Source organism: Callithrix jacchus, chromosome 4 (genome assembly GCF_049354715.1).
Source record: "Callithrix jacchus isolate 240 chromosome 4, calJac240_pri, whole genome shotgun sequence".
Lineage (NCBI taxonomy): Eukaryota > Metazoa > Chordata > Mammalia > Primates > Cebidae > Callithrix > Callithrix jacchus.
This window is the reverse complement of record NC_133505.1, coordinates 13,910,102-15,063,534: the sequence shown is the minus strand read 5'-3', so window position 1 is coordinate 15,063,534 and position 1,153,433 is coordinate 13,910,102. Positions and strand designations below refer to the sequence as shown.

The 1,153,433-nt window shown below is 42.9% G+C and overlaps 6 protein-coding genes, 5 long non-coding RNA genes, 2 other non-coding genes and 4 pseudogenes across 31 annotated transcripts in view; 7 read left to right on the top strand and 10 right to left on the bottom strand.

The window, feature by feature from the left end:
- Positions 1–19,403, bottom strand: part of DTNBP1 (dystrobrevin binding protein 1) — a 161,703-nt gene extending 142,300 nt beyond the window's left edge. For all 4 annotated transcript variants that reach the window (XM_035294859.3, XM_078368308.1, XM_035294853.3 and 1 more), the window contains exon 1: positions 19,326–19,403. The gene's annotated coding sequence lies outside the window, so the exon portion shown is untranslated. The remainder of the gene's footprint in view (positions 1–19,325) is intronic.
- A 353-nt stretch (positions 19,404–19,756) lies between these two features.
- LOC118152761 (uncharacterized) lies at positions 19,757–36,075 on the top strand. 7 transcript variants are annotated; one of them, XR_013533708.1, is made up of 6 exons: positions 19,757–19,867; positions 23,510–23,696; positions 30,886–31,105; positions 32,779–32,918; positions 33,035–33,335; positions 35,910–36,075. It is a non-coding gene; the product is annotated as an uncharacterized LOC118152761 (long non-coding RNA). The 7 variants fall into 7 exon arrangements; XR_013533705.1 differs by having other exon boundaries at positions 32,779–33,335; XR_013533709.1 differs by lacking the exon at positions 35,910–36,075 and having other exon boundaries at positions 23,510–23,627; positions 33,000–35,891.
- Positions 25,392–211,818, bottom strand: LOC128931700 (uncharacterized). The gene is made up of 10 exons (XR_013533710.1): positions 211,718–211,818; positions 209,011–209,095; positions 185,352–185,520; positions 145,654–145,761; positions 126,510–126,646; positions 124,557–124,667; positions 109,712–109,893; positions 104,569–104,652; positions 30,884–31,081; positions 25,392–27,489 (listed from the first exon to the last, which is right to left on the bottom strand). It is a non-coding gene; the product is annotated as an uncharacterized LOC128931700 (long non-coding RNA).
- On the top strand, positions 74,067–105,869 carry LOC144582026 (uncharacterized). The gene is made up of 3 exons (XR_013533716.1): positions 74,067–86,429; positions 104,505–104,712; positions 105,503–105,869. It is a non-coding gene; the product is annotated as an uncharacterized LOC144582026 (long non-coding RNA).
- A 40-nt stretch (positions 211,819–211,858) lies between the features above and the next one.
- Positions 211,859–270,560, top strand: LOC128931698 (uncharacterized). 2 transcript variants are annotated; one of them, XR_013533714.1, is made up of 3 exons: positions 211,859–212,144; positions 213,334–240,190; positions 243,120–270,560. It is a non-coding gene; the product is annotated as an uncharacterized LOC128931698 (long non-coding RNA). The 2 variants fall into 2 exon arrangements; XR_008480444.2 differs by having other exon boundaries at positions 213,334–270,560.
- Positions 270,561–272,684: 2,124 nt separating this feature from the next.
- On the top strand, positions 272,685–301,122 carry LOC128931697 (actin-related protein 2/3 complex subunit 3 pseudogene; annotated as a pseudogene). The gene has a single exon (XR_013534725.1). The product of XR_013534725.1 is annotated as an actin-related protein 2/3 complex subunit 3 pseudogene (transcript).
- Positions 301,123–317,826: 16,704 nt separating this feature from the next.
- Positions 317,827–318,329, bottom strand: LOC144582023 (ubiquitin-ribosomal protein eS31 fusion protein). The gene has a single exon (XM_078368310.1). The coding sequence runs from the start codon at positions 318,309–318,311 to the stop codon at positions 317,841–317,843; it is 471 nt and encodes a 156-aa protein (XP_078224436.1). The 5' UTR covers positions 318,312–318,329; the 3' UTR covers positions 317,827–317,840.
- Positions 318,330–331,711: 13,382 nt separating this feature from the next.
- LOC100394246 (regulator of nonsense transcripts 3A pseudogene) lies at positions 331,712–336,306 on the bottom strand (annotated as a pseudogene).
- A 33,285-nt stretch (positions 336,307–369,591) lies between these two features.
- On the bottom strand, positions 369,592–376,635 carry LOC118152756 (nucleolar and spindle-associated protein 1 pseudogene; annotated as a pseudogene). The gene has a single exon (XR_004741550.3). The product of XR_004741550.3 is annotated as a nucleolar and spindle-associated protein 1 pseudogene (transcript).
- Positions 376,636–487,984: 111,349 nt separating this feature from the next.
- Positions 487,985–508,237, top strand: MYLIP (myosin regulatory light chain interacting protein). Of its 2 annotated transcripts, none has more exons than XM_035294834.3 (7): positions 487,985–488,310; positions 489,420–489,610; positions 501,497–501,682; positions 502,901–503,098; positions 503,583–503,747; positions 504,771–505,191; positions 507,535–508,237. In XM_035294834.3, exons 1-7 carry the CDS (start codon positions 488,224–488,226, stop codon positions 507,586–507,588), a joined length of 1,302 nt encoding a protein of 433 aa, XP_035150725.1. In that variant the 5' UTR covers positions 487,985–488,223; the 3' UTR covers positions 507,589–508,237. The 2 variants fall into 2 exon arrangements, with proteins under 2 accessions (XP_035150725.1, XP_002746247.1); XM_002746201.7 differs by having other exon boundaries at positions 506,528–508,237.
- Positions 508,238–536,827: 28,590 nt separating this feature from the next.
- LOC100402925 (transcription initiation factor TFIID subunit 11 pseudogene) lies at positions 536,828–542,125 on the bottom strand (annotated as a pseudogene). The gene is made up of 4 exons (XR_013533692.1): positions 540,682–542,125; positions 540,328–540,432; positions 538,955–539,086; positions 536,828–537,870 (listed from the first exon to the last, which is right to left on the bottom strand). The product of XR_013533692.1 is annotated as a transcription initiation factor TFIID subunit 11 pseudogene (transcript).
- A 1,215-nt stretch (positions 542,126–543,340) lies between these two features.
- GMPR (guanosine monophosphate reductase) lies at positions 543,341–690,629 on the top strand. 3 transcript variants are annotated; one of them, XM_035294832.3, is made up of 11 exons: positions 543,341–543,485; positions 544,859–544,935; positions 614,306–614,447; positions 635,330–635,449; positions 639,096–639,179; positions 643,590–643,763; positions 656,127–656,208; positions 660,921–661,027; positions 671,331–671,373; positions 674,953–675,112; positions 679,698–680,198. In XM_035294832.3, the coding sequence occupies exons 3-11, from the start codon at positions 614,436–614,438 to the stop codon at positions 679,876–679,878; spliced, it is 963 nt and encodes a 320-aa protein (XP_035150723.1). In that variant the 5' UTR covers positions 543,341–543,485; positions 544,859–544,935; positions 614,306–614,435; the 3' UTR covers positions 679,879–680,198. The 3 variants fall into 3 exon arrangements, with proteins under 3 accessions (XP_035150723.1, XP_078224416.1, XP_002806725.2); XM_078368290.1 differs by lacking the exons at positions 543,341–543,485; positions 544,859–544,935; positions 614,306–614,447; positions 679,698–680,198 and adding exons at positions 616,307–616,494; positions 680,678–690,629; XM_002806679.6 differs by lacking the exons at positions 543,341–543,485; positions 544,859–544,935; positions 614,306–614,447 and adding an exon at positions 616,307–616,494.
- On the bottom strand, positions 558,333–558,438 carry LOC118153310 (U6 spliceosomal RNA). Its single transcript, XR_004742562.2, has one exon. It is a non-coding gene; the product is annotated as a U6 spliceosomal RNA (small nuclear RNA).
- On the top strand, positions 581,840–581,947 carry LOC118153297 (U6 spliceosomal RNA). The gene has a single exon (XR_004742552.1). It is a non-coding gene; the product is annotated as a U6 spliceosomal RNA (small nuclear RNA).
- ATXN1 (ataxin 1) lies at positions 685,321–1,148,497 on the bottom strand. Of its 3 annotated transcripts, XM_078368284.1 has the most exons (8): positions 1,148,317–1,148,497; positions 1,042,708–1,042,833; positions 970,542–970,671; positions 901,311–901,371; positions 863,273–863,410; positions 826,998–827,059; positions 712,642–714,664; positions 685,321–692,920 (listed from the first exon to the last, which is right to left on the bottom strand). In XM_078368284.1, exons 7-8 carry the CDS (start codon positions 714,502–714,504, stop codon positions 692,390–692,392), a joined length of 2,394 nt encoding a protein of 797 aa, XP_078224410.1. In that variant the 5' UTR covers positions 714,505–714,664; positions 826,998–827,059; positions 863,273–863,410; positions 901,311–901,371; positions 970,542–970,671; positions 1,042,708–1,042,833; positions 1,148,317–1,148,497; the 3' UTR covers positions 685,321–692,389. The 3 variants fall into 3 exon arrangements, with proteins under 3 accessions (XP_078224410.1, XP_078224409.1, XP_054110762.1); XM_078368283.1 differs by lacking the exon at positions 826,998–827,059; XM_054254787.2 differs by lacking the exons at positions 826,998–827,059; positions 901,311–901,371; positions 970,542–970,671; positions 1,042,708–1,042,833; positions 1,148,317–1,148,497 and adding an exon at positions 863,980–864,097.
- Positions 714,231–1,148,497, bottom strand: LOC144576580 (uncharacterized). Its single transcript, XR_013533693.1, has 8 exons — positions 1,148,317–1,148,497; positions 1,042,708–1,042,833; positions 1,040,886–1,041,091; positions 970,542–970,671; positions 901,311–901,371; positions 863,273–863,410; positions 826,998–827,059; positions 714,231–714,664 (listed from the first exon to the last, which is right to left on the bottom strand). It is a non-coding gene; the product is annotated as an uncharacterized LOC144576580 (long non-coding RNA).
- Positions 1,084,319–1,147,888, bottom strand: LOC128931873 (uncharacterized). Its single transcript, XM_054254650.2, has 4 exons — positions 1,147,075–1,147,888; positions 1,142,941–1,142,990; positions 1,142,142–1,142,256; positions 1,084,319–1,128,281 (listed from the first exon to the last, which is right to left on the bottom strand). The coding sequence occupies exons 1-4, from the start codon at positions 1,147,886–1,147,888 to the stop codon at positions 1,128,133–1,128,135; spliced, it is 1,128 nt and encodes a 375-aa protein (XP_054110625.1). The 3' UTR covers positions 1,084,319–1,128,132.
- Positions 1,148,498–1,153,433: the final 4,936 nt, after the last annotated feature.

The window sequence follows — 1,153,433 nt, the reverse complement described above, 5'->3', positions numbered from 1 at the left end:
CAAAAATTAACTGGGCTGGCACCGATGGTCCCAGCTACTAGGGAGGCTGAGGCAGAAGAATCACTCAAACTCAGGAGGCAGAGGTTGCAGTGAGCAAAGATTGCGCTACTGCACTCCAGCCTGGGCAACAGAGTGAGACTGACTGACTGACTAACTAAATAAATGAACACATTTATTAGGTCTGGATGCAGTGGCTCATGCCTGTAATCCCACAACTTTGGGAGGCCAAGGTGGGTGTTGATCACTTGAGGTCAGGAGTTAGACCAGCCTGGACAACATGTAAAACCCTGACCCTACCAAAAATACAAAAATTAGCCAGCTGTGGTGTTGCACACCTGTAATCCCAGCTACTCAGGAGGCTGAGGCAGGAGAATTGCCTGAACCCAGGAGGCAGAGGTTGCGGTGAGCCGAGGTCGCGCCATTGCACTCCTGCCTGGGTAACAAGAGTGAAACTCCGTCTCAAAAAAAAAAAAAAAAAATACATAAAATAACTTGCTTTAGTTTCAAGTAAATAAAATCTGCTATACAGAAAAATAAAAAGCTTCAATTTCATAATTGTTCAATCAGCCCAGCATAGTCTCCAAATACAGAGCTGATGAATAAAGACGGACATTTCTATGGAAGCAGGGAAGAAAGAGCTGAAGAGTATTATCTATTTTATAGGTGATGAGAGGCAAAAGACAAAGTTATTTATTACAAGCTATACACCATGTGTGGCTAAGCCAATGCGTTTGCCAAAATGTTGAGTCAAAATAAAGAAAATTATGTAAGTATAAGCTTCTGGCTCCCATTTTAAATTTGCATTGTGTCACACACAAACCTCTCCAGATTCTTCAATCGATATTGTTCTGAATCCTGCTAAATGAACACTTCTATGAAATACTACTATCCTTTTTCTTATCAACAAATCATTTCATCCAATGGCCTATAGTACTTTGTAATGTGAAATGTTCCTTCAGTAAATATAATCATTTTAATATTCCTATTAGGCCTCTAGACACCACTATTTTTTGTATTACAGCACAAAACTATGTACATATATTTTTCTAAGAACTTAGTATTACCGAATAAAATGATCTCCAAGGTCCCTTCTAGCTCTCAGTTTTAAAGAGACAATGTAATGAGTCCCTTTATTCTCCCACCATTCCTATTGTTTCCTCTCATGCTTTCTTCTACAATCTCGAAGCCAGTAGGCAGACTGCCAGATTCATACAAAAAGGAAGAACTGGCTCTAAAATATTGTTGACAATATTAGCAATCAGCAGACATAAAATTATCATGGATTTTGAAACAAAAAGTACAAATTTCTTAAAAGTAACCTTGACCTAAACTGGCTCTTTTGGAGAGCAAGTTGGTTAATTGAAGGAAAGGTATAGTGAGTTCATTCCTAACCTCAATGGACAAATTTGTTTGGATTTCCCACCTATACGTTTGTGAGAAACTGTTTCTGAATCTTTCTTCTGTATCTGACTCTCAGGAAACAGAGAGAAGGGACAGATTACCTCCTAACATACAATCTTGGAAACTAAAGATTTCAGTGGCCTTGTTCAAGTTAAGCAGAATTCGCGGTGTGCAATGGTAGCACAAAGCAATGTTTCTGTAGGGGCAACAGTGTAATCCCATTAATTCTAGCAGCCACAGACCTCTACCACCATACACTGGACAGAAAAATTCATATTTCCTCAATTTTCTTTAAAGTGCTACGTAATAGCAGATTCAAGCCCTCCCCTCTGGTTCCCACTCTCCAGCCCAGGTAACAGCCCTGACAGCCAGCCCATTCTTTGCCTATACGTGAATTTTAAAACCGCTACTAAAAGTAAGAATATAAAATAAACAAGCACAATAATATTTTTTAGCTTCATATCTGGCACCAATGTCTAAAGTATACAAAACGGATATATAATTTGGAAATGAACTGGAACAGACAGAACTGAAATCAGTAAAACTGAAATCTGAAGCCTTTTAATACTGAGTGATTTCTGCTTGGTAAGCTGAGTTACTTCAGGCATTTCACTCGTTCAACAATTTTTTTGTTCTAAAGTCTTCTTTTGAATGCTTTGCTTCAGTATAACTTCTAGCAGAAGTTTTAAGATGAAAAATGCCCATTTGAAACAATTATAAGTGTGTCATAAAATTAAAATGAAGTTAGAAAAGCACAGCCACTCAAAGCCATATAAATAATTTAAGAAATGACCAGATTCTTTTTTTTTCTTTTTTCAGATTTTCTTTAAAAAGTATACGGATCAATCTCTTCCCTTGTTTATCAGAAACTACTTGATTTCTATAAAATAAACACAAAAGTAGAGTAGTTATTTTTATGATTTAAAAAATATTTTCTCTGCAGAAGTCTTTACCCAGTTTTAGCCTCTCAGCTCTCAAAAATAATTTTTCTTTTTAGATAAGGCCTTTTAGAACTGTGTAATTATAGAGAATGTTAACTACTGTTATGAATGCAGCTATAAAAGATTTATAGCCTTTTTGCTTCCAACCTGTAAAAGAGAAAGGGTAAGTTCAGTAATACTAATGGGTAGTGACTCTGGGTAGCAAAGTGGAGTGGTGAGAAACATGCCCGAGTTTTCTAAGCAGATAAGCCATCGAGTTTTCAGGACAGTGAAGTATGCCTTCCACTTTGCCAGTGCTATCAGCCTGATCAGTGGTTCTGTTTCTCAAATGGCAGCCAAAATTAATCTCCAGAAAAGACTTAAAGCAAGTATCCTGGTCTGATTCTATAAGTGTGTGTTGGCTGGGTTTAGATGTATTAGAAAAATTAAAGAAGGAGATGTTAGATATGAATTTTCTGTCATTGTCTTTTAAAGGAGAAAGTCCCGACAATCACTTGCATAGCCTTAAAACAGCCACGGTTGAAAATGCAAATGGATCCTGTAACCAACAAACAGCAGTGCCTTTTCGATCAGGCTGTGCTAGGCTGCTACGATACAGGTGGGCAGCATGTGGCAGGCAATCCTTTCTGATCCTTCTGGGCTGTAACAGGAGAGGCAAGCAGACTCTTGCATGTTAATCCTGGACATGGGTGAAGTGTACTACAGACATCCAGGACAGCCACCAAGAAACTGATTCTTAGAGAGCCTCCTTTGTTTCACTCCACTAGCTAGGAGTTGGAGGGAAACTGAAGCTGTTTATTAGCACTTTTGTCATTTGCCATTTGCCATTTTCTTTGGCCACACTCTTACCTTGTACAAAAAGGCCTCTAGCTGTGTATGTACGCAGCATATGGAAAACAGAATAACAGGATTTACTGCCAGTCTGTGGATCATAGCCTGATTTCTTCATATAAACTTTACATAGCTATATGGAGTATTATTATTTATATCGAACAGATTAACTATCCTTACAGAGACTTCTATCTTTTAATATATTTAATCGACAAAGTCTATATATTTATGGTATACAACATGATGTGATGTGAAATATACATACAGTGTGAAATGGTGAAATCCAGTTAATTAACAACATCCATTACCTCACATTCTTACCATTTTTTGTGATGAGAACACTGAACTATAATCACCACGTTGTTGGATATATCTCTTAAACTTATTCTTCCTAATGGAAATTTTGTATCCTTTGAACAACAAGAGATTTGTATCTTTAATATTTTTAAAATTTTGGTGTAAATACTTCTCACTTCTTAAACTTATCCTTCTGTTTTATGAAAAATAACTTTAAAAGTATAGTATAAATCAGTATCAATTTTCACTACAGAAATTCACTTCTCATCACACAGCATTGTAAAGGCTCAAGAATGAGTGCTGCATGGTCCAGAGTCTTTGTTAGAAACAGAAATGAGCTCAGAAATGAGTGATTTTTTTAAACCTCAGACAACTAGGAGCAGCTTATTGGCTCTCGTCACATGGGAGAGTCACGGACTTTTCAACTTTCCACCCAAAGATGGAAAGAATTGCTTTCTATAATAATTCTGATAGAAATTTACCCACCTTACTGGAAAGATAGTGGTAAAGTTTTTTTTTTTTTTTTTTAACTACTTCGTAAGGTAGTACATTACATTTTTAAAACGTTTCTTGTTTTTAGAAAGTCCTACTTTATTTTGTGCTAAAAATCTTTCCCCATTCAACTGTTACCCATAAATCCTACTTCCTTCCTCTGGAGTTACAGAAAACTAGTATTAGTTTTCTTCCACACAAGAGCCCTTCAGATATTTGATTAGAAGTATTAATTCACCCCATGCTTTCCCCATTTCCAAGGCAAGCAGCCTCAGGAAATTTAACTTCTCGCATTCTGCTCTCCCTCACTCCCTGCCTTTCTCTGCTTTACTAAATCCTACTTTCCACAAGCATTAACTCAGTATCTGCTAGACAGTAGACCTTAGACACATGCCCATATAAATGACAAGAGCTCCAGACTCTCGCCTTCTTCAGCATTCTAAGTTGATTCGTTTGTCAACATTTCTTTCAATAGAGCCCTCAGAAGTGAACATTTTCAGAATGTGGTAGAACTATTATCTTTCTTACTCTGAACATCGCATTTCTCTTGGTACAGTCAATTCCTTTTGCCTGAGCCTTGCTATTTTCCCCAATGCAATTCCTCTGAATGGATCTAATTTGGACTTTTTGGGGGGGAAAAAACTACACACATGGGTTCCTCTTCTTTTCCAACAAGCCACTTATGACGACAGAGTTCCTCTGTAACTATGCATAAGCTGCTTTGGTTACAGGCTGTCTTGTCCTCTTTGAGATTTGACTTCTTTAGTTTGGATTTGTCATTTTAATGCCATCATAGATTAAGTCACCCCAGAACACTGCACGCCTCATTTGCTGTGGCTGTGAAGAAGCCATTGTTTGACTTACATCGATTTATCTGACTCTTCAGTTTGGCCACTTGATAGAGATTCTACCACTGACTAGAAGCAGATGTGGAGAAATAGGCTGATGTGTGACTGGATGGCTTCCATCCAGAAAAACTGTCTCCATCAGAAGAGGATATTGCCTCCACATTGGAATAATGGTTATGGGTTTTATCTTTTTTACCTATTGATTGGTTTATAAAGAAAATAATTAAATTCTCCCATATTAGCTACCTCACAGCAGCCATGAAGCTTGCTTTTTATGGTATTTTTTTCATTTTAAACTAATGTATCAAGAAGTTCCTGCCAGTTCAGAGTTGTCCCCTCTATAACTGATTTCTTCATTATAGTAACTACAGATTATAGTACAAATCATAATGTATTTATTATACATAGCTAGAATGTGTTTACTAGATACCAGCCATTGTACTGGGTACATTATATCCTATCACCTCACTATTACTTCCTTTAGTTCTCGCAACTACTCTATAAGGTAGGTATGTTCATTCCCCCCCTTGACAGATCAGAAAAGTGAGGCTTGAGAAGTAAAGGAACTTGCCTGATTTCATAAAGCTAGTAAATAAGACTGCAGCATCTTCTTGTCACTCATTAATAAGGTGATTATTTTTAATCAATCCTGAATATGGTTCTGGGTGGGGCGTGACTTATGGCTGTGGTTAAAGAGGTAGCATGAGCCTGGGCAACATGGCAAAACTTCATCTCCACCAAAAAAAAAAAAGCTGGGAGTGGTGGTACAGGCCTGTAGTTCTAGCTATCCACAACGATCACTTGAACCCGCAAGGCGGGAGTTGTAGTGAGCCAAGATCGCACAGCACTGCATTCCAGCCTGGCCAACAGAGGGAGAGCTCAAAAAAAAAAAAAAAAAAGGTGGCCTGGCATTCAGTGTAGTTCACTGCAAAGAACAGGAGTTTTACACAGGTTCTAGTCTTGGCTCTGACACTAAGTAGCTGCATAACTTTGGGCCAAAGGTTATTTTGAACAGTATCTTCATTCTCTATATAAGAATAATTATCCTAACTTCGCAGTGTGGTTGTGAAGACTCAGTGATTTCATATTTGTAAAAGCATCTATGACAGGCCTGTACACAGGGAAGAAGCTGAACAGACAGTCACTGATTCAGTGTTCTGCATTTTCAAATCCCAATGCAGGGGCATACTGTCATCGCCTCACAACTGGAATTGCATCACACTTGGATAATCTAAGGGGAGTGACATCGTACAGCAGAAACGTCCCTTCTTTAATCAGTGCTTGTCTCAAGAGTGTGTCTTTTTAAAGAAAAATCAGAAGAAAAAGTACAGTGATATAAAAGAGAGAATAACAAAATTCCAGTTTGGGATTTGCCATTGTTGACCGTTTGGTAGTCAACATAACTATTCTCAAAGGTCAATTCATTTTTGTGGGAAAGGAGAAAAACTGAGAGGGCACTGCATGCAGTGGGTTCGAACCCTTTCACAACGGACTTAAAAGTAGGAAACAAATATTTATGGTGTGCAATTTGTTTCAGTAAAAAATGCTCTTCTTATTCCTTTATGCTCACCACCCAGCTTGCCTCAGTTTCCCTATTTGTAAAAAGGGAATGGCAGTACCAACTCCCAGGGCTGCTGTGAGTAGGTGGGAATACAGTAAAGGTTTTTATGACAATGCTGGGACACAGTAAGAAGTTAATCAATGTAATTGGTTGCAGCGATTGGTATTTGGCTATTCTCTCTTTCCACACATGAGAAAATATGCTTATCCCTTTCACTGATGTTAAAAATGACAAATACAAGAAAAAAAAAGAATGACAAACACAACCTTCATTAATACAATTTGTCCTTTGGTTCTCTAAAACTGCATGGATGTGGAGTCTGACCTGGTAAGGCCTTTTAGATGCCAATTCCATCAGCCAAGAAGGAAGGATTAGAGTCTAAGAAAACAATAGAAGGCCCTCCTGGCCTGAAGCCCATCTGTCCTAGATGTGCTATTCTTAACAGACCTCTGATCTGGGACTCTAACACAGATCCCAGATCCAAACTTATTTTTTAACTTGGGGAAAAACTGTAAAGGTACGAAAATGTAGAGAACAGTAAAATAGACTGTCACTTATGAATGTTAAAATTGTGTCATATTGGCTTCAAATCTTTTTAAACTAATTAAATAAACATGTGCTAGGCACTGAGAAATAAAACACAACTGATAAAGTTCTCACTCCCTTTGTACATCTCCCCAATCCTGTGTCCCGTTCCTTCCTCAGATACAACTGCTGTAATAAATTTGACGTCAAGCCTTCCAGTCCATGGTTTTATATACTTACATGCAGATATTCACAAGCAAAAATCATTTTGTACATTTTAAGGATTTATGTGCACTATAACACAGTACACTTATCTTTCTGCAGCTTGATGTCATTCAACATTGTCTTTTGAGATCTCATGTTGACACAGCAGCTCTCATTCATTTACTGTAACTATTGTATAGTATTCCATCTTATGAATATTCCATATTGTCATTTATCCACTTCATTACCAATGGATATATTAGGTTATGTCCAATTTTCCTGCTATTACCAAAAAATGCTGCTTTATACAAATCTTATGTTTATTAATGAGAATTTCTTTGGGAATAAATCCCTGTGTAATTGCTACATTGCTTGGGGAATACACTTTTATTTGAAAATTCCCACATTGCTCTAAATATGTATGCAACATGCTACTGTCAGAATTCTTCAATTTTGCCAAGTTCATGAGTCTGACATGGTTTTAATTTGCAATTCCTTATTACTACTGAGGTTGTGTATGTCTTTAAATATTTACTGGCTATGCAGGTTTCCTCTTCAATGATCTGCCATTAAATAACCTTTACCCGTGTCTCTAATGGATTGCTTACCTTCTGTTTATTGATTTATAAAGGTTATTTGCACATTCCTGGGCTAATCTTTGGTTATATACACTGCAAATAACTTCCTCTCCTCTAAAAAAGAAACAAATTTGTCTAAGGTGTCTTCTGTCACCTCAAAATTTTCAAACTCTGATGTAGTCAAATGTCACTTTTTATGGTTTGTGTTTAGTCTTGCTTAAGAAATTATTCCTGCCATAACGTCTATTTTCTAACAATTTCAAAGCTTAATTTTTCTGTAGGTTTTTAATTGATCTGAATTTATTTTTGCATATTGTTATCAGGTAGAGATCTAATTTTATTTTGTCCCATATGGAAGGCCATTTGTCCCAACATCATTGCTCAAACAGTCCCTTCCACCTTCATTTGTAATGCTACACCTCTTACAGCAAGTTCCCATATCTGCACCAGACTTTCTCCTGTGGCGTCACTAATCTAGTTACCTATTCCAAACTTTCCGCATCACTACAGCACGACCACAGATGTTTTCCTCTTGTCTGTATCAATGAACTAAAAGTCAAAGACTTGGGCTGTGGTTTTAGTTTGCTGTAGACATGTAGAGAAGTTACTTTTTCTGTGCTTCAGTTCTGTCATCCATAACATGTACAGTTTATCCTATTTTTCCACCTGGCTCCTGCACAAGGTTAAGGTCTTACCTATGAAAGAAATTCAAGGTCATAAGAAAAATTTTTCCATCATATTAATAAATAGCAGAACATATTCTCCTAACGGCTGCCAAAATTAATTTTCATATCTTTTTACACAATTTGGATGTTTCCTATACAAAAGAAAAGTAGAGGAGACTAGGATAGGGCCTCTATAGGGCCATAAAACTTTAGGTTTAGTCCTTAGCGTTTTCTACTCTATGCAGGAAACCATGGACAAATTCTGGAAATTTACTTGCACATGCCACATATTTTCCAATGGAAAAAGGATAATCAAATACTCCTCAAACAATTACAAAATACAGTCAACCTCTGTATACATGAATTCTGCATCAATGGATTCAACCAATCACTTACTAGTTTATGAGTTTGAATAAAACAATGTCTCTCACTCTGTTTCTTCAGACATGGGAAAGTGACTTTACATGTCTGTTCACTTATCAAACAAGTCCTCTTTGAGCATCTACTGTATGCAAGTACCTTTCCAGTGCTGAAGTTACAGCAATAAAGAAGTTCTTGCCCCTATAGTGTTATATTGCAGTAAAGGAGACAGATAATACACAAGTAAACAAAGATAAACAAGCAACTAATAACATACAACTGAGATGACACTTTGAAAGTGTTCTATAAATGGAAACATACAAATATATGGTATTCTGACTTACTATCATTAGGGATATGGTGGAAAGTTCCTCTGAAGTTGATCACAAATTAGAGGTGTAATTGTTCTCTTTTATTTTAAGCAAGCTTGGTAGGGAATCAAGCCATACCAGAGACCCAGAAACTTCATTCCATTTGGTTCCTAGTACTCCTCTATTCTTTTCTTTGACCAGTCCCTTACACAGTAAACTTCACTCCAACCAGGCTGATCTGTCAACTGTTCTCAAATATCCACCTATCATAGCCTCTTCTAATATTCTCCCCTCCTAGAAGACATAAAGTCTATTCTCCACTTATTTTGTTTTTACTCATACACCACTTAAGTGTATTACGTTTAGGCAATTTTCACTATTTCCAAATCGGCTGAGAACAAGTTAAAAGAGAAGTGATGTGCATGTATGCACTTTTTCCTCATTATTTCCAATACAATAAACAACTCCAATGTATTTAGGATTTTTTGATGTATTTAGAATTTTCGTAACTGAAAAAAATGAGAATCCCGTGGGTAAGGCAGAGGATGAAAGGTGTATTTTCTTAAGGGTAAATTTTTAGGGGTTAAGACATTAAATTAAGCACTGTTAAGAAGCTCAAGACACGGGCAATTTGATGCAGGTGGTTGGGCGAATAGCTAAGGTTTAATCTGATTATGCAGAGCTCTTAAGATTTTCTAAAGTTGTGTTTAAAATCCATAAAACAATTTTCAAAAAAATTCAGTTTTACAAGTACATAGGTGAGAACTATTCTATAAAACACATTGCTTTGAAACAAACATATAGTTAAGATTTTCAAATTTCACTGACTAATAAAACTCATGTAACCCAAAGAGGAAGAAACAAAAATCACAGAATAAAACCTTTATCACTTTTTTATCCTTCCCAGAAGAAAAATCCATAATGTCAAAATTAAAACCCATCATGACAGAAATATGAGAATTTTTTTTTGAGATGGGGTCTCACTATGTTGCCCAGGCTGGAGTGCAGCGGCTATTCACAGGCGCAATCCCACTACTGGTCAGCAAATTAGTTTTGACCTGGGCCTGTTCACCCCTCCTTAGGCAATCTGGTGGTCCCCTGCTCCTGGGAGGTCACCATGTTGATACTGAACTTAGTGCAGACACCTGATCAGCATAGCACACTACAGCCCAGAACTCATGGGCTCAAACGATCCTCCCACCTCAGCCTCCCAGGTACAGGCATGCGCCACCATGCCTGGCAAAATACGAGAATTAAAAAAAATTTAAATACATGTAGATTAATCAAGATAGCTCTGCTCAGATGTGCTTTAAAAAGATTAATCAAGATTGGTTTATAAAAATATTCCAGGCACATAGAAAGAAGTTAGAATTGTAAAGATGAACATGATTAAGTTTCTGTGGGTAACAGCCACCAGTTCCAAGTGTTTATTCTCAGGGAATCTTCACTATGTGTGAGTACACATATTTTAGTGATGAGAACACTGATGTTCAAATGACTAACAATTAGTAAGACGTGGAGTAGGGAACTGAATCTAGGGAACTGAATCTAGGAGTGTATGATTAAGGAGAGAGATTTTCAGAAGCTGGTAATATGAAAAGTGGAAAGAAGTGACATATTAATTCGGTCCCTTTATAAACTCCCTGTCCAGGCTCTCCCAATCCCATATATTATGGAAACAAGATTTTCCTAAATGATGTTTTCATCATTTGACTCCCCATTTCAAAAGCCTAATTGTTCTCTATTACCTACAAAATCTAGAAGAAACTTCTTAGCCTCAAAATCAAGACTCTTCAAAATTTGACTTCTCTCTCCTAGCATAAATCCCATTATCCTGTTGGTCCACAGATTTCACACATTTAAAAAGCACTTATTGCTGGGTGTGGTGGCTCTCGCCTGTAATCCCAGCACTTTGGGAGGCTGAGGTAGGTGGATCACCTGAGGTCTGGAGTTTGAGACCTGCCTGGCCAGCATGGTGAAACCCCGTCTCTACTAAAAATACAAAAATTAGCTGGGCTTGGTGGTGAGCACCCATGGTCCCAGCTATTAGGGAGGCTGAGGCAGAAGAATCGCTCGAACTCAGGAGGCAGAGGTTGCAGTGAGCCAAGACTGCGCTACTGCACTCCAGCCTGAGCGATAGAGTGAGACTGACTGACTAAGTAACTAACTAACTAAATAAATAAATGTATTTATTAGGTCTGGATGCGGTGGCTCATGCCTGTAATCCCACAACTTTGGGAGGCCGAGGTGGGTGTTGATCACTTGAGGTCAGGAGTTTGACCAGCCTGGACAACATGTGAAACCCCGACCCTACCAAAAATACAAAAATTAGCCAACTGTGGTGTTGCACACCTGTAATCCCAGCTACTCTGGAGGCTGAGGCAAGAGAATCACTTGAATCCAGGAGGCAGAGGTTGCAGAGAGCTGAAATCATGTCACTGCACTACAGCCTGGGCGATGGGGCGAGATTCCATCTCAAAAATAAAATAAATTTAAATAAAATTAAATTAAAAGCACTTATTGCGCACCTAATTTGTGCTAGCCTCTGGGAAAACCAGCCTTGTCCATAAATTGCTCATAGTATCGTGTTATGTAAATATACTTGCGTTACTACTTTCTGGTGCTTTCCCCAGTTATTTCTCCTAAATGGACTGTTCTGTTCTATCCTATATTCCCTTCTTCCCACATACCAAAATCCAGCCCCTTCATAAAACATACACTAAACATTTTTGCCAGAAATTGTTCCCATTCATTTGGATCCCTAGAGCATAAGATTTCAAATTGGAGTGTAGCTGGTTCTTGGTATACAGATTCCTAGGCCCCTCCTCTGAGATTCTCATTCTGTAGGCATGCGTACTTAAACCTATCTGACAGATTCCTAGGTCCATGCTCTTTCTACCCATCCTTTCACACAGTCGGTTTCATCATTTTCTTCTCTCAGTGAATGACTGCTGAGTACAGTGGTGTCACACAGACACAGTCTTTATCTCAGCTTATTAATCCTTATGATGTTGGCTCTTTCGTTCCCAGTCACCTCTTGGACCTGAACAGATTTGTGACATGATAAAGAATAAGTTACCTATGCTGTAGGGTCTAGACTTTTTTGTCATATTACTAGTCACATTATTAGACTAAGTCTTTCTATTGCATGGAATGGCACATGGACATGGAGGCACATTTACTGGACGGGGTGATCCAAACACTCACTGCTGACTTGTGAAGTACGCTTGCACTGGAAGAGACAAAGGAATCTCTTTTGTACTACAGATTTTGTCCAGCAGGGGCTGTCTTTTATATTTAAATTGATAGTGCCTACACACTGCCTCTAATTGAGTGGTACTGAGCACGTGCTGAATGAACAATGAGTGTATCTAATGAAAAAATGGCTGAGGCAATGTATTTGCATGTCTCCTTGAGAGCAATTTTAAAGAATACATATTCAATGTAGAGAGCATATTTATTTCCTTCAAAAGGAGAATACAAAATATTCCAAAGTTTGCACTAAGAACTTTAAGACTGTTACACATGCTCTATCTTCTATCTTATATGAAGCAAGTACTGGTGAGATTAGTGTTAAGAAATGTATTAAAATAGGGTGTTTCTGCTTACTTTTAAAATTGTGAGCAGAAAATGATTTATGACAGTAAACCTAATTTACAAAAGGAACATGGTAGCGTTTTAGTAGCTGCGGCAGGACTTTAATGGGGTTGATGTCATAACCCTATTTTTTAACAGAAAAACATGGCTTCCAAAATATTGTGACACTAGCATGGTTGCTTTGTATTTATGAGTCTGATGCAGACTTCAGGCAGGAAATCTCAAAATTACTTGTGACGTGTGCCATTTTTTTAAGGAGTCTGAACACAAAAAAGGCCAAAGGAAAGGGGACACTCTCTTCCTTATGAAGGAAGCTATGTTTAGAAAGTGTTAATGTGTATTAAAATGCATTGAAAAACATTTAGCTGATTAATATAAAATAGTATCATTATACAGTACTGGCAGCATATTTAAGTTATACTAGGTAAAGGCTACATATATGTAAAGTAAAAATTATTCAGCAAATCAATATATCATAGCTTTATGTTACTATTAAGATGATCATTTTTAATTTCAGCAAGAATTTAATGCTATATAGATTTATGTAAATAACATAACCCATAAATATGAATTATAGAAATACATATGCATTTTAATTTCATTTAAAACTTATGATGAAACATGGATTTTATTTATAAATGATATAACCTGGCCCTTGCCACAAATAGGACTATGAAGTGTAAATACAGTTGTAGGAATACATATTATCATTTACTAAAAGGTAACACAAGCCTATGTGTATTGATGAAGCAGCTATACTACTGAAACATGCCCAAACTGAATTGTGATGATTTTAAATGCATCAAGAGAGATCAATGATTTAATGATTTCAATTACTATGTAAATTCGCAAACTGCTAGGTTATAAGTGCTGTGGGAAAAAAGCAGTGTAAGAGGATCAGGTGTGGTACATATCTAGCTGTGTGTGTGAATATAAGGCAGGTTCCAGTTTTACTAGAGTGATTAGGGTAGGCTGGGGGCACGGAGGGGAAGATCTACACAGCCAAAGGACAGCCAATGTAAAAATGGTGAGGCCCCATTTGATTCTAACAAAACAATCTCACCACAGATATAATACCCCATTGAGCAGGTGTGTAAACAGTGTCTCAAAGCAACTTAAGCAAGGGAATAGAGCTAGTAAATAATAAAGCCAGGGCTAGAACCCAGGTTTCTTGACTCTTCATCCAGTGCCTTTCTTTTGTTTTGTCCCTCTGTTCACCAGGCACAGAGGAAGGTGCCCTGTCTCTTAGAAAGCACTGTGTAAACATCATGGATGAATCTGGAAACCATCATTCTCAGCAAACTGACACAAGAAGAGAAAACCAAACACCACATGTTCTCACTCATAAGAGGGTGTTAAACAATGAGAACACATGGGCATAGGGAGGGGAACATCACACACTGGGGCAGGTTGGGGGTGGAGGGGGTTAGGGGAGGAACAGCGGGGGGCAGGGAGGCCGGGGAGGGAAAACAGTGGGAGAAATGCCTGATGTAGCCCACGGGGAACAGAGACTGCAAACCACCATGGCATGTGTGTACCTATGCAACAACCCTGCGAGATGTGCACATGTGTCCCAGAGCTTAAAGTACAATTTTAAAAAATCAAGTTTCATTGCTTTGGGGTGGTGATTGTGATTATTATTAATCAGTTCCATGATATTTCTTTGTATTTTTAAATTTATGCCTCATAGTTGTACATTTTCCCAGGGTACATGTGCCGTTTTGGTACATGTATACAATGTAATGATCGAGTTAGGGTAACTGGAATATCTATCACTTCAAACATTTATCTTTTCTTATGTTAGGAATATTACAATTCTCATCTAGCTTTCTTGAAATATACAATACATTGTTAACTAGAATTACTGTACTATAGACTACTAGAATCTATTCCTTCTGATATTTCCAGAAAGGCATATAAAGCTCAAAGAATGGTTTCATCTTCCCTTCCCACAGCTTTTCTCCTTCATTTGTGTTCTTCTCTTGAATAAATTATTTTAATGTCAGACTATCAGTTAAACTAATTATACTTTTCTGGATATTTGACAAAGGAAAGGTATTAAGGGTAGGAATAACCTATGTAATGGAAACCATTTCTGACGTTATAAAGGGCTGAGGAAAGAATGGAGAGAATGTGGAGCCCAGAGACTCAGAGAGCCTGTGTGTACCTAAGCAACAATCCTGCAAGATCTGCACGTGTACGCCAGAGCATAAAGTATAATAAGAAAAAAAAAAAAAGGGAATCTGTAGATAAGGCAAAAATGTGGGAAACAGGGCTCGAGGGGTGAGGGAAAGAGATTTTAAAATATTTTCAAATACATAGTAGGAAGAATGAAGTCAGACTAAAGAAAAAAATATTTTCTTTTTTTTTTTTTTGAGAGGAGTTTCGCTCTTGTTACCCAGGCTGGAGTGCAATGGTGTGATTTCGGCAACCTCTGCCTCCTGGGTTCAGGCAATTCTCCTGCCCCAGGCTCCCAAGTAGCTGGGATTACAGGCACGCGCCACCATGCCCAGCTAATTTTTTGTATCTTTAGTAGAGATGGGGTTTCACCATGTTGACCTAGATGGTCTCAATCTCTTGACCTTGTGATCCACCCGCCTCGGCCTCCCAAAGTGCTGGGATTACAGGCTTGAGCCACCGAGCCCGGCCAAAAATATTTTCAAATAAACATACGAGAATATTAGACAACAAACAACATACAAGAAAAGAGAGAATACAAATCCGATTTCAGACAGTAGACTGAAGAGCTGGTGGAATTACTAACAGCAAAAGGGAACAGAGTAGAGAGTCTGAAAGATGAGTACCTTTCTTTTTGTAATGCTGGGTTTAAGGTGGCAGTGAGGTTCTCACTAGTGGAAAGTGTCTAAGAGCTTTAAGAGGCAAACTTGGAAGCTCTGTGCAATCTAGAGCTGTTTGTCCAATACAGTCACCTCTAACCACAGGCAACCACTGAGCAACTGAAATATGGGTACCCTGAACTGAGATGGGCTCTAAGCATCAAATACACACTAGATTTTGAAGATTTTCTATGGGAAAAAAAAGATTTTAAAATCTCCTTTTTTCTGCATTGATTACATGATGAAATATATACATGGCCTGGGTTAAATAACATTATTAAAACTAATTTCACTTGTCTGTACTTTTTTAACGTGATTTGTAGAAAACTGAAAATTACATATGTGGTTTATGTTATATTTCTATTGGACAGCAATATTAGTTATATATTAAGATCACAAAAGGGATAGAGACATCATTCTGAAGTATCTCAACTAAACATAGATATGGAAGAAAAAAAGGACACACACATGATAATAGTTAATATTTACTAAGCACCCCAAGCACTATGCTAGACACATAAAGGGCACCGTCTTATTTGTTCCTCCCAAAAACCTTATTAAACATCTTTTATAGAATAAAATACTGAGGCCCAAGGTCACACAGTTAAATGTCGGTGTTAGGATTCAAGGCCATGATGACCCCAGATCTCAAGTTCTAAACGGTCACAGAAATTTCAGAACAAGTATGCTCTCTAATTATTAAATGGTTAGATTTTAAATGTCATATTTAAATTAACTGTTTATTAGAATGGTTCATTGTCAAAGTCAGTTATGTCCCAATTCAATTAAGAAGAAAAGCTACAAATGTGTGGATTTGTAACTTTAGAATTATGATGAGCTACTGATGCTGGCATATTTTCACCATATCCGGCCATTAAAGACGTTTCTGGTGCAACTTCTTTCCTTTCATCAATGTTTATTCCCAGAAATGCAAACCTGTCAAGTTAGATGGTTCCTACCCAGCTGTCCAACAGAGATGATCATCCACCTAATCCTAAACAGCAGGGCCTGTTTTCTGAGCATAACTAGACAGATAATACGGATCTACTTGACAAATTTTCAACATTCTCTTTTGGAGCACGAAAGCACCTGGACCTCTCAAAGTGACTAAAACGTTTTGAAGGAAGCTAAACTAAATGGAACCTTTGTTGAAGAACCAAAAATTAAGCTTTCCCAACTGGATACTTTAAAAATGGATTTTGTACTCCTTGAAAATGCTTACTTTCAAAGAACAGAAAGAAAAAAAGGCTGGATACTTTGAATCAGGAATCTTAACAGCAAAATCTCCTACAAATACAAATTGAAGTCAATAAAGTATCTGTCAATGACCTTTGGTTGGTTCATTGGTATTAATTTCAAAGACAAACTTTCTTTCCTTTTCACATTTAATTTCTGCTACCTATCTGGGAAAGATGGTAACCACAGAACTGCTGAACTTGTATAGTCAGCTCTAATTACATCTTTTTCAAAAACTTACTCAAGTAAATTTTATTAAACAATTTATTTACAATTAATACATTTCCCTAGACTAAGTCTTTTAAAACCACTGCCATAAATCCACATTATAGAAATGGAAAAACAAAAGGATATTTGAAAAAAAAATAATTATTTTGGAATAAGACTAACTAGCAGAGATATCTTACAAGACAGTTCATACTGGACATGTATCCAAAAGGGTGTCTCTCTGAACTGACCCAGTAATTTATTTATAAATTAAACCCCCTAACCTTCCTCCTCCCTGGCCCACTTCTTTTTTTATAAAGTAATATGATTTCAGCTGGGCACAGTGGCTCATGACTTGTAATCCCAGCACTTGGGAAGCCAAGGTGGGTGTTGATCACTTGAGGTCAGGAGTTCGACCAGCCTGGACAACATGTGAAACCCTGTCTCTACCAAAAATACACAAGTTGGCCTGGTGTGGTGGTGCACGCCTGTAATCCCAGCTACTCAGGAGGCTGAGGCATGAGAATCACTTGAGCCCTGGAGGTGGAGGGTGCAGTGAGCCTAGATTGCACCACTGCACTCTAGCCTGGGAGACAGAGTGAGACCCTGCCACAGAAAAAGAAGAAAAAAAAGGTAATACAATTTGGATTTGGGAATTAAAAAAAAAAATTCCTCTGAAGACCCAAAGTTTCTGAGAAATACTTATTGAAACAGGAAGCATCACACTTGTGCAGGATAAAGCTTTCAAGAGCTTGCCCTTGATTTTAGCTCTTTCAGGTTAAACATTCCCATGACTTTTCTATTCAGCTAACAAGTGAACTTATTCCCTTACTCAATACAATTCCTACCTACACATTGGGACAAAGCTTCAGAGCCCAAAGGAGAGAGCCAATTGGCCCTAAAAATGCCTTGTCCACTCTGATGCCAAGGTGCCAAGAGCATGAAGCGACAGACCAGCCATAAGAGATAGCCGCCTAGACTTTTGTCATTGAAGGCTGCCAAAATCGGGTCCCTCCTCTCGGGGAGTATCTCCCTCCTCCCAAACTTCACTTGAGACTCTCATCATTACAACTGTCAGCTGCAAAATGTTTGCAGTTGCTCTCCACTTGTGCATTAGCAGAAAGCAGCTTGCTTTATTGGGTTAATTCAAAAGAGTTATCAAGGACTTACTGTGCGGCTGTAGGCACTAGAAAGACAGTAAAGAACAAATGATAAAAATCTGTCTTCCTGAAACTTACATTCTGGTAGAGGAGACTTTCAAGAAACAAGCTAAAGAAACAAAATATGCAGTACACTAAACAATACATGCGCAAGAGAAGACAAAATGAAGCAGGCAAGGGGAATACACACTGTGGTGGGCTGGGTAGGAAAGGTTAGAATTTTAAGATTAAGTGGTCACACATAATCAGGCAGAGAATATGTGCCTAAAGGGGTAGCCAGGGCAAAATCAGATGGAGTAAGAGAAAGGTGGTTAGCATATTTCAATAAGCCCTGAAGTGGAGAGGAAACCCTACGGGAAGGGGGACAGACAAAGATTGAATATAGACCCCTGAAGACAAACGCAGATTTCACATTTTGCCAAGACCTGTCCTTTGAGTTGAGGATAGCACAACAGATGTTCTCCCTTGGTAGCCAAAGAACCAGGCTCTGCTGCTAAAACTCTCAGGCAGTTCATCGGACCCGAGGGCACACACACACACATCCCACACACACCGCTTAATGCCGAGATGAAGCGGTACTAATCCAGAGTGGAGGACTGGCCTGGGAAACCCGGCAGAGAGAGGAGTTGTCCTAAAGAACACACCAGAAGCCCCTCCAACCCCAGACACTGATAAAACCCAGCCTCCTGCCAAGCCAATCTGTAAACCCAGGATGCACCATCGAGCGCACAGACACATCCCCGGGGTGCAGGGAGGAGAGGGGCCGGAGCTTAACCGTTAGGGCCCGAACCCCAGGACTCCAGAGGCAGGGTGGGTGCAGCCCGCGAGAAACGCCGTTTTCCGCTCCAGGAGCCGGCGGGCGGTGGCGAGAGCAGGTTCCGGGGGCCGGAGGGTGGGCTGCGGGCTGGAATGGCCGCCGCGAAGGAGGGGCGGCTTCCTCGGGCATCCCGGGCGCCAGCCCAGTGCATGCAACAGGGGGCTGAGCGCGAGCGGGTACCTCGAGGTACTGGAGCGGGACCGGGGAGCAGGAACAGGAACAAAGTTTCGGAGACCAATGGGCCTCGGGCCGACCCGCGCGCCCCCCGCCCAAACGCTTAGCTCCCGCTCCCCAGACCCACGCGGACCCTGTCCCTCCGAAGGTAGCCGGTTCCAGCGGCGAACCCGCAACCTCCGCGCAGCCACCCGCTCGGCCCTTTCCCGCCAGGTGCCTGGGTCCAGGAGAGAAAGAAAGCGCGGCGGTGGCGGTGGCGGTGGCGGCGCGCAGTCCCACTCACCGTGATCCGCAGCGGCTGTGGCGCGGCAACCCAGGCGGGCGGCGATGCGCTGTCCAGGGTAGCCAGGTCCCTCTGCCCGGCGCTGTCTCGGCGCCCACACCGGTTACCCTCACCCACGCCCCCTCGGGCTCGCGCCGCCGCCGTGCAGCGCACGGATCCTCGGGCCGTTTCGTCCCCGCCCCCTCGCCCACAGAGGCCTCGCGGTCTGCCCCGCCTGGAGGGCGCGCGGGGGGAGGGGCGCAGGGCTAGCGAGGCGGCACCCTCTTTCCCTGCGGCGCCGCGCGCCCCCTCCTGGGCGACCCGCCTCGCTCTGGCGGCTGGGGCGCCCCTGGCGGCCGGGAGGTGATTTGCAGGCCCAGCCGGCGTCGGTTGCGCGTGGCGGCTCAACGTTCGCGGAACCCCACGAGGACCCACCACCTGCCCGGATCGGCGGCTGCTGCCGCGGGAGGAGTAGCGTGCAGGGCAGGCACGCTGGTCCTGCTTCCAGTTGGGTTTCGTGGGTTTGAAGCACACATTAGGAGGAAATGGCTCTGTTCGTGCAGGTTTGCGGGGTCTGGTTTTCTTAGGTTTAGGGGGTGGAGTGGGTTTCTCTGGGGGTGCGGTGGGGAGCGGATCAGTTTGGATACCGGCCCTGAGCAGGAGGCACTGTCCCCCTCCCGGTCCGACCCGGGGCTTCCAGCGGACGCCACCGACGGTGAGCGCACTGTGAACAGAACGGTGCACTTCTAGTTGCTTTATTTTTGCGTGGGGCCCAAGTGAAAGACGTGGGAAGAATTGGACTTCCCTGAGTATTACATGAACTTTCCTCCATTTCACCCTTAAACTTGGGAAGTTGGTGGCTCCCTTCTGTATCCACAGCATTTCGGGAGGCTGAGGCGGGCTGATCACTTGAGGTCAGGAGTTCGGGAGCAGCCTGGGCAACATGGCAAAACCCTATCTCTTAAATCAAAAATACAAAAAATTAGCCGCATGTGGTGGTGCGTGTGCCTGTGATCCCAGCCACTCGGGAGGCTGAGGTGGGAGGAGCGCCTGAGCCCAGGAGGTCGAGGCTGCTGTGAGCTGAGATCGTGCTACTGCACTCCAGCCTGGGCGACAGAATAAGACCGTCTAAAAAAAAGAAAAAAAGAGGTGATTATTGGGGTTGAGAACAGCATGTGTGGATGTGCACGGAGGTACCTGCCCCATGCACTTTGCATCCCACACCTTGGGTGGCATGGGCGCCCTTGCAGAGTTTTGTGCCGTAGCAGAGTGACATAGGTACCAGGGCTCAATCTTAACTGTGATACAATCACCTAATATATAGTTTCATAATGGAGAGTTTTTAAATGTTATATAGAAGTTCCCATAGCTGAAGTGGTCAGTGTTATGCACGTTTGTTTATAAAGGTAGGTGATTTTATGACCATGAACAGGTAGATTAACCTGGTCTGATAAAGCCTCGGGAGACAGCTCTGCCACATACTGGGTGTGTGGTATTGGGTTGGTTACCTAAACTCTCTGTGCTCCAGTGTCCTGATCTAAAAATTCAGAATAAAATAGCGCTTACATGACATGTGGCTGTTAGGGTTAAATTAATATCGCTAAAATGCTAGAAAAATATCTGATACCGAAGTACTAGTTATTGATTTGTTATCAATTTTGAGAATCAGAAAGTGATATTCTATTTAATGCTGGTATATTTTTATAAAAAGTGTGACCCAAATCAAAGATACAATTTGATTTCAGCTTCACTTACTTTGTTCACTCAGCAAAGCTTTCAGTACCTACTATGTGCTGGGCATTTTGGGAAGAGCTAGGGTTACAGTGATGGAGAAAAACAGTCCCTGCTGTTAGGAGTTTTCAGAACCTATGATGATCTATATTATGATATTTAGAGACTTGAAGGAAATTCACACAAATAGTCCTCAACTATTGTTTTTCCTTGGATAACAGTATTATGGAATGATTTTCTTCTTCTTCTTGCTCTTCTCTTTTTTGGGGGGGGTTCCACTCTGTCACAGAAGCTGGAGTGCAGTGGCTAGATCTTGGCTCACTGCAACCTCCGCCTCCTGGGTTCAAGAGATTCTCCTGCCTCAGCCTCCTGAGTACCTGGGATTGTAGGCGCCCATTACCATGCCTGGCTAATTTTTGTATTTTTAGTAGAGATAGGGTTCATCAGCCTGGTCTCAGACTTCTGACCTTGTGATCTGCCGGTCTCAGCCTCCCAAAGTGCTGGGATTGCAGGCATGAGTCACCGTACCCAACCTTTGGTTTTATTATTTTTTAAAGCTTGTTTTTATTGTCTATTTTACATGTGTTATACTTTGAAAGCTATATAAAAGTCACTTCCAAGTGTTTTGGATATTGAATGATTAAAAACTCTGGACCTGAATTTCATTGTATCACTAATCCAATGCAGTAGAATGTGAATTCTTAATTTAGACAGTGATTTTTTGACATTATTGTGTATAAATAGCACCAGAGGGTTTAATACAATACAAGCGTACCTGAGATCCATCAAGATGATCTCAGATACAGACCAAGAATATGAATTTTTTTTTCAGTTTTGCTTTTGGATTAATATTTGCTGTCAGTTTCACATCACAGGAATTCAAAAGGAGTATCTACTTCATTCTATAGGCATCTGTGACCCTGCATAAAGCATAATGGAGTCTTTGTGGGTCTTGAAGTGGTGAAACCTCCATTCCCCAGGAATATGGATTTTGAACAAGCACTGCAAATGATGCTGGTACAGACAGGCAGTCCATGGACCATTATTTTGAGAAACTTAATTCCATTATCCATTCAGGGAAATCTTCAGTCTCTTTAACAACACAAAAGGAAGAAAACAATTTTTAGGTGACAACGGACCTTCAAGAACCCTGCTGCTGTTGCTTGCAAGAATTGTATCATTGATGTCATCTAGACCTTGCAAAGCACACCAGTTAAACATGGGGAAGGAATTTTTTTTTTTTTTTTTTTTTTGAGACAGAGTCCCACTCTGTCACCAAGCTGGAGTGCAGTGACCTGATCTCGGCTCACTGCAACCTCCACCTCCCAGGTTCAAGCAATGCTCCTGCCTCAGCCTCTTGAGTAGCTAGGATTACAGGTGTGTGCTACCACACCCAGCTAATTTTTGTATTTTTAGTAGGGACAGGGTTTCACCATGTTGGCCAGGATGGTCTCAATCTATTGACCTCATGATCCACCCACCTTGGCCTCTCAAAGTGCTGGGATTACAGGCATGAGCCTCCATTCCCGGCTGGGAAGGAATTCTTAAACTTTGAATTATCCCTGTACTTCCACATTACCATTTAGCCTAATAATCATTACTTTACCTCTATTCTGTAAAAACACATGTAAATCCATGAGGCCAGAAGGAGATCTAAAAAGTCATCTATATCTCATCTGTTTCTTGAAATATTATTATTTTATGGCTTTCCCTATCACTACAACAAAGGAACAAATGAGACAGCAAATGCCAGAGGGTCTTTTCCCCACCAATATTTTATTAAATAGAAAAAGGAAGTGGTGCCCAGGCTTAGTGGCTCATGCCTGTAATCACAACATTTTGGGAGGCCAACGTGAGCGGATGACAAGGTGAGGAGTTTGAGACCAGCCTCATGGTGAAACCCCATCTCTACTGAAAATACAAAAATTAGCCTAGCTGGGCATGGTGGCAAGCACCTGTAATCCCAGCTATCAGGAGACTGAGGCAGGAGAATTGTTTGAACTTGGGAGGTGGAGGTTGCAGTGAGCTGAGATCACACCATTGCACTCCAGCCTAGGAGACAGGGTGAGATTCCATCTCAAGAAAAAAAAAGAAGAGGTTCTACCTGTATAAACACAGGACTGGAAAGGTACCTCAACCAAACATAACTGTGAAAGGGTCTTCACTCGCTATAACATGAATTCCCACTTATTCATCAGTGAAAAACTTAACATGCCATCACTTACATGATTTTATAGTATTTAATACCATTGTTCTCTTGTATGGATTACCCAAAAGCTTGAATCTGCTTATGTTTCTTTAGCTGTATTCAAGCCCATATGGAGCGTGTGTCCAATAACATAGACTAATTGTGTGTTTGGTACTTACGTGGAGGTGGTGCTATATAAAGTGATCATTAGCATAATCTAAGAATCTTAAACCTAAAAATAGACATCAAACTGACTCTCTTTCTTTCCCTCTGTCACATATCTTAGATTTTGTAGGTGAAGAAAGTGTGTCTCAGAGGAGTTAGAGAAGACCAGTTAATAGATGACAATGCTACGGCCTGGAACTCCTATTTGGATCCTGGGTCTCCTATCTCACTCAGCCTGGGTGAGTTTTCTGTGTCTCTACTGCCTCTCCAGTGCTAGTCTGCCAGCCCTCATCACAATTGTGAAGTAGGTAAGCTTTGTTTTGGGGAGTTTAATCTCCTTTTAGTGTGGTTCTCTTCTGAAGCATCCCTTTTGATATACCTAGCATCTTTCTGTTTTATCTTGAGAAAAATTCTCACTTATAATGTATTGTGACTTTAAATCAATCTACTACATTTCTTAAAGGATTTGTACTTTTAGGGCAGTTGTAGAAACAGACTCTGGAAATCACATCCTTTCCTTGGCCATGTGCTCTGCTTTGTGTAAAGAAAGGTCTGCACCTGTGTGAGTTTAGGAATGAAAAATAATAAGATAAAGAGTAAAGAGCAAGCCCAAACGAAGGCAGGTTGACTCTGGAAATCACATCCTCTCTCGCTAGAATGAGAGTAACGTAAACAAGAGACTAGACTAGCAACTCAGAATGAACCATTTTGAAGTCTATGATTTTCTTGCCTGTAGTTAAAAGTTGGTCAGAAATAGCTGATGTGTAGCAAATGATTTTTTACAACATTATGTAAAGTTGGGTTTTTTTTGAGATGAGATCTCTTTTTTTTTCTTTTTTGAGCTGGAGTCTTGCCCTGTCACCCATGCTAGAGTGTAGTGGCACAGTCTCAGCTCACTACATCCTCCCCCTCCCAGGTTCAAGCAATTCTCCTGCTTCAGCCTCCCAAATAGCTGGGATTACAGGTGCATGCCACCATGCCCAGCTAATTTTTGTATCTTAGTAGAGATGGGGTTTCACCATGTTAGCCAAGCTGGTCTCAAACTCCTGACCTCAAGGGATCCACCTGTTTTGACCTCCCAAAGTGCTGGGATTACAGGCGAGAGCCACCATGCCTGGCCAAGATGGGATTCCCTTATGTTGACCAGGTCGGGGGGCTCAAGGGATCCTCCTGCCTTAGCCTCATGAGAAGCCAGGATTATAGGTGTATGCTACCACAAATCATTTTCATTATTATAAGTTATGGAAGATGTTATTGTAAATGTAGTTGATGATAAAATTTACATGGATGCACAAAATTTAATAGTCTCTCCCTTGACTTTGTTTCACCTTAGACTGATTGGTCTTGCATTTTCTTTCTATTGCCATCAAGAACAGCAGCCTTCAATATGAAAACCCTATATGCCAACAAATAATCAACTCAAAAATTTTGTCAACTTCACCCCAAAGTTAGGAATTTAAATGTATTAAGAAGTCATCAGGTGGCTGGATGCAGTGGCTCATGCCTGTATTCCCAGCACTCTGGGAGGCTGAGGCAGGTGAATCACCTGAGATCAGGAGTTCGAGACCAGCCTGGCCAACATGGTAAAACCCCATCTCTACTAAAAATAGAAAAAAATTAGCTAGGCATGGTGGTGGGCACTATAATCCCAGCTACTCTGGAGGCTGAGGCAGGAGAATCACTTGAACCCGGGAGGTGGAGGTCACAGTGAGCCAAGATTGCGCCATTACACTCCAGCCTGGGCAACAAGAGACAAACTCTGTCTCAAAAAAAAAAAAAAGGAAAAAAATCTGGAGACAATAGATGCTGGAAAGGATGTAGAGAAATAGGAACTCTTTTACACTGTTGGTGGGAGTGTAAATTAGTTCAACCATTGTGGAAGACAGTGTGGTGATTCCTCAAGGATCTAAAAATAGAAATTCCATTTGACCCAGCAATCCCATTACTGGGTATATACCCAAAGGATTATAAATCATTCTATCATCAAGACACATGCACACGTATGTTCATTGTGGTGTTGTTTATGACTGGGAAGACCTGGAAACCAAACCAAATGCCCATCAATGATAGACTGGGCAAAAAAAAAAAAAAAAGTGGCACATATACACCATGAAATACTATGCAGCCATAAAAAACAATGAGTTCGTTTCCTTTGTACAGACATGGATGAACCTAGAAACCATAATTCTCAGCAAACTGGCAGAAGAACAGAAAACCAAACACCACGTTTTCATTCATAGTCGGGTGATGAACAATGAGAACACTTGGGCACAGGGAAGGGAACAACACTCACAGAGCCAGGTGTGGGGGAGGGGGGATGGCGGCGGGGAGGATGGGGAGGGATAACACTGGGAGAAATGCCTGATGGGGGGATGTAGGGGTGGGGGGGTGGAGGAGGTGGGGAATGGAGACAGCAGACCACCATGGCATGTAGGTACCTATGCAATAATCCTGCAGGATGCAGGATGTGCACATGTACTGCAGAGCCAAATACAATAAAAAAAAAAAAAGCTATGCTCTTCTATCATCCTAGCACAAATGGAAACTCAGGCCCATACTGACTGATGGCCTGTTTAAACTCTTCACAGTTTGAAGGGAAGGGGTTCAAAAGCAACCCATACTTGCCCTTGCTGATCTGGAAGGTGTGTAACCACGGGAAATTGCCATGCCTCTAAATCTCCCTCATTTCCCTCTTGTTGAATCCCAGCTTGGATAGAACTGGTTACCATAGATATAGGAGTACAAGCACCTGAACTGGTTACCATAGTTCTAGGAGCACACACGCCAACAGAAGCAGCAGTAGAAATATTGGGGAGGCTCTGACCATCTCTCTACAAGATACTGAGCAGGGCTGATGGGCACACCTTTTCCTCATTTGACTTTTCATCTTTTTGCTCCATGATTTCTTTACATACTTAATCACACTCCTTCTCTTCTCCTGAATTTTCTCCTGAATCCTTTTCCTCACCTTATGTCTGAAACAGCTCCAGGGCAAAACACACCAAAGTCCAAATGGACCACACAAAATAAGCCCTGTGTTTGCTTGATCTTTGGCTGATGTTACCCCAATATGACCGAGTTCCCCCAGCTGCCACCCTGGGAGATTTTTTTCAAATGTTCTTGCGCCAATTCCGAGCTCCCCCAACTAACCCTGGGAGATTTTTTCAAACATTCTTGGTCTACTTCAAGGTTCTCCCTAATTCACCCTGGGAGTCTCCCTTGGGCTCCTTCTGAGCTCCCCAACTTACCCCAGGGATTTTTTCCAGTAGTATTTGGGCCACTTCTGGGTTCTCCCTAATTCACCCAGGAGTCTCCCCCTGGGCTCCTTCTGGCTCCCCCTAACTCACCTGGGGGATTCTTTTCAAACATTGCAGAGATACCTTCAGCTTAGCCTCTTTTTCCATTGTTCAGGCAATCCTTCATCCTGGGTTTTAGTCTCCACATTTGGGCACCTCTTACCAAGAACCAGCTCAGTTGGGATACCCCCACCCAGATGGCGCTGAAGGCATTTGAGAGGCAGATACCGAAACAGCACAACAGAGTGAATCTATCCTGGGGACCAACAGCCTGAGAGCCTGTGGGGCTGACAGCTCTCCAGACTGAAAACCCCTGAGCAGAGAGTCATCCATGTGTTTATTTGCTCTTTGACACGTGATTCTTATTAATACACAGGTGATCTACATATACAAATATACTAGGTAGGCAGCTGTTACCCGCCTACCACTAATTACAAACTAAAAGTATCTTCCACAAGAGAACCATGGGGGCAGGGTAAACTTAATGTTTCTCAACAGTGGTCATGCCTGCTTGCTGTTGGGAATCGGGTTGTTTTGCTCACTCAAACTGGTAAACTTACTGAGGCTTGCTCTCGGCTTTGATGACAGGGCAGCATGAAAGACAGCTTTCATTTTATCCGCCTACGTTAGAGAAGACTTTCAACCTTTTTGCTGAGTTGTGGAGCTCTGGTTCAATCTTAGAGAAAGGCAGGATAGTGGAGTGGGGCTTGGAGCCAAGGTAACTCCAATTTCCAACAGGCTCCATCACCGATGAGCTGTGTAGCCTCAGGCAAGTCACTGAACCACTCTGAGCCTGTTGCTTCAACTGTAAAATAGAGATAATAACACAGCACCTTGCAGGAGTTGTGTGAAGATGAAAGCTTTAGGTACATAAAGATATAAAATATGGAAGAGTTTGGCACATAATAGACCCTCATAAATGTTCAGGAGTGCACAGAATAATTAATCATAAATATTGTTTATGAAATTAACAAACCAGAAGATAAATTATGCTCATGCTAACCCACCCACCTTATGGATGATTAGTTCGGATTCAGGATCAGATTTGAAATATCTTTTGAAACATATGTAGGGCAGAGAAATAAACATTCGAGTGCCTGGAGAACCTTAAATTTTCTCATTCCTGACTTCTGATATAAAATTTGCAATACAGCATAAGTTTTTGGTATGCTCCCTTTTCTTTCAGACTTATTTACTTTTAATGAACAAACAAACCCACGGTATCATCTACAGTAATGGCAATTACAGCGAGTAGGAGATAGAGCAATAAAAATGAACCATAAACTCTAGTTCATAAAGGGAAGCCCAAATCCAGGAGCTGACACAGTGAAGCTTCTAAAGACGTCATCGGTGACTGATGTTGCTGCAGTGTGACTGAATGGTTGTTTAGTCTGAAGGAAGTGGGCATCAGTCAAAAAGGAAGGATGGCATAGTTATCCCACCCATTTGCTAAATCGAAATTGGAGAAATTATCTAGGGCATTCAGCTATCCTCTTGAGAACATAACTATTTCTTAATTACCTAACTAGAAAACTCATGAGCCTCTGGAGAATTCTTAGGAAATGTTACAGAGAGTTTATGTGAACTGCAGCCTCTGGTGGCAAATGCCCCAGAGCAAATCTCTCACTTGAAATGAGTTCTCAGGGTCTGATGCAGCCAATCATCCCCTTGTCGCTGTTCCCTCCTTCCCATCCCTTTCTGCTACCACCAATCTAAGCGACTTCCCAGCTGACCCCCTGCCCCCAGCCTCTCCAGAGTTGCCTTCATGAAACACAGCTCTAATCACATCAATCTGGCTCAGACACTTTTAGTGGCCCCCCCATGTCCCACATGATGAAGTCCAAACTTTTTCAAATGATACTTAAGGTCTTCCATGATCTGGCTTCAACTTCTCCTAGGTCTCCTTTACCACAGCCCTTATTCTCATCCTCACTAGTAACCTCATGCATCCATTCAACAAACATTTTTAAAGTGCCACAAATCTAGCATTGTGATGGAGGGCGAGCAAGACACAGTCTCTGCTCTGGGGAGCTCAGAGCCTGGCGATGGGCTCAGAGTCTGGACAAGCCAAAGAGTGTTTTCCCCAGTTACTAACCCAGAGAGTTAGTCCCCAGTCATTTACCCTAAGAATGCCTTGTACTTTTTCTTTCAAACACAAATAACAAGTAAAGGATTATCTAGGTAATTATTTAATGCCTATCTCTCCTCCCCTCATCAGCCTATAAACTTTTAAGGGCAGAGAGGGCAGAATCATGTCTGATAAGTTCATCCTACATGTGCATTGACAGTTATATAGTAAATGACCTAAAATAAATATTTTTGAATGATGTCTATTTGTGGTCATTTTTTCTTTTTGGAGCTTTACCATATTACTCTTAGATTTTGTGCAAAACATTCCAGAATCTGGAATGTGTTCTCTAGTTCCATGGGGCTGTTTCTCACCTGGTCTGATGGCCAATAACATGCATAGGACTCCTTTATTCCTGCCTCAACAGAAGTGTCTGCACACACACACACTCACACACTTGCACACGGTCTCACACACTCCCATCCCTCTATTTATTTTTATATTTGCATCCAGAAGCCAATATGTTATCAAGGGGATGTTAACCTGGTTAGAAAATCCGACTCTGACAGAATCTTGAATATTTGCTCCATAAATTCATCAGTGCAAGGGCAGACTTTATACTTAGCAACATTCAGAATTGCCTTGGTTCCAAAATTTTAAAAAGGAATGCAAAATTTAAAAAAAATCAAAATGTCTTAAAATGCTAAATATAGAGAATAACTATGAATACCAAGCCCCTTGCTAATCTTATAGATAGCTCATCTAGACTTATGGCTTCAAATATTACTTACGTGTTGTCTTAGGGTGGGTGACCCAGAAGCAGAGCCTGATTTGTATGCACATAATTTCTTGAGGAAATACTCCCTGGACTGGTAAGGAAGAGGGAGATGTAAACAGAGGAGAGGAAGCCCAGCAAAGGCATAATCTCAGGCAGGCTTTGCAAAGGGTGGTGGTTTTAACCCAATCCTGGGTGTATAGAAACCCTGGGGCTTAAGATATGCTGAGAGTTTTTGGAATAAGAGAACTAGGCTTTCACACACCTTCTGCTCTGTACCCTGTGCCTGTGTGTCACTGGTCAAGGATTGTCCTAGAACAGGAGTCTCCAAACCCTGGGCCACGAACCGGTACCTGTCTGCGGCCTGTTAGGAACTGAGCTGTACAGCAGGAGGTGAGTGGTAGATGAGCAAGCAAGTGAAGCTTCATTTGTATTTACAGTCACTCCCTATCCCTCGCATTACTGCCTGAGCTCCACCTCCTGTCTTATAGCACAGGAATCCCCAACCTCTGGACCAGGGAATGGTACTGGTCCATGGCCTGTTAAGAGCTGAGCTGCACAGCAGAAGATGAACAGTGGGCCAGAGAGTGAAACTGAGCTTCACCTCCTGTCAGATCAGCAGTGGCATCAGATTCTCATAGAAGCAGGAACACTATTGTGAACTACATATGTGATGGATCTAGGTTACACACTCCTTATGGTAATCTAGTGCCTAATGATCCGTCACTGTCTCCCATCACCCTCAGATGGGACCATCTAGTTGCAGGAAAACAAGTTCAGGGCTCCCACTGATTCTACATTATGGTGAATTGTGTAATTATTTCATTGTAGATTTCAATGTAATAATAACAGAAATAAAGTACACAATAAATGCAACGTGCTCAAATCATCCCACAACCATCCCCTGCACTGCCCGGTCCATGAAAAAACTGTCTCCCACAAAACCGGTCCCTGGTGCCAAAAAGGCTGGGGACCACTGTCCTGGAGGGAAGTCAATTTCCAAGTATATCTTGTTTTCTGATTGTGGAGGGGAAAGCAGCTCTAAAAGCCTAAGGGAAGTCTCCGAAAAGACACAGGTGCTGGGTGTTAGAAGCAAAAGCAGGAGTGGGGCTCTCAAAAGAAAACAAGGTACCGCAGGGAGTCTAGGTGGAGCAGCTGTGTCCACTACGTTGCTGAATGCTCTCACAGTTTCCTCCAGCTTGGACTTCTCACCTGACCTTCAGACGCATGCATCCAACTGCCTGCTTGACATCTCTACTTGAACATATGTGTCGGTTACCCATTGCCACAATAATGTTGTATAACACAACCACAAAACATCAGTGCATATAATAACAAACTATTATTTTTGCTTACAGTATGTGGACCAGCTGGGCAGTTGAGCTGATTTGTGCTGGGCTTGGTGAAGCTCATTTATGCATCTATTGTCAGCTGTGGGTTTGCTGAATGGCTTGAGTAATCTTTTCTGGGCTTTCTCAAATGTATGAGGCCTCTGCTGGGAAAACTGAGCTGATTACACTCTGCTGCACATGTCTCATCCTTCAGCAGGATAGCCTGGGAGAGAGGGAGGATGAGAAGGTAAGAGGGAGAGAGGGAGGGAGGGTAGGAGGGAGAGAGGGAGGGTGGGAGGAAGAAGAAGAGAGAGAAAACACACGGGTGAGAGCGCCCTACTTTGCAACATAGGCAGGCAGCATTTATAGACAGAAAACAGAAATGAGGTTCAGAAACCTCATTTGTAACTTGATTAGTTACAGCTCGGTAACCAATCAGCAGACACTATATTTGAAGCTGGTCTGATCAGTTGGCCACCTGTAACTGACTGAAGCTCAGTTGCTGTGACTGGTTGGGACTCAGCTATTTGTTACCAAAGTCTGCTCATGAGTTTTGCTTTCATTTAATTTATGTCTAGGTTAGATTGCAGTTTGTTACTGCAATCTAACTTAGACACAAGTACGGAGGCAACCCCAGGTGGAATTTGGCTTCACTTAACAAGGCTTAGGCCCAGAACCAGCCACTGTTCCTATTACCACATTCTGTTACCAAAAGAAAGTCACTGGTCAATTCAAAGAGTGGGGAAATAGACTTCATCTTTGACGGGGGAGCTTTAGAGTTCATTTCTGTAATCAGCCTCCTAATGTCTAACTGGCATCTGCTTTATTGGTGGCAGCTGAGCAGAGTTTCATTGCTAAAGACTTAGAGGTCATCAAATGAACAGTGTTTACCAATCCACAGTTTTCTGCAGGAAGAGGATACGATATAGCAGCAGCATTGAAGTAGGGGCATGCATCACAACCAAGGGCTGTGTGGGAAGTAGAAAAGTTCCTTTTTAAAGTTTGGTTTCTTGTTAAAGAATAAATCATAAGTGTGCTAATAACTCTTCGTTAAGCCCTATCCTATGCAGCCATTAGACATGCCATGCTTACAGGCACATAGTACATTTTGTGTCCTTGTACTTTAACTGTGCTGGACGTGCTCACAGGCATTTCCCAGCTCTCCACTGCTTTTACCTGTTTAGAAAAGTCTTAAGTTGTTAGCCAATGGGGTTTTAGTTTAGATTGTGAGGTCTGGCTCCAGCCAACGGAGATCAGACACAGCAGTGACAACCCCAAATGTGTAAGAAATAAATTTGAGTGTTTACCTTTGTTCTTTGTACTCTCATGCACGATGACTAGCGAGGGTACCCTTTTTGCAGTCCAGGAGGCAAAAATTGCCTTGCTGAAAGATACGTTGTCTCAGTGCCAGTTTTTCTTTGCAGCACCAAACATCTATTTCCAACAGGCTGTGTCACACAGCAAGGGGTCCAGAGGGGCCAGGTGCAAGCTCCAATTATCCTCCCTCTGGAAGGGCCACACTTGACATGCCCTCTCCCAGATCAGGAACCACTGATATGTACACTTACACTTACAACTAGGGAGCCCCAAATGGAGTCTTGTCTTGGGTCTCAGGATTTTTTTTTTTGAGGAGTCTAGTTGTATCACCCAGGCTGCAGTGCAGTGGCATGATCTTGCCTCACCGCAACCTCCATCTCCTGGGTTTGAGTCCCAGCCTCCTGAGTAGCTGGGACTACAGGCGCCCACGGCCATGTCCAGCTAATTTTTGTATTTTTAGTAGAGATGGGTTTCACCAAATTGGTCAGGCTGGTCTCAAACTCCTGACCGCAGGTGATCCACCCACCTCAGCCTCCCAAAGTGTTGGGATTACAGGTGTGAACCACCATGACCATCTGATCTTGGGTTTCTTTTATCCCATAGGCATCACTTGGGCACTTGCTCCTGTGCAACTGGGCCCAATGGCAGAGCCTTCTAGGGGTGAGGGAGGAGACGGTCCTCACTGAAACCAGGTGCAAACCATCAATCTAACCTCACCATTACTAATCAACAATGCTGACAAGGTAGTATAAACCATCCAAAAACTCCACAGACCTATGGGTACAAAGTACCACTAGTAATCAATATGTTCTGTGTCTTCCCAGGGAACAATGCTATGCAGGTCTATTTCTCATTTCAGTAAAAGTTCAGGCCAATTCTAGACCTGCTGGAATCACTTCACAGAGCACAGCATCTCAAATGCAACATGCTCAAAACTGAGATCTTGATGGTGCTTCCTCGATTCTTCCTCATCCTGCTAATGACAACTTCATTATATTTGCTCAGACCAAAGACCATGGCATCATGTGACAACTCTCTGTATTTCATGCCCCACCTCCAATCTATCAACAAATCCTGTTGGTGCTACCTTCAAAATATGTTCAGAATTTGGCTGAGTGCAGTGGCTCACACCTATAATGCCAGCACTTTGGGAGGCCAAGGTGGGTAGATCACTTGAGGTCAGGAGTTCAAGACCAGCCTGCGAAACATGGGGAAAACCAGTCTCTACTAAAAATATGAAAAAAAATGAGTTGGGTGTGGGGGCATGCGCCTGTAGTCTCAGCTATTTGGAAAGCTGAGGTTTTCAATCACTTGAACTTGGGAGGTGGAGGTTGCAATGAGCTGAGATTGCATCACTGCACTCCAGCCTGGGAGAGTGAGACTTCATCTCAAATCTGTATATATATTCAGAGTTCTATCACTCTCACCTTCCTCACTCACACTACCATGATCCAAGGTGCCCTCATCTTTCACCTGCTGCTGTGGTTTAAATGTGTGTGTCCCTCTAAAATCCATATGTTGGAACTTAAACCCCAACCTGATGGTACTAGAAGGTGGGATCTCTGGGAGGTGATTCGGTCATGAGGATTCTACCCCCATGAATGGGATTAGTGCCCTCATGAAAGGGCTGCAGGGAACTAGCTAGGTCATTTTGTCTTCTGCCATGCGAGTACACAGAGGAGGCACCATCTCTGAGAAACAGGCCCTCACCAGACACAGAATATGCTGGTGCCTTGACCTTGGACTTCCCAGCCTCTGGAACTTTGAGAGTCAGTTTTGATTGTTTAGAAATTGTCCAGTCCCAGGTATTTTGTTACAGCAGCTGGGCCTCGACTAAGACACCTCCTAACTGGCTACCGGCTGTGCCCTGCCCCCTTTCAGTCTCCTCTCAACATAGCAGTCAAGGCAAACCATGAAAAGTGAGTCACTTCTCTGCTAAGACATCGCAAATGACTCTCATCCCACTCAGAAGAAAAGCAGAAGTCCTAACTCTGACCACGGGCTCAGTGTGACTTGGTTGCTCTTGACTTCTCTGATGCCATCACCTGCTACGCTCTTTTCTCCACTCTAGTTGGACTACCTTCCTTGTTCCTCAACATGCAGGCACACCTCCGCTTCTGGCCTTCCAGGTTCCCTCCACTGGAATGCTCTTTTCCCCTGCGATCTGTTTTGCCCCCTACTTCCTGCAGGTTTTCTAGTGGGGGCTTTCTAGATACTTACCTAAAACTTCAGTCTCCTTCCAACATTTACAGTCCTCTTCCAGTCTTCAGTTACTTTTGTTTCTTAGCCTTTATCACTGTCCAGCACTACACACATTTACTTATATATCCCTTTTACAGACTGTCTTCCTTCTAGAATGCAAGTTCAAGAAGGGTAGGAAGGTTGCTTTGTTTACTACTGTATTCCCAGTTCTCAGAACTGAACCCGATACATGGAAATTACTCAGTACGTGTTTTTTGAATGAATGTTACTCATAATCATAGATCAGTAATATCATGGATCTGTCAGACTGTAAATTGTTTTGGAGTATGAGCTATCATATATTTTAATATTCCACATTGTATGTGATATATATCTCTTTGTTTTTGCAGGTTTTCAGTAAACATTTATTGAAAGAGCTAAACTGAAATATGCTAACCTTTAAATTAAAAGTGTACCAGTTTTAATATTTGGAGCTGTGAATGACTTTCTAAAATAATACAAATGTTTAAGATTTTATACAAAAGAGTCGCTATGCTTGATTATATCGAAGATATCACTGAATATGTAACACCATTATTTTACGTTCTATGGAGACAAAAAATGCTGCCAATTAAATTATGATTAAATACTTTTTTATCATTTGATTTTTATTTGGCCCTCATTGAAATAGCTTCTTAAGGCTTATTTAGCAAAGACATTATATCATGTTTGTGTGTGTGTGTGTATATGTACACACACATATGAAAAGTCAAATGTAATTGAAACAAACTGTCTAAGCATTCCTGAGACTTCACATTCCGAATTCAACTCTTCACAACCATTTTTTGACACTGACTCATTAATGTCCATGTTTCAAAATCAAGAATGTTCTTTAAAGAGCACACTCTTGTCTCTGGAATTGTCCCCCAGGTCCCCGACATGATTTAGCACTTTTGGATGAACCAGAGCAGGCAATGACAGCTACAGCTACATTGTGACCGCTGCCTGGTCTCAGTGCCTGTCACAGGCACCCTGAGTTCAGCAATGTTAAAATAGGAAAAAAATTTGCATCTTAGAGTCAGTGACATCAGGAATACAGTGAGATACCCACTTCCAAAGGTCTTAATGGTCTTTTTAAAAAAATCAATTCTAACTTTTTCCTCTTTCTGTTTTAAAATAGGTGAATTTTATTAACCATAGCAATCATTTGCAGCACATGCAAAGAAAGCCTTTCATTAAAATTTATCCTAATTATTTGCACAATAGTAATCATAAGTCATTAAAGTGAATTGCAGGAGTCAGAAAATTATTAAAGATTGGTAATAGTTTTCATCCATCCAACTGAAGAAAAATAGTCCTTCAAACTCTGATTATAGTCAGTCTTTTATAGACTTGTTTGGAGGACATTTACACACAGCCTCTAGCGTACTTCAAGTCATATCTAGTCACTTGTAATACCAACTACAATGTAAATGCTATGTCAACAGTGGTTATGCTGTATTGTCTTAAAATTTGTATTTTTTTTTATTGTTGTATTGTGGTATTTTTTTCAGAATATTTTCAATCTACTGTTGGTTGAGTCTCTGGATGTGAAACTCCAAAAGAGAGAGGACTGGTTATAACCTTAATCCAAGAGAAACATATGATGATTGTTAAGATTGCAATATCTTTTTATTATCTCTGTAGTAACTGGTTAATAAAGTGACTAGTTATTAAATATATTTTTAAATATTAAACAGTTTTTCTTGGGGTAAAGCTCACAGAACATAAACTTCATTATTTAAGAATATATAGATCTGTTTCTACAAAAAATAAACAAATTAGTGGGTGTGGTGGCCCATGCTTGTCGTCCCAGCTACTTGGGAGGCTGAGGTGGGAGAGTGGTTTGAGCTTGGAGGGTCAAGGTTGCAGTGAGCCAAAATTGCACTGTAGTATTCCATCTTGGGTGACAGAGCAAGATCTTGCCTCAAAATAACAACAATAGTATCTAATTCACAATATTGTACAACCATCGCCTCTATCTAGTTCTAAAGCATCTTCATTGCCCCCCTGCAAAGGGAACCACTTACCCATTAAGCAGTCTACTCCCCTTCCCCCTGCTCCTAGTCCTTGGCAACCACCAACCTTTGTCTCTGTAGACTTACCTATTCTAGATAGTTCCTGTAAGTGGAATCATATATTACGTGACCTTTTAGACTGTGTGTGGTGGCTCATACCTGTAATCCCAGCACTCTGGGAGGCTGAGGTGGGCAGATCATGAGATCAGGAGTTCAAGACCAGCTTGACCAATGTGGTGAAACTCTGTCTCTAGTAAAAATACAAAAATAAGCTGGACGTGTTGGCATGTGTCTATAATCCAAGCTATTCAGAAGGCTGACTCAGGAGAATCATTTGAACCCGGGAGGTGGAGGTTGTAATGAGCTGAGATTGTGCCACTGCACTCCAGCCTGGGTGACAGAGCGAGACTTCATTAAAAAAAAAAAAAAAGTGACTTTTTTGTATGGCTTCTTTTACTAAGCAGGTTTTCAAGTTTCATCCACCTCATAGGACATGTCGGTACTTCATTCTTGTTTATGGCTCCGTAATATTCCACTGTCTGACTATACCACAGTTTCTTTAAGCACTTACCAGTCGATAGATGGGTTGTTTCCATGTTTGGCTATTGTAAATAGTGCTGCTATGAGCACGGATGCACAAGCCTTAGTTTGAATACCTCTTTTTCAGTTCTTTTAGGCATCTACCTAGGAGTGGAGTTGCTGGGTCATATGGTAATTTTATATTTAACTTTTTAAGGAACTGCCAAAGTGATTTCCGCAGAGATCGCATCATTTCATATTCCTACTGGCAATGCATGAGGGTTTCACTTTCTCTATGTCCTCATGAAACATTAAATAAATGATTAAAAACAGTTTTTTTCTGAAACTGTAATATAGAATTTACAAAAATATAAGATTACAGAACTGTTTGGAGGGCATTTTGGCACACAACTTGGCATTTTTAAACATTAACAGTGCAAAGTATTCGGCACTTCCCTGCACTCAGAGCCCCTGGTTATTCTGAAAGCCATGTGGCACTTGACCTCAAAGTTAGTTTTAAGGCTCTGTCCCCTTGCTCCCTCCATGGTATAGAACGTTCCCATTTCTCATAGGCCTTTATGTCTCCATTCTCTTTCTGCAGAACACAAAGTCTTCCTCTGTACTCCCTGCCAAGTAACTCCTTCCAACCCCTCAGTCTCATTAACATCGCAGCCCGTAGGGAAAACCATCAGAGGCGCTAACAGCTGCCCACACATCTCCCACTGCAGTATGATAATGTCTAATGAGACTTTCCAAGGCTCACCTTCAGCAAGACAAACCCCAATTCTCCCTGCTGGATTCCTGCTGTTCCTGTCCCCAGTCCAACACCTTCTTGTTAGGAAAACCTGGCAGTTTTTCAATTAAGCAGATTGCTCATGTCTTTCCAGATATCTCATGATCCTGGTGTGGTGAAAAGGACAGAATATCTGGGCTCTGGGCCCCATCTGCCACCCATGACCTTAATTCTTTACAGCATTTCCTATTGAGTTTCTGCCATCTGCAAAGTACTGAATTATATAGCAGACAGATCACTGGTCCTGCCTAGGTCTCAAATCTGTAACATGAAGAGGAGATATCTCATCTTCCCTGGATCTGATGATCCTGGACATCCATTCCAACCGAAAGTAATTCCATGCTTATGAATTGGAAAGACTGTTTTGATGGGAGGGAACAGCGGTTCTTAGAAATAGGTGTGTAACAAATGAGTAAATGTTCCCAAAATATTTGGGAGAGGAGATGAGACATGGAAAGAAAATTGCCAGTTGCCATCACTTTCACAAGACCCCCCGAATTCAGCAGAACGGAAATCTCAGTATGAAAGGCAATCCTCGAACTTAAATGCATTTTTGTGTATTAGTCTTATTTTTCCAATTTCTAGGGAACCACTGGCTGAGAGGAGAGAATCCAAAGAAGCAGAAACCCACTCTCCCATTGACGTCTCAATAATGTGCCATCTGAACGATTTCTCAGTTCTCTCTCTGGTTTCTTTCTCAAGTAACTCAAAAGTTCTCACTGACCCATTTGAGCATTTTCAAAGTGTAACTAGCGTCTACAGACACTAGAGGGCAGAGCGCAGCCTGAGGTCCGGTCCTGAGGCTGCAGAGCCATCACCTCATTTCATTTTCCCTGTGTGCCTCCGAACGGCGCTGCAGCTCGCGTCAGTCTTGTCCCCAGCTCGGATGCTCCTGGCACTGAGCTCCTTTCTGGAGAGGGTAGGGAGAGTCTATCCTATCTGAGACGCAAACTGAGGAAGGGGCACCCTGCCTTCCTGGAGATGCTGCCCTGCATCAGAAGCCCAGGAGGAGCTTTCCTCTTTGTATTTAAATTCTGTAACTTGCATTCATCATTGGCATAAAAAATATTTATAGAGCCTGGCGCGGTGGCTCATGCCTGTAATCCCAGCACTTTGGGAGGCCGAGGCGGGTGGATCATGAGGTCAAGAGATTGAGACCATCCTTGTCAACATGGTGAAACCCCGTCTCTACTAAAATACAAAAAGTTAGCTGGGCATCGTGGCGCGTTGCCCCGATAAATATAAATATAAATATAAATTTATATTTATATATAATATATAATAATATAAATATAAATTTATATTTATATATAATATATAATAATATATAATTATATATAAATATATATAATTATGTATAAATATATATAATATATATTATGTATAAATATATAATATATATAATTATGTATAAATATATATAATATATATAATTATATATATATAAATATATATATGTATATATATATTTATAAAGTCCTTTAGCAGCGTCATAAGCTACTGAGCGTGGACTCCACAGACGCTGCGCCGTCAGGGTTGAGTGACCCATCACACATGCTGAGGAACATTTTCCTGCCGTCAGTTTCTTCAGGGACAGCAGGACGACACTCTCCCTTCCCTCCCTCTAAAAAGGCAGGCAGGATAGCATCTTTGGTGTGTCTTAGCACTCGCACACAGTGTTCTCAGTTCATCCTGAACCTTGAGAGGGAGGTATTCTATTTATCCCTGTTTCATTATTCTTTTAAAACTCAGTCTCGGTTTTCAAAAATCAGGTCTAACAATTTTAAACTTTTCAAAGTGAAGTTGATGTTAAAAACATGAAATACCATGAAAGAGCTTGTCATGAGAAGGAACGTTCCCAGTCTACTCCTTCCCACACGCCACCCCTGGTTCTGCAGCTAAAGGCAGCCTTTAAGAACTCTTAACAGTTTCTATTTCAGGATTTCGTGGAGGTCACCTCCCTATCTCCAAGTGATGTGCCCATGATATTACTGCTTGTTTTATTGAGTCTAGATGATAAATGATCAATTGAGTTTCTCTTATAACAGACAAGGATTTATCCTTTTTTTTTTTTTTTTTTTAGATGGAGTCTTGCTCTGTTACCAGGCTGGAGTGCAGTGGTGAAATCTTGGCTCACTGCAATCTCCTCTCCACCCCCTGGATTCAAGTGATTCCCCTGCCTCAGCCTTCTGAGTAGCTGGGATTATAGGCACGTGCCACCACACCCGGCTAATTTTTTGCATTTTAGGAGAGACTGGGTTTCACCTTATTGGCCAGAATTGTCGGGATCGCTTGACTTTGTGATCCGCCCACCTCGGCCTCCCAAAGTGCTGGGATTACAAGTGTGAGCCACCGCACCTGGCTGTTTTTAGCTTTTTGATAAAGTCCCTTTGATCCCTGTTTTGAAGATGAGAAAACCGAAGCTCACAAGGTTCGAGTGATGTGTCCAAGGTCATATAAACAATAACTGATGGAGTGGCAATGAGGGAAAGAGGACTCAGTTTTCCTAATTTTAGGATTTTTGTAATTTCCACCCCACATTGTGAGGGACTGAATCTACCTTTGCAAATATTATAACCCAGAAAATGATGACAGTGAAAGAGATCTGACCTAGCCAACTCCATCTTGCTTCCAGCCTCCAAGCTGTCCTTGTTCATTCCTTGGTGTTGGCTCAACTAACTTTGGGAGGAACTTAGTTTATAGTTTAACTTTGAAACAAAGATGATGACAGCCCTTTCCCAAAACAAATCCCTTTCCCACTTGGGCACTAGACTGCCTTTACAGGACAAACAGATTAGCCACAAGATTAGAAATTATGGTTTAGGAGTTGTGCAGCTGGAGACTGTCAGGTTCTGAACCTCCTCAAATTACTCCTGGGGATAAATCACCACTGTAAAATCTAAGATCAGTGCTTGAGGTATTTTGCAGATGCTGTGCTGGATGTATCAGCTGGAAAAACCCAGATCAATAAACTGGCTCAGCTCGTCTTGTGGTTCCCACCCAGGGACTGACAGACGGCACAAGAGGACAGCTTCAACTCACTATGATTTCATCTCCAACCCAACAATCAGCACTCCTGACTCACTGGCCCCCTACCCATCAAATTATCCTTAAAACTCTGATCCCTGAATTCTCAGAGAGACTGATTTGAGTAATAATAAAATTCTGGTCTCCCATAGAGCCAGCTCTGCATGAACTAAATTCTTTCTCTGTTGCGATCCCCCCATCTTGATAAATCATCTCTGTCTAGGCAATGGGCAAGGAGAACCAACCGGGCAGTTACAGGACCACTTCAAGGCTTACCTGCCAGGGTAATTACCTTCTAGGCTTGTCTTCAGATGTCAAGACTGATGTAGGGGCTGGGCGCGGTGGCTGACACCTGTAATCTTAGCATTTTGGGAGGCCGAGGTGGGCGGATCACCTGAAGTCAGGGGTTCAAGACCTGCCTGGCCCGCATGGTGAAACCCCATCTCTACTAAAAATACAAAAATTAGCCAGGTGTGGTGGCGTATGCCTGCAATCCCAGCTACTTGAGAGGCTGAGCAAGAGAATCATTTGAACCCAGGAGGCAGAGGTTGCAGTGAGCCGAGACTGCACCATTGCACTTCAGCATGGGTGACAGAGTGAGACTCCATCTCAAAATAAATAAATAAATAAATAAATAAAGACTAATGTAGTAAGACTCCTCAAAATGGGTCTGACAGATAAAATACAGGATTCTCAGTTAGATTTGAATTTCAGACAAAGAACAAATACTTTTTAAGTATAAATACACCCTAAATATTGCACAGGACATACCCACTAGAACATGCATGGGACAGATTTGCCTTCATTTGCTAAATCTGGCAATTATAGCAGAGAAAAGATTTCTTTCCCCACCCATTGCCAGGTTCAAGGTTGAGACTCATGGTTGAGACTCCTATAACAAGAGAGAGCTTAACAAGAGAAGAGTTCAACAAATTTACTTCAAATAATTCTATGTGACAAGGGCTGGGCACAGTGGCTCATACCTGTAATCCCAGCACTTTTGGAGGCTGAAGTGGGATGATTGCCTAAGTTCAGGAGTTCAAGACTGGCCTGAGCAACATAGTGAGACCCCCATCCCGACAAAAAGTTTAAAAATGAGCTGGGTGTGGTGGCATGCACCTGTAGCTCCAGCTACTTGGGAGGCTAAGGTAGGAGGATCACTTGGGAGAATCCTCCGTGGGAGGAGGTCAAGGCAGCAGCAAGCCATGGTCATGCCCCTGCACTCTAGCCTGACTGACAGAGCAAGACCTTGTCTCAAACAAAACGAAAGAAGTTTTATGTGACTCAGAAACCTTCAGAAATAAAGATCCAAAGAAACAGGGAAAACTGTGTGTTTATGAACAGTCACGCAGAAGTCTGCTTGGATAAAGGGGTATAATCTAATGGTTATAAACAGGAGGGAGCTTAGCAAGTCCTGTTCGGATTCTTCTTCGTGTCTCTGTGTTTTCAGATGGGGACATTCCTTTCCTCCAGGTATATGGTGGGCCCCTGGAGTGAGAGATTTACAACCTACATCAGAGGAAAAGGAACCAGGGGAAGAAAGTGGGGGACACCTTCCAGCTTCTGTTGTCTTCTGAAATGCCAAGGTGCCCTATTTTGGGGTAGTATGTGCTGAACCCCATCACAATTCTTATTTATGACTATGAATCTAGGCTTATACTTAGGCTGCTTTTCCTTTTTCTTTTTTTTTTTTTTTTGAGACAGAGTCTTGCTCTTTCGCCGAGGCTGGAGTGCAGTGGCGCCATCTCGGCTTATCGCAGCCTCCGCCTCCCAGTTTCAAGCGATTCTCCTGCCTCAGCCTCCTGAGTAGCTGGGATTACAGGCACCCACCCCATGCCCAGCTAGTTTTTGTATCTTTTAGTAGAGATGGGATTTCACCATATTGGGCAGGCTGATCTTGAACTCCTGACCTTGTGATCCACTCACCTCGGCCTCCCAAAGGGCCGGGATTACAGTTGTGAGCCACTGTGCCCAGCCTAGGCTGGTTTTAAACCTCTAGAACTGTGGGTACAGTAACAGGTCTGTGGTTTATTAATGACAAAGAAATTTTTCTGAGAAAGACACTATGATTTTCATACAGATAAAAAACAGGCAAAGTTAAAATATATAATGTTTACAGATACAGACATAGAAAGTAAGATTACAAAGAAGAACAAGTCAATTGGTAACACAAAATCAGGAGAGGAGCTACCTGGTGTGTGTGGGGTATGTCATGAGAAGCATACTAGAGACCTCAAAGGTTTAGGGAAACGGTGTGCATTATTTCATTTTTTGATGTAGTATGTTTCTTTTATTTTGAGATGGAGTTTCACTTGTCACCCAGGCTGGAATGCAATGGCACAATCTTGGCTCACCGCAACCTTTTCTCCCGGGTTCAAGCAATTCTCCTACCTCAGCCTCCAGAGTAGCTGGGATTGCAGGCATGTGCCACTATACCCGGCTAATTTTGTATTTTTAGTAGAGAGGGGGTTTCTCCATGTTGGCCAAGCTGGTCTTGAACTCCTGACCTCAGAAGATCCACCTGCCTTGGCCTCCCAAAGTGCTGGGATTATAGGCGTGAGCCACCTCACCCAGCCTGATGTAGTATATTTCTATGCACTATTTGTGCATATATTAAAAAAAAAAAAAGGCTGGGTGCAATGGCTTGTGCCTGTAATCCCAGCACTTTGGGAGGCTTAGGTGGGCAGATCACTTGAGGTGAGGAGTTCAAGACCAGCCTGGCTAACAGGGTGAAACCCCATCTCTACTAAGAATACAGAAAAAAAAATTAGCTGGGTGTGGTGGTGCACGCCTGTAACCCCAGCTACTTGGGAGGCTGAGGCAGAGAATCACTTGAACCTGGGAGGCAGAGGTTGTAGTGAGCCGAGATCACACCACTGCACTCCAGCCTGGACAACAAAGTGAGACTCCATCTCAAAAAAAAAAAAAAGAAAATAAGCTTTCCTAGATTCTGAATGACACAGACCAAGGTTGTAAACCTAGCTGTAGCATCTCTAAGATTTGGTTTCTTTATAGAATGGGAATAATAACACATAGCTGACAGCACTGTTGTGTGGTCTAAAAATAATATATGTAAAGAGCAGCACAGGGTGTGTACCTAGCTAGCATGTCTTTAGGAAATGCTGCTGTCAAGCAAGTCTATGTAGGAGTGAAGCAGAGATTATGCCAGAATATCCGCATCCTACTAGGCAAAGCTGTGGTCAGATCCTGTCTTTGCTTCTGTTGGCTGTTGCCTTCTTATCTAAACTCTTTATTTTGCTAGCGTATATTGAAATTCTGAAGAAATCACCTGAAATTTCACATAATTTTGAATGTTGAACTACTTTAAAAATAAAATGCAGCCCTTTAAAAAATAGATTTGTGAATGAATGAGTGATGTTTGTAAAGAGAAGAGCCAAAAAGGAAAGTCAATTCCTTGTTAATGTTAAGTTCTAGCTTCAAAGCACAGGAGATATGTAGAGAAATCAATGAGGAAAAGTCTGTTGATTGGAACAGGCCATCATTTGCCACGGACATGCAAAAGGCAAATTATTTTCCTTAATTGTACACTCTCAGGCTCCCCACTGGATAAAGAGATTTTTAGCAAAATTCTAAAATGTGATTTTTTTTTTGCATTTTTCCATGTTCTATATACTTCCATATGGAATTACTAACATACTGAAGTCTTATGGCTTAAAAAAAATGACCCACTTCCCTTGACTGAAGAATTTGCTTTAAGCCATAATTGAATGTTAAACAAAGCCACTTAAAAAAATAAGGTAAAGAAAACCTTCAAATTATGAATGCTAATTGAAGAATTTTTCATTTAAGTGTTCAGAATTGGCAGAAAGGAGGATTCATCATGTCAATTTAGAAAGAATTATTCTATAAAAATTCATTTTTATACATTTGCATTGAGTTAAAATATCCTGAGAGTAAAACATCCAGACTCACCAGTAATACAATCACATTAGTCAAAATGATATTGAGAAATCATTTTACCCTCAAAAATATTAACAGTCACTGCTGCCACAGCTGTGGTGTACAGTGAAGTGGGTTTTCTTGCACTTTGCTAGTGGAGTGTAAACTGGGCAATCTGGAAAGCAGTTGGCTGGTATATATTAAGAGCTCAAAACGTGTCTATATTCTTTGACCTTGTAACTCTATAGACTGTTTCCCTAAAATCTCAGAGACACAGCTTTGGCCAATAAGACCTACCCTTCATCAGAGGTCTGGGTTCCGGTTCATGGAATAAAGGTGTGCGCATATTATCATTATATTTTCTGATGATGGTGGAAAAGTCGGCTATCTAAACTTGTTCATCGATAGGGAAATGTGAGGTAAATTAGTGTGCGCTCACATTACAAGTACATTTACCAAGATTTAAACGAAAAGATAAAATGCTCACAAGTTTATATTAAATGAAAAAAGCAGTAGGCAAATAACACACAGTTTTCTCGACTATGCAAAATACATACTTATAAAAATATTGGAATACGAGAAACCAAACTACTGGCAAGTAATAATTTTAGGATTGTGGGCTTGCAAGTGATTCTTATTTTCTTCTTTGTATGTTTTCCTGTTTTCCAAATCTTCTATAATAAGCACTATTACCATTATAATAAAGCCAAAAAAGATTCTTTAAAAACTTCTGAGTCAGTGGCATTTTTCTGTAATGGTTATACATGAATTGACTCATGTTCAGGGGAGAAAGGAAGCTAATGACACAGGTACAATATACCATTTCGTTTCCTCAAGGCAGGGTTAAAATGGGATTTCTCAACATGTGGTTACTTCAAAGGGTGCGTGCAGCATACATTACCAATTACCAGTAAGTTGCATGATTTCACTATATTTCTAGAACTCCAGTGCCTGAGTTAAACAGAAGTCATGTTTTCCATGTTGATATATGAAATGACATACGTCTCTAGTTCCTTGGGAGAGCATGCAATTTGTAAGGCCTATTATTTTTATGTTATGAAACCCATCTCTATAATTATTAGGCAGAAGGCGTAATGAAGTTGGCTGAATACAAAGGAAGGGGAAGCGAAGTGTTTCCAGCTCTCTGATGTTTTCTAGTGATAGCCATTGATTAGAACACTGTTATTTTAAAGCAATTCTACTGAAAACGGAATATGTTTACAGAACATTAAGTGATGACTTTATTGAGCTTTAAATTTCATGATTTGGGCATCAGTCTCTCCAGAATTTCAGGATATGTCTTAATATGTTTAGAGTTGTTGTAAAAAAACACCTGAGACTGGGTAATTTATAAAGATAAAAGGTTCTTTGACTCATAATTCTGGTGGCTGGAAGGTCCAAGATTGGGCATTGGCATCTTGTTGAAAGCCTTAGGTTGCTTCAACTCACAGTGGAATGCGAGCCAGTATGTGCAAAGAGATAGTGAGAGAGGAAGCAAGGGAGATGGGGTGGGGGTGGGGGGTGCCAGGCTCTTTCTAACAACCAGCTCTGATGGGACTTAATAGAATGACAATTCACTCGCCCTGAGGGAGGGCATTAATCTATCCACGAGGGATTTGCCTCCATGATCCAAACACCTTCCACCAGGCCCACCTCCAACACCACTACACAGATTTCAACATGAGTTTTAGAGGGGACAAACGTCCAAACCACAGCATAGCATGGTGGGAATAGGATAAAGCAGGGATCCATCGTTAGATTTTACTCACAAGTAAAATGTGTTGTTCTGAGTCTTCTTGGTCAGATCCTCCTTTCATATAATAATTCCTAGATTGAAAGGGTCAGTTCTAGAGTGACATTACATATACTGTTGTTTACAATGCAATGCTCTTTGCAAAAACAGGTTTAGGTTAAAGAATGGCCAGTGGTCAGGCTGACTGGCAACATACAAAGGAAAGGCTGTAAAAACTTTACAAAGTTGTTCTTCAGCATTTTGCTATGTGGCATTTACTATTTCAGAAACTAAAGAACGATATTAACTGAAATGTTCATAAAGTCATCAAGTTTATATACCTCCTTTTAAAAATATTATTTGAGAGGTGGGAGAATCATTTGAGCCCAGGAGTTCAAGACCATCCTGGGCAACATAGCAAGGCCCCATCTCTAAATTAAAAAAAATAAAAATTTAAATGTCATTTGATCCTGGAAGTCTCACACATTATAAAGGAAATATTTAAATAAGGCTCTTTAGGTTACTTGAAACACTCTTTGGCTTGGCTTAGCTTGGCTGAAATGAACATTGTATTATGTTGGAGAAGAGTACTTTGTTCTGCTAATATATAATATTATATATGTACTACTGCTTTATGAATTAATTGTTTCATGGATGTTGGCTTATATCCCCAACTAGGTTAAAAATAGCAGTGGGCAGGAGCTGTGTCTTATATTCCTTTTGTACTCTCCATGGTATCAAACGTAATGTGAAAATAAGGCTGCATTTGGAAAGAAGAGGAAAAACACAAGACCAGTGAGAGAGAAAGCACCAGAGAATGAAAATCTGAAAGGAGACTAGGGATGCTTCAGCCTAAAAGAAAAATCTAGGGCTGGACTTAAAGGTCTGAGGTCTGAAGACCCTGCAACATGTCCCCTTCCAAAAGAAGCTGTTACAGGTGGGGCTCTGTTTGACTTTCAGAAGGATTTTTGCTGGGCATGACTCCTCACATTAAGTGAGGAAATTTTTAGAACTTTTGTGCTGACGCATTCATATTTGAAATGCAGTCTAATGTTCTTATTGAGCACATCAAAGGAAATAGCCCTGTTTTGTAATCTATTGGAGCTTTAAGAAAATTTTAACTGGATCAAATCAACTATGTGCAGAGATGCTTTGAGTTGCTTTACGAAGCACTCATATGATTTATGGCATCGATTCCCAGGTATTTGTAAAGGATTATTTCAGAATTAATCAATTATATCTTACATCATCACCCACAACAATCATCATCTTTAGCTACCATTACATTTGGACCAAAAGAGTGAACATCTTAAAATTCCTCCGGAATAAATGATCCATGCTAATTCTCATCAATTCCTCAGACAAGGGTTCACTTGGCTAGATGTTAAAGTTTCAATCTGGCCAGGCACAGTGGCATATGCATGTAATCTCAGCACTTTGGGAGGCCAAGGCTGGTGGATTGCTTGAGCCCAGGAGTTTGAGACAAGCTGAGGCAACATGGTGAAACCCTGTCTCTGCAAAAAAATGCAAAAATTAGACAGGTGTGGTGGTACGTACCTGTAGTCCCAGCTACTTGGGAGGCTGAGCTGAGAGGAATCCTTGAGCTCAGAAAGTCAAGTCTGCAGTGAGGCATGGTCACACCACAGGGCAACTGAGCAAGATCTCGTGTCAAAAAAAAAGTTTGAACTAATAGCATGCAACTTCTTGCTGCTGTTATTTAATTAGTAGTTTATTTGATAAATATACTCCACGAGAGGCATTCCAAATGGATTTGGGGGATAAAGACAAACTTCTTCATGTTTGTGGAGATAAGCAGGAATAGAAGGAGGGAGACCATCAGGAATGATACACGTTACCATAATCATGTATGTGAACTACAACACATAAAACTAAGTCTTAGGTTGAGAAAAACAGTTGGAATTTAAGCACTGCTGGTGTGTTATTTGTTAAGCTAGTGTCTCTCGGCTTTGAACCCATGCTTCCATATCCTGTTTTGTTAGGCTGGCACTCTGCAAACCTTTCTCTGTGTTGGTTGCTCCCTTTAGGCTCTGCCAATTGGGCGCTAGAGAGAGACTGTGGGGCTGGAGGGGCAGACGGGGTGCTCTCTTTTCCGTCTGCTTCACAGTCACCTTAGCTGTATAGGCAGCAGCAGTTCCCTCCAGAAGCCGCATGATTCCCATTTGTAGAGAACCAGCCTTATCACGCATGCCCAGAGATGTGGCCTCACTGAACAGGGAACTCCCTCCCTTCCTCACAGGTCTGGGTCTCAGCTCCCGGGGACCCTCTCCCAGATTTCTGAGGCACCGGCATTATCCGAGCAACAGTCACTCCTCAGAGGTCTGAATTCCTGTCTATAGCGACCCACTCTTCAAGCCTGTGAGTTTCAGTCATTCCAACCTTTTTCTCTATTTCCTCAGCCCCGGGGGGACAGCGGCATCCTATGGGGGTGTGAGGCATCTCTGAGATACCTTACTGTTCCTTTTTGCCTTTTGAGTTGTTCCATATCTGGCTAGCAATTCTTGTTACTACATTCTCTCTATTAAACCAACTGGGGTGATTTCTGTCTTCCTACTGTATCCTGACCAACACAGCTTCCTCAAACAGTAAGACTGGGGTCAATGTTAATCTTCATAAAATGCACATGGCTGGTTGCTGAAAATTTTGGGCAGATAAGAGGGAAAAATGTGTTCAAGTTTTTGTGTGAACATATGTTTTCATTTCTGTTGGGTAAATACCGAGGAGTGGAATGGTTGGGTCACAAGGTATTGGTTGAACTGTTTATGAAGCTGTCAAAATATTTTCCGAAGTAGCTGCACCATTTAACATTCCTGCCAGCAACACATGAGGATCCCAATGCTTTACATACTCTCCAATACTTAGTATTGTCACTCTATTTAAGCCATCCTGGTGGATGTGTAGATGACATCTCATTGTGATTTTAAATTTCATTTCCCTAGCGACTACATTGAGCATCTTTTCATATACTAAATGCCTTTTGGAGGTGCATTTTGGTGAAATATCTGTGCAAAGCATTTGCCCACCTTTTATTAGATTACTTACTTCTTGTTGTAAGAACTATTTACATATTCAAGATATTCATCTGTGTTTGGCAAATATTTTCTCCCAGTTTGTGGCTTGCCTTTTAATTTTCTTAACATTTTGAAAAGCAAAAGTTCTACATTTTGATTATTATTATTATTTTTTGAGACAGAGTCTTGCTCTCGTTGATCATGCTGGAGTGCAGTGGTGCAATCTCAACTCACTGCAAACTCTGCCTCCTGGGTTCAAGTGATTCTCCTGCTTCAGCCTCCTGAGTAGCTGGGATTACAGGTGCCCACCACCACACCTGGCTAATTTTTGTACTTTTTAGTAGAGATGGGGTCTTGCCATGTTAACCAGGCTGGTCTCTAACTCCTGACCTCAGGTGATCTGCCCACCTTGGCCTCCCAAAGTGTGCCTGACCTTAATTAATTTATTTTAAAAAAACTCTTTTCAAAACTCAAGATCACTAAATTCTCCTATTGTAGAAATTTTATAGTTTTGGCTCGTATATTTAAGGATTCATTTTGAATTAAATTTAGTGGATATTGTGAGATAAAGATTCAGGTTTAGTGTTTTTGTTTTTTTTTTTGGAACTGACACTCCAGTTGTTTCAGAACCATTTCTTTAAATGATTATCTCTCTCTCTTTTTTTTTTTTTTTGAGATGGAGTTTCACTCTTGTTACCCAGGCTGGAGCGCAATGGTGCGATCTCAGCTCACCGCAACCTCCACCTCCTGGGTTCAAGCAATTCTCCCGCCTCAGCCTCCTGAGTAGCTGGGATTACAGGCACACGCCACCATGCCCAGCTAATTTTTTTTTTTTGTATTTTTAGTAGAGACGAGGTTTCACCATGTTGACCAGGATGGTCTCGATCTCTTGACCTCGTGATTCACCTGCCTCGGCCTCCCAAAGTGCTGGGATTACAGGCTTGAGCCACCGCACCCAGCCTTGAATGATTATCTCTACCCCATTGAATTGCCTTGGCATCTTTGTCAAAAATCTATTGGTTACACGTGTGTGTATTTTATTTCTAGAGTCTCTATTCTGTTCCGTTGATTTATATGTCCATCTTGATACTAATATGACACTATTTTGATTACTGTAGCATAACAGAAAGTCTTAAAATGAGTTAGTAAGTTCTTCAACTTCTTTTTCAACATTGCTTTGGCTACTCTAATTTCTTTGCATTTCCACATACATTTTAAAATTAGCTCGTCATGTTTATAAAAATAAAGTCTGTTGGGATTTTAATTGGGATGTCCTTAATTCTACAGACCAATCTGGGGTGATAGCAGTAAACATTTTATGATTTGTTACATTAAAATACCTAGGTCTATCTTGCACTTCGAATGAATTTTACCATACGTGATTTTGTGACATCATGCACTGCTCATTTGTGAAATATCAGATCACTGAGTCGTGCAGAACTTCCAAAAGTTTACAAATTATATTATATATTTAAAATTATATTGATTAATATCACTATCTCACTGAAAACGTCTTTAAGTATCAGGGAGCTTTTAAGCTCACAGTGGCACAAACATGTTTCTAAAAATTCTGACTTTTTCATGGAAAGCTCTAATTTTATCACTGGCAGCAAAGGCTTTCAGTTGTTTTCCTTGAAGTGTCAGCCTTACTTTTGGTTCTTTTTTCAGAAAACATCTGCTAAAAACTCAAGCCTGAATCTCAGTTGTCTGTCAGTTGCTCTTAAAAAAAACACAACAATGTTAAAAGACAGACTGTCAGAGTGGATCAAGAAACAAGACCCAATTATATGTTGCCAACAAGAAACTCCTTTTTACAATGGGGCCAATTTGAGGGTGGAGGGCGAGGACTGAAAAACTACCTATTGGGTATTATGCTGATTACCTGAGTGACAAAATTGTCTGTACACCAATTCCCCACAATATGCAAGTTGCCCACTTAACAAACCTGCACATGTACCCCTTGAAACTAAAAGTTGGAAAGGAAAAAAACTCATGTTAACTATAAAGGCATATAAAAGTAAAAGGATGGAGAAAGATATACCATGCTAACACTAATCAAAAGACAGCCAGAGTAGCTACATTAACTTTAGACAGAGCAGGCTTCAGGCAAAGGAAAGCTGGAGGGGATGAAGAGGAGTATTCCATAAAAATAAAAGGATGAATTCTCCAGGAATATGTAATAACCCTTAATTGTGAATGTCCCTTACAACAGAGTATGAAAATACATGACACAATAACTGATAGAACCGTAAGGAGAAACAGATGGAGCCACCATTATATTTGGAGACTTTAAACACCCCTTTATGGGTAATTAATAGATTCAGCTAGCAGAAAATCAAATAAAAATGGTGTTTTATGAAACAAAACCAAATAATGGTTAGGGCAGCGGCCAACTCAAACATAGAGGCTTTCTCTTGAGACAACCATTGTATAGCTGACCCAGGAACAACACGGGTTTGAACTGAGCAGGTCCACTTATACATAGATTTTTTTCCATAAATATAGTGAAAATGGTTTTGGAGATTTGCAATAACTTGAAAAAACTCACAGACAAACCAAGTAGCCTAGAAATATCAGAAAAATTAAGAAAAAGGTATGCCATAAATGCATGAAATATATGTAGATGCTAGTTTATAATTTACTATCATAAACATATACAAATCAGTGATAAAAGTTAAAATTTATCAAATCTTATAAACACAAACGCAGACCATATGTGTTTCCATTCCCAGTCAACAGAAATGTAAACAAAAGCAGTAAAGATGCAGTGTTAAATCATAACTACATAAAATTAACTGTAGTACATACTGAACTACTGTAATAATTTTGTAGCCACCTCTTACCGCTAGTTCAGTGCGCATAAGTGTATCCACTTAAAATGCCACATGAGCAGTTTGTCTCTCTAGTAAAATTCATATCACAGTAAAAAGTGATCTCTTGTTCTTACGTCATCATGTTTAGGGCAACACCATAAACCTTGAATAACATTATGGGACCCACATGAACTGCCACCAGTAATGCTGGAAGTGCTCCCAAGAAGCAGAGAAAAGTCATGATGAAGGCGTGTATTTTCTTTCTGGGTCCACAAGGGGGTGTAGTTTCAGGGGCAAGAACTACCTAATGCCCCTCTCTCCATCCAGGAGACTTAACTGTCTTTGTTTTAAACTTTCAGCGGGGAAAAGACCAAAGATCAATCACTCCAGTGGAAGTTTAGAGGAACTCTTTTCATTGGCCAGGGGGCTTGGAAAAGGTGGGAATTCCTCCCAGGTTAAAAGTCCCTGTCTCCCTCATCAGGGCAGATTTCCCCCTCTGGGGTCCCCTTCCACAATCCTCGTGAAAGCTGCATTTCCTCTCCTGGATTCCATACTTGGGTCCCTTCCACACTCTTCGTGGAAGCCTTTTTCTCTCTCCTTTTTCTCTGCCTAAATAAATCACTTTCTGCAAAAACTTTTTGGGGTCCGGTATTTACAAGCTGTGCCCAGCGTGGTCCCCTCTCCCATTCTCAGGTGAATGAAAAACCAAAAGCCTGGAAAAAAGTCCTCTCAGGGGAGCTAAGCGCTCCCCTGCACCCCAAAAACCTGCAAACATTTTGACGAGCCAGCCATGAGTGGGGTACACAGGAAAAAAAAAACCCTTCAAACTGTAAGTAAAACCGTTCCCATTCTGTCTGTCTCTTTAAAAACACCAAAGTAGCGGCGCCAAGCCTCGGGGACAAAAGCCAGCCTGTCTTTAAGCGGTGAGGGCCAGGTTTAAATAAAGGCGCAGTTTTTCCTCCAAACTCTCTACTTGCTTTCTGCTCCTCTGGGCCAAAAACCTGCAGGAGGCAGGGCAGGCAAACACTGTCTGCAGTTACCTGGTGTCCCCGGCCGTGTGTTCTTGCAGTAAACTAAACCTGCCGGGCAAAAAGGGCAAACACTCTCCCCGGGTCTTTCGCTCCTTGCCGTTTGGGAACTGAAACTGGAAAACCGTGGCTCAGCCCCGGGGATGGGCCCAGGCACGTGCTGCGGCCACTGTCACCGGCGCTGCAGGCTGGAAAAAAACAGCAGGGGCCGGGCGCGGTGGCTCACGCCTGTAATCCCAGCACTTTGGGAGGCCAAGGCTCGTGGATCATGAGGTCAAGAGATCGAGACCATCCTGGCAAACATGGTGAAACCCGGTCTCTACTAAAATACAAAAATTAGCTGGGCGTAGTGGTGCACACCTGTAGTCCCAGCTACTCTGGAGGCCGAGGCAGGGGAATTGCTTGAACCCGGAGGAAGAGGTTGCAGTAAGCCGAGATTGCACCACTGCACTCCAGCCTGGCGCTTGGCGACAGAGCAAGACTCGTCTAAAAAAAAAAAAAAAAAAAGAAAAAGGGCAGGGATGGGGCAAGGTATAGCCCAAGCCTGCATGGAACCAAAAGGCACGGTGGCCTGTACAACAGCCCGGCTAGCCTCGCCGGCGTACCCTAGTCAAAACAGCAGCAAGAAAGGGGCCCAGGGTGCGCACATGGTCCTGGCATCACGGCAACCACGGCAAAACAAGGCGCAAGGGGCGGGGCACGCCTTCTCCTCTGGCACATAGCAGTGTAAAAAGGCTGTCCTGGGCCTTCGCCTGCCAGCCGTGGGTCCCTGTGTGCCTGTGTGGGCGGGGCTGAAAAGGCAGCGACTAGGGAAGTAGCCTAAACGCACTCCCAGTTCTGGCAAGGTCAACACGTCAAACCGAAAGTCGCGGGGAGGGTGTCGGCAGGGGAGCGTGGTTCTCAGAACTCACAGCCGGCCCAGCAGCGGCTGCAAACAAAAGCCGTCTGTGTAACCCGTGCCCAATTTTTAAAATCACAGCGGCAAGCAGTTTTTTTTCTCTCGGCAGGATGGCAAAAAAACAAACAAAAAAAAAACAACCAACCGTGGCCTAATCAGGCCAGCCATACCATCTCAGGGTGCAGCATTCTCATTCAAATAAGGCGTAAAAGAGCTTTCTGCCTTCCTTTGCTGCAGGTGGCCAAGATGGTAAAGGAGTTAAGGTGCAGAGCTCGCAGCTCTAAGGTTACTGGTTTAAATCCCTGGTAAAGACAGTCTTAAATTGGGGGAATCTTTTTAAAAAAATTCAAAAGCTAAAGGCTATGGGACCTTGTTTTGTGTATAATTTGTCTTACTTGAGATTGGCTCTTGCTCTACGGCAAAACTTTTCCATCTAAAAAAGTATAGTTAAACCAGTTCCAGGGCACAAATAGTTAATGGCAGGCTTCACAACCATAAGGGCATTTTGCTATAGTGGAAAACGGGTTGGTAAAGAAGGCCCAGGTCCTAAGGGCATCGTTCTGGCCTCAGCCATGCGGCCCGCCTTCTTTAAACTGTGTGTTCTAATAGCCCCTCCCTAAAAGTTTACCCTTCTAGGGCAGTTTTCTAATTCGGCCTGTGTAAATTAAACTTTGGCTGGAAAATATTGATGCCCATCTTCTCAGCCTCACTGGCCTCGTCAAAAACTCGTTGGTACAAACCACTCAACCCAGCAGCCCTTCATGCCTCCACAGAGGTCACTAAAGGTCATGTAAACAGTAAACGGTTCCCATAACACTGGTAGGCGTAATTCAAATCCAGTACATGGAAGGCCCCCCCACAAAAATAATCATGCATCTTGGGCACACTAAAATTCAAGGTATTAATCGGAGAACACTCCAGTTTCCAGGACCTTACCTAAGGAAGGCCTCAGGTCGAGCGGCTATAATTAAATAACTGGGAATGCTGGCATTCCTTGTGTTCAATTTCAAATGGGTGCTTCTCTGCCCAAAGCAAGTCCCCATTAAAATGTATCCTAAAAAAATTAAAACCAATTTAACACACAATCTTAAGAGAAAAAAAAAAAGCGGCTCATTTTCCTCTGCCAAACAAAGTGGCCAAAATGTCCTTTGCTGAGTGAAAAAACCCGGCCTCCAAAAAAAAGTATGAATTATAACACTATTCTGCAATTAAACCTGGACTGTAAAAGTAAGGGCAAATGGTTTAAGGTGCCCTATGTGCAACTTTTCTTTTGCCTGAAAACTAAGCCTCAGCTCTGTGGGGCCTGTGCCCTATACCCTACTCAGCCCTCCTGAAACCTGCCTCCACATGTAAAACTCCTTGTGGCAATTGCCTCAGCTCCTGTACCCCAGCAAAAGCCAGAAAGGGCCAAAACAGCCAGGGCATCTCAGGCTACCAAAATGCCCCAGCTCTGCCCCCTGTAGGTGGTAGGAAAAAAAGTTGGCCCAACCAAAATAACTCTCAAACTCCGATTATCCTTTTCATAGTAAAAAGAAAACCTGTCTTTTTCTTAAAAAATGCTGCTACTTTGTAAACCAGTTAAGTGTTGTTTTAAACACGGTTAAAAACCCTCAAAAATCAATCAAACACAGGGCTAAAAATCCTTCAAAAACAGTATTGTAAAGCTTGTTTAACAACTAACTGTCCTGGCTGCATTCTTTCCTAAGATCATTTATAACCATTCTATAACTGTGGGCCTCTGGGCCTGTTATCTTTAACCTTTTTGTCACATTCGTTTCTTCTAAAGCCATAAGGTCACAAATAATCCTGCTGCTAAAACCCCAAATGTCCTTGGCTAATAAGCTCTGTCGTAAACCTCAGAATCAACCTGTACCCCTAAAAGGCTCCCCTCTAAAAAAAAAAAAAAACCCTCAACTGCAGGGCCCCTCCTATGCCCCATTTCAGCAAAAGTAGTTAAAAGGCAATCAATGCCCGGGGTTTCCTGTTCTGAATGGGGACTGAAGGAATGTATTATCTGTCCAGGTCCACAAGGGAGCATAGTTTCAAGGGCAAAAACTTCCCAATGCCCCACCCCTCTGTCTCCATCCGGGAGACTTAATCATCTTTGTTTTAAACTTTCGTGGGCATGGGAAAAGACCAAAGGTCAGTCACTCCAGTGGAAGTTGAAAGGAACCATTTTCACTGGCCAGGGGGCTTGGAAAAGGGGGGAATTCCTCCCAGGTTAAAAGTCCCTGTCTCCCTCAACCAGGCAGATTTTCCCCCTCTGGGGTCCCCTTCCACAATCCTTGTGAAATCTGCTTTTCCTCTCCTGGATTCCATACTTGTGTCCCTTCCACACTCTTTGTGGAAGACTTTTTCTCTTTCTCTGCCTAAATAAAACAAAGATATTACAAGAAAAAGTGGGATGTTTCATGTGTGCCATGGGCTGAAGTCTGCAGCTGTGACTGTCACCATTTCAAGATAAATGAATCCAGTGTTCATTGTAAAAAAAGAAAAGGAAATTTGTAACATTGTCACCACAGTTAAACACCAGCGGGCAAGAAAACATTGTACTTTTTGCAAATATCTTTTTTTGTGTAATAAAATGCAACTTTTATGTGATTTGCTATAAGAAACATGTACTTAAAGACTCTAATTTTAGAACAAGTGAAGTCATTATATAACAACTGAAAGCAAAAGGAAGATGAAAGATCTAAAGCTGAAGAATTTAATGCAGTAAAGGATAGTTTGATAATTTTAGAAAGAGGTCTAGCTTAAACAATGTCAAGATAACAGAGAGCCAGCTTTTGTCTATGAAGAAGAACACCAGATGAGTTCCCAGATGCCATTAAGAAAACCAGTGAAAAGATATCTGCCTCAACAGGTTTTTAGTGCAGACAAAGTACCCTATTATGGAAAAATATGCCACAGAGGACATTTATTAGTAGGAAGAGCAATGAGCACCAGGACTTAAGGCAGGAAGGGACAGGCTAACTCTAGTGTTCTGTGCAAGTTCAGAAGGGTTGATGAGTAGGACAGCCCTTATCCATAAATCTACCAACCCTGGAGTCTTCTAAGAAAAGGATAAGCACCAGCTGCCAGTCTTTTGGCCTCAAGAAGGCTTAGAGAGGAAGAACCCTTTTTCTGGATTGGTTCCATCAATAATGCTTTGTCCCTGAAGTCAGAAAGCAGCTTGCCAGGAAGAAACTGCCTTTTAACGTTCTTTTGATATTGGACAATGCTCTTGGCCACCCAGAACCCCAAGGGTTCAACACTGAAGGTGTCAAGGTGGTCTACTTGCCCCCAAACCCAGCGTCTCTGATTCAGTTTCTGGATCAGGGGTTCCTACGGACCTTTAAGCCTGGTTACACATTCTACTCTATGGAAAGGATGGTCAAATGCTATTGTAGAGAACTTCTACAGAAAGAACAGCATGAAAGTCCGAGAGGATTACACCACTGAAGACACCATTGTTGTTACAGAAAAATCCATGGAAGCCATCCAGCCCATAGTAGTAAACTCCTGGTGGAGAAAACTATATACAGCTTTTGCACATAACTTCACAGGCTTAACAACAGAGCTGATCAAGGAAATCATGAGAAAGATCGTGGATTTGGCAAAAAAGATGGGGGCTGGGGGCAGGACGGGTTTCAAGATACAGATCTTGGAGAAATTAAGAGCTAATAAACACTAGGCCAGAGGAATTAAAAGAAAATAAAGATGGAGATGAGTGCTTTTGAACCGGTGCCAGACAATGAGGAAGAGATTGCAGACTGTAGAGGAAGCAGTGCCAGGTAGCCAATTGGCAGAGGGTTCGAATTATTCAGGACATTTTTTAAATGAAATGGGCCCTTCTGTGATACATGCACTGAAACTAAAATAAATGGTGGAAGAATTGGTACCATAGAGAAACATTTTTAGAGAAATGAAAAAGTACAAAATCAGACATGATGGATGATGTAATTCTGTAAAGTTACACCAAGTGTGCCAGCCTCTCCTGCCTCTCCTTCCACCTCCTCCGCCCCTTTGCCTCTGCCACCCTCCTCTCCCTCCTCCTCCTCAGCCTACTCCACACGAAGGCCACAAGAATGGAGACCTCTGTAATGATCCACTTCCACTTAACAAACAGTAGATATATTTTTCTCTTCCTGATTTTCTTAATAATGTTTGCTTTTTCTCTAGCTTCACCTTATTGTGAGAAGACAGTATGTAATACACAAAACATAAAAAACAGTGTTAATCAACTATGTTCTTGGAAAGACTTCTAGTCAACTGTAGGCTATCAGTAGTTACGTTTTTGGGGAGTCAAACTTACATGTGGATTTTTGCTTGTCCCAGTGGCTCATACCTGTAATGACAGCACTTTGAGAGGCCGAGGCAGGAAGATGGCTTGAGTCCAGGAGTTCAAGACCAGCCTGGGCAATATAGTGAGACTCTGTCTCTACAAATGCAACAACAACCACCATTTTGAAACTATTAAAGCAGCAGGATCATTTCCCGCTAAAAGAAATCTTATCTACCCCAATGTATAAAACAACCTGTTTGAGTGAGAAAGCCATAGGAGTTTCTGCAGTGGTTCCTGACCTCTCCATGTGAAGTGAGAATACTAGAAACCTAACTCTTGATTTGTGGGTGCCTAGAGAGAAAAAGATGTTTTCTACATGATACATACTTCCCTCTGCATGTTTCCCTACTCATCGTGGCTTTCTGTCATCTGTTCCATGTGCCCTCAGTACCTTTTCTTTCCATCTCTACTTAGAAAGTTCCTAATCATGGCTGGATGTGTTGGTTCATTCCTATAATCCAAACAACTTGGGAGGCCAAGGTGAGCAGATCCTTTAAGCCCAGGAGGTTGAGACTAGCCTGCACACACACAAAAAAAATTAGCTGGGTATGGTGGCAGGAACCTGTAGTCCCAACTAAATGGGAGGCTGAGGTGGGAGGATCTTTTTTCATTTTTTTTTAAACAGACACTAGCTCTGGTTGCCCAGGCTGGAGTGCAATGGCAAGATCTTGACTCACTGCAACCTCTGGCTCCCAGGTTCAAGCAATTCTCCTGTCTCAGCCTCCCCAGTAGCTGGGATTACAGGTGCCTGTCATCACACTCAGCTAATTTTTGTATTTTTAGTAGAGACAGAGTTTTGCCATGTTGGCCAGGCTGGTCTCAAACTCCTGACCTCGTGATCCACCACCTCAGCCTCCCAAAGTGCTGGGATAACAGGTGTGAAGTGATGGGCTGCTTTTGGAACCAGAGCTTTAAAGAAAACTATTTAAAAGCTGCTGGCTTTTATTATTTATTTATTATTATTTTTTGAGATGGAGTCTTGCTCTGTCATCCAGGTTGGAGTGCAGTGCCGTGACCTTGACTCACCTCAACCTCCACCTCCCAGGTTCAAGTGATTCTCCTGCCTTGGCCTCCCAAGTAGCTGGGATTACAGGTGCCTGCCACCAAGCGTCGCTAATTTTTGTATTTTTAGTAGAGACAGGGGTTTCACCATGTTGGCCAGGGTGGTCTCGAACTCCTGACCTCGTGATCCGCCTGCCTCGGCCTCCCAAAGTGTTGGCATCACAGGCGTGAACCAGGGTGCCCGGTCTGGCTTTTACTCTTTTTAAGCAGATTTAGGTGGAAGCTGTGGGGGCTGTGAAAATGCCACAGTCAATTCTGCTGCAAGGAGCAGGAGTGGCAGATGGGAATCCCCTACAGCACTTGCCTGAGCCTACACTCCCCAGGGCCACCCAGCTAAGTGCCACAGGCTGCTAATGCAGGGCTTCTCTGGGGGACTTCTCTGGTGAATAACTTTGGCTCAAAGACTTCCTGGCTGGGAAGACCTGGCTGGGATTTTATTGGAACTGTGCTGCCATCTGAGACTGCCTATCCAGCACCCCTTATTACGTCCTTCTCATCCTTCCCAGCTCCCCTCACTTCCTGCAGCTCCCCTCACTTCCTGCAGTTCCCTTTCCTTTTTCCCTACTTGGCATTTCCCTCGATAAATCTCCTGTCTGTCTAATCCAGACTTGGCATCTGCAGAGGACCTGATCTAAGGAAATTAAGTAAGAGGTATTATCCCTACAATTGCGCATTTCCAGATTAGTTAACCTAAGAGTTCCAAAGTGCACTAATATTGATGCGATACCAATAAAACCCAATAGGGAGGAGAAGAGGATCGAGAAAGGGACACCTAGCCGTTCTGTTGTGTTCCCAAAGCTTGCAAATTGATCATGCGTGACACCCCAAATCTGAGACAGGGCAGATTGAAATACTTGAACAGATATTAAATAGCCAAAGTAGAATTAAAGAATAGTTACTGGAGGCTGTTTTTACACCCACACAACCTGGCAGATCACTGATGCGCAGTCTTTGTTGCAAAAAATACTACCAAAATATGGTTCTTTAAAAACATCTTCTGTGCCTGTATAAATGACATAGGATCCGGAGGCATTTCTGCAAATAATATGTTCTCCTATGCCAGTGTATAAATAGCTTTAGAGAACCGAGAGTAAGAGAAAGTTGCCAAGACTACTGCTCCACTGACAAGAGAAGCAGCTGACTTGGAGCTTGCTCCATTATTTGCTGCTAGTCCTGAAGTTTAAGGAGACTGAACACAAATGTTGTTTTCACATGACCAGTAAGAGGGCAGATGCTGCCATCTTTGACTACGTAGAAAAGGCCAGAATAGGGCCTCTCCTATGTACCTGCCCTTTTGATGAGTTTTCCTTTTCAGACAAGTGCTTTCCTTCTATAAGAAAAGATTGCCTTTTAAAATGGCGATCGGCCAGGCATGGTGGCTTACACCTGTAATCCCAGCATTTTGGGAGGCTGAGGCAGGTGAATCATGAGGTCAGGGGTTCGAGGCCAGCCTGGCCAAGATGATGAAACCAAAATTAGGCAGGTGTGGTGGTGGGTGCCTATAACCCCAGCTACTGGGGAGGCTGAGGCAGGAGAATGGCTTGAACCTGGCGGGGGCAGAGGTTACAGTGAGCTGAGATCACACCACAGCACTCTAGCCTGAGTGACAAAGTGAGACTCCATCTAAAAAATAAAAAAAATAAATAAATAATAAAGAACAAAAAATAAGATGATGAAATTCAGGCGTCTACAGCTTTTAATGCCCTAGTGTCCTGGTGATCTTCCTGGGCTGAATTATTCTCTCTTGGCCAAAGATACCTCTGTTTTTCCTTTCTACCTTCGAGCAAGACTTACAAAATGGAGAGAGGATGCTACAGAAAACAGGAAAATTTAGGATGTCCTAGCATACCCTGGAGATTTGCATCATTAAATATATAGATTCCCTGACATGCCCACAGTGGCCCTTGCTATCAGCTAGGACTTGGCCTGAGCCATTTACTATTGTGTGGATGTCTCCCCAAAGTCACGCGTTGACACTTATTCCTCATTGTGGTGATATTAAGAGGTGGGATGGTTTGGAAAGAGAGTATAAGTCATGAGGACTCTGCCTGCATGAATGGGATTAGGGACCTTATAAAAGGGGCTGGGGGGAACCAGTTGTGGTCCCTTTTTTGCCCTACCGTTCCTTCTATCATGTGAAGACACAGTGTTCAAGATGCCTTCTTGGAAGCACACACCAGGGTCCTCACAAGACACTGAAACTGCCTGTGCCTGGAACTTGTACTTCCCAGCCTCCCGAACTATGAAGAATGAAATTTCTGTTCTTTATATAACAAATTACCCAGTCTCGGGTATGTTGTTATAGCAGCACTAACAGATGGAGATACCATTCCTTCATTTATACTTTAATTCATATAACAAACATTTTTTGTCAGTTTTCTGTGTGCAGGCAAGGTGCAGAACACTGAGGACAGCAATGAACATACTGGCAAAGATCCTTGCTCTCTGGTAGCAGGTGCTCTTGGTGGGAAGGAAGGTGGTAAATATGATATAATGGAAATATCAGTGATGAGAGGGAGTGACTATGAGGAGAGGGGCTATTTTTGATAGAGTGGTCAGGGATGACCTGTCGGAGAAGCTGGTCATGGGAAGTCAATGGAGAACAGGTAAAATCAAGTGCAGACACTTAGGTGGACATGAACCTCATCTCTCCATTGAAGAGAAGGCTGACAGGGCTGGATCGCCATGAGCACAGGAGTGCAGTAGGAGATGAGGTCCGTGTGAAAGCCTGGGCCCTGTCAGCCTGGTTAGGAGTTTGGGCTTACTCTGAGTGTAAAGGGAGTTCACTGGAGTTGTTAGTTCTTTTGTTTGTTTTCAGGTACAGATATTTTAAATGTGAGATGTTTCTATCAAAGATCTGAGTACTTAATATTTTTTGAATTATCAATTGCCCTTGTTTGTTATGGGACTTCCTTCCTCTTAGAATGTGTCTTTGTGTGCTCAAAGTCTAGCACAACACCCACCCAGTGTAGGTGAATGCTCAATAAGCACTGATTAGATGAAATTGTTATTGAGTATGAGAAGGACAAGGCTTGTTTAAAAAAAAAAACCAAATCAGTGTGAAATACAAATATTTAATAGGGTAGCAGAGGATGGAACCTGAAAGGAAGAATGCAAAGAAGTTCTTGTGCTGTGACAAATTCCTAGTGAAGAGACATGAATTGAGTCTAAAGTTTATGGAGGAACTTCAGAATGCGGAATTCAAAGTGAGACCCAGGAATCAGAGTTGTAAAGTGTTTCAGTGACCTCCAGGACATGTGCCATATTTGTTTTCTCACTGGCTGTGATTTTGTCTCTGTATTGGGGAAGGCAAAGGAGCCTGAACCTCTCTCCCTGTTCTGGCTTATTAGACGGCAAGGTGAGCACTTGTCCTTCTTTATGGTTGTCCAGAATCTGAAGGCTTTTCCTGTGTTTGGATTTTCCCACCTTGTGTCAGTGAAGTACAGAATGTACCTTGCACTGTAAAAACAGAAGCCTCGGGTACTTGCTTACTCAGCCTCCTCTGCTTACAGGTGTGAGTCATGGACTCCACTCATGAGATGAAGCCATGCAGTCAGGGAACCATAAGAAACTCTCCGGTGTCTCTCAGGGTCAAAGGCAGCAGAATGATCAAGCTTTGGTAGTAGAAGTGCCAGAGGGTCTGGAAGAGCCCAGTGTCCAGTTAGATTGTCGCCTATGCAAATGTCTCTGAGTGTGTACTTTTCCTGGCTGCCTCGCCACACGCTTGACTCATCAGCCTTCTTAGAGATTCTGTGAGCCACGTGATACCCATTCATAAATTCATTTTCTGCTTCAAAGTTTTTCTAGTTCTTGAAATTAAGAACTCTAAATGATTCAGGAATTAGAATGAGAAATGGAATGGTTGCAGGCCATAGGGCCTTAGAGAAACATAGGATGTACATGGAAACTCGGGACTGTTGTTTTCTGGCCTGATTGAGGTTGAAGGCAAAGACAACCCAGCTGGTGTGATGAAGGGTTCTTGTCATGATATCTAGAGACGCAGTTAATCAAATTATCACCTGTGTGCACCTAGACTGAATTGCCCATTGAAGGCAAAGCTTTGGGGAACTTAGAGATCAATTCTATTGAATAATATGAAGGACACAGGGAATTCCATGACTCTGGGATGAGGCAGCTTCTTCTAATTGCAATGGATAGCTTAAATAAAAAGATGTACTCAAACTCCTAACTTCTCAGTTCAAAGTATGTGCTAAAATCCAGAGGCTTCCCTGGCATTATTATAAGAATAGCTTATCTTTTGCTGTTGGAATGTGGAGAAAGACAAATACCAAATGCACAGTTGGATCTCCAAAATTTCAGAGTTAAAACAAGTTGAATCCACATCCTCAGCTGGTCTCTTAGGAGAAAGTTGAAGCACTGATTGAGGGAAGAGTGGGCCTGGAGAATTTAAATGGGAAGATTTAGATGATTTATGTAGCCCGTGGCCAGGCACGCCTCAGTGAAACCTTGAGAAGAGTCTGTTACCTAATTCAAAAATAGAATGCAGCAGTGTGTAACTGTGGAACACAGGAATTCTCTTCTATAGTAATGAGATGGATGCTTGAATGCAAATGTATTTCTCCCTGCCTCCAAGAGAATAAGACAGTATAAATGGCAGATCAAAATCCTTACTTCATGAGGACTACTGAGACTACCAAACTTTTGGCAAATTTTAAAATGTAGTCCTTTTGCACTCCTGTTTGCTGGTTTAAAAATAAAACCAAGCGAAGATAACTTAAGGCAAATCTGAATAATAATTCTTACCAGTTTTCAAATCTATACCAGCCTTTGTGATCTATCCCCGTTTACTCAGAACATCCCGAATCTCGAATCCCCACTGAGTATCTTTGCTTTTTCTCTCTATCCCTGTAAGTGGGGGACATGGCGAGTTTGTTTTCATCTGGCAGAGTAAGCAATATACTTTCACCACAATGCCTTAGGGTTATGCCCATTTTCTGACTGTATCTCAAATTCAGTCCACAGAATGTGGAGCTGGTACACTGTACTCATCACATCGTACTGATAAATTGGAAACAGGAGGTAACGTGCAGACTAGGTGCCTTGGAAAACTTTGTGTCAGAAGGTGGTGAATAAATCTCATGAAATTATGGGGCCAGTTACCTTAGTAAAATTCTGTGTGTGTGTGTGCATGCGCACATGTGTGTGTGTAAGAGACAGAGCTGAGCATGCATGTGTGAGAGTGCCTGGGGAATGTCGGGACAGTTCCTACAAAATGAAGCAGGAGCTGTCCATTGCACTTCTTGACATTGATAAACAGAAAGACCATTTTTCATAGGACTTTTTGAATTCTGGAAATAATACATACCATGTTTGGATCCTATGGCAGACAACTACTGTCTTCCAATATGGATTTATCCTTCTTAACAGAACCTCGATTCTATCTGGGCAGCAGTGTGCCCAGTTAAAAATATTAAGACTCCCTTGTAGCAAGGAATCAACAAGCATCCAAGTCTGGCTGAGACATACTCTCTAGATTTCTGGAAAAGTTGCTGCCTCTTTCTGTTTTCCCCTTTCTCCTGTCTGGAGCTGGGATAGCCATCCTGTGACCATGAACATGAAGAAATCAGCTGAGCCCAAATCATAAGTGCAGGATGGTAGAGAAGAGGTAAAAGGATCCTGACACACTATTGATGTTAAGTAGCCATTGCACCAGCCCTGGGCAGTCTACCTCCAGACTACTTAGTATAGGACAAAAATCAACCGCTATTTGGTTAAACTATTGTGGCTGGATTTCTTGCTCCTTATACAAATATATTATACTGACTGATTTATTGGGTGACCAGCAAGGCTGTTAGCTTTGAGTGGGGCCCACAGCAAGTCTCTCTGACCTGTAAAGGCACTGATACAAGCAGTTTTGGCCCTTGCCCCTTATTACCAGAGGGTTCAGTGATGCTCAAAGTGCTTGTGGCAAAAAATATATCGTATGGACCCTTTGGAAAAAATCTGTTAGGAAAATTATGAGGAAGGTCTTTTGGGTTTTAAGGAAAGTCACATCCTGCTGGGCAAGTAATAATTCTTGAGAAAATGCTTGTAACTTCATAATGAAGATAATGAGCTCTATTTCTGGGCTCTGTTCATTAGTCTGTCAATCTCAAAGCCAATACTACACTCTCTTGGTTTTATACATTCATAAGTTCTTGCTATCTGGTGGAGCTATCCTTTCGCCTTGTTCTTCAAGAGGATTTTAACTATTCTTCGCCCTTTATGTTTTTATATACATTTTAGAATCAACTTGTCAAGTTTCATTAAAAAAATCTGTTGGAGTTTTGACTGAAATTGCACCAAATCTATTAAATGGAGTAGAACTGGCATGTGTATCCAATCCATGAGAACATCGTGTCTCCCTATTTGTGTAGTCTGTATGTTCTCTAAAACATGTTCTAGTTTTCTCCATAATGATCTTGCATCTTTTCTGGTAGACTGCTCCTTGACATCTAACATTTTTAATGCTACTACAAATAAGAAATTTTAAATTGTTTATTTTTAACTATTTGGTGGCTGGCATTTAGAAATAAGATGCATTATATAGACAGTAATTTTGTATAAAGCGAATTTGCTAAACTCTCTTATAATTTCTCTGTGGATTCTTTCAATTCCTCTAGACATAGTTTTCTTATCTGAAAAATAATAAAAGTCTTTTCTGACAGTTCTTAAAACTTTCCCTTATAAATTAGCTGGGCATGGTGGCAGTCATGTGTAGTCTTAGCTACTCAGGAGGCTGAGGCAGAATTGCTTAAACCGGGGAGGTGGAGGTTGCAGTGAGCTGAGATTGCGCCACTGCACTCCAGCCTGGGTGATAGAGTGAGACTCTGTCTCAAAAACAAAACAAACAAAAACAAAAAAAAACTTCCCTTTATTTAACCTGCTCTTACTAAGATCTAGATTAATGCTAATTAGAGAAGTGTTACCAAAAATCTTCGTTTTGTGATCTCAAAGGAAATGCTTTTGAAATTTTACCATTAAACATGAGGTTTTCTTCACTCCCCGACATACTCAAAAGAGGTGTGTGTGCGTGTGTCTGTCTGCATGCATGCACATGTATATTTAAATGTAATATATACTGCCTGGTTGCTTTCCCAAAAAGCTGAAATAATTTACATTTCTATTAATCAGCATTTTTGCCAGCAATAGGCATTATAATTCTTTAAAACATTTGCCCTTCCGTTGGGAATAAAATGGTATCACGTAATTTTATTTTATTTTGCATTTTCTCAACTGCAGGGAAGTTTGATCTTCTCATATGTTGCTGACCATTTGAATTTGGCCTCTTATGAATAGTCTCTTCCTGTCCTTTGCCTATTTTTTTGTTTGTTTATTCCTTACCTTTAATTTGAAAGAAATTTTTGCATGGTATAGCTAACCTTGTATGTCCTCCGAATTGCAAGTACTTGTCCAAGCTTATAAATATTTGTTATGGTTTTAAGCTATAAAATAGTTTCAAATTCATGAGAAAATCTCTATTTTTTTGTGTGTCATCTACTTTTCTAATCTTGTCCACATGTTGTCTCCTAAATTTTCTTGTACAATTTAAAGCTTTTAATATTCTACATTTAACTCTTTTAGACATCTGGAATTTATCTTCATATATGGGAAAATAAAGAGATCTAATTTAATTGTCTCCCACTTAGATTGTTTGTATTACCACCATTTACTAAATAATGCATTATTTTCCGACTTAGATGAAACAGCACCCTATCATATATTAAATTCTCATATGTAATTGGACTAAATTTCAGGTTGTCCTGTTAACTTTTGTCTGTTCAATGCCAATAACATGTTCTTATAGTTACTGAAGCATGTCCTCACCCTCTTCACTAACCTTTTTTCATATCTTTTCTTGGTTATTCTTAGATACTTATAAACTCTAAGATCATTTATTTAATTATAGTTTCCTCCTTTCTTCCCCTTTGCCAAGAAAGAACCCTGCTGGAATTCCAACTGAAATTTTATTAAATTTACATATTAATTTGAGAGACTGACATTTTTATATTAACATTTTTTCCATCCAAAGTCATAGTTTGCTTTTCCATTTGTGCATATCTTAGTTTATATGCTTAAGATTTTTATAATGTCCTATACTCTGATTTTTAAAAATTTATTCCTAAGCATTTTAAAGTTTTTATCTTCATTGTGAATAGAATAATTTCTCTCATATCCATATTTTTTCTTTTCTTTTCTTTTTTGAGACAGAGTTTCGCTTATCACCAGGAGCCAGGCTGCAGAGCAGTGGTGTGATCTTGGCTCACTGCAACCTCCGCCTCCTGGGTTCAAGCAATTCTCCTGCCTCAGCATCCTGAGTAGCTGAGACTGCAGGCATGTGCTACCACGCTCAGCTAATTTTTGTATTTTTAATAGAGATGGGGTTTCACCATGTTGGCCAGGATGGTCTCAACCTCTTGACCTCGTGATCCGCCTGCCTCGGCCTCCCAAAGTGCTGGGATTCTTTTCTTTTTTCTTTTTTTTTTTTTTGAGATGGAGTCTAGCTCTGTTGCCCAGGCTGGAGTCTAGTGGCGCAATCTTGGCTCACTGCAATCTCTGCCTCCTGGGCTCAAGTGATTCTCCTGTCTCAGCCTCCCAAGTAGCTGGGATTACAGGTGCCCTTCACCATGTCTGGCTAATTTTTGTGTATATATATATATATATATATATATATATATATATATATATATATATATTTTAGTAGGAATGGGGTTTCACCATGTTGACTGGGAAGATCTTGAACTTCTGACCTTGTGATCCACCAGCCTCAGCCTCCCAAAGTGCTGGGATTATAGGTGTGAGCCACCACATCTGGCCTCATATCCATTTTTAAATTTATTGCTAGGGCAGAGAAAGGTTACTAGTTTTTGTACATTTATCTTTTATCTAGCTACCTTACCTAGTTCTCTTGTTAAGTCCAGTAATATTTTTGTAATAGTGTCTCTTGGATTTTCTATTTCTACCTTTTTTTCTCCAACATTTACATTATTTCACTTTTTAATCTTTTTTCAATTGCTAAAATTTCCAAAACAATGTTAAATAATGCTAACCTAGTTTCTGACTTTAACAGAAATAGCTGTAGCCTTTTATCATTTAGTACAGTATTCAGTTTTTTTGGCAATTATTCTTTACTTGTTTCCTTCTATGTCTGTCTGGCTTTCGCTTTTTATAAAGATTAAGTGATACATTTTATCAAATGACATTTTCCATCTACTGACATAACCATCTGCCTCTTTCCCTTTAATTTACTCAAGGAATAATGTTAATAGACTTTTTGATACTCATTAACAGGTTAGTTTACACAATAAATCTTGTTTTATTAGTTTTAAAATATGCTGTTTTGTTTCTTTCAGTATGTTGCTGGATTTTATTTGTTAAGTTTCTTTTTTTTCCAGAGGTCTTTGCATATATATATTATTGCACTTTAGGTTCTAGGGTCCATGTGCAGAACATGCAGGATTGGTGCATAGGTATGCACATGGCAATGTGATTTGCTGCCTCCATCCCCATCATCTATATCTGGCATTTCTCCCCATGTTATCCCTCCCCAACTCCCTGCCCTCCACTGTCCCTCCCTTAGTATCCCCCAACAGAACCCAGTGTGTGATGCTCCCCTCATGTGTCCATATGTTCTCACAGTGCAACACCTGTCTATGAGTGAGAACATGCGGTGTTTGATTTTCTGTTCTTGTGTCAGTTGCTGAGAATGATGGTTTCCACATTCATCCATGTCCCTACAAAGGACATAAACTCATCATTTTTTATGGCTGCATAGTATTCTATGGTATATATGTGCCACATTTTCCTTGTCTAGTCTATCATCAATGGGCATTTGGATTGGTTCCAGGACTTTGCTATTGTAAACAATGCTACAATGAACATATGTGTGCATGTGTCTTTATAATAGAATAATTTACAATCCTTTGGATATATACCCAGTAATGGGATTGCTGGGTCAAATGGAATTTCTATTTCCAGATCCTTGAGGAATCGCCACACTGTCCTCCACAATGATTAAACTAATTTACACTCTCACCAACAGTGTAAAAGTGTTCCTATTTCTCTACATCCTCTCCAGCAACTGTTGCCTCCAGATCTTTTAATGATCGCCATTCTAACTGGCATGAGATGGTATTTCAATGTGGTTTTGATTTACAGCTCTCTAATGACCAGTGATGATGAGCATTTTTTCATATGTTTGTTGGCCTCATGTATGTCTTCTTTTGTAAAGTGTCTCTTCATATCCTTTGCCCATTTTTGAATGGGCTTGTTTTTTTTCTTGTAAATCTGTTTGAGTTCTTTGTAAATTCTGGATATCAGCCCTTTATGTGAGTTTTTATGCCGAGACCTGCTGTGCCAGCTGAAACAGCTATGCTGGAGTCTTGTGGCACTTTTCTGCCAGGGAATCTCCTGGTCTGTGGGCAGTAAAAACTCATTTGGAAATGCGGTGATCACTCGCCCTCTACGTTCTCGCTGGGAACTGGACTCCAGAGCTGTTCCTATTTGGCCATCTTGAATCATCCCCCCGTTAAGGTTTTATTTAGAATTCATAATTTCTGGATTCAGTCCTGTTACCCTGCTCCTTAAAAAATGACAGAATTAATAATTTCTATACACATGAGATTAATCCCAAATTTTATTGTTTTGTAATAATGTTCCTAGTTTAGTATTAAGGATATTTAGTCTTCATAATAAATTGGAGGAGTTTTCATCTGTCTCTAATGTCTCAGTTGCCTCACAGATACCTATTGTTTTCTCAGTTCTCCCACCATCTGTGTAACTGATTCCCTGTAATGACTATCCTGTTTGTAGATACTCAGAGCCTGACTAATAGAGCAACTAATTGGAAGACCCCAAATTTAGCATGGATGCATACTTTCATTTGCTCAATGAAAAAAGGGACAAAAGTGACTGTAATTATAGAAGTTTATTTCAGACTGCTTAGCTAGAGGGAGGGGACAGACAATAACTTCCCTTAGAAATCATAAGCAAGTGCATCCACAATACTTTGTTTATATCTTGGTGCTATGTTATCATGTGTATTATTAGTTTATATATTGGTTTCCTTAGTAGGCAATGAGGGTAGGTACAGGGTCGTATTCAACTCTCATATGCCAAGTACTAAGCACAATGCCTAGCAGTTACTAAGTGCTCATAAACGCATATAGAACAAATGAAAGATAATGCAGGTCTTAAATTATTTTTAAAATTCAGTCTCTTTATATGAGTTCCTAACCTGGGGTCCATAGAGAGATTTCAGGGAGCCCACAAACTAGGATGGAAATAAAATTACATTTTTTTAAATTGAGTCTCACTCTGTCACCCAGGCTGGAGTGCAATGGCATGATCTCAGCTCACTGCAACCTCTGCCTCCTGGGTTCAAGCTAAGTAGCTGGGACTACAGGTACACGCTACCACACTCAGCTAATTTTTGTATTTTTAGTGGAGACAGAGTTTCACCATGTTGGCCAGGCTTGTCTCAAACTCCCGACCTCAAGTGATCTGCCCACCTCGGCCTCCCAAAGTATTGAGATTACATGCATAAGCCACCAAACCCGGCCAGAAAAAATTACATCTTTATTTCTCCTAACTTCTAAGGAGAAAATTAGCATTTTCTTCGGATACAACCGCAGGAAACTATCCCCAGTAGCCTTTGGAGTACCCATCACCAATAGAATTCACTGATATTTTTTATCACTTTTTGTTGCAACTATCTGGAAATTTATTGTTTATACCCACAAACTGCCACCATAATGTGTTAAAAACATTACTATATCACACATTTGTTTTTTAAATTATTCTGACAACTGTATTTCAATATAATTGGTTTCCTTTGTAATTCCTCGCTGTTTTCTTTTTAATTTAAAAGCATTAATCTGAGAAGGAGAGCATGAGCTTCATGAGTTTACTAAAGAGTTCTATGAGGCTGGGCGCAGTGGCTCAAGCCTATAATCCCAGCACTTTGGGAGGCTGAGGCGGGTGGATCACGAGATCAAGAGATCGAGACCATCCTGGTCAACAAGGTGAAACCCCGTCTCTACTAAAAATACAAAAATTAGCTGGGCATGGTGGTGCACGCCTGTAGTCCCAGCTACTCGGGAGGCTGAGGCAGGAGAATTGCTTGAACCCTGGAGGCGGAGGCTGCGGTGAGCCGAGATTGCACCATTGCACTCCAGCCTGGGTAACAAGAGTGAAACTCCGTCTCAAAAAAAAAAAAAAGAGTTCTATGGCTCAAAACACTGTTGGAAAGCCCTGCAAACTTTATCAGTTGACCTCTGCTGTTAGATTCAAATCCCAATTCTGCTTCTTAGCAAGTTGCATCTGCTTGGCTTAACTAAGCACAAGTTCCTCATTTGTTAAGTGGGGTAACAACGGCAACTGACTGCTAGGAATGTTGCCTGTCATTAACATGTCATTAACATGGCATGTGTTTAGTTCCATACCTGGCACAATGAGTGTTAGCTGTCTAGGCATATAAACTGCAGGTCACACAAGACAAAAAGTAGCGTGTGTGGTGAAGAATGGCTTGTCAAGCTAGGCTCTTAATTTGAAGACTGTGATAGGATGCCTGATCTTACAGATCGGTTGACAAAACAGGCCAAGTCCGCCAGGCCACTTAAAACAATGGGTTTTCACATCCTTGCTGTTTGTCACTACATCTTTAGGGAACACCAATGAATGAACCAATTAATTACAAAAAGGATTTTACTTCTTTGTAAGAAACTTCTTTAGGGGCCCTTTTGGGAATCGGAAACTCGGGAGGCATTTAAAGCTTGCTGTTTCCTAGTCTGGTCCCAACACACACTGTTGACCAGTTGGGTCTGCCAGGTGCCCCCAGCTGGGAGTGACTTGCTGGAAATAAGCTGCTAGAACAAAACTTAAAGCAACCAAGTGACAAAAGGAAAACAACGAACAAATCCAAAAAGCTGAGTAATGAATCAGAAAAGCCTAAGGGTCTTCCAGGAGGAAATTTCAGCGCCAGGCTGCATTGTCCCAGGGCGCTTACACCTTTTCCAAAGGCTGAGAGCTCCTGGAGGTGTGGCAGGGTGTGGGGGAGGCAAGAGATATTTTATGTTGTAACACGGCCAGGGAGAGGACAGAGGTGACGTCTCTATTTGATCTACCGTTTCACTGTGGGTTAAGAACATAGCCTGGCCCCTAGGATTAGGAATAATATCGATTACAGCTGACCCTTAAACAACACAGATTTGAACTGCACAGGTCCACTTACATGTGGATTTTTTTTCTAGAAAAGTTACACCAAGGATGCCTGTCTCTCGCTTCCCCTTCTACCTCCTCTACCTCTTCCACCTCCGCCACCCCTGAAACAGCAACGCCAACCCTTCTCTTCCTCTTCTTCCTCTTCCTTAGCCTCCTCGACATGAAGACAATGAGGGCGAAGCACTTTACAATGATCCACTTCGACTTAATGAACAAATATATTTTCTCTTTCTTATGATTTTCTTAATGTTTTCTCCAGCTTACTTTATTGTGAGAATACAGTCTATAATACATGTAACATACAAAATATGTGTTAATCCAGTGTCTATGTTATCGGTGAGGCTTCCCAGTAACAATAGGCCATCGTAGTTAAGTCTGGGGGAAGTTAGAAATCATATAAGGATTTTCGACCACGCAAAGGGGTTGGCACACCTAACTCCTGCATTATTTGAGGGCCAACCTTAACACTTTTTCTAAATGTTTATATGCTAGATACTTTACATATTCCTCACAACACTAAGAGAGGGGTATTAGTGCCCCCACCCTCTTCCTTAACAGGTTAGAAAACCATCGATTAGAGAATGTGGTTAACCTGTCTGAAGTCATGCAGATTACAATAGACCCTGCAAGGATTTAAAAATTGCAAAATACAGAGAAATTGAGGGAATTGTAGATGGAATACCTAAAATTCATACCAAAAGCCTGCCTGACTCTTAGGTTTTTATATTTATACCACCTGACCAGAAGTTACCAGATTTACTAGTATAGGAATTTCACCAGGAGAAAACAGAAATCTGAAAACATTTGTGATTCTAGACTAATGAACAAAGTTCTTATCTTTTCATTAATCACCCTTGATGAAAAGGCCATCTCCTTTCATAGGAGCTTCCTAAGCTTCCTTCAGTGTTTTTTAGGTTTCTGTTGGACCAGCAAATTCAATCAGAATAATACATAATCTTGCCGGTATTAGGGCATTTGTCCCTTTCAAAGGTGCTATGACTGGGGATGGAGCTCTCTTGTTGCTGCCAGTGGTGATTCTTGGGAGTTTCCCTTCCCTCCCCGACAGAGCTCGGTGAGAGGCAGCCTTAGGCAAAGTTAAGCTCAGTACAAAGCCAACATCTGGTGAAGCAGAGAGAGAGACTGAGGGGAATGGGGGAGCGGGAGAGGATAGGAAGGAGGGGATGGGGGAGAGTAGGGGGAGATGGAAGGGGAGGGGGAGAAAATGGGGAGATGGAGGGGGAGGGGGAGAGTAGCGGGAGAGGGAGGAGGAGGGGGAGAGAATGGGGATATCTCCGATCTATCCTACCCATCTCTGGGACCAAACATTTGTCAGATCCCATAAAATCATCAACCTTAAACCTGGAAGGGAATCACAGAAATGATCCAGTCATACCTCATTTTACTTCTTAAGAAATAGTGGCCTAACAAGGCTTGCAACAGCCATATAACTGGCTAGTGGCAGAGCCCACAATCCATTGCTCTTCTCCCTGCACCACGTCATTCACAGCCATTCAGTGATGCATCATTACTTTAGAGTACACTTAATACTACCAGGCATGATTTGAGAGGCTGGAGTGGAATTGGCTCCTTCTCTGCCCATGAGGGGCTTAAAATCTAGTGAACATGATAAGCCCATTTATTGAACAACTTCCAGTGCCTCCAATACATAACTTACTCTACCCAAGCTTTCAAGTGGTGTTATATGTTCAGAGAGGTTAGTGTGTACAAAGGTTAATGTGCCCAAAGCCCCATCATTGGCAGGACTGGGATTCGAGCCCCTGTCCATTTGACTCTAAATCCTAGGCTTGTTCCACTGTATAACTCTGCCTCCTTAATATTAACACATGTGTGGGAGAAGCATAAATATCACTCCTCTACCATGCTGGCTCAGATACCTGTGTGGTTTCTAGAAGCTTAAGAAGTTATCACTCTGGTACCATTCTTATAGGGAAAAGATGGAGTGATGGAATGCAGAACATGCAAACGACCTTCTAAAAAGGATCTGAAATAGCTGAGAACATAAACAGCAGGTTAAAGGATGAAATAGATATTTAAGTAATGAAGGAAATGAGGGCAAAGCAACAACAAAGGATAAAGAGGAAGCCAGGGGTGAAGCAGGGACATAAAATGCTACCACAGGGTTCAGAAAACCTGCTAGCAGGAGTCTAACGATGGAACTGCATTTTGATGAACTAGTTTTCAAAACTGCAAATCTATCCTCATAATCAGGCTGTCTGTTAATACTAGAAAATAGGAGAAGCAGAGAGACAGAATACAAAGCTGTCAGAGCTTCAGCCTCTCTATTCAATGGATTGTACAGGACTCAACTTGATTCAAACTCCATGTTACACAGACCTTAATTAGATACTGTCTCAAACCACAAAATAAACTTTACAGGACTCCAGTAGAACATAGCTTTGTTAGAAAGCAGTATCCTTTGCAGGCAATGCCCGGTTTTCAAAAGGTACATGTGGAAGGCATTATTTCACTATGTGTTGAATACGGCAACTTTTAGCTGTGGTTTGGAGGCAGAAGGCTGAAGCTTAAATTCATTTTAGCCTTGGGGTCTCGTCAAGTTATTCTCCGCCTCCAGGTCAGTTTCCTAATTCACAGAATAAGGATGAGATGTGCTTTATCAAATGTTTGTGAAAGTTAATTGAAGCAATAGAGGCAAAATGCCTGGCAATTTCCTGTGGTTGATGCTGCTGATGAGGGAAACACTTCTGATTTTCCTCCTTTGCTGTGAGCTCCTTCTCAGCACAGTTTTGTTCTGGTGTTGTCTCCTTACCAGAGAGGTTGGTGTAATTATTGTTCGTGATAACAGACCAGCATCTGGAAATGATAAAGACGACAGTGGACCACGATAATGTCTTTTCTCTTTTCCAAATGAACACTCTGTCCCAGGGTGGGTGCCCCACAGTTCAGCGTGCAGGGTGTTGATTAGGGACCACCCTCATGATCAACATCTGTGAGAGGCGTGGGCAGAAGCAGCAGCTGAGCTGTCACGCAGGCCTCACAACACCCTGGCCAGTGGGGCGCCCTGGAGCGGAAATGGCCCTTCAGAAGTGTACCAAGGTGGGTGGAGATGGCCTGGCCTTTTCAACTCCATCCATCAGTCATAGCCTGTGGCCGCTCTGGGAAGGGGAGTGACCTTGGGTAAGGGGGTTCTCCACAGCTGAAAAATATGAAGAAGGGGGCTGGGGGTGGTATGGACTGCACCCCACTGCCTATGCTGCACGTCCTCATAGATTCTCTTTCTTTGGTGGCCCTCCTGCCTTTCCAGACACAGAAAATATTGTCATTCCTTCTAATTCTTTTATTAGACGTTCCTAGGGCAGATTAAGAGAGCGTGGAATCAAAAGTACACAGTGGTTTCCAAGAGAGAAGGACCTCTTTATGTTCCCAGCTGAAGAGCAACTCTGACTTCTTCTGAATGAATTAGGCAGGGGCGAAGGCAGAATGCTGACAGGCATCACACAGCCCTGTCAAAAGAACCTGAACCAAGGTTGAGGGAGGCTGATGGGGGACAACCTCTGAGACAACCTATGAGAGATCTAAAGCCCATCAGGTCCTACAGGCATGACTCTATCCCAACCTCCTTAAGATAACGAGGGCAAATGAAAGCATAGCAGGTGCATGGTAGCTTAGGAGTTCAGAGTCGAGCTTTGAATATAGAAATGAAGTACCTAGGCCAGGTGCGGTGCCTCACTCCTGTAATCCCAACACTTTGGGAGGCCGAGGTGAGCGGATCACAAGGTTGGGAGTTCGAGACATCCTGGCCAACATGGTGAAACCCTGTCTCTACTAAAAATACAAAAATTAGCCAGGCATGATGGTGCGTGCCTGTAATCCTGGTACTCGGGAGGCTGAGGAAAGAGAATTGCTTGAACCCAGGAGGCGGCGGTTGCAGTGAGCCAAAGTCGTGCCACTGCACCCCAACCTGGGTGACAAAGCGAGACTCCATCTCAAAAAACAAAACAAAACAAATAAACTAAGTACCTAAGTGGCATAATGCAAATGGCAGTACCTTTTTGCTGAGAAAGGCTTTTTTAAAAAGGTAGAGGAGGGGGTACTAGTTTCTCTAAACCTTCTCATAGGAAGGAAACTCAGAAAAGTTTAGTCTCCATAGATATTACTAATGGAATGTACCCATTTTCTTTGTCTTAAATCAAGTGAGGAGGCCAATAATTGTCCAAATAACTATAGTCTTTCATGAAACTCATCTCCTCATATCAATGGAAAGAAGGAAATAGAAATTTTCTGCAGGGTATTATAGTCAAAAAAAGAGTGTTGTGTTTCTCCAGAGAGGCTAATAAATAACACTTCAGTGAAGCCCACGGAGCGATTATAAAAAGGATGGAATCTCCATTTCAAGGTTGAGGGATCAATTATTCACCAGAGGAAAGAAAAAGAATTAATTAAACTACATTCAAACCACCTTATGAAATAAAATACCGTGAAATAGCTTATGCACACACTGCTAGGGTCTTTTCTAGAACTTGTAAATTCTGGCTTCTGACAATCGCCCCTACCTATTATACTAGCTTGGCATCTGTACCTTTGTAGAGGAAATTTAGAGAGGGCTGAAGAGAAAAACAGGGAAGTTCTGCCAACCACATAAAACGGCACCTGTCAAAACATCAATTTGTGTCAAATGGCAAAATAACAACTAATACATAGGGCTGGCCAATGAACATGTAAATAACAGTGTTTTTATCAGCAATGTCTCTGTGTGGGTTTACACTTAAAATCTACATGCCCAGGAACTCAGAAGTCATGCAGGTTGAGTTAGAGCTGCCCCTGATGTTTCATAGTTGAGCTCCCGCGCATGACAGGCTAATAGTATGCTTAATGCATTGTTTATCTTGAACAGACGGAAGAGAGAAAAGAGAAGGAGACCCTGCTTTGTAGACTACCTGTCATTATGGGTGTGCATTAAAAGCAAAGAACGGTCATGGCATTGATCCCATTTAGAAGCACAACAGTTTCAAAGCCTTTGAGAGTGAAAAGTGTACATCTGTGTGGGAGGGGATTTTCTTATAAAAAGTTAGCAAAGGCATTATTGTTGTGTTTCTATTTCCAAACTCATATGAACTCCTCGGAAGAAAAAGAAACCCTTCTCGGTGTGGTGGCTCTTGCCTGTAATCTCAGCCCTTTGGGAGACTGAGGTGGGTGGATCACTTGAAGTCAGGAGTTCAATACCAGCCTGGCCAATATGGTGAAACCCTGTCTCTACTAAAAATACATGTTGATAGAAGGAAAGGCTAAAAAATAAACAAATAAAAATAAAAATAAAAAAATCAGCCAGGCATGGTGGCAAGTGCCTGTAATCCCAGCTACTTGGGAGGCTGAGGTAGGAGGATCACTAGAACCCAGGAGGCGGAGTTTGCATGAGCCGAGATTGTGCCATTGCACTTTAGCCTGGGTGACACAGCAAGACTTTGTCTCAAAAGCAAAAATGAAACCAAAGCATGATGTGGACAGACCCTCAACTAAGTCAGTGACCTCTGCGAAGGCTTGTGACTTCAGCCAGACAGAAAGGCCCTAGAGTACAGAAGAATATGAGACCAGTGCTGAAACGGTGCCTACCTCGTGATCAAGTGGGTCAAACTGAAAGAAGATACAGGAATTAACACATCTTCCCTCTCAAGAGAAGGATGAGGGGTCACAGGAAGTGAAGCAAATCCTGGAAAATCTCACTGAGGTTTCCAGATTTGTAGAGATGAGCATTAGAGGCATGGGTGGGTTTTGGAAAGCATTACATGGTGGTTCACTTTTTTCTCCCACTCTTTCCACATAAAGCCCTTTGTAAATGCAATCTGTGGAATGGTTTCATCTCAATGCTAGCTCTTTCTCCATGTGGTATTTCTTTTTGAGAAACTATATTAAGGTAATCACCTTGTGACATTCAAGAGATTTGCCTGATAATGTCTCTGTTTTGCTTTCCTTCATTTTCATTCTGTTATACCCACCTCAGTTTCCTTAGACTACTCTAAATAAATCTCCCACTGTCAGGTTAGGGCTTTAATAATGTAAAATAATTGTAGAACCATTTGAATTATTGGTAAAAGAAAGAAGGTAGACAAGTCACACACACACACACACACACACACACACACACACACACACACACGCATGCTGCTTCCCTGCCATATCCAAGCAGCAGTTTTCATCTGTTGAGTCTCAGTCTGCCAGGATTGTCAACACCCCACATCCTCTCAACTGTGAGAATGTAGCAAAAACTCCCTCCCCCGTTTCCAAGGGAGGCTCCCAGACTCTTGTATTATTGTGCGTCTTTCAGCTTCACTGCTGCGTGCACTCTAAACATGACAGCCTCTTTCTTCACAGAACACACACACGGGCAGTGAGAGATCTAAGAAGAACTTACAAGTAGGGGGAGGTTGAACTGCACTCAGAAACGATCGCTTTTCAGAAACCATTATCGAAAAAGAACCAGCCCTGTTTGCTACTAAATAAATTCAAAGAACTAGAGGGGGACTGAGACAGGCTGGCTGGCTGCTTGAACCTGGTGTTTCTTTAGAGCTGGCCTTTCTTCCTAGAACTGTGACTTCATGCTTCAGTTTTTGATGAAAGGCAAAGGTGTAGGAGAGGCGCCTAGTAAAACTGAGCCTGCCAGAAGCACAGCACTGAATTGGTGCTTCCAAGGGGGTGACATGCTCCTGGCTCCAGCCCTCTGGATCCACAGAATAGTTTCTTTTTCCTTTGAAACAAGCCTACCATAAAGACTTTTCTATCTACGCCTACCTCTACAGTTGCAGACAGACATGTGGATCTTAGAGCAGGAAGTTCCCTTAAATATCAACGACTCAGTGGTTGGCCGTGGAAGCATTTCTTAAACTGGTGGAGAATATAGCAGATAGAACTGTTTGGCTGACATAGGGAAGGGCTGGCCACCCCACATCCCCACAGAGCCTTCACAAGAGCTCCATGGATCCTTTGCTAGACTGAGTTTGAAAACTCTTTCAGAGTGTCAAACTGCTGGGTTTTGGGCCGTGGCTCTGGCTCACAGAGATGTCTTTGGTTTAGTTCTCCCAATGTTTTAGACTTTGTTGTATTACTTTCAGTACTCAGAATCAGCAGATTTTTGCATCAAGACAAGGATGCCAGGATCCTGGTAGGAAATCAGAAGATAAAGAGCAAAAGGGCCTGCAGTGCCTCTTGGCCACAGCGTGTTGGGTCGAGTTGCTGCTCACTGCTGCTTTCAGCAGCTCTGGACACTGTTAGGACACGTGCCCACCCATTTGGGATTTGCAGCCTCCTGTGAGCTCTGATCTAGCCATCTCATTTTACAGATGAGGCAACAATAATGACCTAGCTGGGTAGTGGCAAAGGCAGGACAAGAATCGATTTGCTAAGTTCAGGTTTGGAGGTGCCTTTTCTACCACACATCAGCATTGCTTAAACTGGGGGTGCGTAGATGTGGTCTTCATAACCAACGAGAATATTTTTTCCTTAAAAACATGTCTCTACTTGACTCACATTTGAGAAATCCCATGCTATACCCAGCTACCAGTGAAACGCCCAAAGTTTCACAACTATATATTCACTTGTTTCTGCTTTGTTTTCTGTCTTGGAATAGCAAGACTCCCTGTGGCACAGCTTATTTTTATCCAAATTTGTATATGCTGCAAACCAGATATGTTCCATGAAACTGAAGTTAGATGAATACTTTTTTTTTTTTTTGAGACAGAGTTTTGCTCTGTAGCCCAGGCTGGAGTGCAGTGATGCAATCTTGGCTCACTGCAACCTCCACCTCCTGGGTTCAAGTGATTCTCCCTCCTCAGCCTCCCAAATAGCTGAGGCTACAGGCATGTCACTCAGCTAATTCTTTTGTAGAGATGGGGTTTCACCATGTTAGCCAGGCTGGTCTCAAACTCCTGACCTCAAGTGATCTGTCCACCTCAATTTCCTAAAGTGCTAGGATTACATGTGTGAGCCACTGTGCCCAGCCAGAAAAGACATCTTAAAGCAGTAAATAGTTCTGATTCCTCTAAACTAACCTCACAAAGGGATCCACAGTTAAAGATACAGAAAGAAAGAGGCACAGGAGAGAGCCCATGGCAACAGCACTGCCTTCTCTCTAACCCAGAGAGGCCAGAGCAAGAGCAGCTTCAGCCTCAGCTTCTAACAGTGATTTGAGTCTGCTGGATTAGGAAGTAGCACAGGGTAGTTGGTAAGTGAGTAGGCTCAGCTGCCAGAAGGTGTGGGTTCACATCCCAGGTCCACCATTTACTGCTGGTATGATGTTTAAGCGAGATATTTAGGTTCTCCGTGCTTCAGCATAGTCATCTGTAATGGGCATAATATTTACCTTGTGAGAATTCAGTGAGGTAAGTCACGTAGAGCTGAGCGCCTAGCACATAATGAATACTGCTAAATGCATGCTCTTATTAGCACAGCAGGTTTACAGTTTCTAAACCACACTGACATCATTTCCTCCCATTTTTTCCATGTAACAAATCTATGAGATAAGTAGGATGGATCAGATCCTGTTTTGACAGACAAAGAATCTGAAGAGGTTGAGTCATTCAAGATCACGTAACAAATACTCAAATCCAGGTTTTCTGCCTCAAGATCCTAGGTGGCTTCTCCTATCCACAATGTCTTTAGGGGCCTCTAAGCAATAGGAATGATTTTCCAAGACTACTCTGAGGCTTAGCTATCAACATGTGTTCATATTTAGTGGGACAAATCACTTAAGAGTTAGGGCTTTGAAGGCGAGTAGCAGAGGCGGGTGGAAGACCAGAGAGGGTTTATATAGAGAAATGAAAAACTGTAGCACACCAAGGAAATTTTTCACTCGAAATTTTGAAAACCCTGGAAGGAAATGGTGCTCAAATTACCTGCAGTTTTCAGTAGGCAGCAGGAGATTCCATGTGGTGCTCATGGGGCCTTCAAGGGCACTCTGGCCAATGTGGGGGCTTGATCTGCTGTTCTCATGGTGGGGGGTGGATGGAGTGCAGTATGGGGACTCAGAAGGAGACCAGGATGGGAGATGGGCAAGAGAAAGGTCCCAGCCGGGGAACGTGAGCGACTCTGCACATTGCTGGTGAGTTTACATGAGGCAGCAGTCAACATTTCGCAAGCAAAGGAAACCTGTCAGATTACAGGATTTTCACTGGGTGCTTTTTATGGTGTTTCCTAAATTACTGCTTTGGATTCCAGAAATTTTATATTAGAACTAGGCACCTCAGCAAGCTGGCTGGAAATCTTGAGTAGTCTGTTTAGGACTACTGCTTGGTCCTAGAGGCAGTAATAGAAAATGGGCTCTGGCCTGGACAGGTATGCTTTCAGTTTTTTTTTTTTTTTTTGAGACGGAGTTTCGCTCTTGTTACCCAGGCTGGAGTGCAATGGCACAATCTCGGCTCACCGCAACCTCCGCCTCCTGGGTTCAGGCAATTCTCCTGCCTCAGCCTCCTGAGTAGCTGGGATTACAGGCACGCGCCACCATGCCCAGCTAACTTTTTGTATTTTTAGTAGAGACGGGGTTTCACCATGTTGACCAGGATGGTCTCGATCTCTTGACCTCGTGATTCACCCGCCTCGGCCTCCCAAAGTGCTGGGATTACAGGCGTGAGCCACCGCGCCTGGCCATGTTTTCAGTTTTATAAGAATCCAAATGGGCCCACAATTTTATTTCCTTTAAGGCCAATGTGGAAGAACTGCGGTCTCTTTACCCTGCTATGGAACTGCGGGCACCATAAGATTATCAGATAAAATACAGAAAGCCGAGTTAAATGTAAATTTCAGGGAGGGGAAAACCAATTTTTTAATGTAAGCATGTCCCAAATACTGTGTGGAACATATTGCTAATAATACTAAAAAAAAAAAAAAAATGTGTTGCATATCTGAAATTCAAATTTGATCATGTGTCCTGTGTTATTTTCTGCCAAATTGGGCCACCCTATTTCCCTAGGAAAGTATCTACTTAAGCCTAGTGAGTAGAAAAGAAAAGCAAGCAGGTAACTTGAAAGACTTCTGAAAACCGAAGAACACAAGAAAAAGATTAAAGATAATGTTTTCAAAAAAAAGAAAAATCATTGCATAATACTAACCATTTCAAACAATCAAATAATTTTCATTTTGCATATTCTGTTCACATTTTTGTTCTTGAACATTTTTTGTGAAGGTAATGCTATATAATTTACATCCTGCTTCACTTTTTAAACACTGTCTCAAGTGCTTATAATTTTATACTGTTGTATAATTATTTTTAAGGGCAATATAATGTTCCATAGAACTGAATATAAATACCTATGTTTAAAAACATTTTTAAAGGATTTCCATAATGTTAGGCATTAAGTAGTTCTCAATGTTTGAATTTAGGGGATTATTAAGATTAATAAAGTAGCTGCATTTCTCTTAAAAATGTTATGCTTTTCCTGTCTTTCTTTCAAGAAAAAGTGAGTATTTAACAATTTTTTGGAACACAAAAGCAGTATTTGATTTGACAGAGAGCCTTTCCTTGATTAAACTTGAATCAGGCTTCTCTGCTTGTTCTTCTCAGCCAGTTCTCGACTTTTGGATTTCTGTGTCCATCTTTGTATTGCTTAATTTTAATTAGAGTCCTGTCATATCAGGTTAGCCGGAGTCCTCCATCCTTGATATCTGACCAATGTCTTCATTCCCCACATCCTGCAGGCAATGTGTGATCACCCTGGCCCACCCTAAGCAAGAATCCTATCAGGTCCATTTAGCAAAGACTTTCCCTACCCTCTCAGTAATTTTCTAACCATCTACCTCCCACCCTGCTCCACTTGACTATAAATCTCTCCTTTTCCTTGTTATATTTGGAGTTAAGCCCAGTCTCTCTCATCCATTGAAAAGCCCCAGGATCACAGTCCCCCTTAACAAAGTCTCCCTTATTGCTTTAACAACTGGTGTGAAGAATTTTATCTTTAACAGTTATGGTGCCACAACTTGGATAGGGCCAGATTCATCATTAGACCCCTCCGGACTTCTCACCCAGGACCTTAAGTGCCCACCTTTGAAGCCTGTGTCTTTACTCCTGACTGATTGTTCAGCGATCCACTGGTGAGTCAGAGTCTTGAACCACTGCTCATGACAAATGAAGCACGGTAAGGGCAAATTTTGATTCTTATGAGTCTGAGTATAGTCTAACAGCTGCGTTAGAGGCCCAGATGAACAGAAGTTGGGCTCAGGTGTGGTGGTGGCCCAAGCCTGTAATCCAAGCACTTTGGGAGGCCGAGGTTGGCAGATCTCTTGAGGCAAGGAGTATGAGACCAGCCTGGCCAAAATGGTGAAATGCCATCTCTACTAAAAATATAAAAATTAGCCAGGCGGGGTGGCACATGACTGTAATCTCAGCTACTTGGGAGGATGAGGCAGGAGAATGGCTTGAACCCGGGAGGCAGAGGTTGCAATGAGCTATAATCATGCCACTGCACTCCAGCCTGGGCAACAGAGTGAGACTCTGTCTCAAAAACAACAACAAAAACCCAGAGATCGGGTTAGAGGCCTAAGTAAGCAGAAGTTGGATTAGGAGCCTGGAACGCATGGGAGATGGAACTGCCCATTCAACTGAAAAAAAGGGGGCTGAAACAGGGAGCCAGGTGACCTGGCTCAGTGGGCCCCATACCCCACAAAGACCAGCAATCTGAAATGCTCTGGATTGACAGTTTCACAGCAAGCACAGCAGGACCCAGGACTGTCCAGTGCTGGTGAGGGGAAGGGTGTCCACCATTACCAAGGCAGTCCGCCATTACAGAGGCAATCCACCTTTACTGAGGAGGTCTGCCAATACCGAGACAGTCCACCATTACTGAGGCAGACCACCATTACTGAGGCAGTTCTAACTATAGCTCTGTAAACAAAACCACAAGGAAGTTCACACAGCAGCTGGGCAGAGACCATGGCAGCTCAGCAACGCCACTGCTGGCAGACTGTGACTAGATTACCTCCTTGCTGGGCAGGGCATCTCTGAAAAAAGGCAGAAGCATGTCAGGAACTTATAAATAAAGCTCCACTTTCCCAGGACAGAGCAACTGGGAAAAAAGGTAGTTATGAGTTCCACTGCAGCAGACTTAAACCAACCAGCCCAGACACTCTGAACAGAACAACAGAGCTCCCAGTTCAGCACTTGAGCTCCTATAAGGGACAGACTGCCTCCTCAAGCAGCTCCTTGACCCCTGTATCTCCAAAGAGACACTTCATAAAGGAGAGCTCAGGCTGACATCCGGTGGGTACCCTTCTGGAATGAAGATAACAGAAGAAGAAACCGGCAGCAACCCTTACTGTTCTGCAGCTGCATCAGGTGATCCCCAGGCAAGCAGGGTCTGGAGTGGACCTCCAGCAGTCCTACAGCAGAGGGGCCTGACTGTTAAAAGGAAAACTAAAAAACAGAAAGAAGTAACTTCAACATCAACAAAAAGTATATCTACTTAGAGATCCCATCACACCAACTACAAAGACCACAGGTAGATAATCCATGAAGATGGGAAGAAACCAGTGTAAAAAGGATGAAAACACCCAAAACCAGAACTCCTTTCCTCCTCCAAGGGATCACAATTCCTCATCAGCAAGGGAACAAAGGTAGATGGAGAATGAATCTGATAGATTGACAGAAACGGGCTTCAGAAGGTGAGAATAACAAACTTCTCTGAGCTAAAATAACATGTTCTAACCTAATGCAAAGAAACTAAGAACCTTGAAAAAAAGGTTAGACAAAATGCTAAGGAGGATAAATAGCTTAGAGAAGAATACAAATGACTTGATGGAGCTGAAAAACACAACATTAGAATTTCGCGAAGCATACACAAGTTTCAATAGCTGAATTGACCAAGCAGATCAAAGGATATCAGAGATTGAAGATCAATTTAATGAAATAAAACAAGAAGGTAAGATTACAGAAAAAAGAGTGAAAAGAAATGGACAAAGCCTCCAAGAAATATGGGATTATGTGAAAAGACCTAATCTATGTTTGATAGGTGTACCTGAATGTGACAGAGAGAATGAATCCAAGTTGGAAAACACTCTTCAGGATATTATCCAGGAGAACTTCCCCAATCTAGCAAGGCAGGCCACCATTCAAGTCCAGGAAATACAGAGACCACCATAAAGCTATTCCTCAAGAAGAGCAACCCCAAGGCACATAATCTTCGGATTCACCAGGGTTGAAAGAAAGGAGAAAATGCTAAGGGCAGCCAGAGAGAAAGGTTGGGATTCCCATGAAGGGAAGCCCATCAGACTCAAAGTGGATCTCTTGGCAGAAACCCTACATGCCAGAAGAGAGTGGGGGCCAATACTCAACATCCTTAAAGAAAAGAACTTTCAACCTAGAATTTCATATCTGGACAAACTAAGCTTCATAAGTGAAGAAGAAATAAAATCCTTTACAAACAAGCAATTGGTGAGAGATTTCATCATCCCTGGGCCTGCCTTACAAGAGCTCCTGAAAGAAGTGCTAAATATAGAAAGGAACAACCAGTACCAGCCACTCCAAAAACATACCAAATGGTAAAGAGCATCAACACAATGAAGAAATTGTGTCAACTAATGGGCAGAACAACTAGCTAGCATCAAAATGGCAAGATCAAATTCACACATAAAAATATTAACCTTGCTGAGGACTCAAGATGGCGCTGTGAGAACAACCCAGGATTGAAGCTCTCGCTGGACTCATGGAGAGGGTGAGTCGGGGAAGCATTTCCAGACGGATCTTAGTTGCCCACAGAACGGGGAAATTCCCAGGTATAAAAGAGACGCGGGACGCCAGGCAGAGGTCTCCGCTGTCGTAGCCGGCAGCCGGAGCGCAGAGGCGCTCCACCGCGCTCCATACAAAAGCGCACTGTTCCGGGTGCCCTGTTGAACCGGCAAACTAAGACCCGAGAGGGCTGAACTTGAGACTGAACGGGTCTTGAACTGTGACCCAGCCCAGGAAATCCCAGGGACTCAGCTTTTGGGGGAGCGCAGTGCGACAAACAAAACGGTGACTCCAAACGCTCCCGGTGAATAGGTTTTTTTTTAAAGTGCAGCTCCGCGGGGGAGGGGCGTCAGCCATTACCAAGGCAATAAGCCCCTACTGAGGTACACGCCCATTGCTGACGCAGCCTGCCGCTGCCGAGGCAACCCAGTACAACAGAGAGACTCCGCAGGGCGTAGCCCAAGGCAACAGGGTGGAGACCACAGCAGAAGGGCGGAGCCTGCAGGAAAAGGGCGAACCTCACACCAGCAGGGCGGAGCCTCGGCAGGCAAAAAGTGACTAGACTGCCTCCTAGCTGGGCAGGACAGTGAGGCGGACACTCACAAGGAAAGCCCCAACCCCCCCCCGACAGAGCATATGAGGGAAAAAAAGGGGTTTTCTTACGAGTTAGGTTGCAGCAGAACTAAACATAGCAGCCTAGCAGCCCTGAATGAACAACAGAGCTCACAGCTCAGCACTTGAGCTCCTACAGACTGTCTCCTCAAGCAACTCCCTGACCCCTCTATATCCATAAGACTGACATTCGGCAGACATCATCCTGGGACAAAGATAGCAGAAAAAGAAACAGGTAGCATCCCTCGCTGTTCCGCAGCCGCTACAGGTGCACCCCAGACAAGCAGGGCCTGGAGTGGACCTCAGCGGTCGTACAGCGAAGGGGCTAGACTGGTAGAAGGAAAACCAAGTAACAGAAATACTCCATCATCAACAATCTGGGTGTCCACTCAGAGATCCAATCAAAAAGTCAGTAACTACACAGATGACAGGTGGATAAATCCACAAAGATGGGAAGAAACCAGCGCAAAAAGGAGGAAAACACCCGAAACCAGAACACCTCGCCACCTAGAAAGGACCAAAACTCCTCACCAGCAAGGGAACAAAGCTGGACGGAGGATGACTGTGACGAAATGACGGAATTAGACTTCAGAAGGTGGATAATGAGAAACTTTTGTGAGCTAAAAGAACATGTTTTAAATCAACGTAAAGAAACTAAGAACCTTGAAAAAAGATTTGAAAAAAGATTTGAGGAAATGATAACAAGAATGGATACCTTAGAGAGGAATATGAATGAATTAAAGGAGCTGAAAAACACAATACGAGAACTTGGTGAAACATGCACAAGTTTCAATAGCCGAATTGACCAAGCAGAAGAAAGAATATCTGAAGTCGAGGATCAACTCAATGAAATAAAACGAGAAACCAAGATCAGAGAAAAAAGCGCAAAAAGGAATGAACAAAGTCTCCAAGAAATGTGGGACTATGTGAAGAGACCTAACCTACGTTTGATAGGCATACCAGAATGTGATGAAGAGAATGAATCCAAGCTGGAAAATACTCTGCAGGACATTATCCAGGAAAATTTCCCCCACCTAGCAAAACAGGCCAACACTCAAATGCAGGAAATACAGAGAACACCACAGAGATACTCCGCAAGAAGAGCAACCCCAAGGCACATAATCGTCAGATTCAACAAGGTTGAAATAAAGGAGAAAATACTAAGGGCAGCCAGAGAGAAAGGTCGGGTCACCCACAAAGGGAAGCCCATCAGACTCACAGCAGATCTCTCGGCAGAAACACTACAAGCCAGAAGAGAGTGGGGGCCAATATTCAACATCCTTAAAGAAAAGAACTTTCAACCCAGAATTTCATATCCAGCCAAACTGAGCTTCAGAAGTGAAGGAAAAATAAAATCCTTTGCGAACAAGCAAGCACTCAGAGATTTTGTCACCACCAGGCCTGCTTTACAAGAGCTCCTAAAAGAGGCACTACACATAGAAAGGAACAACCAGTACCAGCCATTCCAAAATCACACTAAATGCTAAAGAGCATCAACATAATGAAGAATCTACAACAACTAATGGGCAAAACAGCCAGCTAGCATCAAAATGGCAGTGTCAAACTCACACATAACAATATTAACCCTAAAAGTAAATGGACCAAATGCACCAATCAAAAGACACAGACTGGCAAATTGGATAAAAAGCCAAAACCCAGCAGTGTGCTGTATCCAGGAAACCCATCTCACATGCAAGGATACACAAAGGCTTAAAATAAAGGGATGGAGGAAGATTTACCAAGCAAATGGAGAGCAAAAGAAAGCAGGAGTTGCAATCCTCATCTCTGATAAAATAGACTTTAAAGCAACAAAGATCAAAAGAGACAAAGAAGGCCATTACATAATGGTAAAAGGATCGATACAACAAGAAGAGCTAACGATCCTAAACATATATGGACCCAATACAGGAGCACCCAGATACATAAGGCAAGTTCTTAACGACTTACAAAGAGACTTAGACTCCCACACAATAATAGTGGGAGACTTTAACACTCCACTGTCAATATTAGACAGATCAACCAGACAGAAAATCAACAAGGATATCCAGGGCTTGAACTCAGACCTGGAGCAAGCAAACCTGATAGACATTTACAGAACTCTCCACCCCAAATCCACAGAATATACATTCTTCTCAGCACCACATCATACCTACTCTAAAATTGACCACATTATTGGAAGTAAAGCACTGCTCAACAAATGCAAAACAACAGAAATCATAACAAACAGCCTCTCAGACCATAGTGCAATCAAGTTAGAACTCAGAATTCAGAAAGAGACCCAGAACCGCACAGCTTCATGGAAACTGAACAACTGGCTCCTGAATGTTGACTGGATAAACAACGAAATGAAGGCAGAAATAAAGAAGTTCTTCGAAACCAATGAGAACGAAGACAGAATCTCTGGGACACATTTAAAGCAGTCTCTAGAGGAAAGTATATAGCAATAAGTGCCCATATGAGAAGAATGGAGAGATCCAAAATTGACACCCTATCGTCAAAATTGAAAGAGCTAGAGGAGCAAGATCAAAAAAACTCAAAAGCCAGCAGAAGACAAGAAATAACTAAGATCAGAGCTGAACTGAAGGAGATTGAGACACGAAAAACCCTCCAAAAAATCAATAAATCCAAGAGCTGGTTTCTTGAAAAGATCAACAAAATAGACAGACCACTAGCCAGATTGATTAAAAATAAAAGAGAGAACAACCAAATAGATACAATAAAAAACAATAAAGGGGAAATCACCACAGATTCCACAGAAATTCAAACCATCATCAGAGAATATTACAAACAACTCTATGCGCATAAACTAGTAAACCTGGAAGAAATGGATAAATTCCTGGACACCTGTGTCCTCCCAAGCCTAAACCAGGAGGAAGCTGAAACTATGAATAGACCAATAACAAGGGCAGAAGTCGAGGCAGCAATTAAGAGCCTACCACACAAAAAAAGCCCAGGTCCAGACGGGTTCACAGCCGAATTCTACCAGACACACAAAGAGGAGCTGGTACCATTTCTTCTGAAACTATTCCAAATAATCCAAAAAGAAGGAATCCTACCCAAATCATTCTACGAGACCAATATCATCCTGATACCAAAACCCGGCAGAGACCCAACAAGAAAAGAAAACTTCAGGCCAATATCCATGATGAACATAGATGCAAAAATCTTCAATAAAATATTGGCAAGCCGATTGCAACAGCAAATCAAAAAACTTATTCATCATGATCAAGTAGGATTCATCCCAGAGATGCAAGGCTGGTTCAACATACGCAAGTCTATCAACGTAATTCACCACATAAACAGAACCAAAAACAAAAACCACATGATTATCTCAATTGACGCAGAGAAGGCATTTGACAAAATTCAACAGCCCTTTATGCTAAAAACCCTCAATAAACTCGGTATCGATGGAACGTATCTCAAAGTAATAAAAGCTATTTATGACAAACCAACAGCCAATATCATACTGAATGGGCAAAAACTGGAAGATTCCCTTTGAAATCCGGCACTAGACAAGGATGCCCTCTGTCACCACTCCTATTCAATATAGTACTGGAAGTTCTAGCCACAGCAATCAGGCAAGAAAAAGAAATAAAGGGTATTCAAATAGGAAAGGTGGAAGCCAAATTGTCTCTATTTGCAGACGACATGATAATATACCTAGAAGACCCCATCGCCTCAGCCCAAAAACTCCTGAAACTGATAAGCAACTTCAGCAAAGTCTCAGGATATAAAATCAATGTACAAAAATCACAAGCCTTCCTCTACACCAATAACAGACTTAAAGAGAGCCAAATCAAGAATGAACTGCCATTCACAATAGCTACAAAAAGAATAAAATACCTTGGAATACAACTCACAAGGAATGTAAGGGACCTCTTCAGGGAAAACTACAAAGCACTGCTCAACGAAATCAGAGAGGACACAAACAGATGGAGAAACATTCCATGTTCATGGTTAGGAAGAATTAATATTGTGAAAATGGCTATACTGCCCAAAGTAATTTACAGAATCAACGCTATCCCCATCAAGCTACCATTGACTTTCTTCACAGAACTGGAAAAAACCACCTTGAACTTCATATGGAACCAAAAGAGAGCCTGCATAGCCAAGTCAATTCTAAGCAAAAAGAACACAGCGGGAGGCATCACACTACCGGATTTCAAACTATACTATAAGGCTACAGTAATCAAAACAGCATGGTACTGGTACCAAAACAGAGATATAGATCAATGGAACAGAACAGAGGCATCAGAGGCAACACAACATAGCTACAACCATACAATCTTTGATAAACCTGACAAAAACAAGCAATGGGGAAAGGACTCCCTGTTCAACAAATGGTGTTGGGAAAACTGGCTAGCCATGTGTAGAAAGCAGAAACTGGACCCCTTCCTGACACCTTACACCAAAATTAACTCCAGATGGATTAAAGACTTAAACATAAGACCCGGCACCATAAAAACCCTAGAAGGAAATCTAGGCAAAACCATCCAGGACATAGGAGTAGGCAAGGACTTCATGAACAAAACACCAAAAGCATTGGCAACAAAAGCCAAAATAGACAAATGGGACCTAATGAAACTCCACAGCTTATGCACAGCAAAAGAAACAGTTTTTAGTGTGAATCGGCAACCAACAGAATGGGAAAAAATTTTTGCAGTTTACCCATCTGACAAAGGGCTGATATCCAGAATTTACAAAGAATTCAAACAGATTTACAGGAAAAAAACAAACAAGCCCATTCAAAAGTGGGCAAAGGATATGAACAGACACTTTACAAAAGAAGACATACATGAGGCCAACAAGCATATGAAAAAATGCTCATTGTCACTGGTCATCAGAGAGATGCAAATCAAAACCACATTGAGATACCATCTCACGCCAGTTAGAATGGCGATCATTAAAAAATCTGGAGACAACAGATTCTGGAGAGGATGTGGAGAAAAAGGAACACTTTTACACTGTTGGTGGGAGTGTAAATTAGTCCAACCATTGTGGAAGATGGTGTGGCGATTCCTCAAGGCCTTAGAAATAGAAATTCCATTTGACCCAGCAATCCCATTACTGGGTATATATCCAAAGGACTATAAATCGTTCTACTACAAGGACACGTGCACACGAATGTTCATTGCAGCACTGTTTACAATAGCAAAGACCTGGAATCAACCCAAATGCCCATTGATAATAGACTGGATTGGAAAAATGTGGCACATATACACCATGGAATATTATGCAGCAATCAGAAATGATGAGTTCGTGTCGTTTATAGGGACATGGATGAATCTGGAGAACATCATTCTCAGCAAACCGACACAAGAACAGAAAATGAAACACCACATATTCTCACTCATAGGCAGGTGATGAAAAATGAGAACACATGGACACAGAGAGGGGAGTACTAAACACTGGGGTCTATAGGGGGAAAAGGGGAGGGCCAGTGGGAGGGGGAGGTGGGGAGGGATTGCCAGGGGAGAAATACCAAATGTGGGTGAAGGGGAGAAAGCAAACAAAACACACTGCCCTGTGTGTACCTATGCAACTGTATTGCATGCTCTGCACATGTACCCCAAAACCTAAAATGCAATAAAAAAAAAAAATTAACCTTAAATGTGAATGGGCTAAATGCCCCAATCAAAAGACACAGACTGGCGAATTGGATAAAAAGTCAAAACCCATCAGTGTGATGTATCCAGGAAACCCATCTCATGTGCTCAAAACACATAGGCTCAAAACAAAAGGATGGAGGAAGATTTACCAAGCAAATGGAGAGCAAAAAAATAGCAGGAGTTGTAATCTTAGTCTCTGATAAAATAGACTTTAAACCAACAAAATCAAAAGAGACAAAGAAGGACATTGCATAATGGTAAAAGGATCAATGCAACAGGAAGAGCTAATGATCCTAAATAAATACGCACCCAATACAGGAGCACCCTGATATATAACGATACATAAAGCAAGTTCTTAATGACCTACAAAGAGACTTAGACTCCCACATAAGATAGTGAGAGACTTCAACACTCCACTGTCAATATTAGAAAGATCAACGAGACAGAAAATTAACAAGGATATCCAGGATTTGAACTCAGATCTGGAAGGAGCAAACCTAATAGACATCTACAGAACTCCCCATCCCAAATCTACAGAATATACATTCTTGTCCACACCACATCGCACCTACTCTAAATTGACCACATAACTGGAAGTAAATCACTCCTCAGCAAATGCAAAAGAATGGAAATCATAATAAAGAGTCTCTCAGAAACACTGCAATCAAATTAGAACTCAGAATTAAGAAATTAACTCAGAACCGCACAACTTCATGGAAACTGAACAACTGGCTCTTGAATGTTGACTGGATAAACAATGAAATGAAGGCAGAAATAAAGATGTTCTTTGAAACCAACAAGAATGAAGACACAACATACTAGATTCTATAGGACACATTTAAAGTAGTGTCTAAAGGAAAATTTATAGCAATAAATGCCCACATGACAAGCAAGGAAAGATATGAAATCGACACTCTCCATCAAAATCAAAAGAGCTAAAGAAGCAAGATCAAAAAAACTCAAAAGCTAGCAGAAGACAAGAAATAACTTAAGATCAGAGCAGAACTGAAGGAGATAGAGACACAAAAAAAACCTTCAAAAAATTCCTAAGTCCAGAAGCTGGTATTTTGAAAAGATCAACAAAATAGACCACTAGCCAGATCAATAAAAAAGAAAAGAGAATAATCAAATATATGTAATAAAAAATGATAAAGGGGATATCATCACAGATTTCACAGAAATAAAAACTACCATCAGAGAATACTACAAATAAATTTATAAACAAAAACCAGTAAACCTGGAAGAAATGGATAAATTACTGGACACTTGCACCCTCCCAAACCTAAACCAGGAAGAAGTTGAAACCCTGAATAGACCAATAATAAGGTCTGAAGTCGAGGCAGCAATTAATAGCCTACCAACCAAAAAAAGTCCAGGTCCAGACAGGTTCACAGCCGAATTCTACCAGATGTACAAAGAGGAGCTGGTATCACTCCTTCTGAAACTATTACAAACAATACAAAAAACAGGGAATCTTCATTAACTCTTTCTATGAGACCAACATCATCCTGATACCAAAACCTGGCAGAGACACAACTAAAAAAGAAAACTACAGGCCCATATCAATGATGAACATAGATGCAAAAATCTTCAATAAAATACTGGCAAACAATCCAACAGCACATCAAAAACCTTATCCACCACGATTGAGTTGGCTTCATTCTGGGGATGCAAGGCTGGTTCAACATATGCAAGTCAATAAATGTAACCCACTACATAAAGAGAACCAAAGACAAAAACCACATGATTATCTCAATAGATGCAGAGAAGGCCTTTGACAAAATTCAACAGCTTTTTATACTAAAAATTCTCAATAAACTAGGTATTGATAGAATGTATCTCAAAATAATAAAAGCTATTTATGACAAATGCACAGTGAATATCAGACTGAGGGGCAAAAACTAGAAGCATTCCCTTTAAAAACTGGCACTAGACAAGGATGCCCTCTCTCACCACTCCGATTCAATATGGCATTGGAATTTCTAGCCAGAGCAATTAGGCAAGAAAAAGAAATAATGGGCATTCAATTAGGAAGAGAAGATGTCAAACTGTCCCTATTTGCAGACAACACAATCCTATATTTAAAAGACCCCACTGTCTGAGACCAAAACTCCTTAAGCTGATAAATAAACTTTGGCAAAGTCTCAGGATACAAAATCAATGTGCAGAAATCACAAGCATTCCTATATATCAATAACAGACAAACAGAGAGCCAAATCATGAGCGAACTCCCATTTACAATTGCTACAAAGAGAATAAAATACCTAGGAACACAACTAACAAAGAATGTAAAAGATCTATTCAAGGAGTACTACAAACCACTGCTCAAGGAAATAAGAGGGGACACAAACAGATGGAATAACATTCCATGCTCATGGTTAGGAAGAATCAATATTGTGAAAATGGCCATACTGCCCAAAGTAATTTATAGATTCAATGCTATCCCAATCAAGCTACCATTGACCTTCACAGAACTGGAAAAAACCACCTTAAACTTCATATGGAACCGAAAGAGCCCATATAGCCAAGAGTATCCTAAGCAAAAAGAACAAAGCTGGAGGCAACACACTACCTGACTTCAAACTATACTAAAAGGCTACAGTAATCAAAACTTCATGGTACTGGTACCAAAACAGAGACATAGACCAATGGAACAGAACAGAGGCCTCAGAAGCAACACCACACATCTACAACCATCTGATCTTTGACAAACCTCACAAAAAGAAGCAATGGGGAAAGGATTCCCTGTTTAATAAATGGTGTTGGGAAAACTGGCTAGACATATGCAGGAAGCTGAAACTGGATGCCTTCCTTGCACCTTATACAAAAATAAACTCCAGATGCATTAATGGTTTAAACATAAGACCTAACACTATAAAGACTGTAGAAGAAAACCTAGGCAACACCATTAAGCACATAGGCATAGGCAAGGACTTCATGACTAAAACACCAAAAGCAATGGCAACAAAAGCCAAAATAGACAAATGGGATCTATTTAAATTTCAGAGCTTCTGCACAGCAAAAGAATCGTTCATTAGAGTGAACCAGAAGCCAACAAAATGGGAAAATTTTTTGCAATCTACCTATCTGAAAAAGGGCTGATATCCAGAATCTACAAAGAACTAAAACAGATACAAGAAACAAACAAACCCATTCAAAAGTGGGAGAAGGACATGAGCAGTAACTTTTCAAAAGAAGACACAAATGAGGCCAGCAAACACATGAAAAAATGTTCATCATCACCGGTCATTAGAGAAATGCAAATCAAAACTACATTGAGATACCATCTCACGCCAGTTAGAATGGTGAGCACTAAAAAATCTGGAGACAACAGATGAAGAGGATGTGGAGAAATAGGAACACTTTTACACTGTTGGTGGGAGTGTAAATTAGTTCAACCATTGTGGAAGACAGTGTGGTGCTTCCTCAGGGATCTAGAAATAGAAATTCCATTTGACCCAGCAATCCCATTACTGGGTACATATCCAAAGGATTATAAATCATTCTATTATAAAGACACATGCAAACATATGTTCATTGTGGAGCTGTTTACAATATCAAAGACCTGGAACGAACCCAAATACCTATCAATGATAGACTGGACAAAGAAAATGTGGCACATATACACCATGAAATACTATGCAGTCATAAAAAACAATGAGTTTGTGTCCTTTGTAGAGACATGGATGAATCTAGAAACCATCATTCTCAGCAAACTGACACAGGAACACAATACCAAACACCGCGTTTTCACTCATAGGTCGGATGAACAATGAGAACACTTGGGTCCAGGGAAGAGAACAACACTCACTGCACTAGGTGGTGGGGTGGAGAGGAGGGGAGGGACAGTGAGGGGGCGGGCAGGATGGGGAGGGATAACACCAGGAGAAATGCCTGATGTAGGCGATGGGCAGGGAATGGAGACAGCAAACCACCATGGCATGTATGTACCTATGCAACAATCCTGCAGGATACAGGATGTGCACATGTACCCCAGAGCCCAAAGTACAACAACAACAACAAAAAAGAAAGCAAAGAAGCAGCAAAGGCACATCTTACATGACAGCAGGCAAGAGAGCGTGTGCAGAACTGCCCTTTATAAAACCATCAGATCTTGTGAGACTTATTTACTACCATGAGAGCAGCATGGAAAAAACCTGCCCCCATGAATCAGTTACCTCCCACTAGGGCTCTCCCATGACATGTGGGAATTATTATAATAGTTCAAGGTAAGATTTGGGTGGGGACACAGATTCCGATTAGAAGTTCCAGCAAAGCAAACTCAAAAAGTTCTATGTGGCTGATTACCATTCTTGCTGTGCTTATATAAAAAATCAGGCCAAGTCTAATGAGACTAGACTTATTTTACAAACAAGAATCAAAGGAGTGGTGTAATTATAGAGAAAAATTTTGTTTCAATGGAAAATAATATTGCATCCTTGTGGGTTCTGTCTTGCACCTTTTGTCAGTCCTTAATAAATTCTCAATTCCTTTAATTTCCTCTTATCTGGCTACAACTCTTTATACTGACATTTCTAGTTTTCCTCCTCCTTTCCTGGCTTGACATCACGGGGAACTAAAACTGCCCTTTTCCCAAAGTCCTAAACGCTGAAGCTAGACAACTCTCTATATAAGCTTCAAATAAATCACAACAGATCATGTCTGGACAGTCTTTGCTGGCTGCTGTGAGGGCCATTCAGGAAGTCCAACTAAATCCCAAATGCCACTATCAAAGACACTCAAATTGCTAACCAGGAAACCTGTCAGATTGCTACTGCCATCCTCATTCTACCACCTAAAGGTGCTCCGAGCCCATTATCTAGAAATTTTCTTGACTGGTTGCCCTTCAGACTCAGAAGCTGCACTTAAAAGTTTTGGTTGGTTTTTCTTTTATTTCTGTAGATAGTGCCCTTATTTCATGCCTAAATGTTTGTGACAACATCAGTAAATACCCTCTAGTACCAAGTGGGAACAGCTGGTTCCACTGGTCTGTAAAGAACAAAAGGGGACTGCGGGAGAGATGGACTTACATTGCTGCTATGTTACATTCCTGCTGCGTCTCTTCTTTCCTTTGAACAAGGGGATGGACCGGCAAAGAATCTCTCCTTGAAAACAGTTAGGCTCCTTTGAATCCTCTTCTCAACTAGTCCTCGGCTTTCGGACTTCTGTGTCTATCTTTGCATCACCAAATTTTAGAAAAAATCCTGTCATCAGTTTAGCCAGAGTCCTCCACCCTTGAGATCTGACTAATTTCCTCCTTCTCCATATCCCCCAGAAATTGCTGATTACCCTGGTCTGCCTTCAGCAAAAATCCTATTAGGTAGGTTTAGCAAAGAATTACCCTACCCTCTTAGTAATTTTCTATCCATCTAGCTCCTGCCCCAGTCCTTGGCTACAAATCTCTCCTTTTCCTTGTATGTGGAATTGAGTCCAATCTCTTTCCCCCACTGCAAAACCCACTGTAGTATTCCCCTTTACCATTCAAGTAAGTAGGCTGCCTTACCATTATTCAACTGTCACAGATGGTTTTTTCCTTTAACATAATGTAGAAAAATCAGCAATACAGACAAATACAAAGGACATACTCCTCCCCATCCGACTCTGTGGGCTCCTTGGTCTGGAGCTTTTCTATTTCTTTTCTGTTTATGCTTCCAACAATGGGGTCATGCCATAGTTACCACATTGTAACAGGATTTTTCTTTTTCTTAAATTACACTTTAAGTTCGGGGATACGCATGCAGAACGTGCAGGTTTGTTACACAGGTATACGCGTGCCATGGTGGTTTGCCGCATCCATCACCCCGTCATCTACATTAGGTATTTCTCCTAATGCTGTCCCTCCCCTAGCCCCCCACCACCTGACAGGCCCTGGTGTGTGATGTTCCCCTCCCTGTGTATGAGCATTCAGGTTGTTTCCAGTATTTTATTGTCACAAATCATGCTGCAGTGCCTTACCTTGTACTTACATATTTTAATATGTTTGAAAGCAAATCATCAGGGTAGATTTTTAGAAGTGGAATTTCTGTGTCAAAAGGCAAATGCATATGTCGTTTTGTTAGATATTGAGGCAGTGACCCTGAAGTCAAGCTAACCTGAGTTTTCACACTGCTACTTCCTGGAAATATGGTTAATCTCTAAAGTGTTTCATCAGTCATCACCTGGCTGCTCAAAGTATGGCCCAAGGACCAGCAGCATCACCACCCCGTGGGAACTTGTTAGAAATGCAGAATCACAGGCAGCCTCAGTTCTACAGAATCAGAATCTGCATTTTAAAAGATCTCCAGGTGTTTCCTATGCAGATGAAAGTTTGAGATGCTCTGATCTATACAACAGGAGTGGTGTTAGTAGTAATAGTACGAGTATTAGTTATTGCTCTAGATATACGCACCTAGTACAAGAAAACATAAATAAGGTCTTAAGCCAACAAGCAAAATCTTAAGGGGGGAAAAAAAAACCAGCCACTTCACCCTTAACCACACCAATAACACATCCTCTGCTTCTTGCTTTGTCTAAGTACTTGTAACTTTGGAAAGTCACTATGAGAGGCAAATGAAGCCTGGTGGTAGGAAATATATGCCTCCTTCGTTGAAATATTAAACCTTGAAGAAACTGTATGTTATAACCTGTGATCGTTTTGCCACAACATTATGTTTTGTTTTTACAGGGCCACAGTTCAGAGACTGTATCTCTTACAATTTCTGTACCTTATTGACACCATGAGAAAAACTAGAGTTATCCTTGGTCCACTAGCTGCGATTAGAATCACCTGCAGAGCTTTATAAACACAATGTCAGGCCCCACCTCAAACCAATTAGAATCTTTTCAGTGTAGACCACAGACATCAGGACACCTGATGCTTTAACACATCTCAGGTGATTCTAAATTTAAGTTGCTCTTCGGAACTTGTATTAGTCGTTTTCACACTGTTGTAAAGAAATACCCGAGACTGGGTAATGTTAAAAAAAAAGGTTTAAACGGACTCACAGTTGCACATGGCAGGGGAGGCCAGGAAACTTAGAATCATGGTGGAAGGGGAAGCAGACACGCCTCACACAGCAGTAGGCGAGACAGTGTGTGAAGGAAGCAAAGGGGAAGTGCCTCTTATAAAACCTCAGATCTCGTGAGAACTCACTTACTATCATAGAACAGCATGCGGGAAACCACCCCCATGATCCAATCACCTTTCTCTCTCAACATGTGGGGATTACAATTCAAGATGAGATTTGGGCGAGGACACAGCTAAACCACACCAGAACTACTGGGTGAAATTAAGCAAAGATTGTTCCCCTTTTTCAATTATATGTTTTATGAAAAATATAATTCTCTACCAAAATAATTAGTATATAGCAATTACTAATTAATCCCTTTGAAAACTTCTGTACCTCAAAAAATTCACAATAAATGTCAAATGATAATCTAGGAAAGACATTTTCTACATACAAAAAAATCCAAAGGGTAATATTCTTAATATATGAAGAATATGTTAATATTCTTAATATAAATTACTGTTTTTAATATGTAAGAATATACATATTTTAATATATAAAATATAAATATTCTTAGTATAATATTCTCTTATGAATCAATGAGGAAAAAAAATTCCCCTGGGGAAAAAGTGCTAGGTAACAAAGAAAAAAGAATTGAAAGAAAAGCAAACAGCAAATAAGCATGAAAATATTTAATCTTTTTAGTAATCAAAGAAATGAACTTAAAATAACAACTAGATAAAATTTTCTACCACCGAAATGGAAAAATATGTATGTATAACAAGCAATATTTGTGAGATTTTTGAGAAATTGGTCATTTTTAACTGTGAATGGGAATGTCAATTGGAGCAAACTTTCTGTAAGGCAGTTCGGTCCTACTTATCAAAACCCTAAAATATTCATGACCTTGGATACAGCAATTTCACTTCTGGAAATTTGTTTGGGAAAATAATTAAAGATGTGTATGAAGATTTAGTTACAAGACTGTATTGATGTCAGTACTATCTTCAATAAAGAAAAGTTGAGATAATAAAGGAAAACATTCAACAATAGACCATGGTCTACATCAAACATGAAGCCTCCATTCTGTAGCTACTTGAAATGATGTTGCAGAAGTCTGCCTACTGATATGAAAAAAATTCATGACACGTGGTGCCATGAAGAATCATGTTATACAGATGCTGAGGAGGATGTGGAGAAATAGGAACGCTTTTACACCACTGGTGGGAGTGTAAATTGGTTCAGTCACTGTGGAAGACAATGTGGTGAATCCTTAAGGATCTAGAAATAGAAATTCCATTTGACCCAGTATATAACCAAAGGATTATAAATCATCCTACTATAAGGACACATGCACACATATGTTTATTGCAGCACTATTCAAAATAGCAAAGGCTTAGAACCAACCCAAATACCCATTAATGATAGACTGGATAAAGAAAATGTGGCACATATACACCATGAAATGCTATGCAATCATAAAAAAGGATGAGTTCATGTCCTTTGCAGGGACATGGATGAGAGTGATGAGGATAGAGCAACACTTTCTGAGTATACCATTTTGTATAGCTCTGGCTCTTAGAAATATAATGATATTTGGCCAGGCACAGTGGCTCATGCCTGTAATCCCAGCACTTTGGGAGGCCAAGGCAGGTGGACCACCTGAGATCAGGAGTTTGAGATCAGCCTGGCTAACATGGTGAAAACCTGTCTCTACTAAAAGAATACAAAAATTAACATACGCCTGTAATCCCAGCTACTGCTTGGGAGGCTGAGCTGGGAGAATTGCTTGAACCTAGGAGGCAGAGGTTTCAGTGAGCCGAGATTGTGTCACTGCACTCCAGCCTGGATGACAGTGTGAGACTCCATCTCGAAAAAAGAAAAAGAAGAAAGAAAGAAAGAAAGAAATGTAGTGACATTTTACATACTTTCTAAAATAAATAAGTAAATAAAGTTAACCAGGATGAGGAGGAGGCACAGAATAATATGAGGCCCAAAATGGAATACAAGCAATAACAAATGAACCTAACTGTATTACAAATGAATAATATAGCCTACAGAAGGGGAGGAAAAGGACCTAAGAAACTTGAGAAAATAGTGTCTTGACTGTGCATGTAAATACGCGAGGCTAAAGACAGAAAGAACTAGACAAATGTTATACTCTAGTTGGCAAATCTGTTTCCTATGGGGGTAACGGGTTAGCAATTCTGTAACCCTCCATGTATGGTTTGGACAAGTAAGTAGAGTGATCAACTCATCTTGATTTTCCTGGACTTCCCCAGGTTTAAAACAGAAATTCCCATATCTCAGGAGCCCTCCCAGTCCCAGAAAAATAAGAAAGGTTGGACACCCGATATACATGTGAATGTATTTTAGATCAGAAGGGTGAAATCTCATTGCTGGAGGGGGAAAAAAAAAGCTACCAATAAGAAAGGGAAAAGAATAAAATTAATCTTGGGGTATTGGATTGGAACTGGAGGTGTCAATATAAATTTGTGGTTTTTGATACAGAAATGAACAGCTGAGCATGTATGCGGGGGTTAGTACACACACACGTTTCCTAATTCTGCTTGCTTTGAGGCCTAAGGGCAATGACCAGGTAGCACAGGGATTTTGGTTTTGAAATACCATTCTCCAGTAAAAGAAACCAGGGCTCTTTGGAGAAGTTGATTCCAGACTGGGGTAGGGAAAAGGCAAGATAAGCCTGTGGTGCCAGATGTTAAGAAAGTGCTTGAAAAGAATGGGGTACATTAAAAGGACCCAGGAATCAACCTGAAGGAGCCCCCAGTTGCCAAAGCTGAAATAATTTAAGCAACAGGACCGGCATAGTGGCTCACGCCTGTAATCTCAGCACTTTGCGAGGTCGAGGTGAACAGATTGCTTGAGCCCAGGAGTTTGAGACCAGCCTGGGCAACATGGTGAAACCATGTTATTATAAATACAAAAAAACCCCATGCTATTAAAAATACAAAAATTAGCAGGGTGTGGCAGTGCATGCCTGTAAACCCAGCTACTCGGGAGGCTGAGATGGGAGGATCACTTCAGCCTGGGAGTTCCAGGCTGCTGTGAGCTGAGATCGCGCTACTGCACTCCAGCCTGGGTGACAGAATGAGACCCTGTCTTAAAAAACAAACAAACCTTAAGCAACAAAATAAATGATAGTATTGGATTATAACCCATAGAATAAAGTACATCACCATGAGTTCACACTGACAAATAAATAATTGGTAAATAAGTAAACAGGGAAGAAGGGACAGCTTTTCTTTACAAAAGAACTCAAATGTAGAAAGACTGAGTGAAGTGAAATCATCGTAAAAATTATTGTAGACAAAAATCCACTGATGGATGCTAAAATTAGTGGGCAAAAGTTTGAAGAGAAACAAAATGCTAGCCTTGTCTCAAGTATTTTCCCCAAGATATTTATCAATTACCAAGAAGAAAATGGTAACTTTACAGTAGAAAAACTTTGTACACACCACCTAGCCCAACTGATCAATGTTAATATCGCCCGTAATAAGACATTAATCTCAAGAAACCCCCGCTTTGATGCACTGGGAACAACAAAACACTGCTGTGGTGTTCTTGCCAAAAATTGTACAACCTCAATCTGAACATGAGAAAACATCAGACAAACCCAGACGGATATTTTGTGAAATACATCCCAGCCAGTGCTCATCGAAAGGGTCTAAAGCCTTGATGGATTAAGAAGGACCAAAAACTATCCCAGATTGGAGGACACTAAATGCCACGTGGAATCCTGGCTTGGATACCAGAACAGAAAAAGAATATTGGGGGAAAAATATGAAACTGGAATAAGGCCTATTCTTTAGTTAATAGTATAGACTGCGTACAGTGACTCACGCTTGTAATCCCAGCTCTTTGGGATTCTGAGGCTGAAGGACTGCTCTCTGAGGCCAAAAGTTTGAGACCAGCCTTGGCCACAAAGTGAGACCCCATCTCCACAGAATTTTTCAAATAGCCAGGCTTGGTGGCGCACGCCTGTAGTCCCAGCTACTCAGGAGGCTACGCTTGGAGAACCACTTAAACCCAGGAGTTTGAGGTTACAGTGAGTTATGCTTGCACCAGCCTCCGGCCTGGACAACAGAGTGAAACCTTGTTTCCAAAAAAGAAAAAAAAAAGTATAGTATCCACACTGACTTCATGGTTTTGATCATTATTGTATAATTTTATAATTTTTTAACATTAGAAGAAGCTGGGTCAATGGTATATGTAGGCTCTCTATACTATTTTTGCAGTTTTTGCACATAAAATTATGTCCAAATAAAACATAAAAATCTAAAAATAAAGATAAACTCACAGCCCTTCCCACTCTGAGGCCATTTCATAGTTGGTACCTGCTAACCAGCTGCCCCACCCCAAGCTCAGTGACAATAATAATCTCCCTGACCAGCCCTGTTACCCAGTACAACGCTGACACATCAAGGTGCTCAGGAAATTGTTGTTTTTTTCTGGCTTATCACTAGATAATAATATACCATTGTAAGTTACTTTGCTTGGTTAATGAATGCTTATTTGGTGACAAGCCGGTGGCAGGCTTTTCCCTCTTTTTTAAAGCTGGTCTAAGTCAGCATGAAATTTTCTCAGCCCGGGTATCTTGGCCTATAACCACAAGAACACTGTGAATTCTGGTTTTCTTTTCGTAATAAGATCCAACTCTATTATTAATTTTACAGTTGCAAGTAATGCTAGTCAGCATTTCTTATATGCCCACCCAGAATCATATTCAAAAAAAGGAAATCCACATTTGTTCCTGTAGGTATGGTTTTTAGATATCACCTTATAAAGCACTGAATTGTAAAATTCTGTTTTCTATGTCGCCCTTTTCATACACAGCAGAGACTTGTGATCCCCTAGAGGGCAGAAGGGCACAGCATGCATCCCTCAGTCACCTGCTTACCCTGTTTGCTCTCTGATCTTCCGTCCTCCACGGTCCAGTTCCTGGCTTCTGCTCTGCTGGAGTAACATAACTTGGCTCTCTCACCTGGAAAAAGGGAGAAGATAGTATCACAAAGCAGCATTGTGGCGAGGATTAGATCACAAGGTGCGTAGATAACCATTGTACAAAAGCATGCACAAGCACTTAGTAAATGCTCCTTTCCTTGTTTCCTTCAGTTTCTTCTGTGCCACTGGGCCTGCTTAAGCCATTAACATATAACAGCGTTTGGCATTAAATAAGGTTTGATGCAGGCCCCAAACTACAAATGAGAGGGACAACCTATAGGCTTACTGTTGCACGGTTTATAAACAATTGTAAGATTATATAAAGTGCCCTAACAAACTATAAGCTCAGCAAACACATCAACAATCTAAATATTCAGTATTAAAAATTCGATTGATAGGAAATATGCTGATGGCAGTACGCATCAAATTAAACATCTTCTGGGCAGTTGTATTCGTCTCTTATGGGAAATTTTCAAAGAGATGATTTGCATAATTCAGACCTCTTCTATTTGGGCTGATGACTTCTTCCTGATCAATTACTCAGTAGCACACAGAGACGTGTTCAGTGAAAATGTGTTATTAACCATGATAATTAAGATGGCAACGGTGTTTGATACTGATAAATTCATTTTAAAAGAATTAATCCTATTTTTGCCCTCTTTAACATCCACAATCTTCTTATTTAAAATTGTAATAGGTGTAGTAGCAAAAGTTTATTAAAAGCTTACTATATTATGGGCATTATTCTAAATCTTTCACATGTATTAACTCATTTGATTCTCCCCAAACCCTATTGTAATGATAACAGCTAGAGGTTCCATAGCATTTACTATGTGCCAGCAATTGTTCGAACACTTTATATGCATTAACTCGCTTACATCTCACAGCAGAACTGTGATGAAATTACAGTTGTTAACGCCTTTGTAAGAAGAAGAAAAGGAACTTCCTGAAGACTACAAGCTCAGCATCAGGCAAAATCAAAGTCCTGGGAAATAACAGATGCCATTCTGTCACTTTACTTTAGGCTGTCACAGGTCCTATTTAATTTTATGTCTGCCAACAAAAGAACACTTCACACTGTGTCCTAATAATGGATAAACTAGACCATTAAAGGGGACTTCAGATCCCCACCAGAGAATTGCTAAAATAAACATAATATCCTGAATATGCTTGATCTGTTTTCCTTTGTCATTTTTAACATTCTGCTGAATTTCTTGTCTCTGGATGTGTGTGTCTGTGTGTGTGTGTGTGTGCGCGCGCACGCGTGTGTACATATGTATGTGGGGGAGAAAGAGAGAGAGAGAGAGAGAGCACTCCCTTCGGTCTCCTGTCTTGACATCATGAAGAACTAAAACTGCTCTTTTCCCAAAGCCCTGAAAGCTGAAGCCAGACAACTCTCTCCATATATGCTTCTTATACTTCACAACAGATCATGTCTGGACAACCTTTGCTGGCTGCTGTGAGGGCCATTCAGAAAGTTCAACTAAACACCAAATGCCGCTACCAAAGATACTCAAATTGCAAACCAGGAAACCTATCAGATTGCCACATGCCTGCTACCTGATCCTGCTATAACCATCTCGCACCCAAAGGGGAGTTAGCACACTGAGGATGACAGAGGGGAAAGAGTCTGGGTCTTTGATGATACCATTAAGTAGGTGGACTAACAGATCCTAGAATTACTATATCTCTCTTATATAAGACAATAGTCTTATTGTGAAAGCTATTTTCAGCCTGGGTTTCTGTACTTGAAGCCAAAAACCTTCTGATACAGATCTATTAACTGTACTTATATTTCCCTCCATGTTTCATGTAATAGTTGTTTCATGGAGGGAAATATGAGTATAGTTAATATATAAGGTATATTATATATTATATGTTAAGGTATAAGTTAATATACCTTATCTTGGTATACTCTTCAGAGATATAAACATGCAAACCACACACACACACACACAAACACACCAGGAGGTCCCACTACAAATCAGTGCAGTAACAAACAATACCCAAATCTCAGTGACTTAAAACAACACATGTTTATTTCTTGCCATGCCTGTTGCTCATGTCTACTGTGAGTTGGCTCTGTGTCATCCTCTCTCTGGAACCGAGACTGATGGAGAGCACTAACTTGAAAAATTGCATCTCACTGCAGCAGAGGACAAAAGACATCCTACAGATCTCATGCTGGCAACTGGATGCTGTCGGCCAGAAGTGACACACATCATTTCCTCTTCCAACTCACTGGCCAGAACTAGTCACACAACCCTGCCCAACCACAGGATGAGGAAATACAATGGGACCATGTGCCTGGAGTGGGAGGAGACGTGGAACAGCACTAAAGACTACCAACATTTACTAAGTATTGAAGCTGCTAAATAGGGCTATTCAACAGAGGAGGAGAAATGAGGGGTGGCTGGTAAATAAGGGAAAGAGTTTGGTTGTTGTTAGCGTTTGTATTTTCTTAAACCTTGAAAGATTGAAGTATGACCATAGAGATAAGTGTACAAATTATAAATGTACAGCTCAATGAACTGTCGGAAAGTGAACTCTTTTGTAAAATTATCTCCTAGATCAAGAAATAAAATATTACCAGTTCCCTAGAAACCCACGTTGTGATCCCTCCAATTTCTACCTCTGTTCTTCCTCCCAGAGTTATCCTATAGACTGAAAATTTTAAAGAAATACACATTTTCACACACGTCATGAAGGAAGTAGAAAGTATCATTCCCCTGGGGTTTCTCTAAACCTTGGGGAGAGTGACTATATTGTTATTTTGGATAATTGAAACCTATAGAGGGTAAAGAATAGGTTTGAGTTTACTAGAAAGTAGCACAAACCAGGGAGAACAAGTGTAACGGGGGAGTGGAAGGGCCTCCTGAAGATGCTCCCAGTTCCCAGATCTGAAGTTCTTGGCCTCTCTTACCCCGAAGAATGAGGAAAGGGGTCCTGGAGGCCCGGTGAGTTTGCTGTTGGAATTAATATTGTGGACCCAATATTTGTGGAAAGTGATTTATTAGGCAGAAAGAGAGAGAGAGAGAGTGAGACAAAGAGAGAGAGAGATGGGAGAAAGAAGAGAGAGAGAGAGAGAGAGAAAGAAGAGAGGGGGGAGAGAGAGAGAGAGAGAAAGAGAGAGAGAGAGAGATGAGAGAAAGAAGAGAGAGAGAGAGATGAGAGAAAGAAGAGAGAGAGAGAGATGAGAGAAAGAAGAGAGAGATGAGAGAGGGAAGAGAGACAGAGAGAGAGATAGATGAGAGAAAGAAGAGGGGGGGGAGAGAGAGAGAGAGAGAGAGAGAGAGAGAGAGAGAGAGAGAGAGAGAGAGAGAGAGAGAGAGAGAGAGAGAGAGAGAGAGAGAAAGGAGAAACAGCTCCCATGCTGTCATGGGAGAGGATCCAGAGAAGGAAAGGAATCCTTATAGAGAAGGAGCAGCTGGAGTTTTAACCCTTGAGTTATTCCCGCCCCATTCATGTTCTTATCCAATGAGAGGAGTTCTTTCAAATTCCTCTGGAGTGATTGATCTTTGAATCTGACACCGGATTGGCTATTTAGTCCACAACAGAGCACCCCGCTCCCAGAGCTTTACGCAGGGTTTTTTTTTTTTTTTTTTTTTTTGAGGCGGAGTTTCGCTCTTGTTACCCAGGCTGGAATGCAATGGCGTGATCTCAGCTCATTGCAACTTCCGCCTCCTGGGTTCGGGCAATTCTCCTGCCTCAGCCTCCTGAGTAGCTGGGATTACAGGCACGTGCCACCATGCCCAGCTAATTTTTTGTATTTTTAGTAGAGACGGGGTTTCACCATGTTGACCAGGATGGTCTCGATCTCTAGACCTCATGATCCACCCGCCTCGGCCTCCCAAAGTGCTGGGATTACAGGCGTGAGCCACCGCGCCCAGTCCTGGGCAGGGTTTTTGGGCAAAGGAGCCCACCTGGATTTCTCTACCTAGCCCGCCGGGAAACCCAGACAAAGAACTTTACATTTCCGGATGGAGAGGTGGGGCCAGGAAACTTCTGCCTTTGAAAACCCGCCCCTTGCAGACTCGGGAAGAGTCCCTCACTAGGTTCACCATGTTCTGCAAGACTTGGAGGATGGACAGTTCTGCAAATGGAGATGATACAGATACTTGCTCCCCTGCACTCCTCGAGGTGTCAGGACCTGTGATGAAGCTGTATTTTGCTCCTTGGAAGTTAGCATTGACCATCTCGGCTTTGGAGTCTTGCAACCCAGGCTGAGGTAGTCTGAAATGCTGATGAGTTTCTCTGTGGCAGCTATGCCTGATGAACAACAGAGGGCCAGCCTCAACACTGGTACTGGGAAATGTAAGGAGAAAGGGAAATGATAGCAACCAAACTGGACTAAGACCAGGCCCTGCCCTATCTCCTGGTCAACACTCAGGATTCCCATTCTATACAATGGGGAGGTGCTGGTGGTGGTAGTTAAGTGTCCCAGTGATGACTGCTTTTGTATGTCCTCCCAGACAAGGAGGTGCGGGCACAAAGCCAGATATAATTTAGCTTAAAATGCAAAACAGGCCAGGCATGGTGGCTCATGCTTGTAATCCCAGTACTTTGGAAGGTAGAAGTGAATGGATCACTTGAGCTCAGGAGTTCAAGACCAGCCTGAGCAACATGGCGAAACCCTGCCCTCCTACAAAAAATACACAAATTAGTCAAGTGTGGTGATGCGTGCCTCTAGTTCCAGCTACTTAGGAGGCAGAGGTGGGAGGATCTCTTAGGCCTGGGAGGTCAAGGCTACAGTGAACCCTGATCTTGCCATTGCTCTCCACTCCAGCTTGGGCAACAGAGAAAGACCTTGTCTCAAAACAAACAAACAAACAAACAAACAAACCCCACCCTAATTAAACACTAAAAGACAACAATAACAAAATTATACTGTTTCTTGTCCCTGGATTTAAGGAGCAAATTTAAGTGGAGCCATGTCTGGACTCAGCAGAAAGTGCTGCAGTTTAATGTCGACCATGGTGCATCTAAAGCTATGCTGTCTGCCATCCTCGTTGTGGAGTTTGGCAAAATCATGTTCCTCTCCCTCCTCACTACCCAGATAGGAAAGGAGATACAGTGGTGGGTAAGGCTTCTTTCCTCACTTGTTATCTGAGCAGAGCAGAGTAATTCCATCTTCCTCCAATGCCAAGTGGACCGTGATTGTGAACTTGTTCTCAAAATGCAGTTTCACCTCCCTGTTGTTTTTGATGTCCAAGTCTGAGGTAAGGCAGCAGAGCAGAGGGTTGACACTGTGTGCGTTCTCTGTGAAGTACCCTGAAATAAACTGGGGAGGGGGCACACAATGAGTGCATCATCTGAGTCCAACCAGAGAAGCTGATGAATATGTAAATATAATTCATTTGAAACACAATTATAAGAGCTGGCTAGCAGCCTCCACAAGGCTATCTCCTTTACTAATGTTTGAGCCTGAAGTCCACGAGGAGGCAGGCAGAGGGAGGAGAGCTGATGAGAGCAGCCTAGAAACCCACCGGGCCAGACTGAAACCCATCCTTTTTTTTCCCTCTCACCTTGATGATGAGGGTATCCTGCAGAAGCTGAGGCCCTGTGCCATGTTGCTGAACAAGTAAACACCCAGCTCAGGGGTCAGAGAAGCTGTAGGAAGGTCTAGGGGGAAGGGAGGGCAGTGTCAGGCCCAACCACTGCTTCATGTCAATGGGGCGAGTCAGCAGATCAGCAAAACCTGTCCATGCGCTGCAAGATGGCTGCCCCCGCCATGCCGCCTTCCACTCTCATGAGAGAATAGCCCTCTAGCTCTTCCTAACTGGAAACATGGGAGAAAGAATTCTGGGAAATGTAGTCTAGCCTAGCCAAGTTAGCACATTCCAAAGCCACTGGACTGGGCATTGAGCCAAGCCTCACTAAGGCTACGTACGGCTCTGCCCACTTCTCAGGAAGTGAGTTTGGTCTTTAAACCAACACCATGTCCTCCCAGCCAAGTTTCCCCAGCTGTTTTCTGCTCCTGCTAGCAGAGCCGCTTATGTTAGTCCAGGCCAAGGAGCAGACACCCAGATGGAACACGTGCAAGATATTTACTAGCGGAAACACTATGAAAGAAAACAGGGAGAAAGCCGAGAGAGGCTCGGAGAGCTTTCGCACCATAATGAGAATCCAACCGCGGGGAAGGAAGAAAGGAAGGCTGGATAGAAGTGACAGACTTTGATGCAATTCTAAGGAAAGTTGGGCAAGACTGCCTGTCAGAGGCCCCTGCATTTCCCTGAGACACGTCTGCTTTAGTATCCCAGTGCACTTAGGAGCAGCATTTGGGAAGAGTGACCCGCAAAAAAGGCAGAGATGGATTTCAGAGCCCAGTGTTGGGGGCCCTCGATCAATTGCGCTCTCTGCAGGAGGAGGTCCAAGGGAGCCTTGTTCCGGCCATGCTGCCTCCTTCTCATTTCTTGCTTTGATCAAAACTCAGAGCCAGCCCACCTTCCTCTTTTGGAGCATCAGAAGTAACCAGCGAGGGCCAGGAGTCTTGCTGGCACCCTTTTGTCCAGTGCCTGATTTCTGTTCAGTCAGGAGAAGCCTTGTTAGGAGTACATGGTGGCCATACTTGGAGGTGAAGGGAGTTCCAGAGTATTCAAGGAAGATGGAATTGCCTTGATCATACAATGGGTCTAACCTAGGTCATTTCATGAAAGCGTTTGGCTAAATATTAAACTGATGCCCTGTGATTTATTACATGTTGCTTAAGGAAAAAAAAAAAACAAAACAGAACCAGTGAAGCTTTCTGCAATGAAGGGGGAAGTATGGGATTTGCTAGAGATAGGGATTTGGAAAATATAGGTCAAGGCATTTTCTGCAGTCTTTTATTTCTATTCTCTTGAGAAATCAAAGGTAAGCATCTGTAACAAATGAACGTAATGAAATGGAAATAATTTTTGCCTAGGCATCGGAAAGTGAAGGATTCATTAAAATGTTAACTCCTGGAAGGCAAGGATTGTTTTTCCAAAGCTGTGTGCCACCTAGCAGGTATCTGTACAGAACAGGACATAGTTGCTCTTGGGTGGTGAGTCTATCGAATTTTTGGCTTCTTTTCATAGCTGCATAACAGCAAAAATAATTTCACATTGTTCATGTGAAATGTGGGGTGGAATGCACCCCAGCCTTACCAAGACCTGCTATTAGTATCTTGTGTTCTTAGCAAACAAACTCCACTTTTGCAATAAGTGCACAATACACGTTTGCAGTTCTACTTTTTCTGTAATGCTCACTGACCAGCGATTTTTCCCATCAAGCATACAGTCCCCATCATGATTACTCATCTACGCAAAGATGGAGTGTGAGTTGCTCTATTGACCTTTGTTCTCAGTTTTCTGCCTGTAGGGTCAAATTATGCATTTTTAATGAGCATTCATCTCATTTTGTTCAATGAAAATATGAAAGGCTGATTTGCTAGATTGTTGAAGCCTGTACTGACAGCTAGCAAATGTAAGAGAATGATCATCGAGAAATCATCTCCCCTCCAGTGTCCCTGCCTAACAGGAAAAACACAGAGGAAAATTGTCTTTATTCCCTGTTAAGCCCTAAAAATGGGAACAACAGTTCCTTTGGATTCAGATTCCCTAGAGAGCATTTGTGTTTTCAAGTTTACAGATGAATAAGCCTCACATGCTCATTAGGACCCATCGACCTCCTAATCAGTGCAGGAGATACTGAAAAGCAACCCTCTGTTAGTAATTTCTGGCTAGGGCACTAACTGTCTCAAAAGAACTTGCTGTCTCCTGATTTAGAGCAGTCCCCTGGGTTTAGCAATGTTTGCAGAAGCTTGATAAACAGTCTGTTCTGACACACTGCAATTGCTGGCAGCTTCACACCAGGATCCTCATCAGGTTTAAAGACTGAGAAGTGAATTTACTAATATCTCCCAGTCAGGGCCCTGCACTGGTGCAACAGTTATCAAGAATCGGGATGAAGAATAAATTGGGGCTGGGCGCGGTGGCTCATGCCTGTAACCCCAGCGCTTTGGGAAGCAAAGGTGGGCAGATAACTTGAAGTCAGGAGTTCAAGACCAGCCTGGCCAACATGGCAAAACCCTGTCTCTACTAAAAATACAAAAAATTAGCTGGGTATAGTGGAGTACACCTGTAATCCCAGCTACAAAGGAGGTTGTGGTAGGAGAATCACTTGACCTGGAGAGGCAGAGTTGTACTGAGCCAAGATCGTGCCACTGCACTCCAGCCTGGGCAACAAAGCAAGACTCCGTCTCAAAAAAAAAAAAAAAAAAAAAAAAAAAAAGAATGAATTAGACACATGCTGAGAGCCCCAACCTTGGATTACTTAGAAAACAAGCCTGAATATCTTTCCCATTGATAACAGCATCTCTGTTTTCCCATTCTCTTGCACTTCATTCTTCATAGCTGGGCTGGTCAATTTTGCTGGAAAAAGTCTCTCATAGCTGTCTCTTTCTCTCCTTTTTTCTTCCACAATCAGGGCCTGTATTCAGCCATGTTGTAAGGTACAAGAAAAGCCATCATAGCTGGCAAATAGCCACTGGTGAGTGTTCCTCTCACCCCATATCAGCCCTGTGCCTCTCTCCTGAGACCCAGCCCACACTGGAGCCTCCAGCCTGGTTAGATGATCTGCTCTGCATAGGCCCTTACCACCTGTGATGGGCTGATAAAAGTCCCCCAGAGACAGCAGGTCTGTGGAAGCTTACTATAAAAGTCAAACACCTGTGAATATTATTTTACATGGTCAAAGATGTGATTAAGGGAGGGATTTTGAGATAAGGAGATTGTATTGGATTATTTGGATGGTCTCGAAATGCACTCACATGTAGCCCCCTAAAAAGGAGGCAGAGATTTGACAGCTGACACACAGAGAAGACCATGTGAGTATGAACAGGGAGAGATTTGAAGATATTGGCCTTGAGAATTGAAGCAATGTAGCCATAAACCCAAGAATATCAGAGCCACCAGAAAACTTTTTTTTTTTTTTGAAATGGAGTCTTGCTCTTGTCTCCCAGGCTGGAGTGCAATGGCACAATCTCAGCTCACTGCAACCTCTGCCTCCCAGTTCAAGCAATTCTGCCTTCCTCAGCCTCCCAAGTAGCTGGGATTCCACCTTGCTAATTTTTGTATTTTTAGTAGAGACGGGGTTTCACCATGTTGGCCAGACTGGTCTTGAACTCCTGACATTGTGATCTGCCTGCCTTGGTCTCTCAAGTGCTGGGATTACAGGCATGAGCCACCATGCCCGGCCCAGAAACTGTTAAGAGGCAAGTAACACATCTTAGCTTACAGTTATCGGAAGCATGTTCTTGTTAACAACACAGTTTGGCCGGGCACGGTGGCTCAAGCCTGTAATCCCAGCACTTTGGGAGGCCGAGGCGGGTGGATCACGAGGTCAAGAGATCGAGACCATCCTGGTCAACATGGTGAAACCCCGTCTCTACTAAAAATACAAAAAATTAGCTGGGTATGGTGGCGCGTGCCTGTAATCCCAGCTACTCAGGAGGCTGAGGCAGGAGAATTGCCTGAACCCAGGGGGCGGAGGTTGCGGTGAGCCGAGATTGCGCCATTGCACTCCAGCCTGGGTAACAAGAGCGAAACTCCGTCTCAAAAAAAAAAAAAAACAAAAAGAAAACAAAAAAAAAAACAAAAAAACAAAAAAAAACAAAACAACACAGTTTCCGTCTTCTGTGAAATCCAGAACTGTGAGAGAATAAGTTTCTGTTGCTGCAAGCCACCCAGTTTGTGGTAATTTGTTATAGCAGCCCCAAGAAACGAATATACCACCTTGCACCAGAATCATAGCAGCCTGTTGCCTTTTTTGTTTTTTTGTTTTTTCTTTTTGAGACAGAGTTTCACTCTTGTTACCCAGGCTGGAGTGCAATGGCCCGATCTTGGCTCACTGCAACCTCCACCTCCTGGGTTCAGGCAATTCTCCTGCTTCAGCCTCCTGAGTAGCTGGGACTACAGGCACGCGCCACCATGCCCAGCTAATTTTTTGTATTTTTAGTAGAGACGGGGTTTCACCATGTTGACCAGGATGGTCTCGATCTCTTGACCTTGTGATCCACCTGCCTCAGCCTCCCAAAGTGCTGGGATTACAGGCGTGAGCCTCCGCACCCGGCCTGTTTTTTTTTTTGTTTGTTTTTTTTGAGATGGAGTCTCACTCTGTTGCCCAAGCTGGAGTGCAGTGGTCCGATCTCAGCTTACTGCAACCTCTGCCTCCCAGGTTCAAGCTATTCTCTTGCCTTAGCTTCCTGAGTAGCTGGGATTACAGGCACCCGCCACCACACCCAGCTAATTTGTTTTGTTTTGTTTCGTTTTTAGTAGAGATGGGATTTCACCATGTTGGTTAGGCTGGTCTTGAACTCCTGACCTCAAGTGACCCACCCATTTCAGCCTCCCAAAGTGCTGGGATTACAGTTGTGAGCCACCATGCCCAGCTCCAGCTGACTTCCCGAAGGCCAGTTCTCTCCTCCCTAACTTGCCTTGTGAACTTAATTTTCCTGAGCTCCTCTGCGTGGTTTCCAAAACTCTTCTTCTGTCTTACTGGCACAGCTTTAGTTTCCAGGAATGGTAATGATAATGATAATAATAACTATTGAGTGCTTTCTGTGTGCTAAGCACTGTGCTGAAAGCTTTATTGCAAGTATGACATTTCATTCTGGCCACAACACACTGAGTTTAGCCTTATTGTGCTTACTTTACAGGAGAGGAAACGGATGCCCAAAGAAGTTAGGTCACTGCTCACATGAATGACAGAGCTGTGGGCACCCGTGTTCTCTGCCAGTGTACAGTGTGTGTTCTCCTCCCAACTGCTTGTGTAAAACCCTCATTCCAGACTCAGCGCATGTCCCACCTTCTCTACAAACCAATTTCTATTCTTTCATAAAATATCATCTTGAAATATAATAAAAAAAAATTTTTTAAACACGTTCAAAGTACTCTTTTTTTTTGAGACAGAGTTTTGCTTTTGTCACCCAGGCAGGAGTGCAATGCCACCACCTTGGCTCACTGCAACCTCTGCCTCCTGGGTTCAAGTGTTTCTCCTGCCTCAGTCTCCCGAGTAGCTGGGATTACAGGTGCCCGCCACCACATCTGGCTGATTTTTGTATTTCTAGTAGACATGGGGTTTCACCATGTTGGCCATGTTGAACTCCTGACCTCAGGTCATCCACCTGCCTCCACCTCCCAAAGTGCTGGGATTACATGTGTTGCGACACTGCGATTGTCTGAAAGTACTTTCTACTCACTATAGAAAATGTGGAAAATACAAAGAAGAAAATACAAATCCCTATTTGTATTTCAACCTTTGAGAGTTTTTTCCCTAAGTGTAATTAAAAATGTAGATTTAAAAAATTAAGATTATTTTTTTCATCCTATTTTGGAATATGGTTTTGGCTCAGAAACATAGCCCTTCCCCAAAGTTTTTGTGTTGTTCCATGCATGTTAGTTTTCTTTCTAGGTAGATTTTAAACCTAGAAGACAGAGGTCATGATTTGTACCATTTCTACAGTTCTAGATATCTCAGAGTATGTAATTGAGCACATGACACTCAATCAATAAACACTTGAATTGACCAAGAAAAATGTTTAATCAACAAATACTTAGTGTGTGGATGTGGGCTTCACTGACCTTTTAGTTAACAATAAACTTAATTTGTGAGTTGAAAGCCCAACTGAACAACTCACTTTAGGTTGAAATAACCTGCTGATCTTGGAGACAGAAGCTCGTGCCACTTATTAGTGTCCACACATAGGGTGAGCCATTAAAGCTCTCTCGGCCTCATTTCTCCAACTGTATAGGTGAGAAATGTGTGCTTGATTACCTTATCGACTCTCCCACCTCTTCCAGGATTACGTGAGAACCAAATGAGGTAATGTTCAGATGACATAATCCACAACAGCACTCTATAAAATAAGGAGGTATGTGATCATTCTTCTTTCTAACCTTGCTATAGTGGGTGAAATGTGTCCTGAATATGCTTACATTTTGTCTCCACGATTGATCACATCTACATCTTGGTAAAGTGATTAATATTATAGACCCCGAATTATCAGCATTTATATTAATTTTACATTATTACTTTTTTTTTGAGAGAGAGTCTTGTTCTACTGTCCAGGCTGAAGTGCAGTGGCGTGATCACAGCTCACTGCAGCCTCAACCTCCCAGGCTCAAGCGACCTCCCCATTTCAGCCTCCCAAGTATCTGGGACTACAGGCATACCATCAAGCATGCTAATTTTATTTTTGTAGAAATGAGGTCTCCCTATGTTGCTCAGCCTGGTCTGAAACTCCTGGGCTAAAGTGATCATCCTGCCTCAGACTCTCAAAGCACTGGGATTACAGGCATGAACCACCCTGCTTTTCCTAGGATTTTAATCATATTTACATCAATTTTTTTTTTTTGAGATAGTCTCGCTCTGTAGCCCAGGCTGGAGTGCAGTGGCCCAATCTTGGCTCACTGCAACCTCTGCCTCCTGGGTTCAAGCATTTCTCCTGCCTCAACCTCCTGAATATCTGGGACTATAGACGAAAGCTACCACGCCTGGTTAATTTTTGCATTTTTAGTAGAGATGGGGTTTTACCATGTTGGTCAGGCTTGTCTTGAACTCCTAACCTTGTGATCCACCTGCCTTGACCTCTCAAAGTGCTGGGATTACAGGCGTGAGCCACCGTGCCCGGCACATCAGTTTTTAAAACTTAGTTCTAGTGCTCACTGCTAGTTCCCCTCAGTCATGACTTTCTTATTCAATGTTTGAATTCTTTGTGAATATTTCCAAGTAATTGTTTTAGAAACAAGTGGTAAATCATCCAGTCCTCGAATGTCTGGACAATGTCTGAATATTCATCTGTTGTCTTTATATTAGAGTTGCCAGATATAGGACACCCAGTTACATTTGAATTTTCAGATCGTGAATGAAAAGATTTTAGTATAAGTCCATTCCATGTAGTATTTAGGACATACTTACCTTACAAGCATATTCATTGTTTATTTTAAATTTAAAGTCAACTGGGTGCTATGTTTGCATTTTTATTTTTTCAATCTGGTAACTCTAAAATATTTACAACAATTTGAGTATAGAATTTTGGGTTATAGCCTTTTCCTCTCACATATTCGAAAGTAATACACCATTACCCTCTAACCACCATTGTGGAGTCTGGTTTTTCATTCCTGTTTTGGCAACCTTCTTCTTTTTTTGTTCTTCTGCATGCTGTAGGGATATTTCTTTGTTTGTATGATATAAAGAATTTTTAAGGACATATAGGAATTTCAGGCCTTTAATCAAGGCTTATATGACTTTTGAGACTTTGGAAATTATGTGAAGTATCTGGTAACCAATCCTCATGATTTGCCTTAAACTTTTCTCCTCTGACCGTTTTTGTTTAAATAGGAACTTGTTGAGGATGTCAGTTGGCATTTGCATCTCTAACTCTGCAATCCACAGCACAGTGAGAGGGAGCTGAAGAAATGTTGGTTACAATATCAAACGAAGGAACAGGGGCTACACATTAGAATTAGCCGCACATTTCTCATGCATAGTGTAGTCAGGTGACCTCACTATGGTTAAGTTTAACAATATGAAGATAAACCCTGAGAAAAGTTCCCTGGCACAAGGAACCCTCAAGAATGAAGCAATGGGCATTGGTTTCAAGGAATGCAGAGATGAAAACAGGTCTCATTTTCTGGCATGAAGAATATGACGCAGAAAAAAAATTAATTACAAAAACATGGGCTATTAGGCTATTATTTTATTCAGAAAGCGGAGTGAAGTTCATGTTTCATTTTTTCACCCTTGCTGAGAGGCCCAGGAGCATGAGAAAATAATTTTTCCCACTTTGTAATGAATGACAACAGGGTACCCCCACTGTTTAGAAGAGCAGCATTCCAGCATTTTACAAAGCCAAGAGGCCAGGGAGAGCTCATTGGATTGGGTCCAGACAGACTGCCCCTGGAGAAGGGTGTGAAGGGTGAAGACTTCTGAGGCCGTCAACATGTTCCAAAGGGAGTGAAATACCCTTTGATGTGAGATGGCAGCCTTGAGTCAGAGACCTAATTTCCAGTCTCAAACTGTCTGTAAAATCAAATCACAGTTGGACTTTGCTGCGTAGCTCAGCTCTGAGGTCCTCACCCTCCAGAGAGCGAGGAGTTCATTTTCCTTTAGTTACCAATCTCTCCCAGCTCTTCCATGATTGGAGCAAATAATCCACATATGGCACGCGGTTCTGCAGGGTCTGTGAATAAGACTTCTCAACTGCTTGTACTTTAGCACAAATTCATTTTCTTTAGGGCAATAAAGGTAAATATTCTTTGAATTGTCAAATCCTACCTGTTAACCTCAGTGAGATTTAAGCTGATTTTAATTTGGATCCCATCTGCCTTGCCTTCTTTTATTGGCTTGTTGTTAATCCAGTTACATAAGCTTCCCATGACATCCAGTTTCCGATGAGATCCTCCTCTTTAAAAGTTAAGTAACAATAATAACAACAGTCAAGCTCCCCGTTTTCCAGACTTCTACCTGGAGCTTTTCTCTTGAGCTGAGCTTGATCTCAGCACCACCCTGTATGCTAACCCTTGGATAGTAGTGGCTACCTCAATAAGGTCCTGAGTCTCTCTCATAATTAAAAACATCATGTGACTTCAAGAGCCCAGAGGGAAAGTTTTCTTATTCCTAGAGCTGTATCACCACTGTACCCGATAAAGGATGAAAAAATCAAGTCGTGAGCAATGCCTTTGCCAGCTTGTAAACTTGAGTATTAGAATGTCACACTAGGAGTTTGCAAACAGCATGTGTGTGTTTGTGGGTATGCGTAGACCTACATATAGGTATAACATGATAACTATGAGTTACAAATGGGTTATGCAGCTGGAGAATGGATTAGACCCTGTATAGAATCTTTTCTATTGCCTCTAGTGATTTGTCTTGATTGGAATCAAAACCTCAGCTTTTTAAAACCATTTATTGAAACTCTATAGCTCTTTTCTTGAATTGAGAGGTTTGATTCTTATGATAATCTGGAAAGGACAACAAGGGAGGCACTGATCTCTGTCTGCTGGCAGATGTTTAAAAATGTTTAGGAGAATGTGCATATAGTGTTATCTAGGATGGGGCAATGAGGCTGTTTCTGAACCTTAGAACGAATTCTTGGAACATCATCATCTCAAGTATGCTATTTTACCACGCACTTCCAGGTCATGGTGGCCTCACTGTTCTACACCTGCTATTTTGAGGGCATGCCCAAACTGTTAATGAGGCAATGAATATGCATAAAGAGAAGTCAAGCAGATATCTCTATATTAAGAAGTGACAAAAATCATCTTTAGGTCGGGTGCAGTGGCTCATGCCTGCAATCCCAGCATTTTGGGAGTCCCAAGTGGGTGGATCACAAGGTCAGGAGTTTGAGACCAGCCTGACCAACATAGTGAAACCTCATCTCTACTAAAAATACAAAAATTAGCTGGGAGTGGTAGCAGGCACCTGTAATCTCAGCTACTCAGGAGGCTGAGGCAGGAGAATAGCTTGAACCCAGGAGGCGGAGGTTGCAGTGAGCCAAGATTGTGCCACTGCACTTCAGCCTAGACAACTGAGCAAGATTCTGTCTCAAAAAAATCATCTTTAATGGATTTAATATAGTATCTCTAAGCAGATATCCCAAAGTAACATAAATACACGGGATAAAATATGCATAGATGAGTTATATAATTCTTTTACCTTATTGAGTAGGATAAGTATTAAGTAATAAGTAATTTTCCACCCAGCTAGAACTGGGAGAGAATGTGTGCACTATTGGATGGCCCCAGACCACTTTGGCACTGACGGTTCTCTTTCTTCCCATTCCATTCCCCATGATTGATCCTGTTGGGTGTAAAATACATGAGGAACAAAAAACTGCTGAATCTGGGGGAAATGTCCTTTGTTTTTTTAACTCTAGGAATTATTTTATATGGTACTAAAGAATCTTTTCAAGGCCAATACTGTGGATGATTCTAGTGAAGTTCATTGTTGAATCCAGGACTTGAGCAGAGAAGAGACTGGATAGGCTAAGAGGAAGGAATGGGGCTTGGTATTATCCAGACACCAGTCATCAGCTACCAGAAAATCACAATGCGCCATACTTATTGTAAGGGAAGGGCTGATTAAAGGAATACGCTATGTGATGTCTGATGTCATACTGGGCGGGAGGACTCATATGCAAAAGCAAGTTCTGGATGTGCAGGTCAGATTTGGGGTTCTGAAATATGATCATGCACAATGGGGAAACCGTAACGCCTGGGAGTTGGTTCTGTAGCAGAGAATACCCACTGACCAAAGGGGAAGATCTGCTGGTAGAGAGCAAGGTCCTGCAAGCCATCTAGAGACATCTGCGTAAGAATCTAGCCATGCAAGGTGCATGTGAGGGACACAGACAAGAAATGCCTGGGCTGCAGAGTCAGAGCCCAGACAGAAAATGCTTGAGCTCCAGGAACAGTGCCCAGACATGGCATACCTAGGCAAGGGGACAGAGCCTCGTCACACAAAAACTGGGAAGGATCAGCAGCAAGGTGACAATGACACCAATAACGATTACAGTAATAAACATGAATCACTATAGCTAATATGTACTGAGTATTTGTTGTGTGCCAGGCTAAGTGCTTAACTCATACAAGCTTTTTATTTTCATTTAACAGGGGAGAAAACTGAGAACCAGAGGCATTAAGTACACAGTCAGAGTGAAACAGTGCTAAGTGGCAGAGCTGGGATTTGAACCCAGCTTTGTCTCACTCCCAAGCTCCTGAGCTTCCCTCTTTTCAGGACAGATCCTGATAGAGTTGCCTTCCCAATGTCGTGAGGAGGCCGGAGCCTATAGCGGGAATGGCACACAGGTACATGTCAAAAGCAGATCAGTGCTGCTTCCAAAATTAACATCAGTAAATATCAAGCCTGGTTATGCAAAAGGAATCCTAGCCTTCAAAACCCCTAAAAAGTAATCACCCCACCATGCTCAGCATTTATGAAGGTTTTAATGGAAATCTATTGTCTAATTTGAGGATACAAATGATGCAATTAAAATATGAAGTGATATTGCTGGGGACCAGCAATGATGGGGGGAACTCACATATATCATTTATTGTTTGTTGAATTATATACCCCAGAGAGTTATGTTGAAGCATAATCCCTGGTACCTGTAAATGTGGCCTTATTTGGAACTAGGGTCTTTGTGGATATGATTAACTTAAGATGAGATTGTATTATATTAGGGCAGGCCCTAAATTGAAAGATGGGTGTTCTTATAAGAAGAGAGAGATTTGGAGACGTACAGTCACATAAGGATGAAGGCCACGGAGGATGCAGGCAGAGATTGGAATTACCCTGTTAAAAGCCAAGGGAGAACAAGGATTGCCAGCAACTAACAAGCTCGAAGAGGCAAGGGACGGTTCTTCCCCCAAAGCCTTCAGAGAGAGTATGGCCCCACCAACACCTTGATTTCAGACTTTCAGCTTCTAGAACTGTGAGAGAATAGGTTTCTATTGTGTTAAGCCATTTAGTTTATGGGAATTTTTTTACTGCAGCCCTAGGAAACTAATATACCATTGGTGGGCTAGTTATACATTGATGAAATCTACTCCTCCTCCTCCTCCTCCTCCTCCTCCTCCTCCTCCTCCTCTTCTTCCTCTTCTCTCCTTCTCTCCCTTTCCCTCTTCTCCTTCTCCTTCTCCTTCTCCTCCTCCTCCTTCTTTTTTTTTTGAGATGGAGTCTTGCTCTGTCACTCAGGCTGGAGTGCAATGGCATGATCTTGGCTCCCTGCAACCTCTGTCTCCCGGGTTCAAGCAATTATTTTGCCTCAGCCTCCTAAGTAGCTGGGATTACAGGTGCCTGCCACCACACCTGGCTAATTTTTTGTACTTTTAGTAGAGATGGGGTTTCACCATGTTGGACAAGTTGATCTTGAACTCCTGGCCTCATGTGATCTGCCCACCTTGGCCTCCCAAAGCGCTGGGATTACAGGAGTAAGCCACCACGCCTGGCCATAGATTGATAAAATCTTCTTGAAAGCAATTCAACAAATGCATCAAAATCTTAACATTCGTATGTTCACGGTCTTATTGCTAGTTAACTATCCTTATATGTTCCTCATAAATTGAGATACAGAAAAGCTTTTCATTCACAGTTAGTTGTTGCCTTAGGCATAACTTTTTTTTTAAAGAAAACAACCTAATAGCTAAGAAGAAGAAATGATTAAATACTCTATGGTATAGCCATAGAATAAAATGTCATACAGTCATTAAAGCACTTAAAAAGAAGTTCTTAGTAATGTGGAAAAATATGTAAGTTATAATATAAATGAAAACTTGGGAAATAGAATATCCAATTTAACATGATCATAACTCTGATATATGTAGGAAAAAACTGGAAGGAAACACATCAAAAGATTGATCATGACGATCTTGGGGTTTGGGAACTATGGGAAACTTTTTTTTGTGTTTTGATATTTTAAAATGACCTATAATAAGCACATATTACTTTCTATAATGAGGGGGAAAGAGCTTATCAGGAAAACTTAGAGGAATTTTATTAGAGGGTTGAAAAGAAAATGTCTCCTGAAAAGTCATCTCTGAAGAATGTCAATCTGTCATTATCTTTTTATACTCATGATACATTAGGAGCAAATATGTTTTAATGTCAACAATGTTAATAATACTTATATTTGCATAGAGGTTTATAGTACCCGAAAGGGCTTACAGTTTGCAAAACATCTTCACCCCCTATCTATTGTCCCATTTGATTCTTAAGGCAAGTCTGTAAAAAGTAGGTGTTTGTTTTTGTCTTTTGTTTGTCTCGTTTTGTTTTTACTTTACTTTAAGTTCTGGGGTACGTGTGCAGAACGTGCAGGTTTGTTACATAACTATGTTCACCCCATCGTCTACATTAGGTGCTTCTTCTAATGCTACCCCTCCCCGATCCCCCTGCTATGCCTCCCCTAGCCCCAAGAAAATGTGGCACATATGTACCATGGAATATAAGAAAGGATGAGCTCATGTCCTTTACAGGGACATGGATAAAGCTGGAAACCAACATTCTCAGCACACTGACACAAGAACAGAAAACCAAACACTGCATGTTCTCACTCATAAGTGGATGTTGAACAAAGAATAGGTATTGTTGGGCCGGGTGTGGTGGCTCAAGCCTGCAATCCCAGCACTTTGGGAGGCGGAGGCGGGTGAATCACGGGGTCAAGAGATTGAGACCATCCTGGTCAACATGGTGAAACCCCGTCTCTACTAAAAATACAAAAAATTAGCTGGGCATGGTGGCACGTGCCTGTAATCCCAGCTACTCAGGAGGCTGAGGCAGAAGAATTGCCTGAACCCGGGAGGCGGAGGTTACAGTGAGCCGAGATTGCGCCATTGCACTCCAGCCTGGGTAACAAGAGCGAAACTCCAACTCAAAAAAAAAAAAAAAAAAAAAAAGAATAGGTATTGTTATCCTTATTTTACAGACACAGAATCCTGTGATGCTGGTAGGAATAAGAATAGAACGGGGTAGCGGTGAGCACTCCAGGAATTATAGGCTGTCCACTCCTCAGAGAGGCTTCAGCTCTGCTTCTCACTATTGCAAGCTTCTACCAGCCCTTCTGCCTGTGGGCTCCAGCTCTCTCAGCTACAAAATAAGGAAGATGCATTACTTCCCTTGGCTTTAAAAATCAAATCATCTTAAAGTCTGTGAGATCTTGAGAGATGATGAATTGCCTAGGAAGTCTTTAACTTTTTGATCCCCCTGATTTTTTCTGAGAGATAATAGTTTAAATTTCAAATGCATCCTCTCTTTCTTCATTTCTGCCCAAAGTACAAATCCCTGAAGTATCCTTATTCTCTCTTTGGAAATGGTAACATAAGCAGAGTTCCATGCACGTGGACTCCGTATTCTTCAGGCTCACCTCTCTTATGAACAGAGGCTGTGGAAACACTGACACTGTTACATGCAATGATTTATTACCGTATCTCAGGGACAGAATGCAGGGCTGTGATGAAATACACCCTCGTGGACCTGACAGCAGCTCACCAGACAGCCATTCTCCCAGCCTGGCAGCTTCTTCTCTTCCTCCTCCTGTTATCCAAATAATAGAATAGTAAAATCGAAAGACTGGAGGAGAGCTCAATAGGTCAGCTCATCTAGTGCTAGAACTTAGGTAAGGACGGTTCCTAAATCACCCAGCCCTCTCCCCTTATAGAGGTTCTGTTCAGTTGATAATCAGTTCCAGAGCCAGAGGAAAAGGCATCAGAATGTAAAGAAAGGTTTCCCTTTCCACATCCCACTTGCATTAGAGAATAAATTATAGGCCGGGCTTGGTGGCTCACGCCTATAATCCCAGCACTTTGGGAGGCCAAGGCGGGTGGATCATGAGGTCAAGAGATCGAGACCATCCTGGTCAACATGGTGAAACCACGTCTCTATTAAAAATATAAAAACTAGCTGGGCATGGTGGCGCGTGCCTGTAATCCCAGCTACTCAGGAGGCTGAGGCAGGAGAATTGCTTGAACCCCGGAGGCGGAGGTTGCGGTGAGCCAAGATTGCGCCATTGCACTCCAGCCTGGGTAACAAGAGCGAAACTCTGACTCAAAAAAAAAAAGAGGGAGAATAAATTATAAAGGGCACTTTAATTCCACATCCCAGTTTCCAGCAGTACAGAGACTCTATTGGTTTCATGTGAAATTACATTCACTCCAGCCCCATCATTTTTTCTCTGTCTCACAAGCTTGCCTGGAGGAGACTGATAAATGGCATCCTGCCAATCAGATCACTCAATGTCTTCAGAGGAAAGCTCCCAAGGCTTCTCTGAAACCTTGGTGTTCATTCATAAACATTTATTAAGCATTTACTAAGTGCAAAACAAAATCCAGGGTCTTTTGCTTTTCCTCCTTCCCTTCCTTCTTGAATGGAGAAATGTTGTTTGAGCTTCTACTTAGAGCGTGACAGATGCAGTGTGGATGTAATGATGAATTAGTCACTGCCAAGAACGAGCTCACGGTTAGTGGGAGGGAGGGGGACATATAAATAAATACGAGACGGTGAGTGGGACAGGAGAGAACACAGATGCCCAGATGTCGGAGTCAGACCAACTAGGTATGACTCCCTGCTTGGGTCCTCATTAGCTGCATGACCTTGTGACAGGGCATGTCATTTCTATGAGTTATGCCCTTTTGTGTGAACTAGAGATGATTATACTACTCCCAAAGGTTGGCATGCAGATGAAGTTATACAGCATATGTAAAACATCTAATACAAAACCTGGGTTATACTAGGTGATCAGTAAATACTAGTCTCCTTCCGTCTCAGCTAAATATGGTATATCATGGTAAGTGCTATGCCGTAATTACCCGAGTAATGCTACCCAGGGTTGTATATCCTCAGAGCAAGAGAGAAGACTCAGGCTCTGGACTTCCAACTTTTCAGGGGTGCAGAGAGAGTGGTGGTGGGGTAGGTGAACTGCAGGGCACTAATGTCATGGGCTTGGGGAGTTTGATGAGTTTTCTGGGGCAGACCATGACTCCATGGAGAAATTAGGCTGCGGCTTCAGCTTTTTTTTTTTTTTTTTGAGACTGAGTCTTGCTCCATTGCCAGGCTGGAGTACAGTGGCATGATCTTGGCTCACTGCAACCTCCACCTCTCAGGTTCAACTAATTCTCCTGGCTCAGCCTCCCGAGTAGCTGGGACTACAGGTGTGTGCCACCAAACCCAGCTAATTTTTTTTTGTATTTTCAGTAGAGATGGGGTTTCACCATGTTGATCAGGATACTCTTGATCTCCTGACCTCGTGACCCACCCACCTCGGCCTCCCAAAATGCTGGAATTATAGGCCTGAGCCACCAGCCTGGCCCTTCAGCTTTATGCTAAGACGTATAAGCAATTCGCTCACTAGGTGGTTTCCTTGAGGGACAAGGAACTTACCTTGAGGACAGACTCAAAATGTCCAATCTTGTTTGGGCTGCTGGTGGGGGACTGGCAAAGAGGGATGCTTTTGAAGGTAGTAGTCACAGTTCTGGTCTCGCCTCCTGAATTTGTTAGATTCCTCAAGAGGGGGTGAGCTATAAGGAAGCAAACAAACAAAGGATAAAGCCTGAATCACAAGAGATGTTACTAGAAACACCCTTTTATGGCCTAACAAAGTTTAAAGCCAGATTTGAGTCAGATGAGGACCTTGCATTCTGACACAAGTGTGGTTGCAGGCTAACACCAGTGAGGTTACGGGCTGCTTCCAGAAGCCATGGCCAGGCAGGCAGAGGCAGGAGCGCAGGGTCCCTGTCTGTATAAGGAAAGTGGAGTCTATGCAGTGCCCAGGGAGCCACAGAGCAAACATCCAGGTAACAGGGAACGAGAGCAAATGACACAAAGTGAGGAAGGTGACGACCGTCGTGGCTGCCTGGGGACACATTGTAAGCACATGAGGGATTTCTCCAGACAGAAAGAAGGTGCTTGAACCTGACAAGCCATTGTAATACTTGCCATGTCTCTGGCCACTGCCGATGACTCTGCTCTATAGCTTTTGCAACCCTTCTGACCATAACTGTTTGGAACACCTGGCCTAAGAGAGATATATTCAAGGTCTTCCTGGGGCCTCCAAGGTGGTCTGTTTATCAGAATCTCTGTTGTTGAGAGTATGAGAAAGAGACTTGGTGACTGGTAGAATGGCAGATACGGATAGACCCAGGGAGAAGCAGACATGGAAAGAACAGCTGAGCTCTAGAATGAGATTCATGAACTATGGCTGCTAGTGGGACCATAAGGCAACTCAGTTCCTCGGAGCTCCCTTTGATTCCAGAACAAATTCTCAGCCCCAGTCTCCTGATATTTTGCTATTCCCCTCTTCAGTCCTTCATGGGTTTGGTTCTTTGACCTAAATATGGCTAAGCATCATTGTCATCATTTTCTGACTTAGCCTTAAAAACACCTGCCTGCAGCGTGTTCATTCATTCTATGCAAACCCAAGTGCCTGAAACTTTTTTTTCCGAGGGACTGAGGAGAGGGGACTCTTACTCTGATGATCTATGTTATTCTATAGTATATCCAGGCTACCAATACCAAGGAAAGCCTGTGTTCCATATAAAGGTATTTAGTGGCCAGAGAGAAAGGGATCTGGCTGTTTGAGGGTTGGGAAGAAGACTCTGCAATGGAGGTTTCACTTGCGATAAAGCTGATAAGGGATGCTGGTGTGGATAGGGTCGGAGAGAGAGGGGATATGTTCTCAGCAAAGACAAGACTCCAGCATGTGCAGAGGCACGGAGGAATGAAAGTTTGAGTCATGGGGAGGAGTTGCTCTGTGTGTCTTGGAGGCATGGTGGGAAGTGAGGTAGGGAATACCAGTTGGGTCAGACTGTGAAAGGCACTGAAGCCACTGTAAGGCTTTCTTCTGGAGGTGAGGGTGGCTTCTAGTCAAAGGAGGTACACAGCCAGTTTCCTATTTGACATGGTAACTCTGGGTGGTAGGCAGGAAGACCATTTGGAATCTAATGGAACAATTCAGGTAGAAGAAAGTGAAGACCTGAACTGAGGTAATGACAGTGGAGGAGAAAGAGGAGCAAGACGGGGAGAGATTTAGAAAGTCACCATGGCTGGACTTGATGAATGACTGCATATCACTGATGAAGGAGATGAGGCAAGGCAGGGAGGATGACTCTGCTTCTGTTTGGGGCAACAAGAGCACGAAGGTGGTATACATTGAAACAGATAATCTCAGGAAGAAGAATACACTTTGGGGGAAAGGTTGATCTCTGTTCAGGAAACACTGAGTTTTAGATGCTTCCAGGACAGTGCAGTCCAGGTGCTGACAGTAGTTGGAAACAGCATCCCAGAGTTCAGAGCCAGAGTTGGGGGTGTGGATTCATGAGTATTTGGTGTATATGTGGTTATGTTATGGGCAAGCATGAGATCGCCAGGGAGGAGCACTGCGATGGTGATAGGACGAGAGGTCCAGGCTAAAACTGATGAAGATCAGTGTGAGAGATGGAGGCCTGAATCTAGGCGACCTATCGAGGTGAAGGAAAGTAATGAACGAAGGCAGGTAGTACCCTTCCAGCCCAGGCTTCCTGAGGTTGAGCCCTTTGCTCTGCAGATTTAGAAGTTCATCTTTATTAGTTCACCTAAGGGATGAACTGACCAAGGTCTTGACATCTGCTTCCTAAACTAGAGTGAGGTTCTATTAATTCACAGGTGGAACTACTCAGATACACAAAACTAATCAGGTCCTGAGGAAAGGACAGAAACTCCAAACTCATATTGCTTTGTGTGCTATCTCCTTCAAGGTGGAGACATTTCTATTAAAAAACGAATATTGGCTGTCATCAATAGTATTCAGATGTCCTGTGGAATGATACAGGCATATCTCATTTTATTGCGCTTCCTTTACTGTGCTCTGCAAATATTGCGTTTTTAACAATAACTTGAAGGTTTGTGGCGACCCTGAGTCAACCAAGTCCATCAGCACCAATTTCCCAACAACACGTGCTGATTTCGTGTCTCAGTTTCAGCATTTTTGAGCAGTACAGTATTTCTAAATTAAGGTACATACATTGTTTTTAAAGACATAATGCTATTGCACACATAGTAGACTGCCGTATCGTATAAACATAACTTTTATATGCACTAGGAAGTCAGAAAATATATGTGATTTGTTTTACCATAATACGTGCTTTATTACAATGGTGTGGAACCAAACCCACAATATCTCCAAGGTGTGCCTGTTATATGGCTAAAAGCCCCCAAACTGATTGTACCATAGTTAAACGAATTTGATAAAACTATTTGTAGTTTATCAGTGGCTCACACCTGTAACCCCAGCACTTTGGGAGGCCAAGGCAGGTAGATCACAAGGTCAGGAGCTAAAGACCAGCCTGGCCGATATGGTTAAACTCTGTCTCTATTAAAAATACAAAAATTAGCTGGGCGTGGTGGTGCATGCCTGTAATCCCAGCTACTTGGGAGGCTGAGACAGGAGAATCGCTTGACCCAGGAGGCAGAGGTTGTGGTGAGCTGAGATTGCGCCGTTGCACTCCAGCCTGGGCTGGAGTTTTTTGAGACTCTCTCTCAAAAAAACAAAAACAAAAATAAAAACAAAAAAAAACTTAAGTCCTTCTCTTGGATGATCACAAAGTACATATGAATTAAAGACTTTAAGGAGTTCCAGAGTAAAGCAACCTGTTATGCTTAACCCAGCATTTCCAAATCCCTTGATCATAGAACTCTCTCACCTATGATGCCAGCCTTCCTTTCTAGGCTGGCATAATCTGTCTAATCAATAGCTCCCCTTGGATGTATAACAGACATTTCAGCCTTAACATGTTCAGAACCAGATTCTTGAAATCTGCCTCTTCCAGCTAGTTCTTATTCCCCCATCTTAGTAAATGACACCTTCGCTTTCCAGCTGCTTGGTCCCAAAATCTTGGAGGCTTTCTTTTTCTAACACGCTGCATGTAAAAATCAGCAAATCCTATTGGCTCCATGAAAACATATCCCAAATCTGACTACTTCAGTTTCATTTTGACCATCTAGTCCAAACTGCTGCTGTCTGCCTCCTGGACTCTTACATTAGCTACCCAAGCGGTCTCCCTGCTTCCAAACTTTTTCCCATCATCTACTCTTCATACGGCAGCTTTTAAAACTCAAGTCAGATTGTGTCACCCTTCTGCTCAAAATCCTCCAATGGCTTTCCATCTCAGTCAAGTAAAAGTCAAAATTCTGACGGGTGGGCGATGATGCCCCCTATCTGATCTGGACTTCCATTACTTCTCTGATGTGACCTTCCAGCAGTTTGCCCTTGGCTCCCTCTGCTGCAGGCACACTGGCCTCCTTGCTAATCCTCCTGCCTCAGGACCTTTGCACTTGCTGTTTTCTCTGCCAGGAATGCTCTTCTCCAGACATCAGCATGGCTCGCTTCCTTATTTCGTTAGGGTCTCTGCTCAAATGACCACTCATTTTCTAACCATCTTGTTTAAAGTATATCTGTTTTGTGTTTCTTCATAGCGTCTATCAGCATATCAGGGGGTGTATATATGTGTGTGTGTGCATATTTTGTTACTATCTGCACCCCCTGCCTCCCCCACAACTAGGATATAAGCTCCATGAGAAGGACTTTGACTTATTCATTGCTGTATCCGTATTTCAACGAGTGTCTGACATGGCCTAAATATTTTGTTAAAGATCTGAATAAACGAATAACCCCATTACTAGATCTGCAGAACACACCTGAGAAACTGCTTTAGACTTTCCATGCCTGCTCTGAGCTGTGATATAGCTCCGCCCCTCCCCTCCCTTTTCCTCCCCTTCCCTTTGAGATGGAGTCTCACTCTCTTGCCCAGGCTGGAGTGCAATGGCGCGATCTTGGCTCACTGAAACCTCCGCCTCCTGGGTTAAAGCAATCATCCCTGCCTCAGCTTCCTGAGTAGCTGGGACTACAGGCACCCACTACCACACCTGGCTAATTTTTATATTTTTAGTAGAGATGGGGGTTTTGCCTTATTGGCTAGGCTGGTCTCACCCTCCTGACCTCAGGTGATCCACCCTCCTCGGCCTCCCAAAGTGCTGGGATTACAGGCATGAGCCACTGCGCCAGGCCCCTGTTCTTTTTCATATTCCTTATCAATCATGTTATCACAGAAGTACTTGGAGCTGCAACTTTTCCAGGCTGTATTTTATGCTGGTTTCATTTGAGATTGTTTGCATTATCAGATAGAAAACAATCTCCAAGTCACAGGGATGGATAGCCATTCCCGGGAGTCTGAGAGGTTCCTGGGAATGGCTAATCTCATCTATTTATATTGTTTTTAAGAATAACTCATGATTTTTGAAGTTCAGTTTGTTTACAAGGAGTACGGTTAGAAATTTGGAAAAGGCCTTCATAAACTGGAGGCTCTGAACATTGAAGACACGGGTGATTCTGTTTAAAGTATGCTGTGCTGTAAGAAGTCAGAATTTGGGGGTTTAAAACAGAATGACGAAAAGGACCAGAGTCAGCTGATCTAGAAGTCAATCAACACTTATGTTTGGTTTCAGGTCAATGTCTATATTCAGCTCAAGCAGAGCGCCCAGTTTTGCCTCATTCTTGTTTAACTGTTTATTGTTGATTTCCCTAGCTAGAGTGACAGTCCCATGAGAGGAGGGACTTTGTCTTGTCCACTGCATTTCCAGTGCTTCAATAGCACCTGACATGTAGCAGGTGCTGGTTAAATATGGTCATTCTAGCCTCTTCCTGCTGCTTTTACTGAAGACTTACTCTTTGCTTCTGGACCTACTCGTTTGGTGCATTTTACTTAGGATGCTTAACGTGCACTTTCATGCATATTAACTCGGGAGCCTGTTGAGATCTATCGAGTACCTACTATGTGCCTGGAACAAAGGTACAGGAATATGTGAGGTTGGTATTCTAACCCATAAAAAAGCTACTTAGTCTCCAGGGATAGTTTGTATTCTGAAGCAGGAAAAGCCTATATAAAACTTTCTCCTGAAAAAATAGAGTCAAAAATATCTAAAAGTGCTTTCTGATGCTTCCTTGCCATTTATGGAAGGGAGCAATGGAATGTATCACATAAGTGGAAGAAATGAAGACAGAGGGAGTATTGACTGAAGTAAAAGGTCACATACTTACTAAAGGAATTGGAACACAAGCCAAGGAACTCAGAGCATCACATAAAAGATGCTGGGTTGGGCTCGGTGTCTCCCACCTGTAGTCCCAGCACATCAGGAGGCCCAGGCGGGTAAATCACTTGAGGTCAGGAGTTCAAGACCAGCCTGGCCAACATGGTGAAACCCCATCTTTACTAAAAATACAAAAATAAGTCTGGTGTGGTGGTGGGCGCCTGTAATCCCAGCTACTCAGGAGGCTGAGACGGGAGAATCACTTGAACCCATGAGGCAGAGGTTGCAGTGAGCGGAGACCATGCCATTGCACTCCAGCCTGGGCCACAGAGAAAGACTCCATCTCAAAAAAAAAAAAAGATGCTGGATTCCACTTGCCCTCCCCTGGTGATGATTCAAAAGCCCATTAGCCTGTTTGAACTAAGATGTAAGACAGTGGCCGCAAACTCCCATCTTAATAATAGCACAAGTACCAAAGGCACCTACTCTTTCTCAAGAGTTCCAAACCCCTCTTAATACAGTTTTACATTCCATGCAATATTTTGTTCTTGATGTTTTCTGATCTTCCAATTGTACTACACCCCTAGGAAACAACAAAAAGATTTTCAATGAATAAAGAAGAAAATCTTAGAAACTTTCCTTCATAAGCATATAGCTATACCCTTGAAAGAACCTTAGCTCATCGTGTGCTCATGAAAATAACACATTATCCTGTATGAGTCAAACCTGAAGATGCCAAATGATGATACCTAAGCTTTTAAAGAAGGTCAGAGAACTGAGCCAACACTTCAGTTTTGTTCTTTAAGGATAAAACGCTGGAGGTTCTGGGTACTTAGTATTATGCAGGAGGGGTGAGGGATGATGTCCTTATTATCCTTGTTTGCTAGATTTGGGCTGGTTGCAAGGTGGGGCTGGAAAGTCCCCTGCTGATACTTGTGACTCAGAGGCACCTTAAAAGTTGATGTGTAAGTGTGAAGGTAAATGCTTTCTTTAAATATGGTTTCTCTTCTTATTTCTCCGTAACCCTCATGGGATGTTTTCCATGATTGAAAGCAGAATGATTTACTGTGACTTCAAAGTTCTGAGGAACTCTTCTATCTAAGCTTGACCTCATCTCTGCTGCCACTGTTTTAGCAAGGGTTCTGGTTAGAAATCTTTTCTACCAAGGGTAGGAAATTTTCCATTATAGGGGTTGGCCCTCTGAAGTTTCACTGAAAAATCAGCTCACAGAAGACAGATTAATTGGAGAAAAGGTGTACAAGTTTTATGTGTATACATGGAAGACTTCAGAATGAAAGCCTGAAGATACAGCGGAAGTTGTCCTTTTTTTTTTTTTAGATGGAGTCTCGCTCTGTAGCCCAGGCTGGAGTGCAGTGGTGCGATTTCAGCTCACTGCAACCTCTGCCTCCCGGGTCCTAGTTCAAGCAATTCTCCTACCTCAGCCTCTCAAGTAGCTGGGATTACAGGCACGAGCCACCATGCCCAGCTAATTTTTTTGTTTTTTAGTAGAGATGGGGTTTCACCATGTTGGCCAGTCTGGGTCTTGAACTCCTGACCTTGTGATCCGCCTGCCTCAGCCTCCTAAAGTGCTGGGATTACAGGCGTGAGCCACAAAATTGTCCATTTTTATGCTTACATTCAACAAAGTATGGGCAGCCATGTAAAAATGTATTGCAACCAGCCTGAGCAATGGAGTGAGACCCCATTTCCACTGGGAAAAAAAAATGTAGCTAGACAGGATGGTGTGTGCCTGTAGTCTCAGCCATTCAGGACGCTGAGGCAGGCTGTTATTGGCTGCTCCCAGTTTCCGGTGACGGTCAGCATTCCGTGACCCGGGGCAGCAACACTCCAGTCTTTTCTCTGTGGCCAAATTACCTTCTCCTGTAATGTCTGTGTAACCTCCTTCTTCCTCACTCGTATAAAAGCATCTGTTTAATGCCCTTAGGGCTCACCTGGATCATCCAGGGTGAACTCCTCATCTCAAGAACCTTAACTTCATAGCATCTGCAGACTCTTTTCCCACATAAGATCACATTCATAGATTCCAGGCATGAAGGCAAGGGCATGTTTTTGGGAAGGAACACCATTCAACCTGCTCTATACACCATATTTATTATTCTGCACATGTAGCTTAAGTTAGTCTTGACAGCAGCTACAAGGGTTTTTAAATTAGCATTCTGACCTGAACCTTCATAAATCATTATTCCTTGAGGACAGCAGCCAAGGACAAGACTAGATTAAGATTCTGAACAGGAGAATGGTTGATAGAGGGAGTTAGACACTCAGAACCAATCGCCAGAGACAAGGCAGGAAATTCACATGCATTAAATATCTTTTCCATTCGCTTTCAAATATGGCCTTGTGGCCAGGTGCTGTGGTTCAAACACAATTTAATAATCAGGCCTTTTATTTTTTCTGGAAAGCCTCAGACTGCTCCTAGAATCCTCAGTGTGGGCAAGTGAAGAATATGGGCATTCCTAGCACTTTGGGAGGCTAAGGCAGGAAGATGGCTTGAGGCCAGGAGTTCACGGCTGCAGCGAGCTATGATCTTGGTATGCAGCGAGCGCTGCTGCACTCCAGTCTGGGCATCAGAGAGTGACCCATCTCAAACAAAAGGGGGGCCTTGTTCGATTCTTATTACAAAATGGATGGACCTAGTCTAATCCATACTTCTGCAAATAGGGAAAGAGGTTCAAGAAGCTAGGTAGCAATGTTCTTAAGTCCCACCAACCAGTAAGGGCAGAGGCAAGATTCTGACCCAAATCTCAGTTCTTGTCTCCAAAGCATACATCCCCTGTCACAACAAGTGGGGATTTCCGGGTGTATCTGGGACCTCCAAGCCAGCTGTTACCACCATATGCCTATGTCCTCCCTCTGCTGGGGTTTCCAATAAGGAGAAGAGGACCGTGCTTCTTAAGGCTTTGACAAAAGTTGGATTCTTGGTCTAGGTCAATAGCTTCTGGATTTGATACACTGTATTAGGAAAGGAGTGGCAAGAAATAATTATGAACGGCGTTCCTGTCTGTTGTGATCATATACGATTACCATCATTGCATCTCCGCAGCTAGAAAACTGAACAGGTAGGACAGGCTTGAAAAATCCCAATGTGACTTTCAGGGTAGGGGATTGAGCAAGGATATATGAAGGTATCAGTGTGACAGTTTAGTAATCAGTTTCTTCTTTCTTCAATAAATTTAAAGAAAAAATCCCAGGGGCAATCAATTTTTTTGTGTGAAAACTAATTATGACACTTTGAATTTAAAAAACATATTTTGAGGAAAGGAAAGCAAATGCATGGAAGATAAAACAACTTGGTTTTCAATATTAACACTTAAGTATAAATTTTGAATGTCTCTTTGGTGGGTAAGGAAACTTTTTCATTCTAACTATGAAGAACTGAAGAGAGAATTTCTTCTCTGGTCATATGCACAAACTTGAGATGGGTTTTTGCTTCACCTTAAACATAGTTGAATAACATCGGCATACAAGAATTTGAGGAGACCATTGTTAATAGATGGATGATAATAGTTCCACCTGCCTGAGAGAAACTTTAAGGAGAAAGCTCCTGACAGCTCAGCCCTTGGTAAGAGTGTATTTCTGCTAAAGATGGAGGTTAAATGCTTAGAATTGCTGAACAGTTACCTCCTTTGCAAGGGTTATTAAGCAGGGTGGCCGATTTTTAATTAGATTTAAATGTGTGAATTATTAATGGTTTAATGACAAACACAATTTAATAATCAGGCCTTTTATTTTTTCTGGAAAGCCTCAGACTGCTCCTAGAATCCTCAATGTGGGCATGTGAAGAATATGGGCATTCATGGGTCTCAGAAGTTTTTCTGTTTTATCTTGTAGACAAGGGCACAAACAGTTAATTCGATTTTATTGACTGTCTCTTCATAGTCAAGATATAGTGTTAATGCCTCAGGCGGCTTGGAGAGCCACGCCAGGACACAGCCATATTGCTTGGCTTAATTGCCTGCTCTCTCATCCTCCTGGATCCAGTTCTTGGAAGTGTTTTACTTTTCACAGGAATACTTCCAGAGGATGTCAACTGATTAGCCAATCAAGCTGGGTGCTGATAAGATGTACAACCCTCCAGGCACATTTAAAACCTATTAGTGGATTCTTCCAGAGAGAAAGCCTTGTGAGGCATACAGAGATGAAGCTGTGATAGTGGAATAACAGATCTGGGGTTAATACTTCCTGGCGGGGGAGCCTGCCTTGAGTGTCTCATGTCTCTCCAATGATGGCAGATACCTCCTTTCTAACTAGGAGCTGACTGAACTGGCCATTCTGAAAGCAGTAGCTGTGGCTATAGCTGAAATGACAGGTGCACATGCTCAGTGTAAAAAGGACTCTGATCATTTAAGTCATCCTCACACTTGATCACCAGTGTCTGCAAATTCCAAAAGCCAAGTGCACTTGGTACCATGGACTCTCCATTCCCTGTGGCTTAAGGCTGTCTCTGGCCATCACTCACAAAGTCTGGGGCATGCTCAGTCTTCTGGAATTCATAGCTATCGGTCAGGATGATGGTGTCTTTCTACGTTGAAATAATGTCTTTCAGATGTTACTAAAATTTTAAGCAAACACTGTTTTGGCAAAGATGTCACCCAGAGGCTATTTGCATTTATGATAGCAGGTACATTTAGTAATAATAATCTGTAATATTTACAGAAAACTTATTGACCATTAACTTTTGTCTTCGAACAACTGTATGAGGGAGGTAATACTATCCTAATTTACAGATGAGAAAACAGACAGAGAGGTCAAGTAACTTGCAGAAGGTGATACAGCTGGTAAGTAGCAGAGCTGGTTCCAAAGCCCACACTCATAACTATAATGCTAAAAGTTGCATATGTAATCTATCTGATTCTTACTTCAGTTGTGTAAATGATTTTGCCACAAGGATGAAGACAACTTGAACAAGGGAAATATGGCACAGCAGGGAGGCACTAGAGCATGATAGTTTAAAGCATGGATTCCTGTGTCACCTAGTAATGAGTTGATCCCCCAGGTCTAGCACATACAGCTGTGAAAGCTTGGGCAAAATGTCTTAGGACCTCAATTTCCTCATCTGCAAAATGGGGACAACAAGGGTACATAACTCATAGGATTCTAACAGTTATATGTGACAATTGTGACAATACCTAACCTCAATTGAATGCTTCTTTTTGTGGCAATGATGAGAAAGATAGAAGTGATTAGCTTTGCCTTTGGCATGTAAATATTTACATTAGTTATTATTATTTTATCACTGCCTTGCAAACCCACTTTGATAAACTTCAAGAGATTATCAACTTCTTTTGCCATACCAGAATTCTGACCCCAGAGGTTCGATCCAATACAGCTGAATAGGAACAGCTCCAGAGTGCAGTTCCCAGCAAGCACAATGCAAAGGGTGACTGCTCACTGCATTTCCAAACAAGTTTTCACTGCCCACAGACCAGGAGATTCCTGGACTGAAAAGCACCATGAGTTTTCAGCATGGCTGGTGCCGTGGGTTGGCGCACAGAAACTCACACAAATCTGGACAGCCATTTCAACTGACACTTGGAATGCCTGGGAGACAGAGCCTCCAACTGAACTGAAAGGGAGGGGGCTGAGACAGGGAGCCAAGCGATCTGGCTCAGCAGGTACCGCCCCCATGAAACAAGCAATCTAAAATGCTCTGGATTGAGAGATTCGCAGAAAGCACAGCTGGATCCGGGATGGTCCAGCTCAGTGGAGGAAAGGGCATCTGCCACTACCAAGGCAGTCCGTCAATACTGAGGCAGTTCATACAGCAGCTGGGTGGAGCCTGTGGTAGCTCAGCAACACCTCTGCTGGCAGACTGTGACTAGACTACTCCATGCTGGGTAGGGCATCTCTGAAAAAAGGCAGAAGCACGTCAGGAACTTATAAATAAAGCCAACCTTCCTAGATCAGAGCAACTGGGAAAAGAGGAGGTTATGAGTTCCACTGCAGCAGACTTAAAGGTACCTCTGCCCAGCAGCTCTGCATGGAACAACAGAGCTCCCAGCACAGCACTTGAGCTCCTATAAGGGACAGACTGTCTCCTCAAGCAGCTCCCTAACCTCCTTATACCCAAAGAGATACCTCATAAAGGAGAGCTCAGGCTGACATCTGGCAGGTACCCTTCTGGGAAGAAGATAACAGAAGAAGAAACCAGCAGCAGCCCTTACCATTCTGCAATCCCTATGGGTGATCCCCAGGCAAGCAGGGTCTGGAGTGGACCTCCAGCAGTCCTGCAGCAAAGGGGCCTGACTGTTAGAAGGAAAACTAAGAAACAGAAAGAAATAGCTTCATCATCAACAAAAAGGATGTCCCTTCAGAGACCCCACTGGAAAGTCACCAACTACAAAGACCACAGGTAGATAGAGTCACTAAGACGGGAAGAAACCAGTGCAAAAAGGATGAAAACACCAAAACCAGAATGCCTCTCCTCCTCTAAGGGATCACAACTCCTCAACAGCTAGGGATCAGAGATGGATGGAGAATGAATCTGATGGATCGACAGAAACAGGCTTCAGAAGGTGGGTAATAACAAGCTTCTCAGAGCTAAAAGAACATGTGCTAACCCAATGCAAATAAACTAAGAACCTAGAAAAAAGGTTAGATGAGATGCTAACTAGAATAAACAGCTTAGAGAAGAATATAAACGACTTGATGGAGCTGAAAAAACACAGCATGAGAACTTCATGAAGCATATACAAGTTTCAATAGCCAAATTGACCAAGCAGAAGAAAGGATATCAGAGATTGAAAATCAACTCAATGAAATAAAATGAGAAGGCAAGAATAGAGAAAAAAGAGTGAAAATAAATGAACAAAGCCTCCAAGAAATATGGGATTATGTGAAAAGACCTAATCTATGTTTGATAGGTGTACCTGAATGTGATGGAGAGAATGAATCCAAGCTGGAAAACCCTCTTCAGGATATTATCCAGGAGAACTTCCCCAACCTAGCAAGGCAGGCCAATATTCAAGTCCAGGAAATATAGAGAACACTACAAAGATATTCCTCAAAAAGAGCAACCCCAAGGCACATAATTGTCAGGTTCGCCAGGGTTGAAATGAAGGAAAAAATGCTAAGGATAGCCAGAGAGAAAGTTCAGTTTACCCATAAAGGGAAGCCCATCCAAATCACAGTGGATCTCTTGGCAGAAACCCTACAAGTCAGAAGAGAGTGGGGGCCAATATTTAACATCCTTAAAGAAAAGAACTTTTAACCTAGAATTTTATATCCATCCAAACTAAGCTTCATAAGCAAAGGAGAAATGAAATCCTTTACGGACAAGCAATTGCTGAGAGACTTCATCACCACCAGCCCTGCATTACAAGAGCTCCTGAAAGAAGCACTAAACATAGAAAGGAACAACCAGTACCAGCCACTCCAAAAACATACCAAATGGCAAAGAACATCCACACAATGAAGAAAATGTGTCAACTAATGGGCAAAACAACCAGCTAGCATCAAAATGGCAGGATCAAATTCACACATAACAATATTAACCTTAAATGTAAATGGGCTAAAAGCCCCAATCAAAAGACACAAACTGGCAAATTGGATAAAAAGTCAAAACCCATCGGTGTACTGTATTAAGGAAACCCATCTCCCATGCTAGGGCACACATAGCCTAAAAATAAAGGGATGGAGGAAGATTTATCAAGCAAATAGAGAGAAAAAAAAAAAAAAAAAAAGCAGGAGTTACAATCCTAGCCTCTGATAAAATAGACTTTAAACCAACAAAGATCAAAAAAAGATGAAGGGCATTACATAATGGTAAAAGGATCAATGCAACAAGAAAAGCTAATGATCCTAAATTCATATGCACCCAATACAGGAGCACCCAGGTACATAAAGCAGGTTCTTAATGACCTGCAAAGAGACTTAGACTCCCACACAATGATATTGGGAGACTAACACTCTGCTGTCAATATTAGACAGATCAACGAGACAGAAAATTAACACGGATATCCAGGATTTGAACTCATTTCTGGACCAAAAAAACCTAATAGACATCTGCAGAAATATCCACCTCAAATCCACAGAATATGCATTCTTCTCAGCACCGCATTGCACCTATTCGAAAATTGACCACATAATTGGAAGTAAATCACTCCTTAGCAAATACAAAAGAATGGAAATCATAACAGTCTCTCAGACCATAGGGAAATCAAATTAGAACTCAGAACTAAGAAAATAACTCAGAATTGCACAACTTCATAGAAACTGAACAACTGGCTCTTGATGTTGACTGGATAAACAATAAAATGAAGGCAGAAATAAAGATGCTCTTCAAAACCAACAAGAATGAAGACACAATATACCAGAGTCTCTGGGACACATTTAAAGCAGTGTCTAGAGGGAAATTTAAAGGAATAAATCTCCACCAGAGAAGCGAGGAAAGATTAAAAATCGACACCCTATCATCAAAATTGAAAGAGCTAGAGGAGCAAGATAAAAATAACTCAAAAGCTAGCAGAAGACAAGAAGTAACTAAGATCAGAGCAGAACTGAAGGAGAAAGAGACACAAAAAAACCCTTCAAAAATTCGTAAGTCCAGGAGCTGGTTTTTTGAAAAGATCAACAAAATAGACAGACCACTAGCCAGATTAATAAAAAAGAAAAAGGAGAAGAATCAAATAGATGTAATAAAGAACAAAAAAGGGGATATCACCACCGATTCCACAGAAGTACAAACTACCAACAGAGATTACTACAAACAACTCTATGCCCATAAACCAGTAAACCTGGAAGAAATGGATACATTCCTGGACACTTACACCCTCCCAAGCCTAAACCAGGAAGAAGCTGAAACCTTGAACAGACCAATAACGAGGGCTGAAGTTGAGGCAGCAATTAATAGCCTACCAACCAAAAAAAGTCCAGGTTCAGATGGGTTCACAGCTGAATTCTACCAGATGTAGAAAGAGGAGCTGGTTCCATTCCTTCTGAAACTATTCCAAACAATTCAAAAGAGGGAATCCTTTCCAAATCATTTTATGAGACCAACATCATCCCGATACCAAAACCTGGCTAAGACTCAACAAGAAAAGAAAGCTTCAGGCCAATATTCATGATGAACATCAATGCAAAAATCTTCAATAAAATACCGGCAAACCAATTGCAACAGGACATCAAAAAGCTTATCCATCACAATTGAGTAGGTTTCATCCTACTCGATGCAAGTAGGGGATTCAAGGTTGGTTCAACATATGCAAGTCCATAAACGTAATTCACCACATAAACAGAACCAAAGACAAAAACCACATGATTATCTCAATAGATGCAGAGAAGGCCTTCAATAAAATTCAACAGCCCTTTATGCTAAAAACTCTCAATAAACTAGGTATTGACGGAATGTATATCAAAATAATAAAAGCTATTTATAACAAACCTACAACCAATATCATACTGAATGGGCAAAAACTGGAAGCATTCCCTTTGAAATACGGCACTAGAAAAGGATGCCCTCTCACCACTCCTGTTCAATATAGTGTTGGAAGTTCTAGCCAGAGCAATTAGGCAAGAAAAAAAAAAGGGTATTCAATTAGGAAAGGAGGAAGTCAAATTGTCACTATTTGCAGACAACATGATCGTATATTTAGAAGACCCTATCAACTCAGCCCCAAATCCTCTTAAACTGATAAGCAACTTCAGCAAAGTCTCAGGATACAAAATCAATGTGCAGAAATCACAAGCATTTCTATACACCAGTAGCAGACTAAGAGAGAGCCAAATCACAAGTGAACTCCCATTCACAATTGCTACAAAGAGAATAAAATATATAGGAATACAACTAACAAAGGATGTAAAGGACCTCTTCAAGGAGAACTACAAACCACTGCTCAAGGAAATCAGAGAGGACACAAACAGATGGAGAAACATTCCATGCTCATGGTTAGGAAGAATCAGTATCATGAAAATGGCCATACTGCCTAAAGTAATTTACAGATTCAAAGCTATCCCCATCAATCTACCAAAGACCTTCTTCATAGAACTGGAAAAAACCACCTTAAACTTCATATGGAACCAAAAGAGAGCCCACATAGCCAAGACAATCCTAAGCAAAAAGAACAAAGCTGGAGGCATCATGCTACCTGATTTCAAGCTGTACTACAAGGCTACAGTAATCAAAACAGCATGGTACTGGTACCAAAACAGAGATACAGACCAATGGAACAGAGCAGAGGCCTTGGAGGCAACACCACACATCTACAACCATCTCATCTTTGACAAACCTGACAAAAACAAGCAATGGGGAAAGGATTCCCTGTTGAATAAATGGTATTAGGGAAACTGGCTAGCAGTGTGCAGAAAGCAGAAACTGGACCCCTTCCTGACTCCTTACACTAAAATTAACTCCAGATGGATTAAAGACTTAAACGTAACACCTAACACCATAAAAACCCTAGAAGAAAACCTAGGCAAAACCATTTAGGACATAGGCATAGGCAAGGACTTCATGACTAAAACACCAAAACTATTGGCAGCAAAAGCCAAAATAGACAAATGGGACCTAATCAAACTCCACAGCTTCTTCACAGCAATAGAAACAATCATTAGAGTGAATGGGCAACCAACACAATGGGAAAAAATTTTTGCAATCTACCCATCTGACAACGGGCTAATATCCAGAATCTACAAAGAACTAAAACAGATTTACAAGAAAAAAACAAGCCCATTCAAAAGTGGGTGAAGGATATGAACAGACACTTTACAAAAGAAGACATATATGAGGCCAACAAACATATGAAATTTGCTCATCATCACTGATCATTAGAGAAATGCAAATCAAAACCACATTGAGATACCATCTCACGCCAGTTAGAATGGTGACATTAAAAAATCTGGAGACAACAGATGCTGGAGAGGATGTGGAGAAATAGGAACACTTTTACACTGTTGGTGGGAGTGTAAATTAGTTCAACCATTGTGGAAGACAGTGTGGCGATTCCTCAAGGACCTAGAAATAGAAATTCCATTCAACCCAGCAATCCCATTACTTGGTATATACCCAAAGGATTATAAATCATTCTATTGTAAAGACACATGTGCACATATATTCATAGCAGCACTGTATTCAATAGCAAAGACCTGGAATCAACCTAAATGTCCACTGATGATAGACTGGACAAGAAAAATGTGGCACAAACACACATGGAATATTATGCGGCCATAAAAACTGATAAGTTCATGTCCTTTGCAGGGACATGGATAAATCTGGAAACTATCATTCTCAGCAAACTGACACAATAACAGAAAATCAAACACTGCATGTTCTCACTCATAGGCTGGTGTTGAACAATGAAGACACAGGGACACAGGGAGGGGAGCATCACACACTGGGGTCTGTTGGGGGGGGCAAGTGAGGGACAGTGGGGGGGCTGAGGAGGTCGTGGAGGGATAACATGGGGAGAAATGCTAGATGTAGGTGACGGGGATGGAGGCAGGTAACCACATTGCACGTGTGCACCTTGCAACAATCCTGCATGATCTGCACATGTACCCCAGAACCTAAAGTACAATAAAAAAGAAAGAAAAAGAATTCTGACCCACCAAATATGGTTCTTTATAAGTGGGTCAGGAATGGAGCCTGGAAATCTTTTTTGTTATGTACAATTTCACCTATAATTTATTTTCCATTTTAATCCAATGCATAATTGAACACACTTTTAGAATATCACATTATGCATTGCTTCTGTTACTCTCAGAAACACTTCATCTTTGTCATAGGATATTACTAAATCTAGCTGAATTTCCAACTTCCCAAGAACCTGATAAACAGGTTCATTTTTCTTCACAGATTAATAAAAAGGAAATTAACTCCTGATTCTTATCTACAGTTTAAGGGGAAAAATACTGTTAAAATGACTTGAAAACATAGTCACAGTCAAAATGATGGGGTTATTCTGCATCTGTCAGAGGTACTCAGGAGCTGCAAACTAGCACCTGCAATAACAGCCTTGATTTTCTAATCCATTTCACAATCCACTCTTGGCAAGAAGCTCTTTCTACTTTTTGAACTGTCAGATTCTTGGGCTGAGCAAATTGGGTACAGCTTTTCGATTACACAATGAGTTCCTTCCCAGCTAAAAACTGATTTCACATTACCAGCATGATTTATCAAGGAGAGAGCCATCTTAAGGCACAAGTCTAAATTATAGAGGTGTCCTTGGGGTGTAAGCAAAAGCACTGCGGAATTTCAGATATAATAAAACAGAGTGAGCCTGCTATGACCTATGTCCTAGATCCAAAAGACGCTCATCTGATAGTCTGGGAGAGCTGGCACCAACTCCCCAGTTTATTAGGGGGCCACTGTTTCATATTTCCAGGCCAGGAAGCCCTATTTCTTGGTAGCTAGAAGTGTATTCATTAAAAAAAAACAAAACAAACTAAGTTTGGATCACTCTTACCAAGCAATCAAGCATAGTCTCTTGATTGGGGCCAGCTGGAAGCCAGCTAGTTGGGTCAAGATAGCTGACTTCTTTCCAATTAATGCTTTTTGCCCCTCCTCTATAGGCCTGCCCAAGGCGTTCAGTGCCTATGTTTCCCTCTTCCTTCAAGCAAAACCAGCTCTCACACCCTTTATATATATATTTTTGAGCTGGAGTCTCACACTGTTGTCCAGGCTGGAGTGCAGTGGCATGATCTTGGCTCACTGCAACTTCTGCCTCCCAGGTTCAAGTGATTCTCCTGCCTCAGCATCCCAAGTAGCTGGGACTACAGGTGCCCACCACCACACCCAGCTAATTTTTTGTATTTTTAGTGGAGACAGGGTTTCATCATGTTGGTCAGGCTGGTCTCAAACCCCTGACCTGGTGATGTGCCCACCTCAGCCTCCCAAAGTGCTAGGATTACAAGCCTGAGCCACCACACCCAGCTGCTCTCACACCCTTTAATCAAGCATCAGTACAGCTGACCCTCAACCAATGCAGGAATTAGAGGCACTGACCTAGTGCACAGTAAAAAACCTGCATAACTTGTGACTCCTCCAAAACTTTAATAATAGCCCCCTTGGACCAGAAGCCTCACCAAAAACATAAACCAATAATATATGTGATTAACACATATTTTATATAGATATTATATACTATATTTGTTGATAAAGTAAACTAGATAAGATGTTCTTAAGAAATTCATAAAGGGCCAAATGTGGTGGCTCATGCCTGTAATCCCAACACTTTGGGAGGCTGAGGGGGGTGAATTGCTTGAGCCCAGGAGTTTAAGACGAGCCTGAGAAACAGAGCAAATACAAAAAATACAAAAAGTCGCTGGGAATGATGGCACATGTCTGTTTTCAGCTACTTGGGAGGCTCAGCTGGGAGGATCACTTGGGATGGGAAGTCGAGGCTGCAGTGAGCTATGATTGTGCCACTGCACTCCACCTTGGGCAACAGAGCAAGACCCTGTATCAAAAAAAAAAAAAAAAATCATAAGGAAGAGAAAATATATTTACCATTTGTTAAAGGGAAGTGGACCATCATAAAGTCTTCATCCTCATCATCTTCATGTTAAATAGGCTGAGGAGGAGGAGGGAGAGGATGAGTTGGTCTTGCTGTCTCACCTGTGGCAGAGACAGAAAAAAATCCACAATTCACATATAAGTGGACTTGCACAGTACAAACCCATGTTGTTCAAGAGTCAACAGTACTGGGCCGGGCGCGGTGGCTCACGCCTGTAATCCCAGCACTTTGGGAGGCCGAGGCGGGTGGATCACGAGGTCAGGAGATCGAGACCATCCTTGTCACATGGTGAAACCCCATCTCTACTAAAAATACAAAAAAAAAAAAAAAATAAAAATAAGCTGGGCACGGTGGCGCGTGCCTGTAATCCCAGCTACTCAGGAGGCTGAGGCAGGAGAATTGCCTGAACCCAGGAGGCGGAGGTTGCGGTGAGCCGAGATCGCGCCATTGCACTCCAGCCTGGGTAACAAGAGCGAAACTCCGTCTCAAAAAAAAAAAGAGTCAACAGTACTGTAAAGTGCTTGTATCTTCTTAAGGCTTTTACTATTGCTCTTCCAACTCATTATACTGACAGGGGCTAAATCCCTAATTATAGGGTCAGGGGACAGTGTGATAGAGGAACAATTGAATGAGAAGACTGGATGTTCAAAGTCTGGGTTTTAGATCTGCTATCTAGCAGGCTTTTCAGCCACCCATTCATCTTGGCCCTCAGTTTCTTTATCTGTCAAATGGCTAGGTTGGAGAATCTGAATTTTTATAACTCATAGGGTCATGGATCATTTGCGATGCTCATTCTGGAGAAGAGGAAAGCAAAATACAGCGTTATTTCTTTTTTCTGCTCTGATCTGCAATTCTAGCAGAGTTAGAATCTAAACTCATAGAGGAACATTTTGAGGATTGTTCCTCAAAAAAAATAAGCTGGGCACGGTGGCGCGTGCCTGTAATCCCAGCTACTCAGGAGGCTGAGGCAGGAGAATTGCCTGAATCCAGGGGGCGGAGGTTGCGGCGAGCCGAGATCGTGCCATTGCACTCCAGCCTGGGTAATAAGCGAAACTCCGTCACAAAGAAAAGAAAAGAAAGTGGCAAGGTCTCTCAATTTTCCCAGTGTCTACCACAAGACTGGCCCCATGCATAATATCTGTCTTGAAAGACAATTCTGGGCAAATTCTTGTGATCCCGGATGGGAAGTCCCAGCGGCTCTGCTTCTTTGCCCATCCCCAACATGCTTGTGTTCAAAGAATCCGGATTTCTTTAGACTCAGGAATCCAGCATAAGATGTGTAGTTGTACCTGAGACAGTGCCAAAGAACACACTTTACCTGAGCCAGCTTCAACCATGGGTGGTGGGCAGATGACCAGCTAGTGTTCTTGGAAGAGGATCAAAGGTCTCATGTTACGCCTCATCGCTTATCTGTTAGGGTGGTCGACTTGTCTCAATCTCCCAGGGATGTTCTCAGTTTTAAAACTGAAACTCCCGGATCCACAGAATGCCCTCAGTCCCAAGAAAACAGAATTGTTGCTCATTCTGTAGTTTCCGGAGCTCTGAATGTCTGTAATTGGGAGAATATACCTTATACTCTACATTCAGTACAAATAATAACAAATTTCTGCCTGTTGGCACGTTACCTTATCAAACTTGGAGCTTTTGTTTGAGATGGCCTGCTGCAAATAGAGACTTCTATGGAGTATGTAAAGTTTATTTTGAGGCAGGGAGACTCTCAAATCAGCCAAAACCTGGATACAGTGAGAAACCTCGAGATTGTTGTTTGGGAAAGCAGTGTCACAGGTGTGTTCTCACGAGCACGAGCCATGCTCCAGATTGATGCTCCCAAATGCAGGGTTGATTTGCAATCAAGCTGCTTCCCACCTGAGTAAGTCTGTTGCTTAAGAAGCAGGTGAGTGGCCACAGAGAATTGTTTGTTTAACCAGGAACTACAGTTATTGGTTCTCTTCAGCCAGCGTGGGACAACTGGGTAATTACAATTGCAAGGGGCCGACTCTAACTTAAAGGTACATACACAGGCTCAAATGTGGATATTCTTAGTTTAAATGTGTGTCCCCACCCGAATCTCATATTGAAATGTAATTCCCAATGTTGGAGATGAGGCCTGGTGGGAGGTGATTGGATTGTGGAGCCAGATTTCTCACGAATGTACACAGAATGAGTTGCCCACCCTTGTTCTAATTGAAGGGAGAAAGCGATTCCCAAAATTCATGAAATGAATGAATTGGGGATGTTCCAGGGAGAAATGGGCACCTTCCAGGAAAAGAAAAGAGCATTGGCATTTGTTGAATACCGTGCCAGGCATTTAGCACATATCATTTCATTTGATTCTTTCGGTAACCTTCCGTGTACATCACCACCCCTCTACACTGGGTCCATTGCACAGATGAGGAAAAGGAGGCTCAGGCCCAGGGAGACAGTAAGGGCTTGCGCAAGTTTACGTGGCTGTCTGACCTCCATGCTTTATTCAGTCTACACAGTTAAACTATGAGAGTGTCCACATCTGAGCCTGCGTATGTACCTTTAAGTTAGAGTTTGCCCCTCACAATTGTAATTACCCAGTTTTCCCAGGTTGGCTGAAGAGAACCAGTAACTGTAGCTCCTGGTTAAACAAACAATTCTCTGTGGCCATCAAGGACATTAGATTCCATCAGCATAGTTTGGAAGCATCACACCTGCTTCTTAAGTAACAGCCTTACTCAGGTGGGACAGAGGACAGAGAATGGACTTCATCAGTTTGCCCCAGGAGGCCCTGTGTGCACAGGAATTATCTGCTAATTTTTGAGACTAGGGAAGTCCACAGTGGGACAGTTCTTTAGCACAGCTTCATGTGCCAGTGCCAGAAGGCAACAGAGGCTCAGATGTGGATGCTGACATAGTTTGGATGTGTGTTCCCACCCGAATCTCACACTGAAATGTAATCCCCAATGTTGGAGGTGGGGCCTGATGGGAAGTGATTGGATAATGGGGCCAGATTTCTCATGAATGATTCAGCACCGTTGCTCTTGGTGTTGTACTTGAGATAGTGAGTTCTTGTGAGAGCTGGTAGTTTAAAAGATTAAAAGATCTTTTAATTAAAAGTTTAAAAGATCACTCTCTTGATCCTGCTTTAGCTACGTGAAGTGCCTGCTCTCACTTCGCCTTCTGCCATGATTGTAAGCATCCCCAGAAGAGGCCTCCCCAGAAGCCAAGAGATGTTGGTGCCATGCTTGTAAAGCCTGCAGAATCATAAGCCAATTAAACCTCCTTTCTCATAAATTATACAGTCTCAGGTATTTCTTTATAGAAATGTAAGAATGGCCTAATACAGATACCAAAGACCAAATGTACCCAGACAGCAAACAGAACTACTGGAAGGCACAGGAACCAGTAGAGGTAGCCAAGCAAAATTCCCAGGTGGCCCACAGCTGAGGGCTGGAGAGTGGCGTCCCAAATATACACTTGAGCATCAGAGGGGGGCATGCAGCTCAACACCACCCTGGGCCCACTCCCTGGAGATTCTGATTCAGGGAATCTGACGCAGGATGGGAAGGTGCATTTTAAAGAAGCCGACTTAGGCACTGCCAATTTGGGAACTACTGATTTACAAGGTAGAACCCAGAACCCAGAAAACGAGGCCTATATCCTGTTCCTTTCTCAGCTACAGACTAACTTTGAAGAACAATTATAAATCTTAGGTGCCTTCTGTGATGGTGTGAATAAGTAAGTTGCCTTGTGGGTTGTCAAAACATGGTACAGCACTCATTTATCATCTTCATGCCTCAGCTTCCCTGAATGCATGATGAAGCAATATCTGAAAGCACTTTTCTGAAATCTTGTGAGGATAAGTTCAATGCAAACATAGAGTACTATGAGCTCTTTGGAGAGGAATTCCATGTCTATTACAATAGTACTTAACTGTAGTAGCCAAATGAAGTGCCATTTAAAAATTCTTGATCATCTTGAAGATACAGTTCTTGAGTCATGAAGCCCATAATAATCTCTTAATTATTCAGATGAAAATCAATTGGAACTACGTGCATCATCTTTCTGTACTTGGAGGGGAAAGCAGCTATCAAGAGTCCTTTTCTTCTTTTTCCTCCTGACCACAAGCACTTTATGTAAACTACCGGTCTGTGTTCATGGGTAGAGGGACCACTCCTCAACCAGTTCACTTGAGTTCCTATTTCACTGGGTAGCTAATACAGGAAACCTTAGCAGAGTCTCTGGTGTACAAATTGACTTTGTTTCAAAAGTTCATTTAGAACTTGGAAACCGACAATGTGTTTAAACTGCGGTTAGCTCACCTCCCTTCCCTCACATCCATAAAGGTATCATTTAACAGTTACCCGAAGTCCTGAATAAAGAAAGTGAGAGAACTTGGTGATTATATTTAGGACCGTGTTTATGGGGTAACACACAGAGCAAAGAAAAAACAGTTTCCTGACACAGTGACATCTGGGACTGGGGACACCTGTCTTCCCCTAGGAAAAAGGACAGTCTCCCTCTTCAGCTGGCCAAGGGGAGAACACTCGGCTGCATGTCAAAGTTGGTGGTGGCTCCTGTGACCTGGCTGGGCTAGGTTGGGTTTGGATTTTAAGGTGTAAGAATAAGATTGTTGGCTCTTCAGTTGTGGGATGGAGATATTCAGAATCAACCTGTGTCCATCAGTAGATGAATGGATAAAGAAACTGCGGCGTATGAATACAGTGGAATACTATGCAGCCTTTAAAAAGAAGAAAATTCTATCACGTGTGACACAAGGATGGAATTAGAGAACATTATGCTAAATGAAATGAGTCAGGCACAGAAAGATAAATACTGCATGTTCTCACTTTATGTGGGATCTAAAACAAACTCACAGAAGCAGAGAGTAGAATGGCAGTTACTAGAGGCGGGGGGTGGAGGGGAAAATGAGGAGATGATGGTTAAAAGGTACAAAGTCTCAGTTAAACAGAAGGAATATGGTTTTTTTCCTGAGTTCTGTTGAACAGCATGGTGAATAGAGTTAATAGAGCATTGTACATGTCAAATTGCTAAGAGAACACATTTCAAATGTTCTCACTACAAAAAGTGGTAAGCATTTGAGGTGATAGAGATGCTAATTAGCTTGATTTAATTATCCCACATTGTATTCATAAATCATGATAACCTCACCTTATACTCCATTATATATAAATAATGATAGTCAATTTACAGTAAAACAAAAAATCCCAAGTATTTGGGAAGTGCAGCAATTCACCTGTCAAACCACGTCTTCCAAAGTTCCTCACACCCGGAGTGGACAAAAAGACTTTAGCACGTTGCAAAACCCATGTTTATAGAAAATATGGGTGCAAAAGGCCAAGACTTGCCATCACTTGAAAGGTTAGTGCTTATCTGGCGGCAATTTTTACAAAACAAAACACCCACTCCAGCTTCTAAAGATGCTAGTTACCAGACATTTCAGAAGAGGGAGCCAGTGAGTTGCAGCAGCAAAGTTGTGCCTGCCTCTGAGGCAGCCTGGCCACTCACTGCAAACGAAAGGGCAGGGTTCCACGCCAGTGGCTCTGATGGACTCAGGGCCAAGGCCTTGTGTTCACTGTGTGCTGGTTTCTCTCCATTTGAGCCTCTCCCTCCCCCAAATCCATTCTCTGCCCTTTCCTGCTTTGCTCCAGGCCTGGGTAGGCTGAGCCCTGAGAATTGCCCCAGCTGGGCGGCTTTGCCCTCCAGCTTCCTGATGTGTTCAGCCAATGGAAAGCATGCAGGAGGAGAAGAGAGAAGGTGGGATGTTTCTTCTCTGTCCATCCTGCATTGGCACCACAATGGAAACACTGGCTGTGCTTCTTGGTGACAGCAGCCGTTCCTTCACTGTCCTGTCTTCAAGCCTGGAGACATTATGACGTCCTGTTGCTAGTCTCTGGGTGCCTCAACACCTCCTGTCGACTCCTTAGCTCCGCCCATTCCTTCTTTAAATGGAACCACCATTTATACGTTCTTCAATGGAAATGCCTGAAAGAAATTCTCTTTCCATGATCTCTACTGACACCACGGAAATATATTATGTTCAAAAGACTTTGATTCAATAGAATTGAATTCATAGCCATGGCACTTTGTTCCTTGCCACGTACTGTCCCCACCAAGATCACTTTGCTCATCTTTCCAGGCCAAGAGGCAGGAAACAGAGATTATCCTTTGAGACTGTTCTACCCCACCCCACCTCCAGTTCCTTCTTCTTCAGCTGCCTTTCCCTCCCAACCGCACCCGCTCCTCCTGCCCCACAGCCCACCCTAGCACGTGTTCCGTTTCTCATTCCTGCGGGGCTTTCCTCCCCCATTGAGCTCTCACCTTAGAAGGCAGATTTGTCAGTGAAAGCCCCAAAGTGTTTTGCCACCACACCTTTATTCTTTCTTGGTTCTGTTGTATGGGGTGGGGTCCAGTGTGGGCAGAATTCCATCACCCAAAAAGGTTTGATTTTTGTCTCCTGCACCTCTCCAGCTCCATGCTTTTTAACTAGAGCATTGAACTTGAGCAAATGTGCAACCTTTGTATACTTCAGTTTTTATCTACAAAATGGAGGTCATAACAACTACCCCAGAGGGCTGCTGACAGGTTAAGAAGATAATTCAATGAAGGTCTCATAATAAACAGTAAATAGGCGTATGAGTGGTGAAGACCCACCTTCTATCAAGACAGTGTGTGGGAGTTCACTTAACCAGGTCTGGGTCTCAGCCATGGATGCACATTAAAATCATCTGGGAAGTATTTTTTAAAAATACCATCACCTGGGCCCTCATCCAAGTTGAATCCGAATCTCTAGGGGTAGCACTCGGGCACTGGTATTGTTCAAGCAGCTCTCCAGGTTTTTCTAATTTACAGCCAAGTTTTTAAACCATCATTCTAATGATAATTTAATTGACCCCAAGTGAGGAAAATCCACATGTTGAATAACAAATTCCTAAGACACGCTTTAGAGAAGCTTGAGATCCGTGGGCAAAGAAAGGCCTGCTTTCCCAATGCAGGCGTCATGAAATTCTCTAAACTCATCTGTCTCCTGGACTCTCCCTGGCAGGCCTAGATAAAAAGCAACCTGCCTGAGCTAGGAATGGCACTTAGGAAATGTCTTGTGACTCTGGGTCCCAACATTTGAAGTCATTCTGGAGGCCTGCAAATCTCCCAACCCTTTAACTGATTATGTGGATTTAAAATTCAAAATCTCTAGTCAACTACTTTTTCCAGTTCCCTGTTCCAAATGTAACTTAATAGGCTGTCACCATGGAAACAGGTATTTCTCCCTGAGGAGCAATCCTTCCCTTGAAAAATCTGTCTCTTCTATCATTCGATTATAATCAAGGGGGGGGTCATGAAAAGTGAGATTTATATCCATGGAATATGTGTAAAGGATCTGGATTTAGACTCTTCTGAGGGATGGTGCAGCACTTTCTCTGAATCTGTTAAGGTTCCATTTTTGATAATAAGATACTCCTGCCCTTCTGGGAAGGAGGCAAAAAAAAAATCCTGTTTTAAGAATATCGCTCAGTGTTAGCTAGATGCGTTTCCAAATGCGAGAAAGTAAAATTATCATTTTAATCTGCCTCATTCTCACTTTTCGGGATCCAAAGGGTAGAATACAAAACCAGTTTCAGATGGGTGCCTGTTTGAGGCTGGTGCAGGGGGTGCCAGCAGCTCTGGGTGAGGGGTCTGTACCCCAGGTTTCCTCCATACCGAAGGGCAGTGATCCACACAGCCCTGCCCGGGCTCTGCAGGGCTCTTGCAGGCCCTTCTTAATCCTAACAGTTTCTCAAACATGCCCAGTCATTTGGCACTTTGGCCTTCACGGATAATGGAGAAAATGGGAAGGAAGTGAGGGGGGAACCAGGTGGGATGCAGAATGTGAGAAAAGGAAAGAGCAGGAGGGAGAGGCCTCTGGTGAAGAATCACGCAGGTCTGCGGGGAGGAGCAGCGCTCAGCCCGTGTGGTGCCTCATTGTTCATGGACCAGACTGAGGGTTGGGCTGCTATTTCTCGTGGCCCAATAATGCGATGCAGATGAACTGGGAAGGAAGAGAGTTTTTATTTCTGTAACCAGCTGTAGGGAGTAAGGCCTGGACATTATTGCCAGACCAACTTAAAACTACAAAGTTTTCCAGAGCTTACCTTCCAGCTATCTTTCTATGTATAAGTGCGCCTTCATCTAAAAACATCAGTGATTAACTGCTTTTTACCTATAACAAAGTCCTGTAGACCTTCCCCTGGCGCCTCAGTAAATTTACTTAATCTAAAATGGATACAGGTGCTGGGGTGATTACCCTTATCCCGTCTCCTGCTAAATCATGGAGATTTGGAGAGTTCCTTCAGACCCCCAGTAAACTGGTTTATGGAGGCCAGGTGAGTTTCTTCAGACCCACAGTGAAATTTGTTTAATCATAAATGGGTCCTGTTAAGAATTCCTTCGTTCTGTTGTCATGCTTCAAGGTTCAGGAACTGCCTAGGCAAAACTCTTGGTGGGCTTTTGTTACATTCCAGCCTTTGTATAAGGGTACTGGTTTTTTTTTTTTGTTTTAGCTTTTAATATTTAACTTAACCACTCGGTCAATACTGAAAGTTGTTATGGAGGCCTGTATTAGTGAGACCTGGCCTGCCACATTGTCACATGTCACCTGGCGAAGCCGAACTGTGCTTTCCAGAATTCCCTTTTCTGCATAATTCCAGTTAGGGTGGGCTGCAAGAGACATCTTGCTCAAGACCGGAGAGCATCATACTGTCTGTGCATTCTGTGCACTCGGCACCATGGCAGCCGTGCACATGTTGTCGTGTGTCTGCCGGCTCACGTTGCTGGTGTGAGACAGCAGCAGGCCTGCAGCTACTACACTTCTTCAGGATCCTCTCTCATCTTTTGCAAATCCTGGGCCAGATGGGTGTTTAGCTCCATAAAAAAGAGGCCTGGCTCTGAGTCCTGCTGGGCACCCTGTCCTGGAGGTTGGAGGCAGAGAGGGAATGACATGGTCAGTCCATCCTGCAGGTTTAGGCTTGTCTTTACTGTCCCCTCTGTCTTAATCAGCTTGGGCTGCTGTGACGGAATATGGAGTGGGTGGCTTAAACCACAGACATTTATTTCTCAGTGTTCTGGAGTCTGGAAGTCTGAGACCAGGATGCCAGCATGGTCACGTTCTCGGTGAGGGCCCTCTTCCTGGTTTACAGGTGCCTGCTTTTTTGCTTTTCCTTCCAGGATCATCTCTCCGTGTCTCTTTTTACAAGGACATTAATCCCATCCATGAGAGCTTCATGCTTATGACCGAATCATCTCCCAAATGCCCCTTTCAAATATCATTAAATGGAGGATTAGGCTTCAACATATGAATTTCAGAGAGTGCACAAAATGCAGCCACAGAATCCCCTTTGCATTCGTCTTTCCTTCTAGGCCATCTGACTTGCAAATTTCAGCTTCCAGCATTGGACACAGAGAAACAGCCTGGTAGAAATTAACTAGTGCCTACAATTGTATAAGGTGAAATCCTTATGCTAAATTCATACAGGTGTGTGCCTGTAAGGCTATCCTAACGGTTCTGTGTTTCTGATCAAATTCTGACTGCATCAGCAGGAACACATGGAGAGGAAGATGGCATGAAGGACTAGCACACTTGCTCTGTGTGTGCAGTCATGGGTTCTCCGCCATGTTCAAGGGTGGACCTGACTGAGACCGGCCAGTCCTCCCAGGGTACCTGAAGAACTAGAACTGAGAGAGTCACTCCTTTTCTGTGCAGAGGCTGTAAGTAGTAAAGTTGGGGTGCTGGGGGGAGCTGTATTAGTCTGTGATGGCTGCTGTAAGAAATACCAAAAGCTGGGAAGCTTAGACAACAGAAATTGTTTTTCTTGTAGTTCTGGAGGCCCTAAGTCCAAGATCAAGGTGCCAGCTGGGTTGCTTGCTCCTGAGGTCCTTCTCTTTTGCGTACAGATTGCCACCTTCTCCCTGTGTCCTCATGTGGCCTGTCCTCTGTGCACGCACATCCCTGGCGTCTCTTCCTCCTCTTATGAGGACACTAGTCATATTGGATTAGGATCACCGTAATAACCTCATTTCAACTGAATGGCCTCTTTAAAGGCCTTCTCTCCAAATGCAGTCACATTCTGAGATACGGGGGGCTAGAACTTCTATCATATGAATATTTGGGGACACAATTCAGCTCATAACACTGGCTATTTGTGGGTAAGTGTGGTGGATATGCTTTTTGTCATCTGGAGAAATCCTGATTGCAGAGAAAGAGAGGAAAGTAGCAGACACTCAGAGAACCATGGAACTGATATACTATACAGAGAAGACCACTGCCTTTGGGACGTAAGGAACCCAACTTTGTAAGGAGAGCCATTCACAAACTGCCTCTGCAGATGACTCATGACACAGCTTATAGGAATGTATCATTCCCAGCATACACAGTGTCTGATGGTTTGTCTTGTAGCCTGGTCAGGCCTCTAGGCTGTTTTTCCAGCTGCAGAGCTCTGCAGGTGTCTGTGCATGAGTCTATTGTAGCTAGAGCATCTCCCCAGCCATGAGATAGGGGCTGATGTTGGGATCAGTAAAAACGGCTCTACTAGCAACAGCAAAACACCCTTTTCCCTATTATTATTTAAAATTATCCATGACCTTTTCTCCCCTTTGGTGTTATAAACTGAAAAACAATTTTTTCTAGAAAGTTCTCTGTATGTTTTAGACATTCTTTTCATAACCTACAAGCTAACTGTATATTAATAAAATATTACCTCCATTCAATCACGTGCCAAACTCATAGAAGCCCAATTGCTTTTCAGTAACATGTGCCAATGAACCAATCCACGTTGACTGAGCTTGATTATAAATGAAGCTCAGCAGTAGGGAATGCAGGAGATTCAAAGATGATGAGGACAAGCACCTCACTCTCAACAATCTTACCATCTGGATGAGCTCAGGGCCCAGGGCACTGAACCACCCATGTACACCTCAGAGTCAAGGTCAAAGCATGATTTTAGTTTGATTTGGTCCCTTGGCCAGAGGAGCAGAAGTGCCGAATTATACCCATGAACAAGCACTGAAATAGCTGAGCTTTGTCTATAAGAGGATTTCTGGACAGGGGGGTAAATTCGTAGTCTTACTCTTCTAGTGTTTGCATCTTCCCTGCTTTTTCTTTTTTTAATGAATTCCAAAACAATGTGGCTATGTCACAGAAATGGAAGTCACAAGTCTTTGCTAATGTACTGCTTGTACACAAGTTGCTTTGGATTCTCTTTATGCCTGGGCCCTGGGTGGCCTCTCAGTTCTGCCCATGGCAGAGGCTGATACTGCTTTGCGGTTGTAGGAATGTTTAGGAGTCAAAAAGAGGTACAGATGCAATGAGTGGGACTTGTCTAGTGGGTTGACTGCCAACATAGTTCAGTGTCTGGTTCCTGCTTTGAACATTTAGGTAAAAAATATGCTGACCAGCACAGCCTGCTGTGTGAAGAACGCAGAGTAGTGAAGTACGCATGTGCAATTATATATCATAACACAGGCCCTATTGGTTCTGTTTCTATGAAGAACCTTAATACATCAGCTGAGGAACTTTCTCAAATGTCCCATCCGAGATGTCTTTCTAGATAAAATCTAGGATGCCCCGTTAAACTGAAATTGCAGATATGCCACAAATAATGTCTTATTAGAAATATGTCTCATGCAATATCTGGGACATATTTATAATAAAACATTGTTTATTTTTTTTATCTCAAATTCAAATTTAGCTGTGGGTCTTGAATTTGTATTTGCTAATCAGGCAACCCGACATCCAGGTACTGCTGTTTTTGTAACATCTGCCAGAGCTACATGCCACGGCCATCACTACCTGCAAGGGAGGCTGGGAAATGTAGTGCTGCTAACAAGAACATGGTTGCAGTCAAGAATGTAGGAGTTCTGGTAATAAGGAAGACGGAGGTGATGGATAATGGATATCAGGTGGGCAACCCCTATAAAGTCCAGGTGACCCTTTCACACATGTGAGATGGGTATAAGTCTATATTGATAATATTATTAGCAGCTACCACATATTAGGTTCTTTGCATCATGAACCATACTAAGATCTTTACATACATTTTCTCATTTAATCTCTGGTACACTATTGCCACCCCCAATTTGCAGATTAGAAGCCTTATCTCATGGCTCCAGCTAAGAGAAATGTAGTCGTTTGAAGTCACACAGCTAGTAAGTTGCTGAGTTAGAGCTAGAATCCACGTTGATGTGATTCCAAAGCTGATGCTTTTGATATTTTTTTCCCAACAACGATTCTGCGTGCCTACCATGTGCCAAGCACTAGAACAAAGCGTGGCATTGTTAGAGTAAACAAGAAGACAAAGTCTTCACCGTTGGGGAGCTTACTTCCCATTATCAGGGCCTTTGGGAGGAGATCATAAGGGTGGGGCCCTAATTCAATGAAGTAATATTTTTATAAAGAGGAGAAGAGACACCATAGACCTCCTTCTCTCTCTCTACATGTACAACTTACCTTTTCCTTCTAGGATCTGATACAGGGGGTGTCAGCAGCTCTGGGTGAGGGGTCTGTACTCCAGGTTTCCCACCTATCAAAGGGCAGTGAGTTGGATGGATAAGTTGCACAAGTAGAGAGAGAAAGGGAGGTCTCTGGTGTCTCTTCCTTTCTTTATAAAAATACTACTTCATTGAATTAGGGCCCCACCCTTAAACCTCCTCCCAAAGGCCATGGAGACATGGCAAGAAGACAACTGTCTACAAACCAGGAAAAAAGCCCTCATTAGGAAACAACCGTCAGAGTACCTTGATCACGGAATTTCAGTTTCTAGAACTGTGAGAAAATAAATGTCTCTTGTTGAAGCCACTCAGCCTATGGTATTTTGTTATGGGAGCCCAGAAGATTAATATACCCCTCTATTAATAGAGAGAAACATAAATAAAATCAGTAAATATAGAATAAATAGGTAGTGAAAATAATCAGAGGTCATGGGGTGCTAAGGATGATGTCAGCTCCTTAGAAAGGAATCTCAGCACACTGAGATGTGGCATTTGGGCAGAGACTTGAGGGGTGCAAGGGAATGAGACATGATGTCTGGGCAGGAATGCTCCAGGCACAGGGAGCTCAGAGTCCTCCAGCAGGAGCCTGCACTGTGCCTGGAGAGGGAGAGCATAGGACAGTGGTGGGAAGTGAGGATGGAGAGTCAGGGCCAGGTCACGTGTGAAAGCCCGGGGTTCTAAGTGTGATGGGAAGTCACAGGGGAATGACATGCTCCACACTTCATTTCTGTAAGATCAATAACTCTGGCTGCTACATAAAAAACTGAACCATAAGCAGAGGATAGTGGGAGTCGGGAGACCAGTCAGGAGGCCACTTCAGTAGTGCAGATGAGAGAGGATGTAGCTCAGAATAGCCTGATAGACATGGTGGTGGTGGAAAGTAGCCAGATTTCAGGATATATTTAGAGAAAGAACTGTCACTAATGAATCTGAGCAACTGGAAGGAATGAATTGTCATGTACTTAGATGGATTCACATTCAGTGATAGAAATCAAGGGCTCTGGGCATTGGTGGGGGACCTTAAAGGGACCCCTCAGTGTCACCCCTCTTCTCTGCCTGAGAAATAAAAGAAAGGCTAGAGGTAGAACTGAAATATTACTTTGACTACTGATAGAAAACAATTGGGGTTAGTGGCTTAGAGTAAGATAAAGAAAACCCCTAACCAAACTCCAGCATTAGGCAAACCTACCTCTCAGCACCAGGCAGTGCGGTGTAGGCCAAGCTCCTCAGTGAATCTTAGAGCAAAGAAGAGGACATGCATTCTCTGCTCTCAAGTGAGTATTCCCTGACTTTACTCATCAGAACCCCTGAGGCAGTGGAGTGAGTCAAGGGCAGAGTGAGGCCTAGAGTTCCATGAATTGAATTCCTTTCACAGAAGGAGAACACCAGGAATGGACATATCACATTTTCTGCTATTTGTGATAATTTGAGGCCCTTGAGATGTCCAGGTAGAGCAAGGAGTTGGATAGATAAGTCTGGTGCTCAGGGGAGTGACTGGATTGATAATAAAGATTTGGGGTCATCGGTGTACTTTTGTTGATTAAAAGCATGAGTCTGGGTGAAAGAACGTACAAAGAAGAGGCCTGGGCACTCTGAGACTTACAGACCAGACAGATGCTTAGGGAAGAATTTAGCAAAGGAGAAGACAAAGCCAGTGGGGTAGGAAGACAGCCAAGAACTTGGCGAAGAAACTTTCAAGAAACAGAAAGCAATTCACTGTGTTGAATCCTGCTGAGAGGTACAACTCTGGTCGTTGGATCTGCAAGAGGGGGTTGCTGCATAATAAAGAATTTGTCTGGTCATTATCCCTGTTCCTTGGAGGGAGATTCTAAATTTTTGGAATTTCCCAAGCAATAGGAGTGCCTTTGCTAGTCATGGTGGACCCTAATTGTTTTTGCTAATGAAATAACTCCAGATTACTAACAAGAGGAAGGGGGCCAGCATGGTGGCTCATGCCAACAATTCCAGCACCCTGGGAGGCCGAGGTGGGGATTGCTTTGAGTTCAGGAGTTTGAGACCAGCGGATCACTTTGAGTTTAGGAGTTGGAGACCAGCCTGGCAAATGTAGCAAAACCCTGTCTCTACTAAAAATACAAGAATTATCCAGGCGTCATGGCACACACCTATAATCCCAGCTACTCAGGAGGCTGAGGCTGGATAATCGCTTGAGCCTAGGGGGTGGAGGTTGCAGTGAGCTGAGATTGTACCACTGCACTCCAGCCTGAGTGACAGAGTGAAACTCTGTCTCAAAAAGAAGAAAAAGAGGGGGGATGGGGCTGATCATGCCAGGAAAACCAACCATGTGATTAGCAGTTTTGGGCTTTGAGCTACATGGTATCAGGCTGATCTCCTGACATTTGGAATGTGAAGAAGGGCTTGAGTTGAGATTGATTTCAATCATGTAACCAAGGATTCAATCAATCATGCCTCTGTAATAAAACCTCAATAAAAACTCTGGCCACTGAAGTGTGGTGGAGCTTCCTGGTTGGTAAACACATCTATGTGCTGGGAGAGTGGGGCACCCTGATTCCATGGGGATGATAGCTTGTGTCCAGGATTCTCCTGTATCTCACCCTATGTGTCTCTTCATTTGACTATCCCTGATTTGTATCCTTGATAACAAAACATACCCATAAATATACTGAATATATATTTATATAAAAATATAAAATATTTTTATAAAGTACCCATAAATATAGAACTTTGTGGAAATCTGTTGAGTTGTTCTAGTGAATTATCAAACCTGAGGGTCATGGGAATCTCTGAATTTGTGACCAGTTTGTCAGAAGTGTAGATGGCCTGGAGATCCCCAAACTTGCGCCCAGTGTTTGAAGAGAGGGCAGTCTTATGAAGGACTGAGCCCTTAACTTGTGGGGCATCAGTGCCAACTCTGGGTGGTCAGTGTCAGGATGCATTGTAAGGCCTTCCAGTATTTTAGGGGCCCACTAGTAGCATTGATGAGTGTGATTTCAGTGGTGTGGTAGAAATGGAAGCTTGATTACAGTTGCTTTAGAAGAGAATATGAGGAAGTAAGTAGAGCTGCAAGTATAGACAACTGCTTTGAGAGTTTTTCTGGAAAGGGGAACAGAAAAATACGATGATAGAATGACACCAAACTGCCCTCTAACGTTGATTATTGATTTGTAAGGGTGTAAGGCCCTAGAGGGGCATTTGTAAAAGTTTGAAAGAGCAGGTATGTATTATGTTGTATGGTTTGGATATGGTCCCTCCAAAATTCAGCTATTGCCAATGTATTAAGAGGTGGAGCCTTTCAGAGGTGATTAGGCCGTGAGGACTCTTCCCTTGCAAATGGGATTAAGGTCCTTATAAAAGAGGCTTCACACAGAATTCAGTCTCTTGCTTGTCTGACTTCTGCCACGTGAGGATACAGCATTTGTCCTTTCCAGAGGAGGCAGCTCTCACAAGACAACCGAACCTGTAGCACCTGTATCTTGGACTTTTCATCTTTCAGAACTATGGGAAATGAATTTCTGCTCTTTATTAATTACGTCATCTGCGGTATTCTGTTACAGCTGCACAAAATGCACTAAGATGTGGACACGACTAACAAGTTGTATGGAAAGGGTATCCCGCGGTAGGCAGGTAAGTCATGTTGAAATATTTGAATGGCACAGTTGATCTGAGGACAAAAAAAGCAAGGAACATGGCAGGGAAAGCAAAGGGAGGAAACTGAGCCAAAGCAGGGAGTGCCTAGAGGTGTGGGGGCCTGGATGACTAGCCAGTGGGGCCACCTCTGCCCTGATGGCTTTCAAGTATCACAAAGCCCCCAGCAAGAGAATCATTTGACAAACGGATTGACAGGGCTTCTTGGCAGTGACCACCTGTACAGTGACCAAGAACAGGCAATGTGTACTCTGTGAACTGTGAGTTTATGCCTTATTTTATTTTATTTTTTGAGACAGAGTCTCGCTCTGTCACCGAGGCTGGAGTACAATGGCATAATCACAACTCGTTGCAACCTCTGCCTCCTGGGTTCAAGCAATTGTCCTGCCTCAGCCTCCTGACTAGCTGGGACTACAGGCATGCACCACCGTGCCCCGGTAATTTTTGTATTTTTCATAGAGATGGGGTTTTGCCATGTTGGCCAGGCTGGTCTTGAACTCCTGACCTCAGGGTAATCCACCTGCCTTGGCCTCCCAAAGTGCTGGGATTACAGGCATGAGACACGGCACCCAGCCTGAGTTTATACCTTTCTACTTAGTATTCCCAGCACAATATTTGGCATAGAGTACATGTTCGATAAGTGTTTGCTGAACGAATGAAGCTTTCCTGTGATTACCCACTTTGTCTAGCTTGAACCCCAAATTCTTCCAAATTGTGCCTTCAGTTTGCCTAAATATCAACTGCGCAGGGAAAGTGCTGGTGAGCCAGAACTGGACAGACACATGCTGGGGACTTTTGAAAAGGAACTCCTGAACGTAGATGGCCTTGTCCTTATCGACGTAAGATTCTTTGGCTCCATGACCTCTAGAGAGGCTAAGAGAATAATAATGATGACAATAATTAGAATACCAATAATTAACACATAATTCTCACAGTGTCCTAGGCACTGAGGTAAACAACTGGCATCCTTATTTCATTTAAAATACCTATGAGGTGGGTGCCATTACTGTCTCCATTTAACAGATGAGGAAACTGAGGTATAGAAAGATGTGACTTGCTTAAGGTTGTCCATGTGTATGTGATTGTCTTGACATGTAGCTTGTCTTAGCCACTAAGTCAGTAGTTTCCCAGACTTGCCTGCAATATGGAATCACCTGGGGAGCTCTGAAACCTCTCCATACCCAGATTCTATCCAGGGTCAATTAATCAGAATGGCCAGGGTGGAGCGAGCATCAGTATTGTTTAGTGAAGGGGAGGAAGGCAGCAAATCACACTGCCACATGTGTACCTATGCAACTATCTTGCATGTTCTTCACATGTACCCCAAAACCTAAAATCCAATTTAAAAAAATTCCCAGCTGATTCCAATGGGCAGCAAAATTTTAGAACCGCTGATTAGGGTATGTTGCCTCTCAAAGGAAGGTAAAAGGGGCCAGTTGCTGAGCTGGGGTGCACGGGGGTGACCATTCATCCTTTCCTGCCCTAAGGCACCAGGGCAGAGTGTCTCAGTTGGCAGCCATGTGAACAGAGAGAATGGGATTCTTTACTCGTGACTTTTAATTACAAGTTCTCATTCCTACCCCACAGACTCAGGTGAGAGGGCAAGCTGAACTGTTAGAGAAAAAAAGGATTAAGTGGCTATAAGATTTATTATTGGTATTTTTGTCACCATTCTATAATTTAGATCGGGCAGAACAGTTGTGTTCATTTTAATAAGCTAATGAGTACCATGGGAGAGCCGCCTCCAATGATTCGTGATGATGTATTACTTTCAGTGTTAACTGCCTAGGCCCCCCAAGAAAAGGCACTGTCCTCACTTTCCTAGTCATCACCCCAACAGGGAAATTTCTCAGCCTTAAGCTCACTATTCCTGCTGAGTATTTAGCCTATAAACTCAAAAGGCTGGTAATTTACAGAGAGTCTAGCAGGAGAGATCATAAATGACTCTCCCTCGCCATCACGTGTGTGCGTGGAGGAATTTGAAGAATAGGGCCTGTCTTGATTTTGTGGTGTAGCAAGGCCAGGCCATCAATTACAGCCAATAAAACAAAGCAGACAGCCCAAGGGTTGTGGAAGGCACGAAGCAGTTGGCACCGTCTGCAATATTTCAGGGTGGGAGTACAGAAGGACTTTGGAGTGAGGGTGAGAGGTTGCATTCTAGATGATGGGGTGCATAGAAATAATGCATTGTTTGTAAAAAGCACATGACAGCCATGCTCAGGGGCAGGGCAGGGAATGAAGGCATGGCACAGCCTGTCACAGAACAGGGTGGCCTTTTCCTCTCCTGGCACCTGTGTCTGCCTTGTTTTGTAGTGTGGGGAGGGCACTGTCATGTTTCTGGAACTTTCTCTAGCAAAGTTAAGAATGGCAGCAGGGGCAAGGGAGAGGGTGGAGTATTTGGGGCATATATGTGGAGGGAAGACGTACCTTTTAGGATGAAGGTGGGGGGAAGTTACCTATTAGCATCTGCATTTGTTTCTAATTGCTGCCTGACAAATTATCACACATTTAGCAACTGACAACAACACCTGTTTATGAACTCACTGCTCTGAGGTCAAAAGGTTGAGGGCAGCATGTCTGGGTTCTCTATTCAGAATTTTGTAAGGCTGCAAATTGAGGTGTTGACCAGATACTGGTCTTGTTAGGAGGCATGACTGAAAAAGAATCTACTTCCAAAGCTCATTTGTGTTGTTGTCAGAATTCAGTTTCTTGTAGTTGTGGGACTGGGGTCCCATTTCCTGGTTGGCCATCAGCCAATGGCCACCTGCATTCCTCACCTGTAACCTCCTCATCTACAATGGCAGAAATGGGGAATGTCCCTCACAGTTCAATCTCTCTTGCTGAGAATGGTCCTGGATCTTAAGAATTCACTTGATTAGGTCAGATCCACTGACAGTGATCTCCTTTTCTTGAGGTCAACTGATTTGGAACATTGGTCACATTGACAAAATCCCATCGCAGCAGCATTTAGATTCATGTTTGATTAAATAACTGGGAGAAAGGGGGAGTACACCAGGGGACAGGGCAATCTTGGGCACCATCTTAAAATTCTAACCTCATCTCCACTAAAGATACAAAAATTGGCTGGGTGTGGTGGTGGGTGCCTGTAAGTACACCTACTTGGGAGGCTGAGGCAGGAGAATCACTTGAACCTGGGAGGCAGAGGTGCCATGAGCCAAAACTGTGCCATTGCCCTCCAGCCTGGGTGACAAGAGCGAAACTCCAACTCAAAAAAAAAATTCTGCCTACAGCAGCATCTTAAGCAATGTTCCTTAAAATATACAAGTGGGTATGAGCAGGGTATGTGCCCAGTTTCTGGGCATTTCCACAGCCCTAATTGTTCACTACAATGCTTGGTCTGTGAGGTTAGCCTTAGAATGGTAATAAAGGCTTCACACAGTGAATGTTTGTTTTATCAATGGCTAATGGAAATGGTAACATCAACTCATCAAGGAGACCTAAGGCTGAACTTTCCACCGATTTGCTGCAGGCTCAGTGAGAAAGGAGAGCTGGTGCTGTTGTAGGAGGGGAAATACAGGAGCATGTTGATGAAAGTAGCTTTATTATACTGTCCACTTAGATGCTGCACATCACATGTTAAAACAATGAGAAAAATATACCTGTCAGAGGACATTTTAAAAATACATCTTTGTAAAGGGAAATAACTATTAAGTCTTTCTCCGATGAGGTAAAGACAGAGCTGACTAAGAGATGCAGAGTGTAGACCCTGCTGAGGAATGTGGCTCAGGTGATATGAAAGGCCACAGCATAGAGTTTTGTGGGAAAGAAGCATAAAAACAAGTCAAGGGTGGCTGAGATGCTTAGAGAGGAGAAGGTAAGAACTGAAGAGGCTCCAAGGACACAACCCTGCCAAGGCCTATGGGATTTCTGAGCAGAGTGAAGATTATTGATACGAACATTTATGTATCTTTGAGTCACTCACATACTAAGTGCCAGTCACTTGGTTGGATGCTGGAATACAAGCATGTCTCCTTTGCTCCAAGAGCTCAGTGGGAGAGGCCAGAACAAGGGTGGATAGTGGTAACATCCAGGGCTGAGTGCAGGGAGGGCAATGCACTGGAGAGGTGGCATAGCCTGGAGCATGCACCCAACTCCACCAAGTTGGGTGTGTCAGAAAAGCCTGAGCCCAGTGTCACAAGGGGACCAGAACAATTTGATACTTGTCCACCTTCAAGTATGTGCATCTCCTAGATAACCAGAATGCTTGGCCTAGTGCCGGATTCTAGGGAGCACTCCGGAAACATTCATCATCATCAACATTAGCATCTCATACTGTGGCCCCTTCTCTCTCCTCCACATACCTTCATCAACATCTCATACTGTGGCCCCTTCTCTCTCCTCTACATACCTTCATCAGCATCTCATTCTGTGGCCCCTTCTCTCTCCTCCACATATCTTCTTAGAATTTTGGGTTTGGAAAGGGCTATAGGGATTATCAAGTCAGATCTGCTCATTTTCGAGTGTGAAAATTTGGCTGGGCTGCTGCAAGGTGGACAGCCCAACCAAAGGCACACAGTTTGCTCGTCATTGGGGCAGTTAGCACTCCTGTTTCCCACCCAGAGTGCTTTTTCAGTGGCTCTCAATTTTAAGCATGCATCAGAAGCACCTGGAGAGCTTGAGAAACCAGAGATTGCTGGGCCCTCCCCCCCAGAGATTCTGATTATTCATTTGGTCTGGGTGGGCCTGAGAATCTGCATTTCTTTTCTCCTTTTTCTTTTTTTGAGATGGGATCTTGCTCTGTTGTCCTGGTCAGAGTGCGGTGGTGCAGTCATGGCCCACTGCAACCTTAAACTCTTGGGCTCAAGCAATCCTCCTGACTCAGCTTCCTGAGTGGCCGGGACTACTGGGGTGCGCTGCCATGCCTGACTAATTACTTTTTTTTAAAAAATAGTGACTGGGTCTCATTATGTTGTCCAGGCTGTTCTCAACCTCCTGGTCTCAAGCAATCCTCCCTCCTATGGCTCCCAAAGTCCTGGGACTACTGGCATGAGCCACCATGTCCTGGCCAAGAATCTGCTCCAGGTGGTGCTGATGCTGCAGGTGCTTTGAAAGCAGCTGCTCTTTATTACGCTCTCCTGTGCACCACTGTACGAGGTGCTTGCAAAGGGTTAATACAACATCAAATGGTTGGTAATTTTACAATGGACATTGACAAATGTGGCCTTGAAGGAAACTCACTAGAGTGAGGAATGGCTCCCCAGAGGAAAGGGCCAGAAGGTTTTCACCAGGGTGGTGAGCAGCGAGGATTTCAGGAGGGATCGAGGACGAAGCAATTTGTCTGCCTTCACCCTCTTGTATCTTCATGTTGGTGACAGAACAAAAGATAAAGCACTCAGCACTACCCAAAGTGACTTGAAGGTGATTAATACTCAGAGTTCCTGGAGCAGAAAGGTGGGCATGCAAGTTGCAATTAAGATGATAAAGAATGCTGCTTAGCAGCGAGCTGGGGTGTGAGGCTGGTGGGTAGTAGGAGAGCTACTGCCTGTCTCTTGCTCTGCAGAAACCGCTTCTGAGATACAGGGATGGGGTTTATAATGCTGCCGGGCTCATCAGGAGAGAGAAGAAAGATAATTAGAAAGGTTATTTTTAAGATATGGGAGTTTTTCTGTCTCCCTCCCTGGAAGGAAGAACAGAGACTCCAGCAGTTACTGATAACCATGTTGATGAGGATTTCAATGGGTGGTGGGTGGAAAAACTGATCGTGATTTGGTTTAAATTCAGACTGTGTCTAGCCTGGCTAGTAATTGATGGCAGGAAGTAAATGACCCGAAGGAGGCTCTCAGTGTGATTCATAAGTCTTCTGTGCAATTCGAAGGCAGAACAGGTTACATACACAGGGCCAGCCCTACCATATGGGAGAAAATCATTTCCAGTGCCACTTTGCATCCTGTTTCTGTGCTCCTTCTGCTATTCTGAACACCTGACCTCTCTTCAGGGCTAGCCTCGGCTAAGCTCTGAGGCACCATACAAATTCTCATTCCTCAAGCAGACTGCTGTAGGATACATTAACTAAATTCACACCAAATCACCAAATGGTGACTTAATGCCTCTGTTTAGGTCACTGTCTAACTCCGATAAATAACCCTATAAAGGTGGAAGGGAGGCAGAGAGGGGCAGAGGTCAGCAGCAGACGTGTGTATCCACCTGCCCGCTCAACATTTCTGCTTGAATGTCTGATTCACAGCTCACCTGACATGGCCAAACCTGAACCCTACCTTTGCTTCCCCCCTTGCCCCAACATGCTCCTCTTATCCTTCTTCACTGCATGAAATGGTGCTGGGTTTCATCTTTGAATCCTCAGCCAAAGCCATCAGCAGATCTTTTTAGATGTACTTTCAAAATATACCTTGAATTCAACCTCCATGCTCCTACCTTAATTTAAGCCTAAGCCACCCGCCTCTCTTGCTTCAAATATGGCAGCCTTGACACCTTGTGTCCATACTCTCTCATTACAAGTAGTTGTACACAGAGCAGCTGGAATAATCTTTAAAACAAAAACAAGCAAAAGAAGGAAATCAGACTATGTTGCCTCCTCTGACCTCATCTTCCCGATGGCTTCCCCTAAGAATCAGCCTAAAATCCTCCATTCTTACTGTGCCTGTCTGGCCCTGCCTGACCTGACCCCACCCAGCCCCTTCATTTCATCTTCCTCTCCCTCTGACTCCCACACCCTGCCCTGGCCACATTCTTGCTCTCTTTGAACACCCCTCTCTAGTTTCTATCCCAGAGACTTGGCACTTGTTTTCCCCTCTAACTAGAATTCTCTTTCTTTGTACAGCCTCACTTCCCTGGGCCTCTGCTCAGATGTCACCTCCCCAAGGAGGACATCCCTGGCCACCCTACTCACCACTACCACCCTGAACTCCCAACTCCTTCACCCTGTTTAATTATTTTTTTTTATGGAGTTGTGTACTCTGTCTTGTCGATATATTTCTTGTCTATCTACCCCTGAGAGCATAAGCTCTTTGAGGGCAGGAACTTTGTCATGTTCATGACTGTACGGCACAGCGAGAATAGTGCCTGGCCTATGGTGGGTACCCAGAAGTATTTGTTGGAGAAGGGAGTTCCATTTATTCAGTGCCTCCTGGGTACTAGGGGTTGTGTGTGCACTGGCTCATTTATGCCAGCCACAACCCCTGAGTGGGGGCCATTGTCATTCTTTTACACATGAAGAAATGGGAACTCAGAGAGCCTATGTAATGCTTCCAGGATGACACAGTTGGGAAATGGTGGCACTGGAATCTAACTTTTGGGCCTTCTGAGGTCCCCTGGCAGATGAATGAATCTCATGTGTTAGGGATGACATGGTTTGACTCTTACCTGGTGGTAAGCCAGGTGGGAGGTGACTGGATAGTGAATGAGTTCTCATGAGAGCTGATGCTTTTAAAGTGTGGCACTTCCTCATTCTTGCTCACACTCTCTCCCTCCCCCTTGTGAAGAAAGTATTTGCTTCTCCTTTGCCTTCTGCTGCGACTGTAAGTTTCCTGAGGCCTCCACAGCTGTGTGGAGCTGTGAGTCAATTAAACCTCCTTTCTTTGTAAATTACCCAGTCTCAGATAGTATCTTTATAGCCGTGTGAGAAGACTCATACAGGACAAATGAGTCCTCCAAGCACATTTCTAATGATGATACTAACAAGAACCAGTACTTACCAAGTGCCTATACTGTGCCAAGGACTGTTTTATTTTCTTCTTAACCTTCTTCGTAATCCTTTGAATCTTTATTTTGTAAGAAGAGAAAACAGGAAGCATAGAAAAGTTTAGGAACTTTCCCAAGGTCATTTGGCGGTAAGTAATGGAGGCAGGATTTGAACCCAGGTGGCTGGACTCCAGAGCCTTCCCACACAAGCAGACAGACTCTGTCCTCGGTCTGTGCATCTAAACCATTCCCCATCCCTGATCCCTCTATCATTCTTACCACAAGGGCTGTGCCTCTCTGTCTTGTTCTTTTTATACCTGAAACATCCAGAAGAGTGTCTGGTGCTGAGTGGAAAATTACTTATGTTGAATAAATGAAAGAAGGAGTGAAAGTTTCGAGAGAGAATTTTTATATCATCTAATTAAAATTTCCCCTTTGAGCCAGTAAGTCGTTAACAAATGTTACCACCACAAATGTCTAATGTGAAAAAGAGTTGGCCTGTAAGTTTCTGACTGTATAGAAGCATGAAACGGATGCTTATATTTATACAAGGGAAAATTTGTTGCATCTAGAACTCTGTAATATTCTTCCTAATACATTTTAGAATCTGGAAAGGATAGAGCATTATTGAGGGCCAGTGGAGCAGATGCAGGGCTGAAACACACTGAGGAAAGTGCTCTGTATATTCATGTGTAACACACGTGTAAATGTTGGTGTGTGTACACAAGTGTCAATGTCCAGGTACACTGTACATAAGTGTGTGTATTATTCAGGGTCTAGTCAGGAAACAGCATCCATGCTAGTTACTTTAACAGGGAGAATTTACTATAGGCAATTTATTAAACAGCTGTTGAAAGGAGAAGCAAAAGTGTTAATGAATGAAAACAGAGATATTCACTGAAGGAAGCCACTGGAACATCTAGGACTGGAAGAATGAAGGGAAGAGTTTGGGTTTATTGGAAACTAAAAGCTTCGATGGAGGCTTCACATGAATGATAGATCTCCAGGGAGAGGACCCTGTCTAATTGCTGCTGGCATCCCAGAGCTTGGAGGAGGGGCCCCTGGAGCTGTGACTTAGAGAAGGCACTGCTACACATGTGCCTCCCAGGACAGTGGCGTGTACCAGGCTCCAGGACAGTGAAAAGCAGCTGAAAATCAGAGACACCTGTCACTGAAACCTACATGCAGGTGCCAGGATTGAGGGCTGTTCTTTGGGTGCTGCTGACAGGAACAGCAGTGAGTCCCTTGTTCTGCTACCACCTTCTAGTCCTCTTCCTGGGCCTGCTACTGGTTGCTTGAGAGGGAAACAGGGAGGCAGCTGGCAAAGGAAAGAAGGAGTTTGCCAAGTTCTGGCCCCAGGATCACTAAACAGATTGAGGAAGGAGAATTTAGAACTGAGAGACAACGTTTAGTAACAGACAGGCAAAGGTCCTTTTCCCATGCTGATTATCCTCACATAGGCTTTACAGCAGAGAGAACATTTATTTAGACCTAAATCATGCACCAAGCTGTTCGTCACCCATCTCACTGGAAGCTTCCATGTCATATAATAGCTTTTCCTACTCCAGTCCTCACAAAGGTGTGGCTATCTCTTCCCTATTTTCAACAACATAACAACTCTTAAATAACAGCAAAATAGCTAACATTTATTGTTTATTTACTGTGTGCTAGGTACATAATATTTATACACATTATCTCATATAATCCTCATTATAACCCTATCAGATAGGTATTATATTTATCTCCAGCTTACAGATGAGAAACTATAAGTTGGAGAAACACTTTAAAATTAAGCTATGGATCCAATTTTACAAGTTTACATGTGGCCAAGGCCCAGGACACATGTTCTTATCTTTTCCACGTTACTGCCTCCAGCCAGCTACTGAATAGCTCTGACCTCAGCTGACTTGGGCGCTGGAGTAGAGTTGTGGCTAGAATAAGTGCTTGAGAACCAGATAAAGCTGGTTTTAAGACTGAGCTACTGTTCTTGCTTGCTAAATGGCATTGGAGAAATTGGTTAAACTTACTAAGCCCCCACTCCCTTATCATGAACAAGGGAATAAAGACTGTGTCTGCCATAGAGATTATTTTTAAGAATTAAATGAGATAATTCTTATAAACCACCTAGTGTAATTCATTACACATAACAAACACTAATAACAGGTGGTTACTTATAATGGATAATTATCCATTATTTTGCAATGTAAAATGAGAAATTCTTTGTACTTCAGTTGTATTACCTGAGAAAGGTGGTAGTTTGTGGCCCACCTCTAAGGAGACCTCTTGACAATTTTTGGAGGGGATCATTCACCAGCTCCAGTCTAACAGGCTCCCCTGGGTGTAAAGGAGCTGGAGGCAGAAGCCACCTCCAAGGGAAAGAGAGAAGCAGTGTGGTGACAGCAGGTGGAGGGTGGCATCCATGGCAGGTCAGGTCTGCAAGATGCAGAGTGGCAAGAACTAGGGGGGACACAGCAGATGGCTATACTATGCTTTCTCACGGGGAAGAAGCTTCACAGAACTCCCCTCCACCATTCTGCAGTGGTAGGCTGAATGCTGAAGTCCGAATTCATAGAATCCTTGATGTGTTACCTTAGCTGGTGAAAGGGACTTTGAAGATATGATTAAGTCAAAGATCTTGAGATAAGGTGGTGATTCTGGATTATGTGGGTGGATTCAATGTCGTTACAGGCTATGCATAAGATGAGGCAGGAGACTGGAGGAAGAGAAGAGAATGTGATGATGGAATCATAAATTGGAGTGACGAGGTCACAGGCAAGGCCAGTAACACAGGGAGCCTCTAGAAGAGGCAAAGGAATGGGTATTCCCCTGGAATCCTCAGAAGGAATTAGCCCTGTCAATTATTATTATTATTATTTTTGAGACAGAGTCTTGCTCTGTCACCAGGCTGGAGTTCCGTGGTAACTATCTCAACTTGCTGCAACATCCACCTCCTGGGTTCAAGTGATTCTCCTGCCTCGGCCTCCCAAGTAGCTGGGACTACAGGTGCACACCACCGTGCTGAGCTAACTTTTGTATTTTTAGTAAAAACAGGGTTTCACTATGTTGGCCAGGATGGTCTCAATCTATTGACCTCGTGATCCGCCTGCTCAACCTCCCAAAGTACTGGGATTACAGGCATAAGCCACCGCGCCTGACCAATTCTTTTTTATTTGATGGTATCTCCCTATATTTCCCAGGCTGGCCTCAAATTTCTGGGCTCAAGGGATCCTCCTACCTCAGCCTCCCATATAGCTGGCACTACAGGCATGAATCACTGCCCCTGGCTCTCAACACTTTTATTTTAGCTCCATAAGACTCATTTTGGACCTCTAAGCTCTGGAATTGTGGAAGAATAAATTAGTGTTGTTTCAAGCCGCTAAGCTAGTGGCAGTTTATTACAGTAGCCATAAGAAACTGATACACTTCCCAACTGACTTAGTAACTCTCTCTTTGCTTCTTTCTGCCTCTGTGGTTTTTTCATACCTATATTACAGCACACATCACATCCAGTTGGTGTATTTGCCTGTTTCCCCTACTAGATAGACAGTGAAGAGGAGGGGCCTAAGAGCCTCAGAGCCTATCAGAGGACTTAGTTCATAACAGGCTAAATAACTGTGGGTGAACTGAATTAATGTACAGATGGAAAAGAGTATCTCAAATTGCCTTATATCTGTGACTGTCTTAACAGAGGCCTTCTTAAACTCCCTGCCTTTGTTTGAAAGAATTAAAGATGGTTTTAAAAAAGAAAAGCATACTCTAAACTTATAGTCACGGAAGGGGTCCCTGATTCCTCTGGTGTCTATCTATCTGACTCTGGTCAATGTTAAGATCAAAGCAATAATCTTCCACTGATGAGCTAAGACAACGGAGGGCAGGAAGGAGAGAGAAAACACACAAAGCTATTTACAAGAGGAAGGTTCGGTACAAATATAATTGAAGCAAGAAGTGATCAGAATATGCAGCAACTGTTATTTTAAGGAAAATGAATTCATGAGATTCAAACTTCAGCATGATGGAGAAAAAAAGCAATGTTTTTTACATTTTCCACAAGATGTTCAGCAAGATGAATCTGTCAAGAAAAGGGGGAAAAGGTCACACAGAAGCCAGTGGAAAGTTGTGGATGGAATTCATTCTGTCACATGGCATCATCTCAATTAAAATATAACTAGGAGATTGTCAATTAGGCTCACGTCTTTTCAGAATCTTCTATACAGAACATTGACCGGGTTGTTTATTTGATAGGAGAACATCTCAAGTCTTCCCATTAGGTTTGCAGTCTGAGATAATTAATGTGTGAAATGGTCGGTTGACTGTATTTTGACAGGAGCTGTCTCAGATATGTGGGAATTGGGTGGTAAACAAAGCATTGAGTTCCCTGGGGATGTCCAGGGTTTGTATTATTTTCTTGGAAGGTGTCAGATCTGGGGTGCTGTTCATGATACACTGCAGAACAAACACTAGGAGACCAGAGTCCTGTGGGAGGACTCACCAGGATGAGGGCTTAGTAATGGATGATGGGCAGGTGAGAGGAGCATGGTACGGGGAGTGGGACCCAGAAAAATTATGTTCAGGAGGAAGTGGTGGGTAAGGTGGTGAGCTAATAAATCAGCTAATAAATTTGTGGTGAGCTAATAAATTAGGTTGGTGCAAAAGTAAGTGTGTTTTTTGACATTGCTTTTTAATGGCAAAAACTGTAATTACTTTTGCACCAACCTATTCTTGAAGGGGTTGCCAATTTCTATGGTCTGAATACTTCTGTTGTGGCTGATTTCAGTTGATGAGAAAATTCTTAAAAATGAACAACCAGCTCTTGTTAGCCAGCACGAACCAGTTTCAGCATGCCACGGGATGAGTGTATGTTTCTTTAATTGATTTTTTAATTGAGATAAAATATGTATATATGAGTTATCATCTGTATTAGTCTGTTCTTGCAGTGCTCTAAAGAAATACCTGAGACTAGGTAAGATGTAAAGAAAAGAGGTTTAATTGGCTCGCAGTTCCACAGACTGCACAGGAAGCATGGTTGGGGAAGCCTCAGGAACGAGACAATCATGGTGGAAGGCAAAGGGAAGCAGCCTCGTCTTACTTGGCTGGAGCAGGAGGAAGAGAGAAAGGAGAGAGGTGCTACACACTTTTAAACAACTAGATCTTGTGAGAACGCTATTGCTAGAGTGGCACTAGGGGATGGTGCTGCACCGTTAGAAACTGCCCCCACGATCCAATCACCTCCCACCACACCCCACCTCCAACACTGGGAATTACAATTGAGTATGAGATTTGGGTGGGAAAACAGAACTAAACCATGTCACCATCTTTACCATTTTTAAGTGTGCAATTCAATAGTAATAAATATATTTATATTTTCCCCCCTTCAGCTCTCCCCTTTCTCTTCTCCCTCCTAGCCTCTGGTAACCACCAGTCTACTCTTTTGTCTTCATGAGAGCCACATTTTTAGCTCCCAGTGTGAATGAGAATATGCAATATTTGTCTTTCTGTGCTTGGCATATTTCACTTAGTAGAATGGTCTCCAGTTCCACCTATCTTTCTGTAAATGACAGAATTTGTCTTTTTATGGCTGAATAATATTTCATTGTGTGTATATGTACCATTTATCCATTCATCTATTCATGGGCACTTAGGTTGATTCTATTGTTTTGCTGTGTTTTTTTGAGACAGAGTCTCCCTCTGTCGCCCAGGCTGAAGCGCAGTGGTGCAATTTTCACTCATTGCAACCTCTGCCTCCCGGGAAGCGATTCTCCTGCCTCAGCCTGCTGAGTTGCTGGAATTACAGTCACCACCACCATGCCCGGCTAACGTTTGTATTTTTAGTAGAGATGGGGTTTCACCAGTTGGCTAGGCTGGTTTCTAACTGACCTAAAGTGATCTGCCTGCCTTGGCCTCTCAAAGTGCTGGGATTATAGGCATGAGTCACCATGCCCACACCGATTCCATATTTTGACTGCTGTAAATAGTACTACAATAAACATGGGAAGGTAGATATCTCTTTGATATATTGGTTTCTTTTCTTTTGGACAGCTATCTCAGTAGTGGAGTTGCTGGATCAAATGGTAGTTCTAATTTTAGTTTTTTGAGGAATGTCCATACCGTTCTCCATAGTGGCTGTACTAATTTACATTCCCATCAGCAGTGTATGAGAGTTCCCCTTTCTGCACATTGTTGCCACGAGATGCTATTGCCTGTATTTTTGATACAAGCCATTTTAACTGGGATGAGATGATACTGCAAACTTGTTTTGATTTGCATTTCTCCATGATTAGTGACATTGGACAATTTTCTCATAGACCTCTTGGCCATTTGTATGTCACTGTTGAGAAATGTCTGTTCACATCTTTTGCCCATTTTTAAATTAGATTTTGTTGTTGTTTTAAGTTGTTTGAGCTCCTTACTTATTCAGTTATTAATCACTTGTCAGATGGATGGTTTTCCAACATTTTCTTCCTTTCTATGGGTTGTCCCTTCAATGTGTTGATTATTCATTTGCAGAAGAAACCTTTTAGTTTGTTAAGATCCAAGCTCTATATTTTTGCTTTGGTTGCCTGTGCTTTCGAGGTCTTATTTAAAAAAATGTATTTGCCCAGACCAATGTCCTGGAGCATTTCCCCAATGTTTTCTTCTACTGTTTCATGTCTTAGATTCAAGTCTTTAATTCATTTTGATCTGATTTTTTTTGTGTATGGTGAGAGATTTGGGGTCTGCTTTCATTTTCGTGGATATAGTTCTCTAGTTTTTCTAGCACTGTTTCTTGAAAAGGTTGTCTTTGCCCCATTGTAAGTTATTGTATCTTTGTCAAAGACGAGTTGCTTGTAAATGCATGGATTTAAATCAGAGGTCTCTATTCTGTTCTATAGGTCTGTGTGTCTGTTTTTAATGCCAGTACCATACTGTTTTGGTTACTATGTCTTTGTAGTAAATTTTGAAGTCAGGTAAGTGTGATGCCTCCAGCTTTGTTCCTTTTGCTCAGGATTGCTTTGGTTATTTGAGTTTTTTTTGTGATTCCATATACATTTTAGAATTTTTTTCTATTTCTGTGAAGAATGTCATTGGTATTCTGATGAGGATTGCATTGAATCTGTAAAGTGCTTTGGGTAGTATTAATGGCTACATCCAGACCTATACTGGGTCCTTATGTCCAGGAAAGAGAAGGGAACGGAGAGGCTTTTGAACTGGAACATCTTACTCCAAAGGGATGTTTGCAAGCTTCAAGCTTAGCATGCTTTAATTATTCTCTGCTGGAGAGACATAGGCTTAGCTCAGCGGAAGGCAGTCTCAGGTAGGGAGGGGAGGGGCAGGGCACTTTCTGCAGCACTCAGCCCCTGCCCTCTGGGCTGCCACCCCACAGAGGTTGCCAGGCCCACTCCCCAGTGGATCTGGGGTTCTGGATGGGACAGTAGGCTCACTGCAAAGTACAACCAGCTGCATTCTTTACGCTGCACTGAAATTTTACCTAAACATTTTACTTGTTCTTCTGTGATGAGATTGAATGTAAAAAATGGAGGATAAATACACTTAAATTAATTTAGTTAAAAAAAGTTTTTTTAAGATTTTGTTTTAAATTCATTAAGCAAAAAATACATACTTAAATCCCCTGTTTACATGAATGCAGACAAATGACAGAGAAATAATATTTCAATTTTATGTTAAAACTGCATATCCCTTCAGAGGAAAATTTTGCAACAAATGAAGCCATTTAGCATGGAACTAATCATCTCTTTTAAATCCTAGAGAAATGTACCAAGTGCTTACAGAGAGATACAGCTTTGAAATAGCCCTTCAGAATGCAATCATCTTAGGTATTGTCTTGAAGATTGATTAACAGAGGAGAACCCGGTGGTGGTGAGTCTGTTCTCCCTCTGGACATAACCTCCACCACTCTTTGCTCTATTCTTCTTTCTCTTAAAATTATAGGCTTTGAAATACCAGATTTTGAACAGTTTCCAAATTCATTAGCATAGAGTTCTTATAACTTTATAAAAACTTGTTATTGCTTAAAAAAAGTCGCATTCATGGTAAAATAATTGCAAAGCATACAAAATAAAAAATCCCTCCCTGCCAAAATAATAAAAAGTAAAATCTTGCATCTAGAATTAGTGTGAAAAATTGGGGTACATAACCTAATCTTGCTTTTAAAAATTTTTTTTTGAGATGGAGTTTCACTCTTGTTGCCCATTCTGGAGTGCGATGGCACGATCTCTGCTCACTGCAGCCTCTGCCTTCTGGGTTCAAGCAATTCTCCTGCCTCAGTAGCTGGGATTACAGGTGACTGCCACCATAGCCAGCTAATTTTTTTTTTTTTTTTGTATTTTTAGTAAAGACGGGATTTTAACATGTTGGTCAGGCTAATCTTGAACTCTTGACTTCAGGTGATCCTCCCACCTGGGCTTCCCAAAGTGCTGGGATTACAGGCTTGAATCACTGCACCCAGCCCCAAACGTTCTTCTATACTTAAAAAGCAAAAGAAAATGAAGATAGGAACATGCTTTGAGTTTGTTCTTGTATTAGGTTTTTCCCTAGTTAATTTTGAACATGTTTCCACATTGCTAAGTACTTTTTCAGAAACATAATTTTTCGTAATTTTTAATGAGGATACCATCAAGTCCTTAGTCCTTCCCCCATTCTTGAACATTGTGGTTGTTCAGTATTTTGCTATTATAAAAATACTATGATGAATATTCTGTTCAAAGACTTTGAGTGAATCTTGATTATTTTCTTAGGCTAAGTTTCTAGAAGCAGAATTACTGGGTCAAATACTATGAAGAGATTTCAGTCTTCTGATGTAGCAAATGTTCCTGACATCTTTGCAGCATGTGGACACAATGAAGTCTCGGTGGAATGTGTGGCTTTGTTGTGGGGCTGGGGGTGTGTGATGGCTATGCGGGCTGGTGGTATGGGGTGAAAGAATTTACTTTTCTTTATAGGTAAAGAAAGTCACAGTTATTAGAGGAACTAGGAAAATAAGTTTGAAAGGGGGCAGTGGACAGCCTGGGTGAGAGAAGCAGACTACAAAGAAACAAAGGTTGCGGGACATTCTATAGGGTGTTGTTTGTGCTGTGTGCTGAAGAGGGCTTTGTGCAGTACTGATAACGCCAAGGTTGCAGGGAGCTAACTTGAAGGTGTCAGTGATAGTCAGTGTGGGAAGATTGTAAGTTATTGGTGCAGGAGGGCTGCGTGTCTGTCCTGGACCATGAAGACAGGCGGGCTGGTAGCTTATCTGCTTCCCTTTGGTCCCACCAGCTTGACTCCTTTTGCCTAATTAGGATGCTACAGTGTTTACTAGCTTGAGTGCCCCTCTTTTTAAATTTTTATTTTTTTTGAGACAGGGTCTTGCTCTGTCACCCAGGCTGGAGAGCAGTGACATGATCTCATCTCACTGCAAGCAGGCTCTGTCTCCTGGGTTAAAGCAATTCTCATGCCTCAGCCTCCCAAGTAGCTGGGATTACAGGCATGTGCCACCACATCTGGCTATTTTTAAAATTTTGTTTTATATTTTTTTGTAGAGACGGGGTTTCATCGTGTTGGCCAGGGTGGTCTCCAACTCCTGGCCTCAAGTGATCTGCCCTCCTTGGCCTCCCAAAGTGCTGAGATTACAGGCATGAGCCACCAAGCCTGGCCAAGTGCCCCTCTTTTGACCAGAGGAGAAAGAGTAGGAGAAAGAGTGACAGAAAGAAAGAGAGAGAGAATGAGAGAGGAGCAGTGAAACAGAGCTTGGCTGCTGGGCAATGTGGAAGCTACTTAAACCCCTTTTCTAGCTCCCCTTTCCTCTCTAGCATGCCAGGGAGCTCCCAGAGATGCCCCACATTATGTGGTGGTCCCTCAGGACACCCGGGTACCCTTCCTGCCGATGTGTACCTGAGCTGCTGCAGAACTGCTCCTCGCTGCCCTGGCCGCTGGTGCCAGCTCTCTCCTCTCCATTCTGCACCTTCAGAGGTTCCTATGACTCTGATTCTTGGTCTGTGAGGTGTGATGCATGCCCGTTATACTAATGCATCTCTGGTTTCAAGTGCAGTGTTTGCTCTCTAGAACATCCCAGGTGGCTGGAGCTAGGCAGGTCCAAGCACTAGCCAGTGGATCTGGCGCCATGGTGCCTCCTTCAGACCTGGTTGCCTGAGGAGGAGTCATACCTGCTTCTTCTTCCCCGAGGAAGAGTCCCTCCAGGGATACCATATTTCCTCCTGGAACTTAATATGAGGTAACCCTATCTAAGTTTACTAGACACATCTGAACTTCACATGGATACATGGTTCTGGATAGTTCCAAGACAGCTTCTAGCTCTCCAGCAAATAAGTGAATTTAAATAGGTAACAGAGGAGAAGGGTGTTGCCCGGACTATTCAAATCTCTGATCCAGCCAGCAGAGATCTCTATGATAGGCGTGACCGAACTGTCCTTCAGAAAGGTTGTGTCTATTTACCTTTCCAACAGAAAGTGTACACTTTGCTAAGCCACCAATGATATTAGATGGCATCTTTTTTAATAAAGGATTTTGTCCATTTAGAGGCCAAGAAGAGGGTCTGGTTATTTTTGCTGGCATTTGCTTACCTATTAGTAAATTTGGAGGCTTTTGCAAATGTTTACCATTTTTCTTCATTTGAGAAGGATCTGTTTTTTTTGCTTAATTTTTAAAAATCTTGAAATAGGCATCTTTTTCTCATTAACTTTTATGTTTTAAGGATGTTAATTAACCATCTGTTCATCAGGTGGGATACTTTTAGTTGCAACTAACAGAAAAGTCAAGGGATTTGTAGTGTCATAAATAAAAAGACCCAAGTAGGCAAGCTCTGGAATTGGTTAATTCAGGGGCCTTCTGGTGTCATTGGATGCCCGGTGCCTTTCCACTCTGCCATCCCTGACATATGGTCATACTCTCAGTCTCATGCCTTCATGTTTTGGAGATGGTGGCTCATAACTCCAGAAATCACTGCTCATCGCAGCAGCATTCACAGGCAGAAAGAGGCCATTCTCTTCCATGAGTTTCTTCACGTTTGAGGGAAACTTATCCCAGAAGCCCTCAAGCCAACTTCCCTTCAGAGCTCATTGGTCAGAACTGTATCTCACACCCATGGCAACACCAGTCACAGGCAAAGGCTGCTCGTGACTGGGGTGACTGGCTTAGATCAGTCTCCATGTGACCCTGAGTCTCATGGAGAAGTGTAGATACCTCAACAAAATAGATGCTCTCTTAGCAAAAAAAGTGGAGAATGACCTTTAACTGGCTACCAATAGTACCTGCTATACTATGACTTTCATATATGAAATTCTAGTTTTAAAACAAAATACAGGAGCCAGACACAGTGGCTTGTGCCTGTGGTCCCAGCTACTTGAGAGACTGAGGCAAGAGAATGGCCTGGGCCCCGGAGGTTGACGCTGCAGTGAGCCGTGATTGTACCGCTGCACTCCAACCTGGGCGACAGAGCAAGAGCTTGTCTCTAAAATAAAACAAACAAAAACAAAAATAGTAGCACATCTCAGATCTTTCTCTGAGCAGAGGCCTTGTGTGTTAGGGAAGTCTCTTGACTGCTAATACACAATCCTTAGCAGAGATGCTCGTGCGTCACTGGAGGTCAGAAGGTTTATTCCCCAGCTGCGTTAGAGTGCTCCCTCTGCATAGCAGAGGAGTTGAAAATCAATGAGTCTGAAAACATTTTCTTCTAAGAATTGCTTAGAATTTCTCAAAGATTCTGCATGTTTTCTGAGGAGAGCATGATACATACATCCAGTGCTCATCAAGACCAATTCAGACATCCATAATATTCCACTCCTAACTTGGTGGGTGTGTCAATTTCCCATTGCTACTAAAGCAAATTACATAACCACCATGGCATCAAACAGCACACGTTTATCATCTTACCATTTGGAAGGGTAGAAATGCATTTAACACGGCCCTCAGGGAGCTGACATCAAGTTATCCACCAGGCAGTGTTCCCTCTGGAGACTCAAGGGGAGAATCTGTTTCCTTTCCATTTCCAGCTGCTAGAGGCTGTCCATATTCCTCAGATTATGGCCCCTTCCTCTGCCAACCATGTTGCTTATTACATGATATCACTCTGACCTTCTCTTCTGCTTCCCTCCTGCACTTATTTTTTAAGAGATGAGGTCTTGCTGTGTTGCCCAAGCTGGAGTGCAGTGGTGCAATCATGGCTCACTGTAGTCTCGAACTCCTGGACTCAAGTAATTCTCCCATCTCAGCCTCCTGAGTATCTGGGACTGCAGTTCCATGCCACCATGCTCGGCTCCCTCTTACACTTCAAAAGACTTTTGTGATGACCTAGGGCCCACCCAGATAATAAGGACAGCCCCACCTCAAGGTCATCTGATTAGCAATCTGAGTTTCATCTGCATCTTTACTTTTCCTTTAACATGTAACCTAACTTAACATAATCATAGATTCTGTGCATGAGAACGCAGAAATCTTTGTGCAGATATTTTTCTATCTACCATATCCCATAGGAAAATAGTTCCCTTTTCCTTCTCTGTAATCTTTATTTCATGTCACCACAGTAGAGTATTTAGGATACTTCCAGCCTCAAAATACACTGCTTTGGTTTTCTAGAGTCCATTTCATTATTTCCCTTTGGGCCCATAAGGGTTCTGCCTCTGGCTTTTTGCTGAGGATACAACATTTGGCATTAGATCAAACAGCACAAGTATCTCTTTTTCCAAGCTTGCTAAGCTTCTCTGCTTGTTAGCATGGATGTTTCCATCTGGTTGCCCATAATAGACTCATCATTCCACTATACTTCTATTTAGGGTTGTACTATATGTATTCGTTCCTCTTTAGTATGGTTCCCTTGTCAGAGTAAGTCCATCTTGGAGCAGAGAGCTGCTTGCCCCGCTTTGACGTCTTTCTCATGAGTCCATGGAAGCCACACACTAGGATACATTTAGCTCAGCTCTTGACCCTGACAGGTCATGCAAGCTGTCCTTTATACTCCAAATTGCCTTAGGTCATTTCAATAGGTAAGAAATGATTTTTTTTAACCTTTTCCCCCTTTTCTTTTTGATCCCATTTGTTATACAACGTGCTTTCTTATTCTTCCATGATCAGAACTAATCACAATAGGAAAACAGAAGACTCGCCCCAGAAACACCAAGGCAGCTGAGAGCTCATAAGGAAATTGAAAACAGAATGAAATTGTGCATAGCCTGCCTTCCACACACAGACTTCGCATTTGGTAGATCATTGGTGATTCAGTAAATGAACTTAAACATGTAAGTTATTTCTCTGGGTTTGATTGGTTCCATAGTAGTATTTAGGTCTCAGTAACCTCAAAATGCCCAAATAGAAAGTTCAATGAACTCTGACCTCAAAAGTCAGTGTAAAAGTTCCAGATCTTGGCCGGGCATGGTGGCTCATGCCTGTAATCTCAGTACTTTGGGAGGCTGACGCTGGTAGATCTCCTGAGGTCAGGAGTTCGAGACCAGCCCAGCCAATATGGCAAAACCCCATCTCTACTAAAAATACAAAAATTTGCCAGGCATAGTGGTGGGTACCTGTAATCCTAGATACTTGGGAGTCTGAGGCAGGAGAATTACTTGAACCTGGGAGGTGGAGGTTGCAGTGAGCCAAGATTGTGCCACTGTACTCCTGCCTGGGTGACAGAGTAAGACTCTGTCTAAAAAAAAAAAAAATTCTGGATCTTTAAGTGATCTGTATTTAGCCAGATGTGGGTTTTTTGAGATTGAAAGTGTTGCCGGAAACCCTTATAACCCTTTGGCCATGTGTGAAACATTAAAGAGAATACAATTTTTAAATCATGCCGATTTAATTTTCTTTACAAAGCTGTCTGGAATCCTTGCAGCATAATCTGTTTGGGGTGTCTAGAACCCAGGGATGCCACTGAATAACCAGTTCCTGACTTCTGAGGATGCTCTGCATAGATGCTATGCGATGTGTTTAGTGAAACATAGCTAAACAACTTTCTTAGTCAGTCTCGGCTGCTGTAACAAAGTGCTATATACTGAGCGGATTATAAATGACAGAAACTTACCTCTCACACTTCTGGAGGCTGAAAGTCTGAGACTGGGGAACCATGTGGTCAAGTCTGGTAAGAGCTCTCTTCTGTGTTCCCTTCTCATATCCTCACGTGGTGGAGAGCAGAGACGGGAAGAAAACTCTCTCTTGACTTATGTAAGAACACTAATCCCATTCACGAGGGCTTTTTCCTATGGCCTCATCTAGTCCTAATTACCTCCCAAAGACCTACCTCCTAATACCATCCCATTATGGGATATGGTTTCAAGACATGAATTTTGAGGGCACACAGACACTCAGTCTGTAACAGGATCTATATAGTTTTTTTTTTCTTGAAAAGAGTCTTGCTCTGTCACCAGGCTGGAGTACAGTGGCACGATCTTGGCTCACTGCAACCTCTGCCTTCTGGGTTCAAGTGATTCTCCTGCCTCAGCCTCCTGAGTAGCTGGGGTTACAGGCACCAGACACCATGCCCAGCTAATTTTTACGTTTTTAGTAGAGACAGGATCTCACTGTGTTGGCCAGGAAGGATTTTTTTTTTAGGCATTTCTGCTTCCTAAACAACTCCTGGTTTTTACAAAACCCCAGGCCTCTAGGTCTTCTTTCCAGTTAAACACTAAAGACAGCACCTGAAGTTCCCTCCAAAACAGACGAAAATTTTGAATAAGGGCTTGAAAAGAAACGACTAGAAAAAACAGTGGTGGCGTTCCTTTGTTTTCTTCCCTTGTCGTGCGCAGGCATGAAGCTACAGCTCGCACTATCAACACTGTTAGCAGGCATCACGTCCTTATGGTTTACACGCCACTCTTCCCATCGTGTCACTTCTTAGAGCTCTGTAATCACACAGTCGTGTGCATCCATTCCCCACAGTCAACAGGATCATCTGAGAAAAACACAGCTAAATAAATTTCTGTAATGAGGAAGGACCACAATCACAGGTGGGTCTGTTCCAGTCTCTGCCAGGGTTCTGGTCTGCCTCACTCTCCCTATACTGTGTGCTTATTCACTGCAATGCTAATAAGACTTGCTTCTAACTGGGGGAGGCTCTCAACTTGCATTTCAAATGCAGCCTATACTCCTAGGAACCCCTGGGTTCACGTTATGTCCGGAAATCAGCATTGACAATTTGGAGGAGGCTCTCCTCTTCATCAGAGGCTTATTGGAGGCTTGTCTGTCATCTTGATTCCTTCCGATTTTCAAGCATTTAAAATGTGGGCAGTGCTTCTCTAGCTGATGTATCATTTGGTGGACGTCTGTGAAGGCTCAGTACTTTGCTGTTGTTTCCTTTTCTTTCCTGTTTTGTTTTTTTTGTTTGTTTGTTTGTTTGTTTTGTTTTGTTTTTGAGATAGCCTCCCTCTGTTAGCCAGGCTGGAGTGCGATGGCCTGATCTCAGCTCACAGCAACCTCCGCCTCCCGGGTTCAAGTGATTCTCTTGCCTTCCAAGTAGCTGGGACTATAGGTGCCTGTCATCATGCCAGGCTAATTTTTGTATTTTTAGTAAAGATGGGGTTTCACTATGTTGGCCAGGCTGGTCTCGAACTCCTGACCTTGTGATCCACCCACCGTAGCCTCCCAAAGTGCCAGGATTATAGGCATCAGCCACCGCACCTGGCCAGGAAGTGGCTTTTCTAAGCTGATAGTAAACCTCAATGTGGACACCTGAAGCTCCAAACCATCTGACCGTATGTGAACACAATTTCCTGCTTTCTTCCCATTCACTGTGGGACTGATGATCAGGTTTGCGTATTCCTCTCCCAGGGACTACAGATCTGACCTATTGGGTGGATGTCAGAGATCCACATGATTTAAAGCAGGAAACCATGCCTGATCTTTTCAAGGTCTTAGGTTCAGCAGGTGGGTGACTTCCACTCTATCTTTACAAGTGACAATTTCCCAAAAGGAATAAACTCACCACATACTGTCTCTCATTTTATTGCCCTGTTGACTTTCTTATGGCATTCTGTCAGTGTCCACAGCAATCTTCATAACAGGACCAACACTGACACTTGAGATACTATAGTCCAATAAGTTGAAGGTCTCCAACTCACAACTCCTTGTATCAAGTCCAAGGATACCATGTGCTGCAAGAGATAATAATGAATCAAAAATTGAGACTCATTAAGCTTAAACAATAAGAGATTTGTTATCGAAGAAATCAGAAGGTCTGGAAGAAGGGGCGTGCTGATGATGGTCAGCTATGTGGGTCTATGATATCTAGGACCTATGTTCTTTCCACCTTTCTGACCTGCCAACATCAGTTGTCACTTAGCTCCCTACAGGTTTCAAAATAGCTACAGTAGTTCCAGGCATCCCATCCTCATATCAGCCAATCCAGAGGCAGAACTAGAGACTCTCTCATCCCTGAGTAAAACCAAAGAAATCGTTCTGGCCAGCAGAAGGTCATATGTCATTTCCTAGGTCCATCACTAGCAAGGAAATATAATTTCTATGATTGGTTTAAACTAATTAAAATTTACCTCCATGGGGATAAGAGGGTTCTAGCCTTTCCAGAGGTCTTGTAGAGGAATGTGGATTCTTGAGAACTCAGAGGTTCTGATGGCAAGGAAGAAAGGGCATTTGGATATACTGTCATCCTAAAAGCATTTTTAAACTAAAAAGTCAAGCATCATCACATTATGACACTTGTCCTCTCTCCTTACTCAGTTACATTCAAAAACCTCTGTCAGGAAACTAAGACAATTTTGGCCAAGTTTGGTGGCTCACACCTGTAATCCTAGCAGTTTAGGAGGCCGAGGCAGGTAGATCACTTGAGCTCAAGAGTTCAAGATCAACCTGGGAAACATGGCGGAACCCCACCTCTACAAAAAATACAAAAATGAACTGGGTATGGGAAGACACACTGTAGTCCCACGTACTCGGGAGACAGAGGCATGATGACCACCTGACCCCAGGGAGACTGCGGTAAGCCCTGATCATACCCTTGAACTCCAGCCTGGGTGACAGATTGAGACCCTATTTTAAGAAAATAAAAGAAAATTAAGACAATTTTAATACTAAATTAGGAAAAATATGCTCAGTGTTGGTGGGGGTGTACTGATATAACCTTACTCATTGTTGAGAATATCACAAATGGCATTCAATCCTTTGGAAATCCACTAGACAATGCATATGGAGACACAGAAATATTCATGTGACCTAGTAATTTTACTTCTAAGAAAGCAGTCCAAAATAAGAGAAAAACTGTCAACACAAAGATTTTCTAGTATTATTCAAGGCAACACAGATTTGGCAACAACTAACGGGGTGGGTGGTGCCGTAGCATAGTCACTGGAAAAGGCAGTGACTTGGAGCACACTTGCACCCAGCTCTGACTTACACCTGCTGCTAGCAGGCCACTACACTTCCCTGAATTTGCAACAGCAGTCATTATATTCGAGTTACGAGATTGCTTGAGGGTTAAAGAAAATGCATACAGAGCCCTAATTACATAGTAGGCACACAAGGGGTACACCCACTATCTAAAACCAAGGAAATCAGCTGGGTATAGTGGCTCATGCCTGTAATCCCAGCACTTTGGGAGGCTGAGGTGGGTGGATCACCTAAGGTCAGGAGTTCAAGACCAGCCTGGCCAACATGGTGAAACCTTGTCTCTGCTAAAAATATATAAATCAGCAGGGTGTAGTGGCACATGCCTGTAATCCCAGCTACTTGGGAGGCTGAGGCAGGAGAATTTCTTGAACCCGGGAGGTGGAGGTTGCAGTGAGTCAAGATTGTGCCACTGTATTCCAGCTTGGGTGACAGAATGAGACTCCATCTCAAAAATTAAAAATAAAACCAAGGAACTCAAGTTTATTTCCTTTATAGACTTATGCAAGCATTAATATTTATATTAATCAAGACTTTGAACCAGCAGAAAAACCTTTTATTACAATAATAGTAAACAAAATATCAGGATAGGAAATTACTACCACCCTTAAACTAATTGTATGAAATGAAAGAAACCCTCACATGCCAACATGCTGATAGGGTTATGTTAGGCTTAATAGGATGATGGGTAATATCCCCTCTTTTTTTTTTTGTATTCTGACATTACATTTATGGTGAAAATAATTTTTAAAAATACAAACCTATAAAAGAGTCTAACTGAGACAGACTTTTAATATTTTCTTCGCCCTTTTCCTTCTCTGTGAACCCATCTGAGAAAAATCCTCCCATCTCTTTTTGGTGGTCTGATCTGGATTTATCCAAGATGGAGCTTTTTGTCCCATTTTCTGCATCAGTAGATACCTTTTCACATTTTTCTAGGGAAATTTTCTTCTGCCATTTCCCCCTTTCTAGCTTCCTTCGTGTACACTGGCTTCATTTTGTTAGTGTAATTTTCCCTCTGATATTCTCCTGTCAATATTCTCTGCGGGCCTCTCATTGGTTCTTCATTCCTATTTTGTCTCTTAAATTGCCTTGCATTGATTCTACTCCTCACCATCTTCTTCGTGTCTTTTTTCCTACAATTGCCCATCGATCCTGTCTATCTTGAAGGCTGAGAAGGACTTTCTGTTCATTAATTACTTGGCTTACTTTCACCTGTTCTCCTCCTGTCTAGAAAATGACTCATCTCCATAAACCCTTAGCAAGACTTCTGAGACGTACTCAAATTGCTGGAAAACGAAAGAACAAGGTCGGAAGGCAGGTAGGAGCCGAGGGAAGCTGGGTGGCTTTGAGGTCATGCCATAGAAACAGTCTTGCTAGGACACCGTCACAGGTGTAGCAGCTATTGTCACTGCTGGACATTGTCACTGAAAATGGATTTAAACTGCCCTCGTGCTTTCATGCTCAGCTGAGCATCAGAGTTGGGGCTGGAACACCTGACAGCTGGCTCTGAGTCAGGTGTCCATACCCTTCTGGCTGTGGGTGGGGAGACCAGTCTTCCCAGTTTGGGTTTCATGGTGGGAGATGGGACAGCCAAGCCTCATACAAAGAGGGCTCCCTTACCATGGGAAGAAAGTTCAGATCCTGATCGAGAATAAATAAATAAGTAAAAACAGAAAATCGGTGTCTTCTGCACTTTAAACAGCCTGGACTTTATACTGTTATTCTACAGTGCTACCTTCTGTTAAGTAGAAATCACCCATGCAGGATTTTCTTTCTGCCTTTTCTTGAGGAATTCTCTAGGTCTGGCGTTGTATTATATGTTAAGAGGATACCTTTCACTTTCCTCTTATTACTACAATGACCGTGCTTCATGAGGGGTTTTGCTTTTCTCTCTCCCCACAAAAGCAGCTTTTTCTGTAATGGCTTCACCCATTGCTGATGCCCAAGCATGTCTGTCTCTTCTCCCATTCTGACCCCTCCCTGGCACACATACCCTATGGCAGGATGTTAACTAACCCTATTTTTCCATTAATCTAAAAGCTCCTTGAGGACACATATTGCCTCTCATGACTTTGCCCTTAACACCTAGTCCAGGGCCTGGCACATATCACACACACACACACACACACACACACTCTCTCTCTCTGAATGAATGAATGAATGAATGAATACATATTGTTCTCTTCTGTACTTTTTTTTTCTTTGAGATGGAGTCTTGCTCTGTTGCCTAGGCTAGAGTGCAGTGGAAAAATCTTGGCTCACTGCAAACTTTGCCTCCTGGATTCAAGTGATTCTCCTGTCTCAGCCTCCTGAGTAGCTGGAATTACAGGCAACTGCCACTGTGCCCTGCTAATTTTTGTATTTTTAGTAGATATAGGGTTTCACCATCTTGGCCTGACTGGTCTTGAACTCCTGACCTCGAGATCCACCCACTTCAGCCTCCCAAAAGTGCTGGGATTACAGGCATGAGCCACCATGCCCAGCCCTTCTATATTTTTAGTTCAGTGTTTTACAGCAATGCTTGTCCTGTATTTCCTGGAACAAGTAGGTAGTGAAATTTTCTTCTTTTCAATAAAAAATACTCATTAATGGTCTAACTAGATATGCTTCATTTCTGTACTATTGTAAAGCTTTTTTAATTAATATCTTCTTAAGTCATAAATGATTCATTTTCAAGCCACATTTCAATTTTGGTTCAGAAAAAGGTAATTTCTGTAATTATTATCAGAGATAGCATACAATTCTTGAAATGCTATTAAAAAAAGGAAAAGCACCTTGTCCAATTTCTTCTCACAAAGGCCAAAAATCAAACCTCAAATGGAAATGTCTGGGACTTAAATATATGTCTCTCGTTGTCTTCTCTATTTTTTATGACAAACGTAAGGGAGTGGGGATGTTAGCTTGCATGCAAGCAACATCTATTGTTGGGGTCAGGCTTCTTTATAAACGGTTGGGCAGCTCCCTGAAGGATGTACCCTATATGGGGCTGCCGCTCAATGTCTGGCCTGTGTCCTTTGGCCTGAAGGATGTGTTTGGCAGCCATTCCTTGGGGAAATAATTCTCCACCCTATCTGAGCACCTTTTGATGCCAGTATTCTTTAATGACTTCTTTTACTGTTTGAAAATACAATTCAGGAGAAACATAATCTATCTACAAACACAATTTTTAAAAACACAAAAATAATACTCTAACTGGAATATAAAGAAGAGATAAAAGCTTAATTTATAATGCACTCTCATGCATTTCAGTAAGTATTAAAGGCTCAGCACAATCATTCTAGAAGACAAAAGAAAGTTGTCAGACTCTTCACCTGTCAGCATGAATGTGTGGCAGCTATGAACACAAGTGGGTAGACGTATGTATGTGGAATGGTGAATACTATTGGTTATATTCCAAACAAAACTGAATAAAAGCCTCCCTTAAATCATATAGTAGGTGGATTACTGGAAAATTCACTGATCAAAAACTATGCCAAAATTTTTTGGGCTTGTGTGCAAAAGAGAGTAAGGATCTATGTTCAAAAAAATTGGAAAACTTTTGATGTTTTTATTATGAAAATTTTCAGAACTACAGAAGAGTTGAAAGAATAGCACAATAAATACTGGTACATATCCAAAAAGGTTGAACACAAATTCAACCATTGTTTTTCCAGAATCCTTTGAAAATGATGAAAGATATCACAATTTATTTCACTGTGTAGCTTCTAAAAATGACATTGTCTACATATTTGTGATACCATTATAACATCTAAGAAAATTAACAATTTCCTAATACCACCTGATATCTAGTCCATGCACAAATTTCTCCAGTTGACTCAAGCTTTATTTTCATAGCTGTTTTTTAAAAATCAGAATCCAATTAGCATTCACCCATTATATTTATTATGTTTTACAAGTTTCTTTTAATTTAGAATAATCCCTTCACCTTTTTTCTCCTATGACATTGATCTTTTTTTTACACATCAGCCATTCCTTTTTGTAAACAAATTTGCTTTTCCTTTCTTATAATTGGAATCAATCATTTATCCAAGGATCTCTAATTCCATGGACAGAGCTAAGGCTGTATGTATTTTTTTTCTAATTGAGTTTATATGCTATTCCAATTCAAATGAAACATTGCAGAGATTTCTCCTTTATTATTTTGTAAGCCAACAATTTTGGTTCTTAATAACATATATTTACTTATTTTTCACCCTCAACATTAAAAAAATACTTTAAGAAACACCATACCTTAGATGTTATGTACCTCTTGAAGTCTGTCCATATGAATCTACCTAATTCTTTTCTTAATGGTGACATCCTATTGTATTGTGTAGATGCACTTTAGTTTATTCAACCAGTGACCCATTTATGGACATTTGTATTGCTTCCAGTCTTTTTACAATTACAACACATGCTGCCCTTAATAAGCCTGTATACATACTATTTTGTATTTGTGGAGGGGTAACGTAAGAGTGGATTCTAGAAGTGGGATCACTGGGCAAACATTTAGAAGTTGCACCATTTTGCCTCCCCACCAGCAGTGTATAATAATGTGTTATGAAAAGTTTTTGATCTACACTAACATCCAACATTGTATTTAAAAAGCCATGAAGGGCTGGGTGCAGTGGCTCATACCTGTAATCCCAACAGTTTAGGAGGCTGAGATGGGCGGATCACCTGAGGTCAGGAATTCAAGACCAGCCTAGCCAACATGGCAAAACCCTGTCTCTACTAAAAAGTACAAAAATAGCCCAGCACAGTGGTGGGCACCTGTAATCCCAGCTACTCAGGAGGTGAGGCAGGAGAATAGCTTGAGCCTGGTAGGCAGAGGTTTCAGTGAGCTGATGAGATTGCACCACTGCACTCTAGTCTGGGCAACAGCAGCAAGCCTCTGTCTCAAAAAAAAAAAAAAAAGGAAGCCATGAGGGATATGGAACAATCCTTCCTTGGACATGGGGCAGTTATGTATCATGTGCACTATCTGCCCTCTGCAGGGTGTTAATCGTCCCTGGGCTCTGCCCTCTAGCTGCCAGGGGAACCCTCCCATTAAGACAGCCCAAAACTACAGTGCAAATGTCCAAAATGCCCCATTAAGAACCTCTGCTGCAGATACTCTAAAATCTACTCTTGGGATGAAGAATCCCTTGGAAAGCGGTGTAGTCAGGCCAGTGGTTTTTTGCTTCCCATATAAGTGTTTTTGCTGACTTGCACTTGGCGTTATTGTATTTGCCAAGGACATGAGGTGAAGCGGCCCTGTGAAGCTGCTCCCTGGAACTTCGGTGGGAATGCTCTTGCTCATGACAGCCTACTGGGCTCTCTTTCCAAGGACACTTGGGAGAAATGCCTCTCTGGTATCAGTTCCGGGAGAGCTTTGTTTTCCTTGCCATTGTCCTCTGAACACGATACGTCACAAACTTGATCTTGCTCCCCTGTTTGTACTGGATGCTAGAACGTGACTAGCCACTCTGTGCTGTTTCTGGCTTGGGCACAGGATATTACAATTTGCATTTTGTAGACAAACTTCACCCCTAGATCCATCTTATTTTCTTGTAGTCTTAATTTCTCCTTGTCTTATTTTCCTGACTCACCTTTAAAAAGAAATCACTGTGATTATATGATTTTCTAGTGTCATTACATGACTTTCTAAGTTGCCCTAAAGAAATAAAAATTCAGCAGCAGCCTCACAGAATTGCTGTCAGGATTCTGCATGTCGAGGAGCTAGCCATGCCTGGCAGAGATGAGGGGTATGTGTCAGTCCTGCATTCCTCTCCCTCTGCCTCCTCCCCACGCCCCTCCCACCACAGCACACCTGCTCTCCATGGCTAATAACAATGTCCATGGATTCACTGTCCTAGTCCTCCCTTTCCAGTTAGGTGCCCAGATGAACTTGTGTTTTTGTTTGTTTGTTTGTTTGTTTTGAGACAGAGTCTCATAGCAACACCTAGGCTGGAGTGCAACAGCACAATCTTGGCTCACTGCAACCTCCACTTCCCAGGTTCGAGCAATTCTCTTGCCTCAGCCTCCCAGGTAGCTGTGACTACAGGCTCATGCCACCACACCTGGCTAATTTTTGTATTTTTAGTAGACACTAAAAATTTCACCATATTGGCCAGGCTGCTCTCGAGCTCCTGACCTTAAGTGATCTACTCCCCTTGGCTTCCCAAAGTGCTGGGATTACAGGTGTGAGCCACTGAGCCCAGTCAAGATGAGCTTTTGAATGTGAACAGATGTGTGTCTCTCTATGACACGGGCCACACAGTGGGTTACTTTCTTTTCAGTATATCAGTAAATGTTTTTCTCTGCCTTAAGGAATGGATAGCTCTTCTTGTATCTGAAGATACTTGAATATGAGTACATGAGTCAGCGTTCTCAGAGAAACAGAACTGACAAGAGATATTTGTATATATGTCTATGTAGAGAGCTACAGATAGATCATATAGGCATAGATATATAAAGAATTGAAAAAACAAACCGCTTTTCCTACCCTAGTGTCACAATACAGAATGCTCCTGTGACCAAATGCGTGTGGTTCCCCCCGCCCCCTTGGCTACACCCAACAAGTAAGTGTTTGGAAAACTCTGCCCCTACCGTGAAAGCTCTCTTTCCCTCCCCCACAAAGAGGCTCCCTTATCTCTCACTCTACATACCGCCCTAGCCCTCCCGCCACCGCAGCCACCTCCCGCCCGGCTTCTGCCTCATCAGCACTCCCCAGCTTCCCGCCGCCCAGCTTCCTGCCCAGCAGTTCAAACTGACCAAACGTTGCCCACCACCTTGGCTCTCTCAGTTTCCCCAGCCCTTCAGCCCCCCTATAAAAGAACCCTGCCCCTCTGAGCGGCGCGGCCATTTTCCTCTCCTTCCCAGCTGGTCCGCCTGGAGGCTCTTTCCTCTCAATATAGCCTGAACTTAAGGATTTTCTTCTAACCTGCGGTCCGGTTTTTTCCGAACGAGCTCAGTCCTCCCACAGAGGGTAGGTCAGACAAGTGGTGCCGAAACCCAGGAGGGAGGGGCCGTTGGCCCAGCCACGGCCCCCCTCCCAACCTACCCAACACTGGCCCTGCCACCTCCACACTCCGATTAAGGTAAGCCAAGTTTTTTTCGCTTTACCCACCCCTTCCTGTCTCCTCCTCCTACGGCAAGGGGCAGTTGCCTCCCTCCAGCGTTCCGCATGGACTCCTCACCTAGTCTCGGCTGAGCCGAGGAAGTCCTCCGTTGCGGCTCCAGGAGCCTTCCCAAGGGGTAGCTGCCAGACAGGGGACGCCCCTCTGGCCACTTCCCTAACCGTACTTAACTGTACTCCGGGGAATTTGCAACAAAAGGGGACGCCTTTTCTTTGCATCTGCCCATCCACGCCAGAGGGTCTGTAGCTGCGCCTGCCATGGGAAATTCGGAGTCCAAAATGCCTCCCAGCACCCCCCTTGGGTGCTTGCTGCGAAATTTTACCAAATTGGGATACTCCCAAACCCTCAGAAAGAAAAAGCTTGTCTTCCTGTCCCAGGTGGCTTGGCCCCAATACAAACTCAGTAACCAGTCACATTGGCCCCCGACTGGCACTTTCGATTTCAGTACTCTCTGAGATCTCGACGATTTTTGTCGCCGCACGGGCAAGGACAATGAAATTCCTTACATTCAGGCTTTTTGGGACCTCCGTACCCACCCCAACCTATGTTCTTCCTGCTCCACCTACCAAATCCTCTTAGCTTGTACCCCTCGTAAATCTTCCTCCACTACCTCTCCCCCTCCCTACTCCTCACTGGAGGATCTGCCTGAACATCTGTCCTCTCCTGCCAATCTCAGCAACCAGTCGCCATCAACAGCACGCTCTCCCCCCACTCCCTCTGCACCTCCTACCTCAGAGGCCATGCCTCGCTCTTCCTCTACTCCCTCCGAGCCCCCTCCCTCAGAGGCCGCACTTCCTCTTGCCTCTCCGGTGGCGGCCCACACCTGCTCTCACCAACCAGCTATCCTGGTCCCACTCCGAGAAGTAGCGGGTGCTGAAGGCTTAGTCAGGGTCCATGTTCCTTTCTCACTCCAAGACCTGTCCCAAAGTGAGAAACGTTTAGGATCCTTCTCAGCCAACCCATCCACCTATATTAAGGAATTCCAATACCTCACTCAAGCCTATAGCCTCACTTGGCATGATATTCACGTTATCTGCTCCTCTACCCTCACTGTAGAGGAGCACGAGCGCATCCTAGCTGCAGCCAGAAACCAAGCAGATAAAGATCATGCTATAGATAACCAGATCCCCTTAGGCCCCGAAGCAATCCCAGGTGAAGACCCCCAATGGGACTATCAGGCTAATCGAGGGTCTGACATACCCAAGAGGGACCGCATGATTAGATACCTCCTCAGGGGAATGGATGCTGTATCTAACAAAGTTGTAAACTATGATAAACTGAGAGAAATCACCCAACTACCTGATGAGAATCCCGCCCTCTTTCTCGCCCGCTTACAAGAAGCCCTAGTCCGGTACACTCGGTTAGATCCAGCCTCCCAAAACGGGGCCACTGTATTAGCCTCCCACTTTATCTCCCAATCAGCACCCGACATAAGAAAGAAACTAAAGAAAGCAGAAGAGGGGCCAGAGACTCCCATCCAAGACCTGGTAAAAATGGCCTTTAAAGTATTCAATGCCAGGGAAGATGCGGCTGAGGCTGCCCGCCAAACTCGCATGAAGCAGAAGGCTGCCCTCCAGACCCAAGCCCTAGTGGCTGCCCTAAGGCCGGCAGGGAACCAGAAGCCCAAGGCTGAAACCCATGCCCCTCCGGGGGCATGTTTCAAATGTGGAAAGAAAGGACACTGGTCCCGAGCCTGTCCACAACCACGGCCACCAACTAAGCCTTGCCCTATCTGCCACCTCCCGGGACACTGGAAGTCAGACTGCCCCTGCTTCCCCAGGGTGTCGGTTCCTCAAAACAGACACACTGGCGTTATGCAGCCGGCAGTCACCCTCGGTAGGGAGGAGCCTGCTTGCCAGGAACCGACCTCTGAGGGAGCTCCATTCCCCGGTCTACTAGGGCTGCTAGACGACTAGCGGGGCCCTGGCTTTCTGACTCTGGTTACCCTCGCCGAGCCAAGGGTCACTCTTCAGGTAGCAGGTAAAAGCATCTCCTTCTTGCTTGACACGAGGGCTACCTACTCCGCACTTCCTTCCTATTCTGGCCGTCTCACCCCTTCCCAGGTCTCGGTCATGGGAATAGATGGGACCCTGAGTATCCCCTACCAAACCCCACCACTCATGTGCTCATATAACTCCACTCCATTTACCCACTCTTTTTTAGTAATCCCCACCTGCCCAGTACCCCTCCTAGGACGAGACATCCTTTCAAAGTTAAAGGCCGTCATAACCTTCCCCATCGCCAGCCCACACAGCCTCTTTCTCCTAGCCCTCACCTCAGATACCGAACCCCAAAAAGCCTTATCCGAACTCCTCCCCGGAGTCCACCCTCAGGTCTGGGACATTAACAATCCGTCTGTAGCTACCCACGACCAGCCAGTTCAGGTCCGCCTTAAAGACTCCTTGCCTCGTTTTCTCTCCCGCCCTCAATTTCCCATCTCTAAAGCCCACCGTATGGGTATCCGACCCATCATAGAGAAACTAAAAGGTCAAGGCCTCCTAATTCCCATTAACTCCCCATGTAATACCCCCATCATCCCAGTACGAAAACCCTCAGGACAATATAGACTCGTCCAGGACTTGCGCTTAATCAATGAAGCCGTAATTCCCACACATCCAGTTGTCCCCAACCCATACACCATTCTCTCTAACATTCCCCCAGGGACCACCTGTTTCTCAGTCTTAGACCTAAAGGATGCCTTCTTTACTATACCTCTACACCCCAACTCCTACTTTATCTTTGCCTTCACTTGGGATGATCCCCTTACGAACATGTCCCTACAACTGGCCTGGACAGTCCTTCCACAGGGCTTCCGAGACAGCCCGCACCTATTCGGCCAGGCACTCGCCACTGACCTACTCCACTGCAACCTCAAGCCCTCTCACCTCCTCCAGTACGTAGATGACCTTCTTATCTGCTCTCCCACCCGCCAGGAGTGCATCCAGGCCACCACCACGCTACTCAATTTCCTAGGAGATAAAGGATACCAGGTGTCACCAACCAAAGCACAAATAGCCTCACCCACCATCACCTACCTAGGTATACAGCTCATGCCTGGGTGACGGTCCATCACAATCGACCGACTACAAGCCTTAAAGGTGCTCCAGGCCCCGGAGTCAGTGAAAGAAATCCTCTCCTTCCTAGGACTAGTAGGGTTTTTTCACCACTGGGTACCTAATTATGCTTTGCTAGCCAAACCCCTATACCATGCTGCTGCAGAAGCCCCCGAGGGACCACTCTCCTCACCAGGTTCTGTCAACCGGGCGTTCAAGTCACTGCTTAACGCCCTTTGTACCTCCACCAGCCTAGCCCTGCCTAATCCCAACTTACCCTTCCAATTCTATCTATCAAATTTACTAAGGCCTAACAGTCCCACTCCTTACGTTTGGAGATTCTACCTGACTGAAAACTATACAAAAACCACCTTCATCTGTAATACCCCCCCATACAGCCACAACCATCTTCTTACAACTTCCGACTGCCCTGCAGCCGGATGCAACAGTGCCATATATCTGAACTTCACCAAATTCCGCAACGTCCATACTAAACCTCTCATGTGCTTCAACCATGACCAACCATCAGGAGCATGCAATGATACTCCTTGGCGCTCCTGCATGGGATGTACTTGGATGGGCTGTCGACTACATTTAGCTATCAAGTTCACAGTACCTGCTCAATCTCAGCTCAAAATCATCCCAGACGTAGATGAAGAAGGAAACACCATTGTCGGTTCTACACGGTACTTCTTCTCATACTTGACCCCTGGGATAACCGGTGGAAAAGCCCCAAGAAAGCTGCCGTGTATGACCACATAGATACCAAATATCCCTCTTCCCACCTGTACATCTGGCGGGCATACGTACGTACAGCCCACCAAATCCACTCCACTATTAACCAACAAGAACAATCTCTAATCACCCAACTGCGACCACACTCGTCTCCCTTTTCCTGGCTAACCTTCCTCAAAGAAGGAATCAAATTAGCTAACATCTCAGGATTGACCGACCTAACCTCATGCCTCATGTGTGCCTCTTTGGGTCAGACCCCTTTTGTGGCAGTTCCCTTTCCTATCCCTCTCAATTCTTCACCCACAACTTCTCCCTTCTCCCCCATCAGGGAGGTAAATCTCTATACTCCACCTGACTTCACGCAGCTACCAATATGCTATTCCCTAGGCCGAAACTTCCCTAGCTGTAACAGAACCATACTAGTAACCACTAATATAACAGCCCCACGAGGAACGTTTTTTTGGTGTAACAGGACCTTAACAAAAACTCTCTACATTGGTCTTTCCTCATCTCTTTTATGCCTCCCAGTAACCCTAGTCCCTCGACTCACTATATATTCCCCAGCCGAATTCCAGATGCTGCAAACTCCCCATTGCCGCACCCAATGAGCTGCCTTCCTACCCATTGCCGTTGGGGTCTCCCTTGCTGGTTCAGCACTTGCAGCAGGATTAGGAGGAGGGGCACTAGTCCACTCTCACCTGGCCATAGCCCGACTGACCTCACAATTCCAAGCAGCTATTGATGACTCTACTGAGTCTTTAGCATCACTCCAACGACAGATCACCTCAGTTGCCCAAGTTGCCTTGCAGAACCAAAGAGCCCTAGACCTGCTCACTGCTGAACGAGGAGGGACCTGTATCTTCCTACAAGAAGAGTGCTGTTACTACATCAATGAATCCGGCCTAGTAGAAACCCGAATCGAGAGCCTCCAGAAACTCAAAACTAACCTGCAGAGTCAGAAGTTCTCGGCTGAAGCCACAGCGTGGTGGTCTTCCTCTATGTATACCCTCTTGTCCCCGTTGCTTGGGCCCCTAGTAGCCGTTTGCCTAATCTTACTTATCGCTCCTTGCTTTCTACAGTTCCTACAGCGGCGCTTTCAAGAACTAACTCGAGTCACCATCCACCAGATGCTGCTCCAACCCTACCCTGAACAAGTGCTGGAAGCAGACCTCTCCCCGAACACCCAGGCTCCTTAGGAAAAGAGACCTCTTCAGAACCCCCCATCGACCCTTGTCAGCAGGAAGTAGCCAGAGAGACAACCGACGCCCCTGACCCCTCTTTTTCTTTTCTTTTAAGGAGTTGGGAATGTTTGGAAAACTCTGCCCCTACCGTGAGAACTCTCTTTCCCTCCCCCACAAAGAGGCTCCCTTATCTCTCACTCTACATACCGCCCTAGCCTTCCCGCCCGGCTTCTGCCTCACCAGCTCTCCCCAGCTTCCCGCCGCCCGGCTTCTGCCTCACCAGCACTCCCCAGCTTCCCGCCGCCCGGCTTCTGCCTCACCAGCACTCCCCAGCTTCCCGCCGCCGGGCTTCTGCCTCACCAGCTCTCCCCAGCTTCCCGCCGCCCGGCTTCTGCCTCACCAGCACTCCCCAGCTTCCCGCCGCCCGGCTTCTGCCTCACCAGCACTCCCCAGCTTCCCGCCGCCCGGCTTCGGCCTCACCAGCACTCCCCAGCTTCCCGCCGCCCGGCTTCGGCCTCACCAGCTCTCCCCAGCTTCCCGCCGCCCGGCTTCTGCCTCACCAGCACTCCCCAGCTTCCCGCCGCCCGGCTTCTGCCTCACCAGCACTCCCCAGCTTCCCGCCGCCCGGCTTCTGCCTCACCAGCACTCCCCAGCTTCCCGCCGCCCGGCTTCTGCCTCACCAGCACTCCCCAGCTTCCCGCCGCCCGGCTTCTGCCTCATCAGCACTCCCCAGCTTCCCGCCGCCCGGCTTCTGCCTCACCAGCACTCCCCAGCTTCCCGCCGCCCGGCTTCTGCCTCATCAGCTCCCCCCAGCTTCCCGCCGCCCGGCTTCTTCCTCATCAGCACTCCCCAGCTTCCCGCCGCCCGGCTTCTGCCTCATCAGCACTCCCCAGCTTCCCGCCGCCCAGCTTCCTGCCCAGCGGTTCAAACTGACCAAACGTTGCCCACCACCTCGGCTCTCTCAGCTTCCTCAGCCCTTCAGCCCCCCTATAAAAGAACCCTGCCCCTCTGAGCGGCGCGGCCATTTTCCTCTCCTTCCCGGCTGGTCCGCCCGGAGGCTCTTTCCTCTCAATAAAGCCTGAACTTAAGGATTTTCTTCTAACCTGCGGTCTGGTTTTTTCCGAACGAGCTCAGTCCTCCCGCAGAGGGTAGGTCGGACAGTAAGCTAGCAGTTGTGCAGCAGGCACCAGCTGGGTTTGTTCCAGTTTAGTTCTGACACTCCCTGTCTACCTGCGAGGAGATCCCACAGGGCGAGAGCTCAGTCCCTTAGGACTGCTCTGTCCTTCAGGCTTCAGTCGTGAGTCCTGGACTTCCAGAACTTCTGACCAACAGGCTGTAAATTGGGGTGCCCATGACCCCTTCCTCAGGTGTAATTAATTTGTAGGGTGGTTCACAGAACACAGGAAGACATTCTAACCATTTCCTGTGTATTATAAAGGCTATTTTAAAGGATACAAAGGAGCAGCCAGATGAAGGGATAGAGAGAACATGATTTGGAAGGGTCCGTTCTTCTGTCCCCGTGCAGTAGTTGTGAGCCAACCTCCTGGTATGTGGATGAGTTTTCGTTCACCAACCTGGAAGACCCCCAAACTCAGTACTTCTGGGTTTTCATAGAAACTTTGTTATGTAGCATGACTGATTATATCATTGGCCACTGGTGATCAACTCAATCTTCAGCGCCTCTCCCCTTCCCAGAGGTGGAGTGAGGGACTGAAAGTCCCAAACTCTAACACTTGGCTGGTTCCCGTGGCAACCACCTCCCATCCTAATTCTCTCTGGAGTTCCCAGCTGACTACTTATCTCACTAACGCACACAAAATACTCTTATGACTCCAGAGATTCAAAGGATTTTAGGAGCTGTATGTCAGGAAACTGGGGAAAAGATCAGATATATATATTGCAACATCACATACACATATAAAAGATATTTGTTATAAGAAATCAGCTCACGTCTCACATGATTATGGAGGCTGAGAAGTCACAAGGTCTGCACTTGGCAAGCTGCAGATCCGGAAGAACAGATGGTGCAACTCCATTCTTGGTGTGAGAATCAGGAGAGCTGATGGTGTGAGCTCCAGCCTGAAGGCCAGCAGGCTTGAGACCCAGGAAATGCCGACGTTTCAGTTCAAGTTTAAAGGCAAGAAAAATCCAATGTCCCAGTTCACAGGCAGTCAGACAGGTGGAGTTCTTGTTGTCTCAGTCTTTTTATTCCATTCAGGTCTTCAGCCGATTGCATGAGGCCCATTCACATGAATCTGCTGTACTCAGGCTACTGATCCAAATGTTAATCTCATCACAGAAACACCCAGAAAAACGTTTGTCAAAATGTCTGGGCATGCTGTGGCCCAGTGAAGTTGACACATATAATTCACCATCACAGTGGGGATCTCTTCGGTGGGCCCTGAGTAGCAGGCCCTGGACCTTAGGAAGGAGCATGTGGCAGGTGATGACCCTTTCCCCTCATCCTTCTCTACGGTAACATTTCCATTCCAGCTGCTTCTGCCTTTCTGGGTTTCTTGCCTGAATGACTCAGAACACTGGCCCCTATTTACCCACATGGTATTTTTTTTTCTGGGAATGTATGCCCTTTTATTCTTCAGTCTGCTTGGTAATTTTCCTGCAAAATCAAGCCAGCAATTTCCCCTTATTTTTTTTCCCTAGAGATTTCTGTCCAAATACAACATTTATTACCTTGATTCCAAGATTCATTTGATACTCTTCAATCTCAGAAATCTGATATCCTGAAATATTTCTTGCAGAGAGCCCCAGGAGCTCTTGATGATGTTGCCACTGGATTTTTTTTTTCTCCCTGATAGCACTCTGAGTTAAAAAAGAAAAGAAAAGAAAAGAAAAAAACCCTTCCTGTCTTAAAGGAACATAGGATCTCACTGAGGGGGAATGGGGTGGGGAAAGGAAGGATCTTTTCATTCAAAAGCAAAGCAACTGAATAATTGTTTTCAACATGGTAAAATAGCAACTACTGTCACTGTTACCATTTCACTGTAAAAATGTCTTCTTGTCATAGATAAATTATGGTTGTGGTACATAAGTGACCTCTTTGATTTTTTTAAAAACCATTTTATGGTCATGCATTTGTTAAAGTCTATAGTTCCATTACCTAGAATTATTATGGGCAGAAAAGACGTTAGCATTTTTCTGGTAACGCAGGCACAGAGTCATGTGACTTCCCTAAAGCCACACAGCTAGTTATGGGCAAAGCCGGGAATACCACTCAGGTGTTCTTGTTTTCATCACTGCTCAGTATCTACAGATAATGCATCAATGGCTGGAAGTGTTCACAAGTGCAGACTTGTTTTGTTTTGGTGATCCTAAAGCAGCCAGATTGGCATTAATTTTTGCATTTTTAAAACCAAAAGAAGGGTTTAGATATACTGAAAACCAGAATATACGAGCTGTTTAAAGTCAAGGACTGTTTGCTGATGAGACAAGTGGTACTCGTGCAGCAAAAGGAAGTCCTTGAAATTGCACTGAAACCTGACGAAGAGATTGAGAAAACTAAGACCTGGTATTTGACTTCAATCCTGGAGACATTTTAGTTTAAATGGTGTCAAGAGATGGTTATCCAATTGATGATTTAACTGTCTCCTCTTCCTTGGATGCATGAAGAGGTTTGGGCTGCTTTTTTTTTTTTTGAGAGTGTGAGTTGCAGAACGTAGCAGAAGCTCAGAATACCTTTTCTTCCTCTTGTCTACACTGAAGGATGTCTCTTTCAACATTTATGTGGGTATCTCAAGAGAGACAGCACTTCACCTCCCAGAAGTCTTCCTGCCTATCCCACCACCACATCTCTCTAGGTACACTGTGGGCCTCCTAGGTGGCATTTGAACATATCTGCCCGTGGGTGGACTTTTTTGACAACCATACCGGTCTAAGAGTTGGATACCAAAAGCAAACCAGCTCTCCAGATCACACCCGCAGAGGAGAAGGTCAGAGACCCAGGCTTGGCACAGAATGTAGCTGACTGTCCTGAATCTCTAGTTTTCTTTTCGAACTTGAGAATTTATAATTTCCTTATAATGGTTTTCTCCCTGTGCTTTATTTTATTTTCAAAGAACATCCAATTCATTTATTTTCCAAAATAATGGGAGGAACTTGCCATGTAAGCAATACAAAAATGTTTTCTGAAAGTGAATAATTCCGGTACTGTTTCTAGGACAACGAGGGGGATAAAATAAAATGAAAAAACAGAAGCTGGGAAAATGGTATAAAAATCTGTGTGAATCTAGAAAGAACCATTATCTTTAAAACCTAAGTTAAAAACCTGATCTATGGCAATGGAGATTTTAATAATTCAGGTCACATTGAAATAAGTGCCCTGGGCAATTTATTTTTGCTAATGTCATGTTGATAGGTGTTATACAAGTGTAAAAGGGAATGTTACAGAAATAGAATATAATCGTTCTTTTTTCCCAAGGGTAACTCAGTGTCTTCTGAGATAACAGGTTATGTTAGGGTTTGTGTATAAGCTACTCTTTCTTTGGAAGTGTGTTAGAAAATTACCATATGAATAATAATTAAAATATTCTTCCTTAAGTGTTCTGAGAAACAAGAGTCAAATATCAGCCCCTGTGTCCCCCCCACCTCCAGGGACTGAGACAGCTCCCTGGGTGGCTCATCTGAAGCCCCTCTATCAGCAACTTACTCAAAAATGGCTTAGGATGAAAGGTCTTTGTACTATACTGGTAATTTTTCTAAACATTTGAAATTGTCTCAAAATTATAAAAGAAGCAGATTTTTATACACACACACACACACACACACAAACATGTAGATACGTATTTTAAAAACATAAATGTGGATGTGTGTCATACTATACAAAGCCTATAACCTGAGTTTTTCACTTAACAGTACGTCATAAACATCACTGTATTAATAATATATGCGATCTGTGTAACCATTTTAAAAAGCACATATGCTTCATTGTAGGTATATAATTTAATTAACTAAGCATCTCTTCTTGTACTTTTAAATCATTTCCATTATTTTAATGTAATAGATAGGGCTACAATGACCAAAATAGCTTTGGACAAAGATAGCATTGTTGCACATAATGAAATTCAAGGGTTTGGTTTATCTGCAAATTTGCTAAACTGTAAGGAAACCCTTAACCCATTATCTATTATAGACTATTATTCCATGAAAGCTAGAAAGTATTGATTTTTTACCCCCCCCACCCCCCGCCACTTAAGAGTTCTTTCTGACTAGGCTTACTAACTTTGGAAGTGACATCTTGACATTGTGAATTTTCTCCCACTTAAAAAAGCTAGCACGAAAGTCCTTTAAACATGACACAGTGCATTAAATCAAGAACACAACCATTGGCTTTATGATAAGAATGTTGCCAGTGCCACTGGGTTGTAACGAGAAGACAGAAGTGACAATAGACACAGCACCTGGCTGTGCATTCAGCTTTCTTCTGCTAGTGTGTTAAGGGGAAACATCCTGATTTGCCTGGCCTTTTAAAATATATTGTTTGGCCGGGCGGGGTGGCTCAAGCCTGTAATCCCAGCACTTTGGGAGGCCGAGGCGGGTGGATCACGAGGTCAAGAGATTGAGACCATTCTGGTCAACATGGTGAAACCCCGTCTCTGCTAAAGATACAAAAAATTAGCTGGGCATGGTAGCGCATGCCTGTAGTCCCAGCTACTCGGGAGGCTGAGGCAGGAGAATTGCCTGAACCCAGGAGGCGGAGGTTGCGGTGAGCCAAGATCGCGCCATTGCACTCCAGCGTGGGTAACAAGAGCGAAACTCCGTCTCAAAAAATAAATAAATAAAGTAAAATATATTAATATTTTTTTCAAATTCTATCAAACACCAGTATTTAGTCACTGAGATGTTGGACCTCACGCATGCTGAAAATTACAATAATGATACTACATTTATACAATGGCCTGTGTGTTTCAAATCCTTTTACTTTTATGATCTAATGTGATTCTTAAGAACTCCCTAAGAAGTAGGGTGGGCTCCGTGGCTCATGCCTGTAATCCCAGAACTTTGGGAGGCCAAGGTGGGCAGATCATGAGGTCAGGAGTTCGAGATCAGCCTGACCAACATGGTGAAACCCTGACTCTACTAAAAATACAAAAACAAATCAGCTGAGCATGGTGGCACATGCCTGTAACCCCAACTATTCAGGAGGCTGTGGCAGAAGAATCGCTTGAACCTGGGAGGCGGAGGTTGGAGTGAGCTGAGATCACACCACTGCACTCCAGCTTGGGTGACAGAGTGAGATGCCATCTCAAAAAAAAAGAAAAAAAAGAAGTAATGGGGGAAGATCCTACCATTCTCATTTTATTGATGGAAACTAGGATGAGAGTAGATTGTTGCTCAAAGTTGCAATGCAGGGAGAGGCACAGCTGGGACTGACGCTCAGGTTTTCTAGCCATTTGCTCAACATTCTTGGATGCCCAGTGTCTCCCCACTTTAATCTACCCCACTCTCATATTCACATCTGGTACAACCATCTCCCCCGTTCTTCAACCCACGTTTTTCTTTGCTTTCATCACTCTCACATCCTATATACCACTGTCTTGCCCATTCTACTCTCTTTTTTTTTTTTTTGAGACAGAGTCTCACTCCGTCACCAGGTGCCAGGCTGGAGTGCAGTGGTGCGACCTCAGCTCACTGCAACCTCCGCCTCCTAGGTTCAAGCAATTCTCCTGCCTCAGCCTCCCTAGTAGCTGGGACTACAGGCGTGCACCACCATGTCCGGCTAATTTTTTTGTATTTTTAGTAGAGACAGGGTTTCACCATGTTGGCCAGGATGGTCTCGATCTCTTGACCTCGTGATCTGCCCGCCTTGGCCCATTCTACTTTCAAACCACATCCCACATCTGTTCTGTTGGCTCCCTCTCTATCATATACATCCCTGTCCAAGCTAGCATCACTTCTCACCCGAGCAACAGTAATAGCTGCCTGTCTCGCCTCTGGCTCCCACTCTTACATCCCCATATCTATTCTCCACATAGTAGCCAAGTGACTTTCCTAAAACACACATCAAATTCTGTTCCTTCCCTGCTCAGAACCCTTGAATTGCCCTTTGAATGAATTTAAAATTCTTCATCCCAGCTACCATTACACAAAGCCCCATGTGACATGGCCTCTCCCTGTCTCTGATCTTATCCCTGCATCTCCCACCATCTCTTACATGCTCCATATGTCACAGCTAGGCTTAGCTGTCTGTTACTCTTAAGTTGGAGAAAAGTAATTGTGGTTTTGCTATTAAAAGTAGTGGCAAAACTTTCTGTCTGTTACTATTAGCTTTCTGTCTATTACTATTTCTGTCTGTTACTATTTCTGTTAAAAGTGATGGCAAAACCCACAATTACTTTTGCACCAACCTAATAGAGCATGCTTAGCCCTAGTCTCTTATGACCTGAAGCTCTCTGGCCCCAGTCCTTCCACCATCTGGTTCCTTCTTGTCATCCAGGTCTCTGCTTGATGACTGCCCTCCCTGAGTGCCCAAACTGAAGGGGACCCTGTCACCCTTTTCCACATTACCCTATTTTATCAAATTATATCACTACTTCATATTTTGATTTAATGTCTATGTTGACTTACTCAATACAGTCCATTTATTTAACAAGCATTTATATAGCATCACTGTGAGCCTGGCATTTTTCTAAATGTATTATCTATATTAACTCATTTCATCCTCATAACACTCCTAACCTTTTTTCAGATGAGAAAATGGGGAAACAGAAACTTCATCAAGGTCACCTAGCCCATAAGCGGCAACACCAAGATTTAAATCCAAGCAGTTTGGCTCGAAAGTCCTTGCTTTTGGGTGGGAGTCTTGCTTATCACATTCAACCCTAAACACCCATCATGTAGAACAGTGCCTGGCACAGAGTAGGCACTCATTAAATAATTGTTGAATGACTGAATAATGTAGTGGCGTCTAAGGAGACCCTAACCTTGGATGTCCATGAGCTTGCCCTGGGTATACCCTTTCACCTGTCTGATCCTTAGAACTTTGGTATTCAGAAACTGGTCTGACTAACATTTTCCGAGATATTTCAATATAACTTCATCTTCAGCCAGAGTAATGTTTGAAATTAAAGCTATCCCCTGCTTGAAATCTATAGTCATAACTAACACGTACATGACAATGTATATACATTTCTATGGTACTTTTCATATGCATCTTCTCACATAACAATAGTGCAAGGAAAGGATTCATTCCAAAACCTTTCAAGACAGTAGGGGAGACAGAATTGTCATTACCCTAGCAGATTAATATAGTAGCTCTTCACCCGCAGTTAAATCCAGAGGAGAGAAACCACATGATAGGCATTTGCCTGTGTCTGTAACATCCGCAGGGAACATTTACCTGTATTACTAAGGCTAATTTGGGGCTGATAGGGCTGGATATTACTGAGAATGTCTGGTTATGAAGTCTTTTTTTAAAAAAAAAAAGGTGGGAAAAGTTAAATCTTGGGGTAGGGCAAGGCTGAGCCAAGTTTAATTAATAATAGTGTGTTGTTTTAAAATATCAGGGCACAGTGGCTCATACCTGTAATCACATCTGCCAAGGTGGGCAGATCAGTTGAGATCAAGAGTTGGAGACCAGCCTGGGCAACATGGCTAAACGTGTCTCTACTGAAAATGCAAAAATTAGCTGAGCATGATGGTACATGCCTGTAATCCCAGCTTCTTGGGAGGCTGAGGCACCAGAACCACTTGAACCTGGGAGGTGGAGGTTGCAGTAAGCCAAGATGGAATGCACCACTACATTCCAGCCAGGGTGACAGAGTGAGACTCTGTCTCCAAAACCAAATAAATTAAAAAAATCATCTTCCACCTTTCTATACATTCCTCATTGTTTCACAGAGCACTCCTGCCATTCCACTGCCATCAGCCCACCCTGGAACGTTTCCCTTATTTCTCACAAGCCTGCCCTTTCCCAGTTAGCCTAGGCTTTAACAGTTCCAGGTATATTTTTCCCCTTAAACCTTACCTCTTGCGTGTCCTCTTATCTCATGGGGTCACTAGCGAATAGTTCTGATAACTAGTCATCACAAGCCTTATGCAAAAGCAGCTTTCTCCTTGATCCACTTTGGTCAGTTGTCTCCTGTTCTGCATTACTATTGCAGTCTGCCTCATTGGGTTACAAGCAGCATGGAGCTAGTTTTGTGTAGTCATTGACTCTGGGCTTTGATGGCAAACTGCCTTGGTTCGAATCTTTGCTCTGCCACTTACTGTAAGGGCAAACCTTGGCAACGTATTTCATCTTTCTGTGCAATTATTTCTTCTACAAACTGGGGATAATATAGCACCTGTCTCAGAGAATTGTTTTGCGTGTTGTAATACTGCATGTAAGGCACTCAGAATCCTGCCTGGCCTCTTGCAGTATTATATGTTAGCATCATTGTTGAAAACAGGGACAGTTTTTATACTCATCGCAGCTCTTGTATACATAATTGGCACTTGGTAAATGTGTGTTGGAAACAGTCTCATTGGTTTCCTTCATCACTGGTCTCAATGGCTTAAAGGATTATTCATCTCAAATAATACTATACCACAAATGACTTATCAGACATTTAATATAAATTTGCAAAAGAATAATAATTTTTGCAATCATAGAAGCAAAGCATGATGTTGTGAAATGAATACCTTTTTTTTCCAGTGTGAGAGATGAGATTGTTTGTAACCTTTTAATGAGATTGGCTCAGTCCAGCTGGGTAGAATTGTAAATCAGTGTCTGCATCTAGATGACCCATCACCTTGAAGGTCATCAGAAACGGTGACCTTTTAGCTGGTTTTAGGAGGTTCAGTTCGAAGATGAACCCAGAAATGATGGAGAATTGATGTTAATTATATAATCCAGCCTGGCTCAGTTAAATTCAGCTAATATTAGCCAAACCGCAGGTTACTTACAGATACGTGAGTGTAAAATTGAATGTTTGCTATTTTATCCACTGAGATCTTAGAAGTATTTGATATGCAGAACTGTCACAGTGAAAACCTTTCTAATCTGTGCATTGGTACTTAAAGCAGCGTTTTGCCTGTAATCTGTAGCCACGGCTTTGGGATCAGAGAGCAAGTGGCAAAACAATGACAGAGGTTGGAAGATGGTGACCTATGTTATGTGGTAGCAAAGCACCTGGTAAAACTGTCACCTGACAACATCGGGAAGGCAAGCAACATACCTCATGAAATGGTGAGAGAAGTGAGGAAGTCCCGAGGCAGAATGCTGGCAATGCGAGCTGGCTGTTACGCGTTGTACGTAATCCACTACAGAAAAGAAAGGAACAAGTTCAGAAAAGAACTGATTGGGTTCAAAGCAGAATAGAGAGGAAACAGAGAGAGGCCAGAGATTCTGGAACTCTCAGGGCTGAAAAATTAAATTGTTTCTCATCTCCAACCAGGAAGAGAAAGCTGAAAAGTTCTTTGGTTTAAAAGCTTACTAAGGTATAGCCTCTGGGAATGACTGAGTCAAACTTTTAAAAGATCATTACAAGGATTTAAGAGGTAGCTATAGATTTTTTTTTTCCCCAGTGGGACATAATGGATCTGACATATTGGAAGTCTGATATATCGAAGTAACTGTTAATAAGTATATTGGGTGCCTCAAAACAAATTGTGGGTATAACTTGTCACATAGAGTTGTTGAGAATAAAATGCAAAAAGTCAACAGTTTTTGAGTGAGGTGTCTTGCCCAAAGCACCCTTCGCTAGCATAAAAGAGATGTGGAAAAATGTGGCACATATATACCATGGAATATTATGCAGCAATCAGAAATGATGAGTTTGTGTCGTTTGTAGGGACATGGATGAATCTGGAGAACATCATCCTCAGCAAACTGACACAAGAACAGAAAATGAAACACCGCATATTCTCACTCATAGGCGGGTGATGAAAAATGAGAACACATGGACACAGAAAGGGGAGTACTAAACACTGGGGTCTATTGGGGGGAAAAGGGGAAGGCCAGTGGGAGGGGGAGGTGGGGAGGGATAGCCTGGGGAGAAATGCCAAATGTGGGTGAAGGGGAGAAGGAAAGAAAAGCACACTGCCATGTGTGTTCCTACGCAACTGTCTTACATGCTCTGCTCATGTACCCCAAAACCTAAAATCCAATAAAAATTAAAAAAAAAAAAAAAAAAGAGATGTGACTGTTAACTAGTTTAGAAGGTTCAGCTCAAAGATGAATCCAGAAAAAAATCACTTGATTCTCCAACTTTCTACCAGCAGGAAGCAGGCTAAGAAATCTCTGCAGCTGCCAAGAAGGTAATAGGGGAGTAGGGTGACCTGATTTGCCTGGAGTTTTCCTGGTTTAGTACAGATAGCCCTGCAACCAGGAAACTCTCAGTCCTGGACAAGTTGGGACAGTTAGTCACGCTTCTAAGAGGGTATATTCTACAATGCTATTTTTACATAGCCAAGAAAGACATTGAAAAAAGAAAGACATCCACAGAGTAGAGTCAAGAGTCATGGTGAACAATGGACTTGACACTTATTCCCAGGAAGCCGAACCGAGGCTTAATTAAGGAACATATCCTATCCCTTAGGTGGGAGGATCCTGATAAGATTTCAGAATTGCTATGGGCCCCTGACTACTCACATCTTCCTTGACCCACCTTGCTTAAGAGCTGCGGTTTCATTTGCCCCTCTGTGGCGTGCCAGGGAATTCTCAGGCCTCATTTGGAATTTCCCCAAAGATCTCTTATGAACTAAATGATTGGCTGAGATAACTTATAGAAATGGGGGCCAGGCTTGGTGGCTCACGCCTGTAATCCCAGCACTTTGGGAGGCCAAGGTGGGCACAGATCACGAGGTCATGAGTTCAAGAACAGCCTGGCCAATATGGTGAAACCTTTGTCTCTACTGAAAATACAAAAATAAATTAGCCAGGTGTGGTGACGTGCTGTAGTCCCAGCTACTCGGAGGCGAAGGCAGAAGAATAACTTGAACTTAGGAGGCAGAGGTTGCAGTGAGCTGAGATTGTGCCACTGTACTCCAGCCTGGGTGACACAGTGAGACTCCATTTCCTCCCCACAAAATGCAGTTTATTTTATGGCATGCTGTTACCAAAGGTGACCATGTTTTCTATGCAGCAATAGGGAAATTTGTCAGGGCATCTCAGGATAACAACTTAAAGCTGAAGGCCTGATCTCACTTTGTTCCCCTCACATTTTCTTTCTTTTTTTTTTTTTTGAAGACCATGAAATAATGTTTCCTAAGATGATTTAATGTCATGGAAAGATGCTCACCCTATATTATGTGAACAACCCAGACAGAAAAAAAATATGTGAGATAAAATAGCATTTTTTCTGATTGAGGTAAAACTCACATAAACACAAAATTCACCATTTCAAAGTGTTCAGTTCAATAGCATTTAGTGTACTCACAATGTCATGCTCCCTACATCACTATCTGGGTCTGGAACATTTTCACCGTCCCAGGAGGAAACTCTGCCCTGATTAGCACTGGCTCCTCAGTCCCACCTCCCTACAGCTCCTGAAAGCCACCAATCTGCTTTATATCTCTTCAGATTGGCCTGTTCTCGAAATTTCATATTAAAGAATCATACACTATGTGACCTTTCGTGTGATGTCTTTCATTAAGTATCATGTATTCAAGGTTCTTCCACAGTGTATGGATCAGTACTTCATTCCTTTTTATGGCTGTGTAATATTCCACTGTATGGATGGGCCACACTTTGTTTATGCCTTCATCTGGTAAATATTTACATTGGGGTTGTTTTCATCCCTTGGCTACTGTGAATAGGGCTGCCATGAGCATTCACGCACAGGCGTCTTTTTGTTTGAACACCTTTCTCAATTATTTTGAGTATATATCTAGGATGGAAAGCTTTACAGTGCAATAGAGTCATATGGTAATTCTATGGCTCACTTTTGATGAATCGGGGGTCATTTTCGGAAGGGTACAGTAGGTCTCTGCAGACCTCAGCTCAGGGGCTCCACACGCAGCCAAAGTCCGCCCTCCGCACGCATGACCAGCTCCGCCTTCATCCGGGGCTTCGTGTGGTCCGGCGGGACGCGGAAACGCAGCAGCGTGAGCGCCAGGACCACCTTCATCTCCGCCATAGCGAACGTCTGCCCGATGCAGTTCCTGGGCCCCTCTGCGCGTTCACTGAGAGCTGCAATCCTGAGTCGTTCTTACCGCGCCATCTTCGAGAAGCTTCTTTCCCCTCACATTTTCAATTCGTGAAAGAGAGCATTAGATGAAGCTGTTTGGAGTGATTTGGTGTGAGTCATCCCTTGGCCTTGTTTGCGTCAGCCAGCTCGGAGGTGTCTGGGCTGCCTCAGGGCCAGTCTGGGTAGGTTTCCTGTGCCCTGTGTACACCCCTGCTGTAATCTGGTGTGGTTATTGTGGGAAGCAGCTGACTCTGCCTTTCTAAGATGCCGAGAACAACTGAGACAGGAAAAAAGCATTCAGGATATAGGCATTCCTCAAAAGGTGACTCTTTTAATCCATTCTGCAAAGTCTTAAAGAAAGGAATACCTATGTGGACATTTCATGTATTCTGGTGAGACTGAGAAGTATAGAAAGAGGGGCTGAAAAGGTCTTTCAGCTGTTCAGATCATTATACGGGTAAAACTAACCAAGATATTGTACAAACCATGCTGTGTGGTCACAAATTCTCATTTCCTTTTCTTTCTCCTGGGCACAGAGGAATACACGCTTCTCAGCTTCTTTTTCTCCTCCTTCTCCTTCTTCCATCTTCCTTCTTCCTCCTTTTCCTCCTCCTTCCTTATTCTCCGTCTCCTTCCACCTTCCTCCTTCCTTCTTCCCCCTCCTTCTCGTTCTCCTTCTTCTTCTTTTTTGAGACACAGTCTCACTCTGTCACGCAGGCTGGATGCAGTAGCACTATCTTGGCTCACTGCAAACTCTTCCTTTCAGGTTCAAGTGATTCTCATGCACTTGCTACCACACCCGGCTAATTTTTGTATTTCTAGTAGAGACGGGGTTTCACCACGTTGGTCAGGCTGGTCTCAAACTCCAGACCTCAGGTGATCCACCCACTTCGGCCTCCCAGAGTGTTGGGATTACAGGGTAAACCACCACTCTGGGCCCTCAGCTACCTTTACAGTTAGTTTGGGGCCATGCTACCAGGTTTTATTTTATTGGTTTTTTTTTTTTTCTCTTTTTCTTTTGAGATGGGGTCTCACTCTTTTGCACAGGCTGGAGTCCAGTGGTTCAGTCATGGTTCACTGCAGCCTTGGCCTGCTGGGCTCAATCTGTCCTCCCACTTCAGCCTCCTCAGTAGCTAGGAGGTATGCACCACCACATCCAGCTAATTCTTTTTATTACTCTTTTGTAGAGATGGAATCTTGCCATCTTGCCAGGCTGGGCTCAAGTGATCCTCCTGCCTTGACCTCCGAAGGTGTTGGGATTACAGGCATAAACCACCATGCTTGGCCTTATGCTACCAGGATTTACACAATGGCTATAAAACCCCTGTGTCATTTTCCACCACCTCCATATTCTCTCTTTCTCTTTCACAGCTACCTTCCATTAGAGCTACCTGTCACATTTTGGATGGCAGCACCCCAAGATGGAAGGATCCCCAAGTCATCATATGGAGGAGAGCCTCTGCAGCAAGCTTCCTGCTGTGCATTGGACTGGGAGGTAAGAGGAATATAAACCTGTGTCTTATTAAACCATGGAGCTTTGGGGATTGTTACAGCAACCAGCTCTAAAAATGCTGACTAGTATGAAAGGCTAAGGGAATGAAAACAGAGACTTCACCAGACAGTTTTTCCTCTTACCTTAGACCAAGCAACTAGTTTTAAAATGCCATCATTTCACTGGCATTAGAATTTAGTATCCTTGTGTAATTGATTGGTCCCTCAGATCTTGATTTGAAGTTGGGCGGTAGAGAGAGGGAGGAGGCTCTAGGTTGAAGTTCATGTCATTGAAATCCTTATTCGAAGTACCAAAACTGCGCAGCAGAGGTCAAGAACATAAAGATATTCATGTGTAAGAACCAAAATGCAATAGTGACATGCCTAAGGTATTTTGCTTTTCTGGATTTCAAGACAACTATTCACATCTAGTCCCCAGGGGAACTCCCTCCTCATTCTAGTTACTGTTCTTCATTCATTCCCAGAGTGCCCATTTACCAAGAATGATGCATTGATTTCTCTTGTTGGAAATAAACATTAAACATGGCACTAACGCAGGACCTAAGAGCATGCTGGGAGTGTAAACAATCTCTAAAGTCTTGTTGAGGCAAAGATTTTGAATGTGTCTTAAAGCCCTAATATGGTCATTAGCAAGCAACGAAAATGAACCTGCTCTCAAAAGTGTTGACCTGGAAGTGTGTCTTTGTTGCTTAAGTTATGATTACAACTTCCTGAGCTGGTTTTATTAATGAGCTCTAAATGGAAGTGTTTTCTCTCAAGAGGAAGTGGCTGTTTCTTCCTCTTGTCCCTGGTGACATGCTAAACATACTAATTGATATGAAGTTCATTTTTAGGCGACAGGGAAGCCTTGAGGCTTTTGTGACATTGACAATCATGGTTAGACTCGTTACACGGCCTGTCAAATCAGGGCTGGAAAGAGGCTGCTGTTTTGAGGTGTCCCTGGAGTGGGCTTTGCTGTGCTTTGTCATTCAGCGTATGCTTGCAAAAGCGTTTCCCTCTTTTACTTGGCTGTATTACCTGCGTGGGAACCTTGCAAGGCTCTGGAAAGCACCTTTTCTTTCTGTTTTATGCACAATTTTATATCACTTTATTATACTGCCTTCAATTTCATCAGTCATTGGAATGAGGAGGATTAGGCCATGACTTCTTCAAAAGTGGGATCAATTGCAACATAGATAAACGACAAAGAGTCTAACCTTAGTGCATCAACACAGTACAAATCAAGGAGAAAGAAGCACATTGACTCTTTGAAAGACCAAGAAAGAGGAGTGTGAATAGATGAAATACCAATGGCTAATAAATACCTTTTATTAAACAAATTAACTTTACTGCCAAGTAAAGAAAATAAATGAGATATGTCATGAAGAGAAAGAGCTCCCTATCTCTAATCAAATTGGAAAATATTTTACTTTTTATAGTAATACCTAGTGATATCCAGAGTGCAGAAAACAGGCATTTCAGACACTGCTGGACACAGTGCAGAGTAAATAAGTGGACTATTTAGAAATATTTATCCAAAGTCTTAAAAATTTAACCATTCAATTTCACTCTTGGGAATTTAAGGAAATAAATATGATGTATCTAAAGAATACTTATTACAGAATTATCTAAAATAATAGAATTGGAAGACAATCAAAACCCAACAATTAAGAATTGGTGAAATATAGTTCTTCCATATGATAGAATGCAGTACAGCCATGAAGATCCTTGTTCCAGGGTACCCAATAATACAAGGAAATGTTTTAGACATAATGTTAAGTGAAAGTGGCATGTTACAAAAGACTATTACTCCAGTTTTGAAAAATACAAAGAATAAGTATATTTATTTACACAGAAAACATTTACATAGAAAAAATACACATCAAAATGTTTAACAATTATTATTTTAGTGTGATGGGATTTCTTTCTCTCTGTGTGTGTGTGTCTGTGTGTGCATGTGTGTGTGTGTGTGTGTATGTGTGTAATAATTTCTGTATTTTTCAGTGTTTCCACCGGGGACATATGTTTCTTTAATAATCAGACAAAAAGATGTGTGTATTTAAATTTATATAATATATATTCGTATGTATATAAAATAAATATAAATGCTGAGCTTATGCAATTTTCCTACCTCAGCCTCCTGAGTAGCTGGGACTACTGGTATGCACCACCACACCCAGCTAATTGTTGTATTTTTTTGTAGAGATGTGGTTTCATCAAGTTGCCCAGGCTTGTCCCAAACTCCTGGGTTCAGGTGATCCACCTGCCTTGGCCTCCCAATGTGTTGGGATTATAGGTGTAAGCCACCGTGCCTGGCCCTAGCAGAATTTCTTGTATATACATTTTTGGTAAGAGGGTAAATTATTATAACCACCTTTGAAAGCAGTTTGGCATTAAGTTGGACAATTAAATATTCACATACTCTATAATCCAAGTAGTTCTTCTTATAGATATACTTTTGTACATGTACAAGAATATACATAGATGCTCTATTTGTTCTAAAAAAATCCTCGAAACAATCCAAATGCCCACTGGCAGGAGAATAAACGAAGTAAGGCATGTGTACACAGTGGAATATTATATAGTAATAAAAATGAGTGGACTACTTGCAACAATACGAATGAGTCTGAACAATTTAATTCAGTGAAAAAATAAGTAGAATATTAATTACAGAATGTACCCTTTTTACAAAATTAAAAAGTAAAGCTAAACAATGTATTTTGGGAATGAACATATGTGATAAAACTAGAGATATGTAAAAAGAAAAGAATGATGAATACAGCAGTTATCCTGGGTGAGAGAAGGCTGAGAGATGGGAAGAATGACAACCATATGGGTAACATACATCAAGTTAATGTCAATATCTTAGTTTCTTTGTTGGGTGGCAGGCTCATAGTTGTTGTTGGAGAGTTTCAAGAAGAGTTCCCATCTGCAAGGAGTTGGTACTAGTCATTATCCCCCAACCATTTTTTTTTTTTTGAGGCAGGGTCTCCCTTTGTCGCCCAGGCCTGAGTGCAGTGGTGTGATCATGGCTCACTGCAGCCTTGACCTCCCAAGGCTTAGGTGATACTCCTGCCTCAGGCTATGAGAGTAGCTGGCACAAAAGGTGCATGCCGCTAATTATTTTCTTTTGCAACCCATACAGAAATAAAGCACACTGTTTACTCAACTTTGTGAATAGCTACTCCCTTCCCCCACATGCAGACTCCAGGACCTCAAAGACAACTTGGTTATCAGTTCATCTCTTCTAGTACAGAGCCAACCATTCTTCAAATCAGTCTCTTGTCCTTCAATGCATGATCTGTTCAGATGGCATTTTAGCTGTCTTTCAGAAGAAGACATGACTGTGTTTCGCTTATTCCCAGTGACCTCGCAAAAGCAACAGAAAGATCCCATGAAGGTTTTTATTATGGGAGAGTGTACTCTGCTGCCAAGAGTTTAATTCTAGGTAGAAGACCCACCTGGGTTGTGATTAGAAATCCCTGGGCCGTCAGAATGCCTTGAAAATGAAATAGGTGCTTTGGGAGGTGGAGAGTTCGCCAACACTAGAGGTATTCAAACAGAATCAAGGGGAGCATTTGGACTAGCTGACCTCTAAGGGCCCTTCTAACTCAGGATGTGAGTCCAGGTTTAATCCTCTTCCAGAGGGCCATCAGAGCAGAGCCTTCTGTATTTGGTAGAGTGGCATTTTTAATTGTATGCATTACCCCCCACCAGCAATTTTGTCACAAGTTAATAGCCTGTCCTATTAACTTAGATTATGACACTAATTAGGTACCTGGTGTATGGGTATTTATGAGACTTGAAAATAAGGGCCAAAACAAGGCCAAACACATTTTGATGAGCTGTTCTCCTTCTCTACAATGAATTCCCATATTCACAGAGATAATGATGAAATAAGAAATGTGCTTGGTATCCTTCATGTATGTGTATATTTCTTAAGATCACGAGTACCTTTAACCGATCTTGACAGCCAGAGAACAATTCATGCCGGCAATTTTTTTCCTCATAGGTTTTATTTGGCATCTTGTTCAGATTCCAGGCTTCTCTGGGTGACCTCGTGATTTGATTGTCTGATCAGGGAACATTACTCATTAAAAATAAATGTACAAAGAGGTTTGGAGATTGAAGTTTCATGTTTTATTTGTTGAAAAGAAAGAGGTCATGTCAACTAATCAAATTCAACATACATAAATGCAATTCCCAAGCCTCTGAATGCAGGGTATAAAGAAGAGATTACAAAACCAACTTGTTAACAAGTACTGAGGGAAGTTTCTTAAAGGGCTGGATTCTGCTAAACACAGACTGACCTCCGGCGTGGTCCCACTGTGTGTATTTGTCCACTTAGGATGGGTTCTGTCGGATACCTGATTTTAGGATATTTTACTCTAGGAGCTAAGATAGTTTGTGTTCATTTGAACATTCCATTTGTACAGCAAAAATGGGAAATGACTCCTCTTAGTGAAAATTGTGACTTTCGTTGTCCCCTTTAGTGTCTTTTTCTTCTTCAACGTGGTATTCAGGATGGGTGAAAAAGCATGGGGTTTTGAATTAAAACTAAAAAGAAATTGGGTTTTGGATTAGCTCTGTTACTAGTTTTGTTACTTTGATAAGGAATTGTATAACTTTGAGGTTTATTCATTTTTAAATTTGGATGTATAACTATATCCATTCTCACAACTACCCTACGAGATGGATATATGACTATATAACTATAACCATATAACTAAATCCATCTCATAGGGTGGCTGTGAGATCAAATAATTATGTGTTTAGAATTCGCTTTGCTCCAGAAAGGATTTAAGGCAGCTTTATAGATGAGGCTCTAGTAAACACACAACTTTATACCACACACAGGTGTGGTAACACAGACTCATATGACACATACACGCTATATACCAATGTAGCATAAATTTAAAATATGAATAAAAGATGAGAGGAAAACAAAAGTGGGAACATATAGTGAAGTCAGAAGTGAGAATAAAAATATGAATGAGATGCAAATTTGATTGTAATACTTGGAGCAAATAGCAAAAAATAAAAAAAGATAACCCAGTCTATAGAACACCTCACAGTATCCACAATGTAAAAGGAACAGTCACACTAGTTCCCAGAGAACTAGTCAATGTCATTGTTCCAGGACTAGGCAGGGAATTCTTCCGTTTCCAGAAGATACTATATGAGGCAATGGGCAAAGTCTTTGACAATGAATGATCTTACCGTAAACGCAATGATGCACTTCAGAAGGCTGTTTATTATATGGATTTTTTTAGGACATTACCCCAAAGTAAAATAGGACTAAAAAAGACTAGAACATGCGGAAGTTGCTTAGAATGTGATCCTAGGTATATTGCATCCTGATGACTTGGCTCGCCTGTCTGGGAGAATACATGGACCACGTGTGCTTCAGGCAGTTCTTCATGTATTAAGCAAGAGATGAACCTGTAAGCAACAAAGTGCTGTGGAACAATGGACAGTCACTCTTCCGGTGCCTCTAACCCAAGAAATATGACTTGTGTCTCTGTTTGTGAAACTGTCGTGATTACAAAGCAACCTGATGGACTTAACCCTGATAAAGTTAATTCCTGAAGACTTAAAGGATGATTCCTACTAGGAATATTTGCATTGTAATAAGTAACTCTTGAAGGTCCCAAACCCTGAAAGCCCTAAAGAAACGATCTTTAATGAAATGCTTTGTTCATGATGAAAAGACAGGTGCAGAAGGAGGTATTTTTTTGTGGCATTTTATTTTATTTTTTGAGACGGAGTTTCGCTGTTGTTACACAGACTGGAGTGCAATGGCATCATCTTGGCTCACCACAACCTCGCTTCCTGGGTTCAAGCAATTCTCCTGCCTCAGCCTCCCGAGTAGCTGGGACTACAGGCGTGTGCCACCATGCCCAGCTAATTTTTGTATTTTTAGTAGAGATGGGGTTTCACCATGTTGACCAGGATGGTCTCGATCTCTTGACCTCGTGATCCACCCGCCTCAGCCTCCCAAAGTGCTGGGATTATAGGCATGAGCCACTGCACCCGGCCCGGCATTTTATTTTCTATATAAGTAGCCATTACTTATAACACTATGTCTCTAGGGTGAGACTCCAAGTCTAAATCTAATACAGTTTTTCTTTTTAATTTTAAGATTTTTAGAGAAGACCATTTTGTAAGGAAGACACTTTCATTGATTGTGTCTTCCAAGACAACTGTTGCTGACAGTATGTGACTGAGGTGTCCTTCATAACTCTGGTGTGCTTGTCCCATGAATAGATCTTACGCTGTTCCCAATAGCAACAAAGCATTTACAAGACCTGATGAAAACGAGTTATTTTCAAATTGATTTTCCTTTCTGTAAAAAGCTCTTATCATCTAATTTACTAAAAAGTTTCTTCTAATTAAAAGCTCATTATTAAAAAAATACAGCTTCAATCTTTATGCCATTAGGTAAGAACATGTTCTGAAAATCAAGTTGCTTTCAGCAGCATGAAAGAAAATGAATTCTTCAAACTGGGAGTTGCTTTGGAAAGAGATCGCTACCTGGGAAACTGATCGATACCTTCTGTGTTTCAATCCATAAATGTATGATAATCAGTCAGGATTGGCAGCTGTCACACTCCTCGCACTCCCCAGTTTTATGGGAAGGATTTCAATAAGCAAGATAACAGAGTTACCATTTCATCTTTCAGCCTCTGTGCTTACAGTGCCTTCAGCTGATGGAGGCCAGAATTACTCACGTGCCATTCTCAAAACTCTTCTTATTAAAAGAATATACTGATCACTCAGTTACTTTAGACTGGTGGAGCCTGTGCGTTCAGCTGGAGTTCACGAATATTAACAATAGCAGAAAACAGCACCAATTGGCTCTCTATATCCTTCCAGATAAAGAAGAGTTTCTTAGGGGATGAACAGAGTCTCTTTTAAGGAAGGTTGGGTTTTTTTAAACCCATGTTATAATCCATTTTACCTGAAGAAATCATGATTTTCAAAGAGATATTGAGTACCACTGGGTGAAAGTTTGCAAAACCATTAAGCAGAAATGTTCATTGATCGACCAAACTGTTTCCAAAATTCACTGGAGGCTTGGTGAATACAGAGAGTCCAGGAAACAAAGAGGAGACTTCAGGTGGTGGTCAAATTAATGGTCAGCTGGGAGGCTGCTACATGCCCAAGTCACTCCCATATGGTCAGAGGGTGAACCCACAGGGGTCCCATCAAGAGACAGAAAATATGCAGCCATTTACACAGGGAAGTTTAATATAAAAAAATCACATTAAGTTATGATAGGACATTAACCTATCAAGATGTAAAGATAACTCTAAAGGATACCACAGGGCTGAGGAGAATATCTAAGGGGGTCAAACTTGGGAGGGCCCTCACCCACCAAGCCTGAGGTTCAGATCTTGCTGGAGAAGGTGTGGTTGCAGCCCAGTGGTAGCAGAAAATCCTGCTGGGCTTCCAGTTCTAGCTCATCCATTGGTGCCGAACAAATAGAGACAGCCCTCTGAGATGCAGGCGAGTGGACAGGTGGACAGGGGCACAGAGGGAGTCGGGGCTCCACAGTGGGTGGAAGGCCTGTATTGCTTGGTGTCTACATGGGAGGGCCATGGGAAAGTGGCCACCAGGCCCAGGCAGGACTACACTGGTCACTGAGGAACTGCAGATGAGCGGCTGGGGAAGAACACCACCAGGTGTCTCTGCTCCCATGCCCTATTGACAGACTGTGCGAGGGACAAGAAAAGCAAAATGCAAGTAGAACCAGGAAGAGAAGACCCCTTCTTCCTGAAACGTCTCTGCAGCACCCTCTACTGACCAAACTTCTGTCACTTTTACTCTAAAACGGAGAAATGCTTGAGTCCAGTGGATTATGGCAGAGCAGGTACAAAGGGTGACATTGGATCTGAGAGGAAATACGTTGATAACTGGCTCATATATAGTGATACAAAGCATATTCTAAAAGCAGTGAGAAGTAGGAAGGGGAATAGGCCTGACAGTCCCATCACTTTGTGTATCAAAGGAATGTGGTCTTTGTACTAATGTATGAGGACAGAGGTTTGTAGAACCCTGGTCTGTATGGATGATGGAAAGACAGTAACGATGTTCGGCTTGGGTGAAATTGTGCCGCCAATCCGTATGTTTAACTAATTGCTTATCAAACAATTAACTTTGTTCCCATTAGCATAAAGCAATAGGGTCTGCCATGTATGTTGTCAATGTCCCTGCCCCCTCCCCCAAAATAACAATCTGCCAAATCAGGTTGGTTGCTAGGGGTCAGTTAGAAGGAAGAATGGGTTGATCTTTTAGTTTTCAGACAGCTGATGGAGAATTGATCAGATAGCTAATATTTATCAACAGTTAAAAGGGCCTCTGTACTTTGGGAGGGCTATAAGGGAGGTAGAAGGAGACGTGGAGGTGGGTTTGACAATCAGTGCTAAAAAGACTTGTAAATCAAAAATGTCATCCTATAGGCCCCTCCCTGACTTTCTATTACCATGGAACATGAGCTCACTCCACATGCATTCCATTTGAGACTCTCCTTGACATTTGTCTTAGCCCAGTTTCATCCGGATGGTGATGCCAGAAGGGAGAGAGTGGCAGAGTGGAGGGCTCAGATCTGGGTCCTCAAGTTTCTTAGGAGTTGCTGGACCCCTCATACTCCTGTGTGTAGATTCCAGCTCTACATCTCTGGAGGCACTTTCTGTTCCCCAGGAGTACTTAGAGCTACATGTACCATCGAGCTAGGTTCTGAATTTTAAAATGCAGTTTTTAAAATAAAAAGGGACAACTACTGTGGGAGTCAACAGTGAGATGAGTGCATGGAAATCGCAGTGGCTTAGGCAGCAGCGGGACTGCCTTCGATTGGGAGCAGAAAAGAGCCAAATACGTTTTTCACTGATGATAATAAGGCCACAACTAATTTGTCAGAAAATAGCATAGCTCATGAGTGTGGATCTTTTCAACTTTATAGATACTAAAATTCATACCAAATTATTTTTATAAGGTGATAGACCCCAATAACAATAATGACTGAGGTTGGGCCTGTAAGCCATAAAGTAATGGGGAATTGTATAATTATTTAATATAATCAACTAAGGTAAATTATGTCACACTCCTAAATTGTATGTCTGTATGCATAGATAGACAGATAGATAGATAGATAGATAGAAATAGATATATCTAGATATCTACATAGCTACATATGTTGATATATATACACACATACATATATACATATACACTTATATATATCATATATATGGATATATAAATCTGTATTTTTATATACATTGCATAGCTCAGATTCCCCAAATACTTTCTGACTCTTCATGTTACTAAAATTTGGTTTTACCAGAGGTTATCTTGTGCAAGAAATGGTCAAGAATTTTAACAAGGAATTCATTATTCAGGCATTAATAGTTGCCATTAAGATGAAGAAAATGTGTGTGTGTGTGTGTGTGTGTGTGTGTGTGTGCAACATTCTATAAAATGACTTTTGCAGTGACGTTCCATTGAATAACAGAGTGACCTGAATCATAGCAGGACAGTGTGAACAAGAGGTTTCTTCATAAGTGAATTACATTTAGAAGATAATTATGTTTGGAAGCCTTTTCTATTTTCAGATCTTATTAAGCCCTGTGAGGTCTCTTAGACTTACTTGTCTGGAATCAACAATGAGTAAGAGCAAGTGCTAATTCAGTGAAAGGCCAGAGTATTTCTTTCCTGAGACAAGTGGCGCACACATGTGGGTTAGCAGTGCTGTGGAATGTGCTGGCTGTCAGTGCAGAACCAGCTGGAGAAGTCAGGAAGAGCTGAGGAGGGCTGGGAGAGCAAGTTTGAATGGACTAGAGTTCTCTTACATATACTTGAGCCTCACATCAACCCTGTGAAGAGGGGAAAAGCAAGAACTGTCATGTTCATTTCATGAATAAAAAAAACTCAGATCAGAGGGTTTGCGTGTCACACAGCTAATATATAACAGAGCTGGGATTGGAAACCAGGTCTTCTAACTACGAATGTCTTATTCTTTCCACTTCATCACACTGACTCATATCTGCCAAATTCCTTCCCACATTTTAATTTTTTTAAATCCATGGAGTAAAGGCATGGGAATTAATAGTGAATGGATGATGTGCTTCATTTTATAAGGATAAGTGTCTTTGGTTGCTAAATTACGGTAACAGACTCTAGCCATTTTCATCAAAAGTATTTAATAGAAACACCCAAAGAGTTTCTTATAAATGAAAGTTAAATGAACTAGATTAAATAACAATAAGAACAGCCTTTGATGGGGCATCATAGCTAACCAAGGTTTGGTAATATTTCTAAGGAAGTGCTAAGTAAATAAAGAGACTGTCTTGCTCTAGGAAGTCAACACACAATGTCCAAATTTAACCAAAATTGTTCCTGGAGGATAAAGTTTCCATGTCACATTCAAGTGATATATTTTGTTTGGGCTCTTATGGGATACAGAGGGGATGGAGAAATAGAAAGGCATTTGTGAATTCTTCTTGGCTTGTTTCCTTGTAAAGAAACAAGAGCTATTGGCTTTGGGAATCACAGTAGGAAACAGAGTCCTGGGTATAAATCAAAGATGCTGGGTTAGAACCTAACTGGTAACAATTCACCACATTGCTAGCTAGCAGTTTTTCAGCAATCTGGAGAAAAGTGATTGGATATCTGTTGTTATACTGGGTGAGCAGAAAACTCCAAGGCCTGGTCCCATTAACCAGCAACCAACAATATTCAGAACAAGATACGCTTTCTTAACTGCTTCCTATACATACAGCCTGTGCCAATCACTTTACATGACAGAGACCCACTTAAGACTCCAGAACAGGGGAGTAAGGTTATTTTCCCCATTCCACAGGGGAGCCAAATGAGGCTTAAAACTGAACTATAATTTTATTTTTGTAGTTGATTCCGTTTTTTTAACACATAACCTTAACAAGTCTCCGAGGACGTGACAAAAGATTTGTTCTCTACCTGAAAAGCTAATTTTAAAATAGAAGCTACCTGGATGAATTTCCTACCATGGGGTATAAGAATAATGATTGAATCTTAGGAAAGTAGTAAAATCTTCTCGAGAACTCACTTGTATATAGAGCCAAGATTTTGGGCAAGGGTAGGAATAGTCATGGATCCCTGGTTCCTTCATGTCCCTTCAAAGACCTGTTTTTCCATGATTCTAGAATTTACATTCAGATTAAAAAGAGTTGAAAGGTGTTTCCATTTTGGGTTAGTAATCCAAGTGAGCTCTTTTTTTTATGACCTCATATAGAATAAGGTTTTGAGAATTTAGGCTGGTTTTGAAGAGAGGTTGGCAAAAGGGATGTAGATGAGAGCAGCTAGGGAATCCAAGGACAGTGTGCGTAGCATGACCAGCACAGGCGGCCAGAGAGCCTGGGGCCGGCAATCTGCTACTGAGGTCAGACAAGACCAAGCCAACAGGTTCAACATGGCAAATGAGAGGCAGAAGCATCAAAAGAAAGGGAATAAGCCATTTTCAGAGTTTCTCTACCTTCACTAGAGGCCAAAGAAGGAGGAATTGTGGAACTCAGGCAGCTGAGCACATGGTTTTGAAATTGAATTCCTTATTACAGTGATGCCCAACTAACATAAAATCCTATTGCTTTTTATTTTTTGAACATTCTCATAGTTCTCCTACAATAGTAGGTTTTTGGTTAAAATAAAAAAGTTGAGGTGATTTAAACTCGCTTTGACCTGGCTTCAGAGAGTTTCAATAGACCTTACTGGGTATCTCGAGACCATTTAGACAGTAGCCTTAAAGCAATCGTTTCAGTCTTTTGCTGTTGATGGCTGTCGGCCAAATGTTATTAAGAATATCAACATCAAAACAGTTTTGCTGCTCTGAATGAGGAAAGTTGAAGGATTGAGCCTAGTGTCTACTCTTACCATCCCCAACGCCCTCTGAGGCTCCAGGGGCACCTCCTAGGAACCCTCACAACTCTGGGGAGAATAGTTTGGAAACTATTTCCTTAAAGAAAGAAAATCTATCCTGTTGATAAAAATGACTGGAAAATTGTCTGTTACCTTGCCCTTAGAAATTGTAGAAAATTGTTTCACATTTTATATGCCCAAAGGTATAATAAGTGCATAATTATGGATGAACGGTCTTTGCATAAATTTTAAACTATTAAAGCAATTAATGATTAATGACTAGATTAGGGAAGATGCTCAGGCTCTATCAAAATCTCAAGTCCACCAACCCCTCCTGAGAGCAGTATATTAAAGGGACATTCAGGGAGTATCTGGTTGAGGGTAGGGGACAGTTAGAATGAAGGATTTCTGGCCCTAATGATTTTATCGTAAGTTTAGGTGTATGACGTTAACTGAGTCAAGTTAAAATAAAAAGAGGAGAGATTCATAAATATTAACATTTAATATCAGGACAAAAAGAGTATCTTGGAAATGGCTATTCTGTATACCAGCTGCCTCTTAAACTAAATTTGCCTGGGCTCTGTATACAATCCTGAAATTGTAATTGGTAACTTTTTTCATAAACTGTATGTGTATACAGAGGGTGTATCCATATACAAGCTATTTAATTTAGCAGCCTATTCACTAAAATAAAAATCAAAATATTACAAAGTGCCTATGTACTTTTGAGACAAATAGTCCACAGATTGACCATAAATACAAATCTTTCTGTACTCCTTGTATCATAGCCAAATTGTGGGTATTCTGGGAACACTTAGGGAAACTCTCTTTTCCACTTATTTAACTTGAAAATGGTTGGTGGTTCACTTCACAATTTGCCGTCTTTTCTGTCTGGTTATGTCAGCCACATCAAAACTATTGGCAACACTTTTAAATCCATCAGTGTGACACCAGATGTGAATTTTCCTATTTTTAAATGTCTGCTTTCTTTCTCATATTGTAACCAATATGGCAATATGGTTGTGTGCAGTATTACTGCCAGTCAAGGGTCTTATTATATGCTATTATTACATATAGCAATCTTTTATTTATTTATTTATTTATTTTAATTTCTGTAGTTTTTGGGAAACAGGTGGTTTTGATTACATGGATAAGCTCTTTAGTGGCAATTTCTGAAATTTTGGTGTGCCTGTCATCTGAGCAGCATACACTCTACCCAATATGTAGTCTTTTATTCTTCAGACACATAACAATATTTTTAAATCTCTAATGATATCATCATCACAAAAAATATTTCTCAAATTGTACTTTAAAAGGGCTGCTCTCTAAATAACTTATAAACTCTCTGAGCTTCTGTTTCTTAATAACTATAAACCAGGGGCTAATACTATCTATCTTCTATAGTAATTATGAGGATCAAATGAAATAAGTCATGTACAAATGCAATAAACTCAAAGTACTATAAACATGAATCGTGGAAATATAAAAGCAGAAGCACAAGAGATAGCTTAGGTAGTAGCCACGTGAAAAATGCCCCTTTGACTCTTGCTGTCCTGAAGTCAGACTTTATGGCTCACATTTCTATTCTCTACTGAAAATGTGTGTGGGATAGATGTGGTTTCCATTTTTGTTAATGCATCTCCATGTCTGCTACATGCCCAGATGAGCAGCTTGGGGAAGCACCGCAAATGCCTAAAAACTAAAATCCAGTTCTACACAAAGCATCCAAAGATCTACACACTTTGTGCAATCAGCATGTTTCCTTCTGACACAAATAGAACCAGCCACCATCTAATTTGTTTTAACTCTTCCCCAAGGAAACACAAGTCATCTCATGAGATTTTTTATAAGTTTTCTCTTGGCCTTCCTGTCTCTCTCTCTCCTTTTGTCTGGCAAAAACAATGTCTTGGTTCACAAGGCAAAACTCTTATTGATTTAATGCCAATAATTCTGGCTTTTAATGATCAAGGTGTTTTCAAGGGATCATAGTAGACCATGCTGGGCTCTTCCTAGGAGGGTACAAAATGACATGGAGCAGAAATAGGATGAGCCCAGTGTAATATTATAGGTAAGAAGAATTTCCAGGCTTTTAAATATCCTTTAAACTTACTGAGGGTGACCTTGAAGACTGTTATGTAGGGCAACCACAGAAATTTTCAAAAGGAATAAATGGCTAGTTTGATACTTGCCATCTCTGAGCCTATGCTCCTGCCAGAAGAGCTTCCTTCTGTCCTTTCTACCTGACCAACTCCTACTCATACTTTAAGACCCAATTCCAATTTCACCTGCTAGAACCACATGAACCTAGCATGATCTCTCAATCATGGGCTACCTTTAATTGGGTATTTTACATTTCATGTGCACATATCTTAGCTGCTCATTAGGCTGCAAGCTTCTTGGATGCTAGAATAAACCATATTCTCCAAGGTTCTATATATAGTTGTTCCCCTCTGTGTCCACAGGTTCCACATCTATGGATTCAACCAACCCCAGATCAAAAATGTTCTACATCAAAAAAATTGGATGGTTGTACCTGTACTTCACAGACTGTTTTTCTTGTCATTATTCTCTAAACAATATGGTATAACAATTACTTTATATAACATTTACTTTGTATTAGGTATTATAAGTAATCTAGAGATAATTTAAATTAAATGGGGGATGTGCCTAAGTTATATGCAAATATTATACTATTTTATATAAGGGACTTGAGCAACCTGAAATTTGCCATCCTCAGGGGTCATGGGAGCAATCTCCCACAGATACTGAGGGACTATATATGGTATATGTACTGTAAATAGCTCTTAAATTAAAATAGATTGATTTCACAAAAAATTTCAACAGTTTGGATGTTTTCCCAGCAGCTAATGTAAAATTTCAATAAAAATTCTGCCATTTGGAATGTCAGAATATGATCTAAAAGCTTGACTTGATTGTTAGACTACTGGGCCCCCAAGGAGGATGAAAGCTGCTTTTGAATAACAGAAGGTCAAAGAACAAGATGGTTAATTTTCTTTGGTTTTAGAAAAGGAATTGAAAAAGCAGCCTGCTTTGCCTACATATTGAAGGAAGGTAGTTCTGACTTTCATGTGTATATCGAATCCTACCCTCAATTTGGGCATAAGTTGGATTTAGAAAACTCCAAGGCAAACTTTTAAAAATTACTCCCATTCTGGTTTACAAAGTCAGAAGAGTTAGGGGCTATACATTAAGCCTCACATTAGTTTTATTTTGTTTTTGAGACAGAGTCTCACTCTGTTTCCCAGGCTCAAGTGCAGTGGTACAATCACAGCTCACTGTAGTCTTGACCTCCTGAACTCAAGCAATCCTCCCATCGCAGCCTCCCAAGTACATGGGACTATAGGCACACACCATCATAGCCAGCTAATTTTTAAATTTTTTGTAGATCCTGGGTTTCACCATGTTGCCTAGGCTGCTCTCAAACTCCTGGGCTCAAGTGATCTCCTGGGCTCAAGTGCTGGGATTACAAGGCATGAGCCACTATGCCTGGCCCCCAAATTAGTTTTTATGGAAAAATTTAAAAGAGTAATGTTTTTATCAAGCAGCTTTGGAAGAGCTCCTAAATACCCATCAGAATATATAGACCTTTCAGTGGAGAAGAGTTCTGTTGTAGCGTGATCGAAGCAGCAGACCTGGATCCAGACAGCCTTTGGCTTTTCATAGCGTGAAGCTCGGATTACTCACTGTCCCTGTTATTTTCCAATCCTTTCCTACTTTCTGCTCTGTTTTCTAAAGATGTTCCAGTTTTCACTGTAATTCAGCTTACTTCTCTTTTGGGACAAGCATGACCATGTATTCAGTTCTCCAATTTGGGAGCATCAGTTAATTTTTAAAATGTGTGTCTTTAGTGCATGATTTGGGAAATTTCTTCTGTGGGCTATTCTTTTCCCTCTTTTATCAGAATCTGAGAGTTGGCAAGAGCGAGTTTTGTAACCAATCTTGCACGATCATGCAGCCCTCTGCCCATCAGATCTCTTAGCCCATGGAAAGAAACTAAATTCATTATAGTCAGAATTATAAGTCCCTCCATATCCAGAAAACTTCCCAATGAACACACGGCATTCCACAGTTTATAGCATGAGAGTCCTGGAAGGGTTTGAAGTTCTTCAAGGATTATTTTTTCTTGAACATCATTTTCTTCCTAACCCATTCCTAAAATGGGATGCTGTCTTTTATTCTTAAAAATATCCAGGGAAGAAAAATTAACTGCATGCTCTGACTTGGTTTTAATGCTTGACAGCCCTTGAAATCAGAAAGGGACATGAAACCTAGACTCTCGCTGCAGTCGACGCCTGACCTCAGTTGTTTTGTCTTAACGGGAGCCTGGAATATCAATTACCCATGCATTAGATACAGCCCATTTGTATGGAGCTCTAGGGGGTTAAAAATTCTGGCATGGGCCATTCTGTTTGACCTCCTCTCTGGGAATGGAAATGACCTTCTGCTCCTGTCTCCTGTGCTGCACCATACGGGCCACCTGCCCTGGTCTGTTTTGCATCCCTGGGTTCCCTGAACACTCACATCTTGCTCATTCCTCTCTCTGCTCTGTGCATGCTGTGTCCCCATCTGGCACACCCCACTCTTTCTCTCACTGCCAGAAGGTAAACTCCAGGAGCCAACAAGCAAGGACTTTCTCTCTTTTGCTCACAGCTGTGTCATGAGGCATGTCACAGCCATATCACTCAGATTGTATGCCTGGAACAGTGTCAGACACTCCACACCTACTGGATATGTGATCTTTAATAATTGATATTCAAATTTTACCTGACATCAAGGCCTTTGCCCAGGAAAATAGAACAGCATAAACCATAATTCATTCAACACAACTGCTGTCTTCACGACCAATGGGTGTCTACACCATACTGCTCCTATATTTGCAGTTACAAGTACATGGAGTTGATTCCTCATCACAGTACATGTTTTCGTTAGGTAAAGAAAGAGCTGCCTACAATTGTCAATGAGTGAATATATTGTGTCTCAGTAACACAAGAAGGTAATGTCCACTTCCAGACCCGGGTCAAGATCATAGATACCATTTATTGAGAGCTTAGTATAGTGTGTCAGGCACTATTCTAAGGGCTTTATAAATCTCAACTCAATAATTCTATTTACCATACCATGTGTTAGATATGGTCATTATCCCTATCTTACAAATAATGATGCAGAGGAACAGAGAGATTAGGTAACTTATACAAGGTCACACAGCTAGCAAAGCCAGAATTGAGACAGGTAGGTCTGGAGCTGGGGCTTTCATTTCTTCTCTTCTTTTATTTTGTTTGAGATGGTGTTTCACTCTGTTACCCAGGCTGGAGTCAGTGGTGCGATCTTGGCTCACTGCAACCTCCACCTTCCGACTTCAAGTGATTCTCCTGCCTCAGCCTCCCGAGTAGCTGGGATTACAGGCAAGCACCACCATACCCAGCTAATTTTTCTATTTTTAGTAGAGACGAGGTTTCACCATATTGGCCAGGATGATCTCAATCTCTTGACCTCGTGATCTGACCATGTCAGCCTCCCAATGTGTTGGGATTACAGGCGTGAGCCACTGCGTCTGAACGCTGGGGCTTTAATTCCTATACATGCTACTGTTCTCTTTGCCGCATTGCTTTACCTTAGGTCTTGTGTTCTTAATCTCTGCTTTCTCCTAATGGGGACCGTCTTCCTTACTACAGGAACACCCCTTCTACTGCCACACAAACACTGGCACTAAGATTGGGAAACTTAAAGTCGACTGTTTCCTGTCTCAGCCCACACTCAACCACCTCAAGGCTCACTTTCTTTGACTACTTTCTGTTACTTATGAACCCATCTGTCTCCCCATTAGACCAGAAGTGACTTCAAGGACAGCAAACGTGACTTACTCATCTCTCCCACTCCCTCCCTCCGCATTCCAGAACAGTCCAGTACTCTGGACATAGTAGGAATTTGGCAAGCATTTGTTCAACAAATATGTTTAGGGAAATGTTTCTGTTCTTTTCTTTTAAAGCCAAACTACTCATAAGGGTTAAAAATGTTAAACCTCATCTGTCACCTCTGAGATGGATGGCAGGGAAAATGAATAAACAGTCCACTCCAGCTGTGGAAACATAGGCCCTGGGGAGCACCCAGCGAGCCCTCAGACCTGGAGACTAAGCAATCTGTAACACATGAGGCCATTTTTTAAGTCAGCAGTGGCCAGTGAATGAAAGGTCGTATTTTCAGAGAAGAATGAACTGTAACTTTAGAGGACAGCTTCCTTTGTGGAGGTTTTAATAACATAGTAAGCAATATTTTATGGATTTTTTGGTAATAGCTCTTATCTGAGAATGTCTGTGGGAGATTAAAGATGGCCACAAAGGCTCTGCTGTTCTTTCCTTGAGCAGTAGAATCTAATTCCCCTCTTCTTGAATTGGGGCTGGGCTTAGCGACTTGCTTGACCAATCAAATGCTGAGCAAGTAACACTTATGGCTTCCAAGTCTAAATCCCAAGAAGCCATTGGCTTCCACCTTGACCTCTGGGCACACTCACTATTGGAACTCAGCCATTGTGCTGTGAGGAAGCCCAGGGAACTACGGAGAGGCCAACATGGAGAGGAATCATGGCCTCCTGGGGAGAGCTGCACCTGGGGCCCTGGTCCATAGCCAGCAGGGATTTGCCAGCCATGCGAGTAAATGGTCTTGGAGTGGATCCTTTAGCCCAGCCCAGCTCCCCAACCTGGTGCACATGGAGCAGAGAAGGGCCATTCCATCAAGGCTTTCCCTCGTTCCTGACTCAAAAAAAAAAAAAAGAAACTGTGAACAAAATGAAGACATTTTTAAGCCACAAGCTGAAAACAGCAGTAATATTAAAACCAGCACAGGAGAAACAGCTCCAAGTACAGCAGATCAAAAAGCTCTTCATTTTATACGTGATTTTTCCCGAACCCACTTGTATTACGTATTTGACCTGCTTTTACCTCTTGAGTCACAGTGTTTTAGAGAGAAACTGTTCACTTCATAGGTCAAAACTACGTCAGAGGAGGACAGAGGAGAAAAAACAAAACCCCATTGTTCTGTTATTCTAAACTGAAATTGTAAGCTAATTAAAGGGTGGCAGTCTGCTCTTAAAAAAGTCAACACATAATCCTATGATTGATTTAAATCCAGATTTATGATATTAAGAAAATCTAAGCCTTTAACTAGATCAAACAGTTACTAGATCAGTTATTTCAGAGAAATGTTAGACCACTGGTATAAGGCAACCCTGATGAAAAAATAGGCAGAATAAAAATATCTTCCCCCCTCTAACCCTCTAAGCCTAGCATTAACAGTTGATTCACTTATCTTTATAAGGTCCTGTTTTAAAATGCAAACATTCTGAAGGTTCGTGCATTTACAGTTAACACAGCCTTCAGTTACTCACAAGTTAGGCTGAGTTACAGATTCCAGTTCACTGTGTAGAGGTGGGGAAAATGGAGTGGTTCTCAGTGAGCAGCTGGTAGCCAGTAAGGGGACATGTCACATGGGAGAGAGGGAGAAAGCTTGGGAGGCAGCAAGTTGTGAAAAAAGTGAGGTTAGAAGCATCTAAAAATGTCTCTTACTTTGCTGGCTTCCTTTAGACTGACCAAGCTACAGGGACTTATGAGAACCTTTGAAAAATACAAGGGTAGAAAGGGTTAAACAAGACAGCCAGCAGTACTGAGCTGTTCCTTCCAATTAATAACTCTGTACGGTCTTATAGTATTTCACCTCTTTCCAATGCCACCTTCTTGCTGGCCCCTACAACTGGGAGGATCCCCCTGGCGCTCTTTGAAATTGAGTTTGCTTGACCTCTTGAGTGACTGTGATTCTCAGCTGAACGGGATATTCCTGTCTTTGCTCTCCCCATGTAGTCTCAAATGCTCCTGGCCTTATAACTTGTCAGCTCATTATCAAAGTGTTCATAGAACAGTTAGAAACCCCAAAGGAAGATAGTTAAACATGTATTTTTCTCAGGGCCCACAGAAGCTCTCTGCTGCACACTGACTAGGGAAGTCCCTATCACTGACCAGGTCCTTTGAGGACGGACATAAGAGGGGAAGTACCCAGTTACTTTCACATACTAGTTCATCTGAGATTAATATTTACCTGGTTCAAATACTTTCCTCATTACACTAAAGAGCTTCTGCACAAAGAAACAATCAACAGAGTAAACAGTCAACCTACACAATGGGAGAAAATATTCACGAACTATGCATCCAAAAAGAACTAATATCCAAAATCTATAAGGAACTTAGACAAATCAACAACAAAATAGCAAAGAACTCTATTAAAAAGTGGACAGCTGGGCTCGGTGACTCAAACCTGTAATCCCAGCATTTTGGGAGGCTGAGGTGGGCAAATCACCTGAAGTCTGGAGTTCAAGACCAGCCTGACCAACATGGAGAAACCCCGTCTGAACCAAAAAATGCAAAATTAGCTGAGCATGGTGATGGGCTCCTGTAATCCCAGCTACTCGAGAGGCTGAGGCAGGAGAATTGCTTGAACCATAGAGGTGGAGGTTGCAGGGAGCCGAGATCACACCATTGCACTCCAGCTGGGTAACAAGAGTAAAACTCCATCTCAAAAAGCAAACGAACAAACAAAAAAAACAGTGGGCAAAGAACATGAACAGACACTTCTCAAAAGAAGACATACACATGGCCAACAAACATATGAAAAAATGCTCCACATCACTAATCATCAGAGAAAGGCATATTAAAACCACAATGAGATACCATCTCACACTAATCAGAATGGCTATTATTAAAAAGTCAACAAATAACACATATTAGAGAGGATGCAGAGAAAAGAGAATGCTTATACACTGTTGGGAACTTAAGTTACTTCAGTCTTTATGGAAAACAGTAAGGAGGTTTCTCAAAGAACTAAACATAGGACTACCATTAGACCCAGCAATCCTACTACTGGGTATCTACCCAAAGGAAAAAAATCATTTTATCAAAAAGGCACCTACATTCACTGTTTATCACAGCACCATTCACAATACAAAGTCATGGAATCCACCTAAGTGTCCATCAGTGATTGATTGGATAAAGATAATATGGTGGCCTGGTGTGGTGGCTCGTACCTGTAATCCCAGCACTTTGGGAGGCCAAGGCAGGTGGATTATCTGAGGTCAGGAGTTTGAGACCAGCCTGGCCAACATGGTGAAACTCCGTCTCTACTAAAAATAAAAAAATTAGCTGGGTGTGGTGGCAGGTGCCTGTAGTCCCAGCTACTTGGGAGGCTGAGGTGAGAGAATCACTTGAACCTGGGAGGCGGAGGTTGCAGTGAACCAAGATCACACGTTTTCACTCCAGCCTGGGCAACAAGAGTGAAACTCCATCTCAAAAAGTATGTATATATATGGTACATATACACCATGGAATACTATGCAGTCATAAAACATGAAATCATGTCCTTTTTTAGCAACATGGATGCAACTGGAGGACATTATCCTAAGTGAAATAATTCAGAAACAGAAAATCAAATACTGCATATTTTCTCTTTTAAGTGGAAGCTAAATAATAGGTACATATTGTCACAAAGTTGGAAACAATAGACACTGGGGACTCCAAATGAGGGGAGGAAAGTTGGAAGCAAGGATCAAAAATCTACTTATCAAATACTATGTTCACTATTTCAGTGATGAGTTCACTAGAAGCCCAAACCTCATCCTTATACAATAGACCCATGTAATAGACATGCACATGAAACCCTGAACCTAAAATAAAAAAAAAAATACTTTGCCCATTGATTGTTTCATTTCCCTATATGGATAATTAGTCACAGAACAAAGACTATTCTGAGGAAAAACGGGCAACCCCATATACTGCTATGCCCAACCCCATATACTTTCTTGGAGGTCTTTCTTCAAATGGGGGACCATTATACTGGTGTTCATCTCTTTGAAGAAAAGGAGAGGGAAAATCTGAAGTTTGAGGCTCTCTTTTTTTTTAATCATAGTCTTTTCCATCTTTTAATTTTTTTTCAATCTTATCTACTGTAGCAGAAACTACCAATATCTGAGTTTTTCTTTTGGAGACACAAAATTACACCATATTTCCCATCCTGTGGCATCTATGTGAGACTATACAACTGATTCCTATCAATGTGACACATCTCAGAGAGGAGAGCTGTGTTACTTGGAGGCTCAGGCATATCTGATATGCTCTCAGTCTTTCTTTACACATCTCATAAATGTAGAGAACTCTAATATACAGTCACAAGCTGGCAGATACCTGGATCCCTGAATGATTGCATGGAGCAGAGCTCTCCATTGACCACACTGAAATGTGACTTGACTGGGAACTTTTTAATGTTATGTTACATTTTTGTCTTAGCAATCAAGTCTTCCCAGACTCATAATTGCCAGCTTTTTTCTCTTCTCTCTTATTCTCTCTGGCCAAATGTTTGTTGATACTCTGTTGCTGAGTCATTTCTTGAATCTTCACCTGACTAATTCACCAAAAGTTACTTATTAATGGCCCTAGCTCTTCGAAGATAGGGCAGGTATACTGTTCACCTTTGCACCTTTATTGTCATTCATGCAGTACATTCAGTAAGTAAAGGTGTTAGGTGCTATTAATAAGTTGTTGCTAAAATGGGTCCTTCTTCTTGAGGTGCTTACCTCAAATTGAGGAGACAAGATATATACCTATATAAGGTAGTATATGAAAAGTGCCAATGGTTTTTTCAGAAAATAAGTGCAGCAGCAGATCAGAAGAGGAAGCTAATATACAGCCTACTGTAATTAAGAAAGTGTTCATATCAGGGAGGAGAGGTGAGCTAAGCTTAAAGGGCAGGTAGGATTCTAAGAGGTGGAGGAGATGGGAGAAATCATAGGAAAAGAGAAAGAGGAGGCATCTCTAGAGGTGCCCAGTGACATAAGCACAATTAAAACTTGGTTGTGTACATCATTCTTCCAAAAGTGAGGACATAGCCCAGTTGACTAATCAATGAAATTATACCTCTCTGCTCCTGGCATATTATACTTTCATGTACATCTTTAAAACAATTCCCCTGATCTCTCCCTATATGAGATAAATAAATAAGTGCTCATTATTGATAGTGCTTCCTATACTCTATATGACATAGTCTTTCCAATCGATCAGAGAGTTTTATCTGGCTTTCTCCTCCATTCTGTCTATCAGTAACTTACGCTTGCACTCTCATTGAATATATGTTCCTCCATAATTTCTTCTCATGGCTTTAAACTAATTTTAACAATGCTTTGTGTGTATAGATACATTTATTGCAGAGCAAAGGGCTCTCATCCATCTTTCATCACAGAATATGGAGAAGACTGAGACTATCTCCTAGAGCAAAGAGTTTAAGTACAGATGATATTAGCTGTATATAACCAAGACAGGGCCGTTGGCGTATTATGACAGACAGGGTTGGCGGTTCATTGGTAGTTTTCAAATGAAGAATTCACTATAAATGCTAATAAAGCCAGGCCAAGCTGATCATTGTCCAGGAAGGAGAATAGACAAGGAGACAGCTCTCAAGAGGGTCAGTCATCAGGAAAGGAGTGGAGAGAAAAGTGTTCTGAGGTTGCAATACGGACTTAGGAGAAGTCATCTCTGAGAACTTTGTTTCATGATAATTTTCAGCTGGACCCATCCTTTTTCCATTCCTAGCATCCACGCTCCCATCTGAAGGGTTTCAGTTCTTGTTATAGGAACCTTAAAAAAAAAAGTGTTATTTTTTTGTTTGTTTTGTTTGTTTGTTTTGTTTTTTGAGACAGGATCCCACTCTGTCACCAAGGTTAGAGTGCCGTGGCACAGTCTCGGCTCACTGCAACTTCCACCTCCCAGGATCAAGTGATTCTCCCGTCTCAGCCCCCTGAGTAGCTGAAACTACAGAAGTGCAGCACCACACCCGGCTAATTCTTGTACTCTTTGTAGAGATGGGGATTCACTGCATTGCCCAGGCTGCTTTTGAACTCCTGAGCTGAAGTGATCCACCTGCCTCGACCTCTCAAAGTGCTGGGATTTTTGAACCTACCTCTCAAAGTGGGTTCATGGTGGCATGAACCACCATGCACAGTCTAGGGAACTGTATTTGATACATCATTGTGTATCAAATTGTGATAGTAGGGAAAAATGACAGAAATGGAATATTTACCCATAAAGCATAGTTATAAAATTCCTTTAAATGTTCTATTTTATTCTCCAATATATTTGGAAACCCAATACATTAATATTCTAGATGTGCTGAATCCCCACCTCTTCTGTCTCTGAGAACACTTTTGGTCCTCACCATTCATCTGGTCCTCCACAGAGTCTGCCTTAACACTGAGGTTGACTTTTATGCAGGTGCTTTTTCCTTCCTCGGTAGCTACTGACAGCCCTGGTTCTTGCTGGTCACCCATAGACTTAGTTCCGATGAAGCCGCATACTTGTGACCTGTTTTTCTTCCCAATAGACTCTGAGCCTCCTTGACGGGAGAGATTTTCCCTTTGGACCTCCATCTTCCTGGTGAAAGAAAGGTGCCTCATGGCAAATCTTCAACAAGTGTTGGCTGTTTGAATGGATCGGTGAAGGATGAATGGATGAAAGAAATGCAGCTCCCTTGCCAGTAGGGTTTGTGTTACACCTCCTGTGTCTGTGGTACCTGGCGCTGTCTCTTGAACAGAGTTTAAGCCCATGGTTGTTCTTTGAGCATGAAAATTATTAGAATCAGTATTTAGGGGAAGAGTTATGTGTTGTTCTTTATTTCTCTATTAGTTATAACCCAGCGTACTTCAAAAAGTACTTAAAGGAAATGAACATTAAGACTAGTACTTTTTCTCAAATATCTTACAGGTTACAGGATGGTTCTTTTGAACTCTGAAAAGCAAGCTGGTTTTGCGGTCACCTTCATGGTTAGGTCAGAAGTCACCAGTGCTTTAGCAACGGAGCCTTGGGTGTGGTGTCTGCATGACTTCACCCAAGCGTGTTCCCCAGCATGAACCGATAACTCACTTAAGGGAGGGAGCACGTGATTAAAGGATGGTTTTTAACATCCTGTCAAACTACATGTTCATCTGGACTCTCAATAAGAAATGAATGTGTCCTCAGAGTCGCTTGTCTGTTTTAGACACGTTTCTAGCAGCACTTTGAGCATTCTTTAACACATTGCACACCCCTTGAAAGCAGAGCCCGTGCTTTTGGGCTGTGTGTGCAGTGAGTGTCTGTAAATCAGCAATCGCTTTCAAATTTATGGGATTATAAGGCCAGGTCATCCCATGCCCTCAGAGGTGCAGTCCAAATTAACCTGAAACAGTTTTCTGACTTAAATCACAAGTGCCCTGACTGGTAAGCTCACAACTTTCTTTCCTAACGTCTAAATTTTTTTTTCTTCTTCCAATTTGGCTATTCCCCCTCTCCCCCTTGCCCCATCTTTCTCCTCATTTCAACAAAATCATCAATTTGCCAAGTAACCACTGTGGAAACTTCATGAGAGCTGCTGTATTTTACGGTAAATATCACCCACCCAGGGCATCCAGCTGCGCTGCACCAGATGTGCTTTCCTGGCCAATCGCCAGCCCCTGCTGAGCCATTGCTCCTAGGACATCTTTACCACTGTGAGCTGATCACAGCAAGAGTAGCTCCTTCCAGAGACTTCGGTTCATGACAGAGAAAGTCTGTCTTGCTTTGTGCTTTCAACTGTGTGCCCCATGTGCTGAAGCTGCGTCTGCACCATGGTCTAGAAGCAAACAATTAGTCTCTGCCATGTTCTGTGGTCTTTGAAGTGAGGTTCTCCTTCTGTCCTAATGAGATGAGTCCAGGCGACTCTGCATAGCACTGTAGGGTGAGTTGAAATGAGATCTGGCAGCCTCTCCATTCCCTTGGTGTCGGTCTTCCCACCTCTTTACCCACCAAGGTTTCTCCCAACCCAATCTTGGTACAAGTTGAAACTTCAACCCTCAGTATCTCAGCATGTGGCCTTATTTAGAGCTATGGTCTATGAGGACATGTAGGTGAGCCCTAATCCCATATGACTGGTGTTCTTTTCTTCTTTTTTATCTTTTAACTTTTACTTTACGTTTAGGGGTACACGTGCAGGTTTGTTTTATGGGTAAACTCATATCGTGGGTGTTTGGTGTACAGACTTATTCCATCACCCAAGTACTAAGCATAGTACCTGACTGTTCTTTTTCTTCTGAACCTCTACCTCCTGCTCCCCTCCTTCCTCAAGGAGGCCTCATTGTCTGTTGTTCCCCTCTTTGTATCTCTGTGTCCTCATTATTTAGCTCCCACTTGTAAGTGAGAACATGAAGTATTTGGTTTTCTGTTCCCACATTGGTTCCCTTAGGATAAGGCCTCCAGATCTATCCATGTTCCTGCAAAGGACTTGATCTCATTTTTTCCTTATGGCTGCATAATATTCCATGGTGCATATGTGCACATTGTATTTATTCAGTCTGCTGTTGATGGGCATTTAGGTTGATTCCATATCTTCACTATTGTAAATAGTGCTGCAGTGAACATACATGTGCATGTGTCTTTATGGTAGAATGATTTATATTTTGGGGGTATAGACCCAATAATGGGATTGCTGGATGAATTGGTAGTTCTGTTTTTAGTTCTTTGAGGAAGCACCACACTGCTTTCCGCAATGGTTGAACTAATTCAGACTGCTTTTCTTATAAGAGGAGAAAAGACACAGAGGCAGGTGTGCAGAGAAAAGAGGCTGTGATGACAGACAGGAAGAAGATGACCATGTGGCTGGGTGATGCCTCTACAAGCCCAGGAGCACCAAGCACAGCCAGCATGCACCGGGAACTGGCAGAACCGTCGGAGAGAGGATGGCTCTGCTGACACCTTGATTTTAGGCTTCCAGCCTCCAGGACTGTGAGGTAATGCATTTTGACATTTTAAGCTGCCTAGTTAGTTGTTGGTACCTTGCTGCAGCCCCCCAAAAGGAGCACTCCTCTTTTTTCTCCCCCTCTCCTCACAGCAGCTGCCTTAAAACTCAGGGTCATTCCACAATCATGCTCCATTCCAGCCGCATTCCAAGTGGCAAGTCTTTCTCTCCTTGCCCTCCAGCCCTCACAACTTCTCAGACTTTGTCCGCTTCTCCAATGCCTCAGTGTCTTTAGAGTTATTCAGTTACAGTGAAGTGACCGCCTAAGAACAATAGCACCTGAGTGCGTGGCTGCCGGGCTGACGAGTCAATGGCCTGGGTCCAGGTTGTACGTAACATCCGCCAGAGGTCTCCCATGAAAAATAGCTCCCACTGTTTCTCAAACTGGCATCTGGGGTTTCTCTAAGAGTTTTCTTTCTTGAGATAAGGTCTTGCTCTGTTGCCCAGGCTGACATGCAGTGATGCAATCACAGCTCACTGCAGCCTCGACCTCCTGGGCTCAAGCAATCCTCCTACCCCAGCCTCCTGAGTAGTGGGGACTACAGGTGCATGCTACCATGCCCAGCTAAGTTTCTAACTTTTTTCAGAAATGGGGTCTCACTACGTGGCCCAGGCTAGTCTTGAATTTCTGGACACAAGATCCTTTCACTCCAGCCACCCAAAGTCCTGGGATTATAGGGATGAGCCATTGTGCTCAGCCTCTCCTGTGTTTTCATTTTCAAAATCTAAAAAATTGTTTTATTAGTCTTCCAATCATGAAATCAAAACTTGTTTTGCAGTGGTTATTACAAGAAAATATAATTTTTAAATCCATTTTCCTCAAACACTTTTCCTCCTTAAAAAGGGGGATATTTATTTCTCAAAATTAAAAGATGATGCTGCAGTGGTCAGAGGGGAACCTGGGCTGAGAGGCCGTCGGTCTTACCACTTGCTTATTCTCATCCTGAGCTGGTTTTCATTGAATGCCAAGCCAAATTTGCCAGCTCATAATTAGCCATTTCATGTACAGATACATTTGCATGAGGTTTTTAGAACATAAAAAAATGGGCCAGGCGTGGTGGCTCACACCTGTAATCCCAGCACTTTGGGAGGCTGAGGCAGGTAGACCACAAGGTCAAGAGATAGAGACCATCCTGGCCAACCTGGTGAAACCCTGTCTCTACTAAAAATACAAAGATTAGCTGGCGTGGTGGCCCACACCTCTAGTCCCAGCTACTCGAGAAGCTGAAGCAGGAGAATCACTTGAACATGGGAGGTGGAGGTTGCAGTGAGCTGAGATCATGCCACTGTACTCCAGCCTGGCAACAGAGTGAGACTCTGCCTCAAACAAATAAACAAACAAACAAAAAACCTGCTCACCTATCTTTTTATCAACTGAAACAGCCTTTCCAAACAACACTCTCTTTTTCCCCTACCACACCTCATGGAGTAAATATGCTGTGAGCAACTTTTGAAATCAGTTATTTAGAATCTTGGAGGCTGGGAGATGGAGCAGTGGAGCAGAAGTCCCCTGGAGTATTTTGAAGTAAACACCAAATTATAAATGAAGAGCGCTTTATAAATAGGTTGTAGGGGCAGGAACAGGGATGGAGTGCATGGGCTGGATGCCAGCCCCTGGTTAACCTTCAGGAAAACAACTTCCCCAGCATGAGTCTCAGTTCACCTGCTGGAGGTCTTGAGGGCTCGTGCCCCTGTCTCTGAAGGTCTAGTGGAAAGGTTCTTTGATGAACTTCAGTGTGGATGTATGTGTGGGGAAGTGTTGTCTTCTCCAGGCCTGGTTTCCACCATCTGAGCATCATCAACACCTAATGAAGGTTTGCTGTCTCTGCTCAGGCTGCAGAGAGGGAGGGTGGGCCTGAGCAGGAGGGGAGAGTGGGAAGAGATGGCCTTGAGCGTGCAGAAAGCCCCCTCCAGGCCACCTTCCAAGGGCCTGGTATCCAGCTCTGCCATGGCCCATCCAGAGCAGAGGGCTTCAGCAGCTGCTTGGAACAAGGCTTAGGCCAGGAGACACTGACAAGGTATATGAGGTGGACCTGCTAGGCGCTGTGGCTCATGTCTATAATCCCAGCACTTTGGGAGGCTGGGGCAGGCAGATCACCTGAAGTCGGGAGTTGGAGACCAGCATGACCAATATGGAGAAAACCCGTCTCTACTAAATATACAAAATTAGCCGGGCAGGGTGGTGAATGCCTGTAATCCCAGCTACTCAGGAGGCTGAGGCAGAAGAATTGCTTGAACTTGGGAGGTGGCAGTTGCCGTGAGCTGAGATCATGCCACTGTACACCAGCCTGAGTCACAGAGTGAGACTGTGTCTCAAAAAAAAAGAAAAAAAAATTACATTCAGTGAAAAGTAAGCTTTCATTTCTTCCAGATCAGGCACTCTCTCTTCAGAGGCAACCAATAATACATTCTTCCACATATTTTCTATGCATCAACAACATATTCATATATCAGTAAACATATATGTTGATGTTTACATGGCAGAATACCATACCCAATATTTGTGATCTTACTTTAGTCACTCAACACGTCTCAGTGCTCTTTTCTTTTTCTTTTTTTTTTTTTTTGAGATGGAGTTTTGCTCTTGTCACCCAAGCTGGAGTGTGCAGTAGTGCGACCTTGGCTCACTGCAGCCTCTGCCTCCCGAGTAGCTGGGATTACAGGCATGCCCCACCATGCCCGGCTAATTTTTGTTTTTTTAGCAAAGACAGTTTCACTGTGTTGGCCAGGCTGGTCTCAAACTCCTGACCTCAAGTGATCTGCCCAGCTTGGCCTCCCAAAGTGCTGGGATTACAGGCATCAGCCACTGCACCCCGCCCTTCAGTGCTCTTTTGATCCCTTTATAGAATGATCCAACTTATTTAGAAAAATTTCATGCTACGAGTGCTGCAACGAACATTTCCACATGCATTTCTTATCAGGTGTGCAAGTGTATTTGCCGGATATATTCCTAACAGTAGCAGAACTGTCAGATCAAAGGTATATGAATTTTTTATTTTGATAGATATCGACAAATTGCCCTCTAAAAAGAGCATGTGGATTTATATTCCCTTCCTCTCTGTTCTCTTACCAGTGCTGTGCATTTTCAACTTTCTGATCTTTGCAAAATGTATAAGTAAACAAATGTGTCTTCCGTGATTTTCTTGCTTCCAGTCACGGTCCTTTTGATTCACTATTCACCTGCTGCTAGGGTGTGAATCCAATCCTGTAACTCAGCTGTAGAAGATGCTTCCATTGCTCTGCACTGTCCTTGGGATAGAGTTCCATTTCCTTGACTGGCTTGCAAGGCCTTTGTGTTTAGAGTCCTTTGTAGGTCTCTGTTGTCATCCCTCATCTCTTGCTGCTCACACTCCACATTTCAGCCATGCCGAATTACTCAGCCTGCTCTCCCTTACCTCCTTCCAGATCTCTTTCCTGTGGTCCTCCTGCCTAAGAATACTCTCCACTGCCTGTCTTCCCTGCTCTGCCTCACACTCATCGTTCTACTTTTGGCTTAGACGTGACACCTACTAGGTTATAGCAGGGATGCACTGGCTGCCTCCACAGCCCCCATACTTCACCTTTTAAATTATGCAACACTTGATACATCAAAATAGTGTGTAATATACATGCAAGTTATGATGGATAATCGTAAAAATAAACCTACGTGCCTACCAACTGCACCCCAAGAACCAGATGGCTGCCAACATTGTATCTGTGCTGCTTTCCTGTCCATCACTACTCTTCCCACACTGGGTGGTACAGCATCTATATTTGCCTCTATTTCCCACTGGCGTCTCAGTCCTGGGAAACAGGTCTGGTTTGTGCATAGTGGAATTCCAAGGCCAAGCATAGGGCCTGATAAGTTGCGGTCACTTAATAATATTTTCAAATTGGATGTAATAATAGAAAGGGGACTTTTTTTTAAATAGCTAGGCTCTCAGAAAGCAAGTCAATTATTAAGAACTTATCATCAGTTCATGCTGTATATTGGGTCATTTGTCCAAGGTCAGAGATCAAGATGTATAGCTTAAGCCTCCTACTCTGGCTCCTTTGGTGAGGCTAGTCTGCTGTGACTTTTCTTTTTTCTATTTTTTGATGGGTGGTATCATTGTTTATTTTAATTTTCCAGTTACACAACTGGAAGGCTGAACAGTTTCTGAATTACCAGGAATCTATCCTAATATTATAATTGCAAAGTAAATGAGCTTACTCTTCCATGGTAATAAGTAATTCAGTTCCTGTCCAAAGCTGGAAATGTCATTCATGACACTGATTTCACAAATTAAATGCTATCACCTACTTGAATTAAATAAGGAAACATGTCACTAATGGAATTTAGCTTGAGATAATAATAGTAACACTAGTTTAATAAGGGCAGACCTCATGCTAGGCACACTGTAGATTGTTTGTGCTGATCTTTACCATTATCCTTCAAAGATAAGAATGATTATTTCCATGTTGAGGTGAGGACATGGAGGTTTAAACGGCAAGGGTTGAACCAGTGCTACTAAGCTTGGACATCAGAGAGCCAGAGCGGGCATCAAAGTCTGTGTCTCCACAGACCCAAGCCCTTTCCCCCATATCACACGGCATCTGAACAGCATAACTAAAGAAATAGCACAATGCCTTTAAAAAGTGTTTTCCTGGGCCGGGCACAGTGGTTTACACCTGTAATCCCAGCACACTGGGAGGCCGTGGTGGGTGGATCATGAGGTCAGGAGTTCAAGACAAGCCTGGTCAAAATGGTGAAACCCCGTCTCTACTAAAAATACAAAAATTAGCCAGGTGTGGTGGTGAGTGCCTGTAATCCCACCTACTCGGGAGGCTGAGGCAGGAGAATCATTTGAACCCAGGAGGTGGAGGTTACAGTAAGCTGAGATTGTGCCACTGCACTCCAGCCTGGGCAACAGTATGAGACTATGTCTCAAAAAAAAAAAAAAAAAGCATTACTAAAAAGAGTAGAATAAAGTAGAATATTATTAATAATAAGTGCTGAAAGGAAAAATAAAGCAGTGTAAGGGAATGGGAGGGGACAAGTCTGGATGTTTCTTTAGAAGAGGAGTTCGGAGGAGCTTCCTTTGGTAAGATGATCTTTGAACAGAGACCTCAATGAAAGAAGGGAGGGAATCTGTGGAGGTACCGGGGGGTAGAAGGTGGAGAAAGAGGGTCCTGGGCAAGGTGCACCTGGCTTTGTGAAATTTGTAGCATATCCCAAGCTATAATATTGCTGTTTACATGTTAGAAGAGGTTCTCCTCCATTTTATGGAGCTTATGAATTGAAAAAGTTTTCTCAAGTCTTCCAAACAACTGATTTCTCTTGACTTTCAGACCCCTGTTAAACATAGTGAGCCCCAAGTTTCTCTTCAAAGAGTCAGTATGTCAGTATGTTCAGCTCTCTTATTCTTTAATTCTCTATTTTAAAGTTTAACTTTCTTGTAATTCTGGTAAGCAACCTTCTCCACCAGTTCTAATCAGTAGTTCACATCTGTTCCCCTGGCCCCCGGGTCTATCCTGACTCATCCTGGTCATCTGCTCTCCTCACCTGCTCCTGTCACCTTCTTTGACCTAGGTCACCTCTGGTTACATGCTCTGACCCACCCGTAAACATCCTTCCTGCCAAAACACCCAGCCTGCCACTTCAGCTCAGACCCCTGGTCTCTTTAAAAATAGCCATTCAGGATTAGTCTAGTTTGTGCAGTCTAATACTAGGCAATAGGGGAACAACACAGCAGCAAGGGTGACCCCCATCAGCCATAAATACCCCTTCCCCTCCTTGTCCAGGTGTGTGCTCCCCATTCTTCCATCTCTGAGCCACACCCTTCTATAGAAGTAAATTGCCTTGCTAAGGAAATTTATATTCGAGTGCTACTTCTTTCTCGGTATTGAAAATTCTACTTATAACACACCCAAGGGCAAGCTGCACCCTTGCCTGCTTCCTGTTGACTCTGAATGAGGAGAAGTTTGCTCAAGCACCCACTCCCACCCGTGAAGCTCAGCAGAGAGTGGGTGATAGGGGACTTAATGAGATGGCACCTGTGAAACCCAAGCACATGCATGAAAGCTTATTGGTTCATAAACTAGTTGGAGAAACCCCATCAGTTGTTTTTTTGTAAGATTGAAGGTCAGGGGCACTCAGCATGGTTATATTTATCAAGAGGAAAGATGTAATTCCCTTGTGTATTAGAAGTAAAGGTCCCATTCAAAGTGCATATGTATTTCTATCTCTCCAGGCCTGCTGGGGCCTGTTATACCAAACACCACGTGGATGGTCTCAGCAGACAGAAAAACTCCACGGAGTTCTATCTGGATAGCAGAAGGCCATCAAAGGCAGATGTCCAGGGCCTGAAAGTGGCACCAGAAAAAGAAAGGGTGGATCTTCACACAGGATGGGTGGAGGGGAAAGGAAGTAAGCTACTTAGTTGGAAACAAAACAAACCCATCCAGTATGAAATCGCACAATAGAAGGAGGAACTGAGAGTTCACAGTGCCAATTTGAGAATAAGTTAATGCATATTCTAGCAAATTAGCAAATAAAACAGGATGAGAATAGTGGGTCCAGAAGGGTTATTAATGAAAAGAACCATGACTTCGGGTTGCTAGGCTCCAGCTTGAGCGTCGCCAACAGGACTAGATATGTCTGGGTAGGGTGGGTGGATGCTGTCTCCATGTTCACAGTCATGTCTGCAAAAATAGAACTGGGATGATGAGAAAAGCCTGAAGGGAAATAAGCTGCTCCTCTACTCTCTCTTTCCTCGTGCATTGCTTCAATTTAGCCTTACTAACCAAGTACCGACCTGCAGAAAGATGAGTGGTGCTTTCTACTCATTAATCACTGAGGTGCTCTTCCAAAGAAACAGCCTGTCAACAAGATACATTTGGAATGATGACAGGAGACCACAGACTATTAATCAGGGGAATAATGTGGACTTTCAGCTGACTTTCAGGGTTTCAGAGGAGAGCACATACAACAAATACCTTTCTTCTAAAGACTCTGGGACCCCCACACTGTTGAATAAATGTCTCTCTGTGTGTGTGTCTCCATCTCTTTCTCTCCTGCTCTGCAACATTTATGAAAAACTTGTGAAAAAATGTGCATGGTTATGGATTCTCAAATCAAGTTTCCCCTGGGTTATTATTCAGATAAACTTAGCAAGAGAATCTTATTGGTGATAACAATTATGATAATGAAAGTAACTTCCAGGCTGAGTGTGGTGGCTCATACCTGTAATCTCAGCACTTTGGGAGGCCGAGGTGGGAGGATTGCTTGAGCCCAGGAGGTTAAGGCTGCAGTGAAACACGATTGCACCACTGCACTCCAGCCTGGGCAACAAGTGAGATTCTGTCTCCAAAAGGAAAGTAACCTCCAATATTTGCATAGGTCGTTATGATTCATACTTGGTTCCCACAAGAATGCTTAGGTACTACATATCCCCATTTTATATATGAGAAAGCTGGCTTAGGCACACGTTGCCAGAATTTGGTAGCAGTTAGCAGAGCCATCCTCAGGAGTGCTAGGTCTATGTGGGACCGGGTCCTTCATCTCCCTCTGCTTTCCTGTCTGCCCTGGCCAGGGAAGAGCATCAAACACAGGCTGTCCATCCTCACTTTGTCTTCACAGGGATGCCAAATGTCTTGTGCTACTAACATACTTTCCACATGTGGAACTCCTTATGGCTCACAGCAGTTGGGAGACAATGGCATTGTTGAGCAACCGGCCATTCTGCTGCTGGTTTCAATAAGCAATGATGAAAAAGGACCCAACAGCTTCTGAGGTCAGCCTCCCAGAAGACAAAGCCTTTGTTCCCAATGTGGAATCAAGTCCTTGAGGACACCAGCTCTGTGTCTGCGCTTCCTTCAGCACCCTGCTCTTTCCCTCTTGCCAAATAGAAACCTTTTGAACTAGTATTTTTCAAAGTACTCAGCAGAACGTTCCAGAAGATGTTAGGCAATGGAATGTGGAGAGGGGTGGTGGGAGGATTTGATGATCAAATGAACTTGAGAAATCCTCTTGAAGATTTATGTGCACACTAGTAGAATAAAGTTTCTGAGGAATTCCACAGTAAAGAACTATTTAATTTGATTTAATGGTTCAGATTGTCTTTTTTTCCCCTCTGAACCCTATCCATGTCTAGTGGAACATTACCCATTATTGAATTGTATAATTATGCAATCCTCCAAAATAATATCAGAGCAAGGCCAGGCACGGTGGCTCGTGCCTGTAATCCCAACACTCTGGAAGGCCAAGGCAGGCAGATAACCTGAGTCAGAAGTTCAAGACCAGCTTGACCAACATGGCAAAACCCAGTCTCTACTAAAAGTACAAAAATTAGCTAGGCATGGTGGTGTGCACCTGTAGTCCCAGCTACTCGGGAGGGTAAGCAGTAGAACTGCTTGAACTGGGAGGCAGAGGTTGCAATGAGCCAAGATTGTGGCATTGCATCCAGCCCGGGCAATAGAGTGAGACTCTGTCTCAAAAAAAAAAAAAAAAAAAAAAAAAAAAGGAAGACAACATTGATATATCAGAGCATAGAATGGTCTGGAAATGCCTAGGTTCCTGAACATGACCTGGCATACAGTAGGGCTTACAGTTGTTGAATTTTTTTTGGTATAAGTCAATGCACAGTATTTATATAAAAGAATGAAACTATAGTCAATTAAACAACCACGTGCATTTGGCACTGCTATTGCTCAGGGGTTCTCAAATTTTGTTGCAATTAGAATCACCAGAGGGAACTTTAAAATTTTTGATGCCCGTGCTGCACCCTAGACACATTAAATCAGAAATTGTGGGATTGTAGCCAAGGCATCAGTATTTTTAAAGTTCTCCAGGTGAGTTTAATGTGCAGCCAAAGTTGATAACAAAAGGTATGAATAATTACCCAATGGCAAAGAGCAGATATGAGACTGAGAAGAGTTTGGGGGGGCTGTGATATGCACCACTTCAAAACTGTCCATGAATTTATGAAATCCATCCCTGTTAAAACCAAGATAAATGCTAGAGACTTAGCCTATAGTTTTACCATTCTATGCACACGTGTTTCTAATATGCATGCAAATTGGTTTAATTATACACAAAAAGAGTCTGGTTTCTGTAGATTGCAGAAAGCTGAAGATTGGACATTTGTTGCATCATATGGCAATTTGGTTCTAGGTGGACACAACAGGTAACAGTGAAAGACACTGAAGCGTCAACTTGTAAAATGGGGTTTTGCCGATATGGAACACAACTGGTTTATGAACCACTTTCTATGCTGAATACTCTGTAAAATGTTCCCCTTCCAAACTACTAGCCGATCATGGATACATACTAATGGTGGTTGAATGCTAAAGCTCAGGTGATTTTGCTCATCAGGGAAGTCATGAGGAGAGAGGAGGCACTTAAGACGGCCGGGCGCGGTGGCTCAAGCCTGTAATCCCAGCACTTTGGGAGGCCGAGGCGGGTGGATCACGAGGTCAAGAGATCGAGACCATCCTGGTCAACATGGTGAAACCCCGCCTCTACTAAAAATACAAAAAAAATTAGCTGGGCGTTGTGGCGCGCGCCTGTAATCCCAGCTACTCGGGAGGCTGAGGCAGAAGAATTGCCTGAACCCAGGAGGCGGAGGTAGCGGTGAGCCGAGATTGCACCATTGCACTCCAGCCTGGGTAACTCCGTCTCAAAAAAAAAAAAAAAAAAGATGGTGTCATGTCCTGTAGTTTAACTGTGCCTGCAATTAACGCATTTTACCACCAGAGGAGATAAGGAATCAGTCACTTGGAAGCTCCTTAGCGTACAAGCGCCTAAGTACTTCAACTTTTTTGGTTCAAGATAATTCACTCTCCTTCTAAATAATAATCATACATTTTCAAATTTTGAATGAACTATATACTTCCTAAAATAGAAAAATAAGCTATTTTGAAGCAATCTATTTACTTAAAGACCATATCTTAGAAACAGGGGTCAACAAACTTTGTAAGGCAGATACTATATAAATACCTCAGGCTTTGTGAGTCAGATGATTTCTGTTGTAACCACTCAACTTTGCCACGTGGTTGAAAACAGCCGCAGGCAATATGTAAATGAATGAGTACCCTATTTCAAGAAATCTTTAATTATAAAATTAGGCAGTGGGCGGGGTTTGGCCCATGGGCCATCATTTGCTGATCGCTAACTCAAGATTAAGTATTACAGATTCAATTGCCTGCAGTAAAGAGGGCTCTGTAGAGGCCGCGACAAATTAGGGATTTGTCACATATTTTGTTAATAGCCAACTCAGCTCTAACCGATAGTGACCAGGCAGAATGTGAGCCTAGCATGGCCAGATCTTTCTATTTTTCAAAAACAGATGGAAATCTGAATTCTTACATATTTCCCTATTTTTAAATTTTGGCAATTAGTTCAGACACCACCACCACCACCACACACACGTTGGGTACCCAGCAGAACAACTGCACAGACCGCCTTTGCCCCACTGAGCAGCATCTGCTGCAGAGCAGCTTTTAAAAATTAAGCAGTGTGCTGAAGGTCGATGTGGAGATTTCTATCATTGTCTTTCACATAAGTAAAGGGAATCAAAATATTTTACCCCAAAATAGATCTCTTCAACATATTTCCAAATGGCTGCCTCAGAGCTGGCAAGCAAAATGACCTTGCAAAGTTGTCAAAAGAAAATTTGCATCTGTAGACAGTCTCCATTAACACAACCAGGCTCCCGTGCTCTAGCAGAGACTGGGAGTCTGACACCTTTAAGAGGCCGGGCGTGGTGGCTCAAGCCTGTAATCCCAGCACTTTAGGAGGCCCAGGCAGGTGGATCACAAGGTCAAGAGATCGAGACCATCCTGGTCAACATGGTGAAACCCCGTCTCTACTAAAAAATATATACAAAAAATTAGCTGGGCATGGTGGTGCGTGGCTGTAATCCCAGCTACTCGGGAGGCTGAGGCAGGAGAATTGCCTGAACCCAGGAGGCGGAGGTTGCCGTGAGCCGAGATCGCGCCATTGCACTCCAGCCTGGGTAACAAGCGTGTCTCAAAAAAAAAAAGTCTAAAAAGAAACATTGACCTTTGAGGGAGGCTTTATCTATATAACCAAGCCTATTCTTTTCTCCCTCCCTTAAACTGTCCGGCCACTAATCAGTTTTGGGGTGGGCACTGAGTTCTTATTCTTTATTTATTTCCAGATAGTAGATAATCTTCTGTTTTGTGGGGTGGGTCTTCATTCTGAAAGCTCCTGTATAGACACACTAAATTGTATGCCTTTTCTGTTATTAATCAACCTGCCTCATGTCGGTGATTTTTTTTTTAGTGAACCTTCAGAGGGCCAAGCGCCTCTGGCTCCCACATAAACGGTTACTTAGCACTGATTAAGTGGGAGGCACTATTCTAAGTGCCTTGTCTATATTAGCTCATGAATTATCCTCACAACAAACTTGTAAGGTGGGTGCTATTACTGTTTCATCCTGGGCAAAGAGAGGTTGAGTAACTTACCCAGGGTTACACAGCTGAGGTGTGGCAGAGCTGGGATTTGAACCTACGCAGCTCTAAGGTAGAGTCTCTACACATAACCCACTAGGCTGTAACTTATCGGAACGGGATCCAGGCCCCGAGAGAGGGTTCTTGGTTCTTGCACAAGAAAGAATTGAGGGTGAGTTCATGGAGTGAAGTGAAAGTAGGTTTATCAGGAAAGTTAAGGAATAAAGAACGGCTACTCCGCGGGCAGAGCAGAGGCACTGGCTGCTTGACTAAGGACACTTACAGTTATTATTTGATTATATGGTAAAAAGGGGCGGATTATTCATGAGTTTTCTGGGAAAGGGTTGGGCAATTCCCAGAACTGAGGGCTCCTCCCCTTTTTAGATCATATAGGGTAACTTCTGGATGTTGCCACAAAGTCTGTAGCCTGTCATGGTGCCGGTGAGAGTGTCTTTTAGCATGCTAATCATTATTAGTGAATAAGGAGCAGTGAGGACAACCAGAGGTCACCCTTTTTTTTTTTTTTTTTGAGTCTTGCCCTGTCACCAGGCTGGAGTGCTGGGCTCACTACAATCTCTGCCTCCTGGGTGTAAGTGATTCTCCTGCCTCAGCCTCCCAACTAGCTGGGATTACAGGCACATGCCACCCCCTAGTAGCTGGGATTACAGGTGCCCGCCACCATGCCCCGCTAGTTTTTTGTATCTTTAGTAGAGACGGGTTTCACCATATTGGTCAGGCTTGTCTCAAACTCCTGACCTCTGACCTCATGATCCACCCACCTCAGCCTCCTGAAGTGCTGGGGTTACAGGCCTGAGCCACCACACCCAGCCCAGGGGTCACTTTTATTGCCATCTTGGTTTTGGTGAGGTTTGGCCAGCTTCTTCACTGCCTGCTGCTTTATCAGGACCTGTACCTTGTGCTGACCTCCTGTCTCATCCTGTGACTTAGAATGCCTCACCTCCTGGGAATGCAGCCCAGTAGGTCTCAGCCTCATTATACCCAGCCCCTACTCAAGATGGAGTCGCTCTGGTTCCAACACCTCTGACATAATTGTCTCCCTTCCAGGGCTGCTGTCTACTCTTAATCTTGCACTAAACTATAGCGATAGAGAGAGAAAAGGAGACTCCTCTCTCGCTTGTAACTGGACTTGGGCCTCAGGGTCAAGGTTTCTTCCAAGTCAACTTATCTTCCCATCCCACGTGTGGACTTTGTGGCTTTGGGGAACGTCGTGTCTGAGATGACCACATCACCTATGGGAAGGCAAACCCCCAAGCAAACGTCAAGTTGAAGGTTTGCATCATCCCATCTCTTCTGTGTTTATATTTTATTGTAATTATTTTTCGGTAAAGCCTACTGCTCTGGAATTTGTATTAATTCTACATACAGTATTTAGTTTAATTATCCATCTTCCTTTTCTAATTTGTTCTAGCAAGCCCCAAGAAAATGACTTCGGGTATGTGTGGGAAGATTTCTTTCTTAAAGCTACAGTAACCGAATGTAGGGAAAGGCCATCAAACAAATTCAATTCCTTTCAAAGGACAGTAAGAATTCTTGTCTAAGTTTGCTCAGTTGAAATCACGGTTTTGAAAGAGAAGTGGACATTTTTTTCTCCAGCAAACTTAAAAGAAATGACAAATTAGGTACTTGTGTCACTGCTAAAATGCAGCTATGAGTTTTGCTGCTGATTCTGGAAGATATTCTGAAAAGTAATTTCAGCAGCAAAGGAAATGCAGGAGGCAAAACAAATGAGAGTCCCCTTTTTCCAAAACTGCGAACACCTCTGGGAGACCAGTGAAGCTCTCAGTCATCCGCAACTTAATATCCAGTACTTTAGGCAGCGCTGTTTTCCTTCTAATGCCTGCAGAAGCTAGACTCTGCCGGGAAAGGACAGTTTGAGAATTCTGGGGTCACGTGAGGCTTATGGTGATAATGGATGTAGTTTTGTAACAGAAACAGGGTTTGCCTGGAACTGTCCCAGTTTCAAAACTGAAAGTCTTGTATCCCAGGAATGCCCTCCGTTCCAGGCAAACCAGGACACTGAATGACCCTAAGGTCACAGGCAGCGTTTGTGATTGCCTGTCTAGTTCGTGCTCTGACTTCCCTCCCCGCTTCACTGTCTTCAATGCTACTTACAGGTGTGACCCCACAGGCTCTGAATACCCTCCTCAGTGTTTTCCAAACCTCCTTGATTGTAGGAATCACCCGAGGGCTTGCCAAACCTGGATTCCCAGGCTCCACTTTTGGTAATTCTCATCCAGAGGTCTCATTTGAAGTAGGTCCTGAGAGTCGGTAGATTCACCAAAGCCAGGGGAGTCTTATGATTGGAGAAGTTTGGGAAGCGCTGATTAACCTACGTTCAAGGGGTATGAAAGCAGCTCTAGTTCAAGAACCGGGAGACTCAGCACAATCCACACTCACCTGCCCCGTCTGGTTTGGCCCCTGGGACAGACAGAGGTGTTCAAACCAGAACAACTTCATCTGAATAGGGGCTGGGTCAAATGAGGATGAGACCTGCCAGGCTGCATTCCTAAGAGGTTAGACTTATTCACAGCATGAGTTAGAAGGTCAGCACAAGACACAGGACATAAAGACACCGCTGAGAAACAGGATGTGGTCAAGAAGCCAAACAAAACCCACCACAACCAAGATGGCAACAAAAGTGACCACTGGTCATTCTCTCTGCTCATTATAATGCATTAACATGATAAGAGACACACCCACCAGCACTGTAACAGTTTACAAACCCATGACAATGTCTGGAAGTTACCCTATATGGTCTAAAAAGGGGAGGAACCGGCCCAGGGAAGTGGTTCAGGCCCATAATCCCAGCACTTTGGGAGGCCAAGGTGAGAGGGTCACTTGAGATCAGGAGTTCGAGACCAGCCTGGCCAATATGGCAAAACTCTGTCTCTATTAAAAGTACAAAAAATAGCTGGAAGAATCGTCAGTTCCAGCAGAAACCCCTGCCCCTTTCCAGGAAAACTCATGAATAATCCACCCCTTGTATAACATATAATCAAGAAATAATTATAAATATTGCCAGTTAGCTCTCGGGGCCACTCTGGCTATGGAGTAGCCATTCTTTTATTCCTTTACTTTCTTAATCAACTTGCATTCACTTTATGAACTCCCCCTGAATTCTTTCTTGCACGAGATCCAAGAACCCTTTCTGGGATCTAGTGATTGGGACCCCTTCCCACTAAGAGCATTGCTAGCAACCAGGTTTCCAGGGGGGTCCCCACATGCTTAGGAACTGACCCCTGAATCTTTATCCACGGGCTGACCTTTCCTGCCTGTGGACAGAGGTCTCTGGTTCTTCCTCCTTTTCTGAATGTCTGGAAATAGTTTATTCTGAGAGTTGCCATGTTCTGTCCCTATACTCTAATGGAGCCTACCGCTCTCAAGGTCATTGCCCTGTGCATGTAACTGCCACATCTCACCTCTGCCAGCAGCTGGGGGTTGCTTCTCTGTGGGTCTTCACTGTTCCTGGCCTCTCCTAGCTTCTCCTGTAGACTGTGTTTAATGCTTTTCTATCCAAACGTTTTAAGAGATTCACCACAATGAGAAAGATGCAAAAGGCAGGGATACTGCCTAAGGGTGTGAGCCCCTGAGCTGACTACTGAGGTTGAACTCCAGTCATGTTATTTTGGGCCTCAGTTACTTAACCTGTAAAATGGGGATAATCACAGTATTGATTTAATTACATTGTTGGCAGGGTTAAATGAGAAGATATCTATCTGTAAAGCATTTAGCATGTGCCTGATGCCTCTGAAACTGTAAATGTTAGCTATCATTCTCATTCTTATTGTTACTAGTGCTCTTATCGTCATTAATTGTTATTATTATTTTTACTAGGAAGTAGGAGAAGGATATAGAAGATAGGGCAGGAGAAGATCCTTTATCTTTTTAAAAATTTTGCCATAGAGGCTGAGTGCAGTGGCTCATGCCTATAATCCCAGCACTTTGGGAAGTTGAGGCAGGAGGATCACCTAAGCCCAGGAGTTTGAGAACAGCCTAAGCAACATAGAGAGACCCCCATCTCTACAAAGAGTCAAAAAATTAGCCAGGCATGGTGGCATGTACCTGTAGTCCCAGCTACTTGGGAGGCCGAGGTGGGAGGATTGCTTGAGCCCAGGAAGTCAAGCCTGCAGTGAGCCATGACCACATCACTGCATTCCAGCCTGGGCCACAGAGTAAGACCCTGTCTCAAAAAACAAACAAATGGCCAGGTGCAGCGGCTCACACCTGTAATCTTACGTTGGAAATAGATGCTTGCTGCCGCAAAGAAAAATTAGCACTGAGACAAAGGATCTTTCGGCAACACGATTTTTACTTCCTGCATTGCAGGAAGGGTACTCTCATTAGCCATCTTGCCACAAGAATACAATGAACAAAGGAAAACACACACATTTGTTCTTTATGCATTTGGAGTCTTCCTTACTGCTGTGTCTGATCTCTGTTGGCTGGAGCAAGAACTCACAATCTAAACTAAAACCCGATTAGCTAACAACTTAAAACTTTTCTAAACAGGTAAAAGTAGTGGAGAGCTGAGACATGCCCGTGAGCACATCCAGCACAGATATCTTGGTTAAAGTACAAGGACACAGAACGTACTATGTGCCTGTAAGCATGGCATGTTTGACAGCTACATAGGATAGAGTGTCACAAAGTTATTAGCACACTTATGATGTATTCTTTAACAAGAAAGGAAATTTTAAAAAGGAATTTTTCTACTTCCCACATCTTAGCACTTTGGGAGACTGAGGCAGGCAGATCATTAAGATCAGAATTTCAAGACCAGCCTGGCCAACACGGTGAAACCTCATCTCTACTAAAATTACAAAAATTAGCTGGGCGTGTGGTGGCATATTCCCGTGGTTTCAGTTACTTGGGAGGCTGAGGCATGAGAATCGCTTAAACCTGGGAGGCGGAGGCTGCAGTGAGCCAAGATCACACCACTGCATTCTTGCCTAGGTGACAGAGTGAGACTCTGTCTTAAAAAAAGAAAAAAAGAAGCCAACAAAAATTTGCCAGGGGCTTTCTCTGTACCTTGGAATTTGAAAGAGACATCTGCTCTTCTTCATCTGCTCATCCTTCCTCACCATACCAAAAGATTACAGCAGCAGGAGTTTCAAAATGAACATCAGGATATGTGACATGACCATCGAGTGGGAAGAATTTAATTTCCAAACACTTCTAGAAAATTCCAGTGATACTCTCATGCATTTGATTTTTGCTTAGAGTTCGAAGAATGTAAGCTAAGATTACTTAGTATAGCTACATTGGAAGTATGGGCGTTTTGTGGGATGGTCTACAAATCCAGCCTCCCTATATGTTGTGAAATCCTAATAGCCAACTCACATCTGAATTTTAGGAATATAATCCATTGCTATGACAACCATTACTGATATCACGTTTGGCCCGACTCAGTGCATTGGAGTACTCTCCAAAGGGAAACACATTTACATGAATCAATTTATCTTTCATCTCATATCAAAGAAGCCAATCAGATGATTTTGCCCAGCAGATCTATTATTAAAGAAACAAGTTTGCCTTTTAGCTCCTACCTACAGATTTACAGGATTCATCTTATTTATAATACTAATATGAAAAGCAAGGTCTTCTGCAGATGAAAGAAGGCCAATTACTTCAGCAGTACACTTCAGACAGGTACATCCATAGGCCAGCAGTGACTAGTTTTCCAGAGTCCTCTCTGCATGGAAGGTTAGAACAGAGGAAATTCCAATTGCACTCTCAATTCAGTAGCCACGCAGTGCTCCAAAGCATGGTTTTCAGCAATGCACATTTTTGACTCTAGGACTTTTGCATGCAACATCTCGAGCTTTCCAGCAGAGGCCGTGTTACCAGTGGTGGAATTCATACAAATCTGCAGCAAACTCGATCCTTGTCTTCTTAGAGGAAAGAATTTGGCTGAGGGGCAGAAGTAGGTTTAAAGCAAAGGGAAAGACTGTGGCAAGTTTTAGAGCAGGAATGAGTTTATTAAAATGTTTTGCTGGGCGCAGTGAGTCACGCCTATAATCCCAGCACTTTGGGAGGCCGAGGCGGGTAGATCACAAGGTCAAGAGATCGAGACCATCCTGGTCAACATGGTGAAATCCTGTCTCTACTAAAAATACAAAAAAAATTAGCTGGGCATGGTGGTGTGTGCCTGTAATCCCAGCTACTCAGGAGGCTGAGGCAGGAGAATTGCCTGAACCCAGGAGGCAGAGGTTGCCGTGAGCCGAGATTGCGCCATTGCACTCCAGCCTGGGTAACATGAGCTAAACTCCGTCTCAAAAAATAAAAAAAGAAAATAAAATGTTTGAGAGAAGAAGCAAAAGGAAGCAAAGGACATTTGAAAGAGGGCCAAGCTGGCCACTTGAGAGGCCAGCTGCCCCATTCAGCCTTTGACCTGGGGATTTATACACTGGCATGATTTGGGGGTTTTCTTTTCTCCTCCCTTGATCCTCCCCTTGGGGCAGCCCGTTGCTCAACCACCACATGCACAGTGTTGCTCAGCACTTGGGAGGGTGACTGCATGCATAGTTTTTTTTACTGAGGTTGTACGCATGCTCTCTAGGGGCAATTTTCCCTTACTGGTCGACGGTCCCCAGATGAAGATCATATACCCACTACTTTGCCTCCTAGTGTGGATCCTTGAGCCCACTTGTCCTGAAATCTTGCTGAGAAGCTGCTGAGCATCAGCTCCAGGTATTTTCTACCTATGGGGAGCCTAGCTTTGCCTGGTGCTGGCAGCGACCAATTATCATTTCAGAGAGATAGTTTAACAACCGCCTAATCATCACCTGATGGTCTCCTGACACTCCTGGGGTGCCCTTTCCTGCCCTACTCACATCTGCCTACCTAAAAGTAGAAACGTTCTAACACCACATCGTGTAGTTTTCGCGTGGCAGCTAACTTTGCATAGGCATTACAGATTTAGATGGGCAGAGCTCCACCTATGATTTTTGTCTGAGACATTAAGGTTAGTAAAGGAGGTCAGATGTTTCCCCTCCCCTGGGACTCCCATGAACTCAAAATCTCACAGACGTTTCATCAAAATGACAGGCAATGTTATTTTGATTAGAGATGTGCTTCTTTAAGGAGAAGTGAAAGCATCTTAGCTTCAGGAGTGATATGACTGTGTGCCCTTGACCACGTTTCATGGCATGGAAACAAAGAGACCACTCGCTTCAAGGCAGTGAGACATAGCTCTGTTGGGGTCCGTGTTACTGCTGAGAATCCTTTAAAAGCTGAGCATGTTGGCTCACGCCTGTAATCCCAACAATTCAGGAGGGTGAGGTGGGAGGTTTGCTTGACTAGAGGAATTTGAGACCAGCCTGGGCATCTTAGTGAGAACCCCATCTCTCCAAGAGCTAAAAAATTAGCCCGACATGGGGACTCCCACCTGTTGTCCCAGCCACTTAAGACACTGAGTGGGAGATTGCTTGACCCCAGGAAATTGAGGCTCCAGTGAGCTGTGATTGTGCCACTGCACTCTAGCCTGGGTAACAGAGTGAGACTCTGGCTAAAACAAAACAAAACAAAACAAAACAAAAACTTGCTTGTTTGGGTGCCTTTTGTGCCGTTCACTCAGATGCTGTCCACCCTGGCCTCCTTCTCCTTGGCAGTCCTAACCAGTACCATAGCACTTTAGTATGGAAGGCATGTTCGTGCAGTGTCCACCGCTAAACCAGAACCTTCTTGAAAGACTGTGAGCTGTCCTTTTCATCTCTCATTGCTCCTATAATTCCAGTGGCTGGCCAGATGTGGTGTCTCACACCTGTAATCCCAGCACTTTGGGAGGCTGAGGTGGTCGGATCACCTGAGGTCAGGAGTTCGAGACCAGCCTGGCCAACATGGTGAAACCCCGTCTCTACCAAAAATACAAATATTAGCTGGGCATGGTGGTGCGTGCCTGTAATTCCAGCTACTTAGGAGTCTGAGGAAGGAGAATAGCTTGAACCCAGGAGGCAGAGGTTGTAGTCAGCCAAGATCATGCCACTGCACTCCAGTCTGGGCAACAAGAGAAAGACTCTGTCTCTAAAAATAAGAGTAATTATTCTAGTGGTGGATGAAGATGAAGATGAAGATGATGATGATGATGATGACAGGTTAGCAGCAATAGTAGCTAACATTCATGGGCTCCCAAAGCTGATGCTCAGCTGTTTTCACTGAATTTCTCACTTCATCCTCACAAGAATGCTTTGTGGTACAGAGGAAGAGGCTGAGGCTGAGAAAGGCTAAATGGCTTGTTAAGGTTGCTGTGGGGTTGAATAGTATCTCCCCAGTATTCATGTCTACCCAGAACCTGTGAATGTGACCTTATTTGGAAATAGGATCTTTATTAAATTTAAGATAAAGTCATACTAGGTTAGGTTGAGCCTGAGACCAATGACTGATGTCCTTAGAAAAAGAGGAAAATGTGGACACAGAGACACAGAAGATGCACATGGGTTAGGAGGCCATGTGAAGACAGAGGCGGAGATTGAAGTGATGTTGCCACAAGCCAGGGAATGTCAGGGATTGCTGGCAACCACCAGGAGCTAGAAGAAAGACGTGAAACAGATCCTTTCTCTAAACCCCCAGAAAGAACCAACCCCAAGGACACCTTGATTCTGGCCTTCTAACCTCCAGAACTGTTAGAGAATGAATTTCTGTTGTCTTAAGCCACTCAGTTTGTCACAACTTGTTACAGCAGTCCTACCTGACTGATAATAGTAGTTTCTTAGATACTTGATTGACTAAACTGACTTGGGTGGTGTATTAGTCCATTCTCAGGCTGCTAATAAAGACATACCCCAGACTGGGTAACTTATAAAGGAAAGAAGTTCAGGGCTGGGGAGACCTCAGGAAACTTTCAATGAAGGTAGAGGAGAAGCAAACACATCCTCCTTCACATGGTGGCAGCAAGGAGCAGTGCAGATTAAAGTCGGGGGAAAAGCTCCTTATGAAACCATCAGATCTTGTGAGAACACACTATCATGAGAACAGCATGAAATAACAGTCCCCGGCCGGGCGCGGTGGCTCACGCCTGTGATCCCAGCACTTTGGGAGGCCGAGGCGGGTGGATCACGAGGTCAACAGATCGAGACCATCCTGGTCAATATGGTGAAACCCCATCTCTACTAAATACACAAAAAATAAGCTGGGCATGGTGGCGCGTGCCTGTAATCCCAGCTACTCAGGAGGCTGAGGCAGGAGAATTGCCTGAACCCAGGAGGCGGAGGTTGCGGTGAGCCGAGATCGCGCCATTGCACTCCAGCCTGGGTAACAAAAGCGAAACTCCGTCTCAAAAAAAAAGAAATAACAGTCCCCATGATTCAAATATCTCCTCCCTCCCATGACACGTGGAAATTATGTGAACTACAGTTCAAGATGAGATTTGGGGCTGGGCACAGTGGCTCATTCCTGTAATCCCAGCACTTTGAGAGGCCAAGGCAGGCAAATCACTGGAGGTCAGGAGTTCAAGACCAGCCTGGCCAACATGGGGAAACCCCATCTTTTCTAAAAATATAAAAAATTGCTGGCTGTGGTGGCACAGGCCTATAGGTCCAGCTACTTGGGAAGCTGAGGCAGGAAAATTGCTTGAACCTGGTAAGTGGAGGTTGCAGGGAGCAGAGATTGTGCCATTGCACTCCAGCCTGGGTGACAGAGTGAGAGTTTGTCTCTAAAAAAAAAAAAAAAAGACAAGATTTGGGTGGGGACACAACCAAATCATATCAGGTAGTGACTTAAACCAACCTATGACTCAGTTCCCTCATCTGAGAGATCTAGATGGCACTGATTGCTATGAGAACCCAGTGTAATAATGTAACTGCTCAATGGGTTCTCCTTACCTACTGCCTTAGACAGAGCTGATTTATTAAGAGAGGGAATTGCAATAGAGAAAGATTTTAATTCATGCAGAGCTAGCTATGTGGAATTTTGTTATTTCGCAAATCGGTCTTCCTGCGAATTTGGGAACTGGAATTTTTAAGTATAATTTGGTGGGTAGGAGGCCAGTGATTGGGAGTGCTGATTATTTGGGTTGGAAATTAAATCAAAGGGAATTGAAGTGTCCTTTTGCACTGAGTCAGTTCCTGGCTGGGGGCCACAAGACCAGATGAGCCAGCTTATTGATCTGTTGGTGCCAGCTGACCCGTGGAGTACAGGATCTGCAAAATATTTCAAGCACTGATCTTGGGTTTTACAATAGTGACATTATACTCAGGAGCATTTTGGGAGGTTCAGAATTTTGCAGCCTCCAGCAGCATGACTCCTAACCCATAATTTCTAATCTTGTGGCTAATTTGCTTGTAAACGCAGTCTAGTCCCCAGGCAGGAAGGGGACTTATTTTGGGAAAGGGCTGTTACTGCTTTTGTTTTACAGTTAAACTATAAACTAAGTTCCTTCAAACTTAGTTTGGCCTGTGCCCAGGGATGAACAAGGACTGCTTGGGAGGCTAGAAGCAAGATGGAGTTGGTTAGGGCAGATCTCTTTCACTGTAATGATTTCGTCAGTTATAGTTTTTGCAAAGGTGTTTTCAGTAACACTTTCACCACAACATAATCTTTGGCCCTCGGTGCTTTGTTGTTTTAAAGGACTTCATAAAGTACAGCAATGCTTGCGTTTGAATATGCACAGAACCCTTCTGGAAGCATCATCCACAGGGAACTGGTAGAGGAGGCTGTCTGTGTAACTGCCCAGTGGATTCTTCCTGCCCACTGCACAGACAAAACCAACTCACTGAGACCAGGGGATTGGAATAAAGAGTTTAGTAGGCACGAGGCTGGCCATGCCATGTGGGAGACAGAGTTATTACTCAAGTTGATCTCTCAGAAGATTCAGAGGCTAGGATTCTTCAAGGAAGTTTGTCAGGCCAGGGAGTCTGCTTCTGGGTGAAATCATGACGGGTGGGCAGGGGCCTGTAGGTTTGGGTGGAGTTATTGCCAAACTGCAAAAACCTGAAAAGACATCTCAAAAGGCCAGTCTTAGGTTCCACAATAGAGATGTTATCTGCAGGAGTAATCCCGGAAGTTGCAAATCTTGTGATCACCAGAATAATGGCTGGTAATCATTTATGTCTGTACCTTAGCAGAATTCAGGCTCTTCACATCCTCCCAGTGGCATTTCATTCTCTTTACAAAGGCGATTAATTTTGGAGAAGGGCTATTACCATTTAAACTATAAACCAAATGTCTCCCAAAGTTAGCTCGGCACAAGCCCAGGAATAATGAAGCGCAATTTGGAGGTTAAAGCAAGATGGGGGTTGGTTAGATCAGATCTCTTTCACTGTCATAATTTTCTCACTGTTGTAATTTTTGCAAAGGCAGTTTCATCTGGGGATGGGAACTGGGGATGGGAGTCAGGTGTGGGCAAGGGTGTAGTCTTCACTGTTTACCTTTTGTATTATTGAGTTGGGTAACGTATTCATGCAGCACCTATTTTAAAAAGTAAAAATTTAAGTTATAAAGAGCTATGTGGCTCACTTTCCTCTTCCTCTTTCTGTTTCTCTGTGTTGCTGTGTCTTTGGTAAAGCAGAGGGTAGAGGACATCATGGGTGAATGAGCCGTGGGGTGGGGCCCAGGACAAGGATGAGCATTCCAGATCAAGAGTGGAGTGCCTGTCTCCCACACAGAACTCCCACTCCCTGCTCAGAGGCCACCTGCTGATACCTTCACTGTGCATGTCAGGCACAGTAAGTTCCCCCCCATGCCCCGATATAGTCAGACTAGTCAGACGGCCAATCATTTGTCAAGTAGTTCATACAGTATTATGTCAAGTGCCTGGGCCAGTTTCTGCCCACAGCAAGTGCTCAGCTGAAATGCACTGAGGTACACGGCTGGAGCCCTACCCAGATTCTTATTGGATGCAGGCTTCCTCCCTCCCCTTGTTAGGCTGAGCTCCAGGCAACTTTTCCAAGGGGGATACAGCTGTGGGGAGAGGCAGGCATGCCTACAGGTCCCAGAAATGATTCTGTCTTCTCTTCCATCCCTCTTAGGCCAATCTTTCAGAATCTATGAGATATCAAGCAATGTAATCAAATCAGGAATCAGTTATGTGCATTGTGGGCCTGAAATAACAAAGGCAGCTTAGTGAGGAACGGAAAGGAGGAATGGAATCTGATTCCAACAAGTTAAGGTGGAACTGAGCTTGCCTTGGCCTCGCCCACCTTCCCACCTTGCCTTTCACCAGAAAAATCATGCAATTTCCCCTTCTCTCTGATGTGTACTAATGTATGGTATTTGCATTGGATAAAATTGCCATGCAGGAATTTGGGATGCTGGTCTCTGAGGAGGCAGATGTCCTGTGAGGAGGTTAGCATGAACCTGTGCGGGGGGACGGCGCCCACTGCCAGGGATCTGCAGCTGAGACTGCTCTGGCGGTGTTTCCCTCATGCTGGCATCTGGATGGACTGGAACTGTCACCACCCAGTGGGTTCACCTTGCCCACTGCCTAGGCAGAGCCAATTTATCAAGATTGGAAATTGCAATAGAGAAAGAGTAATTCACACAGAGTCATCTGTGGGGAAGTCCAGGTTTTTTTATTATAACTCAAATCCGTCTTCCCCAGCATTCCGGGATCAGATTTTAAAGACATCTTGGTGGCTGGGTGAGGTGGCTCATGCCTGTAATCCTAGCTCTTTGGAAGGCCGAGGTAGGTACATTACCTGACGTCAGGACTTCAACACTAGTCTGGCCAACATGAAGAAGCCCTGTCTCTACTAAAGATACAAAAGTTAGCCAGGCATGGTGGCACGCGCCTGCAGTCCCAGCTACTTGGGAGGCTGAGACTGGAGAATTGCTGGATCCCTGGAAGGCAGAGGTTGCAGTGAGCAAGGTGGCACCACTGCACACCAGCCTGGGCTACAGAGCTAGGCTCTGTCTCAAAATAAATACATAAATAAAATAAAAACAACTTGGTGGGTGGGAGGGAACCAGTGAGATGGAAGTGCTAATTGGTCAGGTGAAATCATAGGGAACTGAAGTGGTCCTCTTAGCCTGAGTCAGTTCCTGGGAGGGGCCACATGATCACATGAGCTAGTTTATTGATCTGGGTGGGGCCAGCTGATCCATCGAGGGCAGGGTCTGCAAAATAGCTCAAGCACTGATCTTAGAAGCCGTTTGGAAAGGGTCAGGATCTTGTAGCCTCCAGCTGCATGACTCCTATGCTGTAATTTCTAATCTTGTGGCTAATGTTAGTCTTACAAAGGCAGTGTAAGGAGGCAACAGGAGGCTTGTTTGGGGAAAGGGCTGTTATCATCTTTGTTTTAAACTATAAACTAAGTTCCTCCCAAAATTAGTTGTGCCTGTGTCCAGGAATGAAAACGGACAGCTTAGAAGTTTAGAAGCGAGATGGAATTGGTTAGGTCAGATCTCTCTCACTGTTTAAGTCACAATTTTGCAATGGCAGTTTCAGAAGCACTAACCTTATTTTGACTCACAAATTTCTATCTGCTTTTCTGCTTTGCCCTCTCCCTTAGCTATCATTTTTTCCCAAGATACTCATTTTGACTCAGAAGAAAATTGCAATAGGGAAGAAATCAAATCTTCACCTTACTGAGAGGCAAACAGGAGTCGGAGAGGTTTGAAAGTGTTCTCAATTAGAGGACAGAAAAAAGTGTGACAGGCAGGCCATTGGGAAATGCTTTTCATTTGTTCAGTCACATCTGAAAGAACCAATCTGTAAGAAATACTAAACGGGTATTGGTATGGATTTAGACAAAGGCTACCGATATAAACATGAACACGCATGTGTCTGCAGTTCTGAGCTGGAAGACACAGCTGTTGATTAAGGGCTCAGTCCCCTAGGGCAGAGATGCCCAGTCCGGTTAGACTGGATTGAGAGTCCCTTATGGATTGAATCCACTGTGCTTGGGCCACCTGTCTGCTTGTGATAAGAGAGAAGCCCAGGAAGGCAGACGAATCGTCAAATCATTGGTTTGCCTGGTTAGACAAGCATCAGGAGTGGTTTTCCAAATGGAGCTGTATGGTTTTACTTCCCCCATGTAATGATGGAAAATCATGTTATTTGCTTCGTACTAATATATGTAGGTCTGCATATGTGTAAAACCTCATTGAATCTTCTCTGCCAGCTAACCAGGTGTTAATTACCATTGACATCATCCCCACTTCACAAATTAGCCCACCACAGTCTACAGAGATTTAGCATCAGGTTATAATGATTGGTTTTTTTGAACCGAGATAGTCTGGAGTCAGGAGGCTATGCAGATTAATCCAGTGGGCTATTTATCACTGAAATAGAACTCACTCGTACATTCCAGAAGTATTTGCTGAGATTCTGAGTGCTGGGTGTCATTCATGGTACAGGGTGTTGGGGAGGGAAGATGAGAGACCCAAGTGTGAATAATGCTCAGCTCTGGCCTCTGGGAGCCCACCTGCTGCTGGGGAAGACAGACAATGAAAAAATAATGGGTAGGGCAGGGAGAGCGGGGTGGGATCGCTGGATTCTCATCATTCACCTTTGGGGTAATGGTATCAAGGAAAGGCTTCCTGAAGGAGGTGGATCTCAAAGGATGAAGGGGGTACTGGTGGGCAAAGCACTGGGGATGAATATGCATGTGGTGGAAGGTATGTGCACATGCATGTGTGTACGTGTGTGGTGTGTGTGTATAGTATGTTAGGTATGTGGGTGTTTATGTGTATGTCTCTGCATGTGGGTGTTTGTGTATATGTATATGTGAGGTGTGAGAGAGGGTGTGTGTGTGTAGCTGTGGAAAAAGTCTACAAACAAATCTTTATGCCAGTAGAAAGAAGACTTAAAATGTATGAAATGTACCAAACACATAGACATGATAAATATTTGGGTGATGGAAACCCTAAATGCCCTGACTTGATCATTATCATCTATCCATGTAACAAATTTTCACATGTACCCTGTAAATACATTCAGATATAATGCATCTATCAACCAGTCAATAATAGAAGGGTTGTGGAGAAGCAGGAGTCCAGGAGCTTGATTGTGGAGAAGCAGGTTGTATTGGGATGTTAACTTTTGTGTGAAATTCGTATTAGGAAGATACAGACAGCGATTTTTCCATCTCTGATAATGACAGCTCTGAGCACCTGGAGGGAGGAAGGCCATAAAGTGATCTCTGAAAATGAGTAGAGGGCTGAGAAGACAAGCAGAATGAGATGGTTAAAGAGGACTATTTAGCCTTCATTGGGGCCCAAGGTTCTAAAGGGCTAGTTAGGGAGAATGTGCTGAGGCTCTCCTTGCAAACAGACCTGATTCAGGGGAAGCTCCCAGAGCCCCAGGGTTGGAGGCAGCAGGCAAGGTGGCCCTGGTGGCAGCAGTCTTGAGTTCCAATCCTGCTCTCTCCGCCTGTGTGACAATGTGATCTGGGGTAAGTCATTTACCATTTCTGAGCCTCACTTTGCTCACCTGTGAAGTGAAGGCAAAGGCCTGGCCTGCAGGAATGTTAGGAAGATAACAGGAACTAAAAATATGTGTACCTAGTAGTGCCTTGTGGGCACTCCACAGGGGAGCTCTCTTTAGGTTCTTAAGTCAGAGCCATAGGAGGGTGGTTTTTCCAGGCACAATCAAATACAGGGTCAAAGCATGAAATTCCGACACACTGAGCTTTAAAGATCAAACTTGCTGTGATTAGCAATTCATAAGCCAGGCGGTGTCCAGTCTCTAACATAGACTGTCAGGAATGGCAGAACAGTGGATGTTTGTAAGGCACCTGAGCAGGAACAAGGAAAATAGCACAGTGCAAAAGCAGACTGGGCAACATCAGGTGCCTTTGGGTTATTTTCCTTGTATGGGTAAAAGCAGGTGGGACTGCCTTAATACTGGCTTAGGTGACTGGGCTTCTTTTGACTAGTTGCTGTGAATCTCCTGGGGCTTTTTTTTTTTTTTTTTAACTGGCTTGTTTGGGGTTTTTCTGTTTTTTAAAATTTCAGCTTGATTATATGGCCCCTTTGAATGACTGAATTTTGCATTTTGGTTTGGTCTGTTGGGGCTTAGTGCAGGCAAACAGTGGCCCCTCATAGATTTCATTTAAGGATAGAATAATACAGAGGAAATCTGCCCCCCAGGCAAATGGAGACAGTATATGAATTGTTATTTAAAGGAGCACCTAAATATCTTAGTATGAATGCTTTCTGTTTAGAATACAATTTCAGAGAGAACCAAATCACACACTAGAGGCACCATAGGTGGTCTCCAGTGCTCTGTGGGTGTTAAGACATTCTTAAAAGAAATGAATTTTAATTAACTTTAACTTAAATATATCGAGAAATTTCAAAGGCTGGTAGGAACTTAAATATACCTAGAAATTTCAAAGGATGGTAGTAGTTCAGAGGCACATTGTAAATTTTAATACATTTAATTTTATTTATTTATTTTCTTTTTAAGATCAAGTCTCACTCTGCCGCCTGAGCTGGAGTATAGTGGTGCGATCTGGCTCATTGCAACCTCTGTCTCCCAAGTTCAAGTGATTCTCCCACATCAGCCTCCTGAGTAGCTGGGATTACAGGCACCCACCAACATGCCTATCTAATTTTTTCTATTTTTGTAGAGATGGGGTTTCACCATTTTGTCCAGGCTGGTCTTGAACTCCTGACCGCAGGTGATCCTCCTGCTTTGGCCTCCCAAAGTGCTGGGATTACAGGTGTGAGCCACTGTGCCCACTGTATATAAATTTTAATACATTTTATAGTAAAGATCGCACACTTGGACATAGAGTATGGAAAGACAGACATTGTGAACTTGGAAGGGAGGGAGAGTTGGAGCCCAGTGAGAGATGAAAAATTACTTAATGTACATTACTCAAATGATGGCTCCACTAAAAGCCCAGACTACACCACGAGGCCATATATCCATGTAACAATACAATAAAATAAAAAGTAAAGATCCACCATGTTCCCCTCCCCTATGTTTAAAAAATGTTAAATAGTTTAGGCATCATTATTCTTCAGTCTTAGGGTAATGCGATTTGAGATGTTTGATGCACAACATGAATGAGAATACCCCTCATTCACCTAAAATCTATTTAATACAGATTTCATGAGAAGAATGACATTTCTTCTAACCATTTCTTGATTTGTTACTTTGAAGTAAGACAGTAAACCCTACTTTCTGGGATGGGGTTGAAATTGGACAATACTGTGGGAAATTTGGTGTGTTTTAAAAGGCTGTTTGAAAATGATCTTCTCTCCCAGAGGAAGAATGGCTTGGAGCATCTTGTATGAATTGTAGCTTGTGCACTGTAATTGCAAGGGTCGTGCTAACTGGAAGAGTGACAGTGCTTTATGATAGGATGTGCATGACAATTCATTTCATAGAGAATCAGACTGAGGTATGCGAAACAGTTTGGTATTTCAGCATTCTTGGTTAAACATATTCCCTGGACAAAATGATTAATTAGGCCAAGAAGATCAAGAAACGGTATCAGTTATCTATTGCTACGTAACAATACGTCCCAATATTTAGCAGCTTAAGGTAACAGACGTTTATTATTTTGTGCAACTTTTGAAAGTCAGGTGTCTTTTTGGCTGGGTGGTTCTGGTCCAGTGTCTGTCATGAGATGTAGCTGAGATGTTGATGTCACCCGGAGCTACAGGCATCTGGGGGTGTGCCTGGGGCTGGAAGACCCACTTCCAAACTCATTCAGGTGTCTGTTGGCTGGATACCTCTCCCACCTTACCACATGGCCCTATCCATAGGACTGCTCGTAACATGACAAGTGGCTAATCCAAGAGCAAATGATTTGAGAGACAGTCACCAAGACAGAAGTCACAATGCCTTTATAAGCTAATCTTGGAAATGATACACCATCACCTCTGCTGTACTCTGCTGTCACACAGACCAACCCAACTACTGTGGTCAGGGACTGCCCAAGGGTATGAATACCAGAAGGTGGGGGGGGGGGGGCTTTGCTTCTGGGAAGCAAAAAGTATGGTGAATCACTCCGAAGTGTGGCTGAGTCACTTATGACTTGTGTAGCTTTAGTCAAGTTACTCAAACTCTTTGTGCCTCTGCTTTCTCATTATAAAATAGAAACCCTTGTCCTCATCTCTGAGTTAATACATGCAGAGCACCTAGAGCAATGCCTGATACATTGTAAGTATTCATACCATAGAAATGTCAGCTCTTACTATTAGCTCTCACCCTGCTGGCCTTATATTAGTCTTCCCCGCCTTGCTTGTTCCTGCCCTTCTTTCCTTTTCTCTTGCAAAAATACCTTATTTTCCTTTACAATGCTTCATCTGCACTGGCTGATGACAGAGTTTTAGGATTATTCTTTCTGAATATATTTTCATACTAACTGGGAGTAATATCTTGAACTTAAGGGTGAAGCTGCCAGCTGTATAGAGAAGGTCTTTGGGGGACATGGTTGGGTTTTTCTTAGTTCCCTGGAATTTGCTCTTTGAAAGCAATACACATATTTGCATATGTTCCATGATGAACATAGTCCTAGGATCTGATAGTTTGTAGTTAAAAGATATTTTAGAAGTGTCTTGGAAATACTAAGACTGAAGTATCTTAAGTCATTGTATACTAAACTACAATTGTGTGTGTGTGTGTGTGTGTGTGTGTGTGTATATATACTTAGTATATCTTATATATATCCCCCTTTAAAAGAAATAGATGCATATCAGGCCAGGTGCAGTGGCTCACACCTGTAATTCTAGCACTTTGGGAGGCCAATGCCAGTGGATTGCTTGAGGTCAGGAGTTTGTGACCAGCCTGGCCAACATAGTGAAACCCCGCCTTTACAAAAATACAAAAATTAGCAGGGCATGGTGGTGCATGCTTGTAATCCCAGCTACTTGGGAGACTGAAGCGGGAGGATTGCTTGGACCTGAGAGGTGGAGGTTGCAGTGAGCCAAGATGGTACCACTGTGCTCCAGCCTGGACAACAGAGTGAGACTCTGTCTCAAAAAAAAAAAAAAAAAAAAGAAGAAAAGAAAAGAAATACATGCACATCAAAATGAGTAACTTCTATGAACCAAAGGACCCAACCAACCAATAGCATGAAAAGAAAACCTGTGGAATTTGAGAAAATTTTTGCAAATCATGTTTCTGGCAAGCAGTTAATATCTAGAATATATGAAAACCTACAGGTCAACAACAAAAATCATCCTGATTAAAAATGAGCTAAGAGGCAGGATGCAGTGGCTCACATCTGTAATCCCAGCACTGTGGGAGGCTGAGGTCAGAGGATCACCAGAGCCTGGAGGTCAAGGCTGTGATGAGCCATAATTGTGCAACTGCAGTCCTCCAGCCTGAGTGACAGAGTGACACCCTGTCTCAAAAATATAAAAGAGGAAGGAAAGGAAGAAGGGAAGGGAAGGGAGGAAAAAAGGAAGGAAGGAAGGAAGGGAGGGAGGGAGGGGCAGGCAAAGGACTTTAGACTTTTGCCTGAAGATATACAAATGGCCAAAAAGCACATTGAAAGATGTTTAACATTACTAATCGTTACAGAAATTCAAAAAAGTCACAATTAAATACCACCTTACATCCATTAGGATGGCCACCGTGAAAAACAAAAACTCCAGACAGAGAACAAGTGCTTGTGACAATGTGGAGAATTGGAGCTCCTATACATGGTGGGGATGGCACGGCCTCTCCGGGAAACAGTGCGGCAGTTCCTCAAGAAGTTCCTCAAAAAGAGAAAAAATAGAATTACCATATGACCGAGCCATTCTGCTTCTGGGTGTGCACCCAAAAGAATTGAAAGTGGGGGTACGGTGGCTCATGCCTGTAATCCCAGCATTTTGGGAGGCTGAGGCAGGTGGATCACTTGAGATCAGGAGTTCAAGACCAGCCTGGCCAACATGGTGAAACCCCATCTCTACTAAAAACACAAAAATTAGTCAGACATGGTGGAGGGTGCCTTGTAGTCCCAGGTACTCAGGAGGCCGAGGCATGAGAATCACTTGAACCCAAGAGGTGGAAGTTGCAGTGAGCTGAGATCATGCCTACTGCACTCCAGCCTGGGTGATAGAGTCTCCAAAAAAAAGAACTGAAAGCAGGGTGTCAAAGAGATATTTGTGCATCCATGTTCATCATAGCAGAATCATTCACAATAGCCAAGTGGTAGAAGCAACACAAGTGTCTGTTGACGATAAATGGCTACTTAAAATGTGGTGGATACACTGAACTGTTATTCAATCTTAAAAAGAAAGGAAATTCTGACAATTTTGACACATGCTACAAAATGTAAAAATCATGAGGCCATCATGCTGAGTTAAGTAAGCCAGTCTTGAAAGGACAACTGCTGGATGATTCCACTTCTACGAGGTTTCTAGAATAGTCAAATTCATAGAGAAAGCAAGTAGAATGGTGCTTGGCAGGGGCTGGGGGAGGGCGAATGGAGAGTCATTAGAATTTCAGTTTTGTGAGATGAAAACAATTTTGGCGATTGTTTGCGTAACATTGCGAACATTCGTGACACTATTGAAATGTACACTTAAATGTTAAGATGGTAAATTTTGCAAGTGTTTTACCACAAGAAAAAAGAATTTTTTTTAAAAAAAACACATAGCTCAAATTAGACAAATTATCAGGAATTGAAGTTAATATTCATTTTCAAAAAATATGTATATGTAATCTAGATATTCTGTACATATTTTACACATATATGTAGAAATAAAAAGACAATTTCACAGAAAAGATCATTTTCTAAATTGTTCGTGATTCCCAAAGCAGAATTTAAAAAATAATTGTTATTGAAAGAGAAATGTGAAGATTTGAATTTGAATTATAAATAATAGCATGAAAAAGACAGGGGATTATTTTACTGAGGCCCTCAGACCCTTGGGGGAAAATGAAAACAGGTAAGGACCATTTAGACATAAAAATCAACCTGATTTTCTTAAGAAGAATTTTTTTTTAAGGGGAGCTATAAATGTTATTTCTTAGATTTTGTTTATTTGTTTGTTTTTAAGTTTATTATACTTTAAGTTCTAGGATACACGTGCAGAATGTGCAGGTTTGTTACATAAGTATATATGTGCCATGGTGGTTTGCTGCATCCATCACCCCATCATCTACATTAGATATTTCTCCTAATGCTATCCCACCCCACCCTCCCACCCCCTGCTATCCCTCTGCTAGTCCCGCATTCCCCAACGGGCCCTGGTGTGTGATGTTCCCCTCCCTGTGTCTGTGTGTTCTCATTGTTCAACTCCCACTTATGAGTGAGAACATGCCCTGTTTGGTTTTCTGTTCTTGTGTCAGTTTGCTGAGAATAATGGTTTCCAGCTTTATCCATGTCCCTGCGAAAGACATGAACTCATCCTTTTTTATGGCTACATAGCATTCCATGTGTATATGTGCCGCATTTTCTTTATCCAGTGTATCATCGATGGGCATAGTTTTAAATGTAGAATAAGAAACATAAGATTTCATAGAATGAGTGCAGATATATAAACGCATACTTTCTCCAGCTTACCATTATGAGTAAAGGTGAATAAAGAAAGAACAGCATGGAAGCCTCATGGAGGCCACGCTGAAGGTGAGCGACAGGGATGCAGAGGGCCGGGTAAGCCGCGCTGAAGGCGAGCGACGTGGATGCAGAGGGCTGGCTAAGTTCTGAAGGGCTGGTGGAGCTGTTCCTTAAACCTCTTTGCTGAGTTCAGAACTCAGCCAGCACCAGACTCCCAAATGATAAAGGAAGGTCACAGAAACCTCTGCATTCAAGTATCAGCTGGGAACATCTTATCTTTCCTGGCCTTCCTTCAGGTTCTTTGTGCAGAGGGAACATTTCTTATTTAAAACCTTTGAAGCAAGAATATGTCTCTTTCTTGCCCTCCCCCTCCTGTTTTAAGTGCTAAGGATCAAGATAATTTTCCTTTTTATTTCTTCCATAATATACTGTTTCCTGGCCTCAGACTGGGAAGCACTGATTTGATCAGTGGTTTGAAGAGTGACCTGGTTTCATTGCAGTGGCTGTAATTACTTCTAAATGCACTGTGTTCAGTGCAGTTTGGTGACTTCATAGCTCTTCCAGGGAGGATGGCAGCTGTCAGTCCCATGGCCATCTCAAAGGGTCGTTGTAGAGCGAACTCTGACAGCGCTTTGAGGTGGCCATGGGTTGTTGCTTCCGTGATATTGTGCTCTGCCTTGCCGGCTCTAAGACCTGTAAGTCCCAGGCTCCTGTTAGGAAGATTTGAATATTAAACTCAAGAGGCTTTTCTGTTCGGATAAACGGCTTGCCCCTGCCCTGCCCGCCGTGATCTTCCTTGTCACACACAGGACTGAACGACCCATGGAAATCACAGCAGTCAATAACGACAATACCATCTTGTGTTCAATGTTTGCACATAACGGTCACACCACCTTACTTCATATACAGTCTCATTTGAGAACAATAGCAACTCAAGTTTGATAGAACCAGTGTTATTCCCATTTTATGGATAAAGACTGGAAAGGGAGGCTCAACTAGGGCCGAAAAGATTCCGAATCGTATCTAGGCCCAGTCACTAAGTTACAGAGTAGGATCTACAACTCTGAACTCTTGACTCCAAAGCCAAAGAGAGGCAGGAGTCTAAGAGAATTTTGCATGATTTATCTTGCCAATAAAATAGGAGCATTCCCTAACTTTCCTTGCAGGACGTGCGACAGGAGTGTCACTCATCTGTTTTATTGCTGCCCCTGCTCAAACCCCTTACAGGAGGAGGAACATGCAGATGGGCAGGTGCAGGAGCTGGGGTGCTTGGCACCAGCCCCATGGCAGCATCCAGGGGTGGGAGCCTGTGACTCCCAAAGCCCAAATGGGCATGTGTTACAGTATGCTCCTTTAACCTTACTGTCCACAGACAGCTTAACTAGCTCAGTGGACCCTCTGCCTTTTTGCAAGGGCACAGGGCCAGTGTGACAGCTTTCTGTATCCCAAGCTCTTGTTCAGTGTTCCAGAAGAATCGGGTCACACATGGACTTGAAGGATGAATGCAGGGTTTTTTGTTTTTTGTTTTTTTTTTTGAGGCAGAGTCTTGCTCTGTTGCCCAGGCTGGAGAACAGTGGCACTCAGCTCACTGCAACCTCCGACTCCCTGGTTCAAGCGATTCTCCTGCCTCAGCCTCCCGAGTAGCTGGGCCTACAGGCACCTGCCACCATGTCCAGCTAATGTTTGTATTTTTAGTAGAGATGGGGTTTCACCATGTTAGCCAGGATCGTCTCAATCTCCTGACCTTGTGATCCTCCCACCTTGGCCTCCCAAAGTCCTGGGATTACAGGTGTGAGCCACCATGCCTGGCCTGAATGCAGGGGTTTTATTGAGTGGTGGAGGTGGCTCTTGGTGGGATGGATGGGGAGCTGGAAGGGGGATGGAGTGGGAAGATGATCTTCCCCTGGAGTTTGGCCATCCAGCAGCTGATCTCCTCTCCAACCATTCCCAGCTAAACTCCTCTTGGCCTTCAGACACATCTTTTCTTCTCTGTGCTGCACCATTCTCTCTTCTGTTCATTTGCTCATCTCCTTCTCTGTTTCTGGAGCCTGTGGTCTGGGGTTTATATAGATACAGGATAGGGTGTGTGGTGGGCCAAAAGGCAGCTTTTGGGCACAAAAATGGGCACACCTGCCCTCAGTTAGGGCCAGGGGTATCCAGGCTTGAGGGTGGGGCCTTTGCCAGAGAATTGCCCTCTTCTACCCAGTATTTCCCTGTCTCCTATTTATATCACTAAGATTAGAAGAGAGTGACAATATGCATCAGAAGACATTTCCATGTTCCATGTCATTAAAAGACTGCTTAGCCACTAGCCCTTAAGACTGCTAGGTTTGAGGTTGCAACTATTTTCCCCACTTTACGCTGCATGAAACTGGATATAGGGGCTTCAGTGGCTATGCCAAGTTTTAGGAGTCCTGAATTGTGCTGAGGAACCAGCTCCCAAGATCCGAGCTGGGCCTATTCAAGCCTCAGCAGACCCATTGGTTTCTGGCTGGCATCTCTCCTTTTTCTCCTGATACAGACTCCTAGGTGTTTCCTGGTAACTAGGAAAAATGTTGAATGGTTTATGAAGTATTTGGTAGTCAATCATGTCTCATATAATAGGGCTGGCACAGTGGCTTACACCTGTAATCTCAGCACTTTGGGAGGCCAAGGTGGGCGGATCATGAGGTCAAGATCATCCTTGCCAACATGTTGAAACCCCATCTCTACTAAAAATGTGAAAATCAGCTGGACATGGTGGTGTGCACCTATGGTCCCAGCTACTCTGGAGGCTGAGGCAGGAGAATTGCTTGAACCCAGGAGGTGGAGTTTGCAGTGAGCCAAGATCATGCTGGTGACAGAGCGAGACTCTGTCTCTAAATAAATAAATAAGGTTGCCAGGATTTCAAAAATAAAAATATGAGATGCTCAGTTAAATTTAAATTTCAGATAAACTGCAAATAATTTTATAGTAGAATATGTCCTCAATATTATATTTTATCTTGCAACCTTACTCAAAAATAAATTAGAACACTAACCAGTTTGAGTTGTTTGGTTATATTTAAGAGCTGCTATGAAAGCCATCTAATATTCTTGTGATCCTGTCCCCAGGGAATACCTCTTATTTTTAAATATATATATTTTTTGTCATCTTAACTCTAATAAGCCATTCTTAAGTTTCAGATAATTAAATTGAAATTGAAACTCTGATCTCCTTGTGAATTCGGGTTCCAACCTGTTAAAAGTGGTGTATTTTACATCTGAATTATTGAATATTGGACAAGAGGAGGCTGGTAAATTCATCAAGAGAAATTTAATTTCTTTGTTTACTTGAAACACCTGAGTCCTTAAGCATGGCGCTCTAAATTCACCTAAAGCAAGATAAAAACTTACAGCAGAAAAGGGGAAAAATGAAACTGTGTATTGATGAGTTTAAGATGGACAGAGCTGAATGCTGTTTACATAATTAAATGAGGTGTATGTGAACATCTCCATGGTAACAAGTCATATGGAGGCATTCAGAGTATGGCGAGATCAAAGGTTTGGTTTAATAGAAGGTTTGCATATGGAGATTTAAAAAAATTGAACAAAATCGTAATGTCTATGAGAGAAGGTATGCAGGCTAGTGTACACCCAGAGAAGTATACCACTTCACGTTTGCTGATCAATTGAAACCCACATTTTTCTAGAAATGCAAGGTTAAGCAAAGTACGGAAGGATCCTGGCAAGCTAAAAGAAGTACCCATAAGATTAGAGTTTGGCTTTAAAGCCTGGCGTTTTGTGTCAAGTGTGCCTGTCAACTCTGGCTCAATTGTACTCATCCCCCCTTCACTGGGATTCATATGGGCAGCCGTGTTTTCTTGCTTTGTGCCAAGCTCTAACCTTATACAGTATTGGAACTTTACATTCGGGCCCACCTTCACTCCAGGTTAGGAAAATGTAGTGGATATTTATTAACCACAGCAGAGCTCTACTTCTGAAAAGGGGATCAATGAATTACTATAGCCATGGAGATAAAATGATATGATTGGGCCATCTCCACAGCTGCAGGGAATCATTCATTCATTCATCAAAGTCAATAAATATTCATTGAGGGTTCTCTGGGTGCTGGGCGAGGCACTATTCTAGGCACTAGGGTGTATCCGTTGCCTAGAAATAAAACAAAAATCAAAATCCAGGCCGGCTTGGGGGCTCACGTCTGTAATCCCAGCACTTTGGGAGGCCAAGGTGGGTGGATAGCTTGACCCCAGGAGTTTGAGACCAGTCTGGGCAAACCTCATCACTACAAAAAAATACAAAAAATTAGCCAGGCCTGATGGCTTGTGCCTATAGTCTCATCTACTAGGGAGGCTGAGGTGGGAGGACTGCTTGAGCCTGGGAGGTTGAGGCTACAGTGAGCTGTGATTGCACCACTGCACTCCAGCCCGAGTGACAGAGACCCTGTCTCAACAAAAAGAAAAAAAAAATCAAAATCCCTGCTCTAATGGGAGGCTTATATTCTAGTGAGGAGAGACTGACCATCAAGACTGTTCATTTCTTCATTCCACTGCAAATATTTATTAAGCCGCTGTGTACCAGGCACAGTTGTAGACACTAGGGTGTGTGTGTGTCTGTGTATCTGTGTGTCTGTGTGTGTGTGTGTTTTCGAGACTGAGTCTTGCTCTGTTGCCCAGGCTGGAGTACAGTGGCACGATCTCAGCTCACTGCAACCTCTGCTTCCTGGGTTCAAGTGATTCTCATGCCTCAGCCTCCTGAGTAGCTGGGATTACAGGCATGTGCCACCATACCCGCTAATTTTTGTATTTTTAGTAGAGATAGTGTTTCACCATGTTGACCAGGCTGGTCTTGAACTGCTGACCTCAACTGATCTGCCTGCCCCAGTCTCCTAAAGTGCTGGGATTACAGGCGTGAGCCACCATGTCCGGGTGTATTAATAAGAAAAATAGACCACAATCCTTGCCTCCTGGAGCTTATATTATAGTGGGAGGAGCTACCCAGTACTCTTAGCAAATTAGTATGTTAGAAGATGATAAATGCTTTGGGAAAAAATAGAGTAGGATAAGGAGAGAGAGAGATTTCTTGGGGGTTGAGGGGTACAATTTAAGTGGAGTGGCCAGAGAAGACCTCACTGAGAAGAAGACATAAAGACCCTGGAGGACAGCAGGGGCATCAGACTATCTGGGCCACAGTCCAGGTAGTTCCTTTGGTTCAGGAACAGGTATATCATTCAAGCCAGGCCAACCAATGCCTCTCTTGGATTTTTCAACCAAAGCAGACTAGAACCCACCAGTTTTTCTCTCCCTGAAGGGAGGCGCAGGGAGGTAAGCCTGAGGCTGCTGCTAACAGCTGTGCCTCTGCTTCGGGAGAAAATGATGATGAAGGAGAGAAAGAACAGGAGACAGGAAATGGACACAGAGGTCCTGGGGGCCTGGAGAGATGGGTTCATGGGGGACCGGAGTCTGCTCTCTGTCTCTTCAGCAATTCGATTGTGTGAGCAATTTTCCTTCTTTTGCGTCAGCTAACTCCAGTTGGGTGTCTGTGACTTGCAGGCTAAAAAGGCGACCAAACAGAAGGGAAAGGGAATTTTCAGTCATTCTGTAGCAGCGCATTTGCTAGAGAAAAGTCACCTGAGACTTCCATTCTCAGGACTGGTGCCCCACACAGGAAAGGCTGTGCCCATGAGCTCTGCCGAGAGTCATGCTTCCCAGATGTTTGAATATGTAGGGCTTATACATTTTCAGAAGGAAAAACAAAAAGTAAGTCGGGCTGGTGACTTTCTAATTTGATCCAGTGAGGCTAAGAGAAAATAAAGAACCTGCAATCAACCACTTTCACCACCATTTCATGGGAGATGCAGCGTGCTCGAACTCTGAAGGTGGAAGGCATGGTTCAGAATAAAGGATAGCATTGCGAATGGAATAAAATAATGTGATGAAAGCCCCACTTTATTTTCCTGTTTCCCAAAGGTCTGGGGAAAGCACCTCTGAGAGCAGCCCTAATGCACCACCGCAAGGGCTCAGAACGATTGCCCTGGAGTGTGTGGGACTCAGAACTTTCAGGAAGACACAGGGCCCCAAGGGATGGCCTCTTCTTTCCAAATCTTGATTAGGCGAGTTGATTAGACACTAGATCCCACAGGCAAAGGATTTTGTAACTAGCAGAGAATTCCCTTGCCTTGGGGAAAAACAGACTATTGCTATACCTTCCAGGGCTGGAAAGAGGGAATCTATCCATAGGCAAAAGAATTTTGTAACTAGCAGAGAATTGCCTTGCCTTGGGAACAACAGACTGCTGCTATACTGTCCATGGCTGGAAAGAGAGTGAACCCCATGTCTGCTGACCTGGGATACTTGTTCCCCAAGAATTCGCTTCTGAAGAGCTTGCTCCTGTGCTTCTATCCAGCCTTTCCTGCCAGTCCCCAGGCCTCAGAGCCTTCCAATAGCCGTGCTGTGTTACCGCCTTCGAATTTCCCTTTTCTCTAGGACTGTTGTTTTTCTGAGCATTGCCTTGTGCTAGTCCAGATGTTGGTAAGGTTTTTCTGTAAAGGGCTGGATAGTAAATGCTTTAGGCTTTGTGGGCCACATGGTCTATGGAAACATCTCAGCTCTGCTGCTATTGTGCAGAAGCAGCCACAGACAACATGTAAACAAATGGGTGAGGCTGTGTTCCAATAAAACTTTATTTACAAAAACACATGGCGGGCCACATTTGGCCCATAGGCCACAGTTTGCTAACTCTTACAATTAGCCCCTATTTCAAAACATGCAGTTTAACCCTCCCTTTTTGTTAAAGACATTGATGACGTTTGTTACCTTTACCCAGTGGTGGAAGGAGGAGGGACTGGGTTGTACTTTTACTGATACCCTAGAGTCTGTGACTTTCTCGTATCTTTCTTATTACTAAGACCTTATGCCACATTTATTCTCTGTAAAACAGAACCCAATTTTTTCATTGTGGCGGGTTTATCTTTTTGTTCTTTGAGACGGATTCTTGCTCTGTCACCAGGCTGGAGTGCAGTGGTGCAATCTCAGCTCACTGCAACCTCCACCTCCTGGGTTCAAGCGATTCTTCCACCTCAGCCTCCCAAGTAGCTGGGACCACAGGTGTGGTGGGTTTATCTTAAGAATTTTAAATAATTTCTCAAACCAGGAAAGAAATTCAATGTTCTTATTAAGGGTTAAATTTATCTACCCCACCCCACCCCAAATTCATATGTTGAATTTTCAACCACAGCTGACTAAGCCCTAGTACTGCAGACTGCGACCTTATTTGGAAAAAGGGTCATTGCTGATGTCACTGGATAAGTTAGGATGAGGTCCTACTGGAGGAGTGGGATGGGCCCTAATCCAGTATAACTGGTGTCCTTATAGAAAGGGGAAATTTGAACAGAAATGCATACAAATGGGCACACCACGTGAAGATTGGAGTAATGCTCACAAACCCAGAGGACCTACTCAGAGCTCAGATTGTTCTGGAACAAATTCAGTCCTGTTCTGGCAACTTCAGAGGGGACAAAGTCCTGATAACACCTAGAGCTCAGACTTCCTAGAGCGGTGAGAGAATAAAGTTCTGTGACTTAAGCCACTCAGTATGCAGTACTTGGTTATGGAAGCGTTAGCAAACAAATACAGTTCTGTTAGGAAACGCGCTGACCCAACGTAGACCAGGGATGAATTGACTCATTCAATGGGGACATGTCGGTAACACCAAGATGGAAGGTTGGGCATTTGTGACCTGGGGTTGTAGATTGAAAAAGGGTTGTTCACATATTCCTCGCTTGTTCTCTCATCTCCCCCCCCTGCCGCCGTCTAATAAATCACTCTTCCGCAAAGCTCTTTGGGTCATGATTTTATTTGAATGGTAAACTCACCACGCCTCTGGAGCCCCTTTCCCCATTCTTTGGGACTGGCAAGGCCAAGAGCCCACATGGTCTAGTGGTTAGAACTCCTGGTTTTCACCCAGGCAGCCTGAGTTCGACCCCCAGTGTGAGAACCAGGCAATGTGGTTGAAGTTTTACTCCTCCGGTAACAGTTCCAGCTTTAAAGGAGTGCCATTTGGGCCTTCTTGAGAAGGAGACTTTCATTCCTGAGCTCAAGGACAGAGGCCAGGTCTCTTGCAAGGGCCTGCCAGCAACAGAGGTGAAGCTGTACTGGGTCTCCCTGAGAGAATGCTGGGCTGCAGACCAACTGGGGCCCCTTCTTTGTGTTCCGGTCATCTGGCTTCTGTAAGTTCCTCTGCCCTGCTGGCTCAGGCTTTCTTCTTTAATTCTTAAGGGTTTTTTTTTTTTTTTTTTTTTGGCATTATTTGTTTCTACTTCCTGTGGATACCAAGATACACAGAAGTTGCCCAAATTGTGGTGGCGTGAACTTAAATGTGAGTCATACAATCAAATCTATTTTTAAAATCAAACAGATTTTTGTCTCTTTCCACTGAATGCATGTGTTCCTTACACCAGCTTTCTGCCCATACTATGGGACGGAGAGACTCACTCAGAGGTGTCCTTCTCTGAAAACATGTACCAGGGACACACCTTTCAGGAACAAAATTCTTCCCTTTCTTTAAGTTTCACTGGATGATGTACTGGCAGCCAACAGAACTCCAAACACCATCGACTATTCCAAGATAAGAATACAAATGGCCCTCTGGATTGGTAAGCCTGGAGAACCGACGCCTCATTGTCATTCTTCCACTGCACAAATGTTGACTGGACTTCCAATACAGACCCAACCGTTGGCACCACGATTCTGTAAGCATCCAAAAGGGTATGAGAAAAAGGATGTGTTTGCCAACATTTGCATCCCCAGTTGTAGAAGAGGCCTGTAATCCCACAGATGCTCAGCATTGATTCTTTTAGACATCACCTCAACTTAGCACAGTCCCTAGGATCTTCATATAGGAAGTTTTGCTATGAGCTCAGCATCGTGGCTGCCATCCTATTTTGCTTTGTCAATTTTCCCACCTCCCGCTCCTGGCTTCACTAAGCTCCCTGGCTCTGAGATCCACTCATCTCAAGGCTTGCATGGGAGGTACGCACGGTTGCCCATTAGTGCTCTCTTGCCAATACATTTTCTATACCCTTGGGTCCAGCCCTGGGCACCTTCCCTTCACCAGCAACCTGCCTCAAGTTCACCGCACTTGAGCATCATTAATGGTATTTTATAATATGTTCTTATTCCTCCTTCCTCTTACCTTTGAAATGCTCCAATCCCATGACCCATTTCTGTAGATATCTGCTCCTCGGCAGCTGGGAGAAAGGAGGGGGTACTACGACAGGCAGATGGGAGCGGTTGCCGCTGGCTTGGCAGATGAACAGAGATGGCAGTTGGATCCTCTCTCTGTTTGTGTGACTTCGCTTGTTCTGTGAACTGAAAGGTCTGGCAGGGTTAGTGTTACCCACCAAGAGAATGTGAATCACTCCATCCTCTTGTGTTTCATACATGCTTTGATCAGTGTGTATATCACAATTAGACTAAACCAATTACTCACTGTCATGCCTGTCTTCCCTGTTAGGAAATGGCAACGACTTTCATTTCTCCATCGACCTAAATGTCTTTAAAGGTCTTTGTGCCTGCTAGGTGAAAACTAGAGCAATAGAATGTGAAAGCTTTGAGAACCTCTGATATAATCTTCTCCTGCTGTACAAGGAAACTGAGGCTCAGCAAGTTGGCTTGCTTAGCAGAGATGAGGGAATGTCTGCTGGCTTTGATATCATGTTCATGTGTGTTCAAGGCCTTCCTCTTCTGATAGCTGTATGACCTTGTTCAAGATATAGCTTTCTTTTTTTTTTTTTGTTTTTTGAGATGGAGTCTTGCTCTGTCGCTCAGGCTGGAGTGCAGTAGCATGATCTCAGCTCACTGCAACCTCAGCCCCCAGGTTTAAGTGATTCTCCTGCCTCAATCTCCCGAATGGCTGGGATTACAGGTATGCACTGCCATGCCCAGCTAATTTTTGTATTTTTAGGAGAGACAGGATTTCACCATGTTGACCAGGCTGGTCTTGAACTTCTGACCTCAGGTGATCTGCCCGCCTCATCCTCCCAAAGTGCTGGGATTACAGTCATGAGCCACCGAACCCAGCCAAGATACATCTTTCAACCTCTATTTTCTCATCTGTAGAAAGAGAACACTGCAGTGATAGTCACTTCAAAAGGTTGTTATAAGGAAGAAACAAAACAACATCTGTTAAATGCCTCACACAACCGTTGACACCTTAATCAATGGTAGTTCGCTCACTTCCTGTGAATCCTCTCCCAACTTGTGTCTATGCACTCCTCCATGAACGGTGAAGAGTTCTATGCTCGTCTCCCTATTTCATGTGGACTTGCTAATATTTAACTGTTTAAGCTAGTGGTGAGAGGTTTTGCTTTGCAGTCAGCATTTCCCAGATAGCACAGGGATTACCAAAAGAGCTCCCTCCAAGGAGGCAATGGTAGTTTCCCATGTGCTCTGTACTGAAAATGAAATAACATGTTTTAGGCTGTCAGGGAAAACTCAGAATCAAGTACTCCTTGCTGAGTGGCCTTTGAAAGTTTTTGTCCATTTGGACATATGTATGGGAAGCAGTACAGGGCAGTGGGTCAGAACATGGGCTTCAAGTCAGACAAATAGGGCCTCGAACCCCGTCTCTGCTTTTTGTTAATTACGTGGAGTTGGACATGTTACTTAACCCCTCTGTGCCTCAATTTATTCATCTGTAAAATGGGAATAACAATAATAGCTTCCTTAGAGGTTGTTGTAAACATTAAATGTGGTAGTATACACAAAGGACCTGGCATTTGGTGGGCACCCTCATGGTGGCTCTCACTGGTATTACTATCATCTCCTCTGTTAGAAGCTGGCTCAGAAATCAGTCACTTGTACTCTAAAACTCAGTGGGAAAAAGTACCTTTAGGAATGCTTACACATTGCTGGTGGGAATGTAAATTAGTTTAGCCAGTGTGGAAAGAAGTTTGACGATTTCTCAAGGAACTTAAAAGAGAACTGTCATTTGACCTAGCAATTCCATTACTGAACATACTCAAAGGAATATAAATCATCCCAGCTTAAATACACATTCTGTGTATGCTCATTGCAGTACTATTCGCAGTAGCAAAGACATAGAATCAACTTAAATGCCCATCAATGGTAGACTGGATAAAGAAAAATGTGATACATATACACCAAGGAATACTGTGTAGCCATAAAAAAGAATGAGATCATGTCCTTTGCAGTAACATGGATGCAGCTGGAGGCCATTATCTGAAGCAAACTTATGCAGGAAGAGAAAATCAAATTCTGCATGTTTTCACTTATTAGTGGGAGTTAAACATTAAGTACATGGGGTCATAAAGAAGGAAACAATAGACACCAGGGCCTACTTGAGGGTGGAAGAAAGGATGAGGCTGAGGATTGAAAAACTACTTATCAGCTACTGTGCTTATTACCTGGGTGATGAAATAATCTGTCTACCAAACTCCCGCAACATGCAATTTACCTATGAAACCAATCTGCGCAATCCCTGAACCTAAAATAGAAGTTAAGGAAACACAAGTTATTTTATAATACTCTTAACTATTTGGATTTGCCACTGGTTCATTGTCCCTGAAATTAATTAATTATTATGATTTTTTGAGTCTTATTTTGTCACCCAGGCTGGATGCACTGGCACAATCTCAGCTCACTGCGACCTCCACCTGCTGGGTTCAAGTGATTCTACTGCCTCAGCCTCCTGAGTAGCTGGGATTACAGGCATGGGCCACCATGCCTGGCTAATTTTTGTATTTTTTTTTTCTTTTTTGGTGCCATGACTCAGATACCTTTGTATTTTTCATAGAGACAGGGTTTCACTGTGTTGGCCAGGCTGGTCTTGAACTTCTGACCTCAGGTGATCCGCCTGCCTTGGCCTCCCAAAGTCCCGGGACTACTGGTGTGAGCCACTGTGCTTGGCCGAAATTAATATTTTAAATATCATCTATAATTACTTTGAACTATGCTGAGTATCATGATTAGAGAGAAATTTGAAACCATGTTTTATGTTCCACAAAGTTGTAATCCATTTGGCCAAAATATAGAGGATGTTTTACTTGATGGAAGGCTGGACTCTGAGTCAGGAAAACTGGGCTCCTCTCTCAATTCTGCCATTCGCAAATTATGTGATATTTTGCAAACTGTCATTGGCTTTGCCTCAGTTTTCTCTGCTGTAATGTGAGGTGGTTTAAAAAATTTCCAGCAGGAACAATCATTTGTATATTCATACAACAGATTAAATTGTTTTGGGTACTAGAGATGGAGAAGTGAGCAAAACAGACAAAGCCCTGCCCTCCTGGGGTTCCAGTGTTGAGACAGAGATAAACAGAACATGTAAGAAAACGTCTAGTGTGTCTAATGACAATCAAGGCCATAGAGAAAATGCAGCAGGGAAGGCGGACAGGAAATACTGGCACAGATTGGGAAGTTGGCTGTCGTTTTAAATAGCATGGCCAGAGAAAGCCATACAAAGAAGGTGACATTTCATGAAGGCCTTTAAAGGAGGTAAGGAAACCAGCCATGTGGCCCCCTGGGGAAAATGTCTTCCAGGTTGATAAGACAGTAAAGATATGAGAGTGGGGCATGCCTGGCATGGGTGGAGGAATAGCAAAAAGGTGAGTGTGACTAGAGTGAGTGAAGGAGGGGAGAGGAGGAGATGAAGTGAGAGGATGGAGGGAGGCCGAACCCTCCAGGGCCTGGAGGTCACTGGGCAGATTCTGGCTTCTGCTGTACCAGAAATGGCTGCCATTGATAGGTTGATAAGAGACGCAAGGTCTGATTATGATCTAAAGGAGCTCTTTGACTACTGTGTAGAGAATAGTCTAAGATGGAACAAAGGCAGAGGAATATTCAAGATGAAGGCTGAGGCAGGAGGGCCGCTCAAGCCCAGGAGTTTGAGGAGAGTGCAGTCTCAGGAGCCAAGTGTGGAAAGTATTCCAGGAAATCTGTAAATCTATGGCATAAAATAGTCTGAAGAAATGAAGAGATAGCCGCCAGAGATTCATGCCTACGCATGGATTAGAATCCATTGTTCCCGAGGTCCCTGAGAGCTTGGGGCAGGGCGGGTACTGGACTCGGAACAGGAGGAGGATCTAGGTGGAAGCTGTTTATGCAGTCACCCTTCGGCCTTTCTAGGCAGGTTGTACGCAGGACGGACAGACTTGTGCAATGAAGCAGGACTCAGCGAGTAGGAGAGAGTTTGTTGAAAGAAAAAAAAATTAACGTTTTAGATAAAAATTTATCTCAACTACAAGCTATTAAATGCCATTCCTGTGTTTCCATACACTTTCAATTATTTCTTGGTCAGAAACACGCTGCTGGTGAATGCCTAGAAGGGCCAGCCATTCCCCAAATTCTTTTGAAATGCTGAGTTCTAAGTTACGAAAGTTGTTTTTTTTAGAAGGGCATCTGAAGATGAAAGCCAGCCTCTCCCCCGCTCAGCAATGAATTACATTGGCTTCTCTTATTATTGCCTCATTTTTATGAAATGGAAACTCTTTCATGATGTTTAATGGGCTCTTCACATGTTATTTCATGGACCATTAACATAACTAGATAATAAAATTGATGTTTAAAATACCCTACTTATCCCATGTAAGGTGTGAATATGCCATGATTAACCCAAGTCAGAAGAGGACAAGAGTGAAGCCATCCGACCCAAAGCAACAGTGGCTCAGGAGCACAGGAAGTGGGTGCCCTGCTGCTCGTTTTGGAGAAATAATAATCATAAAGGCTATCATTTATGTCCTACACTCATCCCCTTTTCCAGTCTGCACATAAATTGTGTGAGGCAATATTTGTTCCCACTTTTAAAAATTGTAAATTACTGAGGTCCCCCTGTCAGAGGGGGTGTCCCATCAAAGGTGCTTGAATAACTGAGTCCTGCAGCCTAGCCCAGGTGGCACATCAAACTCACCATCGTAGGTGCCCCCCGAAACTCATGTATGGAAGCCCTGACTCCCCGTACCTTGGTGTGTGGCTGTATTTGGAGAGAAGGCTTTTAAAGAGGGAATGAAGATTAAAAGAGGCCATTAGAGTGAGGCCCTAATCCAGGATGTTCATGTCCTTATAAGGAGAGGAAGAGACCCCAGGGATGCCCATGCAGAGAAGAAAGGCCGTGTGAGGACACAGCAAGTGAGAAAGAAATTTCTGTTTAAGCCACCCCATCTGCGGTATTTGCTATGGCAGTCTTAGCGGACTAAGACAGGGTGGTTTCAGGTCTGCAGTAGGTGTGTTTTGGAGCACCCTTCTTGTGAAATGGGCACTCTTCCTCATCGTCTACTTAGTTAGGGGTGGTGGGGAACGTGGTCATGTTTGTGCCACATGACCCTTGGCTGCTCGTAGCTATGGACCAGGGGTGGATGACAGGCTCCTGGCAATCAGATCTCTGTCCTTGGAGTTTATAAATGGAGCACTGAGAAATGAAGATCAAGAGAGCTGTGATACCACAGAGTCCTGAGGCCATGTTGGTCTGTGGGTGGGCAGAAAAACTTCGCCTTCCATTGGAGAGAGCAAGGGACTTGTGGAAAGAGAGAGGGTATCTGTAGTTTCAGAACCAGATACATGAAAGAGAAGCTGCCTGGTGATGTCTGAGAGCCTGCTCCGCTTCCTGCCATTGGATTCTGGGAGCATCTCTGTGTCCTTCCAACAAGTCTTCAACTCTGCCTGGTCTGAGGGATCTCCCTTCCTTGTGATCAAACTGAATCAGACTCCAAACTCACAGTCATGTGTATAGTGTGCTAGGCTCATCTAAGGGAAGCCCTCACAGCCCAACCGCACTCCTGAACTTTCCGGATCTTTCTCCTTCACTGCAGCTTTATTAATTCCACAAAAGCATGTCAGATGCTGTGTCGGTCAGGCTTCTCCAGAGAAACAGAACCAGGAGATCACATATACAAAGAGATTGATTTCAAGGAATTGGCTTATGCAATTGTGGGGGCTGGCTGGTGGTTTGATGTAAATTAAGAATAGGAGCTGACAAATGTTTTCTGTAAGGGGCCAGATAGTAGTGATATTTGTCTCTGTGGGTCATTCAGTCTGTTGCAGCCACTCAAGTCTGCCATCATATTGTGAAAGCAGTCACACACGATATGTAAATCAATGGGCATGGCTGTGTTCCAATAAAACTTTATAAACACTGGATTTTGAATTTCACATAATTTTCTAGTGTGTTAGAATATTTTTAAAATCTTTTTGACCACTTAAAACTTAAGAAACTTAGTAGTTCAGAGGCAGAAGAAAAATAGGGTGGGTAGTTTGACTCCCAAGTCATAGTTCAGTGACCCCTAATTTAGAGCAATAATTGAAATATTTCAGTTGAAGAAGATTCACATCAAAACTTCTATGTTGGTCAAAAAGACAATGATTGAGTAGATTAAAATACAATCACTTCTGAAAATTTTTGCAATTGAAGTAATATAAAGACTATATAGCAACATTGAAATGCTACGATAAATCGCAAGTTGAAAAACCAGACTCCAAAATTACGTCTACTCTGATTTTAACTATGTTGAATGAATCTTGAATAAACTATGTGCAAATTATGTATGCACAAGGATTGAAAGGGAAAAATGAAAGTTGTTTGATTTCAGTGAAGTTGGGACTATGGGTAATTTGTTTTTGCTTAAATCATAGAACCTGAGAATTAGAAGGAAACTCAATAGGAAACTTAGTATCAAGTTTCCTTCTAATTCTCAGGTTCTGTGGTGCCATTATCATGGCCGTTTAGTTTAAATAATTCATCAGGCCATCCCTCTTTGCAGATAAGGAAGGAAGAGGACATTTAGATTGGTAAGAGGTCAGAGTTTTAAGGAGTGCTCTAGGTAACCATTGCTGAGTATCAAACAACCCTATGCTTAGTGGCCTCAAACAACCAGCATTTTATTAAGTTCATGGATTCTGTGGGTCAGAAATTCAATCAGGACACAGTAGCCATGGCTTGCCTTTGCCACATGATATGTGTGGCTTCAGCTGGGAAAACCTAAATGGCTTTAGGGAACTCAAATGTCTGAGTTCTGCAGCATCCTCTTCTGAGATACCACCTTCACTTGCACTGGAATCAGGGCAGAAACCACTCCTAGGACGGTGAGTTAGCGTCCTAAGGCTTTCATAATGGAGTACCACAACCTGGATGGCTTAAAACAACAGAAATTTATTGTCCACCGGCCTGGAGGCTGGAAGTCTCAGATTAAGGTGTTGGCAAAGTTGACTTCTTCTGAGGGCAGGGAGGAATAGTCTGCTTCATGCTTCTTGTCTATCTCCTGGTCATTGGCCAGCAACCTTTGGCATTCCTTGGCTTGTAGAGGAATCGCCCTGATCTTTGCCTTCATTTCCACATGATGTTCTCCGTGTGTGTGTGTGTGCACGTGTGTGTGTGTGATCTCTGTGCCACATCCTCCCTTTTCAGAAGGACACCAGTCATTTTGGATTTGGGCCCACCCTAGTGACCTTATCCTCACTTCATCATCTGCAAAGTTCCTGTTTCCCAATAAGATCACATTTATAGATACTGGAGATTAGGTGTTTAACATTTCTGTGGAGATGCAATTCAACCCATAGAAGCTGGGCTCAGCTGGGACTGCCTACTCAGTGCCTCCATGTGGCCTCTCCGTGTGGCATGGAGCTCAGTTCTCAGAGGGAGCATCCCCGAAACAAGCCTAAGTAAGTGAACCTGGTAGAAGCTCTGTGGGTTTTTATGAACTAGCTTTGGAAGCCATGGTCTATTGGTAGAAGCAGTCACAAGCTTGCCCAGACTCAAGATGAGGGGCATAGACTTTATCTTTGAATTTGCCACCACTTTTTTTAAAAAACGGACTTTGGCCAGGTACAGTGGCTCACCCTGTAATTCTAGCACTTTGGGAGGGTGAGGTGGGAGGATCTCTTGAGCCTATGAGTTCGAAACCAGCCTGGGCAAAAATAGTGAGGGCCCATCTCTAAAAATAAAAAATTAAAAAAAAAAACATAAAAAACAAACTTCATTATACATATACATACATAAATGTGTGTTTTTTTTTTTTTAGAGACAGGATCTTGCTCTGTCACCCAGGCTGGCGTACAGTGGTACCATTCACAACTCACTGCAGCCCTACACTCCTGAGCTTAAAAGAGCCTGATCCTCTTGCCCCAGCCTCCTAAGTAGCCGAGTCTATAGTATAGGTGTGGAGTACCACACCTGGCTAAGGTTTTAAACATTTTGTTTGTGGAGATGAAGTCTCACTTTCTCACTTTGTTGCCCAGGCTGGACTCAAACTCCTGAGCTCAAGTGATCTTCCCTCCTCAGTCTCCCAAAGTGCTGAGATTTACAGGTATGAACCACCATGTCACGCTGACTTCATTTTTTAGAGCAGTGTTAGGTGCATAGCAAAATTGAGAGGAAGGTACAGAGGTTTCCCATGTAATCCCTGTGCCCACCATGCACAGCCTCCCCTATTATTAACATCTCCCGCTGGAATGGTGCATTTGTTACCACTGATGAACCGACATTGATACATCATCCCCCAAAGTCTACAGTTGACATTAGGGTTCACTTAGATTCCATGGGAAGGCAAAATGACATGTATCCACCATTATAGTTTCACTGCCCTAAAAATTCCTCTATTTGCAGCCATTTTTAAAACCACCTTTTGTGGGGATGTTTAACCTAGGGTTTATGGACCCACTGGAAATCTCAGATGCCCAGAGCTTCTGAGAAACTACAGGAGTTCTGCAATGTGTTGTATAAGCCAGGTTCTTTTTTCTGCAGCATTCGTCCACAGTTCAAAAGGGGCTATGACCTACACATGATGAGGAAGTACAGGAATATTGAGCCAGTCTATTGCTTCCAAACAGATCAGGGCACGCTTCCCATTCTCTAACTCAGAGAAAATGTTTTATCTCTGGCTTGGCAACAGAGACAGCCTTTCTTTCCCCCCGAGGCAGCCTCTGCCATCTGCCAAATGGTGTTGTTCTGTGACCCCAGTGTCCTTGAAGCAATTCAGAAGCCTTACAGGGAGGCCCCTAGTGGTCCTAGCATGCTCTAGCTCCTCAGTGGACAGGAATGGAACTGGAAAGCAGCCTGGTTCCCAATCCTTAGACTGGGAGGCTCTGTGAGCCCAACCATCCCACAGAAGAACTAGAGCCCACGGAGGGGTGGGCTTGTCCCGCCACAGTCAGCCCTTCCCATCCCCCTTCCAACCTTATTTATGCTTCTGTCTTATTTGTATACCTGCCTGTCTCTTCTATTAGCTAATAAAATTTTGAGAGCAACAACCTGTCAATTCTCTGTATATTAAACAATATTTAGTACCTTGTTTTGCATATGACAATTCTCAAAATGGTTGGTAATTTGAAAACATCAAAGTTAAGTTGCAGAAAGTTAGAGCAGGTCTTCTGCGGGCTCTGATGGCAGCTTTGGTCACGAGGGTGTTGGTTATTCATGTGGTTAGAACCAGGACCTCAAGGGCTCACCGTGCCAGAAAGGTCTTACCTGGGGGAAGCCAGAGTGGGCCAAGATAAGAAGGGGATTTGAGAGGGGGATTGGAGGAGAGAAACTTAGAGCTAGCCTAGGTTCTAATCCCGGCTCTGCCACAACAGTCTGTGGGATAGGACACTGGTCCAGGCGTGTGTGTTTGGTGTGGTGGAGCTGGAGTCTGCCGTTCTGCTCTCCCGTGTATTAGCTGTGAGAGAGGCAGCAGCTTTGTGGCCTAGTTCCCTCCTCTTCTTATCGCCTGTGTGACCTTGGCATTAATAAGCCTCCAAAGCCTCAGCTACCTCTCCTAAAATACCTGTTCTAGCGATCCTGCTCCTCTGGGTTGAAACCCAGGCACCGCCAAAATGCTGGCTTACCACTCTTCTCTCATGGATCCTGACACCAAATTCACTGTAAACATGGCACTGTTACCCATCTGAAGTCAATTCAAGAGACCTGCCCCCAGAGAGACAAAGTTACAGATATTGTGGATAAAGCCATTTATTACTTCAAGTCCAATGTCTTCTTCAAAAACTGAAATTAAGAATGAAGCTACTAGGACCTCGATGTATATAACTCTCTACATTTCTGAGTGTTTGCAGAAACTCCAAAAGTGCAATTCCAAAATCCAAGGTAAGAAAGAAATCTGTACATTGGGAATCACTAATTTTCCCACTCCTGGAGAGCCTCGTTTTTCACTTAATGTAACTTATGCCAAATGTCCAAACAAGCAGGAAGATGAAGGGATGAGAGCTATTTACAACAGCTAAGGCAACAGACTGGACTGAGACTTGGTGAGAAGGTTTTTGACCCTCAGAATGATAAACCCAGCAAGTGGTGGACTTGCTTTATGAAGAGACAATTCATGAGCAAGAGTCTTTCAGCACCCGGACAGTGAAGGGGGTCCGGGAAGCCACCATTGCCAGAGCCCTGGGCAGCATTTTCCAGCAAGATGTACACAATCCTTTGCATTTATTTCATAAAGTTTTATACAGAAGAGAGAAGAACATGTCTTTACTTGAAAAACTCTTGATCAAGAATTCAGGTGGGGGAAAAGAAAGCGGGTTATTAAGGGCGAGCTGAAATTTTCTGCGGTATTAAGCTGGTGCTTAATAAGAATAAGTAATAATAAAGAAATTCCTAACATTGAAAACAAATACCTATTCCAGAGAGAACTAGTGTCTGCCAAGTGCCTTCCGTGGGATAGGTACAGTTTTAAGTGCTTTACAAGTACTCGCTCCTTTGTTCCTTTCAACAATCCTGCAAACTAGGCAGTGTTTGTATCCCGTTTTCAGTAATGCAATGGAAGCACACGGGTAACTCCCAGTTACCCACCGTCGAGGGGGTGCAGCTGGGATTTGAACCAGGCAGTCTAGCTCCCTGAGTCTGCTCCCTTTTGATCACTGCCTTACTGCACAGTGACCTGACATGATGCACTGGAATTGCTTAGCATTCAGTAAGAGCTCAACAAGTGTCAGTTGTTCGTGATGGTCGTTCTGAGTCTCCCTAGCCTCATTTATTTTGGGGGGGGTTGGAGTCTTGCTCTTGTCACCCAGGCTGGAGTGCAGTGCCACAATCTTGGCTCACTGCAACCTCCATCTCCCGGGTTCAAGCAATTCTCCTGCTTTAGCCTCCCAAGTAGCTGGGATTACAGGTGCCTGCCACCACGCCCACCCATTTTTTTTTTTTTTTGGTATTTTTAGTAGAGACAGGGTTTCACCCTGTTGATCAGGGTGGTCTTGAACTCCTGACCTTGTGATCCGCCTGCCTCAGCCTCCCAAAGTGCTGGGATTACATGCGTGAGCCACGGTGCCTAGCTTCTCAGCCTCATCTTTAAGATAGAGATGATACTACCTAATTCATGGCATGGGCAGCAATAATGCAGATGAAGCATTGAACATCACACATAAGACTGGATGCCCGTGTGTTTTTTGTTTGTTTGTTTGTGTTTTTGTTCTGGCCACATGGTAAAAAGATCAGCTATTTGCACCAATGACCCTGACTGAGGGGTCCACACATTCTTGTTGGTTGCTGAGTCTGTATTGTTTGGTGTTTTCTAGCTTGCCTAGTGCTTTGCTCATAACAGATGCTCAAAAATATGGTTCATTTATTTTCCCAAAATCTATAGAATTCCCACCATTCTCGTATAGGCTACTTTGGAAGGCAGTATGGTAGAAAGGGTACTGTGGTGCTGGGGCGGAAATAATAATTGATCCCACTGCTGATTTCAGTCCTATGCCAGGAAAAACCTCACTCCTCTCCTTCTGCAGTGTATAAGCCTCCCAGAAACTCACTTAAAGGCAGTTTCTACTCAGTCTGTGCTTTGGGTGTTACAAACACAAGCTTGTAACGGGTCTCCACTTGTTAATACACGACAGCTATTGCCCTGTTCTTACCATACCTGTGCAGATCAGCACTGTCTATCTTGGACTTCTGATTGCTGCAGGCTGGGGACCATGTCTATTAATGGCACCATTCCAAGTATCAGGCTCAAAAAATATTATTTGCTGATTCAGCAGTTGCTGATCCTGTTGTTTGGTAGATTCTAGCCTGGGTCATTCACCGCCTTGATTTCTGACTCTGGTAAGATTTGTGTATCATGCTATACTAGGTCTTCTCACCTCCATTTTTGGTATTTGGTGGGCAGAGCCTGTCTGAGTGATGGAGAAAGATGAGCTGGATCAGCATATTTTTAGGAATGGGCTTAGTCAGGGAGGGCACCTATTATTTACTAAGTACTTACTGTCAGACAACAGGTTAGGAGTTCTCCAAATGGATATGAATAAACAGAAAACTTGGTGCACCAATGGTTTGTGGGAGGCATTCAGGGGAGCGTTCACTGCCTGCTCCTCATATTCCCAGGACTACGACTAGATCAGAAAGTAAGCACAGCCCTCACCTCTTGTGTCTCTCCTTATCCACTTCTCCCCAGGAGGAGATACGAGTTGATGGCTCGTGTCCATGATTTTCAGTGTATGTTGAATAACAGCAGGTCAAACATATTAAGTCCTAATCCTTGGCACATGTTAATATTACCTTATTTGGGAAAGGGGTCTCTGCAGTGTGATTAAGAATTCTGAGATAAAGAGGTGTCATTTGTCTGTCATTAGGACTTCCGTAACAGACTGTGAGACTTAAACCACAGAAAGGTATTTTCTCACAGTTCCAGGCTGGGCGTTCAAGGTCAAGGTACTGACAAGGCTGGTTTCTCTGAAGACCTCTCTTTGACTTGCAGATGGCCGCATTCTTGCTGTGTCCTCACATGACCATTCCTCTGTCCCACAGAGATAGGGACTGAGGTGACGCAGCCATGATCCAAAAATGCTGACAGCCACTAGATGCCAAACACGGAAGTGTGGTCCTACTAACACCTTGATTTTGGACTTCTGGTTGTCAGAGCTATGAGGGAATAAGTTCCTGGTCCTATCAGGCACCTGTTGCAGCAGCCCCTGAAAATGAGCACAATTGGGTGGTGCTGTTGAAAGATCGAACCTAAAACCTGGAGCTTTCACTTTTTTCTGTTTCTCTCTGTCTCTGTCCAAGATGAAACTGTAATGCTGGGTAAATGTGCCAACTCTGTGGACCAGAGTTTTCTTTCATGTGGAGTGTACCAAAGACTAGACTGGAAAGCAGAGTCAGGGGGCAGTACAGCTGAGGTATTCACAGGCCCACTTGGTCATTTACACTATAACCACATCCTCGAACCTGGAATTCATCAGGATGAAGCTCAGATTTTATCTCCACCTGTCAGATCCTCTCTATCTCTCTATCACTTCTTGTTATGGTCCGAATGTTTGTGTCCCTCCCTTCCAAGTTCATAGGTCAAGTCCCAACCCCCAGTGTGTTGCTTTAGAAGGTGGGGGTCTTGGGAAGTGATTAGGTCAGGGAGGAAGAATCCTTATGAATGGGACTCATGCCCTTATAAAAAAAGGTGCCAGAGAGATCACTTGTCCCTTCTACCATGTTAGTTCATAGTGAGAAAATGGCCATCAATGAACCGAGAAGCGGCCCTCACCATGTAACAAATCTGCCTTGCTCTTGGACTTCCCAGCCTCCAAAACTGTGAGAAATAAATTTCTGTTATTTGCAAGCTACTTGGTGAGTAGCTTGTGAGGCCTTCCCAGCCACATGGAACTACAATTCCATGGTATTTTGTTATAGCAGTCCAGGCAGACTAAGACAGGTCTGAATTGGGATTCTGAAGAGAGGGATGTTATTTATTGATTTCCTTAAAACCCCAAGAGAATGCCTGGGAAATGTGTCTGTGGACTGGTTGGAGAGAAAAAAAAAATGTAAACAGGATGTGATCTGTCAGAATCCTCCTGAAAGAAAAGTCAGGGATGGAAATTAGTAAGGCGAACAAGGACAGAGCTGCCCAAGACCATGGGAACCTGCCTCTTGCATCAGCATGACCTGGATGCAAAACACGGAATCAAAGATCATTTTGGAGTTTTAAAATTTGACCACTCTGCTGTACTTTAGACTTACATGGGGCCTCTAGGCCCTTTGTTTTGGCCAAAGGGCCAAAACATGGAATGGCTCTCTCTACCTGATGCATTTACCCACATTGTATCTAGAAAGTAACTAACTTGCTTTTGATTCTACAGGTTCATAGGTGAAAGGGACTTGCCTTGTCTTAGATGAGGCTTTGAAGTGTGGACTTTAAGTTAATGCCAAAATTAGTTAAAACTTTGGGGGACTGTTGGGAAAGCATGATTGGTTTTGAAATGTGAGGACATGAGATTTGGGAGGGGTTGGGGTGGAATGATATGGCTTGGCTGTGTCCCCATCCAAATCTCACCTTGAATTCCCATGTGTTGTGGAAGGGACCAAGTGGGAGGTAACTGAATCATGGGGGAAGATCGTTCTTACGCTGTTCTCATGATAGTGAGTAAGAATCATGAGATCTGATGGCTATCATAAGGGGGAATTTTCCTTCACAAGCTTTCTTCTCTTGTTTGCCACCATGTGAGTTGTGCCTTTTCCCTTCTACCATGATTGTGAGGTCTTCCCATCCACAGGGAACTGCAATTCCAATAAACCTCTTTCTTTTGTTAAAAAAAAAAAAAAAAGAAAGAAAGAAAGAAATTAGTAAGGTGAGTTCTGACACAAGACTGGCTGGGTTCAGATCTGAGCTCAAACCGTCCCAGCTGCATGACTCTGAGTAAATCAATTTTTTCTCCCCTACTCAGTTTTCCCCTCTGTAAAATAGGGTCAAAGAGGATCCCCTCTCTCATAGATGTGAGGATTAAATAAACATATGTCTAAAAAGCACTTAGGACAGCTTATGCAGAGGCACATAGTAAGCCCCCAATATATGTGAGCTATTATTCTCTAGAGAAATAGTTGAGAGAAAGAGAGAAAAAGAAGTTGCCTGTAGATGCAGATGTAAACTCTGTTGAGAAAGATGACTGTGGGTAACATTCAGCAGCATTTAAATATCTGGTCTGACCCATTGTTGAGATAACCAGTAAAAACTGACGGTCTCAGGAGCGGGAGGGGAAAGGGAGTTGCAGGTGTTTGCAGGAGGAAGCCACTGTTTCAGCCAATAATAGACTTGGTGCAGCTCGGACATCTGGCGGCACAGCAAAGGTGGTTTGGAAGCTTCATACACGGTATGAGTGAATTACTGTTATGCTACTTAAACTTATTAATATAGCATCAGGAAAGAGTCAGATCCCTTCATTTCTAATATCTCGGAAGTGCAGGGAAGGAGGGGAGGGTCATTGATTCATTAATTCAACTCACATTCATTGAGTTCCTGCTGTATGCCAGGCACTGTTCCAGCCCCTGGAGATATGAGAGTAAATGAAGAAAAGTCCTGGATTCATGATTTCTATTATAGTGAAAGGAGAGAGGCAATAAACAAACACGTGAAATATAAAAATAACAGTCAGAGATGACATGAGCTGTGGAGATAAATGAAATAGGTAAATGAGGAGAGGGCAACAATGAGATGGTTTTAAATAGAATGGGAAGTTCTCCAGTGCTGCTGAAACAAATGACCATAAACATAGTCCTTAAATAACACAAATTTCTTTTTATCTTTCTGTTCTAGAGGTCAGAAATCCTAAAATCAAGATGGTGGCAGGATTGTGTTCCTTTTGGAAGGTTTAGGAAAGAATCCACTTCCTTGACGTTTTTAGCTTGTGAGGCTGCCCCCATCCCTTGGCTCATAGCCCCTTCCTCTATCTTCCAAGCCAGGAATGTGGCAGATTCAAGTTTCTCTCTGATGCTCTTTCCATCATCACATCTCCTTTTCTGACTCTGTCTCCTGCCTCCCTCCTGTAAAGACTCATGATCACAATGGGTACACCTGGATTATCCAGATATCTCTAGTTTAATGATGACTGCAAAGTGCCTCTGCCATGGTAGGTAGCAGGTTCTGGGAATTAGGACATGGACATCATTGGAAGGCCATTGTTCCACCTACCATGATGGTCAGAGAAGACCCCAGTGAGAAGGTGACATTGAGAGAAGCAAGGAGGTATGCCATGCAGCTAGCTAGGGAAGAGCACACCAAGCCAGAGAGACAAGAGGCAGGTCTAGAGTGTTTGAGAAAAAGAAAGGGCCTGATGAGCTGCAGAGGAGTGGGGAGGGGATGGTTGCAGGTTCTGAGGTCAGAGGTAAAGGGGGATCGAATTCCACAAGGCCTTATCGGTCATTTTGAGATCTTTTCTGCCAACCCCATCACATTTGTGAAAGATTGAAACAGACTATGGTCTTATTTGATTTTCACGGTGCTGTGATATCCTCAATTTATGCTTGCTGAGTAAGGCCTGAGGCCTTGCTTCATCCACCCAGGCATTAAGGGGTAGAGCTGGGTGTTTTAGGCTGTTCTTATGGTGCTATATAGAAATACCTGAGACTGGGAAATTTGTAAAAAAAAAAAAAAAGAGGTTTACATTGTGGAAGACAATGTGGTGATTCCTGAAGGATCTAGATTCAGAAATACCATTTGACCCAGCAATCCCATTATTGGATATCCCATTATTGGATATATACCCAAAGGACTATCATTTATAATTTATAAATCATTCTACTATAAAGACACATGCACATATATGTTTATTGCAGCACTCTTTACCATAGCAAAGACTTGGGACCAACCCAAATGCCCATCAGTGATAGACTGAATAAAGGAAATGTGGCACATTTACACCAGGGAATACTATAGAGCCACAAAAAAGGATGAGTTCACGTCCTTTGCAGGGACATGGATGAAGCTAGAAACCGTCATTCTCAGCAAACTGACACAGGAACAGAAAACCAAACACCACATGTTCTCACTCATAAGTGGGAGTTGAATAATGAGAACACAAGGCCACAGGAAGGGGAACATCACACACCGGGGCCTGTTGTGGGGTTGGGGGCAAGGGGAAGGAGAGCGTTAGGGCAAATACCTAATGCATTCACAGCTTAAAACAATGATGAGTTTGACCAGCATGGTACATGTAGAGCTAGGTAACAAACCTGCACGTTTAGCACATGTATCCCAGAAGTTAATGCAAAATTTAAAAAGAAAGGATGAAATTAAAAGAAAAAAAAGAGGTTGAACAGGCTTACAGTTCTGCAGGCTATACCAACATGGCTCCAGCATCTGCTTCTGGTGAGGGCCTCAGGAAGCTCGTAATTATGGCAGAAGGTAAAGCAGGAGCAGTCACACAGCAGGAGCAGGAGTGAGAGAGTGAGGGAGGAAGAACCACATGCATTTAAACAACCAGGTCTCGTGAGAACTCACTATTATGAAAATAGCAAGGGACAAATCTGCCCCCATGATCCAGTCACCTCCCACCAGGCCCCTCCTCCAACAGGAAATCACATTTCACCATGAGATTTGGATGGGACAAGCATCCAAACCATATAACTGCATTTCAAACCCAACGCCCATCGGATCCACACCTGCCCTGGACCTGTGAGTACGGTCTCTCTGATCAGGCGCTTTAGCTCACACCTTCTCTGACTCTGTCTCCTGCGTCCCTCCTGTAAAGACTCATGACTGCAATGGCTACACCTGGATTATCCGGATAATCTCTCATCTCAAGAGCCTTAGTTTAATTATGACTGCAAAGGGCCTCTGCCATGTAAGGTAGCAAGTTCTGGGAATTAGGACATGGACATCATTTGAAGGTTTCAAGGTCACATCCTCTCTGAAGCCTTCCCTTCCCTTCCCAGCACTAAGTTAGCTGTCCTGCCCTTGTGCACTTATGTTGATCACATCCCATGCTCATTCCAAGGGGACCCCTTTTTATACTGTATTATATAACTGCTGGATTTAGGGTCTGTATCTCCCCTTTAAGCCTAGGTCATGTTCTACTTACCAATGGATTCTTACAGTAGAGTGTAGAGTAAGTACTTAGTGTTTGTAAATGAATGGATGGAGTTAACAGTAAATGCATGAATAAATGACCTTACCTTAGCAAATTAATAGGTGAGACTCAGAAAACTAAAAGGTCATAAAATAGCATCTACCCTTAAAAGGGCACACCTTTTAACTCAAGCTGTTTAGAAAAAATGCATGACAGCTCTACCTCTGGCAAGAGGGTCCCTGCTATAAGAATTGGAGCAGGGAAGTCATTAAGGATCGAGAAGTCCCTTCCCAGCTGCAGGAAGCAGCCCTCTGAGCCATGAGGACCGTGCACCATGGATCGCCTCAATACATATAAAAGCAGGAGAGGAGCTCTGCTTCTTTGGGACCCTTTGGCATTCTTTAGCTCCTGTGTTGCTCTCACCTCCTGGAGCAACATCCAACCCAAGACATTGGATTAAGAAGAGATTAAGAAGCCACAGGTAGTGAGTGATTCCACGCAGGAGGCTGATGAACACCAGGAGGGCATCTCAGGATCCCTCCCTCCAGGCATCCCGTGACCCGCATGGCTGTGTGTGCCTGGTACTGATGAGGTACTTTTGATCATCATGTAAAATACGAATGCCTAGAACAAAGTTGCTGTTTTCTTCTGAAGCCTGTTCACAGCCTGTTTGTTCCTCCAGGGACATTCTGAGTCAGATTTCAATGATGTGCTTTGAGATTATTAAGACTTTCCAAAAAACACTGTCAGAGAGAAACTGCCACCATAGTACATAGCTTTCTGGGGCTGGAAGAATCCTGGCTCTAAGTGAAATCTTAGAATATGGAGCACAAGTTTCAGATGAAAACAGCTTCTGGGAGGAAGGAGAGCATTTTATAGAGAAAGCATTAAGTTAATCCTCACTCACACAGTGCAGGTTTTAACAAAAAAAATTCCTGCTTTCCAGGGGATCAGGGCCAATAGGAAGGCCCTGTAGGTTTCCACTAGGCTGCAAGGAAATGGATATTAAAAAAGAAGGGGTGGGAGTCAGGGAGAGAAAAGAGGCCAAGTAGAGTGGGAAAGGAAAGAGCATAAGGGCCAGGTGTGGTGACTCCTGCCTGTAATCCCAGCACTCTGGGAGGCTACGGCGGGTGGATTGCTTGAGCTCAGGAGTTTGGGACCAGCCTGGCCAACATGGCAAAACCTCTTCTCTATAAAAAATTAGGCAAGCATGGTACCACATGCCTGTGGTCCCAGCTACTCGAGAGGCTGAGATGGAGATGGGAGGATTGCTTGAGCCCAGGAAGTTGAGGCTGCAGTGAGCTGTGATCGTGCCACTGCACTCCAGCCTGAGTGAGAGAGTAAGACCTTGTCAGGAAAGAAAGAAAGAAAAGGGAAGGGAGGGAGGGAAAGAAAAAAGAAAAGAAAGAAAAAGAAAAAAGAAAGTTAAGAGAAGAAAGGAAGGAAGGAAGGAAAGAAGGAAGAAAAGGGGAGAAAGGAAAGGAAGGGGAGAAAGGAATGTTAGGAAAAGCCAGGGCAGAGAATGGCACATTTGCTCCTCTGTCTTCCTCAAACTTTTCTTCAGCATAAGATGTGCATCTCTAAGAGGCAACTTGATCTTGGGAAATTAACTTCACACAAGGATGCAGTCTGACTCGGTGTTAAACGCTGCACTTCTCTTGCTGAGCTACTGCTTACAACCACACAGAAAGAAAGCTTGCAGATTACCAGATGCAGAGGGAGTTATTTGGCTAGAAAAGGGCAAAACCTTTTGCCACAATAACAATCATGTTTACTCTGTGCCAGGCACCGCGATAGGCTCTGGGGTTGCATGTGGCTGTCAGTGAGGCTTAGTCCCTGCCTGTACAGAGGACACATGGTAAATATGCCCTTGAGGTTAATTACCTCAGAGAGGTGTTATGTTCACATTTATTTTGTACTAACATTTCTCTAGCTACATTGTGAAGAATGCATTAGAAAAGGGCAAAGATGGACGCAGAAAGACTGGTTAAGAGGCTGTTTTGTTCAGGCGAGAGACGATGGAGGTCTGGAAGAGATAAATGACAAGGAATCAAAAGATATGTAGGTGTGGAACTGGCATGACCTGGGTATGCATCTGAGGGGACTAGAGCAGGGGCGTGACTTCCAGTTTCAACTCGACCAGCTGGTGGAGGGGCACACTCTACAGAAATAGAGGATGTTAGGAGAGAAGGTTGTCTGTTAGAGAAATCAAGAGCTCTTAGATGCCGTGAGGGACACTGCAGATGGGCTCACTTGACCTCTACATTTATAAGAGACAACTGTAAGAGTGTGGGGATTGCCAAAACAACATTCACCACACTCTCTTCCAATTCAGGATTCAAATGTGGTTCAGGTCGTCAATCAGCTACACTCACATGAGTCTTGAATCCAGAAGTGAGTCAGGTGGAGAAAGAGGCAGCAGAGCCTGGAGCATCCATTCTCCTGATGCAAATCTAGCTGGTTAAATGACTCTGGATCCAACACTTCAGGCATAGCTGCCTGACTTCTGCATCAGAGCCAGGCCCACATTTGAAACAGCAGGTTTCAAATTTCTCAGCTTCCTGCCTGTGGCAAAGGTAGACGTTCCCCCAGAGGGTTAATTCTGCAGTGGCATTCTGGGTGACATTCCTGGAAGCCCAGGGCCTTCTTCAGTTCTTCCTACAACTTCTAAGCACACAATTTCCCGTAGAAGCCCCTTTCTGCTTACAATGTCTAGAATGTATGATGCGCTCAGCAACTGAAAATTAACCAACTGAAATTAACTAAAAATTAACCTAATTAGAGAAGTAGTGAGTTTGTAGAGCCTGCAAGAAAGCAGATGCAAATACATGCATGGCACTCAGATGATATAGGACTGGAGTGAAGGAGAGAGGACTGGGCTGGCAATTTATGAGTAATGTTAGCATGTGGATTGTAATGAATGAGATCATCCTGGGAGATATTGCCAAGAAAGAATTTGAAGGATGAGAGGAAAGGAGGGCCTGGGACAAAAGCTTTGGAAACACCGGTTTTTGAGAGGTGGTTAGAAATGCAAGCTGGCCGTCATAGGAAGATGGAGAAAATGTAGGAGGAAAACAGGAGGTGTTGGTTTTGGAGAAGCCAGAGGTAGAAAGTTGTTCTTCTTTCTACCTCTGGTAGAATGGATTAATGTGGCAGGTGCTGCCAGGAGGTCAGGAAGGCTGAGGACTGAATGTGCCTGTGGAGACTGGTCTTTGATAACCTTGGAAAGAGCAGGTTTGTTTGCAGTGATGACAACAGGTCCACATTAGGGAGATCCAGGAGTGATGGAGAGATATGAAAATAGATGCCACAAGAGGAGGTAGTCTCAAAGGAGGCTTAACCATCTCTGGAAGTGATGAAGGATTAAAGGAGAGTTTATTAAAAAAAACCTTTGGTCAAGCTAAGTCACTCCTCATCATGAATGATTAGTGAGATGTTATGTGAGGTAGTTTTACATATTTTATCTAAAAAATGAATTTTGTGTTTGTCTGTTTTGAGATGGAGTCTTGTTCTGTTACCCAGGCTGAAGTGCAGTGGTGCGATCTCAGCTCACCGCAACCTCCGCCTTCCAAGTTCAACTGATTCTCCTGCTTCAGTCTCCTGAGTAGCTGGGATTACAGTCATGTGCCACCACACCTGGCTAATGTTTTGTATTTTTAGTAGATATGGGTCTTCACTGTGTTAGCCAGGATGGTCTTGATCTCCTGACCTCATGACCTGCCCACCTTGGCCTCCCAAAGTGCTGGGATTACAGGTGTGAGCCACCTCGCCTGACCGAATTTTTGTGTTTTTTGATAGAGTCTGACTCTGTCATCCAGGCTGGAATGCAGTGCCACTACGCCCAGCTAACTTTTGTATTTTATGTAGAGATGGGGTTTCACTATGTTGCCCGGGCTTGTCTCAAACTCCTGGATTCAAGTGATCCACCTGCCTCAGCCTTCCAAAGTGCTGGGATGACAGGGGTGAGGCACCACGCTCGGTGAATTTTTTTTTATGTAGGAGAATGAAGCACATGTTTGAATGGTAAGGAGGTGAAATTATAAGACTTAGGGAAGAGGGAAGGTAGAGAGGGAATGCTTACACATTTCAATCGTTGTGCAAATGTGGGAGGGAGTGGCATCCAGATGGGGGAGATGGTTCTAGAGAGAAGAAAGAACACCTCTTCCACTGCCCTGAGAGGGAAGGATGAGGCAGAGAGAGCAGATGCATTAGGGATTAGCTGTTGTGGGCAGGAATGGGACAAATGGGCTGTGGTAGTCTGTGCAGTAACAAAATTCTTATTCTAGGTTTGTAGGGGGTGAGGCTTGGAGATTTTGGGAGGTGGAGAAGGTCTTAATGGTCATCCTGGAGAATGAAAGAGCAAGCTCACTAGATTGCCATCAGCACGGGGCCCTTGGGATCAGAGACTGGGAACTGTTGGTGGAATCAATCTGTATGACTGCAAGATTGTGCCTAGCAGTACTTGGACACTTGCTCACAGCCAGGGAGAAGGTGGTCAGCTCTAGTCATCCAGGCTTGGGGTGTTTTCAGGTTGCTATGATGGAAAGACAAGAGGCAAGGGGAATGGACAAGAGAATAAATCAGAGGTCCTCAGTGACAGAAGGGGTAGTAGCATCCTGCTGTGGTGTCTGGAAATAGGCAAGTCTGTTTTGGGTTCTCATAATGAAGAACTGTGTTTAATGGTCTAAACACAGTTATTATTTACATCATATTGGCAGAATAAAGATGAAACAAGGGGACAGTCACCCCGCAGACATCATTTAGTGGCCAGGAACCAGGGATGCTAAATGTCCTCAATGTGCAAGAGGGTACCTAACAACAAATAATCATCCCCCTGCAAAAACTGCCAGTTTTACCCAGTGATAAATGATGAAACTGAGGGACTGTGGGCTTAGCTAACTAAGCTAAACAGATAGGGCGGTAGAGACAGGTGGAGGCAGGTTAAGAGCAGGAAGACTTGAGCAGGTGAAGATCAGACCGAATCGCGAGAGGTTGAGTTTGCAAGCCGACAGGATTAGTAGCTGTGGTGAGACAGTGGGTGTCTGAATCCCTGATTTCAGAAGCAGGCAGTTTCCTGTGATGCAGCATGAAAGAAGACTCCAGTCTGAGACTTCTGAAAAGCAAATGTCAAGATGGAGTTTGATGTGCAAAAGATTTTTAGAGGGTAAAGGGGAGAGTAGCAGGAGTGGGTTGGAAAAGTCTTCAGACCAGGGTGCAGGGCTGACACCTATGATAGGAGAGGGGCAGGAAGGAAGGTTAGGGGGAAGAAGCTTCAGAGAGCAGCACCAGACTGATGGGGGAGCCCCAGAGGAAAGATGGCCCACCGGGGAGTCCCAAGGAGGGCAGCAATGGCCTGCCTCTGGTACCCTGCAGTGTCCACCATGGCTTGCACAGAACTGCAGCCAATCTGAAGATGCAGCTGATGGAGGCTGTCGCCAGCCCCCTCCACCAAGCACATTGTTCTAAAGTGAGACTGAACAATGCATCTCCAGGGCCACCACAGGGCTAGCAGAGTAGTGTGTGAGTAACGGAAGCTCCAAAAGAGCAGGATGATGATGAAGATGATGATGATGATTATTATTATTATTTTGAGACAGAATCGCATCTGTCACCCAGACTGGAGTGCAGTGGCACCATCGCAGCTCACTGCAACCTCTGCCTCTTAGGCTCAAGCGATTCTCTTGCTTCAGCCTCCTGAGTAGTTGGGATTACAGGCTTGTGTCACTACCACTGGGCTAATTTATATATTTTTAGTAGAAATGGTTTCACCGTGTTAGCCAGACTGGTTTTGAACTCCTGACCTCAAATGATTCACCCACCTTGGCCTCCCAAAGTGCTGAGATTACAGGCTGAGCTACCACACCCCACCTATTTTTAAAATTTTGCACTCCTTGTGTTTTATCCCTAATGCCTTGACACATTCAAACTTTGATTTAAAAGTTTGTCAAATGAACAAATGAATGTATGTCAAGAAACTGAGAGAGCAGCCCACAGAGATGGTCTTCCTGTCAGGGTTACATTCAGCCCCACCACTAAGTCACCCTAGGAAAACCATCCCTGATCGAGAATGGTGGTAAATAGTCCTACTTTACCCGTCTTTGTGAGGATTTAAAGAGACATTTAGGAAGAAGGCTCAGTGTCTGGCAAATGGTATACAATAAATGATACCAACTGGTAGTATGACTATTTCTGCCCCTTTCCATTGTTTTGCAGGAAAACTTTTTAACAACAAACAGAAACACATTCAGGCAGTTCGACTATGTTACTTCTTCCTATTAGACTTTTTGTTACTGTCTATATTAGAGCCAGTGCTCCTGTAAAGTGATGGATCCATGTTTCTCTTGCTTTATAATCTTCCTAGTGCCTCAAACAATGGTCTAAACACTGTTATTATTTACATCATATTGGCAGAATAAAGATGAAACAAGGGGACAGTCACCCCACAGACATCATCAGAGACTTAATGGGTTCTTGGGTGAGGAATAAGAAATGTGAGTGCTCTGTGAGCATGTCAGAGCTGGAGGAGGGTGGGTTTTACCAATCCTAGATAAATATCACCCTGGATCCATGTCTTCTCAGCCAGGAAAAGGAAGCAGCTTACTTTCTTTCCTTTTGAACATAGCCTGTGCCTGAATGAACATCTCTAGAGAGAAGTGTGTTTATACATTAGACTGGTAATTAAAGGTTCCCAAAAAACCAAGTCTCATTACTCAGCTTAGGAGCTGCCTAGATGGTGTCTGGCATGGTGTCAAGTGTCTGCTTGGTGCAAAACTGAGCCTGGAGTCCCATAGCCTGGGGGCCCTTGGATACCTACCTTCTGGGTCTCTCCTGCTCTGGACTCTTGTCTGTGTTGGGCTGATCAAAACCAAGGAGGTCCTCACACTTCTCAGATTTCATTGTTCTCTTTTCCACATATTTAAACAGGCTGTTAGGAAGAGGGCCATGTCAATTGCCTGATTCATGAACATTACAATGGCTCATTGTCGATCGCAACAGACAGCACAAACTCCATGCAGTTTAAAAATCTCTCAGCCTTGAGGAAAGCTGCTGCCAGTCATTCTTCTCTAGACTCCAAGAGTCTGTTAGCATCAAAGTTCAGATAAGGTAACACTGATCACGTCAGTTTCTTCTGCACAAAATAGAGCTCATGGTTTGTACTTTACAAATATTTGTCTAATTAATCACTTTCACTGAGGCAGGAAAATAATAATACCTTATCTTTGTAAAATGCTTCCTATTTGCAAAGCACTTTCACCCTTATCATCTAATTTGCTCTTTATTGTTGGGTGTTATTTCTTAGCCAGACTAGGGATTATCCTAGTTATTAATATTAAAAGCAACCACCACCACAACCATAGCAGCTGACTTTTACTGACAGCTATCTATGTTCCAGGCCTGTTTTTAGTACAAGTAGGATGTCTGGAAACAGACACCAAAAGAATAAAAAAGATGATGCATCTGCTTTGCAGATATTGAATTTTATGTGCTTTCTGGGAGGATGCTATTTTTGGAAAGTTTTTCTCCTCCAAACCTCATGTTGAAATTTGATCCCCAGTGTGGGAGGTGTGTGGGTCCTGGGGTGGATCCCTTAAGAATGACTTGGTGCTGTTCTCAAGGTAGTGAGTTCTTTATCTTTTTATTTTTTTATTGCATTTTAGGTTTTGGGGTACATGTGAAGAACATGCAAGATTGTTGCACAGGTACACACATGGCAGTGTGATTTGCTGCCTTCCTCCCCATCACCTATATCTGGCATTTCTCCCCATGCTATCTCTCCCCAACTCCTCATTTCCCACTGTCCCTTCCCTATATCCCCCCAACAGACCCTAGTGTATGTATAGTGCTCCCCTCCCTGTGTCCATGTGTGTACCTATGTGTTCTCATTGTTCAACACCCACCTAAGAGTGAGAACATGCGGTGTTTGATTTTCTGCTCTTGGGTCAGTTTGCTGAGAATGATGGTTTCCAGGTTCATCCATGTCCCTACAAATGACATAAACTCGTCATTTTTGATGGCTGCATAATATTCCATGGTGTATATGTGCCACATTTTCCCTGTTCAGTCTATCATCAGTGGGCATTTGGGTTGGTTCCAGGTCTTTGCTATTGTAAACTGTGCTGCAATGAACATTCATGTGCATGTGTCCTTATAGTAGAACGATTTATAATCCTTTGGATATATACCCAGTAATGGGATTGCTGGGTCAAATGGAATTTCTATTTCTAGGTCCTTGAGGAATCACCACTCTGTCTTCCACAATGGTTGAACTAATTTACACTCCCACCAACAGCGTAAAAGTGTTCCTATTTCTCCACATCCTCTCCAGCATCTGTTGTCTCCAGATTTTTTAATGATCGACATTCTAACTGGCGTGAGATGGTATCTCAATGTAGTTTTGATTTGCATTTCTCTAATGACCAGTGATGATGAGCATTTTTTCATGTTTGTTGGCCTAATGTATGTCTTCTTTTGTAAAGTGTCTCTTCATATCCTTTGCCCACTTTTGAATGGGCTTGTTCTTTTTTTCTTGTAAATCTGTTTTAGCTCTTTGTAAATTCTGGATATCAGCCCTTTGTCAGTTGGGTAAACTGCAAAAACTTTTTCCCATTCTGTTGGTTGCCTATTCATTCTAATGACTGTTTCTTTTGCTGTGCAGAAGCTGTGGAGTTTGATTAGGTCCCATTTGTCTATTTTGGCTTTTGTTGCCAGTGCTTTTGGTATTTTGGTCATGAAGTCCTTGCCTACTCCTATGTCCTGAATGGCTTTGCCTAGAAAAGTAATCTGTAAATTACTTTGGGCAGTATGGCCATTTTCACGATATTGATCATTCCTAACCATGAACATGGAATGTTTCTCCATCTGTTTGTGTCCTCTCTTATTTTGTTGAGCAGTGGTTTGTAGTTTTCCTTGAAGAGGTCCCTTATGTTCCTTGTAAGTTGTATTCCTAGGTATTTTATTCTCTTTGTAGCAATTGTGAATGGCAGTTCGTTCTTGATTTGGCTCTCTTTAAGTCTGTTATTGGTGTATAGGAATGCTTGTGATTTTTGCACATTGATTTTGTATCCTGAGACTTTGCTGAAGTTGCTTATCAGTTTCAGGAGATTTTGGGCTGAGACAATGGGGTCTTCTAGATATACAATCATGTCATCTGCAAATAGAGGCAATTTGACTTACTCAGTTTTTGCTCTATTAGTTCCCTCGACAGCTGGTTGTTAAAGAGCCTGCCCCCGCCCCAGCTCTCTCTTGCTTCCCCTCTCACCATCTGATCTCTGCACAAGCCAGCTCTGGCTCCCATTCACCTTCCCCAGGAACGAAGGCAGCCTGGGGCCTTCACCAGGAGCAGATGCTGGCACCAGTTTCCTGTGCAGCCTGCAGAACTGTGAACTAAGTCAATCTCTTTTTCACAAGTTTCCCCAGTCTCAGGTATTCCTTTATAGCAATATGAAACAGATTAAGACAGGGGTACTCAGGGTGGTACATTTTCAGACAGTTTCTCCTAGGAAAAACTTTGCTCCCTACAATTAACTTCAGTTTTCTCCATCATTCTTTCCATGGCTTCCAAGATGTCCCAGGATCTAGCTCCTTTTCTGTAGTATTCTGAATAAGCCAAATATCGATAATTAATGAGAACGCAACACGAATGGGACATGCCTGTATGCTAGGCTTTGTTGCAAGCAGTTTTGAGGCATTCTCTCATTTAATCCTCACAATAGCACCATGAGGTGGGTAGAGTTATTTTCGCTGTTTTCAGATGAGGAAACTGCGGCACAAACAAGTTAAGCAATGTACCTGAGGCCACACAGCTATTAATTGGTGGGCTGGGACTCTAGCTCAGGTGGCTGGCTCTAGTGTCTGTGTTCTTCATCACCACACTGTGTTTCATGGCTGGTGGACCCTGGCATCCCTTTCTGCCAAGCTTACACCTAACTTGAGAAACACGGGGTCAGTAAGCCCAGTTGATACCTCTTTGCTCTAGATGAAATGACGAAGACTCAAAGCGGTCAAGTGACCTTCCAAGGAAGTCCCTTCTCCATCCTCAATGTCCAAGTTCATTGCTGTTTTTACTACACCAGGCTGTCTCCCTGATATTTGGATTTGTGTTGCTGCCCAAATCTCATGTTGAATTAGAGGAGGGGCCTAGTAGGAGCTGACTGCATCATGAGGATGGATTTCCCTCTTTCTGTTCTCCTGGTAGTGAGTGAATTCTCATGAGATCTGATGGTTTAAAAGTGTGTGGCACTTCCCCTTGGCTGTCTCTCTCTTCTGCTGCCATGTGAAGAAGGCGCTTGCTTCCTCTTCACCCTCTGCTATGATTGTAATTTACCTGAGGCCTTCCAGTCATGCTTCCTGTTAAGTCTGTGGAACTGTGAGTCAGTTGAACCTTTTTTCTTCATAAATTACTCAGTTTCAGGTAGTTTCTTATAGCAGTGTGAGAACAGGCTAATACACCTGCCAAGCTGTAGCATCCCAAACTGAGGTACCAAAGAATAAGAGGCAGATGTCAACTCTTTTTTTTTTTTTAATTAATCTCTTGGGAGTTGGATAGCCACTAATTGAAATTCATTTTTCAACTTTGCTCCATAGAAATGCTCATTTTTGTAAATAATCAGAAAGGAAGAAACCATCAAAAGCCTTCATTTGCTCAGCCTTCCTGGTTGGCCAGGTGTTCTTTGGACGGTTGTGTGCTAAACTCCCGGGGGCAGAGCCTGCTTTCCCAAGCTCTGCTGTCTAGGTGCTGACGGCCTGCACTTTTGCTGCCCCCTGTTCCTGTTGGCTTGAGTTTCTAGAGGGGAGCTGATTTGAGATAGGTCCAGCCTATTCTGGAAAATAGAATGCAACACACTATTACACATGTTGTGCACACACCAATTAGATCAATAGTCTACTTCTGCAGGAATGAGACATTTCTTTTCTTTCTTTCTTTCTTTTTTTTTTTTGAAATGGAGTCTTGCCGTGTTGCCCAGGCTGGAGTGCAGTGGCAGGATCTTGGCTCATTGCAACCTCCGCCTTCCAGGTTCAAGCAATTCTCCTGCCTCAGCCCCCTGAGTAGCTAGGATTACAGGTTCCCTCCACCACGCCCAGATAATTTTTTGTATCTTTAGTAGAGTTGGGGTTTCTCCATGTTGGCCAGGCTGGTCTTGAACTCCTGACCTTGTGATCCACCCATCTTGGCCTCCCTGGATTACAGGCTTAAGCCACTGCACCTGGCCTAATTTTGTATTTTTAGTAGAGACGTGGTTTCTTCATGTTGGTCAGGCTGGTCTCGAACTCCTGACCTTGTGATCCACCCACCTCAGCCTCCCAAAGTGCCGGGATTGCAGGTGTGAGCCATTTTGCCCAGCCTTCCCTTCCACCTGAAAGCACTGCAGTGCACACATACACACACACAACCCTCCAACATACGCAGATGATATCAGTACTCCAGAAAGCACCGAAACACGGCACTGAACACCATTTCACTTAATTTAAAAACCATTAGTTCTCAACCTTGGCTGCATATTACAATCCCTTGGGGAACAGGGGTGTCTTTTGAACATTCTGATGTTCAGGACTGACCCCCAGAGGTTCTGATTTAATTGTTTTGGATAGGGCATGGTGACCAACTGTGATAACTGTCCCTATTCACCTGGGACTGAGGAGTTCCCAGGATGTAGGACTTTCAGTGCCAAAACACAGAAGATCCCAGGAATCTGGGACTAGCTAGTCACCCTGGTGGAGACAGGCTGTCTTTGTAAGTATCCCTGGTGATCCTATTCTGCAGTAAGGGTTGAGAACCATTGGGCTACACTTACATATTGAGGACAAGTAACTTAAGCCTTGAGAAAATATTAGGCTTTTGTAGAGGATTCCTTTTTACATAATAATAATAAAGAGGCCCTTTGTAAATGAGTTCTGGCCAAATGGTGCCTTGCCTTCCCTTCAAGGGCCCCAAAAGAGTTACTGTTCCTGGGAGCAGCTTGCTACTTTCTCCCCTCACTGGGCAGATATCCACACAATAAGCCCCTCTGTTGAAGTGAGGAGGGACTATGGAGTTGATTATTTTATAATTAAAGAAGACTCTGGGGGAGATGTTTTGCTCAGGAGCCCAGCATTCCAAACTGGGTCACTGTGAGCTGGAGTCGCCATCAACCCTAACAAGCAGGAAATACCAAGCAGAGCAGATATTCTTTCTTTACTTTCCAGTCGGCTTTCAAATGACTTGTTTACATCCAGGAAGGTTTGTAATAATGCCATGTTTATATCCATCCATCTTCCTCCTGAGTCGCCAAGCTGGGAATGGGAGAAGAGCATGTATACCTGGGAAACTTCTAGACACCTGTGGCTCCCAATCCTGGTATCAAATTAAACACCTGGGCCGGGCACGGTGGCTCACACCTGTAATCCCAGCACTTTGGGAGGCCGAGGTGGGCGGATCACGAAGTCAAGAGATTGAGACCATCCTGGCAAACATGGTGAAACCCCATCTCTACTAAAAATACAAAAATTAGCTGGCTGTGGTGGTGCACACCTGTAGTCCCAGCTACTTGGGAGGCTGAGGCAGGAGAATCACTTGAACCTGGGAGGTGAAGGTTGTGGTGAGCCAAGATCATGCCACTGCACTCCAGCCTGGCAATAGAGTGAGACTCTGTTTCAAAAAAAGAATACACACACACACACACACACACACACACATATATATATGTATATATACACACATACATATATATATGTGTATATATATAATGATTAGGTGATTACATATATGTAATCACCTAATCACCTGGGAATTTAAGACTTCAGATACCCAGGCCCATCCCTCATTCAATTAGGTCAGAATCTCTATGGGTGGGAACCAAGAAATCCTTTCTGAATGCTCCCTTGGGGGATTATATTATATAGCCAGGGCTGAGAATCACTGCTTTAGAGCGCTGGTTCTCAAAGTGTGGACTCAGAACTAGCTCCATCAGCATCACGTGGCAACTTGTTAGAAATGTACATTCTCAGGCCCCATCCTGGACCTACTGAATCAGAGACCTTGAGGAGGGGCCCCAGCAATTGATTTGAATAAGCCTTAGGTAATTCTCATGCATGATGAAGTTTAGAACCAGTCTAGATGACAAGGCTGTATTAGTATTTCTCTAATCTGCTGAGATACTTCCACTGTGAGCTGTTGCCTCTAATTTTCTTGTCTGCAGCAAAACCCAAATTTCCCTATTTGATGACTGTCAGCAATAACATGGTTAGTCCTGGCTCATGAGGGATGACAAAATGCAGACGACACAGCTGGGTCTCTATGCTTATTTCTAGTCTGGAAACCAACAAAGCAATCTTACAAATAATCGTATGAAGCAGTGGAGGCAAATTATTTGGCCTCTTGTAATTAAGTCATCCACTTTTGCATTGTTTTATAGGGTGAAACTTTCTAGTCCTCTGTTGTCTCTTCATCTATCAAGCTCAGTGTTGCCAGGAAAAAAAAAATTATGGCCCAAACAGGTTTAATTAGAAAGATACGGAGTTAAGGTTCCCTAGGGGAAATCTATGATACCGATACCATTAGGATGAGGTGTTTGTTGTGTATAACTGGGGGTTGAGAACCTAAATTTCCTCTAATTAACAGGGTTTATGTAAACACTGGAGGATGCGGAAGCCAGGCAGAGAGAAGAGAGTGATCAGCAGCAATCTGAGCCAAGAGAAGTAAAAGCAAAGATGACAGTTCTCCCGTCTGGAGAGTTACTTAAATTTGAGGATCTAAGATCTTTTGACCCAAGAGTTCACTGAGAGGCACACATGAGTATTTTTCTATTAGGGAAGCTCAAAGATTGTTGTCTCCTGTCCTTCTCTTCAATTTACAGGACCAAATCACAGGAAAAGACAGCTGACATTGTACACCTGTTTATAAGTCTCTTACAATTCAGGGATCAAAAATGTTATTTTTTATCTTATTTTTTGAGACAGAGTCCTGCTCTGTCACCCAGGCTGGAGTGCAGTGGCGTGATCTTGGTTCGCTGCAGCCTCCACCTCTCAGGTTTAAATGATTCTTGTGCTTCTTCAGCCTCCTGAGTAGCTGGGGCTGCAGGTGCACACCACCACATGCAGCTAATTCTTGTATATTTTGTAGAGACAGATTTTCATGATGTTGCCCAGGCTGGTCTTGAACTCCTGGCCTCAAGTGCTCTGCCTGCCTCAGCTTCCCAAAGTGCTGGGATTACAGGCATAAACCACCATGCCTGGCCCCAAAATGTTGTTTTTTAAAGTAAAAATCAAAGAATATTAGGTGGTGAACTCACACATATTCAGTTACACGTATACTGTGTTTTAATCCTTATGACAACACTATGAGGTATCATTGGCCTGATTTTACACATTAGAACACTGAGGATCAGAGACACTAAACAAATAACTTATCTGTTGTGCTCGCTTCGGCAGCACATATACCAGCAACTTACCTGTTAAACGACAGAGCTAACATTCTAATCCAGGACTGTCCAAACCTAAGGCCTTTGTCTGCTTCCTTGGTCCAAAAAATAGTAACTGGAGCTTAGACTTGTATAGTCAGCTGGCAGTTCTATTTCCAACCACAACACAAATAAATTCATCCAGAACTCCACCCATACAGGGAGACACTGTTGGGGGCAATTCTCTATGGTGCTTCTACATATCTTGTGATAGATTCTATCTTAGACTGTCTTTCCAAGGATGTTTATAGACCAAAGAGCCATAGAAGATAGAAATCTCTCCAGCGAAGAGGACAGATTTGTTTTCTAATTACAATAAAAAAGATAACATATCTCTCTGGGACAAAGGTTGGGTACATTTATTAAGACCCCTTATAAGTTTGGAGACTTCTGCTTGAGTTTTCTCAGACCCAAAATATGTACAACACCCATCCACCTGGGCCTGCCTCCACATTCCCCCAGTGGGATTTAGGGAGCAAGAGAAACCAGTGTGGCCATGAGTAATAAAGTCCTTTAACTCCAGCCTAGGAGTCTCAGGTCTTCTGCCAGCATCACTGAAACTGTGGCAAGGTCACTTGTTAGCCTGCAAACCGGGTAAAATCTCAGACCCTTCACAGTCCTTGAATGACATGGATTCCTCCTCCCTAGTGTACACAGCAGCACATGGAATTCCTTCACACTTCCTTGATTCTGGGTGAGAGCAACTAGCTGACTGGAATCTAAGTGTTAGTATGGTCTTCCCACGATTCCCTTTCTTCCTCCGTCTCTCTTGCCATGATTACTGAAGCTGAGCAGTCACTAGAATGGACAGTGGGGACTTAGGAAGATAGCGTTAGCAGATGTTAACATCAAAAAGACCTGAGGCTCATGTGTATACCAAGTTGAAACCCCACTGTTACTGAATCACAGGTTGGAAGTGACTTTAGTAGTTTAGGCCACTTTCTACTCAAGTGGCAAACTTAATAGAACCTCTTGTCATTAACCTCTCCATGATGGAAGCTCATACCTAAAAAGGAAAGTGAAATTGACTCAATATTCACCTCTGTATGATATCTTCTCTTTGTTTTTCATCCTGTTAGCAGCAGCAAATCATATGAGTCTGCAGCAACCTCAATTCTTGCCTCTTCAGAAGAAATAATTTAATGAGGGGCATAAGGCAGAGGGAGAGATGGAGGCAAGTTTCAGAGCAGGAGTGGAAGTTTATTAAAAAGTTTAGAGCAGGGGCTGGGCACGGTGGCTCATGCCTGCAATCTCAGCACTTTGGGAGGCCAAGGTGGACAGATCACGAGGTCAAGCGATTGAGACCATCTTGGCCAACATGGTGAAACCCTGTCTCTACTAAAAATACAAAAATTAGCTGGGCGTGGTGGCATGGGCCGGTAGTCCCAGCTACTCAGGAGGCTGAGGCAGGAGAATCACTTGAACTGCAGAGGTAGAGGTTGCAGTGAGCCAAGATCATGCCACTGCATTCCAGCCTGGGCAACAGAGCAAGACTCCATCTCAAAAAAAAAAAAAAAGTTTAGAGCAGAAATGAAAGGAAGTGAAGTGCACTTGGAAGAGGCCACGTGGATGACTCGAGAGATTCAAGTGCACGGCAATTTGACCTTTGACTTGGGGTCGTATATATTGGCATGCTTCCTGGGGGGTTGCATTACTTCTCTCCTGATTCTTCCCTTGGGGTGGGCTGTCCGCATGTGTGATGGCCTTCCAGCACCTGAGAGGGGCTGTATGTGCAGTGTGTTTACTGAAGCTGTGTTCATGCCACTTGAGGTTCTTCCCTTACCAGCAGAGTGCTCCTAGAGGAACACTAGAGGTCATACACCAGGTAGACTCCACCATTTTGCCTCTTAGTGTGCGTGCTTAAACTCGCTTGCTCAACTCCTGAGATCTTATTGGAAAGCTGCTGATCACCAGTTTTGGGTGTTTTCTGTGTATTGGGAGATTGCTTTTCCCTGGTGCTGGTTGCAATCCATTATTATTTTACAAAGGCCGTTTAACAACTCCTGACCATCACCTGATGGTCGCCTGACATTCCTGGTTCAGGGGACCCTCTCTTGTCCTGCTCATGTCTGCCTAACTACCTACTGGGTGACAGTCCTGTCTTCCAAATAAACATAGACTTAGGTGGATCTTCAAATACCCTCCATCTATCACCCATTGCTCCCATACCCACACCCCCAAGTCTAGGCTAACATTTTCCAATCTGTCAACCACCACTCTTAACATGAGGCTCAGACCCTGTGCCCTTCCAGCCTTTCTCCTCTGAAGATGCTCTATGTTGTCCATCTTTTTGTCTAAGTCCTTTAAAACAAAACATTTGGTTTTTGAATAGGCAACACCTGCATACAGTACAGAGTTCACAAGATACAAGGATGTTTCCTTCCCTCTCAGGCTCCAGTCACCCAGTCCCCTCCTCCAATCACTCTTACTGGTATATTATTTTCTTATTCTTCCTCCTACTCTGTTTAGAGTCAAGGTTCATTGAAAAGGCTGAACAAATAGGGCACAACCAGAAAACAGCTTTGGGTTGTTTTTTCTGCATTACTATCTTTAAACTCAGCAGATGGTTTTTGTTTTTTGTTTTGTTCTTTTTTCCAGCATATCAGCCAAAACCTTTTTAAGCGTTCAAAGGCTTGTTTTAGTATGAGATCTAGGTTTCAGTCTTATGTTTGAAACAATGCTTCTCTCTTCCCCCCAGTTCACACTGGACCTTCAGACCGGGGACCAGCAGCAGGGAAGTGGAATGTGGTTTGTTACTTCCACGTGCCTCTGTTTCCTCTCCACTGTTTCTGTTGTCTCCAGGATTAGGGTTGTAAGAGGGGTGATTAGAGGGGAAGGCAAGAGTCTTCCTTCATAAATACTATTGTTATTCATCTTTAATGTCCTCTGTGGCCTGTTGCTAATATTTCAATACAGACTCATGGCAGAGCACATAATAGGTGCTCAACAAGTGTTAAATGAATGAATGCATTTATGGGTACATGGATGACTGGAACTCAGCAAGTTAATAGGTGTGTCCCAAATTGACAAAGATCAGAAAACACCAGCATATACCATTAAAAAGGACAAACAAAAAAATACGCACACACGGCTCTGCTTGCTACAGCAAGGTCCAGGAGGGAGAAGAGAGAAACATGTGTGTTCAAATTATCACTCTGAACCAACAATGACCTTTTAGAAAACGTAACATCCAGGACTGTGTTAACAGAATGCTGGTACAGAGGAAAGTGGAACTCTGTATTCGCATTGCTTATTTTGAGTGTTAGGAGTTCTCAGGCAGGTTCTCTCAACTTGCAAACAAGCAGTAGTCATTTTTTAGCCCCAAGCCAGACTTCATATTTATCCTTCTGAAATATTATCTTTTTAGTTTTGACCCATGGTTCCCCTCTCTTGTGATGTCTTTTTAATACTTACCTATTATTTAAAACATAATTATGTTTTAAATAATAGGTAAGTATTTACCTGCATTACCTGATTATTTATCTGCAAATATAGCAAGATCTTTCATGTGTTTATTAAGTGAACTAATAAAAAAGACTGGACAAATGCACAGCCATTGGAAATCATCCTCTAGACCGAGACATACTTTTTTTTTTTTGTTTGTTAGTTCATGTCTTTTATTAACTCGGTTATTTGTCTTCTGGTTTGTTAAAGCAGTAAGTCAGACAACATTTGCCACAATAATGTCTGTCAAAGTGGCTTGCCATAAACACTCCAGCACCACATTCATCAGAAGGGCATTCTCGACGAAGGCGACTAATTTTGCCATTCTCATCCACCTTGTAATATTTCAGGACAGCCAGCTTAACCTTCTTTCTCTTGTGCTTATTCTTCTTGGGAGTGGTGTAAGACTTCTTCTTCCTTTTCTTCGCACCACCACGAAGTCTCAACACAAGATGAAGAGTAGACTCCTTCTGAATGTTGTAGTCAGACAAAGTACGTCCATCTTCCAGTTGCTTGCCAGCAAAGATCAGTCTTTGCTGATCAGGAGGAATTCCTTCCTTATCCTGGATCTTGGCCTTTACATTTTCTATCGTATCAGAGGGTTCAACCTCGAGGGTGATGGTTTTTCCCGTAAGGGTTTTCACGAAAATCTGCATTTTGGTGGCGGCCCCACGTGAGGCGCTGATGGCGGATCGAAAAGCGAGACATACTTTTTAAGACAATAGCACCATTTACATTCAGTATCATTTAGGGTTAAGTTCAGCTGCATGTAAAAGAAAATAAATAAGATAAAAGTTTAGTTCTTTCTCCCTTAAAGTAAACCTGCAAATCAGCAGTACGCAGCTGGTATAACAACCGTGACAGGTACTAAAGACCCAAGGGTTTATTTTCTTTCAGCTTCACGAAACGATCTTAAGACCACCCAATGGGTTAAGATAGCTGCTGGAGCTCCAGCCATTACATGCCTAATCTAACCAATAGGAAGAAGAAGGATAGAGGCAAAGGGTGTAACTACCCAATCAGTGTACGGATAAAATCAGACCACGGCCTTGCAATAAAGGAAGTGTTTAATAGACATGAAGCTGGCCACACTGCATAGGAGACAGAGTTATTACTCAAATCAATCTCTTTGAGAATTTAGGGGCCAGGGTTTTTTAAAGATAGTTTGGGCTAAGGGGTGGGGATGGCTAGGCAATGGGTGCTTGTTCTGATTGGTTGGGGGTGCAATCATAGGGGTGTAGGATATGGTCCTCCTGTGCACTCAGTCACTTCTGATGGGGCCACAGGAATGGTAGTGGATCTAGGGGGAGCTAACAATTGCCGCACGGACAAAAAACCTGAAACGATATCTCAAAGGGCCAGTCTTAGGTGCTACAATAGCCATGTTATCTCCAGGAATAATAGCGGAAGTTGCATAGCCTGTGACCTCCAGAACAATGGCTGGCAATCATTCATGTCTACCCCTTAGCAGAATTCAGGCTCCTCTATCCTCCTAGACTGGTGGTCTCTCACTAGCTTTACAAAGGCAGTTGAATTTTGGGGAAGGGATATTATCATTTAAACTGTAAACTAAATGTCTCCCACAGTTAGCTTGGCCTAAGCCCAGGAGTAACTAAGGGCAGCCTGAAGGCAAAAGGCAAGATGGGGGTTGGCTAGGTCAGACCTCCCTCCCCCACTGCCATAATTTTCTCACTGTTACAATTTTTGTAAAGGCGATTTCAGTGGAACCCCTTCCTTTTAGGAAGACTTAAAAACATTGGGATTCTGTTATGAAGGAAGTAGGAGATAACAGATGTCAGCCTGAGAAACTGGTATCTTGCTCTCACATCATGCTATATATTTTACTTAACTAGAATCCAGTCTATATTTAAGAAGGATGTGAGAAAATTTTTGTCAAATTCCTTGTGGGTATCATGGTTATAGTAATGACGATCTCATTCTTCTGCTATACTATCAACACTCTTAGCCCAAATCAAATGAGTTAGACAGACAAATTTTTTTTTTTTCTGAGATGGAGTCTCACTCTGTTGCTCAGGCTGGAGTGCAGTGGCATGATCTTGATTCCCTTCAACCTCTGTCTCCCAGGTTCAGGTGATCCTCCTGCCTCAGCCCCCCTAGTAGCTGGGATTACAGGCATGTGCCACCATGCCTGGCTAATTTGTGTATTTAAAGTAGAGATGGGTTTTGCACGTTTGCCGGTTTGGTCTCGAACTCCTGACCTCAGGTGATCCACCGCCTCGGCCTCCCAAAGTGCTGAGATTATAGGCATCAGCCACCGTGCCTGGGTGAGTTATACAAAGTTTATCTGTAATAAATCCATGTTTGTGTCTAATTATCATCATGTTCATTTTTTCCCTTGATCATAATTGATAAGTTTAAATTCTATTTGAGAATTTGGGGGGGACTAAAATCTGTAAAACAAAAATAAAATCCTAAGCCCCCTAACAGACTATGAATCCCCCTCTGGGCCAAAGGGATCCCAGAGAAGTCTGAAAATCGAGTTCCTGGCCATGATGGAAAAGGAGGTTGGACACGCCTCATCATACTCCCTCTTCTTAGGAGTTTAGGCAAACTGACGAGCATTAAAACAGACATCATAAGACTGACACAGCAGACTCTGCGGCAATACAATTCCAAATTGCAACCTGACTCTGGGGTAGCATCACGTGGCAGATAGCAGACACTGAAGGCAATAAAAATATTTTACTACTATTTATTTCTTTGACCTATTTTGAAACGATACTGTGAAGCCATCTTTTGTGGGGGAAATTTGCAACTGCAGAGAATCTTCCTTAATATAGTCCGGCCTTTCCCAGATCTAAAGGAGATTAAGAATCTGTCATCTTTAAAAGTCCAAAAGGAGACTTTACCTCTTATTCTCTCTGAAGGCAGTTACCTGGAGGCTTCACCTACATCAAGAACCTTTGTCTCCACGACTCCCCTTAGAACTCAATTCCCATATCCCTAAAACATAAAAAACCAAACTGTAACCTGACCACCTCAGGTATACTTTCTCAGAACCTGTTGATACTGTTCTTCATGCCATGGTTGCTCCCATTTGCTCAGAATAAACCTCTAAATAGTTGACAGACTTGTTGTTTTGTCACTGACCCATCAAAATAAGTAGTTTTCTGAATCCACTTCCAACATTTGGAAACTTGTACACATGCTCATCTCTTCTATGCTGAGCTCATTTCCAAAATAAAATCAAAAGAAATTCATCATTACAATTGCAACTTCTCTGGTTCCTTGGGTTATAATCTATATCCATTGGGGTTCAAACGGAAACAAATAAGGTGGAATCAAGAATTCATTTTAGGGATTCGACTTCAGGCCCTTGTGGACCCTGCCCTTCAGGTGTTGAATTCTGCAGGGCAGCAGGTCAGGGTGGCAAGGCAGATGCAGAGCAGGGAAGTGAGGACAGACTGGAGCCATGTTCCGTCCGCCTGGCACTGTCTTCAAATCTGGCCCCTTTGGCTCATGGACCTAACCATGCCCTGGCTGGGTCTGAGAGTTGGAGGAGTGGACGTCTGGCTGCTTCTGCAGGCCAACATCGTGATCCGGCAGACCAGTGACATGCCTCAGCTGCCCTGGTGACCCTGCTTCAGAGTGGGAAAAGAACCCAGCTGCTGCCTCCCTTTCCGCTGGTGTTGGGCGGGGGGGTGCGGGGGTGAGGCTTGCTCGGAACCATGCAGGGCAGGGGATTCTGGGAAATGTAGTTCCAGCTGAGTTAAGAGGCCCCACAAAGCTGACAATTTGAAGGCTTTAAGGCTGAAATCTTCCTACTATCTTGTGACCTATTTTTTTCTTAACAATGCTCATCTTATCCTTTCTACTTTGAAGTTTATTTCCCTTGGTAGAGAAAATAGAAAGTGAATATAGAGTAATCCTGCTTTCTCTCTGTTATTCACTGGCATTGTGCTGTATGCACCCAGCAGTTGGCTACACCCCTCTTGCTCCCTGTGATTCTGATGAGAGCTTAAATGTCCTCTGTGTCCTTGGTAGGTCCCATGAACCTCTGCTCTTCTGAAATGTTCCCTTCTCAAGCTACTGAATCAGATCCATTGTTCTGAATGAAATTCATTGTTTCCCTTTTTTTGTCTGAGATAAATAAAATCTAAGAAGGTGTGAGCTCATTGTCTCAAGGCTTATACATTCACACTTCTCTTGCTTAGGAGTCAAAAGTAAGTCTAATGTAGGAATTCCCCTTCTTTTTCAATAATGTGGCACAGTACCTCAAGGCCATGTAATAGGACACACATACCTTTCTGGCTACCTGCTGCCCTTCTGTGATCATTTTTCCCTTTGAGACTGCCCTTAATGGAATTAAAAAAATAATTGGGACAAAATTGTGTATTTGTATGCAAACACAGGATATAATTTGCCCTGGTAAGGCAGGTCCTACCCAGTAGTTTGACTTTACAAACACTGTATCTCCTAGGGGTGGCTCGGAGCAGTCGGTAGGTACAGGGAGTATGGAGGTGGAAAAGAGAATTGGCCAACACTTCTAAAAAGTATGGGTGGTCTGGAGCAAACCAAGGCTGGAATGAAGTCCTCATGAGATGCAGGAACCTACTCTCTGGGAGGTGGCCTCCTTGAGAACCCAAGTGCAGATCTCAATGTAGTCACAGGCAACATTCTATGGCAGGTGAATTTTGTCTTTGGGATCTTCTTGTCTCCCCACCTCCCACCCAGACCTTGTTTCAAGAAATCTGTCTACTGCCATACCAGCCTGAACACACCTGACCTCGTCTGATCTCAGAAGCAAAGTAGGGTTGTGCCTCATTAGCACTTGGATGGGAGACCACCTGGGAATACTGGGTACCGTAGGGGCTGGGCATGGTGGCTCACACCTGTAATCCCAGCACTTTGGGAGGCAGAGGCAAGCAGATCGCCTTGCAGTCAGGAGTTTGACATCAGCCTGGCCAACCTGGTGAAACCCCATCTCTACTAAAAATGCAAAAAAATTAAATGTACATGGTGGTATGTGCCTGTAATCCCAGCTACTTGGGAATCTGAGGCAGGAGACTCAATTGAACCCAGGAGGTGGAGGTCGCCATAAGCTGAGGTGACAGAGTGAGACTCCATTTCAAAAAAAAAAAAAATCCAAGTTGCTCCCATCCCTTTTTTCTGTCACAGAGGAAACAGCCTAAAATTTGTATTTCCCTTAAGGGATTCACCCTTCTCCACGCTTTTAAATTTCAAGGGAAGGAGAGGAGACTCTAATGGTAGGATTTGGGATATCCACTCTAGATGGATGACTTTTGGTGTATGAATGGGTCTTCCTGGGTTTCCCCCAAATGACATTAGTGTTAACTGTCCCGTCCTCTCCAAGCATTCGTTCCTGACAAACACTGAATTACTAAAGGGATTTAATCTGCTTGGCACCTGTACTGGGGCAATGGTTGTGACAGACAGGTGTGGAGGACTCCTTTGCTCCATTCTCCAGCAGGAGTACTGCTCACACCCACCTTCATTTGAAAAGCCTCACCCACCCCAGGACCCAGTGACTGTCTCCGTCACTGCGGTTTCATCCTTGGAGCATGCGGGGCTATGGGTACAACAGTTCCATCCTCATCTCCCTCTGCCCTTTCTGTGCCCTCTTGGGTCCTGAAAGGAAGGAGCCCCTAAGGTACCAGCCTGTTGCTCACCCAGTGGGAGTGGACTGAAAGGTAAGGTTTATCGGGAGTTCTTGCTGCAGCTAGCATGCATTCATTTCTGGAATGGGGTTAAGTCTTCTGGAGCTGTGCCACATTTTAATTCATATCCTGAGGAATATGAGAATTCCAACACCCATTGGTGATGAGCCTCCATTTACTTCTAGATTTAACTAGTAATATGCAACAATCTCAGATCCATGGTGCTTGAGCGAATCATACTGGACAAGGCAAGTGTGTGTCCAGGTGGTAAACATGGCAATGAGCTGCGTTAAAGATGCAACAAATACAAACATTTCTAATTCAGAGGTGCTTTATCTTACACATGGCGGGAATGGCAGTTGCATACCTAGCACGTGCTATATACATAACAGCCAACATTTAGCATATTGTACCCCTATTTAATTCTCACAGCAATCCTCTGAGGATACATATTATTCTATTAGTAGTTTCATCTGATAGATGAGAGAACTAGGTTCTGAGATATTAAGTAATTTTTTTGCCCAAGGTCTGGGCAGTCTTAAAACTGGGATTTTGATCTGGCCATTACACTCCACTGCTCCTCAGAAAGGTCTGAAGCATCTCCACTTTATGGGAGATGGAATTAGGCTCCAACCCTGGTTAACCTTCAGGCGGTTTCTGAACAGCAATAGTTCACAGCTTGCCCTGCCACCATCCTTTTCTCTGTGGTCTTTTTTTGCTGTGTTTTGGTTTTCTTTTCTTTTCTTTTCTTTTCTTTTGAGACGGAGTTCCGTTCATTACCCAGGCTGGAGTGCAATGACACGATCTCGGCTCACCGCAACCTCCGCCTCCTGGGTTCAGGCAATTCTCCTGCCTCAGCCTCCTGAGTAGCTGGGATTACAGGCACGCGCCACCATGCCCAGCTAATTTTTTGTAATTTTAGTAGAGACGGGGTTTCACCATGTTGACCAGGATGGTCTCGATCTCTTGACCTCGCGATCCACCCGCCTCGGCCTCCCAAAGTGCTGGGATTACAGGCGTGAGCCACCACGCCCGGCCTGTTTTGGTTTTCAAGACCATTATGAACCTCGCCACAACTGGAAGATATCTCATCTTCAGTGGGCTCTGACATGGCTGATGGGTTTGTTCCTGGACTCGCCATGGTTACTGCTGGGCTTCAGGCTAGAGCTCTTCTGTACTTTCATCTCTTTGAAAGCTTTACAGGCAGCAGTTAAGCAGGTCTGAAATTACATGTGAAATCCAATTTGAAACAAGTCATTTATTTTCTCTCCCTCAGTCTTTCATTCACGAAATATAAATGTGAGTTCTTTTGTTTTAGAACTAAACTACGGTCTGCTTGCCTGGTTCAGTAAGAGCAGATATCCACACCAAGTTTTGCAGTGGGAGGAAGAAAGGCGTTTGTTTATTGGGCACCATGCAAGAAGAACTGTGTGGCTATTGCTTAAATCCTGACCTCCCTGATGGTCTCCAGGTTAGGGGCACGTTTCAGGACAGCAGAAGTTACAGGCACAATTATAAATCAATACATGGAGCTTACTCCTTGGTTTCAGCCTAAAGGGGTGGGACATTTTGGGGGGTGGTTACATGTTATAGGCAGATTCAAGGTTTTCTGAGTTGTAAAAGCTTTGTGGAAAAATTTGGGGTCAGTGGAAAAGAATGCTGACTCTTGCTCATGGGTGTGACTTTCAGGAAGAAATTTAGAACAAAGAATGGGGCTCAGAGTTCAGTCCCTAGTTTCCCCTTATCTGAGGTCTACAGTGGGCAGATCCCTTTGGTGGGGTTCAAGTTTCTGAAAAGCAACTCTGGAGACGTGCTAAGATGTAGGAAAATCAAACATCCATGATTCTTCCTTGGCTTTGTTCTAGGCTCTGATTACCTTCTTGCTTATCAAGTTGCTTATTTACTTCTCTGGGCTAGCTAGGTACCTAGAATTTCACTTGAAGAAACTCAAGATTTTCCTTTATTTCCATGGTTGGGGGTGGACACAGATCCCTAAGAGGGGAGTCCCTGCTCTGTTTTACATTTTCATTTTTCTGAAATCGACAGCACCCCTCATGAACCTTGAGTGTCAGTCTCACAGTGGTTCTTATTAGGCATGGTTGGCTGGAGCAGCTCATCATCATTTCTATCTAAAAACATAAATATGTGACAATCTTAAAGTTAGACTGCTGAGGATAGGATGGGATCCTTTGTCCTATGGAGGCTGCTGTGACCTGATCTCATCAGAAGATCCATGGCTCGGTTGATTCAGTGGCCAGGATGGGTTTCGCACTGGCCTCTCTGAGTAGTTTCCTGTTTGTGACAAGGCCAGTGAGAGTTAGGCTTGTTGTCTAGGAATGGTAGTTCTGAATCAAGGTCAAATCTTGGTCTAATCTGTTCAACCAGTAAAATTAGTAAATGGAATTTGCCCAAGAACAGGTGAAGCTGCCACCTTTTATTGGAGAGACCCCACTGAGACCCCAGGTATCTCAAAATACCTTTGCTTTTGTTTCACCTTGGCTAATCTTGGCCCTATTACCTGTAAAAAGATTATTCCCAATGCCTATTTATACAACAGATCTCAGAAGCTGAGCCACAGGTTTTCAATTTTTTGCTAAAGTATTAAAATGAAGACATTCTGCTGAGAAGCTCTGAGGAAATTGCCAAGATTTCTCCTACTTGTTACTTAGGCCTACTTTCTCCTACTTAGGCCAATGCTCCTACATGTTAGTGAATTAGAGTAGTCATCACAGCCTTAGACAATGTATGAGTTAAGTTGTGTCCCCCCAAAAGATATGTTGAAGTCCTAATTCCTAGGACTTGTGAATGTGTCCATATTTGGAAATAGGACCTTTGCAGATATCACCAAGTTAAGACAAGGTCATACTGAAGTAGGGTGGGTCCTAAGTAATATAATCATTGTCCTTAAAAGTGGAGAAGGGACATGGAGTCAGGGAGAACACCTTGCAACGATGAAGGCAGGCATTGGAGTGGCACATTCACAAGCCAAGGAATGCTGAGGACTGCTACCAATGCCAGCAGCTAAAAGAAAGGCATGGAAAAGATTCGCCCTTAGAGTCTTTGAAAAGAGCATGGCCCTCTTGCCACCTTGATTTTGGACTTCTGGCCTCCAGGATTAGGAGAGAGTACACTTCTGTTGTTTGAAGCCATCTGGTTTGGAGTAATTTGTTATGACAGCTCTTGGAAGCTCCTCCAGACAGGAAGGAGAGGCTGGCCCTGGTGTAGGGCTTATGGGTTTCTGTGGAACTAGAAAGCAGGCACTGTCTTCCTTGATGGCTGTAAGTCAGAGACAGGAGCCACCAGCAGCTCTGTGTGGGTAACTCTTCAGGCCTGGGATTCAGGCCATGGGGGAGAAGCTCCTTCTGCCACAGCTCTGGGCTGTTACCTTCAGGAGGAACCCAGGTTCACTGAACAGCACAGCACAGTTTACAAAAGATCAAGTGCCTGGGTGGGTCCCAAAAGAAAGAGGAACTTGCCCAGCGATGTTGATTTCATGACTGTTCTCAGGGCCAGTTTTCCTGACAAAAGACAGAACACATCGACTTACTTCTGTGAAATCTAGGAGTTAATGCACCCAGTGCTTGTTCCTGGCCTATGTGATTCTGTGCCACCTTTCTTAGGGTTAATTGACATTCACAATTCTGATTTTTTCAGCCTAAGCATTGCCTATCTCTGTGTTTATGGCCTGCCAGTAACACAGTTCAGGGAGCTGATGTAGTTACCTTTAGTCTGCTAATTCCACTAGGCACTTAACAAATATTCACCAAATAGATGTTTGTTCTTGCATCCAGAAAAGGATGTCCTTTGACATGAATGCTGTGGCACATTATGCAGAATTCCACTCAGGACTGAAGCACTCACTTTTCCAGCTGCTGGGATGTTGGCTGCCGAGAGCTCATGGTGAGTCTCTCCTTAAGCTTGGCCTGAAGCAGACTGCCTGGCCCAAGCTGTGTCCTTTGCTGGGCACTTTCTCCGTTTAATGACTGGCCAATGCAGGGGTATAAAGACCCATCCCCTTGCCACAAGTCAAGACATCTCTCAAGGGTCGTCCCAGCCCCAGAGCTCCCCATGGGATGGGCTGGGAGCTGTGCTGTGGCTGCATCACAGTTCGGCTTCGGCCTGGTTCTCCCTCCCTTGCTTTCCTACAGGTCTTGTTCCCAAGAACATTCACTCCTCTGTGCGCACTCACTCCCTCACACAAATCTCAGTCTCGGGTCTGTTTTCCAGGGACACTGATCTACAAGTTTCTTCCACTTGATACTATGCAAGTGAGAAGTACATTAACCACATTTAGATACAGAATCTGAAATGTAAGCGCTACAGGAAATAACATAAAATGGCACCCTGGATTCTGGATTGTCTCTGGATTGTCTCTGTCTCCAAGCTAATGGCTGGGCATTTTAGGTTCTACGGCTCATCAGGGTTCTCACGGGTTCTGAGCGCTCAGTAGACACCTATTGAATAAGGTAATGAACGAGTGTTCACAGAATTTACTTTGGCCCTGGGATAAACTAAATGGGCTTTTTAAAAGGTTTTATATCCTTTCGAGGCTGGGCACAGTGGCTCACGCCTGTAATTCCAGCACTTTGGGAAGCTGAGGTGGGCAGATCATCTGATGTCAGGAGTTCAAGACCATTCTGGCCAACATGGTGAAACTTCGTCTCTACTTAAAAAGAATAAAAATAAAAATAAATAGTACAAAAAAATTAGTCAGGCGTGGTGGCATGTGCCTATAATACCAGCTACTCAGGAGGCTGGAGCACGAGAATCACTTCAACCCAGGAGGTGGAAGTTTGAGATTGCACCACTGCACTCCAGTCTGGGTGACAGAGCAAGACTCCATCTTAAAAACAAAAAGATTTTAGGGCTGGGCCCGGTGGCTCACGCCTGTGATCTCAGCACTTTGGGAGGCCGAGGCGGGTGGATCACGAGGTCAAGAGATCAAGACCATCCTGGTCAACATGGTGAAACCCCGTCTCTACTAAAAATACAAAAAATTAGCTGGCCATGGTGGCGCGTGCCTGTAATCCTAGCTACTCGGGAGGCTGAGGCAGGAGAATTGCCTGAACCCAGGAAGCGGAGGTTGCGGTGAGCCGAGATCGTGCCATTGCACTCCAGCCTGGGTAACAAGAGCGAAACTCCGTCTCAAAAAAAAAGATGTTATATCTCTTTGTAATGGGAGGAGGTCTTTGGAGTCAGTATTAGTCTCCTTTGGCTATATTATTAAGGCTAAAATAAAGACAGAGAAATTTATTATTGTCTCACAGCTCTGGAGGCCAGAGTCCAAAACCAGGGTGACACAGGCCACGCCCACCTGACAACTCCAGGGAAGGGTCTGTCCAGGCCTCTTCCTAGCTTCAGTGGTTTGCTGGCAATCTTTAGCATTCCTTAGCTTCTAGATACATCATGCTGAGCTCTGTCTTCATGTTCCCATGGCATTCTCCCTGTGTGTGTGTCTCTATGCCCGAATTTCCCCTTTTTATAAGGACACCGGTTATATTGGAATGAGGTCCCATTCTACTGCAGTATGTCCTCATCTTGACTAATTACACCATCAGCAACCCTACTTCCAAATAAGTTCGCATTCAGAGATATTGGGACCTAAAAACTTCAACACATGAATTCTGGTAAGGACATAATTGACCCCATGGCATGGTGCCTCCCACCATTGTCTACAGTGTTTTCATTTTTGGGTTCTGAATCCCAGATTCTCCTCCTTGCCCTGTGGTAGAAATGCTGGGGCTGCAGAAGGATGATAACAGAAAAAATAGGACCCGCAGCAGTGCGTCTGAGTCAGAGATAGTCAGGTTTTAGTTGTCAGAGGAGTGAGAATATTGAAAAGCCTGAGCTCAACCACGGGCCCTGGCTGGATTGGGAAAAGGTTCTGTGCATTTGGTTGGTGTCTACAAACAGAATTATGTATCATTCTTTAATTGATGTAGAGACTCCTCCCTCCTTAAGTGGAAGCTGTGCATACTACTTTCCTTCCAAAGTGTGGAAAGGGGGGAAAAGAGACATTTTGCAGTAGAGAAATGTGATAAACATCTCTCAGCCAGGAGATCAAGGTCAATGTCAACAGTGATAAGTCGTGTCGATAGTATGTAGCCTTGATATGATGCAATGAAAGTGGCACTTCACCTCTGTGGTCTTCCTCCCCAAAATTCATAACCACATATAACCATGAGAGGAAGGATCAGATATGCCCCAGCTGAGGGACATTCTACAAAATTCCTAGTCTGCACTCTTCAAAACCATCAAGGCTATTGAAAACAAGAATGGTAGGAGAAAGTGTCATAGGCATGAAGAGTCTAAGGAGACATGGTGAGTAAACATAAATGCGGCATTCTGGAGAGGATCCTGGCACAGAAAACAGACATTAATTATAAACTAAAGAAATCTAAATCAAGTATGGACTTCAGTTAATATGAATGCATCAATGTCGGTTCATGGAGTGTAGCAAATGGACCACACTGATATGTTAAGAACAGGAAACTGGGAAAGGAATATGTGCAAGCTCTATCTTACCAATTTTGTGGTAAATCTAAAACCCTTTTAAGATGAAAGCACTTTCGAGAATATAATTTGAAAACTACGCTTTGATTATTTTCTCTAAGCACTGATCATTCCACTTCGTGTTGAGAGGATTTATCTTTGCTTTCACTGGACTTCTCTTGGCTTCTTTTTATCTCAGCCTTAACCACAGACTGCAGTTCAATTGTTGAAAAAGCACCCATGTCCTTGTCATGAGTCTGTCTCTTAGGCACTGCTGCCTACATGTTTGAGATTTCTTCATAGAACTAGACGCGTCTTTATACATTTATTCTAATTTATGGCTCTCAACATTCCCTCTGACAAGATACCTCTGCAGAGTAGTTCTCCACCTGGGCAACACATGGAATCTCCTGGCAAGGTTTTACAAATCCTGTTGCCTGGGCCCCAGCCAGCTTCAGGTGATCCAAATCTGCAAGCCAGGTTGAGAACCACGGCTGTGTACTACGGCCCCGTGGCTGTCACCTGTGTTGCAGGGAGTTCCTACCAGCCCCACTCACTCCAAGTCTGCTTTATACCCCTACTTTGGTCAGCTAGGTAATTTTTTATTTCAAAAACTTTAGTAAAGAGCTCTCTCCTTTATTTCTTAGCAAACAGTTTTATCTCACAGAGACTCAAGAACAGAAGGCAGGCTGGGTGCAGTGGTGCATGCCTGTGATCCTAGCACTTTGGGAGGCAGAGGGAGGGATTGCTTGACCCCAGGAGTTTCAGACCAGCCAAGGCAATGTGGCAAAACCCTGTCTACATAAAGATGAAAAAGAAAAAAAAAAGCCCAGTGTGGTGGCAGGCACCTGTAGTCTCAGCTACCCAGGAGGCTGAGGTAGGAGGATCACTTGAGTCCAGGAGGTTGAAGCTATGGTGAGCTGTGACTGTTCCATTGCACTCCAGCATGGGCAACAGAGTGAGACCCTGTCTCAAAATAAAAGAAAACCAAAAACCAGAAGGCAGAGAAGCGTGGCCACTGTAAAAGGTTGTTTATTTCCTGGGATAATATTAAAAAATACATAACAAGCAGGGCATTATATGCTTAAGAAGCTCTTTTACTGTCCATTAATTTTGCTATAAAATATTCTTTACATTAAATATTATAACAAAGACAAAAGTTAGTTAGGTCTGCATAATACCTTCTCTCTCAACCTAAGTGTCCATCAACAGATGATTGGATAAAGAAAATGTGATATATGTATTTGACTTTCAATGTCCTACTTGTTTTGTATATATACACATACATATACCATGGAGTACTACACAGCCATCAAAAAGAATGAAATCATGTCTTTTGGAGTAACATGGCGGACATTATCTTAAGTGAAATGACTCAGAAACAAAGTCAAACACCATGTGTTCTTACTTAGAAGTAGGAGCTAAATAATGTTTACAGATGGACACAGTATGGAGTAACAGTCATTGGAGACTCTGAAAGGTGGGAGGGTGGGGAGTTGAGGATGAGAAATTACTTCATGGGTACAGTGTACATTATTCAGGTGAAGGTTATACTGAAAGCCTAGACTTCATCACTACATAATATATCCAGGTAATAAAATTACACTTGTACCCTTTTACATTTATACAGATTTTTAAAAAAATGATTCCAAATGATTTTTAAATGAATCACATGTATACCCAAACTTGTTTTGTTCATTTTTTTTCTTTACAATCTTTGAAAAAAAGTTTTGATATAATACAAACACATTTCCAACATTAAATACCCTTAAAACTTTAAAGTTGAAGATAAAAACATAATAATAGCAAAGACAATGTTAGATCCAAATAACACACCTTACATTTTTTTCTTTAACAAAATTATTTAATAAATGGTTAAAATCATAATGTGAAAAATACATTAACATTTAACAATTTCACTGAAAGGAAGAAACTATAGGATGCATAGTTTCAGAAAGCCATTTTAAGTTATTTACAAATAAAGTGTCTAACATTCATCTATGTGCTGTACCCACTTTATCCCTTCCCGAACAAAATTTCTGTTTTTTGGGCAAATCCTTAAACCATGGTTTAAACCATAATGGTTACAAACCACAAATGTATCCACCCAAGACTGTGAAACCACTTTCATTCAGTCAGTGACAAAACTGTTGAAATGGCCACAGGTGAAGCTGTTGGATTTATACAGTGTGAAGTCTGATATATATTCCTACCAGAAGGACTAAAACACAGCATGGGCGTGACTGACTCACAAAGGTTGTAACAAACAAGAACTGCTCTTTCCTCAGTACCATGGCTCAGAGGCCAGTGGGAAGCACAATGAGGCTCACAGCTCCTCTGCTTACACACGAAACCCAAAGTGGACGTCGTTCTCACGGCACTGACAGTGCTTCAGGATTCGTACTGATTCAATACTAATTTTCTCCCCTATTTTACACATACTTTTCTACTGTCCAATGAAAATCATTTGTGATTTGGCTAAACACCAACTACTAGTTTATACCAGAAATGGTAAAATCTATGAGAATTCTGCTCAATTTAAGACAAGATCACTACTTTCTTTAGAATGGCTTCTGTGTGTTTCCACGTCACCCTCTATTTTCAGCTTCCAGTTTCCTGGTAAGGAGTAAGTGCTCCTTTCCAGTAATACTTGGAGTCATGTACACGTTTCTGGGATGCCTTCACTCGTCCTTGGAGGCCAGGTGCACAGTGTGACTCACTGTGCCTCTTCCCTCTTCTCAGGACCAGTCCCCGAAGCTTCTGCCTTGCAGTTCCTCCCGCTTCCACCACACTCTCCAGCTCGGAAGCGAGCTCCCGGATCATACAGCTGCAAGGTGGGCCGGTCCTTGTTTGCCAGTCGCTCCTTTCTGGGTGCCAGACTGTCATCACACCTCTGTGCTCTTCCGAGTCTCTCCACGGCCCTTCCTGGGGGCCCCCTGCCCTGGCTCCTCTTCTTCCCAGGTCCTTTCCCCCATCTCCGCTCATCTTCACTCCTGGAAAGCAGGCCAGGCTCGTGGTAAACTCGGTGCCTTCTGCCATCAGCCACATGGGGTCTTTGTGCTTCAAGTTCTTTTTCTTGAGATCTCTCCATGTCCGTGTGCTCTTTGTCACTGCCATTGCGTGACATCTCCTGGGGCTCCTCCAGTGAGCCTTCCGCGGTCCTGACTTTTATGACTGTGCCAGGGGTACAGGATTCCTGCTTGCCACCTCCAGGATCAATCTCCTCTCCTCTTTCTTTTGGATTCTCTGTGGTTGGTTCCTCTCCCTTTTCTGGTTTCTTAAGAAGCTTAATCCTTACTTCTTTCTCTGCAGTTTTCTTCCGTTTATTTGTCTCCCTTTTTTTGCATCTTTCTTCTTCTCTTCTTCTTTTCTCCTCTTCCCGCAAGCGTTTCTTTTCTCTCTCCTCCTCTGTTCTTCTCGCTTCTCTTCCCGAATTCTCTGCTTTTCTAATTTTGTATTTTTAATATATTCCAAAAGAGGTGTGGTTCTTCTAGCAATGAGCTCTCTTGTCTTCGCCTCCACCTCCCCCAGGAGAACCTCAGGGTTGGTGCTGGTCTTCTCTTCCTCCACACAGTAGGTTTCTAAAAACTTCTTGTATTCTGGATCATCTTCGATGCTTCCAGTCTTGGCATCTTTTTTTTTTTTCAGCTTCTTTTTGGCTATATCTTCTGGAATGGAGCAAACTCTACCACTGCAGGATATTCTAGGCTTTTGCTGTCAAGGAAGATATATCCATCAAAACGATCTCTAAAAAGAAGGATGTCATCAGGATTCCTAAAATTAATGTATGCTCTTGAATAGAGATGAGGATAAAGACTCAGGTCGGCGGAGAAGAACTTGAAGTAGTCGTGCGTGGGCAGTGGGTGCAGCTGCTCCTCCAGCTGTTCTTTGGTGAGGCCCAGGGGCAGGCTGCGGATGACCACCTTGCTCAGGGCCGTCCTTTTCTCCTCGAGAGGTTTGCCCGCACCGTCCCCACAACCGGAGGACGGAGTTGGCTGCGTCTCCGGCTGTCGCTGCGCCAAGTCGCGGTAGAACTGCACCTCTATGGCCGACTGACGCTTCTCTATCCCGCTTGGGCCCCGCGCCGCAGCGGCTGACCGGCCTCTGGCCCCCTCCTTTTCTGAGCGCATCCCGCACCCGACGCCGAGTGGCAGCCGCCAGACCCCCGGCGAAACCTCGCAAGACATCTTACATTTTTTAAATGAAGGTGTTTTCCATTGTGATCTGTGCAACTGGTATCTTCCAGTATTTCTCCCACCTGACTATATCCGCTGACTGAAGTTAGTTCTGTTAACTGTTATCATCCTAAAGATTTTTTTTGTAGTTTCTAAATTGGTTTAATTTGGAGAAAGAACATTTGCTGTAGATAAAATGACAATGAAAGAACATATTTTAGTAAAACTTATGTGCATGCCACTCTGTTGTAATAAATGATTCATTAACCTTCAGATTGTTGTAATCTTTTGACTGTCACTTGTTCATGAGTTTATGCAAAGCAGTAATACTTTGCTAAATGATTCTTTATACACTTGAACATTTTTTGTGCCTTCTAAGTGTTTATCATAATGAAACTTTTAAATAACTGTTTCATTAAAGGCAGATTCAACTGAAGAATGGTTTTGCCTATGTTGAGTTGCATTTTACAATATTGTCATGACAATGACTTGATGAGGCTTTGCTTTTCTGAGTATTTCTTGAATTAGAAAAAGTAATATGTGTTCATGTTTTTAAAAAGGTTCAAACTATTCCTGAATCACTCTCATTTAATAAAGTTTTTAAAAACTTTTTATCAAAGTATGGCCCATACAGAAAATGCACAAGTCCTAAGAATTCAACTCAGTGAATTGTAACAAATTGAATGCCCCAGTGAACAACCATGAGGGTCAAGGTAAAAATATTACCAGCACATCTCTTTTTGCCCCTTCCAATGACTACATTCTCTTTCCTCAAAACTTCCCCTTCTCCTCAAAAAACGAAAACAAGAAAAACCCCACAACTATCCTGACTTCTAACGCTTTAGTTTTTTCTGTCTGTACTTTATATAAATGGAATCATACTATGTGATCTCTTTTATGTCTGGCTTCTTCATTGGACCTAATGTTTGTAAAATGCATTTGTATCACGTGTGCAGGTAATTGCATCCATTGTCTTTATTTCAATTTCATTGTGTGACTGTACCACAAGTATGCTCTCTATTCTATTGATAGACATTTTGGTTATTTTCAGGTTGAGGCTTGTGATGGTTAATTTTATGTGTCAACTTGACAGAGCCATGGGATGCCCAGATATTTTGTTAAACACTATTCTGGGCATTTCTGGATGAGATTGCCATTGCATCATTAGACTGAGTAAAGCAGATTACCCTGCCTAATGTGGGTGGTCCTCATGCAATCAGTTGAAGGCCTAAATAGAAAAAAAAAAAAAAAAAAAAAAAGGCTGATCCTTTCCTGGCTAAGTGATAATTCCTTCTGCCTACTGGCCTTCAAATTGAGCTATTGGCTTTTTCCTGCCTTTGGACTTGAAGTGAAACTAGTCCTGGCTCTTAAGCCTGCCAGCCCTTTAACTGGAAGCACCATTGGCTCTTTGAGTCTCAGGCCTTTAGACTCAGATTGCAACTTAACCAGTGGCTCTCCTGAGTCTCCAGCTTACCTAGAGCAGATTTGAGGCTTGTCAGCCTCCATAATTGCATGAGCCAATTCCTTATAATAAAACTCCTTCTATATATACAAATCCTATTGGTTCTGGTGCTCTGGAGAACTCTGACTAATTCAGGGCTCCTGTTAATAATAGTATTGTGAGCATTTTTTTTTCTTTTGAGATGCAGTCTCACTCTGTTGCACAGGCCAGAGTGCAATGGTGTGATCTTGGTTCACTGCAACTTCTGCTTCCCAGGTTTGAGCAATCCTCTCATCTCAGCCTCCTGAGTAGCTGGGACTACAGGTGTGTGCCATCATACCTGGCTAATTTATATATTTTTAGCAGAGATGGGTTTTCACCAGGTTGGCCAAGCTGGTCTCAAACTCCTGACTTCCGGTGATCCACCCACCTTGGGCTCCAGAAGTGCTGGGATTACAGCATGCAGCTTCAGTGTAGCCAGACATGGCTCAAGTCTACAAGAAAGAATCAGGCAGAAGCTATGTTGCCTGATATATCTGGACTAAGTCACAGAGCGTCACTGGACTTTATTAGGCCAGGTGGCCTAATATCTGAGTCACTGCACCCAGCCCTGTGACCATTTTGAACATGCCTTTTGGTATATTTGAGGCATTTCTCATATATACACACATATATAAAACACATGCTTACCTTTTAACCTAGAAATTCCCCTTCCTATACATAGGACTTTAGTAGATACTAACAGTTTTCCAAAGTGGTTATGCCAGCCCTTTACCGTCTCTACCTTGCTCACCAGGAGAGTATGAGTGTCTTCCTCACTCCACATTCAGACCAGCTTTGCGTTGGTTTGGTTTGTCAGTCTTTCAGGTTTTATCCATTCTGTTAGGTGTGTACAGATATTGCCTTTTTTTTTTTTTTTTTTTTTTTTTTTGAGACGGAGTTTCGCTTTTGTTACCCAGGCTGGAGTGCAATGGCGCGATCTCGGCTCACTGCAACCTCCGCCTCCTGGGTTCAGGCAATTCTCCTGCCTCAGCCTCCTGAGTAGCTGGGATTACAGCATTTTGGGTTTAATTTGCATTTCTCTGGTGACTAATGAGGTTGAGACATTCATCTATCTCCTGTGAAGTGTCTGTTCAAATCTCATTTTCTATTTGATTATCTATACCTTGATATATATAATACTTTAAAAAATCACTTACAGATTTCCTCTTCTCTAAATTATTTAAATTCTTCACTTGTTAAAGGTAGTGTTTTTGTCTACTCGTTATCAAAGATGAAAATTTTACCTCCCCTATTCTATCTCTAGAATTCTCTTCCTCTACCTCACAATTTTGTTAGTTATTACTCTTCTAGGTTTTGTCTTAAAATTTTATGTAGTACACTCAAACTTTTGTTTTGTGATAAAGTATAGAATCTATTGATTCTTCACTATATAAAATAAGTCTCTTAGAAAAGTCCTTGGCACATAGCAGGCCTTCAGCAAATACTTGTTAAAGAAAGGGAGGGAGGGAAAGGATAAGACAGTAGAAAGGAGGAGTACGTCCATGTTTTTCTCCCCCTTGCATTTATGTAAGTAATATAATTTTGTTTCTATTTTGAAGGTTTTATAAAATTTACATTTTGTTCTATATTATGGTTGCCTTCATGTTTTTTCTGGCTTTAAAAAAATTCAAATTAATAAACAGTATATGATCATGTCATCACAGTGACAGATTGTATCCCCCAAAATGACTACAGCAATATTTTCAGTCCCACATGATCTTCCAAAGCCTCGCCACTCTCCCATCAAGAGCAGGAATCTATCTCCTCTTCCTTTGAGCCTCAGCGGTTTTCTGTTGACTACCTGGACTAATAAAGTCCAGTGCCAATGATGCTCTGTGACTTAGTCCAGATGTAACAGGCAACATAGCTTCTGCCTGATTCTTCCTTGGAGACCTGAGCCATGTCTGGCTACATTGAAGCTGAATGCTGAAAAGACCACATGGTCACAGAGAGATGCCGAAGAATTCCCAGCTGTCCCAGCCCTCGGATGTCTAGCTCTCTTCTTCCCAGTCCACGCACCAGACATGTGCACACGGAAACCTTCAAGATGATTCTAGGCCCAGCCACCATTGAACTGCAACCTCACAAGTCACACTGAGTCAGAACCATCACCCAGTTGAGCTACTCCCAAAATTCTTGCTCACAGAAATCATGAAAGATAATAAACCATTGTTGTCTTAGGCTATTAAGTTCTGAGGCAATGTGTTATGTAGCCATAGAGAACTACAACAACCACCTGTTGTAAAACCAGCTAGCATGGTTGAACCCATAGAGAAAAATGAATATTTTTCTATTTTATTAAACTTGTGCCACTCACAGAAAAATATTTTAAACATCCAAATCAAATTAATGCTCTCTTATTATTCTAACTCCTCAAAACGATATCATATTTTCATTTACTTCACATCCTAAAACAACTGCTTTGTACAGCTTTAATTTTTTTTTCAGTTTTTATCCAGCTTTCTGTTGCTTTGTAAACAGAAAAGATAGTTGCTTTTTATTTTGTATGAGAGTCTGCCTTCTTCTTGAAGGCATTCTTCACAGAGTTCTCTGACCTATTCACACTGACTGCCACATAGCTGCTATCAAGCTGGGAATTCATTTCAGTCCTCTAGATTAGCACCTAGTGTTTTTTCTTGGATTCTGTTGTTCTGTTAGAACATACACTCAGGGCTGGGCTTGGTGGCTCATGCCTGTAATCTCAGCACCTTGGGAGGCTGAGGCTGGAGGATTTCTTGAGGCCAGGAGTTTGACACCAGCCTGGGCAATATAGCAAGACCCTGTCAGTACAAAAAAAACTTAGCTGGGAGTAGTGGTGCAAACTTGTAGTCCTAGCTACTCAGGAGGCTGAGGTGAGAGGATCACTTGAGCCCCAAAATTGGAGGCTTCAAGGAGCCATCATTGCACCACTGCACTCCAGCCTGAGCAACAGAGCAAGACCTTGATTTTAAAAATAATTTTTTAAATTTAAAAGTAAAAGAACTAAGTAATTTTTAAGGATGTGTGAATCATAAAGTTTCTGATTCATTGCATATCTTGTAATCTTCTCAATTTTGCCCTCACTCTTCATTGTCTAGCCTCCAGTCATCTAGTCCTTAGTCATTCTCCCTCAATATTTGAAAGACATGACTCCACTGTCTACTAGCTTTCAGTGTTGCAAGACGAGGTCTGTTGTCCATCTTATATTTGTTCTTTGGAGATAATCTATTTTTCTCTCTAAAAACTCTGGGATTTTCTCTTTAGCCTTAGTGTTCTAAAATTTATACAGATATGTCTAAGTATAGGTGACTGTCATTTTATTCACATGCTTGACATTTGTGGGACTTTTTCAATGTAAAGACCTGAATCTTTTTTCAGAGCGAAGCAAGCTTCTTTCTTTCTTTCTTTTTTATTATACTTTAGGTTCTGGGGTACGTGTGCAGATCATGCAGGATTGTTGCATAGGTACATACATGGCAAGTTTCTTTATTATGTCTTGGATTACATCCTCCTTTGCATTGTTTCCAGAACTCCCTTTGGATAAACACTTGGCCTCTGAATCTATTTTCAAGGACATAATTTTTCTTTTATATTTTTCATGTCTTTCTCTTTTTATATCTGGCCTTCTGGGAAATGCCCTTTATCAACCATGTTCCTAATTTGGTCTTCGACTTTCATTCTATTTAGATTTCTCATTGATTTTTTTAAAATTTGTTAATCATTTTAAATTTGCAATAATTTTTTCTTGTTTTCTAATCCTCGTTTGCCTCAAAGCAGCCAGTACTTGTTTTATGGATGCAATAGCCTCTCAAATCTCTCTGAGGACAGACATTTCATAAGTTTGATCTTATGTTTTTTCTGTTTCTTCAGAGATGATCTATATTCAGCTCCATATTTCTCTTGCCTCTCATTCATCAAATGCCTGGAGACCCTTTGTCAATCATTCATATATATAATCAAAAATTCTGTTGAATATATAGGTCATATAAGATATATTTTACTAATAGCTGTGTTTACTCAGAAGGCCATTTTCTGAATGGGAAGCCTTATCATGACTCTGTGTAAGTGGATGGCTCTGCCATAGTCAAGATTTATCTAGCCAGCAAGTTTAGTGCTATTACAATTGCACAAAGGGTAAGGACTTTATCTATATGTAGGGAGGAACTACACTTTGGACTGGAGCTGAATTTCTGTTTATTATAGAAGCTCTAAAGTTCTTCAGCCTGGACAATTCTTCTGCTGCCACCAAAGCCCTACATCTCTCCTACAGAAAGTCTAATTTCTACAGTATATACTCATTGGTGCTCCAGCTGGGGGTAAATAGCTTCTCTCTATAAGGAGTGGGGAGGGTGGGCCTGTCTGGCCCAGGTGTTCTGTGGTTAACTATCCTGATCACTGCTCCAGGCCCATGTTTGTTCTTTTTTACTCATTGACTCCAAGCTTGGAGCCTCTCTAGGTGAGGACTATGGGTGAAGCCATCTCACTTGCATGCTGATGGCTTGTATATTACTCTGCTTTGGTATATCAATATGGATCCTATGCTTTCTGACTCTCAAAAATTTATCCACGTCATTAAAATTTCTGATGACACACTTTCTGTCTCAGCATTCTACTAGACTTATTAATCCTATAGATATCTTTATACTTATTTCAGGAGGATCTTGGAAGAAAGAGTAGGCAAATACACATGCTCTATTTGCCTTCTTGAACTGAGATAGTCCAAAAAAATTCCTAATTTTTTTTTTTGAGATGGAGTTTCACTCTTTCATCTAGGTGGGAGCATAACGGCATGATCTTGGCTCATCACAACCTCAGCCTCATGGGCTCAAGGGTTTCTCCTACCTCAGGCCCCCAAGTAGCTAGGATTACAGGTGCCCACCATCATGCCTGGATAAATTTTTTGTAGTTTTAGTAGAGATGGGGTTTCACCATGTTGGTCAGGCTGGTCTCAAACTCCTGACCTCAGGTAATCCACCTGCCCCAGCCTCCCAAAGTGCTGGGATTGCAGGCATGAGCCACCGTGCCTGGCCTCCTAAATTTTTAATTGCCTAAAAATATTTTATTTAGGCAATAAAGCATTTCTACATTTTCCTAAAACAGAGATGATATAATTATATTAATATTTCTAATGGAAAAACTGTGGGTTCAAAGAGTCAGAAGAGTCATCTTGTCCACGATTGATATGACTTAGATTTGTGTTCCCGCCCAAATCTCATGTCGAATTGTAATTCCCCAGGGTTGCAGGAGGGGCCTGGTGGGAGGTGACTGGAGGAGGGAGGTGGATTTTCCCCTTGCTCTTCTCATGATAGTGAGTGAGTTCTTACAAAATCTGGTTGTTTAAATGTGTGTGAAACCTCCTCCTTTGCTCTCTTCCTCCTGCTTCAGACATGTGGGATGTGCCTGCTTCCCTTTCTCCTTCCACCATGATTGTAAGTTTCCTCCGGCCTCCCCGGCCATGCTTCCTGTACAGCCTGCAGAACTGTGAGTCAATTCAACCTCTTTTTTAAAAATATAAATTTACCAGTCTCAGTTCTTTATAGCAATGTAAGAATAAACTAATACAACTGTCATCTTCCTAACAATTAGAGTAGCATATTTATTTAAGGCTTGGTGTTTGAGTCAGACGACCTGGAATAGATTCTTGGTTACTTCACTTATTAGCTGCATGACAGTGGGCAATTACTTGAACTCTCTAGGCCTCAGTTTTCTTATCCATAGAATGGGGATTATGATACCTTCCTTGCAGGGTGTTATCAAGCTCAGAGTACTCAACAGAGTGCCTAGCAGGGAGTAAATCTAATGGTATCCAGTAGCAGCAGCAGCTGCAATACTAGCACTATCATCCCAGTTATGAGACATTCTCCCTGTTATTATTCTACCTCTCCTTGATGTTATTGTTCTAATTCATCAGAGCTATAAGACCTTTATGGGTTTCAGTTTTGTTTGGATGACCTTCAAGCCCAGCCTCTGCTTTAATTTCCAGATTGCAGAAAGCATGGCAAAGATAAGGGAGTACAAATTAAATACAGATGATGAAACAGCATGGATATAATAATAATGCCCTGTGTTTTACAGCAAAGATTTTCCAGCGTTTATCTCACTTATTCTTTCAAAACATTATGATGCATGTAGTTTAGGTATTTATTTGACAATTACCCAAAAAACTTCTTTGAGCAAGTTAACTTTCTGGGCATCTGTTGTGGGGGACACCAGTTGTTTTCCCAGTTAACAGGATTTTTAAAAGACGCATTTAAATCAAATATGTTTCTCACAATACAGGGGCCCATGTTCTAAATTATAGAGATACTGAGTTTTAATAACTGGCAGGCATGCCTTGGAAACTGGAGCATTGAAAAGCACTGTCCTACACTAAAAGTTTCTTTTAAAAAATCTCTTTCTTTTAAAAATGGGGCAGCCCAACACAGAATTTCAATATATAAAGTAGACAAAAGCGGGGCTCCTCTGGCTGAGAAGGGCTTGGGGACCTGGAACCCTGCCCACTGGGTATCCCCTTTCCCTTCAGGAGCTGCCAGTGGGAAGGCTGCGAACCACATCTTTATCTCTCTAGAGCAGGGGTTCCCAAATCCCGGCCATGGACCAGAACTGGGTTGTACCACAGGAGGTGAGTGGCATGGAAGTGAGCATTGCTGCCTGAGCTCCACCTCCTGTCAGATCAGCTGTGGCATTAGATTCCCATAGGAGCACAAACCTGATTGTGAACCAAGCACCCAAGGGATCTTGGTTGTGTGCTCCTTATGAGAATCTAACAATGGCTGACGATCGTAGGAGGAACAGTTTCATCCCCAAACCACCCCCTCATATGGAAAAACTGTCTTGCATGAAACTTGCCCCTAGGGATAAAAAGAATTCTAGACCAATGCTCTAGAATTCTAAGGAGCAGCATTTGAAAACCATTGATCTGACTTATTCCAAGGACGAGTTCTTCAGTTCCCATAAAAAACTACTAGATTTAAGTGTCTTCTTCATGTGCCAGACAAATGTCTATAATAGTTTTAATCTTCCTAGTTACCACTCCTGGGAGCCGTTACTATCCTATTATTATAGTAAGGAAACCATAGTTCAAAGAGGTGGGATCTTACCCAAAGCCCCCTAGCTAGCAAACAGAGGATTGGGATTTTCACTCAAAAATGTCTGACACCAAATTCTTTGTCTTTCTGTTGCCTCAGAATGAATGAGAAAAACTCTAAGCTCCTTTCTGGCAATATAATTCTATAATTTCAAAGTATTTTTTAAAGAGAGGAGTATAAAACATTGATCAAAACATATACACTGCTGGGTGCATTGACTCACACCTGTAATCCCAACACTTTGAGAGGCTCACTTGAGGTCAGGAGTTCAAGACCAGCCCAGCCAACATGGTAAAACCCCGTCTCTACTAAAAATACAAAAATTAGTTGAGGTGGTGGTAGGCTCCTGTAATTCCAGCTACTCAGGAGGTTGAGACAGGGAGAATCGCTTGAACCTGGGAGGTGGAGGTTGCAGTGAGTCAAGATCACACTGCTGCACTCCAGCCTGGGTGACAGAGTGAGATTCCATCTCAACAAAAGCCACAAACATACACACTGAGCCAAAACTGAGATAGACAAGGTAATCTACTAACAAAGAAAAAAAAAGAAAGAAAAGGAAAAAAAGAGAGAGAAAGAAAATTTGAGTGCAGCCAGAGATAGATTTTGACTAGTCCATTTTCTAAAGTCATTGGGTCTTTCTAAATTTATTTTAGAGAGAACTTTTTGTATTAGATGCTTCCCTAGGTAGTTTTGCTTGGTTCCATCATTCTCAATAGAAACTCTGGTTACTTACTTCGCTGTTCATGGCCACTGGGGTCTTGTTTAGTTTGTGGCGTCTCCTTCTGGACCTGATCTGTCAATGATTCTGTTGCTGAATTTCCTAGGCTTTTGCTATGTGCCCAGCACTGCACTAAGTGCCCAGAGGCAGAATCCCTTCCCTTAAGGCAGCTACACACAGGTCAGAACAAGAGAGGCATATTTGGGAGGATAGCAAGGAATCATACTCCACATGCCGCTGAGAAGCACAGAAAAGAGTGTTCTAGGAATGCAGAGGTGGGAGAGGTCACTGTGCTCTTGTCCAGTTAGGAAAGGCTTTGGGGAGGAAGAAGAGCTCGAACTGAGGTTCCAGGATAGATGGAACTTCAAGTAAGAGAAGAGAGGTGAGGTTAATTCCAGATGGAGAAACAGGCAATCGGTAGAACAGTGTGGCTGGAGAAGAGGGCTTGCGTCTGCCAGCACCGTTATCTACTGGCAAAACCAAAGACACTGTCTGTCCCCCACTTTCCCACAGGAATATAGGCCCACTAAAAGCAATTTATTCTGTATGAGCCAATCTTGAGTCTTTGAAAAAAATAGTGTCTCCCAAAAAGGGAGAAGAGATCACTTCCACATATGTCTTCCCTTGCGTCAGCACCTTGAGGCAGGACTTCTGTGGATCTAAATCCTTCTGAAATAAAACTCTGGGATTGTTTTCATTTTCTAGGGCTGTCATAATGTAGTACCACATACTGGGTGGTTTAAAACAACACACATTTCTTCTCTCACAGTCTGCAGTCCAGATGTCAGAAATCAGGTCATTAGCAGGGCCACACTCCCTGTGTCACCTGCAGGGGACAATCCTTCCTTGTGTCCTCTGGCTCTGGTGTCTTACCAGCAGTCCTTGGCATTCCATGTCTTTGCATCTGCAGCACTTCAGTTGCTGCCTCTGTGGACCCATGGCTGTCCTCTCCCTGTGGGTCTCTTTCTACATTTTTTTTTTTTTGAGACAGAGTCTCACTCTATCACCCAGGCCACTGCAACCTTGGTTCACTGCAACCTCCGCCTCCCGGGTTCAAGTGATTCTCATGCTTCAGCCTCCCAAGTAGTTGGGATTGCAGACAAGCACTACCACTCCCAGCTAAATTTTTTTTTTTTTTTTTTAAATAGAGATGGGGGTTTCTCCTTGTTGCCAAGGCTGGTCTCGAACTCCTGACCTCAGGTGATCTGCCCTCCTCAACCTCCCAAAGCGCTAGAATATCAGGCGTGAGCCATCATGCCCAGCAAGCCTCTCTCCAATTCTTATAAGAACACCAGTCCCATTAAATTCGGAGTCTATCCTGCTCCAGGATGGACTCCAGGTGATGAGGGTAGATCCATCGTGAATGGTTTGGTGTTGTTCTGGCAGGAAAACATGAGTTCTTCCTGTTAGTTCATGTGAGAGCAGGATGTTTAAAGGAACACACGGCACCTCTCTCTCTCGATCTCTCTGTCGTCATGTGACTGCCTGCTTCTCCTTCACCTTTTGCTACGATTGTAAGCTTCCTGAGGCCTCACCAGAAGCAAATCCTGGCACCATGCTTCCTGTACAGTCTGCAGAATCATTAGCCAAATAATCTGTTTTCTTTATAAATACCCAGGCTCAGGTGTTCCTTTATAGCAACACAAAATGGACTAACACGGGGGATGCAAGTCAACCCGTCACAAGAATGAACAGGAAGATTGCAGGACGTGAGGAGGGGGGTTTTGATTAAGGAGGACACGGCAGTGAGATTTTGAAGACCAGTTAGCATCTACCTTAGAGACTGGTCCTTGGATGCCCACTCTTTCCCTACTAACTGCTGTTTGGCCCCTTAAAGAGAGTTTTTCAAATGAAACTATGAGTGATTTCCTCCCAAATTTCTGTGAAACGTTGGGGCTGTGAGTCAATGAATGAAGCATAAAAGCTGGGAGAAGCAGAGGGAGAGAGAAGGGAGAGAGCAGGAGGGGAACAACTTCCAAGAAGCTAGGAGTGCTTGTTTGGAGGTACTCAAGTGTGTCATTAGAGGACTCTGACCTCAGGGCAGGAAGGATACTTTAGGCAGACTCCAATCCCACATCACTTGTAGCTTCATAAGATCTGGCCCAGGCAAATGGGAAGAAGCTGGACAGGGTACACAATTCAATTCGTAAGAAAGAGAATGTTTGAAAAAACATTTACAGCTGTCACTTGGGGTAAGAGTAACAGAATTCTGCCATGATATGAGATGACATTATCAGAAGCTGGCTCAACTTGAACTCAAAGGGAAAGTAGCAAAATCAGCCCTGACAGAAAGATGCCTTATTATCGGTGTCCATCAAAAGAACTTAGTAGGAAAATTATCCTGAACATCTGCAGATGTGTGTCCTGGTCAAGAATCTTTACTGGATAAAAGGCATCAACTCACTTAAGGCATACAGTAATAGCTTTCAGAAATATTAGAGGGTCTTTGTGGGAAGGTTCCATAATTGTTATGCAGAAATGGGCCTGTGAAAGACAACCTGTGTGTCTCAGCCCTTGGGCACAGACCTCCTCAAGCATCTCTGCTTTGCCTGCCATGGTATTTGGGGCATGATAGGTCCTTACTGCTTGCCAAATACGTGAAATCTAACTCAATACAAATAAAGCAGAGTGTATGCAGAAAGGCAACAAAAGAAGAAAAATTCGTAAAGACTGGCACTTCAGTCACAAATGTAGATAATTATTGACCTTACATTAAGAATGTCATAAGAATGAATAGGAAGACAAAAAGAACAAAATTAAAAGTCTGAAAAGTGACACAAGAACACATTTGCATAATAAAGATGATATCTTGACTAACTGGGGAAAGTTGGACTTCTTAATAAAATGGATTGGGACAACTGAAAAGTCATTTGGAAAAATATAAAATTGTATCCAAATTTCACACAGAGTACCAGGAAAAACCCCAAGTGGATTAACAATTGAACCTGTTCATTTTTCCAAGAAAACTTGGGTGAATTTTTAACCTAGCAGTTGGAAAGCCTTTCTGTGACTCAATGTTCAGAAGAAATAAAGAAAAAAATTAGTGTACCTGTCCAAGTATAAAATAAAACCTTTTTTGTGAAAAAAACAGACCACCAGCAGGGTCAAAAGACAAATGACAAACTGGGAGAAATTTTTGCAACTTTTGTCAGTAAGGACTAAGCTCTCTAATAGTCAAAGCACTCTAAAAAAATCAAGAAGAACAACAAAACTAATTTTTAAAAAATGGGTGAAATACATGAATAGACAATTCACAGGGTAAGAAAGGAAATGGCTTTTAAACATGAAAAAGATAATCAACCAGGCTTACAATAAACAGAGATTCAGACTAAAACATGCTGAGATATTATTCACCTACAGATTGGTGAAGACTTCAAGAGTTGACCAATGTGTTCTGCTGCTGGACTTGGAGCCTCAGGCATGTTACACGGTGCAGGTGGGAGAGCAAAATGCTGCAACCTCTGTGGAGGGAAATTTAACATTTAGCCGAATTACAGATTACATACGCGTTTATCCTTTGACCCAGCTTCTAGGAAGCCCCCTGGAATACACCTCTGCTGATACAAAACCAGTTCGCTCCACTCCATTAATTGCAGGATTATTTGAAATTGCAAAGGATTGGAAGTACAAATGCCCATCAGTGAGGATCTGGTTCACGAGCGAATACTAAGACACTAGTACACAGTGGAGTCAGCCACATGAAATCAGTGAAGCGTTGGGTAAACAGAGTGTCCTCCAGGATACACTGCTAAGTGGAGACAGGTGAGAAACAGTGGTGCGGTGTGCTGCATTTGCATGTGAAAGCAGAGAAAATAAGCCTATAAATATACATATAAATATATTACTTATGCATGCATGTATGTATATGTTTCGATGTATATGTTCTAGTTCTCTTGTAGAGGGAAACACTGGAAGAATAGACCAGAAACTACAGTCACCTATAGCAGAGGTGGGGAGAGATATGGGGCAGAGGCTATAGGAACAAGAGTGAGACATCTCTGAGAAAGCCTTTTTATATAGTTTTGATTTTGAACCACAAAAATGTTCTATACCTTAAAAAAATAATGAAGCAAAAAAGAAGAAGAAAATGACCATGCTAACTAGATCTTTAAACAATCATCTGAAATCAGGAAGATTTTTGAGTCAAACTTTTATCCAAAAATTTTTCACCACCACCCAACCCATCTGGCACCCAGGAAACTCTAGAAAGATTGATAAAAATGGAGAATGAGCACTAAGCCCAGGTGCCCAATGACGGCTCACAGGCAGCTCTGGGGATCACCTGGGAAGCAGGATGGTAAGGACTGCAGGGAGAGAGCTTAAGTAAGCTGGGCCTGTTTCCTCCTCTGTAAAGGAGCACAGGAACACCTTCCACACTAGGTACCATACAGCTGAAATGAAATAGTGCAGTCTAGTACCTGGCCTGTGGAAATTTAGTCTCATCCTTCCTTGTTGTAGAAGGACCTACCAATTCCATAAACAAGAGGCAACGATGAGGTCAGGTGACCTAGACTTCGGAAGGAGAGGGGTACAGGCAGGAAGCACACTTTTCTTTGTGGCATATCTAGCCCTTTAGGTTCTCCTAGACTTGAAAGCAGTAGAAACAGAGAGGTCTCAAAGAGGGCATGGACAGACATTTCCAAGGGGTTTGCTGTGCAGAGCAGGCCCCACAGACATTTGTCTAGGACCCAGAATTTAAACCACTATCTGCTTCCTTTTCCTATTCAGTGCAGTTTCCCTTCCTCTCTGGAATTCTCCAGAAACTGCTGTGAAGGAATTTAAATTACTTTGTTTTCTTTTTACCTTTGACAAAGAAAAATGATTCCATGAAGACATGAGCTTTGAAAAGTGCCTGCAGGAGATTGTTAAATCTTTGAGCTCAGTGTGGCTGTTATTGGGGACTCAGAACTAGAATTATTTTTTCAGTAATGTAATTTTGTCTCCGGAAAAAGCAGAGACACAGAGACACCTCTGGGTTCCTGGGACTGTCAAAGATGCCTGCAATTGAGGTACAACAAGGAATAGGCAGGCACGTGGGCAGGAAAGAAGAGGTGGCCCTTGGTTCTGGGTTCCAAACTCACTTCCAGTAGACACTGATTTGGGTCTGACAATCGATTTCTAAGTCTGACTGATTAAGGTGAAAAAACCACAAAACTATAACGTTTAGGTAAATCAGTCTTAAAATTAGATTCATTCATTCATTCATTCATTCAATTCATTATATAAGCATATATTGAGTACCTGTTACACCAGCATGCGTTCTAGCTGGGGAAGGTAGAGCCCAAGAAACCTGCTTAAAGTAGCTGCTGCAGTTGAGAGGAGAACTAAAACAAAATTCAGGATAGGATCTTTGCCTTGGAAGGAATCACAGAGATCCACACTTTGCCCTTCATGTTGCAGATCAAGAAACGGGGACCCAGGGCAGTCCCACCCAAAGCCATCCGGCTAATTAAGAGCAGACTCTCCTAACTCCACATGTGGCACAATCTTCATCACAACCTGCTGGTTCAGAGAACAACTCACAAGTGCATAAAAGAGAGAAAAAAGCCTAGAAAATAAAATATTTATTTATTTATTTATTTATTTATTTATTTATTAGGTGAGTTGATGACTTAATTTTTCCTCCTTAAAATTCTGGAAGAGAATTCATGGAGATCAGGTGCTGGGCAGGTAGGGAAAATGTATTTAATTAATCATTCCACAATTCACTCACAAATATGAGCTTCCTGGGATAACATCCATTAAGATCCTGAAGGACCGCCTTGCTGTGCTAATGAAGGATGAGTCACCTCACTATCTTACATACTGGTTTGCTCTTCAAAATATGTGCCTTTGAATAAAAAGGCCTCGCTGTCCGAGGCTGAACTTGGATTCACTTTGTCTCTATGGCAACCACAGCAAATCCCCACAAGTCACAGGAAAAGGGCACTTGACATCTTGAAGCACAATAGACAGACCCTTTATATCATAGCCATTCCTCTCACTGCCAGAAGGCAGAATAAAGGGAGAAGACACCATCAAACTCGCATTCCAGAGCTGCAGAATCAAAACCTTTCTGCACCTAGCCTGATTCTTTAAACTGTCGCTGAGTTCAAGAGTCATTCATGAATATTGCTACTTAACAAGTGACAACTTCAACTTGCTCTCTGACAGTCTCCTCAACTAACCTGACCCCAAACCCATGCACAGTTGGACCTAGTTATAATTTACACATATTGATTTGGCTACATAAGGCAGATGAGCCAAACGAAGAGTGGCTGAAACCTACAAGGTTGTATTCCTTGACACAGAAAGTATGGAGGCAGGTAGCTCAGTGAACCTATGGTTTTCAACATAGCCGTTAAGAAAACAAGATTCCTTCCCAAAATCCACTCCGCCCTCTTCTTCATGGTCCCAAAGCCATTACAGCCTCATTCCAGGTAGCAGAGAAGGGAGGAATGACGAAAAAGAAGCAATGCTCGTATGCTCTCTTTTAAAGAGGTTTTACTGAAGATACCGTACAGCTTATTGACAAGTACTTAATTACTTGGTTATACCTGGTTTCAGAAGAGGTAGGGGAACACAGTTGTTATTCCTGATAGTCTTGTGCTTCTTTAAAAAGCAGGGGTTCTATTGTAAGGATGGAAGGGAGCATAGATACTTAGGTAGCCCACAGTCCTAGCTCCCTCGAAGAGATGAACTAACCCCTTGATGCTCCTCGGTTCAACGTATAGCTCAGTTTTAGCTCCCAGCTCTGCTCCATAAGCCCAATGGTTAAAATGGTCTTGTTATAATTATGGGCCAATGATCCTAAGGTTGCAGTATTGGTGGAGGTATTACCCCTTGGTGTAGAAGAAGTTGTATAATGAAGTCATCAGGCAGAGGGATATGGGGACCTCAGTGGCGTGGCTTGGTGCTGGCTGGAACTTGTGGGGAGACAAGTTCCCCATTCCCTGGAGGATGTGGGTTCTGGTCTCAGCATCTTGAAGAGAAGCATGGTCAGACTGGAGCATACCTGGACATAATTTGGAGCAAAGAGATGTCATCTCCACCCCTGTGTGCACACTGACTGCTGAAAATCTAAGCTTGGCTGCCAGCTATGGGATTGTGGGGAGGCTGAGAAAGCTGGACCCAGCACCTGGGGGCCTCAGCAGCTCCAGAGGCTCAGGAGCATGAGAGGTTGGATTCAGGCACAGCATTTTCTGCTGAGTTATTTAGGGAAAAATCTCACTTGTCTCTTTCCAGGATTATAGAGGGTCACATTTTCAGGGAGTCTGGACTTACTGCTTCAAGGAAGGAAGGCCACAGCAGAACAACTTAGATTCAGAATATCACTTTTTTACTTCCAAGGTTCAAAAGAAACCTTCGAACTCCCAGAAGATATAATGAGTTGTCAGAAAGGGATTTTGTACCTGGCTCTTGGGTACTAAAAGCAAATATTTCTGCCGTTCATGACAGATATGGGGAAAATGTTTGATCCTAAGGATATTAGAGCCAATTTTCTCAGCCCATAAGTTTGGAGTCTATCTGGGGATGGGAAGAAGGGTCAGGGAGGCGAGCAATAGGGAAGGGCAGTGCTGGGGATCTGCATCCTGCTGGCTTGGGCTCAGTCTGGAAGGAAGTGTGTCAGGAAGGCCTCAGACTGATTTGGGGATTTTGTGCTCTAAATTTCCCCTGGGGCTCTGAGTGGAAGTAAGAACTCCTAATGTCTCCTGCTCCACTGTGACATAGGCGAGGAAAGAAGAGATGATGGCATGGGAGATGGGTCTGAGGTGGTGTCATATGAACCTATGCAGACCACCAGTTGTGCTGATGGAGATCAGAATATGCCACCCCAAAATATGCCATATTGGCATAAGGATTATTTTGAGCTGAAGGCAAATGAGAAACGGCAGATGCAGGAAAAGCTCCCTACCCTCCCCATTTTGCCTAAAAGCAGAGTATAAATTTCCCTTTGTCCACCAGGTGCAGTGGTGCATGCCTGTAATACCAGCATGTTGGGAGGCCGAGGCGGGTGGATCACAAGGTCAGGAGTTCACTATGTTGACCAGGCTGGTCAATATAGTGAAACTCTGTCTCTACTAAAGTACAAAAAAATTAGCCTGGTGTGGCATGTGCCTGTAATCCCAGCTATTTGGGAGGCTGAGGTAAGGAGAATCACTTGAACCTGGGAGGTGGGGGTTGCAGTGAGACAAGATTGCACCACTACACTGCACTCCAGCCTGGGCAACAATGTGATACTCCATCTTAAAATAAAATAAATAAATAAACATATAAATAAATTTCCCCTTGTCAATGTGTTGCCCCTCTTATCTACCATAAAGAAAGAGAACTTGTATCACTGGGGATGGTGCCAACTCAAATCTGCATAAACAAACCTTACTGAAATAACCCTGATCTTCCATTTATTTCCACTCCTATATTTACCTTCCCACAATTTGTCACCCCTAGAAGCCCAAAACCTCTCCCTTTGTCTCACCACTTCTCCGCAAATGTATTGCTCTTTGTTAAAATGGTCTATAGGCTCTGAGGCCTCACAGCTTCTTTGGGATTTTACTTTCTTTTCTGTAAGACTGTTACGTATGCATAAAAAATGAAAATAGTAGCATCAGATAAAATATGTGTGCTTTTTTCCTGTTAATCTGTCTTTCACCAGTTTAATTTGCAGGGCCCCAGTCACTGAACATAAGAGGGTAAAGGAAACAGGTTGCCCCGCCCCTTTAGGAATAAGGGCAGCAGCGTTTTCTCAAGGATCCTAGAGATGGGCAAAGGCAGGAGGTTGAGTGACAGAGGGTTTGAACACAGTACAGTGGGGCAAAGGGACATGTCATAGACAGCAAATGTGGGTGGACTGGCACATGATGGCATTTACACAAGCCCACAATGCCTTGATTTTTCGTAAACTTCTCAGAATTGCGATGGCACCCAGAGGAGTGAAAGGAACAAGTTCTGAATGGACAGAGTTTAAAGCTAAAAGGGCTGAGAATACTGAATTGATCAGATCAAGTCATTTCTGCCATCAGGAAACATACACACTCAAGATAAACACTAAATTCAGTCAGGACAGAACAAAGAATGCCCCATATTTGGCACTCCTGGGTTAAGATCATGAGAACTTTGAATTTGCTGCAGAATTGTGTATTATCCAGCTTATTTTTTCAAAAAATGGACTTCATATCTACCTGAATAAAACAGTAAAAGAAAGATGCTATTATTTCTGAAAGGGTCAAACACTATTTAATCAGGTATTATTCATATTTATAAATAAACAATTACATAAAATCCGAATGAAACAAGGATCCTCTAAGAAAGAAACAGTTGACTTATGAAGGACTGCCCAAAAGCAGAGGTCCCTCACTGCTAGGCCTTCACTATCTTCCAGCAAACCCTAACATCTCACTGCTTGTTCTCCAAGACAGGTTCTGCTACTCTGCTTCTCTGCTCAGCAGCTCCCACGGGCTCCCACAATGTTATTCTGCCTCCTCTGTCATGACATTCTCGGGGAAGCCGGGTGCCATTGCTCTAGGATAATTGCGGGCACAGCAGTGGCTGGAGAGTCTCAGCAGTGGTTCTTACATGTGTGTTTTGGCACCTCATACCTTCATTGAATTTTATTCTTTAGCCATGAAAAAGAAGCTATCTGTGAATGCCTTCAGTAGAAGCAACCAGATGGTCTCCCCTGAGTCTTTTGGGTTCCTGCCTCTGGTCACTTCACTGGGAATGATTCCCTCCATCTTCTGGCTGTGAAGTTTGGACTCATTATATCACCTCTTTTAACTTCGACATTCTCATGCATATAACTTGGATATTCACGCTTTCTATACAGAAATGTTTAGGAATCATACCAATCTCTGTGCCTGGCAGACAGTGGGTGCCATTAGTGTTTCTTCCCTTTCTTTCTTTTTTTCTGAAACAGGGTCTGACTCTGTCACCTAGGCTGGAGTGCAGTGGCATGATCATAGCTCACTGTAGTCTTAACTCTTGGCTTCAAGTGATCCTCCCGCCTCAGCCTCCTGAGTAGCTAGAATGACAGGTACTCACCTCTTTATGAGTCCCAGGTTTCTGTGGGTTTGTCTGCATCTTCTTTTTTATTTTTTTTGTAGAGACAGAGTCTTATTAGGTTGCCCAGGCTGATCTTGAACTCCTGGGCTCAAGCAATCCTCCCTCCTTGGCCTCTCAAAGTGCCAATTTTGGATTATAGGAGTGAGTCACCACACCCAGGTTCTTCCATTTCTTGATACCTTTTCTGCAGTGAAGAATGAGCATTTCTTCATACCCAGCTTGTATTGGAATGTTTGAATAGAATTTGCTGAAGGCCTTTTGCAATCAGTGGCACATTTTGAGGCCATCTACAAAACTGTGTTGCTCTCTAACAGATCTGAATATTTGACCTCTGTTTAGTAGGAATACTGGGAAAACTTGATTTTCTCAAAGGGAAAAGCAGTTTTGTCAGTTAGGTAAGTGTGTCCCAGCAATAGGAAATCTAACTGACATACAAGAGCCCATTCTTTCTATGGTAAGTATTGAATTATGTTAGACAAAGATCTGAGAACTGATACTAAGTTCCCAACGGATGCTAAAAATAGGTAGGGTACTGTGGTTTCATTATCTGGAACAGGGGTGAGGAGACTTTAAAAATATCTAGCTAAGGGCCATTCATAGTCAATCAAGGTTTATTTAAATAAATAGCAATTAAGAGTAGAACATTTATACAAAAGTAGAGAAAAAATAGAAATCATGTACTACGTTGCCTATTAAGATAAAGAACAGAACAGAAAACTCTACTAAACAGATACAGTGAAAAATAAAACCATATACTGCAAAATGTTGATTATCAGGAGCTCTTTGGAAAGAAGCTGATCGCTGACTTATCTATATGGTCAGGATTTAAATCTTCAAGAAATGATTTTTTAAAAGACTCTGAAAGGAAAGCTCTCTAAATGGATCCCATACTTCCAAGCATTCTTAAACACAGTCTGAAGAACACAACTGCACCTCTTCCTGACTTGAGGTCTGATATGGTTTGGATGTGTGCTCCTCTAAATCTCATGTTGAAATGTGACCTCCAATGTGAGAGATGGGCCTAGTGGGAGGTGTCTGAGTGAGAGGGGCAGATCCCTCATCAATAGCTTGGGGCTGTTCTTGCAATGATGAGTGAGTTCTCACGCTACTAATTCACCCCAGAGCTGGCTGTTTAAAAGAGCCCGGGACCTCCTCCCCTGTCTTTTGCTCCCTCTCTCGCCATGTGACCTGCTGGCTCCCCTTCACCTTCTACCAGGACAGCCTTCCTGAGGCCTTTGCCAGAAGCCCAGCAAGATGCTGGTACCGTGCTTGTACAGCCTGCAGAACTGTGGGCCGAATAAACCTCTTTCCTTTATAAATTACCCAGTCTCAGGTATTCCTTTGTAACATTGCAAAACAGACTACTGCAGGGTCTCAGTTAATTCTTGTTAATATCCATTACTCTAGAGTCCTGTGTTAATACAACAATATCCTCAATATCAGCTTAAGTATGTGGAGCCGTTTGTCTCTTTCTTTTCTTTTCTCTTTCTTTGGGAGATGGGGTCTCACTCTTTTGTCCAGGCTGGAGTGCAGTGGTGCCATCATAGCTCACTACAGCCTCTATCTCCTGGGCTCGAGAGATCCTCCTGCCTCAGCCTCACAAGTGACTGGGACCACAGGTGTTTGCCTCTTTTTGAGTCCCAGATTTCTGCATCTTCTCTCTTTGTCTGGCTGTGATGCTCACTGCAGCCACATGTCCATCCTTCATACCCCTTAAAGTCAGGTCCAAGTTTGTCAAAATTTTTTATCTGTTAACTGAAAATAAATTCATTCTGGTGAACATCTGACAGTTTAAGAAGAATGGATATGAGACTTTTTATTTTTTCTTTTTTGCTCTGCCAGTTCCAGACTCTATCTTGTTATCAGTTGATGTATAATACAATAAAAACTCTTTATAAACCATAAAGTGTTAATACAGCTATAAAGTAGTGTGAGTATCTTTAGGGATTTTTATGCAACCTGCATTTCCCAGCTAGCCAGCCATGCCCAGTCCTTCTAGGCCCTGAACTGAAGGCACTTGTCTACCTGCTGGTTATCTTTAAGTGACTGGGCAAATAGATTGAGATGGTGCCAGTAGTGTAGAAATAGATTGTACCAGGATCTTGGATTTCATGTTCAGGAGTCACAGTTGGCTTATTTTTCAGCAAGTTCGGCTGAGCATCCTGGCCACTATGCTGTTCCAGGCCCCAGGCTTGCTGGAAGCATTGTGGTGGGTGTCCTGGCAGAACGCTGTGATTTCCCTAGAGGGTGGTGGTGCCTGGGGCACCTGGAACCCTCAGGGCATCTCCTCCTGCTGAAAGCAGCTTTAGTGGTTTATCTCAGTTTGCTGTACTGATTTCATTTGCTGTGTACGTCATGGTGTGAAAAATGCTGAGAAGGCCTGATGTTAGGTGGTTATACTGAATTGCAAGTTGTTGGATTTAACGGTATGGATGGTATGTCCTCTCCCCTGCTTGGCAGGCTTTGCTGAGAATGCATTTTTTGTCCTTGTCACAGTAAACAGAGACATCTATATTTCAGAGTTCACTCTCACTAAGCTACAGATTCAGTTCTCTGTGAGACAATCAGGCTGGTTCTAATATATGAAAATGTTTTAAAAGTTAAATTCATTCAGGCTGGGTGTAGTGGCTCATGCCTATAATTCTAGCACTTTGGGAGGATGAGGTGGGTGGATAACCTGAAGTCAGAAGTTCAAGACCAGACTGGCCAACATGGTGAAACCCTGTCTTTACTAAAATATAACAATTAGCCAGGCATGGTGGCACACATCTGTAATCCCAGCTACTCAGGAGGCTGAGGCAGGAGGCTGGGCTTGAGCCCAGGAGGCAGAGGCTGCAGTGAGCCAAGACTGCACCACTGCACTCCAGCCTGAGTGACAGAGTGACACTCTACAAAAAAAAAAAAAAAAAAAAAAATTCATTCTTTGAACATGTATTTCTTGAGCACAGATACTATAATAAACTCTGGATAACATAAGACTCCTCCTCCAGTGGGCTCGGGAGGGGGATGGCTGGATACACAAATAATCACCATCTGATGTGATGAAAGCCCCACACAATTTTGGCCTTCATAAAGGGACATTTACCCTGCCCTTTCTCTACTGTTCCAAACACGACATGAACATAGCATGACAAGATTCTCAATCTTCCTGAACACCTCATGGTATGTTAGAACTCCTATGTCATAGTTCTTTGTGGTATAACACCTTATTGCATGATTGAAGATTCATGGGTTCATTATATTGCTTATGCTCACATCCTCATTGCACCCTCTAGTCCAAGGCTCCCAAGTGCCCTGACATCTGATGCATCTTAGCGCAGAGCAAGCTAACGAGGACTCATGCCACACCACGTTACACACAAGAGGTCAGAGAGGAAGCAGGGCATAGCAGTTTCCCTCTGAGCCAGACCTTGGAGGTGGGCATGGTATTTTTGTTTTTCCTTTCACCAAACAAAAGGTTTGTTAAGCCTGAAAATTTTCCACTGTGAATGAGGTCGAGACTTTTGTTGAGAAAGATCTGGAATGGAACAGATTAGGTTTTTAAAACCCAATTAAGCTGAAAAAAAAAAAAGTTTAGTCAACTATGATGATAATAGCATTTGACTGTAAGAATGAAAGGAAACCACACACGTAAACAAAGCCACATTTCATGATGGAGGCCTAATTGCTTTGTTTTGAAAATACAGGATTATTTTGAGATTCAAAAGGAAATGTGTTTGTGCACAATTTGAAGGTTGTAGTTTCCTTCTCAAAGAAAAATGACTGGAGATTTCACTTGGGTAAAACATAAGAGGGCTTTGTCCTCGGAGCACCTAAAATCTTGAGTTGAGTTGTCATTTGTCCTTTTTGTCTGATAATGACTACAGTAATGTTAACTGAGCATTTGCCAGGGACTATGTAGGTTGTTTACATGAATTATCTCTTACTAATCTGAAATACAAGACAGCAGTGGTAAGCCAAATTTTATGTTGCTTTTGTTGCATGATAAAAGATTTAAGAGAACAGAAGAAAGAAAAATAAGGTTATCTCTGAGTACAGCATTTGGCATCACTGTTGTACTAGTGATTATGTGAAGAGCAAGATCACTTTTGAGAACACGCTCATGACTCCTCCAAGACCACATTTAGAGTCCGCATGATCCAAGGACAGCAGCTGTGTTTGTTATCAATTCAGATTCTACTTTGTACTTCGTGGACTCCAGTAATGTACCAGCAAGAAACTCAAGTCTCCCATGTTGAGAAAATGTTACTTTGGCTGTTAGGAGGTTTCATGAGGCAAAGATTTTTAGTCTCTCTAAGCAAAATTTTGTATTTTTTCCAGGAGCGGCTCGTGTCAGTGCTTGGAATATCTGAAGTCCAGGCATTCTGGAATTAGTGATTCTACCACCCATTTAAGCAAGTCAGGGAGTTGTATTGAAAATAGGAAGGCTCCTCATAGGCCTGGAGACCAGGAGGCAATTGTAGAGCCTTTCCTCTTCACAGGACAGCCTGCTTACCAGGCTTCTGTCACACTGGCCTCTTTCTGTCCTTCCAACACATGAGCCATCTTTTGCCTTGGGGCCTTTGTATCTTCTGTACTTTCTCCCTGGAAGGCTCCTCAAACCCTGATCTTTTTTTTTTTCTTATCTCAAAAATCAAGACATTTTCCCTGACTGTCTTATCTAAAGTAGACTTCCTCAAGTTAGGGCATCTACTCTAGCCTGTAATTGTATGTTTATTGCAGGTAATTATTATCTGTCTCCCTTTACCTCCATGTAAGATCCATGTCAACAGGACTTGTGTCCCTCTTGTTCACCACTGGATCCCACTGTCCAGCACGGTGCTGGACATATAGTTGTTGCTCAATGCACATGTGTGTATGTATGTGTATGTGTGTATATACACACTGCAATTGCCTTCTGGTCTCCAGGCCCATGAGAAGCCTTCTTGTTTTCAACACAACTCCCTGACTTGCTTGAATGGGTGGCATATTCACACACACACACACACACACACACACACACACACACACACATATTTAGAGACAGGGTCTTACTCTGTTGACCTGGCTGGAGTGAAGTGGCACAATCATAGCTCACTGCAGCCTTGACCTCCTGGGCTTGAGAAATCCTCTTGCCTTGGCCTCCCAAGTCGCTGGGACTACAGAAATGCACTGCCACACCTGGCTTATTATTATTATTATTACTTTTGTAGAGACAGGGTCTCGCTATGTGGCCAGGCTACTCTTGATCTCCAGGCCTCAAGGGATCCTCCCACCTCAGCCTCCAAAAGTACATGGATTATAGAAATGAGCCACTGCATTGGCTTAATGCATATTTAGTAAGTGGATGGATGAATGAGTAGATGAATTAGTGAATAAATGAATAATATTGAATTTGACTGTATTAGCAAAATGAGATGTTACAGGATGGCACACAAACCTTATTACTGTCATTTCTCTGAAAAATGTGCCCCCTGAGAATGCAACCTGTGAGTGGGCAAGAGACCACATATAAGGGTAAAAATGGACTAGGGCATGAAAAGTAAAAATAACAAGATAGAGATAATAAATTTGCCTCTGAAGAAGCATAAAGGAAGTCTGCTTGCCCTGAATAATCTTTAAGTCTGAAAACATTTCATCTATCAAAATCTTGTCACTCATCACTGGTTCCCACTCCCAAAAACACTTTTCTTGAGAAGATAGAAATGTCCACCCACATTCTTTCTTTTTTCTTTTTATTGTACTTTAGGTTCTGGGATACATGTGCAGATCATGCAGGATTGTTGCATAGGTACACACATGGCAATGTGGTTTGCTGACTCCATCCCTCCGTCACCTACATCTGGCATTTCTCCTCATGTTATCCCTCCTGACTCTCTCACCTCCCCACTATCCCTCCTTTGGCCCCCTCAACAGACCCTAGTGTGTGATGCTCCCCTCCCTGGGTCCCTGTGTTCTAATTGTTCAGCATCCGCCTATGAGTGAGAACATGCGGTGTTTGATTTTCTGTTTCCACCCACATTCTTGACTGCATCACACTTCCTGCAAAAATTTTGGTGGAGAGGCAGGGGAGAAAAAGCATCAGAGAGTTGTTGAAATAACTCATATTAGAGATTCCTAATTCCACAGTCAGTTTTAAGTGTGTAAGTCCATCTTCAGCCTTAGGCTTCTGAATCTGTAGACATCTGCAGCTTATCTTAAGCTGTTGGCTACCAGGAAATGAAGTGATGAAATATCACACTAATTTGATGAGTAGAGGAGGGAGGATATTTGCTCATAGAGTTGTCTGCAGGCTGTGAGAGATTGCCAGAATTTGGGCTTCTGGAGGAGGGGGAGATGATTGGAGGAGTCTGAAAGAGGGAAACAAAGTCCTCTGGTCCTGAGAACTTCCTCCAGGGATTGAGAGCCTGGGGTAGAGGTTAGGGGCTGGAGGGAGAAGTGGAAGCTGCAGTTTTGGGAAGTTCTGGGATCTTTGGCTTCTATGCCCGCAGGTAGCAAGCCGTTCGGATTTTCCAAAGTTTCAGTATTGAAGAGACAGTGTGGCCCAGAGCCTGAAGTAGCCTCAGCTATGTAGGGGGAAAGATGTTGGTGACGCCTAAAAATTCTTGTGTGAGCACAAGAGTAAGATGCCAGCTAACTCCCTGCCACTGAGCCTGCCCCTTCTTGTCTTAGGGTTACAGTCTTGGGTTACAGTGTCACCGACATAATCTCCAAAGATCTGATCATGTCTTCTAATGTGTCCTAAGTACCACGAGAGGTACCAAGTCCTGTAGAGATTCAGAGAAGTGCACTTCTGGCTGTGGGTCAGGAATAGGCTCCAGGAAAGAGCTGGCTGGGAGGGATAGGAGGCTTTTAGTGGATGGGGAAAGAAAAGCATTCAAAGGTAATAGCAAGAGCAAAATACAGAGGGACCACAGAGGCACTGTCAAAGACTGACATGGGCACCTGTTATACGTGGTTGGGTGGAGAGAGTGGGGCTGACAGCCACTGGGAACTATGGATGGAGGCAGCAATCTCAGGAGGAGAAAACCAGTAAAAAACAGAGGCTGATGACAACGGAGACACTTGAAAAACATCACTTTGCAGAGATTATTGGCTTCACCTTCTCCTGAGTGAGGTAATTATTTCTTTGCCAATAGACATCTATTAAATTCCCACTGCATTGCCAGGTGCCATCCTGACTTTGGGGATAAAGCAAAGGCTAGTAAAGAGGAAAACAAAAGTCCCTTCCTTAGTGGAGTTTATATTCCAGTGGGGAAGATAGGAAGTAAACAGATAACAGTCAGCCAGCAGGTGTTAAGTCCTATGAAGAAGACAGCCCAGCCGGGGAGCAAGGGTACAGTCAGTGGCGTAGGAGCATGTTGTCTGGGTCCCACAAAAGCAGACACTCTACCTCCCAAGGTTTCGTGCACATGTTCATTCACTCATTCATTCATGCTCTTTGCTTATATTTTTTGCCAGGCACTATAGCAGAGCTATAAACAAGATGAGCAAAATCTATTCCTCATGGAGCTCAGGGTCTAGTAAGCAAGTAACAGATAAATAAATAATATCATGGTAAGTAGTGATAGTGGTCATTGTGATAGAGAAAAATAGCAGAGCAAGGGGATAAGGACGGATGGGGGCTGGTAAGGAGATGATACTTGAGCACAGAAGGAAGGAACGATGAGCGTCCCAGAAGAAAAGCGAGGACAAACCCCTGAGAGGAGGTGGGCTTTGAACATCACAGGATGGTACATTCATGCACTACAATGTCTTCTCCCTCCTCCTCCCTTCTGTTATATTAAACACGCCTGCCTCTCGGCAAAGGCTCTGTGTAAAGCAAGCCATCATCTTACTGCAAGAGGAGAGATCGCTGGGGTCTGGTTAGGAGACCCGGCTCTGCTTTCTCTAACCTTCGTTAGAGAAATTTCTGTATAAGAAATCTACATTAGTGCCTTGTCCGTGTTCACTGCCCCTCTGCTTCATGGTGGAAGGACACTGACTTGAAGGCCCCTAAGCAGGGAAGGAAGGTAAGCTTCTGTCCCCTCCCTCCCTGGCTGGTTTCCCTGGCACTTGCTGGTTTCTCTCTAATTCTCTGCTGCATGTTGAGACCAGGGGAGGAAAGAATTCAGCTGGACCATCTCAAGGCCCGTGTGATGGAGTTGAAAGTTTTGCTGATGTACATGTTGATGGTCAAGGAAGGCTTTCTGAACTCTTACCTGGTGCCCATAGAGGTGGGTCACAGAGGTTCTGAGAGCTGGAAACTGGAAAGAGTCAGTCTGGGGTCCTAAAAGCCATCTTCTCTTCAGTGCCGACATCAGGGGCATATCGGTGATGGAAGCAGGGTCTCCACGTGGCCACAGGCACATGAATTGGTTCAGTTTTCTTCCATTTCTTCTGAGCTCATCCTGACCCTACGCACTGCAGACCAGGGGTTCTAAGCTGCAGCATCATGGGTGGGGCCACCTTGCAGCCTCGTCCGGATTGTTTGTTGCTCTTATTAATGAAGAAACTGAGGCTCAGAAGGATAAAGGGCCTGGCCCAGGGTTACACAGTGGTGGGGCAAGGACATGAGCCCAGCTTCTCTCACTTATGAGGAAACCTGCAAGGACGATCATTATGCTGCCAGAGGAGGGGAGGGGGATCCGAGCTTTTGAGGCAGCCTCGCTTCTGCAACATCGCCTGTGGTAAGGACACACCACCCTGGCTGCACATTAGAATCACCTGGGCAGCTTTTAAAATTCCCGGGGCCCAAGTCTTACCTCGGGCCAATTAAAATAATCTCTGGAGGGGAGACCCAGGCATCAGGATTTTTTCAAAGCTGCCCAGATGGTTTCAATGTGCAGCCCAGGCTGAGAACCGCGGTCAAATGGCAAACTCAGTTGCAGCTGTTGAAAATTTTTTTAAATGCAGTAATTTTTTAATTCTCTTGTTTCAAAAAGGACTAATAGCTTGCTACTTCTTCCTTCTCTGGTCACTCCGGAGGAGTCATTTTGCAACATAAGGAGTTAAGTGAGCATAACAACATGAATAAAAATTAAAATAAATTACTAAGTGAGAAATAAAAGCCATGAATAATGTAACAAGGGGAAGAGCTGGAAGAACTAGGGCAGAAAGCAAAGCTGAGAAAATATAAGAAGAGGGTCACTGGGGAAACCTCTGTGGGGTCGGAATACAAATGGAGGGAGGAAAGCTGGTGTGCAAATCTTGTCTTTTTGATACATGGACCCCAGTAAGTACCTTGGATACCTGAGGGATTTCAGTTCTTTCAGATGATTGACAGGCCCCAGCCACGGACTACCAGCATCCTCCAGGAAGAGCAGCTACACCTAGGTCTGTGTAGCATGTTTAAGACTGAGGAGGGCCCCGTGAAGAGCAGTAGAATTGCAGTCACATAAGCCCCAGGCCTTTGTATTGGAATCCAGGGGGGATGAGGAGGAGGAAGGGGCCTTGTTTTGTTTGAAAAAGCCCCGTTCTCCTTCCGTTTTCTCCTCCATCACTACACTGAGAATTATTGTCCCTATAAGGACTCACCCATGTGACCAATTCTCCTGCAGGTCCAAAACAATCCCAAACTTTGTGACTAGCGTATCATTTACACTTTCCAGGCAGCTCCTGAAGGAACACACTCCCACGGGGAAGGGTGGCAGCTAATGATTCCCACAACCTGTCACTCAATGGTTGACATTAGTCTTAGTCATAGTTACCACCAAAACTTCCCCAAAGGAAAGATATCTGGGTCCTTTGATTGACCAATAGTATATTCTTTAGGAAAAATTGCTTCCAACCAATTCTCAGCAAACTCAAGCTATAGATGAGAAAATTTTATAAACCCAAATATTTTATCAAATGGTAACCAAGTTTTGGGTTTTAGGATAACACATTCTCCCTTAGACACAGTCCACTAAAGAGAGACCTCACCATGAATGATTTGTTTGAACTGGTGATTCACCAATTATGGTTGAAAGCTGAGATATACAATTACAGGTATTTGGGGGACAATTGGAAGGCAATGCATTTCCTAAATGACCTCTATGAAATTGTAGTTGAGCTGGGGCAAGACAGGAGTATATTTGGATGGATTTTGTTCTCAGGTATTATAAAGAGTTATGTATATTTTTACCCCAACCTATTTGGCCTGTAAAAACCTTCTTGAGGTATGGGAGTTTTTATTAACAAGTAATCATTACACTACCTGAAGACCTTGTCTCTAAGTCTAGAATATATAAACAGTTGCTAGGAACATAGCTGAAAAGGAAAAGTTGACCTTACAGGGCCTTCCCGCCTCCTGGATACACTCCCATTCATTTCCAAGTGGCTCCTTTCCCTGCTTTATAAAATGGCATATTCCATAATGTTATCAAAGTGTCTTAAAAGATATCAACACCGTCAATAATTTGCAGTGTCACTATGGTTTCTTGTAAAAAAGAAAAAAAACCAAATTGGCAAACTGATATAAATGGTGCATAATAATATCTTTTTGATTGTCTGGGACAGCCAATGGGTGCCTTTGTGTGAAGGGCTGCAAAGGTGCTTTGGATACCTATGTGTAAATGTAGAAAGCCAAAGCTGTGGTGTAGGCCCAGCAGAAGTGGCTGTAGACACAGAAACTCCCAAACAAACATGTAACCTAACAACTTTACCAAACAAATCAAAACGTTCCCACTGAGTCATCTAAAATAAGATGAGATCTCTCTTGCCTTCATGGAATTAGTCAAGTTCCTCTTCCATATGATTACATCTCTGGAAGAAGCTTCCTTTGGGCCTAACCCAGTTTTTAAAGCATGGCTGGTGTTGCCTATTTGTTAGTGGGAAAGGGACACCTCATAGCTCTTAGAAATACAAGCATCTTGTGAAAAGGAGGAATAGTCACAGACCATTTGGTGGCAGGAGAAGAACGAGCCACAGGCTCAGCATTTCGGTGTTTGACCAATCCCTGGGCTCAGCTAGAATAGCGCAGAGAGAAACATGCCTGTTGACCAGATATTCAGAATCCCCAAAACTACCCAACCCAAGGTCAAGCCATATTCTGGGAGTCTCACTGACATCTTTTAAATGTATTTCAGCTGGGAAAGATTATGGTTTACTGAGAAATAGTATGAGTTGGCAAAATTCTTGTAAATAAGGGCCAGATAGTAAACATTTTAGGCTTTGCAGGCCGCATGGTCTCTATCACAAATACTCAGTTCTACCATTGAAGTACAAAAGCAGCCACAGACTGTGTGGAAACAAGTGGACATGGCTGCAGTCTAACACAACTTCATTTGCAAAGACAGGCCATGTGCCAGGTTTGGCTGAGGGCCATAGTTTGCCAGATTCCTTTCCCCATTCATATTATTGAGAATGATCAGTGTAGGTGGAAGATGGATGTGTTACCAAATTACAGAGTTTGATATTTAGAGGCCAGTATAGGGTAGTGGTGAAGAACATGGACTCTGAAGCCTGAATTCAGATCCTTACTCCACGAGCTGGACAACCTTGAGCAAATTATTAAACCACTCTGTGCCTCAGTTTATTACCTATAAAATGAGGATAATAATAGAACATAGTATTGTAGTTTGGGTTCATCCCAAAGTAGACCCAGATAAAAGGACTTAGATAGAATTGATTTTTTGAAAGGTGATCCCAGGAAGTACATGTGAAGGAATAAGGGTTAGTGAGACAGTGCGGAGAGCGTAGCTCTTGAAGGGGGTGTAAAGGAACAGTCATTCCTGTGGGCATTGGGGGCGCCATCATGTTGAGGACCTTCGCAGTATTGTAGAGGACAGGAAGCTGGATGTTTGCCTGTACACACGTGGTCCTCACTCTCAGTTCACATGAAACTGTCCACTGTGACCGCAGATGTAATTGGGAAGTGGACCGAGGGCACATGGATGGGCAACAGTGTCTGCCATGCGATTTCACAAGGCTGATGTACAGATGACGTGAATTTGTATTTGCAAAGCACTTGGGGAAAAAAGTGCCTGGCGTTTTGGAAATGCCATTTAAATGATTGCCAAATAAAGAGTGGGCATCCTCTGAAGCAGTAGGAAAGGCTATTAGGCATAACAAAAATTAAATTATTGAAATTTCATACCTGTAAAGGCAACGTGGGTTGAACACTGAAACAAGTTTCACAGTGGATTATGAAGAAACACTAGAAATGCCAGGAATCCTGTAGGTAGATTATAGGCAGTGGCCTCTTCAACTCTGTAAAGTTGTGGGTCAATAGCCTGAACTACATTAGCTGATGACAGTGATCCAGAGTGACCCTGGGAAGGCTGGGACACAGGATAGCAAATAAATGGATGTCATATTTAACCTATGCCTAGCTATTACACTGTGGCACTGTAATTAGGCACAAATGACACTCTTTACATGAATTATTATAATTTGTATTTTATGCAACCCTATAAAAATTTTTCTTTTTTTTTTGAGACACAGTCTTGGCTAGGCTGGAGTGTGGTGGTGTGAACTCAGCTCACTGCAACCTCCACCTCCCAGGTTCAAGCAATTCTCCTGCCTCAGCCTCCCAAGTAGGTGGGATTACAGACATATGCCACCACCCCCAGCTTATTTTTGTAATTTTAGTAGTGACGAGGTTTAGCCATGTTGCCTGACTGGTCTCACAACAGGAGAACTCCTGACTAGGAGTTCGAGACCAGCCTGGGAAACATGGCAAAACCCACCATGACCTCCCAAAGTGCCAAAAATACAGGATCCCACCTTGGCCTCCCAGAGTGCTGAAAATACAGGCATGAGCCACTGCACCTGGCCCCACTAAAAGTTTTTCTCTTCTTATTTGGCTAATCCTTTAGTATTTAAAATTAGGAAAAGATTGACCATTTTTCCTAATACAGTTTAATTATTACAGCCACCTGTGTCTCCTGTGTGCATGAATGAAAGTGTAGAAATGTAACCCACACACTCTGGCCTTTTGCTTACAACCTTCCTGACTCAGTTCCATTCATTTTCACCCTGTTGGGTCTCTGTCCACGTGCCCCCATACCTCCCCTGTTTTTCATGTGATTTTTAGGCATGTGCACATGTTTCCTCTCCTCCTTCCCTGAGTGGTCTGGTTGCTGGTGGACTGTGTCTGGGAAAGGGTGCTCCTATGATCTTATTACCATATTCTAGCAGAGATGAGAGAGAGACAGAGAGATTCCTGACCCAGGAGGTGATAGTAGGAGCACAGTAGATGTAGCCCTGGCTCTTTTGTGCCTAGCAGTTCCAGGTAGATGGAAAGTAAACAGTTGGACTTACGGAGAAATAGACTGAGAAGAAAGAGCTCAAGAAAGTTGGTTCTTTTTTCCAGGATTTCACTGCCAAAGCCTAGATGACAATCTTCGGCATGGGTCAGTAGCTATAAGAATAAACCTACAACCACTTTCAAGAATCAGGGGAGAAATCTTGAGTGGAAAGAGGAGGAAGCAACCATGCCTCCTATCCAACCTCACCAGGCTCTTGCGTTACTGAAATAGAACCATCTTCAGAGACATTTCCAGCATGTGTCACAGTCAACTGCTTTTGGCTGCAAGAAACAGAAACAAAACCAACTGAAAGTGGCTTAAAGTATAAGGAAATTTAGTATTACACAAAAGAAAATGTCCAAGATTGCTAAATTCATTGGTTCAAAAAAATGTAATCCAGGATCCAGGCTCTATTCTGCCAACCTTCACATATCATCCTTGTCCTCGGGCTGGCTCTCCCCATGGTTGAAGGTGGCTACCACCTCTTTGTGTATCACAACAAACACAACCACATCCAGAGGAAGAAGAAACTGTCTTCATGTGTGTCTCTTTTAGGAGTGAGGAAACCTTTCTCAGGAGACCTTCTGCCACCACTGTTTGGTCACAATAGACTGCAGTGTCAGTCCTAAACAAACCACGGGCAAGAGCAGGACCATCATGGCTGTCTCAGATGGGTCAGGATTGACTGCTGAAGATAGGCTGTGGTTGGTGACTCCCTTGAGTCATATAAGGGAGGAATAGGCTCCAAAGCAACTTTGGAACAGAGTTCCAAAGTTCTCTACCAGCAGAGAAGCAGGTAGATTGAATGTGGACTGACAACCAACATTAGGGTTTTGATGATGTCCTGGAGACCCACTGAAACTCTTCTTTTTTCTCAGCCTTTTCTACTTACTAGCAGATGGCTAAAACTCCTTTGAAAAAACAAGAGCTCTTTGATTCTACAATTTCAAATGAAAAGCACTCAAGTATGAATGTGGCTAGGAAGAGTGTGAGTTGGATGAGTTTCCCTTTAATTGGAAAGGTCTAACATGCAGTCTTTTCTTCTTTGGAAAGAAATCAGAAAGGTACTTGGTATCTCAAGAGGTTGGCATAACCCTTTGTATACAAATTTATTGTAATATATACCATATATTCTGGTTAATTACATATCTATGTCACCCCTACCACTCTCTGAGCCCTTGATGGGCAAGGGACTTCAGTATTCTTCATCACATCCCAGAAACCAGTGCAGGCCAGCACCTATTTCCTATCCTGCCAAGCTTCACTCATGCTTACCTTGGTAGGACCTGTGATGAGAAACTCATGCTCACCTTGGTAGGACCTGTGATGAGAAACACTCAGCTCCTTTTGCAACCCAGATATGAGTTTGGCTCATGCTCGTCAGATGGTCCCACTCCTAGCTGACTAGGTACCTTTTCTTACTCCCAGTTCCTGTGACATTTTCTTGAAAGAATTTGTCCAAATCTAATGACCGTCTTCCCATACATATTCCTGTCCCTTAGGTCTTGAGTTCTGCTCCTCTCCTGCCTTTTTAATTATTGCCTCTCAATTTTTCTCCCTCTTAGGTCCCCAGCCAGCTTGAAGTTCCAGAAGACACTTCTGTGCTTTAACTAACCAGCCTAACGGTTATTTTAACATCTATTAACTACTGTAATACCACTATGGTTTTTGTCTTGGTTGAATTTGTCATTTCTGATACCTTTTTTCTTAGGTTCATGTTTTCCTATTTTCCCCATCCATCTTCTCCTCTCTTGAGACTCATAGTCCCCATTGTTCTATTTCCGCCAGTCATCATCTTATGTATTATACACGAGCAGCCACCAAACTCCCATTTCCATCAACATGCAAAAGATGAATTATGTGTCCACAAAAAGGGGAACAAACACAAAAGAGGCAGCCCTGGATTTCCAAATGCCTCATACAAATGGGCAGTTGTACACAATCCCCCTGCACCCGTCCCATCACCCTCTTCATTGCATGTAAACTAGGAGGCTGCAACATGCATAAATGCAATCACTGCTTTCAGAAGCCTACCAAGGAGAAATCCAATGTTCTTTCCCCTTCGACAGTTGATCCTAGTTTGTGCCCATGCAAATGATGCTGATATTTAGACAATTTTAAAAGGCTTATAAAGTCCACAAAGGACTCTGACACCCAAATTAAAGTTGTATCCTTAGTTCACCTCACTGTGCAAAAGTATTGCGAAATATTTGGCGAAGTAAATCCTCATCCGACCACCTCCATGATCGCTAACCACAACATGAGAAGTTAAAGAAACGATTTCCAGGCATGCCTTATGATTTATTTGCTGTGTGAGTTTTAAGCTACAGCCTTAACTTCTGATATATATTTGATTTTCAGAATAGGCTGCAGAAGAATAAACAGGATGTAACGGTTCCACTGCAGTGTGAAAGACTGTCTCAGCCTCCTCTGAATCTGCTGTCGTTTCTGTGGATTCATGAGGTTGGGTTATATTTTGCAAATTTTCTTTAATTAGTGTATATGTGTATTATGTGTATGTTGCGGATTCTTCTTTATTCCATTGTGGTGATGACCGTATAGGCTGTGAATGTCTGTTCCCAGTGGTATATGCTTTCTATTCTGCAGCCAAAGAGAGACCAAGTTGACCAGAGATGTCATGGTAATGCATGTCTAAGGGCCTGGAAATCAGTGGTAAGAACATGAGTTTATGGAAATGCTGCGTACCAGCCCCTAAGGGAGTAGTTACAGATAGACTTTGAAGCTGCTTAATGACTAGCAGCATCACAGATTTTTATACTCACCTGAGAAACTGCAGATTAGCCTAACACAGTTCTAAGTACACTGAGGATGTACAACAACCATTTGTTGAGCTGACTTGAAGCTTAAGAAGAAAGGCTGAAGGCTGTGCACGTGGGAGGGGAGGAGCACCTAACTCGTTCTCAGTAATGAATGAAATCTCAGCGCTCTGTCTTCTAGCCTTTTTTGAGTTTGAAGTCAATTTTCCTAAGGTCAGTGTTTGAAGAGGAAGGAGTAGATTGGGGAAAAAGATCAAGGATGAGGTTATAAAGCTAATAACTTGAATTTACTAGGAACTAACTATAGACCAAATACTATCATGATGAATAAAAGGAAACTCTGGACTCGGGAGCTTTTAACTAATTCTGTTATTTAATTACAAAATTAATTTATAATATGTCTTCATAGTATTCAGTCTACTCTGGCTTTTTAAAATAAAGTCAAGTCATTTTAATTTGCTCTTATACTCAAAAACTGACAATGAAACAATAGTAAAGGATTTCATTATGCCGACAAAATGAAGATCTATGTCTGTGGATATAATCAGAACTGATGTCGATTTATAAAGAAAAGAAAATTGACCAAAGTTTAGTACAGTTGTGGGCATCGATCACAATATTCTTGAAAATGACTTATTCCAACCAGACCATCCTCTTCTGCGACAGGAAGAAGCAGTGTGCTGTGGGCCTAACGGCAGGGAAGGATTTTCTCTTTCATGTATTTTTTCGACAAATATTTATTGGTTCTTATTAAGTGCCGTGCACTGTGCTAAGCATGGAGGATGTGGCAATGAGTAAAACCAACTCCCTGTGCCCAAGAAGGTCATTGTCTGGAAGAAAACAATGTAATGTCAATGCCAATAGAATATGAAAATTTTAAGATAGGGAAAGAATCGAGTGTAAGGAACACATAAAAGGAGCATCTAATCCCGTTTTAGGGGGGAAAGGAGAAGAAAAAGAGGGCCATCTGAAGCAAGACCTGGAAGACTAGCAGAAAGCCAAGATCAGGGCAGAAACATGTCAGAGAGAGAGAAAAGGAACCACTGTGCAAGGCCCCAAGTTCCGGGCCTATCCAGGAAGGAATGAAAACAATGGTGGAGTCACGCTAGGAAATAGGATGCTGATCTGGGCATTCAGACTCTTCCTAAGGGCAATAGGACAATAACCATTATTGTGAGTGGTGTAAATAATTGAAAAGACTGCCAAAAGAAGGAAGACACTGAGCGTGCAAAATGCTCTCTCATGTGCTTTGAGGCATTCTCACTACGCAAGGCTCATAACTTGCACTGGACATAGTTCACTGTGTGAATCAAATAAAATGTACACTAACATCTAATACTTAACAGTGTGTACACATGTATATAAGCATAAGCCTATTTACTGTTGAGTTGCATGGTAACTGAGCTCTGATAACCATAATCAATAGTACTATTTACAGAATTAAGCCAATTTTCTTTTCTCTTGTCACTCTGTTAGCCTCTAAATGTGTATTATTATTGAAATATCATCGACTGTTCCTCACCTCATGTTCAAGTGATTAAATGCAAATTAAAAGGCAAAAATCCACAATCGTATTTCCTGGGACATGGGGCATCTCCCATCACTCGACATACTCCATGTTGAAATAACTTACATGTGAATGAATCGGATAAGTGAAGTATCGTGTGCTCAAACAGCAATAGCCTAATAAGGTGCAAGCAGATAGATTCTGAAACTGTAATTGCCTTGTGAGAGGAGCCTTTTTATGATGAGGCATAAGAAACAATCACCAAATAAAAGGCTTCTAAGAAAAGTGCAGACACCATCCTAATTGCATAAAAACAGGAGGGCTTATATGGTCAACGATAGGGTTTTTATTGCAGTCATTTTCTATCAGGCTTATTCCTTTCTTTCTGTGAGTACTTTTATACTAAAGGAGAGGTGTATCTTTCTCAGTGGAATAAATTGTGCAGTGAACAATTATGTATAGAAATAGTAAGTCAATAAAGTTGTTGAAGCCTTTATTTCAGAAACTGCAATCTCAATGATTGCACAGATGAAAAGAGAAAGCTTTGTGACTCCTATATGGAGTCACGCAAGCATGATTAGGCTGACAGGAGCCACCATGAGCCACTCACTGGAGGGAATGCAGAAGCCCAGAACCCGGACCAAAGCTAGGATGAGCTTTTACCCGCCACTCCTAGGAATGGGTTACCCCATCATGCTGCTGGTTGGGGAGGGTCAGGGGCATATTCATCATGGTGGAACAACACAGTCATTGTACCTGAGCATTATTTCAAGTGTGCCATGTGTCTCCCTGTGCATGGCAGGATTATTCTCATCCTTCTTCCTTTCTTTTATTTCTTCCCATACCCTGGTGATCTAAAGTTATGCAATGAATGGCAATCAGTATCAGCCAGAGACAGATTCCCTTGTCTTTAATGACTTTTGCTCCAAGTATGGACAACAGACCAGCAGCTGGCATCATGTGAACTTGATAGAAATGTAGGGCCTTGGGCCCCACCCTAAACCTACCAAATCAATACATCTTAACAAGATCCCCAAGTGATTCCCATGCTGTGGATAAGCCACTCTAAAGAATATGAAGCACCTTTTGCAGCTCTAAGAAGCCACTATCATCTTCTAGGCTGGAGCCAGGAGTGACGTCTTCATAACCTTCATGACGTGAGGCAGCTGCAGGATGGAGCCAGGACACTGGGATGAGAGAAGAGGGAGGAAAGAGAAATGGAGGGAGACAAATGTAGATAGGCCTCTCAGGGGCACACTAAGGCTAGCTCTGAATGCACTGATGGGTGACTCATGAGTAAATAACACCATTCTCCGGACTTTTCTACAAGTGCGTTGACTCGGTGTGTGCTATTTTGTGTTGTTATGAGGCACAATGACTTCTTTTGAGTTTTCTGAGAGTAACTTAGCTTTGTTTAAAAATGGTAGTTTGGCACTAAGTCCTCATATTTTGCCAACTCTCACTGTGGCCTATAGGTGCAAGACCCTGGCAGTGGCTCCCCTAAGACTGTTTGTGGGGAGTTCTGCAAGGAACTTATACATGTGTTCTCAAACAATTACCATGTGGCATCTGGACGATGTCATGGCCTCTTCTAGGTAGAGCCATCATTGCTAGGGAGAGTTGCCCATGTTGGGCATGGCTGTCACTTTATTTTGGGTTCCACTGTGCCCAGAGGCCCTGTAGCCCTGATAACCAGATGCTCCACCACCAATGCTAGATCCCTGAGGGGACCAGAGCCAGGCAGAGAGGGCATACACTCTGTCAGAGAGATTCCAAAGCTTGGCTATGGCCAAGCCACTGATTGCTTTGAGATTTGCTTTCCCATTTATAGTAAGAGTGACTTCTACCTTGAACTTACATGGGTATATAGATAAGCAAAGGACCTGGCTCCAGGTGGGCACGTTAGCTTGTTAGTGTGGTCATGCTTCTACCTTGAGTACATTTTCAATGGACTTTATTTGACTAGGCTCTAGAAAGCTATTCCAGGGCCCCTTTTTTTTACTATAAAGAGCTTGTGGATTTCTGTGGGCTGCAGGTTGTAGGCTGTGAAGACAGTCCGAGAGTGACTTCTCGTAACCCCACTGATCACCAGCATTCATGGGGCTGATCCGGCTGGCTCCCTTCTCGTGCCCCCCCACCCTTGAGATTATTCCTACATGAGAAAAGAAGGCAATGAAGAAAATGAGGACCCTTGCTGAGGAGATCCCTCCTGACCTTGCCGTGCCCTCCCCATGCATGCCATCTGTCTTCCCTGATTCAATTTGAAAACTGGGGCTGCTACTGTTCACATCCAACAGGCATCATCTGACCACCTCCTCCCTTCCAGTGCAAGTGTTCCCAATACAACATCCTCATACAGAGACACGCGCTACCAAACACGCACCACCTTCACACACAGGCACACCCACACTATACTCACTCCACCCTCACCCGCAGATACACACATGCACTCATGCCCAGGCTGTGAAAGGAAAATAAATCTCTGGACCCCCAGTCACGAAGCCAAAGGGAAAAGTCAAGGTGGAAACTGCATGAGGCAAACTGCCTCTCATTTTACTCCTAAATAAGACACCTGCAAAGATAAAAAAAAAGTCACATACCTCTCTCGTGATTTCCCCAAAAGCAAATTCCTTGTGGACAAAGAACAGACAGAACTCATCCCTCTGCTCACCTGGGACAAACGCATACCCAATGCTTCCTCTGCCCTATCGTTTCACTAAGCCAGACCAAAGCATAAGTGACTATTCCTCTAAATTGTGTATTCAGTGAAAGTCTAATCAGACTCAAAAGAATGTAACCTTTGTCTCTTGTCTCCCTATGACCTGGAAGCTCCCTCCGCTGCCTCGAATTGTCCCACCTCTCTAGATCAAACCAATATACATCTTACACATATTGATTGATGTCTCATGTCTGTCTCCCTAAAATGTATAAAACCTTGGGCACACACATGTCGGCAGGACCTCCTGAGGCTGTGTCACCAGTGGGTCCTTAACCTCGGCAAAATAAACTTTCTAAATTGTTTGAGATCTGTCTCAGATACTTTTGGGTTCACAAGACACACACATACCACATCACATGTATACACATACCACCTTCACACATAGACACACATACATGCACATATGCACACACAAACACCACCCTCAAAAACAGACACATACACACACACACACACACACTCACACACACACACACGAATTACCTTTCATTGATATAGCTGACCTCCCTTTTATTATTACCAGTCAACCATGGAAATAGCTCTAGAAAGCTATTCCAGGGCCTCTTTTACTCCCAATCTCCACTCACTGCAACCTTTATTTCCCAGGTTCAAGCAATTCTCTTGCCACAGCTTCCAAGTAGCTGGGACTACAGGCACATACCACCACACCCAGCTAATATTTTTCGGGGAGGTATTTTTAGTAGAGACAGGGTTTCACCATGTTGGCCAGGATGGTCTCCATCTCTTGACCTCATGATCTGCCTTCCTTGGCTTCCCAAAGTGCTGGGATTACAGGTGTGAGCCACTGCACCCAACCTCAATACTTACATACAATAAAACCCTTAAAAAATTTTTTTTTGGCAAAAAAAGTGATTTTTTTTTTTAGGTAGAGAAAGAAAAAAAAGAAGAAAACTTCCACATAAGGGCGGGGGAGGGGATCCAAACATTGAGTCTGAAGGGGTCTGGAAGCAGGGGACTTTTTAACCTAGGAGGAACCCCCACCTTCTCCAAGACCTCTGGCCAATGAAAGGAGTTCTTTAGGACTTCACTGGAGTGACTGACTTGATTCTTCCCACAGCCATGAAAACTAAAACAGAGACCTTCAAATCTTCTGGATGGAGAGAGATGGGAGTGGGGCATGGCACTGGGAAGTTCTTGCCCCTAAAACTACACTCCCTTGTGGACCCGGAAAGAGAACACATTCCCTCAGGAGGAACCCTTGGGCCCCTAAGGAGTTACAGTGAGCTATGATCTTACCACTGTACTCCAGCCTGGGTGACGCAGCAACACTGTGTCTCTGAAAAAACAATAATTAGGCTGCGTGCCGTGGCTCACACCTGAAATCCCAGCACTTTGGGAGGCCCAGGTGGGTGGATCACTAGGTGAGATTGAGACCGTCCTGGCCAACTTGGTGAAACCCAGTCTCTAGCTGCCAACAGGTAAATGCTATTGCCTAGCAGAAGACTGCAGTTCTGTTCATACTAGAACCAGCAGGGGGAACTTGACATTAAAAATCTAGGACCAGAATCTCAGGATGGGTCTCATTAGAAAACTGAGTTGTATAGGGACTTAAACAAAATCCATCCCAAAGAATTTGAGCTTTAAGGTGATAATGTCTTTTCAGAGATTGTAGCACATGAAGAACCCATGGACATTACATAGAATATGAACAGTTAGCAGAAAAAGATCTCATGACTAAAGTGGGGAAGAAAGCAAAAAAAAAAAAAATTACAAAAGGAAAAATAGTTCAGAATACAGGAATATTTACAAGATGTTAAAAAATTACTTATCTTCAGCCAAAATGAGGCCCCTTGGCACTCCCAAAATCTTTGCTTCCTTCTCCTTTCGTTCTTGCTCATGTTTCTTCCGTTGCTCTTCCTTTGTCTGGAAACGGGGTTGTTTGTAAGTTTTCTTGTGGAAATTAATTCTGTTGACATGTCCATTCAGATAATTATTTTCTTCAGATTGCCCCCGTGGTTTAAGTTTTCCAGCAGAATTCCTCTTGGTGGTCTTTATTTTGTGTGTCCCAAGCATAGCCCTGTCTTTTGGGGTGTTCCCAGACATGGTCACATGTGCAGACCTTCTGGCTAGAGTCTTGGGCAGTGAACGCTCATGCTCATCATCTTTAGTAGCAGCTGAAAACCTGACACCTGTTTTAGCTGCAGAGATAGCAGAGTGCTTGAGTGACCCCTTCAGACCCAAGGTACTCTGACATGAAGGACCATAAGATTGACCTTGAGAGCGTCGTTGGCTAATGGGAGTAGAAGCCACAGAGAGTCTTCCTTTCGGAGGTACTGGAGTCGTGACTCCTCCCTTATTGATGAGCTGCTTCAGTTCACTGATGGAATTGTATTCTTCAAAATGTTTCTTTTTCCTCTTACTATATTGATCAATGGACTCCATTTTCTTAAAATGAGCTTCATGAATCTTCTTAAAGTTTGGAGCAGTCATTGCAGTTCTTTTATTTTTTCCAGGTTTGGATAACTCATCTGTGTAGAGAGACTTCTTTCTTTCTGAAGGTATCTTTGAGTCTTTGTTACCATTTATTCCACGTTTTCCTGAGGAAACAGCATTCTCAGCTCCTTGGTGCTCATCTGGAGAATAACCTTTTGCAGTAGCTCTGAAATCCTGGCTTTCCTGCTTTTCATGATTCTGAAATTTAGTGGGATCGCTTATTTTTATTTCTGAATGATCCTGCTGGGAGTCAGGGTCCACACCGACAGTCTGTGCCTTCTCCTTGTTTTGGTGACATGGCCAGTTGGCTCTCTCTATGCATGTTCCTGGCTGCTGATCTGTATCTCAGTCTCATCGCAAGAGGATGCAGAAGTTTGACTTTCATCTTGATTCTCATTTCCTTTTCTTGCCTCATGATTAATGTGGCCTTTCAAGGCTTTTTAGCAACTTGTCTGCCCTCAGGTTGGCCCAGAGACCCAGACTCTTGGCTAAGTTCTGCAGGTCGCTGTACTTGAAGGAGTCCAGCTCCTCTAGGGAGGGGACGACCATCGCGATTCGAAATTCTGGCGATACTCAGAAGACGGATCACACAACTCCAGTAGAGCAGTTGAAATCCCTGGCTCCACCAAAAACATTTTTTTTAAATGAATGCAACTGGCAAAATTCTGCAACTAAAAGTCATTCCTGCCCATGAATTTCTTCCAATCAGGTAAATGAACAGATTACTATTAAAGCAAACTTCATTCATTTAAATTTAAAATTGTAAAAAGATCAACATATCTTTTGGTTCATTTTTTTTGGTAATCACATTATATACTGAACTTCATTTATTCACAAGTCATTTTTTTTCTCAAAATTTAAGAGTGAGCACAGACATCTATTTTCTTTCATTTTGATTTTTTTCTTGAATATCCCGTGGAAGTAAAATCAATTTGATATAAAGTTCACCCTTTCTGCCACCTCTAGTTTTGTAGTCTGATGGACAAGTCATATGTTTATTCTCTCAGTTCCAAAAACATTGAACCCCAAGATCTGAGAGTTAATTCTACATATTTGATTAGAGTTCTCAGAGAAAGTATCTGAACTCAGAATTGGTGATTTGGCCATAAAATTAGGTGGAAGGAAAAAACATGCTCAGTGGCTCCATTTGGGTGGACTCTACCCACTCTCTCCCTTGCTCAGGTGTCTTTGGCATCCCAAGAGCAAAATACCCCTAGGTCCCTGGCCAGCTCATACCGGAGCATCCTCCCATGACCTTTTTCTAAGACATGCATCTGGAAGGCCAGGAGGATGGGTCCTTGAATCAGCAAGCCAACATGTGCGGGAGTGGAAATCCACAGTGTAGAGTTCCTTGGTCATCTCACAGCCTAAGGAGGGTTGTGTGGCCTTCTACCATCTTCTGCTAAGTGCAGAACTGTAACTCGATTAGCATTTTCATTTCAATTGAATTAGTGATCCTGTTTTTGACCTTGTGCTTGGATACCTGCATAATGAGGGGTTAATTTAGCTGCGATGTATAGATTTTTGCCAGACTCATAACTAATCTATTGGCAGTCTTGGGGGAAAACATTAAAAGCTGAAGGCATGTAGAATTCATGTTCAGGTAGATAGAGAAAGCTAGAATTAGAGATAATTTGGGGGAATGAGCTGAGTCTTATAAAATATATCTGATGTTTCTGAGGTGGAAGGTGAGTTGGAGGGTATGGTTTCAGGGGTCCTTCATTCTCACTGATCAGTGTGCTTAGGTTTCACTGAGCATGGACGTCTCCTGTCTTCACCGATCGGGACTACACATCCCATTATATAAAAGCCATCTATTGGGCCAGGCATGGTGGCTCATGCCTGTAATTCTAGCACTTTGGGAGGCCAAGGTGGGCCAATCACCTGAGGTTGGGAGTTTGAGACCAGCCTGGCCAGCATGGTGAAAACCCATCTTACTAAACATACAAAAATTAGCTGGGTGTGGTGGCGCATGTCTATAATCCCAGCAACTTGGGAGGCCGAGGCGCAAGAATTGCTTGAAGCTTGGAGGTGGAGGTTGCAGTAAGCCAAGATTGCACCACTGCACACCAGCCTGGGTGACAGAGCAAGACTCCATCTCAAAAAAAAAAAAAAAAAGCCATCCATTCAGAGTCAACATTATGCTACATTCACCATGATTTATAGTGTGTGGATTTTTCTATGCTGGTAAAAGCTCTTTTTGATGATCCCTTGCAGATTTTTTAAATATACAAAACATTGAAATTTTCTTGAAATAATAAAAAGTCAGAAGTTGAATGTGAAAAATACCAATGACATAATAATAGTGTTGCCGTATTTTGCACCATGAAGGGAAATGTGTGGTAGTAAGAACGTTGACTCTGGACCTCAGAGATCATCTCTGCCCTCACAATTGACGGGTAAGAAACTGAGTCCAGGAAAGTGTTCGTGACGTGCCAGAAGTACATCCTTGTCTCAAATTCTTTTGACAATTTAATAATTTCATGTGCCATAATTATATAATATGATAATTGATCATATAAACAACATTATTTTCATACATATAAACAAATTTACTATAAGTAATACTTATATGATGATATGTTTTGCCTTCTATACTTTTGACAGGGATAAAAACTGGAAAAATTTATTATTACACAAAGTGACTTTCCTCCACCCAGAAATCAGACTTAACTGAATGGGTCCTGAGTTGTTGGTTTTCTCCCCAGATTCAAAGCAATAGGAAATGTCCCACTGCTTAGAATAACAGAGCACCTTATTTTTAAAAAAAAATTATTTAAATAGCTTCCTAGAAACCTTTTCAAAACTAAGATATCATTGGTATAAATAGTTTGTTGAAGAACAAATATCTAAACTAAGAGATTGCTGAATTTTCATTTATCACTGCAGTATGGCTATCAGGACTCTGGAAAAGGAAAACATAACTTTCTCCCCAAATCTGGAGATAAAATTTCAGGTCCTTGAAAAGTTTTGATCAATCTCCCCACTTCCCCTCTTCTATGAGAGGCAATTTTATGAGAGACAAATAGAGGATGATACCCCTGGGGTGAGGGGAGGAAACAGATGAGCTGAACATGGAGCCTGGCTGGCATTAACTTGAGGAGCCACAGCCTGATCCCCTTTAGAGGAAGTAGGGTCAGGGGCTGCAGAGACAGGAAATGGAGGTTCCTTGCAGACGAGGGGCAGGACGCTCAAGTCTGTAGAGCTCAGTTCTGGTCCCAGTTCCACCCCCACCCATCTGCTGACCTTGGGTAAACACCCTCCAGGGACCATAGGCTGCAATGATCTACAGGAAAGGGCAGACTGAACCATCTGCCATTTGCCTCCCACCTCTCAAATTTTATGATTCGGTCTCCCCGTTGCCCATCTCTTTCAAGACTTGCTGTCTGAAAGTAAGTCTGTCTGAAGGCAGCTGGGAAATTGGAAGATAGAACAAAGATATTAATTCTATCTTTATTATTTAAAAAAAACAGGGGCTGCCAAGATTGCAGAAACTTCCAGAAGGACCTGCATACAGATTCCTGTCAAGCTCCCCATTGAGGAGGTCTGCCTAGCTTCATGGTCCTTATTTGTAAAATAGGAACCTGCACTAGATTTTTAAAGAGTCTTTCTGAGTTCTGTGGGTTTTTTCTTCTTCTTTTAAATAATTCTATGGCTATCCCTTGGCTAGAATTTCAAGGGGATGATGCATCAAGGGAAATGATTAAGTTGATTAAGTCTTGAATTTTAGAGCTGAAAGGGATCTTTATCTGATTTAACCTCTTTAACCTAAAGATGAACTAACAGGAGATCCCAAATCTGTGGTTCCTCCTAACCCAGTCTGCCGACTGCTTGTTCAAAGCTCTTTCTGATACACATCATTGCTTCATTAACCTCTAACTGCAGGATACTTAGAGCATTTTTGGGGTGAGCAGTTAGGATGTTGTCCTCCCACTACTCCACCACACTCTCTTTATATGTGTGTGTGTGTGTGTGTGTGTGTGTGTGTGTGTGTGTGTGTGTGTTCATACATACATATACATTATTGCTCTTCATATATATATATATATATATATATATATTTTGTTGCACTTTAGGTTCTGGGGTACATGTGCAGAACATGCTGTATTGTTGCATAGGTACATACATGGCAATGTGGTTTGCTACCTCCATCCCAGTCACCTATATCTGGCATTTCTCCCCGTGTTATCCCTCCCCAAATCCCTACCCCCAACCGTCCCTCCCCTAGTCCCCCACAACAGACCCCAGTGTGTGATGCTCCCTTCCCTGTGTCCATGTGTTCTTATTGTTCAATACCCACCTATGAGTGAAAACGTGGTGTTTGATTTTCTGTTCCTGTGTCAGTTTGCTGAGAATGATGGTTTCCAGGTTCATCCTTGTCCCTACAAAGGACATGAGCTCATCGTTTTTTATGGCTGCATAGTATTCCATGGTTTATATGTGCCACATTTTCCCTGTCCAGTCTATCATCGATGGGCATTTGGGTTGGTTCCAGGTCTTTGCTATTGTAAACAGTGCTGCAATGAACATTTGTGTGCATGTGTCTTTATAATAGAATTATTTATAATCCTTTGGATATATACCCAGTAATGGGGTTGCTGGGTCAAATGGAATTTCTCTTTCTAGATCCTTGAGGAATCGCCACACTGTCTTCCACATGGTTGAACTAATTTACACTCCCACCAACAGTGTAAAAGTGTTCCTATTTCTCCACATCCTCTCTAGCATCTGTTGTCTCCAGCTGTTTTAATGTCACCATTCTAACTGGCAGGAGGTGGTACTTCAATGTGGTTTTAATTTGCATTTCTCTAATGATCAGTGATGATGAGCATTTTTTCATATGTTTGTTGGCCTCATATATGTCTTCTTTTGAAAAGTGTCTATTCATATATGTTGCCCACTTTTGAATGGGTTTGTTTATTTTTTTCCTGTAAATCTGTTTTAGTTCTTTGTAGATTCTGGATATTAGCCCTGTGTCAGATGGGTAGATTGCAAAAATTTTTTCCCATTCTGCTGGTTACCAGTTCACTCTAATGATTGTTTCTTTTGCTGTACAGAAGCTCTGGAGCTTAATTAGATCCCATCTGTCTATTTTGGCTTTTTTTGCCAATACTTTTGGTGTTTTAGTCATGAAGTCCTTGCCTATGCCTAAGTCCTGAATGGTTTTACCTAGGTTTTCTTCTAGGGTCTTTATAGTGTTAGGTTTTATGTTGAAGCTTTAATCCATCTGGAGTTAATTTTAGGGTAAGGTGTCAGGAAGGGGTTCAGTTTCTGCTTTCTACACATAGCTAGCCAGTTTTCCCAACACCATTTATTAAATAGGGAATCCTTTGCCCGTTGCTTGTTTTTTTCAGGTTTGTCAAAGATCAGATAGTTGTAGATGTGTAATGTTGCCTCCAAGGCCTCTGTTCTGTTCCATTGGTCTACATCTCTGTTTTTGTACCAGTACCATGCTGTTTTAATTACTGTAGCCTTGTAGTATAGTTTGAAGTCAGGTAGCATGATGCCTCCAGCTTTGTTCTTTTTGCTTAGAATTCAGTGGCTATGCAGGCTCTCTTTTGGTTCCATATGAAGTTTAAGGTGTTTTTTTCCAGTTCTGGGAAGGGGGTCATAGGTAGCGTGATGCAGATAGCATTGAATCTTTACATTACTTTGGGTAGTATGGCCATTTTCACAATACTGATTCTTGCTAACCATGAGCATGAAATATTTTTTGATCTGTTTGTGTCCTCTCTTATTTCCTTGATCAGTGGTTTGTAGTTCTCCTTGAAGAGGTCCTTTACATCCTTTGTTAGCTGTAGTCCTAAGTATTTTATTCTCTTTGTAGTATTTGTGAATGGCAGTTTGTTCTTGATTTGGCACTCTTTACATTTGTTTTTGGTGTATAGGAATGCTTGTGATTTCTCCACATTGATTTTGTATCCTGAGACTTTGCCAGGGTTGCTTATCAGTTTCAGGGGATTTTGGGCTGAGATGATGGGGTCTTCTAAATATACAATCATGTCATCTGCAAATGGAGACAATTTGACTTCCTTTCCTAATTGAACACCCTTGCTGGGTGCAGTGGCTCAAGACTGTATTCTCAGCACTTTGGGAGGCCGAGGTGGGTGGATTACAAGGTCAAGAGATCGAGACCATCCTGGTCAACATGGTGAAACCCCGTCTCTACTAAAAATACAAAAAATTAGCTGGGCATGGTGGCGTGTGCCTGTAATCCCAGCTATTCGGGAGGCTGAGGCAGGAGAATTGCCTGAACCCAGGAGGCGGAGGTTGCGGTGAGCCGAGATCGCGCCATTGCACTCCAGCCTGGGTAACAAGAGCGAAACTCCATCTCAAAAAAAAAAAAAATTGAACACCCTTTATTTCTTTTTCTTGCCTGATTACTCTGGCTAGAACTTTCAATACTATATCGAGTAGGAGTGGTGAGAGAGGGCATCCTTGTCTAGTACCAGAATTCAAAGGGAATGCTTCCAGTTTTTGCCCATTCAGTATGATATTGACTGTGGGTCTGCCGTAAGTAGCTTTTATTATTTTGAGATACCTTCCGTCGATACCTACTTTATTGAGTTTTTTTAAGCATAAAGGGCTTTCAAATTTTGTCAAAGGCTTCTCTGCATCTATTGAGATAATCCTGTGGTTTTTGGCTTTGGTTCTGTTTCTATGGTGAATTACGTTTATAGACTTGCATATGTTGAACCAGCCTTGCATTCCCGGGATGAAGCCTACTTGATCATGATGGATAAGCTTGTTGATGTGCTGTTGCAATTGGTTTGCCAGTATTTTATTGAAGATTTTTGCATCTATGTTCATCATGGATATTAGCCAGAAGTTTTCTTTTCTTGTTGAGTCTCTGCTGGGTTTTGGTATCAGGATGTTGTTGGTCTCATAAAATGATTTGGGAAGGATTCCCTCTTTTTTGATTGCTTGGAATAGTTTCAGAATGAGTGCTACGAGCTCCTCTTTGTATGTCTGGTAGAATTCAGTTGTGAACCCACCTGGTCCTGGGCTTTTTTTGTGTGGTAGGCTCTTAATTGCTGCCTCAACTTTAGCCCTTGTTATTGGTCTATTCAGGGTTTCAACTTCTTCCTGGTTTAGTCTTGGAAGGATGCAAGTGTCCAGAAATTTATCCATTTCTTCCAGGTTTACTTGTTTATGTGCATAGAGCTGTTTGCAGTAATATCTGATGGTAGTTCATATTTTCTGTAGGATCTGTGGTGATATCCCCTTTATTGTTTTTTGTTGCATCTATTTGATTCTTCTCTCTTCTCTTTTTTATTAATCTGGTCTAGTGCTCTGTCTATTTTGTTGATCTTTTCAAAAACCCAGCTCCTGGATTTATTAATTTTTTTGAAGGGTTTTTTGTGTCTCTATCTCCTTCAGTTCTGCTCTGATCTTAGTTATTTCTTGACTTCTTCTAGCTTTTGAATTTTTTTGATCTTGCTTCTCTAGCTCTTTCAATTTTGATGATAGGGTGTTGATTTTAGATCTTTCCTTGCTTCTCATGTGGGCATTTATTGCTATATATTTTCCTCTAGACACTGCTTTAAATGTGTCCCAGAGATTCTGGTATGTTGTGTCTTCGTTCTTGTTGGTTTTGAAGAACATCTTTATTTCTGCCTTCATTTCATTGTTTATCCAGTCAACATTCCAGAGCTAGTTGTTCAGTTTGCATGAAGTTGTGCAGTTCTGAGTTTGTTTCTTAATTCTGAGTTCTAACTTGATTGCACTATGGTCTGAGAGACTTTTATGATTTCCGTTCTTTTGCATTTGCTGAGGAGTGATTTACTTCCAATCATGTGGTCAGTTTTACAGTAGGTGTGATGTGGTGCTGAGAAGAATATATATTCTGTGGATTTGGGGTGGAGAGTTCTGTAAATGTCTATTAGGTTTGCTTGGTCCAGATCTGAGTTCAAGTCCTGGATATCCTTGTTAATTTTCTGTCTCATTGATCTGTCTAATATTGACAGTGGAGTATTAAAGTCTCCCACTATTATTGTGTGGGAGTCTAAGTCTCTTTGTAAGACAATTAAGAACTTGCTTTATGTATCTGGGTGCTCCCGTATTGTGTGTATATATTTAGCTCTTCTTGTTGCACTGATCCTTTTACCATTATGTAATGCCCTTCTTTGTCTCTTTTGATCTTTGTTGGTTTAAAGTCTATTTTATCAGAGGCTAGGATTGCAACTCCTGCTTTTTTTTTTTTTTTTTTTTTGCTCTCCATTTGCTTGGTAAATCTTCCTCCATCCCTTTATTTTGAGCCTATGTGTATCCTGGCCTGTGAGATGGGTTTCCTGGATACAGCACACCGATGGGTTTTGACTTTTTATCCGATTTGCCTGTCTGTGTCTTTTGACTGGGGCATTTAGCCCTTTTACATTTAAGGTTAATATTATTATGTGTAAATAATAATATTGATCCTGCCATTTTGATTCTAGCTGCTTGTTTTACCCATTAGTTGACACAGTTTCTTCATTGTATCGATGGTCTGTACCATTTGGTATGTTTTTGGACTGGCTGGTACTCGTTGTTCCTTTCTATGTTTAGTGCTTCTTTCAGGAACTCTTGTAAGGCAGGCCTGGCCATCACACTTTCTTATTCCCATCATAATGTTCATCCTATTTGAGAACTTGAAGATGGTGGCATTGATTAATAGGGAGTCTTTGCCCAAGGTGTGGTATCATGAGAATTTCTGTGGGAATTCCAGTGCCTGAGGCATCATGGAAGGAGGTGTAAAAAATGGGACCAAAAGGCCCCAGACTCTAAAGCTGAGCATTTCTATACAGGTGCCTCAGATAAACTTAGGCTCATGTCCAAGGTGGAAAGTGCTCCCTAGAGAACATCAAAGGAAACAAAACAATTAATTGTTAAATCATCTTATTGTTAAACACAGATACAAACATCCTAAGCAATATATTAAAACATTAACATACAAAAGTAAAAAGCAATTATGACCAAAGTTGGAATGATTCCAGAAATGCATGTTTTGATTAACATCAATATTGATTGCCTAATGGACCTAGACTTTATCAGTGCTTGCCAACACCAAAAAAGAAAGAAAATTAGACATTGAGTGCTTCCCAATAGAAGAGCACCACACCATTGACACAGCCGTGTCAAAAAATTTTTAGAAATCAAAGCAAAATCCAATCAAGCCTCCAGATTCAGCTGCTAATGAAGAAATACAGAGGAACTGAGAGGCATGTTATATGACATGAAAAGGATACAATCAGAAAAATCCAGATTGTAGGTAATGCAAGAGGATATTTGGGGTTTTTTAAATGAATAAATTGCAAAAATGTTTCTTAAAAAGATAAAGAGTGATCTGTAGATTAAAAGAGATTTAAAAGGCGTATCAAGCAATTTCAATGTATAGACCTCATCTAAAACTCTGAATAAAAAAGACAGGCTGTACAAATTAAACAAAATGAAGAACATTTATAAATAACATAAGACAATTGAAAATTTCAATATATTTACTAGTTATTTGATATTAATGGGCCATTAAATATTTTTTTATGTACAAATGGTATTATAATTATGTTTTCAAAAATGATCATACATTTTAAAGATATGTATTGAAATGTTTATAGAAGAAATTATATGTTTCAGAAAAATAGGGAAAAGGATCAGATACAGATGTAGAAAGTTTAGCTGTGAGTTGATAACTTAAAATTAGACGATGACTATATGGTTCTCATTATATTATTGTGTCCACATTTGTATGTTTTTGAAATTCCCTAATTAGACTGCTTAGCTAAATTCATTATAATGTCTTTTGATTGAAGCAAAACTAATCTGGTAAACCTTTTAGAAGACGAAGTGCTGTATGGAGAGGTTTCTTACACAGAATGCAAATAGCATAACTGTAAACAAAAAGCTGGACAAGCTGGACTACAGCAGAAAGAGGAACTTACGTTCATGAATAGATACAGCTGAGAGCGGCAAGGCATGTGACAAAGCAGAAGGAAATGAGTGCTTGATTTAGAACAGGAACAGGATTTCTACAACTCAATAAGGAAAAAAGCAACAATTGTGCATCCATATTCAGCTAGCTGCATTTCATTTTGAGAATAAACCCCCACCTGCTCGGAATCATTTGAGCTTCCCAGTCAGTTTGTGTTTTTTACCCCAAGGATATTCCCTACACTTGAATTCTACCAGGAGCTTCAAAATACAGAATTTGATAGCACAGTGATGGTAAAGACAAAGAAACAGAAGCTCAAGTCACTTCTCCCCTGTTATCCCATGTGACCACTTAGTGTTACTCTTTGCGCTTAAAATTTTAAACAATGAAAGAGAGAGCCAACTGCGGAGTGTAATTTTGCTTGGTAAGTGTAAATTTGTACCTCTGCACAAATGATTTTCACTGAATTTTAATACTGTTTTAATTGTTAGTTTATTTTAAAACTAAAGGACAAATCAAGAAAATTATTTTTATTGATAATTATGCAATTACTTCTGAAACTCATTTTATCATGTAAAGTGTCATATAATCCTGAGTGTCAGATATTCTAGGTATTCCATTGCCTTGGTATCAAAAAACCTCTACTAAAAAAATTTGTAAAACGTTATTGAGATATTAAAGACCTAGCCAAGTGGAAGTTAAAGAAGTGAAAGGTAATTATTATAAATATGTTAATCCCCCCAAATCAATTTGTAAAGTCAAATAAAAATCCTCTCAAATTTTTAAATGAAACATAAAGGAATATAAATAAATTTCAGTACTTTAAAATTAAGAATACATGTTTACCAAAGGTCACTATTAAGAAATTTAAAAGATAAGCCATAGAATTAGAAAAGTATTTGAAACACGTATAATTGACAACTAACTCATGACCAGAATATAATAATAAATCAAGAGACAAAATGTCAAATAAAAGAATCCAAAAAGCTAAGCACAAAATAATGCATAGTGCATGATTCCATTTACATGAAGTATAAAACTAGACACAAATGTAAACTCTAGTTTTTTAGGGATGACTTCTTAAAGTGGTAAAACTAAAAACAAGGAAAGAAGCAGTTACTCTAGGAGTCAGAGAGCCGATGTCTTTGTTAGATCACAGTCTGGGCTTCCGGGAGCTGGCAATGGTCTATTCCTCCACCTCTGGGATGTGTGCTTTGTGATAATTTATTAGACTGCACATATGTATACACTCCTCTGGTTCTGTGCTCACAATCATAACTCTTTTTGCATTAATGGAAGATAATAAAGGGGTGAAAGTAAATCTATCCAAACTTCCCTTTCAAGAAACCTGGCTAAAGTGTCTGCCATAGCCCCTTGAATGAATCAACCACTCCACGGAAACTTATGCCAATTCCCTGCTGTAGGCCTGTTTGCTCACGTTTGGTTCTTTTGGTAGACATGGTAGCATGATAGTGAACAATATTACCCCTCCTGTGAGGATGTGTTTTCAGGTAAATTATCTATCCTGTAACCGCTAACACCACTCACCACCACCACATCCTCTCCAGAATTCTCCCAGACTTGTTCTCTCTCTGCTCCTCATTCCCCATCTCTCTTGGTTTCTCTGCCCATGTTGGACTTATACATTGGTTATTTTCTACGCAGACCTTTAGAGAAGTGATGGTTTTGAGCTAACTACTCTTTGGCTCTGAGTCCTCTCTCATATGACAATTCTGCTTGTCAACCCTCTTGGTGCTCTCTATCTCAGGTGGAAATGTTTATACTACCCACCAAAGAGAAGTGCGGAAATTGTGCTCAATGGAATTGAAAGCTTGCAACTGTACAGATGCTTTAGATGTATAGGTCCAACATTGTATATGAATCATGCACAAGATGGACATATTCTAGTCTAATGGACATTCTGGTCTTTTCTTGATACCCTTTACCTATTATCTCACAAATTTAAACAAAGCAAATATTTTATTTAAAAGTAGTCAAATCCCATTGCTAAAGGATTTTGGAGATTAATTCTCATTTCCAGCAGCTGGGTGTAAAAACAGGTTTCATTTAGTGTTCATTAAGTGTATGATCTACTGTTATTATTTATGTTCAAGAAGAAGTAGTGGAAGCGATAACTCTGTCTAAAAACGTGCATGTTTCCATAAAAGCCTATATAAAACATCTTAAATATTCCATATCAGTTTTTCATTTATTTTATTGGAAATCTTTGCTTTTCCCTATAGATTAAAAATAAAGTATCCTTCGTTTTTTATTTCCACCCCCAAAATCCCTTCCTCTGTATGATAGAATGACGGATTCCAAACCAGGTGCTTTAACATCCTGAAATTGTCAGTGCTGCTGTTTTTATAAATGACGAATGACCACAGTGTTCTAGGCACACACAACTTACCATTTGATGTTTTGTTTTAATCCAGTGTTCAGTTGACACAAGCTCTCTACAGGGAAAAAATGAAAGAATCTTTTTCCCTGGAAAGCTAAATATTTTAGTCAGGTTTAAAAAGTATGTGTGTGAGCCCCACAGCAGTCTTAAGAAATGATAAAGACTGTTCTTTATGGATTTGGTGTAGAGGGGTCATTTTTCATCTCTATTACTTTTCTGTCATTTCTTTAAAAAATCCAGGCCATTGCCTTTTCATGTTATTAGGTGTTCCCCTTTTTTCTCCCAGATTACTGGGCTGTTGCTATAGCAAAAATAATGATGTAATTTAGCCGAATGTCCTTTTGCTCCTGAAAATCAAGTAGGGAACTACATGGCACTGCCCGTGTCTCTGACATCAACTGCCTCGGCCCTTGTTTATGCCTGAAAGGAGGGTGTCCTCCTCCATGCTTTGGCCAACCTACTTGTCTTGAACATTGCTAATTTCATCAATGAGTCTCATTTCTCCATTCCTACAATCCATTTCCATTGGAATGAAGACTAAAGTTGTGAAGCTGAATTGACATGACAGCACTTCATTATCTTCCTCCCAAATTCAGACTGCTTAGGGATGGTAGCAGAGTGCTTAGGGATGCGGTAACATAACTAGCAAGGGTATATTTTATCAGTTTATTAATTGATTCCTCAACTATTTATTGTTACCTGCCATTTTGCAGGCACGTGGTTGGATACCAAGGATATAGTGTGGAAAAGATAGACATGATCCCTGTCCTCAGAGGATAACCAGCTTGTTTCAGACCCAGAAAAGTTCACACAACATCTCAAGCAGGATAAATATGGACGTACAGGATACTGTTGGAGCACCAGGAGGGTTACTGGACTCAGCATTAGGGAATCTAAGAAAAACTTTCTGAAAGAAGTAATAGCTAAATAAAGATGTAAAAATGAATAACAATTAAGCAGGCAGTGGCCAGGAGGAGTGGCTCACGCTTATAATCGCAGCACTTTGGGAAGCTGAGACAGGCAGATTGCTTGAGCTGAGTTTAGGCTGGGCAACATGGCAAAACCCCTGAGGGAGAGGAGAGGAAAGAACCAGTTAGGCAGATAGTTAGAACAAGGTTCCTGGTAGAAGTCCTTCCAACCAAAGAGCAGCCTGGAAGAAATCAAGCTGCAAGCGTAGATAAGGAAGCACGGTCCAACACCTTTGTCTCTTATGCAACCACTGTGCTCCGCTTATACACGGTGGGCTTCCGTGAGTACATTCCTTTACTTTTTGAACATACTCAGATGAGGGAACTTGCACAGGGGGCTTACCAAAGACAGACCTGCAGCAATATAGATAAGGAAAGTTACACAGAACCAGACATATCTGCAGTGGAAAAGTCCTTCTCCTGACACATACGGATTAAGGAAAATAAAACAACATGGAGTAATCAGGCTAGGGACCTGCATGCATCCTAGAGGGATGGGGTGGAGCTAATAAAAATTCGTGCCATTTTTTCCTGACTTATGTACATGAAGCAGCCTGCTCCGTTAGGTTGTTTATAAAAGTTTTTGCAATCAATTGTGAAATGGCAACCCTCTCAGGCCCCTCTCTGCTGCAGAGAGCTTTCCTCTTTCACTTATTAAACTCTCACTCCAACATCACCCTTGGTGTCCACAGTCTTTAATTTTCTTGGTCATGAGACAAAGAACTTTGGGTAACACCTCAGACAAGGAGACTGCTTCAGTGATTCTAGACTATTTCACCCATCTCTACAAAAAAAAATACAAAAATTAACCAGGCATGGTAGCACCACCTGTAGTCTCAGCTCCTTGGGAGGATAGCTTGAGCCCAGGAGGTGGAGGCTGCAGTGAGCCAAGATTGGATCATTGCACTCCAGCCTAAGTGACAGAACAAGACCTCATCTCAAAAAAATAAATTAATTAAGCAGGAAAAACAAGGTGACCAAAGGGATGCATCTATTCAAAGGCCTAGAACCAAAAAGAGAATATTAACTATTTCAAGAGGAACATGGCTATTAGGGAAGGCTTTGTGTAAGAGCAGCACACCAAGGGCCAGATTTTGAAATACAAAATATGTAGGATTTTGTAAGCTGAGTTGAAATCTTTGAGGTTGATTCTCCTTGTGATAGAAAGCCATGGGAGTGTTTTTAGTATGTGAACTTAAGCTACCTCTGGTACTGGGAGTGGTTTCAGAGGAACAGAATCTCAGCTGATGGGTTCTCAATTGGTGATGATTCCATGTCAGTCTCACTGGAGTCCTCTGGGGCTGTCACTAGAAAGCTGCTTGATGAATTTTCGTTGCTGGAGGATGCTGTGGCACCTTCTGAGCTGATGAAAGGCACAAAGAATGAGCCGGGTGGAGGCTAAGTGTTGGGATTATCTCTGTTCCACTCAGCTGGGCGTTTTCCTCCTGTGCATTCATGTTTACAGTGAATTTGGAGGACAGAATTAGTGACTAGGCTGTGTCTGTGCTGGAAATGTTCAGTGCGTTGGATGAGTTGTTCTTCCTGAGGCATCAGTAGTGGTTGCTGAAAATATCACAGGCCAGGCGCGGTGGCTCAAGCTGTAATCCCAGCACTTTGGGAGGCCGAGGCGGGTGAATCACGAGGTCAAGAGATCCGAGACCATCCTGGTCAACATGGTGAAACCCCTTCTCTACTAAAAATACAAAAAATTAGCTGGGCATGGTGGCATGTGCCTGTAGTCCCAGCTACTCAGGAGGCTGAGGCAGGAGAATTGCCTGAACCCCAGAGGTTGCGGTGAGCCGAGATTGCGCCATTGCACTCCAGCCTGGGTAACAAGAGCGAAACTCCGTCTCAAAAAAAAAAAAAGAAAGAAAATATCACATTGCTGAGTAGAGAAAGGATTGTTTGTGAGGCTTATTGTTTCCCAGCCTCCTGGTTTTCTGTCCCCTGAAGCTTTGGGAGGCAGGTCTCTGTCCAGGAAGCAGGGGTGCAGGACCTCTGGGGTATGCAGTGAGAACAGTCACAGAATATTTTGTTCTTCCGCAAATTTCTAAGCTTCAATTGAACACAAAACTCCAGTGCAGACCCTCATCACAGCATCATGACTATACAGTTGAGGGATAGTCCTAATGGGTGTCCTGCTTCAAGACCACCCCAACTCTGAGGGGTCAGTTCCCCAGAGCATCAGTTCTACTCTATTTCAACAAGATCACAAATAGTAGGTCTTAGCTATACCTGCATATTAGAGTCACATGGGGAGATTTAAAAAATATCAGTGGCCTTGTTCACTATGTGGGCAATGAAATCAATGGAAGCAAAACCTCAGCATTACAGAATATGCCCTTGTAACAAACATTCACGTGTCACCCCGGGATCTAAAATAAAGGTTAAAAGAAAATACCAGTGACTGTGGAATTCTGACGTGATAAGTAAGCAACAATAAGGAAGAGACCCCAGGTGAGAGAGGGCCCCGGGTGGGGAAGAAAAATGAACCATTGTTCTGAGAGATGTCTAATCACAAACAGCTTGCAAGCACAAAGACCTCTGCGTGGTCAAAGTGACCTTTCTGCATGCAGCCCCCTCCGGCAGGACCCTATAAAACTTCCCTCTAGCCTCTGCCTCCTTGCACACAGCCCCTTCTCTGCTGTGCTGCCCACTGCAACTGTGCAGTGTATTATCATTCCTTTTCTAATACTCTGCCTTTCTTTACCTATGACTGTCTTGGTAAATTCCTTAACTGCCTGCACCACTGGCTCCAGGTCATCACTACCCACAGCACAGACCACTTGACTCAGTGTTTTTTTAATATCTCCTCAGGCTATTTTAGTGTGTGGCAGAGTTGATCCTTATTGACCTACCTAACAGAATCCAAACTCCTTAGTTCGGTATTTGGAATCCTCCAGAATCTGGTCCTGACATGCATCTCATAACCTATCTTAGTGACCTTGCATGTACCTCCAGAGGTAGTTCAGAAGAGGCCCCGACTTCTGAACTGTGGGTCATAACAGAGCCCCACCTAGAATGCTCCCCACTCTGGTCTGCTGTGTCTGTTTGTCCAAATCTGCCTGCTCTCCAAGCTTCACCAAGGCTCAACTCCTCTCAGATCCTCCAGCCTACCATGACCTTCCTTTCCGACTTTCTAACATCTCAATTTCCAAAACACAACTTTACGGCAAGTCGTAATGGTGACTTGCATAATATATGATTTTTTGTATTCTTATTTTTGCCTGCATGTATGTTTCTTCTCCCCAACTCAGTTCTTGAACATTCCCTCAGGGCACAAGATCTTGTGTATGGTAGGTGGTTGGTGAAAATTTATAGAATAAAAGAGCGAATGGACACAATAATAACCACTTTTTAAAAGTCCCTCAAATCAATTAAGGGTAGGGAGAGTGTGAGGAAAGAGTTAACACAGCAGGTCTGGTTGCTTAGTTCTGCCATCTCCACAGGCACCTGGCACCATGATTTACCAACCTGTGGGTCTGTGGCCCTCAAAGCATTCTTTATGCTGGTGACTGATGATTTTGTTAGAAATACCTGGATCAATGAACCATGCCACACCAGCCTGTCAGGTTGCTTTGCACAAACAAGATTGATAATGTGTAGCTGCTTTTACTGTTGGAGTCTTGAGTTTCTGTTGCCATGGCTGCATATGTACTAAGATGCCTCTGTGACCAGTCTCCTACCCACCATCTCCCCACCCAGACTCACAGAGGCTTCCCTGGGCGGAGATATTACCACATGCGTCCCTGTATTTCATTGCTAGAGAGAACATTTCAGTGTAGTCTCAGAAGGAAAATGACATGAAAGTCTGTGACTGGGCTTTCTGGACTGTACCAGTGCATATCTCTCTCTTGTTGGTTTTTTTCTGTGTCATTTGCTGTAATAAACCAGACCTGTGAGTATCAGATATTTTCAAAAAATGAATGAATGCAATACGTGAAATGAACAATGAAATGACCAGAGGACACATGTGTACATACAAGCATTTTCTAGTGCCTACATACAATGTACACACATGCATTTTCTAGGGCACACATATAATATACATACATGCATTTTCCAGGGCATACATGCAATGTACATATATGCATTTTCCAGTGCAGAATGGCTGAATCTGTATTGAGCCGCATTTACCTTAAACTATAAAACTCACTCTGGCAAAGATGGGCTTTGCTTGGAAAAATATTTAACATATATGTTTAAAATGAAGTTTAATGAGTGCCTGAGTGTTTAAATGCTTGGATACCTCTTTCCTCACTTAGCTCCAAAGAGACATTTCTTGGACACAAATTCTTCTTCACCAAATTGTTTGCCAAGCAAGCCTACTTCCCCGTTGCCTGTCATACTTACCTGGTATAGTATATTCGGAACACTTTCCTACCCAGGCAAAAAGAATGTTGCAGTTTCATTCAACATCTCCCTCAAAAACAAGTTGAATACATGTCAGCATGTGGGTCACCTGTCTGCACACACACACTGTAAAGAATGGCTCAAATAAGAAAGAAAGGAGCAGGCGGGAGTGGTGGCTTATGCCTGTAATCCCAGCACTTTGGCAGGGTGAGGCAGGCGGATCGTTTGAGCCTAGGAGTGCAAGACCAGCCTGGACAGCACAGTGAGACCCCATCTCTACAAAAAATAAAAAAATTAGCTCATCATGATGGTACCTGCCTGTAGCCCAGCTACTCAGAAGGTGAAGGTGGAAGGATCACTTGAACCCAGGAGTTCAAGGCTGCAGTGAGCTGAGATCGTGCCACTGCACTGGGTGACAGAGCAAGATCCTGTCTGAAAGAGAAGAGAGAGAGATGGATGGATGGAAGGAAGGAAGGAAGGAAGGAAGGAAGGAAGGAAGGAGGGAGGAGGGAAGGGAGGAGGGAAGGAGGAAGGAAGAAAGGAAGGAAGAAAGGAAAGACAGAAGGAGGGAGGGAGGAAGGAGGGAGGGAGGGAGGAAGGAAGGGCGGAAAGGAGGAAGGAGGGAGGGAGGGAAGGAAGGGAGAGAAAGAAAGAGAGAGAGATAGAGAAAGAAAGAAAGAATAACTAAGTTTGACAGTGTCTGCTAAGGAAGGCTAATGACACCAGTGGTGGGAAAAAGCGAGACAGCCATACTTCGGAATCGGAATTCTGTTCCGTTCACATTATGCACACTTTTGTTGGAGAGAACATGGCAGGAGCAGAAAAGGAGCTGGTGAGAACTTGATTGGTGTGACCTCTGGGAGTGAAGAGGTGAGAAAGGTGACAGAACAAGTGTAAGAGTCCCCAGACTTTTGCACGTTTCTTACTAATGTTCATAATCAACCATCTAAAAATGATTTTTATTTTTAAAAACTTTCTCCACCTCCTTTGTCCTCTGTGTTTCAAGAAGCTGTGGCGGACATGTTTCCCGACAGTGACATTTTCATCTGCAGAGAAAGCCTGGGGACTTTGGTAATAGCTGATCACAGGAATCCTGGATGACCAGCATGGGCTTTGTCTCTTTGGTTCTACTCTAATTAAATGATTACAGCCAACTCTCTTGACGTATCCACAAGAGGCTGGAGAGCCTTGGCAACGAATCCATCAGTCAAGCAGAGAGCACAAAAGGCCTGGGTCAAAAAGGTAGCCAGAAACCTCACCTGATCTCACATCATTTGTCTGGAAATTAGTCCACAGGCTTAAAAAGGAGGGTATAGACCTTTGTAGATATATAATATACATGAACCTTGCCATATGAAATTTGAGTTATTTGATAGTAATTTTAAAAAGAATAGTTTTTTCACATACATCTAGAAATGCTAAGGAAAGCTATAAATAATAAATTTGAGTATGCCAATCATATTTTGATATGCTAGAATCACTTGATATCTAAAGGAATTCTATGATGTACATTTTTGCAGTATGAAAAAACATACAATATGTTTTTATGCATTTTAAACTGTTTTATGATCTGGATTTTTCTGAAAGTTGTATCCACTGAGTGAGATAAAAGATGCTGTATTTTTGGTTGTGGTAGTTGTTTCTGTGTCTGTCTTCCCTGGGGTTATTTAGCCATGGTGACAAAGAGGCATGACTGCAAATCAGGGAATTTTTTTGTATTTAGCTATAAGCACATAGGGTTCTGTTATATTCCACCAGTTCCCTCTGCAGGAGAGGTACAGATAGACGGCCACCTGAGCATTCATGTCCAGAGCTGTGAGGTGTGGAAGGCAGTCAGGCGCCCTCGCCAAACAGGCATAAATCATTTACTCCTCTCTTCCTCCTGCGTCTTTCAATGTATGAATGAAGGTGTGTTAATTTCAGGGCTTCACGGTAGGGCACCCAGGAGTGTTTCTTCCCAGGGAATCCTAATGTGGAGTGGGGATTTTTTGATAGCCAAGACACCCTGGGCTCTAAAGCACACATCTTATAATGAGAGCAACTTTTCTCAGAAATCCTGGAACAGGACACCCAAGTGCAAACCCAAACTCTGCACAGCTTGAGATTTTCAAAGTAACTCAGTAATTATGGAGGGTCTAAAGGCCCAGAACTCTGCTGTGTGCCCTGAATTACCTCCCTTAGCCCACAGAATATCTCTGTGGATAGATGCCATTGATATCTCCTTATTACAAACAAGGAAGCTGAGGGTCTCAGAGGTTAAACTACTTACACAGTCATAGCTAGCAAGTGGCAGCATTCACATTTTAACCAAGGAGGTCAGGTTCCAGAGTCAATGCCCTGAAATGTTATAACTTTACTGGCCTCATCCAGTGAAGAGCTGCCACCTCCATTTCAGCTTAGCACTGAGCTGTTATTTCCTATTGAATTCCTTTTCAGCTTTCTGGGTCCTTTTTATGTAAGGACCCTAGGCTTGCTGATTTTCTGTATGTATGTCTGCAGGGGTGTGTGTGTATGTGTGTGTGTGTGTGTGTGTGTGTGTGTGTGTATCTGTATCTCCTTGCATCCTTCTGGAGTGCATCGCAGAGGAATGGTAACGGGGCTGCTCATCTGTTTGCCTATTTGTGACCCATGATTTTGGGCAGTATTTTCAGTCCTGATACAGTCTTCATTTCTATCTGTCTGGAGTGACAAGATGGAGAGAGACTCCCCGCCAATCCCTGTCAAAACTGTTAAGCTCCACTGGGTCAGAAAGCCCTTGCTGGTTTCTCAAACCTCTAATTAGGCTTTAAAAAAGAGCTCTGGGTTCCAAGTACAAACAAAAAATCTTCCTTTTAATCTGCTTTTAGACCAAACATTAGTATAGTTCCAGAACACAGTAATACGCAAACCCAAAATTTATCCTTAATAATGCTCTCAGTGAACACATGGACACAGGAAGGGGAACATCACACACCAGACCTTGTCACACACTAGGACACAAGGAGGGGAACATCACACACTGGACTGCTAATCCTATCCCTCCCTTAACTCCCCACCCTAGGGAAGGGATAGCATTAGGAGTCCGGTGGGGAACTAGGGGAGGGATAGCATTAGGAGAAATACCTAATGCAGATGATGGGTTGATGGGTGCAGCAAACCACCATGGCATGTGTATACCTATGTAACAAGCTTGCACATTCTGCACATGTATCCCAGTACTTAAAGTATAATAATAAAAGATAATACTCTCAGTGATACTCAGTAGGCATCATTAGTTCAGTCCCAGGGTAGTGCAGGGTGGATGTAAACAAAATTTATGTGAAAGTACACAGCAAATGGTCTCAGAATGCCTATGTGTCCCTCAATAGAGATGTTGGGATATTGGGATATTGACCTTCCCAATGTAACAGAGAAATGACACAATAACTGTATAATACTAATGATAAGTGCAAAAGAAGTTCTCAAAAAATGTTTCTCAATATTTCATTTCCTTTTTTCTTCCCTTTCCTCCTACCACCCAAACTCCCCCACCAAATGATATTCCTCATGCTGGCTTTTCTGGGCCACCCACTGTGACTTCTTATGAAGACCTAAATTTTTTCCCTAACAGCAAAGTTTTTGACCTATGTCAGCCTTATCTCACACATCAGAACTTAATCTTCCCGTGTTCTACAGCTCAAAACAAAGAATGGACTCATCCGAAGATGTCAATTACTAATAAAATTTGGCAAATATTTTATATGTTAACAACAGCCTGTCATACCTTGACTCCTAGGGATAAGACGTTGAGCAAGAGCAGAAAAGACAAAACACACTGAGAGACATAAACATATTGATAAGAAGCTAAACCTTGTAAAATTGCTTCTGCTTGTGCTTTTTAACAGGAGGTTTTCAATCATGCCACCACTGAAATACCCATCATTTTTCTGGGCCCTCCAAAGCCTTCCCCGATCTGTATACAGTTTAAGAGAAGAATTTTATTTTCCTCCATAATGATTGATGTTGTTAGTCAAAGGCATCAGCAGTGAGTGTAAATTTGCATTTTACATTTAGGATGATTTATTTTTAATGAAAAGTGTCACTGCTGCAGTTTGTCTGGCTGTGACAGGGATTAAAGATTGATATTGAAAGAATATGAGAAATATGAGCATCCCTATGATGGAAAAGATTGGCACACTTGACTTTGTAATTTAAAACCTCTGTGCGAGAAAAGATTCCATAAACAAAATTATACGACAAACAACAGACCTGGAGAAAATACTTGCAGCATACGTAATCAAAGGATTAATTTAGCACTGAGACTCTGTGACAGGTTCCTTGCGCTCAGTAAGCAAAAGGCAGATAACCTAATTTATATGAAGAAAAAAAATAAAGACTACTAAGAGAAAACCACAAATGATTAAAAAGCACACGAGACTCAAACCTTTAGAAAACTGAAGGAATTCCATTTCTTGAACCACTATTTGTAAATTTTTCATAAATCCTCAAAATGCTTTGTAAGGAAGTTTTTCTTCTCTTTTCCTAAAGAAATGCGTGGAAAGGGCTGTTTAATTTCAGGTTGTTTGACGGTGGGTTTCTGACGTTCTACTTCATCAGTCTTCACTGTCTTCAAGTCATCTTGTTTACTTCTGATCTTCTACGGCTCTTCTCTCAGCAGCACAGTGAAACCTCATCTATCCAGCAGCAACTTCAATCCTCTGGACTCCCCTGGATTTATTTCTTAATCTTGAAAATCTTTTTTGTCAACCATCTGATCATCATCTGCATCTAGCATTTTGAAGTAGTGTTCTGTACTTCGGTAGATGGACAACCTAGTTACGCCCTGATTTCTTAGACACAATAGCATGATACGCTCTCTGGAAAAGTAAACAAGTATTTATGGTGGAAAAATGTACTTGATACACAGGGCCAGTATCAATTCTAGAATTCCTGATGTTCCTAATAGGGTAAATGAAGTTAAATACTTATTTAAGATTTTCCCATCTGTAGCTTACTTAGATCCCATAAACTTCTTGTATATCTCATTTCAGTTGATTTAGCTGTATAGTAGTTGTCTTTGAAATAACATGTAAATTTCAGTATCCTATTTGGAAATAGAAGAAAGTATTTACATAGATACAAAAAAAATGCTTGAGAAGAAGTTTAACCTGATGAATTAGAGATGTGTGAGCTCTCTGCTTATCAGATTGGCAAGGTTGGAAAAGATTAATATTTAGTGTTAACATTGCCAAACAGTTCTGGGTGGAAGCAACTGGCCTCACTTCTCTGTAGAGCAACACAGCAACATTTATCAAAAAATATAAATAAATCTCTTTGGAACTCAACAACTTCCAAGGATCTATATGGCATAAATATTTGCAAAAGTGGATGAATATGCATGTTCAGACTCTTGATTGTAGCCTTGTAATAATGAAATCTTGAGAACCATTTCAACGTTGACCAACAGAAGCATGGATAAACGCATTAAAATACATTCACAGGCCAGGCACAGTGGTTCACGCCTGTAATCTCAGCACTTTGGGAGGCTGAGGCAGGTGGATCACTTGAGATCAGGAGTTTGAGACCAACCTGGACAACATGGTGAGACCTGTCTCTACTAAAAATACAAAAATTAGCTGCATGTGGTAGCACATGCCTGTAGCAGCTACTTGGGAGGATCACTTGAACCCAGGAGGCAGAGGCTGTAGTGAGCTGAGATCCGTAGCACTGCTCTAGCCTGTGTGACAGAGCAAGACTCTGTCTCAAAAATAATAATAAAATAAAATAAAATACATTCACACCACATATTTGAAGCAGCTAAAAAATGAGTAAAAGTGTACTCCTACGGAAGGATGTCACTTTCTTTATTTTTTACAATTCCAGGACAATATATACACTATTCACACTTTTGTAATTAACAACGAATATCATAATCATATATCTACATGTAAATGTCTGTATGCGTTCATAGAAAAATCGGTGACTAAAACTGTTAGCAGTGACCTCTACAGAGGAGTCTGGGATTAGAACAAGGGAATATTTTAAGTTTTTATTTTAATTTCTAAGTTGCATTTTTAAAAGTTCATTACTAACATACTTAAAAAAAAAAAAAAAGAATAGTTTTAACATTTTCTTATAAAATAGTGTGCCAAATTACCCAGATTTCATTATAGTGCTATTGCATTCTAGAAGAATTCGTCTATCTCTTCAGATGCCCCCATTGATAATGCACATTTACCCATATTTCCCACCAGTTCTTGAAGGTCTGGAAAGAGCACTGCACTGAAAGTCAGGATGTGTGCATTCTGGTTCCCGTTGACCTCACTGTCCGTTTGCAGATCAGTACTTTCACTTCTCTGAATCTCTAAAAATGGACATTGGTAAGATGGGTGGCTTCCTAACTCCACTCCCTGCAGACACGATGAACTCTTCTCCACACCCATACCACCCACCATCCTGCTTTTCAGCCAGCACTGTTCTGGTTCTGTCTGTTTTGTTCATTTTCATATCCACCTATGATTTTGTCTGATTCTGAGCAACAGCATTTGAAAATACTCAGAAGAGATTATTTTAAGGCTTCTTCTAGAACCAATGCTTCTTGAATCTCTAAAACCCAGCTTCTGATAAGGGAATGCAGTCAACCCTTAAGTTTACTCTGGCTGGGAAGCTGCCTGTTTTCCTCATACATTGGGCCAGAAGCGCAGACCTTCTTTACATTTTCCCAGAACATAAAGTTGGGCCGTCGAGGCAGTAATGGAGATGAATGAGAAGAAACAAAGGGCAAGGATCACAACACAAGAGGCAAAGAGGGCTGCTGGGGACAAGGAATTCTTGGTCTCCCCTTTCTTCAAATGACCACTGAGCCTGTTAGCATTAGTCTTGGTGTAATGATTTTCCTTGTCTGTGAACATGCTCCATTCAGAAATAATAGTTGGCAGAATACCCTCAGAATACATTCACCAGGGAATTGTAATTCATGCCTTACAGTTAAAGGTCACACCAGAAACTAGCACCAGCTCTTAATCAACGGCTGACTGGGAGAGGGTCAGGGCCTTATCTTTACTTTCAAAGCCAGTGGAATTCATTGCTTGTGTTCAGGGGCAGCACCATTCAGCCCGGTAAATTGTGTACAGTTTAATAATTGGGCCTCCTAGGAAGCTGAGAGGCCAAAGAAAGAGGCTGATATATCAAGTTTCTCAGAAAGAAACCTTTAATGGGGACTTAGGAAGAGAAGCCATGTCTATGTCTCAGGTGGTGGTAAGACATGATGGCGGGTCCTGCGCCATTATCCCCCAGACCAAGGGCTTATGTATCATAGGGGAGGAGTGATTCAGAAGGGATGTGTAAGACAATTGAAGTATGATAACATCAAAGTTATTGGACCTACGGGGAAGATTTACGGTAAGTACCTGCCCTTACCGTACTTACCGTATACGGAATAGTAGATAAACTGGAAATTTTAGAGGCCTTCCCAGAACTGGAGTTAATCAGCAAGCCAACGTGGCAGATTAGTGATCTAAGATAGGGTTGCTTTGGCCTCCATGCCATCCTTTTAAGACACTGAATATGTCCTAATGAACTCGTCCCTAACACCACTGCCCGCGTCATGCGTGGCATCCAGTGGCCATGGAACTATTTGCCAAAGTAGGAAGTGAAAAACAGTGTCAGGATGGAGCATTCATTTGTCACATTCCCATTTCACAGCCCAGACATAATGACATAGATCGGTCATTTATTCTATCATTCTATTTTTTTTCTATAGGAAAGTCTTATATATTTAAAATCTCACCAATGGAACCTACTTGACTTTAACTCATTGAATCCCCTGGTTGCCTCCTAACACTTCTCTATATACCGTATATCACTGAAATGAGTTCTTATCCTTTGGATTCGTGTTATTAAAGGAAGCTTTTGTCTCCTATTTCTCTTACATCCCCTCTGAGACCCAAATAAAATGTTAACAGCCAGTAGACTAAATGTGGCTAAAATTTTTTCACCATTAAAGAGACTAGAAACAGGAGAGAAGCAATTTGAAATATGTTAAATTGACAAATAAGCACATTAAATGTAACAGTGTGCCTCAGCTGGACACTTTTAAGGAGTAAGCTACAAAGGAAGGGAAGAGTGGGTAAACAGGGAACTGTCTGTGACTTAAATAAAAAGTAGTTGAATCACCAAAGGGCTGCCATATAAATAATTTTTAAGCACCTCTTGCATGTCATTTTGTGTAAGTTATTTACTGACACAATAACGCTGAGAAACCAACCACACCCCAAAACTCAGAGGCTTGAAACAATAAACATGCATCTAGCTCAACACTCCGTAAATTAGCGATTTAGACTGGGTTCAGTTGCAGGGTTTTTCTCATTTGCCCACTCACATTTCTGGAGATGAGTTAGGTGTCAGCTGTTAGCTGGGTCACATGATTCTCATATTCCAGAGGGCCAGCCCAGGCAGGTGTTCGTGGAAGTGTCAGAAGGCAAACAGGAACAAGTCTCAGTGTGCAGGTCCTGTACAAGCCTCCATCTGCATCGTGTTTGCTAACAGCCCGTTGGGCCAAGTAAGTTGCATGGCTGAGCCCAGAGGCAGAGAGAGAGGACACCGCGCAGTTACAGAATAAAGAATATGAACATTTGAAGAAATAAAGAATTAGGGCCCTGAATGCCATCTCCCCACAGACCCTGTGCTCATTTGATTGATGCCGCCTCATTTAACTTCACAGGAAATCTAAAGACATTTTTACTATTCCACTCAATAGGTATAAATAGTAAGGATAAGAGAAAGACTAACCATCTGGTGATGAACAGAGTCACTACCTCTTCCCCTCTTCTATAGGGTCTTCTGTCTGCATATATTTTAGAATTTTTTAAACCTTGATTATTTACAGAAAAGATGTGGAAAATTATGGCAGAGAGAGAGAGAGAGAGAGAGAGCTTTCAAATAAAATGGAGTTTGGCAGAGAATGCCAAAGTTAGGAGCCAAAAACCCTAGTCTATATATTCCATTTAACTCGGATCATAACTCCTTTCCAAAGGGAATGAATCTACTGTATGTAAATTATACCCAAATTTGAAAAGAAAAGAAAAAAGAAAATGAATCTTACTAAGCTAATCTACACACAAAAAGAATACCAGATGGAATTTAGGAGAGGGGGGAAACTAGTCAAGATGATCATAAAAAAATGTATGGAGCCAGGCACAGTGCCTTGAGCCTATAATCCCAACTATTTGGGAGTTTGAAATGGGAGAACCACTTGAGGCTGGGAGTTTGAGACCACCCTGGGCAACATAGCAAAACTTGTCTTTAAAAAATTTTTTTAATTAAAGAAAACATGTGGAAAAATGAACAAATAATAGCCAAGAATATTCTGAAAAAAATCGGAGCTTTGGAAAGTCATTTGTCTTTCCAGATATGACCATACATTATAAAGCTCCAATAATTAAAGCAGTATTGCCACATGAGTAGACAGATCAACAGACAGACTAGAAAGTACCAAAATAGGGCAAAATTTATGTAGGAATTTAGACTATGATAAAGATGGCAATCCAAATTATTAAAGAAATGATGGATTATTTAATAAATGATGCTGAGATAACTGGATAGTCACCTGAAAGTTTTATTATATTTATACAATAACTTACAATACAAATCTTAGATCTGTCAAATATATAAAAGTGAATGAAACATAAAAACCATGAAAAAAAGAATATTTTAAAAATATAATTTCAAAATGGAGGAAGACTTTTTAGGTTTGTCACAAATTCAAATCCCACTGAGAACTAGCTGGAAGACTGGAACATTCCTCAGAATGAGCCCTCTGATATGTGAAGAGGCCAGGTTATTCACCCAGAACTCCTGTTAGTTGAGGGAACTCCTGGGCCATTAGCCCTCAGAACTTCTGGCTGTTGCAGACGATCTTTACCAGTAGGCCAATGCGATGTGAGAGGGCACCAATGGCATCTGATAATATAAGAAGCAAAAACTGTGTGTGTCATTAGGTTAAATAGTGAGGGGTGACTCTTTCACTTTCCCCTTGGTTCTGTATTCATGAAATATGGTTCTGCGAGAAATCACATTGCGTATTTGTCACTTGTTCAAAGCATATGGAATATCTTGTAAGACAGACCTTCAAATTGTGAAAGCTGCCATCTCTCCGATTCCACCATGATTGATTCTTCTGTAGGTCATTCTACCATTTTTAAGGTCAGCTTTTTCCTAGGTGGTGGAATTCAGGATAAGACCAATGAATCCCACATGTATGAGCTAATTGCCTCTCTTCTTTTGCTGTAAAATTAATTTCTTGTTTGGAAGCAAGACTGTGTGGGACACCCAACCACCTTTGGGTGTCTTGGGCCATAAGCACCAAGTGGAAGAGCTACTTGAATGTCAGTGCCCAGAAGCTTTGAAAGCTACTTGGCAATAGGTTGGAACACTGTGACTTTCTTAATAGCAGATAATGCAACGTGATACAAGTTGTCTTTCACTTTGGAAGGAACATCTTGAAAGTCTCAGATTACTAAGCCTCCAGAATCTTCTCTGAGATCCACTGAGGTCTCTAAACTTTCATGGGATTTATCACCCACCCTTGGGCACTTAAATATTTCACCAAGACATCCAGGGTACTTGCTACTCTTTTGTTCAATCAGCGTGATCTAATCAATAAGGTGGAACAGAATGATATCCTATGGGATGGGGAAGTGATCAAGTCTCTACAGACTAGATTAAAACAGCTAGCTGGATGTTAGTGAAGATGTATGGCTGGAGGATGAAAGTCAACTGCATTGAGCTGTATCTGCTAATTGGTATAGGAAAAAAGAAAGTTTGTAACATTAACACCTGCATATCAGACACCAGGCAATGTGTTGACTTACTCCACAAAAACAGACCACATCTGTACAGCATTTGGCATTGGAGCCACTACCCAGTTAAGTTCCCTAAAGTCCAGCTATTCTCCCCACTTCTGCACAGGTCAAAGACATGAGATTTAATGGAGATGTAACTGGAATCAATTCCCACATATTCTCCAGGTCCTTGATGTTGACATGAATTCTGCATTTCCTCTTGGAATGTGATATTGTTTTGGCTCACAATTTGGAGGGGAGGAGATTTCATATTCCCCTTCGTTCCATAGTAGCCCTGCCTCTGTAACCCAGAGAAAAAATGAGGTATTCCTTCAATTGCCAAATTATGCATTCAGGAACTGGAGAAATAAATACAGAGTATATACATAGAATCCACAGAACCCACTGTGAGACAAACTCTGGTCAAAACTGTCTTTATCACTAGAACCCCAGAGCCACCAATCTGAATGGAGGACCTGTTCCCAAGGTTCCAGGAACTCTGAATACAAAAATGCTTGAGGCCCCACTGAACATCGTTTCTGTCCAGGGAACTCATTTTACTTTAAGAAGAGAAGTAATGAGCCTACATGCATGGGGTTCAATTTGAAAACGGTCTAGAGAACTGCCTCCCAAATCTGGTATCTTTCTTTCCCCAGTGCACAGGTACCCTGTAAATGGCTACAGAACTCTGTAGGGTAGACTAAGAGAGTTTATAGTACTTACATGTAGGGAACTCTGAGCATCTTCCCTTGAGCAGTCACTGGACTTAAAGTTTCATTGGTCATATAAATCAACCTTAGTAGTAACCTGTCTATTTCAGTACTAGAGATATATGATCAATGATCAGCTGGAAAAAAAAAACCCTAAAGGAAAAACCATGCTGGTCATGGCTCTCGCCTTGTGGCCTATTGCAATAACCACACCCACCTTGTCTCTAATGGTTAACTTGCCTTATGTCACTCTGGAATCTCACCATCCCCACTGAAATCAGAAATACTATTCCAATGGCAGCCTCTCCCTGATTCATCCTCAGCCTCATTGCCAGGATCATGTTTGTATCCAGAATGCTAGCTGCAAAAGACTCTGGAAAATGTCATGGTTAGCTCTGTAGCTCCTGAGATACAGGAAAAGGCTGAAAATAGATGATGAGTGTCAATAAAACAGACCCTTACAATGAGAGAAAGAACATTTTCTGTGAATTAGGAAAAAAGACTGAGCTAATGAACAGGGAAGATAAATGGACTAGGGTTGGCTTTGGGGTGTAGAAAGAAGCTTGTTGAATTTGAGGGAGTATGGAATATGTCTTTAGTAAACATAGCCCTTTGATTGCTCCAAAAATAGGCATATGAGGACACACATGACCCCAAAAAGCATAGAGCTACCAAATATGAATGTTCGCAGTTAATAAAAATATGTTTGCAAAGAATACTTAATGCTGTGAGTAAATGGTGATTGTATCCCATTGAGTGAAAAAAGAAATGTATGACACCACACTAATATGGTTTGACTGTGTCTCCACCCAAATCTCATCTTGAATTGTAGCTCCCACAATTTCCACATGTGTGGGAGGGACTCAGTGGGAGACAATTGTGAATCATGGGGGCAGTTCCCCCCGTACAGTTCTTGTGGTAGTCAGTAAGTCTCATGAGACCTGATGGTTTTGAGGGAAAATCTCTTTCACTTGATTCTTTTTCTCTCTTTGCCTGCCATCATGTAAGATGTGCCTTTTGCCTTCCATCATGACTGTGAGGCCTCCTCAACCACATGGAACTGAGGCCATTAAACCTTTTTTCCTTTATAAACTGCCAAGTCTAAGGTATGTCTTTATCAGCAGCAGTAATTAGTAAACAAAAAAATTAGTAAATTAGTAAATGAACTAATACAGTAAATTGGTAAAGGGAGCAGCAAAGCATTCAAGAGGTGACTTGGGTGCTGTTAAAAGTGTTCAGTTTAAAAGGGAAACAGAGCATAGAAGTTCAGAAAATTTGGAGCCTGATGACATGACAGAAAAGAAAAACCCATTGTCGGCCAGGTGTGGTGGCTCAAGCCTGTAATCCCAGCACTTTGGGAGGCCGAGGCGGGTGGATCACGAGGTCAAGAGATCGAGACCATCCTGGTCAACATGGTGAAACCCCGTCTCTACTAAAAATATAAAAAATTAGCTGGGCATGGTGGCGCGTGCCTGTAATCCCAGCTACTCAGGAGGCTGAGGCAGGAGAGTTGCCTGAACCCAGGAGGCGGAGGTTGCGGTGAGCTGAGATCGCGCCATTGCACTCCAGCCTGGGTCACAAGAGCGAAACTCCATCTCAAAAAAAAGAAAAACCCATTGTCTAATGAGAAATTCAGGCTGGCTGCAGAAATTTACATAAGTAACCAGAAGCCAAATCTTAATCACCAAGACAATGGGGGAAATGTCTCCAGGGCATGTCAGAGATCTTTGCAGCAGACCCTCCAATCACAAGTCCAGAAGCCTGAGAGCTAAAAATGGTTTCAGGGGCCTCCCTGCAAGGAGTATGTCCTTGTGGTAGTGAATAAGTCTTACAAGATCTGATGGTTTTACAAGGGGAAACCCCTTTTGCTTGATTCTTCTTCTCTCTTTGCCTGCCACCATGTAAGATGTGACTTTTGCCTTCAGCCATGATTGTGAGGTCTCCCCAGCCACATTGAACTGTGAATCCATTAAACCTGTTTTCTTTTATAAATTACCAAATCTCAGGTATGTCTTTATCAGCAGCATGGAAATGAGCTAATACGCATACATATATTTTCAACTTGTGTGTATGCGTACACACACATATAATGTAAGAAACATTTCAAATTGTTAAAAGCTGTCAGACTACAAATAATATGGGTTTTTTTCTTTCTCTTGTTTTTCAAAATTTTTACAATTACTTGAATGTTAAAAGTTAGCATTATTTAATAAAATATTACACAAAAGAAAATGTAATATTTAATGAATGTTGTATTAGTCCATTCTCAAAGTTAATAAATGTTGTATTAATGAATGTTGTATTAGGTATATAAAAGTTAGCGTTACTGAGTAAAATATTATACAGTATAAAATATACTAGTTAATGAATGTTTATTAGTCCATAAAGATACTACCTGAGACTGGGTAATTTATTTATAAAGAAAGGAGGTTCAATTGACTCACAGTTCTACATGGCTGGGGAGGCCTCAGGAAACTTAAAATCATGGTGGAAGATGAAGGGGAAGTAAGACACGTCTTCCATGGCAGCAGGTGAAAGAGAAAGTGCAAGGGAAACTGCCACTTTTAAACCATCAGATCCATGAGAACTCCCTCATTATCACAAGAATATCATGGGGGAAACTGCCCCTATAATCCAATCACCTCTAACCAGGTCACAATCTGAAATTACAATTTGAGATGAGATTTGGGTGGGGACACAGAGCCAAGCCATATCAAATGTGTTCTAATTAAGGTCTAAAAAATACTAATGTTATCATTATTCTACAACTCTAGAATTTATATCTAACACAATGTACAGAAAAAAAACACCTTAAAAACTAGACTCAGGGTTAGAAGAACAAAGTTGTGTTCTCAAAATCCTCAGTGTGGGTTTGATAAAAAATTCTGGAAGTAAAATCCAAGCTCTAGACATCAACAAGTTCACTGGCTTTTCATACTTGATTTTAATAATAGAAACACCTGTTGTTTTTACAAGAAAATGTAGATGAACTTTTAATACAAACAAGTAAAAATAAAGCTGCTTCATTTGAAACCAAACCCTCCAACAGCATGCTTGAACTCAATAGTAATCTATTTGGAATCCACTGGCCTAGTCCAACCCATGACTTTCCAGATGAACATATCCACAGATGGAAAAGGCTGATCTTCCTCTTCTTTTATCAAGGGTCAGATAAGCGGAGGCCCCATGCGACCTCTCAGCAGTCCAGGGCTAGGTAACTCTTATCATGATTGCAAGACATGAAGTCAAGGTAGAGAAGAAAATCATGTCCCACAGGACTGTGAGAGGGAAAAGCCAAAGGTACAAACCATGTTGTCTTTGAAGGGCCATAAGGCAGAGATTAAATCTAGGGGCCAGTGTCTGCTTTTCTGAGACTCCAGTGATGGTTTGCACAACTACTCCAGATTGGTGTAAGGAGTCAGGATGGGGCAGATATTCAGTGTCTTGCTGATGAGGGTCCCATGGCTAACTAATGAAACTTTAGGACTAAAAGCCAGGTGTTTCAACTCAGTAAGATGGCCTAATTCTCTCTCTCTCTCTCACACACACACACACACACATGTGTAAATCAATGTAAACCACATAGACTTCATGCTCCAGTGTTCATCGTATTGCAAATGTCCTTTTTGAGTTCCTCAATGACCAATCTCAATGCCAATCCAATGAATAATTTCATTCATTTTCCTAGACGATCTCTCCTTTGTCCTTTCCTTTGGCTGCCTTCTCACTATATATTTTCTCAGAACTCTATCACCCTCTCCCATTGCATCAAATTGCATCTAGTTTTAGTGATCAGACTCCAATGTGCTTAAGAGTCATCTGGAAAGCGGGATTAAAATGACAATTTGAGGGCCCATTCCCAGAGGACTTGGCTGCCAGGGTTTTGGGGGTGGGTGCAATGTACACAGATGGTCTTTGAGAAACACTGAACATTATGGTAATGATTCTCTAAGTGAGTCTCCAGTCCAGATCTTTCTCCTGGGCTCGAGGCCTAAAATTTCAACTGTTCGATACATTTAGAGAAATCCTGTCACTTTAAGTTCTTCACGCTCTTTATCCACCCACCCCCAAATCCACTGCTTTTCCTACAGGTCCATTGTGATACTGCCATCTCTTCAGACTCTGCCAGAAGGGCTGGGTCCAGATCCTTGATAATTGTGAGCTCCCAACTATTTTCTCCCTTTGCCGACCTCTGCTTTCTCTCTCTCTACTCTTTCCTAATGGCTGAATCACACCCAAAGATAGGAAGAGCCACTGACTACGTAACATTCAGTACTTCCCAAATCTCCAAGTTTAGTCACTGCAATGACTGCTACCAGTTTCAATGAAGAAAAGGAGAAAATGTAGGAATAAATGTACTAATATTTCCATGCCCGTATAATTTTTCCAAAACATTACTCGCAAAAAGGTTATTTGGTAGTCAACATTGATGGTGGTTCAGGACTAATTAGGGGACAGTAAGTGAGAGCAGTATGCCCAGTTGCTATGAAACTGTTGGCTTAAAGCTTAATGTTAATCTGACTTCCTCTCAAAAGTCCTCCAATCATGATCCCCTCCTCATCTCCTTGTCTATTCAAGCACAACCTCCCTTCATGTGACCCGAGCTCCTCTGTTTAGCTTTCTTCCTCTCCTCCACTCACTCACTGAGACCCTGCAACTTTCTAGGCATCGCTTATGCAGAGCAGTTGAACTCTTCCTATATATCACTCCAAGCCCATCCCAACAGTGTCTAGAGCTCAACCTCCCCACCTGGAATGGGCCACCTATGGATTTTTAAATACAGAGCTGTTTCTCCGTCAATAAAAATTCTGTTACCAGCCCTTTAACATTTTTTTTCCCTGTGATATAAGTTGGGTCTTTTGAAATTGCTTTGATACTAGTCACAGCCTGACCGCCATGATATTTTTTGATCTCTTCCTCTCATTAGAGTAATTGAGCAGAGTCCTTACAGTTAATTGCTACTGAGGCCAGTCTCTCTGGTTCAGCCCTCCTGAGGCTTAGTTAGCTTTGTGCTGTTGCCAAATCACAGCACTCCTCCTCCCTCCAGCCAGGGCTCTTGCTAGGACAGGTTTATTACTAGAAAGGCAAGTTTTGGGGTGGCAGTTTGGAGAAAGAAAGGAAAAGAGTGTGGGGTAGAGAGTGCCTTTTCTTATAAACCTCAGAATATCCAGAAACTGGGAATTAGAATCTATCTTTTATTGAGTTTGAGTTAATGGGTTACATGACAATATTCAGTGGCCCTGCCTGTTGCCCAGCAGCTCCTTGGTAAGATTAGGTTGCTTCCTTGTGAAATCTCTTCTTCAGACAAGACAAGACTCTGTTTATCCTTGGCCGTAGTTAGCATCTTCCAATTTATATTGATGGTGGCTTTGAAGTTTTCAATTTTTAACTTCAAATTCTGAAACTTTACATGCATCCTAAATGAGTAGGTCAATGGCAGAACCCAGCCCTTGCTTCAGCTGGAAAGAGATTAGATAGGCATGTTTATTTTTCATTTATCTATCTATCTATCTATCTATCTATCTATCTATCTATATTTGAGTCAGTGTCTTACTCTGTTGCCCAGGCTGGAGTGCAGTGGTGCAATTATAGCTCACTATAACCTTCAACTACTGGGCCCAAGAGATCCTCCAGCCTCAGCCTGTCGAGCAGCTGGGGCTACAGGAGCACACGCCTAGCTAATTTTTTTTTTTTTTTTAATAGACACAAAGTCTCATTATATTGCCCAGGCCAGTCTCGACTCCTAAACTTAAATGATCCTCCTGTCTCAGCCTCCCAAAGAGCTGGGATTATAGGCATGAGCCATTGTGCCCAGCCATGACATGTTTATTTTAAAAGAAAAAAGTGTTTTAAATGTTATTCTACAACAATGTAGTTATGAGTAGAGACAGAAGAGGCTGATAATCCAATGGCTATTTTAACAGAAAACTAACTACAGAAAAAAATGTATTGATGTGATTTACATAATTCATTTTTAAGAGATTTAAAAAACTTTGGACACTTATGTTTTTATAATCAGATACAGAAACTAGTAGCTTGATGCTTTAAAAAATATCCAACAATATAACTAATAGTAACTCAATAACTAATTGCAAACTACTACTGTTCTCTGTCAGTAACTTTTAATAGTAAATTTTGTGGGTTTTTTGATGATGGCAATACAAGAAAGATATGCTCTGTGTGAATTTCTGTAGGGATTTTCCTTAGTTCTGAACTATCCAGGTGACGTTGAACAGCACGCTATGTAATAGAATCCCTGGTTTCAACTTTTCTTAAATAAGAGAAGTAATATTTCTAGATCCATCCATCTTACTACTCTATGATTTCTGACAAAAAAAAATTTAGTAGGATTAGCAATACAGCCTATTCCAATGACTATTACATAAGTTTTAGTCCATAGTGCCATCCTTGCATAGGGCAATTTCAACTGTTCTCCTCCTTCCATTAAGCTTTAAGCAGTGATTCTTTTGCAGATCACGGACCCTTTAGAGAAGCCGATGAAAGCTATGGCCCTTCTCCTCAGTTTGGGAAAAAGGAGAGAAATCCATACACAATATAGTGTGTATAATTTTAGGAGAGCTATTGTCCTCTTCAACCCTATAAATGGACTTTGCAAAGAACCATAGACCCCAGTTTTTAAAACTCTGGATAAATATTTACTTTTAATTTTTAGCTTTAAGAACTAAACTCAGACGAGATGTTGAATGAATATAAAGCAAGATAAGACTGCAGAAAAGAATCCTCCCTACCTAGCTCATATTTTACACTACCATCGCAATATCTCAAAGCATAGTGCAGGCGCATTTCTCCCTGTTTCCAGCCCTCTGTGACCCCATCAGCCCTCGAAGGGAGAGCACAGGACCCCACATGACCTGCCAGTCTCTCCTCCACTCCAGCCTGTTGCCCAGGACTCCCTGAAGACCACCCTGTCAAAATGGAGGTGGCCTATTCCCCTGTGATTCTCACTCGTGTGCCTTTTCTTACATTTTCCTCATTGCCTGCTACCTTCTTCCCTAGATTTATCTGTTAGCATCTTTTATTTATTTGCATGTAAGATCAAATGTCACCTCCTCCATAAAGATTTCCCTTTTTGCTGGATGTAGCCAGGCCTGCCTTAAATTCCTATGGCAATTTATTATAACATATTACCTAGTTCGTTAAATTGATGCATACTGCCTGCCTTGCCCAAGTGACACATTAAAGGCTATTAAATGATTGAATTAATGAATGGTAATGGTTATTGAATGAACGAACACCTGAATTGTAATAGTGAAAGTCTGACTGGATCAGAAGTCTGCAAACTTGAGACACTGTGAAGTGAGAAGAGAATAAACAACTGGATGGGAAAAGTTAGCACTGGTCTAGGAGCCAGAATTCCAAGCTTCTAGGCCCTCTCAACAATTTCCTTACTGTGTCACCTGAGTAAGTCATTTAATTTCTTTAATGCTCACTCTTCTTGTGTAAATTAAATGAAATATAAAATATATATGTGTGGGTGATGTGCTTTGTAAATAAGTGACATCAAATTTTATATCACTATCATTATTTTATGTCATTATCATCATTCTTCACATGACAGGCAAGAAGTAAGTGGAAAATTGTGCAATCCAAATAAAGGTAACCCACGTAACTCAACTGCTTCAACTGCCTTGATTTCATTCAAACGTCGTAGACATCTACAAATTAAGTCAAAATGACAGACAATTGGTGTTTCTCAGTGTGATGATATCACCCAACCTTCCTTTTCTGTGAAATTTTTTAAATCCAAGTACTTAAACTCAGTCAAAATTTATTACACATCAATTACTCTAACTGAGCTTCGTTGCAGGGGTTCTCTGTGTAGAGTCTTTGGACCACAGGATTGTCAATGTACTTTAGTAAGTTCCTAAAAGCTTCTGTAATTTTATGCAAAATTTTGTGAATCTGTGTTCAAAAAATGGATCTGAAGCTAGGTGCAGTTGCTCACACCTGTAATTTCAGGACTTTGGGAGGCCAAGGTGGGCGGACAAATTGAGTCCAGGAGTTTGACAACACCCTGAGAAACATAGCAAGATCTTTTCTCTACAAATAGTAAAATAATTAGCTGGGTGTGCTGATGCACACCTGCAGTTCCAGCTACTCAGGAGGCTGAGATGGGAGGATGACACAGGAGGATCACCTGAGCCAGAAAAGTCGAGGCTGCAGTGAGCCCTGATCGTGCCTCTGCACTCCAGCCTGGGTGACAGGAGTGAGATACTCTCTGGAAAAAAAAAAAAAAAGTTCTGTACTTTGTATCAAACCCTCAAAGGGAGCCATGACCACAAAAAGTTTAGGAACTTCCATTCAAGTTTAATAAAACCTAGAAAACCCCTTGGATTTGTACTTGGCCAACACAATGATAGGAGTAGGGCCCCAAAATGTATGGTAATGGGAGTCTAGCTAGAAAACTGTTAGGAGTTGTCCACGGGAGGGTTAAGAGGGCCGGATGTGGGGATTACAGAGGAAATAGAAAGGATGAAGCGGATGCAAGGAGCATCTTTTAGACAGCCAAACGACCCTTGTGTAGTCTGTCGATTTTAACAACTGAGAGATTCTCTTCTGTCACAAGGTTTTCTCAGCTCTATCTGCAAGTTATGTCTGTTTTGGTCTAGGGATTCTATATTCCTTCTGGTCTTACATATTTCCAAAATTTAATGCATCAATAATTTATCCCAAATTTTGGAAGGATACCTTGAGGCTCTTGATGTATGACTGAAGAATGAATGATATTTTGCTGAGTTTGATTTGAGAAGCAGTATGGAGGGGAAAGGGCCCCACTATGGGGAAACGTGGCTGGAGAAGACACTGAAATAAAAAGGAGTTTCTGAGAAAGAGGCAGAATAGATATAAATCTTTAGTAAAAGGAACTTTGGAAAAAGCAGAGATGTTAAAAAAGGAATATTTAAGAGGTTTTGCTGTGTGGTGTGTAATGGAACCTTTTATACTACCTTCGTGCCACTGATGTTTCAGTAAAATCCATGTTGTGCAGTTTGGCATAAACTCATAAATCTAGACTGACCACCGATGTTCAGCTATGGCTGAAAATTATAATCACCTGAAGAACTTCCAATAAATAATCAATGTGTTGTCTCTTCTCCCAGATATTCTGATATCTTTGGTCTTTAGTGGAGCCTTAGAACAACAGTACTTTTAAAAAGTGCTACAGGTGATCTAAAGTGATTTTAAAGCCAATGGTTTGGGGTCTGGAATGGTGATTTGTAGTCTTCCTCTGATTCATCAGAATCATCCTAGGATGTACTGGCTCCAGCTTTCTCCATTTAATCTGGATCTCTGGACATTGCTAGTTTTCATAAGTTTGCACAGATGATTCTGATGCAAGATGAAGTTTGCAAACTGCTGGCTGTAGAAGAGAAATATACTAGGGCCTCAAAGACTAGATGAATCCATTAAGAGGCCATATGGTCTGCTTCTTAATGGCACTGAGTAACTAATTTCAAGATGTCTCCCTCTCAAAAGGTAGTTATCGACATTTTATTTCTATGCTAAATGAATGAAAAAGATAGTAAGAGCTATCCAAGATTGATCCTACCTCTAGACAAAAAAGAAGCAAGATGATTAGGAGGAAAGAAAACTTCCAGTGCAACTCTTATTGTGCTTGAAGAATTCAAGCTGGTTGAATTCAGACTGGTTTCTTTCTTTTTCTTTTTTTTAGAGATGGGGTTTCTTCATGTTAGTCAGGCTGGTCTTGAACTCCTAATGTCAGGTGATCCACCCGCCTCAGCCTCCCAAAGTACTGGGATTACAGGCATGAGCCACCATGCCGTGCCTAGATTGGTTTCTTATTAAAAGCAATTTGAAGTAACTCATATAAACTCAACTTTAAAGTTGTATGGAGAAAAAAGAAAATGAAGCCAACTTAGAAGAACAGAGATCTTTTCAATATTAATCTGGTATAGTTCAACTTTGAAAAGAAAGAAAGATACACAACCTGACCCATTTTCAGGGACCAACAAGGACACGAAGGGCCAAGTGGACTGGGACAGTGGTGTCCTGTCAGAGGTGGTAGGAGGCCAAGATGTCCTCAATCTTTTCCTGTTCCAGAACATTCTGTGCAGGCAAACTGGTGTCCTTTCAGGGTATTCTGGATGGTAGAACCCCCTACACACACAGTTATTTATTAAATGACCACTTCCTCTTGCCAAAAAAAAAAAAAAAATTGGTCTGGTATAGAATCATGAGGCCTATTGTTCCACAGCAAGAAAGCCACCTCATAATTTACTACTTTGTAATGTGGGGCATTTTTCTTTTCTTTTCTTTTCTTTTTGTTTTTTCTTTTTTTTTTTTTTGAGACAGAGCCTCGCTCTTGTCGCCCAGGCTGGAGTGCAGTGGCATGATCGCAGCTCACTGCAACCACTGCCTCCCAGGTTCATGCAATTCTCCTGCCTCAGCCTGGGATTACAGGTGAACACTACCACATCCAGCTAATTTTTGTATTTTTAGTACAGATGGGATTTCACCATGTTGGCCAGGCTGGTCTCAAACTCCTGACCTCAGGTGATCTGCCCAGCTCTGCCTCCCAAAGTGCTGAAATTACAGGTGTGAGCCACAGTGCCCAGTCAGTGTGGGGCATTTTTTACTAACGAAATATTTGGGGCTTAAATTTATAAACAAGCATATGCACACACACACACACACACACACATGCATGCACACACACACGCACATATGCACACACAGTTTCTGGGATATATTCGCAAGCATACAGACATGCGCAGACAGGCACTCACTCATGATTTCTTTCAGCTGATTCTGCGTGTTCTGCTCTTGTTCATAATATGGGAGCAGTTGACTGTTACTGCAGTGACTATTCCATTTATTATGGCAATGAAATAAGTTGCCAGCAAGCCATAAAAAGCTCATTAGTTTAAAAAAAGGCCAGCATTTTGTTTTTTGGTGAGATTAGTTCTTTCCTTGCAGAGGACACACTCAGACTGTCATTACTCAATAAACCTGCATCTTGTCACTCCAAAAGTGGCTGGCATACCAAGTGTTTAAGAAAGCAACACTGTGATTTTCCTCATAGCACCTGAAGTCTAATCAAGCATGTTTAGTGCTGTAGTTTCCATATGAAAAAAGAAAGCAGAAAGACAGAATGCAAATCAAGAGTCTAACCCTGAGAACTGGCTAGAGCTGGTGAGAGTCTGTGGGCCAGGGCTGGAGAAATGAAGATGGTCTCTAATCATCCTGGATGGATCGATCATCCCAGATCAGCTCAGACCCAGCCCGGAGCCAAAAGGAGCAATGCCACTGAGTGAACACAAGGCCGATCATGAAAATATCTACAAAGCAAAAAGGGTATTGATATGAAAAATGCCTTTCTACTGATACATGGAAGACAATTCAGGCAGGATTTGTTTTGTTTTATCATAAAGTAATAAATAAAATGAAAACCTTAATCATGATACCAACTGCTGTTATGGAAGGTTTTAAAAATTGCCCTTATGAATACAATGGTAGAGCTTTCTGCTACTTTTTCAAAGCACTGCCCACATCGATTCCATGCTTAGATTCATCTTCAGGACCATGAATGCTTTCCCTTTGCCTCTGTGAGTCAGGACAGGAGAGCATAAATTCAGAGACAAGTTCCATTCCAGCCAGGGAACTTCATGGTGCAAGGCTTAGAGTAGAAATGAACACAGTCGTATGGAAATCAGTATGACAGAGGACTTGAGAGAGACCCGGGTTCAAATTCTGACTTTTCCTATTAGCTATGCTAACCTGAAAAAGTTATGTAATCTCTGTGCCTCGGTTTGCTCATCTATAAAATGGGGGCACTAACAGTATCTACTTCAGGGAGTCATTAGAACAATCAAATGAATTAATGCATGTAAAGTGCTTAGCACAGTGCTCGGTAAATCTTAGCTTCTATTAGTCATCTTTGACTCATTCTTATACCTGCTGCATCCAGCTCGTTGCCAAGACATACTGATTCTGTCTCCACTGTATCTCTTAAATCGCCTCCAATTTTTTTTAAATTCCTACTGTGCTGTCCTGGTTCAGGCAGATCCTTGTTATTTCTGATGTGAATTCCTATAGCACCTGCACCTTCACATTGGCCTCCTTGCCCTTTATTTTCTCTCTCTCCAGTCCATTCTGTACAACGAGACTAAATTAATCTTCTAGAACTGCAGTTCAGATCGCAGCCCTCTCTTGGGCAAAAACCTATGGACCTGTGAGTGCCCAGTGTCCATAGAATGAAGCTCCTGGCATCAAGGCTACCCAACGTGGACCCAACAGCCTCTGACTCTCACAATTCTCCTGAACGTCCTCTGTACCTCCAGCCCAAGCATGAGGCATACATTTGAGCAGAACATCGGGTGAGCCCCCACACCATCCCCTTCTTCCACATGGGCTACCTCCCTCTCACTCCTCCTCTTCTGTCTCCTCACATCCTTGCTACTGCCTCACCTGAACATTTCTGCTTGCTAAAATTATAGCTAGTCTTTTTGTCTGAGCTTAAAAGCCAGCTCTATGAATCAGCCTCGTTCCATCTCACCAAACAGATTCCATTTCTCATCCTTTGAATCCCTAAAGCACATTCTGGATATTTATATAAAGTAATTTTCCCTCTGAGGTACAGCCACATGTATTTATGTAATCATCCCCTTACCATGGTGAGTTTTCTAGGGCCTGGCCCTGTGTCTTAGCCATCTTTGTCTCCACTGCAGTCCCTATGTGCTGTTGTAGAATCTAGCCTAGACCGAGAACTCAATACATGTTTACTGAGTGAAAGATGTTCATTGATATTTAAAATGTTGATTTTTCAATATTCAGTGTAAACACAAAAACAAAAGATGATGAGTAAAGTCTTAAGACATGAGAGGCCAAGACTGAGAATTGAAGAATGTGTTTCCAGCACTGAGCTGCGCCCACTCTGTATGTATAATACATAATTACTGTGGATGTAGTGTCATGCAGCCCTTAAAGCAGATGGAAGGTATTCCGTAAAGAATGCCTGGCTCTTTGTCCTGATTATGAATGACTTTTCCAGGCATCTGTGCTCCTAGAAGGGAGTAGACTCTCCGGTGGTAGCACCTTGAAGTGCTTATTTTCCCCAGGAAATTAATAAGTTGTTGCTTTGGTTGGCAAATCAGACCAGTGTGGAATCTTCTCTCAGAGCCTAATCTTTGCTGGCGGAGTGCCAAAGGCCTCTAGGTGTGCGGACAGCCAGGACCCTGGTTCTCTACTTGGATGCCACAGAAAGTGAAAGACTAAAACCAAAAACAAGTAAGTAGAAATAGCATCCTTTAAGAATCTTCCTCTCCTTTTCTTAAAACAAGCCTGAATGCTCCTTTGGGACCCAGGGTACTTCAGCATTTTCTGATTCATGCCAAACCCACACAAATAATCTCTCCTGCTTTCTGCTTAGGACCAGGTAGGAAGTTCTAAGGACAGGGCATGGGAGTGGGGGCCTGGGACCAGAAGGTTATATAAAGCAAGAGCTGGGGAGAACCCTCTGCCCACCCAGGCTCTCCATCTTTCCTTTAAGAACCTGTGTTCCTGGCCAAGAGCGGTGGCTCACGCCTGTAATCCCAGCACTTTGAGAGGCTGAGGCAGGTGGATCACGAAGTCAGGAGATCGAGACCATCCTGGCTAACCCAGTGAAACCCCATCTTTAGTAAAAATACAAAAAATTAGCTGCGCGTGCTGGCACACACCTGTGGTCCCAGCTACTCAGGAAGCTGAGGCAGGAGAATCGCTTGAACCGGGAAGGTGGAGGTCGCAGTGAGCTGAGATGGCACCACTGCACTCCAGCCTGGGCATCAGAGCAAGACTCCATCTCACAAAAAAGAAACAAACAAAAAAACCAAAAAAACCTGTGGTCCTTCCAGTCCTCCTTGCTCCTGTTGAGCCATCCCCACTTTTTCCTTGGGCTGTTTGTCTCTGCCTGGGAGTCTCTGAATGTCAGGCTGTGTGTGCCTGTGTGCATCTGTCTCTGCTAATCTGGTATGCTATTAAAGTCGTAGGGATTGTATATATCAATATGCAAATTTATGCAACAACTAATGCGTAACTTAGCATTTTACTTTTGAGCCAAAAGACTTCACATGACTCCTTAGAATGATTTTATGTCCCCCAGAAACTTTTGGTTATGAGAAAAACAAATCTCTGCAGCTTATCTGGTTTAGCCGTTGTCTCTGTTGCTGTTTCAGCCACCAGGAGAAAGCAGTCAGGGAAAGTTAGCAAAAGGGCTGAAGATTGTGGAATCAGCCCTAAAAAAAACAAAGCAAAAAAAGAGAAGTGTACAAACTGCTAGCATATGGAAGCCAGGAAGGGAAACTTTAAGCTGAAGACACTGAGCATAATCATTTTTAAATGGCAATGTGAGCTGGAAAATGTTTTGCTAACCAGTCTTTGGAGAATTGAGCTCTATGCTAGAGAAGGAGGAATCAATAATCTTAAATGACCTGGGAAGAAAGCAAATACGTGGAAACGCTCATACACACCATAGAATTAATGAGTAAAGCAAGCTCAGTTTGCTATACAGGTCTACATACTTAGAAGAATAGATTTTTTATGAAAGTGAAGTCTTGGTACTTCCTATTTATTTTACTGTACAATAAATCAAGAGGCGAAAGGATCTAGCTATTTTGAGGACTTTGTTATGTTTTTAAAAATCCAAAGAGTTTTATTCTCTATTTTCTGCCCTTACCATCCAAAGGCAGTCAAGGTCATTTCTCACTGCTAGAACAGTCCCATTCTGTCAGATACTTAAGCTAATGATTCAAGGATTGAGTTTCTTACTCTACCAGCTTCAAATCTGTGTGTTAAACTCTTCTCAAAGGAAGCCTGACTATTCAAGCAAGTGCTCCAAGCCCCCAAGGGAAGGGAGAAGAGGCCTGGACGTGCCTGTCAGTGCAGGCAAAGGCTAGGGCTGCTCAGCCACTCATATGTAAACAAAAAATGAGATGAGACAGGAGAGGTAGGCTCTGCCCTGCATTTTATGTAGGGAGATGTTTGGCTGTGCATTGCCTCTGTGACACAGCCAATTTCTCTTCTTCTCCACCTCCTTTTCTCTCCTTAGGTTCAGTTGGCTCTAGATTCCCCCCGTCAGTGCTTTTTATGGTGTCCACAGTGTATCAGTTAGGATCTCTTTGGGCTACATGTAACAAAAAGACAACTGCAGAGGCTTCGCCAAATGGGGCTTTAATTTTTCTAGCTGAAAAAAAATCCATGTGTCGGCAGAGCAGGGCAGACACTTGAGGAAGCCATGGAGGGCCCTTCAACCAGGATCTTGTAGTTTCTTGCTCCACTATCTTGACTGTGGTTTTTGTCTTTGTAGTTACAGGATGGGTACTGCAGGTGAGATGGCCAGGTGGGAGGGGGTCCCTGGAGAAACTCCAAGTCTGCCCATTGAGGTAGAGCCTCAGGAAGTTCACACAGTTTGTAGGAAGGAGGAGTCTGGCCCTCCTGTTCCTGTGTGGAAACTGGGATTCAAACAGCATCTAGCAGGAGACTCTGGCTTGTGGAGAGTCCCTGTTTCCCCCTTTTCTTCCTTTTTACCTAATAAAACCCTGCTTTATTCACCCTTCAAACCATCTGTGAGCCTATATTTTTATGGCCGTGGGACAGACAAGGATCCTGTCTTTAGCTGAGCTAAGGAAAAGTCCTGCAACACGGGTACAGAAATGTCGTAGGAAGAAGGGGAAGAGAAGAAGGAAAGGGAGTGTGCTAGCTGAGCCCGGCCCTTTTCATGAGATAAACTATAATAGATTTCCAGAAGTCCCGCCCTATAGGCTTCAATTTTGTCACCAATCCGGGTCACATGGCTACTCCTACCCATAAGAGGACCCCAGGGAGTAAGCATTTTTGACTGAGCCCATCATCATCCTGAACGAATTTACCTTCTCTTTGTAAAAAAAGAAGTTGACATTGGGTAAGCAATTGATTAATCAAGAATGTTTCCTGGCCGGGCACTGTGGCAGACATCTGTAATCCCAGCACTTTGGGAGGCTGAGGCGGATAGATCATGAGGTCAAGAGATCAAGATCATCCTGGCCATCATGATGAAACCTTGTCTCTACTAAAAATACAAAAATGAGCCAGGTGTGGTGGCACACCTGCAGTCCCAGCTACTCGGGAGGCTGAGGCAGGGGACTCGCTTGAACCGGAAGGCGGAGGTTGCAGTGAGCTGAGATCGCGTCACTGCACTCCAGCCTGGCAGCAGAGTGAGACTCAGTCTCAAAAAAAAAAAATGAATGTTTCCTGAGCAATTATCAAATGAGAGGAATGGGGCAGGGTGTCATCTATATGAGAAGATGTGTCTTACACCTTTCTATTCTACAACGAACAAAGTGTTACTTAATGAATGTGTGTCGATTTAGGTTAGATTGATACAGGACAGACAGAGGAGCCATAATTTCAATCAGACCCTGAAATCCAAAAGAAACATAGGTAGGGAGGAGTGTAGGGAAGCATATTTCAACCTGAGACAACCATCTGAAGCAGTGGCTCAAGTTTATTTCTACCAAACACACTAGACAAATGATATATTTAAGAGTGATACTTGTCACCCATTTTTAAGAAAGTGCATATGAAGGTAAATGACAGTAACATCACAAGGAAACCCTGGAATTCTGTTTGCTTTCTTTAAGATCCTGGCAAGTATCTGTATTTCAACTACCACCAGTGACTCCCATTCTGTTGATTACAGCAAAAAATGGCGACTTCCACTTGTTATAATCCCTTTCAATACCAAGGGAACTGCCTCTCGGATGGCGTTAAACTTTACGGTAGCATAAAGGAAATGTTGCTCTTCATAAGTAGCACCTCCCTGAGACTTGTTTCTTTGCCAAATGAGTGCGATGAACTAACCTCTGATTTTCTAACTCAGAACTAAAGCAGATGTTGGCCATCCTGAAATGGGGATGAAAGAAATTGCAATGTCTGCCCCTCAATTGCTATAGCTGGGGATGTACATTGACTAGCTCAGGACTGGCTTCATGAACACGCCCTGTGCAGTTACGTAGGGTCCTGCCCTTTGTTTAATGCTCTGTTGCCACCATATTGAAACTCAAAGAGTTTTTTGACAAGGAAACCTGCGTTTTCCTTTGGCATTGGGCCCACACATTAGGTAGCTGCTGTTATAGGCTGTTGTAGGGGAGTGACTGAGAAGCCAGGCAGAGAGTAGCCATGTCTAGCCCAAATCTCTGGTCTAATTTCTACCAACTGAGCCGTTTTCACCAATGATTTCACCTCACTCAACCTCAGTTTTACCAGATGTAAAGTAGTGATGATGATAATTGTACCAGCAGCACAAGGTTGTTGAGGAATCAAACGTGATAATGTGTTTAAAAAAATACTGAGTACAGCACCTGAAATATAGACGGTACACAATAAATAACAGCAATCATGATTGGCTACATTTGTATATTAAATTTATTCAGCAAAATATTTATTGAGTACTATATGCCAGGCACTGTCCTAGACACTTGGGATATGTCTGTGAATAAAATAGACCAAGATTTCCACCCTCACAGAGCTTATGTTCTGCAGGCCTGGGAGAAGACCTCCACAATAAGCCCAAGGAATAGAAGTGAAAGTAATTGGAGGTGAGTAAGAGGTTAAGGCTAAGGGCCAAGAAAAAACAAGGCAGGAAAACAGGGTAAGGGAGATGGGGAGGGCAGTTCGCAGCAGCCAATGAGGAGCTTCAATGAAAAGACTTAAAGGAAGTCAGAGAACTCACCTGGGAGAAAAGTATTCTAGAAATGGTTTCCGCAGTAATGGAGGTCAATGCTTACACTCAGAGCCTCCACTAAAAGAAAGGCCAGATAAGTCCACCTACCAGCAATCCCTCTCCATAGCACAGAGGAAATACTTTGTAATTAGTAATTGCTAAAACATTTTATAGAGTTGGAGGTTGCAACTCAAGCTTTATTTGCCTAGATTTATAACACCCAATTAGGGAAAGAGTTCATTTTATTAAAGTTTTGAGGGATAAAAACAGAGACAAAACATTCTCATGATATTTTAAATAACCAAGAGAACAGTTTCTTTTGACCTGACAAGTCGAGGATGTGAATGACTGGGCCAGCATGGATGATGAAAGATCAATGGCCAAGTAGGTGTTGACAAAGAGAGGAGACCAAGCCAGGACCGTGGCACTCCTCTCAGCCACACCTGGCGAAGCTTTGTCATTGGGAAGAACTGTTAGAAAGCAGCAGAGCCACTCTGTATCCATCCTGTGTGCTATCCGTGGTAGGTTTTGCATAGTACAGTTTAGAATGTTCTATTAATACGTCATTCCAGAATATGGGATCTGCTCTGCTGAAGGTAAAATGAAGCAGATGACCAATTGGCAATTACCACGGTAATCCTGGTATCTAGGCCGAGAAGAGTAACAAAGCAACCTCCTTTATAGAATAGATCCGAAACAAGATCTGCTGTCATGTGAGTGCCAAATTACCAAGCCAACCAAAAGAGGTGGGAAGAGGAAGCAAGGAGAGCAAACAGGAGGAGGGGGAGGAGGAGGAGAAGGAGGAGGGTTAGAAGGAGAAGAAGAAGGAGGAGGAGGAGGAGGAGGAGAAGGAGGAAGAAAGAAAAAGAAAGAAAGAAGAAAATAGGAAGAAAAGGAGGGAGGGAGGGAAAAAGCCACATAAAAATGTGGAATTCCTATTCATACCATTTGAGGCTTGTGTGTGCCCTTAGAGAAACCTTACTCTGATGTAAAGAAGATAAGCCACAGACAGACTGTCAACTTATGGGTGTTTATAAGCCCCAAACCCAAATATAATGGAGTTGATTTTAAATCTTTTACTGAACCACAAAAGAAACCACGAAGTGAGTATAATTTGACATTCCAAAGACAATATTTGTGTATGGGATAATTAGATGTTCACAATAGAAATTTCAGCCTGGCATAGTGGTTCAGTCTCTGCAGTAAAATCTTAATAATTTAAATCCCACGAATGCAGCCGAGAACTGAGCTAAACTTTACCTTTGTACCATCTATGAGGAAACAGATTGCTTAGCAAATTAAATATGAATAAGGATTTACATATTTGTTTAACTTATCCAGAAAGCAAAACACTCCTTAGCAACGCCACTCACATTTAATGTATTAATTATGGTAAAAAAAAAAATGAAAAATTGTGTCTGTGTACACTACTGGCTAAAACTTCACTTATTTTAAATACAGCATTGAGTCATTTAGATCACACTTCTTTAAGTTAGTGAACTCTATATCCTTTTAGGCAGATGCTAGGTCTGGCTGAAGTCCATAGGAAAGAGCAGGGAATTGCTTAGGGAGAGTCATCCTCGAGTTAATACAAGTGATGATTCTGTCTAGTCATTTATTCTCAAGCAGACTTGCCATGCAAATGGAGTCTCTATTTTCCAACACGGCCTTGAAAACAGCCTCTAAAAGGCTGATACGTGGCCACTGTCAAGCTCCCACCTGAATTCTAGTCCCCCTGCACATCGAAACTCTTTTTAACCAGCTTGGTGCATTTTTCACTAATGAACGATTTCTCCAGCTCCACCGTCACGCTGCACCTCACCTGCTTTCCTAAGCACAGTCCACACGCAGGCATTTGTTCTTGTCATAAATCTGCAGTGCCGTTTGGTCTCCTGTGTGATACTGTCTGTGACACAGTAAGGTGCCTTTCCCTGCAGTGATACCCTCATTCACCACGCTCAGCCTCAGGGGTTATTTGAGCTGAGCACTGGGGTTAATTGCCCACCTGTCCTCAGAGGCTGGTCAGCCTTTCTCAAAGGTTGTTCATGCTGGCAGAACCCAGGGGACGCCTACCCTAAGGGCAGTGCTCAAAGGGAAGGAACAAAGGGAAGGAAATGGCTGGCACTTCATTTTCTTCGGGGAATGAAAGGAAGTGGATGATGTAGCCACAAGCTTAGTCCCTTCCTCCAATCTGTTCAAGGATGATTTAGGTGCATTAAATCCTTCTGAAAAGAAATGGGACAGTGTTGAGCTTTACCTGTTCCCCAAGTCAAAGGCATCCCAGCAAGATAGTCTCTTCCCATGACAAACACACATAAGAGCACATCACGTCCAAAAGCATGGAGATTGACAATATCACTAATCATCGGAGAACACAGATGAAAACCTCAGTGAGATACCACTTCACACCCATAGAATGGTGGCTATCAAAAAAAACAGACAATAATAATCGGTGAGGATGTAGAGAAATTGGAGCGCTTTTGCATTGCTGGTAGGAATGAAGAATGGTACAGCCACTGTGGCTAAGAGAATGGCAGTTCCTCAAAAATTAAATTCTGCTTCTAGGTATAAACTCAGAAGCATGGAAGGCAGATAGTTGTATACTCTCATTCATAGCACTGTTACACGCAGTAGCCAAAAGATAGAGACAACCACGTGTGCATCAACCGATGACTAGATAAAAATATTGTACACCCACACAATGGAATAATATTTAACCTCAAAAAGGAATGAATGTGTGGTGCGTGCTACCACGTCTGTACCTTGATGATATTATGCTCTGTGAAATAAGCCAGTTGCAAAAGGACAAATACTGTACAATTCCACTCATATGAGATACCCAGAATACTCAAATTCATAGAGACAGAAAGGTGGTTGCCTGGAGGTGTTGGGAGGGGAAATGGGAGTCCTTGGATAAAGTGTACAGAGTTTCAGTTTGAGATGATGACGGGTAATTTAGAGTTGGATCGTGGTGATGCTTGCAGAACAATTTTTTTTTTTTTTTTTTAGTCTCATTCTGTTGCCCAGGCTGGAGTGCAGTGGAGCGATCTCAGCTCATTGCAACCTCCACCTCCCGGGTTCAAACTATTTTTCTGCCTCAGCCTCTGAAGTAGCTGGGATTACAGGTGCATGCCACCAAGCCCAGCTAATTTTTGCATTTTTAGTAGAGATGGTGTTTTGCCATGTTGGTCAGGCTGGTCTCGAACTCCTGACCTCAGGTGATCTGCTTGCTTCAGCCTCCCAAAGTGCTGGGATTACAAGTGTGAGCCACCATGCCTGGCCTTGCAGAACAATTTTGTTATACTGAATGCCAGTGAACTATATGCTTGAAAATGGTTAAAACGGCAAATTTTACGATACGTATATTTTACCACACACCAAAAAAAACCATAAAGAAGAAATGTGAGCAATGGGGCAGAGGGTTTCAGTGAGACTCATTTCTTTCACAGAAGGAAAACTTACACTAGAAATTGCTTTTGCCTATTCCTTACAAAGTCAAAATGGAACTTGCCCTTCATTCTACCTGGTTGAAAAATCTTTCACAGAGTATTTGGTGCATTGAGTCTTATAAAATCAGATAAGAATGTTTAGAAATCCAGAACATTAAAGGAAATTAAACAGTTTTACAGGTCAGCTAGATAAAATTCCATTTTTTGATTTTTGGTTTTTTTTTTGAGATAGAGTCTCTCTCTGTAGCCAGGCTAGAGTGCAGTGGTGCCATCTCGGCTCACTGCAACCTCTGTCTCCTGGGTAAAAGAGATTCTTGTGCCTCAGTCTCCTGAGTAGCTGAGATTACAGACATGCACCACCAGACCCAGCTAATTTTTGTATTTCTAGTAGAGATGAGGTTTTACCATGTTGAACAGGATGGTCTCAATTTCCTGACCCCATGATCCGCCCGCCTCGGCCTCTCAAAGTGCTGGGATTACAGGCATGAGCCACCGCGCCTGGCCCTTCATTGTATTTTCACAGTTCATATTAACTGTTTCCCTGAGGAAGGTGGGTGCATTCAGGAACACCTTGGGTGCTCCTCATGTGTCAAGGCTACATGAGGTGGAGCCACTGCCAGAGGCACCAAGCAGGAGAATGAGCCAACATAGAACATGCCACCACGGATGCCAAGAGAAGGCAAAGAGAGCAGGGCCGTGTCAGGATCAAGGTGTACCTGGGTTAAGTTCAGGCTTGTTAGCTGAGCACCTCTGGGCTGGGCTTGTTATTTTTAACCAGTTCTGTCCTGCCTTTCCTGTGGCTGCTTCTTGTCCATTTTATTTTTATATTTTATTTTATTTTGCTTTTAGAGACACCAGCCCTGGCTAACTTTTTGTATTTTTTGTGGAGAAGAGGTTTCACCATGTTGTCCAGGCTGGTCTCAAACTCCTGAGCTTAAGCAGTCCTCCTACTTCGGCCTCCCAAATTGCTGGGATTACAGGTGTCAGCCACCACATCTGGTCCTATCGTCCATTTACAAAGGCCAGCCCAGTTAGTGTTTGTCAAATCAGGTTAAATAAGATAAATTTATCTCTTTATTCTCTATAAATAATTAATGATTTTTAAAACTGTGAAAGAAAATTAAACCTGCAGTAACAGCTCTTGTCAAAAACTTCTGTAGTTGAAAAATCTCCATAGTCGCATTAGTCAGAAAGAGAAAGCTTTCAAGTTGGATGATTCATTTATTTCATGCATATAACCGTAGCATGTTACATAATAGGTCTAGAATGCGTTTCATCTTGTTTAAAGAATAGGAGTTCTACTCTCATGAGGCAGAAACACGAACCATTTCAAATACAGTCACAGACCTCTCTATGGCTGAGTAACTGAGATGGGAAGTCTTTAAATTGTCATGTTTGGGCCTAAAAAACTAAGGAACTTAAAAAATATATATATTGGCATGACAGCAGCTTGATAAAATGGGAGCAGTTATTTTTGGTGAGTAGTGTCACTGTCGTCTATTGGGTGCTTTTCCAGTTTTCATTATTAGGGCTCAGCAAACTCAAATGATTTTTCATCTGTGTGATGCGCAGCAGAATTTCACCACTCAGCTTTCTGTCAACATCTAAATCAGCATCAGGACGGGATTATTACTTCTGCTTTCACTCGGTCCTCTAGCTCAGGGAGATTTCTGCTGTTTCTGCAGAAATTTGAATGACCAACCTTCCTTAGAAAGCAAAGAACTTCACACATTTTGTTTTGTCTATTTCTTTTTCTTTAAAACAACACTTTGAATAATGGCGACGGGGTGTATGTTTAAATATGGGTTCTCTGAGCGTTTCACTGTTCTTAAAGTCGTCTTCATTGTGCAACTTCCCTTCCTGAGCCTTGAAAGCCCACAAGGAATTTGCTAGGAGAGAAAATACTGAGGTCTTCCATTTCTGGAAATATTATGGATAAGCGACTCTGGACAACCTGCCTTCTGAAATAAACTGATATGCTGGAAAAGGTCTTTTAAAGTCCCTGAAAGTGCATCACTGAGCTGGCAATTAAAAAAGAAATCCAGAGAAGCCAAACATAAAGTGAAAAAAGGAATACAGAGGTGTCAGCAAGCACCCAAGCTGGATGTCACCCTGGGAGCAGGGGCCAAGCCCAGGCAACTTGAAGCTTCAGCTTTGACAGGTTCATAGGGATACAGGGACAGCACAACAAAGACACCGGCCCACCCAAGGTGGGAGCCTAATAAGAGACCCTGCATCCACGTGGGATGCCACAGGACTATTCATTGTCATTGTAAGGGTCTATCAGAAATAAAGCTGCCTTACAGATGGAAACTGCGAAGGAAAATGCTGCTTCCAGCATGGGTTTGGATGGAAGGGAGGAAGATCCTACTCCAAGTAAAGTGGAAAGCTCATTCTTGCAGATTTGCTGGCCCAAATTCCCCCTACTTGCTTTGTCCTACAAATTTCAACCCAATAATTTATTTTAAAGCATCATGGGTTGGTAATGCCCCCTGTAGCCTAGAAGAAGCTAACACAAATACTTGCTGAATAAACCAGAAGAAATTATGAATCCTCAAAAGTACTAATAAAGCATGAACATAAGTTCACACACACAGACATACACACACACAGACACACACACACTAAAAGAAATAAGCCACCACATACAAGACTCAGCAGAAACATAGCAAAATCAATCTCATGATAATTTTAGATATTGGGCATAGACTAAAAATTAAGCCTGATTTAATTATTTGAAAATATAAAAGAGATCAAAGCATGAAGAAGAGACAATAAAACTGTTAGAGATAGGGAAATAAAAGAAATATTTATTCTATTTATAAAATATAAATGTGTAAGCAAATATATTTATTTATAAAATATAAATTTTATTCATAAGATATGAATTAACACATAAAGCCTGAGGGACTTTACATGTTATAGTAAAGTCCTTTACTATAATAATAGATTTGATCCAGTTTAAAAAATTAGTGCAGTGGCTCGCCCCTGTAATCCCAGCACTTTGGGAGGCTGAGGCAGCTGGATCACCTGCAGTCAGGAGTTCAAGACCAGTCTGGCCAACATGGTGAAACCCTATCTCTAGCAAAAATACAAAAATTAGCCTGGCATGGTGGCAGGTACTTGTAATCCCAGCTACTCAGGAGGCTGAGAGAGGAGAATCGCTTGAACCCGGGCAGTGGAGGTTGCAGCGGGCAATGCCTGGGCAACAGAGCAAGACTCCACCCCCCCGCAAAAAGAAAGAAATCAGTGAACTTGAAAACTGATTTGAAGAAATCACTCAAAATGCAACATGGAGAGACAAAAAATGAAAAATGTGAACAATAAATAAGAGTCCCAGAGACTAGAAAGAACAGAGCTCACGTACACCCAATTGCAATTTATTAATAGAATCGCGAGAATGAGAGAAAGGGGAGACGTTTAAAGAGATAGAGTTTCCAAAATTGTGGCAAGATATCAATTTTCAGATTTAAAAATCCAAACAAAATATGGTAGACATATATATTAGAGTCATGTCATTCTCTGCTTAAGAATAATAACCATTTATTGATAGAGTACTATGTGCTAGGCATTATCACAGTGTTTGCTATGTGGAGTGACTTCATAGTCACAGACTCAGGCATGCAAAAATGTGTCTTTATCTTTGAAAAACTCAGTGCAATATTCTGTCTCCAAGCTGTATTCTGTCTGCTGGAGATACTTAATCCAGTTGCTTCCACAGGAGCTCAGTCCATTTGAGTGAGTGAATTCTCGGTCAGTTCAGACTTGTGACTCAGTCACTTTCAGGTTGAAATTTCCCTCTTGCTCATTCCCCTGGCTTTGTCCCCACAAGATGTACAGTTTGTCAGCTTCTGCGCCTAAGTTTTCAACCCTGGCTTCCCATTAAAATCAGCCAACATGCTTTTGAAAATACCAAAAGACCAGTCTCCCCATCTAGATATTTTGATCTCAAAGATCTGGGGTGGAACATTCTGCACAGCTGAAAATCCCTGATCTAAGCATGAGGTGGTCTCACTATGGCAGGTCCACCTGACCTTGTCTGATTCTTGCCCAGCTGGTGAGCGGCAGCCTCCTCAACTTTAACATGCACACGATCTCTCTCTGATCTGAAATTGTAGGTTCTGAGATGGAAGGTCTGGGGCAGGGCCTGCAGTTCTGCATTTCTAACACATGCCCGGGTGATGATGCTGCCAGTCTTGGGCCCCACACTTTGGGTATGTAGCAAGGGTGCACGGAACAAATTGGATCTGTGGTTCCCAGCCTTGACTCCACATTGAAATTGCAGGGGGGTGTCTTCGCTCAGGCTGCCATAACCAGGTACTGTAGACTGAGTGGCTTATAAACAACAGAAATGTATTTCTACAGTTTTGGAGGCTGGAAATCTGAGATCAGGGTGCCAGCATGGTGGGGTTTTGGTGAGATCCCTCTTCCATGGCAGACAGCTGACTTCTCCTCATATCCTCACATGGCAGAAGAGAGTGAGCTAGCTTTCTGGTCTTTCTTTTTTTTTTTCCTTTAGATCGGGTCTCTAGGGTCTCACTCTTGTCGCCCAGTCTGGAGTGCAGTGGTGCACTCTCGGCTCACAGCAGCTTCTGCTTCCTCAGTTCAAGCAATTCTCCTGCCTTTGCTGCCTGAGTAGCTAGGGTTACAGGTGTGCATCACCACACCAATTCGCTTTTCGTGTTTTTAGTAAAGATAGGGTTTCACTATGTTGGCCAGGCTGGTCTTGAACTCCTGACCTCAAGTGATCCACCTGCCTTGGCCTCCCAAAGTACTGGGATTACAGGTGGGAGCCACTGCGCCCAGCTTCTCTGGTCTTTTCCTTATTAGGGCACCAGTCTCATCCTGAGGGGTCTAATCACCTCCCAAAGGCTAAACACAATCACATCAGGATTAGGTTTCAACGTACAAATTTGGGGAGCCCGTGATATGAAGCTTTAAAATATAGTACAGTCATGCCTTGGTGTATGCGGGGAATCAGTTCCAGAATGCCCTCCACCAGGACATATACCAAAATTCACACATGCTCAGGTTCCATAGTCAGCCCTGAGGAATCTGCATATATGAAAACTCCCTATTCTCGAGTTTTGCATCCCGGGAATACCATATTTTTCATCTGCCTGGTTGAAAAAAAATTCGTGTGTAAGTGGAACCATGCAGTTCAAATTTAGGTTGTTCATGGGTCAGCTGTAATGCCTGCATAGCATGGTCAGAGGTTCTGAATGATGAGACCAGCGTGTGGCTCAGCACTGAGAATTGCCGAAGCTCCCATGATGGAGAACGTCCGCTGTAGACAATGGCCTAGGGAATCTACTGATGCTGACACTCCTTCTCCGGGGCTCTCTGGTTCCAGCTGCTCTGATGACAGCTGCCACTCTAAGACCCCTGCAGGCCCTGGGCCCCCTCACTACTGTTGTCTCTTTCTCACACTCTGCTAACTTCTTCCTCCCACTGGGGACCTTGGGGACTTTGAGACATGCAGCAGCTGCCATCCTGTCATTTGGGCAATACAAGAGTCCCAGGGAAGTCAACAATCACTCACCTTGGTCTTCACCATCCTTAGGACAAGGGACTATAGGATGTCTCATTGGGCCGGTGGGGGAGGAGACTTCTCTCAGATCCCCCAAACTTCACACAGAGGAGACTGCTAGGACCTTTTCCTGCCCTCTCAGATTTGTCCTGGCAGGACAAGAAAACCCATGTCTAAGTTTTCTTGATGCTTCAACTCTCATCTTCTTCCCTGGATCAGAGACAAGGCTCTCTGTCTCACTGGGGATGGAAAGCAGGGAAACTCTTCTCTCCCTGTGCACACCACATTTTGTAGGTGTTGCCTTACAAACATCAGGGTGCTTTTACATTTAAAAGCAAAGCAAGGCCAGGTGTGGTGGCTCCTGCCTGTAATCCCAGCACTTTGGGAGGCCAAGGCAGGCAGACCACAAGGTCAGGAGATCGAGACCGCCTGGCTAACACAGTAAAACCTCGTCTCTACTAAAAATACAAAAAATTAGCTGAGTGTGGTGGCATGTGCCTATAATCCCAGCTACTTGAGAGGCTGAGGCAGGAGAATCGTTTGAACCTGGGAGGCCGAGGTTACAGTGAGCCAAGATTTCACCACTGCACTCCAGCCTCTGTGATAGAGCGGGACTCTGTCTCAAAGGAAAAAAAAAAAAGCAAAGCAATTGGTATGGAGACACAGAATGTGTGTGACTTAATCAAGGATACTTGGTCAGTAGGTGAAGAGCCAGGAGCAGGGAGCTCACTCTTGTCACCACCACCTCCAAGGTATCATGCCAGCCTCCCCGTCACCTTCCTTGTCACTGTGCCTTATTTTCTGAGCTAACACCTAGTACCTTTAAACTATGCATCAGCCCTCCACCTGTAGCTTAGGGTGCTTCAGAAGGCTGAGGATGGAGAAGAAACTGGATTCACTGGTCATGGAAAAGAACATATTCTCTGTTCCTTTCTTGTCACTCGTTCTCATTATTTTTGCCTCGCACTATCCATGCATTTATGAGAACAAAGGGCATTCTCCCCAGAATCTTTTAGCCTTGTAAGCAAGTGAACTTAAAAAAAAAGATTGGTGTATTTTTAAAAGATTAATGAGTTAATCATGGCCTGAAAACCAAAATCTCAGTGTTGAAAATCAAAATCTCTGTCAAAACCTTCCTTCTGGTGGTAAATGTCCTGATGCTGTATTATATTTTAAAAACTGGGACATAGAAATGTAGGTGTATTAACTCAAGATTAGAGGAGAGAGGAAAGCCTGTGTTCACATTAAAAATAACTACGTGGCATTACAGATTCTTATTTTATTTACAGTCATATAGGATTGCCAGGCTCTAACCAACAGTGATGTGAAGTCAGCTGTGAGTCAAAGATATTTTCGAATTCATATTCTTATATATTTTTTTGTTTACTTGTGGCAAGGAATGATGTTGGGTAATTCCGACTGTGTCTAAACAAGGCAAACATCGTAGGCTGAACGATACCGTATGGCTGACAAAAGTGTGTGTGTGTGTGTGTGTGTGTGTGTGTGTGTGTGTGTGTGTGTGATTTTCATGTTCCACAGTCCCAAGTACAAGGTAGGATGCAATATGAAAATATTTTGAAACATAAAATTAATGTCTTCATGAAATCTCTTAGAAGCAAAAATTTAAGTCGCTAAAAAGAGTAAATTCTAGAGCAAGTGTTTTCAGACCGAAGATATGTGTTGCAGGAAGATTTGTTGGCCTCATTTCTTGCCCAAAAGCTGTGGAGAGTTAAGGAGAGTCGAGTGAGAAGTAGCCTGGTAATAAAGCTCTTGTTGGCTCCGGGGCTCACATACTGACAGTTAACAAAGTCAGTGTAGCCCTCCGGACTCAGGAGGGGCCCACTTCACTGTTTTTTTTTTCTAACAGAGTTTCACTCTTGTTACCCAGGCTGGAGTGCAATGGTGCGATCTCGGCTCACTGCAACCTCCGCCTCCTGGGTTCAGGCAATTCTCCTGCCTCAGCCTCCTGAGTAGCCGGGATTACAGGCACGCGCCACCATGCCCAGCTAATTTTTTGTATTTTTAGTAGAGACGGGATTTCACCATGTTGACCAGGATGGTCTCGATCTGTTGACCTCATGATCCACCCGCCTCCGCCTCCCAAAGTGCTGGGATTACAGGTGTGAGCCACTGCGCCCAGCCTCACTTCACTGTTACTAGAGAGAGACTGTTTTTTATGTTTCATGTCATCGGAGAAATAAGTTAGTCACAAGCCTTCTTTACTACAATGCATAAAGCATTTTTAAGCGGTGAATGTGAGTGTTCAGTATTTAGTATTCACATTATAATCACAGTCTATGTAGCTATGCACCTGAATCTATAGTCTATGTAGCTATGCACTGTCTTTTCAGTGGTTATGATTTCAAATGTGTCCCACATATGGCATGATAAAGAATTGTTAACAAGTGCTAGTGAAAAGAAACATTCTTTGTGTTTAGGAAGCTTGTTAGAAGTTCAAAGCATGTCTCTTCTATCTTCACGCGACCCCTTAAAACTACATATTCCCCGCTTAAGACATTTTCTTATAAGGAATTAAAGAACTTCCATGTGAAATGAAAATCAATGTGTTCATCTGACAATGGCCTCATGGGCATTGATTAATTCTATTTAAATCCTATCACTGAATTTAGGATCAAAATGTGACTCAGGGGAGGATGATGGGACAACAGGGGCAGGGGACTGCCTACATAGGTTGGAATGTCAGTGGGTTTTCCACCAGCCTCTGCCTTTCCCTCTACTGCAAAAGCTGGAAAGAAATGGGGATTGACTGATGCTATGGTGGGTAAACCTTTCCTAGACACCTTTGGGAGGAAAATAAATTATTCTCAATCTTGTATTTCTAGAGCTGAACACAATTGACCCTTGAGCAAGATGGGCTTGAATTGCAGGGGCCCACTTATATGTGAATTTTTGTCAATCAAAGTGACACCATGTACCTGTACCTCCTTCTTCCTTTTCCGCCTCCTCCACCTCTTCCACCTCTGCTTCCCTGAGACAGCAACACCAACACCCCCTCCTCAGCCTCCTCCATGCGAAGATGATGAGAATGAAGACCTTTATGATAATCCACTTCCACCTAATGAATAGTAAATATAGCCTCTCTTCCTTATAATTTTCTTCATAACATTCTTTTCTCCAGCTTACTTTACTGTAAGAATAAAGTATATAATACATAATAAAAATATGTGTTAATTGACACATGTAATCAGTAAGGCTTCTGGTGAACAGTAGGTTATTAGTAGTTAAGTTTTGGAGGGAATCAAAGTTATACACAGTTTTTCAGCTGTGTATGAAATTCCATCTGGGGGCACCCCTGACCCCCATGTTGTTCAAGGGTCAGCTATACAGGCAGCATCCCTCAATTTAAGGCCTATCTGCTTAATCACAGCAATTCAATCATAGCCGACATGCTTCTTCCTATTACAGAACAGGAGCTCAGGAACTGTGTCTACTTTGTTGTATCCTTAGTACAGAACCACGTACACAACAGATGATCTAAAAGTCTTTGTTAAAAAAACTACAGGCCGGGCGCGGTGGCTCACGCCTGTAATCCCAGCACTTGGGAGTAGATCACGAGGTCAAGAGATCGAGACCATCCTGGCCAACATGGTGAAACCCCGTCTCTACTAAAAATACAAAAAATTAGCTGGGCACGGTGGCGTGTGCCTGTAATCCCAGCTACTCAGGAGACTGAGGCAGGAGAATTGCCTGAACCCAGGAGGCGGAGGTTGCGGTAAGCCAAGATCGCACCATTGCACTCCAGCCTGGGTAACAAGAGTGAAACTCCGTCTCAAAAAAAAAGGAATGCATAGATTTTCATAGAATTGAAAGACTGGAAATCTATGGATGCAGGAAATCTGTTCCTGTTTTCAGGGTTTGCAGCTGCAGCTAACAGAAAGCTCAACTCGAAGTAACTTCAGAGCTGGTCAACACAGAAGTCCCATGATACCATCAAGGCCTGGGGTTTCTTCATTTCTCACTCTGCCCTCCAGAATGTTGACTTCATCCTGATTATCTTCCAGATTTCAGGGTGACTTCCTTGAAATAAGGCTGCAGGATTCCCCGTTTGTGTTTGGAGAGAGTGAAGTGTGCCAAGAGCTCTTCCTTTCAGCCAAATTGAGCCTAATCAGGCCACCTGCCCATTTCTTAATATTACTTGACCATGCGGGTGTGGGTCCCTGATGCAGCCACAAGCCAGGGCTACAGGATTAACATGACTGATTCAAACTGATCAGCATCTATTCTGAGACAGATCCCTTCTGCACATCTTACTGCTCTTCTGCCCTGGATGAGAAAGGGGATGGAAGTGGAGAATCAACTGCAGTGTCCACCTAGAGGAAGAGGTGCCACTAGAGATTTAGATACATGGTTCACATCCAAATAAAGTGACGGTTGTCACATTTTTCCAATCAGTGCTGGAATTAGTAGTGTCTCTTTACAAATATGAAAAATATCTCTAGCCGGGCATGGTGACTTATGTCTGTAATCTCAGCACTTTGGGAGGCCAAGGTAGGTGGATCACCTGAGGTCAGGGTTTGAGACCAGCCTGTCCAACATGGTGAAACCTTGTCTCTACTAAAAATACAAAAGTTAGCCAGCCACCATGGCAGGCACCTGTAATTTCAGCTACTCAGGAGGCTGAGGCAGGAGAATCACTTCAATCCACCAGATGGGGGAGATTGCAGTGAGCTGAGATTGTGCCACTGCCCTCCAGCCTGGGCAACAGAGTGAGACTCCATCTCAAAGAAAAAGAAAAAAGAAAAATATCTCTGATAAATGTCTATGCTATGGATACCTAGAGTGCTTTTCAATGCCACACAACAGATGAGCAAGTCTGGAGTTTAAATTATGGCTATAGTTTCGTTACTATTAAGTCTGGAGACCCAGAAACTAAGTGTCCCTTTGCCAGTTGATTCAGAAAAACTTGAGCCTAAGACAAGACTCTGAGAAAATGGGTATCTGTGCTTTGCCGGCTCCTGTGAGTCCCTCGAGATTTTAAATCTTGGGCAAAGCACACTCAGATGAGAAGTACAGGGCGAAAGCTCAACAGAGCAAGCCAGTTCTGCAGAGAAAATTATTCACTGCTACTTGCAAGGAAGACAGAGAACATAAATGGAATGAATGAATGGGCAGGGCCGGCCTGCTTCCCAGGAGTCAGTTCTTGCCTGGGTCTAAGACAGGAAACACAGAGTAAGAAGATGGAGCTTGTGCATCTGTCTTTGAGGTGCACCAACCCCGCCCATTAGTAAAATACAGCCCAGTGAAGCCCAAATGCACCCAATAATATTACCAACTTCTCCTCCACTGTGCGGGACACACACAAAGTCCTGGTATTAGACGTTCCCCCCTCATACATGTAGGAGATATTACAGATTAACTGATATCTACAAACCACGGGACAGTTTATATTCACAAGCACTTTCCGAGCTTTTTTCTTCCCCCTTATTCTGTGTGCAGTGACAACTACTGCCCATTTTATAGATGAAGAGACTGAGATCCAAGACTAACCAGATTTTGTCAATTCCACAGCATGTGCTTGTGGGTCACTAAGCTCTGAAAAAGGAAACCAAACTATCTAAATTTAAAATAAATTGTGTAAGGAGGTGAACAGCGAGGGTCAGCTTGTCTAGAAGGCTTGCTCCTCAAAGTTTGCTCCAGGCACCAGTGGCACCAGCATCACACCTGCGGCCTTCTTAGAAATGTGGAATTTTAGGCCCCTGCCCAGACCTGGTCCATCAGAGTCTGAATTGTAGTAAGTTACCTAGAGGATCTGACAGCACATTAAAGTAAGGGATGTATGTATCTAGAAGGGTCTAGAAGAGATGGCACACTCCCTGGGGCATTTTATCTTCTATTGGGGATCGGGGAGTGGGAGACCCCAGGGATGCACTGCAAGGACTATGGATGGACTTGAGGATTCAGGGGTGACAGAATGCTTTCTGGGGAGTCAACCCACTAGACAGTTACACAGCACAGACTGAGGTCTCATGTACTAGCTTCTGCCTCTGTGTCCAGGGAGGTTCTATGCTGCCCAGACAGATAAAGCACTCCAGGGGAGAGGCTCTGGGCATAGTTTTATTGATGCAAGCTTGGCAAGGCAATTACTCAGTTACATCTTGGTCTTCACCTTTGCTCATGCAAAACCTGTAACCATGATGGCAAAAATCTTTGCCAACTGCAGGTTAAACTCTCCAGGGAATTTTCATGTTTTCTCTTGTCTCTCTTATATAAAAGAAGAGGCAAGAGTATTTCCTCCTGCAGATTGTAAATTAGTTCAGGCCCTATGGAAAGAAGTTTGCAGATTTCTCAAAGAACCAGAAATAGAATTGCCATTCAATCCAGCAATCGATTTAGTTACTGGGTATATACCCAAAGGAAAATAAATCGTTCTACCAAAAGACACATCCCCGTCTATGTTCATCACAGCACTATTCACAATAGCAAAGTCATGGATCTTCCTAGGTGCCTATCAACAGTGGACTGAATAAAGAAAATGCGGTACATATACAGCACGGAATAATTCGCAGCCATACAAAGAATGAAATCATGTCCTTTGCAGCAGTGTGGGTGTAGCTGGAGGTCCCTGTCCTAAGAGAATTCAACACAGAAACAGAAAAACAAATACCACATATTCTCACTTATAAGGGAGCTAAGCACTGGGTACACATGGACATAAGGATGGAAATAGTGGACACTGGGGACTCCAAAAGAGGGGAGGTGGGGAAGGAAGCAAGGGTTGCAAAACTACCTTTTAGATACTATGCTCCTTACCTGAGTGACAGGATTATTCATACCCCAAACTTCAGCACTACACGATTAGCTCATGTAACAAACCTGCATACGTACCCCCTGAATCTACAGAAGTGGTAATAGTTATGACCTAGCTTCACCATTTCCCAAGGCAAGATGAATATGCTTAAATCTCTTTTCAAGAAAAGTTATCCTAAGAAGTCCTCAGTGTGCAAAATATGTAAAGGTTGGTAATAATAATCATCATAGAAATCAAGACTTCCAAGAAAATTGGATTTTAATCACTTCCCTGTAAGGCTGGCATAGCCATTGGAGGTCAGGGAAGGACCCAGCATGTACCAGAGGACCAAATGCTAAAGAGAGTCATCATTTCTGCTCAATTACTTCCTGTAAGTTCACACAAGGAATTGTGTTTCATTTTTATGCTTCACAAAAACTCTCAGAAAAGACAGACTTCTGAAAGCCAAAATATTCCCCACCATGAAAAGCCATTTCACATAATCAAGGCTTTTATTTCAGCTTTTACAATACTCTTCACCCTTCTGTGCTTTGTCCTGAAATCTTATAAAACCAAGATTTGGCTCTTATATAATTCATGGCATGTGATGTTCTTGGCCCTTGAAGTTTCTTTAGAAAAAAGTGATTACACAGTTTGGTTCTGCTGCATGGGGCAGAGAGTGTTCATTTTTTCTATGAAAGTCAAGGATTTAGAGTTTTCCCGATAGTCAGGTGCCTGTATACTGCTGTCTCAGAGCAAAGTCAAACAAAGGAATATGATCAAATGTTGCTTTTTTGTTTAACTGAGTATGAGAACAGAGTAAAGCAATAAAAAATTTGGGTTATGGACTCCACTTGAAAGAAATACAATTTTATTGCTTTCAAGTATATAGAAAACCCTAATTAGGCTAATCAAGTGGTGTCAGATAAAGGTCCTTTGAGGATTTTCTTAAGCAAACAAACAATAAAGGAATGTAATGATCACAGTTCACTGACTAATTAATATTCTCCAATACATGGGTTTGTTATTATTACACTAATGCCACTGGTTTATTATCAGCTCACCAATACTCCTGATTTATTTTTATTCTATAACAATCCTGCTTCTATAGCAAAACTCTCCAGTCTGTTCATTAAAGTAATTGCAAAATTTTCGGTTTAATCATTTTTACACTTTTAATTTACCTAGTAAAGTTTGATTTCAGCCTTACCACTGTATAGTCAAGGTTTAGAAGGAGAAGATAGGTCTGTAACTTAATGATTTTTAACTCGAATTTGATGATTTTTTTCAATCGATATGGTTCAGTGAGGAAAAGTGAAAAGAAGACCTGAGTAGAAATCAAATTATTTACCTTCCCTGATCTTATTCTTTCTCAGATTGGGATTGCAAGATACCTCAAAAGATTGTATTAGGATAAAATAGGATTAAAGTATATGAGTATTTTGTTTACTGCTCTGTTGACAGAGAAGCACTATTTGAATATTCAATATTATTATTATTAATAATACTTGAAACTCTGGAGTGAGATTGGTGTGTGTGTGTGTGTGTGTGTGTGTGTGTGTATGTGTGTATTCTAGTTGGCACATGCTTTTGTAGAGAAGAATGGGATCTTATGGGCTGGCTTCAAATTATAATGTTAATGAAGGAACTTACCATTCCTCCTGATTCTCAACGACAGCAACCTTTAGAAACGTGGTTTCAAGGAGGCATGGTCTTTCTTCTATATTTGATACATTTTCTGTTGGGTAAATTTCCCACATGAAGGTCACAGCAAATTAGAACATTTTACAGTAATAATAAGCGCCACTTTCTCCATCAACTGAAGCTAAAAAGGAAATAACATCCAAATTGAGAAACTCTTCTGTGACTTTGAGGTCCTTATGTATTTATTGATGTGTGTTCTGAGGCATATGTGTGTGTACATCTGTGTGTGTGTGTGCTGGGACATGGTTGAAAATACCATATTCATGAGAAGCCATAGACTGCTTTCCATATAGAGTCAGCCCTGGCTAGTATGCTTGGCAGCTGTGGAGAACATTCATTTCTTGTCACTCAACAAAAATTCATCAGCGTTTTCTCTAATCATACAACTTGCGTGAGAGCCACGGGGGATGAAAAGGTGTAAAACATATTTATTGGCCTCAGGTACATATGATACAGTTGGGTTGACACCTGGCATGACCTGGGTGCAAAGAGAGCACTCTCTCTCTTGTTATCAGGGCACTAATACCATCATAAGAATCCCACCCTCATGACCTCATCCAAACCTACTTATCTCCCAAAGCCTCTGCTTCTAAATATCATGATATTGGGGTTACAGATTCAACACATGAATTTTAGGGAGACACAAACATGTTACAGATTCAACACATGAACTTTAGGGAGACACGAACATTCAGTCCATAACAATAATGTATGCAATGAGGTTTTTGTAAATGGAAGGAATGTGTCAGCTCTGCAATGCAAGGAACAGGAACAGCCCAGCTCTTTCTTTGAAATGGATGGAGGAGTGGAAATATAGAAAACAAAGCTCAAGGTAACAATATCTCAGGAAAGAAATCAGCCACGTGGCTATAGCTTTTCTCATATGGCTCTGTTTTGCTGTTACTTGCCAAATTTTATTTGGATAAATTTTCAACCCAACTGTATCATATGTACCTGAGGCCAATAAATATGTTTTACATCTTTTCATCCCCCATGGCACTCAAGCAAGTTGTATGATTAGAGAAAACGCTGATGAATTTTTGTTGAGTGACAAGAAATGAATGTTCTCCACAGCTGCCAAGCATACTAGCCAGGGCTGACTCTACGTGGAAAGCAGTCTATGGCTTCTCGTGAATATGGCATTTTCAACCATGTCGCAGCACACACACACAGATGTTCACACACAGGCACACACATGCCTCAGAGCACACATCAATAAATAAATGAAGACTTCAAAGTCACTGAAGAGTTTCTTGATTTGGATGTTATTTCCTTTTTAGCTTTAGTTGATGGAGAAAGTGGCACTTATTATCACTGCAAAATGTTCTAATTTGCTGTGTGACCTTCATATGGGAAATTTACCCAGGAGAAAAGATATCAGATATAGAAGACCATGCCTTCTTGAAACCACATTTCCAAAGGTTGCTGAAGTTGAGAATCAAGAGGAACAGTAAGTTGGATAAGTATTCATTATCATTATAATTTGAAGGAAGTCTATAAGATCCCCTTCTTCTCTACAAAAGCACTTTCCAACTAGAATACACACACACACACACACACACAACTAGAATTCCAAATAGAAGTTGTATTAGTTTCCTTTGGATAGAAATAAATTTGTAACATTACTGCAAACTTGCTGGCTTAAAATAAAAAAACCGAAATTTGTTCTCTCACAATTGTGAACTCCAGAAATCCAAAGTCATATCACTGGGCCAAAATCAAGATGCCTGCTGGGCTAGACTCTGTCCGGAGGCTCTAAGGCAGGATCCATTCCTGGCCTCTTGCAGGTTTTGGTGGCTCTGGTATTCCTTGGCTTGTGGTTGCATCACTTCCGTTGTCCTGGTCAGCATCTTCGAGTCTCTCTCTGCTCCATCTTCATGTTTCCTTCTTTTCTTGTGACAGATCTCTTTCTGCTTCCCTCTTATGAGGATACAGGTCATTGCACATTGAGCCACCTGCATAGTCCAGGACCATCTCCTGATTCAAGATCCTTAATCACACCTGCAAAGCCCCCTTTTTCTTACCACATCAGGTAACGTTCACAGGATCCAAGGAATAGAATGTAGATATTTTCAGGAGGCCGCTTTTCATCCTACCACAGGGGTGTTCTTATTTCCAACTCTGGAGTCTCCCTAAATTTTTAATTATTAACAGAACAGTTATCCAGTGTGGAGGCTATTTTGACTTTTTGTTTTTCTATTTTGTTATTCTCTGGCCTTTCTGGGTCATTTTGTTCTAAGAGTAGAGAGATGAAACTCGAAGAGTCAATTTAGCAATTAAATTAATAAAAGGTTGATGAGTAGCTTTTCCTGTTCCTTGCATTGTAGCTCTGACAAAAGGTTGATGAACAGTTTAATTAGTTGACTAAAATGAATATAATATTACCTGGGATTTGTTTATTCCTTGCTCAATTTAGCTCAGAGAATCAAGAATCAATAATAGAGAGAGAGTTGGGAACACAAGGATAGATCAAATAAATCATTCATTTTCTTTTCGTATTTTCTTTAGGCTCTTCTCTTGCTAGTTTCACAAATTACAAATTAATGAACCATGCAAAAGTAGACTGTGAAATCTGTCCTCACAAGCAGGAGTCTCAGTTCTGTTTCTGTTTACTCTGGATTTACTCTGGCCTGTCATGAAGGAAGTTTGAAAAATGAAAAGAATGATTCTATTTATCTCTTTATATTATACTACGATTCTTTAAACATATTGGATCTAATAAATCCAGTTTCTTCTTTTGGTAAAAACTTCAGAAAAAGTATGCTAAGAGCTTTACATTTCTAATAAATGTTTAATGAGGTGGGTTTAAATATTTCTAAATTCATTCATTCATTTATCTGTTTATTCAGCCATTATTTACTCAATGCCAGCTGTGTGTTTTCCACTGTTCTGGTCAGTGGGGTACCTTAAAAGTCTGAATGTGCCTTGTAATACTCTTAAAGCAAAGCTTAAATACTGGAAGTGTCTAATTTAATTTATGTGAGTTGGTTTGCACTCCTAAGATCCTAGGAAGAAGAATGTTAAAGAGCCCTAAGTCAGCATTGTCCTTGACTCACTCCTTTAGGTATCAGGCAGCTCTAGCAATGCTATGTTGTGGGTAGAAGTGCCTCTTTCAACTCACGCCAGCCTGGCTGCACTACATAAAGAGCACTGATACGGTTTGGCTATGTCCGTGCCCAAATCTCATCTTGAATTGTAGCTCCCATAATCTCCATGTGTCATGGAAGGGACCCTGTGAGAGGTAATTAAATCATGGGGGCAGGTCTTTCCTGTGCTATTCTTGTGATAGTGAATAAGTCTTACAAGCCTAACTTTTAAGTATCAAGACAATACTGATGGTTTTGTAAAGCGCAGTTCCCCTGCACACGCTCTCTTGCCTGCCACCATGTAAGACATGCCTTTGCTCCTCCTTCACCTTCCACCATGATTGGGAGGCCTCCTCAGACATGTGGATCTGTGAGTCCATTAAATCTCTGTTTCTTTATAAGTTACCCAGTCTCAGGTATTTCTTCATAGCAGTATGAAGATGGACTAATACAAGCTCTAAAGCTGCCATACTCCACCAACTAGGATAGTGATTGGAAGGCCCCCCTTCTGAGAGTTTAAACTTATGTTTTAACAGTCCTGTGTGAAATGAAGATCTAATCAATTAACTAGGTGATTGAATCAATGAAGATAGCCAACCAAAGTTATTCTAACTCTGGGAAGAAAGTTTTTACCACCTTTACATTCTAATAGATCAATCAAATGAATAGTGATCATTATCACATTAGCAGTATAAATGCCTAAGTGATTTAGTGTTATAAAGACACACACTTTGATTTTGCCCAGGTATTTTTCATTACTTTCTGTACCTCCATCATAATTCCACTTTGTATGTTTATGATTTTTATTATTATAATTGTTATTACTCTGATGATAAACTTATTTCCTTATTAAACACTCTATTTAGGATGGTTGTATTATTTTGTATTTAGTCTCTGTATTAAGATGGCTGGCTTTCTGAATTGCTTTGGTATGCACTGAAACGAGAAGTAAATAAATGTAACTTGGAAAAAACAATAGGGAAAGAGATTGCAAGGAAGGTCAGATTTCACCTTCCTGGCACTGAGAGTATGTGCAACCCAGAAAACAGAAATTGTCTCCTTATATTCAGAATGACTATGTTTTGGCAGGCAAAACTGCCACTAATTCACTCATTGCTTCTCTTCCTCTTAAAACATTTTTTTGAATATTTCACTTAATCCTAACTTTTAAGTATCAGGAAAAGATACTAAGATATCATCTTAGTATTTTTTGAGTTGACATTTGCACAACTCAAACATCCTATGTACTTTTTAACCTGTTGGGTAGCTGGGTTTTACCTCTTAGCTCACATGTGTTTATGAAAACCATGGAGGGCCAGGCATGGTCGTTCATGCCTATAAACCCAACACATTGGGAGGCTGAGGCAGGAGGATGACTTGAGCCCAGGAGTTTGAGATCAGCCTGGCAACAAAGAAACACCCCATCTCTTTAAAAAGCTTTTTTAAAAACATTAGCCAGGCATGGTGGAGCATGCCTGTAGTCCTAGCTATTTGGGAGGTTGACGCAGGAGGATTACTTGAGCCCAGGAGTTCGAGGCTGCAGTGAGCTACTCTCGTGCCACTGCACTCCATCTTGGGCAAGAGAGAGAAATGCTGACTCTAAAAAAATAGAAATAAAGAGAAGAGTTGAGTACAGATAAGCATTTATTGGGAAACAGTTGTCAGTTTCCAGCCTTTGATCACCCCCTGAATATTTCTTGCTGAATGATTGGTCAGGTGACAGCTTTAAGACTTAGCTCAGGGCTGGGCACCATGGCCCATGCCTGTAATCCCAGCACTTTGGGAGGCCAAGGTGGGTGGATCATGAGGTCAAGAGATAGAGACCATCCTGGCCAACATGGTGAAGCCCCATCTCTACAAATAATACAAAAATTAGCTGGACATGGTGGCTGGTACCTGTTGTCCCAGCTACTCCAGAAGCTGAGGCAGGAGAATTGCTTGAACCCAGGAGGTGGAGGTTGTAGTGAGTTGAGATCGCACTATTGCACTCCAGCCTGGGTGACAGAGCAAGACTCTGTCTCAAAAACAAAAACAAAAACCCGATAAAAACTTCTTTGTTATTTTTGTAACATTGTTTGTCACATGCATTTATTGCCTTCTCTGCAGTCTCACTATGCGTCTCTCAACAGCCTCTTGACTCTGTTCTGCTTTTACATGGGGCCGTAAGGGGGAGTAGAACAAGATGGCCAGCACTCACATAGCACTTCCTGTGTACGAGGTATTATATTGTAAGCACTTTACACTTAGTAGTTCACATTTACCTTCTGAGGTACGTTAAGAAAAAAAAAAGTAGGTAGATAGTTTTTGCATCTGCAAAGCCCCATTTTGCAGATGAAAAAATTGAGAGTAAGTAACTTGCTCAAAGCCCCACATCTAGTAAGCTGTGGAGCTGGAATTTGAACCCAGGATGAGTGTCCATGACCACTGTGCTCCACAGTCACAGAGTACAGTGAAGACGTGTATTGAAAACATATGAATGTAATCCACATGCAGATAGGGTTTGCATATGCTAGTGGGGAAGTCCTTTGAATACTACCAGGACTCAGTATCATCTAGTCAATCTATAACACCCGGAGGGAGTGCACAGCTATACAGCTGTCCGGCATAACGTCAGCTCTGTATTCAGGAATGGAAGGAGATAAAGTTGTGGACACTTAATAAGTACTTACAAAACATGCCAGATCATTAAACAGGAAAAGCAGATATTTAATGCCTTCACCTCTGTGGTCATGAGATAAGGAATTACTTTATAATGTCAATGTTTGGTGGCTCAAGCCTGTAATTCCAGCACTTTGGGAGGCCAAGGCGGGTAGATCACAGGGTCAAGAGATCCAGACCATCTCGGTCAACATGGTGAAACCCCGTCTCTACTAAAAATACAAAAAATTAGCTGGGCATGGTGGTGCGTGCCTGTAATCCCAGCTACTCAGGAGGCTGAGGCAGGAGAATCACATGAAACTGGGAGGTGGAGGTTGCAGTGAGCCAACATCGCACCATTGCACTCCAGCTTGGGGAATAGTCCAAGACTCCGTCTCAAAAAAAGAGGTTTGATTGGCTTACGAATCTGCAGGGTGTACAGGAAGTGTGGCACCAGTATCTGCTTCTAGGGAGCCCTCAGGAAGCTTAAAATCATGGCAGAAAGTAAAAAGGAGGAGGAACTTCACATGGGAAGCCAGAGCAAGAAGAGAGCCAGTGGTAGGAGGAGGTGCCACACTTTACAACAACCAGATCTCGTGAGGATTCACTCAGTATCTAGAGGACAGCACCAAGCCAAGAGGGATCTGCCCTGATGACCCAAACACCTCCCACCATGCCCCACCTCCAACACTGGGGATAACAATTCAACACGAGATTTGGGTGAAGACAGCCAAATGAGATCAGTATCCTCGAATGCAGCAGAATGTCATGATACTCTCAAACTGAGTATAAGTGCTGTACAAAGCGTATTACTCATACGCCTCTTGATTTACACTGGTATATTGTAGTTTTTCGTTGGCTGTTGCACAGTTTGATGTTCAGCCACTTGCAATCTTGGCTAGCTAACATAAACTTAGAAGTTTGGAGTCATTCAGAGATTCCTGTTTCCAATATAGTATGTAATGTAGTGATTTGGTGTGGGGGTGTCAATTTGACGACTTCAATAGCTGTTACCTAAACATATCAAAAAAAAAATACAGTCTGTTTCAGTCTTATCTTCTAGCCTATAAAACCAAATGAGGTCATGTCTGTAAATGGCTTTCAGCTCTTTGGTGGGCTTTACATTATAAACAGTGTGTCTTCTTCTCATGCATAATAACTTGTTGCTGGGGAAGAGCTCAACACTGCCTTACATGGAATGTAAGGGATTCATGGAGGGATTTGGAAATTTATGTCAGTCTCCTTTGTACTTCTTTTTGGAAATGGCAATTTTCCCCAAACAAGAAATAGAAATTTATATGGACAAATGTGGTCTGTTAGAATAAAGATTTTCTTTAAAATTCTTCCCAAAACCAGACAAACAAGTAAAACCAGATTGTGTGTGTGTGTGTGTGTGTGTGTGTGTGTGTGTGTGTGTGTGTGTGATTTTTATGAGACATATTGAGTCTATTGATGTCAGGAACTATTCAATCACTATATAATCAGAGAAGAAGGAGGCTTGGTGTTGTCTTTGTATGGTGGTTGTTTCTGAATGATACCGTATTTCTTTCCTATCACGCACATTGATATGTACACTGGGGTTCATTCTGCATTTGCAAAATAACTGATGAGCAAGCCAGTGTTCAAGATAACTCACGTGAAAATGACGTCGTAAATGTGTAATAACTATCTAACATCATTGGATCCTGGCGTGTTGGGAATGGCAGAATCCAGTTCTGGATGCGCTGGCTCACTATCTGGGATCCCAGGTTGTTTGAGAACCTGGAGGCAATGTCATGAGCAGAGAGCATGATCGCCCTGATGGACCCAGCCAAAGGGCACCCAGATCCCCATCAGAGACTTTGGAGATGCCACAGGCCAGGTGTCAGGCTGAGCTGGGCACCAGTTGAGTGACCAAGGGCCTGGCACAAAGGGCCCTGCATGGATTTGGCAGAGCATTCCTCAGCCATTTCAGCTGGCTTCTATACCCACCTGCTTGGGAAGAAGTTTTCCCTCCTTGGCAACTTAACAGGCACTAGACAAACTCTGGCCAGATATTTGGAGCAAACAGAAGCAGTTCTAGAGATCTGTATTGCAATTATTTGCTTTATTTGACAAATAAAAACTGGGATCAAATCTTTGCTGAAGTCAAATAAGTTATTAATCCCCCCAGGATTTAAAAAATTCATTTCTCAATCAATTTCATTAAACGGAACTAAGTCTACCTCAGTGGGACAGGACAGGTATGGAGAAAGGCTGAAATGAATGGAAAACTAGCTTGCAGGGCTGTCTAGGGGTGTTGATAACAGCAACGAGGTGCTCCCTTTATCAAAGCCATGTGTTCAGAGCAGGTGAGAGGATCAGAGGTCAGGTAGGGCAGGACGTGAAGGGGAGCCTGGCCAGCAGGAAAGGTCATTGTTCATTTTACAATTTGACCTCAGGTCTAAAATGTCTGCTTGCAGCTGGCCCTGAAAAAGGCTGCATTGCCCCTGCTCTCTGGCAAAGGTAGACTTTCTCATTTGAATCCTAAAGGCTAAAAGAAAAAGAAATTGTCATTAATAACTGTTTGTGACCTAAAAAAAATTGCATGTCACTCAAACTAATATTTCTGTTGAATGTTGTTTCTTAATTACATTGAAATTATTGACTTGTTTATTATACCAATGAAAGAAAGAAAAACTAGTCAATGTAAACCTATCAGTGAAATGGTGCTTCTGACTCAAGGGACTTATCAGTAAAATGACCTCATAAAGTTGTCACCTCAAGTAGGGCAAAGCCATGTAAAGAGAAAATTGAGCCGGGCATGATGGTTCATGCCTGCAATCCCAGCACTTTGGGAGCCCAAAGCAGGTGGATTGCTTGAAGTCAGGAGCTGAAGACCAGTCTGGGCAGCATAGTGAGATCCCTTTAACTTTACTTTTGTTGTTATTGTTAGTACTTATCTATGTCTTGTCATATTTTTACCCCAAATACACTATTTGTATTAACCATTTTCTTTTTTTCTTTTTTTTGAGATGGGGTCTCCCTCTGTCACCCAGGCTGGAGTGCAGTGGTGCGATCTCAGCTCACTTCAACCTCCACTTCTGGGTTCAAGCTATCCTCCTGCCTCAGTTTCCCAAGTAGCTGGGATTACAGGCGTGTGCCACCATGCCTGGCTAATTTTTGTATTTTTAGTAGAGATGAGGTTTCACCATATTGGCCAGGCTGGTCTCAAACTCCTGACCTCGAGATCCTCCCATCTTGGCCTTCCAGTAACTATTTTCAGTTCACAGAATGTGAATGTATTTCCATGGCAGTAAGTTTTTCTGTGTAACCATATAATCATTTCAATGAGTACATTACATTCTATCATATGAATAGATCATTTAACTGATCTTAAATTTCAATCTTTTTATTGAACGTCCAGGTTTCCTTTCTCTTCTTGAACAAAATACGGATGGTAATTCCTATGTCTATCTTCGTTTTCTTGCTTAGTGAAGGTAGAAACGAGCTCTCTTGTTTACTGCTGCTTTACCAGGAATTAACAAAGCATAGTAGACATGTAGTAGTATAATCAACATGAACTGAGTGAATTAATGGCGTGGTTTTTTCCATAGGATTAGCGGTAGGACTTGTTGGTGAGGCAGGCAGTCTGGTGATTCGGGTGGTTTTGCTATTTGTGGCAGGGACTAGAAGCCATCTAAGTTTGCTGACGCTGGAGGTTGCCTGGGAGAGGGGAAGAGCACAGAATCAGAGTTAAATTCTTCAGATGTTCGCTGAAAGCCTATTGTACACATAAAGGCAGGGAATACAAAATGCTTCCTTCTGCAGGAAACCAAGGTTTGAGGCCAGTTTCAGGCCAGTGTTCATTGTCCTGTTCACCCACTTAAGGCCAGCAGTAAGTAGAGAAGAAAGGAGAGCCTACCAGATTTAAGTCTCTACCACTTACTGGCTGTGACCGTGAGTTCCCTAACCTCTTGAGCCCTGTTCTTACCTCTGCAATATAGGGGTGGTAGGAATAGCTAATAAGAATAGTTGTTGTACCTTTCTGGGAATAATAGATTAATAAATGTTAACTATTGCTAGCTAATATTATCATGGTCATAGGTTGCCTTTCATCCTTTTCTATGAGAGAAAGCCACTGTCAGCCCCAGACAAATGACTTTATGACACATGTGTATATGTTGAGTTTCTAGAACACAGTCATTTTACGAATCAGGGACCATCTGCAGCTACATTGGTTGTACAGTAGCACTTTCTTTGACTGAGCAGAGAAATTTTTATTCTTGTTTGTGTAGCTTTTAAGTCATGCCTTCTCACCGCATAGATATTAAAAAATGACAGTGCTTGGCACCTTGGTGAGAAGGGTCACTATTTACCAACACCCCCAGCCTGACTCCTGCCCTCTTAGAGTGGGAGAAAAGGTCTGTATGAGCTCAATGAGAAGCTGTTTCTGATCTTGGGATGGGAGAACAAGCTGGAAAATATCAGTTGTGGGGTCCAGAATTTCAAAGCATGTTGCTCTTTGAAAATAGAATAAATTGTTCGTTTTTTCTTGGCTGACCACAGGTGACTCAAAGATAACCCTAAAGCCTTGAAGGAGAAGGAAGGGAAGTGAGGCCTGTTGCAGAATGAGCAGTATTATATATTACTGAAAGATATGGAGCTCTGATATAAAAAGATAGAGAGTTAAGGGCCGGGTGCATGGCTCATGCCTGTAATCCCAGCACTTTGGGAGGCCGAGGTGGGTGGATCACCTGAGGTCAGAAGTTTAAGACCAGCATCACCAACACAGTGAAACCCCATCACTATTAAAAATACAAAAATTAGCTGGGCATGGCAGTGCACGCCTATAATCCCAGCTACTCAGGAGGCTGAGGCAGGAGAATCACTTGAACCCAGGAGGCGGAGGTTGCAGTGAGCCACGATCACCGAGATCATACCATTGCACTCCAGCCCGGGTGACAGAGCAAGACTCCATCTCAAAAAGCAAAAAAAAAAAGAGAGTTAAAAGACAGAGAGTACTGTTTACTTTAAAAAAAAAAAATTGCCGGGCGTGGTGGCTTAAGCCTGTAATCCCAGCACTTTGGGAGGCTGAGGTGGGGGGATCACAAGGTCAAGAGATCGAGACCATCCTGGTCAACATGGTGAAACCCCGTCTCTACTAAAAATACAAAAAATTAGCTGGGCACGGTGGCGTGCACCTGTAATCCCAGCTACTCGGGAGGCTGAGGCAGGAGAATTGCCTGAACCCAGGAGGCGGAGGTTGCGGTGAGCCGAGATCACGCCATTGCACTCCAGTCTGGGTAACAAGAGCAAAACTTCGTCTCAAAAAAAAAAAAAAAAAAATTTATTGAATTACCCCCCAAAAGATTTTGTTTTGGGGTTTTTTGTTTGTTTTTTTGAGATGAAGTTTTGCTTTTCTTGCTCAGGCTGGAGTGCAGTGGTGTGATCTCGGCTCGCTGCAACCTCCATCCTCTGTGTTCAAGCAATTCTCCTGCCTCAGCCTCCCAAGTAGCTGGGATTACAGGTGCACGCCACCATGTCCAGCTAATTTTTTTTTTAAAGTAGAGACGGGGTTTCACCATGTTGGCCAGGCTTGTCTTGAACTCCTGACCTCAGGCGATCCACCCTCCTCAGCCTCCCAAAGTGCTGGAATTACAGATGTACCACCATGCCAAGCCCCAAAAGATCTTTAAAATGGTGTTTCTTAGAATCCCATCAAGTTCAAAAGTGTAGAGTTAGAAATGACAGAATGTGCCTCAGGGACTTATCAACCTGAGCAGGAGCTGCAGGCTCCTGGTGGTAGACAGACGACCAGGTCATATGTTCAACTTGAATCTTGGTGAGGGGGAAGGTGACCATTCCTCTTTTGAATTTAAGAACCCATTGATAAAACAACTGTTAATATATTAAACACCCATCTTGGACTCACGAAAGAGAATCCAGGCATCTTCTCACCTAAATCTCTATTCATCAATTGTAACAAAACAGGCCACCAGAGGTTGAACATCCGGAATCCAAAAGTCTGAAATTTGAAATGCACCAAAATCTGAACCTCTATGAGCACTGACATGACACCACAAGTGGGAAATTCCACCCCTTACCTCCTGGGACAGTTCTCAGTCAAAACACAAATTTCTTTCATATGGAAGACCATGAAAGATCTTGTTCATCTGTGAGATCAATATCGCCTTGATTTATAATGTTCCACACTTCAGATATTGATATTGGAATGAGTGAAAAATAACTTTATTAAAATGTTTTTTCATTGTACCCTTAAAAAAAAACCTGACTCTTCTGCAAGTTTTGGATACTGTGTAAGACCTCAGAAAGTCTGGAGGGAGCCACAGTTTCAGAAGCCTGCTGGTAGCATCAGCCTAAGAGAGCAAGTGGCATGCACAAGAGACTGAATCAAGACCACAACAACGTATGGGGGAACTGGGTGGACAGCGTCAGGAATATCGGCAGGAACTTGAAAACCACCAGGCTGGTTTCCGCTGCAGTGTGCAATAGTCTTTCCTTTGCTTACAGCTATAGTTTGCTGCTCCCTAGGAGGAAGGCTCTCCTTCCCCTCTTCTCTCCTTATCCACCCTTCTAGGTATCTCTTAGGGTGATGATGAGGGAAACCAGCCCCTCCGTAATCAAAATAACTCGATGACACATATCATATGTTATAAATATTTAAAACATGGTTAACAAAAATATTTCTGATATTTTACTCCCTCAAGGGCATAGGTCCTTGTTCAACAAATACTATGACTCCCTGTCTTCTAAATGTGTATCTGAATCTCTTTCCAGATACATACCTAGCTTTGTTTATTACCTTTGATCTCAATATGTACTTTTGAGGCTGGTGTGGTGGCTCACGCCTGTAATCCCAGCACTTTGGGAGCCAAGGCAGGTGGATCACTTGAAGTTAGGAGTTTGAGACCAGTCTGGCCAACATGGTGAAACCCTGTCTCTACTAAAAATACAAAAATTAGCCGGGCATGGGGGTGCACACATGTGGTCCCTGCTGCTTAGGAGGGTGAAACACAAGAATCGCTTGAACCCAGGAAGCGGAGGTTACAGTGAGCCAAGGTCACACAACTGCACTCCAGCCTGGGCGACAGAGAGAGGCTCCATCTCAAAAAAAAAAAATGTTAAGTTTGAATCTGGCCTCAAAATATGTCCTAGAGTTTGTATTGTGTGTTTGTAAACTTTTGAGTCCAAGGATTATTTTCTTTGTAGACCACAAAACAATTTCCAGAAAGGTGGTGAGGAGGAGGGCTTAGGTTGTACTCAAAATAGAACACTTGTAAAAAGTGATGTGAATTCAGATGGAGCTGTCACCTGGCTGTCACCAGGCTGGAGGATGTCCAACGTATTTCTTTCTGAATGTAGTTTTTTTGTTTGTTTGTTTGGAGGAATGGGAAAAGCCATATTAAAAAGAAATTCACTAGCAGCAGGAGTGTGTGCTAACATAGATCTTCAGAAGATTTTAAAAGCTTTCTTAACACCTTCATAAATCCAAAGCAGAGAAGTGTGAACAAAAGTGGTATAAAGAGCTGCTGATTCCAGCTACTGTTCTTTTTTCAAGTCTCTTCTGTTAACAATACCTACCTGTGTGGTTCCATTTACATTACAAATTAGAAGGACGTTAATATGGCAAGAGTGAGGGCAAGGGCAAAGCCAGTTGATGAGTCAAATTGTTTATCATCGCCTGCATTTACTCATTCATTCATTTATTCAACACTGACAGATTGCTTTTTGTGGGCCAGACCCCATGCCCGGTGCCATATAAATAAAGCTTTGTGGGGTGAGATAAGGAAACATTAAAATAAGTACCATACGGCAAGCAAAATAACGGAAGGATATGTAAGAGAAGTACAGAGAAAAGACAGCTTAATTCTACTTGGGAGAAATTGCTCAAAGACAGTTTCTGGGAACGTCAGCTGCTATTAAAGAATGAAGATGTTTTTCATTGGGTTTTAGAAGGAAGGAAGAGACTCTAGGCAGAGACAGGAGCAAGCCCAGGTTCACAGAGACACAATTCAATATGGCACATTTATGAAATTTCAGCTGTCACTGGAGCACAGCTTACAAGGGAGAGAGCAGCAGCAGATGAGGCTAAAATTTCAGATAATATCCAGTTGGAAGTCAAAGTTGTTTTCGAAGCAATGGAAGCTGTAGAAGCATTACAAGTAGAGTATGCTCCAGTCAGATTTTCATTTACAGGGATCAGTCTGGTGAGAGTCCTGGTGTTGGATAAGAAGGAGAAGCAGAGAGCTAATCAGCCATAATCCTTGTCAGAGAGGATGGGGCCCAAGCAAAGGCAGGGGCAGCGGGGATGGGGAGAATGTGTATTCAGTAAATATTTGGAGGTAGCATCAGCAGGTTTCTAGCAGTAGATGGATGGTAGCATAGGGAAAGGCAGAAAGTCGGGGTTGCCTGCAGAAGTCTCAGTTGCTGGCTTGTATTCATAGTAGGCCAGACTAGTGTTTCTCACACAGTTGTAGGGAGCTCTCACTTTCAATTAGTGATCACACTCATTGCCCATGTGTAGTATGTCACTTATGCCATATGCAACTCACTACAGGAGCGCATCAGTACTCAACCTGGTTATACCTTGCTCAACGAGATGAATCCACTCATGACACTTAGGTATCATGGTAGTAGCAATAATTATAAAATCTTCTTCTTCTTCTTGTTTTTTTTTTTTTGAGATGGAGTTTTGCTCTTGTTGCCCAGGCTGGAGTGTGATGGCATCATCTTGACTCACTGCAACCTGTGCCTCCCGAGCTCAAGGAATTCCCTGCCTCAACTTCCTCAGTAGCAGGGATTACAGGCACCCACTACCATGCCTGGCTAATTTTTGTATTTTTAGTAGAGATAGGGTTTCACCATCTTGGCCAGGCTAGTCTTGAACTCCTGACCTCATGATCCACCCACCTCGGCTTCCCAAAGTGCTGGCATTACAGGCTTGAGCCTCCGTGCCCAGCCTATAAAAGCTACTTAATGTGTACTCTCAAATTACTATGCTTCTCCTGTGGTGGACTACTAATAAAGTGCTCATGAATCAGCACCAGTTCATGAACTACACTTTGAGTAGCTAGGTTATGATTTAAAAATACGTTTAAAATAGTCCCCACATTTCAATGGCTTAACACAAGGGAAGTCTGTTCCTCACTCACTGCTCACTTAACTGTCTGCACCTGGTTGATGAGTGGTTCTCCACATGGTGATTCAGAGACCCAGGCTCCTTGTACATTCTGGTCCACCATCCTCTAGGGCCTTCTCTCAGACTAGATCCATCTGCCAAAAAAAGAAAAGAATATGGAGAAGAAACATTCACTTCTTCAAAACTGTGGCCTAGAATGGCTCACATCACTTCCACCCACACTTTGTGGGTTAGAACTCAGTTGCATGGCCACAGCTAATTGCAGAGGAGACTGGGAAGTGTAGTCCAGTATAATACTCAGGATGAAGAGGAAGTGAACTCGGGGGTTGGGAGACAGTCCACAGACTCTGACTCGTGAAGATCCTAGATGACACGCAGAATGACGCTGCTGACAAACCACATAATTCCTTCCAGAGAGTATGTTCAGCCGGGGGTGTGGTGAGGCAAAAGACAGACTCCTCAGAGGAGCTCAAGACTTCCCACAGTCCTGAACCTCAGCATTTCTCACAGCTTTGTTTGAATTAGGGACAGTTCAGATACAAGTGAAGGCATATCTATGGCCTCTGCACAAGGCATATGTGCACAGTTAATTAAACATGCAGGGGTGCCACATGCATAAGCACGGACACTCAGAGGTTGTTTATTACCTTTGGTTTCAAAATATGTATTAGAGGCTGGCACAGCAGGAATAGATGCCCTTTAAGCCCAAAGGTTTACAATCTTCATATCTCTACATACAGCTATTACTTCTTGGCTTCATTTGCCAGTGTTTCAAGTCAAAAGCATACCTTTTGGGGTGGGTCAAGTTCATTGTTCTTACAAGACAAACTAGGGGCTTGGGGAGAGAAACAAGATCATGTACGGCAAAGGCTGAGCCTCTAAAACGTTCAATGTGGATTTAGACTTACTCGTTACCCACTTATTCACTGACCAAATAGCCTCTTGGCTCATTAGTTTTAATCGCTACAGCTAAATCATTCACATTTCATGGAAAATGTGATGAGTGTGATTTAAAATGTCAACCAAATAAAGAAATGTAAAAACGTTGCCACCACTCTCTGAGTCCTCTTTATGGCCGTTCCCAATTCAACAACTGGTTTCCTTTACTACCTTTCCATTTTCTCTGCGATTCCCTAAAAATGGAATTGAGGCAAATGTTTTTAAGGATCACTGAGTTAAATTGCAGACACTTAAAGAAAAAGTTGACAGCCTCTTCAGAAAACTCCTCCTTGTGCCACTATGTGACAAGGCATTAAATATTTTAATACAATTGGGGCTGGCATAGTGGCTCACACCTGTGATCCCAGCATTTTGGGAGGGTGGGGCAGATGCTTCACTTGAGCTCAGGAGTTCAAGACCAGCCTAGGCAAAAAAAGTGAGACTCCCATTTCTACAGAAAAATACAAAACCATTAGCCAGGCATGGTGGTGCATGCCTATAATTTCAACTTCTCAGGAGGCTGATGTGGGAGGATGGCTTGAGCCTGGGAGGCAGAGGTTGCAGTGAAGCAAGATTGTGTCACTTCACTCCAGCCTGGGCAACAGAGCCAGACCCTGTCAATAAAAGGAAGGAGGAGGAGGAGGAAAGTAGGAGGAGGGGGAGAAGGTAGTCTTTTGTAGAGGTGTGGTGTTGGAGTCCCTATTTGAGCTTCTCCATCTTCAAACTCTGTGACGTGGGCAAGTGACTGAATCCGAGCCTGGGCTTCCTCTTGTGAGATCTGGGCAACCCCACAGGGTTGTTGTCTTCAGTCACATGTGATACAGGAGCCAGGCATATAGCATACACTCAATGAATGGTGAGTCTACTATTGTGGTGGTGGTTTGTGCCCATCCAGAGAGAGACTTAAGAAGCCAAACTCCACTCTTCAATCTAAGCATCACAGGGATCTACCATGGTCCGCTGTCTTCCAGCCTCTATTCTGGGAAGGACAGGGAGGAAGCAGAGCATAATTACTGCCTTGCTGTGTGGCAGGGCATATCCATTTGCTGGGAATGCCAAGCAAAGCACCACAAACTGGGTGGCTTAAAAAAACAGAAACTTAGTCTCTCACAGTCCTGGGGGCAAGAAGTCTGAAATGAAGCTGTTGGCAGGGTGGGCTCCTTCTAGAGATTCTGAGGGGGAATCTGCTTCCTTCTCCACCTTCTGGGGATTGCTGGTAGTCCGTGGCATTCCTTGGTAGGCATGCAGCTGCATCACCCCAAGGTCTGCCTCCATCTTCACAGGTCTTCTTCCTTGTGCATGTCTGTGTCTGCTTTCTCTTCTTTTAAGAACATGTGTCATTGAATTCCATTTCACATTCTAATCTGTTGTGAATTGATATGGTTTGGCTGTGTCCCCACCCAAATCTCATGTTGAATTGTAGTTCCCATAATCCCCATATGTCATTAGAGGGGCCCAGTCGAAGGTGATTGAATCATGGGGGGCAGCTACCTCCATGCTGTTCTCATGATAGTGAGCGAGTTCTCATGGTATCTGATGATTTTATAAGGGGCTTTCCCCCTCTTTGCTCTGCATGTCTCCTTGCTGTTCTCATGTGAAGAAGGACATGTTTGCTTTCCCTTCCGCTGTGATTGTAAGTTTCCTGAGGTTTCCCCAGCCATGAAGAACTGTGAGTCCATGAAACCTCCTTCCTTTATAAATTAGCCAGTCTCGGGCATGCCCTTGTTAGCAGCGTGAGAATGGACTAGCACTTGAACTCATCTTAAAATGATTATTTCTGCAAAGACTTCAAATAAGGTCACACTCATAGGTCTGGGAGTTAGGACTTTAACACATCTTTGGGGACCATAATTCGAACTATAACACAAAGGACAGCAAAAAAGTAGCCATTCTTTCTCTTTGTGGTGTTTGATTTCCTCAGTACCCTGGAATCCCTTTCACCCATTGTCTTGGCAAAGGTGTAGCGGGGACAAGAGTATTTCCCAGAGAGAATCTAAGGTCAGTTAATCTACTGTAAGCATCATTTGGACCACTACCCCATTGAAAGCACAACAGTGCCTGGAAGCATCCTGGATGAAAGCTTATTTTTCTCTTTTTGCCTTGACAAGTTTCACAGAGGAACCTCAGGTTGTCCATGGCTGCTTCCACAGCTTCTTCCCTTTGTGCTCTGTCTTGCCTCCTGCACTGAGGGATAGTGGCAGGGACATAGAAAATTTTCTCCAAGAAATGTACTTCCAACACTGCCCCAGGCAGCTAGCAAGAAGTTCTAGGACTCAATCATATGGGATCTTTATTGAAACCTGCTCAATCATTTGCACAAATAATCTGGCTTGAGATCAGAATGGGTAAGAGTAAGAGTTGGCGGTGTTCATCAACACTCCAAGGTTAGTACACATGGCCACACTTTCATTCCTATATTTTCTTTCTGGTCGTTAGGCTCGCCTATGTGGAAAGAAAAATATACAGGACATGAAACATATAAAATTATTTGCATGCATGAACAATAAAACATCATTTGAAAGTAATCAAATTGCTTTAATGAAGTTTTTCGATTCTGAATTGTGAGCACATTGTGAGGGCCTGGGCTGACGAACAGTGCTTGCAGCAGCTGTTTAAATTTTGTCAGGATTGGCAATGACCCCAAAGCCCGTGGCAGTTACCCTCACTGACAAGTTGTCATAAAAGATACAAAAATAAGGGGGCTCACCTTCCCAAATTAATCGTGTATGCCCATTTTCATTGCTGTTAACATGATCTCTTCTTGCAGATAGTGAAAGGAAAGTAGGCCATGGTGTCTGCATTACTGACTTGCTGAACGGGTGCAGGATTATTCAGCCTTTCTTTGTAATTATGAGGTGAGAATAAAAGGCGATAAAGCACAGGTTTTTCTGGAAACAGCAATGCACTTGCATTTCCCAGTCATATCTTACTGGGTTATTTTAAATTGTTCAGAGCCCTCAAGAGGAGTCGCATTCACACCAAAACATTCGGACCAAGTGAAGACATAAACAATGCACTTTGTTTCTCTAATCGTTGAGCCCAGTTAGACAAATCTGATGTAAAGCACAAGAATGAAGTCAGCGTGCAGAGGATTAGGGCTGCACAGCTGTAGGTTAAGCTCACTTCAAAGGTCAGACTCAAAGACCAAGAAAAGACCAACAGGTGTGTAACGTCTGGTAGGTTAAAGGTCTTGCTTGCCGTAGATATAGCATGGGGGGACAAGAGAGCCAAAGCTTTTGCTGAGACTTGTTAACTACAACAATGAGAGTTACAAGTTGAGTTTTGATGTTGCTATACTTAGCTTATTCAAAGAAGTGTCTTACTTAGTTTTCTCTAGCACTCAGAGATCTTTAAGATAATAGTAATATGGCTAGTACCTTAAAAGGCAGGTACCAACATGGATTCCGATAAAAAAAATTATATTAATGGAAAATACGGCAATTTTAACTTACTTTAGATTGTTAGATGTATTCTGTTTGTATGGCAAAATGAAATGTCTAAAGGAAGAATATGAAATCGGTGTTTAGTTATACAGGAAGCTGGGCTATTGTTGCTGTTACTGTTTTTGTGTGATAAAACTTATAAGAAAATGAAACTATGATTCTTATAAGAACAAATAATAAAACATCTAGAAGCACAAAAATATTGTCCTTTAAAAAATTTTATTTGAAAGTAAAAGACTGGAACTATTGTCTTAAAACTGAGGTTTCCTCATTTGGTCTGATATATTACTGAAATTTATGGCTTTATCCTAGGGTGGAATTGACTAAAATTTAGCATGTAGAGAAAGAATAAATATCTTTAAATAAGGATTTAAAACCTAGGCATGGCCGGGCGCCATGGTTCATGCCTGTAATCCCAGCACTTTGGGAGGCCGAGGTAGGTGGATCACTTGAGGTCAGGAGTTTGAGACCAGACTCACCAATATGGTGAAATCCAGTCTCTACTAAAAATACAAAAATTAGCCAGGTATGGTGGTGCATACCTGTAACCCCAGCTACATGGGAGGCTGAGGCAGGAGAATCACTTGAACCCAGAAGGCGGAGGTTGCAGTGAGCCAAGACAGTGCCACTGCACTCCAGCCTGGGTGAGAGAGCAAGACTCCATCTCAAAATAAATAAATGAATAAATAAATAATTAGATAAAACCTAGGCACTGAGAAATTTTCCAAAACATACATATTTGTTGTAACAAATATATGTGGATAGATAGTTAAGTGGTAGCTAATGAGGGGGAAGCCTTCCAAGGTGAGTTTTAACTATGTTAATTCATCACTGACTTCAACCTAACATGGAATATATAAGGATAAATTCTTTCCATTTATCTTATTCACCATGAGAATGCTTCCACTGTGGGACTGAATGGGTGACAGATTATCTTTCTTTGGCAGCCATAAACTGCCAAATAGTACTTGTGATATGAAACATACCACATGGTCATTTCCATTTTTCTTTTCTGTTTTCTAAATGGAAAATACCAGACTTGATGGTCCATGGTTCCACAGACCTCCACCCCACAGACGCTCTGCGAGATGTCTGGGAAAGCACATGATAGATAAACTACTTGCTACTCAGGGGATGGCTTCATTCTGATATTCAGTGTTTTCTTTTGCTTTTGGCCCTGGGTCTCTGGAGCATGGGCCAAGGGATCTGGTCCCAGCGTGATCCTATTTCAACCCCTGGATGCTGGGAGTTTCCCAGCTAGAGTTTTTGTGAATTACCATACCAGATGGTGAGGGTCACGGTTCTCTAACTGGGGCTGAGTTTTATTACTGCTAAATTAAAAACAGTGATTGACACAATAGGAGCTAACAAGAGATTTTCCCCTTCATTCTGGCCACTGTTAATTCTAGCATCTGTAGACGTTAATTTCCTTAAATTAATTAGAATAGTTGGTAATGCAGGGCAGCAAGCGGGGAGGTGGGGAGAGGCAGCAACAATGACAGAATTTTGTTGACTTCTTTGAGTCTTGGTAAGAAAACCCAATACAAACACACTCTTACTGCATCTTGAAAACGGATTAGGCATCATGCTACCTAAAGAAACAAGACTCTTCATGATAATTTCTGTCTTACTGCTTCCTTGGGTTAAGAACATTGGGTTAATGAAGCATTGTATTATGGCAGTCATTTGCTGGAAAAGTACCAGCCTGATTTGGTGGGGGTAGGAGTGAGGGTGGGGACAGGCGGTTGATCCCAAACATGAAACCAGAGGTTTATTTATGAACCACACTAATTTTCTCAGTTTGGAGGTAGAGCCCGGAGTAGGTATACCTTCTGCTGTGCTGCTAAGGTTATGCTCAGAGTAGACTGGTACTCATGACATACGAGCGAAACACAGTAAACTTAAATGTCACCTTCCATTAGATTGCTGGCAAAAAAATGACTAGAGATTCTGTGTCTCACTGCTCCCCTGGGAGAGTACTGAGCATGAGAGAGGTTGGGGGCGTGTCCATAAAGCCTGCAGGCAGATCTAGAGGACAAGCTGCACTCCCACAAGTCTGGGCAGGTACCTCTCAGCAGCAACTCTAACTGGGTGACTATGTTGTCACCTCAGTCAGCCCTGGAGAGGACCATAATGTTCTCTCTATTTTTGGAGTCACATGTCATTGAGAATCCCCAAACACAAGCAACCCACCAGTTCTTTCAAAATATATAGCTATACACCAAAAACATTCTTCAGGTTTTAATGTATTGCTTGCAACTAAATTCAAACTGCTGCCCTAAATTCGAATTGGATGGGCCGGCATGATATTTTAGGCTCACCAGCTGGCTCAGGGTAGTCTGCAGACCAGAGGAAGGCGGGCTTGTTACAAAGCAGTATTATCTGAGAAAAACGCAGACCCCAAAAGTGCTTTAATTCTCATAGAGCTAATATCCATGTTTCCAGAGTTCCAGTGGACATTCCAAGATTACTGGGTTTTATGGCAAAACCAACTGAGGGTATACTTTCCCTGGCTGTTTCTTGAGTACAACCTAAAAAAGCCATCCTACAGCCAAGCCTAACCCACTTCAGCCTAAGAGGCATAAAATGACTTCCTGACTGAACTTGTATGAATTCAGAAGCTTCTAGATTATTGAATATCAAGCTTGTCCAACCCACGGCCCACAGGCCACACACATGCTGCTAAGGATGGCTTTGAATGTGGCCCAACAACAAATTCATAAACTTTCTTAAAACATTATAAAATGTTTTTTGAAAAATTTTTTTCAGCTTATCAGCTATCGTTAGTGTTGCTGTATTTTACGAGTGGCCCAAAACAATTCTTCTTCCAATGTGGGCCAGGGAAGAGAAAAGGCTGGACACACCTGCTGTATTAATATATACATAGTGGGTGCTTAATGCCTGAATTCCTTCTCTGGAGACTGAAGAAAGCAGTAGGATAACTTGGAGAGAATTCTAGGAGTAGCAGGCATGTTTCTTCCACTGGCCCAGAACTTGTCATGTGATCTTATGCAAATGTCTTAAAATCTCTGGACCTACTTTGCCAGTGTGTATGTACAGTGAGAAATTACATCGGGGTCTCTTAAGAACAGACTTATCTCTAAAACTCAAGAAATATCTCATTGTGCTATAGCCCAGGACAATTGTTTAGTGTTCATTTTCAAATCCTAGATCTAGAAACATGATTGAGGTCCCTTTATGTGTTGAGTCAATATTTGCCTAGGAGAACTTCCATAGTAATATTTCAGAGGGATAGTGACTTTACATGGAAATGCAGAACTCTTAAGTGTTTCATCACATTGCTGGTGTCTTTCACAAGACTGTTTCTTCTTCCTTTTACTGTTGAACATTAAAATGTCGTTAAAGATCACGTCAGCCACGAGACCACAAGTGTGAAGCAGAGTTGAGTTTGCCTGCATGAGAATGGGTTAATGTCACCCCTCTAAAGTGAGTTGTTTCACTCTCTCCACAATTTACAGACAAAAGCTAGTAGAAAGTAACCAGGTTTAACCAGTAAAGGGAGATTAAAATAGGCACATGTATGTTTATGCACATATGCAAATATATTTATGTTTATATAAAGGTCATGCTAATTATCATCACAAGTTAAAGCAATGTCCCATATTCCACCCAAATAATGCTCTAAAAATAGAAGGCAAAACATATATAACATTTATAAGAAAGAAGTTTTATGGGAAAAAGTTCTAAAACCACAAGATCTATTCAAATCAAGACTTTAAATACTTTTCTTAAATCTCTCCTACCTGTCTCATTTCAGACTTCAGTAAACCAGCTTTTCTTTTACTGGTCTTATAACTTGAAAAATAATTTTGGCTTAAGCTTCCCAGGAACTTCTGTCCTGAGAAGTTTCCCTACAGTGTCAATATTATGATGACAGTCTCGCACTGAAGAAGACTGCTCTAAACAGGTCTAGATTCAGAGAATTGGGATTTTCCTGCCCCAGTTCCACACAACCGCAGATGTTTTTCACGGGTGGGTGGGTGTGTGCGCACGCGCACACATGCATGTGTGTTTCTCCCTCTTGTTTTAGCTTAACCAAACAAACGCAGCAATGCCGACTATTTACTTACAATTCCAACATACCTAAGTATGATACCATAAAAACATTTTAACCTGTTTTATCACAGGAGCTCTAATACCAACCTTCAAGTTATAGTCAGCATCGCCACATCTGTCACATTTGTTTTTGATGTAAGTTGAATGTACTCATGTGCCTATGAAATGCAATCATTTTTAGCATCTATATAGTATCATTTATCTGCTGCACAAATATGTTTGCAGCTTTTTGTATGTGCCAGCCACTTTTCTGAGCACTGGGTATTCAAAAAGCAAAACCAAAAAGAAATACAAATATATTGTGCTAAATGTTGTCACAAGTCAGTTGTGCAGTAGAGGTAACCGACTCCCTGAGGCTCACTTTGTAAGTGCTAAAATTGTCACTCAGTTCCCCATTATGTCTGAACCAATCCCAGTCCTTATGACGCGGGCAGCTGATCGAGTCATATATTCACTGCTACACAGTATTAGAAATGCATCCGTCTTTGGTAAAGACTAGCCTATCATTCTTGTGCCATTGGATATCACCGCCATACATGTTGTCCTGGACAGCGTCCTCATGGAACAGCAAGACTGTGCCCTTCCCCTCCTGAAAGATGTCATCCAAATAAATCAAGAAGTTGCCATCAAACACCTGGATGTGGCCATTCTCTTTCGCTCTGTGCCAAGAAGGAAAGGTGTAGAGAGAAAAGATTTACTGAAAATGTAAACATCTTCAAATGGCCAGGTGCAGCATTGGAGAAATATGACAAGAAGTTCGTTAAGGTTATTGTTATGGGAAACCCAGCCAATACCAACTGCCTGACTGCCTCCAATTTGGCTCCATCCGTCTTCAGGGAAAACTTCAGTTGCTTGCCTTGTTTGAATCACCACCAAACTAAAACTCAAATTACTCTTAAACGTGGCATGACTGCTGACTATGTAAAGAATATTGTTATCTGGGGAAATCATTTCTTGACTCGGTATCCAGATATCAACCAAGCCAAGGTAGTTGTTTTTGAAGCTCTGAAAGATGACAGCCGGCCCCAGGGAGAATTCACAACTGTGCAGCAGCATGGTGCTGCTGTCATCGAGGCACGAAAATCATCCAGGGCGATGCCCACTGCAAGAGCCATCTCCAACCACCTCAGAGGAGTCTGGCTTCGAACCCCATAGGGAGAGTCTGTGTCCACTGGGCTTATCTCTAATAGTGGTGCCCGATCATCATTCTACTCTGCTGTATTCAAGAATAAAACTGGAAGTTTGTTGTAGCTCTCTCTTTTAATGATTCCTCATGTAAGAAGATGGATCTTACTGCAAAGGAACTGGCAGGGAAAACAAAGAAATTGCTTTAGAATTGCTTTCCTCTGTCTGACTATAAATCATTTTGATGTTACTAAGTGCCTCAATGCCGAAGAATCAAAATGTCGTCTTCGCCACTGGTACTAAATAATAATACTGCTAGGTGTAAATTACTTGTGAAAAACAACACGATTTGAAGATGTGCTTCTCGGTACAGACTTTTGAGCAACAGTTTATCATCATTCCGTTAATCCTGCATTCTAAATAAAACTATATTCAAATAAAAAATAATAAAGGCAGTCACATGTTGCACTCTATCTGATAGACACTCATTCCATCTAGATTTTGCTTCTTCCCATTTCTTTCTCAAAGAGATCCTAAAATGTACACAATGCAAGCAATGTATGAGGTTCTACCCACATCTTCCAGGCCAGGCTACTTTAAAAATCTGCAAACAGTGTTTGTGTGTGTATAAGCAAGATCAAATTTATCACCATGATTCCGATGTGCAAAAAAATCAAACATTTTCTTTAATTGACTTTATCTTGCTCTTGTTCGCTAAAATGTTTCATTTTTGTCAACTAAAAAGTAACAAATTCTTTTAACACACTGTGCAGAGTTGGCATGGCAGGCCTGAGATTGCTGTCTTTAGAAAGCCCTGCTTGCAAAGTTGGTCCTTGGCTGGTGCCCAGGAATTTGGACTTGGGGAGGGTTGCCACCGTTCCCAGAACTGATAAGAAGGACTGGCTGTGCTGAAACTGTACAAACAATATGGTTTCAGCCAAACACATGCTTTCCTTCTGGGGGTCTGGAATTTGGGTATGTGCTGGGCAGTGGTGTCTAATGACCAGCCCCCCAATAAAAACCATAGGTCCTAAGCCTCTAATGAGCTTCCCTGGCAAGCAACACTTCAGACCTGTGGTCACAGCTTACTGCTGGAGGAATTGAGTGTGTCCTGTGTGATTCTAGTGGGAAAGGATCCTTGGAAGCCTGTGTCTGACTTTCCTGGACTTTGTCACATGTGTCTTTTCCCTTGCTGTTTGTGCCTGGCCTCCTCCCACTGTAACAAATCTTAGCCATGGGTATGACTCTATGTTGAGTCCTGTGAGTTCCCTTGGTAAAGCCCCGAACCTGGGGGTGATTTGGGAGCCCGGGACACATATTAATTATTGAGGTGTCCTATGTGCCAAGCACTTTTCCAGGAGCTGAGGATATAGCAGTGAGCACAACAAAAGTCCCTACCCCCTGGATTTTACAGGCCTTGTGGGTGAGAGTGTGGAGGAGGAGAGGAAGGAGACAGACAATAGACAAGTACATTGTGTCATGTGCCTGACGATGAGAAGAGCTATGGAGGAAAATAAAGTCAGAAAGGAGGTCGGCAGTGTTGGATTTGAGGCCTGCCACTTTAATCAGGGGAGTCATAGAAGGCTTTGAGTTAGGATCTGAAGGAGAAGGGGTAGGAATATCTAGGGACAATGCTTTCTTTTTTTTTTTTGAGATGGGGTCTCACTCTGTCGCCAGGCTGTAATGCAGTGACGTAATCTCAGCTCACTGCAACCTCCACCTTCTGGGTTCAAGTGATTCTCCTGCTTCAGCCTCCTGAGTAGCTGGGACTACAGGCACGCACCACCAAGCCCAGCTAATTTTTGTATTTTTAGTAGAGATGAGGTTTCACCATATTGATCAGGATGGTCTCGATCTCTTAACCTCATGATCCATCCACCTCAGCCTTCCAAAGTGCTGGGATTACAGGTGTGAGCCACCATGCCTGGCCTAAAATGGCTGCCATTAATTAATTTATTTATTTCCATTTTTATTTATTTATTTTGAGATGGAGTCTTGCTCTGTCACCCAGGCTGGAGTGCAATGGCACAATCTTGGCTCACTGCAACCTCTGTCTCCCAGGTTCAAGCAATTCTCCTGCCTCAGCCTCCCAAGGAGCTGGGATTACAGGTACCTGTCACTACGCCCAGTTAATTTTTGTATTTTTTAGTAGAGATGAGGTTTCACCATGTTGGAAGATGAGACCCAAGAGTGCAGAGGGCTGGATCAGGTGGGCCCTTGCCAGCTTTCTGGCTTTTATTCTGAGTGAGGCAGGAAGTCATTAGAGGGCTGTGAGCAAAGAAGAGACATTAAAAGATTTGTTTTTAAAAGTATCACTGTGGTTATTGATGGAGAATACATTATAGGGTGGCAAAAGCAGAAGTAGGAAGGACAGTCAGAAGATTGTTGTACTAACCTGGGACCCATGGGTCAATTAGATATTTGGTGGGGGAAAGGGAGGAGTCAATGATGAATACAGGGCTTCGAGCCTGAGCACTTGATGAAGTTGCTGTTTACTTTCGGGAAACTGAGAAAGCAGCAGTTTTGATGGGGAAGAGGAAGAGAGAAATTGGATTTTTTTAGAGGTGGAGTCTCAATGCTGTCAGCATACGGGAGTGCAGTGATGCAATCTTGGTTTATTGCAGCCTCGAACTCCTGGACTCAAGCCATCCTCCCACCTGAGCCTCCCGATATCTGGCACTACAGGCATGCACCACCACACACACACTTGACTAATTTTTGTATTTTTTGTAGAGATGAAGGCTCCTTATGTTGCCCAAGCTGGTCTCGAACTACTGGACTCAAGCAATCTTCCTGCCTTGGCCTCCTGAAGTGCTGGGATTACAGGCATGAGCCATTGCTCCGAGCATGGAAATTCGGATTTTAGATGTGTTAACTTTGAGATGCTTGCCAGTATAGTAAAACCACAGAGTTGATATTTCTATTTTGTAGATGAGGAAACTGAGGCATAGAGAGGTTAAATGATTTGCTCAGGACCACACATCTGAGAAGGTTTCACATCTTCAGTCTGGATTCAGCATGTACTTTCTCAACCCCTCCACCACACTGGACTTGCAGTCTTCTAAGCTAAAATGACTTCCCATGATTCAATAATAGATATACATTAATAACAAATTTGTGGGGGTTATTCAAATAATAGTAATATAATAACAAATCTTTATTTGTAAATATTATTTATTTGCAGTTTGTTAGCATATGAATGGCTACTAAGTAATCAATCAAGTCCAGTTTTCTCCAGGAAGCTGTCTGTTGGGAACGGCAGGTTCAAGACCATGCATTGCCATTTGATATTGTTGTCCCACCTATAATTAATGAATGATAACCTAAGGATACAATAAAGAGAATAGAGAAAAGACAAAGGGGAAAAGATAATGCTTAAAACCCTGGGAAGACTCCCACACTATAAAAGTACATATGCACAAGGTGATTCTTTGCAGTGTTATCTGTAATTGCAAAGTAGGGGAAATGCCCTAAATGCCTGAATAGAAAAGTGGTCAGACTATAGTATGTCCACACAATGGAGAACAATGCAACTGTAAAAAAGAGAATCAGGCCAGGCCCAGTGGCTCATGGCTGTTATCCCAGCACTTTGGGAGGCGGAGGTTAGCGGATTATGAGGTCAGGAGTTCAAGACAAGCCTGGCCAACTTAGTGAAACTCTGTTTCTACTACAAGTACAAAAAAATTAGCCAGACATGGTGGTGGGCACCTGCAATCCCAGCTACTTGGGAGGCTGAGACAGGAGAATCTCTTGAACGTGGGAGGCAGAGGTTGTAGAAAGCCGAGATTGTGCCACTGCGCTCCAGCCTGGGCAACACTGCGAGACTACGTCTCAAAAATAAATACATAAATATAAAAAAAAGAAAAGAGAATGAAGTGATCTGTATGATCTGATAGTGATTTCCAAGATAAATTGTTTAGTTTTTCTAAAAAAAAAAAAAACCAAAACAATGACCTATAGTATGCTCCTTTTTGTGCAGGAAAGAAGGGAATTTATAGATATGCGAATATACTTACTTTTTCAAAAAGGCCAAGTGTGAAAGATATTAGTTACCCACTACAACAGTATGAAAGAAAGGAGGGGGTACCATCACTTTTCTGAGTATATTCTTTTATATAATTTTGATATTTAATCCATGTGAATGTTTTACATACTTTCAAAATAATAATAACAATAAAATCAACAGGGGAAAGTCCTAAAATGGAAAGTACCTAGAAACAAACCTAGTGCATCTCACATGAATAACCAGTCACACTGCGGGTATTTCAATTATGTACTCAGACTAAAGGCAAAAAGAACTCTAAACAAATATTCAACTCCAGTTAATAGGTCTTTTGAAGTGGAATGACTGAGCAATTCTAAAACTATTTTCAGTGAGTTTTAGGATTTAGCCTAGATCGACAATGAGTTCCAGGTCTCACTATCAGAAATAGTAGCTACAGGCCCAGCGCCACGGCTCATGCTTGTAATCCTAGCGCATTGGGAGGCCAAGGTAGGCAGATCACTTGAGACCAGGAGTTTGAAAGTAGCCTGGCCAACATGGTGAAACCCTATCTCTACTAAAAGTACAGAAATTAGCCAAGTGCTGTGGCACACACCTGCAATCCCAGCTACTCAGGTGGCTGAGGCATGAGAATCGATTGAACCTGGGAAGTGGAAGTTGCAGTGAGCCAAGATCATGGCACTGCACTCCAGCCTGGGTGACAGAGTGAGACTCTGTCAAAAAAAAGAGAGAGACAGACAGAGAGAGAGAGAAGAGGAGAAGAGAAAGAAAGAAAAAGAAAGAAAGAGGAGCTACAAATATGGAAAAGTAAAATTAGAAAACAAACCTTGTGGTGTTCAATTGGAATTGGAAATATCACTATATATTCCCGGTTTTTTTGACAGGTAGATAGATTCATGGATGGATGGATGAATGGATGGATGACAGACATTGATAGAGATAAGCACATGTATGGATGTGTCATGAGTAATCCCTGATGCCCAGTCTTTTCAGGACTGAAGGATTTATTACCGAAAATGCTAGAAACATTGTTAATTAACAGCTCTCGGCTGCCAGCCCTTTTTGGAATTGCCTTAGCTGAAGTGAGCCACCTTACCCGACTTCACAAATCCTTCTTGGGGAGGCTCATATTCAATGACTGATTAACTCAGGGGTATGAAAGCCTAAATCCCTCATCCCAACTCAGAACAATTCTGAAGGAACATCCAGCATCAGTGCTCCCATGGGGTCAGCTGAGGTTTTTGTGGAGACTGCCTCACAGCCTATCTTCTCCCTATGCCCAATCCTGCTTCCTTTCCTTGCATTTCATAGTAGTTCATCCCTAGAGCACTCCCTAACAAATGTTCTGCTCACTAATTTCTGTCTGAGTTCAATTCTCAGAGAACCCTTCCTCTAAAATGCATGTCTCAGTACACACACACACACACACACACACACACACACACACACACACACGTCTTAGCTCCTTCTGCTGAAAGGGCCTAGAAGGAATGACACTCCTGTAGCAATGAGAACTCCTAGTGCTCAAATATTAATTTCTAAACATTATTCCCAATTAGCAGGGTGTGGTGGTGTGTGCCTGTGGTCCCAGACAGCTGGAAGGCTGAGGTGGTAGAACCACTTGAGCCTGGGAGGTTGAGGCTGCAGTGGGCCAAGATCTCATCACTGCAATTCAGCCTGGGTGACAGAGTGAGAGACCTTTCTTAAAAACAAAACAACCATTACTCTCCACTGAAAGGAATAAGGGCTCCTTGGAGAAATGGCTGATTCCAGGGTTGGAAAAGAGAAAATAAAAAATGATCCTGACATCTTGAACCAGAAGGTAAAGAGGTGTTCAAAGAAGGATGGGGCCATGTCAAAAGAAGACAGGAAATTACTTGAAGAGTCCCCAACCGGCCAAATCTGGTACAATTTGAGCATCAAGATAATGACAGTAACAAATTATAGGTCATTGAATAAAATAAGAGTCCATGAGTCTATACGGTTATAAGTAAATAAATGAATAAATAAATGAATGAATCAATGAGAAGGAAAAGCTCTTCACTGTAGTAAGAACACCAGCAAATACATCTAGAAGAAATGGTAAAGTGATAGTTACCACTTGACAAACCTCATAGTAATGATTGATTTGGGCAAGAACTATCCATGGCTGCAGAGTTTGGTGAGGAATAGAAAATAATCTATACTATGTAGTATCTGTCTCAAAGTATAGGTCTCAAGGTATCTCTCCACAAAGTACTTATCAGTTACAAGGGGGGAAAATAGGTGGAGGGGAATGATACCCTTACCGCGGGGAAACTGGGCAGACAGCATCTCAACTTAGTGATCAAAGTTAACATTACCCCTAATGGAATAAATTTACATCCTGCCTCCTGATATCATGCTCTGAGAATACAACATCACTTTCATGTACTCCTGCCACAAATGTATAACCTCAATCTAATCTGAGGAAACATTAAGAACACCTGATTGGGAGGCATTCTACAATATAGCTGGCCTGAATTTATCAATGTTGTCAAGAACAGACTGAGAAACTATTCCAGATTAAAGGCGATTGAAGAGATTTGGCAATGTGTGATCCTGGAGTGGACTCTGAACTGGATTTTTTTCTTCCTCTATTTTACCTTATTTTCACTGTACAGGACATTACTGGGACAATTAACAAAATTTGAATCAAGTCTGTAGATCAGAAAATAATATTTTTATTAGTGTTCACTTCCTGTTTTAATAAATTATACTGTGGTTATTTTAAGAGAAAATCCTTGTTCTTAGGAAATACATACTGAAGTATTTAGGAATACGAGGGGATCATGTCTTCAATCTACTCTCAAATAGTATATAAAAAAATCACACACACACACACACGGAATAATAAAGCAAACATGGTAACATGTTAGCCATTGGAGAATCTGGATGAAGGGCATAGAGAACAACTCCTATACAAAGAATTCTTTGTACTATTCTTGCAACTTTCTGCATGTCTGAATTATTTCAAAATAAATAAATGTTTAAAACCTATAGAGGCAATTTTTTATTCTGGTAGAAACAAATAAAAGTTACCATCTTAACCATTTTTTGGTGTCCAGCTCAGTGTATATTTCACATCGTTGTGAAACAGAGCTCCAGAACTTTTTCATCTTGCAAAACTAAAACTGTACCCATTAACCAACAACTGCCTTTTCCCCTCCCCCAGCCCCTGGCAATGACCCTACTTTTTATTTCTATACATTTAACTATTCTAGACACACCATGTCAGTGGAATTGTACAGTATCTTTCTTTTGTGAATGATTTATTTCATTTAACAAAAGTCCTCAGGATTCATACATGTTGTAGCATATGACAAAATTTTCTTCTTTTTTAAGGCTGAATAATATTCCATTGTAGACTGCACATTATCCATTCATCTGTAGATGAATGTCTGGGTTGTATCCACCAAAGGCAACTTTTGAATATCTTACTTGATTGTGTACAAAATTGAAGGTATTCACTACTAGGGAAAAAGTAAAGTGCTAGAGAAAAAAAATGTTTAAAAGTTTGGAGATGTATATTCACTAAGATGAAAAATTTAAACAAGCTGAATCAGAAAACTAAATAAGTATGCTAGACCAAATTTTCAGTATTCCACTACTATACATAGATGCCATTTCAGAGTATATGCCATATAGGCTCTGATGCAATATCAAAAATATTTTCAAATATTATAATTGGAAAAGTAGAAGATAGTTATACTTACCAAATGATTACAACTGGAGGTGACTTGCCATAGTTTAGAAATGTTGATATGTTTTTTCAAAATGATTATAAAAAATGATTTAGTATTTCATATCGCTTTTTAGAATATCTTTTACTTTAACATGGCAGAGGAAATACAGAAATTATTTTAATATACATTTCCATGCATAGATATTTTAAGTAATACATTTAATAATTTATTTAAAAGAGAGAAAGAAGTATCACTAGAGTTATTATTTGAATAAGTTTTGTGCAGGTGTCATGGAAATTTAATACTTTCTATGTGTCTATTTCATGTTTGTAAATATCTAACTTTGCTGCATCCGGAGGCTGCACTGATAGTTTTATTTTTAAAATTAGAAATAATTATATTAACCTGGAAGAAACTACCTTAACCAAGCAATCAAGGTTGGCAATGCCATGTTTTCATCTTGTATCCCTTCATATGTTGCAATGAGAATGTCACTTTGGCTCTGTGGGAATCTTACTCAAAACTTATTTGTTGAATGTTGCATAAGAAAACATCAGACAAACTCAAACTGAGGGAGAGTTTACAAAAATACCTGACCAGAACTCTTCAAAACTGTCAAGGACATGAAAAATGAGGAAATTCTGAGAAACTGTCACAGATCTGGGGTGACTAAGGATAACTGACAACTGACATGGTATCTTGGAGGAAATTCTGGAAGAGAAAAAGAACATTAGCAGGGAAACTAGTGAAATCCAAAAGATGTCTGTAGCTTCCTTAATAGTAATATACAATGTCAGTTTCTTAGTTTTGACAAATGTATGTTATAAGATGTTAAAATTAGAGGAAACTGGGTGAAGGGCATATGAAAACTCTGTACTGCAGTAAATTTACAAATTATTCCAAAATTAGAAGTTTTAACAGATTCTGTTAATATAAATTTATTCATAAGGTTGCTAAAATCTAACTTGCTTTGAAAGTTGAACACTTATTCACTCAAAAAAGTATTTAAAGTGCCTCCCTGTTATGTGTCAGTTCAGAAAGGAATAAGTTAGCCTGCTGAATACATTATTAAACAAAAGAACTCAGCTTATTATTAGCCCGGATGACGTCCCATTTTCTACTTTTGAGACGAGAGAGGAGAAAATTTTTGAAAGCTTTGTTAGAAGTGGAGGAAACCAGATAATGAAACTTCAGACATAAAATAGCAATCAGTGATGAGTCCATTCAAACATGGAGTGTTGAAGAATATTAACTATTACAAAGTTGGACAGATGACCTGGAAAATAACCTCTGACTGAGGAAAAAAGACTACACTGCTTGGGGCCACATATAACAATCACAAGGATAAAATGCTTTACTTCTTCTCATCTGTATAACTTTAGGTTGTATTTAGAAAAATTATATAATGTACAATTGAAGTCACAATCAGGAAGGTGGAGACTAAAAAAGGAAAGACTAGTTTTTTCTGAAATAAAGTGATAAAATAGAAGTCAATTCCAGGACTAGCATAATTAGAAGTACATAATTTTAAAACTCTGCGTTTAATCTTGAGATCAGTATTTGGGGGGGGGGCCAGACATGATGCGAGTGCTCACACCTATAATCCCAGCACTTTGGGAGGCCAAAGTGGATGGATCACCTGAGGTCAGGAGTTCAAGACCAGGCTGATCAATATGGTAAAACCCCCTCTCTACTAAAAATTCAAAAATTAGCCAGACAAGGTGGCAGGTGCCTATAATTCCAGCTACCCTGGAGACTGAGGCAGGAGAATCACTTGAACTTGGGAGGCAGGGGTGGCAGTGAGCCAAGATCACACCTCTGCACTCCAGCCTGGGCAACAGAGTGAGACTGTCTCGAAAAAAAAAAAAAATCTGTATTTTTAACTAAAAGAAATCATTTACCATAAGCCTATTTTGCTAATACCTGAGAATACTTTTGTTGTTGTTTTTAAGGTAAAAGTCTAAGCCCACCAATAATGAAATTGCCAAAGTGCGTTTAGTGACTTTTTAGTAGTTAGAGACTAAAATGACATGTCATGTAGAAATCACCTCCAGTTTAGACCTGTAGTCCCTACCTGATCATATACTGGTATGTACACTGAGCTGTATGTTCCATTCGTAATCTAGAAGTTTCCCTGTGCTGTTTGGCTACTAACTTTCCTACTTGGATTATATTAGTAGCCAGAACTCTGCTAAATATGGGGTTGCCACGACAGGTTACCTTGTGAGAGCTCAAGATAGAGGCTTATTTAGGACAGTTGTACTCAGTTCACTACAAAAATAAATCAGGTCCGACAACAACAACAACAAAAATGTGTCCCAGGCTAAATATTTTCTCACATATTCAGCAAAAAAATAAAGGGAAAAAATATAAATTTGAAACCAATAGAATTATGCTCCAAATGAAATAGAATAATTATAGTTTTGATGATGAAGTTTCAGAATACATACGCTAGCCAAAAATGATTTTGATCATTCATCAAGTGTGCTTCACTAAAGATGAACATCCTAGTGGCAAATTCTTTTTTAAGCAACAGTAAGAAATTGTGAAAATGACTTTGTATATAACCTAATCTAACAGCCTCCTTTTGCCGGGCTCAGTGGCTCAAGCCTGTAATCCCAGCACTTTGGGAGGCAGAGGTAGGTGGATCACCTGAGGTCAGCAGTTCGAGACCAGCCTGACCAACATGGCAAAACCCTGTCTCTACTAAAAATACAAAATTAGCTGGATGTGGTGGTGCATGCCTGTAATCCCAGCTACACAGGAGGCTGAGACTGGAGAATTGCTTGAACCCGGGAGGCAGAGTTTGCAGTCAGCTGAAATCACACCACTGCACTTCAGCCTAGGCCACAAGAGCAAAACTTCATCTCAAAAAAAAAAAACCTAACAGCCTCCTTTTACTAATTGAGGAAACTGAGTGCTAAGGAGTTGTAATCGCAGCCAGTATTTATTGTAGGCTTTCTGGGTGCCAAGGACTCTGCATAATTTCACTTAATCCTCACCAAAAGCAAACAAGCAAGCAGATTCCTCAAAGATGAGAAAACCAAGGCTAAGCCAGGGGAGAAGCTTACACAAAATCATAAAGTGGCAGAAGTAGGACTCAATCCTTGAACTACAGGACCAAGGAGCATGGTTAATTTTCTGGAAAACTACATAACAGCTTTGTTACAAAGTCTCAAGTTTTCCTCAATTTAACAGAAATCATTTTAATAACCTAAAATATAATTAATTCAGTAGTTCTCTCCAAACTCCAATTTGGAGTTGAAGGAAGGGAAGTGGGGAAATAAGATGGAGAAATTGCAGTTGAGCTGCTCAGCATTAGGGAGCTGAGAAGCATCGAGAGCCCTGCTCTGCTCTGGAATTGCCCTATTCTGGAACAGAAAACTGGGGCTCCGTACTCGCCTCTCTCTCTCTGAGCGGGCCTGGCTGTGATCAAACAGTGGGAAGACTTGGGAATTTGGCATCGGTTAGGAAAGAAATTCGGTTTTCACTGGCGACATCTACCAAACACTTAGAGAACCATCAATACCAATGCTATATGAAGTGCCAGAAAATATAAGTGAGAACACTTCCCAGCTCATTCGATGAGGCCATCACTAGTGTCCGGGTATCAGACAAAGCATCCCTATACCAAAACCAGACAAAGCCATTACAAGAAGAGAACTCTGCACGAACAGCATTCATGAACACAGATGCAAATGTGTCTTATGTAATATCCGATCAAATCCAGCAACACAGAAAAGAGCAGTAGGTCTGTTTGTGTTTGCTTTAAATTTTCATTTTTAGTGATTTCTATGCCTTGTGCAATGTCTGTGATCTTTCCTCTTTTCCTTTGTGCAAGCCAGCGAGGGAGGCAGCAGAGCTCACTTTAATAGCCAGTCACACTTCCACAGCCATCACATGGAGTGGGCAGAAATCACCCCGTTTCCCGTATGACTCTGAGAACAGTGGTCCCAGCCTTTTTGGCACCAGGGACCGGTATGAGATTTTCATACAGTGGCATGATACAGCTTGTTATTCAAGTTAAACACATTCCTTCCTTTGTACCTGAAACTACATGTTACTTCACAAGAACCTTGAGGAGGGTTCTGCCTTCATATTCGTCCTGGGACATTGAGGTGGTATTATTATCATTAGCAAGTTTCGAAGTATTTCAGGTGATTAGAGAGTATAGTGTTTTAAAGAAGCATGAATTTAGTTGAATTTAAAGAGAGGCAGAACTTCCTAATATCTTTCCAGTAACCTACTTGTCCAAATAAAAATACCTGCTAAACATCATTTGGGGAAATAACCTGAATAGTTAATTAGTATCTTGAATTGACAAAGTAGGTAGAATAATATTAATATTTATCCTTTGAAGTGCAACTAATGGAGCCTCGGTCTATTCATATTGGAGGTTCATATCAAAGTTTAATTTTCTTGGTTAGTTTAAATCATTAATATTTTAACTAATTCTAAAAAACCACCACACTTGAATATTTTTAGATATTCTTTTTAGTTAAGAAAAGCCATGGCCACTCATCAAAATAAAGTTCTAAAATTAAGTCAGATCATTCGTTCTTTTTCCTTTCTTTCTTTCTCTCTCTCTCTTTCTCCTTTCCTTCCTTCCTTCTCTCTCTCTCTCTCTCTCTCTTTCTTTCTTTTTTGATACAGAGTCTCATTCTGTTGCCCAGGCTGGAGTGCAGTGCTGCGATCTCGGCCCACTGCAACCTCCACCTCCCAGGTTCAACTGATTCCCCTGCCTCAGCCTCCCGAGTAGCTGGGACTACAGGTGCGTGCCACCACGCCCGGCCAATTTTTTTCTATTTTTACTAGAGATAGGGTTTCACCATGTTAGCTAGGATTGTCTCCATCTCTATCTCCTGACCTCATGATCCGCCCACCTCGGCGTCCCTAAGCGCTGGGATTATGGGCATGAGCCACTGGGCCTGGCCCAGATAGTTTTTTTCTTTAAAACTTCTTTTTGTGTCTGGGCACAGTGGTTTACACCTGTAATCCCAGCACTTTGGGAGGCTGAGGTGGGCAGATCACGAGGTCAGGAGATCGCGACCACCCTGGCCAACATGGTGAAACCCTGCCTCTAATAAAATAAAAAATAAAAATAAAAAAAATTAGCAGGAAGTGGTGGTTCACGCCTGTAGTCCCAGCTATGAGGGAGGCTGAGGTAGGGGAATCGCTTGAACCCGGGAGGCGGAGGCTGCAGTGAGCTGAGATCGCTTCCACTGCACTCCAGCCTGGGAGACAGAGTGAAACTCTATCTAAAACAACAACAACAATTTCTTTTTGTGAATGGCTACCAACCAAAACAATCACGGCTAACAAGAGTGTACTTCCTTCTGCGTTATTCTTACTATAGATTTGGTGTGCATTTAATGTTCTTGTAATAATATTCTGCTGGTTGTTAAAACTTTAATCAATGGTGAAGCAATGAGGGAGAGCAGGAGATAAGACATGACCCTAGAGCCTCTGCCAGCTCCATCAGCACCTCGGGCAGGTTCTGTCTGCTCTCTGTTTTTTTCCTAGATGATTTCAGGTGAGTTGGGGAGGCTGTTGAGCCCCCAGCTGCTGTTCCCTCAGAGGCCTGCTTGCTCTTGGGTCAAATATGGGGACAAAAGCTGATAGTGCTTTGAAGTAGGCGCCTACTCCCTTAGGGCTGGAGTATTTGAAAACATCTACACAGGACTGGCTTACATGATGCTTCCATGCTTTTCTTGCCATTGAGTCAATGTGACACTTCATTTTCCATTGCCACAATAGTTGGGCAGCAGAGCTGCCAACATAACACAAACGGGTGAGCTGAGAGGCAGCAAGGCAACGTGCTCACCTGGCCACACTCTCATTATTAGAGAAGGTAGAAAGGTTATTGACACCAGAGGAATCAAATAGTCCCAGTGGATGAGGGATGGAATCGTGACTAGTGAGCTCCTTTTGCAGTTTCTTTCTTTTGGGGACAGCATCCACTGAAGGCTTGCATAGCTTTGAGAAACCTGCAATGTGAGGGAACGTCCAGGGAGAAATGGTCAACTCTTAACAAAGTTGACTTGCAACCTGTCTAACTGGAATTTGATGGGGGAAAAGAGTAGCAGAGCAATTCAAGGTACAAGTCTCTAACCTCCTGTCCTTATGACCTTCAAATAAGATTCCAGGTCCGAAAGTCTCTTATATCACCACGAATTTAGATCTTGCCTAGAAAACAGCAAGAGTGCGTGAGGGACATCAAAGAGGAGGTCTGGCTTTTAATAAACCTTTTGCTCAACTTTTCAATGCACGTGTTACATTCTGCTATCTTTGTTTTTACCTTAAAAATGATTATTCGCAAGTTGAGGGATATCGTACAAGATCTTGTACTCTTCAAAATGCCAGTGTCATCAAAGAGAAAGAAAAGACTGACGAACTGTTCCAGATGAAGGGAGGATAAAGAGACTGACAGCTGAAAGCAGCACATAATCCAGGAGATTTTCTTTTACTATAAAAGACATTAATGGAAGGCCGGGCAGGGTGGCTTACGCCTGTAATCCCAGCACTTTGGGAGGTCAAGGCAGGTGGATCACGAGGTCAGGAGATTTTCTTTTACTATAAAAGACATTAATGGAAGGCCGGGCAGGGTGGCTTACGCCTGTAATCCCAGCACTTTGGGAGGTCAAGGCAGATGGATCACGAGGTCAGGAGTTGGAGACCAGCCTGGCCAACATCGTGAAACCCCATCTCTACTAAAAATGCAAAAATTAGCCAGGTGTGGTGGTACATGACTGTAATCCCAACTACTCAGGAGGCTGAGGCAAGAGGATCTCTTGAACCTGGGAGGCAGAGGTTGTGGTGAGCTGAGATCACACCATTGCACTCCAGCCTGGGCGACAGAGCGAGACTGTCTCAAAAAAAAAGACAATAATAGAACAACTGGTAAAATATGAATAAGGTCCAGATATTAGATAATAGCACAGTAATCTTAACATCTGTGGACTCATATGAAACTACATGAAAAGTGTACTATTATTTTCTGAAGTCCAAATTCTTTCAGATAAAAAATATAAATAATAAAAGCCTTTAATTGTTTTAAAAAAAAAAAAAGCTTAAGATGGATAGGTACAGTGGCTCGCTCCTATAATGCTAGCATTTTGGGAGGCCTAGGCAGGTGGAGCTTGGGAGCTCAGGAGCTCAAGACCAGCCTCAGCAACATGGCAAAACCCTGTCTCTACAAAAACTATAAAAATTAGCCAGATATGGTGGCACACAGCTGTAGTCCGAGCTACTTGGGAGGCTGAGAGGTGGGAGTATTCCTTGAGCCTGGGAGGAAGAGGTTGCAGTGAGCCGTGTTTATGCTACAGCACTCCAGCCTGGATGACCTGTCCAGGCTGTCTGGACAAGACCCTGTCTCAACAAGAAAAGAAAAAATCACACAAATATTACAAGGCACCACTACAAATACATAGGATAGTTTCCAATTATTGATAATATGTGTTTTCCCTTTCATGACACACACTAAAATTCTAATGGCAAAATATAATTTTTCAGTTATAATAAGGAACAATCTAATTGGCCTTACAATATGAACATCACCTGAAGCAGCACATCCCACCAGTCATCTGCTAGCAAGAATTGTCTCCTAAGAAGACTGATTTATGGCCAGGTATGGTGGCTCATGCCTGTAATCCCAGCACTTTGGGAGGCTGAGGTGGGCAGATCATAAGGTCAGGAGATCAAGAGCATCCTAGCTAACACAGTGAAACCCCATCTCTGCTAACAATAATAATAAAAAAAAATTAGCCGAGCATGGTGGCACGTGCCTATAGTCCCAGCTACTCAGGAGGCTGAGGCGGGAGAATCATTTGAACCCAGGAGGGGGAGGTTGGAGTTAGCTGAGATCATGCCACTGCACTCCAGCCTGTCTCCAAAAAAAAAAAAAAAGACGAAAACTGATTTACACAGCAGGACACCAAATGGATGACAAAGGCAGGTAACATAGGCAAGCAATTTAAAAGAATCATCATTTTTCCACTGTACATTTGAATATGGCTTTTCTTTTCTAAGTATTTTTGCCTCGTTATCTCTTTTTATACTTTGCATATATATACCATTTTTGGCTTGCCGTTTTTCAAGTAAACATTTTCACAGCTAGATGAGATTTTTTTAAATATATATTTGAAGCTGGTTAAAAACAACTACAATCTGAGAGAGACCTCTTATTAACTAAACTGGGGCTTAAAAAGGGAGGGTTTTTCCAAGTGCCTGGAAATGTAAGCAATGCTTATTTTTAATCTATCACAATCTATGAAAAATCAAAATATATTTGTCATAACAAGAATTGTGATATCCACCCAGGTAGAATCTTGATTTCATGAGTATGTATTTGACATAATTTATTACAGAAAAGTCAATTATAATTTCGTATTCATCTTTCTATCTAAATTAGACCCCAAGATCAAGAGATTTGGTGTTTGTCTTCCTTACGTCTATCATTGGTAGTCAGATTCTGAGAACAAAGATTTTAAAACAATGGAAAAGAGAAAAATAACCACGAATTTTAACTTTCATTATTTTGAAAAGGAGGTGGATTCAAATGTAAGGGGTTCTCATGCAGACAGTTTCTCAGTTATCTGCATATTCTATTCCATCTTCAAAACATGAAGACAGTAGGCTCAGTAATTTTTTGACAATGGATATAATTCAGATAACATTGTTATTCTGCCTATCACTCCCTCTTTTCTCCAAGATCATTTCTCCCTGCCCCAGACATGCTGACCTCAGAACCCTTCAAACCCTCCTGCATGGACACTTCCTCTTTTGGGAAGGCTTTTTGCACAGATACCCACCCACAGCGCTCTGTCCGGCCCTCCATGACCTGCTCATAGCCTTGCTTCTGTAACTTTCTTCATGAGCCTTCCATGGCCAGTATATCCAAAATTGCAAATCATGCCTCCCCACCTCCCCGGTGCCCTCTGCCCCTTCCTGGCTTTGTTGTTCTGTTTAGCTGATAGGTATTCTAACCGGCTGATGTGTAATGACACCTCTCTTCACCCCCAGGCCTGAGCGTGCCTTTCTGCAAAGGACAGAGGTCATTGTGTGAGTTTAGTGGAGATGGCTGTTCCCAATATTAATGGCACATTAGGGAACCCCAACTTTCCAGAGAAAAAACAGCAACTGTTCGAAATGTTATAGATATACAAAAGGTACACGAAATCAATCAGTGATGTATGCTGTGAAAGTGACAGCTTTTGACCAACATAGTTTAGAAACTATGAGCGTTTTAGGATAAGGCACATTCTCATTAAAGTTCAGTTGCACCATCTCTGCCCCGCTTTTATACTGCTACTGACATTTGCATAGGTTATGTCACTTGGTATGCAAATCTTACCCTCCTTCAGTTCTTCGATGTTGTGTCCTTGCTGTGTTCTCTGAAATTGTGATGATTTGAAAATGATTTGAAAACAAAGGTGTACTATCTCCCTGGCAATCTCTCAGTGGCTATTCATATCTAGCACCCTCTGTCAACTGTTTTCCTCTGTTTCGCCACTCCTCCCCTCCTCTCTCACCTGGTTCAGAATTCATGGGCAAGATTGCATGGGAAGCCATGGGTATTCCAGGGTGAGAAGAAGTAGGTGGGTTCCTCCCTACCTACACTGATGTCTGGACCTAAGACCTATGTTTCCCTCTAAAACAGACATTTCTGTTCTCAAAGTTCAGGAACACAGCAAAGATTAGGTACAGGCTGCGAACATTTCTCAAACTGCCAAAAGCAAGGGATTCTGCTCTTCCTTGGGTCCAGATTTGCTGGAGAACAGGAGTCCAAGCATGTGCTCTTGCAAGGCTGATGGAAAGCTGGTGCCCACTAAGAGTTGGGGCAGATAGATACCTTGAAGTCCAGAAAGCAAACCAAATCTCACACTGACCTACCTAATTTTTGTGTAGTTGCCCTTGATAATCCCTTAGTCTTAGCTCTGGACCGAGTAAGGTGAGAATGGTCTCAGGCCCTCACTTGGGTCAGAGTTTTTTTTGTTTTTGTGTTTTGAGAGAAAGTCTCCCTTTGTCACCCAGGCTAACATCCAGTGGCACGATCTCAGCTCACTGCAACCTCCACCTCCTGGGTTCAAGCAATTATCTTGGCTCAGCCTCCCAAGTAGCTGAGCTTACAGGTGCCCACCACTGTGCTAGGCTAATTTTTGTATTTTTAGTAGAGATGGGGTTTCACCATGTTGGCCATGCGGGTCTCGAACTCCTGACCGCAGGTGATCTGCCCACCTTGGCCTCCTAAAATGCTGGGATTACAGGGGGTCTGAGTTTTAAAGCAAGCAGAAACCACCGTCCCCACCCACCCCACAAGACCAGTGCACAGTCACTAGTATTAAATAGTAATTCTAAGAGAGTAATTCTAAACAAAGGTGAAATGTCCAGCTGCCCAAATTATATGGAATGATTACCTCTTATCTCTCATCTTGGAAGATCTGGTTTTTAATTTCATTTAGGAAGACAGAAATTTTTTATACTCTCACACACATTTCACATCTCAATGCATTTTCTAAATCGTGGGCAAGTTCAAATGCATATCTATTAATGTTAACCTTGGAAAAGAACTGTCAACTCATCAACTGAGGTTGGGGCTTGAGTCGGAGCCTCAGGCAGATTGGTTGTCTGTTCTCTATTCTGTGGCTCCCAGCTGCATCCCGAGCATCAGTTAGTACAACCTCATTCAAAATGAGAATGATGGTGAACTCTGCTGAGAGTGGATCAGCACCTATGTATTACTACCCTTAATAAGTAACTAAAAAACACGTGCCTATTGATCATTTCCATAAGTAAGAGATAGGCATCAAATATATTGTTGTTAAACAAAATGTACCAAGTTGGAAATTTTCTCCCAGCTTGGAGCATTTCTCAACGAACATACAATACTTGTTTGGCATCTTTGACACATGCCAAAGTAAACATATCACAACCAAGTAAACATATCACAAAATGTGATCTTTCGGGGCATCTGAGTAGTGAGAAGGAAGACAAAAGTAAGAAAGGTTAGTAGTCCAGAGAAGAAAAGAAGAGAGCTGAGACACAGTTGGAATTAGTTTTGTGTGGTTGTTGTTCTTTCTGGTTATAACCTTCCTAATATTCATAACAGCAGGTTTAGATTTGGAACTCTCCATCCACGTCTCGCTTGCTCTCTTAATGTTTCTGGAAATTAACATGCAGTATTTGATTATAACACAATAAATATTTAGAGCCCATCATATGCAAAATACAACAGTGAAACATCAATACTAAATAGAAATGTCTGATAAAATTATAGGTACTTCTTTTTTTGCCTTATACTTTTCTGTCTTTTCCAAGTATTCCACTATGAACAGGAACCTCCTAAGAGTCACTCTCAACTAGAATTTTTTTTAACTGCCTGGTAATTAAAACAATGACATTTCAGATCGCCCAGAGTTTTTAACATGAGTGCTGCCTATTCCTTCTTTTTCTCTTCAAACAGCCAGTTTCCAAAATGAGATGTTCTGGTTTGATGGCAGGCCAGGATCAAATTCAACTACTCCTGAATTTCACAAGCCTAACGTTTCAAAGGAAAGATTTCAGCTCATTTGACACATTCTAACATACTTGTGCTTGATGAAGCATTACTTATGTGAACCATTAGCTTGAATAATGTGTGAAAGCAAAACGACAGTTTTTTAGGCAGTCACTATTCTTCCCTCGGTGCTTCTACAAATGAACGTTGAAAGGCAAAGAAAAGGGTGTGGCAGGTGATGAAGGCTGTTCTTCTCTGGAGACCCGGCACAGGGTTTCTGCAGTGATACATGCAGTATTGAGAATGGAACGCACAGAGACAGGTACCCAGCCATCCAGATCAGACCTAGTGCTCAATCAGAAGGAAGATTTTGCAGCCAAATGATCATCACATCCCAACTATGATCTAGTGCTCAGTCTTGAGTCCTAGGATGTGAGACAGAGAAAATCCATGGTGCTCAGGTGTGTCTGAACAGCTAGGACTCCACTGGGTTAGCCAACTCTATGCCTAGTTAGGTTTTCTATTTTTAAATTCTATATTCATACAGCTGACCTTTTTTTTTTTTAACTATGCTGGTTAATTTTAATGCTATCTTTAAAAGATGAGAGCTAATTGAGAGAAAAAGAGAGCAGACACAGATAACTTGGGCATCTCTCTGGCTTCAGTCACAGCTCAATCCAATATAGTTCCCACCCTGGGTGCTCAGAGTCTCTTATTTTGGAGTTAGACCCAGCTGGGGCTTGAAACTGGCTCCAGACGTTCAGTAGCATTAGCAGATGGTGGAATCCTCGAGGAAGTAGTTCTACTGTGGGTTTTCTATTCCCTAACCAGGTCTTTGAGCATAGCGTGCTTTCTCACTAGCTCACTCAGCCTCCTCATTTTGTAACTAACCAGTCTCTCCCTAGCTCTACTCAAGGAAGAAATTACAAAACAGAGTTGGGAGACAGAGACAGAAAGAAAGTAAGAAGAGGGAGAGGTCATAGTCCAACATATTCCATACGTGCTAGTGAGAAGCCAGTATTTTCTTTTTTTTTTTTTTTTTTGCTTCCAGTCATAAGGATTTCTTACTGCCCACCCCTTCCACCCTCAAATGCCATTTTCCTGTTTTTAGCTTTGTTTTTGTTTTAATAAATCCTTTTCTTCACTCTTATCTGGTGATTCTTAATTTCAAAACAATTGAAATCTTCACCAACCATCCTTTAGCAGAAGCACTGTCTGGGTTTGGATTAGAAATATCCCTGTCACAAGCGCAGTGGCTCATGACTGTAATCCCAACACTTTGGGAGGCAGAGGCAGGAGGATCACTTGAGCCCACAAGTTCGAGACTAGCCTGAGCAACATAGTGAGACCCTATCTCTACAAAAAATACAAAAATTAGTCAGGTGTGGTGGCACCTGCTTGTGGTCCCAGGTACTTGGGAGGCTGACGGGAAGGCTGCTTGAGCCCAGGAGTTCAAGGCTGCGGTACGCTATGTTCACGTCACTACCTGCCCTCCAGCCTAGTAACATACCAAGACCCTGTCTCAGAAAAAAAATTTAAAAAAATAATAAAAATTCTTCTCAATCTTACACTTCCAACTATTTTGCAAATGATGATTGCAAATAGGCCAGGCGAGGTGCCTCACGTCTATAATCCCAGCACTTTGGGAGGCCGAGGCGGGCGGACCACTCGAGGTCCGGAATTCGAGACCAGCTTGACCAACATGGCGAAACCCTGTCTCTACTGAAAATACGAAAAATTAGGAGTGGTGTCAGGTGACTGTAATCCCAGCTAATCGGGAGGCTGAGGCAGGAGAATTACTTGAACCTGGGAGGTGAAGGCTGCAGTGAGCCGAGCTCATGCCATTGCACTCCAGCCTGGGCAACAGAAACGATATTCTGTCTCAAAAAAAAAAAAAAAAAGAGTATTAAAAATGTTGAGTTTTGTTTGCTTCTTTTGTTTTGTTTGAGAAGGGCCTCGCTCCCATTGGCCAGGCTGGAGTGCAGTGGTGAGATCACGACTGACTGAAGCCTGGACTTCCTGGGCTTAGATTTTTTAAAAAAATGAAATCATACTTCCAAAAATAAATCCCTACTAAAACCAAAAATATGTTATTTTTAGAGTAGTCCACAAATGGGTATTTGGTTTGGGTTTTTGCTTGTTTTATTTTATTTTATTTTTTTCTTGGCCAACCAATATTTCCTCATTCTACTCCTTTACACGCTGGTCCCATTGATTTTACAAGTTTCCAGTTAGCCAGCTTTGGTTTCTGTTGTGCATAAACAGAATACTAACCAATACAACTGGTCTCCCCGTTCCCCCTCGCCTGTACTTCCTGTTCTGAAACTTCTAGCGATTAAGCATAAATTAGGCAACAATAAACCAAATGCTACCTTCCAAGTTAATTCCCCAGATTATTAGTAAACTGGAATTAGGGAAATGAGGCACCACAGCTAATACAGGGACTATTTCAGCCCGCAATAGCATGAGGTGTATTCATAAGAGATAAAGATGTGAGCGCACAGGTGTCCCTCTGCAACAGTGGGGGTTAGGCCTTGGACAATTTACAGTTTTACTCAGTCAGCTTTAGCAAAGAACTGTGTGGGGGAGGACCCCTCCCTTTATTTAGCCTTGGGCTCTGATATGGTACCTATTTGATCAGAAATAAAGGCCACTAACAGGTCCTTGGGACTCGTGAAGGGGGGCAGGGACAGGAAAAGTCATCATTAAGCAGTGACAGCTGACCTTATAGCTCTCCTTACATGCACAGGGGCATTCAAATGCTTTTGTGAACATTATTATCTTTGCTGTGCTTCCCAGCAATGCTGGGTTGAGACAGAGCGGACATTGCAGTCTCCATTTTACTGTTGACAACACTGAGCTTCAGATAGATGAAGTTTTCTTTTTTTTTCTTTCTTTCTTTCTATGATTGTTGTTGTTGTTTAAAGACAAGGTCTTCCTCTGTCTGTCACCTAGGCTAGAGTGCAGTGTCGGGATTACAGCACACTGCAGACTCCAACTCCCAGGCTCAAGTGATCCTCCCACCTCAACCCCCGGGATAGCTGGGACTACAGGCAGGTGCCACCACGCCCGGCTAAAGTTTTGTATTTTTTGTAGAGATGGGGTTTTGCTATGTTGCCCAGGCTGGTCTCAAACTGCTGAGCTCAAGCGATCCTGCTGCGTCGGCCTCCCAAACTGCTGGAATTACAGGTGTGAACCTGAAGTTAAGTTTTGTACGTTTCCACAGCTGAAACCCACATTTGCTGGCTTTGCCTATAAAGAAATCAAAAAGGTAGGCTATGTAATGTATTGGCAAAAAGGAACAAGTGGTAAATGTGTGAAGAGTTGTAGACCTTCAATTATTAATAGCTATTATTGCGATAGTGCCACCTGTTAGGTCAGGAGACAAGCACCTTACCTTAAGACGAGGACATCTGGTTGCCTGGAAGAAGGGACAGGCAGGGTATCAGGTGCTGAATGAATGTTTAATGAATGAGCGAGAAAGGACAGGAGACAGAATGAGCAACCTGAGAGAGGGCCTGGTACCCTGTAAGGCGTTTTGATTCAGCAGAGAGTAAGGAGAAGCCCGGTAACATACCAACACTGTACCAAGACACCTGGCTCACTGGTCAACAGCAAAAACTTTTAGACTCAGATTTTGTTTTTCTCAGTGATAAGGTCTTAATAAGGAACAACGATTCTGCCTCCCAGCCACCCACTGTGGCTAATGCTGGTGGAAAACAGTTTCCTTTAGGCTTTGGGTTGCTCCTTTTCCTTTTTGCTTTCACAATCGAAATGCGTGCTCGGAGTGATCCAAGATATCCGAAGAATAGTGGCAGCTTGGAGGGGTTCAATCACCGTAGATTCGAGACGGCAGAAAGGCGTCCCCGCCTGGTGCCCCGGGCGATCGCTAGCTCCGAGAAGCGTCGCCCAGCGGGCAGAGGCGGCGGGTGTGTTCCGGGCCTCCCTCCTTTACGCAGCACTCGGCGCCCGCAAGCTGCCACCTCCCGGGGCGGCCAGGGGAACTCAGCCGGCGCTGGGAGGCGGGGGCCGCGGCCGAGAGGCGTCACTATTGGCTGACCGCGCGGCGGAGGAGGGGCGGGGAGGCCGTGATTGGCGGGGGCCCGAGCAGAAGGGGGCGGGGCCGCTATTTCAGCGGAGTCCCTGTCGCGGCGTTGGCAGTTGGGCTGCTGGAGTGCGGCGCCACGGAGGAGGACGCGGGGAGCCGGCGGGCGGCGGGCAAGGGGGTGGCGGAGACGCGAGCGGCGGCCGCGGGGCGCAGGACAGGGTCCGCAGAGCTGCAGCCTTCAAAGGCCAGCCCTCTCCTAGCTCGGGGCTGGGTCCCAGCCGTGACAAGGCGGTAGCCCCGCGCACACCAAAGAGGAGGCGGCTGTGGTGGCAGCGGCAGCCCTAGCCATGCTGTGCTATGTGACGAGGCCGGACGCAGTGCTGATGGAGGTGGAGGTGGAGGCGAAAGCCAACGGCGAGGACTGCCTCAACCAGGTGAGGGCGACGGGCAGGAGGGGGTTCTGGCGGGTCCCGCGAGGCCGAGGGGCCTCACAACGACGCCGGGCACACGGGCGCGCCGCCTACCAGGGGCCGGGCGGCACTGCGGCGGCGGCGGCCGGGGGAAGCGCGTCCCCTTCCCTCCACGGGTATGGGGCGCGCGGTCTCCTCCTGGTGCGCCTGTGGTGCGCGGAGGACGGGGGCAGTGGCGATCCATCCCCTCATCATCCCCTTAACCCCGCACTTTCCCGGAAGAAGGCGGCCCCGCACACCTGCCGCAGGTATATGCTTGATGCCGCCTGTCGGGTCCCCGCGGCGCCTGGCAGTACCATCCGTGTGCCAGGATGGGATGGAGTGACTCGAAGCAGTCTCCGGCCCCAGGGCTCCTTGGCAGACAAGCCCAGCCCTTGTCTCACGCTGCTTCTCAGGCTGCTTCTCAGATGCCCTATTCACCTACCTCTCCGGGTTTGCGGGGGACACGGGAGGACTTGCTTTGGGTCATCTACTGCTCAGTTGTTTTTAAGCATGTGTTGTTTCCTTAAGAGTGAGGGAGATCGGTGTCAAATAGTACATAGGTGGTATGGCAGACGGCAAATGTGGTCCCAGGGAAACGCTGCGCCCTCGACCCCTCTAGCTCTGAGATGTTTGGGAAACCGCCTGTGAAGCTTAGCTGACACTTGTGGCATGTTCCTTCAATGTGTTTGATTTTTGAAGTCCAGATGGTTAAAATTGCCCAGATAATAAGTCGCCGGAAATCAGCTGTGCAGAGTATGCTGCTGGAGGGAATTCCGGTGATTGGAATAAGAGGGAAAATGCCCTGTAGTTTTCCCTCCTCATCCTTTTGGAAGGCTACTTTTGAGGACTCCTTTTTTTCTCTATTGCAATTGGTCTTGCCCTAGATGTTAAACTAAATGACGAGTCTCCGTATTACGGCTCGTGGTTTGGTATCATTGGAGCCCTAGAACTTGGTTTTTCCAGTTTAGATCAGGAATTATAACACCATCGAACTTTGTGAAAAGTGCCAGCAATCTCAGTCTCTGGGAGCCGTTGTGTTTGCTTTGACATGTACCAATTCCTCATCCTGGCTGCATTCCTTTTTGTTTTAGGTGTGCAGGCGATTGGGAATCATAGAAGTTGATTATTTTGGACTGCAGTTTACGGGTAGCAAAGGTGAAAGTTTATGGCTCAACCTGAGAAACCGGATCTCCCAGCAGATGGATGGGTTAGCCCCTTACCGGCTTAAACTGAGAGTCAAGTTCTTCGTGGAGCCTCATCTCATCTTACAGGAGCAGACTAGGTAAAGTGAGCTAAAATAAACCAGTGTCAAATAGACCTTTGGTTCCCTGTAGAAGGGCCGCTGCATCTTCCCAGAGATACTCACAGGCAAGTTTGTTTTGGTACAGAGTTCCATCTTAACACATTTTCCATGGCAGTCCTTTTGTTGAGGTGAAGAGGGAGCTACCTACTTGGCCTGAGTGGATTTTCCAATCTTTCTTTTAGTTTTTCTTGTCTTTATAAACTCAGTGGGTGAGCCGGGTTGAATTCTTACAAACACTTAAGATAAGTGCTACCCGATAAAAAAAAAAGAAAGAAAGAAAAACCATCTACTTGACTGATTTCCTGATAGCAGCATCTAGTGCCCGATAGTAACCTCTGCCTCAGCCGTGTTACTATAGGTCATTGCAGACTGTTCTAACAGAAAGCAGGAAACAGTTCCTCTTGGGTTACTTGAACTTGGTCAGTTTCTTCAGCCTAGTGTCAGATTACAGTGTGCAACAGAGAGCTCTGACTTCATGCAGAATTTTTTAAGTTTTTATGTTTCTTGAAAATGTAATTTCATCTAAGGCTGCTGTAACTGAATTCCATCCCACGGACATTACACACGATTGGTGAGTTTAGATTGAATTTCTCTCTCTATGTTGTAAAACACCACTGGCAGTGGTAGACACCTGAAGCATGTGGTCTCATTTTTCAAACAAAATATGTTCTCCCCTGGACTGACTCTAATTCTTTTCTCAAGAATGAGCCAAACTAGGAAACTGATATTTAATACTTACTGCTGAAAGGCAAGAGACTTCAATCTTATAGTGGCATATCAAAAAATTTAAAAGAAAAACACCTATTTTAAAGACATAGCCAACTTTGGATCTAAGTTTTTTAATGTTTTTCATAATTCTTTGGCTTAGAAATTTGCCATGCATGTGAAAAATGTGATTCTAAAAATTTTAGGCAGTGATGAATGAGCATCATTCTTTAAGAGTTTTTTACGTGACATTTGCTTGTTTGTTTTACCAAAGAACTGATAGAAACTCGTTTTGAAATACTATTCATTTGAATTTGAAATCTCCACTTTGCCTTGTAATCGAGCTTTAAAGGTTGAGACAGATTCATGGAATTCTTGGTGCCCCTGAAAATATCTTGCAAAATACTCAAGTGATTGCGGGCTTAAGGATGTTTTGGCTGTCTCTATTAATCAGAATAGGCCTTTTAAAATTATTATTTAAAGCTGATTTGTGAAAGCTTTTCACTTCATTGTCATAACTTGCAGTCAAGTACCAGAAAAGATATAACCCAACATGTTGGAATTTTCATTGTGTAGTCCTATTATGATTTTGTAATTATTTTAAGGCCTCTACATGCACCCCAGTTTTGATGGCACGGATTTATTTTTTAAATCTTCAGAAGCTTGGAGTACCAAATAACTGCATTTAAACAATGGCTGCAGGCGGGTGCAGTGGCTCACACCTGTAATCCCAGCACTTTGGGAGGCCGAGGTGGGTGGATCATGAGGTCAAGAGATCGAGACCATCCTGGTCAACATGGTGAAACCCCGTCTCTACTAAAAATACAAAAAATTAGCTGGGCATGGTGGCGCGTGCCTGTAATCCCAGCTACTCAGGAGGCTGAGGCAGGAGAATTGCCTGAACCCAGGAGGCGGAGATTGCAGTGAGCCGATATTGCGCCATTGCACTCCAGCCTGGGTAACAAGAGCGAAACTCCATCTCAAAAAAAAAAACCCAATGGCTGCAATGATAATAGCATAATACATTTAGTTTATGAATATATTCAGGCTTTTTTTTTTTGAGACAGAGTCTTGCTCTGTCACCCAGGCTGGAATGCAGTGGCACAGTCTCTGCTCACTGCAACCTCTACATCCCAGGTTCAAGCAATGCTCCTACCTCAGCCCCCCGAGTAGCTGGGATTTCAGCCACCACGCCTGACTAATTTTTGTAAGTAGAGATAGGGTTTCACCATATTGGCCAGGCTGGTCTCGAACTCTTGACCCTGTGACTACCCACCTCAGCCTCCCAAAGTGCTGGCATTACAGGTGTGACCATGGTGCCCAGTGTATTCAGACTTTATGATTGACTAGTAGATGATGTCTACCTGTGCTTTCCTGTAATTGGGTTAGTAACTATTATCAAATCAATTTTATTCATGTAAGAAATAGAGACATTTTATGAATTAGAACTCAAATCAAATTTCCTGTCTTGGTTTCTCCTTTATTGATTAAATTGACTTGGACTCCCGAGATTCATAATAGTGTTCAAAGAATGTACATACCTAGTTCAACTAGGTAATTTTAATCCCTTTTTGAAGTTGTATTGAAAAGTTAGTGTGGCCTTAACTTTTAACTGCTTTTAATATATTGTTGAGTTTTACTTGGTTTTGTGGGGTTGGCTGAAATACATAACTGCACTTAAGTTTTCATAACTAGATAAAGTGATTTGTAATTAGCATTTGTACCTCTTAGGACGTCAGAAGCTGTACTGGGTCTCATTTACAATTAGCATTGTTCTTACATGAATGAAACTATAGAATAAAAATGCTTATGTTTATAAATGCTAGTAAATAAAGCTGGTTCATAAACTTCTTTGATGTTTAATTATTTGTTGTAAAATTCTTACATGAAGTGCCATGAATATACAGTAGGTCTGTTTAGTGAGTTAATTTAGCTTTGACTATCCAGTTATGAGAGGTGATTTTCTTACTCTTTTCTGAGTCATGAGGGTGCATGCAGTATACAGAAAGCGTCTAGACAGTTTATTAAGTGGTGCTGAAATATCCTGGCAGAGTTGTCCTCTGGGGACAATTAAAGTAGCCAAGTTGGGGAGGGCAGTTAACATATGAGTTCATATCAGATTGGGGTCCCTTGTGAGAACGATAGGCAGGAAGGCCTGTGTGTCATAGGACAGCCCCAGGGAACCACGCAGATGCCCTGTATTGTAGTTCCAGCTCTGCCACCAACTACCAGCCCTCTGCACTGCCACGGGCCCAGCTCTACCTCCTACTTGAAAGCCCCTGAAGAGATGGTTTCTAAATTTCTCCTAGCAATACTTTTTTCATTGCTTTTGTATCCTCTTTATATTATTTTCCTTAATGTTTTCCTAAACATGTGTCTCTGAAAACAGAAAAAACACGTCGTGTCTGCTTAGATCGGTAGGTAGAACTCTGATGTGGCCTAGTTTCAGATTTGGTTTCTCTATCCAGATTATGCTTTGCTCCTGAATATGAGCCTCAAATGGAAAAGGAGAATCTTTTACTTTTCAGCTGGCATATTTCAGAGATGCAGACAGCAGGTATTTTCAGCAGATGTTTGCCATGCTATGGATTAAAATGAATAGTGAAACAAATTAATGTTTTCTGGAAGCAGATCGGAAATAATAATCATCTTGGAAATTCTTGCCTTTCAAAGGCTTTGAGTTCACTGCAATTCCAACTGGATTTTGTCAACGTTTCCAAAACCAGAGATTAGAGAAATATATGCTTCATCTTCACAATGGTAGTTATACCAACCACTGCCAAGAAAATCTGTATTTTTCCTGACTTAGCCATGATTTAGCAGAGTTCTGTAGTCTTTGCTAGGAGATGTTTTGCTTAGGTAAATCTCACCGACACATGGATTCTCTTTCCCAGAAAACAACCCCAGTCCAAGAGCTCTGTGAGTCTCAGACTAAGTGTTCACAGAAACGCTTTAATCCTGAATGTTAAATTTCATCCAGATTTCATTAATAACCAGCAGTAATGAGTTTGACTCCTCTCTTGTTAAATGTGTCCTACCTTTCTGACTTCATCTCTATCCTCAGCCCTCAGGAAAGCCTTCTCTAGCCTTGCTTGGGAGACTAAACTCTCCCAAGAAATCATGCATCTTTCCTTTATAGCATTGAATGAGCTTATAATACTACTTATACTTATGTGACAATTTATTATCAGTCACTCTAATAACCTAATCTATTAAACAGGGAGCTGATCAACATTGTATCCCGAAAGTCTGATAAGTGCCTGTTGCATATTACTGAATCACAGAATTAAGAACTTGGATGTAAACGAACATGGGGTTGACTGATGCTACTAATATAAGCTTTCCTAATAGATATTGAGGTGTTTTTCACTTTGCTTCTACAAACTGAAAAGCTGAGAGTATCTAAAAGAAATCTCACCACTAAAACAGTGTTTTGAAGTGATTATGTTCTGTTTGAACTTAACTTAGAGCTTCTTCACATTCTTTTGCTTCCTTCCTTTCACTCCCTCTACCCCATCCCAGACCATGTGTTTATTGTAGCTACTAGTTCTTCCCTTAAAGAAACTACCGCTTATCTGGGTCTTCTATGAAGGTCAGGTAGTTTTCAAGTTACAGCATCACTTTAACTGCAACCCATTTATAGTCCAAGGTACATATTAACAAGATATTTCCCTGTCTTCCAACAACAATCTCTTTTAGACATGTGGAAATCTAGGAAAGATAGCATCATTGAAAACCACAGAGCAAATGCCACATGCAGAGCATAGGCAGGTGGTAATTCCAAACCAATTCAGTACTCAGTCACATTGGTGCTAGCAATACCTGTAATGTCCAAAGTCTTTCAAAGCTGTCAGTGTTAGTAAAGATTTCTTAATTTACCTTTGTGTGATGCAGAGTGGCTAAGTTCTGTCTGGTGCTGTTGCAGTAGTAGTGATCTATTATAAAAGTATCATGTATGTTCATCGTATCAACCATATGCCTGAGAATAGAAATATATATATAATTATATATGTGTGTATGTATTGTGTATATGTATATATGTGTGTATATATTATATATGTGTGTGTATATAAGTGTGTGTGTGTGTGTATTTGCATGCCCAAACACAAAATAGGCCCTGTAAAGTAAAAAGGTTAAAAGGAATGTAGTTATTTCCAAAGAAAGTACTAAGAGAATTTTGAATTTCTGATTTAAATTTCTATTTTGCTAAGGCTATAGGATGTTTGCGTTATTATGTGTATTTATTTCAGCCAAAGAATGCCTGTCTGGGTACCTTCATGCCCTTTGGGAATTTCTAGTATTTATATATTTGTATGAAATATTCAAAGAAGGTTTTTTAAATGTCATTTAAAATTAAATGTGAGTATTTAGAAGGCACGTGGGGTCAGACTCAGGGTTACCAGTGTTGAGCAGCTGCAGGGACACTGGGTGTATTTCCTCTGAATAGTGTCCCAGTGTGACCTGCACCCAGCCCTCTTCTGTATCAGCAGCAGGACCTAGCAAGTAACTCAGGATGCGAAGGCAGTTAAAAAGGTGATGAGGGCCCGGCACAGTGGCTAATGCCTGTAATCCCAGCACTCTGGGAGGCCAAGGAAGGTGGATCACGAGGTCAAGAGATAGAGACCATCCTGGCCAACATGGTGAAAATATTTTACTCTACTAAAATACAAAAATTAGCTGGGCGTGGTGGGGCACACCTATTAGTCCCAGCTGCTCAGGAGGCTGAAAAAGGAGAATTGCTTGAACTTGGGAGGCAGAGGTTGCAGTGAGCCAAGATCTCGCCACTGCACTCCAACCTGGCACCTGGCAATAGAGCAAGACTGTCTCAAAAAAAAAAAAAAAAAAAGATGATGAGGTCTGAAAATTCCTGAACCTTCCCTGCCTCGTAGAATAAATGTACCAAAAAGCACTCCTGGCTAAAGAGATTGTAGTTAACGCTTTTAGATTTGGGACTGCCTAGATTGGTGTTTGCCTAGGATGGGTATCTACTGTGAGTGAATAAGCACAGTTTTTAGAAGTGCAGATTTTCTGATTTCAATTAGTCGTGTTCTTCTGGTGTGGGCTGTGATCACTTTTGAGGTTGGACATTTTCCCAGCTGCTACCCTCCACGTCTTTACTGCTTTAGAGCATGAGGAGCACTTTCATCAGTGATTCTCATTTTGTACTTTGGGCTTTGAAAAGGATCTCGTTAAGCCTACATAGAGGCCTAACTCGGTCATTATTTGGCTGTGACAAGTTTCTCAGTGCAAGCCGTCCATGAAGGAGATACATGTGGTGGTTTGTTAGATATGGCTAGTTATTTGAATCCTTGACCCTAAGGGATTTGTACTAGTATTACTTTCTTAACTTCTTATGAAGATTTTCAAACAGACAGGAAAATTGGAGATTTTTACAGGGAACACACACACACACACACACACACACACTGTATATTCTAGTGTATATATACTATATGCTCTATAGTATATATACTATATATACTAAATTCTATTAATAGTTTACTTGCTTTATTACATATTCATTAGTCAGTCCTCTACCCACCCATCAATCAGTCTTAGTTTTTAGATGTATTTCAGAATAAGTTGTATATAAGTATGTTTCCCCTCTAAATACTTCAGCATGTATAATATTAACTAAAACACAATGTTTACAGTTTTTTCTTTTGATGTAAAATTTACATAAATCCTAATTATACCATTTAATCATTTTTGACAAATGGCCGTGCTTGTTTAAATAAAAGCACTATGAAAATTTAAAACAGGATCATCACTCCAGAAAGTTCCCTCAAGCCCTTCTGCAGTCAACCCCTTCCCTTCTCCCCCACCCCTGACCATCCCACGCCATACCTCTGTCATGTATTCTTCGACCAGAGATTAGCTGTGCTTGTTCAACTTTATCTGTATGGAATCTTGTAGGAAGCACTCTTTGATGTCTGGCTTCTTTTGTTCATCCCAAATGTCTGAGATCCATCCATATTGTCGTATGTGCCAGTGTTGGTTCTTTTATATTGCTGGATAGTATTCCACTGAATGCCTCCAATGTTTGTTTAGCCTATTCTCCTATTAATGAACACCTGTTTTCCAGCTATCATGAATAAAGCTGCCATAAACATTTTAGTATATACCTTTTTTTGGTAGAAACATGTTTTCATTTCTCTTGAATAAATAAATATCTAAGAATGGAGTAGCTGGCTCATAGAGTAAGTAATTGTTTCATTTTATAACTAACTGCCAGACCTTTTCCCAAAGCTATTTGGCAGTTGTGCTATTCCATACTCCCAGCAAGAATGTAAGAAGCTAGTTCCTCCACATCCCTGCCAACTTTCTGGTGAGTGTGTAGTGGTCAAATGTTGCCGTTTTAATTTGCATTTCTCTGACAGTTAATAACCTTACACACCTGCTCATGTGTTTATTGGCCTTTCGTGTATCTTTTTCAAAGTAGCTATTCAAGTCATTTACTCATTTTTGTTGTTTGACTTTATTTTTGAGTTGTACAAATGCTTAATACACCCTAGATACCAGTCCTTTGTCAGATATGTTTTGTAAATATATTCCCTCTGGTGGCTTACCTGTTTTTCTGATGCCGCTTATGAGTAGAAGTTTTTAATTTTGGTGAAGCCTCATTTATCCATTTTCTTCTTTTGTGGTTCTTGCTGTGTCCTGAGAACCCTCTGCTACCTGGAAGTCATGAAGATAACTCTGACGTTTAGTTGTTAAATTGTTAGGATTTTAGCTTTTACATTCAGCCCCATGATCCATCTTGAACTGATTTTTGTTTTACTGGAATTAAAGATGCAAAACAGAAAACTCTCATAGCAATCCTGTTTTGATTTGATAGTTTTTAAATGTAACTTTGCAGTCAAAGTTTGATTTAAAATAAACTGTGGTTAAGTGACTCCTTGGACTGAAGCAGGCTTACTGATGATCACAGTGCGGGGTCTGACAAGGTGAGAGCGGAGCCAGCCATTACTTACTATGGCCAGGGTCAGTCACGGCTTTCCAGGAGATGTACAGTTCAATTCTCGGTTACTGAGAGTTTGAAAAAATAGCTACTTAGCTGTTTTAAAGATGTAGGTTAGTTCTTAAATTTTGAGTTTAGTAATGGATCTGGATATAGTTATTTTACATTTGTCATTCTTCAAAATGGTATAACTGGTGAGGTCACTGGAGGGCAGTAACTGGGAGGAACCCTCTGTGAGGAGCAGATCAACAACTTCCAGCTGGTTTGCAGAAAGTTCTGCTTTGATTCCCAGATGGTTGCCTTATGAGACAAGCCAGTGTTTGGAGGAAAGTTCTCTGATTACAACTCTTTAAAGATAAATGATCTAACTTCATTCCTTAACACTGTAAGAAGGAATTAATTTTTAAAAGAGAAAAAATGTGAAGTACTTTGAAAGAAAAAATATAGTAAGAATATATGATTCATTTTAAAAATTAAAATTTGGCATATCCTTCTACTGACTTTATTTTTTAAAAAATCTTCCATAATGCTCAGTAAGTGTGAATTCATTTGTGCCCATGGTGCTAGGACATGAGTTAGCCAGAATGTTACACTTGGGCCCCAAAATGTGATCTATATATTGAAAATATCAGTTTTCTTAGTAACTGGGTAACAAAGAAGAATCATGAATTAAAAGGTGTAACCCAAGAATGTTTAAAAGGCGCAGTTTGAGCTTATTTATGCCCATAGAACATATTCATGGACATTTGCTTATGACAAAGACAATTGTGTTTTTCCAAAGACTTTCTTGCGGTTGGTGATTCTAGGATGTAGCCTATAATGAATTGATCTTTAGTGCAAAAGAATTCACGGCAGGCATGGCTTCTCTGACCGCATCTGCTTCTTTTGATATTATTGGTAACCTTTCGCCTACTTTACAAAAAAAAAAGGAGAGGCAAAACCCAGGAGGCAGATAGTTATAATCCAGATGGTTAGAGGAGAAAATACTTGATTTAAAACCATACACAAATACTGAGCCATCATTGAAGTTCTTGTTGGAAACGTGTCTCTGAGCTCTGCTATCCTCTGTCTTGGAAAGAACCTGTTAGAGCGCTGACCTTTGCTACCTACCAGTGCTCCATTGTGTGTTCTCCTGAAGGGCCTAAACTTGTCACCCAAAAAGCTGGATTGTGGCTGGAGTTACTTTGTTTGGATATGTTCCTTTGTTCTGAAAGGCTGTAAGTCCATCTAAAAAGGATCTCTCAGACATGTTTACCTTATAACCCCAGCTTAGGGCTGGGCACAGAGGCAATGCAGGACAAATATTTCTTGACTCGAAATGAAAATGTTGCTTTATAGCCACGAAACTGCAAAATGCAGGAAGGGCCTATGAGAAAACTGATGTTAACAGTAAAGAGAAGGATTTTTCATGCTTACCAGGCATCCTCTGCAGTCCAGGCTAGAATGTGGAGTATGTCGAAAAGGTCAATCATCCCCCTTGCCTGACCTTTTCTTAAATTCTGGTCCATATGCCCAGAAGGATCAGTGGTACTCTCAGGCTGTCTGCCACCTGTTTACATTTTGTTACTGCTTCTTTGCCTTTGATTTTGGCTGCTATCTCTCCAGAAGTGTAGGCATGGGTAGGGTGGAAAAAGATATGGAATCGATTCAAAACTCTTCTTTTGCAGGCTGTACTTACTCTTTAATAAAGCAGGAACTTTCGACTTGGAAAATAAGTTAAAAGCCACTTTTACATAAGCAGTAATTAAACTAAGAACACTCAGTTTGTTGTGGCAATATTCTTAAAGTCTTTCAGAACCTAATTTCTTCTTTAATGTAAGCGGAGATGCAGATTTTAGTTTCCCAACAGTTCCTCACCCCGGTTGAATAGAGAGATGGCTGCCTTCACCAAGATGCAGTTTATCAAATGGTCATCTAAGAAGTCTTTGGAGGCCTGCAGCAGTGCGGTAGCACCATGGCTTGCTCAGAAGGCTAGATCACAGTCCTCAGGTAGCTGTTTTACAGCAAATTATTTTCATGGTGATTTCTTTGCCCCAGTGGGGGCTCCCTTCTCAGGTTAGCAGTATGTCAGAAATACTTTAAAGATTAGCAGATGTTTGGGTTAATAAAAACCATGCTTATCTTCTTTCAGGCTATTACACATCTTTACTGTGGTTTCTTTACAGGGGCTTTGAAAAAAGAAAACACTGCAGTATTTGGCAGAGTTTCATCATTTTAAATATTTCTTTATCATTATAGAATGCACAAAACATTGAATGTAAACACTTCTTAGTGAAAATAAGATTCACGGCTCTCGTCAGCCGGACATTTTGGACTCTCAGGATCGCACTTCCTTAGATTTGTAGCCTCACTGTCTCCTCCTCAGCCAATTCGTCCCTTGTTCATGTTCCTCTACCTGGAATGTCAGACACAGATATATTATCAAACAGAAGCAGTGTTGAGGACGTCGCACCTGGCCAAAGTTATAGCTCATTTGTTAATGGGAGGAATATTGTGGCAATCAAGCATGTTTGAGAGGGTATCACGAGTCGTCATAGAGGAAGGTTAAAACTTCACATTCACCAGACGCTCATGTTAAAACTGAGGCCAGTCTGTGCACGGTGGTTCCGATGCTCTTCAGAGTTTTGGGCTGTATCTGAATTTTACAGGAGTTTTTAAGTGTAACATACCTTTTGGTAAATGTAGAATATAGTATTGTATACAACTAGGACAGGCTCAGACAGGTTGAAACAAAGGTTGGAATGTACACTAATCACAGGTTGCATGCAGCTCTATCTACATTTTTGGAGCTCTCTGATGTTTGAGGCACTTAATAAGTCATATATAATATGCATGTTATGTCAAATACTGCAGTAGAGGAATAGAGGATTTGCATGTGATATAGACCAAAGGGTATCCAAGAAAGAGGACAGAACGAATGGCCATCAGGACAGAGGGAGCAGCAAGACCAGAGACACTGGGGCATGAACCTGCTTCCTGGATTTTCCAGAGAGGAATTGTTCCCTCTCCTGGTGCATAGCAACTGCAGGGAATGACAGGAGACGTGGCTGGAAAGCTGGGGCCAGATGGTCGAGACTCCTCCGATCCTTGCTAACAATGTGCTCCCTTGGCAAGCCATATAGATCCCTTGAAGGATTTTGAGCAGAGAAATTACAAGTTCATGCTAGAAGCAAGCAGCATGGAAGGTAGACTGCTGGCATGGAGTCTGGAGGAGGAGAGCAGCTCAGAGAATAGTGTACATTAGTGTTGAGAAAGTACAAATGGGAGGATAGAACTGGATTTAAATAGTTTTCAGAGACAAGAAAGTCAAATGAAATAGGACAGAGTCGAAAGTCAGTCTGTAGTCTCCACTGGGAGAAAAAGGGCTTGGGGAAGAATATATGGAGTTTGGTTTCAAATGAGCCAAAATTGAGGTACTGAAGAACATCCAGGTGGTAAAGCCTATATGAGATTGGACATTTTTCATGTGATTCTTAAGAGAAAAGCTGGCACTGAGACTAGAGATTGGGATATCATTTGAATAAAGCTGAGAAGTTTGTCTTTATATATAGAGTTCCTTAAGATTCTATCAGAATCCATGTCAAGGTACAATTTTTCTGATTAAAATAATTTTTTTTAAAACATTATAAGGCCAGGCGTTGTGGCTCTCTCCTGTAATCCCAGCACTCTGGAGGGCTGGAGTGGGTGAATCACGAGGTCAGGAGGTGGAGACCACCCTGACCAACATGGTGAAACCCCGTCTCTACTAAAAATACAAAGATTAGCCGGGCGTGGTGGCACGTGCCTGTAATCCCAGCTACTCAAGAGGCTGAGGCAGGAGAATCTCTTGAATCTGGGAGGCAGAGGTTGCAGTGAGCTGAGCGCCAGCCTGGGTGACAAAGTGAGACCCTGTCTCAAAAAAAAATTACAATGCAGAAGCTTATGTGTAATTATTTTATGTTTTATAGCCTTAATGTTACAAACTTGTCTTAAGTAAGTTTATTTTGTGTGGGTCACAACTTTTGCTCCAGAGCAACTCAGTTGTTTTACTTTGATTTTGTCTTAATACTGATGATTTTTTAAAAGAGTTCTTTAATATTAAGCATTTTCAGTGTGACTTTTAAAATTACTCTCCTTGAAAGTGACTGTGAAATTGCTCAGTAGGTTGAGTTTAATGTCAGGCTGTCCCAGCATAAGCTCGTTCTCACCTTGCTTTGCAGGCACATCTTCTTCTTGCACATCAAGGAGGCCCTCTTGGCAGGCCACCTCTTGTGCTCCCCGGAGCAGGCGGTGGAGCTCAGTGCCCTCCTGGCCCAGACCAAGTTTGGAGACTACAACCAGAACACTGCCAAGTATAACTACGAGGAGCTGTGTGCCAAGGAGCTCTCCTGTGCTGCCTTGAACAGGTGAGGCTGCCATCAGGGCTACTGCTTATATCCACAGAGCTATCAAATGCATAAGCATTTCCAGAAGAAGATAAGTCTGTGATACATACACTTAATTTGTGAGATTAAGACTAGGCCATTGCCCAATTTCACTGATAATTTTGAAAAAATTTGTTAGCCTTTTATTTGAAAAATATATAAACACAATATGAAATGCTATATAATAAGATTTTTTTTTTTTTGAAATGGAGTTTCACTCTTGTTACCCAAGCTGGAGTGTAATGGCGTGATCTCGGCTCACCGCAACCTCCGCCTCCTGGGTTCAGGCAATTCTCCTGCCTCAGCCTCCTGAGTAGCTGGGATTACAAGCACACACCACCATGCCCAGCTAATTTTTTGTATGTTTAGTAGTGATGGGGTTTCACCATGTTGACCAGGATGGTCTTGATCTCTTGACCTCGTGATCCACCCGCCTCAGCCTCCCAAAGTGCTGGGATTACAGGCTTGAGCCACTGCGCCCGGCCTTATAATGAGAATTTTTTAAACCTCTGCCTTTAAGTACAAATCTCCTGAAATAAAGTCTATTATGTGTATTGGTGTTTTCTTCATCCCAGCAAGAATTAAACCAGGAGATCTAACACAGGCATTTTAGTTATCTCTTCCTGCATAACAAGTTACCCCAAAACGTAGTGGCTTAAAACAACAAAAATTGTCTCACAGTTTTGTAGGTCAGGAATCTGGCCATGTCTTAGCTGGGTCCTCTGGCTCTTGAGACTCTAGTCAAGCTGCAGGTGGAACTCAGTCTCATCTGAAAGCTCGACTGAGGGTTGCCTCCATGCCTGCTTGACTTCTGCGGTTTGCTGGTCATCCTCCTTTCCTGGCCACAGGGGCTTAGGGCTCAACTTTTACTTATAAAGTATATGTGGACAAATGCATGAGACTTTCCAACATATAAATTTGACTTATGTATATTTTTAGAGACTTTCCATAATTCTTCCAATTCATCATGCATCCAGCATCCCCAAAGCATTTTTACCAAATATTTAATAGTTGAGATCTCAGTGCCTTAGACGTTCTTTACAGTAAGTTTGCTAAATAAATGAAAACATCAGACATGCCTAAGTTTTAAGTTGCTGTGATTCATCAGCATTAGTGTATTTCACTAGTGAAGACTACATAGGTTTATCTCTAAAGTTAATATCTGTATAATTAATTCTCTGTCCTTTTGGTGTCCTCCAGCATTGTTGCAAAACACAAGGAGTTGGAGGGGACCAGCCAGGCTTCAGCTGAATACCAAGTTTTGCAGATTGTGTCAGCAATGGAAAACTATGGCATAGAATGGCATTCTGTACGGGATAGCGAAGGGCAGAAACTGCTCATTGGGGTTGGACCTGAAGGAATCTCACTTTGTAAAGATGACTTTAGCCCAATTAATAGGTAAGCCAAGACTTACTTGGTTCTGACCTAGGCATGTGTATACTTCTGTGGCTCTCAACATAATAGAAAGTAGGAAGGGATTTACTCAACAGTCAGCTCTTAGGAATAACAGGTTTCATTTTGGTATGTACATTAATTTTATTTGGGCCTGAGTAACCATTTTGAATGGTATTAAGGCGTACAATGTGGCAGAGTTAACATTTTCCAAATAATAACCCATTCACTGCCATAAAAAACTTGTTTTCACCTCTAGATGTGCATGTGGGCACACGCAACACTTGTTCCCACACTTCCCTCCACATATGGCCAACTGCTTTCCACTGCACCTTTGTGACCAGGCAGCATGATGGTGATGGGATAGCCCTAGAGGAGGTGTCTTGATTTTTCTGCTGGGTCATGAGCAAACGGGGATCCCACAAAGGCACACACATGGTGAAGAGTCACTCCTTCTAGAGCTGCTTTCTTTTCTCTTCCCATCTCTTAGGATAGCTTATCCTGTGGTGCAGATGGCCACCCAGTCAGGAAAGAATGTATACTTGACGGTCACCAAGGAGTCTGGGAACAGCATCGTGCTCTTGTTTAAAATGATCAGCACCAGGGCAGCCAGCGGACTCTACCGAGCAATCACAGAGACACACGCGTTCTACAGGCAGGTATCCCATGTGCTTGGTCACCTCAGCACTGCAGTTCTAAGGTTTTTAGGTGACAGCCAAGTTTCTACGGTTCCTTGAATCATTGTGTCAATGAGTCTAGTACAGAATTTAAGACATTCTGAACATTTTGTTTCTGTAGTAGCAGTGGGGTCCTTATTAATGTAGTCTTGTTTTACCCACAGAAAGTGCATGTGTGTGAGCCACACAGACATTCTCTGCTTACCTCCTACCGTATTTTCTTATGCCATTGGTCCAGAAACAAACTGTGTTAGGAGATTTCTATGCATATTTGATCAATACGACAACCCTAAGAGGTTAAGTGTTATTACCCTAAGAAAATGAGGGAACTGGGAGGATAAATATTTACTTGATCTAGAACTCAGGTTCAAAGCCAAGTTTGACCACACTAAAGGTAACCCTGAGTGGTTGGGCCTGCTCTGCTGCCCAGGAGAAGGATAGCGCAGGTCATCTTTTCATTCTGGCAGAGCTGCTACCCTGAGTTCTCACTGCATATGAAAGGATTTTTTAATAATTGATTCCCTCATTTCAGAGGGTACTTTAAAGCCAAGTTGTGATTGGACTCAGGTTTTTGGACAATAAAGCTAAGAAATTTAAGTTGTAGGTAACTTGAAACCTTTTTATATTAAAACAGATGCGCAAATTGTAGAATAGAATGGAAAATTTGTAGACATTTTTAACGTAAAAGCCAAGACTTCAAAGCAGGTGTCCTTTTTCTTCCATAAGCAACTTGACTCTGTAGCTTCTGTCCGAGGGAGGAGCTGCGCTCACTGCCCTCTGTATTTACGGCTGCTTTACCAAAGCCGTGATGTTAGGAGCTGTTGGAGAAACAGAGGTGTAGTCACTGAGATATTGACCATACCTAAAACTGGAAGGACTTACTTTCACACATGCAGACAAGAATATGGAACATCTGCTGACATTTCTGTTCTTGACAGTAGCGGATTAGGGGGCTGCCGGGCTCTTCGGTGTTAAAGTAGATGTTCAATCTTGCCTTGCAGGTGTGACACAGTGACCAGCGCCGTCATGATGCAGTATAGTCGTGACTTGAAGGGCCACTTGGCATCTCTGTTTCTGAATGAAAACATTAACCTTGGCAAGAAGTATGTCTTTGATATTAAAAGAACATCAAAGGAGGTGTATGACCATGCCAGGAGGGCTCTGTACAATGCTGGTGTCATGGACCTCGTTTCAAGAAGCAACCAGAGCCCTTCAAACTCGCCTCTCAAGTCCTCGGAAAGCAGCATGAACTGCAGCAGCTGTGAGGGCCTCAGCTGCCAGCAGACCCGGGCGCTGCAGGAGAAACTGCGCAAGCTGAAGGAAGCCATGCTGTGCATGGTGTGCTGCGAGGAGGAGATCAACTCTACCTTCTGTCCCTGCGGCCACACTGTGTGCTGTGAGAGCTGCGCCACCCAGCTGCAGGTACGGGAGTCAGCTGCCCACTTTACTTTTGCCTGCAGCCTCACCTTCCCTCCTCTTAATGGCGAGTAGGTGCCAGGTACTGGCTCCCTAATGCACAGACAGGGAATGCCCATCTTCACCCGGAAAGGGTCTTTGTATTTGGTGACTTAAAAGATACTACCCTTTGGAAACATTTTAGATTCGTGTACTATTTTCAGCAACATAATTACTCCAGATTACATCATTTTTTTTTTTCAAGTTCTGGAAATGAGGCTCAGATTCCTGAGTAACATATCCAGTTAGCAGCCAACCCGAGGACTAGAATCCAGGCCTCTTGAGCCCTGGTCCATGCCTGCTTCCTCCATTTCAAATTACCTCCCATTTTCTCACACTTAGGAGGATGGTCTTTATTACTTAAGACGTTTGGGAAAGAATACTTCTCAGTTATCCATGGATGGGTTGCTGACTCTGGTCTTGCTGATCAATCTCCTTTATGACTGCATATGCCTCAGGAGCATATGGGTTGACTATTATTTAATAGCAAGTCAAACTAATTTTAATATTAACAACAAAGAAAAGGGAACTCACATAGGGTTTTCTCCTTTCTTGCATGAAGAGGAATTTTTAATTTCCTCATATACTAGTTTTTTCAATTTGTTTTTATTTCTCAGAAGGGTTTGCTAAATGCCACTATGGTTTTATGTACAACTGGTCCTAAGTAATACTTAGTCTTTCAGAAGCTGTTAATTTCAGAGCTAGTGAAACCAAACACCGCCTGAGACAGTCACGGGCTTCTCTTTTTCTGCCCACCTATTCCGACTCTCATCCCTAAGTCTTTCCTGAGGGCTGATGATGAGTCCGGACTTGCTGAGAAGCCAGCCAGGAATGTGGAGCTGCCCTATAGCTAGGAGCAGAGCCACCCTCCCTGGTCATGCGGTCATCAGCCCAGAAATGTTGGCCTGAGTCAATTAGCTGAGCTAAGGACACACAATTTCAAGAAGGGTCTCCTGCATGGCTGCCTGAAGGGTTATAATCTACTCACATAGAGACCACATTCTGCACAGAAAGACATCTTCAGTAATTGCTTTACTCAGTGTGACTTATTTAGGGTTCGACTAAAAGTGATTGATTTCCTTCAGTTTATACAATTTCATAATATTTATTTTTAAGCCCTTGTAAAGTATAAACTTTCAAACTTGTGAGACAGCAAATATCTCTACCAACTGAAAGCCAGAAATCACTGTGATCACAATTTATTTAGAACATGAAATGCACTAGAGACCCGGGTGTGCACAGAGACACAGGCCCCCCGCCCAGGCGTTCATGCTAACAGAGACTGTTGGCTTTTCTTTTCCAGTCATGTCCTGTCTGCAGGTCGCGTGTGGAGCACGTTCAGCACGTCTATCTGCCAACCCACACCAGTCTTCTCAATCTGACTGTAATCTAAGCTGTTGTGCTTTTATTGGACTTGCCATGTTTCCATGAACTGCACTACTATAAATTATAAAAATGATAGATTGTGGAGAAAGTAATCACTCCAGCACCCATCTGCCACACGATGTTTAAAAAAAAAAGGAAGAAAAATAACACAGCTACTCCTCACTGCAAAAACATATCCATGTGTAGAATCAACAGCTCCAGTGGTGGGGACCAGGAGGAGCTCTGGGACGTGGACACGTTCCTTGGATGTTGATTTTTTTATGATCAAGTAAAGGAATAGGTAAAGTCTTCAATGTCAGTGAAGTGGCAACATAGCCAGAAAAAGTTGGGTACCTTTTAGGAAATGATGTTGTAAGTCTCCTTAATGTATCCCGAGGTAGTTTCCTATCGGCAGCAGATTTTGTAAGAATTAGATTTAAGAATTTTGTTCTTTTTGTATGGTCGTGGAGCTCCAAACATTTTTAATAGGAAAATTTTTCTTAAATCGTTGTTGTTTTAATGTCATTCTGTCTTTATAATTTGATCAAGAATGATTGAAATGCAAAAAGATTTAAAAATCAGTTCTCGGAGGCTGAGGCAGGAGAATCACTGGAACCCGGGAGGCAGAGGTTGCAGTGAGCCGAGATCTCGCCATTGCACTCCAGCCTGGGAGAAAGGGCCAGACTCCATCTCAAAAAAAAAAAAAAAAAAAAAATCAATTCTGTGACTTTTAAAAAGTTGACAGTGTTGTTATATTTAAACCAGTCTGGCTGGCAAAAAGCAGCTCACTCAATACGGTCGCTCCCTATTCCTTTTCACTCCCCTATCCCAACCCCCTCTCCCAAGACTTTCGATTATAAAATGCTACCAATTTGGTTATGAGATTACCGTGGAGTAGTTAGGTACTCCCTGGGCCTTCTGAGCTGGTGGAATATTTGATTTCAGACTGAAAACGAAGAGCAGTCTCCTTGGGAAGAGAAAGCCGAGCTTGCTGAGTGAGAGACGGAGCCTCATGGTGTACAACTGACGGTGGTTAACTCATCACTTCTCCCAAGCACTCCATCCCAGCACTGGTGTCCCTTCACTGGAACTGTCAAGCCTTTTATAGCCTTACCAGAAGTATTTAGATATTGTGTCCTTTTCTGTGTTTCTTGGGTTTTGTTGTGTTTTTTTAAGTAACTGCTTAAGTACTAACTTTGGGCTGTCCCCTCTGTATGTTTTGGAGGGGCTTTGGTTCTTTTTGCTTCCGTATTCTTAAACATGTTTTCCACTCCCACTTGGGCATTTTGGAAGCTGGTCAGCTAGCAGGTTTTCTGGGATGTCGGGAGACCTAGATGACCTTATCAGGTGCAATACTAGCTAAGGTAAAGCTAGAAACCTACACTGTCACTTTACTGAGATTTCCGAGTATACTTTTCATATTGCCTTAATGTAGCAGTAATGTGTTTATGCATTTGTTTCTTTGCACAGACATTTTGTCAAATATTAAAACTCTACTTTTTTATGGCACATATTAGCATATAAGCCTTTATTCCAAGAGGTATTTATTTTTTCACTTGTAAAAAAAAATGTTTCCACGTAAAGAACTCTGTTATATCCTAGAGGACTCTGTCTTTTATATTCAGGATAATAAAGACTTTAACCCAAACATGGATGTGTGTATTGTCATTTAATTCATTAAGCCAATTTTATTTCATTTCAAAGAAATAAGCAAGGGGTAACGTCACAGTTGGTATCTAATTTGCTCCTACCTGGAATTTTTTTTTTTTTTTTTTTTGAGACGGAGTTTCGCTCTTGTTACCCAGGCTGGAGTGCAATGGCACGATCTTGGCTCACTGCAACCTCTGCCTCCTGGGTTCAGGCAATTCTCCTGCCTCAGCCTCCTGAGTAGCTGGGATTACAGGCACGCGCCACCATGTCCAGCTAATTTTTTGTATTTTTAGTAGAGATGGGGTTTCACCATATTGACCAGGATGGTCTCGATCTGTTGACCTCGTGATCCACCCGCCTCGGCCTCCCAAAGTGCTGGGATTACAGGCTTGAGCCACCGCGCCCGGCCCCCCCCCCTTTTTTTTTTTTAAATAATTTCAGTGCTCTACAAATTCAGAGAAACTTCTCTAGTAGCAAACTATACAAATAATCCTTGAAAATATTGTCTTTTTTTTTTTTTTTTTAAGAAAATTTGAAAACATTTAGGGTATTGGTTCTAATTGAGATTACTTCACCTAGTCTCTTATCTATGTTTGGGGGTGGTAGGATTGGAATATAGGGGAAGTGGGGTCACATGCATAAGCAGATGAAAAAAAATTAGGAAAAATACTTGAAGCTACTGGTGAAGGAAGGGAGTGGCAAAGTTGGAAGTTAACAATTTAAAAACCCAGCTTATGCTGCTGTTGTGTGGCCTGGTCAGGATGGGGAAGGGGCCTAGGTCCCAGCAGTAAGGGTCTCAGGCTGTTGAAGCTTGGACTGTATTCCTGCAGGACCACTGGTCTGCTGCTGGACCCTAACTGCTCTGTGCTTGCCAGCGCATGCTCATCTGTGTTGCTCAGGAAATACATTTTGGAATAGCGAATATTGTACATAATATATATAAGTAATCATCTGTAGCAATTAGAGGAAGGTGTAAATTTATATTTTAATTAGAGGCAAGGGGATTTGTTTTTACTGTACCTATAACCTAAGTCAATCTTCCATCAATTTCTAGGAATTAACTCATTTGTTCATTCAACACATTTATTGCAAACTACTAAGTTATGATTGAGTCCTGGAAATGTAACAGTCATTAAGACATAAATGATTCTGGATGCCTGTATCATGTACTTAGCCTGTAACATGTACTATTGTCTCTGCACAGAAGTTCTATAATAGAAACCAAGAATACTAGCATTGGAGGGAGTCTTGGGCATAGCAGTCTCAAAATGCTAGCCAGGTTGATGGAGGGATGGATGGGTAATAGGCCGACAAATAGATAAGATTATATATTGTTCACCCTACTAGACCATATGGATGCCTTAAGCTCAGTGACTAACATAAAAATCACTATATTACATGGTGGCAAAATAGAACTAGAAGGGAAGTACGGTGGAGGCACAGGAGGCAGTGATTTCATTCTGCTCAGGAGCCAAGGGTAAATGTGCTTCACAAAGGATCATGAGCAGAACCTTGACATTCTAGCTGGAAAAAGAAAGTAGGCTGGGCATGGTAGCTCACGCCTGTAATCCCAGCACTTTGGGAGGCCGGCACGGGTGGATCACCTGAGGTTGGGATTGATGGAAAGGGAAAGAATGAGACTGCGAAAGAGCCCACGGGCGAGGAGCAAAGGGTACGAGAGAGGACAGAAGTAGAGCCAGTTCATGAAGAGATGTGACTGCTGGAGTAAAGCTGTCAGCTTTGATTTGATGAGTGTGTAAAAGCGCAGTAAGGTCTTTATATGTTTGATTCATTTGGCTCTTCCTTCCTTAACTTGAGCATTGATTTATTCAGCAGGTGCACATTAGATACCTAGAACATATCAGGCTCTCTGTTAGGGCTAGGGCAGTGGTTCTTGATCGGGGCGGTATCATCACCCAAGAAGTGTCTGGAGAGCAATGTCTGGAGATGTTCTTCAATGGTCATTATGCAGGTAGGTGGCTACTGGCATTTAGTGGGTGGAGGCCAGGAACGCTGCTAAATGTCCTACAATGCACCGAATAACACCCCCACAGCAAAGAATACTGCCATTTCCAGCTCCAAACATCAATATTGCTGCTGTTGAGACACCCTGGGCTGCATGGTACAGATATCTGAGGTGTAGTCCTTGCCCGCTCTGGGATTCCAAGAGCAGTTGAGACGGTAAACTAATAATTCCAGTCTACTAAGCTCCACAGTGGAAGCAGGCATCAGGCGCTATGGAAGAGCAGATGTGACTCACTTTGCTTTGGGCTGGAAGGTTTCCTGGAGGAAAGTTCCATTGGAGAGGAGTCTTGGAAGGTGAACCAGAGCTCGCCAGGTACAACAGGTGGGTGGAAAGAGCCAGTTCAAAAACGTAGCATATTTGGGGACCCGTGGGCAGTTTGGCGTAACTGAAATACAGGGTATGTGGTTGGATGGGTTGGGATGGAATAACAGGAGATGGGACTGGGAAGTCAGGCTGGGGTCTTATCCAGGAAGGTGCTAGAGGCCTGGTAACCCCACCTTCCAGCCCTACTGATAAGGTCAGTGTCCACAAAGATCATGAAAGGGAATGCAGGAGTGCTGGGTTCCTCGGTTCTGTTCACCGCATTCATGTCTCCTGTCCATAGATCTTACTGCCTCGCCCGGGCTCTGCTGAGCATGTGTCCTCTGAGTTTTTAGTAAAGGTAATAGCAAAATGAAACCATTGCTAATAATGTGCCCTAGAGATTGGAGCTGTCAGGTAATCATTCAGAATTTAAAAGCTCGTCTCCACATTCCTTCAGATGAAGAAAACGGTAGGATAAAAATATAGCACAGCTTATTAGTAACATCTCACCCATTTTTTCCCTAAATGGTTAGAACATGCTGCCTTTCCCTGCTCTTTACATCAGCGTTTCCGTTATTAAAGCTATTTTTCAGTTCTAAATCCTAGGAGAATTTTCCCCATGAATTTAACATGACCGAGGAAACTTGCTCCAGGGTAAAACTTTGCTGCAAATTATCTGAGATCGGCTTCTTAACAAAGAGACCGAAAATGAATCATAGCCTTTTAGCAGTTTCAAATGTGGTATTACCCTTTCTCCTTCACCCCCCCATCATGATTATTCATAATGGAAATGGGCCAGCTTTATAAATAATTACACACAACAAAAGTCCTTTGTGTTAAACACTGGAGGTTGCTGCTGATGTGGGCCAGGAGAGTGTGCGTGCAAGAGTTAGGGGACAGACAGAGAACCAGGCAAAGCTGCTGTGTCTAAGATTCGTACGTGAGGTACGACACCCCTACACCCAGACAGCACCTTCTGAAACGGCACGCAGGTTACTTGTTCAAGCCCAAGTCCCTACAAATGTATTATCATGACTTTCCTGGTCTGTAGATATTATATAGGCTCTTCCAAATGCAAGTGTAACTTACACAAATGAGCAATTATACTAGAAAAGGAAACTATTAAAGCAGCTTTACAAAACCTTCCCAGCACCCTCTCTTCTGCTCCCTCACCGGGGGACGAAGGGTAAGCCATACCCTTATCTGTGGGAGCCACGAGCCGCACCTCTATTTCAGTAACAGATGCTAGAGAGTGTTTCCCTCTTGACACCACCTCTATGTTTGAAAGCTATTTCTCCTTTAAAAAACTAATTTTTTTAAGGAGATGGAGTAGTCTTGCTATGGCGTCCAGGCTGGCCTCAAACTCCCAGACCTCAACCTCTCGAGTAGTTGCGACTACAGGAACATGCAATCTTTCTCCTTTTAAGAGGAAGCCATGCCTCCTCTCTCCCCTCTGGCATTTAACCTAAATTTACATGCAGTGCTTAAGGATCTTTGGTGGAGTCCCTGAGCGGGTGGTTCTAAAGGCATGATGGGAATTGGTTCATTTCATTCTCACAACATGCCTATGAAGCAGAGATTCTTCTTGGCCTCATTTTACAGACGAGGACCTGAGGCACAGGGAGCTGGAGTGACTGGCTCAAGGTCACAGAGCTGGAAAAGGGAGAGGCAGGAATCACACGCAGGGCTCCGAGTGCCGCCCCCCACATACACACACGCCCGGCCACAGTACTGCTTCTGAGGGGCAGCCTTACACGTGGCCCAGGATGTCCCAAAAGTTTCACCTTACCGCAGACTGTCTGAAAAGACAAAATGCCCAGTGCACGTGTTCTGTTTTGGTTTTGCTTTGTTTTTAAGGAGTGTGACTAACCGCCCAGACCCTCTCCACCAGTGCCCTGGAGTTTGAGGACACAACCTTTGACTGCACCAATCCTCATTAGCGAGGGCTGTCAGGCTTCCCCCTTTTGGGCGGCCCAATCACAGCCCAGGAAGGCATTTTACAGCAGTGTGTGTGTGTGTATTAATTACCATGTGTTTTTATAGGGAAAACACCTTAAATAAACAGTGAGAAGGCAGACAGGTAAAACCAAATGGGATGACAGTTCTGGGATCTCCCGTGCTCTTTTGCGCTGATTGGAAGGACTGTAGGAAACAAGTGAAACACGTCAGTCCTGGCAAGCCTTTGCAGTTTCAGAGTTTCCATGTCGTTACTCATCTCTTTGCTGGCCCTTCCCCTCCCGGCTTCGAATTTCCACCACTAAGCCCTGGGGAGAGAACAAGAGCTGTGGGCCAGTCAGGCCTTAGCAGGGAGGCAGAGAATCCATGCACATCCTTCATCTGCACAGCAGACCCCCAAGGGCAGCTCCTGTTCCAGGCCCACACCCACTGGGAATCTGGCCAAAAGACCAGAGCCAAGTCCACAAAGCATTTCTGAGAAATGGATATTTCACTCAAGGCTTTGAGGAAACATTCTCATTATACAGGAGATGTGGCAAAAAAAATACCTAAAAACCCCCAATTAAGCATCTCTGTTCCTCCCTTCCAGACACAATAAACAGCAACAAAGGGAGGGGCAGGGGAATGAACGTAATGACTAAAGGAAGGACAAAATAGACGATGAGAAAGCACAAGGGAATGAAAATACTTTTCTGTGAATGCAGGTAAACCCCGTATCTTTGTTGGCTGAAATCTATGGGGAGATGATAGTGAAGCAGAAAATGTCCGACTCCTTTGCAGGTGGGAACTGGAGTGCAGGTGTCGGAGCTAGCCAGCTGCTTCAGCACTGGCAGGGGTGAGCTCCATTCACTTGAACCCATTGCTCTCAATCCCTTGTGGGAGGGAACACACAGGTGAGTGGATGCAGGAATCAGGGCAAGTGCTTTCAGCACCAGCAGGAGTAAATCTTTGTGTGGCCCGTGGCAGCATCTAGAGGGGAGAACCTGTGATGCTGTCCACAGATGGCTTAAGTATCACACAGCTCAGTGGGCCCTCTGCCTTCTCGTGTGAGGTAGCTGCTCTCCACCAGCAAGGGCAGAAGGTCGGTATGACAGCCTTTAGTGTCTGCACCTGTGGCACCCGAGCTCTTGTTTGGTGTCCAGGAAAAATCAGGTAGTGCAAACAAACTGAAGAGCGGTGAATGCAGAGGATATTATTGCTGATGAAAGTGGCTCTCAGTGGGAAAGGGAGCTGAAAAGGGGATGGAGTAGGAAGCTCTGCTGTCAAACCTGTCCCTCTGAAGTCAAGCCTGTCCCTCTGAAGTCAAGCTGCTTCTCCTCCCTCTGACAGCTGAACCTGGGGTTTTTATGGGCACAGGATTTGGGGTGGGTTGGGGTTTTCGAAAAGGAAAAATTCCAGCAGGAAAACAGGGATGTAAGTTCTCACTTTGAGCCATGGTATTGGGTTTTTTGGCTTGAGGGTGGGGCCCTCACCGGGGGCCTGCCTTCTTCTGCCCAGAATTTCTGTGCCTCCTGTCCCTATCGACAGTAAGATAAACATGTGAAATGAACATGTTTGCTGCTTCTCTTCTATGACTTTGCATTACTTATGAACCATGAGGGTAAATTTCAATGGCAGGAGAATGAAGGTGGTGGACATCTTTCCAAAGTTTCTCTCACCATCTCCATGCAGTTTGTCAAGAGAAGGCAGACACAAGCTGCACCTCTTACTGCAAGCCTTACTGAGGCTTTGTGCAAGAAATCAATTACAAGTTATCCATAGAAATAAAGATTTGGGGCATCCAATTTGCTTAACTATGTCTATAAAAGGAAGATAAGACTATCTGCAGAGCCTCAGTTTACTCCCCTAGAACTTGAATATCTGTGGCTTGGGAATAAAGGAATGATTACATTTGAATGCAAATGTCTAGGAAAGGCAGATGTAGCTTGTTATTTTGAATAATCTGAGTAATAACACAATGCTACCTGTTACCTAATGAAAACCAAAAACCGTCCTTGCCTCAGTGCCCTAGCTGCCAGCCACAAGGGCCAGCATCATTCCAGGTATTTCCCTGCACATGAACAAGACTTTCATCTGCCAGCCTTGCATCTGTAAACACATATTATCAGGACACTTCCTGTATAAAACAGTAACTCCCCTCTGTGTATTGAGTTCAATTCATACTCCTCAGCCTGGCAGTCAAAATTTTTCATCACTTAAAATCTACATACCTTTCCATCTCAGCTCCCCGTTCCACCTGCCAGCCCACCCACTGTTGAGGCTGGCATCAGCTACCCAGGTCCCTGAATGTGCTTTGCATCCCCCGCTCCCTTCTCACCCCTGGACCTTTGCTGAAATGTGTGAGATGCCTGGGGAGCGCTTTTCCCTGGCTTCCCTGCACTGCAGCAATATTCACCTGACCTAAACTTTCTTCAGGGGCCAGCTTAAATCTCACTACTTACAAAATTCTTCCATGCAAAATCAATTTCTGCCTCCATTGTAATACCATAGCACTTTGCACCAAGACATAGCATCAGAGGTGTATGTGTGTATATTTCATCCACATACCTAGATTACAATAATTCCTTCATAGCTTTATCTGGCATATTACACATTTACTTATGTATTTTTGTCACTGTCTGTCTCCTCTTCCAGAAAGTACAAAAACTATCTGCTTCGTTTATTATTGCATCCCCAATGCCTAGAACAGTGCCTAACAGACAGTAAAGGCTCAATAAATATTTGCTAAATAAATAGATGAATGACTCATGGGAGCCTAGAGATCCCAGACTGTCTTGCTCATCTCCCAGTCACCCCAGAGCGGCTGGCGAAGTGCTCTGCACGTGCTTCTTGCATCTGACTGGACTGAAGAGCCAGCCACTTGGGTTTGGCTGTGTCCATCTTCTCTGTTTTGAACAGAAGACATGGATTTAACTGCGAGTTACACAGCTGTGGAGCTGCAAGCCAGGCAGACAGGATGGGGGCTGAGACTCATGCAGGAAACCCCCAGGTTAATGGGCAACCCTAATTGCTAAATCTAATTAGGACAGCAATCAGTTAAATTAAGAATCCTTCAGGTAGGAAAACCCGACAAAAAGCTGTTGGGCAAAAGTTTTCATTCTTCATTCACTTTAATCAGCTTCCTCAAAGAAGAAGGCAAGATAGCAGGATTTCAGCAGGAGGGTTTTACTGGGCCGAAAGCCATGCTCCCATAACTACAGAACCCCAGAAAGAAAGAACAACATGGTCTTTGGCCTCTAGGTTCCTCTTTAGCATGCGCTCTGGAGGAAGCTTCGAGTCACTTCTCCAAAGACCCTGCGGATTATCGCTGTGAAAGCTCGGGCTCTCAGGCTTGAATCTCTGCCAACAGGCTTCCAATTTGGAGGGCTGATCCTCCTAATTGAGCAAAAGCACACCGTCCGCCGACTGAAGCAAGCGACACAGAGGCACCCTGCAATTCGCCTCCATGGCTGAAGCAGTTACTTGTGTGGTCTTCAGCCATGTGGTCCGAAAAGACAGAGTTGTTTTTTTTTCTTACTTAATATTGCCTATTTAATGTGTTTAAATCTTCATCTTCCGCAGCACCGTAAGTATTACAGAGCCCCTCCTTTTTTTTCCCCGAGAAACCCATCAGATATACATGAAAACAAAAAGATATGATAATATGAATATCCCTAGGTATTACCATCAATACCAACAGGATTGATATACGTAAAAAACTATATATACATCTATACACTATATTCAAGCCATGTGTTTGGGAAACAGGTCACTTTAATATCAGTCCATCAGGATTCTAGGTAAGCTCTTTCACAAACCTTGTCAGTTGAGACAAGTCATATAAACTCTTTAAACTTTGACTTCCTCATCTGTAAAACGGGAATAAAGGTAATACCTGTGCATGGTCATTTTGTGAAGATTTAATTAGATAATGCCCATAAAGCACTTAGCATTGTGCCTACAGTATAGTAACCACTTCATAAATATTGAATGAAGACATTAATAGGCTGTCAGGCACCCTCCAACCACGGACCCAGACTGGCTACATTTCTGAGACAATGGGATTTATTCTCATCCTCAAAACAACTGTGTCCTGAGGCTATGTTTACAGCTGTGCTGACTGCCCACGGTACAACCCTAAGAAGCCCATTCAAAGTTTGTGCCTCAAGATTTGGATATCGACTATTACAATTTTACAGCATATTCTCACCATTTCCCAAGGAATGGAAATAAAGCATCGTGAGGCGTGGGGAGACCTTTTCCACTTTGCACAAAGGCACTCTACGGACAAGCCTGGCCCTGGGCAGTAAAGACAAGCATTGGCGCCAGCTCCCTGGAAGAAAGCAACCCCAGTTAGATGACTGTTGCTTCAGCCACAGTTGGGCTCATTCATGGGTCCCTAAACACTGTGAGTATTGTGGAAACGGCGCTGAAAAGCTGCTCTTGCTGGATGGCCTTTTTGGCTTGTAAATGTTAGCTAACTATGTTTGCTGTCCTTATGATAATCATTATTTTATTTTACTAGATTCTTTGCTGTGTCCAAGCAGTCCGTTGTGTTCAAACACACTGACCATATCTGTTCGTCAGCACTATCCACCTGCCATGATAAAGATCAAAAAGCAAACCCAAGCTCCCACCACGCCACCCTGAAGCCAGCCAGTCCTGCCCAGAATAAGGCTCTCGGCAGACTGAGCCTCCCTCTTTGGAATGGAAACACTTCCTGAATCTGGACAGAGGGCCTGAATATCCCCAGGCTGGCTAGCTGAGGGTCGGCAAGAAGGATGGGCAGAAGAAAGCAAAAAATGTGAACCTGGGGGATCAAAAGAAACCATCAGGGCAACCACAACGCAGCTACCAGAGGTGGGCTTGTGGAATGGTCCCCTGAGCAAGGGGTCCTGGGAGCCGCAAGTAGTCAAGGACACAGCAGCCCACAGCTCCAGAGTGGGAAGCTCTCCCTTCTTCAAACCTTGGTAATATGCTGTCTGGGTCAGGCACAGTGGCTCACGCCTACAATCCCAGCACTCTGGGAGGCCGAAGCGGGCAGATCACAAGGTCAAGAGATCAAGACCATCCTGGCCAACATGGTGAAACCCCATCTCTGCTAAAAATACAAAAGTTATCTGGGAGTGGTGGCACTTGCCTGTAATCCCAGCTACTTGGGAGTCTGAGGCAGGAGAATCACTTAAACCCAGGAGGTGGTGGTTGCAGTGAACCAAGATGGCACCATTGCACTCCAGCCTGGTGACAGAGAGAATTCATCTTAAAAAAATATATATATATACATATATATATGTATATATAGTTTAATAAAGCCTCCCTTTCTCACCAGGGACAATATTAGACTTACTCATTGCCTGCTTACTCTCCTGGAAGTTTGTTCATACAAAGGTGTAAGAACCATGACTCTGTCCTTCTCCCTCTTGCTTGTTTCTACCACGATAGTAAATTCATCCTAGTTGACCATAAAACAGAACTATCTACTCTCTTTCATGCTATACTTTTTTCTGTCTTGATTGTAGTGTTGGTAGTCACACTACTCTATGAATCTGTCAAAACCCTAGAGCCATATATACCACAAAGAGTGACTATTACTGTGTGCAAATCAAGAGAAGGAGGTCATGGTGGACAGTGTTGATTGCCTGCACAACAGCCCCTCTCCCTGACTCTGCTTCTTGTCTCACAAAACCCCGATTTTATTTAGGCTTAGGGGAGGTTGAACCTTCTCAGACTCATGGGGATACATCTTGATCAATCTAAAACAATGGGGAATTCAATTCCTCCTGTCACTGATTGGTTAGGAAATGGCATGTAATAGGATTCTTGCCAATCTAAGATGTGAGGGTTCTGGGCTGGCCACAGTGGCTCACACCTATAATCTCAGCATTTTGGGAGGCCAGGGTGGGTGGATCACTTGAGATCAGGAGTTTGAGACCAGCCTGGCCAACATGGTGAAACCTCGTCTCTATTAAAAACACAAAAATTAGCAGGGCGTGGTGGCAGGTGCCTGTAATCCGTTACTCAGGAGGCTGAGGTAGGAGAATCACTGGAACCCAGGAGGCGGAAGTTGCCTTTAACCGAGATTGCACCACTGCACTCCAGTCTGGGCAACGGAGTGAAATTCCGTCTCAAAAAAAAAAAATGTTTTTTTTTAATGTAAAACATTTTTTAAAATAACATATGAGGGTCTGGAAGCCTCTGCTCAGGTTCTGTTTTCTCCTTACAAAGGGCCTTCACCTGGCTCTCTGCTGCTGCACGAGCCAATTACGGACCAGGACCTGGCGGGGCTCCTGCTCTGCGCCGTCGCCTTTGACTTCCTCGCCTTGGCTGGAGGCGGCTGGCTGCAGGGGAATGACCACAGCCATACATCCCCGCTGGAGTGGAGACGCTCCCATCCCACGTGGGTGGCCGCCGGGATCTCGTGGGGGTAGGCGGGGGGAAGAGCAGCTGCTGTGCTCCTGTTGCTCTATCACTCTCGAGATCTGTTCCATCCTCTGCTTCTTGGCCCTCTGTGGATCCCAAGTGCTTGAGTTCATAGGGGTGACTGGAGCCCCTCACTCTGGCTGCCGTGTTCCAGATCATCCTTCTGGTAATACACCCTCGACGTACACCCAGACCTTCACCTTCATGCCAAGCCTGCTCTCACATCTATAACTGGACCTACAGCTTCAGATGGGCGCCCACAATTATCCTGATCAGCTGTGCCATCTCCTGCTGCTGCCTCTCAAACCACGAAGACGACCTCCTGGGCAACCTCAGACCAGGTACTTACATACATCACCCCAAGTGGGGAATGAGAGAGGAAGAACTGCTGCTGGGAAAATGGATTTAGAGACAGGAACTAGTTGCAATCCATCAGAAGCCATGCTTCTAGAGCCCGGTTAAAATTGAGATGAAAATATTGAGCCATTTTTTATCCTTAGGCTGTTTGCCCAGGCCGCTTTAAGCCTATTTTTTGGCAGTTCATATCACTAAAATAGTCTAAAATGCTAACACAATTTGGGAGAAAATATTTCTTCAGTACGGTTATAGTTTTCATATTTATTTTTGGTATATGTTTTGTGGAGTTAAATAAGACTTTCTTTTCACGAATTACCTCTATGTGACAATATTTCCTTATCTATAGCATTTATTCCACATTTGTAAAAACATATGCATATGAAACTCACCCCTTTATATGGTAAAAATGAGAAGGCTTTCAAGATTTAATAATGTGATCAAATTTTTGTTTTTTCTAGATAGAATAAACTGAGTCTATTAAGGGCTAAGAAGAAATGAGAGAGATACTGGTAAAAATTGTCAGTGACCAAACATTCAAAAAAAATGCAAGAAGATAAATATTTTTTTCAAGCCTTCAGCTATTTAAAGAAGCAAAATAGTTTCCTACAGGCATAACATTTGTGAGAATTTGTAATTACGATCCTGAATAATTACTTTTTTGCTAATCTTCACATTAACTCTATGCATCGCCTAGGAACGCATTATTTCATGGCCAAGGCCTGTGTGGTAGCGAGGCCTCCTTAAGAAGTCAAATGGGAAAATGAAATTTTCTCTTTTGAAGTGCTTTATGGGGTTAGGGTGTGGGAATATGCTATATTAATAAATCTGTACTGTGTAACATCTATATAGTCAGACCCAGAGCAGACCACACTGAGAGATGGACTGGGTCTAATTCATCGTGATTGATGGATTTGATTGGGTTGTGTAGCGAAACATTAAAAGGGCCATTCCTATCACAAAAATACCATTCAAACTGCCTGGGGTAAGAAATGGCTTGACTTTTTTTTTCATCTCAGGTTTAATTCGACTCTAATTGTATAGATGCAGCTTCTAATAGATGGCAACTGTAAGCAAAATCCTACGTATAGTTAAAAACGTGGTCTTCCTTGATAAAGCCACCACACCTGGCCCAGGTATTCTAATTTTTAAAAAGAGCTAGGGGGTGGGGATTCAGAAAGATTATGAGCCCTTATCCTTGCTAAATAGATCCAAAATGTCTAATGTAAAACATGCAGCAGAAGATGTAAGGAATGTGAGTTTCTCTCAATGGCATATATATGATGTATCCAGAGGATTTTTATATTGTTTGTACTTGTAGAATGAAATTCATTTTATAGCTGGGCATGGTGGCTCATGGCTATAATCCCAGCACTTCAGGAGGCCGAGGTGGTCAGATTGCTTAAGTCCAGGAGTTCAAGACCAGCCTGAGTAACATAGTGAGACCCCCAACTCTAAACAAAAAAAAAGAAAAAAAGAAATTTCTCTTACATATCAAATCATTATTTTATAAGTTGTGAAATAACCAATTGCAGTTCTCATTATGATTTTTTCCCCCCAATAACCAGGTATTCTATTTTTTTTTCTCGAGATAGAGTCTTGCTCTGTCACCCAGGCTGGAATGCAGTGATGCAATCTCAGCTCACTGCAACCTCCGCCTTCTGGGTTCAAGCGATTCTCCTGCCCCAGCCTCCCTAGTAGCTGGGATTACAGGCATGCACCACCATGCCCGGCTAATTTTTTGTATTTTTAGTAGAAACAGGGCTTCACCATGTTGGCCAGGCTGGTCTCGAACTCCTAACCTCAAGTGGTCTGCCTGCCTCAGCCTCCCAAAGTGCTGGGATTACAGGTGTGAGCCACCACACCTGGCCCAGGTATTCTAATTTTTAAAAAGAGCTAGGGGGTGGGGATTCAGAAAGATTATGTGCCCTCTACTTGTCTGGCTTTTGGTATTGTGTGAGGATGTGATTCCTGCAGCTGCTACTGCAATCTTATGATAAGGACATGATAAGGATGGCAGACTTAATAGGTGGAAAGACTTAGGTCATCCTGACAACATTAAGCAGCTGAATTCACTGATTCCAGCACCTTAGGCCACAGCACTCAGCCCTTACCATCTCCTGTCCTACCGCCATGGGAGGTAATACTGGTTTTGCTTATTGTTGAAGCTGCTTTATTTGATTTTCCTATTACCTGCAGCCAAAAGCATCGTAATTAATACACTGGTCCCACGCTGCTAGAAATGAGTCATGCCTCCTGTAGGGTTGTATCCAACAACAAACACATGGCAGGTGTCTGTTACACCATCCACAAGAGACAATGTGTTTGTTTTGCTGAAATGGTCTCTACCACCTGTGGGCTTTCATTACCTATGGAGCTAATTGTACCTAATTCAGCCAGTTAAAAACATGCTAGAAATTGAAGCCAACAAAGCTGTCGAAATTTGTCTCGGGTTGGGTTCTTGAGTTAGACAACTTCTTGAGATTTTATGATATATTTCCTTTCTCCTCTTTTTCTAGATTCTTTCCTGCTGGATGCTGAACACTCAATTATCACCTCCTCCTGTGTATCTCTCTCACTGAGTCAGTTCTAACTGGGGCCTTCCCATGACTTTTTTTGTTGTCTTTATCTGTCTAAAGCTTTATCTTCCTTTGACATTTATCTTCATCTGGAAATTCTATATTCTTCCTTTTCCTCTTGCCTTGATCTTACATAAAATCAAGATTGTCCCCTGAAAGTTACGTTTAAGAAGCAATGTTGGGGCCAGGCATGGTGACCACACCTGTAATCCTAGCACTTTGGGAGGCTGAGATGGGTGGGTCACCTGAGGTCAGGAGTTTGAGACCGTCCTGATTAACATGGAGAAACCCCATTTCTGCTAAAAATACAAAATTAGCCGGGCGTGATGGTGCACACCTGTGATCCCTGCTACTTGGGAGGCTGAGGAAGGAGAATTGCTTGAACCTGGGAGGCAGAGGTTGCAGTGAACAGAGATCACACCACTGCACTCCAGTCCAGGCAAAAGAGTAAAACTCCATCTCAAAAAAAAAAAGGAATTTTAACAAAACTATATGAAGTCCCTTGTAACTTGTTAAAAACCACTTTATTCATCACTTTGTGTTTTTCTCAAATATATTTTTCTCTGGATTGAAACTGCTTACCATTCAGGTCATTGGAAGTCTATTACCATTCAGGTCATTGGAAGTCTATTGCCATTCAGGTCATTGGAAGTCTATTGCCATTCAGATCATTGGAAGTCTATTGCCATTCAGGTCATTGGAAGTCTATTGCCATTAAACTCTTTTTCAGCTTTGATGTCTTTGTCCTCTATTAACTCAAGTTTGAGTATCTCCTTTTCAATCCAACAGTAAAAGCTCCTCCCCTATCCTTCTAGCCCCATGACTGTAAGATAAAACATTTCCTGCTACAGGTATCTTGCAGGTAAGGTGCCAGGCAGGCAAGGCATCAAACAGCTCGCATTGATCAGAACTCAGCCCTCGTCATAGATCTCTTCCTAAGTGCCTGGCAGAATACTTTGTTGAGTACATGCTTAATAACTTAAATTGTTTTGAATTAAATGAAACTAAAGTTTCATAGTCACTACTGGAGGGAGAACAGGCAACATGCATGAGTTTTCTCTGTTTTGGAACCCATGGAAAAGAATGTCAATACTAGTAGCATCTTGAGATCCTGGTGGCTAGACCCAGCCTACCCACGATGGTCAAAAGTTACTATTTATGATGTGGATTAGCTCATGCTAATCCATTGCTTCACTTTCTACTGGCTGACACCTCTGGCACATTTCATCCCTTTTTTTCGAGACAGGATCACCCAGGCTGGAGCACGGTGGCACAATCATAGCTCACTGCAGCCTTGCTCCTGAACTCAAGTGATCCCCCTGCCTCAGCCAACCAAGTAGCTGGGACTAGAGGCATGTACCGCCACACCCAGCTAAGCACCTTTGATTCTAATATTGAAAATATCACTATAAAATATCTAGTCTTTATGGATTAATGAATGAGTTAAATGGCAGGAGTTTGACCCTAATGAGTAAAGGTTTGGGGGCACCGAGGAGATGGTAATAGCTGCGGTCTTCTTAGCCTTCATTACCAGGAAAAAAGGGAACAACATTTATATGAAGATTCTCAAAATGCCCACAAAATAAACTTAGCATATTATTTTTTATTGTAATAAGATAACATATAGCCTTTTCAGATTTTGTTTCTTCTGTTGTTAGTCCTGTGTATATGCCTACAATGACAGTCAGATTTCATTTCATTCATTCATTCATTCTGACCATCATCTGGGGGCCAAGCACTGTTGTGGGTGCTTGGGGAGCATCAGTGAACAGAACAGACAAAAGCCCTGCCCTCTTGGTGCTTACATTCTAGTGCAGGCCACATGGAAATATAATAAATCCATAAACTCAGGAAGAACTCTGTTCTTTTTAGATCAATAAGGCTTAACTGTGAACTGTAAACTGTGAAGGGACGGCTTCTTTCTCTGAAGAGGTAGCGAGACTCATTTTAAAAGACTTTGTTTTTGGACACTCTTTAGATACTGACTTATTCTGTTCTCTAGTATAAGTGCAGCAAGGAATAGAAAAAGTCAATTGATACAATACTGAGAAAGTTCTGTCTTTTGCTTCTCTGGGCCCCTGTGTGAACTTCTGTGAAAAAAATAAAAAACAGTGCTTTTTCCTATCCTCTCACTTAACAACAATCACCACAGAAGACTTCTGTGACCTCTGGGCACCAATAAACTTATGGAGATTTCTCCCAACCAATCAGTCCTACAGAGGACAGTAGCTGGGTGTCCTCCTATTCAATTCAATTCTGATGCTATCTACCTGTACCTGGAGATAGCAGTAGATCCCACCGGTTAAGGGCTCAGTCCCACAGAACTGCCCTCTGCCACCCCAGGATCCTCTCCCTTTTTGTTAGGGTCCATTGACTAGCAACCTTAACTCCATATGGAACCGTAATTGCTCCTTGCCAAGTGAGGGGAAGAAAAACACCCTCATAGTGTTTCCTCTATTCTTACTTAACAACAATCAACACAGAAGACTTCTGTGACCCAGCTGAAGATGTGTTGTCCCGTGCACCAAACAAGCAAGGAGTTCCTCAGTGGACACCAGCGCGGTGTCCTCCAATTCAGTTCACTGATGCTATTTACATGGAGAGCGTGTCAGATTCCACAGGCTGAGGGCTCAGTGGTGCCTAAGGTTTCCCCCTCCACTCATGCCCCCATGGTGGTCAGCACCTCCCGACCTTGACCTAGAAACTGCCCCCTCGTAGTTACCCTCTCCCTGGGGCCAGGCAATTCCAGCAGTGCACTTGCAGCACTGGCTGAAAGTTTTGAACGGTTTACGTGGAGCCTCCTCATTTGTTTGGCTAACCCCAGGGAATACCTCAAAGTAAGATCTGGTAAACTGTGCAGTGTTTAAACATTTTTTCTTCAAGTGGGAAGACCAAGTGCACATCCCATTCCCTCTCAGCAATGGCAGAGGCTTTGACAAGCAGAATTTGAGATAAGCCTCTGCCGTTGCTGAGAGGTAGGAAAAAGGGTAATTAACCCTGGCTGCCAAAACATATCCAGTCATTAGGGAAAAATTCTGCATAGAGACTAGAGTGTGGACCCCACAGCCCTGAAAACTATGGCTCTTTTTCTGAATTCAAGGCAGTTTTAGAAAAACAAAAACCCCAGCAGATACTTTTCTCCCAGCTGGCTTTGTTCCTTCTGCCTCCGAAGAGCCATAGACCACGAAATTTATTTGGGAAGGGGCGACGGGGGAAGGTCAGCATTAAAGAAGACATAGTGTCAGTTGCTTTCTATTTACTCTTCAATATTAGCATAGTTTTGAAATACGCTTCAAAAACTGATGACTAAATGGCTGAGTTTTTAAAAGAAAAAAGTTGTTTTAGAATCAGACCAAGCACATTTATTAAGCATTCACTCATTCCTTCATTCCTCTGCTCTTTTTAAAGCATCTACTATGTTCCTGACGTTGCTGCCATGTTGTCAAGTCACCAAGAAGACAGAGTGGACACTTACCAGGAGAGCCATTGGGTAAGGATGTGTTAAGTTTTGTCTCCATTAAATTAAATTAAAAATCAGTTATTATCTAAACATTTGCATAATTACAGTCAGTCATTATCCAGGTTGTTTTCCAAAGGCCAAACCTGACTCAGTGTGTGTTTGATTACTGAGGCAAGGCACCAGTCACTTGAAACGTCTCTTCAGAACAAAGCATACCAAAGAAATCATTACACAGGAGGTTTAGCTCAGGAAAAAGGAACAGAGAAATAGCTTGGGGTACAAAGCTCTTTATCTTGCTTTCTAAAGTGCAGTGGCTTAACATTTAAAAGGTTACTTTCTGGAACATTTTCCCTTGAAAGTTTCTTTCACACATTTGCAGACAGAAATTACAATGGAGCCATGAACATTTTCCACTCTCTGGCGGGGATTTTCTTGCTTTTACTTATGTATTAGATAAAAATAGCATTTTATTTTCTTCAAGCCTAAAGATAGGATTACATTTAAATCTGGCTCTCTCATTTTAAAATGTGAATTGTTAACTAGGAAGTAATGAGACCCAATCCTTAACCAGGCAACCCTGGACTTATTCTTAAGTCTCTAAAGTGCCCAAGTGAAAATGAGCTCCCGGGATCTGTAATATGAGGCACGTTCCCTCCTTTCCCCTGGCACTCACAAACATTTTAGTGCTTCCTGCTTCCTCCAGAGATTGATTTTTTAAAACTTATTTCTCCCCAGTGTTTCCTGAACTTTTTCTAAAAGGCACGGAGTCTGAATCATGTTCTCCAGTTCACAGAAATGCTAAGATTGTGGCAACTTCTCTATAATAAATTTATAAAATGAGGTGATCTGATAGACAAACTTATTTAAAAAGAGTATTGACCACTTAGATTTCTGATATTTTTAAAAAAGTAAAATTTAAAGAACTAGAAGATTTCTTTCTGTCTTTTTTTTTTTTTGAGTTGGAGTTTCACTCTTGTTACCCAGGCTGGAGTGCAATGGCGCGATCTCAGCTCACCGCAACCTCCGCCTCCTGGGTTCAGGCAATTCTCCTGCCTCAGCCTCCTGAGTAGCTGGGATTACAGGCACGCGCCACCATGCCCAGCTAATTTTTTGTATTTTTAGTAGAGATGGGGTTTCACCATGTTGATCAGGATGGTCTCGATCTCTTGACCTCGTGATCCACCCGCCTCAGCCTCCCAAAGTGCTGGGATTACAGGCGTGAGCCACCGCGCCCGGCCCTAGAAGATTTCTTATATGTGTTTCATAAAATCATCGTGTTGTTATTCCAGAGCTTCAGAGAGCCTTTTTGATTACCCAATCGCCTTATTTTGTTATCATGGAAAGTGAGGCTGTTATATTGTGAAATATACACAGTACTTGGTTATTCTCCAGTTTCCTGGTATACAACTCCTAAAATCCTAGGAATCTTCAAAGTCATAAGTGGCTTTGTGTGTGCTGTTGGGATGGCTGATAACTGTCAGTTCCTAGGTAGCTTCAGGATGAGGCTGGTCACCAGAAAGACCAAGGCAGGATTAGAGGTTAGGACTTTCAGCCAGACTCCGAAACCATGGGAGGCGGAGAAGAGCTGAAGATGATGTTGGTCATCAATGACCAGTGACTTAATCAATCATGCCTCCCTGATGAAGCTTTCATAAAAACTAAAAAGGACTCAGTTCTAGAATCTTCCAGATAACTGAACCTCCAGAGAGTGGAGTTTTCTGGGAGGTAGTGTGCCCAGGGAGGACATGAAAGCTCTGTGCTCCTTCCCACACGCCTTGCCCTACACATCTCTTCATCTGTATCCTTTGTAACATCCTTTCAATAAACAGGAAAACTTAAATGTTTCCCTGAGGTCTGTGACCTGCTCTAACAAATTAAGTGAACCCAGTGAGGGGGTGTGGGAACCCCGATGTACAGCCAGTTGGTCAGAAGGTAATACAGCCTGAGGCTTGCGATCTGCATGAGAAGATGTGTCTGTTGGGGGGTGGGGAAAAGTGTGTAGTAGACTTGGGTATAGGAGTGTTACCTTCCTCCCAGCGACCCTCTCCTTTTCTATCCACTTCTTGATACAAACTCTTCTGGTGCAAAATTTCTTGGTGACCTCCATGCTCAGCCGCAAGCAGCTTCCCCAGAGGGCAACTGTGACCTCAGCATTACACACAGGCATTTAAAAAAAATAAAGGATGCTACTTAAATTAAGGAACAATTTAAGTAAACAAATGACAGAGAGAATAACAGACTCTATATGCCCACTACCAGGAGTAAACAGACTTGAACATTTTGCTTACTGATATGGTCTGGCTGTGTGTCCCCACCCAAATCTCATCTTGAATTGTAATCTGAACTGTAATCCCCAAGTGTTGGAGGAGGGACCTTGGGAGAGGTGACTGGGTCATGAAGGTGGTTCTCCCATGCTGTTCTTGTGATAATGAATGAATTCTCACAGTATCTGATGGTTTTATAAAGGTCTGTTCCCCGTTTGCTCTGAACTTCTCTCTCCTGCCAACTTGTAAAGAAGGATATGTTTGCTTTCCCTTCTGCCATGATTGTAAGTTTCCTGAGGCCTCCCAGGCCATTTACAACCTCTTTTCTTTATAAATTACCCATTCTGGGACAGTTACAGTAGTGTGAAGCTGAAATAATACACTTATTTACTTTAGGTCTTTTTTTCTTACTTTCTTTTTTTTTTAAGAAATAAGATTTTATAGAGTTAAAAAAAAAAACTCTTCCTCAATTTAAGTATCTGTACAGCTAGTGTTTCTATTCTTTGTTTTTAATCTTTGAATTGCTCATAATTTAAATCAAAACAATGTGTAATTGTGTAAATTGTTTTGATTTTAATTATGAGTAATTCAAAGATAAAAAAGAATAGAAAATAATACAGTGACTATATACCCACCAGTGTGATTACATGCATGATGCTATTTTGCCTTATTTGTTTTAAACTCCTTCTGAATTTTTATTGTGGAAAATTTCAGTCACATACAAAAGTAGGAAGAATAGTACAATGAGCTCCATGAATCAATCACCCAGCTTCAGCATCACCAAATTCAACAACTGTTACACTATCATTATAGTATAGTATAATCATTATACTATCCACTCGTGGCCAATGTTGTTTTAACTGTTGGGTAAGTTACAGATAATATAGACTCTACATTCTCTCCTATATTGTTTATCTGTACATATTTCATCATGCATCTCTTAAAGAGAATGTTAAGAAAAACAGTGCGATTATCATGCTTAAATGTAGTGATAATTTACTAGTGACTGCTGTTAGCGAATATCCAGTCAATGTTTAAATATCTAAAAGTCTTATTACAAAAATAATTTTTTTTTCAGTTTTTGTGTTTGAATCAGGATTCAGATACCAAGCTGAAAGCCAATCTGTAGCCTGCAGGCCACATGGGGCCCAGCACAGCTTTGCATGCAGCCCAACACAAATTTGTAAACTGTCTTAAAACTGCATGAGATTTTTTTTGCGATTTTTTTCTCTTAGCCCATCAGCTACTGTTCATGTTAGTGTATTTTATGTGTGGCCCAAGACAATTCTTCCAGTGTGACCCAGCAAAGCCAAAAGATTAGACATTGCTCATCTACACGTCACCACTGATTTGACAGAGATAGTTTTGCCTCCTTCTTTCCAATTTTTATCCTTCTAATTGCTTATTCTTATCTAATTGTATAGACTAGGACCTCCTGCCCAGTATTAAATAGCAGTGGAGATTATGGCTATCCCTTGTCTCGTTCCTCACTTTAATAGAAAGTCTCCAGTGTTATCACATTAAATAAGATGCTAGCTTTTGAGCTAAAGCGTATATATATATATACACACACACACTTACACACATACATATAATCACATATATAACATTAAAAATCACATATGAATATATACATTGTTTACATATTTCTATAAATGATATCTATAGAACCATATATAATGATGCATAATTATATATGTAATTATATATAATCATATGCATATAAAAACAAAATAGTCATCAATATATATTTGCAATATATGCGGTGGCTCACGCCTGTAATCCCAGCACTTTGGGGGGCCGAGGCAAGTGGATCACCTAAGGTCAGGAGTTTAAGACCAGCCTGGCCAGTGTCAGACAGGGTGAAACCCTGTCTCTATTAAAAATACAAAAATATAGCTGGGCATGGTGGTGGGCACCTATAATCCCAGTTCTTCTCAGGCAGGAGAATCGCTTGAACCCTGGTGGCAGAGGTTGCAATGGGCTGAGATCAGGCCACTGCACTCCAGCCTGGGCAACAAGAACAAAACTCTGTCTCAAACCACCACCACCACCAGCACCACAACAACAACAAAACAAATGTTAAGGTTATCAGGTGTCTTATCTTCCTCTGTGAAGATGATTATATGACCCTTTGCTCTTTAGCTGTCATAATATGAGGGATTATATTATTAAATTTTCTAATAATGAATCACTCTTATTAAAGTTGATGCTAATTCCTGTAGCAACTAGAATTATAAATGGAAAAGGGTACAAATTATCTCAGAAAAAAAAATAGATCTCCTATTTGACCAGGAAAGAGAATTTATGTACCATATATGTGTGTGACTAAAATAATCCACTACTGATGTTTTATTTTTTAAATCTCCCTGTATAACAACTGTAATTATGTGAGTTCCATACATACCTTTCAGCTGCTATTGCCACATATGTCCCCAATTTCTAAATATGTTTCTATTCTTTAGCAGAGTAAATAAATGGTAAAAGGTGCTAGAAGGCAAATAAATGTGCAGAGAGACAGAGCAACACGCGCCCAGGGTATTTTGTGCTGCCCAAAGCCATTTGGCTTTGAAGAGATTCAAAGGAACACACATCTGATGTTCAGACACTAAGATGAAAGAGTTAAAGGGCTTCTTCCTAAAACCCATAACCCTAGCCTAATCATGAGAGAAACATCAGTTGAATCTTAATTAAGGGACATTCCACAAAATTCCTGACCAGGACTCCTCAAACTATCAAGGTCATCAAAAACAAGAAAAGTCAGAGACACTGTCACAGCCAAGAGCCGGCTAAGGACAAATCACAACTAAATGTAATGTGAGATCCTAGATGGGTTACTGGAACAGAAAAAATATGTTGGGTAAAAACAGAGAAAATATGAATCCATTATGGGCTTCACTGAATAGTAACAATGTTGATTCACTAATTGTAACAAATGCACCATACAAATGTAAGATGTTAATATGGGAGCAACAAGATGGCAGACCTTAGGTGAGGAGCTGTCAAATGATGAAAATTGACATGCCTATAAGCAGATTTTTCAAAGCAAACTCTCTTCAAAATATCTTTTTTGAAGATGTTTATACCACCTGATAAGCATCTTGATACGCCATGGCTGTAGCAGCAGTAAAATAGATGATAGTAAAGCAAACTGTCTTGAGACATTTATTTCCAATCCCAAATGGAGCTTTAATACTGTGCGTGTTACATATCTCTGTATTCTTCTCTCTCTGACGACTATGCAAAGTAGAGCTTGCTGTGACATCTGATGGCAGGACGTGAGCCTGCTACCACTCTTCTGGGGACACTCCCTGTGAACAGACAAAACCCATCCTTCAACCAGATCCTGTGCACAATAATGAAGAAATACAAGATCAAGTGCTGAAAATCAGACTGGAAGAAAAAAGTGAACACCTTGAGCAAGGACCTATGATAGAACAACATAGTAAAACTTTACTTTATGCAGTGTTGGTATCCTCATGGACAGTATGAAAGATGTTGCAAGAAACCAGATCTTCCAAAAGACAGATAACTGAGGTACTCGGGGGAATGAGAGAGAAATGTTCCTCATCTGCCATTTGAGAAAGTACAGTTGCTGCATTCACTAACATGTTATATAGTAAAGTCATAATAATGAAATATCTTTTCATATTAAAAAAAGTAACAGGGAGAAGTAGCTGCAGGGCATATGAGGACTGTCTGCACTAACATCATGATTTTTCTGTAAATGCAAAACTGCTGTAAGATTAAAAGTTTATTTTCAAAAGTTAAAGGACCTTAAAAAAATAATACAGGTACATCTTTTCTCCAGATGCCAAGAAAAATTATATTCTGGAATTCCCCATCTGTTTTTTTTTTTTTTTCCAAACTACCCACTAGTGCCAGCTTAAGGAGAAATTTGCTTTTTTCATTTAGAAATATATTTAGAGGCCACATGAGGGGGCCCAGGCCTGTAATCCTATCATTTTCGGAGGCTGAGGTGGGTGGACCACCTGAGGTCAGGAGTTTGAGACCACCCTGGCCAACATGGTGAAACCCCATCTCTACAAAAATACAAAAATTAGCTGGTCATGATGGTGGGTGCCTGTAATCCCAGCTACTGAGGAGGCTGAGGCAGGAGAATTGCTTGAACCTGGAGGTGGAGGTTGCAGTGAGATGATATTGTGCCATTGCACTCCTGCCTGCATGACAGAGTGAGACTCCTTGTCAACAAGAAGAAGAAGGAAGGGGAAGAAGAAGATGATTTAGCTTTGTTTTGGCAAAGGAAAGTCGTAGGTGGAGCGAACTGGAGATGTGATTTGGAGCAAAGCTAAGATAGAGCATCAGGGCCCCAGACGGGACATACTCACTTCCTCTCATAGGCATTCGAGAGTCAACAGCGGTCTCTCCTTTTCTCTTCTGCTTTTCTGTCTCTCCACCTTTCTATTTTATTTTGAGGAGGTCAGGCCTGCAAATTAAGACAAAAACAACACTACTTCGAAACGTGTTTAGCACCAGTCCGTGGTGCTCCAGGTTGTAACACACTCCTCGCTTTCTCTTTAGCATTAGCTCTTCCACTCTGGTCTTTGAGTTCAGTATCTCCCAGAAGCCTTGGCTTTGCTGAGCTTTTATTGTCTTGTTATTCTGCTTGCCTGACATGGAGATAAAATCCTCTTGCTCCTTTGTAAGCAGCCTGGAGTCATCACCCAGAAATGTAACTGAATCTTCCTCAAGATGTCATCCTATAAAAAGGGACCTGGCCCAATACTTCAGATGTATTTCAAAGGCATGAAGGACACATTTGCTGTCTGCCAGCAAGTCTCTTACATATATAGTACTTGTTCCGAAAACTGACAACAAAATCCGTTGTAAAGAATTATTTCAACCAGGCAGCAACAAAACTATCTGGATTTTTATGACGTACCGATGCACACCAGTCCAAAGACACAGACATCACAAGGGCCTGGCCTAGATATCGTGAACAGTGGCTCTTGTTGAGACAGCTTCTGGGGGCTTGGGCATAGCCAACTGCGCATGGCTGGCTGTGTAGTGTAGTGAATTTAGTATCTTCATCTTGGCTATAGAGTGCCCTAGTCATGGTTTCATTTCATTTACCTTCTTTCCCTTTCATTTACATTCATCTTCTGCTCAGTTCCTTCTTGCCGTATTTTCTCTTAATTGATGGAAAAAAGGACTGTTTATGGTTTGCTTCGGGTCCAAGGCAGTGAGTTTATGGGGATAACACAAAAGCAAATTTAAAAGGAGGAAGTTTTTTTCAGGCTTTTGGGGATGCTTCCCTAGTGATGGCAGGCTTCTAGGTCAAGGCAGCTGTGCTATTTGAGATCACAGACTGATCTCACGGGGCTTTCTCTTTAACTTTTTAATATGGGATATCTCAAAATATTTCTCATACAAAAGGAGAAAGAATAGTATAATGAACCCCCAGCTTGCACAATTATCTCCTTATGGCCAATCTCACTGGATGTGTATTTCCAGTCATTCCCTGACCACCCTTCCACCCTGGGTTACTCTGAAGCAAATTCAGGATATTATATCATTTCATCTAGAACTATTTTCAATGCATCTCTAAAAGATTCAGACTCTTTCTGAAAACATAACTATTATTCTGTTATCACAAGTAACAACCCAACAGTAATTCCTTGATATGTTCAAACATCTAGTCAGTGTTCAAATTTGCCCACTGCCTCAAAAATGTTTTTCTTTGTGTTCTTTCCTCATTTATTTTTGTTTCATTTCAATGTGGATTAAAATAAGATGTACATATTGCAATTGGTTTATGTATCTCTTTATAAAGTTTCCCTTTTCTCCTCCTATACCACATCCTCCCTCTCCCTCCACTTTTTGCAGGGCTTTTGGGATTCTTTGTCTCTTTTTAATGTGAATAAGGTGAAGTAAATATGTTAAAATGGAACTCAAGGAGGACAACCAACCAGTAGTTGGGGTATTTTCCCTTTCTTTTGAAAAGGCGACTCCCTGTGGCATTGGACAGCATTTCACTTTTTTCCCACTGACATGCAAGTCCAGCAGGTTTCTCCTCAGTCGGCTTGAGGGCTGAAAGGACAGCAGTAAATTCCAGGTCACAGCAACACAGCCCATTTATTTCCCAGAGTGTTAAACATGAACACCCAGACCTCCTCTCCAGCAATCAGCATTTGTGGATACAAAGTATCCTCTGGTTTACAACAGGCTTCTGGGCTTTTCCAGGAGTCTATTTTTACTCACTCACCCCACCCCACCCCAGCTTGCTATCAGTTCAGCCTCAAGAAAAAAAACAAAAGGGGAAGAAAAGTTGAAACATTTAATTCATTGCCACATGAATCTGTTTGGGTTGCTTCACAGAATCTTAACACAAACAAGCTGCAGAGTTGAGATGTTGATACTAAAATGGCACAGCAGGCTCCTTCATAACCCCACCCCCTCTTCTTTTCTTTTCTCTTCTTGTCCCACTCTCCCCCAACCTCCAACCCCCAAATGGTTTAATTAAAAAGTCATTTAAGATGAGCATTGTGAAGAAGGACAGGCTGAGGGTTTCTCAGTCTGCGGTTTGGTTCAGATTCATGGTCTACACTCTGACCACGGCTTCTGACATCGCCGTCAGAAAATTTGTACTGTTTTCCAAACACCCTCATTTACCCTATCCCATTATGAACCTATTATCAGTTCATTTTTTTTTTTTTAAACTCTAGAGTGTTTCTTTGTTTTGAGACAGTCTCGTTCTGTCACCCAGACTTGAGTGCAATGGGGCAAGCTCAACTCCCTGCAACCTCTGCCTCCCAGGTTTCAGTGATTCTTATGCTCAGCCTCCAGAGTAGCTAGAGTTACAAGTGTGGCCAACATGCCAGGCTAATTTCTGTATTTTTGGTAGAGATGGAGTCTTGCCATGTTGGCCAGGCTGGTCTCAAACTCCTGACCTCAGGCAATCCACCCACCTTGGCCTCCCAAAGTGCTGGGATTACAAGTGTGAGCCTCGGTACTGGCCTAAAGTTATAGTTTTCTTTCTTCTTAAGCTAAGTCTGGCCATTGAGACCCTTAAGTAGCAACTGAAAGAGCAGCTTTTCTGAGAGCAGCTTGGAGCCTTTTGTTAGGCCGAGGCTTCTGTGCTGCACTACAGGGGACTTTGCTTTCCTCACCACCATTCTCAACACCCCTTGTCTCTACTCTGTCTTGAGTGTTTCCACTGGATTGCCCATGGGTTAAATATTCTTGGTTAGTCAAAGAAAAACAATAGCAGATCAAGAAACCTGCCCCCATTGTGTTATTTCTAAAACAAAGGACATATCTTGAATTAAAACAGGGTTGAGGGGGGAACTGAAATAAATTGGTTTCTACTAAGATCTCGCTGGCTTGAGGGAGTTGGTTCTATAAGGAGTAAGATCCCTACCACAGCCTGCCACTGCACTGGGGATTCTGTGACCCTTGTGGCCCAGGCTTTGCCTTCAGGTAAATGTAAACCCCTCTGCTAGTACAGCTGTAGACAGTCTACGTGCTCTGGGGTCTTAAAAACCTGGAATCAAATTTTACTTCCACCATTTATGACTTTCTTATTTAGGCAGCTTCTCAAAGTATCTGTTTTCTCCTCTGTAATAAGGAAATTAAAACATATACTTCATATGGTTGTTGATATGGTTTGGATTTATGTCCCTGTTCAAATCTCATGTTGAATTGTAATCCCGTGTTTGAAGGGGCCTGTTGGGAGGTGGTTTGGAGTCTACCCACACGATGGTAGACTTCTCCCTTGCTGTCTCGTGATAGTGAGTTCTTGTGAGATCTGGTTGTTTAAAAGTGTGTGACACCTCCCCTTTGCTCTGTTTCTCCTGTTCTGGCCATATAAGATGTGCCTCCTTCCTCTTCACTTTCTGGCATGATTGTAAGTTTCCTGAGGCCTCCCCAGCCATGCTTCCTGTACAGCCTGCAGAACCATGAGCCCATTAAAGCCTCTTTTTTAAATAGATTGTCCAGTCCTAGGTAGTAACTTCACAGTAGTGTGAGAGTGGGCTAACACAGTTGTCAGGATAAAATAAGGTGGCACAACCGGCCTACTTTAAGAGCGTTAGATCCCAGAACCAGAAATACCATTTGATCTAGCAATCCAATTACTGGGTATATACCCGAAGGATTATAAATCATTCTACTGTAAAGACACATGCACATGTGTATTTATTGCAGCACTATTTACAATAGCAAAGACTTGGTACCAATCCAAATGCCCATTAGTGACAGACTAGATAAAGAAAATGTGGCATATACACCGTGGAATACTCTGCAGCCACAAAAAAGAATGAGGTTGTGTCCTTTGCAGGGACATGGATGAAGCTGGAAGCCCTCATTCTCAGCAAACGCAGGAACAGAAAACCAAACACCGCATGTTCTCACTCATAAGTGGGAGTTGAACAATGAGAACACATGGACACAGGGAAGGGAATATCACACACCGGAGCCTGTCGGGGGTGGGTGGGGCAAGAGGACAGAGAGCATTAGGAGAAATACCTAATACATGCAGGGCTTAAAATCTAGGTGATGGGTTGATGGGTGCAGCAAACCACCATGGCACATGTATACCTGTGTAACAAATCTGCACGTTCTGCACATGTATCCCAGAACTTAAAGTAAACTAAAATTAAAAATAAAGAATGCTGGGCACGGTGGCTCACGCCTGTAATCCCAGCACTTTGGGAGGCCGAGGCGGGTGGATCATGAGGTCAAAAGATCGAGACCATCCTGGTCAACATGGTGAAACCCCGCCTCTACAAAAAATTCAAAAAATTAGCTGGGCATGGTGGTGCGTGCCTGTAATCCCAGCTACTCAGGAGGCTGAGGCAGGAGAATTGCCTGAACCCAGGAGGCGGAGGTTGCAGTGAGCAGAGATCGCGCCATTGCACTCCAGTCTGGGTAACAAGAGCAAAACTCCATCTCAAGAATGTTAGATCCCAACCTTTCCTCCCTTCCCCCACCCCCAAAGAATAATAAAGTAAATTGCATATGAGTCAATGAGATGAATTAATCTGCCATTGCTTTCCCAAGTGTGGCAGAGTCAAAATGAAATAAGTAACAGGTTTTGTCAGGGGAAAAAGCTAATGGCATAGACCTACAGATTGGACAATGCCTGGGTCTACAGAGATTTCTGAAATGGGGGATCAGGGAACTAATGGATGACAAGAAGGGACTGGAAATGTAGGAGCAAAGAGAAAAGTACAGAAGGTAAGACAGGAGAACCCCAAAGTAAATGTCCTCCGTGTTTACTAATTCCTTTTTAAAATTTTTATTTTTAATTGACAAATAATAATTGTATATATTTACAGGGTAAAAGATGAAGCTCTGATATATTGTATACACTGTAGATTATATGTAGATGATCGTATCAAGCCAATTACCGTTCATCGCCTCAGGTACTTGTCATTTTTGTAGTGAGAACATTTCAAATACATTCTTTTAGCAATTCTGAAATATACAACGCATCATCATTAACTGTGGTCACCATGCTGTACAATAGATCTCAAAAACGTATTCCTCCTTTGTAACTGAATATTTGCCCTGATTGATCAAATCTCCCAATTCCCCACCCCACACCCCATGCTGGGGTGTGATTTCATACTCACGTCTACCTCCTTGGAGACTCAAAAGTACAGACGAGTGAGAAAGAAAAACTATTATTGGCATTTTTAAGACAATTTAATAAGCTTTCAGTTAGTTTCCTAGGCCAATGCGTATTTTATATAGTAAATGGCAACATCTAAATCTTATAGGTTGAATCAGAACATCTATATTTGGTTTTCTCTGGGGAAAATATACGTTAGCTCATCTGTTCAAAGGACACAGCCAAACAGCTTTTGAGAATAAGTCATTTTATACTGTGAATATGTGAAGTTAAACTCCCCCAGGCAGCTACAGGAAACCAGATTTAACCTAAATTTATTTCCAGTAGCAATAAAGTTGATTCATAATGGTTGAAATATACCCATTTAGTTTATGTAGTCTCATTAGAGCCGTGGATTAGTTTTATAAAACATACATATTGAGCTATTTTATGTTCTCCACTTTTCCTCATCAGAAAAAGAGAGTAAGAACAAAATGAAGCGCCTCCTGAGCACTGATGAATCATGCCCCACCAAACCCTTCAGACAGCAACCTGAAATTGGGCTGTTATGAAGCCGTTTTTAGCCGAGGAATCTTACATCCATAAGTAACTTGCCCAAGGTCGACAGGTTAGTAAGGTAGCATAATCAGGATTCCAGCTCCAGTCTGCTGATTCCAAAGTTCATGATCATCTTTTCATTGAAGTTATCTGCTTTGCTGTGACAACACATGATACAACATATGAGAAAGAGAAAGTGCTAAGTAGGCGCTAAGTCCCTAAATCTCCCATTTGCATCTTCAAAACTGGCCCCACCACAATTTAAAGAGCAAGGGGATTCTAAGAGCCTCCCCTGCAAGCGTAGAGAGTTGAAGAAAGGCAAGGCAGTTTCTGAGTGTAACACACACACACACACAGACATGCACAGAGTCGCAAACATAGATACACTAGCAAATAATAGAATACACACAAGACCAGATTAAAGGCTAAATGGGAACCTAAGCTAACAGGTTGATGTTAAGGAGGTGAAAATATTATAGCTGCCCCTTACCAAATACTGAGCAGATGTAGTTAGAAAACTGAAATGATGAAGGCAGAAGCGTGTTAAGAGGAAGAGATTCAATTTTAAAAGTTGTTCTAGGTCGGGCGCGGTGGCTCAAGCCTGTAATCCCAGCACTTTGGGAGGCCGAGGCAGGTGCATCACGAGGTCAAAAAATTAGCTGGGCATGGTGGCGCGTGCCTGTAATCCCAGCTACTCGGGAGGCTGAGGCAGGAGAATTGCCTGAACCCAGGAGACGGAGGTTGCAGTGAGCTGAGATCGCGCCATTGCACTCCAGTCTGGGTAACAAGAGCGAAACTCAGTCTCAAAAAAAAAAAAAGTTGTTCTATTTGCAGAAAACAGAGCCTGGCTGACATATCTCAGTGGAGGGCCTTGCACATAGTGGGTGCTTAACAGACATCTGTGGAATGACTTATTCAAGTTGGCCACTCTAGTAGCAATTATAGCTTGCCATGCACGTAATTAATTTGTCTACAGCTGTTGTTTTTTAGAATAAAGTTGGGTAAAATGAATGCAGTCATGGGTCAGTCAACAACAGGGATATGTTCTGAGAAATGTGTCATTAGGCAATTTCTGTCCGTGCCCGTCGCGGAGTATACTTACGCCAACCTGGATGGTACGGCCTACTACACACCGAGGCTACAGGGTGTAGCCTACTGCTCCCAGGCTACGTGTATACCTTGCTGCTGAACTGACTACTGCAAGCGATTGTAACATATTGGTATTTGTGTATTGAAACATACCTAAACACAGAAAAGGGGGTCAGACATGGTTGCTTGTGCCTGTAATCCCTGCATTTTGGGAGGCAGAGAGGGGAGGATTGCTTGAGGCAAGGAATTTGAGAGCAGCCCTGGCAACATAGTAAGACCCGGTCTCTACAAAAAATAAAAAGAATACAAATTAGCCAGGCCTAGTGACATGTGCCTATGGTCCCAGCTACTTAGGAGGCTGAGGAGGGAGAATTGGTGGAGCCTGGGAGGTTGAGGCTGCAGTGAGCCGTGGTTGTGCCACTGCACTCCAGCCTGGGTGACAGAGCCAGACCCCATCTCACAAAAGTAAAATAAAATAAAATAAAATAAACATAAACATAAAAAAGGTACTACAAAAATTGTTATAATCTTATGGTTAAACAGGGGGCTAACCTGATTAGGCTCACCAAATTGAACCTTCTTGCATGCTTTTAATTGCTTACCTCTACTTGACCTTAAAATTCTCACTAGCTTCCTTGTAGATACACAGCTCTGACCGTGGGTCACTAAAGTAACGGTTGCTTAAAGTTGCTTCCGGGAAGTAGGGGGCAGCTCTTGTCCAGTTCAAGTCAAAAGAGACCACCAGCTCTTCAACTGGATCCGTGCTGGTGGGTCCAGCTTGAAAGCAGAGGGCCAAAACTTCCGCCCTTAGATCGTGCTAATGCCATCCGTTTCTGCACGTGGGTTATATGATGAACCGTGCAGCCTGATTTCGCTTGGGCAGAAATCCTGATTGCTTCACCTTTCCTCCTCACCAATCGCTTTCCCCACACTTTAGCAGATTTTCTATTCCATAGACACCCCTAAGTCCATTTTAGGGAGGCAGAGTTGAGATTTGTTTTCCCATCTCCTTGCACGGAAGCCTTGTGAATAATATCTTTTCCCATTTGCAAAAACCCGTGGCCGCATTGACTGGCCTGCACCATGCAGGCAGAATGAACCTGCTTACTAACAATGGGCTACTCTTGCACACGCGGTCACTCATTGATCGCATCACTGTTTTGTGGCACATTACTGTACCTATTGCTGTGGCCTAAATAAGTCAACCAATAATAATGGCAGGTTAAACCTGGGAGTCAAAGTGTGGGGCCAGGCCCCCTGAGGCAGATAGTTCGAGACTTACCGAAAAGTGTTATTCAGGGTCTCGTTACTCAACACACCAAAATAGGAGGTGACTGTGAAAAATAATCTGTGGAACATAATCTTCACGACATCTTTAGAGCTTGGATCCGGGAATCGATGCAGTAGAAGAGACTGACCTCCAGAAAGACAAGGTTTCTTATGTCCACTCCTTTTCTAAGTTGAAGTTTAAGAACACCCTGTCTCCACTAAAAATACAAAAATTAGCCAAGCATGGTGGCACTCACCTGTAATCCCAGCTACTCGGAAGCCTGAGGCAGGAGAATCGCTTGAACCCAGGAGGCAGAAGTTACAGTGAGCCGAGATCTCGCCATTGAACTCAGCGCTGCAGCCTGGGCGACAGAGTGAGGAGTCACAAAACAAACAAACAAATTGGAACACAATGTTTGTGAACTACTACTGTCACCCGTTTTTTTGCAAAACTTATTTTTTGAGCCCAAGAGATGCTTCCCAAGCATGTTTTTCCTCTTAAACTAAAAAAAAAAAAAAAAAAAAAAAGTGTTCTATAGGAAATCTAATCCATATGTTTGTTTCCTTTTTTTTTTTTTTCAAGTTGGAAAACAGTTTAAATGATCACTCACCAAAATCCACAGGAGAATCTTAAATGTTTACAAGCACCAGTTATTCCAGGATTCCTGCCTGTACCACGTCCTTCATAGCAGAGCATCACAAATAAACGTTTCTGGTTGTTTCATCTACTTAAAACCAGATGTAAGACACAAACTAAGTCTTTGCAACTTTAGGCTTCAATGTGAAACCAGTAAAGCTCTTGGCACTTAAGGAGGCTGAGGCAGGAGGGCTGCTTCAAGCCAAGAGTTCATGACCAGCCTGGGCAACAAAGCACGACCCCATGTCCATAAAAAATAAAAAATAAGTTAACTGGACACGGTAGTGTGTGTCTGTAGTCCTAGCTGCTCGGGAGATTGAGGTGGGAGCGTCACTTAAGCCCAGGAATTCAAGGCTGCGGTCATGCCGCTGCACTCCAGCACTCTAGCCTGGGTGACACAGCAAGACCCTATCTTAAAAAAAAAAAAAAAAACTCTCGGAAAGGTTTTCTCTCTGAAAGCATTTCTCCTGTCCGGAAGATATGACCCACACATCTTCCAACTGGCCAAGACGGTTAAATACTTCAAAATGCCCCAAGAGGTCCCAAAATTTAGTCAAGGCAAGTATCAAACAGGCTGCATACTTTCCAGGTGTGACGAATGATCAGATTTTAGAGACATTAACATCATGGAATCCTTGGAGGACTGAGATACTAAAGCACCAGCAGACAGTCTCACAGGAAGTCTGGAACCAATTCTTCTTCTGTCAGTAATAGGCCTTTCTAGACTTTGGCCTAGAAGATGAATTCTTTGTGCTTCGAGTTACGGATCCATCCTTTTGACTTTAACCTTCTAACGGCTTCCCTCATACCTTTGGGTTGCAGTGGTGGCATTTCTCCCCACTTCTCACACACATCCAGTGCTGCCTCTACCACCTCCCCGACGAAAACCTTGGAAATACCAGACATAGCAATATCAACATTCGGAGACACAGACGTGCCAGTGATGGACTGGATCAGCCTTTTGATGGCTGCCTTAGGGAAAGCTGAGCGGCGGTACATTTCATAACGGTTCAGCTGCTCTTCAAAAAAAGAAGAAACCAGGATTTGCATCCTCTGAATCTCATCTTCATCTACCTTCTGCTTCTTCTCTTTCTTTTCTTTGGTATCTATTTTCAGTTTTTTGGCTGCAGGAGTAAGTAATGATGAGTCTTCCCTTTCAACTGCTGTTAAATCTGAGACATCCTGACTCTTGAGCTCGCTTTCCTCCGCTGCAGCTTCTTTTAAGTCCGCATCTGCGTCTCCGTCAGTTTCCTCCGGGATTCCATCTGTGTTGGTAGCCCCGGTCCCCGGGCGCAGCGACGGTCTCATCCGACTCCCCTGTCTCTCCACCTTTGTCTGTGGGCGACTCGCGGGCATCGTCCAGCGCGGATAGGATTAGAAGGGAGAGGAGATCGCAGCACTGTCCGAGGCTGGAGCTCAGAACCGTCTGTTTCCTTTAATCATCAAAACTGATGCCTAGTTAATAGGAGTTATGATGACCAAATACCTTTCCATTAAAACAGGAAATTATATTTTATTTACTGTAAACAAATTACAACTCAGAGATGTTTGAATCTGCTTTGAAGTGTATTGCCCTAAAGCCTTTTTTTTTTTTTTTTTTTTTTGAAACAGAGTCTCACTCTGTCCAGTCTGAGAAGGCTGGAGTGCAATGGCGCAATCTTGGCTCATAGCAACCTCCACCTCCCAGTTCGAGCAATTCTCCTGCCTCGGCCTCCCTAGTAGATAGGATTACATGCATGCACCACCCCGCCAAGCTAATTTTTGTACTTTTTTTTTTGAGACGGAGTTTCGCTCGTTACCCAGGCTGGAGTGCAATGGCGCCATCTCGGCTCACGCCTCCTGGGTTCAGGCAATTCTCCTGCCTCAGCCTCCCGAATAGCTGGGATTACAGGCACGCGCCACCATGCCCAGATAATTTTTTGTATCTTTAGTAGAGACGGGGTTTCACCATGTTGACCAGGATGGTCTCGATATCTTGACCTCATGATCCACCCGCCTCGGCCTCCCAAAGTGCTGGGATTACAGGCTTGAGCCACCGTGCCCGGCCAATTTTTGTACTTTTAGTAGAGACGGGATTTCACTACATTGGCCAGGCTGGTCTCTAACTCCTGACCTCAAGTGATCCGCCCGCCTGGGTCTCCCGAAGTGCTGGGATTACAGGCCCCCAGCTAAACTTCAAGAGAGATCTAAACTAAAACAAACATTTCCTAAACCATGTTTTCAATCTCATGCTTGGCTTTTAGAGCTCCTTGTTAGATACAAACTATCTTTTACTGAGAATCAAGAACAAAAGGTAATACTGGAGGCACAAGAAAATTAGTCGACCTCATTTGTCTTGTCTATTAACTCTTTAAAATTATTTGAGGACTAGCTGTTCATCCCAGTCATGAAAACTGATTGAAACCTTTACCACCACCTAGAGGTCATTGAGCTGTACTGCAAAAAAAAAAGAAAAATGTGACTAATGTGGCTGTAAATTCTCAGGCATTTTACGGTTTTTCCGTTACCACACCAAACTGACATAATACTGGATCCTTGGGAAAAATAAATGATCCTCATAAGACAGCCACTTTTTAAACTCCCAAACATAGAGTAAGTCAAGGAATGGAAAAGAACAGCTGGGAAAACAGTTTGTCCCAAGAATATCCCTTCCTTGAGCTGAAACTGCCACTTCCTGTACCAGCAACTAGATTTCGAAGATGCATGTTCAATACCCGCTGCAGAGAGGAAGCCGCCATCTTGCTTTCTAGTGGAGAAGGGCTTGGGAGACAAACAGAAGTGAATATGTTGGGATCCAACCTTTTTATGGCTGTAGAATTTTAGCGCATCCTTCTTTATCTCTTGAAACTAGAATCCTGGTCCATTCTTGATATATTTAGGCAAGACCAGAGTGAGTCAGAAGATAAAAATTTAACATCTCCCATAATTTCATTACCTCTGGGGAAAAAAAATCATTTAAAAGATGTTTAGAAAACATATCAAAAACTTTCCATAGGAGACATTTGAGAGAAAAATTGAAAGAAAAAAATCAACAAAAGGTCTCTTTTTCTTCCATGTGTTATTTTAGAGAATTAGATTTGGACTTTGCCTCTGAGTAAGCATCTCAGTCTATTTTAGTCTGCAAAGTTGTCCATTTTGACTAGGGTTGCTAGTGACTCTGAAACCACCTTGGGTCTGCACTAGGTTTCTGTGGACTTCTATTCCATGGAACTTGGAGGAAAAGGTTAGTTCTGATCCACTGGATACCCTCCTGCAATCCAATGGACTATCTGGTTTTGGAATTGATCTCTTTCTGCCTTGGGTTTTAGAGCCCATGGCCAATGTAGCCAGCTGTTATCTAGTCTGTAGGGAATCTCACCAATCCATAACAACTTAATAAATGACCCTCAGAGGGCTAAATCATTACAGTGCCACCTCGTGCTCCAGTCTCTTGACAGCTAACAGCCCACTGTGAGTACAAGGGTGCGCCCATGGGCTACTGCCGAGAGTGAGGTAGGGAGGACACTGTGTGTGAGGTCATGAAATGACTGCTCTACAGCCAGTGTCATCTGAGGATTGTGAGCAAAATCATCAAGTAGATGTCGACAAGTAGCCTTCTTCGCAATTGAATGATTTCAAAATAAACTCCATACAGGTGACTTTCACTGCATGCAATGGGAAAGTGTGCACGTTTACCGGGTTTGCCCACATTTGTGTCTGGGACTGTGGTGTGGTATCGAATAGTCTTCTGCGGCTAGAAGCACTCTCATTTTGTAGCAATGCCAGGAGCATGGTTGGCTCCAGAGATCGCGGATCATTTCAGCTTTATGCTCAAGAAACTGCCGCACACCCAACGTACTTCTTTGAAACTCAAAGACAAGAAAGTTCACTGAGACATTCTGCTAATAATTCACTGCCTTGGGGCCCAGGGTATTTAGATCGGAGCTCAGCATCCTTCTTTCATTTAAGGGAGGCCTTTTAGACCTCCTTGGTTGAAAGCAAGTAGAGTTGCCCATGGAAAGAATTACTGTGCTTTAGAAAGAACTCAAAGCAACAGATGAGTGGGCTTGAGGCATCTCTGTTAAATTAATTGAAGTGAGAATAGCAAGAAAAAAGCAATGAGAGAGTTTTGGACATGTTATATTACATATTTGCCATAAACTCTTTTTCAGTGACACCCAGGATAACAGGGAAAAAAGACGCCAGGACCTCCGTTGGATGAGAATTGCACTGACTGAACTGGAATCAGGTAAGAGTCTCTGGAGTTCCCCTTGGTTCTACACCTAGATTGGAACAATAATCGAGAGACAGTGGTGTGCAAAGACTCATACTCAGAGATGCCTCCGAAACCATGTATAAGCCAAGAAGAGCATTGAAAGTCACGAGTTAAACCAAGAGCGGGTTGTCTGAACAAACTTTGCAACCCATAGGGGAAGTCAGAAGGGGAAAGGGAGGAGAGAGCTGGGCCCCTAAGAATCTACTGCCCTGGTGCTGATTTCAGGATGCACCCTCTTACTCAAAAGGGCTATCCAGACTGTATGTTTTCCATTAAGAAAACTACAACTCAAAAAAAAAAAAAAAGAAAACTACAACTCAAAATCTATTTAAATTACAACGAGAAAGTGAGGCCCCAGGACTAAAATGTGAATTTGAGAGGCTTAGATCTAGTAAAGTGGTTTCCAACAAAAATGACTGAGACATGTGGCCTTTTTTTGTTTGTTTAGATTTGGGGACAAGAAAAAGCAGAAATAAAAACTCTTTAAAAGTATATTCGATTTTGTGATATAAAGACCTAGTATTTCTCTAGAGTTTCATATAGAATGTTTGGTCTTCTATGGTGGTGGTGATTGGTGTGGTCAAGATTATTACAACTCATTGTAACCATTTGTTGGGACTTTTAAGCACAACGTAAAGCAGTGGGTTCATGGCTTTTGTGGTATAGCCTTTTAAAAGGAATTTGGTTTCTTCATCTTATGCTCTCACAGTGTTTTAAATTGCACCGGTTCCAGATACTCTTTAAAAATACACAGTCAAGAATTCTATTTATATATGCAGAAACAAAAATATCTATTGTAAATGAGACATCTCAGGGTATCCAGGGTGTCATTTGACCAGGGACATTGTCTCCTGACTCTTTTCCTCTCGTAGTCAAAGAGCTCTCCCCACCCTGCCCCTTCCTGCGGTTGCCTGTTAATGACACCTAGCTTTCCTGTGCAACGTTAGTCATGCTTGCTTGGGCCTCCACTACCCTAGCATTAGTGAAATGGCCTGGTCTTGAGCTTGTAGGCGGCAGTGGCATCACTGGGTAGAGGGACGTGCAATCCATGTCTGCATGTTCCTTCATCGTTGAAAAGACTGGATTCCCTAACCGTTCTTCCATTCTTGGCATTTAACTGTCCTTTCTAAAAGATCACCTTTCACCTTCCCACCACAGAAACTGCAAAGCGTTATAAATTCTTTAAGTTTAAAAAGTTGATATGAAAGAACAAGTCCTTGATCTAGAAGGAAAGGTTCTCAGCTTGAAGGCTGGCCTATCTTCCCTGTAGCCCGACGTGTATATTCTTGGCTAGCAATGGTGATCCACAAGCCAATGTTGTGGTAGAATTTGCCCAACAGGTACTAACTAAAACCCGTGAAGTCAAAGAAAAGTGTGGGCCGGGCACGGTGGCTCATGCCTATAATCCCGGCACTTCGGGAGGCTGAGGCAGGCAGATCACAAGGTCAAGAGATAGAGACCATCCTGGCCAACACGGTGAAACCTCGTCTCTACTAAAAATATAAAAAGTAGCTGGGCGTGGTGGTGCGTGCCTGTAGTCCCAGCTACTCAGGGGGCTGAGACAGGAGAATCACTTGAACCCCGCAGGTGGCGGAGGTTGCAGTGAGCTGAGATCATGCCACTGCACTCCAGCCTGGTGAGAGAGTGAGACTCCACCTCAAAAAAAAAAAAAAGAAAGAAAAAAAAGAAAACAGGAAAAGTGTGACCACTCTGCTAGCTCCCCGTGATTTTACTGGCTTATAACAATTAAAAATTGAATTGGGTTGAAACGCACTAAATTGAAATGTTTTGAATGATGGCTGATTCATGCTTATTCCTTTATTCATGCAAGAAAAGCCTGCCATCTTGAAGCTCATGGTCAAACGAATGTCTTTCAGAAAATATGCCCAAGGGTTCGGTGGGGATGGAGAAAAGCATTTTGGAAATCTATAAAATATAGAGCCCATACTTGCCAAGTAAGTATGACAAGGTCAACCTTACCTTAGCAATAGAGGAGGAGGTATATTAGAAGCAATGAAAAAATTACATCTAAATATGGCAACTTGAAATTTTTCAGAGTTTATTTACTAAGGCTTACATTTCTGTGCAACTAAAAGATTTCGAAAAAGGGACACATCAGAGGGATCTTAGGGACGTGCTTAAAAATAATGAAGATTTTGGAAGCAAAGCATATGTTGCAGAGTAGGCTGTTCATTTTGGTGTTGGGTGAAATTGTTTCCAGGAACACAGATTGGCTAAGTTCATAAAACAAAAGCTCCAGTTCCAACGGTATGGACTTTGAGCAGATTTCACTACTCAGACCAGACATCAGCTTGAAACAAACAAGGCTCTATGTCCAACTTGAAGCTTTCCAGGGACAGGCCATTGGTGCTCAGAAGAGTCTGGGTGGGAAACTGGGGTAGCCTAGCCAGAAGTATTTTGTACACCTTCCCAAAGAGGAATTAGCTGCCCTTCTGTCCTCAACCCGTCAGCTTGATTAGCGGTCTTTGGCAACATATACTGAATCCTGGCACCATCAAGAAGCCCGAAGAAACAACTGCTCACTTGGTACAGATGGCAGAAAGAAAGATCGATGGGAGACCTGCTTTGATACTCTGCTGATTTTCTCCAGCAGAATTTCTGTAGCGTATGAGACAAAATGCCTTCCTTTTCGCTTGGTTTGAGTAATGTCAGTTTCTGTGAGTCTGAGTTATTTGCTTAATATGGAAAAGCAGGAGAAGTGTCCCTGTATAATCTTAGAATGTCTGAAAACTCAAGAATAGAGACAAATTAAGCCCTGGCAGTCTTGGGCATTGAATCCTAGGGTCTGGCAATCACTTTGACTCTTTATAGAGAGAGTGAGCTGCAGTTAATACATGGCCCTCTGTATAAACTAGGAACATTCAGACACAAAGAACAAACTCAATAAATACTTGATGAATGAATGAATGCTAGGACTTTATTTGGGAGAAACCAGTCAACATCATAGGCTCGCAATGGGTGTTTCAGGGCATGTTTTGGTCCTTTCTCTTCTTTAAGCATCATAGATAACAAATCTTAGCTGAATTTGTCTTATCCCAGGACACCAGGGAAATGAGTCAAAAGTAGGAGGACCAGGTCTAGATCAGCTACAAAGTGAATAATGAGCCCAGCCACTATTAAATGTTGGCAAAGCCTGGCAACATGGTTGAAGTCTTCTGAGAAACAGAGAGCGTTTAATGACCAGACTCCTGGGGCCAAGAACAGGAGAAGGAAGCTGCATCCCCTCTGCTCTGCCAAACACATCTGCACCGCTTCCTCCAACGACAGTGTGCCTCTTATGATTTCTTCACTCTTGCTGTCCCAAACTCTTGAAATGCCCCCATATAAAACCTCCACCCGTGGAAACCCGACTTGTACTTCCTCGTCCAGCTTAACTCAAAAGCCACCTCGTTCGTGAGTCCTTTTCCGTCTGAAGTAATTTCTCCTTCCTTTGAGCCTCTACGGTACCTTCGTATCTCAGGTACTTAGATAATTCTTTGCAACAATATTATTAGTAAGCTTGTCTTATACATCCTACCAGATGGATTCTAAGCTTCTGGATAAAAAAGCACTAGTATTACTAATACTAATAGACACACACGCCCATATACACACTGGATATACACACACACACAATGTATATAATAGACATGGTATATTTGTGTATATACCACATACATCAGATGATAAATATATATATATGCATATATACAAATACATGATGTTGTAATTTAGTGTATGTATTACATTTAGTAGTAGTAATATTATAGTGATTTTTATCTCCCTTGCCTGCTGCAGTCTCGGGAACACAATGGATGTCAATGGACATTAGTTCAGTAAATTAAGTACCAACACTTGGCACAGGTAAAGACGCCCTATAGAAGGGCTCATTCACCTTTCCTCTAAGAACTTTTTGGTCAACTACTTGTGCAATCAAGATGTTAGCAGGGGCTGGGCACAGTGGCTCATGCCTGTAATCCTAGCACTTTGGGAGGCCGAGGCTGGCAGATTACAACATCAGGAGATCGAGACCATCCTGGCCAACATGGTGAAACCTCTTCTCTACTAAAAATACAAAATTAGCTGGACATGGTGGCATATCCCAGGAGGCTGAGGCAGGAAGATCACTTGAACCAGGGAGTTGGAGGTTGCAGTGAGCCGAGATTGTGCCACTGCATTCTACCTTGGCGACAGAGTAAGACTCTGTCTGAAAGAAAGAAAGAGAGAGAGAGAGAAAGGAAGGAAAGAAGGAGGGAGGGAGGACGGAAGGAAGGGGTAGGGAAGGAAGAAGGAAGGGGGAAGGGGGAAGGAGGGAGGAAGAAAGGGGGGAGGGAGGGAGGAAGGAAGGGGGAAGGGAGGGAGGAAGGAAGGGGGAAGGGAGGGAGGAAGGAAGGGGGAAGGAAGGAAGGAAAGAAAAAGAAAGAAAGAAAGAAGAAAGAAAGAAAGAAAGAAAGAAAGAAAGAAAGAAAGAAAGAAAGAAAGAAAGAAAGAAAAAGAAAGAAAGAAAGAGAGAGAGAAAGAAAATGTTAGCAGGGTCTCTCTGCCCTCAGAGATTTGATCAACTTGCCCTAAAGTCTAATTCTCTGGCTAGGATAAGCTGATGCCTTCCCCGTGATTTCTGCAAATTCTTGTGCATACATTGTTCCTCCTGTTCGCTCATCCTCACCACTGAAATGACAGCACTTTGGGAGGTCAAAACAGGCAGATCTCTTGAGCCCAGCAGTTTGAGACCAGGCTGGAAAACATGGTGAAATTCCACCTCTCCAAACAAACAAATGCCTGTGGTCCCAGATACTCAGGATGCTGAGGCGGGGGATGGTCTGAGCCTAGGAGGTGGAGGTTGCAATAAGCCAAGATTACTTCCACTGCTGCACTCCAGCCTGGATGACAGAGTTAGACCATGTCTCCAAAAATAAATAAATAAACAAACAACAACAGAAAAAAAAAAACAAAAAAAAACAGCATGCCAAACTGCCTCTTCTCTTGTTTTAGCAGAAGTTCAACCACAGCAAGCATCTCTGATTGTTTCATAGACCTGATCCCTATGTGGTACAGGAGTGTTCAGGTAGCTTCAGGCCCTTCTACCACTCACTCTTCCCTTGCCCCCATCATTCCAGAGTTCTAAAGCAGTCTGTTCTCCCTGCCTTATACAGGCAACATGCCAGGTCCCTCGGGGTTCTAAGCTACTACCTCAAATGGCTTATTAAAGTTCTTCTTCCAGACCCAGACAGTAAATACTGTCTCAAGAATTCTGGAACATATTCACTCCATTCTTTGCCTGACAATCTGCCATTGTATTGAATCATAATATAAGAAGCCTGTTTAGCATCTCTCTGATTTTCCGTATTTCAGACTCTACTGAGTATTGTTCTTTTTAGCTTTTTCACCTCAGTATTCCTGGTTTCCAATTCTTACCTCCTAGATCTCATTCATTCATTCTTTCATTTATCTGAGAACATACTATACTATAGACGATGCACTTATTTTACAGAAACAATTAAGACAGATTCCTTGTATTCAGGGACCTGGTTAAAATTAAGTCTGACTTACCTATTTGCTCAGCTGGTCCAAGGGAAATAGTTCTAGGTATTACCTTTTATGCTAAGAGAAAGCTGCCCCTTACAACAACCCGAGACTCAGTGACCAACGTCCAAATTCTGACATTTTTTTTTTTTTTTTGAGACAGAGTTTCACTCTTGTTACCCAGGCTACATTGCAATGGCGTGACCTCGGCTCACCACAACCTCCACCTCCTGGGTTGAAGCAAAAAATTCTGATATTTTTAATAGAAACTTGGCCAGGCTGTGGCTTCAGTTTCTTAGATTAGTACAGGGAATTAGTAATACAATTAAGACTAACTGAATGGCAGACCAAAAGAAAAAGCTGAAAGCCAGAATAACCAGCTGAAGGATAAAGAATGGGTTAGTTTGTGTTTCCTATGATCCGTGTTAGAGGAAGTAAAGATGAAAGAAAAAAAAAAAGAAGAAGAAAAAAAGTAAATAAATGTTAAAATTTTTTAAAATAAAAAAATAAGAAAAGAATGGGTTAATTTATCCAGTCATTTTTGAACAGATGAGGACACTCTGAAAATAGCCTCCTTTTATAAGCTTTGGTAATGTTCCCGTTAAGACCAAATATTTCTCTTCCTTGAATATCAATACCTTCCTTTAAATATCCTTGAAATGTTTGATGAGCATCTGGAGTCAAAACACTATGTACTTTCATTATCATAGAAGGAGCCAAATACTTTGAAATGCTTGTAATACTTTTAAACAGTCATATTAAGATCAAATCAATTTTCTGACCCTGACTTGTTGAATTATAGAAAAAAGAGAATAAGCTGTATTAAAAACAGAGTGGCTTGTGCTGACTCCATAAGGGAAAATATAAAGGGAATTAATGATTATTAAGTATTCCTATGTAGCAAATACTATGCTGGGCCCTTTGTATGCTCTCCTATTACCCATTATCCACATATCCCTAGGGAACTCTCTTTAAAGTAGATATTGTATTTTTCTTTCCATTTTACCAATAGGGAGATGGAAGTGAAGAGTGAAATCAAAGCTTCACTGTGAACTGCAAAGCTTGCTCTCTTTGACAGTAGTTCATTTTCAACGGGGTATTTATTTGTCTCCTCACAGAATTCACATTTGAAATCATGAATAGCCCCCACCTTTGCAGAATTCCAAAGATACTTTGTCTACAAATTATTAACCTGTAACTCATCATTTCACAGGTAGTTTTATTGGTCTGAGGATTATAGTTAGGACACATTCATTTGTAGAAGGAAAATATACTCCTCGTATTTCCTTAGGGAGGTACTAGTCAGAGGGGTGTGGAACTGTGGATGGGCTGTTTACGGTCCTTTTTTATCTGAACTTACCACATTTCATGTTAAACAACATTGCTAACCTAGCAGCTGATAAAATCTATCACCTTAAAACTCAGAGGGATTCTAGAGGTCATCTAGTCTGGTATTTCTCAAGTGTTGTCTGTACACAGATTACATGAGAATCACTTGGTTAGTGTTTTCAAAATAGACATTCCTGGGGCCTTCCCAAGGCTTTCTTTACAAAAGCTTAAAGGCAGGACACTGGGAATCTGCATTTTAAGGTTTCTAAATTGATTATCTGGCATAGCCTGGTTTCCCAACCTCTTATCCAAGACCACCTCTAGTTCCACAGAGGAATCCCATCATACGTACCCCGGACCTGTAAGCAGGCAAGGCAGTCTCATCAAGGACACACTCAGTCTCCTCAGGGACACACATTCATCAGGGGACAAACTTGGAGAAAGCGTGTTTTTTCATTTTGTTTTGTTTTTTGGAGATAAGTTCTCACTCTGTCACCCAGGCTGGAGTGCAGTGCTGCAATCTCGGCTCACTGCAACCTCTGCCTTCTGTGTTCATGAGATTCTCCTGCCTCAGCCTTACAAGTAGCTGGGACCACAAGCATGTACAACTATGGCCTAGCTAATTTTTTGTATTTTTAGTAGAGAAGGGGTGTGGGAGGGCATCACCGGGTTTCCCAGGCTGGTCTTGAACTCCTCGGCTCAGGCAATTCGCCTACCTCAGCTTCCCAAAGTGCTAGAATTATAGGCATGAGCCACTGTACTCAGTTACTGAGATAACACTAGGTTTAAAAATCCTTTCTAAATTTAATTTAAAATGTTACCTTAAAACTTCCATTCATTGTTCTCAACTCAGCCCAGAAGCAATACATAAAATACATGCAATTCTTTAGAACATGAGCCTTTAAATATTCAAAGACAGCTAATACAGTTCCCCTTGGGACTTTTCTTCCCTGGCCTTAAATCATCTCTTTTATCTTTTCTAATAGATCGTGAATTCAGTAACCTATTACCTGTCAAAAAAGACAGTTCGGCCAGGCCTGGTGGCTCACGTCTGTAATCCCAGCACTTTGGGAGGCCAAGGCAGGCAGATCACAAGGTCAAGAGATTGAGACCATCTTGGGCAACATGGTGAAACCCTGTCTCTACTGAAAATACAAAAATTAGCCAGGCATGGTGGTGCATGCCTGTAGTCCCAGCTACTCTGGAGGCTAAGGCGGGAGAATCGCTTGAACTCAGGAGGCAGAGGTTGCACTAAGTCGAGATTGTGCCACGGTACTCCAGCCTGGCAACAGAGCAAGACTTTGTCTCAAAAACAAAAGCAAAATCAAATAAAAATTAAAGGTTCATGGAAGATCAAATCCAAGTGGCCAATCTTTGGGAGGCCAAGGCAGGTGGATCACGAGGTCAAGAGATCGAGACCATCCTGGTCAACATGGTGAAACCCCGTCTCTACTAAAAATACAAAAAATTAGCTGGGCATGGTGGTGCGTGCCTGTAATCCCAGCTACTAGGGAGGCTGAGGCAGGAGAATTGCCTGAACCCAGGAGGCGGAGGTTGCGGTGAGCCGAGATTGTGCCATTACACTCCAGCCTGGGTAACAAGAGCGAAACTCCGTCTCAAAAAAAAAAAAAAAATTATTAACGGTAGGGAATTTAAATTAAAATAACAATGTAATATTTTCCACCCATTCGAATGGCAACATTTTCAAAGACCAGGAGTATTTCTTGTTGGTGGAGCTGTGTGAAAGAGGAAGTATTCTTTCCTGATGAATATGAGAGTATGAAAATGTACAGTCATATAGAAACTGTATGGAAAACAGTGTAGCAACATCTGTTTAAGTGCACATAAATATATTGACTTACCAGTTATATCCCAGACTCTGTCCCTAGAAGTAAAAAACTTATGTACCAGAAAATTGCCAAGTTTTGGCAAAAGTGTAGAGCAATGAAAACGAACACACGCTGTCTGGGCATGGTGGCTCATGCCTGCAATCCCAGCACTTTGGGAGGCTGAGAGGGGTGGATCACCTGAGGTCAGGAGTTTGAGACCAGCCTGGCCAACATGGCAAAACCCCGTCTCTACTAAAAATACAAAAATGAGCCAGGCATGGTGGCATGCACCTGTAATCCCAGCTACTCGGGAGGCTGAGGCAGCCTCCTTGAACCCGGGAGGCTGAGGTTGCAGTGAGCCAAGACTGCACCACTGCACTCCAGCCTAGGTGACAGAGTGAGACTCTGACAAACAAAACAACAGCAACAACAAAACTAACACATACAGCTAATGGTGGTGTGTATTGATGCAATCACTTTGAAAACCTGTTTTCCAGTGTCTTCTAAATCTGATCATATGAATACTTGTGATGTAGAAATACCACTCTTGGTATGTGCTCAATGGAGATGTGTGCATATGCTCACCAGAAGCAATGCTGAAGAATAGTGACTGCCGCGCTATTCATGGAAGCCTAAAAGTGGAAACTGCCAACTATGGTTGGAATGTTTGTCCCTGGGAAACTCATGTGGAAATTTAATTGGCAATGGAACTGTATTCAGAGTTGGGCTCTTGAAGAGATGATTAGGCCATTAGGGCTCCACCCTCATTAGTGAGATTGGTGCTGCTGTCAACAGGTGGATTTGGCTTTCTCTCTCTCTCTCTCTCTCTCTCTCTCTCTCTCTCTCTCTCTCTCTCTCTCTCTCTCTCTCTCTCTCTCTCTCGGCTTTGCTCTTCTGCTATGTGAGGAACAATGTTCCTCCTCTCCAGAGAATGCCATTTTTTATATTATCCATTTAATTCTGGGCCCAGGATTAAAGAGGGCTTGGTCTTGGACTTCCCAGCACCTAGAACTATGAAATAAATTTCTGTTCTTTATAAACTACCCAGTCTCAGGTATTCTGTTATAGCAGCACAAAATGAACTAAGACAGTACCCAGTATCCTTGAAGACTAGAATGGACAGATGAATTCTCATATTCTTTCAATGGTATAGTGTTCAGGAATAAGAACAAACACTCCAAGCATCGATATGATTGAATCTCACAAAAGAAATCAGGCACAACGGCGTACAAATGCATACTTCCATTTATATACAACCTCCAAACACACAAAGCGTAGAAATTAGAAGGTAGCTGTTACACTACAAGTGGATAAGAGGCTTCCGGAGCACTGGTAATGTTCTATTTCTTGATCTAGAAGCTGATTATATGGGTGTGTTCAGTTTAAAAATTCATTGAGCTGTATATCTCCAATTTGTCCACCAAGTTGTTTTTTCTCCCAAACAATCATATGTGTAGGATTTATAATGCATTGATGATGGCCAATGAATTAAAATTCTGTATACCCACATTATGGATATTATGCAGCCGCTGAAATAAATGAATTGGTACTATACCAAATTTACATATAGTATCTCATTTGGGAGGCAAACGAGAACAAAAATAGTGGCTGACTGTGGGGCTCACACCTACAATCCCAGCACTTTGGGAGACTGAGGCAGGAGGATCACTTGAGCTCAGGAATTTGAGACTAGCCTGAGCAACAGAGTGAAACCCCATCTCTACAAAAAATCAACAGATTAGCCAGACAAGGTGGTATGCACCTGTGGTTCCAGCTGCATGAGAGGCTGAGGCAGGAAGATCGCTTCAGCCTTGGAAGTCAAGGCTGTAGTGAGCTGTGTTCATGCCACTGCCCTCCAGTCTGGGTGACAGAAGGTCTGTCTCAAAAACAAGACAACTCCATTGTATATGTTAAACATGTAATCCTCATAACAACCCTAGGATACTGGTATAATATTCTCATTTACAAATGAAGACATAGAGGCAGGAGAGATTACTTAAATAACTCATCTGAAAGTCACAAAGCTAATATAGGGTAGAATTTTTAGAAGTTAGAAATTCCTACCATTTCAGTATAGAACCACATAGAGAACTCCTTTTATCAGTATGGAGCCATTAATCAAAACTCTTCGGAAATGAAAGCACCAGAAGATGCAAAACCAAATAATATCACCAACCAGTCAATGGTTAAGTGTCTTTTCTCAAGACTAATAGTGAATAATTTGTGGGGTGCTGACCAAGGCGTACATCCAAGCCTTTAACTTATTTTTCTATTAAACAACCCTACAATACATGGACAAACACTACTGATCATCTACATCCTACAGATGAATACCCAATTCCAGGCCTCATTTTCTCTGCCCAATCCTGTCTCTCCAACTTCATGGAATTCACATGAACTCTGAAGTGGGCAGATCTAGGCCTCCTCAAGTTCCAGCCTCTTATCCGCTGTGGACTTCAGATACGGAAGATAAATAAATCCTGATTATATTGTATTTTTATTTCTTTTCATTCATCTAGGTCAAGCTCAGATGTTACCTGCTCATTTATTCACTCACTCATGCATGCACTTAGCACAAATTGAGAACTTACATTATGCCAGAGTTGCTGGACTAATAAAAAGATGAATAAGTCATGTTATCTACCGTCTAGGAAGTCAGTCTTCTGAGAGAGATATCCTTACAAATGAACATACAAAATGTAGTGTCCTATAATATGGTTACTTCCTAAGTTGGAGGAAGAGGAAACAGTCAGCTCTGCCTGGAGGAATCAGAGAAGGAAGACCTTCCAGGCTGAAGAGGAATTCACTCGGCAGCTAAGGATATGGCATGGGCAAAAGTGCAAGAACCATTTACTGGGACAGTGCCATGATCAGATTTGGCTTTCAAACAACTAGACGTGGATGTGAACTAAAAGTGAATAGAAAAAAAGAGAGAGAGAGAGACCAATTAAGAGGCAAAAAAATGAAGAAGCTTTGACCACATTAGTGAAAATTTTAGGAAAGCAGATTCAGTAACCCTAGGTGACAGATTGAACGTGTAACGCAGAACGGGGAGATGTGGAGGATAATTCTAAGCTGCTAGTTCAGGAGATTGAGTAGGTTGAGGTGCATTAAAATGAGACTGAAAAATTTGAACAAAGGAAACAGGGGTTTTTTTTTTCATTTTTGTGTTTGTTTATAATTTCAACTTTTGGAGAACAATCGGTACCATCACCCAGGTAGTGAGCACAGTACCCAATAATTTTCAACCCTTGCCTTGCTTCCTCCCTCTAGTAGTCCCCACTGCCTACTGTTGCAGTCTTTGTATCTACACGCACTCAATGTTTAGCTCCCACTTATAATAAGAATATGCAGTATTTTGTTTTCTATTCATGTGTTAATTCATTTAGGAGAATGGTTTCCAGCTGCATCCATGTTGCTACAAAGGGCATGATTTTATTTTTTATGGCTGTGTTATCTTCCGTGGTGTAAATGTGCTACATTTCCTCTATCCAATCCACTGTTGATGGGCGTCTAGATTGCTTTCATGTCTTTGCTACTGTGAACAGTGCTGCAATGAACATACAAGTACATGTGTCTTTTGGTAGAATAATTTATTTTCTTTTGGTTATTATATATACCCAGCAATGAGATTATTGGGTCAAATGGTAGCTCTTTTCAAGTTCCTTGAGAAATCACCAAACAGCTTTCCACAATGTCTGAATTAATTTACATTCCCACCAACAGTGTGTGTTTTCTTCTCTCCACAGGCTTGTCTGCATCTGTTGTTTTCTTTTGTTTGGTTTTTTTGTTTTTTTTTTTTGCTTTCCAGTAATAACCATTCTGACTGGTGTGAGATGGTATCACACTGTGGTTTTCATCTGCATTGCTCTGATGACAGTGATGTTGAGCATTTTTCATCTTTGCTGGTTGCTTGTATGTCTTCTTTTGAGAAGTGTCTGTTCATGTCTTTTGCCCACTTTTTAATGGGGTTGTTTGTTTTTGGCTTGTTGAATTGTTTTACTTTCCTTATAGATTCTGGAAACTAGACCATTGTCAGATGCAGTTTATGAATAAAATTTTCTTCTATTCTGTAGGTTATCTGTTTATGCTGTTGATGGTTTCTTTTGCTCCGCAGAAGCTTAGTTTAATTAGGTCCTGCTTGTCAATTTTTGTTTTTTTGTTGCAATTGCTTTTGAGGACTTAGTCATAAATTCTTTGCTGAGGCCAGTGTCCAGAATGGTGTTTCCTGAGCTTTCCTCTAGGATTCTTATAGTTTGAGGTCTTATATTTATCTTTAATCCATCTTAAGTTAATTTTTATATATGGTGAAAGGTGGGGGTCCAGTTTCATTCTTCTGTATATGGCTAACCAGCTATTCCTGCACCATGTATTGACTAGAGAGTCCTTTCCCCATTGCTTATTTTTGGTGACTTTGTTAAAGATCAGATGGTTATAGGTGTGCAGTTTTATTTCTGGTTTCTCTATTCTGTTTCACTGGTCTATGTGTCTGTTTTCATACCAGTATCACACTGTTTTGGTTACTGTAGCCTTATATAAATATAACAGCACAATGTGAAGTCAGATAATATAATGCCTCTGCCTTTGTTCTTTTTGCTTAGAATTATTTGGGCAATTCAGACTCTCTTTTGGTTCCAAATGAATTTTAGAATACTTTTTTATTTTTCAAATTGTTATTAATTTTTAGTATAAAATAACGACTGCTTCAACAACTCGTGTGTCCTCTTTGTGTAGGAACCATGGTAATTTTATCTGTATCATTCCAATTTTAGTCTATGTGTTGCCAAAGCAGCACTAGAATATTTTTTTCTAATACTGTGGAAAATAATATTGGTAGTTTGATGGGAATAGTATGGAATCTGTAGACTGCTTTGGCAGTATGGTTATTTTAACAAAAGGAACATGGCATTGGCGGAGGAGAAAAGAGAATGTGTCAGGTCTCGGATTTATTGAACTTAAGTTGCACATGGGATTCTTCTGGAGGAATTGTATAGTGGGCAGTTTGCAAATACAGCATTGGCATCGGGGAGAATCAAAACTTGCATTGTTGGTTTTTCTTAATGCTTAACTCAAATAATTACCTTGAATGTTTGTGCTTACTTAAGTCACTCTTCTATAGGTTGACATTTAATTTGACTTTTGAGTAGCCTTTCATGTACTTAACCTTTTTCGGCCTGAGCTTTTGAACTCATTTGCAGAATCAGGTAATTTTAAAAAGCGTTTTATTTAGAAATAATTTTAAACTGACAGATTGTCAAGAATTCTATAGAGAACTCTCCTATTCCCTTTATGCAAATTCACCAATTTTTATCCATTTGTCACATTTTGCCACACTTGAGCTCTTGTGCATACAGGCACTCCCTCCTCACCCCTCTGTCTGCACACACACATTAGTTTTTTTATGAGTCATTTAAAAGTACTTTGCAGATATCGTGACCCTTTACTCCTCAGTGTATATTTATTCAGTGTATATTTTTAAAGAACAAGATAATAATAAAATTCAGAAAACTAAATATTGATGTACTACCTTAATCTCTAATCTTATGCCAAATTTACCAATTGTCCTAGTAATATCATTTAAAGCAATTTTTGGTACGTTATCTAGTCCAATAACACACTGATGTTCCTTAGAGGTTCTAGGGAACAAATGTGTTATTTTGAAAACATTTAGGCCAGGCATGGTGGCTCACACCTGTAATCTCAGCACTTTGGGATGCCAGGGCAGGCGGATCACCAGGTCAAGAGATCGAGACCATCCTGCCTAACATGGTGAAACCCCATCTCTACTAAAAATACAAAAATTAGCTGGGCATGGTGGCACACGTGCCTGTAGTCCCAGCTACTTGGGAGGCTGAAGCAGGAGAATCACTTGAACCCAAAAGGTGGAGGTTACAGTGAGCAGAGATCGCACCACTGCACTCAAGACTGGCAACAGAGTGAGACTCTGTCTCAAAAAAAAAGAAAAGAAAAGAAAAAGAACATTTAGTTGTTACAAATTAGTTATAATGTGGACTTTAAATAGTTTATTCAAGAACAAACCACCCTATTCCTCTTAAGCAGATCAGCCCAGTCTTGAAAGGACCAGATTTATGAAGACAAATTTCCCTACCCGATCTCTGAAGTGTCAAGTTGCTATTTCTAACACATACACAAAAAAAATTTAGAGGAAAATATTTGGAAATGTTTCTATTTGTTGTGTGCCTAGGAGGTGACAAGACACAAAATTGTTCCCTGCTTCTCTGTCAAAATCCTGGCATGTAGACCCTCTGTTTTCTCAATTAATTATAGAATTTTGACTGCTGAATGGGCAATCTTTAACCTAGGCTGACCATTTGGAATTTAAAATTAGCAGAGTAATTATATTTACTGGGCCACTGATTCAAGGAAAATTGAGCTCGGCTGATGAATTTGCGTGTCGTGAAATGGGTCATGACAGCAGATGGTCTTCCAAGAGGCAAAAAATAACTCTGATGTTGGTTGCTCTTTCTCCTTGACTTCTTTCACTGAACCCTGCTGCAATAATGTGAATGCTGAAAGCAGGTCCAGTGAATTTGGGATGTCTGGATGGATAATCAAGGAGAGTTGTTAGCTGTCAAGGAAGAATATTTTGATCTTAAAATAAATCGCCGTATATGGAGATCTGAATATAAAGCTAATGCTGTGTTCAGTTACCATCATCATTAACATTTATTAAGTGCTCCCTCTCACAGGTGCTATTCTCAATGCCTTACATGTATTGGCTTGTTTAATCTTCACCAAAACCAATAAGCAAGGATCGTTATCATCCGCATTTTATAAATGAGAACATTGAAAGTAAGAGAATAAATTGACCAAGTTCAAATAAATTGTTTTGGTTTTCGTTTCTTGTCATGTGAAATAATTGAAGCTGGAGGAGATTTTGTCTGTATTAAACTCAGGAAGGTCATGTTGAGATTGTCGTTTCTAAATACTGTTTCCCACTAAAAGAAGCCAGGGCATCTTGGAGAAATGGCTGATTTGACATCTGGAGCTAGAAATGTACAAGATAAGCATAAAACATCTTGTCATACCAAATGGCAGGAAAATGACTTTTTTTTAAGACTCAAGAGCTCTTATTGGGCAAAGAGGAACAAATTTGGGTATTAATAAAAAGGACCATTAAAATGGATGCCAACAAATAGAAAATATTTGTTGAAACACATAGACTATATTTAAATGCATTTGTTTATAATAATACATATCTGGTATTTTTTAGAGGCTCTAGGGAATCAATTCACTATTTTGAAAACTGATCAATAGGGAGAAAGAATCAAGCAGGATTTTTTCTTTTCTATATGAACCGTATCTCAGTGTAACCAAATATTTAACAAGGACAAGTTTCTTTTTACATAAGTAATCTACCCAACAAATGAAGAAGGAATAATTAAAATATCACTATTTGAATTACTAGGAATTAATGTTTCTCAGCAATGATCAACAATGGCTGGTAACATTTAAAAAGTGGCATTTTATGACTCTTGATGGAAGTATTGCCCACTACCTATATAATAGTCTTGCTTTAAAAAAATCTGTTTAAGCACCTGTATGTAACAGGAAATACAGAGGACAGAGAAACATGTTAAGTGACACTATGGGGATGAAATCAGAAAAATCCAGACTATGAGAAACTCAGGAAAAGGGTCTATTTCTTCTATACAACAATAGTGACAATAGTGAAAGACAAATGTAAGGAGGAAGAATGTTTATATTAAAAGAGACTTAAGGACTGGGCATGATGGCTTATACCTGTAATTCTACCACGTTGGGAGGCTGAGATGAGAGGATCTCTTGAGCCCAGGAGTTCAAGACCAGCCTGGGCAACAACAGCAGAGTTTAAGACTCTTAAAACTTATAATTAGCCAACAGCAATATATAGGGCTTTTTGGATTCTATTTCAAATGCACTTTAAAACAGAAAACAGCAAAACAAATTAGAGCCAGAACATTTATAGATAATCAGAAAAATAGAAACATTGATATTAACAAATTATAATTACAATTTGGGAGAGAGGATGATGATGTAATTATATTTAAAACAGAGTCTTTAGAGATACATACTAAAATACTTCAAATGAAATTATATGATGTCTAGGAGTTGCTTCAAAATAATTAGGAGAAGACAGGTACAGTGGCCCAAGCTCAAAATTTTGCCTACTCAGGAGGCTGAGGCAAGGAAGATTGCTTGAGCCTGGGAGTTTAAGTCCAGCCTGGGTAACTTAGTGAAACCCTGCCTCTAAAAAATAAAATTAAAAATAACTGGGAGTCATTGGGGAAATGCATAGGGCTATAAAAAAAAACTAATGACAGTTATTGAGCTGAATAATAAGTATGTGGAGTTCATTCTTTCATTCTCTCCGCCTTCACATATATTTGAAAGATTGCATATAAAAACTGTTTTTGATGTGGTTCATACATACAGAAATGCAAATTTTTTGTGGCTATATGACATAATGCAATGTTTCTTAAAATACATTCTTTGGAACATAGTTCCAAATAATAAATTAGTTCCCATTAAGAGATTTGCTTCATACAACAGTTTTTGAGATTAGATTAGAAAATGCTGAATTAGGGAGCAAGATGGCTGAACAGAGATTCTACCAATTGTCTCCTCACAAGAACACCAAATTTAATAACTATCTATACAAAAAACACCTTCATAAGAACCAAAAATCAAATGAGCACTCCCAGTATCTGGTTTTAACTTCCTATCACTGAAAGAGCCACGGAAGAGGGTAGGAAAGACAGTCTTGAATTGCTAATGATCTCTCTCCCTCATACTCTACTAGTAGTTGTATAGATCATAGACAGAACCTATGTGCTTGGGAGAGGGAGAGCACAGCCGTTGTGAGACTTTGCATTGAACTCAGTGCTGCCCTGTCACAGTGGAAAGCAAAACCGTGCTGAACTGAGTTGATGCCAACACACAGAGGGAGCATTTAGACCAGCCCTAGCCAGAAAAAAAGTCAGAATCGCCCATCCCAGCAGGTGATAATTGAGTTCTAGCAAGCCAACAGCTTTAGCAACCGCAGGCTAAAGCGCTCTGGGGCTCTAAATAAACTTGAAAGGTAGCCTAGGCCACGACTCCTAGGCAAGTTCCAGTGCTGTGCTTGGCTCAGAGCCAGTAGACTTGTGGGGCATGTGGACACTCCCCTGGGGTGTTTAAGGGAGTATCTGTGCCACCCCTCCCTCAAATCCAGGCAGCACAGCTTTTGGTTCCAAAAGAGACCCTTTGCTTCCATCTGAGAAGAGGAGAGGGAAGACTCAAGGGGACTTCATCTTGCATCTTGGACACCAGCTCAGCCACAATAGGATAGGACACTGGGCAGATCGTGAGGCCCCCATTTCAGGCTCTAGTTCCTACATGACATTTCTAGACATACCCTGAGCCAGACGGGAACCCACTACCTTGAAAGGAAGGACTCAGGACTGGCAGGATCACCTGTTGACCTGGGTCCTGAATAACTAGTAGTGATACCCAGGCAGTAGGCCATGGGCCTTGGGTGATGTTCTGTGACATGCTGGCTTCGGGGGAATCCCAGAGCATTCCCAAATGTGCTGGCTATGATGAAAGACCTTCTCCGTTTGAGAACAGCAGAGGGAAAAGTAAAGGGGGCTTTGTCTTGCGCTGTAGGTACTAGGTCAGCCACAGGGAAATAGGGCAACAAGTGGGCTCTTGGGGTTCCTGATTCCAGGCCTTGGACCTTAGATGGTGTGTCTAGACTTGTGCTGGGCTGGGGTTGATCTCAGGCCTGACAGCATTCACCTCAAGCTGACTCGAGCGTTTGGGCATTAACTGAATATCGGTGGTAGCCTGGCAGTACTTCCCATGGGCCTGTGGTCTGTGATGGTGTTGGCCATGGGGGGAGATTTCTCTGCCTGTGGAAAGGAGAGTGAAGAATGAGAAGGACTGCATTTCATGATTTGAGTGCCATCTCAACCACAGTAGAATGGAATACCAGGTAGATTGCTAAGGTTTTTGACTTCAGTCTCTGGCTCCTGGATAATATCTCTATACCTGCCCAGGGTCTGGGGGAACTCACCAACCTGAAAGTAAGAACACAAGCCTGGCTGGCTTTGCCACCTACTGATTGTAGAGCCCGAAGGCCTTAAGGAAACACAGGTGATAGATAGATGGTATTGGTTACAGCGGGACTGGGTGAGACCCAGTGCCATGATGGCTTCAGGTCTGACCCAGTGCAGTCCCACTGGCAGTGGCCACAGGGGTGCTTGTTTTATTTAAAAAAGAAAACCCAATAATCTGTTAGCTACAAGAAACAGACTTCACCTATAAAGACACACGTGAACTAAAAATAAAGGGCTGGAAAACGATATTCCATGCCAATGGAACCCAAAAAAGGACAGGAGTAGCTATACTTATATTAGGCAAAATAGATTTCAAAACAAAAACTATAGAAAGAGACACATAAAGTCATTACATAATTATAAAAAGGTCAATTTAGCAAGAGGATATAACAATTGTAAATATATATGCACCTATCACTGGAGATATATAAAGCAGATATATAAAACAAATATAACTAGAGATAAAAGGAAAGATAGACTCCAATGCAGTAACAGCTGGAGACTTTAACACTCCACGTTCAGAACTGGACAGATGTTCCAGACAGAAAATTTACAAAGAAGCATCAGACTTCATCTGTACTATAGACCAAAGAGACCTAAGAGATATTCACAGAACATTTCATCCAACAGCTATAGAATACAAATTCTTTTCCTCAGCACATCAACCATTTTCAAGGATAGATCATATGTTAGATCACAAGACAAGTCTTATAACATTAAGAAATTGAAATAATATCAAGCATCTTCTCTGACCACAATGGAAAAAAAACTAGAAATCAATAACAAGAGGAATTTTGAAAACTATACAAACACATGGAAATTAATATATTCCTGAATTATCAGTGGGTCAATGAAGAAATCAAACATTTTCTCGATACTAATAATAACAGAAACGTATCATACCAAAACTTATGGAATATAGCAAAAGCAGTGCTAAGAGGAATTTTAGACATACAAACACCTACATCAAAAAACGAAGAAAACTTTCAAATAAACAACCTAATAATGCATCTTAGGGAGCCAGAAAAGCAAGAACAAATCACAATCAAAATTAGTAGAAGAAAAGAAATGATAAAGATCAGAGCAGAAATAAATAAAAGTGAAACAACAAAAAAAAAAGATCAATGAAACAAAAAGTTGGTTTCTTGAAAAGATAAAATTGACAAACCTCTAGCCAAACTAAGAGAAAAAAGAGAGAAGACCCAAGTAAATACAATCAGAGAAGAAAAAGAAGACCTTACAAACAATACCGCATAAATATAAAGGATCGTTGGTGGCTAGTAAGAGCAAGTATGTGCTGATAAATGGGAAAACCTAGAAGAAACTGATAATTTTCTAGACACATACATCCTTCCTAGATGAAACCATGAAGTTCAAAACCTGAACTAATCAATAACAAGTAATAAGATCAAAGCCGTAATAAAGTCTCCTCATCATGCTAGTATATACAATGGAGTGTAAGAAAAAAAAAGTCTCCTCTCAAACAAAAGCCTGGAACCCTGTGGCTTCACTGCTGAATTCTATCAAACATTTAAAGAAAAATTCATACCAATCCTACTCAAAGTATTCCAAAAAACAGAGGAGGAGGGAATACTTCAAACTCATTCTACAAGGTCACTATTTCCCTGGTAACAGAACCAGACAAAGGTATATCAAAAAAAAGAAAAAGAAAAAGAAAACTACAGGCTAATATCACTGATGAATATTGATGTACAAATCCTCAACAAAATACTAGCAAACTGAACTTACCAACACATTAAAAAGATCTTTCATCAAGATCAAGAGAGAATTATTCCAGGGATGCAAGGATGGTTCAATATATGCAAATCAATCAATGTGATGAAGAGTATCAACAGAACAAAGGAGAAAACCCACATGATCATTTTAATTGATGCTGAAAAATCATTTGACAAAATTCAACATCCCTTTGTAATAAAAAGCCTCAAAGAACTGAGTATAGAAGGACTATACCTCAGACAGGTGCAGTGGTTCACACCTGTAATCCCAGCACTTTGGAAGGCTGAGGTGGGTGGATCACCTGAGGCCAGGAGTTTGAGATCAGCCTGACCAACATATAGAAACCCTGTCTCTACTGAAAATACAAAATTAGCCGGGCGTGGTGGTGCATGCCTGTAATCCCAGCTATTCGGGAAGCTGAGGCAGGAGAATCACTTGAACCCAGGAGGCAAAGGTTGTGGTGAGCCAAGATTGCGCCAATGCACTCCAGCCTGGGCAAACAAGTGAAACTTCATCTCAAAAAGAAAAAAAAGGAATATACCTCAACAAATAAAAGTTAGATATAGCAGATCCACAGCTTGTATCACACTGAATGGGGAAAAACCGAAAGCCTTTTCTCTAAGATCTGGAAGATGACAAGAATGCCCATTTTCACGACTGTTATTCAACATGGTACTGGAAGTCCTAGCCAGAGTAATCACCTAAAAGAAAAGAAATAAAGGGCATCCAAATTGGAATGGAAAAAGTCAAATTAGCCTGGTCTTCAGATGATGTGAACTTATAGTTGGGCAAACCTAAAGATTCTACTAAAATACACTTAGAACCGATAAACAAATTCAGTAAAGTAGCATGATACAAAATCAAGACACAAAACTTAGTAACATTTCCATATGCCAACAGTGAACAATCTGAAAAAGACATCAAGAAAGTAATCCAATTTACAACATCTACAAAGAAAATAAAATACCTAGAAACAAACTTAACCAAAGAAGTGAGAGATCTCTACAATAAAAACTATAAAACACTAATGAAAGAAATTGAAGAGGAAGTAAAAAAAATGGAAATATATCCCATGTTCATTGATTGGGAGAATCAATATTGTTAAAATGTTCATACTACTCAAAGCATTCTGTTGGTTCAGTATAATTCCTATCAAAATACCAAAGATACTCTTCATAGAAATAGAAAAAACAATCTTAAAATTTATATGGAATCACAAAAGACCCAGAATATCCACCACTATCCTAAGCAAAAGGAAATACATCCTTCAAGGAAGAAATAAAATCTCTCTATAATCAACAGAATTCCATCATTAATGCTATAAAAGAGTCAAATAACACAAAGTATTTTTGTTTTACTCCCTTGAAGAAATCATCAGTATCAAATTTTCTTTTGTTGTGTTGAACAAATACTCCTTCTTTTTATACACGTATTTTAAATATCTCTTTTGAAATGTAATAGCAGTAAAATCTGAGGTACATTAATCCCTGTCACTATCCTCATTTCTTCCTGTATGTAAATATTTGGTAAAAGCCAAAACTGTATTTAAAAATTTCAAGTTCATAAAGTGTTTCTTCCTCATACTTACTTCAATATATGTTTTGCAACTTTTTTCCCCAAAACAGTATTTCTCCTTTCATTGAATTTGTTCTTTGGTTCCTATTGCTATTATGAAAGTGTTCTTATTTTCTATGACATTTTTAAATTAGATACTGCTGGAGTAGAGTAACCTTATTCAATTTGTATGTCAATTTTATATTCAACAAAATTATGTAGATATATATACATATATATGTATCTATGTTTATGTATATGTATGTATACACACACACACACACACACACACACACATATATATATACAAGTTTCCTTGCAAAACAATGTTGAACCTGCCAACATTGCTGGAAGAAATGCAAAGTTGTATGGCCACTTTGGAAAACAGTCTGGAAGTTTCTCAATATAGTAAACATAGAGTTACCATGTGAACAAGGAAGTCCACTGGTAGATATATGCCTGATAAAAACAAATGTCCACACAAGAGCTTGTACAAGAATGTTCATAGCAGCATTACTCAAAATAGGTGAAAGAGTGGAAAATAGCACAAGTGCTCAACTGATGAACAGATAAATAAAATGGGGTATATCCATACAATTAGTCAGCAATTAAAAAGGAATGACATATTGATACAGGTCACAATATCGTTAAATCTTGAAAACACTAGATTATGTGAAAAAAAAATCACAAGCAATGACATATTCTATTATTTCATTTACATAAAATGTCCAGAATAGGTAAATTCATAGAAACAGAAGGGACTGTGGGGGTGAGAGTTGGGAACTCGGAATGACTGCTAACCAGTATTGGGTTTTTTTTCTAGACATGATGAAATGTTTTACATTGATTGTGATGGATGTACAACTCTAAATATGCTAAAAACAGTTCAATTGTATGTTTTAATGGGTGAATTATATGTAATGGGAATGATATCTCAAGCAATTTTGATTTTGTTTGTTTGTTTTAATTTCAACTTTTATTTTAGATACAGGGGCTACATGTAGGTTTGTTACATTATGCTGCACCCAAGTAGTAATTATTGTACCCAATGGATGGTTTTTTTCAATCTACTCTCTCCTCCCTTCTTACCCACTCTAGTAGTCTGCAGTGTCTATTGTTCCCATGTTTATGTCCATATGTGAATAGAGCAATTTTTGAAAGTTTCTTCTGAAAATTCTAGAGATAACTCCCCTTTACAGGAAATATGGGGAGAGAGAGGGACATGTTAAATGATACTGGGAAGTAAACAGGCAAACCTGTTACATAAAATATTCTACAGAACAATTTACTCAGTTTCCACAGGGTAGAAAAACATTTATAAATTTCTAATTTATAAATTAGAATAAAATGAGGAAGATGGAGATTTAAGAGGCTTATCAAGTATGATGTGTGGAGCTTGTTTGAAGCCTGATTAGACCAAAACAACTATGAAGAATTGCTGTGAGATTTTTGGGCAACTGCAATCAAGGACTCAGGATTGGTTGATGCAAAAAAAGTTAATACCAATTTCGTGGGAAGTGATCATACTGGGTTTTTTTTTTTTTTAAAGAAAATGTGCACGTTTTTAGAGAGATATATTGAAGAGCACGAGTGTTGAAACATCTGGGATTTGTTTTGAAAATACTTAGCAAATAAAGATAGAGGAGAAATATATGAAGCAAAAGAGTAAAAACAGTCTTAATGTGGAGTCTGGGTGGTGGGCATTGTATTCTCTCTTTTTGTATATATTTGTGAGGGAAAAAAAGGTGAGGAGAAAGACATTATCTGCATAGGTTTGCTATTTTATGTATGGGAACATTTTTTAAACTTCAGTTTTATAATATTTTTAGTTCCATTTGGTATATTTACTTCATAAGAGTTATTTGAGTACTTAAGGTGGTTTTGCTTGTCATGTCTAACAGTCAAAGTACTTATGAAGGAAAAAACAGTAACATATTTTTCAATGTTGGCCTATTAGGGTGATGTACTCTATGTAAGGTGTTTTAAGTTTGTAAAAGAAAACAAACATTATTCAAATTTCCCTTAAAAAGTGATTTTTATACTGTTGAACTGAATAGGGTAATATTTTTCTAATGTTCTTCTTATCTAGTATATTGAGGTTATATTGGTTCCTTAAACTTTCCCTTTTTTCCTTTCTCTAGATTTTAAAGTCTAAAGTGATTTTATAAGATAGGCATGATTTGTTCCCTAAACATTTGAAAAGTTCCCCTGCAAAAAAATGTATGGCCCTGTCTGCCAGGTGTGGTGGCTCATATCTGTAATCCTGGCACTTTGGGAGGCCAAGGCAGGCGGATCACCTGAGGTCAGGAGATCGAAACCAGCCTGGCCAACATGGTGAAACCCCGTCTGTATTAAAAATACAAAAATTATTTGTATTTTTAGTAGAGACGGGGTTTCACCATGTTGGCCAGGCTGGTTTCGATCTCCTGATCTCGTGATCCACCCGCCTCGCGTGCCTGTAATCCCAGCTACTCAGGAGGCTGAGACAGGAGAATTGCCTGAACCCAGGAGGCGGAGGTTGCGGTGAGCCGAGATCGCGCCGTTGCACTCCAGCCTGGGTAACAGGAGTGAAACTCTGTCTCAAAAAAAATACAAAAATTAGCCGGGTGTGGTGGCACATGCCTGTAATCCTAGCTACTCAGGAGGCTGAAGCAGGAGAGTGGCTGGAACCTAGGAGGCAGAGGCTGCAGTGAGCCAAGTTTGTGGCAGAGCAAGACTCTGTCTAAAAAAATAAATAAATAAATAAATGCCTGGCCTTGTTGACTTTTAATAAGGGGTTTTGACTACTGATTCAATTTCTTTAAAGATGTATTAGTTATTTACTGCTGTATTACAAATAACCCCAAAGCCTAATAACTTTAAAACAACATGTATTAACTCATAGTTTTGTGAGTCAGGAATCTGGATGCCTCTTGCTCTGAGTTGCTCAAAAGGCTACAGTCAACCTGACAGCTGGGGCTGCAATCATCTCAAGACACACCTGGAGATGATCAGCCCCCAAGCTCACTTATGTGGCTGCCAGCAGCCCTAAGGTCCTCACTAGCTGTTGGCTAGAGACATTAGTTCCTCACTGATATGGTTTAGATGTTTGTCGCCTCCAAATCTCATGTTGAAATGTGACCTCCTATGTTGGAGGTGGGACCTAATGAAAGGTATTGGATGATAGGGGTGGATCCCTCATGAATGGCTGAGCCTCATCCCCTTGGTGACGAGGGAGTTCTTGCTCAGTCAACTTGAGATCTGGTTGTTTAAAAGAGTCTGGAACCTCTCTCCTGCTCTGTCTCTTGCTGTGGCTATTGCCATGTGCCATCATGGCACCTCATCACCTTCCACCGTGATTGTAAGCTTTCTGAGGCCCTCACCAGAAGCTGTACAAATATTGATACCATACTTCCTATACAGCCCGAAGAACTATGAGCCAATTAAAACACTTTAAAAAATAAATAAGCAACCCAGCCCAAGGTATTTCTTTATAGCAGTGCACGAACAGACTAAATATACTTGCCTTTTGAGCCTCTCCAGAGGACAGCTCACAGCATGGCAGCTGGCTTCTCTCAGATGAGCCAGCAAGAGAGCAAGGCAGGATGTAGCAGACAGGAGCCACAGCATCTTTGTAACCTAATCTCAGAAGTGATATTTCATCACTTTTGCTCTACTCTATTCATTAGAAGCAAGTCACTAAATCCAAACCAGTCTCAAGGGGAGGGGATTACATAAGAGTGGAAGCACTGGCTGGGCACAGTGGCTCATGGGAGACCAAGGCAGGTGGATCACCTGAGATCAGGAGTTCAAGACCAGCCTAGGCAACATGGTGAAATCCTGACTCTACTAAAAATACAAAAATCAGCTGGGCGTGGTGGCATGTGCCTCTAGTCCCGACTACTCAGGAGACTGAGGCAGGAGAATAGCTTGAGCCTTGGAGGTAGAAATTGCAGTGAGCCAAGATTGAGCCATTGCACTCCAGCCTGCAACAGGGCGAGACTCTGTCTCCAAAAAAAATAGTGTAAGTACCAGAAGGTAGGGATTACTGGGGACCATCTCAGAGACTCTGTACCACGAAAAGTGGTTTTAGATTTTACGTGTCTTTTCCAATCAATTTTGATGAGTTACGTTTTCCTATGTAATTAACCATTTTATTTGTATTCAAACGTACTTCTATCAAGTTCTTCATAGTTTTATCACTCAGAATGTAGCTTTGTACTTGTTTGGGTATACAAAGGCCATAAGAACAATGACAACTATTTTAAGCATGAGCAGTCCAGGGACTAATCTGGAATAATACTTCATGGTTTCAGGACCCATGTCCCCATTCTCAATTCATGGCTTTCCTCTCCCATGGTTTCAGATGGTTTATTCAGTTCTCACCACCATGTCCGTACTCCAGCCAGCAGAAAGAAGGGAACACACACTTTAATTTATTTATTTTCTACCTGCTGGTAGAAAACATAACTTCCCCTCATGCTATTGAGGACTAAACTCTGATTTTTTTTTTTTTATCTTGCCGAAATGGGGAGTCATGCCCTACACATCATAAATTCTCATCAGATGGGTTTTATTTAACCCTATATATTATGATTTACTTTCCAACCTGACTCTGGCATAACATTACGAGACAAGGGAGAAAATCAAAATATTTTACCCCAAAACATGTATTTTTGCCGTATTTTGAAATGGCCCTGCAAAGCTGTTCTTGCAGAGGAAAATGCATCTGTAAACCATCTCTAGTAACAGAGCTACATCTTTTCTTCCAGACCCTCCCCATCCTAAAGAGATAAAATAAGATCTGAATAGAAAACATTGGGAGACATTTGTCACCTATGATCCCTAAGGGCAGCCACTTCAAAAGAACTTTGTTCTCCACAACCTTTATCTTAACCTGAACATTCCCTTTCTATCAATCCCAGGTCTTCTACAAACTCAACCAACTGTTAATCAGAAAATGTTTAAATTCACCTGTAGCCTAGAAGCCTCTGCTGTGAGCTGTCTGGCCTTTCTGGACCAAACCAATGTATTTCTTAAGTGTATTTGATTGATGTCTCATGCCTCTGTAAAACCTACCAAACCAGTAAACCAAGCTGCGCCCCAACCACCTTGGACACATGTTCTCAGGACCTCCAAAGGGCTGTGTCACAGGCCATGGTCACTCACAGGTGGCTCAGAAATAAATCTCTTCAAATATTTTAGAGTTTGACTCTCTTCGTCAATGCTACCTTCATTATTTCCTTTCATCTACTGGCTTTATATTTATTACCATTTTTCTAATTTCTTGAGTTAAATCTTGTTTATTTTCAGTCTTTCACAGTTTTTAACTAATAAAATTACACATACAACTTAAATTGTACCCTCAGTTATTAATATACCGTAATTTCCTTATTGTTTCAAAATTCCCCATATTTTTAAACTTTGAGTGATACTTTTGAATTAGTATTTTTTATTTCTAGGATTTTAATTGGTTCTTTTTCATATCTTCCAGGTTTATTTATATTTGTCTGGCTTTTAAAAATTATAATTTCTTATTCTACCTCATAGATAAAATTTCTTTATCTCTCTGAGCACGATAAGCATAACTTTGAGATCTTTATCAGAAGGTTTGTCACAAGTATCTAGAATCAATGTTTTTCTGATTGTTAATTTTGAAAGGTGTTTTGTATTTCAGTGTTGGTTTTTAAAATAGGTTTTGGAATTTAAGTTTGTAGGCTAATCTAGCCTGGGACATTTTTCCCATATCATTCTTTCTATGCTGACTCCTCCCTGGATAAGAGGTTTGGAATTGCCTCCATGCCTCTTCATTACAGAGTCTGAATGGACCACTCCTGCCTTTTGATTATATTGGTGATATAACAAATAGAGGCGGCAGCTTGCCTCAGTCTCTGATTAAAAGGCAGTGATAATGTTCCTCCGTTTCCCCAGAGATGCATTTTATACGTGTTCTGTCAGGCAGCATTTTTCAATACAGACTTTTTTTAAATTAGAGAGCCCCAGACTGATTGCAAGCAATGAGCCTGTCTCAAGCCTCTCCGTTGGTTTGAGTCCCTTTAGTTCGATTTACTCTCTGGAAGCTGAATCTTTTTGCCTTCCTGTTTGCACTCCTGCAGTCAGTGACCTCTCACTTGACTTCCTGCTTATTGTTTTGTGTTTCTGTCATGCCATCGGTCAATGGAGATCTGATTCCCCATGGAAATGTTTGGAACAAAAAGTTTGCTCACTATGCCTGGCAGACATTTTTGTGTTTACTAAAATCTGTTTTCTCTATTGCCAGGACACAATACAAGACTACATTTCCCACCTCCTCTGCAATTAGGTATGGACATATAGTTTGCATTTAGTTACGGCCAAAGAATGTGAGCAGAAGTGACACATGAAATTTCTAGGCCTATCCCAAAAAACCTCCCATGTCATGTTGCATATACTATCTTTTGTCCCCTGGTCTTTAACCAGAAGTGAAGGAGTCAGAGATATTAAGGGATGGAGGAGCCACAAAACAGCAAGAGCCTGGGTCCATGAATGACTGCATGAAAGGCAGCCCTCTGGACACATGGTTAAATGTACTTGAGTGAGAAATAAATGTTTATTGTATTAGGTTGGTACAAAAGTAACTGTGGTTTTGTGCATTACTTTCAATGGCAACATTTTGGCAAAACTTTCAATATTATTCCACTTAGATTTCAGAGCTTGTCTGATACAGCTAGCATTACCCTTAACTAATGCACAATGCCTAATTTTGTTTTTATATTTGTATATTTCCAAAATTCTGTTTTCCTATTTTATATATATAGCTCTATGTGTTGGAGAAGAAGAGATATCTCAAGGAGTGAATCTGCAAAGCAATCTTGGCCAGATTCCTGATCATACATTTTGAGTAATCTCTATATAACATTTTCTGTTCCTGATTAAGACAAGTATCAATCATACAGAAGTGTGAAATGGTGTTGTCATTGAAATGTTCATAGCAATGTTTTGGTGAATTTCATCTCTACCACTGCAGCAACACAGTCCCCTTGGAGCAAGACATAACTGTTAGTAGCTCTTGATTCACCTGCTGTTATTTTAGGAAGCATCAGGTAACCTACTCCTCAACACAAATCCATTAACTTCTAACTGCTTGACTAAAGACAAGTTTTTGCCAAACCTCTTTAATGCATGCCCCTGCTATGCCAGTGGCTAGTGCTGTGGTAGCCCCCAAGGTGTAGTTTGTCTAAATAGAGTAGGTACTCCCAATGAATATTTAACCAAGCCATTCTATAGCAGAAGAAAGAGTTCCCCTTGTCTGATGAGGACTATTAAAAGGGCCTGAGACATCCTGACCATTCCCAGGGTCATTTCTCCCTTGTGATTTGAACATTTGCCTGTTCTTCCTCTGATGCACCGTGGCATCTCAAGAGCATACTAAATATGTCATCCGAGATCTCTGTTTAGAGATGACAGCAGAAGTAAAGGCCTCTGCCTGTCAAGTTTGATTCTGCCACTGAGCATCTCCTGCTGGGTCTTTTGAATTCAGACTCTTTCCTCCCAGGCACCCTCTCACATGTTTACTTCTAATTGTTACTGACATCACCGCATTGCTTCCTAACAGCAATTTTGCTGATCATCTTACTCTGAGGTCCTCCCTTCCTTGGGTACTGCTAGGATTAAAACAGGATAAACTCCCCTGAGGTGCTATCACAGAGGTTTCTCATAATCTCTGCATTTCTCAATGAGCATATTTATTTTTACTTTCTGTACTTCTATTTCCTTTGAGTTCCCCACTGCCTTCCTTTCTCAATTTTTTGCAGTTCTTCATTTCTTTATGTTCATTAAAAAAAAAAAAAAAAAAAAGACTTTCAAAATCCTCCTTAAAGCTCATATCTCTAGGATATACTGATAGATCGCAGTTTTCTGTTTTTGTTTTGAGACAGTCTCACTCTGTCACCCAGGCTGGAGGACAGTGGTGCCATCTTGATTCACTACAGCCTCTGCCTCTTGGTCTCAAGCCATCCTCCCACCTCAGCCTTCCAAGTAGCTGGGACTGCAGGTGCATGCCACCACACCCGGCTAATTTTTGCATGTTTTATAAAGACGAGGTTTTGCCATGTTGCCCAAGCTGGTCTTGAACTCCTGGGCTCAAGCGATCCACTTTCCTCAGCCTCGCAAAGTGCTGGGATTGGAAGCGCAAGCCACTGAGCCAGGCCAGATCAGTTTTTGCTTCAGGGCTCAATAATCAGGGTCGGATGGCTTTAGGGAATCTGTGCTGTCGTGTTTGCATACACTTTTCCGGAAGAAATTTCATACATTGTTAGATTCCCAAAGTCAATTGGTACCAACTAAATTTAAAAATCAAACCAGGTGTGTATGTGTTTGCTGTTTGTTTTTCTGCAGCATCCTGAAAGTGCAGGGTGGAAAGAAGGCTTCTAGGACCAGTTGTTCTAGTTTAGATCATGCCTCGTCTTTGGCAAGGGTTTCTGCCAACCATAACAGTAAAAAAAATACTTGATATTTAAACCAAAAGCCTTGAACTTGTAAATTTGATAGCAAGGAAAAACAAATCAAGAGCAAGGTTGAAGACTTAAGACTGAAATATAATTCCTGTTCTGTTTCAATTGCAATAAGAAACTCCTTAATTTTGAATTAAATGGTGGGTGTAGAGGAAGGAACAAGTACAATGGGGTAGGGAAGGCTTATCTTTGGAAAGCTCAGTGCAAGCTAGTTAAAAATCCTAATGGATAGCGGGGGGTGGGGAACTGGGGAGAGACAGCATGGGGAGAAATGCCAGATATAGCTGATAGGGAGGAAGGCAGCAAATCACACCACCATGTGTGTACCTATGCAACCATCTTGCATGTTCTTCACATGTACCCCAAAACCTAAAATGCAATAAAAAAAATCCTAATTTCAAATTTAAAATATTATTGCACAATCATTTTATTACATACATTGTATAGTTAAAAATATAAATGTTCACTAATAAAGGAAAGTGAGGGAAGTTAACGAAGAGATTATACTTCAAAGCAATGATATTAATCAGTCCTAAGCCCTCAATATATTAATACAAAAGAATTAATTCCTTTTGAGGAATGTTCATTAAAGGAACATTTTTTAAGTCCCAAGAGCCTCCTGCCACTAACTTTCTCAGAGGTCACCCCTCTTTACTCCCCAAAGGTTAATACAACTTTTCATGTACTCCTGTGTTCATTTCCCATTTCCACGGCTTCTTGGGGGTCTAGCTTCACCAAATGTTCTCACAGCTCTGTATTGTGGCTTCTTCCCCCGGGGCATTTATTACTGACCCCCTCAAGATATCACTGAAAAGTGTGTGATGATTTTTGGTGGCCTAGGAGCTGCATGGAGCTTGCATCCTTCTGCATGACACACAGGCAGCTATAGGCCAAGCCTACTCAGAGCCCAGAGGTTTCCTTGGGATTCACTTCTGTGCTTGACTCTCTGTAGCAGCCTCATTGTGAGCCCAGCTGGCTGCTCTGACACACTGTCTGTACTTCGTGAGCTCTGCCTTATGGAGCCATCCCCAGCAAATCTGCCACGGGAGCCCCTGTGGCAATAGGGACGCAGGACCTCGTGTATAGAGTACCAAGAAGGAAGCACCCCTACCTCCAACAATCCCTAATGTGGGGCAAGATTATTTTTCTCCTCTTTTCATTCTTTCTTTCTACCATTTGGCATCAGCTGAGCAGTAACCTCACCGAACGTCTGGAAATCCTTAAAAAAGAGGAGAGGCACTAGGCCAGTGAATCCATGAATTGGATAATCGGCCCCTGAATAATTAGGACCAGACAGTACAATAAACAACACCCCCCTTCCTGAGAGCCAACAGCAGGCCCAGCCATAAACTCTCCCTGCTGGAGATGCAAGAGGAGACTTCCTTCTGCCTGCAACGCCCTCAGTCCCGCCCTGCATTCAAGACCACAAACAGTTCCCCTTCAGCTCAGACTTATCTTTCCTCACGTGGAGTGAATTTTCTGGACTTGAATACAAATACGACATGCTGGCCTGGAATTTGCATGAGCCCACTTCACGTCTCTACGTTTGCTCCAGTGAACAAATTTTATATGTGCTGGCAAAGGCAGGCAGTGGCACTCGGAGACAGGGGCATTTGAAACCACATTTTTTGGCTCATTAAAGCCATTCTGCCGATGTTGCTCCTCATGTCATTCAACCTATTTTCAAGCCGTTTTCTCAATGGTGCACTTCAGGGAGGCTGGGCATGGATTTTGCTAGGAACTGGATCGTGTCCACAAGTCTCGTCAGGGCCAGTTTATTCTCGGGCTCTGGCAACCTTTGAATAGTTCTTCTACCTTTAGGGGGCTCCCACACAAAGCCTGCTCTGCACAGTTTGCCCACAAACCAAGATGTTTATTTCCTCTTGTTTCTGAAGTCATGGGTGCTTTGACGTTGCTCCCGCAGCTGTTTCCACCTGACAGCAAATAGCCATCGCAAATATGTACAAACTCAGAAGTCAGGTTGGATGTCTTCCCCATCTAGGCTGGTCAAAGAAGGGCTAGAGGCACAGAGTGTTTGAAAGCACCAAGAAAACATGCCCGACTCAGAGCTTTCCTCATTAATTAGGGTACTTACAGAATTTGCTCACTCCAAGTCTGAAAAGAAAACAGCTTACTTCATTGGTAGACTGAAAAACTGGTGACTTTCTCTCCATTTCTGTCTCTCTCTGCAGTGGGCAGTGTGGAGGGTGGAGGGAGCTGGATGGCCTGTCCAGGTCATAGCTTCGTGATTCCCCAGTTTCCTTGTTCAGAGGCCGTGAAAGATATTCACCCTGGCAAAAAAGATTCTACGTCCAAAGCTCTGCTCCTTCTCATCCTTTCCTGGCATCCTAACACTCCATCTGGAAACAGAGCTGTGACCTACTCAAGCACACTCCTGATTCATCCCCAGTGCCTAAGAGCTGTATTGCTCTGTGGAAATACACATGGGGTAGCATGTTACTCTCGATGCTCATTGGGGCTGAATATTAAGCATCAAATGCCTGGTTAAAGAAGCTGGAGTACCTAATTCAGTACTTCTGCCCTTCAGTCAGGGCAGATAACAGAATTTCAGTTCCTTAGACAGCTGAGAGAAAAATCTGGGCCTTCCCCAGGGCAATTATGCAAGAATAAAATAAAAAGGAATCCGTATCGGAAAGGAAGAAGTTAAACTGTCTTTACTTTCAAATGACATAATCTTGGATATTAAAAAAGCTTAAAGGGGGTGAGGTGAGGTGACTCACTATACTGTAATCCCAGCTTGGGTGGATCACCTGAGCCCAGGAGTTCAAGACCAGCCTGGACAACATAACAAGACCCCCATCTCATTTAAAAAAGAAAAAAATAACAGGAAAAAATAAAACCTAAGGAATTCATTTAAAATCTGCTCAAATGAATACATTTTTAAGCAAGGTTTTAGGATAAAAGATCAATACACAGGCCAGGCGCAGTGGTTTATGCCTGTAATCCCAGCACTTTGGGAGGCTGAGGCGGGCAGATCACGAGGTCAGGAGTTCGAGACCATCCTGGTCAACATAGTGAAACCCTGTCTCTACTAAAAATACAAAAATTAGCTGGAGTCATGCACCTGTAATGCACCTGTAATCCCAGCTACTCGGGAGGCTGAGGCAGGAGAATTGCTTGAACCTGGGAGGCGGAGGTTGCAGTGAGCTGAGATTGTGCCACTGCACTCCAGCCTGGGTGACAGAAAACAGTGTTTTCTCTGCAGTAGCAATGAGCAAACCAAAAATAAAACTAAGAAAATAATTTCATTTATAATAACATTAAAAAGAATAAAATACTTAGAAATAAATTTAATGAAAAAGTATAAAAACCTATGTTCTGAAAACTACGAAACACCGTTGAAAGAAATTAAGACCTAAAAAAAGGACCAACATCCCATGTTCATGAATCAAAAGACTTAATGTTGGGCTGGGCGCGGTGGCTCACACCTGTAATCCCAGCACTTTGGGAGGCCAAGGAGGGTGGATCACCTTGGATCAGAAGTTCAAGACCAGCCTGGCCAACATGGTGAAACCTTGTCTCTACTAAAAATACAAAAAGTTAGCTGGTTGTGGTGGCAGGCGCCTGTAATCCCAGCTACTCAAAAGGCTGAGGCAGGAGCATGGCTTGAACCCAGGAGGCAGAGGTTGCAGTGAGCCAAGATCATGCCACTGCACTCCAGCCTGGGTGACAGAGCAAGACTCCATCTCAATTAAAAAGGAAAAAAAAGACTTAATGTTGTTAAAATGGCAATACCCCCCCTCAAGCTAATCAATAGATTCATTGCAATTATCAAAATTCCAGCTGATTTCTTTGCAGAAATTGGCAAGTTAATTGTAAAATTATATGAAAATTCAAGAAACCCAGGAAAAAATCTTGAACAGAGAACAAAATTGGAGGAGTCACACTTCCCCTAACTTCAACATGTGTACAAAGCCATAGTAATCAAGACAGTGTGGCACTGGCATAGGGTAAACACGTAGATCAATGGAGTAGAATTGAAAGTCAAGAAATAAACTTTCACATTTATAGTTAATTGACTTTCAACAAGAGTGCCAAGACCATTTAGTGGAGAAAGAATAGTCTTGTCAATGATTGATTCTGGGACAACTGGATATACACATGTTAAAAAAAAAAAAAGAAGTTGGACCCCTATCTCACACTGTATACAAATTCAGAATAGAGAAAAGATGGAAACCTTTTAATTCTAAGAGTTAAACCTATAGAACTCTTAGAAGAAAACATGGGTGTAAATTTTCATGACCTGGAATTTGACAGTGGTTCCTTGGATATGACACCAAAAGCATGAGCAATTTAAGAAAAAACAGATAAGCTGTGCACAAGTCAGCTAAAAATCTTTTGTCCTTCCAAAGACACCATCAAGAAAATGAAGAGACAAGCCTACAATGAATGAGAGAAAAAATGTGCAAATAGCATAACTGATAAAGAACTTGTGTCTTGAATATATAATGAACTATTACCACTCAATACCAAAAAACCAAATAACTAAGAAAAAATGGGCAAAGATCTGAATAGATGTTCCTCTAAGGAGGGTAAATGCATATCCAATAACTGCATGAAAACATGCTCCACATCATTAGTCATCAGGGAATACAAATCAAAACCACAATTAAATAGCATCTCACACCCATTAGAATGGATAAAATTTTTACAAACCAGAAAATAAGAAGTATTCACAAGGAAGTGGAAAAATCAGAACTCTCATACACTGCTTGTTGGAATATATAATGGTGCAACTCCATGGAATACTATATAGCCATAAAAGGAATGAGGTCATGTCCTTTGCAGCAACATGAATGTAGTTGAAGTGAATGTTTCTCACTTATAAGTGAGAAACATTGGGGCAACAGGGGCATAAAGATGGGAACAGTAGGCACTGGGCATCCAAAATGGTGAATAGGGATGGGAGGCAAGAGTTGAAAACTACCTGTTGGGTACTATGTTTAGTATTTGGGTGATGGATTCTGTAGAAACCCAAATTAGCATCATGCAATATATACATGTAACAGATCTGCACATGTCCTCCCTGAATCTAAAATAAAAACAATTTTTTTAAATAAAAAAGTGATGCAGCTGCCTTGGAAAGCAGTCTGGCAGTTACACAAAAGGTTAAACACAAAGTTATTATATGAGCCAGCAAATCTACTCTTAGTTATATACCGAAAAGAAATGGAAATATGGCTGGGCGCTGTGGCTCACGCCTGTAATCCCAGCACTTTGGGAGGCCGAGGTGGGTGGATCACGAGGTCAAGAGACTGAGATCATCCTAGTCAACATGGTGAAACCCCATCTGTACTAAAAATACAAAAAATTAGCCGGGCACGGTGGTGCATGCCTGTAATCCCAGCTACTTAGGAGGCTGAGGCAGGAGAATTGCCTGAACCCAGGAGGTGGAGGTTGCGGTGAGCCGAGATCGTGCCATTGCACTCCAGCCTGGGTAACAAGAGCGAAACTCCGCCTCAAAAAAAAAAAAAAAAGAAATGGAAATATATGTTCACACATAAACTTGTCCACCATTGTTCACAGAATATTGTTCATAATAGCTAAAAGGTAGGAACAGCCCGAATGTCCATCAATGGACAAATGAATAAACACAGGATGGGATTTCCATATAATGGCATACTTTTTGGAAGTAAAAAGAAATGAAGTACTGACGCATATTATGGTATGGATGAACTTCGAAAAGAGTATGCTAAGTGAAGGAAACCAGTTGCTAAAGACACCATGTTGTATTATTCCATTTATAAGAAATGTCCAAAGAAGGCAAATCTGTAGAAACAGAGAGTAGATCATCGGTTGCCTAAGGTTGAAGGGAATGGGGTGGGGGGCGCCTTGAGGAGTGATGGCTAAGAAGTAAGGAGCCTTGAAGGTTTCTTTTTTGGGTTAGAACAGTGTCTTAAAATTGGTTGTGATGATGGCTGCACAACTCCGTGAATATATAAAAGCCATTGACTTGTACATTCTAAATTGGTGAATTGTATGGTATGTGAATATGTCTCCATAAAGCTGTTGGGAGACAAAAATAAACAAATAAAATCCAGAGACATTGTCCTGTGAGTAAAATACTAACAGAGTCACTAGGCTGGGCTCTGGATTTGTCTATTCAATGCTTTTGTGGTGTTTTTCTTTATCTTCCAGCTCTGGAAGAGGTCTGTAGGTCTAGCTACTGAGGAGCTGGTGGAAGGATCACTTGAGCCTGGGAAGTCAAGGCTGGAGTGAGCTGTGATCACACAACAGCACTCCAGCCTGGGTGACAGAGTGAGACCCTGTCTCGGGGCGGGGGGGGGGGGGGGGGGGGGGGGGGGCGGGGGAAGTGCTTGTTTCAACAGCACAGATACTAACCTCAGAATGATACAGAGAAGATTAGCATGGCCCCTGGCCAAGGATGACACAAAAATGCTACAACAAATAAAAAGCCTGAGCGAAGTGACTTGATCAGGATGCCACAGTTCACAGTGGTAGAACCAGAACTGGAAACCAGGGCTTTGCCTCCCAGGCAGCCGCCCCTTCCATGAGTTCCATGTGCCATGTGCATGCTATGTTTTTACTGGGGTCAATGGCAACTGTCTTATTTGGATATTCTTATTTTCCTCTATGCCCTGAAAAACCTGGTTTGTAGACAGAGAAGGCTCACTTTTTGCTTCTAAAAGCTTAAGTTGACATTTTGTGTTATTTGGTTTTGTTCTCCTGGCCCAGCCTAACAAGCATTCACATAGTAGACAACATATGCTTGCTGGACCTTACTTCCTGTCTGGTGACCCAGCTCCCTAGAGATTTGAATCTCAAATAAATGTTGCTGTCAGGAGGCTGAGCTCCCAGCTGTGCAAATTGGTCACAGATGTAATTGCATTTGCCCTCTGCCCTGGAAGGAAACATGCCTGTGGTTGGGGGTTTAGATGTCTCAGAATGAAAGACATTACTCCTGACTCTGGGTAATAGCCGTGACGCTCAAAATAAGCTGCCACAGAGTCATGCCATAATGTTGCCAGATGTACCGGACTGTAACCCAGAATCCGGACCTGGGCATCCAGTTACCACACTGTGGCCGTGTCCTTGGCTAATCAGACATAGTCAAAGACCTGGTTTTTCCACTGGCTCCTCAATACTTTGAAACATAACGGCATCCCCTCTTCACCCCTCCCTAATGCCCACAGGATCCCTGCAAAGAGCCCCAAGTTCCCTGAGTGGCAGACAATGGCAGCCCCAGGACATCTATACTGCAATTGCCAGAATCTAATTAAAACAAACATTGTAACAAGTTGCTGAGCCCCGCCCAGTGCCTCAGGGGCCTAACACAGGATTGATTTAACCAAAGATTTCAGTAATGCCCAATAAGGAAATTCAACCTCAGAGACCTCAGCAGGAGGCAAGGAGGCTACCTTAGACCATTTCAAGCCTGGACAGGGCAAGGCTATCTAGGACGGAGAGTCAGGGCAAGTCTGTGCTTCACCAGCATGCAAAGCAAAAGAAACATTGTCTGACAATCCTGAAGATATGGCAAACAATCTCACATTATGACAACATCCCCAGCTAGCTTTGTAGAACTCACTTTATAGAATCTGGACAACTAACTAAGCCTTTTTTTCAGGAGCTGCTGGGTGGTAAACCTTCAGGGGAACAAAGATTGGTTGAACAAATTTTAGAAGAAAGTTCATGGAACATGCCTATTTCTGAAGGTTTTGCTTTCTTTAGAGAACTGGCCAAGAAGTGTGTGCTTTAAGCACTGGAAGAGAATTGGACTTTCTTGTGCCACCAACCATGATGGGTCAAGACGAAGAGGGCAGGCCCTGGGGTCAGGCTGCGTGGCTTTGAAGGCATCTTCTCCACCTATTAACTTTGCGCCTCAGCCTTCTCAGGGCTTCAATTCCTTCATTCTGAAAATGAGAATAATAAAATCCATTCTTCAAAGAGTTGCTGGGAGACTGTATAAAATAATCCATACAAAATGCTTCAAAGAAGGCCTGACATGTAGGAGAGAGAGAAAAAGAGGAGAGAGGGAGAGAACAAGAAAACTTTTGTGGGGTGCTTAAGGTTTCCAGAAAAATAGAACCAACAGGATATGTGGTATAGAACCAATATGGATACATAAGAGGAGAACTGGGAACTGGCTACAGGAATCGGATCACAGCAGTATGGAGCCAGAGAATTCCCACAATATGTGGTCCATGAGCTGGGGACCCAGGAAAGCTGATGGTCTGATTCAATCTTAGTCCCAAAACCTGAGAACACCAGGAAGCCTGCTGGTATAGACCCCAGAGTCCAAAGATCTGAGAACCAGAACTTTAGTGTCCAAGGGCAGAAGAGGATGGATGTCCCAGCTCAAGAAGAAAGAAGGAATTCACCCTTCCTCCTCCTCTTTGTTTTATCCAGGTCTTCAAAGGAGTGGATGGTGCTGTCCACATTGGTGAGGGCAGAACTTTGTTATTCAGTCTAATGCTTCAAATGCTAATCTCTTCCGGAAACACCCTCACAGACACAACCAGAAAGAATGTTCTACCTGCTGTCTGAGCATCCCTTACCCAGCCAAGCTGATACGTAAAATTAGCCACCACTTGCTTAGTACGTTCCAGACCCTTTGCTTTTCAGCTTTACGTACTTATTTTAGTACAACGACACGCAGTGTCAGATGTATTTATTATCCCTATGTTATAAAAGAAGGAACTAGATTTAACAAGATAATGTGAATTGAACAACATCACACTGGCAACATGTATCAGAATTTAAGATTCAAACTGCCATCTTTGCAATTCTGGAACCCTAATTCTACCATATACTGTCTATGCCCTCAGTTTCCAAAGTGGGGTATACCTTCCCCTGGAGGAAGAGATAAATAGGCCCTGATTATTTAGCATCAGTTACCAGGTCCTCAATGTCCATGAGTCCTCTAAGAACATGCCTCAGACCAAGGCTTCCCTTTTCACCAAGAAAAGCCTTCCTTCTCCCACATTCCAAATCCTATCAAAGTGCATCGTGCTGGGTATAAAAACTCAGCATGACCAGATGACACACTGGGGGTCTCTCTGTGTTGTCCAAGCTGGAGCTCAGTGGCTATTCACAGCTGTGTGCACACGTCAGCCTGATCTGCCCACCTTAGCTTCCCAAGTAGCTGGAACTACAGATGAAAGCCACAGTATCCAGCTGCTAATTTTACTCTTTTTTTTTTTTTTTTTGAGATGGAGTCTTGTTCTGTTGCCCCGGCTGAAGTGCAGTGGTACCGTTTCAGCTCACTGCAACTTCCACCTTTTAAACTCAAGACCTGCTCCAGCCTCCTGAATAGCCGGGACTAGAGGCCAACACCATCACCAAGCCTGGTTAATTTTCCTTATCTTTTTATGGAGATGCGGTGTCATTATGTTGAACATCACCAAGCCTGGTTAATTTTCCTTATCTTTTTATGGAGATGCGGTGTCATTATGTTGAACATCACCAAGCCTGGTTAATTTTCCTTATCTTTTTATGGAGATGCGGTGTCATTATGTTGAACATCACCAAGCCTGGTTAATTTTCCTTATCTTTTTATGGAGATGCGGTGTCATTATGTTGAACATCACCAAGCCTGGTTAATTTTCCTTATTTTTTTATGGAGATGCGGTGTCATTATGTTGAACAGGCTGGTCTCAAACTCCTGGGCTCAAGCAATTCTCCTACCTTGGACTCTCTAATTTTACTTTTATAACTAAATGTAAACACTAATAAAACCAGCTATTTAATAGTTAGATGAGAATTGATGTACTTTAAAAACTTAAAAGAAGTTTTGATTATAGTAAGAACATATGAGATCGATCCTCTTAGCAACTTTTTAAGCGTCCGATATTATTGTCAACAATAATTGCTGTACAGCAGATCTTTAGAACGTATCCATCTTATTCAGTGAAAACTTTATGTCAGTTTTTAATAACTCCCCATTTCCTACTTCTCCTGGACCTTGGCAACCACTAACCCACCCTTTGGCCCTAGGAATTCCACAGTTTTAGATATTTCATATGAGTAGAATCATGTGGTGTTTGTCATCCTGTAACTGGCTTATTTCACTTAGCAACCTGTCCTCAAAGTTCATCCTAATTATTGTGTATTGCACGATTTCTGTCTTTTTAAATGCTAACTACTATCCCATTGTATGTACATATCACATTTTGTTTACCCATTTATCTGTTGATGGACATTTGGTTTTTTTCACATGTTGAAAAATGATGCAGTGAACACAGGAATGCTGATAAGCTTTTCAAGATCCTGACTTTACTTCTTTTGGGTAAATACCCAGGATTAAAAGAAGAAAAAGTAGAGCAGGCATGGTGGTTCATGCCCATAATCCTAGCACTTTAGGAGGCCAAGGTGGGAGGATCACTTGAGGCCAGGAGTTGAGACTAACCTGGACAATATAGCAAGACCCTGTCTCTAGAAAAAATAAAAATTAGCTGCGTGTGGTGGTGTGTGCCTGTTGTCCTAGCTACTTGAGAGACTGAGGCAAGAGGACTGTGTGGGCCCAGGAGTTCGAGGCTGCAGTGAGCTAGAATTGTGCCACTGCACTCCAGCCCAGATGGCAGAGTGAGACGCTGTCCACACACACACACACACACACACACACACACACACACGTAAAGCTGGTAATATAGTTTATATTTAACCACAGTTCAGAGTTCTAGCATCAAGTAACATTCATTCATAAATATGTGAGTTGGAAAAACACACATCTCATGAATAGATGAACTTCCAATAAAATCTTACCGTTTGATGTGTATTTTCAAAGTATACACAATATATAGGCTGTTTTGATCAATTGTATAATAACAATAATCTATATTTTTAACACTATACCGTACAGGAACTTTAAAATTAATTTTATATTTGTGTTGAGGAAAACGGTAATAGAGTGATAAGTAAAAGATATAAAATGTGTTATTTTACTAAGAAATAATTCTATGGGAAAGTAGAATTGAAATATAATTTTAAGGAGAAAAAGGAACAATCTAAAAGTTATGCTCATTTACAAAATAACTTGTATTCTTAAAGATGATTAAATGAGTAGTGTTAGTTTTCTTTCTTTTACCTTTTTTTTGAGACAAGTTCTCACTCTGTCACCAGGCTGGAGTGCAGTGGCATAATCTCAGTTCACTGCAATCTTTGCCTCCCAGGCTCATGTGATCCTCCCACCTCAGCCTCCCAAGTAGCTTGGACTATTGGTGCACACCACCACACCCAGCTAATTTTTGTAATTTTAGTAGAGATGGGGTTTTGTCATGTTGGTCTCAAACTCCTGCCCTCAGGTGATCCATCCACCTCGGCATCCCAAAGTGCTGGGATTACAGGCATGAGCCACCACACCTGGCCTTATTTTTAAGTTTTAATATTTTTATATTGAATACCAGACATTTCATCTTTTGCAACAACTTGAAACTTATGATGAAACTTAAATGTCAGCCTTAAAATGTGCAAAGCAATAGATAGTAGTAAGTCAAAATTATTATGATATGTGAGCAAAATGTTCAAGGATGACTGATCTATATTTTCTCTGTGTGTGTGTGTGTGTGTGTGTGCGTGCGTGCGCGCACGTGCACGTGCATGCGTAATTATTCTATTGAGTTAACTTCTTGCCTCAATAGCTTTATTTAAATAAGAAGGAAGTCAATCCATATTTTCTAGATATTTTCTTCCCCCTCTGGCAGTGATTGCCAATCTTTTTCTGATAAGGACCCTTTGAAGGAACACCTAGAAAGAAATATTGAAAATACAAGGTGCTGAGAGTTACTGGCACGGCAGGGTTGCGACTTAACCTTCGAGATCAGGAATATCTGGAAACTGGGGTCAGACTGCATTGTACAGTATACAATGACTACTGCATTGTTAAGGGTTTAGTTAAAATGCAGTGGGCTTTCAGAGTGCTTGGTGCAGGAAACATCACTTAGGAAATATTTCACAGAGGATGTGAGGTAGGCAATGAGTGATTGGTGAACTCTAGGAGCTGAGAATGGAATGACAGCAGAAGCAGAAGCACAGAGGGATGCCCGAGACTGTACCAACAACAGTGAGTAGGCCTGCCAGCCTGGGGCAGACTTTGCCAGCTGAGGAGTGATGGACTCTGTTCCTAATCCTGCATTTCACCAGCAGTTACACTGAGTAGGTCCCCAGTTGCTTTGTGCATGAATGTACTTTACTCACCAATTGGATTTAAACTCAATCAGGGCAAGGATCTGGACCTCCTCTTCTTCCACCTGCTCTTCTGCCTTTCAGTTTGGGTGCTAAGGCAATCACACCCTTCCCTGACTTTGTCTATTACCCCAGCACACTATTCTATATTTCTCCATCCTTTAGGGCATCGCAAACGGATATCCCTACATCAACCCCAACCTCCACATCCTTCACTCAGCTCCCTCGGTCTCTTCATGGACTTCTCACAACCTTATGAATAGTCTAAAAATGACTGAATTGGACACTTGAAAATGCAGACTTTTATCATACGGGAATTACATCTCAAGGAAAAGATAAGTAAACTACATTAAAAACTCATCAGCCAGGTGCAGCCGCTCACACATGTAATCCCTGCACTTTGGGAGGCTGAGGGGGATGGATCATTAGGTCAAGAGATCGAGACCATCCTGGCCAACATGGTGAAACGCAGTCTCTACTAAACGTACAAAAATTAGCTGGGTATGGTGACAGGCACCTGTAATCCCAGCTACTTGGGAGGCTGAGGCAGGATACTTGCTTGACCCTGGTAGGCGGAGGCTGCAGTGAGCTGAGATTGCACCACTGCACTCCAGCCTGGGTGACAGAGCAAAACCCTGTCTCAAAAAAAAAAGAAAAGAAAATTCATCCGTATGAAAAACACAACTAAGAAACAGATTAAAATACAGAATAACTAGTGTTCTGTTTAGATTAAATTGTAATGCTTAGATCAATATAAAAAGTTTTATTGTATTTGCTTTAATATAAAAATATCTCATTGGTGAGCAACCGAATGCAGATAATGAGAACAGGGAAGAAATAAAAGGAGTGAAGATATTTCTGCAGGAATGAGTTCAGGTAAAAGGTAGAGGAGCAGTACCAGTGAACTGGGGGTATGACTAGGCAAGTGGGTGCTCTGTCTGGGGGGATAATAAATGCTAGCTGAATAAACAAAGGTCCACATTTTTGTATTAGGATAAATAAGAAATTAACAGCAATTCCCTGATTTAACCTTTGAACAAATGTTTATACTTCTGTGCATGTCAATGGAGCCAATTTTAAGGGCTAACCCATCTTGTTTGGGGATACAAGCTTGAAAATGAAATAATAAAGAATTCTGGAAACATATGCTGATGCCAGTTTTTCCTGGCAGTATTTGATTTAGCATTTTAGAAATGTCTTGAAAATGGATGACATCTATGCTTTTTTGTAAAGATATTGAGGATATTTTACCCCAGATCAGTGGCTCTCAAACTTTTTTACACTTCATCTAATTCTGGAAAAATTTGTTCCAATGGTAATGCAAGGAATTGCTGTTAATTTCTTATTTATCCTAATACAAAAATGTGGGCCAGGTGCGGTGGTGCAGGCCTGTAATCCCAGCTCTTTAGGAGGCTGAGGCATGTGGATCACGAGGTCAAGAGATTGAGACCATCCTGGCCAAAATGGTGAAAGCCCATCTCTACTAAAAAGCAAATTAGCTAGGCATTGTGGCCTGTACCTGTAATCCCAGCTACTTGGGAGGCTGAGGCAGGAGAATGGCTTGAACCCAGAGGCGAAGGTTGCAGTGAGCTGAGATCACACCACTGTACTCCAGCCTGGCAACAGAGCGAGACTCCATCTCAAAAAAAAAATGTGCATCTTTATTTATTACACTTCATCTAAATCTGGACCTTCCATGTTCCCAAGTGTGGTTTCTCCCAAAGCAAACACCATCCCTCAAAGATAAAACAGTTCGGCCTTTTTACTGAAGGGGAGAATGACACTATCTTAAGAACTTTCCTTTGTGTCTCCCCAACCCAGCAGAAAGCACATGGTGGGGGGTGAGTGGGTGCATTATAAAGCAGAAACTAGAAAACATGTTTATGGAGCAGTGACTGTAATCCCTGTTAAAGGAAAAACCTTGAGACAAAATTAATTTAACAGAGTGTATTTGAGCAAAACCAATTCATGAATTGGGCAGCACTCAAAACTAGAAGGGGTTCAGAGAGCTCCACTCCAGGCATATGAGCAGCGAGGTTTTATAGGCTGAACCTGCCAGCAAAGTTCAGAAATTACTTGATTGCTACAGCTAGGCATCTGCCTTATTTGGATATGGTTTGATGGGAGGTTCCTGGTTATACAACCAATTGACTGGTTGTTTGTGACTGGCTGAGGCTGATGTCATTGTGGGTTTTTGTTGTTGTTTTTGTATTTTCTTTAAGTTACAAGAAATACCTCTAAGTTAAGTTTTGGTTTCCTTATGTAAGAGTTCCTGGTGCAGAGACAGCCTTAGGCTAATGGCCTTATTTGCTTTAATATCCCCAGTGAAACACAAAAAAAGGCAAACAGGGATTTATGACATTGTAGAATAACAAAAGTTTTTAAGCTGAAAAGTTCTTTGGAGAATATTATAGACCAACTTCCTCATCTAAAATATGAGAAGATCAAATTTCTCTTGAGGAAAGATAAAGTAAACATACTTTTTCTTATTCTTTCTGCTAAGTACAATTGAAACCTGATACAGTTTGGGTGTTTGTACCCTCCAAATCTCATGCTGAAATGTCGTCCCCAGGGTTGGTGGTGGCGCCTGGTTGGAGCTGTTTGGATCATGAGAGCAGGTCCCTCATGAATGGCTTGGTGCCATCCCCTGTAATGAATGAGTTCCTGCTCTACTAGTTCACTTGGGAGCTGGTTGTTTAAAACAGGCTGGCATCTCTCTTGTTCCCTCTCTCGCCATGTGACATCTGCTCCCGCTTCACCTTCTACCGTGAGTAAAAGCTTACTGAGGCCTCACGAGAAGCCAAGGAGATGCTGGTGCCCTGCCTGTACAGCCTGCAGAAACATAAGCCAAATAAGCCCCTTTTATTTATAAATGAGCAAGTCTTAGTTATTTCTTTATAGCAATGTGAAATGGAGTAATGCAAAGCCCCTGGACATTATGTAGGAGACAAACGTAAGAAGACTCTGAAAGATGGAGAGAAAAAAGTGGACCAGTGAGCAGGCCTTAAGATCCAAGGAACAATGCAATGATGAGTTTCTCAGTTTTCTTTTTACCTCATATATTCCAAACCCAGAGCTAAAGAAGTCAGCAACTCTGAAACTTCAGCAGTCACAGTCAAGAAAGACCCAGACAAAAGCTTACTCTCAGCCTGGTATCTCACACCTGTAATCCCAGCACTTTGGGAGGCCAAGGTGGGTGGATCACCTGAGGTTACGAGTTTGAGATCAGCCTGACCAACATGGTGAAACCCTGTCTCTACTAAAAATACAAAAACTTAACCAGGCGTGATGGCACATGCCTGTGATCCCAACTTGGAAGGCTGAGGCAGGAGAATCACTTTAACTTGGGAGGCGGAGCTTGCAGTGAGCCAAGATTGCACCACTGCACTTCAGCCTGGGCAATAAAGCCAGACCTTGTCTCAAAAAAAAAAAAAAAAAGAAAAAGAAAAAAAAAACACTAAACTAAACACGAGGAGCCTGGGCAATATAGAGAGACCCTGTCACTACAAGTTTATTTTTAAATTTGCCAGGTATAGCAGTGTGCAACTCCAGTCCTAGCTACTGGGGAGGCTGAGATGGGAGGATCGCTTGAGCCCAGGAGGTCGAGGCTGCAATGAGTTGTGATCCCACCACTGCACTTCAGCCTGGGCAACAGAGCTAGACCCTGTCTCAAAAAACAAAAACAAAAAAACATCGAAAAACTAAACACACAACTTATGCAAATCTTATGACCCAGCCATTACCATTTATCCCAGAGAAATGAAACCTTAATGTTCATGCAAAAACGTGTACATGAATGTTTGTAGCAGTTTTATTTTTAACGCCTCACAAAGAAACTTTGGAAGTTTGATAGGATACCAATAGTCATTGAGTATTTATGCAACATTAACTTTTTAACAGAAGGTAGACTTGATTACCTTTATTATTTCAAATCTAAATTACTACAATTTAATGCAAAAAAATTGTTTCCATTTTTGGTTTTGTTTTGTTTGTTTTTGAGGCAGGGTCTCTCTCTGTTGCCCAGGCTGGAGTGCAGTGGTGCAATCTCAGCTCACTGTAGCCTCAACATCCCAGGATTGGGTAATCCTCTCACCTCAGCCTCCCAAGTAGCTGGGACTACAGGCGCATGCTGCCACACCCTGCTAATTTTTGTATTTTTTGTAGAGACAGGGTTTCACCCTGTTGGCCAGGCTGATCTCGAACTCCTGACCTCAGGTGATCTTCCTGCCTCTGCCTCCCGTAGTGCTGGGATTATAGGCATCAGCCACGGTGCCCAGATTAAAGAATCATTATCTAGGCTGCTGAGTAAACACAGAGAGCCCCTAGCATTTAAAAGCCTCATGTAAGAGGCCAGGATAGATAAGCCTGGACCCTGGAGACCATGCCCATAAGACCAGGGGGCTTATGGGAAGGAGGTGACCTGAACATTAGCCATGATGCCCAGAGTCACAGGTGAGCTGCGGAATTTGTCAAAGGGAATCGAAGGTGAAACTTTTTTTTTTTTTGAGACGGAGTTTCGCTCTTGTTACCAAGGCTGGAGTGCAATGGCGCGATCTCGGCTCACCGCAACCTCCGCCTCCTGGGTTCAGGCAATTCTCCTGCCTCAGCCTCCTAAGTAGCTGGGATTACAGGCACGCGCCACCGTGCCCAGCTAATTTTTTTGTATTTTTACTAGAGACGGGGTTTCACCATGTTGACCAGGATGGTCTCGATCTCTTGACCTCGTGATCCACCCGCCTCCGCCTCCCAAAGTGCTGGGATTACAGGAGTGAACCACCGCGCCCGGCCAGGTGAAACTCTTAAGTGAATAGATTGATCCTCTAATCAGGGGGGTTCAAGGAAGACCTTTGTTCTAAAAGTGAAAAGAGATGGTGCAAATGGATGGAGACAGGCAGGCAGAGTGATGGGACTGGGTGCTTCAAGGTCACTGGGCTGCGGCGGGGCGGGGGGGACGCATCTCTTTTGCTGAGCTCAATGGGGCTTTCCGGTCATTCTCCAACATTTCCAATCCAGATTCTTTCTTTTATGTATTGAGAGTTTGTTCAAGTTTCTTATTAAGTATGTGTATCGTTACAAGTCCCCACCCACTGCCCTTTCAAATATTAGTCATTTCTGCCTGCGGGAAGGAACATGACCCATGTGTACAGTTCATAGCTTAGTCCTGTCCTCAGATGTTTCCAATGCAAGCTCGACTACTTGGGGACAGAGGCATTAAACCCTTTAAAATATATTGCCCTTCTTTTATTCCCTACAGCATTTGATGACCTATTTCACTGAAGTTCTTTTGATCTTTCTACTCCTAAGAAGATAGACAGATGATAGATAGATAGATAGCTTTTTTCTTTTTAATTATCTTTTCTTTTTTGAGACAGGGTCTCTCTTTGTCACTCAGGCTGCAATGCAGTGGCGTGAACACTGCTCACTGCAGCCTCCACCTCCCATGCTCCAGCAATCCTACAGCCTCAGCCTCCCAAAGAGTGGAGACTATAGGCATGCACCACCACACCGGGCTAATTTTTGTATGTTTTGTAGAAATGAGGTCTCACCGTGTTGTCCAGGCTGGTCTTGAACGCCTGGGCTCAAGTGATCTGCCCACCTTTGCCTACCAAAGTATTGGGATTTACAAGTCTGAGCTACTGCATCTGGCCAGATAGATTATTTTAAACTCAGTATTTGTCTACCTTTCTTCTTCAGCAGAATCTAAATGTACCCAGTGGCTGCTAGCTACACACCTGTGTAGGGTGGAACTTATCCTTCATGTCTGCCTATTTGTCTCATTAAGTCATATTATCATTCTGAAAACTTACCTTCTAAGGCAGACAACCAAAGCATAGGGTTCTTATTTCTTCTTAGTCTTTTTCCAATCCAAACATTTAGACTTCTTTCTGCGCCCCCGCCCCGTCAATTTCCTCTTAATGGACTAGAATGAGTAACACCCTCATCAATTTCCTCTTAATGGACTAGAATGCATTGTAACTATCCCCATCAACAATTACATCTGTTCAGGATCGCAGAGCGCCATTATTGTACATGGAGAGCATTGCATTTGAGCCACCAAAAGTTTACTAACCTGTGACCAACACAGGAGATTGCAAACTCCAGGTTCTGAACAAATTAGATTCCAAAGCAAGGGTCAAAGTGCCCTCTAGTGGTACACACAGCACACTACACCACAACATCCTTGTTCCAGAGGAGAGAACCAAATTCCAAAGATAATGACTGGCCTACCGGAAGCCTGACTATTTGAATTATATTTTCTGTTTCTTCCAGAAACCCTGAGGTTCAGACAGGATCTGACACATGAAGGTTTAAGTTAATTAAAATAGGTTGCTGACATCTAAGACCAGGAAGAAATACTGAGTACGGAGAGGCTGTATCCACTTCCATTGTGTGCTGTGGATAACAGTCCTTCACATTTCTTGCCAGTCTGTCCCCAAAATTGAGTTCTGGTAGCAAGTTTTTAGCCAGAAGTGACACAACTTGATTGGCTAATGATTTATTGCTTTATTACACGGTAACCTAGAGCAAGCATCTCTTCTAAAACACTTCTTCAATTTGGTGACAAGTAACCAACTATCTGGAATGACCAAGAAATGTTCCCTTCCAAATTCTTTGAGAAATGTGGGGCACAAATTTGACTATTCAAGTTCTTTTGACATGTATATCAAGACCGTTCAATTTATATAAGCATTCTAAAAGCCGGTATAAATTATAGTTGATTGGGAACTTTTAATGTAATTATTGAGTCTTGACATAAGAGACAGTGTAATGCTCAGGAAATAATACTGGCCTGAAAGCAAGGAGATTTGGACTCCTTGATACGGCCTCTGCCACCAACTAGGTGACTTTGGGCAAGTCCTTTAATATCTCTGGCCTCAGTTTCCCCATTAACAAATGAAAGAACTGGACTAATAATTTCTAAGCTTTTTTAGCTCTATAATGATCTAATTTATAAAAAGTCTTTTAGGAGAGTTATATTTTGAAATCATATCTTTTGGGGATTTTGTGTGTATTTCCTTACTTAACCCCAGGGTACCTTCCCTTAGCCCACTCCTAATTAAAAACCAAGATTCAGGACGGGCACAGTGGCTGAATCCCAGCACTTTGGGAGGCTGAGGCTAGTGGATTGCTTGAGCCAGGAGTTCGAGATTAGCCTGGCCAACATGTAAAAACCCCATCTCTACTAAAAATACAAAAAATTAACTGAACATTGTGGCACACCCCTGTCGGGAGGCTGAGGCACGAGAATCGTTTGAACTTAGGAGACGCAGGTTGCAGTGAGCTGAGATTGTCCCACTGGATGCACTCCAGCCTGGGTGACAGAATGAAACTTTGTCTAAAATATATATATATATTTATATTTTATTTTTATTTATTTATTTTTTCTCAAAGTACTAGTCTAACTAAGGGTGAGAAAGATGAGAATCAGCCCAGGGAACATGCTTTTGCTGTCCATGAATCCAGGAAATACAGGGGCTGGGGAAATGAGAAAGAGGAGATAGAGAGGTGAGTTACTCAAATGAGAAAAAGGGCTGGGACAGGTGGAGGTAGGAGGTCTGAGAGAGAAGTGAAAAGGAAGCGCCTCAAAAGAACAAGCTTCCGCGTGTGTCCACACACCAGCTCACCACCACAGCCCAGCCCCGGGCACAAGTGTCTCTCCTGAATAGAGGGGAGGATGTGCACGTTTCCTGGAGGGTGGGGACATGGAGAAGCATTTATTTGACGCCCTACCCCTGATTACAGAAGCACTAAAGAGAAGTCGGGAGCATCTACACGAGAGGGAGGGCAGGGCACTGCCACTGCTACTCACAGGTGCGGGAACGTTCGTGTGCAGGTATACTTAGTAATGCTGCTATTAGGAATAGAGAGACGTGCACATCTGTTTTTATCAATCCATTGGGTGTTAGCACAATCTGCTATTCCTTTTTAACATAGGAAGTAGCTTTCAGTTGTTGAAATCATTTCCTCTCTTGATTAAATTAATTATGCCTAAGAACCGGAGGCTTCAGTGATGTGAAAATTCTTCCAAAAGTGAAATATAGTTCTTCTAAGACATTTCAAAGCTCAGGTTATTGTATGTTGGGCCTAACGTTAGGCTTCACTGTACCAGAATTCTATTATGTGAAACATTACTTTAAATGAGTAACTCACCACCTGAAACATGGAATTCCCTCTTTGATATGCAAAACTGAGTGCAGTCAGGGTTTTGCATTAAATCTCTCAGGCCACCCAGGGTGGCTCACACCTGTAATCCCAGCAGTTTGGGAGGTGCTGAAGTGGGAAGATAGCTTGATTCCAAGAGTTCAAGACCAGCCTGGGCTACATGGCAAAACCTTGTCTCTACAAAAAATACAAAATATTAGCCAGGCACGGTGGCATGTGCCTGTAGTCCCAGCTACTAGGGAGGCTGAGGCAGGAGGATCGTTTAAGCCTGGAAGTTTGAAGTTGCAATGAGCTGTAAATGCGCCACTGTACTCTAGCCTGGGCAAGGGAGTAAGATCCTCTCACTCCAACCCCCCAAAAATTACAAAATTAACTGAAGCCAGTTACAGTGGCTCATGCCTGTAATTCCAGCTCTTTGGGAGGCTGAGGCAGGTGGATCACCTGCGGCCAGGAGTTCGAGACCAGCCTGACCAATATAGTGAAACCCCATCTTTTAAATAAATTAATTAAATAAATAAATAATTAATTAATTAGTTAATTAACTGGACATGATGGCACACACCTGTAGTTCCAGGTACTCAAGAGGCTAACTTGAAAGGATCCCTTGAGCCCAGGAGTTCGAGGCTGTAGTGAGCTGTGATTATACCACTGCACTCCAGCCTGGGCAACAGAGAAAGACCTTGTCTCAAAAAAAAAAAAAAGAAGTCTCTATATGAAACTATTCACCAGAGGCTGGACAGATGCCAGAATGTGTTTTAACATTAACGTCAATGTATTAAACAAATACATTCAATCAAATATAGTAGTAGAAACGACAAAAAAGTAAAGGCAGTCTTCTAGAGGAAGCGATGTACAACCAAAATAATGAGGTTGTTTCATCACTAAAGGGAAAGTGAGTAAGTATGCTTATTTGTAAGTGTTCAAGTTTTTCAAGGAAGACTTCTTAAAACACAAGAAATTCATTTGATGACATTGTGCTTTTTTTTAAGGGGGAGTTGAAAGAAGGCAGAGGAATGAATAAAACCCTCAGGCTGGATACAAGAGCTGTTTCCAGGGCAACAAGGGAGGGAGCAATGCTGTGGATTTAAAGGACACAGCATTTCAGGACTGCAACAGAAAAGGCGAGAGAGCACAGAGGTAGAGGCGAGACCCTTGGTCAAACAGAAATGGGAAAAGTGGCATTTAAGTCTTGGAGTTTCTCTGTTTCCTGCTGTGAATTGCCTTATCCACCTGTGGGTCCCCCAATCCCTGTTCCAGCTCACAGACCCTTCATGCTTGCATTCTCTCTTCTCTCTCGGACAGAATTTCAGCTCAGGAAAAGATCAGAGACACACTAAATAAAAATCCTTACTTTTCACAGAGGCTTTGGCATTTTAACATAAGAAAAAGGTTTTGGTTGGACGCGGTGGCTCACGGCTGTGATCCCAGCACTTTGGGAGGCCGAGGCAGGAGGATCACCTGAGGTCAGGAGTTCAAGACCAGCCTGGCCAACATGGCTAAACCCTGTCTCTATTAAAAATACAAGAAATTAGCCAGGCGCAGTGGCACACACCTGTAATTCCAGCTAGTTGGGAGGCTGCGGCAGGAGAATCACTTAAACCCAGGAAGTGGAGGTTGCAATGAGCTGAGATCACACCAGTGCACTCCAGCCTGGGCAACAGAGTGAGATTCTATCTCAAAAAATAAAAGGCTTACACTAGAATTTCCCCAAGAATGGCCAGTGCTGCTTCTTCCAGGGGTCTTGGTGTAAGGAGCCCAAGACAGGGAGAGTGGAATATGTATGAAGCCCATGTTTTATCTTTAACACATGTGCACATTTACACAATACTTGTTCATGCACCTGAGTTCATTTTCACATAAAATAATGTTAATAATGATATTATTATGTTACAACTTCTATTCACTAAATGCTGTGTGTGGCATAGTCATAAAGACCATGACATTAGCAGTCCCCAACCTTTTTGGCACCAGGGACCCATTTCATGGAGGACAATTTTTCCACAGACAGGGATGGGGGATGGTGTCAGGATGATTCAAGAGCATTACATTTATTGTGCCCTTTATTTCTATTATGATTACATTGTAAGATATAATGAAATAGTTATACACAACTCGCCATTATGTAGAATCGGTGGGAGCCCTGAGCTTGTTTTCTTGCAATGGGACAGTTCCATCCAGGGGAGTTGGGAGACAGTGACGGATCACCAGGCCTTAGATTCTCATAAGGAGTGTGCAACCTAGATGCCTTACATGCGCAGTTCACTACAGGGTCTGTGCACCTGTGAGAATCTAGTGCCCACTGATCTGACAGAACGCTGAGCTCAGGTGGTAAAGCTCCTTGGCCCGCTCACTTCCTGCTATGTGGCCCAGTTCCTAATGGGCCATGGACAGGTACCCGTCCACAGCCTGGGGTCTGGAGACTTCTGATATGCATTATCTTGTTTAATCTTATTTGGGTTTTTTGGGCTTTGTTTTGTTTTGTTTTTGAGATGAAGTCTCGCTCTGTCGCCCAGGCTGGAGTACAGTGGTGCAATCTGGGCTCACTGCAACCTCCGCCTCCCAGGTTCAAGTGATTCTCTTGCCTCAGCCCCCTGAGTAGCTGAGGTTACAGGTATATTCATGTACCACCACACCCAGCTAATTTTTGTATTTTTAGTAGGTATGAGGTTTCACCATGTTGGCCAGGCTGGTCTTGAACTCCTAACCTCAAGTGATTTGCCTGCCTCAGCCTCCCGAAGTGCTGGGATTACAGGTATGAGTCACTGCGCCCAGCCTAGCCCTTTTAAGAAGAGACATCAGAGAGCTAGCATGCTCTCTGTCTATCTCACTCTATCGCTTTCCCTCTCCTTCTCTCTCTCACTACTGTGAGGACACAGCAAGAAGGCATCTTTCTGCAATCCAGGAAGAGCCCTCATGAGAAATCAATTCAGCTGGATCCTTGATCGCAGACTTCCTACTCTCCAGAACTATGAGAGACAAATTTCTGAAATGTGTCCTCTCATGGGCTCAAGTAGTAAGTTTTAATACTGCAGCCTTCACACTGGGGCACATGCACCCCTGGGCTATGCAAAGGCATTCCAAGGGATACGCAGGTACAGATGGTTCTAAAAGGGAATCCATTTCCGTCAATATGTTCAACTTGCATCCACTCTCTTTTCTGAAACTGACCCGAGAATACCAGTGATATAAAGTCAGTTTCTTTTTTATCCCTGCTCTCTTATCAGTGCACAAATAAGGTTCCCAGCTTCCCAAAAGAGAGGTATCCTTCTGGCCGGGTGCGGCGGCTCACACCTGTAATCTCAGCACCTTGGGAGGCTGAGGCAGGTGGATCAGGAGTTCAGGAGATTGAGACTATTCTGGCTAACATGGTGAAACCCCATCTCTACTAAAAGTACAAAAAAGTAGCCAAGCATGGTGGCACGCACCTGTAGTCCCAGCTACCCGGAAGGCTGAGGCAGGAGAATCGCTTGAACCCAGGAGGCAGAGTTTGCAGTGAGCCAAGATCACACCACTGCCGGAAGGAGGGCATCCCTCATGCCCAACCCATCTTCATGGTGTTGCATTGCCCTGGCGTACAGAATCTCCAGATCCTCTTTGAAATACTCATATAGGTATCAGGAAAGGGGATGCTTCTTACCGCTGGGTACAAATCATTTAGCAACTTGGATTTCTAAATATTTGCTTTCAAGGAAAAAAGTAGGCCCTGATGAAGGTGTTGTTAGCTGGTAGATCATTGTAAGTGAGTGCCTGTTATAGACAGATCACCATTAGACTTTTTTTTTTTTTGAGATGGAGTTTTGCTCTTGTTACCCAGGCTGGAGTGCAATGGAGCGATCTCGGCTCACCGCAACCTCCGCCTCCTGGGTTCAGGCAATTCTCCCACCTCAGCCTCCTGAGTAGCTGGGATTACAGGCATGCGCCACCACGCCCAGCTAATTTTTTTTGTATTTTTAGTAGAGACAGGGTTTCACCCTGTCAACCAGGATGGTCTCGATCTCTTGACCTCGTGATCCACCCACCTCAGCCTCCCAACACCATTAGACTTTTAACATACAATTCAGAAAGGGTTCAAAGAATTGAGGAACATTTCTCTGGGGTTTTGTTGTTTGTTCCTTTAGTCTCACTTTGTTGTCCAGGCTAGAGTGCAGCGGCTCGATCATAGCTCAGTGCAGCCTTGGAGTTTTGGGTTCAAGGGATCGATTCTTTAGCCTCAGCTTCCTGGGTAGCTGGGACTACAGTTGCACATAACCACATCTGGCTAATTTTTTCAATTTTTTCCAGATATGGGTTCTTACTATGTTGCCCAAGCTAGTCTCAAACTCTTGGGCTCCAGCAATCTTCCAGCACTTGGTCTTCCAAAATGCTTGGATTACTCATGAGCCACTGTGCTGGCCCTTGAGTGACATTTTTCTAACAAAATTCCTTTTATTCTCATCTACCTATATGACCAAAGTTTCCGTAACTTCTATCTAGAAAGACAAACATAATAATGGGAATAAAATCACTTCTGAACTCTGCCTCATGTTAGCAATAACTAATACTCAGGCAGGGTGCAGTGGCTCATACCTATAATCCCAGCACTCTGGGAGGCTGAAACAGGCAGATCGCTTGAGCCCAGAGGGTTCGAAACCAGCATGGGCAACCTGGCAAAACACCATCTCTACAAAATTATACAGAAATTAGCCAGGCATGGTGGCAAGCACCTGTAGTCCCAGCTTCTCGAGAGGCTGATGTGAGAGGATGGCTTGAGCCTGGGGATCAGTGGAGGCTGCAGTGCACTGTGACTGCACCACTGCACTCCAGCCAGAACAACAGAGTGAGACCCCGCCTCAAAAAGTATATATATTCATTCCCAAGAACGTGGGAAGTAGAATCTTTTTAAAGTTTCCTTTCTTGTTAAAGAATAAATGTGCTAATAACTTTGTTAAGCCCTATCCTATGTAGCTGTTAGACATCATGCTTATAGGCACGTAGCACATTCTATGTCCTTGTACTTTAAACAAGATGTCTGCTGGACGTGCTTACAGGCATGTCCCAGCTCTCCATTGCTTTTACCTGTTTAGAAAAGTTTTTAGTTGTTAGCCAATCGGGTTTTAGTTTAAATTGTGAGGTCTTGCTCCAGCCAACAGAGATCAGACACAGCATTAAGGACAACCCCAAATGCCTAAGGGATAAATTTGTGTTTTCCTTTGTTCATTGTACTCTTGTGGCAAGATAGCTAACGAGGGTAACCTTCCTGCGGTCCAGGGAGTAAAAATCGCGTTGCTGAAAGATCCTTTGTCTCAGTGCTGTTTTTTTCTTTGCAGCATCGAGCATCTATTTCAATGCTCGATGCCACAATGAATTAGAAGGGAAGTGGAAAGGAAGCCCCATTTATCTGTGCAGGGCTTCACATGAATTCCAGTTCTTCCCTTTTGACCATCTGGAAGGTTTGCTCTTCCCCAGCTCTCTTTGAAGTTAGATGTGGCCCTGGGACTGGCATGGGCTAATGAGGTGCAAACGGAGGTTACATGTGTCATTTCCAGGCAGAGACTTTAGAGCCACTGCACCACTTGCCACATTCCGTTTCTCCTGCCTCAGTGATCATGGGTGCGGACATTGAGAGGAAGCCTGCAGAAGCCTGGGTCCCAGAGTAGCCATGACGAGCAAAGCATCTTGCTGGGTGGAGCAGTATTGTGAGCAAGGACTGCACCTGTTCGGCATCAAGCGTCCGAGTATAATCCAGCCCACGATGCAGCCAGTAAAAGCCGCCTCTTAAAGACATGTTACTTCTGCTGTTCAATAGTTATGTGTATGTGTAATTTACTCAAATTGTTTTGATCAGTTGTGTCTAATAAAAGTTGCAGTTATAATTAACCCCCCAAAAAAGTTTGAACACTTAGATCATTATAGTCACAGGAAATAGTGAAACATTAATTTCAATTTATTATATAGAAAATAATGAAACATTAATTTCAATTTATTGAATTGAATAAATTGAAATTAATGTTTCATTATTTTCTATAACTATAATGATCTAATTGTTAAAAAATTTGTCTGAGATGGAGTTACACTCTCTTGCCCAGGCTGGAGTGCAATGGCGTGATCTCGGCTTGCTATTGTAGAGCCTTAAGATTAGCCCTTTCAGATGTCTTTTCAGGCTTTTGCACTTTCTTTGTTTCTTTCTTTTTTTTTTTTTTTTTGAGATGGAGTTTCCCTCTTTTACCCAGGCTAGAGTGAAGTGGCCTGATCTCAGCTCACTGCAACCTCCACCTCCCAAGTAGCTGGGATTATCGGCACCCACCCACACTCTGCTAATTTGTGTGTGTGTGTGTGTGCGCGCGCACGCGTGTGTGTGTGTGTATTAGAAAGTGATTTATTTAAAGAGAGAGAAACAGAAGGAGAGAGAAACAGCTGACTCTCACACTGAGTGAAATAATCCAGAAAGATGGAATCCAGGAGGGGAAAACAGCTTTCACACTGAATGGAAGGGAATGGAGAGAGATAGAGTTTAGGAGGGGAGTGTGGAAGGGGACCCCAGAGGGAAAATTCAGGAGAAAGAAAAACAGCTTCCACAAAGGTAATGTTTGTGGAAGGACACCCAAACATGGAGTCCAATTTTTGTATTTTTAGTAGAGATGGGTTTCATCATGTTGGCCAGGCTGGTCTCCACCTCCTGACCTCAGGAGATCCACCTGCCTTGGCCTCCCAAAGTGCTGGAATTATAGGTGTGAGCCACCGTGCCCTGCCAGGCTTTTTCGCTTTTGAAGACCTAATGGCTCCTCTCCCAGGACCCTCTGACTCTTGACTCAACTGTCCTGTGGTTCCCCACCGACATGCAGGCTCCGTGCACAGGGACTGTTTTCCACACCTCTACGAACTACATCCCCAGCCAATCAGCAGCACCCATTTCCCCACCTGCCAAACTATTATTGAAAAATGTGAGACTCTGAATTTTCAGAGAGACTGATTTGAGTAATAAAACTCCAGTCTCCCGGTCAGCCAGCTCTGTGTGATTTGAAGTCTTTTTCTATTGCAGTTCCCCCGTCTCGATAAATCTACTCCATGTGGGCAGCAGGCAAGGAAAACCCCTACCCTTCCTGGACTCCAGTATCCTTTATTTTACTTTTTACTTCTATGCTAACTACTCAGATGTCCAATGTTATATTAGCTACATGGACACACACATACACAATAATCCAACATATCTACAAGAAAAGAGATGTGGATTTCATAAAGATTAGATCTTACTGATGTGAACAATGGGATATATTTAGTGCTTAAGGAGTAATAGGTAGGGATAAAAAGCGTGTGAATCAATAGAGGCAGAGATAAAGGCAGCTTATTAAGGAAATGGGCAAAGGATCAGGGGGCAAGTAGAAAAAAGGAAGAGTAGCCTCCTGCTTTGCACATTCTGCAGGTGAACCAGCGTGAACCGAGCAGTGAGGTCTTCATTCAGTTACGCAGGAGCGGGGAGCATCACAGGCTCATTAAATGTCTGCAGAACCCAGATGCTATGTGAGTATTTAGCTGTCTCAGTTAGGGGCTGATTTTCTTATAGCCTTATTTAACAGTCGCAGCCCAGCAGGGGCAAGAAGGAGAACGTAGAAACTAAGCTCTTGGTTTTGAAAGTCTAGAGAAACTAATCATCTAGGTACCCATAGATCTATGCAAAGAGCCAGGAGACCAGATTTGATTTGAGTTTGTACCCTCTGGTACTGGGGGGAAAAATCTGCCACTTGGGAAGAACAGAGTACTTCAGTATTTGGTTTCTACTGTTTCCTGCTTTTCAACGACACGCCCTCTTTAAAAATTATAATAAATGAGGCTGAGTGCAGTGGCTTATGCCTGTAATCCCAGCACTTTGGGAGGCTGAGGCAGGCGGATCACCTGAGGTCAGGAGTTCGAGACCAGCTTGGCCCACATGGCAAAACCTCCTCGCTACTAAAAATACAAAAATTAGCCAGGTGTGGTGGCACATGCCTGTAATCCTAGCTACTCAGGAGGCTGAGGCAGGAGAATCGCTTGATCCTGAGAGGCAGAGGTTGCAGTAAGCCGAGATCATGCCACTGCATTCCAGCCTGGGAGACAGAGTAAGACTTTCTTTCCAAGGAGAAAAAAAAAAAAAGAAAAGAAACTAGAGTGGGGATCAGCCTGCCCAACATAGTGAAACCCCATCTCTATTAAAATACAAAAAATTAGCCAAATGTGGTGGCGGGTACCTGCAACCTCACAGCTACTCGGGAGGCTAAGGCAGGAGAATCACTTGAACCCAGGAGATTGCAGTGAGCTGAGGTCATGCCGTTGCACTCCAGCCTGGGCAACAGTGCGAGACTCCTTCTCAAAACAAAAAAAAAAAAAAAGGCAAGAAAAAACCAAAACTAGAATGGGAACCAAAGGGTAGACAGTGGCATATATTCAGGGATCTTCTTTTTGTGACAAAACTTCAAAAAGACTTAGGAATGCTTTAGAATGGGGAGAGACAGGAGAACCATGGGACACAGCACTGAAGAAGAGCTATGGAATAAACCAGTCTCCTTACAACTTGGCAAAAGTTATCACCGAAAGTCTCAATGGCACGTTTTATTTGAAAAGATCCTAAAATAGCTTCCTTTACCAAACACATGCCACATAGTCAGAACTTTTGTCATTCTGTTTGTTCTCTGCAAGACTCACTTCTGCTTAAAATAGCTCTCTGGTTCTCGTGGATTCTATGACCAATCCAAGAGACTCATTCTAGAAGTAGAAATCAAAACAAATTGCTTTTTGTTTGAAGTTTCTTAGAAGTATAGGAGAATGGTGCCACAGGAATGAAATGCATCAAAAAATATGGAATGAGGCCAGACACGGTGGCTCAAGCCTGTAATCCCAGAACTCCTTGGGAGACCGAAGCAGGGGGAGGATTGCTTGAGCCTGGGAGTTGAAGACCAACCTGGGTAACATAGCAAGATCTCATCTCTACAAATAATAATGATAACAATAATAATAATAAAATAACTGGGCATGGTGGTGCACACCTGTGGTCCCAGCTACTTGGGAGGCTGAGGTGGGAGGATCACTTGAGCCTGGACAGTGGAGGTTACAGTGAGCCATGATCACGCCACTGCACTTCAGCCTGGGTGACAGAGCGAAACTCTGTCTAAGTTAATGAGGACAGAAGTCTACAAGGGGAAAAAAGTGGGGAAAAGTGAGAAAAGCCTCAGCATTATGGAGACTGAGGAGCTGGAGGTGATGCCTACTGCCACGCCCCAGAACAGGAGTGTAGAGAAAGTTCAAGGCCCTCAGAAGAGCAGACTAGTGTTTCCTGACTTTCTTTTGCAGATAGGAATCTTAGCTAGGCAAGGAACCGTCACTGGGGGAGAGAGAAAATTCAAGCAGCCAAAACAATACCCGCTGGGTTAGTGGTTTGAAGAGCTAGGTTTCAGAATTTGCTGGTGGGTTCCAGGCAGACAATCTGTAATCAAGTGGTACTCCAGTACAGTCAATCCTCATCATACGTGGCTTCTCTATGCTGCTGTTGCTGTGATCTATGTGTAACCCCCAAGTCAATACTCACTGTACTTTCTCTTTCCTTTGCACAAATGTGCAGAGCAGTGAAAAATTAGAGTCCCATGAGGTACACACTCCTGGTGGAACAAGACGACGTCTGGGTTCTTGTAGCTCTTGTTGTGTAAGCAAGTGTCCTTTGTGCAGTCTGTTTTGTGCCAAATTGTTTGTACTTTTTGCTCTTTTTTTTTTTTTTTTTTTTAGATGGAGTCTCACTCTGTCACCCAGGCTGGAGCACAGTGGAATGATCTCAGCTCACTGCAACCTCTGCCTCCCAGGTTCAAGCAGTTCTCCTGCCCCAGCCTCCCAAGTAGCTGGGATTACAGGTGCCTGCCACCACACCCAGCTAATTTTTGTCTTTTAGTAGGGAAAGCCCATCCCTATTAAAAATACAAAAATTAGCCAGGTGTCGTGGCGCACGCCCATAGTCCCAGCTACTCAGGAGGCTGAGGCAGGAGAATCGCTTGAACCTGGGAGGTGGAGGCTGCAGTGAGCTGGGCATAGTGCCCAAGTGCTGTTCAGTGTTCCTGAGCATAAGAAAGCTGCCATGTGCCTTATGGAGAACAGAGGTGTGTTCAATAAGCTAGGCTCCAGCATGCGTTGCAGTGGTGTCGGCCATGAGTTCCACGTTAGGAATCAACCATCTGTATCAAGCAAGCTGTCTTTAAACACAAACACACAGAAAACAAGGCTGAGTACTGATCAGATGTTGAAAACGTTGTGACCAGAGGCTTGCAAGAACCTAACCTCTCTTTTCCTTGGGAGCAGTACTTCCGTATTCACCAATCCAGTGCTCCCAGCAACTTCACAGAATGGAACCACCTCGAATCATGAGAATCAGCTCTAATTGGAAAGATCTGCAGACCAGATGCAACCCCTGAATTTTAAACGCCAAGATGTCCTAATTTGGACATGTTGACGGACAGTGTCCACACCATTCTTGTGCAGGAGTCGTGACAGATGTGACCCAGGACAGAGTAGCCCTTGGTTCCCTGACACACATGTCCTCAATCTGATATGGTACAAAGAAAAACTCGAGTCAACGAAGGGGCTTCACGGACAACATGCTGTTTGAGCCAACACCTAGCTCAAGAATAGAGGTGGCTCCAGAATCAATCCAGCTATAAATAGCATCATGGTTGGCCCTTAGGGTGCAGTGGCTCACACCTGGAATCTCAACACTTTGGGAGGTTCGAGGTGGGTGGATCACAAGGTCAGGAGAGCGAGACCATCCTGGCCAACATGGTAAAACCTTGTCTCTACTAAAAATACAAAAAAAATTAGCCGGGTGGGGTGGCATACGCCTGTTATCCCAGCTACTTGGTAGCCTGAGGCAGGAGAATCACTTGAACCGGGAGACAGAGGTTGTAGTGAGCCCAGATCTTGTCACTGCACTGCAGCCTGGGAGACAGAGCAAGATTCCATCTTAAAAAAAAAAAATACATAGTTTACAAGGAAAGGAAAAAGAACTACTGAAATAGTAATTTAATGAATATTCAGGTATACAATACTGTGTGTAGATAGAGAAAACATGTCGCATCCACAAGTGAGATTAGTGATGGATCCAAACTGAAAACCGGTGAAATGAACCTGCCTCCTAGTTCTTCAGATTGTCTACTTTGACATTCTGGGTAAAAGCACAGGCACCAGCCCCACAGTGAGCACTCAGTACATCCTGATAACCTGAAAGCGCTACTGACCCTCTATTTTTCCTTTTACCTCAGTCTCATTTTAACAAGACACCTCTGCAGCCAAGAGGCAGTATGGCACAGTGGTTAAGAGTTAGATTACAGATTAGAAAGATTTTTGCTGTCCGGCTTATTTTTCTTTTCTTTTTCCTTTTTTTTTTTTCAGACAGAGTTTCACTCTTGTTGCCCAGGCTGGAGTGCAGTGGTGAGATCATGGCTTATGAAATCCTCCCACCTCAGCTTCCCAAGTGGCTAGGACTACAGGCATGTACCACCATGCCTGGCTAATTATTTTATTTTTTGTGGAGATGAAGTCTCACTATGTTGCCCCCAGCTGGTCTCAAACTGCTGGATTCAAGGGATCCGCTTGACTCAGCCTCCCGAAGTGCTGGGATTACAGGCATGAACCATGGCTGAGTTTCTTTTTTACAGATGATCTAGTCCCTTGATTTTCACATTGTTGTGCTCATCACTGGAAATTTCGCTGTTTAAAATGGCCCCAAACTCAGTGTTGAAGTGCTGTAGCTTTCTTTCTCTCTTTGTGTGTTTTTTCTTTTCTTTCTTTTTTTTTTTTTTTGAGACAGAGTTTCACTTTTTTTTTTTTTTAAATTAAATTAAGATGGGGTTTCACCACGATGGCCAGGCTGGTCTTGAACTCCTGACCTCAGGTGATCCACCCACCTCAGCCTCCCAAAGTGCTGGGATTACAGGCATGAGCCACTGCGCCTGGCCACAGAGTTTCACTCTTCTTGGCCAGACTGGAGTAAGATTCTTTTGCCTCAGCCTCTAGAGTAGCTGGGATTACAGGCACCCACCACCATGCTTTGGGAGGCTGAGGCAGGAAGATTGCTTGAGCCCAGGAGTCTGAGGCTGCAGTGATCAGCACTGCACTCCAGCCTGGGTGGTAGAGCAAGACCCTGTCTCAAACAAAAACACAAACAAGGCTGGGCACGGTGGCGCACAACTGTAATCCCAGCACTTTGGGAGGCCAAGGTAGGTGGATCACCTGAGGTCTGGAGTTCAAGACCAGACTGGTCAACATGGTGAAACTCCATCTCTATTAAAAATACAAAAATTAGCTGGGCGTGCTGGTGCACACGCCTGTAGTCCCAGCTACTCGGGAGGTTGAGGGAGGAGAATCACTTAAGTCTGGGAGGCAAAGGTTGCAGTGAACCAGGATCACTTGACTGCACTCCAGCCAGGGTGACAGAGTGAGACTCTGTCTCAAAACAAAACAAAACAAAACAAAAATAACAACAAACGCCCAGGCATGGTGGCTCACGCCTGTAATCCCAGCACTTTGGGAGGCTGAGGCAGGTAGATCACGAGGTCAGGAGATCAAGACCATCCTGGACAACATGGTGAAACCCCATCTCTACTAAAAATACAAAAATTAGCCAGGCATGGTCGGGCATGCCTGTAAGCCCAGATCAGGCCACTGCACTCCAGCCTGGCAAAAGAGTAAGACTCCATCCAAAAAAGGAAGGAAGGAAGGGAGGGAGGGAGGGAGGGAGGGAGGGAGGGAAGGAAGGGAAGGAAGGAAGGAAGGACAAAAAAGTGATCTTCACAGGTAGGGCTTGTGAGAAAATCAAGAAAAAGCAATATTTTTTTCTAATAAAAATAGTGAAGACTTTTTATTAGAAAATATATTAATTTTCTAATATAGAATAGAAAAATATAATTTTCTAATAAAAAGCAGTAGTGGAGAAGGAACAAAGAAATCTGTAACAGGCTGTGATCGGTTAGCTGTAAACCCCACTGCAAGAAAAAGTCATGTTACATCTTCTGTCAGTTACAACTCAATGTCTGAGCTGGAAACACAATCAAGTTAAGAAGTGGAGGCTCCATCTCAGTGGAAAATGTGAAAAACAGCATTTTTAATAAACTACCCAATACCAGATTAACCGGATTAAAGGAAGACTCTATGGGAACTTTAATGTAGAGATTATTTTCTTCCCTTCTGCCTTATTTCTGACACAGAAGATTTTAATTAAAAGAAAGGCGATCACCGGGATGGTAATGAGATGATTATGCCAGACTAATTTAGACTCACCGTAATAACAACCACCTTAATAATAATACCATCACAGGCTTTAATCTCTAATGTTATTTTAAAGATAGAATCATATCCTGAAGGCAAACCCAATCATTTTGGTGTTGGATTTAGTAGTCTAAATTCCATTACTATGATACTGACTTGTCTATTTAAATAAGTTAAACAAACATATACACAGACACACGCAAATTTCCCTGCCCCAAGAAACAAGCAAATTGAATTCCGATCTACTTTCTCTGCATGAATTGAGCTGGAAAATTGAGGCATTATCCTCAATGTGTACTGTCCATCAGGGCTGACAAATTTAAACAACTATGTATGTGCCAGGAGGGTGGAGTCAGGTTTATGCCTTAGGGAACCCCTACCCACCCCGTCTAAGGAGACATTGACTCCCTCTAGCAGACAGTAGACCTCCGAGGGGGCGAAACCCAAGCAAGGCCTCCCAGTTTTTAAAAGTAAGTTGGCTGTTCAGATTTTCAGTGTGAAAATTCTCCATTTGTAGATGCTTTCAACTAGCTCAAAAATGTTAAAAAGCACTCTGCTGGCCAAACCAAGCATCTCTTCTATGAATCGTCAGCCTGTAGTCCCCTCTGTGGATCGTATTAACATTATTGACAATCAGGAGTGTTTAGATACAATATGTTTCAAGCATCTGTGTGTGCATGTGTGTGACTGCCTCAGGGGAAAGGTTGCAGTTTGAATAAGGATGAATAGAGGGAGCAGGTCAATTAGAAACAACAGATATTGCTCTTATACCCTAAGCCCTTCAGAATTTATATTCAACCCTGCTCTATTTCTGCTTGGCCAAAACTCTCTGAGAAGCCCAGCATGTACATTTTATTTGGAATGCAGTGTTGGATGTGAGCTGATATCAGGCCCCTGTGTAGTGTGGATCAGTAAACACCTGATTTCACTGGTGGTTTTCCCCTTGAGTGACCTCTCACTTGTGACATCAATCTCCAAAGCTCCTTGCAAGAACCACACCCTCCCAGAATCTTAGCTTAGGAGCTCCGCCTGGAGATTGTCAAAGGCTATGTTCCTCCTTAAGGCAGAATTCTCTTTCCATGGGCAGTCATACAATTCTTTTATCAGTACTTGATTAGTTAAGTTACAGAGCTGGAAGGTAAGTGAGGCATCAAGGGGGAAAGTTTTAAGGAGACTAGAATATTATTTGGTCATAAAAAGGAATGAAGTGACCAGGCACAGTGGCTCATGCCAGTAATCCTGGCACTTTAGGAGGACCACAGGTAGATCACCTGAGGTCAGGAATTTGAGACCAGCCTGGCCAACATGGAACCCCATCTCTACTAAAAATTAAAAAAAAAAATGAGCCAGGCATGCTGGCAGGTGCCTGTAATCCTAGCTACTCAGGAGGCTGAGGCAGGAAATCAATTGAACCTGGGAAGTGGAGGTTGCAGCGAGCCAAGATCTTTCCACAGCACTCCAGCCTGGGTGACAGAGCTAGACTCTGTCTCAATTTAAAAAAAAAAAAAAAAAAAAAAAAGGCCAGGCGCAGTGGCTCACGCCTGTAATCCCAGCACTTTGGGAGGCGACAGGTGGATCGCCTGAGGTCAGAAGTTCAAGACCAGCCTGGCAACATAGTGAAACCCATCTCTACAGAAATACAAAACAAATTAGTTGAGTGTGTTGGTGAGTGCCTGTAATCCCAGCTACTCTGGAGGCTGAGGCAGGAAAATCGCTTGAACCTGGGAGGCCGAGGTTACAGTGAACCAAGATTACACCATTGCCCTCCAGCCTGGGCAATAAGAGCAAAACTCTGTCTCAAAAAAAACACACACAACTTCTGGTAGTAGGGAAACCACGTTACGGAGCAGTGCCAATAGACTGTGGTGGCAGTTCAGCAGCCCCTGCTTACAGAGTTCATCTACCCTGCTACGTTAACTGTACGACTAGCACAATTCCTGAGTCTTGGTTTCCTCAACCGTGTGTTTTTGTGTTAACTTTAGTTTAGGGATACATGTGAAGTTGTTTGGTTGTTTTGTTTTTAGATGGAGTCTTGCTCTGTTGCCCAGGCTGGAGTGCACTGGTGCCACTGCAACCACTGCCTTCTGGGTTCAAGTGATTCTTCTGCCTCAGCCTCCCTAGTAGCTGGGAATACAGATGCATAGTACCACGCCCGACTAATTTTTGTATTTTTAGTAGAGAAGGGGTTTCACCATGTTATCCAGGATGGTCTCAATCTCCTGACCTTGTGATCCACTTGCCTTGGCCTCCCAAAGTGCTGGGATTACAGGTGTGAGCCACCACGCCTGGCCACCAACATCTACTGTTTTTAAATTTTTTGATTATGGCCATTCTTGCAGGAGTAAGGTGGTATTGCCTCGTGGTTGTGATTTGCACTTCCCTGATCATTAGTGATGTTGAGCATTTTTTCATATGTTCATTGTCCATTTGTATATCTTCTTTTGAGAATTGTCTATTCATGCTCTTAGCCCACTTTTTGATGGGATTGTTTTTTTTCTTACTGATCTGAGTTTGTTGTAGATTCTGGATATTAGTCCTTTGTCAGATGTATAGATTGTGAGGATTTTCTCCCATTCTGTGGGTTGTCTGTTTACTCTGCTGACTGTTCTTTTTGCCATGCTCTTTAATTAGGTCCCAGCTATTTATATTTATCTTTGTTTTTATTGCATTTGCTCTTGGGTTCTTGGTCAAGAAATCCTTGCCAATGTCTAGAAGGGTTTTTCCATTGGAGGTTTTCCCTCCATTACGGCCTTAATCATCATCATCATCCTCCCCCTCCTCCTCCCCCCTTTTCTTCTTTCTTCTTCTTTTAATGGAGTCTCACTCTGTCACCAGGCTGGAGTGCTGTGTCCCAATCTCGGGTCACTGCAACCTCGACCTCCTGGGTTCAAGCATTCTCCTGCTTCAGCTTCCTGAGTAGCTGGGATTACAGACACGTGCCACCACACCCAGCTAATTTTTGTATTTTTAGTGGAGACAGGGTTTCACTGTGTTGACCAGGCTGGTCTCAAATACCCGACCTCAGGTGATCTGCCTACCTCAACCTCCCTCCCAAAGTGCTGGGATTACAGGTGTGAGCCACCTCACCCAGCCCCTTAATCCATGTTGAGTTGCTTTTTGTATAAGGTGAGAGATGAGGATCCAGTTTCATTCTCTTACGTGTGGCTAGCCAGTTATCCCAGCACCATTTGTTGAACTGGGTGTCCTTTCCCCACTTTATGTTTTATTTGCTTTGTTGAAGATCAGTTGACTCTAAGTATTTGGGTTTATTTCTGAGTTGTCTTTTCTGTTCCACTGGTCATTATGCCTATTTTTATACCAGCCCCATGCTGTATATTTTGGTGACTATGGCTTTATCGTATAGTTTGAAATCAGGTAGTGTGATGGCTCCAGATTTGTTCTTATCCCCTTAGTATTAAATACTAGAATTTTGAATTATCAAAAAGCCTTTAATACTCAACTTTATTTCTGGGTTTTGAGAGATACTTATTTACTAAAAATAAACCATTTTATCACTCCACATAATTTTAGTTAACTGATTAATTCTATCAAATATTAAATAACTAATCCCAACCCTACACCAGCTCTTTCAGAAAATGGAGCATCGGACATTTCCCAGCTAATTCTATGAGGCCAATATTACCCTGATAAAGACATCAAAAGAAAACTACAGACTAATGTCCCTTACGAGCTCAGATGCACAAATCCTTAACAAAATATTAGCAAATAGGATTCGTCAATACAAAAAAGGATTATGCTCTGTGACCAAGTGGAATTTATTCCACATAATTTTGGAGATAACCCTCCCCTCCCATAATACAATGTTAACAAATTGAATTCTAGATATCACTTATGGCTTTGTCTAGATAGTGAAAGCTTTAACATAAAGTCATTGTATTGATGGGAAACTATTATTGTATATTAGTGTAATGAGACGCAGAAATACCTACAAGAGGCTGGATACGGTGGCTCACGCCTGTAATCCCAGCATTTCAGGAGGCCAAAGTGAGTGGATTACCTGAGGTCAGAAGTTCAAGACCGGCCTGGCCAACATAGTGAAACCCCATTTACTAAAAATACAAAAAATAAGCTGGGCATGGTGGTGGGCATCTGTAATCCCAGCTACTTGGGAGGCTGAGGCAGGAGAACTGCTTGAACCTGGGAGGCAGAGGTTGCAGTGATCTAAGAGTGCTCCACTGCATGCCAACCTTGGCAACAAGAGCAAGACTCCATCTCAAAAAAATAAATAAAGAAAGAAATAAATAAAAGAAAAGAAATATGTAGAGAACGAGAATGTTGAAAAAGCCAGAGAATGCTGAAAGGAGTCTCACTTGGTGTGGGAGTGGAACTGCCCTACGGGTTCTTCTTGCTTGCTGCATAGATAATGCCAATTTACTGAGACAGTATTACTGAAATAGAGAAAGAGTTTAATAAATGCAGAGTCAGCTAACAGGAGCTGGAGTTTTATTACTAAAATCAATCTCCCTGAAAGTTCAGAGCCTAGGCTTTTTAAAGGATACTTTGGTGGGCAGGAGCCAGGGAGTGGGGAATGCTGATTGGTCAGGTGGTGAATGAAATCAGAGGGTGTCAAAGTGGATTTTTCTTGCTGTCTTCTGTTTCTGAGTGGAATCACTGAACTAGCTGAGCCAGTTTACTGGTCAGGGTGGTGACAGCTGGTCCATCAGAATACAGGGACTGACTGAAACATATCTCTAACACCAATCTTAGGTTTTACAATACGTTATTCCTAGAAGCAACTGGGGAGGTTAGGAATCTTGAGGCCTCTGGCTACATGAAGCCTGAGCATGATTTGGAATCTTGTGGCTACTTTGTTAGTTTTACAAAGGTGGGCTGGTTGCCAAGCAAGGAGGGGGTATGTTTTGGGAAGGTGCTGTTCTCATCTTTGTTTCAGAGTTAAACCAGAAACTCAATTGCTTCCATAGTTAGCTCAGCCTACACCCAGAACTGAACAAGGACACCTTAGAGGTTAAAAGCAAGATGGAGTCAGTTAAGTCAGATTTCTTTCACTGTCTTCATTTTCCTATATCAGATTTTTCTCCGTCATAATTTTTGTAAAGCCAGTTTCAGAAGAATCAGGGACTCAGGCTGACTAACAGGAGTATGATTTTGTGTTGGGGAAGAGGGCAATTATAACAGAATGTTCCAGAGGGGGAGGGAATGGAATGTGCAAAATGAACTTCTCTGTCTCTTCTAATAGAAGGAGGCTGGCAAGAAACAAGGAGGACCAGAGGGAAAGAGCAAGGACAACCTACAGAAGCCTCTCCTTTGAGACCGTGTATGAAACAGTGAATAAAGCCCTCGCCCACCTGTGTACTTCACTCCAGCAGATGCTTAGCAAGGTCAGTTTCTCTTCCCTTTAGGGAGAATAATTTAAAAATAATCATACCATCTAGTAATTATGTTTTACTTCTATTTTATCTTTAAAAGATCAGAATTAGGTTTCCTTTCAGTACTTCGCAAATAAGCAGCACATCGGGTCAGCTCCCAAGAATTTGTCAAGGGTCATGAACATTTCATGGGCGGGACTAATTGTGGTTACTTTCATTCTCTCTCTGATAAGTTTCATTTCCTTCCCTGAAACTTCACGAACTTCCTGTGGGGTATAGCTAATGAGAGCATATGAGATGGGCTGAGACCTTTATCATCTTCAGACATTTGTGTTAAAGTGAATATTGTGATGAATCTTTCATGGTCAGCCTTATATGATAGCTCACAGAAGACAGTTGGAGGCTGCAGAGAAGTGGAAGAGGATGAAAGATGATTTTTGCCTTTGTGCAGTTAGTATTCTAGTTTGAGAATACAAAACATAATGCCCATAACGTGACTACAAATCAGTAACTAGCATGCCTTGAGCAACCACTATGGGACACACATTGTGCTTAAACACACACACTTTAATTCTCACAAAATCCTGGGAGGAGATATAACTCCCTCCCACCCCACCCCTTTTATGAGAAAACTGAGGCTTAGAGAAATTGACTCCCCAAAGGTCACCTAGCTAGAAAGTGGTAGAGCCAGGTTTTGAACTCAGGCAAAGAGATGTCCCAGGACAAAAGCAGCTTCAGTGAAGAGTTGTAGCAAGTTTTAAGGACTGAGAAATTTATATTTAATTTTTCTGCGGCCTTGGGCAAGTTATTTCATTTATAGGAGCCCTGTTTTACCTTATCTGTGAAATGGCTCTTTCTTTATTGGGTTGTTCTGAGAGTGAATGAGCCAGTGCATGAAGCCCTGCAGCACATTCCGAGTGTATAATAAAGGCTCAGTGAGGTCAGCAAGGGAATGAATGAACTCACATTACTGGGAACCCTCAGGGGGGACTCAGGATCTGCTTTGACTTACTTCTGTTTTCCTTAAACAAAACTCCTGAAATCGACAGTGAGACCTTGTCTCTTAACACCACCACCAACAAAAAATCCAAAGGGAATCATGGCCTCAATAAACCCAGCAGAGCGAGACAGTTAACTCCTACGCTCTTTCCTTTAATTCTGTCCAACCTCCCTGGGGTTTCTGGTTCTTTGGCAAGTGAGAGGCGTGCCCCTCAGCACTGGGTGAGCACACCGGGCTTGAATTTTAAGAAACGAGAAAACAGCTGAGCGCCATGGCTCACACCAGTAATCCCAGCACTTTGGGAGGCCCAGGCAGGCGAATCACTTGAGGTCAGAAGTTCGAGACTAGCCTGGGCAACATGCTGAAACCCCCGCCTGCAGGAAATAATTTAAAAAATAAGTCGGGTGTGGAGGCGTGTGCCTGTACTCTGGAGGCTGAGGAAGTAGAATCGTTTGAGCTCAGGAGGTCCAGGCTGCGATGAGCGGCGATAGCGCCACTGCACTCCAGCCTGGGCGACAGAGTGAGACTCTGTCTTAAAAAAAAAAAAAAAAAAAAGTAAAAGCTCACAGGAAGAGACCTTTTCCCTTAGATAAGGCAGGCACACGCTAAGTCCCCTCCCCATCGGGACCTTGGGGACAAACAGGACGGTGCGCATTTCCCTCCCCCGTCCCCATTCGGTCACCTCCACGTGCTGTACACCGGCGGGAAAGGCAGGGGGTGGGGAAGAGGAGGAAAGACTCAGCCGCAGGTGTGTCCTTAACCAGCCTGCCTTGCAGCCCCTGCCCGGGGCGGAGGCGGCGCCCGGGGCGGGCGGAGCGTGACCGCGGGTCGGCGGGCGGGTTTAAGAGCGCAGCGTGCGCGCCCGGCCCGCGCCAGCTCCCGGCCGCGGCACAGCAGTCAAGGCGCCTGCCGTGCTGCCCGCCGTGCCGCCCCACCGCCGTCGCCGTCGCCGCAGCCCGGAGCCGCCGCGCCATGCCCCACATAGACGCGGACCTCAAGCTCGACTTCAAGGATGTCCTGCTCCGACCTAAGCGGAGCAGCCTCAAGAGCCGCGCCGAGGTGGGGGCCGTTCGGAAGTCGCGGTGGGGCTGGGATTTTTTTTTTTTTTTTTTTTTCCGGGTGGCGAAGGGCAGGTGGGTGGAAGCGGGTGGCCTGGGGTTACCCGGCCTGCTTTGGTGTTTGAGGCTGGGGCGCTGCGCCCCCGTTCCGCCGTCCCCCACCTGCCAGGACCTGAGGTGTCTTTAAGGGCGGTGATGCGGCCCGGTTGGGTGGCCTAAGGGGAGTTCACAGTCAAAGTAGACCGCACAGGGGCAGGGATCCAGTGTCCGACTGGCGTAGAAGGAATGGAGGTATGAGGGCGCTTAGAGCAAGACCAGGAAACTGGAGCGGGGGGAAGAGAGGACGGGAAAAGCAACTGCAGATGCCGGTGCTTTCTGGCAGCGTCTCCTAGCGCTGAGAACTGCTGCTGTTTTCGCGTTGGATCCAGCGGTGGAACTTCGCGAAAGCGTCTGAAAAAAACACAAGAACCCAGGGCACGAGTTCAGGGTTTAACTTTCGGAGTTTGGCGGCCTTGCTGGCAGTGGGGCTTCGGGACTCTGCGGTCCCAGCCTAGCCCTGGAGAAGCGGAGAGCTGTGGGGTGGGACAGGTGGGGGCGAACGGGAAGCCTCGGGCGTTTCCCTGGTTCTGCCTCGAGGTACTCAAAGCCTCAGGAACAGGTGGAGACCGGACTGGAAATAGCCCGGGGCTGGGGGAAGGGAGGTCAGCCCGGGAAGGATAAATTAGTTGCCCTAAAAGGTGGAGTGCCCCGGGGTGGTGCGCGCTGGTGACTGGCTTTGCTGAGAGCAGGAGAGGAAGGTGAGGAAACTGAGGAAACTGGACACGGCTGAAGGAGTAAACACGAGGAGGCTGGGCCAGCCTGCGCAGCTCCGGCGGCGCAGCTCCGGCCACCCAGCTCCACAAACAAGACCGTAAATAAATTGCCTCAGCGGAGAAGTCCGCTCCCCACTCCGGTGCCAGGCCTAACTGCAGTTCGTGGGGCTGCCAGCTGAGGGCTTGCATGGACTGGGGAAGCCTCTGCGTTAGCCAATGGCTAAACCGAGTCGCCTTCTCTAACCAGCTGCATTGGCTGGCTGGCACCTGACTGGAGGAGGTGGGGGAGGAATGATGAACGCTTATTGCCCCAGATTAGGTGGCCCTGTGCCTGTCCCTCATGACCTTTCAGGTGCTAAAGAAGGGGCCTCTCTTGGAACAAAAACAGTTTGGGGGCAGGCGTGGACCTGTGGAAGCATGAGCTGTAGAAAGACCAAGATGAAATATGGGGATTCTGGATAAGCTAATAATTTGGTGGCCTCAATATTCTTTATTAAAAATGTATTTAGAAGAGAGAAACTTATTTTTCAGCAAATTGGATGTTCAAAACACAGGTGTATGTGTTTTCTGAACCAGCAGACATGTTGAGAAGATAAAATATTGAAGATTAATGTAATAGGGCCAGGCACAGTGGATCACACCTGTAACCCCAGCACTTTAGGAGGTTCAGGTGAAAGAATTGCTTGAGCCCAGGAGTTCGAGACCAGCCTGGGCAACATAGCAAGACCCTGGCTCTACAAAAATTTTAAAAATTAGCCAGGGCAGTTGTGCACACCTGTAGTCCCAGCTACTTGGGAGGCTGAGGCAGGAGGATCACTTGAGCCCGGGAGTTGGCGATTACAACAAAAATTAAAAAAAATAAAGACAGTGGTGGACACCTGTAGTCCCAATTACTTTGAAGGCTGAGGTGGGAGGATGGCTTGAGCCCAGGAGCTGGAGGTTTACGATAAGCTATGATGGTGCCACTTTCCTTCAGCCTGTACAACCCTGTTTCTAAAACTAAAATTTATGTAATAGAATGAATTACTCCTTCTCAGGGAATAGTGTATCATTCAACAATGTCATGCAACACTTGGCTTCACAATTTGGGCAGATTGTAACCACCAATGTTCCAGTTCGGGATGGCACCTTTGCAGTCTTCGTGTACACTTTGCAGTGGGAACTCAGTGCCCTTGAGAAGTCTTTTTTCAGGTTTGTGGGAGTTTGCCAGCCACGGGCCTGGAGACTGATGTGAAACAGCATTGCCTTTCCAACCGGTTGCGGTAATGGTTTAGCTCCCTGGTGCGTGAGGCTGCTGCCTGGCCGGCCACCCGGTGATCTGACTTTACGTGCCTCAGTGGCGCTGAGGGTTCTAATTAGGCCTCCCTAATTCCCTCTCCATGTTTTCTCAGTTTGCTTATTGATGCCTGAAATTTTTCTTAGGCAGGTAAAAACTTTTCCTTGTACAATCAGAAACTTAAAATGAGTGCATCCTGGCAGAAGTAGCTTCTGGAGGCAAATTGGAAACTGAACGGTAGATGATCCACATTGAGCCTAACAGAGCGGATTTGTGTGGAGCCAGGAAAGAGAACATACACCCTGGGAGTAGAGTCTGGCTGGGAGAGGAGGGTTTTGACAGTTGATGACAGACTTATCCTTGTGACAGTTTTGCTAAGAGCCAGGCCTGGTGATGGATCATCAGGCTGTAAGCAGGAAACTGAGAGTAAGAGTTATCTCCCGGAGAAGCTTCACTATGCCTGCAAGGACATTTCCACCAGCCTCCCATAAATGAACATGAAAGAGATGAATTTGAGGTCACCTCCGAGAGGCAAAGGATACAGGTAGCGGTAGCCCAGGTGGCCATAGCTTGGATTCTCCAGGGAGGCATTCATCTCTCAAATGTCCAGTCCCTGGCACAGAAGAATAAAGCACCACAGGGTCATGCAGGGACATTTGGATAGTCTTTTTTCTGAGAAGTGACAGGTTTGTGGATAGAGGCAAGACCTTGGTTTTCATCTGATAGGCTGGGGAGCCTGCACTCTCCCTGTTTTCTTCCTTGGAACCCATTTCTGGCTCTTAACATTCTACGCTAGTCCTTAAGCTAGAAAGAATTTACTTATTTATTTTGAGACAGAGTCTGTCAACCAAGCTGGGGTGCAGTGGGGTGCTAATGACTTGCTGCAACCTCTGCCTGTGGGTTTAAGCCATTCTCCTGCCTCAGGCTCCTGAGAAGCTGGGATTACAGGTGCACACCACACCCAGATAGTTTTTATATTTTTAGTGGAAACAGGCTTTCACCATGTTGGCCTGGCTGGTCTCAAACTCCTGACCTCAGGTGATCCTCCTGCCTCGGCCTCTCAAAGTGCTGGGATTACAGGAGTGAGCCGCAGTGCCTGGCCGATAATAATTAAAAACTAAAAATAACCCCCCCCAAAAAACTTACTAATGCATTGTCAGGCATTGAAGGGAATTGCAGCAAATTACTCATTATGTTTTAGGACTAGGGAAGACGCAATAGATGTTCGTTCTGCTTAAAACTCCGTAGCAGTTTTTCCCCAGCAGTCCAGTGAGACGAGTTCTGGTCTAGCTTTCACCATCGGCTACTGGTTGGTCTGAGGGGGACAGAACGTGGCAGCGTGGCTGGGAGGAAGCATACCTGTGTTTTAGTCCAAGCTCTATCATTGATTACTTTTTTTTTTTTAACCTTTGCTTGTACGCTGGTTTCCTGGGGCTGCTATAATAATTGAGCACCACATACTTGGTGGCTTAAGTCACAAGAACTGATTATCTTACAGTTCCGGAAGGTAGCAGTCCCAGACCAAGATGTTGGCAGGCTCGATTCCTTCTGAGGGCGGGAGGGAGAATCCGTTCCTTGCCCTCCTCCCAGCTTCTGCTGGTTTGCTGACAGTTCTCCCCAGTCTCTGCCTCCATCTTCACATCAGGTTCTCCCTCTATGTATATCTGTGTCCAAATTTCTCCTTTTTAAAAATCTATTTATTTTTGAGACAGAGTTTTGCCCTTGTTGCCCAGACTGGAGTGCAATGGCAAGATCTCAGCTCACCACAACCTCTGCCTCTTGGGTTCAAGTGCTTCTCCTGTCTCAGCCTCCCAAGTAGCTGGGACTACAGGCATGCACCACCACACCCAGCTAATTTTGTATTTTTGGTAGTGACAGGGTTTCTCCATGTTGGTCAGGTTGGTCTTGAACTCCTGACCTCAGGTGATTTGCCCGCCTCAGCCTCCCAAAGTGCTGGGATCATAGGCATGAGCCACTGCACCCAGCAATTTCTTCTTCTCATAAGAACGTGTAATACTGGACTAGGGCTCATGCTCTTGACCTCACCTTACTTAACTGATTGTCTGCAATGACCCTATTTTTAAAATAAGGTCACATCAGTTACAGGTACTGGAGGTTAGGACTTGAACATTTTTTGGAGGGAAGACATGATTCAACCCTTAACAGCCTTGGTAAATTTTGCTTTGGAAAAATTAAAGGGTTTAACTGACATTCTGAGTCATGAATGCATTAGAATCGCCTAGGGAAACACTCCAAATAAACACATTGTCTCCACCACAAAGGTGGTGATTCATGAAGTTTGGGGCAGCTGGGGTGTGGAAGCCCAGATTCTGGAATGTTTCTAAATTTAGGTGTCCATATAGCTAGTAGTGAATATAGTGATAAAAAGGGATCTGTGCTTTATTTCTGTAATAAAATATAAAAGCAGTATTTAATGCTTCAAGGAAAGCAAGTTCTGCCTGAAAAACAGTTGACAATATCAGAATCAAAATATGCTTCCTGGCCAGGCATAGTGGCTAATGCCTGTAATCCCAGCACTTTGGGAAGCCGAGGCAGGCGGATCACCTGAGGTCGGGAGTTCGAGACCAGCCTGACAAACATGGAGAAACCCCATCTCTACTAAAATACAAAAATTAGCGTGGCGGTGCATGCTTGTAATACCAGCTGCTGGGGAGGCTGAGGAAAGGGAATCCTTTGAACCCAAGAGGCGGAGGTTGTGGTGGGCTGAGATTGCACCATTCCTCTGCCCTACTGTATATGTAAAAATGCAGATTCACTGAGCCAGACCAAACTGTGTATTGATCAAGGATTCAAAAGAATACAACCTTTTTTCTCTTATCTACTTGTGACCTGGAAGCACCCCCACTTCCTGCTTCTGATTGTTCTGCCTTACTGGACCAAACGACTGTACATGTTACACATATTGAGTAGTGTCTCATGTCTCCCTATAATGTATAAAAGCAAGCTCTACCCTGACCACCTTGGGCACCTGTTATTAGGACCTCCTGATGCTGTGTCATGGGCATGTCCTTAACCTTGGCAAAATAAGCTTTCTAAATTGACTGAGACCTGCCTCGGATATTTTGGGATCACAATCCACAGTCACCATGGTGTGACAGTTGACTACAGCATTCAGTACAGAGATGTGCCATAGAGGTTTGTAGCCTGGGAGCAACAGGCTATACCATATAACTTAGGTGTGCAGTGGGCTACACCGTCTAGGTTTTATAGGGACACTCTGTGGTGTTCAGACAAAGATGAAACGACTAAGGACAGATTTCTCAAAGTATGCACGTCATTAGGAGATGCTTGAGTGTATTTTGAATGGTTAAAGCCTGGGAGGAAAAAAAAGGAAACTCAACTCCTGTTATGGTTTAATAATAACAAAGCTTAGTAGGGTTAATATATTTAAGATGCCAATGATTAAAAGGCATTATTTTATGCACCATCACAAATAGGTTGCCAATTAAACTGACTTTCTGAATAACAACAAAAAGGTGAATTTACTTCTCTTAATGCTAATAAAATAAAATGGAAATGAATTAATGGATTTGACATGTTAAAAAAGGAGGAGGCCGCTAGCCTGAGGTCTTCCCTCAGCAAACAGAAACCCAACTTGGAGGCATTTAAACTGACAAATTAACAAACCAAACAGTCAAGGACAAAGAGCCTAGCCACCAGTTGGCTGTATGGTGAGTGACACCGAGGGAACCATCCCATAATATGCAATCACCTAGCTGGAGCCAAGGAGAAACCTCAGCCCCAAGCCCTGTTTTCCGTTCTGGTGCTTCAGCCGTGATTCATGAATCATTGCTTTGCTCAGATAACTGTTTTAATTTATATGGCCTAAAATTCTAACCCCTAACCCCTAACCCCTAACCCCTAACCCCTAACCCCTAACCCCCAGCCCCCAGCCCCCAACCCCTACCCCCTACCCCAACCCCAACACTTACCCCAACCCCTAACCCCTAACCCCAACCCTAACCCTACGTTGCATTGTTATTAAAAGGGCTGTACTGGCAGGGTCGTGTGGGTAGTGCGGATTTTATATTAACATTTTTGTACTGAAGCTTTACGTTAGCATTGCAGGCATTTTCTACATGAGCACTGTGGGTGTTGTATTCATATTTTGGATGTCATATATGCCTTATGAATGCTCTATTTGTGTTTTGAGGCGCGGTGTGGACCTCACCCTGTGGCCACCTGGCCTTGGGTGGGGAGAACCTCGGTGTGTAGCGGTCAGAGGGTTTTGGTTTTCCACACGGAGATGTTCTTTTTTTTTTTTTAAATATATATTTTATTGCATTTTAAGTTTTGGGGTATGTGTGAAGAACATGCAAGATTGTTGCATATGTACATACTTGGCAATGTGGTTTTCTGCCTTCCTCCCCATGACCTATATCTGGCATTTCTCCCCATGTTATCCCTCCCCAACTCCCCACTCCCCCTGTACTTCTCCTAGTTCCCTGCCACAGACCCCAGTGTGTGATGCCACCTCCCTGTGTCCATGTGTTCTCTTTGTTCAACACCTGCCTATGAGTGAGAACAAGTGGTGTTTGATTTTCTCTTCTTGTGTCAGTTTGCTGAGAACGATGGTTTCCAGATTCATCCATGTCCCTACAAAGGACACAAACTCATCATTTTTGATGGCTGCATAGTATTCCATAGTGTATATGTGCCACATTTTCCCTGTTCAGTCTATCATTGATGGGCATTTTGGTTGGTTCCAAGTCTGCTATTGTTAACAGTGCTGCAATGAGCATTCATGTGCATGTGTCCTTATAATAGAATGATTTGTAATCCTTTGGATATATACCCAGTAATGGGATTGCTGGGTCACATGGAATTTCTATTTCTAGGTCCTTGAGGAAGCGCCACACTGTTTTCCACAACGGTTGAACTAATTTACATACTCACCAACAGTGTAAAAGTGTTCCTATTTCTCCATATCCTCTCCAGCATCTGTTGTCGCCAGATTTTTTAATGATTGCCGTTCTAACTGGTGTGAGAGGGTATCTCAATGTGGTTTTGATTTGCATTTCTCCAATGACCAGTGATGAGCATTTTTTCATATGTTTGGTCTCATAAATGTCATCTTTTGTAAAATGTCTGTTCATACCTTTGCCCACTTGTGAATGGGTTTGTTTTTTTCTTGTAAATCTGATTTAGTTCTTTGTAGATTTCTGGATATTAGCCCTTTGTCAGATGGGTAGATTGCAAAAATTTTTTCCCATTCTGTTGGTTGCTGATTCATTCTAATGACTGTTTCTTTTGCTGTGCAGAAGCTGTGGAGTTTGATTAGGTCCCATTTGTCTATTTTGGCTTTTGTTGCCAATGCTTTTGGTATTTTAGTCATGAAGTCCTTGCCTATGCCTATGTCCTGAATGGTTTTACCTAGGTTTTCTTCTAGGGTCTTTATAGTGTTAGCTCTTATGTTGAAGTCTTTAATCCGTCTGGCGTTAACTTTAGTGTAAGGTGTCAGGAAGGGGTCCAGTTTCTGCTTTCTGCACACTGCTAGCCAGTTTTCCGAACACCATTAATTAAACAGGGAATCCTTTCCCCATTGCTTGTTTCTGTGAGGTTTGTCAAAGATCAGGTGGTTGTAGATGTGTGGCGTTGCCTTCAAGGCCTCTGTTCTGTTTCATTGGTCTATATCTCTTTTTTGGTACCAGTACCATGCTGTTTTGACTACTGTAGCCTTGTATAGTTTGAAGTCAGGTAGTGTGATGCCTCCTGCTTTGTTCTTTTTGCTCAGAATTGACTTGGCTATGCGGACTTGGCTAAACTTCCATATGAAGTTTAAGGTGGTAATTTCCAGTTCTGTGAAGAAGGTTGTTGGTAGCTTGATGGGGATAGCACTGAATCTGTAAATTATTTTGGGCAGTATGGCCATTTTCATGATACTGATTCTTCCTAACCATGAACATGGAATGTTTCTCCACCTATTAGTGTCTTCTCTTATTTCCTTGATCAGTGTTTTGTAGTTCTCCTTGAAGAGGTCCTTTACATTCCTTGTTAGTTGTGTTCCTAGGTATTTCATTCTCTTTGTAGCAATTGTGAATGGCAGTTCGTTCTTGATTTGGCTCTCTTTAAGTCTGTTATTGGTGTATAGGAATGCTTGTGATTTTTGCACATCGATTTTGTATCCTGAGACTTTGCTGAAGTTGTTCATCAGTTTCAGGAGATTTTGGGCTGAGACAGTGGGGTTTTCTTAAATATACAATCGTGTTGTCTGCAAATAGACAATTTGACTTCCTCCTTTTCTAATTGAATACCCTTTATTTCTTTTTCTTGCCTGATAGCTCTGACTAGAATTTCCAATACTATATTGAATAGGAGTGATGAGAGAGGGCATCCTTGTCTAGTGCCAGATTTCAAAGGGAATGCTTCCAGTTTTTGCCCATTTGGTATGATATTGGCTGTGGGTTTGTCGTAAATAGCTTTTATTATTTGGAGATACGTTCCATCAATACCAGTTTATTGAGGGTTTTTAGCATCAAGGGCTGTTGAATTTTGTCAAAGGCCTTCTCTGCATCAATTGAGAGAATCATGTGGTTTTTGTCTTTGGTTCTGTTTATGTGGTGAATTACGTTTACAGACTTGCATTTGTTGAACCAGCCTTGCATCCCTGGGATGAATCCTACTTGATCCTGGTGGATAAGCTTTTTGATGTGCTGTTGCAATTGGTTTGCCACTTTTTTATTGAAGATTTTTGCATCTATGTTCATCATGGATATTGGCCTGAAGTTTGCTTTTCTTGTTGAGTCTCTGCCGGGTTTTGGTATCAGGATGATGTTGGTCTCATAAAATGATTTGGGAAGGATTCCTTCTTTTTGGATTGTTCAGAATAGTTTCAGAAGGAATGGTACCAGCTCCTCTTTGTATGTCTAGTAGAACTTGGCTGTGAACCCATCTGGACCTGGGCTTTTTTTGGTTGGTAGACTATTAATTGCTGCCTTTCCTTCAGCCCTTGTTGTTGGTCTATTCAGGGTTTCGACCTCTTTCTGGTTGAAGCTTGGGATGGTCTAAGTGTCCAGGAACGTATCCATTTCTTCCAGGTTTACTAGTTTATGTGCATAGAGTTGTTTGTAATGATCTCTGATGGTGGTTTGTATTTCATGGAATCTGTGGTGATATCCCCTTTATCATTTTTTATTGCATCTATGTGATTAGTCTTTGTTTTCTTTTTTATTAATCTGGCTAGTGTTCTATTTTGTTTATTTTTTCAAAAAATCACCTCCTGGATTTATTTATTTTATTTTTTTTTTTTTTTTTTTTGAAGGGTTTTTTTTGTGTCTCTATCTCCTTCAGTTCTGCTCTGATCTTAGTTATTTCTTGTCTTCTGCTAGCTTTTGAGTTTTTTTGCTCTTTCTCCTCTAGCTCTTTCCATTTTGACACTAGGCTGTTGATTTTAGATCTTTCCTTACTTCTCATGTGGGCGTTTATTGCTATATATTTTCCTCTAGACACTGCTTTAAATGCGTCCCAGATATTCTGGTATGTTGTGTCTTTGTTTTTGTTGGTTTCAAAGAACATCTTTATATCTGCCTTCATTTCATTATTTATCCAGTCAACATTCAAGAGCCAGTTCAGTTTCCATGAAGCTGTGAGGTTGTTAGTTTCTGAATTCTGAGTTCTAACTTGATTGCATTGTTGTGTGAGAGACTGTTATGATTTCCCTTCTTTTGCATTTGCTGAGGAGTGACTTACTTCCAATTATGTGGCCAGTTTTAGAGTAGGTGTGATGTGGTGCTGAAAGGAATGTATATTCTGTGGATTTGGGGTGGAGAGTTCTATAGATGTCTATTAGGGTTGCTTAGTCCAGATCTGAGCAAGTCCTGGATATTCTTGTTAATGATCTGTCTAGTTGATCTGTCTGATATTGACAGTGGAGTGTTAAAGTCTCCCACTATTATTGTGTGGGAGTCTAAGTCTCTTTGTAGGTCATTAAGAACTTGCTTTATGTATCTGGGTGCTCCTGTATTGAGTGTGTATATAATGATTTAGGATCGTTAGCACTTCTTGTTGCACTGATCCTTTTACCATTATGTAATGTGTTTCTTTTTCTCTTTTGATCTTTGTTGGTTTAAAGTCTATTTTATCAGCGACTAGGATTGCAACTCCTGCTTCCCCCCCCCCCCCCTCCATTTGCTTGGTAAATCTTCCTCCATCCCTTTATTTTGATGCTTTGTGTATCCTTGCACGTGAGATGGGTTTCCTGGATACAGCATACCGATGGGTTTTGGCTTTTTATCCAATTTGCCAGTCTGTGTCTTTTGATTGGGGCATTTAGCCCGTTTACATTTAGGGTTAATATTGTATGAATTTGATCATGCTCTAGCTGGTTGTTTTGCCTGTTACTTCATGCAGTTTCTTCATTGTGTCGATGCCCTTTACCATTTGGTATGTTTTTGGAGTGGCTGGTACTGGTTGTTCCTTTCTATGTTTAGTGCTTCTTTCAGGAGCTCTTGTAAAGCATGCCTGGTGGTAATGAAATCTCTGAGTAATTGCTTGTTTGTAAAGGATTTTGTTTCTCCTTTGCTTATTAAACTTAGTTTGGCTTGATATGAAATTCTAGGTTGATAGTACTTTTCTTTAAGGATGTTGAATATTGGCCCCCACCCTCTCCTGGCTTGTAGGGTTTCTGCAGAGAGATTCACTGTGAGCCTGATGGACTTTCCTTTGTGGGTAACCCGACTTTTCTCTCTGGCTGCCCTTAGCATTTTCTCCTTCATTTCAATCCTGGTGAGTCTGATGATTATGTGCCTTGCCTTGGGGTTGTTCTTCTTGAGGAATATCTTTGTGGTGTTCTCTGTATTTCCTGGACTTGAATGTTGGCCTGCCTTGCTAGGTTGGGGAAATTTTCCTGGATAATATCCTGAAGAGTATTTTCCAGCTTGGATTCATTGTCTTCGTCACATTCAGGTACACCTGTCAAAAGTAGATTAGGTCTTTTCACATAATCCCATATTTCTTGGAGGCTTTGTTCGTTTCTTTTTACTCTTTTTTTCTCTAATCTTGCCTTCTCATTTTATTTCTTTGATTTGATCTTCGATCTCTGATATCCTTCCTTCTGCTTGGTCAATTCAGCTATTGAAACTTGTGTATGCTTTGCAAAGTTCTCATGCTATGTTTTTCAGCTCCATCAGTTCATTTATATTCCTTTCTAAGCTGTTTATTGTCGTTAGCATTTCATCAAACCTTTTTTCAAGGTTCTTAGTTTCTTTGCGTTGGGTTAGAACATGTTCTTGTAGCTCAGAGAAGTTTGTTATCACCCACCTTCTGAAACCTGTTTCTGTCAATTAATCAGTGTCATTCTCCATCCAGCCTTGTTTCCTTGCTGGTGAGGAGTTGTGATCCCTTGGAGGAGGAGAGGCGTTCTGCTTTTGGGTGTTTTCATCCTTCTTGTGCTGGTTTCTTCCCATCCTTGTGGATTTATTTACCTGTGGTCTTTATAGTTGGTGACTTTCAGATGGGGTCTGTGAGTGGACGTCCAGTTTGTTGATGATGAAGTTATTTCTTTCTGTTTCTTAGTTTGCCTAAGAAACAGGCTCCTCTGCTTTAGGACTGCTGAGGTCCACTCCAGGCCCTACTTGCCTGGGGATCACTTGCAGTGGCTGCAGATCAGTAAGGGCTGCTGCCAGTTTCTTCTTCTGTTATCTTTGTCCCAGAAGGATACCTGCTAGATGTCAGTCTGAGGTCTCCTTTATGCAGTGACTCTTTGGATATATGGGCATCAGGGAGCTGCTTGATGAGACAGTCTGTTCTTTATAGGAGCTCAGGTGCTGAGCTGTGAGCTCCATTCCATTCAGTGCTGCTAGGCAGGTATGTTTAAGTCTGCTGCAGCAGAACTCATAACCACCTTTTTTTTCCCCCAAGGTGCTGTGTCACAGGAAGGTAGGGCTTTATTTATAAGTTTCTGTCATGCTGCTGCCTTTTTTCAGGGCTGCCCTGCCCAGCGAGGAGGCAGCCTAGTCACAGTCTGCCAGTAGAGGTGTTGCTGAGCTGCCGCGGGCTCCACCCAGCTTCCATGTGAACTTCCCTGCAGTCCTGTTTATAGGGGTGTAGTTAGAACTGCCTCAGCAATGGCAGCCCTCCTCTGTAATGGTGGACTCTCTCTCTAATGGCGGGCCACCTTGGTAATGGCAGACACCCCTCCCCCACAGAGCTGTACCGTCCCGGGTTCAGCTATGCTTGCTGTGAAACTCTCAATCCAGAGCATGTCAAATTGCTGGATTTTGTGCAGGTGGGACTGGCCAAGCCTGATCACCTGGCTTCCTGTCTCAGACCCCCTTTTTTTTCCTCAGTTAAATGGGCAACTCTGTCTCCTAGCCGTTCCAGTTGCCAGTTGAAAGGTACCCAGATTTGTGTGAGATTTTGTGCAGAGACCCGCTGCGCGGGCTGAAACAGCCATGGTGGAGGCTCGTGGTGCTTTTCTGCTGGAGACTCTCCTGGCCTGGCTCCGTTTCAGTACCCTTTTAATCAGTTGAACAGGTGGCTCTGTCTCCCAGATGTTCCAGTCGCCTGTTGAAAAGGCGCCCGGGATCTATGTGATTTCCTGTGCAGTGACCCACTGCGCCGGCTGAAACAGCCACTCTGGAGATTCGTGGTGCTTTTTTGCCTGGGAATCTCCTGGCCTGGCTCCCTGTTTCAGTCCCCTTTTATTCAGTTGAATGGACGAGTCTGTCTCCCAGGCGTTCGTGTCACCAGCCGAAATGGCGCCTGGACCCATGTGAGTTTTTTGTGCGGAGACCTGCCAAAACAGCTGCGCTGGAGACCAGTGGCACTCCTCTGCTTGGGTTTGTGCTGAGGAGAATGCAGCTCCACCCTCAAGGTACCAGCCCCCCAACCCCACCCTGGGTTCTGTGCCGAGGAGGTCACAGCTCTGCCCTTGCAGTACCCCCCAGGTGTGTACTGAGTAGAAGGCAACTCCGCAGACCGCTGGCAACACTGTGACGCCACGCACACCAGGGGCGGAGCCTCAGGAATCTGAAAAGGTGGACTCGGGCACCCCCTGCTGGCTGCCAGGGTCAGTGCAGGGCTCTCTTACACTGTGGGGATGGCATCCGTTGCTGGTGGTTGGGGCACTTGCAGGGCCCTGTTATTCACAATGTAGTGGCAGCACACCCTCTGCTGGCAACCATGGCAATGCGGGATCCTCTTGCTCACAGTGTCCGTGCTGTGGTACCCGTGCTGCGGGGCCCTCTTGCTCATGGTGTAGTGGCAGCACACCCCCTGCTGTCCGCTCGGGGCACTGCAAGGCCCTCTTGCTCACAGTGCCATGGCAGCATGCCCTGTGCTGGGAACCAGAGTGCAGGGTCCTCTTGCTCATGGTGTGGTGCTCGTGTGCCACCTTCTGGCAGCTAGGGACACTGAAGGGCCCTCCTGCTAACAGTGTGGTGGCAGCACACATCCTTCTGGCAGCTTGGGACACTTGCAGGGCCCTCCTGCTCACAGGGTAGTGGCAGCACGCCCCCTGCTGGCAGCTGGGACACTGCAGGGCCTTCTTGCTCCTGGTTTGACAGCTGGCGCCCCCTACTGGCCTCCTTCTGCACCACTTAAAGTCAGAGTGTCAGTTATTCAGCACCTACAGTTCTGGAAATACAAACTGAAACGGAGCTATTACTGGAGTGAACAGATGTCCCAGCTCTTGTCTAACTTGGAATAAAGATTTTCACCAAGAGGCAGTACAAGATGGCAGATACTTTCACTGAAAATAAATACAGTATAAAGAGCTTATTGTAGAAAAAATAGATAGGTGCTAAGGGAGGAGCGGGCTGATCACGCAGGAAAACAGCCCAAGATTCCTATGCAGGGAATTTTATTTTGGACTTCTTCACATTCCTGCCTCTGTCTCAAGTCTCTGCTCCTGTTTTCTTTGTCTGCTCCTGCCTTAGGTCCCCAGCATGCCCCTTTTAGGCTTGTGGAACCTCCTCACTGCTGGATAAGGCACATGGGCAGGGATCGATCCAAAGCTACTGTTGGGGCTGGCTCCTTCCCGCCCCCCCAGGAAGATCCACAGCAGTCAAGTCTGTACTTCCTGTGCCTGCCTATCTCTTTTGAATGTCCTTCTCTGCCCTAATCTGTACTTATGGTGCCAGGTTTCTCTTAAGAATGCCCCCTTTGTCCTTATCAGCATGTAGCTTGCAATATTCTGACATTTTAACTGCAGAGTGAATGATGGTTTGGGGCATCTTAAGAGGAGTTTTAGGGTGTTTCTTTCTGCATAGGTACCTCTTCTTTCTCCTACCCAGGACTGACAAGTTCCCAGCCACTCAAGCATTAGAGATGCTACTAATATGTAAATTTTTGGTGTTCCCTCCAGGTAAGCCTTCCCAGACTTTCCCTTTCCCAGGAGCTCCCCTCCTGTCCATATCTAGCTATCTACTTACTCTCACAGAGCCCACTATCCCATGTCTTTCCCAAAAGTAGTGAAGGAATGATTAATTGGAAACCATAAGAAACAAAATGAATGGAACCACTTCTAAGAGAATTCTGATGTGCATGGGTGTGCTGGACCAGCCTCTGAAGCCCTCTCTGTTTGTGGACCCTTGCTCTTGCTGGTAGCACTGCAGCTAGGCACAAGCGTCTCACAAGCCTGACAACTGATGGGTGAGCTTCCAGGGCTTGGATCCACATTCAAAGGTCTGGGTTGGGGCCACCAAACACTGCAAAAGGCTGGGGCCCAGAACATAGTATTCTTCTTACCTTTTAGCCGTGCATTCGTTTATCCCATGCTTTTCGAACCTCACTAGGACTACAAAGTTGAAAGACATTGTCCCTCTACTCAGACAGGTGAGCCAGATAATGAGCAAACTATGGAATAGATTATATAATGAAATACAACACAAAAGAATTGCTGGGCTGGGCACAGTGGCTCACATCTGTAATCCCAGCACTTTGGGAGGCCGAGGCGGACAGATCACCTGAGGTCAAGAGTTTGGGACCAGCCTGACCAACACGGAGAAACCCCGTATCCACTAAAAATATAAAAATTAGCCGGGCATGGTGGCCCATGCCTGTAATCCTAGCTACTTGGGAGGTTGAGGCAGGAGAATCACTTGAACGTGGGAGGCAGAGGTTGCAGTGAGCCGAGATCACGCCACTACTCCAGCCTGGGCAACAAGAGCAAAACTGCATCTAAAAAAATAGAATTGCATTACTCGGTGCTGTCTGTAGATCCAGGAAAAGAGACCCCTGTCCCAGGTCCCACGTCTTTCCCCTAGTTGCATCCCTCCTCACTGGGCAGGCCTGTGGGCTATGCTGTTCCTTAGGCCATGCACCAGGTACTCAGGATCCTGTATCCTTCCCCAAGTGACTCTGAGCTGATTCTATGGCCTGCATGGGCCTCTTGCGCTGAGGTGTTCCAAGGGCCACCCATGCTACTGGCGTGCTCCCCTCCAACCCAGAGAGTGGGCAAGCGGCAGTGTTGGTGGGCAGGTAGGTGGTATGCAGAGACCTTCATTTGCAGGCTGAAGGTGGACACATTTGCACACATAAGGATTGGGGCGAGAAGGGAAGAAGGGTGGACTGGGCCAGGGCCAGCTCCCCGCTGCCATGTTCTGCTGCCTTTCTGGTTGTGAATGAAGTTGTTTTCTTAGGGTAGGAGGTTAGAACCTATTTTATGTAGCCATTTGGTTGTGAATGAAATTGTTATTTTTTTTAGGACAGGAGGTTAGAACCTATTTTGTAAGTAGCCATTCGTTCGTTGGACTGATCACATTGAATTATTTAGGAACGTGGTAGGTGGGCCTCTATTTTTTTGAGACAAGGTCTCGTGCTGTCACTCAGGCTGGCATGCAATGGCATGATGGTGGCTCACTGCAGCCTCAACCTCCCAGGCTCAATCAGTCCTCCTACTTCAGTTTCCTGAGTAGCTGGGATCACAGGCTCATGCCACCCAAGCCTCGCTAGTTTTTTATATTTTGCATAGAGACGGGGTTTCCATGTTGCCCAGTCTGGTCTCGAACGCTTGAGCTCAAGTGATCTGCCTGCCTTGGCCTCCCAAAGCACTGGGATTACAGGTGTGAGCCACCACGCTGGCGCACATGCACCTTTGAACCCCTGACATGTGGGTGGCAGGACTGGCTTTAATGAAGGCCTGTTAGAGAGGAGCAGAGAGGTGTGTGTGGGGTTCGGGGTGGGGTTTTTGTTAGTGTATGTTTCCTTTTGGGTCAGGCTTACGAATCAAATCTATATTTGGCGTGTTGGCCGGCTTTGCCAGGCTAAGTGCCAGGTGTTCCTGCAAGGCTGAATATTTGAAATGTTTATCTCCAGTAGTGAACAACTGGTCTGGGTTGTTTGTGTGTGTGTGTCTGGGTAGACAAAGCTGGGGAAGACCATTTTATTTCTTAGAATTAACGATGGCAAAGAGCTACCTCATAAACAGGACTGGAAATGAGGGGAAGAGTTCCCCGTTAAGGCTGCCCTTTTCCATGAAGAGCTCTGTGTTTTGTGTCCTGCTGGTAGGTTTTGGAGTGCCAAGAAAAACCCATTGTGATCTCAGCCGGGTGCAGTGTGGCTGCTAGCCCCGTGCCTGTTGGAGGATAGAAGAGTAATTTGAGACCAAGGAATTGTGATTGTTTCAAGCCTGCGAAGCCAAATGATAGAGGGCCATTAGCCGCATGCAGGGTTGCAATGGGTAGCCGTTCAGTTCTGTTTCAGAGTGTTGCCATCACATGCTCCACTGAAGTAGAACCCGGAGTCGTCAGGAAGGGGGTGGAGAGTGGGTGGGTTCGTGCCCTTACCGCATCTCATTTTCCCTCACTGTGGCTGTGCGAGGCCTGTGCGGTATGTTTCTGACATCACTCACCCAGGACGCTTTCTGGACTTGGAACCCTGTGTTGAGAAGCAAGAGAAATGAAAAGGCTAAAGGGCCTGAGCCGTCCGTGGTGTTTTCTGACTTCATGCTGATTGCAAAGTGAACGTTGTCTTAAGTGAAAAAAAAATAAGAGAAATATCTCGGTAAACACTGGCAGAAAATGACTCTTTCTGCCTGGGTGTGGTGGCTCATGCCTGTAATCCCAGCGCTTTGGGAGGCCAAGGCAGGTGGATCACAAGGTCAAAAGTTCAAGACGTGCCTGACCAAGATGGTGAAACCCTGTCTCTACTAAAAATACAAAAATTAGCCAGGCACGATGGCAGGCACCTGTAAACCCAGCTACTCAGGAGGCTGAGGCAGGAGCATTGCTTGAACCCAGGCAGCAGAGGCAGCAGTGAGCCGAGATCACGCACTGCACTCCAGCCTGGGCGACGGAGTGAGATTCTGTCTCAGAAAGAAAGAGAGGGAGAGAGAAGGAAAGAAAATGACTCTTGCTGGTGTAATTCATGAAGCCAGGGTTATTGGAGGTCTAAGTTACTTCAGAAGCATTAGATTAACACCTGTGTTCCTCTGGCTGGTGCCCCTTGGGGAAGCACCCACTTCTAATGTGGTCTGCGTCCATCAGAGTCCAGCCAGAGAAACAAACAGTGCTGACTGTTGAAAACATGGAATTGAATTCAGGGCATCCTCACACAACTGAGGATATTGAGGTACCCCAGAGATCAGCAACAGCAAGAAGTCACCAGAGGGAGGAGGCGGTGTTCTGGAGCCCAGGAAGGGACTGGGCTTCTTAGGAAAAGCTGGAACAAGGAACTTTTGGGCCTCTGGTCAGAGGATCCAGGTCTGGGGGCAGCAGAGCTGCTCTGGAGATCCTCCCTAATGTAGAGGGGTTCTGAGAGAGCTACCCTGGCTTCTCCCCACCTCTCCCTGCCATTGTCCTCCAGTTTCCCACCCAGAGTCCTCCATTGGCCAGTCCCAGCCAGAAAGGAACTTGAGAAATGGAGCCTGTAGGAGGTAGCCTTCCTGGGATAAGAGCCGGCTGAGGATGGTGGGTGGGCAGACAGGCTGGCACCTGCCCTGGGTCAGAGAAGTAATTTGGACTCTGCTAGCCCTTGGTGAGGGCCTGGCTCTGTCTAGCACACAGCTTCTGCCAAGCCCACCCTTGTGTCTGTGCTGCTGTTCCGGATTGCCGATAGCAAGGTTAGTCCTTTGTGCCCTGATCTTGAAGTTACAGGAGAACTGGGGGCGCTCCAACCCTCCAGCTCCTTGCAAATCAAAGGAACAAGTGTTGATACATGGGAACATACGGTTGCAATGTACTTTTCATCAGCTTTTTGAAAGCTCTCATAATTAAAGCTGCTGTGGAGGGTAAAAGGCCAGGGGATAATTGTGTGGCGCTCACTGCAGGGGGAATTCAGAGGATGGCTCTAGGTGAAAGGTAAGAAGTGGGGACTGCTCAGGAGGAGGGCGATGGTTGGCAAGGAAGAGTGGGGCAGATGCTCCCAGGAGGGAAGTGGTTTCTCCAGGCTTTGGAGGTGGGGAGAAGATAATGTATATGTGGGTCTTCTGGGATGCGGATAGAGGATGGCTGTGGGATTGGAGAGGCTGGTAAAGGAGGAGAAGCTTCCGATCCTCGGGCTTGCCTCGATGGTGGAATTTCTAGTGCCTTCTGCTGGTATTTGATCAAGGAGGGTGAGGAGCCCATTTCAATTTTTACACCTGGATCTAGTGTGTCACCTGGATCCAGTGGTTTCCTTGGGGGCTTCAGTGTCTTTGGAATACCTGTCTTTGACCCCTAAGAGCACCCAGGGACCTTTGTGTTGTTCCTACTGACTCCAAACTCCAGAAATTCTGTACATTTCACATAAGAGCAAAGCACTCATTTCTTTCCCATTTTTGTTTTTTCTTTGTTTTTTTTTGCCAACAGGTGGATCTTGAACGCACCTTCACGTTTCGAAATTCAAAGCAGACCTACTCAGGGATTCCCATCATCGTGGCCAACATGGACACTGTGGGCACGTTTGAGATGGCAGCTGTGATGTCACAGGTGAGGCGGTAGGCTTGTATTTTTTCCCTTTGCTGCTCTCAACATGGACAGGTTATCAGGAACACACCTTGGCTTTATTCAGACGCAGGGAAGAGTAGAAATGTGAGACGCTTTGGGTCATCCTCTGTCTCCCCCGTCAGTCAGAAAGTGGATGATGTCTGGGCATTGTGTTCAGTGAGATGGTCTAGATCTGGATTCATGGCTTCTCTGATAGAAACAGTGATGGTTTTGCAATCAGAGCTATAAAGAGAAGCTAGACAACATGAAGAGTGCCATATTGCAGAAAAGTGACAGTCCCTTTAAAATGAAGGCAGAGCTGTTTTGTATGCAGTCTGTGCTGCAGCATTTACTGTATAATTATGCCAGATACATGTATCGGGTGCTTATGTGTGGAACACTGCACATAATGTATCTTAATTTTTTTTTTTTAATAAGACAGTCTTGCTAGACGTTTCACCCAGGCTAGAATGCAGTGGCGTGATCTTGGCTCACTGCAACGTCTGTTCTCTAGTTCAAATGATTCTCCTCCCTCAGCCTCCCAAGTAGGTAGGACTACAGGTGTTTCCCACCAGGCCTGACTACTTTTTGTATTTTTAGTAGGGATGGGGTTTCACCACGTTGGCCAGGTTGGCCTCGAACTCATGATCTCGGGTGAACTGCCTGCCTCGGCCTTCCAAAGTGCTGGGATTACAGGCTTGAGCTATTGTGCCTGGCCTGTATCTCTCTCTCTTTTTTTTTTTTTTTTTGGCCTGTATCTCTTAATTCTTGACACAACTCAACAAGATAGGTTCCTTTTACAGATGAGGAAACTGAGGCAGAGAGAGGAGGGGTAGGTAACTCGCCCTAGGCCCTTAGCCAGATATATACAGAGAGAGAATCAGGATTCCAACCCAAACTGACTCTAGAATTTAAGGAATTTACCTCTCAACTTAAAGGGACAGATCATAGTACAAGCTCCAGGTCTGTTTTAGCCAACTACACTGGCCTGATTTTCTATAAAGAGAGTAGCTCGTATCCTGACTTTGGCTTGGCGCAGTGGATCACACCTGTAATCCCAGGATTTGGAGAGCTGGAGGCGGGCAGATTTCTTGAACTCAGGAGTTCAAGACCAGACTGGGCAACATGGTGAAGCTTCATCTCTGCAAAAAAATACGAAAATTGCCCAGATGTGGCGGTGTGAGCCTGTGGTCCTAGCTACTCGGGAAGCTGAGGTGGGAGGATCACTTGAGCTGGGAGGCGAAGGTTACAGTGAGCCAAGATTGCGCCACTGCATTCCAGCCTGGGTGACAGAACAAGACCCTGTCTCAAAAAAAAAAAAATTTATTGTGTAGATCAATCTGAGAAGTATTGTTGGTTAAAATTAAATTAAAAAGAGTGTCCTGGGTTTGGGAAAAATAAAGGAAACCCCGTTGGTGGCAGAAGCTTTATGGGTGAGGTGCAGAGCGTCTTCTGCATCCTCGATGTGGAGTGTCTGCTCGCTCAGGGGTTCTGTCTCTCCTGTGGATAATGCCTGCCAAGTGAAAAAATAAATCCAATTAGTTTGGAGTGTTTCTCACCGTGGGCAGCAAGTCTAACCACAGGAGATGCCGAGATTCATTATTAGCCAGTGATTCGAAGGAAAAGATTCTCAAATAAATTATGAGCTCCAAAAATGGAGTAGAGGTGGTCCGCCCAACTCTGTGATCCCTGGTGTCTTCTGTCAGACCTCAGCCCCTACTGAGCATTGGGCCAGAGGCTAATAAATGAATTGCTAAGGAACTGGTATTTTTTTCTCCTTACCCTTTCATGCGCTACTCTGTCATCAGCCATTGCTACTAATGAATCATGTGTTAGTAAAAAAGCAAGGGGAACCAGGGAACAATCAAGGCTGATTAATTCAGGTAATAGATTATAATCCAGGAAAAATCTAGAACTTGCTGTGCTCTTCTGATTTTCCTAGGAAGTCTTCCTGCTAACGAAATAGTGGAGACGGGTGTAGCTAACCATGGGTGGCTACTGTGAATTTCCTGTTTCTAGGATCCATGGAGCCTAGTGCAAGTTACTAAAGTCATAGAAATTTAGAATGAGAAGCTGTAGATGGAACATAGGCAGCCCTGAGAAAGTTAGGTGGGAGGCTTCCGTTCCATACAAGGTTGGGTGTCTCATCTCTGTAGTCAGATCCGAGTTTGACTCTGGCCTCCGCCTCCTCCTGGCTGTGCAGTTGTTAAATTTTGTGGCAGTTGTTAAATTTTATAAGCTTTTTTTTTTTTTTTTTTGAGATGGAATTTTGCTCTGGTCGCCCAGTCTGGAGTGCAATGGCACGATCTTGGCTCACTGCAAGCTCAACCTCCTGGGTTCAAGTGATTCTGCTGCCTCAGCCTCCCGAGTAGCTGGGATTACAGGTGTGCGTCATCCTGCCCCGATAATTTTTTGCATTTAATAGAGATGAGGTTTTACCATGTTAGGCTGGTCTCAAATTCCTGACCTCAGGTGATCCACCCATGTCGTCGTTCTAAAGTGCTAGGATTACAAGTGTGTGCCACCATTCCCAGCAAATTTTGTAAGTTTGAATGTTTCTTGTTTTTTTAAAGAGACATGGGGTCTTGCCATGTTGCTAGGCTGGTCTCGGGCTCCTGGGCTTAAGCAATTCTCCGGCCTTGGCCTTCTAAAGTCCTGGGATTACGGGCGTGGCCTGGCCAATTTAAATTTCTTCAGCTCCATTTCTGCCCACAAAGCTAATAATACTGTTCAGGCTAGGCGCAGTGGCTCACGCCTGTAATCCAAGCACTTTGGGAGGCAAAGGCAGGCGGGTCACCTGTGGTCAGGAGTTCGAGAGCAGCCTGGCCAACGTGGTGTAACCCCGTCTCTAATAAAAATGCAGAAATTAGCTGTGCATGGTGGCAGGTGCCTGTAATCCCAGCTACTCGGGAGGCTGAGGTAGGAGAATTACTTGAACCCAGGAGACGGAGGTTGCAGTGAGCCAAGATCATGTCACTGCTTTCCAGCCTGGATGACAGAGTAAGACTCCGTCTCAAATAATGATAATACTGTTCAAAGTTGTTCCAAAAACTAAATGAAATGATAGGTAGGAAAGACGGACACACATGCAGGAGCAGTATCATAGATTTAGGGTTGCACTTCATATAATTCCCACCCCCAAGAATGCCAACTGCCCGATGGATTTATCTTTTAGCGAAAGTTCAGGTTGTGAATACAAAAGAAAGCTTTCAGGTATCAGGTAAGGTTCTTCAGGGTTGGCTAAGAAGTTTGTGTTAGGATGGCCCTTCTCCTGGGCAGCGGACCTGATGCGCGGGTTTCTCTTTGGACCATCTCTACTGCTTTTGACCTAATGCAGGTGTGAGTGGGAGCCTGGGTGGGCTGGGCAGGGCTCTGAGAATTCTTTTATCCCTCTCCTTCCTCCTGGCAGAGCCTCCCTAGTCCTGAATGCAGTATTGTCTAATCAGATTAGAATGGGAAACAGGGTTTTGTGATTTCAATGGTTGTACCTTTGTCTGGTTTTGGCTGCTAGGAGCATATTCAAAGCAAATTAAGCATGAATGGCAGGAACACTGATGCCTTTGTCTGGTGGGATTACCACCTCCAGTTGGAGGAGGGAGGGGAGCTCTCACTTGGCTTCTCATCCTAATGGTGCTGTTTTGTTTCCTAGCACTCCCTGTTTACAGCAATTCATAAGCACTACTCCCTGGATGACTGGAAGCTCTTTGCGGCAAATCACCCAGAATGCCTGCAGGTACGACTACAGCCTGGTCAGCTCAGCGTTGCAGGGGGAGCTACGTCTTCGGAGCTGTCAAGAGGATTTCAGGCAGTAGCAGAGAGACGTAAAGAGTTCGCTGTTTCTCCAGCCCTGTGCCATTGCCAGGGATTTGCTGAGGAAACTCGTTTCCATATCGTGTTATTAAAATACTAGGATTTATCTGTAAAAAATGTCCATTTTCTCTTGAAAGAGGAACTGTTTATGTCCTGAGAGCTTGGGGAAGACCTGTGTTTCCTGCCAGGTACTTCAAGGTAGATCTAGTCTTTGGGCTGTAGAAAAAACTTCTGAGTATAACAAGCTGTTTTAGAGTTCGGTAAACGACGTTTCCACTAGGACTGCTGTCATCAGAAAGACAGATGATTAGCCAGACACGGTGGCTCATGTCTGTAATCCCAGGACTTTGGAAGGCCAAGGTGGGAGAATTGTTTGAACCCAGGAGATCCAGGCTAGCCTGGTCAACACAGTGAGACCCCCATCTCTATTTTAAAAAAAGAAAATAATTGTTGAGGATGTGGGGAAATTGGAACCCTTATGCACTACTGGGAATGGGAAATGGTGTAGTTGCTTTGGAAAACAGTTGTCATTTCTTCAGAACTGTAATCATAAGAGTTACCATGTGACCCAGCAATTCCACTTCTAGGTGTAGATCCAACAGAAATTAACTCATGTCCACAGAAGGACTTATACATGAATGTTCACAGCAGCTCAAAAGTAGACACAACCCAAATGTGTATTAGTGGGTGAAAGGACACGTAAAATAAGGGATATCCATGCAGTGGGCTATTGTTCAGCCATAGAAGGAATGAAGGTCTGACATGGGCTACAGAATGGATTGACCTGGAGGACATTTCACTAAGTGAAAAGGCCAGACCTGGCCAGGCGTAGTGACTCACACCTGTAATCCGGGCACTTTGGGAAGCCGAGGCAGGCAGATAACCTGAGGTCAGGAGTTTGAGACGAGCCTGACCAATGTGGAGAAAGCCCGTCTCTACTGAAAATACGAAGTTAGCCAGGCAAGGTGGTGCAGGTCTGTAATCCCAGCTACTTGGGAGGCTGAGGCAGGAGAATTGCTTGAATCCTGGAGGTGGAGTTTGCAGAGATTTTCACTCTAGCCTGGGCAACAAGAGCGAAACTGTCTCCAATGAGGAAAAGGCCAGATGCAAAGGCCAGACGCATCTACCATCTTATTTATAGGAAACGTCCAGAGTAGGCACATCTAAGTCATAAAATAGATTAGTGGCCTGAGGGGCTAAGGAGTATGAGTCTTTCTGTGGGAGGTTTATGAAAATGTCTAAAATCTATCGTGACCGTTACAGAACTCTAAATATACTAAAAATCATTGAACTGTGCATGTTGAATGGCTGGATCGTATGGTGTGGCATTATATTTCAACAAAGCTGTTAAAAACCCAAGCATTTCAAAAACAACAAAAAGCCCTACCACAGCACGCCTGCGTTTCCTCCTCCCACATTCGGGGTTCTGAGCTGAAGCCACAGACAGGTCTCCCTGGGTTAGAACCGCTCCCCGCTGGTCAGGTGATTTATGATGGGAAAATGACCTCAGATCATTCTGTTTTCAAGGTCTCAGTGGCTTTTGGTGGTGGTTGTTACTGTGCTTTAATTTATGTGTGGATTTCGATTAGTGATAAAGTGGTTTTGGAGATAAAATAATTCTGACTCAGTAATAAGTCCTTCGTTTTTGCCATGTTGTGTTCAAGTGAATTGTGCTGGTTTTCACGTTCTTCTGTTTTTCCCTATAGTAAATTTGGGAATAATGGTTTTCTTTTTTTCTTTTGCTTAGACCTCCCTCCAACTTCTTTTACTTATTTTTGAGGCAGAGTTTTGCTCTTGCTACCCAGACTGGAGTGCAATGGCATGATCTCGGCTCACTGCAACCTCTACCTCCTGGGTTCAAGTGATTTTCCTGCCTCAGCCTCCTGAGAGCTGGGATTACAGGCGTGTGCCACCCCAGTCTGCTCATTTTTTATGTTTTTAGTAGAGATGGGGTTTCACCATGTTGGTCAGGCCTGTCGACCTGACCTCAAATGATCCACCCACCTCAGCTCCCAAAGTGCTGGGATTACAGGCATGAGCCACCGCGCCTGGCTCCAACTTCTTTAAGGGAATTTTTGGCAATGTTTCATTAACTGGAACCGTGGCCTTCATTACTGAATGTGATACCTGGACTAGTAAGTTCACTGCCCCACCACCAAATAAAAGGTGAATTCAAAAGGGATCATGTTAAAAGCTTAGTAGCAGTGAGAGAAGGCAACCAGTCTCAAGTTCCATAAAGTATAGTTTACCAGAAATGAAGTCAGATGAAAAAGCAGAGCTCTAGTGGGAGGGGAAGTGGGCGTGTGGATTGGGCTGGTGCAGGGCAGAGCTGTGAACCACGAGGCCCAGGTGTGAATGCACAGAGGAGGCTGGAGTAAATATGTGTCATTTACCCATCAGCTCATACTCAGCCCCTGGGCTGCAGCTATGTCATTATGATTTGGGGGAATAACATAAAGGATATTAAGATATGTCACTCAGGTGGCCCAGGGTATAGAGATAAGAGTTAAAATATAAACAATCCATGTCTTAGTCTCGGTAAGGCATACATTAGTGAAAATAAGCCCTTTTCCAAAGGGCAGATGTTCAAAGAAGGGAGAGGTGTGAGCTTCGAGGGCACTGGTGGAAGTTAAGGGATAAGGGTGTTACAGGAGTGGGAGTGGTGGCCTCAGATTTAAACATGTAGAAGTGCAATTGTGAACAATCATGTCAGGCTTGTTTTCACACCTGAGGAGATTTTATCCCTTTAATAGGAAAAGCGATTTGCAGTTCTGTGAACAGTCTGAGATGTGCATGCTATATTAGGCTGGTCTTACATTGTTTTAAAGAAATACCTGAAATTGGGTAATTTATAAAGAAAAGAGGTCTAATTGGCTAATGGCTGTGCAGGCTGTACAGGAAGCCTAGCGCCACCATCTGCTTTTGGGGAGGATTTGGGAAGCTTCCAATCATGGTGGAAGACGAAGTGGGAGAGAGAGAGAAAGAGAGGATGGAAGGTCACACACTTTTAAACAACTAGATCTCCTGTGACTCAGACTGAGAGATCACTAAGGGGATGGCCCAAGCTATTCATAAGGGATCCATCCCTATGACCCAAACCTCCCACCAGACCCCACCTCCAGCATTGGGGATCATATTTCAACGTGATTTGGGTGAGGACAGTATCCAAACTATGTCACATGCTGTGCTAGTATTTTATTGGGAGAGAAGATAAAAATAGGTAGGAGTTTATCAGAGGCATTTTAGATACCTTCCCCTCTCTCGCTCCCCAAGCAAGGCACTCAGGGTGAAGGCCCCAGCTTTCATGTGGGAAAACCGGAGTCGATTGGCCATTTCTCCTTCTTCCTGGAAACTTACTAGTTCTCGCTCATTGTCCTCCCTGGAGTTTCCCTGATATGACACATTCATGCCAGTAGCTACTTTTGGGGGGTGGGGGGTGGGGGGTGTGGAATCTCACTCTGTTGCCCAGGCTGGAGTGCAGTGGCACTGTCTTGGCTCACTGCAACCTCCTCCTCCCTTGTTCAAGCTATTTTCCTGCCTTAGCCTCCCAAGTAACTGGGATTATAGTAACCTGCCACCACGCCTGGCTAATTTTTTTTTTTTCTTGAGACGGAGTTTCGCTCTTGCTACCCAGGCTGGAGTGCAATGGCGTGATCTCGGCTCACTGCAACCTCCGCCTCCTGGGTTCAGGTAATTCTCCTGCCTCAGCCTCCTGAGTAGCTGGGATTACAGGCACGCGCCACCATGCCCAGCTAATTTTTTGTATTTTTAGTAGAGACGGGGTTTCACCATGTTGACCAGGATGGTCTCAATCTGTTGACCTCGTGATCCACCCGCCTCGGCCTCCCAAAGTGCTGGGATTACAGGCTTGGGCCACCACGCCCGGCCTGATTTTTATATTTTTAGTATACACAGGGTTTCACCGCGTTGGCCAGGCTGGTGTCGAACTCCTGATCTCAGGTGATCCATCTGCCTTGGCCTCCTAAAGTGTTGGGATTACAGGCATGAGCCACCACGCTCAGCTAATTTTTGTACTTTTAGTAGAGTCGGGGTTTCACATTGGCCAGGCTGGTCTCGAACTCCTGATCTCAGGTGATTCGCTTGCCTTGGCCTCCCAAAATGCTGGGATTACAGTATGAGCCACTGTGCCTGGCCAAAGTTGAGATAATTTAATGAATGAATACCCTTTACCTCTGCTGTTGCATGTGTCTTAAGCAGGTGCACTGTGCATTTGATTAGGATTGCACATACCGTCCCAGAATAGGAGCATAGATGGGGCAGGGTCTGGTTTCTGAATGCTACGTTCATGCCTTCTTGGTTTATTTTGGTGCAGCACGTAGCCGTGAGTTCGGGCAGTGGGCAGAACGATCTGGAAAAGATGAGCAGCATCCTGGACGCGGTGCCACAGGTTAAGTTTATTTGCCTGGATGTGGCCAATGGGTATTCAGAACATTTTGTGGAATTCGTGAAACTCGTCCGTGCCAAATTTCCCGAACACACCATTATGGTAAGTAAAGTGGGACATTCTCAAGATGGGGAAGCCATGAGGGAGTTGCTGATTGTGTCTGGGGGAGCTGAATTCGCTTCAGAGCTTTCGGTGCCTCCTCAGTCAAAGACTAATTGAGGATCATTTGGGAAAGGATAGGCAGCTCTATGCAAGATCAGAAAACTAGCTTTCCTCCCTAAAAAATAAAATCCCCAGCTGGGCACAGTGGCTCATGCCTGTAATCCCAGCCCTTTTGGGAGGCCACAGCGGGCAGATCACCTGAGGTCAGGAGTTCAGGACCAGCCTGGTTAACATGGTGAACCTCCATCTCTACTAAAAATACAAACAAATTAGCTGGGTGTAGTGGCACACGCCTGTAATCCCAGCTACTTGGGATGCTGAGGCAGGAGAATTGCTTGAACCCGAGAGATGGAGGCTGCAGTGAGCTGAGATTGCCCCAGTGCACTCCAGCATGGGGGACAGAGTGAGACTCCATCTCAAAAAAAAAAAAAAAAAAATCCCCATCAACTTCATCGGATGTTGGCTCCCAATTTTTCCTAAGTATCATCACATGTTTCTTACTATCTGATACTATTTTTAATTTTTATTTTTTTTAAGATGGAGTCGCACTCTGTTGCCCAGGCTGGAGTATAGTGGCACGATCTCAGCTCACTCAGCAACCCCTGCTTCCCCAGTTCAAGTGATTCTTGTGCCTCAGCCTTCCGAATAGCAGGGACTATAGCTGTACACCACCACACTGGCTGGTGGGTTTTTAGTAGAGACGGAGTTTCACCATGTTGGCCAGGCTGGTCTTGAACTCCTGACCTCAGATGGTCCACCTACCTTGACCTCCCAAAGTGCTGGGATTACAGGCATGAGCCACCATGCCTGGCCCCATATGATACCTTTAAAAGGGGTCTGTATTACTCCTTAACAAAGAGTGTATTTTAAGATTGAGAGCACATGACTGGATTTGAGTGTGGCATGTGTAGGTCCTCCATGTCCTACCCCTGCTGCCAGCAGGGAGCTGCGCTATAGGAAGTAGGAGTCCACAGTATGAACAGTTCACCATAGTCCACTATTGAAGGTGTATCCGTTGCTGGTGTGTTTTATCTAGGAGCTTTGTTTCTTGACTTTTCCTGATGCACCTTAACTGGTTAGAATGTAGATTTGTGACTTTTGGGAAAGATGGATTTGCAGAAAAAGGGATTTGAAGCCTTGGAGTACATCCTGGGCTTTTGCAAAATCCTGTATTGTAATTATGCATGTCTTTGCTAATCCTGATGATGATGGCACATACTGATTGACTGTAGATAATTTACCTAACACTGTCTCTTTTGAATTCTGAACTTCATCTCGTGTATGTCATCATTGTAAGAAAGTTAGGAGGAAGGAGTTATTTGCTACGGAGTAAAGTCTTCTGTTAACGGACTTCCAGGGATTGTTAAGTATGTTTATGCTTTTCAAAAACACGTGAAGAAATGATCAAGAATTGTTCCAGCCGGGTGTGGTGGCGCGTGCATGTCATGCCAGCATTTGGGAGACTGAGGTGGGTGAACACCTGAGATCAGGAGTTTGAGACCAGCCTGGCCAATGTGGTGAAACCCTGTCTCTACTAAAAATACAGAAATTATCTGGGTGTGGTGGCTTGCCTGTAATCCCAGCTCCTCGGGAGGCTGAAGCAGGAGAATCACTTGAATCTGGGAGGTGGAAGTTGCAGTGAGCCGAGATCGCGCCACTGCACTCCAGCCTGGGTGATGGGAGACTTCATCTCAAGAAAAACAGAAACAGAATTGTTCCAAGGTCAGCCAGCTGTACCAGTGATAGAAGCAGTTGGGAAACAGCAAAATTCACTTCGTCTTCTATCATAGAACGGCCAGCTTCATTGTTTTTGATAATGATGTTTGCTGAATTCTGTGAAATAATAAGAAATGTATATGTGTTTATTGGTCTCAGTCCCTGGTTCTTGAGACAGAACTTCTAAAACCCTTGCAGGAAAGGGTGCTCAGAGAATCTTTTGTTCTAATATTTGGTCTGTGATTCTGGTTGCTGACACAGAGCTTCTAGAATCTTTGTAATTTGCAGAGTGATGAGAGCAACTGGCCCAGAGCTGTTAAATCCCTTGGGATTTCCTGGGTGGTAGGAATAGCATTTGATCTCTGACCCTGGTTCCTGACACATGGCTCCTAAATCCCTTGGGATTTCCTGGTTATAGCAGCGCGGCTGCCCTTGTCCTGACAAGGTGACTCTTAATGGGCTTCTGGGTGGGGGTTGGTCACCAGATAGACCAAGCCATGATTAGAAGCTTGGAGCTTCCAGCTTCATCCTCCATTTTCCAGAGAGGGGAGAGAGCTGGAAGTAGAGTTAACATCCATCATGCCTCCTTGACGAGGCCTTCACAGAGATCCCCAAAGTATGGGGTTTTGAAAGCTTCCTGGTTGGTAACACGCCTGCATGCCTGGAGGATGGCAGACCCCAGCTCTGTGGGGACAGGAGCTCCTGCATGCAGGACTCTTCCAGACCTTGCCCTGTGTCGCTTTCATCAGGCTGCTCATCTGAATCTGTCATAGCCTTTATTCATAAGATAAACGGGTAAATGTTCATAAGTGGTAATCCTTTGTATGTTTTGATCTTCTTTTTCTTGGTAGCGTGTTTGAGATTCACCATGTTAGTTTATGTCCTTGGTTCCTGGAGCTAATCTTTAATACCATCCCCTAGATGCCTCACTTGCTCTTTTTCCTTCTCTTTACTTTCCAGCTGGTTGTATCACTGTGAAACTCACTCCTTAATGCTCTTTGTGTGAGTCTGTTTGGGCTGCTATCACAAAATACCATAAACTGCTGTGTAAACAACACAAATTAATTGCTCTGGAGGTTGGAAGTCCAAAATCAAGTTGTCGGCCGATTGAATGTCTGGTTTCACTGTTCCTCATAGGTGGTGCCTTCTCGCTGCGTCTTCACATGGTGGGAGAGGCATACAGGCTCCTTGGAACCTCTCTTGTGAGGGCACTAATCCCATTCATGAAGACTGTACCCTCGTGACCTAATCACCTCCCAAAGGCCCCACCTCCTAATGCCATTGGGTTGAAGATTCAGTTTCAGCATAGGAATTTGGGGGGGATCACAGATATTCAGACCATAGCACCCCTGAAGTCCGTGTGGGCACCTGAGCTGAGTCACACTGGGGAGGTTGCATTCTTTCTGAATCTCTTTCCTCACCTGTGAAAAGGTTGAGGGTCCTCTTTGCTGGAGAATGACTGCAGAATGGGATGCTGTTTTGTAACAGCGCAGCCTTCACTAGCGTTCTCTCATCTCTAGTGAGCGTCATCGAGGGCACATGTTCTGAGAATGGAGTCAGAGATGGAGAAGAAAGATGGAGGGTGGTGAGGGGTCGTTTGTTTTAAGAAGAGAAAGAAAATGTGTGTCCCTCTTTAAAATGACAAGTGATAGCAGAGATGAGTTAGTTCTCCTGAGCTGTCCATTGCATTCTCCAAACTGGGGCTGCTGTGGGGTATAGTTCACAGCTGGGCTTGCTGAGAGCTGCCAGGTGCCTGTTGGACACCCTGGAGAGCCTGTGTGTCACCTTTGAAGGACGAAGACCAGGAAGGAGGGAAGTGTAGGAAGGAGGAGGGGGCTGGGTAAGACGAGGGAAAGGGTGCTGCCACCGCAGATCTTAGGGGTTGCTTCAGTGGGGGTAGACTGGGAGGGAGGAGATTGGTGCAGAGTTCCCCCTGCTGTCTGGAGAGCCACCAACAGCGAGGCCCTTTCTAGCACCTGCTGGCTAGCCAGCCCAGGCTTATGTTTTCATTGTTCTTGCTGGTTTCCCCAGCAATGAACAGGAGACTTTGGCAAGGTAGGTGTTTATTCCTGAGCTGTTCTGTGCCTGCACTGACCCTTGAAATCTGTGATCCATTTGGAAACCTCCAGTACTTTTATGTCCTCGGCTTTTGGACATTATGTTTTTGAAACACAATTTCTCTGATGGCTTTTGGAGGCATTGTGAAGATGCATTAACGTTTATCCAGTGTTTTGGAACTGAACAATGTAATATGACGATGAGTGTTATGGAGTGGAGTGTTACTACGACCGTTACGGTACGATGAACAGAAAGGATGCTTGCACATGTTCTGGTAGAAGCTGGCAGTTCCCAGCCCCTGCACCAGGAGTGAGGGCTTCTCACTCCCTGTGTCCAGTTTCTCCTGTTTGTTTTTGAGACGGAGAGTCTTGCTCTGTCACCATAGTGGCATGATCTCTGCTCACTGCAACCTTCTGGGTTCATCTAATCTGAACAGATTAGATCTCAAGGACCTGCTTCCTCAAGACCAAGTCAGAAAGAGCCACAGCTCAAAAGTATTTCCCAGACCCAACATAGGGACCTCAAAGTCCCAGCAAGCCTGAGTTGAATTAGAATTAGACAGTGCTCTGCCTCAGCCTCCCAAGTAGCTGGGATTACAGGCGCCTGCCACTGTGCCCAGCTAATTTTTGTGTTTTTAGTAGAGATCTTGGCCAGGCTGGTCTCGAACTCCTGACCTTGTGATCCACCCGCCTTGGCCTCCCAAAGGGCAGGGATTATAGCCATGAGCCACTGTGCCCGTCCTCACCTGTTTTTTTTTTTTTTTTCTTGCTTTTCATCTAAGACAAGCCTTACCACATAGGGGTAGGAGAAGCAGGGATTTTCAGAAAACATCTTTGGCAGAAAAGGTCCTCTTGAGGTGTTGGCTGACTGAAGAGTCCTGTGGCCATTTGCCTGGTGGCTTCCAGAGAAGAAAGAGAAGAATGTGCTCTTGGGGACATTCTTGGTACTATGGAAAAAGGCACTAGCACAGACTCGGCCCTTCTTTTAGAAAAATTTTTGTAGAGTCTTGCAGTGTTGACCAGGCTGATCTCAAGCTCCTGGCTTCAAGCAGTCCTACCTCTGCCTCCCAAAGTGTTGAAATTACAGGCATGAGTCACCATACCTGGCCAGCAATTCTTTTCTAATAACAAATCTTTGCATAGAGATAATAGCACCTACTTTCTTTGCCGTGAAACTTAGTCGTGAAGCCTTCTGAGGGTTACATCACCGGTGAGAGCTGGACCTGGCATTCAGGGCCAGGTGGCTTGCCTGAGTCTGTGATATTTTGCCATTGTCCCCACATGCCACCAACTCAGGCTTGGGGACTTGGAGGTGCCTATGTTGGGTCTGGGAAATGCTTTTGTGCTGGTGGCTCTTTCTGACCTGGTCTGGAGGAAGTAGGTCCCTGAGATCTAATCTGTTCAGATTAGAGAGAGGCCAAGCTCTACTCCCCTGTGGTAATGCCCTGCCAGCCGCTGCGGGCAGATGTCCAGGAGCTGTGGGCCAGACTTCCACAGCCAGACCCCGTTGTTTGCATGCGTGCCTGGTGGCTCGTTGGCTGGCCTGCATTCTTTCTCAAGGTTCTGAGCCATGTAGAGATGCTTCCGCTCTACAACTCTTCACAGAGAGGCGGAGATTGACACCTTCCTTAAATATTCCTTGAAGGTTTGGGGCAGGTCTGGGGCTTTGCCAGTCAAGTGTGCCTCCCCTGAGGTACGAGGGACGTGTCTGGCTTACAGCACCTCTCCGGCCACGTTCCCTGTATTTTCTGGATTCACCCGCTTTCTAGAACGATGGCTGACACTTTTTTTTTTTTCCTCCTTTGAGACAGTCTTGCTCTTGTCACCCAAGCTAGAGTGCAATGGTGCGATCTCCGCTCACTGCAACCTCTGCCTCCGGGTTCAAGTGATTCTCCTGCCTCAGCCTCCCAAGTAGCTGGGACTGTAGGCACATACCACCACGCCCAGCTAATTTTTGTATTTTTTAGTAGAGACAGCGTTTCACCATGTTGTCCAGGATGGTCTCAATCTCTTTACCTCATAATTTGCCCGCCTCAGCCTCCCAAAGTGTTGGGATTACAGGTGAGAACCACCGTGCTCAGCCTTTTTTTTTTTTTTTTTTGAGATGGAGTCTTGTTATATTGCCCAGGCTGAAGTGCAGTGGCGTGATCTCTGCTCACTGCAATTTCCGCCACCCAGGTTCAAGCTGTTCTCCTGAATAGCTGGGATTGCAGGTGCATGTCACCACGCCCGGGTAATTTTTGTATTTTTAGTAGAGACAAGGATTTGCCATGTTAGCCAGGGTGGTCTCGAATTCCTGGCCTCACGTGATCAACCCTCCTCAGCCTCCCAGAGTGTTGGGATTACAGGTGTAAGCCACCACGCCTGGCAGTATTTCTCCTTCTATGTTAAGGTTGGGCAGATCGCAGCCCGTGGGCCAAATCTAGCCTGGTGCCTGTTTGCCAACTATTGCGTTTTATCATCCTACGGAAAGGATTTTTCTTGCCAGAGGACCCCAGAAAAGCCAGTAAGAAGTGGCTGAAGAAGTTGCTGTTTAATGGGTACAGAATTTCAGTTCGGGGTGATTAAAAAGTTCCAGAGATGGGTAATGGTGATTGTTGTACAACAATGTGATGTACTTAATACCACTGAATTGTGCACCTAAACATTTATTTATTAAGAAATATATTTTTAAAAATAAATTTAAAATTATTTTTCACTTGTAAAATTTATACCTAGTAAATTCTTTTTTTTTTTTGAGACGAAGTCTACTTTGTTGCCCAGGCTGGAGTGCAGTGGTGCAATCTTGGCTGACTGCAGCCTCTGTCTCCTGGGTTCAAGTGATTCTCTTGCCTCAGCCTCCTAAGCAGCTGGGATTATAGGTACATGCCATCATGCCCAGCTAATTTTTGTATTTTTAGTAAAGACAGGTTTCACCATGTTGGTCAGGCTGGTCTCAAACTCTTGACCTCGTGATCTGCCCGACTCAGCCTGCCAAAGTGCTGTAATCCTTGGAGGCAAAGTTCATTGCTTCCATAGATTACAGGGGTGAGCCACTGTGCCTGGCTACACTAGTGCATTCTATGTTATGTGTGTTTGACCACAATTACAAAAAAAAAAACAAACTTAAAAATAAATGGGTAGAGGAGTAATATACAGAAAGCCCTCTAGGGAGGGACTAACATTTATCGAGCATCCCCAACAGCTGGGCCCCGTGCTAAGAATCTGAGAGAACTTTCTTTGTAAACCTTTAATGACTAAAAGTGGGTACATCCACCCCCATTTTATAGCAGGATAAATGGAGACTCTCAGTTGAAGTGATGTGCTCAAAACCACCCGTCACGAGGGAGGTCCAGCGTTCGACCCCAGATCTTTCTGAACTTATTTTGCCATATGTTTTGGGGCCTAAAGGAAACCTGGAAAACTTGGGGCAGAGCAGTTTTTGTTTTTATTTTTGCCCAGAGAACTTTTGTCATTAGTCTGTCTAGGCTGCAGTAACAAGATATCATCAACTGAATAGCTTATATTGTAAAAATCAGAAGTTGGCCTGGTGTGGTGGCTCACACTTGTAATCCTAGCACTTCAGGAGGCCAAGGCAGATAGATTGCTTGAACCCAGGAGTTTGAGACCAGCCTGGCCAACATGGAGAAACCCCATCTCTACTAAAAATACAAAAAACTTAGCTAGGCATGGTGGCGCATGCCTGTAGTCCCAGCTACTTGAGAGGCTGAGGTGGGAAGATCACTTGAACCTGGGAAGTTGAGGTTGCAGTGATCTGTGATTGTGCCATTACACTCCAGCCTGGGGGACAAAGTGAGACCCTGTCTCAAAATAAATAAATAAAATACAAATCAGAAGTTTATTTTCACAGTTCTAGAGGCTGGGAAGTTCAGTATCAAGGCAGATTCCGTATCCAGTGAGGGGCTGTTTCCTTGATCTTACATAGACTGCTGTCTTTTCTTTGTAATGTCATGTGGATCTCTCTCAGGCCTCTTTTAGAAGGGCACTAATCCGATTGTTGAGGGCTCTGCCCCATGACCTAATCACCTCCCCAAATCCCCACCTGCTAATAACATCGCCTTGGGGGTAGAGATTTCAATACCTGCATTCCGGAGGGATATAAACATTCAGACCATACCAACTTAAAAAATGGTACAAAAGTACTTGAAGTCTTGGCTTGGCCACTTTTTTTTGTTTTCTTTTTGAGACAGAATCTCGCTGTGTTGCCCAGGCTGGAGTGCAATGGCATGATCTCGGCTCACTGCATCCCTCCTCTCCTGGATTCTCCTGCCTTAGCCTCCCGAGTAGTTGGGACTGTCGGCATGCACCACCATGCCTGGCTAATTTTTTTATATTTTTAGTAGAGACGGCGTTTCACTGTGTTAGCCAGGATGGTCTTGATCTTTTGACCTGGCGATCCACTTGCCTTGGCCTCCCAAAGTGCTGGGATTATAGGCACGACCACTGCACCTGGCTGGCTTGGCCACTTTTTTATGTCTCTTCCATGACCTTCAACTTCTCCTTGATACAGAGGAGCAATTGTTGCCTTCCAGAGCACGAGGGAGCTTGGAACATGCTTGGCTTCCCTAGGAAGAAGGGATGTGTAGCAGAAACCTCCATCTGCCTGCCTCAAAGGTTCCTTGCTTCCATATTGTCATGGCTGCCCAAGAAATGAACCTGCATGAACGGCCTGGGTGACCGAGCCTGCTGTACTGCTATGTGCAGTCCCGTTCTGACAGTCCTGTATCCGCCCCACACCTAAGGTGCTTCATGAGAAGAAAAAAATGGACTCCTTACTTCATCACCCCAACCAGCTTCTTCCTGGTCCCCATTATCACCCCATGCCCAGAGGCTGCTTGGAGGCAGACCGGGGACCTCACTAAAGCCTGACCACACTCCTGTCGTGTTCTCAGTTGTGATTTGGTCTTTTCCTCTTTTCCCTTATTTTGCCCCTCTTGATTTAAAACTTGGATAGCTTTTTGCTCCTGCCAGTGGAAACTCCCCGTCCTCCTGGCAGCATTCTTGCTGTGCTGTGCCTCATGGTTGAAGCATTTACTAATCACTTCGGGCTTTTCCACACAGTGGCAGTGACCATGTTTGGACCACAGACAGATTCAGCAGCAACACAGGTAGCTGATGGGAGGGAGAGACATTTGCACAAGCTTCTGGGTTACTAAAGCAGTGTCAGCCTTCTTGATGTTTTTAAACTGACTTTGGCCAGGTGAGGTGGTTCATGCTTGTAATCCCAGCACTTTGGGAGGCAGGTGGGGGGATTACTTGAGGCCAAAAGTTAAGAGACCAGCCTGGGCAACATAGCAAGACCCCATTTCTGTTTTAAAAATAAGTAGAACTTAACTTTGACTCTGCCTTGTTATACCTGCTTTGTGTATGGTGAGCTGACTTGAATTAATTTATTTTTGTCTAAAGTAGTCCCTTCAAAATAAAATGGATCGTAGGTGACACCAGATTGGGGAAAAGAAATCCACATTGAAAATGAAATTGGCCGGGTGCGGTGGCTCGTGTAATTCCAGCACTTAGGGAGACTAAGGTGGGCAGATTGCTTGAGCTCAGGACCTTGAGGTCAGTCTAGCAACATGGTGAAACCTCGTCTCTACAAAAAATACACACATTGGCCAGGTGTGGTGGTGCACGCCTGTAATCCCAGCTGGGAGGCTCAGGACCTTGAGATCATCCTAGGCAACATGGTGGAACCCTGTCTCTACAAAAAATGCAGAAATTACCCAGATATGGTGGGCGCCTGTAATCCCAGCTACTTGGAAGGTTGAGGCAGGAGAATTGCTTGAGCCTGGGAGGTTCAGGCTGCAGTGAGCCATGTTTGAGCCACTGCATTCCAGCGTGGGAGACAAGAGTGAAATTGTCTCAAAAAAAAAAAAAAAAAAAAAAAAAGGAAAAGGAAATGAAATTGTGTGGTAATTGTGTGGGTGGGCTTAGAGTAGCTTCTCTAAGGTTTTTGTGGTTTTGTGTGGTGGTTTAGCAAGTCGGCTGTTGGGGGAAGAACTGGAGCTTGCGCCCTGCTTCTTACACTCCTGTTAGATTATCTCTTGGGGACAGACCTCATGCTGTCCCTCGCAGTATAAACCAAAAAATTAAACGCTCCTGCTCCCATTTAATTATAAAAGTAACATACTTTCTAGTATAAAATCCAGAAAAGATTAATGAAGAAAAGCAATAAAACTTAGATCATCTCTTCACCAAGACATCATCTGTTAGCACTTTTCATACACACATATACTTTAAAAAAAAAACAAAAACACACACACAAAATTGAGACCTGTTTCTCCCAACATTATACTAAAAGCCTTTCAGCATTTTCTCATGCTGTTAAACCACTCTTAGGCCGGGCGTGGTGCCTCATGCCTATATTCCCAGCACTTTGGGAGGCTGATGCTGGTGGATCACCTGAAGTCAGGAGTTCCAGACCAACCTGGCCAACTTGGCGAAACACTTTCTCTACTAAAAATACAAAAATTAGCCGGGCATGGTAGTGAGTGCCTGTAATCTCAGCTACTAAGGAGGCTGAGGCAGGAGAATCACTTGAACCCAGGAGGTGGAAGTTGCAGTGATCCGAGATTGCACCACTGCATTCCAGCCTGGGTGACAGAGCAAGACTCCATCTCAGAAACAAAACAAAATAAACAGCAACAAAAAAAAACACTCTTAAAAATATCACATGGATGGGCCATAAATTGTTGGATCATTCCCGTTTTGGGGAATATACTTACAGTTCTGCAGTGTTACAGATAATACGTCTGTGTAGTTAAATCTTTGTTCTTACTTATGATCATTTCCTTGGAAGAGAATCTTAGAATTACTGAATAAAAGGAAGTGCATATTTATTCTATATGGACAAACTGCTTTCTAGGAAAACTCATACTACAGTAAGTTTTCCCAGCAAAAAGAGATTCTGTCTGATGTTTCTCTTTAGCATTTACTGTTTACAACTATTGATAACTTGTTAAGTGAAAAGTACCTTAACATTGGTACCTTAATTTACATTTGGTACCTTAATTTACATTTGGTTATTTGTGAGGTTGAACACCTTTTCCATTTTTCTTAGCCACTTTATTAGTGTGTTCATGTCCTTTGGCACTTATTCTGTGATGTGCGAGCTTTTTTCTTACAGATTTGTAAGAGCTCTTACTATGTTAAGGGAAATAACCCTTTGTCAAATTGTAGATTTTTTTTCTACCCGCGTATTTGTTGATTATAGGAATATCTGGGTTTATGTGCATGTAAGTTATTTTTTCTTTTTCTTTTTTTTTTTAACATAGAGACAGGGTTTTACCATGTTGCCCAGGCTGGTCTTGAACTCCTGGGCTCAAGCAATCCACTTACCTCAGCCTCCCGATGATGCTGGGATTATAAGCGTGAGCCACTGTGCCTGGCCAAGTTTTTACTTTTTATGTAGACAGCTCTGTTGCTGTGTTTTCCCACCTTTATGCTTGTTGTAAGTATTCAGGGTTTCCTTCTGAATTTGGGGAGTGTAACTTTAATTCTTTAATCTACCTCTAGCCCTTTTTCTGGACCATCTGTGATTTTTCTGTTGTCAGCTGCTGTTTGGATTAAACTGTCTTTGAGCCCTCCTCATCACCTTTTCCCCGCATCCTTTTATATGAAGTTAAAAGTCGCTTTGTCTAGGTCAAAAAAAAAAAAAAGAAATTCCCTCTGGGAAGCAATTCAGGGAGAAGACACTTGGGCTTCAGTGCCAAAAAAAAAAAAAAAAAAAAAAAGAGTGGAATGAGTAAGGATTCATTTTGCAAAATATGACTTTGTACAGTTGTGAAAACTCAGCCAGGGCACCTTGCCAAGTATCCTATATACTGGCTGAAGAATCCACAGGGCAGTGAGTTGTAATGAAAAGGGCTATTTTTGTACTCCTAGACTCCTGCAGTGAAAGAACTTGTACTATTTCCAAACCAGACACATTCTTCTGGTTGATAGATTGCGCCACTTCCTGGAGGCTTGGTTGTTTATTCTTAGGCCAAAGCTTCATGTTCTGTAAACTGAGCACGTGCTGACGCTAGGTGGTCCATGAGGGCTCATCTGCCCTTTCCTGTCTAGATGGGAATCCCAGCCCTAGAGAGTGGGGCACACTGCCATTTTCTTACCTGTTTTCTAATTCTGACTCTTGGGTTCCATAGAGATTCTTCAGGGGTTTTGCCAACCAGGAAGCATTTTTGCCCAACACTAAATATTTTAATCACCAAAAGAGTGTTTCATTGCTGATTTTCTGTATTTGGGTTCCCTCTAAGATTTTTGTTATTGTTGTTGGATATCCTAAAAGCCCTGACCTGGACACTGTAAGATCTCTTCTGGTTTTTAAATTATATAACGCTGTATCTTCTTATGCCAACACCTCACCCAGGGGCCTTTCCCAAAAGTGGTCTCCAGGTATAAAATTCTGTGTTTTTTTGTCCCCTAGCTGCCTGGTGGCTATAGGGCATGCACAGCATTGTGTTTCGGTATGGAGTTCCTGACCTTGCTACCAGCAATAGTAATTGATGATCGTGAGCTGTATTCTTTGTCTCAGGCAGGGAACGTGGTGACAGGAGAAATGGTAGAAGAGCTTATCCTTTCCGGAGCAGACATCATCAAAGTGGGAGTTGGACCAGGTAAGGCTTGTGCAAATAAGCTTGCATGATGATGCCACATTTGAACTTGACCCATGGCCTAGGTAATTATCACCTTGGCTTCTCCCTGATACATATTGGACATAGATTTTGCCCATGTTCTTCTCCCAGGCATGCTCTCAGGACCACCCATTGGCATCTTTTCTTTTTTTTTTTTTTTTTTTTTTGAGATGGAGTCTTGCTCTGTTGCCGAGACTGGAGTGCAATGGCGTGATCTCCAACCTTGGCCTTCCAGTTTCAAGCAATTCTCCTGCCTCAGTCTCCTGGGTAGCTGGGATCACAGGCGCCTCCACCAGGCCCAGCTAATTATTTTTAGTAGAGAGAGTTTCACCATGTTGGCCGGGCTGGTCTCAAACTCCTGACCTCATGACATGCCCACCTCAACCTCCCAAAGTGCTGGGATTACAGGTGTGAGCCACTGCACCCGGCCCACCCATGGACATCTTAAGTGGAAAAATGAGGTAGAGCCTTCTGTCCTTGTCATGGGTGGCACCGTTTTCTCATGGGGCAGAGTTGCTGTTCACGTTCCCTTTTTGCCATCCTTGAAGATGAGCTGCCATGTTTTAAATTCATCCATGCACATCTGGTATCAGCCAGACACTAAAACTGAAGAGCAAGAAAGAAAGACACACATTTTCGCCTCCAACTAAAAAACAGCAAAGATTTTTAAAAAGCATCTTGCACCCAACTCCCACTACCAAAGAGGAGGCAAACCTAAACCAATGTGAGAGGAATCTGGGAAAACACACAACTGGGAGGCGCAGGAGATGCTGTTGAGCTGTCACCTGGCTCCGTGATCAGCCTGACGGAATTGTATGTGTATGAAGAGAATATTAGGAGGAAGAGCCCTGCAGGTTCATAAAGACGCCCAAGCTCTTAACATACAGGGAGATTTTCAAGGTGAAGTTTTTGATATGCCGCTCATATAAGCCAGTTAATATATTCTGGGCAAGTGAGAAGATGACTCTGGTCTTTACTGTCTGCCATTATTGAAAAGACAAGGATAAAGCCCCGTTCTTCCTTGCCAGACTCTCTGCTCTTGGGGCAGGCTGTAATAGACAGACCGATAATAGAACAAAATACACTAGTAGACTAGGAAGATTCCTCTTTTTCTCAAAGTCAGGGCCACTCACTGATCACCTGTTTAATCAGAAATATGGGCCTGATGTGGTGGCTTACACTTGTAATCCCAACACTTTGGGAGGCCAAAGTGGGTGGATTGCTTGATCCTAGGAGTTCAAGACCAGCCTGGGCAACATGGTGAAACCCTGTCTCTACTAAAAATACAAAATAAAAATAAAAAAGTAGTCAAGCACAGTGGCGTGCAGCTATAGTCTCAGCTACTTGGGAGGCGGAGGTGAGAGGATCACCTGAGCCTGGGAGGTGGAGGTTACAGTGAGCCGAGATGGCACCACTGCACTCCAGTCTTGGTGACAGACCAAGACCCTGTCTCAGGAGAGACAAAGGAAATACGTATTGAGTGTGTGCTAGCTACCGTTATGCTGGGCGGGTGCTGTATGGGATATGAAGGTGTGTGAGAAGCTTCTTGGCTCTCGAAGCTTTTTTTCTTGTATTTTTTTTCTTTTTGGAGACAGAGTCTTGCTCTGTTGCCCAGGCTGGAGTGCAGTGGTATGATCTTGGCTCACCGCAACCTCCGCCTTCCAGGTTCAAGTGATTCTTCTGCCTCAGCCTCCCCAGTAGCTGGGATTACAGGCATGCATCATCATGCCTGCTATTTTTTTGTACTTTTAGTAGAGACGGGGTTTCACTATGTTGGCCAGGCTGGTCTTGAACTCCTGGCCTCAGGTAACTGCCTGCCTCGACCTCCCAAAGTGCTGGATTACAGGTGTGAGCCACCGCACCCAGCCCTCTGAAAGCTTTTCTAGATGTGATCTCGAGCATTCATTGCATTTGTTTTCTTCTTGCATGTCATGTGTCTGCATTCTGTTTGCCCAGAAGCTGTATTGTCCTTTCACTGTCATCGTCTCTCCCTACCCCTCTGGCTGTCTGTGTAGACCAGACGTGACTAAAGAGAATAAGGGGCCTCCTCTGAGCCTGATACATGGGAGACACTTCTTTAAATTGTTTGGAGACCATATTTAAGTCTTACACATTCTTTATGGTAAAAACATTGCTTGTTACATATCTAAACGATAGCATTGTTGGATGTCTATTGATTGATAGATATCATTCATTATTAAGCAACTTCTGGGAACTGGAAAAAAGCATCAGAAATGGATTCCCTGCCCCTCTAGTCAGGAGAAAATCTGTACCAATTCCTTCTTTCACCTGTGTGTTAATCAGAACCACACCTGTAACTTATGTGAAGCTTTTTCCTTGGCTGTTTTCTAGAAAGCAGTTGGTCTGCTCTTTGTAGGGCCCTCACTTCCATCAGAGTCCTGGGCCTGCTGCAGCGGAGGCCCCCACCGCTGGTTCTAACAATTGAATGGGAGAGGAGGAGAAAAGCTAAGGCTGAACCAGGGGTTAAATCCTTATTCTGCCATGCACAGCGTCTGCTTGCAGGGTGAGGGGCAGGGGGAAGGTGCCTTCATGGGAGTGAGACTTCTTGGTTCTAGGACTGTGAGTGACACATAGCGAGATGAAGAGAGCTGTAGGACTTGGGTGGATTCTGCCCCACAGCTGGTGCAGGAGAGGCACTTGCCCTGTCTCTCCTGGTTTCTGTGCTAAATCCAGGCCTGGGGAACATGGACATGCTCCTCTGTCTGATCTTGCCCCTAAAGACCCCTGGCAGGAATTCGTATCCTTCAAGGTGGTGGCAGCCAGGAGCCGGAGAGGAGGCTGGGCCTCAGAGCATTCCACCCCCGGTCTGGTGGGCAGTTCACTTCCACCTTTACCCTGTCCCCAGAGCGCCCTCTATGTGCACTACAAGACATCTGGGAGGGGCTGAGTGAGTGGCAGTGGGGAGAGGGATGTGGGGGCTCTTTCATCCTGAGTCCACGCATTCTTTCAGTGACTATTTATAGTCCTTACTGTATACGAGGCTCTGTTCTCAGCACCTGATAAGAACAGTGAATGTCCGTGGAGCCCACCACCCAGCAGAGAAGACAGACCCGCAGCCTTCTCACACAAATCCTGATGGAAATGCCTCTCTTTGAAACTGTGATGAACAACTCCCCTGGGGCAGTGACATTTAAGAAGCTGCTGGAAGGGCTGGGCGCAGTGGCTCACGCCTGTAATCCCAGCACTTTGGGAGGCGGAGGCGGGTGGATCACGAGGTCAAGAGATCCAGACCATCCTGGTCAACATGGTGAAACCCCGTTTCTGCTAAAAATACAAAAAATTAGCTGGGCATAGTGGCACATGCCTGTAATCCCAGCTACTGAGGAGGCTGAGGCAGGAGAATTGCCTGAACCCAGGAGGCGGAGGTTGCGGTGAGCCGAGATCCCGCCATTGCACTCCAGCCTGGGTAACAAGAGCGAAACTCCATCTAAAAAAAAAAAAAGGGTCTGGAAAGATGAGAAGGGGTTGTCTAGACAAGGCAGGCTGGTACAGAGGGAGTGTCCGAGAGAGAACATTGTGTACAGAACCCCGAAGGTGGGAAGAAACTCGCCTCACTGGAGAAGCAGTGGGGAGGGAGGGAGCAGGTGGAGCTTGAATCGGCTGTTCTGGGAGGTGGGTGCTGTGGTGGCCCAGGAAGCTGGAATAAGGGGAGGTGTGATAAAGAGGCCAGAGTGCGACTTGGCCTGGACCCACCTGGGAGAACAACCAGGACTGTGGCTGACTGGGAGACAGGCAGGCAGGCTGCAAGTGAACCGCCGGGGGCGAGGCTTCAAGGGACCTGAGGTGGAGCAGCCGGGAGGGAGATGGACCAGCAGCTGGGCCACATGCAGGACAGAGCTGGGTGACAGCAGGTGAGGGTATGGAGGGTGTGGCTGCTGCAGGCCAGGCCCTGGGCCAAGCAGTGTCCCTCGTTGATTTGTAAAAGCCCCTCTGGTGATTCTCATGCAGGCAGTGAGGCTTAAGAGAGGCGAGTCATTTGACAAAGGTTGGAGGTAAAGCAGCTATGAGGCTGTGGGAGGATTTCGAGAGGTCCTTTAAAGCAAACTGTATTTGGGAGGCTAAGGTAGGCAGATCATGAGGTCAGGAGTTTGAGACCAGCCTGGCTAATATGGTGAAACCTCATCTCTACTAAAGATACAAAAATTAGCCGGGTACGGTGGCATGTGCCTGTAGTCCCAGCTACTCAGGAGGCTGAGGCAGGAGAATCTCTTGAACCTGGGAGGCAGAGGTTGCAGTGAGCTGAGATTACATCACTGAACTCCAGCCTGGGCAACAGAGCCAGATTTCATCTCAAAAAAAAAAAAAAAAGGCAGTATAGGTTTGTAGAAAGGTGGAAAGGAGTGGGCGTGTGGAAAGGTCAGTGCTTGGCCACTGCATGGGAGCTGATGCCACAGGGAAGAGTGGCAGTGACAGGTGCATGGCAGAGGGGAAGGCGATGTCTGGGACCTCAGCCAGTGACGGCAATGAGGACCTGAAGGGGGGTGCATGGCCAGGCGGTGTGGTTTGCAGCGACCTCTGCTGTGCAGATGGGGAGCCCCTTCCCTACATCTCCTCTGCTATGGAAGGTTCGCCCGGTCACTAGAGTGGGGCTGTGAAGGTGATGGGGGTGCGTTTCCTGTCAGTCTTCTCATGCATAACCATCTCCTCTGGGGTCAACTGCTTTCTCTGTGCAGGTTCGGTGTGCACCACCCGCACCAAGACGGGAGTGGGCTACCCCCAGCTGAGTGCAGTCATCGAGTGCGCAGACTCTGCCCACGGCCTGAAGGGCCACATCATCTCTGTGAGTCTCTGCCTGGGGCTGGGGCTCGGGTGTCTTGGGAGGCCTCTGCTCCCTCGCTGCTCCTCTTCTTCCGCTGGCTGGGCATCTCATGGGCATGTACGGAGATGGGCACTGCAGTCGCAGCGCTAACATTCAGCAGAAACAGAGGCCTTATTGCCCACAGATCCCACAGTGAGGGTGGCAGGCCCGTTGGCAGAAGCCACGTGAGCAGGTCGGTGGTACATCCGACGAGGGATGTGCAGGCAGCTTTGAGAACACAGCGTAGGCCAGGTGACAGCTGGCAAGAACAGTTGTAACAAAGTTCCTCAGAGTAGAGGCTTAAATTAAGTGTCTCACCGTTCTGGAGACAAGAAGTCCAACATGCAGGTGTCGGGGCCACGCTCTCTCTCCGGACCCCGGGGAAGGATCTGTGCCAGGCCTCTCTCTGACCTTCTGCTGGTTCCTCAGCTTGTGGTGCCCCCTGTGTGTGTGTATGTGCATATGTCCCCTTTTCCTGAGGATACTAGTTCTTTTGGATTTGGGGCCACTTTCTCCATCCAGGATGTCCTCATCTTAATTGATTACATGTCTATTGTTCCTGTTTCCAAATAACGTCACATTCTGAGATGTTAGGGGTTAGGATGGCAAGAATGAGTTTTTGGGGGAACACTGTTCAACCCATAACAGGTCACGGATCCTATATTCAGGGTCAGGGAAGGTTTCCTGGAGTGTGATAGAGAGACCCGATGGTTGAAAAGGAATTTTTCAGATGAGAGGGAAAGAAGGGAATGGAAAAGCACTGGGGAACCAAATGTCAGTCACTGCATCTGGGGCATGTGAGCTGAGAGGAGCAGGTCTGAGGGACAGCAGGAGATAAGCTCGAGGGCAAGTAGGGACAAGAGCTGGGAGATCCAGCTTTAGGGATGAGACTTCTCCAGGAGCACTAGGGAGCGACTGCGGAGACTTGAGCAGGCGAGTGCCTAACTCGCTGCCTTGGGGAGGGTTGAAAGGGGCAAGATACAAAAGAGAGCCTGGCTGGGATAGCCTTAGTAATTCAGGTAGGAGGTGACTGTGTCCTGGAGCAGGCTTGAGAGTCATCTCTAGAACTGCCTGACATTTGGGAGGCAGATTTAAACACGTGTCAGCAGTGGAGTAGGTGCGTGGGGGCCACTGGAGGAGGAGGAGAAGGAGGAGCAAGGCTTTGGCTGACCCACCTGCTGGCTCACCTGGAAGATCCCTGCAAAGGAAGAGGTTCGGGGCTGGTATGGTGTTGACTGTGGCGCGTGTTTGTTGATTTTGAGGTGCTTGAGGGGGATCAGAAAGGAAATTGTGCTTGAGGTGTTGGGTTCATGGTTGGAGACCTGGCAGCTTTTAGCCCATAGACGATGAGAGTCTTGGGAATGGTGCTCAGGTGGCACCTGGAGCTGGGATCAAGGTCTTTCACTCGCTGTCCAGTGCAGATTGCCTGGGCTGCTTTTAGTGTCTCATCCAGGTTTTTCACCCACTCATCCATTCATCCAGCAAGTATTTATTAAGCATCTACTGTGATAGAATCTAGAATAAATGGTCAAAGGTTTATGGGTAAATGACAGAGTTCTAAGACCCTCCACTCAATACCCTTTGCCCTAGTGAACAAGTTAATACCCATTTATTGAGCAGCTAGTGTGTAAAAGGCTGACATAAAACTGTCGGGCTACATTTGCTAAGAGGTTATTCAACACACGGGAGCACACAAGCAGTAGCACCATTCCGCACTGTCAGTCGTTCTCACGTCCTGAGTGCAGCCCTGTCTGAGGCTGGCTGCATGAGAATCACCCGAGAGGCTTTTACAAATCAGCATTCCTGGGCCCCATCCTAGCGAACTGACTCTTTCAGAGGTTGGTCCCCAAAATCCCCATATGCAATTAGTCATGTCTCCATTACCTAACAATGTCAATCATCAAGCATCTCTATCAAGTCGAAACTCAGACCCTATACCGTAAGTGGTACTTGAATGACCACTATTTCCAAAGTAGTGGAGGTCAGATTAATAAAGTTTTACTAGGAACATATTCTGAGATCCTCATGTCTTTCTAGAAACTTCATACTTGCTTAGTTTACAGGGTTGTTTGGCCAAAGATCGGTGGTAGGATGGGATGGAAGCTCTGTGTGCCCCAGAGTTGAATCTGATTGGAAATCAACTTAGCATCTCTGTATACAGTACCACCTAATTTATAGTGCATCTCAGCAGTTCTCTTAAGCATGGTGCCCAGAGCAGCAGCGTCAATATCAACTGAGAACTTGTTAGACATTCTTGGGCCCCACACTAGACGTGACCTACTGCGTCAAAACTCTGCAGGTGAGGCCCAGGAACCTGCTTTAACGAAAGCCCTCAGGTAGTTCTGATGTGCTCTCAAGGGTGAAACCCACTGGCTTGTAGAGTAGAGGTCAGCATATGCTGGCTGGGTGAGTGTTCCTGAACCAGGTCTCATCCTCTGGTGCCCAAGGCGGCAGCTTCTCTGACTTCAGCAGTTAGGGACAATGACATCCCAAGCCTGGCACCCTGGTGCTGTAGGAAGGTAGCACTTCTGAGCCTGTTTGTGTGCCCCGAGGTTCTTTTTACATTAATGCCAAGAGGTCTCCTTGATGGGATTATGAGTTCCATTTAGCCAGAAAAGCAAATGAATGGACTTAGTAGAATTTGGACCCTTGCCCTCAGCTCGGTCCTTTTAAGCAGCTGAGCACCTTGCGATTGCTTCAGAGCAGCCACTGCCCCACGCTCCCTTTGTCTAACAGGGTATGGGCAGGTTTCTCTCACTTGCCAGTAGTCCTGAACCTGCTGGAAACCCATGAGATGTTTTGGATCCTGCCACTTGGTCCAGTTTCCTTCCAGCTGTCTCATTTTACACTGTATTTGCTGAATTAGCACATCGATGCCATCGAAGTTCAAAAGCCACAGCATCGTGTCTGCGCAGCATGTGCTGATACTCAGAAGGCTGGGCTTCAGTCATGTTTCTGTTTATTGTGGCCTACGTGGGCCTCAGAGAGGCAGAGAGAGGAGAGATTCAGGATCCCTCCCGCACAGGTGAGGACTAAGGTGGAACCAGTTACTTTTTTCTTGTCACATCGTGATTTAGAAATAACCTAAACAAATTCATTCAAATGACTTAATCTTTTATTTGAGGCTGGAAAAATTTTCCAACAAAATATTATTTAACCAAGGAAAAGTTAGAAATGCAAATAAACATAAAAAGGAAAATAAGTGTCAGCAGTAATGCTGTCATCCTAAAGTAACGGCTGGTTCTAAACTTGTTTTTCCATTTTTATAGCTGTGTGACCTTGGGAGAGTTGCTCGGCCTCTATGAGCCTCATTTTATTTCCCCCATCTACAGAATACCTCCGTCAGGTTCATGTGTTTGAATGGAAAAATGACTTTTAAGTTCATAATAGTTGCTGGTTCTTAGTAGGTGACTGAATTGAATGACTTTCTCTGCCTGCCCCATGTTTGCAGTCACTGTCCTTTCTTTGAGGCATGAGCAAGAACTTTTTTCTTTTTTATTAATTGTCAGTATTTAACATAATGTGAGCAAGATTTTTTATTTTTATTTTTTGAGACAAAATCTTGCTCTGTTGCCCAGGCTGGAGTGCAGTGGCATGAACTCGGCTCACTGCAACTTCCATCCCAGGTTTAACCGGGTTTAAGTGATTCTCCTGCCTCAGCCTCCGGAGTGGCTGGGGTTACAGGTGTGCACCACCACACGCAGCTAATTTTTGTATGTTTAGCAGAGACGGGTTTTCACCATGTTGGCCAGGCTGGTCTCAAACTCCTAACCTCAGGTGATCTGCCCACCTCGGCCTCTCACAGTGCTGGGATTATAGGCGTGAGCTACTATGCTGGCCCTGAACAAGTCTTTTTTTTTTTTTTTTGGTACTTTAGTTTCTGGGGTACATGTGCAGATCATGCAGGATTGTTGCATAGGTACCTACATGGTTATGTGGTTTGCTGCCTCCATTCCCCCGTCACCTACATCTGGCATTTCTCCCCATGTTATCCCTCCCCAACCTTTCCACTGCCATATGTTTGTTGGCCTAATACATGTCGTCTTTTGAAACGTGTCTGTTCATATCCTTCTTCCACTTTTGAATGGGTTTGTTTTTTTCTTGTCCCTCCCTTGGCGCCCCCCCGCCACCCACAACAGACCCCAGTGTGTGATGCTCCCCTCCCTGTGTCCATGCGTTCTCATTGTTCAACATCCGCCTATGAGTGAGAATGTGTGGTGGTTGATTTTCTGTTCTTGTGTCAGTTTGCTGAGAATGATGGTTTCCAGGTTCATCCATGTCCCTACAAAGGACATGAATTCACCGTTTTTTATGCCTGCATAGTATTCATGGTGTATATGTGCCACGTTTTCCTTGTCCAGTCTATCATCGATGGGCATTTGGGTTGGTTCCAGGTCTTTGCTACTGTAAACAGTGCTGCAGTGAACATACATGTGCATGTGTCTTTATAATAGAAAGATTTATAATCCTTTGGATATATACCCAGTAATGGGATTGCTGGGTCAAATGGAATTTCTATTTCTAGGTCCTTGAGGAAGCATCACACTGTCATCCACAATGGTTGAACTAGTTTACACTCCCACCAACAGTGTAAAAGTGTCCTATTTCTCCACATCCTCTCCAGTATCTGCTGTCTCCAGATTTTTTTAATGATCGCCATTTTAACTGGCAGGAGGTGTACTTCAGTGTGGTTTTGATTTCTCTAATAATCAGTGATGATGAGCATTTTTTCATATGTTTGTTGGCCTAATACATGTCGTCTTTTGAAACGTGTCTGTTCATATCCTTCTTCCACTTTTGAATGGGTTTGTTTTTTTCTTGTAAATCTGTTTTAGTTCTTTGTAGATTCTGGATATTAGCCCTTTGTCAGATGGGTAGATTGCAAAAAATTTTTCCCATTCTGTTGGTTGACAGTTCACTCTAATGATTGTTTATTTTGCTGTGCAGAAGCTTTGGAGTTTAATTAGGTCCCATTTGTCTGTTTTGGCTTTTTTGTCAATGCTTTTGGTGTTTTAGTCGTGAAGTCCTTGCCTACACCTGTGTCCTGAATGGTTTTGCCTAGGTTTTCTTCTGGGGTTTTTATGGTGTTAGGTCTTATGTTTAAGTCTTTAATCCATTTGGAATTAATTTTAGTGTAAGGTGTCAGGAAGGGGTCCAGTTTCTGCTTTCTGCACACTGCTAGCCAGTTTTCCCATCACCATTTATTAAACAGGGAATCCTTTCCCCATTGCTTGTTTTTGTCAGGTTTGTCAAAGATCACATGGTTGTAGATGTGTGTTGTTGCCTCCAAGGCCTCTGTTCTGTTCCATTGGTCTATATCTCTGTTTTGGTACCAGTACCATGCTGTTTTGATTACTGTAGCTTTGTGGTATAGTTTGAAACCAGGTAGCGTGATGCCTCCGGCTTTGTTCTTTTTGCTTAGAACAAAAAGGCAGGTAAATTCCTGTCCTGGCTACGCAGGCTCTCTTTTGGTTCCATATGAAGTTTAAGAGGTGGTATTTTCCAGTTCTGTGAAGGTGGTCATTGGTAGCTTGATGGGGATAACATTGAATCTGTAAATTACTTTGGGCAGTATGGCCATTTTCACGTTACTGATTCTTCCTAACCATGAGCATGGCAAGTTTCTCCATGTGTTTGCATCTTCTCTTATTTCCTTGAGCAGTGGTTTGTAGTTTTCCTTGAAGAGGTCCTTCACATCCTTTGTTAGTTGTATTCCTAGGTATTTTATTCTCTTTGTAGCAATTGTGAATGGCAGTTCGTTCTTGATTTGGCTCTCTTTAAGTCTGTTATTGGTGTATAGGAATGCTTGTGATTTTTGCACATTGATTTTGTATCCTGATACTTTGCTGAAGTTGCTTATCAGTTTAAGGAGATTTTGGGCTGAGATGATATGGTCTTCTAAATATACAATAATGTCATCTGCAAATAGAGACAATTTGATTGACTTCCTCCTTTCCTAATTGAATACCCTTTATTTCTTTTTCTTGCCTGATTGCTCTGGCTAGAACTTCCAATGCCATATTGAATAGGAGTGATGAGAGAGGGCATCTTTGTCTAGTGCCAGATTTCAAAGGGAATGCTTCCAGTTTTTGCCCATTCAGTATGATATTGGCTGTGGGTTTGTCATAAATAGCTTTTATTATTTTGAGATATGTTCCATCGATACTGAGTTTATTGAGAGTTTTTAGCATAAAGGACTGTTGAATTTTGTCAAAGGCCTTCTCTACATCTATTGAGATCATCATGTGGTTTTTGTCTTTGGTTCTGTTTATGTGGTGGATTATGTTTGTAGACTTGTGTATGTTGAACCAGCCTTGCATCCCCAGAATGAAGACTACATGATTGTGATGGATAAGCTTTTTGATGTGCTGTTGTAATCAGTATTTTATTGAAGATTTTTGCATCTATGTTCATCATGGATATTGGCCTGAAGTCTTCTTTTTTTTGTTGAGTCTCTGCCAGGTGTTGGTATCAGGATGATGTTGGTCTCATAAAATGATTTGGGAAGGTTTCCCTCTTTTTGGATTGTTTGGAATAGTTTCAGAAGGAATGGTACCAGCTCCTCTTTCTATGTCTGGTAGAATTCGGCTGTGAACCCATCTGGACCTGGGCTTTTTTTGGTTGGTAGGCTGTTAATTCCTGCCGCAACTCCTGCCCTTGTTTTTGGTCTATTCAGGGTTTCGACTTCTTCCTGGTTTAACCTTGGGAGGGTCTAAGTGTCCGGGAACTTATCCTTTTCTTCCAGGTTTACTGGTTTATGTACATAGAGTTGTTTGTAATAACCTCTGATTGTTGTTTGTATTTCTGTGGAGTCAGTGGTGATATCCCCTTTATCGTTTTTTCATTGCATTTATTTGATTATTCTTTCTTTTCTTATTAATCTGAATAGTGGTCTATTTTGTTGATCTTTTCAGAAAACCAGCTCCTGGATTTATTGATTTTTTTTTTTTTTTTGAAGGGTTTTTTTGTGTCTCTATCTCCTTCAGTTCTGCTCTGTTCTTAGTTATTTCTTGTCTTCTGCTAGCTTTTGAGTGTTTTTGATCTTGCTCCTCTAGCTCTCTCCATTTTGACGATAGGGTGTCGATTTTAGATCTTTCCTCGCTCTCCGGTGGGCATTTATTGTGGTAGATTTCCCTCTAGACACTGCTTTAAATGTGTCCCAGAGTTTCTGGTACACAGCTGTCTTCGTTCTTGTTGGTTTCAAAGAACATCTTTATTTCTGCCTTCATTTCATTGTTTATCCAGTTGACATTCAGGAGCCAGTTGTTCAGTTTCCATGAAGTTGTGCGGTTCTGAGTTAGTTTCTGAATTCTGAGTTCTAATTTGATTGCACTGTGCTCTGAGAGACTGTTTGTTATGATTTCCATTCTTTTGCATTTGCTGAGGAGTGATTTACTTCCAATTATGTGGTCAGTTTTAGAGTAGGTGCAATTCGGTGCTGAGAAAAATGTATGTTCTGTGGATTTGGGGTGGAGATTTCTGTAGATGTCTATTGGGTCCGCTTGGTCCAGGTCTGAGTTCAGGTACTGGATATGCTTGTTAATCTTCTGTCTCATTAATCTAATATTGACAGTGGAGTCTTAAAGTCTCCCACTACGATTGTGTGGGTTTGTAGGTTGTTAAGAACGTGCTTTATGTACCTGGGTGCTGAGCAAGTATTTTTAAGCAAAAGAGGCAGGCTGACAATTCACAAGTTATCATTCATGTCCTGTGGTGCCGTTTGTACTTAAATATAATGTTAATTCTTTTGGAAAAACAAAAAAAGGACTCCTTGTAAATTACCGCTTTGAATACTTGCATAGAACTAAATACTAGCCCAAATGATGATGATGATGCTTTTAACAACCTTTCAGCAGCTGTGAATATTTATGTGTGAAGACATATGTGTGTCTTAGATTGCTGGAGCGACTCTGCTTCCCGAGAACATGGCAGGACACTTTGAACACTTGGAAATATAGTAGCAGGAAGCAGACTGCCCTGTCTGTCCTGAGGCACCATGTGACGTTGGGTGGCTCTTGGTTAAATGTGCAACTGGGCTTGTGTGGTCTACGCTGTCCATTTCACAAGTGCACATACAAAAGCACCCTGTGTGCAGATGACACCGTGATAAGATTTCCTCTTTGCGACACGTTACACAGTTGTATTAACTGTGGATCTCTTGGCCCATCCTGGGAAGAGCGAGGCTGATTTTCTTGGGGTCCCATAGCACAGGGCCCGTGAGTCAGGCCTCCTCACTCACCACAATAATATGAAATTTTCAGGACACCACAGGAGACACAAATAGGTGAACAAAAGAGTGATTTTTTTGAACCAGAGTTTTGCTCTTTGTTCCCCAGGCTGGAGTGCAGTGGCGTGATCTCAGCTCACTTGCAGCCTCCACCTCCTGGGTTCAAGCAGTTCTCCTGCCTCAGCCTCCCCAGTAGCTAGGATTACAGGTGCCCACCATGCCCAGATAATTTTTACATTTTTAGTAGAGATGGGATTTCACCATGTTGGCCAGGCTAGTCTCGAACTCCTGACCTCAGCTGATCCGCCTGCCTCGGCCTCCCACAGTACTGGGATTACAGGGCTGAGCCACTGTACCCAGCTCTTTTTTTTTTTTTTTTTTTAAGTCATACATAGGTAGGACTTATTTTAATGGGAACATGTGTTTATTTAATCTGTTTGAGGCCAAAAGTGTGAAACTGTGTAGAGCTGGCTTTGATAAAGAGATGAAGCACTTTGAAATTAATTGGCATGGCAAGCGAAGGGCACTTTAAGGTTGTACCTCTGAAAGGTAAATAAATACGCCAGGTGCGTTAACAAGGTGTATGGAGCTGCAAGCCCTGTTCCTGTCTCCACATGGAGGGTTTGGGCCAGATCACATTCGGCAAGACTACTTCAGAAATAATTAGTCCCCAGTGCTCTGTGGCCCTCTGGGGGTCAGAGGAGCCATGTATGAATAACACATTTGATGGAGGACATAATTGTAGTCGGTAAATGTTTGTGAAGAAAAGGTCCAGCCTTCACACTTAACCTTTTGATCAGAGCTGCAAAGAAGTGAAACAATATTGAAGTCCTACCTCTGGAGTGATGACAGGCCTCATGGGTGGATAAAGAGGACTGAGTCGCAGACACCCTCTGTTCTCAGTTTGAGATGTCCTTTTCAGGATGGTTCATCCCAGTTTCCCGCCCTCCAATTCCAGACCTGCATGTACCTTCCTGCAGGTTGCAGGCACGGGGTAACCCGGGTACCCTGTCTTTCCTCCGTTCCTTCGCAAAATGGGTCCCACCTTCTGGGGACAGGTGCTTCCCTCAGAGGCCCTGCTGTTTATCCTAGACCCACACTGACCTTCGGGCTGTGTCGCCGTCACGTGAGCCCTGATGCTGTCTCCCCTTGTGCCGTGGCCTCCGTGGCTGTCCCTTGCATGTGGCCTCTGGCTGTCCCTGTGTATCTGGCTGCTGCTCCAGGGAACTGCTGCTGTCCTTGCCCCCCTTGAACCAAACCCAGACTACATTAGGAGTGAGTAGCAGGTAGCGGCCTGGGCGTTTGGTGTCTTGTGTTTGTAAGCAAATGCAGCTAGCTCTGCATCCTAGAAGGCTTGGACTGTGGCTGGTGTTTGAACCATACCCCCATAGCTGAACCTTGCTAAGCAGCCCAAGTTAAAGACGGGGCCTGCTACACATTCGGCCAGCCCAGGCGTGCTCTGCATGGGTAGTGTGGGTGGAAGACAGATACTTGATTTTAAGGTAACTGTATGATACGTGAGGAATAGGAGACGGGGAGGTACCTGGAAAGATAAAAGGATTAACTCAATGTCCTTTTCTTGGCTCTTAAAAGAATTGAACCTTTGTACTAAATAAATCACACCTCACACCAGGCAGAGAGGGAAAGGTGACTCCTGAGTGAGAATGAGTGTGGACGGTGGAAGGGTGGGGTGTGTTATATAAGGGGCTGGCATGCGATGAGGGCCGAGCCCCCCCCACCCCCACCGCTCACAGCTCCTGCTGCCTTCTGCTCGCCAGCAGAAGTGCCTGAGCCCAGGCGGGCAGGTGGTGGGTGATGCCAGCCTCTGACCCACAGATGAAGTCTGGATGGGCTTGGGAGTGAAAGATGCAATATTGAGGGGAATACACACCCTGTGAGACAGCAACAGCCGTGGTGGTGGTGGGGGGCATGGGCCCCTGTGCTTGCTGGGGACTGTGGCGGGTCTGAACCCCTAGTCACTGGATCATCCTGGGGTAGGGGACAGCCTGGCTGAGCTCCCACTGATGATGTCCTGTCCTTGCTTTTTCCTCTGTGAAGGATGGAGGCTGCACATGTCCAGGGGATGTCGCCAAAGCCTTTGGTAAGACCGGGCCCTGGTGCAGAAGGAGGGAAGGAAGGAGGGAGGGGGCTCCCTGCACCTCTCCAGGTGGCAACCTGAATGAGGAGGGGGACCTGCTGGGGAAGTTCTGGGCCTGCCTGGAGCTTCCTTTCCCTGGGTTTCAGCCCCAGTTGGCCCAGATCCCAGCATTGGTTTGTTTCTGGTCCACGGCAAAGCAGGCCACAGATGCCCCAGGAGATGGATCTAGGGGTAACGTCCTGCAAGCCAGGAGTGGGTGAAGTCATGGTCTTTTCATCCCAGAGCAGGGAACTGTGTGGGAACTACAGGGGGCGTTTTTTGGAGCCAGCCTGGAAAAGTCCCTCAGTGGTTTCTCACTGGAGGCTGGAGCCTGCCTTCCACTAGGGGGCAGCAGTGCCTGCTGTGAGCCCTTGGGATTGGGGATCAGGGAGCCGTGGTGGGAGGGCAGCAGGTCCTGAGCTTTTCTTGGGAAAGCACTAGAGGTCGAGCATCTCAGCACCACAGGCAGTAAAGCACAGCTGTCAAGCCCCTGCTGGCCACTGAACTGCAGACTGCATTCGGAAGTCAGCGCCGGCCCTGTGGCTGCAGGCTCCAGGGGCTGTGGGTGCCGGCAGGAGGCAGAACCGAAGCTCCCATGCCTCACCCTTTGCTGATGCCAGAAAAAAAATTCAGTCTGGTGCGGTGGCTCATGCCTGTAATCCCAGCACTTTGGTGGGATCCACCGAGGTCGGTGGATCACTTGAAACTGGGAGTTTGAGACCAGCCTGGCCAATACCCCGTCTCTACTAAAAATACAAAAAAAAAAATTACACAGGTGTGGTGGTACACACCTGTAATCATAGCTATACTTGGCAGGCTGAGGTGGGAGAATCGCTTGAACATGGGCAGAGGTTATAGTGAGCCAAGATCGCCTCACTGCGCTCCAGCCTGGGTGACAGAGTGACCCTGTCTCAAAGAAAAAAAAATTACAAAATAAATGTTCAGCCAACAACCCTGGTAGTGACAAAGGAAAACGTAGGGCAGTGTTCTTAGTAACAAGGTTTCAGAGCAACCCAAAAGACGTCATAAAAAATGGGATTTAACCTCATCCTAATCCTAGATCCTATCTGTGGAAGGGAATCTACAGACCCTCCACTGATCCCAGCTTCCTGTTTTATAGTTGAGGGAACTGAGGGGGGAATGACAAGGTCACAGTCCTGCAATCGGGGGCAGAAGGAGAAGAGCACAGTGCCTCTGCTAACCGGGACTGTCTCATACCCTGTGTTGTTGTAAGGATCGTTGGCCAAGGGCAATTTTACGATTGTGGTTTTGTTTTTTTGAGATGGAGTCTTGCTCTTGTGACCCAGGCTGGAGTGCAATGGCACGATCTCAGCTCACTGCAACCTCCGCCTTCCGGGTTCAAGCAATTCTCCTGCCTCAGCCTCCTGGGTAGCTGGAATTACAGGCACCTGCCACCACGACTGGCTAATTTTGTGGGTTTTCTTGTTTGTTTGTTTGTTTTTTTAGTAGAGACAGGGTTTCTCCATGTTGGTCAGGTTGGTCTTGAACTCCCAACCTCAGGGGATCTGCCTGCCTCAGCCTCCTAAAGTGCTGGAATGACGGGTGTGAAGCACCATGCCTGGCTGCGATTGGTTTTTGTGCTGCACCTACTTAATACAGGTGGTGGTGCATCTTGGACTCTGTGTTGCCTCACACATGCTCTCTGTACAGAGAGGGAGCCCAACACATGAGAAGGTGCCTTGCAGATCACAGTTCCTGGGCTTTGGACCACGCTCAGCTCAGTCTCCCTTGGGTGTCATTCCCTCCTCGACTGTCTGTCAGTCAGTGCAGCCATGCTTGTGCAGAGACTCCGTAGAGGGAGAGGGACGGTGTCAGGGAAGGATGCCAGAGTGTCCCAAAACGAAAAGGGCTGGGAACCCGTCAATGCGTTCTTTCAGTGTGTCTCTGTGTTCCTGCTGTTGACATCTGCTCCTCTGCTTTGCTCCTGGAATTGTGGTCATCAGGAGTCCTGGCTGGACACCAGTTATCCTCTGGCTCCTTAAAATCATGGCAGGAGGACCCAGGGCGTCAGCATTCATGTTAGGAACCCTGGAAGGGAGGGGGGTCTTCAGAGGTAGCTGCCATGTAGGAAGGTTGTGTTGCGCCTTGCTTCCCTAAGTGCTAGAAATGTATACCTCTCCGTCTGTAACGCCAATGCGATACAGAATGGACTGTAATGCCAGTGAGAACCCTATTGTGCTCTACCGATGTTTAAATGACCAGATTGAAGGCGTCAGGGCCACTCTGAGGGGTTCCTACGTTTTCTCCTCCTCATTAGGATTTGGCAGGCTCCCCTCCTCCTTCATCCTCTTAATGCATCTGCGCCCCGCCGCCTGCCGTCTTGTTCTGTTCTAAATGTGAACCCTCAGTAGGACTTAGGAGGGGAGGTTGTAGCAATTCCTTAGTTAACAGGCAAAGAAGAATGTCTCTGCACAGTGATCCGTGAACAAGATGGGGAATGAGAACCATTTTTATTATTTCTCCCACAAGTTCCTTTCCTTTTTTGACAGCTTAATCATTTAGCGTCTACCATGTGCCACGCACTTGGGATAAACATAGAGCCAGCCCCAGGCCTGTGCCATCAGAGCCCACAAAGACGGGTAGCTTCAGCACCTCTGTCTCCTCTGTGCCTGTCCTGGAAGGGTAGTCATTGGGTGATGATTAGTATGGCGGAGCGTTTGGATTAGTTTGGAAGTCTAATTCGTAGCACAGTGGTGGTGCAGGGAGAGTTTTACGAGGCTTCCATGTTACAGGGGCTTCTTTCCTTGAAGACGTCTCCAGTGTAGGAGGTTCATTCTGTTCTGAGGCCCTTTCCTGACCTATAAATAGCTCTGGGAGTGTCAGAGTGCAGAGAGCTTCAAGTACAGACCAGACGCCTGAGGGGGCATGTAGAGGAGTCGGTGCGTGAAGTATAAGATTCGATAACGTGCTTTCTAAGATACTGCTCAATTTTTTTTTTTTTTTTTTTTTTTTTGAGACCATTTCCCTCTGTTGCTCAGGCTGGAATGCAATGACATGATCTCAGCTCACTGCAACCCCTGCCTCCCGGCTTCAAGGGATTTCAGGCTAATGTTTGTATTTTTAGCAGAAACGGGGTTTCATGTTAGCTAGGCTGGTCTTGAACTGCTGACCTCAAGCGATCTGCCCGCCTCGGCCTCCCAAAGTGCTAGGATTACAGGCCTGAGCCACCGCGCCTGGCAGAATACTCCCTGATTTTTAATGTTTCTCTGATTCTAGAAGAGTTAGATCTGAGGAAGGTGGTCCTAGTTAGCCATTAGTAGACGTTACGCATGGTCCAGTGTAGGGGATACCAGCCCCATACACTGTGGCTGCATTTGTTTCTCCCCGTGTCCCCTGGCCCTGTCTCCCTGCGTGGAGACCCTCTCCCTTTTTCCAGGAGAGATGTGAGAGGCCCATCATCTCTCTTGACTACAGCTGGCGGAGGGGGAGGCATACTGGGCAAGCACTTGGATTTTGGGGGAGCCTGCTTCCCCTGCGCTCTTTTCTCTGCTACTCTCTTTTGTCCCCACTGTTGGCATATAGGAGCTGGAGCCGATTTTGTCATGCTGGGAGGGATGTTTTCAGGTCACACAGAGTGTGCTGGAGAAGTGATTGAGAGGAATGGACAGAAGCTCAAGCTCTTCTACGGGATGAGCTCAGAGACGGCCATGAAGAAGCACGCAGGAGGAGTTGCTGAGTACAGGTGAGGGGCGACCCCCGAGACACACCCTCGAGGCCTGGCCTTGCTCTTGCTTCTGCCAGAGATGGGATGGAAGTCGGTCTAAATAGCAGCTCTGTGTATATGAAAGCACCATGGGAAGGGGTTCTTTTTAAAGAACCCTAATTTTTATCCAGTTAGCATTTGCAGTGCTTGGGGTTCCCAAAAGCAAGCACAGAGCAGAAGCGTTTGGGGACAGGTTGGAAGGGTGACCAGGGGTATGTGTGAGTGAGTTCCAGTCCTGAAGGGAATATTCCAGACCTCTGGGGTGGGTGGGATTATTCCTTGTCCTTCCAGTAGAACCATTGCTGAGCTATCCCTGTAAGCTTTGATCTCTGGCTTGAGGGGAGTTGAGGCTGGAAGACTGGAGTTGAAGAATGACTCTCCTCTTGCACGGGAAGCAGTAGGTGTGGTCTAGGTGGCCAGGCCTTTCCTGAAGAACGCCGTGCAGCTCGTACAGCTTCTCCCCTGCCTGCAGGCTCTGAGAGTCGACAGGCAGCGTTTTCAGCATTCATTCGTGTCATCCACTCGAAGTGGGGCTCACTTCTGATGTGTGTTTTTATTTTGTATTTTTTAATTATTTTTGAGGTAGAGTCTCACTCTGTCGCCCAGGCTGGAGTGCAATGGCACAATCTTGGCTCACTGCAACCTCCCCTCCTGAGTTCAAGTGATTCTCCTTCCTCAGTCTCCCAAGTAGCTGGGATTATAGTTGCCTGTCATCATGACCAGCTAATTTTTGTATTTTTAGTTTAGACAGGGTTTCATCATGTTGGCCAGGCTGGTCTCAAACTCCTGACTTCAAGTGATCCACCCACCTTGGCCTCCCAAAGTGCTGGGATTATAGACGTGAGCCACTGCGCCCGGCCCCGGATATGTGTTTTTAACCCATGGTTTCCAAAGACACCTGGGTCTTTCCCGATTCACTTCCATTTTAACTGTCTACATATATATGTGTTTGAAGAACCTGATGATGAGGCCAGGCACAGTGGTTCATGCCTGTAATCCCCATGCTTCTGGAAGCCAAGGTTGGAGGATTACTTGAGCACAGGAGTTCCAGATGAGCCTAGGCAACATAGGAAGACCCTGTCTCTACAAAAACTTTTAAAATTAGCTGGGTGTGCTGTCACATGACTGTACTCCCAGCTACTCAGGAGGCTGAGGCAGGAAGATGGCTTAAGCCCAGGAGTTGGAGGCTGCAGCGAGCTATGAGCATGCCATCGTGCTCCAGCCTGGCCAGCAGAATGACACCCTGCCTCAAAAACAAAAGAACCTGATGACTGTATACTCACTGCCTCACCCTGCTCCATAGAGCCTGCTCTCGGCTCTCATTGCGAAAACAAGCTGTAATACAACATGGGGTCAGGACCGAAGGTCCTCCATCCGCAGAGGGAAGCAGGCTGTGAATTGGCTGGTCGCCTTTCCCCAGGAAACCTCAGGCTTTTCCCTCCCGTTTTCAGACTTTGTTCCAGTGCTGGAGTGGAAACCTAAGCCCTCCCTGGCCAACACCCTTTTATTTCCTACCACCCATTCCACACCCAAAGGCTCATTTTGAGGACCTGGGACTCAGATGTATTATATAAAGTTCATATCAAGTTAGCAGCAAAATCTCAGAACTCCACTGAGATTTGTAGGTGGGGAGATTTGGGGAGGTGTGGGTATTCTCCCAGAGTTCTGTTCTTCCATAGGGTTCTGGTTGACTGACTTCAGTCTCATTCTCCCTGGTCTCTTTCTCTTTTGGTGGTGAACCTCCATAAAGATATTGTAGCATGGGAAAAAGCAGGATGGGAAAGATTGATGGGGACTGCGCCAATCAGAAACACGGGGCACGCTCACTCCTCCCAGGTAGCCCCCCGGGCCCTCTTTCCTCCATGCAGTCCCTGTTGGAGGAGGAGGTTGCACAGTTGGGTGAGGAGGAGGAGGTACAGAGCTGGACCTATGGCCAAGAAGCTTAGTGCTTTACCAGCAATGATTGTCAGCGTCCAAGGGCCTCCACATGTCTCCTCTGCCAGAATGTAAGCGGAGCTTTCATGGGTGAGCAGCGGTTAGGTGCTTTGCCTGGAGTACCTGTTTTGCCCTCGTGGTTGCCTCTGTTTTGGGTTCTAAAAAAAATTGCTGGGCGCGGTGGCTCACGCCTGTAATCCCAGCACTTTGGGAGGCTGAGGTGGGCAGATGACAAGGTTAGGAGATTAACACCATCCTGGCCAACATGGTGAAACCCATCTCTACTAAAAATATAAAAATTAGCTGTGCGTGGTGGCGCGCACCTGTCATCTCAGCTACTCAGGAGGCTGAGGCAGGAGAATCACTTGAACCCGGGAAGCAGAGGTTGCAGTGAGTTGAGATCATCCCATTGCACTCCAGCCTGGGAAACAGTAAGACTCCGTTTCAAAAATATATATATATATAGATCAGGAAGTCTACAGTAGATCAGGGTATGCTACAAACAGAAGCCAAAGAGCTGAAAGAAAAATCGTCTCCTATAATTTCAGCAGGGTTTAGATAGAACAGAAAAAAAAGATTCAGCAGTGGCAAGACTCAGTTCTGGAAGTGGATTCAAATCTTTGACAAGGAAGGAAATTGCTAAGGAAATGAACCTTAATGTAAAAGCTGCAGCTTGAGCAGGCTGTACCTGCCTGCCTCTCTCTGTTTCTGAGTCTCTCTCTCTCTCTCTCTCTGTCTCTCCCGTCTGGCAGTTTTCAGCCTCATGACCGTGATCTCATCATGAGAATGCTTCCCGACTTTGACAAATGACTTATGTGCACAGTTATGTACACATTACTGGTTCTTTTCCAATCATTAACTATTTCATTCTCACGCTGTGGCGGGAAGCAAAGTACCTTCATTTGACAGATAAGCAGACTTAAGCATCAGCAAAAAAGGAACTTGTCAAAGGTTAAACCAACACTTAGCAAAGGAGCAACAATGAGAAGAATCTAGAAATTGCCAACAAGCCCCAGGAAGGCCATGGAAATACCTTAGGAAAACGAAATGTCCATCATTGCAGGCATGTGAGCACAGATGCCCGTCTGGGGTCATAGAGTGCTGAGCCCTGCACTGTCCTGGGTAAGGCCAGTGACTTTGGCTTCCTGAACTTAGGGCTCTAAACCAGCTGATGGTTTATGTAGCTAAATTTTACCCATGGGTAGTCCTGCCTCTTCAGTGACCAAGAATTAACACCCTTTTGAAATTCTAGGTAATGAATGTCTAGTCAAGAGATGTTCTTCGAGGCAGGTGGATCACCTGAGGTCAGGAGTTCAAGACCAGCCTGGTCAACACGGTTTCACCATGTCTCTCCTAAAACTACTAAAATTAGCTGGGCATGGTGGCGCGTGCCTGTAATCCCAGCTCCTCAGGAGGCTAAGGCAGGAGAATTGCTTGAACCCAGGAGGCGGAGGTTGCAGTGACCTGAGATTGTGCCACTGCACTCCGGCCTGGGTGACAAGGGCAAAACTGTATCTCAAAAAAAAAGAGAGAGAGATGCTCTTTTCCAGCTGAAGAGAACGGCTACAAAAAGTTCCAGAATTTGGGTACTTGTTAGAACTTGCTGGCCCTTTGATGAGAGCTAGAGTTTTGCCGAAATTTCAGGTTTCCTTCTGGAAATACAGTCTGGACCACATCCCCATGTTGCAGGACGGGGACATAACCTGTGTTACCCAACTAACAGTCACGCAGTGTTACCGGGTAGCCTTGTGAAGAGAGGGACCTGGGCTGAGTGAGGACAGTGAGATGTTGCTTAGTGTTCATGCCATAGGCCGGACCTTGTGAATTTCTAAATAATCTAATGAAAACGTGAAAGATGCAATCCACAGCCCGGAAGCCTCCAGAACTAAGACAGGTCTCGGTTCTCCTCCGATTCCACCTTGCTTGGACCCACACATGTGAAGGGGGATAGGTGTAGTGACTTGTAAGAGAACAGGGAGGCAAACTGGGGTGCCTGTGTACCCACCAAGGCAGAAGGCCAGGCAGGCGATCAGGATGGAGCCACCTCAACTTGCTGGTAACTTCCACGTAACCTGGTGGGACCTGAGTTGTCCATTCTAAGTCCTGGTCATCCCCCTTGAAGACATTTGGTTTCTGATCTCAGAGCGGGCAGGCAGGAGGTGAAGCTCTGGGCTTTTCCTGTGACTGGTCTAGGAGGTCAGGAGGCAGTTGCCAGGGGCATCTGTCAGGGCCACTCTTTCTTGGGGCTTTTTGGCTTCTGGCTGTTGGGAAGTTGGTGTGCGTGTTGAGGTAGAATAGAAAGGTAAAGGTGGTTTCTGTTAGGGGCAGAGGGGAGCGTGTTGCTGGAGAGAATGTCACCAAGCGGGGTGGTTTGTGCCCCCAGCTCCTTCAAGTGCTGCGCACCAGGACTTTGCTGTCCCCAGTGTGCAGGGCTGCAGCAAGGAGCCCGTGCCCTTTGGGTGGGAGGCATGTTGGCACTTGGTAGAATGTGGGGATGGGGTCAGAGGGCGGGGTCTGGCTTTCTGAGTGCCTCAGGGGCTGCAGAAAGTGCTGGAGCTGGGAATGATTCTAATTGGGCTCCTAAAGGGAAAAAATGTCCATAAAAAAATAAACTGCCTTTGTCTTGCAGAGCCTCCGAGGGGAAGACTGTGGAAGTGCCTTACAAAGGAGATGTGGAAAACACTATCCTGGATATTCTTGGGGGACTGAGGTCCACTTGCACCTACGTGGGGGCCGCCAAACTCAAGGAGCTCAGCAGGAGGGCCACGTTCATCCGGGTGACCCAGCAGCACAACACCGTGTTCAGCTAACCCCGGGAGTGAAGCGGCGTCCTGCCCGAGCGGAAGCTTCCAAACCTGCTCTTCCCATCTCCCTCCTAGTCTGCTCGGGCTGAGCTTCTGACTGCTGCTGAATGGTGGAATGCTGTGTGCTGTCTCCACCCTCCTGCCGCCTGGAGCTTCAGTGCCCTCTCGTGTGTCTTCTCGGGGACCCAGACGCAAGGCACTGGTTGGGGCAACGTCAGAGCCCTGCTGCCCAGAACTCATAACCTCATTGTTCAAACCGACACTTGCACCTTTCTCTCTTTTTTAAAAGAAGATGGTTTCACTTTAATATAATGCTATTATCTTAAGACTTGATGAAGTGCTGGAGTTTGTATTTGTAGGAGTCATGTTGAATGGTTTGGGATTTGTTTTGCCTTCTTTCTAGACAGGCTGGTAGCAAGCCACTCCTGGTGATTAGCAGACAAGTCACCTTAGGAGGAGCAGGGAGAGAAGGACAGTGTGGGGCGGGGGGGGGGGTGGGGGCGGACAGGCCAGAGTCAGAGTAACCACCTCTAGCTTTTCCAGCAAAAGCCAGAGGTGGTGGCATCCCCCACCTGTAGCTTTTGGTTGCTAGAAAAGAACAAAAGCAATTAACTGGAGAGAGTTTTCCCAGCTGATACTCACAAGATTGGGGCAATGTGTTTTCCTGAGACTTTCATTACACGTGCTTGTCAGGGACAAGTCATCTGTCCCTACCAGTTTGCTGTCGCCTCTAGGAAGCTGTCCCTGTCCTGGCTTCTCATTTCATTTTGTTTTCTTCCATCTTTCCCCACCCCCACCTTCTCAGTTCCAACTCCCTTTGAATTTCCATTGGATGTTTTATGGAAAGGTTATCTCCTGAGAAGTCAGCAAGTGGAGATGCACTGCAGAAGAGCCACACCTTTGATTAGCGGCACCCTAAAAGGTACTGGCTTGAGACAGGAGTTAGAGACATTCTCTTGTCGCCAGGGAATCCTTTCCTGGAAGGACCACACGGCACTACTACATAAGGTCAGTGAATGGGCTGGGAACAATGACGTCTTGGAGAACCGGCCTGTGCAGCTGACCTGCAGCAGCCCCCCAGGATGCTTGTTTAAACAGTGAACACAGAAGAAGGGATGACCGGCCACTTAACTTCCAAGTATTGAGTTCCAGGCCTGGAAAGCTCAGATGAGGATGTTTTACTTGACTTTTTGATAAGGCTAAAGAGCAGGTACGCAAGTCAGTTTTCTTTGGAAAGGCAAACAGTGACCCTGGAGTAGAGAAGGGCCACAGGGTGCTGCTGTGTCAGGGTGAATGAACGGCCTGATTGTCCACAGTGACTGAGGGCGTGAGAAGGGTGCAAGCAGAACCGTCTCACTCTGGGATTGTACAGGCCTGCTGGTCATTTAAGAATATGTTGAGAGATCCAGCAGTGTTCAGTCCAGTGCAATACTTCTCCCTACTAAATCCTTTACGATTTTTAAAAAATTATTATTATTAAAAATAATTTAATAAAAATTAAAATAAAAAAATTATTAACACTCTTGTCATCCAGGCTGGAACACAGTGGCGGGATCACAGCTGTGGTGAACAGCCTTGACCTCCCAGGCTCAAGTGATCCTCTCACCTCAGCCTCCCAAGTAGCTGGGACTACAGGCACCTTGCCACCATGCCCAGCTAATTGTTGTATTTTTTGTAGAGACAGGATTTTGCCATGTTGCCCAGAATGGTCTCAAACTCCTGGGCTCAGGCCTCTGCCCACTGCAACCTCCCAAAGTGTTAGGATTACAGGTGTGAGCCACCACGCCCAGCTCATTAAGAGTAACTCTTGCACCTTTAGAAATACAAGGGCTGCACTTTGGAGACAGGAGGGCCAAGAGGCTGTTTAACATGGAGCAAGACGTGGGGCGTGGCTGCAGGCTCCCCACCGTGTCCTCTTTGAGGTGTGAGGCTCTCTGGCTGGTCCTCTGGAAGGTGTGTTTTATGCTTATCTTCAAATGTTCGTTTTTAAGAGACTATTGCAAAATAAGGGAGAGGGGTGAAGGAAAGGACATCTTAAAGAGAGTTTTTTTTTTTTTTTGAAGAAAGAAAGGAAGAATAAAGAAAGAGAACGGGAATCTAGCTCTATTGCCCAGGCTAGAATGCAGTCTAAAAATGGGTATTGAAAACCTCTTTTATGCCAATAAGTGTGCTTAACAATGGAGACAGGAAGGAATAAGGGAGGAAAATAACAAGCAGCCAACCAATATTTCATTTAAACCTGTGAAATGCTATGTAATTGCTGAGGAGTGATTTACTTCCAATTTTGTGGTCACTTTTTTAGAGTAGGTGTGATGTGATACTGAGAAAAATGTATGTTCTGTGGATTTGGGGTGGAGAGTTCTGTAAATGTTTATTAAGTTTACTTGTTCCAGGTCTGAGTTCAAGTCCTGGATATCCTTGTTAATTTTCTGTCTTGTTGATCTGTCTAATATTAACAATATAGTGTTAAAGTCTCCCACTATTACTGTGTGGGAGTCTAAGTCTCTTTGTAAGTCATTAAGAACTTGCCTTATGTATCTGGGTGCTCCTGTATTGGGTACGTATATATTTAGGATCGTTAGCTCTTCTTGTTGAATTGATCCTTTTACCATTATGTAATGTCCTTCTTTGTCTCTTTTGGTCTTTGTTGCTTTAAAGTCTATTTTATCAGAGATGAGAATTGCAACTTCTGCTTTTGTGTGTGTGTGTTTACTGTACTTTAGGTTCTGGGGTACATGTGCAGATCATGCAGGATTGTGGCATAGGTACCCACATGGCAATGTGGTTTGCTGCCTCCATCCCCCCGTCACCTACATTTGGCATTTCTCCCCATGTTATCCCTCCCTGACTTTCCCACCCACTGCTGTCCCTCCCCTAGCTCCCCTGCAACAGACCATAGTGTGTGATGCTCCTCTCCCTGTGTCCATGTGTTCTCATTGTTCAATACCCGCCTATGAGTGAGAACGTGCGGTGTTTGATTTTCTGTTCTTGTGTCAGTTTGCTGAGAATTATGGTTTCTAGATTTATCCATGTCCCTACAAAGGACACGAACTCATTGTTTTTTATGGCTGCATAGTATTCCATGGTGTATATGTGCCACATTTTCCTTGTCCAGTCTGTCGTCGATGGGCATTTGGGTTGTTCTAGGTCTTTGCTATTGTAAACAGTGCCGCTATGAACATATGTGTCCATGTGTCTTTATAACAGAATGACTTATAATCCTTTGGGTATATACCCAGTAATGGGATTGCTGGGTCAAATGGAATGTCTATTTCTAGGTCCCTGAGTATGCGCCACACTGTCTCACAATGGTTTAACTAGTTTATACTCCCACCAATAGTGTAAAAGTGTTCATATTTCTCTACATCCTCTCCAGCATGTTGTCTCCAGATTTTTTAATGATTGTCATTCTAACTGGTGTGAGGTGGTATTTCAATGTGGTTTTGATTTGCATTTCTGTAATAATCAGTGGTGATGAGCATTTTTTCATGTTTGTTGGCCTCCTATATGTCTTTAGTGTCTGTTCATAATCCTTCTCCCACTTTTGGATGGGTTTTTTTTTTCTTGTAAATCTGTTTTAGTTCTTTGTAGATTGCAAAAATTTTTTCCCATTCTGTTGGTTGCTGGTTCACTCTAATGATTGTTTCTTTTGCTGTACAGAAGCTCTGGAGTTTGATTAGATCCCATTTGTCTATTTTGGATTTTGTTGCCAATGCTTTTGGTGTTTTAGTCATGAAGTCCTTGCATATGCCTGTGTCCTGAATGGTTTTACCTAGGTTTTCTTCTAGGGTCTTTATAGTGTTAGCTCTTGTGTTGAAGTCTTTAATCCATCTGGAGTTAACTTTAGTGTAAGGTGTCAGGAAGGGGTCCAGTTTCTGCTTTCTGCACACTGCTAGCCAGTTTTTTCCAACACCATTTATTAAATAGGGAATCCTTTCTCCATCGCTTGTTTTTGTCAGGTTTGTCAAAGATGAGATGGTTGTAGATGTGTGGTGTTGCCTCCAAGGCCTCTGCTCTGTTCCATTGGTCTGTATCTGTTTTGGTCCCAGTACCATGCTGTTTTGATTACTGTAGACTTGTAGTACAGCTTGAAATCAGGTAGCATGCCTCCGGCTTTGTTCTTTTTGCTCAGGATTGTCTTCGCTATGTGGGCTCTCTTTTGGTTCCATATGAAGATTAAGGTGTTTTTTCCAGTTCTGTGAAGGTCACTGGTAGCTTGATGGGGATAGCGTTGAATCTATAAATTACTTTGGGCAGTATGGCCATTTTCATGATATTGATTCTTCCTAACCATGAGCATGGAATGTTTTTTTCATCTGTTTGTGTCCTCTTATTTACTTGAGCAGTGGTTTGTAGTTCTCCTTGAAGAGGTCCTTTACATCCTTTGTTAGTTGTATTCCTATATATTTTATTCTCTTTGTAGCAATTGTGAATGGAAGTTTGCTCATGATTTGGCTCAAAGGGAGCTGTTAAAAATGGACTAGCAGTAGTAAGGGAACTTGTTTCAGAATGGAGTGGTCAGGGAGGATGACACCTGTCTGTCCACTGTGGCACCCCTAGGCCTGTGTCCCTTGTGGGGACACGTGCTGCTTTACCCATCTTCTGTAAAGATTTTGTGGACTGGCTCTTCGTTTCCACAAACCAAAGGCAAGTTCTTAACAATCCAATTTTTAGGGAAATGGAGACTGAGTAGTTAAAAGTCAAAAACTCACCAGGATCATTTTGAAGCAGAGGCTTCATAAAGTTAACTTTTTTTTTTTTTTGAGACTGAGTTTTGCTCTGTCGCCCAGGCAGGAGTACAGCAGTATGATTATGGCTCACTGCAGCCTTGACTTCCTGGCCCAATGCCATCTTCCCACTTCGGTCCCCCAAGTAGCTGGGACCATAGGCATGTGCCACCACACCCGGCTAATTTTATGTTTTGTAGAGATGAGGTCCTACTATGTTGCCCAGGCTGGTCTTGAACTCCTGGGCGTTAGCAGGCCTCCCAAAGTGCTCAGATTATGGGTATGAGTCACTACGCCCAGCCTCCGCATTGAATTTCTAATGAGCTTGAATTACAGTAAATACAATAAATAATAAATTTTCCACTTTCAGACCTAACCAGTTTAGAGCAAATCTTAAAGAGCATATAGGTTATGCCCCATGAGCCCATGAAGCTATCACATTTAAAGACAAATAGACCTCTTGTGAACAGCAGTGTTCAGCTAGGAGACATAAGCATGAACTGAAGAAGCCAAGACATCAGGTGTGGATATGTGCCTTTTATCTTAGAACCTCATCTCAAGCACACTCTTCACCCCCCAAAAAATTAGCAGTGAAGGCAATGCCTCCTGTTAACCTCCCCACGTCCGACCTACCCAGGGAGAGCAGGGGTAAATAGGAGAAATTAATACCTTTTTCCTGGCCTCCTCTTAGAGGACCCAACAGAAGGCAAAGACGCACACCTGCAATTGGCACTGTTATTTTATTAGTACGAGTATACTGAAACAATAAACTTGTACTGGTATACAGACAATTTATTTAAAACAATTTTGTTCAAATTTTGAATCAAACATTGTTTTATTATAATAATGAAATAATTTCTACCTAGAAAACCTGCAAGCACCATCAAAGAAAGGGACCATAAAATTCAATAAACAGACTCGAGTGTATCCTACAAATAGACACACCACGATTAGAAAATAGAATATGAATTCTTCCATTTTTTAATATTTGTTTTAAAAAAGCTAGTGCAAGTACAATATTTTACACTGGAATTACAGAGAGTATGCACGCATATGGAAAAAAGTTCTCCTGTCACAATAAAAGCTCTTAACTATTATGTATGCACTTAAAATTTTCTTTTCAATAAGGTGCAAAACATTCCTTCCCTAGTTCTCCTCCGTACTGGCCATGTCAGTCTGGTAGTGCCCTCAACCCAAGTTCTGGTGTCTGTTTTCCCTTGGCCTGTGGGAGGCATATGATTGGAAGTTTGGTGGTAATGATCCGTTATTAAAACATCCAGTGGTACGAGTCTCACAGATGGCGCTCGGGCCAGGACTCGACTGGCTGGAAACGAAGACTCTAATCTGAAGGTCACCACAAATACTGACAGGGACTATCTTGAAACCTCCTTTCAGCTGACACTAATTTGGATTTAGAGTTGAGTAGTCAGGCTGGGGAGAGGAAGAAACCCCGCCAAAAAAGGGCAGTCTTTACAGAACTGAATGCACAGGTATCAAGTTCAAATGCACTGACTCAAGGATTTACCCCACTCCTGGACCAGGTAACTGAGAGAGTAGGTAGTTCCTGTAAGAACCAGAGAAAACCTATGCACCGAGATTCTTGGTAACTGCTCTGAAGACAACAACAGCTCGAGCTAGTGTCACCTAATACGTGGTATTCTGGAGGACAGGATGTTATCTTGGTAAGGATGACTGTAAACAGCGCTTCCAATGAAGGCCTTCAGATTGGCCACAGAAAAGGGGACAGGCTCACCGGCCACCCAGACAGCAAAAGAACTAAAGGGAAAGAAAACGTGGGCAAAGCCTCCAATGTATCTGCAGTGGAAGACTTGAGTCCTTTCAGGTAAGAAAAGTTATGGAAAGTCTTAGAGATTGTTATTGTATAGATACTACCTATTGGCCAAATGCACTTAATTTTAATACAGTTGAACCATTTGTATGCAAGTCACAGGGACATGAAAAACTGAAGCCGGCATTCCCTCCGCCCACACAGGGGAACGTTAGCTACCAGGACGATCGCCTTCCATGAGAAGGGAGGGGACGAGATTCTGAATTTAAGAATTGAAAGCGGGGTGCTTAATATCCCCACAGCTGTCCAGTTTCCGCTGTCCGGCTTGATGTGTGGACAGGAATACTATTCTGAGAAGTTGCTCCGCATTTATTTTGGCCTCTTTATAAAGAAACTAAAGTAAAATGAGGCATTTTGACGCCCCCCATTTAAATGAGGTGTGGGGGGAAAGAAGGTGAAGTTATTTTTTTGTCCCCATAATGAGTCCTATTTGATTGGTAGCCTGGAATCCTTGTTACAAACACGTCATGTTCAAGATTATATTCTTTGGGTTTATAGGAACAAGAAGTGCTGAAAATGTCAAATACCATCTCTGAAGAAAAAGAAGTTGCAATGGCTTAAGGGTTTAGACTAAGAAGGGAGCTCAGAGAAGTACTTCCAGCATAGGAATGAACAGTATTCTCAAATAGCAGAATACGAGTTCCCCTCCCTCAGACGAGGGCCATGTGTAACAAAAACAACATAAGCATAGGTATAGTTTAAGAGCCTTTTACGTAGTAATTCTTCCTGGCCGTAACCATACGAATCTGATCATTTAGACATGACAAATTTCTATGTACAAAAAAACATGTAACTTTCAACCCTTCTCTGCTTTTTCATTTTTTTTTTAAAACAAACAAAGTATGAAACTCATTGTTTCAACAGATCCATTATCTTTCAAACACTGAATGAATCATTTCGACATTCATTTTTCTTTTGTGCAATTTTTAAAAACATTACCTGTACTCCTCAAAGTGAGTGCTTCAAAATTTTGTTTTCTTCAGCTTCTCAAATTAGGTGTACATTAAAAAAAAAATTCCCACAAGGTTATAGTGCTACAAGAAAAGATCCTATCAGTAAGGTAACATTTGAAGCGAGGTCATCTATGTAAAAGAAATCTCAGCTCCGGAGTAGAGGTGTGCAAGTTGTTTGGAGTTTCCCTATGCCAGAAATACAACACTGTCCGTGGAAAAGAGAGGAAACCAACCTAACACAATAGCAGGTGCGTGTGCTTTATAAAAAAGTATATTCTCCGTGTTACTACTTGATGTGTTCTTAAATTCTCTATTTCAGAAATCCTGGGTTAAAAACAAATGTGGAAGCAAAGGCCTCCACTCCACTTACAAAAAAAAAAAAATTGTAATTCTCTTTCCTTTCATATCACCACCGAAGAAACTGAATTGGGCCACGGAGTCTGCCAGCCCTCTTTTCACCTGGTGCAAATTGAAGTGCAAAGAGTTTCAGAAGACAACAGACCAGTCTGTTGAGCTGCTTGTGGCTCCTGAAACAGTAGCCATGACAACCTGCACAGCTCAAGAAGCCTGGCCTTCGGTCCGAGAGCTCTGCTTCCTCACCCATATCTGAAATAGCATGACATTAGTGTCTTCAAAAGCACTGGAGATTTTTCTGTGAGAGAAATAGGTTTCCTTAGTAGTCACAGATGTTAAAAGGGTATTGTCAATCATTTCCTTAAAAAACAAAATCCAGAGCTACAACAACAAAAATTTTGGCAACATATTTCTGTAAAGATCAAACTATGTGCAAAGAGTGGATTTTATGATTACTAGGAGCTACTGTTCATCTTGAACATGCAGCATTATATTGCAATCTATGCGGTATCTAAGGAGTAATCCACAAGATGCAGGAAATCCAAACATTCCTTGAAATTGTACAACCCTACTCCAGAGCAGTCAAAGTGCTGCTTCTGGACACATCAGTGTACCACACACACACCAGCCCCGTCCCTGAGTAAGAGGTGTGAAAGGTTCCGCAGAGTCCCTTTAGGGGAGAAGGAGGGATGCTGCCACTTCCTGGTGGGGTGGGGGAAACCCAACACACTCACCTAACAGAAAACATAGAGGCTCACAATTCTGAGTTAGAAATGGGATCAACAACAAAAATCAAATCATCCCAAACTAAACTGGGTGAGTAAGGGAAAACGAAAAATTGACCGACATAGAAAATTATCCTGAAAGTCCCAATGAAAATGCAATTTGGATTTCCACTTTAAAAGATCTGAGGTAAGCGGCATCCATCTCTGTATCCCTCCCTCCCCCCTCTGCCCCAATGTGGCCCAGACAAACTGAAATAATTCTTAAGTTAAACATTCTAAGGAACAGTCATTTTATATATTTAGAAATCCCTAGAAAGAGAGGTTCTTGTTTGTTGGTTTCTTATTAATATTATTATTTTTTCTTTTCGCCCTGACTAATTTCTTGGTGATTGTGTTCCACTGTAAACGCAAAAGGCCTGCTGTTATTAGTTTAAAAATGGAAAACAGGAAAGAAAGAACAAAAGACGGCTGTCAGTAAATATTGCAAAGTGGACATAGTACAGAGGCACATGGCTGATCCTTGTAAGCTGAACGGCACCGAAGAATTTCTACCCCTGTCATCGTTAATGTTTGCTACACAGAAGCGGTGACAGAGGCTGCTCTGGGAGCCTCGGGGCCCGCCAGCGTCTGCAAACAGGAGGCTCCTGCCCTCTGTGCATTCTTCCTATTTGAAGAGAAAGCTACCACAGGGAGTGGTGACCGTGGTTGGCAGTGGTCCCCTCCACAGCCACTGGCCAGCACGCTCAGAACACACGCACAACAGGCCATACTTCCTGTCCAGGCTCAGAGGCAGGGCTCCAAGTCTCAAGGACACAGACTCCGAGGAGGGGGCCTACCCGCTCGCAGAAAAGACCGTGGAAAATGGGTTGACTCCAGGCTACCTGGCTCCAGAGTGCGTCTCAGAAATGAATCTGTCTCCTTCCTCTCCACACTCCACATTCACTATTCCATGTGGTGACAGGTCTCCTTGGCTGGCTTTTTCTGCAACGCGGCAGCAGACGCACGGGGCTCCTGAAGGCTGCCCGCCCCAGCACTCAGCATCTGCAGCAAGGGAAAGGTGGGAGGCGCTCTCCCTGCTGGCTCCTTCCCTCCAGCCCTGCTCTGGCCAGAATGGGGAAGATCAACCAAACAAGGAAGAAGCGGAAAGGGAATAAGCTTTAACTATAGAGCACACTGGTCAGACTCTATTGGCACAGAAAGTATTGCACATGCTAAAAAAGCAAGAGAATGAATGGGACAAGTGCTTAGAAAGAACCAATTATTTTTATAATTCCTATACCTGAAATAGAACCACAAAAATGATGATGTTCCTATTGCTGCAAACCACGTGTGTTTTCGCATCTTAGTGTTAGTTTAGTGGATCCAGTCAGTTCTGTACTCGAAGTAAGCCAAAAGGTGGTGTGTGTTTCTCTGAGTCCACATGAGTTGTCAATAGTGATACTAACGAGAACAAAGTCTGTGTGGCAGCCCGTATTCCTCTTACCATCAAAGGTTAAAAAACAAAAAGAAAAAAAAACCTAATAATTGCAAGTGCCCTGAGCAGAATATATGGAAGATTAAGCAAGTTCTCTGAACAGAAACGTTTAAAAAATACAGCACTAACTAAGCAGTCTGACCGCAAGAATGAGCCCACCCACCTCTCTGCAAGCATGCTGAGAGGGTAATGAAGTTCCAGGAAAGTCAAGGAACTATTCTAGCTATTCTAAACCTATTCAGATGTTTTTGGTACACCCCAGAAAATGGTTTACAAAAATCATTAGTCCTGCTGAGTGCTAAATGTAAATGAATACTAGATAGCCAAAATGTGGGCTGATGATGTCAGATTTTTGTTTTTTAATTTGTGAAATGAAGGAAATACTATTTTCAAGGGGGTAAAAGAAAAATCGAGTATGGATTTGTTCAGGTTCGCTGCAGCCCTCGAAGTAAGAATATTTAAACATTTCTCCCTACTTATAAAACGTTTTTTTAAAGCACTTTAAAGATGCACTCAAAACCCACAAATGATATTTCAGATCTCTGGGAATGAAAGGTTTAAACTATGAAATACCCTTTCTGGGTTTGTACCAAACATTAAATCTTGATTTGATTTTGAATAGAAAAAAAAGTCATTCTGAAAATAACACTAATAAAGCAATTGTTTTAAAAAAAATCTTGCTCACATATATAAATGTTTTTATGGAAAACTCAACAAATCTGAAGAAAATTCTCAGAGTTTCTAAGAGCCCACTAAGACCTGGGTTTTTGTGACAGATGTGGTAAAAAGACCAAAATGAATTTTCAAAGGAACATAACCTTATAAAATGGCCTAGAGTTTAGGCAGGTTAGAAAGAAATTTTGCTACATTTATTTATGCTCGTTCAGTCCCCCAAACCTTTCCCACAATGTTATTGGATAAAAACTGCAGGAATATCACACAAATTACAAACTCAAGATGTGCAAATTGCAAGGTTCTTTAAAAGTTCATCTTAAAAACACTGGACAAAAATGAGTATTCTCTTCTCCATCCCTTTCCTCAGTTCCTCTGCCCACTCTGCATATGCCTGTAACTGTTTCTCAGACATCAAAGTGAAAGTGCCTCCTGTCAGGTAGTACTTGGTCATTTATTGTCACACACGAGTTCATAATTCACATTCATCCCTTGAAACCACATTGAAACTTTCAATATCTTGCTCTTCAGCAATTCTGCAGAGCTGAAATGTAGTTACAGTGTTGAAAAAAAAGAAAGCAACTTAGTTTTTTTTTTTTTTCCTCTTCCCAAAGAGTTTAAAATGAGATACAGTACTTGTTGAATGAGAGACCAAGATGCTTGGTAATAAAGTGTGAACGGTATTTTTAAATGCTTAAAGATAGTAATATATGCTCATCTTCAAAATCTAATTCCTCATGTCACACTGGAATCTGAAAAAAAAAAAGTGGCACCCGAGTTGTCCATAGTCATGAACTATAAACAGTACTAGAATTAAAAGACAGATTTTGCAAACTCATTGAGAAGAGCTTCCGTTGCTGTCACGGAAGGGCAGTTTGCATCTACCTCTTGGGAGTGAAGTCAAGGCAGTAACCTGATAGGTCTTCCTAACACTGCACAGGAACCAGCGTGGGTGTTCACTCTCTCCCCGCCCCACCCCCAAACCCCCTTACCCCACGTGGAGCCATGACAGCAGGGGCTTCCCTGTCCACGACACCCTGGTGACATCACTGCACTAGTAAAGCAGAAATGAAATCCCGCATGTGGCAGTTGCTCTTTAAAAAAAAAAAAAAAGATATCAGTGCAGTCAGGCCCCATAGGGGGAAATATATATCTATACAATTAAAAGTTGCTTTTACTGTAAAATGTTGGAGAGAAAAATGTTCTTTTAAATGGTTAGCTTTCCAAATCTGCCATCTGACGCGTCTCTGCGATGCCCTGAAGCTGGGTTCCTGCTGTTGATCGTGTACATGGGAACCCCAGGAGGACCCTGCTCTGAATCCCCAGTCCCATGCTGATAACAAGAGAGGGAGGCAGAGAAAAAGAGACCCTCACTGGCCACCACAGTGCCTCTGCACCCCCACATGCATGCACCCCTGCAACTCTGCAGGACCCTTCCCACGGAACTTTCCCCTGAAACTAGCAGGAGTCAGCGCCCCGGGCTGCTTCTGTGCTGCTAGAGAAGGCGGGTGCCCCTGAAGCCCCACTCCTTTCTTCCCAGGGGATGCCTGGAGCCCCCTTCCTCCCGCCTGCTCACTGACACTCGTGGAAAAAGCATATGCACCAGTCTCCTGCGACACACCTGCTGTAACTCTAATGACAAGGTTAGAACAGAAACCTAAAATAAGAGGAAAACATGTAAATACTGTGTTATTTAGCCTACAGTACAGTAATCTGGATACAAATGATAAGGGAGAGCCACGTTTCCTTTCCCCACGCTGCCTCTACTTGCCTACATTAGACCGGCCTTCAATGCAAATCTTAACCTCCTGAGGAATTAGAGAAGGCTTAGGAAGAGTCAAAGGTGGTTCATCTTCTGACTTCTCCAGTTTGCGGCTCTCCGGCGCCGACCACCTCCTCTTCCTCGTGGCCGGAGGCTTGCTGGGTTCTATTTTGGTGAGGAAGGGTGCTGCGGGCAATCCCATTTTCTCTGGAAACTTCAGTTCGCCATTCTCAGACAGCATCTGGGCACTCCCCTGGTGGATTCCGTTTTCCTGCTCAGCATACCTGTGTCTGCTGCCCGCCAGGCCGTCGGCCTTTGAGTGCTTCAGCAGGACGCTGGCGGGATCCACGGGCTGGCCCTTTTTAACAGAGCCGTTCTTCAGGTTCTTGAGGGTCAGCGAGATGCAGACATCCCCAACTGAGAGTTTGGAACACGGCAAATCAAAGAGCTGGCTGGTTCTCTCCGGACAGCAGGAAGACCAGCCCTGTCCAAACACAAAAAAAGGATACTCTACCAAAACTTCAACGCTGACCTGCGGAAACAGGGAGAGACAGAGAGAGGAAGGAGGAAGGGAACAAATGAAAACGTTTTTTCTTTGATTTAAGCACACGTATGAACTCACACACACACACACACACAGATACATACACAGACACATACACAGGCACACACAGGTACACAGACACGCACATACAGAGACCGATACACAGGCAAACACAGGCACACACAGATACATACACACAGACACACGGGCACAGACAGACATACACAGGCACACAGACACACATACATACAGATATACAGACACAGGCATACACAAAGGCATACACAGATACATATAGACACAGACACAGATAAACAGGCACACAGACACGCACATACAGACACAGGCACACACACATACAGACATACACAGGCACATACACAGGCATACACACACACAGACACACAGGCACATACACAGGCATACAGACATGCACATACAGAGAGATACACAGACACGCACACAGATACATACACAGACATACAGAGACAGACACAGGCATACACAGACACACACACACAGATACATACATAAAGGCATAGACATACACAGGCACATGGACATGCACAGACATACAGAGACAGGTACACAGGCACACACACAGATACATACAGGCACATACAGACATACACAGGCACACATACAGAAAGATACACAGACACACACAGATACATACACACACATACACAGGCACACAGACACGCACAGACATACAGAGACAGGCATACACAGATACAGACAGATACACAGGCACACAGACACGCACATACAGACATACAGAGATAGACACACAGGGATACACACACAGATACACAGACATACACAGGCACACAGACACACAGACACACAGGCATACACAGACACACATATATACACAGGCACATACACAGGCATACACAGACACGCACACATACATACACAGGCACAGAGACACGCACAGACATACAGAGACAGATACACAGACATGCAGGCATACACAGACACAGGCACACACACAGATACACAGGCACATACACAGACATACACAGGTGCACACACAGGCATGCACACAGGCACTCACACACAGATACACACATACACAGGCACATGCACACAGATACACAGGCCGACACACAGACACACACAGGCTGAATGGGGAAAAAATGACTCAGTTTGCAAACCTCCCTCTCCCCCAGCAACACACTATAAATGAGGCTTTTCACTTTTGGGTGTACCTGTACTTACCATAGGCAGAAACCAGTGAAATGGCCATCGGTATTTAAAATATTCCACCAAGTGTTAGCTCTATAGCTGATCTCTGTTAGAATCAGTCACTTGAACCCCAGCAATGACAGAGCACCACTTAGCTTTTAGCACCGAGCTGGGCTCTGTGGGCCTCAGAAGCCCAGCATGGTTTTAGATTTTATGAGCTCAATGGACAACTATTATCATACAGGACAGGACTAAACACGGATCAGAGTGAGACTGTAGGTGATTTCGAGGAGGCAGGCATGATGTTTACCACTGAGTCCCCAGCCCCTAAAAGGATGCTTGGTGACTGGCCGCAGTGGCTCACGTCTGTAATCCCAGCACTTTGGGAGGCCGAGGTGGGTAGATCACTTGAGGTCAGGAGTTCAAGACCAGCCTGGCCAACATGGTGAAACCATCTCCACTAAAAATAATTAGCTGGGCCTGGTGTTGGGCACCTGTAATTCCAGACACTTGGGAGGCTGAGACACAAGAATCACGTGAACCCAGGAGGCAGAGGTTGCAGTGGGCCAAGATTGTGCCACTGCACTCCAGCCTGGGCAACAGAGCAAGACTCCTTCTCAAAAAGCAAACAACAACAAAAGGATGCAGCATGTGGTTGGAGCTTAATAAATATTTACTGGATAGGCCAGGCGTGGTGGCTCAGGCCTGTAATCCCAGCACTTTGGGAGGCTGAGGTGGGTGGATCACAAGTCTGGGAGTTCAAGACCAGCCTGGCTAATAGGGTGAAACCCCATCTCTACTAAAAATATAAAAATTAGCCTGGCACAATGGCAGGTGCCTGTAATTCCAGTTACTCTGGAGGCCGAGGCAGGAGAAACGCTTGAACCCAGGCAGCAGAGGTTGCAGTGGGCTGAGTTTGTGCTACTGCACTGCAGCCTGGGTGACAGAGTGAGATTCCATCTCAAAAAAAAAAAGGCAATTTTCAATGTTTCTTCTAGATGTAGTAGACTAGGTAATTTGGACCAACCTTCATTCTGAGGATAACTACTAAAAACTGAACAAAAATATATGCAAACAAATTTTAAAACTCTAGACAAAATGTTTAATTTTTTTTTTTCTTATTGTACTGGACAGCAAATAAGGTAGTAAAAAGGCGGGGCATGGTTGCTCATGCCTATAATCGTAGCACTTTGGGAGGCCATGGCGGGTGGATCACTTTATGTCAGGAGTTTGAGACCAGCCTGGCTAACATGGCGAAACCCTGTTGCTACTAAAAATACAAAATGAAGCCGGGTGTGGTGGCATGCGCCTGTAATCCCAGCTACTCAGGAGGCTGAGGCAGGTGAATCACTCGAACCTGGGGGACGGAGGTTGCACTGAGCAGAGATCACACTACTTTACTCTAAGACCAGGCTGGCCAGCATGGTGAAACCCTGTCCCTACTAAAAATACAAAAATTAGCCAGTTGTGGTGGCAAGCACCTATAATCCCAGCTACTTGGGAGGCTGAGGCAGGAGAATTGCTTGAACCTGTGAGGCAGAGGTTGAGTGAGCCAAGATCACGCCATCGCACTCTAGCCTGCGCGACGAGAGAAACTCCATTTCACACACACGCACGCCTCTAGAACAAAATACATATTACCTCCAAATAAGCAACAATTGAACTCACATTTTACATCTCAACAAAAATAATGGAATCCAGCGGACAATGGAATATCTTCAAAGTGCCGAAGAAAAAGATTCGCCAATCAAGAATTCTATATGGAGCAAAAAGATCCTTCCATAGAGACATGTTCAGACAAAAAGTAACAAAGAATTCAGCACCAACAGATCTCCATTCCAGAAAATACTAAAAGGTATTCTTTAGGTAGCGGGGAAAAAAATGAATCTAGATCAAAGTTTGTAGATAGAATTCCTCAGGGAGGAAGGAAGAGGAACAAAAACGGCAGATACGTGGTAAATCTAAATGAATACTGGCTATATGCACTAATATTTAAAATGTTCTGTTGGATTTTTTTTTTTTTTTTTTTTTTGAGACACAGTCTCACTCCGTTGCCCAGGCTAGAGTGCAGTGGTGTGATCTTGGCTCACTGCAACCTCTACCTCCAGGGTTCAAGTAATTCTTTTGCCTCAGCCTCCTAAGTAGCTGGGATTACAGGCACATGCCACCATGCCCAGCTAATTTTTGTATTTTTAGTAGAGACAGGGTTTCAGCATGTTGGCTAGGCTGGTCTTGAACTTCTGATCTTGTGATTTGCCTGCCTTGGACTCCCAAAGTGCTGGGGTTACAGGCCTGAGCCACTGCACCTGGCCTCTGTTGGATTTTATACACATGCAGACACACAAAAACACACATACTTCATTAAAGTGCCAAAAAAAAAAAAAACCCTTTCAAAGCAGGAAATTTCTGTGGATTCTGACTTTTCTACTTTATCTTCTTCATCTCCTTTGTGAACTCTGATTGATCTGGTTCTGATAACTTCTAGAATGACAGACTTTACTGGATCCATACAAAGCACGTTTTTAGAAGAGTTAACTAGAGTATATTCACATGGCAGCCTGTAAGCATGAACCCATACACATGCGTGCATTACTATTGTTCTGGGCTATATTTATAATGTGAAGCAAGCTAACTTTTTTTTTTTTTTTTTCTGAGATGGAGTCTTGCTCTGTAGCCCAGGCTGGAGTGCAGTGGCGTGATCTTGGCTCACTGCAACCTCCGTCTTCTGGGTCCTGGGTCAAGCAATTCTCCTACCTCAGCCTCCCAAGTAGCTGCGATTACAGGCACAAGTCACCATGTCCAGCTAATTTTTGTATTTTTTAGTAGAGACGGGGTTTCACCATATTGCCCAGTCTGGTCTTGAACTCCTGACCTCGTGATCCACCTGCCTCAGCCTCCTGAGTGCTGGGATTATAGGCGTGAGCCACTGCTCCCAGCCAACAGGCTAAAATTTTTTGAGTGCCTGCTCTGTCAAGCTCTCAGATACAAACTTTACAAAAAATATTTTGTTTAAAGTTCACAATATACTAGTGAGAGAAGTATTGCTATTCCAATTTTATAAATTTTATGAATAGTCACAGAGAGATGAAGTCACTTGCCTGAGCTAATGTCATAGCTATTAGCCGTTAGGTTTGGGATTTCATCCCAGTCTTTGATCCCCAAACCCATTCTTTTTCTATGCCTCCTGACCTCTAGCCTTGTGAGCCAAGATACTACAATGCCACCAAAAAGAGATGAACTGGGCCAGGACGGTGGCTCATGCCTGTAATCCCACCACTTTGGGAGGCTGAGGTGGGCAAATTACCTGAGGTTGGGACCAGCCTGACCAACATGGAGAAACCCTGTCTCTACTAAAAATGCAAAAAACTAGATGAGCATGGTGGTGAATGCCTTAATCCCAGTTAGTTGGGAGGCAGAGGCTGGAGATCGCTTAAACCCAGGAGGTGGAGGTTGCGGTGAGCCAAGATCATGCCATTGCACTCCAGTTTGGGCAACAAGAGCAAAACTCCATCTCAAAAAAATAAAAAGAGAGCGAGAGATGAACTTAGCATTCCCACTACCCACCAACAGTGTGACTATTGCCTGAAATAAGTAAGATCCAATGGCATGAGCTCATGGATTTGTTTCGTGGAACAGAAAATTGTGATGTCATGTTTGCCTTACAACCGTTACTCATACAATTCTGGTTACATTGTACAAGTGTGTGACACTGTTCAATTTCAGAACTCCATTTACATCACACACAAACCTATGTGTGCATATATACCTAGACAAATATACTTACAAGTTACAGTATCATATGGGGATGCCCAATGTATTCTAAGTAAGAGGACCAATCTGGAACTGGCTCCATAGATCCTCTCCCAAACCTCTTAGGACCATTAACAGCATCAACTGAACAGAAGGAAACAAATCAAGACTGTCTTGCTGCATTTCCAAGTCACAAAAATAAAGCTCTCAGTGTTAATACCCATCTCGTAAGACTCTTCCAGAGTTGCTTATTCTTGCCCAACACCAGGCAGAGGTAATGTGACATTCAGAGGACCAGAAGCTGATTTCCAAACATGTCAGCCTCTTTGCTGGCTTTGTGTGTTCCACATTATATACACTTCGCAGGGCAGGCAATATTTAATTTTCTGAAAATAACATCTACTGTATGCTTATAGATAACTCTGAGGATTTCCATGTTACCAAGTATCTGTAGCCTCTTTAAGAAATGTCTACGAGCCTTTATAACAGTAATATAATTGATTCCTGCAAGAGCCAGGATACAGATGGACACGTTTGCCACTAAAGACTTCAGACTGTTGTTGGATATTCTGAAGGCCTTTCCACATCTCAAAACTCCAAAGACACCATCTTGTAATCCCAGCACACTGGGAGGCCGAGGTGCAACCGTGACATAGCAAAAGAATGAAGACAGCTAACTCGGTTTTTGTTTAAAGGGTTTTACCTTTCCTGCAAGTAGGCTAGGATAATTTTAGAGCACCGAGATAATATACACCAACAAGAATCATGTACTTTTAAAAAACTAACTCTGGGATTAAAGGGGAAGCATATGTTGTTAAAGGCTGATAAGAGCATTGTGACATGAACAAGGACCAAGAAGCTTCCAACCTCCTCGAGCCCTCACTAGTGCCCAAATATGTCTGTGGTCCTCAGCCTCCTCGATACCAACCCTCCTGTCTCCCCCAGAGTTCCCTCCCATAAAAACCCTCCAACCGGCCTAAAATATTGGAGATGGTACTTTATTTTTTAAAATTAGTTGTTTGTTTGTTTGTTTTTTGAGACGAGGTTTCGCTCTTGTTACCCAGGCTGGAGTGTAGTGGTATAATCTCGGCTCACTGCAACCTCCGCCTCCTGGGTTCAAGAGAGTCTCCTGCCTCAGCCTCCCAAGAAGCTGGGACTACAGGCATCCGCCACCTGGTTAATTTTTGTATTTTTTAGTAGAGACGGGGTTTCATCATGCTGGCTAAGCTGGTCTCAAACTCCTGACCTCAGGTGATCCACCTGCCTCGGCCTCCCAAAGTCCTGGGATTACAGGTGTGAGCTACAGTGCCCAGCCTGGAGATGGTACTTTAGAATGCTACCTCATCATCTTCTCAATTTTGCTGGTTTTCCTGGTAAACCTGCTTTTCCTCTCACCAACCTCCTCTCTCGTATTTGGCTTTTGAGTGGTGAGCAGCCACACCTAAGTTTGGTTACAGAAGAGGGAAGGTCACTCGTGCTCCCATGCCACTCCAGTCTGTGTGCCACAGCAAGACTCTGTCTCAAAAACCAAACCAAACTCCAAGCCTCCAAAGACAGGCCTTAGAATTAAATGCTGCCGTGTGAATCAGGCCAGAATAGCCTACCTACTGAAAAATTCATGAGAGAAAAATGATGGAGAGAGAGAATACTTGAGATGTGCAGTAAAATAAGATGATGTTAATGTTTTTTTTTTTTTTTTTTTTTTTCTGAGACAGTCTCGCTCTGTTGCCCAGGTTGGAGTGGAGTGGCACTGTCTCGGCTCACTGCAATCTCTGCCTCCTGAATTCAAGCGATTCTCCTGTCTCAGCCTCCCGAGTAGCTAGGATTACAGCCACGCACGACCATGCCTGGCTAAGTTTTAATATTTTTAGTAGAGACGTGGTTTCGCCATGTTAGCCAGGCTGGTCTCAGACTCCTGACCTCAGGAGATCTGCCAGCCTCAGCCTCCCAAAATGCTGGGATTACAGACATGAGCTACCGTATCTGCCTGTCCTGTTAATGGAATTTATGTTAACCTAGATAGGCTTGGAAGATTCTTTTTTTAAATCACTTCAAAGGCTTCTCTTTGTTTCTTTTTGCCTAAATTCTGGCTTTGCTTTCTACCAAAGGAGTCATTGTAGGCACAGATCGGATAGCCCATCAGGCCAGTGCTAGTTTTGTTCTCACTAGTTAGTTTGAGCTGTCTAGACAATGCGCTTTTCCCCCCTTGGGGTCTGAATGTATGTGAAGGAAAGTAAGTTTTTTCCCTTTCTTTGGTGAAAGTTACAATCTTGTTACACACATCTCAAATAAGTACACTCAAGTATTCATAGCAAATCTATTTTTATAATTAGGTTTGTCATAAGGATTTAAACTTTTTTGATCATTAACAGTTAATGAAGAAATCTCACTGAGGGGTTTTTCAGTGAGAATATATATAATCAAATCTGTTGCTTGAAATTCCTTTGGAGAGCAGCCTTCTCCATCTCAAAACACGCTGTCAATGCCAGCGGGGACTGTTTTGGACGTGAAACAGACGGTGTGATTTTGTAAGATGATGTCATCTTCATCTGGAACAATGAGTCTGTGAATTCCTTGAATTTGAGACCCATGTGGGTGTTTCCTATAATGCTGAGGAGCTTCAAAGTATTGTTATTGTTTTTTGCTCTGTTGCCCAGGCTGGAGTGCAGTGGCATGATCTCGGCTCACTGCAACCTCTGCCTCCTGGGTTTAAGCAATTCTACTGCGTCAGCCTCCCGAGTAGCTGGGACTACAGGCATGAGCCACCGCCTGTAGCTAATTTTTATATTTTTAGTAGAGACGGGGTTTCACTGTGTTGGCCAGGCTGGTCTTGAACTCCTGACCTCAAGTGATCCAGCTGCCTCGGCCTCCCAAAGTGCTGGGATTAACAGGCATGAGCCACCTCGACTTGGCCTCAAAATATTATTGAGTGTTCCTAATGACACACTTTAGGCTTTGCAGTTTTAATAAAAGTTGAATAAGTACACACTGAGCACCTCCTAAGTGTAGGAACCTTAGAAGAGTGCCGATTGGTTAAGACCTAGTTTCTGGCCTCCCTTGAGACGACAGAACACACATGCCAAACAAAACAGTTCACAAGAGTACATTTGGACACTGGTGACTGCGCTCTCTGATGACGTCCACGCAGATGTCAAACGGACAACTTAACGCGACCTAAAACACATCAGACCTCCCAATGTGTCCCTGCCCAGAGGCCGTCCCATGTTCTTCCCCATCTCCATAAATGGCATCCCATTCTTCCGGCTGTTCAATCAGGGACTGGGGAATTACGCTTTCTTCCATTCTTTCTCTCACATCACATACATCCCAATCATAAGCAAACTGTATGGGTTCCTTTTCCAAATATACCTAGAATGAGACTATTTTTAATTACCTCCACCACCTCTGTCCTGGCCAAGCCGCATCTCACTTGCTCAGTCTCCACAAACAAGCCTGATATGGTCTGCGTGAGCCCCTTCCTCCCTACACTGTAGCAACGGGGGTCTCGCCGGTGCTTTAACCCCACTTCCGCCTTCCTTCTGGGCACCTGCTGCTCTCTCCATTCATTTGGAATCTTTTTTGTCCCACATACTGTTGCCACCCACTCTCCTTTTCAGAGAGAACTCCCCTGACAGCTCTATTTAAAATAACAACCCTCTAGTTTCCATAGCTTCTTTTTTCTAAATGTTGAGATAGGGCCTGGTTCTGTTGCCCAGGCTGCAGTGCAGCAGCAGGATCATGGCTCACTGCAGGCTTGACCTCCTTGGGCTCCAGGGATCCTCCTGCCTCAGCCTCCTAAGCAGCTGGGGCCACGTGCATGCACCACCATGCCCAGCTAATTTTTTGTGGATGATGATGATTACCTAGAGATGGAGGCTTGCTATGTTGGCCAGGCTAGTCTTGATCTCCTGGCCTCAAATGTCCTCTCGTCTCGGCCTCTCAAAGTGCTGAGATTACAAGTATGAGCCACCTAGCCTGGCCCTTTATCCTCTTTATACCAGGGATCCCCAACCCCCAGGCAATGGACTGGTGGAAGTCCATGGCCAACATGTTAGGAACTGGACTGCACAGCAAGGGGTGAGCGCCCATTCCCAACTGAGCTCCTTCTCCTGTCTGATCAGCAACAGCATGAGGTTCTCACAGGAGCATGAAGCCTGTTGTAAACTGTGCATGCAAGGAATCTAGGTTGCGCACTCCTTATAAGAATCTAACTAACGCCTGATGATCTGAGGTGGAACAGTTTCATTCCCAAACCATCCCCCTCCCTCTTCCCATCCTGTGGAAAAAACTGTCTTCCACAAAACCAGTCCCTGGTGCCAAAGGGACTGGTTATCTTTTTATGCATTCTTTTTTATTTGCTTGTATATTTGTCTGTTTCACCTCTTTCCCCAAACTTAATGCTCTATCCCAAGAGTCTAAAATATTTCCTGGCAAGTAATAGATGCTCAGTTAAAATCTGAAAGAATAAATAGTTCTGTTTGCTTTCTGTATGGAAAAACATTGCAATGGCACAACGGAACAACAGGTGGCAATAGAGGGCTTGCCTTTTTTTTTTTTTTTTTAAAACCAGCCAGGACTAAAGTGGGCTATGGCCTCCCCCAGGAAGAGGAGCAGTACTTTCTCCAGGGCGTGGCTTACCCCTCACAGGCAGCTTTCTAGGGGGAGCCTCACCTTGTCAAATGCTGAAGTCATCAAGATTCTGTTGAATCATACTTCAGTTATTTTCTCTCCACTCTTGTTCCTACAGCTGTGCTAGTAATCATTAAGTCATTTTATGACCTTGCTGGGGTTCCACACATTTTCCAGAATGGTCCTTGATGAAATCCCGATGAAAATAAAGTCATAGGAGCAGTACCACAGATAACCAAAGCATGTTACATAATGCCTAACAGCTCAATATAGCCCATTTTTTCGTTCAATAAATATATCCTGTTTAAAACAACCTAAGCAGTCTGAAGGACGAAATGTGAGCGTGGATGGCCTTTATACTTTTCTTTTCTTTTCTTTTCTTTTTTTTTTGAGACGGGGTCTTGCACTATTGCCCAGGCTGGAATGCAGTGGTGTGATCTCGGCTTGCTGCAACCTCTGCCTCCTGGCTTTAAGTAATTCTCCTGCCTCAGCCTCCCAAGTAGCTGGGATTACAGGTGCCTGCCACCATGCCTGGCTAATTTTTTGTATTTAGTAGAGATGGGGTTTCACCATGTTGATCAGTCTGGTCTTGAACTCTTGACCTCAGGTGATCCACTCACCTCAGCCTTCCAAAGTGCTAGAATTACAGGTGTGAGCCACCGCACCCAGGGATGGGCTTTGTACTTCTGTCAGCTTGAGGACCCTCTGTCTTTCATCTCCGGATGCCCTGTCATCAGCACCTCTTATGTTTGCGGGTGGATCGCTTCCCACCCTCCTCCACTCTTTCCCTCCCTCCTCCTGCTGCTGCCAGCATGCCCATTTGCTCACCACTGTGGTTATAAGAGCTCTGCCTACCCCTTCCTCCCTCTAGCCCCCTAAAAGGACTCCTCTAAAACCATCACCTCCAACTCGCATTTTGGACAGAGAAACCCAGGTAGGGAGACAACACAGACTCACTATTCAAAGTCACCTTCCTCATCTGGCTAATGACTGGCTTTTAAGAAAAATTTTAGCTTCTCGGTAGGAAAATTCAATAAAATTCCTTTCACCATTTAGTCAATAACTACTGTATCTAAACACTATGCACATACACGCCTATTTATGCTGTTTGATTGTATATTGCAATCTTAGATTGGTGCTCTGTCTATATACACAAATATGTACATATCACCAAAAACAAGATAGAAAACAAAACGTCTGTTGTTTAAATATGTCTCCCTTTTCCTTCACAAGAGTCCCTGTTTTCACAAATTGCAAAGGGCATCTGTTTTAAAAACATTTTTTCGTGACACTATCCCAGACACACATATTTCGCCTGTTGCTGGGAGCAGTGAAGTGTCCCAGAAGCTAAGTTTCAGTGAGTATGTTTTGTTTTTCATGATATTAATGAAATTGGGCATTTTTGACTTTGTCTGCAAGTGCAATTCTTGGTCTTGTTTCACCTGCAGAGAAAGGCAGGTCTGCTTTCCTGGATGGTGAGTCCGCATGGTTACATTCACAGCAGGAAAAAAATCAGAAAACCCCGTCTCAAGGATGAAGGGGTAAGCGACAGACCCATTTACTGCAGTGTTTAAAAATCATTAATAAAAACAGTCGAAACTCTTTGGCTGAGTGTAAGCATATCTATGAGTGTTCTATTTAAAACACTGAATCATGTTCACACAAAGCCTGACTCAGTCCTTGGTGGAAGCATTTCGGGGTGTTCAGTAAATCCACACCCTAGCACCAGAATGCCTCCTAACACAAATCCCAAATTAAAAGCTGGGTTCTTCTCACACGTGGCAGCATGGCTCACAGAGCTCCTGTGTGGGAAGGCCCTGTGGGGAGGCTCAGGGCTGGCCAGGAAGGACACTGCTGACACGGTAGCCCTTATACACACAAGTTCTAGCCCAACTGCCGTCCTTTACCGGGGTCTTAAAATGTGTGCCTTAGACAGGGCAGGGTGGCTCATGCCTGAATCCCAGCACTTTGCGGGGGGCTGAGGGCAGGATCACCTGAGCTCAGGAGTTCAAGAGCAGTCTGGGCAACATGGCAAGATCCTAACTCTACAAAAAAGTACAAAAATTAGCTGAGCGTGGTGGTGTAGCGCCTGCGGTCCCAGCTACTAGGGAGGCTGAGATGGGAGGATAAGAGCTCACTGCTTGAGCCTAGGCGGTCAAGGCTGCAGTGAGCTATTATGGTGCCTCTACACTCCAGCCTGGGCAACAGAGCAAGACCCTGTCTCAAAAAAAAAATGTGTCTTAAAGAACAACGTCATAATATTCAGTGCTAAAAAGAAATGAGCTATCAGAGCAACAGAAAGACAGGGAAGAACCTGAAATGTGTATCGCTAAGTGAGAGACGCCGATGTGCAAAGGCGACATACTCTATGATTCCAACTTCACGGCATTCTAGAACAGGCAGAACTATGGAGGGAGTAAAACCAGCAGTGGGTGCCAGAGGTTTAAGGTGGGTGTGAGGGATGCATCGCTGATACATCAAGTATTTTTAGGGTGGTATAGCTGTACTGTATTATAGTGTCACGCTGGATACACGACGTCACTCACAGCATGTACAATACAAAGAATGAACTGTCATATAAACTGTGGACTTTAGTTAAAAATAAGATATCAGTTCGGGCGCGGTGGCTCACACCTGTAATCCCAGCACTTTGGGAGGCCAAGGTGGGTGGATCACAAGGTCAGGAGATCGAGACTATCCTGTACTAAACTACAAAAAATTAGCCAGACATAATGACGAGAGCCTATAATATCCCAGCTGTTTGGGAGGCTGAGGCAGGGGAATCACTTGAACCCAGGAGACAGAGGTTGCAGTGAGCTGAGATCACGCCACTGCACTCCAGCCTGGTGACAGAACGAGAGTCTGTCTCAAAAAAAAAAATCAAATAATGTATCAGTGCTCATCAGTTGTAGCCAATGTATCACACCAATGCAAGATTTTCAAAACAGAGAAAACTGTTATGCGTGTGGGACCTCTCTCTACTTTCTGTAAACCTCAAACTGCTTTAAACAACAATGGTCTGAGAGAATCAAAATGTAGCTCTATGCACTTGTAGCACATAAAGTTTAAAGGAGAGCATTTTCCTTCTTTTTTTGTTTTTTGGAAAGGTACGAAGACCCACAAACAAAAATGTGGTTTCACAGAGTTTCTCCACTGGAGCCTTTCCAGCATCGGAACAGATGGGAGGTGTATATTACCAAGAACTGCAGCACAAGCCCAGCGCTGGGCTCTGCACACAGGGCACTCACCAACTATCTATTTTTTTTTTTTTTTTGACACATTAGGATTCATTGCCACCAGCTCCGCATATTCAAGGTTGGCAAGTGGGTCTGCCTTGGCTGCAAAGGAACTGACTCTACAGCCTCATGTACCACTTGCATGAGGGCCTTGGCTATTTTTAGGCACCTGCTAATCCATTCAATGCATAATGCTACTCACAGCCCACAGCAGTCAAACTAGAAAATACTAGAATGAAAGGAAAGCCATCAGTAGACACACAGTTAAGTACATCATGATAACAACTGCCGTACAAGCAGGCACACAGGCACACTGACACCCACGCCGGGACAGTTGGGAGGAGGAAATGGCACTGAATAGTAAGCAGACACCAAGTCAGGGAAGCAGTCACCTCGGGAGGCGCTGGGAAGCGACAGACGGCCCTAATAACACGCAGAGCCTGGCATTTAAGAAAGAAGCAAAGGAAGGTGTCAGCCCAGAGCACTTTACCAATACATTTTACAACTCCACTGAGCAAATGCTGTGCACTCTTCAGAGAAGCTGAAGCGAGGGAGGGTGAGACAGAAGGATGGGATAAGAGAGGACACGGCCAGATGGAAGCCACAGGATCCCCAGGTGGGGTCATCCTGGGCACGGCTGTCCCAGTGGGTACGTTGCTAACAACCTCTTGCAGAAGAGCCACCCAGGCGCCCTTGTTTTTGCATCACTTGTCTTACTGATCTGGAGGGCTGGAGCACCCATGCGTCCAACCCTCATGTCCAGCCCATGCTCGCAAATACGGATTGATGTGCACACACAGGCTGGCATGGCGTCATTTAGCCTTACAAACGGGAACAGCACGAGGGTGCTCTCCTCAGCCACTCGCAGGACTCCACCCTGAGGATTACAAGCAGGGTAAAAATTACAGGCTTACTGTGCTCATTGGAAAAGTTCAGCCTTCTTTCCTTCTTTTTTGAGATGGAGTCTCACTCTGTTGCCCAGGCTGGAGTGCAGTGGCACGATCTTGGCTCACCATAACCTCTGGCTCCTGGGTTCAGGCAATTCTCCTGCCTCAGCCTTCTGAGTAGCTGGGACTATAGGTGTGGGCCACCATGCCTGGCTAATATTTTTTAATTATTTAGTAGAGACAAGGTTTCACCGTGTTAGCCAGGGTGATCTCGATCTCCTGAGCTTGTGATCCGCCCGCCTCAGCCTCCCAAAGTGCTGGGATTGCAGGTGTGAGCCACTGTACCAGCCAAGTTCAGCCTTCTTTCTAGGCTTTCATCAGCTGCCTCTCCTTTCATAAACTCTTTTTTAGAACACACGGCCTTTTATTTATTTTTCAGCTGTGAATAATTTTCTCAGGGCCAGAGCCATCTAAGTTGAAGCAGGGAAGGGAAAACTACCTTTCTCAAGGTCCCAGAGCTACTGATGGGTGAAGGATACCTTCAGACTCAGATTTCTCCGTTGTCAGGTCCTGCATTTTCCAAGCAGCTAACCTACTTCTACCCAAGGAGGAGGCGCGAAGCCCCATCCTTCTTTTGAGTGGCACTGGCTCCCACGTTGATGCTCTCGCCTCGGGGTCCCATCTGGGATGCGCCACAGACTTATGAATAATATTAAGTGGATTATATTTGGCAGTGGGACTCAAGGGAAGTGATTCTGTCATCCTTTGGGGCTCTCAACCAGAATCAAGGCAGGGCAAAGCAGCAACTCTCTTTTGGGCTGGGGAACGTTCTGTCACCCTCCAATGAGGAGGAAGGAGCCTTCCTTGGGTGCATGCAATAACAATGCCTGACACCTGGCTCTCCCCTTTCCTCCTGCAGCAGCTGCGTGGGGGCCTCGGGGAGGCAGAGATGCTTTGCTGGTGCAGAGAAATGCTGCGCCGGGCAGGGCAGTGCCACAGAGACAGTGGCAAACATGAAAAAGCATTTTTATCCTGCACTGCCTCATCTGGAACGTTGGCTGGGACAATGCTGGAGGCATCTTTCCACAATCTTAATGAGGAATTCAGCTCCTTAAAAATAATCCCCAAACTCCACACCCCTCAGTTTTATAAGAGATGGCCTTAGTTCCCACGAGGTCTATGCACCGCGCAGCATGAGGTCAGTACGTGTCCATCCTAACGCCCTTCTTGGTTTTTGGTTAACTGACACTAATAATTTTTACAGGGGCTGTGCTATTATGGAAAGTATAAAAGTGAAGCATTAAAACCACAGAGGAGTCTAAAGATATTATCTCCTATAAAGAATCACATGTGGCCGGGAGCCGTGGCTCATGCCTGTAATCACAGCACTTTGGGAGACCGAGGTGAGTGGATTGCTTGAGCCCAGGAGTTCCAGACCAGCCTGGGCAAGAGAGCAAAATGCTGTCTCTACAAAAAATACAGTAAATTAGTTGGATGTAGTGGCAAGCACCCGTAGTCCCAGCTACTGGGGGAGGCTGAGGCGGGAGGATCGATTGAGTCCGTGAGGTTGAGGCTGCAGTGGGCCAATGATTCCACCACTGCACTTCAGCGTGGGCGGCAGGGCAAGACCCTGTCTCAAAACAAGCAAACAAAATAAACCCCACAGAAAACCAAAACTCATTTGCCTGGTTTAGAGAGGAGAGAGCTGCAGCTCAGAGAGGTGAAGTGGCCGCACACCTGGGTGTCTCACCACCCCACCATCTGACACTGTTTTCCCTGGTAGTGTTATGCTGGGGGGTCTTACGAGGTCAGTCATCCTCAGGACTCTGTTCATGTAGGATTTATGCCTCGAGTCACCATGCCATCTGTTTTGTAGAAAACCATCTCTTCTTCCACAACTTCCCCAATCAAATTTGTGATTTTGCTTATTAAGCTCAACAATTCGCACATTTCTGGATTTCTCTGTGGGTGGCTGTCAGCGATGCCTAACCAGTTGAGAAGCCCTGGAAGGTCCTTCAGGCTTGGGGAGAAAACCCCTCCTGGAGCACTGCGGACGGAGAGAAGGATGCAGCCTTTGGAATCTCAATTAAGTCCAGAGATGAGCTCTCTCTCTGCCTTCCAACTCCCCCTCTCTTGTTCTCTCTCTCAGTCTCCGCTGACTCTGAACCTGTCACTTGTGGCAAACACAGCTGGTGGAGTATTTTAGCTGTGATGATGTCAGCTGATTTCTGATAGGCTCCTCGGTAAAGTGACAAATCTGGTTGCGTCAGGGCCTTGCACTTTTGTTTCTACAGCGTGAAGCCCCAGCTGCCTTTTCAGCAGGTCTCAGTGCGCTAGCCTTTCCTTGCGGGAGCCCTTCCCAGCATGCAGCACAGCCACGCAGGGCTGACCCCACACACCTACCAACAGGCCCTGACCACACTTGTACCTGCTCATCGGCACCCCGGCTTCAGCAGAGAGACTCAGTGATCTCACTACAGGGAAAAACATGAGAACAGGGCTCTGACTTCACAGGGTAGCTAATTTCTCTATCATGTAATCATTAATTTTGCAAAGTTTAGAGTAGGGGAAAACACACCTAGATTCTTCCTGTCCAAAAAAAAAGAGGGCTGTAAGGGACTGGGCACGGTGGCTCACTCCTGTAACGCCAGCACTTTAGGAGGCTGAGGCGGCAGGGGATCACCTGAGATCATGAGTTCGCGACCAGCCTGGCCAATATGGTAAAATCCCATCTCCACTAAAAATACAAAAATTAGTAGTGGGTGGTGGTGCTTTCCCAAGTAGTCCCAGCTACTTGGGAGGCTGAAGCAGGAGAATCACTTGAACCCAAGAGGCAGAGGTTGCAGTGAGCAAGATTGTGCCACTGCACTCCAGCCTGGGAGTGAGGCTCCCAGTGAGACTCTGTCTCCAAAAAAAAAAAAAGAAGAGGGCTCTGGGGCTCTCGGAGCCTGCACTCTGCAGAGGCTGCCAGGTCTAGGAGGTGCGGGCCACAGCTGAAGTGACTGCCTTCATTCTCAAGCAGACAGAGATGCTGGCCGGCAAGGAACCATTTCTAAACAAAACCTCTTTTCACACCTGCCTCTGTTCACAAACAAGTTTTAAGGATTCCAAGTACCACGGCAATGACTCTTCACTGATGGGTTTATTTTCCATGTTACACCCGGAGTCTGTGAAGAGTCAACTTTGCTCAAGGCAGCTCATTTTCTTTCTCCTAGTACTTACCCCTAATTCATGCAGGAAGTAAACAGCAACTACAGAGGGGTAGTGAGCTCTATTTAGGCCATTAAAAAAAAATCCTGACTTTTTTCTTTTTTTTTGAGACGGAGTCTTGCTTTGTTGCCGGGCTGGAGTGCAGTGGCGCGATCTTGGCTCACTGCAACCTCTGCCTCCTGGGTTCAAGCGATTCTCCTGCCTTAGCATCCCAATTAGCTGGGATTACAGGCATGCACCACCATACCCAGCTAATTTTTGTATTTTTAGTAGAGACAGGGTTTCAGCCTGTTGGCCAGGATGGTCTCGATCTGCTGACCTCCTGACTCGTCTGCCTTAGCCTCTTAAAGTGCTGGGATTACAAGCGTGAACCACCGCCCCTGGCCAGTTTTTTTAAAATCAGATCTTTGGGGAAATCTTTCTTGGGCCTTTCCAAAGATTGTAAACCTACAGCGACATCTCACAATTACAAAAGAACTTGGGGCTAACAGCTCTCGGCAATGCAGGACCCCGGCTTGGTGCAAACCCTACATCCAGTCATTCACAAGCAGTTCTGGAAAAATAATTTGGTCCTTTCCTCACTTGGCCTTTTAAACAATGTTCAAAAAAGCCAGGCATGGGGACTTATGTCTATAATCTCGGGGATTTGGGCATCTGCAACCCTGTCTCTACTAAAAAGGCAGAAGGATTGCTTGAGCCCAGTAGTTTGAGACCAGCCTGGGCAACACAGCAAGACCCCATATCTACTAAAATGTTTTTTTCTTTTTTTAAATTAGCTGGGCATGGTGGTATGCACATGTGGTCCCAGCTACTAAGAAGGCTGGGGTGGGAGGATCGCTGGAGCCTAGGAGGTCAAGGCTGCAGTGAGCTATGATTGTGCCACTGCATTTCAGCCCAGGGGACAGAAAAACGTTGTCTCAAATTGTTTTTTAAAATGCCCAAAGCAATTCAAACCATTACCTAGTTTATCTTTTTTGCTTGTTTTATTTTATCTGAACGTCCAAAATAGCAGCTATTTCATGACTATTTTCAACTTGAGTTGGAAGGAGGCTCTGTCCCATTTGAGTGTTCTCAAATCCTAGATGGAAACACTGGTAGAGAGTGGCCTCCACCACCAGGGGGAGCTCTCAGCTGCAGGCTGAACCTGCTGGACGCCCAGCAACTTGGGCAGTGAAAGAAATGGGCTGTGGAATAAATTCATGGGGTCGAGCTAGGAACCTGGAAAAGGGTAGACGGAAGGAGCCTGTGTAAATTAAGAGAATTAACCACTCTTCCAGTTTCTCCCATGACTCATCTTGGCTACAGCTGACTTTACCCCAAGCCCAGCAGGTGACCTGGGACAGCCCTGACTTCTCAGATTGTATTAACCATGCTTTTATTTTCTGATGCTTTGATATTTTAGTGTCTTGTGGACCCCAGAGGTATAGTCCCTTCTAGGGTTAGCTAATTCCTAGAGATTTCAAAGAACTCACCGGGGAGCCTGACTTTCATATGCAAATCAACCAGCCAACCAGTGCAGCGCCCACGCCCCAAGTGCCCCCTCTATTGGCCCATTACACTCAGGGCTGCTTTCTACCTGTCTCTTTCTTTTACATGGAGTCTCTGTCGCCCAGGCTGGAGTGCAGTGGCCCGATCTCAGCTCACTGAAATCTCTGCCTCCCGCGTTCAAGCAATTCTCCGGCCTCAGCCTCTCAAGTAGCTGGGCCTACAGGCGCATGCCACCACGCCTGGCTAATTTTTGTATTTTTAGTAGAGATGGGATTTTAGCATGGTGACCAGGCTAGTCTCAAACTCCTTACCTGTGGTGATCCACCCCCTTCGCCCTGCTAAAGTGCTGGGATTACAGGTGTGAGCCACCGTGCCCGGCCTTTCCACCTGTACTGGTCACCCCAGCACCAACCACCAGACAACTAGGGACAACCCCTAGGCCCAGGGCACACTGGATTCGTCCACTCTAGCCAATCCTAACCCTGCTTACCCTGCACCCCACAAAACCACAATACAGGCTGCTGCTTGCCACGTTTCCCCTCACTTCCTCTACCTCCTGACCCACGTGGTGCTTCCCCAGGTGGCCCCCACTTTATGGTGTTGAGTGCCCCTTCCTCTTGGGATCAGAGTATAACAAACTATCCCTTCAAAGAGTTGTCTCCTGATCTGTCGGCCTTATCATACCTAAATAATAGTAAGACATTATATATATGTTGGAGACAGGGTCTTGCTATGTTGCCCAGGCTTAAGTGCAGTAATAGTCACAGGTTCAGCCACAGCTCACTCCTGGGCTCAAGTGATCCTCCTGCCTCAGCCTCTGGAGTAGCTGGGACCAAAGGCATACACCACTGTACCCCACTAATAAGACGTATTTTCCAACATGGATGCTGCCATGGGATGTGATTCTTTTGGCAGCTAACACCCTCACTCCAAAGGCATCTTCTGTCTTTTCCTGGTAAGAAAAAGTACGGAATGACCACTAGGACCTGAAGTCCGGCAGCTTTTCCTAATCAGGGTCCCACATCCCAACAACAGAATTCAAAAAATAACCAGAGTGGTGAGTTTCTGAATTGTCTCAAGGACTCCTTCACTAGCATTTCTCTCCAGGCGTGGAGGTTCATTCATTACACACAGCAGAGTCCCCGGGCAAGTGGGGCTTACTTTTTCTAGAGAACAGAGTGGGGAAAGGCGGTGTCTGAGGTCTAGGTGTAACTGAGGACCCTCAATCCTGCCTCACAGAAATAACTCATCTTGCCGGGAGAGGAGGACGGCATCATGGTGTGGTTTCCCATCCCTGCGCCACCGGGGCCAACGTTACCTGGGCTCGGTGCTCCCCAACGGCGAACTGTATCACGGCCATGCCCGGACTATGGCTGTCTTCGATCCTCTCCACCGTGCTGGAGTCGATCTTCAGGTCGTTACTTATCTCTGCACTCTGGATGAAATCTTCCGTTTTTAAGTCTTCCACCTTCTTCAGCTCCCCGTTGGCCAACTGGATAATGGAGCCTTTCATGAAGTAGGGAGGCAGCGTGGGGGGAGCCGCTGCGGGGGAGGCCACAGACTGCACCACGGGCAGGTGGATCTGGGCCTGCACCATGGCCGGGTAGGCGGCCTGGGTGACCAGGGCCTCCGGGTTGAAGTTCTCGCTCTTGGGAAGGGCGGTGGTGACAAACGTGTGAGGCACTGCAGCAAACTGGGGGGACGACGTGACGATGGCTGGAGCTGCCCCCGACGCTTCCATGTCAGTGCTGCCGACCGGGATGAGCAGGGGTTGTGTGCCGGGGATCACCAGGTGCTGGGGCAGGCTGCCGGCGTAGGTGATCGCTTGCTGCTGGCCGCTCAGGTAGCCGATGACAGGGGGTTGAGTCCCCGCGTAGAAGGCTGTGGCTGGCAGTCCCACCGGGAGTGGCTCTGAAGCACTGTGTGTGGTCTGAATGACCGTGTGGGGTGAGAGCGCATAGGACCGGTGGCCCGGCTTCCCTAAGTGCAGGCCGCTTTTGTCGTTGAGGGTGGAGGGGGAGGCCTCGCGATGAGTGGCCTGCTGCACCTCCAGGTCGGCCGCGGGCGTGCTGCTGTTGGGCAGGACCATGACAGAGGCCCGGACCCCCGAGGGGTCACGACTGCTGTAGTCGGAGGGGCTCGGGTGGACCACCACGTGCCTGGACTCGTACGGGTGAGGGACCGACTTGCCACCCACCTTGCCCAGGCCCAGGTCGGCTGAGGACGGGGCCCCGTACCGCCGGCCCTTCTCCATCTCACCATTCAGGACCTCCTTGGCCTGGATGGCCTGCTGCAGCCGGCTGCTCTCGGCTTTCTTGGTGGCCTCCCGAGGGACAAAGTGGCTGCCGGAGTCGGCGTATTGCATGACGACCTGGGAGGGGGGGCCCAGGGTGAGTGTGTGTGGGATCATCGTCTGATGGGGGTGGAGGTGGACGGGGATGGCTGGAGGAGAGGCGGTGCGGCCGGTGCTCTGCGGAGAACTGGAAATGTGGACGTACTGGCTCTGCTGGGCGGGTGGGGGGGACCCCGGGGTGATGAGCCCCGGAGCCCTGCTGAGGTGCTGCTGCGGCGGTGGCGGCTGCTGCGGCTGCTGCTCAGCCTTGTGTCCCGGCGCCTGGCTCAGACTGCCCATGTTGGCCAACAGAGTGGAATAGGCCTCCAGCTGGGAGCGCTGGGATGGAGTGGTGGCCCCTGCAGCCGAGGCCACCGCACTGGTGACGGGGTTGGCGGTTGGGGGGATCAGCTGTGACGGGATGAAGCTGGCGTAGGTCCCGCTGTACTGGGAGGACCCAATGAACTGGAAGGTGTGTGGCAGGTGAGCATACTGCACGGGAGACACCGGGGTCCCTGGCTGTGGGGTGGCGTACGCGGCGGGCAGCGTGGTGGCCACGGGGACAGACCTGGGCGCGCTGGGTGGGGAGTAGTCCAGCCCTGTGGACAATGCTTTGTGTAAACCTATTCCCTGTTGTAAACCAAGCTCCGCTGAGGTCCCTGCCGGCCCGTGCCTCCCGCCCCCGTGGCCCCGGCCACCAGGGTTGCCCGGCAGCCATGCTGCGCCCTCCACCCGGTGGTTGTCGCTGGGCAGGGCGGGGGCCTTCTCCTCGCTGGACCGGCTGGTGGCGGGGATCTCGCGCTTCTTGGGAGGCAGGCATTCGTTGCTCCGCTCTTGGTTGGATTTCATTTTTCGCCGTCCCCCCTCCACGGTGACTGTTTCACTGTCTGGCTGAGTCTGGTTTTAGTCTGATAAACGGAAAGTCACATTTGATTTCTGTAGGGGATCCAGGCTCTTCATGAGGAATCATCTCCCCGTGGGTACGATCGGCCAGCCGCAGCTCTGGATGCTGGGAAAGGGAAGAGGGCAGTGACAAGGGGAAAAGGAAAGAGAGGAGAAAGGGAAGGAGGGAAAGGACATCAGAACATCAGCACTGGGGAAAGAACATCCTTGGCAAGATTAAGACTAGGCCCTGGACTCAGTGCGATCTCCCCAAACCCGAGGGCAGCCTGAGCACTGAAGCAGGTAAAACTCTAGCCATGGTGGCTGCACGCCCGAAGGAAGGCTATGGAGACACTAGCCAAGCGAACACTCTAACACCTATACTGTTTTTTTTCCTTTTTTGAGACAAAGTTTTGCTCTTGCTGCCTAGGCTGGAGTGCAGTGGCACGATCTCGGCTCACTGTAACCTCCGGCTCACTGCAACCTCCGCTTCCTGGGTGCAGGTGATTCTCCTGCCTCAGCCTCCCGAGTAGCTGGGATTACAGGCATGTGCCACCATGCCCAGCTAATTTTGTACTTTTAGTAGAGACAGGGTTTCTCCATGTTGGTCAGGCTGGTCTTGAACTCCCAACCTCAGGTGAGCCACCCACCTCAGCCTCCGAAAGTGCTAGGAGTACAGGCATGAACTACTGTGCCCAGCCCACATATACTTCTTAATGGAGTTAACAACTCCTCTAAAATGTTCTCAATACTCTCTCTCTCTCTCTCGCTCTTTTTTTTTTTGCCTTTTCTTCTTAGAGGGTAGATGATGCAGTTCTTAAATTTCCTTTTCAGAAATGCTGGTTCCATTCCTCACCTCTCCTTTACCTGGCTGGATAATAAAATGAAGCCCTTAGTGAGCAGGACACCAGCTGAGCCCTGCCCTCAGAGCCAGGTGTTCAGAAAAAGCAGGTCAGCAGAGAATGTACAGAGCAGTCCTTGCACTTTATTCTGAATCTTCACCTGCCAGAGCCACTACTCTCTGAGATTCCCCTTAGCTCTGGGTCCATAATGGACCTACGATTCCCTCTCCCTTAATACACACACACACACACACACACACACACACACACACACACGCCAACTCAGCAGGGGCTGCCAAAAATAATCCTGTTCTCTGCAAGTTTCAAAAGAATTCCCAGTACGGCCACTCACATAACAGAGTGAGACAGTTAAAAACCAAATTTGATTATGGTTAAAAAACCCAAATACCATATAAAAATAGGGCTCCTGCATTAAAAGTTTTCTTTTTTTTTCCTTTTTGAGATGGAGTCTCTCTCTGTCACCAGGCTGGAGTGCAGTGGCGTGATCTCTGCTCACCGCAACCTCCGCCTCCCGGGTTCAAGGGATTCCCCTGCCTCAGCCTCCTGAGTGCTGGGACTACAGGCGTGGGCCACCATGCCGGGCTAGTTTTTGTATTTTTACTAGAGACAGGGCTTCACCATGTTCACCAGGATGGTCTCAGACTCCTGACCTCATGATCTACTCACCTTGGCCTCCCAAAGTGCTGGGAATGCAGGAGTGAGCCCGCAACCGGCCTGAAAGTTTTCTTAATGAGTTACACGCTTGGTGTGTCTGTCTCTTTCTGCCTCTCCAAGTTGTCTCTGAAGTTTCCCTTGACACTGTCCCCTCCCTTTCTCCTTGGAAAGGAACAACTCGCCATGAACACTAGAGACGACACCCCTTTCGGACAAATCAGATTGGTGTGTTGAAACCCAGACAAACAGTGATTCTGGGGTCAGCAGTTCTTATGGACAAGTATCTCAGTCTCTTACTAACCACCGAGGTCTGAGTTACCGCTGCCGTGTTGGCACACCACTGCCCAACTGACAAGAGGCCGAACCGTCAGTGGAACTGACAAGAACCAGGCTAGTGAGCAGCAGAAGTGAGTGATTCCACAGGTGGCGGCTATAGGTGGGCACAGTGCCATGTGCTGTGATCCTGAGAGCTGTGGGGTTGGGTTTTGGGATCTCACATCCAGACCCTCTTTTCAATGATCTGATTTTCTTTCTTTCTGTCTTTCTTTCTCTTCCTTTCTTTGGAGCAATGGGTCTTGCTATGTTAATCAGGCTGGTCTTGCACTGCTGGCCTCAAGAAAGCCTCCTTCCTTGGCCTCCCAAAGTGCTAGGATTATAGGCCTGAGCCACTGTGTCTAGCCAATGCTCTGATTTTAAAACAAACACAATAACGTAGCAGCCTTCCGCATTCAATCCTTGTTCATGCTGAAGCATCAGCAAGATCCCTACTGAAACACAGCCCCCATTCTCTCCCCTGCCTCCCCTCCCCAAATTTGTAACTTTTATGGAAGGGGCGATGACTTCTTTCTTTCTGTCTCTTTGTCTCTCTCTCTTTCTTTCGAGACAGGTCTTGCTCCGTTGCTCAGGCTGGAGCACCATGGCATGATCTCGGGTTGCTGCAACCTGTGCCTCCTGGGCTCAAGTGATCCTCCCATCTCAGCCTCCCAGTGCTGGGATTATAGGTGTTAGCCACTGGGCCCAACTTGGGAACAGCAATTATTTGATGGCCCTTGTTGCTTTTATTCCAACATCAACAATGAACATCACAAAGAAATTACAGATGACACAACAGAAAGTTCCCAATCCTTAATCATTTTGGTCTAGATATCTAGGAAGGTGGAGATTTAAGAGAATGAATGTCTCAATATCAAAGGATATTTTAATAAGAATTTCTCATGAAAAGAGAAGCACTTAAAGACTACGATGGAAGTGAAAAATAAAGTAAAAAACCTAAAACACTCATGCTGAAGAAATGAAGTGTCGAAGGAGTAATGTCACCTATTTACTCTCTCAACCTAGGTCTTTTTTTTTTTTGAGATGGAGTCTTACTCTGAAACCCAGGCTAGAAGTCAATGGCCCAATCTCAGCTGACTGCAACCTCTGCCTCCCAGGTTCAAGCGATTCTCCTGCTTCAGCCTCCTAGCTGGGATCATGGGCACCTGCCACCACGCCTGGCTAATTTTTGTATTTTTAGTAGGGACAGAGTTTCACTGTGTTGGCCAGGCTGGTCTCGAACTCCTGACCTCAGATGATCCACCGGCCTTGGCCTCCCAAAGTGCTGGGATTACAGGTGTGAGCCACTGCACCTCGCCAATCTAGGGTTTTTGTAAGGCTCAAATAACTGTTTTGTACAGCTTTCCCTTGTAAAAAGCACAGCACATGATTTACACCTAATACTTGCCAATCAATTACAATGACAGAATAAAATTACACTACAAAAGCCTCAAAAAAGTTGCCCCTTTTGCCTGCCTGAAAAGTACTAATCATAAACTTTCTCTTTAAATTTCAACACTCACTCTTAAGAAAGGGTATGCCAAACGCTCTTAATTTCCATACCAACCAGCCAGGAAATCTATGCGAGACCTACTCAAAGGAAACTGGTCCAAGCGCCCCCTGCTGGTCCTCCTGTAGCACTGATCCAATAAAATCCCACAGGGTTGCATGAGGGATATTCATGCAAGAGTGGTATGTCAGAATGTGAAATGAGAACATTTGCATATAGTAGGCCCTGCCAGAAAGGGAATAGGTTAATTAGCCCAAGGCACCACCGGGGAAGAAAAAGCAGCGGCATAAAAGTCCTTTCAAAGCCAAGTAAAATGTCAAACGCATTCAGGAATAGGTCTCTTAGCAATGCAAATATAACACTGCCGGCACAATTGAAAGCACAATACACAAAACTAGAAAACTCCTCTGAAGGTACTTCTTTAAGGAGCCAGCTTTCGTAAGTTGGAAAAAAAAAAACAAAAACAAAACGCTGACTTGGTTCTCAGTAGCACTGAGGTTTAATTATGCTGTTTATTTGAGAGACGTCTGCTTAGTCGGCCCTGAAGACTCACTGGTCTTCTGATAATGATTGCTAAGACATATTGGCCTTAACACACAAATCCAAATTTATTCTTATGAAAAGTTATCCATTGATAAACAGCGTCTTTTCCAGAGACTGCCAATGAGAAATCAAGGACACAATGATTGAGACAGAAGCTGCAGGGACCTGAGGCCAAACTGATAAAAATTTCCACCCATCCTCCTCCTACATTTAGGACTATTGACCAGCGCAGCACGGAGCAGACAAAGCTCTCCAATGCAGACGAATGTGTCCTTTCTCTGGAACCTGTAAGCGTTTAGTACTGATAAGGGGAAACCGGAGAGTAGAGATTGGGTCTTGCTGTATTTTCAATGAACCACCAGAGGGCGCCCCAGGATGGTACCACATTCCTGGTCTGTTGGGTGATGATTTATGAGACTAAAGAACAGAGAAGTAACTTACGAAGGTGGAAAAGTAGAGTAGGAAAATAAGGAAGAAAGAAAAAGAAAAGAAAGAAGAAAATAGAAAAAGGAGAGTGGGATTTCTGCCCTTAGAGTCTCTAGTTGTAGACGCCTGGCCTCTGTGTCCTGAATCGACCCCCCCAGGGGTCCCCGAGGAGTTTAATTCTGGAAGCATCTACCACAGCAGAAAGATTTCTTCCAAACATGGGGCCGTGCACAATTACGTCAATGCCAAGTTACCAGTGAGCTCCACGTGCAGATCACACTGTTTAAACCTTACATTGGAAAAGGGAAACTGGAGGGGGAGTTAACAGATGAATCAAGACAAATGTACTTAGGGTTTGCTACCTATGGTTTGCCCGAGAATCGACGTTCTGAATACATTCATCTTAAGCTGCTGTATAGCTACATTCTCTATCTCTCTATCATCGTTTCTAAAGTTAGCCAGTAGTATAAGGCCTCGCTAGACCAAGTGCGGTCCTCTGACCCGTGACATCAGCATACTTGGCAAGTCTGCTGGAAATGCAGAATCTCAGGCCCCACCCAGACCTGCATTTTAACAAACTATGCAGATGATTCATACCCACAGTAAGGTTTGAGGAACCCTGGTATCCCTCAGGGTAAATTTTCTGCTGCTAAACTCTTAAGCAAATTAAACACCTCTAGCCTGTTCCTGATGGGGTGGGCACCAGGAAACCAAACTGGATGCTGTGTGTAAACAGAGTTGACGGAGCCTCAAAGATAAACAGCTAATATTTAGGTGACGCTCTGCTGGTTCCTCTGGGGTCATCTAAACCCAATACAGCTCTAAATAACAAATGCCGCTTTCCTTGTGGTTCTTTAAACAACTGCAGAGAAATGTACTTTAAAAAGGCTATTATCATAAATTTCATACACAACTCAATCGTTCCCAGGAAGAAAAATGAAATTTAACAAAGGAAGCGCCACACTTATATCTTTGCTATAATTTCGTTTCAAGAAATTTTTTGCTATTACCATGGATTCAGACTGCCTTAGAAGTGATGTGAAAATGAGACGCTTCTGTGCTAGGGATATGGGGAACACATGCCCACTGGCTGCAAGTCCGGTAAATAACAGCCAACAGCTCGCAATGGATGATAGTCTTAGAATTTGATACAGAGAATCCTAAAAATGCATCTCAAACCTCGGGCAAGACAATGGGCTGTTTTGCCTACACCCCCAATCCTGTGTTTCTAAGTTTGAGTGAACCCATGACATATATGTCTGTGGACAAACAGGGCACAGTTACAGCTTTCAAGAAGAGGAAGGGCAGGCTGACGAGCTTGTGCCAGGACTGGAAAAACTATGTATGCGAACACTGAGGAGGGCGGAATACCTGGGCATGAAGGCAGCGGGCACAGCAAAGATTCTCAAAGTCCTGACTCACCAATCTCCTTCCATTTTAGCACATCACGAAACTGGCAGCCTGTGTAGTGCGCTTCATTTGGCTAAACATGAAAACAGGTCCAAAGCCGGAAGGTCTGGAGCACCCAGAATGGAGAAAGGTGGGTTGGATGACAGCTATACTTAGATGCCGTTCTGGCGGACTGAACAGGCACGCCCCCAAAGTGGATCACACATTCATTCATCAAACACTCATTTAGTTTCTCGTATGTACGACGGGGATCTCGATTGATCAATGTCAGCATGAAGCAAATGGCGTGCCAGGACTCTATTTTTAGTTCTGTTCTATTCAACGCTAATAAAGTGTTTTGGTTATCATATTCTGAAGTAACAGAAGGCTGGAAGCAATATATGTTGTAAGATTCAAATATATCTTCAGAAGCTGGAAGTGATGGTACAGAACCAGCAAAATTAAGATCAATGAGAATAAATGTAAATGGCTGCCCTTGGTTTCAACACCTCAATTCGCCTAGTAGCAGGGTTGAAGAGATCTGGCTTAATAATGGTTTCAGTGAAAGAGCCCAGGAAGTTTTTCTGTAACTACACACTCAATATGAACTGACCGTTTGGGTAGGGTTCTTACAAAGTTGTGATAATTATAAGCTTCATTTAAAAAAAATACAAGGTTCGGGCCGGGTGCAGTGGCTCACACCTGTAATCCCAGCACTTTGGGAGCCCAGGAGCTCGAGGCCAGCCTGGACAACTTATCGAGACCCTGTCTCTACAAAAAATAGAAAAATTAGCTAGGCATGGTGGTCCGCATCTGTGGTCCTCGCTACCCAGCAGGTAAAGGCAGGAGGATCACCTGAGCCCAGGAGGTGGAGGCTGCAGTGAGCCATGATTGCTCCACTGCACCTCAGCCTGGGTGACAAAGCAAGACCCGTTCTCAAAAAAAGAGAAAGAAAACAATGTTCAGAATAAGGGAATAAATACTGCAACCACAGATGGCCTGGGTGAAACCACAGTTGAAGTCTTGCTATAAGGCACGTGGCAAGGATGGGACATGTCTCGGGGGAGCGATCAGTGGGGCAAGAGGTCTGGAGGCCAGGCAGGTGATTAACAGCTGAGACAACTGAGAATGGGTGGCCTAAGGAAGGACAGAAAAAAAGGGCAGCATTAGAAAGCAATGAGAATTGTTAATAATGGACCAGGCTGTCTTACGAGTCAGGGATCCCTGGGTCACCGCAAGGGTCAGGGTGGATACTCAGGGATATGGGGTAGGGGTCCCTGCCCTGGTTGGGTGTTCGAGCAACTTACTCTATATCGTTTTCCCATTACGAATATTTGAGACTATGATTACACTCTGCGTCAAGGTGGCTGGCTTGTAATCCTGGCCTACTGTCACAGTTTCTTCTGGCTCTGTCCTCAGTGGGAACGACTATTGCCCTTCTCTTCTATGTCTGCCCAGCCAGGAGCTTCATGGAGTAGGCTTCTTGGTCCAAAATGAGGAGACTCCTGAAGGGGATTGAAAACCCTGTCTAGGGACATCCAGACCAGAAACCACCAGAGAGGCGAGCGGGGACCTGGCCCAACTGTGCAGAAGGTGCCGTTTTTGAGAGCCTTACCCCCACTCACTCTGGTTTCCTTTCCCAGCTCTGCACCCCTGGGGCATAGGAGCTCACTCTTCACAGAAGTGTGGTGAGCGAGAAGAGAAAAAGCAAGAAAGGAAAACTCATAATCCAAGCTGGAAGAAGTCCACACGAGGGCCGAAGGACATAAAAAATAGATAAATTTGTATATCTTCATTTTGATCATGAATAAGCAAGGACAGTGGGTTGAGTGGCAGATCCCTAAACGTTCTGCCCACTCAGAACCTGGGAATGGATTTATTTGGCAAAAGGGTGTTTGCAGATGTAATTACAGATGTGGGAATGAGCTCATGCTAGATGGGCCAGGTGGACCCTCGATTCAAACACAGATGTCCTTGTAAGAGAAAGAGAAAGATGTGAGCTGTACAGAGGTGAAGGCCCTAGGGAGGCAGAGGCAGAGAGCCTGGGATGATGCAGTCCCAAGCCAAGGACCACCTGAAGCTGTTAGAAGCAAGGAAGAAGCAAGGAGAGATTCTCCCCTGGAGCCTTTGAAGGGAGCGTGCCCTCCCCAGCACCTGAATTTTAGACTTCAAGCCTCCAGAAATGTGAAAGAATACCTTTATTTTTCTTTGAGATGGAGTCTCGCTCTTGTTGCCCTGGCTGGAGTGCAATGGTATGATCTCAGCTCACCGCAACCTCTGCCTCCTGGGTTTAAGCGATTCTCCTGCCTCAGCCTCCTGAGTAGCCACGATTATAGGCATGCGCCACCATGCCCAGCTAATTTTGTATTTTTATTAGAGACGGGGTTTCTCCATGTTGGTCAGGCTGGTCTCAAACTCCTGACCTCAGATGAGCCGCCCACCTTGGCCTCCCAAAGTGCTGGGATTACAGGCGTGAGCCACTGAGCCCGGTCAAGTTTTCTGTTTTAAGCCCCCACATTTTTTTGGTAACTTATCATGGTAGCCCTAAGAAACTCATCCAACTATCTTCCATTTGTTGACCAGTTATTATTATACATGCCAATAACCTGAGTTAAATATCTCATTTACTCCTCACAACGAATTTGTGAAGTGTGCATTATGATCTCCATTTTCCAGATGAGGACACTGAGGCTTTCCCAAGGCCACACAGTCAGAAGTAGAATTAGTGCTGAAAATCCCTTTCCTGGTCCACCCAACCATGATGGCGGGTGACACTCACATCCTGGGACACGCTAGGGTGATGGCAGCCTCATAGCAAATATGCCTATTTATTTTTCATGTAGAAAAGGGACAGAATGGCCGGGCGTGGTGGCTCAAGCCTGCAATCCCAGCACTTTGGGAGGCCGAGGCAGGTGGATAATGAGGTCAAGAGATCTAGACCATCCTGGTCAACATGGCGAAACCCCATCTCTACTAAAAATACGAAAAAAATTAGCTGGGCATGGTGGCGCGTGCCTGTAATCCCAGCTACTGAGGAGGCTGAGGCAGGAGAATTGCCTGAACCCAGGAGGCGGAGGTTGCGGTGAGCCGAGATCACACCATTGCACTCCAGCCTGGGTAACGAGCGAAACTCTGTCTCAAAAAAGAAAGAAAGAAAGAAAGAAAAGGGACAGAATGCAGTAAGTAGGGGAAAGATGTCTAGGGGACCTGTGCACAACGTCAAGACTAACCAAGGACTGCATGCAGCTGGTGAGACGTTCAGTAAGGAAGAGGCTGATCAGTCATCAAGCAAGAGGTCAGGAGGTTTGCATTTCCCAGGCAAGCGAGCAGGGGCCCTCAGGCCCAGCATCCAAGTTCAAGACCATGCACTCAATTGTGATCCAGGCCACAGGAGAGCTGAGACTGCAGAAGGAGCCTCTTGCACTGGTCGGACATGAAGAACTGAGAGCACTAACATGCCTTGTAAACAAGCTCTCTCCCTCTAGTGTTAAAAGAAGCGAGTTCAATCCTGCACCCCGGCACAGGCTCCCCTGAGTCTGTGGCAGCCAGCAGCATGTACCACATTTCCCTTTTCTTTGAGGCCAGACCTTGCTGGTGGTGGTGGGGGTGGAATCTGCCACTGCTGCCAGCTGGGATTACAACAGGTCAAGGAAAGGCAGGAGAGAAGCCTGGAGAAAGGCTGGAGAAAGGCAGGAGAAAGGCGGTCCCACTACCTACATGATCAGCATCACGAATAACAGCGTTTTTTTCGTCCCTATGCATCCACAGATTTTTTTTTTTTTTTTTTTGGCAATGAATACCACTATACTTAAAGCAATGATTAAAAAGTTTAAATCCACCCCAAATAATAGTCTCATTTGGTGCTTGCTGGCTTGGGTAGCTCCGTGTCCAGTGTGGAGTCGTTCTCTGATTACGGACCTTGAAGGGGAGGCTGGAAAGAACTCCTCCAGACGCACAGCTCCACCGGCTGCTGTTCTGCTGACCCCGTCTGCTTGGCACGTGGCTAAACTGCCGTCTCCCTTATCCCTAAGTAGGGCTCAGTGATTGGCTACTACCTGTCCACGTCACGGAGGGCTGGGCTTCATCAATTCTTAGATTCCTGGCTTCTGCCATTGCTATTCCTAGCGAACAGACCAGAGTCATGGGGGTGAAGTTAGTGAGCTCTGCCACCCCTGGAAACATCAGGGGATTGGCCATGTGGCTGGGGTCTCCCTGTGTGGCACATGGCTCACGCCAGTGAGTGCTGAAGGATGGGTTTGGATGAGGAAGGAGGAGGGGCAAGGCCACAGCTGGGCTGGGCCATCCCTCGAAGCCAGCTCACGTGGGAAACTCGCTGCCGTGGCTGTGTGGCCAGTGTCGCTGGCGGCCTGCCCATACCAGAATTCCTGGAAAGGCTCAAGATGGAAAATAACCATCTGGATCCAAGCTGGTCCCAAATGAATTGTCTGACAGAGGTTGAGTTGGAGTTTTTAAGAAAACCTGGAAATGCCTTTCTGTCAAGACCTTTGCTGATTCAAGACATAAGCAAATACTTTTTGTTCTAAAGTGTAGTGCAGGCCAGATTAGCTACCCGGCATCCACGTTTCTGTTTATCCACCACTCTGGTTGAGGGCTAGGAACAGTTACACAGGCACTTGCCACACTGCCTGGAGTTAGTGGTTCTCATCCCAGTCGAGACTAACTTGTTTCAAAGCAAGAGGAAGTTGGCCCTCTTCATTATCATTCTGGGGACCGATGAGGAAAGGTGCAAAGTGCTGGCCGAGGTAACACAGTTAGAACTGGGAGGAGGAGAACCTGCCACTTTGACTCTCAGCTGAATGTTTCTTCCCGCCACTGTGACAGATCTCACCATAGAGTGCATGCAGCATTCACGTCCACGATCCCACTTAGAATATCAAGATGAAATATGAATATTATTATTACTAACATGATGGATAATAGACCAATAGTGTTACTACTACTGCTGCTAAGGACACACAGAATTGTACTCAGAGTAGGCTATGATGTAAGGCAGAGCACAGGTTCAAACCTTGGCTTTACCCCAAACTGCCTAGGTTACTCATTTTTAAAAATATAATTTTGGACAGGTGCGGTGGCTCACGCCTGTAATCCCCGTACTGTGGGAGGCTGAGGTGGGTGGATCACGAGGTTGAGAGATTGAGACCATCCTGGCCAACATGGTGAAACCCCATCTCTACTAAAAATACAAAAATTAGCTGGATGTGGTGGCGTGCACCTGTAGTCCCAGCTACTCAGGAGGCTGAGGCAGGAGAATCACTTGAACCTGGGAGGCGGAGGTTCCAGTGAGCCGAGATCGCATCACTGCACTCCAGCCTGGTGACAGAGTGAGACTCTGTCTCAAAACAAAATACACACACACACACATAATTTTAATTTTACTCAAAATTATACATGTGCCCCAGTAGGCAAAATTGTCATTTCAACAATGCGTAAATGTGTAACCTCTGCCTGTAAAATGGGGAGGAAGGAACGTGCACAGTCCCTGGTATAACGCACACGCGGTACATGGTCCCCATCATAGTTCTAATGCAGTGAACACTGCCTCATGAATTCTCAGTGGCCATCCACAGTTATCTGTTGATCCTCTCTCCTGGCCATGATGTAATCAATACCACACTTCTAAGCTATCAATTCTTTCAAACACCTGTGATACCAAAAGAGGAAGTGATGGGTGTTTGAGAACTCATTTTTTTTCTTCACTTGAGAAATGAGATATTTGTAAGTGCCCAATGCGCAGACCCCCAGACACACCAACCAGAAGGAGGGCAATTTGACACACACGCAGAATAAACAGAAAGCCTGGACGCTCAACTCGAGGGTGGCATTTCCAGGGAAGGGTTAAGTTCAATGCCTCCGTGTTGCACTCTGCCTGCTTTTCCATAATACTTTTTGGATGAGTAATTCCCAAGACGCATGGTGGGGAAATGCAGAATCCTCCTTCCACATCCCACAGGGAAGGCTGCCAGCTGTCTACCCGCACACGCTCTCACGAGCTTCGCCACACAACACGATGCAAAGCGCCAGCCACCGCTCCGGGGGGCCTGGGCTGGATCCTGCCGGCCGGGTTTCCAGGACGTTAGACACCCAAGCGTGCAACAGAGATCATACAACTCTCCAGCAAGTCAGAAAAAGATCTTGTGGGAACTGAGGTACTCTGGGCAGGTCTTAAACTATTCATTGTCCTTGGTGTGGCCGAATGAAAGGAGAGCCAATGCCTCCAGATAATTCATAAACTAACCAGCTGTTCCTCCAGGTGTCACACATTGGCTTCCCTTCTATGGTTTCAGTCACTGAGACACTGCACAATTCAGCCATGCTCTTGACTGCAAAGATCCCAAGATATTCTGGGACCCAGGCTCCCCAAGGCACAGCAGGCAGGACAAGTCACGGTGCCTACTTTGTGCAGGCTACGACACTGCTTTACATGTAAGCAGCAACCGGCATATAATCACCCCATTTCAAAGACAAGGACCCTGAAGCTCAGAGTGTAAGTCACTTGCCTAAGATTACATGGCTAAAAAAAAGGCAGAAACAACACACACACAAATCCCAATACGGAAACATGGGCTCTAGTTCTTGGGTTGTGTAGTGGGTTCACTAGCATGTAGTGAAGAACTTCACCTCACCCAAACTAAGGTCTGGCCTTTGCCCCACCTGTAGGGAGGTGATCTCTAGCCTTCTGGAATGTCCTGTCTCATAGGAGTATGTTTATTTGCCTGGGGAGATTGGCCACTTGATAGAGTAACAATGTGACTTATGATGGGGGCTTTGGGCCATGAGTTATACATTCCAACCTCAGAGGAACTAATAATGAATGATATTTGCCTGAACTCCAGGAGGGCCTAGGGACTAGAGGTCAGCCATGAGGACAGCAGCAACTGAGCTCCAATAAAAACTCTAGACAATGAGGCTCACGTGAGCTTCCCAGGTTGGTGATTCTCCATGCGTACTGTCGTACACTATGGCTGGGAGGAGGTAATGGCGTTCATGACTCCATGGGGAGAGGGTAACAGAAGCCCCATGTCTGGACCCCTCCAGACCTCCTATAGCCCTCTTTCCATGCATCCTTTCCCTGTAATAAACTGTAACCATGAGTATAACAGCTTTCAGTGAGTTCTGGGAGTCCTACTGAATCATCAGAACGGAGGGTGGTCTGGGAACCCCCCCTCAGCTTGCAATTCCTGTTGCAAGAACTGTTCTCCTGAACTTTGTAGTTCGTCACCTTCTTATAGCTAGTCGTGGTTATATGCTTAAATGGGCCAAGTAATAAAATATAACAACACTTACATAAAAGCCACCAACGTTCAGGGGTAAGAATGCCTTGTGAAACACTGATACATTAATCTAAATTGGTGTACCCCAAAACTGTTGCACCCCAAAACTGTTGCCAGGGAACAGGCAGACGGGTGGGACAGAAGGGAACAGGAATATATACTACCCAGTGTAATGTAACCAGGGCCAGGGGCCACAGAGAAAGCCTCCCTGTGGAAATCTACCTAACAACACACATGTAAGAAGCACTGAGTGGATCAATTTTTGGGGTATAGAGTTAAAAGTGTTGGAGCCCCCCACTGGGGAAACACATCGGCTAACTTCTGGTGTCTTTTTGAAAAATTTTTTAAATTGCATTTTAGGTTTTGGCGACCATGTGAAGAACATGCAAGATTGTTGCTTAGGCACACACATGGCAGTATGATTTGCTGCCTTCCTCCCCATCACCTGTATCTGGCATTTCTCCCCATGACTTCTAGTGTCTTAATATCCTCAGTCTGCTGAGTGAAACTGACTTACCAGAAATCTGCCACAGTCACTGAATACTGAACAAGCCACCAGACTGACCAAACGGAGGTGCCGGCTCCTGCACTTGGCTCGCCAGAGCTTTGAAGACACACTTCCTCCAGACAACAGAGGAGGATGCACATGCTCCTGGGGCACTACTGGCTTCGCTGTGTTTGTGGTCATGCTGAACAATGGTGTATCAGTGGCAGCAGCTCTGGCTGAGAGACTAGAACCCCGGCAGCTTAAGTACTGGGGCCACATTCTCTCTCCTGCGGAATACGAAATCAACGCTGATGGCACATCTTCACCTAGGGAACTTTTAAAACTACCACCAATGTCCAGCTCTACTCCAGACCAACTGAGTAAGCATCCCTGGAGATTGGGACCACCATTGGCATTTTGGGAAATGCACCAGGGGATTCTAACGTGCAGCCAGAAGTGAGAACCTTTGGTATAGAGGATCTTTAAGCCCCCTAACTCCATCTGTCCTTGGAAGTATGTCTCGTTGTTGTTATTATTTTGAGACAGAGTTTCATTCTTGTTACCCAGGCTTGTGCAATAGCACAGTCTCAGCTCATTGCAACCTCCACCTCCCGGGTTCAAGAGATTCTTCTGCCTCAGCCTCCCAAGTAGTTGGGATTACAGGATTACAGGTACCACTACACCTGACTTTTTTTTTTTTTTTTGTAGAGATGGGTTTTCGCCATGTTGGCCAGGCTGGTCTCAAACTCCTGACCTCAGGTGATGCACCCACCTTGGCCTCCCAAAGTGCTAGGATTACAGGTGTGAGCCATGGTGCCCGGCCTGTCCCAGTGATTTTAATTACTGCAGCCAATCCTTTCCCCAACTCTTGCCAACAGAAAAATCGTGTTATAACCTCCTTTAACCACACTTAAAATTATATGATATGTCCACAATGAGATACCACTTCACACTCACTAAGATGGGCATTATATTTGAAAAACAAAAACAAATGGAAAACAGCAAGTTGGTGGAGATGGGGAAACTAGAAACTATGTGCATTGTTGGTGGGAATGTGAAACGATGCAGCTGCATGGAAAACATTTTGGCAGTCCCTCAAAATGATAAATATAGAATTACCATATGACTCAGCAGTTCCATGTCTGGGTATCTGCTGCAAAGCAGTGAAAGCAGGGACTTAGATATTCCACACCGTGTTCACAGCAGCATATGCACACTAGCCGAAAGGTGTCAGCAATCCAATCATCATCAACAGGTGAATGAACTTTAAAATGTGGTATATCCATATGACGGGGTGTTATTCATCCCCTCTCCTTACAAAGGAATGGAATTCTGATACAATGCTATGACATGAATGCATCTGAAAATATTATGCTTAAGTGAAAGAAGCCAGACACAAAAGAACAATATCATATGATTCCCCTTCTATGAGGAAACTAGAAGAGTCAAATTCAGAGAGACGGAGAGTAGGACAGGGGTTAGCAGGAGCTGGGAGGAGGGGGCAATGGGAGTTGTTTAACAGGTCCAGAATTCCTCTTTGGTATAATGGAAACATTCTGGAGAGAGATGGTGGTGATGGCTGAACAAGCATGTGCTGCTTACTGTACGTATAAACATGACTAAGATGGTAAATTTCATATTATGCATATTTTATCACCAGGCAAAAATTTCAAAAATAGGTATGTCATGATCTTACAAGTTTATGAACAAGCTGCCTATCTGTTTTGAAACCACACAGACCCCGCCCCCTCATCTGCTTGGAGCTGCAAGGATTTCTGAGATACCTGTTGGCATTGGCCTGTATTCCAGGACTGGACGTCAGGGCACTAAACCTTACGCCCTTTCTCACATCCACAAAAGGGACTGTGAGCTATAAAAAGAGAAGCAGCACTGTCTTCGTTGATTATCATTGCTCCATCATGTCATTGCTCACTGAAGACTGAAAGCTGGCTGATATCCCCGTATGCCTCTTCTCCCCGATTCTGTCACCAGGTTATGTCAGTTCCCCCCTCTGAATCAGGTGATGGACCACCTAGTAAAAATTTGTGGCTCTGCAGGCCATACATCTCCGTGGCAACTACTCAGCTCTGCCTCTGCAGGCTGAGAGCAGCCACAGACAGTTCGTAACCAGTGGTTGTGGGTGTCTGTGTCCTGATCAAGTCTCAGATATGCCTGCTACAGGCCTCTGGGTATGTGTTCTCTCTGCTCTGTGAGGGCACTTTCCACACCAGCCACCGCTCCTCCGCAGTGCATGGTCACTTGTTTTCTAATGCAGTGCTTCTCTTACTTGAGTGTATGCATCACATTCACCTGGAGTTCCCAGATGCTGCTGATGCTGCTGGTCCAGGAACCACACTTCAAGAAGCACTGGCCTCACCCATCTTTCCGGTCTCTCCTATAAGCCTCTCCCCACTCTAACCCCATACCCTCTGCCTCTCTGCTGTGCCTCCTTAGCACCCTGCTCCATCATTCTCATCTACTCACCGTTCAGTAATCGCTTCCTTGACTATCCTCCCAGGCCCCAATTTGGCTAACACCAGCCACCCCTGCATGCCTTCACATGGTGGGCATGATGATATTGGGCGTCAACTTGATTGGACTGAAGGATGCAAAGTATTATTCTTGGGTGTGTCTGTGAGGGCGTGACCAAAGGAGATTAACATTTGGGTCATGAACTGGGAGAGGAAGACCCACCCTCAATCTGGGTGGGCACAATCTAATCAGCTGCCAGCGAGGCTAGAATGAAAGCAGGCAGAAGGACTAGACAGGCTGAGGCTTTCCGCCTTCATCTTTCTCCCATACTGGATGCTTCCTGCCCTGGAACGTCGCACGTGAAGTTCTTCAGCTTTTGGGTTCTTGGATCTACATCAGCAGTTGGCTAGGATCTCGGGCCTCTGCCCACAGGCTGAGGGCTGCACTGTTGGCTTCCCTACTTTTGAGGTTTGGGGACTCAGACTGGCTTCCTTGCTTCTCAGCTTGCAGACAGCCTACCGTGGGACTTCACCTTGTGACCGTGTGAGTCAATACTCCTTAATAACCCTCCCCTCATACATACATCTATCCTGCTAGTCCTGTCTGTCTAGAGAACCCTGACTAATATAGTGGGTTCCCTAACTGCTATTTCCTTAGGCAATCATTCCTAAAATCTCTGCAAAGCCACTTTGCGCTGCTGCAATCCTTGTTTTCACTTGACTTCCTCATTAGACCATAAACTCCAACGCTGCTTATAGACTGAGGTCCACAACCCCTCGGGCTTGTAGGGTGCTGTCCTTTGTCAGATCCTGTTCTTATCCTGTATCGATCTCTTGCAGTTTGTGTTCCTTACAAGCTTGTTATTAAAAGGCAAAGGATTTCTGGATCATTTTCTAGCTTTTGGATGTGATGATAAAAAACTGAACTCACGACACAAGGACATAAAATAATGTGTATCTGCAAAGAATCTGCCCCTAGAGATTCCAATTCTAACATACTTTCTCTCAGGTGAGATTATGAACCCGTTACTTCCTGTATCAGGAAGCACGAGTGTAATAGATTATGTGAGATGTTAAAGACGTGTGCTATATAGGAAGGCCTCTAAACATTCACACCCAATTATCCAAAACGAATTACACATTGTCTTATACTCAGTCTCAAGGAAACGCTTCAGCAGTCTCTGGATTTACTGGAAGAGGCCTGGATTGACAAAGACAACAATTTTGTAGAAACCAGCCTAAATCAAGCATAGGAAGGACATGGAGATCAGTGGTACACATCAGCCAAGATAAGAATTCTCTCTGGAATAAATGTTTGTTTTAAAATTAGGGGTATGACTCACACTTGGTGAATGGGTGGCTGCGTTCTGACCCTCAAAAGATGAATGGTTCATTTTGAAAAGCCCAGCAAGTGGGAAGCCTACTTTCTACCTCCACTGACTTCAGAGTGACACTGCAGTGTAGTGGGGCACAAGATGGCTCCGAGTGGTTTCAAGTCACCAGCAAGATGGACAATGGGAGGACTCACTACCTGCAGCTGTTTCCAATAAAAAAGCTGAGTAATTACAGCAGCCTCTCCCGGGACTCACATGCCGCCCAGCACAAAGCCAACGGAACATTAAGAACACTGAATGAGCTGCCAGAAACCCTTTGGCATCGGGATGCCAAACTGCTCCTCCTCCCCCTGCTTGGCATCATTAACTTAATCAGGTATTCATTCAATAAAAAAAAATGTACACTCTCCCTGGAGGTAGGCGACATCCTCTGAACGAGGCACACTGTCAAATCGACTACATCCAGCAGGATGTGTGAGGGCAGTTCCATATTCCTTTCTTTCTTTTATTTTTAGTTTATTTATTTATTTATGAGATGGAGTCTTGCTCTGTCACCCAGGGTGGAGTGTAGTGGTGCCATCCCAGCTCACTGCAACCTCTGCCTCCTGGGTTCAAGTGATTCTCGTGCCTCAGCCTCCTGAGTAGCTGGGATTATAAGCACCTGCTACCTCGCCTGGCTAGTTTTTGTATATTTTTTAGAGACCGGGTTTCACCATATTGGCCAGGATGGTCTCAAACTCCTGATCTCAAGTGATTCGCTGGCCTCAGCTTCCCAAAGTGCTGGGATTACAGGCGTGAGCCACCACACCCGGGCTATTTATTTTTAAATTTAGGGGCTGGGAAGATGGGAATCCTCGTCTATGCAGTACTCCTTGGACATGCAGGGGAAGGGAGGTTATAGAACAACTGGTCAGAGACAAAAGAGAAGAGATGCCTTGCTCACTCTTTGCATTTTGAGACATAAACACATGACACCACAGTTCTGACTTCTGAGCAAGCAGGGCATCGCTGATTTCAGTGTCACGTTAGACCGGGCTACTGGCATTTGGTAACTGGTGACTTTAAGAAAGTCTTTCAACTTTCTCTCTCTTTTTTGACACAGGGTCTCACTCTGTCACCTGGGCTGGAGTGCAGCAGCACAACCATAGCTTACTGCAGCCTCGATCTTTTGGGCTCAAGCAATCCTCCGGCCTCAGCCTCTGAGTAGCTGGGACTTGTGGTGGCATGTCTAGCTACATTTAAATTTTTTTTTCTCACTTCCAGGACTTTATTTTACTGATACATGATTATATAATTTCATACGTGTGCAGATTTACATGCAAGGTAAAAAATTAGCTGGGCATGATGGCACACACCGTGTATACTACTGCATTGTATGTACCCTATCTATCAGTGGAGTCTTGGTTAAATAACAATGGTATATTCAGACAAACAGAATACCTTCCAGTTGTAAAAAAGAATTGAGAAGCCATGTATTAAAATAAGCAAATATCCAGGGTATGTTTTTAAGAAAAAAGAAACACAGAATAGTATACATAGCAACACTACCCAAAATAAATAAAGCATCTAGTTTAAAATTTTTTCTTAATTATTTTTATCTTTTTTAGAGACAGGGTTTCCACTGTATTGCCCAGGCTGGAGTACAGTCACACAATCATGTTCACTGCAGCACTGAACTCCTGGGCTCAAGCGATCCTCCTACCTCAGCCTCCTGAGTAGCTGGAACTATTGGCACACATCACCACACCTGGCATTTTTTTTTGTTTTGTTCTGTTTGGTAAAGATGAGGTCTCAGAATGTTGTCCAGGCTGGTCTCAAACTCCTGGCCTCAGGTAGTCCTCCTGCCTCAGCCTCCCAACATGCTGGGACTATAGGTATGAGCCACCATTCCTACAAAATGGGCTGGGAATAGTAGGTATCACATAACAAATCCCCCCATTCTGGCAAAATTGACTCGTGACTGGGACCACACGGCTCTTTGTGATCTGTTGGCATCTTAATTTTTAAATAGTTTCATTCTTGGTCAAGAGATTAGGGTTAAAAAACAGCCCCTGATCTGTCCTTGGATGAAAAATTTTCCTCTAAATTGCAGAGTAGAGAGGAACCTGGTTCTCTTTTATGGTTCACCACTATTTCTTCTGCTTCAGTAGAATTTGTGGCCACTCAAAAGATATCTTGGTACGGGACAGAATGTCAACTAGAGCCACGTTAGAAACAAACAGGTATGCTTGGCAAGAAAGTGACATACCAAGCTTAAACCCGCAGTTCCACTCCTGCCTCACAGCTCCTATAAATTTTTTTTTATACAAATGGGGTTTCACTATGCTGTCCAGGCTGGTCTCGAACTCCTGGGCTTAAGTGACCCTGCCACCTTGGCTTTCCATAGTGTTGGAATTACAGGTATGAGTCACAGCAACAGGCCCAATTAACTTTCTAAGTTTTGATTTCCTCTTAAGAAAATAGGTTGGTGCGGTGGCTCATGCTGATGCGTTGGTCTCACAAAGTGCTGAGATTACAGGCATGAGGTTGGGGGTTCGAGACCAGCCTGACCAACATGGAGAAACCCTGTCTCGATTAAAAATACAAAAACTTAGCCTGGTGTGGTGGCATGTGCCTGAATTCCTGCTACTTGGGAGGCTGAGGCAGGAGAATCACTTGAACCCAGGAGGCGGAGGTTGTGGTGAGCCAAGATCGTGCCACTGAACTCCAGTGTGGGCAACAAGAGCGAAACTCCACCTAAAAAAGAAAAAAGAAAAGAAAGATAGTATGGCCAGGCACAGTGGCTCATGCCTATAATCCCAGCACTTTGGGAGGCTAAGGTGGGCAGATCAATTGAGGTCAGGAGTTCGAGACCAGCCTGGTCAACATGGCAAAGCCCCATCTCTACAAAAAAAAAAAAAAAAAATTAGCCAGGCATGGTGGCAGGTGCCTGTAATTCCAGCTACTTGGGAGGCTGAGGCAGGAGAATTGCTTGAATCCAGGAGGCGGAGGTTGCAGTGAGCCACAATCGCTCTTTGCACTCCAGCCTGGGCAACAAGAGTGAAACTTGGCCTTAAAAAAAAAAAAGAAAATGAAGATAGTAATATGCCTTCTCTCATGAAGTTGTTATGAGAATTGCATGCGAGAGTGCAGTGCCTAGCATGCAGGCAGGCAGTAGCGCCTCAAAAAATGCTACTTCTCATCATACTCTTTTTCTAGGTCAAACTACCTCCTATGACTGTTGCAGCTAACAGCACAGACTCAGGATCTAGGCCACCTGAGTTGGAATCCTCATGCCCTTACTCCCCAGCTATGTATATTTGATGCAAGTTAATTAATTTCTCCGATTCAAGTACTAAGTGGGCCCAACTAATTTATTTCTCTGTGCCTCAGTTTGCTCATCTCCAAAGTGGGAATAATACTAGTTCCTACCCCACAGGCGTGCTGTGAGTTCACACATAAGAAGAAGTTAGATGAGAGCCTGGCATACTCAAGACCTACAAATACTGTCTGTGTTTGTTCCAATTATCTTCTAAGAAAAGCCTCCTCTTTACTTCCTTCACTTTGGTCCTATTTTCATCTGCATAAAAAAAGCACATTTGACCCAGCAATCCCACTACTGGGTATATACCCAAAGGATTATAAATCATTCAATTATAAAGACATATGCACACGTATGTTTTTTGCGCACTGTTTACAATACTTAAGACTTGGAACCAACCCAAATGCCCATCAATGATAGACTGGATAAAGAAAATGTGGCAGGCCGGGCACGGTGGCTCAAGCCTGTAATCCCAGCACTTTGGGAGGCCGAGGCGGGTGGATCACAAGGTCAAGAGATCGAGACCATTCTGGTCAACATAGTGAAATCCCGTCTCTACTAAAAATACAAAAAATTAGCTGGGCATGGTGGCGCGTGCCTGTAATCCCAGCTACTCAGGAGGCTGAGGCAGGAGAATTGCCTGAACCCAGGAGGCGGAGGTTGTGGTGAGCCGAGATCGCGCCATTGCACTCCAGCCTGGGTAACAAGAGCGAAACTCCGTCTCAAAAAAAAAAAAAAAAAAAGAAAATGTGGCACATATACACCATGGAATACTATGCAGCGATAAAAAAGGATGAGTTCATATCCTTTGCAGGGACATGGATGAAGCTGGAAACCATCATTCTCAGCAAACTGACACAAGAACAGAAAACCAAACACCAAGTATTCTCACTTATAAGTGGGAGTTGAACAATGAGAACACATGGGTATAGGGGGCCGGGGGGGGGAGGAGCATCGCACACTGGGGCCTGTCAGGGGGAGGGTGGGCTAGAGGAGGGATGGCAGGGGGTCGGGGATTGGGGAGGGATAACATTAGGAGAAATAACTAATGCAGATGACGGGGGGATGGATGCAGCAAACCACCATGGCGCGTGTATACCTATGTAACAAACCTGCACATTCTGCACATGTACCCCAGAACTTAAAGTATAATAAAATAAAATAAAACAATAAAACTCCACATTTTTCCCCCTTGAATTCTTTCCCAGGTTACTTCCTGCATCACATACACCAGTCAGCTCCAGCAAAGATGTTGAATGGAACAATCTCTCATTAAAAGGTTGCCTGCCTCACTTCCCTTCATGAGGCATTTCAAGTCTTACCGGTTCAGAAAGTTTACTAAGGCTCTAAAATTGTCTTCTTCTAGAAAATACTCCACACTACTGCAATGATTTTTTTTTCCCCCCTAAACTGGACCAAAGCCTTGTTTGCAGAACAAATGGTCAATTACATCTACATGCAAAAATAAAATTCAAATGCGCTCATGTTTTCAATTTAAGTATGTCTGTGTTTGCTGTTTATTCCTTTGGTATAAATAGACACTTTCTGGCTTATTTGAACGCAGAACACACAGTGCTGTTTAGATACAATTACTCATTATAAATTAAATCAATCCTTTTCCTTTTCAGAATACTATGCCCTAACTAGAATCTCTACAACATTATAAAAACATAAAATATGACTAGCAATTTAATTTAAGGCCCTAATTGCCAATGAAAGATAAATAACACTGCTGTAGGCATCGATGACTGTAATCTAAATAGGCAATAAAATAGTTAATGGACAAACAGAAATGCAAAAAAAGTAACTTAGTGCCCTGTTTACAATGTAGCTCATCTTCTGTACTAGCACTGTGGACTTGGAAGATGCAGTTAACTTCTGTAAGCCTCAGTTTCCTCAGCTGGAATATGTGAATGATGATAATATGTGTTCAAAAGATTGTTGAGAGGAAAGGAGAGACTATAATGCCCAGCATAAGAAACAGATCGGGTGTGTTCTTCTTCCTGAACTTCAGTCTCAGCTCAATAGCTTGTGAGGGATGCTTCCCATCCGTCTCAAATCAGCATGCACTCTGGTTCCAGATTTCTGCTAATGGTTTTGCACCATTTCTCCAAGCATAGGCCAGAGTCTGATATTTGATACCTCCCTACCACTTCACTCCTATATCCAGCTGCTCCCCCAATTCTATCAGTCTTTCTTCAGAATGTATCAACTCTTGGGGGCCAAGCCTTAAGTTCGTCTCTTTTTTCCCGTATTCACTGTGTATTAAAGAATTTGGCTTTGCCCAAAGAGGGGTCTTGCCCTTTGCCCTTGGCTCCTGGGAAGTGATCTATGTTATATCTGACAGTAGTGCCCTATTTGTGGGGAGGGAAGGATTTTTGAGTCACAGCCAATTACTGAACGCAAGTCTCGGTTTCCTCATTTTAAAATGGAAATTGGCTGAGCATGGTGGCTTACACCTGTAGTCCCAGCATTTTGGGAGGCTGAGGCAGGAGAACTGTTTGAGGCCAGGAATTTGAGACCAGCCTGGGAAACAAAGCGAGCTTGTCTCTACAAAAAATGAAAAAATTAGGTGGGTGTGGACTACGCTTGTAGTCCTAGCTACTTGTGAGGCTGAGGTGGAAAGACTGCTTGAGCCCAGGTGGTTGAGGCTTCATTGAGCTAAGATTGTGCCACTGCACTCCAACCTGGGAGACAGAGCAAGACCCTGCCTCAAAAAAATAAACAGAATGGAGATAATAACATGTATCCTGCAGGGTTAGAGTGAGGACTAAATGAGATGCATTCAACAAATGTGAGGTAGAAAACACTTCTCTTGGGCTGGGCGCAGTGGCTCGCATCCGTAATCCCGGTGCTTTGGGAGGCCGAGGTGGGTGGATCACAAAATCAAAAGTTCAAGACCTGCCTGGCCAATATGGTGAAACCCAATCTCTACTTAAAAATACAAAAATTAGCTGGGCGTGGTGGCTGGTGACTGTAGTCCCAGCTGCTCGGGAAGCTGAGGCAAGAGAATCACTCGAACCCAGGAGGCGGAGGTTGCAGTGAGCCAAGATCACACCACTGCACCCCAGCCTGGGTGACAAAGTGACACTGTGTCTCCAAAAAAAAAAAAAAAACTCTCTTATTCAGCAGGAACTTTATCAATGTCCATTTCCTTTTCCTTTATAATTATGAGAACATGAAGGAACAGAGGATTCCAGGAGAATTCTGCCAATATTTTCAGTCTTTTCATGATTGGCAGTATTTATTTCCATTTTCATTTTGAGTTTTGCTAATATTCTTCTGATAAGAAACCAGTTTTTTCCCCAATGAATTTTTTTTTTTAATTCAGCTTTTCTTTTTCTTTTTTTTTTTTTCTTTTTGTTAAACAGAATCTCTTTCTGTCTCCCAAGCTGGGGTGCAGGGGCCCAGTCTCGGCTCCCTGTAGCTTTGACCTCCCAGGCTCAAGCCATCCTCTCACCTCTGACTCCTGCGTTGTTGGGACTAGAGGTGCATGCCACGTCGCCCAGCTAATTTGTGTAGTTTCTGTAGAGACAAGGTTTCACCATGTTTTCCGGCTTGTCTCAAACTCTTGGGCTCAAGAGATCTGCCTGCCTCAGCCTCCCTAAGTGTTGGGATTACAGGCATGAGCTACCACACTCAGCCCATTCTTGAGTATGCAGGATCAATATTTCTCCGTGTAATGTAATTCCAACAGAAGGGAAACCAGGGCTGCATTGAGTGTCTCAGCGTGAGCCTGTCAGCATCCCGATTTCAGGATGGAGGCTACAAGCAGCTCCAGATGTGCGCTGACAGCTACTACATTCCTGGTCTTTTACAGCGTTTACTTTGGATTGGGAAATGGGAAGAGAGATCACTCTTTCAGTATGAGACAGTTTCTTAGAACAGGTTAGTTTGGCCTTTCTGAAAATAAAATTAAGAGGCTTCCATCAGAAAAACATCTGAGCATTAAGCAGATAAATGCATCCCTTCAACATTGAGACATTTTATCTCCACATCTGATACACTCTTAGTTTTTCATCAGGTGATGTTCCAGAAGCTTGAATCTTTTTCCCTGCTGCAGTTTCGCAAATAATACAGTTTGCTTCCATGTTACTCTGGTGACCCCATGCGATGGTGGGTGGGATGATGAAAAGCAGCAATAACGCAGTGACTGAGGCTCAATCTGTAACGTTTCCAGTGTAGATGATCAAATGAACCCATCATAAACATATTTGGGAAAATATACAAAGAACTTCACAGAAAGCTCTCAACTGAAGAGCCTGGAGGGACCAACCAGGGAGGCTTATGCAAGCCAGGAACAGCCAGGCATGAGTAATGCCTTAGATGGGTGGGTTTTTTCTTTCACAGCTGATTTGAAACTTTCCTCAATGACACTGTGGAAGATGATGTTTTCACAAAACGCATGCATTTACAAGCTCCCTCACTCTCGTGCTGATGGTGCGCCACATGGGGCTCTGTCTGGTGCTCAGGCTGGGCTGGATGGAATGAAACGACCACAGCAAGGAAATTTAAAGGAAATGACCACAAGAAAGAAATTGAGAGGAAATGAACACAGCGAGGCATGTCGGAGGGCTTCCTCTGTGGCTTGAAAGAAGTATCATGGCAGAGTTATCGCCAGATTTCGTACAGTATTCCCCCCTTATCCATGGGGAGTAGATTCCAAGACTCCCAGCGGGTGTCTGAAACCATGGATAGTACCAAATCTTACACTTTTTTCCTATATATACATACCTATGGCAAAGTTTGATTTATACATTAGGTACAGTGTGAGATTAACGATAATAGCTAATAATAAAATAGAACAATTATAACAGTATGCTAGCATCACTAGGTGCTTTGGCATCATCATTAAGTAAAATAAAGGTGACTGGAACACAAGCAATCCATCCCACTGCAGTGAATCTAAGCACTAACATGGCCGCTAGGTGACTCACCGGCGGGGAGCGCTACGGGGCCGACGCGCTGGAGAATCAGATGATTCATGTCCGCGCTGGGAACGGGGTAGGGCATGAGATTTTATCAAGCTACTCAGAACAGCACCAGCTTAACACTTAGGAATTGTTTATTTCTGGAATTTTCCATTTCATATTTTTGGTCTGCTGGTGACCTCCGAAACCGACCTGTGGATAAGCAGGGACGTCTGGCTGCAGAGTTCTAGGAAAATCCCCCACACTAAAGGAGGTAACTTAAGAAGGCCGAGAACAAGGTCAATGCAGAAATGAGCCAAGAAAGCAGAAAGGAAAAGCGCTCAGAGAATGGGGAATGCTGCTGGTTGGTTGGTGGCTTCAGGAAGGTGTCAAATTCTCTTTACAAACAGTTGCAGGCCAGGCATGGTGGCTCACGCCTGTAATCCCGGCACTTAAGAAGCCTGAGGTGGGCGGATCTTGAGGTCAAGAGTTCGATACCAGCCTGGCCAACACGGCAAGCCCCCATCTCTACTAAAAATCCAAAAATTTGCCAGGCATGGTGGCTTATGCCTATAATCCCAGTTACTAAGGAGGCTGAGCCATGAGAATCACTTGAACCCAGGAGGCGGAGGTTGCAGCGAGCTGAGATTGCACCACTGCACTCTAGCCTGGGCGACAGAAAGAGATCTTGTCTCAAAAAAAAAAAAAAAAAAAAAAAAAAAAAACCACAGAAAAACTCCACAATTACACACACACTTGGCCATTAAACTTGAAACAGTAAAAAACAGCTTCTGTGAGAATGAATAGATGACAACTGCTACAGGTGTTATGCTTCAAGATCACAATCGTGTGTGAGGACACTACAGGGAGGCTCCCCTGAGTCGATAATCAGAAATACATGTGAGGCCATAAAAATACACATTATCTGCAGTTTCCCAAGATTGTGTAGGTCTGGGCTGGGACCTAGGAACCCGTATATTAAACATCTCTTTTAGTGATTCTGATTGGCAGCTAGGTTGGGGAACTACTACACTAGACTTGTGCTTCTTAATCTTGGCAGCACGGGAGAATCACCTGGAAAGATTTTCAGAAATCTTGCTGGTCATGCCACACCCCAGGCCATTGAACCTCTAGGGTGGGAGTGGGCATCCATGATTTCAATGTGCAGCCACGGTTGAGACTCAGTGCAGTGGACCCTAAGTTCCCTCAGAGACGAACATGGGTTCATGTGTACACCTCCCTAAAACAGTGCCCTCCACAATAAAGCCAGACCTTCCTTCTCTTTTATAAAGCTGAGTTACACATGGAATTTGTTTGTATTAAACCATGCTTTTCCCAGAAAACAAAATCGAGTCCTTTTAAACAAAGTTTTATATATCTAGAGGATAGTTTGTCTATGCTTTCGGTGGCGGGGGTAACAGCTCTAATAAGAACCTTAGTTACTTGGAGGTCACAATTAGCTCAAAAGGAAAGACCTGCCAGGCGCGGTGGCTCACGCCTACAATCCCAGGACTTTGGGAGGCTGAGGCAGGTGGATCATGAGGTCAGGAGATCGAGACCATCCTGGCTAACATGGTAAAACCCTGTCTCTCCTAAAAATACGAAAAAAAAAAAAAAAAAAAATTAGCCCGGTGTGGTGGCGCGCACTTACACTCCCAGCTACTCAGGAGGCTGAGAGGCAGGAGAATCACTTGAACCTGGGAGGTGGAGGTTGTGGTGAGCAGAGATCATGTCACTGCATACCAGCCTGGGCGAAAGAGCCAGACTACGTCTGAAAAAAAAAAAAAAAGGAAAAACCAACAGATGCCTGATGTCTGCTCTCGGTTGTTCTCCTGATTTGCTGATTTGTGACGGATACAAGAAATATTCCTCATGAACGTCAGGTCCCAGATTTCCTGACATGCAAGAAACTCCGCAGTGTGGAGCAGCAGCCATGTGGTCTTGCGGCTTACAGTCAGAGCACAGAGAACAGCCCCAGCATAGCTGGAGACTGGCCACACTGACACCTGCACACTCTGTCCTGTAACACATTTGACTTTAGGATCCTACATTTCTGCATCACACTGTGCACATCTCTTTTTCCCTCCTCTCTTGGCAGAGAGGTATTCATTTTCATTATGAAGACCTCTATTATGTATGGTGGACTGTTTAACTCTGGGGCAGTTGAACTGCCTCAAACTCAGCTGCATAAAGCAGAAGGCAGGTCCACCGCCATCTTCCTTTGGACTGGCCTGGGCTTGCTTCAGTTTGCTGAGAGCAGAACCCAGCTTGGTTACCCAAGGATGCTGCTGTACTTTTGCACAAACTTACACATGGAGCACCTAAAATCAGGGGCACTAAGTAATGGTAATTCAATCGTATGGCAACCTGCAGCAGGAATTCGCTGCCACCTTCCTTTTTCCTCAGCGCTAAGAACACCTACTTTTAGTGACAGGTGACTCATCTGCCACTGTTCTAGCAGGCTCTTCTAAGTGAAGACACAAACAAGAGCAGTGTCAACCCTGATGGATGAGCTTGGTGGGGGAGGAGAAGCCTTGTGGTTAAGAAAAGGATGGTGGCCAGGTGTGGTGGCTCATGCCTGTAATCCCAGCACCTTGGGAGGCCGAGGCGGGTGGATCATGAGGTCAAGAGATCGAGACCATCCTGGCCAACATGGTGAAACACTGTCTCTACTAAAAATACAAAAATTAGCCAGACGTGGTGGCAGTGCCTGTGGTCCCAGCTACTCTGGAGGCTGAGGCAGAAGAATCGCTTGAACCCAGGAGGCAGAGGATGCAGTGAACTGAGATTGTGCCACTGTACTCCAGCCTGGTGACAGAGCAAGACTCCATCTCAAAAAAAAAAAAAAAAAAAAAAAAAAGAAAAGAAAAGAAAAGAAAGGGATGGCATTTTTTTCTGCTCCATCTTTCCGCTTCCTGCAGAAATACTCACTACTCTTTGGATGGGCAACTTGAGCTGCCCTCTCCTGATTTCTCCTGTAACCACAAACACCCCTTATTCCAACCATCACTTCTTAAAATTGCAGATGATGGGCTGACTCTGGGCATGCCACTGATTGGGGTCATTCCTTCCCTGGGATCATTCTCCACCTGAGAGCTCTGAAGTCATTACACCGAAGTACATAATTTAGACACATTGCCTCAAATGCTCCTCTTGCCCACATCTGTAAAGTTCAGCAAATAAAGCAAATGCCTGAATTTCCTATCTCTGGACATACAGGGAAACACTGAAGAAGTGATTTCCTCTCTTCTTCCTAGAGGCTGCCCACAGCAGGCAAGGTATATCCAGCACTCTTTGCACAAAAACCTCAGTGGCTAACCCATGGCACAGGTCATGGATTTTCTTCCTCTTCCCTGCTTATTCAATGACTCAGAAGGTTCCAAAGTAAAGGCTTTTGACCTAATTTGGCCTTAAGTGAGAAAAGGTTCCACTCCTCTCTCACACTGAGATTCAAAGCAAAAGAGAAATGGAACAGGGCTGTATTTAATTCTGAGTATAATCTCTTAGCTGTTGGCAATGTTCTGGGAATAGTAATGAATTTTTGCCTTCCATGAATAAATTTTTCAGAATCTAAAGTTGAAGCTCAAATAATTGTATTTTCCCCATAGTGTTTTTCAGTTTTCCTTGGAAGAGAAGTAGATTGAATTACAATACCTCAGTTTCTCATTTTGTAAGCTGCCAAGAACAGGATGAACTGTCCTGGAACTAAAGAAACGAAAGGACAAATGATACCAGGAAATGCATTTGAAATTCTTTGGGGAAAAGCATGTAACATGCAGACCACCCTAGGTTGTCCAGTTTGTAAAACTGCCTGCATACGAGACAAACATCTTTTGGACTGTGTTTCTTTCCTAAGAGAAGCTCGAAGATAGCAAACTAATTTGCAAATTAGGCATTTGTCAAACATTTTTAGGAAGATAAATCTTGAGCAAAACAAACCTTTTGATTATATTCAGAAAACACCAAAAATATTCTAGGGGTGTAGACTGAGAAAGCAGGGGTCTTCTAAAAAGCCAACATGGAGGACTGTGGGACGATCAGACTGTGAGACCGACAGTAACATGTACACCACCTCTTTTTATTCTTTTCACCAACAGTCTCAAATGCTGGTTTCAGCCCAAGACCAAGAAACCCAAATCTTTATGGAATTTAGGCAAATTTCACATCAATTTATATTCATTTACAGTTATCCCATTTTTAAAATGAAGCCTATTTATAGGTAGTGAAACAAACATATAGAGAACATGTGTACTAGTAAGGTCCTATGGCTTTGAGACATTTTATTTGATTGATTGATTGAGATGGAGCCTCGCTCTGTCACCCAGGCTGGAGTGCAGTGGTGTGATCTCGGCTCATTGTAACCTCTGCCTCCCAGATTCAAGCAGTTCTCCTGCCTCAACCTCCCAAGTAGCTGGGACTATGGTGCCCACCACCTCGTCCAGGTAATTTTTGTATTTTTAGTAGAGGCAGGATTTCGCCATGTTGGCCAGGCTGGTCTCAAACTCCTGATCCAAAATGATCCATCCACCTCAGCTTCCCAAAGCACTGGGATTACAGGTGTGAGCCACCATGCCTGGCCAAGACATTTTAATTAAATGCTTAACCAAGTCCAGAATTTGGTCTAACTCCACCTCCATTACACTTTTCACTTTACACCACGGCTCCCTATGCAGAAGACTGTAATCCAATCGGCTCATCTCCCAGAGGTCTAGACTCAGGCAGGGACAATAAACATGGAAGACAGGCACAAGAAAGTGGCAAGGCTTGAGGAATGACTGATGGAAGCTGGATTGAACTAAAGGAGTGGGAGCTCTCAGGTGGGAATAGGAAAGGTACAACTGCAATAAGATACCCAGAATGGACAGAGTGCTATGCTGGCGAAGGGGCAGATAACAAAGCTCCTTGATAAAGATAATAAGTCTTATGTAGCTCTACGTGGCTCTATGATAAACATACAGCAACTCTCCTGAAAGGACCAAGAGTAGGTAAGGGATTGGGGCAACAGAAGCAGTACCAGTACCCAGGAGGGAAGCTGACTCTGGGAGAAATACCCAAGAAAGGCCATCAAAAGGGAGGAAGATGCAAGAAAGGCCGTAATAAAAAAATCACACACAAAAAAGATATCGGTGAGAATGTGGTGAAAAGGGAACACTTTTACACTGCTGGTGGGCATGGAGACTGGTACAACCACTATGGAAAACAGTGTGGAGATTCCTTAAAGGACTAAAAATAGAACGACCACTTGATCTAGCAATCCCACTGCTGGGTATCTACCCAGAGGAGAAGTCATGAGATACTTGCACATGCATGTTTATAGCAGCACAATACCCAATTGCAAAAATATGGGACCAGCCCAAATGCCCATCAATCAATGAGTGGATAAACCGTTGTATGTATATTCCATGGAATACTACTTAGCTGTAAAAGGGAACCAGATAATAGCATTCACAGCAACCTCTTTGGAACTGGATACCATTATTCTAAGTGAAGTAACTCAGGAACGGAAAACTGAACATCGTAATGATGGCAGAGGCTGCTGCCATCAAGCTGGCTGTGCAGCTGGGGCTGTGCACTCCATTGAGCTGGTGGGAGCCCCGTTCATTCTGAGCTGGGATGGGAGCTTGGGGCTGCTGCAACCACCTGAACTGCAGCTGCAGACCCAGGCCTCCTGCTCCATGGAGCAGGCAGGAGCCTTGCCCTCATGTGTGGGGCTACAGCTGCCCAAACTGCAGCTGTGGATCCAAGCCTCCCTGTGTTCCTGGGGGAGTCAGGAACAGGTAGGACCCTCCTTACCCGGTGCAGCTGCAGCTGCCACAGCTAGGGCTGCAGACCTGGGCCTCCCACTCCAAGAAGCAAGCAGGAGCTGGAGACAAGCTGGAGCCCTGCCCCTTCTGAGATGTCAGGGCGGGAGCTCCTGGGTGCAGCTGTAGCCAACCCTCCCAGGCACAGGACTGGGGTCTCTGCAGCCTGTACCCTTGAGTGCCCCAGGAAGGATCCCTAATCCCTGAGTGCTCAGGGGTATCTGCATGCACTGCCTCACCTCTCTCCATTCCTGGCACCCACTCAGATCTCGGAGCTGGGTTGGGGCCAAGACCCCGGTCCATGAATGGCAGCAGGAGGCAGAGTCCGGGGTGGAAAAGAGGGGGGGTCCCCAGTTAGGCCCCACCTTCAGGCCAGGGAGGACCTGAAGGCTGTGGGCCCGGCTGCCAATCCTACCAACAGAAGTGGGGACTCATGGTGCCTCTTCTGCCCACCCATGGCTGCCCATGAACAAGTGGCAAGTACTTCCTCCCCTCTGAGGTCCCTAAAAGCCCTGGGCTCAGCCAGAGCAGGCAGGAAGATAGCCAGAGGACAAAGAGGGCAGAGAGAGGATGGGACTGGATGACCAGCTACAGAGACATGCAGAGATGAGCCACCCTTTCCAGGGCCTCCTCTCTGCTGACAACTGAACATTCAATGGGATGATGTCCTCACAGAGAGGAGCTACCCACTCCTCTGAGCTGTTCTAACACTAAATAAAACTCTTTTTTTTCACCTGTCACTTGTCTGTGTACCTCATTCTTCCTGGACACAGGACAAAAAGAACTCAGGCAAAGGCACCGTGGCCACAGTCATTTCCCACCAGAAAAATGGACACCCCAGAGATCCTGTAACAGAATGTTCTCACACATCAGTGGGAGCTCAGCTATGAGGATGCAAAGTCCTGACAATGATACAGTGGACTTTGGGGATGTGGGGGAAAGACTGGGAGGGGGTGAGGAATAAAAGTCTACCAAATGGGTACCATGTCTAGTGTTAGGGTGATGAGCGTACCAAAAATTTCAGAAATCACCACTGAAGAACTTATTCACGTAACCAAACACCACCACCCGTTCTCCCAAAACCTATGGAAATAAAAAATAAAAATAAAAAAGGGAAGAAAACTAAGATATCAACTATATTAAATGCAGCAGAGAAACTAAGAAAGACTAAGAAAGGCCATTGGATTAGACCATAGATTCTCAATCTCCGTTGAACATTAGAAGCAGCGGGAAGCTTCTACAAGATACTAACCCAGAATCCGAATTAATGCCCACTGGATTAAACCATATGGCCAGCGATGATTTCAAAGAAAACAACTCTATCGTCCTATTTTAAAGTAGGGGAACAGATAGACTCAGTGACATCAGAAATGTGTTTTCCAGTCCCAAGCTTCAATATGTAAATGTACATTATTATTTTATTTTTAAATTTACATATGACAATGGGAAATAAAGTGCTTGGATAACACATTCAGCATTTGAACATCTCAGGCCTGGGATTACACTGGTTGAGCCTCCCACATCACCGAGCAAATGCTTGAATAAACATATGGGCTCTGAGCAAGTGCCCTGAAAGCCAGGGAACAGGACCATGTTGCAATTTAAGAGAAGTAAGCCTCTTAGAAAACACCGCTCCTCTTGTTTGCTCCCTCTTCAACGGGCTTTTAAGTCCAGGGCTCATTCCAGAAAGTCCTTTAGCCAATCTTAGCTCCTCTCATGGTAACATATTCGGTGAGAAAGGAGATCCTATAAGGTCAGGCAGACTATTGTTCGAAATGTGATGTGGCAACTTTAGGTTTGAAGAAACCCACAAGCACAAGCCCATGTCCACACCCCACATTCAGACCTGTCTGTCTCCATTATCTCGATACACCACTGGGGTCCTTCCCTCTATTCAAGAAGTTGACTCTAGAACTGCCCTATCCATTTGTAAGGAATAGCACAAGGTAAGACGCCTGAAACTAGCAAGTGAGAAAGTCTTTACTTATTCTACGTAAATGACTCCCAAGGACAAGGTTGGTTGTAGCTCGCAGCTTCTTCAACGTTTCTGCATACTTGCAATATACATTTAATTTACTTTAGTTAATGAAAATGCTCAATAGTGACTATGTCTGAGCCCCTCTGGAAAAGAAGTAGTGCAATACCCAAAGATGTTTAAATATCTCTGAAAGGCAAGAAGAATCTGTGTTAGGGGTGGCTCTATAAATAGAGACATTAAACTCCTAGCCAAGAGGGTAACAGTGATTAGTACAAAATCAGGGGTAACAAGGGGGAGAGAGAAAGGAGAGGGATGAGAGAACGTAATGTTTCCTTCACATTCTGTTTTTCGTGCCATTTGGTATTCATTATTTTCGTTCACGCACATGGCTAATTATTTCTACAGCATTCAGATCTCGTTAAAACAAACATGTTTTGCACATACACCCCCACCTTTAAAAATATGCCTTTTATTCCCTTTTCCAGAGCCTTGAGGAAATAATCTGATGGACTGTCTTAGGCGCAGTGCTTTGTGAATAAATGTAGACTATATGCAAAAAAAATGTAACTTGCTCCAAAAACTTGCATAAACAAATCAAAGAAAAGGACATTGAAGCATTTTGAGTATAAACAAAATGATTCTCAACTTAACTTGCCGATCTTTTTTTAATGTTCAGTAATAAATTCTACTCCCAGAAGATTACACTGTCCTCTCTCTCCCCAAACTTCTCCTCCTCCTCCTCCATTCCCCCAGTTGTCTTTAATGTCAGACCCATAATTCAGTTGTCTAGCTTGAACTCATTATGGGAATCATTAGACTTGATTTTCCTGAGGCCAGCCTTGAGTGAGGGTCTTCTGATCCTAAATGGTCAATGTTTCTATAGTCTCAGGATCATTCTCTGAAAGCGTTTCACCTTCTCCAGGCTGTGGGCATGTGGCTACATTAAAACACGTTGCGTGATTACTGAATTTGGGTGACCCTTGTTCCAGCAAACTAGGAGGGTGTGTGTGTTCCTTTGCCTGAATTGCTGGGTCTGACGTGCGGATGGCCTTTGTTCCCTTGCTGGGTGAGCCAGGTCAGCCCTAACGTGTCTCACAGTAACTGCAGACCTTCCGTAACTGGTGCTCATGTAACTGCTGGAGTTTGGCTCAAAGCAGGGTAGAAACCTGTGACAATGGAGACCATTCCTGCCCTCCCCTCACATTAACCAGTTTGTGGTTATGGAGAAAGAGGGTAAGTAGTTCTTGCCCCGGCCGGATGGATGGCATTGGAGGCCAGGCTCTGAAGAGCTGCTTGTAAAAATCTGGAGCTTAACTCCCCTACAGCAAGAAGCTCCTTTAGGCTTTGGAAATTCAGAGAAAGGAGCCAAGTTATCCATTTCAGAGCAGGGAGATTCCAGGGAAGTCACCTGGGTGTTGGCTTCTGAGAACTGTCTGCTCATGCTCACACTCCCCCCGTTCCTGGCCCCTGCCCTCCTGCTCTCACCAGTTACCCCAATTATCACCATCATCACTCCTGCCTGGTCCCTCTCCTATCATCACCTCTGCCCCGGAGTGAACGAACAGAGACACCTTACCATGACTCTTCCACCAGCAGCACCAGGAAGCTGCTACTGCCATTTCTATTTAAATGGACAGGGATGTTGGGCAGAGACATTCCGAAGCCTGGAAGTTAAGCCAAGTGTTCGGATCATTCTTTTCCCAATATAATGTGAATATCTTGCTCTTGTTTGTGCTGTAGAAGGTTCTCTATTCGTACAGATGTGACATTCAGTTTATGTATGGGTTTACATTTCAGCATGAAATCTCCCACCCACTTGTGTCACCAACCTTTATGGAGTGCCTACTACCTATTAGTGTCCAGTAGTAGGAATAATAATAGCTAATACCTATGAAGCTCTTTCAGTATGCTAGGGCTTTGCATGGAGCAGCCCCATTAAGTAAGCACTCTTCTAGTTGCCATGATACCATCTGATTAAATGAGGTGCTACACAGAAACAGATACACAGCGATATAATCTATACGTATGCAGTTCCTTTATAACTGAAACTTCTCCACTGCCATCCCTATCCTGCCTACTTTTCTCAGATCCCTTATCATGCTATTTCACCCCAACAGACTTTTTTCTGGAAAAATGATTGCTTACTACAGGTCAACTGGCTGTTCACAGTTTCAGAAATACAAGTAGAGAGACATGGAAGATAGCATCTAGCAACCTCTAGGTCTAAGCTCTCTAAGAGCAAGAATGATGTTTTCTTCTTCTCCACCCTAAGGCCGTGGCACTGTGCATGGTCCATACTGGATAGGCGCTTGCTAAATACGTGTTATGTGCATGAATTCCACGATGTGCCATGTGCTAACATCCTGTCTTGTAGTAACTGCTGAGAACTTCATAGTATTTGCTGACCCGGTTGTTCTGGTGTCTGATGCTCCACGGAAGGACACAACAAAATTGAACATCGATTCAGGGTTCTCCTAAGAATAAATAAAGTGCGATGTGGGATGGAAGCCACGGTACAAATAAGAAAAGCTGATGCTCTTTGACATGAGTTGATCTGTTCAGCACAAGCTAACCACAGAACAAAGCAAAGTTTTCCTTCAAGCACAGAATGAGTTCCCTCTGGGATTTACAAAGTGGACCAATCCAGGGGGGGCATGGCTCCCACTCCCACCATTTAAAACTAGCTGATTTTTAGTGTATTGTCCAATTTCACCTATCTCCCCCCTCTGAGCAACCTGTTATGGATTTGTTTGATGGAATGACTTGGGGTGGTGGGCAGGGTCAGGAGTGAGTTTAAAGCATTTCATTTCACCCCCAGTAAAGGGTAACATGATTTAATCAGCCAGTCTGCTGAGCTGGGCACAGAGTTACCTGATAACTATTGGGGCCATGCCACTGGGTGAAATCTTTTCGTTAAGTGACTCTGAAATACAATCCCAACCTGAAACTGCCGAGTCAGTGGGAATTTCTCCGGCATCCATGTTCGGCTGGCCCTATAAATGATTCTCATTATGAGACAATGCATTTCGGCAACAGGTGCTGGCTTTTATTTTCCAGGTTCCAAACTCAAAAGTGTCCAGTTCATTAAGTTCAAGGGCTGCAGTCAATTAAAGGTAGCCCCCAAATGATGTCTGAAGACCACCACTGTATTTTCATTACACTAAAGCACGGCACTTAGGCAGCTCATAAAGCTGAAGTCAGAACTCTGCCTGGGCCCTCATTTACAGAAAATAATTCCCCAAGCTGAATTGCTTGAATCTAAGTACGGGGGACCATTTTAAAAATGGTTTCGTGCTGAGGTTTCAGATATTTCGAGGTGGTAAGAATAAGGTACAGGATGCTTCTACTTCTCATATGTCAGGAACGCAGGTGTTGAGCCCAAAAGAAAGCCACAGAAATAAGCATGGATGTCATGCTGTCCACGAATGTCACAGTCTCCTTAAACCCCATTTTAGTAAACTTTTCAGTGAGCCACTCATTCAGATTATTCCACAAACATTGTATGTGCCACGTACATCATGGCGGCGGAATATGAAGTAAAATGTGACTTAATGCCTTGTTTCCTTCAAGGAGCTTCCAGTCCACAAGGGGCTAATGGGGAAATCAGTGGTGACTGAAGCTAAATGGCAGTTGCTCCTGTCTTCCCAGCATGGTGGTGACAAGCTAGAGGTACACCCAGGAGGCACAACCAGCACAAGTGTGTCACCTCAGTCAGCACTGTTGTTTTCAGTAGCAGAGCAAGGACGTCCAAACAGAATTACTGGTTTTCTTTTTTGTTTTTGTTTTTTTGAGACAGAGTTTCACTCTTTTTGCCCAGGATGGAGTGCAATGGCATGATCTCGGCTCACTGCAGCCTCTGCCTCCCGGGTTCAAGTGATTCTCCTGCCTCGGCCTCCCAAGTAGCTAGGATTAGAGGCATGTGCCACCACACCCAGCTCATTTTGTACAAATCCCCAAGTGCTGGGATTACAGGTTTGAGCTACACACCTACTTTCTTTTTCTTTCTTTCTTTCTTTCTTTTTTTTTTTTTTTCTTTTAAGACAAAGTCTCACTCTGTTGCCCAGGCTGGAGTGCAATGGTGCAATCTCAGCTCACTACAACCTCTGCCTCCCTGGTTCAAGAGATTTTCCTGCCTCAGCCTCCCAAGTAGCTGGGACTACAGGCATCTGCCACCACACCCAGATAACTTTTTGTATTTTTAGTAGAGATGGGGTTTCACCATGTTGGCCAGGCTGGTCTCGAACTTCTGACCTCAGGTGATGCACCCACCTCAGCCTCCCAAAGTGCTAGGATTACATGCATGAGCCACCACACCCAGCCAAATTATTGGTTTTCAAAGTGTTTCTTCTTGTTCTTCTTCATGCTGCAAGAACATTCAAATGACATTTGGGGGCTTAAAGTCCCTTGGCTTTACCCAGATGTGTCCATAGAAAAAAATGATGCCATAACCAAATAGAAAATCTCTTGAAACATTTACTTTTCATCTGTTTTTTCAATTCTAGTCAATTCAAAGCATAGACTACAGTCAAAGGGTGCATTCAGTCCCAAAACTGTTTATAAGCAGTGTTTAGGGAGGACAATGGGACTCTGCCTGGGCCCAAACAACCCATAATGACCTCATTTTAAAAAATTACCTTTTTCCCAGCTGTAGAAACTTTTTGCTATTCTTCCACATTTGTATAGAATTACCTGTGTCTACATCTATGTATTAATCATTCCTACCTATATGCCTGCCTGCGGTGGGTCTATTCAGAGTCCTATATAGCTATATACCTACTAATGTAATTTTTTTCCTGCTTACTTCTTTTTTCCCCTGTGTTTCAACTCATTCGAATCTCTTCTCAGCATTAGAGAGTATGTTTATTTTTGTGGCTAAATCTTGGTCAGCCCAACAGCAATATTTAAAGAAACAATCTCAGATGTCTACCTTTTATTACCCATGAGGCCTTGGTGATATATAAAAAAGGGGACCTCTATGGCAGGTTTCACGACAGGTCTGCTTGTTAAAAACAACAAGAATAACAGTTTTAATACCATCTCCACCTTCCTGACCACTTGTCTTCTTGGAGGTCAGCTAGATGCTGGCAGCTCCCTAGGAAACATTATATTACACAGAATACCATGCCACCTAGCTAACTTCTGGCTCTGGCACCATCCGCTGACCCCTTTTCGACAATCAGCAGTAGGAATGAATTTAGAATACAACAAAAGGGCCTCTTGAATTTGGTAGTTGATCAAGAATCTCAGAGACACTTAAAATATATATGCATGAACTAAAACAGGCCCAAACCTCTCATCAACCCACATGTCACATATTCACAAAAATATCCAATGGAGGTTCTGGCCCAGAATAGAAAAGTCCTGGTTTTAATGAGCTATGAAAATGGGGGACTTAAAAAATTACAAATGTGCAATGTCTTTTATTTCTTTAACTTTCAAGAACAATCTCATGCATAGAGCCCAAACTAGAGATCTGTAGCTTTTAGTGACTTTCTCGCTCACTTACCCTGGGGGAACCTTCCTCCCCTGTCCTCCGACCTGTCTTAACAGACAAAGACACATAATATAATTCAACAGTGCTGCTGTTATTAGCAGCTACTGTGAACCCAAGTAACCCTGCATACAAGTCTCATGGAAAGGACACATTTCCCAGTTGCTATTAATCATGGACATACTGATAGTGTGGAGGTAACACTACGTTTGCTGATACTAGGGGAGGGGGCAGAGATGGGAAAGGGACAGTTATAAATTGCTGAGTTACTGTGTTTGTATTCAGCACACCTTGCAGCAAAGATTCTGCTTCTCTCCCCCCTGCCCCGCCACCACACACACACAAACTCAGTATAAAGATTCTGACCTATGCCTGGAAATACAATCCCAAATCTAGATAAAAGGAAGAGCTAATGAAGGATCACGGTTGAAGCTGTCTGATTTGTACACACTCAGCACACATCAGACTTGATTGCATAGGTCCAATTTTTCCAGAGACATGTGATCATGGCTTCTTGAGCTCAAAACCTGTGTACAATTGTTGTTTACCCCAATATTCCACTTTCCTTCTTTTCCTAAGAAGTGGAAACCTTGGTTTTGAGGTAGACACATTGCTGCCCAACTGAATGACTTGATCAGTTACTCCCTTGCAGCTAGGTGTGCCTAGACTAAATCCTGGGTTGACATGAAGTAAACAAAAATGTGGTATGGTTCCTTCCTCTGGCAAGGGTCTTTGGAAGGGGGGTAAGTCCTTCGTCTCTTCCTCCTTTCTGCTTTCTGAAATGCTAATGCTAAAGGCTAGAGCTATGCATCCTTCTTGTATGTGAGAATTAGGCCAAGGTGCGTGGATGACCTGAGGTCAAGAGTTCAAGACCAGCCTAGCCAACATGGTGAAACCCTGTCTATACCAAATAATAATAAAAAAATGAGCCAGACCAGATGGCGTGTGCCTGTAGTCCCAATTATTTGGGAGGCTGGGGCCGGAGAATCACTTCCATGCAGGAGGCGGAGGTTGCAGTGAGCTGAGATCATGACACTGCACTCCAGACTGGGAGACAGAGCAAGACTCTATCTCAAAAAAAAGGAAAAAGGAAAAGAAATATACTACTGGATGGCAGAACAGAAAGGTGACAATGTTCCTGAGCCTGTGCAGTGACCATATTCATCCTAGACTGCCTACCTCTCAACCACTTTTATGTGAGAGAAAAACAAATGTCTATTTCTTTAGCCTTTACTTCTGTTTTTTTTTTTTTTTTTTGGTGATATGGAACTGAACCTAATACTAACTGTTACAAATAGACCTTAGAGGTCATAATAGACTTCATTTTACAGATAAGGAAACTAATGATTAAAGATTAACTTTGATAAATGTCTCAATCGGGAAGCAGAGTTGGCAAATTAATTACACTTCTGTTTAATCTTCTTTTTCTAAAGATAGATGATGGAGGTTCTATTTTATATGCCTATCAGTATCTGCTAAATGAATACGGTTTTATATTTCACATGTCTGTGAATTTCTGAACCTCTGAGGTCTTCCAACTGGCACATCTAATCCCAAGTCACACATATTCAAGGAATAAGCTATTAAATAATAAAAAATGTGAAGGGGAATAGTAATGAACAGACTTGAGAATTTTTTTTCCTATGTTCATTAGATTCCACGTCTTAATCTGCATTTTAGTACATATATCTATAAAACTATATTAATTTGCACTGGTATTTTAGATAGTGCTAAATGGAGATTTTCAAATTTGGGTGATAAGTCAGTATCGAGAATGTGGAAAGGTATCTTTACTTCAATATGTGTGCAAGATAATCTATGCTGTAGCCATAAAATATACCCCTGGATGCTTTTACAGAATAATACTGAAACACTCCCTGAAACTAATAGATATTGCTAAACTGACAAAACTCATTTATTACATTCAATTAATGGAGATGAATAAATTACCTGTCTCTTCCTGGTGCTCCTCTGTGCCCCCTCCCAATCTTTACTCCCACAAATCATGCAATAGTCATTAAAAATAGAAGGAAACTTTCTTCCTCTATGTTAAAGTAGCTTGAAATCATCTACCTTGTCTTCTAAAATTCATCTCTCGTTGCTTGCTAAATATCCAAAGGGAAAATGATCCTGGAGGGATGGGCAGTATGTGGTTTCCCCTAATCTACCAGACCTCCAGCCCACACAGACAAAGAAACCCAATATCCAACAGAGGTTCTTTCCTCCTCCGTACCTCCACCCACATGGGTGAATAAACCTGATTTCCAACAGATGTTTTTTCTTTGGGCCTTCCCTCACAGTTATGGCCAAAAAAGTTTGGAAGGACAATGAACATCCTTTCAAATAAAAAAATGCACCAAAGAAATGAGCAGCAGATTCACAGTCGTGCACTTTGTCATCAATTTTTACTCAGGCGGTGCATGCCCAGGGATGGAAAAACTCTAGCATTTGCATGCATCCACCCATGTGCTCTTGGCTCCTGGTAAGCACTTACAGGCATTTAAAGATGTGCAAAAGAGGGTATATGTCTTCAATGCTCTCTGCCCCTCACAAGCATCTCTGATAATATCCAACATCTGCTTAAATGCTAGCTTACCTTAAAGATAGACTCCCCTTCTTTATTTTTACCCCACCAGGACTGAAGTCCTGATTTGGGACTATTTGCCTTGAAAAATGAGTTTTCTCCACCTCTGCAGAGGATGGCTGCTGTGTATAATGGTCTCGGAAATGCTAACAGAAGCCAAGAAATCACCTGTCATGAACTATGACGCTGTTAGTTATGAAAAGCAATATTGATATTTGCCTTCTAACTCTTCATACTGGAGGGCAAAGCAGCACAACCTGGATGGGCCTGGTGCTGAGCCAAGATAAAGAGAACATCTGCATCTTCCCTCCTCTGCCATTCTTGAACTGGAAATAATGCACATGGTGATAACAATGTCTGTCGTTCAAAGCCCCTTCACACATAATGATCTGATGTGCTCCTCCCTGTGAGTCCTGCATGAGGTGGGTATTTTGAATGTTATAATGGCCAGAAGCGGGAACGGAGGTAGAAAGTTAAGTGATGTGCTCCAGGTGACCCCAGCTGCTGCTTTGACCCTGGAGATGAGAGGAGCTGTTCTTTCCACATCAATCCCCCTTGGGCATATTTCAAAAATGCAACTATTTTTCATTTGGGTCTATCTTTTCTTTGCTAATAGTAATCAAAGATCTAAAAGGTACAGATTTATCAAAGAACTGAAGCTACGAGAATTGTTTGCAATGTAGTGAAAGAAACTGGGAAACACCATTTTAAGAAAAGTTGAGACAAGTGTGACAGAAGAAATAAATGTTTTCCCTGGGTGTTTGGGTTATCTTCAAAACTTACATTTCTAACGTCCAATGCACAACTAAGATAATTTTTGTTCTGAAATAAAACTAAAATGTGTTCATATTTGGAAACACAGAAAACTTTAAAAATATAAAGCTGCTCCTAATATCACCAACATGATATATCCACTATTCACATTTTGATTGTACTTTGGCATATATTTCTTTTTTAAAGCTCACGTATTTCTGTGTATCTCTACAAAATTAGAATAATTCTGAATATAAATTTTGAATTCTTTCTTTCACTTAACACTGTGCTGTAACTAGAATTATAAAATAGAATCAACTAGCTTTTTAAAGCTAGTTAAAGGACCAATGAAATAAAACCAGAAAAACCTTAAACTACTGTTTGTAACTAATTGTAAAATCTGAAAGCACTTGGCAAATGGTAAGGAATTTTGAAATATAAATTAATGGAGCTAAATTTTAATCAGTGAGCAAATATTAACAGAGTCTTAAACAGCTGAAATCATTGTAGGAGCCAGGCCTGGGATGCTGTGGTAGCCAAGATGCAGTTCCTGCTACTGGGAGCACAGAGTGTCAGAAATAAAGAAAATGCAATAAATTCCAGTGGAGAGGGCTCGATTTGCTTTCATACCAACTCGAATGGTGTGAAAGGATGGTTTGCTAAGCAAATGAATGATGCATACCATCGGCTAAGAATAGCATTTAATTTACTTATAAGAAGGAACTGTTCTAATTGGTTTAAAAATACTCACTACACACAAATATTTTGTTAATTAAAAATAAGTACCTATTCAAACATTTATATGCACTAAATAGGAGCTAATACATGAGATGAAAATTATGTAGTTGCAATTTTTTTTTTTTTGCTTTTCGTGAATCAAATCAGACTGAACTTTCTCCAAGCATATAAGTGAGGATTTACTGTACCATCCAAAAACTTACCATCTTTACAGGTGTTAATGTTTCTAATTAATGCTAGTTCCATTTCAGCTGTTCAGGTAAGAAGACTGTGATAGCAAAAGATATGGAAGATGTTAATCTGCTCTTTAAAAAAAAAAACACAATATTTGGCCTGATTTGACACAGTGGCCTTTTTTTTTTTTTTTTTTTTTTTTTTAAGATGAGGCAGGGTCTTGCTCTGTAGCATCTCCAGTGCAGTGGTGCAATCATAGCTCACTGTACCCTCAAACTCCTGGCTCAAGTGATCCTCCCATCTCAGCTTCCTGAGTAACTGGGACTACCGTCATGCCACTAGGCTTGGTTAATTTTTTTTTTTTTTTTTTTGTAGACATGGGGTCTTGCTATGATACCCAGGCTGGTCTCAAACTCCTGGGCTCAAGTGATCCTCCTGCCTCAGCCTCCCAAAGTTCTGGAATTACAGGCATGAGCCACCATGCCCAGCCCATACAGGTGTTTTGAATTGGTTTAATCCCAGATGTCTACAGGGGTCACAGGACTACACGTTTCTTTGCCTTCCTTCTCTACTGGATCATGTGTTATTGTAAAATTTCTTTAATATTATGACTGTGTGATTAAACCCAGGGCAAGCCAGAGTTGATAAATCAATTATATGTGTGTGATCTTATTGATACACATTTTTAAAATCACATTTTAGAAAATCAACAAATTAAGGCACTTTGCAAATCCAACCTACTTTTCTTTCATAAAACAGGAAGGAATATTAGAAAGACAGGAAGTTGAACTTCTCAATAAATGGCAAGGAGGTTGTGTCTTGGAGGAAAAGTTGGCATAGAGCCTGTATCCTTCCATGCCCGTGGCCTCACCAGAACCAGGGCCAGACCAATGAGAAAGAAGAGAAATTACAAGAAGCAGAAGATATGGAGAGAAATGAGAGGAAGAGGGGAATGAAAAAGAAGTTGGGAGGGAACAGAAGAGAAGTTCACAGGTAGAATCGGTAGGTGACTGTGGAGTTAAAGCCCTCCCTCCAGCACTGAAATGCAGTAAGACTGCATTGACTCCATCAAATGCTCAGCCCCAACCTTGTCCATTTGGATAAAGTGGATTCCATTTGGTAATGGCTGGCAGTAACTGTCACTTCTGATAGGCTGAGGCCCCATGTATACAACCAGTTGACACTTTTATAGTAGTATTTATAGCTCAGACACTAGAATATGACTGTGGGTTGGGCATAGCAGATCACATCTGTAATCCCAGCACTTTGGGAGGCTGAGGTGGGAGGATCACTTGAGCCTAGGAGTTCGAAACCAGCCTGGGCAACACCTTGAGAACTCATTTCTACCAAAAAAAAAACAAAAAAAAAAATCTAAAAATTAGCTGGGTGTGGTAGCACATGTCTGTAGTCCCAGCTACTAGGAAGGCTTGAGGCAGGAGGTAGAGGCTGCAGGGAGCTGTGATCACACCGCTGCACTCCAGCTAGACAGCAGAGTGAGATGCTGTATCAAAATACATACATACATACATACATAGATACATACATACATACATACATGCATACATAAATGAGCCTGTGGTAGAGTGGAGAATGTAGGAACAGAAGTTTATGTGGCAGGAAGGGGGCATGTGATCCACGGCTGAACAAGAGGCCCAAGTCAGGGGGCACACAGGGCCATGTAGGTGTCCTGTTAGCTCCATGGTGGAGTTACCTCATTGGTTTAGCCCTGGGCTTCAGTTTCTGGGATGTCCCAGGCCAAGCTGCCTGAGACTCATTCTATTCCTGAAAGTCCACAACCATCAGTTGTATTCTTACATCGACAATGGTCCAATGGTATGGTTTCTCTGTATGAATGTCCTGGCTACCACTTAGAAATGATCTATAATTTCTTGTTTGGGTCTTAGTTTTTCCACTTACACAATTTTTTATTATTTTATTTTCTATCTGCTTCATGGGCATGTTAATGTGTATGGTTAACAGGCAATCATTAGCAGTTACCAAGTGCAAGATAAATGGCAGAGGGAACCTTTTGATCTGTCCCACACATGTTTCTTGGAGAAGGGATTCAGGCCACTCCAGGGGCCAGTCTGGAAGCCATATCTGATCAGGTTGGGACATGATATGGTGCGGCTGTGTCCCCACCCAAATCTCATCTTGAATTGCAGCTCCCAGAATTCCCACGTGTTGTAGGAGGGACCTGGTGGGAGACAATTGAATCATGGGGGTGGTTCCCCCATACTCTTCTCATGGTAGTGAATAACTCTCATGAGATCTGATCATTTTATAAGGGGTTTCCCCTTTTGCTTGGCTCTCATTTTCTCTTGTTTGCTGTCATGTAAGACATGCCTTTTGCCTTCCACCATGATTGGGAGGCCTCCCCAGCCACGTGGAACTGTGAGTCCATTACACCTCTTTTTCTTTATAAATTACCTAAGTTGGGCATGCTTTTATTAGCAGCATGAAAACAGAATAATATAGGATATCACACCCAAATGAGACCTATTTATCTTCTCTACTTCCATATGAACTTGGTAATGCTTTTCCTATTGCTGAACACAACCTTGTGGCTGACCAATATGCTATATCATGTTGTTTTCTGTAAATAGGCACATATTACATAAAGCACCATAGCATAAACCATGTAATAATACATTGTAATGACATTCTAAAAACGTAGTAATCACTCAATAAATTCCTTAGCATCTGCTATATACCTCGAATTATACCAGAAGCTTTTAGGATATGGGCCAAAAAAAAAAAAATGACATAGTCCCTGCTAAAAAGTAACTTAAAGCCCAGCTGAAAGAAATAAAGCTCACACATAACAAAATTAGGGAACAAGACCACATTCAGTTAAGTGCAAAATTGCAGAGTACGCTTAATTTGCAAGCTAGAGGGTTTATTAGAAATAACAGTAGCTTAACAACCTTCCTACTATAAAACCATAGTTTAAGCCTGCTTTAACATCAGATCTGGTTTCCCACAACTGATTAACCTGAAAATGGTTTAGCACAACACTAATCCTTTAATTTAACAACCTATAAATGCCGTATATAACAAGTTCCACAGAGCCCTTTCTTGGATTCATAGTGATGATCTGCATCTACCACACTATCCAATGTTCGTTTTAATGAGCACCTCTGGACTTTAACGAACAATCTTAGGTCTAAGCGAGCATCAATTAAAGAGAAAATGTCTCCATAGGTATAAATGGTGATGTATCATCTGGGTTAGCGGTGTTGATAGGACACTTGTGAGGATCATGAGGTCTGGATGGCCAGTGTGCCCCCACGATCCGCAGCTCCTACCTCTGTCTGACACAGAGCTGAGCTGGGGCCTGGGATGAAAGAAGAAAGCCCCAGCACATAAATATTACAGGAATACGATGGAAGGAGGAACTCTGAAAGAAGAGAAATACATCTGAGCACCACAGAATCACTGCAGTGTTACCTGCATGCATTCTTAGTTTTCCAAGGACCAGAGGAGGGCATGGCATTAACCTGAGCCCCTGAACATGTCTAATTTTGTAGCCATGCAAAAGAGAATTGGTCTGACTGACTTTGCGGCAGCGGCTGAGCCCTGCTAACTTCCCTTCAGAAGAACTCAGCTTGGGCTAGCGAAGAAAAGACGCCCACTCACCCAGCTACCCGGCGGCTTTGAGGGTACTGCAAGGTGAAGGCAACGAAGAAAACAAGGCTGGAGAAAGCCGAGCATTCCGCCCTCTCCCAGCAAAGACGGCCTGGATGTGTTCAGGCCCTATCACCGCATCAAAAGAACACCAAGAAGGGAGTCACGAAAACTCTGGCACGATCAGAAAGGCACCTGGATTTGGAAAGGGTACATTATTGCCCAAGCTTGACTACACTGATTTCCATGACTAAGTCACCTGAAGACAGAAAACTCCTTTTTTTTTCCAAGTTAAACTTTAAGAACTACAGCTCTGTTACTTAGAGTCCAAAGCAAATATTATCAGGGCAAGTGTCTCTGAGGAAACAGCTGTCAACAACCCTGCAATTCTTTTATCCACTGCATGCTAATACCCATCCTGAGCCCAGCAAATGTCCTTCTATGCCTGGTTATGAAGACTGCGGCATTACCAAAATTCCTCATTCCCCCTTCTCTCACCCTGATAATCATGGGAGTTTCCAGGGGACCTGGAGAGAACCCTTTATTAAATTTTGGAACATGAGAAAGCCTGGGTGGTACCCATTTGTCATTTGTAAGCTGGTGCTGGATAATTTCCATCTGACCATAATGCTTGTATCTTTATTTTTTTTTTCCTGCTCACTGCCTTCCTATGATACTAATTTAAGCATTCTTTCAAACCCCAATTTAGCTCTCTGTGCCCACCTAGATTGCTCTGAGAATTGAAATAGTCCAAGCTATTTGCTTTGGAAAATACACTCCATTGTGAATGAAAGGTCTAGGGCCAAGGTGTTTCCTTCTGCCACAAAAAAAGAGAAAAGACAGAACAGGAAAGGGGCAGGGGAAGTCTGATAAAAATGGACTATCTGTTCAATTACCTATAGATTTTCCCACTGGGCTTTACTTCAGAAAGTTGTACAGGTTAATGCTATCCACAGGCCCTGGGCACTGGTGCCCCATGGCACAGCTGCTTGCGGATGGCACATGGTACACTAATAGCACACTTATTATTAGATTTTCTGCATGGTTACATAAGCCTACAAAAGGGAAAAATGTAAATGATTCAAGAAGATATTCTTCATGTGGTTCTCATGAAATCTTTAATATCTCAAGACTTAGGAGGAACTCTCCTGGCAAGATACGATCAATTTTCATGCTTCATTAGGAAAACAGCCCTTTTAGTAATGTTATGGAAATGGCTATAGGCAAAAAAGAAAAGAAATTATACTCTGGACTGAACAAAACGCCAAGGCACTTTGGATTAAATCCTTTCTTTGTACCCACAGCATATCTGCAAGGAGAAGCCATGCTCACTTGCGGTGCGTGGGGATTGTATCTTGACTAGTCTGTCTACCCACAGACTTTCGCTTAATCTAGGTGGAGTTGTTATCAATCTGCTTAGTCTTTTATGAATTTGAATGGACTGTGGCTTAAACCAACAATCACCCCCAAAGCACTGCAGTGATATGAAGGAAACAGCTGACATGGGGCCTGCGGAGGTGGGAAAATGGTGGATTGGAGAGAGGCCACATACACATTGAATTTCTGCAAAGGCAGAGGCAAATTACATCACCTTCCTGCTTTCCTTTTCATTTAAAATCTACAGCTTTTCAAGACAATTTCTCTTTATTTCAGGAGAACCAAGAATGCAAAAATAAATGTCTTAAGCACACCGTTTACATTATTTTTTTCTGACACTTGAATAGTTGACAAACTCTTAAATCACTTTTAAAAAACTCAATGTTGATACCAAATTCTACTTTTTGGACTCAAAAAAACCTGTCTTTATAATAGTTCAATTTAAAAGCCTTGTCATACTGTAGTTATATGTGCTCAAGGAAGTTACTGTATGCAGAGATCTGCAGACATTCTTGAAAGGTAAGGAGTAGACAAAGATATAACCTGCAGGAACCTAGCAATCTAGCTTCAAAATGGTTTCATTCATTCATTCATTCATTCACATAAGCACTTCCATCAATTTACTTTCAGTATCCCTCATATATGGGATTAGTGCCCAGCTATAAGAGACCCCAGAGAGTGACCTCACTCCTTCCACCATGTAAGGACACAGCAAGAAGGTGTCATCTACAAACCAAAAAAATCCTCACCCAATACTGAATCTGCTGGTACCTTAATCTTGGACTCTGCAGCCACTAGCACTGTGAGAAATAGATTTCCGTTATTTATAAGTTTACTGTATTTTGCTATAGTGGTCCAAATGGACTAAGATGCTGCCAAAAGCCAAAACTACATCCGCCTCAAAGGAAGAAAATTTGAAACCATTTGATTGGAGTGAACACGGCACACTCTCTTGTTATCTGACTTGGACAGCTGATAGGAGCCTGCTTTTCTGTGTGAAGGACATATAGACTGCTCTGGCTGAAATGATCCTCCCACCTCAATCTCCTGAGTAGCTGGGACTACAGGTGCACACCACCACTACTGGCTAATTTTTACATTTTTTTGTAAAGACAAGGTCTCACTATGTTTCCCAGGCTGGTCTCAAGCTCCTGGGCTCAAGTGGTCCTACCACCTCAGCTTTCCAAAGTGCTGGGATTACAGGCATGAGCCACAGCACCTGGCCCTCCTCTTGTCTTATTAAGTTATTATGATGCCCAGAACAAATCAGCTGCTATGAGCCTGCTTTTCTGTGTGAAGAATGTACAGAGTTTGAAAAGAGCTTCCTTCTTCCCTCTGTCCTTCCCATTGCTGTGCACCTTCATGGGTCATACAGGTTATACAGGACTCTGGAGGGTCAGAGCAGAACAGGTTACAGCCCTTGTTCCCTAATAGACCATGGTTTCGCGGGGAGACAGACATCAAAAACCATCACAGCTCACTGGGATCAGTGGTCCAGTGCAGGTAGCTGAACGGTGCTCCAAGAGCAGAGAGGAATGAGACTGTGTCTGTATGCCTGTGTGCACAGGAGCGGGTGGTGAGAGATGGCTGCTGTCAGCAGTGCGGTACAGAGAAGACAAGATGTAAGCTGAATCCGGAAAGATGAGCAAAGCAGTTACCAAAGACAAAAGGGCAGCATTTCCATAAACACTGAAAAGTGCTTGTGAAACAATGGCGGCATAGCATAAGTGCAGGCAGTGTGGGAGAATGGCCAGCGATCTGCTAGGGCTCCACCGGTTCTTTCACGGTTGGAACTGAGCATCATCACATAACAGTACGTATATGTAATATGACAAGCAACTGAGCTCCATTTGGGAAGCTAGAGCTCCAAGCACCTTCTGCCTACTTCATGGAAGGAGAGCCATCTCAGGCTCGTTCACAGTGGCTAACCGCACACTGTGTGCAGGTACTCAGGCCACACTGCTTCCCTTTGTCTGCCCCAGGTGGCCTTATTCCTAAAAGCTCTGGCCAAGTTCTAATTCTCGAAGATGCCTTAGTTGCCCACTCGTACCCAGCAACTCAGAACATTTACTGATTGTACGACTCTCCTGGTCTGTCCTAACTCAGATACTGCCTTGTGTCATGAAAGCAACATGCCTTCGATTTAGATACCACGTTATCACTCACAAAGCACTTTAACATACACCATACCCTTAATATCCCCAGGAATTCTTTCAGATGGGCATTAGGCTCACTTTTTAGATCAGTAAACTGAGGCTCACATAGGTTAAGGGAAGTTCCCAGGGCCACAGAATATGTAACTTGTGGAGCCAGGACTAGAAAACGAATCTACGGAGTCTATGAACAGTGCTCTCCCATTACACACCTGGGTCCCTCTCTTGACTTTTTTTTTTTGAGACATGGTCTCACTGTGTCACCGAGGCTGGAGTGCAGTGGTGCAATTACAGCTCACTGCAGCCTTGACTGCCCCACCTCAGCCTCTTGAGAAGCTGGGACTACAGGCACACACCACTGCTCCTGGCTAATTTAAAAACTTTTTTTTGTAAAGACAAGTCTCAGTATGTTCCCCAAGCTGGTCTCAAACTCCTGGGCTCAAGCAGTCCTCCTGCCTCAGCTTCCCAAATCATGTGCTGGGATTACGGGCATGAGCCACAGCGCCCAGCCCTCCTCGACTTATGAAGTCATTATGATGCCAATGCAACAATCCCACTACTGTGTATCTACCCAGAGGAAAGTAAGTCATTATTTGAAAAAGACGCTTGCACAAGCATGTTTACAGCAGCGCAATTCACAACTGCAAAACCATGGAACCAACCCAAATGCACACCAATTGAGTGGATAAAGGAACTGTGATACACACACACACACACACACACACACACACACACACACACACTGGAATACTACTCAGTCATAAAAAGGAACAAATTAACAGTATTTGCAGTGACCCAGAATGAAAATTCTAGGTCAAGAATGGAAAACCGAGCATTTTATGTTCTCACTGATATGTGGGAGCTAAGCTACGAGGACACAAAGGCATAAGAATGACACAGTGGACTTTGGGAACTTGGAGGGAAGAGTGAGGCGGCAAGGGATAAAAGACTACAAATATGGCACAGTGTATACTGCTCGGGTGATGGGTGTACCAAAATCTCACAAATCACCACTAAAGAACTCACTCATGTAACCAAATTCCACCTGCAGCCCAATAACTTATGGAAAAATAAAATAAAATAAAAATTTAAAAAGTTATTATGATGCCACTTGTTTTGAAAAAGTACACGTTTTACCCTTGTGATAAAACACAAATGAAGAATGACCTACCACCAATTCTATTTCTCTGTGTCCTGCATGACGCTGTAGAACAGCGCTATCCAAGCAGAGAGTAGCAGCTTATTCATTCATTCAATCACCACCCACCGAACATCCAGGAAGTGCTCACCAGCACTGCACTAGGTATTAGGGAGACAGAGGTGAGGAAAATTCAGCCGAGACTCCATGCCTTGTTGGGAGCCAGGCACATACAGAGCTCACTAGTATGCAGGGTAATAAATGACTCTACGGAGGCATCAAGATGCTGAAAGAAGTCAGCAGCAACTCGCTTTGCATACAGGTGTACAGGAAGCTGTAGAGGGGTCATCTTTCAACATATCCTCAAGATGGGTTTTGAAAAGATAAACTCAATAAATGGTTTAAAAAGTAACAAGAGAGGAAGGAAAGGAAAACAAGAAAGAAGGAACAAAGCAGAAAACTTGGGTGGGTCCACATGGGCTGCGCACATCTGCCCAGCAGGGTGTAGAATGTTTTTGCTTCCCAAGGGCAATACACTGGTTTAGCCATGGGATTTTCTTCAAAGGAGGTCCTTAACACGCAGCGGATACTTCTCTGATTTTGGTCAGGGTGCCATCCAGGTGGACATCACTGGTTTGTGACATGTGCGATCTGCCCAGATCATGCGCAGAAACAAGGCATCAGTTGCCCTCTGCTTAGAACAGAAGCCAGGAGAAGGGGCTGAATATAGGCACCTTTAAGACTCATACCCAGGGAACAGAGACTCTACTTGTCACCTGTTCCCAAACTTTTAATGAGAGTCTACTATATGCCAGGCAGACTGCAGTGCAAAAAAATTAAGCTTAATAATCCTTAACTATCATTCCCTGGTTCCAGGCCTCTTCAGAAGCTTGGCTATTTATTATCTATATTCTTGTGAGTCCCTGTGTCTGGATTTCCGTGTTTAGGCTCCTTTAGGCAGATAGTAAGGAATTGGCATCCACGTGAATTTTTTTTTTTTAAAGCCTTCTCTGCCTGAAAATGCCAGACACATTTTAGATGTCAAAACTAACGTGGCATTCAGGGTGGGTGACTGATCCATGTGAGTGCTCTTAAGTGGGTGTAGAAGCCTGTCTGGCTCATTGTCTTTTCTGCACACGCGCATTCAAATGCTCACAGGCTTATAGGCCATAAATAGCTCTTAGGGGAGTGTGAGATTACATCACAGACTCAAGAGGGCCCCCTTACCTGAAATCAGTGAATGCTCGACACTCAACTCCCCAAAAAGGCACGATGTTAAAAATGCAGATACTAGACTCACCCTGACCCCCAGAAAACTACCACTTCTGGGCATTGTTATGGGCTGAATTTTGTCCCTCCAAATTTATATGTTGACATCCTGACCCCTAATACCTCCGAATGCTATTTGGAAATAGGGTTGTTGCAGATAGAATTAGTTATGATGAGGTCATCCTGGAGGAGGGGGTGCTTAATCTCATATAACTGGTGTCCTTGTGAAAAGGGGAAATGTAGGCCGGGCACAGTGGCTCACACTTGTAATCCCAGCACTTTGGGAGGCCAAGGCAGGCAGATCATGAGGTCAGGAGTTCGAAATCAGCCTGGCCAAGATGGCAAAACCTCATCTCTACTAAAAATACAAAAATTAGCTGGGCTTGGTGGTGAGTGCCTATAGTCCCAGCTACTCAGGGAGGCTGAGGCAGGAATCACTTGAATCTGGGAGGTGGAGGTGGCAGTCAGTTGCAGTCAGCTGAGATTGTGCCACTGCACTCCAGCCTGGGCAATAGAGCAAGACTCCTTTTCAAAAAAATTTTAAAAAAGGAGGAAATGTGGACTCAGGAACACAGGCAGAATGCTCTGTGAGGACTGGAGTGACACGGTCACATGCTAAGGAAGGAGTCACCAGAAGCTAGGGAGTGACCTGGAACAGATCCTTCCCCAGCATCCTCAGAGGAAGCATGTGAGCCCTGCCCACACGTTGATCTCTGACTTCCAGCCTCCCTAACTGTGAGACACTCAATGTCTGTTGTTTAAGTCACCCAATCTCTGGTACTTTGTTATGGCAGCCCTGGAAAAACATTACAGGCATATAATGCCATTTGTGTGTGAAGGAATGACTTCATCATCCAGTGGCCAGAATTCAGTTATTATGTGATGCTATCAACAATACTCACTTCCTCTCCACATATATCGTGCCCCTCACCTGAACTGCAAAATTCCCACTGCAAGTTAAGTCAGGTACCTTACACAGTGACTCGAGTGAGCTGCCTCTCCTCTAGAAGGGACAAATCTGTCACTCACGTTATCCACAGTGAACATTACAACACAGTCCACTATTTCTCAGGTATCTCCATTTGGTAGATGCTTCTCCTGCTCCTTGAGAAGTCCCCAGTGGTCAAACAGTCATGGAGAATTCTTTCTTATTAAAGAACCCAATCTAAGAGCCACTGACATTTCTATACTGATGTATGTCTACACTTATAGATTTAAAACCTCAAGTTATACAGAAGGAAAGTTTATTCAAAATAGATCAAAACTTCCCAAATTCAAGTTCCACTAATTGGTAATTGGCTATTAGTAATTTTACCCAACAACAAATCAATAATTCATTTGGGCCAGGCCTGGTGGCTCATGTCTCTAATCTCAGCACTTCGGGAGGCCAAGGCAGGAGGATCACTTGAGGCTAGGAGTTTGAGACCAGCCTGGGCAACATAGCAAGACACCATCTGTACAAAAAAGCTTAAAAAATAGCCAGGCACGGTGGTATGCACATATAGTCCCAGCAACTCGGGAGGCTGAGGTGGAGGCATCGCTTGGGCCCAGGAGTTGAGGGTGCAGTGAGCTATGATCGTGCCAGTACTCTCCAGCCTGGGTGACAGAGTGAGACTCTCCCCCTAAAGAAAATAAAAAAAAGAATTCCCTCGGAAGTTTTTGCTTTTTCAGAAATAAGATTAGCTAAGAAAATTAATAATGCAAAGAAGTTAGAGGTGGGTGGGGTGAGAGAACAGGAAGATTTAAACTTTTTTTTTTAATTCAAAATTGTTTTAAAATAGTTATCCCATTTCCATTCCTCCATGACAATGAAGGTGCTGACTTTCAATGTCTGTTACTGTGCCCTGTGCAGAGTGAAGGCTGGTCATCCAAGCCTCCTGTACCATCTGGAGCAGGGGTGTCCAATCTTTTGGCTTCCCTGGGCCACACTGGAAGGAGAAAAATTGTCTTGGGCCACACATAAAATCCACTAACACTAATGAGAGCTGATGAGCTAAACAACAACAACTTGCAAGTCTTGGCCAAATGCTTCTGGGGAGGCCTGGACGGCAGAGGTCAATGGTGGGACGGAAGTGGGGAGGGTGGAATCATTCCATGGCATCATCAGAAGGACTGACAATAATTCCATGGCGTCATCAGAAGGACTCTCTGAAAGCCTTACTCCTCTCTGTCCCAAGTTCACTTTGCCCAGGGTGATTGCTCTTCCTCCCATCTCACCCTCCTCTTTCACAGGTCCCTGTTCTGATGTTCCCCAACCCCTACCCCATGCCGTATTTTCTCTTAAGGAGCAATTTGGTTTAACCTCAGTTTAACCATTAACCTTTCTGACCTCACAAGGAATAACAAGCTAAATAAGCACAGAACTTGTCCTCTGTAGATGGTGAGGAAAGAGGAGAATTGTAAATGTTTATGACTTACTATATTTTTTTAAAATTCATTCCACATTCCACATTAATGTAAAAAGAACCAGGAGGACTGTTGGGAATACTCTGTCATACCAGCATCATTCTATCTGAGCCCTTTACGCTATGTTATTAAATGCAGTTATACTTTCTATTTTCCTTCTTTTTAAATTATAAAACAGTCAAGCAACTCAGTCTTTCAATTAATAAAAGAGGTGATAGAGTATTGTGCTCATGGTAAATGCTCAATGTATTTAATCTATTATTTATGACCATTAATGCTGGATTTATACTGAAATAATTGACAACTTTTCAAACACAATTCTTAAAATATAAGGTGCCCCTCCCTCCACACACACACGTTTCTGTTTGTGGTCATTAGATCATACTGCTAACGACTGTGCCTAAACAATTTCTTCACTTAACATCTACACACCAGGCACCCAGCTAGTCTGGGGACAAAGACGGATATGACAGCATCTTTTCTGCCCCAAAGGGATGACGGGATGGAGACACGAGGACATTACTTTGACATGGGGCACTCCTTGGGCCAATGGAGTAAAGGTCAGTGAGTGAGCACACAAAGCAATGATTAACCTGTCACAGAAAAGGTTATGAATGTAGTGCCAGTTATGGGATACTTCACTTTGCTCTCATGAGATGCGATCAGTAAAGGAATTATCCATGTAAAGAGAAAATCGGGAGCAACCTTGCCAGTCTGTGAATGAAAGACTGAACAAAAGCCAATGCCAATTCTTACCAGCAAGGTCCAAGCAGTCATGCCAAGGTTCTGTGGGGTATGTAGAATGTGTTCTCTCTGCACCCTGTCTTGAATTCTATTTTGCACATCCCAGAAAGCCAAGAAAGTCATGCACCTGATTGCAACAGATATAGTCATATTCTGATACCACAGTTTGAATGGCAAGTTTATTCCATCCATTTTCCCCCCAGAGAGCTTCATCTGTTTTCTCTGACTTCTCTATGGATCCACAGCAGTCAACGCCTTAAAAAATACTCAGGACATGGACCAATACAAAAATAAAGGTAATCGTGATTAATCAACTGAACATGGAATAAGGCCACAGAAGATTCTCTTGAAAACAGTATTTGTTCACAATAGCAAAGACTTGGAACCAACCCAAATGTCCATCAATGATAGACTGGATAAAGAAAATGTGGCACATAGACACAATGGAATACTATGTAGCCATAAAAAAGTATGAGTTCATGTCCTTTGCTGGGACATGGATAAAGCTGGAAACCATCATTCTTAGCAAACTAACACAGGAACAGAAAACCAGAATCTGCATGTTCTCACTCACAAGTGGATGCTGAACAATGAGAACACATGGACACAGTGAGGGGAACATCATACACTGGGGACTGTTGGGGGGTTGGGGGCTAGGGGAGGGATAACACAGGGTGGGGATCTAGGGGAGGGGTAGCATTAGGAGAAATACCTAATGTAGAAGATGGGGTGATGGATGTAGCAAATCATCATGGCACATTTATACCTACGTAACAAACCTGCACGTTCTGCATATATACCCCAGAACTCAAAATATAATTTTTTAAAAAGTTAAAAAAACAAAACAGCATTTGACCTTGCTTGGAGTGGTGTGACCATGAGATACGAGACTGAAAAAATGGCACAGATGGCAAGGAATGCAGGTGTGTGGTATCTCTTCATATTCATTCCCACTTCAGCCTAACACTTCATCCATGCACCAAATAAGTGATCACCAACTGTCTACTGTGCATCAGACACATAAAACAGAAGATCTAAAAGATACAGTTCTTGTTCTCAAGGAGCTCCATTCATGTGGTTGGCGTTTGTGTCCCCACCCAAATCTCATATGGAATTGTAATCCCCGGTGTTTGGAGGAGGGACCTGGTGGGAGGTGACTGGATCATGGGGGCAGATTTCCCGCCGGCTTTTCTCGTGATAGTGAGTGAGTTCTCACGAGATCTGGTTGTTTAAAAGTGCATAGCAGCTGGGCACAGTGGCTCAAGCCTGTAATCCCAGCACTTTGGGAGGCCGAGGCGGGTGGATCACTACGTCAAGAGATCAAGAGATCGAGACCATCCTGGTCAACATGGTGAAACCCCGTCTCTACTAAAAATACAAAAAATTAGCTGGGCATGGTGACGTGTGCCTGTAATCCCAGCTACTCAGGAGGCTGAGGCGGGAGAATTGCCTGAACCCAGGAGGCAGAGGTTGTGGTGAGCCGAGATCGCGCCATTGCACTCCAGCCTGGGTAACAAGAGCAAAACTCTGTCTCAAAAAAAAAAAAAAAAAAAAGTGCATAGCACCTCCCCCTTGTCTCCCTTCCTCCTACTCCAGCCATGTAGGACTTGGTTGCTTCCCTGCCTCCTTCTGCCATGACTGTAAGTTTCCTGAGGCCTCCCTAGTCATGTTTCCTCTACAGCCTGTGGAAACGTGAGCCAATTAAACCTATTTTCTTGATAAATTATCCAGTCACAGGTAGTTCTTGATAGTAATGTGAGAACAGACTAATACATCTGTATCCGGTATACAGACATGGTCAAGAGAACAGACAGCAAAAATCCTACATCTGAGTTTCATGGGTGAGAAGCATAGAGTGGCTCAGCAAGACCAGGAGGGAAAAGTCAGGGTGGGCTTCTTGGAGCTGATGGCAGTGCTGGGTTTTGAAGAGTTCACAGGGATATGAGAGGGAAAGTGGTCCAGACAGAAGAGGGAGTTCATGCAGAGTCACCTGAGAGGACATCTCACAATGGGGGAAGCACAAGTATGGCATGCCAGGAGGGGAGGAAAGAGGTAATGAGTGCCCTTCTCTCCCCAAGATGCCTCCTGAAGATATGGAGAATCTCAGAAGGGTTAGGCAGGAACATTTTTGGATTAAAAATGGCACTCCTGTCATAGAGTAGAAGATGGATGAGAAGGGACCAGGTTCCACAGTCAACGTGAACATTCGGGAGGAACTTGCTGCAATGCCACTGAGCTGTCATCAGGTTTGGCCTGCTGCAGGGCAGTAAGCATGGAGAATAGGCGACAGACAGGGTAGGTGTCCCGTGGGCAGACTCAGCACTATGGCTGCTGAATGGCTGGTCAGGGGCACACGGAAGACAAGGATAGGGGCTTCTGCTTGGCCAGTTCCATTTGCACAAGAGATATGGGAGAAATCTTGGACGAGCTCCTTTTTAACTCCGTGCCTTAATTTCTCATACTACCGCTAGGAAAAGTTTAAAATCATCGACACTGAAAGTTCTCTACAATTCCCTTACACACAGTAGGTACTTAATACGTAACAGGTAATTCAGCAACTATAAAAAATACAAAAATAACTCTCTCCACCTAACATACCGAAATTTTTCTGATTACAGGTTTGGTTTACCACTTTGCCTTTGTGAAAGAAGAGAAATAGCTCGTAACTTATCCAAAGAATAAGATAAGTGCAAACATTTTTCTGATAACATGCTCATCTCAAACACGTTTTCTCTCCTGATACAAAGTTGCAGTGTATTCATCTGATTATCCCAACAATCATTCCTATCTGACTCTGGGTTAGGGTCTCTGTCTTCTCCTCCACCTTTAAGGCTATTAATCTTCAAGATAAAGAATTTCTAGGTAGAGATAGATGCTTGGGGTTCTGAAAGGACAAGTGGGAATCCTTATGTTGACTCATTCCAGGCTCCAAAGCAGTCTGCATTACTGGATCGTTATTACTATGTTTTCCTGGCAAAGGAGCCACAGTTCAGGAATCCATGCAAAAATAATTAAGTGAAGGTTGCTCCACCAAGTTTCCATCAATCACTCCTCCTTGCCATTCTGCTCTCCCTGAGATGACAACGTGTCAGCTGCTTTGAACGAGATCTACATCGCGTTCTCAGAATTGCACTTGCTGCTGCTCTGTAGATTGCTGGGTAGTGGTGACAGCCCATTAACCACAAAAAAGAAAAAAAAAAAGGGGAGTTCAGGACTGGAGGGGGCTGAGAACATTTTAACATATTTACAAAAGCACAAGAGTGTAAGAATAGTTATGTTGAGAACTTAAACATTCCCTTTCAGATCAGACTGAACTTTCAACACTTTCACTTGAAAGAAATACCAGGAGAAACCTATGATAAAACCATTACATTAACATGTGTGGATATGGTGGGCCCCTCTAGAAAGTCAGGAGAGCAAACGTGGGAGTGCCCTGAGTTATTCTGACCTGCTGCACCAGGCCACCAGGGCTGGGTCTCTGACACTGATAATAGCTCTCTGGTGAAGGACCTCGTCTAAAGAATATAATGACAACAAAATGAAAGAAATAAAGAAATGCAAATTAGGACTAAAAGACGTACACAGAGAGAAATGAGCATAGCTTCTCAGGCTCATAGGCCTCTGAACATGAACAGAATGCTACTCCTTCACATCACTTTAAAGAAATATTCTAATTATTTTTAAAGGAGACAGGGTCTCACTACATTACCCAGACTGATTTCAAACTCCTGGGCTCAAGCGATCTGCTCACCTCAGCCTCCCAAACTGTTAGGATTACAGGCATGAGTCACCACTGCTGGCCTCCCCTGTATCACTTTTACAGAGATCTGTTTCCCCGTAGAGCTACTATTTCACTGAGGACAAGGTCTGTGTCTTAGCCATTGTAGTGTGATGTATGTAATAATACCTGACACATAGCAGATGCTTAAAGCATGTTAGCTTGTTAAATACATGCATCTGGAGCAAGGGATCAAACAAATCTCTGAACGACAGATTGACTAGGAAGAGTGAAAGATCAGTGGCTCAGTGGTGGTCACGGATCAGCATCGGAACTAACCATGAGAACCCGGATGGAGTAGAGGCTAGGTTAAGCTGATCTACTCCCCTCCCTCATTAAACTGCCATTGCTCCCTATAGGGTCATCAGAAAGCCTGGATATGGCCCCTGTGGAGGCACCACATATCTCTGAATGCCGAATAAAATAGATAATGTAGAGAGACACGAACTTCTTCACCGAAGGTTCACTGTGGAAGACCTCTTCATCAGCCACTGAGAGGGAGGTGGTGCCCTGCTACTTTGGTATAGAAGTCAAGCTCAGACTATGCTTGCTAGTGATTCTCAATCACGCAGGGGCTACTCTCTCGGGGACATCTGAAAAGGAGTGGGGCCATCCTTGCAGTAACCTGGAGACATTATTGGGACGAGTAGGTAGGGGTGAACCAGGAGTGCTCATCGTGCATAGATGAGGACTGTCCTGCCTGCTTCATTATCAAGCACTGCAAGTTCAACGAGACACTCTCTAGAACAGACCTAGGGTTCTTCTGTATTTAATTCTTCTCGCCACGTAAAATGTAGAATCAGGCTATCAGACGTTTTCGGTCAAAAACATATCTGAGGATGTGTGCAATAATTTTAGCAGTCACCACTGACGAGACATCCACTCCATGCCAGGTAGAATACAATACACGACTAAATGCTAACAACAATGACAACGAATTTAGGGAATACTGTTTTTAAACTCCCAATTGCATAAACTCAGCCAGAGAGGAAAAAAACAACTCATCTAAGCAACTTACCAGTAAGGGGAAGAGCCAAGATGTGAACCCAGGTTCCTCTGACCCCGAGTTCATAGATTCAATCATTAAACAACAATCTTGGTTTTCATGATGGCCAAAAACCCAAAGCCTGCTATATACAGGGGAGCGTGAAGATCCTGAGAAGCTGGGACAGAGCCTTGACCACTGATGGAGTCTCCTAACCAAAGAACCTGCAGTCAAGGTGAAAGGGATTGCAAGCCCCATGAAATGCTGCCAGCTGCAGGCCTGGGGAGAGTTCCATCAGCAGCAGTGTTACACAGCTTACTGTGTGTATCTCACTGCCTCCTTCACAGGATTTCTGCTACCAAAATACAGGACTTTCCTAAGAGTGATTCTTCACCTAAAAACACATGAAATTCCTGGAAAAAATTGAGGATCAAGTGGTGGTTCCTGTGAGTAATACTGGATTGTCTGCTTCCATCAGACATACGAACTCTCCCAAGACCCAGAAAGGTCTCAGGCAGGTATGCGTTTGAAATAACGATGCAGGAGACATTCTGCTACTTCGAATGAAGTGTATTATATGAGGTCTGGTATTTATCTTCTAAAGGAAGTCTGCTGTCGTCACAGTTGGGAAACTTCACAAGTGATTTCTATCAGTATTTTATGGACCATATCAGAGAGCTGGTATGATTCAATAAGATTCAGAAAAGATGAGACCACAGGAGGTCATGAGTGCTAACCACAGCCCAGCTAGTGGAATGACATTTAGTGACTTGTTTTGAACATTCTCCTGCCTCTGCTCATGGGTTACTGAACTTTTCTAATCCAAGATACTCTGTATCCTACAGCATCTCAAGCTATTTCATAGGCTTGTTGCAAAGATAAATAAAGTACTGCTGTAGATTCAAGTAAGCTCTGGATATGACTGTAAGAAATATATCATCATCATCGTTATTAAAAACATAGAACAAGAGACTGTCTATTGTACTTCGCTTCTCCTGCCCTCCTGACCAATGCTGTCTTCATTTACTTAATTCCCATCCATCATTCTTCCCTTTGCTGAGCACTATGTACCTACATTAAAAAGATGACAGGGCCAGGCACGGTGGCTCAAGCCTGTAATCCCAGCACTTTAGGAGGCCAAGGTGAGTGGATCATGAGGTCAGGAGTGCGAGACCAGCCTGGCAAACATGGTGAAACCCCGTCTCTATTAAAGATACAAAAAATTAGCCGGGTGTGGTGGCGTGAACCTATAATCCCAGCTACTTGGGAGGCTGAGGCAGGAGAATTGCTTGAACCCGGGAGGTGGAGGTTGTAGTGAGCTGAGATTGTGCCATTGCATCTCAGTCTGGGCAACAGGGTGAGGCTTCGTCTCAAAATAAATAAATAAAGAAAATAAAAAGACGATAGCATTGCTTAGTAGCAAATATATGGAGAATTTCCACGTGATTCATGCAGCTCTGAAAGAAGCAACAGAGGAACTCGCAGTGGCAGGCTCTGCATACCACATTCACTGCAGACACACTCTCTACTTCCATTTTACTTCCTTTTGCCTCGAGAGTCCTTACTTTTCATGTCTTCTTTAGGCTGTAAGACTACTGAACGAATGAAGGGGAGGCAGCAGTAGTCTTGGTTTCTGAACTTATTGGCAATCCTTTCACTACAAGAACTACACAGCAGATAAGAGCTAGCATGTGACACACATTCCGCTCATTTTCCTTCTGGAGGAAAAGAAAACAGAGAAGCGAAGAGAAAAGGGTTAAAGGGGAGCATTAACTAAACATTCAGGTGTCCCCTGACTCACACGGGCACGTCATTCATTCCATTTCAAATAAGTGGGACCAGCCTACGGGGCTCACAGGTTCACTGCACTGCAACTAAATGCTTAACCTGTTCCTTCCAACAGCAGGTGTCACATGCAGTCACATGACTAGCCCAGGATCAGTGTTAAAGAGTCCTGTGTTCGTTCACCTTTTGGAAACCCTCTCACTGACTCACTGCACCAAGCTATGTTCTTGCTATTCATTTGCCTAAATTAGATTTCCTTACTGCAAGAAATACATACAGATTATTAATAGGCCTACTCCTTATCTTACAGATGAGGATAGCGAAGCTTGTTCAAGGTGACATAAAAAGTATCTGTAATTTCTGGCTAACATGAGCTTCCCAGGCTTTAAGTTAGCAGCTGGTTCCAAAGTACAGACTCAAGTCCACTCTATTGCTACTAGCACTCTAACTGGGAGATCCTTGACCCCAACTCTGTACTTGTCTTACTTCCAAGAACTTCTGGCAATGGTAATTCTCACCTCTGAATGCTGATGTTTTCAATACCTGTTGCCCTATCACCTTCCTGGCTAATCTTCATTACCCTCCTCTTCGGCTCCACTGGGAGCTTTGCTGGGAGTATGCATGCAGGTGTCTTTCTCTCGTGGACTGCACTGCCTTTAGGGTGCCTGAGTTTACACTATTTCCATCATTGCCCATCCTTGAAATAGACGGACACTGGCCTTCTCCCTCGTTTAGATCTTGGGTTGTTAGACTCCTTGGGTCTGTCTTAGCTTCTGTCTCCGTTTTCAGTTTGGATTTTCTACCTCCATTTGGCTTCTGTCTCTAGCATCATACCTCCCTGATGATCTGTGGTAGTGGTGGCAATCCATTTATGAAAAGCAAGACAACATAGATTCAGGAATCAAGCACGCACACACACACACACACACACACACGCACGCACACACGTATGCAACTAACGAAGATGGAATAGTGGAGAGAACACCAGGCAAGAAGCCAGAAGGGTCGGTTCTACTTCCAACCCCTCTATGTTGCAGCATCTTAGATGTAAACTGGCATCAGTAAAAGATCCTGTCATCCGCCTCGCAAGAAAATTGTCAAAGATAATAATTATGGCCGGGTGTGGTGGCTCACGCCTGTAATCCCACCACTTTGGGAGGCCGAGACAGGTGGTGGATCACCTGAGGTTGGGAGTTTGAGACCAGCCTAGCCAACATGGTGAAACCCCTGTCTCTACTAAAAATACAAAACCTAGCCAGGCATGGGGGTACACATCTGTAATCCAGCTAATCAGGAGGCTGAGGCAGGAAAATTGCTTGAACCCAGGAGGCGGAGGTTGCAATGAGCTGAGATCACACCACTGCACTCCAGCCTGGGTGACAGAGCGAGACTCAATCTCAAAAGTAATTCAAAGAAATAGTTATGAAGGTCTTCTGAAAACAAGAAAACCCTATTCAGATGAAAACTATTATATTTATGGATTAGTTTTTTTAAAAAAGAAGCTCTTCTTTGAATTACCTATAATGCAACAGCAGTTCCATCAAAATTGTACACGATTCAATCAGAGGTTCTTAAACATGGCTGCCCATCGGAATCACGACTGTGGCCTTTTAGGAAACACAGATTCTCAGACATTCACAGTCTCTAATGGCCCTGGATTTTCTGGGCCAGTGCACAGGTAATGGTATTCTAAAAGCATCTCCCCAAGGGATTCTGATCAGTTAGGTTTGGGATCCACTTTTTAAAAATAACATTTTTCTCTGTGATGGAGGAAATATAAGCATAACTATGATTCATGAATTTGTTATCTGTTTTTTTTCTGCAGAAGATATCAGTTTAACTATTGGTTTTTAAACTGTAACTCTGAAGGCTAACAATTGGCAAGAGAGAGTTTTCAGGAAGAATTCTGGCTCTGGAAGGCACTGGAAGGTTCTGGAAGAGCAATGTGGTTCTAAGCACTAGACTTTTCACCTGTAGGTATGGCAGGAGAAGGCTGTGCGAGGCGGTGGATGACTACAGGGCTTTGCTCTGGACTCCAGGCCTCTAATCCCTTTTAGTCTTTTTACTTCTCTACCCTCAAAGCCCAGCAGCCTGGAGGGGAGACGTCAGTGCCCTTGACTGCAGCCTGACATTTCCTCCTGGCCTCTGGTGGCCTACTCTATACTTTACCAAGCAGTCCAGGGATTGGTTTCTGGAGCAAAAATCCAGCAGCCAGATTACCGGGATCATAATAACTAGGGGCAGGCACCAGGAGGCAGAGAAACAGAGCTGGGTGGCAGAAACTCTCTGCTGGCCCAGAGGAAACATGCAGCTCTTCTCAGAGGTGGTAAAGAAAGTGCCAGAAGCTTTGCCTGCCTGGTTGGCAGCAGAAATGGCACTAGCCAACGATCACCCGTAACCTAGCTGCCTTCTTTACAGATGGCTGCTGTCAGGCTGTTTAATTTGGAGGAAATTCCAATGTCATCAGCAGAGACATGGCATTGGGAAGGGCTGCCAAGCACAAAGACAGAACTTGGCTTCCTCATCTGATACCCATGGATACAGAAACAGGATAGTCTTAACAATCTTTTAGACCTGACCTTAGTAGCAAACCGGGTAACTGCCAGTGTTTCTAAAGTGGCCTGATTTTCTCCCCCTCCTAAGATGATGAATGCCTGTAATGCTAGTTATTAATGGTCATTTTGTGCTTACTGATTTGCTAGACATTTTTTCCAATCCACTTTTTTTTTTTTTGGAGGGGAGGATGGAGTTTCACTCTTTCGCCCAGGCTGGAGTAAATGGTGTGATCTCACGGCAACCATCGCCCCCTTGGGTTCAAGTGATTCTCTTGCCTCAGCCTCCTGAGTAGCTGGGATTATAGGCGCCCATCAACACACCTGGCTTATTTTGTATTTTTAGAAGAGATGGGGTTTCACCATGCTGGCGAGGCTAGCCTCAAACTCCTGACCTTAGTTGATCCACCCTCCTCGGTCTCCCAAAATGCTAGGATTACAGGTGTGAGCCACTACACCTGGCCTCAACCCACTCTTTATCTCTAAACTCACAAGTCAGTGGTTCTCAAAGTGAGGTACCCAAGGCCAGCAGCCTCATGATCACCTGTAAACTTGTCACAAATGCAAATTCTTGGGCTTTCCAGCAACTGTGTTTGAGCAAGTCCTCCCGGCAATGCCCACGCACTTGAAATTTGAGAGCAACTCTCATAAGAGGTCACATGGCTCCCCTTAACGTAAACACACCAAAATGAAGAACCATTTTCTTTCAAGAAGTTTCAAAACCTTCAGACATTTTATCTGAGTAAATTCATAAGCAAGACACAAGAACATATTGAATTTTTGCAGGTTTGAGCCACCATGATGGCTCCTAGTGAGTTGTTTCATTTAAAATAAGTGACTCTATTACCATATTACTTGCTAAAATATGTCTACCCAATTCATGATATATGACCAGTGTGTCTAAATACATACCAGTGCTTATGGCACTGACATTTTAAGTTCTGCTCAGGAAAACAAAATGCACTACTTAGCTTCCATATGTGACTAATTTTAAAATATGCCAGGTGCGGTGGCTCACACGTGTAGTCCCAGCACTTTGGGAGGCTGAGGCAGGTGGATCATGAGGTCAGGAGTTTGAGACCAGTCTGGCCAACATAGTGAAACCCCATCTCTACTAAAAATACAAAAAAATTAGTTGGGTGTGATGACGGTCACCTACAATCCCAGCTATTCGGGAAGCTGAGGTTGCAGTGAACCAAGATCGAGCCACTGCACTCCAGCCCGGGGGAGTGTGAGACTCCTTCTCCAAAAAACCCAATCGACAGTAATAATAAAATAAAATATGCTTTTCAATAATTAATCTACAATAAAGTGTAATGCATCTTCAACATATGATTCCAACATGGAACCATCCTTTTTTTTTTTGTAATCTGTACCTCCCTCCCCTAAGTTTTAACCTATGCTTGGCCCAAATATCATGGGTCTACGTTTCTGTGGTCTAAGACACTTCTTAAAGATAAGCCCGATGCCTAACACACATCTAGGAGTAAGTTAACCATTCCGAAATACTGGTTTCTTTGGCTTTTCAGACCTCTTGATTATTTTGGTTACAGAGGTTTGCCTTTAAAATGTTTCCTCCTATGTTCCTAATGGGGCTTCTCAGAGTATCCACTGTCAAAATGTGGCTGATGAGACATTAGGCATCCCTCACATCGCCCTGTGATTATGGAAGGACATGGTAGGACTCCTTTTCAGCCATGTGCATCATGAATGACCTGTAATTTCAATCTTTTGCTCTCTAACAGCCATTTTTTCCCTGAACCCTTCAGCATAGGCAGAAAAAAATACATTTTCTTCTTGGGAATATTTTCTAGAATGTTTTCATTTTCAAATTTATTTTCATTTTATTTCATCGTTAATTGACATCTAATCTTTTTTTTTTTTTTTCCTTCTGAGCCAGGGTTTCGCTCTTATTACCCAGGCTGGAGTGCCTGCCTCCTGGGTTCAGGCAATTCTCCTGCCTCAGCCTCCTGAGTAGCTGGGATTACAGGCACCCACCACCATGCCCAGTAATTTTTTGTATTTTTAGTAGAGACGGGGTTTCACCATGTTGACCAGGATGGTCTCGATCTCTTGACCTTGTGATCCACACACCTCGGCCTCCCAATGTGCTGGGATTACAGGCTTGAGCCACTGCGCCCGGTCTACATCTAATCATTTTTTATATTTATGGGCTAGAGTGTGATGTTTCAATACATGTATGTATCATGTAATGATCAATTCAGGGTAATTAGTATATTTCTCACTCCAGACCTTCATCAGTTCTTTGTTGTGAGAACATTTAAATTCCTCTTGTTAGCTTTCTAGAGTCTTTCCTTAAGAACCAAAGAAGAGAATAAAAGCCTCTATAAAATTCAGCTCTGTTTAAGTCCTATCTTTCAAGTAACTAAAAAGTTGAATACTAGCCCCAATAACTGGATCCATAAACAATTTTTCAATACTAATTCTGTTAGCCAAAGGGATATGTGATAGAGAATTTTCCACGCTGGTCCTGGATGAACCAGGATGGTTCAAGATGGTCCTGAACCTGCCAATTCATGGTACAATTTTGTACTGTAACACAGCCAAGGAGAAACAGTAGCATATCAGAGCCAGGTCAGTGAGAGCTGACAGTTAAACTTGAGAACCAAGCGTTCAACATAGCCAATGTTAAAAATTAATTTATATAAACTTATGGTTTCATAAATTATATTAAAAACTCATCATCATTTTCATTATTTTACTCGAGTTTACTATGATCTGTATGACTGAGGTTAATGCCGTCTATTTGTATGGTGGATATAAAGTCGTGCACCGCATAACAACATTTGGGTCAACCACGGATTGAATATGTGGCAGTGGTCACATAAGATTATAATGGAGCTGAAAAATTTCTATCGCCTGCTGACACCGTAGTTGTCTAATGTAACAGTGCAATATGTTATCATATATTTGTGGTCATGCTGCTATAAATAAACCTCCTGCACTGACAGTCCTATAATTGCATGTGCCTACTGACAGTATAGCACGTGCAATAATGCATAGTACATAATGCTTGATAGTGAAAATGAATGACTGTGTAACTGGTTTGTGTATTTACAATACTACACTTTTTATGGTTATTTGAGAGTGGACTCTCTGTACCTTTAAAAAGTTAACTGTAAACAGCTTCAGTCAGTTCCTTCTGGAAGTGTTCCAGAAGGAGGCACGGTTATCACTGCAGATGATGGCTCCATTCACGGTGTTGCCTCTGAAGACCTTATGGATGATGCAGACGTAGAGGTGGAAGGCAGAGATACTGACCACCATGACCCTGCGGAGGGCTAGGCTAATGTGTGTGTGGGGGGGCTTAGGTTTTCAACAGGAAACTTAAAAAAAAAAAACAACTTTTTTAGTAGGAAAGAGCTTATAAAGTGGGTGTAGTGGTGCACACCTGTAATCCCAGCATTTTGGGAGGCAGGAGGACAGCTCAAGCTCGGGTGTTTGAGACCAGCCTGGGCAACATAGTGAGACTCAGTTTCTGCAAAAAGAAGCTTACAGAATAAACATATAAAGAAAGAAAATATTTTTGTTCAGCTGTACAATGTGTTTGTATTTTAAGCTAAATGTTATTATGGAAGTATCAAAAAGTTTTTTAAAATTAAAAAGTTTAGAAAGTAAAAAAGTAAGATGAGAGTAGTGAATTTATTATCAAAGAAGGAACAATTTAAAAAGCAAACTTAGTGTAGCCTACGTGTGCAGTGTTTATCGAATCTCCAGTAGTTACAGTGATGTCCTGGACCTTCCCGTTCACTCAGCACAACTCACTGTCACACACAGCGGCTTCCAGTCCTGCAAGCGCCATTCATGGGAAGTGTCCTAGGTGTGCCCTTCTTAAATCTTTTCTACTGCATTTTTACTGTACCTATTCTATGTTTAGATGAACAAATACTTACCATTGTGTTACAATTGCCTACATATTCAGCACAGTAAGGTGCTGAGTGTTATAGGCAATTGTAACGCAATGTCCAAGTTTGTATCCTGGGAGCAACAGGCTGCACCATATAGCTGAGATGCGTAGCAGACTCTACCTTCTAGTTTTCTGTAAACACGCTCTGTGATATTTGTACAAGGACAATGTAAGGATCCACTTCTCAGAATGCATTCCCATGATTAAGTGATGCATGACTGTCCTGTACGATGGTGTGCTACCACACATCTCTTTGTAATCTCATGGTTGGTAATGTCACAGTGGTAGTTTGAGATTAGTCACAGTGAGAGTATTTATATTATAGAAATCAGCAAATGCTGCAAATCAGAAGTCCTGTGATTCCTGAGCCAGTAGCTAAACTTTCTTTTTTTGAGATGGAGTCTCTCTCTGGCCCCCAGGCTGGAGTACAATGGCATGATCTTGGCTCATTGCAACCTCCCCCTCCTGGGTTCAAGTGATTCTCCTGCCTCAGCCTCCTGAGTAAGCTGGGATTACAGGTGCCTACCACCATGCCTGGCTAATTTTTATATTGTTAGTAGAGATGGGGTTTCACCATACTGGCCAGGCTGGTCTCAAACTCCTGACCTCAGGTGATCTGCTCGCCTCAGCCTCCCACAGTGCCAGGATTATAGGCATAAGCCACCATGCCCGGCCACCAGTAGCCAAACTTTTAGCAGCACACTACTGGTATCTATTTTAAGTTTTCCTTAAGTGAAACAGAACGAGGGGAGAACAGTAGGACTAGTCAACTTCCTATAATTACATGTGCAAGTACATGCCACCAAGCCATATGCCCCCAAATCATTACTGTCCAGACTTTCCAATCAATCCATTGCTGATTTACTACCTCTATTTTCTGCTACTGAAATCAGTCTGACTCAGAAAAATAATTGTAAATGGGTTGGCAAAAACTCACACAAGAACACTATCTTCAAGAAAAAAACACCACTGGATATTTGTATCATCCTTCATCATGTCCACAGAATTTGATAAATTGTCTCATTCACTCCTTGCAACCATTGCTATGGTGAGTTTCGCTGTCCCTGTTTGACAGGTGGGGTTAGGTGATCTGTCCAAGGCTGCATATCTAACAAGTTGCATAGACAGGACTCAAAGCCAGACATTCAAGTCTTGTATTCTTCAGACTCTACCACAGGGTATTGCTTTTACGCCAATCCGTCTCTAAATGGGATTTTTTTTTTCAAAAGATCAGCATCTGGGTTCACTTCTCTCTCCTTCCCTCAGTTAGTAATGCAGCCAACTTTGAGGCACACACGATTACGTTTTTCAATACCAACTCCCACAGCCAAGCTCCCTTCCTGCTTACAGGCAGAAATTACATCCCCACTGCAATGTCTTAGATAAATCAAACCCAAACACACTTCCACCTGAATTCCTAAAGATGGCCTAGGCATGTGCCCATCATTAGGAAGTGTTTTATACTTTGTATCTCAGTTATTCAAACCCAAGGAAAAGCCAGAGGCATGTAATTTAAATCCAAATAGAAGTAACAGTGAATAAAGAAGCCAGGTTCCTATCCTTAACAGTGAAAATAAATATATATGTTTATGTGTGTAGCATTTACACACACACACACACACACACACACACTCCATGAGGGGGAAAACAAACTACATTTACACACGTGTGTATATATATGAACATGTGTGCATTCTCTCTATACACATACGCATCACACATACATGAGTTTTGTGAGTATGTGTGTGTCTAGTTTGTTTTTTGCCTCCTCCAGGAGTTACACAGCAAAAAAGAAGAAAAAACATCCCTGCCCTTTATCAGATATGTACACATCTTATCCTTGCAATATGTCTGAAATGATTTTATGACTAAATCCTGGGAAAAATGTGAAGAATGCTTGGCTAGATGGCAAGCTTTTCCAGTAAAAACATAACACTGCTTATGAATTGTAGCACTTGGAGAAGACTTTTCAACATGATGTACATTTTTGTTCTAGCTTGAGACTAAATCCTGTTGGAGGTAGGTTTTCTTTGGCTTTCAGAGCAAGCTGAACCGACTGTACAACACAGGTCTTCAGGCCCTCCACACGGAGGGGACAATGACATGCAGTTCCATTAAAAAGGCCTCCGTCTCAGGACTCTAGCCAGTGTTAAAACCTTCCGATGTTTTCTCAACACATTAAGCAGAAATAACCATCACAATGGCAAAAACTAAACCCATCTGTCCCTTTGTCAGGATTTTTGAGACTGTCAACAGACTGACCTTGTGGCTGGAAAGCTTTTTGGAAAGTTGTGTAACCAAAGTTAAATGTGGCAGTGAATGCATACAGAGAAATTCTTAGAGGTCACTAGCGAATTACCAACACTGTCACCCAGGGAAGAGACGACGGAGTTTCCATTTTATCTCGGAGCTTTGCTGGGTGTATGGTGATGACTTAAAATGATGTTAGGCTACGTAGCCAACAGTTTCTTGGAAAGATCTTTCTCCCTGCTGTTCTATTAAAACTGTCAGCAAATAGGGCCAAGGCACTCACTGGTCTGTGTGGAGGACACCTTAAGGCAATCAGGCTGTCAAATAAAGCCAAACACTTTCTTAGCATTCCTAAAGATGGAAACAGTGCAAGGTGTGTCGTGTTCCAAGCATATCACAGTTAAGTCATTTCTGCCTCATGGTTCTAGAAGACAAGAGGTGGAGGTGGTAGCAGGCGGGGAGGGGAGCCACGTAATTCTCCTTCTAACCCTTTGGCTCTCAACCAGAAGCAATTGTGTTCTGCAAGGGACACCTGGCAGTGTCTGAGGATATTTTGGATCATCACAACTGCCGGGTGCTACCAGCATCCAGTGCACAGAGGCCAGGAATGCTGCAAAACCTCCTACAGTGCCCAGGACACCTGCACCTGTCTCCTTCTCCCCGCTTCCCCAAATAGGATGATCTGGGCCCCAAATGTCAATAGTTCTGTTGAGATTCCCTGCTCTAAAGGGAAGCAGAAAAGATCAGCTGCAGCCAGAGAATTTTCCATTGACCTTCTAACTGTTGCCTGGGCTCCTGGAGGACATCCTCTGAACATGCTTGTTTCCTTGACCTAAACGTTTGCCTCACCATGGTCCAGAGCCCAGCAGCATCGACATCGCCAGGGACCTTGTGGGACATGCAGAATCTCAGGTCCCACAAAGATCGACAGAACCAGAACACGCACTTCCACCAGAACGCTGGGGGCTTCCTAGACGCTTAAAACTTTCAGAAGCCCCAGGTAGACGTCTTTCACCTTAGGTCTGTTTGCCCTTCTACTCACTCAGTAGTAATTATTTCCACTCTGCCCTCTGATTACACAGATCTAGTAAAAAGTAGCTCTCCTCTTGCTTCAGCCTTTTCTCAGAACATTCTCTCCAACCCAGACTTTAACCTTGGCTCACTGCACAGACCCCTGTTTCTCCTACAGCAAACCCCTGTGCAGGCCTCCATGGCTACCTCCTCTATCCTCATTCGAAAATTCCTTCTTTTCTGACCACGTGGCCATGCCCAGACCACATGGTCATTGGCTTCCATTTATTATTGCAAGGTACCAGTTTTCAAGCTGGTTCTAGGTACCTGGGTCATGGCATTCCTATTTGACCTCAACCCAACCGTGGAATTCTTCAGTGACCACGTGGATGACATCTTACCCCAAAATTCCTGGTTCCTGAACCTTTTCTACAACGGCAACCACCACCCTCCCCTTCAGAACATTGATGTGTTCAATGAATACTAATGTGTCTCTTTCATACCTGACTCTGTGCTAAACACATTAAGATGATTACCATATTGTCCTTGTTCTCAATGAGCTTACAGTCTAGAAGAGGGAGGGAGGGAGAAGTATTTGGCACTAGAAAAAGCTTCAAGAATTATAAGCCAGAGAAAAGCTCAAAGAAGGTCATGGTGTATTTTTTGGCCATTTTTACTGTGAGCACTCCAACCCAGTAGTTCCCACATGCTGGTCTGAGAACCAGGGCCAGTCCAGGGAAATGAAGAAAAATAAAGACAACAACACAGTAAATGTATGATAATACTACATTTCTAGGATTCATTCTGATAGATTATTCTCACTTTGGGGATGTTAAAATATCCTTTCCGTTTAAAAAAGATCGGAAAATTTATTTTAAAGTGTCCAGTGTTCTTACATTAAAAGAAAGAGTTGACATACATAGGCTGGTACCCCCTTAATTTTTTAAAATTCATCCCTGAAATCTAGAAGTGGCTTTCCAGGTCTACATGGGAGGCGCTTGTTTAGACCAGGGACAGTCTGGTTGCAGCGAGGGCTGGCAAGACTTGCTTTGAAGCCACATTTGCCTGGCTCTTTACACAACATGGGAAAGTCATAAATTGTTCTTAATAAAAGATTCAATGTGCCAAGTCAAGCAGTTAAATGCTCTTGGGGGCCAGGCTCACACCTGTAATCCCAGTGTTTTGGGAAGCTGAGGCAGGAGGATCACTTGGATACTAGGATGTCAAGATCAGTCTGGGCAACAAGGTGAGATGTTTGTCTCTACAAAACATAGGTTAAAAATTTAAGAAAAAAATAGCTGGGTGTGGTTGCATGTGCCTGCAGTCCCAGCTACTCAGAGGCTGCTTCAGAGAGCCGTGGCTAGGACTCTTAGTTGGGGCAGATGAAATGGTTAGAACAGCAACAAAAACCAAACTTTGGTGATTTTGCCTCCATTGGGAAGAGTGCTCCTGGTGGACAGGTGTTGAGTCTCAAGTTAAAGAGGAAAATAATGTTGACTTTTAGCTCTTCAGTTCTCAGTAGCAGTTGCAACAAAAGTACCATGTTTAAATCTCATGAGTGTAACTGAGTATTCTTCCCCTTTAGGGCCAACAGCTCTGTCTCAGGGATCACTTGTTTCTCAAATCTCAGGCTGCTACATTTTCTCAATCACCAGTTATATTAGCTGTTTTCATGTTGCTCATAGAAACATATTCTCGATTGGGCAATTTACAAAAGAAAAAGCTTTAATTGTACTTACAGTTTCACATGGCTGGGGAAGCCTCACAATTATGGCAGAAGGCAAGGAGGAGCAAGTCACATCTTACATGGATGGCAGGAGGCAAAAAAATGAGAGAGAGCTTGTGCAGCAAAACGCCTCTTTTTAAAACCATCAGATCTCGTGAGATTTATTCACTATCACAGTTACAGCATGGGAAAGACCTGCCCCATTGATTCAATACCTCCCACCAGATCCTTCGCAGACACATGGGAGGTCAAGATGAAATCTGGGTGGGGACACAGCCAAACCATATCACAATTGACCTATATGGTCGGAAAAAAACAAAATTTCTCCCCCATCGTTGCCAGGTTTTTTTTTCTTCTAGTCCTAACACTTGTTGGTCATTTATTTCTCTAGAACTCAGAATATTCTTGATGCACATTAGTGACTGCTCCCCTTCCTTTTTATTTATGCTTTAGTGTTTTCATAATACAGGGACAGTGTGCATAGGCCAGAGGATTTTATGGTTTTTCTAATTTGTTTTTAAAAATTAGAGACAACTGGCTTAGAGCAATTTTCCAGTTAACAACACGCACACCATCCACAAGCCAAGAACAACAGAAGAGGAGAGACAGAGAGAACATAAAACATTACTTATGAGGTCTTTCCCACTGCTTAGCATCAGATCTATAACGCATACAAGGCTTAGCTGGAACAAATGATGAAAGCTGTTCCTCCTTTCAAGTGAGGATCATTTACATGGGCCCAGACCACTCCTGTTCTCCTTTATTCAACTTCCAGCCCTCACTGACATTAAGCAGGAGCAGAGAACATCTGGTGTCAGAACCAACTCCTGCTGTGCCCAGGGCTGTTGTCTCACCATTGCAGAAGAGGCCAGAGGGCAAGGCTGCCCAGCTGAAGATGGGCTTCAGAGGTTCTCGGCTTTTTATGGAATTAGGCATGAGAAGCAGCTTTGCTCTCCCACATCAAATGTTATCTTAACTCCATAGAAAACTTTCACAAACTCCAAAACCTTTCTCTTGCCAACCAGAGGAGAAAGGTGGTTTTAACCCAGTCTGAATTCAAATCTGTAGATACAGAATTTTTTTAAAACTCTCTTAAAACAATGTTTTGGATTTGAAATATCTTGAGTATATATACAAATACATGTAGATGTGCATGTGTATATATGCATGCATATAAATACATCCATTCATACATCATACATGCACACACATGTACACACACACACACACATGCACTCAGAAAGATTGGGACTCTGGAAGGAATCAGAACTCTGCCACATCCCAAACCAAGCAGAACAAGTTCAACTTTGGAAATGCATCATCACCTTCACTCCAGAATCATAAACACACAGCCAAGAGGTTGAAATCCCAGGTCCTTGGCTTCCCAGGTGACACATCAGGGTTTACACATTTTCTAAGAAGGGGAGGTTGTTCAAGCTATTTCAAAAAAAATTTTTTTTTAAGACAGGGTCTCACTTCGTCACTCAGGCTGGAGTGCAGTGGTATAATTTCAGCTCACTGCAGCCTCAACCTTCTGGGTTCAAGTGATTCTCCTGCCTCTGCCCCCCAAGTAGCTGGGACTACAGACGCATGCTACCTCACATGGCTAATTTTTGTATTTTTCATAAAGATGGAGTTTTGCCACGTGGGCCTGGCTGGTCTCAAACTCTTGAGCTCAAGAGATCCTCACACCTCAGCCTCCCAAAGTGCTAGGATTACAGGCATGAGCCACCACGCCCAGCCCTAAGCTCTTTAAACTTAGCAACTTTCATACCATATCTATGGCCCTGTCCCCTCCTCAGTGCCATCCTCTGACCACTTCATCTTCTTCCACCTCCAAAACTCTCCTTGTTCTGAAAAAAGGCTCAGACAGCTGGAATGGACAATCTGCAGGTGTGGGGCTGCACGTGATTATTTCCAGATTTCATGTTCTGTTCTTGAAGCAAGTGTAAAGACAATGAAATACTCTCCCGCTACAGTTAAAACAATTCTTATGATCTTTTGGAGGAAAAAAAAAAAACTTTAAAATAAATATGACAATATAGAGACACTGGAGGGAGCTCTAAACATCTAGTGATGGGAAAAATGCTGAAATTATGAATCCTAAAATTGAATTGAGAAGTTACTGCTTTGTGGGATACTGTGGTAAGTTCTGGCTTTTACTGATCTCTGTGCCCATTCTTAATATTCATTCAGAGCAGAAGATAGTTAACAGTATCAACGTGTGAGCATGCAGGGCAGGGGGTGGGGGAGCAAATAAAACTATCTTAAACATATGACTCTTCACCCAAGGAAGGCCATTTATTCTTGGCTTCCACAGGGCCTCTGAAAAGTATACTCTGAAAATATTTTCTTGGAGAGTTCTTTTAAGCAGAAAGATTTAAGAGACAGGAAAATAACACAGGAAGCATCAGACCAAAGTGAGCCTTGTTTGAACTAGGCATGTTTTGTTTTCCCATCTTCCACTAAACGGTGCTTTGTCCTTTGGGAGGAATCTGCCCTCTTGTCCCACCTTTTCCAGAACCCCCAGCGATGAGAGGGTGTCTGGCTCACATCTGTCAGGTCCGCAGCCTCACTAAGCACAAGTTCTGTCCTGATGGGACTCAAGAGATGCTAAGCGAGGGGGCATTTTGACACCCTTGGGGCCGCTGTCAGGCTCAGCTTCCTGCTCAACTTTTAAACTACAAGCTCACTGGAGCAGGGCAGAGTCCACCTGGTAGTCTTTCCTTCAGTAAGGTCCCTGGGTTGTATTCAAGCTGTCTCCAGCCCCCACCACACGTGCACCATACATGCGTACACACACACACACACACACACACACACACTCTCTCTCTCTCTCTCTCTCTCTCTCTCTCTCTCTTTCCATGCTGTTAGTTTTCTGGATCATTTCCTGTGAAATGTCAGTGTTCCCTCTTTAGTGGCCGGATCTCAGTCTGGGAGTCTGACCAAGAGCAAGGGGCTGTCGGTACAGAGTGGGGAGAGGGTCCCATCCCTACCTCACACCAGACTTTGTATTAATAATAATCACATCTCCACTCACCTATTTCTAGCCTGGGAAACCTTCTTCCTTCACTCAGCAATATTTTTGGGGAACCTAAAACATTCCTGCCACTGTGCGAGGCTTAGAAGATGCCTGGTATTTGGGCAATTTCTCAGAAGCAAGACTTTCTCATTTGGGTCTCTGAATATCAAATGTGACCTGCCAAGAAGTATCTACATTTCAGTCCCTTACTTTGTCCTGGAGACCAGAGTCAAATAGGAACATTAAGTGGATTTGCATCAGCGCTTCTCAGCACACATGGCAGAATATAAATCTGCTCTGGGCTAATAAGTATATCACAGGCACAAACAACTCTGTAGCCAACTTTTGATTAAAGATACAGTCTCTACCATTAAGGAGCAGTACACCTATATCATACCAACAAAAGCCAAGAGTCCTAGCAGTTTGCTACAAATGACTACATAGTGTGAGTTAGGAAGGATTCTGAATTTTGTATTTTATTCTAAAGACCCTGATCTAAATTTTCCAGGCTATCTCCTTCCCATTCCACTCAGTCCCATTTGACAAAGCTTCCCCCAATTCCACTGTGCTGTCATGCACCTTGTGGATGGCAACGCTCTGTGCTATAATCTTAAATGCTCTTCAGGGAGCTGGGAGCAGAAAGAAAATAGACTGGTGATGCAGGAAGCAATAAAACAATCTGTTTGAACAGCACAGGTTTTATCAAATGTTAGCACTGGAATGGAAGCGATCTCAGAGATGAACTTGCAAGCACTCAGGCGGCTGAAGCATCCAAATTCCTGGTTGCTGTGGTTGGCTGGAGGAGTCTACAACCCCAATTCCAGCCTTCGACTCTTATCATAGACGACTTGCAGCTCATCCTGTCTTTGGACTTGGCTAATATTTATGCATACCATGTGCAAAGTACTGCTAATGTTCTTTACACTCATATCCATGCTCAGATGAAGACATTAAATTCACTGAAGGTGAAAGAAAAGTCGGAAAATGGGAAGAGGTGCTGGAACTGGGTCTGGGAAGGGAAGGGAGGTCACACTTCAGTACTTGGTGGGGTTAACTCTGCTCCCTACTGCTCCACGAAATGCCAGTCTATTACCCATAGTATGTGAAGGAGCTTTCACCGTACAATGTTCACTCCTGGAAAGAAAACACTATAAACCTATGTTTGAGCTATTTCTCTTGCTTTCAATGCAGATTCAGCTGATTGTCCAGCATGAAGTCTTACAACAACCCTGTCTTGTCACAGCCTTATCTTCTTTTCCCTTCCTTTCTTCACCCTATGATTCTCCTTCATTAAGATAAAATGAGAGACTAAAAATGCAGAGCATTTGAAGGAATGATGAGGTCAACGGCATTCTCAGATTCCTTTCTAAATTAATCATACCAAGGAGAACCCAAGTTAAATAATTATTTTAAGAATCTAAAGAAAACTTTAAATAAAGCTTTATTTGGTTTTACTTACAGCCAACCACTAATTGAGTCATCTCTATTTTTAAAGTAATGTGAAGATCAGTTAGCTCAAACCTAACGGATACTGAGCATTCGTAACTTCTGAGGGCATTACTAGGCATCCTACTTCCTTAATATGCGTAATGTGGAATCAGATTTGTAAAAGTTCACAGCAGAAGGAGATTAGAGATCATCTACGAGGAAGTCATGGCTCAGAGAGATAATGGGACACGCCTCAGATCACAGAGGAAGGAGCAATAAAGACTGTTAACTCGGCTTCATTTTAAAAGATCCCATTGTAGGGCACTACACCCTTATCCCGAAATCTTAACTTCATGTTAATTAGACAAAAACATTATGAAAGATGCTTAATGTTCTCCTCTAAAGATATGCCTTTATGGTTCAAAATGTGGACGGAACGAAGGGAAAGGACACTGCTGCGTCCACTAATGCCGAAGTGGATGTTTAAATGGCAGAAGCCCTTCTTCCCACGACACACTGACATCACCGAGAGACGACCTTCTCATATAGTAAGGCTGTCCTAAGGAATATGTTGACGCCTCCTCCTCAGAAGCATCTGTATCAGCTTTTGGATGCTGACGCTGGTTTTACTCACAACATCTTGTTTGCTTATATAGTATAACAATTCGATTAGATATTAAAAGGTCCTTACTAAAAACCATACTTTAGTTGGTGAAGCTGAAATGCAGAGAGATGACTAAAATCCCCAAGGGCACAGTTGCGGAGTTAGGCTAGAAAGCTGTGTTCTGAAATCCCAGGCCAGTAGCTTTCCATTGTTAGACCACGGTTCGTCAGAAGCCCTGCTCGAGGTTCTGATTTGCAGACACATCATGTCTCATCTGGCCATGTCTGGATACATCTGGGAGGCTTGTGAAGTGGACGGATGTTCTTGCTGGACGGGCGCAGTGGCTCACGGCTGTAATCTCAACACTTTGGGAGGCCGAGGTGGGTACATCACTTGAGGTCAGGAGTTTGACACCAGCCTGGCCAACATGGTGAAACCCTGTCTCTATTAAAAATACAAAAATTAGCAGGGCGTGGTGGCTCACGCATGTAGTCCCAGCTACTCCAGAGGCTGAAGGAGGAGAACTGCTTGAACCTGGGAGGCTGAGGCAGGAGAACTGGTTGAACGTGGGAGGCGTGGGGTTGCAGTGAGCCAATATCCTGCCACTGCACTCCAGCCTGGGGAACAAAGCGAGACCTGATCTCAAAGGAAAAAAGAATTCGACTTGCTGTTTATACAATTTTAAAAGCTGGCTTTTGTAGGTCTAAGATTGTTGTAAGACAATTTTAAAAGCTTCCAGACGTGCAGAATCTGGGCTCCTCTTTGCCTCCGTCTCCCCACTGCCTCACAAGTATTGGTTTGTGGTTTTTAAACAGCGAGTTCTAAAGAAGTTCTACAAAACTGTGCTCCACCTGCTGGCCTTCTGGGGGAGCTGCGTCTGGGCTGATGAGGCAGGATGCGGGGCCAGTAAAAAACAAGGAACAGGTTTGAGTTTGTCCAAAGCATGCTCGGCACTTGAAAATTAACACTTCAAGACTGGGAGTGTGTCCAGTGATGCTCTCTGCTTGGCAAACATGACCATCAAATCACCAGACGTGCATGGAGAGCGTGAGCCGAAGGTCGACTGTGATAGACTTGGCAGAGGAGGAAGCAGAGGGGGGCACAGGAGCCCTACCTGGGCGCTGGCACTGCCTCGGCCTCTTGCTTACTATGACCCGGTGCGAGTCACAGCATCCAGCGGCCCTCCTTCCCCCTTACTATGACTTCCGATTCTGAAATACTGTGACTCTGCTGTGTGCTTAATTGACATCTCTTTCTGAAGGAATTTACAATCCAGTTGATGATATGACTCGCTATTATAAGCCAATTAGAGGATCAAGCAAGTGCTGAAGAGACCTCTGTGGAGGAAAAGGACCTGAAATGGCCAGTGAAGAACAAATCTGACCTACAAAGGTGCAGGGTAGGGAAGACATTTATTTTCTAATGCTTGCACTGGGATTTCTGACCAATATCTCAGAGGCAGGCTGGGCGTGGTGGCTCAAGCCTGTAATCCCAGCACTTTGGGAAGTCGAGGCGGGTGGATCACGAGGTCAAGAGATCGAGACCATCCTGGTCAACATGGTGAAACCCCGTCTCTACTAAAAATACAGAAAATTAGCTGGGCATGGTGGCGCGTGCCTGTAATCCCAGCTACTCAGGAGGCTGAGGCAGGAGAATTGCCTGAACCCAGGAGGTGGAGGTTGCGGGAAGCCGAGATCACGCTATTGAACTCCAGCCTGGGTAACAAGAGCGAAACTCCGCCTCAAAAAAAAAAATAAATAAATAAAAATATCTCAGAGGCTATGTTGGACTTCTGATGTAGCGACATTTTGGCGATTAGGATTCAACCAGTGATTTGTTTAAACCTGTTTAAGGATGCTTTTTAACATATCCTTCCCTTCCCTCCATAAAGATAATATGCAAAAAATCCAAATATGTAAAAGGGTGCAATCATTTGCTTTACTAGAGTATTCTTTATTTTATAAAGTCTTAAGCATGCATATCTTTTAAATTGTGAACCCCCAATGAGCTAAAAGCATATCAGAATTACATCTATTCAGGTCATATACAACATCCGTGGAACAAAGTCCATTTGAAGCTAAGTCTCCTCCTAGTGTAGCACTACATCTTTTGAATGAGAACAGCCAGTGCTAAAGATGGAAAATATGTGAGTGGCTGGGCACAGTGGCTCACGACTATAATCCCAGCTCTTTGGGAGGCCAATGCAGGCGGTTCACTTGAGGCCAGGAGTTTCACAGCAGCGTGGCCAACATGGTGCAACTCTGTCTCTACTAAAAATACAAACATCCAGGCATGGTAGCACATGCCTGTAGTCTCAGCTACTTGGGAGGCTGAGGCAGGAGAATCGCTTAAACCTGGGAGGCGAAAGTTGCAGTGAGCTGAAATTGTACCACTGCACTCCAGTCTGGGCGACTGAGTGAGAAACTCTTTCTCAAAAAACCAACAAGAAAAAAGATGTAAAATAATTGGAAAACAAAAGCCTAAAAGATGCTTGCTGAAATCAGCTATTTGTCTGTGCTCTTCAGGAAAATGACATATTATGCATAATCAATAATAATAACTAATTTTATGTCTTATTGACTCTATAGTACGGTTTTCTCTATTAATATTAATATCGCCATATGACTTTAATATTGATATTGAGTTGAAGTCAGTGCAAGATCTGTAGTACATTAGCGAGTATGCAAAAATAGGAAACTGAAGGTCCTATTTACAGCCGGTACTCAAGGAGGGTCCAGGGTTGCTACTGCAAACTGGAAACAGTGTATATCCGATTATATTAACAGCGACACTGACCTGGCATTTTACCTTCTCAAAGGTGGTTTAAAAAAAAAAAATCTCCCTGGCTGCATCAAGATTTAAGACACTGGGGAGAAAGAATGGATAAAAACGGAACAAGAGGGAAGATGTGGATCACTGAGGTTCAAGGATAATTAAACTCCTGCCCGTGGCTGGCCTGGGGGAGAAATGACTATCACCGTCATATGAATATCGAATAGAATATTCGCTGGCTCACAGTGTGAAGGGAAACTTTGTTTCCAGTCTTTCCGAGCCAGCGCTGTTGAGATACACCCTCATGCCTAATTTCTTCAGCCTCCAAAGTCCAACATTATTTAATTGATAAGATATGACACATATCATTTTGTCCTTTTTGTTGACGTTGTTCTTATTAATATATATGTCTTATCTCCCTTAGTCAGATTCTTGAGGTTATCTTGAATGTTTTTTTTTTTTTTTGGAGATGGAGTCTCGCTCTCTCGCCCAGGATGGAGTACAGTGGTGAGACCTTGGCTTACTGCAACCTCTGCCTCCCGGGTTCAAGCCATTCTCCTGCCTCAGCCTCCTGAGTAACTGAGACTACAGGCATATGCCACCACGCCGGGCTGTTTTTGTATTTTTAGTAGAGATGGGGTTTCACCATGTTGGCCAGGATGAACTCGATCTCCTAAATTTATGACCCGCCTACCTCAGCCTCCCAAAGTACTGGGATTAAAGGCGTGAGCCACCGTGCCCGGCCCTATCTTGAATGTTTTAATTTAGTTCTCTCTCTCGCACTGTCTTGCTTAGTGAAGACACCCAATAAATATTAGTTGAAGACATGAGCGAATGCATGAAATACTGTAAAGGCTTGCTAAATAAGGGCAGTAAAAATGGGATTATAACATGAGATGAAATTACTATAAGTGTTGATTCACTGAATTGTGAACTGTAGAATACGAACCCTGTCAATAGAAAACTTTCTAAAAGCCTTCTTCTTTATTGTGCATATTTTTAGGGATTCAGTCCAGAACTTTTACCCAGAAACTCCAAATAAGAAATTTAGTTTGCAATGAGTCAGGTCTTACCAGTGAGAGACTATTAAGACTAACAGACTCTCCTGGGTGGCCTCCTTCGTGCCCCTTATCTTCTAAAGGGTTACTACTAGACCGCAACCTTTTCTGCCTTATCTCAGAGGCCCGTTAAAGCATGGAACTGGACTCCTAAGATTTATGCTATACTAATTTTCCCTTTCCAAGAGAAACCAAACAACAAAAGAAAAGTTCACCAAGTGCTAAATTCAAATATCCATACAATTCTAGCCATGGCAACAGCGTCAGTTTTTCAGAAATCTCATGGCCAGGCTCCCCCACTTCAATGGACAATAGAATAAAATGTGCCTCAATGTCACAAACTTCAGTGCCGCTCAAGGAACTAATTAAATCTCCTAGGATGCCCTCACCCACACCCTAAGAAATTTGAAGGGTACGCGAAATCCCAACTCAATTCAACACCATTAAAATAAAAGGCCTTTACATATAAAGCTTAATCTTGAATTTCTTTGTCCTTTTCTCCCCACAGTAGTAGATTTCCAAATTCCCCAAAGGTCACGAGTTTGGCAATGGAACAATGGCATCCCCAGAGTGACTGCCTTGGGGAGAGAGTTTGCTCCTCTCTTGGCCATGCTGTAGGGCTGCTGTCTCTCTTGGTCGCTGCCAGCATCATTAAAGTGGACGAGGGCTGGCCACAGCAGGAAGTCTGGTCTCTGTGGAGGTGGCAGAACACCAGGTACCTGTAACCCAGGTACTGACAGGCACCAAACCAGGCATGCTTTCCTATGGGAACTGACTGCAAAGAAAAGTCCTATAGTTTTCTAGTATTGGGATGATGAGGTCTCTGTATATTCACAAGAAGAAGAAGAGTCATCCCAAACCATTCCCAAACGATCTCAGAAATGAAGAAAGGGGAAGGGAAATAGCACTTGCTGAGCATTTCGTTTAAATGTGCCAGTCATTATGCTGCATATTTTATATTTAATCCTCACACAACCCTACAAAGTAGAAATGATGACTCTATTTAAAGGCAAACTGAAACTCAAAAGAACTTCCTCGAAATGATACAGTTAGCACATTATAGATGCAGAATTCAAACCCAGGCCTAACTAGTTCTTAAATCCATGATCTTTCCTATACCATGCTGCCTCTCAAAAGGAAACACTTTTTTTTTTAAGGTATAAATATAGTTTGTCCATTTGGAAGAAGATGCGGCTCCCGACCCATTCGTTTTGTTATAGACTTGTGCCATAAACACCCATCTTACTCTTCGTTTGACTCCTGTACCTTGGGCTGACAGGGATACTGTATGCAACAACTGTTTAATGAATGGATGAGTGCATGTGAAATGGGTGGGAAAATAAATAAATGAATGAATGAAAGTGAAACTGATGAGCCCATACTGGGACTGAATCGGCAGTGTTGGCCTCATGAAAGCTGTGTACGTTAATCACCATTTTTTTGATTTGTTTGACACGATGTCAGAGCAAGCCTGCGTGCATGGTGGTGGTCTGGGCTGTTTTACTGATGCAGTGGCCCACCTGACGTAATGCTGATTTCCATCAGTCACTAAACTTAGCCTGAAGACAAAATTTCCTTAGGAAGGATTCAGCTTAGGGAACAGATAATAAGGAGGTGGTTATTTGGGGAAACAAGAGTTACTTTACATTCCTATAACATATTTCTAAAAATGAAACACATTCTCAAAGTCAGAAAGTAACGAAAATCAAACATTGCTCCACTTTGGGTTTTGAAAATGAAACATTGATTGTTTGTAGAAGTGATGCTTAATTTGGGGGATAAGAAGCGAACTTCTTTCTATAGCCTAAAGGAGCTAATTAAAATGTGACAAGGCAGTGATTACATACTTAGAGGTATCGATAGGCCCTTAGCTTTCCACAGCACAGACAATCTCACATCAGTTCTCACTTATTTAAGTGTTAGACACGTGGTACAGGAACGGATTTCTGCTCTTCCCTATCTCTCACTGTTCAGGGTCTCTGGTCAGTTCCTCAGCATATTGTACCCTCAACGAGATGATGAGACAGCATGGAGCCAACTGAACTATCAGAGGGAGGTTGTACTGCTTATCGGTCACTGTTAAAACCCATCCAACACATTCTGGTATGATTCTTGCAGTTACTAAGGCCTGGCCTTCATTCTCTCTTCACTCAGAATTCACTTTAAGCTATTATAAGAAAGCTAAAGATAAAACAGCTTCTGCATAATGAAACACTAATCCCCAGAGTGTGACGCCCACGACACAAATGAATGCTAGACAGAAGATAACCAAATGTCTAGACTTATTCAAACCCGCTTCTCATAGTTCAAACTTGTACTCACTGCTTCATCAGCTTATGAACCATAAACTGATTTAAAAACACACATGCAAAACTGAACAACAACCAAAAAATGCTAAGCCCAGGAGAACCTCTTCACTCAGGCCTTCTTATTTGAGTTTATCTATCTGAACACAGTAATGTCTCTATAAGCAGAAACCAGCTTGCCGAAAATATACACAATTTATAGCATCTGAAAGAGAATATGGCCTTTGTCCTTCTTTCTACTCAATCTATTGGTGGACTGGAATGTTTCCAATGTAGTCAATTTTTCTTGCTCTTTAAAATTAAATGAATAAAAGTGTACAATTTAAGGATCTGTAGATTTGTGTTAGGCACAACGGATTAAAGTAGACCTATTGGATTCTAGAACAAAATGTCACTTTAATTAGCTGAGTATATGTGACATCTCAGGTATTGTACCAGGGGCCCAGAAAATTCCCTCATTTCGTTTCTATAATAATTTTTGGAAGTACCCACTTTCCTAGCTAGGACACCAACTGTGTCCTGTGTCCTTGGGCAAATTAGCCTCTATCTTGGTTTGTTCAACAGAAGTAATAATTTTAAAATATAAGGAATAAAATAAAATAAAAATATGGCCAATTAATTAATATTAGGCAGTGAAACAAGTGGGGTTTTGTTTTTGTTTTTTTGAGACAGAGTCTCACTCTGTTGTCCAGGCTGGAGGGCAATGGTGCAATCCAGGCTTGCTGCAACTTCTGCCTCCTGAGTTCAAGCGAGGAGGTTCCTGCCTCCACCTCCCAAGCAGTTGTGACTACAGGCACCTGCCACCACAGCAGGCCAATTTTTTGTATTTTTAGTAGAGATGGGGTTTTACCATGTTGGCCAGGTTGGTCTCAAACTCCTGACCTTGGGTGATCCACCTGCCTTGGTCTCTCAAAGTGCTCTCAATGAGCCACTGTGCCTGGCCCAAGAGGTTATTATTTCAACACAGAAGTCCTTGTTTATCCGAAGCAGGTGGGAAATAGGGCTTTATAGAAAACCAGAGCAGAAGCAACAGAGAAAAGGATCTGTGAGTGAGTCCAGCTAAGACACCACAGGTAACACCTTAGTTTACCCTTTTCCTGTTTGGTGAAGACTAAGTGCCACTTCTCTAATGGAAAACCATCTTACTTATAGCAAAAACAAATGCTCAATCCTCATTCGTTATTCAGTTACCTGGATCCTTCCTGCTGTAGGCAGGGAACAGAATGGGGTTCTGAGAGCTCCCTCCTCTGCATCTCTGCTGGGAGCAAAAATAATCTCAAAACAGGAAAAAGGAGGAGGAGAAATTTTTAATTGTTTTCTCCCTCCCTTCAAAATGAGTGGGGAGAATTACATACAGGAAACTGATCCAGTACATCTAAGTCAATAAATGAGAACACGATCATCAGGACAGTGTTGAGTTTATTCACAAGAAGCATCAAACTTTCAAAAAAAAAAAAAAAAAACCACCCAGGCTTTATTCATCATCCATTTTGCAGTCAGTGTGCTGATAACAAATGGTCATTATCTAGTTTCTGTAAAGTGGTGTCTATGAATTGGAAAAAAAAGTGGTCGGTAATTTATATGGCTGTGTGTACTTGAAGTAATACAATTTATCTTCTTAGAAGGACCTTACCATATAGACTAAATGAATGTAAAATGCAGAATGACTTTCTCCTAAAAAATCTCAATTAGAGAGATTTTACTGGCTCAATAATTAATTCTGCACCACTATATACTTTCCTCTGTGTCTCCTGTCCCTGTGGCCTTTTATATACATAGCTTTTGCTACAGTCACGGAGCACACAATAATGCAAACTATAAAACAGAAGAAGGTATAATACCTGCCTTACAGGGCTGTTTGGAGGACCTAATCAGACAATGCATGAAGAGTACTCAGTAGAGTGCCTGGTCCAGATTAAGTATTCATAAGTGTCAACTGTAATTATCATTCCTTTATATAAACTTTTATTTAATAAGGAGATGGTTTCTCGGGAAATCTCCTACTCATCTTGCTTGTACGCCCTACATGTTTAAAATGATTTCACTATATCCAATACCTCTGATCCCTCTGAATCCTATTGCATTTTCACTGCTTCATTTACGGTTCCTATCTCTTTCTCACTGTATTACAGCTGAGTTGGTACACACTGGGATTCTTCTGGGAGGCCTTTAGTTTTCATAAAGTGGAGACCCTGTATCATATATCATTGCATACTCAGTAGAATGTGGCTTATATTTTGCATGTTGTAGGCTTTAATAAATATTTATTGAATAGATACATGAATATATAAGTGAATAAATATATAATGGAATAAATCCTGGTGCTCAACAGGCACCTAACCCTATAATATTTCTAATCTTTTGTCAACTTCCCCTAAGATATTGTTTTATTTACCTTTTTTTTTGAGACAGGGTTTCGCTCTGGTTACCCAGGCTGGAGTGCAATGGTGCGATCTTGGCTCACCACAACCTCCGCCTCCTGGGTTCAGGCAATTCTCCTGCCTCAGCCTCCCGAGTAGCTGGGATTACAGGCACGCACCACCATGCCCAGGTAATTTTTTGTATTTTTAGTAGAGACGGGGTTTCACCATGTTGACCAGGAGGGCCTCGATCTCTTGACCTCGTGATCCACCCGCCTCCGCCTCCCAAAGTGCTGGGATTACAGGCATGAGCCACCGCGCCTGGCCCTTAACTATTTTTTTTTTTTTTAGAGATGAGGTCTTGCTCCGTTGCCCAAGCTAGAACGCAGTGGTGCTGCCTTGAACTGCTGGACTCAAGTGATTCTCCGCCTCAGCCTCTCCAGTAGCTGGGACTACAGGTGTGAGCCACCACACTAGGCTACACAAAAAAATGTGTTTTTGAGACAGGGTCTCACTTTGTTGGCCAGGCTAGTCTTTAACTTCTGACCTTAGGCAATCCTCCCGCCTCAGCCTCCCAAGTCACTGGGATTACAGACACAAGCCACCACAGCAAGCCCAATCAATAAGAATTTCTAAGCCATGGCTTTTAATGGGAAGCAGAATAAGGTCTTTCCTGATGTCTACTTCAACAAGCAGGGAGAGGCAGTTACGACTTTTTTTTTTAAATGGCGTTCTCTGTTTCTAAGCTTACCAACACTGCATCTCACTCCAGACAACTGATGCCATTCATGCTAGAGAAGAAATTCATGAGCCGGGTGGGGTGGCTCACACCCGTAATCCCAGCACTTTGGGAGGCTGAGGTGGTGGATCAGGAGGTCAAGAGATTGAGACCATCCTGGCCAATATGGTGAAACCCTGTTTCTACTAAAAATATAGCTGGGTGTGGTGGCATGTACTTGCAGTCCCAGCTATTCAGGAGGCTGAGACAGGAGGCTTGAACCCAGGAGACAGAGGTTGCAGTGAGCCGAGATCACAGCCATGACAGTGTGAGACTCCATTTCAAAAAAAAAAAAAAGAAATCCACGACCAGGTACCAAACAAGGCTAATTTTAAAGAGAGTTTTCTACCTGCCACTGCTCTAGTTCATCCTTGAAGATTGGTTCAAAAGTCCACTTCTCAAAAGTCCTCCAAATTATTCCATCCGGAACCTCAGAGCTCTTAAGGTTAAACATGATGTGAAGGAAAGGATTAGTAAATAAAAAAAGAAGGGAAGGTGTGTTGTTTGAGACAGCGTGATTAATGGGATCATGGTCCCAACACTCCGGTGTAGCAAAAGATTGAGAAGTGAACACCCTTACAGAGCTACGAAAAGATATTTGGCACTTAACAGGTGCTTAAAATGTTCATTAAATGAAAGAATTAGTGCATAACCCTTTCTACTGAATGTCTGTGTCTAAAAGATACACTGTCTCAAACTCTTCTCATGATAAAAGTAGACATCGATCCTGTGTATCATTAGTCTCTTCCTCGAGACTATTAATCCCTAGTTCCTGGCAAAAATTCCTTGCATGTGTACAAAAATGGAATCGTTTTTTGGCCATGTTAAGTGATACTTCTTTCCTTAAGCACATTAGCTCCCTCTGTGGCTTTCAGGAATGCTTAGCCTTTGGAATAAAGTCGACAGTACAGAAATCCACTGGAATACATGGCCTGCCATATGTCAAATCAAAGAATAAACAGAGACACAGGGAGCATTCATGAGATCTGAAGAGTCTGACCATGCAGTACTCCTAACACTAATCATCGTAGGTGTTGATGGTAACAATTGGTTGTAAATGATACAACATATTTCTATTTGTTCCTTAGCTTTCAAGCATTCGCTTGATGTCATGGTCTGAAATCTGGCCAACGTGCTCCTATTTCAGGACTTTACCCTTGAAATGCCCACAGATGCTTCCCTGATTAGCCTGCATTGAACCAACTTCTCCACTTACTAGCTAGGTGACTTTGTACAAGTTAGGTAACCACCCACCCTAAGCCCCAATTTCCTTTTCTGTTGACTAAGGGCAACAATGGTACATATGTTTTACAACTGTCATGAGCTTTTTGTATTGTTTTCTTCTTTGAGATGGGTTCTTGCTAAGTTGCCCAGGCTAGCCTCAAATCTGGGGCTCAAGCGATCCTCTTGCCTCAGCCACCTGAGTAGCCGGGAGTACTGGTGCATGACACTGCGCATGGCTTCCCATGAGCTTTTGATGAGCTGCTGCATGTACATATTTTAGCACAGTGCTTGGTACATAATACAGGTTCAATAAACGTTATCTATTCCAACCATGATTAGAATTAATAGTCAATCCTATTCTCATGATAGTTTTATCACTCTCTACTCATTTGCCTGATAATCACACACTCTTTGTATTTTATAAATATATACATTACCATTTTTAATACATTTTAAAATAATACTTAGAGTAATTTAAAATGTCCAAATGGTTGTTTCCTTGTGATACAGCCCTGGAGTACTTTCCACGGTGGGTATGGCAGTGTGCAAAGGAAAAGGCCTCATCCTGGGCTTTGCCATTTTCAGAGTATGTGAGGCCCAGGCTGCACCACAACCCATATTTCCCTTTGAAGAAATCAGCAACATAAGAAGCAAAGGTGCCAGGGAGGCCCTGAGGGCAACAGCATACAGGGGACACTGTTAGATATGCATTCTGAGTGCCTGCCTGGGTCTGCCTTTATGTACTAGGGGAACTTAGGGGAGGCTGGAGGCAAACAGAGCTGGCGACTCGTGAGAAGGACTCTCAGGGCTGCCTGCCATTGTTTGGCGAAGTCCATCAACCTCACTCTCAGGGAGGAGACAGATGATGATGCTCATCCTATTATATACAAGGTTTTAAAGGGTGGGTCCTCATTCTTTGGCTTGGCTGGCCATGATCTGTTCATGTGTCTGTTCCGACGCACAGATAAAAGGACTGGGGATGGCTTGGGAGAACAGTAATCTTTCTTTTTTTCTTTTTGAGATGGAGTCTCACTCCGTCGCCCAGGCTGGAGTGCAGTGGTGCGATCTTGGCTCACTGCAACCTCCGCCTCCTGAGTTCAAGCGATTGTTTTGCCTCAGCCTCCCAAGACAGTACTCTTTCATACAAGGACACATACATCACCACAGTGGTGCCTTGGAGAATACAGCCAACGAGTATTCTGCTGCAACGTAAGTGACAGAAAGTCACAGTTAATGCAAATTATGTAAATCCTCACTAAATGACTTGAATAGAATGGAAATCACCATAGCACCAATGTTCTCCATAATGTGAGCTGCAGTATTCTATGCTGCATTTTACTTCTCTGTGTTGAAGGCAGCTAGAGAGACAGTGGGATGACTTTCATTGTCTCTGGGGACCTTCAAACAAATCAGCTATCTTGTGAACAGTCCCAGGACGCCAACTTTCTAAATAAATATTAAAATGCATTTACTGTCTGTGTCACTTAAGAGGTTGAGAATGGAGGGGGAGTGTAACAGCAAACATTTGCATGTTTTTATTTAACAATAGCTTAGCTATTACACCATACACAGTATTAGAAAGATTGTCTTAGAAGACTGAAGAAGTGAAGCTGGGGTTCTGAGTATGTCTACACGGCCTGCAAAGAGACGCATATAAACGATTGTGTTACTCTGCCTAAAATGGATAAAACTCAGAACAAAACAATTCACTTTTAGGAGTACCCTGAAGCTGACTCTAATTCGTATTCACTGTGACAAGTCCTTACTCTCAAATCTGAAGTAATTATTAGAAAGTGAGAAAACAGACATTACTTTTGGGAAGCTGGGAGATGGCTTTATATTCTAAGTTGCCACTAGATAGAATGACCCATAAAAATGACTTGGAAGGCTATTACCTTATAACTGGAGCCTATAAAACCTAACAGTTACAGACTCTCTCTCTCTCTCTCTCTCTCTCTCTCTCTCGTGTGTACTTTAATTAAGATTTAAACTGCTAAGAGACAAAACTGAAAACATATACATAATCCAATTTTGCATAATTCCTCTGCAGTTTCGTAGTTGATTTTCCCCATCTGACCCTGACTTGCATTTACTGGCTTATGGCAGGAAAACTGCTCTGGCTGGGCTTTGGCACTTGCCTTTGTGATTCGGGCGTGAAACCATGAGGTGCCTGGCTGGAATTCGGAAGAAGTACATTAGTACAGAGGGGCAGCTTTGCATTTGTTTATTAGGTTCTTCTAACTTAAGTTGCCAGGGTAGCATAAGCTTTTTAAAAACAGTTGATTTTGGCCTTCCTGTTTTAGGCTTTTATCTAATAGAGTGTGAGAAGACATGAATTCACATTCAGCTAAGGGTGAGATTATTCAAACTGAAACCAACCCCACATACCCAACCATGGTGTCATTTTCATCGTTTTAACAGTAGCAAGGACACAGGGGAAAAAAAAAAAAAAAAAAAAAAGAATGACATCACTTACTGAACTAACAGCTACATTTGTCCCCTCCCCGCTTGGATAAATAATGACTCATTTTTAAATAACGGATTGGTATGGCTCTGAGATTAGGAGGGAGAAAGCATGGAAAGGTGCTCAGACCTCTTAGGTTTGGTGCTTTCTGTTCCTCTGAATGGACATTTTTCAAAACTATTTTGAATGTAAAAGGCTATAGAGTTCAACACTGGGCTTCCTCCTTGTTTCCAAGTTTATACACAGTCTCAAGGGTGATGATAAAGACAGGTAGATGTCCAGTTTCACACGAGTGAGCGGGGCATGGGTGTGCACACACATATTTGTGGGAGATGATTGTGCATGCATATAGGTGTGCAGAAGTGAGTGCTCCCATATGTATATGTGTGAGGGTGAGTGTACATACATGTACATGTGCAGGGGGTGTATATGCATACACACGTGCAGGCGTGAGTGTACACACAACGTGCAGGGGTCGTAACTGTGTACGCATATGTATACTGCAGGCATAATATGGAAACAAACATGAAATACAATGCAGTTTAGCCACCACTGGCAGCCAAGATTGGCCTTGAAGCCCCTTTCATGACCACTGCATGTGCACTGTTTATTATATGCCAATCCCCAGTAAGATCTTCATCTTTTGAAGTATATAAGCCTTTGTATTTTTGCCTCTGTGCTAAGAAGAATGGCCAAATCATATTCTTCTTCATTCCAAGTTGGAGCAGAACAGCCTTAGGTTGCTGCCAACTCTTATCCTTCGAGAGGGCCACACATTTTGAGGTTTCAGAGATGGTAAGGTAGATTCTGCACTGAGAGATATCAGACACTCGAGTACTCTGGCGACATGTTGAGCAAATGTTTCTGCCAGCAGAAAGATACAGGTGGATTCGCGGTGGCGCAGGTGTGGGAGAGGAAGCTGTGCACAGTAAGTGCACTTTCTGTTCTCCAGCCATCCTGGTGCTCCCATAGTTCCCGTTCTCTCTCCTCTTCTGTAACTTCTAAGACCTTTGCCTTAAGTGAGTGGATGCTCCTAAGACGGCTATAACTGCATTTATTTACGCAACTGCTTTTTGACTTGGAAAGTTCACCCTTTCTTGGAGAGAGACTTAGATAAGGGAGGCATGAAGGGTCTCCAACCCTGGCAGTCCTGCCTCAGTGAATCCGACTCCTACCCCCATGGTGCAAGCTCCCTAGCTAATTGAGGGGCAGCAGTATTAATTGGTCCTGCCTCAGAGTCATTAAAGCGAATCGATCTGAGAACTGGAATCCACCCAAGGCGCACCTATGCCTCTCATGATATAGACTCAGGGAAGAATCCTGCCCCCCACAACAGCCTCCTCAAGTGGGGAAAACGCTACAAGAAATGGACACATGACGACCAGGAACTCCTTCACCCACAGAGAGATGTTTCTTTGCATCTGCCTTATCTCTGCCATCTATGTTTTCCTAACCTGGACCAAGGTGGTCTAATTTCATATTTTCACAAGTCAGTGGGAAACCAGGAATCTTAAAGGTTTACTACCGAAAAGCACTTTATTGTCAGTAAGGCGCTTTAAAAAATAGAATTGTCATCTGATCTGATTCAGGTAAGAAATTTGGGAAAGGGAACTCTAGAATTCATTTTTATAAAGGGACGATTAGTGGAATAGAGTGCCAGGAGTAGGGGAGTCTTCATAATCACAGGCCCGTCTCTGAACATACTTCACTTGTTAGCCATCAGGTCTGAAAACTGTAGTGCTGACTCTGTTCACTTATGGTGCAAATGTGATCTCAATGACCTTTTGAGTCTTCTTTGTCATTTTGCCTCAGGCTATTTTTCATGAGTTCACTTTGTTCCCATCCTCACAGGCCTTCTGCTAAGCAAGATCACATGATATAAATGAAGGCCATCTTCTTTTTCTCCCAGTCACTCCTCTATACAGCAATGTCCTAAATAATTGAGACTCTGCTATCAATCGGTCAACCAACCAACCCCCACCCCCATCCCACTGAACTGGGTCCTTGTGATGTTCTAGCGATTTAATCACAAGGAATGCTAGCTCCCAATATCTCAGATACCATGGGCTCCAAGACTTCTAACATGTGATCTTAGAACAGCAATGGTTTCCTCTACCGGTCTGGGATTTGGGGTTTTAGGAGCTCCCTTCACAGATGAGAGAATTTTGCAACTTCTTGCCACTGGCTGCAATGTTGCTCCTCAGTGAGCTGGAGGCCTAGAGAGAAGGGAGGGTGATTTAGGGTGGGCGGGGCCCAGCCTTGATCACAGGCTCTCAAGGGTTAACTTCGGGAGGACAGGACAGAGGAGAAGACAAGGTGAAGCTCTGTGAGTGGACAGAAGCTAAATGGAGGGGTTTCCGAGTTAAGCATAGCGCTCCTGGAGAAGCAGCTGGAGGCTGCTGGTAACACACATCCACATGCAGGGCTATTTAGTGGTATTTGATTATTCTGATCACAAACAATGGTGTTTTTTATGTGCCATTTTTCTTCAGAGTGTGTCCATCTGAGCTGCATGAAGCAAATGAAACTTACAGATTGGTCTAGCCTTATGAGAATGCTAGTTTCAGGGGCCGTGGCTATGCCTGTAGAGCATTGTAAGCATTTATTATATAAAGTCCTTTTAACCCCTCAGAGCATGGTTACATCTTGTTATCACATGATCCTCCAGGTAATCATATAAGACTGGAAGAGCAGGTGTGAAAATCCATGTCTTATCCAGACCCAGTGGGCCTAAGTGATCTAAGGTAGACTGAGGGCAGGTGGCAGAGCGCAGCCTGGATCTGCCTTCTGATTTTGTTTCTGTTGTCATGGTTGCTACAACATCGTTGCTCCGGCAAGCAGAATCAAGAGCTATGGGTTCAAAGGACGGGAGGGAAAAGCACAGAAGCCCCGTGTGCGCATGCACGTGAGTGGAGCCTGCGCGCACAAACTTTCAGTGATTTAGAACCATTTACGCAGCTCTTCTGGAAAATCACAGCAGAGGACAGGTTTCCTATGGGGTCTGTTGGGAGCCTGACTTTAGCTCTATTTGCCCCAGGCTGCACTGGCAAACCCTCAGCTATTTAATAATAGTATCTAGTTGATTTAGGTCCAGGGTTGCCCACTGTTCTAGCGTGTACACTGCCAGGCACAAACAAGCACAGACCAGCTTGTGCCCCACAACAAAGTGGCCATTTTATGGGGAATCAACTGGAATTCTCCACTGCTATCCCTGCCTTCCCTGCTATTCAGAATGACGGTGGAAGGAATGCTCAAGTAAGCTTCTGAAGGATCTCACTAGCTCTGGCTTTGAAAGAGAGGATCAGCTGGGATCTCTGAATGGATTAGGAGTCAGAATGAAGAGAAAAAGAAGTGTTTCAGGGCAAAGGAAATGTGGGTGCTCCATAACTCTCTGAAGGAGTCCATGAGCTGGACCATTCAGAACCTTCAGGAAGACTCAGAACAGCACCCGCCTGCCTGGGCTCAAGCAATCTCAGTGCTGATGGTGCATCTCGTCTGAGGACCTTCCAGAACCATCAGACGGCACTGGGTCAGAACTGTGACTGCTGCATTTTGCACTCAGGGCCTTTCATGAAAAGTAGTTTCTGGTACCTCTGCAGACTCTTTCCTACATGCCCTTTATACATCAATTCAGCCAACTGAAATCAGAGCAATATTTGAGCTATGGCCTTTTTTTGCCTCTAAAATGCTACCAAGTACTAGATGTCCTAATTCTTTCATATTTTAAAATGCACAGATGCTTGATTTCAGATTCTGTGAAACAGGGCACAAATTAATACTTACAAAGGCTTTCTGTCCCAGGACCCCTCTGTAGCTACTAAATTCACATTTGGGAAAAAGCAGATTCTGCTTCATTCCACCATGCCGAGTTGTTTACCAAAAGTATCCCAGCAGGCACTTGTATTCCTTGCCCAAGGGTATTACCTTAAAATGCCTTTTGGTAAAGAAGAATATGAACAGTATTTTACCCGTTAACTGTCTGGGAATGCTCCCAACGTAAGACACTGGAACACGGAAGTCCAGCTATAGGTCCAGGTCACCTGGTAGTGAACCATGGAAGGCATTATCCATGCACCTAAGAGCTGCGGATTCTCTATGCCTTCTTAATCATTCTTCAGATTTTTCTTTTTCCTTCAAAATGGCAGATTTCAGATGCATTTATAAAACAATTCAGTGGCAATCTGGGCCCCTAAAGCTTCAGTATACACATTTGTCTTGTAAATAAAAAAGAGATGGTAGATTTCCTAAGTTCTCATGCTATCTCACCTCCTGCCTGTGTTACTCACTATTCAACATTTAGGAATAAGCAGTCAGGCCAGGCGCAGTGGCTCATGCCTGTAATCCCAGCACTTTGGGAGGCCACAGCGGGCAGATCATGAAGTCAGGAGATCGAGACCATCTTGGCCAACATGGTGAAACCCTGTCTCTACTAAAAATACAGAAATTACCTGGGCACGTTGGTGTGTGCCTGTAGTCCCAGCTACTCAGGAGGCTGAGGCAAGAGAATTGCTCGAACCTGGGAGGCGGAGGCTGTGGTGAGCCGAGATCACGCCACCGCACTACAGCCTGGCAACAGAGTGAGACTCCGTCTCAAAAAGGAAAAAAATAAGAAGTCATGTGGGAGAAAGGGGATGGGACAGGGCATCCCTTAAACATGGCTCAGGGCCTGGTTCCCTCCTATGCCCATCACCTGCTCCTTCACTCAACCACAAACACAGCTGCAATATCAGATAGTGTTCCACATCCCATCACAGATGACGCTCTGCTCCAGAAGAAACAGAAAATGTGCACCCTAGAAGCATGATGATATTAGAATTAGGCTTCAGAGCTAGCCTCAAGATGCGCACAGACTGATATTAACCACTGTCTGCCACAAGCATATGGCGCAAGACAGGCTGGAGCAGATCACAAGGAAAGACTTGATGGCATATTGGCCCACAATACTGCTACAGAGGCAGAGCCTAGAGAGGGTGCTAGGCAAGGCATTCATCCACGATTTCACTCTGGAAAGGGGATCAGTTGGGGGAAAAAATCTGCAAACCTTTTGAGGACAGAAGGCAATATTGCTTCAAAGTTATGAGTAATGAGCCATTTTGGGAGAAGGAAGTTGATTCTGTCATTCATTTTGACAGGGCTTCTTAACACAAAAGGAGGAGAGGGCTGGTGGGGAGGGTGGGGCACTTGTAGGAAGGTGCAGAGAGGACAGAAGGGTGAAGCCAGCCAGGCAAATGAGAATGAGAAATTGCAATTATGGACCTTATGGAGGAGCTGCTGGTAAGCTACCCTGGCCAAAGGAAAATGTTGATTGGACTAGTTTTCTGAGGGAAACAGACAGCTCTTCTGCAAGCAGATGGATGACAAATCTCTAGGAGGAGGCTGTGTTGTTCATGTGTGAAATGGTTTTAGCCAAGGAGTAAAAGCGCCAAGCCATGTATGTAAGCAGAGCCACCTGGTCTGCGTGTGGTGGTGGGACTGCGTGTGTGTGTGTGTGTGTGTGTGTGTGTGTGTGTGTGTGAGAGAGAGAGAGAGAGAGAGAGAGAGAGAGAGAGAGAGAGAATGGAGAGACCTCTTGCTGAAAAGTCCAGGAAACTTTAACCAAGTGGCCACCATTTGTACATTTCTATCTGCCTCTCTCTCTCTGCCTTGCCTGCTGCTTCTTGTTTCCCTCTCCCTCTATCCAGCATGCCCTTGCTGCTTTACTCTTTCCCCCCATCTTGCAGATGTATCTTGACTTGTGTAACTATAAGATCCAGAAACTGGAGAAAAAACAAACAACAAACAAAAAACAAAAAACCCCACAACAACCAGGTTGAGGCAGGATCAAGATTAAAGGGGCCAAAAATAGTCTGCCAGCGGAGGCCAAGCTCAGAAAAAGCCCTTGAACGTTGCTCACCTAAAGCCCACCCCCTACCAATGAAGTTTATTCTCATGGACTGGATTGCAGGCCAGGGAAGAGCAGGAGGCATTCTTGTCGACACAAGGAAAGGCTCCGTAGTGAACCATGGAAAGGCATTATTCACGTGCCTTAGAGCCTGTGGATTCTCTATGCCTTCTTAATCATTCTTCAGGTTTTTCTTTTTTCCTTCAAAACGGCAGATTTCAGATGCATTTATAAAACAATTCAGTTGTACTCTGGGTCCCTAAACCTTCAGCATAGACATTTATCTTGTAAATAACAAAGAAATGGTAGATTTCCTAAGTTCTCATGCTATCCAGCCTCTTGCCTGTGTTACTCACTATTCAACATTGAAGAGTAAGAAGTCATTCGGGAGAAAGGGGATGAGACAGAGCATTCCTGAAACACAGCTCAGGGCATGGTCCATCTCCATGTCCTTGACTGGAGACCCTCCAGTACAGATGTGGCAGACATCCCTCCCTGGGCATTCGAATTGTCCTTTTATGGTTAAGGTAAACCAGGGTTCCTCAGCCGAGGTGCTGTTGACATCTTGTGCTGTTTGGTTCTTTGTGCTGCGGGTCGTGGGATGTTTAGGAGAATTCCTGGCTTCTACTCACTAGATGCTGGTAGCTCCTCCCCAGTCGTGACAAGCAAAAACCACTTCAGACATTCAGACATTGTCAACTTGCCCATGGCGGGGGGAGCAAAATTAGAATCACGGAGGTAAATTTTACACAGTTAGCTGGTTCTAAGCGGAAAACTACTCTCTTATTGCCTAAAGTTAAACACACACATTCATAAACACACTCACACACAATACAAAGACAAAATCCCTAAGACAGGGTGGTCCACATTCCTGATTTTTCCACTTGCATTCGTGTGATTTGTTGTAAATGCCTCTAAAGTTTGAGGAGAACATCAAGGTTTCTGTTTTCAAAGTGACCTCAACTGCCTCTAGTGTTTCAGGCGTTGAGCTCCAGAAGCCAGCATGGAAGTTTTCAGGCAGATACAACTCCCAGACTTCCATTCAGCTTCTACAAAACAACAGGGCACACGCAGGCACATGCCTCATCACGAGTGTCTGCTATGTACACCCAAAAATGAAAGCAGATGCAGAAAGATGATTGAAAATGTATTCCATAGGGTTCTAGGGTTGTCATGAAATGCTCTGTTCTGAAACGTTCTATAAAAATTCCCCACAGATTTTCAGTGACTAGAGGGAAGGCACCGTAGGAGGGGATCTCAGCTGCACTCTTGAATTATTGAGCTGATTCAAAGGAACAGATTTTCTGTTAATAAACATCCGTGATATTGACTTTAATGTTTATGAACTGGGTCTTTTCTATATGTAAAATATGATTGCAGCGTATAAAAGCATGGACAAGACATGGCCTCTTGTCTCTAGTATACCAGGACTTTTTCTTTTTTGAGACCAAGTTTTGCTCTGGGCACCCAGGCTGGAGTGCAATAGTGTGATCTCAGCTCACTGCAACCTCTGCCTCCTGGGTTCAAGTGATTTTCCTGACTCAGTCTCTAGAATAACTGGGACTACAGGCCCTCAACCCCATGCCCAGCACATTTTTGTATTTTTTTTTTTTTTTGAGACGGAGTTTCGCTCTTGTTACCCAGGCTGGAGTGCAATGGCGCGATCTCGGCTCACCGCAACCTCTGCCTCCTGGGTTCAGGCAATTCTCCTGCCTCAGCCTCCCGAGTAGCTGGGATTACAGGCACGTGCCACCATGCCCAGCTAATTTTTTGTATTTTTAGTAGAGACGGGGTTTCACCATGTTGACCAGGATGGTCTCGATCTCTTGACCTCGTGATCCACCCACCTCGGCCTCCCAGAGTGCTGGGATTACAGGCATGAGCCACTGCGCCCGGCCACATTTTTGTATTTTTAGTTGAGACAGGGTTTCACCATTTTGCCAGACTGGTCTCAAACTCTGGACCTCAGGTGATCCACCTGCCTCAGCCTCCCAAAGTGTTGGGATTACAGGGGTGAGCCACCATGCCCGACCGACCAGGACTATTAATAGCAAATACTGGGTTGGTACAAAAGTAACTGCAGTTTTTGCCACTGAAAGTAATGGCAAAATGGCAATTACTTTTGCACCAACATAGTATTTCTTAAATGCTCGCGCTGTTATAAGAGCTTGACATTCATTTAATCATCGTGACAACTATGTGAGGCAGCTGTCATTAGTAAGCCAAGTTCACGAATGAGGAAAGGAGACAGGGAGGGGTTCAGTATTTACCCCAATTACAGCACAAGCTGATGCCAGAGGGAGATTTGAACCCAGGCAGGCTCACTCCAGCTAACACCCAACTGTCACCTCCTGGTCCACCCTTCTCTGCTAACACATTCACTCCACTGACTACACATCACCAGCCGACTGTGATGCTTTCTCATTACCATAAACAATAAAGGGACTCTGAAGCCCCAAGAGGGGAGAGGTTAATGGGTTAGTGATTGGAAGGGTGTGTGGAAGAGGGGATGGGAGCTGGGTCCTCAAGTAGGGAAAGGATTTTGATGGGCTGAGTCAGATGGAGGGATACACGGCAATGAATGTGCAGAGAAGGTTAGAATTACAATGTGAGCGGGGCGTGGTGGCTCACACCTGTAATCCCAGCACTTTGGAGGCTGAGGCAGGCAGATCACGAAGTCAAGAGATCAGAGGCCATCCTGGCCAACATGGTAAAACCCCGTCTCTACTAAAAATACAAAAATCAGCTGGGCATGGTGGCATGCATCTGTAGTCCCAGCTACTTGGGAGGCTGAGGCAGGAGAAACACTTGAACACGGGAGGCAGAGGTTGCAGTGAGCCGAGATCGCGCCACTGCACTCCAGCCTGGCGATAGACGGAGACTGTCTTTAAAAAAAAATTACAATGTGGAGTAAAGTTTGGCTGGGACATAGGCCGCCAGTGTAGCAGTCGGGGGGGTGGAGGTGAGGAGGTCACCTGCTGGACACCCTGGCCACCTGTTCCCTCCTCACTACGTGATGGAGGCAGAGGACACTGAAGGGAGGAGACACTAGGGCCATGTGGTGGCCCTGGTGCATCTCTTCCTAAGAACTCCAAATTTAAACTCTCTGCCCTATTATTTCTTCACTATAGAGATCCTTAGTTCTTTCAAACTTATTTTTTCTTATTGACTGTAGAGACCGCAAGTTTCTCACTGGCCCTGCAAAATATACATAGAAATTTGACAGTGGGCAATAACGGGATGTCTGGAGCCCTTTTAGCATAAAAACAATAGCAGTAACAGCATCAGAAGTTTGGGTTTTTTTTTTTTTTTTGAGATAGAGTCTCATTCTAACCCCCAGGCTGGAGTGCAGTGGTGCGATCTTGGCTCACTGCAACCTCTGCCTCCCAGGTTCAAGTAATTCTCATCCCCCCATCTCCTGAGTAGCTGGGATTACAGGTGTGCACCACCATGACGGGCTAATTTTTGTATTTTTACTAGAGACACAGTTTTGCCATGTTGGCCATGCTCGTCTCAAACTCTTGACCTCAGGTGATCCATCCTCTTCGGTCTCCCAATATGCTGGGATCATAGGCATGAGCCACCATGCCTGGCTGGAGTTTCTCTTATCATAGACACATTCTGTGTTTCTATGAGTTTTAGCCCCATTCGATCCACATAAAAACCGCAGGCAGGTATTACCACCTCCCTCTTGACAAATGGGGGCATGGAGGCACAGGCAGTTCAGTGACTCTTCTCTGAAGATCACGTGGTAACTGTGGGACGTGGAGCTCAAATCCGGGTCTGTGGATTCCTAGCTGGAGGCGAATTTTACCACATCACATTTTTAAGTACACGTGCCTGAAAAGCTTGCCACTCAGGCAAAATCACAATGAGACTCAGAATCCGTAAGCGACTAAATTCGCCTGGAGTGACATTATTTTTGTGGCGGGTGCTGAGACTGAGAACAGAAAAAAATTCTGAAGTTTACTGACAAGTGTCTTGGACTTCAAAGTCCCTACCCTCCTCAGACAAGTGTTGGAGGGAAATGGCCACATCAGGGGTGAAGGGGCATTTGTCCACTAGCACACTCCAAGATGTCGTGAGTCCCCAAATCCCCCACGCTTCTGATTTGGTCTTCCAGCAACTAATGGAATAAGGCTATATGGTTTGTGTGACAGCAACCAAAGAGAAGGCAGGAAAGAGGGAAGGAAGGATAGGGAAAAAAAAAAAAGAAAGGGAAAAGAAAAAGAACACCGTACTGCGACCACTAGTTATTAACAGCCCAGCCTGTGGTATACGAAGCTGACAGTTATTATGAGTAATTAGCACAAAGGAAGGTTCTGTATACACACTATTTCCAGACATGTTTTTGAAACAAGGGCTTTGCCTTTTACCACCAATAATTTGTCTTGTTGTATGTTGTTACTTACACAGATGTTCCATAATTTTTTGCATATGGCTCAGCCAAAGAAAGCTTTTTCCCCTTCCATTTTTGGGAAAGATGCAACTGACTGTGTAAGGGAGAGGAGAATGTCTAGTTTTTACATAATTTTGATGGCGATGATAGGGGTGCAGCGGCTGGTGCTGCTGGTGTGTGTGTGTGTGTGTGTGTGTGTGTGTGTGAACAAGATTCTCCACCCAATCTTGCCAACCAAATTTTATCTATAACTCTCTTGACTGAGTCATTCCTATGCGATTTGGGAAGCCTGCGTACGTCCAAGGTTCGTGGTGTTTGCTGGGATAGCACATTATCAAAACCCTAAAAAGGGTTTGAATATTTACAGAAGGAAAACAGAGGCAGGAGAAACGTGAATGCATTTGAGATTTTGGTCGTTGTTGTTCTTTCTCGGCAGTCTTTACAACTGAAAACAGCAGAGCCCTCTTATGTTTCTGTGACCTTCCTCAGCACAGTCCCGAATGCACATGTACGTATCAGAGAGCAGCTTGCCTCGCCTCCATGTTTTCTGGGGAAGGAGGGTGTGTGCGGATGTGAGGTGTTTTGGGGGGAAGTGGGTGTGGGGATAGGAGTCTAGATAGAAGGAGTGGTGAGATTCAATCCAAGCATACCAGGTTTTTAGAACAGAGAAATACAACTGGCTGAAGTTATCAGGGAGGAAGGGCAGACTAAAAAATATACATCTCTTTTATTGCGATACCACCAATTGAGAGAACATTCTGCTGGGGGGATGCCTGCCAAGGACTTCCAATTCAGTTTGTTCCACCCATTTTATTTTTAAACTCGAGTGCAGATTTTATTCCTGGAATGTTATAAGATTGGTGTGGGCAGAAATGGGCAAATTTACTTCAGAAGTGCTTTATATCAACTTGGAAAAGACCCTCTGAAATTCTCCAAGTACATTTCAGGGGTGAAGTTCATTTCGTTTTTTTCTGAAGAAAGCTACCTTGATTTTGCAGAAGTAAAACTTGAGTATAATTTTGAAAGTGTTTTAAAACAGTGATGCTATCTATTAGATACTTAACTATATTCCAGGGAGTACGGTAACAATTTGCATAGTCTCTCATTTAATTCTCACAACTACCTCATTACCCCCATTTATGGGCGAGAAACTAAGGCAGGGAGAACTGCCAGAGTTGAGTTCGAATCAAGATCTCGATGGTATCAAAATCTTTCTTCGCCACTAAGCAACTGTGCGTTTGTGCATTCATACCCAGCATGCCATGCACTATCAATACAATTATATATTAAATAAATACACAACTTGGCCATGAAGCTACTATTTATTATTCTAACAGGATGGGGGCAAAAACAGATTCCTTAGCCTGCTCTTCTGATGAGAGATTGTGGGGGAGTCAAAGACAGTCTGCAAAAGAGGACGGGTCTCTGTGCAGGAGTTTTGATGGTAAACACGTGAGGGTAACCAGAAAATGGTGGAAGTGGTGGATAATCTATTTATTTTGCAAAGCCAAATGGCACTAACATAAAAACTTGTTCGACCTGCTTTGGCAACATTAAATATTAAGGGAACGTACCTTCTTCCCCTCCTCCAAAAGTATTTACTTCAAAAATCGATTTCCTCTGTCACTAGTTATTGCTGCATTTTGCTCAGTGGTTCTGCGAAACCGCATGGAAAATCGCAATGTTACACTTGTTAAATTGACCCTGCAGGGCTCTACCACCAGTACATGCATCATCCCAAGAGGTAAAAAGGCAAGGCTGCCAGGCTCATGCTGAGAATATCATCATGAAATCAACGAGGATATGCAAATCTGTCTGTTCCATAGCTCATTTGCATAGTTTTCCATTGGTTTTGTAGAACCTCTATACTAAATGTCAATTTCCTTTTCTTTCCTAAAGCTTATTAGCTGCGTATGATGTTTACAGCTTGAAGACCAAACAGATTTAATAGTTAAAACATTTAAACTATATAATTAAAAAGCATGCAAGGAAGAGGGAAAAAAAGAGGCCCTGATATAGATCAAACATGTAGATATATTTGTGCTGTTAAAATATGCTTTCCAAGTTTGGAAGATGCGGAGGCCTCATGCATGTCTGTGCACACATAAGCACCACCACAAAATTTGCTTAACCTATTTCTTTTTTTTTTTTCTTTTCTTTTCTTCTTCTCCTTTTTTTTTTTTTGTAATGATCTAGAAAAAGCAGAGAGATTTGCTTATTAAACTATGAAGGGCTTGAACCCAGTCACGGAGTACACATTTTACTCACAACGAAATCTGAATGGAAGTCTGCCAATGTCTGGGCTGACATTCAAACATTCTGAGTTTCTATGTATTTCAATCTCTCAAAACTAATGTTTTAAAACTCTTGATATTTTCTGAGGCACTACACAGTTCCATCCCCACCTCTCAGTTCAGAGTGAATATACAGCAATAATTCTGCTCAAAAGAAGCGCAAAGATCTTGTGCTGTGCAGCATGCAGCTGGATCTACCGCAACAATGCAGCGAGGATGGGTTTTCTATCATTATTTTCCTTTGTGCCTCTGATTTAGCAACAGGGTGAGAAAGGCAGGTTGAAGAAATATTGTAAAAATCTATAAATATTCCAATATTAGTCACTTACGTAGTAGACACTGTCCTATAGCCATGCTTTATGGAATAAAGTGTAGAATCTTTTGCATTTCATGTGGCATCTGAGTACAGTATCTGCTACGGCTACTAGCTATTAGTTCACAGCTCTGCCAAGAGGTAATTGGTGATCTACACCTTCTGAATACTTCTTTACTCGGACCTTTAGCACAGTTAGCTGATACCTCAACTTTCACCTGGACTGCAAGAGAAACAGCTGTTCAATATTAAATTAAATTTTACAGTTGTTGGCTTTAAGGAACTGAGTGCTCTTAGGAGATTTTTGAGGTGGGCAAAAAACAGCAACCTGCCCCTACAAGCAGAGAGATGTCCCTCCTGGTTAAGCACCGCTTTGTCACCTGCAGCCCAGGGGAAGCTGTGGTAAAGCATCATTTGAAAGTTTTAACACCGTTGGGGCTGCAAGCACATGGTCTTGATGGAATTCAGCCGCACAGCTCTTTACTGTCAAACATGACCCATTCTGTTTTAAATTCCTTCCTCTAACACTGTGACAGGCAGCACGATGAAACAGGTGCATTAAGTGGCATGAAACAGAACAAAAGTAAGAAAAGTGCTCAAAGGAAGAGCAGAAATAGTGAAGCCAGAGTGACAGTCTGCAGACCCGGGTCTCAGCAGCTCTGCCCAGGAGTTCCTGCCAGAGCTCAGGCGAGCCACTGATCGGCTCTGTGCCCCTACCTCCTCTGCCAAATGAGGGCCACGATGCATCCTCTAACCTCAGAGAATTTCTGTGAAATTGAGAAACTCACAACAAGCACTCAGCAAACACAGATGCCAAACTATTATCTCATAATTCAATGTGCCCAAATCAGACTGAGACAAGTAAAACCCCAAATTAATTTGATACCATATGCTATGGGTTACATTTTCCAAAAACCTTCAGAAATTGGCATTTATAATATTTGTGGGTTCATCCTTTTCCATGTACAGAAACATGTGCACACATCAAAACAGACCCGGTTAAGTCTTAATTATCTAGTGGAAGATTATCCAAGATTCTTACTGTTTCTCCCTTTCCTGTTGCCCATTTTTAGCCTTTTTTGGCAATTCCTCCACTATCAAAGAGATGGTGTGCAAATCAACCAACCCCTCTCCTTATTCACTGTAATTTCAATTACCTGTGCTACCTCAGCCTCCGCTGGCAGGGAGGGGCGAGGAGGTGCTGTCTTTGTCCTCAGAACTGGATGTAAAGCATTGATCTGTGCTATTGGGAAATGATGCAAACTTAATTTCTCTTTCCCTTCTAAAACTTTGCTTACTGAATGGAAACGTTCCTGAGTTCTGTTTATTTAGTTCTATATTTATGTACCTTCCTTTTAAAATAGAGAATGAGTGTTAATGTTCCTTTGATGACTCAGTGTGTATTATCAGTAACAGTCCATTCACGATGGTGCCGTACCACAAAGCATAATTTTCTATCTGCTTCTGAGTGACTCTTCATTCTCCCTTGATCTCTGTCATTTAATACATCTAAGTTTTTCACTCGACAAATCAAATATTTATGGAGAATCTACCATACGCCAGGCACTGCGCTGCCAGGAGCTAAGGATTGAACGGGGAAAACAGGAAGCTCTCTGCTCCCATAGGGCTTCTTAGTTGGGGAGAAAAGACATTCATGACATAATCACACAAATACCTCTTTATATATGTAAAAAATGCTGTCGGCCAGGCACAGTGGCTCATGCCTTTAATCCCAGCACTTTGGGAGGCCAAGATGAGCAGACTGCCTGAGCTCACGAGTTCATGACAAGCCTGGGCAACATGGTGAATCCCCGCCTCTACTAAAAAGAAAAAAAAAAGCCAGGCATGGTGGCATGCACCTGTAGTCCTAGCTACTCAGGAAGCTGAGGCAAGAGAATTGCTTGAACCAGGGAGGCGGAGATTGCAGTGAGCCAAGATCGCGCCACTGTACTCCAGCCTAGACAACAGAGTGATACTCTGTCACAGAAAAAAAAAAATCCTGTCAAAGAAAAGAACAGGGTGATGGGAACAGTCGGAAGTGGTTTAAGAAGGCCAAGGGAAGCTGTGGCTCCTAGGAGAAGGTGGTTTTTAGGACTAGAATGCAGACAGTGGGCCTGGAGAGAGGGAGAGCATTCAACAGGCATGGAGGAGGCTGCATCACTAGGACTTGGTGACACATTAGATGCACAGGAAGAGAGAGAGAAACGCTTCAAGGAAGAATTTTAGGCACCAGATGACGCCAATAGCTGAGATGGGGAATACTTGGATAGATGGGGTTTGGTATGATGGTGATGGTTATAACTTTGGCTTTGAACAGGCTGAGTTCAGGTGATATTGTGGTACCCAACAGGAGCTGCAGAGTAGGCAGCTGGAGACACAGGCCCAAAGATGAGGAGAGATCAGGCCTAGAGACATGGATGTGGGAGTCATGGGTCCATCAAGGCACAGTGAGTTCGGATGAGATCATCTAGCAGAAAAACTTAACTGGAGAAGTGAAGTGGTCTAGAGACTAAGCCATGAGGAACTCCAACACTTAGAGGCATAGAAAGCAGGTAGAAGGGGAACGCCTGAAGACTTAGGAAGAAGAGGGCCAGAAAGGGCACCAGAAGACAGTGGTGTTAAGGAAGCCGAGAGGAGGGAGAGCCGCACTGGCAAAGCTGCAGAGAAACTGAGGAGAGCTGCTATTAAAAACACAACTGGTCCAGTGACGTGGGACGGCATGAGAATCACTGCTGACCAGGCAGGAGACGGGTGGACTGCAGGGGGCAAGAAGCAAGCAGAAGCTGGCTAAGGAATGTCCTCGGGCCGTCTCCTAGCAGAGGTGGTGGAGCAGTGGCTGACGGTGCAGGCTCTGGAGGTGGACTGTTAGGGCCCAGGTTCCACTTAACCATGAGACCTGAAGCAAGTTACCTCCTGTCTCTAGGGCTCAATTTTCTCACCTGCAAAACTAGAGTAACAGCGCTCACCTACTAGGTTGCTGTGAGGCTGTGCTGGGTTTTTGTTTGTTTTGAGACAGACTCTTTCGGCCAGTCTGGAGTGCAATGGCGTGATCTCGGCTCACTGCCATCTCCATCCACCTCCTGGGTTCCAGCGATTCTTCTGCCTCAGCCTTCCAAGTAGCTGGGACTACAGGTATCTTCCACCATGCCTGGCTAATTTTTGTATTTTTAGTAGAGACGGGGTTTCACCATATTGGTCAGGTTGGACTTGAACTCCTGGCCTCAGGTGATCTGCCCACCTTGGCCTCCCAAAGTGTTGGGATTACAGGTGTGAGCCACTGCACCTGGCCTTCTGTGAGGTTCCCCAGTGGCTGACTTCCAGTAGTTGCCAAATAAATACTAGTTTTATATTATTATTAACACCCTCTTAACCAATTACATCAATATTTATTGAGCATCTATCTGCCAGGCACTGTACTAGATGCTGAGAAAGAACAATGAACAAAAACAAGTAATTATCTATCCTCATGGAAATAAAAGATTTATATGAAGTAATTTCCATTAAATGTTGATAGATGCTAAGCAGAAAAGGGAACTCGGGCGGTGGTCTGCATGAAAATTTTTTCAAGCTTGTCAGTCAAAAAAGGCCTCACAGAGAATCACTTTTGAGAAAAAAGCCCAAAGAAAGAGAAGTGGAAAGCAATGTGGTGACTGGGGGAAGAGCCTTCCTGGCCGAAAGAACAGAAGGTCCCAAGGTCCTGGGGTGCGCTCTGTGTGGCGTGTGGGAGAAACAGCATCCAGGCAGTGTGCGCTGAGTAAAGGGGGTGGGAAGCAGGAAACAAAGTCAGAGGGTGGGGGTGGCAAGTTCTCAGAGCCATGATAAAGTCTGAGGTTCTCACTCTGGGTGAGCTGTGAGGTGCTGGAGGGTTTTGATCAGAGGAACTACAGGGTCTGAACGACATTCTCACCAGTTCACGCTGGCTGCTGAAGGAGAAAGACTAGTCGGGAGGTTACTGAGGAGCTCCAACCAAGAGATGATGGCAGTGTGGACCAGAGGGATTGTGTAAGAGAAAAACAGGCGTCAAGGGCAACGTCAAGGACTTTGGTCTGAGCCACCGGAAGGAGATGGGAAGACAGTGGGAGGAGCAGATTGGGGTAGAATATCAAGAGTTCATCCCACTGGAGCCAGTTGAGAGTCAGTAGGATATGCAAGCCTGAGTTCAAAGAAAAGGCCCAGGCTAGAGAAGGTGTCTGCTTTGAGATGGTTTGAAGACATCAACAAAGAGCAGACTAGGCTGGAGGACTAAGCCCTGAGGCTCTCTCACATTTGGAAACCAGAGGCTGCTACTTTCCACTCTGATTGTTCCATTTGTGATTAGTCTGTACCGGCTGAGGGTGGGAGTGCAAATTGGCACCACCCCCATGGAAGGGTATTTGGTGTAGATAAGATTTGGTGCAGATAAGTTCCATCAAATGGCAAACCCCAGAGCTACACATGTATACATGGGAACGGCTGCGCGGCACAGGTGCATAGCAGATCTCGGCGTTCTTCACCTGATGTTTCTGCTCTTCCCACGCACTAAGGAGCTGAGCAAACAGCAAGTCAGAAGGCAGGGCCACGGGAGGCAGAGACCAGACGTGGCTGGAAATCAAAGGGACAACGTAGAACCTTACTGTTCTGCCAAATGCCTACAGAACTCAGAAGACTCCCTGGATACTTTTATATTTTTGTTATCTTTCTTTCTCTCTTTTTTTTTTTTTGAGATGGAGTCTTGCCTCTGTTGCCCAGGCAATGGTGCAATCTCAGCTCACTGCAACCTCCACCTCCCAGGTTCAACAATTCTCCTGTCTCAGCCTCCCAAGTAGCTGGGACTATAGGAACATGCCACCACATCCAGCTAATTTTTGTATTTTTAATAGAGACGGGGTTTTACCATATTGGTCAGACTGGTCTCAAACTCCTTGCTGTATTATTTTCTAACAGAAAACACAGATAATCAAAGCTCCCTGTTTCTCTTCCTGCTTAAATTATAATTTGATTAACTTACAAATTATTGGTATTCCCTGTTGTTCCAGCCCATTTGAGGATATAATTTCTGTTCATCTCTTCCTAAATGCATAAGTTGGCTCAGCATAAAGTATAATTATTTGCTAACCATGGAAGCTAGGTGGCAGAGAGTGTAAGGAGAGCTTCCTGTATTTTGAAATGCATTGTCTATGGACCTTGTCTGGGGAAGACGGTGCCATGCAAATTCTGGCCTTGACTACTGTGGGTGTTCAAGAAGCAGCATCATGCTATAGGAAGATGTGGCACTTCTGGTCAGGACTTTTTTTTAGACGGAGTCTCACTCTGTCACCAGGCTGGAGTACAGTGGCCTGATCTCAGCTCACTGCAACCTCCGCCTTCCCAGCTTCAAGCAATTCTCCTGCCTCAGCCTCCTGAGTAGCTGGGACAACAGATGCCATCCACCACGCCCAGGTAATTTTTTGTATTTTAGTAGAGACAGGGTTTTACCATGTTGGCCAGAATGATCTCGATCTCCTGACCTCATGATTCACCCGCCTCAGCCTCTCAATGTGCTGGGATTACAGGGATGAGCCACCATCCCTGGCAGGTCAGGACTTCTTATAGCAGTGGTCCCCAACCTTTTTGGCACTGGTCCATCGGGCTGGGGGTAGGGGAATCAGGCATTAGATTTTCGTAAGGAGGGTGCAACCTAGATCCCTCACATGTGCAGTTCACAATAGGGTTGACATTCCTGTGAGAATCTAATGCTCTATCACTGACCTGACAGGAGGTGGAGCTCAGGCAGAATGCTAGCTCACCGGCCACTCACCTCCTGCTGTGCCATCCAGTTCCTAACAGGCCACAGGCCCATAATGGTCCATGGCCCAGGGTTGGGAAACCCTGTCTTATAGGACCTGACACCCAATTTCTGCCACCTGAAAAGCCAAGAAAGATAACAATGGACTCCGTTGACTTCTTAGCAGAAATAAAGTTTTCTTGTTTACTTCTTTTCTATCCAAAATATTACAACACATCATAGGCCACTGATACTGAAATAATACATTTAGTGCCAGGTTTGAGTCAGGTTTCATTGTTGTCAAAAGAAAGGTAAAGGTGATGTTCAATCCATTTCCCTTGTAGACAGTAAATTTTAATTAGAGATGAAGAGTCCTACAACTCATCTTTATAAGTCTCCTGAAACATACCAAGATATTGTCTTTCTGTAGACTCGGAGCACATATAATGAGATGAGTGGTCCACTTACTGTGTATACTGTACATTTTGTCCAAGAATGATTTACACTTATAAATCCAGCAAGGAGGATCTCAGAAAAATATTTATGAGATAGACTTCTTAGGCAGATGGACTATCAAGAAACTCTTAAAATATCAGAATGAAAAAGAACGCAGTGGTTCTGTACATAAGCCCCATCAGCCTGTACATGGGAGGCACTCAATCAATGCGGAATGAAGGAGTGACTTTGTAAGAGGGACTAAGAAGCAATTCAAGTTGCTATTCTGGAGTCTCTCGTGTAAGATGGGAATCAAGCCTAACAGAGTCATTAATAGAATTTAATAAAGCAAGCTTCCAAAAGAGGAAACTCCAAAGTTACTCTTTCATTACTGGATTTCTCAGATTCTCAGTGGATCTAAATTTAAATTGCACAGGAAACAAGACCCTTTCCCAAAAGGTGCTAAATCTAACATACACTATAAGAAGCACATTTGCCCATCCCGTGTTCCATGGTATGAAGGGCCCCCAAGAATGTGAAAAGGACAAAACAGACAAAGCCGAGAGTTCCTTTACAGTATTACTATCTAGCTAGTAAAAGCCAAAAACAAAAATGTGATTATCAATGGCAATTTGACAACTACATTTGTAAGGTTATAATGAGTCAATTCTCAGAGGTAGAGACTTCTTTGCAGGGGGGAATAAGGGTTGAAGTGGGGTGAGGATGCTGACTGGCCCATCGGAATGTGTACCAGAGTGAGTCAGGGGGCTTTTTCAACCTCAGAGCTACCATTTACTCAGAGTCCAGGGTCCTAACCAAGCCTAAACTTGATCTCCATGGTGTCTTCTGGTCAATTAGTAGTGGCTGGTTTCATACTGTGTTAATTTAGAAAAGATACATCCACCAATTTTATTTCGACATATGTTAAACAATTAACAAATCAAGCTTGTTTTGTTTTTCAAGGCACTTTGTCACTTTCCTGTTTTGTTGTCCTTAAAAAATATTTACTAAAAAATCTGTGACTGAAACCAAAGTTTTCACATTTGGAAGTATTTGAGGTTTAACCCAGAAGCATTAGTTATTTAGCAGAGACATTTTCTCAAGCATTACGAAAAAATTAAAGTGGGGCTGGGTGTGGTGGCTCATGCCTGTAATCCCAGCATGTTGGGAGGCTGAGAAAGGCAGATCACCTGAGGTCAGGAGTTTGAGACCAGCCTGGGCAACCTGGTGAAACCCTATCTCTACCAAAAATACAAAAAATTAGCTGGGCATGGTGGCACACACCTGTTGTCCTAACTACTTGGGAGGCTAAGGTGGGAGGATTGCTTGAACCCAGGAGTCAGAGTTTGTAGTGAGCTGAGATATCACCACTGCACTCCGGCCTATAGAGTGGGCAACAGAGTGAGACCATGTCTCAAAAGAAAAAAGAAAATAAAGTGGGGATTCAGGGAAGACGGTGGTGCCAATGTCAAAGGTAGCATAGTTTAAAAATGTTTTTCAGAACCCTGCCCTCCTCCTCCCTGCCAATAACAACAGCGATAACAACAACGCAAATGACAACAAAAACAGAGAAACGGGGATCGCACAACCAAAAACACCACCAAGACAAAATGAGGGTACTGTGTGTTCCACAAACCTGAAGACAGGAACAGGTGTGGCCGAACCGTTTACGGCAACAGAACCAGGCAGAAACAGCATCTGTGCAAGAGAAAGTTGGAGGAGAGGCAGTGGGCATCTGAAGGTTTTGGGACAAAGGACTCTCAAGTTTTCAAATGTCCTTACACCGCAGGCAAGTGAATCCTGCAGAATCCAATTCATGGGGTGAGAGCAAGGAACCCTGGGAAGGTATGAAGGTGTTTAGGTGCTATGGAGCCAGGGAGGTCTTGAGACCAATAAAACTAAGCTTCCTTCCATGACCAAATCACCTGGAGAAGAAACTTCCGAGAGGAGAATCCAAATTGAACATGCCAGTAATAATTTTAGTCAAAGTGAAGGGAGGGGGCAGATCCAAGTGAAGGGAAGCAGAGAAGATGAAGCTAAGAAAATATAGGCCGTATTGTATCCTTCCAGAAAACAACAGAAGATAGAGTTCTACAGCCTAGACACTAGAAGAGATTTTCTGGCCCATCTCTTATACCTAAAAATACAGGAAAACTCATTCCACATAAAAATGAGTAACAAAAGAGGAATGTGGTCAAATGTAGTGCACAGTTATTAGAAGAAGAAAACTCAGAATAGCATTTTTACCACAGAGACATGCCCACAAAACAGATGAAAATTTAATATTAATATTTCAAAAGAGCTAAAAGAAAATGAGGAAATAAGAAGAAATAAAGGAACACTAATCCCAATAAAAACATTCAGAAATGAAGCGATTGGAGAAAAGAAATATTTGGATAGAGGCAAAAAATCATGGGAAAGAATTTGAAGTGAAAGAAAAAAAATTCCATTTTTGAGATGAAGACCAGATAAGAAGCAACCCAAGAGGGAATACACATAACAGATAATCTTTGAGGAGTGCTTAAAAAATGGAAGGGAGAAAGTGTTAAACATCAAAAAGAAATGAGGAAAGAAACAGAGTTCAGGAGAAACACTCAGAGGGGAAGATGAGCAAGAAAAATCAAACATAACATTATAACAAGAGCCTTTGAAGAAGAAAATGAAAGCCATAATAACAGCAAATGCTTAAAATCATGATTCAACCATAATTTCTAGAAGTAGAAAAAAATTTGAAACTATATATTGACAGAATACTCCATGTACCTGGGAAAACTGACCTAGGAAAGAACCCCCCCCACACACAAACACACACACACACACACACACACACACACAAAACCCAACCCCCACCCACCACCAAAAAAACAAAACAAAAAATGCTAGACCCTCAGGTAAAATAATTGAGTTATTTATAAGGGACAGAAAATTAGAGTGTCATCAGATTTTTCAAGAGCCAGGCTTCATGCTAGAAGTCAATAGCATTACACTCATGAAAGACAACTAAGCCAAGGATCTTACAGATTTTATACCCAGCCAAAATGATCTTCAAGCCAACAACAATCTGTTATGAATATGCAAGGACCCAAGGAATACTGTTTGCAGAAACCCTTAGTAATCTGCAATGGAGAAGGGTCAGACAACCAGCCTGGCTGGAAAGGCACTGGTATGAAGACTGGGCGAGCATTTAACACATAATCAGCTGTGGATCTATTACTGAAAGATGATTACACAGAAACAATGTTACATATAGCCAGAACAATATAATGACTATGTGCTCTGACAATATAGAGAGTACAATGATTCGAACACACACGGGAAGAATACGAAAGGAAAGAGAATAAGCTCACTGATACAGATGTTAAGTGGGAGTAAAAGGATATTACTTTAAATCAAATGATGGCCAGAGAAGAAAAGAAGAAAGTAGGGGTTATTACTAAGAATTTCAAAATCACTCAGAGCTGGAAACCAGCAATAAACAACAGCTAAGAAAAGTGTGGGGGACACAAAGGGTATTACATTAAGGAATTAATGTAAATATTCTTATTGGAAGGCTGGGCATGATGGCTCAGACCTCCCAGCACTTTGGGAGGCCGAGGCGGGTGGATCACTTGAGGCCAGGAGTTCAAGACCAGCCTGGCCAACATGGCAAAACCCTGTCTCTACCAAAACTCCAAAAATTAGCTGGGTGTGGTGGCACACATCTGTAATCCCATCTACTCAACTCGGGGCTGAGGCATGAGAATTGCTTAATCCCAAAAGGCAGAGGCGGCAGTGAGCCAAGATGGTGCCACTGCTCTCCAGCCTGGATGACAGAGCAAGGCTTGGCTGAAAAAACAAAACAAAACAAAACAATAAAATAGCAGGCATGGTGGCACATACCTGTAGCCCCAACTACTTGGGGGGCTGAGGCAGGAGGATTGCTTGAACCTAAGAGGTCAAGCCTGCAGTGAGCCAAGATCATACCACTGTACTCCAGCCTGGGTGACAAAGTGAGACTGTGTCTCTAAATAAATGAATAGATCTATTGGAGCAAAAAAAAAAAAACCCTACCTAAATAATATGATTGCTTATAGTAAAAATGAAGGATATGTATAAGAATGGTTGTGCAGAGAGAAAGGAAAAACATAAAGCTGACAGGCACGAAAGACAGACTTCATGACTTTACCTTCAGTGGTTTTATTTCAGGAAAACTTAAATATTTTTATATAATTATTGAACAAGAATCACTTTTCCAAAGCCTTTTAGAAAGTTTCAAGTTAAAATCAATGAACTCAAATATATATCCAGTTACGCATAAACACACAGACTGTAACCATTCCAAGGGACCCTAACATGTTCTAATACAATTGTCTGTCTCTAGCCCAGTGGATTAAAAACCAATACAAAACTAAACACACAAAATTTAAAAAAAAAACAAACTTGAAACGTTTTCAGTAAGCATACTGTTACAGTGTCACTGGCATTTTGGTTTGGAAATTATTGCAAGTGTAGTGTGGGATAAAGTAAATGAGTAAATTGTGTTGGTGTGAGTGAGAACTGCTATTTTCAGTTTAAGAGAAAGCAAATACTGATGTAAAATGAATGAAGTTAAGTAAAAGCCTTGTGGCGCATCAGTATAAACTCATGATGTATTTTACCTTAAAAAACCATACACACAATCGATCTGTATCTATATCTAGAGACACAGATTTCCTATCTCTGGCTGTGTCACTGAAGAGGAGGAGAAACAGCCAACCCAATGAGAAGAGCGCCCCTGGGGCCCAGCCTCTGGTCTCCAAATACCATTTCTCACTAAAAGAAACCAGGTCTCCTTGGAAAAATGCTGATCCTAGAGCTGAGGCAAGAAGTGTCCACGATGAGCCTGAAACATAGCGACAAACTAGAAAGCAAGGAAACCATCAAAGACAGCCAGCATTGCATTAAAAGGGCTTAGCAGCCAAACTGAATAGAATCCCGATGGTGAGAGAGAGGACCGTCTGAACGCGAAAAAGGGTAATCGCTGTCATGGATTGAAACGCAACGGATACGTTGCAACCTACGAGTTCACGGTCATGCTTGTAAAACACAGTGACTTGCTTTGACACCGTGAACCAATTCTAACCTGAAAACTGGTAAACAAAACGAGAGAATCTAGCCAGCTGCCCTGCTTTTCCTAAAAATCCTGAAGCACCGAGTAGATAAATTATAGATGCAAGGAGTTTCTCTTCGTGAACAATTCCTGCTTATAAACGAACAAAGAATAATAGAATTAGACTACCACTATTTTGCAATTCCTGATAAATTTATGAATTCAGACAACAATCTTGCTGCAAAAGGAGATGCCGGCAACCATTACCTCTTGAAGAAAAGACACAACACAACAGCAACTATGAAGTAGTCAGGCAAAGCAAAGCAAACAAAACAATGCCTCTAGAACTTCCTACCAATTCCCCAGGAAATTCAGGAGGCAGAGGGATATGCCTGGCAACACTACATGGAGGCAATCATCCAAACCCAGACGGCGGGAAATTCTACCAGACAAATGGTCTGGCTTCTCAACAGAAAAAATTGCAGCATAAAAAAAGCCAGAGGTGATACTGAGTAGTGTTAAAAGAGGCTTAAGAGATAGAAATGACCTTTCTTTGGACATGGTGCAAATAAACTATTAAAAAATCCTACAACTTGGGAGGCCAAGGCGGGTGGATCACCAGGTCAAGAGATTGAGACCATTCTGGTCAACATGGTGAAACCCCGTCTCTACTAAAAATACAAAAAATTAGCTGGGCATGGTGGCATGCACCTATAGTCCCAGCTACTAGGGAGGCTGAGGCAGGAGAATTGCCTGAACCCAGGAGGCAGAGGTTGCGGTGAGCCGAGATCCCGCCATTGCACTCCAGCGTGGGTAACAAGAGCAAAACTCCATCTCAAAAAAAAAAAAGAAAATCCTACAACATAAAATAAAACATATTAATAAGTCAATGATGAAAATGTAAATACTGATGAATATTTGATGATATTGAGAAATGAATGTTAATTCATTTTTCAGTGTGATGATGTTGTAAGTTGTATATGAGAAGAAGAATCCCAATCATTTATAAAAATACTACAATATTTTATAGATATTTTGAGTCAATGATTATCTGTTATGAAGATGCAAGGTCCAGGGAATATTGTTACTTGCAATTTGCTTCAAAATAATGCAGGTGCAGAGGTGGAGTGGAAAAAATGTTGGCTCTGCTGCTGAATGGGGTGACGGAAATGTGTTTCATATTTCTATAACACAACGTTAAAGTTCCTTTGGGAATTCTGTGGTGTTTTTCAACATGGTTTCCCACAGCTGTCCTTTGGGGTACCTATTAAAATTCATATTCCCGACGTCAGCTGACTCGGGGTACTTCTCAAAATTGAAAGCCTCCCAACCCGATTTGTGAATCAGAATTCCTGGGAGTGAAGCCCAGAAAATTGTATTTTACATACACTAAGCAGGTAGGACTTCTGCACACTCCATTTTGCTTTAGTTATTTGAATGAAATAAATTATTTCTTTTTCAAGGGGTTTTAAACAGTTTAAACATTATTTTTTCTATTAAAAGAACTTTATAGTGACCTAAATATCCTTCACATGGTATTGTTTCATTTCAATAAAATATACCCTGTTGGTGTCATGTAACAACAAGTACATAGCCTTAAAATTGTATTATCGGAGAAGGGGATCAGACCATACTCTCCAGTCTGCTGAGCGTGGGGTTAATAAAGTAGAGGAACTGGCCTAGTGTAACCTGGATGAAATGTGCCTTTTGTATGGAAGACATGCTTGGTGACAGAGAAGGTAAGTTTGCATTTTTTAAAAAGTGATTTGAACTCAGCTACAGCATTAGCATATATTTCCAGACTGTATAACTATTCCTAGAATCACGAGCACTGTTTTCCAAAAAGAGTGTGTCCCTTATCCTTAACATAAGGAATGTAATTCTTTCTAATGATGGTGCTTATCACTAGAAGCCAGAGGCTTGTTAATTGACTCAGTTTCCCTGGCAAGTAAATATAGTGTACCAGGATGATAGACAATCAGAAACAGACATCAATAGCAAAGGTATTTTTAATTGTATTTTATTTGATTAAAAAATTTTTTTAATTAATTTTGAGATAGGGTCTCACTCTGTCACCCAGGTTAGAGTGCAGTGGTGTGATCTCGGCACACTGCAACCTCTGCCTCTTGGGTTCAAGCTATTCTCCTGCTTCAGCCTCCTGAGTAGCGGGTATTACAGGTGCCCACCACTACACCCTGCTAATTTTTGTAGTTAGTAGAGACGCGGTTTCACCATGTTGGCCAAGATGGTCTCAAACTCCTGGCCTCAAGTGATTCACATGCCGTGGCTTTCCAAAGTGCTGGGATTAGAAGTATGAGCCACCGCACCCTGCTTATTTTTATTTTTTATTGAGACAGAGTCTCACTATGTTGCCCAGGCTGGTTTCGAACTTCTGGCATCAAGCAGTCCTCCCTCCTTGACCTCCCAAAGTGCTGGTATTACAGGTGTGAGCTACTGTGCCTGGCCTAATAGCAAAGGTACTCATAAATAGGAGAGCAGAAAGGGACAGAACCAGCACTTAGTAAGCATTACTAAAATGCTAGTTACAGTCTTAGAAGCTTTATATAGGATTTCTAATTTAATCTTTATTGAAGCATGTAGCTTTTAAACTTATTTAAAAGCCCTGAAGATTCTACCAACGAGCTTCAGAGCATCTGCATTTTATTTTTAAATTGAATTTCTCACTATTAAGTAACTGTAATTTCAAAAGCACTCCATGTGTCATATAGTAGAATAGCACTTTACTCAGAGGTTTGGGTCTAAAGTTCCTACCCAATGCAGAATACGTGGGTTCAAAAGTATCCTTGAGGCCGGGCTCAATGGCTCACGCCTGGAATCAAAGCACTTTGGGAGGCTGAGGTGGGTGGATCATGAGGTAAAGAGATTGAGACCATCCTGGCCAACATGGTGAAATCCTGTCTCTACTAAAAATACAAAAATTAGCTGGGCTTGGTGGCAGGCACCTGTAATCCCAGCTACTCTGGAGGCTGAGGCAGGAGAATCACTTGAACCCAGGAGGTGGAGGTTGCAGTGAGCCGAGTTTGCGCCACTGTACTCTAGCCTGGATGACAGAGCAAGACCCCAACTCAAAAAATAAAAATAAAGTATCCTTGAAACTGTAAGGTGCAAATCAGGTCAGTGGCTTGTTCCACTAATACTGTTTCACTGAAACCTTTCAATGCTTCCCATTACATAGGCGGGTTAGGAAAAATGAGAACACATGGACACGGGGAAGGCGGTACTACACACTGGGGTCTATTGGGGGGAACAGGGGAGGGACAGCGGCGGGGGGAGATGGGGAGGGATAGCCTGGGGAGAAATGCCAAATGTGGGTGAAGGGGAGGAAGGCAGCAAAACACACTGCCGTGTGAGTACCTATGCAACTACCTTGCACATTCTGCACATGTACCCCAAAACCTAAAATGCAATTTAAAAAAAATGCTTAATCATTAAAAAAAAACAAAACCACAGTCCTGATCCATGTCAAGGTTTAGAAGGCCCTACACGATCTGACCTCAACTATGTGAAATGCTCCACCTCTTTTTTCCTGCCCACCCCCTTCCTATATTCTGCTCCAGCATCCTGGCCTCCACACTCTCTTCCACATCCAGGCACAATCCTGTTCCTAACTACACTCCTCCTCTGGCAAATGAGTTCTCTTCATTCAGGTTTCTGCTGGGGTGTGTCCCTCCTCGGTCGCCTTGTCTGAAAGAGCAGGCCCCCTCTTCCCTCGCCCCTCTGATTCTTCTCTTCATTCATCACAGCTAATGTTATACCACAAAGTTCTTGTTGATTTAAGTTTGTTTCCCGTGCTAGAATGATGCTCCCTATTTATTAATTATTGATATATCCCAGGTGTACATATTTTGGGGGTACAAGTGATATGTACTACTGAATCCTAAAACATACTCCTCCTAACTGTATTTTTGTATCACCCACTAAATAACTTCTCTTCATCCTTGATCCAGCTGTAGCACCTATGAGTTGTAGCACAGAGAAGGCACCCTATAAGTACTGGTTCAATAAATAAAAGTGTCTTACGTTGCCCATCAAGAACGCTACACCCAGTTTTTGTTTATACCACCCTGTGCGACAATACTTACATACAGTAGAATTTGGAAACCAAATTCTTAGCTAGGCTAAGGGCCAAGAGGAAAGCCTACAGCTGATCAGTGTCTGGACATCCACAACCCACCTCTGACATCCCTAGTGGAGACCAAGCTTTCTTGCTTGCATGAAGCTTTTCCCTAATTCCATTTTGTTAGTAAGTCTCTATGTCTTCAAGATTTGCCAATTGATTTGTTTGTTGTTGTTGTGAGGGTGAAAGGGGATAGCAGAGTTCTTCTGAAGTTAGATTCTTAGTTACCCCGTTAATCAAATGTAACTTCCATCCGGGCATCGTGACAATGACTAATGGGCCAGTGCCTACTGCCAGGGTGGTGCAGATCTCAAAATAAAGGCACCCTATCATTTCAGTGACATACTGTTTCTCAGGTAGAAAGGTTATAGCACTACCAGCTTTTTTTTGGGGGGGTGGGGGGAGAGAGAGTTTCATTCTTGTTGCCCAGGCTGGAGTCCAATGGCATGATTTTGGCTTACCACAACCTCCACCTCCCAGGTTCAAGCAATTCTCCCGCCTCACCCTCCCAAATAGGTGGGATTACAGGCATGTGCCACCATGCCTGGCTAATTTTTTTTTGTATTTTTGTTAGAGACGGGGTTTCTCCATATTGGTCAGACTGGTCTCGAACTCCTAACCTCAGGTGATCCACCCACCTCAGCCTCCCAAAGTGCTGGGATTACAGGCATGAGTCACCGCACCCACCCTCATCATTTTTTTTTTAAAAAACATATAAACATAAGTTCTCCCTACATCCATTTGCATGAAATTTTGAAAGTGAGCACCCTAGTATAGCATGAGTATATAACAGTCAATTAACAGCCAAGGCCACACAAAACAGTCTGAGTTCTTGTCCTCAGCGAATTTGGTATGTAATAACTAAATCTGTGGCATAAAATGGTGTAATAAAATTAAATTATTGGCATTAAACTCTCAGAGGTACCTTGCTTATGGTAGCCAAATATCACGGATTAAATCTAATGTTCAAGATTGGACTCACGATGCAAAGCAGACAATTTCTTCCTTCTAAAATTGAATAGAAAGAGATGGGCCCTCCCTCAGGCTTATGAGTTTCTTCTTGTTGGTTTTTTTTTGGACATCAATAAGCATCTCATTAATGCTATAATTTAAAAAGTGTTTTCTCCCTCTAATGGAAGATTTGGGCTAGAGGAAGCTCTCATTGGCCGTCCAAATTGGAGGCTTACCAATTAAAAAATGTCAATGGTTTCATAGTATTAGTGATTTCAACTTTGAAACAAGCCGTTTCTTCTCTTCCTTTTAAGTGAATATGTTTTAAGTGGTAAGTTTAAGTGAACGCATATCCTGAGCTAGCAAGGTAACTGTTTTAAAAAATAAAAACTCATTATTATTTGCAACTCCTTATTTTAGGGAACCGGATTTTCCCAACACTGTGTAACAACATAAAAAAAATTCCTCACAACAAAAGGCAATACATTGGAAACCGAAGTTAAAGAAGACTGCAGCTGTCATCTCTAACACTGCTTTGAAATTTGTGTTCATCACAAAGCTTCATTGTTCTTTTTTCTTGATTTTATAAGTCAGCATTACACACTGAAATCTAACATACATTATGCTAACAAAATTTTCCTTTATTTGTTTCATATATTGAGGTTTCAAGATTGTGTTTGAAAAACAAGTTGAGACTAAAAATATTTGTAAACTACCAAGTAAAGGTAATGAATTATACAGAATTTGTACCTCTGGGTGATCATTGCGATAGCTGTCTAATGCCTAAATATAGGAAAGAGAAGCAAAAGTTTTAAAAGAGAAAATAGTCCTTGTGGAACTATGTTCCCTACATTGGGACATAAGTAATGATCGCAACATTGGGATAGAAGTAATATATGAATGACTAACTTAACCTTCCTCTTCTTTTTCACATGTTTGGGGGCAAGTAGGCAAAGCCTGGAATAATCACTGATGAAACATGTGTTTATACCCATGCATGGTTCTTAGAGAATGGAAAAATGGGAGCTGAATAGTTCCATCTGCCAGTGATAATGTAGCTCCCATCACCCTTCCCATCTAGTGCTCTTGGATTCAAGGGAAAGAATGTGCTTTGGAAGACAGGGCAGGGGTTTATTACTCAGAGAGATGTAGGTTCAAAACCAGCATGTTTATTATTAGCAGGGTAACTACGAGCTGACTCACTCCCATTACAATGAGTCTCTCTTATCTGCAACATGGAGATGCTACCAGTTTCTGAAGATTCCTTATTATCTCATAAAAATAACATAAAACAGCTCCATAGTAAGTACTAAATGAATAGCTTCCTCCCTTCTGGGGACCTTGTAGAAATGCTGATCAGGCTGCTCCAGCAACCAGAATCAAAGTCCAGTCTTGGGAAAGGACCTTCCTGGTGAGGGATGCCAACCCCATTCCTAAACACCATGGAGAGATCCTTCTAGAAGAACAGCAACACATGCCCATCCTAACCTCTTTCAGCCCGTTTAGTGGTCATCTGTGAATGCACTTGATCCATGAGGATAAAAAGGACAACAGGTGGGGTGGGAGAGACAAGATTAAAAGTAGATCCCCAAGGGCCAACGCTACGAAGAACCACATGTCCGTTCCTTGAGAATTACTAATCATGAATCATTTGGTTCTCCAGGATGCTCCTTTGCCTTAAACCAGTCAATCTTTTCTAAGCAGTAAATGGGGAAATCTCTTTCAATTTCAAAGCAAGCACTTGCCACTTCAACTGTACAAATTATACAGGATTAAAAATAGTATAATTGGCCAGGTGTGGTGGCTCACACCTATAATCCCAGCACTTTGGGAGGCTGAGGTGGACAGATCATGAGGTCAGGAGTGTTTGAGACAAGACCGGCCAACACAGCAAAACTCTGTCTCTACTAAAAATACAAGACTTAGCCAACATGGCGGCATGCATCTGTAGCCCCAACTACTTGGGAGGCTGAGGCAGGAGAATCACTTGAACCCGGGAGGCAGAGGTTATAGTGAGCTGAGATTGTGCCACTGCACTCCAGCCTGAGTGACAGAATGAGACTCCATCTCAATCAATGAATCAAAAGAAAAGAAAAGTAGAATAGCTGAAAGAAGTGAGGAGTTTGTCATTAGAGTTTTCTTTTCCCCCTTCTCAAAGCAAACAAACAAACTGCACAGAAACGTGTTGCTTAAAAGGTTGCTATCCTCCTTTTTCTATCTTTAGTCTTGCCGTCTTTGTCTTTCTAAGATGCCACAGAAGTTTCCCCTGCATATAGAAAATATTCTGGGATTGTCTGTCTTGCGGCCTCACTAGGGACATCCACTTAAGGGTCCGAATGTCAAGCTGCTCTTAGATTCCTTTTGCTTCTAACCTACGAGGTTGTAATGTGGCTCATGCACAAGACAGATGCCTACTACATACAGCAAGGAAGATTCTGCAAACAGCATTCAATGACATCCACAGAGAGAAGACCCGGAACTCGGTAGAAAAGAAACACAACGCTTGGTCAACTGAGCACCAGACTGAGTTTTTGGAGGGCAAAGATTACGTTTTCTCCCAGTTCACGGTGTATTGCTTACATTCAATTAAATACTTAGGGAATGAATAAGAGCAGGGATGAATATGTGATGTACAGATTACAAATACAGTTCAGAATTCATAACTAGTAATGAACGCTATGAGAAAGTAAACCTTTTCAGATTTTGTAGAGAGCATAAGATTAAATTCAGCTGGAAAATGGAAACTTTTAGGAGTATCCATTTCTCATCTGAGTGATTGTGTGCCAGTCTTCAGAAGAAAAACAAAATTTTTCTTAAAAAAAAAAAAAAAAAGGCAGTGGGATAATCGTTTTTGAGAACTCATTTGTGAATCAAAACCGGAGTAGACCAAGTAAGTGACTGAGCATTCAAATGAAAGGGTAAAAAAAGAAGAAACATGGCTGATTTTTTTCCCACTCTCACTGGTGTGAGATTTTAAAGACATTCCTTCCTGTCAAAAGGATGGCGTCAAATGTATTTTAAGTATCTACATAAACCTGCCTCTTCATCTCCCTCTTGTTCTTATAGTACATCTATTCTCGTCTCATTCCACCACAACAAGCTTTATAATAGCAGGTAGGTTTGTACATCTATCACAATTAATTCACATTAAAACTCTCACTGATTCCGAAGTTCAAGATTTAGAATTTAAGGATTCTGACGAACGTTTAGCTTAAACCTACTTTAGCTGACTATATGTTTAAAAAGGTTTAGGAATGTTTACCTCCTTTAAGCATTATTAAACTTTATCACCATCATCTGCATCCAGACAACATGCTAATCGAAAGTGATTTAGTCTTTAAGGAAAATCTTGATAAAATTTTACTAGATTTGGTGTGAATGAAAATTCTTGAGATTTGAAGAAAGAATATTAAAAAAAAAAAACTGGGTTCAGGATCTGGTTGTGGTGGGTATCCCTCATGTAATCTTACATAACCATGTTACTTTTCTCAGCCTCAGTCTCTGACAAAGAGGGGTTAAGACAAAACCGTGATTGTCTAAGAATTGCTCTGAGGATTACATCAGTGTGAGGTAATGAACTTTAATGAACTGTAGGCAAAATATATCACTTTCATCATCATCATCATCATCACCTGGGACTTTAAAAACTTCAAATGAGAGAGGGTTAAGAAAGAACCCACTGGATCCCCTGCTCTGCACCTGGCATTGTGCTACAGCCTGTGCACGTGTCACTTTCAGGTTACAACAGCCCAATTGTCTACACATACATTTATATCTTCTGTATAGGAATAAACTATATTTCCAATTCTGGAAAATGAGGTGCAGAGAGGATTAAGTAACACACTTGAATTCAGGTATGCTTCAAGAATTAAGTTGAAGCTGGGTGAGATGGCTCACACCTGTAACCTCGGCACTTTGAGAGGCTGAGGCAGGTGGTTCACTTGAGGTCAGGAGTTCAAGACCAGCCTGGCCAACATGGTGAAACCCACATCTCTACTAAAAATACAAAAAAAGTTAGCCAGGCATGGTGGTGCATGCCTGTAATTTCAGCCACTTGGACAATCACTTCAACCCAGAAGGCAAAGGTTGCAGCGGGCTGAGATCCCGCCACTACACTATAGCCTTGGCAACAGAGTCTCACTCTGTCTCAAAAAAAAAAAAAAAAAACCAAACAATTAAATCGATAAATATTTACTGAGTGCTTACATTGCGCCAAGTACTGATTTAGGTACAAGGATAGAGCAGTGAGGTGAGGAGACAAAATCCCTGTCATCAGAGAGCTGACCAGGAACTGCATTCTTTTGAATTCAAAACCACTGTTTTCCCCCACTCTATATTATGCCAGCGCTTGGGGCTTGCACTCGCTCTCTCTAAAGGCACTACTGGTGTAGAAAATAACACCTGGGTCAGGCGTGGTGGCTCACGTGTGTAATCCCAGGACTTTGGGAGGCCCAGGTGGGTGCATCATGAGGCAGGAGTTTGAGACCATCCTGGCTAACATGGGGAAACCCCGTCTCTACTAAAAATACAAAAATTAGCCAGGTGTGGTGGCACGCACCTGCAGGCCCAGGTACTCGGTAGGCTGAGGCGGGAGAATTGTTTGAACATGGGAGGCGGAGGTTGCAATGAGCTGAGATGTCGCCACTGCACTCCAGCCTGGGCAACAGAGTGAGTCTGTGTCAAGAAAAACAACAAAAACAAAAACAAAACAAACAAAAAAACACCTGTGCAGCAACATGCTTGCATAAATGGTTAACCACCCTGCTAGGGGCTCTGCAGCCTCGGGGTTCAAGGCTGCCTGAGGGCTGAGGCAATCCATACTTTCATATACCTGTAGCCCATTTGCAACAAACTAGCTTGGGAAGCTGCATTTTCTACAGTGTAGCCAATGATTCAGGAACATCCCTAATTCGTACTGATTTCCTCCCATGTTAATTACTATTGCTACATAGTACAGGTAATTCCCAGTATGATATAGAGATTGGCATACACTTTCCACTCTTCTTGCCATAGACTTACTGTTTTTGGCAGGTTAGCAAGATGAGGTCAAAACAATCATCGTGGTCAGCAGATAAAACAGCCATCAGAAACATCTTTTTAAAATGCTATCAAATTATTACGGTAGAGAGCAAAACCGAGAATTAATGCAAAAGAACCAGGAGATTTCTTAATCTTACCACCAGTTCGGATTCAGAAAAGGAACTAAAAGCTGTGATCCAGGTTGTGCAAACTACTGCCTTCTACATTCTTGACTTTTGTTCTTTTCTGGGAGCTTAGATATGATAACAATTAAGCAGTTTGGATATAAAAAGAGGTAGATAAGCTGACCTTCAGGGGGACTCAGCAGTGACCACCACTGTTATGTATGGAAAGGAACAAAGGGAATGGGAGAGGGTATATGAACTTGAGGTCAGGAAAACCCGTGGCAGGCACTGGGTTGGGAAGACTATTTACTGGGGATCTGAAGTGTGGCAAATGCTCTAGGAGACAGAAGGAAAGGAGAGCATCTCTACAAGTAGCAGTAAGACCCATCTTGATGTAAAAAAGAAGTAACAGCAACAACAGAGCTGTAGAAAACCTCACTATTAGAAAACAAACAACCCAATTTTAAAAATGGACAAAAGACCTGACCAGAGACCTCACCAAATTAGACATAGAGATGGCAAATAAGCACATAAGAAGATGCTTCACGTTATCAATCACTAGGGAACTGCAAATTAAAACCACCACAAGATACCATCTATGAAAATGGCCAAAATCCAACACACTGCCAGCAGCAAATGCTGGCAAGGATGCAGAGCCATAGGAACTCTCGACTCATTGCGGGTGGGAATACAAATAGTAAGCTACTTGGGAAGACAGTTTGGCAGTTTCCTACAAAGCTAAACATACTCTTACCATGCAATGCAGCAAGCATGCTCCTTGGTATCTACACAAAGAAACTGAAAACTTACACACAAAAACCTGCACTCGAATGTTTACAGCAGCTTCATTCATAGTTGTCAAAACATGGGGAACAGGTAAATGAACTGTGGTACATCCCTACAATGGAATATTATTCAGCACTAAAAAGAAATGGGCTATTAAGCCATAAAAAGACATCGAGGAAACTTACGCATGTACTGCTACATGAAAGAAGTCAATCTGAAAAGAGTACTGTATGATTTCAACTTCATGACATTTTGGAAAAGGCAAAGCTACAGGGATAGTTAAAAAAAAAAAAGAGAGAGAAGAGAAAAAAAGAAAAACTAGGAGTTTTGGGGATTGGGAGGAACAAAGAAGCAGAGCACAAAGGATTGTTAGGGCAGCGAAATTATTCTGCATGATACGGTAATGATGGACACATGCCATCTATTTGTCAAAACCCACAGAATGTACAACTTGAAGAAGGAACTCTCACATGAACTACAGACTTTAGTTAATAATAATGTATCAATATTAGTTCATTATTTTAACAAACGTAGGATGCAAGATGTTACTAATAGGGACACTCTTTGTAGGGGGCGGGGGAGGCCAGAAATATAGGAACTCTCTGTGCTTTCAAATCAGTTTTTCTGTAAATCTAAAACTGTTCTATAAAAAAGTTTTAATTAAAAACAACAAGAACAACACTGCACTAACAGCTGTTCAAAGTTTCCCCCATGCATCCTTCCAGATACTTGCTAGAGCCCAGTGGAATTAATCAGGGAAGATGAAACCGATTGGAACAGTGGCTAATGCCTGTAATCCCAGCTACTTGGGAGGCTGAGGCAGGAGAATCACTTGAACCTGGGAGGTGGAGGTTACACTGATTTGCCATCACGTCACTGCCTTCCAGCCCAAGTGACAAGAGTAAAACTCCATTTCAAAAAAAAAAAATCAGGGAAGGTGCCATAAAGATGACTCCCAACCAAGGTATGAAGGGCTAGAGGAGAGCTATTTTTTGCCCAAGAACTAATAGTACTCAGTGATTCAGATGGGGATGAGGGCAAGGGCAGGGTTTGGGGTGGGATGAACGCATGGGGAAGAGTAGTCAGCAGAGCACCATGTTTGACCAGAAGACAAAAGCCACAAGTTGCTAAAGAACTGGAGGTAAAGATGGGTGCATCAAAGACAGGCTATGATTAGGAGGTTAAATCAAATCTGAAAGGCAGGTAGAGTCATTCCAGACCCTGGGAAAGGTCATGATACAATCAAATGATGTACCAGGAGATGTCTCTGCTAAGTCCGGCCACAGAAAGACATGAGAGATAGGGAGGGCTGCTACAGGTGAGGTCATGAGTCATCGCTTTGAAGGAAGATAAACAGAAAAGACAAAGACTCTAAGGGAAAGCACACTTTCCAAGAAAAGCCATAATGAATTGTGTCCAGGAAGCTGAGATAGAAGAGGAGTAACTTCTCAAAAGTCCTAAATGTGAGGAGGGAACCCATGAGGATAACTATCAGGCTGGGTTCCTAGATTTCTTTTCATTCAGAATTCTCATCTGATCACATTTAGGACAGAACAAGTGGGCCGTACAATTGGTATCAGCAGAAAAGAGAAAAGGGGGCATATCCAATTGGTGAAATCAAAAACCTTTCACTCTTAAATTCAAACACTGGAAAAGTCAGTAGCCACAAAAACATTTTGAAAATCTGGATTTATTCACATGGAAAGATGTCCACAACTTTTGCAATGTGAGAGATGAAAGTTGGGAAAAGTTATCAAGCATGATTCCATGTCCACAAAGCCACATGTATTTATTTGTATATATATCCATAGAAAATGTTCTAGAAGAAAATACACACAAAGGCTAATGGTGGTGAACATCCATGAGCAGGTAGATGATAATGACGTGGCAGACTTTTTATATTCCTAGTAATTATTTCCTTAATTTCTCTTCAAGCTGTTATAAGACTCCATGTAAAAGACTAATTCTTTCAATGAAAGGATTAATGCTCTTTCCATATCATAATTCCACCTTCCAATAACATCTTCCTTGCTGAGGGTAGAACAGTCAGTGCCTTACACAAAAGCCAGTGTTTGCATTAAGTGACTGTGGTGCAGCCTCGCATAACATAAAGGACTTCAACAGCCACATCCTGATGCATAAGGAAAAAAAAAAAAAAGGAATGGAAATTTCAAAGAGCTAAAGTCACAAAAAGTAATGGAAGGAGTAGCAACAACAGGGGCAAAGGCAACTGTGGGCCGGGAGGAGACAGACCGCCCCCCCACACCCCCAGCACTTGTTTTCCCCACTCTGGAGGCGTTTTCTTGATTAGTCTATTTTAAAAATTGTTATTGTTTTAAAAACTGCAGCTAAAAATAACATCAAAATGCACAACATATGCAGAAACACCCCATGATGCAAATTATTTATGAAGATGACGCAGGGACGTGACCAGGAATTAGCAGGAAGTGTGGTTATCCTATATCCCGGAGGTAAGTTTCCACAGACCAGAGGAATGCACGGTCCAATCGCCAACATCAGGTTTTAATGTTTGGTTTTATTCGTTAAAACTACTGCTTTACATGCAAAGGAGGGAGGGGCGGTGTGATCTTTGAGGTGGGGAATGGGAGGAGCATTATAGAAGAACAGGCATCCTAGTGACAGTGTCTTTAAAGAATGTATCTACCATCTTTTCTGAACTAACAATTTCACCTTGAAATCTGTTACAATAATTACCTTTAATCAAAAGCCATCTGTTTTCAATTCTTTTCTATGGGCATACATTCACCATAGCTATTTACTTTAGTTCATTATTTCAGCATTGCAATTATCATTCTCATAGCCTTCAATCCTATTGCATTAATGCAGGAGTATGAGATACCCAGAAAGGAAAACTTAAAACAATTCATTTTAAACTGTATTGCCTGTTAACAACCCTGTCCAAAATCTTAGTAGGTAAAGAAGCTGAACCATTGCCTAAAAGAAGACCAAAAGATTGCCTGAAGATTCCATTTATTACTTGTTTCCTGTTCTCTATAAAACACAGATATTCTCTTGGTAAAGGCATTCCTTTTCCACTTCCATCTAGTGACCGCCAAATATTTTCTAACTCTGTTTGCCTATTAAATAGGGAATTATAGCAATAATCATAGGAATTACAGCAGCAATAACAATAAAGAACAAAAAAATAATTTGTCTCCTATTAGCCTTAACAGTAACATCACTAAGAACTAATAAACTCTGAGGCTAGAGCCTAAAGGAAGAATTTGGTTTAGGACTGGTTATTACCTTATAAAGGGAAGTACCATCAAATTGTTATCAGAGTAACTTGTTTCCAAGGAAGCCCCTGGGGGATGAATGGACAGTCCCAGGAGCCAGTAAGCGAGTATATGCTATCCCTGTGCTAGGAGTTGCTGGTGTAATCCCTGGGCTAGGAGTTGCTGGTGTATACTGAAGCACACGGTTACAAATCAATGCAAAGCAAATTAACCAAAAGAGGCAAAAGTCACTCCCCTTTCTAAGGAGACTGTTCAATGTCCTAAGTGAATGCAAGCATTTAAAAAACTGTACGTGCCTGATATTGGAAATTGTAAGGCCGGCTGCCTCACCGGGAAGCCGGACACACCGATCTGTGCACTCAGCCCCTGACTACATCCGGCACTCAGCATGACCACGTAGCCCTCCTAACCCCCAGAATACGCCCCTTTGCATTCAACACCCAGCTTTGCACTCAGCACCTAGCCCGCCAAAATTTAAAAAGACCCGCCAAAAACCTGCCCAATAGCAATTTGCCCTGTCCATGTCCTGCTCCCCCGGGTGGCTTGCTCACTGGAAGTCCTGCCTATCCACCAATAGCAGCTTGACCCATCCACGTCCTGTTCCCTCATAACCAATCAAGATACCCTACTCTTCCTCACTCGCTATAAAAGCCCTAAGCCTCGGGAAGTCAGCACAACTTCTCTGGTCCCCTTTCCCGGACCATAGAACCTCGCCCGGGAGCTGAATAAATTGGAATTTAATTGTTCTTATATTGGCCTTAGTTTCCTCATTTTAAACTCAGCAATAACCCTTACAGAAATATTGAGATTTAGAGCAACCAGAGAAGTTTTCAGATGCTTGAGAATACACATTGAAACGACATCTTACTTTTGAATTGAAGAACGCAAACTTAGATTGATGCTTCTTTGAAATATAAGCAGAAAAAAAAAATGGTTAGGACTAGGATAGAAAACTGTTTTGGAGGTTGATCCACTCATCTGGACGAAGTCCTACACCTAAAAATACAGGAAGTTAGATTTTAAGGTTTCTAAAATCTGCCCTTGGCCACCCAAACTTTCTAGAAAGGCGGAGTTTTAAAATGCACGTACAGTGTAGGCACTCAATAAATGCTTCATGAATAAATGAATGAATGAATAAATGAATGCATTCATGCATGAAAGAATGAGTGAGCAGCTCATTTAAAGTTGTCCGTGACATTCTATTAGGGCCTGAAAAACCAACATCAATTATACGAGACTCTTACCCTTAAGAAGCTTCTATTCTATCAGGGGAAGCAAAAATATAAATAAGTTAAGTTTAATACAGTGTGATACTTGCAGTAATATTGCAAGACCCTATCAGGGAGCAATTAGTGAAAAACTAGGCAATTGGGTAAAGGAAGTTTCTAAGATAGGATCTGATTAAACAAATTCACACCAAGGTGCTAATATCTTAACTGTGGCCTCTGCTCCAGAATCATCTGCATTTTAATAGAAAACTGGCTGAAGGTTTTGCTTGACACTTAAGGACTGAACTACTGTTAGTAGCAATTCAGGCCACAGGAGAACCGTCAGCAGAGAGGATGCTTCAAGTAACAGAACTAGGCAGAAAGTCTACCTACATTTTTATAATGAAAAAAGTTTCAAAGTGGGTAGATGCAGGTCTTCTTCAAACACTTGTATCTACTAAAGCCGTAAAAGAGATTTGATGAGGGTCAGGCACAGTGACTCACATCTGTAATCCCAGTGCTCTGGGAGGCCAAGGTGGGCAGATCACCTAGGGTCAGGAGTTCAAGACCAGCCTGACCAAAATAGCAAAACCTGGTCTCCACTAAAAATACACAATTAGCTGGGTATGGTGGTGGGGGCCTGTAATCCCAGCTACTTGGGAGGCTGGGGCAGGAGAATCACTTGAACCTGGGAGACAGAGGGGAGACGGAGGTTACAGTGAGCCGAGATTACACCACTGCACTCCAGCCTGGGCAACAAGAGCAAAACTTTGTCTCCAAAAAAAAAAGAGTTGGTGAAGGGGTTCAAAGAGATATCTGCACACTCATATCCATAACAGCATTAGCAATAAACCAAAGGTGGAAGCAACCCAAGTGCCCATCGATAGATGAAGAATAAGCAAAATGTGGTCTACACATACAACAGAACATTCAGCCTCGAAAAGGAAGGAAATCCTGACCCATGGTATAGCATGGACAGACCTGGAGGACATTAAGCTCAGTGAAATAAGCCAGATGCAAAAGGGCAAATACTGCATGATTCCACTTATATCAGGTACTTAGAGTAGTGAAAATAATAGAAAGTAGAATGGTGGTTGCCAGGGGCTGGAGTGGAGGGTGGAGCATGCGTGTTATATGGGTCTAGATTCAGTTTTCAGAAAAAAAGAGGTCTGAAGACAGATGATGGAGATGGCATCACGTCAATATGAACGTACAACTTTACACTTAAAAATGGCTCAGAGAGTAAAGTTCATGTGTATTTTACCATAAGAAAAAGAACTAGAAAAAATGTTGGTGAACTATATCACAGCTTTGAAACTTACATGCAGATTCTTCGATGATTATCAAGTTATTTTAAATGAAAATTACTGGACAGAAGTCAGAATGAGTAGTACAGATTGACTAGGTAGACAGCTGCTTGCTTCCTAATCTGTTTGAAAAATGGCATCCAAAAGATCTCCCCTGGCATCAGCTGAAATCACCATTAAAAAATTCAGGCCAGGCTTATAATTCCAGCACTTTGGGAGTTCAAGACAGGAGGATCACTTGAGGCCAGGAGTGTGAGTCCAGTCTGGGTGACATAGTGGGACTCCATTTCTATAAAAAACAGTTAAGGGAAAAATTCAATCCTTCCATCCCTTAGCCCTTGAAAAATGCCACTATCCTAGCGAAGGCTTCTACCAGCTTAATGTGAGCATCTTAACAAGACTTTTTCTCCACAGGCCAGTCAAGGTATCTAGACCGATATGAAGCGTTTAGAAAAGATTCGACTGGAAAGGGAACAGACAGTACCAGCCACTGAGCGGACAGGCAAGAACCACTGGAATCAAACTGTGCCGACTTCAAAATTTCCCCCACACCACAGATGACCTTTTGCCCCAAGTTTTCATATAAGCTTTCCTTTCTCCTTCTAACAATCTCCCTATCTGAAAGACTCCTAGCAATTAAAAGAAACCAACAAAACACAATTCAAAACTTGAAAAGGGTTTTATCAGAAGATGAACAGGTCTTCAGTTAAACAACTCTCAACCATCACGATGAAAGTTAATCACAGAAACTAATTTTGAAATTTTAGCGTCATCCTGAAACTGAACTATGGTTAGTAATTTAAGACTGAGATGAACGAAGTAAATGGAGATGCCTCAGAGCTCGGCATTTCTGAGTTTGTGGCAGCAAGCAGTCAAATTGGAAGAATCTAGATATGTGAATAATGTAATAGACAAGGCGGACAGATTGGATCAGAGGGGCTTTACTATTAAGTGACAAAGATAGCTCACAGTTATGACCTTATGTCTATATCATAGAGTGACACTAGACAAACAGCAAAATGCAAGGCTGCCATGTGCACCGGATTAGATTCTCACCTCTCTGGAGATGACCAGCTTTCAGTAGAGCATGTTGGGAGTGCATGTATGTGTGTGTGCATGTGCACGTGTGTGTATGAGAGAGACAGAAAGTCTGTCATTGTAATACACAAGGAGTTTTCATAAAAGAAGATTGGGAAAGCAACAACAATTTGAATTAGGGTAGCCTATTTTTCTTTATAAGACACTCAGAATACTTAACAGGCCTTCCTTCATCAATCTCCGCACCATCTGTCAGACCTTAGGTTACAGTGACCGCCCCCACGCGTTAATCAAGAGGAGGCAACCAAGTGTGTAGCTTTGAGAAAAGTTCCACTCTTTCAGACTTGGCTGTATTATTAAAATTTCTAAAAAGGTAAACAACAGGAGGCGGCTTTGATCACAGCACTGACTTTAATTGCATACCCATGTCCCTGGCAGCTTGGAATGGTTACAGAGCTTAAGGTAACATACAAAGTGCAGGTGAGGAAGAAAAGAACCTGACAAAACTCAGTGAAATAACACGCGGGTGGCAGCAGATGCACACCTGTGCCTTCACCCCACTTCCAAAAATAAGAAGATTCTATTTCTTTACTCTCTACTCCACATACTCCAGAACAGATTAAATACATGTTTATAAAGAGAAATGTATTTTAATATTTTATGCAAAACTTCACGTAAGGTCATGTGTTTGTACAGAGCAAAACATGGAGTTAGGCACCTCTCCAGTCACCTATAAAGCTGAGCTCGTCCCTCCTTCTGGCATTCATTCTACACTTTATTCTGGAAGCCAGACCAGATTGAACACAGCAAACCGTATCTTCCCTTCAGTATAGAATGCAATGAGTCAGTGTTTATGCAATGATCTGCTATTAAAGCAAATAAGCAGAATCAGGAATTCCAAAACATGCTATGTTTTCATTTCCATTTCACATGAGTATAAAGCTCGCCAAATTTGGGCGCTTTAAATTATGAAGCCTCCTATCACACACTTCTTTATCAGTCCTCCACATAATTGTTTAACTAAGATGCTGATAAAAATGTCGAAAATGCTCGCCATGGCTCTCAGTAGCAAACAAATGTCTGTAGGCTCCGACCGTGCCCTGGGGTTTTTCAAACTCTTTCTTGTCTTTGAAAATGCATCCCATTCAGTGAGCAGTGCTGGTGATAAGAAAGGGTGCACAGAGGGGCTAACCAATGGCCCAAAGGTGCCAGGGCAGAGCCCTGCACTGAGTTTAATGCTGACAGAGCATTCCAATCAATAAGTCTGTTCCAACTCTTTAACTGGAGAAAATGTCAGAATCGGAGCTACAGAAGTGGCCCGCCTGCCCCTGGAAGATTAGGTTCTGTGTTTCTAGTTTTCCTTCTTGTCTTTCTCTATTCCCATAATTCCCATTTATTTTTAATTATTTGGTTAGGGAAGGTGCCCCTTAAGGAAAAGAGTATAGGAATGAAGGCAGCCTGCCCAACTTTTAGACTCCCTGTATTTTCATTTTTAATGAAAAAACTAGAAAGAAAACCTGGCAGATTATCATCTGCATCGCACACATGTTCGATGCTCCCCTCCCTCATTTTTATCTTTAAAAGATAGCACTTTCAACATCTGAGTTATAACTCCAAGGACTGAAAAGTACCCAGACACTCCGACTCGATATCAGGCAGTTTCAGTGACAACAAACTGGTCCCCGAACGTACTGGTGAAAACCACACAGTCTCACTCTCGGCGGCTTGAATTTGATGAAATGAAACAGTCATTTCTATTTTTGCCTTCTGAAAGAGTTATGCTTAAAAGTGTAGTTAAAAGGTCAGATCTGGAAATTAACGGGTGAGCATGGTCCTATCTGAGATCAGAGAAGCAATCTGAGAGTGCCCCATGGCCCTGGGAACACCCTGTTTATTTTGAGGTCAAAAGGAAAAACGTGGGAAGGAAGAGTGTCTTTGGCTGGGTAATGACAATGATAGGAAGACACTTTCAGAGAATGGGATCTCTTTGACTCAGCCCCTTGGTAGGTGTTTATTTGGAACCCAAGGACACTGGAGTCTGGCAGGATCTCACAGCGGAGAGAGGTGAGGAACACTGGCAGAGTTCCCCCACCAGATTCATACAGATATTGCTCATGACCTGAGCCTCTGTCTCTTCTGCTCGACCCTGGAGGGCCTCCAACCTCTTTCCTGCTCACATTGTTCTGAAAGTACACGTCAGCTTTGAGCCGCCGCTCTGTCAGGTCCTCCCATCTTCTCCTATGCTATCCCTGGGCCATCTCTTTGGAAACTTCCTGAATTGTCTAGGCTAACGAAGGCTTTTAGGCTTTTGCCACCTAACCATACCCTACACATCTTATTGGTCACGTCAACATCCTGCTTAAACTCCTTCGATGATTGTTCTCCTGTCTTCAAGATAAACTCTAAACTCCTCAGCAGAGCTTACTGAAAAGACACTTTATGATCTAGCTTGTTTTTCCATGAGACTTCGCACATGTCTGACTCCAGCCACTCTTAACTATTTGCAGTCTTCCAACATGCCATGTTCTCTTACCTTTGAGCTTTGCACATGTGCCCCTTGTGACCAGAGCTAGAGTTTCTCCATCCTTTGAAGTGAAGAAATTAAGTAATTTGCTTTGGTTTAAAAATTAGCATGCATCTTGAAGCAGAGCTTGGAAAGCATCTTACACTGGGGTTTGCTCTGTCTTCCTGCTTCTGGGAACACTGAGGCTGCAAAGTGAAGAAGCTCAGACTATCCTCCTGGAGGAGGAGAGGCCACCTGAAGCAGAGACAAGCTGTCCCAGCTGAAGATCCCCCATCTCTCAGGCAAACTAGCCCTCCAGTAGCCACGTGAGAGAGATCATGTTGGATCAACCAGGTTTTGTCAAGCTGGCCCAGACCTAAATAGCCCAGGTGGCCCGCCCATACAATCTTAAGATTGTGGTTTTGGCCCTTAATTGTTGGGATGACTTGTTATACAGTATATGCTAACTGATATATCCACTTTGTTTTCTGGTTAACACCTACTCATTCTTCAGGTCCGAGGACGAAAGCTTCTCTGACCCCAGAAGATGCCACGCTGGTTTGCATCCATGGCAACCTGTGGGTTCCATTAGGAGAGCACTGGTCATGGTGTAAAGGAGTTGACTAGTTTCTCATTAATCTCCCCAGTGACTGAAAGCTCTTTTAGCTATTGCGAATGCCCAGCCTGTAGCACGCATGTGCACGCATGCACACACACACACACTCCCTTCCTCTCTCTCTCTCTCTGTAAATATTTGCTGAAAGAAGATACAAGAATGTAGATATCCATCTTCAGGCTTTCTTCTATCCTCAATTTCAAAGAATTAGCCTAGACCATTTTTACCTATCACCACCTAGACACAGTAACCACATCAAAATGTATTCTGTTTTACTTTTTTAGAGTTCTAACTCATATCAATAGCCTTTGGGAATCTCCCTACTCCTTTTATAGATGAGACTATTATACCTCCAAACTCACTGTGCCTTTCAGTTTGACTAATACTATAAAATTCACCTAAAATTCCAAGGGCCCTCCGCATATGCACATGGATAATTCCGACAAATGTGTCACCTTCACTGTCATAATTATTCTACTATATACATGTCAAGGAAGCAGAAGGTCTTAACAATACATAACCGAATTCACTGTCAGTGTAATGACAATGACAGTTAATGACAACTCCTATTACAGAGGCTATGTCTCTACAACAAAGAGACTAACAAGTTGCAACTGCTCACCTGTTCACTTCAGCAACACATCATGATAGATTTTGGTTTGTGAAATTTATCATCATAACAGCATTGTGGCTGCCACAGTTATTAGGGAGCAATCACTGGGCTAAAAACTAAACAGACTTTATCTCATTTAACTCTCACAAGTCCTCAGGGTAGGAATGGTGTCAGACCTTTACAGATGATGTAAATAATGCTCAGAGAAGTTGGGCAGGCAATTTCCAAAAGGATACACAGTTAATGAGTGGCAGGTCTGAAATTGGAATCCAAATGTGATTCAAAAAGCCTCTTATATGGACCAATACCTTTAACTCTGATGCTGTTAAGTGGCAGTGATAATGATCTTCCTTTGGAAGATAAGGAAATAGAAGCACCCAGAAAAAAAGAGCTTGCCCATGGTCTAAAAGGGCAGGAATGGGAAGAGAACCCAGGTGCCTGAGGTTCCTGCTATTAGACCAAGCCCAGGGTGCCCCCATCTTCTCTCTACTTTTTTTCTTTTTTGAGATGGAGCCTCACTCTGTTGCCTGGGCTGGAGTGCAGTGGCATGATCTCAGCTCACTGCAACCTCCGCCTCCCAGGTTCAAGTGATTCTCCTGTCTCAGCCTCCTGAGTAGCTAGGACTACAGGCACACACCACCATGCCTGGCTAATTTATATATATATATAGTAGTAGAAACAAGGTTTTACCATGTTGGCCAGGCTGCTCTTGAACTCCTGACCTCAGGTGATCCGTCTGCCTTGGCCTCCTAAAGTGCTGGAATTACAGGTATGAGCCATTGCACCCAGCCTAGTCATTAATATTTTGATTCACACTTACCCCTGTGATGAATGACAACTTATTCAGGAAGAAGAGATAACAATTTCTTTTTTTGTTTTTTGAGAAGGAGCCTCACTCTTTTCACCGAGGCTGGAATACAATGGCATGATCTCGGCTTACTGCAACCTCCACCTCCTGGATTCAAGTGATTCTCCTGACTTAGCCTCCTGAGTAGCTGGGATCACAGGCATGCACCACCACATCTGGCTCATTTTTGTATTTTTAGTAGAGACAGGGGTTTTACCACATTGGCCAGGGCGTTCTCAAACTCCTGATCTCAACTGATCCACTCGCTTCGGCCTCCCAAAGTGCAGGGATTACAGGCATGAGCCCCCACGCCCGGCCAACAGGTTCTTTATCTTCTAGTATGCTTCTAATTATTTACTGGGTATCTACATAGACTGTAAAAAGAAAAGCATATAAAACACAAAGTTCATGAAACCTAACTGGGCTATCATCTACTTGACCAAATTTCTTCTAAAAAAGCAGCCGTCAAACCTAGAGAAGACTCTGAATCTTCTAAGCTTAATGCCATTTACATTAGTTGTATTTCTTATTCACATGGGAGAACTAGCTTTATTATCTGTGCACCATAAAGAATGATGAGTATTTAATCACTAAGTTTTAACAGTTATATAATAATCCAACAAAATAAAACCAAACCGTACTTCTCCACAGTATCAAAATGCACTTAATAGGTATTTAATGCTTCAGGAACACACAGTGTCTTCTATCATTTAGATCATTTTGGGGATTTAAAATAATGAGCTAGGCTGGGCACACTACCTACTGTCAAACGCAACTGATCTACTTTCTCTCTTACGAAACATCCTGAAAACATGGCATGCTCTGAAAGTACGAGCAGCTACCCTTGGAGTTTTTCTTTTTCCAAAAATTATTTCTCTTAATTCCACTCCCAGATCTTTACTACCAACCCTTATTCCAGCTATAGTAGGAGGAGTGAATACTTGTTGAGTATACAAAAGGTGCTAGAAATGGTCAGTTACACCCTAAATGCCTTTCCCATCATAAGCACACAGTTTCTTGCGATCATCTTGGCTTGAGTGTGGTCATTCAGCGGAAGAAATGATGCAGGTCATGTTTTAGTTGTGAAGGGGTAGTTGTTTAGTTTAGTTGTGATCATACTTCTGGTCATTTGTAGGTCTCCAATGTTCTGGGGACACCCTTTCATCAGTCTCCCTTGTTCTCCATTTTCTGGCAAAGACCCACTTTGAGTCTCTTTCTTCATGAAAAATGACTTGATGTCTCCAGGGCCCCACAGACAGAAACACCCCCAAAAGAAAATGTCACCCAAATCCATTGCCTAGGGGCTTTCACAGAGACGTGGCCATGGAAGAAGCCTCTAGGACTGCCAATGTCACTTGACTGGCCATTTTAGACTTCATCTAGGCAAGGCCACCTTGGACAGGGACTTTAAGATACAATCCTCAGGATTTCTGTTCTTTGGATCCAACTCAGAAAATGGCAGACGTCATTTAGTGCCAATTCAGCATGGCATAAAGAGAGGAGAGCAATTAAAAAGAAGAGCACAAGGTGGGCTGTATTCCTTTTCAATGCTGGGTGCATGGATAAATTACCAGAGCCCAGTAAGAAGGCTCTCATTACGCTGGACGGCTTTCAGGCCAGACCTGTCAATAGGCAAAGGGGCCAAGAGGGACTGCTGTGGTGTTTCCCTTCCTTCTGCCTCCCTTGACCTCTGATTCCTCCAAAACATCTACTCATGTCTCCAACTCTGCATGCCAGTGCTGATCAACAACCAGAACATTAACCCAATTCACAAGAAAAGCTGATACCATCAGATGCTCTGAGATCGCCCAACATCCTGGCCTGACAGCCCCCACATTCGGCCTGGACTATCCATTAATTCATTTGTTATTCTCCATGGGATTCTATCTGTACCAGAAAGACCATGTGGTTCGTGATCCTTATTAAGTGACACTCCCATGATACACTAAGTAAGTGATGTCCTCCTCCTGGAGGCTTGCCCAGATGAGGGAAATGGAAAACCCTCTTTGAACAAGGTGACTGCCAACTCCCTTCTGACCCTCTGCAGGCCACTCTCTTCCACTGCCACTCCCTCGCTTGCCTTTAAGGAAGTGCCAGCCAGCACGTTGCTAGGACAACTGGCGTCACTGCAGAGGCACAGAAATAGATCACCAGTGGAGCTGGGAACCTGGATTGTAAACTCCGATGACAGCGATGAGATACCGATTAGCAGCTAATCTGTCCCCTACAGTGAGTGGCAGAGTAACACTTCCCAGTGGGCAGCTCTCACCTTGACACACTACCCTCTCATCTACATTTGTGCTTGATGTGGTGGTGGCTGAGAATGGGCAAGGAACTAGCTTTAGATAGAGCCTGAACGACTCAGTTTTGAATTATGTGAGCCAGTAGATGTGCAGTAACCACCTGACATTTGCACCTTTAATATGTTAGTTTCCAGAAAGTCAGGGAGGAAGGCTGTTCACAAGCAGGAGTTTGAGAGCCAGAAACAGGTAGAGCCACTGAGGTTGCCAAAGAGAAGGAAAAACAATGTGTCTGGACAAGCAAGAGCTTTCTCCTTTGTGAACAAAAGCATTCTACTCTTCTACCTCCTTTTAGAGATCAAAGAAGAAAAAGGCAAAGGAAGCCGGAACACTGGGGCTTGCCATGGTAGAAGAAGAGAATAACATTCGTGCCCAGTTTTCTTTGTACTGCAGGGTGAGTTTTACAATGCTTATAACGGGTAGCAACTCGTAGGAGCCCCAGGCATTAAGACTGCCATCAAAGTCTTGGATTTTAGCCCTGGAGAAATTACTTTTTTTTTTTTTTTCAATTCTATGCAAGCCACAAAGGCTTGAGAAGAAGAAAGGAAAACGAAATGAAGAGCAACCTAATGGAAACTTTAGAAAATCATTTTATCAAGAGCATTTTCATTCCTAGATGCACAAAGGCAGGCTGGTGAGGATGGCTGATGTGCAAATTGAAACACGGAACTGACAGCCCAGGACCTGTGCAGGGGTCCAGCGGTGAATTCCGCGAGCACTACAGGCATGTCACCTCCCAGTGCCAGGCACTCAACGGGAGATGGTCGCAAGATGCTGTTTATAAAGGTAATGAGAAAGAAGTGGAATTTAGAAGTAGGAGAAGACGGTTAAGAGTCCAAACAGCATGATGACAAGAACCTGCCTGACTTGTGGAAATAAAAGCTTATGACCGAGGATCGCCATTCATCTTCCATTTCTGTTTCCATCTAGGGAGACTCTCCTTGAGTAAGTGGTTTCAGGAAAATAAGCAGAGAAAGAAAAAAAATTACTTTGAAAACTTAATTTCTCTAACATAGGTTTCAAACAGCTAATTTGCTATCACACCTAAAAATCATTTTCTACTTGTCAAAAATGACTTTTTCTGAATCATGTAACATACTTGTTTAGGTGTCTGCAAAAGGTTAATATAATCCTCAGGATTTACAGAAGATGGATTAACTCTTTCAGTCTATGATTCTACTTAGCAATAATTTATTACAAAGCTACCACTGTAAATTTAACATGAGTTTATGTTGGAAACATGGTTAAATATTTTTATGGTATAATATAATTCTTCTACAAAAGTGAAAAATTTAGATAATTTAAAAAATGAAGTTATCTTTCTATTTGTCTCTTTATATTAGTCCTAAGGAGCGATTTATGTGTTGTTAAGAACCAATAGATTTTGTTTGGGTTCTATGACTAAACAATGTCAACTAGTTCTTATTTGTGTCTCATCTTTCCTTAAGAAAGCAAAGAAGAAACAACAATCTTTTGGAGGAATCGTGAAAATAGAGTGCTATGGTAATGGCAGACTTTAAGGTAAATGACATACATCAGTAATATTACAACACAAACGACAATCAGATTGACCTGTGAGGCGCCCACACTGTGGGAATTATTTGGTCTCTCTCTGGAAGGATTTTCAGTGGCTTCATATTTCCCTTCTGGGTGGTATCACTATTCAGTCATCCCTGCCCTTCTTTCTTGTGGATTCTTGAACATTGAGCACTTCGAGTTTATATCATCGAAAAAATATATCTTTCATTTTAGATGTGTTTTACTGTCCAAACTTCAGTTGGAAACACCACCCTTACTAACGTTAGGAAGCATCATTCTTTCACGTCCCAAGTTCTAGCTTCAGGTTTTACATATAAAGATCTAAAATGGGCTGGGCACCGTGGTGGCTTATACCTGTAATCCCAGCACTTTGGGAGGCCAAGGCAGGCAGATCACTTGAGCTCAAGAATTTGAGACCAGCCTGGCCAACATGGTCAGACCCCATCTCTATGAAAAATACAAAAATTAGCCGGGCACCGTAGTACAAGCCTGTAATCCCAACTACTTGGGAGGCTGAGGCAGGAGAATCACTTGAACCTAGGAAGCAAGGGTGGGGTGAGCTAAAATCATGCCACTGCCCTCCAGCCTAGGTGACATAGCCAGAGTCTTGGCCTGGAAAAAAAAAAAGATTTAAAATGATCCTGAAGAAAATGGTGGCCTGGTGGCCATGTGCTACGAATCCTCACGTCTTTGTTAGTGTTCAAACCATACAATTTCTGACGGAAAGAAAGCTCTGGCTCTGAGGTCTCACGGGCCCAGACACAGAAGTAGTTACACAAAAGACTATGCCTAGTCTCTTCTCAAAGTCCCCTTTGCCTTCTTGAAATACATTCATATATTCGGTTGAAATTCTACCTCTGCTTCAAGGCTCAGCTTAGATGTTTTTCCTGAAATTCCAGCACTGAGGACTCTTACCCATCGTCCTTTCGGGACATCTGACTCTGCCACCAAGTACATCTTCCTATAGCGCCCTCCTAGAGTCTCAAAGGGTGGTAAATACAGATTACTCAGCACTGCGTCCCTGATAGACTCGAGCACATCTTGGCACACAACAGTCTTTTCATAAATATCATGGTATTGAGTGAACTCTAAACTTACAGAAGACACAAGGCTGGGCACAGTGGCGCACGCCTGTAATCCCAGCACTTTGGGAGGCCAAGGCAGGTGGATTGCCTGAGGTCAGGAGCTTAAGACCAGCCTGGCCAAAATGGTGAAACCCAGTCTCTACTTAAAATACGAAAAGGAAAAAAAATTATCTGGGCATGGTGGCGCATGCCTGTCATCCCAGCTACTCGGGAGGCTGAGGCAGGAAAATCACCTGAACCTGGGAAGCATAGGTTGCAGTGAGCTGAGATTGTGCCATTGCACTCTAGCCTGGGCAACAAGAGTGAAACACACACACACACACACACACACACACACACACACACACAGAGGACACAAAAGCATTTTACCTCGGCACTATTCAGTTAGAAAGCAGCCTGACCAGGATGTTGGTGTCCTTTTTCCCCCCATAGAACACGAATGTTGTAAAGTTCCATGAACTTTTTCTCCTTCCACAACGTCTGGGTGTTCTGAGCATTTTCCTCCTCCTCTCCAAGATACCGAGAGGAAGGGCTGAGCACTGGAGGAAGATGGTGCTGAGGGGGATGGGTGTGCCTGGGATGGGCTACACTTTGTCAGCCGCCCCAGGAGGTAGTTCTGACACCAATTCTTAGAAGCAGTGGCTCCTGCAAAGACCCTGCCAAAGGTGCCGATCCCAAATCACACACCAGGGGCAACTGCCAGGAACTAGCAAAGCTGTCAATCAGAAGCTATTTGAGGAAGTCTGAAGGAGAGAGAGAAATGGGTGAAAGAGAAAACTCTAGAAGACTTGAAGCTATACCCAGTAAGTACACTTGCATGAAGGAGCTCAGTCAGAACTTCTCTGCCTTTACAATCTGCAGGTCAATTTGCAGGGCCATTACAAACAAGGACTTAAGAAAAAGGAGATTGTTCTCCCTGACTTATCCAACAGTGGAATCTCCCCTTCTCTCCTGACCCTCTTATCCACTTCAGATGTTTTTTATGATAGCGCTGAAGAATTTCGTATCACAGATGCAAATCTAAAAGGTACAAATTGACAGACTCATAGGGAAATTCCCAGCTTACTCTTATTAGAGTGTGCAATTCTCTTACTCTGGAGATTCAGAGCAAGGGAAATTCAGCTCCCATTCTTTAAGACTTACACAGAGAACATAATGCTGTTTACGCAGGCACGGAGGTGTTTAGTCTCTCCATTTCTTCCCAGGAATAATGTAATTCCTGCACTCAAAGTAGTTATTCTGAAAAGGGAGTCCATAAACACAGAAAATTCCAGAAACCTTTATGACTGCTGTCCGTAAAAGCTAAATAGCACAATGGCTCCCTAAGAAAGCCTCTGTGAACCTCCCATCACACAGCACAGAGCCATTAAATGGTTTTAATTCGAGCAGCACACTGTTGTTTCATTGTAAGGTGTGCACCGGAATGAAGCGCTATTCGGTCAGTCCCATCCTAGGGAGATACAGCACTTCGGGCCTGGCCCTACTTTGAAATGAAACATGAACATAAGCAGGAATGAAATGATGTGACGGTAAGAGGCACAGCCACCACGGCTCACAGAAAGCCGGGCAGGATGCCCACAAGTGATAAAGCAAACCACTCAAATGGAAGAAGAGAGGAAATAGCAAATAAATAAATAAATAAAAAGTATTAGAAAATCCCCAAACTCTACTGATAGGTCTAGAAAACTTTTTTTACACAGTGTTCCCTCTCCACATTTCTTTATACACATCAAGTACCAACTTCTACGGAAAACAAAATAGTCTAGACTCTCCATCCCTTCCCCTCACCCTTAAACTGCTGTCAGATTCAAGCATTCTCATCAGAACAGCATGTGTTTCTTTCCCTAATGGCTGAGGCCCACACATGAGAAGCCCAGAGACACCCTCATTCTATCCTTAGACATTCACTCGGTGGATATTTACTGAGCGCCTATTATGGAACAAGCAGTGTTTTAGGTGTTATTCATTCACCAGGGAAGAAGAATAAGAATAAGAATAAAATATTGTCCCTCCTTTTGCAGTGCTTACAGACTAGTTGAGGAGACTGATGATTAACAAATAAACAGATAATATGTAAGGTGCTTAGAAGAAAAACACAGCAGGCTAGAGGACGAGAGGGGTGGGGTGGAGGTCAGGAAAGGTTGCTTTGATAAGGGAACTCAAGAATTCTTACTTAAGGAAGCAGAGAAGCTTAGGAATGACATATGGATCACTGTCTCCTTACTAGACTATAAACAATATTTGAGCACAGAGGTGGTTCGTTTTAGAAAACTCAAGTTCAAAAATGGCTCCTGTTTATTTTCAAAAGAACCAATGAATGTGTACCCTAAATTTAAACAGCTAAAGTTACAGTCTAAGGAAGGTCTCAAATAAATACCTTTGAATCGTCATATGGTGCCCAGGACAGTCTTGTGGAAATGGTTTCATGGTGGTAAAAGATGTAATAATTCCAAGACTGTGCTCAATGTTTTAAACACAGTTGGAAATCAGGTCGTGCCAAATCATTGATTTTTAGGAGCTAAAGAAGGTAAAATAAAGGTTCAATCGGCCTCATCTAAGGCTGATACTTTATGCAACATGAGACCCATAGAGCGAGAACCACCCCTGGAGTCATTTAACTCAATTTTCCCATGTTGCCCATCATCAAATGAGTCCTCAGGGTGCAGAGGGCCCAAGGTTAGATGCTAACAATAGCACTGTGCATCAAATCCAGGTTTGCTGACTCTGAGTTCAGCCTCAGCACCACTCTCTTCTTGTACGAGATACCTCACCTTACAGCCATCTGCTGGCAAGCAGTGGCAGATTTGAGAGGCAGTTAATCGGACATGCAGAGGAATGAAAGTTTGGGGTGCAGTCTGCAGGGACTGCTGAACATGGGAACCACTCCTTTCAATGGCTGCTGTGATTATCACTCACATAGTTATACACCCACTCCCAGATCCTGGCTATGTGCAAACACACATTCTTTGACAATTGCCTGCCTTCTCCACTGCAATAGCTCTCCATGGCACAGGCTTTGGGGCACAGAGACCACCAGAAGCAGGGAAGATAGAAAATCAGTGTTGTAAACACGTGCCCAGGTAATGAAAGGTTACTAATAATACAATTTACTAAGAAAACTAGGAACCCCCACTGCCCTTACCAAGCGAATGTGGTTTTCAAAGAAAGTACTTAGCATGCAAAGAGTTCAGGAGAATTTGGTATTTTCTTCCTCTCTCGACACACTCCATCTACAGAAGGATTTTAAAACTACTTCAAGTCTGCCATGTGGCATCTTAAAGTGCATAGTTTAGAATTTCTTTGAAAACCTCACTTAATCTTTGAGGTCTGACAGGGTGTCACATGAACAGTTCAAAGCAACGGTTAAAACAACAACAAAAAAACCCACCAGATTTGAAACAAAAGCTATCTTGATTATGGGAACTGCACGAGTCACTTAAATAGAGCCTGAAACCTAAAGCAATTTTACATATGACACTTGTTTCCTAGGATGAAAACGCTGGAACAAAAATGCCACCAGAAGTACATTCTAACAGTTACCTGATTGGGAAAATGCCTTCTAGTAAAATACACCGTAACTAGAGTACCCAAATCTAACATGGCCCACAATTATTCCTTGATAGTGATAGAAACTTCTACAATAAGGCTTTTTCTTTTTTGCTTTCTTTCTTTTTTTTTAAATAAGTATAATAGTTCCTTCACCATGCTCTGTCCCTTATGGGGACGCCAAACCGAGATACTGACTGCTTAACGAAAAGGTAGTATGTGCTGGGGGCGGTGGCTCATGCCTGTAATCCCAGCATTTTAGGAGGCAGAGGCGGGAGCATCACTTGAGCTCAGGAGTTCAAGAACAGCCTGGACAACATGGTGAAACTCTGTCTCTACCAAAAATGCAAATAATTAGCCAGGCATGGTGGTTTGCACCTGCGGTTCCAGCTACTTTGAGGGCTGATGTGGGAGGGTTGCTTGAGCTTGGGAGGCAGAGGTTGCAGTGAACTGAGATCACACCACTGTACTCCAGCCTGGGTGACAGAGTGAGACACTCTCTCCACTAAAAAAAATAAAATAAAAATAAGGTAATGTGGACCAAAACACAGACTTGCAAAATATCACTGTATGGGGGCTCGTGACTTGCCCAAGGTACTTGATCTCAACAGTAGGAAAAGGATTCGGGTCAGCTGATTCCAGGTTGACTGATTTCAACTAGACTCAGCACGTACAGAATGGAAAAACACTGAAACTTCATTGTCTCTCGCTGTCTGCTTTCAGTAAAGCACTGGGAACACCTGAATTTAATAAGCTCATAGTGATATTACTGATTATTTAACCCTGAGAAGATGACATAGATACAGATGCATATTTTAATACAAATGCTTAGAAATCCATGAAACAAAATTAGAAAATTTTTTTCTCCCTGATATATGGTGCACTTAGCACTTTTCAAATATTTTACGCAACTGCAACAAAAAAAAAAGGTAATAAATGCTCAAAAAAGTTTTCTGGCTGAAGAAGCTGGAAACGTAAAAAAATATATATATATACACACACACACATACACACACACAAGAATATACATATATGCAACAGAAATATTCATATGTGTTTATATATACATGCAAACAACAACAAAAACCTAGAAGAAATTGTCTCATTATTTCCCAAAATTGAAGATAGTATCTTCTCATTCTCAGAGGTGCTCACAAGCCAACTGGGGCTTCACGTGACTCTATTCTTTCCTGGGCAAACTCTGCTGACTCTGTTTTGTGAACCAGTCCGGCAACAAGGTAAACTCTCCAGAAAGCAGCAGGGCTGAGCACCCTTACATTAGTTCATAGTGGAAGAGCTCCCACAAGTCACACTTTGTCATCTCCTACATTACCTGATACTAAAACTTGTCATGCAAGGCAGCCCTCAGCTGACATGTGGGAACAAACTTTACTCATCTCAAAATCCCAAGCCAGTAACCCAATCAAAAGCAGTAAATCAGCTCATTGTGAATGAGAGAAGCACCAAACACAACTTGTGCTTATAACTTGCATAACTTGCATACCTCAAGATTTTAAAAACCAGAGAGAAAAATGTCATTTTCATCAACTGCGCATAAAGAAGAGTCATTGCTGGATGGAAATTCTGATTGCTAATCCTTAGCCTGGAGAATGTTACCCCCTACTCAAGAACCTAAAAGAATCGCAATAGCCCCGTTTAAAGGAGCTGCTCTAAATCTGATACAATTTGATTGTACCAGTAGAAAAGGTGTTCCTACAATGAAAGAATCACTGTGCTCCATCTTTTTATTCCACAAGTAGATAGTCTGCAGCGTGCTATAGAAGCTGAGAGAAAGGCAAGTTGCAGCAAATACAAACAGGACCTCTTCCTTCAAAAAAAGAAATTAACTAGCCGATCACCTAGAGCTCAGGCTAATACCCCTTCAACACCTGGCTCAGTTACATCAAGTGATTCACGAATCCTGACAAGGCAAGCCACTGCAGAGACTGTTTTGGGTTAACTTACAGCATTCACTGCGTACTGTTCACAGGTAGCCTCAGCCTATACTTCACCATGGAGACTTCCCACGGGCGCTGGAGGGCTCCTGAGGGCTCTTGGGCTCAGGGGTGTTCTTTCTTCTTTTCACAGCAAAGTGAGAAATACCTGGCACGGAAACAGAAGAAAAAGAAAAACACATCATCAAATCACTTGTTATCTCAACAAATAGTCTCACCACCAATTAGACGAATTGAGAGTTCACTGGAGACGATTTTCTTAAGAAGTTCAATATTTCTGCTCTTTCCCCAAAAAGAACACAGCATGGTACAGCCAGCCTCTCCTCACCCCAAAGTTGAAGCCATTTCTGAGAGACTTCAGATGCAATCTTAGCTGAGGTGAAAACCTGCGAAAGCCTCAACACAGGCCACTTGGCAAAATTATGCAAAAGGAGGCAAGGACTAGCATGTTTTGCCATTTCATACCTCACTGGGTTATGGGGAAGATTAACAGCATCATTCCTGCAAAGCACACACAGTCCCCCAGAAGAAAGCCACTACATAAACGCAAAGCATTATTGGTGGTCATAAGCCTGTTCCTGAGCTCTGGAGCCAGAATACAAACGCCGGCACTGGCGAGGCACCAATAATCAACCATCCCTGGAGCATCCACACGTCTGCATGCCCTACTGTGCTGAGGTTCAGGAGAGAAAAGGAACAGAAACGAAGGCGTCTCACATCTCCAGGAAAAAGAAAGTGAAGGTGTCAAGCAGGAGGCTGAGAGAAAGACGGTAAGGTGGGCAGGAGGGCACATGCAGGAGCGTGGTTATTTGGTACACGGCTCCCTCAGATTGCTGGTTTGCAGCGTTTCGTGCACTGAATGTTTGCGACGCTGTGAAATTTTCCACTTGGCTGTCTGCCATTCCCGCCCACCGAAGACAACACTTACACCCACAAAAGTGGCACACTGGGACCCCGCTGGAAAAGGACTGGATAACTGTTTATTGGCTGTTGCTTTTAATGAAAAGACTTATTCATATCCTGATCATTAATATTTTCCACACCTGGAGTTCTTGATTCAGCCCCCCCCACCCCATCCCCGCCCCTTTTTAAGGCTGACCGAGGAACAGCTTCTCTTGGAACAACACTATCAACTTATTTTGCCTTGTGTACTTTTGAGAAGCACACTTGAGGCACAGGAACTTATAATAGTGGCTTTGGGGATGACGAGAAACAGAACTTAGGTGCTACACTAGAATCTCGTGTGCTTCCCAAGTACATCATGCTCACAGGCAAGTCATGTTTCTCCTTTCAAAGTCACGAGCATGCACAGAAAAAACAGAGTTGTAGTATTAGCACTGTGGGTGTCATTCATAGCATTTCTGAGGAAGAAAAAGAGTGGTCCCTTATCTCAAAAAAGGCAAGAATGAATAACAAATCTTAGATTTAAAATTGGTAAAACACTGACAAGCATGCCTCAAAATAACTAAAAAAAAAATGGAGAGACAAAATTAGGACAGAAGAGAAAAAGGAGGTGTCTGCTACTCATATAATTAACCATCACTTTCATAATGAATACAGTTTACCAAGTGCTGTCTCATTAATTAAATCATTCACTTGATACCATTTTACGTGGTATTTGCTACATCCACCAGGCTCTGCGTTCAATTGGGGAATACGTGGTAAAGTAGCCATGGACCCTGCACCCAAGGAGCTCCCTGCCTCAAGACTGACAGACATTAAAGAATTACATGTGTTTAGTAGATGTATAAAATTTGGAAACTATATAGGCAAGAAGAAAAAGTGAACATTGCGATTTGAAGTCACGATGGGGGTACCTCACTTAGAAGGAGGGTCTCAGGAAGGCTTGTCTTACAAAACAAACATTCAAACAGGAAAGCTGAAGATGAGCAGAAGTTAGCCAGGCATCAGGTTTCCAGGTAGAGGAAACAGTCTGTGCATCATATGAACTGATCTAGTGATGTACAACTGTTTTCTGTTATTTCACTCTTTATTTCGCCATTTCAACTGAGTCTCCTTGAAAAAGCAGTGAGTGACACAACTGTTCTCCATACCTCGAAATAAGAGATGATTCATCTTTCTGACTGCGAGGCCATCAGAGCAACACGCACCTTCTCTGTGATTAATTTGTGAGAGGAACACACCTGATGCAGGTATTATCCTTGATGTGATGGCAAACAATGACCTCGCTCTCTAATGCACCCCAAGTCACTCCATCAGCACAGTGAAATAAAAGCTCTCTGTTGACACCTGCATGCCACAGCTGAAGTTAAGAAAACCCTCCCCCAAAAAGGACTGAAAACAGATCACGTTTTCTTAAGTACCTTGAATCAGGTACCAAATTTCTGGCTTCCCCTTGATGATTACGGTTTTTTTATTTCTCTCTTGAACTTAAATAACTCTTATGTCCACCTTTAACAGTGTTCTGTCAACCTTCTCTCTCCGTTCTTGGTTCAGTGATCTGTTTATTTACCCACATGAGTCGCAAGCTAGGTACAAAGAAATTAAAAGCAATGGAAATGTCATGTTCATCTGAAGTGTTTTCTTCTTCCCTACCAGCCCAGATCTGGCTCAACTCAATTCTTCCACTAAGGAAAATCAGTAGCTTGCGCTCTACATCCTACAACATTAGAGCATCACCAAACAGGCTCATTCGCGTTCTCCCCATAAATGAAGTAAGTCTGAAAGCCTGTCTGAAACGAATATACCAAACTTCTATTTGAGTCTCTTTCCATTTAAAATGCCCAAGATAAAATGTAATTTATCCTACAAGCTTCTCACATGAACAAAAATATTAACAATATTCCACATTCAAAGTCTCAGAACACAAACCTTCACTTTGACCTGGCAATTGTGACACATTCAGAAAGAAGAGAGAGAAAACAAGGAAAAGCACTTACTGAAGCCAAGCTGCCCAGTATCTTGCCATCGAACCTGGGAAATTTTTACTCCAGGCTGTCAGTTTCATCCTCTGCCTAGAGAAGAAAATGACACAATGCCAATTTCTCCTTTCTCTGACCGCCCACAGCACTTACAGTCTCTACCACACATTCTGACCCAAGGTCCTTTTCAGTTCAGCACTTCGTTAGACTGTCTTTTTATACTCCACTGGATTTATTTAAGTCTTGAAGGCTCAAACAGTTTCTAAGCTCCTCGATGAAAGAAACCTTGCCATGCCCTTCTTTTGCAACCTCCTAATGGCGTCTAGTGGAAGAGCCTGGATTTAAATTAAACGATCCATATCCAAAACCTGTTCTAGGATTTAACCCTTACTCCAAAAGAATCACCAGTCTACAAATACACTTTAAGCCTACTTCACCTTTCTCTGTCCTCCAGGGACTTGAAACTCTGATGCCTCTCATCATCATGTGTCAGCCCTCCACAAACTTGAAAAAAATTAAATTACAACTTAGCCTTTCTGTTCCGTTCTTCCAATCCACTACACTTTCAGTCATTAGTGGATTTTGAACAGTTGTCATCTCCTTTCAAGATTTACAAACTCTCCCACTTCCTCGTCACTAGCAGTCTACATCCTTAGTGCTCATAGCTTCTCAAAGCCACTATTAATGAAACCTTCACGGCTTGTGGAAGGGAGATGCAGACCTCTGAGGCAGTGATACTCAAACTCGACGCAGCAATCAGAAATGGCTGGAGAACTCCAGGTGCAGTGGCTCATGCCTGTAAACCCAGCATTTTGGGAGGCTGAGGCAGGAAGGGGGCTTGAGCTCAGGAGCTCAAGGCTGCAGTGAGCTAGGATCACAAACTGCACCCCAGCCTGGGTGACTCCGACTTAGAAAAAAGAAAAGAAAGGAAAAGAAATGGCTAGAGGGTCTTGTTAAATCAGAGATTGCTGGGACCCACCTGTAGAAATTCTGATTCAGGTGGCTGGGGGTGGGGTCAGAGAATTGTAGTTCTGACAAGTTCCCAGGTGATGCTGATACTGCTGATTAGGGACCACACATTTAACCACTTATCTAACTGTCAATTACAGGGCCAGAGAGATGCTGAGGATCTTTTGAGTATATTTAATGACCATACGACAGCTACAGTGAAAGCAATGTACCTGTCTATTTCAAAAAGGTTACAAATAACCAAAAAAACAAACAAACAAACAAACAAAAAACAACCTCAAAACCCCCAAACCAAAAAAACTTCACACAGTGTATTACCCAGGTTATGACACTGTATGTAGTCTCTCTACCTGGGCTCTGAATCCATTCTCCTCCTACTGGCTCCAGATCTTGCTGGGGTCAATTCTGCCCCTGATTTCCCTTCCGTCTTTTTTCTCTCTACTGGAAACTTCTCATACTCCAAGCATAGTCAGTCACTGCTATTCATAAAAGACCTTCTCCATACCCTAAATATGATCCCAAATGGCTGTCACCGCTCTTCTGTTTACCAACAAACAGTTGTACTACCCATTCAATGCCAGCATTTCACCAACTACTGAAAACGTAAAGCTTGATTTCTACCACTTTTCGCTTGGTTAGTAACTTTGCTTCTCCTCCAAAGGTCAGGAATGGTTTCCCACCTTCTAAATGCAGTGACCTGTGCTGAGGCCTTCTCCTGACCTCTCTGTCAACATCTAATACAGCTCACCAGTAATAGCTCCTTCCGTTTTCCTTTTCTTTTGTTTAGTACACTCGCACTTTTGCCTGATCAGTGTCTTTCTGGAATGACCCCTCCCCTTGGCTCTTATCTGGGCCAGGATGGCTTCACACATTGGCCCAGAAGGTGGATATATGACCCAGGTCTGGGCAACCACAATACAGCATCCTTCCAGCCTCAGTGACTGGCCTTAGGGGTAGGCATGTCCCCGTCCCCAAGGCAAGCCAATGAAAGGCCTCTCTCAGACCAGCTGGAACTAAGAGGAGCAACACACTCTTTCTTAGTGGGACAATGGAAACATGAGGCTACTGAGAACTAGTTTCTTTAATTACCTCTTGAAGAAAGGCCCCTGGAGAAGGAAGCTTCCCAGAAGAGAGCAAAGCCAAAAGACAGAAAATCTGAGTCCTAATGACAGTAAAGTCTCTTGGACTCAACCACGCCAAAAGTTAAACTGATCCCTGGATTTTTCTTTTCTTTTTTTTTTTTGAGACAGCGTCTTGCTCTGTCACTCAGGCTAGAATGCAGTGGCACAATCTCTGTGACCGCAACCTCCACCTCCTGGGTTCAAGCAATTCTCCTGCCTCAGCCTCCTGAGTAGCTGGAATTAAAGGCAGGCACCACGCCTGGCTAATTTTTGTATTTTTAGTAGAGACGGGGTTTCACCATGTTGGCCAGGCTGGATCTTGAACTCCTGGCCTCAAGTGATCCACCTGCCTCGGCCTTCCAAAGTGCTGGGATTACAGGATTGAGCCATGGCACCCAGCCTGATCCCTGGAATTGTTAGTTATATTATGATAGACCAGATTCTAACGCAGCCCCCAAGACTGCCATGCCCCCTGGCAGACAGTCAATGGGCAGACAGTAATCTAGGTTCTGCTGTTGTGAAAGGATTCTGCAAATATAAGTGAGGTCCAGAATCAACTGACCTTAAAATAGACAGATTATCTTGGTGAGCCTGATCTAATGAACAGAACCGTAAAAGGGATGGGGCTCTACCAGGCATGAGATTCAAAGTGAGAGAGGACATGTTGATGGGGGAGGCAAGTCATGCAAGGAACTGAAGGCGGATGCCAGGACTGCAGAGTGGCCCCCAGCTCACGGTCAGCAATGGAACAGGGCCCTTGGTCCTAAAAGCACAAGAAACTAAATACAAACAACCACGTGAGCTTGAAGAAAGGCCATGAGCTCCAGATGAGAAGGCAGTCCTGTCAACACCTCAATTTCAGTCTCATGAAACCCTCAACAGATAATTCACCTAAGCCGCACCTGGACTTCGGACCTCTAGAAACTGTGAGATAATAAACAGGTGTCATTTAAGTCACTATATTTGTAATTTGTCACATAGCGTTAGAAAACCAATCCACATATGATACAATGAATTCCTTTTTTTGCTTGAATCACTTTAAGTTTTATTTGTCTATTGCAACCCAAAGAAAAAAATGTTCTTGATTTCTCTGAGATGGCACTTTCTTGGGTTCCTTCTACTACTCCTCATAGCCCCTCTTCAGTTTTCTGCTCTTCCTGTTCTTTCTAACCCTAGGGGACAGATTTCCTAAGGCTATCTGCTCAGTTGTCTTCACTTTCTATAATAATTTCCTTCTACTGATTATCGCTCTTAAATCTGCATCCTGGTCCCTGATATCTCCCCCAACAAGCTCCTGGATATTTGCAGTGGAAATAAATTAAGTCTGTTTCAAAACTTCCCAGGCCCTTGCTCCAAACCCAGTTCCTCCTCTTTCATTTCGGATGCATGATGACAGCTTCATCATCTTCTTTCTCCCACATTCCATCGGTTGTCAAGTCCTACCAATTCTGTACCCTTTCTGTCTTCACTACTCCATGCTAGTTCAGACTCAATTCCTCTCAGAGCAGCCTGCTCACTGGTCTGTCTAAACCATCTGAGTCATCCTTGTTGGACTGAACTTCCTAAAGTAGAGATTACATAACACAACTTCCCCATGCCATCCATACCTTCATTGGCTCCTACGTACTGAAAATCTTCGAAATTCTTTGATGTTTAAGATCTTCACAATCTGGCCCCAGCATGCTTTTCCAAGTTCATTTCTACTTCTCCCCTCATGTACACTGAAGCAGCCAGTGAGCTTCTCACTTCCTCTCTGAGAGCCCGTATTTCTACTCCACGTGTCAAAATTTAAGCCAGACCTCCCAAGAGCAGCTCAAATCCCACTTTTTCTATGACTCTTTCTTTTATCCTCTTATTCTACAACTTGCCCAATCAGAAGGTTTTTCTGTTTTGTTTTTGCATGTGAACACCTATGGTTTTTAAATTCCTTTTCCTCAGGTTACTAATCATTTTATTCCTTGTCCTAAAATAGGTGTCATCTCCCCGAGTGGAATGTGATAACCTCTATAAAGGTAGGATTTTTCTCTGTCTTCTTTCTGTAAGCTTCATGGTGCTTTTGTGAATGATAAGTCGTTGATCAATATTTGTTAGCTGATTGAGAACGTGGCATTATACTTATACTTGAGTCTCTGTCCTCCATGGTTATCAAATGGAAGAACACCCTTTTGGATGACTTGGAGAAAAACCATCACATAAGCCTCTAAGGAAACTGCCCAGTCCATCAATGACATGTTCCGCAAGGGCCTCTTTTTCCAACTCAGGACTAAAGCTAACTCTTTGTATTTTCTTTCTGAGGAAGAAAGAGAAGCTGCCAGGGCTGCTGGCAATTGCAGAGTTTAGAAATGCTTCCTCTGAATGAGCACACTCAGCCCAGCGGGGTGCACAGCTCTGTCTCCACCCTGCCCACTGAGGAGCTTCAGTCACAGGCAAGCTGGGCCAAAAACCCCCCTTTCCCAGGGAGAGGCATCTCCAATGCAGGGCTGGACTGAGTCCAGTGAGACCTCAAGAAAAGTTGGAGGGAGGTCCCTGTGGGAGGCAGGCCCAAACTCAAGGTATTCTCAAGAATATGATTTATTCACAATACATGTGTTCCTCGTTCCGTCAACATTTGATCACTTATGTGAGTTATCCATTACAAAATTTCTTACAAACTGGCAGTCCTTGGGTGCCTAGCACGCACTTAGAATATTCTCTGTGTATGTTAACTGGTTTGTGTTCAAGGAATAAAATCCAAAATTAGTATCTGCCGAAAGAACACGTTATCACAGAGATAAATACACTGGAAAAATGTCTATGCTCAAACGTTTTTCAAAAAATTATAGTTCATGTTGATCCATGCATTTCTGATCATTAGCATAGCTTATCACATAAAGGTAAGGATTTATTCATACAGAGACTCTGCAGGTGTCTGTATACATATGCAGGTTACATCTCCTTACTGACATAGTGCAAAGTTTGCTATGCAATATAATTATACATCAGAGAAAATATGTCTGCATATCAGGAATAAAATGAAAATAAAATATAAGTTGAACATATAAATGAGAAATAGCCAATCTGTGCTGAGCAGCTGTAGAATGACGTCTCAGGAAATTAGTATTTTAAAGACAAGATGTCAGGGGTTCGTATTGACAATTTATTCCTGGCCTTATTTGTTCAACACACAGGTCCTGCAGGGATTGCCGAAGTCCAGCAGAAAGAACAGTGGCCCAGAAGACGGGGAGACTCGGTCTAGATGCCCAGAGACTGCACATCCCCTGAGTTACACATCCCCTTTCTGGTTGCCATGAGTCATCACACACCTTCTGCCCGGAGGAGAGTTTCATTTGTGCCTCCTTGAAAAGGTCAGTGTTTAGGTGTTGCGGAAGTGCTTGCTGAAAATGCGGAAGGCGGCGACACAGCCTGTGCCTCATGTGACAATTTCTGAAGCGTGTATAAATCATTAGCAGCTAAGGTTTGCAAGATGCTACTGTGTAGTCCCATCCTCTGATTTTCATTCTCTTTCAATTCCTGCTCTATTTGCCCCTTTTTAATAACACAATTAGTAAAAATGCTAAAAAAGAAATAGCTGAATATTTTCCTCTCATTCTCTTTTTGCTATAATATTGGGAGTTATATGATAGTACCTTCAACTATTTTATTTGGCCTGACTTCACAAAGCACCAAATAGGGAGTGAAGATAAAATGAAGAGACAGATCTCCCAACCTCTGTCCTTTTGCACAGACACAAGTAACAGAATTCACCAAAAGTATTAAAAACACAACCTTGGAAGCATCCTATCAAAACCACAACTTCCTTTTCATGAAATGTTACCATGCAAAATTGCATAGCTACCGCCAGGACATCAAATCATGCTTTAAAAAATTAGTACTGGGGCTGGGCATGGTAGCTCACATCTGTAATCCCAGCTCTTTAGGAGGCCAAGGCAGGTGGATCATTTGAGTTCAAGAGTTCGAGACCAGCCTGGCCAAGACGGTGAAACCCCGTCTCTCTTAAAAATATAAAAATTAGCCAGTTACAGTAGCGGGCGCCTGTAATCACAGCTACTTGGGAAGCTGAGGCAAGAGAATCGCTTGAACCCAGGAAGTGTAGGTGGCAATGAGCCAAGATCGTACCACTGTAGTCCAGCCTGAGTGACAGAGTGAGACTCTGTCTCAAAAAAAAAAAAAAATAGAAATTACTATTAGTTTATTAGTAAAGGCCATTCAAAGCTCAAAAAAATAACAGAATTATTTTCCAGAATTACAAATCAGTGCCAGATTTAACTACCTAACTTCTGCATAATGTTTGCTCCCACAGGAATTTCCATAAAAATACTACATCAACCGCACTCGTTTTCCTTTTGGTCTACTTGTTTTATTAAATGAAAGGCCAACAGATATAACAACTCCACACTTTAAACTCTTTTTTAAATACTATTCTAAGTAACTGTCTTCCTTGTTTAAATATTACAATTTTCTGACGCAATCAGAACAAAAGTATTGCAAGACAAAGGTGCTATTGAAAACTTCTCTTTTTTTGCAGGAGGCTTCATAAAAGCATTTTAGCTTAAAACTGGGATTTCAATGTTCTCAACTGTGAATACCACGTAACAGAAATGCCATTTGGCATTATGGCTAGGGATTACCTGTTATAACATGAAAGACAGGTACACTTTGATGTGGCTAACAGAGGGCCAGGTAAGTAACAAGAAATACAATTATTCTTTCTCTCTATAAAAGTGGTGTTGAAGATTTCATACCATATTTGGAGCACAGATCCATCGTGTGGAGGGATAGGGAAGACAGAGGGGTACTGAGTGTGACCACATGCCCACAAGCCTGTTTGAGCCCACTATAAGTCACATTACACCATGAAGGACCCTGTATTCCACCTGCTGCAACATTTCAAGTGCAAATAAAGGAAAATACCAACTACTATTTTGTGAGTAAAGGATGCTGGCAAGATGCAGATGTGGTTTGTCTTCAGAGTCCTGAAACTCAGTTAAAATACCTGATGATCACGTTTCATTAAAAACCCCAAGGAGCTGGGCACGGGGGCTCACACCTGTAATCTTAGCACTTTGGGAGGCCGAGGCAGGTGGATCATGAGGCCAGGAGTTCGAGACCAGCCTGACCAACATGGTGAAACCCCATCTCTACTAAAAATATAAAAATTAGCAGGGCATGTTGGTGTGTGCCTGTAATTCCAGCTACTCAGGAGGCTGAGGCAGGAGAATCGCTTGAATCTGAGAGGCGGAGGTTGCAGTGAGCTGAGATTGCGCCGCTGCACTCCAACCTGGGCAACAGCGAGACTCTGTCTAAAGAAAAAAAAAAGGGATTTCTTTACACCATGAACATTCTACAAGTTTCCCACCTCTCTTTAAAACTAAATATTTAAAACTCTTTAGAAAAAGCAACATCTGTGTGTCACCTGGCTCTAAAACACATTCTCAGCGAATGACATATCCCCATTTCTATTAGGAGAAAGAATAACAGGATTTCTCTCCTCCTCCTTCATCTTGCAGACTTAGGGGTTTATTCTAGTATCATGGCTCAGGGGATTCTCACACTTACAACTCCTAACATATCAAAAAAGGAGAAAATCTCTCTTCACTCCTTAATTGTTTTGTCGAATAAGCTCTCAAAAGTTCATTTTTGTTACCTTTTTCAGGCAAAATAAGAGGCCTTTTACAAAAATTCTATTGCTAAAACAATGGAATTCTCCCAGGAATGAGTTCGTTATGGAAATGAAGTGACAGCTTCTTTTATCTAGCCAGGCAGAAAGTCTGCATTTATAAAAGGCATTCAGAGCACTCAAGTGTTGTGTGTGGGAGGACAGAAAATGCTATTTTTAATTCAGATTGCAGCATTCCTCCCATCCAGGTCTTTCAGTATAATCATAATCATAATAAGACTGATCTAAAAAGAAAAAATAAAGATTCCCATTCCTGCTGACCCCAGCAGAAAAAAGAGAGAAAGAAAGAAAGACAATTAAGAAAATGATTAATACAGCTTCCTTCCACTTTTAAACCATTCTGTGGGCTTGGAGATCCACCTTCAAGGCAATCAGAGCAGATCATCCATTATCCAGAGTTAAAAGCACTTAAACTCTGCTAGTAATGGCATCACGTCTTCTCACAGAAATTTACATTTTTGTTCCTGTGACTTTCACTCTCCTGAGTTTGCAGGAATCACCTGTGCCTACTGGGAAACGCTGTGCAAGTTCCTCCATCTGTTTCCAAGACTTAACATTCCTTGGTGACACCGCAATGGACGAGTCCGGTTTGGTGGCAGGGCCATGCTGGGAACTTTCTAATGTCAATGACTGGAATGCCCTTCTAGTAAGGAAGAGCAGTGACTCCAGTTCCTGTTTGAGTTAACACAGACCTTTCCAGCTCAGGTGTAGAATCTGGAGTGATGAATTGAAGTGCTTGTAAGGAAATGAAGACCAGTGTGGATGTCTCTTTGCAGAAGTTGGACATTGGACAAAAAAACAGTATAAGACGAAAAGCGAATCACAAAGGGTAAAATGACTGGCTTAAGACTATACGTTTGGGAGGCTGAGGTGGGCAGATCACCTGAGGTCGGAGTTCGAGACCAGTCTGACCAACATGGTGAAACCCCATCTCTACTAAAAATACAAAATTAGTCATGGGCATGTTGGTACGTGCCTGTAGTCCCAGCTATTCAGGAAGCTGAGGCACGAGAATCGCTTGAACTCCAGAGGGGGAGGTTGCAGAGAGCTAAGATCACACCACTGAACTCCAGCTTGGGCTATAGCATGAGACTCCATGTCAAAAAAAGAAAAAGAATAGACTACATATACAGGATTAGAGAAGAGACAGGGTCAAAGGGGTATTTTTTAATGAAGATACAATTCACATAACACAAAATTCACCATTTAAACTGTTTTTAAAGTGTTTAAGTCAGTGGCTTTTACTCCATCTACATGTTCAACAACCATCATATCTAATTCCAGAAGACTGTCATCATCCCCTTACCCACTCAACAGTCACTCCCTGTCCCCCACTCATCTGAGCCCCTGGCAAGGACTAATCTACTTTCTGTCTCTAAGGAGTTGCCTGTTCTGGATGTTGTGTATAAACTGAATCATAAAATATGTGGCCTTTTGTGTCTGGCTTCTTTCTCTTGGCATGATGTTTTCAAGGCTTATTCATATTGTAACATGTATCAGTACTTCATTCTTGTTTTGGTTCAATAATACTCTATTGTAGGCTATATGCCACATTTTGTTATTTATTCATCAGCTGATGGACATTTGGGATGATTCCATATTTGGGCTACTATGAATCATGTTGCTATACACATTCATGTACATGCTTTTGTCTGAAAACCTGTTTGCAAATCTCTTGAGTGTATACCTAGGAGCGGAACTGCTGAGTCATGTGGCAATTCTGTATTTAGCTATTTGAAGACCTGCCAAATTGTTTTTCATAGTGACTGCACCATACTACATTCCCACCAGCCAGATATAAAAACTCCAATTTTTTCCACATCCTTACCAACAGTTGTTATTTTCCTTTTCTAAACAAATTATGGCCATCATAATGGGTGAACATAATAAAGTCGTATCTCATTGTGGTTCTGATTTGCATTCCCCTAAACACTAATGATGTTGGCTGTCTTTTCATAAGCTTATTGGCTATGTATATATCTTCTTTGGAGAAATCTCTATTCAATGCTTTTGCCCATTTTTAAACTGGATTGTCTTTTTATTTTTTGAGTTGTAAGAGTTCTTCATATATTCTAGAAACTAGACCCTTATAAGATAGTGATTTGCAAATATTTTCTCCCATTCTATGGGCTATCTTTTGACTTTCTTAATAGTGTCCTTTGGTTCACAAAAGTTTTGATGTTGGTGAAGTCCAATGTATCTATTTTATTTTTCATTTGTTGTTTGTGCTTTTGGTGTCATATCTAAGAATCCATTGCCAAATCCATGGTCATGAAGAGGTACTCCTGTTTTCATTTAAAAGTTTTATAGTTTCGGCTCCTACATTTAGGTTATTGACTGATTCTAGTTAATTTTTGTATATGGTGTGAGGTAAGGGTTCAACTTCTTTCTTTGGCATGTGTCCTGTGTGACTTTCTCCGTTGTCTCAGTACCATTTGTTCAAAAGAGGTAAGAGAGATTTTGAGTACAAAGTGATTTTAGTCTTTTCTCTTGGAAAAATAAAACTTTTAAAGATACATTATTTTACAAATTAATTTTCTGGATTTTGGTTACAATATGACTGTATTTGGCCAGTATTCAACTGTTTTTCCTCATCTCACATTTTGAAAATGCAGCAAGTTTTCAAGAATGATGACCTACAAGAGCCATGATGCTGAGCTTTCAGAGAAGCCAACCACCTCTTGGGGTGGTGCTTTTGCAAAGACTGATTTCCAAAAGCAACAAGTAGTTGAAATTGCTGAGTTTTCTATTGTTTGAGTTGCATTTTCTTCTGTGTTTGTGCCCCTCTAGTAAACAGCATCTGTCTTCAGATATCCATAGACCTCTGTTCTCTTTCCCCCATCAACCACCTATTACAACTGGCTCTTTGGAGAGAACTTAATAAACTAATTCATACAACATCATGTAGAACCAAGAGAAATAATACACTTTTAGCATGATACCTAAGTCTGTGTTTACTTTAAGGAAAAAGAATACAGTGTAGGTTGTAGAATTCTGGGTATCATCAATTTGGCCAATGCAAGGAGTGACGACTTTTAAATCCCCCTAAAGCATCAGCTCTCCAACTTGGCTACACATTGTGATCACCCGAGATGGGTGGATCACGAGGTCAAGAGATCGAGACCATTCTGGTCAACATGGTGAAACCCTGCGTCTATTAAAAATACAAAAAAATTAGCTGGGCATGGTTGCGCATGCCTGTAATCCCAGCTACTTGGGAGGCTGAGGCAGGAGAATTGTCTGAACCCAGGAGGCCGAGATCGCACCATTGCACTCCAGCCTGGGTAACAAGATTGAAACTCCGTCTCAAAAAAAAAAGTACTGGTGCCTGGGTTCCACCCACAGAGATCCTTACTTAACTGGTCTGGGGTACAGCTCAGCCAAAAGAATTTTGGCAAACTCCCCAGGTGATTCTACTACACAGCCAAGGTGGAGAGTCGCTGCCCTGGTCAGTCATCAAAGGTTGCGACCTACTCCTCCCACACTCAAAGGTGGCTCTTCTTGTCACCTTGCACCACTTGCAGGCAATTAGGGATGTACATTTACATGTTTTTAAAAGTCTTATAATTTCCGATTAAAACTAACGAAACTTGAATTTCTTGTATCGGTTACCATTCACTTTTCTCAACAACCCTGTGAATGTAGGTTTATTATTCCCATATGACAGATGAGGAAATAAACTGAGAGATTAATTGAGCAACAGCCCTAGATCACAGAACGTGTAAGCGGCAGAAAATTGATTTTAAAGCAATTCTTTCAACCCCAAAGTCTGTATCATTTATGCTCTCCCAGTAATTTCAAAAGGGCCAACCACGATGAGTATGGGCATATAATTTAGTCACATCTTCCATCTGGCACCATGGAAAGGTGAAATGGGTGAAATGGGACTAGGGGATATCTACTCACTGAAGAGAATAGTGGGCACCACCTCTATTGGTTACTATTTACCTTTCTTTCCTTATATTGTATGCATGTAGGTGTGTGAGTGTATGTAAGTGCATGGAAAGTGGACCTCAAGGGTATATCTGAATTGAGAAAAATATGGCCCAACTCTAAGAATATATCTGGGTAGGGTTTTAAGAGAAAGCACAGGTATAGTCATTCTTTCCAAGATGTGGTAAGACTGGTGACAGGTCATGAAATACCTTAAATATGATTAAAAAAAATAAACACGGAGGAAGCTACCATTTCATTCATTTATGGATTCATCTAATGCCTATACATAGATTACAAAGCTCGATCAGTAGCAAGTGACAACACTGATGAATATCAGGCAAAAATCTCCAATACTTAAATATTCAGGTTCTTATGGTAGAGAAGACACAATTTCCACATAATATGATCTTGTCTGTCATTGCATGGGGCACATTAACAAGCCTTGACACAATAGTAGAACAAATCAGAATTAGTAAAATGTACTGTTAATAGTGGTAGAAATTGGGAATTGAGTTTCATATCACTTTTTTCTCTTGGTTGGTTCACACTTGTGCACTCAAACCAATGTGTAGGTGTGTGGATGTGCATGAGTGTGCACATATGCATACATGCACACGTGCACACTCACACACACAGGCTTGAATGAAGAATCTATTTCAGTTCTGTCATTCTTCACAGGCCTAACAACTTACTTTTCCTTAAAACAAAGAAAGGAGGGTTATTATTCTGCTTCCATTATTATGACATAAGGAAACTAGAAGAATTTTTTATTTTTTAAATTTTGTTAAATTTTATGTTAAGTTCTGGGATACATGTGCAGAATGTGCAGGTTTGTTACACAGGTTTACATGTGCCATGGTGGTTTGCTGCACCCATCAACCCGTCATCTAGGTTTTAAGCCCTGCATGCATTAGGTATTTGTCCTAATGCTCTCCCTCCCTTTGCCCCTCAACCACTGACAGGCCCTGGTGTGTGATGTTCCCCTTCCTATGCCCATGTGTTCTCATTGTTCAACTCCCACTCATGAGTAAGAACATGGAGTGTTTGGTTTTCTGTTCCTGTGTTAGTTTGCTGAGAATGATGGCTTCCAGCTTCATCCATGTCCCTGTAAAGGACATTCATTCTTTAATTATGGCTGCATAGTACTCTATGGTATATATGTGCCACATTTTCTTTGTCCACTCTATCATTGATGGGCATTTGGGTTGCTTCCCAGTTTTTGCTATTGTAAATAGTGCTGCGATAAACATACGTGTGCATGTATCTTTACAGTAGAATAAGTTATAATCCTTTGAGTACATATCCAGTAACGGGATTGCTGGGTCAAATGGAATTTCTATTTCTGAATCTTTGAGGAATCACCACACTGTCTTCCACAATGGTTGAGCTAATTTATACTCCCACCAACAGTGTAAAAGCATTCCTATTTCTCCACAGCCTCACCAGCATCTCTTAAGAAACTGGAAGAATTCTACACAGTAGATTTAGGAGCTGCAAAGGAGTAAGGATTTGCTGAAGATTTTCTTAGGCAAGTATTACAAGTTGGTTAGACGAAAAGTTTTCGCAAGTGGGAGTTGTACCTCCTTGTCTTCTAATTGTAGTGAATCTGTCAACTTTCTTTTCAGTGTATCAAGACTTTAGTCTTCAAAATCATTCTCAGTATGTTCTGAATTGCTATACTTTTAAGTTAACTACTTCTCAAAGTGCTGTTTAAAAACTGACATCTTCAACCACATTGCAGGCTTAGAATCTATCTAAATTTGCAAAGTCTCATTGGTTCTTATGAAAGTGCTACTTTAAAAAAATACACTTGACAGCCAATCTCTTGAAAATTATTTGTGCAGAAATTGTGTTCAAATTACTTTATATCAAGACATTTAAGAGAAAATGTGGTTTTCTTTGTAATAGGCTAAAAATAATGATATCCTTTATCTTCAACTGAACATGTACATATGTTGTATAAGCTGTTGCATTTAAACAAATTGAAAAACAGTAGGATTCTGGCTATAGTCCATAAAGAAACAAAACTTGCCCAGAATATCATTTTAAGCATTAAAAAAACACAATTAACTGCTATTTCCCACAAAGTTCAATCCCACATACAGAATCGGAATTGTCAACCAGGTCCAAAGCGTCAAATTATAAAACCTAATGTCTCAAAAATGGACAAGAAAACTCAGAAAAAAATAATTATTACAGTCCAATTACACACAAAGAAAAGTGAGAAGAAAAGGCCGGTTATAAGTTTATATTTCTACAAATTGCTTTTGAGTTAGTGGGCACTATGCTATTTAAATAGCTCCTGATGGCAGTAGTATAATATCCCTAAGTCATATCCCTACCATAATTCCCACCGAACATTTCATTGAATGCTTAACATGTGCAAAGTACTATGAGGTGAGGTTCAGAAATGCAGAAAGCATGTTTATTGCTTTGAATACAGAATACTGATTTTTAAAACACTAAGCTAATTGTTGCCAACACTAATAATTTTTGATGATTCCTCATTGCCAACAGCACTGATTTTCAAAGGTGTTTTTAAAAGCCAGAACTCTGCCTTCAAACAAAATCTTATATAGAAATCTAATACACAAAATAAATAAAACGGAGGCTATTTACACTATGTAACTTGATTGGTTCCTCCTACTCCTCATCCATCACTACCAAGTACTTCTGAAGGCAGCCCCGGAGAGGTTTGCGGGGCAGGGGTTGGGAGACTCAGAAATCCTTAGGCTACTGGAGAATGTGGTCTGACCTCCACCCATCTGAGGAGTCAGTACTCCTTAACATGACATATGAGACCCTCCGTGGTTTGCTCCTGGCCTCACGACATGTTACCACCAGTGGAATACTGACTGTTCCCTGCACATGCTCTGCATCACGCTGTTTGTTCCCTGTGCTTTGTCCCTGCTGTCCCTCGGCAGCTGATCCCTTTATGTCGCTCTCCTCTTTGACGGATGCCAAGACACCCCACAAATCTGCACAGCTGGACACAGTCTCAACTGCGCATACACTTTCATGTTTGGCCCACCACGCTGGATGACAATTATTGTTCATACGGCTTTCACTTAAACTAACCTGAGTGTAACACAAGCACAGAAAATGTATTCACAGTTGTACTCCAGCTTGGAGCACAGATGTTGACCTAATAGTGGCTTCATAAATGTTTGTTGAATGAACGAATGAATGAATGAATGAAGATGGATGGAGGATGATGATCACTTTTGTCAAACTAGAAAAAAATTACATAAATATGCATATATATGACATCTATACTTCTAAAAATTGTGGTTAACTACACAAATACAAAATTGACCATCTTAACCATTTTTAAGCACACAGTCAGTGTCATTAATTATATTCACAGTGATGTGCAACCATCACCACCAACCACCTCAAAACTCTTCATTTTGCGTAACTGAAACTTTTTAACATACATACATTTAAAACATTCTTAAAAATGTAATTCAATGATCTAGGGTGTGGGGTACCCAGGTTCTTCACTTCCTCCTTGCCCCCACCTGCTGTGTATCTCGTGCCTTTCATCCACACTTAGAGCGTTCTTTAGCAAGAAATGTGGTAAATGTGGTTGAGACATGTGGTCAATGAAACTCCTGCCTACTAGCTTAGCTACTAGCTGGCAGTTTGGGCTGCTCAAAATGAATTTCCTGGATAATTTTCCTAAGCCCTCACTGACTCCTACTCGAATGTATTGTTAGGAGTCAGCTTTCACTCCTGGAACTGGCTTGGGCTTCCAGAAAGCATGGCCTGGAAAGAACAGAGCCTGTGTGTCAAACAGCCTATATACCACACCCATAGCTTATATATGACAGCCATGTGATTTGCGGTTTTAACATTTCTGAACTCAAGACTTATTTTATAGATGATTAGTACATAAAAGAGTGGCAGCAACCCCACCCCCAGAAACTAATCCTGAAATCTACAGTGCATCCTGTCATTAGTGATACCAGAGAAATCAAAGAAAACTGGTACCTATTTCACATTTGCACAGAATCATTTTTCGTTTGAAATATTTTACATATAAAGATCACACTGCCCATCTCACACTTGAAGAAGCATAAAGCAAAGAAGGAAAAGGACTTGAAAAGGGTGATGAGTCACCAGGTGAATGGGAGGAGGCCGGGAGGTGACCAGCCCTGGATCTGATGTGAACTGCTCCCCATGAAAGCCTCTCCACTGCGCTCAGCCTCTGACTCCCCCACCCCACGTGTTAAAATGACACAGGGGAAATGAAAATTAAACCAGGGTTAAGCTATTCCTGACATGCTTCCTGCACCAACATTCAACCAGCTCTCTGACCTTCTTATGAGGCTCAGGAGTCCTCCTGGGGGAAAAGCGCTGTAACACCTGCTGTTCTACTTTGCATGCCTGGTTCAGGCTCTAGAAAATAACAGCCCACCTCCTCCAGAACTCAGCTCTCCTGTTTGCATTTTTCTTTTTTAGCTTTAGCTCTACTTCTATTTTCCAACTGGGATGGTGGCTACTGTTTCCTACTTCTCAGCAGCCTCCTTTCTACTTCTGCACCCTCTGAGGAACCTAGGCCACCAAACTCAGCCGGACCCAATCCCCGCTTATCCCTCTCAGCTGTGGTCAGCTGGACACCTAGGCACCCACGAGGAAAGCCACTCAGCCCTTGCCTGAAAGAAGACAATGTATCAACAGTCCATATCTCAACCTTCTTGACTAAGAAGCATGCTTACCATGGGTTGAATTTAACCAGCTAGCACCAAACCAGCAGACTTTCTGTTACACAGAAACAAGTAAACAGCATGGAAAAGGTCCCTTATTAGGTGGTCTCGAGGTGCCGGTATCAGGACTATTTTTGCGTATTCTATCATTAGGTCAGGCTGACATCCCAAATCTTAAAAAGTTAATAAGAGAAAGAATGCATAAATGCGTACAGGCTTTACATGGAAGGTTAAGTGCACTGGCAGCCTACTAAAATAGAAAGTTAAATACAGCAATGAGATTTTGAAATTTCCCCTTGTAATAAAAAAGAAGGGGCCTTCATAGGAACACAAGCCAGGTTTGCTGAAAAAGCAGTCTTTGTTCCTTAAAAAAATACTGCAGTTCACTACTTATGGAGGACTTAAATTTCCTGAAATATTGTACTATCACTGACCCGTGCACATGGTTATGAGGCTCCCATTCCAATAGCACTCTCAGGGAGAACCAACAATTTAAAGAAAGCAAATTAGGGTCTCAGTAATAAGATGACTGAGAACATAAACTATTATTCATCTATCTTTTAAACACTTAAGTAATTTTCGTGTTGCTTCACTTGCCAGAGTAAATGAGTTATAAAAACCTCTGCTTTCTCATAAAAGCCTCCAGATGCCCAAGGAAGGGTGAATGATGTTACAATAAACAGCACGTGCCCCGTTTCCTCCCAAAGGAATAATCCTCTTTTTGTGATTCTCCTTTTCACTTCATCTGGAGGACGATCTCTTCCTTCCTAGAGGAGAGGCCCAGGCTGAGAGCATCAGGTTTTGGCAGGGAACTCAGAAAATCTTGGCATCGGGTTTACTAGAAGCGGAGTTAAACAGGAATGCAAGATCATTGGAAGCCCTAGAAAAATAGAAAATATTTCTAGGGTAGCACAGAAGTTTGGCCTTTTCGCTGGTGATTTGTTTCCATTTGTTCACATGCTATGACTCATCATTTGGGTGACACCGAGCAGGCAGCACCATTTCAAGTTCATCATTTTATTAAGCAATGAGTCAAATGAAGCAAGTGTTTTAAGGGAAATGGCCACTTTCTAATGATTTTTCTCTAGTATGATTTTATTTAATACTTTTGCATAAGCAAAGCCGATGTCTCCTCTGACCTCCCCCTGTTAAAATTTCCAGAAGATAAGACATTCTGATGGAGATCAGGCCACAAGACAGTAGTTCAGAAAAGGGTAATTTTTAATTTTTCTCCTCACTCCATATTTAATAGTGGCCAGGATATTGAAATTCTCTGGAAAACACAGAACCCATTTACATGATGAATTCAATAATATATTATAATGTCTTATTCAGAAGTGTTAGGAGAATTGATGAGTTAATGTTGGTAAATCACTTTGCAATTCCCAGGTCAAAGATGGGAAATGAACATTATCATTATTTGTTTCACTGGAGGCTCACGGATGAAATGTGGTCTAGGGGGCCTAATTAGGATACAAAAGCTTTTATCTTTGTAGCAAGAGGGAAAATCAGTTTTTTAGTACTGCCTTTTACCTAGTTCTCTTCTATGCCTAGGGAGTAAAGGGCATGTCAATGATTATTGATAACATCATTCAACTCCATGTAATACATTGACACCAGTGAAATAAACCAAAGGATGCAGGGATGTGTGTATAGATGGTTGAATGGATGGACAGACAAATGGCTGGTGACCAAAATACATATACTCCTCCATGTTATATATTAAGGCTGCTTTTTTAGAACACTGCCTTTCTTACCCAAATTATCGCTGTAAAAGCAGACCATCATGCTTTAAGCCTCAGAATATGATGGATTTCAATTATTGCAACACATCTGTGAGATTTTTAGTTAGGTACTTTCAATATGGATTTGTCCAATTTTTTCCTTAATGCAAACCTTTTTGGTTTAATACCTGTTGCTATTCCTACCCTTCTTGGCCAAACTCATAAAATAAAGATTTTCTAATATATAGGATTTAGAAATTCTCTGTACTATAGAAGGTATTTGAAGTTAATGAATAAATAAATGGATGAGCAGATGGGTAAGAGGCATCACCCAATCACAGCAGTGTAATAATGTCCAAAGAAACCCTGAAAGATTCCTCAAGCCTCTAGGAAAAACTGACCTTAGACAGTGCCAGGCAAGTATTTTTCTTAGCAAACATTTATGGGCAAGGGGCTCAATCACTGTATTAGTGTTTAAGGACTTCTGCTGTATAAAAGCTCTTTCTTTTACTGAAGTCTCCAAAGCCAAGTTTATAATTATTATGGATGCCTGAATAAAAGCTAAGGTAAGATAAAGTAATTTTTCTTCAAAGACAGCCCTCAGAAAAGCCTAAGTACTCCTAATTTTTTTTTTTTTCCTGAGATGGAGTCTCACCCCATAACCCAGGTTGGAGTGCAGTGGCATGATCTTGGCTCACAGCAACCTCCGCCTCCCAGGTTCAAGCGATTCTTCTGCCTCAGCCTCCCAAGTAGCTGGGATTACAGGTGTGTGCCACCATGCCCAGCTAATTTTTGTATTTTTAGTAGAGGTGGGGTTTCACTATGTTGGCCAGGCTGGTCTCGAACTCCTGACCTCATGATTTGCCCACCTTGGCCTCCCAAAGTGCTGGGATTACAGTCATGAGCCACTGTGTCTGGCCAATTGAGTTCTTATAAAGTTTATCATTTTATGTATTGGTCTCTTAAATAGAGTAGTCTTTACGGAAGACATATTACCTTAAAACTACCTTGATAAATGCGAGTTTGGCATGTTTATATGTTTATAACAGATACCTAACAGAACTGCTTTTTCTTTTCTTTTCTTTTTTTTAAGAAAGAAAACAAATTTGACTAGTAATTATTCTTGGAAGTATGAGTTTCCTAGTTGCAAGCACTGGATGTCACTATAAATAAAAAAGCATTTTAAAGATTACTTTAGAAAGCAACACAGTAAGTGGTTCAGTTGCAGAGTTCATGAAAATACACTCACAAGAAGAATGAAGAAAAACATTTCTTAATAATATGGTTTAGGATACTGTTAGGATAATGGTCCCCAACGTACGATGCCTCCCTGCAGCCATGCTCACATTAATTGTGGGCTTGGGTATGTGTCTTGTTTTGGCCAATGAGGTCTTAATAAATGCAACCAATGAATATAGGAACGGCCCTTGTGACTTGGGATAAAATTCCTGGTAATAGCATCAAACAGACTAGATGAATGTCAGGATGATATGCTTTGGGAAACGATATTACATGACCCACAAAGGGATTCGAGAGATGAGGAAGATACTGATATTGTAGATAAAGGTTGTAAGTAAAATTCTTTCATATAAGAAAGTGGAAGAAAGCAGTATGTCTAAATTAATGCATGTATTATTTCAAATGTCTGTGAGATTAAATAATTTAAGTACAAATCTGATGGTTTAATAGAAATCTCAAAGTCCTTAAATGCTTATGGCCAAACAATTCATTGAAAGCATAAAGGATGGCATAAATGTGAACTATAGGGTAACGCTGGCCCAGACTTCTTGAGCTGCAGACCTCAAGACTCAACTCTCTATCTGAAATACGCCCTAAAAATAGTGTCTCAGACCTCTAACCTATTAGGGTGGCTACTATCAAAAAAAATTTCTTTAACCAGAAAATAACAATTGTTGGTGAGGATGTGGAGAAACTGGAACCTTTGTGCACTGTTGGTAGAAATGCAAAGTAGAGCAGCCACTGTGGAAAATAATCCAGCAGTTCTTAAAAAAATTAAAAATAGGGCCAGGCGCGGTGACTCATGCCTGTAATCTCAGCATTTTGGGAGGCCGAGGTGGGCAGATCACTAGGTCAAGAGATCGAGACCATCCTGGTCAACATGGTGAAACCCCATCTCTACTAAAAATACAAAAATTAGCTGGGGGTGGTGGCACACACCCATAGTTGCAGCTACGCAGGAGGCTGAGGGAGGAGAATCGCTTGAACCTGGGAGGCGGAGGTTACGGTGAGCCGAGATTGCACCACTGCACTCCAGCTTGGTGACAAAGCGAGACTCTATCTCAAAAAAAAAAATTTTTTTTAATTAAAAATAGAATTGCCATATGATCCAGCAATTCCATTTCTGGGTACATACTCAAAAGAACTAAAAGGAGAACCTCAAATTTGTACAGTCACCTTCATAGCAGCATCATTCACAAAAACCAAAAGGTGGAAACAACCCAGGTGTTTATCGACAAGTGAGTGAATAAACAAAATGTGATATATACAAGAGTGGAATATTAATCAGCCTTTAAAAAAAAAGGAAATTCTGACACACGTTACAACAGGGATGACCTTGAGGACATTATGCTAAACAAAAAGTCACAAATTTATAAACCCTGTGTGATTCTACTTACATGAGGTCCGTAGAGTAGTCAAATTCAGAGACAGAGAGTAGAATGGTGAGTACCAGGAGGGAGGGGAAAGGGAATGGGGAATTTACTGTTTCACGGGCACAGAGTTTTGCAAGATGCAAACAGCTTAGACTAGATGCACTAACAATGAGAATATACTGGACACCAACGGGCTGTATCTTGAACCCAGCTACCTCTCTCTGACGCTACGGCCACCATTCAAGCCCAAACCACTATCATTTTCTATCATGCCAACTACAGGTTTCTCACCTGGCCTCCCTGTTTTTCTTGCCATCCTTTAACGTCAGATAGTAAAAAGTGTCATGAAAACAGGAAGGCAGAGTAAGAATCGGGCAGACGATTTTAGATAGGATGAACAACGACGGCCTCTTGGAAGTGACATTTGTGCATTCACTCAGGTCATTTTCCCATTTACAAGCATTCCATGGCTCATTCGGACTGTCTTATTTATGGTAATTCTGTAGCCATTCAGGAATGAAACCCTGACAGCACCTGGACACCTTCTGATACTTCTGTCTCCGTATCACGTCTGTTCCCTATTTTCCCCACTGCTAAGAGTAATCGTGCTATCTCCTATCTATCACTCCTTCTCTTGGAATGGGCTGTCACCCCCCGCTCCCGTCTATCCTGCACACATGCCAGATGAATCTTTCTGAACTGCAGTTTCAATCTTCTTTCTCGTTTCAAAATCCCTTGTCGCTGGTTCCTCTTTGCTTCCTGAATTAAGTCCAGAGTTTCCATCCCAGACTGTCTGACAGTCTACAATATGGCTTCCACTTACCTTCCCAACTGTTCTCTCCCCACTTTCCCCAACACAGGCATACGGGCAGCCCCTTGTTCCCAGAACGTACTCTTCGCTTTCCAGAATCTGTGTCTCGGATCTCAATGGCCCTCGCACACCCCCACCATCCCTGTTGCAAACTAAACTCCAAGTCCCACATCACCTTCCCTGTGGAAACTGGCCTGATCTTCCCAATCAGAAGCGATCACTTCTATCTTTAACCCTCTGAAGCACGTTTTTACTTTTATTACACAGTTTGTCACCTTCTGTCTTAAGCCATATTTACTTGTATACTTTTCCTAGTTTCTTTTCAGATCAGAGGATTTTGGAAAATCGAATACGGTTTCTGTCTCGGCATCACCTAGCAACTTGTTCCTCAAACTGTGGTCCTGGGGCCAGCAGCATCCCAGGCCCCGTCTCAGACCAGCAGGATCAGAACCTGCATTTTAACAATATTCCCAGGGGATTCTGACATACCTGATCAAGCTCTCAGCAGCCAGTCATCTCATACCTGACTGGCTGAACTGACTAGAAAAACAACGTATGAGAAACGAAATAACTTACATAACTCATTCAAAGATCACTGGGTGTGAATAATGCTTTAACTGTATAAAACTAGGGCCAGGCACAGTGGCTCATACCTAGCACTGTGGGAGGTCTGGGTGGGAGGCTCACTTGAGTCTAGGAGTTTGAGACCAGTCAGAGGAACGTAGTGAAACCCCACCTCTACCAAAAATACAAAAATTAGCTCAGCACAGTGGCACATGCCTGTAGTCCCAAGCTACTTGGGAGGCTGAGGTGGAGGATTCCTTGAGCCCCAGGAGGTTGAGGCTTCAGTGAGCTCTGAGTGCACCACTGCACTCCAGCCTGGGTGACAGAGTGAGGCCGTGGCTCAAAAAATAAATAAATAGAAATAAAAATACAGTAAAGCTGTACAGAAAGCAGAAGATTAACTTTACCAACCTTCTGAGGGAGGAAAACAAATGTCACCTTGGCCAACCAAGTAGATCTAGGAAGATTTTGTCTTTTTATAAAGCTTGTCTATTTATGAGTGGGAAGTCAGCAGAAAACCTGCTTGCCAATAGTACACTTCTCCACTTTAATGAAATCAGTTGGCTGTGAAAATATGTGCATCAAAGTTTTAAAGAGTTTTCTGTCACATCCAGTAGACTTATAATACAGGCTGGTACAGATGGAAGATTTATCCTCATTTGATGTAGCAACAGCACTACGTTCTTTGAACTGTAACAAAGCTTTTCATTTTTTTTCCCACGTGGTAGACGAACCTTAGTAAGAAAACACAGACTTGATATGACACATACTCAACTACTGTAGAGTGGGTGCTTAATCGAGTTAGGGATCGGAAGGGATGGAAGCCGGGGAAAGTCCTGCTGAGAGGGCACCTCGCTGGCCACTAGAGGGCATTACCATGTGAATAAAATCATCCTGATGTCCGTGATGCAAACGGTAGAGAGCACGCGTGGGAGTTAACGAGGCTACAGCTTCACTCTTCCTTTCCCCTTATAAACGGCCAGAGAGCTGACAGCTGCAAAGATGTGGAAGTATATCTACTCTTTATGTTTTAACACAATAGAACTTTAAGGGAATAAACGTGAGCCATGCTAGATGCAGGACTAGGACTGACATACATTTCTTCAGGGTGCCCGATTTCCATTCTTCAGAAGTCCACAACCTTCCAAACAGCGCAGGTCTGTTCTCCTTCAGAATCAATCTAGCAACGAGTCTGAAACTTCCAAAAACTTCTCACACCTGTCATCCCAGCACTTTTTTTATTTTTGAGACAGAGTCTCACTCTGTCACCAGGCTGGAGTGCAGTGGCGTGATCTCAGCTCACTGCAACCTCCGCCTCCCAGGTTCAAGCGATTCTCCTGCCTCAGCCTCCTGAGTAGCTGGGACGACAGGCATGCGCCACCGTGCCTGGCTAATTTTTGTATTTTTTAGTAGAGATGGGGTTTCACCATGTTGACCAGGATGGTCTCGATCTCTTGCCCTCGCGATCTGCCTGCCTTGGCTTCCCAAAGTGCTGGGATTATAGGTGTGAGCCACTGCACTTGGCCAATCCTAGCACTCTGGGAAGCCGAGATGAGAGGATCGCTTGAGCCCAGGAGTTCAAAGACCACCCATGTCTCCAGAATTTCCAAAAGCTGTTTAGCAGCCTGCTTGCTAAAAATTCAAGTTGATAATCTATCCATTGCCAAGGGATATTTCCTTCAGGAAGCAAGAGGAAGATAAGTGAGGCTGGGGAAGGCTGAAGAAAACAGTCCTCGGTTCTGAGGAGAATGAGCGAGAAGCGGCTGATGGTCAGTCCCAGGCCACCACACTGCCTTTAGTCATTGCCTTTGCAACCAGGTGATCTTCCAGGTAGCTTGGCTTCCTTCTGCACCTAAGCTCATAACGGCAAGACTCTAACCTCACCTCTCCAGCCCGCATCTTTCTCCTCAAATGGTGCCTCTAGTCTTTGTACACACTCATGGGTTTAATCACCAGGCAGGACACCCTGAGGCAGCCAGGGGTTAGTTGGCAACAGTACACACAAAGGCCTCTCCCTCAATTCAGCACCGGGGCGATAAAGATATTATTACCCTGAAAGCCAGCTCCTCAGAAGCTGTGCCACCACGGCAGGTATGAAAGGTTTGCCACATAGTTTTCATACGCAGTTCTCCTTCCTCGGAAAGCACCATTTGTTTGAGTATCCGTAAATCACTCCTACAGAAGACACAATTTGCTCTAATGTTTTGGAGCTATGGAATTTATTATGATCACAGAACCAGGAAATAGCTAGATGTGAAAACAGGAACGTCTCAAGTCACCCCTCCGCTCTAAGAAGAGTAACGCGTTTCAAATGAAAAGCAAAGTCGCTGCTGTGTTTACTGATCTCTCTCAATTAGGGGCCTGCACTCCCAGGACAAATGTCACCATAGTTAGCTTTTCAAATACTAAATAAAAACAACAGCATTTCCAAGATCTAAGCATTATAAAGAGGTGCTCTCTTTTAAAGATAAAGACAACTGTAGAATGCTGGCCCTTTTTTTTTCTCCTAATCGGTTAAAAAGTGAAGAAAAATAGAATGGGCTGAGCAGGCCCTGTAGTCTGCTTTTTCAAATAGTTACATCCACAGATTTTCAGACACCAACAGAAACAAACAGCCGTTCCCTCCCTCCCACAGGTCAGGGTGAGAATCAATGCCACGAGCTACAGTAACAGCAGAATGTACATTACAAGAGAGACAGAGAGTGGCTTAGACCCTCCGCCTGCCATCACCATCACCTCCCAACCAGAAATGGCAACAAGAGGCACTTTCTAGGAATTTGTTGGTGGCTACGATCACGTGTCCTTCTTGCACTCACGTTTCTTTTGACCAGATATTATCTAGTAAGCTGTGGTTGAGTGACCCCTGGGAATCGCCATTGAAACAGAAGTTTTTCTAAGTAAATTATCTGTTCAGTATCTGTTCTCATAGTACAAGCACATTTCAAAAGTTCAGCCAACGGCTAGGAAAATGTTTGGGGCATGCAGAATCCCTTCTACAACAACAGAACTAATCTCACGTATGAATTTTTCAGCTTATGAGCCTGGAAGACATATTAAAAACCCAGCAACATGTTTCTCTTCATTAAACAGCAAATGTCCTTTCAAACAAAATCCGACAGGGCAGAGATTACTGTTTGTGCTAATGGAAAGTGATCAAAGCCCCAAGATTCTTTGGTTAGCTGACTCTGAAGCCTGTTCCTGCTTGAGTTTCTACACAAAGTATATCAAAAGAATGCAGATATCACTGGAGATTCAAAATGTTTAAAGTGTCTAGGACTAGCAAGAAAAAATGCTTGCAACTATAGGAAACGGGGAATAGAACATCACCGTTGACTTCCACCTTTTCCCCGTAACACAATACATTACACTCTATAAATAGCTTAGCCTGTCTGTTTAAATATGCACCTCCCCTGGAAAAGATAGAAGCTTCCGATCATCTTGCTATTTGGAAGGAATCTTACTCACAAATCAATCTACCAGGCCATGGCGATATTATGGGGATGTGAGAGGGACTGAAATGAACAAGAACGCCACGTGTCTTCCAAGTCAAGTGGGGTCCTATGCCTTGCTGGTTTGAAGAAGTGGGAGAACCACCAGCAAGAGCAGCAACTCGGGTGTCTGTCATTACAGTAAGCAGAAGGTTCTGACCAGCAAGGGTAGCCCCGGTTGCCAGAGGGAGGGAGACAGTGACTTCAAAGCTTTCCCATTCTGTCACACTTCCTGCACCTCTGCCAGAGGCGGCTGCTTCACAGACCCATACATGCAGAAAGTAGAAAAGAAAAGCAGGATGTCAGGAATTCTCCTCTCCACCAGTAGCATCTTTCCAGTTCTAGTCTAAATGCAGGGGGAAAAGATTTGGGGCTGAGGCACCCCTGAATCCCAGGGAGCTCAGGAGCTCACTCTGATTCCCTGGAGCTGAAGAATCGCTGTGTACGAGCTTCACACAGCAGTAGCTTCTCTCATTAGACTCTCTTCTGCCACTAGAGCCAGGCAGCTATGAAAAGTGACAGGACCAGCCAGTCCCAGAAAGCAAAACAGGAGTGCAACACATCCCTCCTCTCTCCTACCCAACAGCCTTCTTCCTCCTTTCTCTCAAACCCAAACTGACACCTTCTTGTTGGATCAAAAAGGCCATGATCACAGTGTGCAGTGGCCTTGTGGAGCTAAAACAACAAAAAAATTAAAACCATTAGCTTGCAAAAATTTTACCAACCGGCAAGACATATCCCATCACGTCCCAGAGCCACAGGGAGGCTGCGTCTGATTGCAAGGCACACCAGCAGAAGAGGGACAGCTCTCATGGCTAGACAGTGAGCCCGCTGTTAACAACAGCTAGACTCAGCAACCACACATTCCGTTTTACTTTCTCGCCCACATTTAAACCATTTTATCTCCACTAGAGGGCCAGGATGGAGATGAAATTTCAGCCTGACAGTTTTGCTGCTGATTTAAGATTTGATCCTAAACCTTGGGGAGGGAGGGAGGGAGGGAGAGCTCGAAGGGAGGAAGGGGTGTGGGGATAGGGAACACTCAGATGCTCAAAGTGGGCATGTGTGGTGGCCAGGTTATCCCTGGGTTCTGCCACAGAAGCTCCATCTCATGGGATGACACTGCTATTAAAATAATATCCACAAAGTGTAACACAGGACACCTTCCAGTGGCTACCTGGGCTCAAACTGGGTTCCCTCTGACTCCTTTCCTTTCCTTGTTTCTTATATCCAAACAGGTGCTCAGGTTGGTCAACTCTTTCTTTGTAGTGCCCCCCACATCTGTTCCTTTATAAGGCTCCCTTTACAGTTCTCAGAACCTTATCTCCTTACGCCTGCAACTGCCTTCCCTCTGGGACCCAGTCTCTGTTTTCTCCACCATCTCACAGGCTGTGGACATAGCCATAAAGCTCATCTCACCAAAACATGGTTGGTCACAACCCCAACTTGTTGAAAAATCTCCAGTGACTGCCAACCCCCAATTCAGGACCCCTCTACAGCACTGCTCATTTACACTATGATCACTTCTCCCTCCATGCCGCCACCATCCCCAAAGCCCAAACCAACAACAAGCACCAGGTCTTGGGAATCTGTCACTGGCTGGGACTATGGGCCTTCTTGCGGTCAGGTTTCTCTTCACCACGTGATGCACATGCAGCAAACGTGGTTGAGGGGTCCCCATTCTTTGATTTGACATATGTGATGCGACCCCCATCTCCTTGTCCAAGGCAGCCTCCCCCTTTCTCTTTATGAGCTTTCTATTTTCCAAGTTGAGTCCACATGAAGCTTCCAACTTACTTTACATGCTCGGTTGTTGTGTTTTGCTCAGTGTACGTGTGGCCCCTGTCTGGAAGCCCCTTTCTCTGATCTGGAGCTGAATTGTGGTCTGTTCACCAGGATCCCAGATGAAAGACGAAAGCATGAGAGAAGCGGATGCAGGAGGGGGATGGGACGGAGTGGTCCATGCATCTGGGATGGAATCATGGGAGCATCCCGGACAGGTTCACTTTGCCTTAATAAAGCTTCTTAATTTTTAAACAAGCATAAGGATCTCTGCCTCATTCAGGAAGAACAAGGTCAGAAAGACAAGATGGGACCAGGTAACTTGTGAACTGTGCATTGAGCTGTGGACTGTTAGATAGTGATACGTCTAAGCAAGGCCAGTGTCTGGCAGGCCAGGCCTTTAGTGTGAGTTTTGCCACCTGCTAAGTTGAAATTGATTTGCCCATGTCCTTATGATTGTCCAATCACCATAGCTAATTAATATTAACTATTTTTCTTTTTTTGAGTCTGGCTCTGTTGCCTAGGCGGAAGTGCAATGGTACGATCTTGGCTCACTGCATCTGAGTTCAAGTGATTCTCATACCTCAGCCTCCTGAGTAGCTGGGATTATAGGTACCTGCCACCATGCCTGGCTAATTTTCGTATTTTTAGTAGAGCCAGGGTTTCACCATGTTGGTCAGGCTGGTCTCGAACTCCTGACCTCATGATCTGCCTGCCTCAGCCTCCCAAAGTGCTGGGATTACGGGCGTGAGCTACTGCACTCGGACTCTGTTGTTTTTATTAATGCTCTTTTAATTTTAGCAAATATTTTTGAGCCAGATCGGATCGTTCCAAGCCTGGGCTTTGGGGTCTGCCAGGTACATTACAGCTACAACAGTATCAGGAGCAACTCACGGTGCGTTTTTACGCTCATTCATGCTTTTACCCTACACACTGATCGAGCACCTACTGTGTGATATGTGAGATGACTGGGATGATGTGAGTTATATATAAGGCTAAAAGCCACGCTTAGACATAGCAGGTGACAAGTGTCCCTTCTAGGCCAAAGCTTGGAAGCATTTAATTACTGGTGCAATTTTCCAATTTTTCTCTCTTCCAGTGATCATGAAAGGCCCCTAGATGGCAGGATTAAAAGATCAAAGCAGACTGCATCGTGGGGTTATGCACGGAGGACAGCTGTCCTGGAGCAACACTGCATCCACGGCGGTCACTGATGAATGAGAAATAAAGTTGTTTTTCTTGTTGTTTTTTTTTTTTTTGAGACGGAGTTTCGCTCTTGTTACCCAGGCTGGAGTGCAATGGTGCGATCTCGGCTCACCGCAACCTCTGCCTGCAGGGTTCAGGCAATGCTCCTGCCTCAGCCTCCCGAGTAGCTGGGATTACAGGCGTGCGCCACCATGCCCAGCTAATTTTTTGTATTTTTAGTAGAGATGGGGTTTCACCATGTTGACCAGGATGGTCTCGATCTCTTGACCTCGTGATCCACCCGCCTCAGCCTCCCAAAGTGCTGGGATTACAGGCGTGAGCCACCATGCCCAGCGAGAAATAAAGTTTTATTTTGCTAAGCTACTGAAAGTATAGGGTTGATCGTTTCTGCAACAGAAGTTTATCCTATCCTGACTAATACAATAGCTTTTATTTTCTCTATTATTATATCGTTTGGTAACCAATCATGTCTAACAAGGCCTTGAGACAGGGTTTATATTACTGCCCTCAATATCTTTTCATTTCCTTAATGTCACCTTTACTCCCTCCTTGCCTCTTAATGAGACAAGAGCCTCTTGAAGACAGTGACCTTGGCTTGTACTTTCAGAACTTACCTTTTTACCCTTGAACTCACATTTTCCCTCCTCCCTCACCATTTCCCCCAAAATTTAGCTGTGAGCCTTGCAAGCAACAGCTGTTTAACACATAACTGATGACTTGATATTTTCCCACTAGAAAACAATTCCCAATATGCAATGACAATCATTCATTTGCATTAACCAATACCACTAGGCAGGCACAGGTGATCAGAAATTAAGTGCAATGGCTATAAGAAGGCATGAGCTATTCATCTGTGGGTTTATTTTAGCCATGGCCTTGATTCTATGTCAACCATGGCTAACCATTTCTTACTTGTGTTGATCCTAATATCTTTAGGTCTATTTAATGATTTGGGTCTGGGCTTCTAAAATCCTCACTTGGTCATTTTTTCATTCACACAAATACACTAGTCAGTTTCTGAGAGGTAGCAGAGAATAAAAGCTATGGAGTCAGAATAGCTGTGAGATGGTGGGCCAGCCACTTTACCTCTCCATGTCCCCAGTTCCCTCACCTACAAAATGAGAGTTTAAAACATATCTTGTAAGGTTGTTGTGAGAATTACACAAGCTAATAAATGCAAGACACATACAAAGTGATTTTAAATTTTAAGATGAAGCAGTACTGGGCATATTGTAAGTGTTTAGAATGCTAATATTATCATATACTGTGCACCTACTACATGGCAGATCTTAGAGGGACAAGAATGAGTAACAGGTTGCCCACTTCTTCAGGCATTTGCTATTCAGTAAGGGTAATAGATGTGGAAGCAAATAAGTGAAGTATTACGGAGCCAGAGAGAGAGAGAAGGAGACAGAGAGAGAACACAAGTATATACAAACACATATGCACAAAAGCACACAGGTAGGTAGGTGCACACACACAAAGATGCACACATGCGCCCACTCACATACACGAGAGCACACACATGCACATGTGCCAGCTACTGCCAACTGATGAGCTACACCCAGAGCAAGAAGGGACAGCGATGGCTGAACTGGCTCCTACGGGCTTGCCAGACAAGACAGGGCCCAGGGATGTCCGGATAACTAAACAGTGTGAGCAGAGGCATGAAACAACATCTATTCATTTATTCATTCCACAAATATTGAACGAATGCCTCCTATGTGCTTGGCACAGTTTTAAATACTGAGATACATGCCTTCCATGAGATTGACAAGGCTTCTGCTTTCACTGAGCTAACATTCTAACAGAGGAGACTCATGATAAACCAGCAGTCAGATGCAGAAGCCCAAGCGCTGGGAAGAAAACACAGTAGGTAAGAAGGCTTGAGGGAGCTGGGGGTGGGTAGGCCTGATGGGGTGCAGGGAGCAGAAATGTGGCCAGAGCAGGAAGGAAACACAACGCCCCACCCCAGCTCTCTATGGGGGAGGATTTCCCTTGCGCCCTCTGTCCTTTGCTCCAACCTTTTCTTCCTCAAGGGTGTGGAATGAGTAACCTGGCTAGGGCTAAAGCCACTGTAGCCTACGTCCCCCTCCTTGGATAGGGTTAATCTATACAATTTGGAGCCGGGTAAGCAGGGATTTGGGCCTCCTCCTTCCCTGTTCACACAGACAGCTACCTGTAGACTCAGAACTTGGCTGCAGGTGGAGTGCCACCAAACTTACACTGGGGAACAGGCAGGTGGCAAGTTAGCTCACTGCCCTCGGTCACAGAGCTGCGTTCCGGCCCCGTCTGCCTCAGTACTCTTGTCTTATTTGTTAGTGGCCTCAGAACTTAGGAGGGGAAGAGAACTCCTGTAAGATAAAAGTTTTCATAAGATAAAAATCTTCCCTCCCCTAAACAGACCTTAAAACCAAATTAGGAATCACTATCCTACTAATCTATCAAACCTAATCTTTTTGTCATCTTAATGAAAAATCCCTCAAATCTCTTACTTAATTGTCCTAAAATATTGCTAGACTGAGAAGCCTGGTCCCGAAGACAAATTCAAGACAGCGAATACTGGGAGCGAGGTGGGGAAAGGATTATTTTGGCACCAGTATAAAACCCAGGGGTATATGCCATGGTCAGCAGCCTCGAAGAGGAAGATGAGGAAATGTGAAGTCTTTAGCTATCCTTACCTTATGACTTTATATCTACATGTTTTAAAAACCACATTAGGAAAACAATTTCTTGAGTTTATCTTTTCTTTGAAGAACTGAACCAACATCTTCAACATATTTACACACTTGCCTCACAGTTTCCTTGGGCGATAGAGAATATAATGTTGTCATGAACAATTATTAATGTCATGCTTACTATCCACAGAGTTCAGTTCTGAGCATTAGAGACTTTTTTTTAAAGAAGATGGTTCCTGGCCTTGAAGGGCTTAGCCTCTACCTAGAAAACCACTCAGGCCCCCAAAGCAATATATATATATACATATCAAAAAAAAAAAGAAATACAAAAGCAGTGTCTAATGAATGGCAAAGATTTTTTAAAATCCTTCAGGAGTTCAGAGGGAAAAAAGTCTCTGTTGAAATTAAGAGTTCTTACGATGCATTCATCAAGGATTATATAGATGAGAAAACACTAGAGAAATGTGAAAGCTCCAAACCACACATCATCAGAGGATCAGCAGTTAGAAACTGCCTGTCTGGTAAGAGATCCCGGATGAGAAATGGGTATGGCATTTCTTCGTGCAGTCCTACTGGGCCCGGCATGGCAGGCTCCACTGAGAAGTGTCTCCTCAATCTGCAGCATATTAAAGCAGCACTCTGTTTCCCTGGATTTCACCCAGCTCCATGTCATTACCCACGCATTTCAGCCTGGAGCAGCTGACCACGATGCCCAGGAAGCACCCTCCCTACGAGGCCCTTTTGACAGAGCCTCTGTGCCACAGGGAGGATGGAAAGCATAGACTCTCCACCTCCTTTCAACTGCTCAGGCAGGGAAGGGCTGCCAGCCCTGCTGACCCATGCAGAGGCCTGCAGAAGGTTCCTACAGGCATTGCCTTCTCTCTCATCAAGTTTCAGGCTGGACCGGGACAGGAGGCAAGTGTCAATAGCAGGGGTAGACAGTAGCAATTACAAAAACCACATTCTCCGCATATCACAGGCCCCAGGAGGGGAAAGGCAAGAGGGGATAAGGTGGGAAATGAAAGAGGGTATCAGGGCTGCCCTCATCCTGCCCAGGATACATTGGCTGTCACAGTCATTCTATGCTTTCTGGCTTCATAGTCATGTTGCTATGGAACCAGTGCATGTCATTGCCACCTGGCCTCTAGCAAATACAATCGCAGTGCTGGCAAGAGCATTTCCCTGGATTTCCCTTAAAGAGATACCACTGATGGTGAGTGCCGTTTGAGCTTAGAAACAACAGCAGCATTGTTCCCAAGACCTAGCCCCACTGCATACTATGAAACCGAACCCAGAAATTCATGTTTTACAAGGTGTATGTTCACACGGGGACCAGCTTCGTTCTTGTTGCCCACCCTGGAGTACAATGGCGCGATCTCGGCTCACCGCAACCTCTGCCTTCTGGGTTCAAGCAATTCTCCTGCCTCAGCCTCCTGAGTAACTGAGATTACAGGCACGCATCACCACACCTGGCTCATTTTTTGCTATTTTAGTAGATACAGTGTTTCTCAACGGTGGTCAGGATGGTCTCGAACTCCTGACCTCAGGTGATCTGCCCCTCTCGGCCTCCCAGTGTTGAGATTACAGGTGTGAGCCACTGCGCCTGGCCTCTGAGCTTCTTTTTAGGAAAAAAATATTCATGGCTTCTATCTGTGTTTGGTTTTTTCTTATTGGGGAAAAGCAAACGGCTTGTAATATTTTGCATAATAATTTAATGTCCTCTTGAACGTCAACATGAACTGCTCATGACCTCAGCAGGAAACCAAAGTAGCCACAAGTGGTCTCCACGGGCTCAGCCAGTCCTTCTTTCTTCCATTTCATCCTTCAGATCCTTCTCTACCAGTTTATTCTATACACAAACGATCCTATGATGTAGGCATGGAAATGGACATTTCTTCACTTTCCAGAGGCCCTTAATTGCCCCCTTCTTTTAGTCTAACTAATCTCTTGATTCTACAGAGAACTTTAGGTTCCCCAGACAGCAACAGGTGTCCGTGAGCCACGGTGTACCGTGGTGTGCTCTGAGAATAAACCTTTTGGGGGAAATAAACACATTCATACTTCTAATGAATGCACACTTGTGTAGACCCAGGTCTGCAGACAGGAGAGATCACTATTAGGATAATTCAGATGATCCCTCATGAATCAGCAATCCATGTTCTACGCTCCATTCAGTACATTGGTAGAAACCAATTTTATGTCTGTATCTGATCAAGTTCCTTAATAATGACTCGTTAGGGAAGAAGACAAAGTGATTACGTTGACAAGTTGGATAAAATAATAAACACAAGCTCTTAATGCCACGCTTTGACCACTCCCTAGGTGAGATGAAATGTTTTGGAAACAGGTGCACCCAGCTCACCAACCTTGGAAATGGCACAATTCAAAGCAAGATTTAGCCTAGGACGTCACACACACACACACACACACACACACACACAGAGTCTACCTTCTGGGATTCTGAGAATCATGTTCTTAACTTCTCTTCATCTTATCACACAACTGCACTCTTATAACAACATAACTTTAAAAAAAAAAAGAATAAATGTTTCTCAACAGGCTCAATGACTGTAGGTCAAATTTGTACTTCAGTATAGGAACCCCCTTAGCCATTCTTCCGCAGGTGCAGGCAGCCACAAGTCAGGTGTGTGGGTCTGCAGCTGGACCGCGCACACCTGCGGGTGCACTGTGACTTCTGGCTGCAAAGCAGATGTACCACCGAGTCTCAGCACGTGACAATGTGGTGTTGCAGATGCAGTGGTTTAGAAAGTGCGCAAAGGAAAATAAGCTTTCTCAGATGACATCCACAGCAGAAGCATTCTGGGCACACTCACTCTGCCGGCTTCTTTATTGGTAGCCAACTATGATTATGAGAAAGTCAAAAAGTCGATCAACATCTCTCCTGACCACCGCCTTAGGGGTGATCATTATTAGTGTACCAAGACCACATTAAGTTGAACTACCTATAACTCTGTAGCCTCAAAAAGAATCTGCAGATTCCAGCTGGATGCAGTATAATCGAGCACTTTGGGAAGCTGAGGTGGGTGGATCACCTGCGGTCAGGAATTTGAGACAAGCCTGGCCAACACAGTGAAACCCTATCGCTACTAAAAATACAACAATTAACCAGGCACAGTGGCAAGGGCCTGTAATCCCAGCTACTTGGGAAGCTGAGGCAGGAGAATTGCTGGCACCCAGGAGGTGGCGTTACAGTGAGCAGAGATTGGGCCATTGCACTCCAGCCTGGGCAACAAGAGTGAATTTTGTCTCAAAAAAAAAAAAGGATCTGCAGATTCTAAAACCAGCCTTGTGCAGGGCAAACATCCTGCAGCTAAGAGCCAAACACACCTCTGTCAAAATCCCAGCTCTGCTCCTCTCCACGAAGCCCCACAAAAGTGATGTGGTGATGTGAAGCCTCTGGGCCTCAGCTGCTCCATCTGTACATAGCACTTTTACCAGACAAGCTCTCAGGTCTCATCTGGTGCTCACATCCTATTATTCTTGGTCATGGTATTCATGAGTCAGCACAGTCACTTAAAGAAACTGGACGGTTCCCCCTTGCCCACAGCTGTATTTCTGTGCACCAGTTGCTGAGGGAAAGAAACTTCCTCTCTGTGAGCTGGACAAGGTAATAGCAATGATGATGACCTCGCAAGAGGCAAACCATGTGAGCAGCAAAAAGAAACGGCAGAAAAATCTACGAGGGAAACCAACCTCTCCACAGGACCCAGTGATGAAGAGAGTCAAAGAATAGGAAAAATACGTTGGTTCCAAGCAGGAGACAAGTCGAGAATGCATGCTGTCACACACTTTTTCCTGGAGCACCATAGTAATTGGATAGCATTACTTATGTGGGTGAAAATATATGAACGATTAAAGGATCACTCACCCTATGAAAACAGCAGGTCGATTTCTTTTCACGAAGAAAACGGTCTAATATCTTTGGAAAACTGGAAGAGAAAAAAAGATTTAAACAAAATTACTAACTCCATCCTCTAAATCAGTGCAAATGAGCAGGCCTAGAGATAGGAAATTCCAGCCCCTAGCACTTTGGCCTTTATTAGGTGCACAATAAACGTGTGAGGAACAATAGATACGTGATTATTTGGCTAACTATATGAATTTTAAGAGCAGAGCTTTGAACAATCAATTTGTAGAGAAGAATCACAGGCATGATTCATTTATCATGAGCTGTACGGTCCTTGTGACAAGCAGTGCGTATTGTAATGCACAAGAAATCATTTTTTAGGTGAGTTTTTAAAAATGTCAGCTGGGCGCGGTGGCTCATGCCTGTAATCCCAGCACTTTGGGAGGCCGAGGCAGGTGGATCACGAGGTCAAGAGATCGAGACCATCCTGGTCAACATGGTGAAACCCCGTCTCTACTAAAGATACAAAAAATTAGCTGGGCACGGTGGTGCATGCCTGTAATCCCAGCTACTCAGGAGGCTGAGGCAGGAGAATTGCCTGAACCCAGGAGGCGGAGGTTGCAGTGAGCTGAGATTGCGCCATTGCACTCCAGCCTGGGTAACAAGAGCGAAACTCTGTCTCAAAAAAAAAAAAAATGTCATGTCCTCCATGCCCACCATGATGCTTACTGAAGAAGTCTTTTTGTTTTTTTGGTATTTTTTTTAAAGTAATGATTTTTAAGAGATGGGGGTCTTACTATGTTGCCCAAGCTGGTCTTGAAATTCTGGTCTCAAGCGCTCCTTTCACCTCGGCCTTCTAAAGTACTGGGATTTGAGCCATTGTACCCAGCCTTGTTTTGTTTTTTTGCAGATAGGGTCTTGCTTTGTCACCCAGGTTTGTCATAGATCTGTGCCCATTTTATAGTTGGAAACCCTGAGGCCCAGAGGACTGAGTCATTTGCTCACATGCACACCGTTTTGAGTGACAGAGCTGAGCTAAGACCCTGGGATCCTCCCTCCGAAGTCTCTCTCATGGGGAAATTCAGTGACCATGGGTGGTCATCGTAGCTCACTGCAGCCTCAAACTCCTAGACTCAAGCCATCCCCCTGCCTTAGCCCCCAGGTAGCTGGGACTATAGGCGTGTTTCACCACGCCTGGATTAAAATGTTGTGGTTTTTTCCTTTCTTTTGCAGAGACGGAGTCTTGCTACATTGCCCAGGCTGTGAAGAAGTCTTAATAAAGAACCAAAGTACCTCATTCCTGTACTTCGCTTTTTCCCAAAATGATACACCCACAGCTCCCCTCCCCACAGTGATCTGTATGTAATTAGGCTCATATGGGAATGTGGACTTGGCAGAGGGGCGCTGGAGGTCACATATCAGGCTGACTGAGTAATCCCGTGAGGAAGCCACTGTGTCTGAGATACTGACTAACCAAACAAAGTGTGGGAAAGAACGGAGATGATGTGAACGCTGGACAGAGGAAGCCTGAAAGACAAAGAGAGATAAGGCAGCGACGGCAACAGACGATCTAATCTACAGCACACAAGGAACTAAGTTCAAGATCCAACTCAGAAAGAATTTCCAGACACTATTTTAGAGACGCTTTTGCAGGTTCAGGAGAGGCTGGGAGGCAAAGCTATTCCAGCTCCTGATGTTCTGCAGGTAAGTTTCACAGGAGCCCAGAACCTTTGGGATTCATCCATGAGCTGTGGAAGGCCACAGCTTTCCCGCCGTTTTCCTCAGAGGATGTGGACTGCATGTGACCACCAGAGCAGGATGGTGCTTCCTTAGGCTGGCCTACCAGACTGCAGGAAAATTCCCAGACTCAGTTTCTCAGAATCTGAAGGGCACGGCTCCAAGTCCCAGAGACTCGCAGCCCACAAGTGTTTAACCTGACACTATGCAGTCAGACTATCCCAGGCCAAGTGGGGCTTCAAAGACAAAGGTTATGCTCTAATTGAAAAACTGCCAGAAAACCATGCAAACACTGAAAACGGTAGATACTGGCAAAATCTCTAGGTACCTTCTTCGTTTTCAAGCAACACTTTATAATCCACTCACACACATTGACCTTTTCATCCTAACGGCAGACGAGATGTCTACGGTATGAATTCTCGAGACCACAAAAACGGATTTCCGAGTCGGACCTCAGTCTGAGCCTCAGCTCAGTCAGAGAGGAGCTGTGTAGTTCCGGTTACTTAAACTCTCTGAACCCTCTCCTCGTAACTTCGTAGAATGTTTCTAGTTTTTAGTGCGGCGCTTGGCACAAGGAAGAGACTGAATAAAACAAAAAAGCATCATCAACATTTGGCACAACATTTTCACATATCTGTAACAACAGAGGAAAGACACAGGAGAGACCTTATGACTTAAAGATTTACTAGAATGTGACTGGGCATGGTAGCTCACTCCTATTATCCCAGCTCTTTGGGAGGCTGAGGCGGATGGATCACCTGAGGTCAGGAGTTCGAGATCAGCCTGGCCAATATAGTGAAACCTCATCTCTACTAAAATTATAAAATTAGCCAGGTGTGGTAGTGTGTGCCTATAATCCCAGCTAGTCAAGAGATTGAGGCAGGAGAATCGCTTGAACCCAGGGGAGGTTGCAGTGAGCCAAGATTGCACCACTGCACTCCAGCCTGGGCAACAAGACTGAAACTCTATCTTAAAAAAAAATTATCAGAATGTGAGTACCTGCACCGTATTCCCTTTTCCTCACCCCTCACAAGTAGATGAGACAAGTTACCATATGATCCAGAAATCCCACTGCTGAGTGTACATATATATATATATATATATATATATATATATATATATATATATATATATACACAAGAGAATGGAAATCAGCATATTGAGGACAAATCTGCACCTCCTATGTTTGTTGCAGCACTGTTTACAATAGCTAAGATTTGAAAGCAACCTAAGTGTGTACCAACAGATGAATGGATAAAGAGTGTGGTATATACACCCAAGAGAATACTACTCAGTCATAAAAAATAATGAGATAGTCATTTGCAACAACATGGATGCAACGGGAGATCCTTACATTAAGTGAAGAAAGCCAGGAAAAGAATGACAAACTTAGCATATTCTCAGTTATTTGTGGGACCTAGAAGTCAAAACTACTGAACTCATGAACACAGAGAGTAGGCGGATGGCTACCAAAGCTGGGAAGGGTAGAAGGGGCTGAAGGGGAGGTGGGAATGGTTAATGGGTACAAAAAAGTAGTTAGAGGCTGGGCACAGTGGCTCACACCTGTAATCCCAGCACTTTGGGAGGCTGAGGTGGGCAGATCATGAGGTCAGGAGATGGAGGCCAACATGGCGAAACCCTGTCTCTACTAAAGATACAAAAAATTAGCTGGGTGTGGTGGCACGTACCTGTAATTTCAGCTACTTAGGAGGCTGAGGGAGGAGAACTGCTTGAACCTGGGAGGGGGAGATTGCAGTGAGCCAAGATCATGCCACTGCACTCCAGCCTAGCAATAGAGCAAGACTCCGTCTCAAAATAATAATAATAATAATAAAAGTAGTTAGAAAGAATGACTAAGATCTACTATTTGATAGCACAACGGGGTGACTGTAGTCAGTAACTGTACATTTTAAAATAAAGAGTATAATCGGTTGTTTGCAATGTAAGGAATAAATGCTCGAGGGGATGGATACTCCATTCCTCATAATGTGTTTATTTCACATTACATGATTGCATCAAAACATCTCGTGTACTCCACACATATACACACCTACTATGGACCCGCAAACATTTTAAAAATAAAAAAATAATAAAAATATTACAGGACTATAGAGTCAAAAAAAGTGGAAGAGACAAATGAGAACAAAATAAAACTGTTTATTGTATAATAATTCGATAAATAGAAAAACCCAAGTTATACAAATCCACAAAAGTCTCACTAATAATCACTATTAACATTGAGATTGAACAACCCCAGAGTCTCTCCTATGCCCAGGCATACAGAGTACACGGTATACATGCTTATAAAAATAAATCTCTCTCTATATATACATATACACATATAATCTATTTATGATGTACTATGATAGTTCATAGTATTTTGCTGTCTGATTTTTTTTACTTATTAATTATATTGAAAACCTCTTTTAGCATCAGTAGATGCATGGACATCATAATTTTGAGGACAGCAAGAGTATTACAATGAAGGAATGACCCAACAAATAGGTATTTGTTGAATTTACAGAATCTCCAAAGTGTCCCACATTTATACGAAATTACTACATATTGTGGTAGCATGTGGTTCTTTTTCTTCCACATTTTTCAAGATTGAGAAAAGCAGGCTGAATAAATATAAAAAGTCTTAACAGCAAAAACTGTTTTGGTTTGAGTGGGTGTGGCATAGAAGAACATAAACTAACACATGCACCACAAGGAATAGAACCACACATTAGAACATTCAGTGGGTATCCAACGTATCGAAAAAGGACCCGGTTTTAAAGAAGAGGGACAATGGGCGAATAGGGATGTCTAAATCAAGGACCATATCATTAGGTCTGAAGTCAGGCCAATGTTCTTATTTTCAGCCCAATCATGGCAGAGAAAAGTTAACTGAAAACTGTATGATCTTGAGTGATCCTAGAAATTAATCACATTATTTGGAGTTAAAAACCTAAAAAAAAAAAAAAATCAGGACTTACCATATTTCTTTAGAAGGTATCACAAGTTCAAATGTTCGTTTGGTATCAATATTTCTAATTTAAGTTTCTTCTCAAAGAGTATGGTGGGTTTCGTAAGAATATATGTGATATGATTTGCTGAAGTCACATGATGCACCTTGCCCTCAATTAAGGATGCCATAACTCCACCAGCAGCCAGTGACATTCCAGGAATATCCTACTTGTGATGGGAAGCTGGGGAAGTGAGCGTATCCCCGCAATTGGCAGAGTGTGTGGAAATCATATTTCCTCCAGCCATGAATGCAGATTATCTATTTTTTTTTTTTTGAGATGGAGTCTCACATTGTCACCCAGGCTGGAGTGCAGTGGCGCGATCTCGGCTCACTGCCATCTCCGCCTCCTGGGTTCAAGCAGTTCTCCTGCCTCAGCCTCTCAAGTAGAAGCTGGGACTACAGGCATGCACCACCATGCCCAGCTAATTTTTTTTTTATTTTTAGTAGAGACAGGGTTTCACCATGTTGGCCAGGATGGTGTCGATCTCCTGACCTCATGATCCACCCACCTCGGCCTCCCAAAGTGCTAGGATTACGGGCGTGAGTCACCACGCCTAGCCACAGTCAACCCTTTCTAAGTATCCAGCACTGTTCCATGAAGCAGGCAGGAGATGGGGCTGGCAGAGAGCAGTAGAGGGAGAAAGAACACACCATGGCACCAAAGAAATGCCAAGGGACATAGATACCAGCTGCAAAATCCTGGCGTGATCGAAGGTGGAGATGCAAGTAGAACAACACGGAGTCGGATCTGTGAAACCAGCGTCCATAACCAACAGCAGGTGACAGTCCCTCCGCACGCCACCTTACAACAAATGCTCCCTAAATGCTTCACCTCCAGTCCAGCTGATGCCAGTTTTAAGGGAAGTGATAATTTGTGCTGGGGGTCATGCTCTTAGAAAAAAAAAAATGTCCGTTACATTTTTGCCATGTAAAACGGAATCAACATTGGGAAATAAGAACACAGACCTTAAATGTTAGCACTGGATGGTGTCAGAGAGAGTATTTCTTTGACAATTCACTCTAGGTACTTACTATATCATGGAACATGAACTGAGCTACTTTTAACGAATCTCTTTTCATGGTACAATTCAGGAGGTGAGATGTTTCTGGATCTAACAGTGAACTTCTCATAGGGACAGAGTTTTTGCTTTGCCCAACTCTCTTGTGGTCACTGCTTTTCCATGAGTGAGCAATAGATGGTCAGGCTGTGTTATATGCTATATAATGTCTTTTTTATACCATCAAGACTAAATCTGCTGGGCACAGTGGCTCACACCTGTAATCCCAGCACTTTGGGAGACAGAGGCGGGCAGATCACTTGAGGTTAGGAGTTCAAGACCATCCTGGGCAACATGGCAAACCCCACCTCTACTACAAATACAAAAATTAGCCAGGCCTCCTGGTGCATGCCTGTAATCTCAGCTATGTGAGAGCCAAGGCAGGAGAATCGCTTAAACCGGAAGATGGAGGTTGCAGTGAGCTGAGATCCTGCCACTGCATTCCACGCTGGGCAACAGAGTGAGAGATTCCATCTCAAAAAAAAAAAAAGACTAAATTATATATTGCTTTTAAAGGGAGCCTCATGTCCTTTGAAGACATATATGGGAGGGCCCATAACATATCCTGTATTGCAGATCTACCCATGAAAGCATGTGGTTTAGATTCTAGCATCCAAATCCAATTGTGTGTCTCTGGCAAACATGACTTGGCCAGTAAAACTGCTGATACTACATATTCCACAGTTACGTTATCATATATTTTTGGACTACTGACTTTGGGAAATGTTGTCTTGCAACTGTATTGTATCATCCTGAGTAAGCATTAAGTTCCTTAGTATCTGCCACAACCACTTGCTGAATGGCTAATTTGTGTGGACACATTTTTATCTAGTATCTCTAATGCTGACAAAATCTCTGTAAAATAGGTTTTATCAGCCTCGTTGTACAGATGAGGAAAACAACGCTCAAGAAGAGCAACCTAGTCAAGGTCACCAGTAAGTGACAGAGATGTGTCTGGGTTTCATGGTGAAAAAGGAAAGATGAGCTCCCTGGCAGCACACACAAGAGATTCGATTCAAGTCTCAATACATAAGCATTCTGACAAACAGAAAGTTAGCACTTGCAGCCAGGCACGGTGGCTCATGCCTGTAATCCCAGCACTCTGGGAGGTCGAGGCGGGTGGGTCACCTGAGGTAGAGAATTCGAGACCAGCCAGGCCAACATGGTGAAATCCCATCTCTACGAAAAATACAAAAATTAGTCGGGCGTGGAGATGTGTGCTTGAAATCCCAGCCGCTGCGGAGGCTGAGGCAGGCTGAGGCTTAAGCCTGGGAGGTGGAGGTTGCGGTGAGCCAAGACCGTGCCGTGGCACTGCAGCCTGGATGACAGAGCAAGCCTCTATCTCAAAAAAAAAAAAAAAAAAAAAAAGAAGCACTGGCTTTGACTAGATAAGCAGGTATTTCTTTGTCAGGTTTTTGTTGTTGTTGTTGTTTGAAGGTAGCAGGTGAGGACGCGAGGACAAAAGTTACCCATGACATTCAGTGGAGAGTTGTGTGTGAGTGCCCAACAGGTGCCAGGCAAGCGTTCTTCAGGCAGCACAGCGGGACCAAATTGCTGACAGTGGCAACGACACAAAATGTAGCCTTGGCAAGTCAGTCTAACAATTACTTTGCATCATTCTGATTATGAGCCACAGGCATGCAATCAACAGCTCAGAGACAGTCTGAAATGATCTCCATCAGCACTTTACTTTAGTTACCAAAGTGGGGCAGACTGAACACTCTTCTGACCTAAGCATAGTGTCAATAACCCAAACACAAAGAACGTGCAGGAATAAAAATGGCTCAAGAGCACTGGCCTTGCTGGGGGCCACTGGTTGTAACAGACGCATTTTATTTTATCCAACTTTTCATTTATTACCCCACGTAGATACATATTATTTATGTGTTTCTGGTCAGATAAATTTATCCACAGTCTAATGCAACTTAAACTGAGTTAGGACTTAAGTAAGTTTACAAATGCTCTACACTTGCTGTGGTGTACATGTCTCTATGAGGAGCACTTCTCACACTCCATGATCAATTTCTGTCGTCATCTTCTCCACTAAAAATTGTGACCCAGCTCTGATAGCATGGATTTTACATCGTTTATTTCTGTGTAGCAGATATTCAAAATATGCAGAAATGAATGAATCCTCATAGGATCCTAAATAAAAGACATGCTTATTGAGTCCATGAATGTCCCCAAGTTGGAGAAGTCACTAGCGTTTCAAAGAGCAACATCTGAATTACAAAATTTGTCTAAAATTGAAAAGATGATTCTAAATCTGTACCATGAAATTTGGTAGAGATCTGTTCTTCAGGAATTAAAACATATAAATAAAAAAATAAGGAAACATTCCTCTGATATTGGCTGAAGAAAATAATTTTTAAAAGGACTCTTCCCAAAGCTCTATTTTCAACATGAAAGCTTAAAATGTAAGGGGCAGTAGTATTTTGAGAATGGTTTTCAAGGAAAGTAATTAAAATCCACATAGGTTGTAGAACCAGATCCAGAAGAGAAATACTGATTGCTATATTTCAGGGGGAAAAAAAGGTCAAATTGTCAAAAAGTAAAGAAAAGGGCCTGACAGCTTTCAATGTATTAATGCCCATCACTTCACTCACACAGAAAGTGAAGCAGTAAGATTCCACGGAAGGGTTAAGGGCTCATTTTGCTTTTAGATAAATATTATTATAACTGCGGCAAAAGGTAACTTCTTATCAGATTCGTCCATTGTTGGAATCTTATTTGGACTGTACACTGTTTTACTTAAGAAAACGTCTGGGGCCGGGCGCAGTGGCTCAAGCCTGTAATCCCAGCACTTTGGGAGGCCGAGGCAGGTGGATCACGAGGTCAAGAGATCGAGACCATTCTGGTCAACATGGTGAAACCCCGTCTCTACTAAAAATACACAAAATTAGCTGGGCATGGTGACGCACGCCTGTGATCCCAGCTACTCGGGAGGCTGAGGCAGGAGAATTGCCTGCACCCAGGAGACGGAGGTTGCGGTGAGCCGAGATCTCACTATTGCACTCCAGCCTGGGTAATAAGAGCAAAACTCTGTCCCAAAAAAAAAAAAGAAAAGAAAACGTCTATGCTGGGACCTACTGGAGGGTGGAGGTGGGAGGATGAAGATCAGGAAAAATAACTAACAGGTACTAGGCTTAATACCTGGGTGACAAAATAATCTGTATAAGAAACCCCCATGACACAAGTTTACCTATATAACAAACCTGCACATGTACACCTGAACTTAAAATGTAAGTTAAAAAATAAAGAAAGAAAACATCTGCACACAGATGTCAAACAGGCTTTATAATTTCCTGGGTGTCTGTGTTCATGGGTGGATATGAGTATGTATGTGTAGGATTTCTTTCCCATTATCTCGATGGGTATTATATAGAATATTTTAAAGTCAATGCTTACTACTCTTCAACTGCCAAAACATATCATATAAACTCTTCGAAGAGAGTGTCCACACACCTTAACGAGTCCTCCAACAGCTAGCGTTAAGTTTACTGTATACAAGGTCAAGACATTGAACAGAATTTGTAAAAAAAAAAAAAAAATCAGCAAATCAACAGTATCTCAAAACTTCAAAATTGGCAATCACTGCCTTAGCAGAGCTGCACCTCTGGCCTGGAGGCAGAGGGGAAGAGAAGCAGGAAGCTATCTTTAGGGTGCCAGGGAGCAGGCTGTCTGTGATCTCTACTTTGGGGCAGGTCCCTCTGTTCCATAACTCCTCTCACCGCAGCTAAAGATCAGAGTCACTTCATCAAAGTTTAGTACTAATAGGAACTATCACAGGAGAAAGGCAGGTGTCCGATTCTGTGACTTTAAAAAGTACTACCCATGTTAGAAAACCTTCTGCTCACATCTGGTAACAGCCCCAGTGATGCTAAGAAGGTGAAAGCCATTGCTCCAATCAAAAAACAAAGGCGAAGAACACAGCTCTGGACACAAAGTTGGAATTCAGTAAATACTTGAGAGCAGTAATGTCAGTGTCTATGCTATTCAGTAAATACTTAAAATGGTAATACTGGCCGGGCGCAGTGGCTCATGCCTGTAATCCCAGCACTGTGGGAGGCCGAGGCAGGCAGATCACAAGGTCAGGAGTTTGAGACCGGCCTGACTAACATGGTGAAAGCCTGTCTCTACTGAAAATACAAAAATTAGCCAGGTATGGTGGCCCACGCTACTCAGGAGGCTGAGGCAGGAGAATCGTTTGAATCCAGGAGGCAGAGGTTGCAGTGAGCCGAGATTGCGCCACTGTCCTCTAGCCTGGGTGACAGAGCAAGACTGTCTCAAAACCAACAAACAAAAACCCAGTAATATCGACTACACAAGCTTTATTGTTTTCTAAGTAACTAGCTTGCAGTCAACATCACCACATTACATGTATGGTTTTAAAAATAGCATTTCTAAAATACCTAAAACAGCCAAAGGTTGGCAAACTTTTTCTATAAAGGACCAGACAGCAAATGTTTTAGGCTGTGTAGGTCAGACATCTCTGTTGCAGCTGCTCAATCTGTCACTGTAATGCAAAGGCAGCAACAGATGATACTCATACAAGTGGGCATTCCAGTGTTCCAATAAAACTTAATTTCCAGAAACAGGCCAGGTGATATTTGACCCATGATCCATAGTGTGTCAATACTTGGCCTAGAATATTATTACACTGAAAAATTATACGTTGGACTCACAACTTCTTTCTTTTCCTCAAAAGAGACTGTTTTTCTCAATGAAAAGTTAGATGACAATATCATACAGTATCCAAAGGCAGTTAGAGTGTATTCTGCAGCATCCACCACTGAACCTCATCCACAATAAGCAGATACGGGCAAATCTTAGAATGCCAGGTGTATTCCAGAGTGGTAAGTCTCTACATATTCATATCTGCATTACATATGGGCGGGGGAACAGGTTGCCCACAGAACCCCAGATAAATGCGAAATAGTCTCTCTTGAAGTAGTGTACTCTCTAGGCATGCAAGAAGACTCTTGAGCAATAACGAAAGACAAACACCTTGATTAAAAAATGGGCAAAGATCTGGAATTGACATTTCTTCAAGAAAATATACAAATGACCATTACACACATGAAAAGACACTCAACTTCACTAATCATTAGGAAAATGCAAATCAAAACCACAATGACACAGCACTTCACTCACATTAAGATGGCTTTTATTAATGACAAAAAACCAACCCCTAAAACAAGAAAATAACAAATGTTGGCAAGGATGTGGACAAACTGGAACTCTCCTTATATTGCTGGTAGAAATGCAAAATGGTGCAGCTGCTGTGAAAAATACCATGATGGTTCCTCAAAAGATTAAAGAATTACTAGATGATTCACCAATTCCACTACTAGGTATATACCCACGAAAACAGCAAGCAGGCACTTGAACAGATATTTGTACACCACTGTTTATAGTAGCATAATTCACAAAAGCCTAAAGTGGAAGCAACCTAAGTGTCCATCAGTGGATGAATAGATAAACAAAATGTGATATATATGTGCAATGGATTACTATTCAGCCCCGAAGAGGAAGGAGATTCTGACACATGCTACAACATGGAATTGAAGTTTCACTTTGGGAAGATCAAAAGGCTCTGAAGATGGATGGTAGTGATGGCTGCAATATAATATGCATGTACTTAATGCCACTGAACTGTACACTTAGAAATGGTAAAAATGATGAATTTTATCACAATAAAAAAAAGAAGAGGAAGACCCCTGTAATTCCTTGACATCATAAGGGAGCTCTTCAGGCGATCTGTTTGGATCGAGATACCCCAGAAGTTTCAAATGAGAGTTGAAATTTGAGAGGGCTGGTTTATGGGAGGCAGCTGATGAACTGTGACCCTGTTTGACTGTTCCAGGAAATCAGCTAATATTTGAGAGCTTCTACATCGAGGAATCACTTGGACTAAAAAAGAATATGAGAGCTCCTTTGATTTAGAGCAAGCTCTCATATGAGATTTGTAATATGGCCAGAATGCTTGCAATATCCTTTTCGGAGTTCTACAACCTCGGAGATTCAATATGACAGTGGATCAGGAGAAAAGTCAATGATAGGAACAAAAGCTAGGAAAATTTACCATACCTCATGGAGGGACATACGAAAGGGTTTTCAAAGAGGTAAAAGAAATCCTGGTAACTGAGGCAAAGCAAATCTACCTTTTAGGATCACAGTGAAAGCTCACAATCTCCAGTTATAAGTAAGAGATGTCTCCTTCTTTCCCTAACTCTATTCTCCTTGGTCACGCATGTAACTGCTTTTAGGTGACTGGCTTGAAATATAAGCTCCTCTGAGTCTAATTCGGCATAACACTTAATACCATATACCATGGACAAGAGGTGACCTCATGGAAATTGTCCCTATTTGCATAGCACTATTCCCTGGATTATTCAGGTATCATCCTTGCAAAAGTTGAGCTGATATAGGGTTGCATTACCTACTACAAGCAGAATAATGTTGAGTCATGGCTTCTCAGCTGAAGGAAAATGATGTCATTTCTTCGCATATTCTTGGTAAGAATCAGAAGGTACCTCCAAGCCAGCCGAACCATAAATCCTATGACCACATATATATGACACTGATGACTACTTTCAGGTGACAACAGATTTTCCCATGCTGCCAAAATAAAGTAGAAGGCTAGGTAATCGTTTGGTAAATTTGAATCATGCATTTCTAACTTACTTCTTGAGAATGGCCATTAGTTGGTCCCAAACAACCCAGTTAACCAAAACATTTTCTGAACTGTTAAGAGTTTTAACCAACATGCAATGAAATGCAGCATCTCCTTTAATGAGTTTTTGACAGTTTTGTTAGAGAATTCAAAGTACTGAATAAAAATGTGTACATAAAAAAGATCATTGGAAGAAAAATAATAAATTCAGGGTAAGGGTATATACCAGATATTCAGATAGCTGAAGCCAGTGGTGTGTGAAGAAATGTTTAGTAAAAACGGGAGGATATGAAATTCTGGGTGGAAAGTTCTTTTCTTTAAGGATGTTGAATATTGGCCCCCACTCTCTTCTGTCTTCCAGGGTTTCTGCCAAGAGATCTGCTGTGAGTCTGATGGGCTTCCCTTTGTGGGTGACCTGACCTTTCTCTCTGGCTGCCCTTAGCATTTTTTCCTTCATTTCAACCCTGGTGAATCTGATGATTATATGCCTGGGGGTTGCTCTTCTTGAGGAAATTCTTTGTGGTGTTCTCTGTATTTCCTGGATTTGAATATTGGCCTGCCTTGCTGGGTTGGGGAAGTTCTCCTGGTTTATCCTTAAGAGTGTTTTCCAGCTTGGATTCATTCTCCCCATCACATTCAGGTACACCAATCAAGTGTAGATTAGGTCTTTTCACATAATCCCATATTTCTTGGAGGTTTTGTTCATTTCTTTTCACTCTTTTTTTCTCTAATCTTGCCTTCTCATTTTATTTTAGGACATAGGCATAGGCAAGGACTTCATGACTAAAACAGCAAAAGCAATGGCAACAAAAGCGAAAATAGACAAATGGGATCTAATTAAAAAGTTTCTGCACAGAAAAAGAAACAATCATCAGCGTGAACTGGCAACCAACAGAATGGGAAAAAATTTTTGCAATCTACCCATCTGACAAAGTGCTAATATCCAGAATCTACAAAGTACTAAAACAGATTTATAAGAAAAAAACAAACCCATTCAAAAGTGGGCAAAAGATATGAACAGACACTTTTCAAAAGAGGACATTTATGACGCCAAGAAACATGAAAAAAATGCTCATTATCAGCAGTCATTAGAGAAATGCGAATCAAAACCACATTGAGATACCATCTCATGCCAGTTAGAATGGTGATCATTAAAAAATCTGGGCTGGGTGCAGTGGCTCACGCCTGTAATCCCAGCACTTTGGGAGGCTGAGGTGGGTGGATCACGAGGTCAAGAGATTGAGACCATCCTGGTCAACATGGTGAAACCCCATCTCTACTAAAAATACAAAAAGTTAGCTGGGCATGGTGGTGCATGCCTGTAATCCCAGCTACTCAGGAGGCTGAGGCAGGAAAATTGCCTGAACCCAGGAGGCGGAGGTTGCGGTGAGCTGAGATTGCGCCACTGCACTCCAGCCTGGGTAACAAGAGCGAAACTGCGTCTGAAAAAAAAAAAAATCTGGAGACAGCAGACACTGGAGAGGATGTAAAGAAACAGGAACACTTTTACACTGTGGGTGGGAGTGTAAATTAGTTCAACCATTGTGGAAGACAGTGTGGCGATTCCTCAAGGACCTAGAAATAGAAATTCCATTTGACCCAGCAATCACGTTACTGAGTATATATATACCCAAAGGATTATAAATCGTTCTATTATTAAGACACATGTGCACGTATGTTCATTGCAGCACTGTTTACAATAGCAAAGACCTGGAAACAAACCAAATGCCCATCAGTGATAGACTGGACAAAGAAAATGTGGCATATATACACCATGGAATACTATGCAGCGATAAAAAGGGATGAGTTCATGCCCTTTGTACAGACATGGATGAAAATGGAAACCATCACTCTCAGCAAACTGACACAAGAACAGAAAACCAAACACTGCATGTTCTCACTCATAGGTGGGTGTTGAACAATTAGAACACATGGGCACAGTGAGGGGAACGTCACATACTGGGGTCTGTTGAGGGGTGGGGGTGCTGAGGAGGGACAGTGGGGTGGGGAGGTTGGGGAGGAATAATGTTGAGAGAAATGCCTGATGTGGGTGACGGGGGGGATGGAGACAGTAAGCCATCATGGCATGTGTGTACCTACACAACTATCCTGCAAGATCGGCACATGTACCCCAAAACCTAAAGTACAATAAAAAAAAAGTGGGAGGAGAAGAGCCCTGGTTAGTAGCATTTGCAGACTTCTGTAGTGTAAATACTCCTATCAAGATAGTAACACGGTGTCAACCTGCTCCCTAAATTCCTGAACATTTAACATTTCTTGGCTCATAAAAGTGGGTGCAAGCTGGCTCTACCACACCACTGGCCCATTTCCTCATCCCACCAAGATCAGTAAACCCTACTTCATACCTAAAATAAAGTCCTTCATTATTTTCAGTGTCCTCCTTACCCACAGATCTAAGAGATTATCTGTTCCCACTTCCAGGCCTTTGCCTCTAGCCTCCTCATCTGGAATAAACCTTGCTAAGTGTACTCTTGTATAAAGAGCCTTCACTGAATGCTCTTAGGCTGGGTCCCCCCAGCCCTTCTATATTCTGATTTTCTACAGCACTTCTCCGTTACTGTCCTGTCTTTGATTCTAGAGGGTAGGGCTCCGTTAGAGCAGGGCATCTGCCCACAGGACTAAGCATAGCACCAAGTCTGACCTGGATGGAGCTGAATAAATGAAATCTTTCGAGTTGACTGGCGGGGCTGACTTCAGTCCAGTCCGCCACAGAGAGCTAGGCTCCTCCGTGGTGAACTAGGATCGGTGAGGGACTGAAGTGGATCTGCAGCGTGAAGATTTCACAGGGCCCTTACTACTGCACACACCAAGCTTCCACAAGAAGGGAGGGAACTAATATGTGTTGGGCGTACAATTTCTGTAAGCCCCAGCACGCAGAGCTTAGTTCCTAATACCATTCTCCAATAAAACGAACCAATGTTCCCTGGAGAAATGGCTGATTCTAGTACTGTGACAGGGAATATCCAACATGAGTATGGAGCGTCTTGTAGTGTCAGCAAGTGGGAAAATGCTGCATAGATAAATCAATAGCACACAGTGATGGGGGCATATAAAAGGGGCACAGGAGACAATATTCCTAATACTCCTCAAGGAGCTGCCAATGACCAGAACTAAAACAACAAGGGCAAAAAAGTAAACAACAGAGCACTGGATTAGAGCCTAAAGTATAAAATAAACACCCATGAGTTCATACTGATATAAATAAATTGTAAAAGGGGAAGAAAACACACATCTCCTGTGCAGAAGAATTGTAAATAATTCATGCAGATGTTCTGCCTTTGCAGAGGTGGAGCATAACTGCCCACTGCTTAAGTGTGGGCTGTGCACAGTGACTTCCTTCCAATGAGAAGTACAGTATGAAAATGGTGTGTATGTAAGTGTGTGTGTGTATACAAAGAGTACCTTTAAAGTTGACAAACTCGAGCCGGGCATGGTGGCTCAAGCCTGTAATCCCAGCACTTTGGGAGGCCAAGGCGGGTGGATCACGAGGTCAAGAGATCGAGACCATCCTGGTTAACATGGTGAAACCCCGTCTCTACTAAAAATACAAAAAATTAGCTGGGCGTGGTGGCGCGTGCCTGTAATCCCAGCTACTCAGGAGGCTGAGGCAGGAGAATTGCCTGAACCCAGGAGGCGGAGGTTGCGGTGAGCCGAGATCGCGCCATTGTACTCCAGCCTGGGTAACAGGAGCGAAACTCCGTCTCAAAAAAAAAAAAAAGTTGACAAACCCTGTCACACACAACCTCGGCTCAGGTGATCAAGATCAACAACAACCATGATAGTCACATACAATGTGATGAAAGCAGCAATCTGCCCATTTTGAGGAGCATAGACTAATCATTTTGTGGACTGTCCCTCAATTTGGGTTTTTTTCTGGCCAGGTGTGGTGGCTCATGCCTATAATCCCAACACGCTGGGAGTCCAAAGAGGGTGGATCACTTGAGCCCAGGAGTTTGACACCAGCTTGGCAAAACCCTGCCTCTACCAAAAAAACCTCCCAGAACCAAAAACAAAATTAGCTGGACGTGGTGGCGCATGCCTGTAGTCCCAGCTCCTCAGGAGGCTGAGATGGAAGGATCTCAGCCTCCTGAGGAGCTGGGACTACAGGCATGCGCCACCACGTCCAGCTAATGGGAGGCTGCAGTGAGCTGAGATTGTACCACTGGACTCCAGCCTGGGCGACAGAGTGAGACTCTGTCTCAATAATAATAAAATAAAATGCACCTAAAAGCAAGAACTAAAGCCAATGTTTTATTTTGATTGAGTAATGATAACACATTAACTAGCCTTGAAAGGCATCAAGTAAAATATAATGGACTACAGGATAGACAGATGGCTTGACACCTGACAGAGCAAATAGAGCAAAATATTCCTTGCAAAATGTAGGTGGCAAGTCTGTGGGTGTTCACTGTACAATAACAATAATAACAATAATTCTTCCTTTTTTTTTTTTTTGATGGAGTCTCACTCTGTCGTCTAGGCTAGAATACAGTGGCAGGATCTCGGCTCACTGCAACCTCCACCTCCTGGGCTCAAGGATTCTCCTGCCTCAGCCTCCTGAGTAGCTGGAACTACAGGCGCCTGCCATCACGCCTGGCTAATTTTCGTATTTTTAGTAGAGCTGGGGTTCCACCATATTGGCCAGGCTGGTCTTGAACATCTGACCTTGTGATCCGCCCACCTTGGTCTCCCGAAGTGCTAGGATTACAGGTGTGAGCCACCGCACCTGGCCACTGTACAGTTCTTACAATTTCTTTGTGTGTTTGCAATTTTTCATAATAAAACGTTGGGGGAAAAGTCTCTCATGAACAACTGTGCCCAGTCATGGGAGAGTTCCCCAGGAAATATTTATTTAGCCCAAATATATATGTATCTGATTTTGGAGCAACATCTCATTTAACAAAAAGTTAAGTTCCTGATTTCTCCTTTTAACTTCATTTACAGAAAACTGCCCCCCTTAGTGAAAGGCAGCACTTTTGCCAATGCCTTTCAATGAGGCTATTAAATAACAGACAAAAGGCCAATGTTCATTAATTAGCAAAAAAAGCCATATAGGATATGCGCTCTAGACTCTGTAGAGCTTCAATTCCACATGGACCCTTCAATCATTTGTGTGGCTTGGATGGATTTCAGCATTGCTACTCATCATGGTCAAAGACACATCATTATTGCTCCAGTCAATAAACATTTTCATTAAATAGCACATTTACAACACATCTACTCATTTTACAATTTCCATGAACTTGGTCATTTAGTCATTCTACCTTCAATGCTTACTTGGCCTTAGGTAACTTGAAATGTTTTGTTTTTTTTTAATGGAGGCTTTTCTTGATATAGGAGTTAATTAAATGATTTAAGGAAAACGTGCCTCTTCTGATTTGAACATGAGATTATTATCTTTTATAAAACTTAAATCTATTTCAGAGCATTTTAAGTGTGCATCTACCATCCCTGAATTCAGATGCTTGATCAATTCATTAGCACCAGCAAATGTTAAACCTGTCTAGAGTATTTCCTTGCTCTTCTGCTCAGCAAATCGATGACCTTGCCAACCACCACAGGATAAGAGTGTGTGTATTCTGCCAACATGATGCTACCAACAGGAAAGAGTCAACTCTGCTCACCCTCCAGGAAGGGCTCTACTGCATGAGTGGCTGCCTGTGTATTAGAAACCATGTTTTGGTCGGGCGATGTGGTTCACGCCTGTAATCCCAGCACTTTGGGAGGCCAAGGCAGGTGGATCACTTGAGATCAAGAGTTCAAGACCGGCCTGGTCAACATGGTGAAACCCTGTCTCTACTAAAAATACAAAAAATTAGCTGGACATGGTGGCAGGTGCCTGTAATCCCTGCTAGTTGGGAGGCTGAGACAGGAGAATCACTTGAACCAGGGAGGCAGAGGTTGCAGTGAGCTGAGATTGCGCCACTGCACTCCAGTCTGGGCGACAAGAGTGAAATCTGTCCGCCCCACCACCAAAAAAAAAAAAAATTAAGAATTGATGTTCTAACCAGAATACAACCATGATACAGGCAAAAAACAGATTTTGATTTGGGAGGTTAAAAAAAAAAAATGTCTTGGCCAGGTGTGGTGGCTCACGCCTGTAATCCCAGCACTTTGGGAGGTCAAGGTGGGTGGATCACCTGAGGTAAGAAATTTGAGACCATCCAGCCAACATGGTGAAACCCCATCTCTACTAAAAATACAAAAATTGGCCAGGCGTGGTGGCGGGGTGCCTGTAATCCCAGCTACTTGGGAGGCTGAGGCAGGAGAATCGCTTCAACCCAGGAGCCGATGGCTGCAGTGAGCTGAGATGGCACCATTGCGCTCCAGCCTGGGTGATACTCCATCTCAGAAAAAAATGTCTTACCTCTCAGGAATGGTATACATGGACTGCAGGCCAACATCTCCCAACTTCATCATGGTCAGCTTGCTGGCAACTTCTCAGATTCGTTACTACATTTGGTGACACCCTTTGTAATAATTAAACTCATTCCACTGGCACAAGAAATATGTCCACTGAGAATACAAATTTCCTTTCTCTCTTTGCCCACAAGACCTTCACCACCCAGAACAGTGAGAGGCTACAAATACTAAGGGCACCAGGAGCAGAACCGATGCCTGGTTAAGTGACCTTAGGCAAATCACTGAACCTCACTGTTCTCAGATATAAAATTGCATAATAAAGTTGTGAGGATTAAAGGGTTAATATATTAAAAGCACTTGGAATAGTATTCTGTGTGTTTGCTTTGACTGACCAACATACAAACAGCTAACTGCTATTCAATGATTCCAAAATAATTATTCTCTTTTTTTTTTAAATTGAGACAGCTTCTCACTCTGTCGCCCAGGATGGAGTGCAATGGCACAATCTGGGCTCACTGCAACCTATGCCTCCCAGGTTCAAGCAATCCTCTCACCTCAGCCTCCCAAGTAGATGGGACTATAGGCATGAACCACCATGCCTAGTTTTTGCTTTTTTAGTAGAGATGGGGTTTCACCATGTTGTCCAGGCTGATCTCAAACTCGTGATCTCAGGTGATTGACCTGGCTTGGCCTCCCAAAGTGCTGGGATTACAGGCATGAGCCACCGCGCCCAGCCAAAATAACTATTCTAACCTATCCCCTCCTCTCTACTTACCCCCATCATCCTTCACCTGCCCAACCACTCTAAGGCTGTTCATTTACACTTCTACCTATTCCCATGCAGAAAGGGCCAGTTCAGCAACAGCAGGGATGCTGGCCGGTATGTTTAGAAACTCTTATCCGCAAGACTAACGTGTTGATCCAGCTTAAATGTATAGCTAATGATTCATTCCACTTTTCCTTTTATAACAAGAGTTTTTTGCACGCTGATTTTATCATGACGCTTGCTTTCTCTCTTCTCTTGTATTAAACATCGTTTCATCTTTGGCTCTGTCCCACCCCACTGTTGAATTTTTTAAAAAAGAAAAAAGAAACCCAGCCAACTAGCTCAGAGGCCTATGTATTTCTCTCTGAACTTCACACTGACAATATTATACACAGTCATGGCAGTGACTGTATTATACACGGTCATGGCAGTGATGGAGAACTGGAATCTAATGAAAAGAGATAAGAGAGGAACAGAGAGATAAAGGAACCCTTGAAAATCAGCCCCAATGTCTCACCCAGATCTGGGTAGCCTCAGAGCTTATTAATATAGACTGTGTCTCTCACCAAAGGGCATGCAATTTGCTTGCCATCATTTCTTTAAAACTATTAGTCACTCTCACACCAATTTACCTTTAAACAAGGACATTCTGTAACCAGGGATCCACCTATGTGGCTTAGTCATCGGATCGGCCTCAAGGTCACCGACCGGAGTAACCTGATGAGAATTACCTCATTCACCCACTATAGAACAGTTCTATCACCGATCAATACAGGACGCCTCTGCACAACATCAACAAAGCTTTCTCAAGGGGGCACCCCGCATGCATCAGAAACAAATTACACTCTGACACACCGAAGGCAGAAAGATCCTTTCTGCAAAGCAAAGCCTTTGTTTAGTCTGAGAGGAGTGCCAATTCAACCTCGAAAAAAGGAGAAAAGGAGAAGAAAGAGAATCCCTGCCACAGAAACAGAGTCTGCTTGGCACTCTTCCTAACACGACATTTCCCTTGCCCCTCCGCTCAAACACAGGATGCATCTTTGGTGAAGAAAAAAATGGGAGTGCAAGGACGAGGCATTGCAATGCTGAGAACCAAGGCACAGAATCTCACGGTGCATTGGTGAAATCACTATTAATAAACATTAGAGTGCTTACTCTGTGTCACTCCCTTAATTATTTCATGACTATGAACTGATTCAGCTCTCCTAACAGCCCAGGGAAATGAGTTCTATTATTATTCCCATTGTACAGATGGGAATACTGAGGCACAAGAGGGTAGGTAAGGGACCTAAAGTCACAGCAATAAATGGTTGCAGCTGGGATTCAAGCCCAAGGAGTGAGGCTCTAGAGTCACTATATTAAACTACCTGGCTAAGAACAGCAACAGCAATAATACAGAATGTTAGGTTTGTGTTGTGTTTTACAGTTTACAAAATATTTGCACATGCTTTTCCCCTCTGCTTGGAATGACTGTCTCACATATTTACTTATGCCTTTCTCTCCCAACACAGCCTTCTACTGAAGGGTGTTCCTGGAGTGAAGGAATGAATAACTAACTCTGAATAATCCTTGAATTGCTGTGGGAGATAGACAGGCTGAGAACATATGACTAAACCTGTTTTCAGATAAGGAAAATGGGGTTTGGGAAAATCTAACGACTTGTCTAAGATCATGTTGCTTCCATGCTTTGAATAGGAGCTCTTCATAACTAAACCAGTGATTCTTTTTTTTTTTTGGACACAGGGTCTCACTCTGTTGCCCAGGCTGGGGAGCAGTGGCGCAATCTCAGCTCACTGCAACCTCCGCCTCCTGGGTCCAAATTATTCTCAGCCTCCTGAGTAGCTGGGACTACAGGCGTGTGCTACCACATCTGGCTAATTTTTGTTTTTTTCATGGAGACGGGGTCTCACTGTCTTAGCCAGGATGGGCTCAATCTCCTGACCTTGTGATCTGCCCACCTTGGCCTCCCAAAGTGCTGTGATTACAGGTGTCAGCCACCATGCCAGGGCCTAAAAAAAATTTTTTAACCACAGGATCATTCTAAAAAAAATATTTTGCATAGCCTCAGAATATCACAGAGCTGAAGGAGAAGCTGCCCTGGTTGAGAGAGGCGGAGGGCAGCCGTGACGTTTATGGGGAGCCTATGGGGTTTGCGGAATGCAGGCTGGGGACCCATTACTGCACCAAGCAACACTACCAGGACACCTGACCCAGCCATGAAACTCTGAGAGAGGGTGACCAACCACACCTTCAGGTCTCACCCATTTCCGACTCTGATCCATGGGGGACGGTAGAGGATTAACATTCCTTCTTTCGCCCCAGCAAAGGGACCAGTTCTTAGCCTTCCTGCTTGTCAACCTCTTTTTCACTTTGGAGCTCTCCTGTATTTGTTCCTTTTTTAGCCCCAAGGACTGATCATTGGAAACAGGGCAACCTCTCGTGACCTGGTTTTTCATCACCAGCCAGGGCAGAAGAAGTCAACGTGTGCTCTAGGGCTTTGCATGCTGCTCCCTAGACCTGGACGCCTTTGAGCAAATCTGGGATTCTTCCAAGGGGCAGACTTCATTCCACAGTGGTGGAAAAGCTGGCCAGGGAGAGAGAACAATTTTGCAAGACAGAGTACTGAAGTTGGGCCTGTATCCTCACACTGCCAAATCAGAGGAGGCAGAAAGCTTTGAGTGTTACAAAGCAGCCGAGCTAGAAGGGGCCTCTAAGAGCCTTCAGTCCAGTCTCCTCACTGAACGAACAGGGACATTGCATCCTGCTAATGCAAAGTGACATGGTCAAAGCTACGCAGTGGCACAGCTCAAACTTGGGATTTCTGATGATCTTGCCCCTGAGCACCCAAAACTCTAAGGACAGGACGAGGATGTGAACTACAGAAGTAACCAAAGGACTTTCTGGTGATGTCAAAGGATACAAGACAGCAACATGCTCAAGTTGGGAATGAACTGATAGGCGTGTGTATCTCTTAAGGCCTCCTGGGGAAAATGCCACCACCAGGAACTACTTGAAGGCTTGTCAAGTGCTTTAAGACTCTATAAGGCAAGGCGCAACACTGAGAGACGTTAAAAAAAGATAACCTTTTCCCTCTGCCTGAGTTGCTCTTGAACACCTAGTGGGTGAACAGATGAAAGAGAAGCGCCCAGGCTTCCAATGGGCTGTCTGCACAGCTCCTCGGTCATTAGCAACCACAATCTGCATTCATTCCAGATCCTAGTTATTCATTCATTAATGTAAATCTAAATTGCGCTCTTTAAATAGCAGAGAGCACTATGCTTCAGTCAGGGGAAAGAGAAACAATCACATGAAGAGACATGGTTGCATTTTCATCTTCTCCCGCCCCTGTCACTTTGGGCTTGACAGCCTGAATTCACAGCTTCACGGAGCCCTTCCCTGGCTCACCCCAAGGATCAGCAAATACTGGCTATCTTAGCTTTTCATGCTGGGGGCCCCCTAGAGGGAAAGTCCATAGCCTTCCACACCCCCAACTACTGTGGGCCTCTCCAAGGTGTCTGCAGCAGCTGAATACAATTCATGAGTAGGAAAAAGACAATAAGACATGTCTCAATTGTTGTATCTTACACATTCAAAAGACAGTTGTCCCTCCATCCATGGAGGATCTGTTCCAAGACCCCAGAGGATGCCTAAAACCATGAACAGTACCTATAACTACCATGCTTTTTCATGTAGGTACGCACCCATGATAGACTTTAATTTATAAATAAATCACAGTAGGAGATTAATAACAAAAACTAATAATAATATGACTATGCGTAACTGAAACAGCAGGAGTGACACCAAAGATATGGGGGGAACTACTGTATCAACCAGGGTAAGTTCACAGGGAACTCAACACATTCTTTTTTTTTTTGAGATGGAGTCTTGCCCTATCTCCAGGCTGGAGTGCAATGGCTCAATCTCTGCTCACTGCAACCTCCCCCTCCCAGGTTCAAGCGATTCTCAGCCTTGAGAATCCTAAGTAGCTGGGACTACAGGTTCACGCCACCATGCCCAGCTAATTTTTGTATTTTTAGTAGAGATAGGGTTCCACCATGTTGTCCAGGCTGGTCTCGATCTCCTGACCTCAGTTGATCCGCTCACCTCAGCCTCCCAAAGTGCTGGGATTACAGGTGTGAGACACCGTGCCTGGCCACTGAACATACTCTTTACAGAAGGTGATGCATAAAATCACGGCATGCCCACAATGCCTTTGGGAAGGACGGGACACTGAGTTTCTGAAATGAGAGACAAGCGAAGCCCAGGAAGCTGAGCTCTGGCCTGCGTGCTGCTCATCTCCTCCTACCGTCCCGCAGCCGCCACCAAACTTCTCATTCTGTGGGGGAGGTGACATGTGGCCGGAACACCACTTTCCTTATAAAAAGTAATTTATCGTGCCTTTTCCCATGACAGGAAAACTGATAGAATTTCCAGGCAAAAGTATTATTTCTAACTGTTTTCATCTGGGGATAAGACAAGTTCTCCCCACTCCCCGTGTGTATTTTTAAAAGAGTAAACATTTTAAATGAACATCCTCGATTGGCTTGCACAAATGCTAAAGGCAGGGCACCTAAGACTCTTATAGAAAAGTACGTCAAGAGAAAAAGAACGATCAATTACATGTGAATCGAACTCCTAAATGTGCTTTGAACCAGGGCATACGTGACAAATTTTATTCAGTAATTCTGTTTGCATGTGTTCTAACCACTACCATTTCAGCTATTTTCCAGAGAGAGAGAGAGAGAGAGAGAGAGAGAGAGAGAGAGAGACTTTAAGCATGCCTAAGGCTCAGAGGAATTTAGATGTTTTCAAGCACTACTACTTGATGCTTTTAGAGCTTCACGCTTGAGTTAAAGATGAGCACTTAAAAATGAACGCTAACCTCTGGGTTTAGGGCTAGAAGCCAATGACCTCCCATAGGATCACTAAAGATGCTGTTTGCTGGCTAGATTTGTCCTGGGAGTACATAAGCGTCTTGCAACAAAAGTAACAGGGTGTCACTCTGAACCTAAAGACTCAATTGCAGCATGAGAAAACGTAACGACATATAATAATAACATTATCAAGAATCCTTTTTTTACTATCAAGTCTGAAGCACTGGAGATGATTAGAGGAACATCGGGGTACTGGACGGTGAGTGAGAAGATTCCAGTCCTGGGTGTGCCATCCTGACCAAGTCACAGCACTTCTCTGTGCCTCAGTTTCCAAATCCATAAAACAAGGGAGTTCATGAATTTCTCAAGTCCCTCACAAGCTCCAGGTCTCCGATTCCACGCTCCTCGTCTTTCTCTTTGCCAGCAGGGACTGAGTGTGTGAGGAAGGTTGTGCCTTTGACCCCAGAGGAATGTGACAACAGCCTTCCTTGCATTGTTCCCACAGTAACCAGAGCCAGCTGTCCAGGCCGGCTGGCCAAGTTGTGGCGCAGGATCACACACAAGTGGGGGCTCTGCTTGGCAGACTCCGCCTCCAGGCCTCCCCCTTCCCCTAGGTCTTTATCTGCAGGTCGGGACCCTCCTGGGAACACAAGAATGAACCTTCGATCCTTCCTAAATAACCTTTGGGGGCTTAAAATCCCGGGTGTAGCTATACTCATGTGAAACTCCCCCTAAGACAGCTAGAGGATTTGGGTACGTGTTAAATTCTCTGAGTCTATGACCCTACGTCTGGGATGTTGTGGGGTGCTTGCAACCTACGGACAGCAGGTGTTTTCCAGGCGCACTGGCATGTGATGGCACTAGGATTCAAGTAAGGGTGAACGTCTAAGACGAGAGCTGGAGTGAGCCACGATTTGTAACCATGCAGATCTGAGCAGCAGCGACAATGCAGGCTTTCCTCCTTGCCTGCAGCTTGCATCTGAGATCCTAATAAGGGAGGATCACTGGAAAGTATTACCATTATTTTTAGCTTTTCTAAGGGAGGGAGGAGTTTTTGAAAGGACAAAATGGAAAGGAATTTAGGGCAAGGGTGTGTGTAGGTGGCGAGGCGGTGTGGAAGGAGGTGAGAAGATGAGGAGAGATAAGGACTTTCAGGACAGATAAGCAGCTTCCTTCTCCCTCCTTGACAGATGATCACAGCCAGGCCTCCTGGCTTAGAAAACAACACCAAGGTCTTCAGGTCCAGGTATCTAGAGACAAAGGAGTCTTCAGAAGGCAACAGTTTTTCTGGCGGGGCGTGGTGGTTCATGTCTATAATCCCAGCACTTTGGGAGTCCGTGGATGCCCTGATCAACATGGAGAAACCCTATCTCTACTAAAAACATAAAATTAGCTGGGCGTGGTGGCTCATGCCTTTAATTCCAGCTACTTGGGAGGTTGAGGCAGGAGAACTGCTTGAACTCGGGAGGCGGGAGGTTGCAGTGAGCAGAGATAGTGCCATTGCACTCCAGCCTGGGCAACAAGAGCAAAACTCTGTCTCAAAAATAAATAAATAAAAATAAAGATGGCAACAATTTTTCTAAGAGCAAAAATACACTCTATGGTGTAGGATTTTTTTTTTTCAACTTCCGTTCCTGAAACATAGCTGATGAGGCCACTCATAGAAGCTTCTTGAAAAAGAGTTTCATAACTCCCATCGGATTTGAAGGCAGCTTTAACTTTCATTGTGCCCCCCACCCCCCAAAAATGTCCTCTTTAGTCTTACAGAGATTATGAATGTTCCAGATTAATAGGAGATGAATGAATTCGCCTTAAATAACTTGACTGTTCACGTAGCAAAGCAGTTTGAGTCCCGTGGCTTCTGGGGAGACAGCTGTATGGGCTAAGAACACATGACATTTTGAAGAAGGATTTCTTGTCTTTCCTTTTTGGCAATAGAGAGTAAAAAGTCTCCTGAGTGAGCTGAAAAGGCCACAGCATGTATGCTTCAATTCAGGGGCCTGGTAATCACCGGAATCACAAGTTCAAATGCCACCTAGACCATAAGGACCCTTATAAAACACAAACCACTTCATCATCAACAAAACTATTTGCCTACTACAATTTTTTAAAGCAAGGCTGCGAACTATTCAAGTAAACAACCTTGCGGCGTGGTTGACATGGACCGAGAGCTAACAAGAGAACACTGGAATTAGCTTCTCAATTTCAAAATAGGACCTAAAGGAGTTTGCGCTATAGGAGAAGAGTTGCTGCGTTTTGTTTAATGGAACTAAATTTGTGCCCATTTAAATCATGAGCAGGTGGCACTTGGTAGCAAAGAAAGCCTGAAAATATTCACATTTAGTGAATGCAGTTGTATGTATAATTAGCTGAGATTTATTTTAAAGTACTCTAATCTTTTGTACTCTTTTCTACAATTCAAACTGGTAAGAAATAGAGAGTGGCTTCTGAATTGATTATGAAAGCACAGCTATCATATTAGCTGTGAAGAAGTGAAAAACAGGGAGGGTGTCGGGAAGTCTCTAATAATATGTACATTAGCTTCAGACCAAAAGCAGAGGACTTGCTTTCTTTCAAAACAGTGAATTTGCTGTTGTTCCTGATAAATGAGTGAGCGACACAGGACCAGCCAGTAAGGCGGAGACGGGAAGAATCAAAGGTGTGCATTTTAGAAGCATAAGAGCTTTTTATGGAAAATTCCAAACACGTACGAAAGACTCGCAATAGAACACCAAATATCCATTACCCAGCACCAACAATTACAAATCATGGCTGATAATATCTTCAAGCAAATTCCAGAGCTGTCATTTCATCCCTAAATATTTCGTTAGGAACCATAGAATTTTTAAGCTCCCTCATTTTCCGAGATCCTGAGACGTCGAATGACCCAGGGCCATCGTGTCCAACAGTGATGAGGCAGGGCTGGAGCCCACTTCTCACCTGGGGCCAGGTATGCCCTCCTTCAGGCCCCACCCCCAACTCCCATCTCTCCTGTCCTTACCACTCCCTTCAGGTATTTTTAACTGGACTCTGAGCCATAAAATTTACACAGAAAATGAACATTACACTGGCTGGAAATCAGGAAATCCTGAATTTTAATCTCAGCTTTGCCATTTTTCTGAGGCTTAATTTTCCTAACTATGAGTAGGGATGTGAAATTGCTACTACAAGATATAATTACATCTGACATACTTAGAAAAAGGTTGACTTTCAACTTGTAACAGCTATTTTGAAGGTATTTTCATGGAGTTTAGTAAAAGCTGTTAGAAACCATAAAGCTGAGACTATGAGCTGACTTCCGTGAGGTGAGTTCTCCTATGTTAATGAGGGGCGGGGAGGCCCACATAATTATTACATAACTTACCCTGAGAGCATTGCCACGCCAAGTTTATTTATGTTTCACATAAAAACTAGAACCAACTATTTCAACATGCTGAAATGGAACTTTCTATGAAAAAGGAATGTTTCATACAATGTAAATCAACATTTCCCAAGGAGGAAAAAGGCAGGCCCTCCCCTTGGGGAAGTTCTAGCACCTTCAGAGAAAGAACATGCAAGTCCCAAGGAAAGTGAAAAGGGAAAGAAACGTCCCCTTTGTCGTGCATTTGCCAAATCCCTGACCAAAGCGGACTTAACAATAGAACACCAAGTATTCTCACAGAAGTATCCAAGCCTGGAAAAGTAAGAAGCAAATAAAAGATTTTGTTTAAGAGACTGAAATACACTGTTCAATTGCACTCCTGCTCAAATGCACAGAAAGTATTAGGGGAGGTGATGGCAATGAGTCAATTAGAGTGTTTCAAAATCCCACCCTAAATCAACCTAAAACCTTGAGATTTGGCTTTCAATGCACCTGCTTTCAAGAGCCAAACCAGAAGAAATCTTTTTTTTCTTTTCAGACAGAGTCTCACTCTGTCACCAGGCTGGACTGCTATGGCATGATCTTGGCTCACTGCAACCTCCGCCTCGTGGGTTCAAGAGATTCTTCTGCCTCAGCCTCCTGAGTAGCTGGGACTAAAGGTACATGCCACCATGCCCAGTTAATTTTTGTATTTTTAGTAGGGACGGGGTTTCACCGTGTTTGCCAGGATGGTGTCGATCTCCTGACCTCATGATCCGCCTGCCTCAGCCTCCCAAAGTTCTGGGATTACAGGTATGAGCCATCTCGCCCAGCTGAAATCTTGTCATTTTTAACATACTCTGCCAGCAAACGCCTACCATGTGGAACCTCACCACAAAACCTAAGTTGTGCACCAAGCATCAGAGAGAAGTGGTTGTGTGTGGGGATGATCTACCTGCCTATGTTAGTTTCCTGGGGTTGTAGTCACACAGTACCACAGACTGGGAGGTTTCAACAATAGCAATGTATTGTCTTACAGTTCTGGAGGCTAGAAATCCGAGATCAAGGGGCCTGCAGGGGTGGTTCCTTCTAAGGGCTGTGAAGGAGAATCTGTTCCATGCCCCTCTCCCAGCTTCTGGTGGTTTTCTGGATATCTTTGGTGTTTCTTGGCTTTGGGCAGCATAATTCCAGTCTTTACATGGCATTCTCCCTCTAGGGCTATCTCTCAGCCCAAATTTCCCTTTTTTTTTTTTTGTTTTTTGAGATGGAGTCTCGCTCTGTCACCCAGGCTGGAGTACAGTGGCACAATCTCGGCTGTGTAACCTCCGCCTTCCAGGTTCAAATGATTCTCTTGCCTCAGCCTCCTTAGTAGCTGGGATTACAGGGGCGCACCATCATGGCCGGCTAATTTTTGTATGTTTAGTAGAGCCGGGGTTTCACCATGTTGGTCAGGTTAGTCTTGAACTCCTAACATTGTGATCCATCCACCTCGGCCCCCCAAAGTGCTGGGATTACAGGCATGAGCTACCGCGCCCGGCCCAAATGTCCCCTTTATATAAGGACATCGGTTGTATCGGATTGGAGCCTACTTCAATAACCTCATCTTACCTTGATCATAAGCCAAATCTCTTTCCAAATTAATCCATTGTTCATGGATGCTGGGGGGTTTCGAATGTCAACATTTGGGGGGGACACAGGTTAACACATATACCCCCTCATCCTCACCTACAGGCCTGTGCTGGGTAGTGATGGGATACGTTCTGAGAAATGCATCTCCAGGTGATTTTATCGTGTGACCATCGTGGAGTATACTCACACAAACCTAGGTGAGACAGCCTACTACACACTGAGGCTAGATGGTGCGATCGATTGCTCCCAGGCTACAAACCTGCATTGTGTGTTACTGTACTGAATACTGCAGGCAAATGTAATAGAATGGTGAGTACTTGTGCATTCAAACGTATCTAAATATAGAAATGGTACAGTCAAAATAAAGCATAAAGGATACAGTATGGTCTACCACGGACGGAGCCTGCAGGACTGGAGGGTGCTCTGGGTGAGTCAGTGAGTGGGTGGTGAGTGTGTGGAGGCCTAGGACCTCACTGCACACTGCCACAGACTTCACAAACGCCCTAAACTTAGGCTACACCTAATGTATTTTTAAAATTTCTTTCTTCACTAATTAAACTTAGCTTACTATAACTTTTTTACTTTATTAAAAATACATTTTTAAAAACTTTGACTCTTGTAATAACACTTACCTTAAAACATCACCCACCTTTAAAGCTGCACAAAAATATTTTCTTTTTTTATATCTTTATTCAAAACAGTTTTCTATTTTCATTTTTTTTTAAATTTTAAACTTTAAAAAAAAATAATACTAAGAAAGGCCAGGTGTGGTGGTGCATGTCTATAATCCCAGTGCTTTGGGAGGCTGAGGCAGGTGAATTGCTTGAGTTTAGAAGATTGAGACCAGCCTGACTAACATAGTAAAACCCCATCTCTACTAAAAATACAAAAATTAGCTGGCATGGTGGCAGGTGCCTGTAATCCCAGCTACTCAGGAGGCTGAGGCAGGAGAACAGCTTGAACCCAGGAGGCAGAGGTTGCAGTGAGCAGAGATTGCACCACTGCACTCCAGCCCGGCGACAAAGTGAGGCTGTCTCTAAATAAATAAAAAAATAGCAAATAAAATAAAATACTAAGAAACAACACACATTACTCTAGGCCTACATCGGATCAGGATCATCCATATCACCTCTAACTCCACATCTTGTCCCACTAGCAGGTCTCCAGGGGCAATAAAATGCATGGAACTGTCATCGTCTATGACAACAGTGCCTTCTTCTGAAACACCTATGGAAGGACCTGCTTCAGGCTGGTTTGCATTTCACTTTTTTTTTTTTAGTAAGTAGAAGGAATACGGTCTAAAATAATGATCAAAAATATAGTAAGTGCGTAAACCAATAACATAGTTGTTGATGATCATTATCAAGTATGATGTGCTAGACCTAATTGCATGCACTCTACTTTTACATGACTGGGAGCACGGTGGGTTTGTAGCACCACAGCAAACATGAGTCATGAGTTGGCACCAGGACGTTACAATGGCTACACCACCACTTGGCAATAACAATTCTTCAGCTTCATTATAATCTTATGGGACTATCATGATATAGGTGATCCATTGTTGACCCAAACGTCGTTATGGGGCAGGTGGCTGCAAAAAGTGGTAAATGAGGGAAGCAGAACACCATATAGGTGTCTGTTGTCCCAGAGGATGCCACCGACACCCTAGGTTGTCCACTACTACTTAAAGGGCACATTCAAGAATAAGCATGCCATCCTCATTCATCAGCGGGAGTTGAATGATGAGAACATGTGGACACGGAGAAGGGAACGACAGGACAGAGGGGTGAGGGGAGGGAACCCAGATGACAGGTTAATAGGTGCAGCAAACCCCATCATGGTACACGTATACCTATGTAACAGACCTGCACATTCTACATGTGTACCCCAGAACTTAAAATTAAATAAATAAATAAAATAGAAATGAAGGCCAGGCATGGTGGCCCACACCTATAATCCCAGCACTTTTGGTGGCTGAGATGGGCGGATCATGAGGTCAAGAGATGGAGACCATCCTGACCATGGTCAGGAGAAACTCTGTCTCTACTAAAAATACAAAAATTAGCTGGGTGTGGTGGTACGTGCCTGTAGTCCTAGCTACTCAGAAGAGGAGGGGGAGGTTGCAGTGAGCCAAGATTGCAGCCACTGCACTCCAGCCTCAGCAGAGTGAGACTTAGTCTTAAAAAAAAAAAAAAATGAGAAAAGAAAAAAAGGATAGGCACACCACGCTTATGGACACACCCTAACAAGTGGACATTGGCTTTATACTGACATCAAGGCTTCCCTCTGGCCTTCCGTCCTGCACCCGCCCAGCTCTGGTTATGTGGCTCTCACATAATCTGCATGTCAACATGGCCTCTTCCAACCACAGGCTCCTGTCAACTTTCCATCCTCTTATGCATATTCAGCCCACATTTGTTCCTCCTTCTTTCAACCCTTATACATTTGGGCCAATCTGAGAAGGTATGTTAGAAAAGGGAATCAAAATACATTTTGATCTATTTCTATGGTGGCAGAAATATTAGGCCATAAGCGAAACTATGATGGTTACTGTTGACTATGCTCTTCTGTAGTTTTAAAGGTGCGTCTCAGGCATAATAGCTGCAGAATATAATGACTTAACAACCCTAATAAATAGCAGCATCATTGTTCCCAATTTATAGTAGAGAAAACTGAAGCTCGAAACAGTTAGGTAAGTCAGCCATGGACACAGAGCTAATAAATCACAGAGCCAAAATACTCATCTCTTCGAATGCCAAGTTCTATAGTTTTTTGTGACATATGCCATAATCTGTATTAGATGATCAAAAAGGATCAGGTTTTTTCTTGACTATAAGCAATATGGTAGCAATAACATCACCTTATGTTTCTATTCCATATTTGAAAACATTTTCCAAAATGTTTTAATGTTAGGTCTTATTTCTCCTTATAAAAATCCAGTGAGTTATTCTTAGCCCCATTTTATAGCTGATAAATTAAGGCAGAGGTTATGCAACTTGTCTAAATAAGCTAATGAGTTGACAGTGGACCTGAAGTTAGAATCACTGCATCCTAATTCAAAAACTAGTATGGCTTTTCAGAGGGGGTAATTCAACCTAACATCCTTGGAGACGTAGAACTGGAGATAACGTAAATGAAGAATAAAAAGAAGAAACTTGGATAAGTTCCTACATATTTTACTGTAGGAAGAAGCCACATATATTTCTGCGATGGGTTTGCAGAATGGATCCTAGCGCTGTGAAGGAGGCCAGCCTAGACGGGCTCCCATTTCCCTTTGAACACGTAAAGGAAGCTATTCTAGGCAAGTCGTACAAGACTTGTGATTGGTGAAAACAGAGAATATATTTTCTAATTCATGACAGCTCCCAACATTCCCTTTGGTCTTTCACAACGTGAATTCATGAAAGAAGGTTTCCAGAAGGACACGGAATCCAGGCTAATGCTAAAGCTTGAGTAAAAGTGGGAAGAAATGTGTGTTAATTATGGTCAAGGGACCATTGAGGTTGGAGGTGTGTGCGTTGGAGAGATAGAAGCGGGAGAAGAGGCCACATTACAGAGGGTGTCAAAGGTCCTACTGAGCAATTTGAGTTGCTTCTGTAAAATCTGAGGGGCTTCTGAAGACTTCTGAGCAGGGGAATGTTTTTATCAGATGTGTACTGGGTCTACCGCTTCTAAGTGAGTGACCCTCAGATCCACAAGTCGAGCCCTGACCTCTCTTTCCAGAGTCAGGTGCAGATCCAGATCTACGCCTACTGTGCATCTCTATGTGGCTATCCTGCTGCGGGGCTTCCAGCTGTGCATGTTAGATTCCATAGTCCCTAATGCTCTCTGATTCTAGCAGAAGTTACAAGTCTGAAAATTTGACATTTCCCTTGAAAAGACAAAATAAACAAGGAACACAGAAGTCATAGTCAAGAGGCAGAGCAAAAACAGGAGTGTCTTTAAATTGAAAAATCGAGTCTCTGTTAGTCGTTTCTCTCTGGCTGTGCTCAGGCTGTGAAGCTGCTCAATGCACCTGTGTGTGTGTATAGGAAGGTGGCGTGCGCACAGCTGGATATGTGTAGTGGGAGGCCACAGGAGGTACTGCTAAGGCACTCTACTCTCCAAGGACAAATGCTCTCAGTGACAACCCAGAATGGCTTTCTTCCCACTCTTAAGATGCTACCTCACATGTGGAGGGGCTGGCTCTAGAAACAAGTAAAGCCCAGAATAAGGATCCTAAATTGCTCAATATTTTAAATATTCCATGCCACTGTACCCAGCTCACACTCATCTTTCTTTCTTTCTTTTCTTGAGATGGAGTTTCGCTCTTGTTGCCTAGGCTAGAGTGCAATGGCAGGATCTCAGCTCACTGCAACCTCCGCCTTCTGGGTTCAAGTGATTCTTCTGCCTCAGCCTCCTGAGTAGCTCAGATTATAGGCACTCACCACCATGCCCAACTAATTTTTGTATTTTTAGTGGGAACAGGGTTTCAACATGTTGGTCAGGCTGGTCTCGAACTCCTGACCTTGTGATCTGCCCACCTTGGTCTTCCAAAGTGCTGGGATTATAGGCGTGAGTCACCGTGCCCAGCCCACACTCATCTTTCTAACCAGCTCACTCTATGTCTAATGAGCAAGTCACCCGTGAATCCTTATGAGGCCATGTAGAGGGCAGTGCCCCCATAAAGACAGATAAAGAACTCAAGATACTCCCTTAACAGGAGTAAAGGTATTCTTCTATTACATTTTCCTTCTGCTGCTTCAAAAGAAACAATATCGTGCACAGCGTTATATTAGCAGAGAGGAGATGAAGCGGCACTCTCATTCACACAGTGTGTTTTGAATAAGTTGTAATTTATCAGGTAGAGAAATTTCTCTTTTCTGGCCACAGCTTCCAACAGCAAAGATTAGAAGTGTAGGTGGGTTGCGACTCCACTCACCAAATTTATAAAAGATACTCACACTTTTCACACGTCTACCCCCATCTGCCCACATCCAGCATCTATCTTCACCGTGACAGAAATAATTACTATCCGCTGTACAGCCTTGACTGGCGAAGCTGGCCAGAACGTTGTCTTACGGGGGTGTATCACCTTGAAGTCTGTTTACCTGCTAGTCCACGCCGAAGATGTTCAACCGCACTCTGCACTTCCACATCCGTTTAACCTCTACCGACACTCATACTGAATTCTACTCCAGAGCAACCTGGCCTTGCCTCTTCCAGCTAAGGATGCGGCTGCTTCATGGATTTCCGATGACCTTGTAGCAAACCTTTAAAACCCCAGAAATCCAAAGAGCTTCGACTTCAGGAGCACCCCTTGTTGGCAAGCGCACAGATATCAGGACTTTCCAGTCTTCTCAGAGGTATTGTTCAAATTCCACTTTTGTAAATGGCGAGTCACCTCTAGGATGGCGGCTCTCTACGCGGCCACCCTGCCACGGTCCTTCCAGCTGACCACTGGCAGCACCAGGAAACAGCGTAAAGAAAATTGTGGTTTGGGCCTTATAAGATCACTGACAGCCAAGTATACTTTCCAAATAGTGTAGGACTCAACGCCTATTTTGAACACTTAATAAAAATGTGTAATACTCCATTTTTTTTCTTTCTAGATTAAAGACTCTTTCATGGCGTTATTTCACCCCAAAGCTCTCTAAGGTAGATCTTGCTCCCGTCTGGGCTCAGGAGACTCTTGATCCTCATGAAAGTTTTGCATGGCCTTCCAAGTGAGGGTCAGGTATCCCTCCAGGAGGTTTCCACCATATTTTGTATATATCCCTCTCACAGCACCTTTCTCAGTGCATGGTAATTGACTAGATGTATTTTACCCACTCTCCTATAATAACTATAATGTAGTGCCATGTGGGCAGGGGCTGTTTTTATCTTGCCCACCTTAGTCTCTTCAGAACTTAGCACTCTGCTTGGTACACAATGGACTCTCAAAAATATTAGTTGACAGACTGATTGAAAATAGAATCCACGGTTCTGAATAATGGCTATTTACTCACCCCCGTCCGGGGTGGGTACTATTGCCTGTTACCACAAAGGCCCTTGCCATGGCCCTCAACAGCCCATGGCCACAGCTACTGCCTGGGACTGACCATCCCTACTAGGAATGTGTCACACTCCTAAATGAGACCGTGAGCTTTCTCTGCTTGAAGACAATCAGAAACCAAAAGATACTATAGCTTTCTTCTTCCAGAGAGCCAAGAGGCCTGAAAAAAAATCTTAAAATAGGGAAAGCTTTGAAAGGTAGTATAGGCAAAGCCTAAAGCATTTAGGGTTGGGGCAGTTATCCCTTTATACATAAACATCTTTGAGGGACGGGGGGCATTGTGAGTCTCCATCTTCATGGAGTGCTAGGCTAGCATATTTTAAAGAAGAGAATATCATTTAAGACACAGATATTTGCAGCATAAATTGCAAGTAGATTAGGATATGTTTATGCCACAACACACAATCGTTTAAGATGATGTAATTGAAGAACAAAAATAGTTTGGAGACCAGCTCCACACAAGAATAATCTACTACTAACAGTATGACAAGTGATTCGTGGAAAAGATGATCCTGGCAAAAGAGTAACTTTTGTTCAAGTCTGTGGTAGATAGTTCCCAATAATCTACTATGCGATTAGCCCCGTGCTGAGATTTGTGGGGAACATGGAAGAAATCACTACCCTGGGCCAGGGCTCATTTCCTCCACCAATATCTAAACCCACCCAAGAGGCACTACTGTCACATTTCCAAAATGCAAATAAAATGCTGTCCCTCATATCTACAGCCTTTAAAGATGCTCCATCATTGTGACCATAGTCTGAACAGGATACACAAGGTCCTATTCAATCCCATGCCGGCTCATCTGTCCTGTCTCAATCAGTGAAACTCCCCAACTCTCATACCCTGGGACTCAGCCATGCTCTACTACAGTTCCCCAGGTTTCAAAGATTCTTCCACACCCATGCCTTTGAAATGCTGCCCTTCCACGCTTAGAAACACTTCCCAAGAACATGCTTCCTGTTTATTGTACATAGCCCATCTCAAGCATCATCACTGAGGTCTTTCCTACAAAAACTCCTTCATCCTTGGTCCTCATGTGATACTCTTTCCATCTCTTGCTTCCTGTGCTCCACTTACCAACACTGCCTGAGCAGCTTGCTCTCTACAAGGTCCTGGGTGAAGTGCTAGATCCACAACATCTCATAAATACATACAAGGGCCCTGAACTGAAGGCATTACTTACAGAGGAGAAACTAGGCTCAGAAAAGTTCAGTAGCTCGGTTAAGTTCACACAGCCAGTGAGCTCGATGCTTTTGGCTACCAGGCCCTGGTTCACTTCCCCCAAACACACACCTAACAATACTACCATATGTCAAACTGGACACTAAGGCAGACTCGCCTGAGACAGCCACCCAGAGCCCAGTGGTTCCCACAATCTGAAAATCACATTCAAGAAAGTTTTGATATGAGACCGGCTGTTAGACAGACACCTCTGCAGGCTAGGGGGTGTGTGTGTCCAAAACCAAGTGGGTGGCCACACTGTTCTGCAGCCTGTTTGCCTTCCAGTGCCTTCTGTCCTGCCTGTCAAGCAGACAATTGTGTAGCATGTCCCAAACAACAGGACGCATCAGTTTCTCTAATTTATGGAGTCAGCCTAAACTCCTTTTGTTTATGACCATGGCACGCTAACTCTGTATGTTAGATGTTTCCAACAAGCATCAAAGCCTCAATTGTTACTGTCTTTTGTTTTGTTTTCAGTTCTGCTAATGCAAGGGACAGCCTGTCCTGATATTTATTACTAATGTCAGGTTTAGGGTTAGCTCATAACATACCTCTCCAGTTTGGCTTTCTTTGCAAGAGATCGAAACATTATTTTTTTAATGGCACCATCAAAAAGAATCAACATATACACATGTTTCAGTAGGCATTCTTTTTCCTCCTAGTGATTCTCAATATTTGGAACTCCTTATTCTTCTCTTTTGCTTACAAATGATAAAATATTTCACTATTTTCTTCTAAGCCTTTTCTGAGACTCTTTATCATATTTGCTGACAATTAGTGTTTTGTGTCATTTTTTGGTAATAATATTTTGGGGGAAAAACTACCCTAGTCATATTTGGTTTACTGGGTGTCTTGATTTGGGGGAACACTGAGGAAAATGAGGTGTATACTTTTAGCTCATTTCTTCAATCCCATTCTTCCACCTTCCTTTTCTCTCTTAGCAAAGCCTTTACTACATATTCCTATAGCTTCTTAGTCTTTTCACTGGGTTGGCAAAAGAAAAATAGCATGAGATTAAAATACAATTGCTGCCTTCTTCCTTTATAGCACAGGCTTCCCACTCATAAACTCCTGTCAATGCTGGTAAGAAAAATCAGACTACTATTTTATCACTGCAGGAGAACTAACACAGCATGCTTTACCTCTCCGCAAATAATTCAGTCAGATCCAGCATTTCCAAACTGCTTTTTACTCATTATAAAAGCCCTACAAATGCAAAATGGACACTAAACAGGCTCCACCCCAAAGGCAACCTCACTGTTAGTGGTGGAACATGAGAAGCATCCCACTGAAAATAGGAACAATACAAGGATGTCTACCATCATCCCTGTTATGTAACACTGATCTGTTAGACTTAGCAGATTTAACTGCGTAAGGGAAATAAATAAGGGCTATAAAAATTATAAGAGGCAGTAAAATTACTATTATTTATAAATGCTATGATCTGAGCAAGTCAGTTGAACAACTTATTAATTAGAAAATTACGTAGGGTAACTGAAACAAAGTAATATACAAAAATCAATAACTTTTCTACAGGCCAACCAGTAAAAAGGTATCCTATATTTAAATAGCAACAAAAATATAAAATGCCTAGGGATAAACTGAAGGAAGATGACATGCAAGATCTATATAAACAGAGGGCTGGGTGCGGTGGCTCAGGCCTATTGCCCCAGCAATTTGGGAGGACAAAGCGGACAGATCACTTGGGGTCAGGAGTTCAAGACCAGCCTGGCCAAACACGGTAAAACCCCGTATCTACTAAAAATAAAAATAAAAAAAAACAACTAGCTGGGTGTGGTGGCGGGTACCTGTAGTCCCAGTTACTCGGGAAGCTAAGGCATGAGAATCGCTTGAACCTGGGAGGCAGAGGTTGCAGTGAGCTGGGATGGTGCCACTGCACTCCAGCCTGGACAACAGAGTGAGACTCCACTTAAAAAAAAAAAATCTAGGCCAGGCGCAATGGCTCAAGCCTGTAATCCCAGCACTTTGAGAGGCCGAGGTGGCTGCATCATGAAGTCAAGAGATCGAGACCATCCTGGTCAACATGGTGAAGCCCCGTCTCTACTAAAAATACAAAAAATTAGCTGGGCATGGTGGTGCCTGCCTGTAATCCCAGCTACTCAGGAGGCTGAGGCAGGAGAATTGCCTGGACCCAGGAGGCAGAGGTTGCGGTGAGCCGAGATCACGCCATTGCACTCCAGCCTGGGTAACAAGAACGAAAACTCCATCTCAAAAAAAAAAAAAAAATCTAAGTAAAGAAGAATGTTAAACACTACCGAGGGATGGAGGAGGAGACAGGAAAGGTCTATCTTCTTCTTGAATAGAAAGTCAACATCAAGGGAATAATTCTTTCTAAATTTGTCTATAAACATATAATGTCAAAAAATACTAATTAGAAAGCTAACTCTGAAGTTCCTATGGAAAAATAAATGGGAAAGAATGAGCATAACAATGATAATAAAAAGAAATAAGAACAGAGCAACATACCAGATATTAACAATGTTATAAAGCCTTAGAAGGTAACATGGCGTGCATGGGCACAGGAGTACTTAGCAAGATCAACAGAAAACAGGTCGATCAAAGTAAAGCGTGGATTTCAGTGAATGATAAGGGCGGCACTGCATTTTAGTGGGAGAAAGGACTTCTAATAATTGGATGGCCACCTGAAAAAAAAGGTAGATCCCTAATTATCCTGCACTAAAATAAATCCCAGAGTGATCAAAGATTTAAAAGTAAAAAATGAAAGCATAAAAATACGAGAAAGAACCTTGAAAACATGATGCTAAGTGGAAAAAGTCAGTTGAATAAGGCCACACATTACACGGTTCCATTTACATGAGATGTCCAGGACAGGCAAATCCATAGAGATACAACATCGATTCAGTGGATTCCAGGGGCCAGAAGGTGGAGGAAATGGGGAGTGAGTGCTTAATGGGGAAAGGTTTTGTTTTTGGGGTAATGAAAATGTAAAATTAGGTTGTGATGACAATTGTATAACTGTATGAATAGACTAAAAACACATTTATTAAGAGTGAATTGCTGGGCATGGTGGCTCACGCCTGTAATCCTAGCACTCTGGGAGGCTGAGGTGGGCAGATCACGAGGTCAAGAGATCGAGACCATCTGGCCAACATGGTGAAACCCCATCTCTACTAAAAAATACAAAAATTACTAGGTGTGGTGGTGCTCCCCTGTAGTCCTAGCTACTTGGGAAGCTGAGGCAGGAACATTGCTTGAACCCGGAAGGCGGAGGTTCCAGTGAGCCGAGCTCATGCCATTGCACTCCAGCTTGGTGCCTGGCAACAGAGCAAGACTCTGTCTCAAAAAAAAAAAAAAAAAAAGTGAATTGTGGCTGGGCACAGTGGCTCACAACTGTAATCCCAGCACATTAGGAGGCTGAGGCAGGAGGACTGCTTGAGCCCAAGAGCTCAAGGTTGCAGTGAGCTGTGATTGCACCACTGTACTCCAGCCTGGGTGATAGAGCGAGACCCTGTGTCAAAAACAAACAAACAAACAACAAACACAGGTAAATTTTAAGGTATGTGAATTATATCTCAATAAAACCTATTTAATTTAAATTTTTGTTTAGAGACAGGGTCTGGCCCTATCACATAGGCTGGAGTGCAGTAGCACGATCATAACTCACTGCAGCCTCAAACTCCTGGGCTCAAGCGATCCTTCTACCCCAGCCTCCCGAGTAGCTGGGCCTACAGGCATGCACCACCATGTTTGGCTATTTTTTACAATTATTTTCTTGTAGACACAGGGTCTCCCTATGTTGTCCAGGCTGGTCTCTAACTCCTGGCCTCAAGTGATCCTCTCACCTTGGCCTCTCAAAGTGCTGGAATTACAGGAATGAACCACAATCCCTGGCCAAAGCTATTATTTCAAAAATACTAAGAAAAAATGTGGGACAATTTAAAAATTATAATTACTCAGTAGAAGAGACTTAAGTATGTCAAAAAATTAAAAGCCAAAAAATAAAAACCTGAAAAATAAGATGATGTAATTGTTTTAAAACCCTGCATTAAAAAAAAAACCCATAAAGTCAAAAGACAAATGGAAAAAATTTTAAATAAAATAGCATAAGACAAAAGGATTAATCTTCTTTGGAGCTGTTACATGCTCCTAAAAAAAAAAAAAAAATCAATTCACAGGATAAACCAAAAACGCAGCAGAAAAATGGGCAACAAGCATGAATATACATTTCCCAGAAAAGAAAATAGGAACGGCTTTTAAACATATGAAAGTATATTCAACCACCACCATAATAACAGAAACCCATATTAAAGCTACGAGAAGATAGTAGTTTTCACCTCTCAGATTGGCAAAGATCGTGAAGTTTAAAAACATCGTCTGTGTGCCAGCACGAGCATACAATAGGACGAGTGCCAAATCGGAGGGCAATTTGGCAAGGTTTACCAAAGTTAAAACTGCATATTCCTTTTGATCCAACAATTCCCCTTTAGTGATTTCTCCTCCAGAGATCCTTGCTGACATACAACATCTATTTATAGAGAGTTGTTCACTGAAGCATTGTTCATAGCAGCAAGTGATTGGAAACAACCGAAAAAAAAAAAAAAAAAAGTCTATCAATGTGGGACTGAATACGTTACGGCAAAATCATACAACAGAATACGATTTAGACACTAAATAAGAATAAGGCCGTTCTATGATCTGACAAGAAAGGTTCTCCAAGATACACCGTTAGGTGAAAAGAGGTAAAGGGCAGAACAGTGTGTAGGGTGTAAACGCTGTTTTCCAAACCCCACATTTTTGCTTATATAATCGTAAAATATCCTTAAAAGCACTTACAAGAAAATGATAATGGTACTTGCTTCTAGGTGAGAATTCAAGTGACTGAGACACAGAATAAGAGAGACACTTATTCTTCATTGTACATCCATTGTACCTTTTGTATATCCAGCAATTCAAAACCATTTTAATGCTTCAAAAAGAAAGAAAGAAAAAAAAAACAAGCATGCCAAGGACACTGAAATATAAATGGAGCAAAGTATATGGTCTAATTTTGGATAGCGTTGTTATTTTTAATATGTTTAAGAAAAAGAATAATAAGGTTTTTTAACCTCTCAAAATCGGCTGCCCAGGAAACTGATTTCAACTTTTCCTAAACAGAGGCATTCAGCCAAGCTTCCTGTATGCGCCTGCTCCCCGCCCCCACCCATCACAGGAGATGGGACCACCTCCAAGATGAAGTGGATATTTCAATCCCCATAATTCATTCAAATTTGGCCTCTTCTGCAGCTGGATATGTGCCAACAAGTGGGGTTTGCTTAGATTTATCCTCAGGATGCAAAGAAAAAGATAGATTTTACTTATCTCTGCATAGCTGAATTCTTAGGTCTTCCAATGGTCATCAGTTAGGAACAAAATGGCTGTAAAAACGCCCTGACAAAGACTATAGTGACATTCCTTTAATACGCTTGTTCTAAAGGGGGTGGGGGGGAGAAGAGAAGAGTAGAATCGGTCTGCAGCGCCCAGCTCCTCTTGGACACCTGTCTGGAGGAGGTTAGAAGAAGAGTGTGCAGGGTGATGGGTCAAAAACACTAAAATGTCCTGGACTCCAAGGAACCTTTCCATTGTACCTCTCCTGCAAAGAGTCTGGTAGCAACTCCCCAGGTTTTTCATCTCTCCTATCAAGCACGACTTTTTTTTTTCTTTTTTTTTGAGACGGACTTTCACTCTTGTCTCCCAGGCTGGAGTGTAGTGGTGCGATCTCGGCTTACTGCAACCTCTGCTTCCTGGGTTCAAGTGATTCTCCTGCCTCAGCCTCCTGAGCAGCTGGGATGACAGGCACCTGTCACCACGCCAGGCTATTTCTTTGTATTTTTAGTAGAGATGGGGTTTTGCCATGTTGGGTACACTGGTCTGGAACTCCTGACCTCAGGTGATCCACCCACCTCGTCCTTCCAAAGTGCTGGCATTACAGGCATGAGCCACCATGCCCACCCCAAGCACAACTTTTTTGATTCCCTTGGAGACACATTCATCATCACAAAAGAGGTGGTCAAGCTTACTTTCCCCAATGACGACCATTTTTAGCATCACGGCCAATTTTTCACTGTCCACCTGATAGACCAGAGGGCAAAGCTGGCTGAAATTCACAAGTAATCCCAACTTTATTTTAGTCAAACATATCAACTTGCCTTTTCTACATGAAAAAAAACCCTCCATCTTCCTTTCTTTTTTCTTCACAGAGGAGACAATGAGAGTGAGTAATTAGTATGGTTTGTACACAATGTAGAGAAACTATTAAAAAATAAATCAAAAGAATTTTAAGAAACATTCTATAAAACTCAGACTTTTTACCCAGATGGCCTTCAGAAAAATTCTTCTGAATCCCTGATGCCTCGGGTATCCAGTATGCAGTATATCCGATACATAAGACTGGAGGATCCATGAGTTCATTCTGGGCTGTGTAGTGATGCCATAACACTCACTGCCATTTTCCAAGCTTGAGAATCATTTAACATTTTCCTAAAACTAACTGATTAATTGCAAAATGGTACGCTGAGCAATGATAACATTTTTGCAATTATGGGAGCTAATTATTTTGGTTCAGACTCTACAATGACCTTCCCCCCACCCACCGCTTCACACACACACTTTGCTAAGTTTTGCTTTTCTTCATTGGTAATAAAAATGGGACATTCATAAACAAGTTCTCATAGAGCCATACTTTTCACTCCATTCATTTAGCAAACATTGGCCAAATATTTACTGTGTTTAAGGATGGGGGTTACATTCTCAACACACGGTCTCGCGAGTACACAGTTTAAAAGAAATGTGTTTCAAAAAATAATTTGAAAACCAAGTAAAAGTCTGAAAGATCCCATTAAAAATGTGGACCCAAAAAAGGTAAGTTCCTGGATTCATTCGGGATTGTATCATGTGAGAACGCAGAATTTGATGTGGTCCCGGAAAAGAATATATAGAAATGCAGAGAGGGGAGGCAGGAGGAGGATCCCAGGTGAAAGAAACCAGACATGCAACAGAAGTAGGAAATCAAGGGAGCCTGAGGTATGAGAGAAACATGAATATAATTATGGGGGAGCCTTTGCTGCAGTGAGTCAGGTTAGGAAGGCAGGCGGCAACCAAGTCACAACACTCCCTCCGGAGCCGGAAACTGTAAACAAGGAAGAAGAGTGAGTACACACTTAGATAGAACCTACTTTTAAGAATAAGTAGGAAAAGGGACAAAAGAAGGAAGACATAAAGAAGAAATGATCAGAGCGGTAGAGGGTAAGAGAAAATAAAGGCAGGCAAAGAGTGTTTTCAGAAATAAATAGGCTGGCACAGTGGCTCACACCTGTAATCCCAGCACTTTGGGAGGCCAAGGCAGGCAGACCGCTTGAGCTCAGAATTGGAGACCAGCCTGGGCAACACAGCAAAACCCTGTCTCTATAAAAAGTACACAAATTAGGCAGGGGTGGTGGTGGGTGCCTGTAATCCCAGCTATTTGGGAGGCTGAGGTGGGAAGATTGCTTGAGGTTGGGAGGCAGAGGTTGCAGTGAGCCGAGAGCACCACTGCACTCCAGCCTGGGCAATAGAACTAGATCTTGTCTTAAAAAAAGAAAGAAGAAGGAAGAAGGAAGAGGATGAGGAGGAGGAAGAGGAGAAAGAGGAGGAAGAGGAGGAGGAGGAAGAGGAGGAAGAGGAGAAATAAACAGCTGGCAGCAGCCACCATGGGAACTACAGCCCAGACGTCTAGGAGTAACCACTGAATAAAATCTTACTAGTTTGAGTCTGTCTGAGGCCAATGAAGACACTGGGCAGAACAGTTTCCAGTGCTCGGATGACAGAGAAGATTTGGTGATTAAGACTTCAGTGGGTAGTAATCATCTGGATGAACAGATTATAGACTATGTTTTCCAAACATGTTGAGGTTAAAGAAAGAATAGAGAAATGGAAATTGCCTGAGATAACAAGGGTCAAAATAAGGACCCCCTTATTTTTTAAAAGACAGGCCACTCCCCGAGGCACTTTCATAGACTGAGGAGAAGGTTTTGGTTAAGATGAAGATAATGAAAGATCAAGAGGGAGAGGGAGAGAACCTAGGGGACAAAGCCTCAGAGGAGTCAGGGTTGAGAGGGACGCAGAACATGGGGGTCTTGGAGCCTCGCGGAAAGGGAGGTCTTCTGGCTTCTCTGGGATCCGTGAGTGCAGCATGAAACACACTTGTCTACAACTGTGAGACAGGAGCAATGAACAGAATTAAAGGGAAAAAGGGAGTGGAAGTACCTGGATTCTTCAAGATTTAAAAAAACCAAGAAGAATAAATGCTCTCCTACCAAAGTGAGGGTGAGGGTATGCTTTGAAGAGACTGGAAAAGTTTGGAATAGATCCCATAGGAAATGTGACCGTGAGCCCACCAGAGAAGCAGTGATGACCCTCCTCAAATTAACAGTATGAATTTACATCAGGACCCATCAATTGAATTTGGGGCCTCTGAGCGGCTGTGCAGGTGATGGGGGTCACGCAGGGTGAGTGGCTGGGAAGGACTGCATGGCACTAAGCTATTGGGCACACACAGGGAAACTTTCAAGTCACGACGTTAGAGGGCAGGAGCACAGAGACTGACGAAAGGGGCAATCGTGACCAAGCAGTGGGGGACGAGTCAGGGCTCACAGTGGGGGGACAGCTGGGTTCTGAAGAAGAAAGGGAAAGGAAGGGGCTCAGGAGGCTATGCCCAGAGAGAACTACAGTGTCTGGGATTTTGAGATTTAGAAAGGTCCCCAAATGGGGGAGGCGGGGTTTAAGTTGACACGCAGGTCCGGAGTGTGGCAATATCCTGGGAGGCTGAAGAGAGGTAGAGGTGAAGTCTCAAGGTGAGGAGATGGAACAGCTGCAGGGCAGAGAGAAGGGTCAGGTTAAACTTAGCACACCTGTCAACCCTAGGCTTCCATGACCCTGCCGCGATGTGGCAGCGGGGGACGTATTCCATCATCTTTGTCAGGGGGAACACAAGTGCCTGCTCCAGGTCCAAGGGCTTAGGATGGAGAGTCTGAATTATATTCCATACTTTCTAGGATCAAACGGGGAGAAGCTCATGAATAGAAAGAGAATTCTCTAAGATTTGAATAGGTGCGTGAACTGGGGTAATATTATGAGGGCGTCAACAGAGACCATGGACCTTGCTGAGTAAATGGGATGTGGGTCCAAATCCCAGTTCTTCCACCTTCTCAGCTGAATGACCTCCAGGCTTGGCAGCCTCTCTAACCCTCAGCCCGCTTCTCTGAAGTGAGAAACACTGTAACACGTATACATGAGGCTTATTTAGCAGAGTGTCTGGGCATTCATACTTAGCCAGAGGTGGTTGATATTATTACTCTTCTACAATTACATTGTCAACAAAAATTCTTTTTGGGAGAATGAGATAGGTAAGAAGAGAGAGGAAGCCATCGTGAAGCAAACAAATGTGCAAAGTGGAAAAAAAAGTCACTGATAATCTTAATTCGTAACTACCTCAAAGTAGGCTGCACAGAGATAGGAAACTATGTCTACACAAAAACTTGTAAAGGAATGTTCATAGGAGCACTGTTCATAATAGTCAAAGAGTGGAGACAACCCAAATGTCCATCAACTGATAAATGAATAAACAACATGAGGTATAGCCATACAATGTTATATTATTCCACCATAACAAGAAATGAATGACTGATATATGCTGAAATGTGGATGATCCTTGAAAGCATTATGCTAAGTGAAAGAAGTCAGTCACAGAAGTCCACATATTGCATGATTCTATTTATATGGAATGTCTAGAACAAGCAAATCTATATATAGACAAACAGCTTTGTGGTTGCCAGGAGCTGAGGGTAGAGGATCGGGGGAAAATGGGAAGTGATTGCTGATGGGCATGGGATTTCCTTTTGGGGTGATGAAATGTTCTAAAATGTATTGTGGCGATCGCTGCACAACTCTGTAAATACACTAAAAAGCAACGCATTGCACTTTTTTTCTTAAGTAAGCCATGCAGTCCTCAATTCCTCCTGCTCCCCGTCTCCTGAATAAAGAAGACGTCTCTTCCCTAGCTGAGGGTCTTGACAGGTAGAATATTGTATATGGAATACAGAATTCCAGAGGTTCTTTGACTTAGGAATATCAGAAGATGTCCGTCTCTTTCTCAGGAGACATTTCCAGGTGGATGCCAGAGGAGGTTATTTCTCTTCTTTCCATCTGCTTTTTTAAGTCTTAGCTACTGCATTCTGCTTCCCCATATGAGCACGGTGGTTAAAAATCAATCTCTGCTTTATCTTCATAGGCAAAAGCTTGAAAGTGGACGGGTCTTTCATACCTAGTTTAAAGTTTATGAAAAAGACTAAGAGGGACATTAAGGACAGACAGGGTCCCTGTTAGTAATCGTTCTCCAGACCCCTCCACCTAACAGGCAACATCATTTTCTTTAGGGAACAAACTGCAAAGAGAGATTACTGAAAAAAATCAGTCCCCATAATCTATTTATTTGATGTTTGATTTATCTGATACACATGCCAAAAAACTGCCTAAGAAGTAGCCTTGGGCTGGGCGTGATGGCTCACGCCTGTAATCCCAACACTTTGGGAGGCTGAGGTGGGTGAATCACGAAGTAAAGAGATCAAGACCATCCTGGTCAACATGGTGAAACCCTGTCTCTACTAAAAATACAAAAATTAGCTGGGTGTGGTGGCGTGTGCCTGTAGTCCGAGCTACTAGAGAGGCTGAGGCAGAATTGCTTGAACCTGGGAGGCGGAGATTGTGGTGAGCCGAGATCGCACCACTGCACTCCAGCCTGGCCAACAAGAGCAAAAAACTCTGTCTCCAAAACAAAACAAACAAAAAAAAGTAACCTCTAACATCATATTATTAGTTTTAGAAAATCAACCTTCTCTATAAAAATCAACAGTGTTTTTAAAGGAATGTTAAGGTCAAAAAAAGTCAGAATGCCAATTTATTCATTTGTGAAAAATAACAATAATCACAGTAATAATAATAATTTCCACATGAATCAGAACGTCTCTGGGTAATGCTGGCTTTTAACCACCAAACACACACATGCACACAAACAGAAACTGCCTTTGCTATCTGAACATTCCAGGAATCAAACGAAAACATTGCTCAAAATTTTCCAGGTAAAGCATGCTAGTACATAGGGTTAATAAAGTCTCTTTAAATGTTAATAAAGTCTCTCCATAAACTGCTCAGCCCTGAAGACACAAAGCAAATGATAAAACATCATGTTTTATAACAGGTTACTATGGTCAATGGAGTATCAGCTATAAAACATCAACTTCCACTGAGGCAAGCACATTCGGTAAGTGTGAAATAGCCCACTGGGCCCAATTTCCTGAAGAGGTGCCAGCTCCATTTGGTATGTACAATCTACAAATGAATCCATGCACTATCAGAACTGTTAACTGCACAACTCTGGATGGCAGGGGAAGGGAGGGGTCTCAAAAAGAGAGAAAAAGGATTTTTCATGACACTGGAAATTGAGAGCAGATTATATAAGATTTAAGTCGAATAACAAGATAAAGCTTTCATGTATCTCTATGTGGAAAAAAAAATAGCCTAGAAATCTGTACACCCCAGCTAGTCATAAAACATAAATCCATTATACTTAATGATTTATAATCTACTCTTAACATTTCACGTTTTTGCATCCTGATTTAAGAAATACAATGCCCTATTCTGTTTTTGCTTGGATGAGGCTAAAAAACTCAGTACCACCACGTTTTTCGTAGGGTCAAAGAGACAGCTAAAAGATCCCCCTTCATTACTGACTTTTCTTGGTCTTTTACAACTCTGGATTCCCCCAAACTCTTGCAGCATTGCAGTAACTTCTAGCTATCCTTGCAACATTGCTGTAGCCTCACACTCCTGGACTTAAGTGATGCTCCTGCCTCAGCCTCCAGAGTAGCTGAGACTACAGGCACAGATCACCATGCCTGGCTAACTCAAAAAACAAACAAAACCAGAAACCATTTTAAAGAGCTGGGTTCTCACTATCTTGCCTAAGCTGGTCTCGAACTCCTGGTGTCATAAAAGTTGTCTTTTACATGCTGTGGCATTCAATGCTCAGGAACAACCTGAGCATATTTAATCATAATGCCTCACTTTTAAACAGTACTCTACAGTTCATAAAGTGCTTTCTTTCATACGGATGTAGCCTTCCTTGTAGTAAATCACAGCTTTGCAGTTCGACTTTTGCAAAACCCTTTCAAAGATATTTGCCAATTAATAAAGATTAAACATAAAGGTGATCCGGAATCTCCGAGGACAATCTGGGGGGAAATGACTGCCAACTGAAGATGGCAGAAAAAACATGCCATTGAAATTATTCTCACAGTTTTGACAGTAGAGAGAAGCCATCAAAAGATACCACAAAATGCATAAAATTAAAGGGAAATGTTTCTTGCATGGGCTGCAGTACCGTTTTAAACAGAAGGGAGAGACCATTAAACATGACTGGTACTCACTACATTTTAACTACACTGGCATCAAAGTCTGGGCCTGCAAGTGCAAGTCAGAAGAACTTGTACTTATTCTGAAATAAACGTTTCTCGCCACTGCAAGGGTGCATGCGTGAGGCGGGAGCAAAGTATTCTTTTTAATATGGAAGCATATCACCCTGACAATCTAACTCTGACAAGCTTGCATAGTTCCAGGCATTCTATTTCTACCTCCCAACAGAACAGCATCAGCAACATTTGTGATCATATTCTGTCAGCTGCTCTGCTAACAATGAGAAATTTTTACATGTACATGGATAGTAAGTTCCCTGAGAAGGTGCATCTCTGGGACCTGCATTCCACCTTTTTACTTTACAATCTGATGTCAGCATGAGTACTTTTGTGGACACATTACCCATGCACACAGCTTAGAAATAAACAAGGTTTGTAATCTGCAAATTGGTTCCACGGAGTAAATAACTGATGCACCAGATATCTGTAAAAGCAGATAGAAAATCCATGAATTATGTCTCTGTGTTGAAAAACCATAAAATGCTCAGGACCTTTGTGCTAACAAAAGTATTTTGCTTCCATGTGTTAAGATTTTTCCCTTATAGATGCAGACCACACACACCAAAGAGAATCATAAACGTCAGAGTTCTTTTAACCTTTACAAACCAACACAGTAATTATATTGCAAAGATATCTGACAACCCAGGGTAATACTAGCAAGGGATTCTTTCTGCACCCCCTTCTTTTAAACAGGTCTCAGTTTTCCTACAATTTATGGGCTGCCTGTGCAAAAGATTTCATAGCCATGAATCCTACTAAAGATACATTGGGAGATAAAGTAAAATAACTATTCCGATTCACAAGAGTATTTGAAATGCTGCCAAAGGGAATGTTTCTCCAAACATAAAGAGGGTATTAAATTTTAAGAGCGAGGCTATCATCAAAATGAAGGCAGAGAGAAGTACACATAAGTCAAGCTGACAAGTCTATATTGATAAAGCACAGATAAAAGTTATCTCTGGGTTACATGCCCAATACAGGCAGTTCTCAATTTATGAATGAGTTGTATACACAAAGTTCATTTGTAAGTCATTTGTTTGAAACTCCAAATACATTTGCTCAGAGAAACAATGTTATAAATAGTGCTCAGTTTTGCAGGAAGGCAAAAAGAGCTACTGAGCCTGTAATGTAGACAAACTCTAGTACCAGGAGCAGGGGACAGGAGGTGAAGAAATCAGGAGGAGGTGGGTAAGCAGCTTTCTTCTTCCGTACCTGGGAAACACCCAGAGTTTTTTTTCTGGCATCTGCCTGCCTCTCCTTCTATACTTCTCCCACTGTCTACATGCTTCATCCCAGCTCATGTCACAAAGCACCAAAATAATTGAATATAGTTAACCCTCAACGCTTTTTCCTAAACTCTGCTTCCTGAGTCCAGTCATCTGGCCATCAAAGGCTAATAAAGAGTTCAGTTCAGCAAAGACTTGTTTCTGGGTTTTGACAGCACAACTAATCTTGAGAGAGAAGAATGGGGATCTGACCGAGCTCTGAGTACACACACAAAGAATGAGCCATCTGGGAGGACTGGGCTAATCTCAGGAATTTCCTCAGAATTTAGTAACGGTAAACAAGAACAAGACTCAGCTCCTAAGAACTGCAGATGAAAGAAGGAAAGGAGAAGCAGGTTCCCGGCCAACAGGTACAGATCAAAGGCAGGGCTTCCATCCCACACCGGGTTTCTAATGGCAGTATCTAGAAGGTTCCTTGCCTTTTCATGGGGAGCCACACATGACTGCTTGCTCTTCTTCCCATGAAGATGACATCAGACCCAGATGGTTTAAAAGATGAAGAGTCTTGGCCGGGCATGGTGGCTCGCTCCTGTAATCCCAGCACTTTCGGAGGCTGAGGAGGGTGGATCACATGAGGTCAGGAGTTTGAGACCAGCCTGGCCAACATGACGAAGCCCCATCTCTACCGAAATTACCGAAAAAAATTTAGCTGGGCATGGTGGCATGTGCCTGTAATCCCCAGCTACTTGGGAGGCTGAGAGAGGAGAATTGCTTGAACCCAGGAGGCAAAGGTTGCAGTGAGTTAAGATCACACCACTGTACTCCAGCCTGGGGGATAGAATGAGACTCCGCCTCAAGGAAAAAAAAAAAAAGATGAAGAGTCCTGATACATTGACTCAGTGGTCTCCTGCTGTTGCTGGGACAGACATGTAATGCCCTACAAATAACAGGGTACTCATGGCCAAATCTGGGTGGGGCTGGGATGGGGGTAATAAAGACATCAGGAAGGTATCCAGTTGTGGCAGAATCTGGTTAGTTGTTGAAGAAACAGTTTCCCTGTATTCCTTGACATACAGGCTGACAATTCCCCACTTTACCTGCAGTTGACTATGTCCATGTGACTAAATTCCAGTCAAGGGAACATGGAAGGAAGTGGCATATGCCAATTTCATCAACAAACCTCCCATGAGGTTTCTCTCTCTTCCCCCACCTCTCTCTTCTGCCAGGTGCAGAAGATCCTGAAGGTCTCCCAACACCGAGGGAGTATCTGAGCCTTGAGATAGAAAGACCCTGGGTCTGGGAATCGCCACCATACAAACACTCTCCGAGTTATCCATAACACCATCAGAACAGGAACTTCTATTGTGTTCCACCCCGGAGAGGGGGGTTGCTTGTTGTTGTAACATCCTTGCCCACTGTTCCATCACCTCTTTGTTGGATCTCAGGAAATGTCCTTTACATTCACCTGCCCTGGACAATCCACTAGGTTTGTTTGTCCTCAAACTAAACGGCCCCACGCTGCTGAGATTTTACAATGCTTCAAGTCTGTTTGTTTAGTTGGTTTTTTTTTTTTTTTTTCTTTCTTAGACAGAGTCTTGTTCTGTCACCCAGGCTGCAGTGCAATGGCACGGTCTCAGCTCACTGCAGCCTCCATCTCCCAGGTTCAAGAGATTCTCCTGCCTCAGCCTCCTAAGTAGCTGGGATTATAGGCACCTGCCACCATGTCTGGCTAATTTTTGCATTCTTAGTAGAAATGGAGTTTCACTGTGTTGGCTAGGCTAGTCTCAAACTCCTGACCTCGTGATCTGCCCTCCTTGGCCTGCCAGAGTGCTAGGATTACAGGCGTGAGCCACTGCATCTGGCCAATGTTTCAAGTTTTTATAGGTTTTCTCCTTCTTTCACTTTGGTTGGTATATTTAACCCAAGAAAGCCCTCTTATTCCTTCTAATCTATTTGGGAAACTGAAGAAGTAAATGTGTTGAATCATTAACCTTACTTTGAGTGTCCTTGTGAGCCAAAAGAGCTCTGGGTCCACCAGGGCCTCATCTATGAGTACAATTCAGAATATTTTGGTGGTCCTTTTTCTCATTCCCAAGAAGCTTTTTCCTATTATTTCCAGATTTCATAAGTAGACTAGGGTCACAGAAATATGTATTCTGCCTAAGAAAACTAGGATATCATTTTTATAACTAAATCCATGGAAGTGACATCAAGTAAACTTTGCTGAAAACAACTTGCTCGCTTCATTCATTCACTATTCAGTTTACTGTCAATGGGAGAGGGGAGAAGAAACTGAAGACAGATGAAAGTGAAGAAGGAAAATAAGTTGTAACCATCCCTCACGCCTTGCTCTGTCAATATTCCTCTTACTTTTTTCATAAGTAGTTAGAGGGTACAATAAAAACTAAGTTAAGATATAATTTGAAATGGAGTCTGCCTAGTCCAAAAGCCTAGCTTTCTACCTTTGCTCTTCACACAGCCATTTTCTGGAGCCATGTACCCTCACCACTTTGTTGCATCTCTAGAAAGATCCAGGGCTTAAACAATTAATGTGCTTCTTACGTGGCATCCTAAGAAAAGAGAAGTGACCTGTTTGATGCCTGTGTGCACCCCTCTTTAATAAAGCATGGCCTCAAAGGTTTCCCAATATTTAGGGAGCTCTGTTGGGGGTTAGGCAGCAAGGATTCTGCCTGTCTTTACCTTGCAATTTCCATGAGAATAAATTCAAAATGGTTCCTGATTTCAGCATGTGACTCCCATTTCTGCGGCCAAAAAAACAAGACAGCTACTGTATTGAGTGCACTCTACTTATCAGGCACTCTGAGAAAGAAGGTGATCTGGCTGATATATATGGGTCTGTGGATAGACAAAGCATTTTTATATAGAACCATTGACTACCATTACAATTTTGAAATATGTTCCCTATAAAAAAATACTGAAGTCAATACATTAGTTTAAAAGGACATAAAAAGAGTCTTTATTCTGCCAACATGAACGTGTGTGCTTCCACAGCAAGCCCATAAAGGGCATCTAGAGGCCACTTCATGGAGTACTCTGACACTGTCAGTGTCTACTCTACAAAAGATGTCATTCTTTTACACATTATTTTATTTTTTCTAGAGACAGGGTCTCACTCTGTCACCCAGATGGGTGTGCAGTGGTACAATCATAGCTCAGTGCAACCTTGAACTCCTGGGCTCAAGCAATTCTCCCACCTCAGCCTCCTGAGTAGCTAGGACTATGGACTCACACTATTATACTCAGCTAATTTTTAAAAAAAATTAAAGAGATAAAGTCTTGTTCTGTCACCCTGGCTGGAGTGCAGTGGTGCAATCACAGCTCACTGCAGCCTCCAACTCCTGGACTCAAGAAATCCTCCTACATAAGCCTCCCGAGTAGGTAGGACTACAGGCTCATGTCACCATGCTCAGTAAGTTTTAAATTTTTTTTGTAGAGATAGGGTCCCACTGTGTTGTCCAGGCTGGTCTCAAACTTCTGGTTTCAAGTGATCCTCCTACCTCAGCCTTCCAGAGTGCTGAGACTGCAGGTGTGAGCCACCACGTTCAGCCTCTTTTTAAATTCTACAAAAAACATGCATTCATATTATATCATGTAATGCCATGTAGGTCATGTTTTAGATATGCCACGGCCAATTTCTATTCCATGAGGAGTTCTCAGCAGCATAAAGGTATTTGAAGTTTAAGTCTACATGTTGTAAAGGTGATGCTCAATGCTCAATACTCAGACTAGAACCAGAACTTCCACAACTTCATATTTTTAAGAATATCAAGCAACTTTCATTTACGATTAACTATAAAGGGGTTCATTTTCTCCTCAGTTGGCTATTGCCAATAAAATGTTTACTTAGCCTAATGACTGACTGATACCGAAGAAGATTCACTTGTTAAGAAACAATGAGGTAGAAAGTTGACTGAGAAAGGGATGAAGATCTTCAAAGACCTTCAAAACATAAATCCAGTTACTGCCACCCATAATCAAATGTGCATGTCTAAGTCTTCCCCAGGAGGATACACCTATGGCTGTGCCGCTGACCTGATGCAGGCTGATCCTCAAGGCAATCCCTCCCCAAGACTGACTCTGCGTGTGAGGGATAATAGACTATAGTTGCTGATGGGGAGGTTATCAGCTTGTCACAGACATTAAAAATATGGTTATCGGGGCTGGGCTCGGTGGCTCATGCCTGCAATCCCAGCACTTTGGGAGGCCGAGGCGGGCAGATCATGAGGTCAGGAGATCCAAACCATTCTGGTTAACATGGTGAAACCCTGTCTCTACTTAAAAAGAAAAAAAAAAAAAAGTAGCCAGACATGGTGGTGGGCACCTGTTGTCCCAGCTACTCAGGAGGCTGAGGTAGAAGAATCGCTTGAACACAGGAGTTGGAGGTTGCACTGAGCTGAGATTGTGCCACTGCACTCCAGCCTGGGTGTCTCAAAAAAAAAAAAAAAAAAAAAAAAAAAAAAATATATATATATATATATATATATATATATATATATATATACACACACACACACACACACACACACATAACCATATAAACATATATATATGCAAGGATAACCATATAAATACATATATATAAACATATAAATATATATATATACACACACACACACAACCATATAAACATATATATATGCAAGGATAACCATATAAATACATATATAAACATATATACATATATATATATATACACATACACAACCATATAAACATATATGCAAGGATAACCCTATAAATACATATATATAAACATATAAATATATATATATATATATATATATATGGTTATCCTTGAGCTATAGGTGGAAATTTGTGAAATAAGTGGTGAAAACAAGGGTATAATGGCTACATAAACCCTTTCATACCTAACAGAGTGAGAGACAAGCCCAAGAGAAAACAAACGACACAGCCAAAGCCAGCCAGAACAGCAGGACTTAGGGTGTGCTCACTAGGCCGTACTATGCAAGTTGAAAAGACATGGCACCTGAGATCGGGAGTTTGGTGTTTAAACATGAGTACACGTTTTCAGTTTTTTCTTCTATAAAGCTCAGTGTATACTTTCAGGGCAGTTTAATTTTCAGGTTTGGTACCTTGGGAACACAGCATCCTCTACCTTGGCAGAGTTAATGGGGGCATGAATGGCCTTTTCCTAAGTAGAATGGTGATTTAAGAGAGTTTTTATGTGTGAATATAGTCTAACAGTGGACCTGACATTTTTACCAAGAGGAGAGAAGTGTCAACTTGAAAGACATGCTCACACTGTTTACGGTGACTGCTAGGAATAGAGTAGGGCAATCCTTCCCTTCTTTTTATTTGGAGGGTAGGGACCCCTTTAGTAGGCTGACCTGGCCATTCATTCAGTCCAGCCTAAGCCGCAGGCTTTCTGGTCCACATTCCAGTGCAGGCAGATGCTGTTTTGACATTGTTTTTAAATCCTCTTTCCTCACCTAGAATACATTATTCTTCGATGTAAGCATGCAAATATCTGTTGAATGTATTATTTCAATTATGGACACCAACACTACCTGGCCGGTAAGTATGACCCAGAAATAATCTTTGACTCTTTCCTCTCCATTCTCCAAATCCATTAATTACTAAGTTCTAGTATTCTACCCCTTTAAATGCCTTTGAATATGTTACCCCCTTTTCCTTTCCTGCCATTCCCCCCAACACCCTCAAATGGATAGGCTCTCATTATCTATTATTAATTCCTAACACACCTGCCCCCTGTCTCTCCCAGTTCTGGCCATCCTACATACACTGTCACCCATTTCACCATTATATACACACCAACTCACTGAGTCATTTCTCTAAACAAGAACTGGGAACTCTGTGTCACCTGCTACCTTAACTTCACACTCCTCTGCCAGGTCTTAGTGATCAGTTAGCGCCGCCTTCCCCACAGCTGTCAAATTCTCCTTCACACCGATCTCCAGCAATGCACGCAGCACGCCACTGGCCTCTCCAGCATATCCCATGCAGGCCGTCTGTGTCCCTTCTTCATGCTTTTGTTCCTGCTGCCACTGTGCCTAGAATGACCCCTCAGTTTCCTCTACCTATCATCACTACACGTCCTATTAAGGTCCATGTCAGGTTTGCTTCTCATAGGAATCTCTTCCTGATGACTCCAGGCTCTAGCCATTCCTCTTCTGAACCTAACACTGGCACCCCATTACAAATTCTCAGTTGTTTATTGTCATGGATATTGCTATATAATTGCTTCCTGTGAATTGGTATCTGTGCCCTTGACTAATTTTTTTTTTTTTTTTGAGACAGAGGCTCGCTCTGTCACCCAGGCTGGTTCAGTGAAGTGGTCAGATCTCAGCTCACTGCAACCTCCGCCTTCCAGGTTCAAGTAATTCTCCTGCCTCAGCCTTCTGAACAGCTGGTATTACAGGTATGCACCACCATGCCTGGCTAATTTTTGTATTTTTAGTGGAGATGGGGCTTCACCATGTTGGCCAGGCTGGTCTCAAACTCATGACCTCAAGTAATCTGCCTGCCTCAACTTCCCAAAGAGTCAACTAGATTTTTTGGAAGATAATTTTAGATTTACAGAAAGTGGCAAAAATAGTACAGAGCTCCCTTGTACCTTCCACCCAGTTTCCCCTTATGTCAACAGCTTACAAAACCATAGAGCCATGATCAAAACTAGAAAGTTAACCTGGGTCACGACTGCTCAACAAACCTTAGGATTTTGCCAGTTTTTGCACCGAACAAGTTTTTTTTTTTCCTGTTTTAAGATCCCATTTAGACTTTTATATGGTTCTATTTCTTTAGTTTCCTCTGATCTGTGGCAGTTCCTGAATCTTCCTTATCCTTAAAGACCTTGACATGTTCTAAGAGCAGGGGTCACTTATTTTCTAGAATATCCTTCCATTTGGGTTTGTCTGCTGTTTTCTCTCAATTAGAGTGAGATGCCTTTTCAAGGAGGGTATCAGAGATGACACGTCCTTCTCAGTGGGACACACGATGTCAACATGTATCACTGGTGACATTAACCTTGATCACTTAGTTAAGGTGATATCTGCCAGGATTCTTCACGCCAACTTGTATTTTCTCTTTGTAATTACTAAATGTTTTGGGGCGGGCTATTTTAAAATTCTACAAATTTCTTGTTTCTGCATATATTTTTGCCTACTCATTCTAATCCATATAATCCACGTCTGCTCATCTACTGGTGGAACTTTCTCATGGCAATTCTTACTATAAGTTCTAATGAAGTTTTCATACTCCTTCCTTCCTTATTTTTTTATTAACTGAAATTCTGCTGTAAGGAAGAGTCATCCCTTTTCCCTTATTTATTTATTCATTGGAATCAATGGGTATTTTATTCTTTGGGTTATAATCCAGCATTTATTCCCTTACTCAGTTATTCTAAGCTGTAGCTAACCTACCGCTTCAGAGTAGACATGGCCTGTGTTACAGGTTGTCCCTTGTGCCTAAGATAAGGACAGGCACACAGTAGGTATTCAGTTCATTTGTTCATTCATTGGACAGACTATGTTGAGGACCTTGTGTGAGGTGTTAGAGTTGCAAGAAATAAAACAATTCCTCTTCTCAAGTGATTTACAGTCTAGTTAGTAGAGACTCACATGCCCATCTGCGAGTCCCTGTTAAAAGTATTAGGCAAGGGCCGGGCGCACTGGCTCATGCCTGTAAAACCAGCACTTTGGGAGGCCAAGGTGGGCAGATCACGAGGTCAGGAGATCAAGACCATCCTGGCTGACACAGCGAAATCCCGTCTCTACTAAAAATGCAAAAATTAGCTGGGCGTGGTGGTACACACTTGTAGTCCCCGTTCTTCTGGAGTCTGAGGCAGGAGAATCACTTGAACCCAGAAGGGAGAGGTTGCAGTGAGCCAAGATCGCGCCTCTGCACTCCAGCCTGGGAGACAGAGAGAGACTCCATCTCAAAAAAAAAAAAAAAAAAGAGTATTAGGCAAGTACAGCAATGGCACAGGAGGAAATATAGTAAACTCTAGCTAGAGAAAAAGGGGTGTGGCTGATTGGCAGGCAGGAAAGACCTCCTTAAGATCAAACAGCATTCTGCTCTCCTTCTATTGTCCTGCTTGCTCTATAAAAATCAATGGGCATATAAAATACCAAGAGATGCACGCCATCACACAGTTAGCAGGTACTCTGAGTCCCTGAATCTTCTAAACTAATTCCCCAAATCAAACCTCAAGGGCACACTATTTAGGAAGATTTAATGTAATAAACTCAGACTCTTTATATAGTGACTATGTGCTTTTCCAGGAAAATTGGAAACAGCTAAGGGTAAAAAAAAATCTGAAAAGCCATTTGTCTTAATTCAGTCTTCAAATCCAATTTCATCGTTTTTATTCCTTCACAGGGAATAATGAAGAGCAAATAAGGACTATCATCAGTCAAAGATGGACTCCCTAAGTCTCTTTACTTAATTCAATTTCCTTGTACTGCTCTTACTGTATTTTCCAAACAAAGCTGTTCTTTTCTACATACGATAGTTCAGCCCTGCAAATGTCCTGAGGAATAATAAACAAACAGTGGGGGCACATTTGCTGCCACAAATTACACTCTGCAACATTCTTCATCCAAAGTTATTTTCAATTCCAAGCAAGCAAAGACACAAGGAAAATACACTGCCTTGTTGCATGAAATGCACACAATAGAGAATTTGTACTCAGACACTTATTGACACTCAAACCTGTTAACATGTAACTCCTACTATTGTTCTAAAGGATGAATAAGCAAACTCTCCTGCACACACAATGTTACATCATGCACTTTAATTATAATAGTAAATACTGCTGAAAGGAATTTTACTTGTACTATTTCATATCACCCTCAGTAATTAATGTCAATGTGTCTTTTCCATGTAAGAGAGCATACAGCAGAGGCACATATGTGTTGTGTCTTTGCGAATCTGCCCAAATGCACACATATTCATGAATGCACATACAAATAAGCTCTTATGCACACAGATTCACCCCCATGTTAGCATGCATTTATAAATATAGCTTGACCCACCCCTGAGCATGCATGGAGTATACACAAACAGCATACAGTCCAGTTGATTTCCTTTTGTTAACTTTTATACAAGATTAAGATTAAAAGCTAAAAAAAGACAAGTAGACACTTCATGGAGTCTGTGATTAAGAGAGAAGCTAATGAGACAGATGGGCTGATGCATAAAGGGAACTTCAGCACGCCAGCCCACACGCGGTAAAGATTTACCGTGCTATACCGTCTCCATTTCAAGTCTTCATCGTGTGGCATGCTACTTATGTTATTCTTGTTCCCAGACCACAGATACTCCCCACTTTTCTCTGTCCAGACCTCCCTAAATTAGGATTATTAAATGACACCAGATAGCATTCTTCTTCTTTAATGCTGTTATTCAAGGTTTACCCAGAGGCAATATTTACTATAAAATCATGTGGTTTGGTTGAGTGGGGTGGCTCATGCCTGCAATCCCAGACTTTGGGAGGCCAAAGTGGGTGAATCACCAGAGGTCAGGAGTTCGAGACCCACCTAGCCATAATAGTGAAACCCCATCTCTACTAAAAATACAAAAATGAGCCAGGTGTGGTGACACACGCCTGTAGTCCCAGCTACTGGGGAGGCTAAGGCAGGATGATTGCTTGAACCCAGGAGGTGAAGACTGCAGTGAGCCAAGAACTCACCACTGCACTCCAGCTTGGGCAGCAGAGCGAGACACTGTCTCAAAGAAAAAAAAAAATCATGTGGTTTACAGCTTAACAGAGAGTGGACAATTCTGTTACAGGGCTCACCAGAATATTTTTGGAAAAATTCTGTAAACACAGAAGAATTTCTGGCCCAGAAAAACAAGGAGCAGAAAAAATAATTCATATGGAGTTTTTAATTTTTATAGAACAGATTTTGCCTCTGATACGATTGGCTCTCTAAGCTATTTCCACATGTGATTACTGTCCCTAAGAGCTCACTCCATGCCATAAGAAATTGCAGAGTTACAGAAACAGCATATGTAGACAGCTCTACAATTTACAAAACATTTTTCAATGCATTATCTCACTTGATCATCACAATACCCCTGTGAGACAGATATTATAATTATCTCTATTTTATAGAGATGGGGGGGAAATCCCTCAGATTTTAAGTGATTTCCCTAATGTCACAAAGCTAATAAATTGCAGAACTGAGATTCAAAAGTAGAATTTCTGATATTGTATCTCATTTTCTCCCACTGCATGAATTTTATTAAATTTTTCTTGAATTCAGTTTTGGTTCTATTTTGTAATAGTAGACTCTATAAATTCTGCTCATTACATAAATATTTTATGTGCTTCTAAATGAAAGTAACTCTTTAATCCCTAAATTTTTTTGGTAACATTCTCTTTTCTGGTTAAACTAAAATTCCCCGGTTGGCCAGGCACAGTGGCTCACGCTTGTAATCCCAGCACTTTGGGAGGCCAAAGCAGGCGGATCACAGGTCAGGAGATAGAGACCATCCTGGCCAACAGGGTGAAACCCTGTCTCTACTGAAAAATTAGCTGGGCACGGTGGTGCATGCCAGTAATCCCAGCTACTCAGGAGGCTGAGGTAGGACAATCACTTGAATCCAGGAGGTAGAGGTTGCTGTGAAATGAGATTGCGCCACTGCACTCCAGCCTGGTGACAGAGCAAGACTCTGTCTCAAAAAAGAAAATAAAAGAAAGAAATAGATATGCAAAAAAAAAAAAAAAAAAGCACAGGTTGCTTTATCGTCTGCTTTCTTTATTCCCTGGAATCTTCCTTTTGAGAGATCTGGTATCCCATTATCTGAGGATCTGATTATTTCTATGTTGACAAATCTTCCTTTTGCTTTTTAAAACTCTTGCTGCACATATTGCTCAGTAGCTTTCAATTTTATCCACCACTGCTTCCACGCTGTTATCCCGATATGTATCACAATGGCTACCCCTTTCCAGAAAATCTGAAGAGTTCCACGTTTTTACTCAACTGCATTTTTTCTCAAACGTTCCTTCTCTGTCACTGCTATGACCAGATCCCGGAATTAAACAGAAGAGTCTTCCTTTCTGGTTTGCCGCTTCATCCTTCCAGAGCCAGCCCCAAAGGGTGCTTCAACATTACTCCTTTTCAGCTCAGTGCTTTCTGCTGTTATAAAAGCCTTACCTACATATTACCCTATGCGGGGAGCAAAAGGAAGAGGCAGTTTTAAAAAAGACAGATTTATTTATGTGCCAACACAGCCTGATAACTAGACTACTAGGAAAAAAAAGAGGAAATAAATCATAAGATGGTAGCTCAACGGGACATTAGACATGCCCACTTTTTGGGAGGTATGCGTAGGGATTCTTGACTGTGGTCACTATATTCCAGCAGTGACACAGGTTACAGCTTCTGGGGCTGAAGTCTGCATGGCCTAAACAGGACAGTCAGACTCGAGGGCAGCCCATCCTCCTGTCTTGTTGCCCAACTCTACTTTCCCTGTGGTTTTAATAGGATTATTTTGGAATCTGCTATTTCTGTCTCACTCCTTTTCCCCAAACTGTCATATAAGTACTGCAGCTCGACTATTTCACAGCTGCCAAATGTCACTCCAGAGATGGCGGTATTTCAGTGGCAAGTGAAGTGATGATCCCTCTGTGTCATCAAAATGCTCACTGAAGGGGTTAAGCATCTGGAAGACGGTTGCCTTTGTGCATGAACGGAGTGTTTTTGCTTTGGTTTGGTTCACCGTCTATCCTGGAGGAGGAGGTCATCAGCTCCACCTGAGCACGATGGAAGACACACACCAAAAACCACTCCACCAGCTACTAAAATGCACAGGGAAAACATGAGCAGTGATGCTTTTCATAGGTTCTTTCCTGCAGGGCCTTCAAAGTCTTAAAGCAACAAGGTTGCAAAATGATGGTAAGTTTTAGAGGTGGAAGAAACTTCGGAGAGCAAATCACTCATGTTACAGATGGGGAACTTTGAAGCACAGGGTCACGGAGAACCTTGCTCAAAGCCCCCTGACTTATTCCCAAGTCCAAGGGTGTTTCACTTGAATTTGGCTTTATCTGAAAACACACTCAGAGTATCACATCTCTGTCAACCCAAGCACAGGCCCAGCTTCTAAAGCACACGGCACCAGCAACGAATTTCTTGTTTTGCTTGGCTATGTTTATTTGTTTAAGTACTCAGGAAAATCTCCACCAGGAAAAAAGCTGGGTGTTGAATAGAGGGAGAACAGGACACAGTAGATACAGCAGCAACAAATGTTTACTGGGCATTAAGTATGCCCCAGGCCAGGCAATGTTCTCAGGTTTATATGTCTACAATTCCCACAGTGCTCTGTTGATCCCATTTTAGAAGAAGAAGAGAGAGAGAGAGAGAACGGTGGGGGAGAGAGGAATGATTATTCCTGAAGAGAAAACAAGAGAGACAGGATATAACTGTCAACTCAAAAAACCACCTTCCAAAGTTTTACTAAAACATTCAGGAAAATCTAAAAAATACCAGTGATATACTTCTTATTTAATCTGAAGAGATGACCCTTCTTAATACTGCTTGGCATATAGCTGTTTCTTGCTAATTAAAAAAAAAAAAAGTACTTCCAAGATGTTCTGCATATTATCTCCAAATCTTATCACAGTTGTTTCAACAATCAGTGAATGAATAATGCGCTATGTGAACACTGATGACATGAGAGGAGCACAGGTCTTGAGTTGGGGAGAAAGGGAAATGAGTGTTCATTTTCTCTTCCACCTCTAAATCCTATAACATCAAAAGCTCTGATATCTCACATTCTGGAGCTTAGAAAACTACTTACATGCTTCATTTCATTTGATAATCTCTAAAGGAAAAAAAATAGTAACTTGAAAAGTACCATAGAACACTGTCGTTTTGACACAGCTGTATCGAAGTTGGATTCCTACCTCCAGTTTGGCCCACACTTTGAGTGGTATGGTTTGCCAACACTGAAAGCAGCGTCAGTGTTCCAGCGAAGGTCTGTGCGGCAGTCTGCTTTAGGCTTCCAAGGAAAGACAAAACTGTAAGCTTTGCTATCAGCCATTTTCTAATGTGGCTGGAGAGTAGATGATGGAATAGTCTACCTTATTTCATTAGCCTTATTACAACTACGTGAATGCTTCCATACTGACACTAGAAATCAAATGATTTAAAAACTTACAAAGAATAAAATGTTTCAAAAAGAAGCCTGGTATTTTAAAACTCTAAAGTACTCCAAAATAGTTTAAAAGCTATGCCTACATATAAAACACAATGTACTCTTGAATCTTTGACCCCATATTTTTTGTTTTTCCTAAAAAAAATCATTAAATGTCTCAAAATAATGTTTTTACCCAAAGTGGCCATGAATTATGGAGGCTACCAACGGATTGAAGGAAGGGTAGTAGAAAAGGGAAGGGCACATTTATGCTGAAAGATACATTATGGGGAAGTCTGTACTTTTTTTTCTTTTTTGTTTTTTTGAGATGGAGTCTCCTTCTGTTGCCAGGGCTAGAGTACAATGGCACAATCTTGGCTCGCTGAAACCTCCGGACTCCCTGGTTCTAGTGATACTCCTGCCTCAGCCTCCTGAGTAGCTGGGATTACAGGCACGAGCCACCATGCCCAGCTAATTATTTTCTGTATTTTTCGTAGAGATGGGGTTTCACCATGTTGTCCAGAATGGTCTTGATCTCCTGACCTCGTGAGCCACCCACTTTGGCCTCCCAAAGTGCTGGGATTACAGGCATGAGCCATTGCGCCCAGCCATGTATTTTAAATACTTAATATCAGCAAGATTTTCTTAACCTTAGAAATGTACATTTCAACCTTTTGCTTTTTCCTTTTCAACCTTATGATGCAGATGCAGCTGAAGGGTTTGAACTTGAAACCCTGCAGTTTTCCTTTTTGTGTTTCTGTAGGATAAAGCAAACATTTCCTAAGAGCTGAGGGGTGGGGTCGGTTACATACAGAGCCTGAAGGGGGAAACACCCCATGTTCCATAATGCACACTGTGTGTGTGTTGTGTGAGTGCATGGATGCATGGATGCGAAGTAGGGGATGAAATGGGCAACTAAACTGGACTTGTTAAAGAAAGAAAAAACATCTGGGTAGAGTACATGGTGGATGTCTCAGCCCCTGAAGAGAGCGGCTGACTAGGGAGGGATAAGATAGAGAAAAAGGTTTGCCAAAGACAGTAAATCCAAAGCTAAAAATACAGCCTTGACCAAACGCAGGTCAAGGCCTAAGGAGATAAAAGAAATCTCTGAGCAGATCCTGTTATTTAAGAGACCACTAAAAGCACCCAGGAATGGAGGGAGGAAGGTGAGAAGAACCACAATCCCACAAACGATGCTCAGTGGAAGGGTACCAGATAGTAGAGAGGGCAGATGTGACAAATGGAGGGGCTATTCTGATCTGGAACCTAAAATCTGTTTAAAGTGAACTAAATAAAGTTAATTATGTGTGTGCATGAAAGGTAGGATTAATTATATCATGAATCTCACTCTCTTAAGGTGAATTATAGTAGGTAAAGAAAAAGGATATTTTTAGTAAGACAATAAGGTAAATGTGTTCTCGTGTATCTCAATTCTTCCTTTGGGTAGTTAATAAAAATATCACCATACTGTGATAAAGACAGGGTGGCATCCATCTTTCTTTTTCTTTCTTTCTTTCTTTTTTTTTTTTTTTGAGACAGAATCTTGCTCTGTCACCCAGGCTGGAGTGCAGTGGTGTAATCTTGGCTCACTGCAACCTCCACCTCCCAGGTTCTACCAATTCTCCTGCTTTAGCCTCCTGAGTAGCTGGGATCACAGGCATATGCCACTACCTCCAGGCTAGATTTTTGTATTTTAGTAGAGATGGGGTTTCACCATGTTGCCCAGGGTGGTCTCGAACTCCTGAGCTCAGGCAATCCCCCCGCCGTGGCCTCCCAAAGTGCTAGGATTACAGGCGTGAACCACCGCACCCGGCAACGTCTATCTTTCTAACATGTTTGTTTAGTTATAAAAAGTAAAAGATTCATTTCACAATATCTTAAGGTTATAGATTGTTGAGAATATACATTACCTAAATTGAGAAATCAGTAACCCCACCATCTTTACTGGCCCTAGCAACTGTGCACTCAGCGGGTGTCTGACAGTCTGCTTCTCTCTTTGCCTTCTTCAGTTCTCAACCTGGTCCAGCTGTCAACAATCACAACCTCATTGTCAGTCCCTGACTATTCTCTTGTTCTTTCTGTTCTATGCCTTCCAGATCAACAGGTGTTTCTCCACTGGTTTCTCCATTTCAGATGCATGCCATGCCTCCTTTTAGAATGGCCCACTTCATCTTTCCTCTTCACTCAAGCCAGTTACGATAGTGATGACTATCTCCCTGAGGACCGTAAGCTCCATTAGGGCCCATCTCCTGTCTACCTTGTTCTCCCCCTGCATCTTCAATGCCTAGCCCTATACTAGAACACAGGGGCCCCTAGAAAGGCCTTTGCTAAATTAATAAATCAGTGATAAATGAATGGGATTAAAATTAAAGGCACTGTTTCCATTTCTCACATTTCAACAGTTGTGCTTTAACTTTGTACTGGCAAAATCATAAGGCACCCCAAAGTCCCTGTGGGACTTTGCAAATTGACATTGCAACGATGATTTTGCCTGGTCTTGTAGAGAGGTCCTGTACATGAGTGCACAAACGGTTTAGGCAACGTGAGTAGTACAGGTACACAACCAAAAACTGCTGACCACAGATCTGAGGTCACAACACAATTAATATGGTTAAGTATTCCCCACTCTCCTGCCTCCCTAGAGACATTCATTCTGGTGAGCCCTTGATAACCAACACGTCTATATTTCTGCACTCCAGCCAGTGATCCATAGCAAGAGAATCTTTTCTTCCTCCCTGAATCTCTATCGATTTTGTAGTTTCGGAGGAAGCTAAGTGCTATTCAAATACCAAATGTTCCATATGGCAGTGTGATTACCATTCCCACTACCGTTACGTGAGGCCTTCTACCTACACTCACGAGGTGCCTCATCAGAATCTGGCAGAACATTATGAACTCTTTCCCTGACCTATATTTGCTAACTCATTTGTTGTCCTCTCTCCCTCTATGAACTTACTAATTTTGTTGAAATAACATACGTGTGTATAAATCCAAATTTTGTTTTCTTATTCATCCTCATCATCACTTATAGGAAAATGATGTATGACACATTAAGGAGGTATTCTTAAGCTAATATGTCTTAATTATGAATTCAGATATTCCTCTTCTGCTGAGAAATACAGAGCTGTTCAAATTAGACCAGAAATTAGGGCCAAAACGAATGCAGCATCCACATAACACAAGCTCGTTACAGGGAAACCAGTGAAAAGCAGAGGCTGAAGCCACACAAGTCATTCTGTGTTTGTCCCCTTCATGCCAAATAATTCCCTGACCGCTTTTCCTTTCACTTTTCAATGTTATGATGGAGCCAGAGGGTCAAGAGATTCATAACCCTACAGTCTTCCCCTTCGTATATCGTAGGATAAAGCACACATTTCCTAACAGCTGGGGCGGTGGTGGGGGGGGGTCTCTTCATCTACCTTCGCTTTCATTTATTTAGTGAAATGAAGCTTATTTAGTAATGACGGAAAGAGATGAGCCAACTAGGGCAGCTCACATATGGTGCCAGACGGTGAGGGACTCTCTCTGTGCCCAAGGCACTCGGTGTACCACAGGAGCTAGGCAGCTCCGGGTGGGAAAGCAGCTCTGCTCTCACCCAATGGCTGCTCCAAGGGTGCCCCTGGCCAGGTGATACAGACAGCCATGGTTTCAAAGCTCTGTGAAAAATAGGTCTCTGACTTAAGACTTCATCAGGCAGTCTCTCCAGGGCTGGGATTACCCCACTAATACAAATTAAAGTCATTCCGAAGTATGCTAAACTCTTTTTTTTTTTCAGAGACTAGAGGAGGATGAAAAGAGGGAGGAAAATGAGGCAAAGTAATTTTGCAAGATTAGGATTATACTGTGGTTTGTGCCAATACCTTACATTTGTTTACTTCTATACTGATCATTTTCTCGAATGATTAAATACTTCTGAAATAGGATTTTTAACAATTTTAGACATTTTATATATCTTATCTGCAGCAACACCCAATGGAGAAGGGTACTATTATTATCTGAATTTTACATGCAAAGTAACTTGCCCAATGTCACACTTCGAGAAAACAGCAGAGCTGGAATTTGAGCCCAGGAAGCCTGAAGCTTGCAATCTTATCTACAGCTTTTGCATCATATGGCACTAACATAGCTATATTTAATCATGTTCCCGATATCGGACATATATAGACACATACATACTTTTAAACTAATGAGCAGTATAACTTCAGATACATGTCTAATAAAGGCTTATTATTAAATACATTTTTGCTCTTTTTAAGAAATGAAAAACTATGCTTTCTACTGAAAAATGATTGCTATCTAGTGATTTCATAGTTGTCTAAAAATACTTTGCCAGAAAGGAAGAACTTAAAATTCCCCAGGACCCTTCTACTCCTTCTGGATTTAATATTATTTCTGAACTGTCGAAATCTGGTAAGTTTCAAGCATACTACTGTCTAATGGAGGAAGGTTCTACAAAACAGCACAATTTACTAACAAATGACCCCCCAATGCCAAAAACCCAAAATACATGGAAACATCATTTTGCATAATCAGGTAGCAAAAGCTCTTTTTGTTTTCAAAATTCCCAGCACTGGAAAATTGTATGAAGCAGACACTCTCATAAACTGCCTCTGGAAGTATAAACTGGTATGACTTTATTGGAAAGTAATTTGGCAACAAGTTACCAAAAGCCTTAAAACTTGACAAATCTTACATTTAACAATCTGCTGCTAAGAAATTAGCTTAAGGAAATCATTTGTAACGGGAACTAATACAGAGCTATAAGAATATTTTTGGTATCATGAAAGCAGAAATATGGCTGGGCGTGGTGGCTCATGCCTGTAATCCCGGCACTTTGGGAGGCTGAGGTAGGAGGACTGACTGAGGTCATGAGTTTGAGACTAGCCTGGGCAACATGGCAAAACCCCATCACTATAAAAAAAAAATACAAAAATTAGCCGGGCATGGTGGCCGGCACCTGTAGTCCCAGCTATTAATATTTGGGAGGCTGAGGTGGGAGGATCACTTGAGACTTGGAGGTAGAGGTTGCAGTGAGCCAAAATTGTGCCACTGCACTCCAGCCTGGGTAACAGAGTGAGACCCGGTCTCAGAAAAATAAAAAGGCAAAAAAAAAAAATCAGAAACGACTAACTGTCGATTTAGAAGGGATATAAATTAAATAAATTTTAGAATATTTGTTCAATAGTATATTATATAATCATTAAGAATTATATTGTAGAAAAATATCTGTTGCTATGAAAAATGTTCCAAATTATATTCTTAAGAAAAACAATATTCTTAACAACCTCTACTAACTACCTCCACAATCTCTACTATCATTTGATGGTCGTCTCTCTAGGTGAATTTATGAACACTGCTTTCAGAATTATCAGCAATGCCTTGTCATCTATTCCAACCAGTGACCTCAAAATAAGTAGAAGTTATTTCCTTTCCCACAAAAAAGCAAGGGTTCCATTTTTATAAAAGAGACAGTGAAAAAAAAATAGATGGAGTCTACATGAACATATAGATACATGTGTATGTTGTGTGTGTATGTTTGTGTGACCAGATATATATACACCCCCACCCCTATATTAAGGATATTACAACTCAGTGATAATTATTTCCCTTTAAAGATCTTAGAAAGGTTTACCTGTACCATGTGCTTTCATCACAATGAAGAACCGTAAGCATCAGCTGTTCCTTGCAGTGGACCTTTTCACGAAGATTTTGCTTGAGTACAAAGGGTGGCAGTGGAGAATCTCAATGAAAAATGCCTAGACCTGTAATTATAAAAACAATATTCACACTGAGTTAGGCAGCTTCTGTGGTCTTCATTCACATTCGCTGAAGTCACAGAAACAGGAAACATTATATTGCATAATCACACACACACACACACACACACACACACACACACACGCAGTTTTTCAATCAGAATGTCAAAAACTCAGCAGGCAGAGACACAGCAAGTCTCCATCCCAAGGGATGAATGGGCTCTGGCCAGGGGTTGCTTCCCTCCCATCTCCTCACCTTAGGGACATCACTATCAAAATAATCCTGTTCTTTCCCCTCCTTCCCTGCTTAATGATTCTAAGATTTCAAAGAAATAAAAAGCAGTCAGTTCTTCAGAGAAAATGTCAGAAACCTTGCTGAATTGGACGCGCTCTTTCTCTAAGATTCCTTCTAGTCACAAAATTAGGCAAATTCTGTGCATATATTTATCATTCCGGCCTGAGTTTCACTTTTGAAACTACACATGCCTCTTTGTTGATAACTCAGTTAAGACATGATGTTAGCGATGGCCAAGGTCATGATGAACACTGATGAACATTTACTATGCACTGGGCCCTGTGCTAAGGGCTTTATGCACATTGCCCCATCCCATTGCAGTCTGTGAGGTGGCTAGGAATCATGATTACCTCTGCATTATTGACAAGAAAACCAAGAGTAAACACAGTCAACAGATGTTAAAGCCAGTTTGAGACAACAGTTCACAGAGGCCATGCTTAGGATTCTAGTGCTGTCCCATCTCTTCAAAGCTGATCTTGCTATCAACACTTCTCTAGTTAGTATTAAAAAGTATCATGGCAGGGTGCAGTGGTGCACACTTGTAATGTCAGTACTTTGGGAGGCTGAGGCGGGTGGATCACAAGGTCAGGAGATTGAGACCACCTTGGTCAACATGGTGAAAACCTGTCTCTATTAAAAACACAAAAATTAGCTGGGCATGGTGGTGCATGCCTGTAATCCCAGCTACATGGGAGGCTGACGCAGGAGAATTGCTTGAACCCAGGAGGCAGAGGTTGCAACGAGCCAAAATCGTAGCACTGCACTCTAGCCTGGTGACAGAGCAAGACTGTCTCAAAAAAAAAAAAAGTATCAAATCAATATCACCTCATTTCCCCAAGAGTGATATGTCACCTAAGTCTTAAAATTACTAATTTTTTATTTGATTGTACTTTCATTTTAATTCCCAAGCTCAACGAAAACCAACATGTTCACATTTCAATTGCATGTAAGTTGATGGTTATTTTAGTAAATTAAAAATGCTAAGTAATCCCAAATCCAGATGCCAAAACACTAAGCAAAAACCTAAAATCCACATCCTGCCTAAGCAGCTAAATTTCATTAGAAACAAGTCAGATAATAAAATGAAAAGGCATGTGTGAATTCCAAAGTAAAGATATGAAAATGAAGAGAGGAATTTCTATATATAGTATAACCATGTCTTAAAAAATACTTAAACATGCTTACCTATTTACAACTCTACATACTAATACAGATCTCATCATCACTGTAACACAACATGGATATGAGCATATCAAGAAATCAACAAAATTATTTATGGATGCACAATAGCTCTGCTTTTGTATATATGTAGACATTTTCTTGCACTATTTTGATTGTGCCTCTGCCTTTGCATATAACACTCCCTTTGATTAACATGTCTTTCCCCTCCTTGCCATCTAGAAAATTCCTACTCATTTTTCCACCAAGCGATGTGGCTCATGCCTGTAATCCCAGCACTTTGGGAGGCCAACTCCTGATCACCTGAGATCAGGAGTTCGAGAGCAGCCTAGCCAACATGGTGAAACCTCGTTCTCTACCTTAAAAAAAAATCATAGTAATACAAAAAATAGCCAGGCATGGTGGCAGGTGCCTGTAATCCCAGCTACTCAGGAGGCTGAGGCAGGAGAATGGCTTAAACTCGGGAGGTGGAGATTGCAGTGAGCTGAGATCGTGGCATTGCACTCTAGCCTGGGTATCAACAGCAAAACTTTGTCTCAAAAAAAAAAAGAAAGAAAGAAAATTCCTACTCATTTTCAAAGCCAACCTTGAGCTTCAATTCCACTGTGATGTTTTCCCCATCTATCCCCTAATGTTTTCTGGAAATCCAAGCACAATGGCTTCTGCCCTTGCCTGTGTTCCCGAGCTCAGCGGTGGCATCAACATCACTCTGACGTCTTCCTCTTCCAAATTTATGCCCCATATTCAGCCTCCCAGTCATACACCTCAACTCCCTCTGCTCCTCCCCTGCACCACCCTGGCTCATCTGGACTCTTCCCCTGCTCCCCTGTCTCCCTGCTTCCCCCCTGCCACCCACTGCCCCTTGGCTCCTGCCTAAACACATCAGCGGCTTTTCATTTTTACACATGGCCCCCAAAACCTGGTATAATCCAGCCCCCGCATTCTTTTCCAACTTGCCCTACACCTTGGCTGGCTTACTTTCAATTCCTTAAAAGGACCTTGCTTTTCCAGGCCTTAGAGCCTTTGCACATGACTTCTTCCTTGCTAAGCCTTCTCGAATCACCCACTCCTTCCATCAAATGACCTTGTATTCTTTTCTCCTTCAGCTCTCAGCTCAGTCCTCTTTTCCTCAAGGGAGTCTTCCGGACTTCCCCAGCCAGGTCACTACCTCCTATGACATACTTGCATAGACTAACCCTTCCTGGTTATAGCAATCATCTTTGTAATTTTACATTTTCTGGTTGGCTCATTGATTAATGCTTGACTTCCTCCAAAATCAATAAACTCCAGAAAGGAAGAACTGTGTCCACTCTCACCCACCCTTCATCTTCGGGATTCAGTGAAGTGCTGTATGCGTTTTGGGTGCTCAATGAAATCTGTTGAGTGAATAAATGAGCCAAATAAGGAGAGACGGACTTAAGGGACGGAAGAAGGTAGGAAGAAGGGAAGGCCATCCCTTAATCGTAATGATTTAGTTAGTGTTTATCGGATTGATCTGTAGATCGTTTTCCAGCACACAGAGTATCACGTCTCCATTCCTTTGGATAATACGCAAGGCTCCTTGAGATCTGACCCCAGCCATCTGTGTCTCTCCTCCCGCTGCACTTGACCCTCAGCACCTATGGGGTCCCTCCCTGTAGCTCCCTGACCCGGCCTTGCTTCCCGCATCTCCACACCCTTCTCTCTTCTGTTCCCTCCAGTCATCATCTTTACAAATTCACTCAGTCTTCAAGTTTCAGGGCTGGGGCTGCCTTTCTGTGAAGACCTCCCTGACGCCTTCTGGGAAGCTGGGGCCCTTTTGTCTCATTTTTCTATAACCTTTGTATCTAACCCTATTAAAGCCATTATCATATTTTTTGTACTTGTTTCTTAAGCAAATCCATCTTTCCCGCTTTTCCTTTAAGGGACAACGTAAGTCCCTTAAAGGAAAGAAAGAGGTATCCCCTCATCACGGTACCCCAGAGTTTAGTACAGCAGCCTGGCATATAAACTGTTAATAAATATTAATTGAATTAACAACAAAAAATGTGTGTATATACACACACATATATATTATATATATACATTTATATCTATCAGACATACACACGTTTCATATTGCAAAGTTTCAGAGCTAGACATCTAAAATATACTATTAATAGAGAATATTATTATTAAATGTTGTAAGGCAGAATGATTACAAATTCATCTGTAAAACGGGCCAATAACACCTACCTCACAGGGTTATGGGAGTTCACTAAACTACGTGAGGAAAATGTTTAGCACAGAGCTCAGTACACTAGAAGCACCCTATAAATATTGATGGTACAGTCACTATCGCTATCACTATTATTGTTAGGGCACTAAGTTGAATTTACAACTCATGGGCAAAACGTAACAGTTTTATGTGCCAGTATTTTTCATATCAAACCATTAATTAGCATTAGCATCTATGTAAGGACATAAAATGGCTAGAGAGGCAGTCAGAAAATTAAGGATAAAGAAGAGTCTTTATTCGTTGCAGCTGAAGGACAAATGATTTTTGTATGTTTCGGTAATCTGTGATATGTGTGTGGAGCGACCAAGGCATCAACAGCTAAGCATTTCTGTACAGAAATTAACTATGAAATCTACATGACAGAAACAATACCTATTGCCATTCAAGTGCAGTAAACACGGAGGTGACATAATTATAAATACTCACTGTAAATTATTTCTTTTGCTATAAAAACAAGTTAGAGATACATATTCATCCATTTCTGTTAATTACTGGACAGAGTAATGTGACTGCATAAATAAATACTAAGGATTTGACTAATGAATATGTCATAAAATGTCTGAGTTAACAGCAAGCATGTTTCACATGTGGTCTATTAGATGCTATATTAATTTAGAATTGCAGAAATTTAATGAGATAGGCTGCAAACAGGAAAACAGAGGCAAGTCTATTTTGCAACAGTATTTTGGAAAAAAAATAAGAAGGAATTGTTCCCAAATGCTACCAGTACATAGGTGAACAGAATGAACTGTTAATAGTTATTTTACGAAACAAACTTACAGCTCTGCCCTATGTTGTTTTCCTCTTGCATATTGGTCAAATTTAAATAATGGATACTAGTGTTTTATATATTATGTGCTACTGAAATATAAAGACTATCATTATTACATTTGGAGATTTCTATTCTCAATTCGCATTTATCTCTGATAAAAGATAAAACCCCAAAGCAAATCATATTTCTGATTGAGGCTTTTCTTCAGAGGTACTAGAGTTATAGGAGAAGTTTAAAAATACTAAATTCATAACTTTTTTTTTTTTGTTTTTTTTGAGACAGGGTCTCACTCTGTTTCTCAGGTTGAAGAGAGTGGCGTGATGACGGCTCACTTCTGCTCAACCTCTCGGGCTCAAGGCGATCCTCCCACCTCAGCCTCCAGAATAGCTGGGACTACAGGCACACACCACCAGGCCTGGCTAATTTTTAAATTTTTGAGTAGAAACAGGGTCTTGCTATGTTGCCCAGGTTGTACTCAAACTACTGGTCTCTAGCAATCCTCCCACCTAGGCTTCCCAAAGTGCTGGGGCTACAGGTGTGAACCACTGTACCCAGCTATAACCTTCTCTTTTACCATGAGAATATTCAACTCCTTTTAAATTGAATTATAATTCTATTCCCTGGCCACAACTGTTGACCAGTTTACCCTAAGTATATGGTTCTTTGCAACATAATTAAAATAAAATGAGAAGGCAGAATAGACAAAGCCAGAAAAGTCTTAATTTGGTCATTTTCATTTAAGTTCACTATTAATTTCATTATCATGATGCTTATGTTTGTGTCATAACATCTGATGGAATCTTAGAACACAAGGCAAAATTCTTCATTCATTATGCTGGTCCTTCCATCAGGGATGTCCCCATTCATTCAAGCATTGCTCTTCCTTTAAGATTCAGCTCGATGTCACTTCCTTTGTGACACGATCCCACACATACTGCATTTTTCCTGCCGTGTAATGATCTGTCTCCCTTTCTAGACTATGAGCTCCTTAGGCGCCTCTACAAAGTCTCTGTATTTTTCATAACAACCTGCACGCCTAGTTCTTTGCACAGAATATACTCACAGTAAATCCTGGTTTGATGTGTGGGTGAATACACACACTTTGATACTCTAGGACTATGGTGAAAAGGCCACGAATTGTGATTTCAAGTTAAAGGTTAAAGCAAAAAAAAAAAAAAAACCATTTTTTAGTGAAATGAAACTCAGCGTTTTCACTTCCAGATGCATCAGCATTACATAAAAGATGTTGAAACTATTTTAAAAAATAGTCATGCTGCGCATTTTCCTGTCTGAGAATTAGTCTGAAAATACCAAATCCCCCAGGGGCCGCTGGGTGTTCTCAAGACAACTGTTTAGTTAGGTATTGATTCCATGCACTCATTTAATGGAAATCCGGAGTAAGACTCAACCTCCCTGCCACCAGCCTGTCACTCATTATTCTGCTCAGCTGTTTCAGAATAAGCGAAGATTCCCGGGAGAGCTCTGCCCACCCCTCCCAGTACAGGCCAGCATTTCGGTGAATCCTAGCAGCAGAGAATTTCAGTACTCGAAGCAGCAGAACATCAGCCCCAACTTACATTTTCCATTTCCATTGTCATTCTTATTCTCACATGGGCCTAGTTCTTAAATATCTGCCTTTAATTTTTCAAGACTGAACCCTTGAGCCGCTGACAATGTGCCTGGCTGCATAACATATTACATCATCACTCACATGCCAACTCCTGCCTCACTCAGAAGGCCACACGTTGCTCAGAAGCGAACGGCGGGCTGCAAACGAACAGGTTTCTCATAAAATCCTGCTCAGAAGTATTAGTCACTTGGCTGGGCACAGTTGCTCACACCCTTAATCCCAGCACTCTGGGAGGCACGTGCCTGTAATCCCAACTACTCGGGAGGCTGAGACAGGAGAATCGCTTGAACCTGGGAGGCGGAGACTGCAGTGAGCTGAGAAGGCGCCATCGCACTCCAGCCTGGGCGACAGAGCGAGACTCTGTCTCAAAAAAAAAAAAAAAAGTATTAGTCACTGTTGGGAAAATGAATATGGGTTTTCCAAGAGGTCAGCAAGCCTTTATTTGATGGATTTTCTTTCCTCCAGGCCCCAAGATTTTCTAGGCTTTAGGTAGGAAGCGCTATACAGAAAGCTCCCACGTCTCCTAGCTCATTTTGCTCAGTAGTTACTGTCAGCCTCCCCCTAATACCTCCACCACACACCTCCACCACTCAAGGAGTGACACTGTCAGAAGCAGGCTTTTTAACTCCTCCTGTGTGATATCAAGCCCCCTCCCTGGAGACTATGAAAAGAGAATGTTAGGAAATAGAGATGGGAAAAGGAAACACAAGCAATAATTCTGACTTATGCTATCATTTTAAAAATATTTCTATTGGCCGGGCGCAGTAGCTTACACCTGTAATCCCAGCACTTTGGGAGGCCGAGGCGGGCAGATCATGAGGTCAAGAGATCGAGACCATCCTGACCAACATGGTAAAACTGTCTCTACTAAAAATACAAAAATTAGCTGGGCGTGGTGGCATGCACCTGTAGTCCCAGCTACTCGGGAGGCTGAGGCAGAAGAATTGCTTGAACCCGGGAGGTGGAGGTTGCAGTGGGCTGAGATCATGGCTCTGTGCTCCAGCCTGGCTACAGAGTAAGACATCATCTCAAAAAAAGAAAAAAAAGTCTATCATGCAATGTTTGTAACCTACAAAAGAACACACTAACATGTATGCATCCTGTGAAGCATAACAATAACATGAACACCATACACCGGACCGCCCTATTTGAGAACTAGACATTGAAAGGTATTTGATGCATCTACCTATTTGCTATTTCCCTAAGCCATCCTCCTGCCTTCTCTCCAGGGGTAACCACTATCTTACATTTTCTATCATCACTCTCTAAAATATATGGTTTAATTTTGCTTGATTTTAAACTTTATAATTCTATCATATAGTCTTCTGTGACTAGTTTTTTTCACACAACATTGTTTCTAAGATTTAGCCAAGTTTTGCATATTCACTGCTGTATAATATTCCATTCTGTGAAAAAAGTATATATATGTAGGTATGTGCATATATATGTGTGTGTATACATATATACACATATATAAATAAAGTGCTCAACAGACTAAAATATAGTCTAGATAGATGCTAATCTATATATTAAGCCAATTATTATACATATTAGTCTATTATATATTAGACTAATATATGTCTATAGAGATAGAAACATACATATTCATCAAATTATACATATTAGTTTAATTATTATATATTAAACTACTATATATTCATCTACAGGAACAGAAGCTAATACACATTAGCCCAATTATTATACATATTATTCTAATTGTTATATATCAGACTAATATATATATTAGTCTATTGATGACCTTTAAAATGTTTTAGGTCTATTAGCAACAATGCTGTGTCCATTAGGAACAATTCCCATCAGCATAAGTTTCCCTGGGTTACTGCCGAGGAGGGTCTATGAAGTTCACTGTTACACAGTAGCGCCAAATTGTTCTCCAGAATGACTATAACAACCTACACTCCCACCAGCAGTGCACCCCATCATTCTGTAAAACTGATAAATCATTTTAGAATCAACAAAGAGATCTATCTGTGCTAAAGCTGGTGTTTCTACTTTACAGGCTCAAAATCTAAATATCCATAACGAAATAAGCATCCTGTCTCTCTCTCACATTGGTGAGTTTATACTTTGTTCATCGCTAAGCATAATAAACGAGAGTTATCTCCTAAGATGATGGTGACTTTACCACCTTCAAACACGGCATTAACTAATGACTTAGATTGAACCAAGGGTTAATAATTTGATGACTCCCCATGACCTTCTTTCTTCAGTCATTGAATTCTTAAGCAAGGTGGGTACCCAAAGTGTCCAAAAATGCCCTAGCTTACATGAGGTACCAGGGCCAAAACCGCCCACCCAGAACAGGAAACCATGTGCAAATGTTAAGCACTTCTAACTTGTGAAATAGAGAGACTTCTTTCTTTCCTTCACTATTAGAAGCAGAGGAAGGAAGGGCTGAAATAGATGGAAGGAAGGATTCGCTTTTGTTTTAAAATAGCAAAATGGAAAAACTTTGCAATTAGATTTTGCCAGACTTAGGCTTAAAGGAAAATGATTCTTTCCCCTCCAAAAGACAAAGGTCAGAGTTTGAGACTCTTCACGCTTTGGTCCTGGCTCAAAAGGTGAGCTACGCATTGGCCAGTTCTTCATCGCCCTCCTATGTGTACCTGTAGACTTGTTTGGGTGTGAGTACAGAATTGGCAAATATGGGGTATGAGATGAGGCAATGATAGTGTGGACAGAATGTGGTCAAGAGATCAAGACCATCCTGGCCAACACGGTGAAACCACATCTCTACTAAAAATACAAAAATTAGCTGGGCGTGGTGGCGTGCACCTGTAGTTCCAGCTGTGCGAGGCTGAGGCAGGAGAATGGTTAGAAGTGGCAGGAAAACACCACAGCTGATGCTGAAGCTAATCTGGAGGGGAACTAATCTACCTTCTTTAACACAAGTGGAGTCCAGGGCAATGGTCTGTGAGATGTGGTCAGTGTGTTCTTTTTTCCATTATGGTCTCTTTCTTACTGGTTAACTGCAACAAGCAAGGAAATGGCTGAAAAGCAGGCAGTGAGGGGAAACGAAGGAATGAGGCTGTCACCTGTACAAAAGATGTCTCTGGAAGACAGAATGTTGACAGGAAGTAAAACAAGCATCATATGCTACTAGTGCCTGTTAAGTCACCTTTCTGGTGATTTTTTTGGTGACTATCGGTGAAGTCTTATGCCTCATTAAATTCTCACACTGTTTTAATTAAGCAGGGCCTTATTTTCATCACACTGGTGGTGCCTTCTCGTTTTATGCTAGTGCGCTGGAACTCAGCCAGGCAGGGTTAAAAAGAATTAAGAGACTTTCCTTCTTGGTCAAGGAAACTTTTGGAACTCTCTTTTTTTGTTGTTTTTCATTTTTTGGAGACTGAGTCTCACACTGTCACCCAGGCTGGAAAGCAATGGCACAATCATAGCTAACTGCAGCCTTTAACTTTTGGGCTTAAGCAATTCTCCTGCCTCAGCCTCCAGAGGAGCTGGGACTACAGGTCCATACTTCCCTAATTTTTACTTATTTTTTCTAAAGAGGAAGTCTCTACCTTGCCAAGGTTGATCTTGAACTCCTGGCTTCAAGCAATCGTCTCATCTCAGCCTCCCAAAGTGCTGGATAACAGGTGTGAGCCACTGTGCCCAGACCTCCTTTCCTCTTCTATCAAAAGCTTGGTAAACAAAGTGACCTGATTTGCATATCTAGAATTGGGTGCTGGATGCCTGCAAATATAACAGGGAAATATATATTTGGAACCTCAGGGGAATCACCAGCAAATACATTAAAATCATAACACTTTAAAGGAGCCCTTTGTAATGCTGATATGTAAAGATCCCATTACATAGTCATGGGATCCCAAACATAGTCATACTCCACAACCATAAAAATCTTTTATTTAAAAATGACTGGGCCGGGCACGGTGGCTCACGCCTGTAATCCCAGCACTTTGGGAGGCCGAGGTGGGTGGATCACCAGGTCAAGAGACCGAGACCATCCTGGTCAACGTGGTGAAACCCCGTCTCTACTAAAAATACACAAAATTAGCTGGGCATGGTGGCACGTGCCTGTAGTCCCAGCTGCTCGGGAGGCTGAGTCAGGAGAATTGCCTGAACCCAGGAGGTGGAGGTTGTAGTGAGCCGAGATCGCGCCATTGCACTGCAGCCTGGGTAACAAGAGCGAAACTCCATCTCAAAAAAAAAAAAAAATGACTTTGGGGCCAAGGGCAGAGGCTCATGCCTGTAATCCCAGCACTTTGGGAGGCCAAGGCAGACTAATCACAAGGTCAAGAGATCGAGACCATCCTGGCCAACACCGTGAAACCCTGTCTCTACTAAAAATACATAAATTAGCTGGGCGTGGTGGGGCACACCTGTAGTCCCAGCTAGCTACTCAGGAGACTGAGATAGGAGAATCGCTTGAATTCGGGAGGCGGAGGTTGTAGTGAGCCGAGATTGTGCCCTGCACTCCAGCCTCACGACGGAGTGACACTCCATCTCAGAAACGAAAAGACTTTGGAACTTTGGATTCCTATGCTACATTAAAAGTGTGTTGGGCATTTGGTCCAGTGACTTAGATTATCCTTTCAGGAGAATTACTGTACTTCACTGTAAGTGCTTAATGAGGGACTAATTAATCCTTCCCCTTCACTTTAAATTCCTCTGCAAAATGAGGTCAGAAGCCACTTCCCACCCAAAGCACCTCATGGAGGCTGCATCAAATACTACAGCAGCATTTGTCGATGGGGACCCCTTTCCAAAGGCAAGATGGGTATAAGAGAAATCTTCGTCAAGGGCTATGCCTTCCACTGGCAGGTACAGAGCATAAAGAAGCTCAACATTTATTAGAAGATCTCCCACAGGAGCTGTTCAAACAAGCTGAAGCACCCAGCACATACTTATCTCAGCGACTCTCTCCTTTACCTGCTGCCAGAGACAGCCTTCCTGTTCCCTGACTGGGTGTCTCGCTGGCTGTGCACTCACCTGCAGGGTGCAGGGTGCCTCCCCCCGCATCTCCCTCCTGCTCCATCTGCATCAGGCACTCAGAGGAGCGCCACCGCTCTGGGTCACCGGCCTGCTCCCGCTCTGCCACAGCCTCCCAGTGGCTTGAGCTCCTACTTCTTCTACTAGAAGCACGGCGAGCAAATTAGAGGTTATAAACACCACCGGTGGAAGTAGGAAAATTCCTTTCAGCTTTGTAAGGGAACTTTGTCAGCTGTAAGAATCTCCAGGGTCTAAGACGAAGGTACATGCTCACCCTTGCCCCTTAGCTCTGTTGGGCATGTGTGGACCACACCTTTTTTTGGCCACAATTATGGCAGAAATGCCCAGAAAAATGTTGCTTCCCATTTTTCAAGGAATGCCTCACATGGATGAGAATACTGCTGGTCCTCAACAAGCAGCAAGGAACTTTTTTTTTTTAAGACCGAGTCTTGCTCTGTCACCAGGCTGGAGTACAGTGGTGAGGTCTCGGCTCACTGCCATCTCCGCCTCGCGGGTTCAAGTGATTCTCCTGCTTCAGCCTCCAAAGTACACCACTGCAGGCGGGGGTGAGATTACAGGCGCTCACCACCACATACCCGGCTTATTTTTTGTATTTTAGTAGAGACGGGGTTTCACCACATTGGCCAGGATGGTCTCAATCTCCTGACCTTGTGATCCTCCCATCTCAGCCTCCCAAATGCTGAGATTATAGGCATGAGCCACCACCCTCAGCTGAAAGCATTTTCGTTTCTTTTCTTTTTTTTTTTTGAGACAGAGTCTTGCTCTGTTGCCCAGGCTGTAGTGTAGTGGCTCAATCTCAGCTCACTGCAGCCTCCACCTCCCAGGTTCCAGTGATTCCCTTGCCTCAGTCTCTTAGGTAGTTGGGACTACAGGCACACACCACCATGCCTGGCTAATTTTTGTATTTTTAGAGGAGACAAGATTTCACCGTGTTGGTCAGGCTGGTCTCGAACTCCTGACCTGAGGTGATCCACCCAACTCGGCCTCCCAAAGTGCTGCGATTACAGGCGTGAGTCACCATGTCTGGCCTAAAACTATTACTGATGTAAGGGGAAAGAGATTCCTGAATGCTAAATGCACTGCTGCCAAATCCACGGCTCCCAGTCTAGGCTGAAGTTTGATTAGGAGACCATGAGTCCACACATTTCTGGCCATGGACAGCAAAGAAAGGCAGCTGAGTTCTAAACTGTGCTGGAAGGAGAAGCCGGCAGTCTAAGATTTAAAAAAAAATACAGAGTTTGCCATTAAGAATGAAGTAAATTGCTAACACAGATTTTTAATGTTCTTACACAAAAATGATAAACTGGTGCGGTGATGAATATATTAAGTAGCTTGAATCTTTCTATAATGTATGCATTATAAAAACATCACACTGTACCCCATAAATATACATCATTAAAAGAATAAATGGTGAAGATGTTTTTTAAAAAATGAATGATGCCTTCATGGCATGCTACATAGCTTGTCACACCGTGCCGGAATGGGTTGCCAATGTGACATGTTTTTAAGGTCACAACCCTCCAGCAACGCACTGATACCAGAAACCCCATAATTAGAATATTTCCTTTTGTTTAAAGATGGTTTCTCTTTTGAAATTTCAGAATATATGCTCTTTTGGAAGTGGTATATGCAGATGTAAAATACATGCATATGCATCTTTCTAAATCAAAGTGGAGTATTGATCTTAACTTTACCACTCTCCAGCTCTGTCACTTTGGAGAAATTATTTACTGGCTTGACCCTCAAGTTCATCAGCTATAAAAGGAGTCATGGACACTAGTCTCAGGAGACTGGTGCAAAGCTGAAGTTCAGTTATGTATATAAAAGTACACGGCCCAGACCACACCCACAGCGGGCCACTGGTTTTCCCTCTCTTTCTACACAGCAGGTCAGAAGAAGTGAGGACAATGCAAGGACGCTGGCTTCCTGGTGTGGAATGATAAGGCCAGCGAGATGGAGTGGGGGTGGCAGGACACCTGGGCCCCAGGACAGAATCTGTTTCACAAAGGCAGTGAGGGGAGCTCTGCCCTAGTGCACAAAAAGGCTGAGGCTGACACTGTTTTGCTGTGTTGACCAGCAAGGCTGCTGACAGAGAAACTGGCCTCCACCAAAAAGCCACACCTCTCCTTTTCCTGGCTTGTGTCCAGCTGAAAAGATGAAGCATTCAGGTGCATCTAGACAGCTATACCCCAGGGGTACCTGCAAGGTAGCAGGAGCAGATGAGGTAATGGCCAGGTGACAGGAGGACATGCCAGCAGAAGGAGCTAATGCAGCTTCCAGCTTGCTGGTGCCCAATCAGACCCCACTGATTTGGAGACTTTCCTGCCAACTTACCAAAAATTGGTCTGACACCCAGTGGTGTCACCAAAGATGTTTCCTTATCTTACGTATCAGTACCTTAGCACCCAGGGATCATTCTTTCATTACCTCAGTTGAAAGAGCCAGCCATCATTGCCTTCCAAGGCATGAACCAACAAACCTTACCACTCAGGTGAACAGACCACAGAGAGGACTAAAAATGGTAGGAAGGGACAGGCCCTATCGTAGCCTGATACAAAAATTCATTTGTGCACTGAGAAGACTTTCAAAAGTGTTCTACTCAGAAGATAAACTCTCCAAAGATTTCCTTCTATCATTGCCATTCATTTAAAAAAAAAAAAAAAAAAAGCTTAACTTGAATGAATGGGAACAAGAGAATTATTTCAAACATAATAAATAGTAACTGGGTGCATTGGTTCACACCTGTAATCCCAGCACTTTGGGAGGCCGAGGCAGGTGGATTACCTGAAGTCGGAAGTTCGAGACCAGCCTAACCAACACGGAGAAACTCTATCTCTACTAAAAAAAATACAAAATTAACTGGGTATGGTGGCGGGCACCTATAATCCCAGCTACTTGAGAGGCTGAGGTAGGAGAAACTTGAAACCAAGAGGCAGAGGTTGTGTTGAGCTGAGACTGCACTTCAGCCCAGGCAACAAGAGCGAAGCTCTGTCTCAAAATAATAATAAATAGTAACAGCTATCACACCTAAAGGTGACATTATCTAGAAACATTACATGTCAAGACATCAGCCCTTCTGTTCCTTCTGTTCCCCCAAGAGGCCTATTTGCAGAAGCAGCAAAATGCGTGCAGAGTAGTGTTATGAGTGCTTCACTTTTAGGAAATTTCAAAAGGGAAATGATACATGTCCTACATGGAAATCTTGTATGTGGTTCATTGCGCCTTTTTTCTTACACAGCTGCGGTGAATTCTTGGCCATTATTTTTTATTTAATAATTAAGATGAATAATCTTAGAGTCATACATTGTAACTGTATCTTTAGTAAGCTTAAAAATTCCAGCTGACCTTCCCCTAGCTCATAGTATACTTTCGTGCTACTTCCTTCCTACGAAGAGCTGTGTGCACATATGTGGCACAATTTTAATACGATCTAAGCAAAACCACAAACCAATAAAAGCATCATCCAGTGCTTCTCAATGCTAAAGGAAATGATTTTGGAGCATACACACCACTGATTACATTCTATTAACACAGATAATTAAAAGTTGACTGTGTGATAATGTTAAATAAGAGGCACAACTTTTTTTTGAAAATTTCTCCCTGATATTAGCTATGCAAAAACACTGACTGAATGTTCAACGCTAATCAAATTCATCTCTTCTTAAGAGCAGTGTATAATAAATGGGTAGCCTAAAAGGAATGCTTTGAACAGAATGCTTCACTATTGTCTGATTATTCTAAATTTAAAACTCCAACAAAGGAAAGGATTATTCTTCCAAGGTTCAAGATTCATGAGGATTTGGTAATGAAATTCCTTAAGGAGAGCAAATTAAAAAATTGCTATCTACAAGCTGCCAGTATTTCATGTCTGTATAGTGTTTTAAAATCAAAGTCACCATCCATTCAACAACAAATGTTTGTTTGGAATAAATGAATGAAAGAAACAGCCTCAAAATACTTTACAAGTTTAATCACCTATAAGTTATGAATTAGGCAGCAACTTCAGTCATCCCCAAACGCACAGGCTGGGGCGAGGTAAACGTCTAGCATGCCAGAGCCAGAACTAGAAACTCAAGTCAGTCCTTTGATTCTTAGAAAATGACCCCATTGTTGGAGCCAGTTGCCCCCTGCAGCTGTCTTCCTGCGTACTCTCAGTGCCATTTGGAAGGCCTGTTATCTAGGTCAGGTGAGCTAAGATGAAGGAGGCATACAAAGTCAGGCTTGTCCCTGAAATTATACAGGTAGTCAAGAAAACAAAGGACCCCATCATCACCCACTAAGCTATGTGATGGGCACCTAGCTGGTAAAAGGTGTTTCCAAGACCAGATCTAAGTTATTTCATAGGTAACTTTAGAAAGCATGTCCCAACATGTCAGTCTTAAATTCCTGTGTCATTTCATTATTTATTTGCCAGGCTGAAGTGCAGCGGTGCAGTCTCGGCTCACTGCAACCTCTGCCTCCTGGGTTCAAGTGATTCTTCTACCTCAGCCTCCTGAGTAACTGGGACTACAGGTGCACACCACCGCACCCAGCTAATTTTTTGTACTTTTAGTAGAGACAGGGTTTCACCATGTTGGGCAGGATGGTCTCGATCTCCTGACTTTGTGATCCACCCATGTTGGCTTCCCAAAGTGCTGGGATTACAGGCGTGAGCCACCACACCCGGCCAAATTCAAGTGTAATTTCAAAACAGGTTATCAGTGTATAAGGTAGGTAGGAAGTCTAAGCTACATTGCCCAGAGCATTTAGCCTGCATCAAAAGCTAAAATTGAAAATGAAATTCTTAAGTGTGCTGCTATCTTTACTCTAATGAGGTACATGAAACAAATGATTGGTGCTAGAATGTATTATAACAATCCTAAGAAAGAAAGCTCCTGCTGGATACTTGGTAAGAGGTGGGGTCCAGGATTTCCGGAGGACTTTGAGTTTATTCCTCCAACACTGCTAAAACGCATCTATTTTCTATTCTGTCTTTCTAACAGGATGCAATCTGAGAGCCAGCCAGACACTTAAAATCTATTTGTTTCAACAATCCAGAGGAGAAATACAAGTAGGAGATTCTCTGCAAGTGTAATCTATTTTGCAAGCGGAAAATTCTCATGTATTTTAGGGTCAGGGTTTTCAAATCATAAATCTTAAAAAGTTTTCAGACTCCATGTCAAGGGACTTCAGAAAATTAATATTCCCCATGCTAAGCTGTCCTTTGTGTCCTAAGTTTAAGAAAAGTATCTGCCCACAACAGCTATTTTATTCATCCCAGAGGAAAGGTCAGCAGAGCTGTCCTTGGCAAAATCATAAAAGGTGAAGCTCATCTGTAGGATCCTTCCCCTTAGGCTCTCTAGGTGCCTCCCCACTGGGCCCCAGGGGTTTCTGCTCTGTGATTCTTTCCCACCCCTGTCCTATCAACTTGAACACTAGTGAAATACCAGTGTTTCAATATGAATACACTTCAGTCACTGTGTTTGCTCCCTAAAAAAAAAAATCTGTACTTTAAAGCTTTTAATTTTAATGGAAGCATCAAACACTTCATTTTCTTTTAAATTCTAACATCAGTGAGCAGCCAAAATTCTGAATGAGGAATGAGGAACGAGGAGAAGGTAACTCCACTACTTTTTTTTTCTTTTTCGAAATGGAGTCTTGCTCTGTCGCCCAGGCTGGAGTGCAGTGGTGTGATCTTGGCTTACTGCAACATCCACTTCCCGGGTTCAAGCCATTTTCCTGCCTCAGCCTCCCAAGTAGCTGGGACTACAGGTGCAAGCCACCACGTCCAGCTAATTTTTTGTCTTTCTTTTAGTAGAGACGGGGTTTCACAATGTTGGCCAGGATGGTCTCAATCTCCTAACCTTGTGATCTGCCTGCCTCGGCCTCCCAAAGTGCTGGGATTACAGGTGTGAGCCGTCACACCTGGCCAACTTCCCCTACTTTTACAAGCTTCTTTTGCTTCCTATGAAGGCCTGCCATAAAGATGGAAAGGCTTTGACATCACAAGATGGGTTCATGTTCCACTGTGACCATGAACAGGCTATGTAACTGAGCTTCTGTTACTCATTTACAAAACAGGAATTATCATAATACAATGTAGTATAACATAGTAATTGTGAGATAATGCTATAAAGCGATTGGCCCATTGCGATCTTGAAGAGCCGTCTCAGAAGGAATAGCGTGGTTTCTAAGTGCAAATAAATGCAGCCGACTGGGGTGGACTGGGGCACCTCCGCTAAGGGCCTGTTACCTAGAATTACATCACTGGGACCTGGGAGAGCATGATTTTTTTTTTTTTTGAGATGGAGTCTCGCTTTGTCACCAGGCTGGAGTGCAGTGGCACGATCTCGGCTCACTGCAACCTCCACCTCCCTGGTTCAAGTGATTCCTCTGCCTCACCCACCTGAGTAGCTGGGACTACAGGCACCCACCACCACCCCCAGCTAATTTTTGTAGAGATGGCGTTTCACCATGTTGTCCAGGATGGTCTCGATCTCCTGACCTTGTGATCCACCTGCCTCGGCCTCCCAAAGTGCTGGGATTAGAGGCGTGAGCCACCGTGCCCGATTCTTACCAGTTTCTGAGAGCTTGAGGTCTCAGGCCCTGGAGACAGGTGTCCCCTAAAGGCGAGTCTGAGGTTAGCCCATTTCCCAGTTACCATTCTCCTTTTCCCTGGTTTTTCTTGCAAGAGCCTCTAGGCCTTTCCTACCCCTCCCTCCTTTCCTTCTGGTCTCCGGCCTCCGGTTGCCCACAGACTGAGAATGCAGCACCATACATTTGCCTTCCAGCCTCCCCACTCCATTCTGTAGTAAAGTTCTCATGGGGGCACCTCTAGCAGCCCAACAGTTGAGTGTACACAGCCTTGAGTGCTTAGTGGCCAGAACCTCATTGAAAATACAGTTCCATGGCTGGGCGTGTTGGCTCACACCTGTAATCCCAGCACTTTGGGGGTCGAGGCAGACGAATCAGGAGGTCAGGAGATCGAGACCAGCCTGACCAACATAGTGAAACCCCATCTCTACTAAAATACAAGGAATTCGCTGGACTTTGTGGCACGCGCCTGTAGTCCCAGCTATTTAGGAGGATGAGACAGAGAACCACTTGAACCCAGGAGGCGGAGGTTGCAGTGAGCTGAGATTGTGCCACTGCAATCCAGCCTGGGCAACAGAGCAAGACTTCATCTGAAAAAAAAAAAAAGAAAGAAAAGAAAGCACAATTCCATAAGAAAGAACAAAAACACAGTTCCATAAGGAAAGGCAGATTTTAAGATGAGCAGGTGACCAGGCAGGCCGTCACCATAAATGGGGTGAGCTTGTCAAAAGCTAGGCTTGACTCAGTCACACCTCATTTGGAGGTTGAAGTTCAATGGCAAAAATCAAATATAAAAATGCTGGCAGAAGTTTAGAGAGCAGAAAAGGGTATTACCACAAGAAAAGACCCAGGAGGCTTCACCAGAGCAGGCAGGAGGAAGTAGGTGAGTCACAGCAGGTGGAGTGGGGGAAATGTTCTGCCAGGCGAGACTCGTGGCCGTGGGGTACAGGAGAAGAGGTGGACAGGTTGGGTGGGGATGAGGACAGCAACAGAAGATTCACAAAGGCATTGTGCAGCACCTCATGCAGGGTGGCGGGGACATTGTGCAGCACCTCATGTGGGGTGGGGGGGGCATTCTGCAGCACCTCATGCGGGGTGGGGGGGCATTGTGCAGCACCTCATGCAGGGTGGCGGGGCATTGTGCAGCACCTCATGCGGGGTGACGGAGGCATTGTGCAGCACCTCATGCAGGGTGGGGGGGCATTGTGCAGCACCTCATGTGAGGTGGGGGGGACATTGTGCAGCACCTCATGCAGGGTGGGGGGGCATTGTGCAGCACCTCATGCGGGGTGGGGGGGCATTGTGCAGCACCTCATGTGAGGTGGGGGGGCACTGTGCAGCACCTCATGCAGGGTGGCGGGGACATTGTGCAGCACCTCATGTGAGGTGGGGGGGCACTGTGCAGCACCTCATGTGGGGTGGGGGGGCACTGTGCAGCACCTCATGTGGGGTGGGGGGGCATTGTGCAGCACCTCATGCGGGGTGGGGGGGCATTGTGCAGCACCTCATGCAGGGTGGGGGGGCATTGTGCAGCACCTCATGCAGGGTGGGGGGGCATTGTGCAGCACCTCATGCAGGGTGGCGGGGCATTGTGCAGCACCTCATGTGGGGTGGCGGGGACATTGTGCAGCACCTCATGCGGGGTGGGGGGGCATTGTGCAGCACCTCATGCAGGGTGGCGGGGACATTGTGCAGCACCTCATGTGAGGTGGGGGGGCATTGTGCAGCACCTCATGTGGGGTGGGGGGGGCATTGTGCAGCACCTCATGCGGGGTGGGGTGGTGCCTCTCCATCATGCAGGAACTGGCATGAGAGTGTGGGGACTGAGTCCTATGAGTTCCTGTGTCTCTACCAGGATTTTCCAGCACCGAGTGATACAATCTCTCCTAGAAGTGGTGGGAACTGATGGGAACGACCATGGAAGCTGAATGCACAAACCAAGGGTCTCCTTGTCTTGTCCTCTCATGGGATAAGGCTTTGTAAAGTGTAGATTTGCCAAGGTCTTTTAACCAAGTCTGCACATGGGAGAGACTCATGGGGAGCAGATGGAAGCGATTCTCAAGAACCTCTCAAGATAAAGAGATAACGAAGAACAGGCCAGGCCCGTGGTGCACACCTGTACCCTTAGCACTTTGGAAGGCCAAGGCGGGAAGATCACTTGAGCTCAGGAATTCGAGACCAGCCTGGGCAACATAGCAAAACCATGCCTCTAAAAAAAATACAAAAATTGTCCTGGTGTGTGGTGCACACCTACAGTTCCCGCTACTTGATGGACTGAGGTGAGGGGACCATTGCTTGAGCCCAGGAGATCGAGGCTGCAAGGGACCACAATTGCATCACTGCTCTCCAGCCTGGGTGATGGAGAGAGACCCTATATCTAAGAAAAAGAAAACAAAATTAAAAGAAATAAAGAAAATGTCTCAGTGCTTCAGCCAACTGGATTTTGTTTCTGCTCTTCTTCTTTTTTAGATAGGGTCTTACTTTGTTGTCCCGGCTGCAGTGCAGTGGCACCATCACAGCTCACTGCAGCCTCCGCCTCCTGGGACCAGGTGATCCTCCCATTTCGGCCTTCTGAGCAGCTGGAACCACAGGTACACATCACCATGACTGCTGGCTAATTTTAAAAAAACGTTGTAGAGATGAGGCCCCACCATGTTGCCCAGGCTAGTCTCAAACTCCTGCCCTGAGCAGTCCTCCCACTTCAGCCTCCCAAAGTGCTGGGAATACACATTTAAGCCACTGCACCCAGCTGACCACCTGGATTTTGGAAAAGTGGAGAACAGGGATGCCTGACTGTTAGACACAGGAGCCAGATGTTTTCAGGTTATATATGTGGATTATATCACATGCACATGTATGCAGTCTCTATCATATCAAGAGAAAGCGTCAAACACACCAGAGACATTAGAAAACACATCAAGGAGGGAGGAACAATAAAAAGTATTTTAATTGGCCCGGCACAGTGGCTCATGCCGGTAATTCCAGCACTTTGGGAGGCCAGGTGGATGGATCATGAGGTCAGGAGTTCAAGACCAACCTGGCCGACATGGGGAATGTAAGGTCTTTTAGGCTGATGGTGCCAGGGATGGCATGGTAACCTCTGTGACCTGCAAGGACACTCCAGATGAGTTCCTGGAACTAGAAAGTCTGAAGTAACTGGAAGACCATGACAAGGGGAAGAACGATCAACCCCTGTCGTGCCTAATTAACTTGAGACATTCTTCTAGTGTTTCTTATTGCCACCTCAACTGACGAGGCAATTGGACTGTAACCGTGACTCCAGACCCAAGGACCCCCTCTCAGCTCCGCCCTAAACTGTAACTTCTGCAACTTTCCACTGCCTACCCCAAACCTATAAAACCAACTCCTATCCCACCACCCTCCACTGACTCTCTTTTCTGACTCAGCCCGCCTACACCCAGGTGAATAAACAGCCACATTACTCACACAAAGACTATTTGGGCGGGGGGGGGGGGGTCTCTTCATTCAGAGTGCACATTTTAACAATGAAATCCCTGTCTCTACTAATAATACAAAAATTAGCCAGGCATGGTGGTGTGTGACTGTAATCCGAGCTACTTGGTAGGCTAAGGCAGAGATAATTGCTTGAACTCGGGAGGCGGAGGTTGCATTGAGCCTAGATTGCGCCACTGCACTCCAGCCTAGGCAACAGAGCAAGGCTCCCTCTCAAAAAAAAAAAAGTGTTTTAATTATGTAAAGTAATACAAATTAATAGTCTTTCACACGAACTGCCCAATTACCATGCAGCATAATATCAATTTAGTAGATCATGAACTATGTCTCCAATTGACTCACTTGTATAACTTACATTTTATGACACAACACTAAATTCTCCTTTGTATGTTCAGGCTCCCTGTTTTGTGATGCGGGTAACTGCAGAACTTGGGAGCTAGAATGGACCTTAGGGAGATCCCTTACAGCAACCCTTTCACTTCACAGATATAGAAACCGAGGCTTAGAGAGGGTACAACTTTCTCAAGGCCACAAGAGGACTAGTTTACAGCAGAGCTGGGCTTATATAACAGGGCTGCCCATGAGCTCTGCACAGTTCCAGAGCTATTCTTAAGATCCTCTCTGCACTTAGACAATGCCACAGGGACACACTCTCTTTATTTTGCAAGAACATTTGCTCACAATTCAGAATTATTCAAAGAGAATGGGAAACAGGTATGATGCATGGGGAAAGAGGTATGCTCAGGGATTCAGACGCTGGAGCTCTTGGTTAAGCAACTTTTGAATGATATGATACTTAGAAGAACTACCATCTCTCTCAGTAGGAAAATGAACAGAAGAACCCACGTGGTGCAGTAGAAAACTGCAGGTTATTCACGCAGTGACCCTAGGAGGATCCTCAAAGCTTACTAGCTATGCGGTCTGGAACACGTTATAGAAACTTGCCAGGTCTATATTCCTTTAACCATAAAATGGTCAAGATAATGACACTAACCAGGTGTAGTGTCTCATGCCTATAATCCCAGCACTTTGGGAGGCCGAGGTAGGAGGACTGCTTGAGCCCAGGAGTTCAAGACCAGCCTGGGCAACATGTGAGTCCCTATCTTTACAAATAAAGTTTAAAAATTAGCCAAGTGTGGTGGCACGTGCCTGTAGCCCCAGATACTCAGGAGGATGAGGTGGGAGCATCGCCTGAAAGCAGCAGTTCAGGCCGCAGTGAGGTATGATCGTGCCACTGCACTCTAGCCTGGGCAACAGAGACCCTGTCTCAAAATCAAACAAACAAAAAGAATGATACTTAATTCAAAGAGTTATGGGATGAGATAAGGGTCTATATTTAGAACATCTAGCACGGCACATAGGCTCATCACTTATTCAATATTCAATCAATATTTCTTTACTATGTCTCCTTATATAGCGTGCTAAGAAAGCCTCACCTCTGAACACATGTGATGGGTACCTGGATGGTGAAAGCTATTTCCAAGATCAGGTCTAAGTTATTTCATGCATACTATGAAATCTAATGCTATCTTTAGATCCAAAGTGCAGAGGATTTTAAGAATAGCTCTGGCCAGGCAGGGTAGCTCACGCCAGTAACCCCAGCACTTTGAGAGGCTAAGGTGGGCGGATGACCTGAGGTCAGGAGTTCAAGACTAGCCTGGCCAACATAGTAAAACCTGTCTCTACTAAAAATAAAAATTTTTTTAAAAGTAGCCGGGAGTGGTGGTCGGTGCCTGTAATCCCAGCTACTCGGGAGGCTGAGGCAGGAAAATTGCTTGAACCCAGGAGGCAGAGGTTGCAGTGAAATGAGATGGCGCCACCGCAGCCCAGCTCTGCTGTAAATTAGTCATCTGTGGCCTTGGGAAATTCATACCCTTTCTAAGTCTCACTTTCTACATCTGTGAAGTGAAAGGGTTGGCGTAAGGGATCTCCTCAAGGTCCATTCTAGCTCCCAAGTTCTGCAATTACACGCATCACAAAATAGGAAGCCTGAACATATAAAGGAGAATTAAGTGTTGTCATAAAATGTAACTTATACAAATGAGTCAATCAGACACATATTTCATGATCCACTTAACTGATACTGTGCTGCGTGGTAACTGGGCTTGGAAAGCATGTCCCAGTGTGTCAGTGTTATATTTTCAAAATGGAATGTCAATGTCTAGGGCGGGTGGGAAATCCAAGGGAAGTTCTAAGAGTGAGGCCTGTTTCCGTCTGACACGTCAAAATATGTGAAAATGTACCTATCTCCCTAGGCAACCAGGGTCAATTGTTAGGAAGCACTTCTTGCTTTATATGAAAATGTATCAGTAGAAAAGAAAAATACCTTGGAATATTTTTGTCGAGCACATCCCCAAATTCCTAAAGATGGCTCTTGGCTCATTTTTTTTAACCCTCAAAATCTCTACGAAATTGATCACAGATTCTAATATGGTTAACCACAGGTCTGCAGCTCACAACATATCTTTTTGGGCATGGTCTGAAATGCCCAAGGCAACTGAGGAAAGAGAAGTGTCTGTAGACAAAGGCCCCTCACTCAGTGGTGAGACAATAGGATTCAACAGTCTTCTTATCACATCCACTTCCCATATATAATTTTGTTAGTAAATGAGACATTAAAGCCTCATGGGGGAAAAAAGTCAGCAGTGTCTGAATTATGCTCTAAATAGATCTCCAGCTGAAATTGCTATGTGCTGAATGACATTTCAGTGGGAGCCACTGACTTGACCCGCAAGCCTCAGCATTAGTGCAGCTCTGTTCCACACAGCCCTAGCAATATTGTCTCTGGTCTAGAAGCATCTGCGACTTGGATGTTCCACCGCAAACAAACCTCCTCTATATCCGTCTGCCTATCCGGCCCTCTCTGTCTCTCTCCAAGGTCTCCCCTCTTTTTCTAAGTCACCTTTGTGGACAATCATCGCAGCTGGACCAGTGAGAAGGGAAAAAAATAGGAGTCAATAAATGAAGCTCTTTTAGGGTTCATTAAGCCCGTGAGCCACCTTCTGCCCATGTACTCTTGGCATGTTGGTTTTGACTACATCCCATTTGGATGTGAGGAGAACTATTTTTTCACTCTTATTCAAAGACATGTGACACTATTATCCTTTCTTTCCTTAAAATATGTTGGCATTCTTCTCTCCCTAGAAGGACAGTGCCTGCAAGGATCAGAAAAGCTTCTGGGGAGAAGCAATAATCTGCTGAATAACCAGGCCCCAGCTGCCAAATGCCACTGGGAAAAGTGCAAAGGGTGAATCGGGCACCGCTCTGAATCATAAACATTATTACAGGCAAAGTGACTGGCTGCTACTTGAGTGTTCTTCTCTACCTGCTTGGATCATGCACCACAATCCTCCTGGGGACTATTACAGGGATACAGGTATAGCTTACAATATATAAAAGCTGTGTGCCTGACAATCTACGTGTAAGCCTAACTTTATAAATTACTTGGTGTGCTAAACTTCCTGAGGGAGTTCATTATTTAGAGAACTCCATAAATACTTTTGTAAAATTCACAGTCCTCTCCATTTGCGTTTTGTAAATTTCCTCTCTCTGTCTTTAAAGCATGTCATCAATCTGAACATTGCCCACAAATATAAAGATGGGGGGAAGTCTACAACAGTGCTGGAAAATAAGAGGAGGGCACCCAGCATGCTTAACATTAAGACATTTTGTTAGAGACCAGAGAAAGCATCACATAAAAGGTCGAATCAGAAATGTGTCTTGGGATTCTCTTTCTTGAAAAGGTGGCACAGCATTGTGAGAAGAAACAAGAAGGGATTCTGACAGAGCAATGGTAAGAATCCTGCTAAAACAGACTGAACACTCGAGGTGAGAACAGGCTAGCAAACCAGAATGTGTCTGGCATCCAAGGCATCTGCATACAGAAGGAACTAAGCAGGAGAACCAAGCATAAGTACCTCCATGCCCATGGCTATCTGGTGGGATGTAAGAGGTCTCTCTATATAGCAGGAGTCTGATACCAGAAAAATGCATCCTCTGCTACAGTGGGGGCTTGGAGTGAAGCTAGGGTCAGGGAGCAGTTCAGAATAAGAACACCATCTCTTGCACGATGGCGCCACCCATTGCCAAGCAGCAGCCATATAAGGAAGAGCCCCAACAGAGACTGCTCTTGGGCTCCAGCTCTCTTCTAATTTGTGCAGCTGCTGAGACACACACCTGGTCTAGTACATTTTTAAGAATCAAGCCTTCAGCTTAAGACTCCAATCTTCTCCTAATGGTACAGAGATCATTTGTGAACAATTCCCAGGCCAGGCTAGCCCTCCAATCATTCAATGATGAGTAGACCCCAAACCAGCAACATCAGGCTTATACGACTTGGTAACAAAAGAAACATGCCGGGCGCGGTGGCTCGCGCCTGTAATCCCAGCACTTTGGGAGGCAGCGGTGGGTGGATCACGAGGTCAAGAGATCAAGACCATCCTGGTCAGCATGGTAAAACCCCGTCTCTACTAAAAATACAAAAAATTAGCTGGGCATGGTGGCGCGTGCCTGTAATCCCAGCTACTCGGGAGGCTGAGGCAGGAGAATTGCCTGAACCCAGGAGGCGAGGTTGCAGTGAGCCGAGATGGTGCCATTGCACTCCAGCCTGGGTAACAAGAGCGAAACTCCATCTCAAAAAACAAAAACAAAAACAAACAAACAAACAAAAATCCAAAAAATAAAGGAAGAAGATTGTTTCAATAAAGATTTACTACTGGAAACAGAAACAATTTTCAGACAAGACACGATTAGCACCTTTGAAGGAGAAGGATGAAAAAGAAGGGGAGGAGACCCAGACTTAGGCGTGAATGACAAGCAAATAAAAATAAACACTAAATTACAAAAAATATTAGCATTTTATTCAATGATTGATTTTCCAAAGTATTGTTTTAAACTGCATTCGATGCAATGAAAAGGAAAGACAGCCTTCTGGAGCATCAAACCAGGGAGTGAAGCACAAACTTGAAACACTCTCCCAAAAGGCGCTGGGAAGAAGACGAAAAGGATAACCAAACAAGACAGATTCTAATGGATATGGGAGACCAAGCAGGAAGCCAACACACAGGCAGCATGAGGTACGCAGAGTCGAAGCAAATGCCGCAGAAGCAATTACTAAAGAAATAACGAAAGAAGACTTTTCTAAACTGAAGAAATACCTGATTCTCAGAACCAACTAACCAACCAACCAACAATCCAAAAACTTACTCTTTGAAAAATGAAAGCTGATGTAAATATTAATCTAAATTAAAACAAACTGCCGTCTATTTATCTACTTTCTGGTGAAACTTGACTTTTGAAATCAAAACAACTCATAAGCATACAGTGAGGAAGAAAAGAAATACAGGTAACCAGGTCACCAAGATGGAAAAAAATAAGTCAGATTTCTGACAATAGGAGAAATAAAACAACTACACAGCTCTAATGGCAAAGGGTTCTGATACAAGAATTCCAAACTAACCAACTTTCCTACTGAGGTACGAGAGCTAAAAACTAAAAAAGGCATTCTTGGATCCAAAGGAGCAAAAAAAAAAACCACAGTGTACTTCATAGAATATATTTGAAGAAGTTTCTTAATCAAAAATTCAATTTTAAACAATAAAGAAAAGGGGTAGCTGTGCTTTAAAATACTTTACAATATGCAATCAGCCCAGCACAGGGGGTCATGCCTGTAATCCCAGCACTTCAGGAGGCCAAGGTGGGAGGACTGCTTGAGGCCAAGAGTTCAAAATCACCCTAGGCAACACATTGAGACCCCGTCTATACAAAAAGGAAAAAAAATTTTAAGTTAGCCAGGCATGAGGCTGTGTGCCTCTAGTTCAAGCTACTTAGGAGGCTGAGGAAGGGGATTCCTTAGAGCCAGGAGGTTGAGGCTGCAGTGAGTTATGATCACACCAGTGCACTCCAGCCTGGGCCACAGAGCAAGACCCTGTCTCTAAAGAAAAATATATACACAAAGAGTCAAATCATATAACAAACAGTTGAATATGGTTATAAAAAAGGAACACAGGTCATACAGGTAATCCTTATAAGAAAAGTTACATAATATTGAAAAGTAATCAGAAACTGGATCAAAACCTCTATATGTCTACATCTTTAAAAAAGAAAAGGAGAATTTCAAAGGAGAATAAAATGTGTTAATCTTATCTTACACAGGGAGGAGGCATGGTCAGTCAGCTTATTGACATTGCTCATACAGAAATGTAGGTATATTTAGTAAAATTTAAGAAGACAACTAGAAGATTACATATAAGGTATGAATACTGCTAGAGAGTAAATCATGTCCCACCAAATGGAAACTGATGGAAATACCAAGGAATCATGAAACCAAAATGAAAAGAGGACCAAAATTAGAATAAGCATATCAACACTGAAGATAGGTATTAATTCTTGAAAAGCAAAAGAATCTCACACGGTATCATAAATTAAGAATGACCTTAGACTATCTGCAAGAAACCCATAAAAGTTGGAAGAAGATCAAGGCAAAGGAATATCAGGAAACTGCACATTTAAAAGTGACAGTTACAACTGTTAGCACAAAATCAGTATTACGTATCTAAAGCATTCAACAGAGGTGGAATTTTTATGGCTAAGAGATACATTCCAAAGAATTAAGTTAACATTTTATGTGCCAAGATAGTAGAGCATGGAAATATATAAAGAAAATAAAACAGAGATGGAGAGACATGCAACAGCGTTGTTAAAGTCTACCCCATTGCTTTTAGTCCTTGGAAAAACAAGCAGAGGAAAATGTAATAGGGATATGGAGAAGTAGGATAAAATAATAAATAGGGCTGATCTGATGCCATGATAAGCCTGATTAGATTTAATTAGAGCATGCATTTTCTATACAGGGGCTCATGGAACATTAACAAAACCAAATCCTGTTTTGGAATATAAAAGAAATTTTATTACCTTTCAATATTCTGTGACCACAATGCAGTAAAACTCATTAATGAACAGAAGTGTAAACAATTCAAATTAACTTGGGCATTAAAAAAATACTCTTCTAAATAGGTGTGGAGTATAATATAATAAATTATGGAATCACAGACTGAGACAATAAAGATAATGAGAAAATTATGTATCAAAGTATAGGCAGCTTACAGTCAGAGGCAAATAGTGTAAGTATTTTTATCATTAAGAAAAATTTAAAATAAAAGATCAACTCAAGAAATTAGAAAAGGGGGCCAGGTGCAGTGGCTCACACCTTTAATCCCAGAACTTTGGGAGGCCAAGGCAGGCGGATCAGGAGGTCAAGAGATAGAGACCATCCTGGCCAACATGGTGAAACCCCATCTCTATTAAAAATAGAAAAATCAGCTGGGTGTGGAGGCTCATGCTTGTAAAGGCTCACGCTTGTGTAGTTCCAGCTACTCAGGAAGCTGAGGCAGGAAAATCACTTAAACCTGGGAGATGGAAGTTGCAGTGAGCAGAGATCACACCACTGCACTCCAACCTGGCAACACAGGGAGCCTCTGTCTCAAAAAAAGAAAAAACAAGAGAGAAAAGAAAATTTTGTATATATTTTAAAATATGTAGAAAATAGTAACTATTTTAAAACTATATGCAAAATATATATATTTAAATATATACAAAATAAGATAGACACTGCTAGCTAATCTAATGTTCCAGATAAATCAAAAATATGAAATAAATTCACAAATATTGAGGATATTTTAAATTTTTATAATATGTAATATTTGACTGTGTTAATGAAATTGTGAATACAGAAGTGATCTGGTCCAGTGGCTCATGGCTGTAATCCTCATGCTTTAGGAGGCTGAGGCAGAAGGATTGCTTAAGGACACTGAGACTAGTCTGGGAAACACAGTGAGACTCCTATCTCTACAAAAATAGTTAAATAAGAAAAACAGCCAGGGATGGTGGCAAGCACCTATCGTCCCAGCTATTTGGGAGGCTGAGGTGGGAGGATCCTTTGAGCCCAGGGGGTCAAAGTTGCAGTGAGCTATGACTGCACCACTGCACTCCAGCCTGGGCAACAGAACAAGACCCTATCTTGATAAACAAAATAAATATAGAAATGATAGATTTTCTAGAAACATTAAATGTTTAATATTAAGAAGTAAAAATCCTGATTAAAAATTATTATAGACAATACTCTTAGGGGTTGGGGGGGCTTTCATAATATAACAACTAAAAAAATGACTTCATTCTGTAACTTTGGGGACAGGTTAATTACAAAGCTTCCGGGATGCTACATGTGCCTTAATGAGAACAAAGGTACCCTCCCTTTCTCTCTCTCTTTTCTTCTCTTTGAGGCAACTCAGAGGAGCGAGTGTGGAAATTCCCGAAAGCTGCTGTACGTCAGCTTGCTCAACTGTGTATGGAGTTTCATGGTTTTTGTGACATATCAGTCTTTCTGTCATCATCACATCTTGAAACTAGAGAGGACGGGAATGGAAGGAAGAATTGCTACTATCAGAGGCTTCTGGAAATTCCCACTTTATGGTACATGAGTCTTTCCTAAGATTGGTTCTCTTTTCTTGGTTGCAATTTTGGTGAAAATTGGTGCACCCAGCTCTTCCTCTGGGCGGGCCCCAATGTACTTCATCATGATCCCAGCTCTTTCTTTCTCTAATAGTTTCCATTAAACATACATTAATTACATCCTGAAGCTCACAGCATCACTGTTCAATAGACAAAATTCACATTATCAAAGTGGCCAAAAAGATATTCTCTAAAATATTCTGCAGGCAAGAGGCTTGAAAATGAGAATAGAATACTATGTATTTGCCACAATAAACGATATCTCCCACAAACCAGTAGCCAATATTATATTAAAAGTTAAAAACATGAGTCAATAATTAAATTCAGGCTGGGCGTGGTGGCTCACGCCTGTAATCCCAGCACTTCGGGAGGCTGAGGCAGGTGGATCACTTGAGGTCAGGAGTTTGAGACCAGCCTGGCCAATATGGGGAAACTCCATCTCTACTAAAATACAAAAATTCGCCGAGTGTGGTGGCGCATGCCTGTAATCTCAGATACTTGGGAGGCTGAGGCCGGAGAATCACTTCAACCCGGGAGGCAGAGGTTGCAGTGAGCCAAGGCTGCGTGCTACAGCACTCCAGCCTAGGCAACAGAGTAAGACTCTGTCTCAAAAAAAAAAAAAAAATTAAATTCAAGAATAAAGTCAAGTGTATACATATCTGCTCTTCCATTATTATTTGGCATACCATCAGGATGTTGTAGAAAAAATAAAAGTTAAAAATATTAAAATATAGGAGACAAAATTATCATGATGGGAAATGTTATTATTATCTACTTAGAATATCTAAGGGAATCAGCTGAAAGCCTCTAGAACTGAGATCAATATTATGGTCAGTTGGCTGGGCACAGTGGCTCATGCGTGTAATCCCAGCACTTTGGGAGGCTGAGGCAGGCAGATCAGCTGAGGTCAAGAGTTTGAGACCAGCCTGGCCAACATGGTGAAACCCTGTCTGTTCTAAAAATACAAAAATTAACCAGGCATGGTGAACCATGCCTGTAATCCAAGCTCCTTAGGAGGCTGAGACAGAAGAATCACTTGAACCTGGGAGGTGGAGGTTGCAGGGAGCCAAGATCAAACCACTGCACTCCACCCTGAGTGACAAAAGGAGACTCTGTCTCAAAAGGAAAAAAAAAAAAAAAATATATATATATATATGTAGAGAGAGAGAGAGATACACACACACGTGTGTATGTATATGTAAAATGGTCAGTTACTAGAAGATATACATATACCCCTTCACACACGCTTACATAGACATACTAATAGTTTTCCTAAAACCCAGCAATAATCAGGTGAAAATTTCCCTTATACAGTAGTCTCCCCATATTCACAGGTTTGCTTTCCATGGTTTCATTTATTGGAGGTTAATTCTCCATCTGAAAATAGGCAAGTACAGTACAGGAAAATATTTTGAGAGTGAGAGAGAGATCACATCCACATAACTTTTATTATAGTATATTATTATATAAGTGTTCTATTTTGTTTTTAGTTATTGTTGTTAATCTCTTACTGGGCTTAATTTATACATTAAATTTCATTATGGCATGTACGTACAGAATAAAGCACAGTCTATATAAGGTTTGGTACTAACTGGCAGTTTCTGGAATCTACTGGGGGTCTTGGAACATGTTCCCAGTTGATCGGCGGACTACTGTGTAAGGAAAATAAAGATTCAGTGCACAATTATAACCAATGCTGTCAAATCTCTAAAGAAAACAAGAACTGCTCAGATTCTATAAAGACAGAAGAATGCATTACTAAAAAACAATAAGAGAAAAATACCGTGCATGGATCAGAAGTTATGAGTTCAGTAAAGACTTCCATTCTCTCTGAATTGATATCTAATCTACTAAATTAAAATTTATCTTGAAAAGATGTTTTAAATCTGACTAAATTAGTCTATGCACACATGAAAGAACAGACTAAAAATAGCTGATATTGGAAAATTATATGAAATCTAATTATGTTAAAAACTATTAAAATCATAGAATCAAACCAAAGTAGAAAAAAAACACCAATATCAAGAAAACAGAATATAAGGCTTAGAAATACACAAGTTTCTAAAAACATTTAGTTTTTATTAGTACTAAAGATGATGTCTCCTCTCAGTGGGGTAAGATTATTAAATTACATAATGTGAGAACAACGGATTTAATATTTGACAAAAGTTCAAGGAATCCTCATGTCTAAGATCACACATCAAAATAAACGCTAAATATAAACTATGAGATAATAAAAGAACTACAAGAAATTATGGGTGAATAGTTATCTGATCCTAGTGAATGGAAGACTTTTCTAGGTATAAAAGCCAAGAAAAAAATTACAGCCATAAAAAAGAATGAGATCATGTCCTTTGTAGGGACATGGATGAAGCTCAAAGCCATCATTCTCAGCAAAGTAACACAGGAACAGAAAACCAAACACTGCATGTTCTCACTCATAAATGGGAGTTGAACAATGAGAACACATGGACACAGGGAGAGGAACATCACACACCAGGGCCTGTCAGCGGGTGGGGGACAAGGGGAGGGAGAGCATTAGGACAAATACCTAATGCATGCAGGGCTTAAAACCTAGATGACGGGTTGAGGGGTGCATCAAACCACCATGGCACATGTAAACCTGTGTAACAAACCTGCACATTCTGCCCATGTACCCCAGAACTTAAAGTAAAACAAACAAAAAGAATTCAGGCTGGGCGTGGTGGCTCATGCCTGTAATCCCAGCACTTTAGGAGGCCAAGGCAAGTGGATCACCTGAGGTAAGGAGATCGTGACCAGCCTGGCCAACATGGCAAAAACCAGTCTCTACTAAAAATGCAAAAAATTAGCCAGGTCTATTGGCACATGACTGTAGTCCCAGCTACTCGGGTGGCTGAGACAGGAGAATCGCTTGAAACCGAGAGGTGGAGGTTGCAGTGACCTGAGATCACACCACTGCACTTCAGCCTAGGTGACAGAGTGAGACTCTGTTTCAAAAAAAAAAAGAAAAGAAAAAGAAAAAAAGAATTCAACAGTGAAAAAAAGCAAAAAAAAAATTTTTAATTATTAATATGTGTAATTATGGATATTTTGATTTTATAAATAAAAATCACTGTAAGTAAAATTCAATGAAAATATCAAAGTGGGAAAAATATTTCTAATACCATCAAACGAAGAGTTAATACCCTTAATACAAAATAAATCCATGTAATCGTGAGTAAAAGAAAAAACTTTCTAACACAAAAATAAGCAATGAACACGAATGGCCAATTTAAAACAGAAATGTAAAACACAGAGAAACATAAGGAAAATATCCACCCTCACTGGAAACTACACTATAAAAAGCAAATTAAAACAAGATATAATTTTTAACTTATCAAATTGGCAGAGTTTTTGTTTGTTTCTCTTTTGTTATTATAGTACTTCGTGTTGTCCAGAGTGCAGACACACGAACACTCTTTGTCACGGCTGGCAAGTACCCAGGAAAAGTAATTTAATGACACATATCGAAAGCCTTATAAAGGGCCTTACTATTTGAGCCTCCAGCTCTGGTTCTGGAAATGTATCCTAAGGAAACAACCAGACGTGTTGAAAAAAGATACACATGTTGAAGAAGTCCGGCAGAGCATCACCAAACAATAGCACAATATCTGGAGAATTCATTGCTGGATAGATTATGGATGGAAATTACAGTACCTATGAGAGATGTATAACTCATGATAGGCCCCAAGATCACACTGTGTGGGCCTGAAAAGGACAGAGCAGCATGTTTATAATACACAGACCCCTGATAAATATCAGTCAGCTCACAAAGAGTAAATCAGCGTGATTCCAGTTAAAAAATGTATATGACAAGAGACACTGAAAATGTTCATGTTTATCTTGTGGGCGATCTGCCCTTCCTTCTTTTCTGTATTTCCAGTTTTTCTACATGAATATATACACCCCTTCTGTGATCAGTGAAACAATAAGCAATTCATGGGGCATGCTCTGGAGTCAAACTGCTTGTATTCAAATCATAGCTTGACAGCCAAGCATGGCGACACACATTGTAATCCCAAGCTATGCAGGAGGCTGAGGGGCGAGGATTGCTTGAGGCCAGGAGTTGGAGGCCAGCCTGAGCAATACGATGAGACCCTGTCTCTAAGGAAAAAAAAAAAATCATAGCTCTGTCATTTTAAGATCTGCCACCTTGGGCAAGCTGCTTATTCTCTCTGAGCCTCAACTTCCTGTTCTGTCAAATGGGGCTAATAACGCTATGCTGTTGTGCTGCTGTGGCGACTGAATTTTACATGTATGTAAAGCACTTAGTACAGTGTCTAGACAAGAATAAGCTCATTATATATCAGTATTATTTTGATTTTAAAACAATAACTGGGCTGGGCGTGGTGGCTCACATCTGTCTGCAATCCTAGCACTTTGGGAGGCTGAGGTGGGTGGAGCATGAGGTCAAGAGATCAAGACCATCCTGGCTAACATGGTGAAACCCCATCTCTACTGAAAATATAGAAATTTGCTGGGCATGGTGGCATGCACCTGTAGGTCCAGCTAGTCAGGAGACTGAGGCAGGAGTATTGCTTGAACCCTGGAGATGGAGGTTGCAGTGAGCTGAGATCGCGCCATGCGCTCCAGCCTGGTGACAGAGGGAGACTTTGTCTCAAATAACAATAATAATAATAATAGTAATAAACAATAACCCCCCTCAACCAACCTTTTACAGTAAGAGAAACTTTGATCTTATTTCTATGCTAGAAGAAAAGCAGAAGTCTTCAAAGGCTGTAGACACAAAATGTTAAATATTCACATACATTTCTCTCTCTCTCTCACACACACACACACACACACACACACACACACACACACACAGAGATGAAGATTCTCATGTCCTAGGATCCTAAAAAATTGGGGCCATCAGTAATATGCATCCTTAAGGAGATCATTTAAGCTTGGTCAACCCAAGTCAAAGAGGTACATTTCATAAAGAAGCCAGACGATCTAAGAAAACAGGCTGCTGATCATCAATTGGCCCCTATATGCCCCCCCAAAAGGCTTTTGCCCTCCATGGCACATATGTCTTTACAGCTAGGTGTGCATAGTGCCAAGGAGGATGCCACAGGGTTTTGGAAGGAGCCCCAGAAAGGGAATCAGGCTGCCCAGATTCTAAGACCTCTACCGATTCCACTGGCCAGCACTGCATGTGGCCCCACAGACCACACACTCTCCTCTGTGACCCAATGAGAACTCTCTGGGGCCCTTTCCAGATCTGAGCTCCTACTAAAAATGGTGACAACCTCAGCTCTGAACATTAGCTGCTTTATTCCAACTTCAAAGTGGGCTCCTGCATCCCAAAACAAAGGCAAGAAAACTAAAAAATAAATAAGGCATTCCTGGCACCCATGAGAGCCATTTTGCTCTCCCTGTTCATGTTATTTCAGTAAATTTAGCAGTGTGGAAAGTGACAAATGAGCGCAGATTACAAGGCAGCACCTGTTCAGAGCCCAAGGCCATTAGATGCCATTAGCAATGGCATGAAGACACATGCATTTAGGAGATAACGCAGCTCAGGGGGTTATCTCTGTATCCTTCCTTCTTGACGCCTTGTCGGCTGCCTTCACAGACCTGCTTCAGTCTTGGAGCCTAGACAATAGCACTGAACATGGCACGGGCGTAGCTGGAGGAGGCTGAAATTAGCTGAACCTGAAATATGAGTAAAGTCTCTGTATATGCAAAACAGAAATAGTCCTAAAAGGAGACACAAATATTTGTTAAAAAGGTGCATATAAAGAATTAAACAAGGTGGGGCACAGCGGCTCATGCCTGTAAACCCAACACTTTGGGAGACCGAGGCAGGTGGATCACCTGAGGGCAGGAGTTCAAGACCACCCTGACCAACATGGTGAAACCCGTCTCTATCCTAAAAATACAAAAATTAGCCAGGCTTGGTGGTATGCACCTGTAACCCCAGCTACTCGAGAGGCTGAGACAGGAGAATTGCTTGAACCTGGGAGGTGACGGAGATGGCAGTGAGCTGAGATTGTGACACTGCACTCCAGCCTGGGTGATAAAGCAAGACTCCATCTCGAAAATTAAACAAATGATGAGTTAATAGTCCAGAAAGAAGAAATGATGCTCTATGCTATATATATATATATATATATATATATATATATATATATATATGAAAATGTCACTAAGAATTAACAGCAGATAGGCAGAAAAGCGGAGTAATTAAGACCACAGGCTTTGGTGTCAGGCACACTGGCTTTGAATTCTAGCCCCCACCACTCACAAGCTGGGTAAATGCAGGCAAGTAGTTTAATCTATCTGAGTGCCACCATTTTAAAAAATCTGGAGAATAGTAACAGTAATATCTGTCTCAAAGAGTTGTTGGGCTAATTCAGGCATTGATTCACCAGATGCATAATCAGTGAGCTTCTAAGTGTGCCAGGCCCAGTTTTAAACAATGGAGAGGCCAGTTGCAGTGGCTCACGTCTATTATCCTAGCACTTTGGGAGGCCAAGATGGGTGGATCACAAGGTCAGGAGATCAAGACCAGCCTGGCCAACATGGTGAAACCCTGTCTCTACTGAAATGCACAAAAAAAAAAAAAAAAAAAAAATTATCCAGGCATAGTGGTTCATGCCTGTAGTCCCAGCTATTCAGGAGGCTGAGACAGGAATAGCTTGAACCTGGGAGGCGGAGGTTGCAGTGAGCCAAGATTATGCCACTGCACTCCAGCCTGTCAACAGAGCGAGACTCCATCTCCAAAACAAAAACACTGGTAGGCATGGGCTCCACTTCCACGGACTAAACATCACCCTCAAATTTTAGTGAAATGAGAAAGACAAACAAGTGTGTGTAATTGCAATAAGGAAAAAATTAAACCATTGAAGGGGATCAAAACTGATGGGGGTGTTATTTGAGAGTAATGCAAAGACCCTGAGGGAGGAACGTGTTTGCATTAAACCGAGAGGAGCTGAGCTCAGGGCTCCTAAAACCGCTGCTCCAGGTGATGGTGGTGGTCTCATAATGATCACCAAACAAGCAAAGAGTTCAGGGGAGTGCGAGCAGGTACAGCCCCCGTTACCTAAAGAAATGAACTGACAGAATTAGTATCGAACACAGGAAGTACTGATTAGGATCTTGACTAATTTTCATTTATTAAAGATTGCAGTTCTATTTTTAGTTATATCCTTCAATCTAACATCATTCAAGAAAAGCTTCTCTCCAAAAGTTCTATTTCGGGAATGTAAATTTTTTTAAAGTAAGAGTGTTCCGCATGCATGATTTCTTTCTCCCAGCCATCTTTCTGTTAGTTTTTAGCCTGCCAGTAAGTAGTATGTATGTGATATTTTAAAGACTTACTATGCAGGGTACTTAGAAATTTCATATGAGCATTTAAAATGGCAGAAATAGCTGGTAGTTTTCATTTCCACATGTATTCTCAGAACAGAGGAAAACGAGTTTTAATCCACGTCTTTCTAAGCTTCTAGCCTTTTTTTTTTTCTGTCTCAGGGTGAAATTCCACTTTACTTGTTTAATGATGTATACTTTTGAAATTTTACAAAAAGAATCATTTCTATTTTGAATTTTTCTGCAACCTAACTTTTTTGGCTTCATCTCAGGTTACTGAAATGTATCTATATTGCCCCTGTAGAGTTTTAGATCTTTCACTTTCATTGTTGCATTGTATTCTATCATTTGATTATATCACGAATTGTTTATTTCGCTTTAATAAACATTCAGGTAGTTTGGGTTTATTTTTTTTAAACCATTATTAACACAAGTAAAGCCATGCTGGACAGCCTCCACGTCTCAGAGTTTACAATACAGAAGTCTCTCTAGGAAACATCTAGAAGGAAAATACGCTGAATCACAGGGTGTACAGGTTGTTTTTTTACTAGTTAATACCTGTCTTTCTAAATGGTGGTACCAATGAATATTTTTACCAGCAGTACATAAACATGAAATGCCATGTTTCAAACTTGGACCAAAATACTATTTTCATTACTGGGAACACCAGATCTAAAATAACTCAACTGTCAGTTTCATCGCTCACTTTGGTCAATTCCAAACTGGTCTTTGAACAAATCCAGACTTTAGGAAATTTCAGTTCTGTTAAATTTTTGGCCGACTCATCACAATCAAGTATGCAAGCAAAGAGTGCCCCATAAGAAGAACAGTAAGTAATCACATATTGCTGGCTCCTGTAAGCAAAATGAAGACATTTCAACAAACGCAAACATACTCACAAAAATATTCTAGCCATCTCAATTAATCTGAACCAAACTAAGAATCATCTAGATATTTCCCCCAATCTTCTGTTCTCATTTAATTCGTGGCATTTTTATAACTGGACCTGCCAGATAAGAAGAATGTGTGCGCTTGACAACTAAGAAAAAAGGACTGGTTTTACGCTCTCTTCAAAAATATATCCATTGTAAATAGACTAAAAACCATTCAATTCTGCAGTTTGTGAATTACATCCCCGTAATGCTGGTATTAATGACATAGCAGCTAAGTGAAATAAGCCAGTCATAAAAGGCCAAATACTGTATGATTCACCCTCTATGAGGCATTTAGAGTAGACATTGTCATAGAAATGGAAAAGCGGTTGTCAAGGGCTTGGGGGAGGAGGGAAAAGAAGAGTTGCTATTTAATGAGTAGAATTTTGATTTTTGCAAAACAAAAAGAGTTTTGGAAACGGATGGGGGCGACAGTTGTATAACAATGTGAATGCAATTAATGCCACCGAACTACAGTTATGCCACTAACTACTTACTGGTTAAAATGGTAACTACCGTATATGCATTTTGCCACAATGTATTATTTATCTATTTACTTACAAGTACAAGTAGCTGTGTTTTGTTTCAGTATTAGGTCGAGTTCAAGCAAAAAGAAGAGTTGTTCCTGCATAATCATATAGGTTCTGCACCATAGATGGAGCATTGCACCACTTTTTTTACTCTTATAAGCTATACCAAATTTCAGTGCACAAATGCTATAACAGCATATACTGTGGGTGAGAATATAAAAAATTGTGAAAGTCTAAAGTTATTGCTCACATTGCAACCTTGACACAACGACTTTGCAAAAACAAGGGCTTAAATTTAACTGAATATGCCACAATTCAGAAAATGCTACCACCATATGCCCGAGGGGACTGAGTCACACTTGCAGTTGAACGTCAGCTCTTGAATTTTCTGACTTCTGTATGTTTAAATTCTCATCACACTGCAGCTTCAACCTTGGTTTCTGCCACTGATCACATAATGCATCTCTTATCATTTGACATAATCTCTACCATGAAATACTTGTTTTTGAACTGCCTAAGGTTCAGAGGACACTTTTTTAAAATGTTAAATAAAAAACTGTCAACGATGACTGGGGATGGAACAACAGCCAAGCCTCTCTGATGCCATCTTTATGCCTAGAACAATCTTCCCGCTCCCACGCCCACATCGATCAAGCGAGCTGCATCTCTTCCTTCTTTCAAAGTTCACCTTAATTCACTTCTCTATGATTCTATAATGAAGGCAGCTGTGATTACAGCAGAAGTGAAGAACCGAGTACTACCTACGCGGGGAGCAAGTTAATTTATGGCCATCAGCCCAATCGGGATATACTGAACGAACTACATTTTTTAACGTATGCCTGTGCAATAACCTGTATATGATTTTACCATCTTTAAGAATCTTCAAGAGTCTCTGACGCAAGGAAGATGGGCCATCCTGGAGGGGGCTAGGGATTTACAGATGGCATTCCTATTATTTACAAGGCGCTGAGTTAGACAGACCATGTGCGACCACGGTGTTCCTGCTCAGAAGCTTACAATCTTTCTGGAGAGGAAGGCATCTATCATGTACAGAGAGCTGATAATAGCAGGCAATTTTTCAATCAGCATACATTTATTCAGCAAATATTTACTGAAGACCTACTAAATGCCAGGCATGATGCCAGACATTAGGGACAAAAATATGACTAGGATGTGGTCCCAGCAGAGAAACAGATGGGGTTCCGTATAGTAACCATGTTATCAAGGAGTCATCAGAATGCTACGAGATGTTAAAAATAGCAGCTTTCCCCTCTTCAAAAAATGCAGAGTACACATAATAAACCTGTCACTGAGTGAGCATTCTGGCAATGAAAAAACACATTTGGAATGAGAATAGTGATCCTCAGAACTCCAGGTACCAAGCATTCCAGATACGTAAATGTTCTGATCCCCCGAGAGGCAACTGACCAGCTGACACTGAGGCAAACTTGCCACCGTAGAAGATGTGAATTTTATTTATCTTATTATTTATTTATTTTAGTTTCGAGACAGTCTTGTTCTGTCACCAGGCTGGAGTGCCGTGGCATGCTGTCTGCTCACTGCAACCTTCACCTCCTGGGTTCCAGCAATTCTCCTGCCTCAGCCCCCTGAGTAGCTGGGACTACAGGTGCCCACCACCACGCCCAGCTAATTTTTGTATTTTTAGTAGAGACAGGGGTCTCACCATGTTGACCAGGATGGTCTCAATCTCTTGACCTCGTGATCCACCTGCCTCAGCCTCCAAGTGTAGGGATTACAGGCGTGAGCCACGGCGTCCAGCCGGAAGATGTGAATTAAAGCAAGTGATTGTACTAAGGTATAGAGATGGCACTTGTGCTTCCTGTTTCATAACACTCCTCACAAGTCTCTTTTTAAATGTCTGCCTTTCCTGATAGACTGCAGCCTCCAAAAACAGGAAGGAACCGGGTCTCTCTTGTTTGCAGGTTTCCCCGGTGCCTAGTACAATGCCTGGCATATAGTAATTAAAAACATGTATGGCACTAGAATTTTCAATTAGCTGGCTGCCTATCATTGCAAAGTTAACATCTGACAAGACTATTCAAATGGTCATTTGAAGACTGGGTCATCAGTATAATCTGCTTCAATCATATTTATTTATTTATTTCCTTGAACAGAGTCTTGCTCTGTTGCCCAGGCTAGAGTGCAGTGGCACAATCTCGTCTCCCTGCAACCTCTGCCTCCTGGGTTCAAGTGATTCTCCTGCCTTAGCCTCCCAAGCAGCTGGAATTACAGGCGTGCGCCACCACTCCCGGCTAATTTTTGCATTTTTAGTAGAGACGGGATTTCATCATGTTGGCCAGGCTGCTCTCAAACTCCTGACCTCTGATGATCCACCCACCCACCTCAGCCTCCCAAAGTGCTGCGATTACAGGCATGAGCCACTGGCCTGACCAGTTTAATCATATTTAATCAATTAATGAATCAAGTTAACTTATAAATTGTATTCCCCCACAACCACCTGAAATTCCTATGTTGAAACGCTAACTTCCATTCCTCAGAATATAATTGTATTTGGGAACAGGACTTTTCAAGAGGTAATTAAAACAAAATAAGGTCATATGGAAGGGCCCTAATCCACTATGACTGCTATCCTTATAAGAGGAGACTGGGACACAGATTTGGAGGGAGGCCCAGAGAGGACACAGGGAGAAGATGGCCATCAGCAAGCCAACGAGAAAGACTTGAGAAGGAACCAACCTTGCTGACACTTTCATTTCAAACTTGTTGCCTCTAGAGTCATTAAGAAAATAAGTTCGTGCTGTCTAAGCCACTCAGTCTGTGGTACTTTGCTGTGGCAGACCCAGCAAACTAACACAGATACTAAGCCCTCGCTTGAGACGGAGCTGGGGCCCTACAAATGGTTATTTTAGAAAGGCAATGGGAACTGGCAGCAGCAGTGCTAGAACGGGAAGGGGGAGCCCATATGTCCACTTCTGGTTCCAGTCTGACTTCTTGGTCAAGCCATTTTTACTTCTCTGAGTCTCTTCCTCCTTTAAATATAGAATTTTAGATCACATGAGCTCTGAGTTTCAGGTGACCTAGAACTGTAGGATTCTATGCAGCAAACTCAATGCTACCTTCCAGAATGTGAGAGATGGCACAGTGTTGTGTCTATCTTTCCCTCCCTGGCAGGAGGCTCCCCAAACACTTCCCATCTGCTTCTTGAACCATTTCATCCATATCACCCAACATCACATTAAAGACAGAATCCTAGGCTGGGCACAAGTAGCTCATGCCTGTAATCCCAGCACTTAGGGAGGCCAAGGACGGCAGATCACCTGAGGTCAGGAGTTCGAGACCTGCCTGCCAACATGGCAAAACCTGTCTCTACTAAAAATACAAAAATTAGCCAGGTGTCGTGGCTCATGCCTGTAATCGCAGCTACTAGGGAGGCTGAGGCAGGAAAATCACTTGAACCCAGGAGGCGGAGGCTGCAGTGAGCTGAGATAGCAGCACTGCACTCTAGCCTGGGCAACAGAGCAAGACTCTGTCTAAAAAAAAAAAAAAAAAAAAAAAAGGACAGAATCCTGTCTCAGCAGCAAGTCTCCTACCACAAAAGGAATACATTACAATGCAGCCCTGCTGGACCGCCCAGCTCTAAGGGGAGGTCAACTTGTGGCAGCAGTTGAAGCAAAGTGAAGAAGAAACAAGAACAGGTGAAGAACAGCTCTATACATTGTGCAACTTTCATGTATTCCAAGCAGAAAAGAGCTGCTCAGTCTGAGAAAAGACGTTAATGAGCCCTGCAAATAGAGATTACCACAACAGAACGGTAGACATCTTCATTAATCATTTTCTCCAGCAATATTAGCACTAATGATTAGAAAATCTTCAATAGCAGCATAAATAAAGATAAAGAGACCGGTCCTTGGTGCAGCCTCTGCACAGATCCCGGACTGTTCATTCAGCACCCAGTTTTCTGAAAGTTGCCAATTAACGCAGGTGGAAGCAATCCTGTTCATACACTATGACCCAAACTCCAGGTTCAGTGTGAAGTTTTGGTTCTGATTTGTGGTTTGTTTGTTTTGTTTTCCCAAGACCCAGCTGTGCCCTTCTCTAAAATCAATGGGATATCTCTGTGTCCTCTTAAAAAATCCCCATTTCTTAGAAGCTCCCTCTAGTGAGTTACTTTTACTGGCAATAAAGAATACTAATCAGCAAAACCATATTTCAAACACGAACACATGCATTAGGATATTCCTTAAAATAACCTATTTTTTAAACTTGTATTTTAGGTTTGGGGTACATGTGTAGGTTTATTAAATAGGTAAACCTGTGCCATGGGGGTTTGTTGTACAGATGATGGTTTGATCACCCAGGTCCTAAGCCTAGTACCCAGTAGCTGTTTTTTTCTGCTCCTCTCTCTCCCCTCTCAAGAAGGCCCCAGTGTCTGCTCTTCCCTTCTTTGTGTCCATGAGTTCTCATCATTTAGCTCCCACTTGTAAGTAAAAAAACATGCAGTATTTAGTTTTCTGTTTCTGTGTTAGTTTGCTAAGGAAAATGGCCTCCAGCTCCTTCCATGCAAGAAACAATCTCATTCTTTTTCACGGCTGTATATTATTCCATGGTAATATGTACCACATTTTTTTGGTCCAATCTGTCACTGATGGGCAATTAGGTTGACTCTGTGTCTTTGCTACTGTGAATGGTGCTGCAATGAACATTTGCACGCATGTGCCTTCATGGGAGAATGATTTATATTCCTCTGGGTATATACCCAGTAATGGGATTGCTGGGTTGAATGGTAGTTCTGCCTTTAGCTCTGTAAGGGATTACCACACTGTCTTCCACAATGGCTGAACTAAGCAACCTCATCAGCATCCAACTGCTTATTTTTTGACTCTAACAACAGCCATTCTGACTGGTGTGAGGTAGTATCTCAAAGTGCTTTAGATTTGAATTTCTCTAATGACCAGTGATATTGAGCTTCTTTTCATATTCTTTTGGGCCACATATCTTCTTTTGAAAAGTGTCAGTTCATGTCCTTTGCCCACTTTTTCATGGGGTTGAAAATAACCCTTTTTTTTTTTTCGATGCAGGGTCTTGCTCTGTTACCCAGGCTGGAGTGCAGTGGTGCAATGTCAGCTCACTGCAACCTCCATCTCCCAGGTTCAAGCAATTCTCCTGCCTCAGCCTCCCAAGTAGCTGAGATTACAGGCACTCACCACCATGCCCAGCTAAATTTTTTTGTATTTTTAGTAGAAACAGGGTTTCACCATGTTGGCCTGGCTGGTCTCAAACTCCTGACCTTATGATCGACTCACCTTGGCCTCCCAAAGTGCTGGGATAAAAATAATCTTTAAAAAAAAAAAAATTTCAGCCGGGCACAGTGGCTCACGCCTGTAATCCCTGCATTTTGGAGGCTGTGGTAGGTAGATCACCTGAGGTCAGGAGTTTGAGACCAGCCTGACCAGCATGATAAAACCCCTCTCTACTAAAAATACAAAGAATCAGCTGGGCACAGTGGTGCGTGCCTGTAATCCCAGCTACTCAGGAGGCTGAGGCAGGATAACCACTTGAACCCAGGAGGCGGAGGTTGCGGTGAGCCGAGATTGCGCCACTGCACTCCAGCCTAGGCAACAAGAGCTTAAAACTCCATCTGAAATTTAAAAAAAAAATTCTCTTAGAATCTTAGAGTCTCTATAACCTTATTCTGGCAAGGGCAATTTTTTAAACATCCTGTCCATATGTCAGGTATTATAAAGGTTGAGATGCAAATGCTTCCCAAGTGCCTGCCATGTTTTTCCTGTCATGTAAGTCATGTCTGTATGGGCAGAGTCACAAAGCTAGAATGGGTCTGAGGACCCCTCCTCTCAGGTAACTTCCTTCTAACTGTGGCCATTCCCTTGGGTGCCCTGTTATAATCACTAATTCAACCAACATGCATTTTGAGCACTTCTGCATTGTATAACTCTCTTGAGGCAAGTAGGAAAAAGCTGTATCTGCCCTCAAGGGGAATCCCTCCTGGAGGAGGACACTAGCCATACACCATCATTATGCCGAAGTTGTGAGGTCCATTTACAGAACCAGCCTCATCATTTAGCAATACATCTCACATACCCACAAAAAAAGTCAAGGACCTAAGTGAATGAATGATAATGTGGTTCAAAGGTATGCACAGACTTATGCTGAGGCACTTAGTGGGCTGATCAAAATGGGATTCATGGAGGAAAAGACAACATAAGTGACCACTCCAATGCAATGATGATATCAGAGCATGGTGGGTTGAGAGAGCCTCCCACAAGCCATCAGCTGCTCAGCTGTGAATCGGCATCTGAGAAAATAAGCAACGACCTTACCTCCCAAATGCTGATATTAAGGGGATGCATTATTAAAATGGAGGTTCTCAGGTAGTAAATGAACACTTTAAGAACTCATGCAATCATAAACATTAGAATATGCAGTAAAGAGATAATGATACTTGTCAGAAGATATTAAGAAGACATGGCAATAAAAGGAATCTGTTCAAAGAGAGAACGATTCCAAATACAAAATGGTCAGATTGATACTCAGAAGTATTGCTATTAATAGAAATAATATTAGAGAGGTTTCATTATGTAAATGGCTCATATGTCTGCCAGAAATGTACCCAGTAATAATTTGCATTTCTGCTATAGTGAAAATTTCAAGGATGTCTCTTGTTGGCTTATGAAGGACCTTTTCATTGGTAAGCCACAGCTTTTATAATCGTGATAAAAAGGACCACCTATGCTCTTTGTGGGTAATAATAACTAATTAGACACTCATGTGTACCCCGCACTGTGCTGACTCCCATGTGTACAGCAGTCCTGTGAGGCAGGTCATGTTTTATCGCTGAGAAAACAGAGGCTTAGATCAACTTGCCCAGGGTCTCAAAGACAATCAATCATGGAGGCTGGATTTGAACCTGAGTCTTTCTGACTCCATGCCCACTCTCCTTCCCCTTGCAGTGTAAACACAGTGGTTCAGCCTCTGTGGCTTCATGAATATAATGCTACACAGGGGATGCAGTGATCTTAGAAGGAGAAATGGGTCTAGAAAGATGGACCCTTCTGGTCACCCCATTGCAAATCTCGCTGCTTTCGCTTGCTGACAACTGCATTTGCCCCGAGTCCCTGGATACTGGTGCCACACTCCGCTCAGCTCTTGTTACGGTGCAAAGCACTAAAATCATATGGGTGTCACGGTCAAAAATCCTATATCACTCCAAAGCTAACTTGTCCTCCATCGGTCCCAACTCTGCCCCAGAAGTCTCACTGGAATAAAGTCTCCAGGATACCTGTCTCGCCCCTCCTCATTCACATCTTTGGTTTCATGACCCACATTTCTATAGGACTCTCCCTTCTTTAGTTCTAATTATCTAAAGCAGGGTTCTGAAATCCCAAGGTGATTGCAAAATCCCATCTTAGCCACAAACCTTCATTAGAATGGCTAACCGATAAGAGCTTTGTTTCAGATACCCCCACTTTATTTCCTATGTGTTTTGAAGAATTTTCAATTTGCCACATGACATAATTAAAACTCAAGCATCAATAGAAAAGTGGAAGAGACAAAGGGCTCAGAAATAACCCACCAGTGCTTGAAAACAGGGCGTGAGTTGGATGTTAGATTGGTTTCGAATCCACGCTCCATGCATCGTAGCCAGGGTGGGGCATGGATTCTTACTATTAATCAGCCTTATTCCTTCACTTTTGTCCCACACCACTGTAAAACAAAAGCAATAATGCTCACCTCATGGGGTAGTGAGGAGGTTTAGGTGGGAGCTGATGCTCTTAATGAGATGCTTTCCTTTTCTTCTCTCTTTGGCCAATGAAAGGTGGATTATGTACCAATCTCCTTTCCCTATTCACTCTTCTCCCACAACTATTTCCCTCAGCCACTGGCACCATGTTCCACATGCTGGAGGCGTCCTTCCTGGGGTCAGTGAGAGACACCTTGAGTCAGTCTTGTCACCCTAAAAGGGACCTTGCAACGTTTGCTCTTGGGTCGATAACATGACACAGAGCTGACATGAGGATGACATGTGGCAAGATGACCTAGAGCCCCAGCTAAATGAACTCCTGAGCTAAATGTTAGGTACCACTATGCTTTCAATGGGATTGGTAGGCAGAAGGAAAACACCGAATCTTTGCTCTCCAAAGTTGTGATCTGAATTCACACAGGCAAGATTCTTGTCAATGACCCAGAACCACTTAAGCCCCGAGGGGGCCAGGCCACCAGCACAGCAGGGCCAGGGCATGAAGCCCCCCTAGGATGCAGGTGAGGGCTGTAAGGGTCCCGCTGTCAAGATGTGATCCCGCCAGTGCTAAGTTTATAGTGCTCCAAAAGCCAGGAGGGGGGTTAAAAAAAAACAAGAGTTACTATGCCACAAACATCACCCTGTACAGAACCTAGAAAACGTGAAACTGTTAAGACAATATGGAGTTTAAGGGAAAAGCATTTTTAAAAGTGGAAAATAAATGAGAAACACAAATACATTTGCTCATTTGCTATGCATTGTTAGAGTCTGTTACTGATATATGGTCATTTTATTATAAAGAAACACTTAAAAGGAGGCACGTTTTCACCTGTTAACTTGTTTACTTCATAGGATTCTCTTATTTGGTAGATTTAGAGATTTAAGGCACTGCCGCAAATCTTTTCAAAACAAGGAAGATTATAAACAAAGTAACTAGTTAATTAATTAATTCGGCAAACAAATCACCCATTGACAAGCCTAGAAAAAATGCCTCCCCATGTTTGTTTTTTCAGTTTTCTTTTCCAGGGTTGGAAGGGAAAACCCTTGAAACAAACATGATGGCACTACCCATGTGAGTCCTCATTGCAATGTTTTTCCCCAAGCACCCACAATTCCAGGTTCTCCCAATTGGCTTCCAGTACTTGCCTAAGTTTAAACCTCTGAACCAATGCCTACCATCTGCAGCCTCAAAGGGAGCTGCGTCCTTGCCAGCAGACACTGCCACCTCCCGTCCCCAAGGTTCCTGCCTTGCGAGAGTGTGTCATGTGGCTGCCAGGGCAAGTCAGACGTACGAAAAGGCACATCTCGCAGGCTGTCCAGGAGGGTTAGAGCAAGTACGTCCAGAGCAGTTTCAAGTGACTGCAGACCCAAGGCTCCGAGCTAATTAATAGAAAGTGAAGCAAAGATAGTGACAGCTCAAGGCAAGGGTGTGAAGCTCATGTCATTGGGTAAAGACAGCCCAAGGAAAAACCTCCCAAGGGCAGGACGTTTATGCTTGCACCTTATTTGCTTTTCAGACTAACACGTTTCTGTTAGAAATAATGTCTTTACACTCCAGAGACACGTTATAAGGTGTTGGCCTGCTACTAATTACAGCAAGCCTCACTACAGCTAACAAAATAACTCCAAATTCACTTGCTTCAGATTACCTACCTGTCATACAGAGGGATGTTCTTCACTCCAACTGAACAAGCCTATTAGTTGTCTGGCTTCTTGATGTTTAACTCTCATAAGCAATTATCTCCAGTTTGAAATGCCCCTTTGTCTTCTTTATACAATCACCACTCTTTCTTCTTAGAAAACACAGTTTAAACCACTTCCTCCCTTAATCCATCTAAACTAACCCCATCTAATTCTGGCAACCACACAAACAATAGATTTAGCACTTCCTTGGCAAGCACTACCAGGGATTTCTCTGTAATGACAACGTTAATCCTACACACGCCTCATGTGTACTCTTGGGCAGGTTCTCCTCTTTTCTGGGCCTCAGTTTCCTCATCTGTAGAAGGAGGATAATACTCCCTACCTCATAGGGTTGTTCCTGATAATTAAATATTTATTTTTTTAAAAAGCAGCTTTATTAAGATTTAATTCACATACAACTCAATGTTTTTAGTATATTCACAGTTTTGTAAAACCAACATTACAATATAATTTTAGATTTTCAACTCCAAAAAAGAAACCCGGTGTTATGTTAGCAGTCACTCTGCGTTCCTCTTCCACCTCTGGTCTCTGCAACTCCCAAACTGACTTCTGTCTCTAGGCGTTTGTCTACTTGGGACATTTCATACAAATGAAATTGCAGCATGTGGTCTCTCAATTAGGATGATATTTTGAGGTTCATCTATGTTGTTACATGTATTAGTATTCTGGTTCTTGGTTGGTTTTTGGCTGTTCAATATTCCATTAAGCATTTATTTTGTGTGTGTTTGTGAGGGGGACACAAATTTCATGAGTGCTCAGCTCATACATGGGGACACAGCATTAAGAAAATATGTCGCTTTCATTACCACTGGCATTACTGCCATCATTTTGTCACTTTTGTTTATGATTGCACTGGTCTCCACCAGTTGATTATTAAGCTCTAGAGCAGGGGACCTCAACCCCTGGGTTATGGACCTCCTGCATAGCACGAGGTGAGCAGTGGGAAAATAAGCAAAGCTTCATCTGTGTTTACAGCCGCTCCCCATGGCTCAATTGCCGCCTGAGCTCCGCCTCCTGTCAGATCAGCAGCAGCATGAGATTCTCGTAGGAGCGTGAACCCTATTGTGAACTGGGCATACGAGGGACCTAGGTTCCACCCCCCTTATGAGAATCTAATGCCTGATGATCTGTTACTGTCTCCCATCACCCACAGATGGTACCATCTTGTTGCAGGAAAACAAGCTCAGGGATCTCACTGATTCTACATTATGGTGAGTTGTATAATTTTTCCATTATATATTACAATGTAATAATAGAAATACAGTGCACAATCAATGTGAATGCGTTTGAATCATCCCAAACCCATCCCCCTGCCCCACCCTAGTCTGTGGAAAAACTGTCTTCCATGAAGCCAGTCCCTGGTGCCAAAAAAGGTTGAAGACCACTGGTCTAAAGAGAAGGGGCTCTTCTTACACACTGCCCAGAAACTGAGGCTGTGACAGCAGTTCAATGAGAGCTAACTCAACAACAAAGTAGTAACCTGACAAAGTAGCCTGTGACAAGGGCACAGGCAGCTCCAACTAAACCTATGCTCCTGCTGCTTACAGAAGCTCATTCATATGTGTGAGTTCAGGCAGAAACAAATACAATCATATCTGATTCTTTAAGCAGGACAGTGACCAGATAAATAAATATGTCTGAATCTGCAGAGAAATCATTTCAAAAGGACTTCGGAACGAGAAAGGAAAGCACTGTGGCCCAGGAGCATCCAAAGGCATCCTGAAAACGCGAGGGGAGGAAGGCTGAGCAGGGGTGGGCTGGGGAGGCAGGCAACCCTGCAAAGCACCCAGCAGGAACACAAAGTGATGCCTGCTATGCTGGGGAAGCACAGACACCACAGTCTCTGCAAGGGAAATGCAGCTCCCTGCAAGATGTTTTCAAGGTTTCCCCACAGCACAACCCTAACCTCAGGCAGTGCACAGTTCTCCCAGTAAAAGCCCATGCAGATAACCGAACACCTGAATTTATACCAAAGGCATTTCCAATCTGTGTTCCTGACCACCACACCCACCCCCGCCACCCCGCCCCACCACCTGCCTTCCTTACATTCTTTCTGTTTTCCTTTCCCGTGGTCCTGTGAAGTCTCTTTCAGATGCAAAATGTCAGTGGAAGGGAACCTCCAAGGATGATCTAAGCTACTCTCTCCTCTTCCTAAGGGAGGAAACTGAGATTCCAGAGAGGTTAGTAACTTTCTCAAGGTCACAAAATTAGCGGTGCTGCAGGAACTGAAACCTACATTGTGTGACCCCTCCCCTCCTCCCAAAGCAATTTAGTTTCCAACTCCACCTCATCTGGCTACTTGTTTCTCCCCTAGCCCCTAGGCAGCCCTTTGCTGTGGCTGCTGAGTCATCAAGATGACTTTTGTTGTCAAGCAAGCCACTGGGACAAGCCCTCTAGTCTTGAGTAGGACAAAGCACATTTGGCCACTCCCCACTTTGTGGTCACCCTGCTTTGCCTGATACAGGGCACTTTCTGCCCATGCCAACTGTCATTCACCCTGAAGAGCCTATGCCATCACACTTCTTTATGGCTACTGACTATTATAAAATGTAAGTGACTCATAAATGGTATCATGAATTGATAGGAAACCTTTTATACAGACTAATACTTGATTTGTTTAAAAAAATGAGCTGTATTTTCTTGGGGTCTTTTCTTCCCAGGTCATAACAGTGCTGTTTCATCAGGAAATGTCATGACTTGAATGCCAGGTGCATTTAAAAAAATAATCTAAACTAAATTCGCTTTTACACCTAACAACAGCCTGAGAATAATAAAGGAACTCTTTGAAAAAGGAAGAAAGAACTAATTCAGCACTCCAGAAGTCAACAGCTGTTTCTTCAGAGTCACCTATAACAAGTGAATTCTTAGCTGGGAAAATTATCTTAAAATATCCATGTCAAGTTAGGAAAAAATGTTTCATAAAATAGCCATTCAATTAATTTTTCTTGAACTGGCATGGGACAAGAAGTGATACAGTTTGGTTTTGCTAAACACCTAAAAAACTCTGACGTACTGCATACTAGGCCAGGCAAATCGTGAGCTATGGGTGGGGGGGATTCCCAGAAATACGTGAACCACAATTATGACTCATCATCCTGGGAAATTTAGGACATGATCAGTATCAGTCAAACATAATATTATTATCTGCCAAATGTCCAAATATAAATTTCCTTGGAAACAACTGGTGGAGGTAGGCACAGCCCTTTAATTTTGCTAATTTGTGGGCTGGCAGATTTTTTTGGAGTTTCACATACTAGTATGAAAGAGAAATAAATATGTTTTAATTAATGCATACATATGCACAGTTCATACATATTCATAATCAGGGGTGGATCCACTCTGTGGGGTCTGCAGTTTATAAAGTTAGTCAAGGAGTGGAGGAGCACATATGAGGTTGGTATTTAAGAAAAGAGCTCAAGGGCCATGCACGGTCACTCACGCCTGTAATCTCAGAACTTTGGGAGGCTGAGGTGGAGGATCACTTAAGCCCAGGAGTTCAAGACAAAACTGGGCAACATGGTGAGACCCCATCTCTACAAAAAATACAAAAATCTGCTGGGCATGGTGGCACACGCACCTACTCACAGCTACTCAGGAGGCTGAGGTGTGAGGATCACTTGAGCCTGGGAGGTTCAGGATGCAGTGAGCCAAGATCATGCCACTGTACCTCAGCCTGAATGACAGAGTTAGACACTCTCTCAAAAAAAAAAAAAGTGCACAAAATTATCAATATAAAATTAGGTACAGGGTCTTAGGAAGGGCCTGCATGAGTGAGAGGCCTTGACGCTAAAGTGTCACTAGCTTCCAGATAAATCTTCCTGGCCCACAATGCATGCACACAGCACAGCGGTGGGGACACCCATAAATGACCAAGATCAACATATTTCATTATAACTCCCTTTGATGCCAAGTATATGGTAAACACTGGAGTACACATTTTTGCTGAGTATAAATGGCTAAATAGAAATGTTTACATGTTATGTCATCGCTACGCTGTTAAATGAATTCCAATATGTGTCTTTACTACCTCGTCAGGAAAACCTGTTATCCCACAGTCATTTATCATGCAGCAATGTCTAGATTATGGAAACCCCTCCGCAGGTTCCCAAGCAAGCAGCCTGGATTGATATCATCCTGCAGCTAGTCAGTGGCTATAATTAAATGCAGAGGCGGTGTGGCAGGAACAGCGCTGAATGGTCCATCTAGCACCTAAAATCGATGCGCTTAGGCTCGGTTCCATGCAAACAGAGGAAAAGGCTCCTGACAACACAGTGTTCCGCCTCTGCAACCCGAACCACCAGTCTAAAGCAGGGAGAGCTCTCCAGTCCATCTCAGCCACAACAGAAAAGAGTGAAAACAGGTGAGCGCCTCAACTTTAAATCAATCCATAGCATCATCCTCTTATCAGCAGAAAAAGATATACGGTGAAAGGAGCTTTGAGTATCAGAGGCTTCGGGGATTTGAAGCCAATCTCTACCTTAGTACTGAAGGAAGTCATTACTGTCCCATTAACTCTCAGCACGTAGATTAGATCCTCCTAAGCTTTTTTCTTTCTTTCTTTCTTTTTTTTTTTCTTTTTTACAGCTGGACTCTCGCTGTCTCAACCAGACTGGAGTGCAATGGCCCGATCTCAACTCACCGCAACCTCTACTTCGTAGGTTCAAGCAATTCTCCTGCCTCAGCCTCCTAAGTAGCTGGGATTACAGGCATGTGCCACCATGCCCAGCTAATTTTGTATTTTTAGTAGAGACAGAGTTTCTCCATGTTGGTCAGGCTGGTTCTCAAACTCCTGACTTTAGGTGATCCGCCTGCCTTGGCCTCCCAAAGTACTGGGATTACAGGTGTTGTGAGCCACAACACCCGGCCCCTGGGCTTTCTTTCTTATAGCTTTTGGAGCTCCAGGCGGCCAGGGAAGTGCCGCTTCAACCAGCAGGAGCCATTGTTCTAACAGAAATCTGAAAATAACACATTCACTCTGACATGCCAACTCACTACTTTTAATTGTGGCTCATTAAAGATGTACATAGAAGAATTATGTTCACCTCTACCATAGTTCCAGTGCTGAAGTAAAACGACAATGCTTCACTTCTCTGCAGAAAGGAATACTTCTTCTCTAAGTAATAGCACCACAAGAGGAGGGCTATGAGTCACCAATTCTCCATCACATGTTACTGCCTGTTGCTGGACAGAGGCAGGTGGACAGAACATTATTTTTTTAATGAAAAGAATAAAGGACATGTCAGTTAAAAGATGCAACAGGCGCATCTCATGTTATTGCGTTTCTCTTTATTGTGCTTTGCAGATCCTGCATTTTTGTCTCAAATTCAAGTTCTGTGACAACCCTCTGTCAAGCAGCAACACCAGCGTCGCCTCTCCCACAGCATGTGCTCACATTGTGTCTCTCGGCCACATTTGCTAACACGATACTCCGAACTTCTGCGCTGTTGTGTCTTTATGATCTGAGATCAGTGCTCTTTGACGTTACTCCTGTCATCGTTTGGGGGCACCATGAACCACACACCCAATATAAGGTAGTGACCTTAATCGATAAATGTCGTGTGTGTTCTGACCGTTTCAATGTTCTCTCTCCCTCCCCTCAGGCCTCCTTGGTTTCTCAGACACAAGAATATTGAAATTGCCTGGCCACGGTGGTTCATGTCTGAAATCCCAACACTTCGGGACAAAAAATTAGCCGAGCGTGGTGGCACGTGCCTGTAGTCCCAGCTACTCAGGAGGCTGAGGCACGAGAATCTCTTGAACCCAGGAGGCGAAGGTTGCAGTGAGCCAAGATCATGCCACTGCACTCCAGCCTCGGTGACAGAGCAAGACTACATCTCAAAAGAATATTGAAATTAGGCCAGTTAATAACCCTAAAATAGCCTCTAAATATTCGAGTGAAAGGAAGAGTCATATACCTTTCACTTTAAGAAAACTAGAAATGATTAAGCTTAGTGAGGAAGGCATGTTGAAAGCTGACATGTGTCGAAAGCCAGGCTTCTTGTGACTGAACAATTAGCCAAGCTGTGAATGCAAAGGAAAGGTTCTTGAAGAAAATTAAAAGTGCTACTCCAGTGAACTCACCAATGATAAGAAAGTGAAGCTGCCTTATTGCTGACATGGAGAAAGTCTGAGTGGTCTGGATAGAAAATCACACCAGCCACAGCATTCCCGTAAGCCAAAGCCTAACCCAGATCAGACCCTAACTCTGTTCAATTCTGTGAAGGCTGAGAGAGGTGAGGGACTTCGAGAAGAAAAGTTGAAGATAGCAGAGGTTGGTTTGTGAGATTTAAGGAAAGAAATCTCCAAATACTGATGTAGAGGCTGCAGCAAGTTTTCCAGAAAATTTAACTAAGATCATTGATAAAAGTGGCTACTGAGTTTTCAACGTAGACAAAACAGCCTTCTATTGGAAGAAAATGCCATTTAAGACTTTCTTTTTTTTTTTTTTTTTTTTTTGAGACAGTGTCTTGCTTTGTCGCCAGGCTGGAGTACAGTGGCGCAATGTCGGCTCACTGCAATCTCTGTCTCCTGGGTTCAAGAAATTCTCTTGCCTCAGCCTCCCTAGTAACTGGGACTATAGGTGCATGCCACCACGCCCAGCTAATTTTTGTAATTTTTAGTAGAGATGGGGTTTCACCATGTTGGCCAGGATGGTCTCAATCTCTTGACCTTGTGATCCGCCTACCTCAGCCTCCCAAAGTGCTGGGATTACAGGCATGAGTCACTGCGCCCGGCCCATTTAAGACTTTCATAGCTAGAGAGGAGAAGTCAGTGCCTGACTACAAGCTTCAAAGGACAGGCTTATTCTCTTGTTAGGGGCTAAGGCAGCTGGTGACTTTAGTTGAAGCCAATGCTCATTTACCATTCCAAAAATCCTAGAGCCCTCAAGAATTATGCTGAATCTACTCTGCCTGTGCTATAGAAATGGAACAACAAATCCTGGATGAAAGCGTATTTATTTACACCATGGGTTACTGAATATTTTAAGCCCATTGTTGAGATTTACTGCTCAGAAAAAAGGATTCCTTTCAAATTATTGCTGCTCATTGACAATGCACCTGGTCACTCACCTTGGTGCTCTGATGGACATATACAAGGAGATTCATGTTGTTGTCATGTCCGCTAACACAACACCCATTCTGCACCCCGTGGATCAAGGAGTAATTTTTATTTTCAAGTCTTATTATTTAAGTAATACATTCTGTAAGGCTATGACTGCCACAGAAAGTGATTCCTCTGATGGATCTCGGAAAAGTAAATTGAAAACCTCCTGGGAAGGATTCACCATTGTGGATCTCATTAAGAACATTTGACTCATGAGAGGAGGTCAAAATGTCAACATGAAAAGGAGTATGGAAGAAGTTGATTCCAACCCCCAAGGATGACTTGAAGGATTCAAGACTTCAGTGGAGGCGTCGCTGCAGATGAGGTAGAAACAGCAAGAAAACCAGAATTAGAAATGGAGCCTGAAGATGTGACTGAATTGCTGCAATCTCGTGATCAAACTTTAACAGATGAGGAGTTGCCTCTTACAGAGGAGCAAAGAAAGGGGTTTCAGGAGATGGAATCCACTCCTGATGAAGACGCGGTGAACATTGTTGAAATGACAACAAAGGACTTGAAATATTACATAAACTTCACTGATACAGTGACAGGTTTGAGAGGACTGAGTTTAACTTTGAAAGTTCTACCGTGGGTAAAATACTCTCAAACAATGGTGCATACTACAGAGAACTCTTTCATGAAGAGTCAATAGATGTGGCGAGTGTCACTGCTGTCTAATTTTAAAAAGTTGCCACTGCCACCCCAGCTTTTGGCAACCACCTCCCTGATCAGTCAGTAGTGATCAATGTAGAGGCAAGAGCCTTCACCAACAAAACGATTATGGTTCAATGAAGAAGCGCTCTTATTCTTTAATTCTCCATTTGAAAGTTTAACTTCCTTGTAGTTTCAATAAAAACCTTTTCCACGAGTTCTAATCAGTAGTTCACAGCTGTTTCCCCTGTCCCCTGCTCCGTCCTCACTCAACCTGGTCACCTGCTCTGGCAACCTGCCCTGGTCACCTGCTTTGACCTGAGTCACCCCTGGTCACCTGCTCTGACCTGTCCCATAACCGTCCTTCCTGCCAGACTACCCCACTCTGCCACTCTCGTTCATACCCCCACTCTCTTTAAAATAGCCAATCAGAATTAGCTTAGACTGTGCAGTCTAACCCTAGCCAATAAGGGAACAACACAGCAGTAGGGACTACTTGCATCAGGAATAAGAACCCCTTCCTCTCCCTTGTCCAGGTGTGTGCTCACCATTGCTCCATCTGTCAGACGCATCCTCCTACAGAAGCAAATTGCCTTGCTGAGGAAACTTACATTTGAATGCTACTTCTTTTGCGGCACCCAAAATTTACATACAACAAGATGACTGTTAGCAGTTTTCAGCAATAAAGCATTTTAAAATTAAGTTATGTACCTTGGTTTTTTTTAGACAAAATATCAATCCATAATTAATAGACTACAGTATAGTGTAAGCATAACTTACATGCACTGGAAAACCAAAAAATTTGTGTGACTTGCTATATTGCAATATTTGCTTTACTGCTATGTATAAGTGAACCCAAAGTATCTCTGCACGGCCAGGCACAGTGGATCATGCCTGTAATCCTAGCACTTTGGGAGGCCGAGGTGGGTGGATCACCTGAACTCAGGAGTTCAAGACTGGACTGACCAATATAGTGAATCCCATCTCTACTAAAAATACAAAAATTAGCCAGACATGGTGGCAGGCATGGGTAGCCCCAGCTAACCGGGAGGCTGAGGCAGGAGAATTGCCTGAACCTAGGAGGTGGAGCTTGCAGTGAGCTAAGATGGCGCCACTGCACTCCAACCTAAGGCAACAGAGCAAGACTCTATCTCAAAAAGAAAAGAAAAATATTTCTGAACTATGCCTGTGTCTGAAAAATTCTGAACTCCTTCTAACAGGCACTACAGAAATATAAGCCTGGCAAGGTGTGGTGGCTCACGCCCGTAATTCCAGCACTTTGAGAGGCCAAGACAGGTAGATTGCTTGAGCCCAGGAATTCAAGACAAGCCTGGGCAACATGACAAAACCCTGTCTCTACAAAAAGTACAAAAATTAGCCAGGTGTTGTAGTCCACACCTGTAATCCCAGCCACTCGAAAGGCTGAGGCAGGAAAATCACTTGAAGCCAGAAGGTCGAGGCTGCAGTTGAGCTGAGATTGCACCACTGCACTCCAGCCTGGGAGACAGAGTGAGACCCTGCCTCAAAAATAAATTAATTAATTAAAAGAGAAGAAAAGAGCACAAGACTATAACTCTGCTTGTAGAAATTCTGAGAAGAATTCAGGCCAAACAGGAGTTAAAACAAAGTAAGGGGAAATCAACTCCAAAAAGGTACATGAAACTATGTGTCAGAAAGAGTTTGTTATTCTCTTCAGTTATTAAGGTGAACAATAATCTGTATCTTCTCTGTGCCCATATTCCCGTACAACCCAGTTTCTGAAATTAGAATGAGAGCTTATTGATAAATATTGACACAATAAAGTATTGATAACAAATACCTCAGGAAAAAAAGTATATTTGAAACACTATTAAAAATTAAATTATGGGCCAGACATAAAAAGGACAAATATTGTATGATTCCATGAAGTCCCTAAAATAAGAAACTTCATGGAGAAAGTGTGCAATAGAGGTTACTAGGGGCTGAGGGAGGAGAGAATGGAGTGTTATTGTCTGATGGATACAGAGCTTCTGTTTGGGATGACGAAAAAGTTCTGGAAATAGATAGTGGAGATGATTGCACTACACTGGGAATGTACATTATGCCACTGAATTCTACACTTAAAATTGGTTAAAGTGGGGACCAGGCACAGTGGCTCACGCCTGTAATCCCAGCACTTTGGGAGACCAAGATGAGCAGATCCCAGGGTCAGGACATTGAGACCATCCTGGTCAACTTGGTGAAATCCTGTGTCTACTTAAAATACAAAAATTTAGCTGGGTGCAGTGATGGGCACCTGTAATCCCAGCTATTCAGATGCTGGGGCAGGAGAATCGCTTGAACCAAGGAGACAGAGGTTGCAGTGAGCCAAGATCACGCCACTGCACTCCAGCCTGGCAACATAGCGAGACTCCGTCTCAAAAAAAAAATGGATAAAATGGTAAATGTTATGGTGTATGTGTCTGTGTATACACACTATGTATTTATATATGTTTTAAAAATCAAATTAAGGACACTTTTAAAATAGGGTATCTGATGGATAGCCTGGTCCTTGAGACATGGTGTGCTGTTGTGTGCTGGCTCTCCAAAGTAGGGGAGAGTGGTGCCAGGCATGGGAAGGGATGATGCTGATGTGGCTGCTCACCAGGAAAGTCGAGGTCACCATGTCCATTTTTGCAAAGTGGGCACAGCTGCAGGTGAGCTAAGCCTCTGAAAATCAGCACCAGCATGGATGCCGAAGATTTACACGTCCTGATTTAAATGCATCGAGCAGATCTGATATTTTTGAGACTCTTAACAGTAGATCGATTTTGTAGAGCAGATAACCACTCCAAAATTGTTCAAGTTAATAAATACAGATTTGGGCCAAATTTACATAATATGTGCTTGCAGGTTCACTGGCCATGACCTTTGATAAACTGAACTTTCCCCTTTCACTAAATGTCATTCCAAATTCCAGGCAATCTTTGGAAGCCAACATTGCCTGTTGCCATGTGTCTTTTAGATAATAAACGTGGGTTCCACCCGATGGAAAAAGCAAAGTACTTGCCTTAAATATCTAGGGTTCCTGCTAGGTACTCACACCCAAACTGCATCTGCTGTGAAGAATTACTCGGCTTTGCATGCTGACCCAACACAGGATGCTGGGCTCATACAAGTGGCTCATCTGATGGGCACCCAGAGATGGCCAGCTGCCAGCAGTGCCATTTAGAAGAATTCTGGTCCTGAAGACAGATTGCTGAAAATAATTTCTTTCCGTTCAACCTCTGCAAAATAGACTGGGTCCTTGTGGGCTTTCGTTTCCTTAAACGCAACAGTGTACTTGCTTAGCAAAGTGGACTTAAACCAGTGGAAGAAATATCTAGTAGATAGCCAGGCATGGTGGCATGCACCTGTAATCCCAGCTATTCAGGAGGCCGAGGCAGAAGAATCGCTTGAACCCAGGAGGTGGAGATTGCAGTGAACCGAGATCACGCCACTGCACCCAGTCTGGGCGACAGATCAAGACTCCGTCTCAAAAAAAAAAAGGAAAAGAAATACCTAGTTGAGACTGGAAAACCGCACAATAAAAGAGAGGTTCAATAGAGGGAGGGGTGGTGGCTGACTAGAGACCAAGGACGAAGGAGCCACGGTGTGAATCCCAGCTTTGCCATCTCCAAGTGGCGTCATACTCTTCAGTCCCAGTGACCTCCTCCATTATAATATTAATAACATAGAACTTAAATGCAAAACTTACACTCTCTACCTTTAAGATTTCCTGTGAGGATCAAATGGGATGAAACATGCACAGGCAAAACGGAGTCGCTCAAGAACTTAACCAGTTTATTTCCTCTTTAAAAAGGAAAATGTATAATACATGTTTCCCGAGTTTTGTTGAGGAAGGTTTGAAAACAGACTCCACCAGTATTTATGGCGTATTCACCATACTAACGGTCTAGTATCACTCCTCTGGGGAGCCCAGGATGGTGCAAGATATATCTACAAGGCTAGGTGCGGTGGCACATGCCCGTAATCCCAGCACTTTGAGAGGCCAAGCAGGAGAATTGCTGGAATGCAGGGCTCCAGATCAGCCAGGGCAACATAGCCAGAACCCATCTCTACAGAAAAACATTTAAAATGAGCCAGTTATGGTGGCACATGCCTGTAATTCCAGAGCTTTGGGAAGCTGGGGTGGGAGGATCACCTGGGCCCAGGAGGCCAAGGACGCAGTGAGCTATAATGACACCACTGCACTCCAGCCTGGGTGACAGAGCGAGACACTGTCTCTTAAACAAAACAAAAATCAATATGTCTGCAACTCCAGGGAATATAAAAAGCAGATAAGTAAATCCCTGCTAAGTGTGACCATGACCCTCTCCTATTCAACAACCTTCAGTGGCTCTCCACCACTTAAGAAAAAATGGGACTGGCCAGGTGCGGTGGCTCACATGTGTAATCCCAGCACTTTGGGAGGCCAAGGCAGGCAGATCATGAGGCCAAGAGATTGAGACCATTCTGGCCAAGATGGTGAAACCCCATCTCTACTAAAAATACAAAAATTAGCCGGGTGCAGTAGTGGGTGCCTATAATCCCAGCTCCTCGGGAGGGTGAGGCAGGAGAATAGCTTGAACCCAGGAGGCAGATATTGCAGTGAGCCGACATCGCGCCACTGCTCTCCAGCCTGGCGACAGAGTGAGAATCAGTCTCAAAAAAAGTAGGGGGGGAGGATTAGTTCCATTTTCTCATCTGTAAAATGGAGATAGCTATGTTAAAGGGAGGGAGTTGTAATCAGAGCTAATTTATGTAAAGCCCCAACCACAGAATGTGACACACGGTACCACTCAACGAATAGTTCACTCACTGTTATCATTATTATGAAATCAGACTATCTTCCTCACAGTCTCCCATTGTTCCACCTCACACACCTTAACCCTGGGCCCAAACTGGTGTGCAGCTTTCCTCAAATATGCTCTGCCCTCTCCCTTCTCCATGCCTTTGGGCACACGTCCTCCTGTATGGAAAGCCTTGCTCCCAGCTCCGTCAGGTGGAATCCTAGCCATTGTTCCAGGTCAGCTTCGATGCTCCCTCCAAGTCGTCACCGCTCCCGAATCAGAGTAAATATCCTACTCCTTTGTGTTCTCACAGCATTCCTTCACCTTCTCTAGCTGGGTTCACCTACATGTTTCAGCTCCCCTAACAGTATAAATTCCTAAACCAAGTTGGTAGGAAGGCATGAAGAATAAACACTGGAAAAATTTTACTACAAACTGAGTAACTCATGGAATTCCATGAAAGTGAAATGATATTAACAGCTACCATTTTTTGAAAGCTTTATGTGCATCAAGACTCATTTAGTTTTTACAGCAATTCTGATTGATGCTGTTTTATTTTTCTTATTTCATGGATTGATAAACTGAGACCCAAAGAGATTAAGTCAATTGCTCAACATTACACAGCTATTAAATAGAAGTTCTGTATTCAAACCCAGGAAGTTTGCCTCAAGAACCTATACTTTTTGGCAGGGCACGGTGGCTCACACCTGTAATCCCAGCATTTTGGGAGGCCAAGGCAGGTGGATCACAAGGGAGGAGTTCAAGACCATTCTGGCCAACATGGTGAAACCCCATCTGTACTAAAAATATAAAACTGAATTGGGTGTGGTGGCGGGTGCCTGTAATCCTGTAATACCAGCTACTTGGGAGGCTAAAGTGGGAGAATCACTTGAACCAGGGAGTCAGAGGGTGCAGTGAGCCGAGATCATGCCACTGCACTCCAGCCTGGTGACAGAGGAGTAAGACTCCATCTCAAAAAAAAAAAAAAACCATTTCAACACAACATACTGTTTCCCAGCAGCATTGTAACTATATATTGTGCACCTAAGAAAACAAACGATGGCTGTTATCAGTTGTCCCAGGACTAGATTTTAAAACTTTGAGATCTGGGGATTGAATACGCAACATAGCAACTATGATTAATAATGCTGCATTTTACACTTAAAGTTTGCTGAGAGTAAATCTTAAATGTTCTCACCGTGCAGTAAAAAATTACTGTGTGAGGTGATGAAAGTGTTAACTTAATGATAATAAACATTTCACAATATAAATGTGTATCGCAGCATCGTGTTGTACACCAATTTTACTTGTCAATCACACCTCAGTAATGCTGGAAAAATAAAATAAGGCCAGGTATGGTGGCTCACACCTGTAATCCCAGCACTTCGGGAGTCCAAGGCAGGAAGATCATGAGGTCAAGAGATCGAGACCATCCTGGCCAACATGGTGAAACCCCGTCTCTACTAAAAATAAAATAAGGCCAGGTGTGGTGGCTCACACCTGTAATCCCAGCACTTCGGGAGTCCAAGGCAGGAAGATCATGAGGTCAAGAGATCGAGACCATCCTGGCCAACATGGTGAAACCCCGTCTCTACTAAAAATAAAATAAGGCCAGGTGTGGTGGCTCACACCTGTAATCCCAGCACTTCGGGAGTCCAAGGCAGGAAGATCATGAGGTCAAGAGATCGAGACCATCCTGGACAATATGATGAAACCCCGTCTCTACTAAAAATACAAAAATTAGCTGTGCATTGTGATGCATGCCTATAATCCCAGCTACTCAGGAGGCTGAGGCAGAAGAATCACTTGAACCCGGGAGATGGAGTTTGCAGTGAGCCGAGATTGTGCCACTGCACTCCAACCTGGGGAACAAGAACAAAACCCGTCTCAAAACTAAAATAAAATTTTTGGATGCATCAGGGTACTCTGGTCTGTATGTAGATCCTTAAGATTTCTGGAATAGTTCACTTCTCTTTTATATCCTTCCTAATTGAAACTACCGTTGCTTACAGGTACTTCCTTTCCTGCTAGCCAACACCAGGCAAACTTGGAGAGGGCACAGCCGCAATATCAGCACACGGACCCGTATATGTAGTCTGCAGAGGGCAGTTCAACATGAGCACCTGCTATATTGAAAGGCACCTTATGTCGTAATGAACAGCGTCATAGTCTAATTGCCTTCCTGAGTTTTTGTCACTAGGTATTCAGGATGCTTCTGAGCACTGGCTCTCACAAAAGAACAATACAATATCGTCAGTACCTCCTGATCAATGAACTGGGACAGTCACCAGAAAAGCTTGCAAGCCCATGGCTAGTGCAACAGAGAATAGCTAAAGGGAAACTGGGAGTCTGCATTCATTCAACTTAGCCCTGGTATATTTCATGATGGATCTTATAACAGCTGAAGGGTCAGGTTTTAAAGGAATGCAAAGATCAAGACAGATAAATAAGAAATCCAGCTAAGGAGCTGGGCGTGGTGGCTCACACCTGTAATCCCAGCACTTGGGGAGTCCAAGGCAGGAAGATCATGAGGTCAAGAGATCGAGACCATCCTGGCCAACATGGTGAAACCCTGTCTCTACTAAAAATACAAACATTAGCTGGGTGTGGTGGCGCATGCCTGTAGTCCCAGCTACTAGGGAGACTGGGAGAGGAGAATCACTTGAACCTGGGAGGCAGAGGTTGCAGTGAGCCAAGATCACATCACTGGACTCCAGCCTGGCGACAGAGTGAGACCTCATCTTAAAAGAAAAGGAAAGAAAAGAGAAGAAATTCAGCTAAGTTTCTTTACTCTGCAAAGCAGACAAGGATCAACTTACATGAAATGCTGAAAAATGATATGAGTATTTAATGTTTCCAAGTCAGCAGTCGATCAATAAATGTTGGTGACGGACTGATTTCTTAATTAGTCAATCCAATGACAGTTCACCTTTTGTCACCATTTTAAAAACAAGAAAACTGAAGGCTGGGCAGGGATATCATGCAAAAAAAAAAAAGACAGATCTCAAACAAAATGTTTAAAAGAAGTGAGTTAGCTGGGCACAGTGGCGCATGCCTGTAATCCCAGCTACTCAGGAGGCTGAGGCAGGAGAATTGCCTGAACCCAGGAGGCGGAGGTTGCGGTGAGCCGAGATCGTGCCATTGCACTCCAGCCTGGGTAACGAGAGTGAAACTCCATCTCAAAAAAAAAAAGGAAGTGAGTAGCATGTCCCACACACTAATCTTCACAAAATTCCATTCTGAATTCCCTGTCACAAGTGTAAATGATGATTTTCTTTTTAGTGGCATTTTTGACATGTAATATTAAAAAGTACCCGATTCCTTCTTTTGAAAAGAACTTTTGAGGAGCCAAATTAATTTTGGAGATGACTTTTCATTTTATTTAAGCCAAGTTATTTTTTTTCTCTTTTGGTATTTTAGCCAAACAGAATTCTTAGAAATGAAAAAAAATAGTAACAAGTATATTCCTAGAGCAGAGTAGCCTTTCAGAATTGAAAATGTTACATCAACCCTTTAATGTTACCCAGTCTTGGCTTTTTAAATTCTCTTAAGAAAAAAATACCAGATATTCAAAAAATGTGGCGAGAACTGGATGTGTCATTTATTTGGATTTCTGATTTGGACGTCATGATTATGCATGACAAAAAACAGTTAAAAGGGCAATTTTTAGTTGTGGCAGGCACCTGTAGTCCCAGCTACTCGGGAGGCTGAGGCAGAAGAATTGCTTGAAACTGGGAGGCAGAGGTTGCAGCCGAGATCACGCCACTGCACTCCAGCCTTGGTGACAGAGCAAGACTCTGTCTCAAAAATTAAAAAATAAAAAAAAAAGAAAAGCAATTTTTAGTAACTTCATAAATATGGTTTACAGCGAAGCTGAAGCAATTCTATCTGATGTTGGAATTCTCTAATGCCGAAGATATACTCCAGTAGTTTAGTTTAGATGATGTGAGGCCGAATCCGACTATTATTGTAAAAACTGTTTAACCAAAAACATCTATTTTTGTAATTTTTATGAAATAATAATTATCCAAAAACATTTTAATACCTTACCTGAAGGATTATTTGTGTATTTCTAAATGTGCTCTTTCCTTTCTCCTTACTTTTGTAAATATTTATTAAACCATATTATATACAGTAATGGGCTTAACACTTGGAATACCAGGTTTAAAATAAGCCCATCTCTGCCCTCACGAATCATTTACCAAGATAGCTACATGAACAAAGAATTGCAATATAATAGTGGTAACACAGCAAGAGGATAATTTCTTTTTTTTTCCCCCCTCCTTGAGATGGGGTCTGTCTGTCACTCAGGCTGAGTGGAATGGTGCCATCTTTGCTCACGGCAGCCTCAATCTCCCCGGCTATAATGATCCTCCAGCCTCAGCCTCCCAAGTAGCTAGGACTACAGGCACAGGCTACCATGCCTAGCTAATTTTTGTATTTTTTAGAGAGACAAGATCTCACTATGTTGCCCAGGCTAGTCTAGAACCCCTGGGCTCAAGCAATCTTCTTACCTCAGCCTCAAAGTGCTGATATTACAGACGTGAGGCACCACGCCAGGCCAGGAATTTCAAGGGCTCAACGAATGAGTAAGAGTTCACCAGGCAGAGACCAAGAGCCTCATGAGAGAAGAATCAACATGAACAGATGCCGAGTTATTAAATACATAGTATGTTTAGGAAGGAAAAAAACATTATATGGAGAGATGGAAAGGATGGGAGTCCACGGGAGATGAGATTTAAATGGTAAGTTGATAAGGAATTCCTAGGGGCCTTAGATGCCGTGCAGTGAAATTCACATTTTATCTTATCAGGAACAGAAAGCTAACAAAATCCTTTCATTTATTCCTTTTACTCCCATATTCATTTGCTACCAAAGAAGTATTCACACACACACACACACACACACACACACACACACACTGCCCTAATATTAAAAATACTTTCATTCTTGTTTTATTTACTTCTAGCCTTTGTGGATAGGCATAAATCTTTGTCATTGCTTTGTAATCAAATATGTTTACACAATTTTGAAACATGAATTTTATACTTATCATATGTTGGATTTAGCTGAAAGCTGCCTTCTTCCATATTTTAGGTTTGGCCTAAAGGTTTCTCTGCACACAGTGAACTGTAACCTGCCTGGATGTGTAAACAGGCTGTAACCTATTCTTGTACCAACCTGAGTTTTGGCTAATCACAGGCCGCCAATCAATTGTTCAAACCCTGTGCAAATAAGGCAAACACTGAGCTAAAACCAATCTGGCTGTTTCTGTACCCCACTTCTGTTTTCTGTCCATCATTTTCCTTTTTCTGTCTATGAATCCTCTCCAAGCTACACAGCAGCCTGTCAGAGCTGCCCCGAATCTATTCTGGTTGGGGAAGAAGGGAGTAGGGAGGAGCTGCCTGCTTTGCAAATAGTTCTTTGCTTAATTCAACTCCGTGAAATTTGATTTGCCTAAAGTTTTGCTTTTAACACATTAGATTACGAGTACTTTTCCAGATTTCCACATATCACCAAGGGTTTTCAAGTATAGGAGTAATTCAATCAGACCCTCTCTTTCATAAGATAATTCTCAAAAGAGTAGAATAAATGGAACACAGAAAGAAGAGACTTTAGGCAAGGGAACTCTTGGAAGCTGCTGCAGCAGTCCAGGCGAGTGATGCTGAAGGCCTGCAACAGAACAGGGGCCCGGGAGAGGAGAAGAATGGGTAAACGATCATCTCTCAGTGGCAAAACTCCAGCACATGAGCTGGGGATGAAGCAGACGAAGAGGAGGTGTCCAGTATCAGGGAATGGTGGGCTAGTGACCCTGGAGCCCATAACAGGAGTCTATACATGTAGGATAATGACAAGGTCAGGTTTAGATGCAAGTTGAAGACGCCTGTGTGATATTGAATTGGAGTCATGTGAGAGGCAGTTGGAAATCACTGAGCTTAAACTCGGAAGAGAAGGGGACAGAAATACTAGTCGTGTGTGCAGAGATGAGGACATCATGATGGTAGCTCTGCCTTCAGGGAAAGCACGTGCAGTAACAAACCCTAGGTCACTGCCTTTCCTTTTTACTCCAGCAACTTGCACGTGTGCCAGTTTAATTCCGATTTCTTTTGAGGGATGGCAAATGCCTCCCTTCAAAGCGCTCAAATTGTCACTAAAGAAGGGGACCTGCCATGTAAATCAGCATCTGTTTTGATGATGCCTGTTAGAAAAAAGTACATTGCAGTTCCTGAATGGGTGTGGTTTTACTCACAGCTATACAAAACCACACAGCTTCTCTGAGGGACTCATGCAATTATTAGCCTGTGATAGTATCAGCTAGAGGAGCGAGTCAGAACACATTTAACAGAAGGCATTTTGGGTGCTGCTTTACAGAACACTGGCTTAAGTACCTGAAGGGAACTACACTCCTCTGAGCTGGAAAGCACCTGCGGAGCTTCCTAACCATGGTCTTTAGAGGGGTTACTGGACTGGCGCTTTTCCTATTTACAGCTGTTCCATAAGCAGTGCCTATGGTTTAGGTGGTCCTTTGAAATTATGCACTTCTCAAGGCTGCCTCATGGTAAATGATACAAGTGACAGTTTCTAACTAGACAAATGCTCTTTTAGAATCGATTTTTCTGTTTTCCTATCATGGATGGCTACTTGCAGGGACATATTCCATGTTCCACTAAAGATCTTCAAAACAGAAATGCCAGCATCTGGTATTTTGCTAAAATCCTGTACTCTGTAATAAAAAAATCTTGTCCCTCATTACTCCTCCACCTGACATTCTTTTAAACAAAGGCTCAAAGTCAATTATGCAGACAACTGCACCTTCCTCTTCTGTAGCTGACAACCTGGCTCTTGCCTTCTGCATCACAAAAAACAGCTCTCCCTCCCATCAGATGGAAAGAAGCTATGCAGAAGAAAATCTTCTAGGGTCTCCATGAAGCACATATTAAGAGCCTGATGTGCCCTTAACATTGCTTCGGTAATGTGTGCTTTCTCCCTTCACTTAGATGAGAATTTGAGAAGAATCCACCCGGTAATACCTTTCTGCTTGCCAAATCTTCTTTAGTGAAAACTGAACAGAGACCTGGGAGAAAGAAGATCCTTCCCCAACACTGTGATTAAAGGTGCTTGCTTTTTCACATGAACTAAATTCAGGATTGCCAAAAATTAAACTGTGAACTAAGCAACAACCAACAAACAAGAGAAAAAGTCATCAGACAAATTTGTTAATGCATTTGGTAGTGGTTAGGTTAACGGCTAATACACGTCCTGATGACCACGTTTGCTCCTTTCTTATTTTTGAGATGGAGTCTCGCTCTATCGCCCAGGCTGGAGTGCGATGGTACAACTCCATTACTTGGCTCACTGCAACCTCTGCCTCCCGGGTTCAAGTGATTCTCCTGCCTCAGCCTCCCAAGTAACTGGGACTACAGGTGTGTGCCACCATGCCCAGCTAATTTTTTGTATTTTTAATAGAGATGGGGTTTCACCGTGTTGGCCAGAATGGTCTTGATCTCGTGATCCACCCACCTCAGCCTCCCAAAGTGCTAGAATTACAGGTGTGAGCCACCATAGCCAGCCCATGCTTGTTCCTTCCTAGGCTAGCTAAGCTTCCAGGAGTTCTTCTGTTTGGATTCCAACTTGAATATTCAGATCCACCTACCAGGGCTGGAGCCAACAGCAAGGGCATTCAGGAGGTACACCAGAAGCAGCAACACCCTACAAATCTTCCCTGGATCATCCAAGGCCAGGCATACCCTTGCTGGGGCAGGAGGCAGAGGGAAGGAGAGGGCCACGTGTCACCACGGCAGTCTAACATTGGATTCAAATCCTGAATCCACCACTGTGCACTGAGGGTGCTTTGATGTGCATCCACTAGAGCTAAACTTGATCCTTTTCAGCAGTGGGACCACCCTTCTGCCACCAAAAGTGACAATCTGCGAGGTCTAACAGCTGAAAGAAATACCACTCAGAATAAACTGCCAAGGGCAGCAGGTGTGGCTTTGGGAGCCAAGGATAAAGCTTCTAGTTTAGCACAGTCCTGTTTCCATCCTCAGATCTTTCTCCCAGCCTGCTGCTCCAGCCCAGCTCCTCAGAGCTGACATCCTGCTATCCCAAACTTAGTCAGGCGCTCCTGTCATTCCCACTGACAGAGTCAGTGGTTAAAGATAAAGAGGGAAATTGGGGAGAGACAGCATGGGGAGAAATGCCAGATACAGGTGAAGGGGAGGAAGACAGCAAATCACATTGCCACATGTGTACCTATGCAACAATCTTGCATGTTCTTCACATGTACCCCAAAACCTAAAATGCAATTAAAAAAAAAGATAAAGAGACAACAAAAGATTTCCAAAAGAGCCTCTGCCCTAGGGAACACTTTACGTATTCAGAAGAAAGTGGGTCTCCAAAGACTTAGAGAATATGCTGACCTCACATCCTGAAAAGGCTGGGCAATTGACAAGGGAATGCAACCCTCATGGCATGATGCTGCTTAGATAACAAGCAAATATTTCCTGGACACCTACCATAGGCTCAGACCTGGACCCTCTTCTGTGGGAGAGGAGGCAAAGAGGACGATGCACAATTAGTCTCAGACTATTATCATCAAACCTCAGCGTGCAAAGTTAACTTTTCCTGGGTTCTACATCCCCAGAACTTCCAATTCATAAGTCTGGGGTTCTCTCAATCAGTAACTTGAATAAACACATTCAGGTGATTTGAAAGCAGGAGGTGCTGGGATTAGAGCACCCTTGGGAAACACTGGTCTGTGATTTGATTCCTGCCCTGAAGCCATGCGCGACATATGTGTAATCGTGCTGATGGCAAACACTCACAGACTAATGCACAGCATACATTCTGTAAGATGCCTTCTGTAAGGCCCTAAATGTGAGAGGAGTTCATAAACAGAGACTAGGCAGTTACATCCTAAGGATTCAGGGAAGACTTTGTGAGTGACAGCCAGGACTTGCGGTCAAGCAGAACTTTGATAGAGACTGTCCCAAGCAATTGCCTTACTCAAACGTCCTGATTCAGGATGACACGTGGCCATGGCATACGACATACGTGGAGATGAGGATGTGGGATAGAAGACCACCAGCAAACAGGTAAAGAGGCTTCCTATGTTGATTACAGGGAGGATACTGTCACCAGGAGAATCACAAAACTGGCACTTCCAGGTGACATTATGCTTGCATTTGTTTTCTACCACATTCATGTGGTTTCCTGCACTTCATTATTTAATATTTGTAACAGAAAAAATGCTGTTATGAAACCCCAATAGTGCACCGCTCGAAGGCAGGACGCCAGCTGATATCTGAGCATCATTTCTGAAGCGCTGCTTTAGAAAGGGGATGTTTAGTAAGAAAGAACAATACTAACTGCTGTTCAATGTAAAACAAAGTGTGGGGATTCACAGGGTTAACTGGCTGGCAGATAACCAGTAACACAATGATGGCAAGCACAGACGAGGAAAGGTCAGATCCCCTAAAGAAAAACAAAGGACAGTAATTCAAAAGAAGCCTATCTCGCTTATTTGGATCTAATATTCAGGTCGGGCACAGTGGTGCATGCCTGTAATCCCAGCACTTTACGAGGCCAAGGCAAGATGACTGCTAGAGCCCAGGAGTTCCAGACCAGTCTGGACAACATAGCGAGACCTCGTAGCTACAAAAAATTTAAAAATTAGCCAGGCATGGGAACGCATGCCTATAGTCTCAGCTACTGGTCTGTGATGATCTGATTCCTGCCCTGAAGCTCTGTGCATACCTGTTGGGGTGAAGGCAGACACTCACAGAGCAATGCAGAGCAGTGCATTTTATATGACTGCGGGCCCTAAATAAGATAGAAGTTCATGAAGAGAGACCGGTCAGCGAAGTCCTAGAAATTCAGCGAAGACTTTATGAATGAGAGCCAGGATAGACCCAGTCTCTGTAGTCCCAGTACAAGCTGAGGTTGCACCACTGCACTCCAGCCTGGGCAACAAAGAGAGAGAGACCCTGTTTCAAAACAATAAATAACAATAAAAATCAAATAAGTAAAATGAATATAATGTTCATAAAGCACTGTGCCACATTTTTTAAAATGTTGCAAGGGAATAAATTTTTTACTGCAGGCCAGATGTGGTGGCTCACACCTGTAATCCCAGCACTTTGGGAGGCCGAGGTGGGTGGATCACAAGGTCAGGAGATTGAGACCATCCTGGCCAACTTGGTGAAATCCCATCTCTATTAAAAATATAACATTTGGCCGGGTGCAAAATGGCACACACCTGTAATGCCAGAACTCTGGGAGGCCAAGGCAAGCGGATCACGATTGAGATCAAGAGCAGCCTGGCCAACATGGTGAAACCCCGTCTCTACTAAAAGTACTAAAATGAGCTGGGCATGGTGGCACACGCCTGTAGTCCCAGCTACTTGGGAGGCTGAGGCGAGAGAATCCCTTTAATCCAGGAAGCAGAGGTTGCAGTATGCCGAGATCGCGCCACTGAACTCTGGCCTAGTGACAGAGCAAGACTCCATCTCAAAAAAACCAAAAAACAAAAAACAAAAATTAGGGTGTGGTGGCCCATGCCTATAGTCCCAGTCACTTGGGAGGCTGAGGCAGGAGAATTGCTTGAACCCGGGAGGCGGAGGTTGCATTGAGCCCAGATCACATCACTGCACTCCAGCCTGGTGACAAAGTGAGACTTTGTCTCAAAAAAAAAAAAAAATTATTTACTTCAGATGCCGAAAGTCCTGTTTGACCAAAGCGCTGGCTGTCAAATGGGCAAATGGGGCCAGACGGGACCCCTGGGGACCTGGCTCCTTTCCTCCACACTGGCTGAGACAGTGAGCCCCTCTGCAAATGACCTGCCCAGGCCACAGAGAAATTCTGTTCAGCAAAAACTGAAGTGGATAATTATTTAATTAATTGCATTAGAGGGAACTGAATTATAAATCTGCAAGAGAGCTTGGAGATCATTTAGGCACATACATTTTTAAAGGCAAGTCATTCCAAGATGGTGAGCAAGTTCTCCAAGTTGATCAAGACAGGTGGGGCAGACCCGGGCTTCAACTGGAGGATTCTGCTTCCAGGTAACACCAGGAGCGGGACTGATAAAACATCCTTGGAAGTCCACATTATCTTATAAGACCACTGTAAAATGTGTGATCTGTCATTGACTGAAACTTCACTATGTGGCACATGACTGTACATGATCAGAGAGAAACCTTGCCAAATAAATCTAATCTACTTCCTCTCATGATTAATCCCTTATGCCTTCAGCTACAATGGAGTATCTGGAAGATGTAGTTTGTTTGCTGTTTGTGTGTTTAGTTGTTTGGGTTTGTTTCGTTTTTGCTTTTGCTTTTTTCTAACCACAAATGCATTCAATTCAGATCATACTATTCTGCAAGTTTCAGAAACAAATACACTAAGTAAATATGGTTCCTCTCTCAGCGCTCTGTTCCTAGAACAGCGTTTTCTCAAATGTCCTGTTCTTTGGGATGCAGAGAAACAGCAATGCACCTGAAGAAGTCCTGGTACACCAGTGAAGTGATGCCTAATGATATTTAAAGCTGAAAGATGTCAAGTCCTTTGGATGACTTACCAAAAACCATTTGTGTTTCAAGACCATCCGCGTAGGCTGAAATCCACTCCTTCTCTCTTGTTTCTGGTCTGCAACAACACTACGTTTGAGGCTTCAAAATAGACTCTTTCACTATGCTCTGGAACGCTGCAGTGAAACAAAACAAAACGCCAAGTCAGAATGAAAATGCCACTTCAAGCAGTTAGTGGATATTCAGGGGGAAATCCCTGGCCTTTCTCAAATGTACGTTTCATAACCTCAAACAAGCATATTAATTATCAGGATGAGGCTATCTCACTTCTTATCTCTATATAAGGTACCCTAAAATACTGGAGGTGGGGTGTGGGAAGGAAAAAAAGAAAGAAAGAAAACAAGCACAACACTGGGAGAGGCGGCAGGTCTTGAAAATCAGGATATACACCAGTGGGAATGTGCTCGCAAAATTTCAAGTTTATCGATTGAAAGGTGTGAATAAAAAAAAATTCATTACGTTTAAGTGATTAAAGACTGACGTGCAGTATCAAGGGCAGAAAGTGAAGAAAGTCAGTTTCAAATGAAAGACTCAGACTGATTAACTGATGTTAATACTTTTTAAATAAAGAGCTATTAGGATGGAACAAAAAAGATAAAGCGTGAGAGAGAGAAAATTTTCCATTTTGCTCTATAAGTAGGTAATGGGGTGTGTTTCCCTTGTATGTTTCTTGATAAATTGATAAATACTTTCTCCACACAAGTTGAAAAGCAGTAGTTATTTTACACACTGAATATGAAATGAATGTTTAAAATATGCATGCCTCTTTACCCCCACTCGGAGCAGCTGATAAAGCCTACACACATTAGAACCTCTTGTGACAAGGTCACTCTGAAAGGTTCTTTTCTGCCTTGTGAGCTTTTAACACTCACTTGTCACAGGCTGTTTAAGCATCTTCTGATGCTTAGTCAAATCCACCCCACTGTTTGTTTTTTGACAATGGCCATTTGAGAGCCTAGAAACAGTCTTCCAAAGATGTCTGCCTCCTTTTGTAGCCTTTTATGAGCTCATCCTCATCTCTGTTGAAAACCCATCGGCAGACCGTTATCCAGTTCCCTGAGTATGGCGGCCACATCATACTTATAACTCTAAACTCTTCATCTCCGAAGGTCCCAGGATGATCATCAAAGATTGCATCAAGTGACCAAGTTGTAAGAAAGAGGATATACTCATATGTCTCAGAAGCTTACTGTGTGAACAACTAATTCTTTGAAAGCCTTTTGTAGCTATTACTTTATGGAACAGTCAACCTTCTTTTCGGGACATTTGAAGAGTTGTGTCTATCTGTGGTTAAATTCCTGCGAACACTAAAAACTTTTGAGGAGGAGGAGGAAGTGTCTCTTGGTTAATGGTTAAGCAAGTGAGTAGAGTTAATGCCATTCAATTTTCCGTCTAGCTGAAAGAAACGACTGCCGGAAAATGGCAGTCTTTTTTACTTTCTTGATGCTATCGATACCCACAGAAAGTGGGGCTTTAAGGATTTTATTAGTTTTCTGTAACTCAGCTCCTACTCAAATGTGTAACAGTAACATATTGATAGAAATCAACATATAAGCCAGGAAGTTCAAAGCGTGACAAACTGTCTTTAGTTTACTGGCTTGGTAAAAACAGAATTTGGAGAGAGGAGGTTTTTTAACAAGCCCACTGCAACTTACTGGCTTGTATCAATCTTTTCTTTTTTAACTAAAAATGTCTTGCTGCATTTCTCTTATTTGTTACCAATTTCTGTCTTGAGGTATTCTAGAATTGAAAGAGGTCCTTGACATTTAGTTTCAATGACTTCTGCAAAGGAACCTGCTGACTGAGGGAGGTGGACATACCTCTTTTTAAAGCAATACAGAAATACTTCAACTGGATTCTGGGTTCAATCACTCATGCTCACCGATGCTTAATGGACACAAACTCATTTAATAAAAGGTTTTAGTTTGAAAAATTTGCCAGTAGCATAACACTGCCTCATAGTACTCTCTCTTTTTCTGTTTTGTTTTTGCCACACGAAAATAAATTCATTTCTGGATTATATTATTTCCAACTGTCTTGCAGCAAAATCGATATGGGACAGGCAGAATGGCCCCATTTGTCACTTTAACACCCTTCCCCAGATGCCAAAGCCAGGTGTCCAGAAAAGTAAAGTTATACTAGTCATAGAGAAGAAAAAGAAATAAGGACTCATCTGCGTGACAGTATTTTCCATTCTTATGTCTGTAGATGTGAAGGAACTGGGAGTGATTCATTCTGTGATTTACAGCTGACCCTCATTTACAGAGATTACAACAGGTATAAGGCAACTTTTATCCAAAGGAAATCACTGAAAATTCTACACACCTCTTTTTAAGCAATAATTTCAACATGCTTCCCTCTTTCAGCAAACTCTTGATCGATACTGTTAATAAGAATCAACAAAACAAACTGCTTGGGTTTCATCTCTGTCACCTATCCCTTCTTGTTTACTATTTGAAGTTATCATAAGCAAAGACAAGCCCAAAAGTCCAAACAGCAGAAAAGAAAGCCCTGGGCTCAGGGCATTCACAGATGTGCCTGCATATGTGAAAGTTGGCTCTCTCTCTTTCTCTCTCCACACACACACACACACACACACACACAGATCTCACTCCAGAGGGTTTTCCAATTTGACAGGCATTTTGGTCATAATTTTCTGAACAGTTATAAGCAGTAGCAGCAGCAGCAAAGTATGGAAAATCAACAAGCTAGAAACAGTCACCCAGGAGTTATGAAATTTATTTTTCACTCTTAGTGTTGTAGCTAACTGGACTTTTAACTGTAAGTCACAGCCTTTTAAGTAAAATTAGTTCCTAATTTATCAAATACAGGAACTTATTAAATGTTCTCCATAATTCTCTATTATAATTTGTTTTTACATGATTCGAATGTTTCAAATCCAATAAAATCATCACACAGCTGTATCTGACATGATCTACCAGCCCAACTAGGAATATCTTTACTCAAAAATGCAGCAATTAGACACAGATTGCATAGAAAGAGACAAACGGGTTCTCAGTAGAATATCAACTCGGGGGAAAAAAAGGTTTTTTGTTTGTTGTCTTTTCTGAGGCAGAATTGCTCTTTTGCCCAGGCTGGAGTGCAATGGCATGATCTTGGCTCACTGCAACCTCTGCCTTCCGGTTTCCAGCAAGTGTCCCACCTCAGCCTCCCAAGCAGCCAGGATTACAGACGCCAGCCACCACACCTGGCTAAGTTTTATATTTTTAGTACAGACAGGGTTTCACATGTTGGCCAGGCTGCTCTTGAACTCCTGACCTTGTGATCCACCCACCTCAGTCTCCCAAAGTGCTGGGATTATGGGTGTGAGCCACTGAACCTGGCCAGAAAAAAGGTATTTTAATCAATAAATAGTGCCGGAAAACCTGGTTCTTCATTTGGAAAAGATAGCTCTCTATCTGACACCATAGAGAAAACAAATTCTAGATATATAACTAAACATAAACGTGTTTATACAGCTATACATATGTAGCATTTATTATACATATACATCGTTTTACATAATACAGAAAAGTAATTTTGTAAGCATGAAAGGCCTTGCAGGCTATTGTAAAGATGTTGACTTTTAAGTAAAATGGGAAGACTGGAGATAATTTTTAATGCATAGTATGATGATCTACCTCACGTTTTAAGGGATCACTCAGTCTGACGGTCAGGAATAGACCATAAGGAGACAGAAATGAAAGCACAAGTTACTGTAATAAGCAGCCTACAGGATGGTTTCCAGTGATCCCAGCTCTTGGGATTCATGCCCTCGTAAACCCTTCTTAACTTGAGTGTGGACTGCATTTGGTAACTCACTTCTAGCAAATAGACTGTGGCTAAGGTAACAGGATAGCATTTCCCAGACTGGGTTACAAGAAGATAGGGGCTTCCAGCTTAGGGTCTTGCATCCTCTCCTGGATTGCTCACCTGGGGGAGGCTGACTGCCAGGCTGTGAGGCAGTCCTGTGGAAGGGCCCACAGGCATATAACTGAGGCCTGCTAGCATCTATGTGAGTGGGTTTGGAAGCAGATCCCCACCGTCCCCACCCCATCCTTCAGATGAGACTTCAGTCCAGGTTAACAGCTTGACTACAACCTCAGGAAAGGCCTGGAGCTAGACAACCAGTTATGATTTACATTCAGAAAAACTGAGAGGCAGGCCGGGCGCGGTGGCTCAAGCCTGTAATCCCAGCACTTTGGGAGGCCGAGGCGGGTGGATCACGAGGTCAAGAGATCGAGACCATCCTGGTCAACATGGTGAAACCCCGTCTCTATTAAAAAAAAATACAAAAAATTAGCTGGGTACGGTGGCACGTGCCTGTAATCCCAGCTACTCAGGAGGCTGAGGCAGGAGAATTGCCTGAACCCAGGGGGCGGAGGTTGCGGTGAGCCGAGATCGCGCCATTGCACTCCAGCCTGGGTAACAAGAGCGAAACTCCATCTCTAAAAAAAAAAACAAAAAAAAAAAAGCTGAGAGACAATAAGTATTTGTTGTTTCAAGCCACTAAGATCTGGATTAATGTGTTACACAGCAATAGATAACTAATATAGTTACAATGTACGAAACACTCTTCTAGGAACTTTACATGACTTTTTACATTTCGAGAAATTGAGCCCCAAAGAAGTTAGATCACCCGTTCAGCACTACACATACATGGCGGCGGCGGGACTCCAACTCAGTCCATCTGTCTCCAGAAAGCAGGTTTGAATCCCGGCATCACACCACGCCTCTAAGAACCATTTTTTCTACTTTAGGTGTGCGTGCCTGAAGTTTGACTTTCTACTGCAGAAAGTGCTAAATCAGATAATTTCCACAAGCAGTGAACCATCTGCATCTTCATCAGACTTCTTTTTGTTTGTTTTTTGAGATAGAATTGTGTTCTTGTCACCCAGGCTGGAGTGCAAGGGCGTGATCTCAGCTCACTGCAACCTCTGTTTCCAGGTTCAAGCAATTCTACTACCTCAGCCGCCTGAGTAGCTGGGATTAAAGGTGTACACCACCACACCCAGCTAACGTTTTTTATTTTTAGTAGAGACAGTGTTTCACCATGTTGGCCAGGCTGGTCTCAAATTCCTGACCTCAGGTGATCCATCCGCCTCAGCCTCGCAAAGTGCTAGGATTACAGGCGTGGGCCACCGCACCCAGCCACTGATCAGACTTCTTAACCTGCCACATAGCTCTACAATTCTTGCATCTTTGATACCTCAAGTATATCATAGATTATATTTACTCATCAAAGACAGAAAGGTAGGCTCTTGCTGTTTGAAGAGCAACTTCAGTATGGTTCTTCCATTTCAGTCTGGTTAATCTGTTAATAGTTAATAGTCATTTAACTATTAGAGAATTTCTAGCACCATTTGCCAATGCTGTAATATATATTCCTATAAACTGAGTCTTTTTGCATTTGCAAAGAGTTCTCCCTGAAACTACTCAGTGATGAGGAAAAGAACAAGATACTGAATAAGACAGCCACAGTAATTTGTTCGGATTTTAGTTTCACTCTTGTTGCCTGGGCTGGAGTACAACGGCAATATATGGGGGCTCACTGAAACCTCCACTTCCCAGATTCAGGTGATTCTCCTGCCTCAGCCTCCTGAGCAGCTGGGATCATAGGCCCCCACCACCACGCCTGGCTAATTTTTGTATCTTTAGTGGAGACAGGGTTTCACCATGTTGGCCAGGCTGGTTGGTCTCAAACTCCTGAACTCAGGTAATCCACCTGCCTCAGCCTCCCAAAGTGCTGGGACTACGGGCATGAGCCACTGCGCCCAGCCGGATGTTTTTTTAATAATAGGCAAAAATCAATGTTCAATTGTCAATAATAGAAAGTCACTACGGATTCAAACAATAAGAAGTGTTTCAGTAGGAACTGGCAAGACCAAAAACTTTTTTAAAAAGAGCTTTTGAATTATATAAAATACAAGGATTATTGTCCCTATAATTATTATAACAAATTAAGATGTTTCTATTCTTTCTGTGACATAGACATGTGAAATATAGGAGAAAGAAATTCTCCCTGCATTCCTGCCTCAGTGTAAATTTAGAATGGCACTGCGCCGCAAAGAAACTGGTGCTGGAGGGTGTGAGTATCAATCTCATTTCTTAGGAAGAGGATGCTCATCCTGCAGCAGCCAGAAACATGTTTTTTTACATTTTATTTATTTTTATTTATTTATTTAGAGACAGGGTCTTGCTCTGTCACTTAGGCTGGAGTGCAGTGGTGTGATCACAGCTCACTGCAGTCCTGAACTCTTCGACTCAAGCAATCCTCCCAGCTCAGCCTCCCAAGTAGCTGGGATTACAGGTGTGAGCCATCACGTATGGCCAGGAACATATTTTTGATCCATACTGATGGAATATTCTTTATTTTGGTCTGACTCTTAGGACTGTACCCACAAACAGTGGAAACTGAAGAACTGGAAAGAAAGAATCATAAAAAGAAATAAAACCCACTGCCATTTCTAAATCTTTCTGTTACCCAAAGTGACTGTGTTTTATTAAAGGCATGTGATGCATCACCGAAGGTATTTTTTGCCATTTAAAAATACCAAACAGTAGTAACAGCTCAACAGCTAGGCTGCTACCACTTAACCTGCAATTTGGACAATTTTGTGGGGATGAAATTACTTTGTCTTATGACACATGGAGCAGATGCTACTAATTAACACACAAAAATGCCTAAAACAGAGCTTGAAAAAACATATGCGTTTGGAAACATAAGTAGAAACAGCTTCAAAGAGTATAAGCAAGATGGCATAATACCATGAATGAAGAGTGTGTTTTTTTCAGAAAGTCAATCAGATGAGCAAGTAAATTTCATAGGCCTCCCTCTAAATAAAGTATGGATCTGAAGGAAAATGCCTGATAAGACTTGCTTTTAATTTTTTTTGTAATGGGGAAAGGGTAGCCCATATCAAATACCAGCCGGTACGTTCCATAGGATGTCATATTCCCTCCACTGTGCAACATCAGGTTGTGCCCTAAATAAAAGAAGGATTTAAAAAAGGTTGGGATGATTTATTTTTCAAAGGTTGGGATAAATTTGGGAAAGACTTTTGAGGGACTTTGATATGTTCATGTATATTGCAAATCTCTAAGGGAGAGAAAGCACCATTTTGGCTGAAATTGTATCTGACCACACAACACTTTTTCCAGAAGAAAAGTGCCACCAGTGGACACAGAGTCTAGATACTGAACACACTACACCTTGTAAACGATACACTGGGCCTGCGGACCTCACACTTTTGGTCCTCACACTTAAAAGCTCCTTGGGGTCCTCAATAAATTTTAGGAGTATAAAGTTTCTTCTACACTCCTAAAATTTATTGAAGACCCCAAAGAGCTTTTTTTTTTTGAGACAGAGTTTTTTTGCTCTTGTTACCCAGGCTGGAGTGCCATGGCGCGACCTCGGCTCATCGTAACCTCCGCCTCCTGGGTTCAGGCAATTCTCCTGCCTCAGCCTCCCAAGTAGCTGGGATTACAGGCATGCGCCACTGTGCCCAGCTAATTTTTTGTATTTTTAGTAGAGATGGGTTTCACTATGTTGACCATGATGGTCTCAATCTCTTGAACTCGTGATCCATCCTCCTAGGCCTCCCAAAGTGCTGGGATTACAGGCGTGAGCCACCGCGCCTGGCTACAAAGAGCTTTTAATTAGGTGGATCATAGTTAACCATTATTGTACCATATTAGAAAGTAAAATTGAGAAAAATGTAAAATATTTTCACTTAATATAATACTAATATACCCACTGCATATTACACGAAACAGCACCTTTCTGAAAAAACAATTATATTTCTCAGAATGAACAAGTGAGAAGAGTGACATCAACTAAGACTTTAATAAAAAATGGTTGAATTCTCTTCTGTGCCTCTGAATTCAATTTTCTATGATATGTTGTTTGGTTGAAATGTGTGTGGAAAAACTGGCCAATAGTTTCAGCAATTGTGGATATTCTTCTTTATATTATATCAGAACTCAACAACTGGTCATTTCTTAAAGGAGAGCAGCACCATGGAATCTGAAACATATAAATGAACTCTGTATTCTTTCATGTTAAAATTCGTTAGTCTATCTTGAACTTTGGATGCATCTTTAGCTAGGCATGACTTTGTAACATCATACACTGGTCATTTGGAAAATTGTATTAGTTCAGTGAATTATGCAAATCTTCCAAAAGTTGGCACATTTCATTACACAATATCACATATCATATAGCCTCTGAAAAACTCTGCTACACACACCTAAGAGAATGGGAATGGAGTAGGTACATCATGTCTTAGTATTATTATAAAAATAATTTTGATCTTACAACTTTCCCTCCAGAAAAGGTCTTGGAGATTCCCAAAGTGAGAACTTCTGACTGCGCAGACATTTTAGACTCCACAGACCCCTCCTGGAAGTAAAAGCATGGAACTCTGGGTTTCCTTCCAGCCATCGATTTCCATCATTCTCACCATTTGTCCTCTTGGGGACAAATCTAACAAAGACCATTAACCCATGTGGCCAAGAACATGAGATAAACCATGAGGGATACCTGTGGGTAGAAAAATGGATTTACTGAGATTCTACCAGGCAAGAATCTGTGACAAGTGAGCATTTTTGTTTCATTTTTATGGGTATATGATAGTTGTGTATATTTATTTTGTACATGTGATATTTTGATACGAGTATACAATGTGTAATTGGTCAAATCAGGGTATTTGGGATATCCATCACTTCATTTCTTTTTGTTGGAAACATTCCAAATTCATTCTTCTAGTAATTTTGAAATACCCAATAAATTATTAACTATTGTTGCCCTATTGTGCTACTGAACACTAGCTCTTATTCCTACTAACCCTGTCTGTCTCTCCATATACATAATTTTTTATTTTTTTAGACAGAGTCTTACTCTATCACCAGGCTGGAGTGCAGTGGCACGATCCCGGCACACTGCAACTTCCATTTTCCAGTTTCAAGCAATTCTCCTGCCTCAGCCTCCCCAGTAGCTGGGACTACAGGCCCGCACCACCATGCCCAGCTAATTTTTTTTTGTAGTTTTAGTAGAGACAGGGTTTCACCATGTTGGCAAGGATGGTCTCGATCTCTTGACCTGGTGATCCGCCCACCTTGGCCTCCCAAAGTGCTGGGATTACAGGCATGAGCCATCGCGCCCAGCCTCTATTTTTATAGCACTAACCAACCTCTCTTTATTTCTCCCTCGCCACTACCCTTTCCATCCTCTACTAACCGTCTACTGTCTGTCTCCATAACATCATGTTTGCCCTCATATGAGTGAGAATATGATATTTGTCTTTCTATGCCTGGTTTATTTCACTTAACACAATGCCCTCCAGTTCCAGCCATGTTGATGCAAATGATAGAATTTCATTCTTTTTTATGGCTAAATAATATTCCATTGTGTGTATGTACTGTATGTTCTTAATCCATTCCTCCACTGATGGAGACTTAGGTTGATTCCATATCTTGGCTATAATGAATAGCTGCAACAAAAATGGGCGTGTACATCCCTCTTAAATATACTGACTTTTTGCTTCTGGATATATACATGACTTTTCTTTTTTTGTTGTTGTTCTTTTTTTTTTTAAAGAAAGAGTCTCTCTCTGTCACCAGACTGGAGTGCAGTGGCCCAATCTCGGCTCACTGCAACTTCTGACTCTCGTTAAAGCGATTCTCCTGCGTCAGCCTCCCAAGTAGCTGGTATCACAGGCACACGCTACCATGCTCAGCTAATTTTAGTGTTTTTTTTTTTTTTTAAGACAAGAGTCTCGCTCTGTCACCCAGGCTGGAGTGCACTGGTGCAACTGGCTCACTGCAACCGCCACCTCCTCAGTTCAAGTGATCCTCCTGTCTCAGACTTTGGAGTAGCTGAGGCTACAGGTGTGCGCCACCATGCTCAGCTAATTTTTGTATTTTTAGTAGAGACAAGGTTTCACCATGTTGGTCAGGATGGTCTCGATCTCCTGAACTCATGATCTGACCGCCTTGGCCTCCCAAAGTGCTGGAATTACAGGCGTGAGCCACCGCGCCCTGCCATGACTTTTCTTTAGCAAACAGTTTCTTCCAATCTAGGCTTTAAGAATCTGGTTACAATTTCTTTTAACTAAAGGGATAAACTTTTGAAGTACACTGGAAGAGATTCAGAAAGACCTTTTTCATGAAATCAATTCATGAGGTAAGTAGGTAACTTATAAATCGTTATCTACCTAGTAAGGAAGGACGCAAAGAGCTACTCAACAACACCGGTTATCGTCGTGTGTAATGTACACAGGCAAGGGTAGTGGCTGATATTCGCATGTTAAGGCCTGAGTTTCATTATCTCCTTCTCTAAGCCTTGGAACCATCCTAGGCAGTGGACACTTTTATTATCCTTCTTCTAATCAATAAAGAAATGGAGGTGATGGAGTTACATAATATACTCATAAGTGACAGATTCAGGACTCCAACCTCCGTTTGTCTGAGAGCAAAGATTCTCTACCTCCTGAGTCTGCTGCCTCCTTTCCAATAATACTTGACTGAACTTTGGTAGACCCTTCCTCTGGCAGGTATTTCACAATCATGAAACATCCTCTTCACTTTCTTGTTTCAAAGTGAGGAGTTGGCCTGATGAGTTGGCTCAGAGCCCACCCTAATATATGTAGGTATTGGTGAGATTCTTTTGCCTCTCCAAAGCAGACTGGTTACGGAACGGAAAGAGGAATCTCACTCAAAAGCCACACAAGCTGGATGCTGTGAGGTTAAATCTTTTGATTCTTTTTTTTTTTTTTCCCAGAAATGGAGTTTCACCATGATGTTGGTCAGGCTGATCTCGAACTGCTGACCTTATCGTCTGCCCACCTCAGCCTCCCAAAGTGCTGGGATTACAGGCGTGAGCCACTGCGCCCGGCCCCAATCTTTTGATTCTTACAGGGACAGGAGGATGGATCACTGATGTTCTATAAACAAAATGATGGTCTGTAAATTCAAGGTATCCTCAGTCCAGTCCGAATCCCCTGTTTATTCCTCTGAAAGCACATTTATGAAACAAGGTCAGCAAAAATGCCAGTCATCTCTAGGCACCACAGAAAGGCAAGGAGCTACACAGTGTTATCCTCCTTAAGTGCTTTCTAAACCCTTAGCTTCCTTGAGTCAGTTGATTCAGCATTCACCTCTGTCCCCTTTGCTTCTTATTTCTCACCTCAAATGGCTTTCCTTTTCCTAGCCCAAAATTGTTAAAAACATACTGAATACTTTCTAGATTATTCTTAGTTATTTTTCAATGCCTGGCTCAAGACATTTGTCTTTGCCTAACCACTGCAGCTCACTGTTTCCCCAAAGTGCCTCTGGCCAGGACTCCCATCAAGGTGGGCTTACCTGTGTGCTCTCCTCATTGTGTGAGTCTCGGCTTTTGCAACTAATTAAGAGATGACGGCCAGGCACGGTGGCTCAAGCCTGTAATCCTGGCACTTTGGGAGGCCGAGGGGGGTGGATCACGAGGTCAAGAGATCGAGACCATTCTGGTCAACATGGTGAAACCCCATCTCTACTAAAAATACAAAAAAAAATTAGCTGGGCACGGTGGCACGTGCCTGTAATCCCAGCTACTCAGGAGGCTGAGGCAGGAGAATTGCCTGAACCAAGGAGGCTGAGGTTGCAGTGAGCCGAGATCGTGCCATTGCACTCCAGCCTGGGTGAAAAGAGCAAAACTCCGTCTCAAAAAAAAAAAAAAAAAAAGAGATGACATGTGTTCTTAAGACCTTCTAGAGAAATCTCTCAAGGCAGTGCACACAGTGCCAGATACCAAATATGCTTGCTCTCATTTTTCTCTAATTGGGTAAAGACCACAGAATGCAGGCATGTTTTTAATGTTGATTTTATTTTTAAACATCTTGCCTTTAGGTCTTGAGAGTCAAGTCTATGAGCCTTGTAATTTAACCAGAAGCTTTAGATATTATTAAAGAGAATCGGAGTCTCTAGAGTACAATCAACGGTGTTCACTGAGAAGCTCCATGCTAGTTTATTTGTGACATTCTCAGGGAAGAGAATCAGGTCTGTCCTACTGCAAACTGAAATCGAACAACGTAGGATCGTATACTAACTCTTGGCAAAAAATGCTCTGCCATTCTTAATGACATCCATTACCTCCAGTTCCATGCCCTGTGCAAGTTTTTCACATATCTCTGTTTTCAATATGAATGCCACAAACTGGTATGGAGCTTTTTAAAATTTTATTTTATTTAGAGATAGGTATCTCACTGTGTTGCCCAGTCTGGTCTCAAACTCCTGTCCTCAAGCAATCCTCCCACCTTGGCCTCCTAGGTAAGGATCTTTGTAATGAATATTATTATTTGGATGACAGACTACAGGATACAGAAGCCCAGAATCCACCCCATTTTCTTGGCATCATAATTGCTCTTTGAGAAACTGTGCTGCACACTTTGTATAAAATGAGACAATGTAAATCAAGCAATTAATAACAACAATCCTCCCATAGTATGTCAAACTCACGAGGCATTTCATTCTCCTCCAAAACCTTCCTTTCTCTCAGAAAACAAAGTAAGTGAAGAATGTATTTTCAAGAAACACGGCTAAGAGCAGACTGTTTCTTTACCACATCAAACCTCTGAGCAGAAGTCAAGAAGGGAGAATCGCTCTAGTGTTCATACTAATGGCTGTGATAAACTTTCCATTTGTAAGCTCCATTTACAGAAGCAAGCAACTTTCTGCCTTCCTCTGAAACCTAACACTCTGATCTTACCCTTTTTTGCATACATCACTCTTGGTGGAAATTTTCAACAACCACAAAGGTGGGGGATAGGGCGTGGCGTACACTGACTCCTTAGTCATATTTCCTGATGTTGCCATTTTAGTGTAGTTTAAATATTTACTTATGGCAATACTTAATTATAGTTTACAAAGCACTGTTCTCTTTTTCCATCCTGTAGACCCCCCTTGGTATGCTCTACTACAAAAGGTAGTTTTCTGAATCACTGCTATTCATCAGTAAAGAACTGAGGCCCCTATCTGGTGAACAGCAAACTGCTCCCATTGCTCTCAGAAGTCTGAACTGAGCAATCTTTATTTTTTAACTTTAAGTTCTGGGATCCATGTGCAGAACATGCAGGTTTGTTGTACAGGTACATATGTGTCACGGTGGTTTGCTGTATCTATCAACCCGTCATCTAGGTTTTAAGCCCCGCATGCATTAGGTACTTGTCCTAATGGAACTCAGCAGTCAGAAAAATACATGAAATGAGTCAGTTCAGACTAACTCTTTTTGCCTCCCTCCACATTCACACTGGAGGTGTCTGTACACCCTGTGCTCACTCCTGAGCACCTGACACCCCAAACCACCCCACTGAAGCGGACCACCCCCCAACCCTCAACCCCCAACCAAGAAAGGGTGAGCCAAAGCAGAGAAGCCAGGGTGGGTGGTGAGAGAGACTCCTGGGTCCTGCACTTCTGTGGGTCCACTAAGCCTTTCCTGGTACCCCAACATCACCAAGTGGCCCAACCTAGAAACATGAGAATCAATTCCTCTGCCATCCCCCTTATTCCACAGGTCAGCAGGTAGCAAATCCTGTCAATTCTACCTCCTGGTTTGCTCCGTGAATCCTTCCCTTTCTGCCTCTTCAGCAAGACTGGTTCTGCCATCACTCACCCCTCATGCCCTCTCACCCAGATGTCTGACTACCTCATGGTTCTCCAGTCACCTCTCCAGAATGCCACAAAAGCTGGCTCTAGAAAATACAGATCTGATTCTTGTATTTTCCAAACTGCAAACCCTGGTGTCTGCAGTATACTCTCCAAACTATCACTGAAGAGGAAGCGGGATATAAAAAATAAGCCAGCCAATTACTCTCTGCGATTCCAGTTTCCTCTGTGCTGTCAACAAGCAAGAGAACAGAGAGCTGGAGAAAACAGATGTGGAGGATACATGCAAAGGACCAAGAACCAAGATTTTACTCAGATTTCCTTCTGGGTTTACTTGGCTCATCTGTATTTTGGGTCAGTTTTTTAGAAAATCCATTTGACTTCTAATCATTAAAAATGATCCTAGAAGCATGTCCTGTGAGACGCTGCCAAGTCGCATTGATGCATTTCATTACTGCTTGAAAGGCCACGTATTCAAAACACTACTAGAAGTCAGGCTAAAGAAAATAAAATGATTTTCGATATTTTTAAAGCAGTTACTAAAACAGAAACAAATGTTATTTTAATCTCTGGCTCACTGTAAACTGATAAGATATGAATATGAATTTTACCAAGTAATGTATAATAACTGCTTCTGCTCACCACAACCACATGCCAACAACTCAATTTTATATTTCCTTTCAATGTTACATGTGGAACATATAATCTAGATTACAAACCATCCTCATTACAATCCATTGACTCTAGCTAGTTTTTGATAGCATGACATCATTAACATAAAAAAGCTTAGTGAATAACTATCTCAAATATGCTCTTATAAAAGTCACTGCAAAGTCTTACATTTCTAAACCAGTGAAAAACAGTATCTGGGCCGGGCGTGGTGGCTCACGCCTGTAATCCCAGCACTTTGGGAGGCCGAGGAGGGTGGATCATGAGGTCAAGAGATTGAGACCATCCTGGCCTACATGGTGAAACCCCACCTCTACTAAAAATAGAGAACTTAGCCTATAGTCCCTTAGCTACTTAGGAGACTGAGGCAGGAGAATCTTGAACCTGGGAGATGAAGGTTGCAATGAGCCAAGGTAACACCACTGCCCTCCAGCCTGGTGAAAGAGTGAGACTGTCTCAAAAAAAAGAAAAGAAAAAGAAAAACAGTATCTGAAAAATTGTCAGATGATGCCATAATTGTCCAAATGTTGGTCACTTTGCCAACAGGCTTACTGAGTAGATTCTTTTTTTTTTTTTTTTTGAGACAGAGTCTCACTCTGTCACCCAGGCTGGAGAGCAGTGGCGCGATCTTGGCTCACTGCAACCTCCACCTCCTGAGTTGAAGTGATTCTCCTGCCTCAGCCTCCCAAGTAGCTGGGATTACAAGCAAGCAACACCATGTCCAGCTAATTTTTGTATTTTTAGTAAAGACAGGGTTTCACTATGTTGGCCAGGATGGTCTTGAACTCCTGACCTCAGGCAATCCACCCATCCTGGCCTCCCAAAGTGCTGGGATTACAGGCCTGAGCCACCATGCCCAGCCACTGAGCAGATTCTTTAGAAAGGAATTCTGCCAGGTAGTTTGTAGTAAGAAGTATCTGCTATGGACATGCCCTTAGGAAGTTTACACTCCAGCAGGGAGGAAAGCATGTACTCAACTGGCACTGTTTTTTTTTTTTTTTTTTTTGCAGTAATGTAACAGAATAAGAGAAGTACAAAAGAACTATAAAGTTTCAAAAGAGAAACCATTTTATACAGGAGAGGGGATAAGAAAAGATTCTGTTAAGAAAGTGGGCCTTAGGAACTCGGCAGTTGGGAATTTTGAACTCTAAGTTTCTATTTCTAAAGTGAAACTAATCAATGTGTACCTAGAGTTAACCTTTACTGAGCAACTACTATGAACAAAGACAAAGTTCATAAATGTTATCTCTAAGCTTCCAAACAAACATGTAATGACAGCCTGGTTACAACCGATTAAAAAGGGACTCTCAGAGTTATTAACATTCCCAAGAGTCATTAGTTCTTACTGAACATTAGTAAGCCAAAGGCATATTTATATCAACACAAGAGTTAATCACCCAGAAAAGATGACAGTCATTATTAATAAGAACAATCAAGGGTCAAATTCATTATATATTTTGAATATGAATATGGTTGAATATGACAAGGATTTGAATATGCCAAAACACAAATCACATTCCCCGACATGTAACTGAAATGACAAGAATGTCAAGAACTTAAGTACATGTTTATTCTAACCTCTAACATCAGGATTGTGCAATGATTTCATTTTAAACTAAATGAGTAAAATGGACCTTTGTTTTAAAATAGGTAATTTGAGTTTCTACAGCAGTGCTTCTCAAAGTGTGATTCAAGGACCTTTATGTGAAATGCATCACGGGAGGGCGCTCATTAAAAGTACAACCCCTGCCACCCCCACGTGCTTAACAGACTTTAGAGCCCAGGAATCTGAATTTTCAGCAGGACTAACATGCACATTCAAGCTTAGGGCCTCTTGTCTAGAGTTTCCTCCCCACCTGTTTCCCTCGTTTTCTCCCTTATTGAAATGTGTCTTTGCCAATTTAAACAATTACTGTTCAACATCCTCCAAATGTTTTCTGCGTCATACGACATTAAAAGAAAAATTACTTCTAAAACACTAAAATTATACCACTGGAAAAAAAAAAAAAAAGGCTTGTTTTAAAACCCATTTTTATAGCTCTTCCTTTCCTACATCTAGCTCTCAAGTCAGCAAAATGTGGCTCTAACAAATGCCTTGGAGTCTGTGGTAGGCAGGACAATGGACCTTCAAAGATATCCAGTCCTAGTCCCCAGAATTGGTCTGTGAACAGGTGGTAAAAGGGCTTTCACAGATTCAATGACATTAAGGAAATGGAGATGGAGAGATGATACAGGTGGAACCAATGTCACCCCAAGGCTGTTTAAAAGTTAGAGAAAGAGGAAGAAGTGTCAGAAAAAGAGTCACTTATGAAAAAAAGAGCACACGGAGATGCCACATTGATGGCTTTGAAGATAAAGGGTCCCGGAGCCAAGGAATACAATGGCCTCTAGAAAATGGAAAAGGCAAGGATATAAATTCTCCTCTAGAACCCCTATAGAGAATGCAGCCTGGCTGACACTTTGATTTCAGCCTGATGAGACTCGTGTTGGATTTCTGACCCACAGAACTGTCAGATAATAAACAGGGTGGCTTTAAGCCACCAAGTTCGTGATGAATTGTTAGAGCAGCAATGGAAAACTAACACAGGTGCTTTGAAGAAATGAAAATAAACACTCAGGCCACCTCTAACACAAAGCCATGGCCCAGCCACCCACATACTTTCCGTTTTACCAAACGTGTAAAGACAGAATCCCACATATTCATTTGGTATGAATGAGATAGGGCCCAGGTAGTTCATTTTCAAGCAATGCTCCTCTTTTCTCCATCTCCTTCCTCATCCTCCTCTTCCCACTCACACTTGCAGCTTACCGCCTCACCTTTGTCAAGGCAGGCTGATTTATCAGCTTGGAAACTTGGAGATGGAAAGGGTCTAAGGCAGGGTTTCTCAGCTCCAGCACTATTGACATTTTGGGCCAGATAATTCTTGATTGAGGCAGAGGACCATTTGGTGCATTGTAGAATATTGACTGATTTTTTAAAAATTATTCATTCATTCATTGAAGAGACACCTGAGTCAGCTGCTCAGGCTGGAGTACAGTGATGCCATCACAGCTCACTACAGTCTCAAACACCTGGGCTCAAGAGATCCTCCTGCCTTGACCTTCTAAAGTGCTGGAATTACAGGTGTGATCCACTGCACCCAGCCCGAAGGCAGGATATTCAGCAGCATTTCTAGCCTCTACTCGCTAGATGCCAGTATTGCTACCCTGCTCTCCCATTTGGGACAATCAGAAAGTGTCTCCAAACACTGCCAGATGTCCTGAGAGGGCAAAATGGTCCCCAGCTGAGATTCACTGGTTTACAGCATGTGGCAGTTAACATGGTGGTTTGTGTTCTCTCCATCAGTTCCCTCCAATACACAGAAATGCTCCAACGTGTGTGTGTGTGTGTGTGTGTGTGTGTGTCTGTGTGTGTATACTCTTACTTATATATACTCAATGTAAGAGTATATACATATACATATACATATACATATACATATACATATACATATACATATACATATACATATACATATACTCTTACATTGCGGCTGGTCTCATTCAAATGAGTTTCCCAAGGATTCAGTCTGTTTGACATTTTAAAACAGCTCAAACTCAGAATTCAACCACAGACCTTTTTTTTAATGGCCCCATTCCACTTACTCCCACCCACAGGCAAGGGAAACATAGCTTTTCCATAATGACCTGCAGCGCAACCTAGCCAACAAGCTCACAATCCATCCATGCCGCTGCTACAGAGGTACAGAGGTCAGCGCTTGCTATCCAACTGTTAGAGAGAACTTTCTGAAACTTTATTACCTAGACCTCATTAATAAAAATCCTTTCCATTGGAAGTTTTAGCATAGTGTAGACCAAAGAGATCATTCACTGAAAGGCTGGCTCTGATGGCAAAACAGATGTTTTGGAATGAGACCCTGGGAAATGGCCACCGTACTGGAGCAAGAAATCAATGCTCCTAGAGAAACACATCGTTTCCTCAGTAAGTTATTGCCAAGAACATGACTTAAACAAACATGTGAAAAGATCCTGTTTTGTGTAGTTCTGAATTCTGCTCAGACTTTCAATTTCAATTTCAAAATAACAAAGCAGTAAACTGGAAACATAGCTCCCATTCTTTCTGAAATCTTAAACAAACTGCAGCTTCCAAGGTTGGATGTGAAATGGAGAGGCATACAACTCATCTGGTAGAAGGCTGCAGCCCGGCAGAACTCCCTGAAGTCTAGGGGGAGGTGGGTATCTGTGTGGCAGATTGGTGACTTTACAGAATGTGCCTCCAGGAATGTTAGATGCACACCTCTGGCATCTCAAAGTAACCAAGGGCTTTTTAACAGATCAACTTTATTTCAACCTTTGGAGATTAACCCTCAATCAACTGGTGCCTTAGGAGTCAGTGCGAAGACTTCATCATTTCACATTTTCTCTCAAAAGCCTTTCTTCAATCATACCATATTCCCATAAAATCTGAAAATATCACATGATATTGGCCTGATGGCAGTCAACTTATGGCACACATGAAGGGGAAAGGAGCAGGAAAGCACTGTGCCCAGCCTCCAGTTTAAATATATGTAGGATCCATCCCCAGAGAGAGAGGTAGGGATGGGTCCTACATGCATTCAAATCGGAGGCTGGGCACGGTGACTCACACCTGTAATCTGAGCACTTTGGGAGGCTGAATCAGGTGGATCATTTGCTGTCAGGAGTTTGAGACCCACCTGACTGGCATGATGAAACAACATCTCTATTAAAAAATATACAAAAAAATTAGCCGGGCATGGCACAGCACACCTGTAGTCCCACCTACTCGGGAGGCTGAGGCAGGAGAATCACTTGAACCTGGGAGGTGGAGGCTGCGGTAAGCCAAGACTGCACCACTGCACTCCAACCTGGGCGACAGAGCGAGACTCTGTCTCAAAAAAATAAATAAATAAAAATAAAATAAAATAAACTTGCGATGCAGAGCACTGCCAAAGGAGAAGCTGACAGGGTTACGGGGAAGGAACATACACATCATCATACATGTCTCCAATATGGAAAAATGCTGAATTCCCAAGCGTTGCATTATGAATGAAAACATCAAGGCAGGTAACACCACGAAGGCTGTCTCTCTAATCTGGCTACACAAATAAGGCTACTAATGCTCATCAACAAGGTAGTATTTCTTTGGTAAGGGTGGGTGAATTTTCAACTCGATGAAAAACATATATACAACTGAAGATTTCTAAAAGATTATTCGCTAACTTACATTCACCCCTCTACACGGCTAGTCAAGAAAAGCAAAAGGATGCTCTCACATGGATTAAGACAGGTTCTAAAACCCTGCCAGATTTAATATCTTCTAACCTTTTACTTCAAAAGTTGCTGAGGTATACAACACAGTTGTATAAAAATAATGTACAAATTAGCATATTGTTTCAAAGCCACAATTACTAGCCTATGAAAACCAACTCTTGCTGGTATTAGCACTAGTTTCATACATCCTTTTAAAAATGTTAGGGACACCGAAACGTCTTATTTCTGCATTCAGCTTTTACTGAGTGCCTACTTGGTGCTAGGCCCTGAGGATACACATGAATAAAATATGGTCCTTGCACGCTCCGTCTAGTTGTGGGGAAAATAAACAAACAATGACAGAGTATGCCACGACTGTGAAAGAGGAAAGCAGTCCAAGTGGTGGAAGGGATTCTTCTTCCTATCAAAAGAATATAAATTTGGGTTTCCTGGCCGGGCACAGTGGCTCATGCCTGTAATCCCAGCAGTTTGGGAGGTTGAGGCGGGCGGATCACCTGAGTTTGGAAGTTCAAGACTAGCCTAACCAACATGGAGAAACCCCATGTTTAATACAAGTATACAAAATATACAAAAATACAAAATTGGCCAGGTGTGGTGGTACATGCATGTAATCCCAGCTACTCGGGAAGCTGAGGCTGAGGCAGGAGAATTGCTTGAACCCAGGAGGCGGACGTTGCAGTGAGCTGAGATCATACTATTGCACTCCAGCCTGGGCAACAAGAGTGAAACTCCATCTCCCCCCAAAAAAAAAATGGGTTTTCTATCCTGATTCCCAACTCAAAAATTAAAGTTTCCATTGTGGATTGCTTGTTGTGATAAAAGAATTTCAGTATTATTTCTTCTGGTTGGAAACATCTTCCTACCAGATACAAAACTGACCTCTACTCTGGAATGTTCAACTAACCAAGAAAAGTTACACCAACACCAGTAACTATTTTTTTTTCCTATCCCATCACAAGATTGGGGATATCACTGTTCCTTTCCTCTTACATCCACTGCACCTGCTACAGTATTCTGTAACCTTTCAGATCTAGGCATTTATCTCGTTTTGCTTTTTCATATTATTTTCACTTAACTAGTTAACACTTTTTAAAAAATACAACGAATGAATCATGTCTGTAGTGGCCACGATGAGCAAAGCACCATGGGAAATGTAAAAAGGAACAAGAGGTTGTCCTTGTCCTTAAAGATTTCCAACATGAGTCAGGGAGACAAACAGGTAAACAAACAATAGGGTGTGAATCAAGGGGAATGCGGATGAGTGCTGAGAGATGACAAGAAAAGAACTCTGCTGGCAGAGAGCTCCCAGCTGCAATACAGGCATTACTTACGTGTGCTCTGGGGGAGGAGAGCCTTCTATTTTTTGATTTCCCCTCCCCAGAAGCAGTGCTATTTGAAAATCCCACATAGGTATGAGGACAGGGAGGCACTCAAAGCTCAGCCATGTTATTTTTACAAGTAAACTATGTAACTGCGTTTGATTTTTAATACTTAGAGAAAAATTATTTTTCAGCCCTTTGCTTATTGAATATTCTCTGTCTCCTAATCACTAGGTCAGGAGTGCTTTCCAGTAGTTGCTCCACAAAGAGCAAAACGATGAGTATACAAAACTTGTAGAGTAGGATTTGTTTTCCAAGTCCTGTTTATCTCACCTGTTTTGCCTGTATCTTGCTTCATTCACACCAGAAAAAGTTGATACATTTGTGAAATGTATGAAATGTCATATGAACACTTGATATGTTCACATTGAACTTTGATACGAACATCTGTCCTTTCAAGCAGCTAATTCCTTTTTAAGCAGCTAAATGTTCACCTGTAATTGTCTTTCACTAGATGACTAATTGTGAATGTAAGCAAGAAAACTGATGAAATTCAGATATAATTGTTTGTAATTTTCTATTATTGCTAAGTCATTCTGTTTTTGCCAGTCATCATACCCTATTTTATAGATTTACAGTGTACTTGAAATTGTCTATGCAACTAAAAAAATTAAATGGTTGTCTGAAAAGTGTTTGGTGCACCCGAATGAGATTTTTTCTTGCAACTTTTATCAGTGGCTTTTTGCCTAAAAACTTGCTGCTCTAGACAAAATGTTTTTAGCATGAAATTCTAGCGATAACATCAGATCTATCTTTTCTTTGCCACTTAATTTTACCAACAGCAAAAAGAAGGGAAACAATCGTTTCTTCATTGGATTGAACTATTTTAATTTTGCCACTCAGAAATGGTGGAAACAAAGTTGTGAGGTAGATGCCATGTGGCAAAAATGCAGGGTAACTTATTCTTCTATGGCAGAATACAAATGAAATATGCCCAATGCCAATGTTTACATTACTTTTAGGATTTCCATTGACTATCTTATTTTTTCATATTCTGACTTCTTGGATATATTTATTTTAATTCCTTTTGCTTTTGAGAAAATGTAAACGTTTGTATCAATACTAAAGTCTTAGCCAACTATTACATATTTTCAGCTATTTAGGTAAATCTTATTTCAAATTTGTACTAACAATGCCACATTAGTATACCAATCATTACCATTTCATTCAATCTTATATTAGAAGATGGCTTTTAAGCCAAAATGTTATTTTCTTACTTACAGTTAGTTTGATATGCTATGCTCACAGACAACCTGGCTGTCTTTTGGCTGGGAGACTCCCAGCTAAAAAAGAGAAATCAGAGACAGAAAGCTGAGCAGGAATGTAGGATGGGGAATTAAGACTAAACTTCATAGAATATTTTTATTATTCCTAAGAGATCTGAATAGTCAGCATACTAATAATTTTCTGATTTAAATATAAGTAGACATCACTATTTTAATTTCACCAAAAATTAAAAAAAAACTGTTTAATTTACCAAAAGGAAGGTAGGAAAAGAGAAAAAGAAAGGAGTAAAGGAAGAAAGGATGGATGGATGGATGGGTGGGTGGGTGGATGGATGGATGGGCGGATGGATGAATGGATGGGTAGATTGATGGGTGGATGAAGGATAGATGGATGAATAGGGATGATGGATGGATAGGGAGACAGATGAATGGATGAATGGATAGATGCAGGAATGGGCGGGTGGGTAGATGATTGGGAAGATGGATGGATGGAATAATACAAAGGAGGAAGAAAAAAGGGACAAAGGGAGAGACAGAAGTAGGAAGACAAAAAGAAAGGAAATATAGTGGAGTGAGTTTTTACGTGGGTAGTTAAGTTCAAAAGATGAGCAAAAGTCATATATAGTCAAAATTAACTTTGAAACCTGTGGCTTTCCCATAAGATATTGCACACATGATTTATGTACACTGTACAATCCTTTATAGCACTTTCCACATACACTGAACTATTGGGTTAGACTACAGGAAAGAACACAGTGGAAGAACAAAGGAAAATGTCTGTTCAGTCAAACTATTCCTCTTTAAAAATTAAGCATGCTATCACTACAGTTAAATGGACTAGATAAAAATCAGTAAGGTATTGGTGCTTTCCAGCAAGTATTATTTTATTCTGTTGTAATATTAGGCTTCTTTAACTTTGGTGCATATTAACACATTTACTGTTGTTAAAGGAATTGTAACATTTCATATTGAGTTGATAATGTGGTAATATTAAGTGCAACTCTGTCACCAGGTTGGGGTACAATGGTGCAATCCTGGCTCACTGCATCCTCCACCTCCCAGGTTCAAGCAATTCCCCTGCCTCACCCTCTCGAGTTGCTGGGACAACAGACATGTGCCACCACACCCAGCTGATTTTTGTAATTTCAGTAGAGATGGAGTTTCACCATGTTGGCCCAGGATGTTCTCGAGCTCTTGACCTTGTGATCTGCCCAACTTGTGCTCCCAAACTGCTGGGATTACAGGCATGAGCCACAGCATCCAGCCATACATAATTCTTAAACAGCCAGAAAAAAGATGAAGTATTACAATGAATATGGGACATGGAACATGCCAAAAGATTGAAAGATTCTTTATTCACTCTCTTTAGGACTAAACTGCTGTGGGCCTAAAGAAAAAAATCAATTTCTTTTTTTTTCTTTTTTATTTTTGAGACGGAGTTTCACTCTCGTTGCCTAGGCTGCAGTACAATGGTGCCATCTCAGCTCACTGCAAACTCCGCCTCCTAGTTCAAGCAATTCTCCTGCCTCAGCCTCCCAAGTAGCTGGGATCACAGGCATGTGCAACCACGCCTGGCTAATTTTGTATTTTTAGTAGAGATGGGGTTTCTCCATGTTGGTCAGGCTGGTCTTGAACTCCCGACCTCAGGTGATCTGCCTGCCTCGGCCTCCCAAAGTGCTGGGATTACAGGCATGAGTCACTGCGCCCGGCTGAAAAAATCAATTTCATTATTTTAGAAAGCATAATATTCCACCATTTATTATTTCTTTGAGAATGGTTGGAATTATTACATCAATGAGAGGTTAGCCTCTATTGATTGAGTGATTTCACTAAAAAAGGTAAACCAGTGATTTGAGCTAAAATGAGTGGTCTACAATTTTACACGACAAAAAATTGTGTATGGTAAATTGTTAGGTGAAAGCAATGTAGAATTTCGGAGCTACCTAATAAATTCCAGAGCAAAGGAGACGTGACGATGACGACTGCTATTTCTCCCCACCGAAGGGCCAGTGCTCCAGTTGACCCCTGGATCTTCTATTTCATCACTGTTGTAAGACTCTACCTCTGTTCCTCTCGGCCTTTTAGAAGAAAAGGTGTCACTGAGGACAAGGGAACAAGAATCTGTGTCAATCAACAATGCCCCTGAAGTAAACCAGGCGGGCGCGCACTGCACAGTCTCCACTGTAATTCTATCCCGAGAAACCAGAGCACAGGACCAGAGCCCTGCTTAAGCCTGCACTGGAGGGTGACGCCATGGGCTCACGTGACAGCCTGCCTCTCCAAAGCTGTCACCGTCAGTAGTATTTAGAGGAAAGGAAAAAAGTTGTAACAAGTGTAACACAAACATTAAGGAATACCAAGTCAGAGCCAATTAGGATGACAATTTGGCACTCCTGCCTCATGCATATGAAAAAGGATCCACCATCAGTGAGCAATAATGCATGGGATTTGTGGGAATGCTCTAACTTCAATACATCAAAGACGCTGCTGCACACCTCCGTCTTTTTTATTCCCATTAGCTCACCCTTGTCTGGATGAAAGAGCTCAGTGAATCAATTGCTTCTGTTGAACTGTTTATATATTTTTCAAGTCATGATTAGGCCATTAGTCACTGAGCATATTGCACAGTAAACCAGAGTAACTGCCATTATGCAACTTCCCAAGAACATACAGAGAGCATTTACAGTGAGGCCACAGTGCCAGCAAAATGTGCAATGGAGATTATTTATCACAATTCTAAGAACCATGCATTTAGATGCCAAATAAAATATACACGTGGCAGACACAGAAGTTGAGGGGGGAACCATGCATGATTAAAGTACCAATATCTGCTCTTCTGAATATGTTAGAGCCTGAATATGAAAGTTTCCCTGAACCAGAACTGAATCTTGAACTCAGTCTCATTTAGCTTAGTTAGCAGCTGCATTCCTTCCCAATGCCCCCCACACCTGCCAACATCTGTATCTGAGCACACTCAATGGTGGGTCCAACATGAAGAATTTCCCTTCTCCTTTCTTATTAAAGATTTCTCAGGCTCAGGATCACGCCTTACCCAAGCCCTTGGATAATTCAGTAGAGGCCAATGGGGAGACCTAGAGCTCTCCAGATTTTTTTTCTTTGAGATAGAGTCTTACTCTGTCACCCAGGCTGGAGTACAATGGCGCAATCTCAGCTCACTGCAACCTCCACCTCCTTAGTAGCTGGGATTACAGGCATGTGCCACCATGGTCAGCTAATTTTTGTATTTTTAGTAGAGATGGGGTTTCACCATGTTAGCCAGGCTGGTCTCGAACTCCTGACCTCTGGTGATCCATCTGCCTCGGCCTCCCAAACTGCTGGGATTGCAGATATGAGCCACTGCATCTGGCTTCTCCAAGGTTTTCTGAAGCCACATAGACTTACATGTTTGAGGATTTCCCATTCAAAATAATAAAGAACACTTATAGAAGAAAAATAAAGCAATATGTAGAAGTGGCATTTAATTTATCAGGACCCTAAGTCACACTCACATACATTGCTCATGATAAGCCAGTGACAAATATGATTGAAGTTTTTAAAGAAAATGTGCAAGGGATCAGCTACTCAAAACCTCCCAGCAGCAAAAAGAGAAATAAGAGACCATGAGCAAGAGATCAAGATCTCCACACTTACTGTACAAGCAATAACATAAGCAAGAGCCTTCCTGAGTGTTTTATAGTATTTTACATGGCAAGACTGTTACTCTTCGGTCTGCTAATCCTCACTTTCCTGCTTCTATTCATATGCTTTATATGTATTTATTTGTTGAGTTATATATTTCAACTGAACTTGGAATGACAGTTATTTTTAAGAGACTGCCAACGTGGGTCAGGAAGAACCTCAGAAACCTGGCTCACAGTTGCTCTGGCATAAGGAGCTTTGACAGCCAAAACCAACCAGAAAGTTGATGAGATCTAGGTTTCCAAAACACTAGAGAAAAGGCGTCCTTTGCTTTCTCCCATCTGCCCATTAAAAAAAATAAAAGGTTATTTACCAAAGAGGACTCTTTTTGTAATACAATCAATCACGTCCTTGTGTGTTTAGAGTTCAAATCTAAAGTCCATATGTCAGTCTAGCTTAGAGCCAATGTAGCTTTCTTGACCTTGGACTAGAACAGCCTATGGGAGAGCGATGGTGCCCAATGGGCCAGCCCACAGCTGCTTTCTCAATTCACAGCCCTGAGCTTCTTCACAGACAGCCTTCCAAAACTAACTGTGGCTGTTGTAATAAAGAGGGCAGTTTCTCAGCTTCAGTGCCTCCAAAGTTATTTCAACTTTCCACCTCTGTTAACTACACTGCAGGAACATTTGACACTGAACTCTCCTTAATATTCATAAGAGATGTTCAGAAGAAAAATTTCTCACTCCTCATCAGAGCTGAAGACCTGAGTCCTTTGTCTTCCCTATTCTAAAGCTCACATTGAAGGGATTTCTGGGCTACCTGAAAGTGTTTATGAAACAGACAGACTCTTGGATTTAGGCTTAGGACAAGTAAACCTTTCATATGAGTCCTTAAAAACAGACAGTGCTCTGTTTGTATCTTTGAACCCCATTCTAGTATAAACATGCTTGGCAACTAGGCCAGAGGGTTAACCAGAGAGCTTTCTTCTTGGCAAACTGCTCTGCCACCACCATGGGTATTACCACGCCAGGATCCCTGCAACTTTCCTTTCTTCCTCTGTTACTCGTCTCCTGTCCCCTGAGATAGTATCTGTGCCCAAGCTGCAGGAGTTGAGGTCACACATCTGATGCCAAGGAGCTGTCAGCGCGTCCAGCACTGGCGCAGTTCATGGATCATGGTTCTTCTCCTGGCCCCACCTTCGGTCTGGCACATGGATAGAAAATTACTCTTTTTTCATTGTTTGTTACTCAGAGGCAGACCATGGTGCCAACAAATCCAGCCCATGGTCATAGCTTGAAGGCACAGGGATATCTAGAAGTCATTCCCCAAACCTCAGGGACCATTGTCAAATCTGCTAGGGATAGAGACGTATTTCTCAGATCTGCTTTGGAAAGATCTGGACTCGCCTAACAGGGGTCCTTGGAGATGATCAAATCCATAACCCCCCCTCTCATTTTAAAGTTTTCTTTATTGGATTCTTTATGGGAGACCAAGTTCCTTATTGAATTGCTTCCTGTGGACCAAGGATGATGTTTTCTAGGGATTTACTGAAATTTGAGAGTCGGAAGTGTTCTGAAGAATTGTTTGATTCAGTGATCCTGTGAACTGAAATTGCCTAATAGCTGTTGTCACATAAAAGATTTTCAAGTCTCAGCCCCACCCTCTCTATCCAAACCCTTGGCTAATTCCATAGAGGCCTGCCTCACTCTGTCACCCAGGCTGGAGTGCAGTGGCTCTCCAGGGTTTTCTGAAGCTACATTTGAAAACCACTTATATAACCCAACTTCCTCATTTTCCTAAGGCTCAGAGAACTTCAGTTATTTGCCAAAGGCCACACAACAGTTAATGACAGGCCTGAGACTTCCACCGAGTTCCCAGCATGCTCAACCAATGATGGCCTTTGCGTATACTTTCTGAGAATTTAGCATTCAGTAAAACCTCAATCATTTACTCTCTGCTAATAGAGATAATGTATTCTTAATGAATATATAATTCAATTTCCTTGAATGCATTATATAACTTATAAAATTTTAGGATCTTATTAGCAAGTTAAATAGCTTCTTTCTTAAATTAGGGCTTTTTTTTAGAGAGAGAATTAAGGATTCTTCATTAATTCACCTTCATGTTCTAAGAGTGATAGAGACTTCATGGGAAACAAATCAGAAGCACAAGTGAGTGAAATTTTCTTTAGGACAACGAATGAAATGGTCAATGAATTAACATATTTGTTAGCTTCTACAGACACACACATACATACATGCACACACACACACATACACACACACTCTCCCACTCCTGGCTCCAGAAATTACTTGTAACTTACTATGTGGGAAGGAATTTAAATGCTTTCACTGTTATGTCAGGTCAATCTGTAAGTGTACTGTAAATTTTTTCCGCATCAGTATCCCACTTTGTTCACTAGTGTCATTTGTCTATTAGCTTGTAATACATACTGATCATGAAGCAATAAAACTGCATTTTGCTAAACTTTAAAAATGAAGGCTTTTGCCCAAAGACACTGACATCCCCATGCCACCACCTCCCCGCCCCCATTATTCAGACGAAGAGGAGTGTGGAGCACCGGGTTTTCCCTTTCTGGAGAGGAACAAATGAATGAGTAACTAGTGAGGGCACCTTAGGGAGTTCACCCACCCACAGACGATGAGGCATCTTGATTTGAAAGAATACACAATATTGCTGCTGCACCCACACCACACACACACACACACACATATCACTTTGAAAGTTGACTTCTTTAAAATCCAGCAGCACTCCCTGCCAGAATCTGAAGAAGAGAATATTATTATTACTATTGTTATTTTACTGGCAAGCCCTGTCAGGGGGTTATGCGTCATTCAATTGAGCCTAATTGATATAACTAACACATGTGTACAGGTAATAAAAATGAAGTTAGAATCTATGCTGATACAAATCAGGGAACAGAGGCATCAGTCATTATTCATTCTTTAAACTGTAAAAATTGAAATGTTCTCTAAGCATTATCAAGCCCTAAACAGAAATATAATTTCACAAAGCAAATACATGTCATCTTCCAATAAAGTATTTTAAGGACAGGAAGCACTGACTTTAGCTTTACTGGTATACTGATTTGTCATCTCTGTTCTTAAAAATAGAATATTTCCAGGGACAAAAATTATAAGTAATATGCGATTAATAGGATTTCATGTCTTTTAAAAATATCTGACATTTCAAAGAATATATCTTAATACGGAATATTCTTAATTAAAAGTTCTGTATTTTTGAAAAGTCCTCCATATATGCATGCCAATTCACAAAAATGCAATTTCCAAAAATTACTCAAAATATACTGTCTTTTAGCTTCTTGATACTATATTTTGCAGTGCATGGTGGCAAAGGCAATAATGTTTTCAGTAATACCTTGTTACACAGATTATTTATAATCATTCCCAAACACATATAACACAGAGTCTTACATTTTAAAACCATATCGAATGCGAAAATATACAATCCATTCTTCCAGGTCTTTCCTAATAAGTAGACACATACTTCTGAAGTTGTATAACCAACAGGGGTCATTTCAAATCTGATAAGGTACTGGGAATTAATGAATGATCTCAACAATACTTGCCCTAATTAAGACCAATAAGAGAGGCATCCATCCAATATTCCAGGAGACAGCGAGGTTTCTGGTTGTGTAATTATTCACCTCACAGGGGTCCACCTTGAAGGCATGCACACACAGCTTTACATGGATTATGCAGAAAAGAGATACTGATATAGAAGGAATTACTTAGGACATGCGGATGCCCCGAAATAAAGATTCTTGACCACTAGAGCTATTCAGTATTTCTCTCTACGCTAGAGACGGAAAAGATTAAATAACATACTCATAGGGGAAGACAATTTTTCCATCAATAAAAAGCAAGAGACCTTAAGAGCATTTCAAGGCAAGATCTTTTAAAGTCCTACAAATATTTAAGTATGACTTCTCTACATGTTTTTTAAACACAGTTTATTTAAAGATATATGGGAAGTCCATCAAATAAACAAGAAATATTTACTGAGAACCTCCTATGTGGCCAGGATTCTGTTTCTATCTAAGTCCCATGAACTTGGAGCATATTTACAAAATTATTTAACTTTATAAAGTATTTCAATGAAGATTGCAGTCTTCCAAAATGTGCATGGAGCTGTAATTCCATCTACTTTCTACGATGACACTATAAGCCTTGGATAGAATTACAATCTTAATGGGAACAATCAGAGTGCACTACTCCACATGCCTGGAGAATTCAGAATGAACTCAACTTCTAAAATAATAAGCACCAAGCCATTGGCATGTAATTACAACCAGGAGGCCAAGCTGTCTGCTGGCCAGTATATAAGAAATGTTCAATTGAAAGTACCATCTCGCCTTATTGTAGCAAAACCTATTTAATGTATCTGAAAAACCTCTTCCTCTCCAAAATTAAACTTTTGACTTTTCTGATGAGAAAATTCACACGAGGGTCTACCACACAGAGGTGATATATATCGGGTGATGACCAGATTGTCTGGATTTTACCAATAAAATCTAAGAATCTTCTAATACCACCTACATGCACCTCAGACTTCAACTCTGAAAAGTACAATGTATTCAGAAACAGGAAAAAAGAAATCACGCTCAAGAGCCCTTTGAAATTACTGGCATCTCTTCTAATTATTTGGGGCTAGTCTGACATTTATTAGGATAAACAAAGCAAAGTGCCTTGTGTCTGTAAGAGGAGAAAAAAACAAGCTTTATCTAGAGAGATTGAACTCAGAGTTTTGTACAAAAAAAAAATCAGTTTAGGAACAGATTTAGAATTTCCCAGGGAAAACAAAAGACAGCAACACTATGAATCAGCATTTTTGTCTAAGCAACCTGGTATAAAAGAACACACACACACACACACACACACACACACACGGAGGATACAGTTCCATGAGGAATGAAGACACAGCACATACAAATTTAGTCTGTGTGTTTGTAATTAGAATTAAAATGGCTTCTATGATCCTTCTGTGCCTTCATCATACCTAACTTTATCTGGTACTCACAGAGGTCACCAAAGCTCTGGATAATCATAGCAACCAGAAAACCAAAGAAAACAATCACCTCTGGCAGAAATCCTCACCAAACAGAGTATAAGGCATAAAGAAACTACACTTTCATCAGGCACTTTTAACTTAGCCGTGCTTCTGCCTGCAAAGGCACGGGACAAGTCCATGAAAACTGAGTTCATGGAGGGCCCTCCTGTGGGTTATGTGTCCCGGGTCCCAGCATAACTCCGGGTTGAGAACTTACTATTAACATTAGCTCTTCAATTTATTTTCATGATCCAGTGAATTTTGTATACTGTATCACAGTGGTTACCTAAAAAGTAACCAGATAGGAGGCAGTAAAACAACACTGATGAATTTCCATGAGAATGAGACATATCATTTAGCAGTTTTGCTTAAAAACCTTCCCACTAAACAAACAAAAAAGGACTAATGCAATGTTCGTCTCTTGGGGTCTCCCATTCCTATGACTTGAGAACACACACTCAATATAAGTAAATAAAGAAACAATTGTTGAAAGAGCCCCGAAGTGACAGAAAAAACAGAGCTTCTAAGCTCAACTCCAGAGTCAAGTTGGTGCAGAATACCAACTGGATGAATGGTTCAAAGTTTCCCTAGTTGAGGGTTTCTATCTCAATGACAGATAAATCTCCCAACTTTGGCTCTCTCTATAGAGCATCAACTAAACTCAGCAATGGTGAAGCGCCGGCTCTACACTATAGGCTGAATAACTTTTCACAAGTGTAACATCCTGTGGATGGAATATGGCCAGCCTTGCTCAACGTAATACAGCAAACCAAAAATAGGACAATTGTGAAAGGAGAGAATTTTGCGTATGTCCCCTTTCCGGAAAATATTCTGGGTGACATCCAATCTGCTTTTACCCGGTTCACTTATTTACAAGTGACACTATCTAAAATGCAAGGCCATTCTAAAACTACCAGTAAGCTACTTTGTAAAATCAAGTTTAATAACTTGAGCTTCCCATTTATGATATCCATGACAACCACCAAAACTTGATTAGACATCTCTCTCCTTTGTCTAGGTGCATTACTGAAAACAAGCATGGAAATAGACAGACCTGGAGTTGCATGTGTGTGTGGTGTGTATACATGTGTATTGCCCATGTATGTATGTATATAGTATGAATGTGTGTATATGTGTGCATGCATGTGCAGATGTGTTTATGTGTGCTCTGTGTGTGTTGTCTATGTGTATTTAAACACACTATTCCTATATGCAGCAGGAATTTTCTATCTGGCATATCAAGACAATACACACTCTTTTGGATGGAGCTGGTGAGTCAGGCAGCGTTTTGGAACTGCAATGCTTGAGTCTGTGTGACTCATGAGGAAAGCAAGTTTGAGGTCTGAGACTGTTCTATCAAAATGGGAAGGAGTGCGAAAGAAGACGGCTTTTTCTAATTTAAATTTTTATTTTTTATGTTATTTTAATTTTTTTACTTTTGAGACAGTGTGTCGCTCCCTTGCTGAGGCTAGCGTGCAGTGGCGTGATCATAGCTCACTACAGCCACAAACTCCTGGGTCCATGGGATCCTCCCACCTCAGCTCATGAGCAGCTGGGACTATAGACAAGAGCCACCACACACAGCCAACTTTTTCTTTTTCTTTTTTTGTAGCAATAGAGTCTCCCTATGTTGCCCAAGCTGGTCTTAAACTCCTGGACCCAAGGGATCCTCCCACCTTGGCCTAGATCTTTATTTTTATTTTTTTTGAGACTGAGTCTTACTCTGTCACCAGGCCGGAGTGCAGTGGCACAATCCTGGCTCACTGCAACCTCTGCCTCCCGGGTTCAAGTGATTCTTCCGCCCGAGTAGCTGGGACCACAGGCGCGTGCTACCATGCCCGACTAACTTTTTTGTATTTTTACTATATACGGGGTTTCACCATGTTGGCCAGAGTGGTCTCGATCTCTTGACCTCATGATCCGCCTGCCTCGGCCTCCCAAAGTGCTGGGATTATGGGTGTGAGCCACTGTGCCCGGCCAGATCTTTATTTTTAATTGACAAAATAATAACTGCATGTCCTTATGGTTTATAATATAAAATTTTTTTTTTTTTTTTTTACCATAAAGTGACTATATTAAGCTGATTAACATGTCCATCACCTCAGACACTTTTTTATAGTGAGAACATTTAAAAATCTATTCTTTTAGCAATCTTGAAATATATAAGACCTTATTATTACTAGGGTTAATAATGAATAATATTAATAATCCTGTGCAATGGGTCTCAGAAACTTAAACCTCTTGACTAACTGAAACACTGGTACCCTCTGATCTACCAAAAATGGCTTTTGTTTGCAATTCAAAATTATTTAACGAATTCCTCATTTGTGTCTTCATTTGGAGTTTTTATGCACTGCAGAAGAGGAAGATAAACCAGAATAGAACCACTCAGGATTCTTAAGGGAACACTGGGGAATCCAGTTGGATTTTTTTCATTTTAATTTTGGTTTATTAGTCATCTTAAAGATGGGGTCTCACTATGTTGCCCAAGTTAGCCTTGAACTCCTGGGCTCAAGTGACCCTTTGGGTAGAGCTAACACAGGGGTAAAAGCTCTAGCCACCCCAGCCTGGGCTGGAACCCCCTCTGGATCCCCCTCCAAGACAGCGTGGAAGCTGTCCTTTCACTGTACCTAATAAATTGTCCTACTGAACACTCATTGGGTCCATGAGTTGTATCTGAGCTGTAACACCATGCCGCCGAGGCCCCTCTCCCCATTCTTTGGGGTTAGGAAGGCCAAGAGCCTAAGTTCCCGCTGCAGCTACTCTGGTTACAGGACTGTGGGAGCAAACCACTGCATTAGGCTCATCCAGCTGGGGTTTTTTGAAGTACTGTTTTTGCTCTGATGGGGGAGCCTCAAAGAGGAGGAAGAGAGTCACGATGAGCTTGATTCACAATCTTCAGCAACCTGCCTTTCTTCAAGTCTACTTGGCCCAGTGCTGTTATTCCTCCTCCCTTGGCAGCTAGATATGTGAGTGACACTGATTCCTATTACCAAAGGGATTAACTCCAAAGTTCTCTTGAAGCTTTTACAGCTCTTTTCCAGCAGTTCCTCATTCTTCAAAGGTAATTAACCTCTTGATGGGTTTACAGCAGAAGCAGGGTTAGAAGTCCCAACACATTGATGATATGTTATAAACCAGGGGAGAGGATAATTGGAAAAGGTATTTCCAGCCTCACTGGAAAATATATTTCCATTTCTTGAGAAAAAGTACACTCAAGTGTTCAGGAACATATGAATCACAGAATTGTACACTGGCAGAGGCCTTAGAAAATCACGCTATTTCGACTTCTACTAATAATGAGAAAATGGAGGCGGAAAGAGGGAGAGTGACCTGCCGAGCCACAGTTACTCAACCAGCGCCAATATAGTCAAGTGCTGTGAGACCTGACCACACGTGGGGCAGAATCTCCCCTCCAGCCCCCTTCAGAAATCACGATGGTTCTGTCCTCACAACGCCTCCTGTCCTTAGATCACCAGATTACATTTTAGGAGAGGATTAGGAAATAATGACTAAGCTCTGAAAACTGAGAATGAGACGAAGGAAGAAAGGGAGATAAGAAGGGAGACAGTAAGAAAGTCAACAAGCAACTTACTGTAGTGTTTGCAATCACTACTTGTGCCTTTCATTCCATTTAAAGGCATGCTGAAACCACGTGACACAACCACCTTCATGTGGTCTGCAGTAAAAAAGATAATTCCGGGTTGGAATTTCATTGTAACTGTCACAGGAACATCCCTGTGCAATCAGGTCCCAAATCATTATTTGCTCCTTTTATCGCTGTATCATCTGGCACCATGGCAAAGCTCCCTGAGGGGAGGAGTTCTGTCTGTCTTCTTCACTGTTCTATTCCTTAAGCCTACAGAATCCATGGGACAAGCTAAGTAAAATGTACTGAAAGGCTGAATAAAAACTATGCGGAATGAGGAAGAAATATGCACATTTTGAAAACGCAAATGCAGTATTCCAGTTTTCTGTAAAGGAAAATGAAAAAAAGACCTATTTAAAATTTAAAACCACATTAAAAGATTGAGAGTATTTTTGTATTTATAAAAATCTGAGGTATGTTAAAAATGTAAAGCACCTATTAAGCTATTACTGTCAGTTTCACCTGTTAAATAGGTACCATTAGTTAAGCCAACATAGTTCCTGAGTTACAAAGCATTTACAGCCTGAAGCACAATGTCAAGAAAACTTGTTAAAGGGTGGTAAATAGCCACTGAGAAGATACTCTGAACAAATACATAAGAAACAAGCAAATGTAGTCGAAATAAATGGAAGCTCTAGGCAGTATTTGGACAGACCCAGTGAAAGCGGTCACTGTATGCACCTTGGCCTGAATGTCTGTGTGCCTCCAAAATTCACACGTTAAATCCTAACTCCCAAGGTGATAATGTTAGGGAGTAGAGCCCTTGGGAGGTGCCTTCATGAATGGGATTAGCACCCTTAAGAAAGAAGCCCCCCGGGGAGCTGCTTTGCCCCTTCCACCATGTGAGGATACATGGAGAAGGTGCCATCTATGAGCCTTAGAACAAGTCCTCACCAGGCAGGGGCAGTAGCTCACGCCTGTAATCCCAGCACTTTGGGAGTCCGAGATGGGCAGATCGCCTGAGGTCAGGAGTTCATGACCAGCCTGACCAATAAGGTAAAACCCATCTCTACTAAAAATACAAAAATTAGCTGGGCGTGGTGGTGGGTACCTGTAGTCCCAGCTTCTAGGGAGGCTGAGGCAGGAGAATTGCTTAAACCTGAGAGGTGGAGGTTGCAATGAGCTGAGATCGTGCCACTGCACTCCAGCCTGGCTGATGGAGTGAGACTCTGCCTCCAAAAAAGAAAAAAAGAACAAGCCCTCACTGGACACCCAATATGCCAGCACCTTGATCTTGGACCATCCAGCCTCTAGAACTGGGAGAAATTAATTGTTATTGTTTAAAAACTACCAAGTCTATGGTATTTTGTTATATTAGCCAGTGTAGATTAAGATAATATATCGTCTAATGAGCAAATATGTAGTTTATATGATTGTTCTACTTGTCACCACCGAAGTAGACATTTTTCTCTGTGCTTTTAAATTCAGATCTCTACCTTAGCACCCATATCACAGTCACAAATTAACTAAATCGCAAGTAATTTGGATGATTACTTTGGGTTCTCAGATGACTTGCTGTCTATTTAACGATGTAAAATCATAAGTCAAGTCAGATATAGGTAGATGCAGTAATATTAACAAATGTAATCGAAAGATGTGTCTATTTTAAAGATTCAAGAATGACAACTATACCCAATTAACACATACATTCATATGATAGGTATAAATACCTAAATTTTTCTTTTTATTTTTTTATTTTTTTTTGAGATGGAGTCTTGCTCTGTTGACAGGCGGGAGTGCAGTGGCACGATCTCGGTTCACTACAACCTGAGTCTCCCAGGTTCAAGCAATTCCCCCGCCTCAGTCTCCCAAGTAGCTGGGACTACAGGCGTGTGTCACCATGCCTGGCTAGATTTTTTGTATTTTAGTAGAGAAAGGGTTTCACCCCATTGGCCAGGATGGTCTTGATCTTCTGACCTTGTGATCCAACCACTCTGGCCTCCCAAAGTCCTGGGATTACAGGTGTGAGCCACTGCGTCCAGCCACAAATACCTAATTTTTGAAAAACATTTCATATCATTTTGGCCACTGTATATACATAAATAAAAAGAAGAAAAAGACCATCACCACCACCACCAACAGCAACCACTTTCTAAACATGAAGGCTACAGAATAAGCAACGTGCTAGCCACTTCACATGTGTCTCATCGTGTTCTTATAGGAGCATTCCCTGTTCTATATTTTCACTTTAGAGATGGGAACTTGAAGCTCAGGTCAAGTGACGGGCCCAAGATCTCAAACTGGCAGATCTGGGTTCAAAACTGTCAGAGTGATCCCAGACCTCCCATTCAGGCAGCAGTCTTTGCAGATGGGAAGATATGGACAGATAAGCTTTCTCCTCTTCTTAAGCTCACTGTATCTGTACACTGCGTAGCCATGTGGCATAATGATGATATTCATGGGCTCTGGAGCGAAAGCTCTAGGTTCAGATTTCAGCTCCGCCACTCACTGCTGCGTGCCCTCACTTCTCTGTGCCTCTCAGTAGCCTCAGCTCTGAAGATGAGGATCATAAGAGTATCAGGAGAACTGATATCCTTCCTACTCACAGGGTCACTGTGAGGATTACAGCACAGAGACCATCATAGATGTGAGCAAATGTTTAGTATCCTTTGAAATGCTGAAAAGGGCACTGAATTGGAAGTCCAATGGCCTCAGCCATCGATCCACTGTATGAACTTAGTCAAGTCCCTCAAGTTTCCTGAGCTCCACTGTCCTCATCTGTAAAAATAGGATGCCGGCGGGCTTGCTTCCTTTCCAGAACATCATAAGAAAAAAGTAATGGAAGACAAGGTATGAGAAAGGGCTTTGGAAGCTAAAAAGTGCTATATATACCATGTACCTGTGAATTATCGTCATCAGCTTTTAGCCTCTCAAAGCCAAAGAGGTCATCTTTATCCCATTCTCTTCTCTGCCTGAGAATTTAACACGAAGCGTCTGCTCCAAAGCCTGGACACTTGAGTTGCTGATCATAACAGAAAATGTGTTCGGTCACCTAGGACTCGATCAAATGGAACTCTGTTAACTACTCCTTCCGCACACCCACCGTGAGAACGTAATTGATGTTCATCATGGCCCTAAAGCACTCCAAGCCTCTGAAGTACCTTCAGGGAAAGATTAAATTACGTTCAGCCTAGTTTATTATGAAGTGTATTTAATTATACTCAAATTCTTTGAAAACTGGTGACCTAGGAAAAACAGAGTAAGACAGAGGCTCTCTGGTAACTGGAAACCTCTCCTCGCCAGCACACCTCAATCACCCTTAACAGAGTTAACTGTAAAAAACACAGTCCAGGGCCAGGTGCACCGGCTCATGTCTGTAATCCAAGCACTCTGGGAGGTCGAGGCAGGTGGATCACAAGGTCAGGAGTTCAAGACCAACCTGATCAACATGGTGAAACTCTGTCTCTACTAAAAATACAAAAATTAGCCAGTCATGGTGGTGCTTGCCTGTAATCTCAGCTACTTAGGAGACTGAGGCAGGAAAATCGCTTGAACCCAGGAAGTGGAGTTTTGAGTGAGCCAAGACTGCACCACTGCACTCCAGCCTGGGCAACAGAACAGACTCTGTCTCAAAAAAAAAAAAAAAAGTGTACACATATATATATATAGAGAGAGAGAGAGAGAGAGGGAGAGAGAGAGAGAGAGAGTCCACTCTAGCATAGGAAAAACGGGGATTCTGACTAATTATAAAAGTCAAAAGAACTTGGTCTTACATAATCTTCAAGAGTCACTAATGTACGGAAATACGAAAGTCAAAATCTTGAAACAATGAAAAACTAAATCTACCTAAGATGCCTACATGTTTCAAATATGCTTTTGTTCTTACTAAGAATGAATTCAATTGTTTGATCAAAAATAACATAAATATACCACTATCTGGTTATCAATACTTAAAAGTATGAAAACAGAGGAGTAAGTTTATGCTTCTGAGAAGAGGAACTTTAAAAGAAATTATGTGTATGTTAATGAGAAACATAATAAAATAATGAAAGGCTATGCTGTGTTATGGTTGTAAAAGTATTTTGTTGAAATTACTTCAACACTGTAGAATTATGTTATCTTTTCCAATTAAGAACTGGGAAACACATGCCAGCCTTACAGACTCAATGGCAGAGCTGAGAGAGAAACAAGTGGTCCTACAATAGCACATCTACAATAATCTTCTCTCCAACTCACAGCTCCACTCCGGATAATTCCTGAGAAGAGGGTCCTTCTACCTCTGCTTGAACATCTCCAGTGACAGAGGTTTCACTGCCAAATCAATCAGCTCATGCATTTTTAGACAGTCCTGATTGCCAGAACATTCTTCCTCAAGTGGAGCTGAACTCTCCTTACCGTTAACTTCCCTCCCGTTCTTAGTTCTTGGTCACGGACTCCAAAACCATTTCAGTAAGTGATTTACTTCCCATCAGGCCCTTTGCCAGCCTCACTCATTTTATTTGTTAGATGATGACCAGCTTCTATTGACAATTGTCGCTGTTATTCTGTGAACCACAATGACCATTCTTCACAACCACTGACTTCTTGCCGAAGTGGTGGCTTGGGGACACCATGGGTCTTGGGAACCATGGCTCTATGGAGCCTATGATGGGCATGGTCCTAAGGACATTATGGGATATTTTAGACTTTCCTGGGCTCCCGCTATCACATACACTGTTTCTCTGAGAAAGAAATACTAATCTTTCAAAGTTCGGGCTTAGAATCTTTCTGAAAAGGATCCATTTGCAAATCAGTATCTCTACTTTTGGGAAAAATCTACGTTTCATGAGAAATAAGGTTTAATTTATCTGTTTTTTTCCAGTCTTATGAGCCAAGTCAATGTTTTGACACATGCATAAAAATTCCATAGCTCCTCCACCTGCAGGAGAAGCAGAAGTGGCAGGGCTGGTAAACCTGTACTATCCAGATGACCACCTCTGCTTCCTGGAATAACAGAAGCTGAAGATGAAAAGGTCACTGTCTCCCAGGTACCACTTAAGTACCCAAGCAAGCCCACCAGGTGCACGGGACAACTCCAGAGCCCTGGGCCCAGTCTAGGATTGAGACGGCTTCTGAAGTTCTTAGCCTACATTTAACAAGCCTCTTTGCTGTGGTAAACACTGAAGTTCTAGAAAATGTCTTATTAGTACCTTCATCTTGAGATGTGAATGATTTAAGCAGAGAAGTGACCATGTTTATTTTTATTATTTTACCCAATGTCCATTTGGGCAGTTACTCAACTTAAAAATGCAGCCTGGGAAACAGAATGAGATCCTGTCTTTACAAAAAAAAAAATTAAAAACAAAAAATAAGTGTGGTAGCATGAGCCTGTAGTCCTAGCTACTCAGGAGGCTGAGGTAGGAGGATCACTGGAGCCCAGGAGTTCGAGGCTGCAGTGAGCTATGATGGCACCACTGCACTCTGGCCTGGGCAACAGAGTAGACTCTATTTCTCTCTATATATATCCAAATGAATGAATGAATGAATGAATGAATGAATGAATGAATGAATAAAATGTAACAAGATAACATATAAGTAACATACATCCTGACAGTCCTCACTTTCTATATTAATGTCTTATTTAACCTTGAGCAGCCTTCCTGGGCTCTCTTAGCCCTTATCACTCAGAACACAGCCATGAATGCCTCAGGCCACACTGGCCAGGTGGAGAGAGCAAGGAATGAGAATTAATGTATACAATTCAGCTTAGTGATTTTATAAGCTTGATTATCTGGTTTCCCTTAAGTTTACAGATACAGGCAAATATGAAAGATTGAAGACATGACAACCAAGAAAAGTAGAGAGGACAGAGGCTGCGGCATCAGGAAGAATTACGAGCTACTGACATCAGGACGCTACAATGTCAAGGAAATAACTTCATGGAAACGGCAATAAGTTCCCAAGAAAAAAAGGTAAGTTACGTTCACAATCTAGGAGCACTCTGTTTAGGAAGGGAGGAAATTTTATGACACGTTTTACAATGATTCTGCCTGAAAATGTTGGGTTTTCTCCCCTTTTTAACAATGTCAGCACTTAATGCATTTAAATAATATTCTAAGTAAATATACTAACTGAAAGCAGTAATTCCAGGAGTCTACAAAATTAAATAATTAAATCTTTACTAGAGAAATATGGAAGTAAGAACAAAAGTGAACAATCATTGAGGAACTCTTAAGAATTCGGTTTTACATTCTCTGTGTAGAGGAACCTACGATGGGAAAAAAATAAATTTCCTTTTTTGACCCACTGGATGGTGCTGTCATAAAGCCCCTCCAGCTTAGGTGACCTGAGAATTTTTAAACCCCTCTTTACAGAATAGTGGAAAAGGTTTTTCCAAGAGAAAGGTAGTGCTGACCCTAAAAATCTAAGAGAAGAAAAGACTAGATGTGTGTTGTGCAGTCCTTTCTCGACTCTTCTTTCTCTAATACTCTCGCTCTGTACACATGGTAGTTCCATGAGTAAGAGTTTTCAGGAAGCAATGGTGAGGCCTGCTCATGCTCTGGGACACCACACTGCCACAATGAGTGGCACCAACACCACCCAGGGCAGTGGAAACGCCACAGCGGAGCTAGCAGTGCTTGTTAGTATTAGCAGGATGAATACATCTGCTGGGGCACTGGAGGCGAATTTCCATAGCAGCACATACGTTAGTTTATTTTGCTGTAGATTATGAACTGGAAAAATTCATTAGCATGTTATTAGCATATTATCATATCAGCATATTAACAAGTATTAAGGACAAAAAAAATTCTAATTACAAGTAAGTTTTTGTCACCAAACTTATAATTTCCACTTCTTCAAATATCTGCTTGCTTTTTCACCCTTGGACTTGTCTAAAACCCTACTCAGGCCTTCTCTTCCCTTCAAATCCCAGTTGTGGAGATGCTATTTAGAATATAGCTGTTGATTCATCTTGTTAATAGCACTTCTTTTTGGTACAAAAGTCTCTAGGGCTTTTCTTCTTTCCACTTAAATACTTTTTCCCACCCAGGGCTTTCTGAAGAGCTAAGGCTAACTTTTTCCTTTTCTAAAGATCTTTTCTTTCCCTATGCTTTTTCCCCATAGTTCAACCTGCCCCTTCCCCACCCTCTTCATCTCATGTAAAAACAACGCATTCGCTGGGCTTAACCCCCAAATGTTTTTAATTGACTCATTTGGTGAGGTTCTTTCTAGCTCAATGAACAGTCTGCCTTTTCCAGGGAACCAAACATTTCTTTTTTCTGAATATTTTAAACTCTTCTAACAAAGCCAAACATGAATTCAACAGCATTAAATAAGTCTCTTCACAGCACCTAAGTACAAATAAGGAATCAAGTTCTAATAACCAATGGGACGTGGATATTGTTCTCACCAATAAATAGCCACCCCGTCAAGCTGCCCCATTGACTAAGAAGAGACCCAGCCAGGCACTGGAAAGCTTTGCCCGGAAGAGCAGAACGAGGTCCCTTCCTCAAACTATAGCACCGCTCTGCAGACACATCTCACTCACAGGGCTTTCCTATTGCCAGGAGCAACAGGAAGGGATATTTGCCTATTCTAACCGTCCTTTCTAAAGGCGCAGCAAGAGATCACGCCATAGAGGATGCAGGGGAAAGAAAGAGCAGCGGCCAGCTCCACTACTCTGTGGTTAACATTTCACCTGTGTTATGAATTCACTACGCTCATTATTCCTTTGAACAGCACCTAAAGAAACTTCAAGTCTAAACACATCACTCTATCATTAGTGACTGTTTCTGAAGAGGGACTTTACTGAAATATGACTGTATTCACATATGAGGAGGCTGGAATGAATTTTCTTTTGAGCGGCTCATAGAACCAACCACTCCCTGCCCCTCCCACTCTCCCAATACCTGGGAGATGATGCTTCATTGTTCTAAGCTTAGACTTAATACAACACTGCACTTTTCTTAAACAAATAAACAATTTTCTAAAGTGGATTAAAACACATCAACAGCTATGGCGCACATGCAGCCATTAAAGACTGTTCAGCATATAGACAGGTAATGCCACTGTATATGGTTTAAGAAGGTAAACAGAAAGTTAACAGAAAAACCATTCTTGAAGTATCAGAACAATTAAGTGGAAATGCTAAATTTTCAAGGCAGAGTAATTTTTTAGATAACCTCAAAAATTAAAAAGAAAAAATTGTAGTCCCAGCACTTTGGGAGGCCGAGGCGGGTAGATCACAAGGTCAGGAGTTCAAGACCAGCCTGGCAAACATGGTAAAATCCCCGTCTCTACTAAAAATACAAAAATTAGCTGGCTGTGCTGGCGGCCAGCTATAATTCCACCTACTCAGGAGGCTGAGGCAGGAGAATCGCTTGAATCCAGGAGGCGGAAGTTGTAGTGAGCCAAGATCATGCCACTGCACTCCAACCTGGATGATCGAGTAAGACTACAAAAATAAATAAATAAATAAAGATCTTCACTGAATCTAAAAAGATATGACCAATGAAGAGAAATCATTAAATTTGAGGAGTCTGGAAGGCTGGTTTCCAGCCTCAACCGTCAAACAAACAGGCCATGTGTTGTAGGAGTGGTCATTTAACCTTGCTATGCCTCAAACATCTCCTCTGTAAAATTAGAACATTAGGTTCAATTAAAGCTCTTTAAGCTTTAAAATTCTATGATTGTCCTTCCAATTCAATAAAATAAATGTGTTTAATAATACCTGCTTTTTCAAATAAGCTAATTTTTTTAAAGTCAGAAAGTCTCCAATATGTCAAGAAAATCTAACCAGAAAAGAATAAAAATGTTTAACTTGTACAACACAAACTTTGTCCAGAAATCAGTATCTGCTCTTTACTTCCAAAGAAAAAAAGTCTTTTGTTTTCTATCGTTCAGTGTTCAGCTTGCCACTAAGCAAGGAATACATGTGGTGGCTACAGTTCATCAAGGGTTCAGTAGCTCAGCGGCAGGAAGAAACTTCTCTATTACTCACTATTAAACTGCATTTTCAAAAACTACCAAAACAGCACAAAAATACGCAAGCAAGATGTTGCTGTCATCCATCTGAAACCGTTAGAAATTTCAAGCTCATCACAGAACCTGTGACCTCAGTATCCAATGTTTTACAAATTGAGCAACTCTGTCCCTGTCAGATACTACTAAAATGACAGAAAAATAAAAGGGGAGGAAAACGCTCAAAGTTAGGAGCAGGTGAGGATGGGAAAAGGGAAGAACAAACACATCCAGCTGAATTCAGAGCTGGATTCCAAGTGGGTCTCGGGCAGGACTGAAGTCAGGGACCGACTTTGTTTATTACAGCTTTAACTCTGACTCATCAGAGTGAAGTCTGAGAACTGTTTGTGGGTCACAGTAAAAAGAGTTCTGAAGGACAACGTGACTTCCAGGGACAGGGAAGCCACCCCGCGCTGCATGAGACAGCAGAGCAGATACTGAAAGGTGATAAGAAGCACTTGTTTTTATTAACATAAGACCTCACCAACTTCCTCGGACTTTCCCAAATGAAATGTCAGACTCTCGCATGATGAGTAAGAATCAACTCTGTCCCTTAGAAGAAAAACATCCAAAGCTCAGTAACAATCGTGGACCATTCCTTTTGACCAAATAGATTTTACTCACCAACATTTTTTTTTAAATATAAATTTCTCAGTAGGAAGCAACACAGTACAGAGTTTAAAAAAATACAATTCTTAATCCGTTCAGGATGAAACATACTACTTAAAATAAACTGAATGACACCTAAAATGATCTGCTGAATGAAAAGAAAAGCTATTCCAAGTCACAAAATAAACTATTATTAAGCCATGGAAGCTTATTCTGTATTCTCACTCTCCTTTTCAATGACACTTTTATGAAACGCATGTGGTAGGCAGTTTGTGCTTTGCAGCAGAGAAAACTCAAATAATGCTTTCCCAATTAGACAAATCCTGGGGTGTTCCAGGACGGACCCTTCTCTCTGCTCCTCCATGCTGGTCAAACTGATGATCTGGATGAGCTCTTTGGAGCAAGATGCTCAACTCTTGAAGAATAGTGCTGGTAAGGACTTGGGGTGTACTTCTCTGCATCTGGGGTGCAGAAAAGGCAAGAACACAGTCCCTGTTCTGCCTCTGTCAATCTTATGTGTCGGCTGGGTGCGCATCTTGCTGTGCCCAGCAACCCGCGGCCCCGGCGGCCATTCCTACTCGCTGCCTGAGGCCATGATCAAAGGATGATGGAAGAGCAGAGTCAAGTTTAATAACCTTACCAGGAGATCAGATTGTCTGGGGCCACGCTGAAGTCATGAGATAGCAGCTGAATCCTGGCCATTTACAGAGCAGCACAAAACTAGTCCTGTTCCTTTTCCTGCAGCGGTTGCCATGGCCAACCCAAACAATATACCTCAGCTTCAGCCTCCTTTGGCTTCCTAACCGCCACCCACAGACCTCCAAACGTGGGTAGGAGGAGGTGAAAACTGCTCACTGATGGGAATTTAGGAGCAAGGTAGAAGATGGAAAGGAGATCTGGACTGCAGATCAGCCCAGAGGGTGTAACGTGGTTAGCAGACTTGCTGCTTTTAGCTGCCAGGCTTTGCTTCTGTGAGTTTTCGCCTCATATCTAAGTGGAAAACAGATCTTAAGAAGAAACAGAAACCAACTAAAACCCTAACCTGGGAAAATTACTATCATCTTTAAACTTTGGTTTTAGCACCTTTAAACTTTGGAATGAACTGTGAACCAGCAAAACAAATGGAAAAAAAAAAAAAAGCAGCAACATCCTGAGCACAGTAATATCTGAACAGAGGCAAGGCTTGAGAGGGGATATTGGCATCAGGGTGATAAACCCTAGGAATGGCATACATGTTGTGATGTTCTGGTTTAAAACAAATTCCTATTTGATGATGCCATTAAAAAAAAATCTAGATACAGAAAGTACACAAAGAAAGAGACAGAGGAAAAAAAGATTACCCTAAAAATAAACCACCAATGAAATTTTTATGACACATGTTGAAACTAATAATAAACTAACCCAGTGAATGGTGCTTTGGGGATGGAGCACCTGTACTCTGGGACCAGCATGGCCACTGTGCAGCTAAGCAAGCTATTGTCCCTTTTGGCCATCCACTTCTTCATCTATAAAAGGGACGGAGTGGGGAAGAAGGAATAGACTGTCTTTAAATTCCTTTACAACTCTAAATTTCTCTTAATAACCTCTATGGAAGGTATTGCAGCTAGGTTTGAACAGAATCACATAAATAGCAGACTTGGAGAGTAACATCTTAATTTTAACAATGGCTATACTGGGCTGTTGGGGGTGATGTTTCCTTTTTATTTACTCAGTTTAGGAAACTGTGCCTATAATAGTCATCTATGGGGTGGTACCGATGGTTGCACAACATGGTGACTGTACTTAATGCCACTGAAATGCATAGTTAAAAACGGCTAAAATGGGTCAGGCACAATAGCTCATGCCTGTAATCCCCGCACTTTGGGAGGCCGAGTCGGGTGGATCATCTGAGGTCAGAAGTTCAAGACCAATCTGGCCAACATAGTGAAACCCCGTCTCTACTGAAAATACAAAAATTAGCTAGACATGGTGGTGCACACCTGTGCTCCCAGCTACTTGGGAGGCTGAGGCAGGAGAATTGCTTGAACCCGGGAGGCGGAGGTTGCAGTGAGCTGAGATCGCACCACTGCACTCCAGCCTGGGCAACAAGAGTGAACTCCATCCCAAAAAACAAAACGACAATGGTTAAAGTGACAACTTTTATGTTAAGTATTTCTAACCACGATTTAAAAAATTAAATCTATATAAAAGAGTGGGCAAAAAACATCATGGAACCCACACTGTACAAATATTTTGGAGGTGCATAGTGAGTTAAAAATAAAAAGCATGGAATTTATTTTCATTTTCTATTTAATTTGGTCTCCAGGGCCTGCTACGTACGGTTTCCATTTCTACTGGAGTATGAGAAAAATGGCTTATTTGCTGGGGTTTTTAGTTTTTGTTGTTTTGAGACAAGAGTCTCGCTCTGTCGCCTGGCTGGAGTGTAGTGGTGCGATCTCGGCTCACTGCAAATTCCGCCTTCTGGGTTCAAGCAACTCCTCTGCCTCAACCTCCCAAGTAGCTGGGACTACAGGTGCATGTCACCACACCTGGTTAATTTTTTTTTTTTTTTTTTGTATTTTAGTAGAGATGGGGTTTCACCATGTTGGTCAGGATGGTCTCGATCTCCTGACCTCGTGATCCATCCACCCAAAATGCTGGGATTACAGGCGTGACCACCATGCCCGGCCAGTTATTTGCTGTTTTACAGAGCAGTTCCTTAACTATCTTTGCCTTTCTCCCTTTTGCCCCCAAAAATTGACCGTCAGTCTACAGAATCAGTCAAGCGCTACAAATCACTACTAACAGTTCCTGCAAGGCACTCCCTCTAAGAATCTGTACAGATCAAAATCTCAAGTGCTTACTTGCCTAAGGACTGCCATAATTTGAGGTGTTGCGTCCTTTTAAGGAATAAAAAACAGATGCTCTAAGCTGATGAAAGTAAATGTCCTTTCAACACATCTCTTCTCTAGCACTTGAAAATCTTACCAAGAAGAAGTACTTCCCACACTCTGGTCGGTAATTTCTGCACTTTTTTGCTTTTCCTTTGAAGCCACAGTGCAATATGATTCTACACCTGGGGTGAAACAATTCCTTATGGCGAGCCTTTGGAGCACCCCGAACAAGAGGGCTGCTGGAATTCAAGTGTGATGCCCAAGGAGACTGTCTCCCTACATCAGAGCTAAAGTGATCAAATGCTTCTTGACAACCTTCACGAGAAGTCTGAGTGACATACAAAGGCTTAGTCATTTCCAAACGTCTGCACCAATATACACCTAAGAACCTTCCTGCCCTACTCTCTAAACAGTAAGTGGGAGAGGGCATGGTGCAAAACAGATCAGTGAATGAAGAGACCTCACCGTAGTCCTACACCAGTGCTCTGAAGGCCTCCTTGCCTCCCTAGGCCTCACCTCTCTCATCTGTAATTGCAGAGACCGGATCCAGTAATCCTAAAGTCCCTACCAGCTGGAGCACCCTGAATATGACACGAAGCAGTTCACATAGAAGCCAAAATCCAGGTAGTGAGCCCACGCTGGGACTTGGAAGAGGGATAAAGGGAAGGCAGGAACCAGAAGGTGAGCAACGAAATTGATGAGATAGGATTCCAGACCTACTTCAAACAATAGCCCTCCTGTTGTGCCCACCCCACACTAGGTCTAGGGAGAGAGATCTACGGATACTTCCCCCTCTGTGAGGTGACTGAACAGTCACAGACCAAAACTGAATGATTGAGCAAAAGGAAATCAAGTAACTTAAACATCTAAGTGGCCGGGTGCGGTGGCTCAAGCCTGTAATCCCAGCACTTTGGGAGGCTGAGGCGGGTGGATCATGAGGTCAAGAGATCGAGACCATCCTGATCAACAAGGTGAAACCCCGTCTCTACTAAAAATACATAAATCAGCTGGGCATGGTGGCGCGTGCCTGTAGTCCCAGCTACTCAAGAGGCTGAGGCAGGAGAATTGCCTGAACCCAGGAGGCAGAGGTTGCAGTGAGCCGAGATCGCGCCATTGCACTCCAGCCTGGGTAAGAAGAGCGAAACTCCGGCTCAAACAAAACAAAACAAAACAAAAACATCTAAGTAGTCCAATCGTTTCTCTGATCAAGTAAGTCTTGGAGGCCTTTCCTGAGATGGAGACCTATTAATGCAAGTGCAGTCCGGGCACCTTTCCCTGAAGGTCCCACTCAGTTATTCTCCGGTTCCCCAATCACAGCGAGTGATGTCATTTGCTCATTCACTTCCTTAAACCAGACACTACCCTCCTCTCATTCACTTTCAGTATGTAATTGCTAATCAATCCTGTAATTCCTTATTAAGATCTCTCAGCTGGGTGCAGTGGCTCATGCCTATAATCCCAGCACTTTGGGAGGCTGAGGCGGGTGGATCATGAGGTCAAGAGATCGAGACCATCCTGGTCAACAAGGTGAAACCCTGTCTCTACTAAAAATACGAAAATTAGCTGGCACATGCCTGTAGTCCCAGCTACTCAGGAGGCTGAGGCAGGAGAATTGCCTGAACCCAGGAGGCAGAGGTTGCGGTGAGCCAAGATCGCGCCATTGCACTCCAGCCTGGGTAACAAGAGCAAAACTCCGTCTCCAAAAAAAAAAAAAGATCTCTCCAATCTGCCCATTCTTTCCATTCTGTCACTTCCATTGCCACTACAAACTCCAGGAGAACAAGCGGCCTGTCTGTCCTGGTCCCTGCAGGAGCCGCAGCACACAGACCTGCGATTAGCATGGAGCAGGTGCTCTGTGGCTGTGGAATTTTCACCATTCCTCTGTCACCTGGATTTCTACAGCTGCTTCCTCTCTAGTCTCCTGGCCCACCACCTGGCCCCTTATCATGCCAAATGCATAGCACGAACAGAATGAGATTACTGCAACAGACACCTGACTTTTCACATCCCTACATTCCTTGAACTGGTCTACATTGCATCAGAGATAAAATCCAAGGCCTCTGCTTGGCCCACAAAAGCCCTTCCTGATGGAGACCTTGAGCCCTTCCAGCACTGTCAGGCCTGCCTCACTATGGACCTACTGAATGGCTCATTGTTCCTTCAGCCCATCCGTATACTATTTGCACTTCTGTTGTCTTTCTTTGCCCAAGCTTGTCTAAACAACTCCTCATTCTGAGAAGCTTGGACTGAAGGGTGTGCTCTGAAGGCCTTCTCAGCACTCTTTTCGCCAAGTCAACCTGACTCAGGTATGAAACATACCCTATCATAATGCTTAACAGACAGTGATGATTAATCTCTTGCCTGCTCCCAGTGCTTGAGGTCAAAGACCACATCCTATCTGATGCTTTAGCCTCAATACCTTGAGCAGAATTTGGTATCTAATAGGTATGCAAGAAATCTTTGTTGAATTAATGAAGAATGGAGAAAGAGAATGAGAGAGGCAGAGAATTCTTTAAGAAAGAGTTCTTAAAGAAAGAGAGGACCCTGAAAGGTTAAGTGCTTTATTCAAGGCTAAAAAACCAGTCAGTGTCAGAATGGGACAAGAATTCAGACCTCCTAACTTTCTCTGATGGATCCTCCTTCTTCCAATCTGTCCCATAAGTGTTCAAGTTTCTCTTCTCTTCACTTTATCACCTGCAGCTAGAAGAGCTTCTAAGATTTTACTAACAACTATCCAATCTCTAACATTCTTTTCAGTCCTAGACTTTATATAGACAATTTTCTGTCACCTGGATGTCTCATTGGCAGCTCAAATTCAAAAGAGGAAGAAATAAAATAATTATATTTCTTTATTTTTTTGAGACAGAGTCTCACTGCCGCCATGCTGGAATGCAGCAGCATGGTCTCGACTCACTGCAACCCTCCACCTCCTGGGTTCAAGTGATTCTCCTGCCTCAGCTTCCCAAGCATCTGGGACTACAGGTGTGCACCATCATGCCCAGCTAATTTTTTGTATTTTAGTAGAGACAGGGTTTCACTATGTTGGCCTGGATGGTCTTAATTTCTAGACCTCATGATTCGCCCGCCTCAGCCTCGTAAAGTGCTGGGATTACAGATGTGAGCCACCAGGCCCATCCTGAAATAATTACATTTCTAACCACTCTGCCACCAAGAAAAAAGAAGTTTTGCCTCCAAAGGAACCTGTAGGCTCCTCCTCCCCATTCATACAGTCGGGCACCTGAGATGGAAATGTGGAAGCTAGCATCTAACTTTTTAAATTACTGTTTCTATACTAGGACACATACCATGTGCTTTGCATACATGTCTTATTTCATTTAAAATGGCAGAACCAAACCTGGGTAAGAAGTCATGCAAATGGAATTTGGGAGGGAAGAGAATAGGGTAGGAAAAAACTAAAGAAATCTTATATTTGCCGTTCATACTTGGCACTGTGAACTTCTCTTTCTCTCAAACTCCTCAAATACAAACACCAAATCCTCCTGGTTGTTCCACCAGTCCCTCCACTCCACTCTCCAGCCACTATTCTAACCTGGACCCTCCTCCAGTCTCCTGGACTCTTCCACAAGTCCCTAGATGGTCTGTCTGTCTCAATAACACCCCAGTGAATTATATCTTCCACTCTGCCCAGAGAATGAACTTTCTAAAAGTTGAAGTCACTTCTGGTTCCAAACAAGGTGGGGAAGTTGCAGAGGCTGGAGGTTGATGCATCTTTGAGTTATTCTCCATATTGTGGGGAATTCTTGGAGGAAAGAAGGTGGTGAAGTCTCAGTCAAGGGAACAATGGGGAAAATTAAAGTAGATGAAGAGAGGAGAGGTCCAATGGCTATGAGTGGGGGAGGCATGTGGAGAACTTAAAAATTATTGATAATTCTTAGACATAAAGCAAACTATGTTTACATCTAAGTTTATGTTTAGTTAAAGGTAAATACTATAATAACATAAAATGTGTTCAGAAAAAAAAAAATCAATCTATCCAAAGAAGAAAAGCAAAACAAAACAAAACAAAACAAAAAGTAAAGCCAATTAGAAAACATTAAACGAGGCCAGGCACGGTGGCTCAAGCCTGTAATTCCAGCACTTTGGGAGGCCGAGGTGGGTGGATCACGAGGTCAAGAGATCAAGACCATCCTGGTCAAAATGGTGAAACCCCGTCTCTACTAAAGATACAAAAAATTAGCTGGGCATGGTGGAGCGTGCCTGTAATCCCGGCTACTCGGGAGGCTGAGGCAGGAGAATTGCCTGAACCCAGGAGGCGGAGGTTGTGGTGAGCCGAGATCGCGCCATTGCACCCCAGCCTGGGTAACAAGAGCGAAACTCCGTCTCAGAAAAAAAGAAAACATTAAACAAAGCTAAAAAGTCTTAATAAAAAGGATTATAATAAGTATAACTGGGTATAAAGTCACTAATCAAGTAAAAGAGACACATACTGAGCTATATACAATATGTTGCAGGGGGCGGAGAGTGATGCATTTAAAATGAACACGTACAATTACATTAAAACTAACAGATTTTTTTTTAAAGAAAATATAAGCAAAACTAAAAACAAAATCCAGAACAGCACTTTGAATATCAGACAAAATGGAACGTAAGGTTAAAAGCATTGTAAATGACCATGAGGGACATCCTAGGCTGGCAAAAGGAACAACCAATGAAGATGATTTTATAATCATGAACATACATGCATCTAACAAAACAGCGTAGAGATATTTAAAGCAACAACTATGAAGAGAAATAAATAAATCAAAAATGTAATTAGCAATTAAGAAAAAAGAGATGCTTAGAAATTCCCCACGTCTGTGAATTAAAATGTTTACTACTAGAAACTCCTGGAGGAAATAAAATGGAAATACAAAATACTGAGTTAAGTGACAATAAAAGTATATATCAAAATTTGTGCAATGCAGTTAAAACATGAGGGTTCATTGCAAGACCTTCGCTGAAGTTTGAATAGCCTACAGCTCTTACAGTCATATCCAAATCAGTAGACTTCTAGACAAGGAGAACTGCCAGAGTGAAAGGGTCATTTCGTAATAATCAAAGGATGCATTTATTAAGAAGATACAACAATCTTAAAAGTGTGTGTACCTAGGAACAGAAAAAAAGACGATGTTCAAATCAATGATATAGAGAAAGGAAAGCAGGCCAGGCGCAGTGGCTCACACCTGTAATCCTAGCAGGGATGCCAAGGCAGGCGGAGCACCTGAGGTCAGAAGTTCAAGACCAGCCTGGCGAAACCCCGTCTCTACTAAAAATACAAAAATTAGCTGGGCATGGTGGCGGGTGCCTGTAATCCCAGCTACTCAGGAAGCTAGGGCAGGAAAATCTCTTGGAGCCAGAGGATGCAGTTGGCAGTGAGCCAAGATTGCGCCATGGCTCTCCAGCCTGGGTGAAAGAGCAAAACTCCATCTCAAAAGAAAAAAAAAGACAAGAAAAGGAAAAGGAAAGAAAATTAAACCCAAAGTAGGAAACAGAAGGAAATAATGAGAAGATAAAAAAACAATAGTTCATTCTTTAAAGAGCTTCATAAAATTGATTAACACCTAGCGAAACTAATCACAAAAATAAATAAATGAAAACATCATTAGAAATGGAAAAGGGAATATCACTATAGGTCCTACAGACACTAAATAGATAAGAAGAAGAAAATATTACAAACAACTTTATGTCAACAAATTTCACTGCCTGGGCGCAGTGGCTCACGCCTATAATTCCAGAACTTTGGGAGGCCAAGGCAGGCAGATCATGAGGTCAAGAGATCGAGACCATCCTGGCTAACACGGTGAAACCCCACATCTATTAAAACTACAAAACTTAGGTGGGTGTGATGGCAGGTGCCTGTATGCCCAGCTATTCGGGAGGCTGAGACAGGAGAATCGCTTGAACCTGGGAGACAGAGGGTTGCAGTGAGCCAAGATTGCGCTACTGCACTCAGCCTGGCAACAGAACGAGACTCGGTCTCAAAAAAAAAAAAGTAAAAATAAATTTCACAACTTGGATGAAATGAAAAACTTCTTGAGAAAGAGAAAACATAACCTACCAATAGCAAGAATAAACAGAAAATTTGATAGTCGGCTGTATGTTAAGAAATGGAATTCATTATCAAAATTCTTGGCACGGGGACGATACAACTGTTCTGTATCCTGATTGTGGTGGCAGTTATGCAACTCTACACATGTGTTAAAACTCACAGAATTGTACGTCAAAAAAAGGGAATATTTTACTGCATAATGTTTTTAAATTAAATTTTAAAAGCTTTTAGAACCTTCACACAAAGTGAACTCAATCTCAAAGATTTCACTGTGGAATGTCATCAGTTTTAGAAAGAAAGAAAATCTTACATGAATTCTTTCAGAAAATAATAAAACACAGGAGGACTCCACGAATACATTTTTATATTATCAGTATTACTAACACCAATGCTAAATCCTAGTAAATATCATATAAAGAAACAAAATTATTATTTTTTTTCGAGACAGAGTCTAGAGTCTTGAGCCTCACACTGTTGCCCAGGCTGTAGTGCAGGCAATCCTGGCTCACTGCAATCTCCGCCTCCTCCTGGGTTCAAGCAATTCTCCTGCCTCAGCCTCCCGAGTAGCTGGGACTATAGGCATGTGCCGCCACGCCCAGCTAATTTTTTTGTATTTTTAGTACAGACAGGTTTCACCATGTTGACCCCAGTGGTGTTGATTGCCTGACCTCGTGATCCGCCCACCTCGGTCTCCCTAAGGGCTGGGATTACAGGCGTGGACAAATATTCTTACTAGACATGCTTGCGAAAACACTTAACAAAATATTAGCCAAAACATCTAGCAGCAGGTCAAAATAATGCATAATTATAACTGGTTCTTATCCCAGGAACTCAAGGTTGGTTTAACACTTAAACCCAATTGATATAATTAACCACATAAAGCAGAAAACCATATGACATCTGAACAGAGGCAAAAAAGAACTGCTCAAATTTCAACACACATTCCCGATAAAAACAAACAAAAATTCTTAGGAAAAAAAAAGAATAGAAGGAAACTTCCTCAATCAATAAAAGGCAAATGAGACGCCTACAGCTAACATCATGATGAAATGGGGGTGAAATAGTTAATGCTTTCTCTGTAAAGATCAGAAAAAAAAGGCCTGGTTATCAAACTTCACAAAGAAATGAATTTAGCAGCTCACAAAATGCAAGGTCAATATACAAAAATCAATCATATTTCCTTATGTAAGCATTAAATAATTTTAAAAGGATGCTCTAAAAATTACATTTATTATGTCAAAAAGTAACATTACAATTAAATTTTACCAAAGACATGGCGTTTCTCTGCAGGAAAAACAGGGAAACATTCCTAGGAGAAATTAATTAAAAAGGTGGAGAAAGACATACTGTGCTTTCGAACTGAAGTTTCAATAGTGTTAATGTGACTTTGCCTTAAATTTATCTCTTATGATTCAATGCAATCCCAAATAACTTCTAGCAGGCTTTTTTTTTTTTTTTTTTTTTGGCGGGGGGTGGAGGGGTAAAAGAGATTTATATGGAACTCTGAAGGAGCTAGAACACCACCAAAATAATCTTGAGGGGAAAAGAAGACAAAGAAGACTCACACGATCTGATTTCAAGACTTACCATAAAGCTATTTAATTTCTAATTTTAAGGTTTATTCATTTTATTATTTTTTAGACAGAGTCTAGCTCAGTCAGCCATGCTGGAGTGCAGTGGCAGGATCACAGCTCACTGCAGCCTCAACCTCCTGGGCTCAAGTGATCCTCCCACCTCAGCCTCTCCAGTAGCTGGGACTAGAGGCACAGGCCACCTCACTCAGCTACTTTTTGTATTTTTAGTAGAGATGGGGTTTCGCTCTGTTGCCCAGGCTGATCTCAAACTCCTTAGCTCAAGCAATCCTTCCACTTCAGCCGCCCAAAGTGCTTGGATTACAGGTGTGAGCCACTACATCCCACCTATTATTATTATTTTTAAGAGAGATAGGGTCTCACTCTGCTGCCCAGTGCTGCAATCATTATAGCCTCAAACTCCTGAGTCCAAGCAATCCTCTCACCTCAGCCTCTCAAGGTGCTGGGATTACAGGCAAGAGCCACAGAGCCCAGCCCATAAAGCTATTTTAACCAAGACAATATAGTATTTACCCAGGCATAGATTGCACGTCAGTGGAATAAACAGAGTCTTAAAACATATATTCAAGCAACTGATTTTTGACAAAGGTACGAAGGCAATTTCTTTTTTCTTTTCTTTCTTTAAGACGGAATTTCACTCTTATTGCCCAGTCTGGAGTGCAATGGCACAATCTCAGCTCACCACAACCTCCACCTCCTGGGTTCAAGCGATTCTCCTGCCTCAGCCTCCCAAGTAGCTGGGATTACAGGCATGTGTCACCACACCTGGCTGATTTTGTATTTTTTTTTTCTCCATGTTGGTCAGGCTGATCTTGAACTCCTGACCTCAGGTGATCTGCCCACCTAGGCCTCGCAAAGTGCTGGCACTACAGATGTGAGCCACCGCACCCAACCAACAAAGCTGCTAAGGCAATTTTACAAGGAAAGAAAATGATTTCAATAATTGTTGTTTCATACATTTTAATAAATGTATGAAAAAAATGGAACCTTGACCCCTACGCCTCATACCTTAAAAGTAATTTGAAACGGCTCATAGACTTAAATGTTAAGGCAAAACTGGAAAGCTTCTAGGAGAAAACAGGAGGGTAACATCTTAGTAACCACAGGGTAAGCAAAAATGTTAACTAGACACAAAAAGCATTTATCTTAACACAATGATAAATTAAACTTCATTAACATTTAAAGGGGCTCATCAAAAACACAGTTTAAAAAATGAAAAAGGTAAGCCAATCACTGAGAAAAAATACATCTATCTGACAAAGGACTTAAATCCAGACTATATAAAGAACTCGGCTATATATATGAGTTCAAAAAATTTGAAAAAAAAAAAAAAAGAAAGAAAACCCTATCTATAGATATAGATATCTATAGATATAGATGGGTTTTTTTTGTTTGTTTTTTAGTTTGTTTTGAGACAGGTCACTCTTGCCCAGGCTGGAGTGCAGTGGCATCATCATGACTGACTGCAGGCTTGACCCACCCAGGCTCAACTGATCCTCCCACCTCAGCCTCCTCAGTAGCTGGGACTACAGGCGCTCGCCACTGCTGCCCCATAGTTTTTGTATTTTTAGTAGACACAGGGTTTCACCATGTTGCCCAGGCTGGTCTCAAACTTCTGGACTCAAGCAATATGCCTGCCTTGGCTTCTAGCCAACATTTTTTAAATTAACTACTGCTCCCTGCAACAATACAGAAGATCTCAAAAATGATATGCTGAACAAAAAAACCAGACATGAAAAAGTACTGACTGAATGATTCCATTCATATGAAGTTCAAGAACAAACCAAATTCAATTATGGTGACAGAAATAGAAGCAATGGTTGACTACTGGGAGGAGGAAAGTTACAGGAAGGGGGCAGAGGGGCTCTCTTTGGGGTGATGGAAATGTCCCATATCTTGATTAGGGTGCTGGTTATATAGATATATGCATTCATCAAAACTCACTGAGCTGTATATGCTTAAGATGTGTTGATTTCACTGTATGTAAGTTCTCCCTATATAGAAACTAATTTATTAGTGAAAAGAAAGATGTACTTTCCACCTGCAGGGTCTGTAGGGATAACCCCTATTCCGTACAAAGGAACAGTGAACATGCTTGAGTGAAAACAGCCAGGCAAGGCAGAAAGCAAGTGAGAAATGCCTATGGCAGGGGAAGAACGGTGGTGTGGTTCAGTGAGAGGAGAAATAGAGAAGACTGAGTCAGAAGGGGAAGGTATTCACCAAACAGGAAGACACGAGTGAACTGAACGTAAGAACTAGAAAATGAGACTTAAACTCGTGTTTCCAAATAATCCAGTTACCACATTACACTCAAAAAGAGAATCAAAGGCAGTTCTATTTGGAAATTGTCCTCTTCCTCCCTTGATACCTGTTAATCAAATTGGAAGCTAGGGGAGGGAACTGAGTGAAGGCAGGGACCTGAACACACTCCTCTGTTTTTCCTCTTTTTTTTGGCCTCTTAATCAGCCACCTTCAAAACAGTGCCCGTTTAGAGCTAACATCCTTCCTGTGGCATCTGATCACTGATAAACATCAGGAAATAACTGCAATTTGCCATTTATATGTTTATATGTACCTGCTAGGATAATGAGATTCACAATCTATTCATTCCCTTAGTAAATGAATGAAACTCTCATCACAAATGGCTACGAGGGAGTATCCTAGTTCACTGGAGCCCAAGCTGGCCTCAGGAACCAGAGACAACATTTCTCCTTCTTCCAGTTGAATTACAAAGACAAGAGATGACTCACAGTAAGCACAGTGGATGAAGCAATTAATGCCAACTCTTCCTCTCTGAATCATCCCCTCCAGTGAAAGAATCACTAGAATTATTAAACCTGGCTGAGAACGTAGATGCTATGAGAGCAAATTAAACTTCACCAAACAATGGAGTGGTAAGGGAAGAGTTGGAGGGTTTCTGCCCAAACCATCTGAATCTAGAGGGGCCCCACCATGAATAAGTTTCAATACAATTGCAGTAATCAGCACTGCTTCCTCTATTTCAATTGACAAATGCTGGGTTTACAGGAATAGCTTTCTGAGACATTCCTTTAAAATTAGCTTACTCACTGAATTTTTAAAAAGGAGAACAAAGCCAAAGGACGCCATTGGCCTCTGGTGGCATATGTGTGTGAACAAGCTGATGCTGTGTAAAAATGATGTGTCAATATCATTTGGGTTACTTACATGAGAACTGCTCAATCCAAGAGTCACTTCTTGTTTCTACTGGCTGAACATGAAAAGAGAACCAAATATTCCGGAGAGGGAAAGAATCTCAGAAAACAGAGTGGAGTGCTTTCAGTGTGTGTATACGAAGCGGGAGCACATAGAAAATTCGACTAGATGCTTTTCATCCTTGATGCAGCTCTCCATCTGCAAACTACCCACCCTTAAAGTGTAGTCCTGGGGCCAGCAGCATCAGTTTCATGGAGGGATTTGTTAGAAATATCTATTCTCAGGCTCTATCCTAGACCTATTAAATCAGAAACCCCAGGGCTGGGGCCCAGGAATCTGTGGTCTAAACAAGCCTTCCAGGTTCCTCTGATGCAAAAATTCAATAAGATGTAATCATCAAATCTTAACTGGCCCCTGGCCAGGTGCAGTGACTCATGCCTATAATCCCAGCACTTTGGGAGGCCAAAGCAGGTGGATCACTTGAAGCCCAGAGTGTGAGACCAGCCTGGCCAACATGGTGAAATCTCATCTCTATAAAGATACAAAAATAGCCAAGTGTGGTGGCGTGCACCTCTAGTCTCAGCTACTTGGGAGGCTGAGACAGAGAATCACTTGAACCTGGGAGGTGAAGGTTGCAGTGAGCTGAGATCATACCACTCCATGCCAGCCTGGGTGACAGTGTGAGACTCTGTTGCAAAAAAAAAAAAAAACCACACACACACACAACAAAACCTGCCCCCATTCGAATGTACTACTGCTACACTCATTCCTCACTCCCACCCGCCTTTCGGAGGTAGGCCGCCCGTCACTAGATTTAGAAGAGCACCCACTGACTGAAATGAAACACAGCTGGGAGGGCACCCACCACCACCCGCCTTTATAGAGCAGCCATCTAAAAAGACAAGGATAGCAAATCCCCTTAAGCTTTTCCAATCTATTCCTTTTTGTGATTGTTTTCCTTTTGAAATAGTGTTAACACATTTTCAAATTATATATATACATATATTCATTTTGAAAAATACAGAATGACGAAGAAGGAAGTAAAAACCTCCCAGCTGACATTTAAGATTTGTCCCATCTGACTTTTTCTAAGCATCAATATATATTTAACAGTATATACATATTACTTAACGTTTTAAAATTTGTAATTGTATATGTATTTTCTTGTAGACATTCCTTTAAAAGCTTTATGATGGGTGCAGGCTAAACTGCAGGGCTGTACTGTTTTATAGCCAAAAATATATACTTGTGCTATAATTCTAATGTTTATATGTTTCAAAGGGGGGTACTGACTTATTAAATTAATTTTTAAACTTTACTCAAGGTAAAGTCTAAGGTGAAGTCTTATCTAGATCAATTCCAGGAGTTATGGGGCATGGAATCTGCCAGATAAGCCACAGCATTCTATGTCATCAAGTCACAGAAACAGGTTATTTCTGCCTTGTCTTGCTTTGGGCATGAAACAGACATGGCTCCTTTCATTTCCCACCTCATTATCCAAAGTGGACATACACCTTCCCATACTCTCTCTGCTTTCTCCTTCCCTAACCTATCCCCTGCCCGCACTGGCCCCAATATTTCTCTCATGGATAACAAAAAGTGTGTACAACTCTTCCTTTTGAATGCATCTTCCATACTGGGTCAAATCTAAGATACACCCGCATATGCCACATCCACTAAAAATCATTACAACAGCTTCTATTTTAACATGAGCACATCCTGTCAACCTGACCCCTGCTACATGCTTTTCAGACATTATCATATCTTTATAGCAATTGTAAGAGACAGATGCTGTTATTTTGCTGTTAGAAATAAAGACTTACAGCTGAGGCATGTTAAATAACTTGCTCAAAGTCACACAGCTAGGAAAATTTAGGGCAGTTTGACTCTGGAACCTATAACATTTGTTAACTCGAGAAATTTCATGACTACTGCCATCAACAGCAGTAGTTCCCAACATTTTCTTCAATCAAAAATGGCATGGTGGCTCACGCCTGTAATCCCAGCACTTTGGGAGGCCGAGGCGGGTGGATCATGAAGTCAAGAGATCGAGACCATCCTGGTCAACATGGTGAAACCCCGTCTCTACTAAAAACACAAAAAATTAGCTGGGCACGGTGGCGTGTGCCTGTAATCCCAGCTGCTCAGGAGGCTGAGGCAGGAGAATTGCCTGAACCCAGGAGGCGGAGGTTGCGGTGAGCCGAGATCGGGCCATTGCACTCCAGCCTGGGTAACAAGAGCGAAACTCCGTCTCAAAAAAAAAAAAAAATGTTGCAGACTTCAGGCAACTGATGTTTAACTCTTAACATCTGTTGATGGAGAATATGTACAATGGTCAAAAAAAAAAAAAAACTACTACCGGCTAGGCAAGGTGGCTCATGCCTATAATCCCAGGATTTTGGGAGGCTGAGGTGGGTGAATCACGAGGTCAGGAGTTCAAGACCAGCCTGGCCAATGTGGTGAAACCCTGTCTCTGCTAAAAGTACAAAAATTAGCTGGGTGTGGTGGCACATGCTACTTGGGAGGTTGAGGCAGGAGAATCGCTTGAACCCAGAAGGCGGAGGTTGCAGTAAGCTGAAATCGCACCACTGCACTGCAGCCTGGGCAACAGAGGGAGACTCTCCGTCTCAAAAAAAAAAGATACTACAAACTTAGTAACCCTATAAATAAATTCTGGTGAATGACTTAAAATATCGACCAGCTACATATATTTGGAAGAAAACTCCTATTTCTTTTAGTGATTTTGATGACCAAGTCTACAGACCATCCTTTGGGTGAGTATGAATGTGTGGGTGCTCTTTTATAAGAAATGTGGTCTTCCATATGTTTTGGAATATACAGATGAGAAAATCCCTAGAATGGAAGCTAAAGTCCATACTCCTTAGCATTTGAAATGCCATAAGGTTCCCAGTTTGGCCCCAACTTACTTTTCCAACTGTGTTTTCTGTTACCCCATACCACATATCCTATGTCCTGACTCTAGTTGTGTTAGATAAGCATTCCCAAATTACTGGACACCATGCACACCCGTGCCTAGAGGACCACTGCCATTCCTGCTGCAGTTCTCTACCTGAAGAACTCAATGTCCTTTGAAACAGAGCTCAAACATCTCCAACCCTGTGGAACACCCTGACAACACCCCACCCCCTCATGGCTAAATTAACACATCCTTTGTCCATATGATCGCAGCCCTATGATGATAAGTCACACACTACAAATAAAAGGACATGCATCTCTGTATCTAGCTAGCTGACCACTCTTCTCATCCAAACTTTCCGAGGGCAGGGATGGTGCTTATTCATCGTGTCTTAGCCCCTATCCCCATTCCTGAAATATGGCAGATGCTGTTTGTAAAATTAATAAATGAATATCAATGCCAAGCTGGCTAGTGATTTTGCCTGGGGAAGTCAGTTTAGAGAACAGCTCTGACCACTAAATCGGCTGTCTTTAGCATGTTGTAATTGGTTGATCATCTGTAAACCACAAAATTCACAGTGACCCTCACAATGTCCTCCAAAAGTAGAAGACACATACCCTAGGAACTGGAAGATCTGAGCTCAGGTCGTGGCTTTCCTACTGGCCAGCTCTGTGACCTTGGGCAAGTCACATTCCCTCTCTGATCTATTTGTTCACTGAATTGTGGCAGGGGTGTGGGGATGCAAAAGCTGGCCCTCTAGTTCCTCCCTGATGCAATTCTCTGACTTCCGAAGGTATGGACCACAGTTGGCAAACATTTTCTGATGAGGATCGGAGAGTCAACATTTCAAGCTTTCTTGGAGTATGGTCTCTTTCACCACAACTCAAATCAAATTATCCCACTGTAGTGTGAAACCACTATAGACACAGACAAATTATTGGATGTAGCTGTGTGCCAATAAAACTTTATTTACAAGAACAGGCGCCCACGGGCCATCCTTTGCCTACTCCTGGTCTGGATGAATGCCTCCATGTTGCCATTCAGTTGACAGAGCTTGATATGAAGATATAACTCATGGAATGTCCATCCCAAAGCTCTGTCCATTCCAAAGGGATTTATACGAAGGACAATAAAGATTACCATTCCCCAACCAGGAACTTGACAATAAGGAAGAGACTACATAGTCAGAGGTTTATAGTAAGAACAAAATTTAGTGGATGAGAACATGGACATACAAAGTCAACTGAAGAAAGATCATCACTACCAGCACCAGCACCACCATCACCAATGCCCCTGCCCCAGCCAGCACCTGATGAAATACAGTCATGGATTTAAGAAAAGACTGTGTCCTCAAAAGGAGGCTGGGACTGGCTTAGCCAGGAACATACAAAGTCCCTAAAGTCTACTTGGGCAATGCCAAGGTTGTCGGGGAGAAGAGAGTGGCTTTACAGGCAAGGCCCCCCAGTGAGATGACTGGAGGGAGTTGCGGTCAATGACTCATGTGTCTCTGGTTGCACTAGAAAAGCCATCCTTCTCCTGAGATGCACAGAGTGCTGTGTTAGCTTAGTGACACTTAACAGTCAACTCATCCCACTCCCTTGTTCTGATTTTCTGCTCACCAAGCAACCACCTGACTCCATATGGATCTTCCTTAGAGAACATGTGCACTGTGACTACTGCTGATACCTGCAGCCAGACAGCAGCAATTTCTCAAGGCAAATCAATAAAGCAGTTTCCAGGCCAGGCGCGGTGGCTCACGCCTATCATCCCAGCACTTTGGAAGGCTGAGGTGGGTGGATCACGAGGTCAGGAGATGGAGACCATCCTGGTTAACACAGTGAAACCCCATCTCCACTAAAAACACAAAAAATTAGCGGGACATGGTAGCACATGCCTGTAGTCCTAGCTACTCGGGAAGCTGAGGCAGGAGAATCATTTGAACCTGGGAGGTGGAGGTTGCAGTGAGCCAGGATCACTCCATTGCACTCCAGCCTGGGTGACAGAGTGAGACTCCATCTCAAAAATAAATAAATAAATAAAGTAGCTTCCAGTTAGGATTCACATTCCCATGCAGCTTGACACACAGAGAGAATGTGCTGATCACGTGGGCCCCAGAATATGTTAGTGATGGTTTCCACCGCAAATTAACATTCTGGCATAACGATCATGTTGGCCAGAGGATATGCTGGCATAATGGTCTCAACTCAGGCTCATCTGTGGCATAGCTCTCTGAATCAGCACAGGAAGCCCTGGACACAGACCAGAAGCCATCCTTAGTGTCCAGAAGCAGGAGCAGAGGGTGGCGATCGTATTCAGGTCCAGCCAGCCCTCACTGACAGCATGGCTTACACACCACTTCTGGCTCTACTCACTTTCAACTGATTTTCACAGAGCTGTTTAGGATGATGAAGCCAAAGAACTTGGTGCTTCAGGACGAAGTTTCTGTTTGCCTCCCTAGGCATGTATAGAATGGAAACTGGTACAAGATTTAATTAAGCGATGTAAAATCCAGAGCAAAGCAAGTAAGTGCAACAGCCAAATACACACAGTACCAATTAGGCTGGTACAATGGCCACATAACAAAGGTGCAATGAACAGTTTATGGTTTGTTTTTTTTTTAAATCCCAATCATAGTGAAGGGTCAATGATGCTCAGAAAACGCTAGCTCTTTTGCCCTATTAAGCTGGAAACAAAGGCTTAGTATAGAAGTTAGAAAACTTTTGGCCACAAAAATATGATGATGAATTATGCCTCTTAATAATATGCGTGGGGCAAAATGAAAGAGCATACCAGAAGGTCAGTGCCTGTTTGCCTAAATCTTGCCAGGATATGCAAGGCCAAATGCCCCAAACCAAGGAAGGAAAACAAAACTAACTGCAAAGCAGCAGGAATGCAAAGCACCTCCTTTCCTGTTAACTGTGACATAATTCATTTTTCTACTTCTGTTCCAGAACTTCTAATCTATAGGTCATGCTCATACCCACAGAAGAACCAAGGGAGTAAGGGAGCTGCCAGCTTCCAAAGAAAATGCTTACTTTCCATTTGCAAAGCGTTTCGCTGGAAATGCTGTGTTGAGTTACACCATCCAACTAGGAATTAAATATATTATGCTCTTTGGTAAATTATCAAAATGTAAACCAACAGCTACAGTGGAGACCATCTGAACTGCCAAGAGTTTTAACACTGTGATTTTAGCGAGAAAGAACATTTCCCCCTGCTGTTTAGTCTTCAGCTAGGTTCATCCGTGACTGTAATATGCTCACAGATGTGGGCATCCAACGTATACATGAAGACACGACCACACACTTTTGTTCATAGGTTTTTACTGGAAATTTTCACATAGGATTCATTAAGTGAAGGTATGTAGCATGATCAAATTGTCATTTCGTAAGTTGATCTACCCACCATCATTTGGGAGATGGCTTTGTTTCTCTGACTACTGGACTTCTTGGAGACTCCGTCTTTATTTCCCATAACATTTGCACAGTGCCATGCACATGATGAGCACTTAAACATTTGGTGAAAGATTCATCTCCACAATATCAATGCAATTAAGAGAAATCTGGCCTTTCAAGTGAATTTCTGATAAAAGCAAAATAAGCATAACAAATTTTAAAGCTCTGTAGTTATCTAATTTCTATAGAAAACTATTCAGTATTTCTACATCAAAAATTCTCCAGGGAAAGATAAACATACATATTTTTCTATACCGCCCCCCACAAAGCACAGGAAAAAAGAGCAACTTTATTTCATTTGTGCAAATTGATAGATCACCTTTTGAAATTCATGCTAAACAGCTAAATGTTGCAAGCAGCATGCTGTCAAAAACTGTCAAGTGAAACAATTATTGATTGGTGCATTAAAATTAAAAACGAATGAAGGTTAATAAATGAAGATGGCTTTAAGAAAAAGCATGTAATCTACAATGAGAAAAATCAGACAGTGAATCTGCCAATCAGGCCTGTAGGACTTAGAATGAAAGATTAAAGAGGAAACAAGAATAATAAGATAAAAATTAACCACACAATGGTCTTTGTGACAACCCATGACAGGCTGAGATAGGCTCTCCTGATGGTCACATCCCACCTAACCTTCCTGCTCCAGCTCCTGACATAAATGTTGTGGATTTCCCGGGTTGGTCCACTGTTCCAAGAGAGAGGAGAGGACCTGGTACAGACACAGAGGAGAAGGCCATGTGAAAACAGAGGCAAAGACTGGAGTGATGCGGCCACCAGCCAAGGAAAGCCTGTAACCACCAGAGGATGACAGCGGCAAGGAAAGGTTCTCCCAACAGAGCTTTGGGAGGGAGGGTGACCCGGCTGATACTTGATTTCAGACATCCACCCTCCAGAACTTTGAGAGAACAAATTTCTGTTGTTTTAACCCACCAAGTTTCCGGTAATTTATTAGAGCAGCCTTGGAAGACTAATAAGAGTTTCCCATCACAATTAGAGTAAAATCCAAGCTCTTGCAGCCTCTAGATCAACTCAAAGGCTCCTTGTGGCCTCAGAGCCTTCACCTGGGCATTCTCTTCCTTTGCAGTGCTCAGCCCTAGATTCTTATCTCAGCCTCCACCACCCCCATCTTCCTGGGCTAGCTCCCATACCTTACTGCAGTCTCCGTACAAAAGCCCATTCCGTAAGACTTTCCCTGACTCCACTGAACAAAAGATTCCTCCCCTTTGCCCCTGCCAACCCTCTTTCTCCTAACATAGCCTGCTCTACTTTGGAGGGTCTGCAAATAGAGTCTACTTATGCAATTTACTTGTGGTTGTCTCCACTATGAGAACATAAGCTCACTGAGGGCATGGACTTAAACAACCTTGTTTGTTCTGTTACATCCTCAGTGTATAGGATCATGTCTGGTGCAGCAAAGACGTTCAATAAATACTTGGTTGTATAAGAATGAATAAATTATTTTTCTGTGTTTTCACTCAATTATAAAAGCCTGACTTGATTAGCACCATCAAGACATATGAACTTAAAACATTCTCTCCATTGCAAGTCCAGCGTGCTACTATTATTTTTGAAAATATCCCTCTACAATGCTCTTCTATTAAAACTCAGTTGATCCAAACATGGCTTTTCTACTTTTATTAATTGGGTTGAGCTAAAACATGGTATAAAGGAGAGGCCTAAATCCTTTACCTGTCATCTATGTGAGCCTAAGTAAGTAATTATCCTCTTTGAGCCTGCAGAAAAGAATGATAAAACGTGCTGTATCTGTATCCTCAGGGCTGCTATGAGAACTGATTGAGGTAAACCCATTCAACAAAGTATTTCTTTAGATACTGTTCTGGCCAGATATTCCGCTAGCACAGTGACACAGCTAGAACCCAGGCAAGAAAAGTCTGTCCTTATCAAGCATATATCCAGGCACATTTTGCAAACTGTCAAGACTCGTGCAGATGTAATGGAATCTGAGATTTGTGCTAGAGACACCCAGAGGATAGCCAGCTCCCCCATTCCAAATTATCCCTGCTTTGCACACCTCTTAATACAAACACAAACCAGAAGACGGTTCCCTTAAGACAGCTATGAGTCTTCACTCAGTCACTCACACATTTTTCCAAATGTTCCTAATTTGTCTCCTGCAGAGCAATTTCTAATACAGATCAAAGTCAGGAGCTACTGCGAACAAGGTTATGGCACGTAGTCATCTCAAAATGTAGATGCCACAAACCCCACAACATTATGTTTTCATTATTTCAGAAGAGCCACATTATGTTTTAAATATATACCAAGTGGCTGGGCATGGTTGTTCCTGCCTGTAATCCCAGCACTTTGGGAAGCTGAGGCAGGAGGACTGCTCGAGGCCAGGGAGTTTGAGACAAGCCTGGGCAACATAGTGAGACCACATCTCTGTAAAAATTTGAAAATTAGCCAGGTATGGTGGCACGTCCTTGTAGTCCTACATATTCAGGAGGCTGGAGCAAGACGACTGCTTGAGCCTGAGCATGTGATGCTACAATGAGCTACGATCATGCCACTGCGTGCCAGCCTGGCTGACACATGAAGACCCTACCTCTTTTAACAGAAATAAATAGGTCCCAGGTATGTCTGCAATGTAGATTTAAAGTAATAGTTTACAAAATGGCCCTGTCATGGTTATTTTTAATTGAATAAAATAGGTCGCTTATGGCTTGTTTTCTGTCACTCAGCCTCAACACCCTCTTTCATTTGTCTTCCTCAGAAGATGTGCCTATCTCTCAATTCCAAATAAGTGGTTCCTATGAACCTTTTGAGAAACAGAATTCTTTAAGGATCTAACGAAAAGCTACAAGCCTCTCCCAGAAAAACCCACATACGCAGAATGTCATGCTGTAATACAGTTCCTGGGGGAGCCTTGGGACATTCTGGAAAAGTTCAGTGATCAGAAATGAAGAATTCCCAACCACCTTATCGTAGTGGCCACAAAGGGGCACACACAGAGGCCCCACCTGATCACTGCAAAGAGTCGTGCTTCTAGTCAGCCTGCACGATTAGGCACCGACTCACAGCCATATAACTTGCAAACTATGCGGCATTAACTGGCGTTGAGGAAATGGAGGAGATAGCCAGTCCAAGCAGGCACATTACACGTCTCCCGAACGGCACTGCAGCGGGGGTGGCCGTAAACCGGGCAGCAGGAGATACATTCATTAGCCATGACCTCCCGATGACAAAAAAGGGCCCAGAGTTCAGCAAACAGGGAAGATTGGAAATTCTACAAGAAAATGGAATCTTAAGCTTTTAATTTTACCAAAATATGATTTTCTGCCTTAAATTCAAAATGCACTTACATGCTCTATGTCCTGTGAAGTTAGAAAGAAAAGATATATTTAAATAAATAAAAGCCAAAGAAACTGCTCACTAATAATATAGTCTTATTACCATAAAAAAAAGGATCGGCCGGGCGCGGTGGTTCAAGCCTGTAATCCCAGCACTTTGGGAGGCCGAGGCGGGTGGATCACGAGGTCAGCAGATCGGGACCATCCTGGTCAACAAGGTGAAACCCCGTCTCTACTAAAAATACAAAAAATTAGCTGGGCACGGTGGTGCGTGCCTGTAATCCCAGCTACTCAGGAGGCTGAGGCAGGAGAATTGCCTGAACCCAGGAGGCGGAGGTTGCGGTGAGCCGAGATTGCGCCATTGCACTCCAGCCTGGGTAACAAGAGCGAAACTCCGTCTCAAAAAAAAAAAAAAAAAGATCTCCTCCCACCCCCGGTTTTTTGTTCAATAAAATGGATTCCATACACTGAACCGTCTCACTATTGCTTTTCTTGGCTACATGTATGTGAGTGAAGAACCCGCAGTAAATAACAATAATAAAAAAATCCAAAATAACAGGAAACATCTAACATTATCCAGAGAAAATATGTCAGATTATAAAGTCTCTGAGTCATGATAGTAATCAAACCTGAGTCTATATTGGCTTTACAAAACACTATTAATATTTCCTGAAATAAAAACTGAGGTGTAGTTACTCAGGTTCTTTAGTGAGTCAATGCATCTAATTTGCCAAAGCTGAAATATACTGTTGCTTTCCCCACGCTGAGAATGCAGTGTCAGTAACAATACCAGTTTCCTACCCTGCTTCAAAAGATGTTATGTTTAAGAATTTTAAACACACACACGCACACACACGCACACACACACACACTCTCTCTCTCTCTCACACACACATGCAAATGTATAAAATATTTTCTGCCAAATAAGGTATAAGGTGTTTTTAGCCAACAACTCTGAATGTGTGTGATTATGCATAAAGTTGTCTTTAAGTCCTATTGGTATGCTACATTAAAAATATTTAAGACTGTGTTCCTATAAACATTTATACAGACTTCTCAGAAATAAAAGAGAATTCTACTAAGGATTAAAAGTCATTGCTGTGATTTATAAACTATTTCAACTAAAAATTCTAAACTCTGAATTATTTATTTGTCAATGGGAGAGATCATTCCTTCCAGAGACAGAATAACACATTACATTATCATTTTTCCTACCTTGTCTCCAGGTGTAACATCTCTAGGGACACTTTCATTTTAGAAAAAAATAATAATAATTTTTGTATCATTTAAACAACAATCTATCCTTGTGCCGCGGAAATGAATTCAACTACCCACAGTCAGCTTACATGTAACTTAATACCGTAAATCAGCTATACAAACTCAGCTACAATCATTACTTAATCCTAAAAGAAGGAGAAAGAGACAAAACTCAAATACAATCTTTTACAGATAAAATCACCCCTTTGGTTAAACCTTTGTTTTATGGATCTAGCAAATTTCCCCTCATAGGCTAAATTTCGTTAAGCTTTTCTGGACAAATTCCCTGCATTCAACAGAATAAGTTCCAATGTTTAGTCAGAAAAGAGACTCTGGAGCATTAAGATAATTATACAATTTCAACTTCTAAGTATATATATTTTTAAAATTAATAACACAGTGTACTTCCTAACTTAGAAGGAAATTTAAATTACAAAGAATCTGACGTTTTGAAATTTCTGAACCCAAAAGCCATTAAAAAATAGCCTATGAGCCAAGCAGCTTCACTAAATGCTTCACAGGATAACAATTCACAGTACAATATTTCCACAATATGAAAGTTTCTGGCTATCGTGCAAGTTCAAATTCATGTCCATTTTCACTCCAGTGTGTTTTTTTTAACATAAGACTAAAGCATGTTGATTCTAACACAAATCATAAAAGAGAGTATGAGAAAAGTTCAAAGTAACCTCAAGCATGATGACTTCATGTTCAAAAGATCTTTCTCATTTAAATGTTATTAACCAACATTTAAATCTCTGCCTCTGTGTGACTCACATGCCTCAGACCGGAAGTTCAGCCCAATCAGCTCTCCAAACTGATTGGTGAGGGAAGTACATACTTCATTGTCTTAAACTCAGAGTGACTGGCATTCCCTTTAACTGGGCAGTGTGTCTAAATATGGAAAAATTTCATGAGAAACTGAAACAGGCAAAGAGGAAAAAAAATTACTGGCACCAGTCCTTCAGTATGAATCGAGAGAAAATTCATAAAGTCTCCAAAAGAATTCTTTAGGTGTCTATTTGATTAGTAGGAATTTCAGTGCCTGTGGTTTTCAGTTCTATAGGCATCAAAGTTTTCTTCAAAGCCTGCATGGTAATGGAAGAGCTAGAATATCTGTCATGACAATGGCCTCTAATCAAACCCAGTGTTCATCCCTGAGAGATGACCTGTGCACTTCACTCCATCCATCACAGGAAACTAAATATACCACCAGGGCGAGACAGGGTGAAAAACAGCCACTGGAGCTGTTTATTTACAACCTGGCTCTGATCTAAAACTTTCTTTGGGACAGAGTCTTGCTCTGTCACCCAGGCTGGAGTGCAGTGGCACGATCTCCACTCACTACAACCTCTGCCTCCCAGGTTCAAGTGATTATTCTGCCTCAGCTTCCCAAGTAGCTGGGATTTACAAGTACATGCCACCATGCCCAGCTAATTTTTCTATTTTTAGTAGAGATGGGGCTTCACCATGTTAGCCAGGCTGGTCTTGAACTCCTGACCTCAGGCAATCCACCCGCCTCAGCCTCCCAAAGTGCTGGGATTATAGGTGTGAGCCACTGAGTCCGGCCTGCTCTAAAACTTTCTATGGGGCAACCATTCAGACTCGAGTCCTATGTACAATATGTTTCAGCCTTTGCAAATGCGACAGATGCACTGATTTGCTAACGAACCTGAGGAATGACGCCTTAATTTTAATTACAGGATATATTGATAGTGTTTGGTAAAGCTGATACAGAATCAGGTTTGATTACCATCATGACTCAGAGGCTTTATAATTTGACATATTTTCTCTGGATAACGTTAGATTTTTTTCCTGTTATTTTGGTACTGGGTGGCACCTAGTCTTAGGGCTGTGAGGATCCCTCCACGGCCTGAGCTCAGTCACTATTAACAGTTTCACCAGAGAAAGACAGAAAGTGGAGAAGTCCAGGTTACGGGGGTTTCCCAGAGAAACACAACTTATTTTAATGTCAAACCTGTTCAATTAAATTATGGTCCATTTGAGAGAAGGCAGATCAGATGACTAAAAATAACTGTTTCTTACGTTTTGAAGAATGAAAGTGGCTATATCGTTTTACAACATGATCCCTTGGAAAATTAAAATGAAAATATGTTAATTTCCTTTGGCTTTAAATGGGGTATCTTCTTGTACCGTTGGACACTGGACTCCTCTGGAGCCTTCTTAAGTGTGAGAGCTGAGTTTTCTGTGTTTATTCAGGTTTCGAGAACTGCTATTTATTACTCTGCTACTGCGTGTTTTCATTCCAGAGGAGTGTGATTGTTAATTTGTTATTGCGAGTTCCTTAAGGAGTCAAAACATCCAGAGAAAAGGATGAACTACACACAGCAATAAAAGCTAGAAAATGTCTCAACAACATGGAAATGACTCATTGCTAAAGACATGGGGGATTAAGAAACACTCTCCCATTCAATTCAGGGTAAATTTGTTCAGATGAAACAAACAAGAAAAAGAGCTAAATCCAGTTTTTGAATCAGAAACCGAATTCAGAAGAACATCTTGGTTGAAATGCCCTGTGAAAATAGGTTTAAAGTATTTCTCTCCCTTCCTCTCATCCAGAAGGTCAATAATCACTTGAACTCATTGCGTATATTTGGCCCAGTAACTACTCCCACATTCTCGCCTTCAACAATATTTATGCCCAGATAAGGAAAAGAATCATCCTTTCACAAGTTGACTATGTTTATTCCAACACTTTCCTGCACCATTTTTAAAGAAGAGAGAAAAAAGCATCAAAGAAAGCCTAAGTATTCCTAAGGGAAAAGACTCAACACATACAGACCTTTTTAATCAATTCAGATTCAGGTACTCAAGGAACAAGTGCATGTGGGCAGGAACGACTGGTAAATATGTGCTAAATAAAGGCAACTGGTATTTCTCTGCCTGCTTTGCCCTAGCCCTCTGAGTCCTCCTCCCCACAATACCCACATAATTTTCCTTTTGGCCATAGTATAGAACTCAATCACTGTATTAAGATGAAGCCCTAGAAAATAGCTTCTTATGCTCTGCGAACTACGAGAGTGTGCGGTTCCCAGTTCTGCCCACTAATATTAAGAGATTTTAATATGTAGAATATCTGAGTGTCACTGCTAAACTAAAACACTAAGCCAGAACTCCTCTTTGTGGATGATGCCCATTACCATTTTGAAATGCAAATTACTAAGACCTCTTGCACCCGATTATGTATAGCATAGAATAATTTCTTAACTGGGCATGTTGGCTCACACCTGCAGTCCCAGTACTTTGGGAGGCTGAGGTGGGTGGACTGCTTGAGGTCAGGAGTTTGAGACCAGCCTGGCCAACATGGTGAAACCCCCGTCTCTACTAAAAATACAATAAATAGCTGGGCGTGGTGGCAGGTGCCTGTAATCCTGGCTACTCAGAAGGCTGAGGCAGGAGAACTGCTTGAACCTGAGAGGCGGAGGTTGCACTGAGCTCAGATCACTCCATTGCACCAGCCTGGGCAACAAGAGGGAAACTCCCATCTCAGAAAAAAAGAAAAAGAATAATTTCTTAACAGGTGGACTGCTCAAGAGTTCAAGCCAAATGGAGTATAATTAGACACTGAATATACTACTTTCTCGGTCTGAGCCAGTATGACAAATATTACAAAAGCTACTTTTTCCAGAAAGTCATCACAGTTTGAAACAGATAGTGACTTATACCAAAAGCCTTTTCAATTGTGAAGGGCCTGCTCTGGTGTTATTAAATATACAAAGGTGGTTACAAACATAAATAAGTAACCAAGTCTGTTTTCTCTTTCTCACCTCTAGTAAATTATGTTAATTAAGCAAATTAAGATGAGCAAGTTCAAAATAGTTTATAATTGTTTAAAACTTTCAAGTGTCAGTAAAACCACAAATAGATGTGTTTAATATAATTTAAAAATAAATTAATTTTGGGTCTATATATAACTATTAGGTAAGAGAAAAAATGAAAACACAAATAATTCCAAAGTGAGGTTTGATGCTGAAAATTCAAACATCCATCTCTATCAATTATCTTAACACACAAAAAAAATTACTACATACTCAGTAATTGGGTTCAGAGAAGACATCTAATATGAATAAGAAAACAAGTCCAAATTGCAAAGTTTTAAGAAGAAATATAGTTTAAACTCTCTTAAGTACTTACAAAAAACTTCAAAATGTTCATTGAATGACTTCATGAATAGACTACGAGAGCTTATATATAATGTGATACATGATTATATATATAATCATATAATGTATGTGGTTAAAAACAAATTTCCTTTGTTACTCTTAACTGTTATTAGTCTATGACATTATTTTTTAGCAAAAAAATATCTTTTTCTAGGTGAATTACTAATATAAATATTAATTCAATGTGCACACAAATTCGAACTATAAAAGAATCAAAATTAACAAAACTTCTGTCCACTGAAAGTGAAAATTTGTCAGAGACCATTTCCTTCATTCCCCAAGCAGAGATGCCAGTGGGCACAAAAACAATTGAGGCCATAACTGAGCAAGTTGAGACTGCACATCGGTTCATTCACTCAACATGTATTTATTCACCATCTCCTACTCTAAAATGGTGAAGCTACAAGGGCAAATGTGGAGGTCACTTGGTCCAGACCCACATTTTGCATGAGGAGCCTCTGAGGATTACAGAGATCAAATGCCTCGAGCATGCTGAGTTTATCATAGAGAAAGGGCTGGAGAGGAGAGCAGGTCCCTTCCCTCCCTGCTCCTTGCTCTTTCTGCCAGACTACCCTGGATGCTGAGAGGAGGCAAAGGCCTCCAGTCACATGGAGTCTGACCAGGACACAAGACATCTAAGCCACAAAATGAAGCAATAAATGGCATAATTGAATAAGCTGTGCACACAGGGCAGGAGGCTGGGGGAACGCTGGCTTGGGCTGAAGCAGCTGGGGAAAGCTTTCTGTCCTGGAGAAGTGGAGATTCATGCTGGGTATGAATAGTGGGGCAGAATGAGGACAGGTAAAGGAAGAAGGGCTGGGAATCCAGAGCAAACCAGGGTGGTCAGAAACAGGGTATGTGTGGGTAACATCTGGGATATAGGGCAGAAACCAGGTTCTGCCCACCCTTTTTACAACTCGAGGCCTCCCTCTCACCCACTCCACTACCACCATCACCCACATGCCTAGTATTCTGCCCTAAATACTATACAAATAAATTTGAAAACTCCAAAGGAGAATGGTAATATCATCATAGCAGGTAAAGTGTGACTACTAGTGGTATTATGTATACTGACTTTATTACTGCTTACATTGACTATAATCCCCACCCTTCAGATGAAGAAACTGAGGGACAGAGACGTTCAGTGACTTGGCCAAAGTGGGAAGTGCCAGGGCTGGTATTCGAACCAGAGAGATACCAAAATTCTAGTATAGCCAACCACAGCTGAGCACACAGGCACAACCTTCACCAAGTGTAGGCCTCAGCTGCAGGAGAGCTCGGCACCCCCGTCCACATCACCCAGCTTCAATTCCTTCTACTTGTCCTTCTGACTTTAGTCCTAGTTGCTAAGGATTTTTAAGGTGCTATCACACCTCCAGGGCTACTTCCAAAAGCCTATTCGAGTTGACTCAAAGGGAAGGTTCTTTAGGGACCTCAGCAATCCAAACACTGCAGACATCTGAGAAATCCTGAAACACGGCTTCCTGCAGAATGATGACCGCCTGCCTCTCCGGCAACTGAGACTGGATTTTAAAAACATCCTCCTTTACTGTACAAAGTATCTGGTCACAAAGTTTGTTATTGGCAGAACCAGGATTAAAAATTGTGACCTCTGCCTTTTTTCTCTCTCACCCTTATTCTCCCAAGGTGTGTATTTATATGTTTTGCAAAGTAGCCAAAGGCAGACTTCAAAAGGAGCTTTCCTGTGGGGTTAGTGGTAAATGAATAATGGCTGGACTGAGAGAGCAAAGAGAAAATGAGTCATGGATATTGTGTTAAATATATAAGCGTTTGCTGGCTTTCTTTGAAATGTTTTCTCATCTAAACTTGGAGCTGTTGGCTTTGTATTTACTCACCCTGAAGCTGCATCTGGGACTCCAGAGTCAAGCTCTGAATAACATTCAAAGCCTGTATTCTTTCGTTCAACTTTTAGGCATTGCAACTTATCATACCTATGTCCTTTTTACAGCAATGCAGCTTAAATGAGGCAATAGCTGAAATGGCTTAACCAGGGAGATGTGGTTTAGCACCATGTCGCAATCTAGCCGTCTAACCCTCACGGAGGTCTCTGAGTTGCAGGAATCTTACCAGCAATTGGTTTACTGAGATCTCACAGCCAACACTATGATGCTTTGGGTGCTGCTAACTAAAAGGTTCCTCTTTTTAATTATCTATTGCAATGGTTATATTCAGTTTTCTTCTGTGGATTCTGGCCCTCCCACCTGATTCCTGACACGTGGAAAATGGCTCTCTAAACATTAATCATATAGAGTATGTAAGGACAAACTGCTTGGCAGTGTGTTTGGCACACAGTAGGTGCTCAATAACTGTTGATTACCTTTCTTCCTTTTTCCCCAAATGAATGAAAAACCTCTCATCTCAGAGGTGTCAACAGATTACAAAGAAGAAACTTTAAAAATTGGCCAGGTTCGGTGGTGCACACATGCAATCCCAGCAATTTGGGAGGCCGAGACTTGATGTCGGGAGTTTGAGATCAGCCTGGCCAACGTGGTGAAATGCTATCCCTACTAAAAATACAAAAATTAGCCAGGCGAGGTGGTGCATGCCTGCAGTCCCAGGTACTCGGGAGGCTAGGGCAGAATCGCCTGAACCTGGGAGGCGGAGGTTGCAGTGAGCCAAGATTATGCCACTGAACTCCAGCCTGGGTGACAGTGAGTGAGACTCCATCTCAAAATAAGTAAATAAATAAAAATGAACAATAACTTGGAATTTTCTTAATAAAATTAAATGTCTGCATATTAAATGAAGTTTGTTATTGCTTGATTACAATTTAAATTCTAAGATTATCACTAAAAATCCCTATATAGATAGAAGTTATAGAAAAAGATGTATAAATGCAAAGCTTTCTAGAGTTAAAGGGTAAAATGTTGTGTGTGTGTGTATAAAATATGTATTTCTATATAACATATTTATACCTATATAATGTAATATAAAATATTTATGTATAATATATACATATTTTTTGATTCTACAGAGAATACAGGAAGAATATTACAAAAAAATGTCCTACCTCCAGCCGGGTGCGGTGGCTCACGCCTATAATCCCAGCACTTTGGGAGGCCGAGGCGGGTGGATCATGAAGTCAAGAGATCGAGACCATCCTGGTCAACATGGTGAAACCCCGTCTCTACTAAAAATACAAAAAATTAGCTGGGCATGGTGGTGTGTGCCTGTAATCCCAGCTACTCAGGAGGCTGAGGCAGGAGAACTGCCTGAACCCAGGAGGCGGAGGTTGCGGTGAGCCGAGATCGCGCCATTGCGCTCCAGCCTGGGTCACAAGAGCGAAACTCCGTCTCAAAAAAAAAAAGAAAATGTCCTACCTTCCTTAGGAACCATGTGCACCAAGACTCTTCAGGAACAGCACCCTGCATGAAGACTGTGTTCTTGCCCACTGGTCTCTCCTAACAAAATTTCCCTCAAATTCTCCTTTTGTTGTGAACTTCAGTTAGTGCCTTTCTACTGGCAAAACACAACCACACATATCTTTCAAAAGCTAATTGAAGCATAAAGAAGTTAAACATGATTTATTCAAGGTCAAATTTCAAGTCAGTGGAAAAGCCATAAACACAGCCCTTCCTCTGCTGAGTGTTCTGGGTGCTGGGCCATGCTGCCCTGTGAAATTTTGACTTTTGATTGGTGTTTTCAAAATTCCCTTGTGTATTGAAAAGTAGCTCATGTTGACAAGATGGAAGAAGCTTGAACAAATATCATTAACATTGCACAATTTCACATTCCTGGACCTACCACATGTGCTGTTAGTTTTTAACATATGCATTTAAAACTCCCTTAAAGACTCTGTTAAGTGGCTCAAATACCTACAAATGGAAGAAGGTTTAGTGGCCTCAAATATATTCTGTTTTCCCTTTAAGTGCAACTGAATCACAATTCATGATAAACAGTTTGTGCAAAAAGAAATGTTCCGCATTTAAGAGCTACAGGAAACTGCACTGGACCCCATTCTAAGGTAAAACCCATATTAACAGAGCCAGGGAAGAATGAAAAGATGATTCTGGCAGCGCAAGATGTATTCAGGGGGAAAAAAATCACAAGCACTGAGCTGCAACGAGAAATGAGGGCACCAGAGTTGTCATAAAAAAAATTCACAAGCATGTGCAGATTAAACAGATAACAAGAGAGACTTTTTTCTTTTCTTTTTTTTTTATAAAAAGGGAGGCCATTCCTCTTGCTTTCAGGACCTTGAAAAATAAACCAGAGTGCTGCAGGGCTGCAGGGCTCTGACCGCCTGGTGAAGACAGACTTTAGCAGGAGAAACCTAATCCCAGGGAGTTATCTGCACTTTGCTTTCTGCTACCACACCAGAAGACTACGTGATCAAACAAATCGGGCATTTTCCCCGTGATATCTCTGTATCATGAAAGAGCACATTTGTCATTTAATTTTTACCTAATTGTGTTGCTGTTTTCTTCTCTGCCTCCTCCCCCAACCTACCCCCATCCCTCCTACACTGGCATTCTATGTGGTCAAAGAATCTGTTTCAGTATTAGTGTTCAATACAGCAAATGTCAAGTAAACACTCTACACATTTCCTGTCCTATTTAAAGCATCCTAAGCAATTATTTGCTCTAAAGTATTAAACTGTAAATTTTCTTAGCTAGTGCCAATTCCTATAGTAATAGCTGTCACAGAAAAGTACTTCAGGGTACTCAAATGGCTTTTAAATCAACAACACTCATGCTACATTTGCTGAGACTTTTCTAGTTATATTTTTATGGCATGTTTTTGAGACTATGGACTCACTGCAACAAAGTGTCACATGTAGCTCCTTTTTTCCTATTTGAAGCTTAATAGGCACACTGCAATCTTTCAACGTAATTTTTCTGGAAGCAAAAAGACACGAGATAGAGCATAAAAATAAGCAGACACACAGAGGCATACTTCAGTCTTATTGTTATACTGCTTGGTATTACAGGCTGGAATCATGACCATCGGAAAATATCACTCTGGCTGGGCCTGGTGGCTCACACCTGTAATCTCAGCTCTTTGGGAGGCTGAGGGTCAGGAGTTTGAGATCAGCCTGGCCAACATGGTGAAACCCCATCTCTACTAAAAATACAAAAATTAGTCAGGCGTGGCGGTGGGCACCTGTAATCCCAGCTACTCAGGAGGCTGGGGCAGGAGAATTGCTTGAACCCAAGAGACAGAGGTTACATTGAGCTGAGATGGTGCCACTGCACTTTAGCCTGGGAAACAGTGAGACTCTGTCTCAAAAATAAATAAATAAATAAATAAATAAATAAATAAATAAATAAATAAAAGATCACTCCATTTGAGAAAGCTCCAAATAATAATAGCTGATAAAAGGGTCCCCAACACTAGTTCTATAAAGGGTGCACACTGTATTTACATACAGAAATGCATGCAGCACTAGAGAAATATTAAGGTCGGGTGCAGTGGTTCACATCTGTAATCCCAGCACTTTGGGAGTCCAAGGCAGGGGGATCACGAGGTCGGGAGATCGAGACCATCCTGGCTAACACAGTGAGACCCCATTTCTACTAAAAATACAAAAATTAGCCAGGCATGTTAGCAGGCACCTGTACTTCCAGCTACTTGGGTGGCGGAGGCAGGAGAATCAATTAAACCTGGGCGGCAGAGGTTGCAGTGAGCCAAGAACACGCCACTGCACTCCAGCCTGGGCAACAGAGCAAGACTCCATCTCAAAACAAAAGAAATAAAAAAAAATTAAGCAACCAAAACATACACGTGTAAATGTGCAAATGACGAATATACTTATAAATGTATGCCCTTATTAAGTACTTTTATGTTTAGCTGGGATGTGGTTCTTTTGAAATCTTTTTAACTTCATTACATGTTTTTGTAATTTCATGGAAGTAAATTAAAAGTAACATAGTTCTAAATCCTAAACAGCTAAGATGGCATTAAATTGCCATCTCCTCCTACAGAATTGTACGGCCCTTGGAAAAACTTCCATGCATGAGTGCAATTTGCAACCCAAACCAAAAGCCTCTTATTTTTTAAATGCAGGGAATCATTTAAATATATTTTCCAACTGATGAAAGAATTCTCTTATTTCTGCCACGCCGGGACCCATTCTGAGTTTTACACCCACTGTACCAGGTATTACTACTTGCTGAAAGGCTGCATTAAAGCATTAAGGGACAACAAGTTTGCATTATCTTAACACGTTCCACTTCCCGGTTTCTGATTGTGTTATGAAGTGCCTTCATATTGGTGCCCAAAAACGTTTTGCTATTTTCAGAGCCACACTGTTAAGAACCACATGTCAGCCAGGCACAGCTCACATCTGTAATCCCAACACTTTGGGAGGCCGAGGTGGGAGGATGGCTTGAGGCCAAGAGTTCGAGACTAGCCTTGGCAACACAGCAAGACCTTGTCTCTGCAAAAAAAAATTTAAAAGATTAGTTGAGTGCGACGGTGCACAGCTGTAGTCCCAGCTAACTGGGAGGCTGAGGTGGGAGGATCACTTGAGCCCAGGGGTTCAAGGCTGCAGTAAGCAATGATCATGTCACTGCCCTCCAGTCCGGACAACAAAGTGAGAATCGGCCTCTTAAAAAAAAGGAACCACTGGCCGGGTGCTGGGGCTCATGCTGTAATCCCAATACTTTGGGAGGCCAAAGTGGACACATCACTTGAGTGAGGAGTTCGAAACCAGCCTGGCCAACATGGTGAAACTCCAGCTACTCTGGAGGCTGAGGCAGGAGAATTGCTTGAATCTGAAAGGTGGAGACTGCAGTGAGCCAAGATGGTACCACTACACTCCAGACTGGGTGACCGACAGAAAGAGATCTCATCTCAAAAAAAAAAAAAAAAAAAAAAGAACCACATGTCTATAGAGTTAATATTTGTGACTTATAACTGGATAAGCTTGTGAGAGATCTGATGGCACAGTCATATGAAACCATCCTTCTCAGGTGTTCTGTTTGCCACAGACATAACACGCTTTACTTGGAAGGGCGTGCACCATTTGAGTGCGGCAAAAATACTGTCATCTCACCAAGAATCCCCAACTAGCCACGACACAGGCCTGAGCATCCCAGCAAGGAACACTCTCCTTAGCCTTTTGAAGGAGGTCTGTGCTGACTCAATTCTTGGTGCTCCATGATGGTGCGAGAAAAGAAGGAAGAAGGATGAAAGATGAAAAAGCAGGGAGAAAAGAGGAAAAAAGGGAGAGAAAAGGAAACAGCGATCTGGCTATCGTGCATTTTTGTGCACTTTTGTTAAAAATGCATGTGTACTTTTTCGAGATGGAGTCTTGCTCTGTCGCTCAGGCTGGAGTGTAGTGGTGCAATCTCTGCTCACTGCAGCCCTGACGTCCCAGGTTCAAGCAATTCTCCTGCCTCAGCCTCCTGAGCAGCTGGGACCACAGGCGTGTGCCACCATGCCAGGCTAATTTTTGTATTTTAGTAGAGACAGGATTTTATCATGTTGGCCAGGCTGGTCTTGAACTACTCAGAACACCTGACCTCAAGTGTTCTGCCCGCCTCGGCCTCCCAGAGTGCTGGGATTACAGGCATGAACCACCATGTCCACTCTTAAAAATATTTTAAAACATCTTGTTTCTACAGCGGTTTCTTCTGAGGTGGAAAGAATGTGACAAGATTGGGGAGGGCCACATAGAGGACATCAAGTTGATGGTAATTTTAAAATCTGGGTGGAGAGTTAGACTGTTCATGGAACCCTTATTTTTTATAATTTACATTTATTCTGTAAATATACTTTTGCATTTTGATTGTGCATTTAGTGAAAACAATTTTGCAAGTTCTACAGTGACACAGGTAGTAGGCACTAGAGCAGAAACAGAGAAAAGCACCAGGACTAAGGTTAAAATGGCATGCACCAAATCCCGGTCCTGCCACTTGCTAGCTCTGTGACCTTGGCCAAGCTACTAACCCAGTTACCTTATCTGTAAGGTAGAGATAATAGTGACCTATGTAGCTTTACCACGAGGATTAAGTGATTAGTACAGTGACTGACACATCCTAAATCCTCAATATGCCAGCTAGCCATTATTATTATTAGAAGAATACGCTCCCTGCATTGTGACCTTTTTTGAGCATGTACGCTCCCTCCTTGTGTTTTTGATCACAAATAATTATTAACAATGATTTATTGAATAAAATTATCAGCAATCAAGTTCCGTTTTTTTAAGAGAAACTCCATATGTCAATAATTAGAAGATGCCCAAATGAATGGGGGAAACAAATTTAATGATTTATAAGAAAAGTGTGAAGAATCTGAATATCCAGGCACCCTTTCAGGGAAGTCTTATTAATATTAGTGATTTAACTGCTATATATAAGAGCAGACCAAAATTCTGTCTTAGGGTACACACGAAATCCAGCAGTAAAGTAGGAAGATATCTACCACTCACCTGTAGGTGTACTCAGAGTTCACAAAATACATTAAGTCCTAATATCTTACATTGACAAAGAATAATTATTAGGAAGATCCATTTAACTCTTTTTAAAAAGTGGCAGTGAGCCAAGATTGTGCCACTGCACTGCAGCCTGGGCAACACTGCAGGACTCCCAAAAAAATGCTGTCCCTCAAACAATACAGAAAAAAAAAAAATCAGACTAATCAAAGATTAATTTGTTTGAAACCATGGGCCACAACTTATTCAGCATTATTTTTCCCTCCTAGCATAGTACTCTGCACATAGTAGGTTAAGAAAAAACATAATTAAATTGAATGCAAAATGAGATTAGACAAAAAGATGTTTAAAGACCCTTCTGATTTAAATTTCATGAATGACAAACTGCCTAAATAATCAAACTATCATTAACTATAGCTGATACTCATAGCTAAACTCTAGAATTCACTGATACATAAATAATGAAATTTATTCCTCTTTCCTTAATTTCAGTTAATGTGCGTATGGTCAATCTACAGCTTTGATTTCAGTGTTTAATTCTATTATCAAAGTATTAAGAATATGCCTACCTGGTAAGTTTTTAGAAACATTAAGAAACTGACAACCTTGGGAAATATACACATTCCAGAAGAATGAAATTAAGACATTTCCTTTGTGTTTTTCTTTAATAGTTCCTAATCTCCCTTCAGGGTATTTATTGGGCATTAGTTTACCTAACACGACAGTTCTAGCAAAATGAAATCAACCTTAAAATAAAGAGCTTTTCAGGGGTAGAAAGAGATTGTTACAAAAGAAAAATACTAGAGGGGAATTATCTTTATATTGCATAGTAATTTTAAACTTAAAGTTATATCATGGCTGTAGAATTAGCCAAAACTGAATATATTTTATGAGACACTGATTACTCATAAGAACAAAGGGAAATCCAATTGAAGGATTAAATTGCTATCAAAACCAGTCACTTATGTATCTGCCTGTATATCCAGGCATAAATCCCCTTTCCAGAGAGCAGAAATTCCTAATCTGCCACACTCCAAACTGAAATAGATTCATCAGCGTTTCTGGTACATAAGAACAGCTCCCCAAAGCCATTAGCAAAGGTTATTTCCAAGTGGAAAATCAAGAAACATAAAGATTTCAAAGTCAAAATGCAATGTTGTTTAGTTTTCTACAGCACATACCAAGATGAAAACTTTCAGTCAGAGAGAAAAGCAAAAGCAAGATCACTGCTCCTTCACAGAGACTGGTAAATAAAGAATGTATGCACAGAACACCTGGATTTGCTTTCCTGTTTCCTTGCCAGAAACTTTTTTTAATACGATTATCTAACAGTCAAACAAACCTTCAAAGCAATGAATTACGCATAGACACACAGACACACTCTCACACAAAAGAGAGCAAAGCTGATGCTATTTAAATATCATGAAATATTTTCCTAACCATGCACAGATGGAAGTACAGACGTTTCTGCCAACCGCCTGGTTCAGAAACTTTGCTCTATTTTTAATTATTTGGTTCAGAGGACCCATTTGTGATTAACTTCTGTGTTGCATGGCAAAGGAAGTAAAGTTCCTGACCCACAGCAAAGAACACGGAGAGAAGCTTAATTATTTTTAAACAGCTAGTGTAATATTGTAAACCATGTGTAGGGACAACTCATTTGTCAAAGACCAGTCGATGACCTCTGCAGTTTGAAGCTGTAGAGTGTATGAAGAACAGAAAAATCCAAGGGACCTTTAGAAAGTAACACCAAAATGAATCTCTTAATGGCAAATAGATTTTCATCTTTGAGCAATAACAATGGAGCAAGAAATAGGAAGAAATGAATAGTGTTGTAAGGACTAATCTCATTAGCAGGAGAAGTTTCAGTTCTGACCGGGAGCAGAGAATGGAATGCCAGCAGCTTAAGAGCAGGAAATGGACTAGGCTGCAAGAAGTTGGTCAGGAAACCCAAGCCATAGTAGTACTGGGAATCACACACAAAATTTCGGCCGAGCAAGAAGAAATCCCCGAAGAGAAGTAGAAAGAGAAGCGATGGTTCAGCCGTCAGAAGAGACGGCCAAGGTATACAGAAAGAACAGGTTGGAACTGATGGGAACTGTTTTATACTTTTAAGGGCTGTGCATTTACAAAACAAAAAAACAGTAGTTTCTAAGTAAGAAAACAATAAACTCAAGTAGCAAATTAGTATAAACACATAAAGAAAATAAAATAGAAGGCATCTAGTTAAGACTCGTGAAAGCAGAATAGGACTAAAACCTAACAGAACTTTATTCCTAGAGAAGCTTTCTCTTGATCAATAACCCTAAAACTTTAAGACAGTCTGTATTTAAGTCCTTAATGTACTTGGAAAACCTCAGAGTCTACTGAATCATATAGGCCACGAAGAGCCAAAATATTTCAGGAGTAATAGATGTTGCTAAAAATTAGATTTGCAACAAATCCAGGACCAATGCCAGAATGATCTGGGTATTGAAAAAACAAAACAAAACAATCAGGACCTAATTTCTCCTTGAGAAGTGTAGAAACGGAGAATAAAAACAGAATGTCCTTTGCTGGGGGCTCTTAATTCTGAAGCTCAGCTCCTTAAAACCAGTAACACTGGCTATTAGCTTTCGGTTCAGCTGGGCTGGTGCACATGGCAAGACCTTAGAAGCGCACATCCATATATGTGGGTAATTATGGAATTTCAACAATTGGAAGCAACTCAGAGAGCCTTCATGAGGAGGAGAAAAAAAGGTAATCTGTTTCAGAAAGTCCAAAATAAAGTGACTTTATTATATACATATTCATATTCCTCCTCTATTATGCAAATAGGTGAAGTATGTGTATGGGTGTGTGTATTGGCAAAAGACTAGAATTTTAAAAAACCAGGATTTTAAAAAAAGCACATCTATGACTGAATTATTTATAGTTGCAAATGGCTTCATAATACCAACCTAGTATTATTACTGTAGGCAGTGGCCCTCACTTAGAAATGTTATTTCATTTAGAAATGTTTCTATTTGTTGTAACACTAGCCACGGCGATGGGGTTTGACCTATGTCTTTTGTCCATAAAACAATCCTATAAGATATGTAAACATGAATTCGATTTTCTTTAAGTGAAAGAAAGCAAAAATATGGTTGTCAGAACAAGAACTGCCTTCTGTGGGATATTCTAGTTAAATGAAAGCTATTCAACTTGAATCAATTGCTGTATCCATTCTCCAATACACAGCAGATTTATATTTCAGAAGGTTTTTGACAGAGAACAAAATGTTACTGAAATCTCTCTTCCATTCCTTTTGTCCTACATAACATTCCACGGGCTGAACTCCCAACAAGGGGCATATATTTGTCAGCTTCTGTTTGCACTTGTTCTATTCTAGTTTGTCTTTGTTGCACAGTTTCCATTTTGACCCTTTCCTGACAAAACATCAATATCTACCTTTTGGTTGTGTTACAACTTGTAATCAATAATCAAAAAATAAACTGACATTTTTATTCTGTACCACCTTGAAGCATCCATAACATTTAAAATAAGCCCTGCTATTTAAATCAGTGATTGAATTTTTTTATATCTACTTATGTAAACACTAGAAATCCAGGAGAAAATTCTTCCAATCCAACAATCCACACATTCCTACACAAAACCAATCACCTGAGTATTTAAAAGCTAGACCTGTGGCTAGAGACAGGTTAGAACTAGCACAAACAAGCCTGTGCAAGATGAATTTCTCCTCTACTGCCTTGACTCCAGGTCATCCCGGGATCATGCCTGTGAGCTAATACCAAGATGGAAAAAATGGATAGGCGTCTTTTTTCTAATGTATTTGTATAAAGACTCTCCAAGAGCTCAAGACTCCCCAAGACTCCTCACGAGCTCCCCAAGCTGCTCTGCAAGTGACAGAAGGTGTCTAGCTGCAAGCCAATCCGGCAGAACATATAACATCGTCCCGGCCATTAATGACTAAGCCTGAGCCAGCTCAAAAGCAGTCAGAAACAGACGTCAGACTATGGGACAGCTAACACATTGGTTCTCGGGGATGTCGTCCAAAAGAAGCCTCTGAAGCTGGGTGTCATCCTTTAGGGTGGCCCACAATAAAATGGTGACACATTAAGCCTCCTGGCGAGTTCATAAACACTTTGAACGGCAAAGACACCAAGTCCTGGGGACTTCCAACGAAGATCTTGGGGCAAGAAGAGATGTCCACCAGCACTTTCTGTTCTGTGACCTGTTAGAGAGAAACATTCTTAGCTACTCCATCACCAAGCAAAAGTCCCCACCAGGCTGTATCTCCTTGACTCCAGGGGAAAAGCTGTAAAGAGATGGAGGAGGATGCCTGAGAGAGAGATAGATGGCCTTTGTCTTATTTGCAGTATCACTAATGAGGTTTCCAGATATATAAAATCTGGCTTCCGTCAACTTGAAATGTGAATCAGATTCTAAGTATTTCTGCAACTAACAATATGGTCACCACCAAACTACTTCTACAAAGAAAAGGCTTCATAACAGTTATTGCTTCTGGCACCAAGAGATGGACAGTGTATTTTACTAAAAGATTATCACTAGATGTTGTAGGACAGTAAATACTGAATTACTGGGGAAGCAACTCATGTTTTTTGTAGATACAAGTGTCCAGCACCAGCTCCTTCTTGCCTAGCAGAATGAAGCTGATTCACAGGTGGCTGGAAGAGCTTCTTCTAACCTCTTCTGTAACATCTAGTAGAAAGACAGCAGGTGTCTACACAGGGAAATGATCTGATTGTACAGTCTTTCCATCCACATAGGAAAGGACTTCTCAGAGCAGATGACATCAAATTTCAAGATTCCATATACAAGATCAATTTGACTTCCTGATGTTTTTAGCCTTGCTGACACAGGTGCATTAAAGGACATACAGCTCAAAAAGCTCAATTTTAAAGGTGCAGTGGCTGCAAAATGAAAACCATTCTCCACCTATCCATCAAGTTTAGGCTCAGGCACTATAGAAACATCTAACACCTATGTTTTCCCCTTTTTTTTAGAGATAGGGTCTCACTCCGTGGCCCAGGCTGGTCTTGAACTCCTAGCCTCAAGCAATCCCACCATCTTGGTCTCCCAAAGCGCTTGGATTATAGGCATAAGCCACTGTACCCAGCTTCTAACATCTAAATTTATAATAAAGCATTGTTTCAAGGGGTAACTAGGAATTGCACATATCCAAGGGACTGTATTCTTGCATTTCTTTACCATTCCAGCTCCATCTGGAAATTGTTCTAGTGGGCCAATTCAATTAAGCAAAGACATGTTATTTCATTCCACAACTTCGGAAACACAGATAATTTCTGGGGTATCTTGGCTGTACAAGGAAATGGAGAAGAGAGCTGAACTCCAAGTCTGAAAATCAGGGTTACAGCACAGGCTACATGTATTTCTAACCACTGGAAAACTCGTAAATCAGTCAACCTCATAGGTTCTGTTTTCTCCCCTAGAAAATGAGGATACTTTTCTACTCAAGGAATCATTATGACTATCCACTGAAACAATTTATCCAAGGCACTCTGAATTCTGCCATGTGCTATTATCAGTTGAGGCAGACTCATGACACATTAACCACTGCAGATGGTCTGGATAACTGTGGTTTTCAAGGCTGTAGTTACTAAATCAGAGGCTCAGACTGCAGAATGCCATCAAGAGAAAGGGTAGATTTGACTAGTCCTACAGGAGAAGCAGGAAACATAGGACTTTCCTCCCAGTATACTCTTTGAAGACCCTGGACATTTAAATGAGAAAGTTTAAAGAATATTTTTTAAAGGAAGTCTCATATCTTGAGACTTCAGGGCAAAAACTAAAGTGAAGTGTGCCATTCCAAGACGGACACTTTGGGATTAGCCAGGTCACTGCATATTCTCTGTACAGCAGGGCAGCCAACAGCAGCGCCTGGTCATTTCCATATATTAAAAAACCTTCCCTTCCCTCCAGGACTTAAAGATGATATGAACTGGGTTATGGAGTTTAGTCTGAGGGGGCTCATATACTACTAGTAAGACCCTCATTTCAAGACCTAGTCAGAAAGACGTCGCTTCATTTTAATGCCGTTCATTACTCACATTCTCCTAATTGCTAGGATGATTCAAACAGCTTTGAGGCTCACTGTGAGAAAAATGAGAGAAAGTCGTCTTCCTCCTTCTATATCTGTTTCTACAGATTGTTGAAACAGTACAGTTCATTTGGATGACGCTGAGATGGAAAAAATATAACCTGTTCCTTCTGAAGAGTACGGGAAGGTACAAGGGGTTACAGGGGCTTAAACAGAACAGGAAAGCCAAAGTGAAACGCCGAAATTTGGGCTTGGATGCTATCACCATATTTCCCCCAAACTCAATAGAAAGCAAAGTTGTCTGGAAAGAGATTTTTAAATAAATAACCATGCCATTTTTTTCTTCTGTCAATACAATAACAGATAAACTTGTCTTATGGGTCTATGACCACTTTCAAAAGAAAAAAAAAGTCCACATCAAACCAAACAAAACGGCTATCTTTTGAAAAGATTCAGATCAGACTCCAGACAGGCAGCAGCTGGGGAACACATTCTTTCCCGGTCCTTTAGACGAAGGCTGTCTCCCCATAAAAGCCACAACTTGGGGTCAAACTTCCCCCCAGTCTGGGTTGCAGCGACCCAGGCAGCTCCAGAGATGAACTGGACATGGAGCCTGGAATCAAAACAAAATTCATCCAGAGTCCTTGCTGCCTCCACTTGGAACCTGCCAGGCAGAGCAAGGTTGAAAGGGCCTTGGGGTACTCTCCTCTGGGGGCGCTGCAGTGGACAAAGGAACTAGGGCTTCTGTTTCTAATGGGAGGCATTTCCATACCTGTCAGAACCTCTAAATAGGCTCTGACATATGATGGTCACTCACACCATCAACCACAGATGCACTCGCTCCACCTGGAGAAGGTGTCCTCACCTACCACCAACAGTGAGACTTGGAGATAAAGTCATTTACAACCCAGAGGAGGTGGATGGCCACCTGGCTGGCCAACTCAAAAGGACACAGATAAGAGATCGGAGAGACTTCCTATCCTACCCCACTGGCTTCATACTTGATAAGCAGAGTTTGCAGAAGAGGGTTTCCCGGTCACCCTCTCCCTTCAAGTATCTCCTTTCCATGTGATACTTTACCTAACTCTCCCCACCAACCTCACTTAGAACTTCAGAACTACTCTCTTCCAAATAAAATGATCTCCTTGGGATGATTATCTCACTAGAAACTTTCACCTGAGTTGCAGAGTAGGACCACAAGAGCACTTAAAGGAGACTGATCAAAACCAGAAAGCAGATGTTAGGAACGTGAACCTCAAATCCATTCAGTCATCCAACACAATAGCTGTGTTTCTAAAAATCTTCATATAATCGAAATTCAATGGGAATTTTTTCAATGAGAAGGAAGACAGTCTCAGACATTCAAAAACAAAGGCATTTTTCCTGTATTGAATTTCAGTAATAATAGTGTCTTGTGTGGTTGTTTAAGCGCAGTACTATAAAACTTAAATACGTCTGAGCAAATTCAGCACTCTATTACTTATAACTTTCATTCCAGAAAATTCATCAGTGGGCCTTTCTTTCTCCTTAGCACAGGCTTCTTACACATTTTTATCACCTTTTTCATCCACTGTGTGATGGACAAAGCACAAAGCCACTCCAACAAACAGGTACGATAGCTTTTCCCACCACTGTGGTTCACAGGACTCCATGCTGGTTCCTGACCACAATTATATACATCACAGTCCATATTAATAGATGGAATCACATCCAATTTGTAATGTAAACATCACAGGGGAATGCCTGTATGTACTACCCATTCACTATATGCCACATACCAAGAAAAGGGGGCAGTCCCTCCTGTCACTGGGCTGGGAAAAGGGTTGTGAAGTGTCATACAATGGGAATAATGAAGTGCTATGGGAACCCAGAAAAGATAACAAATAACCTAGTCCAAGGGCTTCCTGAGGAAGAGACTCTAAGCTGAGATTTCAAGAATGAGGGATCTAGAAATACAAATACCATTTGACCCAGCAATGCCACTACTGGGTATCTACCCAAAGGATTATAAATCCTTCTATTATAAAGACACATGCACACATATGTTTATTGCAGCACTGTTTACAATAGCGAGACTTGGAGCCAACCCAAATGCCCATCAATGATAGACTGGATAAAGAAAATGTGGCACATACACACCATGGAATACTATGCAGCCATAAAAAAGGATGAGTTCACATCCTTTGCAAGGACATGGATGAAGCTGGAAACCGTCATTCTCAGCAAACTGACACAGGAACAGAAAACCAAACACCACATGTTCTCACTCATAGGCGGGTGTTGAACAAGGAAAACGCATGGACACAGGGAGGGGAGCATCACACACTGGGGCCTGGGGGGTGGGGGGCTAGGGAAGGAATAGCAGGGAGTGGGGATTGAGGAGGAATAGCATTAGGAGAAATACCTAATATAGATGACGGGGTGATGGATGCAGAAACCACGACCATGGCACGTGTATACCTATGTAATGAACCTGCATGATCAGCACATGTACCCCAGAGCTTAAAGAATAACAATAATTTTAAAAAAAGAAGGAGGGGAAGGTAGCCAGACAGTGCGGGGAGAGGAGCTCGGTTCTAAGGAGGAGTAACAGCATGTCTAAAAGCTAGGACACAAAAGAGAGTATGGTGCTTGAAGGAGGAAGTGTGATAGGACCAAGTGGGGTGAATACAGGGCAACCTGTGAGTGATAAGGCTGGGGAGATAAGGCAAGTCCTCAGAACCTACTGAGCTAGGCTAAGGATTCTAGACTTTATCCCGAGGACCATGAGAACCCAGGGAGGGGCTTAATAAAAACAGAGATGTAAGCAGATTTCAAATACTAAGAAATGTTCATTTGGGCTTCAAAGAGGAAAACGAGCTGGACCAGAACGACAGGCCATGTAGGAGGTATGTCATATGCCAAACCACCCCAGCTCAGCAGACCCACTCATCTATGTCAGACTTTGAGACCAGCCTTCCCCCAAACTCAACGCCTAGGAAGTTGTTCCCAACTTTCCACTGGAAGAGCTGCCTCTGGAGAAGAGCTACAACAGGAAAGGAAGCAGGGTAGCATCGTGTCTCTCTGGTTCCTACATGGATGAAAACCAAAGCCAAGGAGCCCATCCCTCAGCAGGGCAGCCTGCTAGGTAGTGGGACTGGACGACAGAGGATGTGAAGACCCCGATTCCAGAGACTTGGATAATGGTTAGACTTTGGCCAGGCCTGAAATTCCCGACTGATCTCTCTAGGCCCAAGTGAGGGAGGCTGCCAGACATGTTTCTACCCACTGCTCCCAAGGCAGGGCTCCCCGACACAGGTCAGCAACGGAGGGTACAGAACCCCAGCAATGGGCAGAGGGGATGCCACAGCCTGGAAACCAGCACAGGGTGGGTGAACATCAAGGAGTGAGGAGCAAGTGAGAGAAGGGGAAAGGGACCCTTGGAAATACAAAGACTGGTCATGGGAAACAATTCCCAGGAGACAAAGTGAGCTGAAGAGAAAAAAGAGCCATTCCTAGCAAAGCCACCGGTGGCTCACTTGCCAGCATGGTGCAGAATCTGAGCTGCGGTCATCTCACGTCTTCCTTCCAGGTTGGCCCTGGTACAAGCAGAAGAAAAGAGAGGCCGATCATATAAAAACTTGAACCACTGTACAACTAAGATTATCGTCACTGAAATGAAAGGAAACTGGACTGGGGAAGTAGCTGCAGCAACTATGACTTTTAAATAGATTAATATCTAGAGCACATAAAGAGCTCATATACATAGCTTAGCAAACATCGGGACTTGCATTTGCTGACTGTAAAAAGAACAATTAGTAAATAAACATAGATGGAAATGTTCTAGCTCTGAGAGGAATCAAAGGAATGTAAACTTTAAAACCAAAGAGCCTATTAAATTAGCCAAAATATAGTAAGTCCCACAATTATTCAGATTGAGGCAAGAGACATTCTTATATCATTAGTAACAATGTAAACTGGTACAGCCTTTTAGAAAGCGATTCAGAGCAAGCTCTCTCTGAGTAATGAGTCTTCTGATGTGTGTCCTCAGTAAACATTTGTGTGCAAAGATATGCACTTCTGCTTTATGACAGTAAACAGAAACAACTTTGGACAAAAATGATAGGAAACTTAAGATAAAACAACCTGACAGAATGTTATGTGATCCTTGCAGATGAGAACTGCATAGCCCAAGTTACAAATAAGAATGTTTGTGCTAAATGGGAACCGCAAAACTGAAAAAAGGGTATTACGTTACATTGTCAAGAACTGAAAAACAGCATATACAAATGAACTTGGTTTACGGACTGGAACAGTGGCATCAAAGGGAACTTTGGCTTTTACTGGCTTTCCTTTATTATTGTAAGGTTTGGGCAATCAATGTTTAAAAGACACAGGATTTTTATCAGTCATGTATAGTGAACACCCTTTTCTGTGGAGCAGATCTATCTGTAGAAAACGTCACTGCCAGATTAGCGGAGGGTGCCTAGTCCTTCCCAAGTCCTTTTCAGATTCAAACCCTGCCTGCGAAGACTGGCTGCTCTGAGAAGCTCCTCCTACCCTGACTATGCCTCTAACCCTCAAACACAGCACTCTCCTTTGTTCTTGCTTTTTTTCTTCAGCTCTTAAATGCTATGCCTTCCGTGTGTGTGTGCGTGTGTACACACATTTGTTTTTATTATTGAGATACTACCATAAGGAACATAGAGAGCGCGAGTGCACATTTAATCCTTCCAGTGATTCTGTGAGTTAGGTGGTATTATCATCCCCATTTAACAGATGAGGAAATTGCGGATCACAGATTTAAGAAATGTGACCTGGACCACACAACCAGGAGCCAGAGCCAGAAAGATTCAAGTTTCAGTCTCCCTGACTTCAAAGCCCTCATCTTCACCCTCCCTCTCTGTCTATGAAACAAACAAATTAAAACAACAAAACCCTCTCAAATGTCGCCTTTTCCATTTGCACTAGCTGCCTAAGGAAACTATAAATAATTGCAACGAATCAAGAGGCATCTCTACGAACTGCTTATGAATTAACCAGAAAGACAAGGCAATGCCGCACACGCTAATTGGGAAGGTGGATGCAGAAGAGAAAAGGAATTACCTGGAGACTAAACCTGCACCTGCAGGTAAAACCAAATGACATCAAAAGGATTTCTACTTGCAAACTGAAAGCAGAATATGGCCCTTGATACTACTGCTTAGAAAAGCAGAGCTTCTGCACTCCCCTTGCAAAAAACAATACCACAATCAGCTGAAAGATTCTTTCCAGTTCTGCCGCATTCCACCTTCAGAAATGGATGTTGCTTGGGACATGGCAGCAAGAATCGTAGAAAGGAGTGGAGGAAGTATTCAGGCATGAAGCTCATCTAGAGGGGGTGATAAATGATTGTAGGCTCCCCTTATGACTTACTCTTTAAATAATGACATAACACTAGCTGAAATATAAATTCTAATTAAATACAAAACCCAACAAAGTCAAACAACAGCAAATGATGTTTGACAGAAGCAAAGGTCTTCGGGGAGCCGGGAGCAAGAATTACAATAAAATCTATTCATGGAACTGTATGATCTCAGGGATAGCAGAGGCCTGAGAGATCATTTCTTTCAACCTCCTCGTGTTTTGGAGACAGGGAAACTGAGACGCAGCAAGGTGGAGTGAGTGGCGCAAGTCACCCTGTTGAAGGGCAGGCAACAGAAACAGCCTCCAAACTGCCTATCCAACAGCACACCATGCTCCCTCTGTAGGGCCAGGAAAGCTACTCCATTTTAAATCATATTTTCAAAAGAGCATTAAACATTCTATAAATATTAAATTGCTTTTTAAAAATTTTCTAATGCACAGGGGCGCATTTTAAAAAGAAGCCTGGTTTTCATTTCTTTTGGAAAACTGCACACTGCTCGGTGTTTCATCTGGTATTGAGTGAAATATTAACAGGCCATATAATGGTTTCAGTGTTCCTTCAGTAAAGCTAAACAGAAGTCGAAAAACATATCCCCCAGGCCTACGGTGGTGTTTCTGGAGCACGCATGAAACTCCACGCTCTGCTCAGTAAGCCCATCGCTGTTAAGTAACTCATCAGAAAATAAAGAGGGAATTACCAAAGGGGAATTGCCAAGCAATTAGTCCTCTGAAGCAGATGACATACAACTGTTACAGGGAGGAGCTTCCCGGTTAGTCATATGTCAGAGTCAGAGCCTACTAATCTGTAAATAAAAACGCATCACATATGATTACAGCTGTGATGTAGGCTGAAGCTGCCAGGCTGGGGTATGGGGAGTAAATCTTGCATCCTCTTCTCGATTGCCGTGGGTCTGTAAAAGCAAGAGATGTTGCCTTTGAAGACCAAAAAAAAAAAAAGTTCTTAGTAATTTTTCTCTCAATGTAAGAAAGACAATCTGGCCTTCCCTAAGCCAGCTAAGAGAAAAGTGATCTTTCTTCTCTAGCATCTTGACATGAATGAGCTCAGATTCATTCACTGCTCCAGGGAAGGAGGGAAAATGAGACTGGACCAGGTAGGGGCACGGGGGATGGGAGCTCTAAGCTTCCTCATGGCCCCCCTGACTACAGCGTGACCTCCTTTCGGTGCACGTTTTATTCTTAGCGCTTGCATTCAGCGCCACACCACCACCTATCACACTGGAGAGATAAACAGTTCCTATCTGCCAAATCTTGCAAGCTGAGCAGCGACCCAGTGAAGTTCTTTTAAGAGTCAAAAGTTCATCATCTCGCTGAGACTCCTGATGCTGAATAACTTTTGGAATCAACCTAATCCAATCCCCTCAAACAGTTAAGCACATTGCCACCGTCCTCATTTTCTTCAATTAATAATTGTTGAAAGTACGTAGGAATCTCAAGGAGGAATGAGTAAGAGTGAAAGAAAGGGAGAAAACACCACTTGCATGGTGGTGAAACCTGCACGGGACGCCCCGTATTAGAAAGCTCATATGCAACTCTGAATGGACAGGCAGGCATTAAAAAAGAAGGCTTATCATTCCAGGACCCTTCCTTGATCCTGACTTCCTGGACTATGTTGTACTTGTGTCGTGGCCTTTTAAATATTACTCCAAGCCATGCCTTGCTTCTGCACTCCACTCTAAGCTTCTTGAGGACAGGGCATAAGTACCAGGGCTGAAAGTACAGGCTGGGATCCAAGCATGATTGTGTCACTTAATGGCTGGGCAAACTTGGGCAAGTTATCCCCCCTCTCTGTGCCACAGTTTCTTCACCTGTGCACTGGAGAGAATAATGATGCCTACCTCGAAGGACTGGACTGAGGATTAATATGCAGAATAGTAAATGTGAGCTATCGATCACCTTCATAGTCCCTAGAAGGCCTTGCTGGCACAGTGCCTCTCATACATTAGATGCTCATTAAACAACTGCAGGCAGAATGATCTGCCCCTGGAGTTGTGTGCTCCATCCCTCTCGTTCCTGTCTTAACCTTCTTATCTGTCCCTGCTTTTACTCTGAGCCCTTTTGGGTTATACAGAGAGCCCATCCTAACTAACTCAGGACCAAAAAAAAAAAAAGAAAAAGAAAAACACGTAAATAATCCTCAAATTTTCTCTCATCACATTAAAACAGACTGCTCACTAACATCATTGTAACATAACTTCCAACCTCCCTTTCACTTTATATCATGAAGTCTTAGACTAACTTTCTCCCCAGAGCCAAGATTCGCCAGTGCTATATCTCTTTATTTTCTACAAAGTATAAATGGGAAGCCAAACTGTTCAAAGTGCTGTGTCTAGTAGCCAGGTATATACAGTATACACGCTCGCACACCGACACACACAGTTCACATTTAAAAGAGTCCACAGAAAGCCTCCAGGGAATCCTCTGAAGTTACCAAACACACCCATATTAATGTGATTTATCAAAGTACAGTAAATGAATTGCCACAAACGAATAACTGCTACAGAGTCAAGTAGCTGGCACATTGTGATTTATGCTTATCACATGAGATGGCTAAATCGACAGTGGAAAAGATCAAAGGAAATGCTGGAATTGTTGTTAATGTGTACAGGGCTTCACTGAAAATCTTAATAAAACTGTTTGGAGGAAAATACAAGGATCATTTGTTTAAATGAAAAGAAATCACCGCATACGCTGAATTTCAAACACGGCATTCATTTTTATACATGCACACACACACACACACACATTAGATTTAGCTATAATTAGCTCAAGTTTCTATTTTTTAAAGGTCTTAAAGGAAGAAAGGTTTCGACAAGATTTCATTGAGCTGCAGTTCAGCTCTGAGTTTCCGAGGTGGCTGAGCTTCTGCAGAAGCACCCTCACGGTCCATGCACACATCACCCAACTCCTCCAGCCACCTAGCCTCCTTCACCCCAGATCATGAAAAGAAGGCATTCGAAGGCTGTGCCACATCAATGTTCAAGCTACGTTCTGCTGCCTCTTACCTTCTCTCTACACACTCTACACCAGCTGACGCCATCCTTGAATTTAATCGTGCCCCTCCTGTGTGTCAAACTTTTTGCCAGGTCCAAGAACCCAAGCCCCAATTTCAAAGATCACTTTTATGCCAAGGACTCCACCAAATTTATCTTCAGACTCGACCTCTCAGCAGTTTTATTCCCACACTCTCTACTGTCTGCTCAAATCCAGAAGCTCACATGTCCACCAGCACCTAAGCTTCAGCCAAAATGTCCTGGTCAGTTACATACCATGCACTGGCTTGTTACATCCCAGACATACACATGGCCTTCCTCATGCTCCATCCATCTCTTCCCACAGAAATGCAATCTAGCCGGCAGAGCTCAACTCAAGTGATCCCTCCCCCTCAAAGTCTTTCCTGATTACTCCTACTCATCATCACTCTTCTGAATTGCTTCACTGTTAGAACGCTGTTAGAACCCCATTCTATTTGTATTCGTTATTTCAGAGGGTTTCTTCTTTCCCCTGCCTGACCATGAAGAAAATAACTGCCTTCCGGTAGCTCTTATTCACTTCCATTCCCACAGTACCATGCGGACTTTAAAAAAAATTCACAATGAATAAATGAATGAATCATTTCTTTACATAAATAGTGACTGTGAACAAGTTAGGTCATAACTTGCTATAGCTGTATCATATTTATAAAATAACTAGGACCAGAAAGAACTATAATGTAGGTTTCAGAAAAGACTGAATGAATATAACAGAGTACAACATGAACGATACTATTTTCCTGCCTCCGTTGAGCCGTCAATCGTGAGGACTGTAATGAGGGCATCATTGATGCAAGATGTTTAGATAATGCTTATAAGCTTTCTTCAAACGCAATCATAGAAAATGTCAGCTGCTTAAAATTCAAGGTGACTTTGCACTACTTTGTTAGTATTTTAGTATTCATAAGACACTTAGATTTGCCTAATACACTATAAAAACCTAGGTTTCTTCTCAAAAAGCTGCACATATTGACCAAGAGGTATGACTTCTTACTGCCTGGTTTTTCACAATAAAATTCTTGAGATATTTCTGTTATCAAAAATGACTCCCTTTCAACATCACAGGTTAAAAAAATGTGTGTGTACTCACCCTACCTGCAATTAAACTATTTCCCCAAAGATCTAAGTGTGAGGATTTTCAAGCTAGCACATAACTGTTAAAACAGGTATCATCCCTAAAAGATAAAGTGGTAGTAAGACACCCCATCTTTTTCTTTTCTTTTTGAGATGGGGTCTTACTCTGTTGACCAGGCTGGAGTGCAATGGTGCAACCTGAACTCACTGCAATCTCCACCTCCTGGGTTCAACGATTCTCTTGCCTCAGCCTCCCAAGTAGCTGGGAATACAGGTGCCCACCACAACGCCTAGCTAATTTTTATATTTTTACTAGAGACAGGGTTTCACCATGTCGGCCAGGCCGGTCTTGAACTCCCGACCTCAAGTGATTCACCCACCTTGGCCTCCCAAAGTGCTGAGATTATAGGCATGAGCCCCATACCTGGCCCACCCTACCTTTTTCATTCAGCTGACATTTGTAGGTCTTAAGAGGCTTACCTTTGCATGTAACTTTAGGTTATTCTATTTCCACTTAGAGAACACCTCTCTAATCCACAGCCAATAAAATGCAAGCAACCCAGTTTCACATTTTACAAGGATATCATGTTTGTGATGACTCTTTCTTCCTCCACCTTGTCCCCCACTGGGACTTTTTTGGAAATTCTTCCTGAGGCATAATACTTCAGTAACTCAGGTTTCTGCTTATTTTTACTCAGACCACAAATGAACCCACTTATGCATGTAATTCATCAGTTCATCTTACAACAATCTTAAAAAAAAAAAAACCACACACATGCATCCAATCACATTTAAGAGAGTTGTGATAAATTCAGGATTTAAAACTCAGCAAAAATAAATAAAAGGCTCACTGGCTTTGCAGAGCTGTAGATGCCTACAGGGGGGGTCTGAAGACCATGGACCAGGTATATTTACATATTCCTAGTCATGTACGGTTCGGGAGCAACCATCATAAAACATGGCCATTACCATCAACCTGTCGGGATAAGTTACAGGACAGCATGCATTACACCAGGTACTATTCTACCCATGGTTTATCTACTATTTACTCCATCTTCACAGCAGCCCTAAGAAACTTCTAATGTTACCTCCATCTTAAACGTGAATAAACTGAGGCAATGAAAGGACATAGGACTACTTAAGGTCACAGTGGCAGCTCCAGATCTTAAGTCCAGATGGGTTGAGTATGGAACTCCACGCTCTTATCTAAGATGCCACAGAATTTATATGTAACTTAAAAACTGGCTCTTAAGGTAAAGAGGAAGCTCTTTCTTCAAAGACATCTGGTCAATCACTGTTTAAATGAACACTTCATAAAGCAAATATCCATCCATCTCTTGAAAAATGAGTTTTGAAAATTCAAATTTTCAAATGGGAGATTTGCTATAAGTAGAATGAGCTTCTCACCAACTAAGTCTATGGAACATAACTTAGGAACAGCTGCTGGAACACCACCCAACTCAGGAGTTCCCAAACCTGTGGAGCATCAGCCTCCTGCCTCAGGCCCACCACCCCCCCAACACCCCTCCACTCCCCCCACCCCCCTTTCCCCACCAACCAAGTAGCTGGGATTACAAGCGCCTGCCACAGTGCCTGGCTGATTTGTGGAGCATCAGTACCTAGACAGAGCAATTATTCCAGCAGGAAACAGTTTGATTCAGCAAGCCTAGGGTGGAGTCCCAAATTCTATTTTTTTAAAGCTCTCCAGGTGATTCTCTTGCCCAGTCAAGCTTGGGAACCTTTAATCTAGTCTGTCTTCAAAGTTTCAAGCAGGTCTCTTTCCAAGGCAAATAGAAATGGATCCCCTGTTTTCTATTTCACAATCTCCCTGCGCTGCATACACCCAAGGCCTTGTGTTCCCAAGCCCTTATTGCCCCAAGTTCTAGCAAACCTCTTTTTCTCTCCTGATTACATTTGAGGCAATACCCTCCTGCCCTTTCTTCAGTAGAGAACCATGAGTCATCACCCTTGCATACACCCTGTGTCTGCATAACTCTCCAGGCCAGAAAATTTTACTGTATGTGGGAGAATCAGGAAGTTGTAAAATCCAAACAGACACAAAAAGTTTCAAGATTCAACAAATACTGGTTGCCCCTAAACAAATAGGCCTCTGTTTTGCTACGCTTACATTTTACTACAACGGTAACCTAAAATGTAAAAACTGTGACTTAAGGTATCTTGTAGCATAGCATTCTTAATTGCATTAAGGAAAAGTGACAATTAAAATGACCAGGTTCAAGCCCCAATGGGCAATTATCAATCATCACAAAGTCAAATGAACTTCTTCATGAACTGCATAGATTAAATCAAATAGATAGATACTCTAATCCAAGTTTTAAAAATGATCTTGGCAATTTCTCAACTTCCCACACTATGCCCGAATAGCTTGCAAAGAAAATGACATTCAACAGCCAACAAAGTAAGGAAACATGGCTAGGAGGCAGTTTTCCAGGTCAGGACTTTATCCTCAGATGGAAAAGAGAGAGCATCGCAAAACTCTCACCTGACACGTGCTGAACTTCCCTGCGGTGGCAGTGGAGGAGGAGACTGTTGTACAAGGATGACAAACAAATCTGCAGCTTGAATGGATCACCCTGGTGACTTGATGCGCGATGCTCCTGCAATGGTCCGGGGAGTGCAGGAGAGGAAATCCAAAATGAAAAACAGAATAAACTGCTTTAAAAAATAAGTCCACCTTAAGTGTCTATGCACTATGAACTTTAAGAACATCCAATCTGGCTTTCTGTTGCAGGAGAATTACACAGATCCCAGCCAGCTCAAAAGGCAGGTCTGGTTTTACTCAACAGGGCTCAGAGGGAGGCCAACATACAAAAAGGTCATCCCTTCCATCAAATTAAGAGGATGGTCTCCCCATTTGAGCCAGCCACTGTCACTGTTTTCTCCAATGATGCTAGCCAGTCATCTCAAACACATGCTGGTAACCACAAGGAGTATCAGGTGAAAATGGGCATGGATTGAATAGTAATTGAGCCAAAGCCCAATTTTAATGTGGCATATATTATCTATCAACATGCAACTTGAAAGATAACCACGACAGTGCACAGCTATTAGCATACCAGTCCAACGGAATAGACGCATAAAACGCAGGAAAAAAGAGGGTAAAGTGTGCATATATTCACTATACTTTCCACTAAACTTTAATTACTGAACGTATATCTCATTTTCATTTTGCCACAATTCCTTGTACATGGTTAAGTAAAAATTATCCATTGTATGATGAATGAGTGAATGTGTGAGTGAATGGATGAACGAAAGAATGAATGAATGAATCTTCCATATACCTTTCCATCAGGGAGGTTGGTGCTTGTAGTAGCTTTTGTGAGGTAAAGACCTATACATAGAAATGGAAGAAGTTGAGGACTTGATTTGCTAAAATATTTTTTAGCCCTATCCCTTAAAATTATATTCTTAAATACTGATAATTCCCAATTATCCATATTAAACAGAAAAAAAATCAGTAGCAGAGTTACTATAAAATAATCCCCAAACTAGTGAATGCCAGACTGATTTTCAGTCTCTGATTACTGGAGCTGATCTGCACATTTGCTTAGGCTGACTTTAAATTTAGTTTGGGTTTCCTAAGCTCACGCCAGGTAACAGTAGGAAGGAGGAGGCCCAGGTTTATATTGGATGTCAGAAAGAAACTATTCTGGAGCAATGAATATGATCTCCAACGTGAATAATCTGTAAACAGGTAAGGGAGCCAATTATCCTTGGTACATGGCAACACATCTCAGCAGTCATGATTATTTTGATCCATACACGCTCACTATTTTTAAGAGCATAGCCCAGCTGGAAAGGAAAATAACTTCCACTTCTTTCCAGCACTTTTCGAAGTAATGAACAGTAGCCAAAATATTCTTACTTCTAACTAATCCATTCACCAAGCATTTATTTAAGCACTGATTGCATGTCTGGGACTGATATGCAAAAGAAGTAATTCTTGTAGTCCTTGGTTTCCCCACGTGTGATCTGTGTGTACAGAGAAGGAAGGTAAGCTGTTATACACTACAATGTCTTTTAAATCTTTAGAAGGCACAGGCCCTCTACCAAGAAACTTGTTGAATTACAAATATAAATAATGGCTAAGTTAAGTAGAAGTTCAGAAAATTCTATTTAATCTTAGTACTTCTTTAAGTGTGGGGGGCGGGCAGGGGGAATGACTGTGATTTCATCTCAAATTTTCAGAATTTTAGTAAAATATGTTTATTGCTTAACTTTTAACAGGAAACAAAAGGAGTGTTACAGTGTTAGTCATCAGAAACTGTCACTCAGGGTACGCACAAAAAAGTAAAATCCACTTGACATTCCAGAATGAAAAACAATAAAGGTGCAACATTATTCAAAATAAATGTGAGTTCTTGGACTCTATAATGATAACAAAATCAGGAGTCACAGTAATGTTTACTCGTATTTCAATAATCTCTTAGCATTGGCCGAATTTCCCAGGTCCTAGACAACTGACTCAGGTATGTTGAAACTTACAGGCATTTGACACATAATCTTGAGGCTAAAGAGTTGTTGTTTAATCTTCCTCTAAGTGTAAAAGACCATTCAGAAGCTCTGAAGTCTAGTTGTAACATTTTTAACAAAGTATCATTCTGTTTACCAAACCCTCTTAAAACGAAATCCTGAAAGAAAAACACTGTCTTCCGCTGTTCCTACCAAGTACATTTTTTATACTTATTCTAACGTGAATTTGTGCACTGAAAAACATACGTTCACATTTTACTGCAAGTAAAGCATTTTTCTATATGTTGCAAAATAGAACCCAGGACCTCCAAGGCATTGTGTTAAACTTCTGTGCCTCATTGACATCCTTGCTTCCCATCTATTTACCTCCCAGAAATAATAGCTCATTTTAACCACAGCAATGCTTCATCTGACCAGGCCTCAATGAATTTACCAACCACATTAACTCAGGAAATGGTAGAAACTCATAAATCCCCTGTGAATAGAGTTGAGTAGCTCTCACAATCCTAGGCCTGGGGGGAAAAATGTACTAGTTTAGCTAGGTTGGCCATAAAATTGTAAACTGACTGGCAGTCACAACTAAATCAAGACATATTCTCAATTATCTTTCCTTTCAAATGCCAGGTTATTAAAATGCTCCTCTCTCCCCCTCTCCTCCCGCCTGCCTACTTGGATTACCTGAGCAGCACAGAGCTTCAGCAACTAAAGAAACTTTTCCTTTTCCCTTTTTGCCATAGTGTGATTTCTCTTTGCTTAGCAGCCTTCATGCAGTGGTGCCCTTATGCAGACTAGAATACTGCTTTCTAACTGTTCTCTAAATTACATCCTAAAATAAAGTACATGCTTATTGTGCAAAAGCACCATGCATTATCTGTCCTCTAGCTATAGGCCTCTATCATTTCTGGCTTAGCTAAGAAAAAAAAAATCCTTTTAACTTACTATCAAAGATCATTCAAATCACACCCAATAGATCCAAATTAAGAATGAATACATTCAGAATGTCTGCCTACTGTCAGTACCAGTTTTTGTTATGATGGCTGTCAAGTTTAAAAATGTGACAATGAGAATATATTTTCCGAATAAGTTATTCCTCTGAGTAAATCCTTTAGAAATCCAGCCATTGCTATGGGCAATATAGGTTCCAAAGGATGAACGCTCTTCACACTTGAAAGGGTTAAGTGCCTGCATGGCCAAAGGCACCAGACTGCAAAAGAAATGTTGCTTTAGTAAGCTCTGAAAGGTTTCTAACAAGTACCAAATACTTGTTGATCTGCTCACAATAAACACCAGCAGGATTGTCAGGCTCCTTTCACTGTATGGGGAGACGCATTTACATACTGCACCTAGGAAGAACAGCTTGTTGGTCTCCTTTATAAAAGTTGAGTAGCTAGAAGCCTCCTTCAGTGTCTCCCATCCAAATGACTGAAAGAAGATGCAATTGAAATAGTGGAGTCTTTCGTCTAGCTTGGGCAGCATAAATGCTGTGCATAAAACATTTGGAGTAGTTCAGGCACAAGACAAACCCACCTGAATGGACGAGGAACACTGTCTGTTGCCATGGCAGCCTGATCTAATTACATGAGTGATCAGGGCTGGAGTAAGTGCACTGAAAACCTACACCACTGACAGCCAGCCAGGAGGTTCAAGGGAGCCCTTCAACCTCTGCTTTATGTAGAAGATGGCATTCAAGTCCATTTATTTGCAGAGCTGCTAAAATATTGACTGATGCATGCACAGCGAGAGGGCAATCAGAGGAGATTAAGTGCCACAGCATTAGCCGTTATGGTGCAATCCCTTTCCAAGAGTTCCTGTGCAGGATTTTCTCTTCTCTCTGGTGGTTTCCTCAGGCATAAGCTTCATTCCAAAAAAAAAAAAAAAGCCTAAGTATCAAACTACCTTTACCCACCAAATAAACCGAAGGGTGGGCTTAACGGGGGCTTCTAGGAACTGCAGCCTCCTAAAAAACCCAAACGGAAATGTCTTAGCTAACACTGTTGAAAAAGTAGCTATGCCTAAAAATAACCACCAAGTAACTACCCACTGCTGTGTGCAATATATAACGACAATGTTTAAATATTAAAAACAGCCTGCATTATAAAACGCAAATGTCATTGAGATGTGCACTACTAGATTGCCAAAGGAGAACTTATTTGCATACACACATTCCTGTGCATGCACGAATGTGCAGGCAGAAAGCCACTGTAAGGCACCAGTTTTTATTCTGTGGGTGTAATAGGGTCTTCTAATTTTGCTAATTGTATCCTGTGGATCTCACAGGGAAGCTCAGAATCTCTTCGGGGACAGAACCAGTTTGGAGGAGTCCCTACTGCACAGCATACGGTAAACAAAATAAAAATAGCTTGCCTTTCTTGTTAGCCACATCGCGCATTATATAACCAGCTTCTTCCGACTGGCTTTTTTTTTTTTTTTTTTTTTTTTTTTTTTTTGCCCTTACTACTCTTCAGCAATTTCCCAATCTTCTCAAGTATTTACATTACCTTTTTATCTGTAGGATAATACCAAGAAAGCAAAACAAAACAGACCAGCCACCGGCTCGAACCGAACCCCTGCCGTCCTTAGAAACTGATCTTTTTGTTTTGTTTTGTTTTCTGGCAGAGTCTGGATCACCACCCTACTTCCACCCCCCGCTAAGGTTCTTGCTCAATCTCCCTAGAAAACCTGAATTGTTTCACCGCTTCCAGTCAGCCCCCTACGTGGTTTGAAATAAAATGAAAGCACAGCCTCGGAGTTCAAGAAGGCAGCCTGAAGGCGGGGGGCTGAGAAGGGGTCGGGCGATGCAGAGTCAGCCAAGTGGCCGAGGAGGGGCCCCCTCCGCATCACGACAGCCCTCGCCCCCCGCCCGGCGCGCACGCACACACACATATACACATTCACACTCACTCACACACTCACTCACACGCCGCGCTCCGACACCGCCTCACCTCTCGCTCCGCCCGTCCGGCCCCCTTCCCTGCCCCCTGCGGGACCGGCCTGAGCGCAGCGCTGGAACCACGTAGGAGGCGGCGGCGGCGGCGGCCCCGGCCCCGGGAGTGGCAGAGTCTTCGGCCCGGCCCAGAGTGAACGAGCAGCGGGGCTCCAGGGCGCATCCCAATCCCCGCAGCGCCTCCTCCTCCTCCTCCGCCGCCGCCTCCTCCTCCTTCCCCTCCTCCTGGCTTCATTCACCCTCCCAGCAGCCGCGCAGCCGTTCACTCCCGGCTCCGGGCAGCGCCTGCCGCGGCTCCTCGGTTCCTGCCGCGGGCGCTGGCAGGGGCGCCGGCCCGGACTGGGGCGCTCGCGGGCTCGCGGCTCCGGGCGGCGGCGGCCGCTGCACAGGATCAGGAAGCGGCCGCACCAACAGGGCGGCGGTGGCGGCGGCAGCCAGGGCCGCCACCGCCACTCCAGCCGCGCTCCAGGCACCCGCACACCCGCTACCCCCGCGGGGTCCCCGAGGCCACCCCTCCGCGCCCCCCGCCTGGCACCCGGCCGAGCGCAAAGTCCCGGCCCCTTGGCTGGAGCAGTCCCTTCCCAGCCCACAGCCGTACAGCCGGCGAGGCCGGCCACGGAGGGAAGACCCTCGCCCAGGGGCGCCGAGGCCGGGCGTCCACCCGCGGGGAAGTGCAGCCCTCCCCGAGACCCCCCCTCTCTCACCGCCCTCTCCGGAGAGGAGGAATGGGAAGAGGGCGGCCGGGAAAGGGACCAGCCCCCCACCCCGGCCGCCGCCGCCTCCCCCTGCGCCACCCGGAGGGAGGAGGACATGGCTCTCGGCACTCGCGACCGGACCAGCAGTCTCCAGAGCGGGGCGCCGCCGCCGCTCTCCCTGCCCGCGCCCCCCGCCCGGGCGCGCCCCCTAGCCCGGCGGGCGCCCACCCGGCCCCTGACAGCCCCCCCGAACGGCCGCCCCTGCGCCCAGAGTGGGGGTGTCGGCCTGGGAGCCTGGAACCGGGGACGGTTGTATGTACACACACACGCACGCACACACACACACAACACGACGCGTCGATTCCCTTCGCTCCTCTTCCAGCTGTTTTCCGTGCAGCCGATTGGGGTTTTAGGGTTTGTTTGCTGGTTGTTGCTTTTGCCCCTCTCGGGAGATAGGGAGAGGAGGGATTTTAATCTAAATAAGGGGAGAAGGGGATGGGGGAGGGGGGAAAAGAATCAGAGGAGGAAAAAAAATAGCCACTTACTGTAAAGTGTAAATGGATCTGGGGTTGCGTGGGGAAGGGGGGCAGAGGGAGAGAAACAATGTCTGGCGGCTGCTCTTGCTCTGGCTGCTGCTCCCCGGGGCTTGTTTTGGATCCCCCTGCAGTGAAACAGGTCCTGTACGGCTCCGCCACTGTAGTAGAAATGATGTCTGCGGTATACTCTGCTCTCTCCTCCTCCTCCTCCTCCTCCTCCTCCTCCTCCCCCTCCTCCCGCTTCCCTCCCCTCCCTCCTCCCTCCGCCCTCCCTCCCTCGCGCTCTCTCGCGCTCGCTCGCTCGCTCGCTCGCTCCAGTATGTAAATGTGTAATAGAAGCCAAATATGGAGCAGTTGGCTGCCGCCGCCGCAGCTCAAGGATCCGACTTCATGGGGGTGGGGGGCACCCTCTGGCGGGCGGCCCGGCGAGCAGCACCGAGCCCTGAGCGCACCGCGCGGCGGCTGGCCCGCGCCCTTAACCCTTCGCGGCGCGCGGCCCGGGGAGGCGGGCACCTTTCCCCAAGAGTGGCTCGGGACGGGCCGCGGGGGAGGGGAGGAGCGGGGTGGAGGGCAAGGTTCCTTCCAGGTTTGGGAAGGGGGCGGGGAGCTGCGCGATGAGGTAATTGGAGCGGTGACCGGTCGGTCCTCGAGCGCCTCCCTGGGTCCCTGCACCTAGTTGGAGGGGACCGAGCGACCGCGGGGCGCTGCTCAGGCAACCTGGGGGACTCCCCCAAGGGGTGTCAGGCTTCAGCTGGCAGCCAATGAAACACCCCAGGGGGGAGGGGAGGTCGGCGGGTTCTAATCCCAACGTGCCCTGGGTCCCCGGCGCCCCGAGCCGCGTCTAAAAGGGCTCCCTCCGATCATCAGCTGCACGTTATTTAACCCGCAAACCGGCGTCGCTGCGGCGTTCGGGAACCCAGGCCCGGGGGCCTCGGGGATTGCCTCTGCGTGCAACTCCGCAAAGTTTCCCGGGCCCCCCGACTGCACAGGCGCCCTCACCTTCGCTGCCTGAGAACGCCCGGCCGTGCCCTCGCTCTCTCCGCAGGTCCGGAAATCGGCTTCGATCTGGAGCTACTTACTCCGCTCTAGCCTGGAAAGGAGACCCGCGCACTCCTCTCGCAGCTAATTTGGGATCATTAATTTAATCGGAAATGAGGTAACCAGTGTAAGAGACAGAGAAAGCCACCGGAGCATCAAATGGCAGCTCTCGGGAATCGATGAAGAACTTGAGTCTGGACTCTGTGTTTTAGTGCGGTCCGCGACTCCCACCACCCCGCCCGCCCCTCCGCCTGTCCCGCCGCCAGGTGTGACCTCCACGCGAAGGAATCTTCGTCGGCTGGGCTAACATTGCCAACAGGTGTGGCACCTGGAGGACTGGGAGGTGCCTCCAGACTACGGGCGCTCAGCGTGGCGTTTTTGCTGCAGATGATTCTGGAAGGCCAGTAGGTGTCGGGCAACATTTGACCTCCTTCAGGTGCTTAGAACTAGGTGTCTGGAAACATGACCCCTTCGCGTAAGTTTCTTTCTGAAAGCCACCGCTCTTGACTGTAAGCTGTATTTGAGAGACCTTTTGGCTGAGTTTACTTATGACCTAACGGTTAGTCACCCACTGAGGCAGGGCAGAGAATGATCAAAACATGTGTCAGGTTTTACACAACTCTGGCCTGCAAGAGCCTACGTGCTCCTGAAATAATAAACGTACGAGCGAGGAAAGTGCAGAGCCCCGGAAATATTTTTTCTCACATTTTTGATATGCCGTGCACATGTAAGTGGCTATTTAAATGTAACTACTACTGTTCACTCTTACTCATTTCTACAACTCCCCCCCCCATTTAAAAATCGATGATTGTTACAGTTTGAAACCTCGGGTTAGTCTAAAGTGACATTGTTGGTCTCCTTACAGCCTCTAGTGGACAGTTAACATCAGTTTCCTGAAAAGGCTCTGATAGGTTTTGTTTTGTCAAGGTGAAGGTTAGCGCGTCAGAGCATAACTGGGTAAAATATCCCACACCCCTATCCTCACCCCCGCCCCCAACCCCCTACTTGACAAAGTCGACTTCAGAAAGAAGCAGAAGCTTGTTGGCTTTGTATATAGGAGATGCTGCCGGTATTATTACTGGACTTTTCATGTCAGTTTCAGACAGCTTCCATAAAAACTAAACTCATCTCAAATATTTTTATAACAGAAAATATTGGTTGCCATGTTTTTGGCTTAACTGCGATGTTTTTATTCCAACTCATAATCTGCAAACTGTCCAATCCACCTCCACTCTATTTTTAGACATCTTACATTTAGATAATTTTCCGTTAAAAAAGCTAATATTGTAATTATTATGTTGGCACAACCAGTTAATTTACATGATTTTAGCAACCTTAAAACACATAATTCAGATTAGAGTTAGCCAATTAATTTAAATGTTCTCTCAAGGAAGCTAAATATGTATATTACCCAAATGGTAAAAACAATTAATAAGAAATGTGTCATTTACTTTCTTAGCCATTGAGATTAAAGCCATAAACTGCCACCAAAGCTGTAACTATTTCTTCCTGCAAGATCCAGCATAAACACCATACTCGTGAAACAGTCTCATTACCTTTAGTACTGAAATATTTTGTTTTCAGATGGCAAAATATTAAATGTACAGTCACAAATAACAGACACTGATTCTTTAGAAACAAGACTTTCTCATGCAAATAAAAACTCAATGAGAAAGGGCAGAGCTTTCAGAAGCTAGTAGGCAAATATATAGTACTATAGTCCTAGTCGTCAGGCTGACGTTATATTTGTGCAAGCATAAGTCAACCTTTGAAATTACAGGAAATAGATAAATAAGGCCCGATGAGCTTGACTCATAACCTGTGTTGTAGATTGCTTAAATACCATGGAAAACAATTGTAATTACAGACCTGTTTTACTGTTTTGGTGCTACTCTTGAAGACTTTAAATGGCCCAGCAAATATATCATACATTACATACATTACACCCTTACTTCTTAAAGTGTAGTCTTTAAAGTAGCCGCAGCAGCACTAAGGAGCTTTTTAGACATTCAGAGTCAAGGGTTCTACCCCAGACACAGCAAATCAGAATCTTTCTTGAACCAGGCCCGTGGCTGATTCCTAAAGGCATTATCATGTGAAGAACAGTGGTCTGTACCACAGGGATCAAGCTAAATAAATTGGGGCACAGGTGCAGAAGTTAATTCCTCTTATTTCTTTCTTGCTTGTTCCTTTTTTATTAAGTACAGCCTTTTATTAATTTGTGCATTGCCATGAAGAATTCTCACATTATATGCTTTGGGTAAATACTGCTGCATTTTAAGAGCAGACATCTGCATCATTATTGCCGAAAGAGAATGCTCTGCTGGGGAATGAACTGGGGTCTGGAACATGAACATTTTCTTCATGGCAGCAGAGGGAGCACAAGAGTACTTAATAAAACCAGCGCACAGGTTTCTCCACAACACGACAGATTTTAAATTGTAGTATATGTTTTCCTTGGAAGTAGCCTGTTACGTAGTTCAAAATGAAGCAAAACAACCAAACAAACACAAACAGCTTACCAGGTCTCAACAACTGTGTAACTGAACAGGCCGGAAGTTGAAGAAAACAAAGATAAACTTCTTCAGTTTTAGGCTTGAATTGTTAAAAGACGTTGAACATCCAAAGTGAAAAAGATGTCTCGCCTTTGCTCTACTCAAAAACAAAGATAACACAATACAGAATCAGGCAACCCTAACAGTCAGTTCCCGGGACCCTACATCAGGTAAGTTCATTTCATTTGGTGCCATACGTGTTGGTTAAGGTCCATGGGCCTTTCCCTGTGTTTACATTCACAATAATTTTAGGGGTTTGTCCTTAATGCTTGCAGTGGTGAAGTTTCAGGTTTCAGTTATACTTTTCACTACTCTTTTATATTGCATCCTCAAAAACTCCCTTGAAGCAGGTAAGATACGTGATAAAACCCATGTATGAAAAAAATTAGGAACCAGGTCATGCTTTCATAATATTGAGTCATTTAATTGTTTCAATAATGCCTCGAGGTGTTGGTAAACGAGGGAAATTATACAGACTAAAGATACAGAATATTTTTATAGTTTTACAGGATTTTCAAAGTTATTCTTAGTTAATATGTTTATGAATTATTTACAAGCAGTTATTTATTCTGCATCTACAATAACTGGATCTGGGAATATAAAGTGGAGTAAGACATCTTAGTGTGCTAGGAGTTCAGAGCAGAACAAACTTTACCTTTGGAAAATTGTTAATTTTTACCACGATGAAATGCAAAGATTCATAGTTGATCGATCGATCCAGCACCTGCCAGAATCAGACTTCCAAATATGAGAATCAAACAGTAAAATCATTAAAATTTGGGAGGTCAGGGGGAACAATTGTATAACTCTTGAGCAAAAGTTGACTTAGAAACTAATATTAATATTTCAGATTTCTACGACAAACAAATGTGAAGATATAATGTGTATTTTATTTGACTGTCTTCCCTATCACAAAATCACATGAGTAAGTTGAGTTAGTAAACATTTATTTATTTTTATCTTTTTAAAAATGCTAAAAAGAACGTCTCTCCCACACTAAAGAGGGTTTGCCAAGTTTCTGCCTGGAGCAATTTGTTATGGCTGTGTAATAAATTCCAGAAAGTTTGAATTTTTAATGGAAACCCTGACAGAATAAAGAGGGTGTAATCCTACATATGTCATTTAAAAATCTGAGCAAATCGTAGTGTGCTTGCAAAACAAATATACTTTCCTTAGATTGCACTCACAAATAAGGCTGGGGACACGACAAAAGTAAAACAAAACTCAAAAGTGAAAAACACTCACACAATAGACTCTGAAGTCGTCAGCTCACCACACCCAGACTAAAGTCACTGGGCTCTGTGCGTGGCACCGAGACTCTTAAAGGACATGCTTCCGAATCGTCTTTCTTGACCCTCTACCAAACTGTGGCCAGACAGGCTTCCTGGTAATGAAAATAGAATTACCATTAGTCAAGAGTGAAATTAAAGTCATTGTACTCAACCATTTGCCAACAGTCTGTGACTTCACAGTACCCATCTTTGAAATAAGACTCTATAATTAAAAAAAGGTACCTTAAGTCTGCACTATCCG

What these genes read in the sequence shown, in the direction of transcription:
- LOC144582023 (XM_078368310.1), bottom strand. Translation starts at nt 318,311, where the DNA reads ATGCAGATTTTCGTGAAAACCCTTACGGGAAAAACCATCACCCTCGAG.
- MYLIP (XM_002746201.7), top strand. Translation starts at nt 488,224, where the DNA reads ATGCTGTGCTATGTGACGAGGCCGGACGCAGTGCTGATGGAGGTGGAG. An exon ending in GCGAGGACTGCCTCAACCAG is followed by an intron (nt 488,311 to 489,419) that starts GTGAGGGCGACG and finishes TTTTTGTTTTAG; the next exon opens with GTGTGCAGGCGATTGGGAAT. An exon ending in TCCTGTGCTGCCTTGAACAG is followed by an intron (nt 501,683 to 502,900) that starts GTGAGGCTGCCA and finishes GGTGTCCTCCAG; the next exon opens with CATTGTTGCAAAACACAAGG.
- GMPR (XM_002806679.6), top strand. Translation starts at nt 616,408, where the DNA reads ATGCCCCACATAGACGCGGACCTCAAGCTCGACTTCAAGGATGTCCTG. An exon ending in TTCCCGAACACACCATTATG is followed by an intron (nt 643,764 to 656,126) that starts GTAAGTAAAGTG and finishes TCTTTGTCTCAG; the next exon opens with GCAGGGAACGTGGTGACAGG. An exon ending in CAAAGTGGGAGTTGGACCAG is followed by an intron (nt 656,209 to 660,920) that starts GTAAGGCTTGTG and finishes TTCTCTGTGCAG; the next exon opens with GTTCGGTGTGCACCACCCGC.
- ATXN1 (XM_078368284.1), bottom strand. Translation starts at nt 714,504, where the DNA reads ATGAAATCCAACCAAGAGCGGAGCAACGAATGCCTGCCTCCCAAGAAG. An exon ending in TTGGGGAGCACCGAGCCCAG is followed by an intron (nt 692,921 to 712,641) that starts GTAACGTTGGCC and finishes CTGTTTCCGCAG; the next exon opens with GTCAGCGTTGAAGTTTTGGT.
- LOC128931873 (XM_054254650.2), bottom strand. Translation starts at nt 1,147,888, where the DNA reads ATGTCCTCCTCCCTCCGGGTGGCGCAGGGGGAGGCGGCGGCGGCCGGG. An exon ending in CCAACCTCCCTGATGGAAAG is followed by an intron (nt 1,142,257 to 1,142,940) that starts GTATATGGAAGA and finishes GGACCATTGCAG; the next exon opens with GAGCATCGCGCATCAAGTCA. An exon ending in GGAAGTTCAGCACGTGTCAG is followed by an intron (nt 1,128,282 to 1,142,141) that starts GTGAGAGTTTTG and finishes TCTCTCTAACAG; the next exon opens with GTCACAGAACAGAAAGTGCT.